General features: G+C 40.1%; 16 protein-coding genes and 5 long non-coding RNA genes across 32 annotated transcripts; 4 read left to right on the forward strand and 17 right to left on the reverse strand.

The window, feature by feature from the left end:
- Window positions 1–7,810: 7,810 nt before the first annotated feature.
- LOC146665232 (dispanin subfamily A member 2b-like) lies at window positions 7,811–9,069 on the reverse strand. Its single transcript, XM_085411477.1, has 2 exons — window positions 8,845–9,069; window positions 7,811–8,017 (listed from the first exon to the last, which is right to left on the reverse strand). Exons 1-2 carry the CDS (start codon window positions 9,067–9,069, stop codon window positions 7,811–7,813), a joined length of 432 nt encoding a protein of 143 aa, XP_085267603.1.
- Window positions 9,070–18,032: 8,963 nt separating this feature from the next.
- On the reverse strand, window positions 18,033–21,132 carry LOC146665233 (uncharacterized). Its single transcript, XM_085411113.1, has 4 exons — window positions 20,916–21,132; window positions 19,904–19,911; window positions 18,849–18,992; window positions 18,033–18,425 (listed from the first exon to the last, which is right to left on the reverse strand). Exons 1-4 carry the CDS (start codon window positions 21,049–21,051, stop codon window positions 18,192–18,194), a joined length of 522 nt encoding a protein of 173 aa, XP_085267239.1. The 5' UTR covers window positions 21,052–21,132; the 3' UTR covers window positions 18,033–18,191.
- Window positions 21,133–23,550: 2,418 nt separating this feature from the next.
- On the reverse strand, window positions 23,551–25,842 carry LOC146665234 (uncharacterized). The gene is made up of 3 exons (XR_014912585.1): window positions 25,681–25,842; window positions 24,708–24,934; window positions 23,551–24,304 (listed from the first exon to the last, which is right to left on the reverse strand). It is a non-coding gene; the product is annotated as an uncharacterized LOC146665234 (long non-coding RNA).
- Window positions 25,843–32,140: 6,298 nt separating this feature from the next.
- On the reverse strand, window positions 32,141–41,529 carry LOC146665235 (interferon-induced transmembrane protein 1-like). Of its 2 annotated transcripts, none has more exons than XM_085412778.1 (3): window positions 41,002–41,529; window positions 34,274–34,500; window positions 32,141–34,073 (listed from the first exon to the last, which is right to left on the reverse strand). In XM_085412778.1, the coding sequence occupies exons 1-3, from the start codon at window positions 41,177–41,179 to the stop codon at window positions 33,918–33,920; spliced, it is 561 nt and encodes a 186-aa protein (XP_085268904.1). In that variant the 5' UTR covers window positions 41,180–41,529; the 3' UTR covers window positions 32,141–33,917. The 2 variants fall into 2 exon arrangements, with proteins under 2 accessions (XP_085268904.1, XP_085268905.1); XM_085412779.1 differs by lacking the exon at window positions 41,002–41,529 and adding an exon at window positions 35,118–35,400.
- Window positions 41,530–55,337: 13,808 nt separating this feature from the next.
- LOC146665236 (uncharacterized) lies at window positions 55,338–56,628 on the reverse strand. Its single transcript, XR_014912584.1, has 3 exons — window positions 56,582–56,628; window positions 56,131–56,281; window positions 55,338–55,476 (listed from the first exon to the last, which is right to left on the reverse strand). It is a non-coding gene; the product is annotated as an uncharacterized LOC146665236 (long non-coding RNA).
- A 3,684-nt stretch (window positions 56,629–60,312) lies between these two features.
- On the reverse strand, window positions 60,313–70,893 carry LOC146665237 (catalase-like). Its single transcript, XM_085412781.1, has 13 exons — window positions 70,717–70,893; window positions 69,653–69,824; window positions 68,217–68,327; window positions 66,066–66,196; window positions 65,637–65,741; window positions 65,296–65,421; window positions 65,018–65,209; window positions 64,679–64,831; window positions 64,452–64,590; window positions 63,838–63,968; window positions 63,327–63,434; window positions 63,018–63,101; window positions 60,313–61,156 (listed from the first exon to the last, which is right to left on the reverse strand). The coding sequence occupies exons 1-13, from the start codon at window positions 70,780–70,782 to the stop codon at window positions 61,091–61,093; spliced, it is 1,584 nt and encodes a 527-aa protein (XP_085268907.1). The 5' UTR covers window positions 70,783–70,893; the 3' UTR covers window positions 60,313–61,090.
- Window positions 70,894–96,031: 25,138 nt separating this feature from the next.
- Window positions 96,032–113,982, reverse strand: cat (catalase). 3 transcript variants are annotated; one of them, XM_085412784.1, is made up of 13 exons: window positions 113,857–113,982; window positions 105,463–105,634; window positions 104,454–104,564; window positions 101,602–101,732; window positions 101,102–101,206; window positions 100,761–100,886; window positions 100,486–100,677; window positions 100,147–100,299; window positions 99,921–100,059; window positions 99,305–99,435; window positions 98,789–98,896; window positions 98,474–98,557; window positions 96,032–97,444 (listed from the first exon to the last, which is right to left on the reverse strand). In XM_085412784.1, the coding sequence occupies exons 2-13, from the start codon at window positions 105,518–105,520 to the stop codon at window positions 97,379–97,381; spliced, it is 1,404 nt and encodes a 467-aa protein (XP_085268910.1). In that variant the 5' UTR covers window positions 105,521–105,634; window positions 113,857–113,982; the 3' UTR covers window positions 96,032–97,378. The 3 variants fall into 3 exon arrangements, with proteins under 3 accessions (XP_085268910.1, XP_085268909.1, XP_085268908.1); XM_085412783.1 differs by lacking the exon at window positions 113,857–113,982 and adding an exon at window positions 108,533–108,688; XM_085412782.1 differs by lacking the exon at window positions 113,857–113,982 and adding an exon at window positions 106,242–106,354.
- A 5,081-nt stretch (window positions 113,983–119,063) lies between these two features.
- syt12 (synaptotagmin XII) lies at window positions 119,064–147,336 on the reverse strand. Its single transcript, XM_085412785.1, has 8 exons — window positions 146,888–147,336; window positions 132,783–132,843; window positions 132,035–132,228; window positions 130,741–131,145; window positions 126,128–126,343; window positions 124,240–124,360; window positions 122,893–123,026; window positions 119,064–120,811 (listed from the first exon to the last, which is right to left on the reverse strand). Exons 2-8 carry the CDS (start codon window positions 132,826–132,828, stop codon window positions 120,638–120,640), a joined length of 1,290 nt encoding a protein of 429 aa, XP_085268911.1. The 5' UTR covers window positions 132,829–132,843; window positions 146,888–147,336; the 3' UTR covers window positions 119,064–120,637.
- A 3,817-nt stretch (window positions 147,337–151,153) lies between these two features.
- On the reverse strand, window positions 151,154–257,788 carry peak1 (pseudopodium-enriched atypical kinase 1). Of its 2 annotated transcripts, XM_085412786.1 has the most exons (7): window positions 257,592–257,788; window positions 239,206–239,304; window positions 205,585–205,661; window positions 175,905–179,436; window positions 165,628–165,872; window positions 158,893–159,710; window positions 151,154–155,735 (listed from the first exon to the last, which is right to left on the reverse strand). In XM_085412786.1, the coding sequence occupies exons 4-7, from the start codon at window positions 179,306–179,308 to the stop codon at window positions 154,380–154,382; spliced, it is 5,823 nt and encodes a 1,940-aa protein (XP_085268912.1). In that variant the 5' UTR covers window positions 179,309–179,436; window positions 205,585–205,661; window positions 239,206–239,304; window positions 257,592–257,788; the 3' UTR covers window positions 151,154–154,379. The 2 variants fall into 2 exon arrangements, with proteins under 2 accessions (XP_085268912.1, XP_085268913.1); XM_085412787.1 differs by lacking the exons at window positions 205,585–205,661; window positions 239,206–239,304; window positions 257,592–257,788 and adding an exon at window positions 182,704–183,060.
- A 5,614-nt stretch (window positions 257,789–263,402) lies between these two features.
- Window positions 263,403–273,916, reverse strand: hmg20a (high mobility group 20A). 3 transcript variants are annotated; one of them, XM_085412791.1, is made up of 9 exons: window positions 273,760–273,916; window positions 271,716–271,805; window positions 271,348–271,557; window positions 270,131–270,263; window positions 268,061–268,098; window positions 266,954–267,026; window positions 266,466–266,681; window positions 264,121–264,253; window positions 263,403–263,936 (listed from the first exon to the last, which is right to left on the reverse strand). In XM_085412791.1, exons 2-9 carry the CDS (start codon window positions 271,779–271,781, stop codon window positions 263,933–263,935), a joined length of 873 nt encoding a protein of 290 aa, XP_085268917.1. In that variant the 5' UTR covers window positions 271,782–271,805; window positions 273,760–273,916; the 3' UTR covers window positions 263,403–263,932. The 3 variants fall into 3 exon arrangements, with proteins under 3 accessions (XP_085268917.1, XP_085268915.1, XP_085268916.1); XM_085412789.1 differs by having other exon boundaries at window positions 263,405–263,936; window positions 266,954–267,029; window positions 273,760–273,915; XM_085412790.1 differs by lacking the exon at window positions 263,403–263,936 and having other exon boundaries at window positions 264,117–264,253; window positions 266,954–267,029.
- Window positions 273,917–342,947: 69,031 nt separating this feature from the next.
- On the reverse strand, window positions 342,948–347,133 carry LOC146665242 (uncharacterized). Its single transcript, XM_085413587.1, has 5 exons — window positions 346,500–347,133; window positions 346,082–346,355; window positions 345,772–345,954; window positions 343,200–343,442; window positions 342,948–342,995 (listed from the first exon to the last, which is right to left on the reverse strand). The coding sequence occupies exons 1-5, from the start codon at window positions 346,754–346,756 to the stop codon at window positions 342,948–342,950; spliced, it is 1,005 nt and encodes a 334-aa protein (XP_085269713.1). The 5' UTR covers window positions 346,757–347,133.
- A 12,631-nt stretch (window positions 347,134–359,764) lies between these two features.
- Window positions 359,765–826,202, reverse strand: LOC146665243 (uncharacterized). Of its 2 annotated transcripts, XM_085412800.1 has the most exons (5): window positions 826,071–826,202; window positions 364,333–364,694; window positions 362,745–362,799; window positions 362,393–362,489; window positions 359,765–360,637 (listed from the first exon to the last, which is right to left on the reverse strand). In XM_085412800.1, the coding sequence occupies exons 3-5, from the start codon at window positions 362,795–362,797 to the stop codon at window positions 360,320–360,322; spliced, it is 468 nt and encodes a 155-aa protein (XP_085268926.1). In that variant the 5' UTR covers window positions 362,798–362,799; window positions 364,333–364,694; window positions 826,071–826,202; the 3' UTR covers window positions 359,765–360,319. The 2 variants fall into 2 exon arrangements, with proteins under 2 accessions (XP_085268926.1, XP_085268925.1); XM_085412799.1 differs by lacking the exons at window positions 364,333–364,694; window positions 826,071–826,202 and adding an exon at window positions 363,967–364,281 and having other exon boundaries at window positions 359,767–360,637.
- On the reverse strand, window positions 496,777–499,574 carry LOC146665244 (uncharacterized). 2 transcript variants are annotated; one of them, XR_014912588.1, is made up of 6 exons: window positions 499,532–499,574; window positions 499,279–499,410; window positions 498,801–498,864; window positions 498,290–498,442; window positions 497,833–497,923; window positions 496,777–497,238 (listed from the first exon to the last, which is right to left on the reverse strand). It is a non-coding gene; the product is annotated as an uncharacterized LOC146665244 (long non-coding RNA). The 2 variants fall into 2 exon arrangements; XR_014912587.1 differs by lacking the exons at window positions 499,279–499,410; window positions 499,532–499,574 and having other exon boundaries at window positions 498,801–499,226.
- On the reverse strand, window positions 555,215–579,841 carry lingo1a (leucine rich repeat and Ig domain containing 1a). Its single transcript, XM_085412793.1, has 2 exons — window positions 579,343–579,841; window positions 555,215–559,104 (listed from the first exon to the last, which is right to left on the reverse strand). Exon 2 carries the CDS (start codon window positions 559,090–559,092, stop codon window positions 557,245–557,247), a length of 1,848 nt encoding a protein of 615 aa, XP_085268919.1. The 5' UTR covers window positions 559,093–559,104; window positions 579,343–579,841; the 3' UTR covers window positions 555,215–557,244.
- Window positions 583,372–584,539, reverse strand: LOC146665246 (uncharacterized). The gene is made up of 2 exons (XR_014912378.1): window positions 584,214–584,539; window positions 583,372–583,620 (listed from the first exon to the last, which is right to left on the reverse strand). It is a non-coding gene; the product is annotated as an uncharacterized LOC146665246 (long non-coding RNA).
- On the reverse strand, window positions 794,695–959,360 carry LOC146665247 (uncharacterized). Of its 3 annotated transcripts, none has more exons than XM_085412797.1 (2): window positions 959,200–959,360; window positions 794,695–796,708 (listed from the first exon to the last, which is right to left on the reverse strand). In XM_085412797.1, the coding sequence occupies exon 2, from the start codon at window positions 796,279–796,281 to the stop codon at window positions 794,932–794,934; it is 1,350 nt and encodes a 449-aa protein (XP_085268923.1). In that variant the 5' UTR covers window positions 796,282–796,708; window positions 959,200–959,360; the 3' UTR covers window positions 794,695–794,931. The 3 variants fall into 3 exon arrangements, with proteins under 3 accessions (XP_085268923.1, XP_085268924.1, XP_085268922.1); XM_085412798.1 differs by lacking the exon at window positions 959,200–959,360 and adding an exon at window positions 796,993–797,457 and having other exon boundaries at window positions 794,695–796,627; XM_085412796.1 differs by lacking the exon at window positions 959,200–959,360 and adding an exon at window positions 796,993–797,457 and having other exon boundaries at window positions 794,695–796,710.
- On the forward strand, window positions 798,065–799,029 carry LOC146665248 (uncharacterized). Its single transcript, XR_014912379.1, has 2 exons — window positions 798,065–798,189; window positions 798,781–799,029. It is a non-coding gene; the product is annotated as an uncharacterized LOC146665248 (long non-coding RNA).
- On the forward strand, window positions 885,494–888,397 carry LOC146665249 (uncharacterized). 2 transcript variants are annotated; one of them, XM_085412795.1, is made up of 5 exons: window positions 885,494–885,681; window positions 886,016–886,107; window positions 886,454–886,648; window positions 886,737–886,813; window positions 887,070–888,397. In XM_085412795.1, exons 1-5 carry the CDS (start codon window positions 885,531–885,533, stop codon window positions 887,707–887,709), a joined length of 1,155 nt encoding a protein of 384 aa, XP_085268921.1. In that variant the 5' UTR covers window positions 885,494–885,530; the 3' UTR covers window positions 887,710–888,397. The 2 variants fall into 2 exon arrangements, with proteins under 2 accessions (XP_085268921.1, XP_085268920.1); XM_085412794.1 differs by lacking the exon at window positions 886,016–886,107 and having other exon boundaries at window positions 885,517–885,681; window positions 887,070–888,394.
- Window positions 959,361–1,007,477: 48,117 nt separating the features above from the next.
- cspg4 (chondroitin sulfate proteoglycan 4) lies at window positions 1,007,478–1,081,606 on the forward strand. Its single transcript, XM_085412801.1, has 11 exons — window positions 1,007,478–1,007,619; window positions 1,051,851–1,052,014; window positions 1,054,298–1,057,831; window positions 1,059,189–1,059,377; window positions 1,059,577–1,059,852; window positions 1,064,793–1,064,969; window positions 1,071,549–1,071,747; window positions 1,072,239–1,072,370; window positions 1,073,578–1,073,738; window positions 1,076,181–1,076,358; window positions 1,077,368–1,081,606. Exons 1-11 carry the CDS (start codon window positions 1,007,544–1,007,546, stop codon window positions 1,079,191–1,079,193), a joined length of 6,912 nt encoding a protein of 2,303 aa, XP_085268927.1. The 5' UTR covers window positions 1,007,478–1,007,543; the 3' UTR covers window positions 1,079,194–1,081,606.
- Window positions 1,081,607–1,106,185: 24,579 nt separating this feature from the next.
- snx33 (sorting nexin 33) lies at window positions 1,106,186–1,129,955 on the reverse strand. The gene is made up of 2 exons (XM_085412802.1): window positions 1,127,604–1,129,955; window positions 1,106,186–1,107,568 (listed from the first exon to the last, which is right to left on the reverse strand). Exons 1-2 carry the CDS (start codon window positions 1,129,021–1,129,023, stop codon window positions 1,107,315–1,107,317), a joined length of 1,674 nt encoding a protein of 557 aa, XP_085268928.1. The 5' UTR covers window positions 1,129,024–1,129,955; the 3' UTR covers window positions 1,106,186–1,107,314.
- Window positions 1,129,956–1,130,691: 736 nt separating this feature from the next.
- Window positions 1,130,692–1,141,262, forward strand: snupn (snurportin 1). Its single transcript, XM_085412803.1, has 9 exons — window positions 1,130,692–1,130,798; window positions 1,132,297–1,132,461; window positions 1,133,214–1,133,397; window positions 1,133,786–1,133,890; window positions 1,137,922–1,138,018; window positions 1,139,382–1,139,479; window positions 1,139,660–1,139,737; window positions 1,140,223–1,140,303; window positions 1,140,396–1,141,262. The coding sequence occupies exons 2-9, from the start codon at window positions 1,132,304–1,132,306 to the stop codon at window positions 1,140,714–1,140,716; spliced, it is 1,122 nt and encodes a 373-aa protein (XP_085268929.1). The 5' UTR covers window positions 1,130,692–1,130,798; window positions 1,132,297–1,132,303; the 3' UTR covers window positions 1,140,717–1,141,262.
- The last annotated feature ends 5,785 nt before the right edge of the window (window positions 1,141,263–1,147,047 follow it).

Consider the following 1,147,047-nt stretch of genomic DNA (forward strand, 5'->3'; position numbering starts at 1 on the left):
CTCAGGCCCTCCAAGGTTTGGAGGCCTATCTCCCCCTACCACCACTTCCCCTGCCAGTGGCGGACCCCCTCAGACATCGGTGCGTTGGTGGTTCTTTGTGTCCGGGGATGGGCGTCCAGGTACACACCGGCTCACTCCTTGGCGGCCGCTTATCGGGGCCTGGAGCCTGGGGCTCGCTCGGGCCACTTCGGAGGTGGGGTGCCCCCGGCCTCTCGGCCTGGGGCTCGGTCACTCAGGCACGGCTGGCTGCCGGCGGAGCTCATGGGCGCGTCAGTGCAACTCCCCCTGGCTTCTGCTCCGCGGCTGCTGAGTGAGCCCTCATCTGGGACTCTCCTCAGCTCTTTCCGGGACAGTGGCGCAGCTGCCCCTCTGTTGGTCTTCCTTGGTCTCTTGTGTTCTGGGGGCCTCTGGATGTCTGGAGTTTTGATCTCCTCCACACCTGCTTCACGCCCTGGAGGACGGGGCTGTGGCCCCCCCACACCCTCTAGCAGATTATTACATGAAGGAACCTTTTAAAAAACAAAAAACAAGCGCGTCCATGCTCACAGGTGTACACACGGGTGATCACACCCACAAACTACACCCTTTTTGGCTCCTACCTCAAAGCACACTGTGTTCTGTTGATCTTATGTGCTGCACAATAATGTTTAACATTTAGTATTTACTGTCATATTCCCATATATCATTGTGATGTTGTTTATTCTATTACTCTTGTTCTCTTCTGCTTGCTTTCTTTTTTCTTTCTCAGCAGGTGATCCAGGTGATTGATATATGCATTTTTTTTTTCTCTGCCCGTTCTGTAGGTTTTTGTCTTTTGCCCTTCTCCCCCGTCCCTCTTCTCAGCTGTTTCTCTTTCCCTCTTTCTTTCTCCCCTTCTTTCCCCCAGTCAAGTCTGTCCCGTATTCAGTAAGTGAAAATAAAATAAACAATAAAAGGTGAATCAAATGGACCATTAAGGCAAGGCTGGGATGGTCAGTTTGGTAAAGTAAATCCGTTGGGCATCTTTCTTTGCCTTTAGACAACAATTCTGATGGCAAAAGAGCCAAACGGGACAGGCCAAAAAAAAAAAAAAAAGGAATGTCAACCAGATCTGTCGCCCGTGCATTGAATGTTCATTTCTCAACCATAAGCTGTCTCCACAGGCGTTTCAGAGAATATGGTAGCACATCCAGCCGGCCTCACAACCGCAGACCTCGTGTAACCACACCAGCCCAGGACCTCCACATCCAGCAGGTTCACCTCCAAGATCGTCTGAGACCAGCCACCCAGACAGCTGCTGGAACAATTGGTTTGCACAACCAAACAATTTCTGCACAAACTGTCAGAAACCGTCTCAGGGACGCTCAACTGCATGCCCGTCGTCCTCATCGGGGTCTTGACCTGACTCCAGCTCGTCGCCGTAACAGACTTGTGTGGGCAAATGCTCACATTCGATGGCGTCTGGCACGTTGGAGAGGTGTGCGCTTCACGGATGAATCATGGTTCACATTGTTCAGGGCAGATGGCAGCTGAGAATGTCCCAGTTCTTGCATGGCCAGCATACTCACCGGACATGTCACCCATTGAGCATGTTCGGGATGTGCTTGACCGGCGTATACGACAGCGTGTACCAGTTCCCACGAATATCCAACAACCTCGCACAGCCATTGAAGTGGAGTGGACCAACATTCCACAGGCCACAATTGACAATCTGATAGACTCCATGCGACGATGTGTTGCACTGCATGAGGCAAATGGTGGTCACACCAGATACTGACCGGTTCTGGGTCCCCAGACCCCCAATAGAACAAAAAACTGCACATTCCAGGGTGGCCTTTTGTTGTGGGCAGTCTGAGGTACACCTGTGCACTACTCATGTCGTCAGATCAGCATCCTGATGTGGCACACCTGTGAGGTGGGATGGATTATCTCAATATGGCAGATGTGCCCACTACCACACATTTGGACTGATTTGTGACCACTGTTTGGGAGGGATGGTTATATTGTGTATCTGGAATGAATTTTAGGTCTCTACGTCCATCCCATGGGGAATGGGAGCAGTAACAAAGGTGTTGCGTTTATATTTTTGTTGAGTGTACATCAGTGCCCTCCTGACCCAGTATGAACCTTCCAGATCCCTCAGGTCATCTGGATCCGGTTTTTTATCAGTTCCCAGAGTCAGAACCAGACACGGAAAAGCTGCATTCAGCTTTTATGCTCCTTATATCTGGAACAAACTCCCAGAAAGCCTCAGATCAGCTGAAACACTCAGTTTATTTAAATCCAGGTTGAAGACTCACCTATTCTCAGCTGCATTTGAATAAAGCACCAAATCCACACTTTTAAGCGTAAATTTCAAAACTTGTATTTTAACTACTGATTTTATCTACTGTTTTTTTAATCAATTTTAAATCATGCTTTTTATTGTTTTTGTTTTTTAATGTCTGTGCAAAGCACTTTGAATCACCTTGTTGTTGAATTGTGCTATATAAATAAACTTGCCTTTCCTTGCCTCACATATCACCTTTAAAAACTATTTACTTTGCCTTGTTTGGTATCATACTTTCACCACAACCTCATGTGTGTGAATTTATAGTTATGTTTTCATTTTGACATACTGTATTAACACAACTGATCTGAAATCAGACAAAAAAATATAAAATCAGAGTAACAACCACAAACATGTTTACTGAATCATATTTCATAACTTTAAATGCAAATATAAATTGTCAATTTTAAAATCATATGCACAAGTTTTGCAAATAACAAAGTTATTTGCAGCCATTTACCTTTTACACTTTTTTATAACCATTTCAAACTGTTTACATAACAATCAGCTGTTCTGCATTCGATAAGATGTCACACAAATTATTTGTGCCACTTCCAAAAAAACAATTTCTGCCACTATAAAGGAGAACATCACAGCCTGATACCTGCAGGTCTGACAGCAGCAGGTGTATCACTCCTGTTCTCTACCTGGAGACAACAATCACCTCATTGTTCTGACACACAACACAAAAACTATCCTCAACACTACACACTATAACTACACAAGACAACACATTAACTACACACTCCAAACACGCTAAACGTCACAAATCTCTCACATCTCTAAACTCGCTCTCTCTCTTTTTCTGCTGTCCCTCTTCCTAAACAACCAAATGTCATGTTGCCATATCATTTTTGATTGGTCGACATGGTAAATTTTTCCACCAACACGAAAGGGCTGTTTTTTGTTTTGTTTTTTTATTTTGGGGTCATAAGCAGAGAGTGCTTGCTGGGGCTGTCCTTAGACGTTAAACGTGATGAAACTATTGAGGAAAAAACAGCGTATATATTGTTTATCATGACTCTGGTTTTACGTGGCCTATCAACACAATTTAAAAACTGGTATATATCACCTTGTTGCTTTGTCATCTTGAAGTGGTCATGTGATTTGCTTGCCACGACCACTTTATTCTTCCTCAGTCAAACAGCAGCACTCAAACTGCGATTGTTTTGCCCCCTACCTCCAGGTGTTGTGCCAAAAAGTGATTGTGGGAGCGCGCGCAGCTGCTTAAAGCTGTAGCGCCCAGATTACTTACAGCTGATATAACTGATATAAGGTGCGGTAAGCTGAACGCAGCTTCCACCTGTTTGTTTGTTGAAAAACAGCATTTTCCTGTTAGTAACGGTAACGGCGTTGTAACGATAGGAATAGTAATTAGTTAGATTACTTGTTACTGAAAAACGTAACGCCGTTACTTGTAACGCCGTTATCCCCATCACTGGTCCCTAGGGACCAACATACTAATTACATAAAATGTCCAAAACCTAAAATTCTAAGGATTATTCCTGTGTAAATGTATCATGTCTCAATTTTTTATAAAAAGTTGTTGTGTTAATTCCTTGGATCAAAAACTGTAAAAGTGAATTCCATGCCACCATTGCTCTATACTGCACTGTCCTCTGCATTTAGATTAGTTTGACAAGGAGGTAACAAAAAATGCCTGTCTGTCGACTAGCGTAGCGTTTTGATGTATATCGCAAAAAAATAACAGTTTGCTATAATGAATTTCTGGTGCTTTTGCTATAACGATTTTTCTAATATAATTAACTATGGAATAATTAATCCTGCCTTTTACACATAGCCAAACCAGCCTTGTGTTCATTTATTTAACACTTGTACTAAATTAATAATAATAATAATACGTTTTATTTACAGGCGCCTTTCAGACCCTCAAGGTCACCTTACAAAAACACATGAGCAATAGCAGCAAAAAATATATTAAACATGGTAAAATAAAATTTAGACATAGACAGTCATAAAAGTATAAGAGCAAATATAAAAACTGAGCAAGGTAAAAATGGACTAAGACAGATCAGGTGTATGCAGTTCTAAATAGAAATTGGCAGTTTAGAACTAAACAAGCGGCTTCCTTTTGAGCCATTTGCAACTTATACAAATTTCTTTCAGTTGTGTTTCACCAAAGCACTGAACAGTAATCTAAATATGGCAAAACTAATGATTCAACGAGTGTTTTCATAACACATACTGAAACATTTTTTGACAGATTTTTGAGCGCCATGTACCACATAAAATCAGGTCGATGTCACTAAGCACAACCGGGAATTAGGGATGGGTATCGTTTAGGTTTTATCCGATACCAGTGCCAAACCGGTACTTTTGAAACGGTGCCGGTGCTAAAACGGTGCTCAAACCGGTGCTTAAAGAATGGAGAACACAAACTTTGTCCAAAAGCCTCTTATGTTTTTATTTTTAGCAGTCTTTTTTTTTTTATGGTGACTCCACCGTTGAAAATGGATGGAGATCTTTGGCTATAAATTTTGTCACTGCCCTATGAATTTCGGCCACTTTTTCTTTGGTCATTTTAGCCTTTTTGGCCAGGGTGAAGGGAGTATCTGCCATCAAACAAGAAGACAGCCGCATGTAACTACGACGGTGTTTGCTAGTTCACCTTACATGCATTAATTTAATAACGTGGTTAGCCTACTCTACGTAAATTACACACGAACAACATTAAGCTACTCACCCAGAGAAGAGAAGATGCTGCCATCATCATCCGTCATCATTTCTGCTACACTGGCAGGGCTAGGGGCCAGGACTCTCCTCTTCGGGTTCTTGGGGGATGTTGCTAACTCCGCGTCTGATAACAGGCAACCCACCCGCAGTAGATGTGCTCGATGTGAGGTCTTGCAGTAAGTTATTAAGCGTTAGTAAGCGTTTCTCGGCTTTTAAAAAAACACTATGCGTCGCCAGGTGTTTCATCAGATTCGAGGTGTTACCTCCTTTGCACAGTATCACCTTAAAGCACTTGTTGCAGGCTGCTGAGTTTGCATCTTATGCTGTGAAGTACAGCCAGACTTTTGACTGCTTTGCCTTGGGCATTTTTAATCTGTAGTGCTGCTCTAAAAGAATGTACGTACCTGGGCCCGCCTACTATCCTTGGAAAGGTAAAATGATTGGCTGAATCCAAAGTGTATGACATCTCAGGAAAAAAAAAAGCACTGAAATAAAGCACCGAAATGTGCGCTGCTTTAGGTCATCCATGTTTTCTACAGTCATTAGTTCAGATGGACAGGTCCCAGTGGGTTCACCATACACTTGCTGTAAGTACACATTTGTTCAGTAGTTGTCAAAAACATAAACATTTTTAAATATTTATTCATATTTGTTACTGTTATGATGTAACAGGGGGTGTACAGGGTTTTGTCCACCAGGGGGCAACAGTTTTTGGAGAGCAGTGTCGGTTTTTGTTGTGCATGCCCCAGTGGTGTAAATAAAGGAGTGACTGTGAGGTCGACATAGTCTCCATGATTTCCTATTGCACATGATATCACAATTATTTTAGCCAAACTCAAATATCTTTTTATTTACTGATTATGTTCTGATCAGTATGAGCATAATTAACTATCAGCAAAAATATCATATGAATCACAATTCTGTGTTTAACTCTTACAACATTTAACACTATTTTTAGTGGATCATGTCTACACACAAAAACTAGAATAGACTGCACAGAAATTTTCACTACTCAGATCTCTCTGCTAACATATAATCAGACTTATATCTAACCCTTACTAGCAGATTGGGAAAAGCTCTGTTTTTGCACGCTGACCACTTTCAACACATTATTAACACAAGGCTGCTTTTCAAGTCCTTTTATTCCCTCAGCTGTGATGGCAAGGGGCAGTCAGGGGGACTTCAGTCTCTCTTTGCTCCACATTTCACAACAGTCCACATAAAGCTTGCATGCTTGAGTGTTTTTGTGATCTTAAAGAGGAGATCACAATGTTCCTGCTCAACAGCAGGCAAGACCCCCCCCCAAAAAAAAAAAAACAAATACAGCTCCACAGTCAGTGTCTACTTTCTGAGCAATATATTCAACCATCTGAAAAAAAGAGTGTTTGTGGTCAATGAGATGGATTTGCAAAGCCAATGAAGGTGAGGGAGAGAAAGTTCACAACCTAATCAAACTTGCTGACATGCAGTCATATGTAGCCATGGCACAGAAGCTGCAAAGTTTGGGACTGATGCAAACATACATCATTCCCCTTATCAAACTTGCAGTCATGCTCATTATGTTTGAATCAACATACAGTTGTGATTCAGGCTTTTCTCACATGAACTCAATAAAAATCAGCTCCCATTCAATGTACAGAACAACAAAATGGATAAATAACTTTTCCGACTATTGTAAACAGGGTAACTGTAGCCTAAATATTAACATTACTGGATGTGTATCAGGCCATGCCTGACTTACAGGTAAAATTATGTTCCATCAGGGTATAATGTAATGAGTTTCTGCAGTGATGGCTTTGGTATGATTGAATCATTAACGTTGTGCACATTCAGATGTCCGATATGAGCAAAATTTATTGGGGGTTTTTTTTGTTGTTTTTTTAACTATTACTGCTACTTCAGATTCAGTTCAGTTATTTTTATGCACTTATTCTTGTGTATGCTTTCAGATGTGATCAAGTTTAAAAGTGAAGCAATAAATAAATATGACTTTTTTCATTAGTTCCTTTATATGGGTTTGAAGTTTATAATTACTTGTTGCTTACAGGCTGCTTCAAATGTCTGGCCCAGGGACATTTCTAGGTTTCTAGGATAACTCACCACTCTGGCCTTTTACCCACTCGTGGTATGAAAAAAATCTATGTCACCAGTTGATGACATCCAGTTCCTCCAATTTATAATTAATCAGAAATGTGTAAAGTACAGTAAAATAGAGAGACCTTTATTGAAATGTGAAGCTTTTTAATCCTTAATTATTTACTGACAGGATTTCTGCATCAAGTGACAAAGTCTCAAAATAAAACTCACCAGTAAAGAAATTGAGATGACTTCCATTTAAGACGTACCAGGAGCTGCAAAGTTTGGGACGTTAACGTACATCATTCCCCTTATCAAAGTGGCAGTCGTAGCTGCACATGAATGAAACATTGTCAGTTCATTCTCTGACACGGAATACACACAACTTGGTCTCTTTGCCCACTCTTGGTATATAAAACTTGTTGGGAAAAAAAAGACAAAACAAACAAACAAACATGTAAAACAGTAATATAGAGGGACCTTTATTGAAATATGAAGCTTTTCAATTCTCAATGATTTGCTGACAGGATATTGTTATCAAGTAACAAAGTATGAAAATAAAACTTATCAGTAAAGAAATAGAGAAGACTTCCATTTAAGATTTCTGTCAAATGTCTTCTTTTCCAGATGATGTGATTAAAAGGTTCTAGAAGGTTGTAAAATTTATTCTAAGCAGGAAAACACAAATGTGACCTCACAAACTGTATAATCTATAAAATGATTATAAAGTAATTAATTGTTATAGTTGTATCTGTAACTGTTACTGTAACTGTAATAGGAAGCTGCTTGAGCTGCTTGAGCTGTAATAACACTGAATGTAATAATGGTAATCAGGATTGCAGTGGTAACTATGATTGTGGCAACAATGTTGAGATTGCGAGCAGTGGAGCCATAATGTCGTGCACCATCCATATCTCCAACCATCTTCCTGTCTCTGGCCTGGAAGGATGAAAGTATTTTATACACTTTAAAAACTGGAGTCCAACACATGTTCAATTCCAGAGAGACTCAGAACATCAGATGTTAAACATAATCCTTTCATAGTCACAGAAAATATTAAGATTCTTGTTTGCAAGCACAGATTTTTTTTAAACATGCAAAATGCAAAAGACGGTAGCTTATATAGTTTTACAGTTACAGTGAATCAGCTGTTCTGTGTTTATAGTTTATTTTGTCCTGTACTGTCTCAGCAAAGCCACTTCATTGCACTGTCCACTACACTCTCTTACACTCAGACATTTTAATGTCATCTGATATCTTCCGTGTTGCTTTTACTACTTTTGGTAAGACGATTGTTTGATTTATTGCTTAAATAAATTCAGGTGGTTAATTTCATGAAGACAGAATATTAATTTCCTTTTGTTGTTTTTTATTGAATATTTTTTGTTTTTCCACTTTATTTTAAGATTTTATCATGCTGAACTCTTTCCGGTATCATATTCTTTTTTTTCATGTAATGGTCTATTAAATTTTATTTTGATTTTTTTTGTACTTTGTATGCATATTTTTTTATACTCTTATTTCATTTAACTGAACTCCTTTCTTTTGTGTAATTTTAACCTTTTACCATATTGCATGTTAATTTATTGAAAACATATATATTTGTTTTTGTTTATATATATTTTTTTATTCCACATCGTCTTTAAGGTTCTGGCTTCTGTAACACATCAATTTCCCCAAATTTTAGATAACTTTGTCTTCTTTTATCAGCAAGCACATAAAAGATGTGATTTCTAACAAAGTAAAATGTGTCACAGTAAACTCACCTTGATGGAATAAATGAGAGCTGCAAGTCCAAAGCAGAAAGGATTTGCGTAGACAAGGGAAAAAAGCGACCAGATGATATGGTCTTTGGGGCGCTCAGTGATGACTTGTTGCCCTGCGGTGATGTTCACAGCAGTGTGCTGGACCACTCCAGGCTGACCAGGGAGTCCGCCATAACTCACAGCCTGCAATGGAACGGCTTCAGTTGGGTAACCTTGAGGATACATCGCTCAAACTGTTCTCAGCTGCAATTTAGAGAGGAGAAAGGTGTAAACAAGAACAAGAGAGTCACCAGAAGTTGTGGCTTTTAAAGCTTTTTTGGGGGGGGGAGCAGGAAGCCCATAAAAACCTGACCTACAACATTCATCACTACAAAATAAAGTACGATACAAAGAATGTATCAAACGGTCACATCTAAATATGAACATGCAAAGAAAGCACTACCAGTCATGAAACCTTTTACATACATAGCACTGCCATTTATAGTTTGTGAAATAACCTTTATTGACTGGATTTAAATGTTATTTTGACATTGTGTTCCTGATATGATGAAACTATCTTTTCTTATTATTGCACAGGGCAAATCGGTTTTCACAGCTGTACTTCACTGTACTTGCACTTTCTTAAATCATCAACTTTGCACATCAGATGGAAGACATGAGGAAATATTTGCATGCAAGCCATACAAGAGTGGGTGGAACTCTCTAAATCAATTCGTTAACACTGGACATTAGCAAGGAAGAGATAATGCAATTTCATATTCTAAAGCAACACGTGGAATCATTCTGTTCAAAAATGATCAAGAAAATGATCAAGAAAAATACCAAGTGCAAAGCTCATGTAAATGCAGATTATTTTTTTTTTAAAAAGCATTATCAAGAGCTTTGCTGCATTCAAATGGTGGGAGTGAATTCAAGGTTTCTGTTTGCATTAGTTATGTTCTGAGTAGTGCTGGACTTCTTTAAGATTATAATTAAATAATTGCTGATGTCTGACATGACGCTCACATTTTCAGCAAACTGGAGGTCAGGCCTCCAGGAGGGCATTGTAAGGAACAACCAGCCTGAGACTCACACATGCAGGTATAAAGCTTGAGGGAGACAGCAGCATCAGTTCTTCCAGCTGGTGACGAGATGTGTCTGGGTAATAAAAGACTTGACCATAGATAAAAGCATGGAAATACAGATCTCTCTTAAAATCATAACACGGTGTTTTCAGCACCACATTACTATTGAAGACACTGGAAGGTGGCTGGAAATCTGGAGGGTGCGTCATGTATTATTGAAAAATGCAAAACTGTCATGCCCGTAGGAGCAGTCGTGCAAGAGAATGTTTCTGGATGGCTCTTTGGCTACGCCCTCAGGCAGGGCCACCAGCATCACACCTGAATTCCATCACAGGTAATCACAGGAGTACTACTTCAGCCAGCACGGTCTGCTGCTACACGCCAGTCTGTTCAGTCACTATAGTGGTAACTAGGCTCGCCTATGGTCTGTATCTGCTTTAGTCTTTTGGCTCGTGTTAATTCTGCTATAGTTCGCTGCGGAATTTGTGTTGAGTCTGCTTTTGGCTCCTTTCGTGAGAACCTCTGTTCATGACACAAACAGCACAGGAAAAAGATGTACTGTGTTAAACCCAGCATCACTTCTCTCCACAGTAGCAGTTGGTGAACCACATGATTTTATAGCAGTCAGTTCACCCATATCTGACCTACAGGATGCACTGCTGGTTAACTTTAAATCTAAATGTCTTTGTGGGTGATTTGGCCTCACGCAACCTGTAATATGATATTTAATCTGATACTCGGGTTTTTCCTTTTTTCCCTTTGTATAAGGATAATTATTGTTGCTGAATGACATATTTTTAATGTATGCATTTGCCCATATATACACAATAGTGATTGTAATAATGAAAATTAGAAATATATTGGCAACCAGAATGGTGCAACGGTAAACCCACGGGCAGTGGAGCCATAACATAACACATGATCCAGACTTAGAAACAGGCAGCAATAATGAGAAAAACAACCAAGATTAGTGAGAAAGCACTTAAAACTAGCATGACTGCTATGAAGATGATCAAAGAGAGAGACTCAGAGTTGTTGAGGTGTCTTTCTTCAATTCCTGCAAGAACATTGTGTTTAAGTAAACAATCCTAGGTTAGGTAAATTGAGTAGACTGAGAGTAGATTTACATTATATTTCAATTAAAATGCTTTTCGTAACATGTTTGTTTGGTGGTGGTTAATTGTGATTTTTCCAATGTGAAATATGTGCTGTGGCCAGAGATGGACAGTAACACGTTAATGCGTTATTATAATCCAATTACTTTTTTCAAGTAATGAGTAAACCAAAGGATTACCATTGCAAAAAAGTAATTTGATTATTGTTACTTTCCCGTAAGCACGCTGTGTTACTGCATTACTAAACCGTGATTTTGTTTCTGAGAGTGTCTCATGACAATGACACACGAACCCGCCATGTCCGTGGCAGCAACAGTGTGTAGATCAACAATGGATAATATGAAGTGTGGGAGAGAGTACGGCCATGCAGCATTTAAAGCTTGGAAGTACTTTGAGTTTGTTTTCGTGAAAAGATGCTGGAATATGCAGAAAATGTTAAACAAATTTCTTCCAGTCAAAGATTGTTGCATATAATTTAATTTTTGCTTAATGCAATGTGCATAAAGTTAAAATATTAAAACTAATAAAACATGTTTTAAAAACAGACTTTTTCATTTGATTCAATTTTATATGATGGATTATGAAGAAAAAATAGACTTGGGCTGAAAGATCTATTGCTTTATTACGTATTCAGGTTTTTAAAAAGTAAATAAGTAATAAAGTAACTAATTACTTTTGAAAATAAGTAATCTGTAAAGTAACAGGATTACGTTCTTGGAGAAGTAATCAGTAATTAGTAACTAATTTCTTTTTTCAAGTAACTTGACCAACCCTGGCTGTGGCTCCAAAAGGTTGGGAATCACTCTATTAGGATATGTTAGGCAAGAAAAAATGCACACACACGCACAAGTACAATGGAAGTCCCAAAAGGTTGATTCTGTTCATGCACAATGACTGTAATTAGCACTACTGAATGAAATGGGCTGGGAGGTCAGTTCTTTGATCATTAATATCCAAATTCTCATGACCATTGATCAACAACTACTGGTCAAAGTCCAGTGATCAAAGACCATTGATCAAATCAATAATGAGGATGAACACATCCTGGACAGGGAGAGGGAGAGATCTCTGAGGGATGGAGATAGCTAGCAGGAAAGATAAGGGAGAGGGAGAAGATGAGACCGCCTCCGTCAAGAGCCGAGAGAGAAGACAGATTGAGAAATATAGAGAATGATAGGTAGAGTTGCATTGTGTTGTTTTGGATCTAGAGAAAGCAGATGATAGGGTCCCAAGAGAGGAACTGTGGTACTGCATGAAAGAACAGGAGCGGAAGAGAAGTATGTATATGTGTAGAATTTTTTTTTTTAATCTTCTCTATAAGTAATAAAAATAAATAAATAATTATTTGCAAAAGAAATAAGTGACTATAGAACAATGTCTTTGAAAGAAGTAAGATAATATAACACCAGTAAACAAAGAGTCTTTTAATGATGTGCAAAGTACATCTTGAATGTGTATAATCTGTATATCATGTGCATTTTCAGTCTGTAGCACATGCAGCCAGTTACTCAGCGGTTAGCACAGTCACCACAATAGAAAAGGTAACAGTTTGTGTACGTGCTTCTGCAGGTTTTACCAACACACAGGAACTTTAAAAGTCATGCACTTGTTGCATTTGGTGCAACCTGTTTTTTCTTCACAGTTTCCAACCACAATGGAAATTAAATCTCACCATAAACCTTCATACTTTTTTTTTGCTGTGGTTTGATGGCTAAGTAGTGATGTTTGAGTGGATGCACAAAGCACAAACATGTTTACTAAAACATGAAATACTGAAAGAGCTTCTTTCTACTGCACAGAATTCCAAGAACTAGACTTTATCAACCCCTTTTTATGCTTTATGTTAACCATAACTTAACCATATTTCACTTGGAAGAAGATATCTTCTCCCAACATACTCTCAGTTAAATTTCTCCATGTTGTATTTTGTGAACACAAGCTCTTCCACATGTGAGGGGAGTCTGGAGTGATGTGGGGACACAATATCTCCTGCTGTGCTAAAGATCCTCTCAGAGGGGACACTTGTTGGGGGGCAGGTGAGATATTTCATTGCCATATAAGCCAGGGCTTTCTGTGGCTGCATCATTTTTGACCAGAAGATCACTGCAGGATCTGAGGTCAGTGATTCAGTGCTGTCCTCAGCTAAGCAGTTCTCAACTATCTTAAGCACCATATGAGGCAGATTTGGCTTTTGGTTTAGCAAGATTGTGCACTGCCCCCCAAAAGAGGCTTTTTTGCCCACTGGTCTCACTCTCAACTGAAGATGAGCTGGCAACTTCAGGTACCCCAGAAACATCATCCGCTTGGAGTTCTGCATCCACCTCTGCAGCCACATCTGCCTTGAGCCTGTCAAATTCTGATGTACTAAGTAGTGACATGGGCAAGCTCTTAAATTGGGGATCCAGTAGGGTGGCTTTAAAGTAATGACCTGAGGAGTATCAAAGACAACCTGGAAACGCTGAGCCAACTGAGACTGCAATGTGGTCACCAAGTGCCTCTGGAAGAGCCTGTACATCCACATTCACCTTTAAGTTTGTTAAGGCAGTCTTGAGAGCCTGCACACAAGGGATAACAGAAGACAGAGAAGCCACATCCTCACACAGGGTGTGTGTGGCCTCCTCAAATGGTTGTCAATGGTTTTCACAGTGGCCTGTGTTGTGGAAGTTTTCCATTAAATAAAGCCTGCAGACAAGTGGTGAGCGGTAGCTAACATTCTTTAATCAAAACAAAGCACAGAAAACCAAGCTTGGTGGAGAGGATGCATGATTGCGGGGCAGACGGTCAGCAGAGTCTCTCTCTGAGCCTAGCATGGCTCTCAGTGAAATACCTTCTCCAGGAACAAAGAGACAAAAGACTCTTCCTGTGGAGTTGTCTGCTTTCCCCAACTTCCTTTCCAGACCCCCACCATCTGTTTAGCTGCATGAGTGTGAGACATGCTAAAATCCAGTGGCACTAAGGCATTATACAATAAAATAATGTGAATAATACATAAATAAAAGAAATTCTTATATAATTGCACTAGTTCCCATTGATGGTATGACATTACCATCAATGATGGTGTGGTCGTCTCTGCTTGTCATCATGCCGCTGGAGCATGTGGAAGGAGGAATTCCACCTGGTTGACACATCATGCACCAAAGTGTTCTTGGAAAGGCCAAGCTCTTCCTGGATTTTGTGAAGTTTGTTCACAGCTTTGTTTGATCTGTGTACAAACCCAATGATCTTGGGAGCAATCAATATCACATTGATCACTCCCTGGCACTCTTTTAGACCAGCTGTTACCGCTATTTGTAAGGTGTGAGACATACACATAATGTGCACCACAGCCATTGGTGCAACCATGTTAGTGGCATTATCTGTGACAAAATACTCAAAATAATTTATGCTCCAACACTATCTTGCCATTGTTTCACAGCGGCCTGGAGGTGAGGTAGAATGTTGGCTGCTGTGTGATCTCCATTAAGAACCTCCATCTTGAGAAGTGCTGTCACACGTTTATCTTCATCTATTCATAGGGGACTCTGTTTGCTTTCTATCCAGTGGCCATTGAGAGAAAGATATGCATTTGTGGAAATTTTGCTCATCCAGATCTCAGACGTGCAGTGCACAAATTTCACCTCAATTTTTGAGAGAGCTTCTTTTACTTTTGTTTTCGCTTCTTGGTAAAGTTGTGGTATAACTGTGCGAGAGAAATGCCAATGAGATTGGTATCGAGGTGCAACCACATTGAGAAGTTTGTGAAAATCTTTATCCTCCACTACTGAGTAGTAGGGATGGGTATCGAAAACCGGTTCTTGTTGAGAACCGGTTCCCACTGTTTCAATTCCTTGGAATCGTTTGCCATTTTTGCAAACGATTCCCTTATCGATTCCAGTCGCCCCGAATGACGTCACCACGTTGCGGAGCGTCATTTACCTGGCAGGAAACACGGCGCCTAAGCGGCTCAAACGCTCAAAAGTTTGATTATACTTTATGAGAACCGATGACAACAGGGCAACTTGCAAAGTAGATATTTCATTTAAGGGAGGAAACACTACGAATATGCAAAAGCATTTGCTCACAAAACACGCGATGACACGCGTTTTTAATTCCGCTCCGGACTCGTGACTCTCAACCCAGCAGCAGCGGTAACGTTTGCACGTCCTCTCCCGTTAATGCGGCAGGTAAATAATCAACTAACAGTGCATATTATGTTAGCGCGATCTGCCTTATTACAAGACCTGCCATTACTGTACATGTAGGTGACCATGATGAGAGAGACAGAGTCTGGCTGGCGCTCGCTGGCAGTTCTCGCTGCAGTCTACCGGTAGCGTCTCCTTTCAGGCCAGGATAGACGAATGTCACCGAGCAGTGTCTAAGTTTGTGGTCAAAGGCTTGCACCCATTTGCCACAGCAGATGCCCCCGATTTTTGGTAAGTGAATGTGTTTAATTGTAGGCAAGGACATTACTGGATATTCTTGTGTAATTGCCACAGAACAATTTATGTTATACTTTGTTATTGCTACAGAAGAATATTTATTTTATTATTTTACATTTACAATTTTTTTTCCTGGGGACCCTGTGACACCCCATTGAAGAGCCATAGGCTGGATCTCTTAAGATCTCACTGTTGGGTTTGTAAGGCCATGTTACTCCTAAATTTCTATCTTGTTCAAAGAGAAGATATAAAACAAAGTTCTAAGCTAATCGACCTTAGTGTTCTCCTTTTAAAAAAAAAAAAAAAGAATCGATAAGAGAATCGATAAAGAATCGAATCGTTAAACAGAATCGAAAATGGAATCGGAATCGTTAAAATCTTATCAATACCCATCCCTACTGAGTAGGGCATCACATGAAGGCAAATCATTTCTCCCACTGTGTTTGTTATTTGCTTTGCACTGAGGTGGATAGCAGATGTTGTCAGATGTTTGAGATCTGCCTCTGCTAATTTGAATTTTGTACAAGTTACATATCACTTTGGTTTTATCTGCAGGACTGACTGTGAAATGTTTCCACACAGAGATTGAGCAAGTTGTTTAGGGTCAGTGGAGGACCAAGAGATGGCTCAGCAGAAGCCACACTCTTTTCTATTTGGTTGAATAGGTTAAATAGCTTATAACCTACATCTTGCTGTCTGCAAAAGCCAGAATAACTTAAACGTACCATGCCTGTGAAGGTTAAACGTACCATATATCGCCCACAACTGCATACAATTTGAAACAACTACACAAGCATTGTTTTAACCTTTTTAACCGAACGTTAACGTTACTCTGTCAGCAGCAATGACTGTTTTCTACAGTCATTGGTCAGCAGCCTATTGTCTAAAGCTAACACAGCTACATAAACAGAGCGAACATGAGAGCACACCAGTGCAGACGTCGATAATGCAGCGCAATGGATTAATCTCCCGATCAAACTCCGCTTCCTGAAAGTTGTAAACTCCCTCCAGAACCCGGTTAAGGTACAAAAATCAATTCAACAAAACTAGTGATGCAGTTCATTCTTTTTTCGCTCAGCCATGCCTTCTCTGTTGCTGAGTGCAGCAGCGTGTGTCAGTTACGTCTTTACACGTCACTCACTCGCTCAGTCATCGGGCATGCATTGCGGTCTCATGAGGAAACGCAGCTTTTGATATAAAGTTTCTCTTGTTCGCGAATATAAATATCTTTAAAATATTTGTTCGAATTAAGTATTCGTAAAAAAACCAAAAACAAATCAAAAGCAAAAGCAAAAGAAAAAAAATACGTTATTTGCGCCTTTCCGAATACCGTATTCAGGTTCGGCTCCATACCTCCTATTTGTCACTTTTTTAATTTTTAAATTCATTTTAAGTTCCAGTGTGAAATATGTCACACCCAAAGTCTTGTGCAGTGCACAAGACTTTGACAAGACTTTGACAGAAACTTGTGCACTGCACTCTCACCCAGTCACAGTTTGTAGCTCTCGACCACATGCTTACAAATCCTGTTAAATCACTGTTACCTGTGTGAGACTGTCTTCATCTGAGCTGTTGTAAGGAGCAGCATCTGCACTGAAAAAAGTAATCAGTGGGATAAACATAAAAAAATTATTGTAATCGGTTGCACGAAATTAAGTTATGTTTGGTTAACCTTAGTTTTTTATGTTATACCTGCACACATTTTTCTGGTAACACGAACATGACTTTTTTATGTTGTTGTTATGTTTTTCATTCTGGTCAAATATTTATAGAAACCACTTGTTTATCAGACATGAACTTTTTGTGTTAATTGTATTGGACTACTATATGTTATATTGACAAGATTATTTTATGGTAAGCTTATTTTATTTTATAACAAATTTCTAATATATAATATATAATCTAATATATAATTGAGTGTTCAATAAATAAAACTAAATTAAGGCTGATCTTACTGTATGTACTGTACACTTTTTCTTCAATCAAAGACATAAGCAAAACATTTTTGAACAATGACCTGTATTTTTGAAAATACTACACAGTTGTAACAATGGACTTTCAATTCAGGCTTCCAAAATATACATGAGTCATATTTGTACAATGCATCTCTTGAAAAACATTCCACAACATTCCTCAAAGTTATCTGCTGGAACCTGAATTCAACATTGTGGGGCCTTGTGACATCGCGCTTATGTAAAAAATGGTTTTTTAAATGTAAGAGCCATAAGGTAATATGGCAACAGGGGTGTAATTATTAAAATGACACAAAGAAGAGACTTAAAATAACATTATAACCCACAGGCACACAACCAAGAGACCTAAACTGATTAGTATTGGCTTGCTCCTTTCACTAAACATCACAATCACTAATACTAGACGATGCAATCTGTTTGTAGTGGTGCACCTTGGGAAAAAAATTGCAAACTGGTGAAATTGGTGCAAGGCACCATTTCCATTGAGAAAAATGGAAATTCAAAGTTTGAATTTTCTTTTTTTTTTTAAAGAGCCATGGCTTGAAAAGTGAAAACTGCAGTAATAAAGGCCCCAAGTTGAAAAGTGCCAGATAAATAAGTTTCACTATGTCCTGCAACTTTACCAGTGCTGGCTTAAAAGAAAGGATGGTACATATTCGAAGAGGTAAACATGTTGTTCCCACATCATAACTGGAAAACTGTTCAATCGTACAGTCTGGTCCTGAAAACCTGGGCCTTCTTTGAAAGGCTGTTCCTTTTGAGCTCCATAACCAGTTTCTATAATACCTCAAAGGTATACTTTTCCAGTGGGTAGGTGAGGTTCAAAGTGTACATTAGTCCAAACAGCATTGCAGCTGCTAGGGTATAGTTATCCAAATCCTGCCAGACTCTCTGGCCTTCAAGGACTATCCCGATGTCCTCAAGGCTGCCATTGCCATCTCTTGACTTTATGATGTAAATTCCCATGGTTGTTTCCTTATTAGATCGTTGGATAATGGCTTCATCTTTGGCCTAGAAAATGCAGAATTCCAAAATTTAATTAAACAGAACACTGGTCAAAGAACATTATACCAAATCTTATTTTAATCTGTTTCACTATTCCAAAAAATGTTAACATTAACACATTAGGTGAACAAAAAACGGATTCATTACAGCATGTGATTTGAGTCCTCAGAATGCTTAAAAAGGTAATGCATGAAGTGAAATCTCCATGCAAAGAAGCAGAATACTGTCAGAGCATAGAGAGGTGTTCAACTATGAACTCCACACATGGTCTTAATGCAGATAAAAGAAAAAAAAACAAAAACGCACCCATGGTAAATTGTGAAGATCCCAGGTGATTTTCAACATACTCCTGGCATAGAGTGACAAGCAGCCTTTTGTTAAAATTATTATTTTCCCTAAAGTGTATACACAAATAAATTTTTTTCTTACCTGGGCCGTGGGCTCCAGAATGTTCTGAAGTCTTCTTCCTATTTGTCCTCCTCGCCTTTTGAAGACCTTTATTAGTTTGTCAGATAGCACATCTATCTGCGAGAGTAATCTGGACTGCAGTGGCATGGTGGTAATGCGCTTAAACTCTGCATTTATCTAAAAAGAGAAGTTGTCACATAAAAATGCTGTCAAAATCTCAAATCTCACAAGGTTACATCCACACAAAGTTGTTATTTTATGTCATATTACTATTTATTAGCTATGGGTCCCATGTTGCTGAGCAGTTCCATAGTTGCCCTTACTTCCATACCACCCAAAGCCTGTTTGCAACCACAGCAGTTGCCTCCTTCTGGCCATTTTGCAGTTCTGCCAAATGACCCAGAAACTACATCTATTATTGTCATATACACATCAAGGTCTTTCATTAATACTTAGTTAAATTAGTTAATTTGACCTTTCCAGAAAATTTACCTTACAGAATGTGAGCTAACATATGCAAATCTTCACTAGTAAATAAAATAATGTTATTAAAACCTTAACTGTAACACCTCTACGTAACAGCGCTAGAGAATTGTTCTGAAGCAACACCAATCTGCCCTTCAGCAGGCATAAGCACCATATATCGATACAGAAAAAATTAATGTAACATATTTATATTGTCATTATTTTTATCTCTTTAAGCCCTCCTCTCAGCCTCTCTATAAATCAGTTAAAACAATTTGGTGTCATGCCCTAAATAAACCGACTTTAGTGAAGACACCCCCCCCCCCCCCCCCCCCCCAACACACACACACACAGAGCCCACCCCATGGCAAACTAGCTTATTTAACTGTTTAACTAAAACATTTTAGGTACAACCAGTTAACTAAATGGACACAAGTTTGTTAGTCTGTATTCACTGAGAAAAAACAAGCGAATGTGACTGGGCACACACTGAAAAAAAAGCTAATGCACATAATATTGTCTCGCAGCTTAAGCTAGCATTATCGTTAGTTAACTTAAGGAATTACTTGTTTTTTACATTATGTTGCTCAACAGCAATTCATGAGAAAAACTTCCCCATCTAATGGATGTTCTCTTCGTTTCCTCTCAAACATGTAGTTTTCAGTTTACCTCGACAAAGTAAAGCTCAGCACCAAACGTAAACGAAGCGAAGACAAAAAATGGCGGACCGCCATAGTGAATTTTCCCTCGCAGAACACACCGGGGGGGGGGGGGGGGCTTCAACAGAAAACATAACTATTTTCTGTTATTTTGATATGACTGGTTTTAAAAGACTGAACATCCTTCTAAAACAAGTGAAAGGCGTGAGACTTAATTATATTTATGTTCCGTTATTTGAGGTTATGGATGTTCCTACCACTTAACATTTACCTGATACTACAGTTTAGACCAAAAATATAAATGATTCATGTTGGATATATTTACTGTATTTTTACTAATTTAACAACCTCATCATTGCATTAGTCGCTTTATGCTATAGCATTACGCTTACATTAGCTTGAAGCTCAAGGTCGTCATTTTATTTAATTTCTTTTTCTGGGCTTACAAACAGGACACACAACATTTAGATAACCGTTACACTGAAGCTTGGGTCTGTGTTGAGTCTTCCAGCTGCTGACTACAGAAGCTAGATTGACCTTTCAGCATGTTTATAGCGGCTGTGGCTATGTGCTGGTAATGTTACCATGTGTGAGCAGTCACATTGGCAGCAGACATGTTTCAACAAACTAGTCATATCCCAGCCCTACATTAGCTTGTTTAATGGTTAAGACACTGCAGGTACCACCACTTACTACAGACACCGATGCAAGTTTGTAATAGTCTGTTAATTTAGACTGAAAGAATATACAAACAATATTAACTCACATTATATATGTTAATTACTAATTTGCTTATCGTATAATTTCGGTTACCATTAGCTAACTGGAGCCTAACATTAGCCTTTCATGGTTTTCGATAAACAGCCCACATACCTGTAAAATAACAACACCCCAGTAAAAGTCCACATATATAAAGGGTCTACACTCTTTCTCACTGGTGTGTTAGCTTTAAAATCTTATTTACCTTCAAGTGTAAAACTCCAGATGGTAGTAGATTTTCCAAAGCGAGAGACAAAAATGGCGGACAGTGCAGCCGATTTTTCCTTTCCAGGGGGCGGAGCTTGAGGATAAAACACGACTAACTTGTTTCTTTTCAACATGATTTGTTCTAAAAGAATGAATATTCTTAAAGAATATGTGAAAATTAAAAGACAAAAATATGTTTAGATGTGAAATTTAAATTAGTCATGCTGGCTATATGAAGTAATTCTATGCAAATTCAACAACCACCCTATTGCATTTTTTTCAGTGTGGAAACACTTTGAACTTGAACTGAAGCTGGGTCTGTGGGGCACTGACGCTGTTGGGATCATTTGTTTGGAGCGCCACCTGGTAGTCAAGCAGATGAAATACCAGTGAGATGGAGAAGAAGGAAAAACAGTGTTGTTGAGGCTTGAGTTTTGCAAGACAAAATACTTAGTAGGGTAGGTCTGATCAATAAATACAGTAATGACACAATTAATTACCTAACAAACACAGCTGCCACTTAACACACTGTACAGTATGTTAAGTTTTCAAATTAATGATTTATTCGTAGTTTTCAGTGGACAATGTAAAATACTGTGGTTTAGGGCAGCGGTCCCCAACCTTTTGTGCACCACGGACCGGTTTCCGTCCATCAATATTTTCACGGATCGGCCTTTAAGGTGTGGTGGATAAATACAACAAAATAAAACCAGTACCGGTACCAAAAAAAGAAAATTTATTCATAACACACGGGGAAAGACCCAGGAAAACTGATAAAAAATAATGATAAAAACCGATACGAACCCTGAAAACCATAAATTTCACACCCGAGCCTCAACCAAAGTCGGTCTGTGAGTTGGTACCAAACGGCTCACAGACTGGTACCATGGCCGGGGTGTTGGGGAGCACTGGATTAGGGGATGTAATGCACCTCTTATCATAAATGGCCAAATCTAATCTCATAATAAAAAATTTTAACTTAAAAAGTTAATTTAATAAAGGTTCATTGTGTCGTAATATTTATACAGACCAAATGCTGACATCTCCTGGCCATCAGTTACTATTAAATTTCAGTGGCAGGAAGAACTTAACACAAAATTCTGATGATGAGAAGATTCACTGCTGACATTTTGTTTAGTAAAGCTAATAACAGGCAAACTGAACATTTATACACAATGATCACAATGATACAACAATCTCCGTATGAGTAAGAACTTAATAAGAAGTCAGAAATAAGAACTGAGTATTAAATCAGTACTACCTGAAATGCAATACTGCATGGATTTAGATTAAAGGATTGTTTTCTGAGCTACAGTAACTAGACCGGGCAGCATGGTGTCGCAGTGGTTGACACTGCCTCAAAGCTAAGTTCGATTCCACCCTTTCTGCTTTGATTTTGCATGCTCTCCCCATGTTTGCGTGGGTTCTCTCTGGGAACGCCAGCTTTAAACTCATCTAAAAAACTTCAAGAAAAAATCTGCCATGCAGCATCTTGTCAAGACTGGGCTCGATGCCAAGTGACAAGCTGGTGGAGTTGAGGGCCAGCTGCTCCACCTCTACAAAGTAGTTAAAGCAGATTCTGATGTACACAATTTTATCAACTGGCATCACTGGGCATTCTTATTGTGAACAAAACTGGACCATGCACAATGCAGTCAGACAAATACCGTTCCCCTGGCAACCACCAAACCCAGAAACGTGATTCGTCACTTCAGAGAAAACGTCTCCAGTGTTCTAGAGTCCAGTGGCGACATGCTTTACACCACTTCATTTAACGCTTTGCATTGTATTTAGTGATGTAAGGTGCAGATGCAGCTGCCCAGCTGAAACTGAGACTGCAGAAAGCTGCCAACCTCTGCGCTCTATGCACCTTGGCATCTGCTAACCCCGCCCTGTGATTTTATTTGGTTTACCACTTTGTGGCTGAGTTACTGTCATTCCCAGTCACTTCCACTTTGTTATGATTCCACTAACAGCTGACTGTGGAATATTTAGTAGCAAGGAAATTTCACAACTGGACTTGTTGCACAGGTGTCATCCTATCACAGTATGCTGGAATTCAAATCACTTCATTTTTTCAAAAACGTTTTTTGAAGCGGTCTGCATGCCAGCTGTTTGATTTTATACACCTCTGACCATGGAGGTGATTGGAACACCTGAATCCAATGATTTGAATGGTTGCCTGAATACTTTTGCCAATATATGTGCAGGTATAACATTCCTGTTTTTAAAAAAATCAGACTCTTTCATGATAACTCTTAAAAGGGGTGCTACTACACCTCTATAACCTGCTCATCTAGTAATGATTTTCAAGCAGGGCAATGAAAACAAAAGCTGTTAAAAGCTAATCTTTTTGATTTCAGGTAACTTTTTGTGATTCTGGACAGAATGCTGTTTTTTACTGATATGAACAGCCTGCATCTTTGTAAATAGATCATAGATCATACTGCAATTGCAATATCACAATAATTGGACTCACTTAGTAAATCTGCCCCATAGTGTATAAAATGTGTCTTGTGTTTTACTGATGTGATCCAGTGTAACTCACTGCTGTAAAATTCCCTCTATCCATCACTTTCTCCAGCTGGACTGTACTGAGGTAAAAATGAATCCTGAAGACTGTAGTACAACAGAAAGATTTTACTAAAGAACAGTTATTACAGAGAAGTTTAAGCACACTTTGATCAGTCAGTGTAGATCAAAATCTTGAGCTTACATAGCATATTGCATTCTACATGCAAAGCAACTCAACAGCAAGTATTTATTTAACAAACAGTTATTAAAAACGCTGAAATATACCAGGAGTTCATGAAATGAAAAGAAAAATGTTACAACGAACATTCACACGATCTGTGCAACTTTGTTTATTATGTCCATTGTTTTCATGAATGGCCGGATGGTCTGTTGCAATGACTTATGGGACACCTTTTTCTTCTTCATTTTCATAAAGGATGCTCCAGTGTATCCTATGCTAAAGGAAGCAATAAAGGAAGCACCAAATCACCTTTCCTTAGTAATTGGGTAACTGGAACAGCTTTTATTACTACTGCCACAGTTCCTAACTGAGAGACTAAGCAAAATGAACTATTGGAGCACACCTTTAGTTTTTAAATTAAACAGTGGGTCTGAAGCTGTGTTTTTTCTTGTACCGAATATGAGGCTTAATAACAAGTCACAGAAGCAAGCAACTTAATCTCTGTTAAAATGATAATAGTATGGTTCTCTGTGAGCATAAGCAGGTGCATTTGCAAACAAAGCACTGATTATAATAAAGAAAATCATGAGTACAATGACAAACAGGACTGTGGCAGCAATGTTAAGCCCACGGGCAATGAACCCATGATGTTGTGCACCCTCCAGATCTCCGGCCACCTTCCGGTCTCTGGCCTAGAAGGACAGAAACATATAGTTTGTAATGGTGTAATTATAATGTAATTATCTTTATCCCATTGTAAACTGAAACTGCAAATGTTAAGCATAGCCTAAGTTTCATTATTTGACAAAGTTAAGCTTCATGTTTTTAGTAAATGCAAACAATTATAATAATAATCCCAGGTGCTCTTTCACTGGTGGGGTTTTTTTGTGCCCATATATTTTCTTTGTTACTATCAGTGTAGGAAATGATGTAAACTGTATAACAAATGTAAGATATTTCTTTCAGTGTTGTAGTTTTTAAAAAAGAAATTTGCACTTCAGCTTTGGTTGTGTTCGATGCCATGATCATGTAGCTTGATTTATATGGTAAGATATGATAGGCAGGTAGGTACAATGTATATATTCACACACACACCTTGATAGAATAAATGAGAGCTGCAAGTCCAAGACAACAAGGGTTTAAGTAGGCAAAGCAGAGGAGGGACCAGATAATATGGTCCTTTGGAGGCTCAGTGACGATGTTCACACTGGTGTGCTGAACCAATACAGATCCTCCAGGCTGTCCAGAGGGCCCATCATAGGTCCTCACCTGCATTGGAACATAAGCTGGAGGTTTCATTGCTCTCACTAGTCTGAGCTCCGCTGCAGTTTGGAGAGAGGAAAGATATTGAAAAGAGTTACTGACATTGATGATTTCATTTTTGAAGTCTTTGGGCAAAGCAGTTGTCTCTGTTAGAAACTGAACAGTAACAGCTGTGTCTTTGGGGTCCAGGTATTTCCAAAATGTTGCATTGTCCTTGCAACGGAATTTTTCTAAATCTGTGAATCCTGAAATCTGACTTCACTAAATAAATTAATAAATAAATAATGTAAATAATATGACTGTGAATAAATGTTTTGGGACAAAGCACACGTTTTTTTGAGGATTTTGTACTCACAGTTGGTGACACAAACTAAGTTAGCATGCAGTGACATCAAAAATTTCCTTAAGCACAGTGATAAAATCTCTCTTCTGCTTTTTACATGAAGCCATTAAACAGATCCCCCCCCCCAACCCTAACATCTTGATTGTTTTTCTATAAGTGAGCACAGAACAAATGCAGAAGTCTTCTTCTGAAAACTGTACAAAAAAAAAAAAAAAAAAAAAAAAAAATGAAAACTGTACTAACCTTACCAATACTGCACCACCAATTACATTAATTACAACCAAAGAGAAACATAAAGATTCTTATGTCACAACTTCAATATATGGAAGAGAAACTTCAAGAAAAAGTCTTTCACAAGATTCCCCCATTGTGCAACAGCCTCATCATGAAAACAGACAGCATTGCTACACAGACACAGCTACACAGACACAAAAGGAAATGGAAATTAAAAAGTTTTCCTACTTTGAAGTTCATCGTGCCTCTCCTCAGACTCTACTAAGACAACCCGATCTTCAGTTCCAGTATCACGAAACATGTCGGTCATTGGACTCAGCCGTCTGTAATTATGTGAAGTTAACAGCGTGCTCAGCATACAGGAGTTGAAAGCAGACGTTGGTGGTTTAGTTTCACATTTGTGTTGTGCTGTGTGGGTTCAGGAATTTGCGTCATTGGCATGATCAAACAGGATAAGGAAGGAAGTTCAACACAGCCTTTGTTGTTACAGTGACAATCAGATACAGAAGGTAAAACAAATATTGAACACTTTTCTAAGTAAATATATTTTGAAAGGTGGTATTGACATGAAATTCTCAGCAGATGTCAGTACCAATCCATCCAGTAGATGTCCATAAATTATGTGCTCTAATGAGAAACACTACAGGGAAAGAATTTTGAACACATGAGGAAATGGAGATCTGGAATCAGCATGGAAAATTGTTTCAAAGAAAATAAGTAATGAGGTAAAGCATCTTGAAGAACATTTAAACTTTACTGAGCAACATTTAGACAAGCCTGTAAAATACTCTGAGGATATTGTCTGGTCAGATGAGACCAGATGAGATGCTTGTCATGAACTGGCTGTGCACAGGCAGGTGAGGACCCAAACGCAAAACTCATGGAAACAGAATTGAACTCAAAAATCACTGCTTTATTGCAGGTTTAACAATGATACAAAACTAGACTGGGAATGCTAAACTGAGGACCGAGGAAACACAGGGAAAAATCACACAGCTTCAGGGATGAGACATTGACGACGCGACACAGAACTGAGGGAGACGTGGACATAAATTCACAGACTGTTAACGGGGAACACAGGTGACAGTGATAATCATAGCGAGACATGGCAGGAGCAAACACAACACTGACGCACACTGACGGGAGACTATCAAAGTAAAACAGGAAGTATACAGAGACGCAGACCAGAGAGGGGGAGAGAACACAGACACAGCGGGCTGAGGAAAACATGAAATAAAACACAAGGAGGAGAAACGAGACTCACAGATACACAGAGGGGGCACACAGGGGGTAAAGTAACGAGGGGAAATCTAATAAGCAACATCTTAACAGAACAACTTAGAAACCATGGAATAAATAAAGAACAAAATACAAAAACACAAGAAAACTAAGAACGCTGGGTCAAAATGAGCCAGGACCATGACAATGCTACAATACACACCGTGTTTTGGAGGTCAGAAGGCACTGCATATCATCCCAAAAATACCAGACCAACAGTGAAGTCTGGAGGTACGAAGATGATGGTGTGGGGATGTTCTTCAACAAATGGGACCAACATGCTTCGTATAATTGAAACTACAAAGAAAAGGTTAATAGTGTCACTTTATTTGTAGGCTCCAAATGGCATCATCCTCTGATCAACACTGACTGTATTTTAGAATAGAATAGAATAGAATAGAATAGAATAGAATGCCTTTATTGTCACTATACAGATGTACAATGAGATACAGAGCATCTCAAACTCAGTGCTAACATGTGGGAGAAGAAATGGGGGCGAGGTGCACAGTTTCTGCAGCACTATATACATATGAACAGTATTTAGAAAAAAATATATATATATACATATATAAAATCCACAAAATAAACAAATCCGGGAAAAAGGAAACAAATATGTAAATAAATAGTCTTGTGCATATACAGTTTGGGTTATTACTCTGTGGTGGTTTATAGAGGGAAGTCTTGAAATAGGCGGTGGAACTGTGTTATTGGTGCATGTGTGAGTTCAGGGTGGTTATGGCTTCTGTTCTTGAGTCTGTGGGTCTTTGTGCTGATGCACCTGTAGTGCTTCGCTGAGGGAAGCAGGTTGAACAGGTCAAAGCCAGGGTGGGGAAATGTTGTTGATTATGTTCATTGCCTGCTGAGACAGCGGGAGGAATAAATGTCCATCAGGGAGGGGAGAGGGCAGCCGATGATCTTCTGAGCTAACTTGACTACTCAACTGAAGCCTCACTCTATACCCCTTAGTGCAGCTGCCATACCTTACTGTGATGCAGTATGTTAGCAGGCTCTTAATGGAGGTGTGGTAGAGGGTCAGCAGCAGGTTGGAGTCTGTTTTGTACTTCTTGAGGACTCTCAGGAAGTTCAGCCGCTGCTGGCCTTCTTGACGGCCGCTGTGATGTTGTCTGTCCAGGAGATCTCAGCAGAGATGAGGATGACAAGAAACCAGAAGTTGTGGACCCTTTCCACAAAGGGGGGGGCCAAGTCAGTGCTGTGCCTTCTGAAGATGAAAATGATCTCTTTGGTTTTCTTGGTGTTCACATTTTGATGGAGGGGGAAATTTAGGAGCAGAAAAAGATTTAAATACTGTCATTGCTGGCATTTTATTCAGTAAGGCTCATTCTACAAAAACTATACATTTCTATATAAAGTGCACAGCTCCGCTTTCTCAGGAGATAACGCAGAGCTGTACTACAGCAGAGTGACAATCACATACCTTAATATTTAAAACTTTTTGATGCGCATGGAGTCAAAGCATTTGTCAAAGGACTTGTTGAAACACTATTCTATTTCATTACAAAGAAAATTAAGACGTCAAGTAATAATACTGCAAAAATGCATGGATGAAAACTATATTTTTATTATATTTATATTTTTATACCAGGTTAATTTCAGGTACCAGACCTGAATGACGTCTCACCTGACGTATCACGCTGGTCAGACGTCCTCATCCCAAAATATAACATACCGACGCTACGTGACAAATCGCCGGTATGTTACACTTGTGGAAACATGAGAACCATTTGGAATTAATCTACACATGTGCATTTATTTTACTTTCTCATCATGAATCACTTTGGAAAACCCTATCTAATATGATTAAAGTTGTGGTTAAGGTTAAGAATAAGGTTATGAACTGAGGACTGAGCCTGTCATCAGCCGGGAGACAAGAAGGGCACTGCCCATCCCCCAACAGCGTGCCCCGTGTGACCCCGGAAAATTCCTGGGAAGTGTTCTTCTATGGGCTCAAATTGTGGTCATAAATTTTTTGTACTTGTAAATCAGTTTTGTACTTGTAAATCAGGATTTGTATGTCTAAAAAGAATTTTTTGTGTGTGTGTAAAAAAGATTTGTGTGTGTGTAAAAAAGATTTGTGTGAGGACTTAGCCAAAAAATACATGTGAAACTCTGCACTCAAGTTTCAAGTTACAAGTATGAATTTTGACCCTATTTTTCTTCCTTTCATCTGATTGGCCAATGTCATGTCAATTACAAATTTAACAATCCAATCAGAGAACAGATGGGTTTGGCTATTGGAGGGCAGTGTTGCCACTTTAGCGACTTTGTCGCTATATTTAGCGAGTTTTCAGACCCCCTTAGCGACTTTTTTTCTAAAAAGCGACTAGTGACAAATCTGGCGACTTTTTCTGGTGTTATTGGAGACTTATTTATGACGACTTTTTGACCTGAAAGCGGGTATCGCTTTTACTCTCAACAAGCAGCAGGTGCTGCCGTGGGCACCTCGCCCGTTCCAAAGCGCTCACGGGCGGAGGATAGTCCTCCCCCAGCTGCTATCAGAGCAGAAGATGTTCACACCTACGCATCCGAACTGCAAATGAACCGCGCATGAGCGAAGCCGCTGATCCCGCACTGTAACGCAGTAAATTCTTCTTTTACTGTTATGCTGTTTTGTAGATCACGAGGTTTAAAACTACTTATAAACACACACACACACACACACACACACACACAAAGTAAGTCCACCAGAGTGCCTATTTCGGGTCACTTTTGCCGGTCCAAGCCCGGATAAAGGAGCAGGGTTGGAATTGTGACATTAAAAAAAACAATAATTGCTAAAATAAATTTAATTTGTAGTTCTAAATAAATTCTAAATGCATTTAGGACGTTTTTACTCACTTTATGTCTCTTCCACGATGTTATTTCTCTCTCCAACAACGTAGGTTACAATTATATTAGCATGACCAATTATATGCAAATTACGCAATGACGTCATTTAGTGTTTGACTCCTAACCTGTCTGTCCATGCTCCTCCCCTTCCCTCTCATACAGGGTTTCATGCTACTATTGCACTTACATACTTAAAGTGAGAGGTACCCCCTTTTAGGTTCCAATCCCAAAACAGTGACTTAAAATTACTTTATGTAAACACATATATTTTCACATTTATTAATACTGAAAAGATGACTTATGTAATGAATCTATGAATTATAAAACAAACATGAACTCAATCGTAAATAAAAATATAAAGCAGACGTCTGGCGCTTACAAGTAGTTTTAAACCTTGTGATCCACAAAGCAGCATAAGAGTAAAATAAGAACTGACTGTGTTACAGTCAGTGCGGGAGCAGCGGCTTTGCTCATGCGCGATTCATTTGCAGTTTGGACGCAGGGGTGTGAACATCTCCTGCCCTGATAGCAGCTGGGGGAGGACTATCCTCCGTCTGTAAGCGCTTTGGTATGGGTCAAGTTCCCAACGGCAGCACCGCTGCTTGTTGAGAGTAATAATAATAATAATATACAATATACAATGTAGCTTGCCATCGCCAGTGTGTGAATGTGTGTGTGAATGGGTGAATGACTGAATGTAGTGTGAAGCGCTTTGGGGTCCTTAGGGACTAGAAAAGTGCTATACAAATGCAGGCCATTTACCATTTTTACTTGTATTCACACTATTCACACGTATTTTTTGGCAAAGTCCTCACAAAAATCTTTTTTACGCACACACAAATTCTTTTTACACATACAAATCCTGATTTACAAGTACAAAATATTTATGAGCCCTGGTTTTTTCGTGAGATTTCATCCTGTGTTGTTTATTATTTGTGTGTACTTTGTGTCCCCTGTTTGCTTTGTTATTCTAAGTAAATAAAATGAAATTTAATCTGTTATGTTATTTAATAAATGTATTTTTATGTGTTTATATGAAAATAAAACTTTATTTATATATTTATTAATGAACAAAAATGAAAAAAAAATACATTAAAACTCCTCAAATAAAATAATCAATGATGCGTGTGCTTGTACTGCCATGTTTTGGCCAAGATTTGGCTTTCCTCAGGTGAGAAGCACATGAAAAGAGAAAAAAAAAAGTGAAGTTGTGGCTGTTGAAGGGCTCTCAATAGAGATGTGCACTGTCCGAAGGTCTGAGACAGAGTTAGGAATAAGATTATGGGTAGGGTTAAGTTAGGATTAAGGTTAGGGTTAGGGCTGGAATACATGGCTGGAATGTGTGTTACCACCAGGAGTATCATTCTATTGGATTCCATCCAAAATACGGTGCATATCATAGGGGTGCGTAAGGTTATCTTTATTTATCTTTACATTTTCTAACTAATTTTGTAGTTTGTAACTCAGTTATTTTATAATTAATATAATAATATTAAATGGATATTTTAGCAGTGGACCATTAGACCAGACTGTTTGACGCAATCCCTTTTTTTTTTTTGCCTGTCCTATTTGGTTCTTTAGCCGTCAGAATTGTTGTCTGACAGCCAGGAAGGATTTACTTTAACAAGTGGAGCATCACGGCCTTGCCATATTGGTCCATTTGATCGACCTTTGTTGTTACTATTTATTTTTGTTTTATTTTATTTTCAGTTGTTACAGATGGGACAGACATGGATTGGGGATTGGAAAGGGAGAAAGAAAGATGAAGGAAAAGAAAAACAGAGGAGAAGCGGGACAGTGAGAAAGGGCACTTACAAAGAAAGAAATCTCCCGGATCACCCATTGAGAGAAAAAAAAAAGGAAAAAGGAGAAAACAAGCAAAGAAAGAGCAACATTATAAACACAACACCATCACAATATTCTAGCTAACAGTAAATAACAGTTAATACTAAATATTGAATGTTGTTGTGGAGCATGCAGGATCGACAGCGCACAATTTGCTTTGAGGTAGAAGCCAAGAAAAGTGTACTTTGTGTCTATGAACAGTGAACACCCGTGTGCACACCTGTATGGATGAGCACGCTTGTATTCAAAAGGTTTCTCCATGTAACGATCTGCTAGAGGGTATGGGGAGCCATAGCCCAGTTCCCCAGGGCATGAAGCAGGTATGGAGGAGATCCAGGCCCAAGAGTGTGAGACCCCAAGGAGGACCACCGGAGGGGCATCCGTGCCACCCTCCTGGGAAGAGTGAGAGGATGGCAGAGGAATGGAGAAGAAGTGGACTGGTTCCAGTTTTTAAGGACAAGGGAGATGTGCAAAACTGTGCCATATATTGAAGCTGCAGGAAAGAGTTGGTGAAAAAAGTTTACGGAGAGAGAGGTGACCATCAGTGAGTAGTAGTATGGCTTCATAAGTAAATAGGAAGACCACAGAAAAGATTCAAGGGTATAGTGTATAGAGGGTTGGTGTAACAGAGGAGGATGCAAGGGATGGGGTGAGATGGAGAAAGATGATCTGCTGTTGAAACTCCTAAAGTGGGCAGTGAAAGAAGAAGATTCCCAAGTGTGATACATTTATTGAGTTAAGATGGTCAGTTTAGTGTAACGACCAAAAAATCTACTCAACTGGAAATAAACCTGAAAACAACAATTCCTCAGAAGTAGACTATTTCCATTCTAAGATATTAAACTACAATATTCATTTCTAAAAAGGAAGAAGGAATTGCTATCGAGGCTACAAGAGCTCCTGGAAATCAATGGAATCTAAAAAACAAACAAAAAACCCAACCCTAGGAAATACATTTTTAATGAGTTACAGTCCAACACCATTTAACCCTTTAAGACCTACCATAGAACCAAGTCCGCCAGAGCTTATATTATATTTTTACATGCTGTGGAGCCATTTTTGGGAGCATTTCAAGTTGCTATACATCAATACAACCATTATAGCCCAAACTTTAATAATATGTCTGCATTAAGTGCATAGTAATTACATAAATTGCCAAAAAGTGCAATAAACTACAAAAAAATTGAAAATTGTTTTTGTTTTTTTAACATATATTTCTAGTTAGAGAAATTTAAGAGGCTTATCCCTCAAAACTGTAAATACAAAAAAGTTGCACAAACTAGTTTCCCATCACAGAAGATTAATTTTAAGTGTCTTCATAGTTTTATTTTTGAAATACACCAATTTTCATATATTGCAGGAAAAACGAAAATAAATATTATAATGCAAATTTGCAAAATAACAGCATATGCATCAAAATAAACTATTTCCAGCAGTGCAATAAGAGTCCTAAGCATCCCAGAAACGACACAGAAAGTCATAAAGTCAAACATAACTTTTAAAAACACAAGTATAGGCTCATAAGTCCCCGATGGTAAAAAAAAAAACTACATTGGCGCAAAATGACGTCACTTCTGGTTTCGGGCAGGTCATGGCGGACATGCGACAGTTCACGCTGATGGACGTAGGAAGTGTTACAAACAGCTGATCGGATCGGCAAAGCGTGTTTCTGGAATATTATGTTTTTGTTGCTGCAAGTGCTTTTTATGCAGTTTTTGCAAAGCTATATGTGGAAGGAAACTGTGACCTAGGACAAGCTGATGGCATAAGATGTAAGAACAACTCCTCCGGTTTCATATGCAAAAAAAATTATTGCGCTAGCTTACGTGGTTGCAGTGCTACCGGGATTTAAAAATAGTTACGCAAAATGGAGCGTGTCCGCTCCGACCGGCTTTAAAGGGTTAAATCTCAAAGATTATATTTATTATAACATAGCATACAAATCAACTCTTAATTCTCTAAATCGAACAAATTCTAAGGGGATGAAATGTCCACACTGTTTCTGTGGAATATTAGTGAGTGGAAAATGAAACATCTCAATAAAAAGATTTTCCTGCCATGAATGAGCTGAGATCCCTGTCAGTGAATATGCAGCATGATCCACAGCTACAGAAAAAAGGTTTTTGTGAACAAAGAAGAATTCCGTATACTGTCATTCATTGTTCCGTATGTAATTTAGCAGACGCCAAATGCAGTGTGCTTATTTTTCACCTGGGTGTAGATAGATAGGCACAAACATTAATTTAATTGGCTAAAAATCATCTTTATATGCATTTACCTTCACTGAAATATGAAAAAACAATATATATGAAATGTGATCTTTTCCAAACAAAAGACTTGCCAACAGAGACAAATCATAGTCAAAATCTCATAATGAAGACTGATAATAAAATTGATGTTAATATTTATCATCCAAATCCAAAGTCACAGCAGCAAGCAATGCACTGCAATCTGTTAAAAGGAAGCGTTTTGTCAGGGTTTGTTACTTTGAGAGTTTAATGATATACCCCTTCCAATACAACTATCATCGTAATGATGAAAAACAGGAGTCCAAGGGCAACCAGGATTGTGGAGGTGACGTTAAGCTGGCGAGCAGTGGCCCCATAATGCCGTGCACCCTCCAAATCTCCAACCACCTTCCGGTCTCTGGCCTAAAAGGACAGAAACATATAGATTGTAAAAGTGTAGTTGGAGTTCATGGATATTAACTTGATCTATATGGTCAAATCAATATAATGTAGGTCATAGTAAGCAGACAGTTAAAAACTGATATATTTATTCATGCACACACACAGACACAAACACTCAGAAGAATAACAGATGCTCAAAAAACTGATTTAATTAACCTCACCTTGATAGAATAAATGAGAGCTGCAAGTCCAAGACAACAGGGGTTTGAGTAGGCAAAGCAGAGGAGGGACCAGATAATATGGTCCTTTGGAGGCTCAGTGACGATGTTCACACTGGTGTGCTGAACCAATACAGATCCTCCAGGCTGTCCAGAGGGCCCATCATAGGTCCTCACCTGCATTGGAACATAAGCTGGAGGTTTCATTGCTCTCACTGGTCTGAGCTCAGCTGCAGTTTGGAGAGAGGAAAGATATTGAAAAGAGTTACTGACATTGATCATTTCATTTTTGAAGTCTTTGGGCAGTGAGAGAGTTAAAGCAGTTGTCTCTGTTAGAAACTGAACAGTAACAGTTGTGTCTTTGGGGTCCAGGCTTTTCCAAAAGGTTGTTGTGTCCTCGCAACTGAATTTTTCTTAAATCTTTGAATTATGAATGAAAAATCTGCTTACGCACAGTGATAAAATCTCTCTTCTGCTTTTTACATTTAACAGGTCTGACATGCTGGATGAAATATGCTGAGTGTCAGAGGGCTTGAGCACATAAACATCACCTACCGCCCCTCCCCCAATTCTGAAGCCTACATTTAACACAGAACAAATGCAGATGTCGTCTTCTGAAAACTGTACTAACCACCACAGCCACAAAAATTCAATTTTGATTACAACCAAAGAGAAACATAAAGATTCTTATGTCACATCTTCAATATATGGCAGAGAAACTTCAAGAAAAAGTCTTTCACAAGATTCCCCCATTGTGCAACAGCCTCATCATGAAAACAGACAGCATTGCTACACAGACACAGCTACACAGACACAAAAGGAAATGGAAATTAAAAAGTTTTCCTACTTTGAAGTTCATCGTGCCTCTCCTCAGACTCTACTAAGACAACCCGATCTTCGTTTCCAGTATCACGAAACATGTCGGTCATTGCTCTCAGCCGTCTCTAATTATGTGAGCGTAACAGTGTGCTCAGCATACAGGAAGTGAAAGCAGACGTTGGTTTCGTTTTACATTTGTGTTGTGCTGTGTGGGTTCAGGAATTTGCGTCATTGGCATGATCAAACAGGATAAGGAAGGAAGTTCAACACAGCCTTTGTTGTTACAGTGATGGTCAGAGATACAGAAGGTAAAACAAACATTGAACACTTTTCTAAGTAAATATATTTTGAAAGGTGGTATTGACATGAAATTCTCAGCAGATGTCAGTACCAATCCATCCAGTAGATGTCCATAAATTATGTGTTCTAATGAGAAACAGTACAGGGAAAGAATTTTGAACACACGATGAAATGGAGATGCAAAAAAGGCAAGTAAAATCATGACACTGGAGGTCAGGACACAGAGGAGTGAAAAGAATTACCAGAAGAGTTATCCAGTTGCCAAGAAAGTAGTGCACCTGTGGAGCACTACAGAAAGATCTGGAATCAGCATGGAAAATTGTTTCAAAGACAGTAAGTAATGAGGTCAACCACTGTGACCTTTATGCACCATGCAAGATTCCATTGCTGAAGAAAAAGCAAGTTGAAGAGCGTTTAAACTTTGCTAAACAACATTTAGACAAGCCTGTGAAATACTCTGAGAATATAATCTGGTCAGACGAGACCAGATGAGATGCTACAATACACACCATGTTTGGAGGTCAAAAGGCACTGCATATCACTCCACAAACACCAGACCAAGTGGAATCTGGAGGTTAGAATATGATGGTGTAGGGATGTTTTTCAGCAAGCGGGACTGACAGGCTTCGTATAATTGAAGGAAGGATGAAATTAAAAATATACAAAGACTATCTTGATAAAAATCTGCTCACTTTCAGCTTTTTTTAGAGAAAGAAAATAAAGCCAAAGTCACTTGACCTGAATCCAGCTGAAAGTCTGTGGAAAGAGCTAAAGCTACATTTTTCAATGCCTCTGCAAAATGGGTTAAAAAACATAAACAACTGTGGGATACTGTTTGTCCATGATTTGAACCGGGGGAACAAATTGTGGCAGGATGAGCGCGATATCATTTGTATCCCACTGTAACTTTACTGTATAAAGAGCTAACAGCTCCAAAACGTCAGGAGTAGTTAGTTATTACAAGAAGTGCTTGTGAACTAAAAATCAAGAATGTGGGATACTGTTTGTCCGTGATTTGGAGAGCCCATGCTCCCGACGCAGGGAAACCCAATTCTGCAGGGGAGACCTACCTTGGCACTTGTGCAGGTGAAGCCAGAGGGAAGATATGCTTCACCATATTTTGTAGTCTTTGGCTTGGAAGGAAGTTGGTTCAGAAACATATTTGGCGATGCTTCATCTCCTGCTTTGCGTTTGTGTGTCCATGATGCTAGCAGTGTCCAAGCGTTCTTTTTTTTTTTTTTTTTTTCATACAGCCCCCCCCCCTCTCTCAATGGCTCTGCGGGGCGGGCCCCACACTTTGGGAACCTCTGCCTTAGAGTTAAAGTGGGGTTTGGCTGGTGGGAGCACCCTAAGATTGGACATATAGGGAATATAATTGCATAGAAATAAGTGATCATGATAATTTGTACTGTCAGCTAAACTGTGCTGATGCTGCTCTGTGTTTCTTTGCCCTTTGTGAACTTAGCCAGCTCAACTCAATAAGATCTAACTCAGTGTTAGCCCCGTGATTTATTATCTTTCCAGGATATACCAGGACTTTCGCCCTGTACAAGTTCATGTGTCAGACATGATTTTTCCCTGGGAAATACAGTAATGTACATTTTCATTTAAAGCACTAAAAAGGTTCGTTTGTTGATATTTTTGAGCTGTTGAAATGATCTGCCAACTCACCAAATATCACCAAACACCATTTTTCTTTATTGTTATATTTTCTAACTAATTTTGTAGTTTATAACTCCATGAGTTTATAATTAATGTAATAATATCAAATGGACATTTTAGAAGTGAATCTTTAGACCAGACTGTTTAACGCAATCTTAGAGAGTGCGAGTTTGGCCACTTGGTGGTGAAACAGATAAAATACAAATGAGATGGAGAAGAAGCAAAATACAGTTGTTGAGGCCTGACTTTTGCAAGACAAAACACTCATAGTAGGGTAGGTGTGATCAATAAATACAATAAAGACATAATTAATTACCAAACAAACACAACTGCCACTTAACACACTGTGTTGTTATGTTAAGTTTGTAGTTTTCAGGGGACAATGTTAAATACTGTGGTTTAAGGTAGAGATGGTCTGATACCACGTTTTTATGTCCGATACTGATATCATAAATTTGGATATCTGTCGATACCAATATGAAGCCGATATAGTGTATTTTTTAATCAATAAAACTGTTTTTAATATCTTGCTGCATTTTGTATAAGTTCATACTTAAGCTTTAAAAAACAAAACACTGAAGCTATTCTGTTATATCTGTATTCAAAAACACACTGCACCCAAAATATTTCATAGTTCAGTAATGCTGATCAATCTAATAAACTTAAACCTACACCATCCTCCCTATTCTGGTATTTTAAAGAGTACTTAGCAGAACTATTAAACAACCTAACTGATAGCGTTGCCAACTCCCTGCAAAAAAAAAAATAGGGAACCACCCCCCACCCTCCGCCTCGTGATGACATAATCAACTTTAATTTAATGTACCTGTAAAAAAGAAATGCACAGAAATCAATTATTTTCTACAATATTTAAATAGATTCAACATCTTTCTTTAACAGAATTGCAGACTGCACAGATGGTACCTTCCCAAAGGAAAAAGTACTATAGCTTACTAGGGTATATAGAATTAGAATAGAATAGAATAGAATTCAACTTTATTGTCATTGCACATGCACAGGTACAGGGCAACGAAATGCAGTTTGCATCCATCCAGAAGTGCTTTAGTGATATAGATATATTACAATATATATTAGCAATAATATAGATATGTGAGTATATTACAGAAATGGGTCTATTATGGTATGTTATAATGTACACGGTATGAAGTATGTTGTGAATATTCTATAACTATAAGTATGTACAGGCTGTAGTGAGTACAAGCTATGTACAGGATATGAACAGGATATAAATATGAAAAACTATACAGAATATGAAATAAATAACTTTACAGAATCTGGGATATACAGCTATACAGAAATGGGAACTATGCAAGTTGTAAACAGTTGTAGGATTAAAGATTATCGAATGTACAGAATGATTATTTACACAGAGCTATACATTAGTGCAGTTAAGATAAGTGAGGGTGTAGATAGTTTCTACAGAGGCTATATAAAGTGCTAGTGGTTGTGAGTGGTGGTTCAGTCCATGTTATTATTGTGTTTGAGGGTACAGTTGTCCATTGTGGGTGTGTGTATGTTCAGTCCATGAGTTTAACGTGGGTCAGATGTCAGGAGGCAGAGTTCAGGAGTCTGACAGCTGTGGGGAAGAAGCTGTTCCGGTACCTGGTGGTCTTAGTCCGGAGGCTCCTGTGGCGCCTCCCAGAGGGCAGGAGGGTGAAGAGTCCATGTGATGGGTGACTGGGGTCTTTGATGATTTTCCCAGCCCTTTTCAGACACCGCTTCCTGTAGATGTCTTTTATGGCAGGAAGTGGTGCTCCGGCGATGCGCTGGGCAGTTTTCACGACCCTCTGCAACGCCTTCCGGTCCGAGGCAGAGCAGTTCCCGTACCAGACTGTTATACAGTTGGTCAGGATGCTCTCGATGGTGCAGCGATAGAAGTTCACCAGGATGTCTGAGGACAGGTGGTTCTTCCTCAGAGTCCTCAAGAAGAAGAGGCGCTGGTGAGCCTTCTTGACCAGCTTGGAGCAGTTGGTCGTCCAGGTGAGATCCTCGGAGATGTGGACTCCCAGGAACTTGAAGCTGCTCACACGCTCCACAGCCGTCCCCTTAATGTGGATGGGTGGATGTGGGTCAGCATTCCTCCTGTAGTCCACGATGAGCTCCTTGGTCTTCTCGGTGTTAAGCAGCAGGTTGTTTGTCGCACCACTCAGCCAGACGATCCACCTCCTCCCTGTAGGCGGCCTCATCGTTGTCACTGATGAGGCCAATCACCGTGGTGTCATCTGCAAACTTAATGATGGTGTTGGAACCATCAGCAGGTCTGCAGTCGTGGGTGAAGAGGGAGTAGAGGAAAGGGCTCATCACACAGCCTTGTGGTACACCGGTGTTCATTGTGATGGTAGATGAGCAGCGGTTATCCAGCCGGACATGTTGGGGGCGGTTGGTCAGGAAGTCCAGTAACCATTTGCAGATGAGGGAACTGATACCCAGGTCTGTCAGTTTCCTGATGAGTTGTGAGGGGTGGATTGTATTGAATGCTGAACTGAAGTCTATAAACAGCATTCTGGCGTAGGTGTTGTTGTTGTCCAGGTGTGAGAGGACAGAGTGCAGTGCGATGGAGACTGCATCCTCTGTGCTCCTGTTCCGGCGGTATGCGAATTGGTGGGGGTCCAGGGTGGGGGGGAGACAGGATTTGAAGTGTGCTAGGACCAGTCGCTCTAAGCACTTAGTGATGATGGGGGTGAGTGCTACTGGGCGGTAATCATTGAGGCAAGATGGGTTGGAGTTTTTGGGTATCGGGACGATGGAGGTGGATTTGAAGCAGGCCGGTACCACAGCGTGGGCCAAGGACAGATTGAATATGTCTGTGAGCACTCCTGCAAGCTCCCCAGAACACGCTCTGAGAACACGCCCGTGGATGCCATCAGGGCCTGCAGCCTTGTGGACATTGATCCTGCTCAGCACCGCTCCTACATCGGTGGGGGAGAGAGTCATAGGTTGGTGGTCTGGCGTCATGTCTGCTTTGGTTGTGGTTGTGGGGTTCCCTCGCTCAAAACGAGCATAAAAGTTGTTGAGCTCGTTTAGGAAGGAGACATCAGAGGATGCGGGAGAGGGTTTGGTGGTCCTGTAGTCTGTGATGGTCTGGAGTCCTTGCCACATGCGTCAGGGGTTGGAGTTGGAGAAGTGTTCTTCTACCTTCTTTTTGTAATGGTGTTTGGCTTTTTTGATGCCCTTCTTTAGATTAGCCCTGGCTGTACTGTAGGCGTGTGCATCTCCTGACCTAAAGGCAGTGTTGCGGGCCTTCAGGAGGAGACGAACATCCCGGTTCATCCAAGGCTTCTGGTTGGGGTACATGGTGATCCGTTTCTGGGTGGTGACACTGTCTGTGGTTTTGGAGATGTAATCCAGTACAGATGAGGCGTACTGGTCCAGGTCTGTGTGGGTGAACATATTCCAGTCTGTGTTTTTAAATCTGTCCTGGAGCACTGCGTCTGTCCCCTCTGACCACACTTTAATTGTCCTCACAGCAGGTTTCACACGTTGGATGAGTGGTGAATACCGTGGTGTGAGGAACAGGGAGAGATGGTCCGATTGTCCAATGTGGGGGAGGGGTGTGGCTTTGTAGGCTCCAGCCAGGTTGGAATACACATGGTCTAAAGTCTTGTCTCCTCTGGTGTGGCAGGAGACATGTTGGTGGAATCTGGGGAGGACTGTCTTTAAGTTGGTGTGGTTGAAGTCGCCAGCAACAATAAAAGCAGCCTCGGGGTGTTTATTCTGGTGTTTGTTAATGGCTGCAGAAAGTTCTTTCATGGCCAACCTAGCATTAGCGTCGGGGGGTATATACACGGCAGTGAGTATGATCGAAGTGAATTCTCTGGGGAGATAATAAGGTCTGCATTTGACCATTAAAAACTCCGCATTAGGTGAGCAGTGACTCTCAGTAGTAGTGGAGTTCATGCACCAAGCATTGTTAATATAAATGCACAAACCTCCACCTCTGGTCTTGCCGGAGTCATCTGCTAGCCTGTCGGCTCGGTGTGTGTGGCGTCCTGCTAACTCGATAGCATTGTCCGGGCAGCTGTTGTTCAGCCATGTTTCGGTGAAAAACATGACATTTGAGTCCATAATCCGTCTGTTGTTAGTGATGGAGAGCCGTATCTCATCCATTTTGTTTGCCAGAGAGCGGACATTGGCGAGAAAAATACTGGGTAAAGGCAGCCGGTGTGGTGTTAGCTTTAGCTTAGCCCATAGCCCTCCGCGCCTACCTCGCCTTTGTTTACGATCTCGGCGCCGTCTGCGTGCACTTCCGCCCAGCCGGGGAGAGTGGGCAGCCTCCGGTGTTCTGGAGATCTCTGGGGTGAGTCGGAGATCGGCGATAAAACTGTTGGAGTTGTGAGTCCAGATGTCCAGAAGCTCTTGTCTGCTGTAGGTCAGCAACGCACAGCAATTCTGGACGAATAATCCGGTTAAAAGTAGATAAAAAAACCGCTAAATAGCAGATTCTGGAGAGACACTGAGCCTCGCGTTGTTCACGCGCCGCCATCTTGGTTAAAAATATTAGACTTAATAGTTAATATATACAGTAATAGACTTCTATAAATTTTACATCAGATTAAAACTTTGGGTGTAATATTCAGATAATACTCCTCCACATACTCCTCCGACAAGCTAAGGTTATGAGCTGAGTTACGCCATGTCGCAAGTTTTGTGAGGTGCTTTTGTGATATTTAATAGATCGGATTACAGTTCTTTATTTCCCTCCGATATACGATGTAGTAATTTAGGTCAGTATCGATACTGATACCGATACGCAATATCGGATCGGTCCATCCCTAGTTTAGGGTATGTAATGAACCTCTTACCATAAATGGCCAAATCTAATCTCATAATAAAACTTTTTTTAACTTAAGAAATTGATCTGATAAAGGTTCATTGTGTCATAATATTTATACAGACCAAATGCTGACATCCCCTGGCCATCAGTTACTATTAAATCTAAGTGGAGGGAAGAATGTAAGCAAGCAAGAAATTTATTAATATATCACTTTCGGAACAGCTCCCAGCTGAAAACAAAGTGATGTACATTTGATATGCCAAAAACGATACAATGAATAAAGATAAGCAAGAAGTCACATGTAAAATGATGGTTAGAATTAATTTTAAAATAATAAAATCAGCACAAATAGCAAAAATAAAATAGTATAAAATGATAATTAGAACTGCATTCAAGACAATAAAATCAGCACATTAGATTACACTAAAACAACAAACTCAGGGTCATACTGTGTCATACGCCAACAAGTAAAAATTGGTTTTAAGACGTGTTTTAAAAGAGCACAATGAAGGGGCCTCTCTAATGTGCTGTGGCAGATTGCTCCAGAGATTAGGAGACCCAGGGGGTGATTAAGGACGAAGAAGCTCAGAGAGGTAAGGTGGGGCAAGACTGTTTAAACATTTAAAAAGAAATATTAGAATTTTACAATGAACTCTAAGATGTACAGGCAGCCAGTGGAGTGAAGCGAAGATGGGAGTTATGTGCTCTCTTTTGCGAGTTCTGTTAAAAGTAGTGCAACAGGCTTTGAACCACCTGCAGATGAGAGAGAAGAAACTAACTCCAAAATACAGTGCATTAGAGTAATCTAAACGAGATGAAATAAAAGCATGGATTACTGTTTCAAAATCCGGCCTGGATAAAGCGCCTTAAATGATAAAAACTGTACTTGACAGTAGCCCTAATTTGAGTGTTCAATTTAAAATTACTGTCCATCATAAAACCCAGGTTAGTAACAACAGGTTTAAAATACTCTGCCAGGGGTCCCAAATCAATAGTGGTCCGATAGAACCAAACATAGTCAAATCTATAAGAGTGGTGACTTAGTGCTATGGAGGTTTTTAAAACCTTTTTGGGACACATCTAAAATACCATTCTCATTTTTAAAAAATCCATCAATTGGCAATAAACAATTTTCTCTAAGATTTGGAGACAGGATCACTTGGAGAACCACTGGTGGCCGACCACATTTACATGATCTGCGCAACTTTGTTTATTATATTCATTGTTTTCATGAATGGCCAAATGGTCTGTTGCAATGAATTATGGGATGCCTTTTCCCCCTCCCTTTTTATAAAGGATGCTCCAGTGCTAACGGAAGCAACAAAGGAAGCACCGAAGCACCTTTCCTTAGTATTTGGATAATCGGAGCAGCTTTTATAATGACCGCCACAGTTCCTAACTGAGAGACTAAGCAAAATGAACTATTAGAACACACCCCTATTTCTGAAATTAAACAATGGGTCTGAAGCTGTGTTTTTCTTTACAGAATTTGAGGCTTAATAACAAGTCAAAGAAGCAACTAACTTAATCTCGGTGTAAATGATAATAGTACGGTTCTCTGTGAGCATAATCAGATAGATTTGCAGTCACAGAACCTTAATTAAGATTAAAATCACAAATCCAATGACAAACAGGACGGTGGCGGCAATGTTAAGCTCACGGGCAGTGAGCCCATGACGTCGTGCACCCTCCAGATCTCCGGCCACCTTCCGGTCTCTGGCCTAGAAGGACAGAAACATATAGACTGTAATAGTGTAATCATCTTTATCCCAATGTAAATTGAAACTGAAAATGTTAAGCATAGCCTAAGTTTCATTTTCTGGAAAAGTTACGCTTCCTGTTTTTAGTAAACACAAGCAATTATAATAATAATCCCAGTTGCCCGTTTTTTGTGCCCATATAGTTTCCTTGTTACTATCAGTGTAGGAAATAATGTAAACTGTATAACATATTTAAGATATTTCTTTCATCAAATCATTTATCTCTATTTTTATCTTTATTGTGCTGTGTACATTGTTGTGCTTCAGCCCAAACTGTTCTTATGACTCTTGCAATGGTCTTAGTTAGGACTGAGTTTTCCTTGTAAAGTATTAGAACACACTTTTCCATTGATTTAGTGAGTTTTTTGCACTTCAGTTTTGGTGTTTGTTGTGTTAGATGCCATGATCATGTAGCTTGATTTATATGGTAAATCAATGTATATTAAGATATGGTAGGCAGGCAGGTATATATTCGCATACAAACACACCTTGATAGAATAAATGAGAGCTGCAAGTCCAAGACAACAACAAGGGTGTGAGTGGAGAAAGCAGAGGAGGGACCAGATAAAATGGTCCTTTGGAGGCTCAGTGACGATGTTCACACTGGTGTGCTGAACCAATACAGATCCTCCAGGCTGTCCAGAGGGCCCATCATAGGTCCTCACCTGCATTGGAACATAAGCTGGAGGTTTCATTGCTCTCACTGCTCTGAGCTCAGCTGCAGTTTGGAGAGAGGAAAGATGTTGAAAAGAGTTACTGACATTGATCATTTCATTTTTGAAGTCTTTGGGCAGTGAGAGAGTTAAAGCAGTTGTCTCTGTTAGAAACTGAACAGTAACAGCTGTGTCTTTGGGGTCCAGGGGTCCAACTTTCCAAAAAGGTTGCTATGTCCTCTCACCTGATTTTTTTTTTTAAATCTTTGAATTGTGAAATCTGAATTCAATGAATAAATTGATAAATATAAATAAATAATGTAAATGATATGAATATGAAACATGTTTTGGGACAGAACACACGATTTTCTGAGGATTCTGCACTCACAGTCGGTGATACAAACTAAGTTAGCATGCAGTGACATCAAAAATTTGCTTACGCACAGTGATAAAATCTCTCTTCTGCTTTTTACATGAAGCCATTCTGCAGGGGAGGTAGGTCTTCCCTGCAGAATGGTCTGACTTAGTGGATGAATCTGCTGAGTGTCAGTGGGCTTGAGCACATAAACATCACCTATCGCCCTTCCCCCAATTCTGAAGCCTACATTTACTATCTTGATTGCTTTTCTGTAAGTGAGCACAGAACAAATGCAGATTACTTCTTCTGAAAACTGTACTACCCTCACCAATACTGCACTACCAATTACACCAATTACAACCAAAGACAAACAAAGAAGATTCTTATGTCACAACTTCAATATATGGCAGAGAAACTTCAAGAAACAGTCTTTCACAAGATTCCTCCATTGTGCAACAGCCTCATCGTGAAAACAGACAGCATTGCCACACACACACAGCTACACAGACACAAAATGAAATGGAAATTAAAAAGTTTTCCTACTTTGAAGTTCATCGTGCCTCTCCTCAGACTCTACTAAAACAACTGAATCTTCAGTTCCAGTATCACGAAACATGTCGGTCATTGCCCTCAGCTGTCTGTAATTATGTGAGGTCCGTACTCAAATTCCATTAACAGCCAAGTTCCCAGTATACAGGAGTTGAAAGCAGACGTTGGTGGTTAGTTTCACATTTGTGCTGTGCTGTGCTTGGTTCAGCTATTTGCGTCATTCACATAATCAAAAGAAGGAAGTTTGATAAAAAATAAATATTGAACGCTTTACCAATTTTCTAAGTAAATATATTTTGAACGGTGGTATTGACATCAAATTCTCACCAGATGTAGGCAACTATCCAGCCAGTAGATGTCCATAAGTTTTATGTTATAATGAAAAACAGTATAGTGAAAAAATCTGAGCCTATGAGAAAATGGAGATGCAAAAAAGGCAAGCAAAATCAAGACACTGGAGGTCAGGACACAGAGGAGTGAAAAGAAATATCAGAAGAGTTTAAGAACTTTTAAGCTTTGCTGAACAAGATATAGACAAATCTGTGAAATACTCTGAGAATATAATCTGGTCAGATGAGACCAGATGAGATGTGTTGTGGAAGTTTTCCATTTAATAAGGCCTGCAGACAAGCGGTGAGCGGTAGCTAACATTCTTTAATCAAAACAAGAACAGGTGAGGGAATGCATCATCACGGGGCAGACGATCAGCAGAGTCCCACCCGGAGCCTAGTATGGCTCTCTGTTAAATACCCTTACAGGAACAAAAAGCAGTAGACAGCTGTTTCACACCTTTGATTTTTCCCCCCAAAGAAAGTTTCACCTCTTACAGTGGAGAAAGAGACAAAAGACCTCGTAACCAGTTTCCCTCATTCTCCTTCTTATCTCGATAGTCCCACAAGAGATGCTCAAGGGTCTCATCTTCATCACAATTTACCAGAAGACGCCCGAGAGATGAGCCACACCACATCCCTCATATTCTCAGCAATGATCTTATCTTGAATATTTTTAACTATCAATAAATTTTCTCCCATTTCTGCATGTCTATATTGAATTATACCTTCATTTTTAATATCATTAATTGTATTATACTTTTCTTTTGTACTAATCTTCAAAATATCGAGATTATGTTGGCCTTGGTTCATTAAAGTCCTTGTCTTTAAATTAACTTTGTCTGTGTGTGTTTCAGGTACTGCACTCTCAAAGACTGAATGAACCAGCATTGCAGTCAAGGGGCCTTGTGAGCATCACATGGAAGGTTGAAGCCGCCCACTGCAGCTGTATGGCCGGAGTCGTGGAGACCTGCACCCATGTCACTGCTCTTCTGTTTAAAGTAGAAGCAACAGTGCGGATCTGTGGCACAAGGACTGTTACAGATGAACCTGCATACTGGGTTTTGCCTGGTAATATGACCAAGATACAGCCAGAGGTCGGCCATAAGATAGACTTCTCTTCTTCAGCTGCCCAAAAAAAGGCTCTCAATCAAAACATAAACAGACCATCCGTATTGAAAGGTAAAAGGAGCCGTCCTCAAAAAAGAAAAATCCCACCTGCTACTGTGGAGGAGTTGTCACCTCCATTGGATACTTTGCTGGAACACAGTAAAGCTGTGGGTTGTGGGAATGACCCATAATGTTTTATCTAGGGGTCTGGATTTATGCATGAAGTGCACTGCCATGTAAATAATTTGCATTTACTGAACATGTACTGACTGAGTACCACTGTTCAAAAGATGAATGAAGAAACAAACTGATTTGAACAAACACTCCTTATTAATTATGTTTTCATGTTCTAAAACTCATTGATTAATCATTTATAAACACTACTCTGCATCAGTTACAAACCTGTCATTTCAGGATGTTCAATGGTATACAAAATCATTGGTAAAAGGTAAGTAGATGGTTAGCATATATAACCCAGAGTAAAATCTGTTTTACTAGAATTTAGTAATTTCCTGCCATTGAACGCATCACAAATACATGACTCCAACCACATGACTTTGCTCAGCCGATCGGCTAATTGGCTGCTGCCAGTCCAAACAATTTGATTTTGATTTTTGATTTGACCGATAGTTGTTGAATAACAAATGTTGTGAAGCTATATAATATGTATTTAGCAGTTGAAATGTTTTAGTTAAATCCTTATTGGTTAAATATACTGTTTGTTTATTTATTTATAAATTGTGTACACAGGAACAAGAATGACTTAATGTATTTAGCTTAACTGGCTGACATTTTTGTATTATTCTTGTGATTTCTTATTGGCCTTGTTTATTTAATGCAGGCCAGGTGAACCTTTTTGGGTATGGAAAAGGATGGCGAGCCAATGAACAGCTATAGGAGCAGGAATCATTCTGCATTGAAGCTTCCACTGGTTGGGTAAGAAGCTATCAAAGACGACGCTCTGTCCCCATTTTCCGAATACACTGATTTCCACAATCATACACACCATTCCCCCCGTTTATGGACAATAGCACTTGGACATCTCTCATGGACATTCAGATAAAACTCATTGACTTCAGTGTGGATCAGTGTTTTTGATGTTAACATGTGTTATTTATGGGGAACTTTTTTTGAGAATCTATATTGCTTGGTATAAGCCAGAAGAATTTGCTTAGTTGTCTTTGTGCACCCCCACTGGGTTTTTTGATTAATTGAATAGCTGCAGCAGGAGTGATTATTTAAGTTTTCCTTTTCTTTTCTTGTTATTTTTCTTTGCTTTCGGTTAAATACATGGCATGGTACCTGCAAAAGCATTTTGTGTTGTGTGTATTTATTAATTACTGCCCATCAGCTCCAGTAGCATTCCTAAATCTTCTGATTAATAATAACCTAATATTTCACTCAATACCTAGCCTGTGTTAATTCATTAGCGCTTCATCAGTGTTACATTTCTTGGCGAGCCAGCCAGGAGCTGATTTGGTTAATAATTAATATATATTCAAACTGACTGGTTTGTAACTGATGCAGAGTAGTGTTTATAAATGATTAATCAATGAGTTTTAGAACATGAAAACATAATTAATAAGGAGTGTTATACATTAGCTTATTCATCATGAATAAAGTGTTTAAAGCAGTGCTTGTAAACTATTAACTGATTATGAGAAATACTTTGTAGATGCTGTAGAGATAATTAAGCAACCATTAACTAATGCTTAACAGATGATTAACTAATGGTTAATAGGGCTTTGGAGTTGACGTCACACCGCAATGCATTGTGGGAGCGCGGCACCATTTTCGGGGTCTATGAATCAAAACAAACACACTGTGTTGGAACGACGATTACAAGATGCTTAAAAGCAGCTCAAAAGAGAATGGACTGTATAGAGACTGATTGCGTCCAGAGGCGAAGCGGCGGTACTTGCAGAAAATAGCGTGCATTGGAAATGTGGACCCGTATGAAATACGGCCGTGGAGTAGAAACCCTGAAGACCAACCGCTACTGACGTAGCCTGACATATTTTCGTACCTTATCTGTGGAATCAGCGCGTACAAGTCGTCATTCAAACAAAGGGAAGTCAGCTCGAGTACTGCGTGTGAAATGCGTTTGATTTCCCTGCAAACATTCACATTAGTGCAGCATAAATTCATTCATGAGGGGAAATTACAGTGAGAACATGTGGAGGCTGTTAGGTGGATAACATAGTGAGTTCAGTGCATTGATGTGACATTGTCCTGAAGGATTTAGTTATTCTTTATGGTTAAAGAAATTGCACTAATTAATTCATATTTATTATAAATAATTCTAATTATACATCTTGCTTCCATATTTGTATCTTGTGTCACTAAAAATACATTTTATTTTAATTTTATACATTGATTAATGACCTGCAGAATCTCCTTATCATATTAAGTGATTCATAATTGTCACTTTATGCTTTCTCCATCTCTAAAGTGATTACATCCTTGCATTACATACTTTAGGTTCATTTTCTGCAGGCAGGTTTCTGACAGAGAACAGGCAGATTTACACTATAACATGCAGCGTTCTATAGATGGATACATAAAGAAATGAAAAATTACATGTTACGTTCCCCCCGAAGGGGTCTAGGCATGCGAGTGAGGGGACCAGTAACAAATGAGTCCAGAACAGAATGAAAGGAAAACAGGTGTTTTTAGTAAATAAAATAGTCTTTGTTATAGACAATCTTAACATAAAGAGCCGGCAACGCCGTTTTACCAATAACACTTGGAAAAGGGAAAACAAGGTTGCAACAACAAAGAACACAACAACCAAACAAAAACTCCACACCACGAGGAGGCACTTCCAGGGGCCCACAAGCTCACCCTGTCACTAACAGCAGCTGGCTTTACTGCTGCCAAGGCCCACAAGCCCACACTACTCACATAAAGCAGCTATACTGTTTCCACACCTCCACCCTTCAGGCATGCTAACTACACACCAAGAACACCCCACCCTGCTCACAGCTCATCCCCAGCTTATATGACCTCAGAGAGGTGATTGCTGACTGGGCCCAGGTGGTAAATGAGTCCAATGAGCAGCAGCTGTGTCCTGGGGAGAGAGAAGAGCAAGAGAGAGACAGAGGGGTGGAGCAAGAGAGGAGGAGGCGGAGAAAAACACCATGCCCACACAAGGGCAGTATCAGGAGGCCCAGCTAGGGCCGTAACATACATGTATGTGCTAACTTTCTAAACACTTTGTTATGTAACCCACCTAAAATTTGCTTCATGAAAATGAACTGCTGTTCCCAAAGAATGTCAGTAGGTGGCACTATGAGATTGTTTAGTGCTTGTGAACTTGAGTTGAGAACTATAGAGAAGGAGAATAGCGCTAAGGCTACGTATGCTGGTCGGAGCTACTCACCGAGTTTTTCTTTAATCCTTGTTCAAGAAAAAGGTTATGTGTGAAGACACAAATTGGATTTTACTTTTCCGCTTGTTGGGAGGCGCGGACACTTTTTGTTGATGCTGATGTACCTCTGTTTTTGTGTTTTTTGTTCATTTCCGGTGAGTTGACTAACTGCGCTAGCATAGCAAGCTAATCGTTAGCTAATCATTAGCTTAGTATAATGTAAATTTCATGTGTTCCTTTTAAGTGCTGTATTATCTTTTTATTTCTTCACTTGTGAATGTTTTAAACCAATCGGAAATATTTCTTTGGAAGCTAGTAGGTAAGTTTTATTTATTGTAATGAGATGATAAATATGAGCAGTCTTTGGCTAAATAGTACTGCGACCACGTTTTGCACTTTCCTCGTGCATCAGTAATGTACATTCTCTCAATTCATTGGATTGATGTGACTGCTGTTCACAAAATATGAGATGTGGAAATTGTTTTAAGGTTCTTTGATTAATTTTATTATTGATTGCATTAAGTCGTTATATACAAAGAGTGAGAGACATTTGGTCACTAGTGTTGATTAAGTTGTTATATGATATTCATGTAAAATATGTTCACTGCCCTGTGCAGGTTTGTTTTTTTGTTGGAGTCTAAAGTTGCGAGCCAGGATTCCGGACCCCCAGCTGCCATGCAGGAAAGATTTCCAGCCTATTTAGAAGTGACAACTGCGTTACTTCTTGACAGATAAGCTTATGAGATCTCAGAACAATACACTACCCGGGTAGTACTACTAACATTAACACTACACTCACACACCTGAACTGAAAAGACTGAAAAGAACTCTGAACTCTAAAACTGAATACACAGACTGACAAATATGGACAATTGGAACTGTTGTGAACTGTTGAATGACTGTTTTTGGTTTTGTTTTGAATAAATGTTTACTGTTCTTTTAGCTGTGTGTCATTCGCTCCTTAGTCGATTCCTAGAGACCATAAGCCTAAGATCCTAACTTTCTCTACATTCAGTAGTGGTAAAGTATCGTGTGTTACAGTTACATTTATGATAAAGTAGATAAAACACATTTATGTCGGCCTTGGCTCATAGTTCTTGTCTTTAAATGAACTTTGTCTGTGTGTGTTTCAGGTCCTGCACTCTCAAAGACTGAATGAACCAGCATTGCAGCCATGGGTCACTGTGAGCATCACAGGGAAGGTTGAACCGCTCTGTTGTCATTAAAGACCAGCTTCTTGAATCTTGGATCAAAAATGGTGGTTTCAGATAGAACAGTATTATATATACCATTCTGTGGAATTTTCTGTCCATGGATGCACAGAAAGCATCCACCAACCCTTTCACTTTTCCTGTAGTTACTCTGGTTTGGTGCTCCGCTGTCACTCTCTGCAGACCCTTGCACAGGATTAACATTTTGGAGACTGTGACATGGCTGAAAAAGCGTAAATAACAAGCTTCAAAATTATGCTTTTTTAAAATTCAGCAGTATATTATTGTATATGATCATGTCTAATCTGCTTTTCATACCAGCAATGCAACTAACTACTACTGATACTAATAATAATAATAATAATAACGCAATAACAGTCTGCACTGATCTCCACGGTGACCTGCTCAAATGGCTCCAGACACCAGAGATGACTGCATCCTTGGACTCCGAATCCGTTTTAGCATATGAAAGGTTGATCTTGTGATACATTCTTGTTTGCCCATGTGTTGTTGGGTAGATTTGAGCTTGTGTGTGGCTGTTGTGCTCCTGTGGAAAAATTCCACTATCGCCTCCACTTTGTCCACAGCTGGCTTCATCACCTTCAAAGCATCTCTTACAACCAGGTTAACTGTGTGTGCAAGACATGGGTGGTGAGTCCATTTCAGGATTTTAATTGCTTTTGTTATGTTAGCGGCATTGTCAGCAAACCACTTTGTTTTCCACATCCCACTCTTTTGCCACTTTGAGCAGCTCTTCTGCCAAGTTCTCAGATGTGTGTCTGTTGCTGAACAAAACAATCCAGAAGACAGGATACCATTTTATAATTTTCAATAAAGTGACACATAACTGACAAGAAGGATGTGGTGGTTTGGGATGTTCAGCTGTCAGTTGTTAGACAGACTGCTGCGGCTTTTTTAACCGTTCTCTTTCATATATGCCTGGGATGATTTTTTGGGGAAAGAGCCTTCCTGCTTGGAATTACATAAATGGAATTCAGTGCATGTATAAAAGTCCTAAATGGTTTATCATCCACAATAGAAAATAGTTGGAAATCAAGTGCTATCATTTTTGCCAGTTCTTCATCAATTGTGTTCTGTCTTGCTGGGGTCACAGAATTCTGCAAAAACTGTCTCATAGAGCTCTGGGTTGGTTTAGGTGGTATACTGCATGACGCTTCAGATACTCCAGCAGAAGAAGAAGCCGCAAGAGTTGTAGTAGACACACTGGCACCATTTATATCAACCTCAACTGACTGTGTTTTATCTTCCCATTGCAGTGATGGGTGGACAGTTCTCAGGTGCCTATGCATGTTGTTTGTGGAGCCGGCTCTATATGAAATTCTTTTCTTGCAGACTCTACACTCTGTCAATAACACTGAAATGGTTCCAGATTTTGCTTCTTTTCTTGGTTGCTTCACTCATTTTCTTTACTGTACCTTTCTAAATTGACGATATTGTCTCTTGCTGTTGCTCTCCTTCTCTCTCTCCCTCCTGCTCTGTTCGTGTGCTACTGCTGCTGCGAGTGTAACTACCGCCCCTCCCCCTCTGCTCAGCGCAAAGGCAAGGCTCACGTGTGGCGTGAAGCGAAAAAAGTTAGAGAGAGGGCAAGAGAAAGAAAACAAACCCCAGGACTCCGTGGTTCACTTCGAAGATCCAGCTCTAAGAGCCATTTTGTTCGCGACCGACCCATCACTAGCAGGTTGAATCATCTTACGTTTCTCAAATGCACAGCACAGGAACGTAAGCGTTTTCAGTGTGGATGAACAACTGTTTGGAAACGATAGTGTGGACGCGGAGCATTTTTTATATGAATACACAGTTTTCAAATTATTATTATTATTACCTTCCATTTCATTATTATTTCAATTATTATTAATTATTATTATCCGGATTAGTGTAGACGTAGGCTCAGTGCAGCTACCATACTGCCATACCATACTGTGATGCATTATGTTAGCAGCCCTCAATGGACGAGCGGTAGAAGGTCAGCAGCAGGTTGAAGTCCGGTCTGTACTTCCTGAGTCATATAAGAATTTGTACTGTCAGCTCCAGCAGATTTAACTTGGTGTATAGGCTGTGATTAGCTAAACTGTGCTGTTGCTGCTCTGTGTTTCTCTGTTCTTTGTAAACTTAGCAAGCTCAACTCTACAAAATCTAACCTAGTGTTAGCCCTGTGATTTATTAACTTTCCAGGATGTACCAGGCCTTTTGCCCTGTACAAGGTCAGATAGCTTCAAGCACAACCGCAACCCTAACATGTGTGAGTAGAAAAAAAATGTATGGGTGGATAGCCAAATGTTATACGAGCTAATATGGCTAAATTCTGCTAGCTTTGATGTAACCTGCTCTGCACCTGCTCTTGCAAAACTGTAAACCTTCCATCTATCCATCTATCCATCTATCCATCTATCCATACATACATACATACATACATACATACATACATACATACATACATACATACATACATACATACATACATACATAACCATTAGACCACACTGTTTAACGCAATCTTAAAGAGTGAGAGGATTCCTGAGGAATGGAGAAGAAGTGTACTGGTTCTGGTTTTTGAGAACATGGGAGATGTGCAGAACTGTAGTAACTACACAAGAATAAAGTTTGTGTGCCATATAATGAAGCTATGGGAAAGAGTTGGTGAACATAGTTCAGGGAGAGAGAAGTGAACATCAGTGAGTAGAAGTATGGCTTCATAGGAAAATAGGAAGACCACAGAAAAGATTCAAGGGTATAGTGAAGGAGGGTTGGTGTAACAGAGGAGGATGCAAGAGATGGGGTGAGCTGGAGAAAGATGATCTGCTGTTGAAACTCCTAAAGTGAGACAATTATTGAGTAAAGATGGACAGTTTAGTGTAACAACAACAATCAGTCGACACCTACTCTACTGGAAATAAACCTTAAAACAACGATTCCTCAGAAGTAGACTATTTCCATTATACTACAACATACTTTTCAAAAAAGGAAGAAAGAATTGCTACTGAGGCTACAGAGCTCCCAGAAATCGATGGAATCTGAAATAAAATAAAACCCTAGTAATATTTTTTTAATGAGTTACAGTCCAACACCATTTAAATCTCAAAGATTATATTTATTATAACATAGCATACAAATCAACTCTTAATTCTCTAAATCGAACAAATTCTAAGGGGATGAAATGTCCACACTGTTTCTGTGGAATATTAGTGAGTGGAAAATGAAACATCTCAATAAAAAGATTTTCCTGCCACAAATGAGCTGAGATCCCCGTCAGTGAATATGCAGCATGATCCACAGCTACAGAAAAAAGGTTTTTGTGAACAAAGAAGAATTCCGTATACTGTCATTCATTGTTCCGTATGTAATTTAGCAGACGCCAAATGCAGTGTGCTTATTTTTCACCTGGGTGTAGATAGATAGGCACAAACATTAATTGGCTAAAAATCATCTTTATATACATTTACCTTCACTGAAATATGAAAATATATTTATATATATATATATATATATAAATATATATGTTTCTGTCCTTTTCTATAGATAGATAGATAGATAGATAGATAGATGAAATTGTGTCTTTTTCTAACAAAAGACACAATGAAGACTGATTATAAAATTGATGCTAATATTTATCATCCAAATCCAAAGTCACAGCAGCAAGCAATGCACTGCAATCTGTTAAAAGGAAGCGTTTTGTCAGGGTGTGTTACTTTGAGGGCTTAACGAGATACCCGTGCAAAAACAACTATCATCGTAATAATGAATATCAGGAGTCCAAGGGCAACCAGGACTGTGGAGGTGATGTTAAGCTGGCGAGCAGTGGCCCCATAATGCCGTGCACCCTCCAAATCTCCAACCACCTTCCGGTCTCTGGCCTAAAAGGACAGAAACATATAGATTGTAAAAGTGTAGTTGGAGACCATGGATATTAACTTGATCTATGTGGTAAAATCAATATAATGTAGGTCATAGTAAGTAGACAGGTAAATATTAATATATTTTTTCATGCACACACAGACACACAGAAGTATAACAGATGCTTAGTTCATGAAAAACCCGATTTATTTAACCTCACCTTGATAGAATAAATGAGAGCTGCAAGCCCAAGACAACAGGGGTTTGAGTAGAAAAAGCAGAGGAGGGACCAGATAATATGGTCTTTTGGTGGCTCAGTGCTGATGATCACAGTGGTGTGCTGAACCATTGATTGTTGATCCCCATTCCCATCATACATGCTGTCCTGAAATGGAAGGTAACGTGGAGGATTCGTTGTTGTCATTGTTGTGAGCTCAACTGCAGTTTGGAGAGAATAAAGGTGTTCAAAAGAGTTATTGTTGTTGATGATTTCTTTTTTGGGACAGCAGTGGAGTTACAGTGATATTAATATAATATAATATAATATAATATGAGAAAGTGCTTTGGGATAGAACACACACTGGCAACTAATGCAAATATGTCTTTGAGGAGATTCTGCTCTCACAGTCGGTGACTCGACTGTGAGAGCAGAATCTCATTTCATAAGCCTGCTTAGACATACTGGTAATATGTCTCTCCAGCTTTTTACAGGAAGCAGTTGAACAGGTTTGGACTTGCTGGATGAGTATACTGCATGCCAGTAGGGTTGAGCACACTCCCCACCCCCAACTTTACCACTACAGCACCACAACCACAAAATTCAAATTCAGGAGTCTAGCGCTCCATCTAAACAAAGGGCTCTTATACAGATACAGAGGTGTCCTCCTACCATAAATCAGTAAGAGAAGATATAACCTCTTTCATGACCTTAAGGTGTGTGTGTATGCCAGAGTGCTCTGGAAGGCACACAGAGTCTCCACAGACTACTACGGATCAAACCATTATTATGCAATCGATTATAAAACTCAAAGCATATATGAGTAAATATCTCTAAGCATAAATGACAATCAACAATATAAACCTTACACTCACTTTCACGTATCAGTCAGTGTAAGTCCACTCAGTCTTTATGTGCAATCTGGATTCGAGTGGAGTTAACAGCCAAAGGAGACTCAGCAGCGGAAATGTGGGTGGGAAACAAAGTTTTGCATTTGCATTCAATGCAAATTATCTGGTGAGTATGCTGTGACACAACCTTTGTGTTAGTGTCTTAACAACATACATACATAATAAATATGTAGATACACACACACACACACACACACACACACATCGTTCAAGACCCCAGTTCAGACCGCAGCCTGTGCAAAGACGCCCCTGAGACAACCTAGAATCTAGACAATGTAAAAACAGTTTGACGAAAGACAGTTTAAGAAAAAGTAAGATAACACCACTACACACACACAAAGAAATACATTTTAAATTGTTTTCTTACTTTGAAGTTCATTCTGCTTCTCCTCAAACTCTACTAAAACAGACTCACCTTTACTTTCACTTGTCGATGGGGGCTCAGCAGTGGCACTGCATGTGGGTGTTTTTAACAAAATAACAGCTATCACTTCAGGCAGCCTGTAACGCCCACATTAAAAAAAAAAAAAAAAAAACAGGTTAGATATATGCGGGCCTTCCTGTAAGCCAGTCACTATGCTTGTTCCAGACAGGTATGTATTGGCATCATTACAGATTATCTTAGGGGTATGAAGGAGCGTAAAAAGAGGAGCATGCCCAAATGTTTTTTTGATTGATATATATATATATATAATGTATACATACATATACATGTGTGTGTGAAATAAACTGCAATAGAGCAAAATATGGGTGTGTGTGGTTGGAGGATGTGTTTGTGCGTGTGCCCACGGGGGGGGGGGCATGAACATTTTTCTTGTAAAACAAAGGGGGGCCCAGCAAAAAAACCACTGTGGGAGCCACTGTGTTAAACAAATATGTAAGAGTCCTTTCTTCCATTTGCACAACATCTCTAAAGTTAGAAATATCCTGTCTCAGAGTGACGCTGCAAAACTAGTTCATGCATTTATTACTTCCAGGCTGGACTACTGCAATTCATTATTATCAGGATGTCCAAAAAACTCCCTGAAAAGCCTTCAGCTAATCCAAAATGCTGCAGCAGACTAGAAGGAGAGAGCATATTTCTCCTGTTTTGGCTTCCCTTCATTGGCTTCCTGTTAAATCCAGAATTGAATTCAAAATCCTGCTCCTCACATACAAGGTCTTAAATAATCAGGCCCCATCTTATCTTAATGACCTTGTAGTACCATATCACCCTATTAGAGCACTTCGCTCTCGCTCTGCAGGCCTACTTGTTGTTCCTAGAGTTTTTAAAAGTAGAATAGGAGGGAGAGCCTTCAGTTTTCAGGCCCCTCTTCTGTGGAACCAGCTTCCAGTTTGGATTCGGGAGACAGACACTATCTCTACTTTCAAGATTAGGCTTAAAACTTTCCTTTTTGCTAAAGCATATAGTCAGGGCTGGACCAGGTGACCCTGAATCCTCCCTTAGTTATGTTGCAATAGACGTAGGCTGCCGGGGATTCCCATGATGCATTGAGTTTTTCCTTTCCAGTCACCTTTCGCACTCACTATGTGTTAATAGACCTCTCTGCATTGAATCATATCTGTTATTAATCTCTGTCTCTCTTCCACAGCATGTCTTTTATCCTGTCTTCCTTCTCTCACCCCAACCGGTCGCAGCAGATGGCCGCCCCTCCCTGAGCCTGGTTCTGCCGGAGGTTTCTTCCTGTTAAAAGGGAGTTTTTCCTTCCCACTGTCGCCAAAGTGCTTGCTCATAGGGGGTCATATGATTGTTGGGTTTTTCTCTGTATCTATGAAGCACCTTGAGGCGACTTTTGTTGTGATTTGGCGCTATATAAATAAAATTGAATTGAATTGATTTTTGTGTTTGGCAACGTTCTCCACCTCAGCACTAGCTTCACAGCTCCAACTGACATCTGCAGAGTATTTAGAGCATGAGGTTTGTGGCATTTGTAACAATGGAAACTGAACATGAGAAGGGTTCTGGGTTGGTTCCAGTTTGCATGCTTTTCTAAGGAAGCTCTGGTGCATTCATGCACATTCCAGGTGTACTGTGCGCAGTAAAAATGACTCAACATCAAAATACCTGCCAAGTTAAACCTGCGAAAGCCTCAGCCTAGGACACTCTCAAACTTTATAGCTCTCGGCCACATGCCTCTAAAGCAGGGGTGTCAAACTCAAATACACAGTGGGCCAAAATTCAAAACTGGAACAAAGTCGCGGGCTAACATTTATATTTATTGGAAAAAAAAATATTCCTCCAGATATAAGAATGAATCTTTTCTTATGGACTCAAACAAGTTTTGCTGAAAAACTGAATATGGAAAAAGCAAAGCTTAATACTAAACAATATATATATATTAGCTGTATAATACCAGTAGGCCAGCTCTAATAGTAATTTGGTATGGCTTCACGGGCCAAATGTAATTAGGCTGCGGGCCAAATTTGGCCCGCGGGCCAGAGTTTGACACCTATGCTCTAAAGCCTGTTAAATTATCATTACCCATGTGACATGAAATCATCTGAGTTGCTGTAATAAGTGACATATGGAGACACTCTGACCTGGGACTCTACAAACTGAAGCTGGGTCTCTCCAAAGTGAAGCTGTTAGGATATTAGTTTGGAGTTACACTTCGTGTTTTCATATTAATTAAGTATGACTGATTTTCAAGTTTTGGATACATTGGTACATCTACAATCTAGGTGACTGTGGTTTGGGTTCATAAATGTATGAGTCTCCTGAGCTTTTCAAAACATTGAAACTACAAAGAAAAAGTTCATGTGTCACACATTTGTACAGTTCAAATGGCGCCATCCCCTGGCCAACACTTACCAATAACTTATCAGCAGAAAAAAATAATTAAAACTTTCAGTGCTGTCATTATTGACATATTCTTCAGTAAAGCTGCTACACATAATCACAATCTAAACACAAAAAGTACAGCTCTGTTTTCTCAGCAGACAATCCAGAGCTGTGCCCTCATATTTGAAATAAGGGCAAAGACCATAGAAGATACAGCCCTGTTACCCAGGGAGAAAAAAATATAATGGGGGAAGGGATTAGACTGTTCTTTTTATATGATCAATTCTTCACTTCTAGACAGTTTGAACACTTATAATTGTGTTACCTGCAGCGTCTTGACAGGGCTGGGCTCAGTGCCTTTGGATTGCAGAGGTGGAAACAGTGATGTCATATTTGTGAGGGTTTGACTTACAGAGTACATGGACTGTTTTCAAAATGACTGGTTATTGCAACTTCACCATGTTATGGCAAAAAGGGAGGTAAAGGGATAAGTTTCATTTTAAAAATTCATTAAAATTTCCCCTAAATCCATCAAGGTCTCCAGTGACTTTCTGGTTGAAAATTAACCTCTTATCAATTACCAACTGCTACATAATGTTTGTTTAATCAAAGTAAACAACTGTCATGCTACCCTTTTCTGATTATTACTGTACTATAACCTTAAAGTCCTCTTAATAAAAAAAATTTAAAAAAAAAATCTAAATTTTAACATACAAATTATAATACTATTTGTGTGAACTCATGCCCTACCTCCAGACACACCCCTGCGCTGAAACTTTACAGCCAGGTGTCATTCTTCCACAACTTGCAGATATGACACGTACAGCTTGAGCAGAGAACCTCTATTGCCTTTAAAACATGCTGCAAATAAAGGAACCAGTGAAAACGTGCTACGTCCAGACAAGTTGAGGATTGTTTTCGTAAAATCAATCATGATCGTTTCTTTGAAAAAGTACAGGAGACAAAGGAAGACGGATGAACTTTTAATTACAAATTCATTCAATATAAGCACAGAACAGATGAGAAATATTTTCCAGTACAGACATTAATAAAAGAAATCAGTCACATTCAGATCAGCAGAAAGTTCACACAAGCAATTCAGAAGTGAGATTTAATTTAGACAGTTACTTTTCATCATTACATGCTTGAAGTTGCATTACTCTTAAAGGTCAGATTTATTTTATCAAGTTTCCCACTTGACTGAAGAATGTCAGAATTCTTATGTACCAATCTAAAAACGTGCAGAAAGACAGTTTTAGGGTAAAGCAATTACAGCCCCCCCCCAAAAAAAAAAAAAACAAACAAAACAAAACACCACACCATCAAAAATCAAATAAACCCCACACTAAACAGAAACAAACCTGGGTTGTTAAGGATGAAGGTTAAATCCATGTTAGTGGTAGTTTTTGTATATAAAAAAGGCACAAACGACTGTTTTAGTTAACATTACATCTTTTAACTTGCTCATCACCGCATACCCACAATGATAACACTGACCAGTGGTTCAGTCAAACATGAGGAAAGAAGACAAACAAACAGACAAACCCACAACGGATCATTGCTCATACTGGGGGGGGGGGAGCAAAGCAGCAAACCTGTGGTTCATGACAAATCCAGAGGTTTTACCAGCTTAAATTGAGACTCATCATTAAAGCAGATACCAAGTATCATCCTTAATGCAGATTTCTTTCAAACTTGCAATGCTTTTTTAAAATTTCAAGCATCATAGCTTAGTAGTACATACAATGTGAGGAATTACTGGAGGCTGGTTTGGTTAATTAGCTTAATGCAATCAAATCAAAATGAAATGAAATGCTTTTAAGTGCCTGTTAAACTCAGGTGGTCAAAGCAAACAGTTACTACTCAAAGCTTAAAAAAAAAAAAAAAAAAAAAAAAAAAAAAAACTGCGGTATTATCATGGTGACTTTATTGCAACCTGGTTGTGGTGCAGCTCACAATGCACAGTGCTGACAATTTAGAGAAATAAATTGCTTGGAAAAACTGAATCAAAAACCAATTAGCCACAACAGTAAAAGCCAGATTACTTGTATTTTGAGCCTTTCCTGATGGATCTAATATTGTTCCATTTCAGTAGTGGTCAGTTATGACGCAAGTGCATTTGCTCGCTTGAAATTTAAGGCATCACATCTTAGAGGACGCGGCGATGGCAGCGGCTCCTGGACGGCTGTAAACATGCAAGGCAGCGTCCTGTAAAACACAAATTGAAGAAGAGAAACTCAAAAATGAGGTCAGACACTTTAATGGGCAGAATATTACTGTAATTACAATGTACTACTATAAGTACTTTGACACCAGATAAAAATCCATCCACACGTTTCTTCTTATTTAACACCTCAGTTTCATACCATGTCCTCTTACTTTAAGGTCAGACATCCTTTGATTATCTGTATCATCTAATGAAAGTCTTATCGATTGTTAAATGCTCCTTTCTAAAGAAAAAAAGAAAAGAAAAAAGAAAAGACTTTTGGGAAAGTCTCTAAAGATATTTAACTGTGAACCAGTGTGGCTAATGAATGAATGAAATTACAACTTGCACTGGATGTATGCTGTATATAAACACACAACTAGGGCTGAACGATTATGGAAAATAATCTAATTGCGATTTTTTGCCCCAATATTGCGATTGCGATGCGATATGCGATTATTTTTTAAGGTCTTTGTCTTCTGTATTATTAAACAAAGACAAGCAATACATCATATAGTATGGCCAATACTATATTACATTAATTTTAAACTGTTCTTTCCTGGAAGACAGACCTCTGTTATGATGACATGAGGTGATGCATGAATTGATGACTGACATTTTTATTTAACTTCTTCAATCACAACAGTATATTTGAACATACACAATAGTTTATTTTTAGCTTACAAACATCTGAGCATAAAGTGCTGACAAGGAACCCTGGTGTAAACATTAAAATGAAAGTCAGTACAATGTGCAGATTGCAGAAATATACATAAAAAAAAAATCAGTGGCTTTACCACACTCAGTTTTTCGACATCTGTGAACTACTAGACAGTCATTCAATTAAAAAATAATATAAAATAAATAAAACTAATAAATAAAAAATACACACATCTTACTGATCTCTGCAGTCAGTAACATTACACATAAAGTGCAAACATAATAGCAATTGTATAAACACACACACAAACACGCCTTTAAAGTTTAAAGGCGTGAAATTGGACGGTCTAGTTCTGATTAGCGTCACCGCTGTCTCGGTGGAGTTTAATAAACTCGGCCGTCTGCTTCTTGCTATCTAAAATATAACCAGACACTGGTGTAAATTCTCGACTGTCTCATACTTCTGTTTAATAAGTTTTCTGTTTGACGTTTAGTCAGCTGTGTGAAAACCAAGGAGGAACCCACCCGGGGGATTAATAAAGTTTTATTTTATCTAATCTAATAACTTTAATCTCAGCCAAACCGATTTACTCACGAACAAACAAAACACTGAAAAAAGCCCAACAATAACATTTTTAGGTTGTCTAAGTGACTTATATATTACGTTTAACCCGAGCAGCGACACTCCGCGGTGATCTGAAAATGATGTGCCGGGAGTTGTGCCGTTCTCGGCCGCATCAGTAACCCTCGAGCTCCCGGCTAGCTGTCGAGCTGGTGGGTAGCAGACGCCTCTGAAAACGTCGAAGCACTTTTGCAAATATGGGATATCTTGATAAACCGAGCAGATATTTGATGTTTACACAACTACTTTCTCGCCTGAAAATATTTATTTTGTGACCCAGAAAGATTAGTATGAGTAATTTTAAAACTTAGTAGCGGCCGCCATTGTTGGAAACTGGAGTTTGGCTGGGCCGCGCTATGAATTCTGGGATATGGTAGTAATTTGGACAGCCTTCGGCGCGTCGCTGTGACGTAATCGGTCTACAAATGCGGCCTCAGGAGGATGCAGCCCATGAATTTGGACATGTCCAGAGTATAATCGCAGCCTTTGCGGTTAGAAAATTGCACTTGATCATGTCGCGATATTATCGCAAATGCGATATATCGTTCAGCCCTACACACAACTAGACAAGGCCCGTTTACCTTCTTGGCCTCTGCATTGTACTTCTTGAGAAGAGTCTCAACTCTGTTTCCATAGTCTGGATGGGCAGCCTTCAAATTCTCGACCTGCAAGATACCCAAGAAAAACATTACAGTCCTGGAGGATAGCAGGTTCTTCAACAAACAAAACACACATCTTCTTCGTCTCCCCATGAAAAAAAATAAACAGATTACATACTGTAAATAGATTACATTTACCAATAAGCACAACATCTTTCCTGAAACCTCACATTCCAAAAAGCACAAACTATGAGCGACAGCAAAGTGAGAGACTGTAGTGCTTGGACTCACCATGCGTTTCTGGATGAAGAGCTGGGCTCCTTTCAGGGACCCTGCCATGTTCTGGCAAAGTCTCTGTCGCTCCTCCTCATTCAGGACCTGAGTGTAGAAGGTGCGAACCTGCAAAAAACACAGGTTTATTCTCCAGAGGAAAAAGGAACTAATCAGAAACAGATTTTGACTCAGTCCTTAACTGGATTTCCAAGTTCTTAAACAACATCTTATAACATACAGCTACCGTTTGTTACTAATAAGAAGTGGCCTTAGCTACAGTTGTGTTCCTTCCAAGATGAGGCCGAAGAAACCAAACGAGTGCAGTAACAGGAAGAAAAAGCCACTAAAACTAAATCTACATATTTCCATTACCCTTTAAAAAATGAGCAACAATTTCATCTTATCATTCGATCCACTGTTCATATTAAATACAGATTTATGCAGCTTTTTAATATTATCAAATCTGAAATTGCCTGGGCCTCAGACACTCTGTGTCACACGCCTACAGATCCTGTTAAATCATCATTACCTGTGTGACATTGTCTTCATCTGAGCTGTTGTAACGAGCAACATCTGCAGACACGCAGAACTTGGACTCCATAAACTGAGGCTGAGTCTCTGGGGCACTGAAGCTGTTAGGGTAGTAGTTTGGAGCGCCACCTGGTGGTCAAACAAAAACACTGGTGAGGCAGTGAAGGAAAGAAAGAAAAAATGAACAAAGACGAGATGTTTGTGGAAAACCATAATCAGTGACTATAGTGATGACATACGTTATTCACACATCTACCACTGTACAATGCATGAAATGTAGCGATAAAATTAATGTTTTATCGCTAGTTTTTACATTTTGTGCACAATGTAGATGACTGTGGTTATGCATGTAATGCCCATGTTATAAAATTATTTCTAATTATTTTATATAATAAGGGTGTTTTTGGATCACTAAGATTTTTTAAAACACCATCACTGATCGTCTGCTTCAAAGGTGACATGCACTTGTGTATATGTCACGTGTATAATAACAGTTAAAAATAACAGTTAAGAACTCAGTATAAATAAACTGTAACACTACCTGGATTAAAATTCCAGGATTACTCAAGATTCATTTCTGAGCCACAGGTACCAGACCTGATCACGTCTCACCTTGGTTGTCATGCATGCACATCGGACCATCACGCTGGTAGTTGGCCACACGAGCCCTGAAGGGGCAGTTGACAGGGATCTGCAGGTAGTTTGCTCCCAGCCGGTGACGATGCGTGTCTGGGTAGGAGAAGAGGCGACCCTAGACAAAGAACATGGAGGACAGAGCTCAATACCAACCTAGCTTTTCTTCATTCCCCCCTAGCTTGTCAAATCTGCCATAATGTCACCTGCAGCATCTTGTCAGGGCTGGGCTCAATGCCTGGTGGCATGTTGCTTGGGTCAAAGGCCGCCTGCTCCACCTCTGCAAAGTAGTTGGCTGGGTTCCTGTTCAGAACCAGTTTGCCCACAGGGATCAGTGGGTATTCTTTATGTGACCAAACCTGCACCGCGAATAAAATTTACAAATCACAAAAGTCATCTGTGATTTTCAAATGAGCACGTCATTATTTAGAGACAACCTGTGATAATATGGACGTTTTTGGAAAACAAGTTACCAAGTCACTGCACATTTATGTCACGTATTACTTTATAACTCAGATGTTGTCTGTTGTGCAGAACTGCGGTACCTTTGTAAGATCAAACGGGTTGAACCGGAACTTCTCAGCCTGCTCAAAGGTCATGACCTGGATGTAAAAGGTCCAGGATGGGTAGTTTCCATTAGCAATAGCATTGAACAGGTCTGCAATTCCATAATCTGGGTTGGTGGCTGCCAGGCGGTCTGCCTCTTCCACCGTCAAATTCTTTATTCCTTGATCCGTCTAAAAAATTTATTTAAAAAAAAAAATGAAGTCAGAGATGGCAGAACACACAACATAACAGCTAATAAAGCTGACCTCAGGCAGACCTTATAGTGGAATTTGCAGTAGACACGTTCACCATCGGCATTGACCAGTTTGAAGGTGTGAGAGCCGTAGCCATTCATGTGACGGTGGCCATCAGGCAAACCTCGATCGCTGAACAAGAAAGACACCTGCACAGGAGACAAGACAAGACCATGAAAACAACTGGAAGAGTTTCTGTGCCAATCACTGTCAATGATGACTACAAGTATAAAGACAGCGAGCAACAGTGCACAGAAAGACTTACTTGAAAATATTCTTTATCCTAAATGTGTATTTTAGAAACACCTCAGCTGACATGACATAATATACTAGACTTTTCAGTATCAGGCTCAGCAGCATCTACCTGATGCAGACTCTCGGGCCTCAAACTCCAGAAGTCCCACACCATGTCAGGGTCTTTCATGTGGGTTTGGGGATTGCGCTTCTGGGAATGGATGAAGGATGGGAACTGCACGAGATTAAAGATGGGACATTAATATAAGACAATGTACACTTGACTGATATTAGCACAGGTGTTGTGAGGAATGTGTCTCTGGTCTTAAATATCTTACATTAGGAATAACAAGCTTGGTTTATTTCATACGCCCTCGGGTTAGATATTTAATGTTAAAAAATAAAAAAAGACACAAAACTGAAAAAGCAGCCACACTTAACTATTTCCATGTTAGAAAAAAAAATGTACTGCTGTAATACTGCAACTCTCTGACACAAAATTATAAAAATCTGAACCATTACGGTCTGCCCAGACACATGCGTCCCTACACCCACTCACCAGCATGGCATCCCTGATGAAGAAAATTGGGGTATTGTTGCCCGTCAGGTCCCAGTTGCCATCTTCAGTGTAAAACTTGACTGCAAAACCTCGAGGGTCACGCACAGTGTCTGCAGACCCAGCCTCTCCAGCTGGGAAAATAAAAAAAGTTCAATTGATATTTTACAGACAAATCATGAATTAGTATCACTATCCACTAACTTAGTCTAAAAGACAATGTTCAGCATCTACAGCATACAAATCGACTGAAAGTTCACTGTTAATGTCCTTTCTAATGTCACCCAAGTTGAGATGTTAAGAGCACCACTTGCCAACACAGGGCCAGCCTGCTTATAGGTATCAATCCTTTACCAAATACTCACTTTTACTCACTTTTACTCACTTTTACTCACTTTTACTCACTTTTCCATTTTCAAGGGATGGTTTATGACTCATACAAGCATCTAATACAGTCACACTTTCATGAAACACTCAATACGTTTTAAATGTCCATATTCTCCTATGACAGCATTTCAAAACTGTTTAGCACGCATGCATTTTCTCCCCATATTTTCACGAGCTTGTTATCTGTCTTCAGCAGACATGAACATGCTGTGAGAAGATTAAGGCTTCATATAATTGAGGGGGTAATTTTCTTATATATATTCCTGTCAGTTGAAATATAAAAAATAAACAGGATGTTTTTAAGTCAAGTCCAAGTTCTGAGGCAAATTCCATCCTATGCAAAATTCAAAATAATAAATGCAAATTATTATTATTATTATTAAAAAAAAAAAAAATGAAATATGCTAAAGGAAGATGGGAAGAGGCTGAATGGGTTTGTGACGTAGCAGCTGCTCAGTGCAGTCCAGAGGTGCCACTACAGATGTTAAAAGCAATAGACTATGTGCATGTTAGCATATGCTACTTCCGGTGTGGAAACTCCTGTGGGGAGCTTTGTTTCCAGTGTCCTATTCGCACCTTGTTTACGGTCCAAAACAAGTTAAGCAAATGAATGAATCAAGCGGCGATTTACATTTCTATAGATGTCTTGGGCATTTAGCCAATATATCGGTAATGGATGTTCATCGACTTGTTGATATTTTTTCCCCCGCGCCTCAGAGCAAAAGAGAAAAGGGATTCAAATTTTATATTTCTCAGTATCTGTAAACAGCGGTCCTTCGTTTATCGCGGTGTTATATTCTAAAAATAACCAGCGACAGGTGAAATCAAGTAGCCAATTTTATTTTTTGACGGTGCAAAACGTTTCGTGGACATACAGTACTGCATTTCAGAGTCACACTGCTAGCAATCGATGCAGCGATTCTGTACTGTACAGGAGAGACGTCACGGAGGAGATCGTCTGCAGCGATCAGGACGCAGGACACATTGTGATGTTTAAAAAAAAAAAAAAAAAAAAGCATGCAAACTTGCACTAAAAAAATCTGCGAAACAGCGAGGTGAAAGGTGAACCGCGTTATAGTGAGGGACCGCTGTAATTTTGAAGGTAAGTCACAACATACCCTTCGTAAATACTAATGTATAGAAACCCTTACCAGCAATCATTCATTTTTTGTGTGGCTTTTTTCACGGTTTGTTAACATGCTGTGTAGGTGTGTACTTGACTAGCTGATATCGACATAACGGGGGAAACATCTGGTTTGACTATTCTTCACCTGTAGTTTGAATGCTGAACATTTGCCTGTTTAAATCATAAGACCAGTCACTATACAGAGATGTGCTTCTGAATGTGGACGATGTGTCTTCTGCAGTAATGCAGTTCTGCTTGTGTTGAGTGATGTAAACAACTGATCATCTAAACGCTTTAAACGTCAAAATTGATCATTAGATTTTTTAATGACACAACAGCGGTGAGTGTTCCCACCTTCTGCTCTTTGTAACTTAACGCGATCTTTCCGTTTTCGAGTTTTGGACATGATTGTGGAGTATATCTTCGCAGTAGCGATTGACCGCAAAGTAAAGCTACCGGAAATGTACAACCCCACATCCGGTCTCAAACCAGGAAGTTAGCATTTTCTCGTGCACAGGGTCTATAGTCCAAACAATCACACCAAAACTGTGTCGTCATCAACAACAACAACCACCCCCCAATAAGCAAATCTGTAACCATTAACAAGGCGAACCCATGAAATCCTCTATGGTCGTTCTTACCCACAGTGGAGAAGCGGACAGCAATTGGTGTAGTCTTGCCAACATGCTCAAACACTTTGGCTTTGCAGTAGCGAGTGATGTCATGAGTGACCTCAAAGTAGCCAAACGCCCCTGAATAATGGAGAAAAAATGAAAATAAATACAAATTTTAGAAGACATGTATGCTAATATAAGCTTCACAAATTTTGAGTTCTAGTTTTTACTGTATTTATCATGGGAACAAATCTAAGACTCTTGAAAGTAGGCCAACAAATAACTTGTTCAATGTCTGTCCAAAGTCTGAAGCCCTGATCTGTAAAGCCTGTAAAGATTAACAATTGTTCGGAGTTAATCCACAAATAAGCAGGATCCACATTTCCTTTTATACTTATTTTTTTGGTTGTCTTGTTTTAACTTTGTAATTTAATGCAGTCATTTGTAGCCATCTGCCTGCACCAGAATACAATTCTTGACTAAATTTGCACATAAATTTGAACACTTTCCAATGTTAAGGATCAGACCAATGCTTGATCTCAGACATAAGTGCACCACATGCCTGCTGTTAAGACCTTTTAAACACTGGGAGTCTTTGGTGCCAGGTGCTGAATATGTACCTTAGTAACTCTGCATCTGTGGCATTCTAGTGCATATTAAATGGCCAGTGTTGAGAATACACTGCATAGTGTACAAAGTGTTGTCACCAACAAATTGAAAAGTTGTCCTAGCCATTAAACTTTATCATTTTGAATAATGCATTGTCGATGTCTAGATCTCAAGCTATGATTTGCCTACTACTTCAGGCATTAGAACTAAGAAATGATTCATGTCTGAAGACTTTATAAATATAGAGCTAATCCCACGGTGAGTCATTTTAGCATTGTATTTGTGGATGTAGGTGGAAACAACCAAAAGGCACAAGACTAATAATATTGTGTAACAAAAAGCATGGCAGCAGTCATAACTGCTACAAAAACAATGATGTCAGAAATTACACAAACATTTTTGAATGATGTTGACCATAGATAATGAATAAATTAATTGAAGCCTTTAATTTTTTTACTGCCAGCAGGAAGACTTAAAAGAGTGTTACTTACCAAAACTGTGTGCGAGAACCATTGAGGGGCTCGAAATGAAATAAATATAGTGGGACACTATTTCTGGCCATACTGCTTAGCCCTAAGTGTTGGCATAAAATGTCTAGCCATCCTATTGACCTGAATGGCAACAATTTTTACGTTTGGCTTTCTTTACTTAATTACAAATATTCCTTTAAGAACGCAAAGCGTTTTTGTTAGCCTGTTAGTCAGCGAATATAAATAACAATTTTTTTAACCTTTTCTTACACACGATCAGCAGTAGTTTGTGTGCACTTTTGCACTGCTATAACAAAGGGACAGCAAATCGGATAAAAAAAAATAAAAAAAAAAGAGCATCATGACTACAGCACAATGCCTTACCTGCCCCTTTGGCATGGACCACTCTCTCTGGGATTCGCTCACGGTCAAAGTGGGCCATCTCATCTGTGAAGACAACATCTTGAACCAGCAGCGGCCCTCTTGGTCCTGCAGTCTGCAAGTTCAATTTGTCTCCCACTGGATGGCCACCGCCTGTGGTCAGCACATCTGGTTTCTGATAACAGATGGATAATAATAAAAAAAACAAAAAAACAACGACAACAAAAAAAAAAAACCCCCACAAAAACAGAAAGCATTAAATATATCTTGATGTAAGACTATAACAAAGACTAATGCAATACAGCTGGTCTTTCTTTAATGCAATTTTAACCTTATGGTTATAATGAAGAAACAAAATCAGTGCAAAATACTAAGTGGCTTAACATATTAATCAATGAAATCATCTTCAGTGTTTGACATTACTCCTGCATGAGCCTTAAACTGTTATAATAACTCATTGTCTAAATGAACGCCCTTAAAACTGGCACTTTTGAAAGAAAGTATCTATGAACCTAACAAAGATATTGACAAAGTTGCACAAGCAGTTAAAAAAGGCAGACTGAGTTAAGCATAAAAAAGTGACACGTGTATACAATGGTGCAGTTTCGCAGGTGTACTATCATAACAATAACGCTGAAACTTGAAGCTGCTATGACGGCATGCTTTTTGTCTTTACGTGACTCTCAAACATGCTCAAAACAGCACGAATAAAAACAATTCTGCGACATGAACTTGGTTACTTTACAACGGCAATTTACTCTAATATGCCCTAGTTATATATAGATAGGAGGGTTGAAGTTCAAACAAATAACCCTGGACCCACTTCTTATCTTCATGGTTAAAGTCTCTTTCACGGCTGTGAAAAAGTATAAAGGACTAAATACGACTGTATGATAAATACTTAAGACTAAAACTACACTAAAAACATTAATGTAGAGACTACAGGACATGAGCTACAAGCTAGCTCTTAGTTAGCCTGTTACCCCTGGACGACCTTTCACCCATTTCCAACTGTGGTAGCCACCGCGGAGTAAAATCACTTGATATAACCCAATGCATATACAGACCTGAGAACCTCGATTCGCCTTCCATGTCTTCATTTGGTCAGTAGCTTTATCTCTGTCGTCAGCCATCTTCACAATTCGGTGCTTAGACCACACACTGTGCAGAATATGTTGCGCACAAAACACTGCTATCGTTTTATACCTACGCCAGAATTTCTTCCTGGACAGTGCCCGACGTTGCTCCGCCCCCCTGCGCCTGCTCCTGACCCACTTACGAGACTGAAGAGAAAGCACCAAACCAAAAACAGGCTGCTGATCGTACATAAATCTTTATGCAATGTTTAAGTGTGAAAAACCTTTATCTTTCTAACCTACTCACTAAATATTCACTTTTAAACTGAAAATGCCGTCCTTTATTTGTAAGACAAAAACAAAATAGTATGCATAAAATAGATACCTTATCTGAGGACACGCCTTAATGTTTACCGTTAACGCAAGCAAATCACCGAACAGCATATTTCCTTATTATTATTATTATTATTATTATTATTATTATTATTATTATTATTATTATTATATTGCAGCATAACTAAATTGTAAAAGAGTAGAAGAAAAAGGTGGAAAATGGCAAAAAAAAAAGAAAAAAAAGAAAACCCAATTTCTGATCTTTGAATTAATGTCAAAATTATTGAAATGTTCACTTGCACTGTACTGTTTATTGTACTTTCATTGTAGTTTACATGTTAGTACTTTTGCTTTTAGCATCTCACAACCTCAGTTAAGAAATTATTGCAATGATTTACAAATCTTAAACACATATTTTAGTCACACATAGAATAATATATATTTGCCATTTTAAGAAATATACGTAACAGATCTGAAACAAACAAGCAAAGCTAGAGCAGGGCCATGTTCCACGCTGTAGCTTCCCCTTTTTTTTAACGACAGTCCATAACAGGGTTTTGCAGAGATGTTTGAAGGGGCGGGTGCTAAAAGTTAGAAAGGGGCACATAGAACCAGACAGAATAACAACAACCCACGTTCATCAAGAATCCAATGTGGAATCGAGTCATACTGTATCACTGTCATCAGGTGGGGACAATGCAAAACGTAGCCTATGTTTACCTGATAGGGTACAATGCTGTGAATGAATTGCTGCTGCTCCAGCTGCTGATAGAGCTGGGGAGCAGGGTTATGTTGATCTGAGGCTGTAGACATTAAAAAGTCCATAGGAGAGATGGTAGCTGATTAAACAAGTGTTATGAGATAATCATAAAATGTAAAGATTGATGACAGTGCTCGGAACCATAAGGCAACATTGAAAAAAAATGTGGAAAATAAAGTGACACTGAAATATTAGTAAGGCAAAAGACAGGGGTTGTTCTGGTCGGGTAAGAATGCAACAATACAAAAAATGTAACAGAATAATTTGGCTATAATTTGCTAGAATATGTTTTTGTCATATTTGAAATATAAATCTAATACGATCTGTTTTTAAATGTATTTTCTTTAAAACAAAGTGTCTTTTTTGAATATCGTAATCCATAATTATGTGGATATGCATATAGATAGTTTTTAGTGAAATATAAGCCCCCTATAAAGGCAGGGAAAAGCCCTGTTACTCACTTTAAAACAAAATTTGTTCCCTAAAATGGTGGACAATGCTACAGACACATGACCTCTTTACCCAGTTATCTAGTGGCTAATTACCACCACCACTTGTGCAATTAATGAAAGGACAGGTCATGTTTTGTTGTGCAAAACAGGACAGAAAGACAGGGCAGGAGAGGAAGAAGAGAGGTTAGAGTTAAAGGTAAGGACTGCTCATTAAAACTTACATGTGAGTCCTGATGTTTTTAAGTTAGATATTTGGTTTGTACATGTGACATTATGTTTTTTCATATTGTGAAATCTGCTGCAAATCAAACTGAGGTAGACTAACTATGCTATTTAAAGGCTGCATGAAAATCCTCTGCAGTTTTCTGATGGATAAACAGGTTACAATGCTGTACTGTGAGGGATTTAATATCACTGTACTGGGTCTGCGACTCAGTATTGCTCTTTCTGACTCTGTAATTATATTATTTGATTATTGTCATTCATAGTTTAAGTTTTCTTTAGTTCTTAGTGACTGTAGTCACTTCCCCCTTTGTAGTTCTCTTAGCATGTGTGTAAGTCTCCCTGTGTTACTGCTTTCAGTGTTAGCTGTTCCACCTTTCTAGTTTCTCTGTGTTGTAGTTCTCATTTCCAGTGTTTTGTTTCTAGTTCTCATGTTCTGGGTCTAGTTTGGGTTTTAATTATTTATTTATTTATTTATTTATTTATTTATTTATTTATTTAGGACAGTGCATGTTAATGAACATAAATGTAAAAAAAAAATTACATGAATGTAAACATACCAGATTATAGCCAAGGGCTAATTTCCATCTGTTGTCCTTAAGCATAAAAATAGACATAATAATTCATAAAAATTATTATGTCTGTAATGAGTTTAGGGATGGGTATCGAAAACCGGTTCTTGTTGAGAACCGGTTCCCACTGTTTCAATTCCTTGGAATCGTTTGCCACTTTTAAAAACGATTCCCTTATCGATTCCAGTCGCCCCGAATGACGTCATCACGTTGAGTAGCGTCTTTTACCCAGTAGGAAACACGGCGCCTGAGCGGCACAAACGCTCAAAAGTTTGGTTACACTTTATGAGAAAGGATGACAACAGGGCAACGTGCAATACTTGCAAAGTAGAGATTTCATCAAAGGGAGGAAACACTACGAATATGCAAAAGCATTTGCTCAAAAAACACGCGATTGCTTTCAACGAATGTCGTGTTTTTGATCCGCTCCGGACTAGCGAAGCTCAACCCAGCAGCAGCGGTAGCGTTTCCACGTCCTCTCCCGTTAATACCGCAGGTAACTAATCAATTAGCATTGCATATTATGTTAGCGCGATTTACCTTATTACAAAACCTGCTATTACTGTGCGTTGCATTTAGATAACCATGATGAGAGAGACAGAGTCTGGCTGGCTCAGATGCTGGCAGTTCTCGCTGCAGTCTACCGGTAGCGTCTCCTTTCAGGCCAGAATAGACGAATGTCACCCAGCAGTGTCTAAGTTTGTGGTCAAAGGCTTGCACCCATTTGCCACAGCAGATGCCCCCGATTTCACTTTGGTAAGTGAATGTGTTTAATTGTAGGTGTAGCTGAGATATAATGTACGAATTGTGAATATTCTCAAAACTGTATTGTACATAGGTTATACTTTTTTATTGTGTGAACTTTATTTTTGTGGAACTAAGGTTCCGTGTGTTATTGTTGAAGTGGGACATTAATCAGTGTAACGCCACCTGCGGCCACATTGCGGGTGTGGGGTTTCCTAGCCAGAGCTGTACGGACTCCACACTGGGTGAGGAGAAGCCTGCTGCCACTGTGTGACACTGATTTTGCTGCTGCACTCTGTTTTATAGGAATAAACCCTGTTTCCAGCCAGTCCGTGTCTGTTGTCACAACGCAGTCGACCATTTCACATCTGCTACATAAAAGTGGTGCCGTGACCCGGATGCATCTGATCAGCCGCTGCCGATCGCTGAGGTTGAGCTGAACACTTCCGACACCTGTAATATAAGTAAAATTATTCTGTGGGTCAGCAAAAAAATTTCCAGTGTTCTGTTAGTAGGCATTTCTCCCAGTTACACCTGTTAGAGTCTAACTGAGCCGTGTTTATTTGTGTTGTATTTTTCTGAGTGATAGGTATTTTTGTATTCCTTTTGTTTCTGATCCCCTTTGTAGTTATTGCTAACCTCTTGTAAGCAACATGGCTGGTAGGGGCCAAGACTCCTTTAACCTTTTCACGCCAGTCGCTGGGAGAGGTTGGAGACTGTCTGGGGCAGATGAAATGAGAGACAGGTCTATAATGTCGCGTGATGAGCCAGCAGAGTCAGATGACATTATTCGAAATAAAGCTCATGAGCGCCAGTCCTCAACCCCTGCTTTGAGCGACGACAGCACACACAAAGAGCTACGTGAGCTCATTGGTGAATTGGGAACCCAGATAGGTGAATCAATCGCTAGCCGGCTACTATCCAGTCAAGTCCCACTTGGTCCAAACCAGACAGCCCCAGCCGAGTCCCCCAAAGTTAAGAGCCCTGACACCACTCTCGACCTCTCCAAAGTGAACTTAGTGGTCCGACAAGATATCAAAGACCCACCTATGTACAGAGGTGATGATGCGGATAAGTACTCTGTTCATGAGTGGATAGACATGATGGAAGTGTACTTAGAGAAGAGAGGGTTGTCTAGAGCCGTGCAGGTGGATGAAGTCTTAAACCACCTCCTTGGCAGAGCTAAAAACATTGTTAAGGTGGGTTTGAAAAGTAACTCATGTTCTGGTGTAGTGACCAACCCTGAGACCATCTATGCCATACTCAGGCGTTATTTTAGTGATAGTCCTGGCTCCTGTCAACCACTGGCTGACTTCTATGCCACCCAAGCAGTTGCAAAAGAGACCCCAGTAGACTATTGGGTGAGGCTTAATATCGCTGCTGAGGCAGCTGACAAGCATTTACAGCGTCAGGGAGGCAAAATGGAGAACATGGAGGCAGATATAGCCATGATGTTTATCAGAAATTGTCCTGATCCCAGCCTCGCCTGTGTTTTCAAATGTAAGCCCATCAGTAAATGGACAGTAATGGAGGTTCAGGAAGCCATTGATGAACACCAAAGAGAGTGTCATGCAAAAAAGAAGAGCCTGGGCTCTGCCAGACCCCATCCCCTCCTCGTGGCCACTGCGACAACCACAAGCGAGTCGCCTGAGTTTGAACTGAACCATGCCCAAGTAGGTACAGTAAAATGTTCCCAGGACAGCCCGGGTAAGGCTGCTGGAGCTGCCGCTTCAGACCCAAGTGCTCTAGACCGCGTGCTCAGTATGCTGGAGAGGGTGTTAGAGCGCTCCAACCAGCCTGTCCACCCCGTAATTAGACCACAGCCTCTAGCCTCAGCCAGGTTCCCTTCGTGCCAGGTTTGTGGCAATAGCTCACATTCCACGCGCACTCACTGCATGAGAGAGAGGAGATGTCTAGGTTGCCTGGAGGTTGGGCATCAGAGGAAAGACTGCCCCAGAGCAGCTGAGCCCATTACCCAGCAAAATAATCCCCAGGGAAACTAGGGTGCTTGCACTTGAGAGGGGACAGTGTGAGCGAAGAGTGTGAAACCCTCAATCCCAGTGATGACATACAGACTGTATACAAAGAAAGCCTGAAGTGTGCCCCACCTGGTACTGTTGTACTTTCCCAGAATATAGTAAGACTTGATGAGGCAGACAGCCTATTTTACACGAATGCATTGGTGAATGACAAAGTCTCTTTGCAGGCCCTTCTTGATACAGGTTCCATGGCGTGTACCTTGAGCGAAGAGGCGGAGCGAGAGTTAAAGAGCGCTGGGGTCGCATTGGAATTAAGCGACACTCGTACCGACATTGTGCTAGTGGGCTGTGGTGGAGTTCAGGTTAAACCCAAGAGTATATGCGAGTTGAAAATGGAAGTGTATGATTGTACGTTCAGAGTGCCTGCCCTAGTGGTCCCCGGTCAGAAAGATCAGTTGATTTTAGGGACAAATGTTATCAAACACCTCCTCAGACACTTCAGGCTGTCCCCCCATTTCTGGCAAGTCCTGAGCAAACCCGAATCAGCAGAAGCGCCTGAAATAGTGCAGTTTCTGAATATGCTGTCTGGCATTAACCGGTGGAGGGGTGACAAAATGCCAGATGTCATTGGCACTGTCAAACTAGCTCAGGCAGTGACTCTACTCCCCAAGCAAGAGCACCTTGTATGGGGCAGACTGCCAGCGTCATCACCCCTTTCCGAGGGCAGCGCCATTCTGGTTGAACCACCAAAATCACAAACTCATAAAAAAGGTGTCATTGTCTGTAGAACTGTGGTTTCTATGAGTGGCGATAGGTGGGTCCCTGTTCGAATCCTGAACACATGTGATAAGCCTATCACATTGAGACGAAACGCTAAGGTAGCAGATGCTTCCGCTTGTGTAGCTGTTGAAGATCTCGAAGTGGCTTCTGACCAAAACCCAAGTGAGACCCTTAGGGTCCAGAGCCAGACAGTGTGTAGCGACGCACAGAGTAGCCCTCCCTCCTGCCCTAGCCTGCGTGACAGCTTGCAGAAGATGGGGTTGGAGGACCTAGACCTCGACTCTTGTGAAGTCTCAGACCACTGGAAGGCTCAGGTACTGCAACTGATCCACAGGTATGAGGATGTCTTTTCCAAGGGTAAGCTGGACTGTGGACTGGCAAAGGATTTTGTCCATCGCATCCATCTGTCTGACGACAGGCCGTTCAGACTTCCCTATCGGCGCGTCCCTCCAGGGCAGTACCACAAGTTGCGGCAGGTGCTCACAGAGATGGAGGAGCGAGAGCTGATCCGCAAATCCAACAGTGAGTGGGCGTCCCCACTGGTACTGGTGTGGAAGAAGAATGGAGATCTCAGAATATGCGTGGACTACCGCTGGTTGAACGCACGCACAGTCAAGGATGCCCATCCCTTGCCCCACCAGTCAGACTGTCTGGCAGCCCTGGGAGGTAACGCAATTTTCAGTGCCATGGATCTCACCTCTGGCTTCTACAATATTGAGATGGCAGAGGAGGACAAAAAGCTAACGGCCTTCACAACACCAATGGGGCTCTACGAGTTTAACAGACTCCCCAAGGCCTGTGCAACAGTCCGGCGAGTTTCATGCGTCTCATGATGGGCATATTTGGCGACCAGAATTTCCTAACCCTGCTGTGCTACCTCGACGACCTGCTTCTTTATGCACCCGATGAAGCAGAGGCTCTCAGGAGGTTGGAGATTGTGTTTAGCAGACTACGTGCCCATGGACTGAAGCTGGCCCCCCAAAAATGTCATCTGCTCCGGAGGAGTGTGAGATTTCTGGGCCATGTTGTGACTGAAGGCGGGGTTTCGACCGATCCTGACAAGGTTAAGGCGGTCACCGCTATCTCAGAGGCTGATCTCATGATGGAGGATGGGGTTACGCCATCCCAGAAGAAGATAAAGTCATTTCTGGGTATGGTAATGTACTACCAGCACTTCATACAGGACTGTTCTAAGATTGCCAGACCCCTTTTTACCCTGACTGCCGCTCCCAAAGGAAAGAAAGTAAACGCTCGAGGTGCTGCTTCTTTCCGGAGGCTCAGCCCAAGTGATTGGAAGAAGGAGCATGTTGACTCGTTTGAACGCTTGAAGGCTGCACTCCTCGACTCCGTTGTGCTTGCTCACCCTGATTTCAACAAACCGTTTATCTTGTCGACAGACGCTTCACAGGACGGCTTGGGTGCCGTGCTGTCACAAGTCCAAGAGGGCGAGAGTAAAGCACGTCCCGTTGCATTTGCCAGCAAGGCCCTCGCCCGTGCACAGAGAAACTACCCCGCCCATCGCCTTGAGTTTCTGGCGCTAAAGTGGTCTGTCTGTGACAAATTCAGCCACTGGTTGAAGGGGCATAGCTTTACCGTCTGGACAGACAATAACCCCCTAACATATATTCTCACGAAGCCCAAGCTTGATGCATGTGAACAGAGGTGGGTGTCAAAGCTGTCCCCCTACGACTTCAGCATCAAGTACATTCCTGGCAGTAAAAATGTCGTTGCAGATGCACTGAGCAGGCAGCCATTCGTTCACAACCGTGTTAGTCAGAGACTCATGACTGAACCCTATGCAACCCTGTTAGAGGAGTCGCAACAGGTCAAAGAAATCTCGGTTCAGGATGCATTCAGGCTCAGTGCCAGCCACCAAAGTGTTGAGTGTTTGGCCCCTGCAGAGAGCCTGGGGTGTTGTTCCCTGACTAACGATGAAGTTTCCGCAGTCTTCACAGGCCACGCTGAGTGGGACCAAGGCTCAAAACAGAGAGCAATCTCCTGGTTGACTCAAGAGCTAGATCGGCTTCCCTCACTGGGCCAGAACACCTTGTCTGCCTTCTCGCTCCAGGAGCTACAGGAGGAGCAGAGAGCAGATGCAACACTGTCTCAAGTCATTCCGTTCGTCGTACGTGGTCGGCGTCCATCACGAAGAGAAAGAGCTCACTTGTCGCACAGAGCGCAAAAGACGATGAAACAGTGGGAAAAGTTGAAAGTGTTGGATGGTATCCTGTACAGAGTGAACAAAGACCCGCTCACTGGCAAAAAGCGCCATCAGTACGTGACTCCATCCACATTAATCAGTCAAGTCCTGTCAGGTGTCCATGATGATGCTGGCCATCAGGGCCAAAGCAGAACTCTGTACCTAGCCAGGCAGAGATTTTTCTGGATCAACATGGAGCATGACATTCGCGGGCATGTCAAGTGCTGTAAACGTTGTGTCGTCAGCAAGACACTCGAGCCTGAGGGGAGGGCCCCTCTTGAAAGCATTAAAACTACCGGTCCTCTTGAGCTCGTCTGCATAGACTTCTGGTCCGCAGAGGATCACAGGGGCAAGAGTGTGGATGTTCTAGTAGTGACTGACCATTTCACCAAGATGGCCCATGCTTTCCAGTGCTCAGATCAGACGGCAAAACAAGTTGCGCGCCAGTTGTGGGACAGATATTTCTGTGTCTATGGCTTCCCAGGGCGCCAATTTTGAGAGTGAGTTGATCCAAGAGCTGCTGCAAGTGGCCGGGGTGCAGAAGTCAAGAACGACACCTTACCACCCTATGGGTAACGGTCACACCGAAAGGTTTAACAGGACCTTGGGAAATATGATCAGAGCCCTACCTCCGAGGGAGAAGCACAAGTGGCCTCAGATGTTGCAGACACTGACCTTTGTCTACAACTGCACCGCTCATGAGTCCACTGGTTACGCACCGTTCTTCCTAATGTACGGGCATATCCCCAGGTTACCAGTGGATGTCATGTTTCACAATGTTGCAAGGGACAATGATGTAACAGACTATGACAGTTATGTAAAAAGGATGAGAGATGACCTCAGAGAAGCACTCGCATTGGCCCAGACTAACACCAGAGCTAGTCAGCAGCGTCAAGCAGACCTGTACAACAAAAAGCAGAAAGGTGTTGACATTGAGGAAGGAGATCGTGTCCTTTTGGCAAACAAGGGCGAACGGGGTCGTAGGAAGTTAGCTGATAGGTGGGAGTCGACCATCTACACTGTGATCTCCAAGAACCCCACATGCCACACGTATCGCATCAGGAACGTCAAGAGTGGACAGGAGAAAGTTGTCCATAGGAACTTGCTTTTGCAGGCTAATTTCCTGCCCATTGAGTCCGAGGGCGAACCAGAGATGTCTTTTGCCAGTGAATCAGAACTCGGCCAGGAGCAGAGTCAATCTGATGGAGAATCCCCTGTCGCTGATCTTGAGGACGATTGTACTGAACGCACAGCCCGTTGGGTGGCTCAGATGACGGATGACTGTGTCCCGGCTCCTAGAGGACCCCAAGAGTGTGACAGTATTGGAGACAGTGTCTGTGCGCAGTTGGATGATGAGGAGCATCAGGACAGTGACAGTGCCAGTAGTGAAGTAGCTGCTTACCCTGAAGTAGATGATGACAACAACAGCAGGGCTTGCACTACCCCAGTTGAGGAGGGAACACTACCAAGTATCAGTTACCCTGAAAGTCAGCCAGTCAGCGAGGTTGGGAGCCTCGTGAAACATGGTGGTGTACCCCCAAGTAATGCAGCAGGCCAGATCAGGACGAGAGTGGGTCGAATAGTGAAGCCTGTGAATAGGTTAATCCAGACTATGAAGCAAAGAAACCTACAAACAGGCAAGTGAGCAGCTTTGCCAAGAACTTGTTTCTGTGAGGGCTACTTGTTTTATATGTCGGGTGATTTTCATGTCAGATGTTAACACCTATTTTGAGATTGTCTTCAGCTCAGAGTACTATTCATCATATAGTAGCTGTTACCGTGTTGTTTGTTCAGGATAGTGTATAAGGCACTTTCTCTTGCGAGTAAACATTAGGGGGTCTGGCCAACTTTCTTCTGTTTACTTTCCCCATGAGTTGGGAAACATATTTGTTGCACGTATCACCGGGTAGTGAATTTCCAGATCACTGACAGTTACGAATTGTTATATGTGACGCTCAGTTGCTCATCCTTACCTAACGGGTTTTGAGAAGTTCAGGGGGGAGTATGTAGCTGAGATATAATGTACGAATTGTGAACATTCTCAAAACTGTATTGTACATAGGTTATACTTTTTTATTGTGTGAACTTTATTTTTGTGGAACTAAGGTTCCGTGTGTTATTGTTGAAGTGGGACATTAATCAGTGTAACGCCACCTGCGGCCACATTGCGGGTGTGGGGTTTCCTAGCCAGAGCTGTACGGACTCCACACTGGGTGAGGAGAAGCCTGCTGCCGCTGTGTGACACTGATTTTGCTGCTGCACTCTGTTTTATAGGAATAAACCCTGTTTCCAGCCAGTCCGTGTCTGTTGTCACAACGCAGTCGACCATTTCACATCTGCTACATAGGCAGGGACATTACTGGATATTCTTGTGTAATTGCTACAGAATAATTTATGTTAAACTTTGTTATTGCTACAGGAGAATATTTATTTTATTATTTTACATATACATTTTTTTCCTGGGGACCCTGTGACACCCCATTGAAGAGCCGTAGGCTGGATCTCTTAAGATCTCACTGTTGGGTTTGTAAGGCCATGTTACTCCTAAATTTCTATCTTGTTCAAAGAGAAGATATAAAACACAGTTCTAAGCTAATCGACTTTAGTGTTCTCCTTTTTAAAAAAAAAAGAATCGATAAGAGAATCGATAAGGAATCGAATCGTTAAACAGAATCGAAAATGAAATCGGAATCGTTAAAATCTTATCAATACCCATCCCTAAATGAGTTTATGTTTATGAACAATTCTCCCCAGTTACTGTGTTAAGCTTGTGTCCTGAGTCTGAGTTTCAGCCTGTGTGTTTCCTGTTTTATCTTGATAGTCATTGGCTGTATCCCAATTCAGGGTCTGCAGCCTTAAAGTACGCAGCCTCAACGATCCTCAAGGGCCGCGTACTCAAAGACCGCTAAGGCCGGAAGTGCGAGGCTTGTGAAATGGGACGGTCTAGCCTCCGTTGCGCTGCCCAGGTTCCCTAGCAACCATGATACTAACAGCTGGAAACGTGTCATACAGCTTTGTTTGACAGAAATGAAGGAGAGAATCTTTTGTTCATTTGTTTGTTTCTGTCTACATGAGCTTTGATCATTCTCTGTAAGATTAAGCTCAGCTATTGAACGGCGTATATTTTAAAGTAAAGGCTTTAAAACCAAGTTAGTACAAACGTCACTAATGTCACATAACTTTGCTGACATGTGGCCAACGGTAATGTTTTAATGTTCTTCGTTATTAATCATTTGCACATAAATAAGTGACATAATATTCAGTACTTACTTAAAGTTTACTCTTCGGGCGCCCCTCATCCGCCGTTTTTTTTTCAGCAAAATTATCCACACCCACCGCCGCTTCTGGGATATGTTGGGCCACGAAGTCTACACTGCCACAGCCTTAAAATTCAGGGAAATGAAGGACGCATTTCAGGGCCGCATTTCGAGCAGCCTTTGAATTGGGACAGCCTTCGGCGCGCCGCTGTGACGTAATCGGCCTTGAAATGCGTACTTTAAGGCTGCAGACCCTGAATTGGGATACAGCCTTTGTCTCACGTTTGTGTATCTAGTTTTGCTTTCCCTCATCTCATTATGTCTGACTAGTCCCAGCTGTGTTTCCACCTGTTCCCCATCCTCTCATGTTCCTGCCTGTGTATCTTAGTTCTCAATCTTCCCTTGCTTGTCGTCACATTGTACCCTCTCCATGCTGCGTGTTGCTCCAGGTTGTTTATTTTTCGGAGTATTGTTCCAGCAATAAAGCTGCTGTTTTAAGTTACGCGTCTGTGTTTGGGTCCTGCATTTGGGTCCATCCTCCTGCCTGCCACACAGCAAATCATGACATTTAAAGTAAAGAACAGTGTGTCACTGTTGCATTGCAGGTGTGGTTTCATGGTAAGACTTAGGTTACATCAAGTGTAGCAGAGATTCAAAATTATTTTAGCTGATGATGCTGAGATCAATTTACTGAATTCCACCTTCAAACCAACTTTCTACCATCTAGAAAAAAAGCATACACCATAAATACTATACTGCCAGTGTAGAGGATGGAAATCATAGAGCACAACTCACAAAACCGCTGCTGAGACTGTAAAGTTGTGTACATCTACAAAGAGAAGCAGATCAGCTCAATAGAAATGATTGTGAGTTATGATTCTTTTCCCCACAATGAGTCATTACAGAAATGTTTAGGTTTCCTCGACCTGCTGAATTCCACTTTAACTCATGACTGTACACCTTTTCCTGTTTAGAGGCAAAGTCATCTACATATCAACCTAAGATGCAGACAAAGCAGACTTGTTCCTAAGAATTTGCCCCTTCTTCTCAACAGCTGCCCATAGTGGACCTCATCACAGCCTACAATGTAGGCAACAGAAAATACATATATTTTAAATTTTCCTTCTTTTCTTCAGTCAGTCAGTAGTCTCATGCTCTGTTCATCCTGCTATCACAATAAACACCTTCCACAACCTCAATCAGCCTGCGGGTCCTGTGTTTGGGTTCTCGATTCTCCATATCCACACAGAGCCAGTGACAAACACGAGGAAGTGAATGTTGTACTCAAATCGGGTCAGGCATGTCAGGTCAGGCTGAGGTGACTAGATCATATGCAGAGCGTGCCACATAGACACAGGTTTCCTCAGAGTGGCCAGCATCTGGTTCCAATGGGAGATTCCCATCGCGCTGACCTCAGGGCCGAGTATCACATGACCAAAGTTCTCATCCCGGCCATCATCTGTGGCCTCCGCCATTGTCACGACAATCTTTGAACAGAGGCGGTGGCTTACAACACCAACTGTCTGCCATCTATAATCCAGTTTTGAGATTTCTTCCCAGATGCCTTAAGGCACCCACACATGCTGGGTCATTTGACCTCAATAAATCACATGATAGGGTGGAGCTAGGTTTCACAATGAGTTCGCCCGAAACCTTGGCTGATTGTGACCAACAATCAGCCTTAATTAGGCTGAGCATTAATAGGGGGTCCATGACCCCCTTGGGTACAGTCCTATAGAGCTTAAATCTGGGACTCTCCACCAATTACTCTTAGAACTGAAGAAGCTTCTCAAAATGAGAAGTGAAACATCTTCAAGAAACCTAAAGAAGTCCAGATGCTTTTCTTTCCAAGCTCCTTAGACTACAATGACCTGGACGACTGAGAACTTTCACAGACATACTGCATACACTTTGGGAGGAACACCCACAATTGGTGCGGGAGTATAAAAAGGAATCAAGGAAACTTGTGGATTATATGAACCATGTCCATTTTACCTTAAGGTGCAGACAAAGCAAACTTGTTCCCAAAGGTTTGCCCCTTCTCCTCAACATTTGCCCATAGTGGCACACAACCACGGAAACCGTCAAATGGATTAATAAAGTAACACAATCAAAAGCAGAGAGAATCAGGACAAAGGCTTCAGCCACCCTCTCCAGTGCAAAAGTTCCTCCATCTAAACTCACAATACAAGAAAAGAAGGCCGTCACATCCCTGAACAAAGACCACAACATCACCATAATATCGGCCAAGATGCAGAACCAGAGACTTTTACATAAGCGTGAGCTGAACATTCTCATTCGTGATCTCAATCTGTTGAAAGACAAAGCAGAACTTCTTGCCTCGAGGCTTAAGCAGAAGCATTTGCTTGCCAAGGGTGTTACTGTAACTCACTACAGAAGTTGAAGTCATAACTTCAAAGTGTACTTAACTGCTGACGCCTCACTGTGCTGTTGTCACGATATCGAAGGACTCTTCAGCAGTTTGTCCCAAGAACATGTTCTAGCTAAAGAGTGTCTCTTCATTGATTCTTCACAATGAAGCTGAAGGCCGTCCTACTCCATATTGGAAATGCCAAGCCAAGTGTCCTGATTGCCCATTCTGTTCATCTAAAGGAGTCCTATGACAACAAGAAGACACTGCTTCAATCAGTTGCGTATACAACTCATCAGTGGAACATCTGTCAATGATCTGATGGTGATTGGTATGTCGATGGGAATGCAAGGAGGATTCACCAAATACTGCTGTTTCCTGTGCCTGTGGGATATCCAATCTACTGCGGAACATTATGTCAAGCATGACTGGCAGCCATGAGATGCCTATGAGCCAGGAAAAAGCGGTATCATGTTTCTGCCTCTGGTTGATCCACATAAAATATTTTTCCCAACCCTCCATTTCAAGCTAGGCTTGATAAAGGAGCTCATCAAGGCCATGGGCAAAGTAAATTCATGAGGTTTTCAGTACATTGCTGAAAAGTTTCCAAATATAAGCATTCCTAAAATGAAGGAATGGTTATTTACAGGTCTGAAGATCAAGTTGATTTTGCAGGATTAAGGTTTCAAACAAACTCTCTCAATAGCCAAGTTTGAAGCTTGGGGGGTGTTCAAGTGGCTCTGCAAAACTTTCTGGGCATCCACAAGTCTCCTGCATACAAGGAAGGAGTTAACAATCTGCTTGATCTGACTTGATCTGACTTCGCACTGAAAATTATTGAAACGGTTACTTGATTGGTGCCTGTGGTTTAATAAAAACCACATGCAAGAGTTCTTGTGCCCTGTTTGCCTCCTTGTGTCTCAATCTGTTCCCCCCTACAATGTCATGTTATCCATGTTTCCCAAGTCACGTCTCTGTGTGTCTGCCTGTGTCTCTGTGCGTGTTCTCCCGTCACTTCCTGTTTTACTTTGGAAATTCCCTGTCTGTGTGTGCCATGTTTTCTCTTACTCTGAAAGTAGACAGATTGCCTTTATTGTCACTATACAGATGTACAATGAGATACAGAAGTCTCATATGTTATGTTTAGCATTGTGTGTAATTAGCTGTGTTCCTCACGTGTTTCCCATTGTCTTGTCATTCCCTGTGTATTTCAGCCCTTTTTCTTCTGTCCAGTGTAGTGATCTTCCTCATGGTTATGTGTAATTCTCCATGTGTTTAGTTCTTTAGGTTTTCCAGTTTAATTTTGTATTGTTTCTTCATTCAGCAATAAAGCTGCATTCTGAGTTCACATTTTGCCTCTGTGTATGAGTCCGCATTTGGGTCCTCTCCTTCCTACCTGCACATAGCCATTCATGACACACCAGGAACTTTGGCTGATTGTAACCCAAACCCGTTTTCACACCTTGGCTCGTGTGAGTAGGTTGAGGATGAATAGATCATACTTAAAGCAAACATTGCTACCATCCAGTCTGATAAACCCATTGCACTGAATAATTACAACAATTATAAGTCAACTGGAACCCAAATGTGCAATTTTAGAGCTGCCTGCCAATAAGAAATATCTTTTCTGTGGAAGCAGGAGAAAGTTTAGATTTTTTTCAGTAAATGCTTTTAATAGTGTTACTATTGTTACTAGCATTTGTTTATTTGTACACTGCTTCCATGTAGAATGTACCCTCAGTGACCTAACCTTGATTTGATTTGATTCAATTTGATCCTTAAATCCTTAGATCTGACATGTACTTTTTATAAATGTCCAGCAGAGGGTGTCAGATAGATACCACTGTGCATTTTGAAACATTGCAGAAGACAGAAACTAGATGTTTCAGCATTATTATTATTTTTTATTATAATTATCCAGTTTGGTTTTTTAGCCATCAGAATTTATGTCTGAAAGCCAACAAAGATACCCAACAGATTTACTTTGCCAAGTGGATCATCACGGCCTTGCCGTTTTGGTCCATTTGATCGACCTTTGTTGTTATTATTTATTTTATTTTATTTTATTTTATTTTCAGTTGTTACAGATGGGATAGGAAAGGGAGAAAGAAAGATGAAGGAACAGAAAAACAGAGGGGAAGGGGGACAGTGAGAAAGGACACTTAAAAAGAAAACAAAAAAAATCTCCCGGATCACCTGTTGAGAGACAAAAGAGAGAACAAGCAAATAAAAAAGAGAGTAACATAAAAAACACAGCACCATCGCATTAATCTAACTAACAGTAAATACTAAATATTGAATGTTGTTGTGCACGCAGGACTGACAGCGCACATTGTGATTTGAGGTAGCAGCCAAGAAAGGTGTAGTTTGTGTCTATGAACACCTGTGCGCGCACCTGTGTGGATGAGCGCGCTTGTATTAAAGGTTTCTCCACGTAACCATCTGCTAGAGGGTATGTGGAGCCATGGTACTGTCCCCCAGGGCATGAAGCATGCATGGAGGAGATCCAGGCCCCAGACATCCAGAGGCCCCAGAGTGCAAGAGCCCAAGGAGAACCACCGGGGGGGGGGGGGGGGGCATCTGTGCCACCTTCCTGGGAAGAGCTGAGGAGAGCCCCAGACGAGGGGTCACCCAGCAGTCATGGAGCAGAAGTTAGAGGGGGCTGCTGTTGCGTGCCCATTGGCTCATGCCGGCAGCCAGCTGTGCCAGAGTGAACCGAGCCACAGGCCCAGAGGCCGGAGGCTTGAGGGTGTCCCCCACCCCTCGGAGGAGGCCCGACTGAGACACGGGCAGCAGGCCCCACCATACAGCCACCAGGAGTGAGCCGGTACATTCATGAGCACCCAGCCCCGGACACTAAGAACCACCAACGCCTGAGGGCATCAGCCACCAGCAGGAAGTGTGTTGAGGGGAGATAGGCTTCCACACTTTGGAGGGCCTGAGATGTTCCCAGAGATGTGGTGGCTGAGATCCGACCTGACATATAGACACAGACAAACAGGCACACACAGACACAAACGTGCATTCCCACCCTCATGCAAACATATACCAATACTCAGCACTCACCCAACGTAAAGACAGACACAAATGGAGATTGTACACACAGTCACACTCCCCAAACATACTCTATACCCCAGGTCCAGATATCCTCGCCCCCAGAGGAGGAAATTGTACCTAGGCCCAGGAGATGTTTCCCTTTCCCCCAGGGTGAAGAGAAGCAAACCGCCCCCGGCACTGCAGCAGCAGGGAGGCCCCGCATCCCAGACCCCAATCAGACGGCCAACACCTACGCCCAGCCCCTCCACGCCATTGGCTAACAGAGAACGGGGGTGGGTGAAGACCCCATACCTACCTCCTCCCACTCATGTGTAGCGTTGTTGCTTGTTGTTCTAAAGTGTATTTAAAACACGGGAGGGCATGGTGCTTCCTGCCAGAGAGCAGCAGGTGTCAGCACGGCCCCTCCCAAGAACCCTCAATGTCTACATGCATTTAAAATTGAGAGGTGGGCAACAGTGCCAGAGGCGTCAGCATTATTTTTCTGTCTCTTTAATTGTATCAACATATTTTATTAACATCCTGAAGATAGAGCCAGGCATTGAATGGTCCGATGGTGAGGGCCAGGTCTGACAGCTTGAGCTCTGCAACGCCTGCTGATATTTCTATCGTCAGCATCAATACTAAAAGCGGAAAAGCAAAGGCTGTACTCCTCCAGACTGGAAAATTCCATGGGGATGGAAGCGCTCATTAGAGATCACAGTGGACCATTTTTAAGGATTTTATATTCTAATCTTAAAACACGCAATAATGCCACAACACTAAAAAACAAAACAAATGTGCAACTGCTCCATACTTCTCAGAGGAATATGTAATATGCTGGACTAGCTCTTATATAGCACACTTATAATCTACTAGAGCACTCAAAGTGCTTTCTACAACTTTATGCCTCATTCAAACTAGCAGCTTTTTCTATGCTTAGTGCTTTCTATCTAATATTCACACTTGGACTGACACCTCAGGGAGCAACTTGAAGTTTGGTATCTTGAACAAAGATGGCATGCAGACTGTAGCAGACAGGATTTAAACCACCAGCCTTGCAATTGGTAGATGACATGCTCTACCACCGGAGCTACAGCCGCCTGTAGTGTTTATGTTGAAGACACTGATGTGATAAGAGCACAAGGTTCCCTTTTTGTTCATATACCTGAAAAAAAAAGATGCTACAAAACCAAAATTTATTCATCTATCCATGAAGCCAGATAACAAACACCAATTACTTAAACTGCAATTAGTTTAACTCTAATTTTCTGCTTCTAAATTGTTCTTGTCAGAACAGTTACTTCATCATAAGTGAATGATGAAATTGTTTTAGTGGTGAATTCAAAGGAAAGCTAAAAATGAAGTAGCTTATCAGCAGGAAATGCATTACAAATGCTATAATGGAATGCAGTATGTTGGAATTTAGTATACTTGTATCTTTAATACAAATATACTTTATTATATCTCACATCACATACTTATTGTATACATTATTCCACACAGTTAAGTATTGTAGAATAGTTTGTCTTTCTCTCTCTCTTTATGCAGGTCTGACAGGAGGTCGTTGCCATGGTGATGGGTGAAGTGGGTCTCCACATAAGGAGATGCCCAGGAACCTGCAGAAGAAATGTGAGGCAAAGTGTTGGATTCCAGCCAAATAAGGACAACTGCGGCTTTCCTCCAACTATTTATCACACATTATAAAAGCTTTGTGGGTGTGGTGCTCTTTGTTTGTTTAGGTCTCCTAAGCGAAGCAGAGGTACACGGCAGCATCCTCTGATTGCTTGAATAAAGAAAAGATAAAGTCGTAGTTTGAGTTTGGAATGTCTTCTCTTATAAAAGAACCCAACAAGTACAAGTAAATGTTTTATTTTCTGGCACTCAAAGAGCAGCCTGAAACACTGATACAAGGCCACGTCACGCTTTGCCTCTCCAAAAGCTGAAATGGACATACATGCAGAAGTTTTAGTAACTTGCAAACATCTACAACAACAGTAGAGGGAGATATTTTATTGAAATTCAACATGAAAATAATCACAGGAAAGCGTTTTAAAGAGATATTTACACATTTATATGTATATACATATTAGCAACCTAGTTTAATTGTTTCTGATTACTAAGGACCTTGAAATGTACTTTATACGTTTTTTTGTGGTCACTACCGACTTAAATAAATAAATCTCCCCCTGCTGGTAATGCAACTCCTGCATGCATATTCCTTTCAGTTTGGAGAGGCAAAGCATAAAATGCAAAGAGTGGGCCAGAGTGTCTATTATATTTTTTGCCATGATATCGGGTTGAACTGGTGGTTATTTGCAATACCTTACTGTTGCCTTTCTATCAGCTTAAAGCAGTCTTGGCCATTCTCCTCTCACCTCTGACACGAACAAGGCTGTTTCACCCAGACAACAGCTGCTAACAGGATGTTTTACCTTTTTAAGAAGGTCTGTGCACCCCACAAATGGTTGTATTGGGAAATGTCAATAGATCCGCAGTTTCTAAAATAAACAGACCAGAGTTCAGAGTTCTTTGAATCACCTTTCTTCCCCATTCTGATGCTCAGTTTGAACTTCAGCAGGACATCTTGTCTGTGTCTAAATGCACTGATTGGCTGATTAGATACAGTTAAACATCTACTGTTTAAACTGGCTGGTAAGTGTATGTTACACTCCAACAGAAGTTGTGTACTCCATTAAATGACAAAAAAGTTATTTGAGAAAAAGAAAACAGTGCAGAATGTGTCATCGTATTATCTTGCTCATCAAATGACACAATGACTTTAAAGCACTATTCTTAAGAGTGAGATAATTATTGTACATCTGTTGTGGTAACTGCTTGTTTAAAAAAAAAAAAAAAAAAAAAAAAAAAAAAAAAAAAAAAAAAAAAAAAAAGACTTGCCCATTGGAGACACTAAAGACAGTAAAAGATGTGAAATCAACCTTCCGACTGCAGCTCTCAGGGGACTGTCCATTTAAGCACATGAAAGGGGCTCTTCCAATGGACAGGAAAGAACTGGTTTGTCAAGCTGCAGGATCGAGTGTCTCCTCTGGAGGGGCGTATCACTGTCTCGCTCTAAAATTCATACAGGTCGGAAATCTTAAAAACATTTCAAGTAATCCAAACCTGCCCTCACTGAGCAGGAAGGCTTCCAATGCCACGTTATTCCCTCTTGAAAATAAGCAAATTTTATCTTAAGTTCAACCATCTCAGCACTAAGTGCTAATTAGCCATCTGACTAGCTGTGCTTTCATGTTTCATTTAGTTTCAGTCCTCCAGCTAACTCGCTCTTTTAGCAGTCAAAAAACATGAATCAAAAAAGACCCTATCACACATTTACACTTTATAGCCAGCTAATGAGGAACATCTCAGCACAACCAGTGTTGGTCAAGTTACTTGAAAAAAGTAATCAGTAACTAATTACTGATTACTTCCCCAAAAAAGTAATCCCGTTACTTTACTGATTACTTATTTTCAAAAGTAATTAATTACTTAGTTACTTAGTTACTTTTTAAAAACACGATTTACAACCTGAAGAGGTGATAAAGCGATAGATCTTTCAGCCCAATTCTACTTTTTCTACATAATCCATCATACAAAATGTAATCAAATGGAAAAGTCTCTTTTTTTAACTTGTTTTATCAGTTTTAATCTTTTAACTTTATGCATCAAGCAAAAATTTAATTATATGCAACATTCTCTGACTTGAATAAATTAGTCTACACATTCCAGCACATAAAATAAAATAAAATATTTTTTGTGTTTACACTCACTCTTTCAAATAGATGCAAGTAAAACACAGCAGAAAATAAATAAAGTCAAAGACTCAGCGGTCCTGTTGCTCTATTTTCACCTGTAAAGCAGGACCGCGGTAGGCGGAGGTTTACCCTGGTGCAGGTGTGCCGCGGTCAGTTGAAGAATCCGCGACTTTCTCTGTGAGTTTCCCATTACGTCGTTGCGCACTCGGTGCTTGCTTGGAAGTTTAGGGGGGTTTTTTCGCTGTAAAAATAAGTTTTCTTCCCACGCACGATGGACGCTAATGTTTTTGTCACTTTTTATGGAATCAAACTCAAAGTAAGGTCAGTACTTCCACGCTTTAAACGCTGCACGCTCATACTCTCTCCCACAATCGATATGTGATCCATTGTTGATCTGCACACAGCTGTTGTTACGACCGTCGCACTCGCTTCTTACGTCACTGTCATTTGCAGAATGAGACATTCTGCAAAAAAATCACGGTTTTAGTAACGCAGTAACGCAGCGTTACTAAGGGAAAGTAACGGTAATCTAATTATCGTTTTTGCAATAGTAATCCCTTACTTTACTCGTTACTTGAAAAAAGTAATCAGATTACAGTAACGCATTACTGCCCATCTCTGAACACAACACAACGTGTTCTCTACATTACATTAACACAGCTATGGCTGCTGCTTGCTTTGTTATCTGGTCCTCACATCTGTCCTGTCTTCCCACTGCTGCATCACTTCTGCATCTGATGTTTCATATCCCACTGTCCACTATGACCAAGCCAGATTTTTGCTTTGAGCTTTGGAGCATTTTTTTCCCAGTTTTCCTCCTGCCTGATTTTGGCCTTTCACAAAAACCTGAATTCTGCTCCCTTTTGCTTTGCTTGTTTGCCTAATTCGTTTTTTAGGAAAACTCTTTTAGATGACTAATAAGTCAAAATTATTTTCTCAAAATTTCGACTTATTAACTCAAAATTTTGAGGAAAAGTAACTTGAAATTTTGAGTTAGCGCTGCCAATCTACGTGAATGACGTCATTTCCTTGTTAACCGGAAGCTGAAGCCCTGAGCTACAAATGCTACAGCTAAGCTACCAGTATTAAATCCAGTCATGAATGCACAGATTGCTGAGTATTTTCAGCGTGACTTCAAAAATGATGAAATCCTTGTGTTATTAGCTGAATCCGATGGCGTTATGAGGACGCTATGAGGTTATGAGGAAGTAGTAACTAGGGCTGTTCAATATAACGATATATATCGGATGACGATATAAAAACGTCTATCATTTCCTATTACGCTATCGTTTGTTCCGTGGTGTCGTAAAATAAACTGTTTACAGCAATATTTTTTCATCGTTTTGATGGTCACTGTAGTGGATATATTAATTTCTTAAAGTTCTCTCTTTCTCTAAAGTTACTATCAGCAAACGTACTCGCGAAAGCGCCAATTTGTTGATCGGTTTTGAGTTATTAACTAGAAATTTTGAGAAAAGTAACTTGAAATTTTGAGTTATGTTTCTCCAAATGTCGAGTTAATAAGTCAAAATTTCAAAAAAAAAAAAAAAAAAAAAAAAAAAAAAAAAACCTCGAAATTTCAAGTTATGGATACTTAGTGGCGGAAACGGGCTTCCATATCCATTACACATGAACATTTACTTCATGTTTCATTCGCTTTATGGAATCTTTCTTCAATTACATTTTATTAGCCCCTTCTCACAAGAACATTATATTTAGCATAATGCCTTTTAATACAGTTATATGGGATTACTTTCTTTTACTTTGTCTTTAAACGTCAATCTTTGTCAATCACAATGCATCCAGTATAACATTCTTTTATTTAATCACACATTTTTAAATTCAGAGATTCTTCTAGTTAGTAGCTGGCTCATGTGTGTCGCTCCCACTCACTCCACCTAAGTTACTACTTTACACCCTCACACACTAATGTTTTAAGTTGGAACCTCAAACAGCTAACAGGTCTTGTCAATTTACACCAAGTGGTGGCTTTGGGAGACAGTGGTAACCAAATCTGACAAAGATATGAGAGCCAAATTGAAATGCCAGTTTGGATTAAATGCTACAGCATCTCATGCACTGCCTTGTATAAAGGGATTGGAAGCCTGCACTAAGCTGTCTAATTGAAAAATTGAATTGAAATTTGTTATTGACTTTTCCAGCTTTATCTGTACAGAACAATGTAATTTACCTTTTTTTTTTTTTTTTTTTAAAAAATGACATCAGAAACAGCAGTATGCGACATTACGTGATGGCAGAGCTTCAGTTCATCCTTTATTTTTTTTTTATTTTATTTTTTTTTAATAAATAGGACAGGGGGAATGAATGAGAGAAAGAGGGGGAGAGAAAGAAAGAAAACCAAAGGGGAGAAGAGACGGTGAGAAGGGGGGGGAAGAGAGAGAAAAAAAAAAAAAGAACTCCTGGGTCACCTGTATGGAGAAAAAAACAAACAAACAAACAAAAACAAACAAACAGAGGAGACAGCAAACAACAAAGAGTAACATAATAATAGAGAAAACAAAGCACCATCACAATAAACTAGCTAGTCATAGATATCAATATTTACTAAATAATAAACGATATTGTGCAGCACGCAAGATAGACAGCGCACAGTGTGCTTTGAGGCAGCAGCCAAGAAAGCTTTAGTCCGCGTCTGTGAATACCCATGTGTGCATACCTGTGTGGATCAGCATGCTTGCATTCCAAAGGTTTCTCCATGTAATGATCTGCTAGGGAGTGTGGGGGGGCCACAGCCCCGTCCTCCAGGGTGTGAAGCGGGTATGGAGGAGATCAAAACTCCAGACATCCAGAGGCCCCCAGAACACAAGAGACCATGGAAGACCAACAGAGGGGCAGCCGCGCCACTGTTCCAGTAAGAGCTGAGGAGAGTCCCAGATGAGGGCTCGCCCAGCAGCCGCGGAGCAGAAGTCAGGGGGAGTTGCAGTGACGCGCCCGTGAGCTCCGCCGGCCCCCAGCTGTGCCTGAGTGACCGAGCCCCAGGCCGAGAGGCCGGGGGCACCCCACCTCCAAAGGGGCCCGAGCGAGCCCCAGGCCCCAGGCCCCGACAAGCGGCCGCCAAGGAGTGAGCCGGTGTGTACCCGGACGCCCACCCCCAGACACAAAGAACCACCAACACACCGACACCTGAGGGAGTCCGCCACCGGCAGGGGAAGTGGTGGTGGGTGGAGATAGGCCTCCAAACCTTGGAGGGCCTGAGGTGTCCCCAGAGAGGTGGCGTCTGATACCCAACCTGACATATAGACACAGACATACAGGCACACACAGACACAAACATCCATTCCCACCCTCATGCTCTCATATGCACTCACTCCACACTCAACCAACGTGGAGACAGACATAAAGAGACGCTGTACACACAATCACACTCCCCAAGCGTACTCTACAAACCGGGTCTAGGTACCCTTGCCCCTGGAGGGGGGAATTGCACCCAGACCCAGGTGGTGTTACCCTTTTCCCTGCGGTGGGGAGAGGCAGACCACCCCGACTCCGCAGCAGCAGGGAGGCCCCACACCCCAGACCGCAGTCGGACGGCCAACTCCTCCTACTAGCCCTCCCGCTCCAGCAGGCCGCAGAGAATGGGGGTGGGAGAAGACTCCAAACCTCCCTCCACCCGCTCATTGTAGTGTTGATGCATATGTGTTCTAAGGTGCAATTAAAACCCAGGAGGGCATGGAGCTACCTGCCAAGGAGCAGCAGGTAAGCGCATGGTCCCTCCTGCTAGCCCTCAATGACTAAGTGTATTTAAAATTGAGAGGTGGGCAACGACGTCAGGGGTGAGGTATACACCCTGATGGTAATTTGGACTCCGTGATTGTGCCCACCCCCAAGATCCTATATGTATGTGTAATGAGAGTGTGAATAATGTGAATGTCTAAGTTGTGGGATAAAATTGAGGCAGAGGCAGCCAGAAGGGGACAGAGGGGGGGGGAGCCTCCTCTGCACCCTGGTGACATACCCCCACTCCAAGGCCCTGCATGTGTGGGTGGTTGTGGAGGAGCGGGAAGAGGGAGGCAGCTGGAGATGGGGAGGGAAGGAAGGGAGGGGCAGGTAACCCCTCCCTGGGGCCAGCTCCCCCGCTGACCCCAGTAGGCACTCCCACCCTCCGCGACCCGCCAGGGAAGGGGGGCCCAGGCCCATCAGACCGGGGCCCAGTGCAGTAGCGCCCCCCGGCTCCACAGAGCCCTGGACAGTCCACCCAACCCCACCACAGAGAAAACTGCACCCACCCCACCATCCACTCATCTTCCAGACTACATAAGACGGTAAACGCCCAGGCTGAGATCTTCCTCCACCTCTCCTGTATCTCCCCCTCCTGCAGAGAGTTCCTGAAGAGAAGAAAGCTCCTGCGAGATGTGACCATCCCCCCCACCAGTTGAAGAGCCCCCCAGGCGGCTCGACGCACCGGCGGCACCCTGCTCCAGGGCCGGGCCCCCATGCACCCACCCGCCCACAACCCCGGCAACACACCAACCAGGACCCAAGCCCCCGAGGCCCGGCCCGGGCCCCAGCCCAGAGACGGAGCGCCCCCAGAACCTCACGCCCATCCCGGACCCACCCAGGGGCAGCCAGGTTGCCAGGTCAGTAACCCACGTCCGTCAGCACAGACCCTCCCCTAGCCCTGCTGCACGCAGCCACGAGGAAACAGTCACCTGAGAGCCAATGTAATTTACCTTCTAACATCACAACCTCCATGTGAGATAATGTAAAATAATGAGTCTGAACATAACTGTTTCCCAACTAAAGGTTGCAACTAAAGGTAGCATGGAAATCAATCGATCACTTGCCATTTCTTTAAAGAATGGAAGACAAAAGTAGACAAATGATAAACTTTTAATTACAAATTCCTTACTACAGGCACAGAATAGATCTCAGATAAAGTTCAACTCCATTGTTAGTTGTAGGCTTTGCATATGAAAGCCACAAAAGACTATCTTAGTTAATATTACTTCTTGGTAGCATATTGCCACATACCACAATAACATTCACCAGTGGTTCAGCCAAATATGAAGAAGTAGTAACTAGGGCTGTTCAATATAACGATATATATCACATGACGATATAAAAACGTCTATCGTTTCCTATTACGCTATCGTTTGTTTCGTGGTGTCGTAAAATAAACTGTTTACAGCAATATTATTTCATCATTTTGATGGTCACTGTAGTGGATATATTAATTTCTTAAAGTTCTCTCTTTCTCTTATATTTAATATAACCACACTACGGACGGACAAGACAAGCACCTGCTTTTATGTGTTGTCGTTAGCAACAATGACGGTAAAACCATCGCGTGGCTCCGCTGTCCGCTTGTTTGTTTTCCACACAAACCTTTCACAATAAAGCTCAACATCCTGTTGAGACTTTTCAAAATAAAATGAATCACGGGAAAGAGTCTGCAGATAGTTTATGGATGAGAAGCAAAAAAAAGAGCCGTCAAGCGCTAAAAAAATAAACCTTAGACTCAAACTATGAAAGAAAATGGTGGCCGTTAAAACTTATGTCTAAAAATGTATAGTTTGTGATTTATATCGTTATCAGGACGATAAATGTCTTATATCGGAATATGAGATTTTGGTCATATCGCACAGCCCTACTAGTAACCACAACAGATCATTGCTCATTCTGGGAAATAAAGCAGCAGCAAACCTGTGGTTCATAAAAACTCCAGATGTTTTACCAGCTTAAACCGAGATTTGACATTAAAGCAGATACCAAACATAATTTTTAACAAGTGAACAGATTTCTTTTAAAGTTACAATGCTTTTTAAATTTTCAAGCATTGTAGTTTAGTAGTATACACACTCTGAGGAATTAGCTAAGACTGGTTTAGTAAATGAACTTAATGCAATCAAATCAAAATTAAATGGAATAAAATGCTCTTAAATGCATATTAAACTTGATTGATCTAACAATAACTATTCAAAGCTCAAAAACACTGCAGTAGAATCATGGCGACTTTATCTCAACCTTGTTATGTTGTAGATAACAAGAAAAATGCAAGTGCTGCTGAGAATTATTAGAAATAAACTGCTTGGAAAAACTAAATTAAAAACCAATTAGCCAAAACATTTAAAAACTAGACTGCTAGTATTCTGAACCTTTTCTGATGGCTCGAATAATGGTCCATTTTAGTTAACAGTTATCACACAGGTGCATCTTTTGAAATTTAAGGCATCACATCTTAGATGAGGCGGTGATGGCTGAGGCTCCAGGACGGCTGTAAACGTGCAAAGTGGCATCCTGAAAAGGGACAGAGTAAACAAACAAAACACAAATGAGATCAGATACAAAAAACAAAACAAACAAAAAAAAAAAAACAACAACAGGAGAAGGACACAACACATAACAACAATGCTCAGTAACCAGTGTATCTAAGAGCAGACTACAGCAACCTCCCTGAACAGGGTCCAGTATTCATTACGGTGGTAGACATCCAAGAAAGAGACTCCAGTGTGAAAAGTTGGACAACACCAAGCCCTGATACGATTCATGCCTACTGGCTAAAGAAGCCGACTAAATGAGTGTCTAGCAGCACAAATGAACCAGCTACTAGTCAACGAGAGAGACCCAGAATAGCTAACGAAGGCTGGACAGTGATGATCCCCAAGGACCTCCAGAAGGTAACAGTCCCATACAACTACCAACTAATAACCAGGCTCAGCACCACATGGAAGCTCCTGTCCAGCTAACATGAAAAGGCACATGGGTTAGAGCGTCAAGCAAGTCATGAGGAGTCAGCTGAACGTTAAGAACAACACCTATGCCCTGTCCGTGATCAGGTACCCTGCTGGGATAATAAGAGTTAAAGCACTTTATTGTCATTGTAGTTATACAACGAAATTTGTTTGGTGGCTCACAGAGGCCAGCAGCAATAAAACAAGATGAAGAATAGTAACATAATAACCAAGTAAACGTAGTAAAAGTATAAAATATAAAGTAAAAAGAAGACACTTAGCACAGTAAGTAAAAAAGAAAAAAAAATACTAGTAGTTGGCCAAAGGTGGAGATAGAAGCCACTGACATCAAGACCAGGAAGCTCCTGACCATGCATGGAGGGTTTCACCCCAAGTCCAGCACCCTGATACTGTATGCTAAGTGGAGGAAGCCGGGGATTAGTGAGTGCCATCACCATAGTTCAGGATGAACACGAGAAGCTCGAGAAATACCAAGGGCTCAGAGAAGAGCTCGAGAAAATGTGAAGGGTGAAGATAACAGTGGTCCCAGTGGAAATTGGAGCACATATATACAAACATATACATACATACATACCTTCTTGGCCTCTGCATTGTACTTCTTGAGAAGAGTCTCAACTCTGTTTCCATAGTCTGGATGCACAGCCTTCAAATTCTCGACCTGCAAGACACAGAAGAAAAACATTACAGTCCTGGAGGATAGCAGGTTCTTTAAAAAAACACATTCTCTCCATCTCCTATAAGCCATGAAGAATAAACATTCAGTAAATGCTATTGTAGCGTTTTAGATTACATTTATCAATAAGCACAACATCTTTCCTGAAACCTCACATTCCAAAAAGCACAAACTATGAGCGACAGCAAAGTGAGAGACTGTAGTGCTTGGACTCACCATGCGTTTCTGGATGAAGAGCTGGGCTCCTTTTAGAAACCCTGCCAAGTTCTGGCAAAGTCTCTGTCGCTCCTCCTCATTCAGGACCTGAGTGTAGAAGGTGCGAACCTGCAAAAAAAACACAGGTTTATTCTCCAGAGGAAAAAGGAACTAATCAGAAACAGATTTTGACTCAGTCCTTAACTGGATTTCCAAGTTCTTAAACAACATCTTATGACATACAGCTACCGTTTGTTACTAATAAGAAGTGGCCTTAGCTACAGTTGTGTTCCTTCAAGATGAGGCCAAAGAAACCAGAAACCAGAGTGCAGTAACAGGAAGAAAAAGCCACTAAAACTAAATCTACATATTTCCATTACCCTTTAAAAAATGAGCAACAATTTCATCTTATCATTCGATCCACTGTTCATATTAAATACAGATTTATGCAGCTTTTTAATATTATCAAATCTGAAATTGCCTGGGCCTCAGACACTCTGTGTCACACGCCTACAGATCCTGTTAAATCATCATTACCTGTGTGACATTGTCTTCATCTGAGCTGTTGTAACGAGCAACATCTGCAGACACGCAGAACTTGGACTCCATAAACTGAGGCTGAGTCTCTGGGGCACTGAAGCTGTTAGGGTAGTAGTTTGGAGCGCCACCTGGTGGTCAAACAAAAACACTGGTGAGGCAGTGAAGGAAAGAAAGAAAAAAAATGAACAAAGACCAGATGTTTGTGGAAAACCATAATCAGTGACTATAGTGATGACATACGTTATTCACACATCTACCACTGTACAATGCATGAAATGTAGCGATAAAATTAATGTTTTATCGCTAGTTTTTACATTTTGTGCACAATGTAGATGACTGTGGTTATGCATGTAATGCCCATGTTATAAAATTATTTCTAATTATTTTATATAATAAGGGTGTTTTTGGATGACTAAGATTTTTTAAAACACCATCACTGATCGTCTGCTTCAAAGGTGACATGCACTTGTGTATATGTCACGTGTATAATAACAGTTAAAAATAACGGTTAAGAACTCAGTATAAATAAACTGTAACACTACCTGGATTAAAATTCCAGGATTACTCAAGATTCATTTCTGAGCCACAGGTACCAGACCTGATCATGTCTCACCTTGGTTGTCATGCATGCACATCGGACCATCACGCTGGTAGTTGGCCACACGAGCCCTGAAGGGGCAGTTGACAGGGATCTGCAGGTAGTTTGCTCCCAGCCGGTGACGATGCGTGTCTGGGTAGGAGAAGAGGCGACCCTAGACAAAGAACATGGAGGACAGAGCTCAATACCAACCTAGCTTTTCTTCATTCCCCCCAGCTTGTCAAATCTGCCATAATGTCACCTGCAGCATCTTGTCAGGGCTGGGCTCGATGCCTGGTGGCATGTTGCTTGGGTCAAAGGCCGCCTGCTCCACCTCTGCAAAGTAGTTGACTGGGTTCCTGTTCAGAACCAGTTTGCCCACAGGGATCAGTGGGTATTCTTTATGTGACCAAACCTGCACCGCGAATAAAATTTACAAATCACAAAAGTCATCTGTGATTTTCAAATGAGCACGTCATTATTTAGAGACAACCTGTGATAATATGGACGTTTTTGGAAAACAAGTTACCAAGTCACTGCACATTTATGTCACGTATTACTTTATAACTCAGATGTTGTCTGTTGTGCAGAACTGCGGTACCTTTGTAAGATCAAACGGGTTGAACCGGAACTTCTCAGCCTGCTCAAAGGTCATGACCTGGATGTAAAAGGTCCAGGATGGGTAGTTTCCATTAGCAATAGCATTGAACAGGTCTGCAATTCCATAATCTGGGTTGGTGGCTGCCAGGCGGTCTGCCTCTTCCACCGTCAAATTCTTTATTCCTTGATCCGTCTAAAAAATTTATTTTAAAAAAATGAAGTCAGAGATGGCAGAACACACAACATAACAGCTAATAAAGCTGACCTCAGGCAGACCTTATAGTGGAATTTGCAGTAGACACGTTCACCATCGGCATTGACCAGTTTGAAGGTGTGAGAGCCGTAGCCATTCATGTGACGGTGGCCATCAGGCAAACCTCGATCGCTGAACAAGAAAGACACCTGCACAGGAGACAAGACGAGACCATGAAAACAACTGGAAGAGTTTCTGTGCCAATCACTGTCAATGATGACTACAAGTATAAAGACAGCGAGCAACAGTGCACAGAAAGACTTACTTGAAAATATTCTTTATCCTAAATGTGTATTTTAGAAACACCTCAGCTGACATGACATAATATACTAGACTTTTCAGTATCAGGCTCAGCAGCATCTACCTGATGCAGACTCTCGGGCCTCAAACTCCAGAAGTCCCACACCATGTCAGGGTCTTTCATGTGGGTTTGGGGATTGCGCTTCTGGGAATGGATGAAGGATGGGAACTGCACGAAATTAAGGATGGGACATTAATATAAGACAATGTACACTTGACTGATATTAGCACAGGTGTTGTGAGGAATGTGTCTCTGGTCTTAAATATCTTACATTAGGAATAACAAGCTTGGCTTTTATAAACTTTGAGTTAAACTAAGAGTGTAAACACCCCATGTTAGATATTTAATGTAACAACAAAGAAAACAAGATACAAAACTGAAAAATCATCCACTTATGAAACTAGATCTACAATCTGTTCCTGGAAGAATTATTTACATGTTAAAAAATAAATAAATAAAAAAAAATAAAGTACTGCTGTAACACTACAACTCTCTGACACAAAATTATAAAAATCTGAACCATTACGGTCTGCCCAGACACATGCGTCCCTACACCCACTCACCAGCATGGCATCCCTGATGAAGAAAATTGGGGTATTGTTGCCCGTCAGGTCCCAGTTGCCATCTTCAGTGTAAAACTTGACTGCAAAACCTCGAGGGTCACGCACAGTGTCTGCAGACCCAGCCTCTCCAGCTGGGATATTAAAAAACAAACAAACAAACCATAAGACAGCAACTCCTCAAAAATCAATGACGTAATATGGTTGACTATTTTAAACTAAATTTGGAGCCAGTGTGTACCATCTGCACCTTACAGCCAGTAGCATTGTTGAAAGTTACCTTTAATGTCCCTTCTGGTGTCACACAAATCAAGATGGTAAGTACACCACTTACCATCACATCGCCAGCTTCTTACAATGAACACTCCTTTAACAAATAACCACTTTTACTCACACTTTGCATTTAAAAGTTTGTTTTGCAACTCATACCAAAAACCTTTTCAGCAGTAAATCATTATCATCATCTTCTATTGTTGCATTTTTCTGAAACATTCAATATAATGTTTTAATTGTCCATATTATTTTCCTCTGAAAGCATTTCATAACTGTCTTCAGCAGACATGAACATGTTGTGAGAAGATTAAGGGCTCCTATAATCCAGGAGTATATTTATAAACATATCTGTTTCATATTTAAACTGTCCTGACAGTTTAAATATAAGTATAGTCAAAGTTCTGAGGCAAACTCCATCCCATGCACAATTCTGAATAATATATATTGTTTTTTTAATTGAAATATAAAATATGCTGAAAGCAGATGCAGGACTGTGAAGAAGTGGTGTACATTTGTGATGTAGCAAATCCTCGGTGATCCCCAGGCCACAAAAACATGGAAAGCAACACAATCTTTAGGCCACTATGTCAGAGCTCTGTGGATATGGAACATTTTTCCCCATTAAGAATCGCCTGAAAGCCACTGATGGTCCTTAGTTACTAGGGGTGCAACGATACACAAAATTCACGGTTCGGTTCGATACTTTGGTGTCACGGTTCGATATTTTTTCGATACAAAAAAAATGTTCATGCCTTTTTAATTTGTCATTTATTAAAATTATAAATATATATTTTAACTCAAAAGTACAGTTTTTAAATTTAACCCTAACCCTTGTGCGTGTTTTTTTATTTTGACAGCGAATGCGCACCTGCGGACCACTTATGTGCAGCCCTGGTTATTTAGCTCGTCATATTGCAGCCACAGAAATTCTTTTATCCATGAAACCATAAAGCTGCACTTTCTTTTTGCCTTATAGTCTGATTTGTCATAACTTCTCCGTTTTGTGGTAAGCTTTTCTTTGGCTGTCACTTCTTCACCCTGACCTGTCTTATTTGGCTCAGCAGAACTAAAATATATATCCTGCTGCTTTTACACACGCACTCACATAAGCTCAGCGATTCTCTGCGCGATCAACCTCTCACATGTTTAAGCTGCGGGAGATTTCACTTGTCATGTTTGCATAGTAAGCTAACGATTGATAAGACGATGTCAGAGGAATTGGTGCACAAATTATCATCACTCACAGATCAGTGCTGTCGCTCTCTATACACAGTTCGTGCGATTGCAAAGTGAAAGCAAAAAAACAAGCGCAAATTTAAACGTGATTTCAATATGTCACATATTGACAGTGGCTCACCGATGCCAATGACATAATAACCCAGCTACATTTCTGAAAGAATGCAAAAGCATTGACATATATTTTTCCTTCCTACAATAGCCCGACGGGCAGGGAAGAGATAGATTTTGGTAGCCCGACTGAAAAAATCGCTAGCCCCAGGACGTCGGGCTAGCGATATTGCAAGCCCTGTATCTGATTGAGGAATCACTCATCTTTGGAAAAGAGAGTTTATTACAGAGAGATGGCTCTTTCCAAAATAAAAGCTATACTATCCGCTTCTTCTGGGCTATATTCTCAGCAGCATATTAAACAGCTGTCTAAATGACTCGGCTAAAGTTAGTAGCATGCTTGCTTGTTTTTTTTCTGCTTCCACTTGTCTTTGCACTAGGATGATGTCGGCGTAAATGTGCAGTCATATTCGTTGTGTTCCCACTAGTGCTTTCAGGTTAATCTCGTTGAAATGACCTTAACGCCACAACACGGCAAATCTCCGTTAACGAGCTACCGCCGATCGCCCCGTGCATGGGGCTAGACGGCCAACACGTTAACGAGCTAACTGCGCTAACACACTAGTTCCCACCCATGTAATTGAGCATTGCATGGCACATCCAACATACTGTTTTACTTTAGTCCATGACTCGCTTACCTTCAGGATCATACGTCACATGAAAACCAAAATAATTCCAAACGCCAGATCTGAATGAGGGTGGGGGAGGTCTATGTTGCAAGGAGAGCTTAACTTCTGTCTTGCTAGCTTGCCCTGCGCTCTTCCTTCTGACTATGCTGTCTGTGTGGAGCGCTCAGTGGATCTGCGCTAGACAGTGCAGCCTAGGCGGAGTAGTCGAACGCAGATTCACTGAGCGCTCAACACAGACAGCATTGTCAGAAGGAAAGTTGATAAAATAAATTACAAATGTTGTATTGTTCGATACATATGTGTACCGAACCGAAAGCACTGTATCGAACGGTTCAATATCGATACGAATATCGTTGCACCCCTATTAGTTACATCAATTTAAGCTGCTAGCTAAAACCCCAGCACTGTCCGAAGCTGAGCTGTCCCTCTCCTGCTACCTGCAAACATCAATGAGTCATACGAGTGTAAGGACCTAGAGTGCAGTCCAGTGGTGCTACTATAGATTTCAATAGCAAGTCCAAACTATCACATCAAAAACAGGGAAGAATAAACACCCCCCCCCCTCACTAAGCAAATCTGTAACCAAGGCGAACAAGGCGTTCTTACCCACAGTGGAGAAGCGGACAGCAATTGGTGTAGTCTTGCCAACATGCTCAAACACTTTGGCTTTGCAGTAGCGAGTGATGTCATGAGTGACCTCAAAGTAGCCAAACGCCCCTGAATAATGGAGAAAAAAATAAAAATAAATACAGATTTTAAAAGACATGTCTGCTAATATAAGCTTCACAAATTTCGAGTTCTTGTATTTACTTTATTTATCATGAGGACAAATATAAGACCCAAGTTGTTTGGGTCTTAGTTTGCTCGTATTCCAACAAACAACTCGTTCAATGTCTGTCCAAAGTCTGAAGCCCTGATCTGTAAAGCCTGTAAAGATTAACAATTGTTCAGAGTTAATCCACAAATAAGCAGGATCCACATTTCCTTTTAGACCACTTTATTGGTTGTTTTGTTTAACTTTGTATTTTAATGCAGTCATTTGTAGCCATCTGCCTGCACCAGAATACAATTCTTGATTCTTGGCCACTGCTTTATCTCAGAAATAACTGCACCACATAGCTGCTGTTAATACCTTTTAAACACCGACAATCTTTGGTGTCGGGAGCTGAATACACAACTTAGTAACTCTGTATTTGTGGCATTCTAGTTCATGTTAAATGTCCAAATACTCAAAACTTGTGACCATAGGTGCGGGTGACAATGCAGATCAACGGGTACGCACAGCTCTCTCTTCACCACGACGAATGGGTACAGGGTCTACTTTACTGCAGCCGCAGCACCAATCTGTCTGCTGAGCTCTTGCTCCCCTCTCCCATGAACAAGACCCCAAGATACTTAAACTCGTCCACTTGAGGCAGGTACAGGCCCTGACACGGGCACTCCACCGTTTTCCATATTTGAGTATTATTATCGGATCAAAATGAAGAAAAAATATATTGTGATTGTATATCTGGCCACAATCCTTAGTTCTAAGTGTGGGCATGAAACGTCTTGCTGTCTTACTGACCTCAAAGCAAAAAAATGTTGAGTGCATGATTGCAGCATAATGCCTTACCTGCCCCTTTGGCATGGACCACTCTCTCTGGGATTCGCTCACGGTCAAAGTGGGCCATCTCGTCTGTGAAGACAACATCTTGAACCAGCAGCGGCCCTCTTGGCCCTGCAGTCTGCAAGTTCAATTTGTCTCCCACTGGATGGCCACCGCCTGTGGTCAGCACATCTGGTTTCTAATAATAGACACATTAAAAACAAAACACACAAACAACACAACACACAAACAAAAACAGAAAAAGCATTAAATATATACATCTTGAAGAAAGACTACAAGAACACTAATACATGACAACTGTCCTTTTCTGCTACTTTAACCTGACGATTCCAGTAAAGAAACAAAATCGGTGCAGCTGGTTTATTACTTAATTAATCAAACTAACAACACATGATGGCGATTTTGAATGAGGAGTTAAAAAATGCAAACTGTGTTACGCATAAAAAGTAACACGTGTATACAACGGTGCAGTTTGGCATCATAACAATTACTATGTGCTGTTCAGACGACATCTCTTTCACGGCTGGTTCGCGTGTTTGTTTTTTTTAGTGCCCAAAATGTCTCAGATGTGTAGTCACCCACTCGATTTCTTTGAAGAACGTTGGCTAAAAAGAATGAAATAGTAATGCTAGCAAGTAAGCCCTTTACAAAACAAAGTTATATGTCTGAATATAATCGTCTACTGAACGATAGGTCTCTCGAAAAGCTAGCTTAAATCGCCCATTTCCAGTTCATCACCGCGCAAAACCAAAAAAAAAAAAATTGATCAAACCGAATGAATAGACCTGAGAGCCTCTATTCGCTTTCCATGACTTCATTTGGTCGGTAGCTTTATCTCTGTTGTCAGCCATCTCGACAGCTCAGCGTTTAGACCACACACTATTCGGAATAAAACTCTTTATCCTGACTCCAGAAAAGAACATTTCTTCTTGGACCTTGCCTGCGATGGTCCCGCCCCTCTTACGCCCCTCTATACTGATTTGCTCACGGAGTAGCAAACAAAGTTGGTCAGGGGTATGTTTACTAGTTGGTTCACCCCAGCACAAAGCGTCTTGAAGCTTCATTTGCTCTAGTAGGACATCTACTGGACGTAAAAATATTAATTGGCATGAATTTGAAGAGTGTGGCATTTTGCACACAGCCTGTAAATGTCAACAACAAAAGGAGCGTGTAAAACATGTATATTGTAGTGATGGCATTATACTGTGTATATTTATACTGGCAGCATGGAAAATGATTATTTGGAAATGCTTAAAATGGAAATGATCATTTACTGTGAGGTGAGGTGTGGTTGGGGTGTGGACAGTGATTGTGCTTTTGTAAAGTTGAGGTATGGACAGCTACAGTCCTGCCTGTTCACATTTTATTCTGTAAAAACTAAATTTTCACTTCTTTTATGACTTTTTTAGTGGGGAGAACATAGAACATTTAATGATTTAACAAATCTTTTAAATCCTTTGTCCTCCACAATGCTAAATGGCTGGGAGTCCTCAATCACCATGCTAACCAGGTCATCTATTTGAGATTGTTTTTATTGTCTTTCCTCAGGAGAACAAAGCGCAAATATAAATATCACATGTAACGTATTACAGTTGTATATATTGTTATATCATTTAGTAACATTACGGCATGCTATATTATCATGGCATTTGATGGCTCACTCTCACTAACCGCAACTCTCCATCAAACACCCACATTTTGAATGAAGTCTGAGGGGTTTATATCGCTGTCATAGCTCGCGGCAAAGTTCAAACCACTTCCTGAACCAGTCAGATGGTACAGCCGGGCAGCGAGGCTTCGGACGTCATCATTTTCAGCTCCTCCCATAAACGAAGCAACCCTCGTTACGCGCATCGTGGAAACGCCCCCTCAAATACTCGACACAAGCTTTGAAGCCTTGATACAGAACGTCACATCACTAATGTTTACCACCAACCACTGTAGAAATCATAAACGACATAACAGACCCCAAAATAAAGCCAAAACGTCTCTATCGCCCCCTGGTGTGTGGCTGCAGTACAGGTAATTAACCCTACCTCCTCCACCTAGCAGACGTAAGGGACTGGGCCAGACTAAAATTAGAGCTGGGCGATATGAGATTTTTTCATATCACGATATGTTTTTTTCATTTCAGGCGATAACGATATCTATCACGATATAAGCCAAATAACTATATTTGTAAGATTTAAATGTGCCGTTGCTCACAAGTAAAATGTGAAATAATCAGCAGCTTGTTTTTATTTAAATATTTATTTCCCATAATAAGTTCAACAGGGTAGATGTACTTAAGGAACATGAGACTTTTTCAGATAAATAAAGGCAAATATTGCAAACTACACAAAAGGCAGCTGCTAAAGCGTTTAAGTTTCAAAATAGAACAAACAAAACAGACTAAATTGTCAATTCCACTTAGAAACAAAATATTAATTCTAAAAATAAATCTTAGTTTGTTTTACAGAAGAACAGACAAAACTGACTAACTTTTGTCAATATCAAATAAACTAAGAGCTAAAAGGAAATTCTCAATCTCTCCTTGTTGTATAGCTGAGCTTTTCAAACAGTTTTAACAGTTACTTTAGTCTGACAAAAGCCGAATTAGCGCTTCCAGTCAGAGACTGAGGCTACATCCACACGTACACGGGTATTTTTGAAAACGGAGATTTTCCGTTTTCGTTTTAAAAAATAATCCCGTCCACACATAAAGGCAGAAATGAAGGAAAACGCTGCTATGAACATGCCAAAGCAGCAGGTGGCGCTAGATTCCTAACCGTGCAGAAATGTTGGCCAATCAGAAGTCTAGAAGCCTCGGTGGGAAAAAGTAAACAAAGCTGGGGCATAGAAGCAGAACCGAGTCGTATGTGTGGAGGGACAGTAACTGTGTGTATATGTAAGCATTTAAACACTGCAGAGAGTAGAATTAACAGTAACAGTATTGTAGAAATTCATTTCACCGAAACAATAACGTGGCGCACAGTGTGACGCATGCACCAGTTTATTGTATTTCCAGACTTGCTTTCGGCACAATTTACAGTGCACGCTACTCTGTTTTTTGTCAGACTTGAAATAGCCGAAATACCTTCACACTACGGAACTTCTATGGCTCTTCCGTTCGACAATCTCTCCGGCATTGGAACCGTCATCTGTTTTCTCTTCGGTCACGCTCGGTTGATTTTTCTAGTCGGCACACTCATTTCCTCCATCACCCGCTGGCTGCTTCCCAAACAAACACACGTGCGGCTTGGCACTTGTGCCGTACGTTACAAGTCACGCGACGTGACGCTGCGGCTGTGATTGGTTCGGCTCTGCGCTACTTAATTTGGATTGGCTGATTTTTTTTTTAATCTATTTATGTCACATCAGATGGGAATCAAAGTGGCCCAAGTGCCCCTCTAGGCTAAGTACTCATCAAGTGCTCTTTGTTTGAGTCCAAGTGCCACTACCAATGTCAAGTTTCCCCTATGTGCCAGTTCCAAGTGGGCCACCTTGACTGACATAAAGACCTCAGTCAAAATCATAAAATCAGCTTCCTTTAGAAAACAAAACATTAAACACATCAGACTGTCCAACAGCAATACCGTACCATGTAGCTAACGATTCTGGATTTTCTTTAGAGCATTGTCTCCAAATCTAATATAGCTTGAAGTACTAAACATTTCCCTGCCTTTTAGGTACATACTGTTCTAATATTACTTCAAAGCCCCTTATACAGACTCCACTCACCACTGTGTACTAAATGATGTTTTGATACACCATAAACTTACTTAATCCCTTTTTATACAGAGGTTTTGGCATAACGGCATTCAGATGAGCTCTTCATGAGGCCTTAGCTTGTCCAGACTAACCCACACCAAGCCAGTGTAATTCCTCTCCAGTGGGCGATTTTTCATATGATGTGGAATATAGGGGGCATAACACCTTACACAACAGCAATGGCAGTCTGAGATGCCAGCTCTTCCACTTACACAAATGTCCATATCTCCGCAGTCGGCTTAAAGGTCCCGCAACAAAGACCCCATTCTTCTTTTGTATCTTTACATATAAAAAGTGTGAGGCAGAAAAACGGGACAATATTACAGCCTCAAACAGAGGCTTTACACGCCTACATAACTCTGTGTCCTTGAACGTAAACATTTTCTGAGTCCATCCCGCACAGCACACCATCTCCTTGATTGCTATACACTGGCTATTGTTGCGCTATATGATAAATACAAGGCTGTACTCCATATCACCTCAAACTTTGTCTGCGTTTCCTGACTGTGCCATCATACTTGAGACACTTTGTCTATTTGCTGGGTTTGATATGATCTTTAATCTATGGCTTACCACCTCACATTAGAATCTTTTACCCTGGAGCGGCGCCCAGAAGGAAAAGTACAGCTAACACTCAGACCCAAGGCAGGGCGTCATAAAATGGTAAAATGTACACACTGTGGCAGATAATGTCAGAATCATATATTCATTCATTCATTCATTTATTCACAAGAAGCATTTTGTTGAAAAAAATACTAAAAATACTATTTTGCTGGAGGTAAGCATATACCGGTGGGGGGCAGCACAGTGGCATGGTTAGCACTGTTGCCTCACAGCAAGAAGGTCCTTAGTTTGACTCCAACATCTGGCCAGGGCCTTTCTGTGTGAAGTTTGCATGTGTTCCCCGTGTTTGTGTTGGTTCTCTCCGGGTACTCTGGCTTCCTCCCACAGTCCAAAGAGGTGAATTGGCCACAGGTGTTAATGTGAGTGCGAATGGTTGCCTGTCTCCCTGTGTTAGCCATGCGATAGACTGGAAACCTCTCCAGGGTGTACTCTTTCTTTCTCCTATGACAGTTGGGATTGGCTTCAGCCCCCCTGCAACCCTGATAAGGGTAAGCAGAAAAAAGTGGGTGGGTGATAACCATATACCAATGGACCATCATGTTGTTGAGAGTTAAAAATCAAAACAAAAAGCTTGTTTGCCTCACAATATTTTTTAAGAAAGTGGGTGCAGTAGCAATAGCACAATTTATTGTTCCCTTCCTCTTAATATCAACACAAATTACCGTCTTCACAGCCATTCCCTGCCTCCATCCTTGCAGATAAAAGGCTTTTAGGATGCACCCGTTCAAAAAACTCAAGTGCTGATTCACTGCATTGTATCAAAAGGGAACAGATGGCTGTGGTGCAGTATACAGTACCTTCACTGTCAATTGAGACGAGTGCTCAGTGTTCCAGCAGCTAGACTGACACGTCATGAGCTACATTAGGATTTTACATCTTGCTTTCACTCCTCAGACATTTTTTTTTTGGGAATACAAAGCTGTAGAAAAAGAGCAAGGACAACAAGCAGAATGAAAAAGAAGGCCTGGATCCCTGGACACATTAAGAATGCGTTTTCTCCTTCGAAATCAATAATGTCTCATTGCCTTGAAGATCGCCAGGAATGCCATCGCTTCCAATTTATTCATTCATTCTTCTCAATAGCACACTGTGGTGATCCCCTGTTTTCCATCCCATCAGCCCTCCTTCTCTTTCCCAGTCCATCTCGTGGGAGGTTCCTTTAAGTTGTTAAGATCTCTTCTCTGTCCCTTTAACAATGGTATTTGTCTGAAAATAAGTACACACGGTCAGCCCCGGCAGTCTGCAACTAGACCTGGGCGATATAAGATTTTTTCATATCATGATATGTTGTTTTTTTTTTCATTTCAGGCGATAACGATATCTATCACGATATAAGCCAAATAACTATATTTGTAAGATTTAAATGTGCTGTTGCTCACAAGTAAAATGTGAAATAATCAGCAGCTTGTTTTTATTTAAATATTTATTTCCCATAATAAGTTCAACAGGGTAGATTTACTTAAGGAACATGAGACTTTTTCAGATAAATAAAGGCAAATATTGCAAACTACACAAAAGGCAGCCGCTAAAGCGTTTAAGTTTCAAAATAGAACAAACAAAACAGACTACTAAATTGTCAATTCCACTTAGAAACAAAATATTAATTCTAAAAATAAATCTTAGTTTGTTTTACAGAAGAACAGACAAAACTGACTAACTTTTGTCAATATCAAATAAACTGAGAACTAAAAGGAAATTCTCAATCTCTCCTTGTTGTATAGCTGAGCTTTTCAAACAGTTTTAACAGTTACTTTAGTCTGACAAAAGCCGAATGACGAATTAGCGCTTCCAGTCAGAGACTGAGGCTACGTCCACACGTACACGGGTATTTTTGAAAACGGAGATTTTCCGTTTTCGTTTTAAAAAATAATCCCGTCCACACATAAAGGCGGAAATGAAGGAAAACGCTGCTATGAACATGCCAAAGCAGCAGGTGGAGCTAGATTCCTAACCGTGCAGAAATGTTGGCCAATCAGAAGTCTAGAAGCCTCGGTGGGAAAAAGTAAACAAAGCTGGGGCATAGAAGCAGAACCGAGTCGTATGTGTGGAGGGACTAGGGTTGCCAACTCCCTGAAAAATAAATAAGGGACACCTCGTGGCCAGGGCCGGGCGACCCAGTTGTCTTCACCCTTCCCAGTGTGGTGAATTTTCTAGCTCTTTTTTTGTGTGTGAAATTATTTTTTTTAACCCTTTGACTTGAATTTGATTTAAGCAGATGCATATTCTTTGTGATATGAACACATGTGAAACAAATGATCATTTAGCCATTTATTTTTAGCTCAAAATGACAACATTAACACAATAAAACAGGTCTCTTTCTTAAACAGAAGCCTGTCATGCTTAACTTTTGAGAATATAAGTAAATCTTTCTTTAAAAGAACTCTGTCCTGCTTAACTTAAAATAATAGAAAACAATAGAAAGAAAAATATTCTTGTAACAGTGCACATTTAGTGCATTTAGTACAATTGGCTTCAGCTGAGGTATTATTTCAGCTTTTCTAATGCTAATCAGCTGCTCCCGTTTGAAAACCCGCTTGTTCCCATGATTACGCATCATAACTCATCATCATTATTCATCTATGTATTACTTTTATGTATTAGTCATCTATTTGTTGTAATCATCTATCCTTGCAGTCGTTTATTACACAAAATAAATTATATTATCACACTTCTGGCCACATAGCGCTGATATTCACTGCACATGCCCATATTAACTTTTTCCAGCCAGGTGTTTTCCTTTTCCCATTCTTCCCTTTCTCTGAGGGGAACAAACATTGCTGCTCTAACGCTGGGCTCACACTGTGCGGTTTTAGGCCCATTTTGAGCCGATTTTTGAGTGATCGGACCGATTTTGGCCTTCATCGTGCATCGTGTAGTATACGTGGGGTAACGAGAAGTGATTAACACCTCACGACCAGCTCCCGATCATCAATCGCTCGTGAGCCGCTCACACTGCTCGCGCGCAAACACGTAAACGCCGTGAAAAAGACGGAGCAGCACGGCTGTGCAGCGTGTGATCTGGACACAAGCGATGGAGGCACAACTTGTAGAACTTTGGAAAGCTCATCCGAGCCTTTTCGATGTGGCCTCACAAAATTATCACGACCACAACAACCGTGAAAATAGTTGGATCTACATCGCTGCTAAATCACAGCTGCCTGATCATGTTTTTCATTAGCAATTTAGCAAAGTTGATGGTGGTGGTGTGTGTGTCTGTGTGAGTGAGAGACAGAGAGAGCGAGCGACAGATTTTCTGTTATAACCTTAATTTTATGGACGCACAGTGTGAGCACTCAGGTCGCATCAGAGCATCGGGCGGTATAGTGTGAGACCTGCATCGTGACCTACCAACTTCTAACCCCTGCGAGTCAATCGTGCAGTTTGAGCAGGAGCTGAATAACGCGACTGAAAAAATCGCACAGTGTCTGCCCAGCTTTAGGTGTACTGTCGTCCGAGACTTGCACCGCAGTGACGGCGTTTGTTCCCCTGTTGGCCATGCTTCTTGTTGTGGTCATCTGTTGTCTTCCGGTATTTTCTCCGTAAGCGACCTTTCCTCGACCAATGAGATGAGCGGTAATCTGAATTGTCATACTCGAATTGTCATAAGTGTGCTGTCAGCTCATTGGTCACAAAGCAGGAGAGGGGCTGGGAATTATGTTTTCAAACAAAGCGTTAATTCCATTAACATTTATAGACTACTTTTGGTTCTCACTGTATTACGGGACAAAGTGCGTCCCTTATTAGCTCAATACGGGACGTGTACTTTTGTTTCTAAATACGGGACGATTCCGTATTTTAAGGGACGGTTGGCAACCCTAGGAGGGACAGTAACTGTGTGTATATGTAAGCATTTAAACACTGCAGAGAGTAGAATTAACAGTATTGTAGAAATTCATTTCACCGAAACAATAACGTGGCGCACAGTGTGACGCATGCACCAGTTTATTGTATTTCCAGACTTGCTTTCGGCACAATTTACAGTGCACGCTACTCTGTTTTTTGTCAGACTTGAAATAGCCGAAATACCTTCACACTACGGAACTTCTATGGCTCTTCCGTTCGACAATCTCTCCGGCGTTGGAACCATCATCTGTTTTCTTTTCGGTCACGCTCGGTTGATTTTTCTAGTCGGCACACTCATTTCCTCCATTAGGCGCTGGCTCCATTACCCGCTGGCTGCTTCCCAAACAAACACACGTGCGGCTTGGCACTTGTGCCGTACGTTACAAGTCACGCGACGTGACGCTGCGGCTGTGATTGGTTCGGCTCTGCGCTACTTAATTTGGATTGGCTGATTTTTTATTTATTTTTTTATTTTTTTTAAGAGGACAAGAGCGGCGAGGTCTATCGCGATAGCTTAATTTCTCTATCGAGTAAAAGTTATATCGCGATACATATCGTTATCGTTCTATCGCCCAGCTCTAACTAAAATAATTATTTTTTCCCCAAAGATGCTTTCCCCCCCTTATTTCTCATAATTTGATTCTTATAACTATCATAATAGAGTTAAATTACACGTCATCATAACAGCTTTGACAATTCAGCTGAAGTCAAGGAGAAATTGCACATCTCTGTTCGGGAATGGCAAAGAGAGGCGGACGCTGAGAGGAGATGCAGCGTTTACGTTCCAAAACCAAACTGATTGTAAAGTGCCGACATAAGGACCCGATGCCCTGCCGCATTTGTGATGTGTGTTGATGATTCGATTCAATTCAATTTTATTTATATAGCGCCAAATCACAACAAAAGTCGCCTCAAGGCGCTTCATAGATACAGAGAAAAACCCAACAATCATATGACCCCCTATGAGCAAGCACTTTGACGACAGTGGGAAGGAAAAACTCCCTTTTAACAGGAAGAAACCTCCAGCAGAACCAGGCTCAGGGAGGGGCGGCCATCTGCTGCGACCGGTTGGGGTGAGAGAAGGAAGACAGGATAAAAGACATGCTGTGGAAGAGAGACAGGGGTTAATAACAGATATGATTCAATGCAGAGAGGTCTATTAATACATAGTGAGTGAGAAAGGTGACTGGAAAGGAAAAACTCAATGCACCATGGGAATCCCCCGGCAGCCTACGTCTATTGCAGCATAACTAAGGCAGGATCCAGGGTCACCTGGTCCAGCCCTAACTATATGCTTTAGCAAAAAGGAAAGTTTTAAGCCTAATCTTAAAAGTAGAGATAGTGTCTGTCTCCTGAATCCAAACTGGAAGCTGGTTCCACAGAAGAGGGGCCTGAAAACTGAAGGCTCTCCCTCCCATTCTACTTTTAAATACTCTAGGAACAACAAGTAGGCCTGCAGAGCGAGAGCGAAGTGCTCTAATAGGGTGATATGGTACTACAAGGTCATTAAGATAAGATGGGGCCTGATTATTTAAGACCTTGTATGTGAGGAGCAGGATTTTGAATTCAATTCTAGATTTAACAGGAAGCCAATGAAGGGAAGCCAAAACAGGAGAAATATGCTCTCTGGAGAAATATGCTCTCTGTCTGATGTGTGTTTGTAAGGTAATCCGTAAATAACGTCCTTAGGGGATAAATAAACTCTTTCTGATTAGCTAGTGTATCACTTAACTAGCTAGCTAAGTGAGACACAGTAGCGAGTTTCAACGCCTTTATTTTAGTTGCAAGGAGACAAAAGCATACACAATGAACATACATTTCCTCAGCTTACTGTAAAGAGTTGCGTAGCTTTAATTTCAGAACGTGTTGCATAACTTTAATAATTTTTCTATCAAATCCCTTGTGTTTATGCTACACTCTAATATAATATTTACAAATAAATAGTGTACTGTTTTTCTCCTAATATATCAGGCTTATGTCTCGCCTGTCTAGGTTTTCAACATAGTCATTATTGTATTTAACTTAAGTACTGTCCATAGAGTCATCATGGGCTGTAGGTCGTCTTGTTAGGTCTCTTTCTGCTCTATTTAGCGATACAGATAGATGGTCCTGGACAGAGCAGTGTAAAAATTTTTAGTGTAAGAAATTTTCTCATGCACGCAATGAAGCAGCATCCACAGACAGTCAGGAAGGCCACTGCAACATGATTAAAAGAAAAGACACACTACCACTCCATCTACCAAATCACTGTTCCATGAAAGGTTTGAATGGATCACTTGTCCCTGAGTGCTAGGCCAATTCGTCAGCAAGGGTGATGAGCTACTTTAATGCTTGAATCACAGTGCCATCAGGTGCAGTGTTGTTAGGGATAAACATGAAAGAACTAGCCTCAAATATCAGTAGAAATCAGGGGCAGGAGCAGTGAAGTGCTTCTAAACAACTTCAGCATACATGCTAAGCTGCTTACCTGATGTCAGTTGAAATGGTGATGTGGCCCGAGTTGGCATAGCAGGAGCCTACACCACACACCTAGAAACATTAGCTTGGGAGAGAGACCAAAACACACACACAGTTTATTTTTGTAACACGAGGGCTGCCACGATAAGTCAACTAGTCACGATTACGTCGAGATCGTCGACGACTAATTTAATAGTCCACGCGTCCTGAAAGATGCGGGAATAAGTACTAGGATTTAAGGGTGTAATAATGGACTGAAACAGAAGATGGCAGTAATGCATGTACAAGGATGCCAGCTGCTGTTAAACACCAAAGAATGGTAAATGGCCTGTATTTGTATAGCGCTTTACTTAGTCCCTAAGGACCCCAGAGCGCTTTACACTACATTCAGTCATTCACCCATTCTCACATAGATTCACACACTGGTGATGGCAAGCTACATTGTAGCCACAGCTGCCCTGGGGCGCACTGACTGAAGAAGAAGAAGCAGCAGCAGCAATCTCAGGTATCGTAGCTGTGTCCAAATTTAGGGGCCACATCCTTCAGAGGTCGCATTTGTAGACAGATTACGTTACAGCGACGCAACGCAGGCTGTCCAAATTCAACGACTCCCCCAAATGCGGCTGGACAAATGTGTCCTCCTTTTCCCTAGATGTGAAGGATGGGTTGGGTGTATCCAGAATTCATAGCACGACCCAGCCAATTCCAGTTTACAACAATGGCGGCAGCTACTTAGTTTTAATATTATTCTTTCTGGGTCACAAAATAAACTTTTAAGATATTTTCAGGCGAGAATGTAACTGTGTAACCTTAAAATATCAGCTCGATTTATCAAGACGTCCCATATTTGCAAAAGTGCTGTGACGTTTTTGGAGATGTCTGTTACCCACCAGCTTGAAACCTAGTCGGGGGTTCAAGGCTCACTAGAGCAGGTGAGAACAGCGAACTCCCGGCACATCGTTTTCAGACCCCCGCGGTCTTTCGCTACTCAGGTTAAACATGACATATAGGTCACTTAGATAACTTAAAAATGTTATTGTTTGGCTTTTTTCAGTATTTAATTTGTTTGTGAGTAAATCATTTTGGCTGAGAATAAAGTTATAGTTTCCACACAGCTGAATAAACGTCAAACAGAAAACTGATTAAACAAAAGTGTGAGATGGTAAAGAATTTACTCAAGTGTCCTGTTATATTTTAGATAGCAAGGAGCAGACGGCTGAGTTTATTAAACTCAACTGGGACAATCTGCTAATTTCATTAAAAGTTTAATAAACTATCATCTTGTCTTTATTTTTAGTTAGCACATACCTTAAACACTAGCTGTAAGCTAATGATAGTTATATAAGAGCAGATGCATGCTAGTGCAATAAGCTGTACGTTTTACGTCCAATGGATGCGTGATCTGATTAGTCAAACAATCACAAAAATAATCTGTCAGTAGTCGACTATCAAAATAACAATTTGTGGCAGCCCTTGTATCGTGTCTCCATCTTTTCAGCATTAGTTATGTTTAAGGTCATTACTTTTGTGACGTTTGTGCTATGTGTTCGAGTGTTAGCTTGGTGTGCAGATGGAGAGGCTGTGTCGGTGAATAGTATTTTAAATGAAAGAATGAAAATGGGTCATTGCCTGATGTCCAAATGCATCCCACCCTGTGTCCTTTATTTCAGAAATTTGCCACACTGCTATCAAACCTAATGTTATAGTCAGTAGCATCGCTACTCATTTCTTGATACCTTCCTTTTTCCTCCCTAATCAGGAGTCCCACTGTGGACAGCCTTCAATAGAAAACTTTGCCATCTTCGCCAACATTTTCAGAGTTTTCCATTAGGTCATGGTACCTGGGTACCAGGTCCGTACTATGCAGATTACAGATTTTTGATCCTTTTCAGTCTGCTTTTCAAAAGCAGCACTCCACTGAGACCGCTCTCTTAAGGTTCTATAAGGATCTGTTAATGGCCTCTGATGCAGGAAATTGTTCTGTGATCATTTTGCTTGATCTTAGCACAGCCTTCGATACCATCCAACCATTTGCTACTGCTTAGCCTTTTCAGGGTTGCAGAGAGCGCTGGGGCCTATCCCAGCTGGCGAGAGAAGGGGTATACACACACACACACACACACACACACACACACACACACACACACACACACACACACACACACACACACACACACACACTCCAGCTGTCTTAGGGTGATAGGCGGGGTACACCCTGGACAGGTTGCCAGTCTGTCGCAGGGCTAACACATAGAGACAGACAACCATTCGCACTCACACCTGTTCACAATTCAGAGTTAACCCAACCCCATTAACTGCTTGTCTTTGGACTATGGGAGGAAACCAGAGTACCCGGAGAGAACCCACGCAAACTCCAAACAGGAAGACCCCAGTCTGATGGTGGATTTGAACTCAGGGCCTTCTTGCTGTGAGGCAACAGTGCTAACCACCGTGACACCATGCTGCCCTATAAAAAAAAACAAAAATTATGTGTGAAAAATTATATGTTAAAACTATTGGTGCCTACCAGTCTTGCGCCTCAGAGTCCTAGTAGATGCACCTGTGGTATGAATTTAAAAATCCAGTTTTGATGGGTTCTCAAATCACCAAATTAGAATATTCTAGATTACATGTTTCTTGCATTCAGTCTAGGTATAGATTTTTTAGATGCACCAATGGGATCACTTTTTACCAATCAACTCATCACTGTAACCAGTAAAACAAATAGAAATTGTTTAACCTGTTCTCGGAAGTACTCAGAAAAACACAAAAACAGCAATGGCATCTCAATCTCCTGATGAAGAACAGGATACTAATACAATTCTAAACCCAAGATGAGCATATTAAGATGCAACTTCTACAGATGCATTATAGAGGTTTCTCACAAAAATTTGCAATTTAAAGTCATGACGATAAAGTGGCTCATGAGTAACTGTTGAATCACTTTTTATTTCAAACGGCATTCACACAATACATTTTATTAATGAGGCACATTCACATCAAATGCTAAATAACTTCATGCATGGCTGAATGTTAGTTACAACTTCATCAAACTGAATGCCAATGTTGACTGTAAATGAAAATATTGCTTCATTATTTGGCACAGTAGGAAACTTTTGCCCATTACATGACCACAGGTGTGTTCAAAGTGAGGTTATAAATCATAATTTGACCTAAAACATGTCTGAAAAAAGAAAGAAATCCAAAAGATTGTTAGCGGCTGCGTCACATGATAATTCACATTCAGAAGCACTGTTGCACAATGTTGTAGAGAATGTCTGAGACTGATCAAAAGCCATCTTGACATCCTGACCTTCACGAGGTTCTTGTCACACTGTCTTCATTTGAATGTTTTGGCATTACTTCCACTTAACACCCAGCCCCGCCCACCACCACCACCTGCTTTTGGCCAGGGATGTTTCTGGGCAGTTTTAACAACAACAGCTATAATGAATGTAACAAGTGGCCAGTGAAAACCACGCAGGATATCAAGATGTTTCCTCTAATGTAAAAGAAACTTTAAACCCATTCCAGGGGGTTAGTACACTCCACATCAAAGGTTAAATTCCCAGAGGTGTTTTAATAACAATAATTCATCAATCACCAATGACATGGGTGTTTAATATAGAGTTGTACAAATGGTGTTCAGCATTTTATTAGTAGTCATAATATGAAAAACATGTCTTTTACACCCAGAAGAGAAAAAGTTTAAATGAAAACAATGTTATACTGCAGTATTTACACATCCTAATATGCTTATACAATTAGTATTGCGTTAATCGTGGTAAAAGTAGAACAACATAGCATGATATTTATATGCTGATTACCTCTGATTTTACCACCCTGTAACCACTGCTACAAATTACAGTTATTTCACCTGGATAAGAGTACCTGGATTTAAGCATGATTAATACTGAACATACCAAAACCGCTAATGTTAATCAACCACACTATTAACAAATATAAGATAATCAAATCCAAGAGCGCTAACCCATCTCAATTCTAGAACCGATTCAATTAAGAAGGTACAATCAGTGACTGATGGGAAAAGACAAATGGGTGCTTTTCCTGAAAGAGAAACAAGTTCACCTCTCATCCAGTAGCTCATTCTCCAAACATTTACAATCGGCTTCTACCAGCGCACGCACCATGCAGAGGGAGGGAGTGCATCTGCCAAGGCCGGGCTCCTTTTCAAATTTGAAAATAAAACATTTGATCACGACTTTTAAGGCAGCAATATATACATCCACATACTCGAGTCCTCTCACTGGAGGAGAGTCGGATTTCAGACCAATTCCCTTTCGAGGTGAGAGAATGAAGACAAAATAATGAAAGTGAGAGGTGACTAAACTCATTTATTATATACACAACCCAGGGTGATAATGTCTCTGTTACAGAGACATATAACTTATGCAATGTAAAAATGGCAACAAACAAAGGGAGAGTTCAAAGGAATTTGAAGAAGTGAGTGTTGTACTCGAATCGGGTCAGGTATGTTCTGAGGTGACTAGATCCTGCGCAGAGGGTGCCACATGGACACGGGCTTCCTCAGAGTTGCCAGCATCTGGTTCCAGTGAGTGATTCCCATCCCGCTGGCCTCAGGGCCGATGATCACATGACCAAGGTTCTCACCCCGGCCATCGTCTGTGGCCTCTGCCACCGTCACCCTCAGAGAGAGCTCCTGCAGAGCACAAACGTGGTTACATAACCTTCTCTCTAAGCAGGATTCAGCTGGGTTTTTTTCTTCATCTAAATCTTTATGGAATTAGTTAAATACATGTGTCACAACAACAATTTGACCATATCTCAATACGCTTTTGCACTTTTTCTAACAGATTATTTTTGTGGGGGTTGAATGATCCATGCATTTTAAAGGCATAGTTTCCACTACAGGATTTCAATTATATCACCATCATATATGTAGACCATTGAACAATGTATCTTTCAGTTTGTTGGTTATTCCAGCACTTGAGAACCAACGACTGAAAGATTTAAAGAACCACACCAGCATACAGTAATGTGCAAAAGTCTAAAGCCACCCTTCATGGTTTTATTGTTTGCTAGTAAAATTGGAAATGGATGCAAAGATTTATTAAAACTAGTGGTGTCAGCGTTAATCTCGTTAAAATGACGTTAACGGCATAACCGCAATAACGCTGCAAATCCCCGTTAGCGAGTTAGCGCCGATTGCCCCGTGCGTAGGGCTGCACGGCGTCAACGCGTTATGGCGTTATGACAGCACTAATTAAAACATATACAAACAACAATATTTGGTATGACAACCTTTATTCTTCAAAACATTCTGAACACTCTTAGGCAAGCTTTCCTTTAATTTAAGGAGTCTTCAGGTGTTGGAGTCTGCTTAGGATCACTGCCAATCAGACGCTTCAATAAATGGTCAGCTGGGATAACTATATTTACTCAGGGGTTTTTTGATGTGATGTTCTTCTGCTTCCCTGGCCCTAGTCAAACCTTAAATACTGATCTGTATGGGTAGGTTTATGGTACACATCAACTTTTAAATGCCCACCATTAGCGATAGAAATCTCACAGTCTAAGAAGGCTAACCTGCCACTTTTCATTTGCTCCCTGGTGAATTTGATGTGTTGGTCCACCAAGGAAATGTGATCTGTGAATTGTGGTACATCCTGAGATTACATTTTCACCCAGGTGTCATCCACATACCTGAATAGGTGGAATTAAGACACCGTTCCAAAAGCAAACACACTTGGTGGGTGCTGAGAGTGGTCCTGTTGCTGAGGTTGGGGTCATCCTGTAATCTCTTATGAACTACCTCTAATGTTTCAGTGACTTGAACACAAGTGATGCTAGTGCCTTCCTCTCCTCCACGCTGATGTTGGATGCTGGGGTATTTGCATTGCTGAGACAGGCCGAAACTTTCGTCTGTAGTTGCCCTGCTGCTATGTCTGCGGCTGTGGCTGCGATCAGTTCCACTAGCTGGATTTGTCTCTGCGTCAACCCTTTTGAAAGGATGTTTTTCTCTGCTTGGGTGAGTTGTCTGTCAGGCAGATTTTTAATCCACTTGTCCACATGCCCGGTGTGGCATCCTTTTCTCTTCTGGGCGCTGAGGACACTCTCCGTATTTTGCTGTGGCTTCCCATGCACAACAAGTAAGTCAAACTTCCTTTGTTGCCTGGTCTTAGACTTCTCATACTGTATGAATGAGCCTTCTCAGTGAATTTAAACACCTTTTTAAGAGTATTCTCATCTAGAATCATTGTAAGGTTGGGGAAACCTGCAGTCAGCTGAGACTGAAGAAGTCACTTGGATGACTGATGAAACGTTTCTCCCTCTGAAAACACTATTTCCTGATGAACAGAATTAGCTTTTGGGATTTACTAACGTGAATGATTGAGAATGCATCAAGACAAGTCAACATCGTAGCCACTGGCCTCAAGTTAGCATGCTAATATTTCCCTTGTGAGTGTGTTAGTCAGCTAATAAAAATGGCCTTTCTAGACTTGCTACCATCTTTGCATATACATATTAACTTTTGCTTTATTTTATTTGTATACTTATAATTTATTGCACATTTACTTGAAAGCCCTTATCACTTTTACAAGAGGGCACATACAGGATTATAAAACACAGATTGAGATAGATAATAGTGTAACGACAAAAAGAAGCCTAAGTCCTGCAAAACTTGTGGGTTTTTTTTAATTTTCCCTCCTACTAATTAATAATGTTTCCTATTAACATTTTCTTATTCTGGAAAATAATAAATCATGGTCTGAAACATACCTGCAGAACGATTGACGGCACAGAGAAGATCATGGCTTCATTGAAAATGGGGTTTGTGTCATCCCTCTTGGTGGAAGTCTTCTTCTTACTGATTTTCCTGCCATCTTGCAGCAGATAGACTTTGACAAATGGATCTGATGAAGGAGAAGGAGTGAAGGTAGAGTGAATAGTTTGTAGAACATCCACTAAATTCCTCATTGGAGACAAATCAGGTAGACTCACAGCTCTGTATACAGAATTAGCTCTGGAGGCGGTGTTTCAGTGTGGTTCGCTGTCTCAGGCAGTGTGACCATTATCAGTTGACACACTATTTAAAGAAATTCCATAAAGTTTCTGGGCTGCCTTTCCTCATAACAGCCATCCCTCAAGATTTTCTTCATTTAACCCTCCTGCCATCCTTTAAAAAACTCACACCCATCACCCTAGGGACCATTCTCAGCCACGCCATAAAAAGACCATATATCCATATTTTATTCCACTTTAAATTAGCCAACCTTGTAAAACTACTTCTCCCTGAAATATTCATGTAAAGTTTTAATTATATTTTCGTTGTTTTAACCCTTCAAATCCCAGTGTTATTACATGAGCGCCCTGTGTTATAAGCCCCAAAAACCAAAAAACGAAACTAAATATTTCCACAAAAAACCAGTTGAAGTAATATGTGATTGTCATTATAAGTAGGCCTTTAGATGGACCAAAGATTGGCACCAACATACATTTTGACCTGCCATTATTTTTTTTGCATTTTTTTTGCAATTTAAAAATTAAAACTTCAAGGCCCTGAGTCTTCATTGACATCCAAGAAAAGAAGAAAAAATAAAATCATATGATGATAATTTGGGGTTGAAAAATAGCGTTTATAATGGAAGTCAATGGGCAGAAAATGGTCCCCAGGGTGATGGGTGTGGGGATTTCTGCTGCTCAGCCATTTTAGGCTGATTTAAGGAATTCACACTGGAATATTAACATTGACAGGTAAAAACTATCCTGTGGCAAGTTTGGTTATATTCCACTGAACACAGTGGAAATGGCAGCCATTTAACACATAGCAGTGGCACAAAAAGGTCCCAAGAAGGCAGGAAGGTTAAAGCAATGCATTAACAGGGAGTATAACATCTAGTCCTTTTACTGAATAAAAATAGACAGGCTGCTGTTATTAAATCAATAAGCATTTTGTTTGTTCGCAAGATGTTAGCGTGTTGAGAACGGCACAGATTTAATGGCATTAATACACATGCACTGCACAGCTGACACGAAAAAGAAAACAAAACGCTCATGCACACACTTCAGGTTAACTTCTAATGATGGAAAGGAAACACAACCCTGCAGACAAAAAGCATCCCTGACCTGCGGTGTTCTTGCCATTGGTCCACACCAGGTTCTTGCACTTAGCCACAACCACAGTGAGACGCTCTGCTGTTGGCAAATAGCTGAGAGACAACAAGATCTCCCCGACTGCATCCACTGCCTGTGGGGTCAAACCAGAGCATGGCAGCCATTAAATACAACATCATACATTTCTAGTCAAGGTGATGCGCCGACAGAATGACTGTAACGTGTTGACTGGAGTATGGCGAATCAGAACTCCTACTACTGTGGATTTTATTTAATTTTAAGGAGCTACACACAGTCTTTAAATTCGTTTCTAGTTCAATTAAGAATATATGAAAATGAAAGTCTAAATTACTAAAATTATATATTCATTGCATAGTGTTAGTGCATAATGTATAGAGTTTTGAAACATTTAATTTTCAATTCATCATTTTGTCAAAATGAGTAAATCACGGTTAACAGTCATCCGTTTATTCCTTCTAAGCTGAACTATTGTAATTTCTGTGTAATCGGATTGTTGTAAAGGTTTCCTGAATACCTTTCGTTTGATCCAAAACACCCCGAGATAGTGCTGACTAGAAAGAGAGATCATATTTCTCTCATGCTGACTTCTCTCTGTTGGCTGAATTGAATTTAAAATCTTTCTTCTCAAATAAAAAGCATTAAATAATCAACCGGATCCCGTCTTAATGACCCTAAAGTGTCATATTATCCCTTCACTGTCAGATTGCAGGCTTACTTGTGGTTCCTAGAGTTTCCAAACGTAGAATAGGAGGCAGAGGCTTCAACTCGTCTCCCGTGAAATCCACTCCCACTTTGACTTTGGGAGAGAGACACCCTCTCTACTCTAAGCTTAGGTTCCAAACCTTCCTTTTTGATAAATGATTTTGTGGTGTTGCTACAAGCTCAGGCTGCCCATGATGCACTAAGCACTCCTCCTCATCCCTCTTTTTACTCCCCTTGTGTGCATATATCGCTGCCACATGTCGTTGACTTCTCCCTCCAATAGTTCGTTTTGTCCTTGTCTCTCTAAGCTCTCATTTTTATCTCCTGTCTTTCCCCTCACTGCCCTAATACTGGTAGTAGATTGGCTGCCCCTCCCTGAACCTGGTTCTTCCTTTAAAGGGGAGTTTGCCTTTCCCACAGTCGCCAAGTGCTTGCTCATAGCAGATCATCGCATAGTTGGGATTTTTTATCAAATATTGTAAGGTCTTTATCTTGCAATGCGAAGCTACTGGAGGTGACTGCTGTTAATAACTGCTGTTATGAATAGTTTTATAAATAAAACAGAAATGAAGTGTACTCAACTGAATATTAATTATTCATAATTAAATATCTTTAATATATGTGATTATTGCAGCGCCTCACTCCAGGCTCTGTGGATACTGTTCATCGTTTTTTCCACAGCATGAGGCTTCTCTGATCAGCTCACTGAGGACACAGTTTTGCTGAGAATAAAAGATATAATATATGTGCTTTACATCACATTTGTTTATATATGTTATTGAAAAATATTACACATGTTGATTTCTAAATAAAAAAAATAATGCTGTTAGATTTAGTTTTAGACAAGATTTGATCCAGTGATGAGGTAACAATGATTCTCCCATCCTGTTAAACTGTCGCCACTAAACCTATCATGGTAAATTGTATCTATTAGTTTTATATTGATATTGTCACATAGTTTTCACAATAGAATTAAAAAAAATCTGTACGCTTCGTCCATTTAGGAAGCACCCTCACTGACCTGACCTTGATTCTGTTTGGATCTGACATGTAGTTTTGTTAAATGTCCAGCAGATGGTGTCAGACACCGCTGTGCTTCCTGAAACGTTGCAAGGACAGAACTTAGATGTTCCAGTTCCAGCATTATTTTTCTGTCTCTCTCTCTGTATCAACACACCTTATTGACATCCTGAAGATAGAGCCAGGCGTTGAATGGTCTGATGGTCAGGTCCAAGTCTGACAGCTTGAGCTCTGCTACGCCTGCGCTGATATTTCTCTCATCAGCATCGATACCAAAAGCGGCAAAGCGAAGGCTGTACTCCTCCAGGCTGGAAGAATCCATGGGGATGGAGAAGCGCTCATCGAAGATCACGGTGAATGCATTTGTCTGGACCTGTAGGAGGTGGTGGACAATTTGCAGGATTGTATATTCCAAACTCAAAACACACAATGATGCAACAACAATGGAAAATAAACCAAACAGAATGTGCAACTGCACCATACTTCTCAGAGGAATGTGTAATATGTTTGACTAGTCTTAAATACCACTTTTGTAATCTACTTGAGCACTCAATGTGCTTTCTACAACTTTATGCCTCATTCAAACAAGCAGCTTTTTCTACACTAAGTGCTTTCTATCTAATATTCACGCTTGGATAGACACATCAGGGAGCAACTTGAAGTTCAGCATCTTGCCCAAGGATCTGATGACATGCAAACTGGAGCAGGCAGGAATCAAACTCCCAACCTTGGAATTGGTAGATGACATGCTCTACCACCTGAGCTACAGCCACCTGTAGTGTTGCTATTAAAGAAGCTTACGTGATAAGAGCACAAGGTCTCTTTTTTGTTGATATACTAGAAAAAAATGCTACAAAACCACTATTCATTTCCTTTTCTTGTCATCCAGAACACATTTTAATGTGGAAAACAGCCTCTGACAAGCAAACCACACCATGACTACTTAAGATCAAAGACAGAGGCTGCCAGAGCTACAGTTGTAATGGTAATTTCAAGTCATCAGGTCTTGAGGGGATGTGTGGAAACCGATGCGGTCAGAAGTTACCAGGCAACTAGTAACATAGCAGATTTAATAATAGCCACCCCCCCCCCAACTCACACACACACCAGTGTTTGTTCTCGAAGTATGAGATCCAGCATGAATATTTTTGCTAAATGTGTCTGAAATAAAAACACTGCAGCTTTCTCACAAACACATCATAACCGAGATCGCGAGGTCACCTGGGGTTTCCAGTGATGAACAGCAAAACGACAACGCACTGCGGCGTTGAGGACATGTGAATTTAGAGCAGAGCAAATGGTCTACAAATCAGCTTGTGCGGCTTGACCTTGGATTGTGCTTCATATCAACCAACTGAATAGCATCATAACTGCTCAGCACCTGCGGGATCCAGAGAAAAAAGTAGCAACATACAACATACAAAGCATCTTGAGCAGCCTTCCACCACCGTGTGAGACTACCTGCTTGCAGTATTAGCTTTATCACTTTTACAATGGAGATGTAAGCCCCCAATAAAAAGAGAGAAAGAAAGAGAGGTGTGTGTGCACGTTGTTACATGCAACACGACAGGCAAGCAGAACTGACAGCAAATAAATGAGAGGAAAAGAGGGAGAAAACGGGGTATTTGGGTGGGTGGGGGCTTGGGGGTTTTGACAGAACGCAAAACAAAAGCAGTAACAGCACAGAGAGGCGCTGGAGAAGAAAAAAAAGAGCAAAAGGAAGCATAGATGCAAGGGGTGGGTGGAGGGAGGCCTGCGTGGCCATCGGAGCGAGTAAAGCTGATGTCAGCATTTCCTTTGGTCTTCCCTTGACATTAAAGAGGGAGACACTAAAGCTGCTGCATCGGCGGCTGCTCCTGTTATGATCACCGTCAGATCAAACCCCTCCGAACGGCACGGCAACTAAAACTGGGGCACCGACGAGTCCCCGCGGCATCCCGTGTAAGCCTGCACAAAACCACAGCCCCACAATGGAGCGATGACTCACAGCGTGGAAGAAATGTGTGAATATTCTGGCAGCGTTAGTGCCAAGAGCAGAAGGCGAGCGCCAGGTGTAGCAGATGGCGGGAGCGAGGCCTTGTTTCTTCTCTTGTCAGAACAGTTGCTTCTTACTAAGAGCGTGATGAAATTGTTCTAGTGGTGAATTTAAAGGAAAGCTAAAAATGAAGTAGATTATCAGGAAGCAAATGCACCACAAAAGCTATAATGGAATGCAGTACAAGTAAATGTTTTGTTAATGCTCTTAATGAAGCAAGTGAGCAGCTGAAATGATTTAATTTGATTTACTCAGACTGTTTTGGATTAAGATGTAGTGACTGTGGAGGCTATTTAACTACAGCAGGCTCACTGTCATGTTCTACAAACCAATTTGAGATGATTCTTTGTAACACGGCACATTATCTTTATGAAAGCAGCTATCATATGATGGGTGAACTGTGACTGTGGTGTTTAGATGATGCTCAGTTGGTACTAAGAAGCCCAAAGTATACCAAAAAAATATCCCCCATATCATCAAACCACCAACAACAGCCTGAAACACTGATACAAGACAGGACGGGTTCATGCTTTCCTCTTGTTTATGCTGACTTCTGACTTGCAGCAGCAATCGAGGCGACGTTTTGCTAACCCTCTGTTGTCTAATTTGGCTGTGAATGTGCAAACTGTAACCTCAGTTTTATGTTCTTAGCTGGCAGGATTTGCACCTGGTCTGGTCTTCTGCTTCTGTAGCCAAAGGTTCAGCGTGTTGTCCATTCAGATGCTCTTCTGCATAACTTGGGTGTAGCGACTGATTATTTGCATCACTGTTGGCTTTCTATCAGCTCAAAGCAGTCTGGCCATTCTCGTCTGACCTCTGACATCAACGAGGCATTTTCACCCAGACAACAGCTGCTCACAGGATATTTTCTCTTTTTCAGAACATCTGTAAAGCGTACAGATGGTTTTGCTGGGAAATGTCAGTAGATCAGCAGTTTCTAAAATACACAGACCAGCGCTTCTGGTTCACAAGCATGCCACGTTTAGAGTCACTTGAATCACCTTTCTTCCCCATTCTGATGCTCAGTTTGAACTTCAGCGGGTCATCTTGTCTTGTCTAAATGCACTAATTGACTGATTAAACAATAGATGTTCAACTGTATCTAAACTGGCTGGTAAGTGTTACACTCCAATAGAAGTCATTATGTACTCCATTAAATGACAAAATGAAAAGTTAATTGAGAAAAAAGAAAACACTGCAGAATGTGCCATTGCATTGTCTTGCTCATCAAATTACAGTGTCTTTAAAGCACTATTCTTCCGAGTGAGATAATTAATGTACTTTTATAATTTTTGGGGTTACTGCTCGTTGTAAGAAAGGCTTGCCCATTGGAGACATTAAAGGCATCCTTGATCCAGTAAAAGATGTGAAATAACCTTCCTGCAGCTCTCGGGGGATTGTCCACTCAAGCAAATGAAATGGGCTCTTCTGACGGACAGGAAAGAACTGGCTTGTCGAGCTGCAGGATCGAGCATCTCCTCCTGAGGGACGTATCACTGTCTCTGACTAAAATTCAGCCAGGTCTGAGATCTTAAACACATTTCAAGGGAGCCCAAACTGCCCTCACTGAGCAGGAAGGCTTTCGATGCCACGTTATTCCTCCACGAATTTATCAGAAGCAAATTTTATCTTAAGTTCAGTCATCTCAGCACTAAGTGCTAATTAGCCATCCGTTAGTTTCGTTTAGTTTCAGTCCTCCAGCATCACAAACTCGCTCTTTTAGCAGTCAAAAGCATGAATAAAAAAAGGCCCCCCATCACATTTTTACACTTTATTGCAAGCTAACGAGGAACACCGCAGCTGTCATGATACATGTGTTCGCTACATTACATTAACACAGCTATGTATGATGCTTGCTTTCACGCTTTGATTAACTTGTTAATAAATAATGTTTTTATCTCAAATTTAAGGTTTGGCTGTTATTGTCCTTTTTTATATCTGTGAAACATTATATTACTTGTAATGGTCATTTTTAGCCATGGCAGCTGGTTCTTCATCAACTTTGCCACCGTGTAAAATATCTCACCAGTGAGTCATGGTTTTATTTATATCATTCATCTGTGGGTCATCTGCCTCCTCTGCTGTAACTCTGTCGTCACACAAGGTCCTCACATCTGTCCTGCCTCCCCACCTGCTGCATCACTTGATGTTCCACATCCCTGTTCCCACTCTGCTCATTAGTTCTTCAGTACTCCTGCTCCACCCTGAACAACTTGACAGATTTTTGCTTTGAGCTTTGGAGTCTTTTTGCCAGTTTGTATTCTGCCTGCTTTTGGCCTACTACTTTCTGTTTAATGCTAATTAGCAAATGCAAAAAAGTAAGTATTTAGAAAACATTTAAAAAAAAAAACATAACAGGGAAAGCCATTCCCCTTAAAAAACAGAGTCCCACTTTAATTATAATTATGAGGTACTAAAAAACAAAAATAACCATTAGTACCTTCTACAAGTGAAACTCCATTGAAAGCCATTATTATTTATTATATAAAACAAGTACTGTGAAGACCTTTATTGTCCTTTTTGACATTTTACATTCTAGATGAATTAAACACAGCATCTTGAGGTCTGTCATATTTTCCCTCAAACCTTTTGCAAAGCAAATTACCTTGAAATGAAACCTACATTTTGTATTCATTTATTTAAACATAAGAAATTCTAAAATGTATCTTTTTATCACACAGATTCCATGAGGTCTCCCATAGTATGAAAATACCAGAAGGCAGAGGTTTCCTTACCCTTGTCACTCCCACATTAATCTCCTCTGGCCCCAGTGAGACTCTGATGAAGCAGCCAGGGAAGTCGCCTTCCTCCTTCTCCAGCAGGTCTTTGCCCTGGTGCAGGGTGATGTGGAGCAATCCCATCCCCTGGCCCGGGTGCTTGGATGGTTCAAATTCCAGGGTCACCTCCAGCTGGCCAACAGTGAAGTCATTACCAAAGTTGTTGGCAATAGAGGAGATTGAGCTGAGTGAGTCGGTAGAGATGGATCGGTTGAGCTGAGCTATGCCTGATGGGTCCAACTCTCTACTCATTAGCTCCAAATGGCCCAGGTCCCTGAAGCCATCTGGGGTGTCGCCAAGGGCCAGACTAGGCTTACGGCTGGATGTGGTGGAGGTTCGCCGGTGGTTATTGGCTGCCACTCTCTTTGAGTAGAGGATTAAAAAAAATGACAAAACAACATTTTAACACCTCAAGGATTTTTTTCACTTGAGAAACAGGACATGGAAACATCTGATGGCAACTTTTAGGTTGACAACATGAACTTGTCAGCAAAGAATGGATTCAGGGAGCGGCTATACTTGTAATAATTCACCTGTTATGGTCTTTTAGCTCTGTTACTGGTCTCTACCAACTCTTCAGAGGAATAGCTCGCTGTTTAGCAACTTTAATGCACTTTTGTTTGTATGCTAGTTGTTACATATGCATTATGAATAAATTAGTTTTTCCACAAAACTGTGTTAAAGAAAAAAACTAATGAGTATTGGACATAACCTTTGTTGACATCAGCTGCTACAGAAGAACAAAGTTTATTTGATAGTTAGCTAGTGAGATAGCTATATAGCTAGCTAGCTATCTAATAAACCTTGTTCTAGCAATTAGATACATAGTAGTGGTCCTGATTTTAAAAAAGTGATGAAAAACAAAGAAAATAAAAAATAAGGTAAAGTTAGATTAAAAAGTAGACTGAGACTGGACAAATTAATTCAAATTGCATTCATTTCCACAGATTTACACTATAATGCTAAGAAACAACTGCAAAAAGTTGTAACATAGAAATATGTGTGTGTTACTATTGATAAATCTAATATTATTAGTGTATTATTCTTAGTTTTGTCAAGTGAAATAATTTATTTTTAATAATCACTGCAGAATGTACCTGTAATAGAAACTGACATTCAGCTTTTTTTTTATGCTCAGTTATATAACTAATCTCAAAAAATCAGATTCTTACTTGTAATTGACACCAAAGTTGCCTCTGCTTCGGCATGAATCTGCAGGTATTTTTTCTAGTTTTTGATATTGTACGGGTACCTTTTGTCTGACTTCCGAGAAGGAGGTTCCATATTTTTCTTGCAGATATCGATAATCAAAATTGGGGAAAGGAGACGGCGTTGGAAAAGTTCCAGATTTCCACAGCTTCCAGATATTAAGCCCAGCCAGGCCCAGCAGTACGAAAAAGCCCACCAGGTAGAGCCCAACCTCCCAGCCCGGCGGGTTACGCACCACTAAAACAGATACAAAAAACAAATGCTTAAAGAATTCCTTATAAACTTCTGTTTCATCTGTAGTTACATAAAGTCATAGTTTGATCATGGCAAACAGACTGGGAGAACACCAGGTTGAGTAGGAATCTCGAACAGCTCCCAGTGACTGAGCACAGTCACCACTGTTACAGGTCTTGTCATTTAATGCCAAGTGGTGGCTTTGGGAGTCAGTCGGAGCACATAAAGTTTTATGTAAATCAGATGGTTGGGAACCAAATCTGACAAAAATCTGACAAACAAGTTAAAATGCCAGTTTGAATTAAATGCTACAGCATCTATAAAGGCACTGGAAGCCTGCACAGAGCTGGACTCCTAAAAATTGAATTGAAACTTCTTGAGGACTTTGCCAGCTTTATCTCTACTTGTGATAAGCCAGTTACAGAACAATGTAAACTGCTTTCTAACAGCACTGCCTCCATGTGAGATGAGGTCTGTGCAAATATAACAGTGCGGTTGTCAAACACTAATCCACACAAAGGTATTCAAACAAAGTAAGTATAGAAACAATTACTCACCACTCAGATGGTAGCCTGATATATCTCCACTCTGAGCCGAGGACATGGTGCTGCAGCCAGCCTGCAAGAACCCAACCAAACAATAAGTTCCTTTTTTTTCTTTTTCTTTTTTACATCTAATATGATTTTGCAAACTGTAACTTAAATGACCTTTAAACCGTGCTGGCAATAACCGACAAGCAAATGTGTTTACATAAACCTGATTTGTGCCACAAGACAAACTACACTATTTATCCTTAATAACTCTTGACATCTGCTGCCATTTCAAAATGCATAAACAGGATGCATGCTTGGTAACACTGGTGCATAACTAGGTTTGGTGTTCATGACCAATGATATATTGCAAAAATTCTACAGTGTTTTCTCATCTGGTCATCAGCAGGAAAACATCCCTTCACGAGTGCCTTCCGGATCCAACACAATAACAAAACAAACAAAAAAAAAGATGAAAGGGGATTATTTTCTGAGGAGCTGAAGGGAAATGAAGTGACTTGGTTACAGTTTGGTTGGAGTATGGGACAGCTCGTGCTATTAGTGGTTAGCTTTAAGCCGCTAGCCTCAAGGAGAGAAGCCTGTTATCAGGTTTAAATGCTCCCTGAAATTACAGCACTTGACACTCCTCTCACAACACAGGAAAACCTTTGTATAACAATGTTCATATATATATATTATTTGCAGTACTCAGAAAAAAACATGCTTGAACTATGAGACATAAATCTGTGACTTTTGTTGTTGTGTGAAACGTGGGAATTTCAAAAAATAAAAAAATAGACACACGTTCTTTTCAAATGAATGGCAAAAACCTCAGGGCTCAGACTTCTGAATGTTAGTGCACTATAATTGTATGTGCACACAGGGAAGTTTCTTTAACTCTTCTTGTTCTGCTTTCTGCTGCACCATTTATCCATTATTTTCTGTCATGCCAACCCTCTGCATGTCCTCTTTCACTATGTCCATGAATCTTCTCTAAGATCTTCCAATTTTCCTCCTGCCCAGAGCTGCCAGATAGGAGGAAAAATCCTTTGTCCACTTAACAATAAAAAGATATTACATTTAAATGGTTTTCTTTTTTCTCTAAATGGCAGCAGGCGTTGCTGTCAAAGGACAAAACAACATTTTCTTGCACCCCTCTCTTCCTCTGCAAACTGAAAAAAAAACCCCAACATTGTCACTGGTGCGTGACTCATTCCTCCCCCCTCCTCCTTCCGAGTTTGTTGGAATCTCCCCCATATCTGAGCAGCACTGGGGAAATGGGAGCATTACACTAATGATATAGAAAAAAGGCCTGGAGGGGGTGGGGCTGCAGGATGTGTGTGTGTGTGTGTGTGTGTGTGTGTGTGTGTGTGTGTGTGTGTGTGTGTGTGTGTGTGTGTGTGTGTGTGTGTCAGTTCTGCTGAGCGCTTTGCAGACCACAGTCATGCTGGCTGACGCAGTGCAGGGTCCACTGACAGCTGCTGATGTGCCATTAGCAAAGCACACGGAATCTCTGGCTGAGAAGGAAGCTCCAAGCACCACCTCCCTATCAGGGCCCAGCATGATTCAGATCAGCTCAGCTCTGCTTAAGGTAACGTGTGAGTGTAGAAGAGGTCCAGAAGCAGCATAAAAGAGGAAGAAGGGTCAGAGAGTGTGGAAGGGAATAAGAGCGAGAGCAAGACAAGGTCTCAGACGGATTTAGTAAATAACAATAAGGCAGCGTTGGTGTTCCGACGCCTCAGTGGGTTTAAGGCGGCAGAATAATGATGTCCAGCTTCCTGGGAACAGAAATAGACTACAAAACATGCTCACTGCATTTCTGTGGCGTACGTTCACAGGATAAAGTCCAATTATCATCCAACACAATGGCTCAAGGTTGTTTCTAACCTTTATACACTTAGTAGTCTTTCCTCCTTACCCTAAGGTAAGTAATATCCTTATTATATAAGTACCCAAACTGGGGACAGCTAGTGAGCGATGTGAATGTGAAATGACTCACAGCAAGAGAGCACAGTGGCAGAAACTAGAGAAAAACTTTCCAAACCAAAGTCCCCCAGAGTTTTACGCTGAGGTCTCTCTTCACCACAACAAACAGTATCCGCATCACTGCATCCAGGACCCCAATCCGTCTGTCAATATCCCGCTCATCTCTGCCCTCATTCATGAACAACACCGTAAGATACTTAAACTTCTCCACTCGGGGAAGCAGCTTCTCCCTGACCCTGGAGTAGGCACTCCACGCTTTTCTAACTGAGGCCACTTCACCCCATTATGGTGATAAGCTCTGAGCTACTGAAAAAGACACAACAGAGACTGTACTTTCTGAGAGTGCTTAGGAAGAACAACATCACACAGAGACTGCTGGTGTCTTTCTACAGAGCCTCCATCGAAAGCATACTAACGTACTGCATAGGCATATGGTACGCTAGCTGCACAGTGGCTCAGAGGAAAGCACTCCAGGGAGTAATCAACGCTGCCCAAAGGACAATCGGCTGCCCTCTCCTCAAACTGAAAGACCTACACAGTTCCCGCTGCCTCAAAAGAGCCCATAACATCATAAAGGACACCTCACACCCTGGACACTCCATGTTCGAACTGCTGCCTTCAGGTAAACGGTATAGAACAACATACACAAGGACTAACAGACTCAAACACAGTTTCTACCCAATTGCAATATCATGTCTCAATGCTACTAAAAGCAGATGACTTTCATTGCCCCTGTTGTCATTTGTGCCCTTGATGTTGGAATGCTTTCAGACATGTTTTGTTGGATGCGCTAACAAATTGACTGAGTGATTGATTGTTTGAGTGATATATCAACTAGGTCGTATGTTGAGTGTCTGTATGGGGCCTTAGGCCTGGATTGCTTGGGTGTATCTACGGTATGAGTATACTGTATTTTATATGTATTTCTATCTTTTATATCCTATCATTATAGTTTTTAAGTATTTAATTATAGTTTTTAAGTATTTATCTTTTGTGATGTTGCACTGACCAGAGACATCTTTCAATTTCATTGTACCTGTGACAATGACAATAAAGAATATTCATTCAAGCTCTTGGTAGTGACCGAAAGAATGACACTGCAGATACAAGGGTGAAAATGAGTTTTCTCCAAAGGCTGGCTGGCCTCTCTCTTAGAGATAGGATGAGGAGTTCAGTCATCTGAGAGGGCCTCAGAGTGGAGTTGCTACTCCTCCACATCAAAAGGAGGCAGCGGCGGTCACCTGGGTGAGGTGTTTGAAGCATGTCCCACTGGGAGGAATCCCCGTGGTAGACCCAGGATATGCTGGAGAGATTAAGCTGGAGGAGATAGCTGGGGAGAGGGACATCTTGCTTGGGCTGCTTCCCTGCAAAAATTGATGTGTGGATGAACGGGAGGATGGATGGAAGCTAAAAGGAAAAAAAAGTTTTTAACTGAGCCAATGTGTTTCTGCAATAAGTACAACACAAATAGTATTGCACTGATCACCAAATGTTCCTGCAACTGGCAGTTCAAGTCTTTGAATTGTGCTTCCTCAGATGTGCACAGACAGGACTGAGTCATGAGTAGCAATAGATCATGGGGGACCACAGAGGAGCTACAGCACACTGTGCAACTATATGTCTGATACTATATCTTGCTGGAAGGTAGGTTTGACGCCATGTCCTAAAAAGCATGAAAGAAATAATCTGTGCCCATGCGCATTCATTGATACATGTCTACCACAGAAGCAGTCTTCAGCTCAAAGGTGGAATTCACATGCATCGTCCTCAACAGAAGAGAATATATTCTGGCTTGCGACATTTGTTGCTTTTAAAACCACTCATTCCCGGTTTCCTTGTCTCTGTTCCAGGAAGGCGATCTAATGAGGAAGGAATCTATGCGATAAAGCTGAGTAGCTAGAAAGAGAAAAACAGAAGAAGAGATGGCAGCATATTTTAAAATTGCAGCCTGAACCCCGATGTCTTCTTCTCGTTATCAGATGTGCTGCTGTTTCCTCTTTTCGATTTGAGCTGACAGCTTATTAGCACACGGCTGTGAAGGGAAAGGTGAAAGTGTGCATTACAGCTTTCCCGCCGATGTGTCATCTTCATGCCCACATAATCTCGATTCTCCCACTTGTTAAGATTTATTTCACCACTGCTGCAGAGATTTTGCAATCTCATAACTTTCCTCAAACAGCCAAAAGCCATATTCTCTTTCTTCACTGCACACAGAGCACAGCTGCTCTGCTCTGCTGAGAGGACTTTAATTACTACAAAAGGCATGGAATGAGTATCTTGTCATAATGTCAGCTTGCAAAAAAATAATTGTTAAGTGGCACGAGACTAATGCGATGGAACAGTGAAAAATTGCGAAATATAATTTACTGAAACAGTAATGAGGTTGTAATGAGAAGAATTAAAACAAGCAGAAGTTTGGAGTTAAGCATAATGCATGCTTGTCACTATAACAACATATTATTAAGCTTCATATCTCACAGTGTTTGGATTTGTTGGGAAAGAGTGAAGATTTGATTTTCCTCCAGGCACTAAGACTGCAGTCCTGATCGGACCCTTATCATTTGTGACAAGAGAATTTGTGCACATGGTCTTGTCACCCACATATTATTGCTCAGGCTGTATGTGATTGAGACTCACAGCAGTATAACAGCTTTTTGTCAGCCTGGTTACAGTGCTTAAGAAAAACATAGGGTTACTCTTATTTTCCTCAATCAGTGATGAAAGGCTTTTTTTTTATAAAGCAGCAAACCAGGCTAAATGATGACCTTCTAAATTGGTGAGATGCCATTTCCTCCCTAGCTTGCGAGTTATCTGCTTTACGGTGCACATTTGAGAGTTATACCAGAGAGTCAACCTCCTCTGATTTGAGGCTTTCTTTTCCAGTGGAGCTACTGTTTCCAGAGTCGTACACAGTGGAGATGTAAAATTATTGACAAGATAATCGACCTCTAGGGGAGTAGTATTCAGGCAGCTGCTCTGCACCGTGTCGGTGAATTCTTTTTCTTGATTGATCTTTCTGAGTTAACTTAAGTAATTACATCATCCAAATCATTAACATGTCTCTTAGACCCCACTCCTACAAGACTGTTCAAAGAAATCATACCATTAATTAATGCTTCAATCTTAAATTTGATCAACCTATCTCAGTCACATACCACAGGCCTTCCAGCTGGCAGTAGTAATTTGGAGATTTTCAGTCAGGTTTCAGTGCAGTGGTTTGTATCATAGCTCTCTATCATAGCAGTTTGTTTAAATAAATAGAGTCCTCTTTGCAAACTAAAGTTAATTATGGAGTTCCACAGATATATTTTCACTCCTATGCAGATGACACCCAACTTTATTTGTTCATGAAGGTAACACACACCAATTAGTTAAACTGAAGGAATGTCTAAAGACATAAAGACCTGGATGACCTCTAATATTCTGCTTCTAAATTCACTTAAAAATTAGGTTATTGTACTCTCTCCTAAAAGTCTTAGAAATATGGTATCTATCCATTTCTTCTTGTTAAAATGGAGTTTTTCCTTCTCACTGTCACCAAAGTGCTTTCTCATAGTGGTTCGTATGATTATTGGGGTTTTCTCTGTTTTCTTTGCATTATTGTATGATAGTTACTTTACAGTATAAAGTGCCTTAGGGCAACTCTTGTTGTGCTTTGGTGCTATATAAATAAAACTGAATTGAATTATATTTAATAAAAACTAGGCCTACAGGTCATTGGCACTTGTTAGCTTCAGTAATGAAAACACTTATTTTAAAGATATGCATGACAATGCCTTCCAGTGACCTTCCAGTGACCCCTGAAGTGAGACTAAAGACTAAACTAAAACATATTCACAAAAAACAATGTACACAAAACATCAACATCACACATGTACATCTAGCGTAGACGCTATGTTAACAACATAAACGTACAAATAATTTAGACGTAATGTCAACAATGTACACATGCATGTAACTTAGACGTAATGTCGCCATTCGTCTTCAGATCAGCTACTACACATAATATATATAATTTGAAGGATTTTAGTGTTATAAAACTTATTCCCAAAAGTGATATAGATGTTAATAATCTTGGTACCCTAAGTACTTTGTATAGTAAGTTTTATCCAAGTTAATAAATGCATCTAGGAAGAGCTAGGAAACAAAAGATATATAGATATGCTACGACCATTGTAGTAACATAGTGTTTATAATAATAAAATAAAAATAATAATAAAAAATTTTGATTTCTTATGTTATATTGGAAGTATTTTAGGTTCTTGTGTTAGGATTTGGTTGAGTTTTATTCTAGTTTTGTTTCCCACGTCTCCTGAGTCAAGTCCTTTCCTGTCCTCTATGTCATCTGTCTTGTCCTCAGTGTTTTACTTTCAGTTCTGCCTGTGCGTTAGTCTCTCCCCATTCAATGTTTTAATTGTCAAGCTTGTGTTGTCATGTCTGCGTCTCTCCATGTTTCCTGCTTTATTTTGAAGAGTCTAGTGTTTCCATGTTCAGTGTGTTTTGTTTTACTTCCCTTTGTGGTGTCATGTTCATTTGTGTCAGCTGTGTCTCTCCAGGTGTTTCCACTTCCTTCATTACCCTCCTGTGTATTTAAGTCCTCTGTCTCTTACTCTTCTTTATCGGGTCGTCTGTTGCCTTCATGTTAAGTCTCGTCAGGGTCTGCTGCTGCCCAGGTTCATGCTCACCCATCTCTTCTTTTGGATCCGTTCCATAAATACACCTGTGTGTCCCACTGTGACAAAATCACTATGTAGTTTGTAATTTACATTTTTGGGGGCTTGAAAAACACAAAATTACGGTCCTCAAAACAGAAAAAAAATTATAGCACATCCTAGAAACTGTAAAACATACATGAACCGATATCATGAAGCTTACCTACAATAAGAAAAATACTCAGTTATGAATAATTTCCATATGAGTGCCCACACTTTAAAAGCATGAAAACCTCACTTTGTTATTTTGGTTTCTGTGCGGTCTGACCTAGAGCCAGAAACACACACTGTAGCTGCTGCATACAAACCAAGCAGCCTCTTCTATATCTGTATCTGACCCACAAATTCAGCTCAGACACAAAGAAGTAACACACCTGCTCACAGAGAGGAAGATTCTACACACTGGATATAACTACGGCACAGCTGCTGCTGCTGCTGCAAACAACAAGGAAGAAAGGAAATGATGGCTTCTCTTAGACGCATATTAAAACAGGCGTGATCAATAAGAACATGGATTTATGGTCTCCCTCTCCCACACAGGAACACACACACAGAGGAATACAAAAAAAGAAGAGGCGAGAGTATAGATAAACAGTGAAGTAAGATAACCAGGTAAAACAATGAGATAACAGAAGAGATGATGCTTCAACATAACGAATGAATGTCTGTTTGGAGAAACTAATAGGAAACAGATGAGCATTGGAAGGGATAAAAGAAGAAGGGGGAGGGGATCGCAGGCCTGTCAGACTCTCCGGTACTCTCTCACTCCCTGGCTCTCCCAATAACTGATCAATCAATTCTGCTTTTAATCTTGCCCAGTGGCTCATAATCAAATTAACTTCCTCCCTGCCGCTTTCTGTGAAACAGTGTGATGTAACCCAACACAGCGGCCTGTGTGGAGTCAGCAAAGTAATATTTGTCCATTCAGTTCCTTCTGTCCTGCCTCCTCGCATCAGTCTGCTTCCAAGCTGGCTGCACTTTGACTTTCTGGTTTGGACGGCACAGTAAAGTAAAAGTAGCCGGCGCCACTTTTTAAAAAGTCAGCACTGGCCGTTGCCAGTGGAGGCAAGAAGACTCTGCGTGTTGGAGCCAGTCAACTCCATCACTCACTGAGTTTAAAGAACAAAACACCAAACTCAAAACTTTTACAGTACAAAAGCACAGGAGGTCATGGTCATCATACTGCAGATTTACTATGTGAAAAGTGGAGTTGCATAGGAATTTAAACTTGATCTTGTGAGGGATACTTTTTTTCCCCCAAAGTAGCTTTTTAAAAATGATAATGCTACTTAAGTAGCTTAATAGGTCACAAGTTGTATAGTCAAATATATAAAAGTATCCAAACTCAATGTACTCATGTGTAATTATGCTTCAGAATCATATACATATTATTGGAGGTACATCAAACATTACATCAAACATAAGGCCCGGGAGCCAGAATCAGCCCAGCAAAGACTCCAATCCGGCCCATTGGACATTATTAGAAAATGTGAAGGAGTGCATAGATTTTGACCTTTTAACTGTACTTTCATAATTTGTACAGTTTTTCCTATTGATAAAGACGGCCCGCACATATTACCATTTATACTACATCAAAATAATTAACTAATGGATAAACGATTGACAGGAAAGTTCTTATTTTTCTACAGTTAGTGAGTCCAAAGTAAATTAACAAAATCTTTATATTTTATAATTATGAAGTCCAATAATGGCATTCAGAATATACATGTAGTAGAGTAGGGCTGGGCCATATTATACCGTTCACGGTAATACCGGTATAATGTTAGGCAACGATAGGAAAATGAAATATCGCCATAGAATATGAGTAAAACGCGCATGCGCAGTGGCTTTGTTTTCATACGCACATGGCCGATTGTTGAGTGAAACAAATGAACCAGAATTGGTTTGTAAAAATGGTGCAACTTCAGTGATGTGGAACTGGTTTGGTGTTTGTCCGTCAGATACATGACAAAGCACATTTTTTTGCAGAACATGCAAGCGGCCGTCGTTATTGTCGGACTAAGATGCTCTTAAATCTGGGAGTAATCTGGGTCCTAAACTCCATATCCTTCAGGTCAAACGAACACTGCAGCATCACTGAGAGTTAAAAACTGTCTAAATTCTTTCATCTTTAATAAAACGATCAGCATTGCTGCTTTACCAGGTGTAACTATGAAGTTTAACTTCCAGGCATCCATGAAAACAAAATTTATTACATTTAACGGAGTTAGAAGTTAGCAGGAAGCTAGCGGAAGTTAGCTCGCTAGTTTCGCTAGTTACCCAAGCATGATATAGCATGTTCTGACTGAGAGATTTCTGAAAAAATTCAAACGTACAGCTCTGCTATCACTTCCAACATAAATGAAGACAGGAAACTAAACAGCAGTGACGTTTATAGGGTTACTGAAGTTGGGCTAGCTGGTATTTAATGATGTGCTACGTGATCGCTAGCAACACAGCTATGTTAGCATAATATAAACAGTGAAGCTGGAGGACGAACACTAACACTTTTCCACTTAAAAAAGTTAACGTTAAGGTTTCTGATAGTTAGAGACAAATGCAATCGCATGGCAGGATGCTGTAAACGGACCAAACTTCAGTCAGGAGAACAACTGAGATAATCCATCCACAATACGAGGTTAGTCATTAATATACTGCAACAACATGGGAACAGAGCAGCTGCCAGAAAATTCAACATTAATGAATCAATGGTACAAAAGTGGAGGAAGCAAGAAGAATGAGTTTAATAAAGTTTGATTTATCTGACTGCTTTGTTTCGCTTAATGTGCCTTATAATCCTGTGCACCTTATGGTCCGAAAAATACGTACTGCACACTACAGTTTAATGTTGCAAAGCACCTCTTTTTAACTTCAGTGGATATTATACATGGTTATGCTCAGGATATGTCAGCCCATTTCTACTGGAAATGCCTTTTGGTTAAACTTTCAGCAAGGAATTTGCATTTGCACTGTTACATTTTTATAAAGCTTTAATGTACATAAAAACCAGCTTCTTGTTTAAGTGAAAATAAATGGAAGGTTGTCTTTTTGCGCTAGTAATGTTGTGGAGTTGTATTTTGTCTCGCATCAATTATATCGTCAGTTATATCGTTATCGCAAATTTTCAAATATATATCGTGATAAATATTTTTGGCCATATCGCCCTGCTCTATAGTAGAGTGAAATCAAAAAGCAACATAGTACTAGTACAAGTACTCTTGTGGATTAAAAAAACTGATGTATCTCTAGTCCAATGACTTTTGTGAGGTGGCACCAGGAATGGGGGTCAATCATATTTTAGATGGGGCTGGTGTCACCCCATGCCCCCCTTCTTGACACGCCCCTTTTTTCTGTCTATCGTCATCCAGTTAGACATACTCAGACTCCATTGTCTTGGACTGTAACTGGTGATAGTGATCATTGTTGTGCTTCATGTGCAAACTTGGGGCTCACGCTAACAGACCCTAAAGCAAACACTACTAACAGTTTGCCTGCATGTATTCTCTCCAGGTACTCAGACTTCCCCCAACAATCCAAAGTTAATCATGTTAGGTTATTTGGGGATTCTAAATTCACAAATTCAAGCATGAATGGATGGATGTCTCTTCTGTGCTGGGCTTGAGATGGACTGGCAATCTGTCAAATGAGTATGCTGTGTGCCATGATGTCCCAGTGACTGATCAAGAGAGTGTCAAGATGTCTGCAAATCAATTTTAATCCAAAGTATGATGATGGGAGGGAGAAGAATTTTTTTTTTTGCAAAAGTAGAATTCAGAGAGCTGTTTGCTTTTCATCTAATGTGATTACCCAGCGGAGAGCTGCTTCAACAACCCTCACAACCGGAATTTGATTTGTCCCCAGAAATTTGGAGGTTAAATATTTTCTCTCACTCTTTGCCAGAGAGAGAAAAAGCTGTGGGTGTTTTGCGATGAAGAAAAATCCTGCAGTCAAATGTCCAAAAGGCCGATATACAGCACAGAGTGGATAAACAGAAGCACTACTCCTGTTTGGTTGAGTTAATGATGGAGTAACGTTTGTTAGGATTTTGCCTTCTGTCACAGGACGACAGAACATGCTGTTATTACAGAATCAGCTCAATCATGGACGCATCACAACATAACCACGGCCCTTAAAATGATAGCCTGTTAGAATTTGCTGACTGTTTGCATTTATTCCTGCAACCTGAAATGAGTTTTTCCATGCCAACAGTTTTTCATCAGTTTTGTAATCAAACCTGCTGCCCTCAGATTAAAACAGAAAAGCTAATGTGCTTATGTGTGATGTTTTGCTCTCTGTCCCTGTAATTAATTACACCCACTACTTATGAGATTAACCACTTCACAATTTGACTAATAAGGACAGGGAAAGCACTTAGAAAGTGTCTGCTGGACCTGCCTTAATGTCTCGGATAAAGGTTTGCTTCATTTCAGTAATGTGAAAGTAGGTGGAAGCTTAAATTCTCCAAAGAGGTTAAAGGCTTTGAGCACAGATTTATTGATTAACTCTTAAGGAACTGCACTCAAGTGCAAAATTATTTGGGCAGAAATAGGTACTTACTTTGAACACCTTTAGCTTTAAACCTAAAGAATAGCCCAATGCTGGACTTCCTGTTTATTAGCATCAATGTTGTATCGCTTCAAGATAACAGTGAAGTTAAGCAGCCACTTTTATACTGTGTCAACACTGCTCACTGCTCTTAGAGCTAAAGTCTCCTAAATGTGATTCATCTCGGGACACTTTATGATTCTCTTTGTAGCCTTGCTGCCTTTTGAGGCATCTCTGGGAGAGGTGAGCTCTAGTTACATTTGGCAGCAAAACTGCTCTGACCACAGGCATTCACCATAAAAAACGAGTCAATCCATTACACGGTCTGGTCTGAAAATATTGGATGTGATACATTAAGGGAAACCCAGTCCTTGTTGTTAAGAAATACCATTTTGATAATGGCTGTGGGCCTCGGGTGTTTCCGTAGCCTCGCAGAGCCGGTGTTCGTCTGAGTGTTCTCAGTTTCCTTAATGTAATAACACTTTTTTCCCAGAGGAGTTCAACACGGACAATGGGAGGTGAAGAGAGTGTGTTAAGGCTGAAAGAGAGAGAGAGTGTGTGTGTGTGTGCGTGTTAGAGAGAGAGAGAGACAGGGAAAGCCCATGACAGAGAGGGAGAAATAGGAGTAGGTGTTAAACGAATGGCTGAGATGATTGCGAGTGCTGGTGGAGGAATCAGATTCTGAGGATCTCGTATTTCAACTCAGTGACGGCGACGCACACGTCGCTTCGCACAGACTTTTGGCACGATTAGAAAAGTGCAGGAAAACACTCATGGAGGAAGCCAGACTAACGAGATGAATCCCCTCATTTCAAATGTCAAAATAAAAGTAAAAAAGAAAACAAGTATTTTAAATCCTCTTTAGATGTTAAGTTCATTTCGTCTTTACTAAAAACACCTCTGAAGTACAGAGAGTCTGCTCCTACACATCCTTTGACTGATACAAAAAGGTTCCCAGGGAGTCGGTACAAACAGTCCTCTTAAGAGTAAAAGCGAGGCCCCTAAAGTCACAAATATCACTGCAGAAAACACCGAGCAGGAAGGAGCATTAACTAAATTACTATCTTTAAGGCATAATTATCTACATCATTTAATAGCGTTATGGTGGAAAACATTCAAATTAAAAGCTCAACTTGTATAATTTTCCTCTCTGTGAGATCCTGACATTGTTTCCCAGCCTTTAGTGTGTATCTGTTACCTCCGTGTTTCCCTAAGGATGGGTAATGTTTAAGCTGCTGGCACTTTAGCCAAGTGGTGACATCATGTTTCATTTGAACTACACTATCTGTTTTTTCATGATAATAATTAAAAAAAAAAACATTTGGAGGAAAACCTGAAAGATTAAAGAAAAAAACTGTATATAGAAGATGGACATGGCCACTACGACATCACCCACTGGTTTGTAAAGTCCTCGTTTGAATTCTTGGTTTCAGCTTTAGCTGTTTCCATGTTATTGTTTTTTGGGCCAAAAGTGACTCTATTAGCCTGAGATGGTGCAGTGCAAGGTTATCAGCTAACACTTGGCAGCATGAGGAGAATCCATACAGTATGGCTGCATCACAAACAGGTAACTGCTAATGACTTTCATGAAAAAATTTAATGAACACAAATAAAATTACAAAATTTCACTCACCAACAATAGAAGCTAAGATGTCTTGTATGCGTTCTTTGTCAGACAGTTGTATTACAAAATGTTCTAAACTGAAAAACAATAAATGAAAATACATAGGAAACAGTGGAAAAAGAGCATTTTCTTTGATTTAAATGTTTATGTAACACTTAGTTACTTTAGTGCACTATGAGTGACCATGGGGACGATTTTTCTTAGTAGGAAAAGCTAATATCATAGAAAATACAATTAGAAGTCCAAACTCTATGTCTTCGTTCAAAGGTTATTGTAGTTAACTAAACTAAAAACTAGATGTGAAAAAATAAAAATGAACTGAAAACTATTTTGTGAACTTGGAAAATGAACCAAAAGAAAATAAAAATATCCTTAGCTTACGTAATGAGTCACTGATGTATGTGTGAAGTGCTGTATTGAGACTCTGAATGCCTACAAAACTGTGAGTCCTGCCTCTTACATACGGCCCCATACAATAACAATAAAAGGACTAAAACACTGAGACTAATAACAAATAAAACATAAACCAACATAAGAAAATCTACCTTGGAAACTAAACTGAATTTTTTAAAAAGTCAAAATGAAATACAAATTTAAAACTAATATGAAAATTCAAAACTACAATAAACTCCATATTGGAGTCCTGGGCGGGCGATTCTGGACCCCGAACCTTATATTTGACACCCCTGCTATAGAGTAGTAAAATTAAACACAAACTGTCAGCCTACTAAGTAAAACGGTTACTTACTAGGTTAATAACTTTAATCCACCTCTGTGAAAGTGAGCTAGGTTTTACAACAATACTCAACTCCAAAGTATCCCGAACTTTCCAATGATGCCAACGTTTTTATCCCTGCTTTAAATCCTTAACAACAAACGTCTGTCTTAAAGCAACTTTTAGCCGTCTCCATATTTTCACAGCATCCTCACAGACATCTAACCAGTCTCACGTGCCCTGCGCCAGCACTTCAGTCGACTTGCAACGCAAATCAATATTTGGATCAAAAAGCCAGGCAGAGACACACAAACACGCACACACACACACGCGCACACACACAGAAGCGAAGCATATCCTGCCATCCCGTCTGCTGGAATGTATTCACAGGCGTCTCTAATGAATTTAAATGAATCCCCTCATGCCAACACGGAAGCCCGGGAGCAAGGTCCCGGGTCTGGGTTGCATGTTTATGCTCAGCGGGAGCGCACGGAGCTGCTGGCAGGTGGTCGACCGAGCCAGCCGGCCGGAGTTAGCACGCATTTCTTACCGGGAGTTTTCTTTTGGCGCAGTGGAGAGGAAGGAGGAAGAGGAGGTGGGGGGTAGACCAACTCCACCGCTCTCCCTTCTTCAGGCGGCTCTCTCCATCCGATGACAGCGGTGCCGGTCGGGTTTATCTACCCCGGGGAGGTGGAGGGAGGGACACGGCGTTCACACTGATGATGGTGCTGATGGTGGAGGAGCTGCTGCTGGGTCAGCGCATCCGGAAGCGTTCAGATACGGCCAACCGGAGGAGGGAAAAGAGGGAGAAGAAGAAGAGGAGGAGGAGGGTTTGATGTTTAACTCAGAGGGGTCCGTGTGTTTCCGTCACTAAGGTCTGCAGAAAGCTGCAGCCAGAGCCGCAGATGAACCTCCGACCGACTGCACAAATGAAGTCCCACCCCTGCAGCGCAACTTCTACCTTCGGGCTGCTCGATAGACTCGACCACCGCCTCCTCCTCCTTCAAGGCTTCACAACAGCAGCAGTGGGGAGGACCTGCCTGCTCTACGTGCACACACTGTTGTTACACAACCCCGCGCACGAGGAGGAGGTGTGTGTTTGAGTGAGAGAGAGGTACACAGGTACACCCAAACTTTTGAAGTCACCCTCAGCATCCCTCCACAAATCTGACGCCTGTGAAAACTCTCCTGCGCCCCCCACCTCAAATGATCAAAATCTGTCTGCTGAACAAACCTCCACCTCCTCCACCGCCATCACCACCACCCTGATTCATCTGAGATTTGAGCTGTTAGGGATGATTCAGTGTGAAATTGCATAACTGTCTGTGCTGGAGGCTGGCATGGTGCAGTAATGAAACCTCTGATAAGAAAAACATGCATCAGTCCTCATTTCCCCCAAATAATTCTAATTAAACTATTTCCAACTAGTGTGCACTCACTACATGCTGCAGTCGGTTTTAATGAGTGAAATGCTGCAAAGACACAGCTCATATGATATGTGATTTTTTTTTTAAATGTTACTTTACAAGCCCAACATTGTAATTACAAACCATCAGCTGGTCTTTAAAACATTATTAGACACAAATAAAAGTAATTTTAATAACTGAGCTGAAAACTAACCCAGACAGTTCTTGCTGGAAATAGTTTTCATTCATCTCAGTTTTGCATATAAAATGCTTGAAATATGAAATAAGATCAAAGTCTGAATCTTAAAGGGGACATGCTTCACTCAATCCCAAATCCTTGAGTCCCATGCTCCACAGTTCAGACTACATTTTACTCATACTGGGCCTTGGCAAAGCTGTATATCTACTGTCAGCCTTCCAAAAAATGAATTTTAGTCCTTTAAGCAAGCTTTATTCTGATTGGCTGCCCCACACAGCAGTTGCCCAGAGCTGTGCGGGCTAAAACCAACACATAAGGTGTGAAATTAAATGTTTTTGTTTTACATGTGTTAAAGTGTGTAACAACACATTCTTTTCAATTTTTTTTTAAAGATTCTAAGAGTGCGGGATATTAAGGCTCTCTGTTCTAATCAACATCATAGAGCGCCACGATTAGAAAACTATGTTTAAAGCAGCTTGAAGCCATGACATCCAGGTTATGCGAGTTTCTATGCTCATGGCCACGTTTAATATGAACATCCATCACTGGAACACACGTGACAAAAAGAGAATAGCATAAAAGATCCTTTTTAATGCATACACGATCACCTCGAGGACCTTCTATTTGCAAAAAGTTGCAAAATCCACTTTTGAATTTGCAAAAAGTTGTGGAAAACCTGCAAATTCCAGCTAACATCGTATAAAATAATAGCTATAAAACCGTTAAACAAATAACAAAACCCATAAAGGACAATTTAGGTGTTTATTCAGCAGTTTGGACAGCTACACTTTCCCAACCGTATAATAACTCTAAATTCTGGAGGTGTTGTCATAGCTCACCTGAATGATTGGTCAAACGCATGCCAAAGGCCATCGCCGCAGGATCCTCTGAGCACCAGACTGACCTCTTTGATCTCATTCAACTTGATTCAAATGAGCCAAAACTGTGTTTCAAAAATCAGGCGGAAATGCTATGTTTTGATTTGACCACCCACAGGACACACATACACATGCACCCACATCTTTTGTGATTATTCGCTGATACAGATTAGACACTGTGAGGGACCAAGCAGCCAAGGCATAGAAGACACAGGCAAAATCTTCAAAAAACTTTCTTTATTTTAACCCTCAAAAAGTTCAAAAATGACAAAATTCAAAAACATAATTAGCAGGCCCATAAAAGAGGTCAACTAAATATAACTCTGCAAAAAGTAATTTCCAGAAACTTAAATAAACAAAGTGGACACAACTTAACTCACAAACTGACCTAATTACAAAGATGCATGAGGGTAGCTTTTATAGTGGTTTGGCCAAACCATTTACACACAATAGGGGGAAAACAAACACACTAATATTACCTAAGCACAGATTAACCTAAGTAAACCTAAAACACCCCTGTTCCTGATAAGCACATGGTCTGTCCTGCTGAGCAGGCATTTTGCTCTCAGAGTCCTCAGCCACGCCTTTCGCCCAGACAGGAAACAGCCACCGCCCAAAACCAGGTAACTCAAAGAAAAAGAAACATAATTAATATAACAAAACATTTTTAGAAAAACCACACAATATTATGTGCGTGCCTCATATTATCAGGGGGTTTAACCAAATGATTAATGAATTATATTAATGAAGAAAACTGCAAACCAAACTCATAAAGTGAACAAATGGACTGATTTACCCCTGTGTGGCTGATGCCATCACAGACACTCAGCAGTGTGTTGATGAAGAACTGCAAAGTTGTTATTTTGGCCCAAAGAGGTGATTTAATTTGTTTATGTAATGTAAATACATGTACTTGCAGGTATTTACTCCTTTTCACAGCTTCACAGATGCTTGAATGTGGTACACACTACTAAACAGAGTCAGCCAGTAAAGAGATTTTGAACACTGGAGAGCAGTGCATGTTGTTGTTCTTTAGCATGCCGCCATCTGGTGGTGAACATTGGCAGAGAACTACATCTTCTTATCAGCTAGTTCCTTCAGGGGTCGCCATAGCAGATCATCTTGCTCCGTCACACCAACCCTCTGCATGTCAATACAATCTTCACTCCATCCATCAATCTACTCTGAGGTCTTCCACCTTACCTCCTGCCTGGTAGCTCAATCTCCTGCATCCTTCCAAACATCCACCATCCCTGCTCTGCACGTGTCCAACCATCTCAGACTTTACTCATTAACTTTGTCTCCAAGCTGCTCGACCTCAGTTGTCCCTCGGATGTCCATTGGAAAAACTTAGCATCTTTAACTCTGAAACTTCGAGCTCGCTCTTCTGTCTGTGTTTGTCGGTTTCACATTCTTTACACTATACATCATAGCAGGTCTCACTGCCATGTTACACACCTTCCCATTCACTCTTGTTATATTACAATAAAAGCAAAAATTGGAGGGGATTTTGCTTTAATTAATTCTGAAAGCTATCACGGAGGCAAGCAGACAGTACCAATACAGGCATTTGGGATAAACAGAAACTTGTTTAAAAAGAAATGTGTTTATTCCTTAAAACCACTTTCAATGTGGTTTTTAAGTAACAAAAACCTCATTTAAACACAAACTGCTGAGTACTTTACAGAGTAAAAAAACAACCCATGTTTCCAGTTTTATAATGCCCACTGTAAATAATTTAAAGGCTCCTTATCAGCATTGAGCTTGAGGACAATTCTTATTTTGCTGATGTGGCTGTATCAATTCAGGTCAAGAATGACCTGAAATAGCAGCACGGTGGCACGGTGGTTAGCACTGTTGCCTCACAGCAAGAAGGTCCTGAGTTCAATTCCACCATCAGGCCGGGGTCTTTCTGTGTGGAGTTTGCATGTTCTCCCCGTGTTTGCGTGGGTTCTCTCCGGGTACTCCGGCTTCCTCCCACCGTCCAAAGACATGCAGTTTGTGGGGATAGGTTAATTGGATAATCCAAATTGCCACTAGGTGTGAATGTGAGTATGAATGGTTGTCTGTCCTTGTGTGTTAGCCCTGCGACAGACTGGTGACCTGTCCAGGGTGTACCCCGCCTCTCGCCCTATGACAGCTGGGATTGGCTCCAGCGCCCCCCGCGACCCTGAAAAGGATAAGCGGTAGCGAATGGATGGATGGATGGAATGACCTGAAATAACTATCCTGATTTCCAAGAAAAAAAAGTAATAAAAACTTTGGCAGAAAGACTGAAATCCTTCCTTTTCTAAACAGTTAAATCAAGCAAAAATGACACAGAGCACAAAGAGTATATATAAAAAACATATATTTATTGTTCTGTTACTGTTGGTTAAATTGAACAACAATAAATGGCTGCAGGCCAGGAGACATACTGTACACATACTTAGAAAGCCCTGGAGAGCTTCCGTTTTTAGATTCAGTGGCAGTTAACAATGCAAAAGAGAAAACCAGAGCAGAAAGAGGAACAGAAAACAACGTCCGCCGTATTCCAAACGGCGGATGAATATTATGGTTCAGTGGTGCGTTCAAAAGTCATCCTTCAGCCAAAGTGGTTTTTCTCCTACGCAGGTAACTTTACAAGAGGGGTAAAAATACTGTACATTGTTCTTTGCGTGGATGCAACTGAATGATTGGGATCTTTTACAATTGATTCTTTGTGTAGGACAGTGATAACTACTCACCTTGTTCTTCCTCCAAAACATGCAAGGTGGAAGAAAATCAAGTAAAGCTTTTAAAAGATAAAATGATTATTAGACTCTCGTGACAGAAATAGAAGTGCTCCGTACGCCACAAAATAGTGTGGATTAAAATAGATAAAGGTTATATATATATATTTATACTATATTTAATATATAAAGGCTTAACTCTGAATACAAGGACAGCCACCAGTGCTGTCCCACACACATTCCTCAGTACACAAACCCTTGAACACAGTAACAAACTTTAAACCTGCTTTGTCTCGTTTTTTGCTCCAAGGACCACAAAGTTTTTGCACATCTGAAATAAAGTAAATTTGCAGCACCAGTCCTCCAAGTATTAAATTCTGGGATACAGATATTATTCGGGGTGTTTTGTTCGACACATTAAATTCAATGGTAACACTTTATAATACAGCCGCTGACTGAGGGCATACTTCCCTTGTAATTGAATGGAATTGTAATGTATTTATTTGAAATGACAATGTAATTATATTTAGATACAAATACTTCAAGATAGGTGCACTGGAATAATGGTGTAACACGTTAGGTTTTTATAGGAAACAGAAATAATTACACTGTAAGTACTGCATAATTTCTTGGTACTTTAATAGAAAAACATTATCTTACATTGTAAGTACACTGCATTTTCTGGGTCATGGGAGTGGCTTAACCACGCCAAACTTCTAAGTATTTTACAGCGAAGGAGACATAATGAACATTAAGGGTGTAAAAGGCGAGGTTCAGTCACTCCATAATACAGATACACTCCGAGAAGTAGAGCATACTTATGATGTAGAAAAGGAAAATACTGTTTGTCTGCAAAATTCACAGTTAATTACATATTGCCTAAAATTGTTTCTCCTGTCCTGTAAAAATATCTGGAAATTAAGCAAGGTCAGGGCACTCCATAACTGGGCCATGCCCTGAAAAGTACAGAGCACCTACGGTGTAAGATAGAGAAATATTGTTTGTTTTTACAATTACTTACAGTATGAATACTTCTTTGTTTCCAGTAAAAATCTAACTTTTTACCCCGTTATTCCATTATACGACCTTTTAAATATTTGTATGTGGATATAATTACATTGCAGTTTCAAATAAAATGTGTTAAAATTCCACTAAATTACAGGAGAATTACACTCTTAGTTATGGACTGTGTTATAAAGTGTTACTGGTTGAGGCTTCTGTACATGTCTTGGTTTTACTGACTCCAGACTGGAAAGTCAATAACACAGAGCTCGTTTAATTCAGAGTGACAAGCAGGAAGCATCAATACAGGATTTACTCTCCTACTGGTAGAGCAAAGGGGGAAAAGAGAAGAGGGGAAACAAACAATATAGGAGGAATGGAAGCAAGTGTCAGTGGCTGTGTAATTAGTTTCTCTCCAAGATAGAATTTATACATGAAACTAGGTGGTTGAACTAAAAAAAGCACATTTGTAGAGCAGATGAGAACAAATGTCCGTTTCAGTCCACACAAACGTTTACATTCCACACGCTGCAAAACACATCAGATCCAGCTCCTCAGATTCACAGGAACTTTATTCAGTCTCACCGTGTGCTCCGGGCTCCACCGAGGGGCACCAGCGTTCCAAATGTAAATGTGCAAATGTCATCCGTAACGCAGAACCGTTCAAAAACAACTCGACAAAAAGATAAAACGATCGACAAAGAATAACTTTTTTGCAGTCCCTGAAATATCCCATCTACTATAAGAAGTACTTTCCACTGAACTTTACCTTGCTTCTTAAGTTGCAGGATTGAAATGAAACTGATCAGTTTATGTGCCACAAAACAAAAACAAAGGAAGAGAGTATTAGTAAAAGACTGCATAATGCTGTTACCTCAAAAAGAAATAAAAGACAGGTATTAATTGCACATACGCCAACAAGAACCCAAACCAGCAGCCAGGGTGGTCGAGCCTTTTCCAACTTCGAAGCGTAAAAACATTAAATGAAAAGCCAAGTTTAGCTCAGTGTTCGTCACCCACCTCTACAAAGCTCTGTGCAGAAATGTGTTTTGATAATTATTTATGTTTAAAATTTTTTTGTTAATTTCAACTTCATACTGGCTTTTGAATTTCGAAAAGCACAATGAGTAAATGAAGAAGTCTCAGCTGTGCAAATGTCAAGACTAAAATATATTAAATTCAATGTTCAGCCATGTCCTCATGTCTGGCAAAAGCTTGTTTTTCCTCCACTCCCTTCATTTCAAATCCTCCCTACACTCCCCTTTTTTCTGATTCAAATAAAACTTGCTTATAATACAACACTGCGTAAAAAAAAAGAGTCAAATTATTGGGATGAAACTCCAAATTCTCAGTTTCCTTTCTAAATTCTGACCGTGGTGTCCCTTTAGATGTCAGACAAAACTTGCAGAATATCAATATGCATCACCGTAGAAGCTTAGTTATTTCATTTCACACTCCCTCAAACCCTGTAGACAGATGGCGTGAAAATGATATTTAACACTGAGTACTCACAACTCTCCAAGTCTGGAGACTTGTCTCAGAAACACAAAATCTTAAAATAATTCCTCACACGTTTGGTAAAATCCTCAGTTTAGTACTGGTGGAGTGATAAACTCATGATATGTGAAGACGCGGGGCATTGATGACGAGAGCCAAAACGATTTCAATTAGCATAGCCGATTCAGTCCAAGAAGAAAACACAGACACAGCACAAGCAGCTGTTTTGTTTTAGGTGAGCACTGTGGAGCTGACTATTAGCTTACATCACACTTTTAACATCAGCAGAGGGACCACACAGGGGGGATATGTTGGCTCTGTTGCCATAGTAACAGTTGGGCAGAGAAACTCAGAGTGGCTGCGAAGGAGTCAAGTGAAAGGTGTGTGCTGGATGTATTTGAGTTTGGTTCTGTGCTGGGTGCACTGGCTGGTTCTCATTCGGAGATGGGGGATGCTGTTGGGGCTGTTGCAGGATGTGCACCACCCGGCCGAGGGTCTCTGTGGTGGCGAACGCCAGGTACTGGCAGCACAGCCAGTCCTCCAGGCTCACGCCACAGGCGTTGTCCAGCGAGCGCTCTGCGAACTTGATCATCATCAGTGTCCGCTTGAGGTCCAGCCAGTTCTGCAGGGTGGCCTCGCGTTGGCCCGAAGTGGCCCCGGACATAGGCCCGGTGCTGCTGCAGCCCAGCGCCTGAAACAAGTCCTCCCGAGGTCCCCAGAGGAGGCACTGGAGGCAGGCCCGCGCCTCGGCCATCCGGATTCTTTCGGAGGGGTTAACGGTGAGCAGCAAGCGCGCCAGCTGCTGCAGCCCCTGTGAGTAAAGCGATCTCACGGGCAGCGGTGGAAGGTCGGCCCAGGTGTACTCCCGCTCCTTCAACTCCGGCGTCTCCTCAAAGGGGTTGGGTCTGTGCAGCATCTCATAGATCAGAATCCCAGTCTGGAACTCATCACACTTGCGGTACTGGGTGGCTGTGATGATTTCGGGTGCCAGCCTCGACTGGTCGCGCAGCGTGCCGGGGTCAGTGGCCATGAGAGTGGTCTTTTGTTTCGCTTGGGAGAAGTTGCTGATGATGAGGCGTGCGGGGCAGGTGGAGTTGGCGGCAGCGGTGGCTGCAGCGCTTGCCCCCGAGCTGCTGCCGTTGCTGTTATTGTTGGGCTCCAGTAAGTCCAGATTCCAGGGGTTGCCAGGCTGGCATTGGACCAGCAGCAGGTTTTCGAGTCGCAGGTCACAGTGGGTCACGTGGAAAGGTTTCATGTGCTCCAGCCCGGAGCAAAGCTGCAGCAGCAGCAGACAGACCTGACGCTCATACAGCTCCGGGTTTTGAGTGTGCCGGCTCATGCCTTCTCTGACAAAGTCGGCCACTGTCTGGAAGGGCACCTCACGTGTGATCACCACCACTCGGCTCCTCAAGCGGCCAGCTGTGTTCATGTGACCCGCAGCCGGGACTTCATCTAGCTTCCCATTTGGAGAAGGCGATTTTGAATCTGCCATCTTAGCCTCTTTGTCCTTTACTGTCGGCCCCCCTTCCTCCTTATCTGCTTCTTCCTCCTCTTCTTCCTCTTCCCAGGGCAGCAGGCGGGCAGGAACATCAGCCAGGAAGTGGCCACAGTCCTGCTGGATGTTGAAGTGCACTGGCAGGCTCTGCCTCACTGCGAGGCTGTGGAAAAACTGCTGCTGGGTCTCCTTCACCTGGCTCCGACAGATCTGAAGAAGTACAAATAAATGTCAGAGAAAAATCACTGTCAGTCCAATGTCTTGAGTTGAAGATGAGAATTCAATCACCCTAAAGTCATTTTCAGATCTTATTTGTCCATATATCAGCAATGAAACATAGGGGAAACTTCAATGATATTCTAGTTTTCTTACTGTCACGAAATAACCCGACGATTCTGTGACACACAGCAGAAACGACACAAATGAGCCACACTGTTACCCTTAGTGTCGGCAAAAACGTCGGCATCGTTCCTTTATTTTGAGTCTCTGTCACATACACTGTCCTGCTGTCAGAAACGCTTACAGAAGCATTGGATGTGTATCGATCCATGGCTAAAAATACACCTCGAAATGCACCCCTTACCCCTGTCAGTGCACAGTTTGGTTAAAAAAAACAAGATGCTTAGCTGCTTTAGGAAATAACTTCGAGGTTTTAAACATGAAACCTGTCACAGGCGGGGACAGGGTTGTATATTTTAAGAACAAACACTTGGTTGGTTTCAGTCTTTTCATGAGATCTGTTCACAATATGATCATAAACAATGGTTTTACTGGGATTTATTTTTAAAGTAAATCCGTCAATACCTGACCTTTTGCCCATCTTCCTGTAATTCCTATATACTGTGTTTTCATATGGTCGCTGGTAACTAAATTAGATTCATCTCAATGAAATAAAACGGGGTCTACTGGCAGCAGAATTGGCCTTTTGGCTGCTGTGGGCGACCTCCAAACAAACAGCGACCTTCTGCAACACCAGGAGAAAACACAGAACATTTCAGTGGAGAACTCAAAAACATTTTCTGTTTCTTTCGAAACTCTCTGTCCTGCTCGGTTTCTCTCAAACAATGCAGCTAATGATACACAGCTGAAAGGGCAGAAAGCCGAGCTGAGGCTGTTACAGACAGCACTGAGAGTGTGTCTCTGTCTCCTAAAGCAGTTACAGCCTCCATAGCTCTCATTCTTAATCTTTGATCACAGCACAGTGAGAGGTGAAGCCGAGTCAGAGACAGAGTCAGTCTGTGCAGAAAGCATGATGTATTAGATGTCTGGGGTTGAACAACATTCTGTCCCCTTGAAAATGAATAGTGTGGTTTCATTAATAATGATCAAATTTAACCTGTTTGTCTTCACTGATGTGCAACGTTTGCAGAAATTACTCTCAGAAATTTAATAAATGTCCCCAAAATACAAAATGACTCAAAGATGTTGTGAGGACAAGTGAGTTTGCTGTAATGCATAAGACTAAACAGTGAGTTGTAAAGATGCTGTAATGAGAAACCTCTGGCAGGTGTCTAACATTTGTTGTTTACTATTGTAGAATCTGATTGTAGTGTATGTATGGATATATATGTATATACGGGAGGGCAAACCTGGATGAGACTTTGTATGAACACCGCCAGACATACAGCGATTAACATATATATATATATTAATATCTTTAAAAATATATACTATAAATCCCAATTGTTTTCATTTTCCTCCTATATATTATGCAAATTTCATCATCCCCCTGTGATTGTGACATAAGTTCTTTGTTTGTGTTTCCTGTGGCACTTTCAATGTATGTTTTAAACAGTAAAAACAATAAAAATCTACATGTAAAGACGAGATGCTGATTTTTCAAAGTGGCCAAATAGTAACACTCTAACGTTGCTGTAAGATAGAACTTGAAAAGTTTTCCATCTTGATAAAGAATATGTAAAAATATTGCAGCCTTTTATTAACTGTATATAGCTGCAAAGTAGCTAATAATTATAGTACTTAGCAACTGAGTCACCCTTGATATAAATCAAGACATGGATTATGAATTAAAACCTGAACATGTTTTTATAACACAACGACAACCTCAGTCATTTCACTTTATTACTTCTATTAAAAGTTTAAAGTGTTTGTTGTGATTTATGTAGATTTGATTAAACTCTCATACAGCATGAATAACCGCATCAGTGCACTCCTTTCAGACGCACCCTGTAATTGTTCAGGAATGTGCAGCTTCACTTGATGTTTGTTTGAGCATGATGGCTCACGATGACTAGACCTGCCTACTTCACTTTCTTTGAAGACATCTGCAGATTTTCAAAACTCTGACACCGTACTCGTGTTTCTGGTTGTAACACAATCCTGCAAATTAGTAGAAACTCACTGCTTTTATTACCACCTCTTGTCTCCTTAATGTCGACTCTTCAGTGATACGCTAGAGCTTTAAAGCACAGTGAGGTGCTCACTGAATTCTTTGGAGAGCTAAAGTGAGTAATTAGCACAGAAGTAAAATATGAAAGTTCAGATGCGTCATCTGCACATAAAGGGTTAAAGGAAGGCAGGGGCATAGCTGGGCTGCATTCAGACAGAGTTGGGGAAGGTTTAATTGGGAAGTTGGGGCTTGTTTCTACTGCTTCTGGTTGCCTTATTTATAGATGAGCGTCTTTAAAAAAAACAAGAGTCTCTCTTAAGCCTGCTGCTAATACGAAGGCAAGGCTTTGAAGTGGTGTGGCGCACAGTGTTTCATATCCTGTGAATAATTTAACCTTCATCCATATCTGCTTTGTGTTTAGCGTCAGAACTCTTTCGGCAAGCTGTGCCCTCAAACCACCACATGCATCTCCATACACACTGAAGACAAAGCTGCTCCTCTCGCACAATCGCACAGAGGCGAAGAAAACAAACAAACAAACACAACAACGCTCGTTTTTATTGCACAAGGTCATGCCCTAAGGGATCAAAGTTTAAGTGCCAATATTTCACAGCACTTCAAGAAAAGAGGGGAGGAGATTCGTCGGCATAAGCACAAGGATTTTATGAATCTACTGCAAAGACAGCAGCTACCAGAGAAAGATATCTACAATACTTTTGATGTAGCAAGAATTCAAACCAATCCCCCACAACAAATAAACACACTAATTAAGAGAAAACTAAGAACAAGCTGAACAAAGAGATGCTGAAATATTTTACTGAGATCAGAAAACATCACTTCTTTTGGGGGGGGGAAACAGCTTTGACTGTAAAATAGGACAAACCTTGTTTTTCTCTTCTTTCCTACAAGTCAGTGTTTAAGGTTCTTTCGAGGTTTTAGGGTTTAAATATTCAACAGAATATGTAACACAAAAGAAGCTGTATTCATTTAACACCAAACTAAAAGAAAGAATCTCACCTTGATGGCATAATTGACCAGTGGGTCCTTGGCATAAGATGCAGTGTAGTAAACGGCGTCCCCCGCCTCACAGCAGGGTTTCCCAGTGGTCAGCCTGAAGTGGGACCAGCTTTCAGTGCCAAACCTCAAATGATCTTTCTGGCCAGCCATGAAACGGTCCTCGCATTTTGCTGCCAGTTTCCGTAGAGTGTCTGTGTGGAGCCCGCGGATCCTCCCCACCACCTCATCCCAGCTGTCCAACCCCCTGTAAAGAGCAGGTCTCTGGGGTTTGGAGGCTGCGCCGCCTCCGGCAGCTCCGCGACCCGCTGTCCGACCCCTTCCAGCCAGGGATTCTGAACTTGGGTAGACTCTCTTCTCTTTGCCGGGGGTTGCGCTGGCTGCAGCAGGTGAAGGCTGAGGGACCAGAGAGGACACGCTATTGGTCATGCGGGCCTTGTTGGTAGCTGTGGCAGCTGATGACCTCTCTAAGGAGTCACCGCTCTCATGGTCGTGGCCTCGATGTGGTTCGGAGCTCAGAGAGGAGCTCTGACTAGCTGTTTCCCAGGTGGAGTCCAAGTCATAAAGAGGGTTGGCTACACTAAGGTTGGTGCCCCCCGGTTTAGCTTCAGCTCGAGGCCTGAGGCCTCCCACTGGCTCTTTGCCTCCCAGGATGGGTTCAGTACTGGAACGAGGAACTGCTTTTTTGGGTAATGGCGGTGGTGTAGCTTTAGGGGCTGGCTGCTCAGCGAGGCCTTCGATTTCGATGGAGGCTAGTGTGTCATTGGATGCTTTCATGTTTCTTGGCTGTTTAAGTGGAATCATGCTGGCTCGAGATTTACCTGAAGGAAAGAAAACAGAAAACATTCATACTGCATAAAAAAGATCCAGTGAAACTAAAAGACTGTTGGGACCCTTCAAATTGAACGGAGGGCGTAATGATATCCAGTTCAATAAGCAGGAAGAACAGCTCCTTCAATTTCCTTGAATTAAATTCACACAATAATCTAATGTTAGTATACAACAGACTTTATATGAAAAAATTAGCCCATTAACTCCACAACAATGATTTGACAGCACAGTTATTACCTTAAATAACCTGCAGACAGAAATTTTATAACCAAAATCTAATCAGTCAATGAAAGCATTTGCACAGATTCAATATTTCACGTATATGTATACCTTTAAATACTCATCCAAATACATTCGATAGTTTGTCAACACCATTTCTGTGTTGTTGTTTTTTTAACTCCACACTCTGATCAGTTAAGACACCAACAGAAACATCGCTCTCAAGTTGTTTTGGTTTGGAAGGGAGGTGGGGAATCTTTGCCATGGGAAAAAAACAACTTAAAGACCCAGATATCAGTAAAGGATACATGAAAAAAATAAAACGACACAAAAGCTGCAATTCGATAAAACTAACGAAAAATCCCTCGCCACAAAAACAACGACACACCCTTACAGCTAGGGCTTGCCCTTTGCTCTCTGGCGTTTCCAGAGAACCACTAGCTTGTTGCGTCTCTTGAGGACAAAAGGATGACATGATGATGTGTGCGACAGCACGTGATAGAGCTGGTGGCCCTGAGGCCACAAGCTGTTTCTTCAACCATCCAGCTGCCTGACTCAATCTGCAGTCCTGTTCTGTAGTGAGGCTTAAAGACGCAGCATGGAGAGCAAATTTAGAAGTGGCTTGATGTGACCTTATTTTTTTGCTTGGATGGTGGAAGGAAGAATCCAGAAGGTTGGGAGACTGATTGGATTCCCTCAACGTTCTGTGGGGTTAATGACCACCGAGGCACACGGGTCAGAGGCAAGTGTGATAAAAGGAAAAGGCGGCAGGGGTCGTGCTGTTTGCATGATGGGAACAAAGCTCCCTGGTTTTTCTAACAAAGTGTGCATGTAGGGTTACAGATAACTCAACGTCGCGGCTTTAACTCACCAGGGAGATCTGAGTTCATGTCTTTCAAAGTCACCTCCTTCTACCAAATTACTTTGACCGTTCTTGAGGCAAATGCATGTTCGTGAACAAATCATTCCTCTTTGTGCAGCACAAATACTACTGATTATACATCGTTAAAAAGTATGGGCGACACCTCATGTGCAAGTCATGCTGACATCATCCTAAGAATGCAGGAAAAGCCTTAAGATAGAGCAGTCAGGATGAAGTAAATGAGTCTTGGTAATCCTCCGTGGAACGAATATATTAAATGTGTTCCTCCACCAATCTGCAGTAATCCATCCAAGAAAGCAGCCGTCTCCCACTTCCAGTCGTAGGGATCTTTTATTGCAGTGTGGCTGTGACTTAACTCAATTACATAAGACTGGGATTTTTTTTTTTTTTGCATGTGTATGATTAAGCAAATAAATCTTTAAAACTACATAAAAACAATAAAGAACACACTGTTATTTATGACACAGTTAATGTTTGCAGCTATTAGCAAAGTAGCAACTCTAAATCCCAGAATGTCGTACACCTACTGTAAAGGAACAGGGTAAATAGTTATTTGTGCATTGCAATTCAATTAAACCAAGGCCTGTGACGGTGCTCAACAGCATGCTTGAAGCAAAACCACAATTTGAAAAAAAGGGGGAACAGAAAAAAGCTGTGCACAAACATGACTACAAAGTTGATTTTTAATCATTTAAAGTCCACTGCTGTTAAACTAAACTTCTTTTACAGCAACATGAAGAACCTGATGTGTCTGAGCCAACTGCTCTGTTACTGCTCTCAGTCCAAATCCGAGTACCAGCAGATGTCAGTTCAGAGTCTCTGCTGCATCACATCACACTGTCAACAATCAGTCTGAAAACAGCTCAACAAGTGATAAATATATACACGCAAATTAGAGCACATAAAGCTAACAGTTAATATTTGTAATATAATGTGAAAACTCACAAATGCAGCGACTGATCCAACCGTTGTTCTTAAAATATCATGTCAGAGCCGTGCAGTCAAATTTCCAGGGAACAGCATTCATCAACTGGTTTGATGAATTCTGACTGGTTGAGGGAACTTGTTGCCATAGCAGAGCGATTGCTGCTCAGCTGCCTCCGAACTAACTCTGACACGTTAACAAGAGGCAAGCGATGGATGGAGGAGGTGGGTAGAATAAAGTAGAATAAAGAGGACCGGGGGGGTGGAATGGAGTGAGAGCGGTGGAGTAGGCGGTTAGAGGTGGTAGAAGTGGCGGTTGGGGTGGGGGGAGAATTTCAAAATAATAAATAAATAAATAAATAGGTGAGGGGGCTGATGAACAGAGAAAAATAAATATATGACAGAGATAAACACTGAGGAAAACGAGGGAAACAAGCTTACCTCAATTCCACTAACGCCTCAAAGTTTTTAGAGAAACGTGGTGCAGTTACAGCAGCAGCAGCAGCAGCAGCGCCCAGAGGCAGAATAAAACGCTGTTCTCTGCTTCCATCCCTGAGAGTCTGTGAGGAGTCGCCGGTGCCAACAGACAGGCTCAGCGCTCCCACCAATAATGGAGATTTCTCACTTAAAGGCAGCGAGCACTCTGCCTCCTACCGCCTGATGCTCTGATTAAAACCCGAGCGAGACTATACTACATGACAGTGAGTGAGTGAGAGAGCGAGAGCACGCAAGAGAGAGACACTTTCATTTAAAAAGTGAACCTGATTCCTCACAAAAAAAAGAAACGTGTGAACAGCAAATGTAGCCCACAGTAGTGAAGTGCAAAGCGATGCTACGGTAACAGCAGGAAAAACAGGAAACTCAAAGCAGGCGTTACACTGAGCGGCTGTGTGTCTTAGGTCAACACTTGTTTGTGTGTGTCTCAGTGTGTGGAAGGCCACACACCTCCTCCTCCCAAACAGAAACGACACGCTGTTCTGTGCGATGTTTGACAACACGGATACACAAACTTCTATCTAGCCCCTCATTAGCAGTATGCAGCAAAGTTAAATTAGGCTGCAGGCAGCTCGCTGCGTGCATCATCCAGGGAGCTTTTAACACAACCCATCCACAGGGCCCGTGTGCATTTCAAGCTTCACAAACAAACCCGTGCAAATGCTGCATTCCCAGTTTGCACATGCCTTCTGAAAAGAGAGGGAAAAAAAGGCCTAATTAGTACAACAGTGCCAGAGCAACACAAATATTTTGTCACTGCTGAATCCTTAAACAGGAAGCTGTATAGTTTAATTCTCTTAAACATCACACGTCCACATGTGCGACGACGCAGTGAGGCACCTCAGTTGCACAGCTGCTCTGCAAACCCACACTCTCTAACCCTTTCGCTTTGTGTTTCTATTTCTTGTTCTTGTTCTCTCACATGCCACTTGATCACGGAGAGATCCGTTTCCCACACAGAGAGCTTCGTGTGTTAAGTGCCCCGACAGTACTCGACAGCTGTGCCTACCTCTCTGTTATAGAAGCTGGGCTGTATGTGCTTATTGTCAAAGTGAGAGAAAACTTGTAAAGCGGAGCAGCTAGCAAAGTTGAAATGAAACCTGTCCATCAGCAAGACACTTTATTATCATGGAGTTACAGGAATGTGATGGACAAAGAACCTATTCAACTTCCTGTTAACACAGATATCAGCCAATCACATAGCAGCAACTCAGTACATTTAGGCATGCAGACAGGGTCAAGATGACCTGGTGAAGTTTAAACTAAGCAACAGAATGGAGCAAACAGTCCTGAGAACCTCAAAGATGGTTGATGTCGTGGGATTTTCCCACACAAGCATCTCTGTGGTTCACAGAGAACCTTCTGAGGTCACAGAAGAATGGCCAGGCTGCTTCGAGGTGACAGGAAGGCAAAATTAACTCAAACAGCTGCTTGTTACAACCAAGCTACACAGAAGAGCATCTCTGAATCTACAGCAGCAGAAGACCACACCGAGTACCACTCCTGTCTGCCAGGAACAACAAACTGACGCTACAATTCACACAGGCTCACCAAAATTGAGCAACAGAAGTTTGGAAAAGTGTTGCATGGTCTGAATTTCTACTGCAGCATTCAGATGGTCAAAATTCTGAAACATTACAGCTTGAAAGCAGGGATTCAGTCTGAACCACTGATACAATAGCTCAGGCTGGGGGATATTTTTCCTTGGAAGATTTTGGGGTCCTTAATACCAACAGCATCGTTTAAATGACACAGCCAACCTGAGAATTGCTGGTGCTGATCAAGAACGACCATTTCTGATGCACAGAGTGTGAGTATCTAATATGTCAAAATAAAAAAATAAAAAAATAGTATTTAATATTCTTTTCTTTTATGATAAACTTATACTTTTATTTAAACTTATACTATACTTTTAACATTTCAAATTTTTTTTTTTACATTTTCTGGCACTTATTTCATGGTTCGGGCATTAAAGGGTTTATGCCCACAGTGTGCCCATCCTCTGATGGCTTCTTCCAGCAGGATAATGCTCCATGGCACAAATCTCAAACTGCTATCTTGAATATCACAGTGAGTTCATTACACTGTGGCGTCCACAGGCAGTCTGCAGCAACTGTGTGATGCTTCAAGTCAATATGGATTTAAAAATGGAATCTATGCTACCAAGAATTAAAGCAGTTCTGGAGGTAAAAGTTCAAAACAGTACTAGAAAGGAGTACCTAAGTGAATGTATGTTGTCTTGTTCATGCAGAATAACTTTATTTTTTTTAAGTATCAGGGAGCAAATCTGCAATGTGCTGGCTGAATTTTTTTTCTGTGAAAAGAACATCAAGGCCTCAAAGAATTTGTTCTTGTGCCTCCCAATTGTTTACCGATGTCCTGCTGTTTCTAGGAAATGGGACAATTTTCAGAGAAAAAAATATCCAGAGATATTTTTATGCCGTTTCTTGGCTACAAGACATGTGATTTAAAAAAGAAAACATAAAAACTCCCCACAATATTTATCCTATTAACAGTACTGTGGTTAGCCATGTAGTCTATGCTCTTATACTGTGTGAAAGCAGCAAGGCAGGTAGCCCTATTACAATCTTATCAGTCAGTCATGATATAGTTTCAAGACAGAGACACAGGATATGAGAAAAGAAAACAAAGAGGAGGATTGTGATTAAAATGGGATTTATGCAGGTCCCTAGGGTTCTCAGTTTTGATCACCATCAGGAACTGAACCAGCTTCATGAGTAGGATCAATAACCCCAGGGCAAAGATTCTCCCACCTCCAACGGAAAAAAACAAACATTTTTTTTGTAATATGTTATTTTAGGCACCGAGCTGCAGGCTGTGTGTGAAAAGATGTGTCGAGATTTCGGGCTCCAGCTGTTTTTGCAGAGAATAAATTATGCCCTGTCACATGAGAAAGTGTGCTGATACAGGAAGAAAGTAAAATCAGCCACTCAGGAGTAAAAGAACTGCCAAAAAACACAAGTTCACCGGTTTGGCAAGCTTACAGCGACAGCAAAGGAGGGTCTTATACACTGACATGTCATACTTTCCTGTTTTTGTATTTTTTTTTATATACTAATTAGTGCAAACAATGTTGAATTCAATAATTTTGGTGTATAATCCATATTTTATTTGCAGATTAGCTTTCCTCATTACGTTATCTTCAGTTTTTGTGAGCATTGTGATGTGACAAATCCAGAATAAAAATCAGTTGAAGAATGCAATAGATGGATGCGTCTTAAGACAATTCAATCATCCTGACTAAGCCTACGCACCACAGAAGGCATCATCTTAAATTTCAGGTTTCTCCAGCACTAATATAAACATGAGTTTAAAAAAACAAAACAAAAATCCTTCTCTATCCATCTTTCATATTTCACTCTTACCCAGATTGCCGTAGGTGGCACTGCACTGGCTGGAGGCAGGAGAGTGAGAATAATGAGAGTGAATCCCGTCGTCCTCAGGCTCTCCCAGGCTGGCGCTGCCCTCACTGGCCGCGGCTGTACTAGCAACCTGGTTGGCATGGCCCTCCGCGGCCTCCCCAAGCACCAGCCCCAGATTCACTTTGGCAGGCAAGGAGGTGGCGCTGGGCAGCTCCCGATCCCTGGCGCTGGCACCGACTGGTACCTGGCTGCACATGACAGAGAGAGGCATGGTTCATTTAGTTTCTTCATCTACTGGTCTGCCTACACGTGACTGCACTTGCTGACAGTATTTTTTCCCAGTGCTTCCATTGCCAGACTCGACAGAGTAGCTGGTATTGTTTTAACCTTGTAAGTCTGTAAGTGCTTTTGTGTGAGCTCATGGCGCACTCTGGTTCTTTCACATTATGCTGTAACAGCGGATCAAAATGGAGCCCAAAGTCCTGAGATGGAGGTGTACTCAGTTATAACTCTGTGTTATAAAAATACCAGAATAAATACGATGATGAAGTTTAAAACAAAAAAAATCTTAAAATTAGTTTTACTGTCACAACAAGTGGAGGATCACTCTGTTTGAATCAGCTGGTTGTGTTTGGGGTGTTCTGAACACACATGTTGCCAACAGGGAAGCTACAGAGCGCCCTCTGCAGGACGAGCAAAGCAACATTAACACTGGCTGAAGGGCGTTTCTCCCTCTTTACTTTTTACATTTTTATTTATCGACAGTTACAAATAATTATATCAATACACCAACAATATATCAGAAAATAGCTTAAATCAGGCGAGATATTGGCTGCACTAATAAAGCTGTATTACAGAGTACTGATAGCATGACTATATTAACTCCTACTGAGTACTAAAGGGTTGAGACATCAATATGTTGATGGGTGTGGCGGCTGATCTGATCCTGTTGCCAGACTGCCTCGACTTTTATTAATCTTTTCATGACAAGCTTTTGCTCTTCAAAGAAATATCAGCAAAACAACTCATAAAAGAAGCAATATAATAATAGAAGGCTCATATTGGAAAGACACTAGTGCTGCAGAATGATGAATGAGTTGCTTATGATAGGGACTTTAATCTGTCATTCATTCCGTCTATGAAACTGTATCTAACATCTCAGGATATAAACAAAAACACATACAACATTGGTTTTATCTGGTCAGTCTTTTTTTCCATCTCTGATATCAGTATGTGCCTCACTCTATCAGCACACTTCATCTTCCTCAGCAAGAGATAAATTGGAGCCAGTGCAGCTGTCAGTGGGAGGCTTTTGAAGCTTGATGCGTTTTATATGCAACTACACATACGGCGCCTGAGGGAAGGTGTAAGAAAAAGGCAAAGCAAGTCACAGCACAGTATGATGACATGTTTTGAAGAACCATTCATCAGTAGGTGGCTCTGATTTGAGGTGTTTAAGGAGGTGAGATCAGAATATTTCGCAGATATAAATGCCATTATTAACCTTTTTTATTATTATTATTATAAAAAATTTTTTTTTTTTTAGCTTTTTTTCTTTAAACATGTCTTCACTAGGACTGTAACATTTGAATGTGTTGAAAAATACGCTAATGAATCCATCCTTCAATTAAAAAAAAAAAAAAAACTTTCTGGAACATATCCCAGCTGACATGGAGCTAGAAGCGAGTTATACCCTGGACAGGCCTTTGGTTCATCAGGCACACAGGGAGAGACAAGTACGCACTCTCACATCAACACTTACAGGTTATTTAACACCAATTAACCTGTCGAAGGAAACAGAAGGAAACTCACGCAGGCACAGGAAAAACATGCAAATTCCACAAAGAGTTATGGTAAAAGGTAAAAAAGGTAAGACTAAAGAATTGCAAAAAAAGGTAACGCTCAAGCTCAAGAACTTTAAAGATACGGTGTGCGAACTCTCACCACTAAATGTCAGTAGATTGCAGTTTGCAGTCGACTGAGTTTTGTTATATATTTTTGTTATATTTTGTTTTTCTGTTACAGGAAAAACAACTCTGAGTGCCGTTCATCTCCAGTGAGTATAGGCTGTCAGGTTGCTGTTTACCTCTGCTGTCAATATGTATCCTCATCTATTTACTCTCAAGGAGGCTGTAAAATTCAGATGTGAGTGGATGAGTCAGTGAAGCTCACTTCTGACCGATCACAGTGATACTGAGGTGAGCTGCTGAGGATATCCTGAACTTTTCTGTCAGTAATCACAGCTGTTCCTGCTGCTGTTAGTGAAACTGTGTTACCGTCTTTGAAGTGGATCTAACATCGTAGTACTCGGACTGAAGCATATGAAGCTTGAGGGAGGAAGAAGAGAAAGTGGTGACATAATGAGAAAGAGATGATAAAAATGCACCTGTTCAAATGCTTTTTGCGATTTGTAAATGAAAATTCACTTGTAATCCTTACTGGGGAAGTGGCTGGGCTCTTGCCACGTACACAAAACACGATCAGGTTTAACAATGATGTCCATCTATCACACTTGTACTTTTAATGGATTCATTTTAAGTTTATAACAATGTATGGATTTGTTGGAAGGCTTATTTACACACTAATCAAAGTATATTTCTTGGCACAACATTTTGTTTTATTCATTCAAAAGAAATGACTGTATCTTTGAGCACAACAGCTTTCCTTGTAATGGTGTGTTGCTGTGTGCTTTCACACTATGTAATAGTCTTCATTACAACACCAGACAATGACTTCATCATGTGCTAACCCCATTGAATTGCGGGTGTGAGAATTCTGGGCCACATCTGAAATTCACCCATACTGTGTAATAACTGTGATAACTCCACTCACCAAAGCATATTTGGAAGCACCCTAGTGCATGTTGTTGACAAAGATGCAAGTTGTACAGGCAATGTGCCGTCTATGTGTAAATAACAACACAGTACTGGGTACTACGGACAGTATTGCCTTTTCTGGCATAGCAGACAGAAACCAGAAACCATTTGAATGAATTAAAATGTTTTATTTAAAGCTTCATGAACTCTAGAGTGAAAAGGACTTTTAGTACTAACCAATTAATAGATTAATGAGTAGCAATAGTTTTCCTTCCTCTGATTGGAAATTACAGTGTCAAATATTTACAGCTGCTTGACATACTATCATCGTATTTATTACTTTACAAGAGAGGAAGAGGAATAACGGCTTTTTTTTAAGTGCGGGGGGTGGGGGTGGGGGGGTGGGGGGTAGTAGTGGACACTGAAATAATTAGTTTCACTACAGCCAAAATCAGTACGTCAGCTATATCTATAAAGTAGATCAGCAACCAACCCAAACAGGAAGTTTATGACACTTTTTCGTGCCCCTGTCAAAAGCAGTAGGAGAACAACTGCAATAACCATGCAGAGAACAGGGCTTGTACAGTGCTTTGCATTTTAGATATTATGGTGGTGGGGATATATGTCAAATTTTATCTTGAGTTTAAATGTAATGCATGAAAAAGATTCATTGTCAAAGACTATTTAAAAAAAACTTTAAAGGTCATGAAAAGTTCACACTTGTTTTCACAGCCGCAGGCAATGTCACGGGTGGGACCGGCTGGCAGTAATGTTTGTATTATGCTAAATCAGATGTGTCATTTCCTTTAACTGTAATGTTGATTGCACACTGGCATGACTAATGATTTGTGTGATCATGAGCAAAAGTCCCTAAAGTACAGCTCATGGGACAAAGCTCATCAAGATATTTGAGCTGCTTGATACACTGTAGGACACTTTTTCCTGAAACTAAAACAAACTTCAAGAGAACAAGTTGAAATTATTCTGTCAACAACTAGCCAGCCACTTACTCACAGCTGCTCACAGTTACTCATATTCTTTGTGTGTGCAAAGTATAGCATGACTTAAGGCCCATGTGTGGCAGGAATAATAAATTAGCTTTAAATTACACAAAACCACACCAAGTAGTTTTATATTTAACAAATGTAAAAAAAAAAAAATCAAGATAAAAGCAAAGGTTTCATTTCAAAGAAGACAGTAATAATTGTAAAAGTTAAATGCTTTCATGAAATGGGTAAGAAGAACAAAAAAAGGAAATGAGTGAAGCAAAGTCTGACACGCTTTTCACCGGGCTGATCAATTACATTTTAGGTCTAAAAAAACATATAAAACAAAATTTCCATGGCAGTCCAAGGTCAACCACCTTGTTTATCGTCTTAACATTAAAAATATTTGATATTTTGAGGGGGGGAAAGGAATTAAACTATTACATGATTTCCTAACAGAATGGCATGCTGTGTTATCTTGCATCTCGCTACAGCCAAATGCACTGGACGTTAATCTGTTTCTTTCTAATTGCCATTCCCCTTGTGTTTTGGTGCAGACTCATTGTTCATTTGGAAAACTATTGCAATATCTGACCGTTACATGAAAGAAAAGAGTCATCAAGACAACACCTAGCGGCTCGCGTTTCTGTCTCCACCCTGGAGCGCTGTGTTGAGGAAAACATCAGACGTGACACATTTATGATCTGTCTCAGCTGTCTCTTAAGGCTATAAACCGTCCATGTCTCTTTTAAGAGTTGATCGATAGTTCCCAAGGTACTATCGTGGATTACTTCTGCACTTACCAGCGGCTGACAGTTAAAATAAAAACATAACACAATGTTGTCGGCTAACAAGGAATCAAAAAGTAAGTAAACTGTGAAAAGATGAAGCAATCAAAACTGCACCCTGAAAACTGAGTAAGCCAAGACAGCTTATAGAACATTGTCGAGGCAAAAGATCTTCTGTTCTGCCTGTACACGCCAGCGTATTCTTATTCTTCCCCGTTTTTTGCTTTGCACAAAGCTGACACTGATTTTACTCAGATCCGGTCTACTATTAGCTAACAACTAGCTATAATGCTGCTCAAAAGAGCACTAAATCACAAAGAGCCCAATCTCCACTTCAAAATCCCGTATGAACAAAACATCCAGGGTAAACTTTGAGAGGCCTTGATACAAATACCTTTATGGCTGCTACATGTTCCAGCGGTCAGGACCTGACTTGTTTAGACATCGCAAAACTGCCTGGGTGCATTTTCACTCCTCTGCTGCGAGAGAAGAATAACGCCTCATCCAAAATGCAAATCAAATTAAATTCAAACCTCTCTTCCCGCTGTTCAATGTGACTTCAAATGACCAGGCTGGTCGTAGGTTACAAAGGTGTGCGGCAGAAGAGAGTTTAAAGTTCTTACCCGCTGTACTGGCTCACACAACTTCCCATCTAGAAACCCTGAACACAAACGTGTAGATGGAATCACATTCTAGGTACAGCAACCGCGCTGTTGAGAAGAATAAAGAAAGTCTTTTTCTGCATGTGTTCTTTCCTCGTTCTCTCTCCTGCTGCTTCCTCTTTGAACGCTGTTACCTGTCTAAGGTAATGTGTGTTTGCCAAAGCTGAAGAGCACACCCACTGTTCACCAATAAAACTGATTCAAAACCCTTCCAGGCTTAACCCCTCATCTGCCAAGCAATATGAAAGCTGTTAAAATGAACTCTGGAACTGGTTCATAATATGTGAGTTTGTTTGTGTATGTGTTGTATAGGTTTAAAAGAAGACTACAAAAACATGTTACACCTTTTCTGTCAAATGGGTCTTGTGTTTCTAGGTAAGTAATTAGTAAGTGATTAGTCGCAAAGGTTGCTGTTTTTAAAACCAAACATTAAATTTGGTGTTGGGTGTCTGTATACAAGACTTAAATCTATTACCCTGCAGAAGCAATCATTTAAACAATATAATTGAACTGGGATCTTTATGAATACTTCCCATCCTTTTATTATCCGTCACTAAAACAGGGTGACACATTTTTTATTTATTTGTTTTACACATTTTCACAACATGAAAGTAATCTCAGGTGCTAGGGACAAATATTTAGCTGCTTTTTCCTTGAAAAACACAGCACCCTACCACCAACACGCCAAGTGAAGAAATGTAGTAGTTTAGTTACTAATTGACAACTTAACAGCAAGGTCCCAAACAACTGCTTATCAATGTCAGGTGTGAAGAACGGTTAGACCAAAGGTGAGAAGCTTCTGAAGGTTAGGCTAGTTAGTGTTAGGATTTATATCATGCTAGCTTAACACAGATGCTTTTACAGGAACTCTGAGTCGAGGGTATACGAGTGTGTTTTACAAGGTGTGTGCATTACACCACTTAAATAAGTATTTTAAATCATTGCTTAATAATTTGGATAGGCATTGCAAGAAATGGGGAAAAACCTTGGTTATTCTTACAATAAATTAAGAATATTTGTAGTGCTGCGCAAAAGGCTTTTGCCACCATTTATTTCTTTATTTGCTTGCTTACAAGCAGCAAGACTTTCTTGTAATTTTAAAAGTGGTCTTGAGCAAAAGCTATCCAGGATTTCTGAAGGCATTTTAAAGGTTTTCTTTGCACATTGTCTGTATTTTCTCATTTCTTGTTACTCATGTTTATTGAACCATTAAATGCTGACCTAGGTTGTGTTGTGTTTACACACAACTTAGCCGAGAACCAATTAATCAGAATCAGAATACTTTATTGATCCCTAGAGGAAATTAGTTTTCGTTACAGTGCTCCATTATAAACAAACATTAACAGAGACAGACAATACACTAACTAAGAATAGCAATATTGCTATTCTATTATTAAAGCAGTGTGGGATCATCTTGATGTAGAAAGGAACAACACTAGCCAACACCAAAGAAAGAGCATTGGGATGCCCGTCAAGAACCCTGGAGAACTAATCCTGAGAAGTACTTCAGGAAATTACGAGAAAGCTTGCCAAAGGGAGTTCTGGCTGTGTTAAAGAATTGAGGTGATCAGACCAAATACTGACTTTCAAACTTGTTAGAATTATTTTTGCCTTATATACTGTATTGCCATGACCGTTTCAATAAAACACTGCAGTTATTTTCCATTTTCCTACCAAAATATAAAGAAATGGGGATAGCTCAAAACCTTTGCACTGTACTGTAATAATAAGCATATCGTCTGGATTTCTGGACTTATTATCTGGACACTCATTGTAGGGAGCAGGAATGGAAAGCCTTCTCACTTCATTTGAGTAATCCTTTGTGCTCTGTGCAAGCTTTGCTTGGACTAATTACTAGTAGGTATTGGCAACATGTACTGGGTGCTCTCAGTGGGTATATAGAGCACACCCCAATATAGCCCACTGCTGTAAAGCACTCAGCAGACGTGCAATAATATTATCAGAAGCAGTGCACATTTGATTCTTGCACATGTTGTTATAAGGTTAGGCGAGAGATAGGAGCTTGAGCAGCAGAAAGAAAAGAGACAGAATGGGGCTGAGCTTTTGACAAGATGGAGGAGTGAAATATTTAGGAGTTCACAGTGCTTCGGGCTCGAAAGAGAAGATTTTTGAAAGGAAAGCATAGAAGAGGAGTGAAAAACTACACTAAACAGAGAAAAGAATGGTGGGAAAACATTTTCTTTTCTTGGAGGAAAAGAAAAACAAAACAGGACATGGACAATATGAGGGTGGCACAGATATAAAGGGACTAAGCAGGAGGCGAGAGATAAGGTGAGAAAAAGATATAAACTGTGTCTAGATGTGATGCATCTTCAGTAACACTTATGGAAAGTTATTCCTAATAATGTGGGTAGCTGTGGGTTACAGTACATGAAACAGGAGAGGGAACGGTGCTGTTGTCAGTAAGTCTCCAGTAAAAGGTCCAATCCAATTATCCATCCATTCTCTGGACCCTATCTCAGCCACCATAGAGCCCTATGGACCCTATGGTAGCAGGTCCAATTATGCAAAATAATTTTAATGTGCTTTTTTTATTCAGTATTTAAACACAGAAGAAAGCAACCTTGGGAAGCAAGGAGGTCATTCAAATCAATTCAAGAGTATTTTCTAATATATTACAAAACACTTTTATAAAATATTTTCTAATATATGGTGTTTGATAGGTTGAAAAAAAGAAAGAAAAACCAATCATAGACAAATCACTGTAGCTGGTGAACTTCAAGCTCAAAAGCATTTTCATTTTCTATCTGTCAACAAATAGTAAAGAAATATGAAACTTTGACATAATTGCTTTTTAATATCTCCAAAGTCCAAGCCACATTTAGCTGATTTGACTATTTACCATCCCTACATTAAATGTAAAATTATACAATGCTTCAATTCTGAGTCACAAACAAGCTCACAGTTTAGTGCAGAACATACGATGCATCTGATAATATCTGGGTTATCATTTTTCAGCACCATTAGTCACACTGCAGGAAAAGTGCCTCAAGATATACTAATGGCAGGTCAAAGAAAAATTGTGAAATTAGAATACAAGAACACCGCACCTACACTGCGAGGGCTAATTAGTGTGAAAGAGTGCATATGAATGTGGTTGAAGCTTTGATACAGCCGCAGCTTTGACTAGCTGCAGGGAAAACTCAGTCTAAAGTTGGATTTAATAAATGTGTTATTGAACGACTTGCAGGAAACGGAGGGCTACTCTTAAAGAATGCACTGTGCGCAAAGCCTGCTGTGCAGGTAATAGAGGATATTACAGAAGAGATCACACCACAGTGGGCTGGGTAAGTAGGAAAGTAGACATGCCCGATTGAGATCAAATACCTCTCAAATCTGTGATGACTGATATGTATGACGGGGAGAGTAGCAACTATGACACTTGAAGCAGCAGCTGATAAAGGCTGAGCATGTTCATATTAAGCTGGCTCCCATGAGTACAATGAAGGAAACCTGTGTAGGTAATGGTAATACTGGCATAGCACTGCAAAATCATTCATTAATTCGCTGGAGGTAACAGAGGAAAAACATGTGTGAACATGAGTGATAGATTCTTACTAGTTCTACTCTGAGTCTTACACAAAAATGGACATCTACAACTAATTGGGTAAAAAATATTAATTTTGCTTTTAATATGTCCCAAGGGTTGAAATCTGTTTGTTTTTTAGTGGAACAATTTATCCTATATTGTTATCCTATATTAAAAAACCCCACATTCTGTCATAACCCCCACAATGCTGGTATTATTTCTGTTTTTGTACTTTAAGTAAAGAATATACTGTACACCACAACTGTATTAGTTTTTGGTTTTGAAATGATCACATATTTTATAGCAGTTGTTTGCAACACAATTCAACTCAAGGTTTAGTTTAGCTGAAAGTTAAAAAGGTACAATTAGTAGTTTTTTTTTTAGGTTATTTAGTACAAGAAAAGGATATTGCACTCATAAATATACAGTGATTAGTTGTAATTACATCCTCCAACAAACTGATGCATTCTCATAAACTTATAAATGAATCCATTAAAAACACACAGGAGGGGAAAATGTCATGTTGACCTGCTATTTCAAATACAGTAGCCTAGATGGACATTGTTGTTTTGCCTAATTGCGTTTTATGTATGTAGTTAGAGATCAGCCACATAGGTAGTAAGCTAAAGGTGGAGGAGTAGAGAGCTTGCAGGCAAATTGTTATTTCTGTCTGCATGAAGGATCACACATATGGTTTATCATCGGAGAAGGGGTCTCCTTCGTGAAAGAAGTGAAAACATGAAGGGAAGTGACAACACCACCAGCATCTGAATAAAACATCATCCTTGTCGATAAACATGATTATTTATTCCTGATATTGTCACAGTTACTTAATGTGACATGTGATCATCCCGTTTCCAGACAGCTGACAACAAGCCAGCTAAACAACAACAGCATGTTATAAGCTAACATTATCCAAGCTAATTTTAGGCTTGAGTGTCCTAAAAAAATTCACATTCCCTCCGACAGTTTAAACTCTCATACAATGTGAAAATGCAATTATTTGCTATGTGTAAAGGTCTAACAATGTCAGATCCACTTCAAGGAAAGTTTCATTAACACTGGCTAACAGCAGCTAACTGTGCCTAACAGCAGCAAAAACAGCTGATCTGACTGACAGAAAGGGTCAGGATATTCATCACAACTCACCTCAGTATTGCTGTCATCGGTCAGAAGTGAGCTTCACTGACTCATATCGACATGTATCGGGCTCATTTGACAAAGTTTTAAAGCTGTTTGTCAGCACGCTCCGTAGCTAGGATTATGCAGCTGAATTGAGAGGGGTAAGACAATAGAACTCAACACTGCAATCTGCAAACCTACTAAAATCTAGTGGTGAGATTTTATGAACATGTTTGAACATGAACATGTTTCATGTTCTGACAGTATTCTTATTGAAAACCGAAACTACAATTAAATAACTGCATTTTTTAGGGCATTTGCTGGTTTCAGAAGACTAAACAAAAATTTTAAAATACCTTAAATCCTTGCAATTTTCTCCTCCAGCCTTGGGTGAGGATGTTGTTTTGCCTGGACTCAAAGGCCTAGGATCTTTGTTTCCGTCAGGTTTCAGTATTGTAGTTTCTCTGCACTCCTCTACCCGTAGTTCTCCTTCATTGCCGTGGCTACTGCCAGTGTCTGGTTTATAGGTGAAGATAATGGTTGGTTTCTGGGTGGGATCTTCTGCTTTTGCCTCAGTGAACCAGTGCTGATTTTGAGCTGGTGGTGGTGGAAGCATGTGAATGACAGTTCCATCAAGCCCGACAAGCTTGCCCTTCTCCTTCTCTCTCTCCAGCTTCTCCCTCTGCTCATCCTCGTCTTTCCGCCTACGAAAAAAGCTCTTGAAGGAGATCCAGCGTTTAGGTTTGGAGCTTTCTGCTAAACTACGTCTCCCTTCCCCTCCAGGACTCGCTTCACCTTCGCCAGGTCGCACTGGTGAACTGGAGGCAGAGCTCTTGGTCCAGTTTCCAAAATGTCTCTGGAGTATGTTAGAAGCATGATAAGGAGAGGATGTAGATCTTGGAGGAGGGAAGGGGGCAGTGGGCTCAGGCTGGGGGCTTGAGAGTGGGGCAGCAGCAGAGGCACTCTGAGACTTAGACAAAACTTTTGAGGGTGTGTCTTTCTTTGACTTGGAAAGACAGCCATCAGTTGGGGAAAAGAGAGACTTGGGCCGAAGAAGGGTCTCCTTAATGGCATCAGGTGGGAGGGCATATAGCTCCTCGGAATTAAAAGATTTGGTTTGTGCTGATGGGGACTCCGGAGGAGATTGAGGAGGCTGGATGGAGGCCACAATCTGTGAAAGCACAGCACTGGCTTCCTCCCTATGGCTTACAGCTGTCCCAGAAGATAAAGCTAAGCTTGTATTATCATCTTTATTGCAAGCAGCATCTCCACCTGTCTTATAAGTGTGTGTAACAATACTGGCAGTAGTGCTGGCTGCAGGTACATTTGCATTTGCAGTAATGGCAGGATTGGTGGGAGAATTTGTTGATATAGTGGGTGAGAATGCCCCACTTGTCGAGCCCATTACAGTGCTTGTCACAGTGCAAGAGTCTGTAGTGGTTCTAGGTTGTAGATTTGGTGCTTTTGACACTGCTTCAAGTGGAACCTTTGTCTCTTCAAAGGAGGCTCGCTCTGATGTTCCTCTACCAGAGAGAGTTTTCTCTGTTGAGGCGGACTGGACACTCTCAGAGGATCCAATCTCTTCATAAGTATGGCTGGCTACCCTATTACCCATCCCTTTTGTCTGTGGTAGCTCCCCACTGAGTCCCAGAAAGCTCTTATACACAGCTAGGTTATCATATGCACTTGGATTAATAACAATAGGTACCTTGACAGCATTCTTGGCACTGCGGGCATAAGCAGGCTCATCTCGGATAATAATGGGAAAAGGAGGCATGCCTGCATTATTGAAACTGTTAAATTTGATCTCTGATAAATTGGGGGATTTCACAGGTACAGTTCGAGAAGAAGATAGCCCAGCAATGGGAGAAGTGGGAGCTGACTTGTGGCTGCAGTGCTGAGTGGTCAGGGCAGGGACAGGATTATTCCCAACCCCTGAATCTATTTTAGGTATTTTTTGGCGAGGGCTTGTGCTTGATGTCCACACTTCTTGGTAACGTATGCTGCTAATCTTCTTTTGGGATGAACCTGACAGAGCAAAAGAAGTAGGTGATGTTGGCATCACAGGAGAAGACACAGATATTGGGGACATTGGAGCTACGGCCTGGGCTGAAGGAGTGCTACTAGATGTCGTAGGGCTTGAAGGCATCGATTGGTTTTTGGGTTTTTGAGAATCTGGAATCTGTTCATCTTTATTGGCCATGGATGCTGAGACATCTACTACAGTGTAAGGCTTACAGATCAATGACTTTTCCAAATTTACTACACGGTATGGTTTAGCTTGCTCCTCTGTGGGACTAAAACTTATAGTGACTGGCTGACCAGGAAGCGCTTGGGGCATTGGCATCCCTTCTCTGCCATCCTGATCCTCTAATCTGATAGCCAGGACAGCCTTGTGTGTTTCAGCTACCTTTAGTGGACTCAGTGCCCTGTTGACAGATTCCTTCTTAGGAGGAGAAGTGCAGGTGATAGGTGGCTTACAAAATGTGGGAGAATGCAAGCCATTTCGAAGGACACAGTTAGCGCTGCTACCACTGCTGGATGTTGTTCGAGAATCCTCCGGTATTGATGACGATGATTCAGGAGAAGTGGCAGACTCAGAATTTGACAGGAAGCCGCTGCCTAGCATATCGTGAGGTCCGTAGGAAATCAGCCCTCCATTGGAATCCACAGAAGGATAGCCATTTAAGATCTCATCATAGCTATCATCATAGTCCACCGCACAAATTCGCTGTAGTGAGCGGTTGCGAAGCGGCACAGTATTCCACTTTTTCCCCGCAGCAAAGGGAACGGGAGACAATGTGGCAGCACGGAAATTAGCAAATCGTGGTTGTCCTCGCATACGGATTTCCATGGCTACCAACTCTTCATCGCTTTCATCCCAGCTCTCATGCTCTTCATCATCATCCCTTTCAGTGTCTTCCTCATCATCATCATCTTCATCCTCCTCATCTTCACTTTCACTTGTAAAGTCCGGATAACAAAAGCGACCACCTTCTGTGCTGATGATCTTGGTACTATCGCTCAGGGATACCCGTTTTTGAGCAGTGCTCCCAACTCCACCACCACCACCACTACTACTTCCCATAGCCAGACAGCTTGAAGCTGGTATGCCTCTTTCTAAGGATCGTCGGTATGAACTACTGATCCGACCCCAAAACAAGTCCTTTGAGCCAGAAAGTTGCGTGGGACTAGAACCAGGGCCCAACCCAGCAATCTCTTTAAGTACATCTGTCAATCCACTGTTGTTGTTATTTCCACTAGGTGTCCTTGGGCTAAGTGGTCCATAACCCTCAATCTCATCATTGTCATCCTCTCCTTCATTGTTGTTGCTGGGCCCACCAGGTCTTTTGCGGTTCAGTCCATTGCGATTCCAGACTGTGAAGGCTGATGTTTTCCCCTGCTCTATTACCTTTGGTGGTTGCTGGAGATTGCCATCTGAATCAAGTCCTGCAGAGGAGCAGGGCAGCATCATAGTGGGCTTAACAGCGATGGTTGGCTTCTTGGCCACAGGTGGACGGAAGTGTCCTGAGCGAGCAGATCCACTGCCAGTCCGCTGGGAGTTGGTGGTGGTATGGTTAGGATTGGCTCTGGCACCAGCAGCTGGAAGGTTCTGTTGCTGGGATGTTTGAGGTCTTTGCTCAGAAGGAGGCTTCCCTCCACTACTCTGAGCTAGACAGTGCAAACTCTTTGGTTTAAAGCAGTTCTTGCACTCGCCTGGTTTCCACACGTGCTCTGTGAAGGTGCTGCAGGCCGACATGGCTGCGGGTCCAGAAGGTCAGCCCTTTAGGTCAGTGGACAGGAAATCCCTCCATGAAGCTCCAAACTACAGTGAGTATCTGTAGATGAATAATGATTGAAACAATTCAAACGTGGAGGACCTCAGACCTGAAAAACACAACAGGAGAGAAAAGAATAAATTCAACTTAATTCAGTTAGTTGTGCATTTAGATTTATTCATGCAACACTGGTAACAAAGAGTAGGATGAGGCAGAAAGGCAGAAGCAAAAACACAACAAAAAATAATCATCTGTGGGAGGGAGAGAATGATTCAGAAAAGCAGTATTTCAATTTCTCCATTAGGTGGCAAACTTTCTCTACTACCTCAGTCCATCCTACAGGGAGCTGATCTGTTTTCTAACCCAAAATGGTCCTACAAGACTCAGAAAGGCAAGGGGCAGAAGCAGTGGGAACTGAAACAGGTTATTTCTGTATTATTATGGACTGTTTGAGTCAAGCTTAAGTAAAATGAAGTCACTGATGTTGTTACTGAATCAAAATCCAAAACCCTATGAACTGTTACTCAGATGGAAAATGTGATTCAGCAGAGTTCACACATGATCAGTGTGACCAGTGGCTCTTGTGATACATCCATCCATCCATTTTCTTCTGCTTATCCAATTCAGGTGTGCAAGGGGGGGGGGGAATCCCAGCTTCACAAGGTGAGTGGTGGAGTACACCCTGGAGAGGTTGCCTATCTGTCATGGGGCCAACACAAGAGACAGACAACCATTCACTCTCACATTCACACCTATTCACAATTTAGGTTTACCAACTAACTGAACCTCATGCATGTTTCTGGACTGTGGGATGAAGTCCGAGCGTGCAGAAAGAACCCAAGCAGGAAAAACGGGGAAAACATGCAAACTCCACACAGAAAAGCCCCAGACTGGACTTTACCAGGACCTTTTTGCTGTGAGGGAACAGTTCTAACCACTTTACTATGTGCAGGGCTTCTTCCGATACATATTCACATAAAATTTGATGACAATGAGGGATGACTGATGGCTATGGAAAATGTGTTATCAGGCCAGTGAGTGATTTCCTCTTAACTGTCAATATTTGATGTTTCACTGCTGGAAATTAGACTGAAATCCACAAAATATCAAAGAGTAAAGCCTCAAGGCAAAACCAAGTAAAAATAAAAATATACAAGAAACCCAAGAACATACACAGTTCACAGCCTTTGGGGTGTGACTGAAACTTATTTTCAAAATAAGCATTCAATAAGACACCTCTGTCTGTTCAATATTAAATCACCTGTTGAAATTGGGTCATTTAATATTCTCTTCATGCTGGACTGAATGCAAACAACCAAAGACCTGAAAACTGGCACTGAACCACACAGTTACTGTTTTAAGTAAAATAAACTCTAAAAACAATGGCACCTATTAAAAAAAACAACCCACTTAAAAAAAAAAAAGAGATCAGTGGTAAAAAATCCACACCATTCAATCTGTAAAATGACAAAGGCTGACATTTAAAACTCTGGTTATCAGCACAAGTCCAATTATCCGGTCATATTTATGTACTTCTGTAATTATACAATGCTAACAAAAAGTAGCAGAGTGATAAAGGCCCTACCCTAGTTGTTTACTAAATACATTCAAAGAAGGAAAGATGGGACTAAACATTTTTCTGGAACCCTTGTTATATCCGGTTAAGCCACACTTCAATGCAAATCATGAATCTAATGGAGGAAGAAAGACAAAGAAAAATCCATTAGCATTTAGATGTGCTTTATCCTGATTGACCAGTCCAGCTTCTCACAGCCAATTATAACAAGCTCTGAAATACCACATTAACATCAAATCCATGGATAATAAGTGAAGTGTAACTCAAATAGCCAATTAAATTCAAGCTCAGTCCATGTTTAAATATTACACAGGAATGGTAGGTTACATAATCTGTTTATGCAGTTTATGCACCATTTCTAAAACTAGCCTGCCATCAACAGATTATTTTCAAGGAAAAAATAAAATAAAATACAATAAAACAGTTAACTACAAAAGAAGGTGCATAAAAAAAAAAAGCAATAAAAAGCAATAAATTTAAGTGTTGTTTTCTAAACCAACATTATGTCTTTGGCTGGGATTTAAGAGCTTATTCAGCTTTGCTTGACATATAGGGTCCACCAATGGACTATTTTAAAACACTTGGGCTGGTCTCACAAGTGAATATGCTTTATAGGTAAAAAGACATCCAAACACAGATTTTCAGAATGTTTTTTTAAGGCAACCAAATAACAATCATGCAGACATTCTACAATGACCACCTGTGAAACTTAAAATGCAATATTAACAGAACAATGTTAAGAGAACCTTGGTTTTTCTTCTCTTCTGACAGTTTATCACAAAAGCATTAGCAAATTAATATTTACCTAATTAAATCTTTGAGTATTTTGCACTTTTATGACTGAACTTAGCAGTTAACCAAATAAAGCTGTGGATGACTCATAGCAGAGCTGATATCAGCAGGGTTAGGTGAATCATGGACGTCAGGTCCCGTACGGAAGGATGTTACAATGACAACACCCCGCCCAGGGCCAGACACAATAAAAGAGGAACTCCTGAATCAAACTCTGCTGACCGAGTCACATTGGGCGGGAGAAGATTTATCCTGTTACACCGAACAGGCTGCATCCACACAGGAAACAGTGGCTGTAATTCACACAATATTATTCCAAAGCTGTCACAGTGTGACACGTAGGCACTGTGGCAGACTTTCAAAAAGTAACTTTCTAAAGCCCAAGAAAGCCCAGTGTGTCTGTGAAAGGACCTTAACGGTATTTCTGCTCGTTTACAGTGACGGCACGTATCATTGTTTTGTCCAATTCTGACCCTTACAGGACAATAGAGCAGGGCGATATGGCCAAAAATATTTATCACGATATATATTTGAAAATTTGCGATAACGATATAACTGACGATATAATTGATGAGAGACAAAATACAACTCCACAACATTACTAGCGCAAAAAGACAACCTTCCATTTATTTTCACTTAAACAAGAAGCTGGTTTTTATGTACATTAAAGCTTTATAAAAATGTAACAGTGCAAATGCAAATTCCTTGCTGAAAGTTTAACCAAAAGGCATTTCCAGTAGAAATGGGCTGACATATCCTGAGCATAACCATGTATAATATCCACTGAAGTTAAAAAGAGGTGCTTTGCAACATTAAACTGCAGTGTGCAGTACGCATTTTTCGGACCATAAGGTGCACGGGATTATAAGGCACATTAAGCGAAACAAAGCAGTCAGATAAATCAAACTTTATTCAAGTTTCCTCCACTTCTGTACCATTGATTCATTAATGTTGAATTCTCTGGCAGCTGCTATATTCCCATGTTGTTGCAGTATATTAATGACTAACCTCGTATTGTGGATGGATTATCTCAGTTGTTCTCCTGACTGAAGTTTGGTCTGTTTACAGCATCCTGCCATGCGATTGCATTTGTCTCGAACCATCAGGAACGTTAACTTTTATAAGTGGAAAAGTGTTAGTGTTCGTCCTCCAGATTCACTGTTTATGTTATGCTAACATAGCTGTGTCGCTAGCGATCACGTAGCACATCATTGTATACCAGCTAGCCCAACTTCAGTAACCCTACAAACGTCACTGCTGTTTAGTTTCCTGTCTTCATTTATGTTGGACGTGATAGCAGAGCTGTACGTTTGAATTTTTTCAGAAATCTCTCAGTCAGAACATGCAATATCATGCTTAGGTAACTAGCGAAACTAGCGAGCTAACTTCCGCTAGCTTCCTGCTAACTTCTAACTCCGTTAAATGTAATAACTTTTTTTTTTTTTTTTGCCTGTCCCGTTTGGCTCTTTTGCCATCAGAATTGTTGTCTAAAGGCAAAGAAAGATGCCCAACTGATTTACTTTACCAAATTGACCATCCCAGCCTTGCCGTAATGGTCCATTTGATTCACCTTTTATTGTTTATTTTATTTTCACTTACTGAATACGGGACAGACTTGACTGGGGGAAAGAAGGGGAGAAAGAAAGAGGGAAAGAGAAACAGCTGAGAAGAGGGACTGGGGAGAAGGGCAAAAAACAAAAACCAACGGAATGAGCAGAAAAAAAAAGAAAAAAGAAAAGCATATATCGATCACCTGGATCACCTGCTGAGAAAGAAAGGTAACTAGCGAAACTAGCGAGCTAACTTCCGCTAGCTTCCTGCTAACTTCTAACTCCGTTAAATGTAATAACTTTTGTTTTCATGGATGCCTGAAAGTTAAACTTCATAGTTACACCTGGTAAAGCAGCAATGCTGATCGTTTTATTAAAGATGAAAGAATTTAGACAGTTAACTCTCGGTGATGCTGCAGTGTTGTTTGACCTGAAGCATACGGAGTTTAGGACCCAGATTACTCCCAGATTTAAGAGCATCTTAGTCCGACAAATACGACAATAACGACGGCCGCTTGCATGTTCTGCAAAAAAATGTGCTTTGTCGTGTATCTGACGGACAAACACCAAACCAGTTCCACATCACGGAAGTTGCACCATTTTTACAAACCAATTCTGGTTCATCTGTTTCACTCAACAATTGGCCATGTGCGTATGAAAACAAAGGCACTGCGCATGCGCGCTTTACTCCCATTCTATCGCGATATTTCATTTTCCTATCGTTGCCTAACATTATACCGGTATTACCGTGAACGGTATAATATGGCCCAGCCCTACAGGACAACATTATTAGGACTTTGCTTTTTCACATGTGCTTTTAAAAATCGAAAGGACGCCCGCCTTATCTTTACAGGAGAGCCCAAACACCCCACACAGGAAGGTTATTCATGCCACTGGCATTCAGTACCCACAGGTTGTTGCCATACATGAGGGTGGGAATGTAGATCGATCAGTAAATCAACAGCTTCACTTTCATACTTAGACCAGTACAGCATCCGCAATACTGCAGATACTGCACCAATCCGCCTGCCACTCTTCCACTCCCTTCTTCCCTCACTTGTGAACAAAACCCTGAGGCACTTGAGATCCTCCAGCAACTCATTCCCAACCCTGATTTAGCATGCCACTTTTCAGACTCAGAACCATGGCCTCAGACTCAGAGGTGCCACTTCTCATCCTAGCTGCTTTACAACTGGCTGCAAACTGCTCCAGCGCAAACTGTGGGTCATTGCTCCATGAACATCCACGAGATCCTGAGACTTAAGGATCTCACTTTTTTCAACAATGCTTTGCACACTAAAAAAATGCAGCTAAGATGTAGACCTGGCAGACTTTGTAAGTGCATTATTTCTTCCCTGACAGACAGCAGATGGAGGGGAGGAAGCGAGCAGTTTTCTGTGGAAATCAGGAAAAAAAGACTCCTTATTGTGTTTATTGACTCCAAATCAGTTTGGTGAAATTATGAGCAGCAGCTATCAGGGTGCTTTCTAATAAGATACTTCACTTTTCATTGTTGCCATAATTCTGATCACACTTGAGACAATTGGGAAATATCAGATATTTAATGTGTCACATCCACAAATCCACCAGTAGAAACCACCCGTGATGGACGTGACAACATATTTTACTTTTCTCTTCTCCCTCATTAAAATTCTGCTGCTGTTTGATTTTATTTTCAAATCCTGTCACAGTGGGAGCTAATATGACACTGCACCCAGCAACAAGTAAAACATATTTGTATATTATAGATTTTTTCTGAGCAAAACTAGATCCATGATGTAACTTACAAGACCTCCCACCACCTGTTCTTGCATGACTGCAGCACACTGCAACACTTTTGGTCAAAACCCTAAAAATTTACTATAAATGTAACACTAACAATCACAGATTATTTACATTTAATGATCAGAGCATCTGCAATAATAAATCAAACTGCTTGGAAAGAAGCATTTCTCTAAACCGTTTGCTCATTTTCATCATAAATAAAAGCTGATGCACAAGGACAAAAATTATAATGAAAAGTATTGACTCCTTCATCAATGAATAAAAACAAGATGAAAATATTCTAGAGAGATGAGATCCAATCAGAACTGAATAAGTTTTGTAGAAAGGCGGGAAGAGTTTGATCCAATCAGAATTAATCTCCTTGTTTAGTAATGTTGGAGGAACACATTTCAGCAGCCCTCGGGGAACAGTACAGCTAGCTCCCACACTTGTTTCTCATGAATACGTAACATGTTAACACTTAGGAAGAAAAGAAGAGTCAAGGGAAAATAATTTTTAAACCCATTAGAGCAACGTTCTCCAGTAAAAACAGGAGAACATTTTTACAAGTTATATTTTAGTCAACCGAATCAACTTTAGGTTTGGCCGACAACAATCTTATATTCTACAATGTTTAGTTGACTAAAACCAAAAGAACCTAGATGCCAAAACTAAATGACATTTTAGTCAAATTTAAAATTTAAAATTTGCTTTTAGAATTAACACTGGGAAAAAAAAAATAGTAAATGGTAAATGGCCTGTATTTGTATAGCGCTTTCTAGTCCCTAGGGACCCCAAAGTGCTTTACACACCCAGTCATCCACCCATTCACACACACATTCACACACTGGTGATGGCAAGCTACATCGTAGCCACAGCCACCCTGGTGCGCACTGACAGAGGCGAGGCTGCCGGACACTGGCGCCACCGGACTCTGACCACCACCAGTAGGCAACGGGTGAAGTGTCTTGCCCAAGGACACAACGACCGAGACTGTCCAAGCTGGGGCTCGAACCAGCAACCTTCCAATTACAAGGCGAACTCCCAACTCTTAAGCCACGATTGCCCCCAAAAAAGAAAGACTGGACAGATAACATCAAGAATACATAATAAGTATTAACAAGTCTTTGCAGATATTTGAGAATAGGGGATGAAATAATAGAATATGTAGATACCAGGACAATCTAGGACAACCCAGGACAAATGAAGCACCGGATGACTTCTCTTATACCAATTAATCTTTTCGTAAACCACGAAAAGCAGCTCACACAGCTCAACGTGAGGGACACAGTCATTAAACTATAATACATCCGACTTGATGCAGAAAGAAAGAGAAAACCATCGTGACACAAGAAATCCCTCTGGCTTATGCAATCGACTTTGTTTCAACATTAACATGATCCTAAATGCAGTTCTCCTTTTTTTTGCAATAAAAGTGTTCCTACTTATGGCCATCAGCCAAATTATAGACATCTATTTTTGTGTTGCTTTCATTATGTAACAAATATTATGCAACACAGCGGAAATGTGATGAATAACAATACAGCAAATTGGATCCAATACTAATAAAAACAATGATAAACAGACATTTTGCTCACTAACACAGGAATGCTTTTCCCCCTCGCTTTGTTTGGGATTATTTTATCATAGACATTGCTTTATTGATCTCATCTTTGTGCGTTTCTACTATCTGAATCTGCAGCATTTCCATTAGTGTGGACAGTCGTATTTTCTCTTTCTTAGAAGCTGCTTTTCCATTTATCCAGAATATAGGAAATAACCACCTTTTCTACCAAACATAAATACTGATTAATAAACGCATAATTTATCTACAGTCTACTGCTGTCTACTCATTTATTCTCCCCCATCTTGTGTTTTTGTTTATCACCGACTTTCCTTTCATGTATATTTGATGAGGCCAAGGCATTAGTGACAATTTAAACGGATCCCTTTATGTCAGTAAAGACAGATAATACAGGTAATGAAATGCTCTTCATCAAAATTGTAATGGCAGGGCGATATGGCCAAAAATATTTATCACGATATATATTTGAAAATTTGCGATAACGATATAACCGACGATATAATTGATGCGAGACAAAATACAACTCCACAACATTACTAGCGCAAAAAGACAACCTTCCATTTATTTTCACTTAAACAAGAAGCTGGTTTTTATGTACATTAAAGCTTTATAAAAATGTAACAGTGCAAATGCAAATTCCTTGCTGAAAGTTTAACCAAAAGGCATTTCCAGTAGAGATGGGCTGACATATCCTGAGCATAACCATGTATAATATCCACTGAAGTTAAAAAGAGGTGCTTTGCAACATTAAACTGTAGTGTGCAGTACGTATTTTTCGGACCATAAGGTGCACGGGATTATAAGGCACATTAAGCGAAACAAAGCAGTCAGATAAATCAAACTTTATTAAACTCATTCTTCTTGCTTCCTCCACTTCTGTACCATTGATTCATTAATGTTGAATTCTCTGGCAGCTGCTCTATTCCCATGTTGTTGCAGTATATTAATGACTAACCTCGTATTGTGGATGGATTATCTCAGTTGTTCTCCTGACTGAAGTTTGGTCCGTTTACAGCATCCTGCCATGCGATTGCATTTGTTTCTAACCATGAAGAACCTTCACGTTAACTTTTATAAGTGGAAAAGTGTTAGTGTTCGTCCTCCAGCTTCACTGTTTATGTTATGCTAACATAGCTGTGTCGCTAGCGATCACGTAGCACATCATTATATACCAGCTAGCCCAACTTCAGTAACCCTACAAACGTCACTGCTGTTTAGTTTCCTGTCTTCATTTATGTTGGAAGTGATAGCAGAGCTGTACGTTTGATTTTTTTCAGAAATCTCTCAGTCAGAACATGCAATATCATGCTTAGGTAACTAGCGAAACTAGCGAGCTAACTTCCGCTAGCTTCCTGCTAACTTCTAACTCCGTTAAATGTAATAACTTTTGTTTTCATGGATGCCTGGAAGTTAAACTTTATAGTTACACCTGGTAAAGCAGCAATGCTGATCGTTTTATTAAAGATGAAAGAATTTAGACAGTTTTTAACTCTAAGTGATGCTGCAGTGTTGTTTGACCTGAAGCATACGGGGTTTAGGACCAGATTACTCCCAGATTTAAGAGCATCTTAGTCCGACAAATATGACAATAACAACGGCCGCTTGCATGTTCTGCAAAAAAATGTGCTTTGTTGTGTATCTGACAGACAAACACCAAACCAGTTCCACATCACGGAAGTTGCACCATTTTTACAAACCAATTCTGGTTCATCTGTTTCACTCAACAATCGGCCATGTGCGTATGAAAACAAAGGCACTGCGCATGCGCGTTTTACTCCCATTCTATCGCGATATTTCATTTTCCTATCGTTGCCTAACATTATACCGGTATTACCGTGAACGGTATAATATGGCCCAGCCCTAAATGGCATCCTAGAAAATTAGATTTTTTTGTGCCTAGAAAGATAAGTGCATAATCAACATAAAGTTGAGACATCTTCTATCTCTAACAAATTGTCACGAGGACACGGGACATCCCTCACTGCTTGTTCGAAATTAGGTTACAGCATTACGAAAATGTTGCCATTTAATGAAGTAGCAATGAATGAAGGAAATCTGGCTAATCTATAGGATGGCTTCATGACTATTTTCATTAGCATAGTTATCAAACAGAACCAAGCATTTCATTAGGAATTTTAACCCAGCAACTCAAACTGGAATTGGAGCACGGTGTGGGTGGGAACAAGCTAACGCCGGGTGTTATGTGCTGTCTCAGCTCAGCAGAAAACTTTGTCAGCTGTACAACTGTTATTTTGTTTTGGAAACGGTCACTTACATGTGTCAGCCTGCTGTTCACAAATTATCTGTTGGCACCACATATTGCAGTCACTATTGCTATGACTGTAATCTACCAGTTGCCAGCCACTTCCAATGAAACTCAGAAGCGCACTCGGGTCACCTTTTCAAAGAATTTAGGATTCACTGTGAACTGCACATCAGCTTAGATTGCAATGATTTGGAAATCACTTAAATCTTATTTTCACTTCTAAATGGCACAGATGCAACATCACATGTTGAAACTGGTTGTTTTTATTGTTTTAGCAAAAATATATGAATTCACTTTTTATCTACATTTCACACAGTGTCCCAAATTTTCTGGAAAGGATTTGAGGTTGTGTTACATGTAAATAAAGAATAGATTATTACATAATTACATGGGGAAATATGTGTTTGAGCCAAATCCCCAAATCAAACTCAGATAATGCTCTTTGTGTCTTATAATTATCTTATAATTATGTTGCATCTCATAAGAATTATAATGTTTGTTGTGTACGAGCAGCTGCCCCAAAGTCTCCTCTCCACTCATTTCCAAAAGCTCTTCTGTCTCATCTGCATTTCTTCCTCCTCCATTCTTTTCCCTCGCAAAGTTTTTTTTCTTTGTTGTTTTGTCTTTTTCCCTGTGGCTCAAAAATTTCCCACTCTTTCTCCCTACCCACTCTCTTCTTATTCAGGCCGTTTACTGAAGGCTTTCTTTTTTCCCCACTGTTGCTTTGTCTTCTGAGATATGCAAATCTGTCTCTCTCCTGCCCCGCTTTATTTCAAACAGCACTTCAAGCAGAAGCTGTGAGACTTAAATTATGCAAACCAACACCACCAAACACCAGAGCTACAAGGTGTCCCACACGCAATTACACCATCCAACCCATTGCCAACAAAGACACCTTTACACTTTACTGTGAACACCAACAACATACCATGACTTGCATGTGAACACCAAATCTGTGACAAAATGGATTATGCATTCACTTGGTAAACTACATCTGTGATTACATAACATGTTTTGACTTTCGACTCCACCTGTCCACATGTCCGGAACCAGATGTTGAACACCAAATTGCTTCAACTGGGAAGGCCACCAACTTGCTAAAGAGCTGCAATGAGCTTTTGAACCTATGTGTGTCAAGAGCCAGAAACAAGCAGTCCTGTCCAACTATGAGCCTTTTTATTTACATGTGTTTTATTTTCAACCAAAACTATTGCAATCTATAGATCAGTTCCACACTGAGTGATTTACTGAGGGACTAATGATTATTTTCAATATTGACTGACATCTGTGGTTTAGGAGAAACGTGAACATACAGTACTGTAAACAACAACAACAACAACAAAAAACATGTTGAGCTACCCCTGATTTCTTTACATTTTGATTTTCGGGTCATTGTTTTAAAGTGGTCTTTCTGAAAGACTTTCAAAGTTTTTGTTTGGACATTGGCTGCTTTTTCACTCACTTTCAGTCCAGTCCTTGTGCCTAACAATTTTCTGACTGAGAGATGCATCTGGCTCTGCAGATGAATCCACCGTCTTCTGAAGCTCATCAAAAATTGTCCCCATGGAAGGGTGGCTGTCAAGGAGCCATTCTTAAAGAAGGGAAAAACGAGGTATCCCAATTTACATATAAACAGGACTGAAAATCAGTGGTGACAGGTTTTACGGAGTGACAAATCCAAACTAGAAATTTCTGGTTCAAATTGTTGTTAACACAGGGACAGGAGAGAGCTGCAATAGTGAGTATCTACAATCATCAGTAAAACAGGATGTGTCACGGCTTAGGGGTGTATTTCAGCCAGTGGTGTTGGGGATCTCAGCAAAACTGATAGAATTATGAAGACAGAAAAACACAGTCTGATTTGGACCCACCATGCAATACCATCTGCAAAGTGTCTGGTAAAGTGATCTCAACCACACTGCCAATGCAAAAAAAACACAAGACTGCCTCCAACACACAATGAAACACTACCAGTCACGGATTGGCCTCTCCAGAACCCGGACCTCAACGTTATTCAGGTAGTGTGGGATCATCCTGAGTGGAACGAAAGGCAGCCAACATCCAAAGAAAAGCTTTAAATGTCCTTCAAGAAGCCTGGAGATTCCTGAAGATTAAAGAAATGGTAAGAAATCTTGCCTGAGAGAGTTCTCACGCTGTGTTGAATACTAAAGGTGGTCATCCCAAATATTGACTTTCAAGGTCATTAGAATTGTACAAACTCAACAATAAATATGTTTGCAAACGACTCATTAAATTCCTGCAGCCAACAAAATATAAAGAAACAGGGGAGACTCAAGACTTTTTTCACAGTACTGTAACATGATGCGACTCCCCTATTCTTCTTGCTCAAAAATAAAAGGTTGCACAAAGTGAATCATGGCTAAGAGCAACATATAAACAACAAACAAAAGCCTAATTATCAAGCCTATTGTCCAGTGAAAATAATGGCAAACAAACAAATGATATTTAAGAGTATTAGTTCACAACAATGAAGATTTAAAATTTCCACAGCTTACTCTACACTATGCAGATCTGATGACAACACACAATGTAGAAGTCAGCTGGATTTCTGGAAAAACAAAACAAAAACAACAACAAAAATGGTCCAATGCAGAAGCAACTAGGATGAACAAGGATTCACTTGCATCAGCTCACCTACACACACTCTGAAGGATAAGACAGGGATTCACAAACACCCCCACAAACAATCAAAAAGGAGTAGAGGGACAGCTGCCAAACAATGTAAGCAAATATGATCCAGCGTCACAGCAATTTTAGTTTCTTTATAAAAGAAATGTTTTTTATACAGCCTGTCAGAAAATGTAAAAGCTACATAAGGAAATGCATTGTGGGGCTTTTTGTTAAGTTTTTTGTGGTACACAATCCAAATCTTAGCCTAATTAAGACTCGTGTGTGTTTCTTTTAATTGTTATTATTTTGTCCACCATATAAAGTTGACTTCATCTCAAAGGGACTTGTGCTGTCAGTGATTCCTGTCAGCGAGTAGGCCGCAAGACAGTATATCGAAATCTGACAGCTCTATGAAGACAACCGTGGCTGCTGTCATAATGAGCATTCACAAGACAAAAAGCACACACACACACACGCATACACACACACACGCATACACACACGCGCGCGCACACACACACACACACACACACACACACACACACACACACACACACACACACACACCTAAATGCATAATTCAATCCCATATTCCCACAAAAATGTAGAAACTTTGGTGGTGCCACTTGTGGCTTTCTCTCAATGACAAAAATCTGAAAACAACAAACTACTCATACCGATGATAAACATCACACAAACCAACAAAGCTTTGTCTCATTAAAAACAAAGACAGTCAAATAAGATGAGGACTGAGGGCAGGTTTCTGCTTTACCCTTCATTTTTTACATTTTTTCCCCCAATCAAATCAGTGCAAGGTAGTCGTTCATATGAGATGCAGTGCTGACCGATGATCTGTGACCATCTGCTCCTCATTTGATAGCAGCAAACACTGTCTGGTTTTGTGCCAGGCGAGATATCACACAGCACCTGCTGCTTGGTGCCACTACCACCAAGTCACAAGCCCCCGTGGGACTGCCAAGTGAGACCCAGATTTGTACTGGGATAAGAATAACTTCTCGAGAGGGTCTGGTGGGATAGAACTTTATTTACTGAAATCTACTCTAGGAATGCCTAAAACATTCATCTCAATGTGCGGCCTTTTAAAAAAACAAAAACAAAAAAGCAATAGTTCAAGGAGTCAGTTAAATATGCAGCAAACCAACACAGATGTTAGCAAAAAGATGAAATTGATTAGAAAGAAAACCTCTCTCTGGGACTCCTACTTCTTACACTTGAAAGCCCATTTTTTAAACTCCTATCTCACCACATCTCCCCGTACTTTTTTTTTATTCACCCAATACACCTGAGGCTTCCTCATCATTGCCCTCCATCAGTCACAGCTGAGTGAACTGACGCACCAGAGATATACTCATTCTAAAGAAGATAAAGCATGTGGGACCTGTCGGAGGCAGCCTGCAAGGATGTCACTATGTGTTTAGCAACCAGTACATCTAAACCAGAGCGGAGCCCAACCGGCCCAACCTCATCGCTCTTCCTGTTACCACCTGCTTGAGACTGACTCAGGTAGGCACTGGTGTCTAGTTGTGTGGCTGGGCTAGCTGAAGAGATCAGGATGCAGCAATTCTGTCTGTCTGAATGTGAGACACTAAGATAGAAAACCTACTGTTTGTTAGAAGAACAGTTTAGTTTGATAACATTTATGTTGAACTGAAATATAACCAATGATATATCAGCAAGTTTGAATGCAGTTTGTAGGCAAAAGTACACAGGCTCTGGGCTCTGGTTAGAATCAGTGATTTGTTTGATTCATGACAAGATAAAATACTGCCAGAGGTCTTTTAACAAAAACACTTGTGGGTAGAGAATGTAGAGAATCCATTTTCTTTTGCCTCAATTTAAAATGTATTTCTTGTCATTTTCTTCACTGCTTATTCAATATATGCTTTTGATAACACATCATTACATCATCCTGTACTGGAGGCAATAATGCTGTTGCTTTTTACTCCTCAAACAGAGGTTTGAGGAATTCCGATGTATGTTCATACCTGGGCTGACGACCAAATATCAAACTAAGGGTAGATGATTTATAAAAACGGAAACAGAATCCACCCATTCAAAGGCTGAGCAAGGCATTCCACACATCTTTCTACCCAGTAACACTTTCTACTTTCTCCTGGGGGATCCTGAGGCATTCGAAGGCCAGACAAGATATATAATCTCTCCAGTGAGTTCTGGGTGTACCCTGGGGTCTCCTTCCAGTTGGACGACTGAGACCTTTCAACACCGAGCAGCAGCTCTACTCCGATATCCTTTTAGACATTCAAGCTCCTCACCCTATCTCTAAGGCAGAGCCTAGCCACGTTACGGAGTAAACTCATTTCAGTCCCTTGTATTTGTGCCCTTGATGTCTCAGTCATTACCCAGATCTCTGCTGGTACATAGATGCATTGGCAAATCAAGTTTTTCATGCCTTTCAGCTTGGTTCTTTCTTCATCACAAGAGTGGATGAGATGTCTGCATTAATGCTGACACTGCATCAATCAAATAAACACATAGCAGGAGAATTTTTAACTTCCAGGTAAGAAACAATATGACTGTAAACAAGACACAAGAACTTACCACCAACACAAATGTAAAGATCTACCTCATATTGTTATATCGTTCACATGAAAAGTCTTCACACATTTAAAGAATATCATGTACATATAGGGCAATCTGTTGAGTCAAAAAAGGCTTAATTTGGGGGATATGGAGACACAGAGAGCCACAGCATAGTAGTGAGACTGTTAAAAAACAGACAAACCAGTCAAAGATGTGAAACCGTGACCAATGAATGGGAGATGAGCGCTTGAGATGTAGAGAAGCAAGGCACCAGAACCACAAGCAGGAAACTCGTGTTAAATTTCTAAATCAGATTCTGCTACACTTACCTCTCCACAGAGAGGCAATGTTTTTCCCTTGAGAAAAATCAGAATACTGAGGACAGGAGCTCATTTCCCACCCAGAGCACGTTTATTGAGAGGGAGTGGAAGCTCGCTGAGCCTGGTACATAATAGCAGAATAACCAAGGCTGAAAGCTGAAGCCATGAGGAGATGGGATATGGGATTTTCTGCTGCTTTATGGCAGAGGGCTTGAATGATAAGACAGCCGTAGCAGTGGGATAGACAAGAGCAGAATAGATATGAAATAGGGATGGAACTGCAGCGCTCGATGCCAGGAAGTGTGAGAAAGCAGGGCACGCTGTTGTTTGTTAAGCTGAGAAAAAGTCGTCGTCTTCTACCACAAGTTCATTAGAGAAGAAAACCACTGTCATATATTCTTTGAGTGCAACATCAAAAGCTTTCAAGATGTTATTTTGGAGGGAAGGAAAATAGGCCACGAAGCACACAGAGCATTACTGTTAGTGATGCTGCAGTTAGCCAATGTCACTTTTTACCAGGCTTCATGTTTTCGAGGGCCCATCAACCAGCCAGCTGCAAGGACAAAAAGCTTTATAATATGACTTATTTCTTGAGGTCAGAGATGGCTGACAAATGAAAGAAAAAATGTGGAACTTGTGGGAATCAGGTGACTCAGTTTTGCTGTGTTTGGGAGTGGTTTGTTCATTCACAGGGCACAGAGTCACTGAATGTTTTGATAAGAAATGACGATGAAAATGACATCATACGTTATGTTTTGAGGAAATGATCAGCGAAAACATAACTGCATGTCTATGGGAAATTTTAGGCCACCATGTTAGACACCACTCTCACAACATAAATGATCAAATAAAAGAATATTTCTTTTGGAGGAAGGGTGTTTTATCACTCCCTTAGAGCTCTAGGGACTTAAGGAGTCATCACTAAGGATCACTGAAGCAGAACTTGATGGATCAACACTTTATATTGATCTTCTTTTTCTTTGAGATCCATCGGAGATGAGTCCCTGGAACTCTACTGGACGGATAATCACTTCTCCAACATTAGTAGTTGGCTCTTCGGCTGCCTTTTGCCAGATGTTGAAGTTTTTAAGTTTATGAGTTCAAAACAAGTTGGTTTTTCATGATGCTTTAATTGCACTAGCCTGGCAACTGCTAGACTGTTGGAGCTGCACCAATATTATTTTTTCTCTCTGACAAGCGTACACATCCATTCTCTTTGTTTCAGTCTTTGCTTCAACCAGTGTAAAGCTAACCTGCCTAAAGTGTTTTGCTGTATTGTACTGAAATCTGCTATTATTAGGCAGCTAACATATAAACTGACATATTCAGTCCTATAGTCCTGCAAATCGGAAACTTTATTGGTTGGTTCTTGTATAAATAATTTTGACAGCGTGTCATAAGCTATATTAAACATGTCCGTTTGGTGTACAGATAGTGAAAGTAATGGTTCTGAGCAGCAGTTTCAGCACACTGATGAAGTGCTTTCAAAGAGCAGCAAATGAAGTTCGGGCTTCACTTATTGCCTCCTTTCCACAGATTTTCTCTGCTCATCCAGGGATTTAAAGTGATGCCCTTCAAGCATTTCTCAGAGTTTTCTAAGTACTGACTCCTTAAACAACAGTAGTATCCAAGACTAATTTATTCACTTAGTCAAGGGTCCTACTGCTATGTAACAAGTTTCTCTACAATTATCTTTGGTTAAAAAAAATGGAACAAAAATAATTACATTGCAGGCCCACTAATATGGACTCATGTTACTTCTGTGGCAACAGTGGTTTAAGCCGTGTCCTGTAGATGTAGATGAGCGTGCACACAAGTGTTGGTACACGGCAGCCTTGTTTCAATTTCTCAAGCAAGTCCACTCCAAGTTATGGCTGACTCGCTCCCTAGTTCTGACCAAATTTCAGCTCGTTTTCAGCAATGCTGCCAAAATGACTTCACAGTCCGTATCTCCAGTTTTAAGGAGTTTTTCCAGGAAGCATGCCTCTCACTAGCTGCCCAATTGAACTTGTGTCCTAAGTACAGTCAACCATTCATTTTACTATACAACTGAGATGCAATTTTTCACCTCTCTTTGTTAACTTAAAAATCAGCTTCAGTCCCTATTACATCTCCTCTGGCATTAATGAGCTGAAATAAACATTAATGATCTCACTGGAAATGGAGGAGTTCCAAAGAAGCATCAGCAATATCACTAGCTGGATCTTACAGTGTCTTTATGAGGGATGTTTATGTTCACAAGTACTGACTCCAAGAAGGCAGGTCGAACAAAAAGATGGATTTTCACAGCAACTGGTGAATCCCATTAAAAAGACACAAGTTTCACATAAAAGGATGAATAGCCGAACATTAAAAGCAACCAGTTTAGGATTTATTAGCTAAAAAGATTTATGTGTCTTAAGTGCACTAATTTGGTTACACACCAGTAAGAGATAAATCATTCAACTTATGTTGACATGACCTGCAGAGCAGGCAACAGGGAGAAAACAGCCACTAAGGAAATACAACTCAGACACAGCTAAGTAAAAACAAAGCTCAATTACAGGCTTAACTATAAGAGTTATGTTCCAACAAATGAGCAGTACTGAGAGACATGGTATGTAACCTACAGAATGTTCAATAGTCACTTTCACAATCCAAACAAGTTACAGAGCCAACAATATGCAGACCACCAAGGAAGCCAGACAACAGAAAGGAGCAGAGAGGAAGCACAGGCCTCAGTTTATCCACATAATTTCAACTACAGCTTTATCACAACTGATCCGGAATACCAGCAAATTTAACATCCCGTGACTGCCTTTCATCCTTTATGATTTACTGCAGCATTGAAGATGAACATTAATGAATGTAAATATAAATTTGACAGTCAAGAAATAACATTATTCTAGCTAACTGCAGACAATGGAAGTGTTAACATAAATCATAACATAAAACATTAAAAAAAAAAAAAAACCTTGCATGAAAAAAGGCTGATATTGCCTTTCATCCAACCCTCGCATAAGAGAGAGAACGAAACAGCAACATGGAAAAGATCACAAGCAGGAAGACGCAAAAAACAGACGATTTACGTCTAACAGCATTAAATCGTTGTTGAATATATGAAAACCCTGTTTTTACATGTGTCAACTGCAAAAACACTTAAACAGGCAAAACACTAAGACTCACTGGCTGACAAACAACCGTACTGAACTCTACACAAAAATATTGTGTACGGTGCAATGATTAATGTTTAAAGGGAAATGAATGGCTTTTACTGTGCATCTCCTTTATGGGATTCACGATGCATCAAGTCCCCATTCATGTGGCTGTAACTCAAGATGGACTGGGTGTAATGGACTGAGTCCACTTGTAATGTACTAAGCGGCCAGACGGCTCACTCTCTCTGAGTTTTGCAGCTGCTACTCTGTGTTTGTGTGAAACTGTCTGCTGCAGCTGGCCTGCTCGCATGAAGACAAGTCGAGTTGGTGAGGCACTCGCACAGCTTTGAAAGAGTGACAATAACAATGTGTATAAATAACACAGATACTGATCCAGAAGCTGTAACCTCCAGGGATGTGTATGTGTGTGTGGGGAGGATGATAATAATAAAAATGTAAAAAAAAAAAAGAAATTCCAGTTTCTCTAATGGCCACTTGAAGCTGAATGACCAACTTCAACAATGTAAAATAACATGTTTACTGCCTTGTACAGAAAACTGTTTTGGTCTTTACAGCCAATAATAACTCCATAACAACTCATTCAAAGCCACAACTCATCCACCTGGTTACTGTTAAGACCTAAAATTAGGGGCGTGGCTACTTTGAGTGACGGCTGACGATTTACGAGCTCATCCATGAAGTAGCAAAGCTGTGGATTTAGTGTACTAGTATTATTTCATCCACAATCTCTTATTAGCAACTATCTGTGAGTGGTTAGCGTGTTAGTTTTGATACCTTAGCCCTCCACACTTTGATTCAAACATTGGCTTTACATTCAGCTTTTAGAAACAGTCTGTGTGTGATCCTAGACTTGACTGCGACAGTGCCATGCCTCTAGTCTAATGAGTTGTGGCATCGGCAACAATTCAAGCTTCCACTGGGATTTTGTTGTTGTTTTTTTGTTTTATGCTGGAAAAACAGACAGTTGTGTCCATGTTTCAGAGATGTATCTGAGCTTTAAATAAATGGTAGGACACAATCAGGTATTTTCATGTGTTCTTTGAAATAATAAACATAATGCAAGCAGGAGAAAAACTGCAACAAGAACTGCATTTTCAAATCATTAATTGTGAAAACTCAATCTCTAAGAACATGATTTACTTGCAACGTGAGCACACATTTTATTCGAAAATTTACTCAGGAGTTTCTTCAAGGCTAAAGTCTTCACCAGACAGTAAACATGGGCCACATGAGCCCTTTAGTGGTAGGCGCTGACAAATAGATATGAGCAGTGTGACAAGTTCACCTCATTATGAGCTCACCTCCCATCGCTTACTTAGTGACAGATTTGACTAGGAACAGTCGATGCAAAACGAAATGACAGTGTCAAAACAAAGTCCTCACAGCAAGTAGCAAGGCTCAGTCATTATCTCTTAGCAGTTCCAACTGTCTCAAGTCTCAGTTGCTGTTGTTTACCTTCAATATAGCCACTGGTGACAGGACTAAAGTATTCCAAGTTAGCTGTCAATGTCAGCAGGTTGCTTTCCTATAACAAACGTTTGAGTGTTCCCCCCAAATAAAGCACAATTTTTTCTGATTCTTGTATAACTATTTTCATGTTTTTAATTCATAACTACTAATTATATTTTTGTATTTTTTTTTTTTGTTCCTATGGGAAAAAGTCAAAACACTGACAATGAAAATTGTAAATCAGTGCATTAATTACACTGGAATATTAGTCAATTGAAATCTGTAGAAAACTGAAACAAACAGAATAAATTTAGGAGAGAAAAGCAAAAGCACAAGGCAAAAACACAGAAAAGGAGACAAAAAACAAAAGGGGAGAAGAAAAAAATGAAGCCAACAACATTCCAGTGCAGTGTTTGGTATTGTGCAAGCTCTGGGAGAGTAGCTGCAGTCTGGCCTGGGAAAGAGCCACTGCAGGTCCCCTTGGGAGACCAACCCGCTGGCCTCCAGACAAACACCAGTGGAGTGGCAGAGCAGACATAGCCAGATGTGTGGGAGTGCACAATACAAACAAAAAGAACACATGCATTTAATGGCACGCACACACACACACAAATATACACCCACGTCCACTCACATCCACTAAATTCTATTGTAAATAAATAAAGCTGAGGGTTTTTTTTTTCTTTTAAAATAAAAAAAGGAATCATAAAAAAATATGACTATGATTAGCTATTTGGAAATTGTTAAACAGAAGTAAAATTAATTGTGCAAGAAAGCTGCTGATTATCATAAAAGCTGTGAAAAAACAAATAATGAGTCAGAACAGCCAGACCAGCAGGAAGCTGCTATGTACATACAGCACATGAAGCTTACATAGAAGACTGTTTTACTCTAATGCACTAGGGCCAAATATATATAAATTAATGTTGTTAAATATTATGTGTTCATGTTATGTGCTTCAAGTAGAATACAGAAAAGATACACGCCCCTAACCATCTAAAACTAATAGCAATAACTTCAAGAGGTCATTGAACATTGTTAATATACATACGGCTGCTTCTGTATCACTAATTGACTGCTTTCACATAGTTGTACTTCCAGAACTTCTACCTGATCACATGAATTCTGAACTGGAAAAATTCTTCTTAGCTTATGGAAAAATTCAGCAGTATGAATTTTGTATGCAAGTTCCATATGAGATTCATACTATTTCTCTGTATAATCCCAGTGGAGGCAAAACAATAGAGGACAATGAAAAATAAGTTCATCTCTTTGACTTTTCACTTGTGCTCATCAACAATTAAATATGTTTTTATATTTATCTTTGTTTAATCAATGTCTAAGGGCCAGCTGAGACTGAAAAGGTACAAAAATGTAAACTTAAATTTCACATAGTGCTTCTACAAAAAATGCACAAAAAATTAAAGCCTGAATCAGTTGCACACAAGCGTAACACTGCAGCTGATTTCTATTAACACAAAAATCTGCTGTAGGTCTATAAATAACAAGCGTCGCATTGGATGATTTCTCCGTTTCACCCACACTGCCACACCAACACGCACATATTCTCTCATACTCACTCACACTCTCCACACTGGTGTAAAACTGATACAGTTATTAGCCAGGGGCAGGCTGGTGATAACTGTGGAGAGCTCATGAAGGCTTTCTTTCCCCCTCTGACTAAAATGCTCCGCCTGCTTCCACTACCTCCACCGTGTGAAACAGAGGCTTGTTGGCACCAGGAAGCAGTGAGGGTAGTATCGTGCTGAGAGCTGGATATCCCTCGGGTGCTGGGGGGGCGGTGAACAGCAATCTGTTGGGATCACAGCAAATTCTTTTGGCTTCAAGACTGTAACATCACACTTACACATGCTTGCTAAAAGTGCCTTCAATAGTTGCAGCATTTTGTGGCAAGGCGAGTAGTGAGAGGCAGACAGGCAGCCACACAGCCCCTCCCTGGCTAGCAGGTGAACTCATTTGCAGTAGCACAACTATGGAGTCTTATTTGTGTCGAAATAGGCGCAGAAGACAAAACACAATAATGAGCAATTCATTTCACAGCTGCAGGTATTCAAATTCAACAATCTGCACGCGTACAACTCAACACAGCTCAGCACAAAGACGCATCACACATTCGAGGGGGTGCTGTGGCAGATTCACGCTCACGCAGGCGGCTCTAATCTCAAAGATGAATTCTGCTTGCTCGACTCAATCTGACTTTTGGTAGCTTGGAGGGCAGAGTCCAAAGGAAGAAGGGCTTAATGTGATTGGTGGCTTTCAAAGCAGTGACACTGCAAGTTCTGTGATTGACAGGTTCAATTTACAGTGTTAAACCAAGTTACACTGTGGAAGTAAATTCAGTGCTATTTTAACCCATATAAGAATCTGCCGAAATAGCTATCATCAGATGTTACCACTGCTACATAGCAACTATCACTGGATTACCTTGGTGCTGCAAAAACCTTGAGGATTCAAAGCCAAGTCATGCAGCCTCTTCCCTCCTGTCCTATTACTCTGCTACAAAATTCTAAAACTAGTAAGAAACTTCGAAACCAGGTCAGTAAAGCTTTCATTTCAACAGCCACTTCTGAGGCAGCATTGAACAGCAGCTGGCTTTTTTAGGCCTGGCACTTCTTCTACTGTCCACTTGTCCAGTTTCCTAAGTTTAAAAAAAACAAAACACTGCACAGTATGCCGAGATATACCAAGTTTTCGATAGTTTCAGTAAATCTTTGGCACCTTGTTGGCATAAAAATGCTGTGTTATACCTGTCAAACTATGTTCTCTGACATTTTTCATAGATTAAACAGCAGGAATGGGAATTAATCTATTTTAGTGACAGGCTGGTAGTAACAAAGGATACAAACTGGTTCTTTGTGAAGTTGCCTGTTATGTGTAGACAAAACACTGAACAGTCAGTTGCTATTGCTCAAGACCACTTTCAAAAAATTATAAAAACGACTGAATCATTGGAAGAGAAATGTAAAGAAATGAGGGATGCCATCAAAGCTTCTAGAGGGTACTGTATGTCCTTTTCAACTGCTTTCAAAAGCAGCTAGATGTTATACACAATACATCTGTTAAACTCTTTCTGTGGCATCCCCATTAAAAGAAACAGTAATTAATAATAACTACTAAATATTCTGGTGATACAATTGTGTGAGACAAATAATGTATATACAGCAAAATACTAACAAAGAAGGAGGAAGATATAAAAAAGCTTATATAAAGTATATATACATTACATTACATTAAAAATGGTTACTCTTGCACAACTTGCCTATCCAGGCTTTAGTCTTTCTGGAGGACAAGCATTTCCATGTATAGGCTGAATATATAGGAAGCTCCAAGAGACAGAAACAGCCTCAAGACAGAACTGAAGCTCCTGGAAAAAATGTGTCCTACTTTCTTCAAAGAACAATCGCCTGTTTCTTCTACAGCGCTCAACTCTGGGAGAAATGAGAAGTGGGGGACAGATTTGATAACAGCTCCCAATTACCATCAATAAAAAGAAACTGTGTTTCTTTGAGTGAAGAAATTCTCCCTCTCTCTTCCCATGGTGGTTTTGGACTGTGTTAGGCTGATGGTAATGGGGGCCAAGCTTATTTCACTAATGATTTAACCATGCTTTTGTCTGTTTCTCTGCCTGCTAACTGTGTCCTCTGGAGAACGGCTATGCTAATCCAAAAATCTGGCTTCAGTTTAGAAAGCACTCACAGCTGTTTTCATGTGTTGTGTGAAATCCAGGAGTATTTTTGAGGTGACAGATATTGGTGCAGAAAATAAATAAATTAAAAGAAAAAAAAATCAGGAAAGTAAAAGTTAGAGAAAGAAAAGAGAAACTATATCTCTGATCAATTTTATCATTTTCAACATTTTCTAGCTTTTGGGGGACAGAGACCTTCGGTTTTTGCAATGTGAGCAATAATCTCTTTCTGTAGCTTTGAGGATGGTGATAAGGCACGGGCCAAGAAATGATGTTGGCATCTAGAGCTTGGAAGAGAATACCACATCATCCAATTAAACTGAACATAACACCATCCCAGCTCTCAACTGCCAAGTGCAAAACAAACTAACAGCAGCAGAAACTAATGGATGCTGGAGAAGGCGGAGGCATCAAGAGAGGGCTAATGCCATCCTGCGCCACTAACTTGTCCAGGTAAAATGCACACAGGAAAAAGACAAGAAGATCCCTATGAGTGGAAAGTTTTGAAAGAGACAGTCTGTGTTTGCTTTGTACAACACCTTTGCCTTCGCCTGAACAAGCATTTCCTCCCCCTTGCTTCCTCCGACCAGCCACGGATAGTTTGAATTGGTGCAGTGTGTGAAATTAAGCCTGACGGGTCTCATTAACAAAAGCCAGTCAGTATCTTTTCCCCCTTGGCATAGCTGAGATTTGGAAAAAGTGTCATTTCAGCAGCAATACTGGAATTTTTGCATTTGCCACATGATTCACTTTTTCTAAGCAGATTTAGGAATTAAGGTCAACAGCAAAAATTATGAGAATTTTTTTTTTACTGTGATTTCTTTTTCCTGCTAAAATATGGGGAGGATATTTGTTATTTTACTTGGCTTCAAGCCCATGCCTCGTTTCAAGAAAAGTGACCCAACACAGTGCGCATGTAGCCTTAAGGTCTCAGCACAATGCACCAAATAAAAGCAAGTGTTGCAGAGAAGATAGGACTAGTGGTTCTTTGTGAAAGGTTAAGTACAGCACATGAAGTATCTATTGTCATTATCCACACAAACAGTAACATCTGTGGTGGGAGCTGTGGAGATGGAGGCACATGCAAACAGACCAGGACCTAAACCTGCTGAGACACAGCAGCACAGATGGCTGCTTTTTATCCAGCTGGCACTGAGACATATGGAAACAGAGATCATTAGTGAGGTAATAAGTGCATGACAGTGTTAGCAAAGGTAAGTTAGTCATCAACAAAAGGCTTTTAACTAGCAGAAAAAATTGGATCAGCATGGATTACTAAGAAAAACACTGTTTCTGAATTTCAGCATTTCCCTGATCAGTCCCGTCCTTTTGATATTTGCAGTTGGTCAAAAGACTCTGTGTGTTTTACCATCTTTAAGCTCACGTAACAGTTGTTATGAATAGATTTTTATGAGACCTTAATAAGATAATATTTTTATTGCCACAAGTCATAGATTACTCAGCTACTCTGACTCTGTTCGGATCACCTGGTTGTCATGTTTATGGCTTTCCAAACACATGTTGCAGGGAAGTTCTCTCTGGTGGGCAAAATACACAACATCAACAGTAGCAACATGAGCTCCTAATTTTTCTTTTTAGGTGTTCATTCATCAGCTGTACTGGCATTTGTCAGCAAATAGCTAAAATCGGCAGATCTATCGGATGAGCTCTAGTGCCAAGCACAAGAAATACATACCCATGTGTTTGCAAAGGTACAGCTGTGAAAAATATGTTGAGACCAAATGAATGAATGAAAGAGAGGGTGAATCAGGAATTAACATTTAACATATATAACCCCTATAAAATCTAATGTTTACTTTGTAGGAAATCTAGTTTTCATTGTTCTTTTTCAAAACATATGTGCAAAACATAATGTCACAGAGCTGTCGGATAATCACTATTTAATTTTTACTGCAAGTATCAAACTCATCCTAAACAATATACACATTAAATACAATCAATTTACTATCAAATCAATTCAAAACTATCACAATGTTCCTCCATTTAAAAGGTAATCGGATGCATGAATGCAAAAACGAGTGGTACTGAAAGGAAAAAGTAAGCTCATCTTCCATCCAACACCAGACTAATTGAAAAAGTGTGTCTAGCACTAAAGCCAAAGATAAAAAAAATACTGCTGCATTCATGGCTTCTGAATTTATATAGGCGGAGGAGGTGATGGCTATATTTTAAGTACTTTTTACTAGGAGATTTAATTTACCACAGGGGGGAAAAACAGCATACATGAGTTATTAAAGCAGAGTATTTGCATCTTCAAGTATGCCCCGAGACGATCTATATGCCTTCACTTCCTATACATGATTCCAATAATCTAATATTCCACTGCGCGCATTGGCTGCTACTTCAGTTATTCAGGTCAGTTTTCACAAAGCCAGTTATGAAAGGAAAAAGTGCTACAGTAGCTGTTATAGATATCTTACATGCCATAATATGGATAGAGTATTGCACTAATAGGCAAACTGCAATGCTAGGAGCTGTAATATGACAACCAGTAAGTCATCAAGTGGTGAACAGTGGCAGCGTGTATACAGTTTCTGCTTTGAAGAGAGACAGTATTTCAGTACAAATGCAGCACAGGGAACAGAAATAGCAAAACGGTGAAAGAAAAATAAGAGACGAATCACAGAAAGACTTCAATCCGTGGGGAGAAATCAGACTCTTTGGGTATCGACTTGAAGAAGTGACAAAACAGAACCGCAAATAAAACACTGGAGAGGCACACACTACAAAGGACAAGTCGAGACTTTGGTTTTTGATGAGTTAAAGTGTATTATTCTGTATGGGCTCACCTAACAACCAAGAAAAGTGCATGAGAAAAACACAGAGAGACAAACAGACCAACACACTCATTCTCAGACAAACCAGAAGCAAACTCACAGTGCAATGAATCAAGCAGCACCACTGCCAGCCATGGAGTCCCAGTTGGTGAAGCAGAGAACAGCTACTGCTGGAACCTGCAGATGACAGAGACACAGAAGGCAGAGAAGGACAAGATAAACAAAATGCACGACAGTGTGACGAAGGGAATAATAAGGGGTGGGCGACGGGAAGGGAAGACAGACAAAGTCAAACAAAGATGGAGGAAAAGAAGGGGAGAGAGCCTTTTGTTGCTTTGCCTAAAGCAGATCTCTAAACATTGAGGCTCATTTTCAGAGCAAGTCATTGTTCTGGCAGTGTAACAGAGCAGATATCAGATTTACTGGTACACTGATCACCCAGGCAAAGTCATCCAAAAGCCATAGACGACAATCTATTAAACAAATGAAGAAAACACAGTGAATATCAACTCATTTGAGTTTCAAGTCGCCCCGATGGCTTGTTCTTAGCATCAGTCTCTCGTGTTTATCCTACAGTTGGACGAACACTTTTCAATCAATCTTCTTGTTAAACAGTACAAAAAAGTATGTTGTTGGCATTAAGCTAACCTGTTTTACTGGGGTTTTACAGATATACTGTATGTACTTGACTTTGTAAGCGCTTCAACATGCATGTACAAGTTCATCAAAATATAAAAACTGTGGAATCATTTTTCACTGTTATGATTATTTATGTAGTTTACAATAAAACTCTTACATACTTTTTCCTTTCTCCACGCACCTTGAACTGAATATGATACCTCCATTTCTTCATTCTAACGCCCCTATTTAACTGTACAATCTGTTCAAGGTGTTGTATTAGGTGCAATATATGTGGCTGTACTATTTGTTGCTATGCGACTAAGGAAAATTTAGGAAAATAATGCAAAAGCATCCCCCCGTATTAAGAATTCAATCACTATAAACCGCTCTGCACCAATGCATCCGAGGACAATGCGTCTCTTTTAGGAGGATAAAAATAACAGCAGTCATCTCAAGGGCTCCGCTTTTTTTGTTCATTTATTCACTTTACAATGGAAAAAAAAAGATCTGTCAAAAATTGAATGAGGAGACAAGATGGAGAAAATATCCTCAGATGTTATGCTGTGAAAAAACTGCTAGCATACATGTTTGGTATCAGAGGCAAACCTTTGAGGTCACACTACTTTGAACTTAGATGTTTTTCCAGAATCATAACTGCAGAAACCTCTGAATTGTTTCTACTATGAGGTCTAGTACAACAAAAGACACTGGCAAACTTCAGTTTGCTCACTTGTTAGGAAAAAAAGCCCAAAAGTTACGACCCAAACTGCTGCATGGGTCTGGGAGTTGAAATGTGGTTCACATATTTCTGCCCATTACCAGTCAGGATGTCAAATTAAATAATCCAGCAGACTCATTTCTATGGTTTTAGAAAAGACTTGGTCACAACTACTTTTGTTTGTTTACTACTTTTGTGGTCTTTTTCTCCCTTGTGTTACGCCGTCTCTGGTACTGACTGCATTACTGGAGATAGACCAGATGACTGCAATTAGTCTGGTAAGTAAAATAGAAAAACAAAACAGATGGAATTTGCAGGGATTCAACTTTCAGTCAATCCCATGAATTTTGGGTCAGCCAGCAGCCAATCAGTTATGTCATGTCTGCATGTAAAACAGCTAGAGACAGTCCAGTAAAAGAAGAAATTTCAATAAATCTCCAGGCTTTCGGAAAGACATTTAAAGCTCTTCTTTGGATGTTGGCTGCCTTTTGTTCTGTTCTCTAGCCACACGATCCCACACGTCTTCAATAATATTGACGTCCGGGCTCTGGGGAGCCCAATCCATGACTGATAGTGTTCCACTGTGAGTTTTTCTATCCAGATAGTGTTTTACTGCATTGGCAGCGTGTTTGGCTTGTCAAGATATGCCAAGTTTATAGTTAATAGCTGCTTGGGAATTCATCTGTTTGGGAATTCATTTAGTAATTTTTGTCATTTTAACAAAAGAAACGGGAACAAATTGTTGGTTTTTGTAACAGGCAGTCGGTAACAAAGTGTCTAAACATACAACACTGGTTGATGCCTTGAAGTCTGGGTCTCTTTTATATTTCAATGACTCACAGGAAAGTAGCGGAAGATGGCCCTCTAGATTTTTGCATAGTAGTACATATTGAGCATCTCATATGCTCATATGACTGTTGCTTGTTTTTATATCCAACATGCTGTTAAACTTCTCCTGCGTCACCACTGGACAAAGGCATCAACAAATTATTTGCTGACAGGTCAAAAGATTCTCAGTTAATCAGACTCGGATATATCTGGCACAGAACATAGTGGGTTTTTTTTACCTGACCGCCCAGATCCCCTTCACCTTTTTGAGCCTACAATCAAGTTCTGAAAGCAGAGTTTGCTGACTCACTCTCATCAACACTGTCTGCAGCGAGGCTGGGCTACGGGTCCCATCTGAACCACTAAAAATCAGCAGGACAACAATATATATGTTGGCAGCAAGATTAAAAAAAGTGCTTAAATTATTTAATCTCAACTGTGCCATGAAGCTGGGATTAAGGCGTAAGAGGGTAATCAATTTTGGCACAACATGATGACAACTGTCAACTCTTCTGTCTTGCTCAATCACATTTCAACAGAGCCTTATGAACCAGCGCACTCGTTTTGTTAAGAAAATATCCCAAACAACAACACTAGAAACTAAAGTACAAAACTGCTAGGTTTGATGGTTATGCTCCACTTAATTTAAGGGATTGCGACATAAGCCTGCATTAAAATGTAAGGCCTGTGTTTTTCTTAAATATGGTGTGTTCAATATAGTATAAGTCTGTGGTTGAGTACAAAGAAACACAGGAAGCTTTTACACAACAACATGGCTCAGTGGAACACCACAGACAAGTCGCCACTTAAATCCTGAGCTTAGCGGCACAGTTGACGCCACACGGGCTGAGAAATTTGCAGGTCAGTCCGGCTAGCAGATTCAGTCATGTGAACAGTCAGTATAAAGCATTGTATGGTCCCCGGTATCATCTTTACTCTTTCGTTCTGTCATCCGGCTCTATGTTGCCTATATTTCCATAACAACTATCCACAAGTTACTCTGCATCTTGAGCGACAGGGCTGACTGGTCTTGAGCAGATCCCCACAGTGAACAGCCAGTGCTATTCCCTATTTAGGTGAATGGTAACATAGTAAGTGAGCTAGAGCTAAAAAAAAATTAAGAGTTCTCATATCAATCATGTAAGAAAACCCAACGGTATTTGTGTTTTTCCTCAAATGTTTTCACAGATCTTATTACAATGTCAAAGACACACCAAATAATTAGCGCAACCAGTGTACAAGCAATTACTGAAACCTGTCAGAACAGTTTTTGGTTACATTCACAGATCTTTCTTGTAAGATGTCTGCTACTGACTGGCCTTTAACCGTTGAATAAGTAACAAAAAGTATTTCTCAAGACTGCAGCTTGAAGAAAGGAAGGTCTGGAACTCTCAATATGACAGTTTCTGTGAAAAATCCTAATCTTTTCAGACTGGCTCCCTTTCAAAAGTTGTCTAAAAAGAATCGCTCAAGATAAACATGTGGATTTTATGAATAAAACCTCAGTGTTTAGAGATCATTATGCAGCTCAGCTGTTCTCCTGAAGATAATGACTGATTTTCTGCCATCAGCTGATGCTCAAAGAATTTCTGATCTGGTCTTCTTAAAGAGCATGGCAGCACTTGACACAGCAGAAAGAAAGAAAAAAAAACCCCTCCTTGTTGGCTAGCGCTCACTGAAAAGCACTGGCACAGCTCGAGATGGCTCAAGGCAAGACTTTGGGTGGGAGTTAAAATCACTGAAGTTTGGTTTTTTTGAGTCTGAAATCATTCTGTATGATTTTTTTACAAATAAAAATAAGTATTTAGACTGTTTTGCCCTGGATGTGCGCATATCAAGATGACCTCAAAACTGGAAGGCTCATCAGGTCAAAGACTACTAGATTTATTTCACAGTCCAGATCCAGCAAGCAGGAGAATGTGTTCATCATCAATTTCTCAATATTGTAGCAGTCCATGTGCAAACCATTACTCACGTCGATTATACGTGCAGTGTTTTAGCACATAACTATCAAAACGCAACTTGAGTATTTGTGGAAATCGCCACACACAGAAAAGGGTCACCCGGAACATTTCACTACTCTTTGTTCCCCCAAGTAAACTTTGTCTTCTGTAGTTTTATTCATCAAATGACTTGCAAATTGAGTAGAAAATATAGTTAATACAAAGCAAAGTTTATGACTGATTTTCTCCTTTAAGCTTTGGTGTCCCCAAATTGCTCATTTGGAGCAATTACAGGCTTGCAGACCTTTGGCATTCCAGCTGTCAATTCACCCCTGAGAAAGTTTCTCCTACACTTCCTGCAGCGCCTCCAGCCAGTTGGATTGGTTGGATGGGCTGTTCTAATGTACCATAGCATAGAGCTGTTCCCACAGCAGCTCAGCTAACGTCAAACTACAGGTCAGTGCTAGCAATTTTATTACAGGCATAATACCAGTTAACTGTTTCTTCTCTGAACAGTTTGTGTACAGTTTAAAGACACGCTGTGGGCCACAGTCCTGATGTAAGCTCCAACCAAAGGACATGGGAGTGTATTACAAAATGCCTTTGCTGTTTGAGGTCAGTTTAATCTCATACAAATTTCTCACGTTACCACCACCCAAAGTCAACACGTCAACATCACCATCACCACATTTTTTTTCTGTTTCTTTAATGTTTATAAATTCACCAGATAACAGGACATTGGACCCTTTTCTGCTTTTCACTCATCTCTATAATTTTCTTCCTAAAGTCTGAGATCCTTTGCTCAAACCATGGCTGTGGCTTGCCCTGAGCTGTGGATAGCTTTAGTTTTAGCCACTTTGCCTTTGTTAGCCTCTTAAAAATGAGTTATTTAGGTGTCGGTTTAGGTCTGTTGTTATAGGCTAAAGTAACCCCCCCCCCCCCTAATAAAATTAGAAAAATTAAATTAAAGGGCAACAATTGGAGGTTATTTTAAAAATATTATAATGCCACCAGACAGTTACCCAGCCATGACAAACAACTGAACTTTTCTCTGGCAGGAAGCTGTAAATGATTTCGATGGAAAAGTATGCAGATGACAGTTATGCAAGAAGAAACATGGGCTGCTGGTGCTAGCACTGCTAAGGTTAGCTCCACACTCCAAACTAATCTGACACTGCATGCAATGCAATACATGATATGAAGAAATGCACATTTCAGCACCATTTAAAACACCTCTTGATTATTAAGGAACATTAATCATGTTCCTTAATAATCCTTAATAATAATCTTAAGCACACATGCAGTATTATTATGAGCAGTGTTTAATGTTCTTATTATACTGGCTTCAATTTGCAATACCGTATTTCCCGGACTACAAAGCGCACCTGTATATTAGCCGCACAAGCTAAAATCAGGGGAAAATCCTGTTTTGTACATACATTAGCCGCACCTGACCAAAAGCCGCAGGTGTTTCAATGTTGACTTATCATATGTAAGAGAATATGCACAAAGGGAATTGTCAGGAAAGAGATGGCTGTTTGGAGACATCACTTTTATTAATATTTTGAAAAACAAGTTATGGGTACATATTTGCACATGTAGTACATAACAATAACCTACAGCACACCAGAACAATAGATTCGGCCTACCTTTTAGGCTCAGGTGCAGTGACACAGCTTTAACAAGAAGAAAAGTCAGTCATTCACCACCATCTTTCTCTTCTTCCTGCGCACTAAAACCACCAAAGTCCTCTTCTCCAGTGTCGGATACAAACAGGCTCAGGATGGCTTCGTCATCCACTCTTCTTCTCTCCTTCGTTGTCACTTTCAAAACCAAAGAAATCCTCATTGTCAGTGTCAGAGTCGAACAGCCTCAGAAGGGCCGTGGCGGTGTCCTCCTCTCCATCATGCAGCAGTCCAGCCCTTCAAAATCCGTTGGTGATCGTGGATGTTTTCACACTTTTCCACGCTGTCAGAATCCACCGGTGGAGTTGGGCATAACTTGCTTTTTGGGCATAACTTGCAAGTTTATCGCCGCTCATCATCCACGCCTCCCGCTGAACGCGTAGCGCTACTTTGAAGTTTGTTTTTCGCGCTACTTCGTACGGCACTACGTTGCCTGGCGGACGGACATGTGACTAACATACCACTCTTGAACCCCGATCCTTCCGCCAGGCAACGTAGTGCCGTACAACAGCGGAACACACAAAACAAATCGTCTTACGATATGACAAAAATCACGGACAATCCATAGAAAAGCCGCACCTGACTAAAAGCCGCAGGGTTCAAAGCTTGTGCAAAAAGTAGCGGCTTATAGCCCGACATTTACGGTACTTCTTTTTGATTCGTCCTGTTACTGGTGACAAAAGGAGTTTGACAGTAAATTTCCATCTTGTGCAGATAAAGTGCTTTCATGTTATAAAATAAAGGAAGCTTCCTCTGCTCAATCTTGACAGTCACATCATATATAACATTAGCCTTTAATTCACCTGCGAGCCAGATGAAAACTTTGAGGTTGAATAACTTGTAATGCAGAGTCACTGCCCATTAAAATATATGTAAAGATATAAAGAGTCTAGAACTGTGCACAGGGATGTGGACTGAATTATAAACAAAATTACATTTCTTTGGGGTCAGGCTGTGCAACATCAGCTAAGACACAGATTTCTTCCTTAATAGAAAGAAATCTGCTAGAGGAGGACTGTGATTATCCAATACACATAGAGCAAAAATAGTGACCAATAAACCACCAAACAAACATCAATCAGACAGAATTAGCATCATGACTCTCCTCCAAACACAGCTGAGCAAGTACTTTTATTCTTCACATTTGAGCAAACGGTTATTGAATCAGTCATTTCTCCACTTCAACAGAATGCTGGCTTTTTATTTAAAGTTTCATTAAAACTTCATTCATGCTAAAGAAAAAAAAAAAACTTTTACTACGGATGCCACTCCCAAGCAGACAGCAGAGCACTCTGATAAATAAAGAGGAGGGGACCCAAGGAGCAAAAAGCTCATGCACTTTAATTTGAATTATTTAATTAATTACTGAAATTTGTTTGCGATCAGTATATTGGCACTAATATTAAAATCAATTTTACAAGATAAATTCAACACTCATACGGATCAGACAAAAAATATCAGGAAGCAGAACATTAACCTTAATTTTTGACTTGTAAAGCTTACGTTACATGAACAGAAAAATGTAAAGCAGAACAGCAATGAGACACTGAAACTGTCTCATTGTGCAACTAAGAAGGCTGCAGCTATTCCAGTGTATAAAGAGCTCTCATTAAAATGTGACCCAGCTTGTCCAAAGCCACACTTCCTTGCTTAATTAGAGGAAGAGTTTGGTCAAGCACCCAAACTCTCTTTTTTTCCAAAAGCTTGACACTCAAGACGGGAGACGGTAATGATGCGCACTCTGGCTCCCTGCCTTTACTTCATCTGATCTGTCCCTTTGCTCACCCTCCTCTGTGGATCACCCTGTCCATCTGTGTTTCTGAGCACATCAGCATGCTAGCAAGCCTCTGCCATTCTGAACAGACAGCAACAGTTGCTGAAGCCTTGGAGGATGTGAAGAGGAGAGAGTTGGGAGTGAACAACACCAACAACAAGAAAAACTGAGAACTACTTACAAAGCAGTGGTATTTATCCGGTCAGTGGATGAGCAGACGAGTGAGAGGGAGAGAGAGCTGCATAACTAATGGAGCAGAGATGAAGCCAGTGTATGAATGAGAGAGAAGGGAGGGACGCAGAGAGGAAAAGCTGGAGCGTAATGTGAGGAGCGAGGGAGGGAAGAGGTATGGGGGGGTTATGATGTGGGAGCCAAAACAGAACAGAAGAGAGGCAGAGAAAAGGAGACTGGTAGAGGAAAAAGAGAGGACACACATATGACAGTAAGAATGTAATCAGCTTGGCTTTTTACATTTAAAGAAGAGAAGGTGGAAAATAGAAAAAATGTGTAGGGTAAAAAAAAATGAAGAGGATGACAGCTAGAGGCAAGATAGACTTGGCCTTTCCCCCTTTTCTTTGAAGAAGTAATTCATATTCAGTCCCCAACGGTCCCATTTTCCAGGCCAGCAAAGAACTCCTCATGTTGTTCAGGAAGATGATAAAAAAAAGGGAAGAAATTAGAGAATGAGGCTGAGCTGGATCCTTCCAGCAGAGTTGAATTCCCAAAGAGGCCTATCAAATTCATGATGCCTCTTAACCTTTACATTTTGCAGGCAGGGACAGAGTCGAGCAGCTGTCATCTTCCCCCCACATTGATATTGATTCCTTCATAGGCAACCTCTGGTCTGTTTTACAAATGTGATAGACGTTTCAGTAGCCAAACGGTTTGTATAGTGAATGAGTCTAGACTGTGAAAGTGATCTCCCCACTCTAAACAAGTACTATAAAATATTAAAAGACATGAACCAGTGAAGCAAATCAGTAACGCAGAAGAGTACGACTTTTCAGTGTCCTGAGAATTTGACGACCTCCAGTCGCCTCAGTTTCTATAAAATGTATTAATAGGTCAGTTAAATAAGCCATATTGAAACAAAATAACAACGAACAAAAAGAACTTAGGACAAAAAGTGAGGGAATCGGTGTTTGACTATTTCTTTAGTGTTTATTAGATTGGAGCCTGAAGAAACACTGGCAATTTATAGTTTATGTATTTAACAAACGCAAGCCTCAGCAGCATGTGGAAGAACCATACATAGCCACAACAGCCTGGCACCACCTCCTCATGCTGGTTACCAGCTTGGTCAACACACGATCACGCTGCCTCCACCAAAAACTGTCACCCTATCAGTGCAGGAATGAGCATAATGGTCTCTGCGTCTTCTCTAAACTTTGATCCTATGATCCGGCTGCTGTAGGCAGAATCTGGACTCGTTGCTGAGCATAACTTCCCTTCATGTTTTTAGTTTGCCGACACCACCGCAAATGGGACTGACAGTGAAGGGCAGTTGTGGCAGATTCCTACATGCTGACAGGGTGAGGAAACTGTCCTTTTCTGATGTCTCATTCTTAGGACATGCACTTTGTCTGACAGGATCCTATATGGAACTTGGAGACGGTACTAGGACTTACGCCAACAAAACAACTTGGTTTGGCAGATAATCAGCTTGAAGTTTTCCTGTGGCACAGGCCCTGTCTAGATCATAGCATGACATGCCTGGAGCAGACACCAACTGACAGCTGTAGTACGGCCCATGCTCACAGGCACCTGATTAGCAGCACCTGGGGCACCAGGAGCTCAGAACAAGAGTCGGTAGCATAATAAGCTGTTTGGGATTGGCAGAGAAGATTTGGCAAGTTTTTCATGAGTGCTACCCACATACTCAACTCTGCTGCTCAACCCATAAATGCATTTTCGTTCCAAATATGGCACAATTTAAGGGGAAAAAAAGGCTTTGCAACAGGATAAGATTTATTTTCTTACCAAGTTTATATTTCATCGGTGGATTAGAGTACAGAGGTAGGACAGCAACTGTGTCCCAAGGTTTCAGAAGCCTACTAAAAATGTTCTGCCAAAGTATGAGCAACTTTTTTTTGTTATATTACTTGCAGTAAAACTATAGCAAAGTGTCTTCCTTACATTGACTAAAAATAAAATAACTTCTGATGATTCAAAGCTATGGATAATTATTCGAAGTCAAACTTGAAACCCATTTCCTCACAAGCAGTAGCCTTAAGTACATCAGGCCCTTTGGCAAAAACCTCAAACTTGATATATACATGACATACAATATCTGCATGCTTTTATTTGAAAATTCATTTCTAGGTCCAGAAAAGCGATTATCCACCCGACAGCTATGACAGGGGTGTCAAACTCATTTTAGTTTACAGGCTACATACAGTGCAATTCAATTTCAAGTGGGTTAAACCAGCACACCATTGCATAACATTTAAAAATAATATCTATATTTTTAAAGAAACTCTCTTTATAGTGTATAAAGCAGGTGATAAACAGTCTGAGAAGCTTTAAGAAAAATAAATGCTAAGAACATGTTTCAGTTTTTCTCACATTCAATCATAATAAAGAAAATCTGTCATAACTCAAAGAAATGCATCAGCATGGCTCCTCGGCCTAACAACGTTCCTCCAAAGTACCATGGCATGCCTTGAGTAATGGAAAACTGTAAAACTGAACATGTGTCAGACCTCTGGCTGATGAAATTAACCAATGCACCCACTGCAAAATACAGCGAAAAGCAAAAAAAAATTATGCCTCAATTTTCTCCAATTATTCAACTTTGCAAGGCCATAACCACTGACCCCGCCTCAGCGCAGTGAACTCCCCTCAATCTTCAAGTAATACACAAAATGTCTACTCAATCAGCAAAAAGCAAACACCCACGCTAAGATCATGTTACCACTGGTTTCTCTTTAGGGGTTGTGACAAGGTAACCAGTTGCTTTTACTTCAACGTTCCTTGCCAAGTCAAATATTGTCAAAAGAATGGGAAGTCTTCAGCACGGCCATCAACACGTCAGCGACTCAAGAGTCCCAACCCATCAGTATATTCCATCGCCCAAATCCCTAGTTTGCAGTGCTGCCTCCACAGTAACTCATTTTTGTGAGACTTGCAAGACAGTTTAAATAAAATGGACGCTATGACTGTTTTAAAAGCAAAAACAGCTGAGAATTCTGACTGAACGTTCCTCACCATTTATATGATGTTTGTAAGAGAGACAGTTTCCTACCAGCTTTTTCCAGTGTTTAGTCTCAATGGCACAGCGCTACTAATTTAGCTTAAAGAGGCCATTTCCTATTGACCACAAAAGGTACTCTGCATGCAGATGTCAGTGCAGTTGGCAGCTGATGTGGTGAGGTCTACAGGGACCCATCATCTGTGCTCACATCTGGACCTTATGCCTTTTATATTCAAGGGCCAGGGTGAATTTTTAGATCAATCTAAGGACCAACAAGGGCATTGTTTGTAAAGAGAGACAAAAACTGGAACGTATTTTATGAAATTAGAACAGCTGTAGACATTTTTACAATGGGTTACAGTGTGGATAGGATTTAAGCTGTCACTGAAATATGTACTTTATGGCATGCACTTTATCATGAGATTAATAATCCGTAAATATTAAAACTGAAAGTGGAAAGGAGGAAACCCAAGTAAAACTCAGCCTTGGCAATTCTTAGGCTTTATTTCAAAGGTTGATCGCTGAAGTAATGGTGTGCAGAGAAGGCAAATAAAAAACAAAATGATAAAGCCAGGAATGGAGCCAGTAGGACAGAAGATTATAAATGAAATTGAGCCACAGAGTTGTCAGTAATTAACCACTCTCACAAAAAAAGAAGAAAAAAAGGAGAAAAAAAAAATCTGAATCGAGCAGGAGGCCTTTGAAGCCTTTAAGGTCACTGACGCTCCTCTATCTCATGCATTAGATTAAAGATATCTCTAAGAAAGTATTGCTGATCTAAGAACTAAAATATGGCTAAGATAACACTTGGTGATATATATTTTTTTTCCAATTGCTCTTCATTGTAGCCGATAACGGCACTCATTATCCCTTGAAAGCCTACTAGGAGTAACTTTTGAAGGTTTTTTCTGAACGTGTTCAAACACAGAGTGCTTCTATCACATTTCAGGCCTGTTTATTAAATAAAATGACTGAGTTTCCATCAGAAGTTGTCTTTGGCCATTTTATCATTATAGGTACAAGGGGGGTCATCAAATGTCATCCTGACGAATGCTTGTTCGATTAATACTTGTAAGGGAATCTGACCTGCCTTTACTGTATAAAGCTTCCAATAACCTCCTTTTTTCCTTTTCTTTCAAATGTTACAGAAACTAAAACAACAAAGTTCTAATATGCTGGATTTTTTTGTTTCTATATTTTAAAGCAGATGTACTCCCAAGTTCAGAATATCGAGTGACTCTTGAATCTAACTGTTATACTCTAAAATACTTTATAGTATAAGTTTTAAGGAACACCTCATTTCTTTACATTTTCCTTCCGAGGAGCCAGACTTTGTCATTTGCTAAAGTGCTTCTGAGCAATAGTTCTCGAGGCTTTCTGAAAGTCTATTTTTCTTTGGACATTGACTGCTTCTTCTCTCTTTTTCCATGTTTTTTTTTTTAAATATTTTGAGCAACTTAACTTTACCCTATGAATCATTCAAACATAAAAAAGGCACCTTATTCTCAGGATGAAACCAGTGTTGTCTCTATGTATAACAGGCAACTCGGTAATGAACCATTTTTAAATGGCATCTTTAGGCACTTTGTTTCTAGCAGGTAGCAGTTACTAGCATTGTGGGATCATCTCGACAGGGAGCCGCACAAGCGGGAGCCAACATCCAAAGAAGAGCTCTGGGATATCCTTCAAGAAGTCTGAAAAACTTTTCCTGAAGACTACCTTTAGAAACTACAAGAAAGCTTGTCAAAGAGAGTTTGGACTGTATTGAAGTATAAGGGTGGTTCTACCAAATATTGATTTTCCAACATGTTTGAATTGTACAAAGTCTGTTTCACCTTATATGCTGCATTTCCATTTTTGTTTGCACGTTTCAGTAAATCCTGTTTTCATATTGAAATATTAAGAAAGAAGGAGTGGTTCAAGACTTTTGCAAAGTCCTGTAAACCAGCCTGTGAGCATATTTGATGTTAAACGGTTTCCAAGAAAAATGCCTGTGGTTAGACACCATTATATGTATGGCCAACCTGCCATTAAGGTTTACCGCCTTTCATATGCGAACATTGTGTTTGTATGTGAGGAGCTGCTACTTGCATAAATATTGCTGTCATGTGTGTATTCACACGCAAACACCGTCCTTCCCTAACAGCTGTTTTTCATCACCACCCTCGCAAGTTTGCACATCTCCCGCTTCGTCATCCTCATATATCTTCATGTTTGTGTGCGTTTATCAGAGAGACTGAAGGGGGGGGGGGGGGGGGGGGCAAAACTGGATCATCCATCGCTCTGTCCTTCACCATCAGCTGCCCAGTTTCCAGACGGAAAGACTCAAGCGATCACAGATTTGTCACTATAATGACTTCATTTTTACATGTTGTGTTGCAGCAATAAAAGAGGTGATGGATGTGAGCCATGACACATTCTTTTTCTCAATGACAACTTACCCACCACCTGAATAAATCAGTTTTTTTTTATTGAGTTGTTGGATCATAAAGTCTATTTTAACAGCACAGTGAATAACAAGGTTTAGCTATCAATCAATAATTTCAGGGAAAAAAGAGGGAGGGGCTAAGGCATGGCTTGGCTCTGTTAGTTATGTGTACATGTTTCTCTTGAGCGTATAGAAGAAAGGGTGGACTGAATCTCATAATCTCTCTTATTTATTTTTTTTGGCAATTTCTGACATTCCAGAGTCATGATTTGATGGGATTTGGTGAGGCAGTGATGTATTCCCAGGTCTGCTGAAAATTCACATCTCCATCCAATGGAGTGTGAGATGCTGTTATAGATTAGTGTGTCCCACTGCATTACAGTCTCGTCAATCAACAGTGGCAGCAAGGGGAATCTGTGGGGGTACCCACTCTGTGAATAACAGGTTCAGCTCTTTGTCTTATTGTGGTGTATTTCACCAAAGAATTCCTGTATAAAATAATTCTGTCTCAGTAAAAACATGAAGCCCTTTAGTTTTTTTTTCAGTCATGGCCCCAGTAAAGGTTTGAGGAATACTAAAAAATATATAAAAGGGGGGCCAGAGTCGACTTCCTCTACTGAGAAGGCTAGAACCTTCAACCCCAGCAGGATCATGTTGCATATGATGTATTACTCCGTGGAGACGAGTGTGGCCTTTCATGCAGCTGTGTGCTCAGACAGGGGGCCGTAAGTATTTGATGCCAACAGACTTTAACACATCAGGAAGGCTGGTTCTTTTCTTGGAGCTTAACTAGAGACTCTGGTGGATGTGTCTGAGGGGAGTATACTCAAGAGACTTCTCAGCATCAGGCACAATTCCTCTCATCCTATTCATGGCTCCCTGGTAAGACACAATGAACACGAGGAAAAAGACTCATCACCCTAACACTACAGGAGATGTTTTCTCCCTGTGGCTAACAGGCTCTATAATCCCTCCAATTTCTGTAGGGGGGGACTTTATAATATAACATCAAGACAGAACTAGCACTACTTTCTTGTAGTACTATAGACAAAAAAAAAAAAGCCCAGCAGTCTTGTAGTTTATAGTATTTTAACCATCTTTTTTATTATTATTTAAAGTATCAGATTAATTGTACTCTATCCTTGCACTGAGCATGATATGGCACAGGAACTACACGCTGAAGTGATGTTATAAGATACAAATGAATATCAACAGTCTGGTATGAATTGCAGTAACTATGGAGGAATGGAAAAATGTTCCAACCCCAGTAGAGCGAGAAGGACGAAGAAACAGTTGAGCTTCTTGGCTTGCTCTCACCCCCTGTGCTTTCCTTTCTCACTGCTGCCAGTAGGCCAGTAGGGATCTTCATTCCAGTTCTGTTCTGAGCCCATCCAGAGCCACTCCAGATAGGGAACCAGCCCAGGAGGCAAACATCTTCCAACAATGATGGACGGCGTGGATGAGATAAAGCAAGGCCACTAAGAATTCATCCAAAAACAACATGAGCGATAGGAGAATATGTATGGTATGGAGGGCGCATTTAAGCATCAGCAACAGTATTCTTTTTTCTACACTGTATGTGAAAACAGGAAAAATATGTTTCAAGTTCCACAGCTGTTTATCTGTGGCAGGAATGTCACCCTTTGGCATAGGATCACGTCAGATGACGTCTTTGAGCCGTTCTCTGCTTTTTCATAATCGCTGAAAATGTCTGCGAAAGGAAAACGCAGGGCTGAAACTCCGATCCCTGAAAACATTCCCAGCCTCACCCACCCCCTCCCGAAACCCCCGTATGTGCCTATCAGTTTGCAACATTCTTTGCTTTTCCATTCTGCTTTTCTTCTTCAGCTCCATGGATAATAATTATTAACAGGATCAAAGTATATGAAAGGGCTTCTGCATCAGAGAGGTTGAGCTTGGGGAGCTGGGTGACTAAAAGCGATAGCAGCAAAGTACTGAATTGTTTTTGCCACTATATGCAACCCTGAAAGATTTCACTAATACTTGTTTAAGTCAGAAATGGTTTAGATTTTTCTAAGGAAAATCAATTCATACTTGTGCTTAGATTCTCATGATTTGTATTACCACACCATGTCTCATATAACCTTTCTCAGTTTTTCTGAACTGAGAAAATTATTATATTGCATTACATTTCATATATGCCACTAGTACATCATTTTTGAGGTAATTCAACTCCACACAAGCCACTGTACAGTAGTACTGAAAAGTAGTAAGAGTACTGAAAATTAATTGAAATGAATATTTCACATGGCCATTGGCGACAAAACCCACTGAATCCCTCGTGCTTTAAGGGGGAAGGACAGTGTTAGAAGGCAACGACTACAGATTAGCTCAGATGACACATTTCCCTGAGCAAGAGGAAGGCATCGTGTCATAAAATATTCAAGACGGGGATATTTGATAGCCTAACCTGAGTACAGAACATAAAGCTCTAAGAGTGATTAAATGGTGCAATACCAATCTGTGACCATAAAGTCAGAGTTTAAGTACGCATAAATGGGAAACAGCTTAAAACCCCACTATCTTTCAAGGAAACAATGAGAGCCTATGAGAAAAGGAGGGGGAATCCAAAGGGTACAGAGTAACTTTGAAAAGATTAAGCTAGAGGAGAGATTGTCTCAAAAATATAAATTCAATATTGTCTTAATGCATGCTTAATCATCCAGGTAAGGAAATCCCCAAAAGTTGATTCTGTTCATCTGGACGCAGCGTTTTCAGTGGGAGAAACGTTTCGTCACTCATCCAAGTTCTTCTTCAGTCTCAGCTGACTGCAGGTTTCCCCAACCTTATGAACAGTACCTTGACACAATTACTGAAACTAACACCACTGACGAACAACATGCTGTGAGGTCAGTTTCTTGATCATTAAATATGCTAATTGTCAGTGCATTGATCAACAACCACTGTTCATTGATCAAGACCATTGGCCATGAGTAGCATTAACAGAGAGATTGGAAATGGCAACACTAACAGCATTATAAGATATTGAAAGATTTAAACTTAGGCCCTCTCTGCAATTCAGAGATGGTCTCTGTACGCTGTTAAGTTCAAGAAGGATTGGCGTGATTTATACATCGGCGAAACCAAACAACCTTGGGTAATCGGATGGCACAACTCAGAAGAGCTAACTCGTCAGGCCAGGACTCTGCAGTCTATTTACACCTACAGGCCAGTGGACAGTCTTTCAATGATGACGATGTACACATCCTGGACAGGGAGGAACGCTGGTTTGAGCGCGGAGTCAAGGAGGCAATTTACGTGAAAAGGTAAGACAATTTCTGAAGTCTTGGATGAGTGATGAAAAATTTCTCCCACTGAAAACGCTACGTCCAGATGACCAGAATCAACTTTTTGGTAAATTGAATATTAAGCATTTTCTGAAGCTTGTCTCCTCTGTCATATTACCATTGTTTACTGGAATTTGATCAATTATCTGGTTAGAAAAAATCTATACCCTCCTCTCTCACGGAATACAATACAGAATCTGCCAAATGCAATCCAATAAACATGGAAACAGTCTATCATGTCACTGCACATTCTGCAAAACACCCAAAAGTAAGTCTTGAGTGAAGGTTTATTCACATTTTATTTAGTATATTTTTATCTCCATGTCTGGTTATAATTCACTTTCCAAAATAGTGCAGGATAAAACATTTTCCAAATCTGCGAGGTGAAGTCTGTCTGTCTGCTATTCAAGATCTCATCTGTTCTGTGTGGAAAGAAACTTGTGAAGTGTGTTAGAGCTGACTCTCAATCAAAGAGTCAGCTCAACTGCTAGAAACAGAATAGCATTAGAAATGGATATTAGCACTGATCTCCCAATCTGATTTAATATGCATTTAAAAAGTGCAGAATCCGTACAATCCAATGCAATTCAATTACATAAAATAAATGACAATAAATAACAATGTTGCATAAAGTATTTACATGTAGAATCAATTTCTTCCACAGGTGACAACGTTCACTAAACTTCCACAGCCATATATCTTAAAGACAGAAGTAATATCTTTCAATCAAAGACACTCTGATCAGTGACCAGAGCCTTTTTTTTTCCGGTGTATCTCTCAACAGTAATTGCGATATCTGGACCGGCTGTGAGAAAGCGAATCATCTTGGACCAAGACAATTATAGTCAGGTAGTAGATACAAGTCTACCCATCAAGACTGACTCGTGAAAAAACAAACTGAAAAAGTGACGGAGAATTAGGCACCCAGGAAAATGAAAGCAAGTGGCCTGGTCTGATAAAGCACTATGTGGAAGGTGGGTATACATTTGCATAGCTTAGGCTGGGAAAAGATCACATCGTTATTCACTGTGGGGAAAAAGGCAAGTCGGTGACACGCTTAGAAATATATTTTTACCTTAGTTCATGGCATTCATGTGGATTTTACTTTACCGTGCAGGATCTTACATTTTTGGACATCACATACAGTACACTCCTTTTATGGCACCAGCATTACCTGATTGCAGCAGCAACCTCTTTTAGCAAGATAATACACCCCGTCACACCATAAAAACTGTTCACAAAGGGCTGGAGGAGCATGACAAAAAGTGCAAAGTGTTGACTTCACCTTAAAAGTCCCCTGATCATTGACATCTGCGGGATAGGTTTGAATAACAAGTCAAATCCATACAGAATCCACCTTGCAAACTTCAGGACTTGTAGCATCTGCTGCTAATGACTTGGTACAAGATAATGGACAAAGAGAGACAGAGACGGACCTACAAAATACAAGGATGGTAGGCCTATTGTTGTGACAATAACAGAGGCTTTGAAACCCATGTTATCATCATAGTCATGTGACATTATTCAGTGTTACAAAAAGCCAGCAACATGCTGTCACAAAAAAAACCAGCACATGCTTTGTTGTCTGTACTTGCTGACAAGCCCATACTAAAGATGCACATGCACAGAGTATTGTTATTCACAAAAAACTTCAGAACAGAAAAGTGTAAACGAGCTGTCATTATCTGAAGTCAAACCCTCCTGATTTGTTTAGATCTCCCTCCCACAGAATTTCTAATTTCTGCGCATTAGTAAAACACTTTGTTTTCCTACATGCCGTTACTTTTCAGAGAAATCAGTCACTGGAAATGCATCCTTCTTCTCAACTTCCACAACAAGGGCACATTTCACACTGATACTAACACTCAAAGCAACAACAGTCGGGAGAGGTGAACGAGAGGAAGAGGGGAGGGAGGGATAACAGGAAAGGGGAAGAATAGGTCATGATTGTTAAGTGCAGAATAATGCTCTCTGCAGAGCAGGCTCATGTTGGCTTCCTGCTCTAGCTGATTGCAGCAGGTCTCTGAGGACCTGTGTTAGACCAAATACGTGATAAGAACTTCTGAAGGGCCCACTAAGACAGACAAACACACACATGGAGCAAGAGACTCAAAAAAGGCAGACAGACATAGGGCAGAAAGCTAATCGACATAAAAATTAGAAAAATACAAAGAAATGGCAAACGGAGGAATGAAGAAACGAGGGGGGAATAGTAAAACATAGCACAGTACAGTGCAGACATTTAAGAACAGGAGCCTTGTTTTATATTATTTAGCCTGTATTGCACCATGTGTCTTCTTCAATTTCCTAATTACACAGTCTTCCCTCTGGAACTTGAGGATGGGTGGCAGTGAACCTCCATAGTTTCATTGCAAGGCTTTGTTAGGTACACCTTGCTGCTTCTGAGCTATTTCAGAAGTGTCTTAATTCTTTGCGACACAGACTCAACAACGTGCTGGAAGCATTCCTCAGAGATTTTGATACCATTTGACACGATAGCATCACACAGTTGCTGCAGATTTCCTGGCTGCACGTCCATCAGGCGAATCTCCCGTTCCACCACATCCTGGATATTTTTTTTTGTTTTTGACCATTCTCTGTGAACCCTAGAGATGGGTCTGTGGGAAAATCCCAGAAGATCAGCAGTTTCTGAAATACTTAGACCAGCCCGTCTGGAACCAACAATGAAAAAAAAAGAAAACAAAAAAAACCCAAACCTGAAAATGTCCCCTAATTCTCTTTTCTTGCCCATTCTGATGCTCGGTTTAAACTTCAGCAGATCATCTTGACCATGCCTAAATGCACTGAGTTACAGTCATGTGATTGGCTAATTTTTTACTTGAGTTAACAAGCAGTTGAACAGATGTACTGAAAGTGGAACTGTTATATGCGCCATAAAAGACATATTGTCCTAGATGTGCAGATCTTCGGCCTCTATTATAAAACTGGTTGTAGGATCCATATTAAAGTAACACATGGCAAAAAGAAAATGAAATCTGCATCAATAAACTACTCAATGCTAATTTTGTGATGGTTTAGCAAATTGCACCCGGCACACCTGCACAACTGACCGTAAATGCTCAATTCAAACTCCTCAGAAGTGCTGGAGTGCATATTTTCCCAGTAGGAGAAAAGAAAATTCCACTTTAATTCCACCATGCAGTGCATTGGTGTTTCACTTTTAGGTGGCTAGAAAAGGCAGAGTCACCACAACACACCTGTAGCCTCTGAAAAATGCCATGTTCTGTCAAAAGTTCTTCTAAAAACTGCTTCAAATTACAGTGAGAGAAATATTCATATTCACGAAAGTTACCACTAACGACTATTATTTATTACTCTTAAGAAACTGAAACAGATTGACTAACATCACAGTATCAGTTTGTGTTTGATCAAAAATGATTCGGGACATTTAAGTTTCATAACTGGAGAAAGGTAAGCCAGACTTCCCTCATGTCATCATTTGGCCAGACTTCCTCCTCTGAGTGTCTGGAAATGTGGGGTTGAGACAACACTTTCACAATAGTCAAATATTCATCCATCCATTCTCTTCCGCTTATGCTTATCAGGGTCGTGGGGGGTGCTTGAGCCTATCCCAGCTACCACTGGGCAGGAGGGCAGGATGCAGCCTGGACAGGTTGCCAATCTGACGCAGGGCTAACACAGAGACTCAGACAACCATTTGCACTCACATTCACACCTATGGGCAATTTAGAATCACCGGTTCCACAATAGTCAAATAATGAATCACAAAAATAAATGTTTAAGATTAGAGCGGGTCTGCTAAAACAGAGAGGTAATTGTGGAGATGCAAATGTTCCAAAGCACAAACAAACTCAAACTAATCTTGCTGAAAAGTGCCAAGTTTGCAGTGTGAGTTTAATAAATGGAGTAATGCATAATCTCTGCTATCACTCGGAATTCTTCATGCCATAAAAACTCAGTCTGCCTGTGACATTTAAACAGGAATGGATATTTATTCCATAAAAGGGAGAAGGACGACAGCTGAGGTGAAAAGCACTGAGAAGGCGCGTCATTATGTCACTTTCTGAATGCTCATTAAAAAGTCACATGGCTGCCTTCAAGCAGAATACTTCACCCTTATGATGAGCGCTAGAAATGTGATGACTGAGCCCTCACAAGAAGCAGCAAGACATCAAAATCCATCAGTGCTGCTTCCAATGCATAGAAATGAAGTCATTATAAGAGTGAGCAAAGGCAAGCCCTGCTGTGTTTTTATAGCCCTGTGCTGCTCACTTCTATTTTTAGGATGTCAGGCCCAAATTAGCTCTTTGAAGTGTAATTCGTAACGCTCACAAGGTACCAAATAACGAGACAAGTAAGTAGTAGTTATGCTGCTGATCAGCAAGAGCAGGATCATGAATTTGAGCCGTGCTGTAGGCAAACAGAGTAAAAGAAAATCGCATTACATGTGTTTACGTCAAGACGATAGACAGGCTAGCTAAGAACGCTGTCTTCTCATTCATTTTTAGTATTACATTAGTATACAAAGGATAAGCACTTTAAAAATACTGCCTCAGATCATTATATTATCCAACTTATAAGTCTAAAGTTGGATAAGTTGCAAACAACTTATACCACTACCTTTGTTAGAACATTGCTAAAGCCCCTGTATATGCTCATTTTGAGCCTGGAGTGATGCACTCTGATGCTGCTCACACATGAATGCCAGTCTGCAGAGAAAATATTTCAACTCTACCAGCCTTGCATTCCATCAACAGCTGAGCTTGTAAGAAACATGCAGCAACAGGACGCCACAGCCTGAACCACGGATCAGGCGATGAAGGCTTTAAAAGCCAGATCACATTGCAACCTGACAGGTTTTTGGTGGGGGGATTCATAACAACGCCGCCGTGGACTGCGGTAAATTTTTACCCATTTAAAAGTCATGATGAGCTTAAGAGCTGTCATATGACCATAATCGTTTGAAATTGACTCTTTAATAGGTGAGTCACACTTCTAGACGCTGCATTGGCACTTTACTCCTGACAAAAATGTGAGAAAATACAGCAAAGCGCTACAAGCCACAGATACTAAGTCAAATGCGTATCTGCGTGAAGAAAACAAAGCTGGCGAGTGAGCTGCTGCTTCTACATTTAGCACAGAACTGCGACTAATGATCCTTGAACTGAATTAATGAGGAAATTAGGCATGCCCCATGCACCACGATATCTCTCAAATATAAGCCCGCCGCTATTTTTGATGTTAGTTTTCCATTTAGTCTTCCTTGTTAAACCCTCAAAATACTGATCCTTACAGTATGGTGTTCTTGACAAGTTCAACCTGGGCTATCCAAACAGTAGCAGATAAGTAAACGGAGTGGGAGGAGGGGGTATTTCTATTAAACTAGGACAGGGTGAAGAAAAAGTTGGTAAATAGGGGAGGAAAGCTTGTCACAGTCATGCTTATTTACTGTTCTACTAACTAGATGTAATATCACCATCAAAATCAGACTTGCATTAAACTATATCATAGACACAATCTATGACAGTAACATCTGTGTAAGCTACTTGCCTCATCTTCCTTCATGAAAGCACTCTCCATGAATACAACTGCAATCATTCCTGCTCTGCTCTATAGACTGGTCATAGTTCTGAAATCACTTTCACTTTTTTGTAACGCTTACTCTAGACTATATCTTATTTCACTCAAAGTTATTTATATTTATATCAAAGTTATAGTTGTTTTTTTCACCTTGATGGGATACTGAATGAGATATTATATTTCTGGTCAATTTTTTTAACCCTGTCCCACTTTTCTCTTCTAAAATAGTTTCTCCCCTGTATCCCTGCCAAGCTCTAAAATCTAATTTCACTTTGGCCATTTGGCATGAGAAGACAGATTTGGCTCTGTGGGCCTCCTGGCAAGAGGTAACACACACCATTTCTAAAGAAAGGGGACAGGCTATCAATCCATGGAGGGAAAGTTATTACCTTGTGACACACGAAGGAAACAATCATAATATTAGCATTTATGAGGTGCAACAGAGGAATTTACTTCTTTCACAGCAGACGTGGAACCTTCTTTCACGATCAATGAGAATTTGTGATCAATGCAGCAGCTTTTATCACTCTGACAAAAGTTTCATATTCATTTAAATACTTTAGTTTGCCTCTGGCTATTCACTTAAATTGCCAGCGTGGCCTGCAGTTACAAATCTTAACACTGACAGTTAACTTTGCAGAGAGAATCAATGATCTCCAAACTATATGCTTTGTGTAAATCTCTTTAATACAGATTTTTTTGACTGGAAGCATTAATGGTGGAGGTCGACCCTCAGTCAATATTATTTCGATGGCAATCATTATTATGACAACAATCTTTCCATTGGGAGCATTTCAAGTTGCTATACATCAATACAACTGTTATAGCCCATATTTTAATAATATGTATGCATTAAGTCCATAGTAACTACATTAATTGCAAAAAAGTGCAATAAACTACAAAAAAAAATTGAAAATCATTTTTGTTTTTGTTTTTTTACATATATTTCTACTTGGAGAAATTTAAGAGGTTTATCCCTCAAAGCTTTAAATGCAAAAAATAGTTTACAACAACAGGGGATTTATTTTGAGTGTCTTCATAGTTTTATTTTGGAGATACACCAATTTTTATATACTGCAGGAAAAACAAAAAAACAATCCTATGATGCAAATTTGCAAAGAAAACAGCAGGTGTATCAAAATAAACTATTTCCAGCAGTGCAATTCGAGTTCTAAGCATCCCAGCAACTATTCAGAAAAGTCAAACATGACTTATAAAAACACCAGTACAGGTTTTTAAGGCCTACAAGTAAAAAACTACATTTTTCGCGAAGATGACGTCACTTCCGGTTTCTGGCAGGAAATGGCGGACATTCGATAGTTCGCGCTGACGTCTGTTTCAATGTGGGAAGTGTTACGAACAGCTGATCGGATCGGCAAAGCGTGTTTCTGGAATATTATGTTTTTGTTCCTGCTAGTGCGTTTTATGCAATTTTTGCAAAGCTTTATGTGGAAGGAAACCGTGACTTAGGACAAGCTGATGGCATAAGATGTAAGTACAACTCCTCCGGTTTCATATGCAAAAAAAATTATTGCGCTAGCTTACGCGGTTCCGGTTCTACAGGGATTTAAAAATAGTTACGCAAAACGGAGCGTGCTGCTCTGACCGGCTTTAAAGGGTTAACAATAACAATGTATTGAATAATGACTTTAAAAAATAATATAAAATAGTGTGCAAATACTGATAACAGTGCAAATGTTTGCAATATAAGAAATAAATGAAAAATGTAAACATTTATGTTTAGTGAACTTTGCAGTGTTGCTCTGTGGCGCAGCTACGACACCGTAGCAAAGTTTACACACTATGTCTACTTGATCCACGTCTGACTCCGCGAACCCATAATGTTTCCACACCACTGAAGTTTTTTTTACCTCTCTTTTCAACCAAAGGCAGTCACTCTCCTCTCCAAATAACTTCTGCTTAGCTTTCCGAGCTTCCCTCGGGTCCTCTTAATTGTTGTGACACGTGTTCGAAACGAGAGGTGCGCTCGATTTGCCACATGGAGCAGCGCAAGAGTAAAGCACGAGGGAGGGGCTAATAATCGGCTCAGTCACTTTTAATGATCGTTGAAAGCCCAGATCGTAATCATGATTAAAATTCGATTAATTGAGCAGCCCTACTACCTACCAAAGAATCTTGCAGACCATGGGAATAAGTATTCCCTGATGGCTGTGGACAATGGACCCTGCCACACAGCAAAAACTATTCATTAGTGGTTTGAGAACCACAACAAGAACTTTGAGGTGTTGACTTGGCCCCCAAATTCCCCAGATCTCAATCCAATCGAGCATCTGTGGGATGTGCTGGACAAACAAGTCTCATTCATGGAGGCCCCACCTCACAACTTAAAGGATCTATTGCTAAACTCTTGGTGCCTAGCATACAGCAACGTGTTACGGCTGTTTTGGCCGCAAAAAGGTGGACCAACACACTATTGAACCACATTATTGAGGGATGATTATGTTATCTGGGTAAAACAGGTGTCTTAAAACAAAAAAATCAAAAGAAAAAAAAAAAATGGTACAGACGCAAAATATGTAGACTTGTAAAAATAAAAAAAAATCAATTTGGCTAATCCTCCTGTCTCAATCATCTTTCATTGTTTCCCAGTGACACAGCTTGACTACTAACATCTTGATGACTACATTACCCATCTGGTCCCTGTCTTTGTCAGCGACATCAGCGACACTCATTTTTCACAGCTGTCCCTCTTTATTATACAAATAACTGGCCATGTCGTAATTGCTTAATCTAAATGGCTGTATTAAACTATGATTGATGAACAGAATTTACCTGATGTGATATTCTTTTATCAGTTCTTCCACCCAAGCTAATCACTCTACGTATTCCATTAGCTTGCTTTAAAAACTGCCTCTAGCTTATTGAATTGCTAATGCATTGCAGTACATCCAATTAATATTCAGAACAGCTCCTCAATGACTGCATTACTCCACGCAGAGCTGAAATTTCAATCTAAATGAAACTACAGTGAATAAATGCCTATTGAATCTCTGCAACAGTCTGCTACTTTTATTGACAAACAATATGAGTAGTAATTAAATTATACAGTGAACAGTGTGACAGAAAAAAAATTATACTGAGGCAAAATTTACATTTCAACCCATACACACATAAAGGTACTGTCAGTTTTTTCTTTTTTGAGCATGAAGAGAGAAAAATTGTCTCCCAATACACTGAAGCATTCTCATAAACAAAAGATTTAAATGATTAAAAGTACTTGGGAGCTGGTGCTGGTCTGTGGAAGCTGCCATGTTGCCTAGCCATCTTGAATACATCAGCTTAGATGGACATTGCCGCCAAATCCCAATTTTTTGTACAGTATGTGGAATTACCCATGAAACACATTTACAGAGAAAAGCTGCACTTTAACATAAATGTGTCTCTAATGTTTAAATCAGCTTAAGACCAGCTTTTGTACACTATGTAAAAGCTATGTGAGGTTGATTCTGAAGTCAGGACATATGCAAAAAGTCATGTACAGAGAAAGGCATTCACCCCCCACTTTCAATTTTCACAGAGCTGTCATGTAATCACAGCTGAAAAAACATACGACAGAGGATGGGATCACTAGGATCTGGCTGCCTGCAGGGCAACTACAGCAACACAAGCAAATATAGAGAAAGTCCTGTTTCTTCACTCTCGGCACTGCCCATGACAATAACGGTCAGAAGTTACAGCCGCTGATATGAACCAGTATTTTAGTCTTTATAGTCTGAAAAGAAATGCCTATAAAGTGTGAGTGAGCTTGCCTCTTCCTTTTTCTGAAAATCCATGCAAGCGCTCGTTTGCCAGGTTTACGTCTTATAGACCAATTTAGCAAAGCCGCTAGCATCTCAGAACAATGTTCCCGGAAAACAAGATTATATGCTTTTAGCAATTTAACTTGATTGCATAACTCTTGGTTGTCAAACTTTGTGTGCCATAACATGCGTTTAGGTCCCACTTAGAGAAATACTGTGTTACTAATAGCTGCTAAATCCCTTCAGACCTGACAGGATGATAGAACACCCTTGAAGGCAGTGCTGTAGCCATAACCTTGCACATCAATCCCAGTACAGAGTAAATATCAATCATGTGTAAGTTTACATGTGCACACCAGTCCTATGGTAAAATTACGATTCTGTTAACATGTCTTTGAATAATAGCTGGGGGAAATAATTTGAAAAGTGCATGCTGAAAAATTCAAAAGGCAAACTTTTAAAGTTCTTCTGCACTGCATGCTTCAAAGTTTGCTTTTATTGGCAGTCTTTCTAAACTTTGCCAAAGGCAAATAAAATGTGTGAGTCTCAAAGGCCCAGGAGTAAGAAAGAGATGTTAGCTTGAATCCAACAGATTTAACACTTGGGCAGGTTGCACAGCAAGAACACATCTAAAGTGTTGAAAACAAGGTTAAGCAGGCTTTTACAAAATGTCAAAATGCCCTCATGTTGAAAGTCTGAATGTGTTAAAATCTCTACAAATTTCAAGTAGTGTAGTGCAGTGTTTTTTGATTAATACCACCTTATATAGTCATACAATGAAATGCTGCTCAGGTACACTCAAAGGTATGTTTTAGTTTATAAGCAGTAAGACTCCAAGAAAAATTCAATGCTGGTATTTGATAGGAAGGGATTTTGAGAACAGTGATTATTTTATCTTTTTCTACTTTACGTTTGGTATGAACTTGTCAGTCCAGAGTACAGTTTCCCCATCTTTAAAACACAAACCAGAGAAAGAGGACAAACAGCTGAAACCTCAGCCTACGTAAAAAGCCATGTGAGACAAGCTTGACTAAACAGTGAAACAATAGGTGGCCAGACTAAAGCCTTCAAACAGATCAAGTTAAATGTCTTTGGGTAGATTAGAGGATAATAAATCTGAAATATAGATGCCATAACAACACGTGCAGTAACTAGATATGTATTCAATAGTCAGGGGCTTCCTTAGTTTAAAGCAATTTTCATGGCAGATGAGTTTTCAATGTTAATTCTAATAATTTGAATGTTACTTTGTGAGTATATTTTATCCGACCCTGTAAACATGATCAATAAATCTAACCACACAGCTTGTTGTAATAATTAGAGAAATAAGCTGTCAACTGGAGAGTTGGCATTTGAAGTCCCTTAACTGTGAGTATAAAAACAAGTCACGCGTAGAGCTGAGGTTTTCTAGCTGACCCTGTACTTTGGCTTTTCAGAGTTTCCAGCAGAAATGTTGGAGCCATGCAATGAGGTGGTCATACTGTGTGGCACAGATGGAATAACAGAACGAACACTGTCCAGTTCCCGCTACTTCAGCTGATGGTGATAGTGCAGCAAGGCGACAGTTTATAAGATGAGTTTACTTTCCAATGCCAACATAAAATGAAAACATGACTGTTAATGAATATGAATGTTGAATAAAAAGTTTTTGCTTGGGGTAATTGGTGAATATTGGCAGACCAAAAATAAGATTCACTATATTTAAAATAGCATTAATTATACGCCAGATTATTTTTTTCTTACATTTTTATTCTACATTTCCGAGCTGTTTTTATGTCTGCAAAATGGTTCACAGGGACAATAAGCTAATGACACATTCCTTGATATTACCAAAAAACTCATATTGCCAGTACTTAGGTGGATCAGCTTGCTTACTGATGGATTTATTAATCACTTTCAGGTGCAAAAATTAGCATGTAATACAAACAGAAACGCAGAGTAGCCAAAATAACATTATCTTTGTGGGTATACCCTACTGCCTCTTTATGCATTAGCATAACTTACTCTTTCCATTAAAAAGACGCATAAAAGGTCACGCGTCAGTCTTTAAACTGCTTTGATTCCACCTACTCTTTGATTTTACATCGTGGCAGCCAAACATTTGACAGCAACCTATTTACTGGTTAAGATGTGGACAAATCAATGTATCTGGGAAAAAATGTGACTTGTTAAGGGTAAACTAATAACAGTGTGGCTCATGGAAATGAAACAAGTTTATTTATGATATCTAAAAAAAAAACGTGATTAGTAGTTTCATTGTGTCTGCACATGATCCAGGTTTGAAATCCTGAGTGAATCATGCTATTCAGTTGGTTTCATATTCATCAAGGTTTAGCACCTAATATGTTCATTTTTTACTTGTGTGTACTAAACTATTCTACTACAGAATATCTAAGAAAAGACATGTTTGATTGTGAAACGGTTAAGAGATCAAGTAACACTTTCTGCAGACAAAGAAAAGTGGGGAGCAGACTAAGAACCCAAAACAAGCATTGAAGCAATGAGATACAAGTCTTCACTTCTGGCCAAACTGGCCACTTCTAAACTGATGTAGAGATTGATTCAGAAATTGGACTGAATTTGCAAGTAGAACTTAGAGGATATTAATGAGCACCAGTATCTGGACAGAGCAAAGTTAAGATCACTAGATAATAATTATTTAAGTTTTTCATTGATGAAAGGGAATGTGATTCAGTGTGTGGGAAAATCTGTTTAAGATCTTGGCAACCTTGACTAAGAACTGCGGAGAGTCGTGGCAGGCCGTGAGGAATGATGACCTGTTCTCATGCAATGGCACATTCCTGCCATAACTAAGCTGGAACAGGCCTGGGATAACTATAGCAGGCAGCTTGGAGTAACAGCTTAGTGGAATTTATGGGAACCTACCACCCACTCCTCTTTGACCAGCCCAGTCCATCTAAATGAATCAAAGTGTCACTGGGACTCAAAGGTTCAAAAGCCAATCTGACGTCATTTCAAGGTGAGGAAGAAAGATTTCACAACACGTGGCAAGTTTACTTGGAATGCCAATTAATGGACTGATTTATTAGCTGAGAGATTACTATGTTTTGTGCTTTATTACTGTATGAATTTAACTCCGGTAGACAATTTCAAGATCCCAATAACTACTAAAAAAACAAAAAAAAAACCCAAACCCCCAAAAAACAAGCAAAAAAAGACAATAATGAGTGACTCAAAAGAAAAAGAAAAAAAAGGTTTGGGATTTGGTTATCCCTTTGTTATCAGTTTTTACAGATTATTGATAATGATGACATAAACTCGACAATGAAATTGTTTGACAAAAAATTTGATCCCACTGTACAATGGACAATACTGTTATAATGTTTTAATATAAATGTGAAACAGCTTTTAACTTTGAGTATGTGATTTATTTCTTACTCAAATGTGCAAACAAATGGAGTTAAAACACTGTGTGGTAGAATTATATCTTCATTTTCAAGTTTACTTTACATTCTTAATATTGACCCTCAAAGACTTTCATACTCACTTAATAATAGATAAAGAAATGGAGTAGAGAGCTGACCCACAGATCATTTAATATTAATGTTTCAGACATCTGTGAATCCCTTTGTGAAATTCATTCGTGCTCGCTTTGTTCACTGATGGGAACTCCAACAGCTGCCTGCTTCCAAGGTCTACTTAGTGAGGTAGAGTGAGGGACTGAAAGAGAGACAGGGAGGAGTGTGATGGGAATAAATGTTCTAGAGGCCTATTAATTTATTGATCTCTGTTGACCTCGACTCCAGTGACATGGTGGACTTAAAGGACAGAATAGCTTTAGCTCCTTCGCCTCTGCTTCCTCAATACATTTCCTGGAAGTTAGATCATTTGGTGGCTTAATGGATTTAAACCTTATGAAGGAAGACCTAATGGGAAAACTTGACATTGTTTACTTTGAAAGATGGTGGAAGGGCACTTTAGTGAATATTGTTGAGTGGTAAGTCCAGAGTAAAAAAAAGTGCAGAATACATTCTAATCCATTTATCAAGAAACCTCAGTGCGGAAATGCAACAATCAATAAGGTGAACAACTTGAGAGCTTCAGCCACTGGATCTATACATGTGTACTCCAAGCCAATGTAGATTTACTTTCAGAGAGCTCAGAAACTCCTCAGGGACTCAAAACGACACTTGGCCTCTGTTCACTACAGGATAATCGAACATTCAAAAGTGTTAGCATGAACCCAAATCTTTTTTTTTTTTTTCAGGTCAGCACTGATACCAGTCATGTCTTCAGATGGAGATACTGTATGCAATTTCATAAGCATTATGCAACAGACAGAGCTAAAATTAATCGCACATAGTTAATTGACTTTCCAACTAAAAACGGGATCTAACTTCTTTTAATTTGTAGCTGTCTTATTTATATATTTGCTTGATTTGGGTTTACAATTTGTTTCTTAAAGCTTTAATGTCTTCTTAATTAACTAATTTTTAACTGCTGCCAGGATAGGCATAAAAACAAAATACCTAACCTCTGCATAGCAGGTCTTGTTGTGGGAAAACTAAAGAATTTCAAAGATTACATCTATGGAGGGTTTGTATCGAGATGCCATTACAAAATCTGTATTTTAATTCACCTGTGTTCACAGCTTCTGAGACCATACTTTATACTTGTGTATACTTGTTTTCATTTCTTTAAACTTTTAAACTTTAAAAAGTTGAACATTTTTATATTTTTCATGCCCAGTTCCTACTACTAAGCACGCTTTATTAATTGGAAATTAACATTATCTCCAGCAGCTCTGCTAACGCTCAGAGAATAACGAATCTGTAGAACCCCAGATAAATCATGTTAGCGTGCAATTCCCAGTTAACTCCTCTGCTTTAGCTAGACTAGACTTTAGCTAGACTCTTTGGGGAACTAACAAAACTTCACAAGGAATATTATAGCTATAGCTTTTTTTAAATTGTACTTGTGGCACACACAAACCTCTTGGAGATGTGAAATTGAGGCAAGTAAGCCAGCAGGATGGAGTCAAAGTCAGATTGAGGGTGTTGCAGTTGATTTTTCACTAAATGTTGAAGTTCTGAATCTACAAGAGTATACCTTGTACCTGACTATTTTCAAAGGAATGTTGTTATTGTTTTTTTTAATTTGTTGTATTACTTAACACTGTCCTATGAATTGTTCAAGCATAAAAAAAGGCATTTATCTCAATAAATGAACCAGTGTTGTGTCTACACATAAGAGACAACTGAGTAAAGAACCAGTTGTCTCCTTAGGCGCCTTATTACTAGCAGCCTGTTGCAAAAAACACATTTACCCCCCCATCTTTAGTTGAATGCATTAAAAATATAAAAGATAAATTTGTTTGACAGAAATAGCACCGACAAGGTGATCCTTGTTGAGCTATTAGCCAAAAATGTTGAATTGTGTGGAGTGTGTCCTTAAAAATATGAACAAAAAGAAGTGAGAGGCCTAAAAAGCCATTTACAGCAGATGCAGACCTAACACAGACCTGAGAGATACATCTCATTCTATAGTGTATTTCCATGCATGTTTGCGCATCTTTCAATAAATCACTGCTTCTATTTTTCCCAGCAAAATGACCAAGTGGTGATTCAGACATGCATAAATGCATAATTCCTATCTCTACTATAAAGTTGCAATATCCAGCAGACTTATCTGTTGCTACATATTCATGGATAATCATTATCGTACACAACCCCCCATTTTCCTCAAAAACTACTAATGAAGTTCCCCACAGGAAGTCCAGTGTGTGTCCCTCATTTAGATACTTCAATCAGATTAATGGCCACATTATCAGCGAATCAGCGTTTAGAAGACAATTATGTAAAATCCAAGCCTCTCAACTTTCCCCTCCCTAAAGATTCTCTGATCCTCTGTAAGACTAGATGATTTGGGATCTACTGATGAGATCCTGAGTCGTGACTAGCCTAGACAGAGACAAAGGACTGTCAAGACATTTCAAAATGCACACTAATCTTCTACCAAAAAAAAAAAAAAAAAAAAAAAAAAAATCTAAATTCAAAACAAATGTAGAATTTTGCTAAGGCATCCATTAAGACCAGGCACTATGACATTTTAGATTCATTTACTATAACAGCTGAAGAAAAACTACCCTGATTTTCTAAAATCTGCCACCGTTAAACAATGAAACACTCTGTTTAAAAAATAAAGGTGCAAAGAGAAAACTGAACTGCTGTTGCAGTTAACGGAAGAATTTATGTTTGTAAGACACACCAGACAATTTGTATCAAATCACAAAGCTCAGAAACAAAGGACATGGAAAAATATATATGGCTAATGTGGAAATCCAAAACAGAAATAACAAGTAAGAGCCTTATTATGACAACACAACAATAGTCCAAGTTGTCAAAGTAGAGATGGCAATAGGTACCAAAGAACAAAAACACAATGTCCAAAAATAGCTGCCAGAGCTTTGTTGATGATGTGAAGCTACAATTTTGAAATACCAACACTCATGAAGTCATGAAGTCAGGAGGGATGAAATCACTTCCCAGAAAAAGGAAAATGAGCCAATGCTGAAAGGAATGGCTGTATATCAATTGAATAACTTGGACACAGCTTGAATTAAACGCCAAGGGAGACAATCTTTAACACATAGGTCAACTACTAATAAAAATTTTCCAAAACTTCTTGAACTTGAAAACTTCCTCACCGTCACACTCAAAATAACATTGATTTTCAGTGTAGCCCTGGGAATCGGTGGGAAAAAAAAGAAATATGCCCGGACATGTTCTTGACCTCTTCCCTTGGTCATGTTTACAATCACAGTGTGATGCATGCCGGGCCTCTCAGTAAGACTTGGGATGGGCGTGTTTCACTCAAATACAGCTGTGTTGTGGATAGACTTACACTAAGCTACACATAAACACACCCATACTCATAGGAGCCGAGTTACCAGGGTCAGAATGTTACACAGTTTGAAAAATTTGTGTTTTATGTGGCACTTCTGTGTCAGCATGAGAATACTGGCCACAGAAGAGAAGTTTTATGGTGGGGCCACACACACAAAGACACTATTAAACATCAGCCCAGGCACTGAGCGCAAAAACTGAAGCACACAATATGGCGTACCTGTTTGAGCACGTCTAACCCCACTTATAATGAACCACGTTTGCTCGAGATCAGGGATGTCAAACCCATTGGATATTGTGGGCTACACACGGTCTACTTTGATCTTAAGTGGGTCGGACCAGTGAAACTCCCCTTTCTGTCAGGGTAAGGAAGTTTAACTACACATTTAATCCGTGAGATATCCTAATATAAGCAAAAGAGTTACAGTTTCAACATTATGTCTCAGTTTTTGAACATGATAAAGAAATGCTGTTGTAGTAAATGAAAGAAATCTGTTAGCACGACTACAGAGAAAAGTCCTGGCATGCTTTTGCCCAGACTGTCCTTCAACTGTAAAACAGGTTTTGTTTTTATTTTCCCAAAGCCACCCGGTGGGCTGGATTGGTGTCTGTTTCAGGCCAATTCTGGCCCTGAGGCCTTATGTTTGACCCCCCTGCTCTAGATACAGTGTTGAGTCAGAGCTATCAGAAAGATTATTACATCAATACAACTCTCTCCAGGTGGGCTGGAGATGCTAATTCTAAGTCAATAAGGAATTCTTACCAGACTTGGTGATATTTAAGCTCTACTCTTGCTACTTTGATCTGCTACAATTTATTTGTACAGCCCAACATAATGCATGTATAAATGGTATTTACTTGCCAGGATCAGCAATATTTTCCAACCCCCCAAAATGGACACTTCAGTAGAAGAGTACAGAGTGTCCAAGAAAAAAGACTAAAACAAACTGAAAACGCAGTTCCAATATAATCAATAATGGAGTCCAGCAGATGACAGTAAGTAAAAAAAAACAACAACTTAAGACTTAGCTTACCTGCCCAGCTATGTGGCTCCGCGTGGGCTGAAGTATTCTGAGGCTGACAAAAGCAGTGGTGTTTCAGAAAAAGGCAAAGGTCGTCTGGAAGCAATTTTCCTGCACAAAGGAAAAGCAAGAGAAAAGAAGACAGGTGTCAGCTTAATGTCATCATCACGCAGCCCAGTAAGCTCCTTTGACAAGTCAGATCCTGTATATAGGCTCGTGAAATTGATTTCTGTTTCAAAATGACAAAAAACTAAGGGGAAAAAAAACACAAGTTGAGAACAAAAACTTTATTTTGATAAAGTCTGAGTTCCACTAGAAAGAAACGACAATTGTGCAGTTTGAAAAGTTTGGAAATCAAGAGTTCACAGATAACTTTTTCTCTTCAAGAGACCGGTACGGCGCTGAGCGACGGCACGGTTAATAATGCTGGGGGAGGGAACGCGGAGCGCGAGCTGCTTCATCATCTTAACTACAGATAAAACTAACCTAAAAAATCTCTTAAGAGGAGGCAGGACTCTCACCGCTATCCTGCTTTTTCACTAAAAGCACCAACACACAGTCTAAGGCAAGAAATAAAGAAGTGCTCTACTCAACAAGGGCAAATATAATTAATAACAGCAATAGTAGGAGCAATCAGACATAGTAATAAAATATCTTCTTTGTGCTTTGTGGTCAGTGCCTGTCCACAAAGCACCAAGCTTGGAATGAGGCTGGCAAAACACCGCTCCCTCTTGGTGTGTCATAATCTCCATACGCATTCATATCAACCAGTCACAAACCTCAGCTCGCATTAATTATGCCAACAGACTAAGCCAATCCAAACCCCTTCTCCACAACACATCACATCCTGATTTCTCTTTAAAAGCCATGACTCAACAGAAATTAGACATGAACCACTCCCCTGCCCTAAAGTCATCCCTGTAGGCATGGCATTCTGGATTTGCCCACTTATAATGTAGTCTGCTCAGGCAAGAAACCAAGCTATATAAGGAATTGTTAGGGCAGACCTCTGCTAGTGGCTCTAAACTGTTAGAGTTGGGGGCTGGGGAGTCTACACTGAAAGGTTTTTTTTTTGTTTGTTTTGTTTTAAGAGGGTCAACTTGCTAAACATGACTAGGCCCTTAATGTATAATCCAACACTAATATTGGCAAAGGGTGGGGGAGGTCGGCAGGTGTGAGTACTGGGAATGTGTCAATATTGGGGAGTACCCACAAGTATTTGGTGAACATTTATACTAGGAATGAAGCCACTTTTTTTTAATAGTCATTACTCTTTGCAGTATTTTTAAATTGTAAGGTATGAGAGGGACAATGAAGGAGAAACTGAGTCTGAGATGCCACAAGTCTCAATAAGCGTGACAAGTTGCATAAGAAGTCAGGGGGAAGTGCTCCACATATGAATTTAAAAAGGTCAGTTCTCCCCGGGTTTATGCTCGAACACTTCTTTCCTCTGGCTCTAATCGGCAGGGCACTACAGTGTTTCTACAAGGCAGACAGACACAAGGAGCTGCACAACTCTTTATGGCAGTTAAGCAATGGTAATGAGGCAAGATACAGAGCTGAGCACACTAGGCTACTGCCACTGCAAAGTGTTTTATTGCATCCCAACAGCACTACTGCACCCACTGCTTGTTCTGTGCCTATATTGTAATGGCTCTGCAAACTTTGATGAATTACTAGCGGCTGATTGCGCTATGGACATCTTTCATGTATAACGTTTGGGAAATCGTTACTCTAAGATCAAAACTGAAAGGCTGAATCGACCTGCTGTGTCGAGAGTAGGATTTGTAACAGGTTCTGACATGACAACTCGCATGTTCAGCAGCCCGTTTGATCAAAAGAAATCTCTATGGGAACGAAACATGCCAAACTCAACAGAACCCGAATCAAGGGCTTAGCGTGTTACTACCCCCCATATCACACATGACATTATGGTCTCTGAACAGAAATGCAAAGTTTTAAAGACACATGCATGATAGCTTACAGCAATCCTGTGAACAGGATCACTGCAAAAGTATTTGATTTACAGAGACACGGAGTGTAAAGCTATGAGGGCTGCCATGATGCTAAAATACCGATACGCAGGAAAATACTAAAAAAACATTTTCAGTACCACGGGGAAGATTTTGATCCCACCCTGCAACAACAGAAGTAATGATGAAGTCACATCTCGAAAAAGTCGACTTGCTAATTTTCAATGAATTTGCCTATTTTTCCCAAGTTTGGCTCGTCCCCACTCTTAGGTTTACTGCTAGAAGAATAAACAAGGCTGAAGGGAGTAGGGTTTGGTTTTTTGTAGTATAAGAGGAAACCCCAGTGCTTATTCCTAAACCGCAAGGTGACAGAATTCACAGAATGTACTCACATTTAGAAAAAAGACAACTTTCATTGTGTAAATTGTGGTGGGAAACTTGAGAAACTTCAAAAGGATTTTATCATCATGAGGCTCCTCTGCTCTGCTCAGCTCGCTGTTTCTGTGAGAAACTCATGCATCCCAAGGTCTGTTATACATAAAAACCCTGCCTTCTTTATCTGTGTTTAACAGGTATTAATTACCCTTCACTTTATGCTGAACAAAGAACCTTGTGTGCATTGTCACCCCTCACAAAACACCTATCCCGGGAAACAGGGTGGACTCAAATATCATACAAATAAAACACCAAAGGACATGTTAAAGCCTTGATTTCAGTTTTAAGGAGTTTAACATTCAAAATAAGGTTCTGTTGTCTTCATGGGATGTGCAGATGTTTGTCCCTTTCTTGCATGTGTTTCCATTAGCTGTATGTCCAGGGTAAATAGGCGAGGAAGTCACAGGACGGGCAGCTGACTGCTATGGTCCACAGAGCATATCTTCAGGCCAAGACCCTGTTCATAAGATAACAACTTTACCATGACCCTCAGAGGAAATATTTGAGCAAAAAGAGGCTCAAATCCAGTCACTGGATAGTGCTAAATGCATTCACCAGGAATAAAAAAACAAAAACAAAACCCCCCCACTCCAACCTCATTCAGCATCAGCCAGCCACTCCGTCTCTCTGGTAAATGGATTATGTCATGACTCAAGCATCTTGTAACCTAAGCAGACTGTGACAAGTGACTGAGTAGATGTAATATGTGTGAAAGAATAACCATGCAATGCTAAACAATGAGCTGGAATGGAGTGCTACCAAGTAGTACATTAACCATGATGTCATTAATGGGCATCTTAGAGCCAGGGCAGAAAAAGCACCAGATCCGATCCAAGAGTCAGGGCCTTGCATTGTATTTAGATGGCATCGGTCACTATATTTAAATGCGATTCTGCAGGAGGACAGAAAGGGAGCCTGACGTCTTCCATGCTGCTTAATAAAATCCTGTTATCACAGGCCTAATGTGAGATGTTTCAATTGTCTTGCTTTCGTAGTATTTATACATTTTTCTCGATCTATGTTCCTTCTAAACTCCCTGGCTTTCTTTTCCCTTTCTCTAAATACAGTGGGCCCACTGTTCAACTCCCAGGGTGGGAAGCTGGCTCTACATCTGACACATCCAAGGACAAAAGGGAAACTCCAGATTGCCGTGGTGAGGGCAGCCACCCGTGGCAGTGCTCAGCAGGATTCCAGTTGTTTATGGTTGGCACTAATTACAGATTGGGAGACTCACCAAGCTCTAGAAACTTCAGTTGGCACAAAGAAAGGAGAAAACGCGCTTTGACAAGAAAAAACACAGGGTAACCATTAAGACTGTCTCCCCTTGCAGCAAGCCAGATAAAACATGGAGTGATGTAAACTCATTAGGATGGCTGAAAGGCATCACTCAGGATCGAATTGAAACTCCAAGGCAAACGTTCCCTTCTGCATGAACGCAATGTTTTTACATTATTGCTACCGTTATGTAAAGAGCATGCACGTGTGAAGTTGAATTCAGACTATAAGGTGTTGCTAATCAGAGCCTGACTGATACTGTGTCAGACGACTTTTGTTATGTGTAGTTATGACTCAATAAAAACATAATATGACAACGCAGTTTAAAAATAATCTTGTTTTGTTGTCAACTTTCTCCCATATCTGCTTTTTAGATTCTCATTTATGGATGCAGATACCAAATAGCCAACTGTGGTTGATATATCAGCCACGCTGATACATACATGAGATTAAGTATCTCATCCAATAGGAGATGAATTCCTCCTTTTTTCAAAGACACCTGTCTTTAAAGAGCTCTCCAAAGCTGTCTTCATCTTTCTCACTAAATATGGTTTTCTGCCCAAAATTCACCAGCGACAATTTGTCTCCTGCACCAACACTTTAACAGCATACAGCATCTTGTTAACTGTGCGAACATATTTTCTTTTCCTTTCAAAGACTTGACTTACAAGCTAATAGCCCATTAGGCCCCAAAAGGTGAGCAAGTTTAAAAATAGCATAAAGTTCAGACATAATGATTTAAAGGTACAGCTTATATTAAGTCAGAATAAAAACTTCAAAGAAAGAAATACAATTGTTGAACATAGCTGTTTGTTTGAGCTGACAAGAAAGGTATCGGGAGTCAGAGAAGGAAATTAGCAAATCAAACGGAGCGCTGAGTAAAATCCAGCAGACAGTCCCTTTGAAATGTACACTGCAGAGGAATGCTTTATCCAAACAGAGTAGCTCACTGCTTTGCAATTAAACACTCAAGTATGTTACACTCCCCTAAGCTTAGTGCTAGTTAGTTTCCCTTGTTTCAAATGAAACTAACAGCTTTTAAATTAAAAAAAAGAAAATGTAAACATAAAACAATCTTAAAAAAAATTTGAAAGTCTTCTTTGTTCTATCCAAATCTTTGATCACATCTATGATGAGCCCTGGAAGGTGAAACATTTGCTTTTAAGTGTTTTCATCCATTCATTTGGATTCTGGAAATTTGTTTTGTTGAGCTCTTAATCAAGAAAATTAGTCTGATTTCCAACTAAGCTGGATACTATATGGAAGATGAAGCTTAGTTTTTCATGCACAGACTTAACTTGAGTGAGCTGGCTGGAAATATCTATTGTCAAAGTACACTTGGTAACTAACTTTAGCACTTTTTGAATAAAGTAGTATGAATAAATATGAATGAGTTGGTATGACTGTGTCAGTAAAATAATTCTTGATTTCTAAATGTATTGAAGTCATGTTTATTTTAAATGAGATTTGAATAAAGATTTTGATTTATATCTACTATTAATAACATTATTGCCTAATAACAACTTGTGTCCCACATCATTACTCATCGCAAATGAAACAAACTTTCTCTTATCTCTGATCTCCTATGCTACCATCAGCAGAGACTCTGTCACATGTTGGTGCAGGTGCTCTACTCTTGTATTTGGAGAGAAAAAGATGTGCTGGCAAAAAAAAGAGAAATTTGCAAGCCAGATACGCATGTATGCTCTATTTTTACATCTTTACATCTTATTTCCTCTTCAGCGAAGCGAAGAAAACAAACACTCAACATTTCTAATGAAACTCCTCCTTAATATGCCAAAGAAAACCCGAGGGAGGAACGAACCCTTATGTCTGAGCATCATATTTTTACTTTGATCTCACAATATGCCATCCCAGGACTGAATCCAGACATAAAAAATTAACTGCATAATGGAGCTTGTGCTGCTGTATCCTGTTTGCCAGCCACGTGCTCATTGGCCAGTTTGTGCACAACCTCTGTTCCTGTCAGTCAACAGTCCTCTGGATCATAGCACTCCCAGCTCCTCCTCCTCCTTCTTCTGTTCCTGGCCCAAATCTAGTGGCTGAATGCCAAAACCTGGGCTGGACACCGACCTGCTATCATGATCACCATGAAATTTCACAGGCAACGAGTTAGTTTAAACACAAAATCTGCAAACTTGTTTCTCTCATCCACCACTTATTCTTTCCCAACATTCTCAGACAGACACGTCACACTCGTCTCATCCCCTGCAGACATTTTGCCAGGGGTCCCCGATGAGCTGCTAGCCTGATATAGCTGTGGTATGGGCTGGGGTGTGGGCCAGAGTCTGAAGGAATGGGAGTGTTTGTTTTCTTCCCATTCAATCTTCATGCGATCAAGATCATGTCGCGCACCATGATCTTCATCAAGCCCTTGCACCACCAGGAAGGAGTTACAGAGATATGACATGCACTGTTATTGCTAATGAGATCACAGTGTGGATAGGCTGTGTGTGTGCGTGTGTGTGTGTACTCAGTGTGACAGAGAATGAAGCGGGGGGGCTTCGATGAGTTAAAAATGTAATTTGAGATGTTCCCTCGCTCTGCTGGGCAACTTAAAAAAGGGGTGAGTCTGCAAATTTAATTTGAGCAGCACCAACAGGATTATTTGTGGGAAAGAGTCTTGCTATGTCAGGCAAGGTCAGGCAGGAGATGTTTGTTTACAAGTGGGGAGGTGGTGAATGCTGGGAGGCTTTTTTGTGAATGTTGTGTAACGTCGACGAAATGCCAGGTGACAGAATAAGGTACGATTGCTCTTCTCACTGTAAAGTGCACAGCTTTTGAAATGCTCTTCTGTTCAGTCCAAATGTAGATTTAACTCACAGGACTAAGGAAGGACAAAAGATGAATCATTTATGGGCCAAAGCCAACTTTTACTACCGAGCTTGACCTTAATTTGAAAATTTCTACTTCTCAGACCTGTGAGCGAGCGGTCACTCGCCACTTTACGAGGTTTACAGAGTCAAAAACAGTACCATCCACTGCAAAGGTCCTGCTATAAATCCAATGCTGCTTCAACTCTATGATGATGATTCTTCTCAATGTGGTTTGTGGTGCTTATTTCACATTTACTGCACTGCGGTATAATACATGCAGGATGTTAGGGTTGTGCTGATGGACGATGATGCCGTTGATCAATGATGGTCAAAGTGCGCAGTAACAGCTCGCCAGTCAAGGCGATGTTTAGCTCATCTCCACACTGATGCATTAAACAGACATTATCATTATTATGACAATCATAATAAATTGTGCCTTCCTTTTATCTCGCTTCTGAACTTGCGCACCCACACACCCCTAAATATATCTGTGCTGCATCAGAAGTTCACGTCGCAGACTTCAGGACACTTTGAAATTAATGTTTTGTGTAGAGCGGCTATACTGATTGATGGACAACATTAAATGACAGAAAACAGAAGGATATTTTTGACTGATGCGACTGTGCTCCTTGATCACATCTCCTTATTTTTGCCCCCATCCACTGTGAAAAACTCCAAGAACAGCAGAAGAGAGACAAGTAAGTAATCTTACACATTTAACAACGTGTCCACTTGTGTTCACGAATTACAATAAAGGTAATTAATTCAAGGCTGTATGTCTTTCATTTGTTTTTCCTCCTGCCCACAGAATCATTTATGCCACTATAAGTGCAAACATCAATGCCAACAAGCTATATGATCACTACATGTAAAAACAGCAGCGGGATGCCAAATAATGAAAATCTTTTTTTTTTTAAATCTTTTATCAAAACCACTGAACAGATCGTTTTTATTGTTTTGGTTCTGTGGTTTCATGTTGTTGTTATTTTATTTCTGTTTTATGATGTAACTAAAGTGCTTTATATTTCATATACTCCTAATAAGGCGGCTGTGTCTGTTTATCCACCTTCACTCTACGATTTCATGTGATAGCAAATGTGATTTTCATGTTACTGAAATCTCACCAATACTGTAATATTGGACATATTAACTGCCCAGCTATAAATTTTACTACACCGTCCACACCCAAATGGGTCTCTATTTTTGCCAGTAATTTATGTGCCAACTCTACACTATTCACTTTATGATGTGAAAATTGGGTTCGCTGACATTAAGTCTCCTTGATGGTCTATGCTGAACAAAATAGTAATAAAACAGTGATTAGATTGTAGAAACGCGACACTGCCAGCATACATTTCAGTCACCCGCTACAGTTCAAGACAGCACTTAACACAATGTTCCCAAAGCCCAAATCAGCTAAAGCCGAAGCAACTGAAGACAAATATTGAAGTCAGTCGGGTTCATTAGTGAATTAGAACAAGATTAGAAACAGCCCATCTGACTGTAAGAGCAAAAGATAAAAAACAGACAATTTCTACATTTCACATTTGAATGGGAACAATTGAGTCATGATGACCTAGTTAAGCATTTAGAACGCTGAAAGAAGGTTTAATGCATTTGCAATGTTAGAAAAAGAAACCATTACATAGCGTGGATTTGTAAAGAACCACGCTCATAGCCCCAGTTCGTCTCATCTGTCATTTATGAGACTAAATAATAGGAAGCACCTTAAAGCAACTATGAAACTCAGCAAAACCCTGCATCAAAAAGCATCGTTTATAAGACTTTTCTTTCTACAGGCAAAGCTGTATCACTGACAGCCTTTTTGATATCCAACAAAACCAACTGCAGTTCACCCTGAAAAGTTAACTTTCAGGTTCACTGCTATGGTAAACAAGTCCAAGAGCCTCGAGTTATGTCTGAGAGATCTTAGCACGACGTGGAGCAAGTTATTTTGAGATGCAAGGTGAGTCCACAAGAGTTACTGAGGTTAAAGGCTGGCCAAAAGTGCTCTCAACACATTCCAGCAGGCCAGAATTGTTTTGGCATCGCTGCAGCTACAACCCCTCACCGAGGCTTTGTCCTAACTCAAACAAATACTTGTGCAGATACATCACCGCAGATTGATGCCCGAAGAGGAGATTATCCTGCCATATATGGAGTTCAATACAGCTCATGTAACACTTCCTTTAAATCTACACAACTTGGAGCTATTCTCCAAAATTCAACATGAAAAAAAAAACATTTAAAAAAAGGAAAACTACAGACATGGAGACAGAGAGAGCATTTTCCCCCTCCTCTTAGACAGGTTTTGTCAGAGGGCTTTCTGTTTCCCTGTTCGGTAACGCTGGTCCAGTGTAAAACTCTGTCAGAGCAAATCCCCTAAAGCAGTCACTAGGCCAGCCTGATGCCAACACTGTCCTAGATCAAAAGCCGGCGCTGAGAAACACTGGTGATGCAGGGGATATTGTTCACCTGCTCCAGAGATGTATGATGACTGTGCCGAGAATGTGTGCAGGTGTACAGCACGCACATGAGCAGGGCGACCTCAGATGTATGAGCACGTCTGTATAGTTAGGAACGTCAGGTTTACATTTAAAACATCTTTACTTCAGTTATTGGCATTACCCCTTATTACCCTTCCTATTATAGGTAGGTGACAGAAAGAGGAAAATGATATATTTGCAGTAGGGCTGGGCCATATTATACCGTTCACGGTAATACCGGTATAATGTTAGGCAACGATAGGAAAATGAAATATCGCGATAGAATGGGAGTAAAACGCGCATGCGCAGTGCCTTTGTTTTCATACGCACATGGCCGATTGTTGAGTGAAACAGATGAACCAGAATTGGTTTGTAAAAATGGTGCAACTTCCGTGATGTGGAACTGGTTTGGTGTTTGTCCGTCAGATACACAACAAAGCACATTTTTTTGCAGAACATGCAAGCGGCCGTTGTTATTGTCATATTTGTCGGACTAAGATGCTCTTAAATCTGGGAGTAATCTGGGTCCTAAACTCCGTATGCTTCAGGTCAAACAACACTGCAGCATCACTAAGAGTTAAAAACTGTCTAAATTCTTTCATCTTTAATAAAACGATCAGCATTGCTGCTTTACCAGGTGTAACTATAAAGTTTAACTTCCAGGCATCCATGAAAACAAAAGTTATTACATTTAACGGAGTTAGAAGTTAGCAGGAAGCTAGCGGAAGTTAGCTCGCTAGTTTCGCTAGTTACCTAAGCATGATATTGCATGTTCTGACTGAGAGATTTCTGAAAAAATTCAAACGTACAGCTCTGCTATCACTTCCAACATAAATGAAGACAGGAAACTAAACAGCAGTGACGTTTGTAGGGTTACTGAAGTTGGGCTAGCTGATATATAATGATGTGCTACGTGATCGCTAGCGACACAGCTATGTTAGCATAACATAAACAGTGAAGCTGGAGGACGAACACTAACACTTTTCCACTTATAAAAGTTAACGTGAAGGTTCTTCATGGTTAGAGACAAATGCAATCGCATGGCAGGATGCTGTAAACGGACCAAACTTCAGTCAGGAGAACAACTGAGATAATCCATCCACAATACGAGGTTAGTCATTAATATACTGCAACAACATGGGAATAGAGCAGCTGCCAGAAAATTCAACATTAATGAATCAATGGTACAGAAGTGGAGGAAGCAAGAAGAATGAGTTTAATAAAGTTTGATTTATCTGACTGCTTTGTTTCGCTTAATGTGCCTTATAATCCCGTGCACCTTATGGTCCGAAAAATACGTACTGCACACTGCAGTTTAATGTTGCAAAGCACCTCTTTTTAACTTCAGTGGATATTATATATGGTTATGCTCAGGATATGTCAGCACATTTCTACTGGAAATGCCTTTTGGTTAAACTTTCAGCAAGGAATTTGCATTTGCACTGTTACATTTTTATAAAGCTTTAATGTACATAAAAACCAGCTTCTTGTTTAAGTGAAAATAAATGGAAGGTTGTCTTTTTGCGCTAGTAATGTTGTGGAGTTGTATTTTGTCTCGCATCAATTATATCGTCGGTTATATCGTTATCGCAAATTTTCAAATATATATCGTGATAAATATTTTTGGCCATATCGCCCTGCTCTAATTTGCAGTAACACCAGCAATCTTCTATCTTATAGATCACATTCAAACAAGCCAAATGCCAGACTGCATTTTTGATTTATTGGCACAATAAATATGTGACACAAAGAGATTCAAGGAACTCTAGCGAGGTGAAGAAAAAAAGCCCTTAGTCTATTAGTCTGTGTCCAAAAAAAAAAAAAAAAGTCCTAATCAAGATCTTCGATCAATGATCAAAGAGTACCTGAATATGGCAGAGTGTCTTTTCTTCATCCTGCCACCCCTAATCTTGAATGTCAGTTAAGTGCAACCTGTAGCTCAGTGAGCAAAGAAGAGGAATGATTCGACATCATGAGAACTGGAGGGAGAATAAATTTACATTTCCGGATTTAATCGTCACACAGAGAACCTGAACTGAATTGTGAGATTGCCAAAGCCAGCGCTATAATTCATCTCAGATTTAATCACCAGAAATGCAGAACTGTGGGACCGAGCCTGGAGGCACTCAGCTTCTAAATGAAATTGGAAACCAGATTCGCCCTGATTTTGATCTCCCTCTACATATTGTTAGCTTTTATTTGGCCGTCTTCCGTCCCAGCCTTAGGCAGCAATTTGTGTTAGTTCTCACAGTGAGGGAGGCATAAGGAGCTAAGACAGCAAAGAAGTTTAAAGAATACTTTATTGAGCTTCCTGGTTTGTTTCTCAGCATTTCCTTTATTATTACACTTTAAACAAAAAGTGCATGTGACAGCCCGCACATTTCTCTGACTTAATATAGCCCAGTTAGTATATAACACAAAGATGAACGTGGTCAACCAGTCACCAGTATCAAGACATGGTTGCTGGTCCATATAATCCCATAATCACTGCAGAAATACGTGGTAATTCCAAAGGGTTCCCAAACTTCTTGCCAATGTAAATGGCACTACCCTCCAGCCTAGCGCTATCTGACACACAGGAGTGAATTTAAAATCAAAACGGGTATAGCTTTCAGCCTCCATACTGCTCAATTATCATCCATCCACTTTCCACTAACCACCAAAAGCAATAGCTAATGTAATATTTGACATGACGCACATCAATCAGCTGTTAACTAGACATTAATGAGGCCCTGCATTAGTTTTTACAAGCAGTCGAACCGGTGAAAGGTCTGGAAGACGTCAATAATAAAAGGGGCTTTACGTCACCACTAGCCCTGGTTTTATGGACCCAACAAGACAATGATGATGATGATGATGATGATGACAGGAATAGTCTATCTCACACTCACTAGTGAGATCAAAAGGAGAATATCTGACACCATTAAATCACTGGTGGAGCAGCTTTAGCCCAATAAGCCAGTTTGGGATGTACTAAAAAGCCAAACATTTGCTGCTCTGTGAAGAGGAGACACACTTTTGAATGACACACTTTAGCGAAAGGGCAAAGTTTGACACGGGGCGAGCAGCAGCATTATGTTTTAGGCCAAAGTTATATGGGTCATAACTTAATATAATAGGAAAGTCTACAGTAAACTCTTTGTCTGATTGCTCCTGTCTCATGTTACTCGTCTAATGGATGAATTAAAAAATGCAAGTAATGTGCGTCTGTAAAACAAGCAAACATCGATGTTGGTGAAATCTATTTTATATGCACCACCGCTTTATAATAACACAAGCTCGGCTGATAGCTCGTTAGACTTACATTCTCAAGGTCAGCACTTGAGCTAACAGCTTATCAACAAAGCCACAGCCTTGAATTTCCCAGATAATCACAAATGTTTGCAAAGTCAACATTCTTCTAAAGGTTAAACTAAACATTTCAACAGTGAGTGAATGGGACCTCAAAATAGAAAACAAAGCCAGTGCAGTAAAGATTAGCAACATTAACATTGCGAATTACCGTTTGAATAATAAATCCTGGAGCAGATTTTGCTAGGTATTTGGATTGAGGCCCAACACAGAAACAAATCTTATTAGCTTTTTTAAGGCTTTGTCCCACTGCTTTAATGCACGTTTGAGCACATAAATAACACATGTATGAGGACACCAACTTTCACACAGACCCACACAAATTGGCTGTGGGTGAGACTTGAATGTCCCATTTCTAAATGATCCAACACCCAGGCAGAAGTAGAAGCCTTGTGGCTGACATACGATCCAAATGCTGCTGTGATCTTAATTATCCACAGTGTTCCCAGCACTGACTCAAAAAGTGGTGACACTTGAGCCAACTGGAATGATGACATGTCAGGTCACAGAAATCAGAGAAAAAAACTGAAAAATGTCAGTTGTATTTCCAGCTACTAACACTGAATTACTGAATACATGAAATATCTCTGATTTCATGAATGACAAAAAAAAATAACAATAGTCAACAATAACAATAGTTCTGCCGTTCATCCAGTAAATTCATTTGAACTTCTTCTGACATTTTCCTACCTGGATGACTTGGATGACATTACACTGACTTTTGGTAAGCGCAGTGTTATTGCCTGATAGCTGCAAAATGTACTCAGAAGAAGTCGCGACCTGGAGCTGCCAGCATGAATTACACCGAGACCAGACTTCCCAAAAAAAACACAATCGGGCTCCAGCTTTGCCTCGATCATAGACAGAGCTGAAGATTTGGAGATGGCTTCTAGCCCACACTGCACTTTATCAGGATCCAATGACCTTCTAAAATCAGGAGTGTTTTTGCTGTGAAACAGCAACATGGCCAAATGCCTCACAATGTAACAAGGTGAACAAGGACTGTGGCATTTAATAAATAAAAAAATAAAAAAAGAGGTACGTGTGAATTTTAAACAAGTTTGCTACTTATACTGAAATAATACATTTTGACCAAAAAAAAAACAAAGATATGGCTGGCTAAACTTCAGTCCATGCAATCCTGGTAGCAACATGTACTTTCAACTAGTTTTCTTGATTGTGTCCACAACAAACACTACACATGCCCGGTCACAGGAAGCGTGACTGCTTCATGGCTCCATTACTCGACTGTTGCCAGGCTAACTTCACCACAGCTGCCTGTAATGTGTGTTGGACTCCTAAGTTAGCAGCATAGAGAAGAATTACATTAGTTGTTTCAAGTTTGCGTTTTGTTCTTTTCCAGGAATTAGATGAACTACACACATTGTATACTAAAATGTTACCAGTATGAAATCCTGAGAATGTCACTGATTCTCATTCTGATACTGATGTTTTTCCCATAAATTCTGTGTGCTTCAAATCACAAGTTAAGTACAGCCAGGCCTTTATTTGTGAATGCATGGACAACTGAGTGTGGAATATTGAAATAAATGTTAACGACAGTGGTGGGGGTTTCCAGATCCATTGTGTGAGGCTCAACTTTGGTCACAGAGGCACTGTGGGGGCATCCATGTGCCATCCATGTGACCGCAGAGCACAGTCACTGCAAAGCACATGTGGATCTTGTAAGCAGGCTCAGAAATAGTATAACAACTACTCCTTCATGGTGTGCCTGTCTACAAGAAAGTACTAAGCAAAATTACTTATGAGAAAAAAAATATTTACATCCTTATGGTAATCTGTATAAAGATAATCAATGCAGGAAAATAGTCCCAATCACTGATAGACTGTATCATTATTAATACTGATACATGAGTAAATCTTTCACCATTGTAGCTATATTTGCGCTGGACTGCACTAACTGCTCATCATCAATCCAAAGTAACTGTAGTGGCACTGAAGTACAAAATGGCAATAAAGTAAATATTCACATGAACGACAAGGAGTTTAAAGTACTTAAGTCAAAAGCCTACTGCCCCCAATCTCAACGTATATCAGGAATGCAAAGATGAACCTGATAGAGAGTGAAAGACATAAAATATAAACCTCACTTTGACGTAAAATCCAGGTTAAAAGCTGCAGTAATAAGATCTGAATCTGGTACCACTGCTACTTTTATACAACAGGAATGCCTTTGAGCAGCTGTATGTGTGTACATCTCATAACCCCTGGGTCACACCTGTTACCTTGCTAAACCTTTGTCCCAGAGCAAGCTCAGGGGTCAAGGATCAAAGGTCATGGTGTCACATGACACATCCTTGACAGATTTGTTTCGGTCCAGTCATACTTATACCTTCTACCATCTGAGAAATGACCTTTTTTTAGGTTGCTGAATTTTCTGCAAAGCAAACACCTTCATAATAACACCAATTATCAGCATTATTTCTTGTAAACTGAAACAAAAACAAACACAGGTTCTAATGAAATGACAGACTAAGGGTGTGAGAATAACTTTCAATTCATGACGGGTTTTCTGCAGTTAAGCAAGGATGATGCATACTGCAAATCTCTAACACTGACTTAACCATGCAGTCCCACATAACGCACTTCAATAACCTCCAAACAGCAGCACTAAAAGATCAAGTTGCCAGAAAATACTTGAGCTCAATTAAGTCCCACCCACACCGGAGGAAAACGACTTTGTATTGCATAAATGTGCCTCCGTGTCAATTCTGGCTGATAAATGCCTAAAAGCTGCAGCAGAGTGGGATGCACTAACAAAATCGTACAGAACCTCGAGGTAGACAGAGGCAGAAAGAAATGAGCGATCAGCAGGAAGAATAAGAAAGCTGTGGGACTGTAAGCAAGTTATTTTCTTACTGCTCAGACATCTAAATTTTGTGCACACAGCTAATTGAGTTTAAAAATTCCAATCCTAAACCCATATGCTCCAACTGGACACAACATGGGCACTCCCATATTGATTTGCTGTTCGACTTTGTGTTTTCACTTAAATATGAAAAACCTCATTACGGTATAGGTAATATTGCAATTATGCAGCAGTGTATCTCAGGACGTGCTATGACGTAACACCAGAGTAATGTAGCACCTGTGTAAGTAACAAGTAATGTGTAATAAACTGACTTTTTTCGAATAATATCCAACATTAGGCACCAGGCACTGACATCAATAAAGCTTCATCAATATAGCGACCTCGTCATGAGACTCAGATTAATCCATAACATATTTTACTTTAATGTGTTCAGCGCTGTCACGCTGCTCTGTACCAGAGTAAGGATGTTTAAACACAAAGCTCATTAGCTCAAACTACAGTAATTTATGGAGAGCGAAATCCTGTTTGTATGTTTTCAATTTCATAAAACATTCAAAAAACAACACTGTAAACTTCCTATCCAGAGGGCTAATATTACTGACCCCGTGAAATGAACAATCAGGCAGCACATACAGTGTGTGAATGTGTGCGTGAATGGGTGGATGACTGGATATGTAAAGTGCTTTGGGGTCCTTAGGGACTAGTAAAGCGCTATATAAATACAGGCCATTTACCATTTACATAATCTACTGATGAAGATTCTTCAGCCATTCTGAGTCATATTCTTGGTTACACCTGACTAAAGTTTGCACTGTTAAGTTTTCATACAACAACTTTTTTTTTGGAAATCCACAGGCTGTTTTATTTATTGAGAAAAAAAACTGTACCAGGATCCACTTTTTTAAAAAAAAACCCAAACAAATAGTATTTGACAAACAAATAGGAATGACGCCCAGTTCAGGCAAAACTCTGGGTCACTGAACTAACCAGCTAACAAAGACAACTTTCATTCCAGTTCACAACACAAAAAGATTCTGAGACATGTCTCCGAGCCAACGCATCATCCAAGGCATTTACAAAAAGGAGCCCAGTGTAACGTAAAAGGTCATTTAGATCCCATTTATATCATTTACAGTTTGGTAGCATAGATCAGCACCACACCTGACAATCTGTGATGGGCAAACAGCAAGGTCAAAGGCAAAAAAAAAAAAAAGAAGAAGAAAGAAAATGCTATTATATCTTGCTGCCAGACTGCACCTCCATCAGTCAAACAGCGAATCATAAAACCTCTTGCAGCTCTGTCAACCAGAGAAAACACTATCTTCTTGTTGCTCACCACAAAGAATGTCAGGTATGTTTGCAACTCTGAGATACTGCAAACAATCCAACAATTTTTGTGTTCGCACACTTCAGGACGGGGGATAAGCATCCACAGGGCACTTATCAGAAGGGAAATCTGAGATCGGCAACTTGGCCTCCCTCTCGTCTGCCTCCACCGGGTGAGGTAACAATCCCAGATGCCCACCTTTGTTGACATTGTAATCAAAACAAAAGAAAGGAGCAAGCAAAAACAAGGACCGACAACCTCAATCCCACATGAACGCACAAAGCAGAGCTCGTTTATCAAGAGCTCAGCGTCCGCTTCTGTCAACTTTTGCTGGCAGTGACTCGTAACACTGAAACAGAAGAAAGTTTTACTTTTACAATCAGCGATAAAAAAAAATCAAAACAAAAACACCAGACCAATTAATACTTAATTAGACCAAAGTAAAGGGTATTTTAAGAAATCTGGCAATTCTTGTTTTTCCTCCTCTTTAAAAGTAACGCAGAATCCATGACGATCTTCAAAAACAACGGGACAGACAGTTGACTACAGATAACACGCCTGGCTCGACAGATGGAAGGCAAAAGTATCACTTTTTTAAAAAAAGGGTGCTCGAGCTCAGTTTTTAGGTAGCAATTTAAGGAAGGTTTTCACAACACTAGTGGTGAATTCTGTATTATATTTAAAGCTGTAGATTATAATTTCAGCCTTGTGATTAGGCCATATTAAAGAAACAAAACAGAAAAAAACAAGCTGACACAACAAACAGATGCATTTGAAAAGCAGTCCCAGTGAAATGCAGGACAACAGCATCTATTTTGCAACACAGGTCCCACTGTTGGGTTTGATTTAAATGACTAGTTGAGTGGGATACAGGAGGATCGGATTCTCTTTTCTTTCTTTTGTTTTTGTTTTTTTGGTAAGATGATCATGTGATCATGAAGCCCAGTGTTAACAATCAGTTGAATCTCTGAGTGGGAAGAATGACACACAAACTGGTGAACCGACACCTGTTTATCAGTATTGCAAGGAGGACTCTAGCAACCCACTCACTCCAAACAACCAGGAGGTGATCTTTAAATACATGCAGTTTATGCATTAAAACAGTACAATCTATAGGGGCACTACATGCATGTGACAGAAAGTTGATTTCTTTTTTTAGTTTTGTTGCATATAATCTGCACATAAATGCACGAGTGTTCGGCGGGGAGGAAAGTAACAGTGCTGAGAATAGCGAAACATCCTCTTTCCACTGTGTTTGTTATCCCCATTCAGGGTGGTGACTTCTCTCTCTCTTTCTCCCTCGCTCTCTCTCACACGCACACACACGATCCCATCTCCCACTCCCCACTAAAAGACCCCTGGTGTTCCCTGGACCCCTGTTTGGTCAGCAGTTTAAAGTTAAGCTCTGCCTATCCTGTTCTGTAAACACGGCCAAGCTGTGTTTTGGGGATGGGCTCAATTCCACACCAGGTGTACGCAAAACCACACACGAGTGGCATCTTTTTGTTTGTGCGTTTGTTCTTAAACAAACTGATCTGTAGCCCTCCACTTCAGCCTTCACTCACTCAACTTATGACAGCAGCAGCAGCTATGTTACAAAGTCAGCACGCAGTCACTGATTAGCTCTCAGTTCGCTGAAGCCGAGCACGGCTAGCAAACTTCTCCGCTGGCTTCTCCTCACATCTCTATCCTGCACAAATCTGACATTACAACACGGAACCGCTAGTTTTTGGGGGGTTTTCCCTCCTCAAAGACACGACATACCTTCGCTGACAACCTGGAACTTGGGCAGCCGCAAGAAACTAGCGAGACTTGTGGCTGAGACACTTTCAATTTTGCGAAGGGGGGCGAAAAATGAACCCATAGCTAACTTTTCCATACCTTTTTTGAACGGCGAAGAGCTCCTCGTCGATACTATCACTTCTTGGCAGCCATGAACCCCGCTTCTGACAGCGTCGCCCTCGGCAGGAATAACGACAAAATCTGCCTGTGTTGTGCGACTGTGTGAGTGTGTGCCGCTCAACTCTTGCCAGTGCCCGTGATTTCTCCCACACCGCTCCTCTCTGCGTGGCTCCAGCGACAGCCTCTGCAGTTTTTTCCACCAGCCTGGCGCGGGAGCGAGCGCCCGGGATACTGGGCTGGCCTGAGAAGCGCGTGAACGCGCAGTTTGCAGGAGAGACGCCGAAGTGGGAAAAGTGGCCCTAAGAGATAAACAGGTCCGTGCGCTGTGACAAGGTAGTACAGATGCACACAGAGTAGTGTGTTAGCGACTGGGTAAAGGTTTTATCTGCCCTTGCGGTTTGTGTTTAGCTTAACCCAAATACACATATGTAGTCTTCAGGAAATCTGACTTTACTTTTACCATTTCTATATCGAGTGCGTGCATTTAAAATAAAGGTTATCTGAATACTGAGCGACTTCACTATATGTGAACTGAAAGAGTTATTTTCAGTAAAGCGATAAAAAAAACACCGATGCACTCTGCGAGTCTATTCTCATACATTATTTGAAGTGCTACTGTTGTGACATTTGTACAGCGCCATGTCCTTTCTGTTAATGGCAAACACGGTCATTATCGGTGACGGTAAATTATGACGTTACACTTCAAAGCACAAATTCATTTCCAATACTTCATAATCAAAAACTAATTATTCAAAACCTCATCTGTCTTGGAACGACAGTTTGAAAGGAGGAGGCAAACAGATGGATTCAAAGGCGCCCCGAGTGCATGCGTGCGTGTGTGTATGCACATGTGTGCATATGTCTGTTTGTGTGTAATAGTTATTGAAACGCGTTGAGTGCAGTTATTGAGTCTTTTGTTGACGTCATGCTTCTCTTAAGGGATGGTGACCAATGGAAAAAAAGAAATCCCCTCCTCCTGCTGCCTTCAGGCCCCCACAGCCAACTGAGTGTTAAAAACTAAACAGATGTGAAACCACATGTAAGGAAAAATGTGTCATTTTTTTCTAACAGTTTGTACACTTGGCAACCAAGTGTGTGTGTGTGTTTAGGTTAGAGTATCAAACTTTGGTGTGATAGATTACAGATTAAGGGTTTTGGTTTGTGCCTAACAGAAAGGAAATAGGGTTTTGACAGGGGGTAACATCTGTGGCTTCGGTTTCACCTTGGAGGAAAAACGGTCAATTAACATAACACATAAATAATATCCTGGGTGGCAGCAACCTTGGTTTAATAGTACAGATCACATATTCTACCAGAGAATTTGGGAATAAGAGGAGAACCTGAAGGCAACATACTTGGGAAGAGGAGGAGGAACTGAGCCAGAAGTTGACATGTGGAAATGACTCAAGTTTTTTTTTTTCCTCATCACATTCCAGGCATTGTTTCCTCCTCCTTACTGCCCAGGTCCTGGGCACCGAGGCCAAGGACTTTCCAGGGCTGGAGGAGAGTGAGTATGAATGAATGATGGATAAAAGGAAGCGGAAGGATGACTCTGATTTTCTTCTTTTTGCACGTGCAGAGTCACTTTGTCCTTCTCCAATTAAATAAATACAATGAAGCGGCATTGTTTCATCCTTTGTTGCCCCAGACCTTCTCTATGAGTGCCATGCTTGTCTGAGTAATTTGAAGAATATGAGCCTGTAAAATTACAAAAAATATTTTGGTATCGCAGTCACATGCGGCTCAAAAGTGTCTAAATGCAAGAAAAAAAAGAGACACTTCTATATTTTTTGGACAGCTTTTTATGTTGTAAGCAAAGAACATTTCATCAGAGTGGGAGCCGGGTTCAATGAGAGAGTGAGGCAGAGACAGGGAGATGTGAGTCAGGGTCGGCAAAAGAAAAGCGGTGAAGTTTGGACTGACTCATTGAAAGTAAGTGCACTGTCCCTGATAATAAAGCAGCAGAAAACTGACATGCAACTTTTTTCCCTATTATGGAACTAAGAGAAGCTGACAGACCACACAGGAGAACATCCATCATCGCTGTGAACCTCAGACACCATTTATCTTGCTACATTTCTGTCTCATACGTTTGCTCGTTATAATGTGTTATTCAAGTAAACCCTCCAGAAAAACTTCCTTTGAAATTTGAGGTGTTATCCATCCCCCGTTACTGTAAACCTCCTACTTCCAGACATAATGAGAATCTGCATCAGCAGATCAGAAACAGACCTTACAGAATGCGTCGGTTCAACTTTTTTTGGCACAAGACGACCGAGACCACAGCTGCAAAGAAGCTGCTCTGCAGCTGACCATAATAAAAGATCTTAATCTCCAATCTGGGAAATCAGCAGCCGAACATAAAAGTGATGCCAATGAACCGGTTTGATCATCTGAGCCCGTTTAAAGATAATGAGTAGTATTAGAAGTAAGGCAGTGCATACAAGCATTTCCATAAATGCATACCAGCTCGTGTAATTAAGCCAACACCAGCTTAGCTCAAGCCTGACTGACTGACAAAAGGTAGGCTCAATCTGACCATAATAGTGCATGTTATTATGGGAACAGAAGCCATTCAGGACACTGAGAGCGTCAAGTGCCAGTTCAGCACATGACGCCTGACTCATCCTCTCTCCTGTGAGTCACTCCCTCCTCCTTTTGGTCCAGGATCAGTGGCTCTCTGCTCCTCTCTCCTAATGTCAACCATTCTACCGCCTGGATACCGGCCAGCGATGCAGGCACTGCCCCGCTGAGGAAGAAGACTTTTTTTTATTTAATTGTTTTGTATTCCACCGGGTGTTTCTCTGTTAAGACAAAAGACTGGGTGTGATGACGGCGTGGCAAGAAGAGGGCAAAAAGAGACGTCACGAGGGACCGAAGTGCTGCTTATCTGTCCCAACAATTCTGTCATGTCCTAAAACAGAGGTTATCACACAAGGCAGACTGGCTGCTTGGAAGTAAGAGGGCAACATGTGAACCTCAAGGGAAAACGTGATAACAAGGCATCACAGGAGCCGCTACCGTCTGCAGTGTATTCCTTTTCCTTGTTGTTTTTACAGCTTTGGCCTAATATCAAAGAGAGAAAAAAAAGCTGTAGTTAAGCTCATTATACAAATGAGCTTATGACCTACTGCACACACTGATGCCATGTACATGAAAGGTGAAAGGTGATCCTCGAAGCTAAAAAGTCAAGCAACTCTAATAACATATGAGATCTCAATGTTAACAGAGCTCTGTAAGATAAAGTTTCTCACCCGTAGTATTTGGCATTGCGAATCAGTTGATCATGTTTGTTGACGCTAACAGGCGTGAATGTACACGTGGGTCAACAGGGCTGAAGCTGAAGCCAAGTGAGGTGGGAATGTGGATGTTTCCTGAGTTATCTCTTTGGGGGGTTTTCAGCAAGGAGAGGACTGAAGAGAAGACCAAAGCTATACTGGAGAACTCATAAAGGAAGACCCTGCTGTTAAATGGATGGATAGGTAGACGGTAACTTTGGGGTACCATGAGTCTATTTATCTATCACCACCAGCAGCTCAAGCTTTTCACTTGACAACTGGGAAATCTCAGGGTTCAAATTTTGTAAACATTGTTTTATCTTGCGCGATCCTGAATTCTCCTCTAGCACTTGTAGAAACCTGCAATCAGCTGGGATCAGGTTATATTCCAGTTTGCAAATGTTATCTGGAAACAGAATCTGCTAAGCATCAGTACCATAACATGGTCACTGTGAACACGTTTATTCTAACATCACATTAGTCATAGTCAGGTTAATGTACAGATTGCTTATGTGCATAAACAACATAAGGTCTTTAACAGTAAATATTACCCCCAAAAGCTGGCGTTTGATCGGCTTCTGGGCTGTAAAATGTCAGACTTTCACAATGACCTGTTTCCAGAGGTCTCTTCACCAGTGCTGTATAGTGTACAGGAGCCGGGAGCTGGACTTTTGCAATGCAGTGGTCAGCAGCTCACTAGTTCACTGTATGAAATGACATACTGTCTCTGGGAACAGGACATCTGTTCGGAAAAATGTTGGCTGTGCTGCTATGATACATTATGAAGAGGAAGTGTCAGTTGTCACAAAAGGAAACGGGCATCAGTGAAAGGAAACAGGAAGGGCTCACAATGTAAAGTCAAAAGCTAATATAGCACTAACTTAGCAACTTTAGACTTCATATCCAGGCCAGCCTATCATCAGAGAACAGAAACACTTGCGTTCAATTTCTATAAAAATCGCAATATAGAAGTTTTTTACTAAAAAGGATTTATGGCACAGCCTTCTCCTGCGGCTTAATATGATTATGAGAGGGTAAATTCACAAACGCGATACAGATGTGAGCCATTGCCCGTGAATGTGCTGCAGATTGCAATGTAATTGTATCTCTCTCTCTGCAAATTACAACAGATCTGCTCAGTTCGCTTCAGCAATCCAAATCTTTTTGACTTCACATATCAGCTGCAAGTAAATAGGCTTAGGTGCCAGCCAAGTAGATTATAGCAGATTAGCTTCTTGGTTTTATGTGTACAGTACACCTACTAAAATCTAGGCTTTTAGACAATGCCAAAGTCAAAGATCCAGAGTAATAAAACCAGCTGCTTTACCATCTACAGTTGTCTAAAGAATGAGTGTCTTCACATCTGACAGAGTCGGCGTTATGCAGCAGGTAAACAAAAAAATTATTCAGAACTCTGACTTGTTGTCTGTTTTCCACTTGCCCACTAATCATAATTTAAGGACAAAAAGAAGTTCTTTTTCTAAATACTACATTTGTTATTTTAAAATCTAAAATCAAAAACTGAGAGACATATTCACTCCTTGATGGAGCACTCCAAGTGTGATCAGAGGCATCCTGCTTGCCTAATTATCCCACAGATGTGTCTACAACTTGATTAGTGTGCAACTGTAGCGAATTAATGGGTTGGATATAATTAAATAAGGCACAGAGTATTCCCAGAAGCACTCTGGCCTCAGTAATTATCAGGTCTGAGACAAAAACTCTACCGAACTGAACTCCAAGCAGAGTCTAGCTACATCCAGGCAGTGCTCTTTATCTGGATAATGAAGTCCCCAGCAGTAAAGCATGGTGGTGGCAGCATCACGTTATTGTGGCATTTCCCTGTTGTAACTTTCTGAAGAATGAATGCAGCCAAAAATGCAAACGCCCTTGAAAGAAGATGAACTGCTCTTGAACCTAGAGGGCAAAGGGAAGACAACAATGACTTGATATACCACAATGCCACAGTGGGTAAAGGATAGTGTTTAAACACCACAAAACGACTGTGGGACACCTGAAGACAGAAATTCAGTTTATAGACTTTCTACATTCATTCTGAACTGCAAGACCTAATAATGTAAACAAAATAATGTATGCAGAGCTTTTAGAGACTTGCATTAAAATTTAAGCAGCTATAGCCTCTTAATATTATTATAATGATAATACTTTCATGATATTATTGGAAAACAGGAGAAAGATTTCAGTGACACTTGTGTTTGCATTAGGATTAACAAAGTTCTTTCTTATCTTAAATATTTCTAAACATGCATTTTCACGCTTCATGTTGGTTTATTAAATACAGATTGCCCCATTTCTAAACAATGTGTACAAAAAGTAAGTGGTCTGAATATTTTCTAAATCCACAGAATAAACTACACTAATGCTAAAAGATACTTGAAAAGCTTGAAGTTGGAAATCTAGGGCAATGGTGTCTTGTGTATTTAGCTCTGATTTCAGAGCAAACATATGGTATTCCCCATCATATCACGAACCTCTCCAAACAAACTGAAGGCTTACGTGATGTAAATGCATTTATTGAAAACACAAACACTTTTCACACAGAAAAAAAGAAAACAAGAATGGCACATTTTTCACCTCAACAGAGCATGAAAGAAAGACAGTCTCTTCAACAGTATGTCCTGGGCATGTAAATACAAATCCACTGACAACACATCTGATAATGACTTAGATATTGTTCTGGAGGTTGCTATAAACAGACAGTGAAGACCGAACAGGAGCAATAACAACAGAAAAGTGTTGTAAATATTCTCTGATTACTTTATAAAACAAACTATGGCTATGTTAATAGTGTGTGAACAGGTTTACAAAAAAAACAGAAGTAAAAAATTATAAATAAATATGTGACGCTACATTACCCTCGCTTGTATCACTTTAGCAGAGTAACAAAAGTTGTTTTAAACTCGGCTGAAATGAGAGATCAACAAGAAGATTGGACGTAAAGAGGAAGGGCATAAACCAGGAAGGAGCGTCTGTTTAATGTCCTGTGAGTCAGTCCATTGCATCAGCTGAACTTGAATCCAATTATCTGAGTCAAACAGCAGTAAAACACATGATTAAAATTCTTCACAGATGAAACAGGAAAAACATTCAACTGTGGTGAAGCAGAAGCATAAGAGTGGCCTGTACATGAACTAGGAGAGTAAAGTGAAAATTACATCAAGTATGTAGAAAAAATCTAAATTGGAGTGGAGGATGGAGGTATCTCTTACCTGTCCAAGCGGTTGACCACCTCTCTCACATTGTTGATGAGATTCTCGTGTTCTTGAGGGTTACTGACAATGATGCTATGGAGCTTCTTCATGTAGGAATCAATGGTTTCAAGAGTGGGTGTCTCGCCACTGCCTGTAGGCCCACAAGAGTGTGTTTTTCAGGTCAAATATGTTCACAGAAAAGCACAGATATGACCAAATATGTCTCTCAAGCAAGAATAGATAACACAAGCAAGATTAATCACATCGTAGTAGGACGACTCATACGACACGGTCATGCTGGACACTGTTGACTTTATCAATGTCAAAAATGCTTCTGAACGGATTCCTGCATTTCCAGACACATGCTAACCTACAATTCCCCAAAGCGACCCTCATACTAAACCATAAATTTGGCTCTGTCCCAACTTCTGCGACTAGCAGAGGTGCAACAAACAATAGTAAAATCTACAAACATGAATTGAGCAAGTTCTCGTTCAAGAGACCTTACAGTCTTTGTTGAGCTTCTCAGACACTAGACTTGAGAGCGTTTTGCAATCAACTTTCAGTGCAAAGCTCTTAGGAAATAATTCCAGGAGTGTTCTGACTATTTCTGCTGTTTGCAGACTCAGTGTCTCTGCTGTGAGAAAGACATTCAAACAGGTGTGGGAGAAAACCAGCAAAACATCACAGCTGTGAACTCAGCATAGACTTTAAATGTAGATGAAACAAGAGTAAAGACAGTGGGAGCAAATTCCATTTCAACAATAAATTACATTAAAATAAAGAATTCCCTGATTCCCAGGCTCATTACAATATGGTCTACAAACAAAAAAATTGAGTTAGCCGTGTTTAAATGTGTGGATTAATAGAAGATTCTGGAGCTCAAGGAATAAATAAATACTTTGTCTATGTGCATGTATGGCTCACCATCTTCAACCGTGACTGTAGAACTAATATCTTACTACACTGGTTCGTGTGTGTCGAGGGATGAAATACTGTTAGTGGATCTTAAGTCGATACCAGTTTATGATGTGCATTCATCAGCATCACACTGAGCCCAAAAGTGCAATTGCACAATTTAAGAAATAAAAGCAGTGGATTTCTATCTTGTTTTTTTGCAGGGTTTTCCATTAGGTACCAGCTACTTTTTTATTACCTGCTCGGCCGGGGTTCCAAACAATGCAAACAGGTACTAAATACTAGGTATATATTTGGTTCGACGTCCACTGTATAAAAGGCCCCAAAGTTCATAGAATAGTTTTACTGGTGTTTATAAGTTTATATAAGTTCATTTAATATTCAGTCTTCTGTCTGTTTGGGCCAGCCCACCTTCTAGTGACATCATCCGGTTAGTAAGGTGGGCAGTTTAATGTCGGATCACCCTCATTTCATATGCTAATTTATGTTGTTAGCTTACCCCGGTTTAGCTTTGTTGACGCATGTACGGTCCCTCGTATGTCCATAATGTCAGTCCTGTGTTATCAGACCTTCTCTGTATGTTGTATGTGATGCTTGTGATTGTTTACTTTGAAGTGGCGGAGTTTGTAGTGAACAATTAGGTATGTGGATTAATAAAATAGCGAAGTTAGACCGGAAGTATGGCGTCCCGCTTGCCCTTCACAATAAGAGCATTATAGCGGATTATGATGGGGGACGCTTTTATTTTGTACAACTACCGGAAGTAGTTCCTGTGTACTGACGGTTGCTTAACCTCGCACTAATACTGTTTAGTTGCATAGTGTGATCTGATCTTTATATTTGATTATGTTAACTATGTTGTATTATGTTTATATTTGAGTATTTGACTTGTCTATTCTCTTTATTTATCGTTATTTCCCTTGTTTATTTCCTTTGTAGGAAACCACACACACACACACACACACACACACACACACACACACACACACACACACACACACACACACACACACACACACACACACTTGTGTACACCCGCTGTGTTTACAGCCCCAGAAATTGAGTGGTGACAATAAAGTGCCTCAGACGGAACCTCAAGCTCCCTCCTCCTTTCGTACTCTGGGACAATTTAGCCTTAAGTGGTGTTCTGGCCGACACACCGGGGTGACCGTAGTGCTCAAAGACTGAATCAGTGCCACAGCCGTGCCTATCTTTGATATCTCCACTACATCCACCTTTGTTGTAGCGTTCGTGTCACATTTTAATTACGCTGCTATGACAACAAGCATGCAAACAAGGGTTGTGAGGGAAAACCAGCCGATCCAAGTCAATCCGTGGCGACTCGGCCCAAGTAGGTACTAATGGAAAAAGAGCTTTATTAACGCGATCTTTGTTTGACACCTTTGTGAATGCCGGATCCACAGAATAGTGCTGGGTGCTCTCACCTGGCAGGGGTATAGTGGAGAAGCTAGAGCTGAGAGCCTGGCGCAGGGTCTCCAGGTGTTGGTGAAGGAGCCCGTTGCGTCCCCTCTCCTGCATGACGTCCCCTTCGAGCCTCTCTACAGCGCCGCGCATGCTCTCCACGTGCTTCTGCAGGGCTGCGTTACGCTCCTCATACTCCATGTTTGTCTTACGCAGCTGCCGCAGCTCAGCTTCACGTGCTGTTCAGGGAAACGTATGCAGAAGAAAGAGTGGTAGATCACAGGGGGAGCTCTGGGGCAGATGATACATCTACACATCAATTTTTCATTTGCTCTGAGAGTTTAGGACATCAGTGAGTTGCAAGCGGAGCTATTTTAGGACAGTGGCCATAAAGTGTGGTGGTCCTTAAAGTAGCAGAAGAATGTGTTTAGAAACTAGACAAATGGACACAAAGTTTAAAAACAAATAATCATTTTTAAGAAGACAGCAGGTTGGGATGGAGCTCTTTTACCTTTGCTGTGGTTTAGAAACTCCTCTGTGAAGATCGGTATGTCAAACACAGTTCTGTCCTTTCCTTCTGCATCCTTCTGTTTATAACCGGAGACAGCGAGACAGAAAGAGATAAGCTCAACGGTGAAAACACTTGGCCACGCAGACTGACAGCAAAGAGGTGGTCATTTATCTAGCTGGGCTGTGTGTGGGTGGGTGGGTAATTGATTTTATACCTAGCCACCGGGGAAATACAGTGATACAGTATAAGAAATGAGGAGGTAGACGTAATCTCATCAGTGGTGCTTCTACAATATCAAAGGCTCTGAAATGGTTTGCAATAAATTTGCAATAAAATACATTTTGAAACAGAAGCGCAAGACGCAGCACAGCTTTAATCCCCTCCTCTAAAAGAATCATCTTTCCTCACATCTTAACATAATGACATTAATGCTGAATCCTCATTAAATTCAAAACACTGGTATTCCCTCAGGAATCTGTGATTCCAAGTCAAGTCACCTTGGCTGTAACCCTTCAGAGTGTGCTGAAAGACTTACAAAGGAAACCTCTTAAACACACGGAGAACTTAATAAAAACGAATTACACAGTTAGTACAAGGCAAGCGTTTGGATCAAAAAAAACACAGCACCAAAGAGGATTAAGCCCGCTTTAGTCACGCAACAATAGGCACTTAACACACAGAGCAAGATGAGGGCAAACAACCCAAGAAGTTTGCTGGGTGACAAAAGCCAGAAAACACACACATATTAAGAAAACTTTCAACTAATGACTAATTCTCTTTCATTTCATGCTATTACAGCTTCCTCATAAATACTAATAAAGAGACCATGATGGAAAAATTACATTAGCACCAATATAGATGTGATTCACAAAATGCCACATTTGCTTCGTTTTGCTGTAAATACACCATGACCCCAACATTTCTTCTGTTTTCTTTACAACCGCTAAAATGCTGACTAAGTACATAAAGTGCTCATGTCTTCCTCTTTACTCGACAATGATATCCCCCTCAACATAATGAGTGATCTTATCTCATTATTAACTTTGTGTTTGAAGTGTTTTAAAAGATAGAGTCAGAGTACGTGTGAACGAGCAGAGAGTCACTGACCTCGTGAAGGGCCTCGTTGGCTACCTGGTGTCCGACATCTGGAGTGGAAGGAAAGAAGCAAAGAGGACAGCCAATGATTCATTTATCTGGAGAGGTGTGTCTTTACCACAACACAAACTGACAGAGTGAACAAAAGTAGTTCAAGTAAGGACAGAATAAATCCTCTCAGTGCACTTTGTATTGTGAATCATCGGGAACAAAGCAGGGCATCAAGTTCAGATCACGTTCTCGTATTTTTTTTTTTCAAGAGCACAGCTGTTTGTGTCGTTAACATTTCTGGGATTTAAAAGGAGAGAGCTGAAGGAGAGGTAATGCCGCCCTTATGTCGAGCAAGCAAAGCAACGGCCTCTAGGGCCTTACCTTGAACTGTTACTCATGAGCTCAACTAGGGCTGCACGATTTTGCATAAAATGAGAATCACGATTTTTTGGCTTAGAATTGAGATCACGATTCTCTCACGATTTTCTTTTCCAGTATAAATATTTATTGCACTTATTAACTGCACATCAACTTCGTAACAGTTGAGACTGAACATAAAAACAATAAATAAACATAAAAACAACAAATGTCTCACGTTTTGTTGTTGCCGCAAAATGTTGTACTGCTTGAAATTCCGTCTCCACCGTTGCTCGACACTGCGTGTATAGAGCAGGTAGCGCAACAATAGAAAAATAGTTGCGGGACGGCACTGTGTAGCGTTTGTCTAGGGTGTTGATCATTTTCCTAAATCCCTTGTTTTGCACAGTGTTGATGGGAGCCATATCTTTGGTCAGGTGATAAGTGATAGCCTCCGTAATTTCTTTGTGCCTGCGGGAGTTCGACGTGTATAGGGAAGCGCTGTATAAGGTTCCCGTTATTGATGTTTGGGTGGTTGACAGGGACGGATTTTCTTCCTCCTGTCACTTTCTCGTCATCCCTGACGTGCTCTCCGTTGTTTTTTCCCTGCTAATTTTAGCATCACACGGCACAGCTTCTGTATCACGTGGTATAAGGCTCCGCCCTTGTCATTTGTTGAGCAGGAAGAGTGAGCGCTTGTTTTCATGCAGAGTACGTCCCGGATCAAAATGCGGTACAATCGTCATCGTCTTTTTTTTTTTTTTTTTTAATCGTTGTCATTTGGAAATGAGATCGCACATAAGTATGAATCGAGATCGCGATTTTCTAACGATTAATCGTAAATTCAACTAAGAAGTTGCAAAGTATCATTTTCGATTTTTCCGCTGAATGAGGAACAAACAAAGAATTTGTTGTGATTTATGTTTTACTAAATACTGAAATATGTTAGGGGTCTTTGTTAATCAGAAAAGATTTGATAGTTTTGTTTTGTCACAATCGACTTAATGTGTATGCCTTATTAGTATTTTTATTCACTTAAGCAGAAAATCACAAAAGTATTAATGAGAATTAGTGTCCGACTGATATTAGCCATTTACTGGTATATCTGCATTTGTATTTTTAACGTCCAATAAATATAATACATTTAAAATTTTAAAAAGGAGACGGGAAAAACACACTTGGAGCATGTTACGAGTGTTAATGTTGCGTATTTTGGCTAGGGAGTGTTAGGGAAATCTTTTTATTTTCCTTTGTATGTGTGTGGAAAAAAGAAAAAATATCAGCCAAAAATCAGTATTGATATCAGTCTTATAAATCCTATATTGGTCAAAAAATATATATCGACTCTAATGAGATATGATTTTACAAAGAAAAGCTCTAAATAATCATTTGGTTCTCTGTTCGAGAACTCCTTCAAAACTCAACATTTTCAAACTTCCATTTTGTGTGATAATGATTTGAAAAGACAAACAGGAACCACAAGAACACACTGACTGCTCACTGTACGGTATGATTTTCATTAGATACACGTTTATGTGAGTCATCCTGTCTGGAAGGGATTTGCGCACCAAAGAAAGGCTGGATTATCCAAATATCATCAGACAAAGGAAGTAACTCACTTGCCAAAAGCTTTCAAACAGCAGACCCTAATGGATGGTGGGCCACGAGCCAAACTTTTGATTTTCAGCATTCGATGCCAACCAGCCACCCTGCTGTTTTCTGACCAGATCTCACCTCCCCTGTGCCTCTTGCCCTTCTGCTTCTCCTGGACCTTCCTGGTGAAATGTTTGTAGGCCTCCGTCTTCTGGTACTTCTCCAGCTCTCGCATGTAGCGCTCCTTATCGCGCTCTGCCTCGTCCAAGTATCGCTGCAGAGACGAGAAACAAAGGTGAGAAAAGCCGGGGAGACTTAGATGCAAAGGCTGGAAATAAGATTTGTGCAAAATATGATGGAGGATGATTGTGGGTTAGATTGTGAGATGAGTGGGAGTAATTATTCCTAATCAGTATGAATTCTTTTCAACAAACTAAAAAAAAAAAATAATGCAATTTTCCAATATTAATAACCTACAATCGCTCAATTCACAGAAGGGAGAAAAAGCATCTTGTAATATAATTAGTAGAAAAGCTTATTAAACCATCTCCATTCAGAGGTCTCGTCCCAGCGTACCGCCTAATCAGTCTGAGCTTTCGACTCTGTGTGAAACACATCGGCAGCAAAGTTGCACATGCTCTTTGCCAACTTTGGAAAACAAAACATGTCCAGACATTTCAAATATTCTCTGTAAAAATAGCAAGAAGAAAAACTCCCACACTGAATAGTATAAATACTTGATTAAGAATGAGGATTTTTCTTCTCTTTTGCTAGCATTTGTGAGCTGATCATGAGAGCTAAAGGGACTCCAAAATGATTACGGTTCTGCCGGATCTTTAAATGTGCATCTTAAGCTCAGTGGTCCATCTATAGATTGGGACTGGAATAAAAAAGTTAATCTGTTAGAGCAAAACTCCAAATGCTTCAATCATAAGACGATGCTCGTTTCTGCTGTTCTTGTATTGCATCTGAGGGCATCAAGCTTCGACAATACAATCTGTTAGAGGCCGTCAGAGTTTCTTTGTCAGCTGCAAACACACGGTTGCTATGGATTCTAAGGGAACTTTTTCCCTAAGTCGTTTTTGTGCAAAGTGAAAAACTACTCTGTGTTGGCATGTTCCAGATGAATATTGCTTGCTTCTGTTCTCTTCATGTTCTTCCACTGCTTTCTCAAAAGCTGCACTCCATAGTTGGACGTGAGTGAAAACATAGAGATTTGTTTTTGAATGCTTTTGCAGGTAATCTTAAAACAGACTCGCATACAACTGGGAAAGAAATGCCAACAGAAATGTTTTGACACATGTCTCTCCACCACTGTGGGCTCACTGTGTAATCCTGTCTCAAACTTCTCTGCTGACCTGCTTCTCCTCGGGGGGCAGCTTGCTCCACTCGTTGCCCAGCATCCTTGTAATCTCTGGAAAGGGCACGTCTGGACGCTCTGCCCGTAGCTGCTCCCGTCTGTCGTTCATGAAGCGAACGTATCCTGTCAGGGGGGCCTTGGGAGCGTTGCTGTCCTTCATTGGCTTCTTCCTCTTCCTCCCCTTGGTCCAGCTGCCACGTCGGGGTTTCTGCCAGAAAACAAAAACAAACATGTTTTAAAGGTTCACGTAGGGGTTCTACCCTGATGTGTACTGGCAAGACTTTCTTTTAGTGTGAACTGGAATTTTTTATTAATTTATATATGTATTTTTTTCGATCATTCGATATCTGTGTGTTCACCTCTTACCTCATCTCCGTTTCTCTGGCTGTTGTTGTCAGCATTGGCTCCAGGTGAGCCTGTCTGCTCATCCATGACTCTTACGATGGAAGATTAGATCTGGAGGAAAACACTAGATGTTAGAACAAAAAACATTTCACAGCAGACACAGCCAATAAACTATTTTAAAAAATGAATATACGATCTCAAAAGACCAATGTTTAGTTAACCTAAAGATCAGGTGAAAAACTAGGCCATAGATTGCTGCCCAAAGGTGGGTTAAGCATTTTGAGGCTGATCGGCTTCTTGTCCAAACTCCACCCAGGTTTGGCTGCAAAACAGTCTCTTGGCCAGCCACATTTCCTCTAATAGAAATGTCTTGCTGCTATCAATCACAATTGAGCAAGTAAATGAAAAAAGAAAAACACAACACATTCACTTCTCAAGCACTAACGCAGCCTATTTTTAACAGCAGCAGTGTGGCAGTATTGCCTTAAACTTGGAGATAAGAGAACACCACTCAACGTGCTAAAACACTCTCTCAATAAAACCGCACTCACTCACTGAATATCAGTGCTTAAAAAAATGAGATTAACTTGGAATCGCCATATTTTGGGAGCCTCTAACCCACTTGAAAACACTACAAAGCATCGTTGCAAAAAAACACCAAATGAATGGCGATAGCACGGAATTAAAACCTGTGCTGATTCAGGCAGCTGCAGCCCAGGTTGAGCTCTAAATATAGGAGCAACACTGTGCATTTTAACCTTTGACCTCTCCTTTGAAATGGGAAATACACCTCTTTAGCCTGGATGTGGTTTCTGCCCTCTGCCATTAAATACTGTGGGAAAAGTCACAGAGGAATTAGTCAGTCTACCTCAAAAAGCTCTTATGGAAAGCCCCCCCCCCCCAGAAGAGAAGGGTAAGCCAGGGTTTTCTTTCTTAGACTTTTTTTTAAGACCCTGAAAAAGTGATAATAAAATCCAGTCATTCTGCAAACTTATCCCCTGTCTGTCATCCAAGGAAGCTTATTTGATTTTACTTTAGGAGTTCTGGGTTAGGTTGTAAGACGCCGGGTTTGACTAAAAAAAAAAAAATCTCACAAAGAAGAAAAAAAGAGCACAGAAAAGACTAAACGATGCTCTGTGTAGCAGAAAAAGGCTATGCCACAGTGCCCTCTGCTGGACCTTAGCACATGATGCATGACTCAAAGCTCTTTTCTCCAGATAAAATGGTCCACTATCACAATCTGTGAGATAAAATATGATGTTTAATAGTTTCACTTTTTACATGGTGGCATATTCAAGCAGCATGTGATCACCACAAGGCATATACCAGAGTGCGCTTTGTCCTTTATTATAGTATACAGCTTTACCTTGGTACAAGGAGGTACCTAGGCCAACCGATGTTCCTATATTTTACACAGCAGTAGCTATAAATTATTACACACCACAGGAAGCTGTTAGGTTTAGGAGCTCTCTGTCAGTCGTAACGACGTTTATATACGTGTATGTGGGATCTTCTCTGTGTGATAATCAACCATTAGCGTTTAGCCATTAGCGGCCTATCCCCTGAAGCAGTATGTTTAAACAGTAACACGCTAGGCCAGATAGTGATTAGACTTACATTTAACTTACTGTAGCTAGATGTTTATGTGGGCTATTATACTGATGTATCGCTAAAATTAAATGAATAAACAATAATCCATTTGGCCAGCAGGAACAGCGAACTATACTGGCTGCTACATGATGCTAACATACACTTACTAGGCAAAGCTAACAGCTGCTACAGGCAAACTGCACTCTTTGGCTGTGTGTCAGCTGAATGGCAATCAATCGACTAAAAAAGGGAGACATATTCAAATGATAATTATCAAAAGTAACAAGCTAACACTAATACATTAAACTTCTTAGCTGATTGCGAAGTGTGCTCCTAGCTAGCGTTAGCAATCAATTAGCATGAAGATGGGTCATCGAAAGCCTTTGTTTTCATTTAACCTTGACATGTGATTTGATACATCAGGAATCTAAATATTTTATATGGATATAACGGAAGCCACTGTGTGGAAACTAACCTTAGATAACGCACCCTCTAGCTGGAGCTGCCCAGAATATTTTCCTAATCAAAACAATAAAAATGTCCACTCAGATAGAATCGCACCGGATAGACAGAAAGCAGCTCCTGATGTACTTAGTCCTACTACAGACGGTTTTCCCTACGCGTATGATTTGATGTTTCATATTATCAATGCTTTTTTGGCAGTTGTGAGAAAAGCGATGTATTTATAGCGCAATGCGACTTTTCTGAATATATATATAATAGGCAATAAATTTATACATTTGACTGTAACTGGGTGGTCTCTGATTCCACCCATGCAAAACAAGCACGAGAAAAAACAGCATAAGAAACGAAAATTAGAAAATATTTTCTACGTGATGTCTTTAAAATCCACAAAAGGTGATTTTCTTTGATTCTATACAGCGAACTGCTCTATGCTTTCTAATTCTTGGTCTCATTTTTCTTCGTGTACCCAACAGACCACCCTCATGAGAACGCTACCTCCCCCTACTGTTGAGCATAAGCATTACATGTCTTAAATTGATCCGTTTTTCAAAGTCAAATCTCTTGAGAAATTTCAAGCCTTAAGCCTTACTAATCAAACAAGTGAACAAGCTACAAACCAGAGCTTGTTAGAAGTATTTAATAGATGAGATGAAAATCTTTCTTCTGATTTGGGTTTCAGTTAGGAGTCTTTAGTCCTTTTGTAATTTATAAAACGATCCACATTAATTCAACCACTGTTATTTATTTTATTTAGCCTTTATTTAACTGGGAAATCCCTCAAGATTATTCTCTCTTTTGCAAGGGAGGCCTGTCCAAGATGGTGCACCATTGCAAAATTACAAATTATAAATGAATTATAACTCAGTACACATAAGAGGAAATAAAGCAGGTCAAAGTTAACACAACATGAACATAATATAAAAATAGAATGAATAAATACATAGAGTCCAGCTTATGAATAACACTCGCACTCTTCAAACGCAGAAGACTTTATAATAGCTCTGAACTCTCCAAGGGAGACTAACACATTCAAAAAAAGAGAAGTCTGCACTACCAAGTTCAGAAGAAATCCTACAGAGGAGTGCAAATTAGTAGCTGCTGTTTCAGGAGTTTACACAGATAAGAAAGGGTGTACAAATATACCAGTGCTGTTGTCTCCTTACAACAGCACAGCTTAATGAGGGACAAGAAACCAGATTATAAAATGATATTATTATGAAATGTAAAGTGCAGAGAAGGCAGCATGTATGTAAATATGTGAAAGGTAAAGGTGAGCATAATGAAGAATTTAAGAATGCACTAGGTGCTCTCTTACTAGGTGCATAAATACTTAAAAATTTGTTGGTTGATACTCTTTCAATAAAGTCTATGCCTAGCAAATAAAAAAAATAAATTTGTAAGAGATCTGGATATGCTTTCTGGAAAGCAGCATTATGCAATGATGCAATGATAACTGTGGGTGGCTGTAGCTCATGAGGTAGAACAGGTCACCTAATGATCGGAAGGTTAGTGGTTTCCTGACTCCTGGATGTCAAGTATCCTTGCTTTATCCTTGTTCTGAAGGGTACTATCAAGACATTAACCCCACGTTGCTCTCCGATTCATCCATCGGAGTATAAATGTAGTTTAGAAGAAAGTGCTTGTGTGATTGGGTGAATGTGACATATTGTATAGAGCGCTTTGAGTACTCCAAGAGAGTAGAAAAGCGCTATATAAGAATCAGTCCGTTTACCATCTGATCCAGACTGAAGCCAGCGGAGTAAAGTATTGTGTCACCTGCATAAATGTCCACTTTAGCTTCCCAACGTTATGAATAAAAAACAGAAAATTAAACAGAGCCATTATCAAAACAAACTAAAACTGAACTTTAGGGGATTCCTTTTGAAATGTTGACATGTATCCATCTGTATAAACATAGTGTTAATACAGATAGCTGGTTCAAGTAGCTCCTGAGCCATGCAATAGCCCCGTCACTGAAAGCAACATCACTGAGCCTAACAACAGCTTGGTCTACAGAATCAAATGCCTTTGATGGATTAGCAACCGAGACGGCACAGATGCTTCCTGTCCAAGGAATTAATGATATTAATATAATTTGTCACCGACCTATTTGTTGTTACGGTACTATGACCTAGTCTAAAGCCAGACTGGGTTTCACCTACAGTCTTATTGTCAACCAAGCACTCTTTCAACTGAGAGTTGGATCCACATTGAAAGTGTGGATGCAGGGGGATAATTATTTAAATCACCGAGGCTCCCCAAATTTTAATAAGGGGCAAACACAGGCTGCTTTCCAGGTATTAGGGATCATATTATTCTAGGGACTCAGATTAAAAACAGCTGTAACAGGCTCAATAATAAAATCAGCTGCATGCTTGAAAAGATAAGTATTTAGACTGTCAGGTCTAGGTAACCCTTTTTAGATCAGTGGTTTCAAAGCTTTGCAAGTCACCACAGTCAAAACAGGTCTAAAGAAAAAAGGTTCTTTGAAAAGGCTAGATGACATTAAAAACAGAACACTTTGTCACATTTGTATTAAAAACAGAACTCGCTGTTCATTAAAATGTCCAACAATATCAGCTTTACTCTTAATCTCAACTCAGTTAATTAATATATAGTCAGGCAGGACTGGAGCAGAACTGGGAACATGACAGTAATTTTATCTGATTCCAAAATTTAGAGGGTTTATTCAGGTTTTATGGTGTTGTGACTTTGACTTTTGAGACTTAGACTTGGAAAAAGTTGCATGTAAAGTTATTACATTACACTGCTGATATAATTACTGTATAGATCATGTAAAAATACCTGTTCAAGATTATTAAAAATACCTTTGAAAAGCATAACAAGGTTGTGTTTCTTCTTTGTAACTAATCGTGGATTTGAGTACACATCCACGTAGGTGTAGATAAAATCACAGCTCTCTCTGTGGGTTAATGTGGGGTGTTCAAACAGTTTTGGTGTGAGAAAAAGAACTAAAACCTTCGCTAAGATGCAAGATAAAAGCGTGTGCTTCCGAGAGGGAGAGCGAAACAGGGAAGGCTAATGCGCTAATTCTTAATTAACAGATCGTAAATCGACACCCAGGCAGGAGTAAACCAACTGTAGCTGCAGTCTAATTAAAACTTTGATTGTAATCTCACTGCAATTATCCTGAGGTAATCCAACCCAGTTCTTTGGCACAGATTGGGTGCATCAAGCCACCCGTTAGAGTTTAGAAAAGAGAGTCTTTATTTATTTACGTATTTATTTTACAATATCTTGTTCACACAATCACAATTTCAAATTCCAGGCAATATGAGATCTCTAACATTTAAACACTATGACGTTTAGAATCTATTTGCTGGTATTATTTCAAAAAGAAGTTTTTATATTAAACAGAGCTGCCTTGATTTCTAGTGTAGCTGTTGGTTATCCTGTTGGTACCCATAGAGGTGCTGTAGCAGCAGTTACACTGAGAAAGTGAGCTTGTCCTGGCAGGTAAAAAGGGGAGTAACAGCCCTAAGTCAAGTGTCTTGTGGGTACATCTTATTTAGAGTCTGCTGCCTGTGGCAAAATTGACATTTTTGGGGTTTTCTGCAGTGGAATTTTTCACTGCAGGAGAATATTGAACACTAGTGCAAAAACTCAAAGTCCATGCATCTCAAACCAAACTTTGACAAGCTACACTAAAGTGGTCGATGCAACACGGCCAGAAAAGTTGTTTACGATATGAGGCTGTATTTTTTTCTCTCCACTCTGGGATTTAAAATAATAATGACAACGGGCACACAAAAAGAACCTGATATTGCCGAGGTTGGCAAAAGCATCCGGCAATAAAAATGGCAACTCTACCAGCAGATATTTCGTAGTCTAGGTCTCTAACAGTCATGTAGAATCGTGTTTGTCACTAATTGGCTGACGTGGAACACAAAAGTGTTGCTTTCTGACTGTTCGGCTCCAAGCAGTGTCTGCTTCATTGTTGTGTTATTTTCTCCATTTCTTTCATTTCTTTTCTTTTTTCTTTCTTTTTTCAAATAATTAAACATCTGCGGCCACTGCATCGTGGGCAGCGGCACAGCAAACAATGCTTGTGAAATGGCAAGCTAGGTTCAATCAGTTCTCAAGTGAAGACTCTTCAGATCCCAGCAGGCCTCAGGGCACAACATCACAGCTGTCCCCTGCGCTGTTATTCACTTGTCATGCCATGCCGAATCATCTGGTCCCAGCCTGAAACATTTCAAGCAAAGGAAAGGTTTCCGGCAGCCACTGGCCCATCTGTGTGCCGGTCATATGCTCTTCCCAGCCGGCCTGGAAAGTGACAACGCTGTGGCGCCCACATTGCATGAACAAAGCTCCTCTTAACCCTCAGGATGTCAAGGATGGTAGTGACACATGATGTGCCAGTGATGTGAAAATAACTGGCCAAGCTGGTAACTCCATGGATCAAACATCTAAAAATGTATGCATGACTAAACAGCGAGACCAGAAATAGCCGCAATTCTAAAGCACATTAATCTGCAATGAGTGTAACCAGTGTACTTAACCCATAAGGCAATTTCCCCAGTACACGAGTCCTCGCTAAACCGTGAGACACTGTACTATTAAAAGACATCTGCCTGCATGCTGGAGAGAATGTATAATTCCTTTTGTTTATCTCTATTTTGAATCAGCCTTAAATGAAATAATAAAAAAACAGCATCCAAACTGAAAAAAAAAAAGCATTTTGCTTCCTAATGTTTAATGGTAATGAATAATAAAATGAAGGAACCCAGCAAGTTACCCAGCATTACACACTGATAACACTGTGTAGTCACAGTGCCGTCAAGTGTGCCTACATGTAGACGCGCGAGTGGCGCATTGATTTAAACACGGACACAAACAGCACGCGGAATAACGTTGATCCCTGCACCACAGCCGGCCCCATCGGGCAGATAATTGGCTTCGATTTTTCAGCTACTTGCTGCATACATTTGGTTATTAATGAGAATAAATGTGCTGCGGTTCCTTCATGCCTTCACGCTTTAAGATATGCAGTTAATATTGATGCTGCCGTGTGTTGTTTGAAAACAAGTGCGCCAACATATGCTAAGAAATGCATTCATTAGCTTAGTTAATGACCTCATCAGCATAACTGGTTATGCTTCAGTGTGATGGTGAGTGTGGCAGGATATTGGGCAGCTCAAGTGCCACTTGCCTCTTATACACAAACACAAAGCACAGCTGCGAGCATCGCTAATATGAAAGAAACCAAGCGCTCAAAGGACATTGGGGCTGTTGCATCGTCCTGTTGCTATGCAACCATCTAATTAGTCTTAGGTAGCTATCCTGAAGAATCAAAGTGGTATAATGTTGAAAATAAGAATGGCTTATATGGAAGGGAGTGGGCCCGTGTTGACCTCACTCTGAGAACAGAGCATGAGGAGGTTTCTTATCGCCTTCACTGCTGGCGAGCTGGGCAGGATTTCATAGCAGCCGAAACGGGTGCACCGGGTGATCAGTGATTAGCACCTCCCTCCCTCCCCCCTCGTTAAGCTAATCAGGAAAACTACCTGAAAAAAGACCTAGATCCTTATAAGAAAAAATCATATGCAATCATGAGCACCAATCATGATCACAAAGGTATCTCCAAACTGTCATTATCATCATCCCCAGACCCCTCTTCATCAGAACGTGTTTGTTCCTCTTTCAGGACGTATTTCCTGGCCTTCGTGAAGAGAAGGTAGAAAAAGTTGACTTTCTCCCCTTGGAACTATTTTCACAACTTCTGAAAACATTTTACAGGAATGCTAATTTTACCTGAGCCAGGAAGGTTATTAAAAGGATGCAAATGATGGACTTCACAGTAGTATGCTTTCATAGAGTGGTGGGCAGTCGCTCTCATATGAAGAGCTCAACATTTTTGGGACGCTTATTTATTTTCTTCCCAAAAGTGAGATGCCACTTTCATGGCCATGTGTCAACTGAAGCTGACAGTGATTAGCTTAGTCCAGTGGAGACACTTCACAGAAGTACCCCGTGGACCCATTTAGTCCTGTTTATGAAGAAAGTTCCAGCTTATAAATTCTAACCTTAAGCCATAAATAATCATTTTCTTGTCTTAAAAAAAAAAGATGTGAACCAGTAAGTTTTAGACAGACAGACCTTTTTTTTTTAACCTTTGAGACTGTGAGGTTAGCGTTTGCTATACTAACCCTCTGCACTTAGCACACAACCTTTTTTTTATTCCTTAAAGTGTGAAACTATTACGTTAAAAAACAGCTTTTTAGCAACAGGTCAGCTTATACTTTGACCTCTTCTACATTTTCTCTTTTATAATAAGATCTTTCAGCTGTTTTGAGGATACCGCTTAAAAGGAAGAAGCTAGAAGTCCATGCAGTTTAAAAACCCTCCACTTTCCACTTAAATATAAGTCTAACACTGGACTCCACCAATCTCTTTCTTAACTGTACACCTACCTGACCTACCTGTTATGATGATATTCCCGATAGAACGATAGAAACACACATTTTTATTATGATTTAGCATCGTAGCATCTTCTTTTGAATGCTCAGAACACTTCTTAAAATTTAAATTTGAATCTGCTGCCCTGCAAATCACCACTGCAATCAATTTGCATTTCAAACAAGTGCACAAGTTCAGCCGAGATACTACTTAAGAAGAGCTACAGTACAATACTTCAGCGCATTTCTGAGAAAGGAAGGGGAAAAGAGCTTCTTGGAGAGAATTTAATTGGCTTTTTTTTTATCACAATAAATGAAATATAAACAGAACCTATCTTGTAAAAACCATCTGCATGCAAATTTGAAGCGCACACATGTCAAATTATCACGCCTTGATGATTAACACAAAGATGATCTCTGCACTTTACTTATAAGAAATTTATTCCAGCTCGCTTAATCGCGTGCATTTCAAGCACCACGCATTTCATAGAAATACACAGAAGCAAATGAAATAAGCCAGATAAGACCTTTGCTGCGAAGCAACCCAGAATTCAAATGATGGCTTCAAAGCGACTAGACTGCCCTTTGTAAAGAGCTAAAGAGGGGAGAAGAGGTGACAGTGGATAATAACTTGATGTATGACGCTTCTGCTGCGAGCTTTAAATGTCTTATCTAAATTCATACACAATGCTTCTCCCCGGCCATGTCGCGTTTATCATTTTCGTTGCGCCACCTGGCAGATAATGGACAAAAGAAAATCAATAAGTAAAAAAATGTTATTGAATGAACACTGATGAATGCATTTTGCTCTCACACATACTGTAGAGACCTTGGGGGAATCTTTTGCCTTTTTCACAGCCCTGTTCACATTAAATGCATTGCTGCTCATTGGATTAGGAAAAAAAGGATGCTATGCACAAAAGAATACAATACTCTTTACTTAGATGCACAACCTCTCGTGCAAGATGTGAAAAAACTGCCCAAAATCTTCATTTAATCATAAAAGAAGGTGTGAAAAGCTAAGTGTATGATTGTCATTTTGAAAGAGGGCATTCCGTTCTTTACAAGTAAGCTTTTGCAGTGTTAATGTGAAAGGCACTATATTCAAACAAGAGTCTTAGCCTTTAATTACAACAAGAACACTGCTGCTCCCCTGACTGACATGTAACGGTGAAGTGCTTTTCAATTTTGTACGAGAGAGAGAAAAGCTCGGTGGTGAGGTACCGTTTATTTTTTTTTCCTTCTGCCTGGAACACAATGTACATGAAACGAAGAACTGGCAAAAGACACGTCACCGTGCTTTGTTTTATTCATTTCATTAAAAAAAGAACGCAGGCTGGAAAAAAATACGAAGTAGCACCGCTACTAAAATTCAGTCAGCGTGTTACCTTTGATTATTGTTTTTCAGCTTAGTTATATGAGAGACCTTTGAAAAGGACTCGCGTGAAACGTGTTAGTTCAATAAATGCGTAACATTCTTAGAGAAACAGGGTTTTTTTGTCCATATGTTCAGCACCAAGCTGCGTATTGTGACTGTGACAGTTTCCAGTCATGGGTGTCACATTGGATCAAAGACATGATTACATTCATAGAGCGTTGCTATGTGTACCATTCTGCATTCGCTGCATAATCTGAACTCTCATAGTTCAGTTTTTATTGACACAGCTGTTCCAAAATGTGTGGCCCTCACTTACTTCCCTTCCTTGTGTGACAGTGATGGACAGGTCGTGATGAGGAAGGTCAGCAGCTGTGTACTTTTGTCATACATGTGTCTGCACTTTGCTGTGTTACAGGCATTTGTACTCAAGCAGCACAGACATAACATACTTTTCTTTTGGGATCAGCTGCACATATTCATCACATCCTTTAATGTACATGATGGACATGGAACACAGGTTTTCTTAGCACCTGATGTGGCTAAACACACTCCTGCTGAGATGCCTGTGACAGTGTTTGATGTACATCCAGTGCACTGACATGGAATCAGGTCTTCATGGATGAATGCATAGTTCGTCTGTTTCGGGATCGTGATGCGCAAGTTAACAATAATGTGTGTTTGAAACGGCACCTTAACATGGGATAAAATGTTGCTGTTTAAAAAGCTCCAGCATCAGGTAATGAGTCTGTGTGAATGACAAGTACTAGCTCCCAGTCCTGAAAAACAAAAATGAAGCCAGTGCAAAAGAGCCAGAAACTGTAGTTTCCTGGCAGGGCCACTTAAGGCTGGCTCCAAAGATTTCCATGTTAAAAAGCCCAGCTTAACAGTACTGAAAAGCATGTTAAAGGCCTGGTACAAAAATGGTTTTAGCCTTTCTTAACAACAGTATGGTAGGGGATTTTTGCAAGTTAGACTGACAGTGGTATGCAGACAGGGCTGGTAGCTGATTCCTGTCATGCCACTCCTTTAAATCAAGTTACAAATATTTGTAGAAGTATTTTCTTACTCTAATAGTTTGCACTGATTAGCATGGTTGTGTTGAACCTATATAATTTATGATTGCAGTTTGCAGCATAGCTGCTAACTTAGCATTAGCACTCCACCTGCTCATCAAAATGAAAAAAAGAAAAAGAAAAGATGGCAGCCAAAACTGTAGTGATGGTTGTGGCAAACACCAGTTTGCATCATGTTGACTATTTATATTTATAGAGTCTATAGTTACTGTAAGGGATTCCTCATGATTCATTTCATGATTATAATGTCATAACATTAATAGGAGCAACTAGGCACTCAAGCTAGGAGTGCAATTCCTCTAAGGAATTTAAATGTATTTTATTTGAGATTATAATGTAATTATATTTACATATTACAGTTTTTGCCCACTGCTTGAACACATTTTGCAAAACTCCGCTCTCTGTGCCAAAACTGTACACACAAGTACACATGACACAACACTGGGAAATATAACATTCACATCTGTGCCAAATTGAAACTCTACTCCCAAAACCTAAACTCTGCTGTCAAAACCTGACATTCCTTTGTCAAAATGTAACTCTGTTGACAAAATGACACATACTTGCATCATATGCAAACACTGACAGATCAGGGGGAACACACTACTCTTCTTTATATAAAACACTGCAGTCCTTGATTTCCATTGTTTATTCAGAAGGCACATTTACAGGAGACACATTTTCAAACAACCAAAAACGCAAATAGACCTACTCAATATTGTACATTGCAGTACCATGAATTCAGATAAAGCAAAAAAAACAAAACAAACAACAACAACACAATAATACTGCAATAGAAAAAACACTATACTGTAAACACAAAAAACCATGACAATTGTGCATAAGTGGGCTCATGGATCCCGCCGTCTGTTGGGGTCTGGCCACAGGACCTCATCAACATCGCAAGCAATGTCCTCTCCCGCTGGGCACCGGGGAAAATATCCTCTTGCATGTCGAAACCATCCATGGATTGCTGTCACCTGAATGTCGCCGCAGGCCTGTTCCATTGCCTGCAGAAGAGGCATGCGGGCATGTGGTTGGCGGTCATATACTCGCCATCTCCAAGCCGAAAAAAATTCCTCTATAGGGTTCAAAAATGGTGAGTAAGGGGGCAAGTATACCACTTCAAATTGATTGTGGTTGGAGAACCAGGCCTGGACCAGAGCAGCCCGATGGAAACTGACATTATCCCATATCACCACAAACCTGGGCTGATCTGGTCTGTTCTGTACAACTATATCATGGAGAGCATCTAGAAATGTGAGTATGTGTTGGCTATTGTATGGACCTAGTATTGCATGATGGTGCAGAAGCCCTCGAAGGCATATGGCGGCACATAATGTGATGTTTCCTCCGCGCTGCCCTGGGACGTGCACAATTGCCCTTTGGCCAATTACATTACGACCCCGTCGTCTTGTTTTGCTCAGGTCGAATCCAGCTTCATCAATGAAAATGTATTCATGAGGCTGTGCAGCTCCATCCATGGCCAAGATTCTCTGAAAAAAAGGGGAACATATCACTGTACTACAGTGCTACACATACAGCACCCTCACCCCATCACACAGGTACCTGTGTAGCTCTCAGAATAGATCCATGTGGTACTGATATGGTACATATTCAGCTGCTACTGGACTTCACCAATACTCTATTGTAAATGTAAGGGACAGTTACACGTACCCGTACATATTCAGCTCGAAGTCCTTTGACCCTGTCACTGTTCCTCTCGAATGGGACTCTGTAGAGCTGCTTCATGGTGATGCTGTGTTTACCCAAGATGCGTCTGATGGTGGTGATGCTCACATGGTCTATGTTGCTGAACACTCGCCTGTCTGCAAGTATTTTCCGTCGTAGCTGGTGGAGACGGATGGCATTGTCTGCCCTCACTAGGTCCACAACGGCAAGTTCCTGCTGTTGTGTGAACAGGCGTTGGCGTCCTCCCCCAGAAGGTCTTCGAGTCATTCTGGAGAAATACAACCACATATTGTCATCGGTTTGCTTATTTTTCTTACAGTACTTCACTGTATATACTGTATCATCCACTGTACAACACTGTACTTCAATATAAGGAATCAGCCACTTTGGCTGCAAAAGGAGCATTAGCACCCCGTACACTTGATATGGTAATGTGATATACTGTAGAACAGTGCTATAAAACCATCTGAGTAGAGCAGAAGGTATGGAGGTGAAGACAGACCTGTTTTCTAGTCGGAATGTTCGTATTACAGATGCCACTGTGAAGCGGCTTAGATGTGGGTGGACTCTCTGCCCAGCTTCCCTCATAGTCAGGCCATGGTTGATGACATGGTCCACCAAAGTTGCTCTTATTTCATCAGAAATATGGGTCCGTGCATGGCCTCTTCGGCCTCCTCCTCCTCCTCCTCTACCTCTTCCTCTTCCTCTTGCTCTCCCTCCATCCATGCTTGCAAAGTTCTTGAAATGGCTACGCTGAGGGCTTTTTGTAGTTGGCTAATTGGTGTTCGGTTTTGCAAGTAAGTGCCTTCAGGTGTGTATTTGAGTGGTTGCAATTACCCGATGTGTTTTGTATTTTGGATACATGTGTTTTCCGAATGGCACCCTGAAATTTCATTTTGTGAGCGAAGTGTCTTATGTATGAAATAGAGTGTAGCATGCAGGACCATGTGTGTTGCATAAAGGGGTAGGTGTGTTGCATAATTGGAACTGGGGTGCAAAGCAGCGCTTTTGTTTAAGGTAGGGGTACATGTGTTTGAGGTATGGTAACAAAAGCTTCAACTTGTGTTACTTTAGTCTAGGCATGGGTTCATGGTGTTCAAGCAACGGGCAAAAACTGTAATACTCAAAGTAAGCTAGAATACTAGCATACGGGGCTGACAAGTCAAGTGTTTACAGGAAACAAAGAAATAATCAAGCCGTAAGTAAATTTAAGTATTGTAAGTAATAAGCATGTGCATGTAATTTTGGAGAAGAACAAACAACATTTCCCCATCATACTTTGTAAGTATCCTTTTTGGGGTGTGAGACATATGAAGTAATCAGGTGGATTAATCTTGCCTTTTTGCATCTTGTGGCGGGGTGTGGTCTGCGATGCTGCTGCAGGGGAGGCAGAACCACCTGAGGGGCATCTGCAATCACGCCTCGCCGGCTTAAAGTCTGTACTGGGTCCTGCTGTAGTTGTTGCTGTTAGTGTGTGTGACTGCGAGCTTAAAAGCTGCAGCCGTGAGTGTGAGAACAGCAACCAAGCAAAGTGTGCTGAAAAGCATTGAAATGTAGTTGGGTCTGCTGTGGATCTTTCACACATCTTTTTTTTTTTTGATGTACATGTTGGATGTTTTATTATTCAAGTGCCCAATTTTTTTTTAATTTTACCAAAGATTCATTTCGGCGACAGTGGGAAACAAAAACTTTTTAACAGCAGAACCAGGCTCAGGGAGGGGCGGCCATCTGCCGCGACCGGTTAGGGTGAGAGAAGGAAGACAGGATAAAAGACATGCTGTGGAAGAGAGCCAGAGATTAATAACAAGTATGATAAATACCATCAAAATGCCCAGGCATAAGTGACCTTAAAATGACGTAGACAAAGTTAAGCTACTCCACAATATAGCCCACACTGTGTACTTACCATGCAAAAATGACCATGAAATTATGCAGCAATTAAAATGATTTTTATAGTACTTAAAATGACTTAATTTCTCTAATTTCTTTTAAAATATCTGACGTTATGCAACACTTAGTTACTACTAGTGCTACTATGTGCACTACTTAAAATGACTTACAGACTGCTTAAATTCACTTAAAGTGTAAATATTTCTTTGTTTCCTGTAAAAGTCTGGGTTGTTACCCCCTTATTCTACTGTGCCTACCTTGGAGTATTTATATGTAAATATAATTAAATAATAATTTTAAATAAATTACATTTTATTGTAGGTGAATTGTGTCCTTAGCTGTCGGCTGTGTCATAAAGTGTTGCCAAAAATGCATATTCTTTGCAAGGCATTTGAGCACACAAACCTTAAAATCAGAAAAATAAAAGATGCACACAGAAATGTCTGACCTAAAGTCAGTTTCAGTTCTTTTCAGAGAACATGACTTCAGTTAAACTAATTGGATGTTACATGTGCATGAGAACACTCGACTTCTGTAACTTGTGGCATTACAACAGGGGTGGGATCAGTAACACTGTGTGGCTGGGCATGTGTTTCTTCCCCGCTTTAATCTCTTTCTCTTTTCCCTCTCCATCTCTTTGACCTCACTACCAGGCTCACTTTTGTCTCTTTCTCAACCTTTCTTCGCATCATCCCCTCTTCTTTCTTTCCCCCGTCTCCTCTTGCCTGCAGCAAAATCTTTCACTCCACGCCTCGCTCAAGGCTTTGTGCAGTTACGTGTTAGGCTGGCTGGTTGAAGATGCAATTTAATTAGCAAGTCAGGCGATAAATTACCTCTGCAATTAAAAGGCAGACCCTCTTTTTTTGTTTATGCCTATAGGGAGAGCTCTCTAAACAAACCACGGCTCTCTCTGTGCAGACACGACACTTCACTGATGAGCACACACGCGGGTTTAGTGTGGCCGAGCGCTTCTCCACGATGATGTAAATACAGTTGTGAGTGGCCTTCTCCAAAGAGCCAAGCTCCATTTCCTCCTGTCTTGGTAACAGACGAGCTTTATCTTGTATTACAGAGCCCTGGCTTTGGCTGAGGCCCAGGAAGCACCAGGGAGAGAACACAGAGTTGACTTCAATAGCCCGCCCGCACACACACACACACGCACGCACGCACGCACGCACGCACGCACGCACGCACGCACGCACGCACGCACACAAAAGAAATGTTCATGTAGAAACTCACAGAATACACATCAATGCAATGCAGTCCAAAGATCCTTGGTCTTTTACTTTCTGCTGATCAGATAAGACTTGCAAAGGTCAACAGTTCTTCACAGGCCTTTTGTCTATGAAGTAGGTACTTTGAGAAGACTGCTGAGTGGATCTCAAACAATTGTTTTCTTTTAGAATGCTTCTTGTGAATTACAGTTTTTGCCCGTTGCTTGAACACATTTGGCAAAACGTCGCTCATTGTGCCAAAACTCTAAACACAAGTAAACACGACACAACACTGGGAAATATACCATTCACATCTGTGCCAAAATGAAACTCCACTCCCAAAACCTAAACTCTGCTGTCAAAACCTAACATTCCTCTGTCAAAATGTAACTCTGTTGACAAAATGACACATACTTGCATCATATGCAAACACTTACAGATCAGGGGGAACACACTAGCCTTCTTTACATAAAACACTGCAGTCCTTGATTTCCATTGTTTATTCAGAAGGCACATTTACAGGAGACACATTTCCAAACAACCAAAAACGCAAATAGACCTACTCAATAGTGTACATCGCAGTACCATGAATTCAGATAAAGCAAAAAAAAAAAAAAAACCACAACACAATAATACTGCAATAGAAAAAACACTATACTGTAAACACAAAAAACCATGACAATTGTGCATAAGTGGGCTCATGGATCCCGCCGTCTGTTGGGGTCTGGCCACAGGACCTCATCAACATCGCAAGCAGTGTCCTCTCCCGCTGGGCACCGGGGAAAATATCCTCTTGCATGTCGAAACCATCCATGGATTGCTGTCACCTGAATGTCGCCGCAGGCCTGTTCCATTGCCTGCAGAAGAGGCATGCGGGCATGTGGTTGGCGGTCATATACACGTCATCTCCAAGCCTAAAAAAATCCTCAATAGGGTTTAAAAATGGTGAGTAAGGGGGCAAGTATACCACTTCAAATTGATTGTGGTTGGAGAACCAGGCCTGGACCAGAGCAGCCCGATGGAAACTGACATGATCCCATATCACCACAAACCTGGGCTGATCTGGTCTGTTCTGTACAACTATATCATGGAGAGCATCTAGAAATGTGAGTATGTGTTGGCTATTTTATGGACCTAGTATTGCATGATGGTGCAGAAGCCCTCGAAGGCATATGGCGGCACATAATGTGATGTTTCCCCCGCGCTGCCCTGGGACGTGCACAATTGCCCTTTGGCCAATTACATTACGACCCCGTCGTCTTGTTTTGCTCAGGTCGAATCCAGCTTCATCAATGAAAATGTATTCATGAGGCTGTGCAGCTCCATCCATGGCCAAGATTCTCTGAAAAAAAGGGGAACATGTCACTGTACTACAGTGCTACACATACGGCACCCTCACCCCATCACACAGGTACCTGTGTAGCTCTCAGAATAGATCCATGTGGTACTGATATGGTACATATTCAGCTGCTACTGGACTTCACCAATACTCTATTGTAAATGTAAGGGACAGTTACACGTACCCGTACATATTCAGCTCGAAGTCAGAATCAGAATCAGAATGGGTTTATTGCCAGATGTTGAGGTTTACAACATTAGGAAATTGCTGCGGTGCTTCAGTGCAGACAATAAGAATTAAAGTGCTATGTAGAAAGAAAGATAGATATGTGCATGAGATATACATGAGATATATACATGAGAATAAGAATTATGAGTGCTACGTAGAAAGATATGTACCCTGTCACTGTTCCTCTCGAATGGGACTCTGTAGAGCTGCTTCATGGTGATGCTGAGTTTACCCAAGATGCGTCTGATGGTGGTGATGCTCACATGGTTTGTGTTGCTGAACACTCGCCTGTCTGCAAGTATTTTCCGTCGTAGCTGGTGGAGACGGATGGCATTGTCTGCCCTCACTAGGTCCACAACGGCAAGTTCCTGCTGTTGTGTGAACAGGCGTTGGCGTCCTCCCCCAGAAGGTCTTCGGGTCATTCTGGAGGAATACAACCACATATTGTCATCGGTTTGCTTATTTTTCTTACAGTACTTTACTGTATATACTGTGTCATCCACTGTACAACACTGTACTTCAATATAAGGAATCAGCCACTTTGGCTGCAAAAGGAGCATTAGCACCCCGTACACTTGATATGGTAATGTGATATACTGTAGAACAGTGCTATGAAACCATCTGAGTAGAGCAGAAGGTATGGAGGTGAAGACAGACCTGTTTTCTAGTCGGAATGTTCGTATTACAGATGCCACTGTGAAGCGGCTTAGATGTGGGTGGACTCTCTGCCCAGCTTCCCTCATAGTCAGGCCATGGTTGATGACATGGTCCACCAAAGTTGCTCTTATTTCATCAGAAATATGGGTCCGTTCATGGCCTCTTCGGCCTTCTCCTCCTCCTCCTCCTCCTCCTCTACCTCTTCCTCTTCCTCTTGCTCTCCCTCCATCCATGCTTGCAAAGTTCTTGAAATGTCTACGCTGAGGGCTTTTTGTAGTTGGCTAATTGGTGTTCGGTTTTGCAAGTACGTGCCTTCAGGTGTGTATTTGAGTGGTTGCAATTATCCAATGTGTTTTGTATTTTGGATACATGTGTTTTCCGAATGGCACCCTGAGATTTCATTTTGTGAGCGAAGTGTCTTATGTATGAAATAGAGTGTAGCATGCAGGACCATGTGTGTTGCATAAAGGAGTAGGAGTGTTGCATAATTGGTACTGGGGTGCAAAGCAGCACTTTTGTTTAAGGTATGGGTACATGTGTTTGAGGTATGGTAACAAAAGCTTCACGTTGTGTTACTTTAGTCTGAGCATGGGTTTATAGTGTTCAAGCAACGGGCAAAAACTGTAATAATGATGATGATTCATGCTCCAAGCAGTCCTTTTGAAACCACCTGCAAAACATAGAATTATTTCCTATGAAATGTGCTTCATGAATACTGCATTAACACTTCTCTTAAACCAAAGTACCTTTGTCTAAACCTCAGCAGAGACTAAAAGACGTTTGCTTTAAGATTAGTCAGTTCAAAGCTGCCAGGTACTGAAAGGTTCTCTGTGTAGACGGATCCAACAAATGACTAATGAACACCGAGATCAATGCCAGGCTTCCTTAATTCAGTCATTGAACCTGCTTAAAGAAGCTCTAATTTTTATAATGATGTATCAAGTGACAATATAAAACCAGTGTTGGTGTTAACAGGGTCAGATTTGTTGAACCCAGAGAGTTAACACACAAACCTGACACTCCCACTCAGCTTTACTGAGCTTCCTAAACAGTTTTAGCTTGTTGTTTAGCTGTCCAGACAGCCACCGTACAGCTCTGTTTGGCTCTCACTTCTCTTGTAAGGTAATTTGGGACCATAGCAAGGTGCTGTTTTCATCAAAAAAACAAAAACCCCCACTGTAGACTACCTGTCCAGGACTAAGTGGCAAGCAGACACAGACAGTAACAAAGTGGTGAACACAGTGTAGCATTCAGAAACTAAAGAGCCAGCTATTTCACTCAGGAGTTGGCACAGACCAAAAAAGAGAGCTCGGGTGAAAAATGAAAGCTGGGCTGAAGCCATGTCAGGTGGCTGCTGACGTGACTAAATAATTGCTGGATGTTTAAATATGTGACCGTTTCCCAAGAAGTTTGTCAGGCTAACTTAAAAGGTCATGACATGGTAATATTTTCTTGTCAACTTATTTCTGTTTCTCCCACCCGACCGAAAAGATAACCGCTGGCTAATAACTTGTTGCTCTTTTTAACCAACGAACCAAACTGTCAGGACTAGACAGGAAGGAAGGCTTAAGTTGATTAATGGGTTCAATAACAAAGTGAAATCCAGCCCTGGAATAGTCTTAGCCATATGGAAAACATCTAGTAAATTCAGTTTTATTCAGCTGATGGCTGAATTCCTTGATTTTCATTTACTACACTACTAATACTTCTTTTTGCCACTCCTCTGATGTCATTATGTTATTCTTGAAGCATTTTTTCTGGACAGCAGTACATAATTAAATTTTAATGGCTTTTTTAAGGCCGTAACACTTTAAAATACAGTTTGTGAATAAGGATATATCTCCCCTATAATACAAAGAAATTTCAGTGTATTGTATTTGAAACCACAATTATATTTACCTACAAATACTTAAAGGTAAGTAGACTACACTAAGGGGTAACAAATCTTTAAAATAAAAGTAATTTTAAGTACTGAGTAATTTCTACATCTTTAAATGTTAGCATACCGTACTTTTTGAAAGAAAAAAAAAAGCAAGTTAGACTTGCCTTCAGCATTATAGGTCTAGATTAGATTAGATTAGATTAGATAGAACTTTATTAATCCCTCGGGTGGGTTCCTCTGGGAAATTCGATTTCCAAAAAAGCACAGCACCGACAGAAGTTACAGAGTTACAGAATATTATATATATATATATATATATATATATATATATATATATATATATATATATATATATAAAAAATACACACACACACACACACACACACACACATACATATATATATATATATATATATATATATATATATATATATATATATATATATATATATATAAATACAGAGACAATATAAATAAAATATACGAAGGGGATAAATAGAATAAATAGCAATAAAAATAAAAATACAAGTGAATTGCACATTTCAAGTATTGAGTCTATTGCACTGTTGACTATTTACAAAAGTATTGCACAAAAGGTATTGCACAGTGAGGTGAAGAGGCACTACAGCTTAGTTGTTCCCCCCTCCTTTGTCCTCCTGTTTCCCCTCCCTCTCCCCTCCAGAGAGGAGTTAAACAGTCTGATGGCGTGTGGGACAAAGGAGTTTTTAAGTCTGTTAGTTCTTGTCTTTGGGAGAAGCAACCTGTCACTGAACAGACTCTTCTGGTTGTTAATGGCCGTGTGCAGAGGATGCCCAGCATTGTTCATAATGTCCATCAGTTTCTTTAATGTCCTTTTCTCTGCCACTGTCACCAGAGTGTCCAGCTTCATGCCGACCACAGAGCTAGCCCTTCTGATCAGTTTCTCCAGCCTGGATGAGTCCTTCTTTGCTGTGCTGCTCCCCCAGCACACCACAGCATAGAAAAGTACTCCAGCAACCACCGACTGGTAAAACATCCTCAGGAGCTTCCTGCAGATGTTAAAAGACCTCAGCCTCCTGAGGAAGTACAGTCGGCTTTGGGCTTTTTTATACAGGTGCTCTGTGTTGCATGACCAGTCCAGTTTATTGTCCACCCACAGCCCGAGGTACTTGTACTTGTTGACCACCTCCACCTCCTCCCCCTCTATCTGAACCGGCAGTGGACCTGCTCTAGACCTCCCGAAGTCCACAACCAGTTCCTTAGTCTTTGAGGTGTTGAGTTGCAGGTGGTTTGTGTGACTCCATGCGACAAAGTTCCTCACCAGACTTCTGTACTCCTCTTCCTGATCATCCCAGATACACCCCATGATGGCTGTGTCGTAGGTCTGCACATTTGAATGGTATTTATTTTTTCTTGTAAGTTGTTGAGGAAGAAAAGTATTTACTACCAATAGTATCTTTAATCAAATCCAGAAAAAGGTCAGCGTAGTAAAGAAAATACAGTTTATTGTCTCATGAGCCCAGGATAACCACAAGCTGAACATCAGCATTATGGTAAAGCAATCCCTATGAAATGAGTAGTTAGAGTTATTTCAGACAGATGGGTAAAACTAAATGTTCATAGTTTTGAGATTTGAGATTACATTAGTGTTGCTGGATATCACAGTTTTGGAAAAGTCAGTCTTTTCACATGATGCAGTCTGGCTTAGATTAACCAAGTGCACCCTATGATTGAGTAGCTTGCAGAATCACCTTCATACAGAAATAACACGACATAAGTGTTTTCTGTATGAATCTGTTATTTTTCAGATGTTTTGGAGGAATTTTGTGCTAGCCTTCTTTCTGATCATTGAGGTTTGGGGAGCATTTGTTTATGCAAGTCTCTTTTAAGGTACCACTACAGCTTTTTAATCAAGTAGAGCTCTGGCTCTTGTCTTTTTCAGCCATTCTGCTGTAGATTTGCATAGTTTTGGCCAAGCTGTAGCTGTCAGACAGACGGCCATTTGAATCTAGAATTCTCCAACACTGTGCTTAATGGCTTATATGTGTCTTTGTCCTAATATGCTATGTCTGGTTGTGCATTATCCCCAAATATCCCAATCCCAATTGTGTGGTTTGTTCAGATGAAAATCTAAGCTGTGCTGCCATGTTCTTTTTAGAAAGAAGAAGAAGTTTTCTTCAAGCAGCCCTTCCAAACAAGTTCTACTTGTTCAGTCTTTTTCTAATTGTACTGTCACAAACTTAACTTTTAACATGCTAACTGAGGCCTGTTGAGATATAGCTCAAAGAGTTTGCAGTTTGCCTGAGCATTGTGTGATCTGGCCTTGGGGTGACATTGCTGGGCTGTCCTGTCCTTGGAAAATTGTGGCATTGTGCCAACACACACCTGAAAACTCCTGACAACATCCAAGCTTCTGCTTATAGATTGTGTATTCAATTAGCCATGCAAGTGTGAGCACCTCTATCTAAGGGATGCAGTGAAGGTTTACTTACTTAATTTTTTCACAGGACTCTAAGTTAAGAGAAGAGAGTAAAGTTTCACGGGAACAGTACTATCATTATAATTAATTGTTGTCTACAGAGAGCCGACCTCTAATTGTAATGAAGCGCTATACTGGGAGGCATATCACTGATTTTGAACACAAAATCAAATAAACATTTTTCTAAAAGGACTCCTTGGTGCTTACACAAAGTCAAAGAAAGCAGGAGAAGAGCCAACACAGAACTGAGATCAGCACTTTAGCGCCCTGTAGTGCTTCACAATGCTGTATTGAATGGAGGCCTTAAGACTCAACATCTGTCATCTCATATATGGCCAGTAGCTATTTAAATCATCTCCCAATTGCAAGCATTTGCTTTAGATGGAGATTTGCGGAAAATATAGCCAGTCATTATGAGTTTGACTAAAGGGCCGCCATTATGTCGAGTATAATGACCGGTGTTCTCACACTTTTTTCTGTATAGCTCCGAGGAAATCATGTCAGACTTATCGCTGAACAATTAATGAGCGGGAGATACAGCATCCAGGCACACGTGACGGCTGCGCGACGAAAGAAATAAGGCACTAAAAAGACTGGGGTTTGTTCAACAGAGTGGGAGAGCTGAGGGTAGCGGAGGGCAACTGGAAAAATGAGGCAGCCTTTACGAAATAAGTCTGGGTAATCCATCAGATGCCAGGGCTCATTATGGCTGTGGGTACACCATGAAAGAGAGCCCTTTATCTGGGCTTCCTGTTCTTATTAGCAACACTCAAGGAAAGGATTGTAGCAGACCCTCCTTCATCCCCCACCTCTGTTCTGCAGGTGGAGGAGGGGGGCGCTGCTGACACAGAGAAGCAAAGTCATTCTCTGGCCTGCGTTCCCTGGCCGGCTCTGTGGGCATGCCTGCCAAGTTGTGAGGATAAGTGTGTCTGTGTACGTGTGTTGCGGTACAAGTGTGTATGTGTGCAAACACGTATCCGGGGAGGCTCGGTAGTCACTGTCGGAAACCTTTTTGCCAGCTGCAGCACATCCTCCCCTTCACTGACGGTAACTGAATCCAAAATAGTCAGAGCTATTTCGAGCCACTCGTTTTCAATGTGGTGACACAGAAATTACCGCCGTGGTTGTGGGTAACTCAAATACAGCCATCTGCAGATTGTTACATTCAAATGAGTGCATTGTGATCTGAAATTTTGCAGAGCTTAAAAAAACTGAAAACGGCCACAAATCTCGGCTCTGCTTTGTAGTCACTGCAGAGATTTCTTTTTTTTTTTTAAGGGTGAAAAGGCAAACTCGTTCAGTATTTAGCGTTCTTCCTCCTCCACTGTGACTCGCAAAAACTGCTGAGTACATACGAATACGTTGATCCAGGATGCTAGGACACATCACAAGCGTTGCGAGCATGACACCTGTTACACGGCGAGGGTATTGGACCCTTGAGAAGACAAATTGCTCACGGGGTAGTCAGTCGGGAAGTACTGACAAACCTTTGAGATGACTGCATGAAAGATTACAACCAAGTGAAAGCCAAACTATTACTGCTTAATCAACCATTACGTTTAATCTCCTTCTCATTGAAAGTGCTCCATACCAGTGGGGCTGCGAGCTGATGCAGTACTTTGTGAGTCCAGTGGGGGACAGTAGGTGACAGTGGTGGTGGTGGCAATTGACTGTCAGCGCTGTCCAGCTGAAGGGCAGCGAGGGCTGTGAAACATCAAGGAATTCTGAAGTATGGCAGGTGGAGCGAATAATACAATGAAAGGGGAAGAGAACAAAACGCTACAAAGACAGCAAATTAGCCCATCTCCAAAGATGAGGGGCTTCAATTATCACAGTTAGAGACTGGCTGACACTGTATGAGGGGAGCCGGATTGAACTTTTCAAAGAAGTAGAGACACAGCGTGAGGGTCATTAAAAAGTGGGGCCGCCACTTGACAGAATGAAAGGTGGCAAACAGGAACGGGCTCGTGCACGCTGGACATTGAGGGCTCTTTAGTGGCACACAAGAAGAGTGGGAGAGAGAGACAGATAGATGCCTGAGTATGCAAGCATAGCAGCGAGTCTTTTGACAACCCTGTGCTGCCCCCCACCCCCTTCTCTCCAGCCTCTCTGCAGGCTCTTGGATTGTGCTTTAATCAAAGTGGCGGCCTGAAGAGGAGTATTTGGATTATTTGGACACAAGGACACTGTGTTCAGGTCTCTGCAAAAGCAGGAACAGCCTGAGCTTTCACTATAAGCAAGGTAGAAAAAAATAATAACACACAAATAAGCACCGCAGCCTTCTGTATATAATTATATGGATATAAATGAGGCTTTTTTTTGTGAGTGCGTGTGTGGGTGTTCTGTTTACATTCAAACTCGGTAAACACCTGCCATGGCGTACGCTCCTGTCAATACGGTCTCATCATCTGCATGTCAAAGGTTACCAAACAAGCTCACGGCTGAGCAAGCAGTGGGATCAAACAGAGGAGAGCAGGAGGCAAATCAGTTGACTTCTCCCTCCCCATACACCACCCACCCTACCCCCCCAGACGGGATGACTAGTGACAGCAGCTCACAGCCTCCATGCAAAACACTCACAACGAAGGACCACGCCGGAGCAGACGCACAGAGTGACATGCGCATTTCCGTGCACCGTGCGGCTAATTGGGGCCCGATGAAGAAGCCCACTTCATCTGAGGAAACAATGAATCGGCAGCTGAGGGTACCGCCAGCCAACACAAACGGAGTCAAAGAATGGCCCTACAGATGAAATCACCGCCAGAGCCTCTGAAACCCCACAGGAGCCTTTTCTTCAGGTGCTGGCACAGATGAACATGAAGGGCTATAATTAAGGGTCATTTCCTGCAGGGGGGGCTGGTGGTTGTGTGGGGGGTGGGCGAGTCAGTTTTATTCTTTACCCAGTTCAACATGCAGCCAGGCGGCTTCATTTCCATTCCTTTCTGTGCCTCGGGCCTACGTGCTTGCCCTACTTCACTCCACAAGGTGCTCTCAGTCTGGTTAAAGTGGATGGGCAAGCCTGGAGGACACGAGCTGGGAGAGGGACAGGGAGACTCTCCTTCCGCATGACATTGGGAGCGTGTTCGAATTTAGCATTTTGGACTTTGGGAATTGGTTTTATTATAGTAGAATTGAATGCATTAGCAGCAGTTCATTGTCAGTTCAGGGCTTTGGTGTCTTTTGATGCTCGAGCAACAAATGTGAAAGCGATAGCTTTGTTGACTCCCCTTAGAGCTGGAATGTCCTTTGCACCTCAGCGCGACCTCAAAATCATTTTGGATGACCTAATTTAAAAAAATAAATTGCACACATACTGAAAAAAAGGCTTTGTTATCTGGGTGAGTGGCCTTCACAGCTCAGGCATTGATATCCACGCAACCCTGAATTTATCCCTTCTATTTTCTCGGCACTCACCATTCTTCCGAGCACAAAGCTAATATGAGGCGGGCCTGACAGTCACTACAGCGCGTGGAGGCATTTACATAAGCTTGTGTATACGACCATTGTGATGATAATAAGCATGTGATCTCCTGTGTCAGCGAATGAGAAAAACATCTCATCCATTCAAATAGATATGTCAGCCAAAGCATTAGCCTCCCCTATAATTGGCCACAGAGGTCATCCTGGCAAAGCCGAGAGGCGACATTTAGTGTGGCACAAGAATTTGTTGTGCTCATTCACCCACCCTCTCTCTCCCCGACAGACAAAACTGCTTGGTTGCTCGGTGCGAGTCGCAGTGTCTCGTCCAAGGGTCGTGTTTCTGTGCAAGATTTCTTTAATGGCTTCCATTAATATCACTCATGTCTACTGCCTCTGTGGAGAGAGATGCATGCGGCCCGTCTCCTTTCAATGCATTGTTTGTGCACTCTGTGGGAAAAGGGTGTGACAGTTGGTCCAGAGGATTACAAACTAACATCAAAACTGGACCTTGCAGGGATGACACTGCCATTTATTCTAGCTCAGATTATTATTAATATTATTTTTTTGGGACGCGTGTGGCTTCCTCTTTTTCACACATTTGTTTGGAAGTGAGCAAACAAAGAATAGAAACTGAGAGAATGAACTGATGCTGAGATCAAGTGTACCAAACAAACCGAGTTGTCAGAATTATACATTTCATTTCTGCTACTTTTTTACCCTTTTGCACCCTTTTTATCCTTTTCCATCCATCCATGCATCCAGTGCTAACAGAGTGAGACATTCACATCCACATCATCTATGGGCAATTTAGAATCACTTGTTAACATAATGCTATTAACTACAAGTCTTTGGACTGTGGGAGGAACCCAGAGTACCTCAAGAGAATGCAGTTCTCAGTTGCAAATATGGGTAGAGCATGCAAACTCCACATAGAAAGGCCCTGGCCAAATGGGACCTTCTTGCAACAATGTCAGCCACCACACTACCATTGCACTGTTCCACCCCAGACTCTACAATAATACTAAGAAAACCCCAACAATCAGATGACCCCCCCATAACCAAGCCTTTGGTGAAAGCGGAAAGGAAAAACTCCCTTTTAACAGGAAGAAGATCTCAGGCAGAACCAGACTCAGAGAGGTGCGGTCATCTGGCACGACTGGTTGGTGATGAGGAGACAAAAGAGACACTGTGGAAATGCAGAGTGGTTCATAAGCACAGAGACAGTGTAAAAAAGCCGAATGAAGAAGAAATACGCAATGCGTCATTTGAAGCCTCCAGCAGCCCAAGTCTAATGCAGGGTAACTATGTGCGGGTTCAGGGTCACTTCATCCAGCTATAAGCTTTGCCAACAAGGAAAGTTTTGAGCCTAATAATAGTACAGAAGGTGTCTGTCTCCCAAATCAGCCAGTGGAACCAGCTCGTTCCACTGGCTAATTTGGGAGACAGAGGGGCCTGAAGGTCGAAGACTCTGCCTCCCATTCTACTTTTAATAACTATAGGACCACAAGTAAACCCGCAGTCTGAAAGGAAAGTGCTCTGTTAGGGTGATATGATACTGTCAGGTCTATAAGATTAGATGGGGCCTGATTATTCAAGATCCTGTACAGTATGTGAGGAGAAGGATTTTAAATTCAATTCTGGATTTAACAGGAAGCCAACAGGGAGCTTGCTGAACTTTCCCCATTGAATATAATCTTCCCATATTTTACAACGGAATAGCTTCTTTCCTTTGAGGTCTTCAGATCTTGTCATTTGATTTTTGAAATAATGGAAGTGTTGTTATCAACACTAGAAAAACTTCAAGTGGTGACCTGCAAATTAAAATTTGTAAGATTATAGTCTGGTAATAGCAAGTGTTCCGTTACACATTTCCTTCGGAAGCACAGCTGAGGAGTCAGTGACGTATCTGTTTACTGTGCAACAAAATGAACTCCCATTGTTTTATCAAAGAGCGAGGGTGTAATTGCATGACAGGATTTCATGCTGTGCACAGCACAAATAGTTTTATTCCTAAAAGCAGAGCTCAGTGCTTCCAACAGGAGTTGGTTACCTTGCTGAAAAGTTGGCACTGGCTTACAGCAGCTCACTGTGGCTAATGCTGCTTCCTGCTGCATTTGTCCCTTAAAAACGAGTAAAATAAATAACAAACAAAAACAAAACATAAAATCAAATGCAGTGCACATGGAAAAATAACAAATAAATATATAATGTTAAGACATGATCATGGTTAAACTTCGTACCAAGAACTTTTTTATCAATGAGTTAGGACAGTCTGTGGTTCACCGGTTGAAAGGATATTTTATCAGAAACTGGTCTTCTGTAGCAATAACTTCATTTTGTTCTGGTATGGCAGCAGGTAAGTCAACACTGAAACTGGTATAAATCCACTATACTTTTTTATATGGATCTGTGATGTGTTGGTACTGCGGTTGCACAATAACATATTTGCATTACCAATAAAAATAGTGCATGTAAAAGTGCTTTTATATTGCCTAATGTTGGAAATGCTAAAAGTAATTCCAACTAAAATTGGGTTTATTTGAAAGTCATAAGAACTATTACAACATGTAAAAAGAAGCACTCCAACAGCGTAAACCTCCACCAAGGCAGCTCAGTCTCTGGGCAGTGTTTACTTTTAAGGGCCCTGGGTTGTATTTTGTATATTATTTTTTATATTATCCATTACCCACACCTACATATAAAATTATGTAGGAGTGGGTAATAGATAATAGGTATTGATTTGTAAATAACTGGGCATGAATGACTTAAGCTTATTGTATAACATATAAGTAGGCAGCTCATATGCTTTTATACTTAATAATTAATACCTTTTTTAAAGATATGTGATATTTAGAATCCGCATAAAGTGGTATCATTTCCGAAATGTTGCCAATACAAACAATGTCAGCATCATTTTGAGCATAGTTTTAATGATAAAAGACGTTTTATGAAACTTTGACCTCATTTAACCTTGAAGAAGAGGTCAGGGGTTCAATGTAATGTGATATTGAGAATCTCTGTATATCATTCCTTATGTGCCTATATGTTGTCTATACAAGCAATGGCAGTAGGAAGCATAGTTTTAAATGGCTCTGTATCGCATTATTAGTACTTTAACACTCAGATTGACTTTAAAGGGGAATTTAGAGGTCAGATGTGATGCAATTTAAATCTTTTTATGGTACTTTCTGTATGTTGACTATACACAATAGATTTGGAAGAATCATGGTTTCTAAATTAAAAGACTTTTTTTTGTCAATTTTTTTTTGAGAAATAAATCATTAAGTTGACCTTGAAAATTTTGAGGGATACATTTGAAAAAATTTGATCTGTTGTGTTTGCAGACTGAATGACACGCACAAATGTGCAAAACCCCTACCAAGAACAGAACCTCCACAGCAGAGGTATTACACGGCTACTGAATAATCTGTTGAATGATTTTTCAATAAATGAGACTTATAGATTTTTCCATCTTCTGTCTTTCTGTTACAGCATCTCAACCCTAGTTGACAGATACTACATGCTAGTGGAGACTAATTATCCAAACTCACTACAGTTGCACTGATTACATTTCATCTTCTTCATTAAATCAAGCGTCCAGTTTTTCTTCTGGCACATATATACCTGTGAATTTTGTCCTCTTTTTATCCTTCAGATGCAGTACCTCAGGCCTCACTGACTGCTATTTGACAAAACTTTGTGGACTTTTCAGGCAGTTCCAAAATTACACTTCTTGACCAACAACTGGTGCTGCAATTACAGGTCAAAAGAAAGTGACTTATTTGCTGCTGATTTCGTCAGTGGGGGAGTATAACATTTGCAGAGGACAAATGTTACTGTCGGCTGTTGCCTTGTCACTTTTTTTTTTTGTCCTTTTTTTTCTCCACAATCATCCCACGGTGTAATGCACCCAACTGTCATCATCTGCTCTCAGCACTTTAAACCAAACAGCAAGCGGAAAAAGTGTGTGTGCGTGTGTGCGGACACATCTAAAAGAGAATATTTATCCTTCCAAAGCAGAAATGAAACTCAGTGCACTCTCAGTGCTTCTAAAACTCTGTATTAATTCACGTTTTATGTATTTTTTGTGCTCAGGATTATACATTTTTAAAAAGTATTAAACGGAATAATTCAGCATATGTTTTCGGTTGTTTGCGAAGGCATTAGGCAACCTAGCCGATGAGTAATTAGGATAAACAATGTTCTCGTGTCACAAACCAGAGCCTGACTCACTCACTCCTTACTTTTTCTTATGCAAGAATACACACAAGTGTTTATTTCTTCTCAGTAGGAGTTATAACAACCTCCTCAAAGGTGACAAGAAAAAGTAAAGTCACACATATTCTAATTATTATGGAAGTGGATCCACAACTGTGGCATACAGTGATTACTGCTGTTCAGCCGGTTCTGGTTCACTGTGATATACATTGATAAAATTCTGCTCTGAGCCTTTGTGTTGCTGCATCCTCTTTATGTAGCAATCAAATCACCTCCGAGTCTTCTCTCCCAGCATGAGTAAGGAAGAACATGGGACTAAGATTGGCCTCCTCGCGCGTTAATGTTACACCTCATCTCTGGGCATGGCTGGAGGCAACAACATGTTTTCTACACGAGACGATGAGAAGGGAATGCTGATTTTTATGCAGATGAAGGGGGAGCACAGACAGACCTTTCCCTAACCTGCCTTCTAATGGCATTAGCATATTTGCCCAGGGCTCTTTTATTTATCTTTGATAGAGTGTTATATCAACTTCTCCCTCACGTCCAACATTATATACACACACCTCTAATCAGTGGGGATATTACTAACTGATTGCTCCTAGTACTGGGTGAAGTTGCATTGTTTCTTGGCGTACTGTGGTGTTTGAAATGACTGTTTGTGGTTGTCACATTTGTCCTTCAGAGCAGGATGAACCATATTGGCAGTATCCATCAGGAAGTAAACTTGGCCGATTTGCAATACTAGACGGAAAACCACTATTTAGCATGTAGTAGAAATCTCACGAGCAGCCATCCAAAGTAGTTAAAATATTTAAATACTTAAAAAATTATGGCAGAACTTTCTTGGCATTTCATCACAAGATGCTTTTAAATACGCCTTGCAGTTAAGATGTTGTTAAATGAAGAACTCAGTCATATTCAGCTCATTTCAGAGAAATCTGGTTTAATTAAGTTAATCATGTTTTTTAAATTTTCTCCTTTAAAATAAGAAAATGATGGCTTAAGTTCACTCTGAACCACTATAATCAACAGAAGATTATTATTTCTAGCTTTGTTTAATCTCCAATTGGGTATGCTCTGCTGGGACTTCACCACCATTTCATATGTGTATGTGATTTAGATCAGATTAAATTAGATTAGATATGGCAAGACCACATTACAGGTCAGAGAACAGGCATCTCTGACAACAGTGGAGTTGGGGAAGAGGCGGGTTGCAAAGTGGTTTGCACTTGCAGAGAAACATTGGACAAGCTAAAGGAGGTTAAACAGTTTCCTCACTCAATGGGTTAGCTATGCTAAGTTAGCTAGGCACAGCTAAGCTAAACAAGCAAAAAGATTTATCGCAAGCATTTATTTAAATAGGACTTCGGTAACAAAGTCACAAAGTACTCCAGAGAAAAAAAGAGAAATACTAAAAATAGTTTAAAACGGTTTTACAGTGTAATGGTCCCTGTTCGGGCGCCACTCTGTCTGGCGAGAAAGGAGCAGCTAGTAGATCCAGCGTAGGTCCAGCGGCCAGTCAGTTAAATAGAACAACAGACGTTTATTTAGCGTTAACAGAACAAGATCATGCAAGCCAGGTCTCCAAAGCTCTATCCTATTAGTACATACAGTACATGATCATCCTCTCTTTAACGATTTTCAACTGCTTCCATCAGGTCGTCGTTATAAAATGACTGCAGTGAAGACAAAGCGACACAAATTGTCGTTTGTACCTAGTGCTATTATCTTAATTAACAACACTAAATTGTAAGTGTTGTTGCCATTGCACATTGCACTTTTTTCGATGGAATATCTAGGTTGTTTTATCAGGCTTATATTATATTATAGTATTTTTTTAATGAGTGTACGTGATGTGTTGGTTGTATGTTTGTTGTTTGTTTTGACATACTGCGAATCAATTTCCCATCAGGGACAATAAAGTTACCATTGACCATTGACCATTGACCATTGTTCCGGGGTTAGGTAGTTGCTGGCACCAGCCCGTTACAATGGTACGGTCTCTCTAAACAGATGCACGGCGAGCAGCGTTCACAGCTGTAATGGCTGCCGCTGCACTTACAGTAGGAGACTCTCCAACTACTACAATATTAGGACAGCAACCCCTAGTGGTGCTATACCATAATAAGGGTTGTTACAACAGTCAGGACCCAAATACCGGACACAAGCAGACCTATAACAAACAATGAGCCCTTTATTTAAAGCTGATGATAAACCTGAACCATTACCAAAGTGCAAAAGACAAAAACAAGACCAAAACACAAACATACATGAGAAGCACAGACACAGAGGACGACTATGGAGTATAACAGATGGACTCATAACGACAAAGAGGAAGACATGAATATTTATACACAGAGGGCTGATTAGGGAAGGCAGCAACATACAGGTGAAAAAAATCAGGACGATCACAAATAAGGATGTAAAAGTGAAAGAAGTCATGACAGAATTTAAAACTGGAAACAACCTACAGACAACCAGTAACCACAGACAAGACTCTCAGTAGATACGACAAAGAGAGAGGTAGACTTGATGACGACAGCATAAACACAGAAAAATGAGACAGGAAGGAACAGATGGGGTAATACGGAGGGAATTAATCACACAGGAAATAACTAAATCAAAATAGAAGCTGGAACTGGATAAAGACAGAGGACCCAAAACAGACTAGAACAGTAGACCATCTAAACTCATCAGTATTTCATTACGAGAATGGAATTGCATTACAATAGGAATCAAACCTGTAAAATATAAGAATGAAAGAAAAGAATCTGACACAAGAACACAAAAAGACCTAAATAGAAGCCCAGCTCATTAAGACATCAAAAATTTCACTCACCAAAACTGGAGACTTTTGGTGGCCTTTGGTCCAGAGACAGCTGTGTTTATCACTATTCTTTTAACACTGACATCTGATAGTGATTTTCATCCTGGTCCCATGGACACAGAGATTTCCATAAATTCTCAGAACTGTTTGACGATACTATTAAAGACGATGAGATGTTCAGAATTGTCACAGTTTTGCACTGATGAACATTATTCTTTACCTCTGAGAAGCTCTGATGCACTGAGATATTCTTTTTATACTCAATCATGTTACTGACCTGTTGCTATTTAATCTAATTAGTTGCTAAATATTCCTCCAACCTTTCTTTTTTTAGTACCGTTTCCTTCCCCAGCCTTTAGTCACCCCATCCTACATTACTAAAGTTTGAATATTTTATATTTTTGGAAACCATTGCATTCTACTTTTATTTACATTATACACAGAATCCCAACTGTTCTGAAACTGAAGTTGGAAGTTGCTGTTCTGATCCCAATGTGCAGACTGTTCTACAGTTTGGGAGCTCTGAAGGAAAAATTCAGCCCTTCATTTAGTAGTTGAGACCCTTGAATAGCCAACAGATTAACATTTACCAGTCTAAGTAAATGCCAAGGCAAATAAAATATTACTAAGTTGTTGATGCACATTGAAGCAAAGCCATCTAATGCTTTAAAATGTACTATTAAGATTGTAAAATCAGTAGAGAAGATATTCAGCTGACCTGCTGGGACTATAGGGTAGTATTATAATATGATAAGGAAGTCCTTAGAAATATCTAGAAAGATGACCAGATATTCTTAATATGTGAAACAAATAAAGTTCTGTTTGTGCCTATACCAGTCAAAGCTTATTCAGAATGTTGTCAGATTATAAAACGGTTATAATACTTTTGGAAGCACAGATAAGCAACACCTTCTTCTTGAAGGTTGCGTCAAATCACACAAGGTTTCTGTTTTCTCTTTTAGAGCACATTTTGTCTAGTCTGAGGGACCCGTGTGAATCTTTCTTACTTTGCTCAGGCTCAACCTTAAATCCTGATTATCTTTGACATGCTACCTCAGACTAAAACCTTTGCACTTGTGTGTTAAAAGGAACAAACCAAGGTGATTTGGGACTCTAATAAAGCCTCCCTTTATCAGCTTTCTGGGTAGGTCCATCTGTGCAAAGGCTCACAACATACCATTACATATCAACCCAGTGGAGGTAAATGGAGTTTGAGCAGACCAGGACAATACATATTGATTTTTCTTTTCAAAACAAGTTTACTAAAAATCACTTGGTCAAGGGTAAAATCTCATTAGTCATCTATAGCCTGCATTTAAAAAAAATAAAAAATAAATAAATAAAAGATAGATAGAAAACAAAGATACTGGTAAGCAAAATTTGAAAAACAGAAACATGACATTTGCATGCTGGAATCCCAGTGGATAGGAGCCACTGTCCCTATTAAATCTGGTTAACTCCATCAAGTTTATGTTGAACACGACCAAGCTTTGAGAATAAAGACTTCTTTACTGTTGTTTAAAAGGTTTTGACATGAGTCCCTGTGCACATACTGTTTACTGACTGAAATGTTGAATTGTTGAACCTTTAATTAAACTGGGCTCCAATATTGGAAAAAAAAAACTGTTAGATGACCTAAAAGTCTTACATTAAGAATATGGAATTCAGGAGTTCAGCTGCGTGAGACAATAAAAAAAAATACCACACTCCTTCATACAATATTATGTAGACGGCAGCATAATCCAACTGTGGTAATGAGATTCTTGCAGCAACAGGGTGCGTCTGAATGTCAGGCTGACATATTACTGAATGGGGGTGATATCCACTGAAGGTTACTGAATGCTAAACAAAATTTCCAACGCTCAGCATGGCTTACTCATCATGCTGTTACAGTTGTTCAGCTACTCACACGGTTGATCCCAACACACCATCTGCCACGGTTGTCAGGGAGACCGGCACGTCTCCCTATATACCTGGCATTACCATGCATCCCTTATCTTGATTGTGTCTGGATGTGATTTATCCAGATTACCCTTGGACCTGACATTAATATCTGACTGCAGCATTCTGACCAAAATCAGATTGCTCTTTTCCTTCACAACACTCTAATTCCTCTTTTTTCTTCTCCCTCTTCTAATAACATTTAACCCTTTGCAAAGCTGTTAAATCTTTACATATATATGGTTTCTTTCAGCTCGCAAAACTTCTAAACTAAAAGATATTTTTTGGTATGTTTGGATAAAGTTGAGGGGAAAAGCAATTTTATGCAATATTATCTGCAGACAAACTTATTTTCTGAAAATAAAATTGCACCATAAATATAATATGATTTAATAAGAGCCAGTAGACCGTATATTTAAAAAGGCCACAGCCTCCTTGGTAAGACCCTTGGTCATGTCAGTGTTTTGACGCTGAGGACGCCACACGCTCATTGATTAACAGCTTCAGTGATTGTAAGTCAAGTCAATGAGAATAACTAATAATAATAATAATAATAATAATAATAATAATAATAATAATAATAATAATAATAATAATAATAATAATTTTCCTTTGTAATCGTTTATAAAATGAGCATTGTGTTATTTATTAAGACCTTTAAGTGAGACCATACAGTCTTTAGGAAAGTGTTGACTGAGGTCACAGAGAGTGGGAGCCAAAAGGAGACTTATATGGAACTTAAAGTCTTGTAATCAAAGGAGTCGCCCCCTGCTGGTTATTAAAAAATTGAAGTTTAAAGACTTTAGGTTCACTTTTTTAGACCTGGAAGTTGCGTCCTAGAGCACAAAAACCAACAGAAATACTCTTTGTGCTCTAGGACCAAATAACACCACAATACACACACCAGAGAACACAGCAGTTAACCCCATGCCACACTCTGAAATTGTAATGAAATGCATTGCTACTGTGTTAGCAAGCTACTTACTGTTTATAGCCAGTGTTGGGAAGGTTACTTTTAAAATGTATTCCACTACAGATTACAGAATACATGCCCCAACATGTATTCTGTAACGTATTCCATTACGTTACTCAATGAGAGTAACGTATTCTGAATACTTTGGATTACTTGATATATTATCATACTGTTTACAACTACATGAATGTGATTTATTACTATTACTGAAGCTCCGCGGCTCCGTACCGTAGTAAAGGGACCTCTGGCTAATACGTCGGGTTCCGTGTCGGGCTTGTAGCCAAAAAATAGCTTTACTTTGAGAGAGGCGTTGAAAGGCTGCTCCAACAGAACTTATTGTTTCGGAGGAAAACACGAACACGGTGTACAGTCGAGTCTTAATAGCTTACTTACAACTGGGCTCGTCAGGAACTCTTCTTGGCTGCAGTGGTTATTATTATATTTACATGCTTCCAGCTCCCGTTTCTGCTCGGTGACAACTCGTACTTTTCCACTCGCCTTTTTCTCCCTCTTTGCGCTCACAGACACATAATGGGTATCGCAGTCCATTCTCCCTGCAGCACGGACTACACTGCCCATGAGGCTACATTCTTTAGGGCTATGCCTGTAGCATTCTGCCTATTACAGTGGTTCTTAACCTTGTTGGCGGTACCGAACCCCACCAGTTTCATATGCGCATTCACTGAACCCCTCTTTAGTGAAAAATAAAATATGATTTTTTTCAAATTCAAGACATAGATATGTTTTTTATTGGTGCACAAAATGAGCGGTGCATGTCACGGTGGAGGCTCTGCCGAACCCCTGAGACCGACTCGCCGAACCCCTAGGGTTCGATCGAACCCAGGTTAAGAACCACTGGCCTATTAGCTTAGCACAACAACAACAACAAAAAGGCGCTCTCTCACCCAGGAAACACACAGTCAGTGTTGCCAACTTAATGACTTTGTCGCTATATTCAGCGAGTTTTCAGATCCCCTTAGCGACTTTTTTTCTGAAAAGCGACTAGCGACAAATCTGGGGACTTTTTCTGGTGTTATTGGAGACTTATTTATGACTTTCTGAAGTGAAAGTGTGTATCGCTTTTACTTTCAACAAGCAGAGGTGCTGCCGTGGGCACCTCACCCATGCCAAAGCGCTCACAGGTGTTATCAGCTGCTATCAGGGCAGAAGATGTTCACACCTATGCGTCCAAACTGCAAATAGATCGCGCATGAGCGAAGCCGCTGCTCCTGCTCTGACTGTAACGCAGTCAGTTCTTCTTTTACTGTTATGCTGTTTTGTGGATCACAAGATTTAAAACTACTTATAAACACACACACACACAAATTAACTCCTGCAGAGTGCCAATCTGAGGTCACTTTTGCCAGTCCAGGCCTGGATAAAGGAGCAAGGTTGGAATTGTGACATTAAAAAATAATTGCTAAAAGAAATTGAATTTGTAGTTCTAAATAAATTCTAAATGCATTTAAGACGTTTTTTACTCACTCTATGTCTCTTCCACGATGTTATTTCTCTCTCCAACAGCGTAGGTTACAATTACATTAGCATGACCAATTATGCAAATTAGGCGATGACGTCATTTAGCGACTTCTAGCGACTTTTAGGACAGCCAATAGCGATTTTCCTTACTGAGGAGTTGGCAACACTGCACATAGTAACCCTGGCAACCGTAATGCTGCCGCCTGGAACAACAGAACATAGCTGTCACACAAAACCCAAACAATCCTGACCCGCGACAATATGAAACAGGAAAATACTGCCGTGTAATCCATTTATTTCAACAAAGTAACTGTATTCTAAATACCACCTTTTTAAACGGTAACTGTAATGGAATTCAGTTACTCATATTTTGTATTTTAAATACGTAACGGTGGTACATGTATTCGTTACTCCCCAACACTGTTTATAGCTAAGAGACTTCCTCAGATTTCGGAATCATTCAGAATCCACTAGGAGATATTCAATGTCAAAATGCTTTAACTAACTTTAAGACATTTGAATATTTCACTGATAATGGTATATACAGGCATATTTAAACCTAACAGAGGATTTATACTGTGTTAAAACTGAGCAGTAGGTATGCTGTAACAGCAGACTCTTCTGAGACACTGTGTTGTAGCTCATTCAATAACCTGATGTGCATCTCCCTCAGGTATACATGCTGGCAATGGCATTAGCTACCTGTGTAAGGCACACCACAAAATTTCTTTAAATAGAGTATAAACTTCACGAAAACTTAATTCTGGATCCCAAGAAAAAGAATATTTTTGTTATTTTTACTATTTTTTGGAAGCAGATGAAAATAACAAGGAGTCCTGTTCACATGTATAGGAAATCATTTTCATCTGGGGGGACACAGAATCATTTCCAAGAGATATACATAATCTCTTCAGCGAGTCCTGGATCTGCCGTGGCTCCCCATCTAGGTACGTTCAGAAAGCATCATAATCAGATGCCTAAACCACCTTGACCAGCTCCTTTCGAGGGTCTCTTTTCTGCCGCTTGTATCTGCAACCTCATTCTTTTGGTCGCTACTCTGAGCCACAGGTGAGGGTTGGAATATAGACTGACAGGTTAGTCAACATAAATTGTCTGTACAATTTTATGTTGACGCTATAGGCTGTAAACATTTCTGCTGTAAACTTGGGTTTTTTAACATTGGAGACTATGTTGCTTGACTCTATTCAGGGAAATACAAAATGCTAAACATTAGTAAGATTATATTAATTATTGATGCTTGACCCCTATGTGTGTTTACAGCAACTCTATTTCTTTTAAGAAAACAGTGTCATACAACAAATGAAACAAAGCTGAATGACATTGCAAAAACATAGAGCTCACTGACTGCTTCTGTGAGAAAAGCTACTCCTACACACTGTTTCCCTTGCAGTGAATATATACATACTGGACACTGAGTTACTTTTAAAGCGTGGGCGAATCAAAACAAGAGGTGGAAGTCTTTCAAATCAAACAGTCGCTCTTCTTTTCTATCTGGTGTGACACAAAGCACAACAACAATGAGACATAGATGAATTATTTTCAGCATAATGAGAGGTGATAGTACACAATGTGCCTTGGTGGACATTCTGTTAAGTGTCCATATCGTGACAGTTTTTATTTGAGTCTATAGGGAATTTCCATTTAAATAGCATCATTAAAAATGAAAGAAGCAGGAACAAATGTAGAAAAACCAAAACACTCTCTTTAATGTTGAGCTAAAAATAATTTTATACCAAGCATATGCACGACCTGGCATCAAATACAGAAAGAAATGCATCCTGGTAATTTAATTGGACATTCTTTTAGTTGAGTTGCTCCACAAGGATCACCGCATGTGGATACAATTTATGAAACGGCTCACAAGCGTAACCCTTCTGATAAAGGAACACATTCGGAGGCTAATGAGTTGAGCTGAGTTAATGAATCTCTCTAAGATGTATTGTTCACACAACCATGTAAGTGCACATGTGCAAAAGACACATTTTTGTAGTTGATGTTTATGTATAAACAACAGGAATTCCAAAGAGGGAAAAGGAAGATACGAACAACCCATTGCTTTCAAAGAATAAGTAATGTTATTGACGGCTTTAGATGTACATAAATAAACAGGACTGCATGCAGAGTAGGTGATGAACAGAGGAGTAGACGGAATCTAACATGCAGATGCAGTCTTTCTGAGCTCTGTGCTTCTCAGGCAACATTCTGCCTGATTTCTGCAAGCGATTATTTTGAGAAATGCTTTGAGAAGCAGTTGCATTGCAAGTATATCTGCGTTTGGAAATTTAATTAAAATAACTTTCAAAAATTCATCATGCCCTTTATTAGTTCAGACTAAATCTGTCTATTGATCTTTCTGCTTCAAATGCCAGTACACAGATTGGGTCAGTATTAGAAATTGTTGCATCTGGTATGAACTAGACTTCAAAATGTGCATGTTTAAAGTTGTGGTAAAACAAAAGTGTATGTCCATTTTTTAAAAAAATGTTTTTTTACATTTGCAGAATACACTATATTGCCAAAAGCATTCGCTCATCTGTATTCACACGCACATGAATTTGACATTCCATTTTTAATCCACCGTTTCAACTCTTCTGGGAAGGCTTTTCACAAGGTTTAGAAGTGTCTTTATGGGAATTTCTGACTATTCTTTTTGAAACACAGTTGTGAGGTCAGACACTGACGTTGGACTAGAAGGTCCTGGCTCACAGTCTCCACTCTAATTATACTAAAGGTGTTCTGTCGGGTTGATGTCAGGACTCTGTGCTGGCCAATCAAGTTCTTCCACACCAAACTCGCTCATTCACGTCTTTATGGACTTTCGGCACCACATGTTTGAACAAGAATCCCCAAACTGTTCTCACCAAGTTGGGAGCATGAAATTGTCCAAAGTGTCTTGGTAAGCTAAATCATTAAGAAACTAAGGGGAACCAAGGGGCTGACCACAACCCTTGACAAACAACCCCTCACCTTGATCTCCCTCCACCAAATTTCACACCTGGTACATTGCAGTCAGACAAGTGCTGTTCATCCAGCAACCACCAAACCCAGACTCATCCACTGACTGAGACAGAGAAGTGTATTTGATTACTCTAGACACATCTCTACTGCTCTAGAGTCCAGTGGCAGCACGCTTTACACCACTGCATTGGCATACAGTGGGGCAAAAAAGTATTTAGTCAGCCACCGATTGTGCAAGTTCCCCCACTTAAAATGATGACAGAGGTCAGTAATTTGCACCAGAGGTACACTTCAACTGTGAGAGACAGAATGTGAAAAAAAAACTCCATGAATCCACATGGTAGGATTTGTAAAGAATTTATTCGTAAATCAGGGTGGAAAATAAGTATTTGGTCACCTCAAACAAGGAAAATCTCTGGCTCTCACAGACCTGTAACGTCTTCTGTAAGAAGCTTTTCTGTCCCCCACTCGTTACCTGTATGAATGGCACCTGTTTGAACTCATCATCTGTATAAAAGACACCTGTCCACAGCCTCAAACAGTCAGACTCCAAACTCCGCCATGGCCAAGACCAAAGAGCTTTCGAAGGACACCAGGAAAAGTATTGTAGACCTGCACCAGACTGGGAAGAGTGAATCTACAATAGGCAAGCAGCTTGGTGTGAAAAAATCAACTGTGGGAGCAATCATCAGAAAATGGAAGACATACAAGACCACTGATAATCTCCCTCGATCTGGGGCTCCACGCAAGATCTCATCCCGTGGGGTCAAAATGATCATGAGAACGGTGAGCAAAGATCCCAGAACCACACGGGGGGACCTGGTGAATGACCTGCAGAGAGCTGGGACCAAAGTAACAAAGGTCACCATCAGTAACACACTACAACGGCAGGGAATCAAATCCCGCAGTGCCAGACGTGTTCCGCTGCTGAAGCCAGTGCATGTCCAGGCCCGTCTGAAGTTTGCCAGAGAGCACATGGATGATACAGCAGAGGATTGGGAGAATGTCATGTGGTCAGATGAAACCAAAGTAGAACTTTTTGGTATAAACTCAACTCGTCGTGTTTGGAGGAAGAAGAATACTGAGTTGCATCCCAAGAACACCATACCTACTGTGAAGCATGGGGGTGGAAACATCATGCTATGGGGCTGTTTTTCTGCCAAGGGGACAGGACGACTGATCCGTGTTAAGGACAGAATGAATGGGGCCATGTATCGAGAGATTTTGAGCCAAAACCTCCTTCCATCAGTGAGAACTTTGAAGATGAAACGAGGCTGGGTCTTCCAACATGACAATGATCCAAAACACACCGCCCGGACAACAAAGGAGTGGCTCCGTAAGAAGCATTTGAAAGTCCTGGAGTGGCCTAGCCAGTCTCCAGACCTCAACCCCATAGAAAATCTGTGGCGGGAGTTGAAAGTCCGTGTTGCTCGGCGACAGCCCCAAAACATCACTGCTCTCGAGAAGATCTGCATGGAGGAATGGGCCAAAATACCAGCTACTGTGTGTGCAAACCTGGTAAAGACCTATAGTAAACGTTTGACCTCTGTTATTGCCAACAAAGGTTATGTTACAAAGTAATGAGTTGTATTTTTGTTATTGACCAAATACTTATTTTCCACCCTGATTTACGAATAAATTCTTTACAAATCCTACCATGTGGATTCATGGATTTTTTTTTTCACATTCTGTCTCTCACAGTTGAAGTGTACCTCTGGTGCAAATTACTGACCTCTGTCATCATTTTAGGTGGGGGAACTTGCACAATCGGTGGCTGACTAAATACTTTTTTGCCCCACTGTATTGCACTTTGCATTGCATTTGGTGATGTAAAGCTTGCTCGGCCATGAAAAACTTTTCCATGAAGCTCTCTACACACTCTACTTTAACTAATCTGATGGACACCAGAAGTTGGCAGGACTGTAGCAACTGACTGCAGCCTCTGCCCACTGAGTGCCTCAGCATCCGCTGACCCTGCCCTGTGTTTTTATGTGGCCTACCACTTCGTGGCTAAGTGGCTGTTGTTCCCAATAGCTTCCCAAACAGCTGACTGTGAAATATTTAATACTGAGGAAATCTGATGACTGGACTTGCTGCACTGGTGGCAACCTATCATGCTACCATGCTGGAATTCACTGACCTTCCTAGAGTGACCCATTCTTGCACAAATGTTGGTAGAAGCAGTCTGCATGCCTAGCTGCTTGATCCCATTATGCTGTGGCCATACAAGTGATTGAAACACCTGAATTCAACGATTTGGATCAGTGAGTGAATAAATTTGACATTATAGAAAGTTAAAGGGTTGCAACAACTATTTTTGATTTCTTGTAGTCATCAATGGATCATTACAGCGTCCATAGTGCTGATCCTGGAATTGTCCTCTATGTACAGTATAAAAGAAAATTCTTCTGCATTTCAAGTGAGTTGCTTCTTTAGAGTTATTCACCAACTTAACACAAATACACAAATAAGTCTGCAAATTCCAACCTCAAAAATTGGAGAGCTTATAAACGGAGAGCTAAAATATCCAAAGAGATATTATAAATCTGCTTCATTTGCCAGATCCATTTTTTAAAATAAAGTAAATAGTTTGCAATTGTTTAGGATGCACACTAGCTAGCACAAGGGAAGTCTTGTAAAACCTCCAAACTTTGCCGAACTGTTTGTGGATTTGACGGCTGTCGACTACCCCCTGATGTTTTTCCATCACAGATGCATTGTTGCCTTCAAATATAGGCTGCTTCTAAAGGGATCTGTTTGAAACTGTGTAGCAGAGGTCATATGGTCAGTGACCTCATGATAGCCTCCAGTTTTTCAGTCTTCCACCATTTTAATCGGTCATCCATTCAGGCTTGCACCTGCTGAGTGTTGTTAGGACTGAAATTCTGCCTCAAGGCCAGTGTTGTTGCAAAAGAAAATCCTGATGACCTTCTTACCTCTACATGTTGACAGGTTCTTTGCTGCAAATTACATTTTAGCAAAGCACTGCTAGCGATTCTTGTTTTTAACACTGATTTTTAACAATGATTTTATTTCGATGCTGTATGTGTTAAAAGTAAACACTGCTACCCTTTATCCACCCACTTGTCAAACAGGAAAAGACAGCAGAATACATCAAACTTCAAAATTATGATTAGCCTTATTGCGTACTCCGACCTGTAGTAAATAGAAAAAGAGTTTCTCTGTAAAGACAAATAAGAATCTTTATCTGAAGATAAAGAGATTTGTTGATGCAAGTAAGATAATAGCAATGATTAAAATCCTGCTGCAAAGTTTCTAGGATGTCTGTTTGCTGATGAAGAGCAAGACAAGTAGGAGGACCTGACAACAATAATTGCACAAGCACCCAAAAGACATTTACAAGGGTGGTAATTACCACCACTGTCATAGTTTTGCTGTTATTGTTAGTTCAGCCATTAATTTTAGTTCATGCTGCTCTGCCTTTATTTTCCCCACTAATTAGTTCTTAGCACACCTTTCTCAACTCGTCACACACAGAGAAATGGGCAGGAATTCACCTTTTAGAGAGATTTCTTAATATCCATGGTTAATCCTCATATTCCATGCCTTCATTGTATGGTTTGGGCCAATTTTGACCTGAACCATACTATTTTAACTTTAAACTACAGATATATTTAGAATGTATAAATAGTCTATCAACATTAATAAATGGTGATTGATTGTTACAGTTTTTTCTGAATGCTTAAACCCTAACTGTGATTCTTATAGCACAATTTCTAAAACTATTAATACTTATAGCAAAACCACTCACTGAGTATGCAAAACTAAAAGCACAAACACTGCTTTGCACTCAGTTTGCCATTTTGTAACACACACTTTGCAAACCTGTAGCTACAATCCACTGCACAGCACTCTTTTTGCAGAACTGTAAACACAACTCACTGCTTTACACTCAATTTCCAAATGATCAACGCACTCCTAGCAAAACCATACACATTTATGGCTATTATTTACACTATTTTGCCAACTGTCTGGCACACTGCCACATGTGAAAACTTTTTTAGATAATTAGTTTACTTTGCAATCAGCCCAAGCACTATAATACAGGTAAGCTCTGTGTGTGGAGTACAATGGAGGGAGCAGGAAGAGTGAGAAGTAGAGGAGACCAAGGAGGACGTGGAGGTGAAGAAGTAGGACGAAGAGGACGACAAGGACAAGGAGGATTGCACATTGCATGTGATGTAGACAAAATTTTGTGGCCAGATCCAGAGAGATGACGCGATGTAGACTGATTTCTTTTCTTTCCTCAGTGAAATTACTATTTCGTTTTGACTTGGAAATAAACACTTGTGTTTGTTTTGATGTGTGTGAATGAACACCAGTACTTGAAGTTTGGATCCCTCTATGTTTATGGACCTATGCCAAAAGTATGAGCTCAAACTGACATAGCCTACCTTGTGCACAGAGAAAGCAAAAGCCAGATGTGTTTTGTATTCATACCATCAGTGTGCAGTTGGCGCATTGTGTGCTTCGTAGATGATGGCTTGTGTGTACTGTTTGATACGGAAACACCATTTTTACGAAGGTGTGAAGAGTTAATCTAGCTGTGTTCGCTTTTGCAAGAGAACTACAATGTTTTGATTATTGGGTGACAGGTTTTCTTATTTGTGTGTAGAGTTTTTCAAAAATAGCCAATAGTTACAAAAAATGTGCTTAAGCAATCAGAAAAAACTGTAATACTGTTTCAGAGAGTAGGCAGAGTTTATATTTGAGCAGTTCACAGTGCATTATTTAAAATCGTATAGCACTCATTCTTAGAGAAAAAATATCTATTACTACCCAATATAATGCACTGTTACATAACAGTAATAATGATTTAATTGCACTGTATTTACTGAAGGTGAAAATGGCAAGAAGATTCTGAAACTGTTGGAATTTATTATATATTAATTCTTAATCATGAAACACTGTCCTCACTCTATGTATCCATCCATGTAGTACCAATGTTTACTTAACATTAGTTAACACTTAGAATTAGAAAAACACAAAAACAAAATGGAAAAAGTCATTACAAACTAGTCTGTACATTCAAAGCAGTGGAAGGAAATTTAATGTGTACGATTTGTACAGGTGTTTCCCACACTCACTGAAATAGCACCTCAGGTGCTATGATAATCCAACCCAACTGTTCTGATCTCTAATTTAATAATATAAGCTAGCTCAGGATAAATCCAGTGCCTTACATTTAGGTTATCTTATTACAAGGCAAGTGCTTAATGTATTTATAGTAATATAGTGGTTTTCTAGTCTTAATGACCACTTAAAGTGCTTTTAAGTGCAAGCCACATTATAGTTTCATACAGCATATTATCCACCTGACATTTATAGCCAGTTTAGAAATTCACAAATTAAGCTAACACACATATCTTTGGACAGTAGAAGAAGCCCAGATGGGGTTTGAACAAGGTACCACCTTGCTATGAGATGACATTTCTAACCACTGCACCTCTGCCACCATATATCACATTTGATCTGTTTCAAGGCATAACTTTTCAAGGCACTATCTGGACTCTCAGAATGACCTCTGTTCCTTATGTGCACAAAATATGATCACTCCTACACTGGTTTTACTATTTCAGACCATTAGCTGCCTATCTCTGTGGGAAATTGGGGAAATGTGGAGTGAACACAGGCAGTTCCCATGACAATGTCAAGGCCTCCCTTGAAGTCTGTCACCACTGCCCCATAAAAAATACACACAGACATGACATGTACAGCTTCACAGTGTCAAGATTCCCAATAAAAACCATTTTCCTTGTTTTGACCCACACTAAAAACCTACTTTTGGCCATTTCTTTTATTCACAAGCGATTGCCACTTTGGTTAGCACTGCATGTTCGATATGGCAGACTTTGACAACCAGTGCCTTTCCTGACACAACCCTAAAGGGATTTCCCACATTGGTAGATCTTAAATCCATTTAAATAGATAGCACCTGCACAAAAGCATAAAATTTTATAATATTATAATTTTTGTGTATTTAGTTTCACTTTAGGAAAAGTCTTCAAATTAAAGTCTAAAAGAATGACATTATGCTATTTTTACTGCTGTGAAATGTTAAAATGGGTTAAATTTAACTTGGATTCAACCAGTTAGGTTAATAATTGCAACACATTACAGCTGGTTAACTCTCTTAATATAACTATATTGTCCCCAGCCACAAGATTTTGTACTTCCAACTTAGCGCACTTGTGTTTTATACCCGGTTTATGTTAGCTTTTTCAGCCTTAATTAGATCAAAGCTATAATTTTTACTTTTTCTTTTGTTTTACTTTCATAAAAAAATAAAAAAAAACTTTCAATAAAAGTGGTATCTGGTTTATCCTTCCTTGGTTTTTCTGTGTCCTGTATTTAAAACCCTGACAATTCTAAATGGAAGGTCATCAACATCCTTTAAAAATAAATTAAAGAAGTATTTTGAAGAGTAAAACAAGAATACATTCAGACAAAAGTTTTAGGATACAAGGGTACATTATAGAGATGTGCAACATGTCCCCATATTACGAAACGATAGGAAAAGTTAGGACAGAATAAAGCTGTGATTATAACTGGATCTGAGGAGGAAATTACATAAATTACAGTATATTACAGAAGATCATGCAAAAATTTAAACAGTATTAGATTTGGACTTATCAGACAGTGGGCACTGGCCTGTCTAGACCACAGGCGTCAAACAGACTTGCCCAGCTCCTCACTAGATGGTAAACACTTGCAACCTTTCCTTGTATTTTGAATTGTGCTTTGACTCATTAAGACTGGATTGCAGGAACACTGGTTCAAGATTCCAAAATGCTGATTTCATCTGAACCAGTGGTCCTAATAATGAACTAATCCTAATAAAGAAACTACCAATAACCTGTGGCACCACACCAAAGTACCAAGATGGTTAAGGCCATGCAAACGTCTCTCTTTGATTTTCCTGAGATATCTCATACTGTTTGTCAGCTTTGCAAAGGGCTAGCTCATTAAATGTGAACATATTTAGAATGTACTTGTACATCATTAATTTATGCTGTCACTTGAAGCGAAAAAATAAATCCTCAACACATTCCTTGCAATTGCTTCTCCCTAAAAAAAGTGATTAAAGGTTACCTTCAGGTAAGGTGTAGGTATGTGTAGGGGTATCTCCAGGTGAAATAAAGTTGCTCTACAATTTTTGTAACACTAATATTTACAACTATACCTCCATTGTGTGTTTTGTACATATATTGCAAATGCATCACTCGATCAATCATAAACTCAGTTTTTAATTACCAAACCTGATGGAGATTCATCCGTGCTCTAGTTTTTACTTGAAAGATGTTCAGTGTGTGAGTACCTTAGAGTGCATTATTTAATTGGCTGGTATGTTGAGGTCAATGCGGTTTTCCATTTGAGAGCTTCCAAATTAAAAATGTATCACAAGTGAAACTATGATTACTATGTTTACAGCAGTAAAAATCCTGCAAGCCCACCAGTTCATTAAACCTCTTAACCCTCCGGGCAAAAAAAAGAAAAATTATTTTTTTTTCTTTAGTGCTTTTAAAAAGGTCTGCTTATTGACGCCATGATTTTACATGTAGAGCCTCTGTAGGGTCAGAACGATCCCACAGTGAACTGTGTCGTTTCCAGGAATATTATCGTTAATATTTATAAATGCGATGCAAACAAGCATAGAAATGGGAATGTCTACCAAGTGAGTAAGAGAAGGTAGTTCAAGTGAGAAGTAGATATCTGGTGTTGTGTTACTCTTACTCCATCAATGGTGACAATTAGAGAAGGATCAAACACATTCAGCTAAAAAGAAGTGTATTGAAACCAATGCAAAAAAACCAAAAAAACAAACCCAAAAAACAGATCAAAAATGCCTTCTAATGTCATTTTATTAAAGCAATTTTTGGATCTTGTGAGAGATGTTTTAGTGCCCATGTTTATCAGGTAGGTTTTGTTTTGAACACCAAAACAAAGGTTGAATTCAAAGATCTTTATTGAATTTACTGATGTGTTGCAGTGTGATCCCAGTGCAAGATTTCACAATTTTGAGAGGTTAAAATTAACTAATTTCTTCAAATAAATTATAGAAACCTGGAGACACACATTGATGTAATATTGCAAACTAGTAGGGCATATAAACTGCATGAACATTGCACTTTTCAATATTATTGAGAGGTCTGAACTTTGAATGCGCAGTAGAACTGAATTACCCACAGCTAAATCGTTGGGATATTTCAGACACTGAGTATATGGCCTCATTTCTGGACTTAACCTACTAGGACCCGGCGTCTACATATGTGGATATCACATTTTGGGACGTCTAGACCAAAATACTTAATTTTTCTCTACAAGGGTCTGAGATCCACTTACGAGGACATTATATACACTGTTCTATCAAAGTTTGAAACAAATGTCCTCATATGTGGATCTCATTTTTCTCAAAAAACAAAAGTTAGGTTAAAAAAAAAAAATCTGGCAATTCTTTGTTTTTACATTCTTTAGGTCCCAATCAACCCAAATAGCAAAGAACATTTAAAAATGCATGCCAAGAAAGAGTTCTTATACCCTGCAGTCAGCCAATGTTTATTCTGTGGCAATGAGTTGGTGCTCCATATCTGTACATATCGACCTCCCCAGGAGGACTGCTCCCATCTTCTCAGCGACACGCCACTCCAAGTCAATTAAAAGTGGACTGGAAAGATCGTCCAAAGAAAGTGCAGAGTGACAGGAGTGACAGCTGGATCGAGAGAGTAAGAGAGAGGGAGAGAGAATGAAAAGAGTTGGATGGAGTGGTGAACGAGTAAAAAATATAGAAAGGAGATAAGGAAGAGATAGCAAGCATAGGAACTGGCTAAGGTAAAACACTGGAGGATGAAGAGGACACTTTGGAAAACAGAGGAAAGGAAGGCAGGGTAGAACACAGATGACGATGTGAGAAAAGGAGAGAGACGGCAGCGGGTGTGAATTCACAGAGAGTTTAGAGAGAGAGAGACTCTGTTCTTAGATTGAACACACACTGACGCCTCAGTCTGCTCCATCAGAGAGGTCTTTCTCTGCTGGGGTAAAAAACTAGCCAGCTGCTGAAAAGTGGGAGAAGGGACAGGATGGAGGGGGAGGATGAAGGGAAGGATGGAGGGATCTGAGATGGACACTGGAGGCAGCGCTGGCACTCATCCTTTCCTGGCCCTCTCTTTGCCCCCAATCTCTGCATTCTCTCCTTTTAAGCTCCTTCCCTCTTGCTTGCCTTTCCATCTCTGTGCCTCAATAATAAGCATTGCCCTGATCCAAAACACAGTTCTTTTTGTTTGTGGGACTCAGCCCGACGGATCACTGTGGGAAGGAGGAAGACGCTCCGGAGTCGCCAAATCCCTCTGAACAGTCTCGCCAGCTGTCATTTTCTCTCTCTCATCACGTATATAACTCAAAATGTGATGGTTAATGATCTAATATTTTGGCATTAATTAGCACTTGCCTGAAACACATCTCTTTCTGCAAATGTTTCTTCATGTTTCTTTGGAATATATTTGGTATATTTTGCCATTTTTGGTTTGTGGAAGGGCAGGAAATTAGTCTTAAGGAATAGTTTATCTTAAATACCTAATTTAGTTGTGTTAATTCACTTGTCTGACTTTCAGCTCTACATTACTTCTATCAATTATTCACGTCATTAACATTATTGCCAGTGAAAGCTGTTTATCATCTTGCTACAATGCAATACTGTGCTAGGAATCCTTTTGCTTTTATATATATGTTGCAAAATTCCCATCCCCCAAAACCTTAATGGGATTCCGTGATTTTCCCATTAGGACCATAAGTCCTTCTCTAATCTAACATTTGAATATGATTTTTTTTACATGCCTTTGTTTTTGTTTTTAATTTTCCCATCACCATGATGATTATCAGCCTCTTGAAATGCCTGATAATGTTTTCTTGCTCACTGCGATGTAAGCGAAGGTGTTTTGCAATACTTGAACAGTCAGGTTTTGCTTGTTCAACTTGCACTAATGACGACGTAGAATCTTCACAATCCCATTGCGCCAACATTTCCACTGCCCTGAGCGAGGCCTTCAGAGCAGCTGCTGAGGAAACATCAGGGTTTCAGAGCTGGGGCTGTTCCAGTGATCATCATGGGGAATGTGAGGTGTTTGAAAAAAATACTGACAACTCAGTGAACTGATTAACACCAGAGGGAACACAGTGAGTGTAGCTTGACGTGCTTCATGGAGTGTTGCAAAGTTATAGTGAGATATTGTCATATTCACACTTTTTGGGACCACAGTGTGGTTTCAGCTTTATTGGTGGACAGGCACGTTAATTTGAATGGTAGGAAGAAATTTAGTGAGATTGCACTAGTTGTGACAGAAAAGTGGTATAATGCTGGATAGCTTTCTGTGAAGGAGTATTTCTCTGACCTGAATATTGAGCTGCCTGCTGGTGGAATGCATCCATATTATTCATATCAAAGAATTCCAGTTTGAATAACACTGTTTGGATTCCTCCATCAGCTGACACTGAGGTCATCCAAATAACTGTGGCTGAGGAGAATTGCGATAGATCCTGATGGTTAATGGTAATGAATTTATTTCAGATTTATGCTCCTTATTATTTTATACTTAAATTTTGATTCTTCACTTTTTGAACTTTTCTTTTTAATTGACCTGCTGCTTACGAGTTGTATTATATATATCTCTAAAAACTATTGTGTTCGATGATATTTTATTTATTTTATTGAGCTAAGTTCTTTTTCATGTTTTGGCTGCTGTGGCACAGACATTCCTAAACTTTTAGGGTGAATAAAGTATTTATTGTGTTAAATGAACTTTAAACAAGCCCAACATGCTGTCATTGTCTTGGTGACAGACATCATGGAACATGACCAGAGACCATGCCCTGAAGCGTCAGAGCAGTTTTAGCAGCATAAGAGAGACCTACACAATATCAGGAAAGGGTTTTTTTGTGACTGATTATGAAAAGTATTTTTTCTTGATCATTTGTTTCATTTCAGAATTTCATTGTAACCCATAACTGAACCCACAGCCCATATCCTCCAGCTTTGACAAGAGGGTTGTTTGGCTTCTCAGTTCAGGTTGTGTGGAGTGACAGCTCTCGCCACAGCTGCACCTTGCCTGCCTCGTGCACCTTGTTAGTTTTGTGGTGGGAGTTTGTGTGATTTTGTGTTCACACCAAGAGTTGCTTTAACCCAAAGTGGATCTTTCCCTTCCTCCTGCCTTTCCTCCCGGCTTGGCAGGCTGCACTCCTCCAGGCGGGCACTATTAAAGGCTCTGGTGTTAAATATTTCATCATCCTTTTAGTGTATTTGTTTGATGATGTTTATGTTTACATATGCTTCTTGAATCTTTCAAGTGAATCTACTGAGAAAATCTTTCTTTTCTTAATGTCTCTTATTTGAAGCAACTTTCTAAAAGTCAATTTATTCCTTTTCTTAGCTCTGCTCATCTTGTTGCAAGAGGTTTGTATGGTAGGCTTTACATTTCGCCGTGAGTTATTGTAAGCCTGTGTATTGGTTATTAAGCCTAGTATTAATTAGTGCTTTATACTACATCCACATGAACTATTCATACTAACAGCTAAGAGTAAGTTATATTTTATTTTACGAACTATTAGTCTTTAGTTATGAATAGCAATTATTTAGGAAACTTACAGTTAGTCATTAATAAGAATAGCTATAGGGCCCCCCCCAAAACAAAACACATTATCATAATACTAACTGAAAGGGATTTCAGCTTTTGGGCATAATAGTAATAATAATCGAACAATCATATGAAGTTTGTAACAACCCTTATTTTGATATAGCACCGCTAGGGAGTATTGTCCTATTATTGTAGTAGTTGGAGAAAACTTTCACCAGAAGTCTTGGATTGTGGGCTTTTCTGCAAGTTCTTGTTACTTACAGAAATTTTTTCTACTCTTAGTGAGAACTGGAATTGCTTTTACACAACAAGACATTCCAAGACACATCCATACAGTCCCTTATTGGATTGGACTTGGACATGGATTGGACTGGTTCCCCACTGCTCTCACAATTTTTGCATGATTCTAAATGAGCTTTTGGTGTGGATGTGAGCATCAGTGTGTAAGCTCTGTAATTGGTTGGTGATCTATCTAGGGTTTACCTATACTTCTCACCCAGTGACAGATGGGATGAGCTCCAACGCAGCACAACCCTGGTTAGGTAAGTGATTAGGATGAAACTTTTGTGTAAGAAAATGGATTGTAATTAACCCTTTAAGACCTACCATAGAACCAAGTCCGCCAGAGCTTATATTATATTTTTACATGCTGTAGTGCCATTTTTGGGAGCATTTCAAGTTGCTATACATCAATACAACCATTATAGCCCAAATTTTAATAATATGTCTGCATTGAGTGCATAGTAATTACATAAATTGCAAAAAAGTGCAATAAACTACAAAACAATTGAAAATCATTTTTGTTTTTTTAACATATATTTCTAGTTAGAGAAATTTAAGAGGCCTATCCCTCAAAACTGTAAATACAAAAAGGTTGCACAAAATAGTTTCCCACCACAGGAAATTTATTTTGAGTGTCTTCATAGTTTTATTTTTTAAATACACAAATTTTTACATAACGCAGGAAAAACGAAAATAAATATTATAATGCAAATTTGCAAAAAAAACCCCCCAGCATATATGCATCAAAATAAACTATTTCCAGCAGTGCAATTTGAGTTTTAAGCATCCCAGAAACTATTCAGAAAGTCATAAAGTCAAACATAACTTTTAAAAACACCAGTATAGGCTTATAAGACACTGAAGGTAAAAAACTACATTTCTGCGAAAATGATGTCACTTCTGGTTTCGGGCAGGTAATGGCGGACATGCGATAGTTTGCGCCAGTGTTGCCAACTTAGCGACTTTGTCACTATATTTAGCGAGTTTTCAGACCCCCTTAGCGACTTTTTTTCTAAAAAGGGACTGGCGACAAATCTGGGGACTTTTTCTGGTGTTATTGGAGACTTATTTATGACGACTTTTTGACGTGAAAACGCGTATCGCCTTTACTCTCAACAAGCAGCGGTGCTGCCGTGGGCACCTCGCCCGTTCCAAAGCGCTCACGGGTGGAGGACAGCCCCCCCCCAGCTGCTATCAGGGCAGAAGATGTTCACACCTATGCGTCCAAACTGCAAATGAATCGCGCATGAGCAAAGTCGCTGCTCCCGCACTGACTGTAACGCAGTCAGTTCTTCTTTTACTGTTATGCTGTTTTGTGGATCACAAGGTTTAAAACTACTTATAAACACACACACACACACACACACAGTAACTCCACCAGAGTGCCTATTTCGGGTCACTTTTGCCGGTCCAAGCCCGGGTAAAGGAGCAGGGTTGGAATTGTGACATTAAAAAAAACAATAATTGCTAAAAGAAATTTAATTTGTAGTTCTAAATAAATTCTAAATGCATTTAGGATGTTTTTTACTCACTTTATGTCTCTTCCACGATGTTATTTCTCTCTCCAACAACGTAGGTTACAATTACATTAGCATGACCAATTATGCAAATTAGGCGATGACGTCATTTATTTATTTATTTATTTATTTATTTTAATTTTTAATTTTTTCTGCCTGTCCCATTTGGTTCTTTAGCCGTCAGAATTGTTGTCTGAAGACCAACAAGGATACCCAATGGATTTACTTTGCCAAATGGATCATCGTGGCATTGCCGTATTGGTCCATTTGGTCGATCTTTGTTTTTATTATTTATTATATTTTATTTTCAGATGTTACAGACGGGACAGACATGAGTGAGGGATAGGAAAGGGAGAAAGAAAGAGGAATGAAAGGAAAAACAGAAGGGGAGAGGGACAGTGAGAAAGGGGGGGGGAGAAAAAAAATCTCCTGGATCACCTGTTGAGAGAAGAATAGAAAACAAGCAAAAAAGACAAAAAAAAACAAAAAAACAAAGCAACATACTAAACACAACACCATCGCATTAATCTAGCTAACTGTAAACAGCAGTAAATACTAAATATTCAATGTTGTTGTGCAGCACGCAGGACAGATGTGCTTCGAAGTAGCAGCCAAGAAAGGTGTAATTTGGGTCTACGAGCAGTGAACACCCGTGTGCATACCTGTGTGGATCAGCGCGCTTGTATTCCAAAGGTTTCTCCGTGTAACGATCTGCTAGGGAGTGTGGGGGGGCCACAGCCCCGTCCTCCAGGGTGTGAAGCAGGTATGGAGGAGATAAAAACTCCAGACATCCAGAGGCCCCCAGAACACAAGAGACCATGGAAGACCAACAGAGGGGCAGCCGCGCCACTGTTCCAGTAAGAGCTGAGGAGAGTCCCAGATGAGGGTTCACTCAGCAGCCGCCAGCTGTGCCTGAGTGACCGAGCCCCAGGCCGAGAGGCCGGGGGCACCCCACCTCCGAAGGGGCCCGAGCGAGCCCCAGGCTCCAGGCCCCGATAAGCGGCCGCCAAGGAGTGAGCCGGTGTGTACCTGGACGCCCATCCCCAGACACAAAGAACCACCAACGCACCGACACCTGAGGGAGTCCGCCACCGGCAGGGGAAGTGGTGGTGGGTGGAGATAGGCCTCCAAACCTTGGAGGGCCTGAGGTGTCCCCAGAGAGGTGGCGTCTGACACCCAACCTGACATATAGACACAGACATACAGGCACACACAGACACAAACATCCATTCCCCCCCCCCCCCCCCTGCTCTCATGTGCACTCACTCCACACTCAACCAACGTGGAGACAGACATAAAGAGACGCTGTACACACGATCACACTCCCCAAGCGTACTCTACAAACCGGGTCTAGGTACCCTTGCCCCTGGAGAGGGGAACTGCACCCAGACCCAGGTGGTGTTACCCTTTTCCCTGCGGTGGGGAGAGGCAGACCACCCCCACTCCGTAGCAGCAGGGAGGCCCCACACTCCAGACCGCAGTCGGACGGCCAACTCCTCCTAGCCCCCCTGCTCCAGCAGGCCGCAGAGAATGGGGGCGATGACGTCATTTAGCAACTTCTAGCGACTTTTAGGACAACCAATAGCGATTTTCCATACTGAGGAGTTGGCAACACTGGTTCGCTCTGATGTCTATTCCAACGAAGGAAGTGTTACAAACAGCTGATCGGATCGGCAAAGCCTGTTTCTGGAATATTATGTTTTTGTTGCTGCAAGTGGCTTTTATGCAATTTTTGCAAAGCTATATGTGGAAGGAAACCGTGACCTAGGACAAGCTGATGGCATAAGATGTAAGTACAACTCCTCCGGTTTCATATGCAACAAAGATTATTGCACTAGCTTACGTGGTTGCAGCTCTACTGGGATTTAAAAATAGTTACGCAAAACGGAGCCTGCCGCTCTGTCTGGCTTTAAAGGGTTAATAAAAGCTATAAATGTATCAGCCTTTAAGCTGTTAACTGATGGACAAATCTTCTGAGGGGAACAGATCAGCCCTCTTAAAGGATATGATGATGAATGATGACCTTTAACAATTAACTTCCAGTCCACTGTTTATCTCCACAGTTAGTTATGGTATATGCTATTTTAGCCAGTGTTAGCCACTGTTAGCTGGTGTTACCACAGCTTTATTTGAAGTGGTTCTAACATCATCAGATTTGGATGCAAGTGAATAAACTCTCATATGATGTGAGAATGTGATCAACCTGTTCATCAGTGGAAATGTGTGATTTTAGGGCAAACTAGCCTAATGTTAGCTGGCAAAGTGTTAGCTTATAACCACATGTCATTGTTGTCATCCAGGTCATCGTAGTCTAAGGAGTCTAAGGAGCTTGGAAAGAAAAGCGTCTGGACTTCTTTAGGTTGCTTGAAGACGTTTCACCTCTCATCCGAGAAGCTTCTTCAGTTCTAGGGTCAAATGGTGGAGAGTTCCAGATTTAAGCCCCATGGAAGTATCCCCCCAAAGAGGGACTAAATATGTCATTGTTGTTGCTGAATGGCTGTCAGCTGCCGGGAGATGAGAGGGCTGCATGTCTAATCAGCAACAATAAGCAACAGCAACAATATTGAGAATAAACAAGATTTTTTATGCCAGTTTTTCTTATTTTAGAGCCGAGACTTCAGTTCAGGTGATGAGGCTTCACGTGGGCAGGAAGACAAGGACAAGGTGGAAATGAGGAGGAGAGAGTCCCAAAAGGTTGGACGTAACGTTTTGAGTGGGAAAAACATTTTGTCACGCATCCAAGTGACTTCTTCAGTTTCAGCTGACTGCAGGTTTTCCCAACCTTATAAACAGGACATTGCATAATGACTCAAACTAGCTCCACTGAATGAACAATGGACTGTGAGGTCAGTTCTTTGATCATTAGTATGCAAATTCTCATGACTATTGATGAACAACTACTGATCAAAGCCCATTGATCTTTGAGGAGGAGAGACGAGTGGCAGAAGATAAAGATTAAGAAAAGGCGAAAGACACAATGGAAAAGAAATAATGAAAATATTGATGTGATCTCTAAATTAAACTAACATCTAACTGACACTTTTCAACAGCTTTTAAGCTAAATTTAGGTGTTTTCTGATTGTTATGACAGGTGGTCCAATACATTTTTTAAATTTCCCATTAATTCTTACATTATTAAGAGTTTATTCAATGTTTCTGAATGTCCATATGTTTTAAAGTCAATAGTACCTAACCTCTTTAAACTACACTTTGTTAGAATGTGATACCCAGTATGAATACATGGCTGACAACAGGAAAAGTGGCAGTACTTTAAATCTGTAGTTGACTAAATTTGTCTCCTTACTTTCTCCCTCTGCAGGTAACTAACACATGACAACACATGAAAAACATGAATTGATTTCCTGCTTTCAAAACAGCATTGTTATGCTGAAAAGATTTCTAGCCACCTACTGAGCTGAAAATGTCAAGAACGAACAACCAGAGAGTGATGCATAAATTCTCAGCAACAGCAGCAGCAACAGTGATGGCGGCAATACGGTGTCACTTTTGACAAAATGCTGATCTCCTGAAGGCATGACCTTGATGTCATTGTGCTGGGCAATAATGGATGCCACAGTGTAGCACTGGGGGGAACCGTACAACTCATCGCATGTGTGTTTTGTTCAGTGCCTCACAAAACCAAATTCATGTGTGCAGCTGTGAATGATTGAGTGTGTATATCCCAGAAAAACAGACTAATACCTAGGAGGCAGAATGCAGTGTCGGAGGATTGCGTGTATGTGCACGTGAGTGTGAGCGGGTGTGCATGTGTGTTTTTATTGTGAAAGTGTGCTCAAGATGACAGAGCAGCGGTCCCCCAAGGAAACAAAGATACCAATAGCCATCACTGCAGAAGAATCCTCAGGGACACAAGCTTTCTCTGGCACTGTCCATTACAGCTTCTCTTTCTCCAGTCTCTGGCTCCCCCCCCCCCCCATCTCTCTCACCCAAGAAAAATCTTGCCATAGTCTTTCCACATCACGCTCGCTCATTTACGATTACCAGGCAGGTAGCTGCCGTTCTGAGACAATAGCTCACCAAACCTGATTACCTGTTCCCATGGAGCCAGTGGGAAACAGATGAAGTCTGAGGCACTGAACATGGGCACTGGCTCTTGTTGCTTAGGGTCTGTCTCGTTTATCAATATGGACACACACACATGCCTCCGTGGGGAAAAATACTAACATGCAATTTTGAATAATTTCTTTTCAAAGTTATTTTGAGAGAATTTCTGGTTTACAACACAGAGTTATGAGAGAGAACAATAAATAAATAAACTGGATTAAGAAGCATTATGAGTTGTGATGTGCCCCTTCTGCCTATGGCATATTGTAGTAGCTTTTTTTTTTTCCAAGTGTTAATGAACAAAGGGACACGTTTGCAGAGAAAATGAAGCTCTACATTTACAGATGCTACATGCACATTCAACGTGTTTTCATTCCCAGGTCGTCAAATACTGCTGTTCTTTCAGAAAACCGAGATAAGCACAAAGTGTCCTTTGGGATCGGTTTCTATGCTGGGAGATAATAGTCCTGTTTTAAAGAGCAATGAAGCCCATATTTGCAGGCTAGGCAAGTGACAGTGGAGTCACAAGTTTCATTTCATTTTCACTCAATTTAGTTCATTTCTATTTTATTTTAAAAACTAAAAACCACAACAACTGTATACAACTTTTTATTGTATTTTCATGTACGTTTGCACATTTCTATAAATTGCTCCACCAATTTCTAAATTGTAAATAAAGGAGTGGAGTTTTAGAATTTTACATTTCAGGAATTTATGTGTGCATTGTGATGAGACTATTCAATTCACTTTTATTTATATAATGTGAAATTACAACACCTTACAGCCACCTTAAGGCACGCTATATTGTAAGGCAAAGACCATACAACTATAGAGACAAAACCTCAACAATCAGACAGCCGTCTGATGAGCAAGCACTTGGTGACAGTGGGAAGGAAAAGCAACCTTTTAACAGGAGGAAACCTGGTAGAACTACATTTGTTGGGGGTGAGAGAGGACAAAAGACACAAACAGAGATCTTAAAAACTTTGCTTTTAATTATTAGTAATTCATTTTAGAGTGGTTTATAAACACACAGTGAGTGAAAAGAGCCGAGTAAAGAAGAAACACTGCATGTTAGAGGCAATGTGTAAGCTCTGTCATTGACTGGTAATCTATCTAGGGTGTACCCTAAAATTAATCTGCAAGTACTTGGTACTTAGAGAACACTGTTCTACTCTTAGTGAACAGTGAATTTACTTTTACACAACAAGCCACATTCACATCTATGTAATCCTTTATTCTAGGCTCTTAAATGTTTTTTAGTTATAGACACACACACCAACACACACACATAATGGATGCATTTGAAAGCAATTTGGAATTCAATATCTGGTCGACATGCAGACTGGAGCTGGAAAGCTGAACCACCAACCTTCCAGGTGACTACCACCTCCTCAACCACAGCTGCCACAATATTTGCATTTTTCTAAATCAGCTTTTAGTGTGATTGTGAGCGTCAGCTTGTAAGCTCTGTTACTGATTTGTGATCCATCTAGGGTTTACCTATACATCTCACCCAAGGTCCGACGCAGCACAACCCTGGTTGATTAGGAATATAGATGGATGAATGTGAAATGTGAAGTGGAAAGTTTTGCAAAATGGCAAATTAATGTTGTACCTATAAGACAAAGTAAAAAATGATGGAAAACAAATTTTTATTTAAGCAAATAACTTGCAATAAAAAACATAAATGTAGCAACCTTTAAGCTGTTAACTGATGGGCAAATCTTGTAAGGGCAACAGATCAGCCATCTTTCAATCTGTGTGACCACTAACCGTCCCCACCACCTGACTGACATGTGAGGTTTCATGGGAACCCTCTGAACCCCATAGCAGTTATGGCTGATAAGAAAAATTCTACTACTGGTTCTTTATTAAATATCTCTGTATACACTACATATATATATATATATATATATATATATATATATATATGTATATATAGGTACACTTCAACTGTGAGAGACAGAATGTGAAAAAAAAATCCATGAATTCACATGGTAGGATTTGTAAAGAATTTATTCGTAAATTAGGGTGGAAAATAAGTATTTGGTCACCTCAAACAAGGAAAATCTCTGGCTCTCACAGACCTGTAACGTCTTCTGTAAGAAGCTTTTCTGTCCCCCACTCGTTACCTGTATGAATGGCACCTGTTTGAACTCATCATCTGTATGAAAGACACCTGTCCACAGCCTCAAACAGTCAGACTCTAAACTCCGCCATGGCCAAGACCAAAGAGCTTTCGAAGGACACCAGGAAAAGTATTGTAGACCTGCACCAGACTGGGAAGAGTGAATCTACAATAGGCAAGCAGCTTGGTGTGAACAAATCAACTGTGGGAGCAATCATCAGAAAATGAAAGACATACAAGACCACTGATAATCTCCCTCAATCTGGGGCTCCACGCAAGATCTCATCCCGTGGGGTCAAAATGATCATGAGAACGGTGAGCAAAGATCCCAGAACCACACGGGGGGACCTGGTGAATGACCTGCAGAGAGCTGGGACCAAAGTAACAAAGGTCACCATCAGTAACACACTACAACGGCAGGGAATCAAATCCCGCACTGCCAGACGTGTTCCGCTGCTGAAGCCAGTGCATGTCCAGGCCCGTCTGAAGTTTGCCAGAGAGCACATGGATGATACAGCAGAGGATTGGGAGAATGTCATGTGGTCAGATGAAACCAAAGTAGAACTTTTTGGTATAAACTCAACTCGTCGTGTTTGGAGGAAGAAGAATACTGAGTTGCATCCCAAGAACACCATACCTACTGTGAAGCATGGGGGTGGAAACATCATGCTATGGGGCTGTTTTTCTGCCAAGGGGACAGGACGACTGATCCGTGTTAAGGACAGAATGAATGGGGCCATGTATCGTGAGATTTTGAGCCAAAACCTCCTTCCATCAGTGAGAACTTTGAAGATGAAACGAGGCTGGGTCTTCCAACATGACAATGATCCAAAACACACCGCCCGGGCAACAAAGGAGTGGCTCCGTAAGAAGCATTTGAAAGTCCTGGAGTGGCCTAGCCAGTCTCCAGACCTCAACCCCATAGAAAATCTGTGGCGGGAGTTGAAAGTCCGTGTTGCTCGGCGACAGCCCCAAAACATCACTGCTCTCGAGAAGATCTGCATGGAGGAATGGGCCAAAATACCAGCTACTGTGTGTGCAAACCTGGTAAAGACCTATAGTAAACGTTTGACCTCTGTTATTGCCAACAAAGGTTATGTTACAAAGTATTGAGTTGTATTTTTGTTATTGACCAAATACTTATTTTCCACCCTGATTTACAAATAAATTCTTTACAAATCCTACCATGTGAATTCATGGATTTTTTTTTCACATTCTGTCTCTCACAGTTGAAGTGTACCTCTGGTGCAAATTACTGACCTCTGTCATCATTTTAAGTGGGGGAACTTGCACAATCGGTGGCTGACTAAATACTTTTTTGCCCCACTGTATATATATATATATAAAAACACCCAGCACGCCCCTGCGGGCGGTTTATCCTTCAAGCTCGGGTCCTCTACCAGATGCCTGGGAGTTTGAGGGTCCTGCGCAGTATCTTCGCTGTTCCCAGGACTGCGCTCTTCTGGACAGAGATCTCCGATGTTCCCGGGATCTGCTGGAGCCACTCGCCTAGCTTGGGAGTCACCTCACCTAGTGCTCCGATTACCACGGGGACCACCGTTACCTTCACCCTCCACATCCTCTCGAGCTCTTCTCTGAGCCCTTGGTATTTCTCCAGCTTCTCGTGTTCCTTCTTCCTGATATTGCTGTCATTCGGAACCGCTACATCGATCACTACGGCCGTCTTCTTCTGTTTGTCTACCACCACTATGTCCGGTTGGTTAGCCACCACCATTTTGTCCGTCTGTATCTGGAAGTCCCACAGGATCTTAGCTCGGTCATTCTCCACCACCCTTGGGGGCATCTCCCAGTTTGACCTCGGGACTTCCAGGTTATACTCGGCACAGATGTTCCTGTACACTATGCCGGCCACTTGGTTATGGCGTTCCATGTATGCCTTGCCTGCTAGCATCTTGCACCCTGCTGTTATGTGCTGGATTGTCTCTGGGGCATCTTTACACAGCCTGCACCTGGGGTCTTGCCTGGTGTGATAGACCCCAGCCTCTATGGATCTTGTAATCAGACCTTGTTCTTGTGCTGCCATGATTAGTGCCTCTGTGCTGTCTTTCAGTCCAGCTTTGTCCAGCCACTGGTAGGATTTCTGGATATCAGCCACCTCCTCTATCTGCCGGTGGTACATACCGTGCAGGTATATATATATATATATATATATATATATATATATATATATATATATATATATATATATATATATATATATATATACATATATATATATATATAATAGCAACACTTACCATAACGATAAATGGTGTCCTCATAAAAAACACATTTTGTTTCTTTTACAGTGAATTTCCCTTTACTGTTTACATCTCTGAATAAGCAAAAATGTCAACCTGCAACTTCCCTGTGATAAAAATTGCCTTCTTTCTGTTGTGCCACCTGAAAATTCCAGCTCAGTGGCACATTTGGTGTAGTTTCAGACATGATACTACACAAGGTTTGGTGCCCTTTCCAAGTTAAAAACATATTTATGTATAGATTAAATGTAACCCAGTGTGAGTAGATGTGTGGCTAAGAGAAAGGGTTTCTATAGCAACCTCTAGAGCTATGATAGATTGCCAGCACACGTCCACATACACACTTACACACACTCTCCTCCAAAAAGCAGCATCCACACACACAGTTTCTTTGTTTGCACACAAACACTGCAACACATTGCCCACACACACACACACACACACACACACACACACACACACACACACACACACACACACACACACACACACACACACACACACACATTTTAGACTCAGCAGGAAGACCAGACTGTATTTGATGACCGAAAGCACTCATGTTGAACCAAAGAAGTGGCTCTTCTGTAGAGGCAAGAACAAAAAACAGCTCAACAATGCCACAGTCTCATTCTATAGGCAGATATGGGATACATCCCATAAGATAGTTACTGAAGTGAGAAGAGAGAAATAGACAGAAGGTGTGTTCTTCTTCTCCTAATTTGAAAACATGAGCCAGCAGCTGAGAATTGGACAGAAGCAAACAACACCATCTGCATCTGAGAAACACGTGTTTTCTCTTCCGCTCACTGATATTAACCCTCTCACTGAATCCTTAGTTATGACCAATAAACAGACTGTAGATTATTATGATTTTAAAAAATTACGCTCGTGCGGTCAGATTCAGGCCTGTACTGATGCGCTTCATTAATATTGATGCCACCAATTCCACTTGGGTTCTCTAGGAGCAAGAACTCAAGGATATTCAGCTTTTACCTACCCTATCAAGTCAATGCACTTTACCTGCTTGTCAAAGTATACACACATGCATAAACAGGCACAAGCAAAAAACAAACACCCTTATCTCTCAAATATTGCACAAATCCCATAATTACAATGCTCATCACAGTTCCTCTGTGTTCCTTGCTGTTAATCATATGAATTATAATTGCTTCATGAATATTTTGAGGGGAAAAGCAACCTGTTTTAACCTAGGGTGAAATCTTCCTCTATTTCAAGGCCAATTTACCTGAACAACCCCCCACCCGCTCCTTCTCCTTGTTTCTTCTTCTTTTTTTAAACCCCTGCAGCTTTGACTCAGAATAATAAAAAAAAGTAACACAACAATGGCTTTATCTATCACAGAATGAAGTAATGATGAATGAACAAAGGTGGTTAATATCACTTTTTTCTTTTATTTTATAAAACTGGAACTGAAACACTCTTTCATGTTTAGTCTCAGACAGAACGTGTCAGCCTTATATGCATACAAATTAGATGCTGAGCATGTACTGTACTATAATAAATACACTGTGCTAAACTCTTGAGTCAGTCCTCATTTCTTTATAATTTGGGAGGAAAATGGGAAATAGCTGCAGTGATTTAAATAAACGTGCAAACAAACACTGAAAAAAGTTTATAAGAAAACCACAGATCCTAACAAGCTTGAAAGTCAGTATTTGGTATGACCACCTTACCTCTTCAACACAGCCTGAACTCTCTGAGGCAAGTGTTCTTGTAATTTCTTTAAGTAGTCTTCAAGAAGTTCTCCAGGCTCCTTGAAGAACCTTTCACAGCTCTTCTTTGGATATTTGGAGCCTTTTGTTCCATTTTCCATCAAGATGAGCCCACACTGCTTCAATAATGCTGAAGTCTGGGCTCTGGGGAAGTCAGTTCATAACTGATAGTGTTCTGCTGTTTTTCTATCCAGGTGTGATTTTACAGCATTGGCAGTGTGTTTGCAATCATTGTCAAGATGAAAAATGAATTTTTTTCAGTACAATTTTGAGAAGTTCTCCAACACCACTGGCTGAACTGCTGCCCCAAACCCTGACAGAGCCTCCACGGTGTTTTAAACTGTGTTTTCTGGTTATAGATACTGTTGCACTTCTCTCCTGACACCCTCCATGTTGAAATTGATTAGAACCAAAGTATTCAAATTAGGATACATCACTCGACAAAATGCATTTCCGCTGATTTTCAGTCCAGTTTTTGTGTAATACCTAAGCCTTTTCTCTCTGTTCCCCATCGTTGGGAATGGCTTCTTGACTGCTGCGCTTCCTTTTTTTTTTTTTTTTTTGTGTCCCGTTTGGATCTTTAGCCATCAGAATTGTTGTCTTAAGGCCAAGAAAGATGCCAAGCGGATTTATTTTACCAAGTGGATCATCATGGCCTTGCCATATTGGTCCATTTGATTGACCTTTATTATAATTATGAATTTATTTTATTTTCAGTTGCTACAAACGGGACAGACATGACTGGGGGATAGGACAGGGAGAAAGAATGAAAGAAAGAGAGGGAGAGAAAGAAAACCAAAGGGGAGAAGAGACGGTGAGAAGGGGGGGAAGAAAGAAAAAAACCCCAAAAAAACCAAAACACCTGGGTCACCTGCATGGAGAAAAAAACAGAAGAGAAAGCAAACAACAAAGAGCAACATAATAAAAAAACAGCACCATCACAATAAACTAGCTAGCAGTAGATATCAGTAGATACAAAATAATAAACGATATTGTGCAGCACGCAAGATAGACAGCGCACAATGTGCTTTGAGGCAGCAGCCAAGAAAGCTGTAGTCCGCATCTGTGAATACCTGTGTGTACACCTGTGTGCATACCTGTGTGGATCAGCATGCTTGCATTCCAAAGGTTTCTCCATGTAATGATCTGCTAGGGAGTGTGGGGAGCCACAGCCCCGTCCCTCCAGGGTATGAAGCAGGTATGGAGGAGATCAAAACTCCAGACATCCAGAGGCCCCCAGAACACAAGAGACCAAGGAAGACCAACAGAGGGGCAGCCGCGCCACTGTCCCAGTGACGCGCCCGTGAGCTCCGCCGGCAGCCAGCTGTGCCTGAGTGACCGAGCCCCAGGCCGAGAGGCCGGGGGCACCCCACCTCCGAAGTGGCCCGAGCGAGCCCCAGGCTCCAGGCCCCAATAAGCGGCCGCCAAGGACTGAGCCGGTGTGTACCCGGACGCCCACCCCCAGACACAAAGAACCACCAACACACCGATGTCTGAGGGGGTCCGCCACTGGCAGGGGAAGTGGTGGTGGGTGGAGATAGGCCTCCAAACCTTGGAGGGCCTGATATGTCCCCAGAGAGGTGGCGTCTGATACCCAACCTGACATATAGACACAGACATACAGGCACACACAGACACAAACATCCATTCCCACCCTCGTGCTCTCATATGCGCTCACTCCACACTCAACCAACGTGGAGACGGACATAAAGAGACGCTGTACACACGATCACACTCCCCAAGCGTACTCTACGAACCGGGTCTAGGTACCCTTGCCCCTGGAGGGGGGAACTGCACCCAGACCCAGGTGGTGCTACCCTTTTCCCTGCGGTGGGGACATTTTCTAACACTGGAATATTTCTAACATTTTGAGTTATTTTCCAGTGTTAGAAAATCAGCACTGCTCAGTGTTAGCCATTGTTAATCTTCAAAACTGACTAGGTTACTTTTAAACATATAACACTGTCAAAAGTGTTAATTTAACACTCAACAGTGTTGTATTTAACACTCAGAGGTGTGGACCCATATAGACCCTCTCCAGTGTTAATTTAACACTGGAGATTTTTAGAAGGTGTCTGTGTGCTGCTCCCATACAGTTTATGCCTTCAGCTTGCTAGTCTTAGATAATAACTTAGCACTTCAACTTCCCTCCAAATCTGCTCACCATCAGACCAAAACACGAACATGGTACTGAAAAAAAAAATCCTAACACTGTGGCTTCAAAATCCAGAGTTCACAAACCAGTGGGTGGAATTACAATGACTACAACTATATTTTATCTGGTGATTCAGAAGTCCCAGGGCCATTTACTGAACGGAGTAAAAGAGCAAGTGAGCATAAACCACTAATAGCGATGATACGTGTAGTTAGTTTAAAAGGTGGTTCACAAAGGGTTTGTTGTTTTCTAAAGACAGTCAGTTCATTTCACTATCACATACCCAATCTCCCAAGAACCATGCAACCAGGCAACACACACCTGTGTGTGTGTTTTCCTGTTTGTGATCTATATGTTACATATTGTCGAAGTGCATGCAGCTGAATTCATGTAAGTCCACCACTAACAACAGCCATGGGTTAGAGCACATTTGATGAGATTGTGGTGAGAACCAGGGCCGTGCAGAGAGGTTTAAAGGGGCGGGTGCTCAAAGTTAAAAAGGGGCACATTGAACCAGGCTGAATAACAACAACACACATTGATCAATAATCTAATATAGGAAGGGCAGGGCTGTGTTGATCTGAGACTGTAGACATTAAAAAGTCCATAGGAGAGATGGTAGCTGATTAAACAAGTGTCATGAGATAATAACAAAATGCAAAGATTGGTGACAGCGCTTGGAACCATAAGGCAACAAAAAACTGTGAGAAATAATTTAGGCTCTGCCTGTGAATCACTCTTTGCTTCTCTTCTTCCTTCCATCCCATCATTTCATATATCACTCTCCACTTGCTATGTGGGAACAAGGCACAACTTGCTATTGCAATAAACTATAATCTAATTATCCACACCTAACAACTCTTGCACTTAATCTATAATAAAATGATGACAGAAAAATGTTATAGCCCTGCCTTTAGTAGCCTCACACAGCTCCTGCTGTTTCCTCCTCATGTCCTTACCAGGCATGTCTGGACAATGTTATATCATGAGTAATATATTTTTTTTAAATCCATCTAAATAAAACACACACATGCACGCACACACAGGGACATTTTAGACCTTCTTCAGAATACTGTATATACTATGGGCATCATGGTGCTGATCCAGAATCCTTACATTATTATTTATTACTAGAGCTACAATAACAAAGCAATGAGGAGGGGGAAGTAATAAATATGAAATAATGTCATTATGATGATTCCATTTGTTTCACTATCCACTCTGTGCAGGGCAAAGCTTATTACATTTTTAAACTGTAGAGATACAATAATTTTACTGCTGTAAAATCCAAATTTTGTCTTATTTAAAATATAAATCTAATATAATCTGCTTCTTAATGTATGTTCTTTAAAATACAGCTTGTGTTTTTAAATATATTATAATTATAATAATTATTATGTGGACATGCATATTAGATCGTTTTTTAGTGAAATATAATCCCTCCAGAAAGGCAGGAAAAGCCCGGAAACTTACTTTAAAACTAAATATGTTCCCTAAAACGGTGACAGAGCTACAGACCCATGACAGCCTTACACAGGTAGCCAGCAGCTATGACCAGCACTACTTGTGCAGTTAATAAAAGGACAGGTAATGTTTTGTCGCGCTGTTGCACACACAGCTCGTTTGTTTCAGTTCGTCAGTTGCAACAAGACAGCTTACCAACGTGTACGTAATAAGCTAATACTCCTGTGTGCTATACACTACAGTGTGCGCTGTACACCTACTTACTGGTTTTGTCGCATCAGTCTGTGTCTCTGAGTTACAGTTTTTTTCAGTCGCTAACAAGCGTTTGTCCAAACAGTTGTCACATTTGCAAAACTCTAAACACAATTAGCACAGCATCGGTCTGTTGTGGCCATACCATTCACACATTTCATGTCGTGTTCACCCAATATGCAGTCAGTGAACACATTTCCACAATGCTTACATTTTCTTAACAGACAAGCTATACCTCCCAACAAAATTATGGACTGTTTTTGTAGTATCTACGAATGTTAACACACAACATCCCACAATAGCAAAAACAATATTCCAAACCTTAGATACAGTATAAAAGCCTCTGCTTCTGCAATGATATCAGTACAAAAACAATATCAATATCAAAAATATATCTCAGCTGATAATAAACAAACAACTGAATAATTGAGACACAGCTTATTTATGTTGGGTAAATTGGGCCAACCACAGCTTCTTCCATTCTGGCTTAGACTCAGTGGGGTTTATAAGGCAAGACCTTGAGGAGTGATGTTTTTGGAAACAAAAAAAAGACAAACACTGTAATGTCTGGTCGAGGAAGAGTAAGAGCAAGGGGCCCAGGGAGAAGAGCAGGCCCAAGGAGAGGGCAAGGTAGAGGTGTAAGAATGCGTGGTGGTGGCATTCCAAGGGCTGCAAGAACAGTAGTCAGTGATGAAATTCGTGCCACTATCATTGACCATGTAATCAACCATGGTCTTTCACTAAGAGAGGCTGGTGAAAGAGTGCAGCCCAATTTGAGGCGGTCAACGGTTGCCTCCATTATACGCATCTTTCAACAAACCAACAGGTAAGTATTGCATTTTACATGGATTGTTTCTATTCTCACTTGACATGTCAATATGGTCATACAGTAATGCATATGTTGAATTGTCTGTCTTTCTAAGAATGCAACGTCTTCAACCCTCTGGGGGAAGAGGAAAGCTCCTCAGTAATGATCAGGAGCTTGCCATTGTAGAAATGGTTACTGCAAATAATGCAATAAAACTGCGTGAAATTCAAACTAGAATTGTGGCGGACCATGAGATATTTGACAATATCGATAGAATCAGCCTCACAACCATTACGCGGACATTGTCCAAACACAGAGTGCGGATGAAGCAGCTCTACACTGTTCCCTTTGAGAGGAACAGTGAGAGGGTCAAGGAGCTACGACGACAATATGTCCAGGTATAGTGTATATTCAATCCAATGTCCAGTTCTATAAGCTTTGCACTTTGCAAGTAGGTAACCTACACAATACTAGGTTACAGTACAGTATGGTATACAGTAATAACATGACTTACATAAACTTTGTTTCAGAGAGTTATGGAATTGGAGGCCAACCAGGCCCCTCATGAATTCATATACATCGATGAGGCAGGATTCAATCTGGCCAAAAGGCGTCGACGTGGACGGAATGTAATTGGAAAAAGGGCCACAGTTGATGTGCCAGGACAGAGAGGGGCAAACATTACCATGTGTGCAGCAATTGCAAATGCAGGATTACTCCTTCACAAATGTCAGGTTGGACCCTATAATACAGAGCACTTGCTTGCCTTTCTCAATGATCTCCACCAGCGCCTGGTTCCAGAGCAGGGTCAGGAGGGTGAAAACATGAGGACCTTTGTAATTACCTGGGACAATGTGGCTTTCCATCACTTGCAAGCAATAACAACATGGTTTGAAGTCCACCCAAGACTGGTAAGTCTCTTCCTTCCACCCTATTCACCTTTCCTCAACCCCATAGAGGAGTTCTTTTCTGCATGGAGGTGGAAGGTTTATGACCATCAGCCACATGACCAGATGTCCCTCCTTGAAGCCATGGACGCCGGCTCCAGGGACATCACAGTTGACGATTGCCAAGGGTGGATCCGACATACCAGGCGGTTTTATCCCAGGTGTATCGACTTAGATAACATCAGATGTGATGTTGATGAAAACATGTGGCCTAACCCTGAAGATCGCAGAGATTAGATGCAAATTTTTTGCCTTTTTTTAGCCCCCCCCCCCCCCCCCCCCTTTTTTTTTATCTTGGCTTTTTGCTGTTGTTTTTTTGTTCAGAATGCTCTTGTGTGTTTCATGGATATTTTGTTCACTGTAAGCAATACTGTAAAACTTTCTCTGTCCTATCATACCGTGTTTCTACTGTACCTCCTGTAGTAAACAGTAAAGAAACAAAAACTTGTTTGCTTTTTACTGGAATGCTTTTGAATGTGAACATTACTGTACATGTGGACATACAGTTACCAACCAAGACATTTCTGGTGTCAAAATGGTGGATTGCATGTTTCGCATGCAAATACCTGTAAAACTGAAACATAAAAGTCTATGCAGTTTTTGTAATGTCAATAATAGCCAGTATTTTGAAACCTGGTGTACTTTGATTGACTGCATGTACCTTGTGGAGTGAAAACAAGTGTTATTCTTTGACAGACTAATTTCATTTTGAGTCAGATTTATAGTGTTTTTGTACAGTTAGTGTGTGCAGAGAAAGATGTGTTCTATTTTGAAATGAAGAGTTAGTATATATTTAACAAAGTGTATTTTTGAGAAGGAAATTATCCATTTGGCCAATTGTGTTTTTGTAGGTGTGAGTCTGTGTTAAGAGTTTAGAAAAAGTATCTGAAGTATGGGTAGGCGCTTGTTAGCGATTGAAAAAAACTGTAACTTGTTTCTCCTACAGCTCCGGACCGCTAAAAATGCGCGTGCTCTTTGTGAGCTCGTTCCCGGCTCGTAACCAGCGCGTTCTGCCGTCAAGGGCGATCATTGGTTAAATGTGATCATGTGACTGATGCAAGCCAGATCCTTTTATTTAGCAAAACTGTGATTAATAGTTAAATATTATTGTTGAGGGGCACAGACAGGACTCCGCACGCACACACACATAAAAAAAAAAAAAAAAAAAAAAAAAAAAAAAATGTATATATATATATATATATATATATATATATATATATATATATATATATATATATTTTTTTTTTTTTTAAAAAGTTGCCTCAACAAAAGGGCACTTTGGGCACCCATCAGGAAAGGGGCGGGTGCTCAAGCCCCTCTAGCCCCCCCCCCTCTTCACGTGCCTGGTGAGAACCAGTGAAAACAGGCAAAATAGGACCATGCACTGTCCATGGTTCTGAAATGATACCAAAATACAATTTGAATGCATTAAAGATTTACTAAAAAGAAAGTTTATTAATGCAAATGAATTGATCCAAACAAAAAAGAAACAGCACCTTCAAACTACAAAAGCAATTAAAACATCAAAATAAATGATGGGCTGCTTCTCAGACTTCTCATGGCAGACATATACTCAGAGCTGGAAGAAGTTTTGTTGCTGCTCTGACTACGTGACTCCTTTGGGTTGGAGGTTGCAGATCATCTCTGAGGCCACTAATTTAGATAGCTTGGTGATCTAATTTTTAAAAAAATAAGATGTAGTAATCAGTTTGTACCCTTGAATTAAATATTCATTCCCTATAATGTGCCTTGAGAAGGAAACTCCCAGAAGTTCCTGTCTCTCACATGAAATCTTCTCACTGCTCTGTCTATATAAATTCTGACACTTTTTTTTAACACCAAGTCCCAGTCTGCACTGGTGCAACCTGTTAGTAAATGTGGCCCTTAATCACCACGATCACCTGAGCCAAACCGAGCTATAATATGGGATGAGGTGTGAAGGCAAAACAAGTTGTTCAGCATATGTGGCAAGCCTGCTGGAAAAACCTGGCCTTGACTATCTCACATAAACTGAGGTGATGACCTCAGCTTTTAAATTTACAAGAAAGATAACAAAAATGCTCAGGAGATGTTTAAGTGTTTTTCCTACAAAACTCAAAAGAGAAGACAGAGAAACTAACCCAGGAGACTGAAGACAGGGGTGGAGGAGTGAGTAGTTTTCTGACAGGAACATAGTTGGAGAGTGATTGGTTGGCAGAGTAGGGGAAAGGGTGAATTGGGAATCGCTGGTGAGAGCGAGCGTGCAGGCAGGGTTGAGTGTGACCTGCAGGAAGGTGAGATGGTGATGTCTTTGTAGTGAGCGTAGCATAAGCTGAGTATGGCTGGTAGGCAAATAGCTTTTGAGCTGCCAGATGAAGGAAAATCTGAGGCACACGGAGAGATAGTGTAAGGAAAAGCAGTAGGAACTAAACTTTAAACTAAGACTGACCTGAGAGCAATCTTAGGTGAGTGCAGGTGACGGAAACATTTGCCAAAGACTGAGGGAAAAGCTGGATTTCATATACTGCCGAAACAGATGATGTACACGTCTGCCAAATCAGCAGGCACACAAACAGAGAGAGACGGAGAGAATGCCAAGAGTATGCAGACTGTTGTCCAAAAAGGCCAATTTGAGTGATTTAAAATATAATTTGTCTCATTTACACCTTGTGTGAAATATGTTAGGCACAATGCAGAATAACTTATAATAAGGGGGAAATGTATAGGTGTGCACTGATTAATTGAACTGACCAGTTAGGTTGAATAGAGTGTTTTATTTAAATTGGAGTCTGCATATCTGCAATTTGTATGTAATGTAGCGTGTTTTTTGCACCTATGTTATGTTTTTAGCCTGTATAATATTCATAAATGGCTTGCTCTTCCACATTAATAAAATTTCTTATATGTCTCCATACATGCATATTTAGGGCTGAATGAGTTTTTCTAAGCATTCATATCCAGTCATGGCAAAAAGACAGGACACCTTTTTTTCATTTCTGAGGTTATCTTAATAAACATGATTTAATCTTCTCCCTATAAACAGCATGGCACCACAGTTACAGAAACAATGTTTTTGGACAGCACTTTGTACAAACTTCCAAGCACGGCAGTGTAGGTGTGATGATTTGGACTTGATTTCCAGACCTGCAGTCACTGCGTTAACCATTAAAAAATATCTGTTTAATTCTTAACAAAGTACTCTGAAGTATTGTAGCGTGAGACCATCTCTTCCACAGCTCGGCCAAAACTGAGTCATGCAACAGGACAGTGATCCCAAACACAGCAGCTAATTTACAACAGAATGGCTGAAAAAGAAAAGAATCCAGATGAAGAGAATCAATGTCCCAGTCAGTACTCAGACCTCAACCACATTAAAATACTGCGGCAGGACTTTAAGAGGACTGTGCCGAAGGCCCACAAACCTTGCTGAACGAGAAGATTGCTGTAGACAGCCAAAATCCCTTTCTAGTGTAGATTTCTTGTGTTAAGACAACTTGCATCACTTCAAGGGATAAAACAAAGTGGAACTGCCTCAATGACTGGACTTTGTGACTGGTGGTTCTAACAGCAACGTCATGATTTTTATATGCTGCATTTGTTAAAACAAAGACATTTGTAGATTTTAATGGGAGAGTTTTGTATGTTTGTGTGAGTGTCTGTGATTTACATATATCACGTACAATGCTGTAAAGTCGACCAGCATCCATCCACAATGATGTAAGAGGTGGATAAAGTCATAAAGGTGGTTTTGCAAGCTATTGAATCATGGGGTGGACTCAGTTTTTCACACGCTGCTTCTGCCTTTTTGGCTTAGTTATCATAGTAAGTAATTACAGTTTTTCTCGATTGCTAAAACACATTTCTTGAAACTACGCCTCATATCCTCACAACAGTAAACACAAATCCATAACATCTCACTCAATTTCCCAAACATCCTATTTCCAGGTCAAAATGAAGCTCTACACCCAAAACTATTCACTCCTGCTGAAAAACCAAACTTTGCCCTCAGACATCAAACACAAGCCCTCAAAAACACACACACTACAACAGAGTTTTGCACACTGGTACAATTAATTCAAAACAATAGTTCCAAAACAAATAGGTTGCTTATGGTTCTCCCCTTCAAAACCCTTGTCACATGATAAACACAAAAGACGCAACCAATGTATGTACAGTGGCACATTGTCATTCATGTACTATACAGTACAACACACACCAGAAACATTATCCCACCTCAGCATCTTGTCTTTGGTCTGGGTCAGGCCAGAGAATCTCATCCACATCACAGGCTATATTGGCCCCAGCCAGGCAGCGGGGGTAAAATCCTCTTGCATGCCTGATCCACCCCTGGCATGCATCTACTGATATGTCTAGGCAGGCCTCTTCCATGGCCTGAAGGAGGTGAACACGGACATAAGGTTCTTGGCCATACACTTTCCACCGCCATGCCGAAAATAACTCCTCTATCGGGTTTAGAAAGGGAGAGTATGCAGGCAGAAAGATATTAGAAAACCTTGGGTTATTGGTAAACCAGTCACGAACCAGAGCAGCGCGATGGAAGCTGACGTTATCCCACACAACAACGTAGTGAGGCTGCTCTGGCTGTGCTGGTTCCCTGTAGTCCAGCTGGAACATATGTTGTCTTAAACCATCAAGAAAAGCAAGGAGAAGCATAGTGTTATAGGGTCCTAGTACGCCATGGCGGTGGAGTACCCCTCGTTGGCTGATGGCTGCGCACATAGTGACATTCCCCCCACGCTGACCAGGGACATTTACAATAGCCCGATGGCCAATTATGTTCCTCCCCCTTTTCCTTCTTTTGGTCAGGTTAAAACCTGCCTCATCCACAAAGATTATTTCATGGGGAACAGGCCGTCCTTCAATCTCAAAGATTCTCTGCAAAACACATAACACAGTAGAGTCAATCGGTACCCTGAACCACAGTTCAAGAGTGCTGAAATGGCAGCATAAACTGCCATGCTGTGATGGTACACAATACTTTATACAGTATCAAAACTCATACCTGAACATATTCCACACGTTGGTTTTTCACTCTGTCAGAGTTTCGTTCGAAAGGGACTCGGTATGCCTGTTTCATCCGGAATTGATTCTTTCGGTCAATTGTGGAGAGGCTGATGGCATTTATGCCTCGAAAAAGATGATCATCCTCAATCACTCTCCTTTGAATCTCTTGCAGGCGGATTACATTATTTGCAATTACCATGTTTACAAGTTCCCTCTCTTGCTCCTCCGACAAAAGCCTTAACCTGCCTCCACCAGGTGGTCGTCTCTGTGTCCTACAAAAATAGAAGCACTCATTACTGTAACTGTCACACATTCATTTTACAGGCAAATAATGGAAACATACTGAAACTCAAGACACATAAGTTCAGTAACTTAAACGTTACTGTACAAAGCAGTCTTACTGCAAGTACACCTACCTGTTTTCCTCCCTGAAGGTTCTGATGATGGAGGCAACAGTGAAGCGACTCAAATTTGGTTGTACTCGTTGCCCAGCCTCCCTCATAGTCATCCCATGGACAAGGACATGGTGAACTAAAGTGGCTCGAATTTCATCCGAGACTGACTGTCTTCTTGCCCTTGCTCTTCCCCTTCCTTGTCGCCGTCGTTCTCCACCTCCTTCACCACGTCCTCTTTCTCCACCACGTCCTCTTCCTTTGCATCTCTTTGGATCCATTGTTTCAAACCTGAATGAGCTGACTTTGGCCCTTTTATCTATCTATCGCAGGTTCTGATTGGTGTGTGCTAAATTTTGACTCCTAGTGTTTCCACCTGGTTAATTGTGAGCTAATTGAGCTCAAGCTATGCTGACTTAAGTTAACATTATTGCATGCTAGTGCTTTCTAAATGACTACATGGTGTAAGCACTGTAAAATGTAGGGATTTGTGTGTAGAGTTTTGCAGTAACAGTTCACCAAATTTGAGTCATGTGTCAAAGCAGGGAATAGTGTTTATAGTTCAGGGAAATGGGTGAGCTTTTTGAACAGTAGCGTTACGGTTTTGAAATTTTAGTTTAGAGGCCTGGTTATAGTGTTTAAGCAATCGAGAAAAACTGTAATATCACAGTGTAGCATGTCATGCTGTCCGTTTTTGAAGATTGTATTTACTTAATCATAAGACCTGTTAAGAACTAGATGATTTTTTACATTCTAATATATAAAACTATAAAATTTAAAGAGGTTGTACTTTGTTTTTATTGTTGCTATATATGCTGTTTATATTCACAAAGGTATTTGGATACAATATGTGTGCATATTGAAGGACAATAGTGGCAGATCTATCTTTGCCATGTATGTGGCGTATAAGATTTTGTTCTTAGTTCTGTAGATACAAACAAATGTATATAAAACCTTTCTGCTGACACATCAATGTGAAAGACCTTCTTTGCTTTTGATCAGTCTGTTCCAACTTCATGCTCTGGCTTAATTCAGTTAAGAATATAATGAATTCAGTCTACCACCATCGCTTCAATATACAGTTTTCTTTCTTTGCACGAGGCCCTGCATGAGAAACAGCTTGCAACTTACTATTTCAACAGGGACATTTTCAAACCGTGGATGGATTCACTTGATACTAAACTGAACAGCAGGAGCTAAAGACACATAATGCTGTGGGTGAAGGGCATGGGAGGTAAAAATGAATCACACTCTCCTGATTATTCTGTGTATCATTCTCCAGATGAAGGAAACAAACGTGTATTAATAGAGGGCTGCAGATCCCTTCTTTGTATGTATCAAGTGGGGTGTACATGTTTGTGTGTGATGTGTGATGTGTGGGGTTGGGGTGGGTGGGGCTGCAAGAGTCCTTTGAGTATTCAACACAGCTCTTCCCAATCAGTCAGCCATGCAGCACACGAAAATGCTCATCGAATAGTTTGAAGGTAGATATAAGCATGCAGACAAGTTTTGACTTTTGCTTTGATGGTGTATGCCAGGGCCCTGCCCATGTCCTGCACTGCACTGACAGACCACCACCAAACACCAGCAGGCACACAACCTGACAGTTACTCTCACTAGCTTTGCACCTCAGCTTGTGTGAAGCAGCACTCAGTCCAATGTGAGAGGTTAAAAGCAAGCTTTTTTGTACCCGTTGGCAGTCAGATTCAAACCATCTGTAAACACATACATATTGATGCGGCATTATATAATGTGATGACTGTGTATGTGCCTAAAAGGTTGGTAAAATTTACTATTTCTGCACTAAATGCTACATCACTACCCCTGCTTTTACAAAATACACAGTTTTGACAAAAAAAGGAATCACAAGCGACCTGTGAGAAAACTACAAATAGCATTGTTCTGCTTGGGACTGAAATCACAGAATTATGTTGCTAAAAGCTGCATTACTCAACAGTGAGTAAAACTTATCCCAGAGGACCAGGCTTTAGACACACCAAGCAGGCAAGCACATTGGCTTCCATATGGCTGTGTAGTGTAATGATGCACATGCAAACGGCAGGCTTTGCGGGTCATGGTGTCGGAGGCTCGGGGGGAAAAGATTTTCTTCCAACCTGTATTTATTCAGGCTTTCACAGGTGCACTTTTCAACTCGCTCATCCTGCACATTCATGCAGCTCAAATCTGGACTGCTCTGCAGACACAGGCGTTTCTACTGCCAAGTGACTGAGTTAGGGAGGGTTAACAACATGATAGTTAAAGGCAGGTCTGTAGCAGTTTTATAAAAGGATAATGTGCAGGGGAGTGCTTTTAAACTTCTGCCTATGCTCTTCACTGGGTGAAAGTGTGTCAACCGTGAGCAATCCTAAGTACAAATGGTGATTTCATTAAAGTGCATCAGTTATTTTAGCAATGTGAAGTAATGTAGTGCATAATTTTTGGTGCATTGTGTTTTATAGTGCATAATTTTATATTTAAAAAGAAAATGAAATTAAGAATACATTTTAAAAATCAACATGTTACCGGGCTGCTAGAAGAAATCAAGCACAGGGCACTACATAAAAGGTAATTTGGATTTAATGATTGAACTTTCAAAAACAATTACAACAGTAAATCGAATTTAAATTAAGATGACAAGAACATGGGAAAGTATTGTAGTGTAACAATGAACTTTCCCCAGTGAGCAATTGAGCAATGTACTCCCATTACTTAAAAGTAATATAAAATGTTTGCTTACTACTTACTTATTTAATTCAATGTCCTCCAGTCTAGGTATGAAACCAGTGAGTGCCAAGAGTGAGATCAGGTAGGTAGACAGATGTGACAATTGTCTGAAAAACATCTCTTTCTCTTCTCCTTCTGATGCTACTAGCCAATAACTCTAATCTGTTGTTTCTCATCAGTTTCAATATGTACATCAATGCCATCCCATTTTTAGGTGTTATTAATCATATGACTTACTTCATATTACTGTAAGAATATTTTGCAGGTTTTAGTGAGCTGATCTGCTCCACTCATTAATAGCATAAAATCTGTGTGGAAACATTTACTAGGGAAGTATTCTAACCAGTGGTCACCTGTATGTGAAGTTGATACATATTTTTATTGTCTTTTGTTGTAAAATATCAGGAAAATGTATAAAAATTTGTAAAAATTTATCTTCCAGAAGGCTTCACCTGAAATAAAAACAAAACAAAACATCTATACCTATTTTTGTGTTTTTAATGATGGTCTGCAGGAATGTGTACACATCTGTGGACACTACAGATGCTACACTGATAAAAAAAAATAACCTTAATTTGGTGCCTAACCTTCTGATTCCATTCAACAGCAACAGCTCTTTCTGCCCCTGTGTTTATCCATTTGTCTCTTCTCTCTCCGAGTTTTCCTTCTCAGTAAATCCATCAGTGAAAACCTGTCTAAACTTTTCTTTTTCTCTCTGGTCTTATTTGTTCTATGGCGGCTCAGACTCAATCTCATTGTTTCTTTCTATCAGCTCATTGGCTCAGCCTCTGATAGTCTGTCTCCCAGAATATTTCACATTACTTTTTTTTCTTTTCTTGAGTACCAAGGGCTCTCACTCTTGGCGGGATAAAAACAATCGCACTGAGTCTGGCTTTTTAAACGAACAAAAAGCAAGGCTTGAGGGCTTGAGGAAAATATCTTGATCTTGGGCAACAGTAGCTTAAAAATGCTGCGATGCAAACCATTTGGTGATTGGTGGTATTATTAGTTTGTTTCAGGAAAATGAGTCAGGCAGCTGGACCAGTTTGGCCCTGCTTTATTCCAGATCACTGTTTTAAATCATGACAAATGAGTTGGTAGAAGCTGCATGACTGGACATATACACTTCAAGCCTCCTACTGCATCTAGGGCAGTTAGCTGTTCACAGTAAAGAAGCTAGAGGGAGCTGTGGGTGTTTAATACCCACAGTCAGACTTCTTCTCTGCCTTTCTCTCTCTCTTTTCAATGACACATAAACACATGCACTCAAACGTACACACACATTTACACAGATGCTCAGGTGAGTTATTAATACCCCGTGAGCGGCTCACAGATTGGAGTCTTCCCGGGCTGTTCTGACATGTAAAATGCAGCGTCTGGAGTCCGCTGTTTGGGCACTGAACAGAACTAAATGGAAGCTTTTAAGTACACCCTTCAGCAGCATCTAACCAATGGAACGAGACATTATACCCACAGCCCAAAGCAGCGAGTGGCTCACTCAGAAGTGCATGTATTAACACTCTATGCACCAGGCGCCCTTGCCCGTGGTAGTGAAGGAAAACCCTCAGCGCTCTCATCTCAGACAGTGACTGACAGTTCAGCTTAGTTCAGGAGTATTGTATTCTGAGTTCATGCTCATGTGGAATTTCAATCCTGAGACAAATCAATTCAAGGCAGAGTAAATTAACATCCAATGTTCGCGGAAGCAGGCGTGTCAGAGCGACCTTTTTATCTGGGATTTTACAGGAGTTTTGGTCTTTCAGGCATCATGAAAAATAGCAAAAAAGTCTGTTTGGTCAGGTTTTTATGGCTCTTTTGTTATCTCTTGTGGCAGATTGAAAAATGATAGGGAAAAATCTGAAATGCAAATCCATTCTCCAGAGTTTCCACCAGTACAGCAGTCATTCTTTGTTTTTAAATCAGATAACTTTTCATTTTTTTTCCAATTCCCAAGCATGTCCAGACAAAATGGTGTGAACCTCTTTGAAAAGTAAATTCTTCTCCAGGAAGTGTCACAGAGGTTCCTCACATCCAGATAAATATATAGAACACACCAGACAGCCCTAAGCTTTGGCCATTGTCCTTGTGGCGCACGCCTACTCACCAACTGCCATTGCTCATTGAGCACACAAAATATTCCCTTACTTCCCAAAATCAAAATAAGAAAAGAAGAGGTTTCAAACCTAGCCATTATTTGTAAGAATAATGCATTATTTCCCCCCCAAACAATTGTACACACTACATGCCACAGCAAACAATCGCCTCACCTCAACTATGAATGTGGCATTAATCCAATTATTTACATATGAACAGTCTCACATGTTTGATATTTTCTCTTTATCCCTCTTTTGCACGCTGCTGCTCATATGCCTTTTCTGCTCACATGTAACAACAACATGTGAGTTTTCAGTGTTATCCAATTAGAATCGAGTCAGATCTGTAAATATATGGAAAATGAGTTTTAGTAGATTTGCCACAGTGGACCATAAATGAAGTTATGACTGAAGTGCAGACAGTTATCTGTAATGCAAAGGCGTTAACAAAAGCTTACCATTTTAGTCATTACTGAACAGGCATTTGTATACACAGTCCCACATTTTCAGTGAGTGCTTTATACCACTTTGTAGACATCTCCATTCATGAACATATCTTTTCTAGACTTAATAGACTTGTAGGAAATAATATTACGTCCTCTTTGAGAGTGTTCTTGACTTGGCTAGATGTTGTAAAAACGTTTTTGTTACCCAAGGTTAGTTATCTTTTGCAGTCTTTTAGGCCTTTTGGTTTTTCTACGCTGAACAACACCTTCCTTTTTTTTAAAAGAATGTACCAAATTTCTGATATGACCAATCATAAAATTACTGCTATCTCTCTGATAGGTTTATTTTGTTTCGTTTAAGCCTGATAATGGACTCCTTTGATTGTATCAGCATCTCTTTGTACCTCATTACTGAGTGTGGAACAGAAACCAAATGTAAATTCAGTACTTGGATTCAGGTTAATGGCATAAAGTAACTGTAACGCAATTACTGGCATTAGTCCAATAATGCATTACATTAGTGCAATACTGAAAAATGCAATGGGATTACAGTAAGACTATACAAAGTAGCTCATTACTTAGCATTACAAAATAATGCAGTACTTTGTAAGGCAATACTGTAATCATGTTTTAGTTACAAAATGTGTCAAAGTAACACCAAACACTGTTACTCTGACAAACACATAACACTTATGAACCTTACTGCATAACAGAACATTCTGGCATATTCACTTGCTGACTACTATCAAAACATAAATATAAAATTAATTTGACAAACAGCGATACTGTAGCTATTGCACGGGATCATAATTCCAAGGTTAGGAATAAAAACCACGTAAGGGGGAAAAAAAGGTTAATGTTCACTGTGCTGCTTCCAGGTCCTGGCCTCTGATTTCCACCCCTCCCTCCTACTGGCTGCTGATGTCCCTGTGCTTCACGTCATTGGCTGAAGTCTGAGTCTGGACGCTTTATAAGCTGACTGAAACTACACTTTGGGAACTTTGGCCATTTTTGTGATTGCTGAGATGTCAACTGTTTGAGTATGCTGCTACCTTTGGTTTACCTGCCTGTTTTATTGTTATGTTTCTGGCTAGCTTGATTTTGGTTCTTAACTCAAATCAACCTATTTGACCCTTGTTTCTATACCTTTTGTTATACTGCCCAGAGGACGCTTGTAGGGGAGAGCTGCCGTTTTCTTTTGATATTCACCCTTTTCTCCTGTTTCTCCTTGATTGACAGGAAGCTGACTTGTAGGTCTGTAATCCTTTTGTTCGACTAAGTTATTCAGTGGACGGGGTTTCGTTTTAAGTTAGGGCTGTTTTGTTTGTTGTGTTGGCCTTGGCTCTGCTTCTCTGTTAACCTGTCAACAGTAAAACATTTTTTTCCACCTCATCCAAACAGCCTCCCTGCATTTTGCTTCCTAGTATTGTTACACCTCCTCATTCCTTCGACCTTCTCGGGATATAACAAACCAGCAACTTTTAACAAAATAACCACTGACCTAGGCAACCACAGAAAATCATGCCTAATGAGTCCTGTCACCCACTCTGTTTGGATAGGAGGGAAAAAAAGGGAATTTGTGTGATTGACTTGGATGGTTAGTTGTGAAATCTGTACATTATTTATCACTTCTAAAAAGGTTAAACTCTGTTGGATTGTTAATCTTTGGTCTGTTAATTTAATTATAATTTTAGAGCATCCTAACGTACGGCATAACAACATGGTATGCAGGGTGCTCAGCTGCGGACAGGAAAGTACTGCAGAGGGTCATCAACACAGCCCAGAAGATCACTGGCTGCTCTCTGCCCATTCTGGAGGTCACTGCAAACTCTCGGTACCTCAGCAGAGCTGGCAATATCATCAAGGACCACTCTCACCCCAGCAACTAACTGTTTGAACTATTACCGTCAGGCCGACGGTACAGGTCACATAAAACCAGGACAAACAGATTCAGGGATAGCTTCTTTCCCAGAGCTACCACCGTAGTAAATAAGCACAAAAACAATTGAACCTATTCCATACCGTCACTGTCATTATATTAATGCTGCTATCCTGTATATATTGTACATACTATTGTTTGAGTACTTACGATTGTTTTTTTGTACTTTTTATATTTTACATTTATATTTATTATTGAAACTTGCACCAAGGGAGTGGCACTCCAATTTCGTTGTACTCTGTACAATGACAATAAAGGCTATTCTATTCTATTCTATTCTATTCTATTCTATTCTAATTGTAAAGAAACAATTTCATGAGGACTACAAAAAGACTTCTATTTACTATTAAATATGTCCCACATATTATATTTGCAGAAGCTTTTCCTGGGTTTTAGTCTATATAGCATACTTTATGAAACATTTAGAAAGCTTCTCCTGACTTTGCAAAATTTGAGCTCTGACCAACAGCAACTGTGATTTGTCTCGGCACATTAGACACTTTAATGTTTCATACAGGCCCAAAAGAAGCAGCTCTGTTCTGTGGGAACACAATCTAAGCAGCATTTCTGCAGCAAACACACAAAGCAGCGTGAACAAGCTTTGAGTTATGTATTGTAGTAGAACTTTCATCTTTATATATTTGAAAGCATTCTTTCTTTGCCAGGCAGCTCCTTTTTAAGACTTAAAAATGTTGTTTTTTCTGTGCCGCTACAGGCAGGATTAATGCAAAGCGTACTGCATGTGCCTTATGGACGGCATGTTCAGTCCATTCATCCACAAGTTGTTCGGATCAGGTTATGTTTAGGTAATGTTAGCATTTGTTTCTTGGGTTGAAATTTCATGCTTTTTAAAAAACTATCATTATTTTGTCTTTTTTAAAACATTTGTATAGTAGTTTTAGTTCCCTGTGTAACAAGTTTTTATGAGTTTACTATTGTTTCATGTATTTTGACACCCCATCCAGTGACACTGTAGGTTAGAGTAAGGCATAAACGTAACTGTAACTGTACAAATGAACAGAAAGCTATGAGTTTCAGCTTGGAATCAAGCCTTTTGACTCATTTACAACCTAAATGTTATTGATCAGTATGCCCTATAACGATGGTTATTTCAGTGCCCCAAATTCCACATCCATGTAAGATGGGTTTGGATGCTAGTGAAGTTTTCTTTATCCGAACAGTGAGACATTCACAGCTCTAATAGAGCCTGTTTGCTTTCTGTGTTATCTCTTGAGGCAGGTTGCTGCATGATGCAGTAAAATGTCACATTTCCTACAACTGAAATGACTGGATCTAAATCCGTTGAATGGGATTTCCACAGGTACCGCAGGTGTCCAGGGCTTTAAAAAATGTTGAGTCTGTTGCACCAATACATCCATGATAGCTCACAAAGGTTCCAGATACTGAGCTTAATTCAGAAATTATCTGTTTATTCTCACCTGCAGATTACTGACCCATTACACAAAACATATTTTACTAACATTCTGGGTGAATATAACGAACGTACCGCATTTTAGCAACATTTCATCATAGTGTGACACCTAATAGGACACGGATGCTTGCATTTTTGTGGTCACATTGTGTAAATGGGGGGATTTCCGTTTCCAGATGAAGCAATCTTCTACTTAAAATCACCGTGGTCTTGGAAAATGAAAAAACAAGAAAAACACAAAACTGACAATACCATTTGTGCAAAACACAATGTAGAAAAAGAGCACAACACTTATTGTTGTCTTGGCTGAAAGGGGCTAACAACTTCTCACTATTGAAGCACCGTCAGACACCAGAACATAGTTAAGGAGTGCTATTTGTTTCATCTGCCCTCTTAGCTCACCGTCATTCATCATACGGAATAGACTGAACAACTATCAATGTATTTTCAATAACAAGGAGCTGGATGGCCACAACAGCACACAGCCACCTTGTTTTTATGTGTATTAAACAGAAACAGCACAGTACAGCGGCAACGCTGCATACAGGCACAGACACACTTTTCCTCTCGGGTATATGATCACCTTGCCATTGACCTTTCCACCTTCCCCTCCTTTCTCCCCGTATGTTTCCCTCAGTCATGACGGTTCACAGGGTCAAAACAATTGAACAAGCTGCAAGGCACATGTTGTGCCACTATATAACAATAATGTCAAGTCACAGAGCAAGGTAATAGAAAAACTTCAGAGCTGCTAACAACCAATAATATAATGTTACTGCCCTGTTGAGAGCTGGAAAAGCAAACTCAAAATCCATTTCTTGCGGCTCAACCTGGACACTGAAGCACTGATGTCAGATGTTTTCCATGACACAAAATCTTGTGTTTTTCTTCTAGTGCAACCTGGCTGGTCCTTTCTTTTTCAGGCTCATTTCCGAGTCTTTGAGGCAACATCAAAGAGGAAATTGTTGTGGAGTAAATAAGTCACATTGCATCAGTGGTGCGGTAATGTGTTTCTAATGACCGTCTAAAATGAGAAATGCTCTCGTATTAAGCTGAAGTAATTAATAATAGAAAAAAGAAAATGACAAGCAATGAATCAACACAGGATGTGATATAGATTGATATAGCAATATAGACTTATGGTGATGTTTTCCTATGAGACACTAAAGCATTAAAGGCTCCCCATTACGTATCATGTGTTCTGGTAACTAAAAATAACGGTGACGCCAAGTCACTTTTATTTCATTCTTTTATTTTGAACATAGATTTACTACCTAGAAACCTTGGATCCTACCTTAGCATTAAACATTTTTTGATGTTACTTTGACATTCATTAGCCACCTAAATACTTTTGCAGACCAAGTTAACCCCTGCGGCAGTGTCCCAATGCCAGGGGCATAGAGCTCGAGGTGTTGACATGGCCTCCAAACTCTCCAGATCCCAATCCAATTTTTCTGGATTTCAGTGAATGAAGCTGGAACCACAGAGACCCCACCCTGCAACCCAAATGACCCATAGAACCCTCTGTCAGTGTTGCTGTGCCACATACCCTTCTAAGGTCCTGCATCCATACATATATAGGTCAGAGACGTTTGAGTGACATAATTGAAACAAGTTAGACCTGCTTCGGGATTAATAAAGTATTCTGATTCTGATAATTGGTATGGCATCTATTTTTTCATGCCTTCCTGGTATTTTACTGGGTTATATCATATTATTATTGATTAATATTTCAACAATGAAAAATTAGTGGTGATGACTGCACATCTAGGGCTGCAGCTCATGCAATGGAGCACCAACAACCAAAAGGGATATAGAAGGCACTTGGCAAAACCACTGTAGTTTGGTTCTACGTAGTCATCTATCTATCTATCTATCTATCTATCTATCTATCTATCTATCTATCTATCTATCTATCTATCTATCTATCTATCTATCTATCTATCTAGCTGCATTCACTATATGGAAAGCAGCAATGAAAGCAGGCTACTGGTACAAGAGCTGCTAGTGTTAGATCAGCTGATTAGTCTGAATTTAAAGTTCTGTTGAACAAATGAAGATGATACTTGCTAGGGATACAACTACCTTCTTCCATAGATTTAAAATGAGAATGGTTGATGATATTAAAGTCCTGTTTGTGGCACATTAGTATATGTGAGGGGGCAAACTCCTCAAGATGGGTGGTGACCATGGTGGCCATTTAGAAGTCGGCCATCTTGGATACAACTTTTGATTTTTCAATAGGAAGAGGGCCATGTGACACACCAAACTTATTGGTAATGTCACAAGAAAAACAATGGTGCGCTTGGTTTCAATGTAACTTTATTCTTTCATGAGTTATTTACAAGTTTATGACCACTTATAAAATGTGTTCAATGTGCTGCCCATTGTGTTGGATTGTCAATGCAACCCTCTTCTTCCACTCTTCACACACTGATAGCAACACCGCAGGAGAAATGCCAGCACAGGCATCCAGTATCCGTAGTTTCAGGTGCTGCACATCACGTCTCTTCACACCATAGACAACTGCCTTCAGATGACCCCAAAGATAAAAGTCTAAGGAGGTCAGACTGGGAGACCTTGGGGGCCATTCAACTGGCCCACAACGACCAATCCACTTTCCAGGAAACTGTTCATCTAGGAATGCTCGGACCTGGCACCCATAATGTGGTGGTTCACCATCTTGCTGGAAAAACTCAGGGAACATGCCAACTTCAGTGCATAAAGAGGGAAACACATCATCATGTAGCAATTTCAAATATCCAGTGGCCTTGAGGTTTCCATTGATGAAGAATGGACCCACTATCGTTGTACCCCATATACCACACCAAACCATCACTTTTGTTGTTCCAACAGTCTTGGAGGGATCCATCCAATGTGGGTTAGTGTCAGACCAATAGCGGTGGTTTTGTTTGTTAACTTCACCATTCACATAAAAGTTTGCCTCATCACTGAACAACATCTTCTGCTTGAACTGAGGGTCCTGTTCCAATTTTTGTTTTGCCAATTCTGCAAATTCTGTGTGTCATTCTGGGTCATCCTCATTGAGATGCTGCAGTAGCTGGAGTTTGTAAGGGTGCCATTTGTGAGTAGCTAATATCCGCCGAAGGGATGTTCGACTAATGCCACTCTCCAGTGACATGCAGCGAGTGCTCTTGCTAAATGAAGCTAGGACAGCCACTGATGTTTCTTCATTAGTGACAGTTTTCTTGCGTCCACATTTTGGCAAATCCAACACTGAACCAGTTTTATGAAACTTAGAAAGCAGTTTGCTAACTGTAGCATGGGAGATGGGTGGTCTCGTAAGGTGTCTTGCATTGAAATTTGCTGCAATGACCCGTCACATGGCGGTCTTCCTATTGAAAAAACAAAAGTTGTATCCAAGATGGCCGACTTCTAAATGGCCACCATGGTCACCACCCATCTTGAGGAGTTTGCCCCCTCACATATACTAATGTGCCACAAACAGGACTTTAATATCACCAACCATTCCCATTTTATTACGGTGTATGCATATAAATGGCCCACCCTGTAGTCTAAAGGTAAGTATAAATATATTCATGCAAGGATTCAATATTTGTGTTTGCTGTGAGTGGTGGGGTCTGATTTCCCCCCCTTTTTTTCTCGGCTCAACAGTTAGTTTAACTGAGATGTTGGCTTTGATGTTGCCTTTGCATGGCTGGGCTTTAGACCTACTGTTTTTTATGCTTTCATGCTTTGCCTCCGCCTGCTCCTTATTTCATGGCCTCTGAATCTATGCCAACAACAAGCCTTTCAAAACCAATTGGGGCCAAGCATGGCACATATATCTGTAACGGTGGACCCAAGAAATACCAGCCGGAGCGACTTTTGACAGTGCAGAACTTTTTATTAAGCTCGGGTTGTAGTGGACACATGTACTCCGCGCTCTCTTTCTCTGCTGTCACGTTCCTTCTCCGTCTGTCACTGCCAACACATAAAGAGACACAATCACTGTCAGATCCCAGCACACCTGTTCACCCCGCCCCTGCGCCGCCCCGGGAGCTCACTGCGTCACGCCTCCTCTGCAGCTGGCCAAGGACCACACCCACGCCACAATATCATATTCCACAACCTTATTTTAAACAAATAGCCTTGTGAGAGCTTTGTTGGCAGTATACCTAAAAAGTCCCTAATCTAATAATACGTGTGTAAAACTGGGCCATGTTATGTCAGGCAAGGGACAAAGCAATGCATACATGGTGGAAAATGACACGTGTAAGTCAAAAATGCTTTGCAAGAATTTCATGATAGTAGGAAAAACAACATAACCTACACACTGTAAAACCTAATAAGTTCACAGAACTCAAAAATTGTTGTGTAACAGATTACACAACAATTTTTTGGTGATGTTTTTAAAAGTTTTAAGTTTAACTAAAATAAAAATTATAGTTGCAGTTGCCTTAAATTACCTCAATGTTAACTCATAAATGTTGATATTCCTCAACTTATAATTAGGGAGTAATAAACTCAAAATGTTCAATATTTTTCAACTTAATTAAGGTGGGAAATACACTTAAAATATTTTACATATTGCAACTCATATGATGTGGGAAATAAACTCAAACTTTTTCATATTTTCTAACTTATAATATGGGAAATAACACTTAATCTTCAATATTTTTAAAATACTGTGGGAAATACACTTACAAATAATTCTAAACTGTTTGCCCAGTAAATTATAATCAGCTAAAAGTGTTAGAAAACATGAAAGTAACAACACTAACAATTTAACAACTTTTTATTAAACACAATGTGCTTTTAAAAAGGCACAAACAACAGAGCTCACTCATAAAAAAGTGCTTCATAAATAAAACAAGAGAAAAAGACTCCAAGGGTCTCCATCTCAATTCTAAAATTCAATAACATTTTCAGTATTAACAGCAATTGCAGCTATTAGAACATTGAGGCATTTAACACTTACTGTACCTTGACAGCTGCAGCTCACTTTCTTTTTTAAAAATACATTAAAAAAAAAAAAAAACAGTACTGGTTTCCACTGCTGTACTTATAGGGAACAAACATCAAGGCAGTGCATTTACGTATTAGGCAACAGAACATTAAACATGAATAGTGAACTGAACAGTCATTCATCTTAAATGTGAGGTAGAAGAGGCAAATGATTAGGAAAAACAAACAAACAAAAAAGCTTCCTCAATACTCAGCTCAACAAGTAGTCCATTGTGAGTGATTCACTCATTGAACAAATCATTCTTCAGCATCAGTAGACGCCCTTTCAGTGGTTTGTTGTCCTCAAGGCACATCACAACCTTCTGGATAAATGTGAATGTAAGCTCAAGTTTCTTTGGGTATTGTAGGTCTAGTGCATAGATGTACCCAAAGAGCAGGAGAAATGACTCAGCCAGATTTGTGGGACCATTCACAAGTATTTCATCCTCAACGACGATGCAGATGCTTTCGGGACTGAAGAGGGCCGAATCAGTAGTGTCATCCGTGACAACTGTCAGCAGAGCCACAGGAGTGTCAGTGAGGTCTGGACCATCTGCTGACTGCAAAACAAAAATAATACAAGAACGAGTTCAGCCCCACAAGGACACAAATCATGCTATTGATTAGAGGTGTGAATCTTCATAAGTCACACGTTTCTTTTAGGATTATAATTAGGGCTGGGTATCGTCACTGATTTCTAGAATCGATTCAATTCCGATTCACAAGGTCCCGAATCGCTTCGATCCACGATTCGATTTAATTCTGGGAAATTTTGACAGTCAGAAATATAATTCAGATCAGTACATTTACATATTTTTGTATCAATAAAAAGGAAGCTGACACACGCAAGACTTTATCAAAGGTGTGAGCGTCACAGCAGATGCCTTTGTGTCAAAGTAGCTGAGAATAAAACACAGAAAAACATGAAGGTGATTTTCCTGGCCTGGGATTTTATAAAAATATTCTGCAGTACATCAAAAACGAAAGAAAACCATTAATCAACATATGAACATTACCTCTGACGTTACAGCGGTTTTATTAGAGACACGGCTAAGCGTTTTGCATTTTGAATAATTTTAAAAAGTTTAAATTTGTTCAGTATTGAACAGCAGAAATTAGGTTTTCTTTTCGGAAGAATGTAAAAGGGAAAAAAACAGCGGCCGACAGCGCTGTAAGCAACAGTAGACTTGTGCGTAACAAGCAAGCGAATAATGAAGAAAGGGAAACTGTTCTTGAAGTAGAGAGAGAGAGAGAGAGAGAGAGAGAGAGAGAGAGAGAGAGAGAGAGAGAGAGAGAGAGAGAGAGAGAGAGATGGAAGCAAAACAGTAAAAGTCAGAGTGAATTCATGATGTTTATGTGAAGCGTTTGGATCTTCTTTTGCTGCTGGTTCGGTCAATATTGTTGGAGAGAGATCAAACTAACAGCTTTAGAATCAGCGCATAAAGGGCGTGAACACAAAGCGCGGACCCGCCGACAGATCAGAATCAGCGAGCTGTCGGCTTTCAGCCCCGACCGTGAGAAAGGCGACATCTAACTGATTCTGATCCGCGGGTCGCGCTGTGTGTTTACGTCTATGTGCAGAATCCGTGTACCTGCTCTCATTTACTGTCTTAACTGTTTGGTGGTTCTTGAAATTTTGTGAGATGTCACCTGAGATTCTGGCATTTCGGGCAAAATAAATTTATATTAAAAAATCGATTCAGGATTTTAATGAATCGATTTTACGTTTGCTTAGGCTGCTGCCCCCGCGACCTGGCTCCGGATAAAGCGGATGAAGATGGATGGATGGATTTTACGTTATCCAAGCCAGAATCGATTTTAATCGATGAATCGATTATAAAAACCCACCCCTAATTATAATGTCAACGATTTAATTTGATATTGCATTATCATGATGCATTACAATAATCTTAATTTGGGTTTGGTTTCAAAACATATGTTTAAATAAGTGTTTTCAATAATAAATATATGCCAAGATATTTGTTTTTGTTATTTATCAAACATTTCTCTGACCACAACATGGCACCTCCAAAAAAATAGAACACTTGAATTTTAAAAAGGGAGATAGATTATTATACAAAAAAAATCTGCGGATAAAAACTTTCAACTATTTTCATGTTTTCTGGTTTATGCGTAACAATCTTCTTGCAATCTTATTCAACAATAGTTGATATATGGGAGAAAACAAGTCAGATGAGGACTGTGTTGAACCTCCTTCCTGATATACACCCTGGTTCTCCTTGAGTTCTGAGCGATGTCATATGTTCGACTGAACAGCTAGGCAAAGGGGTTGATGCTGAGGCCAGTACACTTACATCACAAGTCCTGAATAACGTGGAGGCATCTTCACGCAGGTACACAGGAAGTGCAAGAAGGACGAGGGCCCGTCTTGTATTTACATCATGCTTGTTCCTAGATGAACATACAATATCTATTAGAATAGTATTTACACAAATGCAGAGTAAAAACAAAGTGTTGGATAGCCATGTTCTGATTGTCATTGTTATAGATCAGGGGTGTCCAAACTTTTTGTGTAACGGGCTAAACCTGTCAATCTTGAAGGGTAACCCAAAAAAATCTAAAAATTTTGAATAATTCAGGGCAAAATTCTCTAGTTTCTTTGTATTTATTTTTTATTTAAATTAGGACACAAATTATATAACTCACCCACTGACAACTGGTGAAATGTTGATTCTCTGTAGCGCTCCTTGCAGTCTCATATCTGTAAACAATATGTGCACAAAGACGACTTATTAATGTTCAAAAACATTTTTTGCACAGCACACACACGTAGTCAGCTGATCTCATCTTATGCAGATCTGCTCCTTGATCAAGTGACATTTGTCCAGATTTTTGGCACGAGTGACGTCGAATCAGCACAGCAGCTGGATGGCCCGATTTACATACCCAGCGCAGCTGATACTCACCACAATAATTTACTAAGATTATATGCACTCCTGTTATTAAGTCCAGTTCAGTCTGTTAATGTTAACAGTTTCAAACTAATGTTAATAGGTGTGTTGCTAAGCTTAATAACTTAAATAACAAACTTGAAATTTACCCGTCCTATTTTCCCTTTTATTGTTTTTTCTCTGTGCTGTAAATCTTCTATCTAAGAAGAAATCTGAGGCTCCTGTTCTGAAAATAAGCTACCAAAGCTTTTTCTGAATGAATCAATAAAGATCCATTTATGGAAAGCTGTGATGAAAGCAGTTTTGTCTTTAATTATATTCAACAATATAACATATTCGACCACTTTTAAGTGATTTTGTGATCTTTAATACACTAAAGTTAAGGTTATTTACCCAATTTCTAGTAAGTGGTCCTCAGTGAAAAAAGTTTGGACACCCCAGCCTTACAGGTTAGGGAGTATTTGTGATCCGCACAGTCTGCATCAATGATTTTTTCTTAGCCTGGGAGCAGAACGCGGCTCTTTATTTTCATTTCATTTCATTTATCTATCAAAGATCGATAGGGTCTGGCTTAAAGGTGTCAAGGAGGCGCCTCAGTCTGGCTGGCTGAGCCTTGTCGAATTAGCGCGAACAATTTAGCTGAACTTCTTTCGTAGCACCGAGTTCGACCAGTGTATAATGTTAGGCTGAATCAGGCGATGCGTTTTTCCGCAAGCCTTGACTTGTAGAGCTCGCTTAGTGGAATACCCCTCTAAACTGTTAAAAGGATTTCGAGATTATCTCACAACCACACATTTGAGACTACGAAAAAATACAAACATGTGTCTAATTACCATCATGATAACACACTCATGTTGTTTATTATTGTTCGCTTCATGCTAGCGCGCACACACACACACACACACACACACACACAGCTCAACAGCGTAAACTACTGACTGTGTAACACGGACACTTATTGAAATAAGTATACTCACAATACGCACGTGCATTACCGGCGAATACGACAACCGGTAGAAACGGACAGTGGAAAGTTTTAGTAGAAAGTTCAAATGCATGGAGGTAGAACTGCCACCGTCAACTTCCCGGGCAAGAATACAATGCATTATGGGAAATGTTGTCCCCCACGGAAAACCGCCAAAACGTTACACCATTCTAATTTGAAATAACATTACGTATTTGTCACATTCGAAAATTTCTAAAATTACAATTACTTGGATTCGAATTCATTTATAACAAACATTCACTGTGCACAAAGTACGAATGTATTTCCAGTAAAAAATAAAAAAAAAGAATGTTTATCGAAATTAAATTTAAACAAAACAAAAACACGTTAGACTTACCAAATTTATGGCAGTTGATGAAAAGAAATAAGGTGGTGGTCGTGGTGGGTTGAAGTTGGGGACTCTTAATCCACACGTCTGGCCAAATCTTCCCCGCATCAAGGTAAATTCAAGATGGCTGACTCAGCTTTCCTGAAGGAGCGACAAGACTCCACCCACCAGAACGTCACTAATATATGCTTCTTAAACTTTTTGAGCGTTCCAAACAAATTAGCTAAAAGATATTGAGCCCTATTCAATTAAAGCTGCATAAAAGCCAACAGAGCTCAATACTTTATAGTTTGCTTAACTACAAAACGACATTTGAGTGTTATGAGCTTATTAGTTATGAGCTAGGACAACTGTTAGGGATTACAGTGCAGCTACAGCTACAAGCTACAGCCTGGAGGTAGAGCAGGTCACCTCGTGGCAGAGCAGGTGTTTATAGTTTAGGCTTCAGTTACTTCTGTTGATATTGAGTTCTGTTTCCCTGTTTAGTTCTTGTCTGTCTAGGTTCTTCCCATGTCTGTCTTCCCCACTATGTTAGTTATAGTGTTGTGTCTTCAGTGTGGAAGTCTTTCATGTCCCCCGTGTTGGTCTCCCTTGCCTTTGTGTGTCTTTGTCCTCTTTGTCCCTGTCTGTGTGTCTGTGTTTATATACATGTGTCCCATTCCTGTTTACATGTGTCCTCCCCGTGCCCTGTTTCATGCCTCCCCTGTCTGTCATGTGTGTCCATGTATGTTTCTAAAGCCCATCATGTCTAGTTTCCTCCTTCTTGTGTCTCCTGTGGTTACGTTTCCCTCTCCCTCGCTTTGTCTCGTGTCAAACTTGCGCATCCAAGTTTAGGTCTCCATGTTTTCTGTTTTATTTTGAAAGTCTTGTATTCCATGATCAGTGTGTTTAGTTTTGATTCCCCTGTGGCGTCATGTTCATTTATATAAGCTGTGTTCCCCAGGTCTTTGCACTTCCCTGATTAAGTCCTCTGTGTCCCTCTGTTCAGTGTCCAGTTGTCTGTTATGTTCTTGCCATATTTCTAGGTTTTCATGTATCCATGCCAGAATTTCACATTTAGGATGTTTCATGTTTTCTATGGGCAGAAATCTGTGCCATCAGAAACTGAATTTGAATAAGTTAAATTCAAATTTGAATTGCTCGGATTGAATCTGAATTGTAACTTGAATAAATGCTTTTAAAAACTGAATTTGAATTAGCCTAATTTGAAATTCAATTTATTGGTTTGAAAATGATCATCACTAAATTGAAATTGAATTTTATATTTTGAAAATGAATTCATTTGCTTTGAAACCGTATTTTATCCTTTAAAAATTTATCTCTCGAATAATTTCAGATTCACTTCTCACCATTCAGTTTCAGTTCTACAATTCAATTTCAGTTCCAAAATTCAGTTTTTTGGGACTTACATCTGGTTCCGGTTCAAGAGTAATCGAGCGCAGATTAATAGAACTACGTTTTACTAGCGGACCGAAAGTGTTACTGATGGGAATCTACAGCATCTTGAGCTGAATTAAGACTTCAGAAGTCATTCGTCATGTCGAATGACCAGCGGATAAACTCTCAGGTTGGTAATAAATGTATTACATGTATAAGAACAAGCGTCATGTTAATAAATGATAGCCATACAGTAACTTTTATGCTTATTGTAGCTGTTAGCTAAAAACGCTAATTTAGCGTAGTTTGCCCTGGATTCAGCTTTGACAAACAAATATGATCGACTGTTTCTAGTAGAATTCCAAAGTTGTCATCTTGGACCCTCTCAGAGTACCCCCTCTGTATGCTTGCAGAGACCCCTACAGTAGGGAAACATGCAAAACGGTGTCCAAACCTTTGTATTTTAGCTTTATTTATGTCTTACACAGCATCCCAACTCTTTAGCTAACTTAATAACTTTAGCTAAAGTGAATAGTTAGTCTAGTTCATTAGAGCAGCATTACTGGATCACCTCTGTTTGAAGTGATATGATATGTGACTATCACTGTGTTTAACTACCATAATAATTCTTAGGGTACTGAGTGCATGCTTAATTAGTTTTTTTTTTTTAACATACTGCTCCATTGCTATGTTTGACAGGCTGAAGTTCAGGAGGTGACCCGACAACTAAGCAATAAGATGGCGCCCAGTATGGCAGCCTTGTCGCAAGCTCCCCCAAGCAACAGCTGTTTTTTGTTTAATTTTACTTTTCCTTTATTTTTTCACGAGTAGCACATGTCTCCTTGTGTACGACCAACAAACCTTACTGGACATAAAAGACGGACTTTCTCATCACTTTCCGGAGTTCAAGTTTTGCAACACGGACCCTCCATTTGCAGACCCCCCATTCATCTCACCTGAGACGTCTTTGTTCTCTGGCCCTGGAGGCCGCAAACGCCGACACAGAGGGAGAAGATCTGGCGTTCTGGTTCGACTGAGACGGCGCACTAACAGACCACCGTTACCCAGTTTATTACTGGCTAATGTGCAGTCTCTGGAGAACAAGCTGTGCGAGGTACAGGCACGGATCTCATGGTTGCGAAAGATGCAGGACTGCTGCGTGATCTGCCTCACAGAAACCTGGCTATTGGACAAGGTACCGGACTCCACAATACAACTACCGGGGTTCTCTGTGCACCGCGCGGACAGGTCACAGGATCTTATTGGGAAAAGCAGAGGCAGTGGTGTGTGTTTCATGATCAACAACAGCTGGTGTGATTATGCGAACGTGCACCCGTCAAATCCTTCTGCTCACCGGACCTGGAGTACCTGATGATTGTCGGCCATTCTGTTTACATTCCCCCACAAGCCGACACTGACCGAGCACTCAGGGAACTGTACAGCGCAATCAGCAGTGAGGAAACCGCACACCCAGAGGCGGCGTTTATCACGACTGGAGACTTTAATAAGGGAAACCTGAAGAAAGTTTCACCAAAACTCCACCAACACATCCATTTCAACACTCGTGGAGACCGGCTACTTGACCACTGCTACACCTCTTTCCGGGATGCGTACAAAGCCCCCCCACGCCCCATTCGGCCAATCAGATCACCGCTCCATCCTGCTCCTGCCCGCCTACAGGCAGAAGCTGAAACAGGAAGCTCCAACCCTGAGGGCGGTGCACCGGTGGTCGGACCAATCGGAGTCTACGCTGCGGGACCGTTTTGATCACGTGGACTGGGAAATGTTTCACGTGGCTGCTAATGACATCGATGAGTACACAGACTCGGTCTGCGGATTTATCAGAAAATGTGTGGAAGATATCGTCCCATCCAGAACAGTTAAATCAAATCAAAAACCCTGGATTAACGGAGATGTTCGCACGGCACTGGTGGCACGGAGCACCGCTTTTGCCTCTGCAAAAACATCGGATTACAAACATGCACATTACCAACTCCGGAAGACGATCAAAGCAGCCAAACGTGAATACAGGGACAGGGTGGAGCAACAGTTTGACAACCCTCGGAGTATGTGGCAGGGACTAAACACAATCACAGGCTTTAGAGGGAAAACCTGCACACCGCAGACCACGGCCTCTCTGTGTGAGGATCTAAACGTATTCTACGCTAGATTCAACACAGCAAACACCATGAGACCGGACAGTGTGCGCACCGCGGATGACGTCAGTGCGCACACTGTGTCTGAGGAGGATGTGCAGAAGAGCTTCAAGAAGGTGAACGCACGCAAAGCTACTGGTCCGGACGGGATTCCCGGCCACGTCCTCAAGTCATGCGCGGCTCAGCTGGCTGGAGTGTTCACGCACATCTTCAACCTTTCCCTCTCTCTGTCTGTAGTCCCAGCCTGCTTCAAAATGGCCACCATCGTCCCTGTACCCAAATCCTCCACCATCTCCTTATTGAATGACTGGCGACCTGTAGCCCTGACCCCCATCGTGAGCAGATGCTTCGAGAAGCTTGTCAGGGACTTCGTTTGCTCTGCACTACCCGACTCACTGGACCCTCTACAGTTCGCATACCGCCACAACAGGTCCACTAATGATGCCATAGCCCTGACACTACATACTGCCCTTTCACACCTGGAGAAGAGAGACACGTATGTGAGAATGCTGTTTGTAGATTACAGCTCAGCATTCAATACCATCGTTCCCTCGAAGCTTGACAGGAAACTGCAGGATCTAGGACTGAGCAGCTCCCTCTGCAGCTGGATCCTTAGCTTCCTGTCTGACAGACGTCAAGTGGTCAGACTGGGCAGCATCACCTCATCCCCCATCACACTAAACACTGGTGCTCCACAGGGGTGTGTACTGAGCCCTCTCCTGTACTCACTCTACACCTACGACTGCACGACCACTAACAGCTCCAACATCATTGTGAAGTTTGCGGACGACACTACAGTGGTGGGTCTTATCACCAACGGTGATGAGACGGCTTACAGGGAGGAGGTCAGCGCCCTGACCCACTGGTGTCAAGACAACCATCTCACCCTCAACGTCGCAAAGACAAAGGAGTTGATAGTGGACTTCCGGAGGTGCAGAGAAGTACACACCCCCATCACCATCAACGGCGCTGCTGTGGAGAGAGTGAGCAGCTTCCGGTTCCTTGGTGTACATCTGGCTGAGGATCTTACGTGGTCAGGACACATAAACAAAACAGTGAAGAAGGTGCAACAGCGCTTCTTCTTTCTCGGGAGACTGAAAAGATTCAGCATGAGCCCCCGCATCCTCAGGACCTTCTATCACTGTGCCATTGAGAGCATCCTCACTGAATGCATCACCACCTGGTATGGCAACAGCACCGCTTACAACCGCAAAGCTCTCCAGCGAGTAGTGCGGTGCTCTGAACGGATAATTGGAGGTGAGCTTCCCTCCCTCCAGGACATCTACAGGAAGCGGTGCCTGAGGAAAGCGGGGAGGATCATCAAGGACTCCAGTCACCCCAGCCATAAACTGTTCAGACTACTTCCATCAGGAAGGAGGTTCTGCAGTATCCGGTCCCGTACCAGCAGACTGAGAGACAGCTTCTTCCACCAGGCCATCAGACTGCTGAACACGTCATAGACACCTCACCTCCACTACTGGAACTTCAACATTATGCACTCCATACTGTACAGTAATGCCACTGTTTTGCACAATATCCAACTACCAACCTCTGTATATTTTATATATTTTATTTTACTGTGTACTCTATTTAATTTGTAAAATATGTATATACACACACATATATATTCACACATGTAGAAAAACATATTTAGTATATACATTCAGTAATGCATACACTCTTATATTGTACATATATATACATATAACATACTAACCGAATTAATCTGTGCTCGATTACTCTTGAACTGGATGTAAGTCCCAAAAAAAACTGAATTTTGGAACTGAAATTGAATTGTAGAACTGAAACTGAATGGTGAGAAGTGAATCTGAAATTATTCGAGAGCTAAATTTTTAAAGGATAAAATACGGTTTCAAAGCAAATGAATTCATTTTCAAAATATAAAATTTTATTTCAATTTAGTGATGATCATTTTCAAACCAATAAATTGAATTTCAAATTAGGCTAATTCAAATTCAGTTTTTAAAAGCATTTATTCAAGTTACAATTCAGATTCAATCCGAGCAATTCAAATTTGAATTTAACTTATTCAAATTCAGTTTCTGATGGCACAGATTTCTGCCCATAGTTTTCTTTCTAGTCTTCCCATTTTAGGTTTTTGCTTAGTGTTGCATTGGTTTTGCCTTTTGTTCTGTACCCTCTAATCAACCACAATAAACGGCTTGCTTTCTGTCAAGAATCAAGTTTTCATTTTGCCTGTCTGCATTTGGGTCCTCCCTATATACAGTCAGTGGAAGCTGACTGTGGCAAAAGCTCTGAACTGCAGTAAAATTAAAAACATCATGCTCACAGTTTGGAAAAAACAAGGTGCTTAAACTTTTAACTTCTTTTAAATTAAAAAATGCATGCTATGAAGAAGTTTGGGTCTTAGGAGGTTAAATTTGGCCATTCCACGAGTCCTTTTATAATTTCAGATCTGCTGTCAACATGACAGAGTTATGATGCCGATGTTATCTCAACCAACTAAATACCCACATGTGTTTACACTGCATCTAATGGACTGCAACAGCCAGAGGCTTCTGATATCAGCTGGTGCAGCTGTTTGTATGTGACAGCTGACATCAGTGGACTGACTCACAGACAGTTTGTGCAGTTGGTGATGTCACCATCAACACAACTAACTCAATGGCAAAGCAGCCCCTCGGAGCAATCTTGATTTCCACCATTTTCCTCTATATTTCTGCTGTTTCTGTGACCATCACATTGACTAGCAAAAAATTAAACCATTGCCTTCAACTGTATGGGATTTTGGGAGATTAGCCTGGGCACATGTAAAGTTGGTGTATTGTATGTAAATTCAATGAGTCCGTTTTTTGTGATGATGAAATTTGCAGGACTGGGATCCAAGTGGATATGAAAATTATAATACCTTCTTCTACCCACAGTTTTCTGTGACAGCCTATACACTCACATGCTTTATTTACATAAACATTATGAGATTTTTTTTGTGATAAGTTGTAAATATCAATTCTCTTGTGAATATTTTTCCTCTACATTTAAACATGCATATTTTTATTGTGTCTCTGTTTGATATATGGTTTAATAAGTCAATTTTGATTGCTGTTGTAATGTTTTTTTTTGTGTTGTTATTATTATCATTAACCTTATTATCATAAGGGCCAGGGTTTTGGGGAATTTCACACTCATACTCCTTGGCCACCATCTTCACTACTCTGCAATTACTTTTACACTTTCCAGGGTGATTTTGGATAAGTCATACATACCTAGAGCTAGATTTCTACTTAGGAACGAAACATGACATGGAATGACATTATACAGTATGATGATACACCTTGTGGCTGTGGCTGAGGAGTTAAAGTGTTATATTAGACAAGGTGCTTAGGTGTAGAAAAAAACACTTGTATAAATACATGTGTGATTGTGTGTACATGTGTGCATGAGGCTTGTAGTTCAAAAAGGTTTGAGTGGCCTGGTAACATGGAAAAGCACTATGTGTACCAGTCCACTTACTAATATGAAGCTATACATATGCTCCATGGTATTTTGAGCTAAATTAAATGTCAACAAGCAAACATGGAAGTGCTGATGTTTAACAAGTAAAGTGTTTGCTATCTTAGTTTAGTGTGTCAGCATGGTAAAATGTGCAAATTTGTGTTAACTAAAAAGTAGAGCTAAGGAGAGCCATTTTGCACATCTCATATGATTCAAATTTAGGTATTATTGCAGTGCAATACTAAAAAAAGCAAAATTTGTCACAAGTTTTTATATGATTCCCATTTTGACTTAGTCTAAAACTAGGTCTTACTAGGGATGGGTATTGTTTAGGTTTTATCCGATACCAGTACCAAACCGGTACTTTTGAAACGGTGCCAGTGCTTAAACGGTGCTCGAACCGGTGCTTAAAGAATGGAGAACATAAAATTGGTCCAAAAACCTCTCATGTTCAGCTGTTTTTTTTGTAAAAAGATAACAATGTTAGCCTTTTCTGCAGCTATAGGGGATTTATGGTATCACTCTTGCCTGGAAGCAGTGCTTAATCAATGGAAAAAACACAAACTTTGTCCAAAAACCTCTCATGTTTAACTGTTTTCCACTTTTTCTTTGGTCATTTTAGCCTTTTTGGCCAGGGTGAAGGGAGCATCTGCCATCAAACAAGAAGACAGCCACTATAACTACGACAGTGTTTGCTAGTTCACCTTACATGCATTAATTTAATAACGTGGTTAGCTTACACACGAACAACATTAAGCTACAGAGAAGAACGGCTGCTGCTGCCATCATCATCCGTCATCATTTCTGCTACACTGGCAGGGCTAGGGGCCAGGCCTCTCCTCTTCGGGTTTTTGGGGGATGTTGCTAACTCTGGGTCTGATAACAGGCAACCCACCCGCAGTAGATGTGCACGGTGTGAAGTCTTGCAGCAAGCTATCAAATACGGCGCATTTCTTGGCTTTTAACAAAATGCTATACGTCGCCAGGTGTTTCATCAGATTTGAGGAGTTACCTCCTTTGCACAGTATCACCTTAAAGCACTTGTTGCAGGGTGCTGAGTTTGCATCTTTTGCTGTGAAGTACAGCCAGAATTTCACCGCTTCGCCTTGGGCATTTTTAATCTGTAGCTCTGCTCTAAAAGAATGTACGTACCTGGGCCCGCCTACTATCCTTGGAAAGGTAAAATGATTGGCTAGAATCCAAAGTGTATGACATCTCAGGAAAAAAAAAGCACAGAAATAAAGCACCGAAATGTGCGCTGCTTTTCGGTCTGGTTACTACCGTTTATGTCAGAACCCGGTACCCATCCCTAGGCCTTACTAATAGATTTTTTTTTAGATCACTGAAACCATCCTATTATCCCATTAAATACAGTGTCAACACCAAACTCTCTTGGTCTGCTTTTGGTGATTAAATGAAACTGACTTTTCTTTACTGTATTTTTCAGACTATAAGGTACACTTAAAATCCTTTAATTTTCTCAAAAATTGTCAAAAAGTGCGCCTTATAATCAGATGCGCCTTATGTATGAATTCTGGTTGTGCTTACTGACCTCGAGGCGGTTTTATGTGGCACACGGTGCTCAAAAATCTGTCAAAAAATGTTTTAGTACGACTTTGGTAAGCTATGAAGCCGCACCGCTTGATGAATTGCCTGAGCATTACAGCTACCATATTCAGGAGCCTTGCGGAGGACTATGGGATCTCTGTCCACTTCAGGTCCCAAACTCGAACGAACACTGTGGCATCGCTGAGAGTTAAAAACTGTCTTCTTTCATCTGTACTGAAATGATCAGCGTTGCTGCTTTACCAGGTGTAACAATTAAGTTTAACATCCAGGCATCCATGAAAACAGGATTTATTAAATCTAACAGAGTTAGAAGTTAGCAGGAAGTTAGCTCACTAGTTTCCACCTAAACATGATATAGCATGTTCTGACTGAGAGATTTCTGAAAAAATTAAAACGTACAGCTCTGCTATCACTTCCAACATAAAGGAAGACAGAAAACTAAACAGCAGTGACATTTGCAGGATTACTGAAGTTGGGCTAGCTGGTATATAATGATTTGCTACGTGATTGCTAGTGTTACAGGCCTTCGATGGGGTCTGTTTTTATACTGTTTTTTAACAGAAAAGCAGAGACAGGAGACATCAGTTGCGTTTGGTCTGCAGGCTCTTCCTCGTCTGGTTTATTAACAGAATTTAACAACGTCCTTTTCTTTTCATTTAGACACACACATTTCTCTTTTAACAACACAAACATTCAATTAGGTCCATAGCTCAAACCCTTTTGGTTACCTTGCACTCTTGCAAGAATAAACTTACAAAATAATCATTGTATGAGTGTCCTTATTTACAATAAATCTGTAACCAATTCTACTGCATTTCAGCATCAAAAACATTTCTGTGCAGCACCACTAACACTGCAATTAACCCGCTTATATACCATTATACATTCCTTATACTTTAACAGATTCAAACAATATATTACATTTGTAACCAATAAACAAAAATATTCTTCCATTGCTCACAAACAGTTCACAATCATCCACAAACAGTATACATCAGATTATTTACATTTGACACATAAGAACTGGGTAGGTCCTAATCAACTGTAACTTCCAATAATGTCAGGATAAAAGAAGCGTCTTAAGAGCTGCGTTTGTCACAAAATAAAACAGGTAATAAGACCAGCTGCCTATTTAGACTACGAGTGAAATGGCGGCTTCCATTACAAATGGCGGTATAGTTAGCTTTCTCTCAATCGGTGAAAACACACTCTCTCACAATATTCGCGGTCTTTACACTAAGACAGAAAAAGGTTTCTTTGGTTTATATGTACATTGCAGTGAGCAAACTTGAACCACTAACCTGTTTTTTAACAGAAAAGCAGAGACAGGAGACATCAGTTGCGATTAGTCTGCAGGCTCTTCCTCGTCTGAGGCAGAGACGCGTTGCAAAGGCATATCGCACTCACCACTATCTCCCCCTTGTGGCAATGCCACGCAATTACATTGTCCAAAACTCTAAATGAAAAGTGCAATACCACCATAAAATCAGGTCTTTTACATCAAAAACAATTCACAAAAAAATTACAATTGTGACCATACACTTGTGGGCGTCACACTAGCAACTCAGGTATGCTAGTATAACATAAACATAGTGAAGCTAGGGGATGAATGCTAACTTTTTTTTTCACTCAATAAAAGTTAACGTGAGGGTTTCTGATGGTTAGGGACAAATGCAATCGCATGTTGGGATGCTGTAAACGGACCAAACTTCAGTCAGGAGAACAAGTGAGATAATCTATCCACAATGCGAGGTTAGTCATTAATATACTGCAACAACACAGGAATGGAGCAGCTGCAAGAGAATTCAACATTAATGAATCAATGCTACGGAAGTGGAGGAAGCAGGAAGAATGAGTTGAGTGAAGTTTGACTTATCTGACTGTTTTGTTTCGCTTAATGCGCCTTATAATCCGGTGCGCCTTATTTATGAAAACAGCCCCGTTCATCGACAATGCGTTTTATAATCCGGTGCCTCTTATGGTCCGAAAAATACAGTAGCTTTTTGCTTTCTTTTTCCTCTCTTTTTCTTTCTAAACTGTGATCTCACTATCTTATATAAATATATTCATTTTATTACTTAGTTATATTTTACTTTCTCATAGGCAACACAAAGTATTGTCTAACCATTGGAAGTGTGTTAATCTAAAAATTAATGATAGTGTTATGTTTTCTGCTGACACTAATGTGCATTAACTATTCTGTAATTACAACAGTACATATTTTTTTCCTTACACCTATTACAGCTTTTGATCAGTTTTCTCCCTTCTTTTATCTTTGCTTAAAACTTGTAACTGTATAGATCCGTGCAGACACCCTGCCATTATCTTTGTTTAATTTCTTATTGTTTTCATTTTTTTTTAGATCTTATTATTTAATTTCTCATAACTACTTAAACTCATGTCAACATAATGAAAAATTATTGAATCATCATCACTCCCATATTTGTCATATTTCTGCCCACTGCTGCTACTGTGATCATTTGTTTATTCTGTATTGATGGTTTGAATTTTTTATTGCCTAGAATTGCATTCCCTTTCACCACATTTTTCATTTACAGACACACGCATACGCTTTTACACACACACACACACACACACACACACACACACACACACACACACACACACACACACACACACACACACACACACACACACAAGCATACATATTTCTAAATTAAAGTAACTCAACTCTATCTGTCTTGTTGTGTTGTTTAAAGAAAAAAATATTATTTTTATGGCACATGGACAGCAGAGCAAATGGCCTTTATTTCTTTTATTGCCAGCTACCACAAATAAATCATCCAGCAACCAAACTGCACAGTGATCTGCAGGCTCCAGAATCTTGGTTTGCTGCAGTCTAGACTTGCATTTCTTGGGGTGAAGTTGATAAGTGGTGTGTGGAAAACTAAAAGTTTTCAAAGAGCGCTGGAGTCTCTGCTGGACAAAGAAACTGGCTCTAAGTGGCTAGCTCTCCCATCCATGCTACTTTCCAGTGATAGCTAGTAAAAAGCCTTAATCTTATCTTTATCTTTAAACATGACGTGGCGTGCAAAAAAATGTGGCTTGTATAGTTCTGCTTACTCTCTATGGAAAAACGAGAGGACAGGATACTATAGTCAAAGACTTACCTCTTGAGGTATAAAGTAGTAAAAAAAGTTGTTATGTCGTTAGCTAGTTAGCCTGCTATCTTCAGTTACTTCAACCTCCACAAAACAAGAAGGCAGGCCAAAACACTAAAGCATTGAAAGAAGCTCCACATTTGAACGGGTCCTAGTTGCTAAGTCCAACTTAGCAGCCTTTGGTTTGCAGCCTTCTTATCCTCACAAAGGTAAGTGCTTCTATTTGTGTTTTTGTTGCGATCCAGTATATTGTGTCTATGCTTTGGTTTTGGGTAAGTCAGTGTTTGAGTGCTTGGCACTATGACTGACAATGCACTGAGGGCATTTGTATGCTTCTTTTGTGCTTTTCGTCTTGTTATTAGGGTTGAGCTTCTGTTTATCTTGGCAGTTGAATTTTGATATATTCAGTGCAGTGAAAACAATTTTTCTTCACATATTTAGCTAAACAAAACATTTCAAACAAAACAAGGGCCCCTTGTGACATCACGCTGCAACCTTATTTTTTTATTTCATTTTTTTCAGAGATGATCCCCTTGCCTTTTTTTTTCAGCCAGTGTTTGTGTGCTTAAAAACACAACTCCCAATTCACCACTGATGTTTTATAGCTTTTCATGTTTGGTCTCTGAGACCTCTGATTTGCTTCTCTGAAAAGCTTTAATAGTAAAGTGCCCATGTTTAAGGCATACTGTAAGCCTAATGAGACATTTGCATCATGTGAGGATTTTGCACGCAAATGAGGCCCTTCCCACATTTGCCTCATGCAATGCATTTTATACAAATGGTTTCTATTAAAAATGCTAAAATGGTCACTGTAATGAGTCTTATGAGACACGCACTGCATATAAAACATAAATAATTGCCATTATTTTTTTGTGTTTCATGTTCATTTCCCATGTTTCCATATCTGTTTATGAAGGAGTTAGCGTTTGACTTCTATGGATGCTACTTGCTGCATAAGTTTGTGAAAATATTTTTGTCATTGGCATTGTTTTTCTGAGGGGATATAATTGTCTCCTGGTCTCTTCACCCTCTCTGCACCCTTGAGAAGGCTGTAGGAAATGTAAATGTAAATCAGCGTAATCTTGTATGCAGCACATTCACATAATTATTTCTCTGTAATACTGCCTTCATGGATACTCAGAGCTTTTTTTGACACATGGGGGAGGCCATCATACTCACATTTTCCCTACAGAAACATTGGAAAAATTTCACTCAGAGCAGCACATTGACTGCAACAGCTTATTTACTGCTTCGGCTCTGACACTTTTGAACCAGTGTACTGACATTCATCTTTGGTTTTTCACTTTTGTGTGCTTTATAGTATCGCTGCTGGACCTGCTTTACAAATCTTAAATGGACGGTTATTTCATCTCTTGCCTGTATAGTGCTGTATGTACACACACGCTGTATGCTTTCCCAGCTTTTTTTGATAGACGTATATTTGGCTGGTTGTTGCATTTATCCTTGCACATATGTATGTCGTAAATACAACACTTTACACACTTCATCTTGAATGCCAAAGGTTTAAACATTTAACTTTAGGATGGCTTTGAGCACAATGACGCCTGCAGCACCTCGCTTGGGTAAGTGGCCATTTGATACTTTTGCAAACATGATTTATTTATTTTTTTAATTTGTTTTCACTCGTGTTCAGGCTTGCTGATGTACCTAATCTATGTAGTCATGCCTGAGTGTTAAACATTTCACCTGTAGTTGGTGGAGCATTCTTTTAGGTGGTGGAGGTATGACTTTTGTTCTCTGAAAGAGTTATATTGACAAAGTGGCTTTGGGGACTGTAGTTCTGGAATCATTTAGTAATATATTCATATTATTTTACTGTGCAATTGACTTGACTACATAAACTCAGCACCTCAATCGAACTATTGTCACAGACAAGGTAATCTTCATATTTTTTCCCCTTATACTTCATATTCAATTTGCTCAATGCTCCAATTGAAAATGTTGCTTTAGGAAGTATTTGTCATCTGATATTAGCTGCCATGTGGAGTTTGCAGTGTGATGTTTGAAACAGCAGATACAAAGATATAACTTGATATCCAGAGTAACTGTGCATCTCACACTTTTGTTAATCTGCATGAGCTGATGTCATGGATTTGCTTTGTGTTTTGAATGCTTACAGCTTTAAGGCTGATGACACTGCTTTGCTTGCTTTTACGCTTTGCTTCGTGCTAAATTCTGCTGCTGTCGTATTTTTCACGATGTGTGTAGTGGTTTTTAATTTTGGGGTTATTTGATGTTGTGGTTGAGCTTAATAATCCTTTGTTTGTTGTTTGGATTGTTCTGGTTGTGACTGGACTTGTGTTTTGATAGTGCAGTGTGTTTGTATGAATATTCTTGTGTGAGTGTTAAGTACATATTTCCCCTGTGGTTGTTTCTAAGAGTGTTTATGTGTTCACTCAGCGGTTGCCTGTTGATTTCTGTTTCATATAAATTTTAAGGAATGGTAACATTGTTGATAATCTTTCAAACAGCTCATTCACATAAATGCTTCCTATAACACAGTCTTCTCTGAAAGTGAATACATGACTTATCGTATTAAACATGATAGGTTTTCATGTTTCCACATGCCTTTCCCAAGTTTCCATTCAACCAGCTATTAAACATGGCTTCAGGTGGTGAATGCTGGCTTTGCTGTTTTCTCTGTATTTCTGTTCCATTTTACAACAAAAATCTGAGCCATGACATTAAAATCACCTGCCTGATACTGAGTAGATCCCCCTTATGTTGCTAGAACACCCCTGACCTGCTGAGGCATGGACAAGAGGATCCTTGCGGCTGTGCTGTGTTGTCTGTCATTAGGCCAATTGCACAGCATCCTTTGGGTCTCATCGGTTGCACAACGAGGCCTCTGTGGATCGGCTTGTTCCTGCACATCCCACCGATGCTTGATTGTACTGGGATCTGGGGAGTTTGGATGCTGGCTCAATACGTTGGGCTGTTTGTTGCATTCTTTGAGCAGTTTTGTGTGGTGTAACGCATTGTCATGCTGGGGGAGGCCACTGCCGTTGTGGATTGCCGTTGCTATGGAGCTGTGTGTTTAAGTAGGTTGAATGTGTCAAAATAACATCCACATAAATGTTGTGACCAGGATATTATTGCACTGTAAGAGATGTATTGAGATTGCTGATGTTATTCCACCCAACCATCAGTAGTTTCACAATGAGACTGAAGTAAAATTGAAGCACCAACGTTGACATTTGTTGACATAGAGCAGGATTCCATGAGACGCACATGAACAGCAACCAACCCTGAAAACGACTCAGGCAAATAGATATTTAGATATATACAAATTTGTATGAAAAAAAAGTAACACGTGTACTCTCTTTCCTCACCCCCGTCCATAGCTGGGAGTTAACCACACCCTCAGTTGCAGAGGAGGATCCCGCTTCAGTTCCCGTTTCTTTGGTTTGCTTCCAGAGATAATGAACTCACCTGTTGGTAATTGTCTGATTTGCAGTCTGCTGTTTAATAGAATAGAATAGAATAGAATAGAATAGCCTTTATTGTCATTGTACAGAGTACAACGAAATTGGAGTGCCACTCCCTTGGTGCAAGTTTCAATAATAAATATAAATGTAAAATATAAAAAGTACAAAAAAAACAATCGTAAGTACTCAAACAATAGTATGTACAATATATACAGAATAGCAGCATTAATATAATGACAGTGACGGTATGGAATAGGTTCAATTGTTTTTGTGTTTATTTACTACGGTGATAGCTCTGGGAAAGAAGCTATCCCTGAATCTGTTTGTCCTGGTTTTATGTGACCTGTACCGTCGGCCTGACGGTAATAGTTCAAACAGTTGGTTGCTGGGGTGAGAGTGGTCCTTGATGATATTGCCAGCTCTGCTGCGGTACCGAGAGTTTGCAGTGACCTCCAGGCTGGGCAGAGAGCAGCCAGTGATCTTCTGGGCTGTGTTGATGACCCTCTGCAGTACTTTCCTGTCTGCAGCTGAGCACCCTGCATACCATGTTGTTATGCCGTACGTTAGGATGCTCTCTATGGTGGCTCTGTAAAATGTCACCAGCAGCCTCTCCTCCAGGTTGTTCCTCCTGAGCACTCTCAGAAAGTGGAGACGCTGCTGGGCCTTTTTAACCACCGCTGTAGTATTTGCAGTCCAGGAGAGGTCATCAGATATCTGCACGCCCAGAAACCTCATGGAGTGTACCCTCTCCACACAGCTCCCGTGAATGTAAAGTGGGGCCGGGTCTGCTCTGCCCTTCCTGAAGTCCAAGATGAGTTCTTTAGTTTTCGTGGTGTTCAGTTGGAGGTTGTTAACTGAACACCACTCAGTCAGTCTGTTGACCTCATCTCTGTAGTCCGACTCATCCCCCCTTGAGATGAGTCCAACCACTGTGGTGTCATCCGCGAACTTTATGATGGTGTTTGAGAGATGGGTAGGGGAGCAGTCGGATGTGTAGAGCGTAAACAGGAGGGGACTCAAAACACATCCTTGTGGAGACCCGGTGCTGAGTGTGATGGTGCTGGACCGGTGGGGGCCGAGTCTGACAGACTGTGGTCTATTTGTCAGGAAGTCCTTGATCCAGAGGCAGATGGGGGTGGAGAGTCCCAGGTGAGACAGTTTCTGGACCAGGATCTCCGGGATGATATGATTGAATGCTGAGCTGAAGTCCAGAAAGAGCATTCTCACATAGCTTCCTCGGTGCTCCAGGTGACTCAGTGCAGTGTGGAGCGCTATGGTGATAGCGTCCTCGGTGGAACGATTTGTCCTGTAGGCAAATTGGTGGGGGTCCAGAGTGGGAGGCAGACCGGCCCTGATGTGCTGACAGACCAGTCTCTCAAAGCACTTCATCACTACAGGCGTAAGTGCAACAGGCCTGTAGTCATTTGGGCTGGCCACAGCTGTCTTCTTGGCGATGGGGATGATGGTGGAGGTTTTGAGGCAGGGCGGGACGGTGTTTGATGACAAGGAAAGGTTGAAGATTTTAGTGAAGACTCTGGTCAGTTCGTCAGCACATGCTCTGAGAACCTTTCCATGTATTCCATCAGGACCTGCCGCCTTCCTGGGATTCACTAACCCTTAGGGAGCACCAAGTGAGGTGTGTTCTAAGTGTTAGTGTGCCAGTGCTGGGGGCGGGTGGAAGTGGTGTGGCAGCTGAGGGCTTGGTCGTCTCAAAGCGGGCGAAGAAACGGTTTAGATCCTCAGCCAGTGAGGCATCAGTCCTAGATGTTGCCTGGTTATTGCTTCTGTAGTTGGTAATGTGATTGATCCCCTGCCACATTTTTCTGGGGTCGTTGTCAGCAAAGTGATCTTCAATCCTCCTCCTATAGGCAGCCTTAGCTTTCCTGATGCCTCTACTCAGGTCTGCCCTGGCCGCCCTATACGCAGCCCTGTCCCCTGACTTGAAGGCAGTGTTGCGGCTTTTTAGGAGGGATTGCACTTCGCTATTCATCCAGGGTTTTTGATTTGGAAACACCCTGACCCTTTTGTTGACGGTGACATTGTCAACACAGTTCCTGATGTACGAGAGTACAGTGTCCGTGTACTCCTGGAGGTTGTGGCTGGAGAATAAATCCCATACAGTTGTTGAGAAGCAGTCCTGCAGTTGAGAGAGGGCTCCTTCAGGCCAGGTTTTTATTGTCTTTGTCTGGGGCTTTGTTTTTCTCAGCAGGGGGGTGTAGGTGGGGGTGAGGGACATGCAGAGGTGGTCAGATCCAGCCAGGTGGGGGAGGGGTGTCGCTCTGAAAGCATGCCTGATGTTTGAATAGACATGGTCCAAAGTGTGTTCTCCTCTCGTAGCAAAGTCCACAAACTGGACAAATTTAGGAAGCACAGTCTTTAGGCACGCTTTGTTAAAGTCGCCGGCGACAATAAAAACCCCATCGGGGTGGGCAAGCTGTTGTTTGTTTATGGTGTTGAGCAAGAGGCTGAGAGCCGTGCTAACGTTAGCATCCGGCGGTATATAAACAGCTATCACAATAACTACTGTAAACTCCCTCGGGATGTAAAAAGGTCTGCACGAGACTGCCAGAACCTCCAAATCAGGAGAACAGTGTGTGTGAATGATCCTGCTGTTACAACACCACTCGTTATGCACGTAAACACATAGCCCCCCTCCTCTGCTTTTACCTGAGTTGCTGTTTCTGTCATGCCGGTGTAGCGTGTGGCCTGCTAACTCGACTGCAGCGTCGGGAATCAGCGGGTGAAGCCACGTCTCCGTAATAAGAATAATGCTGCAGTTACGTGCAAAGCTTGTGTTGGCTATCTGTAGCTCCAATTCGTCAAGTTTGTGGGTGATGGATCTGGCGTTCGATAGGAAAAGGCTCGGAAGTGCTGGCCGGTGTGGATGTTTGCGTAGCCTAGCGTCTGAGCCCGACCGGCATCCCCTCTTCTGCTTTCTTTCCCTCCGTCGCCTTCTACGCTTGCTGGGCGGGCAGACCATCCACGGTGACCCTGGCGGTCTCGCTATCTCCACCAGGATGTTGTGTGTTCGCTGATTAAGATAAAGGAAAATCCTTCAGTTGTTGTTGGCGCCTTTGTGAGTATTTTTTGGAATTATCTGGTTTTTGTCTTCACCTCACCTGTGTTTCTTTGCTATGCAGGAATCCTGGTTGTGCCTGAGTGGGTTACTGAGAGCGAGAGCATTCCCCTGTGGAGAGATTATTCTGTGGACCTGTTTGTGCTTCAGTCCTGGACCCTGTTCATTAGTTCACTGTAAATAAACACACTGTCTCCGATCCCTCTGACTCCTGCACATTGAGTTCAATATGCACCATTGACTACGACGTTCTAATGTCCACAATTTAACTTTCACACCAAAATGGAACATCCGACTCTGTATGTTCCATGTATACAACCCATAATGCACTGTGTTGGTGACATCACAATCCCGAGCTCTGTACTTCTGTCTGTACGCCTCCTATATTTTACTGGGGTTTGCCCTAGGAGCAGAATGTTATATAGCAGAATATTGAGCTATATTGCGAGTATTTTAATGACTGTTACTGATGCTGATATTTACATCTGACATATCAGTTGATGTACTTTTTCTTTCAGAAACATGAAACATAAGCAGATTTGCATAACATTTGTTATGTGTAGGTATTTATCTACTAAGATAATATCATAATGCAGTTTTAAAATATTTTAGTTTTATTATTACAAAAATGGAGTCCTTGTTTACACTCTGCTCAGATCAGCTGTGTTGTGTTTGTTGCACTGCCTTTTGGTGGAAAAACCATGCAAAATCTATGATCATAACATGGTTGATGGATGTTTCTTTACCTTTTAAATGTTTTATTTACTGTCCACTATAAATGCAGACACCAGTATATCTGAGAATTCCTAATATGTATATTGGTATAGCTAATAGCTAGCTAAAATATAGATTTCCTACAGATGCAGATATAACCAGGAAGATGTGAGTACTGTTTATACTGTGTATAACTTAAACACATAGATGACTTTACCAAATCAAACAACAAAGAATTTGACAGACAAAATAATAAGTAGTGAACACTTTTGAATATATTTTTTCCCCCATAAATGTAGGCCAGTCCTTTTCAGCCTCCTCAATAGAGCTACCACTATAATATCAGCTCCCAAATATCAGCTAAACTCTAAAGAGTAAATCCCATAAAATTATATACTCATAAATTTTAGCTTGAAACATTAATTTGTCAGGAACTCATAAAGATACAGTATAAGGTAATAGATTGCCTGGTTTTCATTACAGTTTGTGACATGTTGTGAGTCTTTAACAGTTACAGATATGACACATTTATACTACTCATGTTTTTCATGTTTGCTAATATTATACAAGCATTTATTCTACTTGTTCAGATGAACCCACGGCTGGAAATGGCACGATAACACCCAAGTGGGCCTTGTGTCCCGGGGAGCTGCAGGGGTGACACTGAGCAGATTCTGTGAGGCTCCAAAACGATACAGACTTACAACCACAGTGAAGTGCCCGAGCAAGGGGAAAGCAGAGGAAATCCTCTTTCTCCTTTTTCCCTAACACAGGACTGAGCTGGCAGTAGTACAAGGGTAGGATAAATGGAAGTACATCAGAGTGGAGGGATGAGATTACTCTGGTTGGGATTTGGATTGGGACTTTGAGGAAATGCTGAAGGTGGGAGTACAGAACTAAAGTTCTCACCTAAGCTACTGCATGCTGGAGGACCGAGGTTGGCTGAAGGATGAAAGAAAAGCCTGAAATATAGAAAGTTCCTATCTCTTTCTATGTAGTCTGTGTCGAGAAAAATGGTGAAAAGCATTAAAAGTGTTCCAGTGTGCATGTGCACGTGCAGTATCCAGTTAAGTTGCTACGATAAAGTGCTATATCTACACTGTATGAAAAAATATTAAAAGCAATTATTTGTGCCCAATTAGACATTTTGTTGGTTGCATTAGTTAGAATTCCCTTGCTGATACACACAATTAGAAACACTTTAGCAAACCATTTAGAGAGTGTGTGTCTGCGTGCGTGTTCAAATGAATACATCCTGGAATATTTCATAGAACAATTAAGCTGTCGTCTTAGCTTTCTGAGGTTTGGGTAGTTACAACAATAGCATGCCAGCCTCACTTTCTGACCTCACGACCCTGCTGTTGGTGCAGCGGAGATTAGCGAATGGTAAGCTTAACAATATTAAAAAGGCAACACTACAGCACTGTGCAGAATACTAACAGCAAGTCCTGTGCTACATTAGCACCCTCTCAAAGAGTGGGTATCATTAAATTTTTACAGCTCTTCAGCTTTTGTCTTGGCATTACAGCTTTTGTCATTTGAAGTAACAAAATACATCACAGAGCAGAATTTATGTGATGGGTTTTTTTTTGCTTTTGCTTTTTTGTACGCAACTTCTTTTAACCACATGCAAAGATCTGACCTTCTTCAGCAGCTACTGCAATAAGACTGCTTGTCATTTGTGTGTTTTGCTTAATGTTTTTTTATATGGTATCGATTTAGGGATTGTCTCCCTCCTGCTATGCTTAAAAACACAATTCAGCAAGATTCTTTTCAGCTTAAATCAGCGGGTTGTTAAAAGTTGTTACAAAGACATCCTGTTGTCCACCCTCCTCTTTCCTTAATACGAAATGTTGTCTTGCCTGTTGTATTTGTAATCGCAAGTGCAATGCTCGGCTTGTCCTACTGTGATAAGACATTTTTTTTTGCGGCTTTGGTCTCTAATCTACAGTACTAAGAACTTCAAGCTGTGTCCTGAATTTTTGCAGGGAACATCATTTTACTCTAAGTATAAGAAGAGAATTACTACAACCGGCATGGTATTTACAAGGGAAATGTGCCTGACATTTCATTGAGTCTTGAGTCAGTTAAGAGCAAACGTTTCATTCGTTTACTTTTCCTCTTTTACACTCATGTGCTTTCTGCCGTCAGTAGGATGTGACAGTCTGTACAGACTGCGTAAAAGCAGACAGTCTGAAAAGTTATAAAGGGTAAATACTATGTCATCGCTCTACATTTCTTTAATTTAATTTTATGTTAACAAACAACAGAAAGCACGGCTATACACATAATACCATTAAACTCTATTGGAAACAATACCAATGTAGGGTGAAAAAATAAGGTTCTTGGAAGAATCCTTTCATTCAAGCTTAAAATCGGGGGTGTCCAAGTCAAGTTTGGGCCTGACCAGTGGAAAGTAGTTTAACTGCACATTTAATTCCCGAGATTATCTCAATATAAGAAAAAGAAGTACAATTTCAAAAGTACATTGCAATTTTCTCTACATGATAAAGAACTGCTGCTGTAGTTAATGAAAGAAATTTGTCAGCACAACTTTTTGGGTTTAAATTGTAAGATATTATTATTATAACATATTAATGTGTAACTTCTGGTAACTTTTGTGGAATTATAAAGCAGACATTTTCGGTTAATTCACAGAATTGATAAAAATACAGGTTAAAGTCCAAAATGTATGCCCTCCTTCACATTTTCTAAAGTATTCAAATGGGCTGGGTTAGAGTCTTTGCTGATTTTTGCCCCTGCGTTTTATGTTTGACACTCCTGCTTTACGTGTTCTAAAACCTCAACTGTTTAGTAGGGAGCTATAAATAGTGAGGCGAGATTGTAGCCTTTATGAAAAAGCCAAAGTTAACGGCTGTCGTATTGTACCTTCATTTAATTTGCAGAACTGTAAACCAATGCATATTTATTAATTTACTCATTTGTGAACTCAGAATATTATTATTGTATGTCGGTGATGAATTTTCTAAGGGGAACAAAATGTTTTAAAATGATGGTGCTTTGATCTTTCAAGAGGGACCATTCGCAACTTGTCCCTCTCTTATCACTGTCCAGATTGCATTGCAAAAATTTGTAGAAACAGAGACAAAAAGGCGAAGAAAGTGGCACAGAGGTGGCCTCCTAATTACCGAGGAAAAATGGTTATTTCATGGCTGACTTTAAACATTTATAAGCTCTGTTCCTACTGTCAGCATGGGAGCGAGGAAACTACATTATGTAACAGCCTTGAAACGAACCTCATTCTTTTTCATGCTTAAGAGTTCGTAGATGCAATCAAATAAACACGGGGACTTTTACCATAACTTCTAGGAAAATAGGGCTTTGAGGAAGGACCTTGCAAGTGCATCAGGTGCCCATATAGTCATTAAGGATCCGTTTCCCTTTGGTCGTGAAAAACTCTCCATGAACCTAAAGTGGTCACGTTAAAAAAAGTAAACGACTGCATTTGAATTGTAGATACTTCTGATAAAGTAGAAAAATACCATGAATTATTTATTTCATCATGACAACGTTATAATTAAATGCATTAACACAAAATAGTCCTCTTTAATTATTCAACGCCAGTGTTTTTCGTGAAGGAATGTCATGTAGTTTGTTGAAAACGAGGAGGTTGCATGCATAACTGAGCAGCTGTATTTCCATAATAGGATCTAAACTGTATTCAGAGCAGTAGAAGGTTAAAAAAATACATAAGAGAGAGATGATGATTTGTGTGGGGCCTCCAAAAACATAATATCTACTGCATATCCAAATTATTTTTTGCCACCAAAATGCAAATATTTCAAAGAACCAGTCAAAAGTGGGAGCTCCAGGCTAAAGATTCTTGCGTCTGCTTTTGTAACAAGATAATTGTATTGTTTGGTATAGCCTTCAGTGTTATCCACATCATGGAAATATGCTTGTAGACAAACAGACACTTGTCTCTTTCAGTTTTACTCGTGCTTGGAATTATGCAAGGTGTTATTTTCAGTCTTGAAACATCCAGTTATTGAGTGATTACTTGACAATTATTGCACCCACAGTGAAGATATTCCCCATCAGATCCTGATGAATAGCTCTCCCTCTGAGAAGGCAGATGCCATTGAATCTCATCCCTTTCCCAAAGATTTTGGCTTAAATTATGAGACAATAAAATCAATTACCTACATCAGAACATTCAATCATTGGCCTAATTGTGGTTAATTTAATGCTTCAGTTGAAACCGATTCTATTTATTGTGCAGCTGTGAATTAATCAAATGTAACTGGCCTAAAGGAAGAAGCCACACGAAATGTGTGTTTGGGGTGAAAATAGCTAAGTTGTCTGTACAGTGAACAGACCATTAAACTTAGATTCAGCCTAAACTTTCCCAGTAAGCCACAAGCCTTTGAGAAGGGTTATGTCCTGAAGTCGAATCATGATTTCTCCAATTCGATTGAGTTGTTAAATCATTTATCCATATAATGTGAAATTTACCATCTGAGGCGCTAAAGTCTACATAGCAGTTTAGTTTAAGTTAGATGATCTAAGATATACGATCATGTGGGTGTCTGAATTAGGGCCGGTGTTGTGAGAAGTTGGTAACTCTAGTGCGTTAGAACTGGTGTCACCAGCACACAGCCACAGCATCTGTTACATAACTGTTACTGTAATCAGCTATAAGGTGTTTTACTGTACAGCTATTTAGATATTGTGTGCACTATTTGCTGCACATAAGAAAGGGAATTACATAAGAGCCCATGTTTATATCTCTCTGCTTGCCACTCATTAGTTGGTTCAAGCAGTGCAGCTTAGAAAACTTTGAAGGATTACTAGAGTGAAACACAGCAGCTATAAAAAAAAAACTTCTTAAGAACCTTAAAAAATAACTGCAAGCCCTCAGAGACAGAAGTGCCATATCATTTTTATGGGGAAAAAAGGGTGAATATTTAAAATCTTTGTTCTGAATGGCTGGATCAGATGCCTAGACCAGCGGTCCCCAACCCCCGGGCCTCGGACCGGTACCGGTCCGTGAGTCGTTTGGTACCGGGCCGCGAAAGTTGAGGCTCAGGTGTGAAATGTCTGGTTTTCAGGGTTTTTTATCGGTTTTCAGCGTTATTTTGTTATCGTTTTTATTGTTAACTCTGTTTTCCTGGGTCTTTTCACGTGTGTTATGAATAAATCTTCTTTTTTTCGGTACCGGTACTAGTTTTATTTTGTTGTATTTATCCGCGACACCTTAAAGGCCGGTCCGTGAAAATATTGTCGGGCATAAACCGGTCCGTGAAAATATTGTCGGGCATAAACCGGTCCGTGGCGCAAAAAAGGTTGGAGACCGCTGTCCTAGACTATGAGAGGCATTCCTCCAACACACCTTAAAATGTTACAATCTGGATGATAGAGCACATGTAAAATGCAATCAACTTATGTTGTGGTAGTAGACCTTTTCTGGTGATATTACACTTACTTAGAGTAACTGTGCTGTTGCTCCAGAGTCTTGTTCTTCCATTATTCAGTTTCAAGTGTTTAGATTCTAATCAGAGCAAACAGCAGGTATTGTATGGCACGTGTTTGCTATATGAATGCAGCTTGTGAGTGAGACTTTGATGAAACATGCCCCAAACACAACATGTTACATCAGTCATGGGTGTTTTACAACAAATGACAGGCCTGTCTAATCGTGCATCTGTAAAACCACATTTTCCTCCTCCAAATGTCTCAAGTCCCAAGTGTCTCTTTAATGAATTTCTCAAATTACGTACAGCTCAAAAATCTATGTACTCATATGTATATGTACATCATAGAGAATTTAATAATAGGCAAACAACATCGACAACTAACTTATTCTCTTCCCTAAAAATGTCAGATAGAGAAAATAGTCTTTATTATATAAGGATTTGTTTAGTCCTGTCAATGTTGGACCTAAGCCACTGCCACCACAGCTGTGGCTCTACTGAAAGTTCAAACTGTCCATGATAAATCTTCAGGTAAGATCACAGACTGCACTCATCTCACACTCACACCGAGGAACTAATGATAAAACAGCCATGACTATTTTGTTTCCATCTATAATGCAGCAGAGTCGGCTAAAGTGTTTGCCTGACTCTTGCATGCTTTCAACTTAGATTGCAGAAGCTTTCAGAAAATCTGTAGCCTCCAGCATCTGTCTCATTGTTAGTCTGCCTCTATTTTAAGTGTTTTATGACACCAAGCAGTTGGCAGCGATGGAGGGAAGAAGAAATATCCTGCTGCTGAATAAATGCAGAAGATAGAGGAGCACCGTTAGCTATTGTCCACACAGAAATGGGATTTACACAGGCTTCAGTGACACTGAAGGAAAGAACTGTCATGAGTACGATAGCCACCGTTTGTGTTATTATATTCACATTTAATAAATAAGTCTTTCTGTCTCAAGTTGAGGTGAGAAATGATAAATAGATATAGATAAACAGCTCGATAGATCTACAGTACTGTATAAAAATATTGAGACACCCATCCAATCTTTATGTCTACCTAGAGCCAGATTACCTTGTAATTTTTTTCAAAGTGGTTTAGAGCAAAACCTCTCCAGGCTTTCAGAAGGCCTTTCAAAACATATCTTTGGACATTGGCTGCTTTTTCATTTATTTTCAGTCCAGTCTTTGTACCTCTCCATTTTCAGAGGAATTATTTCTATTTTTTATGCTACTTAACACTGACCTATAAATCATTCAGTCTAACTAAGTCAAGGAAATTAACTGTACTATATCTACACATAACAGACAGTTTAGCAAAGACTGTTACTGTTTTGCCTGGGGCGATTGTGGCTTAAGAGTTGGGAGTTCGTCTTGTAACCGGAAGGTTGCCGGTTCGAGCCCTGGCTTGGACAGTCTCGGTCGTTGTGTCCTTGGGCAAGACACTTCACCCGTTGCCTACTGGTGGTGGTCAGAGGGCCCGGTGGCGCCAGTGTCCGGCAGTCACACATCTGTCAGTGCGCCCCAGGGTGGCTGTGGCTACAATGTAGCTTGCCATCACCAGTGTGTGAATGTGTGGATTGGACTGGTTGTGTAAAGCGCTTTGGGGTCCATAGAGACTAGGAAAGCGCTATACAAATACAGGCCATTTACCTGTGGTAAGGCCACATAATTTCTTTAGTTAAATCTACAAAAATTCCAAAGATAATGAATAGAGTTTGTGTGAAGCGTGAATTAAAATTCATGATTCCAAAAGCACTATAAGCTGAAAACTCGGCATTTCTTGGAATGCTGCACAGTTTATCCTTAAAAATATTAAGCAAAAAGGATAAAGGAAGAAATGGTAGCCTTAAACCTATTATCGGCAGCATCTGAAAGCCATATCCTTAGAATAGGAAACCAGCAGAGACCTGACACAGGACCTGAGATTTGCATCTGACCTTCAGTCTGCTGTTTACCGAAGTCTCATCAAACATGGTCTCAGTGAAGGAGGCTGAGAGATGCCAAATTACACAAGAATTTGACTGAAAATCGGTGGTAATGTGTCTTACGCAGTGATAAAACTGAATTTGACATTTTTGGTTCAAATCAATTTCTGTGGAAGAGGTCAGGAGAGAGGTACAACAGTGTTTACATCGGTCTGTAAAACATGATGGAGGCGCTGTCATAGTCTGGTGTTTGATATCTTGTTAGAACTGATGGAATTATAAATACAGAAAATTACTGTCGTATTTTAATCTACCATGCAGTACCATGCTGAACATGTTTACTTTCATTTTTTGGCATCACAGTGGTTCCAAACACACTAGCCAATGCAGTAAAATGATACCTGGATATAAAAACTTAAATTGCAACACTATCAGTTATGGGCTTGCCTCCCCATAGTCCAGAACTCAACATTGTTGAAACGGGATCATCTTGACAGAGAATGGAATAAAAGGCAGCAATCATCCAAAGAACAGCTCTGAAATATCCTTCAAGAAGTCTGGAGAACTATTCTTTAAGACTACTTAAAGAAATTACAAGAAAGCTTGCCTGGGAGAGTTCAGGCTGTGTTGAAGAATAAAGGTGGTTGTACCAAATGTTGACTTTCAAGCTCATTTCAATTGTACCAACTCAGTTTTTGCCTTATATACTGTATTTCCATCTACGTTTGCACGTTTCACTGCATTTATTTCCCATTTTCCTAGAGAATATAAAGAAATGAGGGGGTGATGCAAGACTTTCACACAGTGCTGTATATCTAGAACTTGATTTATTATAAACGGCACTTTAATCAGTTCAATATGGGGCTTCATAACTCAGGATACTCAAGGATTTTCTGCCAATCATGTTAGTCACTCAGAAAAATCACGTTGTTAACAGTTTGTGAGATCAGTGGAGCGCTCGCTGAAGCAACTGAGCTCACTTTGGTTTGCACTTTGAGAACTGTCCCGCTGAGGTGTCCCTCCTCCTATTACTTGTGATGCAAAACCCTTCTCAGAGGAGTAATGACTTTTTATGTGGCATATCAGGGTGATTGATACTTGAGTAACAGTGCTGACAAATACGGGCCAACATAAACACAAGTCGAAAGAGTGACTTCCCAGCTGAGAGATGCGAAGAAGCTGCCTACGTCTTGGTGGACAGACAACATTAACAAACCCACAATGTGTCTGCCCCAAAACGCGACAAAGGGGTTGCCTCTGTTTTCTGCAGTGGTAGCAGTCATGTTGGTGCTGTAGGTGCCAGATGGCACAGTCAAATAGAATGCGTGGACTAGTGAATAACGTAGGAGACTGGAAGTGTGGCATGACTGAATAAAAGAGTCTTAGATATTATATTGTTCTGCAGTGAACGCAGAATGCAGCTGAGTCAGTACCTCCTCCTACTTTTAGACTACGTTTGCTACATTATACAATTATACAGTGAGGCTTACTATACCTTCTATGGGTAATACCTAAGTCTATAACTAACCATAATCCCTATGCCACAATGTGTCTTGCAGACCTATCATAAGCCATATACCACCAGATATTGTAAATATTACACTCTATAAAGAAATAAGGGATACTTTACTTACATTTTAATCTTGCAGCCTACAGCAAAAATTAAATCTGGGTTTTTTTTTTACTTGAAAGAAACCTTATGTTGTGTGCTGACTGCAGTAAACTAAATCAATGATCTACAAATGGCAAACACTTTTTACAAATATAAATGATGGGGTGGTGAGGAGTCCAGATTTTAATTAACTTTTGTTTCTTAGGTTGAAGCTTCATTCCCAACACTGAAAATGGGGTAGCTTGCCAAGGACAATCTTGTAGAAAGGTCATTTTAACCAACCAGCCAAAACTGGACCATCATCTAACATCATTTTTTGATGAGCTAAATTCTAACTAACTTAATTTCATATATAAAAAAAGAAGAAGAAAGAAATGTGAACCTGAAGTCGCAGATGGCTTAATTGTATGTTTCTTTAGACGCTTGTCTAAGTTGCACACTCAGGCTGAGGGAAAAAAATCATTCAAAATGAGTGAAGGTGCATGACGAGGTCAACATGTTGTTTTTCTGGCCTTTAAGAACTACATGAAAGAAAAAGGCAACGAGTTCATTATCTCAACAAGGATGCCTGCTCGTTAGTACAAGAACGCATAGCTTGCTATTAGCTCCAGCAATCTGGACAGAGTCATTAATTTCATGACTGTGTGGGTAATTTTGCACTGAAACTGGAAGAGTAAAGATGAAGCAAAGATGGCTCTCACTGTGCTTTCCTGGATGTTAATAAAGGTTTGACAGGCTCCGTGTGTTTAGAGCTTTAGTGTGAAATTTGAGACAGCTGATGGAAAAGCTATTTTGAGGAGAAACTCACTCGTTTTGAATAGAAAGTGCATCATGTTATAAACTCCCATGTTGATTCTGTGTAGCTAATCTATGGTAAGCTAAAATTATTAAATAAATAATAGGTTAAAGCAGCTAATAAATAAATAGCTGCTTTGATGACTTCCATTAAAATTGCAGTGCTCTAGCCCTTTTGATTTTTGTAAATGCTGATGCGCAGAGATGAGAGGAAAGGAAACAAAAAAAATAAAAAAGCCACTGAGCAGAAGGTCTCTGAGCCACAGGCAGATGTTAGTGCTGCTCAGGAGATTGATAAGGACATGGCAGTGATCAAACTACACTATATTAGGAACTGTTGCTTTGTTTATCTGTTGACTTTTCCTACACCATTTGTATTGTTTTGCAGATATCGGCCTGCGTGACAGCACAAAAGCTTAGCTACTTTGGCAGATTCATTACAGATTCCCACAGCACATCACCATTTTTCCCACATACCATATTTAGTGTGATTTTTGTTTTGTTTTTTTTAGTTTGGCACAATTGGCCTGAAAGTGACTTTGCTTTGATATGAACTATAATCAAATACAATGCAATATGCACTGCCAATGATGTGTGCATCCCACAGCTAAAAAAAATAAAAATAAAAATCCTCTTTTGCCTCAGTGTTTGACTTTGATAGAAGGAAAAAAAAACTTTAGAAAAATGGTATGGTAGAACGCCTGAAGTCACTGGAGATTGTAGTTAAGAGTAAGTGAACCACATCATGACTTCAATGTGCTAGTTTTATTAAACCACCCAGGACACTGCTGGCCCTGCGCCAGAGGAGGGCATAGAGAGGTGGTGGTAGTTGGGGATGGGGTGTTAGTTTAAAGCATTGATGGAAAGAGCAGCAAAGACAAAAATCAATATTTGCAGGGTGGATGAAAATTCCCTCAGCTTCCAAGCTGGTTGTCTGGAGGAGTTTGGCTGCTATTCTTCCCTGCTGTTTTCTTCTCTGGGTGTCCTTTATCTCTTGCCAGAATCCCTCATTCACTGTGCTTATTGAAAACCAAGGGAATCCTTAAGAGGTGAATAACATGCATTTGGGAATTCTACATCCATCACATGGTTTGCAGCTACAGTTCTCCACACTCTGAGCAGTGACCTTTTCTATTGTACCTCATTAGTGCCATTGTGCATGTGAGTTTTAGCACTGTACGTGTGTACCTGTAGGTTATTGATGCGTCGGTGTCCCAGTTACTGCTTCTGTCACCCTGAGCTGATATATGAGGCCCTACTTTACCTCCCGCTCCCAAGATCCTTTGCTGCCTCTGGCTAATTTTTCCGCTGTGTATTGATGTAGAGACCGAAAGACCAGTGTCGGTCATGCCCTTTAACCCCACCCTTTAAAGTATGGAAGCCAGTGAATTGGAAATTTGCTGGCTTGTTGTTTTTACTACTGCATGAAGCATAAGTCTACTTGGCGTTAATCAATTAGACTATTATTAACAATGGATGCACAAGAAAATGTTACTGAGCCACTAAGAATAAGTTTGTGAAACAAAATATATCTGTAAATCTGTTCCCAATGCTGTCATCTTTGTCACATGGAGGCTTAGCTAGACAGCACATGTTACACATCAGTCATGGCCCTCTGCTTCATTTGCAATGAGGCGATCAGTCAAGATGTCCCAGTGAGCACATGTCAACTGGTGGCAGTGATGGTATAGGCTGGCGGGGGTGAATTCTGAGTTTTTTGCTGCATAAATCGTCACTGGCAGCTCCCAGCAGTTTCTGCCAAAACACTTGGCCTCAACAAGCCAGTGCATCTATGTAGGCCTCCTTATTGGATAAGTTAAAACATCCCAACATCTTAATTTCATATTGACACAAACTCAGCTGTGAGGATAATTGTGGATTTGTTGCTGTGCACACTGAAACCGAGAGAGCGGGAGAAGGCAAATGGAGAGCGCTGGAGTATTAAATCTGATTAACCAATCAGATAACCCCTGTAAAGCAACATTTGTGTCTGGATGCAATTGCCATTTTGTGCTGAATGTTTAGCCACATAAAACCGTCTCAAAGAGCAGTGCAGCATATTCTGATTGCATTGCATTCTGCCATGCATGTAACTGCACTTCCAATCTACATTATGCTATTAGCAGTTTTCATTATGTTACATTCTTCCATGCAGTTTTCTGGATGTAAGTAATAAGTGAGCAATTTGGTCACATCAGTGGAAATCAGTTAGAGCCATGATTTGTTTTAACTTTAAGCAAGCCTCTAGCTGAGGCCTGTACTACCAAGTAGAATGACACTTCAGATTTAATCCACACTGACCCTGTCACTGTGGCAACTTATGCTATAGACTTTACCTATACTAATCTGGATTAGGTTATGTTTAAAATAAGAGATTAAGAAGTATAAAACACATACAGGCGAATCAATTAATGTTTCACTATTTCACGAGATGCCCTCTGACATCAGTGTATGAGGGACTTTTTTTTTAAAGATCTAAAGTCTTTGACTTTCACTGTTAACCATCAATAAGAAACATAGGTTATTAGTAGTGTTGTGGAAGGTCATACTACAGCAGAGAAGCAAGACATGAGCTGTCATAAAGACATATCTGATGACTGGAGGCACAGAGACAATTGTCACTTTTTATAAAGGAATCTTATCAAGTACCTTATTGGATAAGTCACCCTTACATTTGACGGCGTCCCATCTATTTACTATGACATAATGCCCCACATCCAGTGGAATTTCCTCCAAATCATATTTTCTGAGAAAGTGCTCTTGCCAGTACATTTCATCCTTGTTATTGCCAAGCTAAATATCATGAAAGGTGAATATGTCCAAAAACCAGCTGTTTTGGCAGATAAACTGTCTTTATAGCAGAAATGACCTTGGGAGTGCATCTTAGGGCGAATATGGCTAGGTGTGATAATACTTTGGATATCAAATATGTAGGATGTAAGACAACTTGATTAAAAAAGGATAGAACCAATCAACTACATGTTTCATTAGAGAAAAGACACCTTAAAAACACGTCCTGTCCTACTTTTTCCCTGTTTGCTTCAACAATTTTATTCTCCATTAATAGTAAGTATTAATAGAGTGATGTGATCTGAAAACAGAGGGTTAGGAGATACCAGCAGTTCTGTTTCTGATTGTGGTCCTATTAGTTTAGCGTAATTATATTAGTTTAGGGGAGAAGCCTGAACCTGACAGCTTATTGTGTGGTTCTTTGACCGTTTTCTCCCATCTGTCTTATTTGTAATCTTTATAAGTGATTATATTTGCATTATTAAAAGTTTCTTGAATGGCAGCAGCATTTTGACAACTTGTTATAATGAACGCGCTATGTGTATGGTATGTTAGGATTCTTAGAGCCATGGATTTGGGATGGTACTTTGTAAAATAAACTAGATTTATAACCATCTTTGTGTTACAGCTCTGCCTGATTGCCAATGTTAGGTTACGTAACTCAAATAAGACAGATAGTTATGCTGAAGAAAGTTTAACATAATCAGGTATGGTCTTGCTCCCAGTGTCTGAAGAGTAAAATGTCTTTCAACTTTTAGTGCAATAAGGGGACATCACTTGGAAGAATTGAACATGATGAAAAATGAATGTATTTGGTGATGAGACTCTGATGAACCATCATGGCAGAAAGGAATCCCAGTGGTGACAGGATTTAGGAGAGGACCCCCCGGAGTCTAGACGCTGGCGGTGGTGAAGATGAAGACTGAGGCTTGAATGGAGCTGTCGCTGAGGTGTCTGATGTGGAGATGGGGAGGCGGTGGGTTGCAAGAAAGACAGCCTGAAAGGGAGAATGACAGAGAGCAAAGATTTTAACCATGCAAAGTAGAGGCTGGTTAGGTCAAAGAAGGCGGGCAAGAGGATCATTGGACTAGAGTAATGATGTCGGTATTGAGATTGATAGCATGGGAAAGCGCTAGACATGTAAGGAACGGAAAAGCAGCCGAACACCCAGAAGAGCAGGCAGAGGAGTGATTACAGATCTTCCTTATTGAACTTTTTTTCCATTTAAAAGAGTCAACAGTTGTTGAATAGCTGCACTGGACTGGTATTAGAGAAAACCATGCTGAACAAGACAAAAGAAAATGTAAATTTGACAAGTTGAGGTGGATTCTGAGTGTGCCGTCACTCTTTTCGCAACAGAAGACTACAGTCTTGGCATTCAGCAGGTCTCCACAACTGAAACTGACTCACCGGACTTCTCGCCCTGATCATGAGACATCACCTGATTCACAGTCCTTACTCTCTTACTTATGCCATTTTCTCACAGACTGATTGAACCCATCTTCCTGCCTCCCTCCAGCTGGTGTCTCCACCACACACCAGATGGCTCAGATTGCCTGAAAAACATTTACCCTTTCAGTCTGAACGTGACAGAGTCTTTGCCAAGCATTCACATACTTATCACCAGTATGGAGGTGGCATAGTGGCTCAGTGGTTAGCACTGTCATTTCACAGCAACAAGGTTCAGAACTTGTTTCTGTGTGGACATTTTTAATCTTTGCCTTGTGTTTGTGCTGGTTTACTTACACCAATAAAAGTTGAAGATCAGACAAAATGTGCCAGCGCCTTTGCAACGATTGCCCTGGCCAAAATAGACTGGTACAAACCATCCCAACTTGTAAGTAACAACGAGAGCAAACGCTGACAAAAGGGCATTTGAGCACAGGGTATTTGTTGATTCTGACTGACACAGAGCAAGCATCCAGCATGGCCAAACAACCCAGATATCCATTGGCAGACAATGTCTCGTTGGTCATATTAAAAGAAGGAACAAAAAATATTGGTTCAGCTATGGTTCAGTACTGATTGACTGATGCAGGAATCACTCAGCCAGAAAGGACAAACAAGGAGTTGTGTGTGTGTTTTTCCCTTACTAGCACAAAAAAACAATTCCACACGAAAAGGGTCAAAAGCAGCACAGTGATGGTACTGCAGTCAAACAATTTCATTGTATCTCTCTTTAAATCTGCACTTCAGCCATTTGGAATTGATTTACTATTGAATCTGAAAGTGAGCTGCTTAAAAGTTTGATCTTTTTTATCAGATCATATCATAGCATATTTTAAGGTTGTCTTAGGTGGTAAAATTAGCCATAGGCCTTTGTTTGTTTCAGATTTTTTTCATATTGAGCAAGTTATATAATGACTAAATCAATACATGAGAAAAACTGAAATCATACTTGAAGAATATCAAATGAATGGATCAAATCAGTAAGAGAAGAATAGAAAATTAAATGAATAAACCCATAAGGAAATAATACAAAAATTACGAGAAATTTTTGACTATTGTATGTTTTTTTAAATTGCTTCTTGCAGGTTATTAAACTAGCAGACACTGGAACACCTAAGAGAAGATTACTTGAGAGCCCACAGTACCTTAAGGCCTAATTATTCTTCTATAAAACATTCTCTGTTTCAAATCCACTTTGGAAAATAAAGTAACAACAACAACAACACATGGTACACACTGTTGCATAGAAACAGACACAAAAATGGGGGACGACAGAGAAACATCCAAAAGTGTAACAGCTTTATTTACCCATGGCATGACACCGGCCGGTGCAGGACACATAGGTTAATTGTCTGACCTTCTCTTACTGTCAGGCCAATGGGTGAAACACAGACACTCTACCAAGACCTAATCTGTGTCAGGATGGTAATGCTCAAGCTTCAAGCTTTTAATTACATCTGTGAGCAGCTGGAATAAGAAATACATTTAACAAACTTGGTTTAGCCTGCTACTCAGATAACTACCTTTACTAAACACAACTGGTTTTCAAATGAAAAACAAAAACAAAAAACCCCCAAGCAACCTCACATATTTAATCTAATCACAAAAAGGCAAAGTATTCAGTGTAGCATCATGAGTGTGAAAAGAAATCAGTAAATTCCCCACTTTGCAGTAGGTAGATGGGAAAAATTATAAATTATATACAAATTGATTTTTTTTATATAAAAAAATTAAAAAATTAATGATCATCATAATTTCTTTTTTATACATTATTATTAAAAAGTGGTTAATTTTCTAAATTTCTATTACCAAAAACTTTCCAGTGTAGATGGCATTTGGAATTTGTTCATGCCAAGTTATACTACTACTTTTCAAATTAAAATGAAAATTTTAGGTTTCATTTTAAAATTTTAGTTCTAACCTTTAGGGCCCTACATGGTCAAGCTCCTCAATATTTATCCGACCTGCTGAAACCACATACATTTTCTCGGTCATTAGACCAGAGACTGCTGGTGGTACCGCGCACTCGTTTTAAAACTCGTGGTGATCGGGCCTTTCAGACTGTGGCACCACGGTTGTGGAATTCTCTCCCACTGTCTCTTTGCTGCACGGACTCCATTGATTCTTTTAAGAAACAGCTGAAGACATTTTTATTTAGAAAAGCATTTGATTAATTTCTTCTTATGCTGTTTTTATAGTTTTATAGTTTTACATTTTTTATTTACTGTTATATTGTTTTTATATTTCCATTTCCTGTGTTGTAAAGCACTTTGTGATTTTTATCTGTGAAAAGCGCTATATAAATAAATTTTACTTACTTACTTACTTACTATAGAAATTGTATTCTAAAATGCGACAAAACAAATTTCCCACGTGTGGGACTAATAAAGGTTATCTTATCTTATCTTATCTTAATTTGACGAATGCCTATTGTATATGGTAGCATTATTTATGCTATAAACCCAATCTGTACTGCATGTATCTGAGAATATTTCTGATGATATAATCCACACATTTCCATGTACTTCTGCGGTCTATGTACCTCACTCTCTTGCAGATGTGAACTCATATGTGTGGCTTGTGTATAAGCTGACAGTCAAGCTTCTGCAGGAACCTGAACGCTATTATAGGAAAGGCTGTCTCTGCCAGTTGCATGTTAGTGTTTTACACAGTATGCTTCCATAAAGACCAAAAATTTATAATGGCATACGAGAGACACTCCATCTAGTGTGAGAAATATGAACATACAAAGAAGATAATAGAAATGTGATAATTAAGGTTGTTCTGCAGAAATTTAAGGGTACCTTGATATGAGTCGTGCGAGCTGACCTTGGTCAGACATCTTGATACTTCAGACTTGTAATGGGAAGAAGTGAGGGATGGTTGATAAAATAGCTGGCTTTCAGCATTTGCCAGATCCATTATAATTTGAAGAAATTATGGCTTTTATGGAGTACTTTTAGTCTACTTTTATACCGTTTGAGTCAAGATAAAAGAGCCTTTCAAATCTTCCATGGAGAGATGATAGCAGCACAGTAATAGAGGTTAACACTGCTTCTATCACCAGGTGTAAAGAAAATGTACAAATATACTGTAACAGCTATTACCTTGAAATTAAATTTATCAATGTGTTGTTGTTTATATCACAGTCTGTAGCTGCCTTGTGTAGAGATATTACATAAAATCCCAAATTACTAAAATAAAAAATATTTGTCTACATATTTTTGTCAGAGAAGTAAGAACTACTGTCCACATACATTTTTGATATAGGGTCATTCATCAGGGTTTGCTCTTAGTACCTATGGAACCAATTAAAGACCTTATGCCATAACACATGTGACCGACCTTAACCACACTGTTGAGGTTGAGTTCCAAATTAATGAAAGTCATCAACATGCTTTGTTTATGTGCAAACCTTAAATTTGGATGTATTAATTCAAATGTTGTAGTTTGCAGTAGTGAAAAACTGCATGGGAATTACTATATATATTTAACACCAGCAAAGTGTTTACAGTGTTAAAATGCTGTCATACAGTATTGAATGACAGACTCAATGCCTAGTGATTTTTTTATTTGGTGGCAGTGTGTAGATTTTCGACATTGCCTTATAACGCCTATAGCAATGCACAGGAGGCAGGTGGCCAGCGACCTCTGAAAGCAGGTCCGCCTGGATGCTGGCTGATGACAGTAAAAACATGGACAGGAATTGTATTAATCAGATGCTATAGCCATAATGTGGAAAATCCAGCATCTGTCTGAGCTTTATATAGAAGAGCCTGGGGCATGATAAACCTGCAGTCATTTGAATGGCACAAAAATATGGGCTTGAAATACAATACTCTTCCCCTTGTGAATAGATCTCCCAGGCTCCCTTTTGCCTTTTCCTTCCCTTCTCAACATCTCTGCTTAATTTTACTTTCCCTCCAATTTCCTCATTTGCTGTCTCATATACTCTCATGGTCTTTTTGCCCGCAGTTCCTGTCTTTCATCTTCCACTTACAAACCAATTGCCTGGACAGCTACACCCCAAATCCATCCTTTTTTCTTTTCTCTTTTTTTTATCCTCCCACTTCTGCATTCACTCGACCACTTGACTTGTCCTTCTGTCATGTCCTAACTCTCAACAGAGACTCTAAGGAGTCTCTAGGGACAGCATAGCTCTCAGAGTGGGTAGGTAAGGTGCAGGTGAAAGAATATAAATAAGTGTGTGTTTTCTGTTGAATGACTAATAATTTGCTGAGTATTTACGGTTAAATTTCAAGCCAGATAGACAGGGGACATCACAAGACATTTCAGTGAAAAATGCTAATGAACACCAAAGTCAAAGAAAATTTTCAATTTCATGCATATGTAGTAATTATATAATCTAGAAATAATATTATTATAATGTTGATTTATTTATTAGTCACAATAATCACACACACAAAAGACGCAAAGATTAATAAACAGTTACGAGTAAGCTGACAAGATACCAACAGCATCATAGTATTACCTTGTATATCTGATATCTGATACAATAAGCGCCTCGAGGCGATTGTTATTGTGATTTGGTGCTATATAAATAAAGTTGAATTGAATTGGTCCATCAACACTGTAACTGATCAGTCATGTTGTTATGATATTGTGGCTTTGAAATATAGAAGAAAAGGAAAACAATGGTCTTTGTTTATATGCCTGTTCTGGAACAAATGGTGAGCATTTCAAACATTAATTAATGCATAATTGCCTGTGATTGTTTTTCTTTTAGCATTAGCTAACTTTTTTGGCCAATGCTAACCGAATGCCCAAGCAACACGATTGGTCAGTTTTGTTGACGCTTGACCAACATGCAATGATGATGTAGGAACAACACCAACACGGGTGTGTCAGATAGTGTGCATTACCCATGTTAGTGACTAAAGGCAGAATTTCCATCTACTCCAAAAGTTTTCTAAAGGACCCACAGATAAACTGTAAGAGCAGGGTGCTGTAGTCTAACATGGCCTGTTTTTTGTTGAAATTAAATGAACTCACCCAGTACGTAGGTTAAGAAAGTTTTCTCTGGCCCTGGTTTTGTGTTTTTGCAGCCCACTGCACTTGCATAATAGTGTTTATTTCTCCGTGCCTGTTGTGTAGCCTCACTGGGATTGCACTTAAAATACTTTTTGTAGAGTCTCAAAACTTTTAACATTTTACATCTGATACCCAAAGCTTAAAAAACAGATCCTTTATTGTTTTCACCTTTGAGATAAAAAAAAAAAAAATACATTTAAGGCAGAGAAGTAATTTGTCATATTATCATGGCTGGCCATTTGGGCTTGATACAACTGTTCTCCTGAATAGTCTGTTACTAAACTATATATGCCAGTTTTAGGCCACTGAGATTGCTTTGGGCCTCATTTGGAGTATTTGACAAAAGGATATTGTTACTTTTGACAATGTGGTTTCTAACAGAGGTCAAAAGTTTGCTTAAAACACTTTGCATTAAATGGTTAATAGGTTCGGAAAGAAACAGGAAAAAAAAGGTCAAGAACCGTTGCTTTGCATAGTCAATAAGCAGGACTTCTGACAGCCTTTCTTTCTCTGTGCCTCACCACTTGAAGCTTTAGAAAGTTGGAATGTCCTCACTCCTCATTCTGTCACTTCCTTCTCTTCTGCTAACAGTTGTGACCTTTCATCTTTACCGTACCAATAATTGCAGTGCCTCAGGTACTGAGCTTTAACGGCCACAGACGGAAAGAGGGAGAATGAAAAGAAAGATAGAATGAGCCAGGGAGACAAGAAATAGCTGTTACCCAAACCCTGAACAGACTACTGCTGCCCCAACCCCAACCCCTCCTCAATCTCTTGTCTTCTTTCTTCCCCCACACTCACTCCTCTCCCCTCGTCTTTTCTCATTTCGATTGAAGGCTAATGTTCAGGTGCCACATGTCTCTGCCTCGAGAGCCCCATGCGAGTTCCGATTTGCCCTGTAGCACCAAAGACTTCTCATTTCACGGTGGAACAAAAAGGGTACACTCACAAAACAAATGAGGAAAAGGTTAACATATTCTAAGCACCTTATCTACATTAAACAACGACACGCCGTCTCGTCGACACAGGGCGGCTATAAGACTGAACTTCAACAAGCAGACAGCATCCTGGCTGCTCTCGCTTACTTAAATTATGCGCTCTGAAAGAACTAATGCAGTGACTGTTTTCCCTTGCCAGTGGACCATAGTGAGCCTATTAAAATCACATTGCTTCTAGTCTTCCTCTATAATGTGCCTCTCATTAAAAGCCCATGGCGGCATTAAATGAACAGGCCCGCAGATAATGCTACGAACTCATGGATCTGATGCGGCTTGATTATGATATCAAAAATGGCCCCCTAAACACCATGACCAACTATATCAACAGACAATGAAGGGATTCATCAACCCTATCAGACTCGAGCTCATTTCATAGAGCGGCTTCAGGAAAATCATAAGCCAGTCTGGGTCACGCTGCATTCAGCCTCTGCACAATTGCTGTCGTGATTTGAGAAATGACTACAACGTTTTGAAGGGAATGATTACTCACTCCAACATGTGCGGATACTTGCAATGTACCTTGTGAGTAGGAATGTGTAGAACGCCATGGTCCTCGCACAGCAGTTGGTTGTCAGGTGGGCACAGTGCTTTTATTGCCATTGACCTGTGAAACAGAAGAGCACAGGTTCCCTTTTAATTCTATACAAAGGGAAAGTGAGAGACTCGAGTTACGTAACGCAGAGTTCAGATAATGCAGAAACACAAATGTCACTCAGCTGAAAGAAAAAGCTGCCCTTGAGACTTGGTTAATTTTATCACATTTATCTCAGTTCATCCTTGCCTATGAAATTAAAGCACCACCCTCATTGATTCTGTTATGGTTTCCTTAAGCTTTCTGCAGGTAATTTCTTAGTGCGACAGAATGGATGTCACCACATCTTTAATCTATTTGAAATCCAAATCCTGCTAACAAGTGACTATAAGGAAAGCCTAAATGATTGGAGCAACTTTCATTTATCGATCAGGAGCAATACTTGCTGCACTGACTACTTAAATTTGCCATTTAGATATAATGTACCCTTTTCCTTACTGAAAAGAGAGGCATTGCAAGTTTCCTATTAGGGGTTTAGACAGTTTTAAGGAACCATGACAGTTTGCTTTGTTTTCTCAGAGCTTGTTTGACTAGTCAGCATCCACAGGAAGTAAATTATTACCCCTGTCTGCAATGGGAAATGGGGACTTAATAATAAAAACAACACATTATTAAACTATGCAACTTCAAATATAAAAAACTAAAATAGAGAAGGCACTAATTTTGAGATTTTATGTTCTGAGTTTACCACCATTAATCCCCATACAAAGTCAAAAGCACCCCTTCTCATCTTTAGTTGCTTTGTACATGTACAGTTTAACTAAAAATATAGTGCTTTGGTAAAATATTTCATCATTATTTATTTGTTTGTTTGTTTAGTTTTGTAGACAGGTACATCTAAATGCCTCCGAAGGACTATCCTCTCGGTTATTAGCATTTAACCCACTCTATAAGTAGCCACTGGTGATAAAACAGTACAGATAATTATCGTGAAATAACATTTTCATCTATAGAATATCAGACGTGGTCAATATAAAGTTGGTAGAACACATTCCATCCATTGATTTCATGGGCAACACAAAAGGCAAATGACAATGAGTGCCACCCAAAACCAATCATGTGGTTGGAACAGCGTTAGAGCCAACAAGGTTGATGGAAACAGTGTAGGACAAACAGCCGGTGTCGTACCAAAACGATTGACTGCCAAAAAAAGATTTTTGCCAAAATTTGATTTCTCATATTTTAACTTTTGTAAATGAGTTGTTGACCTATAATCTCAACAATATCTCAGACATATCTCTCATAAATGATATCAAGTCATTTTGACTGAAAAAGAACATTCGCCTGACAAGGTTGAAGCTGCAATCTGTTTTTAGAAAGGTGATTTTCTCCAGGTAAAAAATGTGTTTCACATCAAAAATGTCTTTTTCAAGAAAGATTTGGTCAAGAGGGGCACAGAAAAGTGTATAAGATCACAGTTCTATAAAGATATTGTAAGTGGCTAAAATGTACTGGATTGATAATAATGTAGTTGCAATAATACAGAGTCATAAAAATACTTGCAAAGAAGATAACTTCTTTATTTTCTGTATAACACCTTGGTTATATATTAACTACAGTCTATTTTCCAATATAAAAAAAGGTATTAGACATTAACAGAAAAGCACATCACTTTTTGAAGCAACACTGTCAGTATGTAAACATTTGCACACATGCAAATGTTGTAGTGTAGCTGTGTACATCAGAACATTGTGAGGGAGGTAAAAGATGAAATCAAATCAGAAAATGTAAATGAAAACACGCATTAGTGAATATGACACCCCAACGGACACAGAGCAAGACTAAAAAGACAAGACGAGTAGCATACACTGCTGTCTCCAAAGCACGTTCATGAGGTTACGCCACAAATCGTCTGAATCTGAAGCAGTGCCATCGTTGTCTCTTGTTTAGTATAAGTTCAGTTCAGTGTCAAGTCTGTGTCTGTTTCTTGTTTCCCGTTTTATTGTGAAAGGTTGTGTATATAAGCCCTGTGTTTTCGCGTGTTCCCTGTCGCGTCGTACCCTCAACTAGCTGTGTGTTCTGTTTCTAGTGTTTAGGCTTCTGCTCCAGTTTAGTGTTTCTTTTCCAGGGTTTCAGTCCTCGGTTTCTCTGTTCAGACTTTTGTTTGTCTTTTGGTGAGTTTAGTTAGTACGAGGTTTTTCCCAGCAATAAAGCTGCGCTTTAAGTTTCACTTCCGTGTCTGAGTTCTGCATTTTGGGTCCACCACTCCTGCTTGCTCGCCTGCCACACAGCCAACCATGACAAGTTTATTACATATACCAGTGGTTTTTTATTTTTATTTTAAATACAATTGTATGAGGTTCTACAGTACAGTACATACAGTACAATCTTATCGCTTCACTCAGCAGTAAAAAGGAACCTTTAAGCAAATAATCATGTTATATTTTTATTATCATACTAAGATTTTTTCCATAATGCTCAGTCCATATTGCTCTACATGTTACATGTTCTTACCCTTTTTAAAAATAATATCACCATAATGAAAAAAAAAATTGTCAGTGAAACAACAAAGACATGGCAAAGCTGAAATGACCATCAGAGACACAAGGCCTTTAATGGTATCAAAATACTCTTAGAAGTCATTCTTGGTGTTTTCCTTCCTTCCTTCTCTTTTCTAGCTCAAGATTAAAATCAGTTATCACTGAGCCAAGAATGCAAATTGTTCATGATCCAAGCAACTGAGGGAGTTAAAATCTTATGGAGTAATGTAGTATATATAACATATCTACATACAGCAGTAGATTTAAATTATTTTCTTTGTAGAAATAAGTGTTTTGGACCATAGCTGATCCCCTTCACATTTACCCTTCAAAGTCATCGGCCCAACATTGCTCCATCATTTTTTTTTTTTATTTTTTTTTTATTTTTTTTTTTCCCCTAAATGACATCAGAAACAGCAGTATGCGACATTACGTGATGGCAGAGCTTCAGTTCATCCTTTGTCATTTTTTTTTTTTTTTTTTTAATAAATAGGACAGGGGGAATGAATGAGAGAAAGAGGGGGAGAGAAAGAAAGAAAACCAAAGGGGAGAAGAGACGGTGAGAAGGGGGGGGGAAGAGAGAGAAAAAAAAAAAAAGAACTCCTGGGTCACCTGTATGGAGAAAAAAAAAAACAAACAACAAAAAAAACAAACAGAGGAGACAGCAAACAACAAAGAGCAACATAATAATAGAGAAAACAAAGCACCATCACAATAAACTAGCTAGTCATAGATATCAATATTTACTAAATAATAAACGATATTGTGCAGCACGCAAGATAGACAGCGCACAGTGTGCTTTGAGGCAGCAGCCAAGAAAGCTTTAGTCCGCGTCTGTGAATACCCATGTGTGCATACCTGTGTGGATCAGCATGCTTGCATTCCAAAGGTTTCTCCATGTAATGATCTGCTAGGGAGTGTGGGGGGGCCACAGCCCCGTCCTCCAGGGTGTGAAGCGGGTATGGAGGAGATCAAAACTCCAGACATCCAGAGGCCCCCAGAACACAAGAGACCATGGAAGACCAACAGAGGGGCAGCCGCGCCACTGTTCCAGTAAGAGCCGAGGAGAGTCCCAGATGAGGGCTCGCCCAGCAGCCGCGGAGCAGAAGTCAGGGGGAGTTGCAGTGACGCGCCCGTGAGCTCCGCCGGCCCCCAGCTGTGCCTGAGTGACCGAGCCCCAGGCCGAGAGGCCGGGGGCACCCCACCTCCAAAGGGGGCCCGAGCGAGCCCCAGGCCCCAGGCCCCGACAAGCGGCCGCCAAGGAGTGAGCCGGTGTGTACCCGGACGCCCACCCCCAGACACAAAGAACCACCAACACACCGACACCTGAGGGAGTCCGCCACCGGCAGGGGAAGTGGTGGTGGGTGGAGATAGGCCTCCAAACCTTGGAGGGCCTGAGGTGTCCCCAGAGAGGTGGCGTCTGATACCCAACCTGACATATAGACACAGACATACAGGCACACACAGACACAAACATTCATTCCCACCCTCATGCTCTCATATGCACTCACTCCACACTCAACCAACGTGGAGACAGACATAAAGAGACGCTGTACACACAATCACACTCCCCAAGCGTACTCTACAAACCGGGTCTAGGTACCCTTGCCCCTGGAGGGGGGAGCTGCACCCAGACCCAGGTGGTGTTACCCTTTTCCCTGCGGTGGGGAGAGGCAGACCACCCCGACTCCGCAGCAGCAGGGAGGCCCCACACCCCAGACCGCAGTCGGACGGCCAACTCCTCCTACTAGCCCTCCCGCTCCAGCAGGCCGCAGAGAATGGGGGTGGGAGAAGACTCCAAACCTCCCTCCACCCGCTCATTGTAGTGTTGATGCATATGTGTTCTAAGGTGCAATTAAAACCCAGGAGGGCATGGAGCTACCTGCCAAGGAGCAGCAGGTAAGCGCATAGTCCCTCCTGCTAGCCCTCAATGACTAAGTGTATTTAAAATTGAGAGGTGGGCAACGACGTCAGGGGTGAGGTATACACCCTGATGGTAATTTGGACTCCGTGATTGTGCCCACCCCCAAGATCCTATATGTATGTGTAATGAGAGTGTGAATAATGTGAATGTCTAAGTTGTGGGATAAAATTGAGGCAGAGGCAGCCAGAAGGGGACGGGGGGGGGGTAGCCTCCTCTGCACCCTGGTGACATACCCCCACTCCAAGGCCCTGCATGTGTGGGTGGTTGTGGAGGAGCGGGAAGAGGGAGGCAGCTGGAGATGGGGAGGGAAGGAAGGGAGGGGCAGGTAACCCCTCCCTGGGGCCAGCTCCCCCGCTGACCCCAGTAGGCACTCCCACCCTCCGCGACCCGCCAGGGAAGGGGGGCCCAGGCCCATCAGACCGGGGCCCAGTGCAGTAGCGCCCCCCGGCTCCACAGAGCCCTGGACAGTCCACCCAACCCCACCACAGAGAAAACTGCACCCACCCCACCATCCACACATCTTCCAGACTACATAAGACGGTAAACGCCCAGGCTGAGATCTTCCTCCACCTCTCCTGTATCTCCCCCTCCTGCAGAGAGTTCCTGAAGAGAAGAAAGCTCCTGCAAGATGTGACCATCCCCCCCACCAGTTGAAGAGCCCCCCAGGCGGCTCGACGCACCGGCGGCACCCTGCTCCAGAGCCGGGCCCCCATGCACCCACCCGCCCACAACCCCGGCAACACACCAACCAGGACCCAAGCCCCCGAGGCCCGGCCCGGGCCCCAGCCCAGAGACGGAGCGCCCCCAGAACCTCACGCCCATCCCGGACCCACCCAGGGGCAGCCAGGTTGCCAGGTCAGTAACCCACGTCCGTCAGTAACCCATCATTTCTAAGAATATATAAATAGGTTTTACAAACTGTTACGTCAAATAGCTCCAGAGCAATTTCATCATTAAAGCATATGAAACATTGCAGCTTGTTATTATATGATGTTTTCACTGGGTTTCACTTAATATCAATGAAATGTTCCAATAAGATGTTTTCTAGATCGCCGCTCATTTGCTAAATTTAATAGCCATATGCAGGAGAGTGCTCATACAAAAAAAGGTTGAACTAAGTACACACTAGCACCTTCAGGGCAAAAGGTTCTCAGCCTTGTTTTGGCTTTTTTAAGAGTCTGTGGGATTATATCAATAACGAGCCTACTCTTTACCCTCTTTGTTTTTCTTTTATTGAAGTGCATAAAATATTACTTTTGCATGTTGCTGTTGCACGCTTATATATGCATCCTGTCTACAAATAGCTTTAACTGCATCATGAAAGTTCCTCAAAAAAATTGTCATCAAATTATCAGCACGAGGCATTTAACCTAACAAATGTGTTTTCCAAATAACTATTTATCAGCGTAAACCACATCAATCTCCTCTCAATGCAGCTATTCTCTGCAATTATCATTACTGTGTGCACATTTGCTAATAATTTATTCAGTAACTTTATGTACAGCTGGGAAATATAAACAACCAGAGCATGGTAATGACCTCATTAGTATTTGCATTCAGAAACCCTGAACAGATGAGTTTTCAACTGAAAACTTGTTGGGTAAAACGGAAAATGGCAGAAATATGACAAGAAGACCCGTGGCATGGAAATGATCACGAAGTGGAGAAAAGAAAAATGTTAATAATGGCAGAATCAGAAACTGCCTCTGGAAAAAGACAATAGACTGATAGACAATACATGAGATCCTAATTAGATAGACTTTATTTCTGCGGCTCACAAAATATGTAGCCTATTCTGCTGGTTCCCTTTCGGCCATTCTCCGGATTTTCTCTCCAGCGGCCCTCGGGTCAGAGAAATGTCTGTGATAAAATGTCATGATGAAAACAGAAAAATGTCACTCTTGTTAGAACTGAAATGCAGCTTGAAATGTAATTCTTGTTTGCCTTGCACACGCTTCCCCAGACACACAAACACATAGATCTCTGACCTATTTCAGTATTAAAGAAAGAAGAAATCCTTGTTTGCCTGACTATGCATGTGCAGATATTCACATGCTGCCATCGATGTAAACAGATTTTGCACGAACACACATGCACACGTGTACAGATAGATTCTCCGGCTTTTTGTCAGTGAAGCCAACAGTTAAAGGGCACAGAGACACAAGGAGAACATACTCTGCAGACAGTTGCAGTTGAAACAGACTGAGTTTAGTGAAGAGGAATTTATTTAGGTGAAGATGGTGTCTAGAGACTACAGCTTGCTGGCTGGCAGAGTTGGAGGGATAGGCAGAGCTGGAATAAGACTTTTAATGAGAGTTTGAAGCATACAGGTTTACTCGGCTGTATCCTTTATTGCTTGGAGAAGTGATATAAATGTTAGTGCTTGATATTTAGTGTAATTGTTTTGGCTTAAGCCACACTTGAGAGTAATTCTACTGATGGCAGTGTATCCAACTACACAGCACTTTGAGTCATATGAAGTTGCTGCATTGAAAACTTTCCTCAGAGGATGAAACCTGTGGTGATCCATCAAGTTCTCCTCTGGCGCCAAATGAGGTTAACATTTATTGTGAAGAACTGCTGGATGGGTTAACATCGATATGCATTTGAAATATTTAAATATATTGAAAATATATTTCACTACTCCACTGACACAGTACTTTGTACAGACAGTTATGATTTTCAGCTTTTGCCCCATTATCATGGGCTCACCTTAAATAGAATAAAGCATTAATGTTACTTCCTGCACTTTCTTTTGAGATCTCTTAAAAACCTGTAGTTGGTGTGATACATGCATCCATAAGTTTTGTGTATCTATTTAATATTACCAGAGTTGCCAGACATGACACAGTTTATTCAGAAAATCCAAGGACTACATACAATTTCAACCCATCTGTCACGCGGCCTGGAAACCCACAACCGGATTCAAGTGGGATGTACACAGCTCTTTGAGGGCAGACAGAGCAATTAGATGCTGAATGAATTATGTTGCTATGTTAGCTGTTGGTGTCATTGCTTCACCACTTTTGCTCTTTTTACAGGGAGCGAGAGACATGGAAAACAATGTCTCTTTTTGAGGTCCTTGTTAGAAAATGTGTATTCCCCTGACAGATTGGTGATTGGTTTTGGGTGTTTGCAGCTGATCGCTGCTTAAACTCGTCACAAAGGTTCAGCCCTAAACTTTCTTCATTATAGTTTTGGGAATCTAGTAGTTTGTGTGGAACATGCCAACTGTCTCTCTGAGCTGTTGTGAAGCTTGAAAAAGTGCGACACAAACTGAAAACAGAGAACATTCAACTTCAGACTAAAATTGTGACTTACTAGTGGGACTTTTGCTTTCAGGGCAAATGTTCTCCATTAATGCTTTGTCATGCTTTCCATCACTGCTTGGAATGGCATTTGGGACATATTTCATGCTAGCCACTTGTGACCGTGGGAACTTGTTAGCAACCACAGCAATGATAGGGAGATTTTTGGTACAGCAACCTCTTAGCAACCATTTTCATGCTAGCAACTGCCAGGAAGCACTGGCGACTATGCAGGACTACTTGGGAAACACATTTTTCCCACAGAGCCAATCATCAACAGATCTTTATGCCCATGTGACTAAGGTCCAACTTAACTGTCTATTAACAACTTTCATCCCAATTTCCTAAACAGTTTCCTTCATTATACTAGCTTCAGCCAACTCTTCAACCTGGTGAACCAAGTCAGACTATAGTGGGACTTTAAACTAAGTGGCAACAATAAATACTCCAAGAACTGCAGAAGTACATGCCAAACAGTATTATATTCTCTACTAAATACTAAGACAATATTTTTGTTTTATCATAAGTCATTAGAAGGTTATCAGCAAAGTCCACTCATTCTGATGAGTGTGCTGGTGGTCATTTCAAAAAATAATATTCATAATTATGTAGATATTAGTCCTTTAAAAAGGTAGTTTGAGGGTTTTTCCTACCTGTGCTGGAGTGACATGGATGAGGCAGGCCTGAGGGGTCATTCTGTGGTGAACTTAAGCTGCACTCACATTGCTTTGATTCAGTTATTTTGTTATGTGTTAGGGGAGAAGGTAATATAGTTTCCTCAGACAAAATTAGCCATTTGTCAGCAAGTTTTAATCCATTTTTGGTTTGCTGTAATTATGGCTTGTTCTTTGGTTAATTGCACTGACACTCCCTCAAGAGATTCTGATATTTATTTATTTTTTCTTTTTAGCTAATGTTTTTTTAATGACTTTGAAGGAAATACACTTCATAAGAAATTGGAATCTTAAGTTATATGTCTACAAGGCACCTTATTCATAAGACATCACAGCTATGAGCTGCTACCATATTTCAAATGTCACTTGCTTGACCTACGTTGCTTCCCATAAATGGGACATTCTCCCTCCAACCAGAAAACATTCTAATACCATTCTCTAGGCTTCAGTTCATCTCCAACATAAACCCATGAGCTTGTCATCACTCGCTATATTCATCATTGTATACAGTCAATGCTTTAAGTGCTCAGTCTTGCTGAATTTTTTACCCTTATAGCAGAATGTCCAAGCTAAAAGGAACTTGATTGCCATTGGCATGGCATCAATGTTTCACAGGTAGTGACAGCATTACACTTGACACTTACACTTATATCCTCTTCCAGTTTTTCCAGATGACTTGTTTTATGTGTTCTCATGAATATATTGTGTTCAAATTTGCACATTCCTGCCTTATTAAATATGTGTGCACGTGTGTATGCGCATGCAGTGTGCAGAACAAAGACAAAATAAATGTGTTAATTTGCTTCCTCGCAAGGATCAATGCCCATAAAGCCCTGTTCTTTCACATCATAATGCTAACTGATGCACTGTCTAGACAAGTAAGAAGCATATTCTGTGGAAAATGTAAAAGTGTGGTTTCTGTCTAACAGTTGTAGGGTGAGGAAGTTGTTGACACGGGAGAAATTCTTGCCCTTCTAAAACGTCAAGCCTCTTAGATGACAGCATGCTGCAAAATGTGCGGTTTTTGTCAGGCCAAATTGTAGCTATCAAAGCTACTTTCATGGATTTGCTTTTCAAAAGCATGTCTGTCACAGTTTTGCTGACACTGATGCACTTCTCATGGAGTGTCATTTGTGAGTTTTTATTCTTGATTAAATCACTATTTGTTCAGAGTTCGAGTAGGGAAAAACAAGTCATTTGCATAATCTCACCCTTCCGAAACACTCACTACTTCCTAGCGGCTTGTCTGGCCTGAGAAGTGATAAATAGTAGGAGAAAATAAGACCCATATGATGAAGCAAATATAGCTAAAAAAAATCTCAGGCATTTGAAACAAATCAGACAAACAGGAATATTCTCATTTGCTGATTTAAAGCTCGGTAGATTGTTGTGGATGTCGGTGAATCCAGTATCCACAGCCCACAACTGAAATTCAAAATAGCTAATAGCTGAAAGTCTCATGTTATTCTTTTCAAGACTTATGCAAATTCTGCAAAACAAATTCATATACACAGAAATAGCAACTGACGAGCATATGCATTATTCCATGGAGCGTGTATGCCCACATTATATGCAAATGTTCTGGACCGAGTCTATGTGTGCTGCATATTTCCTCCTTGTACCAGACTCTTCGTGTTCTTTATTTAACCAGAAACTACTTAGCTTTAGTGATTCATATAAGCGAAGCAATAACCCTCACTTCTGTCAGAGGACTTACTGAATGTTTATGGTGGGGCCAGTTTTACTGACTGCTACAGAGCCGCCAGCGCCAATGCCAAATTCACAGGCTTAATACATAGATCAAAAATCTCCAAGGCAAGGCGCCTTCAGCAACTCACAGCATGCAATTAGCAAAGAATAACAATGCCATGTGGCGTGTAATTAGCAACGGGGGATCAACCTCTTCCCCACTTATTACCGCAACCTGACCTCACCAAGTACCAAGAAAGTCAATTTAGGAATGAAAAGGCAGCAGTATCACCAGAAAAGCTGTTCACATTCATAAAGCCTTCTGACCTCAAGAGGCCCTGACCAATGGAACTGCTAATAAAGTCAACTTATGAAAAAAAGCCTGCCATTTCCCTGGCTAATAATATGTTTATGTAGAGAGGCATTTGTCGAATGAAGCAGTTTTAATTGCGCATTCCCTTATTGTTTGCTCTCCAATTAAATCCACTTTGGCTAATCCTAAAGAACCTTGGCCATATTTCCTCAGACAAGACGCAGCTGTTGCTTAATGGTAGTTTTCACATTAACCTCTTGTGACCCGGTCCTCAGCGGTACTGTTGCTCTTCACCAAACTAATGCACATTTGATGCGTGTTTCCACTTTTACACAAAATATCTTTATATTTTTATTTATCTTTATACCTGCAATGAACCTTCAGAGTCCAGAAAGGGTAAAAGGAGACATTCTGCATAAAGCAGCAAAGATGAACACTAGCCATCACCTAGAGCTGGGCGATATGAGATTTTTTCATATCACGACATGTTTTTTTCATTTCAGGCGATAACGATATCTATCACGATATAAGCCAAATAACTATATTTGTAAGATTTAAATGTGCCGTTGCTCACAAGTAAAATGTGAAATAATCAGCAGCTTGTTTTTATTTAAATATTTATTTCCCATAATAAGTTCAACAGGGTAGATGTACTTAAGGAACATGAGACTTTTTCAGATAAATAAAGGCAAATATTGCAAACTACACAAAAGGCAGCCGCTAAAGCATTTAAGTTTCAAAATAGAACAAACAAAACAGACTAAATTGTCAATTCCACTTAGAAACAAAATATTAATTCTAAAAATAAATCTTAGTTTGTTTTACAGAAGAACAGACAAAACTGACTAACTTTTGTCAATATCAAATAAACTGAGAACTAAAAGGAAATTCTCAATCTCTCCTTGTTGTATAGCTGAGCTTTTCAAACAGTTTTAACAGTTACTTTAGTCTGACAAAAGCCGAATGACTAATTAGCGCTTCCAGTCAGAGACTGAGGCTACGTCCACACGTACACGGGTATTTTTGAAAACGGGGATTTTCCGTTTTCGTTTTAAAAAATAATCCCGTCCACACATAAAGGCAGAAATGAAGGAAAACGCTGCTATGAACATGCCAAAGCAGCAGGTGGCGCTAGATTCCTAACCGTGCAGAAATGTTGGCCAATCAGAAGTCTAGAAGCCTCGGTGGGAAAAAGTAAACAAAGCTGGGGCATAGAAGCAGAACCGAGTCGTATGTGTGGACGGACAGTAACTGTGTGTATATGTAAGCATTTAAACACTGCAGGGAGTAGAATTAACAGTAACAGTATTGTAGAAATTCATTTCACCGAAACAATAACGTGGCGCACAGTGTGACGCATGCACCAGTTTATTGTATTTCCAGACTTGCTTTCGGCACAATTTACAGTGCACGCTACTCTGTTTTTTGTCAGACTTGAAATAGCCGAAATACCTTCACACTACGGAACTTCTTTGGCTCTTCCGTTCGACAATCTCTCCGGCATTGGAACCATCATCTGTTTTCTCTTCGGTCACGCTCGGTTGATTTTTCTAGTCGGCACACTCATTTCCTCCATTATGCGCTGGCTCCATTACCCGCTGGCTGCTTCCCAAACAAACACACGTGCGGCTTGGCACTTGTGCTGTACGTAACAAGTCACGCGACGTGACGCTGCGGCTGTGATTGGTTCGGCTCTGCGCTACTTGATTTGGATTGGCTGACCTTTTTTTTTTTTTTTTTTTTTAAGAGGACAAGAGCGGCGAGGTCTATCGCGATAGCTTAATTTCTCTATCGAGTAAAAGTTATATCGCGATACATATCGTTATCGTTCTATCGCCCAGCTCTACCATCACCTATCTCGTATACTGTAGTATCAAGTGTATAGTGCTCTTAGGAACATGAGGATGATGAATGTTGGCAGCAGTGTCACAGTCTGTGTAGCTCTCGCACTCTCTGCAAGACATACACCATGAAAAAGATGATGAGAAAGTTTGCTGCCACAACCTGGCAACAGGCTGAAACGGATAAATCTGATGTGGCTGGATTATTTGTATTTTTAAAAAAATGTCAGTATAAATTCTAAATCGTTTTCACAAAACCCACTTGAAAGCAATATAAAGCTGGTTTTAGCCAAACAAGTAGTTAAATCCAACTCCCTTGCATGAAAGCATGAAGTTAATCCATTGTTGATTACTAACATTAGATAAGCAGATTTTTGTACTTGGATACTGATAATACTTCTGTGCTGTTGGAAAACGACTCAGCATGTTACTCAGGAAATATGCTTTCCACCATGAAGCTGCCTAAACTTTAAGTTGTCTGCAGCTTAAGTCTCTGACTCGCCTTTTGCAACCCCAACTAACTAACTTGCTTTTTCCACACTGTGCAGTGAGAGTGTGTAGGTCACAAGCCTGCAACTCGCTTTGCAGTTAAGCTGTCAAAACAACATCTAAATTCATGTATATGCTGAAAGGTTTTTTGTGTGTAGCATCTGTTTTAGATACACGGCATAAGGAAATATGCTGTTTGCAGCTTGAAGTTTACAATGATGTCTTGCTCATAACATGCAGTCTAGGGCTGGGCCATATTATACCGTTCACGGTAATACCGGTATAATGTTAGGCAACGATAGGAAAATGAAATATCGCGATAGAATGGGAGTAAAACGCGCATGCGCAGTGCCTTTGTTTTCATACGCACATGGCCGATTGTTGAGTGAAGCAGATGAACCAGAATTGGTTTGTAAAAATGGTGCAACTTCCGTGATGTGGAACTGGTTTGGTGTTTGTCCGTCAGATACACAACAAAGCACATTTTTTTGCAGAACATGCAAGCGGCCGTTCTAAGATGCTCTTAAATCTGGGAGTAATCTGGGTCCTAAACTCCGTATGCTTCAGGTCAAACAACACTGCAGCATCACTTAGAGTTAAAAACTGTCTAAATTCTTTCATCTTTAATAAAACGATCAGCATTGCTGCTTTACCAGGTGTAACTATAAAGTTTAACTTCCAGGCATCCATGAAAACAAAATTTATTACATTTAACGGAGTTAGAAGTTAGCAGGAAGCTAGCGGAAGTTAGCTCGCTAGTTTCGCTAGTTACCTAAGCATGATATTGCATGTTCTGACTGAGAGATTTCTGAAAAAATTCAAACGTACAGCTCTGCTATCACTTCCACCATAAATGAAGACAGGAAACTAAACAGCAGTGACGTTTGTAGGGTTACTGAAGTTTGGCTAGCTGGTATATAATGATGTGCTACGTGATCGCTAGCGACACAGCTATGTTAGCATAACATAAACAGTGAAGCTGGAGGACGAACACTAACACTTTTCCACTTATAAAAGTTAACGTGAAGGTTCTTCATGGTTAGAGACAAATGCAATCGCATGGCAGGATGCTGTAAACGGACCAAACTTCAGTCAGGAGAACAACTGAGATAATCCATCCACAATACGAGGTTAGTCATTAATATACTGCAACAACATGGGAATAGAGCAGCTGCCAGAGAATTCAACATTAATGAATCAATGGTACAGAAGTGGAGGAAGCAAGAAGAATGAGTTTAATAAAGTTTGATTTATGTGACTGCTTTGTTTCGCTTAATGTGCCTTATAATCCCGTGCACCTTATGGTCCGAAAAATGCGTACTGCACACTGCAGTTTAATGTTGCAAAGCACCTCTTTTTGACTTCAGTGGATATTATACATGGTTATGCTCAGGATATGTCAGCCCATTTCTACTGGAAATGCCTTTTGGTTAAACTTTCAGCAAGGAATTTGCATTTGCACTGTTACATTTTTATAAAGCTTTAATGTACATAAAAACCAGCTTCTTGTTTAAGTGAAAATAAATGGAAGGTTGTCTTTTTGCGCTAGTAATGTTGTGGAGTTGTATTTTGTCTCGCATCAATTATATCGTCGGTTATATCGTTATCGCAAATTTTCAAATATATATCGTGATAAATATTTTTGGCCATATCGCCCTGCTCTAATGCAGTCTGCTTTAATAAATTATTACCTTCAAGTATCTTCATAAGTCAAGTTGTACTGCCATCTTTTGTTTTCTGTCTTTTTGTAATTTTTGCATGAAGGCTAAAGAAAGAAAAAAATTCAGGGAAAAACGACAAATGAAGCACTTAAATCAGTCAATGCAAATACATACATACCAGTGTATGCAAATATCAAAAATATCAGCAGAAAGTTGGTTGACAGCACTAAGTATGTGGTAGTTAATGACCCTCATATGGCCTAGCCATATATAATATAGCACTTTTTTATCTCTGAATAGGCAAGTGTAATGGCGAGCATAGCTCAGTCCATGTCCAGACTTGCTTCTTAATTGAAAAGCTGGATACCCCCCGTTGCCTACCCCCCACACACTGGCAGCAGCGCAGACACAGTGACACTGATATTCTCTAGACACACAAACTTACGCAGACACATGCAGCCGTATCAGTCATAATTAAACTGCTTCCCTGACAGGGCCTCTGAGATTAAAAAGTCTAGGGGAATGAATTTTGCTGTCACCTTCAGCAAAGGGCAGTTTTCAGACACGGGGAGACAGAGACAGAACTCCTCTGTCAGATCCTTCCAGCTGCAGCCAACCAGGGGATTAGACGGCTAATGTTAATGGGGTAAAGGCATCCTGCAGAGTCACCAGGAGCCAATATCCTCCCTCCTCTGACCTGAAAAACCTGATAACCATACAAAGATGTGTGAGAGGTCCACCTTTGATGATTGCATGACTGTCCGTCAGGCCAGAATGGCAGGACTCACACTGGCATCCAAGAAGTGGCACAGACCCAGGCTGAGATAATCATAGTTTCACTGGAAATGAAACATACAGAGCACTGCACATGATTATATAGCTGCTGTTTTCTGTAAAACTGTTGTGATAATGTGATCATGATAATGCATAATATCCTTTGTGTTGTTTGGGTGAAGTAGGAGCTGCTGACATTGTGGCTGTAGGTAAATACTAAATACTACACTTTGCACTAATAGGGTCATGTAATGCTTCTGGCATCAATGTTAATGTCACACTAGTCCTTTGTAAAAGGTTTGGGATATGCTGCCAGATGTAAGACGATTATCATTCATGATTCATAAGATAATGTAGCCCCTATTTTAGTTTTTATGCTTTAAGTGTCTAATCTCATTAGTGGTGCTAATCACAACCTCTTTCTATATTGGATTTTTACAGCTCTAACTTGGTTAAAAGCTAAGCAAGGGATTTTTGTTTTTTCCCCCACTACAGTTTATTATAGAAGAACTGTTTCATTGCAGTCTACATCAATGAGCCAAAACATTACAGACATCTGTACCTAATATACTGTTGGGCCTTTCCTTTACACCCAAACGGCACCAAGCAGCTAAAGCATGTCATTCTCCTATAACAATTGTTCCTTGTCATAGTCTCTCAGGACTTTACACCAGGGCTTTTCTGTTATAAACATTAATTATGAGAATTGAGAGAACTCAACATGCACCATTGTTATGAGACAATCAGCCTTATGTCAACTGTGAGTGGTCAGAATGTTTTGGCTGCAGAGGATATGATAGCCAGGCCTGCGAGAAACTGGCGACTTGTCAAGGGTATAGAGCTGGGATTGCTTTGGAAAAGCCAAAGAAAATGGACGGATGGACATGATGGCCACCTTAGTGAACCATGGATGTGCTGTGTATCAAATAGTTGTTCCCTGTGTGTGCAGACTGGATGTGTAAATTATAATAACTCTGGAGGACAGAAAATTTGATTATTGGCCGATGAACACTAGTTAACCCTGATGCCTTATTTGCTTGCTTATACAAGCTGAACCAGTTGGTAAATACTGGCTGACTGGTTCAGTTTGCTTGAAATGCTTGTGCTCCTAGAGTGTTTGGTCTTTGGCCAGAATTGATTTCAACTTGAGGCATGCCCTTCTACACACTCCAAGCCTAGAACGAGCATTGGTTGTGCATTTAAAGTAGAGGAAGCTTAAGCACTTGGGATGTTACAAAAGAGAAAACACTGTAATATATTTATTTATCAGTTCGTCTATCAAATAATAGTTGTACACCTTCCAAAGCTGATATAAGACAACCTGTCAAGTCAACCTAACTGAAAATATTAGATTTTTACCTAAAGGCTAAAGAAAAAAACATTTTCAGAGGTTTTTGTGTTCTAAACCTTGTTGATAAAATCTAACATTGTCAGTTAGGTTGACGTACGGTTGTGTACAATGACCATATTTTGTTTCTTTGTACATTGCACAGACCAGGATGCGACCAGGATGATAATGTGCAGTCTGAACCTACCATTAGTGCATACACCCAAAACCAGATTAACTGAACTGTTTGGGGATTTGAAAGTCAAGCATTAAACATGCCGTCAGAAATTACACTCTTTCTTTGCATGTGAAATTAAGAAGAGTACTAATACATGTGGCAAGGCAACACACTGTTCCGTGCAGTAATAACCATGCCTTTTTGAAAACTGTATTATGGTGATGGTAATAAATATTGGCTAAAATAGTTTGTGATGATAAATCAAATTTCCCTTTGGCTTGAAATTGTTTAAAATTCACCCTGGTTTGTCTGTGTTTTTACCACTGGCAGAACACAACACAGCCTGATAACCTTGGCTGTTGAGAGACTCAAATTATATTGATTGCTTCACTGCCACATGACTGATTTAGCAAGAGAATTTTGGTTCTCAGTTTTCCAATACCCTACCAACCTGGAACACATACAGTGACTGTTTTTAAGCCTACTAAATAATATACTATAATAACAGTTATAATAAAGGCCTATGTTATCAAGGCAGTAACAACATCCACGGAAGAAAATTTCACATATATTTTCAGATAAAACTCTAAGTGGATTGGGCTTAGTAAATAATACGTCTCGGCTCCGAATGACTCAGGATAATTTGCAGTTACTCTGGTAGCAGATCTGTAGCACTCCAGCTGACAGCTGATGTCTGCATCTTCATTAAATCAAGTAATAATGACTAAAATCAACCAACCGTGCATTACTCATTAGAACATAAGACACTTAAAATGTTTTGTCAACAGCGCTAAACAAATGAAATTTACATTTCATTAGCAGTGAATGCTAAAATCTTGAGCATTCCTTAACCATTTCCACAGAGCAAAATCAAGACAAGCTTGATTGAATCAAATTATATCGTGGGAATATCTCCTGTGTACAGGAGATCACAGAAGAGCTTTTATGGTTTTCAGTCTGCTAAATGTATAAGCTACTCCACATGGCTCAGAATAATTGATCTTGATTATAGATTTGATTTAGTCTCTTTCAGGAAGTCAGTGGATTTTTTTCCGCTCAGATGATTGTCATGTAGTAGCACAGCGTGACAAAACTAAAAATAATGTAGCAAGGCCATTTTATTGTCTTTTCTCATTAGTCGCTCCCAGCCCTGCTGACAAAGTCTGACACATTCTCATTTTACAAGACTGTGCAGAACTTTCTGTGATGAAATCTAACTAGAGCAATCACCACACACCCATTGGCTGTGACTGTTCTGGAAGACCAATAAACCCAAATGACAAGATGCCAAGCAAAGCCTTTTGCTGGGACTCGTCTGCAATAAAAGAATAAAAGAACTTTAAGGAAATCAATATAAAGTGCTTGTACTTGATTAGAGCCTTGGCCTCTTCTTTCAGAGTTCATGCAGACAAGACCAGAAGCTCTGTGTGGAAGGTCAGCAGCATAATTCAGTCTTCCCAGTTTTCTGGGCGATGGCACCACTTACAAAGTTGAATATCCATTCAAATAAAAGCCCACAGGGCCAACAGCTAGACATATATGTGGAGAATGAGAAAGCACATGTGTGTAGTGAAGTGGCTTTCAAGCTGAGTTAGTTCAATCACACAAGTGATACAGACACTCAGAGGTCATGAAAGTACATAACAGCAAAGATAACATGAAAACTTTTCTACTGATGTTTAACAGAGATGAGTTTCCCATTCTGCTTGGTATGCTGCGGGGTTTGCATTGTGAGAAATGTCTATCAAACTTCAAGAAAGACCATTTAAATTACTCCAAAGTTGGACCTGACTGAGAATCGCTTTATTACTTTGAGCTGAAAGGAAATTCACTGCCCTCAAGCTTAATGAGAATGAAACCGCAGTAGAGGAGTCAGAAGAGCCATTCCCATTCCCCCAAGTGACGAGTGACATAACCTGGAGATTTAGAAAATGAATTAGAACATGCCCATCATGTGTCGCAACATCAGGTTTTTTTTTCCGGGTATGTGGTATCCTATATGCATCTGCCTCACATGATAGGATGTTAAAGTTATGTTATTCAGTGTATTGGCATTTTTTGCTAAGCACAAATATCTTAGCATGAAATGCTTTTATAAGAATATTACATTGCCAGTGACTCATATTATCTGGTTAATTTGTACACTCAAAAAATAAAATAAATGAATAAAAGGCTGACTTTAACTAATTTAATTACAACTTGACATGCAATTTTGTTACATTGGTACAATGTGAAATGTTAAGTTTAATGGAATCAAGTCTAAAGACATTTATTTAACTGATATATTTTCAGTTTATACTGAGCACATTTTCTAAATGATTATTACAGTAAACCTTTGATTTTATACATCTCAAATGTATTTCTCAAAGTTGTTGCTTCATGTTTGTTGAGTTTGAAGAATCATCTTTTTGAGCGTACCGAATTGTGGTTGCTATACACTGATTCTATACATTTTGACCGAGTGATACATAATTATGTCAGTTTTGTTACTCTGCAACATCTGAGGCTTATATTTGTGGTTTTCCTACAATGCTTAGAAAGATTGTACATTCAAACTGTTATATGTGTTATTTGTTTAGTTATACAGTTTATGTATGTATGTTTATGTATTTTACAGTAGGTGCTCTGTGAATTTAATTAAAATTTTTATGTACACTAATTTCAATGCGGAAAGAAAAAACTATATAAAAGTTAAGCAGTCAAGTCAGGTGTGCAGTTATTGCCACTTTTCCTCATTCTGCAAACAACCCACTTTTCTTTAGTACATTAACCATATTTAGAATTCTCTGTGTTAAGTGAGGATTTGTCTTGAATCATCTGTATCACCCAGTGACTGTAAATCTGGGTGGTGCGTAGTGTGACACTAGACTTAGTTAATCAGAACAGAAGCCCCTCAGGTAACTTTGCTCTTAAACACCTCATGCAAATCATGTCATTAATGCTCTTTGCTTTAGATTACATCAAAGGGTCGCTCATTTTTGCTGTGGTGTAATTGGCACATAAAAGCTATTCGAGAAATGTAATTTTAGTAGTGTTGCCTGCCCTATCATCATTTATCAAACATTCATGTAGTCATGCATATTCATTGTGGCAGATGACGTTCTTGCATTCTAAATGTTCAATGATGATCTAAGAAAGAATTAAATTAGTGGGCAAACCATTGCACTAAAAATTCATTTGCACAGACATTTTCTGTATGGTGTCATACAACACGTAATTAGTTACTATGCCATTTACAGACTGTACTGTGGGGCTTCTGTGTATTTCTCTTGCCTTTGACATCAGCTAACGGGAGATGGATACCTAAAAATAGGACAGCATGCATTTCGCTTCAACATGGTGACATTGTTCCCTGAGAAAAGGAAAGTTAATAAGATATGAGTTTGGGCATTTATTTTACAGCACATTAGTCTCAAAAGTAGAGTTTTTTAAGGCCTGTTTCATTGAAATTAAGTTTCAGCAACTGTTCCCTCAAGCATCCAAGTATGGAGGAACTTAATTATGTGTTTAGAAATTATCCAGATACATTTTCGAGCTCAGAACTGAATGTAGTCCTTGGGCTTCAGACATCATTTACCAGATTGATTGTGTTGGAGTTGTAACTGCATAAGCGTCTCATCAAGTAAGCACACACAGTTCAGGCTTTTGTTAGATACTTTCCACTCATTCTTTTTTTTGTTGTTTTTTGGATTTACATTCAACAGAGATTGTGTCACTCCCACTTTCCATTTCCAATAGTCCTAGAAGTCTAGTCGGCTTCAGAACTCGTAAATCCCTACAGCTGCATCTACTGCAGGTGAAGTGGATGATGGTTTGCTTTTCTGACACAACAAAATAAGTGTGGTTAATAAGGTTTAACACATGTTTCTGAACATTCTGTCTTTTAGTTACAAGGTACCAAATTCATTTAATCTATACAAAGTTTTATTACCGTACTTTCTGGACCATAAGCCGCTACTTTTTCCCTAGGTTTTGAGCCATGAGGCTTATACAAAGGTGCGGCTATTCTGTGGATTTTTCTTCCACCACTAGGGGGACTCTAACCAGAATTAGAATAAAAAACAAGATAGATGAAAAATCAATGCAAAGAAGAATACACTACTTTTTCTTTAGCAGATAGAACACGCACAACAAATTACCAACTGGTAATTATTTTCAAATCCTCGCCCCTTCATCATGGAAACCACACGAAGAAGTTCGTATGATGCAAGTTTTAAGTTGAAGGCCATCGATCTTGCTATCCAGGAGGGAAACCGCGCTGCTGCACGCAAGCTTAGCGTCAATGAGTCTATGGTGAGACGTTGGAGGCGGCAGCGGGAAGAGCTCATGCAATGCCAAAAGTCGAGAAAAGCTTTCAGAGGACATAAAAGCAGGTGGCCTGAACTTGAAAATGTCCTGGAGGAATGGGTGAAGACACTGAGAGCAGGTGGCCGAGGTGTATCCACTGTACAGATCCGACTGAAAGCCAAAACAATCGCCCGCGAAATGAATATTAAAGATTTCAAAGGTGGGCCGTCATGGTGTTTCAGATTTATGAAACGTAAAAACCTGTCCGTCAGGGCACGGACCACTCTCTGTCAGCAACTCCCCCCTGACTATCAGGAAAAAGTTGAAAACTTCCACAAATTCGTTGAAAAAAAGATACAAGAAAACTCCATCGGACCAGACGACATAATCAATATGGATGAAGTACCTTTAACATTTGATCTGCCTCTGACCAGGACCGTTAACAAGACAGGTGCATCATCCGTGTTGTTGAAAACAACAGGCCATGAGAGGACGCACTTCACCTGCGTTCTGGCATGCACGGCATCCGGACAAAAACTTCCACCAATGGTGATTTTTAAGCGCATAACTATGCCGAAAGAACAACTCCCGAAAGGCATAGTGGTCAAAGTTAACACCAAAGGGTGGATGATAGAAGGTCTAATGAAGGAATGGTTAACGGAGTGCTATGGGAAGCGCCCGGGAGGATTTTTTCACCAGAAAAAAGCACTGCTTGTTTTGGATAGCATGAGGGCCCACATCACAGATTCTGTGAAAGCAGCGATCAAGAAAACAAACTCCATTCCAGCTGTGATTCCTGGAGGTACAACAAAGTTTTTGCAGCCACTTGACATCAGTGTAAATCGGGCATTTAAAGCTGCACTACGGGTTGAGTGGGAGACTTGGATGACAAGCGGTGAAAAGTCATTCACAAAAACTGGCCGCATGCGAAAAGCATCCTTTTCTGATGTCTGTCAGTGGATCCTAACAGCGTGGAGTGCTGTGAAAGAATCCACCATCACCAATGGGTTCCGAAAGGCTGGACTGCTGCGCGAAGAGAGCGGCGCACCTTCAGAGCCAACTTCACCGGAGGATGACAGTGACACAGAGAGCGAGACTGATGGAGACAGATGTGATGAAGCGCTTCTGAGCCTGTTCAACTCCGACACTGAAGAAGACGACTTCATGGGTTTCAGCGAAGATGATTAAAGTGACATGTGGTTTCAAATACAGGAAAAATGGAGGTAAATAAATAGTGGTTATTTTCTCTTGGTTCTGTTATGTTTTAATCAGCAAAGTTGCTGCCGTGTTAAAAGGCATTGTTCGGAAAGAATCTGTTCAGGTACATACTTGTACATTTGCACTACAAGATTGTTCTGTACATGCAGTAAATATCTATTTTTTCATCATAGATATCTGCGGCTTATAGCTGGGTGCGGCTTGTATATCTTTTTTTTTTTAAATTTTTTAAAAATAGAGCGGATGCGGCTTATATACAGGTGCGCTCTATTGTCCAGAAAGTACGGTAATTATACCTACTGTATGTTGATTTCATTAGTTTCATTTGTAAATAAGATCTTGCTAAATACTCTATATAAGTGATATAATAAGTGATCTTTAATTTAAAAAAAAAGGCTTTCTGCATCGACCATGGGCCTGACTTGCCTTGTCCATCTCTTACTGAGGCACCAGTTGTGCAGACTATGGCATAAACCTTTGCCATGTGACCTAGCCTTAGAACCAACAGACCATGTATAGGTCATCCTGCCCTCTGAGCCGTTACTCTTTTTTAATGATTGTCAGTGAAGTTGATGCCAGGAGCAATTGTGATTTTTTTTCTGCTGGCAAAGAAAAATAAATGCATACATATATGTGTACATGCATACAAACATACAGGCTTTTTCTTCCGCTGTGGAATTCAGGCTTGCAAGGACATATAAATACGTAAATAAATAAATCAATAAACGCCTACTTCTTTATTTGTCTTAACCATTTTAATCTTACTTTCACAATGCACTTGACAGTGTGCTTCACACGATGACAAAAAAGCTGATGCAGGGGCTGCACACTAGAGCAAGGGGAAAAGGAGAGGAGGGAAGGTAAGGGGTGTGGGGCGGGTTGTGACAAACCCAGTCAGTTCATGCTCACAATGCATCTGTGCCTCATTCCGCAGGGAGGTGAGGCAGAGAGTCTGACTCCCTCGCTCGTCTGGCCTGCTATAACCCTCGGGCCAAAGTGTGACACGAGCAGTCTCAGATGGGAGTGCATGTCAAGTGTGCAACGGAATACCCAAGGTGCCAACAAAGATGTAAGTGCCCTCAAGCATAACTAGGAAGTCTGCGAGGTGCATGTGAGGGAGCATGTTCTATTGATAAAGCGACTCGGATCAGGTTGTTATTTAAAGCAATGTCCTCCATTAAACCTTAACCCATGCAGGCACACAATCATATATTATTAGAGCCCTTAACTAAAATGTTGATTCTGCATGACGCGATCTCTGCGAGATGGTACTGGGAACAGAAGCCCATGGATTCCTTGGGGACTACTGGCAGCTACATTTTTGCATCAAAAACATTTAGGGCTAAATAAATAAATAGGTCAACAACTGGAGTTAAACCTTTTAGCAAATTATTGTGAATTCATGTAAAAAGATACCACGCAACTCCTACGGGTTTAAATGCAAAAATACTGAAAATTTCACAGACTGAAATGAGTCTGCTCCGAAAGCAGTTAACACACTGCAAAATAGATGTAAGTAGTATAAATCCATCCATTCATGCATGCATCCATCTATTTTACCAATTTTGAATCATCGGTTAACCTAACATTTATATCTTTAAGCACGTTAATGCATGTTTATTAAAGGCCCCAGGGAACAAAGAGACTTGGCTAGGACCTTCTTTCAATGCGCCACTGTTTTTATTTAAGATTACTGCCAAAATTGAGGGTTAACGTGCTTTTTTTTTTTAAAGCACACTGATGCCTACAACAGGCAGTAGACTTAACATTGATCATTTATCTCCATCAGACAACTAAAAATGTTGGTACTGAGAGTCTGTACTTTTTCAGTCCAGGGTGATAATGCTGCCATTTATAACATATTCTGGATCTGGCATTATATAGGCAGTGGCGTGTCTAGAAAATTTTTGTTGGGGGGGCCAGGTAGGGGCACAGATTTGGAGAAGGGTGGCAGATGTAATTGGCAGATAATGTTTAAAAAAAAATTCTACCAACCATTAACCATAATTCAATAACCCTATAAACCTAATAACCGAATGCGCTTTTAACTCTTATTAGAATGAGATTTTAACCACTACGGTGCAAAGTTTTTAGATACTGCGTTGATAAAGTACAAGAGATACAATCAGTGCTTTGTCAGTGCTTACTCAGCATTCAAGGACAGCAATATTTGCATAGTATTTTTATTGACATGTAGTGCACATATGTTTTGGGCAAAAACATTTTTGAATATTAAAATACGAACATTTGTAACAAACAATTGACAAATTAGCCAGTTCCAATGTAAAACTTTATCTGCTTATTAAAAAAAGAAGATAATCTTCTCACAAACTGGTGTTTGATTTTGAAACAGGAAAAAAGTGGGGAAACAACTGAAAAGACTAACATTTGAATAAAACCTGAAAGCAAGTAAATACTTTCTCTGCTGCCTTATGGTAAACTTTGGTAATATTGATCAAGAACAACACTGGCTGATGATAAAATACAGTCAGCTGGCATGGTGACACTGCCAGTATTAACCTGCAGGGCTGGACCGGGACAGAAAATCAGGCATTTTGACTACAGACCGGCCCACCAGGTATTAAAACCATAAAGCCTTTGAATGAAAACAAATGCTGTTGTGACAGTGATGTACACTATCTTGTTGGTATATGTATGATTTCTATACATTTTACGTCAGATAAAAACTTTGGTTGTAAGATTTAGATAATTATTTAATAAAAGCGAGATATTTTAAATGAGAATAAGAAAGAAAAGTAATTTCTTTGTGCTCCACCTTTCCCTGTTAATTCCCTACCTGGCCCCCTGGCATAACTTTGCTAGACCCACCCCTGCACAGTTACCAGCTGTCAGCTACGTAAAAAAGGATCCTGGTGTTATTTGTCTCTCAGAAACAGTTCATAACTTCCCTTCAACTCATTCCTGTCACCTAAAAGGTAAACCTGTTTCTCCATCACCTGTTCAGCTCTGATGATTCAGTAAGGACATCTCCTGGTTTCATCTTCATGTTTCCCTCTCACCACATATCCAAACCGACATCATGACCAGCAGCTTTACAGCTGTGGCTCCAGCAAACATCAGCTGATACTTGAAATTAATATTAAATAAATTCTAACAACAGCTGATCAAGCTTAAACGTGCTGCTGTTGTTTAGCGCGACATCTGCTGGTTTCCTCTTTCTGGCCCAAAGTGGGCGATAAACAAACAAGAGAGAAAAGCCGATCAGCTGATCATTGATCAGTTTCATGATTGAAGTGGCAACAGAAGAGGGAGGGGGAGAGAATGAGAGAAGAAGAGGCAGCTGTGCAGCGTAAACACACAGAATAAATCCAGCTTTGTCTTTTTCCATTCTAGCTAAAGTTTGGGACAAACTGCGTCTCTTCTCAGCTCAATACCAAACGCATAATATTTTCTCTGAATGAGGGACCATTCCATTTTTAAGGAGCCGTTGGCAACTCTACTAACTAACCTTATGAATAAAATAAAGTTCACTATCAGTAACATCATAGCAACTGAACAGCTGTACAGAAACTCCTTCATGCTAGCTCGGGCAGTATGAGTTATTGCAACTGACAGTAAAAAGTCAGCACAACAAAAATAAACTGCACCTAAACTTAGTTTATATCTGACCCAGATAGACTGCAGGTCATAACTTCTTACCTGAAGTTCAGTTCACCTGACACTCGGACTGGCGGCTGCCTCGGGTCTTTCCTCCTCCTGCCTCCCCTTCCCTCATCCACCTGCTGGCCTCTGTGGAAGCCCCGCCATAGCCACCACCAAACAACTGAGTTATTTTTACACATCGACCTGCATCTGGCCAATCCACCACCTCTCATTGTTCATGCCCTTACAAAATAAAAAATAAAAAATAAGTCAGTCCAGCTATGCAACCAAATCTGCAGCTCCATACAGCAATGTTACGACTTAGATGATATAACTCATAACTCTTATGTTAGCTCCCCTCAGTAGCATACTGTCTGAAATATTCGAGGGCTGCAATAATTCTTTAAGTGTTATTTTTTCCTTGGTATTCTAATTTCACCGAAGTTTACTAAACTCAACAAACTTAATATTACTTACCGGGACATTTATTCTGTCCTCATTTTCTTTCACCGAAAAATTGTTTCCAGCGGTGCCGTCTTTCGTGCTTGGCTCTCCTACCTTTGCTAATGTGATGCATAGCGCAGAAGCCGATGCTGCATTCACTTACACTCGGATATCTGAGCTTCACCGTGAAAACATAATCGGACATTTGATATTTGATTGAATTGTATTGTTTTGCCTTTGGGGTGGCACCTGGGGTGGCCAGTCTGGTTTGGGGGGTGGCCTGTGCCCCCCAGGCCACCCCGCTGGACACGCCATTGTATATAGGGAACTCTATGTGTACTGGGATATGTTGAAGCTAGGGCTGAACGATATATCGCATTTGCGATAATATCGCGACATGATCAAGTGCAATTTTCTAACCGCAAAGGCTGCGATTATACTGCGATTATATTATACAATTCATGGGCTGCATCCTCCTGAGGCCGCATTTGTAGACCGATTACGTCACAGCGACGCGCCGAAGGCTGTCCAAATTACTACCATATCCCAGAATTCATAGCGCGGCCCAGCCAAACTCCAGTTTCCAGCAATGGCGGCCGCTACTAAGTTTTAAAATTACTCATACTAATCTTTCTGGGTCACAAAATAAACTTTTAACATATTTTCAGGCGAGAAAGTAGTTGTGTAAACATCAAATATCTGCTCGGTTTATCAAGATATCCCATATTTGCAAAAGTGCTTCGACGTTTTCAGAGGCGTCTGCTACCCACCAGCTCGACAGCTAGCCGGGAGCTCGAGGGTTACTGATGCGGCCGAGAACGGCACAACTCCCGGCACATCATTTTCAGATCACCGCGGAGTGTCGCTGCTCGGGTTAAACGTAATATATAAGTCACTTAGACAACCTAAAAATGTTATTGTTGGGCTTTTTTCAGTGTTTTGTTTGTTCGTGAGTAAATCGGTTTGGCTGAGATTAAAGTTATTAGATTAGATAAAATAAAACTTTATTAATCCCCCGGGTGGGTTCCTCCTTGGTTTTCACACAGCTGACTAAACGTCAAACAGAAAACTTATTAAACAGAAGTATGAGACAGTCGAGAATTTACACCAGTGTCTGGTTATATTTTAGATAGCAAGAAGCAGACGGCCGAGTTTATTAAACTCCACCGAGACAGCGGTGACGCTAATCAGAACTAGACCGTCCAATTTCACGCCTTTAAACTTTAAAGGCGTGTTTGTGTGTGTGTTTATACAATTGCTATTATGTTTGCACTTTATGTGTAATGTTACTGACTGCAGAGATCAGTAAGATGTGTGTATTTTTTATTTATTAGTTTTATTTATTTAATATTATTTTTTAATTGAATGACTGTCTAGTAGTTCACAGATGTCGAAAAACTGTGTGGTAAAGCCACTGATTTTTTTTATGTATATTTCTGCAATCTGCACATTGTACTGACTTTCATTTTAATGTTTACACCAGGGTTCCTTGTCAGCACTTTATGCTCAGATGTTTGTAAGCTAAAAATAAACTATTGTGTATGTTCAAATATACTGTTGTGATTGAAGAAGTTAAATAAAAATGTCAGTCATCAATTCATGCATCACCTCATGTCATCATAACAGAGGTCTGTCTTCCAGGAAAGAACAGTTTAAAATTAATGTAATATAGTATTGGCCATACTATATGATGTATTGCTTGTCTTTGTTTAATAATACAGAAGACAAATACCTTAAAAAATAATCGCATCGCAATCGCAATATTGGGGCAAAAAATCGCAATTAGATTATTTTCCATAATCGTTCAGCCCTAGTTGAAGCTACTGTAAAAATAATTCTGCTGGGATATGGACTAGCACCGCGCTCTGAGGAAACAGTTATTTAACAGATAAAGTTGGCCCAGCCCTTTCTTTTGTAAGCCAATGAATTTGAATTTAATTTCCTGAAATGTCATAGGGGACACTGAGTCTGTCTGTTGATTAAAACCCAATTTAAATTCCACAGAAAGCAGGAAAAACATTGGTGAGCAATAATGATGCAAAAATACATTAAATAAGTCTCGATGATGTTAGTTGCTAGTTAGTGTTGTAAAAAGGTACAAATTAGGGAACAGTCAAGTATTTTTGAGAAAGGCACGTGTAGTTCATACAACCTGTGGACAGGTTTGCTGAATAATATTTATGTTTAGTTCAAATATTTCTAACAAATCCAACTAACCACCATAGATGTTAATCAATAGTAATCTGCACCCATTGAAATCCACCTTAAGTACTTCTGCACACCAACTGTTGGAATAATTATTTTCACAGAAGTGTCTAGTTTGCAAACTGAATGCCATTTCTTGCACGAAACCAATCTCACATTTCTAAAAATAACTTTTGCTGCAACTCTGAATAAACAGTCTTAAACACTTCTGAGAAACTTCACTGCATGCACGCTGTTGTCTCAAGAGAACACTTAACCCTGCTTGACTATAAAAGAAAAAAAAAGAATTGAAAAACATCCTCTGCTTCTTACCTTCAGACGATTATTTGCAGGATCTAAGTTTTGTCATGCTTAGGATTTTTTTTTATCAAGCAGTATTACCTTCATGGTTAAAAATGACGCTGTTCTCAAACATTGTGGGATGATTAATTAGTTCATTCAGGCACTTGCATGCCCAGAGCACCCATCATATTGAAGTAGTGTGTGTCCTCTCAGAAACTGGAACGCTGTGTTCTGACAGGAGGCAAATCTAATTTGACGTTAATTTTGATCTCTAAAGCTGGTCATCCGCACTGTAATTTATAGGAGGGGTAATTAGATTTGTGTGTTTTGAGAGCGTAATCATTTACTGTCATGAAAACAATGACTTTAAAAGCAGCAACACATGGCTGCAGACTACTGACAATATGCTTTTTGTATGAACTATCAGATTTGACAAAAATTAATCCTGTATTAATCATTTCAAAGCTAATGGTGACAGACACGGCATGTGGGTGTTACACTCCATTGTCTTACTGTGTCACTCTGCTGAACTATAGACAGAAAAACAAATTTCAGAGTACTATTCAGAATTTTAAATGACTGGTTTTATTATACTTTAAAATAAATCCCTTCATTGCAATAGTGTTTCTGTTATTTTCCACTTTTGATCTGAGACTGTATTACTTCCATGTCCAGGCTGTGACCTGTTGATAAATATAGATCTGCCAGATATGCCCCGTCTTCTTCTCCGAGGAGTATTTATAATCTTGAAATGTTAAGAAATGTTAACAACTTTGTTGAATGATTTGCATTTTAACCACACCTGCCAAACTGTGATCACATGTTCCCATTGCCATGATTTTTGTGTTTTCCCTGTTTGATTGCCAGTTTGTAGTCACTGAGCCGCTTGTTGATTAGGACCAGACCAATTCATAATCACAGCTTCAGGTCAGACACCGTTCTAATCTGCTTAACTTTCTAGTGTTTCAGATATTTCTGAAACACTTTCTTTGCAGTGTGCTTTAATTTGCATTATTCTGATTGGTGTTTGGAAAGCAAAGTTGATGTAAGACTGGTTAGTGTGTTTTAAGAGGGGGCAGTTAGTCTCATCATGAACTGGCACAGGGGAGTCTTTTCAGGGCTCATTGATAAGGTTTGAAAGGCTTTGGAATGGGGAGTGTGTTAGGGGCTGGATTTAAGGTGATTAAAAAAGTGACGTTAATTACCACTAAGCATCTGCATAATTCATATGTTGGTGTTTTTCTGTACACATATAAAACGCATCTACAGGATTCTGCTTGTAGAGCTTCTGTTGGGTGTTTGTCCCAGTGGGTAAAGCTCTGATGACTGAGTCGACCCCATACTTTACTAACATATTGCACAAGGGGCAAGATGACACCATTAAATATTCTAACTCACATTTTAATTGGATTGTGAAAGTTAGACAGTGTAATTGCATTTAGAGCTCTTACTGTAGAGAGACTTTTCTTTTAATGCATTCACTGTCACATTGACGTTTCCTGATACTATTATGGTGATACCAGGGTAGATGTAGCTCATACATTTGATTATTTATGCTAAACTGGTATCTGTTTTCCTGACATTTAAATCGTTTTTGAAAAGAAACACCATATATATAATTTATCTTTTTTCTTTGATGATCAGCTGTTTGCTGTATTTCTTGTCCAACAGCAGACAGTAGAACAAGGTCATCAGCATAAAACAGAGGTTTCACCTCTCTGTCTCGGATGTAGAGGCAAGGAGTGCATTGCTCCATCTGAACAGCAAGCTCCTTGTTAGATGTTAGATAAAGTTGGACTTTGCAAAATGGATTGCAGTTTTGAGAAACTCCTTGTCTGTGCTTAAAGAAATCAGTTTGTCTCCAATTTTAACAGAGCAACAATTTCTCCAAATACATTGATTTAATCAGATCACGTCTCTGAGTGCCTCTGAGAACTGCTAGTGTACTGATCGTCAGTAAATTGTGACTGGGGCTTTATGGCAGCAAAACTCTCTATGATTAAAGTCATACAGTTTTAGTGAGACTTTCCACCTATAACATTTAGGGTGAGTCCATGTGATTGTGGGGATTGCAAAACTCCGAGCAACCATCTGAAAACCATCTTGACACTCTAAATCAAAGTTTGCTGCTCTGCCAAGAAGCTGCAGCACATCCACTAAGAATATTATGGGTACTGGTTACTGTAGCCTGTGGCTATACTTGCATTCCATATATTGATAGAATAATCATACCTTATATTTCAACATATTTTGAAACAGTTGGAAAAAGTGAAAAAAGTGAATCTCCAATAATACTACAGTAAAAGATGAATGTCATACAGTTATGTTATTTTATTTTTTGGGCTTTAGTAACAATCCCGCCCCCCAACCCCCCCAAAAAAACCTGCATTTTAAAAATTCATTGCAAGAGACCGAATGAGGGCAGGCAGGTTCAACCTGATTAGCAGTGGACTTGACTTTCTACTTAACCATGTGCTGCAGCAATACAGGAAGACAGGAGCTCCTACAGTATTACTGTGAAAATTAATGTGAAATGGTCTTGGCTTGAACAGTCCTTGCATAATCTAGAATGGTGATAGAAGGCTTTGGTTAATTAAAATTCTATATTTTTGATAAAGAATTCCATTCAGATTCTTGTTTGCTGTCTTCAAATGTGCACTTGTCTTTCAAGGTTTATCGTTGTTGGGTTTCCAGCCTGACTCTTAGGTATTGTGCAGATGTATAAATGTGCCCTGGCCTCCTCCCTCAAGGATCAGCAACATAGGTCACTTTGATCTCCTAGCCCCTGTCTTTCAAGGTTTCTACCTTTTGTGAAATGTGTCTTATCAGAAAGACTAAGGGTGTTGGAGGGAAAAGAAAACCAAGTGCATTACTGCTTGGACAGCAAATTTCTGGCTAATCCCCTGAACCCCTGCCGATGGCGAGGCTACTAGTACATCATTACTCTTTCATGTGTTGGGCAAGCGGCTGGGTTGTCATCACTGACAGAGAAAGTGTCAAAGTGGATGTTTACATCAATAATTAAAAGTGAGGGCTCAGTGAGTCATAACAGCTGAGGTTGGGCTGATGTTATACTTTAATATTTCCTACAGTTTGTCCCTGGGCTGTCCATTACCGACACATTTCCCAAAGAGCTAGATTGTTGCCATTCTGTAGCTTGTGATACCAAATCTGTAGGGATAGTTAGGAAATATCCTAGATCCTTATTTCAGATTTTTAAAAAGACACAGATAAAAGCAAAAAATAACCAATGAGATTGACAGTAATGGCAGCTTTGATATCACATGCTTAACATTTGTCCAGGTTGTTTGATGTTAAGCCATGCTAAGATGTGAGCTAAAGCTAGCCCGGGCCAATTGGCTGGCTAGCCCAGGCTAATTGGTTAATAAGGCAAATTCAATTGGGCTTGCATAAATACATTTTGGATTTAGCCTAAGCTTTAAAAAAGTATTTATTAAAAACCCAAGCAGCCAACTTTTTAGAGCATCTTTCAGTAAAACCAAATCCTGAACATAAAATGTCACTTCTCACTCCAAGAGCTCACAGCTTAGTACATTCGTAACAGGTGAGTCATATAAATGTGTACCCTCTGCACAATTTTCATGAAAAATGAAATTAAGGACAAAAAAGCTTCATGGACCAATCTGTAAATGCTTTTCTCCCCCTCCTTTGGGCATTTTGACATCTGCATTCATTTACATTCTTATTTTGAAGCCAGCTCCAAGTCTTTATACGATTGGCATTTTTAGTTCTCTGTTGGTAGGTTGGTGCTTGGTTCAGCCTGTTCCAGATATACTTTGATTGGATAACATGACAGTACACCAACAAATGTGGAGGTAAATGGTTGCAATTATGTCTCAGGCAGTATAATTTTGTAGTGAAACAATTTTAAATTTAAGAACAAATGTTCAAAACACAAGGTATAGGTCAAATTAATTTACAAGGAGGATGGAGTGGCTAGAATAGAACTAAAAAACCAAAATAATTTCTGGATATTTTTAATTTGGGGTTGGGATACAGTTGGTCTGTGCACAAGTATCACTGTTATCACTGTTTCTTCTGAAACAGCATTGCTGTTTGTTACTGAAAAATATAACAAAAAATATAAAAATTTTACAAAATACATAAATATGCTATTTTTAGGTACTTTCTAGATTTCAGTTTTTCAAGCTGGACAGTTAAATTTAAGCAAATCTGACATTTTGGTGTAAAAGCAGAAAATCTGAACCAGCCAGTAGATCCCAAAGGTAAAGCTTGGCCAGTTTATGTTTGCTTGGACAGGTATTCAGTCGGTTTTCTGCCAGTCTAATAATCAGTGTTTGCTCTCAGTGATACTAGACTGGATAAATGGAAAAGGACAAATTCTAGTACTTCCAAAAATCCTGTCAACCTAAATACAGGCAGAAACCAGCCCAAAAACACTATTTTCACTTCACAAGTATCCCCTAGTGCTGTTGAGTGCTTAGGGTCAGTGCAGAGCTGCTTCCCTCACTGCTGGCAGTAGGAGAAAACAGTGTAGTGTGATTTATGATGTTAATCATTAGCGGGAGAGCAGTGGAAGCATAGGGGGAGTGGAAAGAAGCTGCAGTGCTTGATGAAGTGTGTCCCCTCTGCTTGAGCCAAGCCCACAGTTTGCTCCATGCAGAGTGGCTGAGCCGACTGCTGTCTGCTATAGCTGGATAGACAGCAACTAGTGGGATGCATACATTTATCACAAGACTGTAGTTAAGACCATTGTTCTTAAGTCCAAATAACATTTAGTGCTTGATTCAATCCAGACATTTAACCAAAAGGGCCCAAAGCCTATTAGGCTGTATTGATGAACAACATAGTGTTCAATTCATTCATTTTAATCTCTCTGACAGCTGTTAGAAAACACTCAGTTTGATACCACTGAGTTAAATTTGTCAACAGCCATTCATAGTTACAGCAAGTGTGATTCTCAGTTAAAATAAATAATAAAAAAATAATAATAAATACAATTTGATTTCTTCTTCTATGATTACTATAGGTACTTTAGTCATTCTTTACCCTTTTATTGGTTTTTGAGGACATTTTTAAGTCATTTGTGTTTTAGGACACCCTCAGTATAAATGTTCTGGCCTCAAAATTGTATTAAGACAATTCCTGGATGAAACCATGACATTATCCCCGCTGCTGCCTGCTCCTGGGAACCAGATGAATGCAGAATATCTGTTTCTCCCTTTTCTTGTTCAGTGTCACCAGGATCAGATCATCATTTTGTTTGTGTGTATATACATTATTGTAGTATTTATCTCTAGCTACTAAAGCACATAGATATAATTTAATGCATTGGTAATATAAAAACAGTGATTGACAACTTGTGTTTTTTGCTGCAGGTTTGCATGAATAGTCTCCATTTGGGCCAACTGCATAAAAACGCGCGAGAATTAAGATATATAAAAAGTAAAATTGATGACAGATATGATGGCTGGAAGCCTTCTGAATCCCTTTTAATAGCAGGAGACACATCAGTGCTCGGTGTGCTTTCTGACTACTTGATACTAAACTGGCAGAATCCAAAGAGGAAAGCCACCCAAAACTTAGCAATCTCACCAGCAAATCCCACCATCTCTTTGTCAAATACCGAAGAGGAACAAGGTCTCCATAGGAAGTCGGCCGCTTTGTGAAGCATGACAAAAGTTCTGGATGGGGAGAGGGGAGCATTTCATATCACACAAGCTGTCAGAAGTTCAAAGAGGGTTCAGAAAGGAGTCAGACTTGATATGACGGGAGCTTTTGGTGCAAACAGACCTGAGACTCTACCTTACGTCTCACATGCAGCAGACATCTCCCTGTCTTCTCAAATGGCAAGTCAAATCGCTGGAATCTCCCGTCTGATAAGTTTTTGTTTTTCCTTCTTTTCCACTGCTATAATATAATATAATGGGCCGCTGCCTTGGCTTGCCAACGCTGGCAGTTCAGGGAGATGAGTTTGTTTAGGAGAAAAGATGGCTGGAGTTCATAACCCGTATTGCACAAAAATAACATAAAATAGGAATCTGTAGGTGGCAAATGCTTTCATGGTTTAAGTGACTCTCTAGTCTCAAATTCAAATCAATGCTGATTTCTCAGTCACTGCTTATTATATTGAGAATCCCATATCCTGTAGTGTGCTCCTTGTCCTTCAATAAATAATACTGAGGCTTGAAATGACTCAGCTGTGACAAGTCTTATTGCTGTCAGCTCTTTTTAGAATTCTCTGCAGGGTTATATGTTCGTGAATCAGTACCCGAAGCTGGACAAAACTGACAAACTGTTCACGAATGATCCATGGAAGTGTGGGCGCATTGATGTTGTTTATGCGTTTACCATATGGATGATAGATGTGGGATTAGGCTGTATCATGAATCACATCAGTGTCTTCTCAGTAACTTTTGAGATTTGAGCACCTAAGACTGTTTTCTGGAGAGATTCTACTGGTGCTAATGGATTCACAAGATAAAAGTAACTGAACAGAAACTGAATCCTCTACAGCATACATGCATAAAAAAAATCTTTTAGGATGTAAGGCAAAAGATAGCCCATGCTACTGAATTTTTGGAACAACGATCCTCTCTATAACATATGTGATCACATAAGTGATTATAACCTATTTTAATATAGTGGTACTTTAAATAATACCTTGTTATTATATAAAGGAAAACACAGATTATCCCAACCATGTTTCAAGTTCTTTAAAGCCACACAAAATCACCTGCTGCATTTTGCACTTTGCACTTAAATGGTTGTTGTTGGCACTGCCTGCTTTTGCAGTCCTCTGTCAGCAGAAAATAATCACACAGATTATTACTGCAGTATTGTTATATAGCCTACTTTGCCAACAACTGCAGACATCTCCTGAGAACACTGATCATCAGCAGACACGAAGCCATTTGCTCACAGTTTACTTTAACACATTAACTTAGAAATCTGCAGATCAAGTTTGCAAATATATAATACACTATAATACACAGAATACACTTGTGATATGTAAATACTAGGGGTGCAACGATACACAAAATTCACAGTTCGGTTCGTTTCGGTTCGATACTTTGGTGTCACGATTCGATATTTTTTCGATACAAAAAATGTTTATGCCTTTTTAATTTGTCATTTATTAAAATTATAAATATATATTTTAAATCAAAATTACAGTTTTTAAATTTAATGTTGCTGAAACAACAAAATAATAATAATAAAAAAATCTATCTGATCGAGAAATCACACAAAGCTATACTATACGCTTCTTCTGGGCTATATTCTCAGCAGCACGTTAAAAATATCAGGTCCCCATAAGGAGAATCATGTGCTAACGGCTGTCTAAATGACTCGGGTAAAGTTTGTAGCATGCGTGCTTGTTGTTTTTGTCTGCTTCCACTTGTCTTTGCACTAGGATGATGTCGGCATAAATGTGCAGTCATAGTCGTTCCCACTCGTGATGTCAGCGTTAATCTCATTAAAATGACATTAACGCCATAACACGGCAAATCTCCATTAACGAGTTACCGCGGATCACCCCGTGCGTGGGGCTGGACAGCATCAACACATTAACAAGCTAACTGCGCTAACGCACTAGTTCCCACCAATTGAGCATTGCGTAGCACATCTGACATACTGTTTTACTTTTGTCCATGACGCGCTTACCATCAGGGTCATGCTTCACATGAAAACTAAAATAGGTCCAAAGGCCAGATCTGAATGAGGGTGGGGGAGGTTCAATTTCGGGTAGCGTTGAGGCAGTTGCCATGTTGCACCGAGCTTAGCTTCTGTCTTGCTAGCTTGCACTGCGCTCAGTGGATCTGCACTCGACAGTCCAGCCTAGGTGGAGTAGTCGAACGCAGATCCACTGAGCTCTCAACACAGACAGTATCGTCAGAAGAAAAGTTGATAAAATAAATAAAAAAAATGTTGTATTGTTCGATACATATGCGTACCGCACCGAAAGCACTGTATCGAACGGTTCAATATCGATACGAGTATTGTTGCACCCCTAGTAAATACCAATGTATGACAGGCCATGGCTCTTTTTGCAATTCCTACCTGATGTTTAGCTGTAAATATAGGCTCAGTTATGATTGGTATGGTAACCCAATGACCTGACTAAGTCAGCGTGGCCTTGCTGGAGCAAAGCAGTGTGGATCAGCATTGAAGTACAGCTAAGCGGGGCAACCTTGTAAAAATGAACTGGATCAGAAAGGAAGACCGCAAACATCACGAGCCTTGATCTTGTAATGGAAATGCTTTGCAACAGTGCACCACATGTGAGAAATATTTTCAACAACAACACACCATTATAGCTCGGGAACATTTATTTTCAACACTTGTGGCACCAGTTTAGCATTGTCATTGAATTTATCATGCAATGCAGTCAGGATGTTAGGGAGTGAAAGAGCAAAACAAGTGCGCTGTTAGGTTGATCAGACTGATCAAGGTCATCAAGGTCACTGATGTTGGCTTATCACTGAAACAAGTTGTGTTTTGGTCCTGTAATAAATGTAATGAAGGATTTTTTGGAGAGTGCTGGTGATCCCGTTCTTTCACAAGGTCATTTCTTTCCATCTAATTATCAGTCGTTGATCAGACAATTTATACTTGTAAAATTTGCTAATTTAAAGTGTAAAATGTAAAAGTAAAAACGAGCCTCAGTGCCTCTTGTATTATACATATTACATCAATGTATTATTAATCCTAATTTAGTAATGTGAAAAGCATTTTTTTCTATTGCAGCTGGCTTAGGTAATTTGAAGTGTTTTGTATGGTCATGATTTCTTTGATTTTTCATAAAGTTTTTAGAAATACTGAAACATCTCCATCACAATTACCCAGAATCCCAGGTCACACCTTTACAAAGCCTGTTTTATTATTTAAAAAATTCACTCTTACCCTTTGCTTCTCAGGGTTGCTCTTAATCGTTTTCTGCTCGCAGAGCTACGAGACACTGCTGCCTATTTGTTTTTAATGAAACCACAACATAATTTATTAAAGAAAATATTGCTGTTCACATATTATATGGGTTTTTCTATGCTATGCACTCTTTATCGGTTCGCCTTGGGTACAGTAGGGAACACCAGCTGTATTTATTGCATTGCCATGGTAACTGGTGTTTGGCCAGACAGCAGGAAGATGTCAGTCAGAATGCAGAACTATACCTAATGTTATTCGCTGAACAGGCTCGATCATTTCCTTGCTGACTTTTCGCTGCTAACATGTGACTTTACTGAATCCATCTTACAGCTCCGACCTCAAGCAATAATGCTGTACTCAAAGCAATCTCAGCATAAAAAAGCTTCATTGTTATGAGCTTGCTCCACATTCAACAAATTGATCTGTGAAATACATTACAGAAGAGGGTGTACCACCTGAAGACATGAAACGTTTTCACCGTCTTGATTACTGATTATGCCTTGATTAGCAGGGAGATTAAAGGGGGTGTGCTTGTGTGTGTGTGTATTATCAGCCCATGTGTATATCCATTTCAGTAGACACTATTGCTGTAATTAGCAGATGTGACACTCTTGGGTGCCTCTTGTAGTTAGATTGCTTAGTTTCCTGCATCAGGAGAGCACCATGGTTGGCACGGTGGCTGGCTGCTTCCCAGTGGATTCAGAGGTTAGCGGTGCTTACAGCTTGGTCCTTCAAGTGAGGCGGAGGGATGTGACATACAGATATTATGAAGACAAGCGTGCAAAAAATTAAATGTGCATATTAGGGGTGCAACGATACACAAAATTCACGGTTCGGTTCGATACTTTGGTGTCACGGTTCGATATTTTTTCGATACAAAAAAATGTTCATGCCTTCTTAATTTGTCATTTATTAAAATTATAAATATATATTTTAACTCAAAAGTACAGTTTTTAAATTTAACCCTAACCCTTGTGCGTGTTTTTTATTTTGACAGCGAATGCGCACCTGCGGACCACTTATGTGCAGCCCTGGTTATTTAGCTCGTCATATTGCAGCCACAGAAATTCTTTTGTCCATGAAACCATAAAGCTGCACTTTCTTTTTGCCTTATAGTCTGATTTGTCATAACTTCTCCGTTTTGTGGTAAGCTTTTCTTTGGCTGTCACTTCTTCACCCTGACCTGTCTTATTTGGCTCAGCAGAACTAAAATATATATCTGTCTGTGAAGGTTCTCAGTCATCCAGGTCATCGTAGTCAAATATAAATCCTGCTGCTTTTACAGACGCACTCACATAAGCTCAGCGATTCTCTGCGCGATCAACCTCTCACATGTTTAAGCTTGCTGCGGGAGATTTCACTTGTCATGTTTGCATAGTAAGCTAACGATTAATAAGACGATGTCAGAGGAATTGGTGCGCAAATTATCATCACTCACAGATCAGTGCTGTCGCTCTCTATACACAGTTCGCGCGATTGCAAAGTGAAAGCAAAAAAACAAGCGCAAATTCAAACGCGATTTCAATATGTCACATATTGACAGTGGCTCACCGATGCCAATGACATAATTACCCAGCTACATTTCTGAAAGAATGCAAAAGCATTGACATATATTTTTCCTTCCTACAATAGCCCGACGGGCAGGGCAGAGATAGATTTTGGTAGCCCGACTGAAAAAATCGCTAGCCCCAGGACGTCGGGCTAGCGATATTGCAAGCCCTGTATCTGATTGAGGAATCACTCATCTTTGGAAAAGAGAGTTTATTACAGAGAAATGTCTCTTTCCAAAATAAAAGCTATACTATCCGCTTCTTCTGGGCTATATTCTCAGCAGCATATTAAACATAAGGAGAATCATGTGCTAACAGCTGTCTAAATGACTCGGCTAAAGTTAGTAGCATGCTTGTTGTTTTGGTCTTTGCACTAGGATGATGTCGGCGTAAATGTGCAGTCATATTCGTTGTGTTCCCACTAGTGCTTTCAGGTTAATCTCGTTGAAATGACCTTAACGCCACAACACGGCAAATCTCCGTTAACGAGCTACCGCCAATCGCCCCGTGCATGGGGCTGGACGGCCAACACGTTAACGAGCTAACTGCGCTAACACACTAGTTCCCACCCATGTAATTGAGCATTGCATGGCACATCCAACATACTGTTTTACTTTAGTCCATGACGCGCTTACCTTCAGGGTCATACGCCACATGAAAACCAAAATAATTCCAAACACCACATCTGAATGAGGGTGGGGGAGGTGCCCTGCGCTCTTCCTTCTGACGATGCTGTCTGTGTTGAGCGCTCAGTGGATCTGCGCTCGACAGTGCAGCCTAGGCGGAGTAGTCGAACGCAGATTCACTGAGCGCTCAACACAGACAGCATCGTCAGAAGGAAAGTTGATAAAATAAATTACAAATGTTGTATTGTTCGATACATATGCGTACCGAACCGAAGGCACTGTATCGAACGGTTCAATATCGATACGAATATCGTTGCACCCCTAGTGCATATATATTAATGTATATATTTACTGCAAGAGATTGGTCTTGTTAATCACTTGTAACTTTGTTAATGGCAATGTTGCATGGCTGTTGTCATGCAGTGCAGACTTTGCAGCTGAAATACTAATACATTGTGAATACAGAGTCTCTGTGGCTTGAGTATATGACCTTATCTCTGAGTTTTTAGAGGTTGTATGTGAAATGCTTTGCCCAGTCTAATATTTTTGACCAATCCATAATTTGCTAAAAAAATGTTTTTTATCTGAAAGTAAAAATCCTCATGTTTCTAATCCCATGAGTCATACCCTGATCATGTTGCATCCTTGTGAGATAAGAGAAAAAAAACTCCCACTGTCAACCTTATCTGCAAGTCAAGTGTCACTCAGGTTTCCTGTGTTGTGTAGCAGCTGTACCGGTAGTATCTTTGCGCATATGAATTAAGGCCACCATGTGTGAGACATCTAATCTGTCTGATCATCCTGCTTTACAGCATTGATACGGAGACTCATATTCAATTATTATACATTGTGCTGCAATGTTGTCATCCACTTAAAAATCCGTCTATTAATTTGGGACAAAAACAACTATGCTGTGTCTGTCACAAATGCAGAGTATGTATCAAACAAGCAGCATAGTAAGCCTTTTACTTTGTTTAGAAATTGCATAGTGCAAAGCAATCATCAAGCTGAATGTACTCCACCAGTTCAATGACTTAGCTACTCTGTGCATCTTAGGGCTAAAAGATAATGGATATCCTAAACAGTCATGACAGAAGCCCTCCATTCTTTGTCATGCTGTGAATAATGTGCCAGTGTTTGGTCCATCAGCTGTGTAAGAGCTAAATGGTGCTGCAAGTATCAGTTTGATAATGAATAGTGACTGTCAAATCTGTCTCAGAAACTTTGTTGAGTGCTCATTACTTCAATACCAATTAAAAGGGAGAACTGTGGTTGCTGATAGTCCAAAACAATGTGTACATGTTACATGCTACATGACATCAAATCCAGAAGACACATGCTTGCAGGCTACCAAGCCCACAAATACCCAGTACAGATTGCAAAAAAAAAAATTCAACAAGCTTTTCTGAAAACTTTCTAACTTGGTTGTAACTATATTTACCATTTTTAAATGGACAAAGGCCACAACTTTGCATCCACTCAAACATGAGTAGGCTTTGCAAAGAAAGTGGTTAATGATTATACACTCTGCCATCCATCTATTTTCTCAACCACTTGTCCAATTTAGAGTTGGGAAGATGATGGAGCCTATCTAATCAGTCATGGGATGAGAGGCGGCCCTGGACAGGTTGCCAGTCTATGGCAAGGCTAACAGAGAGAGAGACAGACAACCAATCATACCTATAGCCAATTTAGAATCACAGATTAATGTCTTTGCACAGTGGAAGGAAGTTTCTAAAAGTTGATAAGAGTATCCACTTTCATTGAAATTCACTGAGATTGCAGTCATCACTGAAATCTGATGACATATGGAGACGAAGGCTTGTGGAGAACATGCCAACTCCACACAGAAAGGCTCCAGGAGTGAACTTTTTGCACCACTTTGTCACACTCCATTTCTATTTTGTTCAATATTTGCAAATTATTGTTCTTAATAGCAGTTTGTTTATAATTGTTTGCTATATTCCAAAATTTAATGGCTGTAGGCATGGGACATCAGATTGCAATGATGACGCTGGAATCCTATTGAATCTTGATGAATCTTGACATTTAGATTCAAACTGCATCACAGAGAACGCATCCTACAAATGTCATGTTTTCCAATGCAAAACAAGATGACTGTATTAACAAAAAGCCTGATGTTTTTTAGGCTGGAGTGCAGATATGTTTAAAAATAGGTCAAGTTTGCCGGGTCATATTTCTCCATTAAACCAGCCAGTTGGCTTGGCACTTGATACCTGTGTCAAATGTGAAAAACTGTGAGATGAGTAACGCTTTATCACACAGCCGTGCTTTTTCGATTAAAAAACTCAAACTCTGCAGGTAGGCAATTTAAAGCAACACTAAGCAAATGCACCTGTTTTATCAGCTACACTCAACAATGGACTAACCTAAAAATGAGACTACTGAACAAAATGTGCAGTACAAATTTAATCAGGCTGGTAACAGTTGAGAAAGCTAGACTTACTAATGTCACACATTTTGCCTCCATTGTCTTTATGATAATGTTGTTAATTTCTCAGTTAACCCCTTTTTTTTGGACATATACTTAAGCCTTTAATGACTATAGCAACAAGTGCTGTGAAATAGTAAACAGGCTTTCATTCGTGCCCAGAGACTGGATTCTTGGATGTACCCCTTTTTCAGGTATTGTCCCTCCTCACTGTTTCTCTGACCCTTCTCATTTTGAATGTTTGTATAGAAATGTTGGTTTCCTTTAAAGCATTTGAAGATCTCTTCATACTGAAAAAAGACCAAATGAAAAGCTGCTGATAATCACATCTTCCTCAGTGGTACTACAGTGCAAGTTAGCATTTGTAAATGAGCATTGTCATCCATGCTAACATTGCAACCATGTTGTTGTGCATGCTGATATAAGCATACGCCAGTGTTGGGCAAGTTACTTTGAAAAAGTAATTAATTATAGTTACTTTTTTTGAAGAAGTAACTAGTAACTGAGTTACAATATTCTAAAAGTAATTAATTACTTGAAAAGTAACTATTATGCTACTTAAAAAAAAAAGTTTAACCCTCTGGGGTCCAGGCTATAATTGGCCATTTTTAACTACTTTCGATGTTCCCTCTACATTTCACCTTTAAAAACTATTTACTTTGCCTTGTTTGGTATCATTCTTTTAAGCACAACCTCGCCTGTCTGAATTTACAGTTATGTTTTCATTTTGACATTTTTTGTATTAACACAATTGATCTGAAATCAGACAAAAAACAAAATCCGAGTAAAAAAGGTTATATTTTTTACTGTACACAAACATGTTTATTGAATCATATTTCATAACTTTAAATGCAAATATAAATTGCCAATTTTAAAATCATATGCACAAGTTTTGCAAATAACAAAGTTATTTGCAGCCATTTACTTTTTACCCTTTTTTAAAATAACCATTTCAAACTATTTACATAACAATCAGCTGTTCTGCATTCAATAAGATGCCACACAAATTATTTGTGCCACTCCAAAAAAATAATTTCTGGCACTATAAAGGAGAACATCACAGCCTGATACCTGCAGGTCTGACAGCAGCAGGTGTATCACCGCTTCTGTTTTTTACCTGGAGACAGCAGTCGCCTCATTGTTCTGACACACAACACAAAACTATCCACAACACTACACACTAACTACACAAGACAACACATTAACTACACACTACAAACACGCTAAACATCACAAATCTCTCACATCTCAAAACTCTCTATCTTTTTCTGCTGTCTTCCTCTCTCCCTCTTTCTCTCTCTCTCTCTCTCTCTCTCGCCGTCACTCCTAAAACTTCCCCCTCTTCCTAAACAACCAAATGTCATGTTGCCATATAAATTTTGATTGGTCGACATGGTACATTTTTCAACCAACACGAAATGGCTGTTTTCTGTTTTGTTTTTAAATTTTTGGGTCATAAGCAGAGAGTGCTTGCTGGCACTGTCCTTAGACGTTAAACATGATGAAACTATTGGGGAAAAAACGCCGCGTATATATTGTTTATCATGACTCTGGTTTTACGTGGCCTATCAACACAATTTAAAAACTGGTATATATCACCTTGTTGCTTTGTCATCTTGAAGTGGTCATGTGATTGGCTTACCAGGACTACTTTCTTCTTCCTCAGTCAAACAGCAGCACTCATGCGATTGTTTTGCCCCCTACCTCCAGGTGTTGTGCCAAAAAGTGATCGTCTGCCAGAAAGTGATTGCCGTCCGCGGGAGCAGGCGCAGCTACTTAAAGCTGTAGCGCCCAGATTACTTACAGCTACTTCCGTGCAACTGATATAAGGTGTGGGAAGCTGAACACAGCTTCAACCGTCTGTTTGTTGAAAAATAGCAACGCGACTGCATTTTCTTGTTAGTAACGGTAACGGCGTTGTAAAGACAGGAATAGTAATTAGTTAGATTACTCGTTACTGAAAAAAGGTAACGCCGTTAGTAACGCATACACATTGCATACTGGCATACGCATTGCCGCTATACTGCTAGGGACCATTTTTCATTTATAGTTAGATGTAGTTGCAGCAACTATGTTATATTGACTAATATATATTTTATTTAATCCCTTAACATGTACATTTAACTATTATTTCATTAGCTACACGTTGCTAGTGCCAAGTTGGAGCCTCTTTTAGTTTTACTACTGCCTCAATTCTACATGTTGCTGGAAACATGCCTCAGTTATTTTGGTCAGTATTGACATCATAGTGTTACATGCTGCAGATGCCGCATATTTGTCAGCTGTGGATCCATAATGGGAATATCCTGTTCCACCACATCCCACAGGTGCTTTGCTGGTCTGAGATCTAGTGAATGTGGCGAACTAGCAATTGTTTTTTTTTCTTATTCTCTGTAAACTCTAGACATTGTGTGGTAAACTCCCAGTAGATGAGCAGTTTCTGAAGCCTATCTTGCATCAATAACCATGCTGCGTTTACAGTCAGTTAAATTGCTTTTCTCCTCCATTCTGATGCTCAGTTTGAATTTCATCAGGTCATTTTGACCATGTCTAAATGCCTAAATACACCGGGTTTGCTCACATGTGATTGGCTAATTAGATAGTTGCACTAATGTGCAGTGAGCAGCTGAAAATATGTACCTTGAAAGTAGCACCAAGAATTAAAATCAAAACTTAAACAAAAGAAGCTGAGACCTCTTGTTAGCCAATGTAGTGCAGATTGGCAATGCTGCCTTCTTACAGAAGTGGAAAATGTGCAATGAAAAAACGGACACTGAATGAGACAGTGTGTCTGCCAACATAGTCTGTACGAGGTCGGCACTTGATAGCAAAGAATTTCCAACTGCTGCTAATCACATCTTTTGTGTAAGCCTGAGAAGGTTTGGTGAGTGAGTACTCCAAAGTTTTATAGCACACAACAAAGTTTAATTTTGTAGTATGCTATATATGCAGGCAGTGTATTAGATTGCCTAAACATCTCTGACCTGTCAGGTCATGAACACAGGACCTCTGTGGTATCTTGTAGCGTCTGAGAGTCAGACGCTGATAGCATATATTTTAGATCATGCTGATCGCTGGGTGGTGCATTTGAGAAAAGTACTTGTGCCATCACATCTTACAGATGCTTCAGTGATTGGGATCAAGAAAGCAACTGTGTTTGAGGGTGGTACTTGTTAAAGTGCAGATTTGTCTTTTGCATACTATTGTTCAGTGTTTTACTGTAAGAAACAATCACTGCCCCCCACTGAGATCACCTTGAGTACAGTAATCAGTGAAGTGTTCAGTTTTTACAATTTATATCTATGCTGATAAATACTGACTCGCTTGTTGGTGCCAAAGCCTATAAAATCAAGGGCCTATTTAATCACAATCCTGCCATATTAGTCTTTTCCTAGCCTTAGCCCTGTCTCTGCTGAAGAATGGCTGGTCGTGCTTAGGGTCATCCTGCAAGGCCTCTCATAAATTCTACCTGCGTTACCTGTCTTCTGGCACTTGCTTGATAACACTCATTATTGCTCAACGACCTGGAGGCAAAGCTTCACTTTGGGCATCATCACCTTCGAAACTCAGCATGGGAAACTGTCCTCCTTGCAGTTCACCTCTGCTTTTAAAAGCCATAAACTTATGCCTGACAAGTTAGCCAGGAGACAAGAATCACAAGCGGTGATTATTTGATATTGTAAAGTGAATTACATCCTCTACCATCCTCCAGAGAAAAGGAAGGTTTCCAAAGGACCAAAGGGATGTATCAGTGCAGTTTATGAGGCTCCTCAATCACACAGAGGAGTGGTTGAATCTCAGATCAACCCGGGGCGACAATGAAAGTTTGAAGTCTAAGTCAGTGGTGAGATGAAATAATAAAAGGAAATGGAAAAAAAAGCTACCATCTTCTGTGATGTAATTTTTAAACTCTGCAGTGATTATTGCAGTTCACAATGATAAATCGAAAGGGAACGAGTATTCATGATAAAGTAACGCACTCACACTGGAATATATAGATGTTCAACTGAGAAGAGAAACCATTTCAACGGTCAAATAGAGTGAGAGTGCCTTAGGAGGCTATTCACACTAGTGCTGATAGTTGTTAAAACCCTGTGTGCTTCACTTCAAATGGGTTTAGAACAGCGTGCGGATGTGAACAGGGCAATGGAGCAACACCATAATACACTCTGGGATGTTCACCTCAGGCAAGCATTCTGTGATGCTAAGCATCTCTCTCAGAGCTGCCAAAGAAAGTCCATTGATTTCTCCCTTTGTTTGTGGAGTTGGTTCCATTGTGGGATTTGAAAGAGAAACAGAACTACCGAACCATTCTCAAGGTGAAGGCTCCCCAACAGCTAATGGTTAAAAAAAAAAAATCAATCAATTAACATGTTTCTTTTTTCTAGCAGCAGCAACTAAAACATGCCTCTCAAGGCTTTTTAAAAACTGGGTCAAACTAAGAAGTAACATCCCAGAGCTGGATGCCGTGGACAAGAGGTCTGCAAGCCCACTTGGCTGAATTGTTTTGGGGTTTTTTTCATTAGAAAATAGCATGACAGCTTATCATTTCAATTTTAACTTCATTCAGCTGTCTGGGTCATATTGTTAACATCAGCCATCGTCTATTAAAAGATTATCCTGATTGGAGCCTGTACTGTACATCACAGTCTGCCCCAGTGATACACACTTATGGCTGGCTGTATCAGGTTTTTATCAAAGGCTATGCATTCATTTGATTCAGTTTTCACCTTAGCAGTTGAATTAAGGTAATAAATACTGCAGCTAAAAAGCTAAGCTAGGCATCAGGAAACTATAATATGCTAATATACAGTGTCCTGCAGGATGCCAGTGGGATTCTTGTAGTGTGAGAAAAAAGGAAATATTTTAATCAGCAATACAACTTCTATGAAAAATAATCATTGCTCACTTTGTTCACTGCTGATGCTCTGCATTAACACAACTGAAACTTAAACAACTGCCATTTTTATGTATTTTTGTCTCAGTGAGTTACTCAGAAAGCCATGCTGTCAGCTTAATGGAGCATGGAGTATTTGATAACTTTGATAGTTATCATTCCGGAAGCAAACATCTGTATTTACAGTAGATATTTATAGTTACCTATAAAAAAATGCCTGCAATTGCTGTTTGGTAGTGTGCACTCTCCTCTTAAAACCAGGTGTTTGGTGTAGCTTAAGCAGTGTTTTTGTTAACAATACTAAGGTGCATTAGATGTTTTTTCTGGGTGTATGTCTTCCAGCCGTTTTATGTCCTTGTTTTGACAATGCTTTAAGGGCCTCTGTAATCTCACTGTCACATTTTTCACTTTAACAAATTAAGAACATTTCTGTGCAGCTGCACTGGTTGCCTGTCGTAATAGACATTTCTTCAGCAAAAACTATGTCAGCATGACATTTGTGGGACCTATTAAGCTTGCTGATATACAATGGCGTGTCCAGCGGGGTGGCCTGGGGGGACACAGGCCACCCCCCCAACCAGACTGGCCACCCCAGGTGCCACCCCAAAGGCAAAACAATACAATTCAATCAAATATCAAATGTCCGATTATGTTTTCACGGTGAAGCTCAGATATCCGAGTGTAAGTGAATGCAGCATCGGCTTCTGCGCTATGCGCATCACGTTAGCAAAGGTAGGAGAGCCAAGCACGAAAGACGGCACCGCTGGAAACAATTTTTCGGTGAAAGAAAATGAGGACAGAATAAATGTCCCGGTAAGTAATACTAAGTTTGTTGAGTTTAGTAAACTTCGGTGAAATTAGAATACCAAGGAAAAAATAACACTTAAAGAATTATTGCAGCCCTCGAATATTTCAGACAGTATGCTACTGAGGGGAGCTAACATAAGAGTTATGAGTTATATCATCTAAGTCGTAACATTGCTGTATGGAGCTGCAGATTTGGTTGCATAGCTGGACTGGCCATCGGGCATACCGGGCATATGCCCGGTGACTTATTTTTTATTTTGTAAGGGCATGAACAATGAGAGGTGGTGGATTGGCCAGATGCAGGTCGATGTGTAAAAATAACTCAGTTGTTTGGTGGTGGCTATGGCGGGGCTTCCACAGAGGCCAGCAGGTGGATGAGGGAAGGGGAGGCAGGAGGAGGAAAGACCCGAGGCAGCCGCCAGTCCGAGTGTCAGGTGAACTGAACTTCAGGTAAGAAGTTATGACCTGCAGTCTATCTGGGTCAGATATAAACTAAGTTTAGGTGCAGTTTATTTTTGTTGTGCTGACTTTTTACTGTCAGTTGCAATAACTCATACTGCCCGAGCTAGCATGAAGGAGTTTCTGTACAGCTGTTCAGTTGCTATGATGTTACTGATAGTGAACTTTATTTTATTCATAAGGTTAGTTAGTAGAGTTGCCAACGGCTCCTTAAAAATGGAATGGTCCCTCATTCAGAGAAAATATTATGCGTTTGGTATTGAGCTGAGAAGAGACGCAGTTTGTCCCGAACTTTAGCTAGAATGGAAAAAGACAAAGCTGGATTTATTCTGTGTGTTTACGCTGCACAGCTGCCTCTTCTCTCATTCTCTCCCCCTCCCTCTTCTGTTGCCACTTCAATCATGAAACTGATCAATGATCAGCTGATCGGCTTTTCTCTCTTGTTTGTTTATCGCCCACTTTGGGCCAGAAAGAGGAAACCAGCAGATGTCGCGCTAAACAACAGCAGCACGTTTAAGCTTGATCAGCTGTTGTTAGAATTTATTTAATATTAATTTCAAGTATCAGCTGATGTTTGCTGGAGCCACAGCTGTAAAGCTGCTGGTCATGATGTCGGTTTGGATATGTGGTGAGAGGGAAACATGAAGATGAAACCAGGAGATGTCCTTACTGAATCATCAGAGCTGAACAGGTGATGGAGAAACAGGTTTACCTTTTAGGTGACAGGAATGAGTTGAAGGGAAGTTATGAACTGTTTCTGAGAGACAAATAACACCAGGATCCTTTTTTACGTAGCTGACAGCTGGTAACTGTGCAGGGGTGGGTCTAGCAAAGTTATGCCAGGGGGCCAGGTAGGGAATTAACAGGGAAAGGTGGAGCACAAAGAAATTACTTTTCTTTCTTATTCTCATTTAAAATATCTCGCTTTTATTAAATAATTATCTAAATCTTACAACCAAAGTTTTTATCTGACGTAAAATGTATAGAAATCATACATATACCAACAAGATAGTGTACATCACTGTCACAACAGCATTTGTTTTCATTCAAAGGCTTTATGGTTTTAATACCTGGTGGGCCGGTCTGTAGTCAAAATGCCTGATTTTCTGTCCCGGTCCAGCCCTGCAGGTTAATACTGGCAGTGTCACCATGCCAGCTGACTGTATTTCATCATCAGCCAGTGTTGTTCTTGATCAATATTACCAAAGTTTACCATAAGGCAGCAGAGAAAGTATTTACTTGCTTTCAGGTTTTATTCAAATGTTAGTCTTTTCAGTTGTTTCCCCACTTTTTTCCTGTTTCAAAATCAAACACCAGTTTGTGAGAAGATTATCTTCTTTTTTTAATAAGCAGATAAAGTTTTACATTGGAACTGGCTAATTTGTCAATTGTTTGTTACAAATGTTCGTATTTTAATATTCAAAAATGTTTTTGCCCAAAACATATGTGCACTACATGTCAATAAAAATACTATGCAAATATTGCTGTCCTTGAATGCTGAGTAAGCACTGACAAAGCACTGATTGTATCTCTTGTACTTTATCAACGCAGTATCTAAAAACTTTGCACCGTAGTGGTTAAAATCTCATTCTAATAAGAGTTAAAAGCGCATTCGGTTATTAGGTTTATAGGATTATTGAATTATGGTTAATGGTTGGTAGAATTTTTTTTTAAACATTATCTGCCAATTACATCTGCCACCCTTCTCCAAATCTGTGCCCCTACCTGGCCCCCCCAACAAAAATTTTCTAGACACGCCACTGCTGATATAGACAATCATAGCAAAATGGCAGTAAACAGTGAAGATTGGTGTTGTTGGTTTAAATTCAGTTCTAAAGTGAGTGCATAGGAAAAGTGTCAATCAATTCAAATTTTTCCGTATCCTTAGCAAAGACGTGGACCATCTGCTCACTGGTACTAAAACACAGATTTGGTTTTGACTGCTGATATCTGCAAAATAAGAATCCCAGTTATAAAAGAAATGTTTTTCTCACTCTGCAAGCTAAATACATAATATTTAAATGTACTTTTTCCGAATAGATTTTATATCATACCTATTTCAAGATTACTATTTTCTTTTTTATTAGGATTTAAGATAAGATAAGATAAGATAAGATAACCTTTATTAGTCCCACACGTGGGAAATTTGTTTTGTCACAGCAGGAAGTGGACAGTGCAAAAGTTATGACGCAAAAATTAGAATACAATAAGAATAAATACAGTACACAGCTGTACAGAATAGAATAAAATAATATACTATATACAGTAGAATAAAATAGAATAAAAATATACAATAAGATAAAAATAGAATACAAATACTATATACAACTGAGTAAAAATACAACGATGCCAGAAAAGATTATTGCACTTAGTGTTATTGCACATGTGTGGATGTGTGTGTTTGTTCAGTTAAAGTCTTTGTTGTGGAGTCTGACAGCAGTGGGGAGGAAAGACCTGCGAAATCTCTCTGTCCCACACCGTGAGTGCCGCAGTCTCCCACTGAAGGAGCTGCTCAGTGCTGTCACAGTCTGCTGCATGGGGTGGGAGACGTTGTCCAACAGGGATGACAGCTTAGCCGCCATTCTCCTGTCACTCACCACCTCCACTGGGTCCAGAGGGCATCCTAGAACAGAGCTGGCCCTTCGGATCACCCTGTTCAGTCTCTTCCTGTCCCCAGCAGAGATGCTGCCGCCCCAGCAGACCACACCATAAAAGATAGCAGAAGCCACCACAGAGTCATAGAAGGTCTTCAGGAGTGGGCCCTCCACCCCAAACGACCTGAGTCTCCGCAGCTGTACCAGCCTGCTCTGCCCTTTCCTGTAGAGGGCGTCTGAGTTATGAGTCCAGTCAGGTCTATTGTTCAGATGAACACCAAGGTACCTGTAGCTGTCCACAGCCTCAATGTCCATACCCTGGATGTTCAGTGGTTGCAGTGGAGAATGCTTGTGCCTGCGGAAGTCTACCACCAGCTCCTTGGTTTTACTGGCGTTGATCTGGAGGTAGTTCAGCTGGCACCAGTCCACAAAGTCTTGAGTCAGTCCTCTGTACTCCTTGTCGTCCCCATCAGTGATGAGGCCGACTATTGCAGAGTCATCAGAGAACTTCTGCAGGAAGCACTGGGTGGAATTGTGGGAGAAGTCTGCAGTGTAGATGGTGAAGAGGAACGGAGCCAGAACCGTTCCCTGTGGGGCCCCCGTACTGCAGACGACCCTGTCCGACACACAGCCCTGAGTCCTCACATACTGTGGAAATAAGTGGAATGCCTCATCGATATTATTAAATATATTATACTTATATATTTAATTCCAAGTTTGTGGTGAGTGATCTTCAAATTCAGCCTTCAGTAGGTCTCCTTTAGAAATCCCTTATGATATTATAGATTGCAGGACTGCACTGGTAATGAGGGTGTTAAATGTCCTCTTTTACATGAGATATGTAGACTCCTTCACATCCTGCTGTGGTGTAAATGTTCCTAGGCCAGTGTGTCCTTGATCTGCCCTGCAGTCCTGTTCCAATTGGCTATTCTTTGAATATCACAGCTGGACCACACTGAATGGCTCCTTTAAATACGAAGAAAATATGGTTTAACCATAAAAAGTACATATTAATGAACATCAAGGAAGATGACAATATCATCTTGTTAACATTTTGTGTAATAAGTAATGCAATGTATGATGTGAAAAAATGGACTCTATTCAGAATCAAAAGTCATTGTGACTAGATTGGAGTCAAAATGTTTGGCCTTGCTACCCACATAAGCTCCAACTCTGCCCAATATGCAGAATAATTTTCAATTTCTGTGAAGAAGTTAACCGAGGTCACGTAAACATTTGAGCTAATGATCTGAAAGCTAAAGCTCGGACCAACCATCCTACTCTAAAACAGCTGATCAGACTAGGCCTGTGAAAGTAAAATGTTTTGCTCTCCTTGTTCAATAAATGACAAAGCCTATGTAAGCTCAAGCGTTTTCCTTCTTTGAGACTTTTCTCTTGATACAGCCAATGTTTCAACAATTCGGTCTTTGCTGTTATCTCACTGGTTCATGAATACTCCTTTGAGAGGCATCGAGGATTTTGATAGAAAGTAATATTCCTCTCAGACGACACTGATGAAAGTAATGCATAAATAATCTTGTCTTGTATTTGTAGCTTCTGCTTAGGATGCGTAGAAATTAAAATGCTATCACTCCTTATAAAGAAAAAAGCCGTATTTGAGTCTAAGCTTTGCCGCGGAGTAACTCTTCTTGAATTGACATTAAAAATTAGTTTTGTGCATCTGCTTCTCTGAAGATGAGACCACGTTCGATTCATAGGGTGTCAGCGTAATTCTTTGATAGGAAAAGATTAAACTGGAATTGACACCGAAACTTTGAAGCTGCAGGAAAGCCATGATATCCTTTTGCACCTCAAATATGATGAGCATAGGTAAAATTGACAGACAAATAAAAACACTGCATTGCTAATGGACATATAAAAACATACAAATTTACCAAAGATTATAGCTGTAAAGTGATATCGTTAATGTAATGGTCAGGGTAGCCATCAGAAAAAAGCACATGCATAACTTCCAGCCAAAGTCATCTATCTCACACTGATTCTGAGTATTTAAACAAACTAAAATAACCGTTTTTGAATACAAGTCAACTAAAACTATCCATTTAATGTAAGTTAATAACAGAGCAAAATTTCATCATCATTCATCCATAAATTGTATGTGAAGCTTTGTGGATCCTATCACACACTGTCATTGTTTCATACAGTATGTGCAGCTCTCTGCACATGTTTCTGAGTAGCTGGTGTGGAGCAGGGAAATTATTTTACTGCTATTGTTAAATAATTGTCATCATTACCATTGCATTAATAATATAATCTGGAGTTTATATTGCATTCAGGGGTTGAACAGTGTGTCTTTCAGAAAGGCTAAAAGTAACAGGACAGGAAACAGGCTTGGAGAGTTTTGCAGAAGCAGGAAGTTATTTTGAGCAGCAGGCTAAGACGAGGCTTTAACAATGTAACAGATAGCTTTAAGAAGGCCTTAAGATGTTATGCATACAGTTATTATGTTGACCTTGTATTTCAGGTGCAGTTATGACTATTTTATACACAATGCATATCTGTGCTTATTAAAGAGTTGGAGCTCGGTCAATTAATTGGGGGTTGGAAGCTTTGTTCGGCGCGATGTCCGGACAATCTATTGTGCAAGTGACTTGGAGCCATAGAAGGAATTGCAATACATGCTTACAAAACACTTATATATCAGGTCATTTCATATTAAGGTTTAAGTAGAGGTTCTTGGTTAAAACATTTATTTAGTAGAAGACATACATATAGTCTCAGTGAGCCTCTGGTCTGGTAAAAGGTCAGAAGTGCAACAGGTGAATTGAGAAAGAGCATGTGGGGTCAACACACACACACACATGAGTTAGATTTATTTAGAGGAGAGATTAGTCATGTCTCGGCAAGAAAGAGGAACAATTCACTTTAAGACAAGAACGGAAAGTACCAGCCATGAAAATAGAAGATGATCTTCTGGGTTAAAAGTCATTGTGGTGTTGATCTGATCTATGTATAAAATGTATCTGTGACGCATGAAGCGGCGTCAGTAAATCAAACCCTGATGCTATAAAATATCTGTTTATGCTTTGATTAAGTCCGAGATCACTTGCTGTCGGCGTACAGAGTGTTCTTCTCACACGTGTGTAGTCATTAAAATCATTGTTTGACCAAGACCTTCTGGACCATGGGTGGTTTGTACTCTCCTTCCTCAATTTTGAACCTTAACACTGGGCCCTGGAGAACAGTGCATATGTTACATGGCGTGTGTTACCAGCCATATATGACCCTGTGCATAAGAAAGGGTGAAATGCAGCAACCCCTGTGCACCCAGACAATTGCAAATCTGCAAGCCAGGCTCTATTTCATGTTTGCTTTGACCAGGGCACTGACCATGACATGCTGGAGATATTGATGTGACCGTTGGGTTTTTTAGGATTATAGCTTTACAAAAGAAATTTTATATGTGTGTGTGTGTGTGTGTGTGTGTGTGTGTGTGTGTGTGTGTGAGAAACAGTCGCCTTTTTGGACTGTTTTTTTACACAATATCCCAGTGAGAACTGAGGAAAAACATTTTTGGGTGATTTCTTGCCTCTTTGAAGCTAGAACAAGCCACCCAAACACATGAAATATCATTGGAAAGCCCAGGATGTCCTCCACATCAGGACTTAGTAGGATATGTCAAACAAGTGAAAAGATGTAGACCAAAAACAAATGTCCATTACAGAGGACGGCTGGTGTTCAGAGACGCAGACATAGCGCCACAGACATAGCAACACAGACATAGCGCCTTTAAAAAGTTAGGCGTACCGGCACAAAAGTTAGGCGCACACAAATTTTATAATAATTGATATAATATAATGTGTTTTTCTGGATACACTGTGCTTTTTCAGCATTCAAAGATTGATGACACCGTGTCAGAGCACTGGCTATGAATTTCAGAAGGATCAGGCCTTAACTTAAAAGTTAGCAATAGTTCTTTTCCTATTACAGCTACATCCACTTCTGTCGTGCCTAGGCTGCTCACTAGGGCTGGGTATCATCACTGATTTCTATAATCCATTCGATTCCGGTTTTCAAAGTCCCGATTCGATTCAACTTAGCCTCAGACAGTCAGAAATATTATAATTCTGATCCTTTATCAGTACTGACTTCATCAGAATTGTGAACATCACAGCAGATGCCTTTGTGTGAAAGTAACTGAGAATAAAACACAGAAAAACATGAAGGAGATTTTCCTGGTGTGGCTTTTTATAGCAGATAACCTTAAAAATATTCTACAATGTTCTGCATATAAAGTTTAAATTTCTTCAGTATTGAATAACAGAAAAAATAGGCTTTCTTGTCCGAGGTCATTTAAGTGAAAAAAAGAAAAGAAAAAGACAGCAGCCGACAGCGCTGTAAACAACGGTAGACTGGTGGGTAATAAGCGAATACAGAAAACAGAGATTGGAGACGGGAAACTGTTCTTGAAGTACAGAGAGAGAGAGAGAGAGAGAGAGCTAGCTGTGCATGGAGTGTGATTTTAATAGTCGTGGAAGCAAAACAGCAAAATTCATGACCACATTGATCAAATGTGAAGCGCAGTTTGCTGCTTCTTTTGCTGCTGGCTCGGTGAATTTTGGTTGGAGAGACAAAACCTGCAGCTCAGAATCAGCGCAAAAAGACGTAATCACAGCGCGGACCGGACGCATCAGGATCGCTAAGCTCCGGCAGCATGTACGTCTACGGGCCGTCGGGTGAGAAAGCCGAGAAAGACAAAGCTGATTCTGATGCGTCGGTCCGCTCTGTGTTTACGTCTTTGTGTGGAGTGCGTGTACCTGCTCTCATTTGCTGTTTGGTTGTTGTTGAAATGGTTTTGTGAGCTTTAATCTGAGAATCTGGCGTTTCTGGCAAAACACAGTTATATTTAAAAGTCGATTCAGGATTTAATGAATTGATATCGCTTTACTCAAGCTACTCACCTCCCACTTCCACCTGCACTTTCAACTGGACCACGGCCAATCAGAGAGGTCCCGCCCCTGACTATCTCTGATTGGTTTAGTCCACGATAGGGGCATAATGTGTGTCTGTTGTTGACCACAGGGAAGGTTGCAGATTTTTTTTTTTTTTTGCTACCCGAACAGTTGGTCGCACAGGTGCAACCAAATATTTTTTTTTAGTCGCACCACTGAAAAATTTGGTCGCATTTGCGACCAAAGTGGTCGCACTCTAGAGCCCTGCATAGCAACACAGACATAGCAACACAGACATAGCGCCACGGACATTGCGCCACGGACATAGCGCCACAGACATAGCAACACAGACATAGCGCCACGGACATAGCGCCACAGACATAGCAACACAGACATAGCGCCACAGACATAGCGCCACAGACATAGCAACACAGACATAGTGCCACGGACATAGCGCCACGGACATAGCGCCACGGACATAGCAACACAGACATAGCAACACAGACATAGTGCCACGGACATAGCACCACGGACATAGCGACACGGACATAGCGACACGACTGACTGGGGAGACGAGAGTGACTAGACGAGGAACACGAGGAAGGCAAAGTAACAGAAACCTAAATTCGAGGAACTATGAATATAAGCAGAACATAAGCAGAAAATAATGAGACTGAAATAATGAGACTCATAACCATGAATGACAATAATCAAGGAATATAAATTAACCAATAAACACAAACCCCTGGATCACAGACCGAGTACCGTGCCAAAGTGAATGTATACATGTTTTGAACATAAGAGGAATCTCCTCAGCACCTGAAAACTGTTTTCATTTACAATGAATAATCTGGGGCGTATTTGCTGTGAGGTGCTAACCATTGCATCGCTGTGCCACACTCTTCCTGTGTTTAGATATTTTCAGTCTTTTCCAGAATGTCTGCAAATTGTTGCTGTTCTTTGTGTTTTTCTAAAATCATAGTTTGCTCTTCATTTGTAAAATATGGCACTCTGCTGCTACTAGACCAATTCAGGGTGGCAACAATGACACTTTTATGTGAATGTGCTCATAGCTAGGCTGGGAGACCAAGGCCTGATTTAGCAAGCTGATAAGCACCTTTGTGTGACTGCTTAGCATGACTGCTGATGTTAGGGTAAGTGAAACCAGATCACAGGAAGATATTCTGCAAATATTACACTAGCTTCGTAGTGCATGACCCTGATAAGATAAGCCTGATGGACAGGAACATATAGGCGGTATAGTATGGGAAATGTGGTGTAGCTCATGACACCACCAACACTGTATCTGTTCCATGTAAAAAGGCCTTTGGCACTTTCCCAGTCAGTTTCTTTGTGAAACAGGTGCAATGAAACACTTTTTTTCCTTCATATTTTTCAAGAATATGCAAGAGGCTAAAGGGTTGTATATGAACTTAATTTCACCTTGAATGCATGACAATTGGAGTATTTTTTTAATTCAGCGTTGAAGCCCAACAACTACTGAAACACGAGGGAAACAGTTATCGCCCTTATCTGTTATTTAATGAGTCACAAAGAATTACGTTACAGTACATGTTCAGTGTACCAGAATGCCCCGACAATGAATGTAGAGCTTGAAGCTTTCTTGCCCTATTTTTATGTCATCGAGCCACTGCTGTGTTATCCAGAGCCATTCCACCTGTCTGTGGCATCAAAATGCCGGACTTGAACTGACATATTGAGCGCAAGGAAAATAGGCTCTTAACTCAGAAGAATATCTGAGAAAGTAAGAGTGATGACTTCAGAGTGGGAGGGAAGTCAGCAGAACTGTTCCCAGAAGTGGGATATCTAAGTTTATTAAAGCGCTGCAGCTCTACTCCTGTCACACAGATTCTTGGAAAAATACAAAGAATGTCAATGCTGATGCCACAGAAAACAACAGCGCAATGCATTATTTAACAACTAATTCAAATAACACAAATAATTCATCAAACAGTCTTGGTCACTCTTGCCAGATCCCTTTTGATAATCCTTTCTGTCTCACCAGTTCAGTAATTTTACTTTGCCTGTCTGTTCTTTTGTGAAACATTCACAATCAAAGGCACTTTGTTCATAATAAACAAGGGTGGAAGATTCATTGCGGATGCCAACAAAGAGATGCTTGTTGATGTTTTGACTGGCACTGAATATTTGCATCCATGGTGTGTGGCTGGTTTGGTTCATGCTGAAAGGAGTGGATTGATCTGAGAATTGCTAACTGAGGTGTCTGTTCCTCTCTGCCCAGCTGATGCACACAGGCTAGCACTGTTGTTTGAACAAAGCATCCTGTTGAGACTGGTTTAAGGAGTCTTAATCAGGACAAAAACAAACATTACTTACTGGAGTAAATGGTTTGAGTCTTCAGGAGCATGTGTGAACCTAAAATGTTGGAATATTCTGTTTTCAAGTTGCAACTTTATGCACTGTTAAGAACACACAACAACACACAATTTTGTCCCATTTCTGTAGTTGAATATTTGAAAAATATCAGAGATAACACAGTTTGACAGACATAAAATAGTATTTTGCACCAACAACGTGATTCCCAAAGAGCTATTAGCTGAAAACATGGCACACCTCAGCAGCAGTATATAGTTTTTTCTCCACTTGTTCAGGAAATTGGAAACGTGGCGGTCGAAGAGGAATAGGCAGGCCTACAGAAAACTACCTAGCGGAGAGAGTTGCATCTGACACTCTAGTTGAGCCATCTACTGTTCAGAGAATCCTCGTAAGAAATGGTCTCAATGGACAGCCAGCTGTCAAGAAGCCACTCTTAATGAAGAGGAAAGAGAGGGAAAAGGCTGAGGTATGCCAAATTACACAAAAACCGGACTGTCAGTGGTAAGGTCAGATCTTATGAAGTGGTAAATCAGTTTGGTTCAAACTGGAATTTTTGGTTTTATTTGTCTGAAATATTTATGGAGGAGCTCAGGAGGAGGGTACACGAGTGGGTGTCTACAGGCATCTGTAAAACCACCTAAAGAATGATAAGAAAGCTTGCCTAAGAGAGATCATGCAGTGTTAAAGAAAAAAGGCAGTCATACCAAATATTGATTTTCAAGTGTATTAGAATTGTACAAACTGAGTTTTTCTTTCTTTCTTTAGATGTTTCAATAAGCTGCTGGAACTCGTCCCGTTGAAGAGTACTATAGAATACAAAGTAGAATTTATCGGTCAGTCACAACATTAGTTTGATTTTTAAACTTTCGCTGTTGTCTGACCAAAAGGTTTTACGTTTTGAAAGCTTTTCCTCCATTTAACTGGAATCTCTTTGGTCAAATAATTTAAGAATAGAGCGAATTAAAAAAAGGCGTATAATATTTTATTTTATAAAATGGACAAAACCTCCAACCTCCAAGGTGTTGACTTCACAGACAAGTCAAGCAGGAAAGATGGAAAAATTGGCCATTTTCAAATTACCAGTAGTTAAAAATATCCCCTCGAAAGTGAGCATGGCTCTCAGCTGAAACTGTGACATCTCTCTACTATCGTCTCACTACCAGCCTCCTTCCTGGAATTCAATTTGACAGAATATTGCTGTGTGTGTGTCAGCCTATAACAGCGCACAAAATTATAAGTGTAGAATCGGTGGTGGCTCTCCTGTCATTCATAGATTGGAAGACAATAGACAGATGATGAATGATGAAGATAAATGGCATTCCTCCCTGCCAAATGTCGCACTGAACAAATGAATTCCAAGAGCGCTTCTCATCATTTCAATGAGCTTTCCCCCGCTATGTTTCGGCATAAATCATGTTAACCTTCTCATTTTCAAGTTCATTCATTTTTAAGGTGCTCTTCCTCCTGTCTCAGTGGCTGTGGGCCTTGTGGATGCATCAAAGGGATCTGATTGCAGAGATTCCATTAAACTCAGACTGCAGAATATTGTGTCATTTTCCCAGGAATGCCAACTCTACCAACCATCATAACTCAGAGCTGTCATTGCACTGCTCTACACAGCATGCAAATAATAATACCTGGTCAAGGCTTATGTATATATGGAACAAGAGTGTGAAACACCAGCAGTATAATACTACTTTACATTTATACATACCATGAAATTAACACCCACATATGGAACATGTGATGCTGTAAGACCTCCCTTTACACTTGTGGAATTTTTGTCACTCCTACAGCATACCCTATGTAAATAGCTGACACCATTGCCAGCATTCCTTCTTGAATGTGGTGCAGCACAATATGTGTTAATTACATTGTGATCACATCCCAATGCTTTATATGGAATGCCAACTCTGATAGAAAGATGAAAATGCTTGGACTTTTCCCCTCTTTGGTCCCCGCTCTTTGTTGTGATTGGTTTTTCTTTGGGTTTTTAAATAGCAAACATATTTGCACATGAAATTTTCCCTCTGTACATTCAACATTCCCTCCAGGAATTTGCTGGTATCTATGAGTTTTATATTAAGACTGCAGTTACTAGTCCTTATTTTGATTGATTATTGTGATTATTGTTCTCTCTCTGGTCATTTGCCACAAAATAGTACCAGAAATGCATAGGACGAATTGCTGTATTAAACAGAGGAATCACAATAGTTGGGGCCTGCGTGGATAATCCTTTGCACGTCAGGTTACGGCTTAGTTACAGCATAGGTTTCATTGTAGGCTTTTAGATGGGTGGAGTTTGAATTTAACACAGAACCATAAATTCCGTCTAAGTGAGCTCACAGTGCTTGGAACTTAATCAGTGTCTTTTTAAAGATCAGTGATGTCCACTTCAAGGTATTTGTCATGACATCATCTGTACAAAGTTACAATTTCATGGTTATGACTAGAATATTTATGGGTTAATAACAATTAAACTATGCTTCAGATTTGATGTCTAATACAAAGTTTAGGGAAACATATTTTTGTTTTTTATTTTTGTTTAAAAAACAAATATTGGTGATTTTATTGTGAATTTTAGCAAACTGAAATCCTATGACAAAGAAGTTATCTATATTTTACATTTCTTGTTAACATGTTCTAATTATGTCATCATTAAAAACAGATTGTTTTGATAAATGTTTCGTAATTTTACTTAAAAATGTATCACTGGTTAGTCTCTAAATCAGTCACTTTGCGTACTGCACATACTTACGTGTCCTAAGAAAAACAACCCCACCAAATCAGTCCTCAAAACTGGAACTTTAGTTTCCCGAGTGTTTACTAACCTCACCTTAGAGCAATTTTTGCTTTACTGGCTCTTCATTCTCACTGGATATATTTTGTAAGATAATATTAAAATTTGTCTTAATGCATGCTCAATCATCCAGGTAAGTAAATCCGAAAAGGTTGATTCTGTTCATCTGGATGTAACGTTTTCAGTGGGAGAAACGTTTCGTCACTCATCCAAGTAACTTCTTCAGTCTCAGCTGACTGCAGGTTTCCCAACCTTAAAAACTAATTTATAAAATTTGTACAATGACTGAAACCAGCCCACTGAATGAACAATGGGCTGGGAGGTTAGTTACTTGATCATTAATATGCAAATTGTCATGACCATTGATCAACAACCACTGATCAATGGTCATGAGAACCATTCACAGAGAGTTGGGGAATGGCTGCAATCACAGCATTGTAAGATGGTGAAAGATGTACCCTTAGGCCCCCTTTCTCGATTCAAAGATGGTCTTTCCGTCTTCATGTAAATGGCCTTCTTGACTCCGCGCTCAAACCAGCTTTCCTCCCTGTCCAGGATCCTCATCCTTGAAAAAGTGTCCACTGGCCTGTAGGTATGAATGGACTCTCTCTCTCGTGTTCTGGGGGCCTCTGGATGTCTGGAGTTTTGATCTCCTCCATACCTGCTTCATGCCCTGGAGGACGGGGCTGTGGCCCCCCCACACCCTCTAGCAGATCATTACATGAAGGAACCTTTAAAAAAAAAACAAGCGCGTCCATGCTCACAGGTGTACACACGGGTGATCACACCCACAAACTACACCCTTTTTGGCTCCTACCTCAAAGCACACTGTGTTCTGTTGATCTTATGTGCTGCACAATAATGTTTAATATTTAGTATTTACTGTCATATTCCCATATATCATTGTGATGTTGTTTATTCTATTACTCTTGTTCTCTTCTGCTTGTTTTCTTTTTTCTTTCTCAGCAGGTGATCCAGGTGATTGATATATGTTTATTTTTTATTTATTTATTTTTTCTGCCGTTCTGTTGGTTTTTGTTTTTTGCCCTTCTCCCCCGTCCCTCTTCTCAGCTGTTTCTCTTTCCCTCTTTCTTTCTCCCCTTCTTTCCCCCAGTCAAGTCTGTCCCGTATTCAGTAAGTGAAAATAAAATAAACAATAAAAGGTGAATCAAATGGACCATTACGGCAAGGCTGGGATGGTCAATTTGGTAAAGTAAATCCGTTGGGCATCTTTCTTTGCCTTTAGACAACAATTCTGATGGCAAAAGAGCCAAACGGGACAGGCCAAAAAAGAAAGAAAAAAAACAGGTGTGAATGGACTGCAGAGTCCTGTCCTGACGAGGTAGCTCTTCTGTGTTGTGCCATCCGCTTTGCCAGAGGTTTGGTTGGTTTCCTCGATGTATGACTCATGGCAATCCTCCTGGCACTTCACAGCGTACACTACATTACTCTGTTTGTGTCAGGGGACTGGATCGACTCGGGGTTCACCAGTTTTTGGCGCAGCGTGTTTTGGGGTTTCAAAGCCACAGAGACGCAGTGTTTAGAGAAAATGTGTCTCAATTGTTCCGATACTCCTGACACATAAGCGATCACTAGAGGTTTTCCTGGAGTGGCAAAACAAAATATTGTAAATAATGCAACGTGTGCTTAAGTTTGAAACAATAAATTTCAATTGGTAAAACAAACGAGAAAGAAAAAAGATATTGACATATAGGTTTGTGTGTGCATACATATATATATATAAACACCCAGCACGCCCCTGCGGGCGGTTTATCCTTCAAGCTCGGGTCCTCTACCAGAGGCCTGGGAGCTTGAGGGTCCTGCGCAGTATCTTAGCTGTTCCCAGGACTGCGCTCTTCTGGACAGAGATCTCCGATGTTATTCCCGGGATCTGCTGGAGCCACTCGCCTAGCTTGGGAGTCACCGCACCTAGTGCTCCGATTACCACGGGGACCACCATTACCTTCACCCTCCACATCCTCTCGAGCTCTTCTCTGAGCCCTTGGTATTTCTCCAGCTTCTCGTGTTCCTTCTTCCTGATGTTGCTGTCATTTGGAACCGCTACATTGATCACTACGGCCATTTTCTTCTGTTTGTGGACCAGCACAGATGCTGCAGGACCGGATGCACTGTCTACACCGGCTCTCTCTTACCCTTTACCCGCCCCTGTTGCTTGTCTTGTGTTTCTATGGTGTATTGATAGTCATGTGCTTTTGTGCTGAGGTGTTTTTTCTGTTATCAAACTGTTCTCCCACTAGGAGCTCAGTCTGAGTGGAGTTTTTTTTCACCTCCTCTTACCTCATGTAGTGTATTTTCGTTGTTTTTTCCTATCAGCCTACCTTTCTGACATGTCTGCCCAATGTGATGTTTGTGTAAAGTTGGTCAGAAGGTTCCTTTGTAAGTGCGCATGCGCCATTAGCGTGCTGCCTGCTGTAACCCTAATTTCCCTCGGGATGAATAAAGTATTCTGATTCTGATTCTGATTTGTCTACCAGCACTATGTCCGGTTGGTTAGCCACCACCATTTTGTCCTTCTCTATCTGAAAGTCCCACAAGATCTTAGCTCGGTCATTCTCCACCACCCTTGATGTTTCTGTATACTATGCCGGGCATACAAGGTTATGGCGTTCTATGTATGCCCTGCCTGCTAGCATCCAGGCATATTTGAGACCAACAATCAATTTCGGTACATAGGATTATACACTCAACAGAAATATAAACGCAACACCTTTGTTACTGCTCCCATTCCCCATGGGATGGACGTAGAGACCTAAAATTCATCCCAGATACACAATATAACCATCCCGCCCAAACAGTGGTCACAAATCAGTCCAAATGTGTGGTAGTGGGCACATCTGCTATATTGAGATAATCCATCCCACCTCACAGGTGTGCCACATCAGGATGCTGATCTGACATCATGAGTAGTGCACAGGTGTACCTCAGACTGCCCACAACAAAAGGCCACCCTGGAATGTGCAGTTTTTTGCGCTATTGGGGGTCTGGGGACCCAGAACCGGTCAGTATCTGGTGTGACCACCATTTGCCTCATGCAGTGCAACACATCGTCGCATGGAGTCTATCAGATTGTCAATTGTGGCCTGTGGAATGTTGGTCCACTCCACTTCAATGGCTGTACGAGGTTGTTGGATATTCGTGGGAACTGGTACACGCTGTCGTATACGCCGGTCAAGCACATCCCGAACATGCTCAATGGGTGACATGTCCGGTGAGTATGCTGGCCATGCAAGAACTGGGACATTCTCAGCTGCCATCTGCCCTGAACAATGTGAACCATGATTCATCCGTGAAGCGCACACCTCTCCAACGTGCCAGACGCCATCGAATGTGAGAATTTGCCCACACAAGTCTGTTACGGCGACGAGCTGGAGTCAGGTCAAGACCTCAATGAGGACGACGGGCATGCAATTGAGCGTCCCTGAGATGGTTTCTGACAGTTTGTGCAGAAATTGTTTGGTTGTGCAAACCAATTGTTCCAGCAGCTGTCTGGGTTGCTGGTCTCAGACGATCTTGGAGGTGAACCTGCTGGATGTGGAGGTCCTGGGCCGGTTGGATGTGCTGCCATATTCTCTGAAACGCCTGTGGAGACGGCTTATGGTTGAGAAATGAACATTCAATGCACGGGCGACAGATCTGGTTGACATTCCTGCTGTCAGCATGCCAATTGCACGCTCCCTCATTGCTTGTGGCATCTGTGGCATTTTGCTGTGAGACAAAACTGCACATTCCTGGGTGGCCTTTTGTTGTGGGCAGTCTGAGGTACACCTGTGCACTACTCATGATGTCAGATCAGCATCCTGATGTGGCACACCTGTGAGGTGGGATGGATTATCGCAATATGGCAGATGTGCCCACTACCACACATTTGGACTGATTTGTGACCACTGTTTGGGAGGGATGGTTATATTGTGTATCTGGAATGAATTTTAGGTCTCTACGTCCATCCCATGGGGAATGGGAGCAGTAACAAAGGTGTTGCGTTTATATTTTTGTTGAGTGTACATTGTTAACCAGATTAATTTAGCAGAACCTGGTATTTAACTTTCAGTTTGTGTTCTTAATTTTTTCTTGTTTTCTTTTCCTTCTTAACGAGTGTTTTTCAGACAAAGCCAATCAGGGTTAAACCAGAACTAAAACTGGATAAGCTGAGTTATGATGAAGTTTGTCCAGGTTTATATGAAGGAGTTATACTATTTATACTCTTTTACATCTTTCATCTAATTACACAGAAATCTGCCAAACTTAATGTGTAACTAAATCATGTTTGTGAGTAGGTTGAAACTAGGCTTTTGTTTAAACTGAGACATCAGTAGACAAAATAACATCAAGGTAAATATTCCCAAACTGTTGTTTTGTGAAAGTTTATTCATTTGATTTTAAATTAGGTCAAACTAATATTCACATTTTAATTTATTACACATTTGACTTTTACGTGTTTTTGTAATTTGCAAATTATGAGAAATACTCCTCTATCCTTGATGTTTTTTATAAAAGGCTTTGCACAAATAACAGACCTTCTGTTTCAGACTAACTGCTTATTTCCCATTGGGAGCTACAATTTCCTGAATAAATCTACAGTGGCTTAATACATGTTTTGATTTAACCCCTTATATTTATAGTATAAATGCGATCTGTCCAGTCAAAAAGAAGGTGAAATGAATGTCATAAGTCTGTGACAAATATTCTAATATCAGAGTGGAAGATGTGAAAATTAATTGTCTACTTCAAAAAAATAAAAAATAAAAAATAGATGATCAGACGGATCATCTGGAGATCTGGAGATTAATGACTGACAAATTGATGGTGGCTTGAAAACCTCAATACCCCCACGGTTTCCCACTTAATCTACTAACATGCAAATGTGTGACTGATCAATACCACAGAATATCTATTTCGGGCCTTTTTGCTGATATTGCAACTGCTTGAAACATCAGGAGCTGAGAAGACCTTATTTTCAGTACAGACTTGTAAGCTGCAGTGTGGAGATTAAAAAAAAGGGTTTAAGAACTGAACTGGCTGATACATCTGCTCTAGACAACCTCAAAATGACCCATGAACCATAATGTAGTAAAGATGTCAACTGGTAGATGTAAGCACAAAAACAGCTCCCAGGCATTTTTTGATGAAGCAAAAAGAAAAACAGTTTTGACACATATACTTTAGCAATCCTCTTTTTCTTCTTCACCCATAATGGTCTGTTAGAACAAGTCACTTACTGAAACACATTCAAGAAACTGACTTTAAATCAGTGGTAAATAGTTGTCGGTGTTGCTGCGATAGCGGTGCAACATGTGAGTCAATGTCTAATTTTAGATATACATGTAATCAATTCAAAGATACTTTTATACTTGATATTTATTGATATAATGTATTTGTATTCATGGTTTTGTTTTTGTACAATAAAACTATTAAAAATGTGAAGGCAATACTATGATTGAAAGGAAACAAGTGGAAGTCAGGGGACCTAAATTAGAATAATATATTAATAAACTACAGCTGCCTACTATAATGTATGATTACTGCATCCCTCTGCATGTTGCTATGGTGAATCAAATATTGCTCTTGATGAAAGATATGCAATTGACTGTAGATGCAGAAATGTCTTTTTTTGTTTTTCAAATATGAGTCACTGAGGGAAGCATTAAAATTTTATTTTGTAAAACTGTACAGATATGGAGATGGATTCGATTCATTATTCACTTTTAAAGATGACTTTAACGGAAACTACCCACAAATCAAACCAATTATGAGAAAAAGACATTAAGAGATGCAGCAAGTGTTTTGCAGTATTGAAAATAACCATAAGTGGCGCACACACACACACGAACATATGAAACAATAAAGAAAGAGGGCTCCATTCTGCTCATTTTAACATATTAGTTTAAATATAAATTATATGATTGTTAATATAATATATTTCAGATTTTTTCACTAGAATAGCATGGATGAATCATAGCCCAGAAAAAAATAACAGATTTACAATACTTGCACTTGATGTTGCCCCTTAGTTCAACCACTGCCTTTTAAGGCTATACTTACTAAAAGACATATTTCTTTTGATGGTTCACCTACTCCTAACTTCTGCAAACAGAAACCAGTACTTTTGAGCATGCCTTCATTCCCACATAACAGTTAGAAGGTTCTAAGAAAAAAAGAGAAAAAAAAAACGGAAAAAAACAAACCTGTGAAAAAAAAACTTATTTCTTGTTCTTGGTCGACATTGTTCTTTCTTACAATAGGAACAATACTTTAAGCAGAACATTTCTGTTAGGTGAATATTGCCTCATTACATGTGTATTAATTATGATTAACAGTGTCTAGTACAGTGTTACTTCACTAAAAGCTGAACAGAAATATAAGAGGAGCATTCCTTAATAGCAGTGATGATGGTTGTCCCACTTTTTTCCCATGTAAGCTAATTCTTTTTGCTGCCGAAGCACAGTGACTTTAGTCCGTGCTTGTCCCCAATGACCAACCATATCGCCCCTATTAGAACAGCTTACAGACTTATACCCTTTAAATCAACCATTTTAATCTTTCAGTAACTAACAACAGGGTTAGGAAAGTGGATAAGCACCAATCCATCTGTCAATCTCACGATCCACTCATATCCGACTCACGAACATTCGTGAACAATATACTAAAATATCTCTGCTTGAGGCAGAAACTCATCCCTAACCCAGAGCGAGCTTTTTTGTCATCTTCCAAAACTTGGAGAGTACTTGTAACAGAGCGATATAAATATTTCTGAGTCAGAGTGAGCTCAAGCAGGTGGGCGTGGGTGATATACTCAGAGCTCTGTCTGTTCCAGAGATGACCACAAAAAGTCTCATCACCAGAGTCTGGTGACCAGACTAAAATTAAGACAAAGATGTGGAATTCATCGGTGCATTTCCATCACTGTTATGCCTCAGAGTTTTCAGGAGAACACTTTAAATTGATGGAGCTTGATGCAGTCTATGGCCAATGACCCATGCAGACATGTATTGACTGGAACGGTGCTATTGGAAAGATGTCAGGCTCAACAGAAACAGTTCTGGAAAAGTGTCTCCCCCCTAGAGGCTGCCTTGGTGGCTTCATTAAAACTTATCATGTATGTGTTGGATTTCTGTGTTGGATAACTAAGGTTAGTCCAAGAACACTGTGATTTTTGTGCCCAAGGGTTTTCTTATTTCTTGGCCCTAGGCTACATGTTAGAAGGACAGGGCATGTGCTGTAATGCATTCGATTAGGGCTGGGCGATAGAACGATAACGATATGTATCGCGATATAACTTTTACTCGATAGAGAAATTAAGCTATCGCGATAGACCTCGTCGCTCTTGTCCTCAAAAAAAAAAAAAAAAAAAGGTCAGCCAATCCAAATTAAGTAGCGCAGAGCCGAACCAATCACAGCCGCAGCGTCACGTCGCGTGACTTGTTACGTACAGCACAAGTGCCAAGCCGCACGTGTGTTTGTTTGGGAAGCAGCCAGCGGGTAATGGAGCCAGCGCGTAATGGAGGAAATGAGTGTGCCGACTAGAAAAATCAACCGAGCGTGACCGAAGAGAAAACAGATGATGGTTCCAATGCCGGAGAGATTGTCGAACAGAAGAGCCATAGAAGTTCCGTAGTGTGAAGGTATTTCGGCTATTTCAAGTCTGACAAAAAACAGAGTAGCGTGCACTGTAAATTGTGCCGAAAGCAAGTCTGGAAATACAATAAACTGGTGCATGCGTCACACTGTGCGCCACGTTATTGTTTCGGTGAAATGAATTTCTACAATACTGTTAATTCTACTCTCTGCAGTGTTTAAATGCTTACATATACACACAGTTACTGTCCCTCCACACATACGACTCGGTTCTGCTTCTATGCCCCAGCTTTGTTTACTTTTTCCCACCGAGGCTTTTAGACTTCTGATTGGCCAACATTTCGGCACGGTTAGGAATCTAGCGCCACCTGCTGCTTTGGCATGTTCATAGCAGCGTTTTCCTTCATTTCTGCCTTTATGTGTGGACGGGATTATTTTTTAAAACGAAAACGGAAAATCTCCATTTTCAAAAATACCCGTGTACGTGTGGACGTAGCCTCAGTCTCTGACTGGAAGCGCTAATTCGTCATTCGGCTTTTGTCAGACTAAAGTAACTGTTAAAACTGTTTGAAAAGCTCAGCTATACAACAAGGAGAGATTGAGAATTTCCTTTTAGCTCTTAGTTTATTTGATATTGACAAAAGTTAGTCAGTTTTGTCTGTTCTTCTGTAAAACAAACTAAGATTTATTTTTAGAATTAATATTTTGTTTCTAAGTGGAATTGACAATTTAGTCTGTTTTGTTTGTTCTATTTTGAAACTTAAACGCTTTAGCGGCTGCCTTTTGTGTAGTTTGCAATTATTTGCCTTTATTTATCTGAAAAAGTCTCATGTTCCTTAAGTACATCTACCCTGTTGAACTTATTATGGGAAATAAATATTTAAATAAAAACAAGCTGCTGATTATTTCACATTTTACTTGTGAGCAACGGCACATTTAAATCTTACAAATATAGTTATTTGGCTTATATCGTGATAGATATCGTTATCGCCTGAAATGAAAAAAACATATCGTGATATGAAAAAATCTCATATCGCCCAGCTCTACATTCGATATTACTTTTTTGTGCTTGTACTACAGGCTCAGATTGGAACACTTACAGATCTGTTCTGGTGGAGCTCATTTAAACACAGAGGTTAAATATGCATCCACAACAATTACAACAATCAGCAACACAGTTTATATTTTCTGCCTTTTCCCATTTTATAAGACAGTACGCTTGCTGATTTCCTTTTTTAAAAAAAACTTTTATCAGTTAATGTCATATGTATACATTTTATAATAATCCCATTCTTTAATGTGAATTCTGTTTGACAGAATTACAGTTTATCTGCATAATTATTTATTTTTTCCTCACAGTACAGTGTTAGCAAATGCTGTAGAGAACTAAACAGCCCAAACAAAGACATGGTTCTGTGTTTATCATTCCAATTTGGATATGAATTTAAACATACAGGAAAGCATATGCAGCATATATCCATTCGCTTCCGCTTCTCCTTTTCAGGGTCGCGGGGTGCTGGAGCCTATCCCAGCTGTCATAGGGTGAGAGGCGGGGTACACCCTGGACAGGTCGCCAGTCTGTCGCAGGGCCAACACACAGGGACAGACAACCATTTGCACTCACATTCACTCGCACATTCACACCTAATGGCAATTTGGATTTTCCAGTTAACCTATCCCCACAAGCTGCATGTCTTTGGACAGTGGGAGGAAGCCGGAGTACCTGGAGGGAACCCACACAAACACGGGGAGAACATGCAAACTCCACACAGAAAGACCCTGGCCTGATGTTGGAATGTGCAATGAGTTGCAGCATATGTATCATAATAAATTTTATTATTGAGTCTACCTAAAACACTGTGAAATTAGAATATTGCAGTTTCAAAAGCCACCTAATCTGTTAAATCTGTGGTGGCAAGCAGAACTGGCATAACGCCTCTCACTTCACCCAGACACTGGAATATCAAAAGATAAGTGTAAAGTGCATTTAGTTTCCACAAAAGTGTAAAAGTCTTAATTAACCTTAAAGTTAACACTTTTCTGTGAGCTCCAGATCACTTTTCCATAATCAAGTGATCTGGAGACTAGCTGACAAAAACTGACTCACGGTTGCCTTTTCTACATGTAATTGAGTGCAGGGGACCATGAAGTGGACAGCCGAGTGTCAAATGCTTTACCACTAGTGGGAATACTGTTTGTTTTAGGCAAGGTTGTAAACTGGGAGCGGCATGGATGAGACATAATTAAAACATCATCATCAAGTTCACTTCCTAAAATTTACACACAGTTAACCGCTCTATTCCAGATGAGACATTACAATGACTTTGTACTTTGTAGCTGGTGAGGTGAAGACTTTAATTTCTGGTCTGACATTCAAACATCTTCATTCTCACATAGGACTTTTCCAAAAGTTTTGTGTTGTATTCCTTATCTTTTGGACAAATAGACATAGCTTATTACATGGCAGTAGTCACTTTTTTTTTTTCTACATGTTCTTCAACATTATGTGGGATTGCTGCAATGTATATTCTTATTCTTTTAAGAATAAATGAAAACATGTTTTAAATATCTAAAAGGTTTAAATACCTGAAATCAATTGGAAGTAAATATAAGACTACAATAGCATATTACATAAATGAAGTGCACATTTAATTACATATTTTATTTACAGCAATTAAAGCATATTATGCCATAGGTATTAAAGGTACTGTGCTGCAATGGTTTGAATCTTGCTATCTAATAGACTTGAATGGAGTTCATGGTTCCTGTGAATGGAGCGACCGTTTCACACACTAAGGTTAATTATGGAGTTCCACAGGGTTCCATGTTAGGACCAATTCTGTTTACATTATATATGTTTCACTTACAGGCAATATCATTAGAAGGCATAACATATACAATATACTGTACTGTACTTGTATAGCGCTTTAGTAGTCTCTAAGTACCCCAAAGCGCTTTACACTACATCCACCCATTCAATCACTGGTGATAGCAAGCTACATTGTAGCTACAGCCACCCTGGGGTGCACTGACAGAGGCGAGGCTGCCAGACACTGGTGCCACCAGCAGGGAAGGGGTGATAATAACCTAACTGATAATAACCTTTACGAACAGTTCCAGTCTGGCTTTCGTCCTCTACATAGCACTGAAACTGCTCTTATAAAAATAACAAATGACCTTCTTATAGCAGCTGATTCTGGTCTCCTCTCCATCCTTATCCTTCTTGATCTGAGTGCAGCTTTTGACACCATCTCTCATCCCATTCTCCTTAGCAGATTAGCTTCTATTGGTCTCTCTCACACTCCACTAGCCTGGTTTAAATCATACCTATCTGACCGCACTCAGTTCATTCAATTAAAATCCTTCACTTCTCAGCTTTCTCCTTTATCCACTGGGGTGCCCCAGGGATCTGTCCTCGGGCCCCTTCTTTTCATCATCTACCTTCTTCCACTCGGACATATTTTTCGTAAATATAATATTCAGTTCCACTGCTAAGCCGATGACACCCAGCTCTATCTCTCTACCAAACCTGACTCTACTCTTCCTCCACCCTCCCTCATCCTCTGTCTAGCTGAACTTAATTCTTGGTTCTCCTCCAACTTTCTTAAACTCAACAGCAATAAATCGGAACTTCTTCTGGTTGGCACTAAACGACTGCTATCCAGAATTAACAATTTCTCTCTCACCATCAATAACTCGCTGGTCCCTATCTCTCCCTCTGTGAAAAGCTTGGGTGTCATTCTCGATAGCACATTATCCTTTAACTCACATATCAATAATATTACACGTGCAGCATATTTCCAACTCCGTAACATTAATCGCCTCCGCCCCTTCCTCACACTTCCACTGCCATTCTCATCCATAATCTTGTTATCTCTAGAATTGACTACTGCAACTCATTATTATCTGGCCTTACACAAAAATCTATCAACAAGCTCCAACGTGTCCAGAACTCTGCTGCCCGTATTATTACTAGGACTTCTTCTACCCACCACATCTCCCCAATCCTGAAGCAACTTCACTGGCTCCCGGTCAAATTTCGCATCCATTTTAAAATAATTCTGTATACATTCAAGGCTATTCATTCTCTCTCTCCACCGTACCTCTCTGACTTATTACAGATGAAGCTCCCATCCCGCTGCCTCAGATCTTCATCTTCTCTTTCTCTCTCTGTTCCCTCTGCTCGTCTGATCACAATGGGAGGGAGGGCCTTTAGCTGCTCTGCCCCTCGACTTTGGAATTCCCTACCCCCGGACCTCAGAAATATTAGTTCATTCTCTCTTTTTAAGTCCACCCTCAAAACTCATCTGTTTAAAATTGCCTATTCTTAAATTTCTGTATGTTTTAACTTTTATCTTCTATTTTTATCATTGTGTATATTTCCAGTTTTTATCTGTTGTACAGTGTCCTTGGGTGCTTTGAAAGGCGCTATTTAAATAAAATGTATTATTATTATTATTAAGTGTCTTGCCCAAGGACACAACGACCGAGACTGTCCAAGCCGCGGCTTGAACCGGCAACCTTCCGATTACAAGGCGAACTCCCAACTCTTGAGCCATGATCGCCCCAATATAATATAGAATATATATAGCATATATATGTTCACTGCTATGCTTCATACTTTATCTATCCATGAAGCCAGAAAACAGACACCCATTATTTAAACAGCAGGAATATTATAAAGATATGCATGACCTCTAACTTTCGGCTTCTAAATTCAGATAAAACTAAGGTTATTGTACTTGGCCCTTAAAAGTCTTAGAAATATGATATCTAACCACATGCTTACTATGGATTGCATTACCTTGGCCTCCAGTGACACTGTGAGGAAACCTGGGATAGTTTATGAGCAAGATATGTCATTCAATGTTCATATTAAACAAATATGTAGGACTACTTTTTTCTATTTGTACAATATGAGAAAAAATCCTATCACAGTGTGACACTGAAAAAATAGTTCATGCATTTATCACTTCTAGGATGGACTGCTGTAAATTGTTATTATTATGATGTCCTAAAAACCTCTTAAAAAGCCTTCAGTTGATCCAAAATGCTGCAGCAAGAGTAATGACAGGCACTCGAAAACCTTCTCTTCACTGGTTCCCTGTTAAATCCAGAATCAAATTTAAAATCCTTCTCCTCACATGCAAGGTCTTGTTGATAGAGTTTGAAAATATTTTTTAATAACTCATTGAATGTATTAGCAAGGAGAGCTCTGACAATGATGCAGAGGGCCATGTCTGATCTAATAAAATAGGCAAGCTGATGACGTGCAGGCTCAGCCAACACTTCAGATTAACATCTATGAGAAAGTTTGAATGTAATAAGTTTTCATATTTTAATTCTCCATGGATACTGACAGTTGCCACACACTGCTCAACCCTGTTAATCCAGCTAATATTTCTTAAATTTATATTTTAAGATGCTTTTCGAAAATCAAGGTGTAGTCCTGCGTTTCTGAGGTCATGAACAGCATTTTTTCATAGACGTGTTCCTCACAGGACAGTTGCCACAAGTATGAGATTTATAGAATATGATGCTGAACATGAAACAAAAAACGTATTTAAAGTGAGATCAGTTTTAAACGTTTGCAGCAGTAATATTAATCTAGTTGACAGTCGTGGAGGACAGGAGGGAGTGCAGAGGTGGAGATGTCCATGTAGAGTGCAGACAGGCAGCGCAAAAATAATGTTTTCATTTTATTCAGTCTTGTTAAATTTCTAAATAGTGGAAGAAGATTGTCTGTGTTTGTGTGTTTACCAGTGTTGGACAAGTTACTTTGAAAAAGTAATTAATTATAGTTACTAGTTACTTCTTCAAAAAAGTAACTGAGTTAGTAACTGAGTTACAAGATTCTAAAAGTAATGAATTACTTGAAAAGTAACTATTGCGTTACTTTTAAAAAAATGTTTAACCCTCTGGGGCCCAGGGTATAATTGGCCATTTTAACCACTTTTGATGTTCCCTCTGCATTACACCTTTAAAAACTATTTACTTGTTTGGTGTCATCCTTTTCAGCACAACCTCACATGTCTGAATTTACAGTTATGTTTTCATTTTGACATAGTGTATTAACACAATTGATCTAAAATCAGACAAAAAACAAAATCTGAGTAGAAAAACTTGTTTATTGAATCATATTTCATAACTTTAAATGCAAATATAAATTGTCAATTTTAAAATCATATGCACAAGTTTTGCAAACAACAAAGTTATTTGCAGCCATTTACTTTTTACTCTTTTTAAAATAACCATTCCAAACTATTTACATAACAATCAGCTGTTCTGCATTCAATAAGATGCCACACAAATTATTTGTGCCACTCCAAAAAAATAATTTCTGTCCACTATAAAGGAGAACATCACAGCAGGAGGTGTATCACTCCTCCTGTTTTCATTCAGCAGTCGCCTCATTGTTCTGACACACAACACAAAACTATCCACAACACTACACACTAACTACACAAGACAACACATTAACTACACACTCCAAACACACAACTCACAAATCTCTCACATCTCAAAACTCGCTCCCTCGCTTTTCCTCTCTCTCTCGCCGTCGTTCCTAAAATGTCCCCCTCTTCCTAAACAACCAAATGTCATGTTGCCATATAATTTTTTTGATTGGTTGACATGGTACATTTTTCACCAACACGAAAGGGGTGGTTTCTTTTTATTTGTTTGTTTTTATTTTTTGGTCATAAGCAGAGAGTGCTTGCTAGCGTTGTCCTTAGACAGTAAACGTGACGAAACTATTCAGGAAAAAACACGTGTATATATTTTTTGGCCTATCAACACAATTTAAAAACTGGTATATGTCACCTTGTTGCTTTATCATCTTAAATTGGTCATGTGATTGGCTCACCACGACTACTTTATTCTTCCTCAGTCAAACAGCAGCACTCATGCGATTGTTTTGCCCCTTAGCTCCAGGTGTTGTGCCAAAAAGTGATCTTCGGGCAGAAAGTGATTACCGTCCGCGGGAGCGCGCGCAGCTGCTCAAAGCTGTACACCCAGATTACTTACGTAGACAGCTACTTCCGTGCAACTGATATAAGGTGCGGTAAGCTGAAGACAGCTTTAACCGTCTGTTTGTTGAAAAATAGTAACACGACTGCACCGCATTTTCTTGTTAGTAACGGTAACGGTGTTGTAACGAATGGAATAGTAATTAGTTAGATTACTCGTTACTGAAAAAAGTAACGCCGTTAGTAACGCTGTTCTTAGTAACAGCGTTATTCCCATCACTGGTGTTTACATGTATAAAAAAATAAGTTCCCACTTGAGGCTCTGTGTGTAGTGGACTTAATACCTTACAGCTCAGCAGGCTATGCGAGTTTGGATATACTGCCCGCTATCTATCTGTTTGCAATTAGAAGTTAAAAAACAACACTATTTAACATTTTCTGCTTGTTACAATGGTAAATTACTGTTATATAGCACCATTGTGAAACCTGTGAGCCATGACAGAGTCTACAGATCCTCCTGTAATGATTTTAATCTCAAGCTCATTATGTCTCTCACACAGAGGCCACTCAATCACATCAATTGATTAATTAAGTGCCAAGGGCATTTGGGGACACAGGTGACAATATCATCCCTGTGGACCAGATGAAGGGCCTAAAGCAATAGTCGTTAAATAAATGGTACTGTGGGGGTCAACGTGACTGTCAAATGGCCCTGTTTCTACATCCAATTAAAAAGCAAGTAGTCGTTCCAATAAAAACTGATAACTCACTGCAAGGACAGATGTTCTTTCTGGACTTCCTGGTGTTTGTTAATGGCATACACTCCAGTGTTTAGTCATCAGGAGAAAAAGAACAGAGAAAGAAAAAAAGGATTTGTGCAAGCCAGCATCATAGTGAGGCATGTAATACAGGCTAATCCTCCTCTACTCATGCTACTGTGAGGCCCGTAACACTGAAGGAGCGCCGACTCAACCTGCAATAACAGCTGGGTAAATGCATGCCACCCCTGTCTTGGCTATTCCCTGACACTCACTGAACAGCATTAGCACAGGTGGGAGTAGATCCACCTGTTTTGTCTTGCAAATCTTTAACCGGAGGCATAGCGCCAACGCGGCTTTCATAATAGTAAAATAAATACTAAAAATTCACATGTAGATGTCTTAGTTTGTGTTGCCACTGTTTAAATAAACAATTCAGATTAAATTAATATCAAATCAAAGATGTAAAAAGACCCTTAGGAAAAATACCTTTCTGCTGGATGTTTGTCCTAAGCTGTTTCAAGAAAAAAAAAAAGGAGGACACAGTGGTTACTATGGTGATGGTAAAAAAAAAAAACTTGCAACATGCATCTTCAGATTTGTCTTACAGACTGAACAGTGTAGAAATCAAACATTTTCAGTCTAAGTATTAATTAAGTATTAATGTGGTGACTGACAGTGATTTTATAAGATTTTAGGGTCATCTTGTTTAAACATCCAGTATCAATGTGTTCCATAGTTTAACAGCAATACCAGGCAATACTCCTTTTCAAAACAAGTGCCCTTTGTTTCCAGTGAAATAGGACCCTTCTGGTTCTACAGTGAAAGTCAACGCAAAAGAATGAAAGTCAGCTCGGGTATTGGGAATAAAGATCTGTGAGTTTAGGTGTGCGTATATCTCTGTTTGTGTGTGGGACAGCTGTTTGCATTCCCCTTAGGGATGACCTGTGCCAAATCAGGAACATAGTCACCATGAAAGGAAATCTCGCAGCGTGAGGTCTCCTCCAGATCTAAACAACTCCTCCCTGGTAGGTTGCAGCCAATTATTCCTGCATTCAGCACTGTAGAGGTGACTGATACAGGAGCTGCTGGTCAAAATCCCACAGTTGAATGAGTCACTTCAAAATACCCCTGAGAAGCTGCATTTTTTCCACTTAAATTAATCATTAAGGAAAATTGGGGTTACGTTATTATACCGTATGTGAGATCACATACACCTATTTTAAAACGTCACTTATGTAACACCCTTATATTTGGTCCACATTTCCTCTCTGCATTGACATGAAACTTGGATAAAATGTGGCATGTTTAAGGCTATGAAAATAAAAGTGTTCTACATAACATAAATGCATCATTGTTGGTGTTTTTAACCAAATTGTTTTGGTTGTTTTGGCTCCTTCTCCCATTTCTCATTAATCTTAAATCCATCACTCAGTATATGAACATCAGAAAATGTAAATTACAGAACTCATCTGAATTTTGCACAATTGTACACAAGTATAATGAATATTTGTATTATTATTAATAAATTAATAGTTTGATGTATTTAATTCTATTTGATGATGCTTCTCAAAAACACCCTTAATCATGATTGCTAATTCTGGGAGAGTGTAGCCCACATTAACATCATTTTTATCTTTTTTTAGAAGAATTTTTCTGTCTAAACTCTTGAACCTATGGACATAAGTAAATGTTGAGTTTCATCTCTTGAGATGCTTTGGGGTTGAGATCAGGTGACTAACCGGGTCATAAAAGAATATTTCTTTTTTTTGTTGTATGTTTTAATATCATTATTATTGTAAGAAATGCCATCCAACCATTTTTGAGCATCTGTTTGATGTGAGCACACAGTATTGCTCTACCCATATAATGTGCTGTACTTCGGATTATAAAGTGCATGTTTCAAAAGACCTTCTCAGTCTTGGGTACATGTTGTGAAGTGCTTTTTCTTTACAAAGGAATTTTCAATAATCCTGTTTGGTTATATATATATATATATATTAATGTTGCTTATTTATAAAATATGAGCTTTTTGAGATGGCTTCTCTTGAAGTTTATGCTCTCAGTGATGGGTCTCATTTGCTCCTCAACTAATTATGTTCTCCTTCACTTGTATTGACATCTTGTTGGACCACATTGTGAGAGTTCCCACGAACAGCTACTAATGCAAACTCTATAGTTGGAATCAATTCAAGACCTGTTAACTTCTTAATTTGTCATGAAATATCTGGGAAACTGGCAACATCGAGCCATAAAATTGCCTTTCAGTCAATTATCCAATTAATTGTCCAGTAAATTATCAATAATTGTTCCAATTCCTTGTTAATGCACACTTTTTTTGTTAAACCAGTTCTTTAAGAAAAAAAAAATCTGAACACTAACACTTGAACTACATCTTGATTGCTTAATTTCAAATCCACTGTGATGGTGAAGAGTGTCAGAGTTACACAATTTTTCACTGCCCGAACACCTATGGACCCAAATGTAAGTGCAGATCTGTAATTATAATTTTCTGGAAAACAAAGAATAAATACAGAAAAATTGTAATGAGTGCCAGAAAAAAAAATATTCTAATAGAATGCACTGATCAATTCAAAAGGTTGACATTCTAATATTAATTTCATTTTAATTTGTTCTTTACAATTGCTCTGTTGATAATGTGATTCCCAATTTCTTTAGATCTGTCTAGCATGTTAATAGAAAGCAGTTAGTACAAATTATTCTCGCATTAACCTTTTGAAAGAGTCATAAAATAGTGATTTTTCTCATAATTATACTCTCTGGTCAATTACCTCAAATGATTCTTCTATTTATCTTCCTATTACTGGCGAAGCTACAATTGCATGCCTTTTAAATCACAACTTCATAACACATCTACAGACAAGCTGTGATATTTATGGAAGAAACCTTACATGGCCTCTGAACATTACTTTATAGAAAACTCTTGAAAGACTTTTCAGATCTATTGACACTTAGCTTAGTCTGTAGGGGCTGAGCCCAGCGAGTTTCAGCTTGGATAGATTCCATTTAAGAAGATCGCTGTGCCATTTCCTACCACAGTACCTACTCTGAGCCTATCCTCAGCTGACGGGTCAAATGCATCTCCATCCCCCTGTAGTGAAAACCTTGATGTGACCTTCTCCATCTAACTGGCCTTTTAAGAGAACATTTAATCAATAATTCCCATCATGTAAAGTTTGGTTTCAACAAGAGGCAGAGATATGCCTGTTCCTAGACTTCCTGCTCCTAGACTCAAATCGTGCTTCTCCATTGTTCCCCATATTCTTTTCATCACATTTAACTGACATGCAAAATATTGTAGTTATTGCTCTTATGCTGTATTACCCTTCCATGCCCAAATAAAACGCATGATCGGAAGTGATTTTGATGGAGATCATGATACGGGTTATCACATTGCTCATTCCTATTCTTATGATGAAACTTTCGCCATATTTTAAACAACTGTTGCACAAGGATTTTATGCAATTAATATACCAAAACATGTCATCATAACCTTCACTGTATCCATAAAAAATCAGAAGCTTTCTGCAGTCTGCAGGCGAAGGAATGGATTAATATTCTGAACTGTGTGCAACCTCTATGTGTTTACTAGATTTTACCCAAGCACTCAGTGATGAATTTAAACAATTGAAACAATTAGACTTTTGCAGTCAAACTCAGTTCAGGTGGAACCTCTGGAATATTACTGTTATTACTAACAAAAAGCCCACCCTGCTGGCAGTTTTTGCCAGGCCTGTGGTGCATTTTCCAATTATTCATACTGTATTTAGTGGTGAGTCAAACAAAATTACATCACGGATACAAATTTGGTGACTGTTAAGTTACATATGGGCCTAACATGTTAAATGTGACACGTTAAATAAATGCAAATTGAGAACTTAAGATTGTATTCGCAGAGTGATGAATCAAAAGAACTGCTCACATTGATCAGATTGGCCCACTCGCTGAAGGAGGAAATGCAGGAACATAAAGACTTAATATACATAAGTATATACATACACTGTCATCATTTTAGTAAGATTACTATTATTAATCTTAATAAAATTTCCCATGTAATACATAGATGACTTAAAGAAGTGTGTTTAAATTGCAAAATACAACATACCAAGACTATACTGAGCCTCTTTTACAAGGGTAGGAGTGAAAAACATCAAATCTACGACACAAATCCACCCAGCTGAGATGACACTCAGCCTGAGGTATGAGACTGTGCACCTCTATCTCGTTTCTTCCTTCTCTCGAACTGTCTCTTCTCTCACTGAACACTTCCAGATGTGTTGTTTCTTGATGCATTTGATTATATCTCTGCCACTGTAAATCGCTCTGTGCCTACACCCACAGGAACTGATATATCAGAACGCCGGAGGGGTCGTGACAGTGCTGTGAGTTTTAAATCCACACCTACAGTTTTGACAGTGCATTCAGGTATTTGAAAAACAAGTAAATGTTCTGTGACAATATATGTTTTGGAATTTCCTTTGAAAATGTAAAACTACAAATGATTTCATATTGAAAGCAATAGCAAAACTTCTCCAGGAAGCAATTAACAAAAGAAGACAATAAGATGCTTTTGTTTGGTTGAGGTCCAGCTGAAGTTTAAAGAAAACTGTTGTTGACAGAGCTAAACTCTACCTGGAACTGAGCCCCGCCTTTTGTAGCGTGGCAAACCTCAGTAATCCATATCGGATTCACACCTCTTCAGCCTGTTCAGAAAGGTGCTTTGGCTTAAATCCAGATTAGCGTGACCCAGTAGCCTGCTTGGGTTCATGTTTACACATATACTTTATCTGTCTAAGGCAAATGTGTGTGTTTTAGTGTAGTCTCATTCTCATTATAAGTACTCAAGCCAATTTTACAATTTGTTAGCTACTTCTAAAGTAATTAAAACTGGACTTCAGTGACCTCAAGCATGCTCAATGACATCAGAACAGGGTTTATTATCAAGCTGTTATCCCTACACTCGCCATCACTGGTAAAAAATATTTAGAGATTTGAAATGGTGGCCTCATTTCTGCAGTGCAACAAAGATGTTGAAAGGTATTTACACATACAGCAAGAAAGTACCTAAAATAAAATATATACAGTAACAAAGTGAGGCTCCTGTCATAGTTAATGCAAAAAATAATTAACAGAACTTCAAATAGGCTAAATCAATTATAATTGCCTTAAAATTGGAGATCATATGGATCAGTTTGCAAGCAGGGTGATGAAATGTGGCTCCCTGGCATACAGCCCAAAATGAAGCAACTTTGTGCCAGTTCGTTAAGTAATGATTTAGTCATCTTAGACTGGAAGTCTTTACATCATTGCATTGTCTGTACAGACTTTAAAATAATATGTATCTTCAAATCAATAGGAGAAATAATGTTAAAATATTCCTTAATAGTTTATGTGTCATATATAATATAGATTTAAAGTGCGGGTTTTATTACTGCAGGACACAGAGCAGTAAATTCCAGTGCATCCGCAGGGCCAGATTAATTTACGCACTCATTCACTCCAGGATGCATCTTTGAATAGCGCTGACCTGCAGGGCCCATGGCCATCTGTGGCCCTTCTCCGCCCCCCTTACACAGTGAGAAAAACCCCAGCTGCTCTTTTGGCTGTGGCAGAACTCACCAGGAGGAGTATTTAAAAATCCCTAATCTATCACTCTGCCCAGCCAACCCTGTCTCCACTGGCTGGCTTAGAACCTACAACGATTTGCACTGTCCATTCCACAAGAGACACATCATTACTGCTTAGTTAATCTATCACCGGTGGAGGGGAGTGTCGAGAAGGAGAGAAAGTCAACCACAATGATTTTGAGATTTACTGGGATCATATATAAACACCCCTTACTAGGTTGCCTTATTTATTTATTTATTTATTTATTTATTTATTTATTTATTTATTTATCTATCATCAGATTACTCCTGTGTCACTGGATCGCTTTCAATCTGTGTTGTTAATAGTATACCCATCAGCGTGGCACAGTGGGCTGGGAGGTAATCGGACACCCCACAGCGATAACAGAATTAGCAATATTAAAAATGTCCATGCTTGATGTTGCATTAGTGAACATGGCTGTGTGTCAAAGCTGTTTATACAAAAAAAGAGGTCTTTTAATCAGCCTTCTGAGATGAATGGGTGTATACATGTTTACACGTCAGGGATTTATTTCCATTAATATTTATTTCCATTAATATACATGGTTCATTCTAGAGGACACTGGGATCCGAAAGGCAAATAATGCTATAAAAAATATCTTACTCATAGGTTCATTACTGCTACATTCTCAGTTGTGCTTTTAAGAAATGTACTGACCTGAGGGCAAATTTCTTATCAACCCTAAACAGCCACCAGTGGTTGTCCAAGGTAGTGGAGCATTTCTATGCCTGTGTATGTAGACACTCTACATTTTCTCTTTGGGTTTTGGTTTTAATAGAGGCAGCCTTTAGTATGCTGGTTTAGGTTCCCTGGTGAGCTAAGCATAGCTGTGAAAGGCAGACTTTGTTTCAACCATTTGACATGTTGTAGGCTATTTCTCTTTCAAGAATGATTGCGATTCTCTACTGCATTTCAAAAAAAGAATCAATGGGACCTCTTGGGGGCGAAATAGGGTAAAAAGAACAGGGTCTGAATACAGCAACCATCCTCCCTTAACAATTATGATGCAACATAGGAAGTCATGAACATGCACTGATTGACAAATTCAGGTTTGTCTCACTTCTTACAGAACTAAAGGTATATCTAATATCTGTATTCCTTCTCTCATGGCGCTTTATACATGAGTATAAAATCAAGCACCCAGCCATGCCTGCCTTTATAAACATCTGTGAGAGAAAGGGTCATGCTATTGATCACTTAATTTGAGTAAGGTTCTGAGGTAATCCTACACTTCATCTTAGTCCGTCTTAGTGTAGTACAGCTGAACATTTAAACAAGCTTTGATTGCTCTGTTGTCTAAGAATAGATGTAACACATTAAGCTGTGCAATTAGAAGAGGCACAGCTAAGACTGTAAAGTGTGAAATAACTGTTTAGTGCCATAGTTGTTTCCCTTTTAGATGACAAAAGATTAAAAAGTATTTCGGTTAGGATTGTGCCAACAGATGATCTTTAGAAGAATTAATGATCAGGGCCGTATTTGGCTAATTGTCTCATTCATTTTTTGAATAATAATAATAATAATAATAATAATAATAATAATTATTATTATTATTATTATTATATTATTATTATTATTATTATAACAATAACAATAACAACAACAACAATAATAATAATAATAATAATAATAATAATAATAATTATTATTATTATTATTATTATTATTATTAAGATAATTATGTATTATCTAGACAAACTGTGAGGGTAGGTTGATTTGAAATTTGAGCATGTTGCAATTGTATGTGTGTAAAGCTGCTCGCTGTTCTCCTCCAACCTGCTGCATGTGTTTACTCTTTAGAGCACATGAAGCTGAATGGAAGACAGGTGAAATGACGGTACCATTACCTGAGTTGATGACAACTCATTGAAGAAAAGTTTCCAATAATCCTTAGTTGGCTAAGTTCAAAGATGGACAGATTAAAAATGCACAAACACAATCTCCTTGCATTCAGTAACAGTAACAGGATGTCAGAATTCAGTGCTGATGTCTCAGTTTACTGATACCGTGTTATACTGCAATATTTAACATGAGAGTTTGTTACATGGCAGTGCATGTAAACAAATAAAACAACAAATAAACAAATAAAATTCTTAGCAGTACCTTTAGTCTTCGCATACTTCAATAACTCATCTTCCTTGTTCGAACTCCCCATGTGACTTGACTAACCAATCAGAACTTAGTCCTGGACTTGGTTTTCCCACAGTCAATTCAACACATCATTATAACAGTTTTTCGAAAAGTGTATATATAAGCATTCAAACATAAAAAAAAACAAACACATTAAATGGAAATGTGTATATAATCCTCTCTCTTAACATCAAAAACACATCTCTGTATATCAAATGAAATATGAATTCACTTTGACACTTTACGCTTTATATCCATCCATCAATCCTTCTCTTCCACTTCCTTGTCAGGGTCGTGGGGTAGAGTTACCAGTTAACCTATCCCCACTAACTGCATGTCTTTGGAATGTGGGAGGAAGCCAGAGTACCCAGAGAGAACCCACGCAAACACTGCACACAGATGGTGGAATTGAACTCAGGACCTTCTTGCTATATTTAGATTTAAAATAATAAATTAAAATAAATAACAGCAAATAGCAAAAAATAAATAATGCTAATATATACAAGAAAATCATGAACCATTGTGAATATACTTGCCATGAAGCTGAAACCGGTAATATAATACTAGCATAAACAAATTAATTGTTCCTTAAAATCGTCCTCCCCATGTGGTTCTTGCGCAGACTAGGGTTGTGTACAGTACAGAGTCATTATAAAAGCAGTGAATGTGTCGTGTAAACACAGGAGAGCCGGTAATTGCAAGTTATTCCCAAAAGTTCCCGTGCGCTTTATTTTCAGCATCATTGCATTATTTCCTAATTATTTTGCTGTGCACTTAGTGGAGTATTTGGACTGGCTTTTGTCTCCAGGCAGTAGCATTGCAGTCAGTATTTTTGTCTTTCTGTGTGTACCTGCAGGCTAGGCCTCACAGGAGATCTGGCAGTGAGTGAGCGCATATGCGGTGAGTCATCTTCACACTGTGGCTCTGATGAGACGCCGCTGCACGTGCTCAAACACATGGTGGGTTACACTTAACTACAGGCGATTAGAGGGCCTCGGTGATCTTTATGCATGTAGTCAGTGCCGTGCGCTGCATGCACACTAGCTGCACTTCTTTAAAGAACATCTGAGAGTGTAAAGTAATTAAGTCTGTAGCATACCTCTGCTTTGCTTTTTTTTTTTTTTTTTTTTTTAGCTAGCATGAAATGGTGTTTTTACTTCATTATATTTTTAAGGAAAATATATTTTGCTTCCATCTAAATTCTACTGGCAGATTTGGATCTTTGTGGATCAGTGGACTTTAGAGAGTCTCTGCTTCCTATAGGTTCCTCTCACAGTTCAAAGAAATGCAGGTTAGGTATCCTGAAAGTTGGCCATCAATGTGTAGTTGTTTATATCTCCTAGTCCACTGACAGGCTACCTCTCACCCACCACCAGGAATAAGCTCTTTCCAACTGCAGCATTGACCAAGATATAATGTATAAGGCAGTAGACAGATAGCACATCCAACTGTAGAGGTGTTTCCCAAAGGTAGCTGAACGGATGTAACAACTCATATCTTATAACTATCTACTATTATGCTTCTTCAGTATATTTTTATGTCAATTTAAGTATTTAAAATGATTCCACAATGATATTTTTTTACTTTTTAAAGTTTTCTTTCTTTGGCTTTTATTACATGTCACTGCCTCGTTCAAGGAAATGAAGCTTGAGGTGGAAGAATACACCCATTCTTACATCTTACTAAGGAAAAACACTACTGATGACTTAAGAGAGCCGCAAGTCTGAAATAGAAGAGAACTTGTGGATTTTATACAATGGTGGCTCCAAACATCTCTTCAGATCTGTTAAATATAAAAAAACGGGGACCGGCAGAACGGGCAGAAAAAAGAGAGAAAGGAAAAGGGAAAAAAGGGTGCATATGTCGATCGCCTGGATCGCCTGCTGAGAAAGAAAAAAGAAAAAGAAAAGAAAAAAAGGAGAAAAAAAAGAAGAAAAGACAAAATAAAAAATAAAATAAAATAAAATAAAATAAAAAATAAAAATAAAAATATATATAAAAAAAAAAAATAGGCATCAAGAAGTGACTGAAGCCTTTTGATGTATTGTACATGTGAAATGCAATACTCTTCTCAACACCTCTGTACCGCTGAAAGTACTGAGAGAGAAACGGTATGAGTGCCTCATTAATTTGCCACTGATTTTGATTCAGAGGGATGAGGAAACCTCTCGGCCACCTCTTAGTGACCTTTGAGACACACACCAAGTGGAAAATAAATAAATTAATTAATAAAACATGTTAGGAAAAAAATTCAATAAGGCCACTTATGTGACTTCAAGCACTGTTAGTAGCCCAAATTATAAAGGTCTTAAAGTTTTGAGAACATTCACCAAACTTGTAGATTTGTGATATTTAGCACTCAAACTTTTGGAAATCATCACAAATGGTTTAACACCACATACTGGATCCAGGCGCTTACCCTTTACAGATATTTGTAGAATAGTTGGAACTTGTAAGTCTGTCAAGTGTTATTGTCCCAGTAACACTACATGAAAGCTGTGATCACTTGTGAAGTAACAGAACAATAATGAATAAAAATAAAGTTGATGTATTGTCACGGTCTGGCTAGGGCAGACCGTATGTTGCAGGGAAGGACTCAAGCGCAGACCGAAATGAGATGTGAATAACAAAACAAGCCGTTTATTAAGGCAAGAAACGAGGGTACAAAATAATAGGGAATCGATGAAAACTAAACAATGACCTAAACTGGGTGAACTAAAACGAAACATACAAAACTCTAAACATAACGAACTGACAGGGGTACCTGGAGCGGAGACATAGGAACAACGGAGCAGTACAACGGGTGAATACAACGGACGACCTGACCAAGAATGACTGAGAACACACAGACTAAATGGACACAGGAAGATAATGAGGGAAGTGGCAACACCTGGGGAAACAGCTGGCACACATGAACATAATGACGTCACAGTGGGAGAGTAAAACTGAACACGATGAACACAGGAACGCCAGACCTCTTCACAATAAAACAGGAAACAGAGTGAGACATAGACATGACAACCTGAACTTGACAACATAAGCCACAGACATGACATACATGAAAAGCAGGGGAGACTTAACATGGTGGAAACACGAGGGGAAAATAACTAGAAACACCTAGGCATGAAAACGATGAACTTAGGAAACCTGAAGGCTACATAAACTAAACACAAAACGCTGGGTCAGCAGACCCAGGATCATGACATGTATAATGAATGATGATTATTCCTGGCTTACCTTTTATAATTTCATGGAAAAAGAAACAATATTTCCAAATATCTGAGTAGTGATTTGGACACTGATTACCACAGAAAGCTTCAGAGTGTTTAGGTCAGTCAGAGAAATTGCATCAAAAGCAATTCAATTTCTTGCTTTCCTTTGAGTTATACTGCTCGGATCAAAACCACTGATAGCAAGCACATTTGCCTTTAAGAATCCCACTATTTCAAAAATAGCCTCGACGGGCAGGGCAGAGATAGATTTTGGTACCCCGACTGAAAAAATCGCTAGCCCCGGGACGTTGGGCTAGCGATATTACGAGCCCTGTATCTGATTGAGGAATCACTCATCTTTGGAAAAGAGAGTTTATTACAGAGAAATGTCTCTTTCCAAAATAAAAGCTATACTATCCGCTTCTTCTGGGCTATATTCTCAGCAGCATATTAAACAGCTGTCTAAATGACTCGGCTAAAGTTAGTAGCATGCTTGCTTGTTTTTTTTCTGCTTCCACTTGTCTTTGCACTAGGATGATGTCGGCGTAAATGTGCAGTCATATTCGTTGTGTTCCCACTAGTGCTTTCAGGTTAATCTCGTTGAAATGACCTTAACGCCACAACACGGCAAATCTCCGTTAACGAGCTAAAGCCGATCGCCCCGTGCATGGGGCTAGACGGCCAACACGTTAACGAGCTAACTGCGCTAACACACTAGTTCCCACCCATGTAATTGAGCATTGCATGGCACATCCAACATACTGTTTTACTTTAGTCCATGACGCGCTTACCTTCAGGGTCATACGTCACATGAAAACCAAAATAATTCCAAACGCCAGATCTGAATGAGAGTGGGGGAGGTCCATGTTGTAAGGAGAGCTTAACTTCTGTCTGCTAGCTTGCCCTGCGCTCTTCCTTCTGACGATGCTGTCTGTGTTGAGCGCTCAGTGAATCTGCGTTCGACTACTCCGCCTAGGCTGCACTGTTGACCCTAGGCGGAGTAGTCGAACGCAGATTCACTGAGCGGTCAACACAGACAGCATCGTCAGAAGGAAAGTTGATAAAATAAATTACAAATTTTGTATTGTTCGATACATATGCGTACCGAACCGAAAGCACTGTATCGAACGGTTCAATATCGATACGAATATCGTTGCACCCCTAGTAAATATATATAAGAAAATAGTATAAACATATATTTCACTGTATATTCTGTGGCGTCCCAGCATTGCAGCTGGCTCCCTCATAATCTGTTAGCCGTCATCTGTGTCATGCTTTAAGTGCCTATAGATCTTTACTCGTGTGGTTGCGAAACAGCATGGGAATAAACGAGATTTTTCTCACACATGCAAGTAAATATGACGGCTTCTAAAGGGAAAGGCATGGAGTTTGGTTAAGGTGGGCACACACCACAGTACATCTCATTATCGTTTTATATTTATAGCATTAGCATTTCATTATCGCTAAAGCCGTGCTGCAATGTTGGCGGTGATGAGAGGGAGGAGGGGTTTGCTCACAAGAGTCTGCAAATGTTACAGTTTACAGCTCGCATATTTACTGGTAGAGCAAGCTAGGATGATGATGTTGTTTTATTCAAAAGGTCCCCGATTTTAAGAGAGAGAATATTCGGTTGTATTTTCTGGTGTTTGTCCTTGGTTCAGCTTCAGTGTAGAGTTTCTAATCAGGACTACAATTAACGACTCCACAAGTTACAAATTCCATTGCGAATATTTGCTTTTGGCCATATCAAGACCTTGAACTATTAATGTCTAGGTGGAAAGTAGTTGTAGTTTTTCATGTTAAATACTGATAGGATGAAAAAATACGTATATACATACACCTTTGTGCTTTAGCTTCTTTCTGGGGAAAAAAAACAGCAAGTCTACAGGAAAATAGCAAGCAGTTACATTTTCCAACTATCTTAGCAAAGTGATAGAGTGATTAACACTGTCACCTCACAGCAAGAAGGTTTCTGGTTCAAACCCTGGCTGGCGGCTTTTCTTTAAGAACTCCCCGTGTTCTCTCCTCTGCCTGTGTGGGTTTCCGTATTTAGAAGTGCTTTTATTAGTCAGTAAGATAAGAAAAGCAGAATACGAAGGTAAGTACATTACAGTATCACCATGACACAAAGATTTCATGCCTGCCAGGTCATCTTGTATGTCATTCATTTCTTTAAAGGTCATCGTGGTACTACAACATAAGCTCTAGTACAGGGATGTCAACATAAGGCCAAGGGCCAGAATTGGCCTGGCACAGACTTACTTGTAGCCCACTGGACAGCTTTGGAAAATGTGAAGTAGGGCATGAATTTTGGACTGTATTTTCACACAGTTTACAACTTTTTCTACCAGTAAATACCACCAAAATTCTGATTTCTCATTAGTTTCTCAGATTTTACATTATTATTATTATTATTATTATTATTATTATTATTATTATTATATCTTCTATTATTTCTTGCAGTTTAAGCCCGACGTCTTTCTTTGATTTACTACAGCAGCGTTTCTTTATCATGTAGGAAAACTGAGACGTTTTGAAGAAATTGCACTTCTTTTTTACTGTTAAGATATCTTAGGGATTGTAGTTGAACTCCTTTACATTGACAGAAAGGGTAGTTTCACTGGTTAGGCCACGCTTAAGGTTAAAGCGGACTGAGTGTTGACCCAGATGTAAAATGAGTTGAGCATCCCTGTCGTAGTCCTTCTGGTAAATCCTTTAGCTTTTTCCTCCCATTCTTTCACATTTTTAAACCGTTACTTTGCCACATTTGTGTATGAAAGGAAGGAGAACTTACTGCGATGTAGTCAAGATTCACAACTTTTCACTAAATCACATGTACAAAAAAAAAAAAAAACACTGCAAAAAATTCTGCTGATGAGCCCTCTTACCTGGTCTGTGAGGTATGTAACCCATTTACAAAGTCACACCTGACACCCAAGTGCTCCCGATATAGTTTCCGCCACCTGTCAATCTGAGAATAAGTAGACCTATATAGAACAGGCTGAGGTGTAAAACAAACATTTACACAAAGAGAAACTTTTCTCTGAATCTACAGAAAGCTTTATATCGTAAGTAAATTATACAAGTTAATATAATATACATCTAAGCTTCATCTCTGCTGGCTGCTTTTATTTTGTTAGTTTAGCTGTTTTTTTTTTTAAAGATTAAGTTCATTAACAAAGCAATAGAATAAAGCCATGGAAGTGTTTGCAAACAATTAAGACACAGACAGACTAAGAGTTGCATCAAAAGCTAGCACATCAGCATAATGTAACAGGTATTCACAGACATTAAACCTGAAGACAGATCATTTGTCTTCATAATCCCTTCCTGTTCCATTTTAGGTAGTTTTTCGATGTTGTTGTTTGTTTTCATTTTGATATGTTCCCAGAATGTCTTCTTCCAGCTTCATTCAGCCTAACGCACTCTGCAAAAACACTTAAGTGCTGAGTCTAAGCGTTTCGTAGTGAAAATTGTCTGCATTTTGGATGTTCGCTCGTTTAAGATAAATGGAGATCTCCATGTCAGAAATCGTATTTCAAGTTCTTTACTTGGAATTTCAAATCTGTATTATATTACTTTTCAATCAGTCACTCAGAATTTCAAAGTTTTTAGCAACTCTGGGAAGCAACATGACCCCACCTTACCTTTCTGGCCCTTTGCTCTTTTTATATATCCTGTACCTTTTTGCATTTCCAGCACACAGGAGATACTGGGATTCTTGGGATTAAAAAAAACAGCGGGTGGGGGAGCTTCTCTGCTATGAACAGTTTGCCTTTTCACATCAAGGAAGCTGAATCAGTTTTCTCTTTGAAGACACAGCTTAAGTTTTTTTTCTTCTTCTTTGCACTCCAGTCATTCTCTAAACCTTTATTTAACCAGGAAACTGAATGCATTCTTCCTTCAGAGTCATCCAGGTACTACAAAAAATTTGAAACATAAAAAAGAAGGAAAGAAAGAAAGAAAGGAAAGGACGAAAAAAAAAAGCGCTTCTTGCACCTATATGATATGGTATGAACTATCAATCTTCCAGTCATTAATCTGCTTGTGTATTTACCATGTTTCCTAAGTCTTTATAACCATGCTTTTTTCTGAGATTTTACAATGGTCATTGTTCTTTTGGTTGTTCCACTAGTAAGACTAAAATTTACATCAGCAACTATTAATGGATTTGCACAGTGACAAATGTGGCAAAGAGGCCAAACAGAATGTCTTTAAGTCCTCAGAATTACAAGTAATCACGACAGATTCCTTAATTTTTCATTCAAGGCATTCATGAAGTCAAATTTGACATGACATGATATATTTGTAAAAATAAGTGACTTTCAATTCATCATTCATGTATGTGTGTGTATATATATATATATATATATATATATATATATATATATATATATATATATATATATATATATATGTATGTGTACACTGAAAAAAATATGTTGTTGGATTTACTTAATTCAATGGTGGACATTTGTTGCACACAGATGTTTTGCTTTGGCAGCAACTTAAACAATTGAGTTAAATTAACACAATTTATTCATGTTCAATAAACTTGTGCAATTTGTGTTGATAAAATGTGACTTAAACATGTTTTGATGAAGTAATTTGAGCTCTTGGAATATTTTAATCCTTCACAATTTTCTCACGTTATCCCAACACGATTCAATAACTTTTACCCAATACTACTTGGTCACTTAAATACTACATGTTATCTTCAAATTACATTTTGCTATTATATTCTAGTATCAAATACACAATTTTCAAATGGAGGCCTTATAACAGATTGTATTGTTCTCTTCCAAGATGGTTGCTGGCATCCACCAGTAACCTTTCAAAACAAAATGTCTAATTTCACTGCATTGACAGTAGGTAAAGAATTAAACTGACATTACTCCTCTACTGAATCTATATAAATCAACAGTTAAATAATGTCAGTTCTTCCGTGTTCTCTGGAATCAATCACAGCAAAGAAATTGGACTGTTTCTTTTGAAAAATGTTGGGAAAGAACAATACAAAACATTCTATTTAAGGCCTCTAACGTCAAGATTCAGTTAAACAACAATTATGACTAAACAATTTGAGGTAATGTTAGTTTCCATTAACATTAAATTAGGTTACTGAATTGGCAAACACCTTCCTATTAACACTACCCATTTTACCCCAATAACTAAAGAAATTAGCACTTGCAGGTCAAAACCTTTATTCAAGAGACGCAAAAATAACATTGATACAGTGACTGTCAAAAATTACAGCACTGATCATACTGTGACATCTTGGTTCAAAACAGCACACTTAGAAATATTCAACGTTCTTTACTTCAACTGAATGAAACTGAAAATACCATTTCACACGACCCATATGGGATATTTAGACTGTATAACTGTTCACGCTACATCTCTTCACTAGTAAAAGAAAGAAAAAATACAAAGAGAAATTTAAAAATGCTGCCAAACAGACAAACAGAACTTGTACAGAGCAAAAGGAAAAACAAACAACAACAAAAAACGGCTCGTCCTCATGGCAGTTGCAGAGTATATAAAAATGAACCCTGCGATCCGTTCCTGGAATTGAGCTTCAAAAATGCAGCAGAACAAGTGTGAGATTTAAATGTCCTCTCACCTAGAGCTGGTCACCTCACATGCATAACAGTGAGCTTCGTTGCAGGAGCAGTTTTGTCTTAGTTGTGAGCTTTTCTTGAGAGCTGAGTTGCATCCAACTCCATTACCACCCATTGAATCACCTCAAAAGTGTAGCAGAGTTGTGATGGGTAACTCATGTTGAAGGAATAAAAAAGGTCCAAACAGCATGGCTACTGCAAAGGTCACGTTATCCAGATCTTGAAGAACAACATCAGAAAAGTCATTGCCTGCCGCATCCTCTGGAGACAGATGTTCATTGTGGTTTTCTCAATCTGTGCAGTGGCCTCAGTCAAGTCCTGGTTAAACACAAAACATTTCTTTAAGATTCCTTTTTAAACTCATCTCTTTTGAATCTACCAGTTCTAATGTTAGAGTAATTTAAACCAATGCAAGCAACATAGTAAATAGCTATAGCCAAAGAGTGGCCTGCCATGCTGCCATTCATGGTCTAACAGAGTTTCTAAGAGAGGGTGAAAAACATAATAATTTCAAATGCTTTACATTAGTTTTTGTTAGAAAGACACTGGCCCATCAGAAATCCAGGTTATGTCACTCAGAAGATGTTAGAATTTAGACTTTCAGCCCCACAATTTGGTTAGCTGTTGGTCAGTTGGTCATTTTTTCAAACAAAAGCTAATATAAATATTGGTGGGATTTTCCTTTGTTCATTAGAATGACAAATTTAAAGTTTTTTCACACTGATGTGACCCCTAATACAGGGGTGGGGATGGGGCCTCAAGGGCCGGCGGCCGAGTTCACTACCAGGCCTCATGTGAACTTCAAATTATTAAAGAGGACTACTGGTCCTAACCAGTCCAATGAGGATCAAGTGGATAACTAAATGCATTTTTAAATGTTGCAAAGCCACAATCTACTCATAAAACACTCACCATGAACTCCTGCACCAAGATGTTGCAATTGTCTTTCACACAGATGCGGAGCACTTTGATGAGGGACTCCGAGCATTAATGTCATCCTTGACTATTATAACAAAGAAAACAGAGATTTGTGAACTTTTCAGTAGCACAGAAGAAAATGATCCCAGACAAAAACTCTTGACTTTTTAAACCAGTCAACATGCAACACCAGCATCTACAAAGCAATATCAAAAGTTCCTGTTTGACATCAACTTTATGGATATATAGTTTCCAGAACATTTATTTTTAAAAAAAGATAATTTTTTCTCAGTGGGCCAGTAAATGCATGACGAAAATTATGGCATCCTTTTAGTGGAATCATTACTCACAGGTAATAGTTGACTGTTTCAATGGATGTAGCATAAAAATCTTTTACTGACCTAATGCAATACATATACACTTTGTAGTTAAAGAATTTTAAAGTTCTTACTGTCATTATGGCAGCTACATCCTTTAGCTTTGTGCCCTGTTCCCCCGATCACTTTGCAAACACTTTCAGCAGACTGTCAGAGAAAAACTCAGCTCCGTCAGAAACCTTGACTGTAAAGGCATGGTTGGGATGCACTGGAATGCTGCATTTTATCTGAAATGACATAAAATTATTTTGAAATAACAGCAGGCACTGTGCTTGGTTAATCAGTAATGTTTTGTTGAATAAAAACTGTGTTTCCAGATCTTATGGGATTAAAAAAAATCCAAAGATGTTTGTTTCTGATTTGCAACCCAACAACCCACAAGTTACAACCTCATTTCAGTTCAAGTGTGCATTAATGCGAGTCCAGTAATCACCTTTCTGGCAATACATACAGGTATAAGTTAAACGTATGGCAGATTTTGGATCTCTCGGTTGTATTAATAGGGTGAGTATGCATGCACCTAATAATTATAAAAAACCTATTATAATTAAGTTACAGAAACGAAAATAGAATATACTTTCTTACCATAACACCTTGAACCCACAATCCATCAGCTGACTCCTGGTGAAATGCAGAATAGAGGTCATCTCTCAATGTGCAGCAAAAAAAACAAAAACAAAAGGACAGCAGGTGAGGGCAGGAGGGGTAGGGATGTAAGCTAGCATAATGCCGCTGATGATATTAGCTAAAGCTGTTCAATGTCCAAAATCTCACTAACACCACGGTGCAGTAAATACACAATGTAACTGAAGAGTCAGTTGACAAATCTATTCACACAGAAAACCAAATTATGTTATGAGTGCCTCGTAATTAGGTTTAATGTGATATTACGGCTCTTGTGCCAAAGACAAATTCAAATGAAAAAGCGCCAATTCTTTGACAACAGATAAAACAGCAAATAAGCTAACGGCTCTTTTTTAGCATGTTACATGGCGGCACTCTAGACGTTTAACTACATTTGGCTGAATTATGGTAAAAATGAATTCAAAAAATCAAGACATACCAAAAACGTAGAGTTGGCTGCTCGACTTGACTGAGATGGATGCCTTTTTTAAACCACGATCCAAAGCCCGCGAGATGAAATCACGCGTGGTTTCACGAGATTTAACGTTGCTATCTTATTGACTTACGTCACCTGAACATGATATGAACAATTTAATACACCCTTTCTGCATATCATGTAGTTTTTACACTATATAGTTACATTTAACTTTAAAACATGAGGCAATTGTGTTAAATGCATGCAAGATGCTTACATAAATCCAAGAGATGGCCAGTCCCTTTTTTTCAGTGTATATGTGTATATACACATATACATATATATATATATAAATTTTTTTTTTCATCGCTTCTGTGACAGTGAACAAAACTCTGACAGAGTGCTTCACCTGCTACAAAAGAACACAGACATTGCCAGTGTGTATACACACTTACTTTGGTCACTGGTCTCTATTTACATTATTTTCTCATGATTTACCAGAGAGCAATTTGTAGTCTGTCATGTCTCTCAGTGATGAAAAGGCAAGATTCTGTGCCTCATCTGAGATGGAGGACAACAGACAAAAATATTATGCCGCCTCAGCCCAACATTAGGTGAAGGTCCTATGACTACCTTGCGCCTGCCAAGGCAGATGTGTGTGACTCTTTCAAAGTGGAGCAGTACAATTTGTGCCCATGAACAGAAATCAATACATAAAATTTCACGAGCATTTCACAAACTGATGTCAGGCTATCCAGCAGCCATTTAGTCTGTGAAAACAAATCGACAGATTAACTTTTGTGACTAAGGGCATCTGAGACAAAGGTGTGAGGGAGCAGTCTTTGAAAAAAGTCCCTCCTGGTCATTTCAAGCTGAGCACATTAGACCTAAGTTGTTGCTATGGCTACAGGCAGGATGAATTCCTGTCGTAGATCAGAGCGCAGTGGACTCAACCGCAGACAGGCTGGCAGGTTGAACTCTAATTTCCCTTAGCATGTTCGACAGGACTGAATGCAAAAATAACACTAACCCTAGTGGTCCATATGGCTGATTCTGGGAGGACCAGCTGCTCGGGGCTTTCAAGGCCATCATTGTTATTTCACATCCTCAGTGAGCCATTTTAATTTCTGATGAGGGGCTGGTGCTTTGGAGGCAAACCGGGATGTGTAAACCACCTGTGTGTATCTACTCTTTGGTATTTGAAAATAGAGCATTTTAAGCATGCTGATTACCAGAACAGAAAGCTCAAACACATTTCTGAACCCGTTTCACACATTTTATTCACTGTTCCCAAACCTGTTCAGATATATGCACATACACAAGTCTTTACCAAGGCCACGCTGCAACAAACCTTTTCACCTGTGCCGTTACCCATGCATTGCTTCCTATGAATAGGAAACAGGTTTTGTGCATACTAAAGCCCTCTCAGGGCTGCATTAGTATTACCAGAGGAGGCTGGTAATTTGATTTTGCCTATGCAAATTGGAAATTTCAGTCAGTCATCCAGGCAGCAAAATAATTTAGAAGAAACCTTGGGAGGCAGGAACAGAGCTATGCCTTGTGTATCACACTATAGCTTCCAAAAACTTTCTTTAACATGCACTAAATGCAAGGAACTAGTATCCCCAGATATATGACCCTTATAAGTCCAAACCAGCAGTTGTGTGAAAACATTCCAAATAAAAATTCAAGAAGAGTACCAGAAGAGCCAGATTAACTAAAACAAACCCATCTGAGTTAACTCGGGTGGAATTTCTGAAATCTGTTGAAAAAAAAAAGACTGAATTGATTTTGATTAACTGATTCACATTTACCATCAGAGATTTACATATACACGAACGCCCTACAAATGATGAAGGTGATTCACCAACCACTTAAAATTTTCATATGTGAAATATTTCAACCTTTACTGGATCGACTGTCCAAAACGTTACACATTCATGGTTCATGGGATTGATTTATAATGACTTTGCTATCCACTGAACTTGCGCAGAAATGTAATTTATTAAAATCAAAAACAATAATTCAAAATTTGACTTTAATTTTGGCCCTAGAACTGTGAAACTGCCAGACTATAAAGCAGCACTAATGGTATTTTACAATAAAGCTATAAAAAAAAAAAGTCTGACTCATTCACACCGCTTCCATTAATTGTTTTCATCACATTGCTGGACTCTGATTTAAATTCAAGCACACAGCATTGTGTAATAAGGTCCTCTGAGGTCAAGCTAATTTTATTATAAGAAACATGCAGCTACATTAACAGAAGGCAGGTTAAAATTGATTTTCTTTCATGGTAATCTGAATCGGTGTTATTTGAATTTCCGTCTTATAGCAATGTTGAATTTCATGAAAAGAACATTTCTGTGTGTGTCATTGTATGATTAATCACACGTGTAATTTATAGTAGGAGGTGTCTGTAATGTGGATGAAGTTAGCTGTCTCTTTATCACCTCCAACTTTCATATCAATTTGAAATTAGAACTCATGACACTAAAATGCCATCGAAGGCCTACATGTGCTGCAGAGCATATTCCATTAGTCAGCGAGTAAAATGATTAAATATAAGATGCATTATGTTTTTGTTATTGCTTAGCTTGTAAGTCTGGCTATGCTCACAAGAACATAAACATGCACACTTGCGTCTTGTCTCTGCCCATGCCCCGGTTGCTAATAGCACCATTACAGAGTGTACAGATCTGCCTATCCATCGCAAGCCCATATTCCCCTCCTACTAATGGACTGTCATATGAAAACACACAAAGAGCCGATCACATCTTTTATAAATGGCAGGTTTTTGCACTCTGGTGGGAAATGTTGTTTTGCTGTCAACCCATCCCTCTTCCCCAGGCTTATATTTGTGCAGACAGCTCCCAATTAAACACAGCAGCCAATGACACGTATCAAAATAATGCATGCCAAGGACTGGTTGAAATTGAGAAAGTTGCAGCTAAATCCTTCATTTTATATTTGTGATGTGGTCAGAATGAGGCATGGATAGCTGAGCAGTCAGAAAAGAGAAAGCAGTATATTTAGGAAAATCCTTAGACAGATGTGCTATTCTACAGAAAGTGAACAGAGCGGGCAATAGTTTTCCTTGAAGAGATTTAATGAATTTATTATTAAAACTGTATGTGGCATTGATAAACTGCACAGCAGCCTGCAATGGAAATGAAATTAGTTCATGCTGGGTTCCTGCATTATATCACAAGAGGCCAGTCAAATGAAGCTTAAACATTTTTCATCTTTCTTTTTTCATCAGCATCAAAATAGAAACCCTCAAGCAGTACTACCTCCGGAGTAAATAAATCTTAATTTCGGAATCTGGAGCACTACAGTGTGTCTTTGAAATAGCTTGGTTTGAATAGTTTGTACCCAGGGGTATGGCAGTGAAATAATAAAAAGGAATGGGCCATGAAAAAAGTTGGAAAACTTCCTAATATGATATTTAATCTATTTTGTTTAATCAAGAACTGATTCCTAATTCAGGAGGTCTAATTGGAACAGAGCTTGCACAGCATGGTAGCTGAGGCAGAAAAAATTATTATGTAGGACAAACTTCTAGGCCTAGGGCCATAGCCAAATACCAAAGTGAAGTATGTGTTGCAGTAGTTGTTTGCAAAACAAGCACACATTTATGAAGACACATACTAGAATAGCAGTAAAAGTGAAGTTTTAGCTAAAACACATTATTTGTGCTAAGTATGTCATGACCTCAAAAGGCTTACACGAGTCGTTCAGCAAATTTAGCCTGTTTCCGTGCACCCATAAAAACAGCACTTCACTGAGGATATTATGCCCAACCAAACAGTCACTTCTGCAATGCCAACTCCGAAGGTATTATGCAGCTTTCAAATTGTGTTCTCTTTGCACCTCTGATGCACTGCACAGCCCCCCCATCTAGCAGCATTATTCAAGGTTTATGCAAAGTCATAATGCTGCTAAATTGCCTGAGCAAAGTTAAGGTGCTTAAGTGTAGGTCCAATAATCTGCCAGTCAGGAAAACATGACAACACTTTCTGAAAATCTGAATTAATCCTAATTTTAACTTTGCTTTGCTGCCTTGATTACAAGTTACATTTTCCTTACAGGACCAAGACAGTGTAAAAACAGATTACATTCTTGCTTGGAGAGAACAGTGGGAGGCTATGCAAATAATTCATCTGATATTTGAGTTTGAATAATGCATTTTATAATCACAAGTGGAACATGAACACTGGAGGGACATGTTATACATATATATATATATATGTGTATTTGACAGATGGAATGTGCCAGGAGCGATCCAAAAGTTTATCAACTGCAGTGCATTTGCTAACACGATGGCCTGCAGTGACACAGAGCTAAAATGCCATTTCAGTATTTCTGCTTTGATTTATTTTCTTGTGGCACATTTCAACGTTAATGTGCGACTCAGTTTAAAGGTTTTGATTAGAGAACACATGGACACATATACTTTTTCCTTTAAGCTATTGGATTGATGCTGTCGAGCTGATCTTCAAATTTCAAAGTAGCTTTCATCTTGCCTCAAAACACATTATTCATATGCAATAGTGTTATACAAACAGATATATCAATTATTAAACAGGTCTTAAGGCTTCTGTTATGGTGAGACAAAAACATTTAAATAAAGGAAAAGTAATAGAATTGTAATATGTTGGTAATATTATGCTAGTTTGCTGGAAATGGGTTAATTTTTAAATATATAAGGTATAACAGATATAACCATATCATTGCATTACATTACCAAAATGTTACTACACTATTAAAGAATTGGCTTGTATTTTATATTTCACAGTTATTTTTTTTTCAAATATTGACATGATATTATCAAGCTCCAATGTAAATTATTAGTGTTTCATCTTAGGCAGTGGGAATTTTGAGTTAGATCTTTATAATGTCATGTATATAATGCAGATCTGTAGTTGTGTTAATCTCATAGTAACTACACAACCACATGCGTAACCTTCTATATCAGGCTATTCTAAATGAGAATGTATGTGCTCTGCTTGATGCATCATCATAATCTGCATTATTCTGAGGACTTTACAGAAAACAAATCAGTTGCAGCTTATAGAGCAGACTGGAACAAATGTGCTCTTACTTTATACACAATGACCGCTCTTGCAGTAATCTCCATTAAACTGTTGTATAGTTGTCCATCATGGTATGAAACCAGTCTAAAAATACTGAATGTATACAGCTAGACCATGTACAACTAACTGTCCTTGTCCACTTGTCCACATTTTTATATCATTTAATTAAGTATTAAGTAGTATTTAGGTAAATCCTTACTTTTAAATACTACTATTTTACTTGTAAATGACTGCAAAGGAATGCACAAGACCCACTTTCTCTCTAAGAACTGCAAAATAAACCACCTGTTGTTCATACGAATAATAGAGTTGTTTGCTGAGAAATTCATAACGTTGCTTAGACTGTAAAAGTACAATTCCGTTGTTTTGCTGACACCTGCACAGATATTTTTCACTTTTTTTGTGTATTCCACTGAGCTGGGCATAGTAGAAATACATTTCTACTAGTGTACAGTATGTACTTATTGCAGTGGATCTGTACCTATAGCTACTTCATTATTCAAACACTCTTTCACCAGCGATATATAACAACTACAAACAGCTTTTTAATCGAAAATTACTACAAAATCAAGTTTTCTTTGTATTATTGTAGGGTGTTCATCTTACAATATAAAGCACCTTGAGGCATTTGTTGTTGTTATTTTGCACTGTATGAATAAAATTGAATAGAAGCAACAAAAAAATCTGAAATCTTTAAGTGCATCAGCAGCATCTCTACTGTGTTGCTGTTTTCTATACTGACAGCAGTTGGCACTTTTTGCGTATGAGCAAAAAATGTTTCTGAAACTAAGCTACTGTGGTTACTGTGAATGACACCAATGGTTCTTGTTTTGATTTACCTGATTCAAGTGTATAACTCTATATGACAAAAGGAACCTGTGTTTATGTTTAAAGTAATCAAACACCCAATTCCAACAGTTTGGAGAGTATGACAGGGATGCAAATGTGTTTTTCTGTCAATAATATATTTCTTTCAACAATTCAGCAACCAATATACAAATGGTTGGTGGAGAATATTAAGTAATAAAAATTGTGCAAAGATATCCTGTTGGAGGTAGTTTTAATTTACACAGGAATAAAAGTGTCTGACATGGAAGACTTGTTAGCTTATGTAGCTTACCTGGGTTTCAAGGTTATTTAAATTGGCCTGCGGCCTAAAGGTTATTCCTCTTCCATCCACCTGCTTGATTTTATTACATGAATTACCACTTTCTTATTGAGGTTGGTGATCAAAAGTGCTTTATGTGTGATTCTATACCCTTAAAATCTACATTTTGGACATTCTCAAGATCTGGGTAGTTTTTTTCTTTAATTCAAATTAAATGTTTCGAATACTTGAAATGGAACAGAGATGGAATGTTAATTTTAACAAAAATGTGCACACCTATAAATGAAAGAATCTCTCAGGGAACAAAAAAGTTATATATTCTTTATAACAAGTGAGCATGAGCATTATTGTCTGCTTCGAGCCACTCTTACATACATTCTTCTGCTCCTGCAGATTCTTAAATACCAAATGTGTCAATCCACAGAGGTGCCAAACAAATGCATGACTCAGTGCTGAAATGCTTTCCAAAAACTGCAATGCATATGTCTTTCTGTTAATTACTTTTCAAATTATGAACATATAAATGTGTATATTTGTATACTTGCAACTTACGTTAAAAATACATTCGTCAATAATACTTGAATCATAGAAATAAAATCCAAAATCGTTGTGATTTTTATTGGTTTGCTGACACGTCAAAGTAAGTACCACATCCAAAGTCAAAACATGTAACAAAATATTAAATAATGAATCTGGACATTTTGGAGCTTTTTCTTTAGATACTTGTGACCTTCAGGTTTTAAGCCCTTGAAGTCATTTCTTTCTTTTGACATCTGTTTTGCAAAAATGCTACTTGTTTTGATATGTGCACAAATTTAATCATGTAAATATCCCTGAGCTTTTCAGGATTTGGCAAATGTCAATCTTTGCTGTTGTGACACACACTTAAGTATAGCCAGAAGGATGTATCAGCAATATAGTCCACTAATACATGGTTAGTGTCAGTCACTCCTCACCACAGTCAGTAGTTTTCAAAACTGCCAGGTTGAATGAAGAGTAGATATAATACATTTCAATCTGTATGACAAGCTTTGGAGGGGGGGGGGGCTGTTTCATTAAGACCTCAGCCTCGCAGTCTGTTGAGCTGTAAGCTGTTTTACTTTCTGACACCTGTGAAAACATCTAATAATGGGGTCAATGCATACATTAATATAGGGGTTCAGTATCTAAACAGAATGTTGTCTTGTATGCTATTTAACCAGTTTTTATCTGGTTAAATAGCTCAAGTTCACCACATGTTTTACGCAGAATAACAAATTTACAAGGTTACGATAAATAAAAAAATAGGTTTAGCACATATTCAGAACTCAATTAAAAGCATAATACAATTACCTTAAAATTTGAAAAGATATGGTTGAACATTCCAAGCACACTTCCAAGAATATTAGAATAGTTGGAATATTGGAACAATTAAGAATGTGTGAATACAGACAAAATGGTTTGGTGAGGAGAAGAAGCGAAGCACCAAAAGAACATCTTTAGTAAGAATGTAGTGAGCTGTGCACACTATTTAAACTAGTTTGATGCAAGTAATCAGTAGTGATCAAACGCAAAAGATTTTTACAGGAAAAAGAACGTAAGTATGCCATACTATGAATGCTTACATTAGAGTATTAAATGGTACTGAAGATATCAGAACAGAAAAAAGGTTTTCTGTCAGTAAAAATGTATCTGTGGAACTTAAAAATGTGCATAAAAGAAAGAAAGCCACCCCTGCTTTAGACTGAGAGTGGAGATGTTCGTTTTAAAACATCTGAAAAATCAATTTGTGATGAGGACACAAAAACTGTTCTTCTACAGGTGTGGCTGCACAGCACCGTTGCAGTGTTTGTTTAATCTTTCTGCAGGTCTTTGCAAAAGATATGGCTTAGACTAGAGGTTCATTTGCTTTTTGAACAATGATACAAGCAGTTTTTCCAAAGTGTTTGCTTAGTTGTTAAGATCTCAAATTAACATTCCCTGTTTATATTGCTGCCATTTCTTTTTCATATTATGAACTGATAAAAAGCTTTGGGCTTTGATATCTCATTATAGGTTCCTCCTGCTTTGTAGGCATCATTTATTTGAATCTTTACTGTGCTGGGGTGGAAACCATTGCTGTTTATTGTTAGGATAAGGTTAACAGGGTCAGAGTATTTAAAAAAAGACTTTGAAATTTGCCTTTCCTGTGACTGTGAATACGCTATAGCTCTAACAAGCTAATTAAAGTATAACCTTGGTAAAAGTTATTTGAGAACTCAAATGACTGGCCAAAGTTTTGCAACTTGCTCCTTTCTAAAACTGTAAAACAAAATGATGCACAATCTTACTTAAAAAAAATGTAAAGAATTTACTTAAAGCTGTATTCATTTGGCAAGTATTTATAGTTCTTTCACGTTAACTGAGATGTGTACAGGTAACTGTAATAATCTAAGTACCACCTAAAACATCTGGCTTTTTAAATTAATTTATGTTTTGTTATACCTGATGTTTTCAATCCTAGACACTGATGCACATCTAAAACCTACTAACATATTTAACCTCCTAGGACCTGGCGTCCACATATGTGGACATCACATTTTGGGTTATTTAGACCAAAATACTAAATCTTGCTCTACAAGGCCTGATATCCACTTACGAGGACATTATACTGCTACTGTTCTATCAAAATTTTAAATGAATATCCTCATAAGTGAAACAAAAAATTTGGTCAAAAAATAAAATCTTAAGTCTTAGGAGGTTAAAACATTTGTCCTTCCTAAGTTATGAGTGGTTGCTGGTAGTTGCTGTGAACCTTAATGCCAAAGTCCCAAACATGCAGGGCTAAACACTGGTCAGTGAACCCAGTCTCTAGATGAGGGGTGGGGAACTGTCACGGCCGGTGTGTTTGAGGAGCATGGACCCAACTACAGTCACACACAGGACAGGGAAGTTTAACAAAAAGCGAGCCGTTTATTTTGCCCGATAACTACCACAGACACAAAAGCACAGGCGAACAAAGGTGAAAAACTAAACGATAACCTAAACTGGGAAGACACTAATGATGGACCTGGAAAAGCTCTAATGATAACCATAAGACCAACCGTGAACATGAGAAAACCGGGAGAAACATGACATCCATGAAACATGAGGTAAGAATAACAGATGATCTGACAGTGAACAGAGGGAGACAGAGGACTTAAATACACAGAAGGATAATGAGGGAAGTGGAAACACCTGGGGAAACACCGCTGACGCAAATGAAGCTGGAGACCACAGGGGAAGTACTGCCATCATTCTGCCATGCTTAAAAAGTCATATCAATCATAATCAAATGTCATTCACGATGAGCTTTATATTTTGACACCTAATGCATTTTGATGCTTGGCAACTAATTTTTTGTAAAAGTATAGTTTGTTTTTGATTCGTTTGACCTACAAAGTATGATTTACAACAAAGCAGGTAGGAATGTGTCTCTATTCCTTACAGTACTATGTTACACTATGTGTAGTTGATTATAACCATCATTGCTGGTTATAATCCTCACTTGCTCACCAGAAATATGTGACTTTTAAATTTCTGGGAAGTCAAATATTAAGATTGCTGTGCTATGTAAGAGCAGGCTCTGGCTAAATGCAGTCCAAGCAAACAAAGCTACTGTGAATTGTAAGTTAAACCAGGAAGCTCACCTCAACTCATCTCTCAGGTCTAATATTTCCTTAAAGCCTCAAGTCTTCCTATGTTTGTTCCCAAAACAATTAAAGCATTTCCTTTTCTTACTGGGTATTCCCAAACCATTTACCCTTCTGTCTACATGTACTTCCAGATCCTTCAGCTAATATATTAATTTACCATTTTTCATCCTCTGCTGAACTGCTGTCATTTCAAGGGAACAAGCCATTGCAGGGCAGATCTCTCTTTTTACAGAAAAAGAAAAAATCAGTTGCTTGTCACTATCTAAGCCAGCCTGGAGTTCAGCAGTATAATGCCATTGCTCAAACCAAATCAGAATAAAACCAGATGGATCTTTAGCTCACTGACAGAGTCAGCATACAACAGCAGCAGCACAGCAGTACTATGGGGTAGTATATGTATTATTGTGTCAATGCCACTCTTGTAAATACATTAAAAAATAAACAGGGACATGACATTATAGTATGAAAATAGAAAAACCCATACAATGTAGCTGTAACTGCTGTCTCCAAAACTTAGTAAGCATCCCAGAGGTAGGATTTGCTGAATATTAATAGGCTGCTGCTAATACAATACCAAGCTGTCTCACGTTTCATTCTCGTACACAAATAGAGTATCAGCAATCACTCTATAGTCTCTACACACTGATAGTAATTTTAAAAAGCTATCACCGATTAGTAATATTGGTATTAGTATTATCTGTTGACATCTGATTTTTTTTTTATGTTTAAGTCTATTATTGGATTTCTGCATAAGATTATCCACAATTTAGCATCAAAGGCCCTTAAACTTGCTAATAAGTTGTCCTTGAGTGTATTGAAAGTCGCCTATAAATAAAAATGTAGTATTATTAAATTATTACTAAACTGTTAAACAGTTTCTAACAACATGTTGTGCTGGCTCAAGGTTGGCACAAGTTCACACGTTCTGTTAGCGGAGACTGTTTTGTTAAATTTCAGTGCAAAACAGTTAAGGCTTCTGTAAAGTGGAATTCTTTACCACAAATGGAGTGCAATACTTTTAAACTATATGTACTCACATTTATATGAAACTCTTCCAGTCAGACAACTCAAAGTGTTTTAGATGAAGTCACATTTTAACCATGGAGCATTTAACTTTTATATACTTCAAGGTCAAATTAGAATCACCAGCTGCGCAAGAAACAATGTGGACACACTGGCACTCATGGGTGGAATTTTCTTCCACTGATGGAATATTTTCTGTTCTTCTTTTGGGACTGGTGATGTAAGCTATAAAATAGTATTGATTTTTAGGTACTGTGTGAATTGCCTTATTGCTTTAAGATTTGATGCAACTGATTGCTGTCTTTTATTGTCATCTTCATCATTAGGGATCTCTTCCCAAGAACTACACATAAAAATGAACGTTTAGCTATATCTGGTACCAAACACATTTTGTTTGGTACCAGATACAATTTTTTTAATTGCTTTTTTAAAAATGTTTGCAGCATTAAGTACATCATCCCTTACCGCTGTTTTTCCTCTTCCCCCCCAGTGTATTTATTTTTAAAACATAAAATTATTTACCGGACATGCCTAATACTATATGGACTGCTCAAATGAAAGATATCGATTAAACACAATGTCATTATATCAGCTATGGTATTAGCTTTCCTTTTTCTCTGACAGTCTGAAATGGCAGGCCTTTTCATTATTACCTCAATTTGCAAAAACAATCTCTGATGTGAAATACAAGTACATGTCTTTTTCTATTTCTAGCACATGCAGAGAATTAAACTGAAATATCATTTGGCACATTAAGCAATTCTGCTCTTTCGTCCCTCCTCCTGGAGCACAAGGTGCAGCTCCATCATGTGCTTGATGTTCTGCCACAGGCCAGTCAGCTGTTAGCCTCATTTTTTTTTTTTAGCATCCTAATTTTTAACCATGATGGAGGCTTTTGGAAACTGCGGATAAACACATTGCTACAGCTGCACATGGTTCCTAACTAGTACCAGGGGCGATTCTAGGATCAGAGCTTTGGGGGTGCTGAGCACCAGGAGAGCTGCCCAGCCAGGCAAGATAAACTTTACTTGTCACAATGAGACTTCTTCCTCATCTCTGTCAGTCCCTGCATCCCCAACTTGGGACTCAGTTGTCCCGAGTTCCCTGTGACTGTCTCCTTGGTGCGTTTAAACCCCTGTTCCTCCCTGTCCTCATCGTCTGTTGTTTTCGTTTCGTTATCAGTCATCATAATTTTACCCTCTCTGTGCAAGTCTGCAAATTTCTTCATTAAATCATACGATTCTTAAATTCATCAAGTCTCTCTGTGCCTGGGTCCTCGTCACAAAACATGACATCACTGTTTTGTACATTTTAACACAATTTAATCCCCACATTTGTGAAAGAAAAGCAAAACACTTTTTTTGAAAAGTCTGTACCAAAACCATCAAATCTGATAAAGGTTATTTAAATGCTGCAAAAGAAGAATGGATTGGAATAAAAAAAAACAAATACATATTCTAACCTTAATTACTGGAGGAGAATGATGAATGATGCTCATAGTGAGTAAAAAGTAAACTGAGAGCATTTTTTGGACAGAGATTCACTTTTAATGTATATGTATAATATAATACAGATGCATAAAAAACACTCCCAAAACAGAATAAATTATTACAAATAAATTATTACAAAATATTAAAAAAAAAAAAAACTATAAAAATGGAGGCAACTTTGCCTGTGGTAGATTGTATACCATGTATGAAAAAATCTTTACTGCTGATACTAATTTGACTAATTTAATAATACTAATTTTGTGTTGTAAGATTTATGAGTTTCATGCTTTCATAGTGGTACTTGGGAGAGCTTAACATTTTAGTAGTACAGAATCTTTGAAACAAGCTTAAAACATTTTTAGAATATAAACAGAGCATCTGCTTCTCTTTACAGCTCCTCACTCCACCAGGGCTGTTTGGCACTTTCTGATAGTGCGCAAATGTGATGTACATAATGCAGCAGTCATACAGACAACTGGACAGTCCAAAAGTTGGCCTACCTATTACTGGCTGAGGTTTTAGTAGAGTTGTAGCTGAACCACATAAAAATATATCATTAATTTTAATCTCCTCAATCAATGATAATGTTATGTTGGAATGTTGTTAAAGAGGGTCAAAAATGTTTCAACCCAGTTTGTTTTGCAGATTCTGTATAGCAGCTTTAATATAGGGAGGACACAACTTCCAGACTGTGTGAGTAAAATCAGGTTTTTTTTCTCTCTGTCAGTTTAACAGTTTCTGTTGTGCCTGTCACTGTTCCCTGTCTGTTTTCTTACCTGGTTCTTCCTGATCTTGTACTTTCTCCTCACGTTCTCCTCTTTACTCTCTCCCTCTTCGGACTGACAATCATACACAAATAGACTGTATTCAATTAGATGAAAAATTAAATTAATATGAAAAAATACTATTAAGATCACTAACAAAAAGTCCTCTCTCAGTGTACTTTCAACCAAACGGCAAATAACCAAACCACATGAACATCTAATAAAAGATATAAATATTGAAACACTAATCCAACATTATTCTTGATTGACGGATCATTTGATTTTACACTTTTACCTGAATGTGGCTCCTTTTTTTGAAAAAACTTCCTTATATCCATTATGAACCTGGCTGTCTCTCTGTACACACACACACACACACACACACACACACACACACACACACACACACACACACACACACACACACACACACACCAACATTTAAAACAGGACAGTGGTAACAACAATAGGCTACGGACAATGTCAAGTTTTAAATTATAAATAGGCTGTATACCTTTAAATGGGAGCAACAGAACGGTCAAATGTCGCTGATTTTACTACAGAGCAGGACGGATTGTAGGGTAGCAAACATCGTCGGAAAACACGTTTTCAACCCTGCAGGTTACCTGGTGTAATGTTGTCATGGTCTGACTCCTACCTAACTATATAAAGAGTAATTGAAGGTTAAATGTAGCTAATATGTCCTGTTTTAAGCCAGGCACTTACATCTCTGCTCCGCTGCATCTCAGCCACCATCTCTCTGGCAGAAAGGGCGCTAGAGCCAGAGTAGGGGAGAACTGGAACAAACCATTTTGGGAGGGGGGGTGGTATCTATACTTTTGTTGCTAAAATGTTACGTCTCAACCAAGTACTGTATGCTTTTTATATTTTTAGTAGTGTGTCACACAAACAGCAAATATTGTCAAAAAAGTAAGAAATCTTTGGGGGTGCTTTGATTCATTTTCCCTGACTCGTACCAAGATGTGAGCTGTGGATGTACAGTATGCTTGCATTATAATAATAATAATAATAATAATAATAATAAATTTTATTTATGAGCGCCTTTCAAGTCACCCAAGGACACTTTACAATAGGATAAAACACTTAGTAAAACAATGGCAGAATAAGAACAATAAAATAAAGCACAAGATAAAATGAACAAACAGTGGATTCACAGTGAATATGCAGATTTGAACAGATGAGTTTTGAGTTGGGATTTAAACTGGGGGAGAGAACCAATATTTCTTATTTCAGGGGGCAGAGAATTCCACAGCCTGGGAGCAGAGCAGCTGAAAGCTCTGCTTCCCATGGTGGTGAGGCGGAAGGAAGGTACAGTAAGCTGGACAGAAGAAGAAGAACGAAGTGAACGGGCAGAACAAGTGGTGGTTAACAGGTCAGAAAGGTAAGAAGGAGCGAGGTTATGAAGGGCCTTGAAGGTGAGCAGAAGAAGTTTGAAAATTATCCGGAATTTCACAGGGAGCCAGTGAAGTTCCTGAAGAACAGGGGTGATGTGCTGGTAGGAGGGCGTTCTGGTGATAATGCGAGCAGCAGAGTTCTGAACCAGTTGAAGCTTATGGAGGGATTTTTGGGGGAGACCATGCAGAAGAGAATTGCAGTAGTCAATACGGGAGGTAACAAGACTATGTACAAGAATGGACGTAGACTGGGTGGAAAGAGAAGGAAGCAATCTGTTAATGTTACGTAGATGGAAGTAGGCTATGAATATCACATGCAATAACAGTTTGCATTCAGTTGGAAAGGAGAATTTCTGCTGATCTCCTACAAGTTATTTAGAACTTCTTCTTCTGATCATCAATATTATTATTATTCAACTCAGTCAAGATCACACAAGTAGGGTATTAATGGCAGAGAACAGAACAATGTCTTTGTATCCTGCAGTATCAAGATAATAATCAGTAGACAGCCCTAAATGTGATAACCTACAACCAGCGACAGTGTTTCTGTTATCACCGTGACAGTATCTGTGTTTAGTAAATGCTAATCAAACAAGGCCCATTCTTTGTGTGTGTGTGTGTGTGTGTGTGTGTGTGTGTGTGTGTGTGTGTGTGTGTGTGTGTGTGTGTGTGTGTGTGTGTGTGTGTGTGTGTGTGTGTGTGTGTGTGTGTGTGGAGATAATCCCAGCCTTTTTTAAAAAAGAATTTAAAAAAATGGGCACAATTTTTTAAGGGCAGAATACATATTCTAGCTGTGGGCCTTTGTTTTATCTTCTAACTGTGTCTAGTCTAACAGTTATTCAATTAATGACACGTGAAGGAAGCTGCATCCTGTAGCAGTCTGCAGTATTGCTATGTTGCTAACTAATCAGGTCTTCATAAATTAACTTAAACCAGAACTGACCGGCCGATTTTTCAACTTTAACATTATGGTTATCTGTATGGCTTTAAAAATTTTAAGAAATCGTATCATTATTAAGGGAGAGAAAACAGAAATTCAAAAGTCACACAAAAGGTGAAAAGATTGGATCTGGAGAAACATCCACTTGTGTATCTGTCCTTATTTTTGCCCTTGCCTTGTGACAGTGTGTTTGCAACACTGCCATAGAGACAGGAATACCAGGCACCACACATAGCAAACAATTTATGAAAAATTAAAGAGCAGATCTAAAAATAGAGAGAGAGCTCCCTGTAAGATTACCCGTAGTGTTGGTGTGCAGCTTCCACAGCGGTGCTTCAACAAACAGAATATCTATTTATGCCTCGAAAAATTAATTTAAAACGAAAAAAAAGACATGAGGTAACACTTTGGGCATTACCTTATGAGATTCACTGGTGACATTGAGGATGACGTGTGGCACACCTGTGACATGAGAAGGATGAGTTGTGAGTTCTGCTTGAGAAGCTTTCATTTCTTCCTATCCTTAAACTACTGGCAAAATGCATATTCAGAAACACCAAATCAAAAGGAAAAACAATGTTTAATGAAGGTCACAGGGTTGTCTAAAGTAGCTGAAATATGAACATTCACATTAGGGATTATGTAAATCAGTACACCACTAATACTACTACCATTATTTTACTTATTTTGGTTACAGTTTTGACTAAAAGTGCTTATTAACTAGGGGAGACATCTGGAATATATTGAATTAGATGCCAAAAGTGTAAATAATTGTTTCTTTTAAAGGTTCAAACAAATCCTGCAGTCTAAGCACTAAGCACTCAGTAAAGGTCAAGTGTATTGTTATCTTGTTGGTGGCACAATTAGTTCTGCAATATTTCACTACATTGTGTTGAAAAGATGATTGCGGCTGGAAATCTCAGAGCTCCTCTATTTATTTACCTAGTAGTTTTCAACTGTCATTAATGTTTTTTATTTTTTGGCCTGGGTACAAATCAATCTACTGCCCTCATTGACACAAACAGATATTTAAGGCTAGAGGTGTTTGAAAAGAACCAAAGAGGAAATTGCCTATCACTTTAGCTTGAAGTGTTTGGGAAACTTCTGTTTCTCATTTACTTGCACCCACTTTTATTGATGTTCCTGCTCCTAATACACTCATATCAAGTGAACCTGAGCAGTGTTAGCGCGCTGAGTTGGATGGCTTCCATCACAAAAGCAGGGGAACAAATATATTCCTAGAGCTTTTGCAAGATGGAAATTTAATCACTTGAAAACAGGTCAGGGGTATGTTATTGAATGCTTTCCACTGCAGCACACAATCCAGACCCAGTGCCATTTGCAGGTGGAAACCTAGAATAATATATCACAAATATGTATAGACTTTCATATACAAGACTCACATGTTGGGATTTTTCTAAGACAAGTTTGTTATTGTTTCATATTCTTTTTATACCAACAACAATAACAATGGCACATTCTTAATAGATGCCTAACAGTGGAGCAACATACAGTACACCTAATTCAGCAACAGAAAAAAGCTAAAGTCAAAATATGAATCCATAAAATGATTCATGGATTTACATAAATGCACATTATCAACCTAGAGCTCAATATAGGCCTTAATACCAGCAATTCTGGCTACCAACAGAGGTAACATGTATGTTACAGTAAGTGCTAGTGGCTAAAGTAACAGGTTTGTTGATCAGGAGACCAAAATTACTATACTATTAATATACTATTGAACCAAAATTACGAATGACAATTTTTTGGAGGCTGGTTTGCTTCATTTTTCACACATTTGTTAGTTTTAGACACACTGAACTGCTTGGTTAGGTTTGGTTTTGCACAAACGTAACCAAATACATTGAAAGTGACAGGCTTGTCTCACTAATGCCATAACCTAGTGCATCAGGACTCAGACACCAAAGAATACCTTGTGCAAATACAAGCAACGCCAGCGGCTTTGACAAAAAGCAGCTAATTAACGCCCCGGGGATGTGAACGGGCTGCTATGTTACATAATTATTGTCCTGTGGACATCGACGCGTGCCTGTGAAACTGATGAGATTTTGAAATCTTTAATGAAAAACACATTTTGTCATTTCCATTTCCTGCAATTGAGACAAAGACACTTGTGAGTTTGCATGGATGACAAAGTGGAATAAAAAGCAGTAAAGTATAATTTTCTTAATGTATTATATTTGGAACATTAAATGCAAACTACAGACCTAGATTTTTTTTCTATGCGAAGGGAATTTCACATAGAAATTAAGGAAATTTCACTCATTTGTTTTCATTTTCTTCCCCCTAATACATCAAGGTGGGATGCTGGCATTCACAACAGATGTTCTTCATTATGCTGTTGTTTATACAGCACATCTTGCTTTAGGCTGCAGCACACCGAGCAAAGGGCTGATTCCATTTATTGGATACACAAGAACAACAAACCTATTAAAAATGATTGTATGAACAACAGTATTGCAAGCCCAGAGGAAACAATTTCATTAATATTATTACACAACCAATGAAACAGCAAAATGTCCCCTTGTTTCCTTTGTTTGAGGGACTGATCATTACTCCACAGCTTGGTTGGCATACCAAACTTGGAAGTGCTCACTGCAGGCAATATCTGGTGGAGCTGTGATCTCTTCACAGGGGAGTAGTGAGGCTATAAAATCCAACAGCCTGCAGCTGAAGCTTTGCAGGGTAGACTAATATGAGCTTCCTCGATTTAAAAGAAAAGGATTCCTCTCTGACAAAATGAAGAAAGCACAACCTAAAGTGTACTGTAAATGGTGATACTTTCTAAATCCTACTTTAAAGCATTGTGGGTACATCACTCCTTGGTTAAAAATGAAACTGAGTACAAAAATGGAAGCTAGTGAAATATTGGTGAGATGTCAAGTACTTATTTGTGTGCACATTATTTTTTTTTCACATTTAGTACAACTTTGAAACTAATGTACTTTAATATTTTTGCCTTAACCTCTTATGCTCTTTTGTACTTTTGTATTCTAATACAACTCTTTAAACTGGCATCTTATAAACAGGTGGAGTCAAAACTTAAATGAAAACCATCATCTGTTCCTAAAGTTAAGTTAAGTAAAGTTTAAATTGCCATAAAGCAATTGAAATGAAACTTCTGCGGGGAAATCAAGACTCCCATTTGGGATTTTCGGTCTCTTCAGAATGGAAGACCTAAAACTTGTCTACATGATCAGATGTTATAACTGCTGCTGGACATTGCCATGTGACTGCCAGAGGACATGGCAAGTTTCCAAAGGGTGACAGCTATTGCAGAGCATGCTCTGGAATTTAAAAAACTTGTTGCATCAGACCTCACCACATGCATGAGAATGACAGAAAATATTGTGACTTTTTAATATGAGGAATTTCGTCCTTAACACTTAATAATGAAATCTATTGTGCAACTCGTCATTTCTTTATTCATTCCATTTTCATTCTACAGACTGTTTTCCTCTTTGTCAGATGAGATAGCTCATCAAAGAAATTCTCTTTAATCTGAAAAAATATATAGTAAATTCACTTTCAAAGGGGCCAAAGTTATTTTCAAATTTAGCGTGCACTCATAATGTTTTATTAGAATACTCCTGGTGGTGGCTTGCTATCGAATCACTGCAGTACTGTATCACTCTCTGTTCCTTTTGCTATGCACAGTGGTGATTTTGTGCAGGTTAGTCAGTGTAGCTTATTAAATTAGAAACTTACACTATGAAATAAGTTTTATGTATAACTTTCACCAGAAGCACACTTTTTGCTGAATGATCTGCAAATTAAATTAATTTTATTGACAGCATTCACTTCTGAAGATCACAAATGATCTCTTGGGCTCTTACATCTCTCTACTTGTCCTGTTAGACCTCAGTGCATACAGTAAACCATATTTTACAACAGGGATTAGAATGCACTGCAGGCATTGAAGGTACTGTGAGCAGTGGTTTGAATCACATCTATTTAATAGACCCCAGTTTGTTCACATATATAAGGAGTCTTCTTTACACTCTAAGGTTAAATATGGCATTCCACAGGGTTCTGAGCTAGGACCAATTGTATTTACAGAATGCATCCTTCATCAGTATTACTAGAAGGCTCAGCATATATTTTCATTGCTATGCAGAAGACATTCAGCTTTATCCATCGATGAAACCAGATGACACATACCAATCAGTTAGACTGCAGGAATGTCTTAAAGACATAGAGGCCTGAATGACCTCGAATTTCCTGCTTCTAAGTTCTGATAAAACTGAAGTTATTATACTCGTCTTAGAAAGTACAATACAGATATTTCCCAAATACTTCACATTTCCTTGGCCTCTAATAACACTGAGTCATTTTTGACCAAGATGTGTCCTTCAATGTTCATATTAAAGAAATATATAGGACTGCTTTCTGACATTTATGCAAAATCTTTGAATTTTGGAGCACCTTGTCTCAGAGTGATGCTGAAAAACAAATTCATGTATTTATTACTTATTATTTATTACATAATTGTGAATAATCAGGCCCTCTTATCTTAAAGACCACACAATATTTTTGGTTCCTGGGGTAGTGAAAAAGAGAATGGGAGGCAGAGACTTTAGCTTTCACACTTCTTTTCTGTGGAACCACAACTCTACTTTAAAGTTTAGCCTTTTGAAAAATTTTGATCAAACTCATATTTAGGGCTGAATCAGGTGACCCTAAACCTTCATTTGGTAATGCTCTTATTAATCTCTGGCTCTCTTCAACAGTATGTGTTTTGTCCTGTCTCCCTCCCATCCCCAGACCAGCAAATGGTTTTGGTAAAAACAAATGTTGTTTTTTTTAAAAAAAATTATTATTTCTCTTGGTATTACATTGTTAGCTTTCCCATTGAATGTTAACATTACTCACTTTCTTTGCAAAACAGGTTTGGCAAAACGCTTTGTTATCAACTCAAGAGGTTATTCTGCTGTCTTTGACAACTAATTTTATTTTTACAAAATCATTTTCATTTTCTAGCAGATTGCAGACCACTTGAAATTATGGCAATTCAGATGGTGACCTTCGCTGTCTTGGAATACACATTCTGACATTCAAATGGTCAAATAGCTATTTCAAAAGTGCAATTAAAATGCACAAAAACAAAATAAATAAATAAACGGTGCAACCTTTGCCCCCACTTTTTATGTGTCAGAAATTCGTTGACACTAACTCAAAGAAAATAACTTAGTGGCCAGCCATATCTGATAGATAAATGCCACGTCCGTGTGTGTGTGTGTGTGTGTGTGTGTATGTGCATAAATTAATATAGCATCTATTACTCACATTTACTGCCCTAATTTTGCACTGTTTCCTCTGATCTGTCCTCCCTTTGGATTTCAAACAAGGACTGTGTTGATTCCCCATTTGAATATCAAATTAATATGAATATCAATCAGTTGCCCTCAGCCAGGTTAAGAATACAATAAAATACAAAGTGTTTCAGTGAAAAGCAAAACCTGCTTGTAACTGTTACATACAGATACAACAAACAAAGAAATAGAAGAAAAAAACAACAACGTATGGATAATAAGTTAGCACACTTTCACCTCTTCACCTTTTTTTTTTTTAAATCTACCGTCAGGTTATAAAGAAGTCATAGTAAAACATATGTAGGCCTTATTTCTCACATTTACCAGTCATGTTGAATATGCTGATGCAATCTTCTGCCCAGAATTTCAGATAAGACAGGGGAGCCAACTGGCAGGGGAAAATCTGTTCAAACTTCCATCAAACAGAGACAGAATGTGAAAATCCACAGATTTGAAGAGGTGCTAAAATGAATTCATTACCATTACAACAGCAGTTGCAGAAGTTTCTTTAACATGCTGTTAATTGTAGTGGTAAAAAAAAAGCAGTGTTAGTAGGGAAATGTTGAGCCTCAGGTTTGTTTCCCATAGGAGGGGATTTAATGTGCTGGTTTTAATGCAAACGTTCTGTAGGGAATGTGCATGGTGTGCAGAGGTGCTTGCTGAGGAATGGAGGCTGTGGAGTTGTCTGGCAGCTTGGGAGACCATGCATGCTGCTGTACCCAGTGGGAAGCTAATGACCAATGCACAGTGGCTACACAATAAGGATCTCTAACACAGCTCATCAGCTCTCTCTGGCAGAAAGGATTTTCTCCAGTAATTGAAGCTGAGAGTGGGTGCATATACCATTTTGGGAGTATATGACTAAAGTAAGATGCTGAAATGGATATGTGATGCTAGAATAATTCATTTTTAATGTGCATACAGCATAGTGCCTCTCGTTATCAAGGGTGGGAATCACAGAATAACCCATGAGTAACAATGGTACCAAAATACAGACATTCAGTAATTTGTAATCACATCTGTGTGACTGAGGAGCAGGGTGCTGATTTCATTGTGAGATTGAGTGTGCATCCTGATTATTATTTATCAGTTCAAGTCGTTCACTCTGCTTTCTGCTGTCCACACTATTTTTTTTTCTCCATGAGTTTTATCATTTTCACCTCATGTTAGTTGACTTCAATTTACTTTACCGTCACTAATTTTATAAGGATGGCCGCTAGAAGTCATGGTGTTTAATGATTCTGGTGATGAAAGTAACCAATTACAGGGTGTTTAAAAAAGCCAGTTTTAGTTTCTGTTGCTAATTTTCCCCTTACAGTGGGTGAGTCTTTATTTATAACCTCTATGGAATTTGTTAAGGCTTTAAAAAAAAGATGTGGCTGCTTAACTTGATAGGTGTAACACACAGAACTATAGCCAGCAGGCGTCTGCTAGGTTGGACTTCAAATGTGAGTCATTAAACTCAACTGCCTGACCATGTTTGTGCTGTTGGTTTCCATGCCAGTTTTGTAAAGTGAATACTAGTATTATTTAGTCTTCTATCTAAACTGTTATAAGTCTTTAGCTAACCTGATGTCTTTTGCCCTTTGTATACATACTGGTATATGGGGATTATGAATCTCACATTATAATTTGCATCCAAATATCACATTACATTTGATCTCTGATCTCACTTTTACATTTCACATCTGCATTTCTTTCAAGGTGACTTCAAAATGTGTTAAATCTTTAAAGAAAATATTGTCAAGAGAACGAGCAGCCTACTTAGTAAAAATGTACTTTGGTATAATATTATATAATAGGCTTAAACTATTTGTGTCCAGTTATTTACAAATCAATAGCTATTATGGATTACCTATTTAAAGTAAACATGTCATGTTATACTTATCTGATTTTTACTGTACTATGTGCTCTCTGAGTGCTTCTTTTTTATTGTTGTTTTTATTTTAATAGAAAGCCAAAGCAAATTTCACTGTGCTGTTTATGATGACAAAAGATCATTTATTCACTCATTCATTCATTCATTCATTCATTCATTCATTCATTCACTTGAATGCAGTTCTTGCTGCCAAGGGACAATGAGGCATTATGTTTAGTACTTTTTCACATAGTGCCAGGTAAGTTTCACTAGCTTTATTTTTACTTTTAGTTAAACATATAGGAAATCACTTAAAAACCTAATGTTTTATTAACTTGGGCTTTTTATCTTTTTTTCTTTTTAGAATATTATGATCTGAAGCATCCAAGTGTGCTAAAACAACACTGCTAGATCCAGAGACGAGGCCTTTTTCTTTTAGCCGCTTAATTTTTTTAATGGTGACTTTCAAAACAGCAAATGTCTACACCACAGCACTTCTTCCACTGTGTAAAAACACAGTAGGAGGGGATAAACACATGTTTTGCTTCTGTCCTAACAACACAATAATTCTGCTGTAAAAGCTTCATTGTTAACTGCATGAATGAAAAAACCTTGTAATTTCGTTACTAATGTTTCATTGTTTCCTCCATGATGCTGTAGTTACAGTGCTTTGAAGGAAACAAAACTCTCTCTCTGTTAAAACTATACATAAAAGGTGTATAATTTTTCTTGACCCCTTCAGTGAATGTGGTTATTTCTTTTGTGTTCATTTCTCCATGTGCTGCATTGATGGTGGTTGCTAGGTTACAAGGAAACTGAAGAGTGATGTGGTGCAGCACAGCACCCTCTTTGCAGCAGCCATGCCAAAAATGCTAGGGGTCATCTATTGTCACTTTAACAAACCGCTGCAGGGGGAAAAAGCACAATAAATTAATTTAAGGAGTGCCAGTCTAACATGAAAATGTCAAACAAAACCTTTTTTTTAATGTATCAATGGAGGTTACAGCATTTTGATCATTTCACATAGATCTAATGTTTAATAAACTTAGTGGAGTGGACGCTACCAATCACGTTTCAGTCGTCACCTTCACCATTATCGATGGCTATATCGCTACTTTTAATTTTAGACAAACTTTTTTTATTGGTGAAATACACTTCAACCAAATTGTTTGCCCCTAGTTTGTGAATTCTTGTATAATTTTTTAGTCTCTCGTTTGGCACTTCTTAGCAGGTGTTAACACAGAGGCCCCAAATTGAATTATCTGTGTTCTTTGTTTGATATTTTTGCAGCCTAAATTTTAACAGATTTTTTAAATTGTAACTATAACTGAAATGAAACCAACTTGGATCCTTTGTACTTAAGATAACTTTACACAGTATTATTTTTTTTAAATTTACATTTGGTTGGCAATGGTGTATAATGTTCACATGTTTACATGAGGGGCTAGCCTCAATTCTTCACTGCCAGTGCCATTCTGCTTCTGCTTTGGTCATTACTGCTGATTTGCACAACCACTTCCTCACGTTCAGCTAGTTTTATTGTTTGTTTTTAAGACGTCTTTTAATAAACACAAACGTAAAACCATAAAATACACAGCAGCTGCAGTATCTAAATTGCCATGCCAAGACTGATATGAGGCATTCATGTTCGCTTTTAAAATACCTGCTATATTATTCATTAGAAAGTTGGATATATTTAACCTCTCAGTCAATTCAGAACAATATTCAAAAGTTGTAAAGTGATAACAAACTTAATTTCACCATACTGTAAATCCAAAATAGAACTCAGTAGAATCCATAGAACTCTAAGCTATGTTTTTTCTAGGAGATACGTTTTTAGCTTGTATCATAAATGACATTAAAAAAAAGAAACATAATACTCCCAGCTTAATGTTTGAATAAGAATCTTTTTTATTGTCAAACACTTTGACTCATCATAGAGAGAAAAGCACATGTATAGCTACTGTAAGTACTAATGCACTGAGTCAGCATCGGAACTCATGCCACCATGACTTCTGTTGCTGAAACATGCAAATAGAATACAGTCATAAGTCATGTAATTAGTCACAATTGCATTGGACGAGACATAATGTCCACTGTAATGAAAGTATCCTTCAGGCACATTGAAACTACCCATCTTCTCCAAAACTCTCCAAACATGCAAGTTGATGAGTGATTTGGTAGAACTGCACATTACTGTGGTGGTCTCCGTCGCACTGAGGGATCTGTCTCAGTCTGCAGTGTTCTGTACATCCTGTACACACTGTGTACATTATGTTATGGCTGTCAAAGAAGCTTCACAGTTCCTTGTAAAATTCAACAATAAATAATCTACTTTAAATCTGATCATACCCTGATCATGGAGTGTAATCTGGGGTTTTGGTATTTATTAGTTTTCCAGAATTCGGCTGCTTCTGAATACATTGAGATTATGCACATAATTTAGTGGTGGCCATAGATCTTTTAGTGCACTGAGCAGAATTTCAATGAATGGAAGAATATGAACCAATGCTTTACACATGTACAAGGGAATCCTGGTGATGTATGCAGAAGGCAGAACTCCACAGCGATAGAGCACCTAGTATAAACGAAGTTTTTGACCACTAACGTCGTTCCTGTATTCTTACAGTAATGCGCTTCCAAGTAAACTGGAAGTCATTGAAAATGTAGTGCTTTTTTCTTGTTTAACTAGGTTTCTTTGCTCATTTTAACCACCAAACAAAGGAAAAAGGAACGAAAAAGGTGAAAATAATGCAGACAGAATGATTTTACCACAGAGATCTGATGTTTTACAGCCTTTGTTAAGCAGAAACATCCATGAAAAACCATAATGGATGCATATGCCAAAATAACAATTAGTCAGCTACTTCAGGGGTGAACCTCATGCGTCAGACTATTTTTTAATTGGTTTACAGGCCTACTGTTTACTAACAAGGAGCACTGAGAACTGCAGTGACACATGTTAGGCGTTAGTGTGGCTGGTGGGACAACAATTTCATCCAAGGCTGTGGGTTTACCTACAAGAGCCATGTGGAGATTCATTTTTATCAGCTGAAGAAAATGAGAGTGGTGGGTGGTCAGAGTATGATGGCAAAGTGAGGACTGGGAATGTATTTCTTTAAACATCGCCTTGACACGGTGCATATGATAGATGTAGAGTCTTGCATTCTGGAAAACATGGGGGCTGCAGAGTGCGTAATGTGTTTTGTGTGTGAGAAGTAATGGAGCTAAAACAATGATGAATTCAAGCTTCCGATCTATATTTTCTTCATCTGTTTGCACTGGAATCTATACATTCCTTATGTATACTTTCCATTTCCTGGAAAGAATAAAGTACATTTTTAAATGGGTGTAACTATGTTATTGACAGTCGACTTGTTCTCTTCACAGGAAGATATCAATATTCATTTCCATGTCCCTGCACCTTGCTGCTGGCAGAACCATGCTTAGGGCTCATTTGTGACTCTGAGGGCTAATGACACAGGTTGCTGTGATACTGAGAAAATGCCTGCTGGCCACAAACGAAGAGTGATGGAGCTTATACAAAGGTATCTGACTCTCCCACGTGAATCCATTAATTCTGAAATATATGTATTTTAACATATTTTAAGATTTTTCTTGCCATTCTTTGTAAATGTCCCCTACATATTAACTCATTCACTGCCATTGACGTCTATAGCCGTCAATTGCAGTGAATGAGTTAATTTCTTTTCATCTGACACATTTGCTGGAAAGCTAGCAAAACATTTGCTCATATGAAATGTGTAAATCAAACATTTTCTGTTTGTTTTCCTCTTCCAGCTGCAAAGTGCAGAGCACCTACTGAGAATGAAAATTAAACCTCTCATTAATCTAGTAATAAGAAAAAAAGAATAATGTAGGATTTGCTATTGTTGCACTGGGACATCGGCTGGAAATATTACAATAAAAATGGTAAATAACACTGTTTGTTATGCCTTTTGTTTAAGATGCAATAGATGCAATATTATGTAAGCATAAAAAGTCCTAAAAAATAATAATAAGTAACTGAAATGGCAAAAAGTAATTTGACAGTTACTAAATTTTTAGGATGTGTGGTTTTTTTTAGTCCATGAAAGTCCTTATAGTTAAGTGACTTAAAACAAGCTGGTATATAGATGAAGCTGATGCACTCTTCATTGGTTTATTTTGATAAAGAGTGGTGATTGTACAAGACATGTTGCAAATATAATGAGCAAAAGTCTCTCCATGTGGGCTGCATAGCAATAAGCATGTGTGTTTGGTTTGTCTATGATCAAGGCACGTGTTCATGATCAGAAAACACTTGAAGAAGAACATATTAACCAGAGCACCCACATTTAGCAAAGTGCGCCTGTTTTGGAAATGTAATGTCAGAATTATATGATCAATATCATTAAAAGGAAAAAACATTTGATCCTCAATTCTAATTGTTTCAAAATACATTTTGGGGACATTATACCCTAACTGGATTTTATGAAACTGGGTTGGTGTTGGCAGTCAGCCCATGAAGACATCCGACTTTTATCTTTTTGTCTCCTGACCTTGAAAAAGCCATATTAGGTGAGCTCTTTGAAATAGCTTTTGGAGAGTGGCATTAAACTCCCCTCCCTCGCCACCCTAGAAAAGCGCTGGTCTGATCCCCTTGTGTTATCCAGCGGAAGGCAGATAGTGACTCCCTGACAACATTGAGACTCAATTGCCTGTGCTTATTATCCTTTGGCATAGAAACATCTCACGTCTTGGTTGCTGCACACGCTGACCTCTATTCCATCACTTAACTGCTGATGATAAGATGGAGAAGGCTGGAGCTGACTTATTCATGTTCAACCAATCGAAGGTGAATACACAGCATGTTGGAGATCCCGGGTCAATCATGTTGACATGTGTCAGTTGTTCAATGAATTTAAACCGTATTGGTGAAGGTTAGTTCTACATATTAAAGTGGCAACATCTTTTTCACATCTGTTTCAGTAGAAAATTTGCATTATGGGAGACAAATGCTCTTTGTCGATGACAAAGGCTTTTTTTTATATTGTTAAGCACTTTTACATTGATAATAAATCTACCTATACCTTTGGAATAATGACTACGTGTACAATTAAACATTCAGTATTCTGGAGTAAAGGTTAGAGGTGTAAGGTTTGTTGAGGCAACGATGTACAGTAAATAATCTACCAGTCATTCTTATCAGGGTAGCCTTTAAATACAGAGTGTAAAACAGTCTCACATATTAATTTTGAGATTGTTTACACTGTGAAACCATATGGCAAACCAGATTTCAAGTACAGTGGTCCCTCGCTATAACGCGGTTCACCTTTTGCGGCCTCGGATTTTTGTTTTGTGCAATTTTGCATGCTTTTTTTTTAAAAGTTTAATTTAATTTTTTATTTTACAGTGCATTGTGTTCTGCGTCCTGATTGGCTGTAGACCATTGTCAATCAATCTTGTGCCATGTCTCTTGTCCAGTACAGAATGCATTCAGCTTGTCAGATTTACACTCAACAAAAATATAAATGCAACACCTTTGTTACTGCTCCCATTCCCCATGGGATGGACGTAGAGACCTAAAATTCATTCCAGATACACAATATAACCATCCCTCCCAAACAGTGGTCACAAATCAGTCCAAATGTGTGGTAGTGGGCACATCTGCCATATTGAGATAATCCATCCCACCTCACAGGTGTGCCACATCAGGATGCTGATCTGACATCATGAGTAGTGCACAGGTGTACCTCAGACTGCCCACAACAAAAGGCCACCCAGGAATGTGCAGTTTTGTCTCACAGCAAAATGCCACAGATGCCACAAGCAATGAGGGAGCGTGCAATTGGCATGCTGACAGCAGGAATGTCAACCAGATCTGTCGCCCGTGCATTGAATGTTCATTTCTCAACCATAAGCCGTCTCCACAGGCGTTTCAGAGAATATGGCAGCACATCCAACCGGCCTCACAACCGCAGACCTCGTGTAACCACACCAGCCCAGGACCTCCACATCCAGCAGGTTCACCTCCAAGATCGTCTGAGACCAGCCACCCAGACAGCTGCTGGAACAATTGGTTTGCACAACCAAACAATTTCTGCACAAACTGTCAGAAACCGTCTCAGGGACGCTCAACTGCATGCCCGTCGTCCTCATCGGGGTCTTGACCTGACTCCAGCTCGTCGCCGTAACAGACTTGTGTGGGCAAATGCTCACATTCGATGGCGTCTGGCACGTTGGAGAGGTGTGCGCTTCACGGATGAATCATGGTTCACATTGTTCTCAGGCTCTCTTCCCACCACACTCCCTGCCAGTGGGTGGTGCCCCCACCTGCCGTTGTAATGGTGGTTCTCGATGTCTGGGGCTGGGTGCTCGGGTGTGTAGTGGCTCACTCCTGGAGGCTGCTTGGGAGGGACTGGCTCCCCTAGTTCTGTCGGGCCCTTGCTCTGCAGGGGAGTCCTCAGGTCTCAGGGCCCAGGGCTCGGTCTGCTCTCGCATAGCCGGCTGCGAGCGGAGCCTGTGGGTTTTGAACCGTGGCCGCTGGGGAACCACCATCCTGGGGTCTCCTCGACTCTTTTCTAGGTGGGTACCACCATTGCCCTGCAGTGCCTCTCCTGGGGCTGTCATGCTCTAGGGGACCACTGGATGTCTGTGGCCCGGGTCTACTCCATGCCTTCTTCATATCCTGGGGGGCTCTTCACACCTAAATGAAAACCTTATGAACACAAATGCGCTCACACACACAGGTGTGCACATAAATATTCACACAGTTGTCCAGACAGGTACTCACAAATGGACACTTTCTTGTTCGACTGCTGCCTTTAAAGATGTGTCATGTATCAATAATACCGTGTGATGCTCAGTAACATTTAATATTTATTATTTACTGTTGCTTATGCTTATGTTGGTTGTTGCTATTGTCTCCCTGCTGGGTTTTTTTTTTTTTGCTTGTTTTTTAATTCACCCCAAACTTCTCATTCTTTCTTCTTTACGGTCCCCTGGTCTTGTCTTTTCTGATTGTAATAAAAATAATATAATAAATAATAAAATAATAAAAAATAAAATAAAATAAAAATAATAATAATAATAATAAAAAAATCCTTAAAAATCTAATAAATTATGACTATCAAGTGGACCAGTATATCAAATGCCATAATGGTCTACTGGGGAAAGTTAATCTGTTGGGCATTTTCTTGGCCTTCAGACAACAAATCTGATTGCTACACTGCTGTCCTTACCTGGATGATTGGGCATGTATCAAGACATTAGAGAAATGATAAATAGTTTATGGTCATATTTATCTTTCTTTCTTTCTTTCTTTCTTTCTTTTTTTATACCGCAGCTCTTTTGCACTTGGGTTTAAGGCTTAAACCCAAGTGCAAAGCTAATACAAATACATGTATTTTCCCTCTAAAACAGTTCCCACACTGCTAGTGTTGGTGTTGTGCATGTGTGTGTGCGCTTATGTGTTTATGTTGGAGGTCTGCTGTAATAAAATTGTAAACCTCTCCTCCTTATTGCCACCTAACTATAGTGCAATTGGAGAAATCTTTCAAGGTGTTATATTGCAGACACTAAAGAATAACCAGAGTTGCGAGGGCTGTTACTCAGGCTGCATAAAGTTCACCATTTGCACCATAAAGCTTTATTCACAAAGTGAGCCAGCAGAAATTTCAGTCCAAATCCTGAGGGAACTACTAAGAATGGAGCTCAGAATCCAATCAGAGGAAGGAGAGAACTAAGTGAACTGATCGCGCTCTACCTGTTCAGTCCTTGTACATTATTGACAGTGCACTATGCTGTATCGTAATCCAGTCAAAGAGAAAAGAAAATGTAATTTTGGTCCACAGCGTCTTGGTAAACAATCCAGTAGCTTTAGCAAAATAATTCATTTCCCAGGTGGGAATTTCTTTGTTGTTCTGGTCCATTCAAAACAAATAGTTTGCGCTCAATAGAAATGTCCATGCACATTTAATATCGTTCTGTTATTTATTTTGGGTTAGGCAGTCTACCTGGATTCACTTTTCTAAAAAAAAATGGTCTTAAGGGTTTTTTTTTTGTTTTTTTGGCAGTTAACATCCATTTCTCATTGGCCTGACAGTTTAGCATGAACAGTAAGGTAACATGACTAATATAATAATTTATATTAGTCTCTTATGGCAACAGTGACAATAGAGTTGAATACAGTTTCATTTCAACTATGTTGTCTTTGAGATACCATATGCAACTGCTCATGTTTCTAATTCTATTTATAGACTTAAATAAGAGAAAAATGCTCGACCAAGGATTAAACAGAAAGATAATCTCATCTAACAACGCGCATCATAGAGAGGCTTTACTAATAATCCACAGACTCCAAAGTCTTATGTAGCTCTTTTGCTCCAGCTAGCTTTGTGAGCTTCATATTTTCATGTAATAAAAAAAACCCCAATACTCATATTCAAAATGGGTCCTCGAATACATGAGATTTATTTCACTATCTCAGGAAATATGTTTTCCTTTAAATGACTGTTGGCTCGACTATCTGGTTTCGCTTCACAAGAGCCTAATGTTGATAAATGATGCTGTCTTGTCAAGGTGGTTTATTTATGGTTAGACTACTGTGCCTGTTGTGTGCTCAGCTCAGTGATTTGATGGTTTGACCCACCTCCACCATCTTACATTTCAGCTCTCCTACTCATTCTGTGTCTGCTTGCCAGAAGCAACTCTGCCTGCCTCAATAACATACTAATAACTTCTTTGTACCTTTGCTGAACTTCTGTGTAGAATAATTGATTATCTTCATGACATTTTACTGACGTTTTGGGTTTTTTTATTGGGTTTTTTTGTAATATTGAAGCAAATAAAATATAGAGAAGTGAGGAATGGAATAGGCGGGTCAATAGTAGACTGTAAATACCTCAGTCATTTTATTCTCTTTCTGAACCCCCAACAAAAACTGCAGGAAGCCCTTCCTCCAACTTGAGCCCTCCCTTTGTGCATAGTGTTTATTAAATCATAGCGCACATGGATGCTTTATTAAATGAGAAAATATTGAAATTCAGACATTCCTCTCCAGTTCAGTTTGTTCTCACACTCCTCTGCTCTTAAATTGATTTCACGCTCTATGGCTATATGCATGGGAAATAATGTGCAGCATTATTAACCAGGAGAAGGGGAGGAGAAAATCACAGGGGAGGACAGGAGGCTCTGACTAAGTATTTGGGCCCCAAATAAATGCTGCCAGTCTGTCATCTAAAGCTGAATCCAAATCTAAACTAGGTATTCAGCCCAAATTAGCATTGTTCACTTGATGCCATACTTCTCCTCAGAACTGAACTATCAGGGCTTGGTGTTTGTTTTGGGATGGCTTTGTTGGCCTTCTTAGCCTTTTGTGCCTGCCCCCGTCTGGACCAAATTGATTTTTAGTCCTCTCTCTGAAGATGCAATTGCTCGGGAAAGTCACTATAATAATGGTAAATTACACGAGCACAATTGTGCTGCCAGCTCATATTCATTTTCCGCAGTCCTAGCTACTGCAAGCTCTGTGCATCTACAATTAGTTCAAGTCATGCACACTTTTTGGTGCTCAGAGAAAATACTCAATAGTAATTGTGTAACTGTCCTTAAAGCCTACACTGCACGCTCCATTTCCTAGTTTTGTAAGATAAACATATTGGATCATTTTAAAACTAAAACAATTAAAAAGTCTTTTCAATAGTCACTAATAACACATTCTGTACTCCTTGAACTATTTTATTTTGCTAAACCGAGGAAAAAATACAGTTTTCTTAAATGTATAAACAGATTCCTTATTTAGTATGTACCATAGTGTATGTAGTTATTAATGCTAACAGACTGTTATTGTTCTGGTTCTTATTGTTCACCTCAGAAATGTTGCTGCTAAATATCTAACTCTAGTGTCTTTTTGCGTCATTTTTAGTCATTTGAGAAGTGTGATTGGTCACTCCAGAGAACACACCAAGGATTGGACCTATTGGTCCAGCACATCCCACAGATGCTCAATTGGATCAAGATCTGGTAAGCTATGTACATAAATAGCTTACATGTATGTACATAGCTTACTGGATCTTGATCCAATTGAGCATCTGTGGGATGTGCTGAACCAACACGTCCAATCCGTGGAGGCCCCACCTCGCAACGTACTGGACTTAAAGACTCTGTTGCTCACGTCTTGGTGCCAGATACCACAGCACACCTTGAAGGTTTGAGTGGAGTCCATGCCTTGATGAGCCAGGAATGTTTTGGCAGCTAAAGCAAGACCAACACAATATTAGACAGGTGGTTAGTGTATTTCCACATGTTTTTTTTTTTTAAAGATTCCTGAATCAGCAACGACTCCACAGTACATAAACTAATCCATCTGTCAAGGCCCTTCTGCTTTTGATTCAGTTCACATATCTCTGCCTGTCAATCTGTCAATCTTTGATGCACTGTTGGCTCTAAATAATTTTTCACAACAGTGAACAGAACATAAACTGAAAGATGGAAAGCATGAGTAATGAAGAAGAATAACGAACACGATGTGGTCAGCCACAAATAAACGGCAAATAAACAAAATAATAAAATAAATAAACACACACCAAACCTTACAAGCTGGCTCGTGATAACACAGAAAGTGCTTTTTAATCTAATAGAGAGCTTTTGAGCAGTGAATTAATGCGTGTATGGAGTGGAGGTAGTAATCCTCAGTCTGGCATAAGCTGGTGCTCTGAGTCCTCCTACGCCGCTACAGGGTGACACAGAGTTCTCTCCGCAAATTCTCTTTCACTCTTTGGCTTGTTAGCCATGTATGAGAATATTTGTAAACAGTACTGAGCGGGACCCACTGTGTCTGGTCAAATGCTACATAATATTTGTTGAACTCTTCATTGGCCTCTCCAGTATTTGACCATGTGTCATCTTCACTGCTAACACTGCTTCTTTAAAGAATAGATCTTGTGGTAAATTTGTGAGCAAATGGACTCAGTTTAGTGAACTGACCTTAAAACACCATGATATTGCATGCCTTGCTCAATGGCATGTTGATAATGATAGTTTGTGTAATGCTAGATGCTCTGCAGACACTAGCTCACATATTTGGCATGCATCACTGTCACCACCCGCGTCATCATATAAATGTTTCACCTAACATACTCTCAGTTGCACATTTCCGTTTGCCTAGATTCCAATCTGAGGAAGTGGAATTCCATGTTTTTCTTCTTTTCAGTTTTTTTAAACACGGTAATTTCCATCACTGAGTGACTCACTCTGTCCAGGACGCATGGCGGCTGAGGACAGAGTCACAGAATATCTCTCAGGGGAATTGGAGATTGCTTTGGAGGGTACTGAGTGACTCTCCAGAGCCAGCGACTGCATTCTTGCACCGATGCAGATATCTCAGCTGCTTTGCTCAATGCTCTCCTGTGTCTTGCTGTTCTCTCACTTTGTCAAACTGTTGCATCCCAGGAGACAAGCAAAGTCTGCCTTTGCAGACTCTACCCTATTCTAATATACTCTCTTATTTCACAAAAAGGAAGAAGCAAAAAAAAAGGTCATTTCCAATAATAACACAAACAATCAAACAAACAAAATTATCATTAATTTGAAACTGCTTTACATTGTTCTTAAACGAAGAACAAAGATACCATGTCAGTCATCTTGTCTGTGCAATGTGTACCCATACAGTTGATGGACACAACAAACTAACTAAACCTTTAAATATTTATGGGTGCACATCTAAATGGTACCCGTGAGTCAAAGCAAACAAAAAACATGCAAACTTTTTATTGCTGGATTGCAGTAAAATGCCATTCCACAAGTTACTGCGCTTGTAAATCAAATACACAGACTCAGTCTTATAAGCCAATGTGTATTCTTTTGGTACTACAGTCTTTGAACTGCTTCATTTAACTTAATCGAATGACCTATTTACTTGTCTCTTCAGTACCAGAACCAGTATTACAACAACAGTGCAGCTGTTTGCAGTTTTAATCACACTGTTGTTTTCAGGTAAGTGCTCACCTAAGTTTATTTGTATGTAATGCATGTGCACTATGTCAAATTTATTTATTGCTTCTTTTTTGCACATATTTAAACTACAGACAGCAGGACCTGCATGGGGATCAATACATTTTAGCAGTAAATATGCACACATTTCAAAGACAGACAATATTGCAACTGAATGTTTTAAGTGTCCTGTTTTCAATAATCTTCTATGTAAATCTCAAATTAATCCATCTTTTGCTCGTTTCCAGAGGCAATAGTTTTTATCACATCCAATTTCACATCTTATCCACCGTTTCACAGAAATTAGTGACAGATAAGGTGTCTCAGATCACTCAGTAGGCTGAGAAACACACACCTTTCCAGTAACATGTAAAAATATTGCCTCAAGCCAGATTCATGAGAAAATTTCAGTGTTTTCATGCTTCTTGGTGAGAAAAGAATGGTAGCACCTAGAAAGACCAAGAAATGGTGAATCTCTTTGAAAGTTATTACAATGCACAGAAAGCATGCATAGCTTATTATCTGACAAACGTTTCAGCTTTGAACTATGGTTTCAGCAACAGCGATTGAGGAAAGACTGTTAAATATTTAAGATATGTTTCTTTTTTGAAATGAGGATAAACGCAGTTATTGACTGGAGTTGAGGTTTCAGTGGTACAGAGAAACTGTGCTGTACCGTACTGATCACATCATACCAAAGAAAATGTTTTGTCAGATCCTACAGATAAGTAGTGTTTACTTCTTTGGATTCAAAGAAGGGACTCATGTTTATACATGTATTTGCTTTTTAAGACTGAAAACACCATGCCTCTCACACCTAAGCAGACACACATAGAAGAGATATCTTCGTACAAGGTGCCAAGTGGGAATAAACCACTGGTATATTAGTAATAGGGAAAAGAAAGAGGTCATGCTAAATATACACTACATTTTTTTAGATTTTTGTGTACACAACATGTAGCATATAGGAGATTTTTGTCTTCTAGCCTTCACCACTCTGTGTAAAATAATTTCTTTGTCTTTGTCCTAGCTGAAAGACAATTGTCTCATTATAGATTAGATTACTCAGATGCCCACAATCTTTTAACCCTCCGGTTATAAGCTATAAGCTAGTCTACTATGTAGAGACTGTGGCCAATTACTTGTTATTTTAGTCATAAATCCATGTTCATGTTAAATCCATGTTTTTTTTTTTTTGTTTTTTTTTTTTGGGCCTGTCCCGTTTGGCTCTTTTGCCATCAGAATTGTTGTCTAAAGGCAAAGAAAGATGCCCAGCGGATTTACTTTACCAAACTGACCATCCCAGCCTTGCCGTAATGGTCCATTTGATTCACCTTTTATTGTTTATTTTATTTTCACTTACTGAATACGGGACAGACTTGACTGGGGGAAAGAAGGGGAGAAAGAAAGAGGGAAAGAGAAACAGCTGAGAAGAGGGACGGGGGAGAAGGGCAAAAGACAAAAACCAACAGAACAGGCAGAGAAAAAAAATGCATATATCAATCACCTGGATCACCTGCTGAGAAAGAAAAAAGAAAGCAAGCAGAAGAGAACAAGAGTAATAGAATAAACAACATCACAATGATATATGGGAATATGACAGTAAATACTAAATGTTAAACATTATTGTGCAGCACATAAGATCAACAGAACACAGTGTGCTTTGAGGTAGGAGCCAAAAAGGGTGTAGTTTGTGGGTGTGATCACCCGTGTGTACACCTGTGAGCATGGACGCGCTTGTTTTTTGTTTTTTTAAAAGGTTCCTTCATGTAATAATCTGCTAGAGGGTGTGGGGGGGCCACAGCCCCGTCCTCCAGGGCGTGAAGCAGGTGTGGAGGAGATCAAAACTCCAGACATCCAGAGGCCCCCAGAACACAAGAGACCAAGGAAGACCAACAGAGGGGCAGCTGCGCCACTGTCCCGGAAAGAGCTGAGGAGAGTCCCAGATGAGGGCTCACTCAGCAGCCGCGGAGCAGAAGCCAGGGGGAGTTGCAGTGACGCGCCCGTGAGCTCCGCCGGCAGCCAGCTGCGCCTGAGTGACCGAGCCCCAGGCCGAGAGGCCGGGGGCACCCCACCTCCGAAGTGGCCCGAGCGAGCCCCAGGCTCCAGGCCCCGATAAGCGGCCGCCAAGGAGTGAGCCGGTGTGTACCTGGACGCCCATCCCTGGACACAAAGAACCACCAACGCACCGATGTCTGAGGGGGTCCGCCACTGGCAGGGGAAGTGGTGGTAGGGGGAGATAGGCCTCCAAACCTTGTTAAATCCATGTTAAATCCAAAACAAATTTCCCACGTGTGGGACTAATAAAGGTTATCTTATCTTATCTTATGTTGTTGGTGATTTTTAGGGCTACTTGAGCAGAAAGCAGAAAGACAGGATTTTCTTAGAACGAGTCAAAGAAAACTGAAGTAAAGGTGAACTACTAGTACCAAAATTGCATATCATAAAGTAGTTTTTCATAACTAACCATACCTAATTTTATTCATGATAAAGATTTTTAATATATCGTAGTTTTAAATCCATTTTCTCTGCCTGTCCTGTTCTGAGCCACAAGGGAACCAGAACCTATCCTGGATGTCGTAAGGCAAAATGCAGGATAAACCCTGGACAGTTCAACAGACTGCTGCAGTAATTAACACAGAGAGACAGGCAATCATTCTTGAGACAGCCATTCTAGAAATACCAATTAACTGAACCCATGCATATCTGTGGGAGGAAGCTGGAATACCCAGAGACAACACAGGAAGGTCCCAGTAGGCCAGTGGATTCAAACCAGGAATCCACTTCTGAGACAACAGTGCTAAGCACCACATCACTCTGATATTCAGGTTTTTGTTTTGTTTTTTAAATTACAGTTAATATATATAAAAGGTATTATCTCACATTTCCGTTCATATTTTTCTGTTGTATAAAGTCCAAAAGCTAAAATGACAGTTGAGCATGTTATGATGGCGTACATATTTGAACATGTGCAGTCAAAATATGAGCCGCATCTTCGTGTTTATCATACATTCTGGGTGTTCAGTTTCTGCTGAAACTAATTAATTGTTGGAATGAAGAAAGCCATATGCACAGTCTGAAGGGTTATTGCAGTGTTGTGTTATGGTGTTGGACAGGTTTGCATGTTGACTTGTTTGGCTGATGTATCAAACATGTATTTCTCTGACGGGGCTAAAGCAACTGAGATTTTTGAACGCTTTGCTTAATTAAGCATCAACTCATATTCAGTTTAGATCAGTTTCACTAACATAGCATTTTTTCAGTTAATCCTACTGAGGGGCAGATGGTCAGATGATTGGTGAGCTGAATGAGTCCAGACACAAACTAAGCAGAGGCACATTTCAAATCAGTGTTAGCCAAGATCACAATAAAAGATCATGTATGGAAAGCAGTATATTCCTTCAAAACATAATGCCTTAATACCAGTGTTGGGACTAACGCGTTATTAAGTAACGCGTTACAGTAACTACGTTATTATTGTGGTAACGAGCACGGTAACTAGTTATTATGCCAAAACCGGGAACGCGTTACTCGTTACTGGGATTTAGATAGGCTCGTTATTCGTTACTTCGTGTGGTGGCTATCGCGGTCGGAGCGGATGAAACCAGGAGATGTCCTTACTGAATCATCAGAGCTGTGATGGAGAAACAGGTTTACCTTTTAGGTGACATGAATGAGTTGAAGGGAAGTTATGAACTGTTTCTGAGAGACAAATAACACCAGGATCCTTTTCTAAGTAGCTGACAGCTGGTAACTGTGCAGGGGCGGGTCTAGCAAAGTGTTGCCAGGGGGGCATGTAGGGAATTAAAAGGGAAAGGGGGGCACAAGGAAATACTTTCTTATTCTCATTTAAAATGTCTCACTTTTAAAAAAATGATTATCTGCGTCTTACAACAAACGATTGATAGATTGATACATATATACCATCAGAACAGTGTACATCACTGTCACAACAGCGTTTGTTTTCATTCAAAGGCTTTATGATTTTTCCTATAATGGTGGGCCAGTCTCTAGTCAAAATGTCCGGGCCAATTTTCTGTCCCAGTCCAGCCCTGTATGCAGCTCATCTGCAGTCTGGTGTTACCTACATCTTCCTATTCAGAAGGCAGAATTTCCGAGTTCTGAGTACAATCGAAAGCACCACGACTGCAGTTTTTGTGTTGGATGTAAAAAGCGAGGATAGAATGGCTAGGATAGAATCAGGCGTGGGATTTCTCTCGTAGAAATGTGCACATTATTTTTTCCTTTCTATTGGTAGGTGGCACAGTGCACTTGTGGCAAGTAAGCAAGCTAGAAGACTGGCAATCTTGCTGGGTATCCAGTTACGGAAGCAACACATTAACAAGAGAATTCTGAGTTAAACCAAAGTTACTTTCCCTAGTAACTAGTTACTCTGAAAGTAACGAGTAACTTGAAGTAACTGAGTTACTTTTGATAGAAGTAACTAGTAATGTAAAGTTACTAATTTAAAGTAACTTACCCAACACTGCTTAATACACTGTTGTTAGACAGGCTGATTAATTTGCGTTGACTATTCAGAACCTCCAGAAATCAGAGAAACAGAGATTTGATAGATATGATGAATACACCCCTATTAAAATAATTAGCCATTTGCCAGCATGCCAAAAATCAAACCAGTTGTATTTTGAGTTGACCTTTTGTTGTAAATTCAGCTTCTTTGGCTTTGCTGTTGGCACTATTTGTCAAACACAAATAAACAGAAAAGTCTAAATTTGATGCAAACCTTTTTAATTTGACTGAGAGAGTAAACTCATACAGCCCCACCCTCTTTATTTTATCTCCTGTTCTCAACTCAGATCTCTCAATATGCAATACATACTTTACATACATTGTCACTGTACAGATCTCTTGTATGTATGTGTATATATATATATATATATATATGTGTGTATATATATATATATATATATATATATATATATATATATATATATATATATATATATATATATGTATATATATATATATATATATATATATATATATATGTATTTTATGACTATTGTTCCTTTTATTAATTGTGTTTTTTGTAAGGTGACCTTGGGTTTCTGAAAGGCGCCCTCAAATAAAATGTATTATTATTATTATTATTATTATATGTACCACCGGCAGATAGGGGAGGCCGATATCCAGAAATCCAGTGGCTGGACAAAGCTGGACTGAAGGACAGCACAAAGGCACTAATCATGGCAGCACAAGAACAAGAGGCTGGGGTCTATCACACCAGGCAAGACCCCAGGTCCAGGCTGTGTAAAGATGCCCCTGAGACAATCCAGCACATAACAGCAGGGTGCAAGATGCTAGCAGGCAAGGCATACAGGGAACGCCATAACCAAGTGGCCGGCATAGTGTACAGGAACATCTGTGCCGAATATGGCCTGGAAGTTCCGAGGTCAAACTGGTAGATGCCCCCAAGGGTGGTGGAGAATGACCGAGCTAAGATCCTGTGGGACTTCCAGATACAGACGGACAAAATGGTGCTGGCTAACCAACCGGACATAGTGGTGGTAGATAAACAGAAGAAGACGGCCGTAGTGATCGATGTAGCGGTTCCGAATGACAGCAATATCAGGAAGAAGGAACACGAGAAGCTGGAGAAATACCAAGGGCTCAGAGAAGAGCTCGAGAGGATGTGGAGGGTGAAGGTAACGGTGGTCCCCGTGGTAATCGGAGCACTAGGTGCGGTGACTCCCAAGCTAGGCGAGTGGCTCCAGCAGATCCCGGGAACATCGGAGATCTCTGTCCAGAAGAGCGCAGTCCTGGGAACAGCGAAGATACTGCGCAGGACCCTCAAGCTCCCAGGCCTCTGGTAGAGGACCCGAGCTTGAAGGATAAACCGCCCGCAGGGGCGTGCTGGGTGTTTTTTTTGTTTTGTTTTTTTATATATATATATATGATGATACAGCCACTGGCTTTATAATGTCTCATGACACCCAGTTCTTACTTTCTTTATATTAAAGTCAGGTTTGAGGCTCTGGTAAAACATAGGTCAATTGCTTTTCAAAGTAGGAAAATGAAAATATGAAATATGTACAACACATTGATGCTTGTTCTAGGGCAGATCAAGGTTATTTATGCGCTGTCTTTCTGTGGCTGTGCTTGCATCTATGCTGTAGTTGAATTTACAAATCTGCATAAACATGAACTGAAGAGCCAATCTTTATGAATGCTAAGTTTGTCTGTGAAGGTTCTCAGTCATCCAGGTCATCGTAGTCAAAGGAGCTTGCAAAGAAAAGCGTCTGGACTTCTTTAAGTTACTTGAAGACGTTTCACCTCTCATCCGAGAAGCTTCTTCAGTTCTAAGGTCAAATGGTGGAGAGTCCCAGATATAAACCTAGTGGGAGTAACCCCCCACAGAGGGACAAAAGGACCCCCTGATGATCCTCTAATCGCCTGAGCCAAGGTGGGCGTGGGTCCCAATCAGCCAGAGTTTCGGGTGTGTTCATTGTGAAACCTGGCCCCACCTTATCATGCGAATTCCTGAAGTCAGATGGCCCAGGATGTGAGTGGGCGTTAAGGCTTCTGGGAAGGGATCTCATGCTAAGTTTGCAATGTCATCTTAATAAATGCTTTGTAAGACAAAAAAATGCAACAGTTGCAACAGTAACACTATGCTGTATGAATGCTGTTTCACCTAATATATATTTTCAGTTTTAACTTTACATGTGATGTATTGTACAGCTTTCAAAATTAATGCCGTCATTTACACTTGTATTTATATTTGTTTATTTACTAATTGCAGCTGTGACAAAACTTCTCATGTGACAAAACAAGAGAAATGAAATGATCGACACTATTATCTAGCATGAAGTCCTAAACATACAAAGGTAACAGAAAAATATGTAGCTTATTCTGAGTTAATTAGCAACCTCAGAACCAAGAGTGATGAGGTTGCATCACTCTGGAAAGCTGAGTGAATGTTGACCCCAGCCCAGCAGTCAGACCCTGAATGTGGGACCGTACCCTGCTTTGTTTTGTTAAATGGTAGTCGATGTCATTTTACAGAAAGCGCAAAAGTAATGTAAAGAGTATTATAATAAATTATTTTCTTCTGAGAGTAATCAATAATAGTAATACATTAAATTTTTTGAGTAATGACCCCAAAACTGAGTACAACAAATTGGTTAAATATCTCTAACATATGCACTAATGTAATGTCTTTGATATGGTGACTTTCAAAGCCAAGCCAATGAGAACCAAATGAGAATCCGTAAGGAATCTAATTGATAAGTGATAACCATAATGTAATTGGAATTGCTAAATTCTTATCAATTCCCATCCCTATTTATGGCTGCTTTCTTGAACTTGGGCAGGAACAGGATTTTTTTTTACCTTTCTGGTTTTAATTTGTTTGTTTTTCTTTGGTTTTTTAGTTTTCCTTTTTACCATCCATCGAACTTTTGCTGCTTGTCCAGGTTGCTGGGGCAGCAGTCTAGATGGATGACATAATCCCTCCATCATGTCCTGGATCTTCTGTGGGACCTCCTGCCAGTTGGACATGCCCAAAACACCTCACTTAGGAGGGGCCCAAGAGGGAAAACTAATCACCTCAGTTGACTCCTGGATGTGGGAAACTCTAAACCCCTTCTGAGTGACCCTATCTCTAAGGGAGAGTTCAGGCACCCTTTGGAAGAAGCTCATTTCTTTTGCTTTTATCTGCAACATTATTCTTTTGGTCACTACCCACAGCTTGTGGTCACAGGAGTAAGAGAAAAGGAGATTGACAAACTGACAATTTTGCTTTCGGACTCAGCTCTCTCTTTACCACATCAAAGCGCTTGTCCACATTACTGCAGATACTGCACCAGCCTATTCATCAATCCCACATCCCCATACATGTGAACAAGACCCCAAGGTCCTTAAAGCCTTCCACTTGGGGCAGCAACTCATTTCCAAAGGAGTGGACACGCAACCCTATTATGATTGAGAACCACTGCATCTTGATGCTAATGTTAGTTCTCATTGTTGCTTCACACTAAACTGCAAACGTCACCAGTGCAATCTGGAGGTCAAGCCGACCGAATCACATCATCTGCAAAAAACAGAAATGGGTCTTCCCCAAGTGCCATGTATGCCCTGCCTGCTAACATCTTGCACCCTGCTGTTATGTGCTGGATTTTCTCAGGGGCATCTTTACACAGCCTGCACCTGGGATCTTGTCTGGTGTGGTAGACTACAGCTTGTTCCTGTGCTGCCATGATTAGTGCCTCCGCTCTATCTTTCAGTCCAGCTTTGTCCAGCCACTGGTAGGATTTCTGGATGCTTGCCACTTCCTATATCTGCTGATGGTACATACCGAATTGAGGTGAAACCCTCCATGCATGGTCAGGAGCTTCCTTGTCTTGATGTCAGTGGCTTCCATCTGCTGCTTTGGCCAGCCTATTATCCCAGCAGGGTACCTGATCCCGGGAAGGGCGTGGGTGTTGATAGCCTGGATCTTGTTCTTACCGTTCAGCTGACTCCTCAGGATTTGCCTGACCCTCTGCCGATACTTGGTGTTTGCTTTCCTAGCAACCTCTTCATGGTTCCCATTTGCCTGTGCCAGGTACTTGTAGCTGTCCTGAATATCTGTAATGTTGCCTTCTGCTAGTGTGATCCCCTCAGCTCTGTCTACCTAGCCAGTCTTGTCAATGATCTCACTGTGGGGTTCAGGCCTATGCAGAACAGCAGTGGGGACAGAGAATCTCCTGTTTAGATCCCACACTTGATGGTGACTTGTGCTATGGGCTTGAAGTTGGCCTCTGCTTTTTTAACACTATGTGACATAATAGACATTTAACTAAATTATTTCACTTATCTAGGTATGTTTGTTTCAATGTTTTTAGCATTTTTAGTTTTTAAACACTTGTTACTGTGTTACTCATTCTTCCATTTACTTTACATTTACAGTATCTTATTTTGGAAAACTTTTTAGGGCACAAGCACAATTAATTGGATAGTCCTACATCATTTTATTTGGCCTCAACTTCAGAGCAAATGCATTTACCTTGCAAAGATTAGTTTTGAATGACGCTTATATAACACATAGCCAAAGCAATCAGACCTTTCCCCATAGCTTCCTGCAACTCATTTCTTTGAGCAAGTTTAATTATCTTTAATAGCAAAGTCGGCCTCTGCATATCTGGTAAGAAACAAGGTCCATACCTCATAAATTCATTATACTGCTGGGCCTGGGTAGGAGGTAGTGCTTAAGGCAAGTAAGCTGCCTGTGTCACTTATAGAAAAGCACAGAATGAAGTTAGCTGTGGTATTTTGTTTTGATTGGACTGCAAAGAAAATTATAAATTGAGACAGAAATACTTAATTGTAATCAACCTGTATAATAACCATTCACACCCTGAGGGATGGACGTGTTTTTAGATATATCCTGATTTGATTAGATTTTTTCCTTAACTGTATTTGTGACTCTGCGACTGTCATGAAGCATCTCTGTCTTTGTAATCACAAATATCTTGCATGCACCAATAGAGATTGACAGACCACGTGACTTTCGCGCATTGCATGCCGGTAACTCGTGGCAAAACAATCCAAGTACCTGCATCAAATGCAAGCATTTGCAGCACCGCAAAACGTTCATTCTTCGGTTCCAATAAATTCTTGCTTTTTCTTTGCCGCACAAAAAGGTATGTACAAAACGAAGGAGAACAATGCCGGTCCGTACAAAGACAGACTTGATGAAAATTCAAAGAAAAGATACGAGGAAAAAAATCAAACCAGTGAAAGGGTCAGACCCTTACAAGCACACAGAGGAACAAAATACGTTAGTGTGCTGCCCAACTTTCACCACGCTCATATTTATAATCATACGGTTCTTGGAGTGAGTGCATACACTCGTGAAGTTTAGTAACTTCAGGTCACTGCAACAAGCCCAGGTACAGTTTACCGATGGATGGGTACAGGACCTTGAAATGCACCGTGTAGAAAGTAAAGACCATCGTACCTATCATAAGTTTACCAGTCTCACAAATCGTCTTCATAAATACACATTCGTTAACCGTTTATTAATAGGACCTTTGAGCTCAACGGTAATTAATTAGTAGTAGAAATAATTTCTGGTACGCATCACAGAAATGTAGCAGTGACAATAATACTGTATGCTGTAATCGCACTGGGCAATTAGTGATACAAAACAACTGTTTTATCCTGTGAATAAAAGTATATGTTTTTGTCAGTGTACCATAATAACAGAAGCGAAACACAATATTGTGTCAGGACAATTTACTATTTATGCACAATAAATAAAGGAGCATAGCGCGACAATTTCTGCTCAGCGCCAGACTTGCTTGTAACCTATATCACCAATTATGTTAAGAAAAATGACGCATTAACTACAACAGCAGACTGACCTTTGTGGAAATGCTTGGAGCAGACTAACCTGTGAGCTGGAGTGTTCTGGGACGTTATATTTTGTCTTTGAATGGCTGCAATCCAGTCGCGTCTTTGTTACTTCGGAAACATGGCTCGAACAATTTCTCTTCAACGACGTAATCCGAAAACAACCGATCTCTTTACCCGTCGGCTTCCCGTGGCTGTCATGCGACCGGCTATTGCAGTTAATAATACAACAGCTTCTTGCCAGTTTTTGTGTTTCTTTTTATCGCTGTATAACTGATTTCAATTGAAAGCCTGCGTGCGCTAGTACCTCTTGCCACGAGTTCCCAGAATTCTTTGCGGTTTTACCCCTGAGTGACGTCACATTTTCAATCTCTATAGTACTAACTATAGTGTTGGTTACTTTTTTTAAAAACTATATCTCAGTCTGCTCCTGTTTCAGTAGTACCAGCCTGTGTTTCATTGTACCTTCAAGCTCTCAGTTAATAATGCTTTCTTGGTTTCAGAAATCCTACAGCACCCAGTGTCTTGAGTTGCTCTTTAATGTGTCAAGAAACATGTTTTCTGGTAAATTCATCCCAGGGCCATTTGGTCTCTGTGGTGGCATAGGTCACAGATCCTGCCAGAACAAGCAATATGGGATTAGGAAAGAGTGTCTTCGTTAATGGCTGGCTCCATTGTTCCAGACTGCTAAGTCTAAGATAAGCAGTTAGCAGGTAGATATTCAGATCTACTGTCTCCAGGCTGAATTTGTTTCTTCCAGTTCAGGATGCTCACATCATTTAAGCCAGTCGTTCCCAAACTTTTTTTGCTGGGCCCCCCTTTGTTTTACAAGAAAAATGTACAAAATATCAGCCTGATATTATATGTATCCCACTGTAACGTTACTGTATAAAGAGCTAACATCTCCAAGATGTCAGGAGTAGTTATTTATTACAAGTGTTTGTGAACTAAAAGTCAAGAATGTGGGATACTGTTTGTCTGTGATTTGGAGAATCCTGCGCGTGCTCCCGACAGGGAAAACCAATTCTGCAGGGGAGACCTACCTTGGCACTTGTGCAGGTGAGCCAAAGGGAAGATATGCTTCACCATATTTTCTAGTCTTTGGCTTGGAAGGAAGTTGGTTTGGAAACATATTTGGTGATGCTTCATCTCCTGCTTTGCATTTGTGTGGGAGCCCCATCAAAAACCTGTCCATTATGCCAGCAGTGTCCAAGCTTTCTTTTTTTTTCTTTTTTTTTTCATACCGCGCCCCCCCTGCAATGACTCTGCGGGCCCCACACTTTGGGAACCTCTGATTTAAGCAGACAAAAATGAAAATTCTAAAGCATTTTTTATCATCAGTAACCTCAACACTAAAAAAATACTTCATTTCCCATATAGTGCTCCTAAATTGCACCAATCCTTCAAACACAAGCCCATACTCCCATCAGTACACAAACAACAACAAAGCCTAAAGAGGCCCCAAAGGATCCTCAAGAGTAGTTTAGCTGGCTTTGAACAATGTATGTACATTTTATTTACCCCACAGAAATGAATAAAACGACTATTGTAACCCAGTTCCTAAAATCATCTTAAACAAAAAAAGAAGAAAAAGTAAAACATTTGATGTTCATTGTTTCTGTTCTTACTGTCCTTGTTTAATGTAAGTAACTTGTTGTCGTAGAGGACAGAGTGAAACCGGAAGGTTTACTGAGCTGTGGCTTCACGTAAACACTAAGCATCCACTCGACAGCGGTAAGCTAAATGTGGCTAATTAGACACGTGATGTACCGAGTGCGGTTACAGTTGTGGGGTGTCTCTAAAACGCACTGTTGTTATGCTAGTTATATCGTTAACCAAGTCATTAACCTGTGAAAGCTGTATATGTTTAAAGCAGCTGAAAATAAGTTTTATGGTAATTGTAAGCAGACTATATGTTGCTTCCTGATACTGTTCTAATGTCATTATAATGTCATATACTCAGTATTGAACACTTGGAGGTAATTTTTAGTATATTTCCACTTCTACTAATAGGCCTATGGTACAAGCTGGATTAAGCACATCTATTGTAATACTCCTATCTGTAGACTGAGTCCTTTTGTTTACATGTTATTGAAACCGCACCTAGTGCTCCGGTTACCACGGGGACCACCGTTACCTTCACCCTCCACATCCTCTCGAGCTCACACACTGGTGGAGGCAAGCTACAGTTGTAGCCACAGCTGCCCTGGGGCAGACTGACAGAAGCGAGGCTGCCATATCGCGCCATCGGCCCTTCTGGCCAACACCAGTAGGCGGTAGGTGAAGTGTCTTGCCCAAGGACACAACGACTGAGACTGTCCGAGCCGGGGCACATTTTTATTTTTATTCAATTTTTTTTTTTTTTTTGCTACTTTGGGGAAAAAAAATTATACTTGAAGTTCTGTTAAAACCTGTTGTAATTCAGTGTTGGTTACAACATCACTAAAGTACTTTTAAGCCACACAACTGTGTTTGTCTGGTTTCTCTGCCAATCATGTACCAGAGCTCTAAGAGTCGTTCTTAATCTTCTGATACTAGCCCAAAATTCTCATTACCTTGGTTATTATCCATTGGTACTGTGTATAACTCCACGTAAGTGCTACATGATCTTTCTCTTTATATCAGCAAAAAGGAAAAAATATGACATGACGGGAGGCCTTTCTTATATATAGTGTATTGTGTGACAAGACTTTATGTAATCATGTAGTCTGTAATTTCAGGTGATAATACTAGGTGGTTCCTTGAACCTCATGTCATTTATAACGTGGTCCACGCTTAAACAAAAGTTTCTTGAGACAGAAATTATTCCAAGGATGACCGCTAGATTACCATCTGTAGGCAGATCACAGCACAGATCAAGTCAGTGAAACCACTAAATCAAGAGCCACAAAGCTCATTTGTGAACAAAGGGAGAATGAATAAAAAAAAAATATGCATCTTTGTTCAAATGTGAGAAAACTTCATATCCGATCCACAATTTTGTGTGCATGATACATGAACCTATTAAATTTTAACAAAAAAAGGACCTAAATGTGAGTGCAGCTTACTAATATTGTCCTTTTTAAAGATGCAAACTCTGCAGAGAATCAATTATGTGAAATAGAAAAAAAGCAGCAATTCACTCTGTGAATGAAGGCGACGCGCCACAGAGAGATTTGCATTGTGCTTGTCCAACTTGCAGAACCAACCTGCCAGAGATGATTTTGTGTTTCCTTAGAAGGAAGTACTGTCTGTAATACAAATGAACATCTTTGGTGCAGAGTTGTAACCTTTTTGTACTTAATGTGTTTTGACATTATGTATTATCTATATAAAGTATAAAAAGGGATAGTCAGGGAAATGAAGAAAGTAGACAGACTACTGAGGGATTGCATGTATAACAAACAGAGACATGGCAAAAGTAAAGGAAAAGGCTTACAGTAAGTTGCAAATGTGATTGCACATTAAGGAAGGAGAAAAGGACTTGTATTGATTAACCGCGCTGAGAGATCGAGCTGGAAAGGATGTGCAGTAGGTTAGAGTGGTTAAGAGTAGAGATGGAAATGTGCTGACAAGTGATGAGAGTGTGGTGAGAAGATGGAAGAAGTACTTTAAGGAGCTGAAAAATGTGAATCTACAAAGTCCAAATCTCAACCTGATTAAAATGCTGTGGCGGGACCTGAAGAAAGCTGTTGATTAGCAAATGTCCACAAACCACAAACCTCAATAAAGTGAAACAACATTGTAAAAAAAGAGTGGGCCAAAATTCCTCTAGTGATGTGAGAGACGTCCATAAAATGACTACTTTAAGTTTGTCTTGCTATAAATGGTTCTGCAAGCTACTGAGGTCTATTTCTTTTTTCACACAGTGCTTCTGCATTTTTGGCTAACTTTTATTTATGGAATATGTCATATATTTTTGTTTGTTTGAGGTAAGGACTAGCTATTTATTCTGTCCTGATATATAAAACCTAGGCACTGACAGAGGCTCTGCTTTGTTTTAACATATGATAACTCATATACCTTCAATAAGGGTGAAATTGGTATGGTTTTGATAACAATATTACTACTGCCACTTCTACTACTACTATTACTAATAATAATTCAGTTTCATAGTCATATAATGACTGAAAGCCATAAAAAAGACAAAGAAAAATATTTCAGAGAACTCTGTATTATTTTATAAGACAACTGAGGCATCTCTGGAGGTTTCCTCTATGGTGTAATTTGAGAGAAACAGGATTTTCTCACCCTCATCTTCTTCCTTGTCACCCCTTTTAAATAATTGAAAGCTGAGCAAAGCTGGGCAATTCTGTCCCACTGAATAAGAGAAAATTCTTTTGTGCACTCCTGCAGTGAGACTGCTAAAAAAGCCAAAACAGCTTAGATTTGTAATATCTTTGCAGCTGTGTGGTGCCTTGCCATTGTTGTATTGATCATCCCCAGGGCTTTGCAAAGAGAGAAAGTCATTGCTGAGACATTCAACTTGTTTGTGTTATCCACCCTTTTTTCTCTGAGGGATTTGGGTCATAGAGAACAACTGGATTGATCACAGCTCCCTTTGTATTGTCAAGTACGCCTGAACATTTCTCTATGAGAATTTTAAGATATGAATTGACCTTTTAAAGTTACCCTGTCATACAGTTATTACCTCTGGAGATAATTAGTAACTGTTCTAGGAAATTGCTTTATTTGATAATGCACACTCCATGTAATAATAATACCGCTGTCAAAAATAAGTGATTCTGAATAGATCAGCTCATTTGAGAATGACCTGTAATTAACATCAATGTATATGGAGTCCTTTCCTTTCTACATCGATGCCTATATGCACCTCTAATACAGGGAGCACACTTTATCATAATGATGACACAATTTTGAACACAACCCATCATTATTTTAATTCATAGTTGAATATGAGGCATTTGCAAAGCATGCCACTGAGTGGGAACAGCTGTGCTGAGGGAATTGTTTGTTTGTAGAACACAAGCCACGTGCATTTCATGCACTTCTATCAAGTGTTCATGAACTGTTTGGCTCAGAACTGTAATATACAAATCAGTCTGTCTATTAAAATTTTAAATGTTTGATATGCCCCAATGAGCTTCCAAGTGCTAGCAGCTTCATATTGTAGATGACAGTTCCAAACTATCTAAAAAATTTGAACTTGTTCAGAACCTGGATCCTGGTTCCTTGAGCAAAGGCAAGATACTTGGAACATCACCAAGATGTACTTTGTTAATTGTTGTTCTTCCTGTCTTCTCTGGGATTGCACTACATATGGGAACATTAGTTAGTGAACAAGTGAAAGTCAGTCAATAACATTAGCTGATTAACTAAATGCTAAAGAGACTGAAAGAACAGTTAGCTATAGAATGCATACATAATGCTGTTTTAGTCTGCTTTAAATAAATTACAATTATTATTATTATCATTTCTTAAACAGGACTTTCATATACAAACTCATTGATTTATAGTTCAATGAAATTAATTTGTTGTTAATTAAGCTTCAAATTCAAGTCAAAATATAAATGGTAAATGGCCTGTATTTGTATAGCGCTTTACTAGTCCCTAAGGACCCCAAAGCGCTTTACACAACCTGTCATCCACCCATTCACACACACATTCACACACTGGTGATGGCAAGCTACAATGTAGCCACAGCCACCCTGGGGCGCACTGACAGAGGCGAGGCTGCCGGACACTGGCGCCACCGGGCCCTCTGACCACCACCAGTAGGCAACGGGTGAAGTGCCTTGCCCAAGGACACAACGACCGAGACTGTCCAGGCCGGGGCTCGAACCGGCAACCTTCCGATTACAAGGCGAACTCCCAACTCTTGAGCCACGATCGCCCCTGAAAGGCTCACCCCTTTGATTCGACATGTTTATATTAGCCTACAGGTCATTATCATTTTATGCCTAAAACTATAATACACTATAATGCCTGAGGTAACAAAAATGGACTCTGAGCTGAACTATAGGGATGAAAACATACTATATTTTGGAGATAAAGGTATTTTGAATTAAACACCATAATTTCCCACCAGTATTCTTGTAATCTGCCTCTTAAAAGCTTTAAGACCAGTAGATGTATTGCCAGTTCCATATGATTATACAAGACCTACCAAATATCTCATATTTATTTTATTTCACTCCTCCTACAAATCTTTCTTGTGGTCCTTATGTTCAAAATGTTGAACCTTCAACATGAATGAAATAACATATAGCAGGGCCTCTGAAAAACTACAGACAGGCAAAAACACAATATCAGAAAACAGATGGAGAAAATAATGAAAGATGAAACCCGCACTCACCTGCAGATATCTTGAAACAATGCTGACAAATGGGAGTAGCAGCCTGGCTATGCTGTTTCATCAGATCACATCGTCTATCTCACAACAGCACCTGCCTCAGCTACCCCATCAAATTTCTGCAACCTGCTGTCCTTGAGGCAAGTAGGCAGAAGCCAAATTATTTGCAGAATAGCTACCCACTTCAAGGTGAAACAGCAGCTGAGATCTCAATTATTTCACAGCGGCATATTCAGGACTTGTGCAGGGGAATTGGAAATGGAACACAATTATAGGATGGATTGGCCCCTTACCGTCTTACCTATTTACCTGCATAATAATTGCCCAAATCACTGTGGTAATGCATTTGCCTATAAACAATCAGCTGCCCCATAAAGTGAGGACAAATGATAGGCTCAGTAGAGAAATTTCCTTTCATTGGGTTTATTTTAGCAGGTTGCCAAAGACCTGGTTTTAATGGCAGACAGATGCAGTCTTTTTGCTGTCACATTTCTTTGAACTGGGAACTCATGACTCTTTCATGGGGTTGTTAAATAAATAAGAAGGCTAGATTGAGTCGCCTACAGAGATGTGGGTTGTGGCATATGGTCCAGGCCAAAATGGGCCTCAACAGATTGCACTTTTTGGATGCCATCTTTGTCCATGTTTCATAGCCACAAGCTGGCCACAACAGTAAAACAATAGCAAAGCAGCCTTTTAAAGAACGCAGTGGGAAGTGTGTGTGTATGTATGTGTGTTTGGGGGGTGGGGTGGGGGGGAGCCAGTGTTTTTAACATAGCAGGGCTCAGGGTGGTGTTTACTATGACTATGCAGAACTCTACTAAACATCAAAGCAACAGCTAAATCTCCTCATGGGAGCCGCACCACACATAAACCCCTGAACTCAGAAGGATCAAAGACTCACCCACTATTCAACTAAAGGCATATTAAACAAATATGAAAATTCTTAATATTTTGTTAGAAGTATAAATAGACAGGCCTCCACTTGGAACACACTTTTTACGATGATCATCTTATAATTACTGAGGATATTCAGAGAAAATGTTATGGGACTTAAGCTGCCTCTTTGTTTTTTGCTAGATTCTCTGCTTTCTGTAGTACTCTCTTTCTAATTTTATCTACCACTCTGTATTTGCACTTATAAAAGCTTTCATGTCTAATTTCGAAACAATTCTGGAAATTATAAGGAAAAAAGTCACCATATATTACATATACTGGAATCCATATATTGCTGAAAAAGGACATTTCTGCTTTGACAGAATTCCATTAAAATGAGACAAGAGACTCTTACCTTGTTCCCTTAGAAGAGCCAGGAAATGGTTGGCCTTGGTTCTTTTCAAATACCTATGTATAGACTTCATGTTCACATTAAAAGTACAAACCTTTATCTGGCAAAAAAAAAAAAAAGATTGCTGGCGATGCCTATTAAATAATCATTATTATGATGATTCAACTGATTCAACTATGATCATTCAACAGAATAGCATGGCTCTGGTGGGGAAGAAAACTGCACATGAAGCTGAGGGACACCTGGGTTCTGGAACCATTTTCCTGGTTAAGGCCTGGACTCTTTTCCACTCTGGAGTTTGCACTTGTGCATTGACTGACAGCTCAGCGTACCTTCTTTGAGCCTTCTTGGAGTCACTGGTTGGAAAACTGAATTTTGCTCCCAGCAGGAGACTCCTTTATCCTGCTGGAAAATTTCAATGACAGTGAAACTGGAGGATCATGAAGGGGCTGAACAGAATATGAGCCCGAGTGGAGTTTTGTAATTGGACTTCTGCGCTCACCACAGACTGTCCATAACAATAAGATCCATGGACATATGTCTTCGACACTTGAGTGCAGAAAGGGACCGAAGAGTCAATCCCTATCCCCATCTGGTGTAAAACTTGCCCCATCTGGAGGCAAGTTTTACACATGACCCTGAGCCTCTTAAGGGTTATTCTGAGAACCTGTGCCATTTCATTTGTAAATGCAGTTTCTACTTTCTCAACTTCGTACACTTTTTTCTATGTACATTATACAGGATTAAATATAAAAATCATATATGTTCCTGAAGCATTCAGGTCTTCTGAGTAAAGGCACCTTATAAGGTAAAATTGTAGACCCTCTAAAAATATGTTTTCATTTAAAGAACATATTCCAAAAATTAGAGCTAGCATTAGCAAATAAACATACCTTTGTGATTTATCATCATTGATACGTTTTTCCTGATAACCAACCGTGGCCAAGCTGTGAAATCTAGAGGAGGCTGCAGTGTGAAAAAGGTCGTAATAGCTGCTTTAGCACCTTAGCAAAGAAAGCCCCAATGATGAAGACTGGATGTCAGCTTTAATTTAAAAAAAGTACGTTAAACAGACTGAGACACTACCAGTTCTCTAAAATTAGTATCTATGAAAAATGACGTGGTTAACTGAAATAAATTAAATAAATAAATAAACGCATGAAAAAATACAAAACTTTCTATTTTCCAGAGTCACCACCTTCATTTTTCATTAATGCTTTTAATCTGTAGATATATAGAGTTGCCCATGTCACACAGTGTTCAAGACTTTTAGAAATATATTCATACTTTTTTTTTTCTAAATCAAAATGTTGGCCTTTGCTTCTGAGCTTTTTAAAATCGATTTAATTAGAGGCGCGGACCTATATTATTTGCCAATAATATAGTTGTTTATGCAGTGACATTTTTTCATAGTGTTTTACTTCTTTGCTAAAAGAATGGTCCTATAAAGTTCCTCCATTTCTAGGGACAGTTAGCTAATAGGGAACACTTTGATGATGACTACAGAAGAAGTAATATATTTCAGTTCTTCAATTCATTCATATGTTTGAAAATGGTGCTATTTGTCAATGCTGTTAACCAACGGATAACCAACGAAGATCTATTTACTGTTTTGCTAGCTTTAACTCTGTTTTGCTAGCTTTGCCTCAAGTTATGGTAGTGTTTTATTTTAAGCCTGGTTATTTCACATACTATACTTTCACTCAATGTAAAAAAACTGTGTATATTTTAAGCATATGTTTAAATGATTAGAGGGTTCAAGAGACTTATTACTACAATATAACATTTGTAACACTGTTGGGTACGTCGTCCTTAAAATTATTATTCAGTTTATTCATTATTAATTTAATTTGATTTAAATACATTTTAAGATGTAACCTTTTTCCATTTTAAATCAAATTAAAAGTACAGTGGTTGTCCCATGTGTACTTTGTTAATTATTGAATTGGAATATTTTATGAAATATCACATATAGGATTTAGAATCGATTTTAATCAGGACTGTGTATGGTTTGACTGAGAGTGACTGAAATAGATTCAGAAATAGGTATAATATAGAAACACATATAATAAGAGATGTTTTCATCCTTTGATATGAATATGAGAGACAGCGACCTGCCATGAGTTTAGATTCCACATCAACATAAAAATCTCAAATGACTTGCTTTTTATTTTAGGCATCTGAAGCTTCTACTTTCTGATAGAAGTGCAGCCAACAGCAAATTCCCACTTTTGTTTGCTTACATGCTGTGTTTCCCAGATGTTGTTAAGAGCGTGGATTTGGATGAGTGCAAGGAAGACCCAGAGGTGTGTCTATATTTTCATGCTCAGCTGAGGAAAGACAACTTGTCGCATGGTGTCAGAATCCATCAGCCTGTTCCTGACCTAGAATTTTAAGCACAGATCTAATATCTGAGGAATGAAAACAATGGATGTCTCCATTACTCCCTGGAGCTCTTGGGCCTCAAGAATAGCTTCTTTCCTCTTCTATTCTGCCTGTCTGTTTTTGAGTCAGAAGATAAATGAGCATGCTTTGATACAGCTTGAGGAAAAAAAGAATGTCAAAAGTCCCCACGGAGTCCTAAAAGGCAGCAAAGATATGGAATAAAAGGGAATGGGACAGAGATTCAAACTCACTGAAGGACAGAAGTATTTTATGAAACCAGGCTGTCCTAGTCGTATCCTTGGTCATTTCCCATAATCGTCAAAGGGCAACCTAATTTGCTACTGTTTTTCTAAGACATATCACAGAATAATAGTGTTACTCAAAGTGAAACAGCCAGTATTTGGTTATATTTCGAAGTTCCCTAGCTGATGACTTTGTCTCTTTTAAAATTACAATTGTGCAGAGTAAATTAAAAATATTTCCAATATGCAACACAGTGCCAGTGAACCTTTACTAATGGTGGTTAATAAATGTTTAGAAGCTAGGCAAATGAACAATTGGACTACAATTTTCCCTGTAAACAAGTAATTAGCACTGAAATATATGATATTAAATTTCCCTTCAGTCTGAATCATCTTGTAATGAGCTATTCAATTGAAAAAAATCAAACATTAAGTTCCTCATTTGGCCACTGATACACATATACTTGGTAAACAGAAGTTTAGAAAATTATGCTAAATTAAAAAATGAAAAAAAAAAAAAGAATCTGGTAGCTTGTAAATGAAATAATTAATGGAAATTGTGGCAATTTTACATAAGTGATGAGGAGCTTCAGCACCTGAAAAGTCATCAGTACATATATCTGAGCTGAATCTACCGATACATAGCTATGACATATATATTATTTCTATAAGAAAAAACAATTGAAACTTTAAAACCAAGATAAAAGCATCACTTTTTTTTTTTTTTACAAAAGTCCATAGATTGTTTAATACAACATACCATATTCTCAACAATTCAACATCAACAAAATTTTGTTAATTAAAAAAAAAATCTGCATATTACCTTTATTGCACAGAACAATTTGAATGTATTTTCCATAGATTTCTTTTTTAGTATATATATTTTTTTGTAAAAAGTTGGCTTGGACTACATGGTCAGTATAGTCCATGGTCAAAATCAAAAAAAGTAATAACATATACCAAAATCAGAACTTCCCAAACCACTTAGGAAGGAAAAAAAAAGGCTAGGTACAGTTGCCACACTTTGAACAAAGAGAGCATTCATAATCAGCAAGAGGGAGAACCATGAGCCATATCCAGCGTTTTTTTTGTTTTGTTTTGTTTTGTTTTGTTTTTTTCTCCTTTATGCAAAACGGATTACACCAAAGCTGCTTCAGATTGCTCCATGGGTGAAACCATCTGTGTCACTTCAACCATCTGCATATTCAGTTCTTACTTCCAGCCATTACTGTGATGTAATATGCAATGTCATCCATCATAGATAACTTGGCCTTTATCCTCACATGTTTTCAAAGCCCGGCTGTACAACAGTGTGTACTTGAAAAGGTAACTTTTGATTTTATTTGCAGAACCAAGTGGGAGCATAATATGCTGCAGTTTTTCCCCCTGACAAATAAATGCACATTTCTAGGAAAAAACGAACATATAAATGATTCTGGAAGGTAATTTTTCCATGGCTTTGCTGGGGGAGGCAGTATTGTCATGAATAAAGCATTAATTTCATTAAATTTAAAAAAAAAATCAAGAAAGAAATGACAGAAATGTTCTTACAGCTTGAGGAGCACATCATATCCAAAGCGTGAGCACCGCAAGTTTTATTCCATCTAATCATGTTGAGCACAAACTAATACTATTACATAAGTTTTTTTGAAATGCTATTTAAAAGCTTAGGAGTAAGTACTTAAGTGCCAGAGTCAACCATTCTTTTGGATGGCAAAACTGCTGTGGATAGGTGCATCTATTGTGAGAACAGAGCATGGTTTCAAACACTTTTCTCATTTCCTTTTTGTGTCAGGTCCTTAATCTATCTGTGAGCACTGTCTGGGTAACATCTGAAAATGGACTGAGTGGCACTGGTGCTAAGTACTCACTTCAAACCATTATGTAAAAATGTTTAATACTCACATTTAACATGATTTTATGCATTTTTTTGCATTAATTATTTATGTGAATATTGTCGGTGTAAAAATGCAATTTTTCTTATATACCTTTTGGCTGTTTTTTAGCTGATTTTTTAGATCAGTAAAAATGGACCGATTGCCAAAAATTTGCACCAAATTACTGCTGTAATCATCATTGCGTTAACAGGGTTATAATCTGATTTTACAGACTGTTAATTGTTTTTTCTTGGTTATGAATTGGGTGCTGTGAAATTAAGATAACATTTTACAGATGTTAGTAACAGTTTTGTCTCTCGAAGAATTTGCTGTGTTTTTTTCATAATATGACACAATAAATTTCCTGAATCACAGAAAAACCATGGAAAAGAAAAAAAGGAGGCACAGGAGTATTCACAATGATATACAGTGATGAAGATGTACTTGAATTGGCCAGTGTTTAAGGTGCTCAACAACCCATACAAATATCATTCATAAGAGAACACCTAACTTCAGAATAAAGCAAACACGAAATAAAAAAAAATACGCACAAAAAACAGAGACGGCCAAAATATGATCTGCCCCTCGCATTCTAGCTTTTAAAATGTTTTATTTTTATTTTTGTGATATAGTTATCTCATTAGAAATCCACAGGAATAAGAACTGCCTATGACAAATCTGATTTTCAATTAATGCCCCCACAGGCCTTGTGGAAACCACAGATGCCATGTAACACTGGGTGTGGTTTCATTCCTTGTCCATCAGTCAGGAGAAAGAACATTTTACTCTATGTTAACAGACCAGGATCCACAGGTTTGTAAGAGAGGAAAGGAAATGTCTTCTTTACCATTTGTCTTATTTTAAAGTTCAAAATTAATAAATTCCACAGCTCTGTTAGATCATTTTCATGTTAAATTTGCGAGGAGCATCCACTGTGTTGCTGCTCATGCCAGCGTCTGATTTCCGTGGCACATACTCAATCTCAATGTTGTGTTTAGTGTTGCCTTTACCTCTGCTCCAGAGGAACAGCAGTACCAGGCAAAAGAGGACGACACCAAGAAAGGAGATGAATCCCATTGTAGTTGCAATAATCAATGTCTTTATGTCGAATGGGAAAGGGGCATTGACTTTTGTATCATTAGCTCCAGTTTCTGTCGGCTGGTTGGATATGAAAGCAAATGTTTTGTTGGGCTGGTGTGGCCAGTCAGGCGAATAGCTATGAATATGAAGGTGTGCAAGAGAGGTGTCATTTCCACCTGCGTTGCTAGCTATACACACATATGTACCGTTGTCTTGAATCTGGGCATAGCGCACTTCGAGAGTACCATCTGGCAACACAGACAGCCTTCCAATCATCTTGGTGGTGATAAACTTTTTCTGTGGAGATCGCCACATTATCACTGGAGCGGGATCCCCATCTGCTTGGCAAGCAAAATGAACAATGGCTCCCTCGTCAACAAATTTTTGCTGAGGTTTGCGATCCCTAATCCTAGACTTGCGACACGTGAAGTAGTTTGGCTGCAGAACATCTGGGAAGTCTTTGAACTCTTTGCCTTGGACGAACTCAGGGGAGGCACAGGTGGGCTGCTGCCTGTTGAAGTTCAGTCTCCAGCGCCGGCGGAAAACCCACAATAGTCGACAGTCACAGGCCAAGGGATTATCATACAATGCCAGGGTTTCCAGGTTGCCAACTGAATGGAAAGCAGACTCCTCTAAAGTACTAAGCGAGTTCCCAGACACATTTAGTATTTTCAGGTAGTTTAGACCTCGGAAAGAGTAGGGTTCAATCATTGCCAGTCTGCCTCCCACAAGGTGAAATTCCAGCAGACGCAGCAGATCATGGAGCTTATTTCCTTCAATGGTATGGATAGGGTTGTATGAAAGATTGAGAAAGCGCAAATAAACCAAGTGCTGCAAGGCTACATAAGGAATTGTGGTCAGGTTGGCATTTGCAATCGTCAGGTAGGTGAGATTTAATCCATACAAGCAATTTGGGGTCATCGTATCCAAATATGGCCAATTTGCTATTTCCAATATTTTTAACCGATAGAGCCGTTTAAAAGAATAATCCCGTATGACATTGATATTGAGGTGACGCAGCCTGAGAGTGATTAAACTGTGGAGGTGGGTAAAAGCCTCTGTTGGCACAGAAGACAAGTTGCACTTCTCAAGACTCAGGTGCTCAAGACTACTTAGGCCATGAAAAGCTCGATGGGAGATGAAAACCAGATCATTATCACCCACTTCTAAAGAGCGGAGGTTATACAAATCCTGGAACATGTAGTCCAACAGGATGACAATCTTGTTCTCACTTATGTCCAGCTGTGTAAGATTGCTCAGACCTGTGAACACACCGAGCTGGATGAGCTTTAGCTTGTTGCTACGTAGCCCCAATATTCGCAAGCCATAAAGGTTGTTGAATGCTCCAGGCTCAATAGTGGAGATTGTGTTTTCACTCAGTTCCAGGTGTTCAAGGTTGGGACAGTTGGCAAACTCATCTGGGTTAATGGTTCTGATACGGTTCTTGCTGAGGTCCAGCAGTCTTGTTTCTGCAGGAATGCCTTCAGGAACTGTTATGAGTCTCTTGCGGTGGCACATCACCGATCGCTCTTGAACATTGCAATCACACCGGGATGGACAGCCTGTTGTGGATCCAGACAGAACGGTGCTCAGCATCAGAATCAGAATAGGCTGCCAGAAAGCCACCAGGTAGCTGTGCCCAGTCGCTTCCCTGCCCACCATCTTATCGGTTACCTAGAGAGACGCAGATACATAGCAAAATGTTCATGATGATCTGTTCAGTTAAAAGACAAATACAGTGCAAATTGTGAAAAACTGAAACATATGAGCTAAAACAATAGTTTTAACAGTCTTGAGCAATGAGTTGATTTGTCATCATGCAGTTTAATGATAAAATTCTACTATTTTACATTATATGTGGGAGATGTTCAGAACAGGAGTCTGAATTAATAGCTCTCAGAACAATTCTCTTTGGTTATTATGTGCATTTTCTGGCAGTTGGCAAGTTCAACAACTGCATGTGCTAAAAGGACAACATTCTGATGCGACACAAATGCTAACAGAACAGAGAAGAGTAGAGAGAGTGTGTCCTGCTGCAATATTCATGAACAGACTAAAGATGAATAGAGGTTACAAGGAATAAGGTATGTGCATGCAATTATAAATTCTGCATCTTGAACTTGCCAGTGCAGAGTTTCAAAAGGTATTTTAAATCCGAGCAGCTCCTGTAAATACACAGTCGTCCATGAGACCTTGTTATATGAATAAAAATACTGATCCAAGGAAGAAAATCAAAGGCAAAATCATTCTAGTAATCTACATACATCTTTCACTACTGTATACCCTCTTGGTGTACGCTGTGGAGTCCTGAACATATCTACACTAAACCTTACAAATAATCAATCAGTCAATGCTGTCTCCGTGACATAAAGCAAAGAGACGTGTCTAGTGGAATTAACAACATATTTCTGTAATCCAAGTCATGCTGTGTTGTAACAACTTTTTCTGAGCACATCCGTGGTTTAGTGTGGTATTTTGAAGTCTTTTTCTTCCTATTACTTAAAATGTAAATTTGCTGTGTGAGGGTTTGCTGTGTGAGGGTGGAGCAACAGTAACAAAATGATACAATCAAAGATAAAAATGGTGGCAACTATGACGTATGTGCTATGGATGACAGTTGCTCACAGTTAAAATATAGACCATCAGTGAATTAGAAATGGAGAGATACATATGTACAAGACAGGAAACAAAACCTGTTTGATTTGATTCCACTGGTTAGCGTGAGTCTATCCTTTCTAACAGCAATGAAATGATCCATTTGTGTCATAGCAGAACACCCATTTACAAACAAACAAAAAAAGAGCATGTGATCAGCATTAATGCTACAACAATTTTGAACTATATTACCACACAAGGAGTTGGATGAAAATAAGAGGTAAAAAATGTAAAGAAAAAACAGGCTGAAAATTTTTTTTTCACATATAATTTGCACTCCTCTTTAGACATGTCCCTGGGAAATGCCTGTCAATGTGTGATCACTGTTGTCACAATACAGTGAATATTCCCAGTGGTATGCAGTTTTATCTCTTCTTCTAAATTAGTCTTTAGGATCCCCAGCACCTCATCTGGTATAGCATGCGACTCAGATGCCAAGGCTAAGTTCTCACTACATTAACCCATCCTGGTCTCTGTATTGCGTGTCATTCCCCGTCTCTGTCTCCCAATCTTTCTGTCTCTCTGTGAGGCACACAAAAGCCACCAAAAAAGAAAAAAGTCAATTTCTGAGTGGTTATGTGATTGTTCTTCCAGATGCCCAGGAGGTCTGTGAAGATGGATAATGCACCTTTATATTTCAGCAGATTCAGTGGACCACAATACATTTGACAGATTGATAGTGTAGAAAGAAAAAATCAGTGATATCCAGCTTGACAGTTAATTATGGGGTAACCTGTTACTACTATTGTGGCCACCAGCCACTGATAATTTTTACCCCAGTGAGCCCATAGTCAACTGGACAGTAGAATCATGAAAAAATGGGTTAGATTTACTTTGCTCAATTTCATTTTATTCGCTCTGAGGTCAAAGTTCAGATTGGGGATTTGATGATACCATCTGTAATCAAGTGATGCCAGAAACAGTTGAGAATTTGTCTGAATTCAGAGACCTGCACCGGAACCTGCTGTGCTTCATGCTGCCTCTGGATATACTTAATATTTCTTGTTCCTTAATGTACACTGATTAAGTAAGTGGCCTGTGAGTGACATAGTGTGTCATAGGACATCGCAAGAAGTCTATGAAAAGTGAAAAAAAAAATGGCCTCATGACAGGCTCAGACTCTATCTGTTGGCCTACATTGTGGGGATATATCACATATTGGCTATCACTCAATGAGATGCTATTATGCCCAGCCCTAATGCCACTGACACGTTAACACAATCATAGAAATATTCAAAGTATAATCCCCTGTTGGTAAAGCTCCTTGACTACAACTTCAGCAGGTTGTGGATTGCAGTAAGGCTTCCGAACAAGTCCCTGCACTCTTCTATACATCCCAACAGTGCACGTGATTGGGCAATATTAATAAGAAATTTGAATATTTAAGTAAAGTTTTTGATGAAATTGCATTTTTATGACTTAGATGCATCTAAGTCATTTGCAGCACAATTTACAATTTATAGCACACGGCTTCAGCAGCAAATATGCAATGAAACATGAAAAGATATGGACACATTAAGATGAAGAATGCTATCCATGGGTAAACATTTGCAGCTCTGTTTTGTTAATGATCTGGTGTTATCATCCCCTCACAGGCATGTATTCTGAATGTGTTCTTCATTCGAATCAGCACTCCAGTGAGCTCCCACAGAATTACATTAATTGAGGTGAAGTGAGAGGGGGTGTGCTGCTCAAAAGAATGAATATGTAAGAGAAATAAGACAGTGGGGCTCAATAAATGAGGACTCACTGGTCCAAGACCAGTAATAACTAGATCAATGAATAGAGAGATTAATGCCTTTATGCCAGGATCCGCTGGGATGCTGAAGATGTTGCTTCATACGTAAAGTAGATGGTGCCCTGTTACAATGGAGTAGGTGTAGGCAGTTCAGTGTAGCATTAAAACACGGTCCAAGTCGCTATAATTAAGTAAAGTTTAATATGACATTTTATGGTTTTGATATAGAGCCCAATTTTAAAATAATTTTCAAAACCCAAGAAAGAGCAGGTAGATGAAGGAAAGATGGTCTTCAGATTCTCGACACACTGAAGCTAACAGTACAGCACTACAATCATAACACAGTAACCGAAACATTCAGCCAGTTCATGTAAAAAAAGGTTCACGTTAAACTTTAACATCTGCACTGTAGCAAGCTAGAAATTATTTTCTTTTCCATATCTTATCATTCCTTTTTTAACAATTAGCACATTCGAGAATATGCATGTATCAGTGTCATTAAGTCCTAATCATCACAGAGTAATCCGAGTCACATTTTAGTTTACCTGTCAGAAGATATCACTTCTGAGCCTTGTTAAATACCATTGTTAAATACCTTTAAGCTTCCTGGAAATCCGTAAGATGATGCTGACCTTATCTGTAGCACAAAGTGTTAAAAGCCTTTAAAGCCCATTCCTCTGCAAACCGCTTAGTCAGCTGCCCGTCTAATCCTTAATGGCCAGACCAAGGACTGGAATCTTACTTCACCACCTATTTACTCTTCTTTAACATGCCCTCACACTCTTGTCCCCAGTGTTTACAATTTCATATGATGCCTATTAGTGGTATCAAGCATAAGTAATTCCAGTCATATTTTCTTTGTATAATTTGCAAATTTATATTTTTGTGTAAGTTGACAAAAGTGTTTTATTCTCTTTCTGCTATCACTTTAATCACTTCTAAGATGCTTATTGGCTTTCTAACTGCAAGTAGCATTGCAGGTATTAAAGCATAAACTAAAAGTGACACCATGACTAAATGCAAGTTTTTTTGACCTTTAGCAAGTGGTAGTAAGATCTGTCTCACACTGTCCTGGATGAATTTGAACAAAATTGTTAACCTTGTGTCATTGAGAAGCTACGCTGCCTGCTGGCACTGTTGGCTGGGTTTGAACCTGTGATATGGCAGGGCTTAAATGTAAACTGACGCCCAACAGATGGACAGTAAAGCCCTAATCCAGGTGAAGAAGCTGGTTGGTGCATCGAGGTGCAGAATTCCAACAGTGGCCAGCTGTTGTTCTGACAAAACTCTGCCGTAAAACCTGTAGACATGTCCCTCCTGAACTTCACCTCTCAAAGGGGTCATTATTGCTTCTGCGCAGTGTTCTGTTCATTGATGTCTCATTCTGTAGTACAGCAACAAATAGGAAACTGGGAAAGAATTACCAGTACATTCTGCATATGTAGGGAATGACAGGAATTTCTGATGTTGAGTCTGCCTTTACTGATAAAAAAAAAAAAAAAGATGCAAACAAAACTACTTTCTAATTAAAAGAAAAAGCCACTTACACAAAGCCTGTCAGGAGACCAAACTTACACCAAAGGAAAAAACAAAACAAAACAAACAAACAAAAAAAAAAAAAATACTGGGGATGGGTTTATACATTAAAAGTTGATTACTTGGACCAGTCATATTGAAAGGGATTGTTTTGTTGTTCCAGCTCGTAAAAGATGTTTTTTTTTCCTTTTAATAAGACAATCAACAGGGCAATTAGAAAGATATTAACTCAGTTTTATAATAAATAGTGAATTCTTATTGTTTTGACATATTTTTAAAAATCATTTTATAAAACCCTTACTTTTAGCTCTACTTTAGAGATGTTGCCCTATAGTCATAGTAAAAGATTTTGATGATAGTAGACAGTTGCCAATGTAAAGAAAATACAATTATAGTTGGATAGATAATATTATTTGGGTTTGGTTCAACTGATTAGCTTATTGTTAAACTAGAAGGGATATCTATTTCAAATTCAACAGCATGCTTTCAGGAACTGTAAGCTCTAAAATAAAAACAGTGTAGCCAATAATAATAATAGCTAATGATTCTGGTCAAATTTTTTTAAATCATGTTTCATTAAACATTAGTTTATCGAGGCCCATAGCTGGGGCTGTTGTGTATTTTCTTTTTTCTTTGTTGGGTGTTTGGTGTGCAATTTAGGGATCGTGATGTTCTATCATTATTAAACTATTCAGCTTGCCAGCTCTCTGCAGAGAATCGTGATTTTTATTTTGTTCTTTCTTTTTAAGGAGATAAAGTGTATTTTGGAAAGACTCAAATAAGACTCACTAATGAGAGCTCACATGTTTTTCACAGCATCCAAAACAATTACCGTAATAAAAGGAAACGAGCCAAACTTAAGCCTAGAGGAATTACACAAAAAGGTCTAAAAAAAATCATTTTCTAATTAAAAGCATACTTATAATGATGTCAATTATCTGAATTTGGCAAATTATTTCATCATATATTTTGTTAAGACTGACAAACAAAACAGAAAAATCTAATAAATGCGGTGAAGCTGACAAAAACAAGAACGTAGGCTATTTTTCACTCAGCAACTTCACTTGGATATGTCTGTTGTTTAATAGTTATCCTGTTTAGAGCTTAGTTAAACTATCATGTGAAAAAACATGTGTAGGCCTTTAGGAAGAAGTCATTAGCAATTTGGATATGAGAGCTATTTAAATCAGCCCTGACAGTTAGAAGACGATCCTGATATAATATTGATGAACTGATAATGTAAAGCGTGATGTGCTATTTATAACTAATATCACAGTTCAGACTGCCCAGCAACACTTCAAAATGAATAAAAGGGAAACTGATTATAAAAACTTACTTATTAGTGAAAAAATAGCTCAGTGGATATCATTCCAACTCTATCCATGTCTTTTTCCCCCCATCACGGGGCGACCGTGGCACTGGGGGTTGGGAAGCGCATCTGTTGGCCAGAGGGGCTGATGGCGCGATATGGCAGTCTTGCTTCTGTCAGTCTGTCCCAGGGCAGCTGTGGCTACAACTGTAGCTTGCCTCCACCAGTGTGTGAATGTGAGAGTGAATGAATGGTGGCATTGTAAAGCGCTTTGGGTGCCTTGAAAAGCGCTATATAAATCCATTATTATTATTTATTTTATTTGACCTCCAAACACTGAGCGTAGAATGAAACACAATAAATAACAACTTGGGTTGTGTGTTTGTGTGTGTTTAACTTTTCAAATGGTTAGCCAATTAGACAAGTGTACAGCAAAGATGTGGCAACCACTTAACATAGCCTTTATCACTTTGTTAGCTAATGTTGTGGACCCCATTTTGAGTCTTGATTTCTTTTGCTGAAAGAGACTCTAGGGCTCGAAGCAACTAAGTCAGGGTCGCACACATCTACACGTGGGCTCTTCTCCCAGCAACACAGGAGAAGCCAACACCCCGAGCTCCAGAAGCCAAACTGAAAACAATGCAGACATTGCAATAAAAGTAGAAGAAGCACTAACTGCTGAAGGTCACAAGGCTTTAGGTTTCATACAGAATACTGATTTCATATGAGTGTTTTAGTGTTGGAGCTGAACCTGGCCTGTTCTACTTTGTGTAGTTTGGAAGACTGAGAGCAAGTCTGCACTAACAAGGCCCCGTGAGGTACTTGAGAAAGTCTGTTTGAAGCAATGGGCCAGAACCATTTTTTTTTTTCCACAGTCAGCAGAACTTGATATATCGCTGTATACAATTTTTGGATAAACACTATTTGTTTCAATTGGGGGTAAATAGTTTACAAACTTAAATCTGATGCTCATACATAAGTCAATCAATTGTTTTATCGATTATGGATACATGATTAATACACGAGTAACCATGTGGTTCATTACATCATGTTAAAATAAACTGAGAGACTAACAATGAAGGCAACAACAGCAATAAAATAATAATGATAATCAGCAGAAATAGTATTAGTACAGTGAGAGTATAGCTCAAGCTAGCGGTACCAATGTAAATGCACATGTAGGAAGTTTAACCTAGTGCCCAAAATGGAATAGGAGGCAGGAAATTGAGCTAGATAAGAAGAAGAAAAAGAACATAAAAGGAAAAAAAAGAAAATGGATGAGTTATTGTTGTTATTATTGAAATTTTAGCTCATATGTGAGGGCAAATAATAACCACTGAATGTAGCATGCTATTAGCAGACAAACTGAATTTGTATTAAAGTTTTTCTTGATCAACTTTTGCATTGGTTTAGTAAACAAAATAGTGCTCGAGGCAATTAAGTTTCACGGATAATATCCCAAAAGGTCTTCTGTTTGATTTGCTGAATGAAAAACATGCTGTGAGTTTTTGCAAAATAGGGTAAACATGCACTGAGTAGTATGAGCTCAAACTGACCAATTGAGATAACCTGTAGTTTAGGTGCACTTTGTCTGTTATGGACTAATTTGCTCTTCTTATCCAGAAACAAAGAAACTGTTTCCTTGGCTACTGATGAGCAAAAAACACTGAAATCTCACCAATATTCTTGTAATGAATTTGCAGGATGATGTGCAAAAAACAAATGAGCTTAGGCGAATAAACAGGTCTCCCAATGCTCATCAGACGCCATGAAAACATTTGGTTATGTAATCATCCATCCATCCAATTTTCATTGAAAGTAAACTTCAAATCCTGAATATTCTTTCTTTAGAGTTCGTCATTTGTTTGTTGTTATTATGCACAAAGTTTTATTTATGAATATTAATGTTTCGTTACAGTGCTTTCATCTAAAGGTTTGAGATGTAAAAGGTAAAGTTTTCAAAAATAAAGCTGTAAAAAGTATATATAATTTTTTATATATACTTTTTAGATATACACCAGTTGATCGATAACGGCAAGCTGAAGGACATTTAGAATTGGAAACAAACAAAATCCCTGTCAGCTCAATCACATATCCTGCCAGAACATCCAAACCTATTTGAATAATCCACATTTTTGCTCTGAATTAATCATTCTTGAGTGATGGGTTAATATTATGCTGCTGAATCAAGCCCTTACCTCTTCTATGGCGCATAAGCATTTGCCAAGACATAGTGTATGATTTAATTTGAGAATGACAGTACTTATGCAAATCAAAACTGTCCTCAAGTAGTGCTATGGGGGAAGAATCGTTATTTAGAAGGTGAAGATGTTAAAATTGTAAAATTCAACATAAGGACCCTACTGAATAGCTTCCGAAATTTATTCAAGGTTAGAGGGAGGGTAAATGAACGATTTGCGAGGGGGATGAACATATTGCTCTTCTCACTAAATTTGTGAGTGAATAATTTTTTCCCTCAGATGAAGTGAGCAGATTTGGCAGTTACCCTCAGAGTGTGTTGCGGGTGGGGGTAATCTGTTTGTTGGTGAGCTCCTTTGCAGGCTTATGGAACAACTAGTATATCAACTTCCCCAAATACGTAGCCTTAATAGCCTCGAATAGACTGAAAACTGCACTGGTTCTTCAATTAAAGAAGTCAACATGGAAACATGCCTTCATCTCGTAATGAATAATTAAGGGCATATTTTATCAGCTGCTAGGAAGTATGACGGGCACAGTGTGGAGAGGCTCTCGGCTATATTGACTTTAATTGTGACTGGCATCTGAAGGCTTTCTTCCCAGTGTGGCGAAGAAAATGTCCCTTTTGCTTAGCTGTGCCTGCAGCTCACAATAACGGCTTTTAAAGGGAAACGAGCTGTAATTAGTGGATAGAGAGTTGACCCTCATGCATAAAATCCCCAACTAATGCACCGGGATCAGACTTTAGAGGGTACTGTTGTTGCACAATGTAGTAGGGAATGGCCTATATTAGTGAAGCTCCAACCACACAGGAGTTGTTTACAAAACCCATTATTGTGTGTCAGGACTTTTGTTTTTACAACTTGCAGTCACCAGGAAATATATGTCAAGTTGAGATGAACTTAGCAGTATTAAAAAAGATTATGATATTGCCAACACAATTTGCACAGTGTGCTTAATCAGACTTACTGTGTAATAGAGGGTTGGGTAGGAAGGAAGACGCCATAAATCTTTGTAACTGCTTGACGTGAGTTGAGATGACAGAAGATTTTAATCAATAAAGCATACATTAGTGTTTGCTGATGGATTGCAATTGCTTAACATAAATACTCAAATATGTTCAAAGTACTTCATCCATGTCTAATTTCCAAAACTGCCTTAATTTTCTGTTCTCACAGTCTCAGTGTAAAATCTTAAGCTCCATTTTATTATTCCTTTGTTACATTGCAGCACGGTGGCACGGTGGTTAGCACTGTTGCCGCACAGCAAGAAGGTCCTGAGTTCAATTCCAACACCAGGCCGGGGTCTTTCTGTGTGGAGTTTGCATGTTCTCCCCGTGTTTGCGTGGGTTCCCTCCGGGTACTCCGGCTTCCTCCCACCGTCCAACGACATGCAGCTTGTGGGGATAGGTTAATTGGATAATCCAAATTGTCACTAGGTGTGAACGTTCGAATGAATGTGAGTGCGAATGGTTGTGTGTCCCTGTGTGTTGGCCCTGCGACAGACTGGCGACCTGTCCAGGGTGTACCCTGCCTCTCGCCCTATGACAGCTGGGATAGGCTCCAGCGCCCCCCGCGACCCTGAAAAGGATAAGCGGAAGCGAATGGATGGATGGATGGACATTGCTATTAATCTGATCCCTTCACCACAGATGGGACGGATGTTAACATATACTTGTTAAGGTAGAGCTTTCTATCCTGATAACCCATACTCTGTGGAGCAAAGGCAAAAAAGGAAAAACATCAACAGTGAGAAAGACACACAATGGGGAGTTTATTTGCTATTTCTAGCACCATGAAAAAGAACCTATGCCATACCAGTGGGAGAACCTTGTTCACATAAGATAAATGATTTAGCCTACTGTAATTAGTGACCATGAATGGATGGCTATCAATTGAACAGCTAAAATGGTATTAGATCATTTATCTATTTTTATACGTGCAAAATGATTCACCAGTCGTTCAGTCTTCAGTCTTTTACCAGCAAACGCACACAATGAACTAGCCTCTCCCTAAAATAACAAAACAAAAACCACACAGTTTCATTTATCTCTAATTTAAAATCTATGCAACACTTCATTCTATTTTCCTCTTGTTTTGAGATGATGGCTCAACGCACATTCATTTTAAAGAACGCAGAGGTGGATGGGCTTGTTTGTATCAGTTGACATGAAACTACACATGAACTTTAAAGCTAATAGTAGCAATTCACTGCATTATTTGGGAAAAGAAACTCTATTTAGATGGCCACAGCTACAATGTTGGTCTGTTTTCTCTCTAGCCACAATCCACGAAGGATTGAACAGGTCTGGTCATCCCCACAGTGGCTTCAGAGCAGAGATAGGGGAGCTTAATCCATGTCCTCTGAGAGATTGCCCAGAAAGATGAAGCCTTAATTAGCCAGATAAAACCTCACATAATGACGCTATTGATATAGACTGAGAAATGAGGTCTAAGCTGAAACCCTCTCCCCCAAATAAAACAAAGACTATTGCGCATAAGATGGTTGAGATGGGCTGGGAAGACACTTTGTAAAGTGACTGCGGTGGATGGAAAAAGGGGGCAGATCGCTCTCACTCTCAACTCCAGCAGGGGAGCATTGTCTCATCTCTCTGAACAATCCACCTGCTCCAAATTCTCTCATAAGAAGCTTAGAGAAAAATGCTGACCTTCATATAAACAAAGATTATGTGGAGGAAAACAACAACAGTTTTGGAGTACTTAAGCAATAGCACTCTGGGGAGGTTCAAGCAATTAAAGGCAAAATTACTCATCTGAGCTGTCCTTGTATCCTCCCATTCCATATCTTTGCTTTTGTGTAGTAAGACGAGGTCATAGAGATAGTGAAAAGAAAGAGAATCACATCTCTATTCTTCTGCTAATCCTAGGGGTACTAGAGGGAACAAAATCTTACTTTCAGAAAGACAATCTAGGTATTTCACATGCTATACATGGATCAATGACAAGGTGACCCAGTACAGTAATAGCAGATGGCTTTAAGGTTGGCAAAGACACTGCAAACCTCTTCAATGCTTGTTCTTCGAAGAAGTTACAGACATTAGCACCAGATTCCTTTCGTTTTCTTATTATTAAATAATAACTCCTACAACTGACTTAAATTTGTAGAATTTCATGTACACTATACGTAGATTAATATATCTTAACACTAGGAAAAGAAAGCCTCATTATATTTGAGTGCAACTGATATCAAAGCACATCCAGCCTCAATCTGTAGAGTTAGGAGGTGAGATCCCTTCTGCCACTCATGCCTTAATTAATGAGAATGGCTGTCTGTTTTCTTTGTTTCCCTGCAAAGAGCAGTGCCTATGTTGAAGCACGCTGACAGGCAGACGCTTGTGGACACACGTTTTAGAATTTCATCTTTGTACTCTTGTCATGTTATTCTTGTCGTGATGTAACTTGTATGCCATTTACAGAGGACATGTAATTGCTGAAATGAAGCCAACTGTGCTGTAAAATCCTGTTTTTTGGGGGTTTTTTTATTCACTTTATATGTTCAATCTGGATTGAGAAACACATTTTTATTTACAGAACCAGCTGAAGGGATCAGATAAGATGAGCCATTACTTAACCAATAAGCATTTTCCCGCTGTGGAAAAAAAAAATCCACAGCAGATTTTAATGACATGTTAATTCACTATTTGAAACGGAAACGGTCTCATAACCAGTTAACTGTACTGGACATTTCTCATATACATAATTTTACTTTTCACTGTATTTCCACTTATTATTAGTGTTAAAATGTGTTTGACAAAAACAAACTGTAGAAAGTTGTTACAATGCTGTTTTACAGGCAAAATAAATAATCAGTCATTCAAAAAGTTGATTCATCTATAACCAAATTAACTTTTAGTCATCTGATTAACTTGACAGAACCTCTGATGATGACTTTTTTGTCTGTCACAGGTAAAGGGAACACTAGCTTCTTTAATTTTTAGAGCCTGTTATAATTTATTTTATTTTTTTAACCTTCTGCCCACTTTTCAAGGTCTTTAAACCTACGTAACTTCATTACCGTTTGTGTTAGAGACAAAATTCAAGTGGTTTTTGAAAGCTGAAAAGATGAGTGGCATACATGATAATTGGGTGATAAAGGGTTTTAATGTTCTAATCTCAAAAGTAAGAATTATGTGAGATGAAAATGATCCCGTCTATTTCTCGAATGTATTTGAATTTTATTCATTTTCTCATCAAAATCATTTCTGCTCACCTTTTGCACTGTTTTCTAAGTCAGTTATGAGATGTGTGGGTTAAATTGTCTGGACCATCCTCTCACACCACATCAGTGCTCCTCAGACCTGATCTCTTTCCCCTCCTAATTCCCACAGGTTCCCAAACTACTTTGCACTTCTGTGGCAGCGCAACACACGCCGGCATCCGACAAGGTCAAATGCCATTTCATTTTCTCATCTTTGATCGCTGCACGGCTCTTTCATCAGTCTCACCCTCCCCATCCACCCGCATGCTACCGTCACCATTTTGCCAGTTAAACTGACCTTTCTTCTCTCCCTCAGTTTTGAAGAATGGCAGAAACTGGAATTAAAATACATGCTCCAGATGTAAAATATTATCAAAACCATAAAGCTTGTGAGAGTGTCTTTATTTAAAGAAAATAATAATGATGTCTAGGGAAAAAGAATTAAAAATAAAACAAGTCCACCTTGAAAATCCTGGATTTCTCTCTTGTATCATTTTTAGACTTCCGGCATGTTTAGGCTTAAAGGACTAAAAGGAAACAGCTGCTGAACTGTCTGTCACATCAGAATACGGTGTTAAAATGCCAAACTGCAACATTTATATGCGTTTTTCCTGCTAAAGATAGACTTTCAGTATCCTACATGTCAACTGACTTCGGGGTCTGATTGAAAAAGATTTAAACGTGAATGCAAAGTCTCAGAATTTCTACGAGATGCGAGACAGCACCGTGCAGGAGTCTAACTGTAGGTGGGATTATTACTGCCTCTTCGTGTCTAGCAAAACAACATCTCTTCATGCCACTCAGTCTGGTCGATAACCTGAAATCTGACCTCTTGTTTCCTCCCTGCACTTTCCCTATCCTCCTTCAACAATATTAGCAGTTCGTTGTTACATTGTTCGGTTATTCTCTCTCTCTCTCGCTCTCTGTTAACAGCCAGAGGGTAAAAGAAAGTCGTAGTGAGGAAGGGAAACGGAGAGACAAACCAGACTGAGAGAGCTTTTAGGGAAGTTAAACTGAAAGAGTAAGATGGAGGTAGAGCACCAAAGAGATGAACGAGGGGAGCTTTTAGGGAACTAAAAGCTGCTCCCCCTTATACCTCAAAGCAAGGCCCCTGTTTTCTTGAATCACATGATGAATGGGAACAGACTGTCAATGGATAAAAAGCAGCTTCACTGATCTCACGAAAGGGAGGGATAATGGACTTGAAGCACATTAAAATACTTGAATTATCTTGAGTCACTTTAATCCATGTGTCATGGAGGATAACCTCTCTATACTTTGGCACTAAGGTGTCACTTTCTTAATGAATCCTAATGGGATTAGTGGCTTTTAATGGCGATTTTAACTTGTCAAGGCCCATCAAATACAAAGAAAAACAATGCAAAATCAGAAACACCTTATTCAGAGCTCACTATCTCAATGTAAAGTAGCTTTGAAAAATATGGCAACATTTTCCAACCAGCCAGTTCAACAACCAGTTAACCAGAACTAACCTATTAGATTGTATTGTATCTACTCTATTTCCATGTCAAAATGCACAATACCGACAGTTTAAAGGCTTCAATTATCAGATAAAGGGAAAACCTTTACTACACAATATTGTTGGTAAAAAGATAACAGCACATGGCTCTTTCTTAGCACAAGCTCTGGCATAGTTTATGAACTCATACACATGTACTCTGTCATACAATACCAGGGTCTGCATGGCACTACATCTGTCTGTCAAACCTGGTGAATCAGTGTTTGTGTACAACTCTCAACACTTCACAACAAAAAGGAAGGAGGCACCACCACCACATGTTGCTATACTGCAATTATGCTTTGAGTTAAATCCAGTTTTTCAGCTAAAAACTACACACAAAACAATCCTTAAAAAACATCCTTAAAAAACCAACAATGAACTCTGCCAATCACTGATTACCATTTGCCCAACCATAATGTAAAAGAAGATCTGTATTGTTGTTTAAATGAGCTCAGCACTAGCCAAAATATTCTTTTTTTGAAGACGTGACTTTTACGCTACTACATCAATTTGAAATCACAGGAGACATGTAGCAGGTTGGGTGCAAATGACAACTCCGTTTCTAAGTACTTCCTCAGTCAGCCTACTAGACAGAGGGAAGAGAGTCGAGAGTACTAGCACTGCACCTAAACACCGGACTCTGAACTCTGAATCTCAATGGGCTATTTTAACAGCCATTACATCAGGGAGGTGGGGCACAAACACAAATCTTGTTCCCACTTATGAAAAATATCATATGCTCCATTCAAGTGAGGCTGTGAAAGTGGAGCTGCTGTTGTATCACAATTGTGTTTCAAATTGCCACCAAATAGCACTGTTTGAATTGCTGCTTTGAATATAAAGATGCAACATATTGTAATTTTGCCTCACAATAGTAATCATCAGCGCTGCTACACCATTTATTCAAACTCCAGCCATGAATGCATGTGACATTATCAAATGGGTCAATAATATCCATTGTCTACAACTGGAAAAGAAGGGAAGACGGCTTAAACGACGGACAGGGAATTTACATGTCAAAAACATCACATTTTCGATGATCCCGGTTCAGTGTGTTTTGTGGCCTGCTGATACACCTAAAATGTAACCATTATTCTCCATAAAAGTATATATAGTGCGCAGCGTAGCTATACACTAGATCACCTGTTTGCCATATGACTATAAGCTGTAAATAAGTGAAACTATGGAGTACGTTTTCAATGGCTGAGGCTACCTTGACTGACTTCTGATCGGGTGTTTTCACCCCAAAGTCCCATCTGAAGCTGTCAGTCTTAGGCCATCAGCTCACTCAGTCAACATAATTTAGAGCCCACTAACAGTTTAGGAGAGTGGCATTTACACGCAGTCATCCAAGAGGTGAGTGTTTAAGCCTTCTTGGCAACAGAGTTTCATTACTCTTTCATCATTCATGACTCCACTCCACAGGGTTGGTAAAAATCCTTAGCAAATACAAACCTTTGACCAATAGCTTCATCTGGCATCAATAAAGGCTAAATTGTTATTGAAATCCAAATTTTTAATAAAAGTTGATGGTAGGCATGCAATCAATTTTGACTGCTTGTTGCCATTCAAAATCCCACCTCTTTGTGAAGACCTTGATCTCGCACACAAGCACAAAATGGTTCTCTGAAAGCCCCTTTGGAGAATTTCCCTAAAGCCATTTTTCACACCGCTGTGAAGTAGATCAGAATTAGCTGCACTTGTCTGATTTTTTTTTTCAAACGCGAATTCTTTAAATGTTAATGAACCCCACAGGCTAATGTAAATGCATGACATTTACACATGCCTCTGACATGCCTCTAACAAGATTGTACACTACAATGACATTTTACTTAAGGAGTAAGCAGTGGGCAGAAATCTAAAACAGCCTGAATTTGATAGGTATCTGCCCCCCTCCATTCTAAACCTCTCCCACCTGACTAACACGGGCACAAACATGTGCTTCATGCACTCTGGAAATAAGTAAATCCTGACTTCAGACTTAAAAAAAAATTAAAACCCCAGTCTTTTCAGATACTTTGCTTTTATGCTACTTTACTGTATGTAGAACTGCACAAACCACACCCCTGCATTCCCTCTCGGGTCACTTGAAATACAGTATGCAAACAAAATGCAATATCCAATTTTTTGGGGGTGTTTTTTCTCAGACGACAAAAATATGTTGCTTATCCGAGTTTTAAAGCATCCATTGGCTGCTTATTTGCATTAATTTTCTCTTTAGTTTCCTGCTTTTGATTGCAATGAGCCATGAAAGATATGTCATGCAGTTAAATATTAATGTAAAAGCCAAGTCACAGCAGGATGTGAATATTGTCTGTTAGAATTCACACATCAAGACTTGAAACCCGTGCATTTCTGCATATTAAGTGTATGGTAGTTGCAGCTTTGTGACAGGTATCTGTGATGTGACAAATAAATGGTTTCCATTCTGGTGTAAATTCTGGATTAGTGTGCACAATAATCACGTTAATGTTTCTACCATCGCAGGATTAAGGGCAATGCAATTAGAATTACAAATGTGAAATCAGATGCGACACAGTGAAAGCCATTTTCACTAAAATGGTAAATGGCCTGTATTTGTATAGCGCTTTACTAGTCCCTAAGGACCCCAAAGCGCTTTACACAACCAGTCATCCACCCATTCACACACTGGTGATGGCAAGCTACATTGTAGCTACAGCCACCCTGGGGTGCACTGACAGAGGCGCGGCTGGCCCGACAGTGGCACCACCGGGCCCTCCGACCACCTCCAGTAAGCAACGGGTGAAGTGTCTTGCCCAAGGACACAACTACCGAGACTGGCCAAGCCTGGACTCAAACCGGCAACCTTCCGATTACAAGGCAAACTCCCAACTCTTGAGCCACGATCGCTATGCTGCCCTCACCACACGTGACCATGTGAAGCTAGACAGCTAGCGAACAAAATAGACGAGATCTTCCACACAAGGCTTGCTTTTCTTGCTTTTAATGAAGATCCTTTAAAGCCTTATCTCTCTCAAGGCTTCTCCTTGCTATTTCTTATTTGTAACTGAAATACACAGAAAGTGAAAATAAATTGCTAGCTAATACACATCCTAATGACAAACTTAAAGATTAGCCTAGCTTAACACGTGCGTTACATTAGCATAGCAGTTCACTCCAGGTAAACACATATAAAAGTTGTTTCTTAACACATTAATATTCACAAAGACGAACGTTTCCCAAGGTACAAGCGTGTACATGAACTCGTTCACTCTTTTAATACGGAGAAAACACGTCAAAGATATGCGAATGAACCGAGCGCTCCCTCGCTCCCGTTTCCGCACATACAATACGAAGATCGCTTGTGATAACGATGTCTCACTCTGAGCAAATTTCGAATCCATACATTTTAACTGTTGTTAGCATGAATTACTTAGAATATTTCTTAACTTTGAACTTATTTATCACTTTGCTTATGTAACTTAATCAGACTATGCACTAACTACTGACCTTTGACCAAAAGGCATAACAATCGCCCTATCGTGGTAAAGTTGAGGGCACAGCAAGGGCCACATATCCTCAAATATCTTTAAACAGCGAATCATTTACAGTAAGAATTGTAGAAATTCAGAATAAATTAACAGATATTCTAAAGAACGTTTTTTATAGTAACGTAACACATTAAACATGTGCTTCTTTATCTTTTTGGAGTTTTTTAACAAACCCTGACACTGCACCACCACAAGACCAGTAAATATATAATATGTGCACAACTGCAAAGAAACACAAACACAGAGTGTAACACATAAAAGTAGTTTAAATCTGCAATGAGACACAGCCCCTACATGGCAGACAGCTGCTACATTATAAAAAAAATTACACTGCATTTCATAAGTTGCGTTTGACTTGGGCAGGTTAGCCTTATGGGAAAGAAAAGAAATAGATTGCTGTTGACACTGTTGAGGAGCTGTTTTCAGCACCTCTGCTATGCTGTCTGGGACACTTTCCCAATTGATGGAAATACTTACATGAAAGTGATTGCACTGCTGGAACTACAAAAGCGAGAATAAAAATGCTCATGAGTTTTTGACAGCACATATAGCTGTTCCTTCTCCTTACCCACTTCTAAAGATATCAGCCAAGGACAAAAGTGACATGTGAACAAGATGCTTCCTCCTCCCATCAAATAGCCACTATGATCCCACTACAGATCTTTTATAACCACACCACCCAGCCTCGGGCAAAAAGTGGAACGACAGCCGGGGGCTTATAAAAACAACGTAATTGCAGTCTCATGTGAAAAGTCTCAGCGCTGCCATCCTAGCATTATGTGGGCACCATGGCCTCACAACTGGGAGCTAATAAACACCTTGTCAATGCAGTAGGTGTTAGCTTTACACCCAGGATGAGTGTCTCCAGGATACATGTTAACACATCATAAATCCACTCACTATTGGTCACTTAGTGTGTTGTGAGAAAGCAAGCCTGTGATCAGTCATCATACACTAACATCATGGTCCACACCATCACCACCCACTTTGTCTTGACTGCTTCTCTGTCCCAGTCTGCTGTCTATGATGAGGCTGATCTCTACCATGAATGAATAATGCTGCACACATATTTCAGTCTGATCTCATTAGTTTACTGTTCCATTCTCTGTCTATATCTGGTTACATTTCAAGCATGGGCTACTAAGACATAACCATTCTTCACTGAAATATAATGGTGTTACGAGGATCAAGATTTTCCTGTGATATCTGATACTCTGTATTATACTGCCCGCTATGTAGAGATTTAGCTTATTGCAAACATTGATCAGCACGTTGTAATTCAATACTGCATGCCAACAGCAGCATGAATTTGTAGGCCAGAATGGAGAGGAGCGTTTTCTACATGTGTGTCGTAGCCTACTGTACTGTAGGGCAAAGAGGTTAATCCTACTGAAAAAATGTAGATAGTCAAGGTCAGTGGCTGCACATTTGTTTAATGAAGGCAGCCGGGGCGTCTGGACAAAGCGGATCACACACTTCAGGAGCCTCTTAACTGCTGCAAAGCAGCTATGATTGAGTCAGCAGTGTGCCAATCATCAATGAAAACAAAAAACAGTAAAACATGACAGAAATAGGGCTTTAAGCCTGGGGATAAAATTAACAACCACAGGGCAGGATTTAAAAAAAAAACAAAAAACAGAAAAACACTTACTGTAATGGGGTCACTCTAAAGTCATTACTGAGTCCAAGAAGCAAACAAAGGTACCTTGATAGGGAGAGCACATCGGACCATCCAACCAAAGCCCCCCACTCACCCACACACATACAGGTGCCACACCCTTGTGGCTGTGTGATATCTCAGTGTACCCCCTATCTATCACGTTAGATTGTGCGCCCAGATAATGCCAGAGAAGCTGTGCTGCTGCTGTTGCTGCTGATGGAACGACTGGAGGCTGCTCCTGTTCGAGCTGGCTGTCCGCTCCTTCCGGCTATTTATAACCAATAGAGCTACAGCACTTTATGAATGTCTGCAGGCACAGCATCACAGAGTCTTCTGATGCTCTGCCTCAACAGCTTTTGTGAGAATTATATGCATATAACAGTACACACATTATAATAGGCTGTCCTGCACAATAAAGCGGGAAGACATTCAGGGGCCGCTGTCACATTCCCTAAAAATGCAGCCTCTAATAACAAACAACAGATGGAGTGTGGCACCATAAACGCACAAGTTTCATCTTGTGGACTGCTTCGTCGCAATTGGTGCTATATATAGATCCCACGTCTGTAGTCTAGTTGAAAACAAAGAGTCCCAAGTCGTTTCACAAAAAAGAAAAAAACAAATGCACCACCACACCGCTGCAGAAGCCTGCTTGCTTTTTATACGCTGCCCATTTAACAGATAGCCATCTTTGCAGATGAATAAAATGGCATAGGAGGGAGGATCACGACTGCCTCACACTTCAACACAATGACAAATGTTATCTCAGCAGAGCCTATACGTGGTCAAATAAAGGCTAGATGAAGATAACATTTTGCAATTCACTCACCTCCCTACACACACACACAGACACAGTCCATGTTCTGCCTCTCTCTCTCACGAACACAAACACACACACACGCACACATACACACAGTCCATATTCTGCCTCTCTCTCTCTCTCTCACGAACACAAACACACACACACGCACACATTCGCGGGACAATTAAATTTGATTAATGCTTTAAGCTTTCGTCCTCTCCGACGAGCACACGCACACGCAGAAATGAGCAGAAAAGCAGATTTAAAATGTGCACCGATAACAAAACTCTAAATGAATTTGGAATGTGTCTTTATTGGATGTTCTGATACCTGCAGAGGACGCGCCTAATCACACTCAAGTCCCCGTTTGCTTTTCTGTCCTGTCAACAAATTCTGTCCTTATCATTTGGGACTTGCAGGAATATATGTGTATATGTATATTGTTGATTTGACATCGGAAAGCGCTCCTTGGAGTTACAAATAAACCTCTCTTATGAACTGATGTCGCCACTAGCGCACTAGAATTCACATATTTGATGGATGTTTTCTTCAAAGTAGCCAGGGGGAGACCAGGGTTTGGCTGCATACTATCCACCTCTCTAAAATCTTGGCCTCACCCCACATTAAACCGCAGTGACATAAGCACGGAAACCGAAATGTATCTGCATTATTTTATTTATTTATTGATTGATTGATTTTAAAAACAGTTTTTCCTAAATTATTTTATTTTATTTCACTGGCTTTATTAACCAAATACTCACCTGCTGTAGCCCTCACTGCTTCCAAGCATCCTTTCGCATTTCTTCCCGACGGCAACTCCCAGCCACCAACACTTAAACTGAGACGCACTATCTCAAGTCCATCTCCTTGATAGATAGCTTTAAAAGATGACAAGGGAGAACAGACACCAGGCAGCCGTTTCCTGCTGATTTCCAACGACTTTCTCCAAAACGGCACTGCTGCAGTTCTGAGACGATAGCAGTAGTTAAAACAGATAACCCACACAAACGCGCACATACAGCGCGATCCTCCCTTGGTAATGGGGCTCCTTGTGAGCCCGAACTCGTCCGATGAGAATAAAGGAGGAATGCAAATGGAAGGTAGAGAACAACTCCCACGCACTGCTCCCGATCCAAGCGCACAGCTCCCTGATGCAGTCTCTCCACAGCACACTCTCGGTACTGTGTGACTGGCTGTCGTCAGTGGCACAGGCAATCCGATTGCTGGAGGGAGGGACGGAGATGATCAGCGGAACGCACTCTGCCCGGTGTCCTACTCAAGTGTGTGTGGTAAAGCTGTGTGTTTGCCTGGGCGTGTGTGCCGTGTTCTATCACGTCACATACGCAATTCGTCCATTTAGTGGTATATTCATTTAGACCCCACGCGTTTTGTTAACCTTCCTTATATGTCCAGATATGTCTTTCCAGATTTCAGCCTCTCCTCTGGCGCGCACAGAAACGTTGACGCACACGGGCACATGGGACATAAAGCAGCAATATATTCTGAGGGTAAACCGAACCTAATTTGTCCGCGACACCTTTGTAACGTGCAAATGCTTCACCGAAACGTCATGGAAAATACGGTTATATATAATTACATATGTGTCTGAGAAAGAAGTGGAAACCAAAAGGGAACGTGAGACGAGGAAGGAAGGGAGTCTATGAGAAAGTAGCAGTTCCCTTTTTAAAGGCCTGATGGCACTGTGGGCTTCGGGTACTGCAGTCAAACATACACAGGCATTCACAACACACTGCTTCTTCCATGAGGCAGTCTGTGCAGTATGCTCCCTAATACATACCTGATATTTTACCTCCTGTGATTTTTAAACGGAGTCTATGGACAATCACTTAGAGATGGTAGGTGATTTAAAACTGGAAAATAAAATTACAACCCCAATCAAAAAAAGGGTTGCTGTGTAAAAACGCAGTGATTTCTTGTAATCACATTTTTCACAACAAAACATAGAAAAAATAGATATTTAAACTGAGACTTTTTACTGTGTCACTGAAAAATAGGTATTTATGAATTTGATGTCGCCACACTTTCTGAGTAAAAAAGTGGGACAGAGCAACAAAAGGCTGGAAAAGGAAGTGGTAGAAGGAAGGAAGAGCAACTTAGAGAGTTTCTCAGAAGGAAAGATGGGCAGAGGCTTATTAATCTGGAAAAAAAAAAAACTGCATCTACAAATAGCGGAGCCATTTCAGAGTAACCTTCCTCATAATGAAATTGCTAAGACTCTGAATATTTCATTCTCTGCAGTAACACAATATCAAAAAAATCAGGAGAATCGCTGTGTGCAAAGGACAAGGCCAAAAAACCCCAATACTGGACACTCATGGGTTTCAGACCCTCTGGTAGCACTGCATTAAATACAGGCATGATTCTGACATGGAAACCATTGCTTTGACTGGGGAACACTTCCAGAAGTCACTGTCTGTAAACACTGTCCAGGATCCAGGATAAGAAATCTATCATACAAAAAAAACATATGCTAACATGATCCAGAGCAACTTATGCTCCCTTTTAGATGATGTACTTTTCATGGATGGTCTTGCATTCAGTAAGACGTTGCTAAACCACATACTGCAGCTATTACAACTTCATGGCTTTAGCTGGTCTGCCTGCAGTCCAGGCTATTCACCAACTGAAAATATTTTGCACATGAAATGAAAGATATGAAAAGGAAACACACTGCTGAACACCTAGAATCCTATATAAGAGAAGACTGGGACAACATTCCTCTACCAAAACTCCAGCAGTTGGTCTCCTCAGTTCCCAGATGTTTAGAGTGTGTCATTACAAAAAGAGGGGATGCTACAGTAGTAAGCCCTGTGTCAACTTTTTTTTCTATTGCTGTCATGAAATTTAAAATGAGCTAAAAATTTTCACAAAATAACGAAATATCTCAGTTTAAACATTTGGTATGTTTCTATGTTCGACTGCAAAATCGGACTTATTCACCATAGACATCTGTAAGTTTACATGGTGCTTGCACTGTCTGCCATGACATGTTCCATTTATGAATCCTTACTTTGCTGTTAGGTGTAACCCTTACCAATGACCCATTTTAAAAAATTATATATATATCATTAAAAACTTTTATCAATGTCATAAACAATAGGACCTTAACTCACTGATTGGTGAAAACTTGCAAAGTACTGTGCCCATGAGTTAATGAATGGTCTTAAATGTAAACCAAAAACCAAAACAATGGATTTTACATTGTTTCAGGAAAAACACACACATATTTATGTGCATATAATACAAACACAATTATGAGTGTTTAATTCATTTTCAGAAATAGAGTCACATTAATCTTGTCTAACCTCGAGTGGCCATAAAGTTGAACATTAGCATGTTTGTTAGCATGGCAAAAATAAATTGTTGAAATTTAGATTTTTCAGCAATTTTCTCAATTTTCTAGTTTTTCTCAATTTTGTGCTCATGATGAAACTTATTCATGCGTTCAGTATAGAAGATCTGTAACCACCCATTTAGCCACTTCCTTGATGTCCACCTGCTAGTCTATTCTTTACTGCACTTCCCACGCTGTCAAAGTCAATGCTGACATCATTACTCAAGACCAATCATTCTCTTGCCCACCTTCAGTGAGCCAATCAGCTCCAACCCATGTGCTTTAAATCTCAGTGCTCTTCTGTCTTCCAGTCTGTCATTTGTACAGCCACCTCCTCCCCATCTCTGCCTCACCCTGCTCAATCAGAACCCATCCAAGTCCCCATCTTCACCAGCACCAGCGTCTATCATTGCTGGGATTCTGTTCTGCCATAATGAGTCTTGGCAAATAAATGAGACCAAATAGATTAATTAATTTCTGTATCACAGAAAATCATGTTCCATTCTTACAAACGATCTCTTGAACTACCTGTTATCTTTGAGTACTGGATGCTGGTGTTAAATGATTTGGTTGGTTTCGTATCACTGATGAACATACTAGGAAGGCACTAACTTATTTTTTTTGTGATTAGCTGAGGTGTAATTACAGTAAAAAATAGAATATTTTGTAACTGAAATATGATTTTGATGGTGTTTACGTCTGTGTACATTAACTGCAAAAGGTCTTTAAAGTAAGCTATAAAATGAAGTTATTCCTATTTTGAAGAGTTTTAGGACTTAGATTTTAACTTCGATTTCAAAAACTATAATGTACCCTATATTATCTGCTTACACTATGACAAAGTCACACAAAATATTTGTCCAGCAGTCTTGAAATCTGTCACTTTTGCATGCCTAAAGCAACTCTGCACAGGAACTTAAGCCATTCTGGCACCACAGCTACTTGTCAATGTCTTCAGCAGCAGATCACGCATGGCCAAGGTACCCTTGCAATGAGTAGAAGGAATTTTGCCAGTATTTTAGAGTTATTTCCACGCTGCCTGGCTATAAAACCATTCTGTTAGACAGGGGCTTTTTCTTTCCAGATCACTACCCTAGAACTGACAGTACACAGCAAATCCAGCATGTCCAAATTAACACTGTCGGATTTGATTTCAACACTATTAAAGTGTCTATATGGGTCCACACCAGAGAGTGTTAATTTAACTCTTTTTGGAGAGTTGGTACGTTAACTCTGATTTAGTGTTAAACACCAAATCTGTCTGGAGTTGATAATTTAACACTTGGTGTTAAGAGTTTATATATTAACTCTCAAAGAGTATTTTAGTTTAACTACGTAAGAGTTATCTTCTAATTCATTCTAAAAAGCAGGAATTTTACTGTTCTGAACTTCTAGAAATTTCTTTTGGAAATAAACATTTACTAAAAAGATGCAATGGTTTTTGAAAAACATTTATTCTGAACTGTGCACCCCAATTTCAAAACATTTTCTGAAAGATGTAACAGTATACATGTTCTCACTTTCATTAGAATTTTGTTTATCAAAAGGTCTGACATGGTAAATGCAAATAACAGCATTCTCATCACTTATTTCTTCAATACAATATGCATGTCCTTCATTCATCCCTTTGTGGAACTTCAACGCACTTCTGCTCTCCCCCATATTCCATCTTCACAAGCATATCCTGTGTGGAGATTGAATAAAAATTAGTTGACACTAATTAATGGCACAAATAATCCAGTAAACAATTGCAGCACAGTAAAAAAAAAAAAAAAAAAAAGGAATCCTCTTTGAGCCATTACTTGTGTAAAGTATTTTCCCAAAAGTCAAAGACACAGGCAACAGGTAATACTGAACTAAATGTAAAACCTCAACCCTTTTAATTTTTACCTAAACCGTGTGCACAAAACTCTGGAGGGATCTAAATGCTACCGTGGAATCCAGTCAGGACGTCTGCTACTGCTGTTTGCTCGTTGTTGTTTTTTTATGGGCGATCGTTTTCAGGCTTCAAGCAGCACCATTACACCAACATTTCACATTCTACACATTGTTTTAGGTGTATTTGACCAAAAGTTTGACTGAAAATTCACATGCAAGCTTTTTTTCAAGGCTGTGGTATTTGCCCGCAAACAATACCTTTCAGCTAGCTAAAACAGAATATTATGCTATCAGCGAGCAACATGGCTAATGCCTTTCACACAGCTTTGTCTCAACTTCAAAGAGCCACAGAAGTAAAAGCTAATAACAATTGAAACAATCTTTGAAAAAATGACTTACCAAGCATGGCAAACAACTCAAATATGTAGAGCAAAATGTTCTGAAACGGCTTCACTTCAGCTTCGATTGGAGCCGTGCTGGGGGCGGAGTCTGTGAATTTACTCTGTTGGTGTCATAGCCCCTGTAGGAGTTCAGAGTTAAGAGGTCAAGAGTTAATGTTTCCATTTTAACACCTCCAGATTTGACAGAGAAACACTCATTTTTAACACTCGATTTTAACTACTATCATTTTACACCTCAGAGTTACATTAAAAGAATGTGACTCTGCTTAGAGTAAAATTAACTCTACTTTTGCAAGGAGACTATTAACACCAAAAAATTTAACACTTTTGAATTTGCTGTGTATATTTCCCTATAGATATAAAGTTAAAAATAAACAATTGTAATACGTTTTGTGTACTGGTGCTTGACATGTTTCATCAATATATATTACTCATCAGCTGATCGATATGAGTAAAATAAAATTAATAAGTAAATGCACGATTATACTCAGATTTGCAGTACTAGTCAAACATGCTCACTGTGTTATTAGATGAATAAAACTCAGAGAAAATTAGATTCCAAAAGGGAACATTTGACTGTGACATGATGCACCTCATAGGCGGGAGGAGAGAGGCGAAGTTCGTAGACCTCATTCTTCTCTACTTCGTCTCCATCCTCTCTGCCCTGCTAAGAGCTGTTCAAAAAAGACTCAAGAAACAGGACAAAGAGCCCATGGTATTGATCTAGACTCCAGACTCTCACTTTGTAACCCACAGGATCAAAATGATCCACTGCCAGCTTTCCCTGCCAGCCATGGGACGCCCATGGTGGTTTTTAAAGTTGTGGCTGATTTGTGTATTTACATGTGTATTCACCTGGTGGGCTGCCAAGGTACTGCAGGAATAATAACAAAAACTCAGGTTGAAATTACAACTTCGTACAGTTATACATTTATCTAAATATATTTGTTTATTTACTGTTGGCTGTGCGACAGACTGGCCATCTGTCCAGGGTGTATCCCACCTCCTGCCCTATGGTAGCTGGGATAGACTCCAGCTTCCCTCTACCCAGAGACTGGGATAAACGGAAGAGACTGTGAGGGTTGGTTTGTAAATTAAAACTGATAATAGGAGGTTAGTTTGTTATATTACTCATGGTCCTCATTTACTGCAGTGGCAGGTCAACTTAATATCAGAGCAAAACGTGCAATAGACATGTTGGTCCGCTGTGTCCATTTCACGCTTTGCCTCTCCAAAATCTGAAATGGAGATGCGTGAAGAAGTTGCATTACCAGCAGGGCGAGATAATATATTTTAAGACACGAAGTCGGTGGTGAGCAAAAAACGTACTAAGGATATTTCCGGGTCCTTAATTGTCAGAATCGATTAAGCTAGGGGGCTAATATGTATTTACATGTAAATGTGACAGTAATGTCTGCTAAATGCTTTCCTGTGATTATTTTCATGTAAAATAGCTCCCTTTACTGCAATGTTTTGGAGACCAAAGTGTGAAATTGACACGGTGGACGGGCGTTTCTGTTGTTACACACTTTGTCGTGATATTGGGTTGGCAGGTGGGTCACACATTGGCCTCAACGCTTGACTGAGTAGTATTAGCAATTGATCATGTTTTTAAAAAATGAAATTTTCAAGGAAATGCAGTGCTTTATCTTGTATTTTGATTCGAGTGAAGATGTAATATTGGGTGGGTCCCAAGGGAATTTTCTGGTTTTTAAATGTGCTGCAGCACTCTTGACTTTGGGAACAAGCTGGGTTTATTTATTCATACAACAGCAGTCTCACAAAGTGGCTTTATTTTATAGCACATTAGTATATGATACGCCCGTGAAATACAAAAATAGTTAGAAAGATGGAGTTTTTATTTTTTAAAGATCTTTAGGAGTATTGCTTATTTTCCTTTGTGTTACAAATCTGCATTTGCTGGTTGTTTTCTATTTTTAAAACTTTACAACCGTGCAAAAAATACTTGGGTATAGCAGGAATCTGTGGTTTGGGCAGAAACCCTTTGCACATTTGCTGTGTGCCACAAAATGCAGCAGCCAGAAACTCTTTGGGGGGGATATGTTAGGCAAGCATTGGTCCTGGCTGGGACCAAATTTGACATCTCATAACACTTACTTGCTCCAAAGTAATATCGATTTCTTTTCCAGAAAAGAAACAACAACAATATAAAGCTAAAAAAAACCAGAACCCAGACACAGCACAGCAAAACTCAACAGCAAGAAAAACCTCTTGAAACAAAGTAAACAGGACTTACAAACCTATAAACTTTCCTTCTCTGTTTTCCATCAAACTTTGTTGGCTGTTAAGTTGGTCAAAGTAAAGAAGCATAAATATTTCTTTCTTGCCCTGTTTTTCTTTCTTTCTTTTTGCGGCACTTACCTAAAATCCATCTCTTTACTCACTATTCTTCTAATCCTTACAAATGGCAACACACTCCCCACTGTCACTCAAACGTCCTCACACATAAATAATAGGTACATACATCGACTCACTCATTGTCTCTCAGTCTCACACTCACACTCATTTGCCCTGACTTGTGTTATTGTACTGCTATGTAAAATGGCTGGTGCAGTGAAAATGGAAAGCAGTGAGGTTGGAAGGGAAAAGTCCCTCAATGGGCTTTGAATTGCCAAGGTCCTGAATAAGCATTGTAATATGGGCTTGCAGGCAGCAACCAAATATGCAAAGAATTGGATTTGGCATTACTGACATCTAGTTTTACCCTCGCAAATGCGCAACCTACAGAAATACAAAATCATAATTTAGCGGTAATGCACACTATTAACAAGCTTTAACAATGTAAAGGATATTGTTCTGGGACTGCGTGTGGTTTAGGGAGTGATTGCTTTGGTTTTGTAGCATGACATCCTCAGATATAGAACTATGTTCATAACAAATAATTGAAACTCATAATGTTGCAAGAGTTTCAATCCAACATGAAAATGACAGCCATCAAGATCATGAAATCTGTTTGAGATGACAGCAGTACACCAAAGGAATATGTAATGGTCATAAAAATGATGACATATTCACATTGATAAGTCAACTAATGAACAGCTCAGCACCCATAATCATTGCTGAACACATTTCTGAACCTTGTTATAGTAGCTTTGACACAATTGCTCCCACAGATGTACTAAGTGGAAAAGCATACAGCAAGAAGGGATCCTGGATACTAACTCTAAGGCTAGTGTTTCTTTGGGCTTACTAGCACAGACCATACTGATATCAGAGGTATTATCTGGCCTATCATAGTAATGAAGAATAAATACTGTGGCAACTTGGACCTAGATCTGGACCTAGACCTAGCCCAGTGGTCATATGAGCAATACTTTGTCTTCAGTGGTTTATATTTCCCACAAAACAATTGGCAGGCTGCTGCTCTCTCACCGCTACTCAGGCTCAGTGCAGTGCAAGAAAGACTGCAAAGAAAAATGATGCTCCCATGCCACTTGCACACACTGCTTTGGGCAGACTATCATTCCCATTAAACTAATAACAGTTAGCTTCTTATCTCACAGTGTCTTGGCAAAGTCACTTCCACCCTTGAACACATTGCCTTTGAATGCTGGGGCTTAATCTATCACTGAGGCCCAAATGAGACCGCATAATCCTCTGCAATTTTTTGTTCTTGTATTTCACATTATCACTGATTTCTACTGCATTTTTTATAAACTTTTTTTTTATTTTCTTCCATTTTGGAACAATGATGCTGTCCTTCAGTTTCATAAGCAGACAGAATGTTCAATCAAGAAAAAATAGCTGATGTCAGAAGCTAGTACATGAGTGGGTTTATTCTTTTGTTGAACCAATTTTCATTATCAAATTACCATTTGAAACTATTCAGATAGTGGAAATATTTAAAGTTTAATGTAAAATGTGACAGTGTCAATGCTCCCATCCACAACCTTATACAACACTTGATTCTGGAGAATCAGTGCACAGGTGTTTCGATGCTTTAGAGGCAAATGAAAGTCCAACAGGTCCCAGGTCAGTTCGTATTCTCTCTTGGCATTTAGGACTTTGGTAAAGATCAATTTTCTTTGTTTTACCTTTAAATAATGCAGCCCACAGAAAGACTAATTTAAACAACACCACTAACAGAATATAATAAGAACTTTCTCAGCAATGAACAACAAAACAGTTTGACCTGGAAATATTCATATTATTGAAAGCTCAATTATGTTTTTTTTACTTTTCTTTTTGCAAACAGGATAACATTGCTAACATGAATGAAAGCTACAATGATCTCACTCGTTTTTTTTTTATGTTAAAGTTCAAACTATCTTCACTCATTAAGAAGTGTCAGCCTTAACAAACCAATTCAGCACCACTGCTGCTAAATTTGATCAATAATACCATTAACAATAGCTGTCAGTTTGCTGGGTGTGGTTGAGCTCATGCTGAATAAAAAGACAGAACGTAAAGAGAATTAAAGAATATTATTTCTTGCTATCACCTTAAGAGTCAAAAGAATATACTTTGGATTAAGACTCATTTAATTTACTGAGGTACTATAAATAAATCCAGCCAGAAGAAAAAAAATCAACAATGTTGTTTTTTAAATAAATGACTTTTTTTTTTTTTAGTTTTTTAAAGTAAATTTAAGAGTGAAAGCATTTTCTGTCTTGCCGACTTTGACTTATACCCACTGTCATTTCTTGGACAAAGGTCAAAGACCTTTTCTGATTTGTGTTAGTCTCTCTGGTGGGGGTTACCTTCTTCTTGGTGTCTCTCTGTGGGCCTTCATCTATCTGATGTTTCTAGTTCAGCGTGTACTCCACTGTCCTTGATGCTCAGTTCTGGTTTACAGATCATATGATCATTGCATCTCTGCTGCCTTCTTTTCTTGTTCAGCAGGTAATTGGTGACTCTCCTGTCTAAGACAGCTATAGCTGAACTCATCTGATCAACCAATGCTGCAGATTTTTCTAATGCAGATTTTTACAAAGATATTACCCAATAATATTGGGTAATATTATTCGCTAGTTTTCATTAATCTGCAGGAGCTTTGTCACTTTGTATATTCTTCTCTTACATCTTTTGAGACAATAGTGTTTGATCTAATACTGTGTAAACAGGACTGAATGTCTTTCTTTTTGTATTTGCTTCATGATCCAGTCAGTGACCAGCATGGCAGTCCTTTTGTCTCTTGTGTTTATGGTGGTGACTATCCTTTAAAAAAGATTGGACAGAATGCAAATATTACAAACACTTCATTCTACAGTGCCTTACATAAAACATAGTTACATGGCTAACATACAGAGAAATACCGTACTTGTTTGACAAGCTTCGGAACAAAATGAGCAAAAAGTGTGACCTCACCTGTTAATTTGTGTTTAAAAAAAGGTTTTAGGATGCATACTTTTTGGAATATAGTCAGTATTTAAATAAACAAATATACACGTAAATAACTCCAAAATGTAAGGAAACGATCCTATGAACCTCTTAATGGCGGCTGTACAATTTAGTGGTCAACCACTGTAGTTGCTCTTTTATCTTGTAGAACGAGCCGTTTGGGTTTTCATTTTGCCAACAAGACAAATGTGACAAATGTGTTTCCCTATAGACAAGCTATTACAAGCAGTGGTTTGGCCTCAGACCCCTGCAGATATTCTGCTCATGGCCTCTGAAACAATGGCTCTGTTTTTATTTATTTTTTTCATCTGCAGGGCACCATCCATTGCCAGGGCTACTCGCTTGTCATCTTGGCATACAGACAATGGCTTCCGGACACAAGAGCTCCTTGTAAAAGATGTTGCCACCCCTCAGTCTCTGTGCAGTACAGACACACATAAAAATCCCAGCAAACACTTGGACACATAAACACAGGCACACACAAAGCTAATCTAGGACTGAATCGAATCGTATCCCTTTGTTTTTGAGATGGTAACTGAAGGTGAGGGAGTGGTATTGGGAGATTGGGAGTAGGATACACTGGTAATCACTATTTCAAATAATTTCACTATCCCCCCACCGCCCATACACTCCTCACTAACACTGCACTATTCCAAAGGGCAGGGAGAGATTTCAATCTCTTTACAGCTGCCACCATGACTTTAGTAAATTGTTGACAGCCAAATCCATGTCGATCTGCTGAGTGATTGCATGCTGCAAAAGGTCTAATCTCATTTTCTCTGCAGCTCACACTGGCTGTAAACGAACAGACATTAAGTTGAAGTTAAGTTAAAACGTTTGATCATAGAAGCCACGCCTAGTTAAGAGTATTATGGAAAATCAATCATCAATAAGCCTTCAAAGCTGTTTGGTACAATAAGACTATGAAATGTTAAACTGTCCATTGTGAAAACTGTATCTGATACAAACAGTGTATGGCCTTATAGTATACACTTCACAGAGGATGTAGATGGCCTGTGTTATTAGACTTTGCTGATGTCAAACACATAAAAATGCTCAAAGAAGCTCAGCGCCTCTGGCTAGTTTTTCCATGGCATGCAATCTTAACGCTATTCATGCATTTAACAGTGTCACTAAAAGACATGAGTCATGAAAAAAAAATAAGCCGATGTATACGAGCTGCGTAATTTAAAAACAGGCCTAGAACAAAGTATTTCATACAAAAGTCAAACTGGTTAACAAAAAGTGTTCAATATTATTGCTAATATTGAATCCATGTGTTCAAGGAAGTACTTAAACACTAACTGCTCTAGACAAATAAATAGATTAAATTTGACCACAAGTGTGTTTCAACAACACTTTCAACCTGTGAACATATGCAAAATTTACTACTATCTACTATCTACTCAGCCTCCTTTTTACAGCTTAGATTTACTTCACACAAATTCACTCTCTATCTATTCATCCAGTATTCATCAGTCGGTCCAGGCAATCTTCTCATCTAATATATTCTAAAAACACTCTGAATCCACTGGTTTATAAATGCCATCATTTTATTTTAAAATATTTGTCACATTGGTATCATAGCCAAGTCAAATTTTCACCCTCACCTAGAATATTTTGTTGCAACATGTCTGTCTTTAACACACCAACCAATGGTTTGTGATCTACTGCACATTAGAGCGCCACCCGGGCAACGAAAACCTGTTTCTGTTAAAGAGAGCATGAGAACATGTTCATGCCAAGCAACTAAAAGGCAGCTTGCTTTTTAATTCCTCACACATTTCAGGGTCAGCCTCGTCAGGCGATTTCCTTTGCCTGTGGAGGCCTCTGGACAAAGGTGGAAAATGAGAGGAAAAAAATACTGATGAGGAATGTGGCAGTTACTCTGGACAACCAATCGCAAACCAACACTCACTCCAAGCTCTCACAAGCCATGAAAAACAATACAGCATATGAAGTATCTGGCTGCTTATATAAAAAGTGAAGATTTGGGGTATTTTGATGAATCAAATGCCCAACAACAATACCCCAAGGACATCATGGAAGAGTGTCATAAAGTCCTATCAAAAGATGATGTTAAAGACTGGGAAAAAGTGATGCTAGAGAGAAATCACACAAAGTTAGATGGTTTTAACAAAGGACTGAACAAGATTTCTATTGTACACTACTGTATATAAACAAAGGTATCAGATGATAAAGGTGTTCAGGGCCTAGCCATGCACTCTGCCTTTACAAACATTTGTAAAAGAATGGTTTGTTCTAAAGGGCCATAGGAGTCAAGTCAGTTGATGCAAATTCTTCCATTTAAAATATTCCATGATCAGCTGTAATTTGCATTACTGAAAAGTAAAAGAGTTTAGGAACCATAGCAACTCAGCCACAAAGTGGCAGACCACATAATGTTACCCAACTGGGGTTGCTGAGGCGCATAGTTCATAAAAGGCACCAAAGCCCTACCTATTCAGGAACGACAGAGTACCAAACCTAAAAAAACGTTGTGCCAGGAGCTTCGTGTGTTGGGCTTCCATGGCCAGAAGCTCCTGTAGGTGTAATGTGTAGGTGGCCGTGGACTTTTATCTATATAGTGCAGATGCAAAATCAGTAGGGAACAGGCCAAGACAATGAATTGAGAATGAGTCATAGCAGTAGTTTCCTCTTATGAGGTAATGTGTATGCAAAAACTGGCATTCCACATAAGCGCATATGTTGTTTGAAGAACAGTAACAGTTTGCCTAAACTAGTGAGGCTGATCTGACAGCTTTATGGCTGGACACATATGGAGAGTAACTTCAAAAGAAATACATATTCACTATTTACGCAAGGACATACCAAATGAAATGACAGCAATGCAAAGCATCTCACATTCAGCAGGAAATTCTCACAGTGCTGCGGTCAGCTAAATGCTGCTCCATATTTTTAGACTGTGCTCCTACTGTGAGCAGAACAGAACAGATGACTGTGATTGTACACTTTGTTACAACACAGAGGGAGAAGCGCAGAGATTAGAAAGCATTTTCTGGAATTCGCAGAGATAACCGATTGCACGCATCCTTGCACGAATGATGTCACTGGGAACATTAGTGGACAGGATGTTGACATTATGGACACGAGCGGTCAAGGACAATAACGGTAGATCAAATGAGGGGTAAACATAAACATATTCAAAACAGAGTTTGTGAAACGTGAAGGTCAGGTACACATGTGCTCAAACCCAGTTAGAGGCAGCATGAGATGCAATGCTAAAAGTGTCACAAGATGAAAGTCCAACTGCTGCTTGTGAAGCTAAAACTAGATCTGAAGCTGAAGTCATTACAGCTAAGATCAAAAGGCAACCATTCATGCGCCATCATAACATGGTATAGCATTTTAAATGAGATAAATATTACTGGTAAGACTCTGCAGACACTGTGCACTTAGTGCAGTAGTACAGCTGAATGTGACAAAATGATTCCTGTTGGACAATCACACTGACGGCAAATTTGAAAGCATGCAGTCAAATGAAAAATATCTGGCGCAGGAGTTGGATGCAGAGACCCGATTTCCTGAAACAGTGCACTGTGACACCCTCCCCCCAAAAAGGAAATATCTTCAACTACAAGGGAGACAGTGAGGTAGTAATGGATCCACACAACAGGTTTACAACAGGTTTACATCAATAGCGTAGTCCAGTAAAACTACTGGACTACGCTATTGATGTTATGGAAGAGTATTTTTTTTCTCACATCCAGGGCACAGAGACATACTTGGGGAAGTGAATCTGATCGCATCTGTCAATAAGAAAAATGCTAGAACTTTTCCCCAGGGAAACATTGCACTGGAAAAAGCCGTGACACATCGTGACACCAGACACATTAAAAGCAAAGGATATCCTGCAGAATTGAATGCTTTGAGCAGACTTCTAGATGCTGGAACTAAACAACTACAGAAACTCGAGTTCACCTCCAGTCTCCAATAATCGAATCGAATTTGGTTGTCCCACTGCTTTTTGCACCAGTTGCTGAAGGAGATCACAGTTTCCTAAAAGTGCAACAAACAAACAAAAATATAAAAAGCTACTGAGTACAATGACACAAGACAGACTTAACAGACTGCTAATGATCTTCATAAAGGATAATCCGGCACAGAGAATCAAACCACAGGGTCCAGTTAAAGTAGCAAACTCTACTGGTAGCTACCATTTAGTACTTGAGAAACCAAAGTTTGATTATTTTTTAAAAAATACAATAAGTGAGCTGCAGTAAGAGAAGTAAAGAATTTGAAGACATTATTATGAGAATTACTATTATCCTTTTTGTGCTATTGGTGTAATTAGTTGTAGTGGCAAAAACCTCCCCTACAGGCAGTTTTTGCCAGGCTTGTGGCATTTTTCCAAATTCTTCATTCCATATTTACCAATAACTCAAACAAAATTATGCTGCAGGTCCAAATTGTGGTGTCTGTTAAGTATGGGCAGCAGACATTGATCCAACAAATGGGGAAGGAAACATCACATTTGCAGGGGGCTGATGAAATGAAAATAATATATAGGAAAATCAAAAAGAACTAGGACTTATAATAAATCTTTAAGAAAATATGATATGATGTTAATGCAAAATGTTGTTCAGATTGGCCTACCCATTAAGGAGGAGCTAGAATACATGCAGACATACAGTGGCTTGCAAAAGTATTCGGCCCCCTTGAACTTTCCCACATTTTGTCACATTACAGCCACAAACATGAATCAATTTTATTGGAATTCCACGTGAAAGACCAACACAAAGTGGTGTACACGTGAGAAGTGGAACAAAAATCATACATGATTCCAAACATTTTTTACAAATGAATAACTGCAAAGTGGGGTGTGCGTAATTATTCAGCCCCCTTTGGTCTGAGTGCAGTCAGTTGCCCATAGACATTGCCTGATGAGTGCTAATGACTAAATAGAGTACACCTGTGTGTAATCTAATGTCAGTACAAATACAGCTGCTCTGTGACGGCCTCAGAGGTTGTCTAAGAGAATGTTGGGAGCAACAACACCATGAAGTCCAAAGAACACACCAGACAGGTCAGGGATAAAGTTATTGAGAAATTTAAAGCAGGCTTAGGCTACAAAAAGATTTCCCAAGCCTTGAACATCCCACGGAGCACTGTTCAAGCGATCATTCAGAAATGGAAGGAGTATGGCACAACTGTAAACCTACCAAGACAAGGCCGTCCAGGTAAACTCACAGGCCGAACAAGGAGAGCACTGATCAGAAATGCAGCCCAGAGGCCCATGGTGACTCTGGACGAGCTGCAGAGATCTACAGCTCAGGTGGGGGAATCTGTCCATAGGACAACTATTAGTCGTGCACTGCACAAAGTTGGCCTTTATGGAAGAGTGGCAAGAAGAAAGCCATTGTTAACAGAAAACCATAAGAAGTCCTGTTTGCAGTTTGCCACAAGCCATGTGGGGGACACAGCAAACATGTGGAAAAAGGTGCTCTGGTCAGATGAGACCAAAATGGAACTTTTTGGGCAAAATGCAAAACGCTATGTGTGGTGGAAAACTAACACTGCACATCACTCTGAACACACCATCCCCACTGTCAAATATGGTGGTGGCAGCATCATGCTCTGGGGGTGCTTCTCTTCAGCAGGGACAGGGAAGCTGGTCAGAGTTGATGGGAAGATGGATGGAGCCAAATACAGGGCAATCTTGGAAGAAAACCTCTTGGAGTCTGCAAAAGACTTGAGACTGGGGCGGAGGTTCACCTTCCAGCAGGACAATGACCCTAAACATAAAGCCAGGGCAACGAGGGAATGGTTTAAAACAAAACATCCATGTGTTAGAATGGCCCAGTCAAAGTCCAGATCTAAATCCAATCGAGAATCTGTGGCAAGATCTGAAAACTGCTGTTCACAAACGCTGTCCATCTAATCTGACTGAGCTGGAGCTGTTTGCAAAGAAGAATGGGCAAGAATTTCAGTCTCTAGATGTGCAAAGCTGGTAGAGACATACCCTAAAAGACTGGCAGCTGTAACTGCAGCAAAAAGTATTGACTCAGGGGGCTGAATAATTATGCACACCCCACTTTGCAATTATTTGTTTGTAAAAAAATGTTTGGAATCATGTATGATTTTTAAGATAAGATAAGATAAGATAGAACTTTATTAATCCCTCGGGTGGGTTCCTCTGGGAAATTCGACTTCCAAAAAAAAAGCACAGCAACGTTCCACTTCTCACGTGTACACCACTTTGTATTGGTCTTTGATGTGGAATTCCAATAAAATTGATTCATGTTTGTGGCTGTAATGGGCCAAAATGTGGAAAAGTTCAAGGGGGTCGAATACTTTTGCAAGCCACTGTATATACACACATATGCTATAATCGTTATAGTAAATAAATCCTACATCCTAAGCATGTAGCACTCAATATATTCTATTGAGTTAATACATTTTATTTTACGAGTATATAAAAATAAAATACACAAATATGAACAAGTAAAGCAGACCTTAATAAATAATGTTGTATTTATTTATTTTCTCTTCCTTTCTCTATTTTCCGTAACCTTGATCAACAAACTCAATCTCTTCTCTTTCTTAAAAGCTTGTTCTTGCTGCAAACAAATATAAAACTGCCAACTTCTAAGAGAAATTATGGCAGCTTGGTGACCACAAAGACATGCCACAGTTATTTTGCTCTTTGATTTCCGCTTGGGGGCACAACTGCCAAGGAATAACATTAGAGAATGAGTCTTTGGCTTGGGCATATGGGTGTCCAGACACAAATTAATTCAGCAGTGATTGCAATACACTGTATCTCTAAGGGCACTATTGTGAATAATTTATGTATATATATATATATATATATATATATATATATATATATATATATATATATATATATATATATGCTATTAATTATTGTAATGCATGACTCAAAATTCTTCAGTGAAGTTAGTTTCTCATCATACTTGCATTTTCATCCTCGGTCTGGGAAATTATTTGAAGTCCTCGAGTGTTTTTCTCTGACCTTGCTAGAATTCTACCAGCTGCTATCTGAGTTTAGCACTGCACCACATGGTGTATGGCTTATTAATCACAATGAATCAAATGAAAAACAAAATCCACAGTTCTGTCTTGTTTGATTTACAACAATACACATTTCAGCATGGGCAACCCACTGCGATCCAAAGTCTGTCAGAAATGCACTCAAACAGAGCTGCATCTGTCAACATTCGCTGGAAATGGTTCAAACGCAAAGTAGTAGAATTTACACTACTGAGACCAAGAGCTTTTATTTAGTCACCCTGAGGGATTTTATGTTTTTGAATTTGGGGTTCCCAGAGGTGTTATCAGCATTCTTTCATGATTAATTTTATTGACTGTAATGCTGAATTGTATCTGAATTGCTAATTTTTGTGCTTGGTATTGAAATTTTCTTCTTTCAGTACACTATTCTGCCTATGGGGAGGTAGGATGGTGTAGACTGGCCCTGGGCAAAACACTGGACTCAAAGCAAAAAGTGAGTGAGTGTAAAGGCCAGTCTTATGGCAGTGAAATAGTTACAAAAAGATTGATAATTTTTTTGTGTTCATAGACATGAATTGCTAAGTTTTTCTCGTAGAGAAACCAGGGATGTGTCACTATGGCAACCAGAAAAGCAAAGTTTGAAAAGATGTGATCACAACATTTTTATATGACTAGCTGGAAAAAAAGGTAACACATGGAATTAATAATGTATTTCAAACAATAGTTGAACATGATTCATCTTCATGAACTCAAAATAATTTTAAGAAATTTAAAGTGAGGAACACGAAAAAGTTTCTGTCCTATGACTGTGACTGTATCACCAACTGCCACGAGGCCGGGTATTTTATTCTACAAGCCCTCGCGTTTTGCAACATATTTACTTTGATAAGCATGTGTGAATGAGAAACACACTGAAAATTTGTAGTAGCTAGCAAAGATTAAAGGGTGCTATATTAGTGTGCATCATTTGACACTTCATTCTTCCTGAATCTGTAATCTGTATCATCACCAAAACATTTCTTGGTTTTGGTCTTCACAGGAAAAAAGATGTGGCTGACCTTCAGATTTGATCCCTGACATCCTCATTTAAGGAAGAGTTTCATTTTACTTAATCTTCGTGCTGCCTTCAAAACTGTATAAATACTTTGAGAAGTTTTATTTGGTGACTTTTGAGAACTGCTGGATTAAATAAATAAATTATTGATATAACAACAAAAATGTCTAATTTATTTATGGCTTTAATCTAACATCACATTTTAGTTATATTTCAAAAAGGAAAAAAACAATTTTAAATGACAGTCAGCAACATGAAATCTGTTCTCAAATCAGTGTGGTTTGTCCCAGCTTTTCACAGGTTGCAGGATAAGCACCTCTATGATGCTGTACAATAGCAGTTCCACTACAGCATGGCGATCAACAGAGTAAATGTGCAGTAGCAAATAAAACCATTTAACCTCTTCAACCTACCTACCCTTCAGAGGCAAATGACAAATACATTGATATTTGTACATACATTAAATCCTGTGCGCACATTCACAGCTGCTGAGGTACAAAAGTGTTGCATTCAGACTAGCCACGGTACTCAGCTGAATCTCATTATTTCAATGCCATTTCTGAGGCAATTACTAGGTGGGGAAATGCTAGGTCTGTATTGGGTGGCTTTATTTGTTCCAGGGCTATGGCCATTTCTCACTGTATGGGTCAGGGCAACTGGCCAGCTCCCTTGCAGTGTATGTTTAGTGTTTATGTGTCTCCAATGAGTAGTATTTGCGGATTGCACTGAGGTCATTATTAGGAGTTTCAGTGACAAAAAGCCAATGTCTGAATGGTTCCTTGGATTGCTACTGATGGGGTGAAATGTCAGAAAATAAATCTGCTTACTAGTAATAAAGAATGTTGGAAAAAATACAGGGAGCTTCAAAATGACCTGATGTTTTTGATATTTCATGAAATAATGTCCTTGCTATTCAGAAGCTGATTTTTTATTTTACACTTTTGCTTAGTAGTTTATACTAGTGAAGCTATACATCAATTGAAAGATTTTTTAAATTCTTCTTCAATTTTGCTTTGAAATTGAAGTATAGTAATCACCGTCAGCTGTGTGTGTATGATTACTCTATTTCGATTTCTTTTAATTAATTCATTTTGATAATGTCCCAGTACAAAAGCAATGTTATCTCTGATCACTTTCTACTGTAAGGTAACCTCCAGTTCAGCATGCTAAATGAAGACCCAGTTGAAGAGTAGAGACAGGTGAAGTTAGAAAAAGGATTTTTCTTCTTTTTAGTGACAATCACATAGAACCCTGAAAACAACAGACACCACTGCCGAGCAGATGATTTAGCACACAGAGGTAAAATCTATTGAACATGTAGCTGGAAGTGATGGAGAAGAGACGAAGATGCGGCACTTATTACTTTTTCATGCATGCATACATTACAATGTCTATTTATACAATTTCTCAAAGACTTTTTTCTCTTTTCAACAACATTCATGGTATAAAGTATTTCCGGTATCACTACAGTTGAAAACACACAAAACAATTGAAGAATGATAAAGTTCCTCAGCTCCCAGAAACAAATGTAGCAAAAACACATTTAGTATATCCTTCAGAATTTCTTTTAGTACATCTTTATATTTAGCTGTTCTCATGAATTGTAATCTTATTTTACTTTTTTATGGTTTTAATCCACGTCATAGTGACTCTGATGCAATGTGGATGTGTCTCCGGTGCGTGCTTATAGTGACTGGGTTCACTGTTCTGGCCTTGAGCTGAAGCATTTGAAAGTAATAACTTTGGCAGCACATGCTGTCAGATATTAAAGCCTTTCATGGTGGGAGGACTTTTTTTTTTTTTAACTCAGAAGAACTATTATAAAATAGTAGATAACTTCTTTCACACAAGGAGCCCCCTGTGGTGCTAGATTTAATTTATAGAATTATTCTTGACACTGATGAGTGAAATGATGATTGAAGGTTAATTATATGCCAAGACCAAGGAAGGAAAGGCATATAACTATTCAACTATTTCTGCTCTAACAATGGTGTTCTATGACAGGTATCATAATCCCAAAGTTTAGTTTTGACTCCTATGTTGTATCCAGGATATTATACTGTATAATTAATATAGAGAATATTAAATACACCTTAGATTAATATGTTATTTTAAAAAAATATTATATAAGCTCCTTGACCCATTTTCCAAAGGAAGTTTTGACCTTTTAATTGCAATGCTTTGTCAGACTAATTAGTGTAAACAGCATAACAATCGGACAATATTTCACCATTCTATAGTTCTTCGTCAGATACAAAGATTTTTGAAGTCATGCTTGTATTACAGTATTTCCCATAATTATTAATAAATGATATATAATACTTAAGTAAAGTCCAAATAATGCAGTAAGGATCTAATTTTTTTGGTGTAAAAAAAAACAAACAAACAAGAAAAACAAAAAAACCAGGACCAAAATCCTCTGGGACAGCTGTGGATATGCCTTTGATTTATTTAGGATCCTCACATAGACTTACATTTTTACTTCAGCTGAAGTCAAAGAGTTGCTTGTCACAGCCTTGGGAAGAATCTAAGAATTAAAGGTGGGGCGGGCCACTACAAGTATCCCACTGATACCACAGCCAATAAACACTTGCTGCTCACAGCTGGAGACAAGCCAATGCCACAGGGAAGTCACTGGATTAAAAGGTCTCCAGAACAATTGACAGGGCAAGGTAGGCTCTGCAAACCATGTAGAATAATACATGTTGTAGCCCCCTGTTTACGCTCTATTCCGTTTGCAAAAAGCATGACAAATAATTTCTTTCATCATGTTTTCTATTCCTCTAGAAGTAGATAAACATTGTTGTTTATAGGCAAATCAAGCACCTCACTCTGGACTATGTATAGATGTTGCTGTATCTCATTCTAATTTTTATGACTTTGTCAACAATTTTGTCCCTAATGATATCACATCTACATGTTCTTGTTTCTGTCTTTATTAGTGCTTATTCTAAAAATAAAATGTGTTGCAGTCCCAGTCAAAAACACCTAATTTTGCCCTTGAAGATTTAATAAATTATTTGGTTAATATCTGCCATGGGTCCTAAAATAAAGTATCATACAGTATCAAGGGAGATAAGAGCTCTGTCAGACATTTCAAGGAATATAAAATCAGATGCTATTTCTGCCTTTGTTAAGTGGATGGGGAACTTCCCAGAAGTTAAAAGGACACTGGGGACACCTCCAGATCTACCTGAGACAGCTTGGGCATACCCTGGTCATGCCACGCATGAAAAAGAAGACCTGATACTGATAAACTGGAAGCCCCAATCCAAGCAGCAATGACACTCCTGGGAGAGCGGAAAACTCCACCTACTGATGTGAATGTCCAATTTTCAGCTGGAAACTCTTCTTGAAAAAGGTGTTTTCCCTTTGCTCCTGAAAAACATCTAACTGCTTGCTCCTCTTTTCACGTGCCAGGGTGAAAAGAGTGAGGCAAACTGTGTGTTTTAGTGTTTGGCTAGATAGTTTAGCTAGATAGTTTTCGTATTTGTCATATTTCATGTTGTCTCCAAGAATAAGTGGTTTCACTTTGTGTATGTGTGTATTTATATGTATGGCATCAGAAAGAACCTGTATTGGTTACACTGTTTAATGTAAAGAGAATGAACTAGCAAATACGGCTAAATCAATATGTTTATGATTGAAATGGATTACAAATTAAAGCACCAGAATGAATGTTTTCATAAAGCCAGTCCTGTGTGTGTTTTTCTTCCCTGACCTTTTTAGGAAATCATGAAATGTGTATTACCTATAAACAGTAAGTGTGTTTCATAACGCTTTGTGGCGTGTTTCTTTTTTTCACCGCTGATTACATTCATTTTTATATCTGGATTATTTTTGAAAGGAAACAGCAACAAACTCAAAGGACGACCTTGTGTCTTTATTTGGGAAGAAATTAATTGCTCATCATCAATTCAGTCATTTCAGGTTTCGTGACAAGCCTAAATAGCCTTGAACAGAGGTTGAGAGTGAAAGGCAGTGTGCTTTTTAATGTGAAGTAGTTTGTTGTTACAATGTACACAATACACCCTGCAGTATGAAACAAAAAGATTTTTTATTAATAGAATAGACAAGTAGAATCGTTGCCATTGTTTAAACATTTAAGTTATGTGTTTATACAAAATTACAAATGTATGAGCTTATTTGTGTCATGCTTTAAAACGGCTACACCTTTTTCTAATTTAACCTCCTAGGACCTGGCATTCACATATGTGGACATCACATTTTGGGTTATTTAGACCAAAATACTCAATTTTGCTCTACAAGGGCCTGACATCCACCTACGAGGACATTATACTGCTACAGTTCTATCAAAATTTTAAACGAATATCCTCATATGTGGCTCTTATTTTTCTTAAAAACAAAAATAAGGTAAAAAATCAAATCTGGTAATTCTTTGTTTTTACATTCATCGGGCCCCAATATGCCCAAATATCAAAGAGAAATTTAAAATGAATGCCATGGAAGAGTTCGGGTCTTAGGAGGTTAATACGCATCCTTGCAAGGCCATTATATATTTTTGGAGGAATTTTTTTTGTCTTTTTTTGTCATTGACATCAAAAGCTGTTTTGATGGATTAACTTGTAAGAAATTGTCTGTTGAATGTGCAAGTGAAATCAGAGTATGAAACTCATGGCTTTTAAAAGACTGAACATGTAATTTATCCTGACTCTCTCCCTCTGTGTAATGCAGATGTTTACTCCAGTGTACTGTGGCTCCACACTGTGTGTCTACTGAGGCTTTTAAAGCCTGTGCCAATCTTTAATGTGACCCTGTAATTAATCTTCACGTCCTGAAAAAGCAGAAAACATCCAGCTCTTTTACCACCTTTGTAAACTACCCTTCTCGCTACAGGAAAGTCTAAATGCGACCTTCGGTGATATTTTCTACAGCCCCTTGAGCCCTACTTAGCTATTTACTTTTAAGGTTATTGACACAAAGTTGTGGGATAAGAAAGCTCTGAGACGAACAAGCTGCATAATTGCTTTTGTAAAGAACCCTTTTTGAAGTCTCAAGGGTTCTAATGTAATTCCCTTGATAATACCATTATCTAACATTGCTTTCTCCTTCCAACCATGATATTCACAGAGGTGTGAGTAATTGTGGTTTGAAGGAAAGACTGGGAGCTGTGCTCTAAGGGTTTGATCTGTGATCTCTCTTTTTTCAAATGATTAATTGCCAGTCATTCTTTTTCAAAGATCAGCAGTTCAGATCATTAAGGCACCTCTGCATAGAACTTGGTGTGGCACACTTCATCTACTCTACCTCCCACCCACAGACTTACATCTCCAGTATTGTATAACCATACTTCACATTCTGCAAAAAAAAAAAAAAAAAAAAAAAAAAAAAAAAAGACCAAACAAATTGCTTCTCAATAGGGAGTAAATGACTCTCACAATCAATGCTATTTTCCTCAGATGCAACACATTAGTTACTGCCACTTGATACCATAGAAGGTTATTTGTCAAACAGCTAGTTCATGCTTTCACTGAGGCTATATTTCTGGACTGGTTTTCCACTGAAAAAGACCGAAGAGAATAAAGACTAATTTAAACATGTCAAGGTCTGCGGAGGCAGACCGTGCGGAAAGGTGTGTGGTGGACCCAGGTGCGAACACAAACGAGGATGCAGGAGTGGATTCCAACAAAAACGAGCCTTTTATTATGGCTGATAAACTCATAGAAACGAACAACAAAGTAACTGAGGGAAAACCTGAACATAGACTGGGAAACTATGACTCGAATGAGAGTTAGACAGCAAAATGCAAACTATGGCTGGGATACTACGACAAGGGGTAGGGGAGATAACACAGACGACGCGACACAGACTACATGAAACACAGAGACTAAATACACATGAGGGATGATCAGGGGAAGTGGATGCACACGGGGAACACAGGTGACACTGATAATCATAACAAGACACGGCAGGAGTGAACGTAACACTGATGGGAGATGGGCAAAGTAAAGCAGGACGTACACAGAGGTTCAAACAGGAGGAGAGAGAGCACAGGGAGAACGCAGACATAACGGGCTGGGGAAAACATAGAATAAAGCACAAAGAGAGACGAGGGCTCATAAATACACAGAGGGGCACACAGGGGGTAAGAGTCACGAAGGGAAAACACATAAGGAACAACACAACAGGGCAACTCAGAAGACATGGCCTAAATAAGGAACGAAATACAAAAATACAAAGAACTAAGAATACTGGGCCCACATGGCCCAGGACCATGACATCACCCCCCCCCTAAAGGGCTGGCTCCCGACAGCCCAAACCCGAGAAACAAAAACAAAAACAGAAAACAACCCACCCAGGGCGGGAGGCGGGGGACCAGGACGGAGGGACCAGAACGGGAAACAAAGTAAACAACAGAAAACACGGGAGCACATGACCATAGTCAAAATAAAGTTCAGGGGGCCGACCCAGAGCCCACAGGCACCAGAGTTCACGGGTCACATGGTCGGGGGGCCGACCAGGCGGGTGGCACAGGTGGCAGAGCTGGTCCAGAGGCCGGCCGCGCGGAAGGCAGCGGCGGCGGCGAAGGAGACGACGGAGCAGTCCAGGAGGCCGGCCGCGCGGAAGGCAGCGGCGGCGGCGAAGGAGACGACGGAGCAGTTCAGGGGGCCGGCCGCGCGGAAGGCAGCGGCGGCGGCTCTCCAGTGTCAGGCGTACTGGCCGAGGCCCGGTGGGCACAGGACCAGTCGAGGCGGGACCAGGCGAAGCACAGGCTGAGGCTGCAGCGGACGAAGGCTCTGAGGCTGCAGCGGACGAAGGCTCTGAGGCTGCAGCGGACGAAGGCTCTGAGGCTGCAGCGGACGAAGGCTCTGAGGCTGCAGCGGACGAAGGCTCTGAGGCTGCAGCGGACGAAGGCTCTGAGGCTGCAGCGGACGAAGGCTCTGAGGCTGCAGCGGACGAAGGCTCTGAGGCTGCAGCGGACGAAGGCTCTGAGGCTGCAGCGGACGAAGGCTCTGAGGCTGCAGCGGACGAAGGCTCTGAGGCTGCAGCGGACGAAGGCTCTGAGGCTGCAGCGGACGAAGGCTCTGAGGCTGCAGCGGACGAAGGCTCTGAGGCTGCAGCGGACGAAGGCTCTGAGGCTGCAGCGGACGAAGGCTCTGAGGCTGCAGCGGACGAAGGCTCTGAGGCTGCAGCGGACGAAGGCTCTGAGGCTGCAGCGGACGAAGGCTCTGAGGCTGCAGCGGACGAAGGCTCTGAGGCTGCAGCGGACGAAGGCTCTGAGGCTGCAGCGGACGAAGGCTCTGAGGCTGCAGCGGACGAAGGCTCTGAGGCTGCAGCGGACGAAGGCTCTGAGGCTGCAGCGGACGAAGCACAGGCCGGACCAGGCGTAGCAGAAGGTGGCTGGATGGGCTCCTCGGGCCCTCCAGCAGACGAGGCGTGAGGCCGGACGGACTCCTCGGGCCCTCCAGCTGAGACAGGAGGCTGAACGGGCCCCTCGGACCCTCCAGCTGACGAGGAAGGTTGCTGAACGGGCCCCTCGGACCCTCCAGCGGAGACAGGAGGCTGGTGCGGTTCTCCAGAACCCCCAGCTGACGAGGAAGGTTGCTGAACGGGCCCCTCGGACCCTCCAGCGGAGACAGGAGGCTGAACGGGCCCCTCGGACCCTCCAGCTGACGAGGAAGGTTGCTGAACGGGCCCCTCGGACCCTCCAGCAGAGACAGGAGGCTGAACGGGCCCCTCGGACCCTCCAGCTGACGTGGCATGAGGCTGGTGCGGTTCTCCAGAACCCCCAGCTGACGAGGAAGGTTGCTGAACGGGCCCCTCGGACCCTCCAGCGGAGACAGGAGGCTGAACGGGCCCCTCGGACCCTCCAGCGGAGACAGGAGGCTGAACGGGCCCCTCGGACCCTCCAGCGGAGACAGGTGGCTGAACGGGCCCCTCGGACCCTCCAGCAGACGAGGCGTGAGGCTGAACGGGCCCCTCGGACCCTCCAGCGGAGACAGGTGGCTGAACGGGCTCCTCGGGCCCTCCAGCTGACGAGGCGTGAGGCTGAACGGGCCCCTCGGACCCTCCAGCTGACGAGGTAGATGGCGGCGTGGGAGCCGCGGAGTCCTGGATGAGCTCATCCGAGCTCCCAGCAGGAGCTGATGCAGAGCCAGAGAGACCTGAGACCCCTGGCTGAATGTGAAGCTGACCAGCGGACCGTACTGCTATCGGGGACTGGGCTACAGGAGCTACTGGGGCCTGCGCTACAGGCGGCACTGGAGCTACTGGGGCCTGCGCTACAGGCGGCACTGGAGCTACTGGGGCCTGCGCTACAGGCGGCACTGGAGCTACTGGGGCCTGCGCTACAGGCGGCACTGGAGCTACTGGGGCCTGCGCTACAGGCGGCACTGGAGCTACTGGGGCCTGCGCTACAGGCGGCACTGGAGCTACTGGGGCCTGCGCTACAGGCGGCACTGGAGCTACTGGGGCCTGCGCTACAGGCGGCACTGGAGCTACTGGGGCCTGCGCTACAGGCGGCACTGGAGCTACTGGGGCCTGCGCTACAGGCGGCACTGGAGCTACTGGGGCCTGCGCTACAGGCGGCACTGGAGCTACTGGGGCCTGCGCTACAGGCGGCACTGGAGCTACTGGGGCCTGCGCTACAGGCGGCACTGGAGCTACTGGGGCCTGCGCTACAGGCGGCACTGGAGCTACTGGGGCCTGCGCTACAGGCGGCACTGGAGCTACTGGGGCCTGCGCTACAGGCGGCACTGGAGCTACTGGGGCCTGCGCTACAGGCGGCACTGGAGCTACTGGGGCCTGCGCTACAGGCGGCACTGGAGCTACTGGGGCCTGCGCTACAGGCGGCACTGGAGCTACTGGGGCCTGCGCTACAGGCGGCACTGGAGCTACTGGGGCCTGCGCTACAGGCGGCACTGGAGCTACTGGGGCCTGCGCTACAGGCGGCACTGGAGCTACTGGGGCCTGCGCTACAGGCGGCACTGGAGCTACTGGGGCCTGCGCTACCGGCGGCACTGGAGCTACTGGGGCCTGCGCTACCGGCGGCGAGGGAGCTAACTGAACTGAGGGTGGCTGCGAGGGAGCTAACTGAACTGAGGGTGGCTGCGAGGGAGCTAACTGAACTGAGGGTGGCTGCGAGGGAGCTAACTGAACTGAGGGTGGCTGCGAGGGAGCTAACTGAACTGAGGGTGGCTGCGAGGGAGCTAACTGAACTGAGGGTGGCTGCGAGGGAGCTAACTGAACTGAGGGTGGCTGCGAGGGAGCTAACTGAACTGAGGGTGGCTGCGAGGGAGCTAACTGAACTGAGGGTGGCTGCGAGGGAGCTAACTGAACTGAGGGTGGCTGCGAGGGAGCTAACTGAACTGAGGGTGGCTGCGAGGGAGCTAACTGAACTGAGGGTGGCTGCGAGGGAGCTAACTGAACTGAGGGTGGCTGCGAGGGAGCTAACTGAACTGAGGGTGGCTGCGAGGGAGCTAACTGAACTGAGGGTGGCTGCGAGGGAGCTAACTGAACTGAGGGTGGCTCAGAGCGCCGGCGGCGAGAGTGCCGCTTCTTTCTATCCGTGGAAGCGGGCGGGGTGAGCGGTGGAAGTCCCTGGCAACTCCGGGGACCCCCGAGAGCGAGGCGCGTTCCCCGAAAGACTTGCTCACAGTCGGGGGTCAGCCACGGCTTCCACCGGAGCTTCTCCTCCAGCTCCGCGAGAACCACCTGCTCCCGTTCAGCGATGTCCCGGGCAGTGATTTGTGGGGACATCTCCTCAGAGCCGAGAATCACTGCTGACACGGACTCGGAGGCGGCTTCGGCCAGCGGTTCCGGCCCAGGCGACTGCTCTGACGACACCCCGGACTCTGGCTGCGCTGACGTGCGGCGGCGACGAAGGCGCCGCTTCCTCCTAGCAGCGGCTGTTGACACAACATTGATAGCTGTGACGGCTGGCTCCTCATCCTCCGACCACATCCGTGCCAGAAAGGAGGCTGGAGAAGCGAAGTCCGAACGAAACGGCGAGGGTGAGCGGCTCGTGTACGAAGGCATGGATGGTAGCGACCCCAGGTTGCGTCCGAGTCTCAGTGAGCCAACTTTAATCACCCCGGAGCCGCAAGATGGTGGAGGCGGTGATGGGGAAGTTGCGTGACAGCGGAACGGTGGTGACGCGGCCCGTGCGCTGGGCGCCTGCTCCTGAGGACGGGGTTGGAGGATGGTGCGGAGGTAATCAGAAATCAGGGGGGGTAGCGCCTCCCACAGCCAGGGGAACACGGTTACGCTCACCCGCAATGGGTGAAGCAACTCCTCCGTATCCTCCTCCCCGGAACGCTGCATCCACTGACAGCATAGCGCTTCCACTGTCTGAACGACCTCCCTTCTCTGTGTCGCTGGGTCCATACTGGTCGCGTCGTACTGTCAAGGTCTGCGGAGGCAGACCGTGCGGAAAGGTGTGTGGTGGACCCAGGTGCGAACACAAACGAGGATGCAGGAGTGGATTCCAACAAAAACGAGCCTTTTATTATGGCTGATAAACTCATAGAAACGAACAACAAAGTAACTGAGGGAAAACCTGAACATAGACTGGGAAACTATGACTCGAATGAGAGTTAGACAGCAAAATGCAAACTATGGCTGGGATACTACGACAAGGGGTAGGGGAGATAACACAGACGACGCGACACAGACTACATGAAACACAGAGACTAAATACACATGAGGGATGATCAGGGGAAGTGGATGCACACGGGGAACACAGGTGACACTGATAATCATAACAAGACACGGCAGGAGTGAACGTAACACTGATGGGAGATGGGCAAAGTAAAGCAGGACGTACACAGAGGTTCAAACAGGAGGAGAGAGAGCACAGGGAGAACGCAGACATAACGGGCTGGGGAAAACATAGAATAAAGCACAAAGAGAGACGAGGGCTCATAAATACACAGAGGGGCACACAGGGGGTAAGAGTCACGAAGGGAAAACACATAAGGAACAACACAACAGGGCAACTCAGAAGACATGGCCTAAATAAGGAACGAAATACAAAAATACAAAGAACTAAGAATACTGGGCCCACATGGCCCAGGACCATGACAAAACATGAAAGCAGACATGATGAAAAATATCACATCACATGTGCTATTAAGCACTCTTAAACCTTGCCGAGAACATATAAATCTTCTGCATGTAGGCGGCTTAGATGATGTCACTGTAAGAAGTGTGTTGAAAGGCTACATTCTCACATTGCAAAATACAGTAGGTTTGGATGTAATGGGCTGTTGCTGTGATCGGTGTCTTGTATCATCACAGCCAACTGCAGTATTCTGCTCGTCAAACTCCCTGAAACCAGGCCGGGGACACCTAGTCTCATTAAACCGATTTGCTTCTCACTGTAACTTGCCACACTTTGTTGCCAGCAGACAGAGTAATTGGCGGAATCAATTAAAGTCTGCTTACTGTCTTGCCATTGTACTGGCACACTCCACAGCTCTCCAGGGTAGAGAAGAACAAAGAATGTACATCTTCACCTGAGTAAAGCTGAAGCCAGTAATTTTAGAGCAAATTGTAGTGTTCATTAAAATACACTTAAATTGCAAACAACTGGCTGTTTTTTTTTTCTTTTACATTGAGAGATTTGTATTTATGTATTTATTTGTTACATTGAATAAAGCCAATGAGCAATATAAAGAATATAAATTAAAGGGAATTTCAGGTTTTTCCTTCACCTTAGAGCACTACTTTTCTTTCTATCTTTCTATTTTATTTGATTTAATTTTTTTTTTTTTTTTACAGCAAGTAAACCATGATGGTAAAAAAAAAATGTGAGGAATCAAATCACAATTTATTTAGATTTACATTTTTCACTGTGGATGAAAAAGTAATTTCTTGACTTCCGTTTCCTCTACTCTTGACCTTCAGGAGGAATACCTCTGTGTCTTTTATTCTCGGGTGTCTACAGTGCCTTGAGAAAATGGGTTTCTGCTTGAAGAGACAATAAGCATAGCTTGCTGGGCTGCATATTGGCTGTTATTTGTTTATCTTTCTCTTCTTATGTAAGCAAGTTTATTGTTCCCACCGTGTATCACATGTGACAGAATTTTCTGTCATCAACTTTGATTATTATGCAGGTAAAAGGAAGATTGAAAAAATCCAGGGCTGATACGATTTAAACATGCAGCAGTAGAAATTGAAAAATGGGAGTTTTCTTTTCTTTTGTTTTTTAGCAACCGATGATGTATTTCATGGTCGTATGAACAGGCCAATTGGATTAAGATTTTAGAAACTATTCAGTTCACTGTGAGTGTCAGCTAAGTTAGCCAGGAGCTGACAATAGAAATGAGCTTGATGCTGTTTAAAGTCATGTAGTTTAACCAGTTTTTCTTGGATTGCACATTCAAAGTAAGTATACTTTAACTGATCCTGCAATAATCCTGCATCTGGAACAACCACAAAACTAACTGAAAAATGGGTTTCATACAAATGCTCAGATGAGGGGTTTTTTTCTATCTTGTTTATTTTTTGAGACTCCTCACTGGATATGTTGATGTGGCAAAGCAGGGCAACCAATTCCCAACATTAACACTATGAGAGTTTGTATGCCCTGACAGAAAAATAATATTTAGATTTGAAAGCTACTTTAAGAGGAAATCTGAAAATAAAATTGTCCCTGCTAGATTTTTTTTTTTCATTTTCACAGGTACTAGTGTGTTAGAAATTACTTGTTAAATTATGCATTTTCAGAGGTACCATATTTCTGGTTGATGCAGTATCAAATAAAGTGGCTACTTCCACTAAACTTCAACACAGAGAAAAAGCAGATACAGTGGCTCATACACAGAAACACGAAAAGTGAAGCTCTTCAGGTGCCATACTTCATACAATGGATCTGGTAAACTATTTCTTACAAAAAACACTTCCAACAAAATTACAAATAAATTAATAATAACAATTGAATGGCTGTTTTATAATTCCAGTCCATAGTAACTAAAGTTACTGTTTCATCAACAATTACCTCATGACTAGGTGGACTGAAACAGGCTGGTGAGGTACACTAACGACTTTTACTTTTTGTGAACTCAAAGTCAGTTGAAACCACCAAGCAATGCAGTGTAAGTCTTTAAAATGTTGTTTCTCCATTTGGTCTTAGAACTGAAGAAGCTTCTCGGATGAGAGGTAAAAACATCTAAAAGAAACTTAAAGAAGTGCAGTCGCTTTTTTTCTAAGCTCCTTAGACTATCATGACCTGGATGACTGAGAACCTACACAGACATCTTTGAAATGTTATGTAATACATGCCATGTTTTCTGTCTGCAGCTATTCAGTAGTTATATATGAGAAAATATGTTCTGTCAAAAGCCATTTTCACCAGTGTGGGTGTAGATTAAATTAAATTAAATTAAATGTGTTTGTGAGACAGGATGCAACAAGGTATGACAAAAATTTATGAAAGGGCAGGTATGTGCAAGCTGAAGAGACAAGAAAAAAATACACCTAAGGTTTTTGCAAGGTCACATCCAAAACAAAACGGAAATGATTTCATTTTTCTTTGTGTGCTCAGTGAGTGGGACATTAATCAGGTAACAGAATTTTTTCTTGTTTCCCCCTTCCTCTGTAAGTAAACTGAGCAACAGAACACGAGTGTGTTGCGAAGGCTACATTACGGACTAACAAAAGAGGGGGGGGGGAGTCTTGGCATCACAAAGTTGCGTCCTAACAGGGAGCGATTTGCTTGTTGCATATTGCTTTCTTGCTGACGGTTGTGTGCAAACATTCAAGGCTCTATTTGGCTGTGTGTGTAACTGTGTGTACAAACCACACGCTGACACTCATCCTGACTGGGAAAACTCACAGTAGCAAAGACTACACCTGTCATACGTCAATAACTGGTTTTCTGCATTGTCACTGGTAGTCAGTTGCCCACCTCAAAAAAAAGTTTTAGAAAAGTTTATCTTGGGATATTCCCATTTTGCATAGCCGTCTTTTTTCCCCTTCCCATTGTTACTTATTAACTTTCATTAACTTTCTATGGTCTCTGGTTACCACACTGCTGCAAACTGCTTACTGTGTGGACAGGAAAACAAAGAAAGGTGTTCAGAATCTGTTCTGATACGGGCTATTTCACTTCCAATGTCCCACTGTAAAATTGCATTGTTAGTACCTTTCTCTTATACTTTATCTATTCAATTCAATTCAATTTTATTTATATAGCGCCAAATCACAACAAAAGTCACCTCAAGGCGCTTTATAGATACAGAGAAAAGCCCAACAATCATATGACCCCCTATGAACTATTATGTTCTTTAAGACAATCAGCCATTATTCATTGTACTTTAAATTCATTTGTGGTCTGTCTGTCTGCTTTACGTGACAGCTATTGTGCAACCCTCCTCTTCTCAGTGTACACATCATTTGGGTCGTCCAACGCATCCCAATCAAAGTCTCCATCAACCATCTGGTTACTTTGCTCAATCAATCAATCTTTGCACAGATCATGTTCATATGTTGATCTGATCACTGGTTTTCTTGAGGTTATTGTCTACTGAAGCATATTTTCAAAGTGATTATATGCAATAAAATCCATATAAATTAGGGAAAAAAATCCACTTACTTTTTCTGTGTTCCAACGTCAGTAACTTTGACAATGTCATATTTGCACTTTGATGAAATTTTTATTTTGATACCAAGATTGTTTACACAGAGTTTGTAATTGAAGAGAACTACTCTAATTATTTTTGGGCATGTCATTTTTGAGCAGGAACCTCAGTAAGACCTTTGGGGCTCAAGAGGATAAAAAGGCAACCACAGGCCCTTCTTCTTATATGTTGTATTTATTTTCATTTATAATTCTCCACTAATTATATGAGAAATTATTTTCTGTCATGTTTAGTTTTTAATGACTGGATCATTTCCAGAAACTATTTTAAGGCAGAAGTATCCAATCAGATTTTTGTTGACAAAGAAATCTTTTCAGTTGGCTCACTGCAGTTAGACTGTTATAACTGAAATACTATCAAAGCTATATGTGTTTGTATTTTGGGTTACACTGAATGGGATCAAAAAGTCATCATCCTAGGTATTCCTGATTGTAGTTAACACAAAACAGTGAAGCCAGCTTAGCATGTCCCTGTTGCTAAGACAACTTTCATTTAATATGTTGGCCTGACTTTTGTCCATGTTTTTCTTTTTTAAAATCACCACCTCACCATGCACTGTAAGCCATTACTTATCTGTTAAACACACCAATATTTATATGTAGCTTTAGCTCCAAATTATCGCTGCCAACCTTGGATGAGACTCAGTAGTATAATCTTTGGTAGCATAAGGCGCTTGCCAATATGTGGGGCAATGACCTTCATGCACTAATGCTTTTCAATCATTCTAAAAGCTGAGTCTCACCCCAACAGCTTTTAGACAGATAAAACTAAACCTTTACAAGAGGAAGTTGCTGCTAACCCTTGGGTCTGTTTACAAACTAAACATATTTCCAACAAACTGCTATACTTCTACGATATCTGACTCCATTACTCACTTCTCCACAGCTGTATTTTTTTTGTGATATAAGAAAAAAAATAATGCTAAAAAATTATCACCCCATTCCCTTTTGTGATTACACATTAATTTTGGAAAAATACATTGATGTCCTGCTGTCATTTCTTCTGAGCAAAGTCCTTGTGGAAATGATTACAGAACCCATTTCATATGTAAGACTAATGACTACTGAATATCCATTTAGGGGACCATTAAAACATACATCATAAGCAATAGAGATTAATTCCTTCATCTATTTTAATATCATTCCCAGTAATGATGCATATGTAATACACCTACACATGCATTCACAAAGAATGCAAATTCCTGAAAAATCATAATGTATCTGAATTTCTTGTCTACTGCGTGTCAAGAAAAGCAGTCACCTTTACAGAAAGAATTTTTCAAATCCAAGTTGTTCCCTCATTAGAAATGAGCTTCTTCATATTACATGTGATGATGCACAAAAGAAACCTGTATGCTTTTGTGTTGTATTCATGTACATAAACACAACACATTCTTCCATAGCAGCACCTCATGCCAAAACCAACATACATACATTACAAAGAAAAGAAAAGCCTGGGTGGTTTCATTCAAGCATGCACTTTTGCTTTGTGTGATATATTGGAGGCTGCATACCTGCTTATGTAAACATGCAGAGTTGGTGTATATTCTTGAGACAATGGAAGCAGAAAAGCTACAATATGGCCCCTGCATCCCTTGGAAAGCTGACCTTGGATTCTTGTTTTGCACTTAGCTGCAAGGATTAGAGGAAATCTTCCACAAACACACTTTTTGCTCCAAGAGATCAAGGCCTATTTTGCCTCAGCTTTATTTTAAAAAGAAAAACAAGGCTACTTTTGAACTGCAATCTTTGCCTATTGACAGAGAGGCAAAATGCTGTGCAAGGGGGTGATTTTTCTCTTATCATATTTTGCACGTATGTATGTGAGTGTGTGTCAAAAGTAGGTTGATAGTAAGTCAAGCTGAAAGGCAAAAAAAAAAAACCTTACTGATATTCAGTTGTCTGAATAGAAAAGACTTCTCGAAAGTCAAATTAAACTCTTGGGCAACGTGACCTCCCCTTAAATTAACAACCCTTTCCCCCAAGCCTTTTAGCTCTTTTTCACCACCACATCAGCCTGTTTAAACAAGAACCACTGAACTTCAGATATGCTCTGAATAGCTGGATGACATTTGGACTGGACAAAGTAAACGTCTCAAAATAATTTTCCATTAAAGGCATAATCCTAAATCTTATGTTCTTTCTACAGCTGTTTGGGGTTCATATCAAAATCCAGAGCTAATAGCGAGTTAAAGATGCTGGAATGTATTTTACATATGTAGCTTTAAGGTTAGAAAAGCTCAGTGTGGATGGATTTAATAAAATGACTGCAATAGTCAGTTTGAAAGGTTTGCTGCAAGGATACTAAAGATTTCCAACATACTGTGCTAGAAAAATCCCCCCGAAACATAAATGACCATAAATCTGAGATGGAAACTCTATACCATTTACTGGTAGCTGTTTTTATTTAAAGTTTAAGCAAACAAGGCTATCATGTTATTAAAGTAATACAGTTGGTGTAAATGCTTTCAGAAAGATAACTGAGGCTGGTAAAAGATAGGATTCTAGCCCTTGTTAAAAGGGAAAACTTCTGAAAGTATTTATTTGATATAAATAAACTAATGACAAAGTAACAAATGAATACTGACTAGTAGACAGTAAACATCATCTTCCCTTTGTTTGTTTTGGTAAATTAACATGATCTAAAGTTTAATTAAATAGCAGTTTACCATTCGTTAACAATATTCATACTTATAAAGTGTTACCATGAGTCAACGTCATGAGTAAACTTTGAAGCATGTCATAATCTCACACAGAAACATAAGCAACCTGATTGGCTTTTCACACAATAACGAGCTGGTTTAACAGCATTTCAGATTTTTTAATATAAGATGCTTTAAAAGCTTTTATATTTTTTTCTTTACTGATTTTATATTTGCTCCCCTTCAATTAAATGCAGGAGAGAATTTTTGGGGACTACTAACACTGTAGACACTACTCATGCTCCTGAATTTCAAGACCACAACCTATTGCGTCCTGTTCCTTCATCAAATCTAAGGACAATGAAAGGTCTTGGTAACAGACATTATACGCTCACTGCAAGCTTATGTGCTTAACAGCTAGAATACTAGGACAGGAATCAACAATAACAACCCTGGCATATTCATTGCCTTTGGCAAAGTCACGACTGAAAAGATTTTTATTCGTTACAGGCGAATGTTTTTATGTTTGTATGCTCAAGGTCAGGGACGTGTTGCCTTTGGTGCCATTCTTAGATATTGTGTATTTTATGAAAATACAATCTAGAAGCAGAAGACGGGTACTTTCTAACAGAAAAAAATGTCCTTTGCACTTATTACTTGATCAATGAAATAGTCAAGTCAATAAACTTTTAACACGAAAGGAAACAGGGATTCAGAAGAAACGGGAACTGCATATGAAAAAAAGATGAAATTACATGGTACTTTTCTAGCAGTAAAACTAGTAGCTCTGGCAGCCACGTAGACATGGCTGCCAGAGCTAATGTTTTTTTTAAACTTACTTTAAATTTTCCTGGAATTAAATACAAATGATCCTTTTTTAAAAACAAGTTTTAAACACCATAGTATTCATTTCTGTCGAGATTACTATTCGTCAAAAAAGCTATGAATGTCAGTCCAGGCGTAAAATATTTTGTTCTAATAGATCAAACAGAGTTTACATGAAATACAAACAGAAATTCCAGTGTAGCTTATTTGATTTTAAATGGTTGGCCTAAAGGTATCCTTTGGTGAAATTAGAATACGATCTACTTTTGACAACTTGTAGTGAAAATGAAAAGGTCCAACTGGAGGGAATTGTCTGTAATTAGACAAAAAACAATGTGCTGTCCTAAAGCATGAGAAACCAATTATGTTGCAGGTAGTGAAAATACACAGACGGCTTCACTCAACCATTCTTTGAGAAGTGATTCATCAATTTCAAACCAAGTAAAAGCAGACATGGTGTCAGATATAACTAAAAAACCTGACAGGGTATCATGTTTGAAATGCAGTTGCTGTGACGAAAACAAGGAGCGGTAGAAGCAGATTTTACTTGCATACCAACAACAAATACTTTTTTGTTTTTGTTGTAAATGACAGACTCACAGACATTAACTAAATGGGTTTTGTATGCATCTTTTTTTTTTTAAACTTTATGTATCTCACTTGTCTTGCTGATGGGTGAACTTTCATGCAGTGAAGAACGTTAACAATTAAGTAACCAAGTAAGTAAGCAAGCAACTGAACAGGAAGCATTTCTCATTAGAGCTTGCTGAGAGGCGTCCCTTTGCTTTTCTTATGCAAATGATAAATCATTTTCTGATGCTGTACATGGTTATTATCCTCTGCAGCAGAAAATACAGTAAAATGTTCATTGTTGAGGTATAACAGCTTCTGATAGCTTTTATGCTGACGTGCAAGAATAACACTGGTAAATGCACAGCTTTAACCTCTTTAGGAGGATTCAAAAAGTGGTCATGTAGTTTCTTTATTTTATCGTACTGCATTCTAAAGGATTGCATACAAACAAAGACAACCTGAATAATGGCTTGGTTCAGCTGGAAGACGTTTATAAGTGTAAAGCAACTGAACACAGAAAAGTAAAGAGACTGATGGATGGACTGATTGTTGCCAAAATTTGCACAAATTCCACTTTGATTTGATTCTCAACTACTTTCAGAACATTTTCACAAAAGATGTACACATGCCATTCTTCTAAAACTAGGCTGTACTGCAATAGATCTGAAAATAATTCCCTTTTAAAAATAGGTTTGTTGTTTAAATCAACACTGTTTCTGCTTTGATATAAGAACGCCTCATAACATCCACAAAATAAAACATCAGAAAGTCACTCTAAAGAATTCCAAAATTCTTCAGTCATCGGCATTCTAAGTAATGCTATTTTCCCTCTTGGCAGCTCTTGGCGGCACTGAAAATATTATAAATAAATAAATAAATAAAATCCCCACTAGCTTGCCTGCATGTCTCATACATCTTCAGTCATGCGGAAGGCCGTCCGTCAGTTTTACTGCACATCGGCTTCCTCTAAACGCAGCATCGATGACTGATGGCCCTAAGTGCAACTAGATAACTACGGCTGGGGATGATAAAAATGTGAAAACACACATCCTAGACAGGAAATTGGCCATTTTGGAGCAATTGGCACAGAGGAGCTGAAGCGATGGCACTTCCTTCAATGCTCCTCCCTTGAAAAGCGTAGATGTCTAGTCATCCGCAGGGAGATAGTTACAGTCCACTAGACATATTACTGAGGTACACAAACCTAATAGATCGTAGTTTTTACTCCTTATCCCTTTCTTCTATTTCTTGCTGTAACAAGGTCAAGATCGCATGAGCCTGTCATGAAAAAAAAATGTGGTCAATATGCTGGCAATGTGCAGTAAAAAGAGTCAATTGAAACAAGCAAGATAAAGGTAGCTTAATGTGTGTTAAAGTCATGAAAAGTCATGAAATGAAACAACAGATAGATGAAAGTAAGGCAGTGAGGAAAAAAGTGATGGCCTATGGAAATGGATCACTGGAGATTAGTGAGTAGAGTTACACAAGAGGTACACAAGTGTATACAGTTATGATGCGGCTCACAGAGAGTGTCTTGAATCTGTGAATATCTGTTTCATGTTTTTTATATATTTTAGATACTTTTCTTATCGTCCTTTCTCTTCAAGGCACAGCTGAAAGTAAATTAAACTAAACCATATTGATTGTCAGTAATTGTAATGGCACAGCTGTTCTGCAGGAGTAATACGCATATTTTAAAAGTCAGCAGTTTTAAGTCGTTCCCCTTTGGATGCCTTAAAGAGTTTGAGTTGTTGTCAAATTATGACTTTATGGGGGAAAGAGGTAGCCTCTCTTGACTTCACCTCTAGGAAGTGAAGTCAGAGTGAATGAACTGTATACTAGACAGTATCAGGCAAAAACATTTTTTCCCTAAGCCAAAACAAACTAAGCTGGACTTGGTTTAATGTTTAATGTCTTATATGTCTGGTATCAACAACAAACATTTCCTCTTTCCTTTCCTCTTTTGACTCAGATACATTTCATAAAATGAATGTTTTATTAACAGAAAATTAACATCCAGTCATTAATTACATTGTAGACACCTAAATGTAAATGCGAGAACAATTTAGTTTTATAGAGAAGTACACTAATGAGTAGAACATAGGGTTCCATCAGGATAACTTTCTTACTGAGTGCTTTATAAGTTTATTGTTACTGACCAGCTATAACATAGTATTTAGTTTCTGGTGTTTAAGGGAGGCAACATGCAGTGAAAGTGACTTTGCAGGAGTCCCAGCAAAAACAAGGCAAACTATGTTTTAGTACACTACTTAACTTATATTGTTTCTGTGAAATAGAAAGCACAACTTAAATGTGGGGGCTTTGCTACAACATACAGTAAACACTTACATGCAGAGTATGGTAAAGTGTATCCTGCGTCCCAGAAATGATCTGTCTACAGTATCTACACAATTATTTTGCAACAGAAGAGTGGGCAGTGTTGTCTGGTTTATTCTATTAAGAAATCTGTGAACCTTTTAAATGAAAGTATGTGGGCAAGTATAGCAGTAATGTAGCAGTAACTATAAACTAAATATTCACTGACATGAAATTTTAGTTCTTAGCTACCAACAATTAAACCAGCAAAATTTCGGCAACTAAAAAAATTGTGTGTTTACTGGAAAAAAAAGGTAAGTGTTATTTAAGACAATCCACGACAATAAGAGCCGTACCCAACAATAACAGGGACTGCAAGACAAACCTTTCAAAAAACAAGTTTGAATTAAAAAAAATCACTAGTGTTTAAAAAAACACGCATTTTTTTGAGAGATCTGTAAAGTGAATCAAGGAGCTGTGATGTATTAACACTAATTAAGCCAATGAGATAAGGAGATCAGCTATTTCAATGCTCAAAGCGTCTCTTCTGATTGCTATGCGGTGAGACGTCTTTGCCAACTACCTATTTATATTATCCTCGCACATTTTAAATGTCAAGTTTTTTTATTCCTAATTTGATTTACTCTGTAAATTGTTGGCTGGTTTAAAAGGTATCAGAGAAGGTCCGCAGATGCAGTGCTTTTTATAATGCTGAAGTTAAGAGATGATCTCACCGCAAAGTCAGATTCTTTATTCTGTGTGACGATCAGCGTGAGTTTTTAATAATTCTGGGAGTGCAATAATACTCACGGGCAGTAATTGCTGGCCTGCTGATTCCAAAGAGCCGCTGGATCTGCTTACTGTGCAGAAGGTGGGAGGCTGAAGGTGTGAGATGAGCAACGTCTCCCCTTAATCCACATACCCTCACAGCATTCCCTCTTCAGTTGATCAGCCACCTGCATGAAGCAACCAACACAAGAATCCTTACTGCAAAGCATATAAATTATGTGTTAAATGTGATGTTCTTTAAAACATAAACCAAACTTAATGTCATTAGTTGGCCGTGGAAACAAGCTGTGAATTCAATGCTGACATTATTCCTTTGAAACCAAACACATCCTACAGACATGAAAGACCATTATTATTTATCTGGAGTTGTGTTTCTGGCCACTTGATGAATTTCAAAACACAAAGTCCAATATTTCTGCTTTTGTTTAACTCTGTTTTCACCACCACCAGCTCCTGAGGGAAATATCTGTCTCATCAGCCGCTCCTCGCACCACTATATTTAACAGCTAACTGCATCTGTCTGTTGTTTCCGGCTAGGCAGATATAGCATATAGTGTGCCAATAAAGGCTGTTCGCTTAAAGTAACATCTTGTTATTGCTGGGAGCTGTGGGAGTTAACCAGAACTTTAAAGTTGTGGACCAACAAAACCAACGTAATTAAATAATAAAACTGAAACGCACCGCAGAAATAAGTTGAACTCTCGAGTTGGGTCATAATCCTCTGTTCCTTCCACATTACAGAGAGCGATTTTTCAAATACACATATAATCAGTCACATAATCCATTGTTAGTATAAGAAATAGAGATTACAAAATTAAAAAGATATCCTTATATCATCCTTAAAATGAGTGGTTTGTTTAAATGTACCTAAGGCTCAATTAACTATAAATAATAAATGGCAGATTAAGAAATGAAAAACTAAACAGTGATTATCAGTGATGTCTACCAGTGACTTCACACTGAAAATGCTCTTTCCTAAAGAGTACAACAGTATTTCAGTTTTGCTTTTGGATTTCACATCAGAACATCCTGCCAGTAATAACCACATGCTCCATTTCCCTCTCTGTGGGTGAGAGACGATCAGACTTTGGAAATACCAGAGATTTTGAGTATTTCAGAGGTAATGGATACCAAAGTTAATTTGTTCCTTCATTATATGAAATAAATAATAGGAGATTAAATTATTGGTGGTGAAATTATTAACATCCACGGTATCAGTAACTGATTTGATTTTGAATAAGAACATTTTACCGCTGAAACTCGTAAGATCAACCTGTGACATATTTGGTCCAAAAAACATGAAAGCATTACGTACAAAAATCTGAAAATATACAAAAAACCCACTAAGATATGTTTGCATCTGCAAATGACTTGGCAAACATTTGATCTTCCACATTCCACAAACGATCTAATGCATTAAAATCAGAAGGGATGTAACTTCCCTTTGATTTTCTGGCTGGGAAAAGTCAGACCTTGGATCCAAAGCAAAGTGTTCTGGTCCAAAGCATCTGTGCTGGTGTAATTTGTCTGCAGAGTTGTTGGCAGTAACAGAGACACCTTGTTCTTCCTCTGCAAGATGTTCTACATTTCATCTGCCTCATTACTCGCAAAACAATTAATTTCAATGCATAAAATTTGGTTTCAGATTATTTACTAGCACCTGTGTTACAGTGAAAATGTTGCATAATAATATAGTTCAGAACTTTGCAGAAGACTGCAAAGTTACTTGATTATTTCATGTGTTCTGTACACTGCAGTATTCACACACTTCATGTAATTGTATGGGAATGATAAAAACAACAACAACAACAAAAATATACAGCAGCCTTTGATTAATGAGCTATTGACTGATATGGATATAGAATTATAAAGCACACTGCAGTAATAATTATCAGGCGTTGTACTGGTTGGGTGCGTTGGGTGGCAAAGGGAGCAGAGTCCTTTCGTGTCCTGATCCCCAGCTATCGAGCCTGGCAACTGGGACATGAATGTAACCTCTCTGGTGGTAGTGCGTAAAGTTGAAAGATTCTGGTTAGATATAGTCAGGCTCACCTCAACACACAGCATGCCAAGCCAAGCTCTGGAGGGACTGGACTCTATCCTTGTATCCCATTGGCTTGCTGCCTGTATAGTGGAGTTTTCACTAGTGGACAAGAGAGTTGTTTTTCAGCGTATTCGGGCCCAGAAACAGGTTCTGACTGTCATTTGTTTTTATGTACCAAACAACAGTTCAGAGTACCCAGCCCTCTTGGAGTTGCTGGTGGGATGTTAGAGGGTGCTCCATCTGGTGACTCCGTTGTCCTACTGGGAGACTTCAATGGGCAACAACAGTGAGACCAGGAGGGGCATGATTGAGAGGAACAGACAGTTGTTCTGTTATAAGACTTCTGTGAGAATCACAGTTTTGTCAAAGGCTGGCTGGGCTCTCCCTTAGAGATAGGGTGAGGAGTTCAGACATCCGAGAGATGCTCAGATTATAGCTGCTACTCCTCCACATCGAAAGGAGCCAATTGGTTTATGATAAATAAACTGGTTCTTATACAGTGCTTTTCTACTCTCCCAGAGTACTCAAAGGGCTCTATACAACATGCCACCACACCCATTCTCACAAGCACTTTCTCTATACTGAGTGCTTTTCTAACTACATTTACACTCCAATGGATGCATCGGACAGCGATTAGGGGTTAGTATCTTGCCCAAGGATACTTGACATGCAGACTGGAGGAGCCAGGGGTCGAACCACCAACCTTCCAATCAGTAGGTGACCTCAGCTACCTCCTGAGCTACAGCCACCCCAGATGTTCCACCAATGTGCTCCTGGGAGGAGGCCCTGGGGTAGACCCAGGACACCCTGGAGGGATTACATCTCTTGGCTGGCCTAAGAACATCTCAGTTTTCCCTCAGATAAGCTGGAAGAGGTGGCTGAGGACAGAAGGGTCTGGGCTTTTCTGCTTAGACTGCTGTCCCCGCGAATGGATAAGCAGAAGAAAATGCATGGATGGATTGGCAGATCTATGGACAATTATATTTATGACTTAGTTTATGAGCTGATATTGTCATTAATAAAACAATTTTAATTGATTGGGGCAATTCTGATGACATCAAACAAATATATAAGCATGAAGCTATCCATGATGAGAAGAAACAAAACTGTGCAACATCGTGTGAGATATGATATTCTCCCTAAAGAATCCTTTGAGTGGTAAAACCTTAATGGCATTATTTGCTGAAGAAACATCTCATGCTTGGTTTCCCACTGATAGTGGGAAGTCATTTCCACATGAAAATTGCTGCTGGGTATTTTAAGAGTGAAGCAAGCTTGATAAGAGAATTAATCCATTGTTTTCCCACACTGAAAATGGTCAGTTTTGTCAGGGAAATATACATTCCTACCACTTGTTTACATTTACAGAAATCACACAAACCAGTACCAACATCACACAAAAGTAGCAACTTATATGTTGTCTGTCAAATATAGTTGAGAGTCCAAAGCAACATTAACAATTAACTAACATATTCTTACATCAGGGGGAAATAACAGAAATCACAAACTAACCTGAAAATCCCAATCGTCACGTCAAAATTGTTGGGATAATAACAGCTAAAAGTCAGAACACATGAATTACTGCAGCAGGAATTTAACCCCAGACATAAACCAGGCTATTGGGGAGAGAGATGATGAGTCATTGATAAACACCATCTGCACAGCATTTAACATTTAAACATTTAAAATGGAGAGTGGGAAACTAAATGAAATTAAGAAGTAGGGCATGACAGACGTCAGAGTTCTTGTGTAACTCTTTTCAGCAGGATTGACAGAATGGGAATTTTTTAAAGTTAAGAGTGTATGACGATATAATACATAAATGTATACAGTGAATTACAAATCAGCATAACAACATAGGTTTGGGAAGAAAAAAAACAAATGCTTTTCTCAGTTTTCATCATGTGCTAGTATGATTTTACAAATCAACTCCATTCTGTCTTTGCTACTGATACCTAGAGACTTTCACTTTTTCCCATGTGTCAGTGACAAGATTAGACTGTTTCCCAATGTGCACATAGATGACTGATTCCATGGGGCTGGTCATGTCGCTTTTGCACTCCTTCCCCCCATCCCAAGGCAGAAAACATTTCTATTTTCAACAGGATTAGTTCTTACCACAAGCCACCTGACAGGCAAAAGTATCACCTGTGTGGTACACACTCCCCAGGCATCCAGCAGAACATATCAGGGCCTCAGTGACTAACAGGTATCCTGGGGAGTTTACCTTACAGTGGCATGCACAGTGGGTAAAACAGTTCTGACCTCTATCCAACATCTTTCAACTGTCCCTGTCTAAAACTTTATTCCCGTGGGCTTTCCGAGTCCTTTCTCTCATACTGTAAATAAATCTGTGGCTTGTTCAGGAAAGCAGAGACACTTCCTCGGCAGAGGCAACAAACAACACAACTTCCATTAACTTTAAAGGATGAGCAGATTAATAACCTATGCAAATAAATTGTAGACTCATCTGTTAGGAACAAAAGTATATAAATACACAAATAAAGTAACATACTAAGATGACTTCTGTATAGTGCTGACTGGGTCAATGGACATGAAGTGTTGTCTTTCATAACAATTAAGAGCTTAGACAGTGGCTTTGACCTGTAACAGAAAGACGCAAACATAAGACACCAGACACAAACTGCTTGTGCTAACTAAGTATTTTGGTGAGCTTCAGGGGAAACTTTGATAAATCTGAACAACGGGCATGGATACAGTTACTAATGTTGTTTTGTTTTATTGAGCAGGACTACCTGTCAGCATGTAATTTGTATTTACTGTGAGTGACTTTGGTTTCATTCATGTGCTTCAAGTTTTTAGTAGAAATGTTGTATTTTCTTCCTTGCCAAGGCAAAGAGTTGCAAAACATGGCATCATCCGTTTTTAATTCTTCTTTTAATTTGCCTAATAGAACCAGCAGGTTTACATCACCACTTTTTGATACACGTTTAATATCATCCTCCAAATTTCTTGCAACATAATTGAATCCATAGAGGAGTCATTATTTGTTTTTTCTCCTACCAGGCTGTGAAAGCCACATTTGAAACATCCCACATTTCTTAACACATCAGTGATTTGTGCTTAAACAATTTAATGGAAATATTAAACAAGAAAATGTTTCTTCTTGAGGATAACAACGGGGAAGTTGGTCAAAAAGGATTACTTTGGATAAGGAAAGACTTTTTTTTTAGCAGTACCGTGTGGTTGGAAACATAGGCTGATATTAAATAATCACGTGCAATAAAAAATCTCTGTAGCTATCTAATAAGCTAAATAAATAAAAAAGGGGGGGACAAACATCCTCATGGTAAAGGGGCATGATGCCTCCTCCCATTTTATTGTGTATAATTTGCCTGACAGGATTAGCTGTTTTTACTGTTTAAGCTAAACTAAGCTGACACATTTGCACAGTGAGTTAACATTAAACAGATATCACAGGGTAACCAATAATCTCATCAAGTATTGGAGAAGGAAGGAAACAAGTCTGTTTGCAGAATTTTCAAAGTTTTCCTTTAATTGTCATTCCTTGTTTGTCTCTACTAAACAGCACAATATTAAAAATTGATCAGAGCATAGCATTTGTGGAAAGAGACCTACAAAGCTTTTGCAGAAATCCCACATTTTTACTCTCTCCAGGATTACAAAATAAGTAAAATCAAATCACCACTGCACTGGATAATGAAGATGAGCATTTCTGAGTTTAAATTTAATTCATAAATTTATGTGTGTATGCTTCATATTATTACTGTTATTATTATTTATTACCATTATTATTTTTGCAGCAGCTACAGAAACAGGTAGAAAAAGCTGAAAGCCACAGCTCATGTGAGCCACCACTTAAATATGTCCAGTAGCTTAGGTTTTTAAAGTAATTAAACCTTGGCAGTGTGAATTTTGACCTTTTATTTTTATTCAACCAGCTGTTCCCCACTGCAGTGAAAGTATGCAGAGTGTTGTTCAATAAACAAAAGAACTGAAACAGTAGTGACAAAGTAACAAAGTATTACAGTTGTTTTTCCACATTCAACTTTACTATGGACTATAAAGTAACTGCGTAATGCAGAGAAAAATCTGTAATTTCCCAGTAAACAGGTGTAGTTACACAAGTTCTGGTCATTTAAATTTATAACCATGACATGATCTCATTCACTGGATTCGAGAGTCAACTCTCACAAGTGTTCTGAGTGCTACACAACACTCACTTCACAGCACTCAGCACACCTGGTGTGGATCTAACTTTGGCATTAGACATCTCTGTGTCAGAGAACTAATTAATTGTATGATGCTGTCTCTTTTTAGATCACCTTTTCCACTATCCCCGGCTTTCAGTGAAACTTCCAGCAATTCAGTCGTCTGGATAATTACTTAGAAAAATTCACCCTGATATGTGAAGACAAATGGCACAGAACCTTAGCTGTACCGTAAGTGCAAGATTGAGATCCAAATCAATACCCACTTGTGTATTTAGTGTCCTGAAGGATATCTTATGTATGTAGTCCATGTTCAATATTTGTGTGTGCACAGTGCTGGATGCAAACATATTCTTTGGCACCAGTATTGTCAAGCGGGTCATGCAAGCCCATTGAACTTAAGATCTTAACTAAATAAAACAATAATAGCACAAGCTTTGGAGTGCCCCAACCTGTTTGGCTTGGTTCCAGTAGTCATTTACCCATTTTATTTGGCTTGTTGAGCTGGGTCTGTAAGCTGATGATCAAACTCCGGTGTCAGCTACATAGCCACACCAAAACTGTCTGAAAAGGGGGGAATCTCTTTGTGTCACCTCATTTTCCTCTATCAGTCAATAAGCGGATGATTGTGCTGTGGCTTGTTCTACTTTTGGCAAGAAAAACAATGGGTTTAACACATGCACCTTGCTTCACCACAAAATAGTACTTCAGCTAGTAATGAAAACATCCAGTTACACTTTTGATTATGTAATTCTCAGAATCGCTTCATTTATTTATTTATGAGCTCTTCCAACTCCCAGAAATAACCAGATAAACACATAAACAATAAGATGCTGATGAGTCTGATTTCTATTTGCATGATGCCCTGCCAGTCACCAAAACTGTATTCAGTGAATTACTAGTCTGTCCATGTGGGGAAAAAAATGTTAATACTCAAGGAAATACTGTGACAAGATTTGACTTTCTACTATCAGCCCCATGTCTCCTCTAACAATAAGAGAGCTTTATGTAGCAGCAGTGCAGTGCAAAATCACAATCCAAATAACCACATTCAACCTACCACAAGGCAGTGAAAAACCTTTTGACATGTAAAAGCCATTAAGGTCTCCCTGAGGCTTTGTTTTCATGGTTTACGATTCCTGCCTCCCTGCCTCCACCCCTATTCACCTTAAACCTCCAAAAGTAGTGTGGAATAGCTGCAGTGACTTCATTTAAAAATACAATTCAATCAAGATAATCAGAGAAATTTAGCAAAGTTTGGGTTGGCTGGTTTTAAGTTTGTGTCACTGAGCAAAAAGATGCTGCAAATGCTGGTCGTCTTGTTATTGCCATCTGCATTTAGTGGCAGGAGTTTAACTGAGACAGATGAGAGGGGTGTCCAGGGAGCATGGCAGGTCCACTCTAATTAATGGATAAGTAATTTATCAATTACCCATTTATGAGGGGCAATTAACAACATTTCACCTAATCTAATCTTAATTGTGGTCTTGTTTAGTTTAAATGTGGTTTGTACCTTTGCTGGTTTTATTGAGCTACAACTGTGAAAGGTCTAGTGGTGCTTAAATATATACTTCAGTATGTTTTGGTCATTTCAGCGCACAATGAGAAAACCGAGCTCTGTCACGATTCACCATTTTTACTGCTCTATGACAATTTATAGGTAATCCATCATATAATTTGCCTCACACATGCAAATTAATCTTTGGTGGATAATTATAATATCATTAAGGAGCAGTGTATCCCTGAAAATGATGCCTAAATGATTTCATGAATCATTCCATCTGAGGTGAAAATAGAAGCCATCGCCTGACACCAAAGGAAAGTTCAGCTTTGTTAATTTAGTCACATAATACATTAGCACAGAGATTTCTTGGGTCATGAAGCATTATGCTAAATTGCCTCGAGATGTTATGTTCCATATGGTCTATACTGGGCACCAAATTTTACAATAACAAAGTTAAAATTCATGCTCAGCGAGTGGAACCTGTTCAAGTAAAACTTTACTACCTTTCAGTCTCACTAGGTGAGTTTTATGCATATAACTTTTGTTTACTGTTTACATTGTAAACAATGTACCTCCTTTATTTTTAATTAAATCGTTTGAATATTTTGAAAAGACAAATTCTTAGCTGTATTTTGACTTCATTACTTGCCCAATAAATTATACAGATTCTCTAGGCTATCCAAATGTACCCCGCGTCTTTCTACTTATGAAAACAATGGCTCTAAGTGAATGAGTCACTCTCAATGAAGTTTCCAAATATGACGAATTTTTCAGATAACTTTATTTTGGAATTTAAAACTCATCCACAGTGATTATGCATATTAGATAGCCTCCTACCTGTAGCACTTCACACAGTCATACCATTAGATATTTGATCTCAGTCTTTCAGGCAGTTGCAAGGTTCTTTTTATTTAATTTATTTATTCTTTTTTGTTTTTCTAATAGGTTACTGTCATATAATAAAAGTCTGAAATATTGCCCTCATTTACTTTAATTGCAGTTTTTGGCTAGCATTTTTTCTGTGAAGTCACAAATATAATATTAAGAACTTTTCTAATGGGATTAGGTTGCTACACTTCTTAGTGTCTTTCAGACAGCTCTAGTGTTCTCTCAGCATAAACGAGCCAGTATCTCTTTGAAACATAAATTAATTTACCTTTGAATTACGTAAGACTGTTTACACTGTGTTGGACACCCTAGACTCTTTAGCAGCAGAGAACCACTATGAGAGCCGAATCAACAACAAAAGCAAAATGTTATTTTGTTATGCGTCTCACATGAGACTTTTGAGTAAGGGCAGCTGTCAGCTTTCACACCAGAATGAATCAAATAAATAGATAATTCTATTTATAAAATTAATCTAAAGAAAATACAGTAGATTAACACTCTACATACAGGACTTATTTCTCTGAGACTGACTTTGACAGCTATCAAGATGCTAAAGGAATGTGAGTTAAGAAAAAGGACAGCCTTTGGGAAAATTTACAACTTAGCAGATTGGCAGAACGTGATTGCACAATTAAAGTGCACGATTCATTAATGCGTATCCACTGCCCAGAATGTTTTTTTCTGATGGCTGTCTTGACAGGCACAGTTCATGTTGACCTCTGGGCCTGGAGTGCAGCCATGAATAATAATGATGATACCAGGAGACATACGAGGTCATTACTGCAGACTGTAGTCTGAATACTGAATATTGTAATTACCGGTGCTCTGAAATTGAAAATATAGATTACAGAAAGGCCAACAGAAAACAACCAAATTAATAATGGTAGTATTGGATTTGATATTATAGTGCAAATTTAATAAAAAAACAAAGCATACATCTGCAGTGTGCTTCTAGGAAAGTTTGACAAATGAAATAGATTTGATTCAGTTTTCATTGTACAGAGTGCATTTAGAGGCACACAGATTCTTTCCCTCTAAACAGAACAGCAAATATTACAAATGCACAGCAACCAATGCACTTTGCATTAAAACATGCAGTATATTTGCAAAGATGAGTTTTTGCACTTTTTGAACTCTAGAGCTTAAAAACATGTTGTGCAATTTTTTTTTTCAAGTTCTTCAGCCTAAAAAAACACAGACTGATGATGTAGAAGTCTCAAAAACTCATAAAAACTGTATGTATCAAATATAATGCACTAGATGTTAAGACTGTGTCTGTGTCCTTGCATACATGTAGAAGATGGTCTCATGATTAATTTGCAGCATCATAACAGCTGTTTCTTCCATCATCACTGCAGAAAAAATAACCATGAAGGATGTTGTGTGTCCCCCGATGCCAGATGTTAATGTGACATTACACACAATCTTAGCTACACACAGGGCCTCACCTTGAACTATCCTGTCAGCTACATACACTACATTGATTTCTGCTGACTCAGGATCGTCAGTGATCACTCCATCACCAGTGTAGTATCTTGGACTAAATTCTCCTCACTCTACATCGATTACCAGGTTGGCTGATTAAACCATCATCATCGTTTAACAGTGATTTTAAGGTGATGCAAAGACACAAACATGAACTGTTATTATTCCCTTTATTTATGTTAGCACTGAATCCAGCTACACAGTTTACCATGTGGCACCACAGGCGAACTAGTCACATTTATAAACGGGGCATTTTATTTAGAAATGGACTGAGGAGTGGTCCTAGGAAACAGACAGGGGAGAAAAAAAAGAGGCAAATTCTAGCGCAACAGATGGTGTAAAACTACTTGAGATTTAGTGCATGACTAACAAAAAACTTCTGCCAAAAGCACTTGTGTTTATTTCATAAGCATAAATGAGATAAAGTGCAATGGAGTGGCATTTTAGGGTCTTGAGATTAATGGCTGATGTAAATTTGTTATTATGTAAGATGTTCAACTCCTGACTGTTTGGGGCTCAGAAGTACAAACAATCTGAATAATATGAATAGTAAGATAATAAGATGCTGACACATTTCCATGTTGTCTTTCTCGATGGCTGAAATACTGACTGAGTGTTTTCATCCTTGTTTTCAAATTGAGATGGGTAAGAAAAAACCTTATGATTGGCCAAAATAAAGTCGCTCTCTTGGACAAAATACAACAGAATTAATTATAGGAATGCAGCTGTTACTGCATATCTCAAAGTGGAAAAACTTGAGGGACAAATAGATTTACTTCTAAAGCAATTGTTTATTGACACCAGTTCAAGGTCTTGATTGGGCTGGAGGCTATTCCAGCTGTCAATCCAGTGGATTCAAACCCAGGACCCTCTTGCTGTGAGACAGCAGTGCTAAGTGTTAGTATTTAATATATTCAAACACAGTTTTTAATAATAATCCATCCATCCATCCATCTTCATCCGCTTTATCCGAGGCCGGGTCTCGGGGGCAGCAGCCTAAGCAAAGAGGCCCAGACCTCCCTCTCCCCAGCCACCTCCTCCAGCTTATCCGGGGGAACACCAAGGCGTTCCCAGGCCAGCCGAGAGATATAATCTCTCCAGTGTGTCCTGGGTCTGCCCCGGGGCCTCCTCCCGGTGGGACATGCCTGGAACACCTCACCCAGGAGGCGCCCAGGGGGCATCCTTGTCAGATGCCCGAACCACCTCAACTGGCTCCTTTCGATGTGGAGCAGCAGCTGCTCTACTCTGAGCCCCTCCCGGATGGCCAAACTTCTCACCCTATCTCTAAGGGAGAGGCCAGCCACCCTTCGGAGGAAGTTCATTTCTGGCGCTTGTAGCCGCGATCTCGTTCTTTCGGTCACTACCCACAGCCCGTGGCCATAGGTGAGGGTAGGGACGTAGATCGACCGGTAAATTGAGAGCTTCGCTTTTACACTCAGCTCCCTCTTCACCACGACGGACCGGTGCAGCGTCTGCATTACTGCAGCTGCAGCCCCAATCCGTCTGTCGATCTCCGGCTCCCTTCTCCCATCACTCGCGAACAAGACCCCGAGATACTTTTTAATAATAATGATTTCTTTATTTTTTGATGAGTGAGTTTTTTTTTCTTATTGTTTTGTTGAGTTCCACATTAAAATGCATTTTCTTTGCTAGTTGTCCATGTTTGGTCCATGCATTAAACAACTTAATTTTGAAGCCTGTCGCTTTATGTTAGCAGTTTTTTTTAGCTGAACATTATAAGACCTTTGTAACTATGTGGGGGGATTTCCTATTAGATTTGTAGGAACTCATTAAACTGGGAGCAACAGAGACAATCCAACACTGATATTCAAGCCTGTGCTTCTACGTCAGTCTTTGAAACATTCACATATTGGTTGAGTTACAAAAACCAACATGAAATGAATGAATAAAATCTCTTTAAATCTCAGATGAGTTGGACACAGAGGTCCTATAGGAAGCCAACCCCCACCCAACCCCTGCGCCCATCTCAATAGCCTTATCTGAGATGTGCAGCTGATGAACTTCTGAAAGACTCCAGGTTAAACCAATATGGATGAAGTGACAGAGAAATGGGGTGCTTGGTTCATTTCTCTCTTACTGACAGATAAGCACTGTCTGTCAGCTTGAGTGACGTATCAAAGAAGGGCAGCGTCTCCCATTGGGTGTGTGTGTGGGCTTGACTTCTAGATAGGCTTTCTTGGTCATTCTCTTGACTACTTTCTAATGTAAACAAGCCACACAGAAAGGCATGTCTGCTTTGTTTGCAGCCACAAGGTGTTTTTGTAATGCTGTCATATTTATAGTACAATAATACTGGAAACGAAAAGCAGACTTCAGCAAAAGAGGGCAGAGATAGTACGTAAGGTGCCAGAATGGCCAGCAGTGGGTAGTTCAGGATACATGTCTGGAATTATTGACTGCAATGAAAAACAAAGTACATGATGACTTTCCAGAAAGCTAATCAGTTTGAGGAAAAATTCAATTATTTTTCATTGAATTTTTATTCTACAGTCCACTGCATTCTGTTTGAGGCTCTCTCTCTCTCTCTCTCTCTCACTCACTCACTCACTCACTCACTCACTCACACACACACACACACACACACACACACACACACACACACACACACACACACACACACACACACACACACACACACACGTAAAGGAAAACAAATGAAACAGTGGCGACGAGCAAAACAGCAGCCACTAACTGCTGCTTAACTAACTGAACAAACAAGAGCTTTGAGCACACCCTGAGTTATCAATATTAATCTTGGCCATCATTTAGACAAAAAAAAATGTTATCTGCAGAGGCGCGTTTACTTCAAGACATCACAAGTAAACATAAGCTTCTAAATACTGACCGGGGCAATGTCACACAGCAAGATCGAGTGAGAGTTTCACAACCAAGAGCAGCTCTTTCCTTTGATAGAGCAGCAGGCAGTCGGCCAAAAACACCCTTATCCGCAATTCACCACAGCTCAAATAAGGCTTCAATTATTTAGCCGGAGACCAACAAGGAATCTTAAGAAGACCTTGGGCAAATTTGACTTCTGACAAGGTTGTGCATTGAGTTTTGCCGACTTTTTGACAGATTTCTAAACACCTGATGCTTTTCCAAAAATGCGAGGAGTACATTTTGCTGCAGGGAGTCACATTAAACACACTCACATCACAATGCCAAGGAGGTTTGCCTGACAGAAGGTGACATTAAGTGTTTCAAACCTGCACTGACTTCCTGGTCTGTTGCTGTTTTACAATACATAACATTACAAACAGCACAACATAAAGATGTGAGGAAAGCAACTCATACCAAGAGCAACTGAGGGCTCACTGGGGCTTCATACATCAAAGGGTGGAAGTGCCAGGCTGCTGAAAATCACAGAAGCTGTTTTGCATTCACCTCTCCATCCTTCAAAAGCTGTACGGGTACCAGCCCGGCTGGAGAAGCCCCAGAAAAGTAATTGGAAATTCAGCCCCACACTTGGAGCCACCATTTATCAGACAACTGTACAGGAGTATTTTACCTAGATACTTTAGTGTTGACCTGATTGATGGTTTTTCATAAATTGTTTGTTACAGTTGTGTCTTGTGATGTGGTTGAGCAAGTAGCATGTATTCACATTTGGTCAGTCATCGCTTCCATTCAGCAGATGATGTTTGTTGTCTATGCTGTGGTTCTTGGCTAATTGAAAGCTGATCAGACTGTGACAAAAACACAGTCCTAAATGCTTCCAAACTTAAACTCTTTGTTTTGGCTGCTATCTTTACAGGTGGCCACAGTGGATCATCTGCCTCCATCTCACCCCATCCTCTATCACACCAACCCTTTGCATGCCCTCTTTCATGCCTCCTTTTTCTTTTTCTCCTGCCTGCCACCTCCATTGTCTAATTTGTATCCAGCCTATGCACAAGCCAATATGGTACGACCACAAACCAATTAAACACATCAGAGCCCCCCCCCCCCCAATGAAGGAAGTAATTTCATCCCATGCAAGAACAACTGGAGTGAAATTTCCCCAGATCAGTCATACAACTTGAAAGCTAGAGAGCTGTTTGCATGGCAGGGATTTCTGCAAATGTATAATTCTTTGACCAAAGCAAGCTGGAGCAATAAGCACTGATCAGCTGTAAAACAGCCTTTAGATATCAGTTAATGAGCAGCTCTAAAAAATGTCACAAGCTTTGTTGTGTGATATTTTTAAAAAAAAATCACAGCTCAAAGTGAAACAGAAAATCCTGTTTTCTTTCTGTCTCCCTTACTTCCTATCTGTTTTCTGTTTACTGATACTGCTCATCCCATCTGTGAGCCATTATCATTAAAAATCAAAGAGTGACAACTTGATGGGATCCAGAGTTGAGAAATGACAGACCGGAAAGGAGAAAAGACTTTTTATCGTAAACACAGACTTCAAGGTGACAGGAGAGGTGTAACAAATGTGATTGATTGTGCTCAGACCTGATAGTCTGATAATACACAGTAGAGGCAACCCACCTGGATCAATAGTTCCAGTTGACTGAGGTTCAAATGTATTTTTCTGGGAAAGTAATATGCAATACATCAAATGTAATTGGTAATTAGTTCATATGCTAACTTACAGACATTATGATTAGATTGGGAGTCATATTTGTTAATTATAACGTAACTTCAACATAAACAAGGGGCTTGTTTTCACATGATGTGCAACTTGTGAATACTCAACATGCAAGACAGGAAGTGAGATGGGAAAAAACACTTTACCAAAAAAAGAAGAAAACTTTTTTCTGTATTCCACTGAAGCCACGGTTGGAACAAGTAATGGCACGTGGACTGGTGTTTATATAGCACTTTCTTCTCTAGCGGTATCATATTCTCCTCCAAGCCTCAGTCACCCATATACACAGCACTTTTACTCGTTGGCTTTGACTGCTTTGTTTTATACATTGACCCAATGGATGCATCAGGAGTAACTTGGGGTCCATGTCTTACCCAAGCATACTATGACATTCAGACAGGAGAAGGCAGAGAAAGAACTGCAAACCTACTGACTACTGTATTTTTCGGACAATAAAGCGCACCAGATTATAAGGCGTACTGTCGGTGAACGGGTCTGTTTTCATACATAAGGCGCACTAAGAAAAACAAAACAGTCGGACAAGTCAAATTTTACTCAACTCTTCTTGCTTCCTCTTCTTCCATACCTTTGATTCATTAATGTTGAATTCTCTCGAAGCTGCTCTATTCCTGTGTTGTTGCAGTTTATTAATGACTGACCTTGTATTGTGGATGGATTATCCAAGTTGTTCTCCTGACTGAAGTTTACAGCATCCTGCCATGCAATTGCATTTGTCCATAACCATCGGGAACCCTCAAGTTAACTTTTGTAGAGTGGAAAAAAGTTTGCATTCATCCTCCAGCTTCACTATTTATGTTATGCTAACATTAGGGTGACCATATTTTGATTTCCAAAAAAGAGGACACTTGGCCCAGTCATGAAGAACTTTAAGAATACTGTTTGCTTAAAGAAAATTTTAACATATTTTAAACAATGCCTTCTCTGTGCAGTTAATGAATGGTGAAACAAAAAATGTCATATAGGCTTTTACAAGTCAGCAAGGGCAAAAAAATAACTTCCTCCGCCCCGGACAGAACGTGAAAAGTGCATATGTCCGGGGAAAAGAGGACGCTTGGTCACCCTAGTTAACACAGCTGTGCCGCTGGGGATCACGTAGCACATCATTATATACCAGCTAGCCCAACTTCAGTAACACTACAAATGTCACTGCTGTTTAGTTTTCTGTCTTTATTTATGTTGGAAGTGATAGCAGAGCTGTACATTTTAATTATTTTGCAGAAATCCTCCTGACTACGGTAGTCGTAATGCTCCGGCAATCCATCAAGAGGTGCGGCTTCGTAGCTTACCAAAGTCGTACTAAAACATTTTTTGACAGATTTTTGAGCACCGTGTGCCACATAAAATCGGGTCGAGGTCAGCAATCGGTTCGAGGAACAGCGCACCTGATTATGAGACGCACTGTGGATTTTTGAGAAAATTAAAGAATTTTAAGTGCACCTTATAGTGCAGAAAATATGATAATAGATGCCCAGTCAGCCCTTGGTATCCCATTGTCCACTGCTGTGAAGTGAATTACTCTATGGAGTGAATTACTGATGGAGCACCTCTTCAACCTGAGCCTGAGGTTGGGAAGAGTCCCACAGCTCTGGAAAACCTCCTGTGTTGTACCAGTGCCAAAGACTTCACGCCCCAAGGACCTCAACAGCTACAGGCCGGTGGCTCTGACATCCCACCTGATGAAGACCCTGGAGCGGTTGGTCCTGGCTAAGCTTCGGCGCCTAACAAGCTCATCACTGGACCCACTTCAGTTTGCCTACCAGCCTGGCATTGGAGCGGATGATGCCGTCATTCACCTCCTACATCGTTCCCTCGCTCACCTGGAGACCGCTGGAAGCACTGTGAGAATCATGTTCTTTGATTTCTCCAGTGCCTTCAACACTATTCTTCCCTCGGTTCTAAAGGACAAGCTGGAGAACTCTGGAGTGGACCATCACCTCACTACCTGGATTTTGGACTACCTCACCGACCGACCACAGTATGTGAGGACTCAGGGCTGTGTGTCGGACAGGGTCGTCTGCAGTACGGGGGCCCCACAGGGAACGGTTCTGGCTCCGTTCCTCTTCACCATCTACACTGCAGACTTCTCCCACAATTCCACCCAGTGCTTCCTGCAGAAGTTCTCTGATGACTCTGCAATAGTCGGCCTCATCACTGATGGGGACGACAAGGAGTACAGAGGACTGACTCAAGACTTTGTGGACTGGTGCCAGCTGAACTACCTCCAGATCAACGCCAGTAAAACCAAGGAGCTGGTGGTAGACTTCCGCAGGCACAAGCATTCTCCACTGCAACCACTGAACATCCAGGGTATGGACATTGAGGCTGTGGACAGCTACAGGTACCTTGGTGTTCATCTGAACAACAGACTGGACTGGACTCATAACTCAGACGCCCTCTACAGGAAAGGGCAGAGCAGGTTGTACCTGCTGCGGAGACTCACGTCGTTTGGGGTGGAGGGCCCACTCCTGAAGACCTTCTATGACTCTGTGGTGGCTTCTGCTATCTTTTATGGTGTGGTCTGCTGGGGCGGCAGCCTCTCTGCTGGGTACAGGAAGAGACTGAACAGGGTGATCCGAAGGGCCAGCTCTGTTCTAGGATGCCCTCTGGACCCAGTGGAGGTGGTGAGTGACAGGAGAATGGCGGCTAAGCTGTCATCCCTGTTGGACAACGTCTCCCACCCCATGCAGCAGACTGTGACAGCACTGAGCAGCTCCTTCAGTGGGAGACTGCGGCACCCACGGTGTGGGACGGAGAGATTTCGCAGGTCTTTCCTCCCCACTGCTGTCAGACTCCACAACAAAGACTTTAACTGAACAAACACACACATCCACACATGTGCAATAACACTAAGTGCAATAATCTTTTCTGGCATCGTTGTATTTTTACTCAGTTGTATATAGCATTCGTATTCTATTTTTATCTTATTGTATATTTTTATTCTATTTTATTCTACTGTATATAGTATATTATTTTATTCTATTCTGTACAGTTGTGTACTGTATTTATTCTTATTGTATTCTAATTTTTGCGTCATAACTTTTGCACTGTCCACTTCCTGCTGTGACAAAACAAATTTCCCACGTGTAGGACTAATAAAGGTTATCTTATCCTATCTTACACATTAATGACTGACTGATATAACAGCAAATATACTCTAATGCAATGGTTCTTAACCTGGGTTCGATCGAACCCTTCTAAAGGATTCCCTTCTAAAAGATAATATCCTAACATACAAATTGGCTCAAAAATCAGTTTTATAGGTACGTGTTAAGGTAACTCTAGTTTTTTAAGGCCTCTGGTTTGAATGATGGCCTTCTGATGAATCATGTTTACTGCACTGTATTTGTAAGCCTTGGTTGCTGTTGCTAAGGAGAAGAAGCCAATAAGAGGTGCAAAAATAAGCTGTGTTAAAAAACACCTTGTTGTTGCAGCTGTATGCATCCCCATTTAGAGCCACACATGGTATAATCCTGGAGTAAGATAATATTTCTTTTATCACTCCTGGCTGTGCCCTGCCGTGATATGAAAAGCTATGCCTGTAGATTCTGTGAGCCAAATTTCTTTATTCTTTAAGTTCTTTATTTCCAGATTCAGCTGGGAAATATTAAGTTCTAGACCAGGCTTAAATATTTCAATTGTCAGCCATGATAAACAACACCTGTAGAGAAACTGAATACAAGTTTTACTCCTGATACTGGGGTTTCCCTGTAGCTTAAATTTTACTATATGACAGTGCATTACCTTTGTGCATGTGAAACTAAAATGGTTTATATGCTCAAGATGCCCTCAAACAAAACAGCAAACTCTTATCAATGTAGCATGCATACGTGTAGTAGACCTAATATTCTGACCTTCTCATAGAGACGACTGATAATTTTCTAAAGTAAGCAAGTGAGTTTAATGCAGCTTAGATGTTAGAGTTTGGTTAAAAGTCTTGTTTTTGATAGGGCCTTACAGATTACAGGACTGCCTTATGTTAATTAATCCATGTTAATTCTTGACATTAAGAATTAAGCGCCTGTAAAAGAATGGAATGAGTAAAAACTCTTCACAGCCTTGCTTCCCTTCTCTTTCCTCCTGCCTTGTCTTCAAAGCTCTCAAGGGAGGTCTTGTAGAGAGGGAAATGGGATATTTTTAGCAGGTTCCACAATCCCTCCTGTAAATAATTACCCTAGCTGGTGCTGAAGCTGCCAGCTCATTGGACTGGATGAACATGCAGTGTCAACTACCAAAAAGAAAAACAGGAAACGGGAATGGCAGTTTCATATATATATATATATATATATATATATATATATATATATATATATATATATATATATATATATATATATATACGTGTGTGTGTGTGTGTGTGTGTGTGTGTGTACACACACAAGATGCCCGCCCCGACTACAGCATAAAGGGAATACTGGAGTAATGCTAAGTAGTAAAACTGGTGCTGCACATTTTAAAAGCACTAGTCAAGAAATTCCACAGAAACACTATTGTGAAAGATGAGGACGAGTTTCTCCAGTGTGATTGGGAGCTGTTGACTGGAGCTGAATATGTAAAAATGAACATAAACGATAAGACAACAAATTCCATTAAATGAACATTTGAACACCAAGAAATGCTGTAGTGAAACTGCTTGGTGGCCAGCTGTCAACCGCCATTGCACCAGTCATTTCCCAAATGTGTTTATGTGTGCAGCACTGCCTATTTTCCCAACTACTCCCCTAGGCCACTGCTGTAAACAAGAATATGCTCTTAGCCAAGTTACCCGGTTAAATAAGGATGAAAGAGAAGAAACTCCAACAAGCAGAACAACTAAAGGTTCTCTGCTTTGTGGTGAACTGCAGCAAACTTTTAATAGCATACATTAATAATGATACTGCAGGGTCAATATAGGTAAAGATGTTTCCCTTTGTTGTTGCTGTGTTGGTATGCGTGTGTGCAGGTGTATAATTATAAACATGGTGAAATTACATGTGCTATGAGGAATAATCTTGGGACTCAGTAGCACAGCAAGGAAAGTCAAGTTTAATTTGTAAGGACAGATTTTGATTTAACTTACTTATCAATGCAGATTTTTTTGTTGTTGTCTGTTGCCTCAGGGCAACATTATTTGGTCAGACTACTTCTCTTTGGGCATTAATAGTAGATTCTCAACTGTTCTCCTGGGGACTGCTTATTTAACTGCTTGCTTGCTCGAACACACTTGATTTAAATGATCATATTGCTATCAGGCAGTCACAGTATATTATACCTAGTTGACCATTTGAATTAGGTATGTTGGAGCAGGGACTGGGATCCCCAAGAGAACCTATGTTAATATTTTGAGAGCACTGACTGAAGGGCTATATAAGTAATCAAACCACTAACTGGACTTGTACTAATTTACAAGAAATTACCATGAGAACCTTTTAATAGGAGGAAAGATAGAATTATAAATACAAGATATAATAATTATACATATTAGATTCAATTTCTTATATTTCTGTCCCTGTGACACTTTTTCCTTTTACATGTTTTACTCAGTCTAAATGTGGTTTTGAAAGCAGTGACAATAAAACAACTCTAAGAAACAATTTTTGTCTTCATGACAAGCTGCTCAAACTTAAACTGGATAACATTTGGCGGCCAAAAATAGGAGGGCTGTGATAACAAACGCACTGTCAATGGATTCTCAGGGGGGCACCCTTTTATCACGAGAATATGCAGTCATCCCTCCTATGGTGTTTTATTAGAACTGTTTGAAGAAACTGACGCAATCCCCCTTCTGCTGTGATGTCAATGATGTTAACTATCTAGCTTTCATCTTTTCTGGCTTTACTGCGTTAGTAGTCACAGCTGCATTGCTGCTTCATTTCTTTCTGTCTAAGGATGTCTTATTTCTTTGTGTGTAAGGCACTGTGCTGATATTTACATATCCTCGGGGCCCGCATAAAAGAAACCTAATTTGGCCAAACAATGTCAAATCCTCCAGTGACATGTACCGAGCGTGAACCTGCTATATCAGATCAATTATGAAACGAGGAACATCAGTCATTGACTTTCAATACCAACTTGTCCAAGAGAATTTTCTCAGCTGTCTATCTAAGCCTTCCCAAATCAAAGTCTTCCCCTCTAAGCCTTGGCACCGTCCATCTTTGCTACGCACAAGGAAACATTCTTGTGGTATTCACGTTATTTCTATGAGGTCAGTTCTAGAGAAGCAAACATTGTTTTTGCTTCTTTTTTTGAGTGATTTTGTCTGCACATTTCACTACTGTACTAATTATACCATATAATAATTTTGTTATACTGAAAAATAAGGCAAGAACACAAATGTTTGTTTCAGTTAATGTATGAAACAATTAACCCACAATGAGTCATAGTTTTTAGATCTTAATTAAACAGATCTGACAAATTGCCATCCTGTCAAATCAATATGAGTTCTGTTGCTAAAGACACGAAACAAATAGTTCTGATACTTATGAATAATATCTTGTCACAAAAAGAGCACAAACAGAAAATAATACTCATTTCCAGACAAAAACTGTAAAGCTTAAGACTATCAAGAAGTAAATAAAAACGTGACTTTGTCTGTTTAACCTTCAGTTTCCTGAATAAATTTCACTTGAATGAAGTTTGGCTTGTAAGTTGAAGTTTAATGGGGACATTTCATTATATTAAAAGATTTAATCTGTTTTGGCAGTGAGTCAAGCATAGCATCAAACAAGCTGGTGATTAGATGAGTGACACAGACAAAAGTAAAGTCATTTAATTTAAGGATATTTCTCTTGTCCTTGTTGTTTGAACAGTTGAATTCAAACAGTTGAGTTACAGGCTAAAAGAAAGTATTAAAACAAGAAAGAGATAATACAACATCAGTGCTAATATATCATGTTCTTTATAACTTGACTTTACTGCGATATGGGCTTAGCTACCTTAATTGTCCCTGCTGGGACAGTGAGACTTTGTTACATGTAACATTTACAGGAGAATTTTAGCACCATGAGAAAGGAAAGGAGGAGAGTTGGGGTTTGGGGAATTATGTTACCTTGTTTTGTTACAGCAAAATAAATACATTTTACATTAAAGAAAAGTTCAAACACACCATGGTTGTCAAATCAGTTACACACTGGAAATGATAAGAGTAAAGACATAATGGTAAATTATATTTGAAATATATGAAAATACATTTTGTATCCTGCAGTTCTTCAGTCTAAGGAAAGTCGGGTATTTTGTATTTTTCAAATGTGGGTTCATTTTATTTAGAAATTAGCATGTGGCTAATTTGTACTCATAGCCAACAATGCAAAAACTGCACTGACTTCAAAGAAACCATATCTGTGGTACTTTGTGCATACATTTAGGAGAAAAAAGTGCTAAACATTTCAAATATTGTGCGTTTTTTTTTTTCTGCAAGTCTTTCTTTAAAAACTTCTTGTCATAACCATTTTACAGGTAAGCAACAATTTCATCAAGAGGCAAAGTAATACTGCTCTAAACAAAGTCATCATGCAGTGTGCTCATGGGCTACCCTGTGGCCTCCTAGCTAATAGAACTCTCTAAAGACAAGGGTCTTTGTCTTTCTGCCAAACAATAAATTCACCCAAACAAAAGCCTTTCACTGCTCTCAGCAGGTCTTTTACATAAGTGGTCTTTCTTTTCTTTTTTCTTCTTTTTTGGCTTTTTGCAGAACAGTATAAGACAAATTGAGTTTCCTCAGTAATTTGCAAATGTAATCTTTTTTGCCACAACCAAAAGAGTGCAAAGTAAGAAACATTTGCTTATGGCTGGTGCACACGTGCTGTGTAATGTAGTTTTTAAAAAAGTGAAAAAATTGTCATGAAATGACAGGAGGGATGTGGACCTGGATGCTGGAATTGAGAGACAAGAATAGCCTCAAAAAGCAGCATTAAAGCTGAGCTCTCATAAAACACAAAATATTAGCAGGCCATGAACAAGACATCTAACTCTATGAACCTTGCAGGAAAACACAGAATGAACAGAAACACAAACGTGAAGGAAGATGCGACAAAGGACAACAGATGACACAACAAAGTACACGTGGAGGCTGAGACAATAAATACACAGATACCAGACAACAAAGGGAGAGGACACAGATATAAGCACAACTGAAACTAATCTCACAAGGTGGCAGAAAGGAAGTAGAACTATACAGAGCATGAGTAATCAGAGACCTTCAAAATAAAACAGGAAATAACACCGAGATGAAGACTCAAACATAAAAACTTGACATTCAGACAAGATTGAAGGAACAGAGTGGGAACACAAATGGGGATTGATTAAATGCCCTTTCTGTTTCTTCAGAACAGAAGATCAGAACTAAAGGCATGAAAATAACAGTGCCAAGTATTAAGCATAATCCAAAGCTAACAAAAAATACCAAGGTAGACAGAATCTAAAATCCCCCAAAACTCAAAACCACAGGTACAAGACCCAGAGACCATGACATATATGGTCCATGCACCAGTGCTTTTCATTTCTATTTGTTCACTACTATAAATGGCAGCTTAGGTGTTTTTTTTCCCCTCTACTTTGATTACCTTTAATGCAGATATATATTGACCTGTGTACCCTTGATCCTTAATAACAAATGCAAAGTAAAGACTGATAATACTTCATACTTCATTAGAAGCTCTTTGCATAAGCTGCAAAAACATGTTTATGCAAGTGAAGGAGGCTGAAATTAGACTGAAAAATGAAGAAAAAAAATAAGTGATAGCAAAAACTTCAGCAATATATATATATATATATATATATATATATATATATATATATATTTGGACAGTTAAGACCAACATGAACTTGTACCAGAGTAATAAACAGAGAGACGTGAGGAGAAGGAGAGAAGTTTGGGAAAATCACAGTAGATTAGCAAGTTCTGAACTTTGGTTCCATTTGGTACCAACAACCATGCCATATTTAAGTCACTTAAACCACCTTTCCAGATCTCATGCTCAGTTCAAACTTCAGCAGGTCGTCTTGCCATATGGTTTGAATTGATACGGGCAGATTCGTTTAGAGTGTGTTAATGAGCCACTGAGCAGGTGTACAGTGTGGGTATGCATGTATGTCTTAAATTATTTATTTGATTTAGGACACTTAAGGTGCTACTTTAAATCTAATGTTAACTCTGGTATAACAGCTGTTACATTAAAGGCAATTGTGTTGCAACCCTTGATAAATCCGACTGAAAGAAGGACATGCATGTGCCAAATGTTCTGTTTTTAAGCCAAGGACAGTGTGTCAGTTCAAAATGTTACCAAACTTATCCTTTTTTCCCCTAACAGACACAGTGAATTCTTCCCTCAAGGGTGAGACTGTCAATGCAGACCTCTACTGCAACAGCCTAAGACATTCTGGGAGAACAATAATCTTAAATGACTTGAACTTGCCATTGTAGCCATCTTTTGCCTGCATGAAGTGCAATGAAAACACAGAAGTTTTTCAGCAATGCCAAAACCATCCTTGTCCATCCCCTTGCCCAGTCACAAGATGTTCCTCCCTGTAAGTTCATCATCTTCCCCAAAATGAAAATCAAATGTAAGGGTTGATAACTGAACACTCTAGGCAAGGTCCACTAACACTGAAGAAGGACAAATGCAAGTGGACAATACAGGAACTCTGATGAATTAAAACAACAGTGGATAAGACTGAAGGAAAATAAAATGTATATATCTATTCCATCCATCCATTCGCTTATCCTTTTCAGGGTCGCGGGGGGCACTGGAGCCTATCCCAGCTGTCATAGGGCGAGAGGCAGGGTACACCCTGGACAGGTCGCCAGTCTGTCGCAGGGCCAACACACAGGGACAGACAACCATTTGCACTCACATTCATTCGCACATTCACATCTAGTGACAATTTGGATTATCCAATTAACCTATCCCCACAAACTGCATGTCTTTGGACGGTGGGAGGAAGCCAGAGTACCCGGAGAGAACCCACGCAAACACGGGGAGAACATGCAAACTCCACACAGAAAGACCCCGGCCTGATGGTGGAATTGAACTCAGGACCTTTTTGCTGTGCGGCAACAGTGCTAACCGCCGTGCCACCTATATATATTAAGTTAGGCAAAAAATAAATAAATAAATAAAACCTATTATAGGCTGGATAGCCTTACTCATCTAACATTTGTACTTAGGACAGAAAGTCTTTTAAATTGACATTATGTACAGATGTTGATACATAACAAATGCATCCACACTGGTTAATAAAACTTTAATTTACTCTACACAAACTTTATTTGCACACGTACTGATGTGTTCATTATATTCCTATTATGCCCCTGTAATTTAATGACTGTTGAGCTATTGAAGCATCTCGCTCATGCTGTGATGTTGTAAGGTACACAGTTCATCTTCAGACCTGAAAATCAGAGGTAAATTAAAACAAGCAATTCACTGTATGATTACTAACAGCATAAACAGTTTTGCATAATGATGTATGTAACAACCCAAGCCTCTTGTCAGACATCACAGGTATGGATCGTCTGTCACTTCCTGTCAGACACAATACAGCAACACTTCCAAAGTGTGACAAAGCTCAGCATGAAAGGATCATACCCAAACTGTTCAGTGTACACTGACTAGTCAAGGTTCTAGTCTGTGTTCTAGATGAAATGACATGAAATCATGTGCGTGTGTGTGTGTGTGTGTGTGTGTGTGTGTGTGTGTGTGTGTGTGTGTGTGTGTGTGTGTGTGTGTGAGAAACACTTATGGCAAAGGAGTTTCCTAAATTGCTTTATACTTTCCTGTAAAATTCCCTAAACAAACCCCAGATGTACACACCCAGCGGTTTTTGATCTATGGTGAAGCTTATGTGTAAGTTCAATAAAGTAAAGATCTGTAATCAGTCAACGGCATGCTTTCCTGGGTGCTCAGCTGCTAGTCTGTTCTTTACATCATTTCCACTTTCCCACACTGTTAGAGTCATTGCTGACATAATTGTTCTAGTCCAATCATCTTCTTGGACGCTTTCTCTGAGCCAATCAGCTTCCGTGCTGTGTACTTTAAATCTAAGTGTTCTTCTGCCATTCTCCCTACCACACTCTCATTTGTGAAATCCACCCCTTTGTTGATATGTACTGCACAGAGATTTTGCTAAAGAATTGGCTGCTTGTAGTAACGCCTCTTATCTATGAATTGTTTTAGATCCCTTTAGCTTTTTGTTTTTGATTTTAGAGTATCTGTACTTCAGACTCAGTGCTCAAAGCTCACCACCTTCTGAGCAACAGGCAGCTGTTGACAGTTAAAAAACAGGAAACAAACAAAAAAAAAACAGTGCTTTAATCAAGTTCAGTTGTTGAGCAGAAAAGCACGGATGTATAATTTAGCATGTAATTAGCAGTTGACAAAAATGAAGCATCAAGCAAGACCTAAGAATCATTTCATGATTAATTAGTAAAGACCAAAACAAGGTTAAAGAAGAATGAAAAACAGATTTACCAGGTGACTCAAAACTCGGCTCCAGTATCCGAAAACTGTTGCTCTGGGTGTTATATAAGGCCATATAATTCTGCTACAAGGTAACGACCTGTCGGCACAGTGTGTCACTTTGTTTCACAGCATCCTGGTGCCAACAAATTACTTACAGCTTAAAATCTTAGAGCTGATTTTGAATTGCATTTATGTTGTTTCGTTTTTATGACATTATGCTTTCCTGGGTTTAAACCCAAATAGGGTACTCCTGCATGGAGTTTGCATGTTCTTCCCATGCTTGTGTGGATTAGTTTCTCCTGCAACTCTACAAGATATGCTAGGTTAATGATACTTATGTCAGTCCAGAACAAGAGAGATTCTTAATCTAGTTTATCTGTGGAGTGTAATGTACTTTTGCCTGTCATCATAGAGCTGGGCAGTGTCACTTGCTGCTCTTTGGAGGATAAACTGAAAACTTCTTGGAACAACCATTTAAGCCTCCAGAGAGTGTTCCACAACAATTAGCAAACCTCCTTCCAAGACATGGATCTTAGATTGTTTGAGGCTGGGTGAATTCTTCCAAATATACATACATTATATCCAATAATGCAATGACCCACAGTTTAACAGTATTTTAAAGTATTTAAATGTGATCATGTCTTAAAAAGAGAAACATAATCATAGGAGCTGAAGAAAAAAAAGAAAAGAAAAGAAAAGTAGAGACAGGTAATCCTGAGAGCTTGCTCACTAGAGAGAGGCAAGGTGGGAACAGGATAAAAGACATTGTGGGAGAGAAGAAAGTGTGAGAGAGGAGAGATAGACAGAGCTAGTTGTGAAGTGCACGAGGGAGGGAGTAAAACGGTAGAATGATAAAGAGATGGCACAACATCTAAGACTAGAAGCAATTCACACTGTCCCTCCTTCCCTCCCACTCCCTCTCATTATCACTGTGTTCTAGCCAGCTTCTCTCTAAGTGTCAAGCATGAGGCAGCATGTCGCTGTCGTTGTTGTCAAGATTATTTGTGCACATAGACGCAGTTATAGAGGAATGTGGGTATCTTCACTGCATGTAGACAGAAAACAAATGTCTGTCAGTCAGCCTGTTGGGAAAGCTAGAAAATACAGCATTTCAGTAAAACTCAGTCCAAAGCCAGTAAGAACTTGGTGGACATCCAGTATATATTGATCCATTGTGTTAAAATTGTAAACAACAGAAATTAGAGCCAAGGAAAACTCCATCACTCTGACTGAGATGAGCTTGAGGATAGTATTGGGATTGCACATGTGCTTACTTACAACCTATGATTTCAAATTACATCTTGAATCTAACAAATTATATTTTAAAAATATCTTATTGATATAACCTCCTTCTTGAAAAAGCAACCGTCTTTGCAAAATATGATCAAGCTGTTATCGACTGCTAATTTGCTGCTGCTCATTTACAGCCACAAAGCAGCATAACCAATCCAAGTAATGGTACATATTCTGAATGTGAAGTCAAGTAATACTCCTTTACAACAAGTACCCATACCTAAATGGATAAATAAGAAATGTAAATGTGCCCTTGAAAATAACACTAACTGTATGGGCAATTTCAGCTACAACCACATTAGTGTTAATGCTACATCCATGAGTATATTTCTAAATTATAGTGGGTAATGTGAAAAGGGTCACATAAATGAGGGTTGAAAAGATCTGTCACCTCCCCCTGCAGCTTCCCTCAACCCTTTTACCTTTATGTTTCGCTTTTTCCAGTGTGCAAACTCGACCTGCATCAACTTTGTTTCCAGCCACAGCAAACAGCTGCTTTAATCACAAAAAAGAAAAAAGAAAAACAGCATGCCACGTGCACAGCATCAAATGGCAAATGATAGAGAAGCAAAATTAACAGCTTAGCGGCGAATAAATGAGCATCTCGCAGGTAAAGAGCTTGTAATTTTCCCTATATAAAAGCTAGCCTGACACATGACTCTAAACTATTGCATAATTGGGCTCTAGTATATCTGCTGAATGTGTATATGTATTATTTTATTTATTTATCCAACATGCAAGCTATTAGAATGTTTTATACCAATAACTAATTGCTGTTTTTTTTTAATCAACAGAGCAGTCTATTTTGTAGAACACTCGAGAAGTAAACAAGTTGTTAAATCTCAATTACCCCAAAATTAACCTCCTTTGTTGTTGCCTTGCAAGGTGACTGGGAGCATTTTTAGACACTTGGTCACAAATAATTGGCTCTTTTTACACATCCACATAGTAAATCCATAAATAATTGCACATCTTACTCACTGAACAATATGTGTGAACTGATTATAAAAAACTGTAAAGCCTCAACCCAGTGACTCTTAATACTGCTTTTCAATTATGCTGATAAAGAAGAAAATGAAAGGAACCATTAAAACTCAATGGAATGTCAGCTTTGAATCCCAGATTACATCTCACCTTTTTCACAGATGGAGGAAAGCCATTTGAAAAACAATGAATGTATTTAGAAAGCACCAAATTTTGTGCGCTCAAATAAAAAAAAAAAAAAAAGGGGGGGGGGGGGGGTGAAGGTGGTGATGAAATGTGTCTGTTAAGACAAAATACAAAATACAAGCATTCATGTGAGTAGTGCATACACTTAATGTTCTGTTATTTAATCCGTATCTCGCCTTAATGCCAAAGCACAATTGTAATTTGTGATAATTTTTCATTTCCTCTGGTAACCTTTGTGCCACCCTTTCCCCCCCAAATGTTTCATAAATAAGAACATTAAAAAAAAGATTGTGCTTGTTAAAAATGGTGTAGATTTATACATATTACCAGGCTCTTGTGTACTGAGGCATTAGATCAGATAGTAATGTTTCTTTCTGAAAACCTAAATGACTCTGAAACCATTTCTTATGCCAGTTTTTTTTTTTTTTTTTATCCTCATAGCATAAAATTGCTGTACTAAATCTTGCATGGCCTTTAGCTGGGTGCTGCTGTGTGTCAACATAATTATGTATGAGGACGCCACCTAACCTGCTCTTCGTGAGGAGGCTGATTGCTGGCTCTTATTACTTGACTTCATATTGATTTCATGCCGTGTCAGTGTCTGATCGTGATTCGCGGGCGTTACAAGTGCTGCATCAACATTTTCGCTTTACTGTGACCCAATATGACTCGATCGTGTCCTTGGGTCAGGTTTGGAACATTAACTGGAGCTTACAGCTGTCGCTATCTTAGACTAATGATTAATATGGCATTTATATTACAACCAACATGGACTCTTCTAATCATTAACCTTCAACAAGGGATACGCTGCAGTAGTTACGCTGCACTATGAAACAACTATTTTACCTTAAAATAGGCAGAACACAATAAAAACTGCAGGTAGTAAGGCAAGTAGGTAGTCTTGATCCATGAAGTATTCTATATGTAACATGGGTAAGCAATTAAGACATGAAAAGTTGTTTTGATAGGTTGTCTGATTTTAATATATGAAAAAGTTAAACTGGCATCTCATAGAAGACAGAGTCAGATACAGAAATCAACAACATCGTTTTCTTTAAACTATTTCAACTATTGTAAGCACTGAGCCACACATTATTAAAACTGAAATGGATCTTTACTTGAGTTCTTTTAAGACAACAAAGACTTGTTACCAGATTATTCATTAATAACACCTGAACTGCCAGGTGAGGAGACTTTGACTCCATCCTGCAACAACAGCAATAATGACAAAAAGCATAATTTCTTGAAGAAGTAAAGAAGTTAATTTAAATCAAATGTTCACAATATTTAATTAACATTTGAAAAAACAAGTTTTATTAGTTTTATAAATAATTTAAATCATTTCAGTACAAATCATAAATGTAAAATACACATTAGCATAAACCAATAAACAAAAGGTATAACAAATGACAAAATAAGTAACACATTTAAATAATTTAATGATTACAGAGGAAGTGAAAAAGTAAATGTTTAAAATTAATTTTAGGTAACGTGCGGAATTAGTTGAAGACAATATAAAGATGATATAAAAACTGAGCCTCACTTTGAAACAGAACGATTTGCCGATAATTTTACTGATAATATTTGTGCTTCATTTTTATGACATTCTTTGTGCACTGCTCGTGTTCGTGGATGCTGTGTGTTGGTAAAAAGTCACTTAAACACCAGTTTCCATAGATAATCTTTGTGCTACATAAAAGCAGTTTGTTTTTAAATGAATGATTGGATGGATAGAAATTTGCAAATGCATGGCATCACTTGGCCTCGTTGGTACTGCTACTGGCAGTATGGCTCTTTCAATATCTCCATACCACAGCTCCAACTGTAGACTAAGTAATTAAAAACCTACTGAGGCGTTTGTGCCCTCTCTCAAAGCTTATGAAATCTTGCATTTTTTTAATGTAATTATAATTACATGACAGGCTATAAAAATATGTACATGTGTGTATGCACGTGTGTGTGTGTGTGTAGATGCATCTGTGTGTGACTGGTGTAATACATAATTTACAAATGAAGGGTTGGCTACGTTGTGGAACATTTTCATTAGAGCCGGTAGCCTGTCCATTCCCTGTCATGTTGCCATGGAAACAGATGAAGAACACAGGAAATACATTTAGATTTTCTCAGAGAACATGAAAAGTACAGAGGCCGAGTGCTTTAATTTAAAAAAAATAATTATACACATATGACTCACACAATTAGACAAAGTAATCAAGAAAATGAATAAATATTGCAATAAAATACAATGCAAATACATTGCATATATTTCCTTCTCATAATATAGAAATATAGATTAACGGGTGCAGAGGGTAGTCAGTGTTATCTGTGATGAGCAAGTGTTTGTTTAATGGCATCCTCTCAATCTAGGGATGGGTATTTAGGTTTTATCCGATACCGGTGCCAAACCGGTACTTTTGAAACGGTGCCGGTGCTTAAACGGTGCTCAAACCGGTGCTTAAAGAATGCAGAAGACAAAATTGGTCCAAAAACCTCTCATGTTTAGCTGTTTTTTTTTTGTAAAAAGATAACAATGTTAGGAATTCGCATGATAAGGTGGGGCCAGGTTTCACAATGAACACACCCGAAACTCTGGCTGATTGGGACCCACGCCCAGTTTCACACCTTGGCTCAGGCGATTAGAGGATCATCAGGGGGTCCTTTTGTCCCTCTGTGGGGGGATACTCCCACTAGGTTTATATCTGGGACTCTCCACCATTTGACCATAGAACTGAAGAAGCTTCTCAGATGAGAGGGGAAAAGTCTTCAAGCAACTTAAAGAAGTCCAGACGCTTTTCTTTGCAAGCTCCTTTGATAACAATGTTAGCCTTTTCTGCAGCTATGGGGCATATATGGCATCACTCTTGGCTGGAAGCAGTGCTTAATCAATGGAAAAAACACAAACTTTGTCCAAAAACCTCTCATGTTTAACTGTTTTCCACTTTTTCTTTGGTTATTTTAGCCTTTTTGGCCAGGGTGAAGGGAGTATCTGCCATCAAACAAGAAGACAGCCGCATGTAACTATGACTGTGTTTTAATAGTTCACCTTACATGCATTAATGTAATAACGTGGTTAGCCTACTCAACGTAAATTATACACGAACAACATTAAGCTACTCACGCAGAGAAGAACGGCTGCTGCTGCCATCATCATCCTCATCATTTCTGCTACACTGGCAGGGCTAGGGGTCAGGACATTACTCTTCGGGTTTTTGGGGGATGTTGCTAACTCCGGGTCCGATAACAGGCACCACACCCGCAGTAGATGCGCTCGTTGTGAGGTCTCACAGCAAGCTATCAAATAGGGCGCATTTTTCGGCTTTTAAAAAAAACGCTATGCATCGCCAGGTGTTTCATCGGATTTGAGGTGTTACTTCCTTTGACAGTATCACAGTATCAGCTTAAAGCACTTGTTGCAGGCTGCTGAGTTTGCATCTTTTGCTGTGAAATACAGCCAGACTTTTGACCGCTTCGCCTTGGGCATTTTTAATCTGTAGCTCTGCTCTAAAAGAACGTACGTACCTGGACCCGCCTACTATCCTCGGAAACATAAAATGATTGGCTAGAATTTAAAGTGTATGACATCTCAGGGGGAAAAAAAGCACCGAAATAAAGCACCGAAATGTGCGCTGCTTTTCAGTCTGGTTACTACCGTTTATGTCAGAACCGGTGCCATCATGGCACCGGATACCGGTACCCATCCCTATCTCCATCCCAGCTTCAAATATGTGCAGTTTGTAACTAATCACAGGTCAGCCCTCTACATGAGTTTACCCAGCTCTGATGCTGTACCTCAGTAAAGAACACTGTTATTGCCACAACTGACTGATCTCCAACATTTTGCTGCATATTGTAACAACCCTTTTGGGTTATAGCACCACACCATCTTGGCTGTTTGTGGAGGTAAAATACATCCGCACATTACTCCACTTATGCCCAGCCATTGTTGTGAGTTTGCACACCAAGGGGCTGCGACACATTTATACAGCTGTATTTCGCACATGACTATTAAAGTAGTCATGTAGTTCCTTCCAATGTAGACAATCCAAATGATACAGTTTATTTCCACTCTGTTTCTGGTAATGATAAACTACAAATTTACCCTACATTACTAAAATATCGATAGTTTAATATGAGAATCGTTTCTAGAACATAAATGACTGGTATCGGAGGAATCGATATTTCAGTATCGATCCGCACATCACTAGTTGTTAGCGGCAGCCATTCCATGCTGCTCATGTTCTTTTCTCTCAAAAGAAACCTTACTGTTGTGTCAAGCTGGCGCCGGCGATACCAATCTCCGCGCATGTATGCACGGACGAGTACAGCCGTGGAGACCTGGCTCATAAGGTGTAATGTTGCTAACAGCGAATAAAGGTCTGTTATTGGATTTAACCGACTGGCTTCGGGTTATTCGGCTAACCCCCACACCACAGGCTCGCTGGACCTGCTAGCTGCTCCTTTCTCGCCAGACTGCTGTTACAATATGTTGAAATGATCTCAGCTTCCTTAGAAAACAGATCCTGCTCATCACATTCTTTTATACAGACTTGTACTCTTTCACCACATTGTCCTGATATACACTCACTTGGAGGGGAGACAACGATAAAGCAGTTCTTTCAGGTCACTAGTAATCCAGGGCTTGTTGCTCACAAAGCAACAAATATACAATTTGGACCGGTAAGGTGGTGTGCTCACAAAATTTGATATATCCCACGATGCAACCAGTCAAACCAAGTTGACTGACTCAAATTAGCCCTGCAGTACTTCTGTAGTCTCATTTGTCAATCTTCTAACATTGCTTGTTGATAAAGGTTGCCAACAGCTTGTGTCAACAGGATGACACACTGATCATTGAAATAACAACAATATATATATATATATAACAACTATATATATGAAATGATGCTTCATGGCAAAGGTATAGCAAGGTGCTACTTCAGACAAGGTGGAGGTCTAAGATAATATCCTAACTGTGGGATTATCTGTTGTTCATCTTGTGTGTGCCACTTCTGCACCATCCTTACCGTGCCTATATTTTTCAAAATGTTTGACTACAATCAGCATAGAGATAAAAAATATATATATACAGTGATTACAATTTTTATAGCATTTTCTTTCTTTTGTGTCTAACATAAGAAAATGTGCTTAAAGCTTATTTATACAGGATATTGTTGCAGTTGTTTTTTGTCAGCTGATCAGCGATGCAAACCTCCCATTTCTGGACTGCTGGCAATGAGCCGACTATAAAAACAGCAGCTAGTTACAAGCTAGTGTTATACCAGCTAACATTTAGGTGTGACTACCCTAAAATTTTCCTCAAATTTTCTCTTTGATAGACAGTTTGTCTGAATTCTCACGTTGTATGAGTGTATTCAATAATTGCCAGAGTCTAACAATGTCAGATCGCGTTCAAAGAAAGATTCAGTAACACCAGTGTTTCAGTCAACTGGTTTTCACATTACATGGTTATACATATATTCCACTCTGGTTGCAGATGTTGCATGTGCAGAGTTTTCATTTCAATGAGCAGTCACCTCTGCCGCTGCCTAATATTGCATTACATCATTTGACAAGATTAAAGTTGATATCACCAATCCAAATATTGACACATATGTACAAGTGTGCAAGTGCAAATGCCCAAATGTTTCAGTGTTATCTTGAGATAATGCAAATTATGCTTAAAATAATTGTATTAAATTTAAATATAAAATAAAAACTCGTACCCATGTGTTTCTGTCACATAAATCACAAGCTAACATTTTCCCTGTGCCGCCAACACCTCAAAGACTCAAGTTTATCTGCCTATATTTTGTTCACTCTGTCAGCTGTTTAACACCTGCAGCTAATTTAAGAAAGTGGTGATAGTCACAGTTTAACACAGGCAGACGAGTAGTCAATATAATGTAATAGTGTGGCAATATTTTGCACACAACAGTATATGTGCTTCATCTTTCATCAGTACAGTTTGGCTTTTTCACACCTTAGTAATTGATCATGTGATGAATGCACATTATTCATTGTGAGTAAACAACCAAACCCAAACCCCTTTGGAGGTGGTGGTCCCAGTCATTTAAACCTCCACTAAGATTTAAATGCCTGGAAGTCTCCACCTTTTGGTTTTTAGAACTGAATCTTGACTGAGAAACACCTGCAAAAATGTTAAAGAAGCCCAGTCACCTCAAGCAAGCTCTTAAGGCTGTTGCTTTTGTTCACCTCATGGATCCAAACAGTAACTTCTTTGATTCAAAACTGATAAATGGTGGACGTTGTCGTGATCAGGGGAATATCAGTCAGCTTGTTAAGGAACCATGGATAACTTTACTTTTTTCAGCAGCCTTTTATTTTTGAAAATAACATGACGAGATGTCAGACGATCTGTCTCACTCTGTCAGATGTGCCAGCATGTAAGCACATGCAGTGATGAGTTTAGAGTGCTCGCAGTTGAGCAGTGTTTTCAAATGAAGATGCAGAGCAAGTGCAGTGGCCCTTATGGAAAAAATTGATGGTAATTCGTATTTTGGTGCACATTCACCTGACAGACACGCCTTGTATTTTCAGTGTAACATCAACAGTGCCTTTGGTTACAGTTTGCTGTGGTCTGTATCATTCAGGCTGTCAGTCACGGTCAACAAATGTTTCTAGAAACCATTTGCTAATATCCTAGGTGACAATCACTGTTATGCAATGTGATGAATAATATAAATTCAAGAAAAATTTCCTATGTGTTACTTTAGTTATTTTTAACTCATAAACAGTAAAACATGAACAACGCTATTAAAAGATGCAAAACTCAATATTTTGTTTAAATAGTAGTATGAATGATGTATGAAATTGCTGTCACTAACGATTTTTCTTTTTGCCTCAAGGAAACAATATATTTTACAACAGGGGAAAAAAATTCATATTCAATAGCAATTTTTCTCAAAAGGTTAAATGAACAAAAGTCACATGACAGTGGCTAAAATCAATTCAGTAAAATGTTTGTCCCAGAGAGTGAAAACATGCTCCTTCTGTCTTATGACATCTTATAAAGGCACAACAGCAATGCTAGTCAGCACAACGATTCAGGTACACAGACCGATTTAGATGCAGACTTTATTAGTCCCACAATGGGGAAATTCATGTTACAGCAGGACAAGGGTCAGGAAAATAAATAAGGAAAAATTATTTACAAATAAAAAAAGCACTAAAAAAGTACTATACAAAAGTAATTTGCATTATGTACAAAAAGGTTTTAATGCTATTAAACCAGAATGGTTTTTGTAGAGCCACTTGGTCACATGTTTTTGACTTTGTAAGTAGTTATCATTCTAAGAAGTGTTTTTATAGTCAGGCAAATACTATTGTATGAGCATTTGTTTGTATTAGGAATGCAAGCCGAACCTTCTGAGTCAAAAGTCAATAAATAATTGAAATGCTGCTCCTGAGACACAGTTTTCCCGTTGTTTATTTTGTCTGTAATTAAGAGTCTGGACCTGCTAATCGTGATGCTTGGTGTCAGGGAGAGCAAAGTCACGCAAGAGGAGGCAAGTCTTTCAAGATGTAATTCAACTTTAGCAACAAAGGAGCATAACGGTGCTGGCACAATAACAAGTGGAGTGATTATGAGAGTGCACCTGTAGAAGCAGCATAATTATAGTTTAACTAATAACAGAAAACCCTGGCAACTGGGCCCCAAAAAGGTCACAACTGGATACTGCAAAACCCTACTACTACTTTTTTTTATATGTCTTCAAAGTGCACAAGTTAAAGACTGAAAATAACATACAGTATGCTATACTGTATACTACTATATTGTAATATACTCTATAAATCGAATTTAATAATGTAAAGAAAACGGTTTTATCTTCTATAATATTCTATTATCATTTGAATCCATTGTTAAACAACCAAATCCTTTCTATACCAACATTTTATGTTGGCTGACTTATTATAAAGACTTAATAATTAGCTTTGTAAGATAGAGATGAAGTATTTTGCTGCTCACTGAGAGACTCCTACTAGAAAATTCAGACTTAACAACTGAGACTACTGAGCGATTGCAGTACTTTTTTAGAATTGAAGGAACTCTATTTGGGCAAAAACAAATAATACAACAGGAAATACTGCATGTTCTCCTTTGTTTCCATATGCATATGCATTTCCATAATATTTCATATTAACTATCCTACATGTCCTGTTCATTCTGTTATGGCAAAAGAAGATAAACAAAATCCCCAAAGCAATGCAAAGCATAAAAGTAATCTGTATTATATTGGGAGAGTTCAAAAATAAAACTGCTATTTTTTATTTCTCAGTTTTTGAAATCTAGACTGCACAACTAAATAAATGGTTTCATTGGTAAAGCACCAAGCACTTTTGAAATTAATGTTATTTTTTGGTATTCCAGCAAAAGTGAACAAAGCTAAATGAAAAAAGTATGATAAAAAATCTCGCTGACAATGAATTTCTTATACCATATTGTCAATATTGTTCCCCCTTTTTAAAATTGGAAGGTAGAGGTAGTAAGCTATTGAAACATGCACAAACATATATGGAAATACAGTTTATAGTATATCACATCATTAGAAAAAGTCAGTTTGATCACTTTTCTCTTCAACATAGCCTCGACTCTCTTAGGCCAGCTGTCCTGTAATTTCTGTAAGCAGTCTTCAGGAATCTTTCTCCAGGATTCTTGAGGGAGATTCAAAGATCTGCTCTGGATGTTGGCTGTATTTGTTCTGTTCTCTGTCAGGATGATCCCACATTGCTTTTAACAAGTGTGAGGGAGGGGAGGTCGTCCATAACTGATAGCATGCCTTCCTATGTATATCTATTTTACTCAACTGACAGTGCTTTTGTGATCACTGTCAGACACTTTCCAGATGAAATTACATGGTGGATCAAAATCTGACAGTACTTTTCTACGTACACAATTTCCTCCATTTTGAAAAGATCCACAATACCACTGGCTGAAATACAGCCACTGATTTTCAGTCCAATTCTTCCACAATTTGGAACACATCTGCCCTTTCTCCACGAAGCCAAGAATGGCTTCTTGACAGCCAACTCTCCACTGAGGCCATTTGTTATGAGGCTTCAATTAAAAACAGATGGATCAACTGAAGAGCCAGCTGCATCAGATCCTGTGTCAGGTCTTCAATGTTCTTGGCTGGATTTTGTCCTGTTTCTTAAGGACATGAATTTCAGATACTGCTTATCTGTTTTAGATCATTTTTAGGCCTTCCACTTCCTTTTTCATTATCCACAATTTCCTCAAACTTTTTAAGTACACATTGCACACCATGCCTTCATTTCATGTCTTTAACCCTTTCATGGATATTATTGTTTTCTTGTATTTGTGTCAGTGTTGATGGTATACTTGCACATAAACCACTACATTGGACACTGATGTGTCACTGAATACCCTGCCACCCACTGGTGCTGTCCACTTAAGTTGCCATGTAAAAAAACTCTTTAAAAAATGAAGTTTAAAAGTCTTTTTTTCAAGAGAGTAATATTATCCTGTCAAACTTAAAACGACTTAAACTGCTGTGAAGGTAAACACTTTTTTAAATGTGAATAATATCTACTACTAAATACCTCTTGTTAAATGGGAAAAAGTCAGGTGAAGTAAAAGAAATATCTCAGACGTCTTTCCTTTCTGAATAAATATTCCACATGACTGTTCATTAGCTTTCATCTTTCCACACAAACTGGAACTGACCTTTGTATTTCAAACAAGGGTTGAGACCTGTCAAATGAATTTGTGTCATCTTGCTGAACATAATTTAACCACCTTTGCCTTGAACCTTCCCACAAGTCTAAGACAGACACAACAAAATAATAATTTTCTTCTGCTATAAAAGACTTATCTTTCGCATAGCTGTATTTGCATTACCATGCCTACCTGCACATAATTAGTCAAATAACCTTGAGTCAGCCAGCTGAATGAGATGTAACTAATTAGCTGCCTTTTGCGCTGATACCTTTGGACAAAGTCAGTGAAATGCTAGAGGCACAGAAATACATCTTCAGATCTTAGAGCGAAGTCAAATTTAGTAACATATCAGTATAATATGATTAAAATACTTTAACTAGATGTGGCAAATAAGATAAGATAAGATAAGATAAGATAAGATAACCTTTATTAGTCCCACACGTGGGAAATTTGTTTTGTCACAGCAGGAAGTGGACAGTGCAAAAGTTATGACGCAAAAATTAGAATACAATAAGAATAAATACAGTACACAGCTGTACAGAATAGAATAAAATAATATACTATATACAGTAGAATAAAATAGAATAAAAATATACAATAAGCTAAAAATAGAATACGAATGCTATATACAACTGAGTAAAAATACAACGATGCCAGAAAAGATTATTGCACTTAGTGTTATTGCACATGTGTGGATGTGTGTGTTTGTTCAGTTAAAGTCTTTGTTGTGGAGTCTGACAGCAGTGGGGAGGAAAATAATCACCCTTTTCGTGATAAATTTGATCTTATATCATGTTTTGTGTTGAGCGTTTATAAAGAGACACAATATTTTTGATGTTGGTTTCAAAATTTATTTTAACAATCAGATATTATAAGTGAAACAACGAAAATGGTGGACCCTGATTTGCAGGTATTACCGGAACAGCAGATCTTGATTGGAATGAAGGAAACCCACAGAGTGAAAACATTCTGGAAAGAAATGACAAGGCAAGTACTGCATATCGAGCTGATTGGAGGGCTTAGACTGGTTGTTTAGTGAAGGATACCAATTAAGATAAACACAAACCAAAGTCACTACAACATGTTTTTTTTTTTCAACAATCTGGCTACATTGTTATAACTGTAAAATTCCACACTCTAATTTAATCAAAATTTTAACAATTGTGATCTGATATGATCAGTTCCTCCATTTCCCCATCAATAAACTGTCAGGCATAATAACACTACATACATATGTCTGAAAGCCACTGAATGAAGCACAAAAGAAATATTATTATACAACTACAACATTTTAAAATCTGTATCTCTTGTTTAGTTATCCATCATCCATTCAGCTGTCCATTTCTTCACTGGAATAAAAAAAACAGTTTATCCCTTTGTCTGATAATTTTAGGGGATCGAATTAGTGTACTTGCACCATTAAGAAAGACTTTAAAGAAAGCAGGAAAGTCACGTATTTATTTCCTTTGGCTTCTACTGAACAGATGGTCTAAAACTAAGCTGCTGCACAAGACCTTATGAACTCTAGGGTGTCATTAATTAATAACCATCCATTCAGCATTTTTTAAGGTCAAGGCATAGATCAAACAGTATCTGATATGTGCAGTTTTTGTAATCTCTTATGCATTGCCGTCAGCAATGCAGATACAGCCTGAGGGATGGACGTCACTATAAACAAACCAACAGAAGAGCCATGAATTCCTATGAGATCCCTTCAACAACATTATATCTAAGACACCAAGAACCCTGTCCAAATAACCCTGTCCTATGATCATATCATGGGGAAATACTGGAGTGAGGTAGTCAAATGGCAGTTAATCAATACAGGAGACTGATCACTGAAAAGGATGTTGTGCATGAAAAAGGAGACAATTCAGCCTCAATAATAGTCGCCTCACCTTAGAGGAGGAGAATTATTGGACTGCATAAATAAACGAGAAGAAAGGACCAAGAGCTTCTGTATGGTGAGTGAAGGCAAAGTAGATCCTGGCATTTGGTCATAGTGGTGGTAAAAAGAAAAAAACAAACAAACAAACTAACAACCATGTTATTTTACAGAAACTGATACTTATGTTTAACCACACAGAGGGTTTTTCAGACCCTATCATGGGCCATAGCCTTGCAAAGGATTTAAAAATACAAATTTTCCACAAATTTTATCATTTATTGGGAAGTAAAAAATTCCTTTAAAATGCGTTTTTGAGGTCTTATATTTGCGTATATTCAAAGTAAGATTAGTAATTTACAGGCAGACTATTGGCTCTTTGAGGCTTTACTTAACCATATCATAGCTCAAAGCTAAATTCAAACGTCAGCAAAGTGTATGCTCACTGTAAGAGTAGCTAGGAGTTAAAGTGGGATTTGGCAGGTGGGAAAATTCCAAGATCAGCTTTAGCAGTACAGTGGAGACACAAGAATCACTTAGAAATGTGTCTGTACAGATTTTACCTTCTGTACAGGCTGTGATGAACTGACCTGTAAAGTTCCTGGTGCTCTGAAATTATCTGCTCTTTGTGGATTTAGCCAGCTGAATTACACAGTCTATATGGCGTTTGCAAACCCCTTGACACCATAAAGCTGGTATTGCAGGTAAAATTGCAGTAAAATTCAGTGAGTGAATGTAAACATCAGCATCAGCTTAAATATAAATTGTAAATTGTTGCCTGCTACCCTTGAGGAACACTGACCATTAACACTACGGCCTGCTCTGCACCAAACTTCAACACAGTACTGGAAACTAACAACTCTAGCCTGTACTAAACTGCCCAGTTTTTCATTCAGCCGAATGACACAAAATCACTATACTCTAGTTTATTTTGTAACATATTTTACAAAATCCAGAAACACATCATGATAGATCCTATATAAGTTTTTTTTTTTTCTTTTTGGAAAGAAAAATTTAAAATTAAAGGAGACACTGAATTAACATTTCGGTTTTACTTAATCTTTTATCTTCCTTTCGAGACTTTCTTAAGTCTTTCTCATATCTTTTTTTACTGTGAAGTTCAGCAACTATACATTTAGCTGCCAAGATACGCTATATGTATAGTTGCATAGTTTTTGTGTTTGGTGAAGTGCATTTCAAATTACCTGCTCCTCAAAAAAAATAAAAACTCCGGTTTATGTTTACTCCTCTTCGGTAGCATGAAGAGGGCGACCGTGGCTCAGGGGGTTGGGAAGCGTATCTGTAACCGGAAGGTCGCCGGTTCGATCCCGGGGCTCTCTGTCCTGGTCGTTGTGTCCTTGGGCAAGACACTTTACCCTACTTGCCTACTGGTGATGGCCAGAGGGGCTGATGGCGCGATATGGCAGCCTCGCTTCTGTCAGTCTGCCCCAGGGCAGCTGTGGCTACAACTGTAGCTGCCTCCACCAGTGTGTGAATGTGAGAGTGAATGAATAGTGGCATTGTAAAGCACTTTGGGTGCCTTGAAAAGCGCTATATAAATCCAATCCATTATTATGAGTGTGATTTTGACATCCGCACCTTAAATGCATCACAATGACAGGAGGGAAAAAAGGCTGCATTGAGGGTGTAACCAAGAACATGAAATGCATTTTCTTATTCCTGCTCATCTATCTTCATGCTGTCAGCTGGAAGTAGCAGTGGCTGCAGCACATGAAAAATCACTTGATAGTGTTATGTTCTAAATCTTCCTATTAGATTTAAAATTCATTTACTGAAGATGCTGGATTAATATTCCAGATTTTTCTGCCCCTCTTTAATCCTTACCATCTTGTTGATATTTAATAAGTAGAATATTTACAGTAGTTACAATCTTACCATAATGTATTTTATGATGGCATTACCCAATCAGCAGGAAATACAAACCATAGATGCAACTGGCCTGAAGGCTGCAGGCTATATATATATCTATACCTCTATCTGTCTATCTAAAGATGGTTAAGATACGCCAGATTATACCACAAACTGTGATCCATATCCTTCCGTTCCCAACAGTCCCAGTATTATTAGTAAGCACCTGACCTCAGCAAGAAAAAAAAGTACTTTCTATGAACAGTTTCAAACAAATGAGGTCAACCAGAGTGAAATAATAAAAGTTCTATTGTTTTCACAGGCTTGTAAACACAGGCTGAGTCAGAAATTGTCTAAACGAAACACCCAGCATACATCATTAGACATACACGCACAATTAAGGGCATGCTGAGGTTTGTCACATGGAATGTAAATGGAGCTGGCACCAGAGGAAAGAGGTTAAAAATATTTAACCAGCTTAAAAAACTACAGGCAGATGTTGTTTTATTACAAGAAACTCACAAACCTGTCACAGGTTTAAATGAACTTAAAACACCTGAGTTTCCTAACGTGTTTGCAGCCGGTTATAATTCTAGACAACGGGGAGTAGCAATTTTAATACATAAAAATGTTAATTTTACAGTACTCGATACAGTTATAGATCCAGAGGGTAGATTTCTAATTATTAAACTATCAATATTGAACAAAAAACTATGTATTGTTAGTATATATGGTCCAAATGTTTATGAACCCTCATTCTTCCACGGTTTTTTTAGTGCACTCTCTGAACACCTTGATTGCACACTCATTCTTGGCGGTGACCTCAACCTTGGACTAAATGAAGAAATGGATAGGCTCAACACAACAGGAACTCAGCGTAATTGGCAGTCCACAAATATAATCAAACAGTATTATATATGAACGACTTTGGTCTTTGCGATGCATGGCGCTCTCTTCACCCCACCAGTAAGGAATATACTTTTTTCTCGCATGTTCATCACTCTTACTCTCGTCTGGATTATTTTTTGGTCAGCAGCTCACTGCTGTGTGACATTTCAGACACTGAGATTCATCCTATAGCTGTCAGCGATCATGCTCCTGTATCTTTAACACTAATGCACAAGAATAATACTACGCCAAGTAAAAACTGGAGATTTAATATATCACTACTTAAAGATGAAGACTTTATTAAATACTTTAAAAAGGAATGGACTTCATATTTAGACTTTAATGACACTCCCGGAATATCTGCTTCTGTTCTATGGGAAGCAGGGAAAGCTGTGATGAGAGGTAAAATAATTTCTTTCTCATCACACAAAAAGAAAGAAGAAAACAAAAATATTCAGGAATTAGAAAAAAACATCAAATCACTAGAAGAAGCCTACGCGTCCCACCAAGATCAGGAAACATTGAACAAAATATGCAAAACAAAACTAGAATTAAATGAAACTATTAATAAAAAAACACAATTCCTTATACAAAGACTTCGCTTGCAGAATTTTGAACACAGTAACAAATCAGGTCGATTTCTAGCTAACCAGCTAAAAATAAATAAAGAAAAAATAACTATATGTGCTGCTAAAGATTTATCGGGGAACACAATATATGATCCTGGAAGAATAAACAACATTTTTAGGGATTTCTATGAAACTTTATACTCACCACAAATAAACCCATCTAAAAATGAAATTGATCTGTTTCTTGACAATGTAACTCTTCCAAAATTACTAGACAGTCAAGCAATGGAACTGGATTCGCCACTGACGCCAAGTGAACTCCAGGAAGCCCTGATAAGTATGCCCAATAATAAGGCTCCAGGTCCAGACGGCTTCCCTGCAGAATTCTACAAAGAATTCTGGACAATTTTGGCACCAGTATTCCACAGCATGTTGCAGGAAATCGAGGAAAAGGGCAGACTACCACCAAATATGAATTCTGCCAACATTAGTCTCCTGCTAAAACCAGGCAAAGACCCTTTATTTCCCTCAAGCTATCGTCCAATTTCTCTTTTAAATGTAGACCTTAAAATAATCTGCAAAGCTCTCTCAAAGAGATTAGAGAAAATGACCCCCCTCTTAATTCATCCTGACCAAACTGGTTTCATAAAAGGTCGGCACTCCTCAACAAACACTCGTAGATTACTTAATTTAATAGACTACTCATACGATAAAAACATCGAAACCATAATATTATCTCTAGATGCAGAAAAAGCATTTGACAGAGTTAATTGGAAATTTTTATTCGCAACTTTACACAAATTTGGTTTTGGAAACTCTTTCATAAACTGGATAAGAATATTATACAATTCCCCAACGGCTCGTATCAGAACAAATGACCAGACATCCTCCAGCTTCTGTCTCCTGAGGGGCACCAGACAGGGATGCCCACTCTCCCCTTCACTTTTTGCAATTTTTATCGAACCTCTAGCAGCAGCATTTAGACAGGCTACAACAATTAAGGGCATAAAATGTAAGAACATAGAACATAAAATCAGTCTCTATGCGGATGATGTGTTGCTTTTTCTGCAAAACACACAAACCAACCTCTCTGAGGTAATTACTTTAATAAACTGGTTTTCAAGAGTTTCAGATTATTCAATTAACTGGCCAAAATCTACAGTTCTCCCCATTAACTGCTCCTTCCATAATTCTTCCTCTGCCCCACTGCAATCCGGAAATATTAAATATTTAGGTATTAATGTCTCTCCTAAGCTTTCAGACTTAACTAAACTAAACCACATCCCACTTCTAAAGAAAGTAGAAGGCGATCTGACTAGATGGAAATCTTTACCCATATCACTCATGGGAAGGGTCGCCACTATAAAAATGATGATCTTGCCAAAAATAAATTACTTATTTTTGATGATCCCTAACAAACCATCACAAGATTGGTTCAGATCTCTGGATTCATATATTTCCAAATTCCTTTGGAAAGATAAACCCCCGCGTATTAGCTTAAAAACGCTACAAAGAACCAAGGATAGAGGAGGATTAGATCTGCCTAATTTTCACCAATACTTCTTAGCCAACAGGCTTCAGTTCATCTCAGAATGGTTAAAACATACCTTCTTAGTTGAGCCCTGGCTAGATGTTGAACAGGCACTATGCAAGGATCTAGAGATTTCAGACCTACCATTTATTAGCTCAAACATCAAAAGACATGAATGCTTTAAAAGTATCAACATCAGCTTTTCTCTAACAGCATGGTGGGAGTTTCTAAAAATAACGGAGTCTTCATTAATCCCATGCAAACGTACACCTATCTGGAATAACCCTGACATACTACAAAACAATAATATGATTAATTTCCCAGAATGGAGTTGTAAAGGAATTAAATACTTAGAACATATATTAGAGGGAACAGAATTTATTCCATTTGACAGACTAGTTGAACAATATGGGATCAACAAGACAAGGTTTTTAGAATATCAACTAATTAAATCCATAGTAAAAAAGAAATTTCACCTCAGTCAAGTTGAATTACAAACACCACTAAGTGCGGCACATTTTCTTACTCTTAAATCCCCCAAATTATTATCTAAAATATACAGAACACTTTCTAAATTAGATGAATCAATATCCCTTCCTACTGCAAAGTGGGAAGCAGATTTATCAGTCAACCTAGACCAAAACTTCTGGTCTCAGATTTGCTTAAAAACTTTTAAATTAATTAAAAATCCCAGTCTGCAATTAATACAATACAAAATACTTCATAGAGTGCACTATACAGGTCATCGGATGTTCAAGATGGGCTTTACATCTTCCAACAACTGCTCACACTGTCAAGGCAATACACCAGACAATTACATCCACGCTCTTTGGTTCTGTCCACCAGTGCAAAAGTTTTGGCGCGAGATATGTGAAGACTTATCAAAGTGTCTGAAATGTAACATTCCAACTTCCCCCTTAGTGTGTCTACTGGGCAGCTTAGATAATGTCACTTCAGAAAAGAATATAGCCCATATGATCTTCACTGCCCTATGCATAGCCAAGAAAACAGTCCTCATGAACTGGAAAAATAAAAATAATCTTAATTCTAACCAATATAGAAATTATCTATTAGATTACATTAGTCTTGACACAGCCTCTGCCACCACATTAGATCAATTGCTCTGGGCCCCTTTTATCAGCTCCATCACCTAGTGGGGGTGGGGGGTCATAGTTTGGTCCCGCCTTCACTGTTGTGATTGGTGAGGGGGTAGGGACAGGCTTAGGGCGTCGGGGGGTTCCCCGGAGGCATCTTCCTTGGGGGGCTCAACCCGGGGTAGCGGTCATGTCCGGTTAGGGGCTCTGTTGGCTCTCCGGTGACTGTTTCCTCGCGGCTGCGTGCAGCGGGGCTAGGGGAGGGTCTGTGCTGACGGACGTGGGTTACTGACCTGGCAACCTGGCTGCCCCTGGGTGGATCCGGGATGGGCGTGAGGTTCTGGGGGCGCTCCGTCTCTGGGCTGGGGCCCGGGCCGGGCCTCGGGGGCTTGGGTCCTGGTTGGTGTGTTGCCGGGGTTGTGGGCGGGTGGGTGCATGGGGGCCCGGCCCTGGAGCAGGGTGCCGCCGGTGCGTCGAGCCGCCTGGGGGGCTCTTCAACTGGTGGGGGGGATGGTCACATCTTGCAGGAGCTTTCTTCTCTTCAGGAACTCTCTGCAGGAGGGGGAGATACAGGAGAGGTGGAGGAAGATCTCAGCCTGGGCGTTTACCGTCTTATGTAGTCTGGAAGATGTGTGGATGGTGGGGTGGGTGCAGTTTTCTCTGTGGTGGGGTTGGGTGGACTGTCCAGGGCTCTGTGGAGCCGGAGGGCGCTACTTCACTGGGCCCCGGTCTGATGGGCCTGGGCCCCCCTTCCCTGGCGGGTCGCGGAGGGTGGGAGTGCCTACTGGGGTCAGCGGGGGAGCTGGCCCCAGGGAGGGGTTACCTGCCCCTCCCTTCCTTCCCTCCCCATCTCCAGCTGCCTCCCTCTTCCCGCTCCTCCACAACCACCCACACATGCAGGGCCTTGGAGTGGGGGTATGTCACCAGGGTGCAGAGGAGGCTACCCCCCCCCCCCGTCCCCTTCTGGCTGCCTCTGCCTCAATTTTATCCCACATCTTAGACATTCACATTATTCACACTCTCATTACACATACATATAGGATCTTGGGGGTGGGCACAATCACGGAGTCCAAATTACCATCAGGGTGTATACCTCACCCCTGACGTCGTTGCCCACCTCTCAATTTTAAATACACTTAGTCATTGAGGGCTAGCAGGAGGGACTATGCGCTTACCTGCTGCTCCTTGGCAGGTAGCTCCATGCCCTCCTGGGTTTTAATTGCACCTTAGAACACATATGCATCAACACTACAATGAGCGGGTGGAGGGAGGTTTGGAGTCTTCTCCCACCCCCATTCTCCGCGGCCTGCTGGAGCGGGAGGGCTAGTAGGAGGAGTTGGCCGTCCGACTGCGGTCTGGGGTGTGGGGCCTCCCTGCTGCTGCGGAGTCGGGGTGGTCTGCCTCTCCCCACCGCAGGGAAAAGGGTAACACCACCTGGGTCTGGGTGCAATTCCCCCCTCCAGGGGCAAGGGTACCTAGACCCGGTTTGTAGAGTACGCTTGGGGAGTGTGATTGTGTGTACAGCGTCTCTTTATGTCTGTCTCCACGTTGGTTGAGTGTGGAGTGAGTGCATATGAGAGCATGAGGGTGGGAATGGATGTTTGTGTCTGTGTGTGCCTGTATGTCTGTGTCTATATGTCAGGTTGGGTATCAGACGCCACCTCTCTGGGGACACCTCAGGCCCTCCAAGGTTTGGAGGCCTATCTCCACCCACCACCACTTCCCCTGCCGGTGGCGGACTCCCTCAGGTGTCGGTGTGTTGGTGGTTCTTTGTGTCTGGGGGTGGGCGTCCGGGTACACACCGGCTCACTCCTTGGCGGCCGCTTGTCGGGGCCTGGGGCCTGGGGCTCGCTCGGGCCCCTTTGGAGGTGGGGTGCCCCCGGCCTCTCGGCCTGGGGCTCGGTCACTCAGGCACAGCTGGGGGCCGGCGGAGCTCACGGGCGCGTCACTGCAACTCCCCCTGACTTCTGCTCCGCGGCTGTTGGGCGAGCCCTCATCTGGGACTCTCCTCAGCTCTTACTGGAACAGTGGCGCGGCTGCCCCTCTGTTGGTCTTCCATGGTCTCTTGTGTTCTGGGGGCCTCTGGATGTCTGGAGTTTTGAGCTCCTCCATACCCGCTTCACACCCTGGAGGACGGGGCTGTGGCCCCCCCACACTCCCTAGCAGATCATTACATGGAGAAACCTTTGGAATGCAAGCATGCTGATCCACACAGGTATGCACACATGGGTATTCACAGACGCGGACTAAAGCTTTCTTGGCTGCTGCCTCAAAGCACACTGTGCGCTGTCTATCTTGCGTGCTGCACAATATCGTTTATTATTTAGTAAATATTGATATCTATGACTAGCTAGTTTATTGTGATGGTGCTTTGTTTTCTCTATTATTATGTTGCTCTTTGTTGTTTGCTGTCTCCTCTGTTTGTTTTTTTTGTTTGTTTTTTTTTTTTTTTTTCTCCATACAGGTGACCCAGGAGTTCTTTTTTTTTCTTCTCTCTCTTCCCCCCCCTTCTCACCGTCTCTTCTCCCCTTTGGTTTTCTTTCTTTCTCTCCCCCTCTTTCTCTCATTCATTCCCCCTGTCCTATTTATTAAAAAAAAAAAAAGAAATTAGAAAAGCATATGAAAATAGATCATACAAGTGTACGTTAAAGGTAGGCCTCCGTGGAGGACAGAGTCGTTATACACTAATGGAAACGGGCTTCAGTATTTGACATGGTACAAACTAGAACTGTAAGCCGTACAACAATATTTTGTTGCGTTCTGTAGTATTCTTGTTTTCTTAGAATTTCCCCTAAAAAGTGACACGACAATCCCAGTTAATATAAAAGCTATTCCTCAAGATTCCTAGCGCTTAAAAGGGCTCCTAAGGCGAGATCTGCTAAGAGCAGGGAAGAGGACTTTTAGTGGCTTAGGAGTTCCCCTAAGCAGCTGCACAAAATGGCCAACAGAAGAGGCAGGAGAGATGTCCTGCAAACACTGGATGACAGGGAATTATTGAGACGCTACAGATTGGATCGTGCAGGAATCATGTTTGTGGTGGATCTCCTTAGAGATGCAATTACTTCACCAACTCGACGCCACAACGCTATTACACCGAAGACGAAAGTAATCACAACCCTGAGGTATTTGGCAACTGGGAAAATGCAACAATGCAGCAGTGATGACTTGGGTCTGTCCCAATCCTCTGTCAGCAGAGTCATCACCCAAACACTGACAGCTTTGTCACAACCTAATATTGTGACACAATTTGTTTCATTCCCGCTGGATGCCCGCACTTTACACACACATAAAAGGGCATTTATGGACATTGCAGGATTCCCTGGCGTTGTGGGTGTAATTGATGGAACACATGTGAGAATAATTGCGCCATCAGAGGACGAGGCTGTCTTTGTTAACAGGAGGAATTTCCACAGCATCAATGTGCAAATAGTCTTCAATGCGGCCTGTAAGATTTTGGACATTGTGGCTAAACGGCCAGGCTCCACACATGATGCGAGAATGCTCTCCGAGAGTGGCATCAGACAGCTTTTTGAGAGACGCTATGTGCCAGCTAATTGCCACTTGTTAGGGGACAGTGGCTACCCATGCAAACCATGGCTCCTTACACCTTACCTCCAGCCATGCCAAGGGCCCCAACTAAACTATAACAGGTAAGCCAAACAATACAAAAATCATGGAAATGAAATGCAAGAAATATGTTAGAGCATCCAAGTAGTGCAATATTTCCATCAAATAATTAAAGGTCTCTGTATTCTATTGTAGGGCCCACAAGACAACAAGAGCGGTGGTGGAGCATGGCATAGGCCAGCTTAAGAGGCGCTTTCATGTTCTCCACGGAGAGGTGCGGCTGAGGCCTGAAAAAGTCAGCAAAGTCATGATAGCCTGTGCAATATTACACAATATTTGCAAGGTTAGACAGATTGCAGAACCTCTGGAGGATGGCGATGAGGATGAGGACAACGATGAGGATGGTGGTGAAGAAGATATTTACATTCCACAGGGGAACCTAGCCCAGAGTGGACTGCCTTACAGGGCAAACTTCACAAATTTACATTTCAGGCAAGCTGTAGCCCCATGTCTTTTGAGAACTTGTGATGGTATTAAGAACTACCACAGTTTTACTGCACATCACCTGCAATTGTTAAATGCAAGACACAGAACACAATCTGTAAATGGTTTATTTTTTAGGTGTTCAGTTTTAAGGTGGTAGTATTCCTCCTGAAGGGAAAGGACTTCTTTTTGTTTTTCAAACACATCAATTGTGAGTTGCAATCTGCTCTCCTGCAGGGGTGCTGACGGAGCAGGTGCTGCAGATGGGAATGGTGTTTGATCCGCTGGGCTATCCTGATATTGTGTCCCAGGCGCGCCTTTTGCCTTGGCTAGTGACAGTTGGGCCAAATTTTCCTCGTAACATACCTTTATGTTCGTTCACCAACTGGGCCAGCAACAAACCTTGCTCCTCAGTCCAGTTCGGCTTGCGAGTCCTTTTTTTTTCCTCCATTTTCTGTGTTTGTAGGATATTTGTTAACAAGCCTTTATAAATAGACCAGCCAGCAATCACAGACATTGATAAAAGCTGAGCCGTGTTACCCTCGTTAAGACCACACTGGACTTGTAACGTTGTGATTTCCACTTCATTAAGGACAGCCCCTTGAGATAGGCCATCTTGTTTTCAATGGGGTCCATATGGGAGTGAAAGTACAAAATATGCCAGCTAGGATATTAATATGAGCAAATAAGACACGAATCATTATTTGAACAGGGTGTAATGAGTTTAAGTTTTCACATATTTTAGATTCTAATGTTAGGCTATAACCCCTACAGCTTACTATTCATTTTCCAGATATTTTCTTGAATGTGAAATATTATTTACAATTCCAGTCAGCATAAGATTAGAGTGTATAATTATGTTTATTGATTTGAGGGTACATCCTTTGCTCATTATCACCAAAAGCTCATTTCCATCAAACTTGTAGGATCAACCAATCACGGCTTTTGAAATGATGACTCATACCTAGCAACGGGGTCAACCACACCTCCTCACTAAGATAGGATTTCCCAACCATTCCTTGCTCAGAGTTCAATGAAAATGTTCTGGAATCACTTCGAAGCTAAAACTCCTGGCAAGGAATTTTTAGGTTAAGTTAGGAGCTCTCTGAGAGGATTCTCAGAATCTTTAGGGATACGGGCCCAGATCTTTTACAGTACAGTTAATGAGAACCTCTTGTGCTGTCTATGGTTCTGAAATTATATGTTTGAGTGTAATTAAACTTAATTAAGGAGAAATGTGTTTTCAAACTGATGTCCATCCAAAGCCAACTTTACTTTAAGGTCCAAAGTCAAAGCCATTACCTGTCTGTTCTCTCCGTTCATTAACCATTTCCCTTTGAACCCCATTGCATAGGCTGTAAAAGTCCTGCCACAGAAGCCACAAGACGTTAAAAAGAACCCAATGCCAAAAATGTTGTTGCCGCTGGTATTACTTGAGTGCTTTAGGTCCTCAGCTAATCTCTGAGTTCATTGAGAAAATTTAGAATTAGGTGGATGATAATCTATATGGTGTTATCACATCTTTGTCCTGGATTCCAAATTCACACAAGTGGAGAAATGTCTCACTCTTTTCCTGTTGCAATAACTGCAAACTGTCAAGTTTAAAAAATAAGACAAGCTTCTTTTTTTCCCCTGTTGAATACTGGCACAATTAGCAGTAAACTGTCTGTCATTCAATTTGCATGCTTGATTTAAAGATATTTTAATCAATATTTATTTTGCACCTTGAGAAAGGAACTCTGAGGTCCCAAAACCCACATGTAAGAGGTTCTTTTATGAATTGTAAAATGACTCAGTTTTAAAATTTTACACAATGGCAAGCATTCACCTGTCATTTTAATAATAATAATAATATGTTTATGTTAGTCCTCGTAGGGAAATACTCCTCTGCATTTAACCCATTCACCCAGTGAAGCAGTGGGCAGCCACCAATGCAGCACCCGGGGAGCAGTGTGTAGGGACGGTACCTTGCTCAGGGGTACCTCAGGGTAGCCGTTCAGTGGAGTCGAACCCCCGACCTTCCGATCGTGGGGTAACCACTCTACCTCCTGAGCTATCCCTGCCCTTTTAAATACATTTAAAAAATTAAAAATGAATTTACAACTGAAAATTCTAATCAGTTACGGCAAATCTGAGACATCAGGTAAACTGATATCATAAGTCACTTCCACATTAAAGACAAAGGAACACAGAGAGGAACAGACAGTACCACCAAAGATAGTTATATTTAGGGATACAGCAGAAGCAATACTGTAAGTTTATTGGTGAGTCCACGGTGTCTATGCTGTAAGAACTGACTGAAACTAGAATTGGGACTGATGTCTTTCCTGTTCATGCTGTGAAGTTGCTTTTGTTCTGTTGCCTCTTTGTAGTTGGTTATGTGGAACAGATGAGACCAATGCAAATATATATGCGGTGTTAGACCTTCACCAACTTCACTTTTTAAATCAGGAGCAACAACAACAAACATAATCAAACGTATAAATCAGCACCAGTGGCTGAAAATTCATCACGACTTCTAGACTGCGCTTATTGCTATTTTAGTCTTATCATGTATTTCAGGTAGCAGATTGTTTAGTACTATTTCGAGCTATGAGGTGTGCAGTGACTGCCTCTGGAGCTGTTGGCCAACAGGGTGTCAGTGGAAACTGTGCTACTGTTGGCCAAAGTCAAAGGTGAAGGAGACAGGGAAGGTGTGTTAGGAGATCAGGAGAAGGAAGGAAAGGTTGAAACATGGAAGTGAGAATAGGGACTTTAAATGTAGGCACTATGACTGGTAAAGGGAGAGAGTTAGCGGATATGATGGAAGATAGACTGTATGTGTCTTGTGTGTGCAAGAGAACAGTTTGAAGGGAAGTAAGGCCAGGAGCATTGGTGGTGGGTTAAAGTTATTCTACCATGGTGTAGACAGGAAGTAAAACAGAGTAGGGGAAATATTGAAGGAAGAATATATCAGTAGTATTGTGGAGGTGAGAAGAGTTTCAGACAGGATCATGAGTTTAAAACTGGAAACTGAAAGGGTGATGTTTAATGTTGTCAGTGCATATTCCCTACAAGTTAGGTGCCAATTAGAAGATAAAAGGCAATTGTGAAATTGGATGAAGTGGTAGAGTGTCCTTGAGTGTAGAGAGCGGTGATTGCAGAATATTTCAATGGACATATAGGTGAAGCAAACAAGGGTGATGAGGAGGTGTTGGATAAGCAACAGTGACTTTTTAACCAGTTTTGTGATTCTAGGGACGGAGCACTCAAGACCAGCTTTGTGATTTTCCCACAAAGTAACAAATCACAAACAAATCTGTTCTCTAATGGGAATTTTATAATACAGGTTTTGGTGGACTCAGTCATGCTAATTTGCCCTGAGAAGAGGCATTTTGAGAATGAACGTAAGTTAAATAGCAAAGCAAACTATTTAATCTTTTTCTCCTTGGCTCTGAACAAGAACTGTGATGTGTTTGACACAGATAACTGCATGGTTAGATAAGCTGGAGCTTAAATGGGACAAACTGACAGGTGTTACAACCGATGACTGTTCAAATCTGACAGGAAAAAATGGTGTACTTTTGAAGTGGATACAAGATAAAGTGACTGAAATTATTACAGAACTGAAATTGGTGTTTTTGCATTGTATTTTACACCGGGAGGTTTTGTGTCTCACTAAAGGCAGAGCACTTCAAGTCAGCATCACTGGCAAAATTGTATTCTTCTCTCAAATAGAAGAATTTTCCACTTATAAGAAGAGATGCTCTGAAGATTTTTGTTCTCTTTGGATTTACCTTTGTATGTGAACAAACATACTCAGAAATGACATTTAACCTTCCTCTCGTGTTAGCTTTCTGTTATCATCTCTTATGTTAGCGGGTCGGTTTTGACCCGTGAATTAAATCAGCTATAAAATATACTAAAAACAAGTTATCATCCAATTTGTTTCTCATCTCTTGGTTACCTTGTTAGGCTTCCTTATCCATGAAAATGTTGGTTTTAATACTTTTGGTGTGGGCCTCTGGGTCTTTTTTTGTCACTATACCCCTCGATTTCAATTAAAAAAAAATTGTAAAATTAACCTCAAGAGAATCATATTAATAAATAAAAGGTTTCTGTGTTACCTGAGTATTACTGAGGGGTATAGGACACATCTCTTAAATAAATCTGTTTTATTGATTTTTTTCATTTTAAGATTAATAACTAAAATGACATCGATGGTGTTACGGGTCAATTTCGACCCATAGACATTTACATCAAGAAAAGACAAAAAAAGTTTTTTTTTTTCAGCAGTAGACCTTTAATATAAACTGAAAAAAAGAAAAAGTCCTCTCCTCCTTTGTTTTGGTTATAGCCGTGGGTAATTGTGGGCTTTTTATCACTTCCCAATGATACAGCTTCACCTCAGTTTCCTTTGTGAAGTTCTTGTCCAAGGTCATATCTGGTAAAAAATAAAATAAAATAAAATATCACAGCTGATATTGTGATCTTGCAGTCCAGTGGTCATATGGAGGACCACACATTTTCATTGTTTCTTCTCAGGGGTGCCACTCGCAGCTTTGACTGTGAAAATCTGTACATTCCAGGCATAGTTGGTTTTTGCATCACAGGCTTCCCAGATTTTTCTGCCGTTTTTCCCTTGCTTACTGGGTATATATTGCCGGAAGGGGCATTTTCCTCAAAAAGTGGACAAGACATTCATCCACTGTCACTGGCCCTGGGATGAACATCAGTGGAAGAAGCTGCACCCATCTCTCCCAGACATCCCTGATGGGAGCAAGCTTGTCAGACCTCGGTCTGGTCTCTCTGTTGTCAAATCTGAGGACTCTTGAATCAAAATGATATCAAATGTGTGAAGTGACATCGTTGCCCAGAAAATGTTTCTGCCTGTCGATGCATCCCATAGACGATCAGTGGCCTCATTGCAGCATCTGTACACTCCAGCAAGAACAATGAAAGCATCCAGGTATTCCTCATCATGTCGCCATGGACTTTTTTTCCTTCAAGGTTTATCATAGTAATGATGATTCTTTCTAGTGACAATGGCATAAATATCTCAAAACATCTCTTGATGTCACTGACTTTGGTCAGAGCAAACCTTGTGATTCCAGGGGTCATTTTGATGACATTTGCAGCAGCTGCCCTGCCATGTACATCATGAGGTACTGAGCTCCAAAAGATCTTACCATTTTTGGACTTGAATCTTTCAGCAGGAGTAGCTTCAGCACCAGCGACCTCCACCTCTGATCAGATGTGTCTGTGTCTTCTGGATGATAGTCCACATTGTCTTCCTCCTTAGAAACCTGCCCATCTGAATCGCTATGCTGCTCTGTGTCCTCTCCTTCATTTTCACCAAAAATATGATCCAGAACTTAGCTCACTGTGAATCTTCTTCTCATTTTTTGTATGCTGCAAATTGTAAATGTGCACTCTGGAAGTCAAATGGCCACTCAAATAGTGAATTCACCTCACATGCCCGTGTTTATTTTGTTTTGTTTTTGTGCAGGTATACTGCAAAAAACATGCAAAATAAGAATCCCCTAAAGCTCATATGATTAGGAGAGGCGCTTGCTGTAAGTGTTTTAGCTGACAGTGCACTTATGATTTCAGTTTTGGCTTTAATTATTGCTTTATACTCATAATATTATACCTGGGTCGAAACCGACCCTAACAACACAAAGGTCATAATTTCAACTAGGGCATTTTATAATTTAGTGAAAATAATTTTTTTTATTTTATTTTGTAGAAATAGAGGTTCCTGACAAAGTCAAAAAGCCTTGATACAATAAACAAATGTATGTGATTTTTTTATGCATTTGAAATTTAAAATGGGTCGGTGCCGACCCTAACACGAGAGGAGGGTTAACAAAACCAGATTCAGAAAACCAGAGAAGGTGCATAGAAGTGGTCAAGAAGGACATTCGGAGGGTTGGCGTGACAGAGGAGCATGCAAGGCATAGGCTGAGAAGGATGCAAATAATCCACTCTGGTGACCCCTAAAGGGAGCCGCTGACAGAAGATGCTATGAATTATTTGACAAAAATTGTCATTTGATGGAACTAAAATAAAAAAAGATTCCATAAAATTCCATAAAAAAGAAGTTGTTTTTTTTATTTCAGATGCAGTAGTTTACAACGTTATATTAGCTTTGTTTCTATATATGTTTTTAACGGTGACCACAGAAAGCTTACTCCATTACAATTCTTTAATCGGTGATGGATTTTAGATTAAGTAACAGCACTGCTTAATGTTCCATTAAATTAAATGTTGTACTCATTCTTTTTAACAGAAACAGCAATACTTCTGTGCTGTTTAGCAGCTCAGGAGTACATTTATGTTATCTTTAAAAGAGAAACAAAAGAGAGAGAGAGAGAGAGAGAGAGAGAGAGAGCGAGAGAGAGAGAGAGAGAGAATGAATGCTGGCCTCCTTGCTCCAAGAGCTACAAGGCACATAACTTCATTCCTGAAAAACCAAATGCACAAAAGCCATTTAACACTGTAAATAAGTTTTTGATATAACAAACGTCCAAGCAAAACTGTCAAACAGGGGAAAGTAACTCAAGCAAAGAGCACAACAAAAGCTAATGTTTTCATGTCTTCACAATTATCCTGTGAAAAACTGCACTCTTCACTCTTACTGTTTCCATTGGAATAAGGATGGTAAGTAGAACCTATTTGACTTACTCAGTTGTGTGTTAACACAATTTCTTAAAGCAAATTCACCCAATGTCAAACTGTCATACTAGGAGGAATTGCAAAAAAATTCAACATCTAAAGCCAAACACAATATATCGGCACAAACACCTCAGCAAACTGTGAAGCACAGAGGTGGGTGATGGTTCTGTACTGTTTTGCAGCCACAGGGCCTGTGCACCTGAAACACTATGGCAGGACTTTAATAGAGTTATGCAAAAGAAATACCTCAAATGCAAACCTCAGTGTCTCGAAGTAATGTTGTAAAGAGAAGTCCAAAGTTTCTCCGCAATAATGTAAAAGCTGAAGTCATACAGAAAATGATTGCGTCAAGTTATTATTGCTAAAGGTGGTTCTACAGGCTACTGAATCATGAGGTGTACTTACTTTTTCATTGGACTGGATAGAGTTCTGTGAAAACTACAACTTGTTTTCACAATTGTATTAAATAACATGGTGAAGAAAAAAGTTAGATTAGTTCCTGACTAGAACATAAACCATTCTGACATTACATTACAGGGGGGAAATAAGTTTCAAAATAAAAAATAAAAACACCCCTAGATACAGATTTAGAAATCAATCAACAAAGTTTGTTATGTAACGCAAAAAATTATTTGATGTAAAGGCTAAAATATTTGTTATAAAGTTACTGAACATGACCCTTCATAAGCATGATAGTGCATGAGCACTGTTGAATGATGAGTAAGCACCTGACTCGTTAATACATATTCACAAAGTGTGAGTAACAGTTATGTATTAATTAATACACATAATCCTCAGTGTGACTGCTTAACTGCCATGTTCCAGTCTGCATCTCTGGGACAATTCCCCTCTTCTAAATCCACGTCCACCTAGCCACGTTAACTGGGCCTCACAACGTTTTGTTGCCATTGTTTTTGCCACACTTTGAAATAAACATTGAAAAACGTTCTACTGTCTCTGCTCTGGGTTCCTGCACTTGAGTCCAGTTTCTGGTACTAGCCTTTCAGTCTTGTGACAGTAGTTCTTTTCAAATTCTTTTGAAACTAACTTCCTATTGGATGTTTTCTTGGTAAAGACAATAAATTGCAGCAAGTGGAGGATTTGATTAATTAAATAATTTCAAGTTCAGTGCATACACGACTTGCAGTGCAAATTTAACACCATCCCTCTATTCCAGATTTGTGAAAATCATTGAAAAAGGCAAGTGATAAAAGATATCACTTAAAGAAGGTAGTAAAAGCTGCATCCTCTTCAGCAGCAAACTCTACAAAGACCAAGGAAAACCCTGGTGATGTGTTAAACCTGTTCCCTATGGTAGAAGATAGTCCATCTGTTTGCAGTAGCTTTGAGATGAGATGCAACTTTGATGATTTTTACCAGAAAATTGGGCCACTGCAGCTGCCAGACACAGATATTTTGTGTAAATAAGAATACATTGAGGTCACTGGTGTTTATAATGAGCTAGAAGAGCATGCTATTATGTAAGTCAGGACAAGATATCTTGCTTGGAAAAAATGCATATCTAAAAATCTTAAACAGAAAAATCAGTTTGTATTAATTGAGAAAAATATTGTACTTTATTATTTAAAAGGCATGTTGTCAATTTATTTCTAGTCTAACACGTATAACACAACCTTCAGGACAAACAAAACTAACAGTATCTAGTTATTCCTAAATATAGCTGATATATTCTCATGTAGGGAGGAGATATAATTCATGAGATAAATATATTATTGATTAGCTGCTTCTGAATGTATCTAATCATCACAGAATAATTTGGAACCAGCAGGTCTTTCTTTTTGCTCAGTCATCAATAGCAAATGTTTATTGAATGAATTATCTGAAGTAATTAGATGATTGCTGTGCATGTGCATGCTGCAGGAGAGAAGTAGAATTAAAGCACAAAGACTGCTGATTTGCCCAGAACTTGATCTAACATGACATTATGCTAGTTTAAAAAATTAAATGTTGCATTGGTAGTATGAGTAATTGTAAGGTTTTGATCCGTGTTCTACTTCCTTCCTGTAGCGAGTTACTATTACAATTACAAAATTTTGAATACAAAAGTAAAACAATTTGAAACACACGAGTGATCATGCTCATTTACACGTTAAAAAAACCCCTGTAAATACAATTTGTGTGTGAGTGTATGAGAAAAATATGCACTTAAATGACTGCATAGCCAGCATGTGTTATATTGCCTTTCCTTCTTCCTGAGGTGATAAAACATATGTATTGATAGAGGTGTATGGCTTCACTATATGCAGCAGTAAGTCGTTTCAAAGGTATGCAACAACTTCAGAGAAATTTCAAAAAGACAATTTTCTCAAAAACGTAAAGTACAGCATGGCTGAATGTGTTCAAGCTTGTGACTGGTAGTGCAGTAGTTTAGAAGAGATTGCGTATCTGTGCTTTAATGTAACCGCTGTCAGCAAGAAGTGTGTGTTGTGTGTAGCTACAGTTAGAAGATAAGATCGGACCAGAAACAATTAGCTTACAGTTCAGATACAAAATGTACAGCAAGAACTCTGAAGTGTTGAAGAATATGTTGTGACTGATTCATTCATCTTGACTTCTCTAAATACAGTTGAATTTGTTGAATTCAATTACTAAGAATTTTTCTCTATTTTAAAAAACTGCAACATTTATAATACAGCCATGACAATAAATAAAACAAAATAAACACAAAAGAAAGAAACTGTGTGATCCGTGAAGATGTGTGAAAAAATGGATTCATTAGCCTGACCTAGAAGAAAGTAGAGATGCACTAAAAAGGAAAAAAATGCCCAGGAGGAACATCTAAAAATCATTTTCCAGCCAGTTTCTGGCATCAAATTGAAAGTGCAATTGTAGTACAATATCACAATGAATGTTAAGAAGTTGAAGCAAAACAACATTTTATAATCTTAAGATACTAACAATGGGGCGATTGTGGCTCAAGAGTTGGGAGTTCGTCTTGTAATCGGAAGGTTGCCGGTTCGAGCCCCGGCTTGGACAGTCTCGGTCGTTGTGTCCTTGGGCAAGACACTTCACCCGTTGCCTACTGGTGGTGGTCAGAGGGCCCGGTGGCGCCAGTGTCCGGCAGCCTCGCCTCTGTCAGTGCGCCCCAGGGTGGCTGTGGCTACAATGTAGCTTGCCATCGCCAGTGTGTGAATGTGTGTGTGAATGGGTAAGACCCTGAAAAGGATAAGCGGAAGCGAATGGATGGATGGATGGATGGAAGATACTAACATAAGTAATCTTAAAGCTTAGCCAACATATAAGGGATTAAAGTCCTAATATCCAGCTGGGAGAATTATTCAGCATTCTGCACTATTTCACACCAATCACTGAAAGGTAACATCTATAAATACAAGCACTGTAGCTTCGCCATGTTGAAAGCTACAACATTGAAGGGACACAGTGTTATTGCTTTCTCTCTTCCTCCTCTCTCTCTCTGCACCTTGAGGGGTTCGTCCACTTTCTGCTCCTGCTGTAATGATTTCTCCACACTTGTTCGGGCACATGCTTGTGTTTGAACTTGAATTACGAAAGAAAGTCGCTCCGAATGTGCTTTCACGTTGTCTTTAAGTTGTCTGGCTCGGATTCCCATTCATAACTATATGAGAATCCACTCTTATTACTTATTATTGAAAACAATTTTCTACACTCTCTCACACGCGCACACGGTTGTGTCCTCTCATATAGTGGAAGTCAGATTAAGAGCAAAGTGGGGGCACCTCGATTACAGCAGTAAAATGACCCGCTTCACACAAAGTTCACCTCATTTTGGTTGCAAATTAAATGTCGGCTCTGGTTTAGAGAGCTGGGTAGGTAAGCCTTATAGAATACCAATATGCTGTGGCCATTCTTCTACATTAATTTTGTTTAACAAAATCAATTCAACTCAGGTTTTGCTGTTATTTTTATTGTTATTATTATTATTATTATTATTATTATTATTATTATTAGGCAGTGTAGCGGTTAGCACATTTGCTTAGCAAGTGGAATGCTGATGGTTTGATTCCAGCCTGAGATACAAATCCCCCTTTACGGTTGTGCCAGGATGGACAACTGGTGTAAAACTCTGACAGATCAAACATGTGGAACTGCCTGTTGTGGTGACCTCTTGGTCAAGAAAGCAGTTGAAAGTGGCTTATATATCACTGGTAACTACTCATTACCAGTGATTCACCTAGGCTTGTGGCGTGAGCCTTGATCATAGTGTAATCATCCTACACTGAGACTTGGTCAGGACCTCTTGCTGTTCCATTTTAACAGAGTGAGCCCCCTTTTGCACAAAACTTGTCTAACTTCTCACAGGAAATTAACATTGTGAAAGGGAAACTATTACTTACTGCCCATAAGCCTATGTAAACAGCGAGAATGAAAAGTCAAAACCTCTAAAGCAGTGATCCAGGACAGGATTTAAACCCCTATGTTATGTTAAAAGGGTAAATATGGTAATAAGATGGAACACCAAAGGACGACGACAGAATGTTATTTTGTTCAAAATGTGATGAGCGAAAGTGTTTTTGAGGGGAATGCATTTTTTAATGTGCTTAGTCCATCGCCCGTCAGGGAATTAGGTCTGCTGACCTGTAATGGTAACTTTTAAAATGAAAAACACAACCTTCACAGTTATTATTCTTTTTCTTTTAAAGAAGACCACCTGTGTATGTATTTGTTATTCTTTCACAGTCTACAGAATAATGTTTTTCTGAAACAACATGGAGTTCTGTCAGTAATAATACTCTCAAACCCCCTTCACTGTTAGATCTCTACTTGTTCACCAGTGGCACTTATCCCACTGCTGTGATGGTCCTTTCCAATTTAGCTTGAATGTGTGAAGCTCACCTGAGCCTGCTCCATTTAATGTCATTATATCGGAAGACTGAAATACACACTCCCTTCCACTGCCTGCGCCTCCCCTCTAACTAAATCTTCTTTTGGCAACTGCTGACAACGTTTACTACTTGCTGAAGAAGATAATGAGTAGTAAAGTGCATGTTAATGCCATCATATATAAATCAGTGGTCCCAGGTAATGATGGCACCGATTTGCAAATGCAAACTACTAACATGTGCAACCAGACATGCTTTCAGCACATGCATATGCACATTCAGCACACTGCATGTTACAAAAAAGAAACTGCTTTAAGTCTTCTGTGACATATGTACATATGCACCAATATGTGCCCATTGTAAACAAGACTGTTCATGAAATACCTTAGAAATACTTTTAGATGCTGTTCACCAACTGCAAACTGCATATATATAGCCTAATTTGAAGCTGGTGAGAACCAACTACAGACTGCATAAACTGCATAGACTGCTTCCTCCAAAGGAAAAAGAAACTCTGCTATGAAATCACAGCCAAAAGACTAGACTCTTGGCCAGAAAGTGTCAATTGCAGTTTCTTATATGGTGTCTGGTATGTTAAATTATTATCATACGAATGTGATACATTTAATATACACTGCTGAACTATCCCACGGTACCATACAATTAAAACCTACCTTGCTGCAAGATGAAGACAGATAAGTTGGACTGCAAAGAACTGATAAACCTAATTTTGTTTCGAAGTATGTTGGACACAGGTGTTTTTGTTTTATTATAGACAATTAGACTCAGGTGGTCATGAGTTATGCAATGACTAAAATTAAGTGATACCAATAAAGTCCATGTACTAATCACATTCATGAAGGTGTAAAACATCCACCAGGTGCACCCAACAGGTGCAGAGAAACTAATAGCGGAGAGATGAAGCTGTTAAATAAGCACGTCTTTAAACACCAACACAGTCCTGAATAGAGATATAATCAGGCACTGTTAGTGGAAATGCCAGTGTGGGTAGACCACTGGTGTATCGAGGCTTTAGGCACTTGAAATTTGTCCAAAACTATTTATTGAGATCAGTTTAAGGATAAAACATTGGCATGAATAATTTGTAACCATGGAAAGTGAGATATACTGCCATTTTAAACACAGTTATTGGTAGTACAAATGACTTGCAATCTTGTTGCCTTGTTTCCTACAGTCAGCTCAAAGGGACTTTGGTTCATCAAGACACTAATAAAATCACAATCAGGGGGACTAGCAGTCTGTTTTCAATTATATGCAGTCTATATATGATATGGGAATGAGTAAGATAAACTGGAAAAAAATTTACAAATCTTTGTTGTCTATGGACACAGAAATTGACATTAAAAGGTAATCATCTGCAAACCTTTGTCAGTTTGTCAACAAGTGACTGCAGTCAGTCTTAGTTGGACTGTGACTGTTTGGAGACAGGTTGTCCCCCATCACCCAACCTCTGCAATCACCTTGCATTTGAAAGTGGTTGCCCAGAGGTTGAGGGTTTGACATGCTTTACCTATGGGCGACCCCCTTGACTCACAAAATTAAAATTCACAAGGAATGTTGACTGTCTTTTTATTGAAACCTAAGCAGTTTTTAATGATAAATACTAAAATATCTCATAGATGATGCTTTTAATATGATAAATGATAATACTGATTGTGGTAATGACCAAAAGAAAATGAGTGTAAAGCACTGGCCAAAATGCAACACGACACAGAATGGTCTTGGAATAAAAACAAAGAAAACCCAAGTTTGGACACTTGTTTTTCTTGAAATCTTTTAAAATAAAACAATTTTTTGTTTCAGTCTGAAACATTCCACTTGCTCAGGTGAATGGTAACAATTTGGCTGTGAAAGTGAAAATATACATGTACCATATATAACAAAATGTCATCAAGTTAACTACATGAATTTGTTGGTCCCTCCTTATACTGAATGTGAAAAACAAGCAAGGGTAGTCCTTATCTTCTAAATGTCATTCTACCCCTGCTCAGCACTACTATTTATGTTCCACGATACTGTGGTCTTGAAAGTTAGAAACGATTAGGTAAAACACTGACTTTCACATTTTGCATGTATACATACATATTTTCTTAGGCACTGATCCAAAAATAAAACTGTGTGCATCATCCACGATGATTGCAAATATTGCCAGTTTGATTTAGCCTATGTTTTCACTCTCAGCTGATGTTGATCATAGTGCATGCAGACTTCAGTATGCTTGGGAGGAGGAAATGATGCAGGAATCTTTCTTCAAAGATGATGGATGACAGTTGTCTGAAATAAATACCTGTGGTGACAGAAAAATATTCCACATATTAAGACTGGATCATGTTGCACATTGTATTGCCTAACAGGTGTGGAAATCTCTATGCTCAAATGCATGTCAGAGATCGTGCATAAACTGGTCTCAGAAATTGATTCTGATGTTTGGTCCCATGCTTTTTTGACAAATGCAAATTGATGCTGGGCTAAGCCAAGCACCACAGGAAAGAAAATATGAAATTAAATTAAGAGAAAATCTGTTACTTGGCAACTATTTAATTTTTCTACTATTTGACTAAGGCAAACTATGCCACTCTTTCAGTATACAGTTTCAGCTGAGCAACAAGTTAACTCCAGTCTGGTAAAATTGCTTGTTTTTCGCAGTTATTTGTGTTCCTAGAGGAAAAGACAATGAATATAATGGCCTTTTCAATGATACAACATAACAGTGTAAATTTTAAATACTCATATGGTGCCTTTCTACTTAATTTGAGCATTCAGTGAACATTTCAATCCTACACAATCCCTGCAGTTACATCCTTTGCAAAATGCCGGGAGCATCTACAGTAGATGGACATGTAGTATTTGTCAAACCTAACCTCCTCCCAAATTTTGTAGGTGTTTTGCTATGTGGTCCAGGAATCAGAGACACTCTACTGAAGTTAAACAAGTGTTGTTTGCCCTAAATGATGAAAGTAAATGCTTAATATTTAGCTAAAAATCAAAGGTGATTTAAAGCTATACCTCTGAAAATATATCAGTCAAAGCATTCATGTACAAAAATCTGTATTTTTCCATAGGTATATCTCCCCAAATGCATTCATATCTCCGCTTTGAGTAACACTTTCTCCTGGAAGCAGTTTCATTCGAATATGTGACATAGAAAGAAGAAAGCTAATGCTTCCGTTTTCCATCGTGAACACAGGCAGTGTTGACTCATCCGCTTCCATTTTCTGGGTATATATACAGTACAGGAGAAAATATATTATTACCAGCAAATTCAGCAATGTGTTGTGTCACAGTAATTACATTGTACATGGCTTTTTTTCTTGTTTTAATGGAGGCCAGGCTTCTTTCAAGAGGTGAAATTAGATTCTTCAGAAGTAGATTAAATTTGATGATCATGTCATGCAGTTCCTAAATCATACCAAATGAAAATTCAGTCTAAGATGTAATGATTTCTTTAGCCAAACTTTAATTAAACTGATAATATACAGTAGAGCAGGGCAATACGACCAGAAATATTTATCACAATATACATTTGAAAATTTGCGATAACGATATAACTGACGATATAATTGACACTAGACAAAATACTTTACAACTCCACAACTTTATTAGTGCAAAAACAGCAACAAAAAAAAACATCAATGTATTTTCACTTAAACAAGGAGCTGTTTTTATGTGCATAAAAGTTATATAAAAATGTAACAGTGCAAATGCAAATTCCTTGCTGACAGTTTAACCAAAAGGCATTTCAGTGGAAATTGTCCGACATATCCTCAGCGTAACCATGTATAATATCCACAAAACTTAAAAAGAGGTTATACACACACAATACGGTAATATTATGTTGAAGCACCGTACGTATCACTCTGCGAGGCTCCTGCCTACGATAGCCGTAATGCTCCGACAATCCATCAAGCGGTGCGGCTTCGTAGCTTAGCAAAGTCGTACTGAAACATTTGACAGATTTTCGAGCGCCATGTACGACATAAAATTGTTTTGAGGTCAGTGAACACAACCAGAATTCATACATAAGGTACACGGGATTCTGTCGATTTTCAGAAAAATCAAAGGATTGATTTTAAATGTGCCGTATTTTCCAAAAAACACGGTAATAACGACGGCCCACTAGCATGCTCTACCAAAAATAGTGCTTTGTTGTGTATCTGACGGACGAAAGCTAAACCAGTTCCACACCACTGAAGTTGCAGCATTTTTACAAACCAATTCTGGTTCATCTGTTTCATTCAACGATCCGCTTTCGCCCTTCTCATTCTGCGTTGCCGTCATGCTTTTTCTGCCATGTGCATATGAAAACAAAGGCACTGCGCATGCGCATTTTACCCATATTCAATCACGATATTTCATTTTCTTATCGTTGCCCAACATTATACCGGTATTACCGTGAACGCTATGATATGGCCCAGCCCTAATATACAGTGCACTTGGTGAGTTGCAATATCAGGAGAGGGACACACTTATTAATGTAACATAATCCGCCCCACATAATGCAAAAAAAACCCGCCAAAATGACACAGCCACAAAATACTAATACTGATAAGACAGAGAGACACATCATCTATATCATTCCCACCTACAAGTATGAAGAAAAAAAGCTTGTCTATATCTTCCCCTGACAAACACTGGCTGATGAAGTCTATGCAAATATATATTTCTGTTACCTCCAAATTAAAATAAAAACAACTGTTAGAAATACTCTAACTGTTTTCTCGCAATTTAAATTAATGATGTATCTATGTAGCCCCCCACACATACATCGTTGCAAGCCTGACCTTGTGTTTGTGTGCTTATGTAGCCCACATGTCTGAGTCGTAAAGGCCAGTTAAATGTGGCAATGCTGACATGAAGCTATATTGAGGCAAATTAAATTTCAGATGACTCTAATGCAATATTGTTTCAATGCATTCATGGTTGTAAATTCCAAAATGTTCAGCATGTGACAGGGATGGGGGGGAAAAAAACCCAATCTGTAGTGATGTAATGGTCTAGGCATTGCTCTATATCAGTTGGATGAATGAAGGGACAGGGCTATTAATGCAGAGTCATAATCAATATCTTAAGTCATCATCAACAAAAACAAAAATGCCAAACCTTACAAGTGATTTACAACTGAGTTACTTTTCCATATGTGCAGTATATCTCAAGTATTATTTCTCTTTCTTTCTTTTTTTAAAGGGGGTCAACGGAGAAGGAAGTGAGGTCAGGGATTGGTGAATCATGTGCCAAAACTGTAACAAACAAGGATCAAATGTTGGCTTAGTGATGGAACAAAATATAGAAAATAGAAAGGAGTTTCTGAAATATTTATACGATTTCCAGTTTAAAAGATTTATATTCACTCAGCAAGCCAAAGAAAACTTAGAAGGGGAAGAGAAGGGTTAGTGTGCATTCATCCTTCCTGGACAATTGCTGAGTAATATCCTTAACATCAAGCTGCTGTGAACTACATTTATAGACTCATGTGAGCACATCAAGAAGAGTGGAGACAAATACTATCGACAAAACAATAGTAAAACGAAAGTAAAGATTAAAGATTTATTTAAGAAATGAAGGCTGATATCATATTTCCGTATCTACGTCAACTACAGTGCAAAAAAGACTGTCATGGGGGAAGGTAGTGTTGAGGGTAGGACTCATTACAACTCATCAGAACTCATTATAATAGATAAATGACTTTAACATCAAATAACAGCAGTAAGAAACCCTGCAGATTTCAGTGTTGTGTTTTCTCTACGAGCTCAGCAGAGAAAACACAGTTAGTCTCATTTTTCAAAAATAATAGCAGCTTTTATGATTACTGTACCTGTGTTATTATTCCCAAAATCAGGTATCTATGGCTGGTAGCTTTACATTTTAATGTCTAACTCATATCAGATGTATACCACTATGAATACACTGAAATATGCCTGCACTGATAAAATTAAGAGTAGATAAGATTATTATGTTAGACAAGTTAAATACATTTTTCTTTTTTTTATAGAAAAACTGGTGTTTTGATTAGTCACAATCAAACAGGCAAGACTTGGAATATACACCTAAAATCTGTTTTAGTCTGTTAGGAGTTCATTGGGTTTGTTTGCTGGTCATTCACTGGTACAAACAAACTGTAAAGGTTGTTTTTTACTGGATGGTTATTAAAGATAATGATTTACAGCAGTGTGCAAAAGTCTTATTAAGCTACCACTCATTTCTTTGTTGTAAAAATGTGTGATTATTGGTTACTAATGTTTATCTAACAGGCCTGGATATTGTATGGCTTTAGGTCATGAGTAAAAGTGTCTGACTGAAAATATGACTGACTGCATTTAGTTTTGATTATTATTTTGAGAGTTTTATATTTACACACAAAATGCAGTTAGTATTTAGCGTTCAAAACAGCTCTAACCACCTTTTCATGTAGCAGAAGTGCTAAATTGGGTCTAGCTAGAGAGTACACTTGGATGAGAAGCTCCAATTCCCCCAACTTTTCGATGCTAGTCCACCACACAATTAGCTGTCAATTGCTGCAACTAATTTGCCAACTTCATTTCATGGATCATGGTAAATCATGAAACCACATCAGTAATAACTGGTATTTGCTATAATGGACTTGAGAATAACTGCCGTGAAATTTGAGGAAAAATGAGTTGTTAATTTCTCATTTGGTGATGGGCAGTATCAGGACTTCTTTGCTGTGTGTCACAGTCTGGCGAGAGCAGACTGTATGTATTGTGAAGAGTGGACCCAAAATGCAGACACCAAGGAACTTGGATCAAGACTTGAGTATCAACAAAAAGCGAGCCGTTTAATGAGGCTGGCAGAAAAGGTACAAATAAAGGGCAAGGCAAACAGAAATAAAACTAACATTAACCTAAACTGGGAGAACTAAACAAACAACATGGAAAAACCTGGACATGAAACCTAGAAACATGGCATGGAGAACCTGGCGTGAACAACAGACGACCTGACAATCACACACTGAAAACAGAGGACTTAAATACACAGGAGGTGATTAGGGGAAGTGGAGACACATGAGGAAACAGCTGGCACACATGAACATAATGACGTCACAGTGGGAGAGTAAAACTGAACATGATGAACACAGAACACCAGACCTCTTCACAATAAAACAGGAAACATAATGAGACATAGACATGACAACCCGAACTTGACAACGTAAGACACAGACATGAAACGCATGAAGAGCAGGGGAGATTTAACATGGTTGGAAACACGAAGGGAAAATAATAACTAGAAACACTTAGGCATAATAATACAAACTTGATAACAAATGACACGCAGCATGAAACACGAAGGTTGAGGGGAAACTTAAATACAGGGGAAGAAAACACAAGGAGTCTAATAACCAAATGAACTTAGATAACCTAATGAACAAAATAAACTCAAACTTAAAACGCTGGGTCAAAAGACCCAGGATCATGACACTGTGGGTGGAGAAGCTTTCTTGGGCAGCATGAGTCACTCTTGGATGCAAGTCATCCACTGCATGACAAGCTTATACTGCAGGCAAGTAAGGTAAAAATGACTCCTGCTAGCCACATTTAAGTCTATCCCCTGCTTGTGTGTATGTGTGGATGAGAGAAATGGGGAGAGGCTATTTAAAAATTACCAAACAAACCAATCAATATGTTATTTGAAAATATAGAGTTTTGAACCTTTAACTTTTCAGCTTAGCATTTAACAGTATATGCATCCTGGAATATGTTCCGGATGCAGTCTTTCATGAGCCCTAAAACGCTCCTAAAAGCTTCACTGAGTAAAATCATATCCCTGTTGTCAATCTGAAAACTCATAAATCCATACTCGTAATGCATGAAGACTTCTCAGCTTCAATACTCACCAATAATCTGGTTGAATATATATTTAAAAAAAATGATTTTTGATTACCATTGTCAGCATGACAGAAGATGTGCAGAAGAATCAAATAAATGTGAGCCACAGTTCTGCACCTGTTTTTCAATAAGCAGCGGTAACAGCCTGCCTTGCCTAAGTGCTGCAAAGGAATTATAAATGAAACAGAAGCAGAAGGTCTACCCAAGGTGGGGTAATTTGATTTATCTTTTATTATTTTTCCATCCTCTGGCGTTATCGTGGTTTCTTCTCTGAAATGGGAAATGTGATAAATATTGATGTCCTTTACAGGAAATGTAGGCAGGCATATGCGAGATGCAGGTCTTGGCCTATCTATCACATGTTTTTCTATGGAGAGTGTGGATATTTCTGTAAACTGACCCTCTGCCAAAAGAGCCTCAAAAGAGGTTTCCATGCTTTAAAAGCTCTTTCTGAGGCTTATTAGCTCATCCGCACACCTTCTCAGTCATCTATTGTCTCAGGCTTCCTGTCAGTCTTTCACCACTATATTCTCTCTCATTTGTTCTCTCCCTTTTTCAACCTTCCACAAGCAGTCTTCTCTACCAATATACGTAAGCTTCCCCTGCACACGCTTTCTCTTGGTTACTCTCACCTCTCCCTTCTAACAATAGCTCCTCTCCGTTCAGAGTTTATAGACACAAGAGTAAAAGTGGAACAGTGAAAAGATTAAAAAAGAAGAGCCTCATCCAGCCTATAGAAGGGTCCAAAACAGCTGCCTCAGCTTTGCTGATGCTTACACAGGGTTTCCAGTTGTGATTAGCTTAATGTAATGCTAAAGATAATTTACAACCAACACAGACAAAAGTCATACATGGACATCTGCAAGTGAATCATTTAAATGAATGCTTGATCACTTTTTAAGTCTTAGATATTGGATAAAGGTAATCAGGTAAATCAACATGCCACAAACCCCCCCCCCCCCAATCCACCATGCATGCACACACACACGCACACACGGACACACACACATTGTTCACGCCAAGAATATCTTGACTAGAATATAGGTATGAAGGCAAACGTCCAAAGAATCGAATCCAAGTCCTGTCTTGTTGTATCACATGTTCATTAGCAAACAGACATACATGTTGCATAAACAGAAAAAAAGGGGCCGCATACGTGAGAATATATTTGAGTGCACTGAATGTGATGAATTTTTTACACTTAGAATCACAAACTGTCTTCTTCTTATTACAAAGTATTGTCCTGTCAGCATTTCTGAACGGCTAAAACTAATGCTATCACTCACAGTTTAGACCATGCGAACTTGTCTGGTTCTGAAAATAACAGCAGATCAATAGTAAGTATCAAGTGGAGCATTTTCCCCCCCAAGCCTCTAACAGCACGAACAACACTGCTGGTGTCGGCACACATTTTTGTTCCCTGCTTCTTTTTCTACGCCTGCTCATACTACCCAGCTAGCCTATTTACATTTCACCTCCTCTCCATGCCCTCAATAGCTTTCTCTGCATCATTTAACTGCACCCCATTCCATAATCTCTGCTGCCTGCACCTGTCAATATGTTGTGAAAAGTAAATAAGGTATGAAGTGCAAGGAAAGGAGACAAATATGTGGAAAGAGAGTAAGTGGGAGAGAGGGAGACAGATCTCCTTACCAGAGCTCTAATGAAGAAAATCCAAAAATTACTTGTTTCATTCCACAGTGGCTGCTCATTAAATCCAGTATACTGGGGAAAGGGTTGAAGATTCCATCGAGATGCTGCCTCAAGAGGAGGAAAGATGAGATTCTTTAATGGAAAGATTCTGGAGAGATGTTAAAAATGTGGTAAATATGCATAAGGAGAAGGATCTGATATCCAAGTCTTGAGCACTTCACGAGTCCTTGCCGTCAGCTGCGAAGCCACATGTCTGCACACACTGACACATGCAGTTCACATGGGGAATCGCACACATACAAACACGTAGGGAGGGTGTATCCTGTGTAAGTCTCAGCTAGGCTGAAAGATTGGAGGAGAACGAAGGAGGGATAGAGACAGAGAAAGAGAGAGAAACGGAGAAAAGCAGGGAATCTGGAGAGGGGCAAGGTGGAGGGAGGAGCTGCAGCATGATGAGAGATTGAGAGAGGGGAGGGGAGCAAAGAGTCTCTCCATTCCTCCTCATTTCGCCCTCAATCTGAATTGCAGTGTGAGTTGCACAAATGTAACAGCAGGAGCTAATGAAATTATTTCACCATATCTCCATCTGAATACACTGTGGGTGATGTTAAACAACTAAATATGGGGATGAAAGTGAAAAGCATGGAAGCTGTTTTAATCAGATCTGTTTGTGCATCTGAGGGCTGAGTAATGTCCTTTGCTCCTGCTCAGAGCCGGACAGATAAACAAGCTGGAAAGATGGCTGAGAAAGATGAGAAAGAGAGGAGGCTGATGCAATGAATAGATAGGCAATATCTAAAACTGACTGGGTGGACTAGTGAATCAACAAACTCCATATCAACTAACTTTGCAAACAATTATTACAGCAGCTCAACTCCCAGCATCTTCCAGCTCTCACTAGGATTTGCCGTTTATGACAGTAGATGCTGTTTGATTTATGCTCATGCAGTGTATACAGTGCATAGCATACAAAGCTTTAACAATCACAGAAAAAGGAGCAGGAGATTTGATCCGAGACTGCACAATTGGGTCAAAAATATGTCAGATATAATCAAATTTCAAGCATTGAGTTATATTGAATAAAGCAACCATCAGTATTCTTCAACGTGGTATTCCCGCTACCATCTTGAGATGAAAGTGAAATTGGGCATGATAAATTTATCTTTGGGTCATCGCCCTCACAGGAATGTGTCCTCCAGTATTGTCCAAACCACCACGTAGATTGTGAAATATTTCCGCCAACACATTCTTTGAAAAACGCAGCGGGCATCCCTCGACTGACATGACTCACTCTATAGAATCCTACACTGATGATTCATGCTCTAAATCGGCGTACGCTTCAAGGCAGGGGTTAAGAGTATGGGTGGCATAAGTGGTCAGGACACCCCACTGCGATGAGCTTACAGACAGGATTAAGAAGTAGTGGTGGATGGATGGAGGGCTTGTTGTAGAGCGCTGTCAAGATATCTCTCGCCTCAGTGGAGCCATGGATTTCAACTGAAGCATTTCAGTGGTCGAGGATTTTTGGTCGACCTTGCGCAATGAAAATGACTGATTTTTACAGTGTGATCTGAAAGAAGCTGATAAATACATGGTAGAAACAAATATGGAGATAAAAATATGGTTTTTGTTGTCTTATCAAACTTCCATACTAAGATTTATTGATCTTAGTGGACACTTTGAGGTTTTTACCCATATAACACAATGTTTACTAGATTAATTCGCCTAATTATGTTGCATGAGAAAATGTGGAAGTTACTATGTTTAAGATTAGACTATATTATAACTATTTACTTTTTATATTTATATAATATATGTGTACTTTTCATATTTATTCTTCATATGGGAGATTTTAATTGAAAGGATTCAGTTCTTCCTGTTAACTAAACTGTTACACTTAATCATACTTTTGCAGCAGTAAAGCCTGTTATCCTTCTTCTAGCTTATAGACAGCCACAGAAACAGCTCTGTGAGCCACTAGGGGCAGTAGTGCTTTTAGCTTATAGCTGCCAGCATGCTCACAAGTACAGTTACGATACTACGAAACTTAGTATCTTAACATGTTAACAGTTGCTAGTTATTACAAACCACAGCTAAGGCTAATTTGTGGAAGTTAGTATTGCAGGTCTTCAATAAAAAAAAAGTCAGTATTTAAAAAAAATGTTTGTTTAGGAACAGGGGAAGGTAATCCAGATGCACAGACTGAATATGTTAAATAATGCTCTGGATATTCATGGTTGTATTACACATAAAATTTAATTTAGCACACAAATCACCACACGCCTGCCGCCGCAGAGCCTGCCATCATGGCTCCACGGCTTTTGCTAGACAACTGCACACATTGTTGCAGACTTGACTGGATGTATGTGTGTTATTAACAAAAGGCTCTTCTATTGAAGGAGCTAAAGTGCAATGAGCCTTTAATGTAGGTAATGTTGTGTCACCGTGTTACTCACTAGAATAGCTGTAGAGAACAAGCCCAATAGACATTAATGTCAGGATTACATTTAAAGGTCATGATAACCAGCAGAGACCCCACCACCAACCCCTGACTTCTATACTGCTTTGTTATACGCTGGAGTTAATTTTCCTTCTGCAGCTCAGAACACTGCTTGTGACTTAAAGTTCTCACACAAGGAAAAAAATATAAACTTAGCAAACAAAGTAAGGAAATTTGTGTTTGGTCGATGATTTCTTTGTTGAAACAATCCGTCTTGGAAATAAATCTTGTACTGTTGGAAAGACTGTTTGTTTGTAGTTAAATGGTGCCACATTTGTAAGGAGGTATTTGTAGGTTGAGCAGCAGAGTTGAGTATGTGGGTTTTGCGCATGAAAAACATCTCAAATCTTCTCCGCTGGTGTCAAACAGCTTATTCTGCTATTAACTCTTGCTCGGTGTCTTTTATTGGATTGGATGATTGGAGTCTGATGAAACAAAAAAATTTTTAAATTTATTAATTTAACAACGTGGGATGGCATCTCATTCTTCAACCCTCATCTTCAACCAGGACTGTGGGCATGCTATTCCATCCTCTCCACTCCCACATTCTGGAGGTAGTCTCTCTTAAAACCTGCTCTGTGGGGGTGAGTGTTGTCATCTTGGTGCCAGGCTATGGAGACATGGGATGGCCACAGGTTGCAGAATCTCATCTTGTTGTCTCACCGCATTGAGATTGCCTCCAATGATGACAAGCCTTGCTGTGCTAGTGACCGAGATGCTTCCCCACGCCATCACACTACATCCACCAAAAGCTGCTACCCTATCAGTGCAGCAATCAGCATAGCATTCTCCTCTTTACTGTGTCTAAGGTAAAGACCGAAGAAAACAATAAGTGACCCGACCCATCAGCAAGCACTTTGGAAAGGTGGGAAGAAAAAAAAAACCTTTTAACAGGAAGAAACCTCTGGCAGAACCGAACAGTTGGGGGTGAGGAGAAAGAGAAAAGAAGAAAGACGGCATAGGGAGACAGGACAAAGCACAGACTAAAGGCGAGAGAAGACAAAAATGTAATGACATGCTTCAGTGGTATATAAACATGTGGGGAATGAAAAGAGGTGAGTGGAAAAGTGCTCAGTACAGCACGTGTAGTCCTGCAGCCCTAACTATAAGGTTTATCAAAAAGCAACGTTTTGGTTCTAATCTCTTTTATGCCTTCTTTTTATTGATTGATATGTGATGAATATATAACATCTGTTTTAAAACAGCAAAGCACGTAAGGGATTCAGCTGCCACAGCAAGCGACACTTGTGTAACACAAGGGTGTGTTCAACACAGTACAATTTCCATTTAAATAACATTTTGTCAGGGCTGAACATGGCCCTGTTGTCATGATTGTGTGACCATGTAAAGCCTACGCTTGGCTGATACTTCCCTGACTCTCAGCTTAGCTTTTGGTAGAAGTGATGATTTTATCAGTACATGGAAATCAAAAGTAAGCATCTGGCAAAGTGCTCGCTCATCTTCTGATTTATGCGTTTGAAATCAATCCTCATTTTGATATTTATTGGCTGTTTTTCTGCTGTGGATTGTCTAAATTTTAAATGGATAAAATTCACCTGGTACAAATGGGTGTTCATTATTTAAGGAATAGTACGTATATTATGGTGGCGTGATGTCACTGGTTTTCACTGGTTTCCTCTTTGTAGTTGCTACATTGTCTGCATTTCACTTGTTTGTTTGTTTTTTGCTTTGTTTGTTTGTTTAATTTTATTTCTAAATATTTGCATGCTATTTTCTCTTGGACACATTATTGTTCAAACCTACAAGTTTACTTTGAATTTAAGCTTTCAACAATAGTTCAACAAACTAGCAGCCATTTTGCCTTTTTATGGTTAATAAAAGGGAGAGTAAACTGAATATCTTGGGTTTTGGAGTGCTGGTCAAAAAAAAGGATTTTCTTGGATTGATGTAATTGACAACAAATTTTTCTGATGTTAGACAAAAAAGAATAACCCCCAAAATTAAATAAATGTGTGACAGATCATAAAATGGCATTACTTATCCCAGCATTATCCCAGTAATGACTAATAAACAACAGGACAAACAGAAATTGCCGATGTGTTTGTAAAATCAATTTTTGCAGATTGTGCTAAGCTTGGATATCGATTTGATTATTAGCTGTTATTGTAGGCCAGTGTCTGCAATGCATACTAACACCCAGAGACCTACACACACAGTACATTCCACTCTTTTGTGTTAGTATAAGCTGGGAACCTCCAATAGAAAAAAAAAAGATTTGTACTTTATTTCTGGTAGGCAAATAGATTTTACTGCAGGCATATGGAAAACGGTTGGTGCTTGTAGTGAACCATACACAACCATAAATGATTAAATATCACTTCAAGAAAAGCCGGGACATTTTCTCCATCCACGTACTGTAGTACAGGCATTACCTTGTGTCCTTAGCATGCGCTGTGTGGTCCTCGGGGTAAAGCACATACAAAATTGTAGTTCTGAACATGACCATATTTCTTCCCTCTCAACACCACCGTGACCCCAAGAAGCACTAAGCTCCTGAATTTCCACAAAGATCACACGGCCTATGTTGTCTGAATGTGTGTGCATCAGGAAATCTGTGGATCTGAAGTATGTGGTTGGTATTTGGTTCAGTAGCTTCACAAATTGCTGTGTATCCGCTGCTTGTGCTGAGAGGCTCTAAGTTAACAGAGGGATTGAAGCATTGCACTAATGTGATCTTAGCTCGTGGTAACAACTGCACTCAAAAAATGGATAGTAAAATTTGATGTTGTTTAATCCACTTGTTTTTGTTTTACTTCTTCATCCAGGTGTTACTACAGTACGCGGTTTTGATCTTTGAGGCCTACTTGGTAATAGAGATAAACTACGAGCTACTTTGTTTGTAGTTTTGACAGGACAAAACACCAAGGTAAAAAAAAAAAGTCTTATACAGATTGCCTTATAAAAATGCAAATGCATTGTCAATGATGATGTGCAATACAAATTAGAAGTAGATTATTTGAAATCGCCTGATACAGTTGCACAGTGCGTCATAATCATTTTTGCCCACACAGCAATTTGTGCTGGAGCGATTAGTCAGCACACCCATTTGGCCTTATTACTTGTTCTGCTCTTGTGAGAAATATCACTGCTTCACTGATAAAATCGAAAATAAAACAACAAGACTGGAATACGGGATAGACGCTGTCTTTCCTATCCAGTGACTGAGATTCACAGATAATGGGAATGTTGTCTTCCATTTATTGGGTCTAGTACAGTAAACAAACCAAAAGCAAAAAAAAAGACATGTCCAAGTTACCACTTGGTGCAGTTTCCTGCACAGTCAAACTGGATGTGTTTCTGTTGCATTTTTCTGTATTCAAGCTCCTTTATGTATTTTTTTCTTGGCTTTAGCACAACCACTAAAGTCTGTCGGCCAAACAGACAAACTTTCAATAGCAGGTAAATGTATTTAATGAAGAAACTTAATTGACCTGCACCTTTGGACTGTGGGGTCAACATCAACATCTCGAATGTACAGAAACTGAGATGCTGCTATCAAATTATTATAAATGTATCCACTAAGCCACCAGCTATATTTCAAGGAATCATACATATTCAATACCATTTCACCTCCTGCACAAGCAATTAATTATTTAATTCAGAATAATAGTCTCAGGAAAACACACACACACACACACACACACACACACACACACACACACACACACACACACACACACACACACACAGCACCCTATAATTTCTAGAAACAAGAAGACCTTGACATAGTGCAATGAGCAAATGTGAACACTTTTCTTAAGCAATAAAAAAAAAAAAACTCAAACCTGAATATTAAGTCAACCCTAATGGTAATGCTAATGCATCTTAAGTGCAGGAGTTTTTTCTTTGTTTGTTTATTTTGGAAGAAAAGATAGGCCACTATCTCCAGAAATACACAAAGATCTAAAAGAAAAAACAGAGCAATAGATGTTAGTTTTAAATAAATAAATAAATACACCCTTACTTATAAATCAGTTTATTAAAAAGTCAACATATAGGAATATTCTTTACAAAGCTTAAATAATAATTTGTATGGCATTGAACAAGTTTATGGCTAATATGATGTTAGTGACTAAAATTATAATAATCATAATAATAATTAATATCATCACATTACTAAACTTTTGTTCTGTGCAAAGCACTTGTTCTCTACCTATTATCTTCTTTTTCTTATCGTGTGTTAGTCCTTGTTTCAAATCAACTTTGATGTCCAAACTTCATTTATTTTTAGTTTTTTAAACTTTAGCTGCTTTCAGTTTCTCAGGGGGGAACTCTATTTAAAACATCTGTTATTTCACGCTGAGCTGTGCCTCTTATAATTTATGACTCTTAAAAAATTGTTACTGTCTTGGAAACACTCTGTAAAGGTGCACATTTTCCTTGAACACTATTGTTTCGGTTTCTTCAGTGAGACTTTTTCCCATGGATGTTTCTTTCTTACATCATCCCACTTTCTCAACTTCATCTGAAGGTAAGTGTGCCTGTTGAGTTAGAAAGGCATTCACTAACATGCACGTGGTAGTCAGAACAAAGGTGTCTGGTGTGCAGGTTTTATTTTGCATATGCTCTTCTTATTTGTGTAGGGTAAGAACATTTCTACGCACCTATTAAGTAAATTAAGCCTGTTGAGAGGGAACTGCCTGGACTGTGGTACAAAATGTATATAAATCACAGGAGCTGGATAAACTAACAAACATACTTTTTGCTCATCACCTGAGCCACTGGTAAAAGTGTAGCTCCCTGTCTTTCTAATAAAAAAGTCAAGTTGAAGGGTGACATTCTGACACATTGAAGGAAATCTAGCCCACATCACAGACGTACTGGTTCCGAAAATCCCCAGATGTGCATAAGAATACAATCTTAAACAGAAGGCTGGCTAAAAATAAATATAGACCCATTCCTATTCCCAAGACTTTGTGACAGCTACCTAATGTTCCTATTGAATCCCCATCTATTTTTCCAACCCCCTAAACTGAGATCTCCTGAGAGAAACTATTCTTTGAGTAGATTTAACAAATACTGGAAACACTGGCTTTTTGTATTATCCTCGCAGTGCTGGCAAGCATTAGTTTACTCTTCCATTGTGTGAAAACAACCTATGTTTCAGACACCTGGCCTTGCTAATTTCTGTCTCAGTGGCTGTGCCTTCCCCTCAGCTTCCTCTCATTAGCTTGACCTCTTACCCTACAGTTTTAATAATCCACAATATTACTACCCCTTGTGACCTATGCATATTTATAAAGCCCTCATTATGCCATCACTCAAAGTAATCATTATCCTGGGGCCCATTATTGCAGATTTTTGGCACTATCCGCCATAGGACTGTTTTCCAATAGGCGCAGAGCAAACGAGTGTGTTTGGCAGACATTTACACCTTGGGGGATCACAGGGATCACAGGTGGCACTGAAGAGTGACAGAATAAACCTTGCATATATTGTATTACTCAACATAAACAAGCAACATAATATATTAAAATGATCTGGTCGAAAGAGCACAGGGGATAAAGTAATGTAGCTTGTTGGGATGGCACAAAACAGAAAGGAGAAGCTTGGCTATAAACCTGGGCAATTTCATGTCTTCTATCCTTTAAGGACTCTGAGACAGCGTTTTGTATACTTGTGCTCGCTTTCCAGCTCAATAACTGCCGTTTTTATGTTTGTTTTATTTGCTTTTAGCTGGATATTGATTTCTCCTGTTCTTACGTTTGGCTGTAAATCAAAGATTGCCATTCCCCAGTTGTATCCTGGTGTTCTTATTGTTTATATTTGAATCAGTAGTCTTTGTTTTATTGTTGTACTTTGCTTCCTTTGTTTATTGTGTGCTTTAAAAGTTGAATTCTATCTAACACTTTGGGACGTACTTCTTGCTTAACACAACAGTTACATTTGTTCATTAATGTTTATCCCTGGATGACTGCAGCTCTCACTATAACATCATCTTAACCAGTTCTGCTAGTTTTTATAGAAGTTGTGATTTGTGTAATGGTCTCAGTTCTGTTAACGATAGAGTGGAATCTCACACTAATCGTGGGCCTGAAGGTCCACAGGTCTTCCATTCAACATGTCCAAATGTTGCTAAGAAAGAAATTAAATTCCAAACCTTCCTGACGGTTTGGCCACCAACGTTCAGAATGCCAGTGATGTGTGAATGGGTGTATGAATGGAAAATTGTAGAAACTATTTAGCAAAGGTTAATTTTCATATTGAATAATCTCCTTTTTTACAACTACAGTAATATTGAATGACTTTATCTCTAACTCCATCCAAGTTCAGAACAACTAAATTTAGGACTGACAGGACTTTGGGAAAAAGAAAATTTATCTTTAATAAGAGGTTGGATATTTTCGATAATGACATCATTTTTGTAATTTTGCACAGATACAGTAAATCTTAAATAAAACACACAAGATGTGATCTGAAATAGAGACCTTCAGCTTTTATTCAAGGTTTTGAACAAAAGTATTGAATTAACTGTGAATGAATAAGCTTTTGAGATTTTTATTTTATTTTACCTCTTTTTAAGAGGCTCAAAAGTAACTAGACATTTCATTGTTTCATAGCAAAGTCTGTTCCCTCGTGGTTACATGAAATTGTATCGTCTCTCTATATACTGTACTGTATATAGCAGAGATTACAATAAAGTTTACTTTGACTTGGACAAATTAAGGAGCTTGGAAAAAAACGTCTGGACTTCTTTAAGTTGCTTGAAGATGTTTCACCTCTCATCAGAGGAGCTTCTTCAGTTCTAAGAGCAATTGGTGGAGAGTCCCAGATTTTAAGCCCTATGGGAGTGTCCCCAAGAGGGTCATTGGCCTCTAATGATCCTCTACCCAATCACACGTGTGTGAAAACGGGTGTACGTCACAATCAACCAAGGTTTCGGGTGAACCCCTTGTGAGCCTAGCCCCACCCTTTCATGTGATTTCCTGAGGTCAGATGGCCCAGGATGTGAGTGGGTGTTAAGGCGTCTGGGAAGAAATCTCAAAACTGGATTATAGATGGCAGACAGTTGGTGTTGTAAACCACCGCCTCTGTTCAAAGATGGTCATTCACAGTGGACATAGTGGACATCCTTCTCTCCTCTTTCAAGCCGTCTGTCCAAAATTTGAACATTGGCATCCTCGAAAGAGTGGCATTTGTCCTTTAGATACAGATGGACATGTCACGGGTTGCTCTGAGGATCCACTCGCAGGACTCCGGAGTTGAGTTTTAACAGAGATGGTTTATTTACAAGATCTTCACCAAGTGTATTAACAGACAGTGCGAGGATAGTGCTATATACAAGATGTGAGAGGCAGGGTTCCAGGGCTCCAGGGAAAACAAGGGAATCACACACGCGCTCACTCCAACCTCTCTCTCTCCGCTAGTGACCAGTCACTCCTTCCACACTCCACACGGGGAAACATGGGGACAGGTCCGGGGAATCTAGAACACAGAGACACACGTTAACTTTCTGAGACGGAAGCATGCGAAACTTGGGCTTGACGTGTACTGACTAGAGTCTTCACAACAATCCAGCGTTGAACAGCTGATCTCCTCCTTCTAATATACCAGCTGGTCTGATGAGGCCCAGGCGTGCATGATCCAGGAAGGCGTGGACCGAGGGCGTGAACCCGCCATGAGTTCCGCCCCGGCAAAACAGGGGAGAGGGAGAGGAAAAAGAGAAGAGAAGGAGGGCTAGGAGTGAAGAGATGCTGATCAGCGCCTTGCCGATCCCGCAGGTTGTGACAGGACAACCGAGTCTTGTCCCGTCGAGGTGGCTCTTCTATGTATTTTCTGTCCAAGCTCCTTAGACTGCGATGACCTGGATGAGTTCACAGATATGACAAACTAAAGTTCTAGAGCTGATTGCAAGTGTTGAACAACACCTGATCTATCACCTAGCCAAGTCAGTCAGCTGATCTCAACCACAGAGCATGCTTTCAATCATTAAAGACAGAACTAAAGTTCTTGTAGTAAAGCAACTACTGAAGGTGACTCTAGTAAAGGCCCAGCAGAACATTTTCCAATAAGGAAACTCAGCCATTAGGTTAGTGCAGGGGTCGGCAACCTGCGGCTCTTTAGTCCTTATAGTGCGGCTCAGCGTGGTTTGGGAAAATAAATTAGAAGTATTTAGCTGAAGCGTATTTTATTTATGTTAGTTCTTTTTTAACTTGTAGTTCTAAATTGGAAGATTATTGTGAAATTAAAATATAAATATAAAATTATATTCTATTATTTTTTCATCGCTCAAAATAAGCGTCACACTCGCGGAAGCCGATATACCCGCCGAAACACCGTGCATTTATCGAGACTTTCAACCCCAGGTAGGCCAAATATGGATCTTCGGATCCACATTATGTCAGCAGCTGTTCTCCACCGTGAACTATGTTAAAAACAAACACCGCTCACGCCTCACAGACAACAGCTTACAGTCCTGCGTAAAGATGAAAGTGACTTCGTACAGCCCTGATCTGCAGACGCTGTGCGCAGAGGTTCAGGAGCAGAAGTCCCATTGTAAACATATCACGGCAGACCCGACGATGTTTCCATGAACATGCTTTTCAGCATCTCTTTATTGACCACTTTTCACACACGGTTGCTGTACGCATACAGCCGGCTGTAGCTTTGCAGCTCACAGCCTGAAACACACCAACACAACAGCATAGATGGCACAGACGTAAAGGCAGCGAGGCGTGAATGCGGGTCACGCTCAGGTACATCCGCGTCCCCTGCAGTGGCGCCGCAGACCACACCCCACCACAGACATTAACCAGGTAAAATACATATTTAGGCAGAATTTTGCAAATATCTATTTTTCATCTTTTAGCAGCATAGTGCTTTTTTTCCAATTATTTTTTTAAAAGTCAGGTCAAGGCTCCAAAATCCCAAAGGCGATATAAGGGTGGCGGCTCACAACAGTTTTTGTTTGCTGGATCATTTTAGTTCAGCTGGGTGTCTTTCCTTTTGTTATATTTCTTTAAGAGTTCAAAATGTGTTAATTACATAAATAAAATGTAATTTTCTCTGTAGCACTTCATGGATTTTTATAAGCAACACACCTTAGTTGGTCACACAAAGCATAAAGGTAAAAAACAATATATACAGTGTTATCTTCATTTTAGATGTCAAAATGTATTTGTGGCTCCCAGTGTTTTCTTTTGTGTGGAACCCGGGTCCAAATGGCTCTTTGGGTGTTAAAGGTTGCTGACCCCTGGGTTAGAGGGTTCTTGACTTCAGGCATTCATTGATTACGCTTACATTTTGAAAATTGTGTTAGTTTGTTTTTCACTTCACAAATTACTTTGACAAAAACTGCACGAATTCTGAAAAAGATAACTGTTCAATAGGCAATCTTGATATTCTATTTATGAAAATACTGTACTTTTTTCTACATTAAAATGTTTGATGCAGGATATGCCTAACTAAACTTATTGATAGTTTTATATAAATAAACGTGAAGACAAAGAAGGGATTTAACATTGTCATGTACAATGCTCTGTAAAATTGGTTTGTATCCCCCAAAACAAATATCTTCAGAGTACAATAGAGTGGATTCAATTTTTCATTAATTTACTCAGAAATATGAAGGTTTTGTCAGGAAAGCTCTTCAGGGTATCACCTGCTTCACAATAGAGGGGCTGATTAAATGAAGTGGCACTGTCACACACAATGGTACATTGTGCATTCGGTGACACAGCAGAGGCATTATGGCTATTTTGGAAACGTAACCTTCAGTCTGTACCAAGGTTGCACTGTTCATCAGTACACAGTGGTTGAATTTTTATTTACTTGGATGAATCGCTGTCAAATATCTGAACTATTTTCATATGTTTGCGGTGCTTTTTTTGCTTTTATTTTGAGGCTCATTTTCTAGCAAGAAAACAGATGACTGAATGCCTCTGTGCTCACAGATAAGATGACTTTAGTGTGCTGTAGCTTTGACAAGGTTGACAAGGTTTTCTTTATTCTATGTCCGTTAACTCAAATGTCTAATTAGCCAATCATATGGCAGCACCTCCCTATTTTTAGATAAGTAGTGATGGTCAGGATGATCAAACTGATCAAACTGAGCATTAGAATGGAACGAGAAATACGTTTGTCTGAACATTTTAGAAACTGCTGATCTAAAGTATTGCAATTTTCTTGCACAATCATCTCTGGGTCTGACAAAGAGAAAATATCAGCCCATCCGAGTATTGTTGCTAACCTTACCCATCCCTTTATGACCACAGTGTACCCATCTTCTGATGGCTGCCTCCAACAGGATAATGCACCATGTCACAAAGCTCAAATGATCTCAAACTGGTTTCTTGGATCACTGTTGTCAAGTAGCCTCTGGGATAAAGTGGATCGTGGATGTGTAGCTGACAAATCTCCAGCAACTGTATGATGCTATCGTGTTGGTATTGACCAAAATCCCGTCATATAAAACACTGAGGAATGTTTCCAGCATCTCGCTGAATTAAAGGAGTTCTGAAATGGCCCGACCCATCATTAGCAAGGTGTGCTTAATGGCCAGTATATGATATGGCACCTCTGCCTTTTCTTCATGCTATATACTGGGTGTTAGCTTGCAACCATGAACTCAAGTACTGAAGCTTCTAGATTATCTGAATCAGGATGGCTCACTTCATTTATATTTATAGTCAATATGATATGATGAGATGTATCTGGGACACATGAACATCTGTTTGTGATGCCATGGATATTGTATATTATTTTTCAGCTGTTGTTCTTGAAGTGTAGCTTACTTATTAATGTTAAAATTCACTTAGCTTCATGCTATCGACTATTATAGATGATTTGGCTGCTTGACCACGTGTCTGTAAACAAAACCCTCATGTAAAGCTATTTTATTAATTATACATATTCACACTATTAGATAGTAAACGTGAAGACTGCTACCATTAATGTTGACACATTTTCAGTCCTGTTATTCACATTAATTCTCAGAGGAACTGTATTTTGGTGGGTGTTTTGAATGATGACAAGCTCATTAAAACTTTTCACTGCATTGTATTTTATGCAGGAAAAAGCAAACCGACTTGTTTCTACCTTTGGTTGCTATGAGAACTAAACTCTGCAGAGCCGCTGTACAAATACCGTCAAGTGTCTTCTGTCCATCTGTTGATTCATTGCCTCAACCAGTCTCACTGCATTGTTTGGTCCCATTGAGATTATTTCTTCAGCAGGAAGTGGCTTCAATAAAAATCACTCTCAGTAAAATATGGAGACATGTAGAGAAAACTGATTTAGAGAGTTGTACTTTAAGTTGTTTTGCATCTCTTTAAACACTTTCACTGTTCGTGCATAGTTTGGCAAATAAGTAAAAACTAGATTTAATGTTAAATTTAGTGAGAAAATATCATATTTATGGTTAATACGTTAAATTAAATTAGAGTTCTGTACCATTCTATAATCTAAGTGCTGACATCAGGGTTGACACTTGGTTAAAGTAGAACACATTAAATGTAACAGGAAGTCTGATGGACCTGGGTTATGATTTACTGGACTGAAAGTATAAGAGAGCTTTTTGAAAAGGGGCTGGTCAGTGTGGCACCAGTGTTCATTCTGTTGCACCAGAGCCAGAGGATGTTAGCCTCTGGGACATTTTTATGTGTATAAGACTTTGTGTGTGCATGTGTATGTGTTTCAAAAGGGATGCACTGAACCGCAGCGTGGAGCCATTCCAGATTATCCTTTTCTGAGCTCCAATAAATTTATGTGTGTTGCACCCATACAAACAGACACACAAATAGATGGACACATACATCCAGCAGTGCAGAACTGCTGGATGTATGTGTCTGAGTGAATGAATGACTTTTGACTGACTTGCCACTGGGTTCATAATAGTCTTTGTGGCCTGCTTTAAATGTGTTAAAATTGTGTAAAATTAAACTAGTGCAGCACACGCTGGTCGCATAAGCCTGAGAATAACCTAAACTGTGATGAGATGGATCCAGTATTGAATACTTGTTACCTAGGTCTGAGTTATTTGTTTGCAATAAGTGAAAGAAAAAACAACAACAAAAAAAAAGATAATGTTTAGTTTCCACTGTTGTATATATGGTTATCAGTTAGAGCTCGTGTCTCAATTCATGTATTTTCATAGCATCAGTCTAATTCTCTTTACATCCTGACAACAATCAACAAATGAAGTGATCTCATAACAAAATGACTGGATGTCTACCAACCTGTCTGCTTTCTTCCCTGCCTACCTGTGCTGCACACTGCTTCTGCACTCACTGCGCATCAGACCAAGCCTGACGGAAGGCATGGCAGGCAGATAGCTAGTGCTACCAGCTGGATGCACAAGACTGGAAGACAAAATGAAGCCAGTTTTCACTTTTCAGTTCAACCCCTCCTTGGATCATGTTGACCTGCTAAATTACTTCCACGGCTTAAACATGGAAAAGCAGCTAAAAAGAACGATGTCTTTGGGACACTGAAAGAATTGTTTTGTCTTTCATTTTATATTTTATAAATGTAAACACCAAGCTAGGAAGGCTACAGTTCCTTAGTATCATATATGTTATGATACTAAGATACTGCAGCTTGCCTGATGTTAGCTTATCATTCCTACATTAGTAGGTAGGATCCATTTTTATTTTGGATAAAGACTAAAAGTAGTTCTACAAGGCAGTTTGGTCAGTGTCACTGTTTAATGTAATGCTACTACTCCTATACTACTACTACTAACAACAACAACAACAACAACAATAATTATAATTATAATAATAATTATTATTATTGTTGTTGTTATTATTATATTAATGATAATAATAATTATTGTTGTTGTAAGTTCAAAGCATCTTCTGGCAGGCCTGCTTTCTGTGTGACAACTGTTTTTGTTCTACTTTGACCTCATAGTGCCTTTTTGTGTACACTGCCATGCTCTAGAAGATATAAATTTGCTCCTATACTTTAGTTTATGATCATATAGTAACAACTACTATATTTTCTGAATTTACTGATAGATGCATGGATGGATACACATACATACGTATTGTTCTCATATTCTCATTTGTTTATATCCTGCTCATTTTTTCAGCAGTCTTGTTCATGAAATGTCACAAAAACAGAATCTATTTTTCATGCTCATGGATAATAATTTTCACTTTTTTTCTTTGTTGTTGTTGTTACTGGAAGTGGGTTTTGTGTGTGTGTGTGTGTGTGTGTGTGTGTGTGTGTGTGTGTGTGTGTGTGTGTGTGTGTGTGTGTGTCATTGAACATGAAATTGTAAGTAGTGTGTTTCAACAGAAAACATTTCGTGTCGGGACCACGTATCTTTTGTAGCAAAAGCAAAGAGAAGGAAAACAAACGTACTCCTCCACATTCCTCCAGCGACTGAATGTGGCTTTTTTTCTTGCCTTTTACTTTATATATAGACATAGTTTAATATTTCGGGTAAATAACATTTTTCTGAATTTTTGATTTTAAAATGGAATTATTGCCTTGAGAGACAGGGTACAGTGAGACATTTTGTATCGGCTTGGTTTGGTCAATTTTTGTTAATTTAAAAAAAAAAAAACTACAATCTTTGCTGTTGTACACAGTGAACACTTCAACATTGGGAAATTCCCAATGAATAAAGACAAGGTCACATCAGCTTGCATGTCTTTATTATCCTATTTGTAGGCACTGCTCTGAGCACTCTGCAAATACTGAAACCCTGAAAAGCAGATACAAAATCTTCTTTCTACAAATAAATGTTTTTTCTGCTCTCTTCCTGGCAACAGATCTTTTACAAGCATGTCAATTGTCACTGCTACCACCCTTTAGCGAGACGTAGGATGAAAACACTCTTCATGCAACATCAGTAAAGTTCTCCCAGAACCTCTTTCATGTAAAATGTCGAACCAAGACTTAAAAAATAATTTATCACATTTCAGCTACATAAACACAATGCAGCTCAACTTGACCAAGCCACAAAAAAGTCAAAGCCACACTTCCATGACTATTAAATTTAAGTGAACTTTCCTAACCATTTCTCTTTAGAAAAACAAGGAAAAAAGTTATATGGTAAATTAGTAAACCATCATTGCAAAAGGTAAAATTACTGAAATCCTTTACATTAAATAAGAGTCAGGTGGGACAACCAGAGCATAGAAACCAGTCAATCACAAGGTTACTATAGGAAGACACACACTCTCTTCCATCCTGTCAGCCACCAGTCACCATTAACCTAAAGACAACCAGAACCCTGGTAAAAAAGACACATCTGCTGCTTCTTAAAAAAATTAATGGCAGCAGAAGAATTTCCTCTATCTATATCAGATCAGGCATTTGCATTCACAGTTATTGTCCAAAATATGCAGTCAGAGTAAAATAAATAAATATCTTTAGCAACAAGAAGAAAAAGGATTATTACAACCGTTGTGGCCTCAACATAGCTTTGATTTTAAAATCTTGGAATTAGCCTTGGATTACATTAGAAAACAGACGCAACTGAGCTGGTCTAAATCCAGAGAAGAACTGACAAGGTGGACCTACCTGCCAAATGCCCTGAAAAACAGCACACTAACATGATTCCAAGGATTAGCACAGTTTTATAGGCAAATGATGGTGGCATTGAGTCAAAATACTTTTTTGCATTTTTAGTTTTACTCTACATATTCTAACTTGGCTCTGGTTAGTTGGTAAAACTGCTCACAACATTATTTTTAAATAGCAGGATCCCTCATTCCTCAGCTCCACAACTTTTTTTGGTCAACACTGTGTATAATTTTAACACGGGTCCAGAAATGAGGTGTTTTTCTTTTGAAGACAGCACGAAGAAAACTTTCTCAAGTTTACACCTACAGCTGGAGACTCTACACGGCTGTCTGAATGTTGCATTATTCCATATCACTTAATACAGTCCGAAAGACCTGTCACAACTGGGATAAAGTCAGTTTATTCTTAAAGGCACCCATCCCTTTAATGCTTACAGTGATAACGGAAGGTTACTCGCTGAATGGAGCTGCCATGATAATTGACATTTAGTGATGAAATGCCTCACACAATGAATGCTAAAGGGGGAACTAATTACTGCCTATCCAAGTGTCAATAGCATCATCTGCTCTCTTCTAAATGTCAGTTTTACATTGAAATGCTGAAGGCATGGCTGCCAAGCACTAATGGCAAGTCACTGGATGCACTAGCTTTGGAGCACACTCTCAGGTAGTGTGTGATGGACAGTTCACATTCCCGTGCTGCTATTTGTCTTAAAAGTTTCTCTAAATGGATCTAATCTGTAAATGATGTCATTCAGAGGTTTGTTCAGTGTCTCTTAGTGTTTCAGTGACTTTTTCACAAGATGATGATGATAATCTATCTAATATAGCAGTGCTCAGCTGCTACTACTGTAGCTTGTCCTCTATGTCTTTCTGTAGTGTATAGCGAGCCAAGCTTATTGCACACCATCTATTCAACTAGTTAGGGTGTAAGTGTTTAATTTGGTACTGTAGAAAGCTCTCAGTTATATATAGATCGATACATATAGATACAGTGTATTGTGTTGAACCTCAGTGTATATACGTATTGTCACACCTTCGTAAAAAATGACCATTATGGTCATTGTGCACATAATACTAATGATTATTTCCTATGGTGGTTAGACTGTGATGTAAATCATGACTGTTTGTGTAATATTAGCTAGTCAATGCTCAATGGTAAAGCCAAAAGATGCTTACTTGATGTGTACTTTACCTGTGGAAGTACAGAGGACATGCCTACAACAGAGGTGGAATCATGGCCGCTCTGTACTGCTTGTAAGGTTCCCTTGACAAGGTTGGTATTCATTCAGCATATTGAACATGTGTTCTATTTAAAAAAGTCAAACCTGCATCAGTGTACAAAGATGACTAAAACTGGTAGTTGTAAAACCCTGAACCAAGGCTAAGCATGTATTCCAGTCCAAGGACAATATCTACAAACTATGACCAAGTTACTTACAACCATAGCTTTGTCTCAAAACTGTTCAGCAAAAGAATGTTCAGCAAATGAGTTCAAATTGTTCAACAAACGAGTTTCATTGATTTCTCTCTACTACATAGAAGGCATTCAAGAAGTTCCCTGGGACTAATTAAATCGTCTTAAACTCCTTCTGAATGAATCTGCTGTGTACAGAAATACAACTAAAAACATAACTACTAATAAATCATCTACAAGTGCGCCTGATGTTATAATATATTTTAAAGGCTACAACAGATTACCTTTGCGTCCAGGTGTTGACTCTCGCTGGAAGGCCATTTATCCTGAGCTCGTGTGCCTGACTGTCATAATTGTTGCGCCATTGGATTTGTCTCTAATCTGACCCTTATACCAAATACACGGCCGTCACAGTTGAGATCCTGGTACTCATTACAGGTTGCAACAAAGGGTCACAACCACTCTGATCCTGGAGATCAAAGGTCAGGGCTAATTATGGTGACATAGTAATCATGTCACTTGTGAGAAAATGTTGAATGTCAAAGCTTATTATGCCAGCAATGATATTGGAGGCACGTTAACAGTGAGTGCACCCTTTCCTTGGTCTCTCACAAGTAGTTTGGCTGTGAGTTTGCTCCTTTTCCACATCAATTGCAAAAAATGGAGATGATAAACATAAAAATTAATATTAGATGGAAATCAAAGACAGATATTATAATGTGGAGACAGGGAGTATAAATGTTATTTCTTGTTTTTCCTCAGCACAACTGAATATCTTCTCTTACTGTTAGTTATTTTAAATAAGTGTTTAAGAGCCTTCTGTTTGCCTCTGCATATTCATTGTGGGGTCCTGATTCACATTTCTCATTGCAGTCTATTCTACCATAACACATGCATTTCTGCTCCACTTCATTGTAACTCGTTTTGTAATCAGTGAACTATCTAAATAATCTAAATAATTCCCTTTGGATCCTTACAACTGCAACACTAGTGCACTAGAAAGGCTAGCAGTGTAACACACATATTTCTGTGGATTCCACTGTCAAGTACCCTTGTGTCCCTCAAGGGCTAAGACATCTTAGATCAAGTGGAGAACCATCAAAGGTGGACATATTTAAGCAATAAGCCGACATAATTGTTAGTTCCCTTTTGACTGAATAGTTTTTTTTTGCCATCATATTGATTTCCCATGTTATACTGATTGCTAAATGATTACAGCATGTAAAATAGAGAACAAGGTCAAACACAGCACATTCTGGTCATTCATGTCCAAGTCAAGTAATAGTTCTCTTTATTTGTCTGTCTGATAGAGGTGTTTGGTGCTTGCATATATAGCGTCAGTGACATTAGCTCTCATTGTTTCAACCTTACATGTCTGTGTAAGGTGTGTCATTGTGGCAAATTGTGCTCTTGGTCATCAACGCTCTGCTACAGGAACTGCCACTACAGTGATTTTCAATTCTCTGGCATGTGTTTAACTGTAATATTCCCAGCAAGGGGCAGTTTGTCCCCTGTCTACTTGTTTATTATCCTAAAGTCAAAAATATAGTGAAAATAACATATGTATTGTAAGTGTAAAGGGAATGTAAAACCCTGTCTGAATGGTTACAATACATTATACTACCTGCTCCTAAAAGTAAACATATGCAATCAAGGAAACATCCTATAACTTCAGTTTATTGTCTTGCATAAAATATTTTTGCTGAATGCAGAGAAGGCAAATAATCTACTATAAACAGTCAAATATATGTTCTTATCATGTATAGTGTGTGAATGAGTGTGTGAATGGGTGGATGATTGTGTATAGTGTAAAGCGCTTTGGGGTCCTTAGGACCAAGTAAAGCGCTATACAAATACAGACCATTTACCATTTATGTATAGATACCTTATGACTAATATAAGGCATTCCACAGTTGTCTTGTTTTTTTTAAAACTCTAATTATATGTGCTGAGTGTTCATGTATACAGCATGTGTATAAAATGAGATTGAGTTTATAAAATCTACCTGCACAAATCACAGTACTTGCCTAACAGGGTTATGATAAGAGTAACATCCAAGAGTGTCCCTAGTACGAGCCAGGACAGAGTGTTCTTGCTCAATTTTATTTCATGTTTTGATAGATGTCTGACAGATTGATGTCTTGGAAGAATTATAGACTGAGACTCAGCAACAGGGTCGTTTATCTATTTCATGCCATGTCAGAGTGTTCTGCGATTTTTATTAATACCACACAACCTCACCTGGAGTCACTGAGTTGATTCTTTTATACAACATGTAATACAAATATTTTCTTTACCACTGTTTCTTTCAGAAGTAGGTAAAACATAGTTCTCTTATATTCAGCTTTTCTTTTCATATATGAATTTACACTAACCGACCTGTGTAGGTCACTTTTGGATTAACTTATTTATCCAATTTTTCACAAATAAATAGTACCAAGTTTTTTCTCTGTATGTATTATTGTAGGGTCTACCTTACAGTATAAAGCGCCTTGAAGCGACTGTTGTTGTGATTTGGCGCTATATAAATAAAATTGAATTGAATACCAAGTGTTATGTGTCCACTGTTGTTTTTTTGTAAAACAAAAGTTATTGCAGGCCAAAATCACCAAATATTTAAATGCAGTAGTCCTGAACCTTTAAAATAGCTTGGCAATGAAAGATGTCCCATTGAGCACACTGAATCGTTTAAGAAAGGGTACTTGGCAAGGCCAAGTAGAGTGAGCTCATGGAAAAAAAGTCAAGTGTGTTCACAAAATAAGCCATAATATCTGTTCTTCCATCTTCTGTAATTAGATACATTTACAAAAAGACAGTTTTTTTTAAAGAAAGACTTGTGACTGAAAGCAGAAGAAACACAGGAAGACCCAAAAAGACCAACAGCAGATTGGACTGCATAATTATAAATTTAAAAAAAATATATACTCGAGCCAACCGGAGACCTTTCAATCATTCCAAAATGGGATTAACAAGAAAGAGTGATATTTCGGAAAATATAAGCACAAAGAATAAGGCAGCTAGACTTGCAAGAAAAACATATGCAGAAAAAAACAGATTTTGGATGTGCTATTTTCAGAAAAGCCCAAATCTAACATTTGATGCTAGAAAGTTTGTGTGGAGGAAGCCAGGAAAAAAAGATTCAAACAGATCACACAAAGAGTATGGCAAAAAAAAAAAAGAAGAAGTGGAAAGTCCAATGTATGGGACTTTGCTTTCTTGTATTTACAGAAAAAATACTATAATTTGAAGTACTAATGAGAATTTTGGATGCAAATGTAATCAGACAAAGAAAGAGAAACCAGATCTCAAACAGTGTTCTGACCTAAATAATGAAAAAATCATGTCTAAACCATTATAAATGTAATCTTTAGCAAATCAATTAGTGAGTGTCCACATGCTTGTTTTAAGTTTACGTTATTATTATTATTATTATTATTATTATTATTATTAGTAGTAGTAGTAGTAGTATCTGAAACAAATTTCTCTTTGTGGATTTTTTCTTTTTATATTTAAAGTAAATTTCTGCCATCTTTCTCTGCATTAGGTACAATGACATTAATCTTTGTGAGTAGCTTGTGTGCCCTTTTGGGGCCTGTGCATTTTTGAAAAGCCAGTTTTTATCACCCAGGGCTACATTATAAGCTTAGAAGCTGTTCCTGAGACTCACATATTGAGAGCTATTGATGATTAAGCTTCTGTTTGGTCTAAATGAACACATCAGCTAACATCTGGTCGAGAATGAGTTAGATAATGCCTTTAAATTTAGGCATTGCATACACATTTCAGCATCTGTGCTGTTCACTAATTACTGTCATCATCACTAATCTCACCATAATTTCAAGCTAAGACGGCTGTAAAATTAGTGTTATGCAGCGTCATTGTTATAAACAGTAACAATTACAAGTAGTTAATGTTTTGTGTGTTAGACAAATTATGTCACAAGTATGCAATGTTTGATGAGATGATTTTTCTTTTTTTATGGATAAACTCTTTTTTCTAAAAATTTGCCTATGATTTACTCCAAATGCTGAACCTCAGGCTATCTAAGTGTTGACTTAAATATAGATTATTTTAGCTATACAGTTCAAAGAGATCAAAGTAAATTACAGTATTAAATGTACACACAGTTTACTGTCTTGCATTTGACATAGTATTGCCGACTGCTTTAAGTCCATAAATAACTTTACCTGATGTGGTGATAACTTACTGCAGTACACTAGAGAACACTATGGGGGTCATTTTTAATATGGCAGATGCTGCTTCTAGTTTAATTTGTTTAATAGGCCTGTGCAGCAATGGTCAAAGACACATTGCACTTTCATGAAGTCATAAAATCTTTCCATGAGCTTTATTTTGCTGTTTATTCCCACCTTGGCTATTGTGTTGGTCATAAAGCAAAAGTAAGACCTTTATAGTGGTTATACTGCATCTAATTTCACTGAAGTCTTCACAGTTCATCTGGGCTCTATAGAGGCTGCAAAATGATACAAACAAAGTATAAAGGAAATATACCAGAGGAAGGTTAACATTCTTTGCTACCTTTCCTTTGGAAGCTAAACAGCAGTGATGAACTTATGTGACATCTCTCTGTCTCCCTAAGGGCGCTGCCACTGGAAAAGACAGACACTGAATTAGCCCGTGCTTTACTTTTGATCAAGTGGCAGATCAGTAGCAGATTGCTCATCACTGTCTTTTCAATATCCAAGGGCTTAATTATTTACAAGTTTGTTTGAGTTACAGCTGACTGATTATGAAAACAAAATCTTTACTTAAACCAATTGGAATCAGAAAATAAATAGAATGGGTCCTAAATATTCACTCGCTGAGCATCAGTGAGATCAACAGCCTTGAACTTTCCGAAAAAAAAAACTAATATCTGCTGGGCATAAATGCAAATTGTCTTTTCTCTACAACAAAGAACTGTCTGAAGGAAACCCTACATGAAACTTAAAAATAGATCTTGTTTACATTAACCTCCACATCTTCTCCACATCTTTCTATTTTATGTTTTTTTTATTGGCACATCTGACCATTTTTGAAGTCACTTCTTTATACAGAAAAAATTATAATGAAATAAATACACAGCAGTAAAAAGTGTGGTTTTTCAGCTCTGCACTGTCCAAAACCTTCTGCTATTTAACCTATTAGAGTCTAATGGAAACTTCATGGCTGGTTAGTAGTGACTAGAGCTCTATGTTGCTGTCCATGCTACATTGAACATGGTCAGCCAGTCTCCCCCTGCCATATGGACCGCTCTCTGACCTCCACATCAGACATCACATAGTCACCGGACCATGCTGCCTATAGTGGTTCATTCATTTCTTTTTCAAAATGATTCCAGCTCAGGCCTTTTAGGGTGTAATTTACCCAAGGACTGTCAATGTAAGGTTGATTGTACAGTCATGAGCAGGACTTGATAACAGAAATCCAAGTCAGTGAATGACTTGATTTCTAATATCTGCTCTATTCTTACAGCTGATTACTGATGAGATAATCATGCTTCAGGTAGTCTTTGTGTTTTCAACAAACTATTAAATTGTTATTGCTATTTCTTTTTTCAGGCAACTAAAGACAGAGGGAAAAAATCCTAAATCCAAATGAAAGAACACACTCTATGCTTAACATTTGCATAACAATGACTGCCCTTTCTCTGGCATTTAATATAGCCTGTGAATTATAATCAGCCCCAATAATGAGATGAGAAATGCCAAGTGTGTCAGTAAAAGGTTTGCCTCAAATGAATCGTAGTGAATTGCAAGTCCCAACCCAGGTAACGGTGTTTTATGTATCCTGCTAAACAGGAAATTTTATGTGCCCCAAAACTGCTCTATCATGAAATGCAAACATGACCTAAAAGGCAGAGTCCATAATTTTCTTATCAAAGTCTTTTCAATACGAGTGTCCAAATGGGACTGGCGACTGCCTGAGAAAATGTTAAGTATTTTAAAAAAAAGAAAGAAAGAAATTAAACCGCTATTCTGTATCAGGATGAAACTGTAATAAGGTAGTGAATAGGTGAGCAGGTGTCAGGTGTAAAAAAACAAAAAACAAAAACAAGTTGGATGAGTTGGGTTCACAGTTCCATGTGGCTCAGTGTAAATGCTGTACATTACTACGCTGTGAGTGTCTCAGTGTAAGTACTGACATTGACATTGAGTGTGTGGTATCCTGCTGGAAGCAGCCAATGAAAGACGGGGAGAGTGCGGTTATAAAGCGACGTGTTTTCAGGTAAAGACTATGACATTTAAAAATGTTCAGTTGGCACTAAGGCTGCCCAGTGTGTGCCAAGAAAATATTTCCCACATCATTATACTGCCACCCTGCTTTTATGTGTTCATGAGAGGTGCTGACTTATGCATCCAGATTTCGCAGCAGAAATTGAGGCTCATCAGACGAGGCAGTGTTTTGTTGACCAGTTCTAGTGAGCCCTTGTGAATTATAGTTTTCTTTTCTTAGCTTACAGGAGGGACACCTGGTGTGGTCTTCTGCTGCTGTAGCTGATAACAAAGCATTTTCACCCACTGAACCAACAATTTTCATGTCAGCATTTCTGCATTCATAAATGCTTTGAGTTGTTGGGAGTACACAATCTGTCGTAAAAATAGGAAAACAAAAATATATTATAGCTGCATAAAAAACCTGTTTAAAAATAAAAATTACTGAATTTTCTGACTTGAAGCCACAATTTTATGGTAAAAATCTTAAATTTGTTAAGCACAGTATTAGTGGTGTTATATCAGGACAAGGAGGGCGTGCTTGCCTAGTGAAATCGACAAATAGAGATGAATTAATATGTACCAAAATGAAAATGACCCCTCTCCTTTCATTTCAAACAATATTCTGTCATAAAGCTTCTTGCCTTCATGCATCCATATGCATCCTGCCATCTTCTGGCCACAGTTTGCTATTTCTGATGGAAACTCTGCTTGCCCTGGATCCCACTGGAAACTGTAGCCTCCATTTCACAGGCTCGTCCATGTTCTGCTAACCATGGCTGGAGCTTGTCAAGCTGAGAAGCCAGAAGTGTTTTTCTAGTTACCCTCGCATGTGCATTGTGAATAAACCCTTTATCTTTCATAGTAAACTAACAGGAGGCAAGAATCTGAGGCAAGCTACCACTTTCATTACTCAAGATCAAGTACAACCAATGGAAACACAGCAAGTGTCAGCAAGTAGATGAGCGTCTATCATTTGTCATTGTAACATGCAGGTTTTCTCTTACCTGACCAACATGTTACATAGAGAAGCTGGAGTGCAGAGTGTCAAGGTGTAAGCAAGGGAAGCTTTAATGAAATTGAGATCTCAAATCAAGTTTAATAAAACAAGATGAACTTTCAGATCTTCTCTTAGAAATCACTAGTGAGTTTAACTAGCTGTTTTGCCAGCACACCAACTTCACCTTTCATTAATATTGTGGCGAGCTCAGACAAGGAGGAGACGGAGATATCATTTGGTCTTGCTTCCCGTGAGCTAGGCAGGGCGCACAGCCGTTTATTAACACAGGCAGACCAGCACACCACCACAACAACAAATAAAGGTGCTCTCTCTCACCCGGAAACACACAGTCGCAGAGAGAGGGTCACCTGTAACCATGGCAACAGAACAACAAAACATAACTGTCAAAACAAAACCCCGAACAGCCCTGACCCACTACATAGCCCCACCTAAGGGGTCAGTCGTCCCCGACAACCCCATTACCCAACACAAAGTCCTACAAATGTCCAGGTGTCTTCTTCTGGCGCACCGGCCGATCTCTCGAAAAGTCACTCGGTTCAGAGCATGGGGTGCCACCAGCATCCCCTGCTCCGGCGTCTGCTGGAGCAAGCGGTCGGTACGGTGAGAGTCTGTCCCAGTGCAACACCACCATGCGCCCCGGGCCCGGCATGCGGATACGGTACACCACTTCTGTTAGCCGCTCCACGACCTCCGCCAGCCCTTGCCAGTGACTGCAGAGTTTGGGGGACACTCCTCTCTTGCGAACCGGGCAGTACACCCAAACCTTGTCACCAGGCATGAAAACCCCCCCTCGGCACTTGGTGTCGTAGGCTCTTTTCTGTCATACTCCAGCGCTGGCCTGGGCCTGGCGGGTGTAGTCATGAACCACCTGCAGCCGCTCCCTCAGCCTCCTGTAGTAGTCCATCTCTGGCCCACCATCAATCTCCGGCTCGGGGGGGACCCGAACACCAGATCCACAGGCGTCCGGAGCTCCTGTCCAAACATCAGAGCGGCAGGTGTGCACTGGCTGGACTCCTGAACCGCAGTCCAATATGACCAAAGGACCAGGGGCAGATGTCGGTCCCAATCCCGCTGGTGGCGGCTGGTGAGAATGGCGAGCTGGGTGGCCAGCGTGCGGTTGAAGCGCTCAACCAAGCCATCGCTTTGCAGGTGGAGCGGTGTGGTTCTCGTCTTCTCCACCCCCAGCCGCCGGCAGATCTCCCCGAAGACCTTCGATTCGAAGTTACGCCCCTGGTCACTGTGGAGCTCAGCCGGGACCCCAAAACGGGTGAACATCTCCTCCACCAGCTTCTCGGCCGTCGTCGTTGCGCTCTGGTCCAGCACCGAGTAGGCCTCTGGCCACTTTGTGAAATAGTCCATAGCCACAAACACATACTGGTTCCCTGATTCTGTGACGGGGAAAGGCCCTAGGACGTCCACTCCCACTCTTTCCATTGGGGCCCCCACCAGGTACTGCTGAAGGGGGGCATTGGAGCGTTGAGTTGGGCCCTTCTGAAGTTCCACATCCCGTCGACAGCCAGGCCAGGAGAACCGTCCCCTGAGACGGCGGAGAGTTTTGGCAATCCCATAGTGGTCGGCCCCCACCGAGCCGTGGACAAGCTCGAACACCTGCAACCACAGCGACCGAGGCACCAACAGCTGCAGGAGATCTCTGCCCTGACCGGGGGCCCGCCATCTCCGGTACAGGAGGCCGTCGTGGGTCTCCAGGTTGTTGTACTGGGAGTAGTAGGCCTGCATTTCGGGCTCCTGTCCCGACACCCCCATCCAGTCTGGGCGTTGCGTCAGGCCCCCACCTGAACCAACGTCGCGTCAGCCTCCTGCTCCCGCTTCAGCTGCTGCGTGGTCAATGGGAGCCATCCCCCTCTGCTGACCGCGGCTTGAGCAGTAGCCATCCCCAGTGCCTCCTCGGCCCGCTCCTCCTGTCGCAGACAGTAGCAGCACTCGACGGCCATGCAGGGCTGCCTGGAGAGGGCATCAGCGTTGCCATACTGTCGACTTGCCCGATGCTGGATCTCAAAGTCGTAGCCCTGAAGGACCTCCAACCAGCGGGCCACCTGACCTTCTGCGTGTTTGAAGTTCAGGAGCCAAGTCAGAGATGCATGGTCAGTGCGCAGGAGAAACCGGCAGCCGTGCAGGTATGGCTGGAAGTGCCGCACCGCCAGCACTACGGCCAGCAGCTCACGCCGAGTCACGCATTAGTTCCTCTCGGCTCGCCCCAGAGCACGACTGAAGTATGCCACCACCCGTTCTCCAGCCTCGTCCTGCTGGGAAAGGACCGGCCCAACTCCTACATTGCTAGCATCAGTGTCTACAATGAAAGGTTGCCGGGCGTCGGGGTAGGCCAGGACTGGGGCTCTGGTGAGGGCCCCCTTCAGCTGTGCAAAAGCCGCAGCACAGGCATCCCCCCAGCCAAACAGCTGTCCCTTGCCAGTCAGGCGGTGGAGGAGGCTGGCCATCGTCGCGAACCCCTTGATGAACTGACGGTAGTAGGAGGCTAGGCCCAGGAAGCTCCGCAGTTCTTTGACGTTCGAGGGAGTTGGCCAGTCCCAGACCGCAGCCACCTTTGTGGGGTCGGTGGCGATACCTTGAGTGCTGATCACATGGCCCAAGAACGTGGTCTCTCTCGCCAACAGCTGGCACTTCGCAGGGTTGAGCCGCAGCCCTGCTCGTCGGATGGCACTGAAGACCTCGCTCAGGTGAGACAGTGCACTGTCGAAGTCACCACCGTGCACCCTCTCCATCAGCCTCTCAAACGTCGCTGGCGCATTGCAGAGCCCAAATGGCATGACCCTGAACTGCCACAGCCCCTGTCCAATGGTGAATGCAGTCTTAGGCCTTGCTTCGGGGGCTAGCTCCACCTGCCAGTAACCGCTGCATAGGTCGAGGGAGCTGAACCAGCTGGAGCCGGTAACGTAATCTAGGGGCTCGTCAATCCGCAGAAGCGGGTACGAGTCCTTCTTGGTGACTGCATTGAGACGGTGTTACGCCCCACTTAAAAACGAAGTGTTGACTGGAGTGAGGGGTAACACAAAGGGAAAGAGAACACATGAACTACTGGAGAATAGATGTCATTAAATGTGATTTATTGCCCAAAACTACTACAGTAAAAATAAACACAGGGAAGCTCTTTTCGTCAGGGTCTCCAAGGCCAAAACAACAAACAAAACACCCCCTTTAGCTAGAAATCAAACCAAGAACTCACTAACCAAAACAAAATACAATGGCCGAGCTCCCTGTCTAACCAAAAACAGGAGAAAACAGTTGAAACAAAAATGGCAGAGAACACCTACCTGCTTCCACAACGACGAACTAATTAACACAGTAAGGGCACACCTTTGCTTACGACAAAGGAAAGAAAACCAAAGTTTCACAGAGTTCAAGTTCTCTCTCACACACACACACACACACACACACACACACACACACACACACACACACACACACACACACACACACACACACACACACACACTCTAAGGCCTGCTGCCCAAAACACTATAGCTCACAGCTCTGGCAAAAATGGGGGAAGTGGTAGGGGTGTGGCAGTTTAGAATGGCAGACTATATGCCGTGGCTGACGAGCTGGAACACACCTCAGCTGCGGCTCATGAGGCAGACCTGCAACACAAGAAAAGGAGAAAAAAAAACCCTTCTACAGAGGGACAGCCACTACAGGGAGTGCAGAATTATTAGGCAAATGAGTATTTTGTCCACATCATCCTCTTCATGCATGTTGTCTTACTCCAAGCTGTATAGGCTCGAGAGCCTACTACCAATTAAGCATATTAGGTGATGTGCATCTCTGTAATGAGAAGGGGTGTGGTCTAATGACATCAACACCCTATATCAGGTGTGCATAATTATTAGGCAACTTCCTTTCCTTTGGCAAAATGGGTCAAAAGAAGGACTTGACAGGCTCAGAAAAGTAAAAAATAGTGAGATATCTTGCAGAGGGATGCAGCAGTCTCAAAATTGCAAAGCTTCTGAAGCATGATCATCGAACAATCAAGCGTTTCATTCAAAATAGTCAACAGGGTCGCAAGAAGCGTGTGGAAAAACCAAGGCGCAAAATAACTGCCGATGAACTGAGAAAAGTCAAGCGTGCAACTGCCAAGATGCCACTTGCCACCAGTTTGGCCATATTTCAGAGCTGCAACATCACTGGAGTGCCCAAGAGCACAAGGTGTGCAATACTCAGAGACATGGCCGAGGTAAGAAAGGCTGAAAGACGACCACCACTGAACAAGACACACAAGCTGAAACGTCAAGACTGGGCCAAGAAATATCTCAAGACTGATTTTTCTAAGGTTTTATGGACTGATGAAATGAGAGTGAGTCTTGATGGGCCAGATGGATGGGCCCATGGCTGGATTGGTAAAGGGCAGAGAGCTCCAGTCCGACTCAGACGCCAGCAAGGTGGAGGTGGAGTACTGGTTTGGGCTGGTATCATCAAAGATGAGCTTGTGGGGCCTTTTCGGATTGAGGATGGAGTCAAGCTCAACTCCCAGTCCTACTGCCAGTTTCTGGAAGACACCTTCTTCAAGCAGTGGTACAGGAAGAAGTCTGCATCCTTAAAGAAAAACATGATTTTCATGCAGGACAATGCTCCATCACACGCGTCCAAGTACTCCACAGCATGGCTGGCAAGAAAGGGTATAAAAGAAGAAAAAATAATGACATGGCCACCTTGTTCACCTGATCTGAACCCCATTGAGAACCTGTGGTCCATCATCAAATGTGAGATTTACAAGGAGGGAAAACAGTACACCTCTCTGAACAGTGTCTGGGAGGCTGTGGTTGCTGCTGCACGCAATGTTGATGGTGAACAGATCAAAACACTGACAGAATCCATGGATGGCAGGCTTTTGAGTGTCCTTGCAAAGAAAGGTGGCTATATTGGTCGCTGATTTGTTTTTGTTTTGTTTTTGAATGTCAGAAATGTATATTTGTGAATGTGGAGATGTTATATTGGTGTCACTGGTGAAAATAAATAATTGAAATGGGTATATATTTGTTTTTTTGTTAAGTTGCCTAATAATTATGCACAGTAATAGTCACCTGCACACACAGATATCCCCCTAAAATAGCTAAAACTAAAAACAAACTGAAAACTACTTCCAAAAACATTCAGCTTTGATATTAATGAGTTTTTTGGGTTCATTGAGAACATGGTTGTTGTTCAATAATAAAATTATTCCTCAAAAATACAACTTGCCTAATAATTCTGCACTCCCTGTAGAGGTCAGCGACCGTAACAACACACCCCCCCCCCCCCCCCCCCCCCCCCCCCCCCACATAAAATATCACATACAGTAAACAGACACTTTTAACAACTGCCACCAAGTCCGTTACTGGGGTTAATACTGGGTCCTGGACAGTGGATCAGCCACCACGTTGTCCATACCTCTCTGATGTCAGATGTCTATGTTGTACTCCTGAGCAAGCAACGCCCATCTCATCAATCTTTGGTTGTGATTGTACATGTGTTTTAGGAATACCAGAGGGTTATGGTCAGTATAAACCATAACAGGGGTGGTGGTTGACCCCACGTACACGTCGAAATGCTGCAGAGCAAGCAACATGGCCAGGGTTTCCTTCTCAATGGTGGAATAGTTGAGTTGATGAGGCTTGAACTTAGCTGAGAAGTAGGAAACCGGGTGACTGATGCCATCAACTCCATCCTGTAACAGTACTGCTCCAGCACCAGTAGCGCTTGCGTCCACTTCCAGCTTGAAGGCCTTGCTGAAGTCCGGAGCAGCCAGTACAGGGGCACTGCAAAGGAGAGACTTGGCACAGTCAAATGCATGTTGGCACTCAGCAGTCCATACAAAGGGTTCCTTTGGACTGCACAGAGCCACTACTGTCGAAATCAGAATCAGAATCAGAATCAGAATACTTTATTGATCCCTGGGGGAAATTATTTTTTGTTACAGTGCTCCATTTTAAACCAACATTAAGACAAGACAGACAATACACTAACTAAGAATAGTACAATATATACATATATATACATACATACATACATAAGTCACTCATAGATAAATAGTTGGAAAAGAAACATGTGTAGTTGTAGCAGCAAACAGTGTGTTAAGTGGATGCGTTGTACAGGGAGATGGCCACAGGCAGGAATGATTTCCTGTGTCGTTCAGTGGTGCTTTTCGGTAATCTCAGTCTCTCACTGAACGTGCTCCTGTGACTGACCAGCATGTCATGGAGTGGGTGGGAGGTGTTATCCAACATTGTCTTTATCTTGGACAGCATCCGCCTCTCCGACACCACCTTGAGGGAGTCCAGCTCCATCCCCACAACATTGCTGGCCTTACGGATTAGTTTATTAAGTCTGTTGGCATCTGCGACCCTCAGCCTGCTCCCCCAGCATGCAACAGCATAGAGGATCGCACTGGCCACAACAGACTCATAGAAAATCCTCAGCATTTTCTGGCAGATGTTGAAGGACCTCAGTCGCCTCAAAAAATAGAGACGACTCTGGCCCTTCCTGTAAAGTGCTGTGGTGTTTTTAGCCCAGTCCAGTTTATTGTCAATGTGTACTCCAAGGTATTTATAGTCCTCCACAATGTCAACACTGACCCCCTGAATTGAAACAGGGGTCAAGTGTTTCCTGGTCTTCCTGAAGTCCACGATCAGTTCCTTGGTCTTTGCCACGTTGAGCTGCAGATGATTCTGCTCACACCACGTGACAAAGGAGTCGACCACAGCCCGGTACTCTGTCTCATCATCCCTGCTGATGCATCCAACCACCGCAGAGTCATCAGAAAACTTCTGAAGATGGCATGTCTCTGTGCAGTGGCTGAAGTCTGTGGTGTAGAGGGTGAAGAGGAAGGGGGAGAGGACAGTCCCCTGTGGTGCCCCTGTGTTGCTGATCACCTTGTCAGACACACACTGTGGGAGACGTACATATTGTGGTCTTCCTGTCAGGTAATCAACAATCCAGGACACCAGAGAAGCATCCACCTGCATCGCTGCTAACTTATCACCCAGGAGGGTCGGCCTGATGGTGTTGAAAGCACTGGAAAAGTCAAAAAACATGACCCTCACAGTGCTCGCCGGCTGGTCCAGATGGGTGTAGACACGATTGAGCAGGTAGATGATGGCGTCCTCAGTTCCGAGACGAGGCTGATAAGCGAACTGAAGGGGATCCAGATGTGGTCTTACTATGGGTCGCAGCTGGTCCAGGATGAGCCTTTCCAGGGTCTTCATGATGTGGGAGGTCAATGCCACGGGCATGTAATCCTGGGGGCCACTGGGACGTGGCGTCTTTGGTACAGGGACGAGGCATGATGTCTTCCACATCACCGGGACCCTCTGCAGACTCAGACTCAGCATAAACAGTTTATGAAAGACTCCACACAGCTGGGGGGCACAGGTCTTGAGGACAAGGGGACTCACTCCGTCTGGTCCAGCAGACTTGCCTGAGTGAAGTCTCCTCATTTGCATCTCAACCTGGTATTGAGTGAAGGTGATGGGTGGGGGAGGGGTGTCAGGAATCTCACAGGAGGCAACATGTGAAGAGAGAGGCTGGCACAGTGGTGTGGTTCTGGATTCCAGGCTGACTACAGGTGAGGTTGTGGGGGTAGGAGCAGACACTGTGGTGTCGAATCTATTGAAAAACAGATTCAACTCATTGGCTCTATTCTCACCTCCCTCAGTTCCCCTGCTGTTGGTTGGCCTGAATCCAGTGATGGTCTTCATGCCCCTCCACACCTCTCTCATGCTGTTCTGCTGGAGTTTCCACTCCAGCTTCCTCCTGTAATTGTCCTTAGCCTCTCTGATCTTGTCCTTTAGTAACACCTGGATCTTCCTCACCTCCTCTTTGTTGCCCCCTCTGAAAGCCCTCTTCTTGTTGTTGAGGAGGGCTTTGATGTCCTTAGTCACCCACGGCTTGTTATTTGGGTAACAATGAACAGTCTGAGCTGGAACAATGGAGTCGGTGCAGAAAGTTATGTAGTCTGTGATACACTCAGTAAGCCCATTGATGTCCTCGGCGTGAGGCTCACAGAGTGTTTCCCAGTCGGTCACCTCGAAACAGCCCTGTAGTTCTGCTAAGGCCTCCTCTGACCACCTCCTGACAGTCCTGGTGGTCACAGGTTCCCTCCTCACAATTGGCACATAGCGGGGGGTGAGGTGAATCAGGTTATGATCTGACCTACCAAGTGGGGGGAGGGAGGAGGAGCTGTATGCATCCTTGACGTTAGCATACAGTAAGTCTAAAGTTTTCTCTCCCCTGGTGGGACAGTCCACATATTGTTTGAATGTTGGTAGTTGAAAAGTTCCGGCAGAAAGATCTGTAGTAGCCCACTAGACCCAACAAGCGCCCAGGCTCTCCCCCCTGGCCCAAATCGCCTCTTGAGTGCCATGGTGAGGGCCTGGAGCTCATGCTGCTCTGCCGGGGCTAGGTTAAGGAGTATCATCTCCTTCCAATGCTAGTGCTAGGTGTGTGGCAGCCTCTTTGTCGCTCCAGCCACTATGCCTCGCGGCTAGCCGGACTTGTGAGAGGTAGGGCTCTAGCGGGTTAGCCTGTTGTATTTCGCGGTTGGGGGCTCGGCGTGTGGGTCGACAGAGGTAGCCCATGAAGCATTGCCCTAGTGTCTGTTGTGACGGGCCGCCGCCGCGGTGCGCTCGCGCCGTCGGGACCCGTCGGGGGACTTACATGGCCGCCCGCTTCCTCTCTCTTCAATCGCCAGCTTCCCAAGCAGCGAATGCTCTCCTCGACGGCTTGCTCCAGCATCCGAATGTCTCTCTCCATTACGGCGAGGGCGAGCAATCCCACTTTTGACACCAATGTGGCGAGCTCAGACAAGGAGGAGACGGAGGTATCGTTTGGTCTTGCTTCCCGTGAGCTAGCCAGGGAGCACAGCCATTTATTAACACAGGCAGACCAGCACACCACCACAACAACAAAAAAAGGCGCTCTCTCACCTGGAAACACACAGTCGCAGAGAGAGCATCACCTGTAACCATGGCAACAGAACAACAAAACATAACTGTCAAAACAAAACCCCGAACAGCCCTGACCTGCTACAATATTTTTAATTTCTATATTGATAGTTTAGGAGGAACCGGGAGGAGGCTCTGAGGCAGACCCAGGACACGCTGGAGAGACTATATCTCCCAGCTGGCATGGGAATGCCATGGTGTTCCCCTGGACGAGCTGGAGGAGGTGGCCAGGGAGAGGCAGGTCTGGGCTTCTCTGCTTAGGCTGCTGCCCCTGCGATCCAGCCCTGGATAAGAAGAAGAAGATGGATGGATGGATGGATGGATGGATGGATGGATGGATGGATGGCTGGATGGATAGATGGCAGGATGGATGGCTGGATGGATGGATGGATGGATGGATGGCAGGATGGATATTGTTAGTTCACCGTATCACATACTGCAAATCTTTTAATTCAATTAATTAATTTTTTAATTAAATATATTTATTTATTTAATCAAGATGTGTACCTATGTTTCGGAGCTCATCAACAGCTGTAGTCCTCAACTATAAACACAGAATTTCACTGAAAATGATCCTGGAAATTAAAGAAAATAAAGCATTTAAAATGAGGTCAAATTTAAACGTATGCAACAGTAATATTATTCCACACAACACTGATGGGGAATGTTTTGCTGCAGAATTATTACTTTTACTTTTGATAATACACACAAAGCAAATGTGTGTGTGCATGTTTATGTGCTAAGATTCTCTCATATTTTCTTTCTGTTTGTATTGTTGCTGCAGGCTCAGCAATCCATCTCTGTTGGCTGGTTCCACATGCAAACTTAATCAAATCACAAAACAAAAGAAGAAGAAAAGCTCTCGGAGAGCTTTCCTTCTTCCAAGAGGTTTTATGTAATAGTATTAGATTCCATTGCACAGAATGATACTTTCATTCACCACTGTATAGAAATAGTGTAGATGCTGTATTCCATTTGCCATTTATAAAAACATTTATATAAATATTTAATAAAAATTGCCATATTTACACTGGATTATTTGTCATAAAAAGCTTAATAAATGTTTGTTTTTGGTGAGGTAGAGTGGAGAATCAGTTAAAAAAGTTATGAGTGATTTGATAGGTAGGCTTGAGTAATATTTCTTTCTACACAATTTAAATATAAAAAAGAAAAATTAGCTGCCTTCTTTTCACAGATCATTAATCACAGAAACATTTACATGCCTAAAGAGACGAGCAGAAGTAGAATATATTATATGTTTATTTTCTCAACATTTTTTCTCCAATACCATACTTGATACAGTGAAATCAGGTGGGTTTCTTTGTCATTGTTTTTATTAGAGCATGATTATTGTATATTTTCTCACCCACGTTCGTCAAAAGGCAAATGACAAAAAGGCAATTAACTGCTTCTACTTATCAGCCTCAGAAATTTGTGCAACCAGCAGTTTTGAGCTTTAATGATGGTGTTCTTTCATAAATTATGTATTCATGGCATTCAAAATACCAAAAAGCATGACTAAACAAACAAAAAAATGGTTATCCATGTCTTTTCTAGCATTGCTCAACTTAAAGTGCACTGCGGTTTGAGTCATTTACTGCTGCTGAACATGTCCCTCCAGAGCCGTGAAAACTTATGTATGCATATCGCTCACTCATTGTCAAATCTTGCTCAAGGTTGGTTACAGAGAGAAACAAACCTGCGACCTTCCAGCTAGAGAACCGTCCCTGTCATCATAAGAAATATGAAGCCACATTATGTCAGGGCCCGAAAGGATTTGTACACTTTTTCATAAGAACATTAGACACAAGATTTTTTAGATTAGAACACCAGTATGTTTTTTAGTCATATTTGTGATGCTCTCTCTAAATGGTACTGAAAAATGCATCTAACTATTGCTGTTGTTTAGATGTGATGTATGTTAATATTAGTGTCATCCTATTAATACCAAGGACTAAAATAAACATAAGTTGCAAACGTAGCATCTGTCAATTTTAACTGGCTATGACTAGTGATTTTCCTCTTAGTCTTATGTGTAAAATGAAGATATAACATGTTAAAAACTGAAAAATTATTACTATTTCCTTTTGTTTTACCCAAATTATTTTTGTATCTTGTTTTTCAATATTTGTAATATGTTAAATTAGTTACAGTTTTATCATGCGTATTTCAGAACACAAGGTAGACTATAGCACCTGGTTGCTCTCAGTAGGTAGCTTCATAATCAGCCAGAGGAACAGATTGTTCACTCACATTTTTGTCATGTCATCATTTCAGGCTGCTAAAAGAATTGGCTGATTTTAGCACTGTTGGGAACTAAAGCCCAGTCACTGTAGGCAGACTTTCCTTAGGAAGGTGAGGTTGTGTTAAAAGCAAATTAGAAACATCTTCCTATTATGGAGGTAAAAAACAAAAACAAAAAACCCTTCTGGTAGAGACTTAGTGTATGTCAGGAACAGTTTTGAGGTTTAAAATGTTTCTGTTTTCAGCCCTCTCCCCTTTGTTTGGTCACTCTGGTATCAAAGTGTTTGAATAATTGCTCTGGACTTGTGGGTTATTATTAGCTTTCCCTTTTTTCATTGTCATTCCAGGTCTTGTCCCAACCCTTTTCGCATATAGTTTAAAACCATAGCACCAGAAAGTTTAAATGCATAGATGCAACACTGAAAATGCACCATTCCTGTTAAATTATGTGATATTATGTATAAGTTAATTTTCCAACTATGTTATATTTTAACCTGGGAATTGATGTTCATCTATATACACAAGGATGATAATTACCGGTTATCAAGTTTAGCACTAGCTACTAACTCTTTACAATATCCAAGGGCTTAATCATTTTCTCAAGTCATCATTTGTTTGTGATTGCTGCTAAGTTACTAGCAGTGTTAAAAAGGAAAAAAATAATTAAATTTCCCCATATGCTCAATAACCCCATTAGCACTTTATTCTTGGAAGGTACCTTAGCCTTTGTCTACACACAATTCACAAAATCATTAATTATAATCACTTTTAGTGTTTTCTTGGCAGATAAAAAATAATTTAATATGTTTTCATGGTGGCAGCTATGCCAGCTATTACAGTTCTACAAACTTAAAACTAAGCACAAATAAACAACAGTTCCTTCTTTATCTGAAACATAAATACTGGTGTGGTGGTTAATGAGATGTTTAAATCAGCAAGGCTGTGTTGGTGTGTATTGTCTACGGATATGTGTAAACCTGTCACAGAAAAAATTTGGTGAGCTCTGTGAAGCAAAGGAAAACTGACAACTCATGACCAAGATAGATGACTGTGTATTTACCTTGCTTTTCCCAGAATTTACATAGCCCTTAACAATATTTTGGTAATTTGAGAGCAGACAGTGGCCATCTTCACCCTCCACATTCCTCAGCCATGGGATGTGGTAAAAGCACCTCAATCCATAGGAGCTGTAAGGTAGCTTTAGTAGCTTTGGGTCATCGTCTCTGTGAAGCCTATCCTAGCTGTCATTGGCTGAGAGGCTGGCTACTCTCTGTAATGGAACAAATACATAGAGATACAAAGCTATCCACATTCACAGCTTGATTTCTGTACAACCATGGTATAGGCAACCAACCTGCTTAGCTGCTGATGTGACTGTTGTTCTTTTCTAGCTTGCTTTGTCTTGGAGAAAGTGTAAACAGAAGGAGAGAGTGACACAACGGGGACACCAATGAGCGGGAGTCACTCACGCTTAAAAAGGTCATGAACCGCCGCTGACTCCCCACCCACAGACACTGTCAGTTGTGTCTACTAAGCCCAGTCCGGAAACTATGCTGCCTGTAACTAAACTGTGCTAAAAGGGATTCTTCTTTTCCACCAAGCCAATCAGTGTGCTACCCTAAGGGGTATAGCCAAGCCTGAAACAGCACAGAAGTGCACCTGAAGCTGTTTTATGCCTGATCAAATCAAATATTTCATGTGCAAAATATCTCTCATGTGCAAGTTATGGAAACATGAGTGTGCACCAAATGTGCACAGTATCCAGCAGAAAAGTAATCCTGAAATTGGTAAGAGTTAGATGTGATTCTGAAATAATCTGGAGAATACCATTTTTATTAGACCAAACCTTGGTCACCATTTCATAAAAGCCAGCAGCAAATGTCTTGTTGCCATAGTTACTTTATTGAAAGACTGAATGTGAATAATACATGTCACTTGAGTTTATGTTTTTTACTCTACAGTATACAGTAGTGGGATTTCCTCTGCAAATTGTGCTACAATGAAACAACGAGATAGTGACTCAGGTTTAGCTGCGGGGTTATTTGTCCTTGGAAGTCCAGCCTTGTGTGCGCTGCTTAAGAGACAGCCAATTAAAAGTGGAAAACAAGAAAAGCGAAGAAAGAAAGCATCTCCAGGCAGTAACACAATAGATGCAATTCCCTCTAATTACGTTTAAACACAATTAATTACCAAAGTGGAAATAAACATGAAAGCTGAACAGACTTCACACTTTGAATGACAATTTTTTTCATTTACATCTTACTTCTTGCACTATAATGAATTATGTCATTTAACTGGCACTAAGAGAAATGTGCTTGAAAAATCTACACAGAATCATGTATTTATTTAGAGGGCAAGTGCCCTTTAAATAACATGTGTTTTCACATAATCAGATATGTGATCCATATGTTTTTGTGCATTTTGCTGAAAAATAAATTACATTTTCACAACTTTAATAAGCAGCCACTGAATATTTCAGTGCCAAGAAAATGATATCAAAACGTGCTAATCGGTGACATTATTTGAGTCCCATCCTTTTCATCTAAGTAATATAGTACTGATTACTCTTTAGTTTACCTAAATGTGTATTAATAGTTCAGTCAAGGTTGACAATATGATACAGTCGTTAGCACTGTTGTCTCACAGTAAGAACCCACTGGCTCTAGTCTTTCTGTGTGACATGTGCATATTTTCTCACTTGGGTTGCTCTGGCTTTTGGTTCACTCTGGTACTCTGGCTTCAACCCACGGTCCAAAAACAGGCAAATTATGTTAACTGGTAATTTTACATTGGCCATCACTGAGAATATGAGCATAAATGATTGTCTGTCTTGCTGTGTTGGCCTTATGGTAAACTGGTGACCTGTCCAGACTTGGGTTATTCTCCTATGACACCTGGGACAGGCCTCTATCCCTCTGCAGCCTTAAACTGGATAAGTGGTTAAGAAAGAAGAGGGAAGAATAGTTCATTCACCAGTGTCATGTTTACATAAAATCCTGTTTTCAGATTGAGAGAAGGGAATAAGGAAAAATATGAGCTGCATACCGAAGGCCTGTGTGAGAATGGAAACATCTGTAGCTGAAAGCCTGAATAAATGAAGAAAGATGTTTGAGGAATGATTACAGAAACACTCAAATCTGCTGTTTCAGTGGACATATTGATGTGATTTATTTGATGTTCTAAGTATGTTAGTAAATGAATTGAGAACCCCTCCCTCTATGTCATTAAGGCACAATGTACATTTGCACACAGACAGACGGACGCACATATGATTTTGCATAAAAACAGAAAATAGCAATTGTTTCTCAAAGCACTCATGTGCTTGTCTATTAATGGGATAGATTATGCTGTGTAGCCATCTACAAACAAAAAAATCCCCTTGGACAATAGGCTCAATCACGTACAGTATGACGTCCATCAGATAAACTCTAATATGATTTTATGTTCCCCCTTTTTCCCACAATAGCAAGGATGTGAAGCTGAATTTGAATGTTAACTTTGCTAGCCTGTCATATTTGCAGGCAGCTCTATTGCCATCCGTGAGATGAACAAGGATACCTGTCGTATCGCCATGTTCTTGTTTTCCTGCTAACCCCAATAGGAGGTGAAGCCTTGTCCAGTTCTGGTTTTGTTGCATTTGGCTGTTTATGTGTGCAGTTTAGAACTGCTACATGCAAGTTACCTGCCCCTGCAGTTAAACTGTCATCATGGTTGGTGAGATTATTTTTGGGGGGTTTTCTTCCTTTTTTTGGTTTGGTTTGTTTGTTTATGTTTTTTTTTAACTTGTAAAAAAAATAAGGATTTAAAGTTTTATGGTGTGTGTGTCTGTATGTGTGGATTCCCTGGAAAAAGTGCTCTCCAATTTAAGTCTGAGTGAAGTGTGCTGGTAATGCCAGTGCCCACTGCGGCAGCTAGTGCGAGTTCATCATTCAGAACAAAATTAAATTGGACATGGGAAGATGGGAAGTTGTTGGTCCAAAGGAAGGGTACGAAACCAAATGGCCATTGCCTCTGCAGCAGTCTTGTCTGATGCATTTCATTATGTCTAACAAGCACCTAATATAAGTCCAGTTAATTTATACTGACCTGTTAATGCACAATAGCTGTAGGAGTTTGTTGAGGGAAAGGGAGAAAGGAAAACACAGCAGGTGTTGTAGGATTTTATCCTCCATGCTATTGAAAAAGTTTTGTATATTGTTTATTATGATCAAGTTGTTGCTTTATTTTTCCATATGTTTTGTTTTTAAGTAAATGGCACTATTTAGAAAAAAACATCAGATATTAAAATACATTAATAATACAGCTTAAAATTACTAAAACAAAATGTTAAATTAATATGAGAGGCAGTAACAGAATATAAAAAACTGTCCTTGACAGCCAATGATCCAAGTGAGATCTGGAAAAAAAAACTAAAATAAAACTAAAAAAAATTCCTGTGTGCTTTTCAAATCTCACTTCCTGTTTTACTTTGGGGTTTTTTGCTTCATGTGTTGATATACCTCACCGCCTGTCTCATTGTGTTTGATTATTCCCACCTGTGTCTTATTACCACGCTGTGTCCTCTTTCCTTATTACTCTTTCCTTTGTCTAACACATGAATTATACTTCAGATCTATATCATAACTTACACCATAACCAGAACCCCGTTTTAATCCTACACCGCAACTTTTTCCATAATGTGCACATCCCAAAAATGTAACGGCACATCAGATCACTGCAGACCCCAATGACTTGAATGTCATGGTAGGTTGGGGTTTGGGGATCAAAGGACCTTTACTTAACTTACTATCAGAATCAGAATCAGAATCAGAATACTTTATTGATCCCTGGGGGAAATTATTTTTTGTTACAGTGCTCCATTTTAAACCATGTAAGTTAGGGCATAAATTTCCCACAGAAGTCTAAATCAAGCTTTATTGTGCAGTTCCCATGTGTTTCCTTCCCTGTTGTGGAATATCTTTTATTAATGGACTTTTGTTTTTCTTCCTTTACATCTGCCTGGGAGTGAATCTACATTTAGGTCCCTTTAGCCTACAATTCGTGTTCTTTTCATTGTAAGGTAAATTTCATTGATGAGAAAATTATTTGATTCAATAGGCTTGATTAAACAGGCTTTATTGTCTTCATTTTAATTTGTCTGTTGAAAAAAATAAAACTTCTTTCCTTTCTGATAAATCATATTGGAACAATATTACTGAATACCATGTTTGCTTTTTTTTTTGTTTTTTCCTGGGGTGAAGGCTTTCAACCAAGACCTGATGATGCTGATGAGAATACTCTCTTCACATAACAATGATTACATCTTTGTTATTTGTCTGTACATTTCATATGCACACAAAGTAAAGACAATTCACAGATATGTGACCCTCCACATTTTTCACTTGTAACCCATAACCAACAGTGTCGCCTTAGCATTTAGCCTCTGACAGCTCTCACACACCACCAAAGCTCATTTCTAAAGAGAGGCAGTCGTGTATCAGACATGCCTGAGGCTCTGGATTAATGTGTTGTTGTCACTGTTAGTTTTAGGATTTCCAACGTGTTGTTTATTCAGAGTTGTTTTGGCTCCATGTCCATGCAGTGGTATATTAACAAAATGAAATGATTCCTGATAAATTACAGGGGTATGTAACTGTGTTCACGTATGAGAAGGATGAGGCCTATTTAAAGCATGAAGCAAACATACCACTTTTGTTTTTTATGCATGTTTTATATATGGTCTCCTTTCATTTATTACTATCAACAAACCTGAAAATACACTGTAGTTTTCTGTATTCCTTTCTATTACAGTGGAACTTAAAGTAATTGGGTATTTCAACTGCTTATAACTGGTTATTCTCTATGATCTGCATCAAATCAGCTAGTATCACTATTAGTTACGAGGAAGTGCTATCACCTCGAGTGAAAATGATTTCCTGTGAGTTAGGCTGATTATATTCCAGTGATACATTATATCTAAATGATCTGTCCCACTGCGCATCCCCCTGGCCCCGTCCCACTACTCAAATTTGCAGATGAGTGTGGGAGGAAGTGAAGTGCTCTCTGCCTGTCTGCCTATAGGGCCATCCACAGGATCCTGATGCCAGAGAGGCTCGGATGAAGAGATTGAAGTGTGTCTATCGAAAGCCCAATAGAGACAGATGGAGGACGGGGACATTTAGACAAGCCCCTCTCATATTGCTTTGAAAACATGTAAGGCATTTTTCTGCCTGTCACCGCCTGGGGCATAAATTACTGCCTACCCAAAAGAAATACCATGCACAACCTAAGAGAGATAAATGGTTTTCATGCTGCTGGCATGGAACGCTGGCTTCTTACGTACGTCAGTGATATTAGAATCAGAATCAGAATCAGAATACTTTATTGATCCCTGGGGGAAATTATTTTTTGTTACAGTGCTCCATTTTAAACCAACATTAAGACAAGACAGACAATACGCTAACTAAGAATAGTACAATATATACATATATATACATACATACATACATACATAAGTCACTTATAAATAAATATTTGGAAAAGAAACATGTGTAGTTGTAGCAGCAAACAGTGTGTTAAGTGGATGCGTTGTACAGGGAGATGGCCACAGGCAGGAATGATTTCCTGTGTCGTTCAGTGGTGCTTTTCGGTAATCTCAGTCTCTCACTGAACGAGCTCCTGTGACTGACCAACATGTCATGGAGTGGGTGGGAGGTGTTATCCAACATTGTCTTTATCTTGGACAGCATCCGCCTCTCCGACACCACCTTGAGGGAGTCCAGCTCCATCCCCACAACATTGCTGGCCTTACGGATCAGTTTATTAAGTCTGTTGGCATCTGCGACCCTCAGCCTGCTCCCCCAGCATGCAACAGCATAGAGGATCGCACTGGCCACAACAGACTCATAGAAAATCCTCAGCATTTTCTGGCAGATGTTGAAGGACCTCAGTCGCCTCAAAAAATAGAGACGACTCTGGCCCTTCCTGTAAAGTGCTGTGGTGTTTTTAGCCCAGTCCAGTTTATTGTCAATGTGTACTCCAAGGTATTTATAGTCCTCCACAATGTCAACACTGACCCCCTGGATTGAAACAGGGGTCAAGTGTTTCCTGGTCTTCCTGAAGTCCACGATCAGTTCCTTGGTCTTTGCCACGTTGAGCTGCAGATGATTCTGCTCACACCACGTGACAAAGGAGTCGACCACAGCCCGGTACTCTGTCTCATCATCCCTGCTGATGCATCCAACCACCGCAGAGTCATCAGAAAACTTCTGAAGATGGCAGGTCTCTGTGCAGTGGCTGAAGTCTGTGGTGTAGAGGGTGAAGAGGAAGGGGGAGAGGACAGTCCCCTGTGGTGCCCCTGTGTTGCTAATCACCTTGTCAGACACACACTGTGGGAGACGTACATATTGTGGTCTTCCTGTCAGGTAATCAACAATCCAGGACACCAGAGAAGCATCCACCTGCATCGCTGCTAACTTATCACCCAGGAGGGTCGGCCTGATGGTGTTGAAAGCACTGGAAAAGTCAAAAAACATGACCCTCACAGTGCTCGCCGGCTGGTCCAGATGGGTGTAGACACGATTGAGCAGGTAGATGATGGCGTCCTCTGTTCCGAGACGAGGCTGATAAGCGAACTGAAGGGGATCCAGATGTGGTCTTACTATGGGTCGCAGCTGGTCCAGGATGAGCCTTTCCAGGGTCTTCATGATGTGGGAGGTCAGTGCCACGGGCCTGTAATCCTGGGGGCCACTGGGACGAGGCGTCTTTGGTACAGGGACGAGGCATGATGTCTTCCACATCACCGGGACCCTCTGCAGACTCAGACTCAGCATAAACAGTTTATGAAAGACTCCACACAGCTGGGGGGCACAGGCCTTGAGGACAAGGGGACTCACTCCGTCTGGTCCAGCAGACTTGCCTGAGTGAAGTCTCCTCATTTGCATCTCAACCTGGTATTGAGTGAAGGTGATGGGTGGGGGAGGGGTGTCAGGAATCTCACAGGAGGCAACATGTGAAGAGAGAGGCTGGCACAGTGGTGTGGCTCTGGATTCCAGGCTGACTACAGGTGAGGTTGTGGGGGTGGGAGCAGACACTGTGGTGTCGAATCTATTGAAAAACAGATTCAACTCGTCGGCTCTATTCTCACCTCCCTCAGCTCCCCTGCTGTTGGTTGGCCTGAATCCAGTGATGGTCTTCATGCCCCTCCACACCTCTCTCATGCTGTTCTGCTGGAGTTTCCACTCCAGCTTCCTCCTGTAATTGTCCTTAGCCTCTCTGATCTTGTCCTTTAGTAACACCTGGACCTTCCTCACCTCCTCTTTGTTGCCCCCTCTGAAAGCCCTCTTCTTAGCTGAATCTTACTAGGAATGTGTCCCCCTCAGACATTGGAATTGAAAATGTATCAACGAGACAAGTGCCTGCTTGTGTGTTTAACTATGTTACATTTTCTCATAGATTTTAGAGATCATCTATAAAACTTAGCACCTGAGAATTCCTAAATCAATCCATAATTCACCGGGAATTGCTTGTTGGCATAAATGAGGCTTTTCAAGTGATGTGGCTTAGCAGTCTTTTGCAATGGGGACAAGCCTGATGAGCATTATGTTAATGAATCAGAGCAGGGGTAGTCATCATTTAGAAGACTTTGAAACTGGTAAACTTGATCATGATCAAGCTGTGTCACTGCCTAATATAATGTTTTGACACGCTTGACCTTGTAGTTGCTTCTTAGATAAATCAACAAATCAACAACCTCTGCCCTTTTTGCTTATGCAGTCAATTTTAGAGTGTAACCATGAAGACAGTGAAGTGCCAGTCTCCTAATCTCCTTTACTGCAGAGATTAGTCATGATGGAATGTTATTGCTGGCAGAGCCACATGCATTTTTTTTGCATAGAGCCAAGGAATCATTTTCATCTTAACCTCAAGGAACCCGTTTAGTCAAGGAGCAATGATTCATCAACAACTTAAGGACACGATCATTGGTCTTTAAACAACTAATGTATAAACAATTTATCAGTAGCATGGTCTTTACGATGCAAAGATGAAATGACCATAATTAATCTAGGTAGGAAGCATCTCCTTGTTCTACAGGTTAATGTGGTTTGCGTTTAATTGATTTGGGCTTGATGAAAAACTAGGAAGAAATGTTATGTCACCGAACCATTATAAAGAATTAAGGCTGTTGCAACTAATGTGTTAGTGATTAAAGTGCCTTTTTCCCCCTAGTCTACCTTTTTTAGATTCCTCTCAGGAAGCAGCTTGATCATACAGCCATGTCTTTAACAGCAGCAAGGTAACAGCTATAGTGGTATCAGCATACCGACACGCTCACAGTTTATCTGGTGAAGACAATTGGGGGAAATTTCAAATATCACTTTTCTTTAAACAGTTCAACCTTGCTTTTCATTTATGACACCTCATACATAAGTTGGTTTTGGAGATATTTTACTATATAGATTCACATTATAATTTTCAGTTTAAAAAATCCAGTTTCCATAACAAAAGTTGACATATTGGGTCTGAAGTGAGTCAGAACAATGTGCTTTTTTGATATGATATGAAATTTCTCTGTGGTTAGACTATTAATAAGGAGTTCTGCTTCAGCAGTGAGAAATGTGACATGTGATGTGTGCCATTGTGTTCCAGGACAGAGGTCTGTGAAAAAGTAAGGAAGGTTCAATCAATAGAATCTCATCACACTTTTCTCCCCTTTTCTCCAGATTTGGCTACATGTGTCTCTGTCCTCTTCACCAAAGTGAAATTCAAATTGGATAGTTGGTGATTTGATTTTTTGGATGGAATCCAGTGCACTCTGTAGTAATGCAAGTACGAAGTGCTCAAAAAGGTCCCACAGTGCAGAGAGTGTTACAGATGCACATAAGAAGATAATGCCTTTGAAGGAGGGATCGGCTAAATTTAGATCAGGTATGGTTTTGGAAGTTTACAGATGAAGTAAGTTTTTCCATCTTCGCACAGACTTGTGACAAACATTTCCAGGGTCTGTGTGCACTGAGCAAGGCTCCATCCCTGAGTGACACTTTGTCCTTTGACACACGACCTCTTTAGCAAACGGATGGATGGCTGAATGCCTCTGACATGAACATATTTCTGTTCTTACAAACTGTAAAATCTATGAAGCTGCTCTTTGTGGTCAGCCACCTGTGAATAAATCATTCATAAGTAAACTGTAACAGATTCGAACTGCAGTCATTTGTACTCACATGTCACTTACTGAATTTTTCAGCATTTTATTTTATTCTCTTTCCAAAATGAAACACTTTTTATTGCCTTTTCCTTTTATTATCTTTAAGTAACAAAATAATGTTTAAAGCTGAAGTGAACATTTCACTCTTTCTATTATACATCTGAGCTGCATGTTATGTCATTTCTACATCATTATCTCCAGGATTTCCTGTAGGGACAATGCCCGTTCAACCACTAGGAAAAAAAGTGAGGTTGAAGATTTATTTCTTATGCACTGTTGGACCCTCTTTTTTGGTATCAGCAGTCCCGAAATCCACCTCTGACTAGCCATACTATGCAAGGTCATTAGTGGAGAGGGAGACAGCCTGCGGTCCACAGGGGCATCTAGGTGGGTACTGGACATGATCCAGCAATAAAACACACAGGGAATGACAGAGCACAAGAGAGAAAGTAAAAAAGACAGAGTCGCTAAGAGTGAGAGAGAGGTGGGAGGAGGAGATGAAGCGTAAGAGAGGTAGATAGCAGAGAGTGGGTGGAGAGGAGGGAGTGGATGGTCTGGAAGAGAGTGATAGAAAAAGAAATGAGAGCTAGGAAGAAGAGAAAGCCTGCTATCTAGGGAGAGTGGCAGTTTGGGAACTGCCTTTTCTGCAATGCAGCCATCAAGTTCTAATGACCTAGTGCTCTGCCAGAAAGGGCAGAATGTGTGCGAAAATGCAGGGGAGCAAAGGCATCCACCTGGATATTTACTGACATGTGAAGTAAACAGAGCAGGGTGATCACAGGTCTCACACAAAAATAGAATGTGCTAAATGATGCATGCCATAGTCATATCATTTTTGTCAAGTGTAACATTAAAATAATGTGATATGTGACACAGGTCCAAGAACTGAATCAAAAATGAGAAGCTCATATATCATTAATTAATATTTTGGCCATATGTTAATTATCAAATGCAATTTTAAACATTACAGTGGATATTATTTAGGATTCAATATTGAAAATATATACCATTTAATTTAGGACAACACTGAAACCAACCTGCAGCACGTGCAAGAACCTAACAAATTCAGAAAGTGCGTGTTTATAAGGATACATGCAAGTTTCCGGAAGCTCAAAGTAATGTCAAGACCAAAGCATTTTTTTAGCCTTTGTGCAACTGAAATGAATAAATACTCAAACTTCCTCTTGAACTTTTTTGACCATTGAAGGCAACAGTGACTGAGTAGGATTTTGAACAAGAATGATGTGGCTGGAAAAGAGGTTTCTCTGATACACATTACCAATATAGTCTGCTAGTTAGTATGGTGTATGTATTTTGATGCCATAACGCAGACAGGTTATAACAAAATGTAATATAGAATTTTTTTTATTTTTTTTTTAAAGAGCTCATTCAACTTCAGACACATTCTGGGCCATATGGACTCTGACAGTTGGGGTGGAAAGGTGATCTGTATAGCAATCATAAGTTGGAGCTTTAAATCTACTAACAGGGTGTTCTGGGGCTTCTTGCACACCATGTGAGATTGGCAGCCTATCTCTATTCTCAGGTAATTAAAGGCGTTGACCTGCTCCATCACCCGGCCTTTGAAACTCAGAGACTTTGAAGACTTGGTCAGAGCATTTCATCTTCACTTTTTCCCACAGCAGAGCTCACTGGTCGTGTAGGATCTGAGATACAAGGAAATGCTTTGGATGTCAGGGTGTCCACATACTGTCCAGTTGAAACATAGTTTTGAAGCTCTGTCTAGACTGACTGCACTGCTGTATTAACAAATGCTAGGGGGTTAGAACATGAAATATAAATAAGGAAGTTCAGTTTGGATAATATATCAAGTTTAAAGGCAAAAGGAATGAAGAGAATAAATAAAAGAAATAAAGTAAAAACACAGGCATCAATATCGCTGCCAGCGAGTAGAAAATGATTGCGCCTTTGTCCTGTGATAATATTGGAATATTGATTTCTGTCTTTGTTATGCTCTGCTGAATGTCAGTTGTTGGGCCTTTTATGGCATGTCTAACAACCATGAGTGATTGACTTAACTTTTAATGAATAATTAAACTGACATTGCAAACATGGGCCACAGGGACAGGGGTAATGTTGGAGCCAGAGTATATACCACATATTGGCTATTTCTTTTTTCTTTTTTTTTGATTGACAGACAGCCAACACACTTCAGACTAAACCTCAATAGCTGTAGAAAACCGGCAGATCATTTAAATTGCATGTCGCCCAAAGTTTTGAAAAGTTTTACAAACTTTAGTACGACATTGATGTTATAGTTATCGCTCTCTCCTAACATACCACCTCGTTTGCCTTCGCCACATTTTATCAGTGTATTGCATTTTATGCATATAGTTCAGTTCTATTCCATTTAAAGTGAAGCACTTGCCTGCAAACACCTAGTGCATGCACGGGCACGGCACTGCTCACCTGGTAACACAAGGGAGCCATTGTGGAATATAGAGTAGATTTTAATTATGCTGGTGTTCTAGTTTTCACTTGGACAGAGAGCCATTAATTCAGAGAGACAATCATGCCCTGGCCTTGTAAGCCTCCCAAGAGATAAAGGCACATTGCTTTGACAATGTCAGCTTTGCAATAAAAGATCTCATGCAACATATTCAGTGAGGAGAGATACAGTGGTGCTATTTAGTCTGGCAATGAGCACGTAATATAATCCACACAATCATTCAAATAAGTATTTTCTGTCTAAATGAACCGGATCACTATTATTGATATAATACATAGGAAAGACAAGCAGCATGATACTGTACTCTTTTGTCACTTCAAACAAACACTTTAGACCATGACAATAGAAGCTGTGATGTTTTCTGTTTTTACAGAGACACAACTAGACAGTTTTTAGCGGTATTTGGTGAATAGTTTGCGCTATCATCAACATCTGAAATACATTATTTGCTCTGTATTGAACAATGTGTGCCAATGGTTATATTTGTATTTTTACTTCCTAGTAAAAGTTAACTGTGTATTTCCAGGATAAATAGTATCACTGAATATAAAGAATATGCCAAATTTGCTGGGGCCTTTTACTAGTACTCAGCAAGTAATGGAACTGCATCTAACAAAATAATTCTTCTGAGAAGTTAAGACCCTAAGAGAAAGTACTGCTAACAATCTAAGGTGGCATTTGAAAAGATAAGTCCTGGCAAAATCTGTCTGGAGATGCAGTCTACAGACTGTAGAAGTTTAGATTATATATATATATATATATATATATATATATATATATATATATATATATATATATATATATATATATATATATATATATATATAACACCCAGCACGCCCCTGCGGGCGGTTTATCCTTCAAGCTCGGGTCCTCTACCAGAGGCCTGGGAGCTTGAGGGTCCTGCGCAGTATCTTAGCTGTTCCCAGGACTGCGCTCTTCTGGACAGAGATCTCCGATGTTATTCCCGGGATAGCTTGGGAGTCACCGCACCTAGTGCTCCGATTACCACGGGGACCACCGTTACCTTCACCTTCCACATCCTCTTGAGCTCTTCTCTGAGCCCTTGGTATTTCTCCAGCTTCTCGTGTTCCTTCTTCCTGATATTGCTGTCATTCGGAACCGCTACATCGATCACTACGGCCGTCTTCTTCTCTTTGTCTACCACCACTATGTCCGGAATAGGATGAGGAACCTATGGAGATATATATATATATATATATATATATATATAGATATATATATATATATATATATATATATATATATATATATATATATATATATAATTTTTTTTTCTTCATTTCAGTTTATTATTTAAAATGTGATTCTTACCCAGCATTTAAGTATTGTTTTAAGAGTACTTAAATGCAGTTTTGAATAAATATAAAGACTCATTGTACATGTAATATGAGATATATTTATTCAACACTGCACAATTAGATTTTAATGACATGTGTTAGACAGCAGATTATATTCTACTGTGTAAGACCTGTCTATAGGTAAAGAGGCCAGAGTCTCCTACCAGGGAGATCACATGAGGCGCACACTGGAATTCTTTAAGCTGAAATGGAAAAAGAAAGAGTTTATGATAATCTATAACATACCACTCCATTTGTGAAAGTGCTGTGTTGGTCACAGCAGAAAAGATAAAAACATTTTTATGGACTGCTTTATGATGTGTCAGTGTATTTTCCCTTACTTTATTGAGGTTACAACAAAGAATGACATTTGCTGCTGCCGTTGCTTTCTAAAAAGAATGCTGTACAGAGCCATGTGATAAACCTCCAGACTGAGGTTTATCTTTACCTTTGCACAACAACATGTGTTATTTTTAATATAATGGTATTTTATGTCTTAGCCTAAAAAGACAAGTACAACCTTTTGTTTACCAGTCAGAACCTAGCCACATAGCTACATCAAATATTAAATTATATTTAATCGAATATTGAATGTATATGAATATCTGCATTGAATTAAGAAAAGCTGTGCAGGCGTTTGCCCTCCTTTTTGTATGTTGACAGATAGAAAAATTGTTTCTTTAAATAACACTTTGTTTTTTGATTTTTTTTTCACTTATCCTATAATGCGTGGCAAATTTTATATTTAAATATAAAACAGACAAGAAAAGATTATTTATCTTGTCTTTGCAAGACTATGCTGAAATCTCAAAAGGACAAATACATAAGGTCAAATAATAATTTAAAAACTAAGATTTAGAAAAAGGTATAAAACCCACGTTTCATATTCTCATTCTAATACTAGAAGCAGCAAAAAGTCTATTTCAGATACCCTAAAGATATCCATACTATTTTAGGTTACTCTGTCATTCAGCATGCTCTAGGGAGAAAGTGGTTTGAATCAATTAGACTCCTCCCTGCAGCCTTTTCTACCATGTCCTGCTGTGGGCTCTGGAATGCAGTAACTCACAGCCATATGCTAATCAGACTCCCATATGTTGCCTGTGAGACTATCAAAGAGTCCTGAGGACCCAGAGGACAGAGACTGGGGTGGGTGGTGCTGGATAAGAGGCAAGTTGTTGCCCTGTGCTTGTCTTTGGGTTGCAGCATGAAGAAAGAGACAGGCAGTGACTGGGACAGTCTGGCTTGCAGTGTACTGGCAGATGGAGAGATTGCCTGCAGACATTCGCACTTAGTAGGAGACTAGTGCATATATACTGGTGCCAGAGAGCATCCAAAATAATCTCCCCTTTGCTCAGCGTTCTTTTGACTTTAAAAATAGCTTTAAACATGGCTGGAGCGTTTTATGGATGAGTGAAATTGAACTTACACACGCAATAATTTCAGTGGTTACACAAAATTATTCAGAATTTCTACAGTATACCAAAACATGTACTTCAGAGAGATCATGAGGTAAGCAATGTATTGTGTTGAGAATTCTAGGTTTTAAATTTTCTAGTCATATTATTGTATTGTTTAGTGTGAAAGTGGCGCAATTACCAATGCTCGTTCTGCCTACAGCCATTTTGTTTGCCGAGTGATGGAAGTTATAGGAATAATCTAGCAAATGCTGTTACAGGAGATATTTACAGTGTTTCATTGTGGCATCACCTCGTCAAAACTGAGATTGCTCCACCTCATGCCTGCTCAAGACAAACATATATAATAATATCTTGATTCATGCTCAATCATTCAGGTAGGAAATCTCAAAAAGTTGATTCTGTTCATCTGGACGCAGCGTTTTCAGTGGGAGAAACATTTCGTCACTCATCCAAGTGACTTCTTCAGACTCAGCTGACTGCAGGTTTCCCAACCTTATAAACAGTACATTTGCAAAATTCTGTAACTAGCACCACTGACAAACAATGGGATGTGAGGTCAGTTTCTTGATCATTAATATGCTAATCGTCATGACCATTGATTAACAATCATCAAAGCCCACTGATCAAAGACCATTGATCAGTGATCAATGGTCACAGAGAGCTGGGGAATGGCTGCAATCAAAACATTGTAAGATGGCGAAAGATGTACCCTTAGGCCCCCTCTTTGTTTCATAGATGGTCTTTCCGTCTTCATGCAAATGGCCTCCTTGACTCCACGCTCAAACCAGCATTCCTCCCTGTCCAGGATGTGTACATCCTCATCATTGAAACAGTGTCCACTGGCCTGTAGGTGTGAATGGACTGCAGAGTCCTGTCCTGATGAGTGAGCTCTTCTGTGTTGTGCCGCTTAGCCAGAGGTTTATTTGGTTAAATCCTGGCAATCCTCCTGGCACTTCACAGCATACACTACATTACTCTGTTGTTGTCGGGGGACTGGATCCTTGGGGTTCACCAATTTTTGGCACAGCATGTTTTGGGGTTTAAAAGCCACAGAGACGCAGTGTTTAGAGAAAATGCTTCTCAACTGCTCAGATACTCCTGACGCATAAGGGAGGCACTAGAAGTTTTCACTGAGGCAGCAGTTATCCTTCTTCTCTCCATGATCACTTGGAGCTTTCTTTAGGTGCCTTACAGTCTTTGGCAAATGTCCAGCTGGGATAACCACATTTACTCAGGGCCTTCTTGATATGATGTTTTTCTGCTTCCCTGGTCGCTGTGTCTGTGGGGACGGTGTTCACTTTGTGTTATAGCATCCTGGTGAAACCCAGTTTTGTGACAATTTCATATAAATGGTGAAAAAAAAAAAAAAAGATCTCTCAGTCCATTGTTTCCTCAGTTTGTAAGGTTGGAGAAACCTGCAGTCAGCTCAGGCTGAAGAAGTCACTTGGATGAGTGATGAAACGTTTCTCCTACTGAATAAGCTACGTCCAAATGAACAGAGTCAACTTTTTGGGATGTATGATAATATACATATTACATTTGGTGACATACCACAAACGGAGAGGACACCGAGGTGAAGAAAAAAGTGGCAAAAAACATGAAACTGTGAGTTGCATTTGGAGCTGGTGAGTGCAGTTGAGCTTTAGAGTACATTAAGACTCTCTAGACAGCCTGGGGGCAGGGCTACCTGACAGCAGAGGAGCACTTGGGTCGCTGAATACTCTGCTGCTTTGGCCATAAGCTGCGCCCCACATGCTGTCAACATCTCAGGACTGAAACGTCCTTGGTTTGAGACACATAACCATGTCTCTCAAAGTGGGCGACTCTGACTAACAGCAAAAATAAAAAAAAATAACAACTTAGCTATAACAAATGGCTGATAATCATGGATGGTGTTGGTTTTCTTTAGTCTACATTATTTTGATATATCAAAAACATCTCTTTTTTTATATTTTGTATCAATTTTTATTATGTAGTGAATTTTAAGATGATCCTTTTGGTGATTTGCTCACTATTCATGCAAGCTCTTTTTTCACTTTCGGGTTCCCATGCTGACAAATTCGTCTTACTCAGTATTTCAGTCCAACCTAATAATCTACCTGCTTGCGTTCAGCCCCTATGGCCTTTTCTTTGAATTAATTTTCTCTGTCACTGTCCTTTTCAGACTATCTGTTGTGCTATACCACCACCATCTTATAGATTCTGGAGGTTCTAGCCAGTGTCTCAAATCAAATCAAATCAAATCACTTTTATTGTCACATCACATGTGCAGGTACATTGGTACAGCACATGTGAGTGAAATTCTTGTGTGCGAGCTTCACAAGCAACAGAGTTGTGCAAAATACAATAATGTAAACAAGCAAAATACAAGAATGGCTACATCTGAAACGAATAAATATATGTACAATATATAATAGTATATGCATTTCTGGATGTGTATACTAAATATTTTTCTACGTGTGTGTGTGTGTGTGTGTGTGTGTGTGTGTGTGTGTGTGTGTGTGTGTGTGTGTGTGTGTGTGTGTGTGTGTACACATATTTTACAAATTAAATAGAGTAAACAATGAATAGAATATATAAAATAAATAAAATAAAATAAAATATACAGAGTGAGACATGTGCAAAACAGTGGCATTACTGTACAGTATGGAGTGCATAATGTTAAAGTTCCAGTAGTGAAGCTGAGGTGTCTATGAAGTGTTCAGCAGTCTGATGGCCTGATGGAAAAAGCTGTCTCTCAGTCTGCTGGTACGGGACCGGATGCTGCAGAACCTCCTTCCTGATGGAAGTAGTCTGAACAGTTTATGGCTGGGGTGACTGGAGTCCTTGATGATCCTCCCCGCATTCCTCAGGCACCGCTTCCTGTAGATGTCTTGGAGGGAAGGAAGCTCACCTCCAATTATCCGTTCAGAGCACCGCACTACTCGCTGGAGAGCTTTGCAGTTGTAGGCGGTGCTGTTGCCATACCAGGTGGTGATGCATCCAGTGAGGATGCTCTCAATGGCACAGTGATAGAAGGTCCTGAGGATGCGGGGGCTCATGCCGAATCTTTTCAGTCTCCTGAGAAAGAAGAGGCGCTGCTGCGCCTTCTTCACTGTTTTGTTTGTGTGTACTGACCACGTAAGATCCTCAGCCAGGTGTACGCCAAGGAACCGGAAGCTGCTCACTCTCTCCACAGCAGCGCCGTTGATGGTGATGGGGGTGTGTACTTCTCTGCACCTCCGGAAGTCCACTATCAACTCCTTTGTCTTTGCGACGTTGAGGGTGAGATGGTTGTCTTGACACCAGTGGGTCAGGGCGCTGACCTCCTCCCTGTAAGCTGTCTCATCACTGTTGGTGATAAGACCCACCACTGTAGTGTCGTCCGCAAACTTCACAATGATGTTGGAGTGGCTCATGGCTTCATCTTGTATTCAGGTCTATAATGTTGCTCCTTATTGGAATCTGATAAACAAAAATACTTTGTATGGTCACATTTGCTCTTTCCTTTCAAATAATCTCTCCTTATTGAAACAAAACTCAATGGGCATGTCACGTTCCCCTGAAAGGGTCCAGGCGATTAGGGAAAGTAACAAAAAGTGTTAAAAAACATTAAAAGTGTCGGAAAAAGGAGACAGGGAGGCAAAATGGTTAAAGAGTTTTATTAAAGTTTCTATTAGTAACACAATGAAAAGAGACGGACAAGCCACTATTACCATTTAAAAAAACATAACAAAACTCAAGAGTCGGTCAGTAAACTGAAAAGTAAGTCAGAAAAGAGATTAGTAACCAAACACACTCCTCTCCACCGAGCAGGAGCAAGCAATTACAAAATACAGCTCACTACCTGCCACCACCAAACACACAGCTCACTAGCTCCAACCACTCACATGGCTATCTGGCACCAGAGCTCACCTTTCTATGGGCTTAAATACCTTTAATTGCTGATGGAAGGCAGCTGTACAAAAGAAAAAGGTGGCACCTAAGGCAGGAGAACTGGTAGGACACGCCCACACAAGCAACTTCAGGAGGAGGCCCTGCTAGGGCCATAACAGTGAAAAAATAACGGGTTTCCAAAGGTTTGTTTGGCCTGTGCGTAGGTGTGTAGATGAAGAAGCAATGGCAGGTTCAACCCAACCTAGACTGGAGAGATGAAAACAGAAAAACCCACAAGTAAACAATGAAACAAATATGTAATGGTAGCATCAGTAAACCCTAAACCAAAGACAGAATCCTTCCAGAAGTTGGTTTCTCATCACCAGTTATTCTGAGCCTGTCAAGCTTTTTGGGTTGTTGTCTTTGATTTCTGTTTTGAGTCATTTATCAAAGTATCAGACAACACAGGTGATGACAAATGTGTGTGCCTGGATTGATCTTGGAAGACATCAGAGCAAGGTCAGACTGCCCAAACTTACAGTCCTCTTCCATTGTCAAAATGGGTCATAAGATATATGAGTGGCCATGTTTTTAAATCAGCCAGCAAACAACAAGTGCATTTGGAAAGCCCTGGCATGTTGAGATTTTCAGAGAATATATTTTAAACTAGTTCAAAGAGATCTGAGATTCACCGCTATTCAACATCAGAACAGGCTGAACTGGTGCTCCTATGATTGATGCCATTGATGGTCCGTATTTTGGATAACCTTGACAAGAAAGTGACCCAGAATTTAGATTGTAGTTCATTAAACTGTATCTCCTGTGCAACAGAAGTGTTCAGAGGGGATTTAACGTCTAGAGACATCAAGTCCTGCTTCAGTGGGCTGGAGAGGCTGTCATGTTAATACATATATTCCATATTTAATTTCAGATCCCTTCTATGAGATCCCTGTGAGACACAATACAGTGTATTATTCTCTGTAATAAATCAAGCATGGGTACCTGAGACTGTGTCATCTTAAGCCAAGAAAATGCCAAACAATATTTTTTAGTCTAATTGGATGAAAGAGTGTCTTCACAGTAGTCTGTTGTGCTTTGAGCACTGAGTCCCTGACTGCCATTAATCAGAACCAAATGATCTTTGCTGAAGCTGCGAAAGACCAACATTTAATGAAATATAAAAGAAAAGTGATACAACTTCAACTTTATGTAGCTTAAAGGAAAGAGAACAATGCTTTATGGGATGTTTATTAAAAATTAATTAGTTTCAGTAATGCCTATATCTTCCAGGATGTCCTGGATACTGCATGTGTATTATCACACTTTCATCTGAATGTCAGAATGCTTAAATCTCATCACCATACAGCTTCCGTTATATTTATAACATCACTCCAGAAATAATTGTGTGTGATTATAAACTGAATTTACAAAAGACAAAAAAAAAAATGTATAGAATAAATATCTACAGTGTTTCCAATTTAAGTGTTTTTTGGTCCAAGCTAGTGATGTAGTATGACTGTATATACTATAGACTCTGCACTCCAGCTGTTGACATTTGATGCATAATACATTTCACAGAGATTCACTTAAACTCAACACCAGGATGAGGTGACTCAGGGGGAAGTTAAAAATGCTTAGGGGGCAAATCTTTTCATGTAGCAAAACAGCAGTATATCAACCTAGTAGGTCCATTTGCTGCATATGTCTTCCTATGCAGTGGTGCCATGGCATGCAAACAGTTCTCTACTTAATCTACTTGTTTGTGTGTCATATGCATAATGTGTTATTTGGGGCAGATTGCCACCAGATTTTCAAACAAATACATTAAAACCATTTTCTTTCCTTTCATCACAAACTTTCTGTTTCAAAATGTAGTAGTAGTGAAATATGCATACCTGAGTCCTAATGCGGTTTAAGAAATCTAGCTCTTGAAACACAGGCATACAACAAACATAGGTATCCACATCAAATGAATGTTCACTAGATATTTAACTCCAATTAATCTGAATTGAAAATACTGATTATGATTTACATTTTAACACATCAAAGTGGCATGCACCCAAAATGTTTTTTTCCACGTACTGTTTTTGTGTCTGATCATATTTATCAACCACTTTCAGCCAAAATTACAGATACATATTAATTATATATTTTAATTGTTTTCTCTTCTTCAGCAAAAAACCCTCAATTTTTAGAGTTGCACAACACAGCATGGGCTATCATTTGTTGAGTGGGTAATTGTACATTTGGCTATTTGTACTTATAACATCACTGTCATACCAGTAATTACAGTAATACCCTTACACTGATTACTGCTATAGTAACCAGTGATTTGTCTCCCACGTTGCCCTGCTCACTGGCACACTCCCACAGCTCTCCCAATAGAGAACTGATGAGCTATGCATTAAAAGTATTTGAACTGTTTGGGAATCTTTGAAGCTGCTTTGGAGTTTCATTTCTAACAAAACATCTGATTAAAACACACACACACACACACACGCAAAGTTATATATGTTATATATGTGTTATATACAAAGTTATTATGAATTATTATGAATGGGAGCTTAATTCTTGACCAGACTCACAGTTTGCAGCCTTTTGGTTTCTTTTTTAAATGTATTTCTGAATTTTACTGTAATCTCATCAACATCAACAAGGCTAGACATGACCAGTTCTGTGGCCGCACTTCTAGTCCAGAGTTAACAAACATTTCTTGTACTTACTGTTGTGTGATTTTATTAGGAATCGAAAGAAAAATGTGAAATCCCTAAAGAAAAAAAAATCTGCTTCCCCTTCACAAAAACACAAACACACACATTTGTTTTCCCTTTCCGTAGCTTAAACAATAAACTGATGTCTAGGCATTTTGCATACGCCTCTAACCCTGAGAAATTTCACAGCTATATGATTCAGCAACAACTAAAATGTGCTGCCTCTGGATGCTCCAGACTGTCAGTCTCACACCGGGTAACATCTGTCCTCTGGTGCCACACAAAATGCCTTTCCTCACATTTACTCTAGCAAAGCATGCATGTGAAAGATTGATTATGGACAGATGAAAAAGGAGGGAATATGGAATCTTTAGAGCAATATGCCACATGCTACAGTATGCAAAAGAAGAAAAATCCACTAGCATAATTCTTTAAAGTGCACAACTTGGAGTGCTCAAGGCGTCCAAATTTTCTTAAGTTAGCTAAATCATATTTTGGTGAAGTAAATAACACTATTTTTAAAAACATAATGATTTCATAGTGCTCTTAGTGGTATGTTTAAAACTGAATGATGTGTATTATTCAAAATAAAAAAGTAAGTACCTTTTTACCAAAACTGATGTTTTAGTAACCTTAACTGGATGCTGCGAGCAGATTTTGAACTGCTGATAGGGAAAACATCATCTCATATCTTAACCACTGTGTGGTATACAAACATGAACTTTTAAAAGATAGCAAAGAACAATAATAATAATAATAATAATAATAATAATAATAATAATAATAATAATAATAATAATAATAATAATAATAGTTGTTTAACTAACTGATGGACTGAAGATGTTAGTGGGATTACAATTCATGTTTGCAGTGGTGAAGGACAGGTGAAGAGATCAGGTCAGGTGGGTGTCTCAGTGGAATATGTATAACATCTGTGATCTGTAGTGAGAGAAGGGAGCAGGTGGACAACTCTGCAGAGATGGAGGTATGCTCTGGAGAAAAGAGGAATCGAAGTCAGTAGAACAACACAGAATGCATATGTGAGAATGAGAAGGAGGTGGGGAAATGGTGAAAATGCAGAGATCAGAACTACTGAAGAATTGATTTTAAATACCTTGGCTGAACCATCCTAAGCAGTGAGAAGTGAAGTTGCAGACAGGGTGCAGGGGGTGACGAGTGCCAGAGGTGAATTGTGACAGAAGGAGAGCAGCAAGAGTGAAAGCATGTATTGAGACCTGCTATGATGTATGGTTTGGAGACAGTGGCAATGACAAAAAGAAGAAAAGGAAACAGGAAACAGAGCTGAGGCTGGCAGATTGGCAACATTTTTACTTGGAATGACCAAAAGAGGCAGGATTAGAAATGGATACATCAGAGGGACACCTACAGTTGAACGGTTTGGAGACAAAGTCAGAGAAGCAAAGCTGAAGGGGTGTGGACATGTGCAGGGGAGGGATAGTGGATATATTGGACATAGGATGAATGTGGAGCTACCAGGTAGAAGAAAAAGATGAAGATCACAAACAACATTTGTGAAGCAGGACATGCAAAGGGTTAGTCTGACAGAAGAGGATATAAGTGATAGGGTGAGATGGAGGCACTGTGGTGAATGACCCAAAAAGGAGCTCAAAGAAAAAGAAGAAGAATTAAAATAAAAAAAGCCAAGGTAACTCTCTAGCAACATTATTTATTTCTGAGGGCAAATTAGCTGAAAAACATTAGATGATATTAACTGCATAACATATAAGGGAATTCATCTGAAATATGAAATCATATTTTAGATACATAATGTATGACATCATTCTATTAATCTAATAAACCCTTCCGGCCTGCAAGAGGCTTCTAGCATGGCAAATTAAACCAAAGCTCATACAGCTGTGCATTCTGCATACCTCTATAGCAGTTTTGACACAGATACAGCAGTAGTTGTGAAAATCATTAGCATGTGTGGTCTGTGCTGCTTCTGGCAAGGTTGTATTGATTTTTCCCCCCCTCCTGTTTCTGAAGCCCTTTAAGCCTTGTAAGGATAGAACTCTGATGGTGCTGATTATCTTGGGGGAGACTCTGAATCAGCAGGATGCCGTTCCAACCCAAACCCAGAACTTAACGAGCCTTCACCTTGACTGACCTCGCCTTCACTTCTATAACCGCTAGCTTTCATTAATAAGTGCATCAGGGCTATATTACATACTATTCCAGTGGGCCCAATGTAGTATTATTATTATTTTTTTAATTTCCAGCCTCCATAATTAATTGGCCATGATGAGTGTAGAGATGGACACTAATTGGTCCGTTAGGGATCTCTTTCACTTCATGATTAACATGGGGTTGACACACATTTTCAGTGACTCAGCTAAAATACTATCATTCAAGTGTCTTTACAGTGACTCTGTGGTAATACTAAACTCCATCCTGTAATAACAGCAATAATGACATAGAGTTAATTTCTTGAAGAAGTTAAGTTGATAATTTTCGTCTATCTATCTAAGATTTTCCAAAATACATGTTTAACCCTTGTGCGCCCGCCTGTTCTCGGGGCGTGGGTCGTGGTGACCCCCCGAGGTGTGTGTGTGTGTGTGTGTGTGTGTGTGTGTGTGTGTGTGTGTGTGTGTGTGTGTGATGATGATGATGATGATCCTGATGATGGTGGTGGTGGCGATGGGGGGTCTTGGTAACCCCCTGGGGGGGGGGATATGTGTGTTTTATGATGATTAGGGTGGGGGTCGCTAGGACCCCCTCGGGGCATATGTGATGATGATGATGATGATGATGATGATGATAGGTTTGGGGTCACTAGGACCCCCCCGGGGGGGGGGCATATGTGATGATGATGATGATGATGATGATGATGATAGGTTTGGGGTCACTAGGACCCCCGGGGGGGCATATATTGTGTTATGATGATGATGATGATGATGATCAGGATGATGATGATGATGATGATGATGATAGGGTGGGGTGGGGTGGGGGGGGGGTCGCTAGGGGACCACCGTTGGGGCGCTTGTGTTATCACGGCGTCGGTGGCGTCCGGGGAGCGGCGTCGCGGGAAGAAGAAGAAGAAGAAGAAGCGGCGCAGTTGGGACAGTACGTGACGGCGCAGTTTGTACACACGTGCGCTCGGCACTCGCGGCACAGGATCTTGGTCTTGACGTCTTTGCTCCTGGGACACACGCGGCACCTTCGCCTCTTGACCGGAGAGGAGTCGCGTGGCATAGCATTGTTAGAGGCTGCCTCGGCGGTAGCGCCTCGGGCCGCGACTCTGCCTCCTCTTCCTCCTCCTCCTCCTCCTCTTCCTCCTCCCGGTCCTCGCGCTAAAGCCGCCCTGGCTTCGAGCATGGGGCGCGCGAGCGCTTTGCCCAGTCGCTCGAGGAAGAGCCGTCGTCTGTTGAGCTTGCCCGGCATCCAGTCGGGGTGAATTTCCCTCCACAGCACGAACGCGTTGTAGGCCGCCACGTCGACCATGTTGTGGAAAAGGGCCACGGGCCACCTGCGGGTCTTTCTCCTGCAGCTGTACGTGCTCACGACCTTGTCCAGGTTGTCCACTCCTCCCTTGGTGCGGTTGTAATGCAGCACCAAGGGCGGTTTCGCGCCGCTTCTGTTGCTGCCGCTGCTGTTGCTGCTGTTGCTGATGCGGCGGCTAGGCCGGGGCTCGGGGCCGGAGCGATGGTGGTAACGAGGAGCTGTGGTGAGGAGCAGCACGTTCTTGTTCTTCTTGGCCACGTAGGAGAGGATGATCGTGTCGGGCCCTCCTCCTCCTCCTCCTCCTTCTCGTCCTCTTCCTCCTCCTCCTCCTCCTCCTTCTCGTCGTCCTCCTCTTCCTCCCCCTCGTCCCGCGGAGCCGCCGAGTACCACGGATTCGACGGAGCCCACGGCCCTGCCCTTGACGCAGCGCAGCTCTCTGGGGATCTCGGGTCTGTTCGACCGCAGAGTGCCCAGCACGGTGTGGCCTCTCTCGCGATAGAGCCTATCGGCGAGCTCGCGCGAGGTGAAAAAGTTGTCGCACGTGACGTTGCGTCCCGGAGTCAGTCCCTCGGTGAGGTCCACGACCACTCGAGTGGCCAGGTGCTTTTCGGGAGGGCCGCGCTTGTCGGGCTTGCCGGTGTAGACTTGCATCTTCCACGCGTAGCTGGAACGCGCGTCGCACGCCACCCATATCTTGATCCCGTACCTGGCCGGCTTGCTGGGCATGTACTGTCTGAACGGACACCGTCCTGATGGATGGAGAGAGAGAGAGAGAGAGAGAGAGAGAGAGATGTGGGAAAGTGTGGGGGAGATGTGGGGCAGAAACGCAAGGAGAAGACATTCAATTCAATTCAATTCAATTTTATTTATATAGCGCCAAATCACAACAAAAGTCGCCTCAAGGCGCTTCATAGACATAAAGACATAAAGAGTCATAGACTTCATAGCTTCATAGACATAAAGAGTCATGCGAAAGCAGCACAAACGCGGAACCCAACACGAGTATGCAACAGAGCGAGCTAGCCCATTTTCGTCATTCCCGCTCCTATTCCTCCTCTCTTCCCCCAGGTCACACACACACACACACACACACACACACACACACACACACACACCACATAGTACGTACGTACCTCTGAACGGCACCAGTCTCTCGTCGACGGTGACCTCCGGTCCCGGGCGGTACATGGCGGGCAACCTCGCGCACCACTCGTCCCACACGGCTCTGATGGGGGCCAGTTTGTCGTAGCAGCTATCGCCCTCGCCGCCCTCGCCCTCGCCCTCGCCTCGCCCGGCCCTTCTGGTCTCCCTGTCGTCGAAGCGCAGCGCGCTCGAGTAGGCTCGAAAGGTCTTGAGCGGCATCGTGGCTCTGAACACGGACCTGCCGCTCTCGGTGTCCCACAGGCTCTCGCAGGCCTCTCCCCGGGACCTGTACACGCCGGCGAGCACGAGCAGCCCCAGGTAGGCTCGGAACTCGACGCGGCCCATGGGCTTCCATCCGTCGATGGCGGGCCTGCGCCTGCCCGCTTCCAGGTTGGTCATGGCGATCACCGAGTCCTCTATCTCCGGCGGGAAGTAGGCCATGAACGCGGAGGCCTCGTCTCGCGCCGCCGCCACGGCCTCTTCGGTGGGGCCTCGTCCCGGCGGGTCGAGGTCGTCGTCTTCTTCTTCTTCTTCTAATTCTTCTTCTTCTTCTTCTTCATAGTCTTTGTCTTCTTCATCGTCATCGTTATAATCATCAGCGAGGACGTCTTCTTCTTCTTCTTCTTCTTCTTCATCATCATCATCGGCGAGGACGTCTTCTTCTTCTTCTTCTTCTTCATCATCATCATTGGCGAGGATGTCTTCTTTTTCTTCTTCTTCTTCTTCTTCATAGTCTTTGTCTTCTTCTTCTTCTTTTTCTTCTTCTTCATAGTCTTTGTCTTCTTCTTTTTCTTCTTCTTCTTCTTCTTCTTCTTTTTCTTCTTCTTCATAGTCTTTGTCTTCTTCTTTTTCTTCTTCTTCTTCTTCTTCTTCTTTTTCTTCTTCTTCATAGTCTTTGTCTTCTTCTTTTTCTTCTTCTTCTTCTTCTTCTTCTTCTTCTTCTTCATCATCATCGGCGAGGACGTCTTCTTCTTCTTCTTCTTCTTCTTCTTCATAGTCTTTGTCTTCTTCGTCATCGTCGTAGTCGTAATCGTCGGCTACATCAGCGTCGCGAGTTTCACCGACAGCGCCGCGGCCGCGATCGCGCCCAGGATCATGAACGCCACCTGCAGCGCGGCCGGCGTCGTCCTCTTGCCAAATCTCCCGAGTCCCCCGCCCCGGTGGGTCGGCGCCTGCTTCTTCTTCCTCTCCCTCTCGGCGGTTCGACTCGCCTTGCGAGCCGCCGTCCTGGCAGAGTTGCGACGCCATTTCGTAACCGCGATCATCTTCCTCGCAACTATATACCCCATCGTTTTCGTCCTCCTGATCCTCCGAGTGGCTCTCCTCCTCGTCGTCTGCGAGCGTTCGGGCCGTCGGGTCGTCGTTGTCGTCCCCCTCGGCCTCTTGCTCCTCTTCCTCGCTCTCGTCCTCCTCCAAGTTCTCCTGTAGCTGCTGCTGCTGCTGCTGCTGCTGCCGCTGCTGCCGCTGCTCTTGGTCTTCCTCGACCCCTAGCCCTCGATAGCGAAACGTGGCCGGTCGCAACAACGGAGCCACCGGAGCCGACCACGCAGCGTACGCCAAATGCGATGGCGATGGCGACGGTGATGGTGAGCGGGAGGAGGAGGAGGAGGACACCGCTGGCGATTGCGATCCGCCTGTACCGACCTTAGTGCTCTTTGGCTCCCACGGTCTAGTGCGTGACATTGTCTTCTTCTTCTTCTTCGTCTTCTTCTGCTTTCGCCGGGGTGTTTCTCGACCACCTTTTTACAAGACTTTATCTCTCTCTCTCTCTCTCTCTCTCTCTCTCTCTCTCTCCAATCCCATCCCATCCCCATCCCATCCCCTCGGGGGGGTGGGGGATCTCGCGACCCCAACCTCCTCCCTCCCTCCCTCCCTCGGCGGGGGACCCGCATCCCCCCCGAGCCCGCCATCCCATCCCATCCCATCCCCATCCCATCGGGGGGGATCTCGCGACCCCAACCTCCTCCCTCCCTCCGCGGGGGACCCGCATCCCCCGACCCCGCCGCTCTCCCCCTGGCGGGTGCATCAGGGTTAAGATGAAGTTTTAGATTTGATTTTAAATTTTACAATTGATTTTGATTTTTTGTTACAGTTAAACTTACATATTACAATTTTATTTATATAGCACATTTAAAAAACCACAGGTATGCCAAAGTGCTTCACAGAACGAGTTAGAGCAATAATAAATACAAATACAAAACACAATGCATCATAAATGCATCATACTGTTAAAATGATTCACTCACATATCCATGTCATTAAATTCAGGTGTTCCCTTCCATAGTAACGGGTGTATAAAATCAAGCAGGTAGACCTGCAGACTGCTTCTACAAACATTTGTGAAAGAATGGGTCACTCTCAGGAGCTCTGTGAATTCAGGGTGGTACCATGATAGGATGCCACCAGCAGAGGTGGGACCAAGTCATTGTTTTGCAAGTCTCAAGTAAGTCTCAAGTCTTTATCCTCAAGTCTCAAGTCAAGTCTCAAGTAATGTCAGGCAAGTCAGAGTCGAGTCTCAAGTCACTGGTGTAAAAGTCCGAGTCAAGTCACAAGTCTGAAACTTTGAATTTCAAGTCCTTTTGAATCTTTAAAAACAAACAAACGAAAAAATAATGTTGCAGTTATATGCTAAATGTAAATATTAGACCATGTAATTTTAAAATCTGTGTTTTTCTCAACACATGACAAAATAGTGAACTTAGAAAATATACACAAATTGTGAAATTGCACCTCTATAAAATGCAGCTCAATTAAACCTAGCTCCAAGAATAATTTTCACCAACAGTTCTGAGATAAGCTGCATGTTATTCTTGGATGCGCTTGTAGGACCAGCTTTAAAATCGCATGACAAAAATATCATACATATTAAAAAAAAACTGTATCACCAACGTAGCCTGGACAACATTTGCTAGTTAGATGAAGTCAGCTATCTCATCTTAGCATATTTATATGCATATTTATAATTATACGGTTCTTGGAGTGAGTGCATACACTCATGAAGTTTAGTAACTTCAGGTCACTGCAACAAGCCCAGGTACAGTTTACCTACGGATGGGTACAGGACCTTGAAATGCACCGTGTAGAACGAAAGACCATCGTACATATCATAAGTTTACCAGTCTCACAAATTGTCGTCATAAATACACATTCCTTAACAGTTTATTAATAGGACCTTTGAGCTCAACGGTAATTAATTAGTAGTGGAAATAATTTCTGGTACGCGTTACAGAAATGTAGCAGTGACAATAATATTGTATGCTGTAATCGTACTGGACAATTAGTGATACAAAAAACCTGTTTTATCCTGTGAATAAAAGTATGTGTTTTTGTCAATGTGCCATAATAACAGAGGCGAAACGCAATATTGTGTCAGGGCAATTCACTATTTATGCACAATAAATAAAGGAGCATAGCGCGACAATTTCTGTTCAGCGCCAGACTTGCTTGTAACCTATATCACCAATTATGTTAAGAAAAATGACGTATTAACTACTAAAAAACACTGACCTTCGTGTAAATGCTTGGAGCAGACTAACCTGTGAGCTGGAGTGTTCTGGGACGTTATATTTGATCTTTGAATGGCTGCAATCCAGGCCACCCATCGCGTCTTTGTTACTTCGGAAACATGGCTTGAACAATTTCTCTTCAACGACGTAATCCGATAACAACCGATCTCTTTACCCGTCGGCTTCCCGTGGCTGTCATGCGACCGGCTATTGCAGTTAATAATACAACAGCTTCTTGACATTTTTGTGTTTCTTTTTATCGCTGTATAACTGATTTTAATTGAAAGCCTGCGTGCGCTAGTACCGCTTGCCACGAGTTCCCAGAATCCTTTGCGGTTCTACCCGTGAATGACGTCACATTTTCAATCTCTATATAATATGCATGTTAAATTTTATATTTGGGGTAAAATATCAAGTGTTTTCAAGTAAACCGGTTCAAGTCCAATTCAAGTCCCAAGTCATTGGTGTAAAAGTCCAAGTCAAGTCACAAGTCTTAGAACATTTTTTCAAGTCAAGTCTAAAGTCATAAAATTAATGACTCAAGTCTGACTCGAGTCCAAGTCATGTGACTCGAGTCCACACCTCTGGCCACCAGTGCAACAAGTCTACTTGTAAAATTCCCTCACTTCGAAGTATTCCACAGTCAAGTGTTAGTGGTATTATAACAAAGTAGAGGTGATTGGGAATGACAGCCACGAAGTTGTAGACCATGTAAAAACAAAGAGCGTCGTAACCGGAGGTTCAGGCGCAGAGTGCGCAGGGGTCAACCAGGTTCTGCAGAATCAACAGCTACAGACCTCCAAACTTGAGCTACAGAGCAGTGTTCTCTGGAGTGACAAATCGTTTTTCTCCACCTGGCAATTTCATGGCATGTCTTGATTTGGCGGCTGGCTGCCTTCCTGGGGCGGTCCTCATGTAAGCTATTTTCATCGTAGCGCTTGATGGTTTTTGCGACTGTACTTGGGGAAACATTTAAAGTTTTAGCAATTTTCCAGACTGACTGACCTTCAGTTCTTAAAGTTGCTTCTTAAAGTTGGTTCTTGTCATAGTGTGAATTCTAACCATTGTCAAATAGGCCTGTCAGCTGTGTACCAACCTGACTTCTTCACAATACAACTGATGGGCCCAACCTCATTAAAAAGCCAAGAAATTCCACAAATGAACCCTGTCAAGGCTCACCTGTGAAGTGAAAACCGTTTCAAGTAACTACATCATGAAGCTCTTTCAAAGATGGCCAAGGGTTTGCAGCGCTGTCAACAAACCAAAGGCTGGCTACTTTGAGGAATCAAAAATATAATACATATTCAGAGTTATTTATATATCTTTTTCTTTTGCATACATCTTCAATTACATAATTCCATATATTTTGCCTCATGTATTTGATGTCTTCAGTATGTATCTACTGTGTAGAAAGCAGTAAAAAAATAACGAAAAAAACATTAAATGAGAAGGTGTGTCCAAAATTTGTGTATATTACATTAAATATTTTGGATGTAATATTACCAATAATGTAGTTATGCAGTTATACTATATAAAGTTTAAAACATTAAGTCTTAATTTAGTTTTTTATTATTGTTCTTTGTTTTGTTTTGTTTTTCCTTTGGTCCTCCAGGTCTAGAGATGACTTTTACTAATATGTTTTGACATGTCTGGTGAGCTATAATAGAAACACTAAATTTTCCAATACAGTTAACAAAAACTTGGTTTTTAAATTGTTTGCTTATTTAAGTACCCAAATAATTGCCACAGACTGCTTGTACTGCCTCTGCTATGGTTGGGCAGTCAGCTAAACTCCTTCCCCACATCAAGACTCTGATGACACGATTCCCGGTTCACAGGTTTATTGACACAGGGGAAGGTGAAACTGTAACAAACAGTACAAGGCATGATCACTGTACTTATTCACCATGTACATATATAACGATGAAAATATATTAACCCAGTTTTTTTTAATATGTCAACATGCAATGTTCATATGAATTACTTCCCTTTTTAACTCAAATACAAACATCAAATTATGATTTTAACAAGTAATGAATGCCTCCAATTCGTTTGTTGTTCTCCTTTAACTAGCTCCATAAGCGATTGCTAGCATAAACTGCATAAGATTGGTTTTATCATTAAACTTACAGAAAAATGAACTTACTTGAAAGAAAGTGGTCTATACATGCACATAAAATATAAAACAAGTCTATACATACCCACAATACTACCAAAGGCATAGGATGTATATGGATGCCACTGGATTTATCTGGCTAAGGCCACCATGCTGCACATGCCTTCTGTCGCTACCCGATCCGTACCGGAAACCCGATCGGTACCCCGCATGTGCAAATCTTACATCACTTCCTTTCTTTGCCAACATTGCGACATTCAATATATTTGAATGATACGGTTAGCACCCAGTTAGCTCCTTGCATTTCTCAACAGCTCTGCCTCCTTTTCGACTACCGGGACATTTAAACAATGGATAATCCGTATACAAACAAATCCATGCTTTTCTCCTCAACAGAGAGCGTTCCCCAATTGAACAACAGCGCCGTAAAATAAGAAGAATGGTGCCTAATGACAGAGTTAATAATACAGATTTTGTAATATGTCATGTGAAGATTCATCAGCCAGATGAAGTGTTTACTGACAATTGACAGTGATAGCGCACATCATCATCACTATTCCAATCAATCCTCTCCACACAGACAAGCATAAACACACTTGACTATCACTAAATCAAATTTAACACACGTTTGTAATGACGCTAATTCAGTTTACAATAGGGTTCATTCGCTTGGTTAGCAGGTGGCAGTATCCTCGTACACTGGGGAGTAAACTGCCATTAAACGAACAGAAGAAGAAAACCCCTGCACATGCGCGGTACGGAAACGGGTAGACCCGATTTGTACGGTCCGACTTTGCACATGCGCAGTAAGGATCGGGGAGTCCTGATCTGTAACTATCTTTTTATTTTTCGTTTTTGTCTACATTATATTGAAATGTTTCATTATTGGAGACATTTTAAGAGATACTTATTATTCTTAACATCTTAACAGATACTCTGACCCGTAACTATCGTAAAACGCTTCAACCGGAAGTAGACACCTTTCGCGCATGCGGGGTACGTATCGGGTTTCCGGTACGGATCGGGTAGTGACACCTTCTCCTTAATTCACAGACTTGCTTCCTGTTTACCGACGACATCATGTCCTATTACCGACTACAGGTTTTAAGGTGGCACCAGAGAGTTACAATTGCATATTTAAACATTTACCAAATCCAAGATAACAGTTTACCTTAAAAACTTTTGATATCAGAACACTGCTTTTAGCAGTAATCTGTAAACCCAGTACCGCTACAAAATGTGTTAAATTACATCTGTAATCTTCTTTTTTTATTCTATTTGAAACGTGTAATTATTTTTCTACATTCTTTGTAAATGGCAACACCATTGTGAAACACTGTTTCCTTATACAAGCTCAAACAGGCTGATTCAAGGTTTGTAGACACTCTTCCTCTCTATAAATTCAAATTCAGTAACTGCTGACTGACCCACAGACTGTCTCTTTAATAAACCCTCAGATGCGGCTCTGGTGCAAGGCTCGGCAATCTCCCTTTCTTTTTGTCTTCCTCTAATTAGTCACATATTAGAAATGCAGTGAGAAACAATCTAATTAAGAGGTGCCTGACTCAATTTGCTTGTAGAAAGTTCAGGAATAAGAGGTGGTGAGAGAGAGAGGGTGAAACACAAGGGAGAGTTGAAGTGGTGTGAGGGAACCTAATCTCAGCCATCTATCTCTTCTTCTCTAAACCAATTAATGAATCTCACCACAAAGACATGCAAACGATGGGCATACGTGAGAAGCGCCAGCCTGTCATGTCTGTTTATTGCATACAGCTCCATGTATGTTCGTACTTGCAGAGAAGTGAAACCTACTGTGACTTACCTTGTTGTGATGAAAGCAGCGATTAAAAAGTACACATATGTATTGAAGTAATGTAGTAATGTATTAAGATTAAGTCAATTATCTTAATCTTATTTATCTGGGTGATTTGACTTGATATCTCTAACTGATGTTAGTTCAACAAAAGTTTAAGATTTGGCACACTGATCGGGAACAGCAACCTAAAACTCTACTAATAACACCAGTACTGTGCATTTATGCACACAACCTTTGAACCATATGTCCCACTCACAGAAATTAACCACACCACTGGATTTCTTGGCCTGAGCAACGTTCAAAACAACTCATTATGTCATGGATTTTAATTTTTTTAACGTGTTCATCAATTTAAATCAGGAGCGAAGCTGTCTAATAGAGAATTGGGGTCATATCTCAAACCTGAACTGGCCATCACATTTTAAAAAAAAAACACAAAAAAGCTTTTGTACCTTTTCACTTATTAAAAAAAGAATAAGAAGAAAATGTTTCTTCCAAACAATTATTTCTGTTTGCCTTAAATATTTTTTAAGGAGCAGGAACTGGTTTGTTGAAGTTGATATGTTGCCTACACTCACTCCAGACGTGAGCCAACGTAGCTAGGATTGCACAGTTGAATTGGAAGTGGTAAGAAAGCAGAATTCATTTAACTGCAATCTAGTCTATTACAGTCTACTTACATCCAGCGGTGCAAATATATACAGTGCAACTTTAAAGCACATCAATTCTTGTCTGTAGCAATGCCGCTAAAACATGTCAAGTTCAGACATAAGCAGTCAAGCCCTAATTCTGGATGTTAATTGCAAGGTTAAATCTTTCATGAGCACTCATTTAACTTAAAGACAACAATATAATTTGGAGTTTATTTATCTACAGGAACTCAGATGAAAATATTTGTACATTTTTGAAATGGTTGGTCATGTACTGAATTTATTATTTTCAGAATTCATGAAATCCTAATATGAGGATGTATTTAAATAACAATTAAGCTCATGACTATAATGTGTCATTATTTGGTTGGTTTTGTTTTTTGTTTCTTTTCTTGTTCATTCCAAGTATGATCTGAACTGGCAAGCTTGGTTCATTTTTGCCCATAATTTCTTCCATTCCCATAGATAGTCCAACAAAGGAAAGGGTAATGAATGGACTTTCTGAAGGTCACTGCACTGCCCACTAATGGGTAAAGCACTCCCTATGGTACCACTGAATAAGACCCTGTTCTAGAACGGTGATTTCCTACAATAAAGCAAAAATTAGAAGGAATCCTGCAGGAGCCCAGAATAAAGTCAAGTCAAGTCAAGTTTATTTATAAAGCACATTTAAAAACAACCAAGGCTGACCAAAGTGCTGTACAATAAAATACAAATATAAAATACAATAAAACGCAAGTACATAAAACACCTCACTGATAAAACAATAAATTAAAACAATAAGTTAAACCTTGCTAAAGGCCAATGAGAAGAGGTGAGTTTTAAGAGCAGTTTTAAAAGTTCCAAGGCTTGTGGAGAATCTGATGTGAGGAGGTAAACTGTTCCACAGTCTGGGTGCAGCCACAGCAAAAGCCCTCTCTCCTCTAGTCTTTAATCTGTACCTGGGAACATCTAAAAGCATCAGGTCTGCTGACCTCAAAGATCTCCTGGGGCGGTAAATGCTAAGAAGCTCTGCCAGGTAAGGAGGTGCAGTACCGTTAAGAACCTTAAAAACCAGCAGTAAAATTTTAAAATCAATCCTAAAAGCAACTGGGAGCCAGTGGAGAGAGCAGAGGACCGGAGTGATGTGGTCTCTCTTTTTTGAACCGGTCAGCATGCGAGCAGCAGCGTTCTGCACCAGTTGGAGGCGATGCAGACAGGAACGATCTAAACCAGCATAAAGGGAGTTACAGTAGTCCAGCCGTGATGTAATAAAAGCATGGACCACCCTTTCTAGATCGTTCCTGCACTGGTAGGACTTGACTTTAGCTAAAATCCGTAGATGATAAAAAGATCCCTTGACTTCGGAGCTGATTTGTTTATCAAATTTAAAAGCACTGTCAAAAGTAACACTGAGGCTCTTAATGGAGGAAGTACATTTGAAAGTTAGGGGTCCCATAAAATCAAAGGAAAGGTTGGGGTCTTTAGGAAGCCCAAACACAATGACTTCAGTTTTACTTTCATTTAGATGTAGGAAGTTAAGAGCCATCCAAGTCTTAATGTCAGACAGACAGGAGAATAACGGCTGCAGAGAGTCCTTACAGTCTAACCTCAGAGGGAGGTAGATCTGAATGTCATCAGCAAAGGTGTGGAAGGACACATTATGTTTGCGCAGCACATCGCCCAGAGGGAGCAAATACAGAGTAAACAGCAGGAGGCCTAGAATGGACCCCTGAGGTACACCACAAGTTAAAGGAGCTCTGGGAGATGACAGTTCACCGAGGTGAACAGAAAAACTCCTGTTATCCAGGTAGGACTGGAAAAACTTTAAGACATTACCTTTCAAACCGACACAGTGTTCTAGGCGGGATAACAGTATGTTGTGATCAACAGTGTCGAAGGCTGCAGTCAGGTCTAAGGTTACTAGGACAGCAGAACAACCAGAGTCTACAGTTAAAAGCAAATCATTAAAAACTCTCAGTAAGGCGGTTTCAGTGCTGTGACGAGCTCTAAAACCAGACTGAAACTTCTCATAGAGATTGTTGTTGTCTAAAAATGACTGGAGCTGCCTGAGGACAACTCGTTCCAGTACTTTGGACAGAAAGGGCAGATTGGAGATGGGCCTATAATTAGAGAGTATAGATGGGTCCAGGTTAGGCTTTTTGAGGAGAGGTTGAACAACAGCATGCTTAAAAAGTGTTGGGAAACAACCAGAGCTGAGACAGGCATTGATCAGGACCAGAAGGACAGGTCCAACTGAGTCCAGGACCTGCTTCAGAAGATGAGAGGGGATAGCGTCAGTGGAACAGTTGGTAGACTTGACCTTGCAGACTGTTTCATGCAGCTGAGAAAGAGAGATTAGCTCAAACTGGTTAAAGGCAGATTGGCACGAGGGAGAAACACAGGGATTGAAAGGTGGAGGTGGAATGACAGACTGCAGGGAGGAAATCTTATTAACAAAGAAATATAAAGATATGTAGGAGGACTTAGCCTCTTTAGCAGCTTTCTGATAAGTTAAAAGAGAGTCTCTCAGGATATTGAAGGAGATTTGCAGCTATAAAGGAAGCTATAGGTAGAATATCTGCAGCATCATTATATTTTGGTAACAGGCTGTTAAACTAAGTTCTACTTCTGGAGCAGTGCATGTCATATAATTATGTACAATCATAGTAACTCTTTAAATTTCCTGATCCTACAATTCTCCAATAACAAAATCTGCATTGGGAGGTAAAAAGTGTTTCCAGTGATTTCAATGATCTTCAAGGTTAAAGTCAGTCAAAATCTGAATGGAACACACATTGTAATCCATAACACCTTGTAGATCGCCAATCCAAAATAATTTGCCATCTGCGTAAACAGCCAAAGGCATATGGCACACAGTACCAAAACACTATGTCCAGAATAAAGCCAAATAATTACAAAATGCCACATTAAGCCAAATAAAGACAGAATGAGAAAAAAGAATGGAATCTTTATCGTAATAAATGTACTGAGTATGTCAGTTGTGTTTTCTTTCATTTTAAATTATCATATTTTCCTGGCAAACCATATCCAGTTTATCTTGTACACCCAGATACAAGTGTTTGAATATTCATGTGTTAAATTCATGGAGGCTATCTTAAGTTTTATTTCTTTATTTTCATTCATGAAACCTTTTAATTAAACTTTTTGATTGAGGCAGCACACAGAATTTGCCACAAATAACAGATAATTCAGAAATAAAATAAATAACCCTTTTAGAATGGGATCATACTAACAGAAGATAGCAGACATTAGAACAGGTAATGTAATTATTTAATTTCATTAACTGCAATTCTTTACTTATTCCTGAGTAATCAGATTATTTTGACACATTACAGAGTAATGGAAGCCGGGGGAACTCCTCTGACCTTCACCCAGTCCACAAAGCACCAGACCCTATGGTCCTCCATGTGGGTGATGGACCCAAAGGAGGACGGACCTATGTAATTTCGTCAGTCTGAGAACAGCCAGGCCCTATAGGTTTAGGTCGCCCTCAAGCCTCTACCCCAGATCAAGCCCCAGTGTAGGACGTAACCCTGTTCCAGACAGGGAACACAGTACCCTTGATTTCCTTCCAAGGGTTGGGCAGCTGGATGCAACCATTTAAGAGTAGACTTGCTACTCCTCTACATCGACAGGAGCCAGCTGAGGTCATCTAACTAGACGCCTCTCAGGCGAGGCATTCCAGGCATCTCCTACTCTGAGAAGGGGACAGACCCACGACTCGCTGGACACTACATAACTCTCATCTGGCTTGGGAACAAGTCGGTTTCCACTCGGATGAGCTGCAAGAGGTGGCCGGGTTGAGGAAGTCTGTGCTTCTCTATTCAGCCTGCTGCCCCTGTGACCTGAACCAGGATGGATGGATGGCTAGATGGATGGGCTATTTTGTCCCTGCATTTTTTTTTAAGTGAACAAAGACACTAGAGTGGACTGTTAGGTTTTTACTCAGCTGATTTGCTACCATACTTCATTAACTATACATTTAATGATTTTTATCTGATGATTTGAAAATCCCTGGAGTGAACAACAGATCCATGCTAGACTGCCCTTAAGAATATTCCCACATGTACAGGCTATTTTTGTAGCATGTGCAAAATTTCATCTCCATCTCAAAAATCCTCACATTCGAGTTTGAGGCTTCAGGTACAGTATCATTTGTGAAAGTCTACTTTTAAATGTCTCTACTGCATTTTAGCATAAACACTCCATTTCCATGGTTTTAAATGGCAGTCCCAAATGGTAATCATTTTTGCCGCACTTACATTTTTGCATTCATTATTTGTGAGTAGAGGCATTGTGAATATCTTGGAGTATATTTTGCAAGTTGCCATTACATTTCACAGGCACGACAGGCTGAGTTGAGGGCAGAGATAACAAAAAATAACCCGAGTACAGTTGTATAACCCACAGACACTGACAAAAGGTGAGGAATTCATATCAAGCATCTTTCAACTACAGTTGTGACAAAAATCTCCATCTGTTGCTGAAGTTTTAAAAATGTATTTTTTTTGCATCTCATCTCCATTTACTTACTTCTAAATGCATTTATTTTGAGTTTTACTAGAAATATTTACAATTATAATCGTTTCATTAAATTTTACTGCAAATGAATAGATGATAATATCTCTTTGCAGATATTTCTCTGGTATTGACTTTTAAACTACAAAATAATTTAGCTTGCAGATTTGGTTTGAGTTTTGAGTCTGAGGCAGCCATGTTACATCTGAGCAAACTATGCCACTCAAGAAAAGGTTGAAGGCAGCTCTGGCAAGAGAAAACTGGGTGGGAACAGCTTGTGTTTTGGAGACAGCAAGCAGGAGGGTTAGCATAGGAGGAGAGCTCCGGGGTTTGATAAATGAGGCTGCATGGCGGCTGCGGTACTAAACTGCTTCCCTGCTCAGCTGCGGTGACAATGTGATTAATATTTGCACGGCATTAAGCTAATTTATCATGGCCATGTGCAAGCCAATGGGAGAACAGACTGTCACATGGATGCCGGGTCTAAGAGAGGAGAAAAGGTTTGGAAATGTGCAGCAATTACTTCCAGCCAAAATAAACAAATAAATACAGGAAATTTATATTAGGGCAAGGTGAGTCTGCCAAGCAGGCAGTTTAAGAAAAGCAGAGAGCAAGAGTGAATTTTGCTGAATGTCAGCACTGACTTTGTTTGATAAACATGTGCTATGTATCTGCTGTAACTGCAGTTATCGACTACTTACAGGGAAAATGTATCCTACATGACTGCACATGACTGTGTTTTCTGATGACATTATCCCAGACCTGCCTCTGCATTTGTCAGAGGAAGTCGGTGAGATTTTTATGATTCAATTTTTGTTTGCGGAACATTGGCAAAAAGTAAATGCAATAATTCAGTAAAGCAAGCTTTACAGTTTTTGCTCTTTCATTCGGCTTTCTGGTCCTGTGATATAAATTACCATTTAGATTATTTCTCCCTATCCTTTTATATCCATAAGGTGGTGGTGTGTGGTGACTTTTGCTTAAACTTAGTGCGCTTGGTCAAAAAAGTGTAAGTACTCATAGATGCTAATCTGAAAATGACTGCCGAGCCAGCACATGTTGGCTGTTTGACATCCTCTCTCCATCATTAAAGCTTTCCTGATTAACATCCTAATAAGATGATTAAGTTTCTTATGTTGGCCAACATGTAACAGAAAACTTGCATGTTGAGATGATGAATTATAGAGCATTAGCATTAGCTAGCATTATCATTACTTGCTAATACTAGCTTTTCTTTCTACACAATGTGCAGATTGTGACTTCTCAGAACACAACTCAGCAGAGCCAGTTGCAGCTTCTCTAACACACTAATCTGCCATCAGCTTCCCATCAAAGACCAAGAGTTCAAAAATGTGCAAACAGCAAGAAAAAACTGCCGGTCTCTCAGCTTGATAAACAAACCTTTATTAAGGGGATGAGTCAAATAGGGTTAAGTCTACTTCTAGAGACAGTAATTAATTACTGTTGCCAAAAGATGACATTAATTTAGACGATGGTGCAAACAGTTAATTTAAAGCTTTTGGGATAGAACACTGTTTGAGATGCAAGGAGAAAGATCACTTTCACTTTGATTTTAATTGGTGTGTATTTTTAGATTTCACTGGGCAAATACTGCCTTCCTTGCTCACCTTGATATAACCTCAATGCCATGAGGACATACTAGCTGTATGATGTGCTACAAATAAGCAGTAGACAATATGCAACCTCTTCATGATAGGCAAATACTATATTATATGTTAAATTACAAAAAGTGGGCTGTGTTCAAACAAAGACTTTAAAAATTTTCTTTTTCAAGTACTCAATACATAGTAAAGATTATGGAAAGGTCATTGTTAGAAAACAATGTTGACTATAACATTGTTTTAAATCTTCCCGGCACAATGGGTTTCCTTGTTGATATCTGTCTTGGTTTGACTAATCCATTTACCCCAACTTCCTCCAATTTTAAACTTTGTAGAGCTATAAAAATGTCACCTTACTTCTTATTTTGCTCATATCATAACTTTAACTTAAGGACTGATCAGTGTCACTTAAACTTAAATATACTCCATGTTATTTTGATTCTATTGTCAGGTCATAATTAGCTGCACAACACACATGACAGCAGATTTGTTCCATAATTCAGCATTGCTACTCTCATTAAGCCACAGACAGCATACGTATAAAGCTAGCAACTAGTTTGTGAAGAAAATGCATTGCCATAAAACCTTCAGAAGCCAAAGAGTAAGATATTTCTTAGATGCAAGAGAAAATCAAAACAGGGCTGAAAGCAGTTGTGCCTATTAGAAAGTCACAGACAAAGATCCATCAAGTCGATAATGTTGTTTGTTGTCTGCTGGCAACATTGTCTTTGAGATCATATTTATTTGTTAGTAATTTCGAATGGCAAGCATATTTTGAAAGAAATGATAGCATTAAATATCACTTAATAGAAAGACAATGCGTTATGTCAGTTTTCTTTGAAGCACTGATGTTTCCTTGTAGCTTCTCAATCTTTAAAACTCGGGTTTCCGAATCTTTTGCCACAATCCCATAACACTCTGCTTCAAACTACATCAAAGGTGCAAAGAGCCTGTGCTGTTTTCTATACTATAAAACTCATATAAATGTTTAGTGTTTTTCCTTCTTTTAAGTGAATTTAAATTTTCTCATATTCAAGGTTTTTATTGTTGTTGTTGTTGTTGTTATGGGTAATGTTAGTAGTATTTTAGAAGTTATAATAACACAATTTTCTATTATCTTTGTTCACTATGTGCCAAAAACAAATGCATTAATCAGTACAAATCAAATACTGTGCTTTCTGCACATCCCTATTTTTTTTTTTTCCTATTCTAGGTCTAGCTTCTCTGACGCAGTAGGACAGACTAGCCAGGCTGCTGCCACTTGGCAGGGAATCTGTTGCCATGGTCTGTAGCCAGTATTAAGATGCTACTGCTGTCAAGGGTCCCTGGAAGAGAAACCAATAGCCAGAGCATAACTCACCCTCTAAGACCGTTGCCTTGTTTAGGAAAGTAATCTACCCCCAAGCTGCTGCCTCGTTCTACACACGATACATCATTGACAAACACTGGCACAGCAGTATTCACAGCAGTCACACTCAGCCTCCCTGCAGCTTAGCATCACTCTACGTGGCCTTGCAGTTTGGAATATTGTACTCTGCCTTTAGATAGACCAAGGGGAGAAGTCAAAAAGAGAGGTGTTGCACATACATAGGTTTACCCCACTGGTTTAAACCTGTATTATGATAAAAGTTTATTCCATCCACATCTCATTTCCACTTTATAGTCACTGGAGTACGTCTGATTGATACTGAGCTCTTCTGCAACTGTTTTCTCCCATCAATGAATCCACTTAACACCTCAGGTTCAAATTGTGGTTATTTCAGAAAGAAGAAAAGCGAGTACATGACTGTGTTTTAGATTGTTTAAAAAAGAAACCTGCAGTTATCTGCAGCAATATCAACTACAGTTAATCTATGATTTAAATGCCATCTTGTTTTGGTTTACTAATATGACAGAGATGATATCGTATAAAAGCTATGCTATGTTGATAGCATATCAACAGAAATTACAAGTGTAATATGTGCTGCTGATGAAGTTGCTCTTAACCTTCAAAGAAAGCACTATGGTTTATGGTGTATTGAAGCATTTTTCTTTTTTGTCTTCTTCTTCTAGTGGATGTAATTTGTGCTCCGTGTCCAGTATGTCATGGTAACAATGATAGACTCTATGCCTTAGACCGGTACCGAAAAAAAGAAAATTTATTCATAACACATGTGAAAAGACCAAGGAAAACCGAGTAAACGATAAAAACGATAACAAAATAACGCTGAAAACCGATAAAAACCCAGAAAACCATACATTTCACACCTGAGCCTCAACTCTCGCGGCCCGGTACCGAACGACTTACGGACCGGTACCGGTCCAAGGCCCGGGGGTTGGGGACCGCTGCCTTAGACATATATTTTTATGGGAATTTTTGAATCAGTGAAGCAAATTTGTGAAAAGTTCTCTTTAGCTACTGAAACCTGGCTGGACAGTGCCATTCCCGATGCGGCTATCGATCTAGCAGGCCGCACCGCCTATCGAGCCGACAGGTCTGCGGACTCGGGTAAGAAGACTGGCGGGGGGCTGTGCATCTATATTAACAACCTTTGGTGCACGAACGTCACGGTAACTGAAAAACTGTGCAGTACAGAGGTAGAACTGTTGGTGTTAAAGTGCCGTCCATTCTATCTCCCTCGGGAATTTTCTGCCGTTTACATCTGCGCTGTTTACATTCCACCAGATGCTAATGCTAAGCTAGCGTTAGCACAATTGAGCAGCAGCATCAATAACAGCCTGGTAGCACACCCGGACAGTGTCTTTATTGCGGCTGGGGATTTTAACCACGCGGACCTGAAATCTGTACTTCACAATTTCCACCGTAATGTGAAGTGTGCTACCAGAGGAGATAGAACGTTGGACCAGGTGTACACCAACATGGCGAATGCGTACAGAGCCCAGGCTTATCCCCACCTGGGTCTGTCAGACCATCTCTCCCTTCTGCTACACCCAATATACACACAAAAGATCAAGAGCACTGGGATTACAACCAAAACCGTGAGAACATGGCCGCAGGATGCTATTCCGATGCTTCAGGACTGTTTCCACTGCACAGACTGGGATGTATTCAAGGTGCAGGACACTGACAATCGTGTCGCATTGGACAGTTACACCTCCACTGTCTTGGACTACATCTGTTTCTGTGTGGACAATGTAACAACTTGGAAACGATTCCGTGTGTTCCCTAATAATCCACCCTGGATGACACACGGAGTTCAACAACTTATTCGAACAAGGAACAACGCTTTCAAATCCGGGGACCAGGAGGCATACAGTGCTGCCAGGGCCAACCTGAGAAGAGGCATCAAGACTGCCAAGCAGCAGCATAGGAGGCGTATCGAGGCCAGGTTTGAGAACAACACAAACCCAAGGCAGGTCTGGGAGGGCATCAGGGCTATCACGGACTACAAAAGAAGAACACCATCACCCTCAGCCGACAGTTCTACTCTGGCTGAGGATCTAAATCTCTTTTATGCCCGTTTTGACAGGGAGAACACCGACCCTGTCCTGTCCCCTCTCCCCTCAACCGACCCTGCTCCGGTCCTGAGCACTCATGAGCTGAGGCGTGTGTTCCGGAGCATTAACACCAGGAAGGCGGCCGGGCCAGATGGAGTGCTGGGCCGGGTGCTAAAAGACTGTGCTGCGGACCTGGCGGACGTCTTCACCTCTATATATAACACCTCGTTGTCCTGTTCACTGGTACCATCCTGTTTCAAAGCAGCAACCATCGTTCCCATCCCAAAACAGTCAAATGTCACATGTCTGAACAATTTCAGACCTGTGGCACTCACCCCCATTCCCGCCAAATGCCTGGAGAGACTGGTCATTAAACACATCAGAGCTGCTTTTCCACCATCCCTGGACTCGCACCAGTTTGCATACAGGGAGAACCGGTCAACCGAGGATGCGATCGCCACAGTGCTGCACACATTACTGAAGCACTTGGAACACAGGAACACCTATGCACGGCTCCTCTTTGTAGACTACAGCTCGGCTTTTAATACCATCCGGCCATACAAACTCCGTCCCAAACTCCACCAACTGGGACTTAACTCCTCTCTGTGCAACTGGATTGTGGACTTCCTCACTAACCGTAGACAGAGTGTCAGAGTGGGTAAGAACACCTCTTCCACCCTTGTGGTCAACACCGGTGCCCCTCAGGGGTGTGTTCTGAGCCCTCTGCTATACACTCTCTTCACCCATGACTGTATTTCCTCCTGCGCGTCCAATCTCATTGTTAAGTTTGCAGATGACACTACAGTGCTCGGACTTATATCCAACAATGATGAGACAAACTATAGGACAGAGGTGCAACAACTAGAGTCATGGTGCCACGACAATAACTTGGTCTTAAACACCAAAAAGACCAAGGAGATCATTGTAGATTTCCGGAAGAGGGGTCATAACAACCATCTGCCTCTCTTCATTGGCAGTGAGGCGGTGGAGAGGGTGAGCAGTTTTAAATTCTTGGGGGTAACTGTGACCGAGGACCTGTCCTGGGGCAACCATATCACCTCAGTTGTACGGAAGGCCCAACAGCGCCTCTACTACCTGAGGAGACTGCGGAGCGCACACATTCCCAGATCTCTGATGTTGAACTTCTACAACTGTGCCATCAGCAGCGTTCTGACGTATGGATTTCTAGTGTGGTTCCCCAGCTGCACCAAGGCCGATCAGCAAGCACTCCAGCGGGTGGTGAAAGAAGCTGGCAGAATTATTGGAACAAGTCTGCCAGAGATCAGTAATATCTTCCCCACTCGCTGTCTGAGGAGGGTGCACAGTATCCTGCGGGACCAACATCACCCTGCGCGCCACCTTTTCCATCTGCTGCCCTCAGGGAGAAGGTACAGGTCTATACAGGCCAGAACATCCAGACTGGCCAACAGCCTGTATCCACAGGCTGTGAGGCTCCTGAACTCTCTGCCCCCCTCTCACGGACAATAACCATATCCAACTTCTTAATAGCAATGAACTGGTCTGCATTGGTGCATCATATCTTTATTCTCTTCCCCCTCCTGCCCCCCCCCCCCCTTTCTTAAATAGATAACTATCATATCTGATATCATATCTCACAGTACAATAATATTGAATGGGTTGCATTGTTGTATTTTGTCATGTTTCTCAGGTCTTTGTCTGAATTTCTACGAACATTATTGCTAAGGATTGTCTTATTGCATTGGAGTCACACTGGGTTAAATATGTACACTTGGGTTTTAAGGGGTATTTATTATTTTCTTCTTTTTTTTGGGTTGTATGGAAGCCCCAAACGCAATTTCATTGTTCTTGACAATGACAATAAATAAATAAATACTAAATACTAAATACTATCTATAATTGGGATAAATGCAGCAGAATTTTTATGTAACATTTTTCATTACCTAATGTGCACACTGGCCATATCTGCCATTTATTTAAACACATAACATGCACCAGGGGCTACAACTGAGGGGGACAACAGAGAATGTGGAAGGAAGAGTTTGAATCTACTGGACTTTCACTTTTCTTTTACTTATCTTCTTTTTTCTATTAAAAATAAATAAATAAAATTTAAAAAAAACCTGCAATCCCTTTGAAAGTAAAACCCTTACTTTCCAAACTCACTGAGAATAACTGAGCACAAAAAAGGGAAGTCTTCCAGCACTCATTTTTAGTCAGCTTGTGGCTTTGAAGCACTTTAATGTGCACACTGTTTGTCTTCTAGCTTGTGCACTGTTGAATAATGAGCAGCGCTATTACAAAATTGGCCAAACACCAAGAACTGAAAAGGTGTGGTGTAGAACTGCTCATGAAAATGAACATTTTATTGGTTTGACCATTTAGCAGCAGCTAACTGAGTCAACAAGCTGATGTACAAGTCACTGCACTACATGTGTGCATGGAAAGAAAGTGTTTTTTTGCAATTTACAGTTGATACAGATATCCTTTTTTTACATCAAGCATGTGAAAAACTTTTTTTAACAGAAATATTTGATGTCAGACAGCCAGCTTATTTATATCATGCTGTGTGACCAGGAAGACAGAATATATGAAAGTTAACACAGCAGAATAAGGCGGATATGCCCTGCATTTGTGTAGAACAGGGTTATTGAATAACTTTTTTTTTTCTGTTTTCCACCTCTATCTATTTCAGCTAGACACAAATGAGTTATATTTATGTTACCCTATATTCATCATAAAGTTAATCAGTTAAAGATGAGTCAACAGTCTATCCAGTTTTGTTTTTGGTTTTTTGTTTCGTTTTTGTTTTTTGTTTCTGTTTTAATTTGAAGATAAGTAATAGACTGGCATTCCTATTTATCCACTGGTCTTGATATTTATCCACTGGTATTTCTATTTATCTATATTATATATTCTGTATTTATATATGTGTATATGTATATATGGCATATTTATGCTTATATCCTTACTCTCATTCCCCTTTATTGTATCTGTAACATGCAACTTCTGTTGGTGCTGTGCTACTGGAAACTGAATTTCCCGGAGGAACCTGCCCAAGGGATTAATAAAGTTTAATCTAATCTAATCTAGACAATTAAAAAATGCATGTATGACAATAACATTAGAAAATTTAGTGTTACAGTTATTAATCTATTTATTGCTTGTATACTTATCTTTATGATAGTAACAAAAGGTTATCTTCTTATATTTGTGTTATCATTAAGATAATAACCATAAACAAAATTCTACTCAACTCTATTCAAAATCTTCAAATCTGTATACAGGAGGTTACCTAGCTAATTGTTTCTTTACTACAGTCGGGCAAACATACAGCAAGATGCACATCAACAACTACAGTAACAGTCTCCTGAGAACAGGGCCCACGGGGCAGGGACAGCTTTGTCTCTGTTGTAGTAACGATACGTTGACAAAGATGCAGGCGCTGTCAGGGGTTTTAGCACATGTATCACTTGTGACCTTTGGCAAGAAAAGAAGAAGGGAAAAAAAGAAAAAAAATGTATATATGATATGTTGTTAAAATCAAGAAATATGACATGCTATGTCACATCCAATGGGGTTAAGAGGTGGCTGACAAACTGCAACAGACGGACATCTGGCTGGCGTCTGAATAGCTGCAATTCAAGATCTAAAATCAGCACCAAAAAACTGAGTTGTTGACAACTGTGACCACAGACCTCATTTGTCTGTCTGCAGTCTGGAACAGTTTCATTGCCGCAGTAGTCAAAGAAACAGCATTGAGGCCATTCACCCTCACATTCATTGGCTTCTAATCAAGTGTGCTACGTCCTGGCAGACACATTTCAACACAATGCCAGTTGATAATAAGACGAGGAGAACCTAAAGGCTGGTTTTTGAAGCCAATATCGCCTCGACATCAGGAATCAACAGTACTGTATTTTGCATCTAATTTGCATTAGCACTGCAGCAGACACTGCAGCCCATGCATTGTAATGTCAACCTGTGTCAGCAAGTAGTTTCACCAAACTCCGTCAGTTAGATTAATAATGGATGCAAAAGGGAGACATTATTCTTCTTTGAGTGGAAAAGTGATGCAAAAGCAATGTGCCAAGATGTCTGCAGCTAAACACTTGAGCAGAATACACTGTAAATGCTGTCTAAACCTGCACTCAGCATAATCTGCAAAGGCCTATTTGTATAAAAGTGTGTACTCAACATGTGCTTCCCTTATGTTTTCACACCAGAGCCATTAATTTGTTTTCATCCCGGCTTTTGGGACATCAAGGTGTTTCAGTTCTTTTGGAGGAAAATTCTATTTGCAAACAATTATGTTCTGTATTATGTAGTTCAAAACATAATCACTGCCACTTTATGCTCTACATTCCCTCTGAGTTTGCACTTGTAACAAAACATATGTTATTTGCTAGGTGCTTTTATCTGAAGTGCCTTAAAGCAGCATGGATGCTTTCATTGTCTGTACAGGTGCCATTAACCTTGGAATTGTTAGTGACATGCACGACAAATCTGAAGCATACTGTGTGTGCGAAACAGTCTAACATCGCACTGACGCTCTGATTGTGCTATGATGTCGTGATTACGAGCGCTACTGTAATACTGTGACAGTGGCTACAAAACACTTATATATCAGTAGTTTTACAAATATGGCCACAAGAATTTGACTCGATTCTTCTGCTGTTTTCTTGTAGTGAGGATTTCTCTGTAAAATTAAATGAGGATCTAACTCATATTTCAGCCCTTGACATTCTTCCTACCTCATTTTTATCAGTGGGATAAAAGTGTAATGTGCCTTGTGCAAAGTAGTGCTAAGTAAATAAAATGAAATGCAGCTCAACTGAATGAGCATATGCATGTATTTATATATTATATTTTGGTTTCCTTTTTTCCTAGAAGGGTAAAATTGGCCCTTGACAAACTCCTACAAGGGTCATGAAATATAAGTAACCATTTTAACTCTCACATTTTCCATGGATTTTCTTCTATGAGAGAAGTGTTATGCTCTTCCAGGCTCTGACAGTGCTGACTACAAATGCTGTTTATTGGAAGTAATCCTGGGGATGGTGCAGGAGCTGGGTTCATGCTGGACTGTGTGAGGCTGATATGGACTGAGAGGGAACATCACAAGTCCCTGAGCTGGGCTTCTCTGTCACCCGGCGATCCCTGCGGCTCGCCCTAGGGCCCGTTGGCAAAGAAAGTTCCCAGAGCTTTCCACCTGCAATGTCACGTTGATTACACAGCGGGATAAGCAAAAAGGAGGTTACTGATCACGTTTACTTCCTGGCTGGCTGTCTTGCCATCTCCGATTCCCTTACTTTTTTATCTTTATTTTTTGTGAGCCTCTAAAAATCCAAACTTCACAACAGAAAACAGGTGGGAAGGGGTCAGTTCTCTCGATTCCAATTGCCCACAAGGCTTAACACATCTGTCAGAACCTGCCAGGGACAGCTGAAATACAAAAAAAAGGTTTCCATGACAACAGCTCTGCCACTTTGCCATCTGCATGTGTCCTATGGGAGAGAAGGAGGCAGCGCCTTTCTCACCACCATCTGGGTCTTTTCTCACCTCTTTGTTCAGGAGAAATTGTCCCACTAGAGCACACTAATGGATTGAGGTCATTTCACTAAATTTGCTTGATGCTAGCAGGAAAACAAATAGAAGATGTTAAATCCTGAGGAGGGATTTTTTATTTATTTATTTATTTACTGTGTTTATGGAACCCTTTGGTTACTCGTAGCACTGTTAATGGCCTGTTTCTAAAGTTGTCCTTTTTTTTGACCTCCTCAAAAGATCTGTTGTGCCAATTTTGACCTCCTGGAAAGATTTGCTGTGCCAATTTGAAGTGAACAGAAGCAGCCTCTGTCATTATGGATCCTTGTTATCCAAGTTCAACAGTAAAAGAAACAACAGTCTTCTCAACAAGCTGCAAGTAGACAGTGGTCTTTTCTCTTCAAGCTGACACACCGGTAAGCTTCTGGATGAGAGCTAAGAAACAATGCCTGGCACTACTGTGCTTGGGTGATCTAAGAGCAGTCTCTTGTGCTGTATATTTCTTCCTCTAATTGGTTCAACCCCCATGCTTAGGCTCACAGTGTCTTTACTTCTCCTGTTGGGGGGACCAGAGGCTGGGCAGGACAGTTGTTGATGGAGGGAGGGGTTGGACAGCTGGGGGATTGTGGGGGTGGATTCAGGAACATCCAGAGGACATAATTACCAGCAAATCTGTGCGTGCACGCTATCACAGTATTGATGGGTTTTGTGGACTGCTATTTGTTATTGGGTGGGAAGGGCTGGCGCACCCTCATTAACACTTCTCACCTCTGGAACAGAAAGCAGCGGAAGTAAACAAGTAAAAAGAAGAAAGAGTTTATTATCTTCTCACAGACAAACACACAAAGAACAGAGTGCCTGTATGCACACAGCAGTACACAAATGTACAGCTAGACACATTAAAGGTTTTACAGTTTTCAATTATTATGGATTTTAAAATGAAATGAAATGAAAAAGAGATTTGGACCTGATGTTTTTTTTTTTTTTTGCCCTCCCTTCATTACACCTTTTATATTTCAACATTTATTTGGGTTCTACTGATATACTTTTGTATATTTTACATCATGTTCAACTTAAATTTATTGGTGGATGTTCTTAAAGCAGCCACTCAGTGATAAATGAACTCCATACGTAGCGCTCTTCTGTCAACATGATGAAGGCAAAGTTCTGATGAACAATATAAAAGCCTTGCTGTGTAATGCGTTTTTATGCTAAGATACATTGAATTGAAACTTTCCACAGAGTTATATGTTCTGAAAGCATGTGCAGAGTCTTGCTTATTCTTATTTTCTCCACTTTAGATGACAGCAGCTCTTTTTCTTGCATCTGAGTCAAACATCCTTCTCCCTGTGGTCAGTGATAGCGTGCTTAAGCTTTCTCTCATGTGTCTTCCTCCTGCTGCCTCAGCATGTTTATTGTTTTTGTGAATACAGAAATAACAACAATGGAAACAGACAGCAGACCATTGTTCATTTTTATTAATACTTCCATTTTTTCTCTTCTACTTGTTATTTTACCCAATTGTATTTTCTTTGTCTACGGCTCGGGGGTGGGGAGCAAGTTACGATTTTTATGCCCACTGTCAACTGTTTGTGTTGAAAACTAAGACCAGTCTTTTGGGCTGCTACTTATTCAGTACGTGACCTGGATTTAAAAAAAAACCACTCTGACCTTACTGTGGAGCTGCAGGATCACTGCGCTTTACGTAAGCATTTAATAAAACAACAGAGTTGCTTAAAAACGTGTATTTGCTTCATGTTTTTGCCCAGAATGTGGACTTTCTTGCAAGTCTAGTTTCTCTTTGTTGTTTTGTTTTGCAGTTTATGCATCCCTAAGTAGGATTAAATAATGAGATTTGATATTTACCCATTTCTTTTCTTATAGTCACTGATTGTAAACTAACAATAGAAACTGTGGTGGGAAGCACAGTATTAGCTGCTACAACATACTACATCACAATCTTAAGAGGGTGAAGCAACCAAACGAATTGAGCTCTAAATCTTTGGTGATAGTCCAAAAAGTCATTTTTAGAACTCCACTGCCTTTATATCATATATATGTGTCTTCTTCCTGTATCTAATCTCCAAAGTTTAAATTGCTTTATTTTTTTATGTTCCTGGAAGATTGTTTTGGAGGAAAAACACAACTTTTCAGTCTTTCCTTGAATATTACATTGTTTCACATGCCTCTACACACAATTTAATATAGCACATATAACTGTGCTTTTGATCCTTGATTTGCCTGTTCACTTTATACTTTATATATGTGACTTGCAGTAACAGAAAAATGCACCGTTTCTGTATCTGCTGTTGTCTGAGAATTTTAAGTTCTTTGTGACATGTATAAAGATTGGGTTATGCACTTTCTGTGCCTTTATGTTGCAAAATACTCATTTGTCCAGTGATGTTAGTAATGAACCTCTGTCGTTCTTTGCTGTTTCCTCATGACGTCACAAGCTTGAAATATCTGGCAGCGAGTGAAATACTGGGGTGGCTGAAGATGTGAGTGATTTAAGGAAGTGTGTCGTTCAAGCAATTAGTTTTGCACTGTACTCCAGAGGGACTGCATACATGGAACCGTCAGGCTCAGAGGCTGCAATTAACATCTTGTGACTTGATGTTCTCTTATCTATTTTTAATAAACCCGCTACAAAAATGAGTATTGTGCTTCCTTAAGTAACGCCTAGTGCAGTGACATAGCTGTTATTATACGTCTCAGTGGACCAAAAGAGTTCACCTAAGATTTGTCGTTTAATTGTGCGTCTTTTGGATCCCTTTCAAAGCCAAAGAATGTTTGGGCTGTTTTTGAAACAACCTACATTTATCTTCTCAAAGCTTGTTTGGCATGAGATTAGATGAGACCATATCTAATTATCTATCTGGAGTTTCACAAAACATTCATAATGCTGACTGAATTCGCTCGAATACAAGAGCAAAACAATGTAGAATACATTTGCAAACAATTAGGTGGAATATGACAGTAGCTGCCCACATTAGTGGATATTGAACAGCTAGCTCTCGCTCACTAATGAAATCACCATCTGCAGCTTTCACTGTGGTACCATGCGACTGATACAAATGGCAGCATGGGGACATCCCTGACCCCCATCTGATTCTATCAAACTGTTATCAGCCCCACTGGTGTATTTCTCGATGAAGGACACAGTAAGAGGCTGAACACTGTCATTGATTAGGTGCTTCTGACTGAAAATGCAATTAGTGGATGGATACAACTTCGTTGGTGGTTATCACAAGGCACATTTCAGCACATTCGGATGTCTAAATCTCAATACACGCGTTAATGATTATTTCTAACTCACGCAAATCCAAATCCAGGGATTTATGATTACACAACTGATAAAAATTACCTTCGAGCCTTTAATTAATTTGCTAATTAAGTGACAGATGAAACTGCAGTGTCTTGAAAAAGTGTTTGCCCCCTTCCTGATATCTGATATCTGATTTTTATTTATGTATTTTTTTGCGTGTTTGTCACACTTAAATGTTTCTGATCATCAAACAAATTTTTCTGTTAGACCTTGACAGGACAAGACTCAGCTGTACATCTGGAGTTAAAGGTCAAAGGTCACTCTTCATATTGTGGACATCACATCTTGCGTCAGTTGATATCAAGAAGTCACATGATAGGGTGAGGCAAGGTCTCAAAATGGTTTCACCTGAAAGCTCTGCTGATAATGATTCACACCTTTTTTCCACACCTTGGCTCATGTGATGAGGCACATGATCAATACTGGGGCAACGAGCCTCATAAGGAAAAGCTCAAAACCTGGGACTTTCCACCATTTGGTCTGAAGTGTTGAGAAGTGAAACGTCTTCCAGAAACTTTTAAAAGTCCATTCGCTTTCTTTCCAAGCTCCTTAGGCAGTTCATGCTTGAAAAGTCCTTAAATGAATGCCAAATGGCTGAATTACAGCAATTCTGCAAAGAACAATGGGCCAAATTTCTCCACAGTGATGTGAAACACTCATTGCCAGTTATCGCAAATGCTTGGCTACAGTTGTTGCCGCCACGGGTGGCACATCCAGTTATTAGGTTTAGGGGGCAAATACTTTTCAACATCCAGGTAGGTGTGGATTGCATTTTTTTTTCTATTAATAAATGGCTATTTATTGTATGGGATCACTTAGACACTGCATTTGCATTTACTCTTCTCTAATATTACCATTTGCTTGATTATTAGAAACATTTAAATGTGACAAATATGCAAAAAACCCCAAAACAAAACACAGTAGATATACATACAACATCATTTAAAATTTCATATTTCATTTGAAGCAAATTAATAAATGACCTGAAGGTATTTTTTTTATCATTTGTGTAATCACAACATCTCTAGAATGTTGTGATTACACAAATGATCTATTAATCAATTAAGATAAGATAAGATAAGATAAGATAACCTTTATTAGTCCCACACGTGGGAAATTTGTTTTGTCACAGCAGGAAGTGGACAGTGCAAAAGTTATGACGCAAAAATTAGAATACAATAAGAATAAATACAGTACACAGCTGTACAGAATAGAATAAAATAATATACTATATACAGTAGAATAAAATAGAATAAAAATATACAATAAGATAAAAATAGAATACGAATGCTATATACAACTGAGTAAAAATACAACGATGCCAGAAAAGATTATTGCACTTAGTGTTATTGCACATGTGTGAATGTGTGTGTTTGTTCAGTTAAAGTCTTTTTGTGGAGTCTGACAGCAGTGGGGAGGAAAGACCTGCGAAATCTCTCCGTCCCACACCGTGGGTGCCGCAGTCTCCCACTGAAGGAGCTGCTCAGTGCTGTCACAGTCTGCTGCATGGGGTGGGAGACGTTGTCCAACAGGGATGACAGCTTAGCCGCCATTCTCCTGTCACTCACCACCTCCACTGGGTCCAGAGGGCATCCTAGAACAGAGCTGGCCCTTCGGATCACCCTGTTACTTCTTCCCGTTACCTAAGTTAACATGTGCACAGGCACTGCACCTGACAAGTTAACGTCCTTGTTTGTTTTAGGAGAACTTCAGTTTACTGAATATATGCTGACATGACTCTGACTATAGTTCACACATACAGTATTCATGCGCCAATGATCAGAGAGCAACTTGGGGTTCAGTATATTGCCCAAGGACTTTGTGTAGTTTGGCCCACAGGTTCCCACAGCCAGGGATTAACTTTCATTCAATCAACACAGCTTTTTCAGGTAAAATACCCTGTGGCTTCAGCTGCTCTTCAACCACTCCTTAGAGCCTTGCACATACATTTAAGTATTTGTCTGTTTCTTCTTTCTGTTCTGAAGATGCCTGAGACTTGTTTGATTCTTGAGGTACTACTGGCCTTTAACGTTCTTCACTTTCATTAGTAAATTCTTTGCAAGGCACAGATATTCCTCACTTTAGATGAAGTCACGTAAAAGACTTAACAAACAAGTAGTAAGGGCTTGAACTAAGTATTTCTAAAACTGTTACCTCTTCAGCCTCATTATATGTATAATTATGCATTTAAATATTTATATAACCATTTACTAAGATTTTTAAATGCGTCTATTGACAAATAATAGTTCCTAAATAATTTGTTTGTGCTTGATGTGATACTATACATTATTTATGAAGAACATCAATTCTGCCAATAATCACATTCTGTATGACCTTCTTATTCATGACTAAACCATTTAAATCAGTGCTTAGAATTTGTAAGAAGTAGTAATGCTTTGAATTAAGAATTAAGCATTTAACTTATTCATTCTTAATGGTGAGTAGTTATTATAAAGTGTTAAATTCAGTAAAATTGGTCAAAAAACGGTCACAAAAACTCTGGTATTATTCAAATTTTCCTGATAATTTCCTTAATTATGCATTGGTTTAAGAATTGGTAAAACCAAGATGCAGATAGATTTTCATTTACGCATGAAAAATTGGTGGTAAATGTGCTCTTTAAATTACAGTTGAGCTACTCTTAGATAGATTTGCTCTGAACTACCTCGACATTTGGGGTCACTCCACGGAGGCACCTGGCTTTTGGTTATCTTTGACAGTCGCAGCCATAGCAGGCATCACCCCCCAGTAGCTGTTCACCTGGCTCCTCTCCTTTGAACTACCTCCAAACTGACAGACCACTGCGACTCCAGGGGCATTGGAGGTTTGTGCAGATCTTTATTTTAGGCAAAAACTGGATTTCACAAATTCAAATCAATCATATAATCCTATGGTTCTGATGTATTTTGATAATTACTGCAAAAAGGGTGTCATAAAGAGTGAGCTACATTAGAGTATTTAATATTCTGTTGATGTCAAAGCTATTTATGACTGTAAGATTCTGAGTGGACCATGTTGTCATATGCGGCAGTGGGAATCTGAGGCAGAAACAAATTGTATGGTGCTAAGGCTGTAAAATGTTTACAGAAATGTCCTTTCATTCACTCCTAAAGGTTTAGCCCTGAGTGCAACTTGAAACTTCCAAGCAAGTAAGTTCAAGTCCATCAACACAATACAAAGCAGGCTCTTTCCTGCACAGCATCATCTGTGCATAATGCCAAGAGAGTCCTCATTTCACAAAGCTGTTTGCTCTAAGAGCCTTTTATATGCTGACTATGTTGAAGCAATAAACAGGTTCCATTTTAGGCTTTGTTAATTAATAATAAAGCTGCATGCAATTCTTATTTACTGCATGTATTGTTGTTCAATTCCATTTTCATATTGTTGAGCAGTAATTATCCCCTTCGTATATTTTATTTATATTGTCTCTGTATTTATATATATGTGTGTGTGTGTGTGTGTGTGTGTGTGTGTGTGTGTGTGTGTGTGTGTGTATATATATATATATATATATATATATATATATATATATATATACATATATATATATAATATTCTGTAACTCTGAAACTTCTTTGCAATTGCATACAATTTCCCAGAGGAACCCACCCGAGGGATTAATAAAGTTCTATCTAATCTAATCTAATCTAATTTAGCTTTAATACTTTATGCTATTTTTCCCTCCTGAGTAACCTTTCACTTTGGAAACTTAGTCATTTATGTACAACTGAGGCCAGGTCAGCAAAATGTCAGTCAAGCCCAGATTGTGATTAGACAAAGTCTGTCTAGTTTATGGTAAACTTTTCAGTGCATAAAACAAAACAAGACAAAACAAAAAACCCTCTTTAATATTTTGGTGATCATTTGTTTTGACAGTAACTCACAAATATATTTGCCTGTGTTTTTGCCTTAAATAGACAGTTTAAAGAAAAACCATGACACTGGATAAGGGCCTGTTGTGGAAGTTTTCCATTTAAATAAAGCCTGCAGACGAGCGGTGAGCGGTAGCTAACATTCTTTAATCAAAACACACAAAGAACAGACAACCAAGCTTGTGGAGAGCCCACATGACCGTAGGGCAGACGGTCAGCAGGCTCTCAGTTAAATACCTTCTCCAGGAACAAAAGGCAGTACACAGCTGTTTCACACCTTAAGGTTCACACTACCTTGCTACCTCCTAGAGTCCTCAAAGAGACAAAAGACTCTTCCTGTGGAGTTGTCTGCTTCCCCCAACTTCCTTACTAGACCCCCACCATTTGTCTTAATGTATGAGTGTGAGACTTGTTAAAATCCAGTGGCACCAAGGCATCATACAATTTGACCTTAGAACTGAAGAAGCTTCTCGGATGAGAGGTGAAACGTCTTCAAGTAACTTAAAGAAGTCCAGACGCTTTTCTTTGCAAGCTCCTTTGACAATGTGATTAATACATAAGTAAAAGAAATTCCTATGCAATCCCATAGCAGAATATGCCAAAAATCAAAAGAAATTCCAGAAGAGGTCAACTATACCAGTCTGGGAAGGGTCAACTAGACTATTTTTGGAAAGACCGTTAGTATAATGTATAATGCTAGTATAATGGTCAAACAAAATTCCATTGTGAATACATATTTTGGTGACTGATAAGTTAGTCGATCATTATGATATAATGTAATGCACAAGTCAAAAAAACATCTTCAAAAAATTAAGATGACAAAAATGATCAATTTAATTAAAAAATGTTTAATTATCCATAGATTTCATCTCTTTTCAAGTAATGCAGTGACAGATGAAACCTTCAGAATTGTATATGAAGAACTGCACAGGAGCACCAGATGTGGTGTAGTTCATTAGCTTGTAGTGAGGTGAGTTTCTCCTTTTAGGCAGCCTCTGTGCTAACAAATACGTTTCCTCTTTTAGTACCTGAAATTTCCCTCATACAACAAAGTGCCTTCTGATGTTTAACAGCAACAATTTAAATCACTACATCCACAGTAAACCATTTCTATTTTATAAAATTCATAAAACAAAATATTTTAATAAATCCAAAATTTATAGAAGTCTTTTGTATCACAAAATAGAAATAGCAGTAAATGAGTAAATATTTTTTTTTTCTTTCTACCCACCCAGTCTTATAGTTTAATTTATGTGGTCTGTAATTTAAAAGGTAGTCTTGATCTTTTTACAAATGAAGCAAGTGTTCCCTTTCTACATAAGACACACACAACTTCGAGGCAAGAGCCATAAGTGGAATCGGGAGCACTTTGATATATGTATCTTTTGTATGCCAAAAATCACTGGGTATTGCATGTTAAATGTATTTTGCTGTTAGTTTTTATCTAAGACTGAGCTGTAAACCTCATCCCAAACTAAAATATAGGACATCAGCACTGGAACCAAATCAAGAGACATAAAATTCAAAATGAATAGACGGGGGTATTAAAAATGTCTGATTTTCCATACCAAACAAAATATGTAATGTTTCCATATTGTCAATATGGTGTTAATTATTGTCTGATTTCTGGCTGAGCAGACCCCTGCAACTGTCAGTGCTGAGCTGAGACTGACTATATAACTACGGCTCATTAGCCACAGTCTAAAACCGACAAATGAGAAGCACAGAAACATTGTTTTCACCTGGTGACAATGGAGACAGCAGATTCTCACCAAAGGTAAAGTCGATATGCCAAATAATTAGCTATATCCTACTTCCTCAACAGAATTTTCCTGATTGTCTCCTCAGACATTTGGAATAGATGTCTCTGTTTTCACAGAGGTTTTTGACCTTCATGACACAACCATCCATCTATCCGTCCTTTTCTGGTTATCAACCAGCATGATGCTCCTTTGAAGACACACAGAGTGGTTTATTTATGACTGGTACAAAACCTGAGTCTGAGGAACACACAAATATGTCAGCTCTACATAGGACTGATCCAAGTCCTCAGCATCGTTCTTGAGGTACCACCATTAGTTTCTAGACTCAGTAGGGGTATATTACTCAGAAGCTTATGTCATAAATACCCCGTTAAAACAGAGATTTCATGTTTAGATTATATGGTCAAAAATCTGCTCTCATAGTTGGGACTTATGTAAAGTCTAAATAAAAACAGAATGCAATGGTTTGAAAATCTCACAAACTTCTATTTCAATTCACAATAGAAAAAGAGAAAATGGATCAAAAAGTTGGGAAAAGAGCAACAAAATGCTGGTAGAGTAAGTGGAACAACTGGAAGAAGATTTTGCAACTAAATAGGTTAACTGGCAACAGGTAAGTAACATGATTGGGTATAAAAAGAAAATCTTAGTTAAGCGGAGGTTCTGAGAAGTAAAGAGACAGAGGCTAATCTCTCAATCTGGAAAACAAAAACTGTGTCAACAAATTCAATTGTGAAAAATGTTCAGAGTACAATTCCCCAATATTAAATTGCTAAAACTTCCAGTAGCTCTTTATGTACAGTGCATAAAATCAACAAAACATTCTGAGAATGATAAGAAGTTTCCAAGCACAAGGAGGAAGGCTAAAAATCAATTGATAGCCTGGTCTTTGAGCCCTCAGGTAACATTGCATTAAAAACATTTACGATACAATCCTGGAAATCACTGCATAGGTTCTGGAACCCATACGGGAACTCTGAGCCAGAGCTCGGTACGGTTTTTTCTTGAACTGTTGTACAGCAGTGTACTGTTTTTTTAACTGACTCTCCTGATTCTGTTCAGGTACTGGTGCTAGGCAGTAAGGCCTCCCATATGGAAAAGAAATAGTAAAAACTTATATGTGATTACTCATGAAAGTGGCCACTTTCATGAGTAAATCATATAAGGCTTACATGATTTACTCATGAAAGTGGCCACTTTCGCATTACTTTCATGCATTGTTTTAGTAAGTATCCAAAACATACAAGTTTCATTATATAATTTTTCAAGGGATCTTATATCTGTTTTCACACTTATATGCTTTTCATACAAGTTTCACACAAGACAGATACAAACTTTATAAGATTTATATATATCTTTTCCATATGGGCTTGCTCACACTCGTTGTTCCCATCCATCCCAGGGATGGTGAATGCAGTTGAGTGGATGGCTGTAGGCAGGCCAATCAAATTATTTTCCATCAAAGCAGGAAACTATTCCTTTGTGCACTTGTGGTTTAGTGCACTTGGATATGTCAAGCTGAAGGCTAACACGCACACCCATAAAGTTAATAGTACTCAGTATATTAAATACTATTAAAACTTTTGCTGTTCAGGCTGGTTTGTTACTGTAACTTTAACTGTAGTATCACACTGATGCTGACTTTTTACATTTTTTAGAATGATAGAGGTTTTTTTCAAATAAACATGTGTCCCTTCTAACAGAAACAGCTATTCTTTAGATTACAATGTAATTTACTTACCATATTTCTATTAACTAAGTCAAAATATGATGAAACAAAGTTTCCTTTATGAGAGTGCCCCACAAAAAGAAATTTTCTTTGAAAGTGACACATCAAGAGCTTGTTCAAATTTGTTGGAAAATCAAAAGACTTCTTCACTTAGTGAGTGTGCTGCTAGAGCACTCAGACACTGGAAGGCGCAATGGCTTGCTTCTGCTCTCCCTCTGGCCATTCAAGTAATACATTCAGTTTGTACATTAGTCAAAGCTAAGATGTGGATTTATGCATCACTTTGATGTTTTTTTGTTTGTGCTCAACTGACCCTTTTTGTGGTGTTGGGGCTCAGGATGGTTTAAATACGGTAAGAAGATCGAAGACCCATATGTAGAAGCGTGGCACCAAATTGAAGAAACAAAAGTGAGCCTTTTTTTTTTTGGATGATAAAAAATTTGTCATAGACAAAGAGTCACATACAAAAGGCAGAACTGAGACATAGCAGGGAACAAACTAGGAGGAGAAAAGATGCTGTGGCCCAGGATATGCAAGAATATATTGTAAAGATATTATGCTTTTTATGAAGGAAATATTTTCAAATGAAGGAAAAATTGAAAGGTATTAATTTAAACTAACTGCAGCACACAGTTCCCGCTGTTAAAACACACCGTTTCGAGTTTCAGGCTAGTTTTATTACTTTCTTCAAAACAAAAAAAAATACATTTTGCATTTCACTGAGCTCATGCTTGGAAGACACGCTTCGTGCACGGAATTTTTAAAATGAGGTTTTCGTTCAACATTTACAGTGCAACTAGAGCAAATAAACCAACTACAAATTAGATTTTAATTTGTAATATTTCATCTCATAAGCAAAACTCTTGCTTAGCCGTCCCTGTTTATCACTACATTAATCAATTTAAAAGTGAAAAACATCTAAAGTGTGTCTCCATCTTGTTTATACCATGTAACTCTTTTTGAATGTCCCAAAACTGTTTAATAATCCAGCAATTATGCAACCTCATGAATCTTAAACTGTCAGTCTCCCAGAGCACTATGCAGAAAATTATTACTGTGTAGCAGATGTGAAATGGTCGACTGCGTTGTGACAACAGACACGGACTGGCTGGAAACAGGGTTTATTCCTATAAAACAGAGTGCAGCAGCAAAATCAGTGTCACACAGCGGCAGCAGGCTTCTCCTCACCCAGTGTGGAGTCCGTACAGCTCTGCTTGCATCATATAAAAGAAAATACAACTTATCAAAATAATAATTTTCACAACCGCCACTTCAAAATCAAATATTACAGTGGGGTAAAACAGAGACAATTATGGAATCACTAACAATAACGTATAACATTCAAATTCCCATTAAAATAGGTCAATTGCATAATACATATTCAAACAACTTTTTAACTCTTCCCAACATGGCTGAAGATACTGCTCAGAGCACAGCCTCGGGACATGAGCTCATTATACACATAAAACAAAAACTACACATTTACACATACCTATAAAACAGAGTGCAGCAGCAAAATCAGTGTCACACAGCGGCAGCAGGCTTCTCCTCACCCTGTTTAACACAAGTCAGTTCCACACAAACGGATGATACAACAGATAAAGCGCAGTTCCAAATATCATTTTTCTCACTCAAAGCGATTGAAAACACTTTGAGAGCTTTTAACCCTAGGAGCCAATACTTAACAAAGACAAATACACCGAATTTATATGGATAATTTAGTACAGGGAGAAGAGCTACAGAAAGCGTGCCTCACCAGTGTGGAGTCCGTACAGCTCTGGCTAGGAAACCCCACACCCGCAATGTGGCCGCAGGTGGCGTTACACTGATTAATGTCCCACTTCAACAATAACACACGGAACCTTAGTTCCACAAAAATAAAGTTCACACAATAAAAAAGTATAACCTATGTACAATACAGTTTTGAGAATGTTCACAATTCGTACATTATATCTCAGCTACATACTCCCCCCTGAACTTCTCAAAACCCGTTAGGTAAGGGTGAGCAACTGAGCGTCACATATAACAATTCGTAACTGTCAGTGATCTGGAAATTCACTACCCGGTGATACGTGCAACAAATATGTTTCCCAACTCATGGGGAAAGTAAACAGAAGAAAGTTGGCCAGACCCCCTAATGTTTACTCGCAAGAGAAAGTGCCTTATACACTATCCTGAACAAACAACACGGTAACAGCTACTATATGATGAATAGTACTCTGAGCTGAAGACAATCTCAAAATAGGTGTTAACATCTGACATGAAAATCACCCAACATATAAAACAAGTAGCCCTCACAGAAACAAGTTCTTGGCAAAGCTGCTCACTACATTGCCTGTTTGTAGGTTTCTTTGCTTCATAGTCTGGATTAACCTATTCACAGGCTTCACTATTCGACCCACTCTCGTCCTGATCTGGCCTGCTGCATTACTTGGGGGTACACCACCATGTTTCACGAGGCTCCCAACCTCGCTGACTGGCTGACTTTCAGGGTAACTGATACTTGGTAGTGTTCCCTCCTCAACTGGGGTAGTGCAAGCCCTGCTGTTGTTGTCATCATCTACTTCAGGGTAAGCAGCTACTTCACTACTGGCACTGTCACTGTCCTGATGCTCCTCATCATCCAACTGCGCACAGACACTGTCTCCAATACTGTCACACTCTTGGGGTCCTCTAGGAGCCGGGACACAGTCATCCGTCATCTGAGCCACCCAACGGGCTGTGCGTTCAGTACAATCGTCCTCAGGATCAGCGACAGGGGATTCTCCATCAGATTGACTCTGCTCCTGGCCGAGTTCTGATTCACTGGCAAAAGACATCTCTGGTTCGCCCTCGGACTCTATGGGCAGGAAATTAGCCTGCAAAAGCAAGTTCCTATGGACAACTTTCTCCTGTCCACTCTTGACGTTCCTGATGCGATACGTGTGGCATGTGGGGTTCTTGGAGATCACAGTGTAGATGGTCGACTCCCACCTATCAGCTAACTTCCTACGACCCCGTTCGCCCTTGTTTGCCAAAAGGACACGATCTCCTTCCTCAATGTCAACACCTTTCTGCTTTTTGTTGTACAGGTCTGCTTGACGCTGCTGACTAGCTCTGGTGTTAGTCTGGGCCAATGCGAGTGCTTCTCTGAGGTCATCTCTCATCCTTTTTACATAACTGTCATAGTCTGTTACATCATTGTCCCTTGCAACATTGTGAAACATGACATCCACTGGTAACCTGGGGATACGCCCGTACATTAGGAAGAACGGTGCGTAACCAGTGGACTCATGAGCGGTGCAGTTGTAGACAAAGGTCAATGTCTGCAACATCTGAGGCCACTTGTGCTTCTCCCTCGGAGGTAGGGCTCTGATCATATTTCCCAAGGTCCTGTTAAACCTTTCGGTGTGACCGTTACCCATAGGGTGGTAAGGTGTCGTTCTTGACTTCTGCACCCCGGCCACTTGCAGCAGCTCTTGGATCAACTCACTCTCAAAATTGGCGCCCTGGTCTGAATGGATCCTTTGAGGGAAGCCATAGACACAGAAATATCTGTCCCACAACTGGCGCGCAACTTGTTTTGCCGTCTGATCTGAGCACTGGAAAGCATGGGCCATCTTGGTGAAATGGTCAGTCACTACTAGAACATCCACATTCTTGCCCCTGTGATCCTCTGCGGACCAGAAGTCTATGCAGACGAGCTCAAGAGGACCGGTAGTTTTAATGCTTTCAAGAGGAGCCCTCCCCTCAGGCTCGAGTGTTTTGCTGACAACACAACGTTTACAGCACTTGACATGCTCGCGAATGTCATGCTCCATGTTGATCCAGAAAAATCTCTGCCTGGCTAGGTACAGAGTTCTGCTTTGGCCCTGATGGCCAGCATCATCATGGACACCTGACAGGACTTGACTGATTAATGTGGATGGGGTCACGTACTGATGGCGCTTTTTGCCAGTGAGCAGGTCTTTGCTCACTCTGTACAGGATACCATCCAACACTTTCAACTTTTCCCACTGTTTCATTGTCTTTTGCGCTCTGTGCGACAGGTGAGCTCTTTCTCTACGTGATGGACGCCGACCACGTACGACGAACGGAATGACTTGAGACAGTGTCACATCTGCTCTCTGCTCCTCCTGTAGCTCCTGGAGCGAGAAGGCAGACAAGGTGTTCTGGCCTAGTGAGGGAAACCGATCTAGCTCTTGAGTCAACCAGGAGATTGCTCTCTGTTTTGAGCCTTGGTCCCACTCAGCGTGGCCTGCGAAGACTGCGGAAACTTCATCATTAGTCAGGGAACAACACCCTAGGCTCTCTGCAGGGGCCAAACACTCAACACTTTGGTGGTTGGCACTGAGCCTGAATGCATCCTGAACCGAGATTTCTTTGACCTGTTGCGACTCCTCTAACAGGGTTGCATAGGGTTCAGTCATGAGTCTCTGACTAACACGGTTGTGAACGAATGGCTGCCTGCTCAGTGCATCTGCAACGACATTTTTACTGCCAGGAATGTACTTGATGCTGAAGTCGTAGGGGGACAGCTTTGACACCCACCTCTGTTCACATGCATCAAGCTTGGGCTTCGTGAGAATATATGTTAGGGGGTTATTGTCTGTCCAGACGGTAAAGCTATGCCCCTTCAACCAGTGGCTGAATTTGTCACAGACAGACCACTTTAGCGCCAGAAACTCAAGGCGATGGGCGGGATAGTTTCTCTGTGCACGGGCGAGGGCCTTGCTGGCAAATGCAACGGGACGTGCTTTACTCTCGCCCTCTTGGACTTGTGACAGCACAGCACCCAAGCCGTCCTGTGAAGCGTCTGTCGACAAGATAAATGGTTTGTTGAAATCAGGGTGAGCAAGCACAACGGAGTCAAGGAGTGCAGCCTTCAAGCGTTCAAACGAGTCAACATGCTCCTTCTTCCAATCACTTGGGCTGAGCCTCCGGAAAGAAGCAGCACCTTGGGCATTTACTTTCTTTCCTTTAGGAGCGGCAGTCAGGGTAAAAAGGGGTCTGGCAATCTTAGAACAGTCCTGTATGAAGTGTTGGTAATACATTACCATACCCAGAAACGACTTTATCTTCTTCTGGGATGGCGTAACCCCGTCCTCCATCATGAGATCAGCCTCTGAGATAGCGGTGATCGCCTTAACCTTGTCAGGATCGGTCAAAACCCCGCCTTCAGTCACAACATGGCCCAGAAATCTCACACTCCTTCGGAGCAGATGACATTTTTTGGGGGCCAGCTTCAGTCCATGGGCACGTAGTCTGCTAAACACAATCTCCAACCTCCTGAGAGCCTCTGCTTCATTGGGTGCATAAACAAGCAGGTCGTCCAGGTAGCACAGCAGGGTTAGGAAATTCTGGTCACCAAATATGCCCATCATGAGACGCATGAAGCTCGCCGGGCTATTGCACAGGCCTTGGGGGAGTCTGTTAAACTCGTAGAGCCCCATTGGTGTTGTGAAGGCCGTTAGCTTTTTGTCCTCCTCTGCCATCTCAATATTGTAGAAGCCAGAGGTGAGATCCATGGCACTGAAAATTGCGTTACCTCCCAGGGCTGCCAGACAGTCTGACTGGTGGGGCAAGGGATGGGCATCCTTGACTGTGCGTGCGTTCAACCAGCGGTAGTCCACGCATATTCTGAGATCTCCATTCTTCTTCCACACCAGTACCAGTGGGGACGCCCACTCACTGTTGGATTTGCGGATCAGCTCTCGCTCCTCCATCTCTGTGAGCACCTGTCGCAACTTGTGGTACTGCCCTGGAGGGACGCGCCGATAGGGAAGTCTGAACGGCCTGTCGTCAGACAGATGGATGCGATGGACAAAATCCTTTGCCAGTCCACAGTCCAGCTTACCCTTGGAAAAGACATCCTCATACCTGTGGATCAGTTGCAGTACCTGAGCCTTCCAGTGGTCTGAGACTTCACAAGAGTCGAGGTCTAGGTCCTCCAACCCCATCTTCTGCAAGCTGTCACGCAGGCTAGGGCAGGAGGGAGGGCTACTCTGTGCGTCGCTACACACTGTCTGGCTCTGGACCCTAAGGGTCTCACTTGGGTTTTGGTCAGAAGCCACTTCGAGATCTTCAACAGCTACACAAGCGGAAGCATCTGCTACCTTAGCGTTTCGTCTCAATGTGATAGGCTTATCACATGTGTTCAGGATTCGAACAGGGACCCACCTATCGCCACTCATAGAAACCACAGTTCTACAGACAATGACACCTTTTTTATGAGTTTGCGATTTTGGTGGTTCAACCAGAATGGCGCTGCCCTCGGAAAGGGGTGATGACGCTGGCAGTCTGCCCCATACAAGGTGCTCTTGCTTGGGGAGTAGAGTCACTGCCTGAGCTAGTTTGACAGTGCCAATGACATCTGGCATTTTGTCACCCCTCCACCGGTTAATGCCAGACAGCATATTCAGAAACTGCACTATTTCAGGCGCTTCTGCTGATTCGGGTTTGCTCAGGACTTGCCAGAAATGGGGGGACAGCCTGAAGTGTCTGAGGAGGTGTTTGATAACATTTGTCCCTAAAATCAACTGATCTTTCTGACCGGGGACCACTAGGGCAGGCACTCTGAACGTACAATCATACACTTCCATTTTCAACTCGCATATACTCTTGGGTTTAACCTGAACTCCACCACAGCCCACTAGCACAATGTCGGTACGAGTGTCGCTTAATTCCAATGCGACCCCAGCGCTCTAAGGTAAGGTAGCAGATGCTTCCGCTTGTGTAGCTGTTGAAGATCTCGAAGTGGCTTCTGACCAAAACCCTCTTCGCTCAAGGTACACGCCATGGAACCTGTATCAAGAAGGGCCTGCAAAGAGACTTTGTCATTCACCAATGCATTCGTGTAAAATAGGCTGTCTGCCTCATCAAGTCTTACTATATTCTGGGAAAGTACAACAGTACCAGGTGGGGCACACTTCAGGCTTTCTTTGTATACAGTCTGTATGTCATCACTGGGATTGAGGGTTTCACACTCTTCGCTCACACTGTCCCCTCTCAAGTGCAAGCACCCTAGTTTCCCTGGGGATTATTTTGCTGGGTAATGGGCTCAGCTGCTCTGGGGCAGTCTTTCCTCTGATGCCCAACCTCCAGGCAACCTAGACATCTCCTCTCTCTCATGCAGTGAGTGCGCGTGGAATGTGAGCTATTGCCACAAACCTGGCACGAAGGGAACCTGGCTGAGGCTAGAGGCTGTGGTCTAATTACGGGGTGGACAGGCTGGTTGGAGCGCTCTAACACCCTCTCCAGCATACTGAGCACGCGGTCTAGAGCACTTGGGTCTGAAGCGGCAGCTCCAGCAGCCTTACCCGGGCTGTCCTGGGAACATTTTACTGTACCTACTTGGGCATGGTTCAGTTCAAACTCAGGCGACTCGCTTGTGGTTGTCGCAGTGGCCACGAGGAGGGGATGGGGTCTGGCAGAGCCCAGGCTCTTCTTTTTTGCATGACACTCTCTTTGGTGTTCATCAATGGCTTCCTGAACCTCCATTACTGTCCATTTACTGATGGGCTTACATTTGAAAACACAGGCGAGGCTGGGATCAGGACAATTTCTGATAAACATCATGGCTATCTCTGCCTCCATGTTCTCCATTTTGCCTCCCTGACGCTGTAAATGCTTGTCAGCTGCCTCAGCAGCGATATTAAGCCTCACCCAATAGTCTACTGGGGTCTCTTTTGCAACTGCTTGGGTGGCATAGAAGTCAGCCAGTGGTTGACAGGAGCCAGGACTATCACTAAAATAACGCCTGAGTATGGCATAGATGGTCTCAGGGTTGGTCACTACACCAGAACATGAGTTACTTTTCAAACCCACCTTAACAATGTTTTTAGCTCTGCCGAGGAGGTGGTTTAAGACTTCATCCACCTGCACGGCTCTAGACAACCCTCTCTTCTCTAAGTACACTTCCATCATGTCTATCCACTCATGAACAGAGTACTTATCCGCATCATCACCTCTGTACATAGGTGGGTCTTTGATATCTTGTCGGACCACTAAGTTCACTTTGGAGAGGTCGAGAGTGGTGTCAGGGCTCTTAACTTTGGGGGACTCGGCTGGAGCTGTCTGGTTTGGACCAAGTGGGACTTGACTGGATAGTAGCCGGCTAGCGATTGATTCACCTATCTGGGTTCCCAATTCACCAATGAGCTCACGTAGCTCTTTGTGTGTGCTGTCGTCGCTCAAAGCAGGGGTTGAGGACTGGCGCTCATGAGCTTTATTTCGAATAATGTCATCTGACTCTGCTGGCTCATCACGCGACATTATAGACCTGTCTCTCACTTCATCTGCCCCAGACAGTCTCCAACCTCTCCCAGCAACTGGCGTGAAAAGGTTAAAGGAGTCTTGGCCCCTACCAGCCATGTTGCTTACAGGAGGTTAGCAATAACTACAAAGGGGATCAGAAACAAAAGGAATACAAAAATACCTATCACTCAGAAAAATACAACACAAGTAAACACGGCTCAGTTAGACTCTAACAGGTGTAACTGGGAGAAATGCCTACTAACAGAACACTGGAAATTTTTTGCTGACCCACAGAATAATTTTACTTATATTACAGGTGTCGGAAGTGTTCAGCTCAACCTCAGCGATCGGCAGCGGCTGATCAGATGCATCCGGGTCACGGCACCACTTTTATGTAGCAGATGTGAAATGGTCGACTGCGTTGTGACAACAGACACGGACTGGCTGGAAACAGGGTTTATTCCTATAAAACAGAGTGCAGCAGCAAAATCAGTGTCACACAGCGGCAGCAGGCTTCTCCTCACCCAGTGTGGAGTCCGTACAGCTCTGCTTGCATCATATAAAAGAAAATACAACTTATCAAAATAATAATTTTCACAACCGCCACTTCAAAATCAAATATTACAGTGGGGTAAAACAGAGACAATTATGGAATCACTAACAATAACGTATAACATTCAAATTCCCATTAAAATAGGTCAATTGCATAATACATATTCAAACAACTTTTTAACTCTTCCCAACATGGCTGAAGATACTGCTCAGAGCACAGCCTCGGGACATGAGCTCATTATACACATAAAACAAAAACTACACATTTACACATACCTATAAAACAGAGTGCAGCAGCAAAATCAGTGTCACACAGCGGCAGCAGGCTTCTCCTCACCCTGTTTAACACAAGTCAGTTCCACACAAACGGATGATACAACAGATAAAGCGCAGTTCCAAATATCATTTTTCTCACTCAAAGCGATTGAAAACACTTTGAGAGCTTTTAACCCTAGGAGCCAATACTTAACAAAGACAAATACACCGAATTTATATGGATAATTTAGTACAGGGAGAAGAGCTACAGAAAGCGTGCCTCACCAGTGTGGAGTCCGTACAGCTCTGGCTAGGAAACCCCACACCCGCAATGTGGCCGCAGGTGGCGTTACACTGATTAATGTCCCACTTCAACAATAACACACGGAACCTTAGTTCCACAAAAATAAAGTTCACACAATAAAAAAGTATAACCTATGTACAATACAGTTTTGAGAATGTTCACAATTCGTACATTATATCTCAGCTACAACTGCACAAAATAAGCAGTTAATGAGCCCGACAATTCCTATAATATAAAGTTTGAAAAAACAGGGCTGAAATTCTATTAGGACCACAAACATGAAAACTGTATCGACTGCAACTGCATTCATTTCAAATTTTTAGAAATGTTGCATATATTTATATAAATATTCATTAAAATGTCCTTGTGCTGCAGCAATTGGTTCAGAGTGGAGAACCTGTGCCTGAGCAACAAAGAGCATCTGACAAAGTGAGAAACTGGATTTAAAACAAGGGGGATACCTGCCACTAGACTTTGATGAAACTTCTTAGCTGAGGAAGACGAGTTTGTTTTTCCTCAGGGAAAAGTGCATAAGTGCGTACAGAAACACTGTTCAGTCAGCAGTTAAGTGCACAGCAAATTCAAAAGTGTTAAATTTTTTGGTGTTAATAGTCTCCTTGCAAAAGTAGAGTTAATTTTACTCTAAGTAGAGTCACATTCTTTTAATGTAACTCTGAGGTGTAAAATGATAGTAGTTAAAATCGAGTGTTAAAAATGAATGTTTCTCTGTCAAATCTGGAGGTGTTAAAATGGAAACATTAACTCTTGACCTCTTAACTCTGAACTCCTAGAGGGGCTATGACACCAACAGAGTAAATTCACAGACTCCGCCCCCAGCACGGCTCCAATCGAAGCTGAAGTGAAGCCGTTTCAGAACATTTTGCTCTACATATTTGAGTTGTTTGCCATGCTTGGTAAGTCATTCTTTCAAAGATTGTTTCAATTATTATTATGAGCTTTTACTTCTGTGGCTCTTTGGAGTTGAGACAAAGCTGTGTGAAAGGCATTAGCCATGTTGCTCGCTGATAGCATAATATTCTGTTTTAGCTAGCTGAAAGGTATTGTTTGCGGGCAAATACCACAGCCTTGAAAAAAAAGCTTGCATGTGAATTTTCAGTCAAACGTTTGGTCAAATACACCTAAAACAATGTCTAGAATGTGAAATGTTGGTATAATGGTGCTACTTGAAGCCTGAAAACGATCGCCCATAAAAAAATAAAAAAAACCGAGCAAACAGCAGTAGCTGACGTCCTGACTGGGTTCCACGGTAGCATTTAGATCCCTCCAGAGTTTTGTGCACACGGTTTAGGTAAAAATGAAAAAGGTTGAGGTTCTGCATTTAGTTCAGTATTACCTGTTGCCTGTGTCTTTGTCTTTTGGGAAAATACTTTACACAAGTAATGGCTCAAAAAGGATTCCTTTTTTTTTTACTGTGCTGCAATTGTTTACTGGATTATTTGTGCCATTAATTAGTGTCAACTAATTTTTATTCGATCTCCACACAGGATATGCTTGTGAAGATGGAATATGGGGGAGAGCAGAAGTGCGTTGAAGTTCCACAAAGTGATGAATGAAGGACATGCATATTGTATTGAAGAAATAAGTGATGAGAATGCTGTTATTTGCATTTACCATGTCAGACCTTTTGATAAACAAAATTCTAATGAAAGTGAGAACATGTACACTGTTACATCTTTCAGAAAATGTTTTGAAATTGTGGTGCACAGTTCAGAATAAATGTTTTTCAAAAACCATTGCGTCTTTTTAGTAAATGTTTATTTCCAAAAGAAATTTCTAGAAGTTCAGAACAGTAAAATTCCAGCTTTTTAGAATGAATTAGAAGATAACTCTTACGTAGTTAAACTAAAATACTCTTTGAGAGTTAATATATAAACTCTTAACACCAAGTGTTAAATTATCAACTCCAGACAGATTTGGTGTTTAACACTAAATCAGAGTTAACGTACCAACTCTCCAAAAAGAGTTAAATTAACACTCTCTGGTGTGGACCCATATAGACACTTTAATAGTGTTGAAATCAAATCCGACAGTGTTAATTTGGACATGCTGGATTTGCTGTGTGGGGACTCATTCAGCTGCAAAGTGCAAATTACTTAAAGGCCCAATCTTTAATTGCAGTAATATGCTCTGGCTGGAACACCGTCACTTTTCCATTGGCTGCTTTAATACAGTAATAAATTATGTTAAAAAAAAGTTCCAAGGCCAGATCCGGTTGTGATTAGAAGTTTATAAAACCTCATCAAGGGCATGAATGTTATGATAATTTGGGGGTTTTAATGATTTCTTAGACCAACATATTGGCAGCCACATCAGCACAGGCTGGACTCATCATCAACAAGGAGAAGACCAAAATCCTTAAGCTCAACTCCAATATGTCTGTGAAGGTTCTCAGTCATCCAGGTCATCGTAGTCAAAGGAGCTTGCAAAGAAAAGCGTCTGGACTTCTTTAAGTTGCTTGAAGACGTTTCACCTCTCATCCGAGAAGCTTCTTCAGTTCTAAGGTCAAATGGTGGAGAGTCCCAGATATAAACCTAGTGGGAGTATCCCCCCACAGAGGGACAAAAGGACCCCCTGATGTTCCTCTAATCGTCTGAGCCAAGGTGTGTAACTGGGTGTGGGTCCCAATCAGCCAGAGTTTCGGGCAGATGGCCCAGGATGTGAGTGGGCGTTAAGGCGTCTGGGAAGGGATCTCATCTATAATCCAGTTTTAAGATCCCTTCCCAGACGCCTTAACGCCCACTCACATCCTGGGCCATCTGCCCTCAGGAATTCGCATGATAAGGTGGGGCCAGGTTTCACAATGAACACACCTGAAACTCTGGCTGATTGGGACCCACACCCAGTTTCACACCTTGGCTCAGACAATTAGAGGATCATCAGGGGGTCCTTTTGTCCCTCTGTGGGGGGTTTCTCCCACTAGGTTTATATCTGGGACTCTCCACCATTTGACCTTAGAACTGAAGAAGCTTCTCGGATGAGAGGTGAAACGTCTTCAAGCAACTTAAAGAAGTCCAGACGCTTTTCTTTGCAAGCTCCTTTGACCTCAACTCCAATAATAACAACCCAATCATCCTTAGTGGAAGTCCTCTGGAGGAAGTACACTCTTTTACTACCTAGGCAGCATCATCAACCAGCAAGGTGGACCCGATGCAGACGTCAAGGCAAGAGTCCCCTTCATCCAGCTCAAGAACATCTGGGCATCCAGAGAGCTGACCCTGACTACCAAGATTCGACTGTTCAACGTGAAGTCAGTACTGCTGTAAGGAGCTGAAGCCTGGAAGACAAATAAAACCTTAAAAAGAAAAATCCAGATATTCCTCAACAGCTGTCTCAGGAGGATTCTCCACATTCGCTGGCCAGACACAATCAGCAACATCAAACTATGGGGTTAAATGTACCATAGCAAGTTGCATCTTAAACAGATGCTTTTGGTAGCTATTTACTAGTTTTTGGCATCATTCTGACTGGATTTTTGACCACTTATTCAAACTGACTGATTTCCTGACACTGACTTGGATTACACATTTTGGGTAGAGTTGAGGTTGGGGTTATCAGAAGGCCATTCCTGAAGATTAATGTTAGTCTGGTTTCCAAAATCTGTTTTTTATGTGTACTTGGGGTGATTGCTAAAATTGACTGTTCCAACAGGACAACTAAAAGTTTTAACCATCTAGCTGTTGATTTGAGGTGAGGTGAGATGTCTGTGAAGGTTCTCAGTCATCCAGGTCATCGTAGTCAAAGGAGCTTGCAAAGAAAAGCGTCTGGACTTCTTTAAGTTGCTTGAAGACGTTTCACCTCTCATCCGAGAAGCTTCTTCAGTTCTAAGGTCAAATGGTGGAGAGTCCCAGATATAAACCCCCATATGGAAAAGAAATAGTAAAAACTTATATGTGATTACTCATGAAAGTGGCCACTTTCAGGAGTAAATCATATAAGGCTTACATGATTTACTCCTGAAAGTGGCCACTTTCTCATTACTTTCATACATTGTTTTAGTAAGTATCCAAAACATACAACTTTCATTATATAATTTTTCAAGGGATCTTATATGTGTTTTCACTCTTGTATGCTTTTCATACAAGTTTCACACAAGACAGATACAAACTTTATAAGATTTATATATATCTTTTCCATATGGGCCTAGTGGGAGTGACCCCCCCTGTCAGATGCTCTTTGTTGCTCAGGCACAGGTTCTCCACTCTGAACCAATTGCTGCAGCACAAGGACATTTTAATGAATATTTATATAAATATATGCAACATTTCTAAAAATTTGAAATGAATGCAGTTGCAGTCGATACAGTTTTCATGTTTGTGGTCCTAATAGAATTTCAGCCCTGTTTTTTCAAACTTTATATTATAGGAATTGTCGGGCTCATTAACTGCTTATTTTGTGCAGTAATAATTTAAAGAAGTCCAGACGCTTTTCTTTGCAAGCTCCTTTGACGAGGTGAGGTTTAAGAATTTGGAAGTAGAAGCAAACCGCCAGATGACCAGGAGAAGGAAGCAGCCTCCTGTCGGCTTCTTCCTCTGGCCTCCGTCGTACACATAGTCTTATAGTAGCAATGAGATTCAGCTGACCTCAGTTGAGGGCATAATCAGGTGGTGGGAGAAATACTTCAAGGACCTCAATTGTACTGACATGCTTTTGTAGTGGATATAAAGTTCGGGGACAAGAAAAATAATACTGCATTTCTGGTGATAAGTCAAATGTGATCTCAGTGACTGTTGAACTCCACCAGTGTTACCTTTGTCACCAGTTCTGTTCATAACTTTTATGGTTAGAATTTCTGTGCCCACCCAAGGGGCAGATGGCGTCTGAAGAGGGAGGTAAGACTCTCTTTAGACTGAAGCCCCAATAACCTGGACCCGGATAAAAAACAGAAAATTGATAAATTATTCTCATTCTTATTCTTAAGTTTGTGCAGAAGGTCAGACAATTTGGTAGTTTCTCAGCTGAATGATACAGAATTTGTTCTTTTCAAAATGCAGTTTGACCTACTTCATCAGCATTACAAGACATTTAGTCTAGCACTTCAGATTTGATTAATGTGGACATAATATGATAAAAACAAGACCTTTTCATATCTTGTTATATCTTTCAGAGCTACAATTTTAGCCTTAATTAAACGAATTTAACAAAATATCAAAGTAGTCACTGAAAGCTCAGTTTTGTCATTACTTGGAAAGCTTTCAGAGAATGCTTCAAACACACGGAAGAAGAGAAATCAAGGAGCACAAGTTGCAGAGAACAAACTCGCATATCCTGCAGTCTATAATAAGGCTTTGCTTTCTGTACTCCAAACCAGATTTTAAAAGTAATACATTTACTGGGCTCATTTGTTCTTCTTTGGAAAACACTGAGTGTGTCATAATATGGCACCTTATTCCACACATGCTGACAGACGCAGCAAACTATCAGTTACTGCATCTTCAGGGAGTAATGCACTGCCTTTTGCATTAGGAAATTTCAGTCACCCCTAGTTAATTAATTACAAAAACTTCATGACCCTATAAGGTTTTAACATAAATGAAGATCTGGTCATCAGTTTGTATAATACTGTTACCGATTTCATGCTTCCAGGTTGAATGACATTCCTATTCCTGCTTTTATTAGTGCTTGACTCAAGCTAAAATCATACATATCACATAATACCTCAGTATTAGTAAGTTACATTATCAGTATACATTAATAAAATTAATGTGGTATAAAGACTTCCAGATTCTAGTCAGAAAAAAAAAGCTACCAATCTCTGGAAATGTACTCTGGAAGTTTGTGAGGCCCCTTCTTTCAGTTTCTAGACTCAACAGGCATACATGTCACTGTGGAGCACCAGTGTCACAATTGCCTTTTAAAGCAATGGTGTCATGATTGTGTCATATGGTAAATAAATACATTTGGAGAAGGGCAACCAAAGGCTAGTAAAGTCCAGCTTGTTGCTAAAATGAAATTGCTGGAGGAACATTTTGCAACTAACTAGATTAATATGCAAAAGGTCAGTAAGATGATTGGTACAAAAAGAATATGTTGGCAAGGCAGAATTTTTCTGAAGTGACGATCGGCAAAGAGCCACCAATCTGCAAAACAAAAATTGTATCTGCAAATTGAATAATTTAAGTAATTTCGGAACACTTTCTCAATATAAAATTGACTTTGAATATCTGTTTGTCTACAGGACATAATATTATTAAAAGACGTCAGTGAAGGTTCTCAGTCATCCAGGTCATCATCATCATTAAAAGACATTTCTGTGCCCAAGGGATGATTGCAAAAATTAATATTGGATGCCCATGATTTTTGGGCTCTCAGGCAGCACTGGAGAACTTACAGAAATGACTGTCTGTGCAATCCACAAATGCAGGTTTAAGCTCTATCATGCAAAGAAGAAGCCAAAGCTGAGCATGATCCAGAAAGGCTGGATCACGCCCGATCAACACCGCCATCTTTTCAAGGCCAATGATCATTTAAAATGGATCCAGGCAAAGCAAAAATTGTTCTGTGGTCAGACAAGTCATGGATGTTGAAGCCTCCAGACTAAAGACAAGGGGGACCGTGCATCCTTGTTATTAGCGATGGGATTTCAGGCTCGGCTCACTAAAAGGAGCCGGCTCTTTTGGCTCCGAACGGGCTCTTCAGGTTGTTTTGTTGCTTTAATTAATTTATTATTAACAATAATATAAAATTATGCACAAAAGGGATTACTATTGTAAACAAAAAAGTGGTTTTATTTATATATGTTTATATATATATAAATATATGCGGTGGCCCCTAGAGACAAAGCACGTACAAACTCCAAAACACATTTCTAGCATTAACTGAACTTCCAAAACAGAGCTACCTAGATCACTTAAATTACACAATTGAAAGCATATGTGTATTGTTTGTGTATTTATACACAAACACTCACTTATATTCAAATAATTAAAAAAAATGTTCATTTACCTGTTACTACCACACACCAAATCCGGTCGTTGGTACTTGCTGGCTTGTGTAGCCACAAGGTAACAAAAGCTCAACACTGCCCTTAGCATTCTGGAGCACTTCTGTTGTCTTTTGTACGTGCTTCAGAGTTTGTACATGCTTGTACTCAAAAGAGCTTGCAAAGAAAAGCGTCTGGACTTCTTTAAGTTGCTTGAAGACATTTCACCTCTCATCCGAGAAGCTTCTTCAGTTCTAAGGTCAAATGGTGGGGAGTCCCAGATTTAAACCTAGTGGGAGTATCCCCCCAAAGAGGGACAAAAGGACTCCCTGATGATCCTCTAATCACATGAGCCAAGGTGTGAAACTGGGTGTGGGTCCCAATCAGCCAGGATTTCGGGTGAGCTCATTGTGAAACCTGACCCCACCTTATCATGCGATTTCCTGAGGTCAGATGACCCAGGATGTGAGTGGGCGTTAAGGTGTCTGGTAAAGGATCTCAAAACTGGATTATAGATGGCAGAGAGTTGGTGTCGTAAAGCTTCTTAACAAGATCAGACACCAGGAGGAAAAGAAAGACAGACTCAACAACATTGTCATCCCCTATGTGATTAGAGGATCATCAGGGCAGTGGGTCCTTTTGTCCCTCTTTGGGGGGATATTCCCACTGGGTTTAAATCTGGGACTCTCCACCATTTGACCCTAGAACTGAAGAAGCTTCTTGGATGAGAGGTGAAATGTCTTCAAGCAACTTAAAGAAGTCCAGACGCTTTTCTTTGCAAGCTGTTTTGAAACAACACAAAACACTGCAAACCATAACACAATTAAATATAAATTAAAATATGAGAACAAAAAGAAGATGCATATTCTCTGTCATTCAGGCCTGCATGAATAAACTTTCTGAATCCTTTATCATCTGCAACTGAAAATAGTTGTGGATGATTACTATACCTTTCTAATGTGACTTGTTGTCCCTGGCTCTCTTTCCCTCCGGCTCTGTTCCTTTGCTACTGCGAGTGTAACTACAGTCCCTCCCCTCTCTTCCCAGCGCAAAGCACAAGGCTCGCGTGCGGAGTGACGCGGAAAAAAAGTGCGAGAGAGAGGGTTAGAGAAAGAAAAAGCAAATCCCCACGGCTTGCGTCGTTCACGTCAAAGATCCGGCTCTAAGAGCCATTTCGTTCGCGACCAAAACATCACTATTGCATACATGGAAAAGGATTATCAATGGTGAAAGGGATGTGCAAGTTTTAGAGCAGCACACGCCATCATCCCGATGATATCTTTTTCAGGGAAGGCCTTGCATGTTCCAGCAAGAAAATGCTAAACTAAATACTGCAGCAATGGTGTCGAAGAGAAGTGCATCATAAAATGAAAAATACAGCAAAGAATAACCAGAAATGCTGAGCAAATAAAATCCAGTATCATACAGGTAATAGGGCAGAATTCCTCTCCTACAAGTCCAGCAGTTGGTTTCCTTGGTTTACAGATGTCATTAAAAAAAAGCAGGTATGCTACATAGCTGTAAACATGGTTCTATCCTTTATTGAGAGGTACTGCCACCATCATATTCAATGAGCCAATATTTTTCTCAAAATGGCACGTCAACATCTGTGGTCTCTTGTGAGCAGAAATATGGTTGTTTGAGATTTGAAAATTGTTGCCTTCTATTCAAGGTTTTTTTTTTGTTTTTTTTTTATTAAAGTTTCCTTCTGGTTTAAGTACGGAGCCCCGCAAGGGACATGGGAGAAAAAAAAATTAAGACGGACTTTTGCGAGATCTCGCAAAACAAGCTCGGGATCTTGCAAAACATTTGCAAGATCTCGCGAAACTTTTAGTCTTGACCTCCCGTTAGCTTCGAGATGGTGGGTGTCAGATCTCCGAAAATGTCGCAGCACTTTTGCAAATATGTGATGTCTTGTAAACCGAGCAGATATTTGACGTTTACACCACTACATTCACACCTCAAAATATCTTAAAAGTTTATTTTGTGACCCAGAAAGAGTAATATTACAACTAAGTAGCTGCCGCCATTGTTGGAATTCAACTTTTGCGAGATCTCGCAAAAGTTTTTGCGAGATCTCACAAAAGTTCATCGTAATTCTTTTTCTCCCATGTCCCTTGCGGGGCTCTGTATTTAAGAAATACTAATGGAGCTAAACTTCTTCTCTAATATAAAACGAAGCTTGATTGCCTGCTCAACATATCACAGTGTGTTTATTGCTGCATTAGGGGATTCTGCTGAAAAGCAAAGCAATATTAATTTTGCTGATGAATGTTTTAGTTACAGTGAGATTGAGTGAAAGGTGCTGCATTGTGCATAAAAGATTAAGAGTTAATTGCATTTATGTAACTTCACCCCATACATATATTTGAAACTGGTATGCAGACAGACTTCATGAAGGGAGAAAGGAAGGCAGTGGACTGAATTATTTTTGTTGCTGTTAGTTGTTGTTTTTAATTCCCATACTCTTATTCCTGTCTACTACAGCTTTAGGGAAGCAGAGGGAAAGGATGTGGTAAGGTCTGTTGTCTTATAGCACTTTGTACACCAGAAAGTAAACAGTCAAGTAATTGGTTTCATTTGAAGTTGAACATGGGGGAATGTGGTATCAAGTCTCTTTCTGGCTGTTAACACAACAGATGTCAGGTTGCATGTGGCTAAATATACTCTTTGGGGCCTTGTTATTTCCTCAGATATTGATTCCTCCCCATGTGCCCTGTGACTGAAGAGCTTCTTTTTATTTTCACTTTGAAGGCCTCATTGCAAGTGTTGTATCATCTGGTGCAGCGGAATTGATTTAATTTGTACTTTGATCACCATTAATGACTTTTTATGTTGTTGTCAAAAAAATCAAGCTGTTATCTCGATATTTTTCTTGAATTTTATAGACTTCACATGTGGAATATCTTAACTTCTGTCTCAACTTAACTCACATGTTTCAACAATTTGAGTCATCCTAATCCCAACGTAATCACTGTTTATGGTTGTGCAGGCAGCAACAAGAATAAGCTGGCGCCAGCTGCTTCCTGAGACACCTGTCAGATCTGTTTCTACCTCTGATCTGTATTCATTTGAAGGCCTTAATACTGGCTGAGACAGATCTCAAGGAGCTTGTGCTGCATCCACTGTGTCTCATTACCACTGAGGTTTCACATTTATCATTGTTATAAAACCACATTCATTTTTCCAACATTCCTACAGATCCTGAAACAAAAGCGGGTGTACTTTTGTTTATGGTTTGTTAATAAGAAAAGATAAATAAACTAATTAAAAAAAATATTTACCTATGAAAAAAGAGGTAACACTGTAGCAGGTTAATGGAGAGCTTGTTTTCCCTTTCTAATTTTGACCGTACTGTAGTCTCTACATTCAGATAAAGCTACTTGGTTTCCTCGCCTTGTGTGGCATTGGATGACACCCTCTGAGGTGTGTACTTGACATGGAGGCGCTGGAGGGAGTTATTTGCCTCGAAGGAGAGCATAATTTATTCAACAACAGAAGGCCTTAGAGGTTATTATCTTGGTTATACTACAGGCCCTTTACAAAACTGAAAAATAAATACAGTGGCTTGCAAAAGTATTCGGCCCCCTTGAACTTTTCCACATTTTGTCACATTACAGCCACAAACATGAATCAATTTTATGGGAATTCCACGTGAAAGACCAATACAAAGTGGTGTACACGTGAGAAGTGGAACGAAAATCATACATGATTCCAAACATTTTTTACAAATAAATAACTGAAAAGTGGGGTGTGCGTAGTTATTCAGCCCCCTGAGCAGGCCTGCACGATTAATCGTTAGAAAATCGCGATCTCGAGTCATACTTATGTGCGATCTCATTTCCAAATGACAACGATTTAAAAAAAAAAAGACGACGACGACGATTGTACCGCATTTTGATCCGGGACGTAATCTGCATGAAAACAAGCGCTCACTCTTCCTGCTCAACAAATGACAAGGGCGGAGCCTTATATCACGTGATACAGAAGCTGTGCCGTGTCATGCTAAAATTAGCACGGAAAAAACAACGGAGAGCACGTCAGGGATGACGAGAAAGTGACAGGAGAAAATCCGTCCCGGTCAACCACCCAAACATCAATAACGGGAACCTTATACAGCACTTCCCTATACCCGTCGAACTCCCGCAGGCACAAAGAAATTACGGAGGCTATCACTTATCACCTGACCAAAGATATGGCTCCCATCAACACTGTGCAAACGAGGGATTTAGGAAAATGATCAACACCCTAGACAAACGCTACACAGTGCCGTCCCGCAACTATTTTTCTGTTGTTGCACTACCTGCTCTATACACACAGTGTCGAGCAACGGTGGAGACGGAATTTCAAGCAGTACAACAACAAAACGTGAGACATTTGTTGTTTTTATGTTTATTTATTGTTTTTATGTTCAGTCTCAACTGTTACGAAGTTGATGTGCAGTTAATAAGTGCAATAAATATTTATACTGGAAAAGAGAATCGTGAGAGAATCGTGATCTCAATTCTAAGCCAAAAAATCGTGATTCTCATTTTATGCAAAATCGTGCAGCCCTACCCCTGAGTCAATACTTTGTAGAACCACCTTCAGTCTTTTAGGGCATGTCTCTACCAGCTTTGCACATCTAGAGACTGAAATTCTTGCCCATTCTTCTTTCCAAAACAGCTCCAGCTCAGTCAGATTAGATGGACAGCGTTTGTGAACAGCAGTTTTCAGATTTTGCCACAGATTCTCGATTGGATTTAGATCTGGACTTTGACTGGGCCATTCTAACACATGGATATGTTTTGTTTTAAACCATTCCTTCGTTGCCCTGGCTTTATGTTTAGGGTCGTTGTCCTGCTGGAAGGTGAACCTCCGTATGGGCAGAAATCTGTGCCATCAGAAACTGAATTTGAATAAGCTAAATTCGAATTTGAATTGCTCGGATTGAATGTGAATTGTAACTTGAATAAATGCTTTTAAAAACTGAATTTGAATTAGCCTAATTTTAAATTCAATTTATTGGTTTGAAAATGATCATCACTAAACTGAAATTGAATTTTATAGTTTGAAAATGAATTCATTTGCTTTGAAACTGTATTTTATCCTTTAAAAAGTTAGCTCGAATAATTTCAGATTCACTTCTCACCATTCAGTTTCAGTTCTACTATTGAATTTCAGTTTCAAAATTCAGTTTTTTGGGACTTACACCCGGTTCCGGTTCAAAAGTAATCGAGCGCAGATTAATAGAACTACGTTTTACTAGCGGACCGAAAGTGTTACTGACGGGAATCTACAGCATCTTGAGCTGTAATAAGACTTCAGAAGTCATTTGTCATGTCGAATGACCAGCGGATAAACTCTCAGGTTGGTAATAAATGTATAAGAACAAGCGTCATGTTAACAAATGATAGCCGTACAGTAACTTTTATGCTTATTGTAGCTGTTAGCTAAAAACGCTAATTTAGCGTAGTTTGCCCTGGATTCAGCTTTGATAAACAAATATGATCGACTGTTTCTAGTAGAATTCCAAAGTTGTCATCTTGTACCCTCTCAGAGCCCTGTATGCTTGCAGAGACCCCTACAGTAGGGAAACATGCAAAACGGTGTCCAAACCTTTGTATTATGGGTGGCTGTAGCTGGTACATAATCGAGTTCATCGTATACGCCAGTCCACATCCCCTGAACAGTGGCATTATGTTACATCACAGCAAAATCCAGCCGATCTAGCAACCAGGTCGGTACCTGCATCGCAGCTCATGGACACTATGTGGTTTAGGGGACCAGACTTCCTTTACAAACTACATGAACCAGAGACACATGAATCGTTTGAGCTGATTGAACCTGAAGTGGATGCTGAAATCCGACAAGTTGGTACTTTCATTACTCAGATTCAGAAGAATGGACTCACACCAGAACGTTTCCAACGCTGTTCAAGCTGGACCTCACTGGTACGTGCCATTGCCTTCTTAATTCACCAAGCTCATTCTCACTCATCAAGCAACTCATCAAATCACTCATGTAGGGGCTGGCATAAATGCAGAGAACCACGCACTTCAGAGGAGATGGATGCCGCCAGTAACCTCATTCTCCAGTCTGTTCAAACGGACGCTTTTCCTGATGAGTATGCTGCTTTACAAGCCAATCAAACCATCCACACCTCTAGCCCCATTGTAGCCCTCGACCCCTTCATGGGTGAAGGCCTCATCAAAGTTGGAGGTCGCCTCAAACATGCTTCATTGGACCCAACGTTAAAGAATCTAAAAATTCTGCCAAGCAAACATCACGTGTCAAAGTTGCTTGTCCTGCACTATCATGCTAAGGTTGTGCATCAAGGAAGACAGTTCACAGAGAGTGCAGTTAGGCAAGCTGGACTGTGGATTGTAGGCTGCAAAAGACTGGTCTCATCCATTATCCACCGCTGCGTAACATGCAAGAAACTCAGGGGGAAACTAGAGATTCAAAAATGGCAGATCTCCTGCCTGAAAGACTCGAAACATGCCCTCCATTTTCGTACGTCGGGTTGGATGTGTTTGGCCCATGGTCAGTGGTCACTCGACGCACACTAGGTGGCGCAGCACAAAGTAAGACGTGGGCGATACTTTTTAAGTGTATGACTACAAGAGGTGTACACATCGAAGTCATTGAATCTATGGACACTTGCAGCTGCATAAATGCAATATGCAGATTCTTTGCAATAAGAGGCACAGCCAAACAAATGCGGTCAGACAGGGGCACCAATTTCATCGCAGCAAGCGTGGAGCTTGGCATGGCACAACCAAACAAGAACCCTCCCGACATTGTCAACCATCTTCACGCTAACAGTTCCACATGCTGTGGGGGGTTGAACAGTCTGGGAAAGGATGATTGGGGTAACTCGCCGAATATTGGATTCTATGCTCTTGCAGAACAAACACACCTGTCTCACACATGAGGTGCTTTGTACTCTAATGGCTGAGGTATCGTCTATAATCAATGCAAGGCCCTTGGTCCCTATTTCAACTGACCCTTCCTCACCATTCATACTCTGTCCTGCAATGATACTGACCCAAAAGCAGGGCGTTCCTTCTCCACCAGGAGACTTTTGTGGAAAAGACTTGCTCAAGAACCAATGGAAACAAGTGCAAGCACTCGCCAATGGTTTCTGGAGTCGCTGGAGAAACGAATATCTCAACACCCTCCAATCAAGGCGCAAGTGGCATGGAACACACTGCAATCTTCAGTCAGGCGACATTGTGTTGTTGAAACAAAATCAAGCACCCAGAAATGAATGGACGATGGCTATCATCACAGCCACCTTTCCAAGCAGTGATGGGAAGGTCAGAAAGGTTGAAGTGAGGACATCTTCCCAGGGAGTCTCAAAGACTTACCTGCGTCCCATTTCGGATGTTGTTGTGCTCTTAGAAAACGAAGTGACTGATAGAAAGTAGTAGTGGCATCAGTAATGCCAGGCGGGGAGTGTTCTGTCCCAAGTAAAAGATTAAAAATGGTTCATAATAATTTAGTGATAAAAATGTCATATTTCATCTGTGGTAATTTATGTTAAAAAAGAGAGTCATTTAGTTAAAAATATGTTCTATACAGTCAGCATTAGTTTTTCTGTATCTTATTTTGAAGGAGTAATCTGTGCTCGCAATGCATTGTGGGAAGCAGAAGCTGCAGTCAGTTGGGAAAAAGCATTGTACAGAAAACCTGCCTATCCTGTGGCCTGAATCTTTATATACACCATCGAAAGTAATGGCTGTAAGTTTATTACATGTTCTGGTTTGTTTTATATGTTTATAACAGCTGATTTAGAGATCGTTTTGTGAATGTGTTTGTACCAGGAATTAGCCTTATCCCAGAAGCGGATTTTGCTTAGAGCATGGTCTATTACCATAGCAATGATGCTAGCGATCTAATTTGCATATCAGAGGATTGATAAAACTACTGTTTATCGTTACTTAGCAGCTAAGACTAACTTTGATACATGTTTTCTATCACTAACTATTTCTTTTGTGCATTTATTTCACAATGTCAAAGAGCTAAAGGATATTTCATTTTCTGGTTTATTTTTTAGTTTCACTCAGCACTTTCATCGAGCTATTCAAGCCACAATTGTAAAAGATTATTACGGTCTTCTCGATGGCTTACAAAGGAGCAAGATGCTCAGTTTCCTGGCTCATGAAAATTGAGTTTGGCTTGCTGTTGACCTGCGTTAACATACACAGTGTATCCAACATGTAGTGATAACAGTATAATATGTGACTATCACTGTGTTTAACTATCATAATAATTCTTAGGGTACTGAGTGCATGCTTAATTAGTTTTTTTTTTTTTTAACATACTGCTCCATTGCTATGTTTGACAGGCTGAAGTTGTCGGGTCACCTCCTAAATCAACCATCTTTTACAGGTGTTTTGTGCCAGAAATGGAGTGTCCACTGAAGACTGAAGATACTGAATCTCTACACCTTGCCATTGATCCCTCTTGTGCCTTCATCTAGACAAGAGACATTCACTTAACCACTCTCACATGCTCTGTACCTACATCACCTTCCCTGACAGTCGTAGCTTGGCTCATCTGAGGGTGAAATTATAAGAATGTGTTATTTTGCAATGTGCTCTCTAGGGTTCCTAAATAAAATATGGCATTGAGGTCATTTCTTTTGAATTAATCCCTTCTTCTGAAATATAAGAACCTCTCCTGGTTTTAATGGTACTTTGGATTTCCTTGCTTTCTGTTCCACTCCCAACCCCAAATAGATGCTGACAAGCTGACACAGTAACATGGAAGAGGGAAAGAAGTTAGAAAGGACTAATACAAATAAACCTAATTCTTAACAATCAAAAGTGTAAAATAAGAACAATAATAATAATAAAGATAAAAGATGAAGTAACAAGTTTTTACTTTTTAGTTTATTCAAAATGATCATCCAGATGTCTGTGACATGTGATGACAAACACTATAATGGAAGGCCTTTGTCATCACATGCTTAAACTCATCATCTATTTTTTGCATATGCTGAACAGGCAGTCAGACATGCTGTAACTGTGGGGTAGAAAACTGCATGAACACCATACGGCAGGGGTCTCAAACTCCAGTCCTTGAGGGCCGCTGTCCTGCAGCTTTTCCATGTGTCCCTGTTGCAACACACCTAGTAGGTCATTAGCAAGACTACAGAACTTGACTGCATGCTGAGTTGGCAATTCAGCCATTTGATTCATGTTACAGCAGCTCATGAGTGAATGAACATGGTGCAATAAAAGTATTTTTAGAAGTATATGTTTCCAAATACATACATTTACTTAAATTTACTTGAGTAGGGTTAGGGGTTGCCACCTCAGCATGCAGTCGAGTTCTATTCTCTTGCTCATGACCTACTAATTGTATTCAGGTGTGTTGCACCAGGGACACATGGAAAAGTTGCATGACACCGGCCCTTGAGGACTGGAGTTTGAGGCCCCTGTCACACAAACGCAAAGCAGGAGATGAAGCATAGCTGAATATGTTTCCAAACCAACTTCATTCTAAGCCAAAGACTAGAAAATATGGTGAAGCATGTCTTCCCCTTGGCTTCACCTGCACAAGTGCAAAGGTAGGTCTCCCCTGCAGAATTGGTTTTCCCTGCGTCGAGAGCAGGCGCTGGGCTCTTCAAATCATTCTTGATTTTTAGTTCACAAACACTTGTTGTAATAAATAACTACTCCTGACATTTTGGAGATGTTAGCTCTTTATACAGTAAAGTTACAGTGGGATACGAATAATATCAGGCTGATCCTGCCAGGATTTGTTCCCTCGGTTCAAACCATGGACAAACAGTATCCCACAGTTGTTCATGTTTTTAAACCCATTTTGCACAGAGAGGCATTTTTTGAAAAATGTATTGATAGCAATGTTGAATATTATTACACAAGAAAAATTACTCTGTGACGCCTCTGCCTTTCTAAATGGAGGGACAGTAACTGCGTGTGTAAATGTAAGCATGCAAAACCTGAAGATAGAGGCAAAATACTGTTAATCTGACTATCTGCCATTCTGCAATTCATCATCTGTAAACAATAACGTGGCGCACATACCTTTAACGTTGCGTGACGAACTCTGTATTCTTCGTCCACAAATAAACCCAAAAAAGGATTTTTTTTTAAATCTCTGTTTTCAGTTATTTTTTAAAACTCGTAACACGTTCCGCTTACGTGTTACGTGTTTACTGTGTTTTCAAAATCACCCGTGTAGGTGCGGACGCAGCGTAAAAGAGTTAGTAGTTTATTTTCTTACTACCTGCAGATTATTTGTATTTGCTTAATTGTTTACTAAATGTTTGAGGTGTGAAATAAACCGCAATGGAGCAAAATATGGGGGGGGGGGGGGGGGGGGGATATTTTTCTTGTAAAACTAAGGGGGGCCCAGCAAAAAAAGTTTGGGAACCACTGAATTAGAATAACTATTCACTTTAGCTAAAGTCATTAAGTTAGCTAAAGAGTTGGGATGCTGTGTAAGACATTACCGTATTTTCACGACCATAAGGCGCACTTAAAAGTCTTAGATTTTCTTCAAAAAGTGCGGCGCGCCCTATAGCGCGGTGCGCCCTATGTGTTGTAAGGAGGACGTAGTAGAGAACACCATGAGAACGTTAAAGGGTGAAGTGTGGGCGTTGATCGTATATACCGGGACAATCGCACATACCTGTATAAAAGAACAGGTATGTGCATTATGCAGGACATCGTTGTTTTAACAAATGGCAAAGAGACACGCTTACGAAGCACAGTTTAAACTGAAGGCCATCAGCTACGCGGAGGAACATGGAAATCGAGCAGCGGCGAGAGAATTTAAGATTAACGAATCGATGGTTCGCAAATGGAGGAAGCTGGAAAACAAGCTCCGGCAGGTCAAGAAAACGCAGCTGAGTTTCCGCGGACATAAGGCGAGGTGGCCCGAGTTGGAGGAAAGACTCGAGCGGTGGATCATCGAGCAAAAAGCGAGCGGGAGAAGCGTTTCGACGGTCACCATTCGGCTAAAAGCAGTTTCACTAGCTGAAGAGATGAACATTGAACATTTCCAAGGAGGTCCGTCTTGGTGCTTTCGTTTTATGAAACGGTGCCATTTTTCCATCCGGACCAGGACTACGGTAGCGCAGCAACTTCCAGCAGATTATAAGGAAAAGCTGGCCATCTTCCGCTCCTACTGCAGCAAACACATCGGCGACAAAAACATCCAGCCCAGCCACATCACAAACATGGACGAGGTCCCGCTCACTTTTGACATCCCGGTGAGTCACACTGTGGAGAAGAAGGGGACCAGCACGGTAGCGATACGCACAATGGGGTATGAAAAGTCTTCTTTTACTGTTGTGCTTGGCTGCCATGCTAATGGACAGAAACTGCCGCCTATGGTGATTTTTAAGCGAAAGACTTTGCCTAAAGAGAAGTTTCCAGCAGAAATCATCATTAAGGCAAATGAAAAGGGCTGGATGGATGAGGAAATGATGAAAGACTGGCTGAGGGAGGTGTATGTAAGGAGACCAGGTGGTTTTTTCCACGCATCACCATCGCTGTTGATCTGTGACTCTATGCGTGCCCATCTCACAGCCGATGTGAAAAAACTAGTGAAACAAATAAACTGTGAGCTTGCTGTCATTCCGGGAGGCCTGACAAAGGAACTCCAACCGCTGGACATCGGTGTGAACCGCCCGTTCAAAGTAAGGCTGCGAGCGGCCTGGGAGCGATGGAGACCACAGTTTCACTAAGAGTGGAAGGCAGCGCCGGGCGAGTTACGCCACAATTTGCCAATGGATTGTAGATGCTTGGGCTAACATGTCTGCTGGCACTGTTGTTCGAGCTTTCGCAAAAGCCGGCATCGTTTCCGAGGAGCCGCACGGCACGGAAAGTGACTCTGACGGTGAAGACAGTGAACCTGGCATGTTTGATGGAGATTTAGCGCAGCTGTTCAATTCAGACACAGAGGATGAGGACTTCGATGGGTTTGATTGATGATAAAAATGTGAGTACCAAACTTTGTTTTGCTCCTGCTTTATTTTTAAATACGCACACTTGTATGCTTGTGTGTTGTTGATGATGACAATTATTGGTAATAAAAATGTGAGTAAGGTACGCCTTATGTGTGTGTTAAATACAGTAAGGGCACACATAACTGAGACCGCCTTTTAGCACAGTGCGCCTTATGGTCGTGAAAATACGGTAATAAAGCTAAAATACAAAGGTTTGGACACCGTTTTGCATGCTTCCCTGCTGTAGGGGTCTCTGCAAGCATACAGGGCTCTGAGAGGGTACAAGATGACAACTTTGGAATTCTACTAGAAACAGTCGATCATATTTGTTTGTCAAAGCTGAATCCAGGGCAAACTACGCTAAATTAGCGTTTTTAGATAACAGCTACAATAAGCATAAAAGTTACTGTACGGCTATCATTTGTTAACATGACGCTTGTTCTTATACATGTAATACATTTATTACCAACCTGAGAGTTTATCCGCTGGTCATTCGACATGACAAATGACTTCTGAAGTCTTAATTCAGCTCAAGACGCTGTAGATTCCCGTCAGTAACACTTTCGGTCCGCTAGTAAAACGTAGTTCTATTAATCTGCGCTCGATTACTTTTGAACCGGAACCGGGTGTAAGTCCCAAAAAACTGAATTTTGGAACTGAAATTGAATAGTAGAACTGAAACTGAATGGTGAGAAGTGAATGTGAAATTATTCGAGAGCTAACTTTTTAAAGGATAAAATATGGTTTCAAAGCAAATGAATTCATTTTCAAACTATAAAATTCAATTTCAGTTTAGTGATGATCATTTTCAAACCAATAAATTGAATTTCAAATTAGGCTAATTCCTATTCAGTTTTTAAAAGCATTTATTCAAGTTACAATTCAGATTCAATCTGAGCAATTCAAATTCAAATTTAACTTATTCAAATTCAGTTTCTGATGGCACAGATTTCTGCCCATACCTCCGCCCCAGTCTCAAGTCTTTTGCAGACTCCAAGAGGTTTTCTTCCAAGATTGCCCTGTATTTGGCTCCATCCATCTTCCCATCAACTCTGACCAGCTTCCCTGTCCCTGCTGAAGAGAAGCACCCCCAGAGCATGATGCTGCCACCACCATATTTGACAATGGGGATGGTGTGTTCAGAGTGATGTACAGTGTTAGTTTTCCAACACACATAGCGTTTTGCATTTTGCCCAAAAAGTTCCATTTTGGTCTCGTCTGACCAGAGCACCTTCTTCCACATGTTTGCTGTGTCCCCCACATGGCTTGTGGCAAACTGCAAACGGGACTTCTTATGGTTTTCTGTTAACAATGGCTTTCTTCTTGCCACTCTTCCATAAAGGCCAACTTTGTGCAGTGCATGACTAATAGTTGTCCTATGGACAGATTCCCCCACCTGAGCTGTAGATCTCTGCACCTTGTCCAGAGTCACCATGGGCCTCTGGGCTGCATTTCTGATCAGCGCTCTCCTTGTTCGGCCTGTGAGTTTAGGTGGACGGCCTTGTCTTGGTAGGTTTACAGTTGTGCCATACTCCTTCCATTTCTGAATGATCGCTTGAACAGTGCTCCGTGGGATGTTCAAGGCTTGGGAAATCTTTTTGTAGCCTAAGCCTGCTTTAAATTTCTCAATAACTTTATCCCTGACCTGTCTGGTGTGTTCTTTGGACTTCATGGTGTTGTTGCTCCCAATATTCTCTTAGACAACCTCTGAGGCCGTCACAGAGCAGCTGTATTTGTACTGACATTAGATTACACACTGGTGCACTCTATTTAGTCACTGGCACTCATCAGGCAATGTCTATGGGCAACTGACTGCACTCAGACCAGAGGGTGCTGAATAATTACGCACACCCCACTTTTCAGTTATTTATTTGTAAAAAATGTTTGGAATCGTGTATGATTTTCGTTCCACTTCTCACGTGTACACCACTTTGTGTTGGTCTTTCACGTGGAATTCCAATAAAATTGATTCATGTTTGTGGCTGTAATGTGACAAAATGTGGGAAAGTTCAAGGGGGCCGAATACTTTTGCAAGCCACTGTAAATAAATACTCATCTATCTGGCAAAATATATCACCTTCAGCCACTTCCTGACATCAAAAAATTGGGGGGAGGGCAATATTTACACACAATCCAATTAGTCAATTCTCAGCATCCCTCTTTCTGCTACTCATAGAACCTCAGGTACTGGACAGCTGTTTTGAAAAAGTATTCACTTATCTGCTTTCACACGCATATGAACTTGAGTGACATCCCATTCTTAATCCATAAGGTTTAATATGATGTTGGCCCATACTTTGCAGCTATAACAGCTTCATCATTTCTGGGAAGGAACTCCACAAGGTTTAGTAGTGTATTTATGGGAATTTCTGTGAGGTCAGACACGGGCGATCGTGGCTCAAGAGTTAGGAGTTCGCCTTGTAATCGGAAGGTTACCGGTTCGAGCCCCGGCTCGGACAGTCTCGGTCGTTGTGTCCTTGGGCAAGACACTTCACCTGTTGCCTACTGGTGGTGGTCAGAGGGCCCAGTGGCGCCAGTGTCCGGCAGCCTCGCCTCTGTCAGTGCGCCCCAGGGTGGCTGTGGCTACAATGTAGCTTGCCATCACCAGTGTGTGACTGTGTGTGTGGATGACTGGATATGTAAAGCGCTTTGGGGTCCTTAGGGACTAGTAAAGCGCTATATAAATACAGGCCATTTACCATTTACCAGGCCATTTACACTGATGTTGGACGTGAAGGCCAGGGACACAGTGTCCACTCTAATTCATCTCAAACAATATGAGAGTGAGGTCAGGAGTCTGTGCAGGCTAGTCAAGTTCTTCCACACTAAGCTTGCTCTGTCTTTATGGACCTTGCTTTGTGCACTGGTGAGTAGTCATGTTGGAAGAGGAAGGTCCCATCCCCATAGACAGGAAGCATGAAATTGGTCAAAATCTCTTGGTATGCTGAAGCCTTAAGTGTTCCTTTCACTGGTACTAAGGTGTCCACACCATAATCCCCCATATTCCAATGACACTCTTGACACAGTGTAGTCAGACAAGTACCGGTTTTCTGACAACTGCCACATCTAGACTCGTCCATCAGATTTCCAGACAGAAAAGCTGGAATCTTCACTCCAGACAATCTCCATTGCTTTGGAGTCCAGTGAAACGTGCTTTACACCACTGCATTTGATGCAGATGATCAGCCATGAAAACCCATTCCATGAAGCTCTCTAACTGTTCTTGAGTCAATCTCAAGGCCACAGGGTGTCTCATTGTGTTGGCCTTGAGGTGAAGCCCTCCGTGCTACTCTTTTGGCCAGCTTATTATCTCAGAAGGGTATCTCATGAGTGACAGTGTGTGTGTGCGTGTGAGAAAATGACGTGCGCGTTGTCTATTCTTCCCAGCACATTCTCTGATGTGACTTTGTTGAAATGTTCTGGGAACATTAACACATTCTCACCCTAGTGCATGGTGCAGTACATGGTGGCCATAGATGCATAGCCACAGATGTCCAAGAAACGCCATGTCTTTCCCTGGAGACCAGCAACAGCCCATTGGTACACATTTCACAAACATAAACTATGACCTATGCGGAAGTGTGCTACCAGAATGAGGAAATGCTGCTGGATAGAGGGAAAATCAGACCCCTTCAGCTATTTGTGCTGCTTTCACCAGTGCCTGCTCGCACAGTGGGTTCCCTCCTGTGTCCCTTTTGACTGATGTGCTGAGAATTAGATTCTGTCACTTAAAGGCTCACTGGGGCGACACCCCACAGACTTTTTACCGGGTAAAAAGGGGGGTGCCCTGGTGGTATATAGAGAAACAAGAATGAGGTCACTTTCAGTTTCTGCCTGATATGTGTGACTGCTGCTACAATGGATGCTGAAAAATGTTGAAGACTATGGAGTATATAAATAGTGCAGCTTTGCCACAGCATTGAATATAATAAAATGTTGACAATGAATAATACAATTGGGTAAGACTTATGATAAATCATGAATTGTAATAATTTATTAGAATCGTTTTAATCTTTACAAAAAGAAAAAGAAATGAAATGAAAATATGATTAACAATGTTTGTTAATCATTAGATATCTTGTAATTGGTTACTTTGTCATTAGTTTGCATATAAAAAACATAATTAGTTGTTGATCAGTAAAAACAGCAGCTATGTTCTGATGACATTAGTATGCATAAGATTTCATAAACTATATTATGTATTAGCTAATGTTAATGAAATGTTATTGCAATCTGGTAATAACAGTGCCACTCTGTAAAAGTCAGTGCTTATTGAGCTTACTGAGTGAGTCCTCCTCTACACTTGGGCAGCACTCTTTGGTTTCATATACTAACACAATTAATACAGTCCTGAAGAAAAGTTTAACACCACTTTAAAAATGGCAAAAAATCATATATTGCATGGTTGGATCTTAACAAGGTTCCAAGTAGAGCTTCAACATGCAACAAGAAGAAATGGAAGAAAGACATAACATTTTCTCAACGTGCAATTTATTGAAAACAATCCTTAAACTAAAACAGGCTGTTTTACAGCTAATCAAAAGTTTAGCACCACATGCCTTTAAAAGGTCAGATCTGTGCAAAACTGTGGATTCATTGTCATTTTCTGTCAGGTAGTTCCACTGTCATGACGTTCTGATGGCAAAGGCAAAAAAAATCTTCCCTTTTACAATGTGGTCAGATTGTTGAACTGCATAAGCAGGGTCTCTCACCGTTTTTGCTGCTGAGGTGGGACGCAATAAGAAAGTCATTTGGAATAAATGATCCTGAGGGTTATGGAACAAAAAGTCAAGTGGAACACCCAAAAGAATTTCACCAGCACTGAGCCAGAGGATCCAATTGGCTGTCTGTCAAGACACTGGACAATCCTCAGCCCAAGTTAAGGCCGTTATTGGTGCCGACTGCAGGTACCATTGTATAATCAGACCTGATCTTATCTCACAGACCTCACAGTACCATAACACCCTAAGAGAACACTTCGGTCTCAGACTGTTGTTTTACTTGTGGTTCCTGAGTATTTAATGGGAGGCAGAGCCTTAAACTTTCAGGCTCCTCCTATTTCGAACCAGCTCCCAGAAGATTTTATGGTTTTACCATAATCCCTACCAATGCAATCCAATTTGCTAATTTTTTTATTAACATGAATTCCAGGCTCTTAAGTAACCAAGTTACTTAACCTAGATCAAACCCTAATAGCTAGGACATGATAAGACAACTGTAATATGAAACCATTTGAAAGGCGATGATAGTTTTTAGCTTTCAGATTGATTCAAAAACATATAAAAGGAACTCAGGGAGCTCAGATTCTTTTTTTTTTTTTTTTTTTTTTTCACCTTTTATTGTTTATTTTATTTTCACTTACTGAATACGGGACAGACTTGACTGGGGGAAAGAAGGGGAGAAAGAAAGAGGGAAAGAGAAACAGCTGAGAAGAGGGACGGGGGAGAAGGGCAAAAGACAAAAACCAACAGAACGGGCAGAGAAAAAAAAATGCATATATCAATCACCTGGATCACCTGCTGAGAAAGAAAAAAGAAAGCAAGCAGAAGAGAACAAGAGTAATAGAATAAACAACATCACAATGATATATGGGAATATGACAGTAAATACTAAATGTTAAACATTATTGTGCAGCACATAAGATCAACAGAACACAGTGTGCTTTGAGGTAGGAGCCAAAAAGGGTGTAGTTTGTGGGTGTGATCACCCGTGTGTACACCTGTGAGCATGGACGCGCTTGTTTTTTGTTTTTTTAAAAGGTTCCTTCATGTAATAATCTGCTAGAGAGTGTGGGGGGGCCACAGCCCCGTCCTTCAGGGCGTGAAGCAGGTGTGGAGGAGATCAAAACTCCAGACATCCAGAGGCCCCCAGAACACAAGAGACCAAGGAAGACCAACAGAGGGGCAGCTGCGCCACTGTCCCGGAAAGAGCTGAGGAGAGTCCCAGATGAGGGCTCACTCAGCAGCCGCGGAGCAGAAGCCAGGGGGAGTTGCAGTGACGCGCCCGTGAGCTCCGCCGGCAGCCAGCTGCGCCTGAGTGACCGAGCCCCAGGCCGAGAGGCCGGGGGCACCCCACCTCCGAAGTGGCCCGAGCGAGCCCCAGGCTCCAGGCCCCGATAAGCGGCCGCCAAGGAGTGAGCCGGTGTGTACCTGGACGCCCATCCCCGGACACAAAGAACCACCAACGCACCGATGTCTGAGGGGGTCCGCCACTGGCAGGGGAAGTGGTGGTAGGGGGAGATAGGCCTCCAAACCTTGGAGGGCCTGAGATGTCCCCAGAGAGGTGGCGCCTGACACCCAACCTGACATATAGACACAGACATACAGGCACACACAGATACAAACATCCATTCCCACCCTCATGCTCTCATATGCACTTACTCCACACTCAACCAACGTGGAGACAGACATAAAGAGACGTTGTACACACGATCACACTCCCCAAGCGTACTCTACAAACCGGGTCTAGGTGCCCCCGCCCCTGGAGGGGGGAACTGCACCCAGACCCAGGTGGTGTTTCCCTTTTCCCTGCGGTGGGGGGAGGCAGACCGCCCCGACTCCGCAGCAGCAGGAAGGCTCCACACTCCAGACCGCAGTCGGACGGCCAACTCCTCCTCCTAGTCCTAGCCCCCCTGCTCCAGCAGGTCGCAGAGAACGGGGGTGAGAGAAGACTCCGAACCTCCCTCCACCCGCTCATTGTAATGTTGATGCATGTGTGTTCTAAGGTGCATTTAAAACCCAGGAGGGCTTGGAGCTACCTGCCAGAGAGCAGCAGGTAAGCGCATGGTCCCTCCTGCTAGCCCTCAATGTCTACGTGTATTTAAAATTGAGAGGTGGGCAACGATGCCAGGGGTGGGGTGTACACCCTGATGGTACTTTGGACTCCGTGTATCGTGCCCACCCCCCAAGATCCTATATGTATGTGTAATGAGGCAGAGGCAGCCAGAAGGGGACAGGGGGGGGGGGGGGGTAGCCTCCTCTGCACCCTGGTGACATACCCCTACTCCAAGGCCCTGCATGTGTGGGTGGTTGTGGTGGAGCGGGAAGAGGGAGGCAGCTGGAGATGGGGAGGGAAGGAAGGGAGGGGCAAGTGACCCCTCCCTGGGGCCAGCTCCCCCGCTGACCCCAGTAGGCACCCCCATACTCCGCGACCCGCCAGGGAAAGGGGGCCCAGGCCCATCCAGACCGGGCCCAGTGCAGCAGCGCCGCCCGGCCCCACAGAGCCCGGGACAGTCCACCCAACCCCACCACAGAGAAAACTGCACCCACCCCACCATCCACTCATCTTCCAGACTACATAAGACAATAAACACCCAGGCTGAGATCTTCCTCCACCTCTCCTGTATCTCCCCCTCCTGCAGAGGCAGCTCCTGAGGAGAGGAAAGCTCCTGCAAGATGTGACAATCTCCCCCACCAGTTGAAGAGCCCCCCAGGTGGCTCGACGCACCGGCGGCACCCTGCTCCAGGGCTGGGCCCCCATGCACCCACCCGCCCACAACCCCGGCAACACACCAACCAGGACCCAAGCCCCCGAGGCCCGGTCCGGGTCCCAGCCCAGAGACGGAGCGCCCCCAGAACCTCACGCCCATCCCGGACCCACCCAGGGGCAGCCAGGCTACCAGGTCAGTAACCCACGTCCGTCAGCACAGACCCTCCCCTAGCCCCGCTGCACGCAGCCGCGAGGAAACAGTCACCGGAGAGCCAACAGAGCCCCTAACCGGACATGACCGCTACCCCGGGTTGAGCCCCCCAAGGAAGATGCCTCCGGGGAACCCCCCGACGCCCTAAGCCTGTCCCTACCCCCACACCAATCACAACAGTGAAGGCGGGACCAAACTATGACCCCCCACCCCCACTAGGTGATGGAGCTGATCAAAGGAGCCCAGAGCAATTGATCTGATGTGGTGGCAGAGGCTGTATCAAGACTAATGTAATCTAATAGATAATTTCTATATTGGTTAGAATTAAGATTATTTTTATTTTTCCAGTTCATGAGGACTGTTTTCTTGGCTATGCATAGGGCAGTGAAAACCATATGGGCGATATTCTTTTCTGAAGTGACATTATCTAAGCTGCCCAACAAACACACTAAGGGGGAAGTTGGAATGTTACATTTCAGACACTTCGATAAGTCTTCACATATCTCGCGCCAAAACTTCTGAACTGGTGGACAGAACCAAAGAGCGTGGATATAATTGTCCGGTGAATTGGTTTGGCAGTGTGAGCAGTTGTTGGTAGACGTAAAGCCCATCTTGAACATCCGATGACCTGTATAGTGCACTCTATGTAATATTTTGTATTGAATTAATTGAAGACTGGGATTTCTAATTAGATGAAAGGTTTTTAAGCAAATCTGAGACCAGAAGTTTAGGTCTAAGTTAACTGATAAATCCGCTTCCCATTTTGCAATAGGAAGTGATATTGATTCATCTGTTTTAGAAAGCATTCTGTATATTTTGGATAGTAATTTGGGGGGTTTAAGAGTAAGAAATTGAACCACACTTGGTGGTGTTTGTAGTTCAACTTGACCCGGTTTAAATTTCTTTTTTACTATGGATTTAATTTGTTGATATTCTAAAAATCTTTTCTTGTTGATCCCATATTGTGTAACTAGTCCGTCAAATGAAATAAATTCTGTTCCTTCTAGTATATGTTCTAAATATTTGATTCCTTTATCACTCCAATCTGAAAAGTTTATCATATTATTGTTTTGTAATATGTCAGGGTTGTTCCAGATAGGTGTACGTTTGCATGGGATTAATGAAGACGCCGTCAATTTTAGAAACTCCCACCATGCTGTCAGAGAAGAGCTGATGTTGATGCTTTTAAAGCATTCATGTCGTTGGATGTTTGAGCTGATAAATGGTAGGTCTGAGATCTCTAGATTATTGCAGAGTGCTTGTTCTACATCTAGCCAAGGTTCATCTAAGAGGGTGTGTTTTAGCCATCCTGAGATAAACTGAAGCCTGTTGGCTAAGAAGTAGTGCTGAAAGTTAGGCAGTTCTAGTCCTCCTTTATCCTTGGTCTTTTGTAGTGTTTTTAAGCTTATACGTGGGGGTTTATTTTTCCAAAGGAATTTGGACATACATGAATCTAGAGATCTGAACCAATCTTGTGGCGGTTTAGTTGGGATCATTGAGAATAAATAATTTATTTTTGGTAAGACCATCATTTTTATAGCGGCAACCCTTCCCATGAGTGATATGGGTAGACATTTCCATCTAGCCAGATCATCTTCTACCTTCTTTAAAAGTGGGATATGGTTTAATTTAGTTAGATCTGCAAGCTTGGGAGAAACATTAATACCTAAATATTTTATATTTCCCGATTGCAGTGGTGTAGAAGAGGAATTATGGAAGGAGCAATTAATCGGTAGGACTGTAGATTTTGACCAGTTAATTGAGTAATCTGATATTCTTGCAAAAGAGTTTATCAATTCAATCACCCCAGAGATATTGGTTTGTGAATTTTGGAGAAAGAGTAACACATCATCCGCATAAAGGCTGATTTTATGTTCCACGTTCTTGCATTTTATGCCCTTAATTACTGAATTCTGTCTAATTGCTGCTGCTAGTGGTTCAATAAAAATTGCAAACAGTGAAGGGGAGAGTGGGCATCCCTGCCTGGTGCCCCTCAAGAGACAGAAGCTGGAGGATGTCTGGTCATTTGTTCTAACACAAGCTGTTGGGGAATTATATAATATTTTTAACCAGTTTATGAAAGAGGATCCAAAACCAAATTTGTGTAAAGTTGCAAATAGAAATTTCCAGTTAACTCTGTCAAATGCTTTTTCTGCGTCTAAAGAGAATATTGTAGTTTCTAGGTTTTTACTGTATGAGTAGTCTATCAAATTAAGTAATCTACGTGTATTTGTTGATGAGTGCCTACCTTTTATGAAACCAGTTTGGTCAGGATGAATTAAGAGGGGGGTTATTTTCTCCAGTCTCTTTGAGAGAGCTTTGCAGATTATTTTAAGGTCTACATTTATAAGGGATATTGGACGATAGCTTGAGGGATATACAGGGTCTTTGCCTGGTTTTAGCAGGAGATTAATGTTTGCAGAATTCATATTTGATGGAAGTCTGCCCTTTTCTTTAATTTCCAACAACGTTCTGTAGAAAACTGGTGCTAGAATCGACCAGAATTCTTTGTAGAATTCTGCAGGAAAGCCATCTGGACCTGGAGCCTTATTATTGTGCATACTTATCAGGGCTTCCTGGAGTTCACCTGGTGTCAGTGGTGAATCCAGTGCCATTGCTTGAGTGTCCAATAATTTTGGAAGAGTTATGTTGTCCAAAAACTGATCAATTTCTTTTTTAGATGGGTTTATTTGTGGTGAATACAACGTTTTATAGAAATCCCTGAAAATGTTGTTTATTTGTATCGGATCATATATTGTGTTCCCAGATGAATCTTGAACAGCACATATAGTTGTTTTTTCTTTATTTATTTTTAGCTGGTTTGCTAGAAATTGACCGGATTTATTACCATGTTCATAATTTTGTAGGCGTAGTCTTTGTACTAAGAATTTTGTTTTTTTATCAATTATCTCATTTAATTCTAGTTTTGTGCTAAAGGGAGCTCAGATTCTACGGTAAACAGTTTACTGTAGTACCGGTCAGATCACTGTGAAAATCTGCATTTGCTACTTTAACATAATCCAATAAATTACATCAAATGGTCATATTGGCAGCAGAGATTTAATGTCATAAAACAAAAAAAACAAAAAAGTACTAATCAAAGCATATATGACGCATGTAACTGTATATAAATATGGCATGACTAAATCATTTCAATTAAGATTGTTTATTAAATAATTTGAACTTGAAACTGACTGACTCCCTAAAATAGTGTGAGGTACTTAATGCACAAGTTCCACATTTTAATGTGATTCAACTTAAACACCTGAAGCTATTAATTCTTAATCACTCTCTACACTTCTTGTCTTCAACCCCATTAATTCTTCAACCAATGTCACTGTCCTGAATAATTAAAACTGCGAATGAAATTTCTTCCAATATGACAAGGATATGACACATGCAAGAGTGTATATAATCAAAGTTAATGTATTTGTGAATGAATGGTATCTGTATTCTTTTGTGCTGCACATCACTATAGGTTTATGGAAATTCTAACACAGGCTTTACATGTATTAACACATGTCAGTACTTCCGACCACTGAGGACAAGACAATGATCCTTGATGCAGAATTACACAATAAAATCCTCTTGTGTGCAGAGGAAAAGAGCAGGGTTATATCTTCTCTGTATGCTACACAGGCCTTAGGAGATCACAGCACATGGCGCACATTAATATTCCTATTTCTGCTTCAGTGCTCAAACTCTCAGTACAGCTTACTGTAACTGCTACAGCTATAATGTCATCAAAGTGCGGTATGTTGAGAAGCCAACATTTTGAAATGCATGACAGTGCAGCAATAATTACTTTTTATGGTTCATTTTTCAATTTGTGGAAATTAATCAAATCATTTTATGTCTTTTTTTCCATAAAAAAAGCATTTTCAAAGGAATAAATTTGCAAAATTTGGGTCTTACCATAGATTCACACTGATCAGATATTTAAGGCAGAAAAACCTCCAAAAGTTGATTCTGATCATCTAGACGTAGCGTTTTGTGGGAGAAACGTTTCGTCACTTATCCGAGTGACTTCTTCAGTCTCAGCTGACTGCAGGTTTCATCTTATAAACAGCACATTTGCATAATGACTGAAACCAGCCCACTGAAGGAACAATGGGCTGGGAGGTCAGTTCCTTAATATTAATTATGCAAACTCTCATGACCATTGATCAACAACTACTGATCAATGGCCATGAGTACCATTCACAGAGAGTTGGGGAATGGCTGCAATCCCCAATGCTGTCATTGTAAAATGGCGAAAGATGTACCCTTTGGTCCCCTCCTCGATTCAGAGATGGCCTCTTTGACTCCGCGCTCAAACCAGCGTTCCTCCCTGTCCAGGATGTGCACATCCTCATCCTTGAAAGAGTGTCCACTGGCCTGTAGGTGTACATAGACTGCAGAGTCCTGGCCTAACAAGGTAGCTCTTCTGTGTTGTGCCATCCGCTTTGCCCGAGGTTGTTTGGTTTCCCCGATGTATAATTCCTGGCAATCCTCCTGGCATTTAACAGCGTAAACTATGTTACTCTGTTTGTGTTGGGGGACCCAATCCTTGGGGTGGACCAATTTTTAGCACAGCGTGTTTTGGGGTTTAATGTACTGTTTATAAGATTGGGGAAACCTGCAGTCAGCTGAGACTGAAGAAGTCACTTGGATGAGTGACGAAAAGTTTCTCCCACAAAACGCTACGTCCAGGTGAACAGAATCAACTTTTGGAGATTTACTTACCTGGATGATTGAGCATGCATCAAGGCAGAAAAAAAATAGGAGAATGATATTAGCTTCATTGCAGTATGGATAAACAATTACATAGAGAAAATCATTTAAAATAGATACATATCAAGGGATTTTAGCTAGTTAAGGTTGATTCTTTTGTGGAAACATTAGGCTTTGCATTGATGGGACAGTGGATGGAATGGGGTCAGGGATCTGTATGAGAGGAGAGGGATGAATAGCTATTGTGACCCATCTTCCCAAAGGGTCAGAGAGCTTAAGGAATGCAGAAATGACATTTGTGCCCTTTTGTATTTCTGGCTGAACTCAAGGTTGTAGTGGCTTTAAGTTCTTTCTTGCCCAAAGTAATGAGACTGTGGCCAGTGGTGGTTGAGATGTTAAACATCTAAAAGGTTCAAATTTGCACACATTTTCCCACTTCTGTCAAAATTCACTGACTTTGTAAGAGGAATTGATTGCTGGCACAATTCAGTACTCCTGCAACCTACGTGACCAAAAAGATACAATACTTTAGAGTACTGTATAAACACACAGAGGATTGTTTAAATGTACTAGTGCTGTAATTAATGAAATAAGTGTGCAAACATCCTAGATAGTCTCCATCCTATACACTTTGACTATAAAAGTATCAATTTGTTTCATGACATCTTGTGATAATCCAACAATTAGAGTCTTTTAACTTAAAAAAAATTAAAGATGAAATAAATAAAGTTCTGAGAGTGATCTAATTAATACTGTACTTGTAGCAAGGAGCCATGACAGCTTTCTAGCCCCAAAATGGGATCTGGAAACTGCAACAAATCCCTCTGATTTTTGTTTTTTCCACAGGTGTGTGTTGCGAGTAGACTAGGTGACTTGAGGGATGTTCATATAATTCAATTTAGACTTAGAATGGGGCACCGGTTTAGCTCAGTTCGTTGAGCAGGCGACCACATGCCATACGGCTGAGAGCGGCCGGCCCAGTTTCAAGCCCCACCCGCAGCCCTTTGCCGCATGTCTTCCCCCTTCTCTCTCTGCCCCTGTTTTCCTGTCCTTTCTTTATTGTGTCTATCAAATAAAGCTGCAAAAGGCCAAAAATATTTTTAAAGAAATAGACTTAGTATAAAATCAAACAGCCACATATATTCGGATAAATATTCAAAGTGTGCGCAGATGTGTGCCTTAAAATCGTGATTTTCAACAGAATCTACAGTAGAGCTTAAGAAACTTTGAGGAGTCTTTCATCCACTGAATGAACACAACATGTATAATCTACCTAATTCTTTGGGGCGCAAGCAAAGCTGGGGATGCATGTGAAAAACAAATACTTACAAATAAAATGCAATTAAGTTGGTAACAAAATCAAGATTAGTTTTGGGCCTCTGATTCTGAGCCATTTCCAACCAGGTGACATGATGTCGACACAGTTCAGCGACCATAAATCTAAAACAAAAATGAAAATATCAGCTTGGCTTCTCTAGGAAATTACAAGCTCCTGGCCATCAAGGAACCACGGAGCTCAGTATTCACTTTTCAGACCTTTCTCATATTCTTCTGGCTCCCTCCAAGCTAATGAAAACTCAGAGGAAGCGAGGAGAAGCCCCCTGAGCGTAAACACATTGCATAATAGGCACTTCTTCAAAATGCTAACAGCCCCAGAAAAGGTCTTACCATTTCAGAGATTTAACACATAGAAACAGAGGTGAAAATCTTAAAAAAAAAAAAAAAAGGAAAAAAAGGGCATTTTCTCTACATACTGGTAGAGCACACTTAGCTGACATATTATATATGACAAGTCATATATCCTTTATTGTATCATTTGATGCCATCATGGACTTTTGCGGGAAGTTCTGAAGGTATGCTGCACCAGCTTGTATGTGTGTATATATATTCTGTACACATACATAGCTATTTATGATACAAGACATTCTTATTAAACTTTAGCATTTGGAGGACATGTTATCACAAGAACAGCACTTCCCAACAGATTCATCTTTCTGCAACATATTAAGCTACTAATACTACTGTAGTGCAATTTATTTTTAGCGCGTAATACCCATAAATCGCCAACGACACTTCAATTTTTCCATCTTTGATCTTTTTACCATCGCAAATTCACATATCTAAAAACAGTGTCTTAAAGGATTAAGTTATAATTAATGGTGAGCTGCACCCCTTTTAATTTATCCATTTAATATGACGGGCAAGGGTGATGAAACTACTTCAGACTTTAGGTGCAACGTCTTTGCAACATATAATTTTCATTTACATTGACAAGCAAGGACGTTTATTTCATACCAAATTCATGGTTAATAGCAGGAAGTTCCAATTGCTCTGGTGTTATGCCTCCTGTTCTCGGGAAAAGCCCTGGGTCTCGGGTGAATGGTGGCAACTCACTACTATCTTTGACTACCAGGCATGCACTGTGTGCCCTGGCTCTTTGTCAAATCCAAACAGAGAGGCTCTTAGTTTAAGTAATGAGAGGGGTGATTGAATATTTAAGCACTTAATTAAATTCTCTTTTTGCAGTGGGGGGTACACAGCAACTTGGTGGCACTCGTGTTTGAGTAATGTTATGTATTTCAGTGCTTGAGGTATGGAAAATTGACGTTTTTGCTTTCCAGAGTGAACATGCCATTCAGGATTATGAGGAGCTACAATTACAGGGACTGGGAGGATATACCGTGATTGTTATGAGCAAAGTAAGGAAAAATAATAACTAGTTGTTTGATTCTGAAAGCTACAGTGTGCCCACAGTCTTTTAAATACATATGTAGTGCAAATGAGCACTACCGATCAATACTGTTATAAAAACTAACAAAAGACATACAAATGCCAAAGACAGGAAAGGTCTGTGACACACTCGGGAACAAGAATATTGCCGCTAAAATTATTGATCAGAAAAATAGTCTTTAAAGGATTCAACTTGATGTCTGAGTGCATGAATCAGTATCCCCAGAGTATTCCAAAGGGAAAGGTGTGGTATCGTCATTAGGCCTTCAGTGCCCGCTCGAGTGTCCTTTCCTTTTTCACTCTGTCTCTCTCACTAAGACTGAACAATACACAGCAATAGCTACTCAATATTTCTACCCAGTGCTCGGCTGGCACATATTTACTTATGCGCCTTCTAATCAAACAAGTAAAGTATTTAAAGTCAGACCCTCACATCCAGTCTCTGCCAGATTGCCTCATCAATAAATTATGCCTAAATCTAGTTGCAAAGCGTAACAGGTTTAGCTGTCTTTAACAGTCTATTGATGAATTTCCATTTAGTCGAAAGCAAATCTATTACAGTTTTTCTCAAATGCTAAAACACATGTCACAAACGTTACCACCAGGTCCCCCAATGTCCAAACACAACACCCTTCTCTAAAGCTACATAAACACAACCACACCTTCCCACTGCAAAACTCAAACTCCCACACCAAGAGAGCAGCTCGAAGCTGTCAAAACTGTAAACACTATACACAGCATTACACACTACAGCAAAACAATTGAAAACACAATGCTCAATTTGTGAGAAGGTTCTTTGTTCCATAACTGCCAATGCATATTTTAGAAACTATACAGTAACGGATCGTCGTAGATCTCTGCAGAGGATTAGGCATTTAGATTTGTGAGTTTCATATGAGTAGTATAAATCTATAGAAAATCCTGCATGTACGTACACTACTGTAACACAACTCAATGCAAAAACAGAATCTATTGCACACAACAGTAATCTTGAAAACATGAACAGGGTGTGAAGTTTTTTTATTTACGTTATTCACACCACACACACACCACAATCACTGTGCGGCATCATGTCGCTGAGCTGTTGCTCGCATCTCGTCCGTAATGATGGTGCGAGGTTGTCTTGCTCTCCCTCCTGGACCTTCTCCTCTCCCATGTTGGCCTTCTCCTCTTCCTCGTTGGTCGCTCCTCTTCCTCCTCTCATTTGAACTCCTCTTCCTCATTGGCCTGCTCCTCTTCTTCCAGGGCCAGCTCTTCTCCCTCCTCTGCATCAAATTCCTCTTCCCCTGACTCTGCCTTCATCCATTGTGTTTGTTTGGAATCTTCAGCATACTGTGCACTCTGAACTTGCTTTTACATGTGGGTACAGCATTAGCAACAAGTGTCTTCAATTTTGAGTCATTGTGTGTAGTAAATGACGCCAGGTGTGTTCCCTGTGTTCAAAGATTGGTGACTGTGGCAAGCATTTTGCATCACATGGGCTTTCATTTGAGAATATGAGCAGAGTTGTTTTGCAACATGTGTTTTAGCAAGGAAAAATGTGTTTAGATTTATGAGTACAGAGGGTTGTGTTTTGTGAATTGTGTCTTCATGTGACATGTGTTTATGGTACTGGAATATGGTGGCTACATTTAGTAAATGTGTTTAGACTACTGGTCATTTGGGTTACAGGATTGGCTTTTGTGTTTTAACATTTGAGAAAAACTGTAAGAACAAGTGCAGCATATCGTCTGCAGCAACCCAAAACTCATGTGACTCAGTGCAAGCCCAAAGCACTTGCCCGTAAACAACCATGGTAATTGAAATTTAAAAGTTGTTGTATTTTTGAGAAGCACTCAGCTTCTACAAATTAATTCATGCATCTACATGATAATATTTCAATAAAAATAACCTCAGTTTGAGTCACCCATCTGAAATGCACCAAATGCCCCAAACCCTTTTTTCTTCTGTCGTGAAAGCTGTTTGATGTTTATGTGTTGGTCTAAAGTATGATACTAACCTTCATTTACACCTCATGCCTTCTCTTGTGGATTTTCTGTCTCCTAGCACACTAATATGATTGTTGGGGTAAGCACTCTCCCGCAGGATGTGCTCCTGGGATGAAGATTTCTGCTTATAAAGACATACTGAACAAAATACAGGTACAAAATACTTATTCTAACCTCGACTTAAACTCCAGGCATTATGGATATTTTTAAATACACTATACACACTGTATCCATAATATAACTAACGCCTGCTGACATTTACTGGCTGGAAAAAGAAGGAAAAATGTCTGAGTCTGTAATTTTACACCAACGTAAATGCACTGAGACTGAATAGAAGGCAAGACTTTCAGTATTTTTGGCCATTTGTCTTAACATTGATAATTCAATAATTTGTTTCTTGTCTTTACTTATATTAGTCCATTTTTAGCAATTACTGCTCATACATAAAAGTAGTTTGAGAAAACCCCTAAAGGCATGAATTCAACTATCCAGCTATTTCATTCAATAATAACTGCATACTGAATATATTCACTTAACTACCGAAGATGGTAGCGCTAAATTTAAAATGTAACCTTTGGACCCTGTTTGGCTTTGCAAGAATGTTACACCATCTGTGTTGCTATACATTAAGTGGACTTTATATAGCATGTGAGGAGTAATCTTTAAATGCCCTCCAGCACAATAAATGTGACACAGTTTGGAGGTTTTCAAAGTAGTGTGTGAAGCCTGTGATAAGACCTAGAGATTTGCTGAAAGACCGGCGATGAAAGTGAGACAGCTGGATGTTCATGTAAATTTATTCATGTTTTTTTAAAATATATTTCTATTGTATTACATTGCAATGTTTATTCAGATGTGTATTTTCAGCTGTGAATGTATAGGTCTTCCACTTTCACGGTTATAAGCACTGGTGCCTCACAGCAAGAAGGTACTGAGTTTGATCCCATCACCTAGCCAGGGCCTTTAGGTGTGGTTCTCTCCGCCATGTAGTTAGTGGGGTTAGGTTAATTGCTAAATTGCTCATAGTTGTGCTAGCACTGTGTCAGACTAGTGACTTGTGCAGGGTGTACCCCGCATCTCGCCATGTGGTAGCTGGAATAGGTTCCAGCTCCCTCCTGCGACCCTGACAAGGATAAGTGGAAGGGAATGGATGGTCTTCCACTCAATGGTATACTCCTCGTTTTAATTTTGAAATACCACTTAGCAATAATTTTTAATTTTAAATAAACTTTCTTGTTCAAATTTAGAATTGCTATAACAACCATATACAATCATGTTGCAAACACAGACTGTAAATAAAAGTTGGACATAGCCTCCGAGTCTAAAAAAAATGAGGCAATTGCAAAGTGTCGCAAACTTGTGTTCTTCCTATTTACTAACAGGGAAGACTCCTCATAATTTTATAAAGGTATATGAGAAAATAACCCTACTTCTTCCATTATTTAATACCAAAGTAAATGGAATTATAGACTTTATTGTTAGATTCATGCCTTTTTTAAATACAGGATGTTGTTCAGCTTACATATCATTGGCCCACCTGGAGTAGAAGACCTATTATTGGCATTGCTGCTTTGCGATGACAAGTTTCTATCTTGCAAGCATGCAGTGTTCACTAGTTTTTCACTCAGATTCCCTCTTTGTGCATGATACATGGTTTCCAAAAACCAAGATGGTGATAATGAGGTCATCACTGTAGCTACACCCATCTTTTATATACAGAGTGTTTTTAGCAAAGTGTCTCTCTCAACTATGAAGCTGGTGTTAAAAATATAACAACAGCAACCTTATATTTTGACTTATTTTCTCATTTTACCATAAAGGTATATTACATATGCTGCAGCCTTCCAAAAAATGGTAAAAGGTGTATTACCCAAATGCTCATCAAACACAGTGAGAATTTTTGTCCTCAAAGGCAGATTATAATGAGGAGAACCCTGAATGGATGGGTCTTTTTCTCCAAACATCCCAGAGGGTTATCACTCTTCAAAATAAAGCAAAGTACCTTTCATAGAGCTAGAGCGAAGACATGTAAACATCCAAAGAGCAAGGACAGTATGATTGAACTGTGTGTTAGAATGATCCCAGTTTCCATTAACCAGAAGTGTGCTACAGTATATTTGCCGACAAATGAAACTGCTACAGTGAAAATCGTTTTTAAAAAATGAATGTTTGTGAAAACAGAAACCACAAAATCTGAAAATGTAAGCACATCAGTTGTACTCTTGTAATATAGTTGCTTGAAATGAAGTTTATAAAAACCAAACACTGTGACAACCTTCTTTGGCTCAAAAGTGTGACACTTAGGAATGTGTCATTCATCTCTTTGGGTTGAATGTGTCACATAGTTAGACTTATGTCACACCCAATACTGTAGTTTAGTGTTGTACTGATTACTGTGTTCAGACAGCATTCAATGCAAGTCAACACAGGAAGCTTCCTTTAAATTTTAGTGAAAACTTGTGTTCACCCTAGTGGCTACCAATGCTCATGTTGTAACAATACTATTGTGTTGTATTTTACAATAGGACAGTTCATTTCTGTCAAATTGTCTGTTGGAGCCATATTATTTTATATCTACCAAAATAAAAGCCAAACATATCTACACCTTTATTCCCACTGACCGAACCAAAATCTTCCCACATCATTATCAGAATCTCATTATTGTGAATTAAATTATTTCAGACTCATCTAACATTCAGCACGTAAAACATTTGGAAAATGAGGCAGCCATTTGTTCTGTTGTCAAAAAATCCTGAATGAGTAGCAGTTAAAGATTACAACTTAAATAATTGTCAGTACATCTCACTGTTCAGTTCATTCATTTAATTCTTAGTTGCCAGTATTTCTAAACATTTTTATGGACACAAATCATGATGATTTGTATCAATCCTGTAAGACAGGAAGTCTTCAGCTACAATTGTAAAAAAGAAAAAAAAAGAAATATTAAATGGCCTGTATTTGTATAGCGCTTTACTTAGTCCCTATGGACCCCAAAGCGCTTTACACTACATTCAGTCATCCACCCATTCACACACTAGTGATGGCAAGCTACATTGTAGCCACAGCTGCCCTTGGGCGCACTGACAGAGGCGAGGCTGCCGGACACTGACGCCCTCTGACCACCACCAGTAGGCAACGGGTGGAGTGTCTTGCCCAAGGACACAATGACCAAGACTGTCGGAGCCGAGGCTTGAACCAGCAACCTTCCGATTACAAGACAAACTGCCAACTCTTGAGCCACGATCGTCCCTAACAGCTACTATTGTCTTTATATTTATTGGTTATGTACGGTGTACATTTTAGGACATCGTCAGGTCTAAAAAAAAAAAGTTGTCAGGTATCAGACAAAAAAATGTCAGGTCTCAGTTCTCAAGAAAACAGTTGTCAGGTATCAGACAAAAAATTGTCAGGTCTCAGTTGTCAGGTATCAGAACACAAGGTACCAGACAGAGAGAAAATCTTCCTGCAGGTGGCGGTGTTGTCATGTCCCACCCAATGACTGTATAAAAGATGGACGACGCGACACCGCCTCCTACCATTGTGCAAAAATGAAGCCAAAATATCCCGCTTGTGGAGGCTGCCATCTTGCAAATTTGGAGCCAGAGTCTGCGCAGTAGTGACTTGAGGTGGAGCGACTGTGTAACACTCCCACCCACATCCTGCTGGACGTGACCGCAAACACGCCCCTCTACACTTTTTACGTAGCCCGGCAGCTCGAGTTTTTTGCTGGTTTACCGCAACTGACTACTCGTTAAATTAAGGTAAAAACAACCATGTCACTGTTATAAAAAAAGACACACAGCTTATCATCTTATTCTAAAATCGCTCTGTTGTTAATTCGTTAGTTAGATTAGCCGCTAGCATACGCACTGTGTTGGAGGCTTGTTGCTAGCTAGTTAGCGATGCTACACACCTGTTACTCTAATAGTCTGGGTTATTGAAGGATTCAGCACATCTTATGGTTTTTTTTATCCATTTTTAGACAGCAATGAGATCAGCTACACACTCCACAGAAGCCCAGAGTTACTGTTAATATCAAAAATATAATGCTGTCCTTTGAGATTTTAACATTTAAGACTGTGAGTGTAATGGATCTAAAACGGTTTAAATCTCTACAGCCTGGTAACATGGAAACTTTAAAAACAGCAGCAGAAGGTTTCAGTAGTGTAGTCTAATTTGTTCTTTTCATTTAATAATAATCCATATTGTGTATAACAGCTACATTCACCCTGGAGAGAAACTAGTGAGGGAGACCATCAGGACCAAGCTGGGTTTCCTGGGTCCAGAGATACGCAAGTTTCTCCGTGACTGCAGCTGCCAGTCAAAGCTGTTATGATGACGTTTCACCCCAATTTAACATCACCGCGGTAGGAATTAGAATCAAACTCATGAGAGAGGAGACCCCTTGAACATCAATCAGCGTGATGAGAACTATTGATAACAAAAGAAAGAATCTTTGGAAAAAAATTATCTGAGGAGAATAAATTTATTTTAGTCTGACCCCAGTCCCATCCGCTAACATGGAGGAGGTGGGGTTTATGACCTATACTGCAGCCAGACACCAGGGGGCGATAGAGACGTTTTGGCTTCATTTTTGGGGAGCTGTCGCATCGTCCATCTTTTATACAGTCATTGGGTGGGACATGACAACACCGCCACCTGCACGAAGATTTTTTTTCTCTCTGTCTGGTACCTTGTGTTCTGATACCTGACAACTTTTTTCCTGACAACTGAGACCTGACAATTTTTTTTGTCTGATACCTGACAACTTTTTTCTTGAGAACTGAGACCTGACATTTTTTTGTCTGATACCTGACAACTTTTTTCCTGACAACTGATACCTGACAACTTTTTTCTTGAGACCTGACGATGTCCTAAAATGTACACCGTAGTTATGTTTATTATTTTGAGATAGATCTGTATAGCTTATGGGTCATGTGCTTTGTGATGATGTCCCAGTCCATTTACTGACTGACTGGGTTGTTTTTGAAGTCCGTGGCATTGTTGAGATACGATAAACAAAGTGACATTTGCAGGTACATTTATATGATGTTTAATGTGCCGCAAGTGACCATGCCTGCCACTTGGCATTAGCCATCACGAGTGCAAATCAATATTTAATAAATAACATACATGTATGTTTTTCAAGAGAAATCAGACAACACATATAGAATTGAGTGCTGTCATGGACAAGAAAAAAAAAAACATTAAAAAAATCGAATCCATGTTTTCCATTTAGAATCCACTTTTAGGACCCACGATGGAAAAGAAAATGGGTTTCACTCAAATTATACAATCATTTTTAATTTTGAGATCTGCAAAATTTGCAGACTGATTATTTGGTAGATAAAACTACTATATTTATAAAATGGTAAGATTTCAAAACGAACTATTATTATGTTACATTTTCCTGGTGAAACACTATATCTGGAATTTCTCAACACTTTTGCAATTTAGGAGAAAAAAGGGCAGCACTAAAGACTAACCTAGAGGAATGAGAAGGAGAATTTACTTCACTTCACTTTACTTCTATTGCCACAGGTGCATAAAAGCATGATACTATGCATTCTACCTTTACAAACATTTGTGAAAGAATTGGTTGTTCTAAAGAGCTCATTGAATTTGAGCGTGTCAGTGTAATCAGCAATCAATTGGGACCAAAATGAAGCATTTGAGCCAAGAGGTGTCCGACAATGTCACATTACAGAGCATGTTCGCCAACGTTCTGCTGACTCAGCATTCAGAATTTCAAAACTCCCTCTGTCATTAACATCAGCACAAAAACTGTGCACCAGGATCTTCATGTGTGGGTTTCCATGGCTGAACAACTCCTGTAGGTGTAATCTGTCGGCTGTGTTGGGAAGGTTACTTTTAAAATATATTCCACTACAGATTACCGAATACATGTCTCAAAATGTATTTTGTAACGTATTCCGTTACGTTACTCAATGAGAGTAACGTATTCTGAATACTTTGGATAACTTAATGTATTGTCATGCTTTTTACAACTACATGAATGTGCTATTGCTGTGTGATTTATTACTATTACTGAAGGTTATTCGCCATAGCAATACCAACTAGATTTTTAAATCTTAATATAAAATGAGTAACAGTAGGGTGGACATTGGGTAAGGCTGCACTTTTTGCAGCGATCTCGTATAGAAAACTATTCCACGCGTATATAAAGCAGGTCCGCGTCTCTAAACCGTAGTAAAGGGACCTCTGACTAATATGTCGAGTTCCGTGTCGGGCTCGTAGCCGAAAACTAGCTTTACTTTGTTGTTTGGGTCAACTTTGCTAGTGAGAGACAGAGAGAACTGAACTTATTGTTTTGGAGGAAAACACGAACACAGTTTACAGTCGAGTCTTAATAGCTGACTTACAACTGGGCTCATCAGGCACTCTTTTTGGCTGCAGTGGTTATTATGATATTTACATGCTTCCACCTCCCGTTTTTGGTCGGTGACAACTCGTACTTTTCAACTCTCCTTTTTTGTGTGCACATTACGGTAGAGCTGGGCGATAGAACGATAACGATATGTATCGCGATATAACTTTTTCTCGATAGAAAAATTAAACTATCGCGATAGACCTCGCCGCTCTTGTCCTCTTAAAAAAAAAAAAAAGAACAGCCAATCCAAATTAAATAGCGCAGAGCCGAACCAATCACAGCCGCAGCGTCACGTCACGTGACTTGTTACGTACAGCACAAGTGCCAAGCCGCACATGTGTATTTGTTTGGGAAGCAGCCAGCCACCGTGCCGCCCGGGTAATGGAGGAAATGAGTGTGAGAAATATCAACCGAGTGTGACCGAAGGTTACCGAAGAGAAAACAGATGATGGCTCCAATGCCAGAGAGATTGTTGAACGGAAGAGCCATAGAAGTTCCGTAGTGTGAAGGTATTTCGGCTATTTCAAGTCTGACAAAAAACAGAGTAGCGTGCACTGTAAATTGTGCCGAAAGCAAGTCTGGAAATACAATAAACTGGTGCATGCGCTATGTCCACACGTACCCGGGTATTTCTGAAAACGCAGATTTTTCTATGCGTTTGCACCTTTCGTCCACACGTAAACGGCGTTTTTGGTCACTGAAAACGAAGATTTTTTAAAACTCCGTTTTTGCATTTACATGTGGACTAGAAAAACGGAGAAAACACAGCGTCAAAGGTGTGCGCATTTTTTGACGTCACACTGTGCGCCACGTTATTGTTTCGGTGAAATGAATTTCTACAATACTGTTAATTCTACTCTCTGCAGTGTTTAAATGCTTACATATACACACAGTTACTGTCCCTCCACACATACGACTCGGTTCTGCTTCTATGCCCCAGCTTTGTTTACTTTTTCCCACCGAGGCTTCTAGACTTCTGATTGGCCAACATTTCTGCACGGTTAGGAATCTAGCGCCACCTGCTGCTTTGGCATGTTCATAGCAGCGTTTTCCTTCATTTCTGCCTTTATGTGTGGACGGGATTATTTTTTAAAACGAAAACGGAAAATCTCCATTTTCAAAAATACCGTGTACGTGTGGACGTAGCCTCAGTCTCTGACTGGAAGCGCTAATTCGTCATTCGGCTTTTGTCAGACTAAAGTAACTGTTAAAACTGTTTGAAAAGCTAAGCTATACAACAAGGAGAGATTGAGAATTTCCTTTTAGTTCTCAGTTTATTTGATATTGACAAAAGTTAGTCAGTTTTGCCTGTTCTTCTGTAAAACAAACTAAGATTTATTTTTAGAATTAATATTTTGTTTCTAAGTGGAATTGACAATTTAGTAGTCTGTTTCGTTTGTTCTATTTTGAAACTTAAACGCTTTAGCGGCTGCCTTTTGTGTAGTTTGCAATATTTGCCTTTATTTATCTGAAAAAGTCTCATGTTCCTTAAGTACATCTACCCTGTTGAACTTATTATGGGAAATAAATATTTAAATAAAAACAAGCTGATTATTTCACATTTTACTTGTGAGCAACGGCACATTTAAATCTTACAAATATAGTTATTTGGCTTATATCGTGATATATATCGTTATCGCCTGAAATGAAAAAAACATATCGTGATATGAAAAAATCTTATATCGCACAGCTCTACATTACGGGTATAGGGCAATGCCTGTAGCACTCTGCTCATATTGCCTTCATATTAAAAAATTTTTTTGAATAATACTTTTAAACAATATTTCTTCACGTCATTATGTGGGCTGCAAGTAGAGGTGACATGGGCGGTGAGATTGAGACACAGGAATCAGAGCCTCTTAATGCGTATTTTGTTTGGGTTTCCACCAGCGTGGAATTACCAAAAATAGCGGGCATAGCCTAACATATAAAACAGGAAAAGCCGTGTAATCCATTTATTTCAACAAAGTAACTGTATTCTGAATACCACATTTTTAAACAGTAACTGTAGCGGAATACAGTTACTCACATTTTGTATTTTAATTACGTTACTCCCCAACACTGTCTGTCGGTGGCCCACTTCTTTGTCCATATAGTGACATACTTAATAATCTACTTCATAAATATAAGGCTTTGTCTCAAATCGATCGACTCAATCCCCAGAAATTGTGAGGTGTGGCCCCAATTATCATATTAGCTACCATATTCATGTGATTAAAATGTTATTAAGTTCTCATAAGGTAAAGATGACAATGTAACCAACATAAATACCAAACAAAACCACAGCACATCCAACATCAATATATATAATTACTTGCTAGTTATCACTGCCATTACCGTCCACAGTGATATTGTATTCTCCTACTACTGGCTGAAAATTGTTTGTTAGCCCCTCCCTTTCTGCCACAGAATGAAAATGGCAAATACTGAGGATACAATATGTGATTTCACACTCCACTTTTTCAGTACACCATCCAAGCACTTTTCATGCACTTCATGTAAAGAGTGTGAAGGTTGAAAGACACTCAACACTGAAAGGCCAGCTTCAAACCAGGAAGCGTCTTGCTGTGAGGCAAGAAGTGCTACTCATTCCACCAACACGCCCCATCGTACTTTATAATGTTTCTATTACTTCTAACCAAGAACAATATAAATGAAACTCAATAGTGTCTGATACATCTCTCTGCAAAATATGCTTACATTCACATACAGTGCTAAGCAAATTTATTAGGCCACCACCCAAGGAAAGTTTTATTTGATAGCTCCTCTAAATGACCAGTACTGGAAATTGTCAGAATCATTTTTTTATGTTCCTGTAATGAGTAATTAATGGTTAATTTGCTTTAGTGGTTGGATGCTGTGCTTGATTAATTTCTGATTTCTCAGAGAAGTTCAGTGTACCAGCTCAAGTTTGGGTGTAAAAGAGTGAAAGCAGTTTTTATTTGCCTTACAAATAGCAATATATCTGTTTTTTTGAAACTAAATTTACATTTTAAAAAAGTGTTTATATATGAAGTCACAGTCTTTTTTGGGGAGGTGGGGAGGGGTTGAAAGCACATTGGATGCTTGTGGATGTAATGGTGTTAGTGGTCATGGGAAAAATGGTGGGATAAATGCCAGTCAGGGGAAATAAGCCACTTATTATCTCCCATGGCTCTGCATAGCAGGTTATTAATCAGTTAACATACACTGCTCTCACATCAGACAAGCATAAAGCTGGGGTTTTTTTCTATCAGCGTGATGGTTAGGGCTTGATGCTGCTGATAGAAATGTGCTGGCATGGTGAGTATCAGATGTGACACTGGGAGGCCTGTGAACAGCAGCTCCAGTCTCTCTTCAGAGAAAACAAAAACTGGACTGTTCAATTGTGATTTACAGAGTGGTTCTATCACATAGAAGGAAGAGAGGCTCCATGTTTCTTTGGACTAAGATGTTCATCAATCAACGTGTGCTTTTACCTACATTTTCATTATCATTAAACTGCCTGAACTATTTTTTAATCCTGTATTAAAATTTAGGTCATTTTAACAAGAAAGAGCCGCATACTTTATGTGGCCCTTTCTTTTATTTTATGTTTATATAACACATTGGAATTCAAAATGTATTTTTTATTTTTTTGGGGGGGGGGGGGGGTCAAGTTTTGAAAAGTATTCATTTCTTGGTTTACATGACCCCTTTTGGAATCCCACTGGAGGAGAGAACTTGTCCTGCACTTTTCTAGCACGGTCAGCTAGTTCAGAGACACGCACAACATAAGAGAGAGCTGAGAAGTAAGCTTGCTAGATAGCAAATAGTTGTTGACTAACCATGAAGAAACAACCGATCTAAGATCTGACTAAATACTCTCCAGCCAGGGGAAGCAGGCAGTAATGACGTCCTGACTAACCTCTGCCCAGTTGCCAGATTATATAACCACTGAGTGGGACAGAATTGAATGAAATCAATAAAAGTATTGAGCTTAAAGAGAATGTTATCACTTTGTTGTATTAAGTCTGCTGATATCCTCACCTCACCTTATGGTGGAAAGCACAATTGCATTATAACATGTAGTTAATATGCAACCTTTTAAATTGGTGGCCCTGTATTGTCGAATAGAATGAGCATTTAAACTCAGTCACCTATTTCCTTGTAATCACACACATTTTAGCACCTACCTCTCAAGCCTACACTTTTGTCCACCATACTATAACTTGTTCAGACTAATAGTTGCATCTGAGTGCATTGCATTTACATCTGAAAAACTGTTTATGGAATAAAAATGATCAAAAACCCTGGAACATTTAGAAATATTAGATAATGGAGCAAGGGTCCCTTATATTTCAATTTAATGTTATACCTTAATTTCTTTCCTAATAAGCTATATCGTGTTTTTGTTAGGATGCCTGGGTCGTTGACCCAGGGTTTTTGAGTTTATGATATTATTTATATTTTCTAGTTTTTTGGTTTCTTTGAATTCTGTCTTATGGTTTATGTCTCTGTCTTCTTTAGTTGCTCTGTCTCCCCTATCACCTGCATCCCCTTGTCTAGTTCGCGTCTATGTGTATCCTTAGTTCCTATATCCCCGTGTCCACTCAGTGTTTGTGTCTGCCCTGGTCCCACGTCTCTGTTCCCTCTGTAGTGCCTACATGTGAGGCTGTGTCTTTGTTCAGTCTGTGTTATGTGTTTCCTGTTTTACTTTGAAGGTCTCTGTCTTTTCTCAGTGTGTTCAGTTTACGCTTCTTTGGTCTCGTCAGTTCTGATTTGTCCCAGCTGTGTTTCCCTCCTGTTACTCATTCCCTGATTGCTCCCTCTGTGTATTTAAGCCCTGTGTTTCTCTGTGTCCGTGTCGCGATCTACCGTTTTCCTAGCTGTGTGTTCTGTCATTCCTCCCGGTGTAAGTTTATTTTGATTTTTCCAGTTATGTTATATTTGAGTTTAACATTAAAGTTGTTTTGAGTTCACATCTGTCTCCGGAGTCTGCACCTTGGGTCCTATTCCTGTCTGCACACAGCCACACCTAACAGAAGATCGCGACCAGAACATGGACCCTGCAGACTCTTTTTCCTTTGAGTTCAACGGCGAGATGGAGCGGCTGGTGCGCCTGCTCGACAGCATCGCCCAGTCCCCGGATTTAAGGACCATGGCAGTGGGGCTGAGCGCGGTGGAGGCCATCATTCGGCATAATCCCCGGCTTAGCCAGTTTGCTAAAGACACTGAGTTGGGGAACACCATTACTGCCTGGAGAGAGCAAGTCAGGGCTAGTGAGCTTGCTCTCTCCCTCACTACATCTTCCCCACCGCTGCCGCAGGACAACGCACACTCTGCTTCATCGCCACTGCAGGCTTCCTCCCCTTCCTCACGCCAGCTGGGACCTTGTTCGCCTGTCCGTTCGCCTGCCTTTTTCCTGGCAGCTGTGTGGTCGGAGGATGAGGAGGAGGTCTCCGTTTCTCCACCGGTTCCTGTTCCCTCATCTAAAAGGAAGCGACGCCACCGTCGCTCCTCTCCTCGGTCATCCGTTCAGCTTCCTGTATCCGGTGGAGGGTCCGAGGAACCGCTTCAGCCCCCTGTCTCCGCTGGAGGGTCCGAGGAATCGCTTCAGCCACCCGTCTCCGCTGGAGGGTCCGAGGAATCGCTTCAGCCACCCGTCTCCGCTGGAGGGTCCGAGGAACCGCTTCAGCCACCTGTCTCCGCTGGAGGGTCCGAGGAACCGCTTCAGCCACCTGTCTCTGCTGGAGGGCCCGAGGAGCCTGTTCAGCCGCCATTAGCCTCTGCCTCTGCTACGCCTGGTCCAGCTTCTGCTTCTGCTACGCCTGGTCCGGCTTCGGCCTCAGCTTCTGCAGTTCCACCTGGTCCGGCTTCGGCCTCAGCTTCTGCAGTTCCGCCTGGTCCGGCCTCAGCTTCTGCAGTTCCGCCTGGTCCGGCCTCCGAGTCTGCAGCTCCGCCTGGTCCGGCCTCCGAGTCTGCAGCTCCGCCTGGTCCGGCCTCCGAGTCTGCAGCTCCGCCTGGTCCGGCCCCAGCCTCTGCAGCTCCGCCTGGTCCAGTCTCCGAGTGTTCAGCTTCGTCTGCTCCTGAGGTCTCCATGCTGTCTGTTCCTGCACGTCTTGTCCGGCCTGCTCGTCCTGCTCGGCCTGCACATCCTGTCCGTCCTGTCCGGCCTGCACATCCTGTCCGTCCTGTCCGGCCTGCACATCCTGTCCGGCCTGCTCGTCCTGCACGTTCTGTCCGGCCGATGACTGGACGTCGTTGCCGTCATGGACAGCCCCCTGAACTACGCCGCCCTCGGTTCCTCCTGCCCGGCCGGCCTCCTGACCTGCTCCGCCGCCCTCGGTTCCTCCCGCCCGGCCAGCCTCCTGATCTGCTCCGTCGCCACCGGTGCCTTCCGCCTGGCCGGCCTCCTGAACTGTTTTCTGGGCTCTTGGACCATCAGCCTCCGGGCCGCCCCCCTGAACTGCCCGGGTTTGGACTGTTGTGCTGTCAGCCTCCGGGTCGGCCCCCTGAACTTTTTGTGAACTGTTTTTCCTGGCCGTCTGCGCCTGTCGTGAGCCTGTATTTTTTATTCTGTTGCTTTCCAGTCTCCGTTGTTTGTTCTTTTTTTTTTGTTTCTGGCTCCTTGTTTGGTTTTGTTTTGAGCCCTCCATCCTGTTTCCCCCGCCGCCCACCCTGGTTCGGTTGTTTTGTTTTTTTTGGTTTTGATGTTTTGGTTTGGGCTGTCTGGAAGCCAGCCCTTAAGGGGGGGGTACTGTTAGGATGCCTGGGTCGTTGACCCAGGGTTTTTGAGTTTATGATATTATTTATATTTTCTAGTTTTTTGGTTTCTTTGAGTTCTGTCTTATGGTTTATGTCTCTGTCTTCTTTAGTTGCTCTGTCTCCCCTATCACCTGCATCCCCTTGTCTAGTTCGCGTCTATGTGTATCCTTAGTTCCTATATCCCCGTGTCCACTCAGTGTTTGTGTCTGCCCTGGTCCCACGTCTCTGTTCCCTCTGTAGTGCCTACATGTGAGGCTGTGTCTTTGTTCAGTCTGTGTTATGTGTTTCCTGTTTTACTTTGAAGGTCTCTGTCTTTTCTCAGTGTGTTCAGTTTACGCTTCTTTGGTCTCGTCAGTTCTGATTTGTCCCAGCTGTGTTTCCCTCCTGTTACTCATTCCCTGATTGCTCCCTCTGTGTATTTAAGCCCTGTGTTTCTCTGTGTCCGTGTCGCGATCTACCGTTTTCCTAGCTGTGTGTTCTGTCATTCCTCCCGGTGTAAGTTTATTTTGATTTTTCCAGTTATGTTATATTTGAGTTTAACATTAAAGTTGTTTTGAGTTCACATCTGTCTCCGGAGTCTGCACCTTGGGTCCTATTCCTGTCTGCACACAGCCACACCTAACAGTTTTAAGTAAAGAGTGAGTCTTTTAAAAGGGGAGCTAATGCAAACTTTAAAAAAAAAAAACTAAGATTATGTTTATGAGTATGCTCCTTGTGCTATAATTCTTATTACTTATAATTCTTCCTTTCTTTGTCTTCAGCACACCTGCCAACTCCAAGAAATCTAATGCTTCATTTTACTATAACGGTTTTAAGTTTATGTCAAGGTGTATGCTGTGGCAGGCAGAATAGGCCCAAAATGCTCGGAGACAGGGTGAATAACTAAAAGTGGCAGCTTTATTGCTGGAGAAAACTTGAACACAAAATACAAGTAAGCTAACTAAACAATACCAGAAGCACCTAGGAAAACCATAGCACAGGACTGGTACAACACAACAACAGACAGAGAAAAACACAGGGCTTAAATACACAAGCAGGACAAAGAGAGGACGGGGAACAGGTGGTAACACAGCTGGACAAATCAGACATAACGAGACAAAGGAAGCAAAGCAGAATACACTGACATAGGACCAGTGTTGGGAAGGTTACTTTTAAAATGTATTACAGAATACATGCCCCAAAATGTATTTTGTAACGTATTCCGTTACGTTACTCAATGAGAGTAACGTATTCTGAATACTTTGGATTATTATCATGCTCTTTACAACTACATGAATGTACTATTGCTGTGTGATTTATTATTATTACTGAAGGCCCGCGGCTCCGAACCATAGTAAAGGGACCTCTGGCTAATACGTCAGGTTCCGTGTCGGGCTCATAGCCGAAAAATAGAGACAGAGAGAGGCGTTGAAAGGCTGCTCCAACTGAACTTATTCTTTCGGAGGAAAACACGAACACAGCGTACAGTCGAGTCTTAATAGCTTACTTACAACTGGGCTCGTCAGGCACTCTTCTTGGCTGCAGTGGTTATTATTATATTTACATGCTTCCAGCTCCCGCTTTTGCTCGATGACAGCTCATACTTTTCCACTCACATTTTTCTCCCTCTTCGCGCTCACAGACACATAACGGGTCTGGCAGTCCATTCTCCCTGCAGCACGGACTACACTGCCCATAAGGCTACATTCTTTAGGCCTATTAGCTTAGCACAACAACATCAAAAAGGCGCTCTCTCACCCAGGAAACACACAGCCGCAGAGAGAGCCCGTCACCATGGCAACCGTAACGCCTGGAACAACAGAACGTAGCTGTCAAACAAAACCCAAACAGGCCTGACCCGCCACAATATGAAACAGGAAAATACCGCCGTGTAATCCATTTATTTCAACAAAGTAACTGTATTCCAAATACCACCTTTTTAAACGGTAACTGTAACAGAATACAGTTACTCATATTTTGTATTTTAAATACATGACGGCGTTACATGTATTCCGTTACTCCCCAACACTGCATAGGACAAGGACTGTCAAAGTAAAACAGGAAGCACGACACATGCGCAAAGATACAGACTCGGAGACACGAGCTTCACACCTAGACATGACTGACTCAGGAACAGAGGGATCATAGAGACAAGGGTGACATTAAACACAAGTTAAGAAAAATACCAAGGAAGGAAACCAGGAAACGAAAGATAACCAAAACCAGGAATAACAATCATCAAAGAATATTAAATCAAGATCTGAAACAGAAATACTAGATTTGAACATGAACTCAATCATTATCTTTTACTGGAGTAAATCTGTGGTAGCAGATAGCATCAACTGTGACAAAAAAAATATTCAAAATCAATTCAATTTCAAATGGAATAAAAGATGTTTCTTTACACATTATTATCCATTATTCTTTCCGGTTAGGAAGCTGGAGTGAATTCTTGGAAACCGTTAAGTGGTGATGTCTTTATATCTTTCAAGATTTTTTTTGTCATGTGGGGAAGCTTGGAGTTTGCCCTGGAGCATGCTGGAATAGCGGAGTGGGAAGATGCTTTCACCACAGCTCCTCATTCGTGCCCTGTAGAACTCAACTTGTGGGGAAAGGGATTAAGTGTTTCAAGATGCACTCCAAAACAAATAACAGATTCCACTTAAGCACAAAATAAGAGACTTCTCAGATTTTCTTTGAGGTACAGTAGAGTAGACTGGTCAATACTCATGATGGCAACTATCAAATGGGATGCCTCTCTGCTTATGAATGTATTCACATTCTGTCAGGAACACAGTGAAGTAATTGCACTAACTGATTCCACTCGAGGTTAATCTGAGCTGACATCATGCTGCAAATATAAAAGATGTACTGCAAGATTTAACAGAACAGAAATGGCGTGGTGCAGACTGGACAGACAAGTCTGTGTCTGTGAGGACAAAGGCACAAAGTTGTTTACTAGATGTGTGTCCTGCAGGTCATTCACACAGACAGGATTTTTCATAGCATTTAGCGAGAGATCAGTTGATACCACATCTTCCCTATATCACAGTCTGTTGATCGCATCGAATCCAATTCACTCTCTGCAGGGACTAAGTTTACTGTGTGTACTCTTATCTGGATTTCAGAAAGCCTTTTTAAGCCGTTTTGCAATTAAGTTTTAAAAAATGTAAATAAACATTATTATTATTGATATTTTCATTATTATTAGTTATTCATTTTGAATTTGTAGGCAATTAGCTTGGCCTTCAAGAAAATTAATGGCATCAGAAAAGGTTTTTACAAACATGTGTTACATCCATGATAAAACACACAGAAACACATATAAAGTCTGAATGTGTGAAGACAAATTGTATTAGACCCAAATCCCAGATAGCCATCCTCACGTGGACTGAGGCATCTGCAAGCGGCAAGATAAAAGACAGAGCTGAATGTGGCATCCAAAATTCTCCACAGAAGGATGAGCTCTTACTCCCGCTCTCAACAGCGGACAGCTTGACACTGATGAGCCTTTCTTACGACTGAAATTTGAGCCCAGCTCCATAATCCCCTCCATCCAAAGTTCAGACCATCGCCCCTTGGTTACAATACTGCGTAGTCATACAGAGTTTGTACATGTCAACACAGCACTGCTGTGCTGATGCCTTTTTCATAAAAGAGATCGCAGAGCCGAAGCAGAATACATAACAATACCTCAGGATTTTCATATTTTAACTCAGAAAATAAATTTGGTTGAGAAGAATACTCTATAAAATTTAATATTTTTGTTAAAAACTTATTTCATATGTCGTTGACTTATTAAAAAAATAGTTTCAGATTGATTTTTTGTTATTCAGTTGACAAGTAATGGGTATCTCTCCAGACACTGTAGCAAGGTTTTCAGCTAAGCTCTGAAAATCTTGCTACAATGTAAACCGACAAGATCAGAACATATATTGAGAATTCTGTCTGATATTTTCACCAAGCTTTCTAATCTCTCAAGACCTCATCTCTTAAATGTGGGCCAGTAAAGGTGTGATTTATATGAAGAAAGAACCTCCTCAAGCTTTGACATGACTGAAATACCCCTTTCATTAGAAATATTGATCCCCACTGTTAGATAAACAAGTCAGAGTAACTGAGCTATTGAAAGGGAGGCAAGAACACATTTACCATGTGTGCTGTGCCAGGCTAATAGAATCTGTTTGGTTCCTAAATGTATTATCAACATTTTAAAATGCTGACACTTCTTCCCACGAATTGACTGAAAACAAAACTTCAATATAAGCTAAATAGTTTGGAAAATTTGGATGATAGATACATTATTGAGCTGTCATAAATACATGTAATGATTTTTCCCAGACACGATATGAAAAAATAATTGTACAGTTACAAACAAGCAGCCAGTAAGTGACTTTCTCAGGACATAATTCAAGTGAGATCTGTGAAATTCTATTATGAGCTTTGCCACCATCTTCCGCATAGCCATTCACTTTTCTGTGGGCCAGGGTGACAACCATTATAGATGGGGGAGCCAATTACTTCTTCTACACTATGCAATATTTATGAAACACTTAGCCAACAGTCTGGAGGTTAATATTTCATTCACAGATAAGACTGAAACTTACACCAAGCACAGAACTTCAAAGAGAATTGCTTTAAGTACCTCACACTGTGACTACCATATCCTGGGTTGTTTCAGTGTATCCCCACTCCAGCCCACTCTTGCATTAATGGGATTGATTAATGAAGACCCTTTTCAGCATGTTTTCAGTGGAGGGCTTTGCATACTGTATGTGTGGTTCAGAGACTCAAGCTAGTGATGGGACATTGATCAAGTCCCACTAATTTCTGTGGCCTCAGGCAAGAAGCAGCAGCACAGATTAGTTGCTCAATAAACAGTCTGACAGTGCCTGGGTCATTTTCAACTGCAATTAGACTTTGTTAGCCTAGAACTGAAAAATTGCTTTTGCACAGCAGACAGACGTCAGGCATTTTCACTGTACAGTATTTCTAATCCTTTCCACTTTGAAGTTATGAGGTATTCTTGGACTCTTTTTCATTTTATGTTTAGAGCCAATATAATAATAATAATAATAATAATAATAATACTTTACTTTATTCACCTTTTTGGTTTCTGTGCCGTTGTTTTTTAATATTATGTATGTATTGTGTTTTTTATATTTTTTCAGCCAATGCCATGTTACATTGGTTACAAATGGGATCGACTGTAGTAGTAGTAGTGGAAGTGGTAATAGTACCTACTATATTAGTATACTATACTACATTATGCCTATTAATAAAGTATTTATTGTAGCATGTTCATTAACTAACATAGTAAAATTAGCTAACTGAAGTCATCTTAAGCATGAGAGCTTGCGACATATTTTTTTTCCCACAGAGTATCGTATACATCCTCTGATAATGACATTTACATCACTCACACCCTCATATACCCAAAGATGTTGTAAGTGTATTTGAGCATCCATGCTTGATTACCAAATACCAAGCAGAATTTATAATTTACTGTATGCAAGTAATTCTACAGTATGTCTTGAACATTTCTTTTTCCATAATTGTTCCCTAAATTATCTATTCTGCTCCATCTAAAAAATTCCCCCCATAAAAGCAAAACACCATCATTGTGATCTCAAATTTTAAGCAGCTCGCACGTCTCTGTTTTGGTTTTCAGTTAATTTTTTTACGAAGGGTGGTTACGAGGTGATGCCAAATAGAGATGATGCTTTTCATAAAAAACAGCATTTTCCACATCAAACATTGTTCCTAGTTTCAGCTTCACCACTTGAACATTGTAATGAAATCATCTTAATGAGTCACCCAGCCAAACAACTGAACAGCCAGTCACCCAGTTAGTTATCATAACCACACCTCTTTATTTCTTCTTTTCTGATTTTTTTTCCCTCTTGATTATATTTATTTTAAATACAGCCTGAAACATGAAGCTCCTCTGTGCTTAACACCCTGTGACATGATTATTCTAGTTTGTAGTGGTCAGCAGTCACTGCCACGGTTTAAACATTGCGCTATGTCAAAAGAGTGCCTCCTGCTGCAATCTGACGGTTAACAGGAGGCTTTAATTGATTGTATGAATATTTGCTATAATTGCAACTCTGGCTGGATGGTGGATAAAAATATCATACAGCAGAAAACATTTTGATCTGCTTTTTCCAAGAGGGAATTACGTGCTAGTGTAGTGCTGCAATTTGGGTGAGGAGAAGTTCTCAGTCAGACAGGATGAGTCACCACAGGATGGGGGGTAGGAGATTGCAATGATTAAACCACACAGACACAAAGTCATGTCAGGAGCACCGATGGAAGCCACAGATGTTTCACTCTGTCAAGTCACACCCTGCAGAGCAGTGACACACAAACTGAGATTACACTCACTGAAGATCAGATTCATAGAAACTCTGCAATGCATTTCTCTTCAAAATGTTCAAAGTTAGAAGGCATCCTTATTAAATCAATTATAGATGGTTTACTTGAGACTTGTAATCTGTCAATAAGGCACAAAATGAATCTAACATTTCTTATTTGCAAAAGACGCACATTTACAGATGGGTTTCCAACATGAATATGTGTGACAATACAATTTCCCATTAAGACTGCATCCTCACCCGACATGTTTTCTTGTATATGTTTAATTGTTAAAACATCTGAATTTCTGAGAGAAAATACAAAGTTTAAATGATCATGAACACATGCGTGTGTCTCAGGTAGTGTGTTTGCATTGTTTAAATGCTGCTTAAATACATTAATACACTGAAGTTATGAAAAAGTCTACATGACAGATGGACCCAAGTACGAGGTGACTCTTGCTGCAAATAGGCACTAGACACATATTCAACGGAAGGTGAGTATGTGACAACAAAGCAAACGAGTAAAATGAGGGGTCGCTCTTAGAGAAAGCAAAAAACCATAAAATTAACAGTTTAGCTCAGTGTGCTGACATTGCAAAACTTTACATTTGTGTCAGAGAAAGTAGAGAAAGGAGAAAGTGTATGGAGCAACAGAGGTAATATTGAATAATATTTAGACAATTTGTCTGCTTCAAGAAGATAAAAAAAAGGAAACGTAAAGAAGAAGGAAAGAAAACTGGTATTTCCCATAGCTGCTGTCATGGCTGTGCGTTTGTTTACCTGGTTGACTGTCATCTCCATCTGTACACAATGGAAAATCAATGGTCTGCCATTTAAAGCTCGCCAAGCTGCTGTATGAGAAGTTCTGTTGGTAGAGGTAACAAAGGCATCAGTAATTTTTATATCATCATTATTGATAGTGCAGAACAAAATGCTAGATGAAGTTCAATAACAGTAATATTTCACTGTTATCTTCTTGGCTTCTGTTATATGCAATGCTATCCACCCCATCTGTTTCGCAGTAGTCGGACTCTTTCATTGTTCTGGAATAGAGCCTATTAGGAAGGGAGTGCAACAAACACAAGAGGTCACTCTTATTTGGGGCAAATTAACAGTAATTACACCCCATCATAAAAAGCACTGCGTTAAGAAGCATCCCAGTTAGCACATACAACGGGTGGGTTACAGTGGGAAAACAAACTGCCCAGTGGTTCTATAAGCCCATTAAAATGTGAAATCCATTTTGACCACCAGGCCCACTTAACAAGCTAACAAAGGCCTGTGTAATCCAGCCTGCATATAGGATGAGTGATTCACTGGATAATTTGCATCATCCTGAGGAAAAATAAAACACAATTAAAGGCATATTTACAAAGTAATTTTTCCACGAGGCTTTCCACTTCGACTACTATGTGCAAACATAGTCGACCAGAATAAGTAAGTCATGCAATGTTCCTTTTTTGATACTTTCAACAGGTAATAGCAGCACTAGTCAGTCTAGACTTTTGAAAAGTCTGAAATAAACAGTTTTTAGACACCCAGTCAGAAAGAGTTTATAGTCTTAAAGTTTCCCCTCAAGAGATTCATGCTCCTACCCTTCTTCACAGATGGGGAACTTTTCAGCCAATTTATTATTCATTGCATCTTGGGCCAAGGGAAAATTAATTCCTAACATGAAGATATTTGCAAAGGCATGAAAGCAATCTAATTTTCCTTAATCTCAATAGTAGGGGCAGAAAGAAAGCCTGCCTTAGATCAAAGGACCGTGTTTGTGTGCTTGGCCACTTTCAGTCACTTTGATTAGGTCCATATCAACACCTCATGCGATCAGTGTTTTATTTCGTGTGATCCTGACATTTCTTTGCTTCACTGAAAGATCGCGTTTGCAGTCTACATATCCATTCTGCTACAAACAACATCTGCATCTGCTTGAACTGTCTATAGTTTCATATTGTATTCTGTGACCTCTACACGGTGGATAGTTCTCCGCTCATGTTAGATAATATTGTTGTTTAACTCTGTTTTCAAATATGGATGATGTTCTTCATTATTATGGAATGCCTTGAATTTATGTGGCCAGTTAAAAAAAAACTCTTAAGTGGAATTCGTGGTACAACATTTGTGTGGGTATTTGGCTACACGGAGTGAAGAATTTTGGGTATGCAACCCACGTAGACATGCTTGTGTGATAGACAGTAATTATGCTATGAGTAGGTAGGTTGATTGAAAAGTTGGCTTTGGGAGGTGACAGCAGGGTTCATGAATAGGAAGAAGTGTAGGAAATAAATATATCACAAGAAAAGCACGATGTGAAACACAGACTGTCTGCAGAGGACAGTTTTTATATCTTATTACTCAGTTTTTGGCAATGTATGAAGGCACACAGCTGCAATAAGCAGTGTGGATAGCAGTCCAAGCAGACCAACAAAAAGATGAAATTCTGTTCTAAGGCACAGAGGAGTGACAAGGTATTCTGAAGTGAAGTAAAAGCAAGTTTAAGGTCTATTTATGAGGGCTAATTATTATTACCGGAAAACACGATTGGATGTAGGATAGCAGTAGGGAAAAGGCCATGCTGGCAGCTCTCTGACATCTTATTGCTGCTGAGGGTTTCTATTGTCATCAGTCTGAACAGTGTGATTTTTAGCAGCCTGCCGTGATCGTGGTGTGTTGCCAGCACTGTTAGTTTTTGAGATGTTTTCTCTTTTTGATCCAGTTATCGTGAACAAGTCAAAATTTGACATGCCGGTTTGATCTGGTGCAACCTGCAGAAATGTTACTTTACATATCTACAGCAGCACTGCTACGGTGAATCGCTGCTCCAGAGTCGTTCTGTATCCCTTACAACAGCAGAAGAATGCGTAGTCTAATGTCATACCATTAGATTAGTACTTATTTTTAGTGACACAGGGATTTACAGTACTAAAATATTTCATTTTTTAAATGATTGCTAGATTATGAATTTTATAAATACATTTGAAGAAATGTTTTGTCATCATACAAATGTCATGATTTACCATTAACTAAGAGAGACATTATGAGCACATCTTTCTACCTTTAGCAAACATTTTCCCAATGTCCTTGTTATCAGGTCCCTCCTTACAAACTGAGCCCTCCAGAAACACCCATGCAACATTTTCACAGAACGTATTAAATAAAATATCATAATCCATAAGCTACAAATCCAATTTGAGGTCAAAGCACAGATGCATATCTTGAATAAGCATTCACATTCCAAAAAATGAAGGTGGTGCTATTTTGAGCCACAGCAGGGAGCATCTAAAACTGTAAATCATAGTAAAAATGTTTGCTTAATATGACTATTGATTTATATATCACGCAGTAGATTTTCCACCAGATAGTTTCTGAAATTGCATTTTGGGATTTAACATGAATTTCAATCATCATTTTCCCATCTATTCACTAAAGCATATTCATCACTGATAGCGTAATGATGTTCCCTACACAGTTTGAATGGTGACAGAATAAGTCTCCTCAAATATTTATTATACTACATTATTAAATTATGTTCAGCAGTAATGGCTTTGTTTTCTTTTCCTTTTTTACTCTCACTGCAATCTGAGATACCCAGTGGTACAAAATACCATTAACTTTGGTCCCAGTGCTGACTGTCTATTTGTTTGATTCCATATATTTAACTCCTCTGTTTAAGCCAAGTCACCCCCCTGTCTCTCATTCGCTCTGTCACACGCACACAGACTCTACCCCTCTTTTATGCACATAGGCACAGGGCTCCCTCATCCCATCTTTTAGAGAGAATGGGTAATTATATAAACAGCTTTCAGCGAGGCAGGGATTAGGTCCCAGAGAAAGTGATGCTGTCTAATGTTGCCATATTTCTATCACATACTGAAAAACAGGATCATGAGTATGCCTCAAAAAGAGCAGGAAGAACCAGGAAGAACACAGTGAAGTGAGTGTGTGTGTGTGTGTGTGTTGGGGGTGGTATGTATCATTTGTAATATAGTTTAATGCAAAATATCAATGTTGCCACTTAGACCTAAGGATATCACCGTGAGATGTGGCACTGACATTGCATTTAACTACCGCAGAAACGAGGATGTCCTGGAGCGTAATGTGAGCGCAATTAAGTGTGAAATGTAACTTGTATTATTGCTTCAACTGTTTTGTGTAGAATATTTGGTAGTAATTACTACATATCTAGGGTAAGAAGCGGAATGAAACTACGTTAAACTCATATTCCCTTTGCTGTGAGAGTAGCTGCTTACTGATGTTGTGCTACCTTCATGTTCCCCACTGAAATACATTTCAGACGTCAAGAAATCCGTGCACGGCCTTCACAAGTCAGAATCTACAGGTAATTGAAGTTCTTTGCCAGCAATGATTGAAAAGTTCCTACAACCTTCTTGAAGTAAGAAAGAAAGAAAGAAAGAAAGAAAGAAAGAAAGAAAGAAAGAAAGAAAGAAAGAAAGAAAGAAAGAAAGAAATGAAAAGAAAAATCTTCATGGAGGACCTGGGTGCCTGCAGAGACAGTTTTCCAGTCAACGTGTTTTCTGGAAGGGGGGGATTGTATAAGGAAAATAAAATGTCAAGCTCTGTCCCATTGCAACCTAAGCACAATATCTGGTGTCAAATGGAATCTTCCCTAGACAACGATGAGCATGCCGTCTGTAAATTGCATTCAGGGGAACAGTGGATATTGGAATAAAATGAGCTAAGGAAAACATGTGTATGCCTGCTAGCTTTTTGTTTGTGGCTTTATGTGATTCACTGACCAAAGCAGGGCTTTCATTCAAGAGTTAATTTTGCACTATAATGCATTACAAGCACTTTTATTCCTGCAGTTTTACATAAAAATAATAATACTTTCAAATTTAGAGTTGACACATGTTTTTCTTGTAAACTGAAAACTGAATCAGTTAATGCACCCCTACTGACTGCATGTATTTTTATGCAGTAAATCACATAATGTTAAGAAATACTAATGTATTACCCAGAGGTACCTACTATATATGAATAATGCTATTGACTGCTACAGACAGAACTGGTATAAAGATGCTTTTTAGAGAATTTCCCACAGTAGTGAAAGCTGAAATGTTTCAAGAGTTTTAAAAGTGGTCACAACAACATGTGAGTGAAAATGTCTGAATGAAATTAAAAAGAATAAATCGCATTAATCAAAGTTGATATTCAAATCTAAACACATCAGAGTAACTCAGAATAGCTAAAACAAAAGGGTTTTACACTTTTTATAGATAAAAATGACTTGGCCAGGTTGTGTTAAAAACAGCTGAGCCTACAGTCTGAAACATTTTCTGTCCCTACTGCAATAAAAGAACTGCCGCATACTTATTTTTATTATATTCTTTTACTTTAAAGTTGTTAAAATATGAGAGCTGTTAGCATCGATGTGCATTGATTTTGACTGAACTGCTTTCGGTACTTCGGTAAAGTGTTTGGATTCCTGAGTTCAGGAATGGTATCATGAATAACTTTTGTTAGTGTAGTAAAAAATAAATAACGATTGTTAAGACAGCTGATTGTTTGGCCATTTATTTCTACTAGCTTGCGAGTAAAACCCACTGAAGTGAACTGACCATCTTTAAGATGATTCTTGTTGTTGCAACACCGGTTAGATACGCTTCATGTCTAGTCCACAGCTAGGAAACTGCATTTGCTAACTATGGTTGGAACAGATATTTGCATGATATGAACAGCAGACAATACAGTTTTCATTTTTTCTAAGATCACTCAAATGACTACCCTAAGCTGCAAGTGAATATTAAAAAGACAATATATCAAATCTGCAAGCTGACTGAAGCTTCAGGTCACATTACACCTGCCAACAATGACTACATTTGGTCATTTCACTACAAGGTTTCCTTGCAGTGAACATGTGGATTTTCAAAAATGTCAAATTATTCCTTTCAGCGAGGTATTAAAACTTAATGCTGCCCAGCAGTGAAGGAACAATGTTGAATATAATGTGACCATATCCTCTTCTTCATGAGATTTGTCCTTGATTTCGTTGAGCGCAGAATGACTTTGCCTTCAGTCATTTTTTGTCTCATTTTTGCAGATGTTTTTCTTCCATCTTGAATAAATAATGGTCTGCAGAAGCCCTTGCTGTCAGCTACTGCCTCTCCTAAATTACAGGCTATTGCACTGCAGAAGGTGGACTGTAAAATGGGTGCTGAATGCTGTTGACAAAAAAAAAAATCTCAGCCATAACAACTGTAACGTAGTTGTTTGGACAGCACGCTGGTATATCTGCACATGCTTGATATGAAAGCATTTAAATCAGTCTTTGTTTAATTTACATAAAATTTTTAAATCTGTAGTGTTAGGATTACTGTAAAATGAGACTGCTCAGATGAAGTCTATGAAACATGCACCTTTGATGCACCTTGCCCATCAAAATAGAAAATCACAAGCAGTAATAAGATATTTATGACAGCTTAATGGCCACCTCTTAAAGTTAGCGTTAAGTCAGAGTAAGTCACGGCAGAAGCAGATAGAATCTTTCATTAAATACAATGTCAGTCCCCTCTTGGCTGTTCATGAAAGGCCATGTCAATGGTTAATCCACTATTACAGACATCATTTGACACCTGATAACTTGTCACTACCAATTCCCCGCTTGCGTGTAGGTGGGACTCTAAAAGGACAATCTGATAGTCATCCAATCAGAGGTCCATAAAACACAAAGGTTGTCTGGGGGTGTGCATGCGACATTTAGTGGAAAAACAAAGCACAAAAGCAGGCAAATCTAATTCATATTCTCTTCCCTTAGCAATTCTTCAATTAAATTGTCAACTATCATCTCAGCTGCACAGGAGTGAGAGAGGAAGAGAATTAAGGATAGATTTATAGCTGTGGATCTCAGCCATCCACTGTTATTTTACTCCAGAGCCAACCTTGGTGATATTAAAGAAAAGCGTGATGAAATGTCTCCAAATGACACACAATGAATCAAACCAGAGATAAGTGTTAATGGAATTACTCAGGGAAACATTCCCAATAACTGATGGTTCTGCTACAAGCAGTTTATAGTACCCTTTGTGTTTCTCTCTTTTTTTTCTTTAACTATGAAATTTTAGAGTAATATATTTGATTTTGTTCAAATGCAGCTAAGTGACTTTGCAAAATTAGGAGAATCAATACGGGAATGATTTCGTGTCACCACTCACTATCTCATATGAACAGTGTGGGGTGTTGGTAAAAACAGCAAATGTTCATTGCTAAGCTTGACTTTGGGCTTTAAATGTTATACGTTATCAAATCAACGTATTCAGATTCTATGTAATGGCACAACAACAACAACTTCTATTGACATAACATGATGGCATTACTCTTTTTTTCCCCAAAAGGGGTCTACTTTAATAATTTTGACGAGCAAACTATTTCTCCAGTCCCGGATTTTTTTTAATGTTTGTTTGCATATTTGTCTCACTTAAGTTTTTTTTTATTTGTTTCAGTCTAAAACATTACACAAAGATATTCATTATTTCATTTATTAAGGTGAAAAAAATTAACAATCCAAACCTAACTGGCCCTGTATAAAAAACTAATTCCCCCCTTAATTTCCACAAGCCACATTACTGCCAGAACTGCTGAATCAAGAACTTATAACCTAAAGAAACTCAAGAACACATAATGTCGTGATCCTGGGTCGTTGACCCAGCGTTTTGTTTCTTTTTGGGTTCATCTTGTGTTTGGTGTTTATTCTGATTCTGTATTAATTCTTTGGGTTGGTTGTCGTGTTTATTATCCCTACCTGTGTCTCCCCTCTGTGCTCCGTTCAGGTCCCTGTGTTTTTGTTGCAAAACAGTCTGGGTGTTTCCGGTTTTACTTTGTAGGTCTGCCTCTCATCATGTCCATTAGTGTCAGCTGTGTCCACCCCTGCATGTCATCTCCTCATTACCTAGTGTGTATTTATAGTGTGTGTTGGCTTCTGTTCATCGTCGGATCGTCTGTGTTTCTCGGTGTAACTACGTCTCTCTGCATTCTCCGCTCCCCGTTTCATGCTTAGGTTTGTTATTTAGTTTTCCCAGTCTAGGTTTTTTCAGTCATTCGTCTTGTCTCACTACCTGTTCAGTCGCTCCACTTCTGCAAATAAAACTTCATTCTCATCACCAGTCAACTGCCTGCATTTTGGGTCCTTTTCCTCCTACACCACACGGCTCACGCCGGCAGCCGTGACAGCACGATCCGACCATACTATGGACCCCGCAGGCTCCGCCCGTGAGGAAGATATTCTCCGCGTACAGTGTCTGATGAGCCGAATAACCCGCGCCACGGACCCACGGACAATTTCTGTTGGACTAAACGCTATTAAGGTGATCGTCGAAGGAAATCCTTTCCTTCGTGAGCTTTCCTGCTATGGAGATTTCATGGGAGAATTAAGCCGAGGCCAGGAGGCGTGGCGGGCTCGGGAGCGGTCAGAGCGCGTCGATTCCCGGAAGGCCTCGCTGCAGTCGCAGCCGATGGAGATCTCTGCAACGCAGCAGCAGACTTTACCGCGGAGAGCTGTTTCCGTGCCGGTGCCAAGGAATTCTTCAGCCTCCGCGTCCCGCTCTGATCACTACACACCTGCCTCTTTCCTCGCGGCTATGTGGTCAGACGATGAGGAGCCAGCTTCCTTTTCCCCGTCACCACTAGCCTCCTCTGTCGTCTTCTCCGCCTCCTCCTCCCACAAGAAACGGCGTATGCGCCGCAAGCGCTCCTCTCCTCAGCTGGACTCTGAGATTATGACACAGCCAGCTGTGGTGAGTGGTAAAGACTGTCTTTCTGCTTTCTCCGAACTGCAAAGTGTTACCCCAGAGACTGAATCCAAAGTTTCTATGGGCTCAGGATCAGATATCACTGTCTCAGTTAATGCTGAAGCGGCAAAATTAAAGACTGTGGTTTCGGAGACCATTTTTTCCAGTCCCAGGGATTTAAGGGGCTCTCTTCATGCACCCTCTGAATCCAGGGATGCTTTAAAGGGTACGGTTAATACTGACTCCAGGATTGGAGATGCTAGCCCTGTTTTTCAAGGGGCTGCGACCCCCTCCGGGGCCTCCCCAGAAGCTGAGCCACCTTCCTCAGCTGATTCTGGAACCCTGGAGGTTAAGGAGCCAGGGCAGGTCGTTCAGGAGCAGTCGCCTTTCCCACTGCCGTTAGCTCAGTCTCCAGCATCAGCTGCTCACTTGCCCTTAGCTCAGTTACCAGCTCAGGTTGCAGGTCAGCTATTAGTTCCACCACCTGTTCAGCCATCACCTTCACCTACTCCTCCTGTACATACAAGCCAACCCATAACGGACAGTTCAACAACTTCTTACTCTAAGCAGAGAGACAAACCCAATAACAATGGAAACATTCCTCAAGAGCTGGCCAGTTCTGAGACTGAGACACACTCCAGGGCCTCCCCAGAGGCTGGGTTTCGGCCCCCAGCTGACTCTGGACCCCTGGAGGTTAAGAAGCCAGCTGAGGACTGCACCGGACTGTCGCTGCCTGAGCTGAGTCACTGCTCAGTGCAGCTGCAGTCTGCTTTATGTTTGCCAGAGGCCCGTGTGCCTGCTGGTTCTGTTGCGTCCCTGCCAGAGGCCCGTGTGCCTGCTGGTTCTGTTGCGTCCCTGCCAGAGGCCCGTGGGCCTGCTGGTTCTGTTCCGTCTCTGCCAGAGGTCTCCGCACCTGCTGGTTCTGTTCTGTGTGTGCCAGGGGCTCCAGTGCCCACTGGTTCTGAGACTGTTTTTTCTGGGAGGCCAGAGGAGCCCGTCCAGCGTCCTGCCTCGTCAGCTGGGGGGCCCGAGGAGCCCGTCCAGCGTCCTGCCTCGTCAGCTGGAGGGCCCGAGGAGCCCGTCCAGCCCCAAGACTCGTCAGCTGGGGGGCCCGAGGAGCCCGTCCAGCCCCAAGACTCGTCAGCTGGAGGGCCCGAGGAGCCCGTCCAGCCCCAAGACTCGTCAGCTGGGGGGCCCGAGGAGCCCGTCCAGCCCCAAGACTCGTCAGCTGGGGGGCCCGAGGGGCCCGTCCAGCGTCATGCCTCGTCAGCTGGAGGGCCCGAGGAGCCCGTCCAGCCGCCAGCTGCAGCCTCATCATCCTCGCCAGCTGCAGCTTCATCCACGCCTGCAGCGCTACAGTCTCCGGCTTCCACGCCGTCGCCTGCTGCAGCCTCATCATCCTCGCCAGCTGCAGCCTCCCTGTCTTCACCCACACCGTCGCCTGGTCCAGCCTCCCTGTCTTCACCCACACCGTCGCCTGGTCCAGCCTCCCTGTCTTCACCCACACCGTCGCCTGGTCCAGCTTCAGCTTCATCAGCTCCGCCTGGTCCGGCGGCCTCATCAGTGTCATCAGCTTCGCCTGGTCCGGCATCTGCTTCAGCATCCTCCTCGCCTGGTCCAGCGTCTGCTTTGGCTTCATCCGCTTCGCCTGGTCCAGCCACTGCTTCATCCTCGTCTGGTCCAGCCACTGCTTCATCCTCGTCTGGTCCAGCCACTGCTTCATCCTCGTCAGCATCGCCTGGTCCGGCTCCAGCACCCTCATCAGCATCGCCTGGTCCGGCTCCAGCACCCTCATCAGCATCGCCTGGTCCGGCTTCTGCTTCAGCATCGCCTGGTCCGGCTTCTTCTTCAGCTTCGCCTGGTCCGGCCTCTGCTTCAGTATCCTCATCAGCTGCTTCGCCTGGTCCAGCTTCAGCCTCCTCATCAGCCGCTGCCTCGCCTGGTCCAGCCTCAGCTTCCGCTTCAGCCGCTGCCTCGCCTGGTCCAGCCTCAGCTTCTGCTTCAGCCTCGCCTGGTCCAGCCTCAGCTTCTGCTTCAGCCTCGCCTGGTCCAGCCTCCGCATCCTCATCATCCTCATCAGCGTCGCCTGGTCCAGCCTCCGCATCCTCATCATCCTCATCAGCGTCGCCTGGTCCAACTTCAGCGTCCTCATCATCCTCATCAGCTTCGTCTGGTCCAGCCTCCGCTTCCGCCTCGTCTGGTCCAGCCTCCGCTTCGCCTGGGGCTGCAGGGGCCACGCAGCCTTCAGGTCCCCTACTACCGCCTCCACATCGTCGGTCATCTGCCAGGCCGCTTGTTGGGCATCTCCGCCACCGTGGACGCCCTCCTGAGCACCCTCCTGAACGCCGCCACTGCCTTCCGCGTGGCCGGCCCCCGGATCTGCTCTGTCGCCGCCACTGCCTTCCGCGTGGCCGGCCCCCAGAACTGTTTGCCCGTCGGCGCAGTTGCCGTCCACACGGTCGGCCCCCAGAACCGAACTGTTTTGGCTTCCTGCGCTGTCGGCCTCCGGGTCGGCCCCCTGAACTTGACCTTCTGGGTCTTTCTGGGCTCTGTCCCTCCTTCCTGGTCCCCCGCCGCCCGCCCTGGTTGGGTTGTTTTCTGTTTTTGGCCGTTTTTTGTGCTTCTGTTGGGCAGTCTGGGGCCCGCCCTTGAGGGGGGGATACTGTCGTGATCCTGGGTCGTTGACCCAGCGTTTTGTGTTTCTTTTTGGGTTCATCTTGTGTTTGGTGTTTATTCTGATTCTGTATTAATTCTTTGGGTTGGTTGTCGTGTTTATTATCCCTACCTGTGTCTCCCCTCTGTGCTCCGTTCAGGTCCCTGTGTTTTTGTTGCAAAACAGTCTGGGTGTTTCCGGTTTTACTTTGTAGGTCTGCCTCTCATCATGTCCATTAGTGTCAGCTGTGTCCACCCCTGCATGTCATCTCCTCATTACCTAGTGTGTATTTATAGTGTGTGTTGGCTTCTGTTCATCGTCGGATCGTCTGTGTTTCTCGGTGTAACTACGTCTCTCTGCATTCTCCGCTTCCCGTTTCATGCTTAGGTTTGTTATTTAGTTTTCCCAGTCTAGGTTTTTTCAGTCATTCGTCTTGTCTCACTACCTGTTCAGTCGCTCCACTTCTGCAAATAAAACTTCATTCTCATCACCAGTCAACTGCCTGCATTTTGGGTCCTTTTCCTCCTACACCACACGGCTCACGCCGGCAGCCGTGACACATAAGAAATAAGGTCATTGACATCTATCACTCTAGAAAGGATTATATAGCCATTTCTAAGAAATTGGGAACTCCAGTGAACCACGGTGAAAGACATTATCCACAAATGGCAAAAACTTGGAACAGTGGTGACCATTTCCAGGAGTGGCCAGCCTATCAAAATTGCTCCAAGAGTGCACGGACAACTCATCCAGGAGGTCACAAAAGACCCCACAACAACATCAAATGAGCTGCAGGCCTCACTACTTCAGCTGACGTCAAAGTTAATGATTCAATAAGAAAGAGACTTGGCAAAAATGGCACACATGGAAAAGGTTCATGCAACAAACGACTGCTGACCAAAAACATCACAGAAGCTGGTCTAACATTTGCCAAAAAAAGCCAACCATGTCCTGAAAAAAAATCTTGATGTTTCTCAAGATTTTTGGGAAAATGTTCTGTGTTCTGTGTAGTGATGTGAAAGACTTGTTGCCAGTTGCAAACATTTACATACAGTTTCTGCTGCTACTGGTGGCACAACCAAAGAGATTTAAGAACAATTACTTTTTCATACAGTTCCAGATAGGTTTGGATAATTTTTAAAAATATATACATCTAATATTCAACCTATTTAATGTCTGAAATGGGAGGAAAATGACGGGAACAAATACCTTTTTACGGCACTGTACCTTAAACCAGGTGCAGTGAAACGTTTATTCTTTAGAGCCATTAAAGATGAGGGTAGGGGTTTTACAAAGTAACAAATGGAAAATAACTGAAATAACTTGATGACATTGTGGAAAAATATGAATTAATGACAGATAGTCAGTATGGGTTCAGAAACAACAGATCAACAGCTTTGGCACTGATAGATTTAATGGAAAAGATAACGGAATGTATGGATAATAAGAGGTATGCGCTCGGAGTTTTCTTAGATCTAAAGAAGGCGTTTGATACTGTTAATCATGAAATTCTATTAAAAAAACTGGAAAAGTACGGGTTTAGGGGAGTGGTTTTGGAATGGTTAAAAAGCTATGTAGGGAATAGGCAACAATATGTACAAATAAATGAATATAAATCTAATTTGATGGATATAGCTTGTGGAGTACCTCAAGGTTCAGTACTGGGTCCAAAAATGTTTATTATGTACTTAAATGATATCTGCAGAGTATCGGAGATTTTAAAGTTTGTAATATTTGCAGATGACACAAATATACTGTGTGCAGGTGGGGAATTGCCACAGGTTTTGGAAATGATCACACAGGAATTAACGATATTAAAGAAGTGGTTTGATATAAATAAATTATCATTGAATCTCGATAAAACCAAATTTATGTTGTTTGGAAACCAAAAGAAAAACATCGAAGTAGAAATATGTGTTGACAATGTATATTTAGAAAGAGTAAATGAAATAAAATTTCTTGGGGTGATCATTGACCACAAGCTCTGTTGGAAGCCACACATTACTTATGTTCGGGGGAAATTGGCACGGGGCATTGCCGTCCTGGGAAAAGCAAAGCATATGTTGGATCAGAAAGCACTGCACATTTTATACTGTGCTTTACTACTGCCATATATGAGCTACTGTGTAGAGGTCTGGGGAAACACATACAAAAGTAACACACAAACAATAACTATAATACAGAAAAGGGCCATTAGATTAATAAATAATGTAGGGTACAGGGACCATACAAATGCACTCTTTGTCAAAATGCAAGCTATTAAATTCCAAGACTTGGTGAAGCTTAAAACAGCGCAAATAATGTATAAAGTCAGAAATAAATTGCTTCCCAAAGAAATCTGTAAATTGTTCATAGAAAGAGAAGGTGGGTATAACTTAAGAGGGAAATGGAATTTAAAAATACAAAGTGCTAGAACAACTTTAAGAACTATGTCAATCTCAATTGCAGGAGTTAAATTATGGAACAGTCTAACAGAAGAAATAAAAGACAGTCAAAACATAAAACAGTTTAAAGTAAAATATAAAAACCTAATTTTAAATAAGTATAAGAATGAAGAAAACGGGGTTAACCCAGGACGGTAATGTTGCTGGTAATGGTGTTGCGGTTCTTTTTTGGTTGTTTTTTTGTTTTTTTGTTTTGTTTTGGTTTGTTGTTTTTCCATAACTTGTGTATCTGCAAATATACACATTCTGTATTTTTCATATGAAAGAAACTATACTGTGGTGGGGCTTGCTAATTTCTTGTTTTTGATTTATGTATGTTATGTTTTGTTTTACTTCATATGTTTATATGTTTCATATGTTGTTTGTTTAATTTAAGACAAAAAAAAATTAAATGAATGAGAGGTAAAACTTGAGGGGGTAGGGACAAATAAGTAAATACTTCAGCCTACTCCTTTTCAAACAAATAATGGAATGATATTTTGTAATGATTGTGAAGGCACATGTTTGAAATGTTTGAAATAAAAATGAACTGAACTGAACTGAACTGAACATAGAAAACAGCAGCACAAGGCTTTCAGACAACTTTGCAATTAAATTACTACTCACTGCTATCAACCTGTCATGACTGTCACTAAATATCTATTTATAATACTGAATGCTATTTATTTAACACACTATGCATGGTATTTTACATAGAATCAAGACTAGCACCCAGTTTGCTTTTCACAAAACAAGTCACTTCTGACATAGACAGTGCCAGTCATTTTATACTGAAGGGGGAAGTGAAACTATTGAGCAAAATTCCCCAGGATCCTGTAGCTACAGTCCTCTGCTCTACTGAAGTGTCCATGAGCAAAATTCAGAATCCCAACAAGCTCCAGAGAAGCAGATCTGTAGTCATATGCAACCTCTGTCCTACTTGTGGGAGGACAGAACGGAAAGCAGAATTTTGGAGGGGTTAATTTGAGTTCCAAAAACAGCCTGAGGGAATGCTCTGAACCGTGAGAATACCAAACATCTCAAGGACTGATAAGCAGTCCAGATAGCCTTTGCAGTCTGCTACAGTTGTTGCTATCAGTTTGGGAATTATGGATGAGATGGGACAGGTGAAACGCGATTGACTCTCCTACTCAAGACTAGCTGATTGTGCAGGTGTTCTCTTTATTTATGGCAAATCACAACATTCTTCTTTTATTTCAGCTGAGGCCCCCTCCCCAAACACACAGGATAGAGACAAAGCCAACATTTTACCATATTACGACATGAGTATGTTGGCCTGTAGGCCTCTAGCCACAGCTCAATCTGCGCATTGCTTTAACTTACACATGACCTAAATGGAGAATTAATGAAAACCTTAATTAAGTCTACAAATGGGGTATTATGTACAGGCTCTTTGGAATACTACAGCTTTGGATGGTTGGGCCCAGAAGTAGAACATCAGCATTTGTGCAGCCCCACAAAAACAAAACAAATGACGTGTCACAAGGAATGAAACAGGCTTTCGTTTAAAAGGGCTGTGCAAATAATCCAGCTGACTTAGCATTTGTAACTAAAAAAAGAGAGAAACAAAGATGGGAGAGGAAAAGGGAAATGAAAGAGAGAAAGAAGGAGGTACAGAGACAAACACAATATAAGAATGGCGCAGACGAAACACTAGAATATTCATGTGTGCCGCCATCGTCTCCTTCTGAGTCACACAAGAGTCATAAGGATGAAAAGGACCGTTGAGAGAATTTTCTTCCAGGGAATTATGAGTGAAAGCCGTTTTTTAAATGGTATTAATCTGTCCTGACAGCAACAGAACATTTGGTGCTGTTGGTCATGACTTCTGGCTTCAGTACCCAAACTGTAAAACTACTTTTGCTATACAGTGCATTGTTCAGGAAACAGATGCAAATTTGTTACTTTATGTTTTAAAATGCCTTCATGGCCCATACAGATAGCTACTGTCACAGCTGATTTGCATAGAGGCAAATGTGACTGCAGAAATGTGAATGCTAAGAAAACTTGTATAAACTATATAAAACTATATAAACTATATAAAATGTGGGCATAACAACTGTGATGTACCCATGTGTGTGAAGTGTTGTTAAAGTTTTCACCACAGCTACTGCATGTTGTCTTTTGAACCAGAAGTGACCATGTAAGGGGTAAAAGGTTCAAACGCTAAGTTGTCAGCTAACCTAACCAAGCTTGGAGAACAGATGCACAGTCTATGAATGTGCCTTACTACAGTTAGTGGGTGCACCTTGCTCACCATGCAGTTTGTGGATCAACCACACATACAACCTGTAGATGCAGCCATAGACTTTATCAGAACAACTATGTGTACACATAGAAAGAACTGGACTCATTAAATGAACTCATGAACTCATTAAAAACACTGGATGTTGTTACTTTCAGTTCTTGGCACTGATGCTGGAAAATCATGTCCTCTCACTCTTATTTCTTTTGGTTCTTTCTTTTGGATTTTTGTTTATCTTTCACATGCTCCTTTTTCTCCTCCTGTCTTCTACTTTTTGGTTAATCTTTTTTCGCATTATCTTTGATGTCCAAACTTTTCTTTTCCTTGACACAGTCAGGCGAAACCATTCTGCTTTCCTGCCTTAGCGGTGCAGGCTTCTCTCTTACAACATTGTTACTACATTCTGTGCTTCACCTGTAGATAACCATATTTTCTTATACAGAGAAGGAGGTGTGGTGGTTTGCAGATGGTATCCTAGTTGTCTGCAGATTGCACAAGTATGTTGGTTCAGATAGATACAAGAAACACCACTGATTCTTCAAACTATGAATAAATTGTTTGACTCCTATGTTTTTTTCATTCATTCATTAAAAGGCTCTCTTTCCTCTTATTACCCTGAAGCAAATTAGCTCTAATTTAAGCATAATTAGCTCTAATTGGACAATGCTGACCCACCGTTGATATTGTACTGTCGGGTTTTTTTGTTACAACATACATCTGATATTTTAATGCTACTTTAACCAGGTGAAAGACAAATGATAGACACATAGATAAATAATTCCCAAAGGTTTTTGGTTTTCTTTCTTTTTTCTTCCCCCCCTCCCAGCCTCTTCATCAGGACAGCATGCGACCAGCAGGAGCCGCTAAACACTGGCCAACACTTGCCCTTGCAGAGCCCTACAAGCTTTGATCCAAATCCAAAGTGACATCTCATAAACAGGTTGTCAAAAGGCTTTACCTTGATTTTGTCTGTCATTTTGTCCATCTCTCAGTCTCTCTAGACTTTGGTCAATAAATTAATTACAACCATGCATAGTTGGTTAGCTGGATGATTGCTGTCTTGCTCGCGGGCGCTTTCAATGCTATGTCCACTTCGCCAGACATCTGCTTTTGTAAATCTGAACATACTGTGTTTTACTTTAAATTAGCAAGAAAAGAGATGTGATCTAATATTTAAGATAATTACAAAAAGTCAAATGCATTTCTTGCAACCTCATATAATTGAATAGACTCCAATCTCAGAGAGGAATGAAGTCAATAACGACAAATGGCTGTACACATATCACTTGCATCCTCAGCTGAATGAAGCTTTTCTTTGTTATATTTGTTGATTTAGTATTGGGGGTTGAATGGATAATAGCTATTTTCCTTCAGCTCTTTGCTTAACTAAGTACATTTCAATTGCCTATTAAAATGCAAATTGTTTCATTAATTGAGCACAGGGGTGTGCTAACTGCTGAACACAGCCCTTGTGTTTGCATAGGTAAATAAAGAAACACCAGTTAGTGATCATAGCACACATTACCATGCCTAAATCGCCATGTTATAGTGTGAAGTGAAGTGAAGTTTGTCTTTCAGTTTTGAATGACCTCACAAATAAACTATGTGGCAGAATTGAGCATTTGCATTGGCCTGTTAAATGATTAAATGAGCATTAATGCCAAGAAAGAGTTTGGAAGGTTTCAGTTTGTCAACCACAGTCAGCGATGAGACAGTTAGCTCATGCTAATATGAATGATACAATTTGCTATATGACATTCATAAAGTTTTCCTCCTCTTTCAAAGATTCTAGTCTTACAAAACAATGTGCAGAGATTAAACACATAGTGGTTGAATGCCCAGGTGTGTATACGTGAGACAATATAAAATGGGGATTTGTTATTATTTCAATTTTTCTTGATCAAGCTATCTATTTATAAAACAGGTAAGTCAAGATAAGTCATGAATAAAAATGTGAAATGAGTAGTGTGTCCAGAATCCAATAATGAAGTTACAATGTATTGCACACACTTTGAAAGGCATTTCCCATTCCTGGGGAAAAAAGGACCCACAATACTCTTCATCATTATGAGAGAAATGACATGCATGACGGTAACAGAGTGGTGAGGTGTGCAGAGGGAGCGGCAGATGGATTCAAGGTTAGAGTGGGATTACATTAAAGATCTGCTTTGACACCCTTCTTGTTTGCAGTCATGATGCCCAGACTAACTGATGAGCTCAGGCAGGAGTCTTCATGGATTATGATATTCACACATAACATTGTGACTTGCAGTGAGAGTAAGGAGCAGTTGGAAGAGAGCCTGGCGAGGTGGAGGTATGCTCTGGAGTGAAGAGGAATAAAAGATGGTAGAAGAACGATAGAATACGTGTGTGAATGAGACAGGAGGAGGAGACAGATGAAATGGTGAACATTCAAGGAGCTTAAATACCTGGAGCCAAAAATCTAAAGCAATGGACAGCGGACAAGAGAGGTGAAAAACTGAGTGTAGGAGGAGTGGAGTAGGTGGAAATGACAAGGATAGTAGCGAGAGTAAAAGGGAAAATTGACAAGGTGGCAGTGATATCTGCTGTGATGTATGGTTTGGAGACAGTGGGATTAACAAAAAGACAGAAGCTGAAGATGTTAAGATTTTCACTGGGAGTGACGAGGATGGAGAAGATTAGAAAGGAGTATATCAGAGAGCTCAGCTCAACCGGTTTGGAGACAAACTTAGAGATGAAAACCTGAGATGGTGGAAAAGTAATGGAAAAGTAATAGTAAAAACTACAAAGACTTGCATAAGATGTGGCCTACTTCATATAGTGAATCATATAAGGCTTATATGATTTACTCATGAAAGTGGCCACTTTCATATATTGTTTTAGTAAGTATCCAAAACATATAAGTTTCATTTATATAATTTTTCAAGGGATCTTATATCTGTTTTCACTCTTGTATGCTTTTCATACAAGTTTCACACAAGACAGATATAAATTTTATAGGATTTATATATATCTTTTCCATATGGGTGGAGCTGCCATGCAGGAGGAAAAGAGAAACATCACAGAGAAGATGCATGGATGTAGTCAAAGAGGACATGCAGAGGATCAGTGTGGCTGAAGAGGGTGCTAATAAAAGGGTGAGATGGAGGGTGGAGCAGCTGAAAGAAGAAGAAGAAGATTATGATAGAAATCATTTCACGCTATCAAAGCACTAAAACCGCACCAAAGGCAATACTAAGATCAACTACTTTCAACTTTGAGTGGCTAAAAGCAATGACAATTTATGACAACTTTCCAAACATCTCACTATATATTCTATTATATAGCTATAAAGGACACAAGGAACACTTAGAATATTACGTTTGCAAAACACGTTAAATTAATCCCCAGCAAATAACAAAAGAGCTTTACTGTCAATGACAGCATTGAATTAAGAGGAGGTTACTTCTAGATATGAAATATATTTCATGGCATAAATTCCCTGATGCATATACAGGCATTTTTCCGGAGAGGATATGTTAACTTGTCAAGCACAGGTGTAACTAATAAGATTAATAAACAGTCATTCTGGTTTTCCAGTGTCAGGTGTTGCATTGTGCACATTGACTCACTGGTAGTGCTTCCTGGCATACCTTAAATGAGACTGAGCCATCATTAATATTATTAGTCACACCTGTGCTATTCCTGCAAACGGAAATGAAAATACTTGTTGCAAATAAGACTTATTTGATTTACTTTAAAGCTAAATGCATTAACAATGGATGATGAGATTAAAAAAGAAAAAAATACTGGATATTTGTAGACTTGTAGACTGTATGCCTGTGTTGACTGGCAAGTATGCCAGGAACTGTAATGCTGAAGGACTGACTGGCGGCAAAATTGTTAGTCAATTTAACATGAAAAATGACTAATAAAGTTGTGTGAAAGTAGGGAAAAGAAGCTGCTAAATTTTAGAACAATTTAATTTAAAATTTTAAGTGAATTAGGAGCCATTTGAAACTAATAATAATAATAATAATAATGGATTGGATTTATATAGCGCTTTTCAAGGCACCCAAAGCGCTTTACAATACCACTATTCATTCACTCTCGCATTCACACACTGGTGGAGGCAGCTACGGTTGTAGCCACAGCTGCCCTGGGGCAGACTGACAGAAGCGAGGAAACATTTGAAACTAAGAGCTAAAAACATTCTTCAGTCAGTAATCACTAATCACATCCACATGCTTTTGATGTGTGGCAATTTACATTGTGCTCAGAATTACAAATACATCATATTGATTTGGTTTTAGCTGGTTAGCGGGTGCTTGTTCTAAGTATGTTTCTGATGTACTGCCAAGTGTCATTTTATTCTACACAGCTCATAACCACACTCTCCGGTCTCCTGATCAAAATGCTGCCATAACCACACAATTATCTTACCTATACAAGTGAGTGTTAGCAATGTTTGGCAACACTTTATTCTATACAATCCAAGGACTTTATCTACCTCTCATCCATGACCAATCTGGAATCACCAATCACCTCTCTAGATCTTTCGGCCATCTGTCTTTGAGCCACTCTGTCACTATACTGCCCACTGCCTGTGTCCAGAAACCCTCTGTCATGTGTTCTATATGTATGGATATGATCACTCCTCTGCTGTTTAATTATTCAACTCTTACACTCTGTATATTTTGGCATTCCCCCATGATCCTTTAAAGAGCAGCAGGTGGCTGTCTCTGCAGGAACCTGCAGAAACCTGGTTAGTTCTCATTAACAGATCAACATGCACCGCAAACTCTGTAACCACTATTACATCAAAATTACACAGAGGCATGGCATGAACAATTTCAAGATTCCCCAAAAGAATCATTTTGCTTGATTTGACCCACACTGGTGGATCTAAAATCAGTTACAATAGTTGCAAAAATCTGACCCAGAATAGTCTCAATGTCCAAAAAAAATGTAGCACTTGTACAACAATATAACGTTTTAAAACATTTTCATTTTATGCATCTTAGGACAGCTTAGGGAAGGTCATCAAATTTAAGGATAAAAGAATAACATTTAGGGTTTTTTTTGTTTTGTTTTTTACTGCTGTCAAATATTAAAACAGGTCCAGTTTGACCTGAACTGTACATAAGGATTAATTCATTGCACATGGACCTAGAGAGGACACCAGAGTATAGACTGTGTCTCACACAGAAGGAGGTTTAATTTGTAGTCACATATACAAGTTCACAGTAAGTCATAAAAAAGACTCTTGACGCTCTTAGTCCCAAAAGCACAACTTAAAGTGGGCCGGAACGCTCTTGAATGGCATTCCAGCACCTTCACTTAATGAGCAGTTAACTCAAGTAGGCAGGTTAATGCATAATACTGCCAAATTAGGCCTTTCTTTTTTGTGTCAACCTCTAACTGATGGCATAGAGATACTTGCTCAGTAATAAGAAAATAATGACTTCTCACAATCCACTTACACTGCCAAAACATCCCTTTTTCCTTCCCATCGCTGTGATGTGTTTATAGTGCAGATGACAGTTGTGAATAATACTTTAGATTGTAGCTATCAGCTGTCTGTGAAAGGTATTCTCTGAGGTAATCGTGTAACCAACGCCAAGGTCCAGAATCTACTAGCAACTTTCTGTAATGTTAAAGTTCAAGCTGCCCAGATATTTTTAAACTGCAGACATAGAAATCGTTTTTCTGATAACTAAGCACTTCTGATGGGATGTGAGTATAATTTGTTTTTACAAACTGCCAGCAGGAGGCTGCTATGCCTACACACAGTTGTACAAAAACTTAAATGGTAAGAAAGATGAAGCAAGTGATATAGAAAACTCTGATAATCCACTACCATCAATATCATAACGACTGAACAATGATACCTAGAAGTTGCTGCTTCTTCAGGATATCTTCTGTTTTCTGATATTGGAGATGTATGTCATTTGGATAACTCAGTCCACATACAGTTCATGTATGGTTTTGTTTACTGTATTTTTTATGGTCGCCATAAACATAAAGCAAGCCAAAGGACTGAGCAATCTTGTACTCCAAAGGCAACGGCACAGAGCTGCACACATTCAGAAGAATTCAGTCTGCACACATATTTACATGGAAGTTACAGCCACTGCTCACTGTCTGAAAGACTTTGGATGTGGATGCCATTGAGGTCATGTTTACACCACACTTTTATGGATACCAGCACTGAGAAGTCCACAGATTACTCTAAAAGGATTTTTGATGCTTGTCCTAGCCACTATCTGCCTGGTTGCCTGTAAAATAACCTTCTTCATCCAAGCATGCTGAACAGTCAACCTAGTTTCTGTGCCACAGCTGAGCAACTAATGGGTCTTTACTGGGTCTGAAAAGTTGTGGGTCGGATAACCCCCACGTTTTAAGAGTGTGTTTTGAATTGCACCTTTGGGATACCTGTGTAAAAAGCTGGCATCTGTCTTGGAAGGGGATGCTAAAATATTGAACCGTGGCTTTGGATTCTCTTGTGTAGAATTCTCTTGTTAGCATTAGAAATGGGCTGTTGGCAGCAACCAAAGGAGCTCTTGCCTAGAAGTAGGAGTAGTAGTAGTCTGAAGGAGATGATTTCAAGGAATGTCAAGCAGGGAAGTTTATTTTCTCCCATTATTTCTATTGTTGTGATATTGATGCTTTGAAGACAACTGTCAAGCTGAGATCTTCCTTCCTTCATCAAGGTAATCACATCCTAAAGATAACAGAGACTGAAATATGGGTGAAAGTCAAGCCTAGCAACAGATGATCATAAGCACTCATTTTCCACCAAGTCCGCTTTACTGGACGAGGCTCAGTCACGTATGTACTGCTTTACCTGTTTATAAGTGTGACATGTAAACTCACTTTGTTAAACAAAGCTACTCAAATGTAAGAGACTAAATTTTTTGTATGTGTGTGGCTTCCATTTATGTGCTGTGCTTAATGCAATTTGCATCTCAATGTAGCTTGCCATCACCAGTGTGTGAATGTGTGTGTGAATGGGTGGATGACTGGATGTGTAAAGCGCTTTGGGGTCCTTAAGGACTAGTAAAGCGCTATATAAATACACGCCATTTACCACCTCAGTATGTTAGCACTTTAATTAAATCAACATGTGATAATTAAAAGCAGCAACAGCTTCCTTGACTTCATGCCCCAGGATAAATAATAAGGTCTGGCATGTCTGTTGTAAGCATTAGAACTCAAGCATTTGCTTTCATGCTGAAAGGGTTGGGTGGGAGTTTAGCAAATTCCCTGGGATGCTGATGTTTGGACAACAGCATGCTATAAATGTCACATACAGAATTAGTTTGCTTTGACTTCTTGTGAATAAATTATCTGAGAGGATCCGTTTTTTTACACGTGTGCTGCACTGGCTGTTGATTTCACATTCTTTGCCTTGTCATGTAAACAATGTGGATCTGCTAACAGTCAAATAAATTATCCTTTATTCATCCAAATCATTAAAGTTTTACTCTGTGATTGTTCTAATACCTGCCAGTATTGGATGTTGTAAGCTGCCACTTTGCAGAGTTGTGCAACTACCTCCAGCTCTAAGCTTTGGCAATAGAATTAACCACTACAGGGAACCAATGAGCTGACAGACATGCAACAATTCTCAGATGATCGCAATGGATTACAATTTCATAGTTTGAAATATCAGTATTTTTGATTGAAAACTCACTAGGTTCTGTTGATTTTTGGCAGAAAACAAGTCTATCCCGTACGAAAGGCAGGGTGGACCTTGGACAGGTCACCAGCCTGCCGCAGGACAGGAGAAAGAGAACCATTCACACCTATGGGCAATTTAGAATGACCAAATGACTTAAGCCCACTAACTGCATGTCTTTCTTACACGTCAGACTGTGTGAAGAAGTCAGAGTACCTGCAGAGAACCCACGCAAACACGGCAAGAAAGGCCCTGACCATTTTGCATTAATACCAAATGACAAATACCAAAGGTAATAGGTTTTTATCTGAGAAGTTTAGCGATTTAAATAGAAACACTGCACCACAACAACATGCGTAGGGCAGAGTCTAAATCACCTGCAAAGTTTATGAAAAAATGACAGGAAAGACAGGCCCTGCCATGACCTGTGAGTCATGCTTCATCTCCCTATCCTGATTTCAGCACCACCCCCACTGCACCACCCACACCCCCGTGAACAATTCAACAACAACAACAAAATACAATAAAAACAGAAGGAGAAAATGCATAGAGAAGTTTTACATTACGAGTTGAAGAATGAACAGTAGATCACCCAGCCCCCAGTCCCCATACAAATCTTTATAGACCAACCTGCAGCAGTAGAGAAGCTATCCCCTGTATCTTATTGACGTGAATTACAACAGCAAAGGCAGATCAACCACCCACCATGGACAATAATAAGTGCTGATTTGATGAAACGCACATTCGCATGCACACAAAAATACCCATACTGATTAGCAGCCCATATCTTTGGTAGGATTAAGTGAGCAAGCTGTGGCATCACCTATGTAGGCGTGGGAAGGATTTACTCAGATCTTTCTGTGGGGAGGGAGTGGTTAATGTCTGTGTTAGCACCCATGTAACGATGAGTACATTCCCATGCGTGGGAAAGTTAATGATTTTTTTTTCTCTTCAGCCAATAACCGACTGTTAATTAAGTTAAAACCGTGTATGTAGCAGTAGAACCACTAATGAAAAATAGTTATTAAAAAGCATTTGCATCTGTAGAAAAAGAAAATGCACAAAGTATAGCACAGATGACCACAGACGATTAACAGTCAGGCTCATTTGATAAGCTTAAGTTGGTTCCTTTTAAAATCACCCAGATTTTGGTTTGTTTGTTCGTTTTGTTAAGGATTCAACTGAAGTCTCTCTTGTGACATGTTACGTTTTATGACCATTTAAGGAAAAAATAAGGTAATTTTAAATTTGATGGTACCAACGTGTTTAAAAAAAAGTTGGGTCAGGTTTATGTTTACCACTCTGTAGCATTCTCTCTTCTAGGAATGCACAATTCATCAAACTTTGATCCTAATCAGGATTTTGGCTTCCCACTATTAAATGAATATGATTGAGTGATACAGAAAATGCATCGCCTGCCAGTAGAAGCAAAAGCAGATCAAATGTTTCCTAAATAGGCATCTGACCACATGTCTGCATGAGACAATCACAGGGGTTCTCTGCATCATGCAGTCTGAAGTTTCTAATCTAGACTAGTCTGGATGAGTAACAATATCGTAAAAGACAGACATGCAACACAATTCAAGTATCTGGCCCTGCAGATGATGAAGCGCTTGTCCTTTGGACCATCATCCGTTGGTTGGAAATACTTTTTAGGGTCAAGTGATGGTAACCTAGACGAAATAATATGCGCAGAGTTTTGTTCGTATCGCAAAACAACACAACTAACTTATTCGACTGGCTGAAAACACACCCCAAATTGCAGTATAATTAATGCATGAAGGCCAAGAATACCAACTCAGACATAGGGCTGAACGATATATCGCATTTGCGATAATATCGCGACATGATCAAGTGCAATTTTCTAACCGCAAAGGCTGCGATTATACTCTGGACATGTCCAAATTCATGGGCTGCATCCTCCTGAGGCCGCATTTGTAGACCGATTACGTCACAGCGACGCGCCGAAGGCTGTCCAAATTACTACCATATCCCAGAATTCATAGCGCGGCCCAGCCAAACTCCAGTTTCCAGCAATGGCGGCCGCTACTAAGTTTTAAAATTACTCATACTAATCTTTCTGGGTCACAAAATAAACTTTTAACATATTTTCAGGCGAGAAAGTAGTTGTGTAAACATCAAATATCTGCTCGGTTTATCAAGATATCCCATATTTGCAAAAGTGCTTCGACGTTTTCAGAGGCGTCTGCTACCCACCAGCTCGACAGCTAGCCGGGAGCTCGAGGGTTACTGATGCGGCCGAGAACGGCACAACTCCCGGCACATCATTTTCAGATCACCGCGGAGTGTCGCTGCTCGGGTTAAACGTAATATATAAGTCACTTAGACAACCTAAAAATGTTATTGTTGGGCTTTTTTCAGTGTTTTGTTTGTTCGTGAGTAAATCGGTTTGGCTGAGATTAAAGTTATTAGATTAGATAAAATAAAACTATTAATCCCCCGGGTGGGTTCCTCCTTGGTTTTCACACAGCTGACTAAACGTCAAACAGAAAACTTATTAAACAGAAGTATGAGACAGTCGAGAATTTACACCAGTGTCTGGTTATATTTTAGATAGCAAGAAGCAGACGGCCGAGTTTATTAAACTCCAACGAGACAGCGGTGACGCTAATCAGAACTAGACCGTCCAATTTCACGCCTTTAAATTTTAAAGGCGTGTTTGTGTGTGTGTTTATACAATTGCTATTATGTTTGCACTTTATGTGTAATGTTACTGACTGCAGAGATCAGTAAGATGTGTGTATTTTTTATTTATTAGTTTTATTTATTTAATATTATTTTTTAATTGAATGACTGTCTAGTAGTTCACAGATGTCGAAAAACTGAGTGTGGTAAAGCCACTGATTTTGTTTATGTATATTTCTGCAATCTGCACATTGTACTGACTTTCATTTTAATGTTTACACCAGGGTTCCTTGTCAGCACTTTATGCTCAGATGTTTGTAAGCTAAAAATAAACTATTGTGTATGTTCAAATATACTGTTGTGATTGAAGAAGTTAAATAAAAATGTCAGTCATCAATTCATGCATCACCTCATGTCATCATAACAGAGGTCTGTCTTCCAGGAAAGAACAGTTTAAAATTAATGTAATATAGTATTGGCCATACTATATGATGTATTGCTTGTCTTTGTTTAATAATACAGAAGACAAATACCTTAAAAAATAATCGCATCGCAATCGCAATATTGGGGCAAAAAATCGCAATTAGATTATTTTCCATAATCGTTCAGCCCTAATCCTAAGACTTCTTAAAGGTCAAACTTCTACAAACCTCTGCAGTTCTTATGGATGACTTTCCATTTAAACCCTCCTCTATGCCTTTTAATGTCTAGTGTAATCGAGTTCTTGTTGCATTTCAAAACTGCTTATATTAAATTACTTGAACTGTTGCTTAGCATAATTTCAAATGAGTCTGCTTCTGAATACCTTGACATGCCCTTTCACAGCACCAGAGTACAATCAAATACCTATGTATTGTATGTAAGTAACAGTTTGGGACATGGTTATGATGATAAAGCATAGATAAAGCAAAAGCCATCTTTCAGAGCACTTTGTTAACTCGATCACTGACACATATACATAGGATGAACAGTATGGACAATGTCAGCTCTGTCTCATGATGCTCTTATCCAATTAAAACAGATTGCTTTCATTATTATTTGATGATTCATGGAAATGATTTTGAGAAAACACCAGTATGTTTAGCCCAAAATGTGGCTGTAGCAGGTTATAATAACAATAATAAAAATAATTATAATAACAACTACAGTGGCACATATTATAAAGTTTCAGCTTTTAGTTTTTGTTAAAGATTTCTTTTGGTTTAACATGCTGTATCAGTTACAACCCGCACGACATTGATTTAAAAATTGACTACAATATTTACACCGTTAAAGGAGAAGCTGGCCTCATTAGCGTGCTTCTTTGGATCTGTTTGCAGGATAGCACAGTGAATGTCATTTCTGCACTGTATGGGCCTCCAGCAGCCAGTAGGGAAGAATGAACATTAGCTACAGATTTGTGGGTGTTTCTTATCAAACTGTTTTGGAGTTTTTTTCTTTTCACAGTTGTTTGGCCATTTGTCAGTTTCTTTTTTGTTTTTGCCAACAAAAAGTCTATCCAACAGTGCTGACACCAAACTGAAAAAACATACTGGATGCTAATTAATTGCTTTAAGAACAATGCTTTCTGTTTCTTTTTCTCTGGCACACTTTTTTGACTAGAAACTTGCTATTTGCTTAGACAGAGTCATCTATTAGACCTCAGAATCAAATGAGAGCTGGTTATAACACAGCTACAGAGCACTGGAATTTAGTGCTACAATGTGTATTTCTAATAATTCGATTATAAAAAAAATTCGCGACGCAAATGCTTCGCTTCCCTCCCATTGTCACCATGGAAACGCATATTCGCGACTAAAAACAGACCTGCAATACGAACGTATTTAGGAGCAGCGTGTGAATGAAAAGTTTGACAACATTAAGCTCGCAGCCTCCAGTTTTAAACAGAAACACTGATAACACAACGGCAGCAGTGATGATGACGCTGGCACAGTTTAATGTGGAGTCTGTTTACACACCGCGAACAGCAAAGAGGCTGTGATCACCATTGAAACACTTACTGGGAAAAAACGAGCGGAAGTCCTTTATCAACATGAAGAAAAGCAAACCTTGTAGCTGCTCCAGCTGTTTTACACAGCGAAAAATCCGCAGTAAAGCTCCAGAATTTGTATTAAAAGCAGATGAACTGTTAACTTAGTCTGATACTGTGTTTAAATTATACAGCTTAATGAAGGCAGGCTCTTAGTTTACATGAAATGGAACAGTGGTGAGTCTAAAGGGGGGCATGGGGTGTATCAGACCATATTTACTTCAGGCCTTTTATGACATTTTTCAGATTGAAAGTGGAATAATATAAAATAGAGTCTCATTTAAATTGCATTAATATTTAAAAATATAAAAATGAAAGCTTTTTTCTTTAATAAAAATGTACATGGGCCAGTAAAACTCTGAGACACTGACCTGAGGGACTTTAGGTTGGACAGTGAATTATTTTTAATATTAATTAACTTTGCTTCAACGCACAGGGCAAACTTCAGAATGCTGATATGTTCACTCTTCCTCGCAGCAGCCACCACATTCTGCTTTAAAGGCTTAACGACACAAACACACTCATTCACTTGCACACTTAAACACGCAGAAACACATGTATAAAAGCCTTTAAAGATTACAGAGTAAAGGTTTTTATTGCCTTCATTTAGATTGTATATTAATCTTACTTTATTAGACTCTGACTCTAGTTAGAGTGTTTATATATTTTTGCAATTAAAAAAATTAAATTGAATATGATTTTTTTTTTTGACAAACAAAAACATTGCAATTTCTAAAATGGAAACCAGTGAGCAGTTCATTTTGAAAGACCTGTGTTTTTTCTCTTTTGAATATTTATTATTCATTAATAATAACAAAAATATTTCTTTTCCAATTACTCGATTAATTGATTACTAAAATAATCTATAGCCGCAACCCTACTGGATTTACCCTCTATGTTCTGTTCTTATCCAATTTCTTATGAAGTACAACTTGAAACATGACTGGTTTGTTCTGATATTCATTAAAACAAAAAGAAATTGAATTAAAAGGCATTTATTTGGCAAAATGCTCTTGAAGTCATTTTTTTAATGCATTTAATTGCTCAGCTATAAAAAATGGACACTAAATAAAAGAATGTCAGACTATTGTTCAGACACATTATCTTGTCTTCCCTAATAATTTAAGTTATCTATCACAAATATTTTGACATTTCTGCAGCCTCTAAATACTTCATCTGTCAAACATTGACGATCTCTGCCTGTGCTCACAATCAGCTCTCATTTTCCAAGCCAAAGACATCACAGCTTTTTCTTGAGGCGATGACAGCGACCTCCAACACAGACCTCATCTTGCAGTCCTGTCTGTGACATTTAAACCGGCCTCCAGGGATTGAGCAAGTAAACAAATAAGACAAGATGGGAAGAGTTATAAGAACTAGACCTTCATTTTAGAAAAGGTTCAAAAGTTCTGCAGAGACCAGGCTATGCGGTCAGTTCCTTTTAAACTTCATTCACCATAGGTGCCTCGCATCGTGTCATACAGGTTGCCTCACCCACATATAATATATAACCATGTAAACACTGGGATCCACTTAATAGCTAAGTGACATAAAGAAAGATTTAATTTTCTTGACTAAAATAACTTTGCATTCAGTGATCATCTGAAGCCAAACTCGCATGCCATTCAAGTGCTGACCATAAAGTGTGTTACATAAGTTGGTTTCCTTGAAGGGGTAAAGCGAAGGCTTTTATATATTTTTTATATATCTTTGCAGTTTTTCTTCACATTGAAGCTTAATGTATGAGGTGCCGTAAGGGACATTATTACTGAAACGCTCTCACACACACTACTGAAACGCTCTCACACACACTACTCAAATTTTAGCTCTCACACACACTACTGAAACGCTCTCACACACACTACTTAAATTTTAGCTCTCACGCACACTACTGAAACGCTCTCACACACACAACTGAAATTTTAGCTCTCACACACACAACTGAAACGCTCTCACACACACTACTCAAATTTTAGCTCTCACACACACTACTGAAACGCTCTCACACACACTACTGAAACGCTCTCACACACACTACTCAAATTTTAGCTCTCACACACACAACTGAAACGCTCTCACACACACTACTCAAATTTTAGCTCTCACACACACTACTGAAACGCTCTCACACACACTACTGAAACGCTCTCACACACACTACTCAAATTTTAGCTCTCACACACACTACTGAAACGCTCTCACACACACTACTTAAATTTTAGCTCTCACGCACACTACTGAAACGCTCTCACACACACAACTGAAATTTTAGCTCTCACACACTACTGAAATTTTAGCTCTCACACACACTACTGAAACGCTCTCACACACACTACTGAAACGCTCTCACACACACTACTGAAACGCTCTCACACACACTACTGAAACGCTCTCACACACACTACTGAAACGCTCTCACACACACTACTGAAATTTTAGCTCTCACACACACAACTGAAACACTCTCACACACACTACTGAAACGCTCTCACACACACTACTGAAATTTTAGCTCTCACACACACAACTGAAACACTCTCACACACACTACTGAAACGCTCTCACACACACAACTGAAACGCTCTCACACACACTACTGAAACGCTCTCACACACACTACTGAAACGCTCTCACACACACTACTGAAACCAGAGGCATTTCCGCTGAACAGGAAGTTGTTTCCTGACAAGGAAACTGATGGAAAAAGTGGTATATTTCAAAACACTACAAGGATTTCTACTCAGCAACCTGCTAGTACAGCAGTCCCCAACCTTTTTTGCGCCACGTAAACGATATAAAAATAAAAAAACGATAAATACTATGAAAACCATAAATAGAAATGTGTTCGAATTTTTGTGGAGGAATAAAACCCATTACATAGAAAGATCTCAGCTTGTGAAGGGATACAATAAAGGTGGTATCAAAACTCCAGAATTGGAATTTATGGTTGGCACCCTTAGAATTAAATGGTTAAAATCTTGTCTGTCACAGCCAGACTCTACTTAGCTCCACATCCCATGATTCTTGTTTAATAAAATAGTATACAGGATTAGACTTTATTTTGAAATGTGATTTTGCGGCAAATAAAATCCCCATAAAGATATCAAACTTTCCAAAACAGACGTTGCATTTTTGGGAAAATGAGATTTACCCACAACTTCTCCCCATAATTCAACCTTATGGAATAATAGGGTAATAACACTTAATCAAAAATCAATTTTCAAGAGTGACTGGTTTGAACAAAAATATTATATTCATAACAGATTTGTTGGATGATAACGGTGTCATTCTAAGTTACACAGACTTTTCAGAAAAATATTGTCTAAACTGTTCTCAAAGAGAATATAACAAATTTTGTGAACTGGTCCCACTGCCTCTGCTTCATTTGATTAAAATTTTTATGATATACAATAATTTCTCATCAGTGCTCCCAAATTTATTGCTAGGGCAATGTCAGCTGTTTGATAAAAATGCAATAAGAAATTTGTTAGTAGTTTCTTCAAAGACAAAATATTTCATAGTTACAACAGAATGGTTACATGGCATGGTTCTAATTTAGTTATTTCATATACACTGGATAAAGCATACTAAAAATTTATGAAATAGCCTATTCTACCTAAAGTTAAAGAAACACTTTAAACAAAACTAATACTGTGGCAGAATTTCTAAAAAAAGAGATTTGGCTTTGAGGTGGATCAGTGTTCTTTTTGTACTGATGAAAATGAAACCCTAGAACATCTTTTTTTTTTCTATGCCCTATCACACAATGTATTTGGTGAAACTTAAAAAATTGGATTTCCCTAAATATTAATGATGTGCCACTGTTTGAATTACATCATAATTTTTTTTATATGGATCATCTAGCATTGGATGTCTCAGACATTATTAACATCATCATACTTTTGAGTAAATATCATATCCATTGTGCTAAATGGAGGAACGCTAAGCCTTCTCTCCCTGGTTTTATTGATGATTTTAAGATATTTTTCTTTGCTAAAAAAGACAAAAAGCACATATGCCAAAAAAATAACCAGGATAATGCACGTCTCCCGCTATTCTAAATTTTGACTTATGCTGAGGCTAATATATTGTTAAGTAATGCAGCTGTCTCACTAAGTGTCACGGTCGGACGGCCCTTTCTGGACGACCCTGCTTGTGTTTATGTTTTCTGTATATGTGTTTGCTTCTCCCTCCCTGGCCCTCGGGGTTGTTTACGGAAGTGCGCGCCGTGGGAGAGGCGTGTCCTGGCGACTGTCGTCATTGGGAGTCCCTCTTCGCTGTTGCCGGCCCACCTGCAGCTGATTACCTGACCAGTGGTTGGTAATCATTCCTCCAGGCTAGAAAGGGGTATGGACTACTTGCACTAACACTTCCGCGTTCTATGTAGTCCTGCCCCAGTGCTTCCGGTGCAGTTAAACCATGGCGACGTTCTACACTCGCTGCCTACAAGAGCTCCCAAAATTGAACATCACCGATGTTCATCGGATTTGCAGAGTGACGACTACCCCCGCCAGCAAATTAGATAAAGGATTTAAGTTATATGCTGCATCATATATACACAACTACGAAGGTAAGAAAACGTAAATTAACCGACAAAGAAACGCTAGCTAACGTCAAATGCAAACACTACGTTACTCCGCTATGTCCTTCATTTGATGTCAGTTCTCTACATTACATGTTTTCTTAAACGGTGTTTTATGTCGTCCTAAACTATAGTTGAGGTTTTCTTAACTAATGTCACTTTTGTAGTTAGACACTGTTATAATGGCGTTAGGTAGTTGGCTAACTATGGAGGTAGTTAACTACCTAATGCTACTCTTGCTAAGTGTAAAATATATATGTTTAAGACATGCTGAAATGAGTAATACAGAAATAATGCTAATGGTACTTGTATCTTTATTCAGTGTCCAATAAAGACAGGTTGTCAGGGGAGGTCGGTGTGAGAGCCCTGTGCTACAGGTCAATGAGGAAGAGTGAGGCACCACACAGACTAAGTGTAGGCAGGAAGCTGTGTAAAGTTGTTAATCCCCGTTCAGTGGGGTTCAGTTCATTTAAGCATTAGTTAAGTTCATTCCTAAAGGCCCATCAACTTGAATGTTTTCCTTGTCTCCCTGCTTTATCACTCCTAATTTGACTAGTCAGATAGTTAAATCAACGTGTGTTTGGGTGATCAGAAACATTTGACAACAAGTTAATACTGCAAATATACACAATCTAAGTTATTACAGTTATCAAGCATGGTTAAGTTGTTTTAATAGGGAGAGAAGGAAACACTGAACTATGTTCCTGTTCGGCTCTTCCATGAAGATGTTACATTTTTAATTTTCGTTCTTTCTTCTTAGATTAAGCTTCTGGATTCATCGCCGGTGATACTGACACATAGCCAGTGCTCCTGTGTGGCAGGCGCTGTTATGTGCAATCACACAGTGGCACTGCTCTTCCAAACAGCACACTACTCACAACTCAGAGTGCCGGTTGTCCCCCCTGTGCATAGCTGCACGGAATCTGAACAGCAATGGCACAAGCCACGGACAGTGGTAATTTAAATGAGGTTAAAGTTTTTGAATTAGTCCATGTTTACATATGAACAGCAACACCATCCATAGTAAATGTGTCTTCTGTTAGGGTGTGAAGCCAGGACCCATCAACTCCATGATCTTCACTAAGCCGGTACCAAATAGGATGGCCCAGACTGGAGTACGGTAATTAGATTTGTAAAATTTGGTTTCACGTGTTACAAATGTATGTTGCTATTTTTTTCATACATACATGTGTCAGAATAGGTATTAATTTACATACAACATTACACTTTCTGAAGACGGCTAACTCAGTCATGTACATATACATCCCAGTCTCTAACTTATGCACCACTGTTTTACACCTTTTAGTTTTTAGTTTAGTTGTTGTTCAGTATAACAACCTTCTTCCTTACATTATTGTCATTGATGTTTTCTTTAGGAGTGGCTTCTACAGAGGCATGGTGGGTCCGTTACCAGATCCCTGCTTGTTCAGAATAACGGAGGCATATGCAAAATTTAATATTGAGGACAGGCCACTTGTGACCACAATGAACATGAGACCTGACAAGCCCCTTGTGGAAAGTGCCTTTGGGCTGGTGCAGGAGGGCAGTGTTCTGTCATATCAGCAGCCGGTTTTGACAACCTGGTACATCACACTACACCGCGATGCACCACCAACACCGCACTTGCCTCTGGAGGGGTATGACATCTTGCCATCAGATTGTGTGTTTGTGTGCTCAGAAGAAGAGCTTCTGCATCTGAAAAGCTTGTCTGTAACTCTGGAAATGGCTCACAAAATAGAGGAAGCTACACGTGAGCAAAGCTCTTCGTCTGAGTGGCATCAGCTCCGCAGGCCCAGAGTGACTGCCTCTAGGTTTCGGGAGGTGTGTCACGTCAGAGGCCAGAGCTCGGCCGAGTCACTAGCAGAGCGTATATTGAAGGGAACAAGGCAGACAGCAGACATGAGGAGAGGAACTGAGATGGAGCCTGCAATAGCAGCAGAGTATAGTAGGCTAATGAATGTTAACTACTCACCCTGTGGTCTGGTCATTCACCCCATTGCTTGCTGCATCTCCTGATGGTGTTGTTTTTGACCCCAATGAATACCCCCAGTTTGTCTTCGTCGAATTCAAATGTCCCAATGTACAAAACTTTATTGACTGCAAATATGTGCAGATGGAATGTGGTACCCCTAAACTAAAAAAGAGCCACGCATATTACTGGCAAGTGCAAGGACAACTGCTCATCAGTGGGATGCAGTGGTGTGACTTTGTTGTGTGGGCACAAGAGGACTACCTAGTGCAAAGAATATACATGGATACAGATGTGCACAATGCAATCAGAGAAAAGGCAGACTATTTCTTTTTTTACATATATATGCCAAGATACCTGTGTTTGAAAAAATGAACAGTGAAAACATAGCAAAAAGAAAAACAGATCCTTCAGGCTGGCTGGAACAAAATAACTGATGTTTTATTTTCAATATATTTCATGAATTCTTTTGTTGTTACATGTTACCTTTATGTGACATCAATAAACTGTTATTTAAGCAATGGCATCAATTTAATTTTTAAAAACACACATTAAAACGTTGAATTTGTGCAGAACTTATTTACATGGTAAGTATTTAAAACTCCATGCCTAGCATACTGATATACATTTAGACAATAACACAACTGAACTGTAGAAAATGACAAATGGTATTTTTGATGTTCCAAAAGCTCAATGTCACTTATGATTTTAAAACGATTTAGTGATTTACTTTATAATTTTGATAAACAGTTTTGTTGAATCTGAATAGTAATATAGTAGTATAATTAAACAGTATTATTAACATTAAACATTTGCAATGAATTTGAATTATCAATAACTGAAACTCAACTATCAGCACTCAAGTACCAGTTCTGTAATCAAGTATTGTCAGCTGAGAAGGAAGAAATGCAACTGTAGTGGCCTCAGCTGCAGGTCATTTTCCATAAGTTACTGGCACTGGTGTCTTGGGAAAAATCCATCTTGTCTCACTTAACCCATTTTTTAACTAATGCTGTGTTCTGGTAATTTGACAGCATACATGCCACTGCAAACAGTTGGTTGATATTATAAACATGTGACATGGTAATGATGCTATCAAAAAGTTTGTTCTGTTTGATCCTCCTAATGACTCGCTCCACATGTACCCTGAGTCTGGCTATGGCCTGCGTCTCCTTAACCTGGTATGCTGGCATCTGCTTCTGCTTAGATAGAAAAGGTGGGCAGTACACTTTGCATTTACAACAATCAGTGATTAGGAAGCCCTTATCTACCATCACTGCCATGTCTTCAGTCAACTTCTCAGCAATGCCTGATTGTTTGAATAGTTCCTTGTCACTAACCGAACCAGCATACAGATTAGAGATGAAAAGTAAATATCTATTTTGTTTTCATTAAGACTGGAAAAACTTTCGAAATTTAACTGATGGTGACCTTGGTATATTTTAAACAGTTAGCTTGAATAGAACTTAGGTGTACCTGGTATAGAATCGGATGTCAGTGTCGGAGCCAGCAAAACGCTGTAACCCAAATTCTCGCTGGACACGTAACTCCTGTATTTCCTTCCTCAGAGTCTCCACGTCTTTGGACAGGTCTTCTGCAGCTGATGCAGATATGTCCAATGCAGACGGCTCAGGGACTGAGCAGTAGTCATGATCTCTTGTAAGACTTTGCTCTTCTTGATCGTCAGGAGGAACTAGTTCAGGGCGTCGCTCCGTTCTCTCCCAAACACTACGCCGCGGTGGTTCAACTTTATAGCCATTCCACTCAAAAAGTGTTGGTACAGCACCTTTAATAAGCCTCCTTCGACCATCGAGGGTTGTTGGCTCTATGAGTTGATCACTGGCAAAGTGTCTGCAGCAGACCCTGGTGTGAGAGGTGATCGTGAAATGATCCCGGCGTATGTTTACCGGCCATTGTCTTCTCAAGTCGGAATGGGTCGGAAAGGCATGAAAACTTAGTATGCCGTTAAATTTGGCTGAAGCTGAACAAAGTGGGACACAGCAATGCTCGGAGTATTTCTTCTCCTGTTTTTGAAAATGTTCTGTTTTAAATACTTTCCTTTTTATACTCATTCTGAAGCGACATTAGCATAGCTACCGATAGATAAGCAAACGTACCGGAAACGCACAAGCGGTACTATTTGGAAACGGAAATACGTCACATGCCCTAGTGCAAGTAGTCTATTTAACCTGGACTCACGGCGACAGTCGACGTGGGATTATTACTCCGAACTGGTATAGTCTGTGCGAGCAGTGTGAGTGTGTTATTCGGCTAGCGTGTGGCTAACGCTGGATTTTCCTTCTTCCTCCAGGAGGGGCGAGCGGAGAAGCGAGTTGGGGAGCACACACACTAAGGGAGTTACTACACGGAACGCACTGGGAGCAAGGGACGAGCACGATTGGAAAATTGCACTTTTGAATGGATTGTTGTACTTGTCTGTTTCACTGTAAATAAACGCACTGTGTTTCTGTGAGCAAGAACCGCGCCTGGGTCCCTCTTTTCCGTGACACTAAGGTCCAGAATCGATTTGTTCCACGATTCGATTCAATTCGATTTGATTATGGGGAATTTTGACAGTCAGAAATATTATAATTCAGATCAGTACATTTACATATTTTTGTATTTAAAAAAAGGAAGCTGACACACGCAAGACTTTATCAAAGGTGTGAGCATCACAGCAGATGCCTTTGTGTCAAAGTAGCTGAAGATAAAACAAATAAAAACATGAAGGTGATTTTCCTGGCCTGGGATTTCATAAAAAATATTCTGCAGTACATCAAAAACGAAAGAAAACCATTAATCAACATATGAACGTTACCTCTGACGTTACAGCGGTTTTATTAGAGACATGGCTAACGTTTTGCATTTTGCATAATTTTAAAACGTTTAAATTTATTCAGTATTGAACGGCAGAAATTAGGTTTTCTTTTCGGAAGTATGTAAAATGAAAAAAAACAAAAAAAAACAGCGGCCGACTGTGCTGTAAACAACAGTAGACTTGTGCCTAACAAGCAAGTGAATAATGCAGAAAACAGATTTTTAGACGGGAAACTGTTCTTGAAGTACAGAGAGAGAGAAAGAGAGAGAGAGGGCTGTGCATGACGTGCGATTTTATCGTGGTGGAAGCGAAATAGTAAACGTCAGAGGGAATTCATGACGATGTTTATGTGAAGCGCAGTTTGGATCTTCTTTTGCTGCTGGTTCAGTCAATATTGTTTGGAGAGAGATAAAACTAACAGCTTTAGAATCGGCGCAAAAACGGCGTGAAAACAAAGCGCGGACCTGCCGACAGATCAGAGTCAGCGAGCTGTCGGCTTTCAGCCCCGACCGTGTCCGTGCTGTCGGGTGAGAAAGGCGACATCTCACTGATTCTGATCCGCGGGTCCGCGCTGTGTGTTTACGTCTTTGTGCAGAAGCCGTGTACCTGCTCTCATTTACTGTCTTAGCTGTTTGGTGGTTGTTGAAATTTTGTGAGGTTTCACCAGAGATTCTGGCATTTCGGGCAAAATACATTTATATTAAAAAATCGATTCAGGATTTTAATGAATCGATTTCACGTTATCCAAGCCAGAATCGATTTTAATCAATAAATCGATTATAAAAACCCACCCCTAACTAACAGGTTGCTGAGTAGACATCTGTGTAGTGGTTTGTTTGAAATCTAACACTTTTTCCTTCAGTTTCCTTGTCAAGAATTAACTTCCTGTTTAACTGAAATGCCTTCCTGTTCAACTGAAATGCCTTGCTGTTTAACTGAAACGCCTTCCTGTTCAACTGAAACACCTTCCTGTTCAACTGAAACGCCTTCCTGTTTAACTGAAACGCCTTCCTGTTCAACTGAAATGCCTTCCTGTTCAACTGAAATGCCTTCCTGTTCAACTGAAACACCTTCCTGTTCAACTGAAACACCTTCCTGTTTAACTGAAACGCCTTCCTGTTCAACTGAAATGCCTTCCTGTTCAACTGAAATGCCTTCCTGTTTAACTGAAATGCCTTCCTGTTCAACTGAAACACCTTCCTGTTCAACTGAAACACCTTCCTGTTTAACTGAAACGCCTTCCTGTTTAACTGAAATGCCTTCCTGTTCAACTGAAATGCCTTCCTGTTCAACTGAAACACCTTCCTGTTCAACTGAAACACCTTCCTGTTTAACTGAAACGCCTTCCTGTTCAACTGAAATGCCTTCCTGTTCAACTGAAATGCCTTCCTGTTTAACTGAAATGCCTTCCTGTTCAACTGAAATGCCTTCCTGTTCAACTGAAATGCCTTCCTGTTTAACTGAAACACCTTCCTGTTCAACTGAAATGACTTGGTTTTTCAGTAGTGTGTGTGAGAGCGTTTCAGTAGTGTGTGTGAGAGCGTTTCAGTAGTGTGTGTGAGAGCGTTTCAGTAGTGTGTGTGAGAGTGTTTCAGTTGTGTGTGTGAGAGCGTTTCAGTAGTGTGTGTGAGAGCGTTTCAGTAGTGTGTGTGAGAGCGTTTCAGTAGTGTGTGTGAGAGCGTTTCGTGTGTGAGAGCAAAAATTTCAGTAGTGTGTGTGAGAGCGTTTCAGTAGTGTGTGTGAGAGCGTTTCAGTAGTGTGTGTGAGAGCGTTTCAGTAGTGTGTGTGAGAGCGTTTCAGTAGTGTGTGTGAGAGCGTTTCAGTAGTGTGTGTGAGAGCGTTTCAGTAGTGTGTGTGAGAGCGTTTCAGTAGTGTGTGTGAGAGCGTTTCAGTTGTGTGTGTGAGAGCGTTTCAGTAGTGTGTGTGAGAGCGTTTCAGTAATAATGTCCCTTACGGCACCTCATATTAATGTGCTATCAACTATAAAGTGCTTTTCCGAAGGGCCTTCCTGGAAAATGAAAAAAAGAGTCAAATATTTTAACCCAATAACAGAATCTATGACTTGTTTATAAGCCATAACAGAGGAGTTTAAAATCAGATATGATGAAGTCGACCCTTCTCCTGTCTTCTCTTCGACTAATTCTCAAAACAAGCTTTGCTTGAAATCTTATTTCTTTAACATGCACACTAAAAATTACAAAAAAATCCCAAATTAAAAAGTGAAAATGAAAGAATATAACAAGTATGTGTACATTAAGAACCCACTCTGCTTAACTTTCTGTAATTAACTGCAGATCCTAATCTCATGATATTTATATGCCAAAAATATGGCCTAAATTATATGCTATGGTGATATCGTCATAATTATAAAAAGCCCTCAAGGTTCTCTTGGGAGCATAAATATGATGATTAATTAATCTTAAGCTATTAATGGCAGTATCATCATGAAATGCCCGTGAAATGTATAGAGATTATAATAGGGACAGTTTTCTCGAGGTTACTTCAGTCTCTAGAGAGGAGGTCACTCAAAAACTGCTTCAGGGATTCTTTAATTAGATGGCCATGTACCTCGGATACCTTGAAATTAATACAAATAGGAAAACTCCTTGTGATTTTGTGTTATTATAGTTTGTATTCTTTCATCAAAACTATGTGGCCAACAATCTACTACCTTTGACCGGTTATGCCTATGTTTAAAAAAGTCTTCTTTAATGGCTTTAGAGGCTTTTTAAAAAAATTCATTTAAGTAAAGAAATAAAAAATAGTGTAAACCATGTATGTTTAAAAAAATTAGTTCCATTTTAAAACTTTAGAAAGTATCTTAACCCAAGTCATAGTAGTAGAAGCAGTTCTGCTGCTCTGCTCAACAATAGTAGTTAATATGGAAAAGGGACAGCTGTAACACATTCACCATCTGCAAGTTGACAGGCATGACGTTCCATTAGGATTTTGTAATCGAGCCAAACACCTTATCAATTTCAGTGAGCAGGTCATGAATTCTGAATTTGGCTTTTTGTTCAGCTCTATGACAAGTTGTACCTTTCACAAGCTGCCACAATCTGGAGATGTTGACATATCCTGAATTACAAAGCAGTTATGGCTACCACCTTTTCTTTTTTACCTTTATGTGTGTACAGGCACAAGGTGAACATGCAAACTCCCCATGAAAAGGCTTCAGCTGACCAGGACCATCTTGTTGTGAGACATTAGTGCTAACTACTGCATTACACACGCTTTAACTTTCAAAATTTTCAAGAGCTCAGTTATTGTAGAAACATTTTTCATGGGTACGACATTGCTAGTCATTCTTGACCAAACCATTCGCTTTTTTTAAGTTACTACAGTTACGACATTCCCCTGAATCAAAAGCTGGAAAAACATTTACTTTATTGAAAATCAGGTTTTGACTTTTGGATCATTTTAAATGGGGTGTTAGACAGACCAGACCAATAATCTTGCATCAACAGTGTCTTAAGCGTCTAGACAGGACCTCCCCACATCCATCTTAAAATACTCTGAACAATCTGAAATACATCTGTCTATATTCTGTGTGAGCCAAGTCTGCTGTGTTCATTGCAACATCCATCTTTTAAGTTCTTCAAAGTCCTCTATGACGGTTGATGCCTGAGGGACAACTCACTGCAGGCTGGATGACCCAAATATTCTGCGCTGCCATCTTTTTTCACTTTGGTCTTATGCACTTTCTCATTCCATTTACTAGGACCTATCTGCTCATTTACAGGCTGCTATCTCATGGGCCATCCATCATTCTGTTTTGTACCATACAGTGGCTTGGTATTACTTGTTTTTCCACAGATCTAAACTGTGATCCCTTACTAGTGTAGGCTGTCTTACAATACTTGGAATTCGCATAACAGGAAAAACCCCTGGTTCCTGAAAACTCATTAAAAATAATATTATGTTTTCATGTTTTTGCAAAGAAGTGTAAAATAATGATTGAAAAATTGTGTTTTCAAAGCAGCACCTGGCACATGCAATGCAATATCTGCTTTTAGCAACTAAAACATGCTAAAACTGTTCTGTGGTTGCGCTATGACACCCACACCCTACACACTCCCATCATCTCTTGAGAAGCACTCATCATGCATGAAGAAAATACACTCTCTATGGAATATCTTAAACATATTCCAACAAGACTTGCATTTCCTCTGAAAAATCCTCTTATTAGAATTTCTACGTGTGTGAGGACAGTGAGACAGTGGTGAGGTGTGTGGTAGGAGTGACATATGGGTTCAAGGTGGGGTGGGAGATTTCATCACAGATCGGCTCTGAGCCCCTTCTTTTTTGCAGTGGTGATGGACAGGCTGACAGATGAGGTCAGGCAGGAGTCTCTGTGGACTATAATGTTTCCAGACAATATTGTTATCTGTAGTGAGAGTAAGGAGCAGGTGGGGGAGAGAGGTACGTACTGGAAAGAAGAGGAATGAAAGTCAGTAGAAGAAAGACAAAATACATGGCTGGTGGAAAGATGAACATGCAAGGAGCCGAGGAAGTGAAGGTGGAGTAGTTTAAATATCTAGTGTTAACCATTTAAAGCAACTGCAGTGTATAAGAGAACAGCTCAAGCAGTTTAAGAGACAAAGAGAGGCAAAGCTGAGATATTTTGGAGTGCAGAGGAGGGATAGTGGATATACTGGAAAAAGGATATAGTAGATGTTGAAGCTGGAGTTTCCAGGCAGGAGAAAAAGAGGAAGACCTCAGAAGAGGGTCATGGATGTAGTGACAGAATACATGCAGAGGGTTGGTGTGATGATAAAGGAGGATGCTGGGGTGAGATGGAGACAGATGACCCCTAAAAGGACCAGCTGAAAGAAGAGTGAGATCACAGCAGTTTATACATATTCATTTCCAGACTCCCAGTTTCACTGTGGTGAGTTTGTATGCTTGTCCATATTTGGACAAAGCTAAGTCAATATCCAGGAATTGGGTGTTTAAAACCAGAACATTCTGAACACTTATAGTCAGTACAAAAAGTAAATGCAGTCAATACCATTTAATTCAGTGCCGTGAATCTTAGCTGTTCAATAAGTAATTTCACTCTTTGACACATACCAGTTTTAAGAGCTGAGAGCAGTGTCTGAGAGTCAGAGGTAATAAAAGAGGGAAGGAAACTTATGTTTGAGGTTAGCTTAACATGAACTTCTGCGTGTGCACTATGTAAAATATGAAATATAAAATGGAAAATGAAATACGACTTTAAAGTCCTCTGGACTTTGTTATTTATGGTGCAAATTCTACTGGCATATTGCATAGTCTTGTAAGGACTGTCATCAGGTCATTTAAGTGCACTCACATAACCACACAGGCCATGTCCAGTTGTCTTTAATAAAAGACTGCTTGGCACTGCAACCTGTCTTTGTGCGTACAGCCAGTCTGAACACTGCTCTGTCTGTATGAGATGAGGCATCTGTCACTTCAAAATACTCTAAATAAATCCAAGTGAACCATGGCAGCAACCCCTCTGCATCTGTACAGCCCGTCGCTCTCTCTTCCTGACTCTCATCCTCATGACTTTGCACTTTTTTTGAAGAGAGAAACAGGATAGTATGCTTAAAGCCTTTGGCATAGATACAATCTCAAATGGCACACAATGAATTAGACTCACCTCAGCTGTCCTAAAGAGGCAGTTTCAAAGCTGACCGGTGTGACAATCTGTAGGAACACTAGCAACCAACAGGAAAAGAGATTGGCTACAAGGTAAATCAGAAAGAGAACAGTGACAAGCAACTTCAAATCGCTAACAGGCTTAAAATGGCTTAAAATAACATGAGTCTAGAAGATAAAATCGTCACATATAACAAAACATGGACCAACATTTACACCAAAATGATCTATCAGTTATCCATGACAAAATTAGCTTTTTCGGTTAACCTGCCTTTAGGTCATGTAAGTCAAGTTGTTTGTTTGTTTTTGTTGTTTAAATTTAAATTGTATCAGTCTGAAGGATTTCAAAGTTTCCACATGTGATTCCTGTATGAAATTTGTTTGTGGAGAAAAGTTCTGCTGCTGTACTGAAAATGTTCAATTTGCACATGATGCAGCCAGCAATGTCCTTTGAAACATAAATTGACTCTTTTTTCTTGAACTACTCGATTTAAAATAAATAAATAAAAATTGGGACATGTATCTGTATCACATCTGTCGCTGTAGTTTCCCAAAGCTTTACAGCATTTAGCAAATTTGGAACATTTGCATACTAGTAAGTAATAAAAATAATAATAATGATGGCTTCATTATGAAAAAAATCATGACTTAATTCAGATTTAATAATCAATTAAATCAATTTATTTATGGCCTTTAACTTGCCCATATGTAAAAACTCTAGATCATATCAAACACTCAGAAAACTACGAAAACAACACAAATATGACAATTCAATTCAGCTTTATTAATGTAGCACCACAACACAAGAACAAAGCGCTTTATATTGTAAGGCAAAGACCCTACAATACCCTACCATAGCATAAGCATAGACGTATCAATATGGATATGTGGATGCTTACTAAACTAGAAATTGCAAAGACTTTACATCATTAAAGACTTTTCTGATCCCTGTCAAAACTTTCCAATAGCTTATTTCAGGTAAAATTATACTAGCATGCATGTTGAAGGCTTATTTAAATGTGCAGCTTACAAGCTATAATTATGTGTTCATAGCACCGGAATGTCCCAACCATCAGTCTGCAGTTAAAGCTACAAGCATTGGAATATGGATCGTGGAGACAGGGCTGAAACGTGACAGCTCAGCCAAACGTACACCATCTGTGTTTTGGGACTTGGGTAATCTTTAATGACCTGTCATTGAACACTCTTTTACTTTTCTCTGCAATTATTACTTAATGTCTGTAACTGTTGCATATGACTTGCAAAGTATGTGCTGTATAATATAATAACACAGTACAAAACTGAGAAAATATCCTGTCTTTGCCACACACTTGCAGTTGCCAAGACAAACACTGAATGCATGCCATGCCTTTGATCTCCGGTAAATCAGCTAAGGATGGAGTGACAGAGCCAAGGTGGATGATGTGCTGTGACGTCAGTGTTTATCTCACACCCAACCGCAATATTTAATTTATTGGTATGAAGGTCAAAAGAACTGACTTAGCTGAAGAGAATGATTTTTCTCAGTGTTTCTATAAGATGAATACATTTGAGAGGGAAGTGCACAGTTACTATGCACAGTAAAACTCCTTCCATTACCAAAGCAATTCTTGCTGATGTGGAAATTTGATTCAAAAAACATTACATTCATTTACTCTTGTGTGATGACATGACTTGGTTTGCTGACCCTGCTCCAAAAAAAACTCCATACATGTCCCACTTTTGTTTACATGAATGTGTAAATAAAAACACTGTGACAATAGTAAAATTAGACCAAACAGAATATTTTGTTATTTTCTTATGCTGTTCAGGATGGACAGCTTCTATTAAAGCAGCCCGCCAGAGCGAAAGATATTAAGTTCCATGTCTTTCATGCACTCTGGCTGTGCTGTGCGGAGCAGTCGTGCAGGACTTGCTCAGTGAGGCCATTTGGACCTTGTCTCCTGGGAGTGTGTCTCGGACCGTGTAATGCATGCGAGTCACTCGCCTTTCAGATAGTCTCCTTCTTAGGCTTCATGTGTTGTGTGTGATACCAGCAAGAAAAGCTGTTTCACTCTACTGACATCAATTGATGTCCGCATCAAAAAGCGCCAAATAGCTTTATCCGCATTAAAGAAAGTGTGTGTGTTTTGCATACGGTGCCGTATGTTCTCTTTTTTTCTTGAAAACAATACTTCACTAAATATTTTTTTGTGGTTTGACAAACCAATTTAACTTTGGTAAAATTGGCAGTTTACTTGGACACTACAATAAAAACAAATCACCTCTATTATTTATGTGATTTTCAGTACCTTTTTCTACATTTTGGTACTTCTAGTAAAGAACTGTACATCAACAGCAAAACAACATCTATGTCAAGCTTATCTTCTTGCTGTCTTCTTTTTCCTGGTACCGCTCGGCAATTTATTGAAACACGGAACAAGATCCTGCCATTCCACTGTGAGTGGCCATCTTAAGAAATCACAGGACATTTGAATCAATAAGAAGTGTGCCGGAGACACTGATTGCAGGCCAGGACAGGAAAGGGGAAGCACAGATTGCTACCTGCATGTGCAGATGGTGTCGTGTCACTGGCTCAACTTGCTTCTTGCTCAGTGTGATACATGTTCTCGACAGGCACCGGTGGCAGACACACAGAATGTAAGGAGCAGGCAGAGCTAAATCAGATTAAGCTTGGCCAGAGAGCCAAATGGCACCTGCGGAAGCGGCGGAAGTTCCTGTTGTGCTGCTGTATTTCAGCAAATTTCCTTGAAGGGGGCTTTTTCTCCTTCTGCCCTGAAGGCCTGAGATTAGTCTGTATTCAGTTATAAGTTATATTATAAGGAAACACAGTATTTTGTTTTATTCTTCTTTCATAGCAGAAACTGCAAAACAAGCAAAAAGTCAGCATTTTAGTGACCTTACAAGACCAAAAAAAACGAAACCTCTCCCTGTCACCAGTGTCAGACTAAATAGGAAGCCAACACAGATGAGCAGTTCTGCATGACAATGACAATGAAGTTATCTGCACTGACAGTGCAAGAACAAGTCAGCGCTGCTACCATAAATGAAAAGGCCAGTGTGTGCAGTCTGCCCCATGCCCCCATGCCACTGAGACCATTACTACTGCCTTCAATCTTATGGAGTTCTTAAAGACAGCAGGGCTAATTCTTAATCCATTTAAGACAAAATGGCAAGATTAGAGTCCATACACTGTTATCATGAATTCAATGGCATCAAGAAAAGAGGATCCTGGCAACATGGCCAAAGAAAGGCGCAGCCAAGAGCAGTAGACATATCCAATCTGTAAGTGGATGCCCTGCTTTAAATGTCACGCCCTGATTTGGGCCAAGAGTAAACTCTTGAGAAGGCATGTCAGGTTCTGCAAAGCCAAATGCAGATGATTCACTAACAGCTGATAGTGACACACTCAGTACAGCAGGCCAAATGTGAGAAATAATGTAGTGTTAAATCACAGTACATATAAGAAACTCTCTTACCTTTGACATTTTACAAACCAGAACAGAAGACGTCTAATATATTGTCTATTATTTCCCTGTAGTGGCTACCGAGGGTGCTTTGTGGTTTCATTTCCTAATCAATATGACCTTGAATGTGATCCATACGCACTCACATGCCGTCCTCAGTCCATTCACAGTCAAAGCCACATCAGTTGACAAAGCTTGCCTTGTGACGCTATCACAATCATCATCCCAGCTCAGTTGTTTGTTTGTTTTTTCATGTGGCAAGTTGAGCAGTGACTCACTGTTTTTTAGATTCAGTGTTTGCTTTGCATACTAAAAAACAGGTTGTAATCATTTAAGAAAAGACAAGTGAGGTTTTTTTTTTTCTTTGCCTACTCAGGAGAAAAATATTGCCTTTAGAATGCTTCTGGCACTGCATATTAACCAATTATTTATGCCCTTGGCTTCGACTTGATTATGAGTGACTTGTACAAAAATAGGTGCAAATTGGGAAACAACATTACCATGAAACAATGATAAATTGGATAAGAAATTGTTTGTATCTGACTCCGTCTAATTTAAAGCATCTAGTACATTAACACAAAAAAACACGATTTCACTGGAATACAAAGTAGATTTCATATGTGCTGCACTGCCTCAATGTTAAAATGTACACATGCCTCAAGCTGAAATTGTTATATCACCCACCAGAGTGGTGCCCCTCTTAGTGCTGGTTAGATAAAGCATCGGTCAATTTTGGCTAGACAGAGCAACCACTCTTAATTACTCCTGTCTGTTCTGTCACAGGAGTACAGCTTAAAAATATCTGCTACGAATCCTGAATGGAAAAAAAATCCAGAGAGCAAGTTTAGCTTAAAGTGTTGATAAGATGGATAAGTCATTTGTTCTGTTGTCCCGGGCGTACAAAGTTATGGCTGGCATTGATCCTCGTGCATGTCCAGGGCTGCAGCTTAGCCCAGCTATCAAAGCAAATTAAGGGCAAGCGAAGTCAATGTCAATCAGCAAAGTAGTCTGCAGAGGGAACAAAAAGTGAATCACGGAGAAGAAGAAAAAAGGCTAAACATTAAAGAAGTAACTACAAAAAACACAGCAAAATACAGAAAATAATAACCAAAAAAAATGCTTTCTGTGTAGTTACAGTCAACACATTTCAGTTGACAAATGCCATTAAAAATAGTTTTTAATTATATAAATGAGGAGAGACAAAAATTTATATTTGTGAACATATAAATTAGAAGAACAGATAAAAGAAGTGGCTAATATTGAGACATCCTACCAGTGGCCGGATAAAGATTGACTGAATGGCACGGCATAAACGGAACAACATAGTATACAGGAACATCTGTGCCAACTGTGGCTTGGAATTCCAGAAGTCAAATTGGGATACACCCCCTAGCGTGGTCGAGAATGACTGGGCTAAGATGCTGTCGGACTTCCAAATACAGACAGACAACCTGTTAATGGCTAAACAACTGGAGATAGTACTGATGGACAAGCAGAGGAATATGGCTATAGTGATAGATGTAGTTGTGTCGAATGATAGCAACATCAGCAGGATTTTGAGTGGGCTAATGGAGGAGCACTTTACTTATGTTTGGTGTTGTATTATGTGGCTGTGGAACAACACTACTGTCCCATGCACTCCCAAGCTATCACACTGCCTCTGCCGTGTTTAGCAGCTGGTGTGGTTTGCTTTGGCTCATTAGCATTTTTATGCCCTTCTCCATACTTTTTTCTTACCATCATTCTCATAGAGATAAATCTTGGTTTCATCTGTCCAAGTTCTAGAATGTTTTTCTAGAACTGTGCTGGCATTTCTATTCTTGGGGCTTAGGAGTGGCTTGTATCTTGCAGTGAACCCTCTGTATTTACTTTCTTGCAGTCTTCTGTTTATGGTAGACTTGGATATTGATGCGCCTGCGTTCTAGAGAGTGTTGTTCACTTGGTTGGCTGTTGTGAGCAGGTTTCTTATCACCATGGAAATTCCGCGATCATCCACCACTGTTGTCTTTCGTGGATGTCCAGGTAATTTTCCTTTACTAGTTCACTATTTCTTTCTCAGGATGTACCAAACTGTAGATTTTGCCACTCCTAATATTGTAGCAATTTCTCAGATGGGTTTTTTTTTTTCGGTTTTCTCAGCTTAAGTGTGTCTTGTTTCACCTGCATGGAGAGCTCCTTTGATCACATGTTGTCTGTTTACAGCAAAATCTTCCAAATGCAAGCACCACACCTCAAATCAACTCCAGGCCTTTTATCTGTTTAATTAATCATGACATAATGAAGGAACTGCTCACACCTGCCCATAGAATAGCCTGTAAGTGAGTGAGTGCGTCCAATTACTTTCAGTCTCTTTAAAAAGAGGGTAGTGCATGTTAAGGAGCTGAAACTCCTAAACCCTTCATCCAATCTGAATGAGAGCCATGGGTCTAGACATTGTGTCAGTAAAAGTGGAATATATTTCAGTAAACGGGTAAAAAAACAAAACTTATGTGAGTGTACAAATGTATATGGGTCTAACTACATGTGTTATACAGAGACGCGTACACACAGAGAAAGAAATGGAACGGAAATTCTTCCAAATTGGTGGTCTTTTGTCATTAGCGCCCTTCATGCTTTGTTAGGTTTTCTACCAAAATGTACTGTTCTACTTATAAATGAAGCTGACAGGCGACATACTAAACATAGAATTGGATTTAAATCCCATAAAACAGCCAGATGTCACAGATTCAAATCCATCCACCTTTGAGTGAGTATCACACCAGTATCTAATATAAGTACCACTTTGCAAACTATTGCTATACACAAATTGCTCCAGTCTAAAGGGGGGAAAATGTCAGTACAATAGGTTATGCTAAGAAAGTTGACTCCTTCGGCTCTCCTCATGGTTAGGTTTCATAGTAGAGATTTACTGATGTTGTAGGTTACACAAAAACAATACAGCTGATATTGACTTCATCTTACTTTTAGGTCATGTTTTAGGTGAAATATTACACATCTGTCATTGTTTACTTGTTTTTCTGTAACTGCCAGTTAATGGCAGATGAACTAATAGCACCAAAGGGGTTGTGACATTATATTTCTTTGCTGAATACACAGTTTAGTTTTGGAAGATTGCGGTTAATAGCTCTGGCTAAGTAGTTTGCACTGTGCTCGTTTGTACATTTCTCAATTCATACCAGTGGTTTCAATGTTTAAAATACTTTGCATGATGCAAATCTGATGCAACTTTTTTGCCTCTAAATGTTTTAAATTTGGTGTTTCAAATTGTAACAGTCTCATGTTAGGAATTTAAGTGTGTGCGTTATATATTTTGGGCTCAATTAACCCTCAGCACTGTGCTGCAGGAGCAGGCAGCCTGCTTTCCACTCTACGGCATCTCTGAAGCAACCATTAAATGGTAGCAGTAGCTGTCAGTATTCAATTTACATTTCAGCAGTGCAGCGAGAGTGTCAGTCTGTATGCTTTCACTCTGATCGCTGTGTATTTTCCTGGCCAGTGAGAGTTCCACTCTCACTTTACTTAATGCAAATCAAAACAGCTCTAGCTGCTTTTGCCACAACAACATACATCCATAGTGATACAACCCCCCCCCCCCCCACACACACACACACACACACACAAACCCTCAGTCTAATTTGAATGCCACTCACGAGCAGTCAGTTTACTGCAGTGAAACATCGCCTGTTACAAAGATGCCCCCGCTTGTCACCGTGTAACAGATCAGTATAAACAACTCGCTGCTCTCTGCTCCTTAAAACCTTGAATAAGAGCACCAAGCTGCGTGTCATCTCTCTTGTCAATAGACTCGTCAATCAAGACTGAAAATGGGCCACACTCGGTGACAGGCAGGTTGCTGTCAGGCCACAAGCTTTTCTTCAGAAATCAATATGGTAAAAATGCAGTATTACTTTGAAAATAACAGTGAGGTGGACACAAATATATAGGTGCGCAATAGTCTAATCAGCTTCCTGTTAAGAGCATATTTCTAGCCATATTACTTTTTCATAATATAATGACAATTCTAACATAGCATTATAATGTACACACACACATGCACACACACACAAGAGAGCAAGAGGGCCAACTTTACCAGGATTCCTACAATCTACATGTTGTTGCAATAATAATCACTAATGTAAAAAGTAACAGTGTACAACTTTTTTATTTATATATTTATTTTCCTTTATTTTGCTCCATTTATCTATTTTAACATACATTAAGAGCGTTCTCAATATGTTTTTAGAGTTACAATTTATACTCTAGACATACCAATAACATGGAAACTGGACTAAATTTATTCAACAATTGCATATTTGCATTCTTTTGCATTTCTGAATATTAATAATTTATTTTAAATAAATTATTTCAGCTAAACACGTAAAATAAAGTCCATTAATATTTAATGTAAAAGTCTTGCACAAAGTTTGAACATGCCTCTAATATCCAACTAATTTTCCAGTCAAAACTTTTTGTCATTTTAGTTTTGATAAAGTAGTTATTAACCTAAGAGAGTTTCAAACTTACAATTAGGTCATGTTGTTACATATTAATTTGATTCTTGTTTCACACAGAGTGCCAATTCATGGATTACACTCTTTATGTGCAGCAACAGCAAGCACACCGCCCTGCACAGACGGGCATGCTGTGTGAGTGGACACGCCCCCTAGATGCGCACCTCACTTCATGTTTTGCAGATACGCAGCAGAAAAATACAAGAAACTGTACAAAATTAGAAAGAATAATTATATATTCCACTGTAAAATAATAAGATAGTGAGATTTGGGTTAAAAAGAATGTAATTATATCACACAATGGATAAAGACTACACAAGACAGTTATGTATCTCGGGAGTTATTCTAAAAATGTCCACAAAGGTGCAATTCGATCCACAGTGGTGTTAATGTTTGGCCCCTGTGGGACAGCCAACTGCTGTTGATTTATTAGAAACTTAAACATAATGTTTGTCTAGTCAAAGTAAGCATCTGTCATGGCACCCATATCGGATTTCTGCTGCACTACAATCTTGTTTAAAAAGAAGAAAGAAAGGAAAATTTTAGGTTCTTATTTAATAGTTTTGGAGATATTCATGTTCAGATTTCAGAGTGTGAAAAACTAGACAAAGTGGGTTGACAGAAAATATATCTTGAACGAACCAAACTGAAAATTTCACAGTAATCATTATATATATGTTCAAATTATGGACTATAAAATTTGGGGGGCAAACTGGAATTGGAATCCTATCTCAGCTAACGTGGTCCTGACAGTTTCAGTTTTGAGCAGTGATTTTAAAAAGCACTCTTAGTTAGCAATGCTTGCAAGTACTTACAGTATCCACAGCATTCAATACAATGATGGTGGGAGTGTGCTTCAGTGCTTTTGCTCATGCTTGCTTTATTTCTCTCCATACGCTACTTTTAGTAGCGTCAGCCAATTTATTCACAAAGCTGAATTGTAATCTCGTTGGATTCCTCTGTTTGGATTTTTGAATGAGATGAAATGATGAAGAGTTTTTGCAACAACGTGCTGTCCTGCACCAAACTGATATTTTAGTGGTTTTCAAGTATCACTTTAATTCAGCATTTTCAAATAAAAATCCTGTTTATCCCTGTCCAACGGACACTTATCAGCGATCCCCACAGTGGTGATCAACATAAATCCACATGAGCATAGGCAATGGCAGACAGGAATAAAAGTGTTCAGTTTTAAAGAGCAATGCCAAAAACATGAAATGTTAGTATTAAGAACATCAAAGCCAAACAAAATCAAAACAGTTTCACAGTGAGAATCGCACAAGGGAAAAGCACATATGGAGTCAGCATTTTGAATTACATGCAACACAAATAAAGCTGTGCACAAAAGATGAAAATACAGACTCGAGTCTCCTGCAAGCCCAATACAGACTAAACTGTTGTTGGTTTGAACTAAGCAATAGAAAGAGATTTAGACCATGTTGACAATACCAGTATTCCTCCTGCTCCTGTTGGTAGTTTTTTATTTCTGATGTCACTTTGCATAAAGTGACATGACGGAGTCACGCTGTTCCGCCACGGAAAAAGACAAAGAGACACAAGAACCAAAAGTGACAGCACAATCACATCTGTGACACTAACAAGCATTAACTGGACATGTGATTCAGACATGTCCCTGTTTAACACATGCTTTTATTTACGCGACATCTCAAGGAAGCTATGAGAAAGACGAGTACTGTAGGTGTTGTGCAGAACATCAGATAGGCGCTCGGAAAGAGAAAACACTGTGTAGCATGAATACATTATACTGAGACGAGAAGTGACATAATGAGGCTACAGTGCATTTTGCCTGGTTTAGGGTCCCTCAGGTTAGTTGTAGTGAGAAGCAAAGAGACAGGCATGGCTGCTCCCTTCGTGTCTCCAAAATGTGGAAACACGATTAAGGTTTCACTCTAATATAAAGATGTTTCTCTGTGTGCTTCAAACACACCAACGTCTCACAACAAGCAAACACACTTGGGATGTGAGTCATTCCCTTTATGAATCATATTGTCTGCTCTTCTCTTAACTTGTGTGGGGTTTGGTTTAAAAAAGAAAGAAAGGAAGAAAGAAAAAAAGAATAAAACATTTTCAAATTATTGCACATTCTAGCATGGAGGTGTGAACTTGTTAGAAGACTAAGAAAAAAAAATCCTTCACCTTTTTGACAAACAAAATCATTGTGTTTTGTCATTTCTTGATCGCCTAAATTTTATGCTGTATTTTCGTTTTTGCCATGTGATGTTTTCCTTGACTAAATGAGCAAAAAACCCGTTTGATTCTAGCATTTCGAGTGCATGTTCTTGACATGGTGTTCAGATATGTCCCTGGATCCCACATCAGGGACACCTGCAAGTCAAATATGTTGAACACATTTTCATCTCCCAAAACATTTCCAGAGTCATTTTGAAGAAAAAGAAACTGACGGGAAATGCTTCAGTCTGAGCTTGCTAGCTTAACTGTCTCCTTCTTTATTGAGTTTCAGAATGCATCACTGCATTAGCTGGCCTCATAATTTATCATCAGAAACAGCCATAACACACTTTTGACAGCAGATGCCTTGACTTGCCACCATTGTCTGAAATTACATTTTTGACTCAACACCCTAAAGTAATAGTGGTTGACACTCATCTCTTTTAGATGAATCGTTTGTTTGGTTGGTTGTTTTGCATTCCAGACCCCAAAAAATAATTACATCCTTGTGTCACATAGGTGTGTTCATTATTATTATTATTATTATTATTATTATTATTATTATTATTATTAATGAAAGTTTAATTAAAGAAAAAACAACTTAAGGGCCAGAATTTAATATTATTTAATATTATGAAAGGATTTCATGTGTATTTGTGCTACGCTCCATCACAAACAATGGAGGACAGACACAGACTGAAATACATAAGGGCTACTGATTACAGTGCAGACAGTCAGCATAGGCTTTTATTACGGGGCTATTTTGGTAAATCAGGTAACTCTCAGATGGTTTTCTGAGATTTAGGCGCTAAATGGAAAATCATTTAGTGCTTGGTGGGTGTTAATTTTGTATCCTGCTTGTCACAGCAGGGAAAGCACAAGTGCATTTATGATGGCTGCATTTCGCTTAGAGGCAATCCCGCTGCTGTGCATGGTTCACTGTGCATTCTTACAACGACCATGAAAAAACTTTATAGTTAAAGATTTAAACAGAGTTTATTTAATTAACACATCACAATATCATGGCTGTATTTACTACCATGCACTTATTTTTGAATGTTTTCAGTGATTTTGCAGAGTGCAAGCTATTTATAACTAATATGGTCTTTAAACTAAGCGCGCTACAGTCTCTGCAGTAATCTATTACTTTTATTCTCATGGCAGTTTGCTTTGCAATGATGTACTGTAGGATTAAACAGAACACAGTAGCTAGGTGTATATGAAGGCAAAACATTAAAAAACACAAGTGTCTCCTCATTTGAATTCAGACTTTATGTGAATTCATTGTCTGACAAACAACAAAAAAGACAAACAGAAGCATATTTAGTTTCAGCCAGAGAAATGTCACAGGAAAACGTGTAGTCTTGGGATGATGAGAAATTTCACTTGCTTTATTTGTAAGGCAAGATATGTACTTGAGAAACTCCAACCTCAGCCAAGATTTCAATGGGCTCTATTCATCTTGAAGTCAGGTCTCAATTTTACACATTTCCTTGCCTTTTCTAATTTAGAACTAATAAAGCACAATGACTCAAGAGTCTTTACAAATGTGTCCCTTAATATCACTCTTCCTGTTCGTTTATGAGGTGGAGTGTGGTTCAGTGACTACAAAAGCTGTTTTCTTTTCAAGAGAACACAGAGCACAGCGCTCTAGCTTATAGGAGAAATAGGAGAACCCTTCCTGGAAATAATCAAAGTTTGATTCATTTGTTCTTTTTTTTTCTTCAAACTCTCACCCTTTCTTTCATCCTTTGTTCTGTCTTTTTTTATTCAAACATTATGATAGATAGCAGTGCTTCATTTAAGAACAAAACTGATACAGTATATTTAATTGGGACTATAATCCTGGTTTTGAGTTTTGTTTTTGCAGAGGAAAGTTGTTTCACAGTCAAAATACCATCTATGGTTATACATTTGGTTCACTTGTGTGTTTGATTTAATCTTTCCTCTAATTTTAGTATAATTTCCCAGGAAACCTCCTGGAAAGGACTGTGCTGTTTCATACTAATTATATGGGAAGAGGAGACAGTGTTCTGTGACTACTGTCACAGTACCAATTTACTTGACTTTGTAAGAAAGAGCCAAGGAATGCTTCATCAGATATAGCACAATTGGGAGAATATTTCATAAAAACTGCAGCAATCTTAGAGATTAAAAAAAACTGGCACAGGGATATTTAAATTCAAGTTAAAGCCATTCTGAGAATTGTGTACTTAGCAACTTGGCAAGAGAAACACTTCCCACTTGAATTTGATCTGAGGAAACAAAAAAACCCAATACATTATGAGCAGAACAGGATCATTTAAAAGTTGTTATTAACACAAAAAATGAAAAAGAAATATGATGGAGATCAGGATTTAGAGATCAAGATCGAGATATTATTCCCGAGGGAGCAGTTTGTTTGCAGCTCGCAGCAAGATAACCTACAAAACACATACACCAAAGAACACAGAATCACATAATAGAATTCAAGAAGGTAGTAGCGGCAGGGACGAATGAGAATTTAAATCTATTTGTTCTTCAACAAGCCAAACAATGCCTCCTTCCTGAGGGCAGCAGCTGGTACTCTGAACACAGAGGGTGTGTGCTATCCCTTCAAATCCTCTCTGCCTTCTGGGTATCCCTAACTCTATACAGGAGGCCAAGATCAATGACCTTTATACCTGCTCCTTTGCTACACAGTTTCATAATATATCCGCTGGACACTGAACACTTTCATATTTGGAAAAATTGTAAATCTATCCTCTTTCTTTAACCTGTAAGTTGTACCAAATTAAACAGTCATCTCAATGAATGTTCTTGTATTTTCTCATCAATGTATCTAAGGGCTTTCAGATACAGGCCCAGATAATTAGTCACATGGAAGAGCCCATTTATGGTTTTACATCCTTCTCAGTTCTCTGGGGTTTACATTCAGTCAGGTCTTGAAGAGATCTTGGGCCAGTAATATTACACACCTTTGGTCATTCTAAAAATTCACTAAAGACTTTGCATGTAAGCACCCAGAGGCTGGCTGATTTTTGATGAAGGTGCCAAACGTTTCTGGCACCAATGATCAAATTTGTCAGCATGCTGGGTAGGGATGGGTATTGATAAGATTTTAACGATTCCGATTCCATTTTCGATTCTGTTTAACGATTCGATTCCTTATCGATTCTCTTATCGATTCTTTTTTTTTAAAAAGGAGAACACTAAAGTCGATTAGCTTAGAACTGTGTTTTATATCTTCTCTTTGAACAAGATAGAAATTTAGGAGTAACATGGCCTTACAAACCCAACAGTGAGATCTTAAGAGATCCAGCCTACGGCTCTTCAATGGGGTGTCACAGGGTCCCCAGGAAAAAAATGTATATGTAAAATAATAAAATAAATATTCTCCTGTAGCAATAACAAAGTTTAACATAAATTATTCTGTAGCAATTACACAAGAATATCCAGTAATGTCCCTGCCTACAATTAAACACATTCACTTACCAAAGTGAAATCGGGGGCATCTGCTGTGGCAAATGGGTGCAAGCCTTTGACCACAAACTTAGACACTGCTGGGTGACATTCGTCTATCCTGGCCTGAAAGGAGACGCTACCGGTAGACTGCAGCGAGAACTGCCAGCATCTGAGCCAGCCAGACTCTGTCTCTCTCATCATGGTTATCTAAATGCAACGCACAGTAATAGCAGGTTTTGTAATAAGGTAAATCGCGCTAACATAATATGCAATGCTAATTGATTAGTTACCTGCAGTATTAACGGGAGAGGACGTGGAAACGCTACCGCTGCTGCTGGGTTGAGCTTCGCTAGTCCGGAGCGGATCAAAAACACGACATTCGTTGAAAGCAATCGCGTGTTTTTTGAGCAAATGCTTTTGCATATTCGTAGTGTTTCCTCCCTTTGATGAAATCTCTACTTTGCAAGTATTGCACGTTGCCCTGTTGTCATCCTTTCTCATAAAGTGTAACCAAACTTTTGAGCGTTTGTGCCGCTCAGGCGCCGTGTTTCCTACTGGGTAAAAGACGCTACTCAACGTGATGACGTCATTCGGGGCGACTGGAATCGATAAGGGAATCGTTTTTAAAAGTGGCAAACGATTCCAAGGAATTGAAACAGTGGGAACCGGTTCTCAACAAGAACCGGTTTTCGATACCCATCCCTAATGCTGGGTGACCCAGCATTTTGAATTTATTTTGTATTTTTGATTTCTTAGGTTATATTTGAATATGTTAGGTTCTCGTGTTATTTTTAATTGGGTTTAGTATAGTCTATCTTATGATCAAGGTCCCTTTAGTTTTGAGTCTTTGTCTGTTCTCTGTGTAGTCTGTCTTGTCTAACTTTCTATGTTGGAACACACCTAACTTTTGGTTAGGTGTGTTCCATGTTGTCAAGCTCATGTATTCATGTCTACGTCCCATTATGTTTCCTGTTTTATTTTGAAGAGTCTTGTGTTCCATGTCCTTGTGTGTTTAGTTTTGCTTCCCCTGTGGCGTCATGTTCATTTGTGTCAGCTGTGTTCTCCCAGGTGTTTCCACTTCTCTCATGACCCTTCTGTGTATTTAAGACCTCTTTGTCCTTCTGTTCATTGTCAGGTCATCTGTTTAGCTCAGCTCATGTTCCTGAAATTCATGTCATTTCAGGTCTCGGTCTTCTTAGATTCATAACGTTTGTATGTAGAGTTTTCCATCTCTAGCTTTAGTTTTCCCAGCTTAGGTTATAATTTAGTTTTCACCATTACCATTTTTTTTCTATGTTTTTCTTACAGCCAGAATAAAAGGGTCACTTTTTGTTTAACTTCAGTTCTCTCCCTCGTGTTTCCTGCTTTTGGGTCCGCTCCTCAAACACACCGGCCACCGGTGACAACACTACAGGGTGGGCCATTTATATGGATACACTGTAATAACATGGGAATGGTTGGTGATATTAAAGTCCTGTTTGTGGCACATTAGTATATGTGAGGGCAAACTCCTCAAGATGGGTGGTGACCATGGTGGCCATTTAGAAGTCGGCCATCTTGGATACATCTTTTGTTTTTTCAATAGGAAGAGGGCCATGTGACACATCAAACTTATTGGTAATGTCACAAGAAAAACAATGGTGTGCTTGGTTTCAATGTAACTTTATTCTTTCATGAGTTATTTACAAGTTTCTCTTTGTTCACAGCCATTGACATGTCGAAAAGGTTAACACGTGAGGAGCAGATCGAAATTGTGTTGATATCTGGTGAACGCAGTAACCGGGTCATTGCAGCAGATTTCAATGCAAGACACCCTACGAGACCACCCATCTCCCATGCTACAGTTAGCAAACTGCTTGCTAAGTTTCGTGAAACTGGTTCAGTGTTGGATTTGCCAAAATGTGGACGCAATAAAACTGTCACTAATGAAGAAACATCAGTGGCTGTCCTTGCTTCATTCAGCAAGAGCCCACAGCGTAGCACTTGCCGCATGTCACTGGAGAGTGGCATTAGTCGAACATCCTTTCGGTGGATATTAGCTACTCACAAATGGCACCCTTACAAACTCCAGCTACTGCAGCATCTCAACGAGGATGACCCAGATCGGCGCACAGAATTTGCAGAATGGGCAAAACAAAAATTGGAACAGGACCCTCAGTTCACGCAGAAGATTGTGTTCAGTGATGAGGCAAACTTTTATGTGAATGGTGAAGTTAACAAACAAAACCACCGCTATTGGTCTGACACTAACCCACATTGGATGGATTCCTCCAAGACTGTTGGAACAACAAAAGTGATGGTTTGGTGTGGTATATGGGGTACAACGATAGTGGGTCCATTCCTCATCAATGGAAGCCTCAAGGCCACTGGATATTTGAAATTGCTACATGATGATGTGTTTCCCTCTTTATGCACTGAAGTTGGCACGTTCCCTGAGTTTTTCCAGCAAGATGGTGCACCACCACATTATGGGTGCCAGGTCCGAGCATTCCTAGATGAACAGTTTCCTAGAAAGTGGATTGGTCATCGTGGGCCAGTTGAATGGCCCCCAAGGTCTCCCGATCTGACCCCCTTAGACTTTTATCTTTGGGGTCATCTGAAGGCAATTGTCTATGGTGTGAAGATACGAGACGTGCAGCACCTGAAACTACGGATACTGGATGTCTGTGCTGGCATTTCTCCTGCGGTGTTGCTATCAGTGTGTGAAGAGTGGGAGAAGAGGGTTGCATTGACAATCCAACACAATGGGCAGCACACTAAACACATTTTATAAGTGGTCAGAAACTTGTAAATAACTCATGACAGAATAAAGTTACGTTGAAACCAAGCACACCATTGTTTTTCTTGTGACATTATCAATAAGTTTGATGTGTCATATGGCCCTCTCCCTATTGATAAAACAAAAGTTGTATCCAAGATGGCCGACTTCTAAATGGCCACCATGGTCACCACCCATCTTGAGGAGTTTACCCCCTCACATATACTAATGTGCCACAAACAGGACTTTAATATAACCAACCATTCCCATTTTATTACAGTGTATCCATATAAATGGCCCACCCTGTACATTCAGTGTGACTTAGATCAAATGTCTTCACTATGCTAACATTTTGTTGAACAGCAGATGAACTTCACTCTCTTCATGACTTGCAAAGTAAATCAATGCTGTCTTGAGAAGAAAGTTTTAACATGGGGGTGTAGAAATGTGTATAAATATGCAGCTGTTAACTATTCTTTTCTCCTTTTTTTTCCATGTGGAGAGCCTTCATTCATAATCATAATCAGCAAATGGCAGCTGGTGATTAGACTGTAAGGAATTTGGTTCGAATTTCTGGCTTTTGGTGGCGATTTTATCCATCAATTGTTATTTTCGTTATGGGACTGAAACAGAACCTCATTTCATTTTTGACTCTCAAAGCCCAGCTCTCTTCCACCCTCATTCACTTCACCCTATATTGATCTTGAAGTATTGATTTTAAGAGTGATGAAATGAAGGCTTTTGGTAAGTTGAGAGGATGGCCTAGAATTCTAACTCTTGTATTTCTTATATTTTATGACTTAATGTTAGCTGCAGAGGTTGAAATGTACATTCAATTCAGTGGCAAAGGTGCCATTTTTATCCAACAGGGAGCAGACATGCAGTGAGCTGAATTTCTCTAATTAAAATCTGGCATTTCTTGCCTGAGTAGTTTGCCAAAGTTGTCTTTTGGCAAACTACTCTTCTTACTGGCCAATGTTAACCAGTAAGAACATGTTACAGGAAAAACTGGTAAATGTTGTATGTCTCAGCTACTGCATTTTCCAGACAATCATTGAAATCATTGTCATTTTTCAAATCAAATTCAAATTTTATTTGTCACATACACAGCCATACACAGTACGATATGCAGTGAAATGCTTACACAACTGCTCGTGACCTAAAGAAAAAAGAAAAGGCTATGAATAAGATAGGAAATAAATACGAAAATTAAAAAGGGTCAATTTAACTAGGAAGGAATAAAATAAAATAAAATAAAATGTAAAAATTAAAGTTAAAAATGAAATAACTGTACAACACAAATTAGAATGAAGGGTAAATTTAACTGGGAAAGAATAAGATAAAATATATAAATTAAAGTTGAAAATAAAATAACTGTACAACAAAATACATAATACACAGTATAGAAATATAAAAGAATGTATGAAGAAATATAAATATATATATATATATACACAATAACAGCAGCTGTACAAGTATTAAATGGAAATGAAGAAATATAATGTCCAGTGTTGTGCAATCCACATTTGTATGTTTCTTTTGCATAAAGTGATTTAAGTGATGAAGTGAAAACAATGTCCAGAATGTTCAGTGTGTGTGCAAGAACCATAGAAATAAGATGGACAAGGTGGAATCGAACCCAAGACTTTTGGGCTGAAGATCCATTTCACTACCAATCGTGCCACTGATCTCCCCCTTACTTTAGTGGTCCCTGTCAAAATTGATCAGTCAGTTTTAACAGCTCTTAAATTAACATAAGAAACATTTTTCACCACAAAATTCAGTTCAGTGGGTGGGTCAGTGGGACAGTGGGTCAGAGGCCAAAGGGGGGGATGGATTCCCATTCATTTGCTATGGCGGTCAAAATTCAACGAAAGAGGTGCTCATCACTTTTATATGTTCAAGTGCATAGAGTGGAGGATGTCATAAAGACTCGAGACAATCGGATGTAAAACACGATATCTATGAGTTTTTTCATTTGTAAACCGGTCAGATTTGACCCGAACATGACAGGAAGGTTAAAAAAAGAAGGTGAAATGCAAGAAAGTTGTCTTGACAATCAGGTTCTGGGAAATAGTGTATAGTTTGTATTTGTAGATTTCTTGAAGAAAAAGAAAAGAAAAAAAAAAACAATCTTGCTCCAGTAATGACCATGGGAGTACAAGGTTAATGTCTTGCAGAACGAAATACACAGGTATATTAACACAGGCACATTAAATAGGCACTTTGCTGCTGTGGCAATTGAATACTTGAGCTCTGGACCTGCGTGTTCTGTGGCTGAAGGACCATGAAAGACAACTGCACTATTGACTGAGCGAATACAAAACCTTCACAAAAACAATGACATAATATATCTGCGCATATAAATTTAGTCACCCTGCTATAAGTGCATTTCACCTACTCAAGTCAAATACAATGTGTATTATCTTTAAAATGACTGACTGCAGAACTAAATTAACAATCTGTGACAACTAAAACCTCTAAGGCATAATGCACTCAAAGCTGAATTCAGCCAGGAGACAAATAGCAGGTAAAAAACGTGCAAACTAAATCAGCCCTCTGCTAGTCTTGTTAGTTGCACCACTTAATTGGTAGTGCTGTTTAATGTGTCCTTGGTCTTTGTTCCGATTTTGATGAGCAGCACAATGTCTTGAAAGAAATTTCTTTTTAATATATATATATTTGTCCTCATTACAAACCTGTATGTGCACAGCTCTCCTTTATTGAATTTTTATTCATCTAGCCTGACATGTTGGAACACAAAAACACAACTTAAAAAGGTTCCCTCACATGCAGAACTAACACAAGAAAGAGAATAAGATCGTTCTCCTGTTCAGACATCAAAAAGAAATATGTGTTAAACGGTTAAAACAAAAAATGTCTATACTTGTTTATACTTACTCTGATGGACAAGAGGAGAGCATGTGAGGGATTGTTTTATACCCGAAGGCATGCTCTCTGGTCAGGGAGTGAAATCGGTGTAGTCTGTCATCTGAATTTGATCAGACCAAAAGCGATGCATGCTGTCATAATAGCAGGAGATTAGCGTGGAGTTTGGGTGTAAGGTAGAAGGGGGCAGGCTGGCAGTGTGTGGGGGTAACATCTGTTACAAAGCAACCCGGGGCTCGTGCCTGCATGTTTGACCTTGCATCAGCAAAGTTGGCTGGGATTCTTTTCCATGGACAAAACATCGCCCATGGCATGCACAAGAGGAAGAAATGCTTAACCACAGCTCTGATGCATCCAGAAAAGAGCAGCAGTATCCCCTCGAATCACACAAACACTCGCTTTGTGCATGATGTGCAAATACAGACACACAAGCTGACGCTGATCTGCTGAGCTCCACATTTCCTTGCCTTAGGCCTCGAAAGAAGCACTTAAATACAGTCATCTGGCTTTCATGATTGCAACAACAGGGGTCAGCTTCCAGATGCACAGCTGCTCCCCCTAACACAACCCACCCACCCTTAGCTATATGCATTTGACAATTATTCTAATGTTCGCCGTGCACACACATGCAAACGCACATGCAAACACAAGCAAAAAGTACGCTCGTGTGCTTCCACACAACAAAAATGTATGCAGAAGCATGTACGCACCAAAACACACATAGGCGCAGACATTCAAACAGCCCTCCAGGCATTATTTGTATAAACAGAAGTTCTGCTGGAGCTGTGCAGCCGACCTGCTTGTGCATTTTTTTTTTTCATTCTGGGTGTTGAACAACAGCTGTCTCGCTCCTGTAGATCTTTCTGTCTGCTATTGTCTTTCCGTCGCTTTCTCTCAGCCTTTGTCATTCTTGTTTCTCTCCCAGCAGCTGTCCTCTTTTGCTCTCTTGCACTGTCTGTCATTCTGCCTTTTGCAATGTCTCATTACCACAAAGACTACGAAAAAAAAATGTTTTCCCTTTTCCTCTCCTCCATCCATTCCTCTTTTTTTTTTTTAACCACAGCTAATTCCTGCTTCATTTTATCTTATTCTCCTTTCTGCGTGCATTTTCCTTTTCCACCTTTCTCTTCCAACACTCATCTCGTCACAGACAAGATGTCCCAAAGATTTTGCATCCCTGCGGCACCAGGGCAAGGGCAGAGAGGAGGAGTGGAGGAGAAGGTTAGAGGGAGGGGAGCAAGGGCTGGCATTTGTTGGCATTTGACTGGCACGGGGAGCACCAAGCTAAGTGGAATCAGATAACTGTGCACTTCTCTGGTGCACCGCAATGCCTGAATACTCAGAGTGCCCCCGTCCTCCTCACCTTTCACTCTCTAATTTGTTTGCAAAAATCAGCATATTAATAACATTTTATCATGCTTCTGAGATGTCATGGTGCACCGTGATCATGATTTTTGGCCCTCGTGCCACTATTAAATGCCTCGTCCTTTGACAGCCCCAGAATAAAAGCAAAAATATACTTTTGACCACATGACACCTGCTATAATTAGACTACAATAGCAGGTCATAACTGAGTCCCTTGAACCTATCAGTCTCCTGTTTCTTCTACTATCAACCCCCCCCCCCCCCCCATAACCTCCAGCTGCTTGTTTCCATCTGTCTTCCACTCTTCCACTCACTCCTCCTGTCATTCGCCTCCTCTCTCTTTCTGTTTCCCTTTCTCTACACTAATCTCCCATTAGCAGAGACAGCAGAGGCGTGTGTCTCTCCATCTGCAAAGAGGCCAGCTAAATCTGAGACTCCTCTTTACATCCAAATCTATTCCACCCCACACACTTCTCATCACACGCTCTCAGCACCACTTACAAAGCTATACATTTACAGAGCAGTCGATGGGAGGTGAGCCTTGTTTTCATGGTGTGTTTATCTGACTTATGGGAAGGGGAGGGAAACCGGGGGGAGTTGGGGGGGTGGGGGGCATCCTGAAGCGCAATGTGGCCCCCTAGTGATAGCCAGAGGTAATGCAGATTCTCTGCAGTTTTTTTTTTTTTTTTCATCTGTCGCTCTTGCTGCCCACTTGTGTGCTTTCATTCTGTTCACACACTGTCTGGGTGTTCACTGTCAAATCTGCAGCTGATTTAAGGAAGATACTGCACAACAAGTTCTATTTGGAAAGGCAGATGGTTTACCATGTTAGGAAGCCTAATCTCTCAGCGGGTAAAACATTTGCAACATGTTTATGGTTTTAATAGTCTCAATCCCAATCGTTACTTTGTGGTTCTGCGTAGCGCAACAGAGACAGCGGGGCTGAAAAGCTGGGCTCTAATTCCCACAAATTACACAGTAAAACTGTCTCGATTTCTAACTCACCTCTGGTGTTAGCAAGCCATGCAGGTTTGGTTTAGTTTCATTTGGCCGTGTTTTGAAATATCTGTGTGCTGTCTCTTTTCCAATTAAGCTGTGAGATTATACTTAGGCACAGCAGTGCTTTAAGCAAAACACTGTAAGAATGCTAAATTGCTTGCAATGACATGCTGATTTTAGTTAATAACTATGAGGGGTGTCACCATCTTCATAGGTAAACAAGTGCAAGAAATCTAGAACCTTTTATTTGTTCATAAAAAAATCAGTATTGGCAAAAATGAAATATGAACCCGATCATGGCATTACAACAAAAGTGGGGAGGCACTAAACTCATAACAATATACTCAATTAAGTTTAATTTGTTTGGGCTCATTATAACAGCATTGAAGTGACTTAATGCTCTTTATATAGTAAGATAAAGGTTCATGGGCAGCACGGTGGCACGGTGGTTAGCACTGTTGCCGCACAGCAAGAAGGTCCTGAGTTCAATTCCACCATCAGGCCGGGGTCTTTCTGTGTGGAGTTTGCATGTTCTCCCCGTGTTTGCGTGGGTTCTCTCTGGGTACTCTGGCTTCCTCCCACCGTCCAAAGACATGCAGCTTGTAGGGATAGGTTAATTGGATAATCCAAATTGTCACTAGGTGTGAATCTGAGTGTGAATGGTTGTCTGTCCCTGTGTGTTAGCCCTGTGACAGACTGGCGACCTGTCCAGGGTGTACCCCGCCTTTCGCCCTATGACAGCTGGGATAGGCTCCCGCGACCCTGAAAAGGATAAGCGGAAGCGAATGGATGGATGGATGGATAAAGGTTCATGGCCCTCAAAGCGGCCCGCATGCGCAAAAGAAGACGTCACACACAAGCAGTGTTGGGAAAGTTACTTTGAAAAAGTAATTAATTATAGTTACTAGTTACTTCTTCAAAACATTAACTGAGTTAGTGACTGAGTTACAATATTCTAAAAGTAATTAATTACTTGAAAAGTAACTATTGCGTTGCTTTTAAAAAAAAAAGTTTAACCCTCTGGGGTCCAGGCTATAATTGGCCATTTTAACCACTTTGATTTTCCCTCCACATTTTACCTTTAAAAACTATTTGCTTTGCCTTGTTTGGTATCATCCTTTTCAGCACAACCTCACGTGTCTGAATTTTCATTTTCAGTTTTCATTTTGACATAGTGTATTAACACAATTGATCTAAAATCAGACAAAAAAACATAAAATCCGAGTAAAAAAGGTTATATTTTTTACGGTACACAAACATGTTTATTGAATCATATTTCATAACTTTAAATGCAAATATAAATTGTCAATTTTAAAATCATATGCACAAGTTTAGCAAACAACAAAGTTATTTGAAGCCATTTACCTTTTACCCTTTTAAAAATAACCATTTCAAACTGTTTACATAACAATCAGCTGTTCTACATTCAATAAGATGCCACACAAATTATTTGTGCCACTTCCAAAAAATAATTTCTGCCACTATAAAGGAGAACATCACAGCCTGATACCTGCAGGTCTGACAGCAGCAGGTGTATCACCGCTTCTGTTTTTTACCTGGAGACAGCAGTCGCCTCATTGTTCTGACACACAACACAAAACTATCCACAACACTACACACTAACTACACAAGACAACACATTAACTACACACTCCAAACACGCAAAACGTTACAAATCTCTCACATCTCAAAACTCTCTCCCTCTCTTTTTCTGCTATCTTCCTCTCTCTCTCTCTCTCTCTCTCTCTCTCTCCATCATTCCTAAAACTTCCCCCTCTTCCTAAACAACGAAATGTCATATTGTTATATCATTTTTGATTGGTCGACATGGTACATTTTCTCACCAACTCGAAAGGTCTGTTTTCTGTTTTGTTATTTTATTTTTTTGGTCTTAAGCAGAGAGTGCTTGCTAGCGCTGTCCTTAGACAGTAAACGTTACGAAACTATTGTTGAAAAACACACGTATATATTGTTTATCATGACTCTGGTTTTACGTGGCCTATCAACACAATTTAAAAACTGGTATATATCACCTTGTTGCTTTGTCATCTTGAAGTGCTCATGGGATTGGCTTACCACGACTACTTTATTCTTCCTCAGTCAAACAGCAGCACACATGCGATTGTTTTGCCCCCTAGCTTCAGGTGTTGTGCCTACTGATGTGTCGGTCGTGAACGAAATGGCTCTTAGAGCCGGATCTTTGATGTGAACGACGCTAGCCGGCTCCTTGCCGTGGGTTTTTTTTTTTTTCTTTTTCTCACCCTCTCTCTTGCACGGTAGAGAGGCGGTAGTTACACTCACAGTAGCACAGGAACAGAGCAGGAGGGAGAGACGGAGAAAGAGAGCCAGAGACAACAACGTCACATTAGAAAGGTATAGTAATCATCCACAACTATTTTCAGTTGCAGATGATAAAGGATTCAGAAAGTTTATTCATGCAGGTCCATATGACAGAGAATATGCATCTTCTTTATGTTTTCATATTTTAATTTATATTTAATTGTGTTGTGGTTTGCAGTGTTTTGTGTTGTTTCACTTTAAATTTGTAAAAGGAAAAAGCTGAAAATTTAAATAGTTAAAAGTTGAAATGTGAATAGTTGATTTTTGTATTATATGATTTATTTATTACATTTTATATGGAGTGAATAAATAAAAGCATATTTACGGTGGACCCTACAGACAAAGCACGTACAAAAGACAATAGAAGCCCAGTGCTATAAATACGCCTATATAGAACAGAATGGGGTATAAACAAAATCTGCTAAATATGATATTTATACACAAATTCTTAAGCAATTAATATGAAAAAAAGCCATAAAATGTAAATTATGCAATCCGAATTTCAAAAGAAGATAACAGTGACGCTGTGTAAAATCTAAATAAAAACATGCAATGATGTGCAAATCTCATTGCCCCATATTCGATTGACAGTAGAACACAGAACAAACAAACAGATGTTTAAAGTGGAAAAATGTACTGTTTTAAGAAAAATATGTTTGAGGCAGAAGAGCAGCTTAAAAAAAAACTTGGCCAAAGACACATTAATCACTGTGTAGCATCCACTCATATTTTAACAAAGGTCTGCAAATGTCTTTTGTTGCCCAGTTGTCTGCACCGAGCTGTGTTCTAAACAGTGTTGACAAATGGTGGTTATCCAACATACAGTAACATATAGTTGCATTTCACTCTCTTCGGTCACAGAATAGAGGTCTTTGCTTGTATATTTTTTTCTCTCTTTTTAGGACTTGAACTTCCATCTCATCCTCTCATTTGCATTGCAAGTTCTGATTGGAGTCATATAAGAGGACATTATAGTATATATAGGATATAACATGACATAAAATAGTAAATACAGTATAGCCATTCTGCTATATTTTCACATTCATTCTCATATTTCATCCATATAGCTAACATTTTCAAACAACATTTTGTTATTCTACAAAATTAGTTTGATTTTGCAAGTGGACTGAATGTCCCAGTGATTTATTGCTGTAGATTCGTGTATACATTACTTCATCTGCAGTGCTTTTCAACAAATGGCTTTAAAGGTCAGTTTCACATGGCTAAATGTGGAGTCTAACTTTTTCACTTCTATAGCTACTAGGGTTGCCAACCGTCCCTTAAAAAACGGAATCGTCCCGTATTTCGAAACAAAAGTACACGTCCCGTATTGAGCTAATAAGGGACGCACTTTGTCCCGTAATACAGTGAGAATCAAAAGTAGTCTATAACTTTTAATGGAATTCACGCTTTGTTTGAAAACATAATTCCCAGCCCCTCTCCTGCTTTGTGACCAATGAGCTGACAGCACACTTACGAGTATGACAATTCAGATTACCGCTCATCTCATTGGTCAAGGAAAGGTCGCTTACGGAGAAAATACCGGAAGACAACAGATGACCACAAAAACAAGCATGGCCAACAGGGAAACAAACGCCGACACTGCGGTGCAAGTCTCGGACGACAGTACACCTAAAGCTGGGCAAACACTGTGCGATTTTTTCAGTCACGTTATTCAGCTCCTGCTCAAACTGCACGATTGACTCGCAGGGATTAGAAGTTGGTAGGTCACGATGCAGGTCTCACACTATACCGCCCGATGCTCTGATGCGACCTGAGTGCTCACACTGTGCCTCCATAAAATGAAGGTTATAACAGAAAATCTGTCGCGCTCTCTCTCTCCGTCTTTCACTCACTCACACAGACACGCACACCACCACCATCAACTTTGCTAAATTGCTAATGAAAAACATTGATCGGGCAGCTGTGACTGAGCAGCAATGTAAATCCAACTATTTTCACGGTTGTGTGCCTCCATCGCTTGTGTCCAGATCACACGCTGCACAGCCGTGCTGCTCCATCTTTTACACCAACGTTTACGTGTTTGCGCGCGAGCAGTGTGAGCGGCTGTGGTGAGACCCTCACGAGCGATTGATGATCGGGAGCTGGTCGTGAGGTGTTAATCACTTCTCGTTACCCCACGTATACTACACGATGCACGATGAAGGCCAAAATCGGTCCGATCACTCAAAAATCGGCTCAAAATGGGCCTAAAACCGCACAGTGTGAGCCCAGCGTTAGAGCAGCAATGTTTGTTCCCCTCAGAGAAAGGGAAGAATGGGAAAAGGAAAACACCTGGCTGGAAAACGTTAATATGGGCATGTGCAGTGAATATCAGCGCTATGTGGCCAGAAGTGTGATAATATAATTTATTTTGTGTAATAAACAACTGCAAGGATAGATGATTACAACAAATAGATGACTAATACATAAAAGTAATACATAGATGAATAATGATGATGAGTTAAGATGCGTAATCATGGGAACAAGCGGGTTTACAAACAGGAGCAGCTGATTAGCATTAAGCCAATTGTACTAAATGCACTAAATGAGCACTGTTACAAGAATGTTTTTCTTTCTATTGTTTTCTATTATTTTAAGTTAAGCAGGACAGAGTTCTTTTAAAGAAAGATTTACTTATATTCTCAAAAGTTAAGCATGACAGGCTTCTGTTTAAGAAGGAGACCTGTTTTACTGTGTTAATGTTGTCATTTTGAGCTAAAAAATAAATGGCTAAATGATCATTTGTTTCACATGTGTTCATATCACAAAGAATACACATCTACTTAAATCAAATTCAAGTGAAATGGTTAAAAAAATAATTTCACACACAAAAAAAGAGCTAGAAAATTCACCACACTGGGAAGGGTGAAGACAACTGGGTCGCCCGGCCCTGGCCACGAGGTGTCCCTTATTTATTTTTCAGGGAGTTGGCAACCCTAATAGCTACGTAACACATAAACAGGACTGATAGGACAAGTGTCAGGTGTTTTACAGCTTGCTGACATTTTCTGGTGCCATCCTATTATGGTTTTAAATAAAAATCCATACAAGCCTATTATTCAGCCAAAGTCAAATTTGAATACAGCTACAGCTTAAATAGCCAAATAAATTCCAGATTGCATTTTAAGCCGCAGCGGTATAATGAAAACAATACATCTACAGAGGCAGTCAGGCAGACATGTTGACACTGCCTGTGCTATTTCCATGTGTTGTTTTCCTTCTTCCTCAGATGCTGAAGCTGAATAGCAGGTTTTCTGTCAATATGAGATCTAATCTCGGAGAGCTGACAGTATGAGAGAGACGCGAGAGTGCAAGGCATGTCATTAGTCAGATATCACACAGAGCATTAACGAGCAAGAGGTAATTGTAGGCACACAGAGAAGCATAAGGGCATATACACAAAGCCACACGCTGCAGCAGTAAATGCAGGAAAGTCTCTGTAATGCCATAATAAGGAGATAGAGGAGAGCCTTCCTTGTCATCCGTGTCCTTAATAAATATCATTAAATCCAATGTGTCTTTAAGGTGAAAACAAATCACTCCCCATTGATTCAATAACATCTGCCACATATGCAACAGCACTGCATAACAAATAACACTTGGTGAATAGTGTACACAGAATAATTAAAGTTATTAAAGCTGGATGATAAATAAAAAGTAATTGCAATTTTTCAGCTTCAAGTAAAAATGTGATGATCAATAAGTTATAAGGAAGATCAGCTGGCTGCTGAACCTGAGGGGAACCACTTCAGCCTGCATTTATAACTCCCATGACCATAACACCCAGGATCCATCCTCGCTCACACCCCACACGTCATCCCCGACAGCTTTCACAAGGTTTGCACCTTTACCATGTGGGCCATGTGGCACGAGTTTCTATAGCGTCCCCTGCAGTATAGTCACACAGTGAGGCGTGTTAAATGAGTCAGTTTAACAAAAACAGAAACATACATGGAAGCACATTTTAGTTTGTGTGTCCTGGGAATCTTACAAGACACTCAGATGGCTATAAATATTTAAATAGTCACGACAATGAACAGCTCACAGTCTAAATGCTTCATTCTCGCCGTGGTTTGAGTTCAGTTCATACGGGCTGAACGTATTGCGTGAAATACTTTTTGCACGCCAGTATTATTGAGGGCCTTAAATTACCATTTAAAAGGATGCCATTGATCATAAATGGTGGAACTAAACAGAGACTACTAAAAAGCTTGCCCTTGCAAACTCTGGGTTATGTAACCCATCTGTTCCATCCCGCAGGATGTTTTCTTTTAATTGTTTGTAAATGATGTCTTTAGAGGAACATACTGTATGACTTTAAATCGGGGGGTCTGACATAAGGCCAAAACTCATTAAGGCTGAATTTGACATGCAGCATATCGAGAGCTGTTTCTAACGTTGCCACGAGCGCGCTGCAGATGGGAGAGTTGAAGCATCGAGGGAGCATCTCAGAGGTGTTTTGAATTTCCCTGAAATAAAGCTAATGAAGACCCTCTTTACATGTTATTTTCAACAAATTTACATCTGAGTTAATTCACTTTAAATATATATCAACTTTGAATATTCTGTCATAGGTGAAGCCAAAACTGTGGAGATGCCAGAGACGAAAAAACAGAATGTTAGGTAGTAAGTGATTTCTCTGTTTAGTGAGTCAGTAAACATCTCACAAGTAAAAAGGCAGAATAAGACCCACAGTGGACAAAGTACAGACTGGCTGGCTCAGACTGGTATCTGTTAACTTGATAAGACATGCAAAAAAAAAAAAAAACACCCACTGATGTACATTTTAGGGAAAGAACAAAGTATTATACACTACTGCCTGCAGTAATTGCTCTGGAGGTCACTTAAACTGTCACTGCTTCTTTCAGTTAGTTTGCCTCCTCCACTTTTACATTTTGTTGAATGGGTTCCAGCTGTTTGGAGAGAGCTCCTTTAGCGGGTCCACCATCTGCCATTCCACGGAGCCCGACACTGATTCAGAATGAGGCTATTTTTGCTAAGGCGATATCCTTTGTAAAACAAGTTAAGTGTTCAACAGTTTGTAGGAAATCCTAAGTGATATTACACGCGTAGGTGATTTGGCTCATGGAAATTTGGTTTTCGTTGTGTTGTTTTTGTGTTGTTTTTGTTTTTATTTATTTCTTTTGTTGGGGGGGGTTACAATTCCATTGTAATCCTAAATCATAATTACTAGTATTTCAGAAATACACTGCACACTGCATTCCCAGATGGGAAAAGCAGACAATATCATCAACTAGCTGGTGAATGTAGGGCAGCATTTAGCAGCTAAAGATACTTCTTATCTTCTCTAAGGAGGTGAAGATGAAAAACACAGTTAAAAACAGAGTGAATATTAGACCTTTATTCATCAAGTGGTTGAAGATTAGCAAACTTCATGGTTATGTATTATATTGTATTTCCATTTATAGGTGTACTTCAGACTATATGAGGAAATCATCATATTAATTGCTTTCATTTCCTTTAGTTTATACAAGTGAAAAAAAGTGTTCTTGTATTGTATTGTGTTGTGTATTGTACAAGGCACTGTGCAGTGTGGGTGTGCTTGTTTCATTTGAATTTACTTTATTTCTTACATCAAAGCCTTTTTTGTTGCATTTGCTTTGATTGTTTTGTTGTATTCATATATTAGTTTCTGTTATGTGTGTCTTTTTTTGGAATATATATTTTAATCAGACCATCGTTTAAGAGAGTATCCTGCCTTTCCTTTCCCATTAAAATAAAGGTTAAAAATGTGTCCAGAAATGACTGCAGAGGTATTGATTTTGTCAACAAGCAAAGAATATGAAGTTAAAAGCTGGTTACATGATGGTGTAGGTTAATCTGCCTTTCTCCTGTCCCCATTTAAAAAGAAAAAAAAACTAACAGTGTTGTAGTGTCATAAAGAGCAAACCTATACATGCAAGTGTCTTAAGATGCTTTATGCAAATAACTTTGATTAGAACAAGACTGCAAAGATTTTAAAGAAGAAAACATTTCTTTCATTCATTAGAAATGTATTCTTACACTCTGTTCAGTTACAGAAAATTAGGTCAATACTAACATAACTATCCATAGTTTTAATACTATAGTGGCAGCAAAGCTGTCATTAGACACTGGACTGTCATAGACCTACAATGCAATGCTATAAGAACACTCACATCAATGTATGAGGGGAAAAAAAGTAGAATTTGATTGGACGCCTATAGGCACACAACCTCACACAGACCGACAGCTGTGAATTCAGGCTCTTTACTGTCATTCACCCCAACACACCAATATTACTGAGAGAGGTGGCCTCGACTGTCAAATTAAAAGTAACTGTGAAGGATGTTGAAGCCAGTTCAATAAGGTTCTGTTGATGCCGTGTTTATCTAAGATTTATTTGGATCTGGCCGCTTACCTCTATATTTTGCAGGCAGACTCTTTATTTTTGAGGGAATTCACAGGGAATTTCCACATTTTAAACTGGCTAAAAAATCCACCAAGCACCAGATGTCCATGGATGTTTCTTTTGGGGCTTAATATGGTCAGCTATTTATGGTTTTTACAAAAGTGCGGCTGTACCTGAAAATTTGGTTGGTACAGTATATGGTATATATATAGTCAAAACATACTGTCCCACAAGTATAGTGACTGTATGTCACTATACTTGTGGGAACCAACAGTCTCTCTGTGGGGGGAAAATGCCCGTCCCAATGGGTTTGAACTTGAAGGCATTTTTGAGGCTCGAAATGTGGTTTTAGTGTCATGGTTACAATTAGGTTATGGTGAGGTTTGGGACAGGCATTCATTTTTGATGGTTAGAGTTAAGATCAGCTGCCAGGGCACAGTGTTATGTCAATTAGATGTCCTCACTAAGATTGTGAGTGTATATGTGTGTGTATGTGTGTTTGTGTGTTTAGAGTTGACATGCAGTGCATGTACATTTGTTCTGTGCACATTTTAACTCAAAAAGACAGCTTTTCTTTTCCCTTTTAAGCCAAGTGTTTTGCCAAGTTGGTGAATGCAATTAAATCAACAAATAATTAAAATGATAAAAATATTGGGATTATAATTCAAATCTGAATTTTTTGGGGGGAAATGTGTATTTTCAAGCTTTATCTTCCTTTAATAGCTGTTACTTTAATAATGTTCATGCCCACACTATTGTGTAAGTCTGAAATACAGCAAGTGGATCAGCAACAAGCAACAATGTAATGATGTAATATTAGAACATAAATGATTCTCATACTGGACAGAGTCTAGGTTTTTATCCCCAGTTTTGTTTTGATTGAATGTTTAAGTCCACACAGGCTTTTGATAATGTAAATGTCATTCTGAAATGAGTTCATTATGCACTGTTATCATGTTAGATGTGCTAGAAACAGCACTGTCTGCTACTTAACTACTCACTTGGCGTGAGAAGCTCAAATTTATTTTGCCAGAATTCAGTACCATCATTTAGTGCTTTGCTCTCTCTCGGTACAACTAATCCGTTTTACTCCCACCACTGATGACAGAAAAGAGAGAGAGACAGAAGAAGAGACTGAATGAGAGAGAAATGGGATGAGAGCATGAGAGGGAGGTGAGAAATGAAGTCAGTGGCTGTGAGGGAGGATCAGGGGAAGCATACAGGCAGGCGACTGCGTCAGCATGTGTGGGAGAGTGAGAAAAGTGAACATCAGGACACAGACACTGAAAAGGTAAGGATGTGAGCACATGAGAGTTTGGCAGGTCAACTTCAGCTTCTGTAAAACCCAGAAGTACTGCCACGATGGCGCTCTAACAGCAGGCCATCACTAAGAATGCAGTTACCCTTAAAGGCTACTGGGTTTTTCCAATGCTATTTAATGGTCTCTTCAGCTTGAACTTCTAAGACTTTCAGAAACAAGCATGTTCTTCTTAAAGACCAACAGAAGACCTCTGGTGAATTTCCGTCCAAAGTACAACAAACTTTTAGTCATGTGATTTTTTTCCCCCCTCATGAAACAGACCTTTATTTGTCTGCATTTTCACTGTAGACTAAAGGCTCGCAAAGGTTAAGAAATCCATCTCCATCTGTCTTCTCTGCTCTCTGTGTCAGAGTTGTCTGTGTGTCTGATGGGCTCACAGTCGCTGTTATGCTGGACAGGATAAAACATCCTCTTGGTTAGGTTGTACACAAATTCTCGCAATGCAGCACCTTCTTGTAAGGAAGTGGGGATCTTTTACAATGTAACAGTCTGAAAATATTGTTTTTCCCCCATTAACTAGCTTGATCACTGCTAGTCTCACTTTGGTTCACACTTATTAAAACAGCCATTTGGTTTTTGTTAAGCACCACAACTGCTAAATGGTAAATAGACTGCAGCTTAAACAACACTTTTCTATCCCTGAGTAACTATTAGGCAGTCAAAACTAACTGGTTAGGTTTAGTGAAAAACATTTTAAGTTAAAATGAACTTAAAATACTAAATATTAAGTACATCTTGAAAATCAAGTTTCTCTTATATGCAACAATCTTGTCTGTCATTTCCTGTGTTTCCACATTATGCATTCTTGGTCATCATGAATACCTGTGCTTCTATCAGTTTGAAAAATTATGCTAAAAGGAATGTGTTGAAAAAGGCAACTTCAGGGTATGAAGCCACGGTCACACAATTTCCTTCAGGACTTTCTGTAGAAAGCAGAATTCATGGTTCCGTCAGTTACAGCAAGTGTTCCAGGTCCTGAAGCAGCAAAGCAGCTCCAGACCATCACGCTACCACCACCATGTCTAACTGTTGGTACGAAGTTATTTTTACGACATGCTGTGTTACTTTTACGCCAGATGTAACAGGACAAAATCTTTCAAAAAGTTACATTTTTGTCTCATCAGTCCAGAAAACATTTTCCCAAAACTCTTGGGGATCATCAAGATGGTTTTTGGCAAATGTGAGTTGAGTCTTTATGCTCTTTTTGGCCAGGAGTGGTTTTTATCTTGGATCTCTCCCATCAAGGCCATTTTTGCCCAGTCTCTATCATATTGTTGAAACACTAACCTTAACTCAGCCAAGTGAGGTCATTTGTGGATAATGGCTCTCACTGTGGTTCACTGGAGTCCCAAAGCCTTAGAAATGGCTTTTTAATCATTTCCAGACTGATTGATGTAAATTAGTTAGTTTCTCCTCTGTTCTTTAGGGTTGTTTTTTTTTAGATCATGGCACAATGTGTTGCTTTTTGAGATCTTCTAGCCTACTTTACTTTGTTCAGGCTCACCTTCCAAATAATGTGTTTAAACACAGTTAATTAGTTAATTCTTGTATTAACAAGGTGGGCAAGTAATTTTTCATATAGTTTTTTATATTTCATATATATATATATATATATATATATATATATATATATACACAGTATATATATATATATATATATGCGTGTGTGTGTGTGTGTGTGTGTGTGTGTGTGTGTGTGTGTGTGTGTGTGTGTATACATATATGAATTTACCACTGATTTAAATGATACTGACCAGAAATAAAAGTTATGCTATAATAAAAGAGCTTCATGCACAGCAAAGGCTTTTGTTCTGATACTGTTCAAAAATACTGTTAGTTTGGGATTATTTTTTAGGGAATTGCAGATGAGCTGAAGAGGGAGGGGGGTTTTAGTCTGCAAAATCATTCCACATCCATAATCATTGTCTTCACAGACTGGATGTACAAATCATGCAATCGCTTCTTCACTTTAAAAATAAATCTTCCTTTTATCACCTGTGACTTGACTAATTTCAAGGTTCAAGGTTCAAGGTTCTTTATTTGTCACATGCATAGTTATACAAGTATAACACACAGTGAAATGTAGCCTGACACGCTCCTCGACATGTGCAAAAATTGGGGGGGGGTGTAGAGGAAGAACATTATATATATATGTATATATATGTAGTATATACACTGGGTGAATGTGCAGTAGTAGCAGCAAGCAGGTGAATTCTGTACATTAATATGAATAGACATCTGACTATTTTACAGGATAGACAATATAAACATATTTAAAATTAAAGGAATTGAAATGTACATTGTGCCTTGGTTTAGAGTGTCTGGAAGAGAGTCCTGTCTCAGTCAATTATAGATGATGTGAGAGGGCGGGTGTGTGTGTTTAGGGCACGGATGGCTTGGGAATAGAAGCTCCTCTTGAGTCTCTCTGTCCTTGCCCGGATGATGCAGAACCTTCTACCAGATTGCAGAAGTTGGAACAGTTTGTTGCCAGGATGGGACGGGTCCTTCAGTATCTGCGCTGCTCTAGTCCGGCATCTCCTGGTGTAGGTGTCCTGAAGCGGGGGGAGAGCAATCCTGCAGCAGCGTTCTGCTGTATGGATCACTCTCTGGAGAGCTTTTTGGTCCTTCACACAGCTGTTCCCAAACCACGATGTCATGTTCTGTGTGAGGATGCTCTCCACAGCGCCTGTATAGAAAATCCTGAGGATCTTTGGAGAGACCCTGAACTTCCTCAGTTGTCGTAGGTGATACAGGCGCTGCCTAGCCTTTTTGGTCTGGACCTGAATGTGGGCAGCCCATGTCAGGTCTGAGGAGATGTGGACACCAAGATACTTGAAGGACTGCACCCGCTCCACTGGAGCTCCATTGATGATGATGGGCTTGTAGTCTCTGTGCTGACCCCTTCTGAAGTCCACCACCAGCTCCTTGGTCTTGCTGACGTTCAGCTGGAGGTGGTTGTCCTGGCACCACGATGCCAGATTCTTCACTTCATCCATGTAGGCCGCCTCATCGTTGTTGGAGATGGCACCCAACACCACTGTGTCGTCAGCAAACTTCACAATGGTGTTGGAGCCATGGGTGGCCACACAGTCTGAAGTGTAGAGGGAGTAGAGCAGTGGTGAGAGGACACATCCCTGAGGTGCTCCTGTGTTGATGGTGATGCTGAGACCTATGACGTCACCAGCATAAAATGAATCCACCGCACCTCCGTCTCTCTCTCTCTCTTTGTTCATTTTGTGCACGGCTTAAAATCTGTAAACAAGATTATTCCACAATCCTGGTTTGATTGGTGTTTATATAGTTTTGTATTATGACATCATTATTTCCTTTTCCAGGAACAGTGTTGTGGTCTATACTTTATTCATCTTTTTTTATTAGCATTTTGTTAATTGGTTAACATCGTGCGTTCAAATGCGGACCGTAATGAAGCCAAAGAACGTTGCAGCTGAGCTGCAACACTTCAAAAAACTGCTTCCAACTTTTTCCACCTGTGAGATTTGCCATACCCAGCCTGGTTAAAGTTATTCCCTTTGGACTTCACACACATGTTTTTAAAAACAAATTCGAGCAGGCTGAATTTGAGCTCATCTAAAAACAACACAAAGCTGCTTTCTTTCACTACAGGTTCTTTTGCCAATTAATTCTTTATATACTATTTATTTTTGAGCTTCTAAATTGTTTTGGTCTTATTACTCTTCCCCTGTACCCACGCTTGTTTATCCTGTTTTAAATAGCCGGCAAACTGATGTGCCTCTGGTGATTTTCACCAATTTTTGAAGCTATCTGTGAAGTTTTTCTTGCCCAGCTCCCCTGCTTTTACTCTCAATTATGCAGTCCAATCTGCTGCTGGTGTTTCTGGGTATTTCTGTGTGCCTTCTGTTCACATCCATGAGCATTTCACTCTTCAGATTTTTGACAATACAACTGTGTAAAATAGAAATTTGGGGTTTTTTTTTGATGAGCTGGTGAAAGAGATATATCTTTGCACCACAAAAAATGCTCACCCTTTTCTTTCCACTTTTCACATTGCTTTACAGTTTTCAGTTCATCCAGTTTAATTACCTAATGGATGCATAAAGTTAGAAAAAATGTCATTACATTTAGGATTATGTTTAGACAGCTACCACAATGGTAGTTCATCAAACAACATCATTCACATAAGAATGTTTAAATTTCCATTTGAATTGAGCCTGGGCCCAGAGTAGGTGTTGTGATCTACTGTATTATGTAGCATCAGATATTAATTTAGATTATATATATTATAATTTCACCCCGTGGTCTGACTATTTCAGAAACAAAGTTTCATCTAACATGTTATTAAATAACCTCATGAATGGAGTGACCTATTGGCTAAGTGTGTAGGTATTAAGTATGTAGGGGAAAAAATCCCTTGGCAGTCCAACACATGTCATTCCTCTGCTCTCTTTTCCAAAACCCTTTTTCCATTGTTTTACTTAATCTGCCAACTAAAAGCAGAAACACACACAAAATAAACTTTCAAAACTTGTGAACCTCATAGAAGTTTGATGATATTTTAACTTAAAAAAATGGCTTCTGTGTACATCAGCAAAAAAACAAATAAATGCTGACACTGACTTTTTCCTTGCCAGACAAGCCAGTAAGATGACACCTTAGCTCCAAAGGATTGGGATGTAATTGTTTACAGCGCTTTAGAAATGTCTGCTATGTTGTTATGGGTGTTGTATATCCTAATGACCTTATGGAGACACAGATTAAGTACTGATTCAGCATTCCTATTAAAGTCCCTAGTTTTCATTACTAGATGGATAGTTAAGAGTTGGGGGGTGGTATAGTGGTAAGTATAACAGGATGAGAAAGAACTGAATCCTCATATTGGCAGGATTATTGAAAACAGCTTACTATTATCCCCATTTTTCACTATTCAAAGGAAAAGAAGTCAAATGGCATTTATGGCAGGGCCAGGGATAATGGAAAATTGTCCATAAAAGCAAAGAAAATGCCTTGAATAGAAGAAAAAAAAATAAAGGCTGGATCCAGCTCTAAGCCATTACAATAGTGTACAGGCAGAGGGAAGAGAAAGAATGTAGGGCGAGAAAATGAGTGGGCACAGTTAAAGATTATCTGGGACCTGAATCGGTCGATTCTGGGGAGGTGGGGATAAAGAATGGTGTGCCATCTTGAAATTAACAACTCCATCTGATGGTCTATATTTGGCTGGCCACACACAGTAGGTGGAATTGAATCCCACATCTCTCTCATCTTCCGCTCGTGCAGCTACTAGCAGCAAATGCCCAGTGCTCCAGCCTGCGTCCCTGGCAAAGAAGGAGGCAACATCCCCTCCTGCCAGGTTCACGGCTGACTGACCCCTTCTCGCAGCTTCACTTTGTAGCCTAATAAATAATGAAGGTCTGATTTCTCAGAGGGGTGTCTGCACACTGCGCACCTGGACACTCTGCATGTCTGCTAGCAGGCATCACAGGAGCTTGCCAACTAAATTCAAAGAACCACTACCATTTCCTGCCACCCACAACACACTGTTTAGATGAGAGAGGCATTCTGACTAAACTGGCTTTTTTCCCTCATGTGAATTTGCATATAGCCAGGCTAAATTCCTTCACAGCGTGAATTTCCTGGCAACTGAAAAACTAAACACCCCTGCTCTTTACAAAACAGAAGATAGTTTGTGTTTCAGAGGTTAACATCACTAGTGAGATCTAAAGCATGAGAGACATGGCAGGGAATTCTTCTGAACAATGTACCTACCTAATAGGAAAACACAGAATAGATCAGAGTGGAGATCTATCAGTCAATCTATCATATGGAGATGTGACTTTATTAATATAGCAGTCAGTTCTCCAGACTGTGTTTAAACTGGAGGTACATTTATAAAAAAGTAGAAGAAGATAGACACCCATCTCCAACACAGAGCCTCTTCTGGGAAAAGCATTTTCAAGAAACATCTGCCTTAAAGTACAGTTCCATTATTACACATCAGACTTGGACGTTCAAAGTGTTCCAGGTGTTATATCCACAGGAAATGGTATCATTTACTTTCTTTGTTGCATGCATTTTCCCTCAACCTCCCTGTTCCACTTCTACTTCAGTAAGCGATTTCCCACATTGCTCAGAACGGCTTGGAAATCCCCAGGCTGGAACATATTGAATTCAGCAGTGAGCTACGCATGTAGGTGGATAAAGGCTGATAGAAATTGCATTGAAAAAAAAGCAAGAGAGCAAATGCTCTTGCACTTGGGTGAAAGCCTTGCACAAAATGTAATGTCTCTTGTGGCTTCTTTGCATTCTAGTTCACTGGATATTAACAAGGTGTATTTATTTATATATTTCATGGTATATGCAACTTTTTCTTTTACAGAACCCATCGTTGCAAATACTCAAAATAGCCTCAGAAGAATTGATTGTCAAATGTGTAGAAAAAGTGTATGTGTAAAGTAAAAGCAGCAAAACAGCAAAAACGAAATAAAGGGACATAGAGTTTGAACCAAAAATATAATTTACAATCCTCTATTTTCTAATGTATTGTAAGTTATGCAATTTTTTTGAACAATTAGTGGTAAAAAAAAAAAAGAAAATGCAGTGAAAACAGCAGAAATACTAAGAAAAAGATCTACTGTCACAGTTAGCTTACCACATAGTTGTGATCTGTACAGGTTGGTAACAAGTATAATAACTAAGGAATGCAGTCAACCAATTCTTCCTTCATCTAAACTTGTGAATTCAATCTGCAATTATAATTATTCAGGTCAGTCTAGGTTTGTGTAACATGACTTATTGTAATAAATTCAAATTCAAATTTTATTTGTCACGTACACAGTCATACACAGTACGATATGTAGTGAAATGCTTGGACAACTGCTCGTGACCTAAAGAGAACAAAAAAGGAAAAGGCTATGAATAAGATAGGAAATAAATATGAAAAATTAAAAAGGGTAAATTTAACTAGGAAGGAATAAAATATAAATTAAGGTTAAAAATGAAATAACTGTACAACACAAATTAGAATGAAGGGTAAATTTAACTGGGAAGAATAAGATAAAGATAAATATATAAATTAAAGTTGAAAATAAAATAACTGTACAACAAAATACACAATACACAATATAGAACTATATAAGAATGTATGAAGAAATCTAAATATAAATAAATATATACACAATAACAGCAGCTGTACAAGTATTAACCGGAAATGAAGAATATAGTGACCAGTGTTGTGCAAAACCAAAGTCCAGAAAGTCCAGTGTGTGTGTAAGAACCATATGTGTGGGTCAGTACTGTGTGGTGGTGTGATTGAGAGACCGTATCGCCTGCGGGAAGAAGCTCCTCCTCAGTCTCTCTGTGTTGGTCTTCAGGGAGCGGAATCGCTTTCCTGACCTCAACAGAGAGAACAGTCTGTTGTTGGGATGGCTGAGGTCCTTCACGATCTTCCTGGCCTTGGTCCAGCACCGCCTGCTGTAGATTGAGTGCAGGTCAGGGAGCTCGGAGCGGATGGTGCGCTCAGCTGACCGCACAACCCTCTGTAGAGCTCGTCTGTCCTGCATGGTGCTGTTCCCGAACCAGGTTAAGATGTTTCCCGCCAGGATGCTCTCTATGGTGCACGAGTAAAAGTTCCTGAGCACCTTGGAGGGCAGTTGGAAGTCTCTCAAGCGTCTGAGGTGGTAGAGACGCTGACGGGCCTTTTTCACCACGGTGTTGATGTGACAGGACCATGACAGGTCCTGCGTGATGTGAACTCCGAGGTATTTGAAGCTGTCCACTCTCTCCACTGGGCACTCGTTGATGACGGGGGTCTGGTAGTTCCTCTCCTGCTTAGTGCTGAAGTCCACTATCAGCTCCTTTGTCTTACTGACGTTTAGAAGGAGGTTGTTCCTCTGGCACCAGTTCTCCAGATTCCTAATCTCCTTCAGGTAGGCCGTCTCGTTGTTATCAGAGATCAGGCCCACCACGACGGTGTCGTCAGCAAACTTGATGATGGTGGTGGAGCTGGTAGTGGCCACACAGTCATATGTGTACAAAGAGTACAGCAGGGGGCTCAGAACACACCCCTGGGGGGCTCCAGTGCTGAGAGTGGTGGAGGCTGAGACATGTCCGCCCATCCTTACTGCCTGTGGTCTGCCAGTTAGGAAGTTGGAGATCCACTGACACATAGATGAGCTGAGTCCCAGATGCTCCAGCTTGGTGGTGAGTGTGGAGGGAATTATGGTGTTAAATGCAGAGCTGTAGTCTATGAAGAGCATTTTAACATAATTCCCCCTTCTAGTGTCCAAGTGAGTGAGTGATGTGTGGAGGAGATGAGAGATGGCATCGTCTGTGGAACGATTTGGACGGTAAGCGAACTGTAGTGGGTCCAGTGTGTCTGGTAGTGAAGAAATGATGAAGTCTCTGACCAGGCGTTCAAAGCACTTCATCACTACTGAGGTGAGGGCTACAGGGCGATAGTCATTGAGAGAAGCAGGGTGGGGTTTCTTCGGGACAGGAACAATGATGGACTCTTTGAAGCATGTGGGGATCACCGACTGAGATAAAGAGATGTTGAATATCTCAGTGAACACAGGAGCTAGCTGGTATGCGCAGTCTCTTAGGATACGACCTGGGATGCCGTCTGGTCCTGCTGCTTTCCTGGTGTTCACTCTCTTGAAGGCTCTCCTTACTTCATGCTCGGAGATGACGAGCACGTTTCCGGTGCTGGCAGTATCTTCCTGTCTGCAGCCGTTAGCGCCGCTAACACTAGCATTGTTGGAGACCTTAGCTGCAGCCTCGAAGCGAGCATAGAAAGTGTTCAGCTCGTCTGCCAGAGTCACGGCCGCGTTCGTCATACCGGTTGTTGGTGCTTTATAGTCCGTTATTGTCCTTAGTCCCCGCCACAGGCTCCTAGAGTCACTCTGTTGGAGTTGTGACTCTAGTTTCCTCCCGTAGCGCTGCTTCGCCTCTTTCACCGCCCTCCGCACGTTATATGACGCGGCTTTGTACGGGTCCATGTCCCCCGTCATGAGTCCCGTGTTGTAGGCAGCGGTGCGGGATCTCAGAGCGTCGCGGATGGTTTTATCCACCCACGGCTTCTGGTTGGGAAACGTTGTGATAGTCTTTGTCTCCACGGTATCATCCGCTAGTTTCCCGATGAATCCCACAACCGCTTCCGTAAACACGTTGACGTCATCGTCGGAGCTGTTTCTGAACATGCCCCAGTCTGCGTCAATACTCCAATACTTTCCTTTATATTGCTATAATCCTGCATACAAAACAACAAAACTTCCTTTTTTGTTTTTGTTTTGTAATCTTACCTCATATCAAAAATCCTCAACATTTTTCTTTCCTTTTAGCATCATAGCGCATGTTCTTAGGTACCAGATATGGTCACCTAAAAGTGAATCACACGAGAATAGAATAATTGCATTTTCATGGGTCTTTTTCCTTAATGATCAATTTAAATTGATGGAGGTGGTTATTGGTTATTTTAACGTTTTTTTTTTTATTTTACAACACTGAAAATTCACAGTTTTCTGCTTGTAAATTAACTTGCATTCGATCTTGCTCTGAGCTGAATTAATGACAGCTCAGATGAAATTTATCTGCTGACATCCAGGTAAAAATTCAATGTAGGTCACAATAGCACAAAGCCCCTGCTCGGGTCAGGTCCCGTATAGCTATTTCTCTATTTTGCTGCTGACATGGCATAAGTACCCTTTAATAAGGAAGTTGGAGATCCACATTCATCTTTCTTTATTGGATCAAACTGCTCACCATTATTATTCCCAATCAAATCTATTTACTCACCATTTACAGTAGGGAATGTCGCACGCACTTTGTATCAGTGTGAAGCAGCAGGATAGATTAAAAAACGCAGCAACATGCTTTAATAGCCGGATAACAAATAAGCATGTTAGTGTGCTGAAGAGACTAGCTTGCACATAGCTGGAGGCTAGATGATTAAAAAACTTCACTAAAATGTTAAATACAGCGAACAATTTGACACATTGCACATTACTGATTTTCTTCTGGTACATAATAATGCACCATATTCCTAATATATGGACAGATGGGATGTTTTATGAAGAGTTTTACATTTTTAAGTCAGAAAAGTATTTAGCTACCCACAGGAACATATCTGAAATCATAAAAAATGGTTTCACCTAATATGAACAGTGTTATCTATTACTAAAACCTAATGAAAAAACTTACCCGACAGGCAGAATTGTGTCTGTAAAAGCATAAAGTTGAATAATATAAACAGGCATAAAAACATTGGCTCTACAAATGGCTAAAATGGACTGAACATCATTGTGCTTCACTTGCTTTGCATCAAATTCACTTGCTTTGTAGTTTCCCTTTCTTCACATTCTTTCAGATCTGTGCTCCTCAACATCCTGATTCAACCTGACATTATTTGATTGATCTGATCTTAAAAAGACTTTCCCATCTCACCATTGTAGGCCACAGAAAACTGTCTGGTTTATATCCTATTGGTGTCAGCGGTAGCTGAAGGCAATGTGATGAATCAAAAAAGCTCTGGGAATCATTACCAATTCTCCATTCCAAAGAGGGATTAAATATTATTTATAGGGCAGGGGGTAGACTTAAGTTCACTTCAATTGCTTCTGCCCCTGTTGTCAATCTAAATGATACGCTTGCAGGCATGAGGCCTTTATTGGAGAGTTGGATATTGGAGAGTTTAAATTCTCCCTTTCGCTGTAAGAAGTCTACATGATAAGCTGCAAACCAAATTACACTGAATGGACAAAGTACAAGAAAATAAAACTGAGCGACAACATGCAAACAGTTAGAACCTGTGTAAGTATTCTGACCTACAAGTGATAATATTGTTACTGATAGTTTCTAAAAAAATATATAATTTCATCGAATATTCAGGTTTTACATGAAATTGACAGCGGCAACTAAAAATCCTTCCACTTTAGCAGGAATACTCATCTCCAATGGAGAGTCATACACAGCTCTCTCTCTCTCTCGCACCACCCCATTTTGCCCATTTGTCTAGGGTTATGGTGCACTAAAACACACTCCACTGCCTCCACTGACCCTCTCCAGCATCATAGCTCTACATTACAGACTTGGACCTGCATAGGCTGTCTGTGTGACTGATTCTGCCATGTGCCCCTCCTCTCTGCACAAGGGCACAAATCTGAGTTCTCCTAAAGTTTTAAGAGGATGGCAGTGCTACATGGCTCCATGGCTTAATTTGTCATTTGTTTATTATGTTATTAGTTGGCAAAACTTCATCAATTATAAAATGAAACCTTGGCGATGACATCTTTTACAGATAAACTCGTCCAACAATGATTAACGAAACGCTATGAAAACATTTTTTCTGTTGTCTTAAGAATTAAGACTTCAAAGTTCAAAGTTATTTTCTGTCATCTCAACATTTGAATTTGTGGTGCAGGGACTGGATGATAAGGGCAGTGAAGTCCTTAAGCACAGTCGAGTCTGTCAGATCCTTTAGATGTTTACTTTGTAATCTTTTAATTGGTACAACTGTGGCAATCATACCATTTTTGTCTGCCTCTCTGTCTGTCCATCTAAAAGGTGCCCTGTTTAAGCACAATTCTTAAAAAAAAGCTGCCCTTTAATTAGAGAATCTGCTCAATTTGTTTCAGGATTTGTGCATCCGTTACCTGCCTTCTCAGCCGTTTCACAATCCGTTGTCATGGGACCATGGCTTTATGAGCAGGTATCATGCACAGTTCTTTTTGGGATATTGATATAATAGCAGTGGAGGGTGCTGATGGGCTGTACGCAGACTGTCAGAATTCATTTAAGTTGAGGATATTTTGATGTATCCTCCTGCAGAAGAATGTTATTACTTCCTAGCCACGAGCTGCACCCTCCTATCTTTGCTCTGCACATCTGTCTCTCTGTTGGCCTGTCTTTGTCACTCTGTATACTGTCAGAGAAGATAAGACCGAAGGGAAAGGAAAAACATCTCAGTATGACATAGCCTTCAAAATCTCAGATCCACTAAAAGCAGTTCCACGATGATGTCAACAAGGCTGAGCTGTTCTGTTTCAAATGTGTCAATTCAGCTCTTGACAAAAGCCCTTGGATTCCTAATGGTGGTATTTTCCAAAGGACTTGTTAGACAAGGTATTTTTACCTAACATTTACAGTTTAACAGGCCCCAAAAGGATTTTATTTATTTTTATTAGGCAAATGCATTGAAAGAGTTGCTTTAATGCACTCGGTCTGATTTAATCAGCATATTCTTAATTGATATTAATATTAACAACAGCAAAAGATGTTTTTTTCTTTAGTTTATTTTAACTTGAAAAAGCATTCTCCGTGTAAAAAAACTAACTATTAGGGAAACGAAATCGCACAAAACGAAATCAATTTATTTAATTAAAAAACATCAGTTAGTAATATGTTTAAAAGTGGTAAGGATTAACCTTGAGTTTGGATTTAATGAATCATGCAGTCTTTATGTGATGCATGTGTAAACTACACAGGTGTGTACATATCCTACAAATACACAGAAAGTCCTTCAGTCAAGTTTATGCTTAAGAGCTCTTGTCTCACATAAAAAAACCCAAAACATATGGCCTATGTCGTTCAGTCTAATCTCACTGAAGACCATTAAACTGCCTTATGTACTAGGTCACAGTTGTCCGTCATATAGGAGACAGAGAGGGAGAAGGGAAATGAAAAGCTGATGGGAGTGTTCGAGATGACTTAGCTGTCTGCGCCGTGATGAAGTGGCATTGATTAACTCAGATTAAGACGTAGAGGCCCGGTCTCCACTTCAGCACTGTCATTTTTTTTAAAGAAGGACGAGACTAAGGCAGACAATGTCTGCAATTCTTTCACACTGTGTGACAAATATAGTTGTTCTGGACCCATTGTTATCAAATACTTTTCACTGTCTGTGCAGTACAAAAGCTCATAACAGGAAATCATTTGATATGGATTTTAAACTACAGAAGATTTCACTGTACTGCATATGTAGCGTTATGACATAGGGTTTAATCAGTGCTCTGTTTTTGAGGAGATTCATGCAAATATAAAATGCACGCCATTTTTTCACTAATTGAAAAAGCAAAGGAGGTAATGCAAAGAGAGGCTTATTTTTATCGGCGTCAGTAGATTAAAATCACGTGACTTAAAATAGAACTTTGTGCAATTAAACTGGCGCATTAATCTTCACCTTTGCAAAGAACGTTTAATCTTATGTTTGTTCATCGTGTAATTAATGATGTAGTTAAGAATTGATTTGTGGCCAAATTAACGGGCAAAGCTTATGTTTACAGTGTTCTAATCTAAACATATGAACATCTGATGTTTTTTTTTCTCCAGTATCTTTCAGCACATGCTGGTCTTCCTCATTACTAAGTATATTTACCACCCAGCACTGCGTTGCCATAATTAGATGCCATAGTGATGATGGTGCATTTAAAAGATAAAACTTTCATTAAGCTTAAATAAATCAATTTAGGAAGGCAAAATTAAAATTACCCAGCTATGAACAATTTCAGGCGGTTGTGTATTAGCGATGTATAATTAAAGTGAAATGTAAAATTAGTTAGTTACGGCTCATTAAAAGCAAGAAACCCACATGAAACCTTAGCTCAAGGAGCGTTCAGGAGTTCAGCAGAGATGCTAGTGTTTAAATGTTAAATATAGGCACTGGAGAGGACACCGGTTTTTGATCAGGCTAAGTGAAAATGATTTGCTGTAATCTTGTTGCAGACCTGGCCAAGCAGCTTCATGATTTTCTCTCTAAAAAGCATGAAGCTGTGTTTAATTCCTTTAAAGCTCTGTAGTAACTACATCTAATCCTGCACTCTTAATTTCACAAATTCTTGTTTCTCAAGAATCACTGACTGCTTATTCCTCGGAGCCATTTCTTCATGATGAAATATTAAAATCCCTCTAAACGAAGTGGATCGCTGTCTATCACTTGGTTGCATAGAGGGAAAAAAAACTCATTCCAGTAGAGTGTTAGTACGAAAAGGACATTTGCTTATTTGTAATACCCAGGGCACCACTCTGACCAGCCATGCTGGAAGGACAAGCAGGGCAATAAAATGCAAGGACACTGAGCCCCTACCCACCACCGCCGCTACCACCACTCACCCATCATTCTGCTCTTCCCTCCCTGCTCACAATAAGGAGGGAAATGATGCGTTAAACACAGTGGAGCCACTCGTTCTATAAAACAGCGCCATGAAGGAGAGGAGATATTGCCGGTAAAAAGCGTAGAAGTGACAACTCGTTATTCAAAGTTCTCAGACACTGTGCCTGCAGTTTTATGACTAAGAGTTCCACAACTGAGCACGATGATGAATCTGCCCACAAATACCTACACACAGCAGATGTAGCCTAAAATCAACTAAGTAGACAGTCAGACATTCATCACCACTACCACGGGTACGCGGCCGGCACTGTTAGCTGCTCCTAGAAAATTTATGAAAACATCACCATGACATACATCAGCTGAAGATTAGGAGTAACTTTCAGCTAGAGGTGGATTCCTTTATTGCGCTAATGTAATATTCTTATAATTTGGGGGTCATTGAACACCAAATCCCCTTTTTATTTTTTATCATATTATTTTTTTATTAGTATTAATTGGAGGCTCAGGCTACCCAATATTCTGTCCATTACAATCCTGTGTCCGAATGGACATTTTTATGAGTAAGAGCAGGAGGGTCAGCCTCACGGGAGGGGCAGAAGTGGAGAGGAGAGTCAGCTCATGCAGAAGCAGCTTTGGTTTATGGTGCCAGCTTTATGGTGCATCGTGTGAGAAGAAGTTGTCAGCTGACATGCGCGTCGCCATTTTAAAGGCATAATCGGGCTGCTGTTGTGCAGGCTGAACCTGGCATATGCCGTTTCTGCTCCTCTTTCTGTTTAACAGCAGGCCTAAGCAAGTAAAAGAAATGTTCAACTCTTTAAAATGTGTTTTTTTAACTTGCGGAAGACTGGTAGACCATGGTAATCGGTCTATAACTCACAATTAAAATGACCAAATCAACTATACATCAGGGAATAAAGTTATATGCTAGGTTTGTTGCCTTTTTTAATGGACAAATTATCTGTGCATCAGTTAAAGATCTGAAAGGACTCTGATTCAATAGGTGAGCTGAATTAAGATTTGAAAAAATAGCATAAAACTCCAGCCCTAGTTTACAACACTATGCAGTGCTTTCACAGGATTCAACTGTGTGAACAAGCAACGCAGCTTTCTCAAAATCTCCCAACTCTAAAGGCAACTGGGATATCCAGGAGTATCAGGTTCAAATGTTTGCTACTACGGTTAATCTTTGTGCTCTGTGGACTGTAAAAGGATCTCAGGAAGCACTAGGTATACTGCAGAAATCTAACACAGACACACTCACACACAAATATGCACGCTACATTTAATACAGAGGAAGCACAGCTGAAATTGAAGAGACTGAAGGTAAAATTGAATTGCTGAACTCCATTTGTCAGTGAAAGACGAACAGAGAAGGTGGAAAGAGAAAACAGCAACACCAGACTCAGAAACACTGAAATTTCTCTTCTCCTTGTTTTTTCTTTTAATTGATTTCTGCTTATTTTGTTTTTTCACCTACTGGGAAATAACAAGCACTTCCTCTACTTCTGCACTGATCTGTGTCTGTGTAAGATGTCTGCAGAGCAAAACTGTTATACTGAGATGAGTATACATGTCAGAAACTCGTATACTAAGCTGTTTTGTATTGTTATTATATTATTATGTATTAAAATCTTACTATTATATATTATTTATTATGTATTTTTATTGCAATAATTAAACCAGTAACTTGTTATACATTGAGCTGAAGTGCTTTAATTCTGCAGCCGTTCAGTGTTGATCGAAACACGTAATGTTAGAAAGAGCGGACTCGTGAGTTTCACATGGTTGCTGGTAGGTAGCATAGCAACAGCAGAGGCTGCAGTGACTCCAGCCATGCTTGCAAAAATATGGGACTGGTTTGACTATTGTATGGACATATGACTTACGTCTGGGTGGGCACAGCATATCTCACTTGTGATCACTGTAAATTTTGTATTAAAAACTCTATTTATTTAACCAGGCATTTTAAAATTTACTGCAAGCTTCTATGTCCAATACTTTAAAATATATTGCCTTTTGACTGTTTGAATGTTTCTTTTTGATACACCCTATATACCTGTATCCATTGGTGCTGCAGTAATTGTCTCATTTATCACAGACGAGCTTTTCGCCACAGGCTCAGGAGGAAGAAAGGGCTGTCTGCTAGTCACAAGGGTGGTGGTTTGATCCCCGTCTTCCTTGGTCTATATATCAAAGTAAATCCCATCTATTGGCAAGTGCATGTGAATTTGTGAATGAGGCTCAAATTGAGTAGAAAGGTGCTATATAAGTAGCAGTCTTTTGCAATCTGCTTACAAACTACTATTTTAGGCAATGCTGACTGTTACTTTTACCAGATGAAATGACAATTTAAACAAAAGAATAAGCTATGTGTAGTACTAATAAATGTCATACATTTTTTCACCAGTGTGCTAGAACAGATTTTTCCTGTGAAGAAATCACACTAAACATTTCTGCACAACAGCTTTTCATGACTTTTTCCAGATTACTTCAGGTTGCCCTATGTCTTTGTCTTCTAAAAGCACAGTTTTGTACCCTTGGGACAAAATAATAAAGATCTGCGCTCTGTTATCATTCTCTGTTGTGCACTGGTAGGCCCAAAGGCTTTTGAAGTCATCTTTCAGCAGCGAACAGAATGTGTTATTAAAATTTTGCTCAACACTCCAGGGCAATTGATGAACCTGGTTATGGCTGAATGCCTGTGAAGAACCACATTACATTAATGGTGCGCTTTCTTCATTTGTGCATCCTCCACTTGAATAGATCCAATATTTAAGATGAAATCTACTTGGTGAAAGGCTCTGGCTGATTGTCCAACGTGAATCCAAACTCGTGAAAAAGAGAAAATTTGATGTGACAAATATCTAGACGTTTCATTTTCTAAGAACTGTAAGTCAGTTTGGGCCCCTGCTTTCAGACAAGACAGGTACATTAAAGCTTGGGTGTTTGTTGTGCGGTCTCCAATAGCGCCAGGCTCTATTGATTTAGCAGCCAGCTACCGGCATAATCAAAGCCCACCCCAGAGGCAGCACTGTCACTGCTCTGCTGCACTCCAATCATACTCACACTTGATCACATCCCAAAGAGCTTGTCACCTCAGTGTTTTGTGACACTTAAACCCAATATATACATTCCCCGACTTGTAAAATGGAAGCTGACCTCGTTCTCCTTTGGTTAAAAGCAGGCTCCAGTGCCCTTTGAATGAGATGTTTTATGCCAGCATCATGGGTTGCCTGTTAATGCCGCGCATTATACCTCTAACCCACTGAACAAAACGCCCACAACCTTGCTTGGTGAAGTAAATATAACCTCAATATTGGTTTGTTTGTTTTTGTTCAGTTTATTTAAATTATCTAAACAATATTAAGGAGTTTAGCAAAGAAAAGAAAAAAATGCTATTTAAAATAAAGCAAAGTACATTTCAATACTGCTTCACCTGTTCTGATTCAGTTACATATCAAAAAGGAGTGGGAAGAAGTGCACACTTATTAAACCCACCCCTTCCCTTTAAGTTACCAGTTAATATTTATTTAGCTTCCTTAACCATATAAAGTGCGGTAATTATAATGAACATATTTCTAACATAATATATACACCACATAAAGTACAAATTCTTATCACATCATTTTGTTTTTGTAACTCCATAACTTGCTTCCACACAACAAGGCCACTACCTCTAGTTTTGAAACGTTACAATCGTACAATCCAAATAAGCACGAAATAATAACTTTCTAAACAGAGACATTCACTGAAATTCATAATTTTCCCTTTCTTTATATCTCATGAAAGTCATATCTTTACAACTCGTTTTAAACTGCTTTATCTTTGAACGCTGCTTCAACTCCACTTGTTCCACAGTTTCACTCCACACACGAAATACAAAAACTTTGCATAATAGTACGCATATTCACAGCTTTGAGAGGATGAGAAAGGTCCATTCAATTTGTTTTGCACTTCCTGACTTCACACAAATTCTAAATAGGAAGAATCACTCAATATAAGCAAATATATGTTTTTTCTGTCCCAAAGTCAGTGGGAGGGCAATTCTTGCTTTCATTTAAGGACTAACTAGTTTCACACGGCGCGGTGGTTAGCACTGTTGCCGCACAGCAAGAAGGTCCTGAGTTCAATGCCACCATCAGGCCGGGGTCTTTCTGTGTGGAGTTTGCATGTTCTCCCCGTGTTTGCGTGGGTTCTCTCCGGGTACTCCGGCTTCCTCCCACAGTCCAAAGACATGCAGTTTGTGGGGATAGGTTAATTGATTAATCCAAATTGCTCATAGGTGTGAATGTGAGTGCGAATGGTTGTCTGTCTCTGAGTGTTCGTCCTGCAACAGACTGACCTGTCCAGGGTGTACCCCACCTGTCGCCCTATGACAGCTGGGATAGGCTCCAGCGCCCACCGTGACCCTGAAAAGGAGAAGCGGAAGCGAATGGATGGATGGATAGTTTCACACGGTCAAGCCTCCAGGTCTCTGAACACACTCTGATTCCAATAAAATAAGAAAATTAATATTTTTGAAATAGTATGGAAGTCATATTTTTACTATGAGTCATCTGTGCAGGTGGATTCAGTGAAAACAATTCAATGAATTATCAGTTTAATCAAAGGTTTTTTGACTTGCCCAATGATATTACAACATATTTTTTAGAATATGGCCACTATGACCTCAAAGGTCCTCTCTTTGTGAAACACTGAGTGTGCTGGTGATCCTGCTACTGTATGTTTGAATGCCTCCATGGAAGTCCTGTTCACATGACTTTCATGTGCCTGCTGTATCCTCAGTTTCACGCTAACCTCAGACTTGTGCACAACCAAACAACTTCAGTGTCAGAATGAGCCAACTTTCATGAAGAGGATCATAGGGCCAGGTCTCTGGCTATGACTCAGACACCAAACAACAGGCTTTCAGTGAAGAAATCTGCAGAGTTCAAGTCTGAAGGCACCTTTCAGGTGAGAAGCACGATCAATAGCATGCTGTGAGCCGTGAATTCTTCCCCAGGGTCAGACTGCCAATGCAGACTTCTGTTGTAAGCGCCTGAGACACCCAAAGAAGAAGATTTGGCACAAACAACTGAAATGTTTGCTTTTAATGGATACAGTTTTGAGATGGAATATGATAATACACTAGAAATGCATTTTTCCTAATGTGTGTGTCTAGTGAGTGTCCGGCCTCTTGTCCAAACATAAGCAGAGAGCTTTAAAATGCAAATGCCCATTTCCTTTATACACTTCTTGTGGTCTCACAAAATGCCTAAAGCAGATGACTGAAAGGTGAAGTGGACATAATGTTGGGCTTCAAAGTTGGCAACGACTCGTTTCAGAACTGTAAATGCAATAAAAGCTTTGGTATTAATCTGTCTGAAACAAGCAATATGCAGACAAAGATTTCAAACAGCTTAAATTTCTGTTCATTAGAAATCTCACAAGCCGAGCGCAATTGGCAGGGGGTCTGCTTCCGATAGCAGGAAAGCTAATGTAGGCCACAGTATTAACAGATTTTTTGGTGATGACATTACAGCTGCTCTCCCAGATATGTTTAAAAGTTTTCCAGTCCAAAGTTTGCTTGTGACCATGCTGGTTAGTCTGACCGCCATAAGATAACAACTTGTTTATTGTGTAAGTTTAAAAAAAAACAAGAGTAGAGACAGTCCACAAGGGAGCTAGGCTTTGATGTGATATGCATGCTGTTAATTTGGTCCAAACTATATGATTAATTATTAAAGATTGGTTGGTGATTTCAAAATCGTTGAGCATCTTTGTATCACGGTGCACTCCACAAGCCTGCACACATAACATTTTCATGCACTGGATGCATTCATTTCATTGTTCTCATTGCCAGACTCCAGTGTACATGAACATGTTGTCTGGGGAAAATCAGTATAGGGGGCTGCAAAAACGAGATTTGCTCAGAGTTAGCTCAAGCTGTCTGGAGTGTTCAGCATCAGTGAGCTTCAACCAATGGAAAGTCCTCAGAGACAAAGCAGTATCTCTCCGCTGTCTATCTAACTACCCCTGACTGGCATTATTTAGCTTCTGGTCATCTTGGTCTATACCGTCTTGACTCTAGCCTTATATTATATTTTTTCACATTTCTCCAGCCTTGTCTTTAAATCTGTGAGGCAGAAATAGTTTGAAAAAACAAAACGAAACTTTTCCACAACTTTTTATCCATTTGTCGCATTGTCTGGTAAGCCATGATTAGCAGGCTTGGTTTTGGAAGAAAACTAATGTGATGTTTGTCAGCCTAGTAGCTTTTTTTCCTGTGGGGAAAGACAGCCGATTGGATGAGAAAGTATCAAAGAAACAGAGGCAGAGCTCCGTACCACCTCAGGGAAATGGAGCGTGTCGCATACAGGTCTGACCCTGGAAAAGTAATTGATTGATATGTAGTCGGATGGTTTAATGACAGACAGCATTCCACCAGAGACTGCCTGGCAAAAAGACATCACCGGTAAACTGTGTACAAATCGCCATTCTAGCAAACGTGCCACTTTCTGTCAACCTGCATCAGGCTAGCAGGGCAAGTGATTGATGACAGCTGTCAGTCTGCTATCCACTCCACCTCGTCACCCCTGCAGGATGCCACTTCTGCTGGGTAAGAGTCCATCTCTGTACCCAGCAGATCTGACAGTAGAGACACATCAAAACTAGGTCTCGTTCACCCAGTCAAAATCAGCTGCCTTGCCTTTTTCTCCAAAATCTCTTCCAGAAAACTAGGCATGGGAGCTTGCAAGGATGACATATATTTATTCTGACGGAAGTGTAATCAGTTTTCTAGAATGTGCACAACATCGGGACATTCGGTGGAGCTTTAACAGTCATCACAATGCAAGGCAAAGCAAGCAAGGTACAGTGAGAATGAAAGAAAAGGAGAGATGCCAGACCTGCACTGTCAAGCAACATCTAGAGAGTCGCTGATCATTAGCCTGCAAATATGGTTTGGCTCTAAATAAACCTGCCAGAGAGATGACTGAAAGGCTGTGAATGTTAATAATTAGTCCACGTAAGATCACAGGCCTCAACATTTAGATCAAAGAAAGTAGCTTTACTTTCATTTTTTCTAGCAGAGTTCAATACAGCACTTCGGAGGGGTTGTGCTTTTTTTTGCTTGTGGAATTAAACAAGTGCAAGGAGAATTGCAGAAAGACACAAGAAGCAGCATTTTTGGCAACATACTAAGTAAAGTTATTGTATTGATTGTGTGCACCTTTAATCAGGCATCAGAGGTTATTACAGCCATTACTGACCTGCTGGATGGTAAAAGGAAAAACATCTGTTTTTGCCTTTAACGAGTGCAGACGTCGTAAATTTATATGCTTAGATGGTCTTTACTTATCTTGCATTTTAAATACTTTAAAAAAAAAACCTGAATTTCCCTGGCATTTGTATTCCCAGTAGAGAATGACATATGCTCTTTTTAATAAGAATCTTTATCACATACGTTTAAAATTTTGCTGGTTTGAATTATGGTACTTCATTTGCCATCTGTTTTGTCCCCGCATCGACCTCATCAACTACACATCTCCTTTTGCTGCCAGATGCCCACTGGCTGAAAGCCACAGATACACTATTAAAACCTCAACATATGACAGCATGACTTTACATACCGTACCGCAAAGACTGCAGTTAAGGACAAAAAAAAATGATGCTTTGTAAATAAACTTTTCTTAGGGCAGGATACAAGTGCATATGAGCAATGATCTGAAGGTGTTAGTGTAGTGTCACTCAAATGTGTTGTTGCCCCTAACTATAATGATTCAATAAACTTGATGACTCGTGAAATCAGTGATTGATCATCCATAACATATCTCTATATATCCTAACAGATTGTTAGAGGGGCAGGCTCCCACATCATTAATCCACCAGTCAATAACTCATGACTTTCTGGTTTATAAGCTCTTCTTGGAAAAGTATTCATATCTTGAAACAAAAAAATCCATCTTATAAGCACAAATGTGTTGAAGTTGTAAAAATCTAAATTACTGCTCACCTGAGTTTATGAACACATGGTTACAAATTAATAATACAGATGGATGTGCTTTCCAAACCGCTGTATAAAAACTGCAAGTCATCAGCTCAACAATCAAAACTTGTGCTCAGGAAGTTAAAACAAAGTGCTTCGAATATTAGCTTTTTTTTTTCTTTAACATTTTTAGAGCACATCAAGACAAAGAGCAGGTAAATAAGTGCAGGTAAGTAACAAGTGAAACACTAAAGGGTAACATTTCTGATTTCTGGAACAACAGATAAGATAATTTTAAAAATGAACATTTAAACACAGTAGCAGTGGCTTTTTTGAGTGTTTTGTTTTTTTTGTTTTTGTTTTTTTTACATCGATCCATTTTTTTCTGATGCAAAAAGTACACAGGGCTATGGACAAATAATAATAAGTCTCAGGACCTCAAGCTGTAATGCTTCATATATCAGACTATAATGATAGAGATTCTCACTGGACCTGATTGTTAGTAGCAGATATGACTGGTTATTTGTGCATGTTCCCTCTGGTGGCTTTTGTCAAAGTGGATTAAAAACATAAATATGGTGGGGGAATCCAATAACCATGTGCAGCGAAGGAAGAATATGCATCATCTAAACCTCGCAAACACAAAATGTCGGCAAGCATAGAGGCAGCTGTAACCTTGACAATGACAATAATGCCTATTAAAATAGAAAAGAAAAAAAGATGACTTTGCCCACTGGGATTACCCTGTCTGATTTGTCTATGCACCAATGTTGCAGTCACAAGTGGCTGGCATCACAAACCCTATTACTGTGTGATTATAACACAAGCACAGTCTGTGATTGATTACCTCGTAAACATAGTTTACAGAGTGTGATATTAAGTTTCAACAAAGGTAAGACACAAGGGAATATCTGAACCCACATTACAGCCCAATGCGACGCACAGAATTGCTGCTGATTGTAGTGACAAGCTGGTTTGTCTGCATGGCAGCTATATTTGACTCACTGCAATATTTTTCATTCACTATGTAATTAATAATAGTTCTTCTTAACTGGGTCAGCTCACTTGTCTGTGACCAATAGGTGTTGCCTACTTTGCTGCTAGTGTACGCATCTTCACAGTTGATACAATTCCCTCACTTATTTAACAAAAAGCAACGTGATTTTAATAAATGCTGATAAATATGTAGCGGCTGTAAAGGAATATGCATTTCTGTATTTTTTTTTGTAATAACGGATAAATAAACATTCATTTAATAAATGGTTGTGTTAATCCAGTTAGTTCTAATCATTAACTTTATGGTTATAGCCATCGTTACAGCCTTCCATTTGAACAACAACAACAGGTTTGGCCTTTCGGAGCGAACAACACTGAATGTTATTTGCATTTAGCTCAACATTACCACTTTATGCTTAATGTGTTCATGCTTTATCTAGTTTGAGCTACTTGACTAATGGTTTATATTTTATTTGGATCATGGAAACTGCAGCTGAGGATTTTCATGTGTGTGCACAGTACATGTGTGTGTCTCTGACACATAGAAACAGGCAATAAATTTACTACTTCTCATCGCTTGGCGAACTGGATAAAATGTCTGCTTTGGCTTCTGCCGTTTCCTAACTGCTGATTGGAAGCATACACTTAGCATGCAGTAAAGTGCCAAGTGTTCAAACACAGGTCTGTGGAGAACAAGACTGAGGACGCATGACTGGTGATACAAAGAACTCCTGGCACACACTCAGGTCAAATCAATACAAATGAAGATGTCTTTTTGAAATAGGGCAATGAGCCCCTGCTTCTTTTATGCAGACTCCCCTAACGGATCAATCTGACAGGTCATGCGTGAGGTGGGGCCGCAAACGCAAGTCATTTAAGCATAAAACTGATGCTGCCCGTGTTTCCATCCCTGATATTTGTTCACTTAATAGCACACTCCCTCACAGATTTTAGGTGATGGGATATAAAGCCTTTCTTCTTTATGCCTTGTTATTTACACTCAGTAATTCTATTAGATCCTACGAAGATCCGAGGAAGAAAGGAGGCTTTTGTGTGTGCTGCGTGTGTGTTTGTGAAGGGATTTAAGTCCACTAGTTAAACAAAGGACTGAAAGCTGCACATGTTTGATTAAGGGTATCAGTTTTAATGGCAGGAACTATTAAAGCTGACATCAGTTTGAAGTTGGATTAGACCTATAATGAGAAGTTGCATCGTGGTAATCAATAGTAAAATCAGTTTTGGGGGTAATTACAGATGGAACATATCATCATATCAATACATGATTACTTTGTTTGCTGAGAGAATTTTACAGCTGGCAGGTCGTATACCATTTTACTGTTTGTCTCCTGTCTCATTAATTTTATACCATATGTGACTTTTGTAAGACACCTTTTAGGGAAACTTAAAAAGTAAAATACAACGTATCATATGCTATAACAGAAAACTTTTCAACATATTGGTTTATTATCAATTTGATCAACAGGTGCCAATTCAAGAAAGAGGGGTGTGGTTTCGCCCGTCTGTGAAAGACTGTGTGGTCAAAGAGTTCTGTAAATTAAGAATAGCTTTTGTCAGAGTAAATAACATCATTGAAATAATATCACTGACAGTTTCTCATTCTCATCTTTAACATTGGATATGCCTTCGTACTATCTGAAAACAAATTAAGGGTTTAAATTATTTGCAAATCATTCCATTCTGTTTTTATTTATATTTCACACACTTTTGAAACTTTTATTGGAAAAGGTGGCTGTAAATTAATCTCTTTCAGATCACAGAGTCTCATTAAGCTTTGCAAGCATGGACAAAGGTTCCCCTTAAGATTGGAAAGGAAAACAGGAAAGTTTAAGAGTACAGCTTTAAAGTCCTTCACTGACATCGTATTATAAATGGACAATGTGCACTGGGACCTAATATATTATTATGAAATTATCTGCAGTTTTTGGTTCTTGGTGTGTGAGGCTGCCATTATTTTTCAAATTTGACAGTATGAGGCAATTTTTCCCACAGGGATCAATATTTTTTTTCACCTGAATGAATAGAAAATTATATCTGAATCTAACAGAAAATAAAGGTCGCTATAACAAGCTAAATTAATCTACTCTTTGTTCATTACATGTTCTCTCTTCTTGCTGGCAAAAGAAACCCCCCTTTACTGCAAAAGAACCTAACTATATATTGCTGTGAAGTTGTAGAAAATCAACAATAGGAATAGTGTTTGTTTGTTTTTGTCTAAAAAATGAATATACATTATTCTAAAGGCCTACAGGATTATACGTTCTCTGCACATTTGTACCTGTCAGATTGCCAGGTTTTCCTGCTTGCAGGAGATCATAACTAACAGACACTAGTAAAGACTGACTCTGTGGCACCAATTTCTCATTTGGCGGCTTTGGCTCCTCCATCATTGTCCCATTGTGCCTCTTCCTCACGTCGTCTTTCTGTCCCTCCCTCATTCTCTCTCTCACACACACAATTTAAGTGAAGAACAAGGAGACATGTTAGCATAATGAAGAGCACACCAAAGAAGAAGATAAAAATAGAAGCTAGAAATAATTCTCCATGTGAATTAAACATAGCCCAAAAAAGGTAATCATGTCAGTGAAACGGTAACAGCTTATTGCACTGACTCCAAGCACCATTTTACCCCTTAGGTGCATAAGTGGGTCAAAAATGACCAGGTGAGGTTGCTTTCTTGCAATATCTAATTTAGAAAAGTTGTTAACATTTCATTTAAGAGTGTCACACCTTAAAAAGACACAGCAACGGCATTTAGAGAGACGTCCATCCTCATTCACTTTAGATGTAGGTTCAAATTTCCGCAATAGATGCCAAACAAGCCCATCAAGTATGGATTAAAGCTCTTCTGGGTTTGTGATGCATGCATCCCCTATATTTGGAATGGTTTCCACAGGGAGACAAACAGGGGAAGAAGTGAGGGGAAATTTTCCAGCAGTTATGCACAAGATTCAGAAACACGAGACGCAACATCACCACAGATCACTTTTTCTCCAGTGCTCAATTAGCACAGTGACTCCTGGAGACACTATTGTGGGGATACCACAATAAGCAAAAGGCAGACATCCTTCCTCTGCCTTACCATGGTCAGCTATGTCAGCAAGAAAAGAATGACTGTTGTACTCCTGAGGTCGATGTATCACAACAAATGGTGGATGAAAATGCCAGAAAGGGGAAAAAACACAACTGATCACAAAGGAAGTGTATGTAGAACGAACCAAATGGTTGGCACTTACTGTATGCCTAATTTTAACAATGATTTTAACATGGGTCATTTTTGACCCACTAATCGACGAGTGTAGGGTCCAGTTACTCATGCATCTAAGGGTTAAAGCAGTCACTAATTTTCTTATAGTTATTGCACAGAACTGTAGTTTAGGTACCTCAAAATAAGCTTTACAGTGTGGCTGAGTTATTAAAGAAATAGAAACGACTGAAATCCCCCGAATAGTGCCTAAATATAAAAATCCCAGTGAATGGATTATTTTAAATCTATAGTAATAGATTTTTTTCCCATTTTAACAGCAGACCAAATAACTATGTACACGTAGAAGAGTGTTCTCACTGGTGGATTTGCAGTTCGGAGCTTGGAGTCTGCTTTTCCCACCAGTGTTACAAAACTAGTTCCAGTTCATTATTTTGGTTTCAGCCACCAAACACCATTGATGTGTGTGCTGGGTGAGTAAATGGAGAGTTGTTTGGGGAGATAATATTTCTATAGGATATTTAGACGTCAGATGTCTTTTTTTAGCTTGTTCCACTCTCCCAAATTGGAAAAAAAGACTTAATACTCTTTGAAATACTGGAGGGCTGGTAAAATAAAATAAATAAATAAATAAAAAATTCTGGGATAAATATGACAAAAAAGCATTTTGTGCTCACATTCTCATAAAATGACCAGGATTGTGTTTTATGTGTAAATAGTGCTAAACAGAAGCCATTTATAACTGAAGAAAGGTTTTGTTGTACAGCTAATCTTTAAGACAAAAAAATGTGTGTTGCACAGAGGGGATGTAATCGAAAGGTGCTACAGCACAGCTTAAAATGCTGGGCGTGCTTTGTTCTTCTTTCTGGCTATAAGAAGCTTCAGAAAATGTTCAGACAGACAGTTTTCCTGAAGCACAAGAGCAACACACAAAGCTAAAAATCAGTATTATCCCCCTTTTAAGCCGTTGTCAACTACAGACAAGAAATACTCCATCCAGCTTCAGGGAATTGTAATACTCCCACACAGACTGTGCAGTATTGAATAACAGCCTGATTTAAGTGCCCATCACTGTCCTAATTGGTTTCCTCTGGCTCCATGACTACTCTGCTTTCTCAGGCCCTCTCTTACATTCTGACCATCTCTCTCTCTGTCTTTCTTCCTGAGGCATCAGGCAAATTCCTCGCTTGCCCTCCATCTACAGCGATGTATTAAATTTGAGCTAGCTCTTACATTGATCAGCCCTCTCTCTTCCAGTTTTGAATGCAGACAAGCCTTAAGCAAACCATTCATGAACACGCCCTGGTTTCATTACCGGTCGTTGACGTCCAAGGGAAGTAGTGCTTTCACGAAAAATGTAATATTGTACTTAACCCTGTAACGCCGCGTGTATCATATTCAATACATGAGTCTTTGTGAGTTTTTGAGAGAGCTACATCATTGTTGTAATTTTGTTTTTAAATAAATAAGTAAATAAATTGCACAATTCATTTTTAAGCAATACATTACACAAAAATGCTGGATGCAGCAAAAATTATACAATAATTATAAAATGATCATTAAAACTCCTATATGTAAAAATGGTATTTTATTTGTCAGAAGATCCAATAAATACTCTAGTTTGGGGGCAAAACAGAATTTTCTGGCAATTACTTCAAGATTCAGGCTTTACAGAGTAAACAGCAGAGGTGGGAAGTAACAAAGTACAAATGTTTGTTACTGTACTTAAGTACAATTTTCAGGTATCTTAAGGCTACTTTACTTGGCTAGTTTTTTTCTGACTACTTTTTACCTTTACTCCCTACATTTTAGAACAAACATTTGTACTTTCTACTCCTTACATGTTTAAAACGTGCTAGTTACTTTTGGTTTAACGCATTTGGGTCGAGTTATTATTTTGTCACTTCAAGTCTCCAAGCATCAAACTGACTTGAGCCTAAACAGTAACACATGTAAAGCAGTTGGGTTCATGTATTAATTATCGGAGGATGTTGAATAAAAAGAGATGACGTGCGCCAAAGTCAGGGGTTTAAAATGGGATGGTGTGTTTTTGTTTGTTTTGTTTTTATTTTTGCCAAACGCCGGAACTGCAGGTGTCTGTAAGTTGCGGTTGTGGCACTTCAGCATCTAGCTAGCGCTACAAAAGAGGAGCTAGCATAAAGGGAGTGAGTGTGTTTTTAAAAAAATATGAGGTCATCTCAAATGTAATGTTTCTAGCAGCTCAACAAACATCAGCAAACACACAAACTGTTTGCTTGCAGTTTGTGGGACAGTGTGTTGCTAGCTAATGCTGCTGCGTTTACAGGGAGAGAATGAGAGCTAACTTCACTCAGAGATGGAGAAAGATAAGAAAGAAAAGACAGGAGAGGAAGAAGAAAGCTCATATTTAAAGGTAAGGACTGCTCATTTAAAGCTTACACACAAGTCCTCGTGTTTTTAAGTTAGATATTGGGTCTGTACATGTGACATGTTTTTTCCTGTTGTGAAACGTGCTGCAAATCAAACTGAGGCGGACTAACTGTGTTATTCAAAGGCTACATGAAGATACTCTACAGGTTAGTGCAGGATAAACAGGTCTTTTTGCTGTACTGTGATGAGTTTAAAGTAAAGAACAGTGTGTGGCTGGTGCACAGTGGCTGTGGTTTCATGGTCAGACATTTCAGAGCCTGTACTTCTTTGCTTTTACTTGACTAAAGATGTTGAATTAGTACTTTGACTTTTACTAAAGTACTTTTTTTAATATTAGTATTTGTACTTCTACTTAAGTACTGCACTTTTGCCAGCTCTGGTTCACAGTAAACTTTGATGTGCTACCATCACCAAAATTATCCTCTTTTTTTCAGTATGACACCTAACCTACTATTCACATTTATGAAATTGATAGACAATATAATTTTATATTATGTTATTCTTATGTTTTAGAAGCAAAGGTGCTCTGACTCCTGCTTGTGTGATAATTTCTGGGTATACTGTTATATTGTATATATTCTCTCAGACTGCAGGCTTACTTGTGGTTCCTATGGTGTTTAAAGTAGAATGAGAGGCAGAGCTTTCATGCCTGCTGAAAGCTGGAGGTTTCTTCCTGTTAAAAGAGAGTTTTTCCTTCCCACTGTCACTAAAGCACCTGCTCATAGTGGGTCATGTAATTGTTGTTGTTTTCTCTGTTTTCTTTGCATTACTTTATGGTCTTTACCTTACAATACAAAGCACCTTCAAGCAACTGCTGTTGTGATTTGGTGCTATATAAATAAAATTGAATTGAATTACACTGGATTTTATTGAAAAGCACAAATTTTAATAGTTAAATAACATTCATTGGCTATATACATATGTATTTTTTTATATATATATATATATATATATATATATATATATATATATATATATATATATGTGTGTGTGTGTGTGTGTAAAATATATGTATTTTTTATGCCATGACATTTCTATTGCCTCAAAATAAGAGACAGGGTCACATTTTGCATATATATTTATAAAACACCTGTATTACATACTAAAGGACCACCTGGCCCGTTCACACAGCTGACGAGTAAAACAATGGGCAGTAGACATCACTGTGTCACCACTGTGTGCACTGAGGGAACATGGCACAGGAAGTAATGCCCATTCGAGCACAAAGCTCAAATAAACCTTCTGTGCCCCGAAAGTAGGCCTGCCCTTCGTTTTCAGTAGAGCAGCTGCAGGCTTTGGAGAAATAACAACAGCAGACTCACTCAGTGTAAGTAGGGGCTCATTTGTAAATGTTAACTTTCACTTATTAACTATTATTGAGTTTTCCCATTTTTGTAGTGGTTGATACCCCGAGGGGTCCAGCTGTGGCATTTCTTCCCTTACTTGCGTTCATTTGCAGCCTAATGAACTGGAAGGTGTTGTAACAGGGGTTCAGTGTGTGGTAAAATGTGGGTGGTCTTAATGTGTTAAAACAGAGAGTTTAATGGAATGAGTATTTATTTATGATGCTGATGAATTTGCTCATTGTGGGAGTAAAGCAGAAGATTGAACTCTTTTTTTAATTTCATTGGTATGGATAATATAGAAGCAGATATAAACGTTTTATTTGATTCCTATTTTAACACTTTGTCAGTATGCACAATTCAAACCACAAACGTATTATTGAACCTAGTTTAAAATTAACTGCTGCTACAACTGATGTGGTGTCCCAGTTAAGAAAATGAGAAATTCTTCTTATTAAAGTATATTATGGTCACATGCCTGCAAAGACTTCTATTTTCTCCTGTGGAATCAGGTGATTGACAGGAAGTAGAGCGTAATGTAATGCGTGCACTAATGTAGAAACGCTTGAGCACAATAACATAACACACACCAACAGTGTCGAACCTAAATTTAGGCTCGGGGTTTGCCGTGGTGGATTATTTCACTCCAGTGGAACTTGTTTTTGTTACTGTTCAGACTGTGCACAAATAAATGGCAGGTAATGGAGCAAAACAAGCTCTGCTACATCCAGATAAACATATGCAGGAAATGCCAGAGAAAATGAGGACAGCAGCAGCCTGCCACAAACTTCACATTAGTTATAGTAGTAATAGTTTTTGAATATAGTAAATAGGGAGAAGAGGGGGGAAAATGCATGGTAAAATGCAAATGAAACCATGACCTACAGAATATGTTGGAGATAAACATAGATAAACATACAACAGTACAATCAAACATACAGCACAAAGCTAATTAAAAGCTAGTCTAAATAAATGAGTCCTGAGATTATGTTTAAAAGAATAAATACAATCCAGGCAATGTAAAGATGGAGGGAGAGAATTCCATAACCTGGGGGCCACCGCTCTAAAACATCTATCACCTCTGGTTTTAAAACGTGTTTGGGGAACTACCAACAGCCTTTGATTAGATGCTCTCAGGCTGCGAGACGGAGTGTGAGGCTCTAAAAGATCAGAAATATACACAGGAGCAACATGATTCAAAGCTTTAAAAGTCAGTACTAAGATTTTAAAATAAATTCTAAAATGCACTGGTACTGCTGGGCCACAGCATCCAGTCTGCATTAGGGTCTTTATACGATATATGGCTGCTGTTACATCTCTTGACAATCATGTTGAAGGACACAAAGTGAATAAACTTTGAATGTAAAGATGACTGAAGCTCTTGAAAGCTAATCACTAGTGATGTGCGGATTGATCCTGAAATATCGATTCCTCCAATACGAGTCATTTATGTTCTAGAATCAATTCTCACATTAAAATATCGATATTTTAGTAATTTAGAGTAAATTTGTAGTTTATCATTAACAGGAACACAGTGGAAAGAAACCATAACATTCGGATTGTCTACATTCGAAGGAACTACTTCCTCTTCTGCCTTTCATAGTCATGTGCGAAATACGGCTGTATAAAAGTCTCGCAGCCCCTTGGCGTGCGCACTCACAACAATGGCTGAGCGTAATTGGAGTCATGTGCAGACGTATTTTACCTCCACAAACAGCTGAGATGTGGTTTGGGATACAAAAAAGTGAGGTGTTGTGGCAACACCACTAACCTTGTCAAACACCTCAGAGTAAATCATATCACAGAATAACATGATATGTTGAGGCGAACTGAAGAGGAGGACAGGTACAGGTGCTGCAAGGGGGAGAGAGACGTCTCTCACGGAGTCCTTTAGTGCTGCGAGCAGGCAAGGTGTTCAAATAGCGCACAACTTCAGTTTTTTTATTTCTATATGATGACTCTGCATTATTAAGTGATAAGAACAAGTAATCTGATGTCCTGTAATCATTATGACGCTATAATTTGAGATACAATAAATTAAATAAGTTTTTGTACAAAGTATCGATATCGAATCAGTATCGTCGATACCACCCTGAATTTTACTTGGTATCGAATCGGAAGGGAAATCAGTGGTATCGCACATCACTACTAATCACTGAATCAACCATTGGAGAGCTATAAGCACTTATTTGTTTTTAACCTAGCCCTGACTGGAGCCCTGTACTTCGAACATCTTAGTTTTATTGCAGTGTAGCATGTGATAATTAAAAGCTACACTTTAGCTATAAGGAGTGGTCATAATCAAAGTAGCTATTTATTTTACATTGATCTCTCCCTTTCCTTTCTACTTATGTTTCTACATAATTCTTCTTCCCACCTTACTTACACTTTGAAGCTGTTTATTCCTCGCTCTGTTGTTGAGACTGCTGACCCTCCTCCTGCACTCATTCACAGCTAATGCTAGCAGCAGCAGCTTCCTGTAACTGCGAGGGATTTTTAGTTGTTGCAGGTACTAGTGTTGATGGTGCTTCTGCTAACATGTCGGTCAATTTGATACACTTTGCTGCATCTACTTTTAGTTTCTTTGGGGTTGTCTGGACTGCCAACTGGGCAATCGTCTAAAAGGACAATGGGTGTGAACACAAGAAGAAAAATAAGTACACATGTGCTGTGTCTAAGTTAGGGCTGCACGATTAATCGTTAGAAAATCGCGATCTCGATTCATACTTATGTGCGATCTCGTTTCCAAATGACAACGATTAAAAAAAAAAATTAAAAAAAAAAAAAAAAGACGACGACGATTGTACCGCATTTTGATCCGGGACGTAATCTGCATGAAAACAAGCGCTCACTCTTCCTGCTCAACAAATGACAAGGGCGGAGCCTTATACCACGTGATACAGAAGCTGTGCCGTGTGATGCTAAAATTAGCAGGGAAAAAACAACCTAGAGCACATCGGGAATGACGAGAAAGTGACAGGAGAAAATCCGTCCCGGTTAACCACCCAAACATCAATAACGGGAACCTTATACAGCGCTTCCCTATACCCGTCGAACTCCCGCAGGCACAAAGAAATTACGGAGGCTATCACTTATCACCTGACCAAAGATATGGCTCCCATCAACACTGTGCAAAACGAGGGATTTAGGAAAATGATCAACACCCTAGACAAACGCTACACAGTGCCGTCCCGCAACTATTTGCACTACCTGCTCTATACACGCAGCGTCGAGCAACGGTGGAGACGGAATTTCAAGCAGTACAACATTTTGCGGCAACAACAAAACGTGAGACATTTATTGTTTTTATGTTTATTTATTGTTTCTATGTTCAGTCTCAACTGTTACGAAGTTGATGTGCAGTTAATAAGTGCAATAAATATTTATACTGGAAAAGAAAATCGCGAGAGAATCGTGATCTCAATTCTAAGCAAAAAAATCGTGATTCTCATTTTATGCAAAATCGTGCAGCCCTAGTCTAAGTGTTAGTACTGGGGAACAGTGGCAGACAACCTGTTACACTGGCACTGTACTCCCCCCAGAAAAGTCATGTTGTGTCCTTTGCATCTACAGCCAGTGCAAGTCCTGAAATAGACTGAGGCAGAACTGGATGGCATGCACCAAGAGCATGTGGTGGTTGCAGCTGGAAGGACTGGCAGTCCAGGCCGAGTGGCATACTAAGGTGATGGAAAACCTTGTGGCCCTGTCTGGGGTTCATCACGCTGCATAAGATGGGGGAGATGGAGAAGTCCTAGTCATTCCTAGACATGTTTGGGCTGTGTGCCTCCCCTCATGTCTGGAGAAGCCCAAAAACCAATGCTCAGCCTACCAGGGGATCCGTACTGACTCACTTGGGTTTCTCTGTATTGTATTGTGTATTGTGTAATGTATTGTGTCCCAATTCCAAGTTCCAAAGGGCTAGACACCAGGCTACGGTTGACTTGGGCTGTATGCAGACCCCAGTCCAGAATCTGTTTCTCCCAGAGCATTGTTGGAAGCAGTGGGTATAACAGCCGTTGCCAAAGTCAAGAGTGCTGTGGCCCACCTTTAAAAAAGAACAGAAAATTCTGGTCAGAGTATTGAGTAATGTCCCAAACTAACCACCTGCTATTGCCAGTTTTAATTCACCCTTAATACAAATAAATACAGTTATATGAATATGTGACTGCACATTTTTTGTACTGCAGCCCACCTGCAGTGCAGTCAGCCCACCAGGGGGCCCCAGCCCACAATTTAGGAATCACTGGTGAACAAGTAAGTGTGTACATTGTGACATACATAAATATCCCAGAGTGCCAGGGGAAATTAAACACAAGGATAAAACACATACGGTCAAGCCTGTGGTTAGCCCCTGTCCTGCACACCTTCTTATTCTGGGAACAGATTCTCCAGAATTTAATAAACTGGTGGGACAGTGTTTGGCGGTGTGCTCATGACAGGGACATACAAGGCTGTCTGACACTGCTGCTGAGTAGGGGGAACCTGTAATGCTCTCCATGGAAGATTTTCTACTGGAGTAATGATGACACCCTAATGCCGGGTAATCATACCCCTGTTTTGCAATGAGACAGACTTTATTCAGTGAGTTGTGACATTGCATGGAAGATGAAAACACCCAATTGTTGGTGCTGAAAAAGCTGCACAGAGGTGTCTCATTCTACGACTGGCCAATTGAGATTTGATAACACACTGGACCAAATTATGATCCAATTTTATTGGCCAGGTATGCAAGGAGATGTGCACGGTGGTGCTCCTTTGCCTTAGTCAGGGCATGTGGTTATGTGGTTATGTTAGCCATCAGCCATGCACTGAAAGCAGGTGGTGGTTAATCTGAGGCAGCTGGAGGCACTGCAAGCCCAGGCAGAGTGACACACCCAGGTGCTAGAAAACCTTGTGTCCTAGTCTGGGGACCTTCCATCCTCCTAAGTGAGCATAACATAAGAGGTAGGTCCAAGTGTGTGTATATTCAGAAACTCACAGTGGCAGACAGCCTGCTTCAGTCCTGTTCCCTGGCAGGGCTTTTAGTGAAATGTGTATTTAAGTTTAACATAACCAGTTATGTGAAAAGGTTTCAACAACATTTAATGATATAAAATGTAGGAAGTGTCATGATGGGTTCCAAGTAGAATACATCAATGTAATCGGCTTGCAAGCAAATGCATGCTCTACTAATGGAGAGTAAAGTGAGAACTGAGGCTGAACTGTTCCTCAGCTTATTCAGCTTAGCGATTAGCAAGTCATGATCCCATGATGTCATGTCTCTCTTTCATGTTCACTAGTCATGATAGCTGTATTGTTCTCAGTTTGTCATTCAAGATGTGAATAAGCAAAATAAAATGTGGATACATTCTATATATAGTAGAGCAGTCACGCATGTGGTTTTTATTATTTTGGTAGGTCTCCTCTTTTCTGTGTGGATGTTTGTAGGCAGATTTCATCAGCACAATAGCAGAGCAACTGTTCAAGACCTACTACAGGTCTTGCACAGTTGCTCTGTTGATTTTAACGGTTATTTTAATTTTGAATATGTTGCTCTTGCTTTCATGGACAATTTTTTATTCCTAAATTTAATCACTCAGTTTTTCAAAATGTTCAGCGATAAAACACTTCAACTGTTATTTTGTATTCCCTAGTATTCAAAATAAAAGGCAAAACCTTTTTACCACTAAACTATACGCAGTTAAAAACAAAACCTAACCAAAAACAACAAAAGGCTTAGTTTATAACTATATGTTATAAATGAGGCATTTATTATTAACTACATAACCATAAACTGTAACAATAAAGAGGTACATGTAAACTTGAAGAAAAAGATTGGGATCTTCTTTTTAAATGTCAGAATGTGCTCACCTGTACTGACATTCTGACCCATGCATGTGAACATTATGGAGACTGGGGAAATTGATGATGCAGATGGTAAGATGGTGAACTGAAGCCAGATTGTAGAAATTAAATGTGAGAGACATCTGTTGTGGAAATCTTATGAGACCACATTTACTCGTGCAAGAAGAACATTCAGGAGACTGAAATGTCTTATGCAGATATATGTATGTCAGAAAAGTTAGGCGAGGAGATGGGAGTGCAGCAGTGCAGGTACACTTAGGTTTTTATGTTTTTGGACAATTAAACTTGTTTTGTAATTTTCTCTCTGTCCACAACCAGAAAAGATTTCAAATCCAACAACCAATATGGAATTGAAGTGCAGACTTTAAGCTTTAGTTCAAGAGGTTTAACTAAATGATGGTATTAACTGCTTAGATATTACTATTCTTTGTTTTGTTTTTTATATAAAGTACACACATTTTTAGCAGCTTGTGACTATTTGGACAAAAATATATATTTATAAATATAATAACTGATTTTGTTTTTGCCATAAATTCTGCCTGAAGTCTAGAACCCATAGACATCATCAAAAGCTGTGTTTCCTCCTTTCAAATGCTCTGCACACTCTTTATTGCAGATGCCTTTCTGTGCATCTTTCTGCCTTCATTTTTCTCTTCAGTAACTGAAAAGGATACTCTACTGAGGTGAGATCAGATGACTAACTTGGCCAATGAAGAATATCTCTTTTTTGCCTTAGAAACTCTTGGGATGCTTTAAAGTATGCTTGAGTCCTCATACATTTGCACTGTGAAGCACTGTGTCTCAGTTTTGTGGCATTTAGCTGAATCTGTACACTTCAGAATTCCTGCTGCTACTTCTATCAGCCATCACATCAATAAATCTAAATGGTCTGGTTCCACTGGAATACATAAACACTTATGTGATAGCATTTCCATCACCATGTTTTTTGACATGTGGTATCTGATCACGAGTGGTTTCTTTCCTTCTCTACACAGTACATTTTTCTTTCATGTATCCAAAGATATTTTTGTCCTGGACTGGCCATACTCTTTTAGATGTTTTCCAGTTAGATCAACTGACCTTTTTGTTTTTGAGCACAACTAGGAAACCGTCTGATTTTAAATTCATGAAAGCATATTCTGATTGCAGATTCTGACAAAGATAAATATTTCTCCTTTTGAGTTTTCTTGACGTGACTAGGGTTCTGTAAAGGAGCTTGTTTGTTTGGGGAGGGGTTTTTTTTGTTTTTTTTAACCAAGAAAAGATTTTGCAATTGTTAACTTTACTTTCTTTGCCTGGCCTTTGCATTCCTTCTTTTTAAGAATATTCCAAGTTGTATATTTGGCAACTCATAAACTTTTTGCTGTCTCTCTTTATTTTATATTTGCTATCCCTCTGTGTTCTGTATTTGCTATCTCACTTTATTTTGAGTTGATTTGTATTTATCAGCCTAACGATCGCCTCTTTCACTTGCATTGACATACAGTATCCTTGGACCTTAAGTTGAAACGTTCAGTGAGAAGCTAACAAATGCAAGTTTAAGATTTTTGAATTTTGAACTTTTATCTGCTTAATTTATTATTTGTCAGCATATATACTCAATTGTACTTTTCAGTACAATTACTTTTGAGGCTCTGGAAATGGAGGACTATAGTATGTGCAAAAATGTCTATAATTCCTAAATGATGCAATAGTTTGTTTTTTCCAAATCCCTGGAATCAGAGATGTACAGTAAGTCTGCATTTCAAGGACGTATTGATTGTTTTGACTGTGGTTATGTAAAGAGGAGCATATATATATATGGTTACTATGCTATCAGATTCACAGGGCATACGGTAGACACACCAGTGTAGGTCTAACACAGACACATTTTCCATCTTTATCACCTGCATATATAGATTGTGTAAATTTGCAAAGTCTGGAAATGATACCAGTGAAAGCTGATCCAATTCACAATGCACTGTCATACCTCCGCAGAAATACAAATTGTGACCACTCATATCATCATTTCCATGCATGGCATGACATTCATGAGATTCTTTCATTTACAGCTTTTGTAGATGGATTATGAGAGACAGATTTAATTTCCCCAGTACAGACACCATAGCTACTCAAAATTACATTCACACACGATACACTATAATTAGCACTACAAGCCATAAAATTAGTACAGGAACATAAGGAGAGATAGGTGGATAGTTTTGACATACCTACTGCTGAGATCTACTTCTACTACTACTTCACTGTGGAAAGGTGTATGCACACACACGCACACATACAGATAGATAGACGCAACATGCTATAATATAACCCAAACACTGATATTTTTTTTCTTTGCATATTACTCCTGATTGGTAGCTTCCACTAATCAAGAGTAAATCTTTTTTTTTTTCTTTGCCTGTCCTGTTTGGCTCTTTTGCCATCAGAATTGTTGTCTAAAGGCAAAGAAAGATGCCCAACGGATTTACTTTACCAAACTGACCATCCCAGCCTTGCCGTAATGGTCCATTTGATTCACCTTTTATTGTTTATTTTATTTTCACTTACTGAATACGGGACCGACTTGACTGGGGGAAAGAAGGGGAGAAAGAAAGAGGGAAAGAGAAACAGCTGAGAACAGGGACGGGGGAGAAGGGCAAAAGACAAAAACCAACAGAATGAGCAGGAAAAAAAAGGAAAAAAATGCATATATCAATCACCTGGATCACCTGCTGAGAAAGAAAAAAGAAAACAAGCAGAAGAGAACAAGAGTAATAGAATAAACAACATCACAATGATATATGGAAATATGACAGTAAATACTAAATATTAAACATTATTGTGCAGCACATAAGATCAACAGAACACAGTGTGCTTTGAGGTAGGAGCCAAAAAGGGTGTAGTTTGTGGGTGTGATCACCCGTGTGTACACCTGTGAGCATGGACGCGCTTGTTGTTGTTTTTTTTAAAAGGTTCCTTCATGTAATGATCTGCTAGAGGGTGTGGGGGGGCCACAGCCCCGTCCTCCAGGGCATGAAGCAGGTATGGAGGAGATCAAAACTCCAGACATCCAGAGGCCCCCAGAACACAAGAGACCAAGGAAGACCAACAGAGGGGCAGCCACGCCACTGTCCCAGAAAGAGCTGAGGAGAGTCCCAGATGAGGGCTCACACAGCAGCCGCGGAGCAGAAGCCAGGGGGAGTTGCAGTGACGCGCCCGTGAGCTCCGCTGGCAGCCAGCCGTGCCTGAGTGACCGAGCCCCAGGCCGAGAGGCCGGGGGCACCCCACCTCCGAAGTGGCCCGAGCGAGGCCCAGGCTCCAGGCCCCGATAAGCGGCCGCCAAGGAGTGAGCTGGTGTGTACCTGGACGCCCATCCCCGGACACAAATAACCACCAACGCACCGATGTCTGAGGGAGTCCGCCACTGGCAGGGGAAGTGGTGGTAGGGGGAGATAGGCCTCCAAACCTTGGAGGGCCTAAGATGTCCCCAGAGAGGTGGCGCCTGACACCCAACCTGACATATAGACACAGAAATACAGGCACACACATATACAAACATCCATTCCCACCCTCATGCTCTCATATGCACTTACTCCACACTCAACCAACGTGGAGACAGACATAAAGAGACGCTGTACACACGATCACACTCCCCAAGCGTACTCTACAAACCGGGTCTAGGTACCCTTGCCCCTGGAGGGGGGAGCTGCACCCAGACCCAGGTGGTGTTACCCTTTTCCCTGCGGTGGGGGGAGGCAGACCGCCCCGACTCCGCAGCAGCAGGGAGGCCCCACACTCCAGACCGCAGTCGGACGGCCAACTCCTCCTCCTAGCCCCCCCGCTCCAGCAGGTCGCAGAGAATGGGGGTGAGAGAAGACTCCAAACCTCCCTCCACCCGCTCATTGTGGTGTTGATGCATGTGTGTTCTAAGGTGCATTTAAAACCCAGGAGGGCATGGAGCTACCTGCCAGAGAGCAGCAGGTAAGCGCATAGTCCCTCCTGCTAGCCCTCAATGTCTACGTGTATTTAACATTGAGAGGTGGGCAACGACGCCAGGGGTGGGGTGTACACCCTGATGGTACTTTGGATTCCGTGTATCGTGCCCACCCCCAAGATCCTATATGTATGTGTAATGAGAGTGTGAGTAATGTGGGTGGTTGTGGTGGAGCGGGAAGAGTGAGGCAGCCGGAGATGGGGAGGGAAGGAAGGGAGGGGCACGTGACCCCTCCCTGGGGCCAGCTCCCCCGCTGACCCCGGTAGGCACCCCCATACTCCGCGACCCGCCAGGGAAAGGGGGCCCAGGCCCATCCAGACCGGGGCCCAGCGCAGCAGCGCCTCCCGGCCCCACAGAGCCCGGGACAGTCCACCCAACCCCACCACAGGGAAAACTGCACCCACCCCACCATCCACTCATCTTCCAGACTACATAAGACAATAAACACCCAGGCTGAGATCTTCCTCCACCTCTCCTGTATCTCCCCCTCCTGCAGACAGAGCCCCTGAGGAGAGGAAAGCTCCTGCAAGATGTGACAATCTTCCCCACCAGTTGAAGAGCCCCCCAGGTGGCTCGATGCACCGGCGGCACCCTGCTCCAGGGCTGGGCCCCCATGCACCCACCTGCCCACAACCCCGGCAGCACACCAACCAGGACCCAAGCCCCCGAGGCCCGGCCCAGGCCCCAGCCCAGAGACGGAGCGCCCCCAGAACCTCACGCCCATCCCGGACCCACCCAGGGGCAGCCAGGCTACCAGGTCAGTAACCCACGTCCGTCAGCACAGACCCTCCCCTAGCCCCGCTGCACGCAGCCGCGAGGAAACAGTCACCTGAGAGCCAACAGAGCCCCTAACCGGACATGACCGCTATCCCGGTCAAGAGTAAATCTATCGCAGTGTCTTGTGGTTGCACATCATTCTTCTGAAACATCTAAGCCAACCTGAAACCTGTAGCAAAACACTGCTTTCGAATATAAGTCCTTACAATAATGTACTGTATCTGGCTATGAGTGTTTTACATTGCTCTGGAGGATTTTTGGCCCACTTTGCAGAATTGTTTTAATGTAGTCACATTGGAGGGTTCGGGGGCATGATGGTCTGTTTAAGGTCATGTCAAAGCATCTCAATCCAATTTATCTTCGGACTTTGACTAGGCCACACCAAAACTTTAATTTATTTTTTATTTTTTTGTTGACCACACCTCCCAACGGCATTCCAGGGGTTGTGGTCAAAGCCAGACCAACTGGCAGGAATCTTCGCCAGTGCTGTTCAATGTCTCCCTTACTCATGCCACTGTTCCCACCTGTCTGAAGGCCTCCACCATCATTCCTATCCCCAAATAGACTGGAATAGACAGCCTCACTGACTATAGACCTGTAGCCCTCACGTCTGTAATCAGTAAGTGTTTTGAGTGGATAGTTTCTCAGCAGAGAATCTCGACAACTATCAGTTTGCTTACAGAGAAAATCGGTCCACCGAGGTTTTCCATCACTGTTCACAGACTGCTGAGCCATCTGGAGAACAGGAAGAGCTATGTGATGATGCTCTTTGTGGACTACAGCTCCAGCGTTCAACATTATAATTCCAGACATCCTCACCACCAAACTGGACCACCTTCACATCCCCCCTGCCATCTGCTTCTGGAGCGAAGACTGTCACTCAGCACCAGATGCCCCCAGAGCTGCGTTCTCAGACCCCTACTGTATGCAGCTATGACTGTATAACAACCCACCCAACAAACGTCATGGTAAGGTATGCCGTTTTAATCACTCAGAGTTAGATTTGCTGGCGTGTTTCCATTCATTGCTTTTGACCTTCAGGGCAGAAATTGATGGCCTGATATTCTCCTTCAGGATTTTGTGTCGGAGAGCAGAATTCATGGTTCCATCAATTATGCCAAGTTATCCAGGTCCTGAAGCAGCCCCAGACCATCACACTACCAACACCATGTTTGACTGTTGGTATGATTGTCTTTTTATGAAACGTGGTGTTAGTTTTATGCCAGATGTAATGGGACTCAAAATTTCCAAAAAGTTTAATTTTTGTTTCGTCAGCCCACAGAATATTTTCCCAGGATCATGAAGGTGTTTTTGGAGAAAAAGTGAGATAAACCTTTGTGTTCTTTTTGGTCAGCAGTGGTTTTTGCCTTGGAACACTCTCATGGATGCCATTTTTACAAAATCTTTCTTATTGTTGGATCATGAACTCTGGCCTCAACTGAGACAATTGAAGCCTGTGGTTTTTTCAATGTTGTTCATGGTTCAATGTACTCTTGGTGGAATTCTGGTAGGCCAACCATTCCTGGGAAGGTTCACTACTGTTCCAAGTTTTCTTCATATGTGGATAATTATTTTCTCTCGGTTTCCTGAAGTCCCCAAGCCTTTCCAGACTCATAAACTGGACTCTGAAAGAATAACTTTATTTCTCATCTGAGAAAATCTGTTTAATGGTTTAAGTGTGACAAATATGTCAAATGTATTTCCTCACCCATCTGGTACCAAGATAGAATGCTGGTATTATAACAAAGTCAAAGCAATTGGGAATGAGAGCAACTAAGCCACAAAGTGGTAGGCCATGTAAAATCACTGAGGATTGTCCCACTTCTATCTCCATCTCACAATGCAATGGATGATTCCGGGTCTGGTGGTGGCCAGGAGAATGGCACTTCTCTGACTGCATTGTACCAAGTTTCATTGAAGAGGCATTATGACATGGGTTGTTTTTCAGAAGTAGGGCTCAGCACCTTGGTTTTGGTGAAGGCTAACCATTGGAACCATCTTGCTACATCACTTCACCATAAGAGGATTTAATCTAGAGAATGTTAGGTGCTGAGGTGCTTACAGCTTTGTCAAAGTGAACCAAATAGTAATATGATTGTTATCCTTCACATTTAAATATTTTACTCATCATTGTTGCAAATACGTTTCATGTTTTCTGAGGTTTTACAACAAGTCTATTTAAATCCATATATACTTCCTTTACTGCAAAAGCAGTATGATGGAAATGTGTCTCAACATTTTCTTTTCTTTTCTTAATATAAAGCTGTAGTCTGTTCCTGTTGTTACCGCAGTTCTACTCTAACTAGAGTCAGGCTATGACTCAGGAGAACAATGTGACTGAGATTGGAAGATGGCAGCTCCCCTTTTTCTCTTGTCCTCTCTGTCCTTTTGTGCTGTAAAAGAAAAGTGCAATCTGTTTTAGTGATCACTGGCTGCTTCACAAGAAACCACTGAATCCTTTAGTGCAGGTGGTGTCTTGTGGCATCTTTAAACAAAAAAAAAAAGACATTTCTGTGTCAGCTCAGGTATTCTATGTGACAGGACTTTTTGTCTGTTACAGTACATAAAGTTGCATAATAACTAAAGTCTCACCATGAAACAGTCCAATAATGTTTACATGAGTTGCAGGAATGAGATATCTTACGGGCCTTTAAATAAGTGTCACACCCTCTGTTGTGTCAATGAAATGGCAAACTTACCATAACATGAATTTATATTGATAATCAGTTCCCTGGATTTTGACAGCCTCCTGTTCAAACACTTCATGACATCCTGCAAGTTTAACTGTGTTCATGCTATTTCAGCTATTAATATTTCATTTGCATCTCCCACCCCAACAAAACCTTGATTAGTGACCAGATCTGATGTATTAAACCTTAAGCAAACAAAGCATATAATTCTTCAGGAACAAAGCTTTTTTCGCTGTTGCATTTCTTCAGAGAAGGTCCTAGGTCCGTGTCAGAAAAGTCACTCATCATTCTCTGGGACTAGATATTTAATTCAGCTGAGTGGATGAGAGGCTCGAAAATTTTCCATTTACATATTCATTTGCATGTCACAGTAGATCTGTTCCTGGGTGATTTTGTTAGGCAGCAGGGTCTCTGGTGTCTCTGCATACATTGTTAAATGTGAATGTCACTGCCTGTTGAAACAGGACTTTTGCAGAAGAAACTGTCTCATCATTCGCTCACTTTTGGTGCAGTCTCACTTCTCTTAACCAGTTTAATTTTCATTCTACCATTTAAACACTTTGAAATTCTTTTCAGTGTCAAAATTAAAAGCCGCAGTATATTACTGAACGGTGGTGTGGTGACTTTTAAAGAATACCAACATACACACAAACATAAAACACCATGAAAACACCCTGTTATCATTGTATTATTAGGAAATTGTGCAAGTTTCAAAAGTAAAAATATTTATGAGTAGCTATATATAAAAATATTACTAAAGTTGAAAGCTGCTGAGCCTGCATCTGGTCAGCTTGTCTGTTTTATTTGAGATGATCAGAGCTGCCGTCCATATGTGCAATGTGCATGCGCAAACCACCAGAAAAACACTGAGGGCCTCTCAGCTTGCATGTTCAAGAAGTAGTGCAAAGAATAAAGACTTGTTCTGAATGGCTGGGGTGTGGGGGGATAGTGTTTATTGACAGTCCGAATGGCCTGGGTCTAGAAGCTGTTTGTGAGGGCAGCCAATTATTTTTTTAGGGGTTGTTAATTACCATCTGCGCAGCCTTCCTGTTCTTAGTAGTAGCCTCTGCGTACCAAACACTCAGGCACGATCTCCACTGAGGAGCGGTTGAAGGCCAGCAGTAGCTGTCCTAGCAGGTCCAGGTTATGCTGGGCCTTCTTTTCCAGGGTGTTGGTGTTGTGGGTCCAGGTGAGGGGGCGGAGATGTGAGTGCCCAGAAAACTGAAAGTGGAGACAGATTCCACCCATTCTCCATTTATAATGAGAAAGGAGTGACCTGTCTCTGCCTCCTAAAGTCCATTATGAGTTCTTTTGTTTGAAGGACATTCAGCTTCAGGTTATCTTCTGAATGGGGACAAATTCTCAGATGGCAATAAAGAATGGTTGAAAACAGGCGAGGCGCTTTATGACAGTGCTGTCTGAGATGAAAGAAGAGAAAAATAGATTTACTTTTGTGTATTTCATCAGTACTTTCACCTTGCTTGTCTTGACATATCGCCAGTGTACTTAACAGTATTCCAGTATGTAAATATTCTCTACATCAGAGTAATTTCTCATTTGTATAGAAATTGTAGCATAAAATCAATTTACAAATGTGTAGTTGTTGTAGCTTTTCGACAGAACAGCTGTTTTCAACACATATACTATACTAAGTTAGTGAAGATGGTGAGGGATTTAACCAGGTAGGGGAGTGGAAGCAGTGGGGTATCAAGAAACAGGTGGCAATGAAGACATGACACAACACGAAAAAGTTAAACAAATGCAAGACACCAAGTGGCCTGAGCAAACAACCGAATGAATAGTTCAACCAGCCATCAGTGAGTGTTTTCTCTTACTGTAAGTGTCTCTTCTTGTCCTTTAGCGGGCGACCAGCGGCGGTGGTCGGCCGCGCAACCAGTACGCTGCTGTAGTTGCCATCTTGCTTGACCAACGATTATCTTCCACGCTTTTCAATCTAAGGCGATGGTTCTTGCCTGCTCGAGGTCAAGTTGAAGGGCCTTCAAATCATCCTGGATTTGTCTCATCCCTGTCTTTTTTGGTGCATTTCGATGCACCCTCCAATCGGTGGGGCGGGTCAACCAGAGTAGGCCATGGGGGTAGCGGCTCTGGTCCATTCGACAAATGTGGCCAAACCAACGGAGTCGGCGGCGCTGGATTAGGTCACCGATCGTTGGTTGGCTGCCGCAGCTGGTGAGGATGGTGTCATTCGAATGACGGTCACGAAGGGAAACGCCGAGAACGCATCTAAGGCAACGCATTTGGAAAACTTTGAGCTTGCTCAGGTCGTGTTTGAGCATTGTCCACGTCTCCACGCCGTAAAGTAGAATGGGCAGGATCATGGTTCGGTAAAGGCGGATCTTTGTCGGCAATGAGATGTTGTTCTTCTTCCAAACGCACCAGCACAGGGAAGCGAACACTGCCACCGCCTGCCCAATTCTGGAGCATATCTCCACTGATGATGCCACTTTCTTCTCCTCAATGAGGGACTCTTAAGTGTAATGAGGTTCATCATCTAAAGTCATGACAGCCACACTCTCTTCAGAGTTATTCAACCCATACACTCACAGCTCATCAAGGAGACAAAGAGAAAGTGGGTTCACACCTGAAAAACAGAGGCCTATATAACAAAGCATTGTTGCTTCTTACACAGCTAACTTCAGGGTTAATTCTGGGTTTTTTGAAGGTGCTTCACCTCTTACTGCAGTACATCGCTTTATATCTTGAACCTGTTCTAGATTAAAGATCAACAGGCATGAGATCTCTGCCCACTGACTATAGTGTCACTATTCCTGCAAGATCCTTTGCACCTATACGCAGAGAGAAGAAGAGTCTAAAGATTTTCAGTAGTGTCTGTTTTTATGTTTCCCTGATGAGCATCAGTAATAATAATAATTATTCTCCAATGTAATTTTTTCAGTTCTCTGACAACATTTTTAAAGCAATTTAATTGTTCTATGAGAACTAATGATCCTAAAATAGGACGATTGCACTGTACGTGTGGACTTTGTCTCAATCGCAAGTAGAACAAGCAAACATTTGAATTCTGTTTTTGCATTTATCCTTTACTTGCTCTCGGACCATTAAACACAATCGAGGCTGAAGCTGAAAGAATAAAAACTAAAATTGTCTTATGCAAATTTAAACATTAATTTAATTAAATTATTTTCTAGTCTCACTGACCAAAATGTTTTTAAAGCACACACATTTACACTAAACTGTTGAACAGAGCTTTTCCTTTCACACCACTGACTTATCTGCAGCTGCTGTGTTTTTATAATGTTATACTTTTATCTTCTTTTGTAAAATGAGCCGCTCAGCTGCCGGTACAATAGTTGTTTTCATTGCCACCGCTTTCATGTGAAAATCCCGGGTTAACTTAGCTTCATGTGACCGCTTAACCTGATCACCAGTGTTAGGGTAAATGCCCTAGGTATGTTAAACTCACTTCATAGTACATGACCCAGGAGTGTCCTTGACCATAAGTATCACAATAAAAACAGAAAGAACAACGTCACACCTGAAACACAGAAATGCAGGACCATGAATGAATGAACAGGAGAGAAGTTAATAGAGAATGAGACAAAAATAAGAAGACAGAACTTGTCCTGGTACTGGGTTTTTTTTAATATTCTAAGATTTAGTGTATATGTTCTTGGTTCTGGTTCTTTAGTTGTTGTTGTTGTTTTTTTTTGGGGGGGGGGTTGCTTTGTGCTTCTGGTCTTAGTTTTGTTATCGGGTCTTCAGCCTTGTCGTCAGGTTTGTTTAACTCTTGTCTCGGTGTTCGCTTTCTGTTTGCTTTATTTTGACAGTCTCTCATTGTCAGTTTTTCTTTCCCTTTCACGTTAGTCCGTATCGTTCCAACTGTGTTCCCTCCTGTTTCCCATCCTCTCTATATCCTGTGCATATTCAAGTCCTCTCTCTTCCTCTACTCGTTGCATCATCCCTGTTTGCTCTATTTCCTTTTACTCCTCATTTCCTTCCTAATTATCTCCTAGTTTCCAGTTTCTTGGTTTTTGTATTCTTGTATTGTGGTAAAGAATGGTACAGCTAATAAAGCTGCCTCCTTTAGTTTATCCATTTTGTGTCTAAGTCTTGTGTTTGGGTCTTAACTCTGCCTGCCACAGAACTACATTGAAACCAATGTAGTAAATTAATTAGAATGTTGCATTCCAGAAACTCCAACCCTGACAATGACATGACAAGGGCCCTCATTCATTAATAGTGCCTGTGCACATATCTGTACCTAAATCTTGCAGCGGAATATTTCATGCACAATCAGGGATTTATCAATATTTTCAAACTTCATGAATACATTTAGAAGTCCCTCTGGCCATCCATAAGAATAAATGAAGGCCTTGCTGTCTTGTAATATTTAAACATACGTCTTTAAAATGAATACTAGTACTAATTAAAAGTTGTATTATAAGAAACAGCAAACTTTATTCTTACTACCTTGCATTTCTGTAAATCTTATTCTAAATCCATCGATTCCTGCCTGTAAACCACCGATACACAGCTACACCTTCAGTTATATAAGGAAATATATTTACCAGGATGTGAAGTGAAGAGAGTAGTGGAGAGAGAGAGAAGAAGTTTGCACTAAGTCCAACTGGTGAAACCATAATAATAGAGTCCGAGATCTGATAAGGGTGCCAGTAAGTTTTGTTTGAAAATTAGTGAAAAATAAAAAGTGGCAATCGGGGGGGTGAATACTGTTTTCACTGTGGCACTCACTGAGGTTCAAGATTTTAAAAAAGTTTGGTGTGAAAGTTGCTATGAAAAACTGAAAAGAAAAAAAAAACTAGAAAAATTAGCATTTCCTGCGAAAATGCAGTGTGGATGCTTTAAAGCTGAAGCAGTATGCAAAAACTAGCTGAAAAAGCTGAAAAGTTGCAGAAATTGTAAAAACTTTGCATAAGCAAAGGAACTTTGCTAAAATGTAATAACTTAGCAGAACTGCAATATCTTAGAGGAAACATAATACTTGGCAGAAATGCAATAGCATAGCAGAACTTAGCAGAAATATTGTAACTTACCAGATACATGATAACTTCTCAAAAATACAAGAATTTAGGAGAAATAGTATAAGATAACAGAAAGAATATATTTAGCCAGAAATACTTAAACATTACGGAAACACTATGATTTAGAAAAATAGTACAACATAGCAAATACTGTGATTTACCAGAGACACTGTGATGAACTATGAATATTGTAATTTTAAATTAATACTATGTTTTAGCACAAATACTATAATTTGACAGAAATACTATCATTCTGCAGAAATACTATGTTTCAGCACAAATACTCTGGTTTAGCACAAATATTATAACATAGCAGAAATACAATTATATAGCAGAAATGCTATATTTAGAAAGAAAAATATAATATAGTAGAAATACTATGATTTAGCAGAAATACTGTAATCAGCACATATACTGTAACATGACAGAAATTCCTCCACTTAGTAGTAATACTTTAACATAACACAAATGTTATGATTTGGCACAAAAATCATGATTTGGCAAAAATACTATGATTTAGCAGAAATACTATGATTGAGCAGAAGTACTAAGATGTAGTAAAAGTACTTTGATTTAACAGAAATACAATTATGGAGGAGTAATACTTTAAAATGGGAGAAATATTGATATACACTCACACATACACAGAGCCTAAAGGGAACAATATTTGTGCCATGGGGTGTTAACAAGAATCTGAGGTCCATATTAGAAAAGCTGGTAAAACCATAAAAGTTTGCAGAATTGTAATAAATGATGAATATGAATTACTGGTCTGTGATAGTGTATTAATTTGTAGGGAAAAAAACATTTTGACCAAGGTGGAATCGAACCCACGACCTTTGTCTTGCAGACCAGCTGCGCCACTGGGAAAGAGAGCGGGCGCCTTGAAAAACAGGGTGATGAGCAGTCAGAATTAGATCGCGGTGAGAGGTGAAAAACGCCGTTTTTTGGAGTTACTAAACGTTGTGTAACTCAAAAACTAGGTGGACTAGAAGCATAATTCTTGTACTGGGTGAATCAGCGGACTGGTGTACTTTGACTGCGATTTTCATTGCTCTTTGAGCAACCGTCGCTGAGATATGACGAGAGAGGAAATGGCAGACCTCAGATATGATTGGCTGGCTGGGAAGCCGTGCAGGCCCTGATATGTAAATTTGAATGTCTGAGTCCTCACAGAGGATTGGCTGCCTGGGGACCTGGCAGAAATATATAGAAATAGTATGATTAAGCATAAATACTACATTTAGCAGAAATACTATATTAAGCACAAATCCTATAAAAAGCAGAAATACTATATTAAGCAATATAAATATCCTATAAAAATCCTATAAAAAGCAAAAATACTGTACTATGATTTGGTAGAAAAACTATAATTAATCAGAAATACTATATTTAGCACAAATCTTATAAAATAGCAGAAATAGTATGATTTAGCACAATAGCAATAACTTAAAAAGAAAAATTGGAAAAGCAAAATGGACAGCTGAAAAAATGCTGAACATGCTGAGGGTCCCTCAAATATACTTGTTAAATGAAAAAAATCAGCAAAAAAAAATATAACAGCCACACAATCACAAATATGTACACATAAGGAAACACACATGCACAGAGAGACACACTCACAAGATCCAATTCAGTCAACCAGTCTAAATATATTGAATTTAAATCTTACAATGAGATCATCCCATAAAAAGGCTCTCTCTCTCTCTCTCTGTCACACACGCACACACACACACACACACACACATACACACAGGGAGAGAGAAGTAAGTTTCTAGCTCAGTCAAGCAGACTGGGAGCTGCTGAATTTGAATCCACCAATCAGAGAGGCTGTGTACTTTTTCCCGCCAAAACAGGTGCACGCAGCACAGAGAGACACAGGATTTCTGCAGTCTATTTCTCAGAGTGAGGACTCCCCTCAAACAAATGGCCATAATTTCCTAACCGTAGGGGCTAGAACGGTCATTCTTAGATCGTTTTGTTCAGAAGAGATGGGGGAATCTTCCAGTGTTGACAATTTATCATTAAAATATGAATTATTAAAGATATTTGACTTGTAATGCACCATAACGAGTAGAGGCAAAGCAAAAACTGCCTTGACTTGCCCTCAAACAACGCTTTCTAACTCTAAATCTATTTGGAGTATCAATATCATTCTTTCACCGTAAAAGACAGCAGGCTTTGGTGAACAGTCATGGAAATTTTCAGGTCTCTGTGGAAATCCAACAAAATGTTATGATGAGAGAAAAAAGTGGTTCATTTCCAGAGTTTGAAATCTGAAGAAATCTGAGCGAAGGACGAATTTCCTACCCTCAAACAAGTCTAACTCATTTCAGAACGGTAATAGGTGAGAAAGAAATTCTTGAATTGAGAGCGTCAGGAGTGTCTGAAGATATACTGGGACAAGCCTCATGTCTTAACTTTGCTTCGTTAAGGAGATATGACGATTCGAAAATGCCTCTCATTACAGAAATCAAGCTGTGATTTTGAACAAACTCTCCATTGACTTTCTATGGAGAGTTTTCCGACTTTGTGTTGGTCTGAGGAGATTTGCAAAAATTCTATAAGTCCCACAACAATGATAGTGACATTTCCTGAAAGCCAGCAAAAATACCTACGTTTTGATGTATCATTTGTGGAAGTTGAGTGAAAATTGAGCAAGTAGCAAGAAGTTGTTCGGACATGAAGAGAAGACTGCAAAACCTTCAGTGGCACGCTGGAAGCCAAGTGCATAGCAACCATAACAACGCATGTATTTTGTGAAAAATCACAATTTTGCAACTCAAAACTTTAAGAGGGATAAAAGTAAAACGGTAAAAGATTTGAAAAAGCTGATTTATACCTGAATAGCCCAATAATTTGAGAACATTTTAAAGTTTGAATGGTTGTTCTACGTGAAAATATGAGGAAAGAGTTAAGTTTCAAAAACAAGCAAATTTTAGCAGAATTGCAGAAGTTTCCCATTCATTTCAAATTAAAGGAAAAAAGCTTAATATTTAAAAAAGTATAATAGTGAAAAATACCAAAAGATATAGCCATCATTAGCAGAAATAGCAGAATAGTTTAAAATTTGAACGGTGAAAATAGCACAAAAATTGTGGAAGTAGGTCCACGGCGAAAAGTGTACGGAAACACCAAGAAGGAACTCAATAGTGGGGATCCTTAAAGCATCCACACAACTACAATAAGGGGAAGAAAACAGCTATATCATTTATAATGAAAGATTGTGATCGGGAACACTGCAATATGTTTAAATTAAGATAAAAGCCTGCGCCTTCATATTTAGTGTTCTGTTTTTTTAAATATACAATTACATTTTTTATTGTTATTGTGTAAACGTACTTCTCAATTTGTGCAAACAAATAGAATCATCTATCGAGCGGCAGGAAGGTTTTTTTCTGTTAAAAACAAAACAAAGACATTTAAAGTCCATGGTACATTGAGCGTACATGTGTACACATCAGGAAGGACTGCAGTGTTTCCCTGTGTTTGAAAAATTAATTAACAGACAGATTTTGGTTCACTCATTAGCTTCAGACTGAATAATGCGCTGTATGTGAGCACTGCCTCGATAATTTATTCTTGCTCCCAGTGAGTAGTAGATACTAAGCACTTTTCCACCCCTCCCCACCAATTGTGCACGTGCATGGACGTCCATGTACATGTGCACGATCCTCTGTACAACGCACCTTTGCTGCTGCATATATGGTACCACCTTCTGAGGGTTAACAACTCCTCCTAGTGGGCAGGTTTTTTCGTGATGGGTATATATAGACGAGCAATGTTTTTACTGTTGTCCTGGAACACATTTCTAACCTCACTTACAGTGGACGCCATTGCCAGCCATGACCACCTTCCACAACTTCACCACCACTGCTGAAGCTGAAGTATGTGTACAGATGCAAACCTCTGCGGACCACCGCGCAAAAGGAACATGGAGAGACTGATACTACTTTCTCAGTGTATGCAAAGACAGGGAACGTTTAATAGTGACAAGTGATGCTGAAAACTGGAGGTTAAACCTGTAACTCCTCATCTTTGAAGCATGTCATGGTTTAAGGACTTGTTTTTTATACAGTGGGCGAATTGAGATCACTCCAATGCCTGTCGAGTGAGGTTGGCATCAAGAAAAACAGGTTCAACGCTGCTTATGAAAGCATTAGAAAACGTCTTGTTTTTGACGATTTCACGTCTGATTCGATTGGTCTCCCTTCTGACGTGTGTAGGCTGAAAGTAGCTAGATAATCTGTCTACAAAAAGTAAAAAAAATAAAAATGAGTGTTAGGTAGCTAGTGTGGGGATGAGACAATAACAATACAGTGGTCTCTTTTTTACATACAACACACTTTGTATTGAGGGAGCTCCAGAGTCTCCCCTACTGACTTTGCTTTTTTTTTTTTTTTTTTTTTTTTTTTTTTTCTAAATGACATCAGAAACAGCAGTATGCGACATTACGTGATGGCAGAGCTTCAGTTCATCCTTTGTCGTTTTTTTTTTTTTTTTTTTTTTTTAATAAATAGGACAGGGGGAATGAATGAGAGAAAGAGGGGGAGAGAAAGAAAGAAAACCAAAGGGGAGAAGAGACGGTGAGAAGGGGGGGGAAGAGAGAGAAAAAAAAAAAGAACTCCTGGGTCACCTGTATGGAGAAAAAAAACAAACAAACAAAAAAAACAAACAGAGGAGACAGCAAACAACAAAGAGCAACATAATAATAGAGAAAACAAAGCACCATCACAATAAACTAGCTAGTCATAGATATCAATATTTACTAAATAATAAACGATATTGTGCAGCACGCAAGATAGACAGCGCACAGTGTGCTTTGAGGCAGCAGCCAAGAAAGCTTTAGTCCGCGTCTGTGAATACCCATGTGTGCATACCTGTGTGGATCAGCATGCTTGCATTCCAAAGGTTTCTCCATGTAATGATCTGCTAGGGAGTGTGGGGGGGCCACAGCCCCGTCCTCCAGGGTGTGAAGCGGGTATGGAGGAGATCAAAACTCCAGACATCCAGAGGCCCCCAGAACACAAGAGACCATGGAAGACCAACAGAGGGGCAGCCGCGCCACTGTTCCAGTAAGAGCTGAGGAGAGTCCCAGATGAGGGCTCGCCCAGCAGCCGCGGAGCAGAAGTCAGGGGGAGTTGCAGTGACGCGCCCGTGAGCTCCGCCGGCCCCCAGCTGTGCCTGAGTGACCGAGCCCCAGGCCGAGAGGCCGGGGGCACCCCACCTCCAAAGGGGCCCGAGCGAGCCCCAGGCCCCAGGCCCCGACAAGCGGCCGCCAAGGAGTGAGCCGGTGTGTACCCGGACGCCCACCCCCAGACACAAAGAACCACCAACACACCGACACCTGAGGGAGTCCGCCACCGGCAGGGGAAGTGGTGGTGGGTGACTTTGCTGATACAGTCTCCTTCTCTATCTCCACCACCCCCCTGTGACTCACAGGATGCATCAGATCTACTGGATCTGTGTGAAGAAATGATAAACAACATTAAACTGGTCACTCTCCGCCTGCTGGTGGAGGATTTGACGAAGTATCATAAAGTGATCTGTTATGGCTGTGAAGTCAATTATCCAAGCTAACTGCAACACAGCTGTGTGTTTGAGATTCTTGAGTTTTTCTACAAAGACAACTGTGATGAGATAATGAATTGGGCAGCTGGGTGGTGCACTGGTTAGCTTCACAGCAAGGTCCTGAGTTCAATTCCACCATCAGGCCAGGGACTTTCTGTAAGGAGTTCGCATGTTCTCCCTGTGTTTATGGCGAGGGTTCTTTCCGGGTACTCCTGCTTCCTCCCATAGTCAAAAGACATGCAGTTAGTAGGGCTAAGTTAATTTGCGATTCTTAAATGCCCATAGGTGTGAATGTGAGTGCGAATGGTTGTCTGTCTCTATGTGTTAGCCCTGCGACAGACTGGCAGCCTCTCCAGGGTGCACCCCGCCTCTCGCCCTAAGACAGCTGGGATAGGCTCCAGCCCCCCTCAACCCTTAATTAGCTAAGAACTGGCTGTATCTACCTGTGTGTTAGGGAGGGCAGACAAAGGTACATTTAAATCTGCAAGGGGTTTTAGAAATACATGCCACACTACAACTCCTAACATGTCAGACAGTAAGGGATGCTTACATCGTGATTCAATGCTTCTATAAACTATTTGGAGTTACCAGGAAGCATTTGTCTTCCTTAAAAGTTAGATTTTATATTTACCCCTGGGTTATTAAACAAAATTATATAGCTAGTGTTCAGCTGTTTTTCTCCTAAATAAACAATTATCAAGCTAGATAAATACAATTTAAATTCCAATGATGTCCAAATGTAGTGAAGTTATTTTGTACTTATTATAGGCAACATCATTCCTTTAGTCATCTATAATGAGCAAATTGTTCTTGTCTGGAGGTAGAATAATTCAGGTATACCATTTACAAAGTTGATATCTCTTATCTAAAGAAGTTGATTATATAAAGCAATATTATGACTATTGTGTGTCTTTCCACAATAACTACTGCACTATCATGTTTGATGGTATCAGATACAGCAACCACATGTGTGTCTGTTTTCTGGTTGGCTACAGGTGAGTGTACTTACTCTGTCCGCTAATCGTGGTTAACCGATTTGGAGTTTAATGCACTGAATGAAACAAAACAGTCTCACATCATACTCATCGCTAAACATTAGCTGTGTGAATCTGGCTGAGTCAATGAGTCAGTCAACTCACACAAGGGCCTGTTGGTTCTCATGCTGACCCATCCCCACACTGAGTTGAGCAGTAATCTGTTACAACTCCAGACCACTTCTTTGCAGGGTCTAGTCTTATGCCCGCTTTCTCATAATAGTCATCAATAGTTTCACATTTTCTGGATAACCTGATGCCTCCTGCTTACATTGTAAAAACGTTTTGACGTAATTTTCAAACAGTGTGTTTTTCTTATTGGGAAAGTGCCACACTTCATAGTTACAAACTATTTTGTAGCCTCTCAAAAACCTTATTAGGCTCAAATGATACCCGTGTGACCAACCACTCATTCTATCATAGTCATAAAAGTGCAGGTCTGGATACAAACCTACATAATATTCATTAGCCTGTTCTCTGTGTCGTCAAAGCCAAGTGCAACAGCCGTTTTGGCTATCCATCTCTGGTCAAAACCCTCGTCATACATCAGAATGACTCTGCTTCCTCTCACTGTGACAGTCGGTGTTATTCTATGCTTGACAAAGTACTCCAAAAGTATGTAGTTATCAAAACTTGATACATGGTTAGCGATGTAGGTGTACCCACGGAATTTCGGATGCCCGTACCACAAATATACTCCCACATTTTAACCTGTTGAAAGAAAACGTGTTCCCCTGCAAATCCATTGCACACACAAAGTTAATCTTACCATTCTCATATCTGGTCTCAAAACCATATAAATAAGTATTTGTCATTTGGTTCTTTTTTTTTGATGGGCTGGATGAAACACCGATGTCCCAATATAACACGATAAGACCAAACAACTGTTGGTGCAATTTCCTCATCAACATTTGTTATAGAGCTAAAACAATAGTTAGAAGGTGGTGGTGTTTCTGATGTCATCTTTTTAGACTTTTTTAAGACCTCATCAACCATACTGCTCAGCTTCTTTTCCCCCACAACTTTCATCTTGGGGGAGATGAGCTGCACAAATAGTTTAATTAAAAACAAGCTGGTTTGGCTTTTGGCTAAATTAAGCATAGCCTCGGTAGCCCACTGTAATGCATGCATGTGATTCATCTTTAGAACAAGGATCTTTGTTTCAGAGAGAAAGTTAAATATTAAATATTAAAATGCTTTGTATTTGAATATTTGTTATTATTATTCTATTATAGGTTAAAGGCCATCTCACCTTGCAGGCACCATCAACAACCCCATTTTTAACACCTCACCAACTCCATACTGACCTGCTACATTTCCCATGGCTTTTCAAACTTTTATAATACAAAAGACCAAACAGCTGTTATTGCAATCTCCTCATCAACATATGTTACAGAGGTGATGCAATAGTTGACAGGGGAGGATGTTTTTGATGTCAAACCTTTAGAGACAATATTGTTTTAACACCTATTACCCATACTGGCCCACAGCTTTCATCTGAGGTCCATTCTGACATCCTGTACGGACCTTACCACCTGTTTCCACTGACACCTTTCACATGCACTAGCAATAGTGCCTTGTGTAGAGAGGGCAGAAAGGTACATAGTATCTACTATTCTAGTGGCCAACAACATGCTAAAGGACATATTATAGCTTTACAGCTCACACACAGATTCTTCTCAAGATCCACTTATAATTTTCATACTGTCACAATATTTATAAATGGATGGAACTCTTAATGTGTATGTAGCTTTTATTGTTGCTAATTATGATGGTTCAGTGACTAATATCACATTTACCGTACTGCATTTTATTCATTATTTTAGAGGCACCATCACTCCAGCTCTAGCCACTGTGCCTGAATGATCTTTTCTATGTCTTACCCTCCATTTACTGATATATTTTCCTTTATTTTATTTAATACGTGTTTTCAAAAATCTGAACAATACTGCAGTTGTCTAAGGATTAGGTTAGCAATTGTGGAAGTAATGGTCTTGTATTTATATTCTGAAATCCCATGTGGGCTTACTGATGACGTGGATCTCATGTCCTACATTACAATGACACTCCTGAACCTTTAATATGATACTAACAATCATTTGAGAAAAAAACTGAATAATTTAGCTGAATGCTGGTCTGCTTTATTACCATGCAAATGACAATCACTAGACGAAACAGTGAGCCCTTGAGATTAAAACAATTACTGTTATTGTAAGAGACAGCTACAAATGAAATTGCCAGGCCTGCAGCTTTGAATTGGTGACAGAGAAAGAGGTTAGGAAAGTCAAGCTGCTGAACCATCTCCATCAGGTTAAGTGCTTGAACTCCTGACAGACTGGTTGCAAATGAGGTCTTTTAGCTCCCATGAGCTGTGATGTGACAAGCTGTCTCTCAGCAGACTATAACTGGCCTACACTGCTGCATGATGATCTGCTGATCAGGAAGTCAGCATATGCTGAGCTTTAAGCAACAGCTCCCCCTTTGAGCATGGTGAGTTCCAAAATTTGTGTCATATAGAAGAGGAAAAAATAAGGCCAATTAGTCCAGATGTGTCCTGAGGCAAAATTTGGAGTCTCTCCACTTTCTTCTCTCCTTCCAGAAACAAAGCAGACATCCATAGAGAACTGAATTCATACATCTTTATGCTGACTACAATGGGTTAGACAGGAGGCTGAGTCTGGAAGCAGACTCTGAGTCTGCAGTCTTTGGCTGTTTGGGGATTTTTTTTTTTTTTTATTGTTGTTGTCTTCAGATTCTTATGAGTTTTCTCTTTCTGAGATGGTCCTTATGCTCAGTCTGCCTTCATTTCTCCTCTTATTCCTTATAAATCTTTCTGTCTGTCTCAGGGTATGTTTCAAGCATAATTCTATTACACAGGTCTGTCAGTGTGTCTGAGTTATTTCGCTTTTAATAAAAGTAAGAATTGTCCTCAGTAAAATAAATCAAATTGTCTGTCACAGATGTCTATTTCATAAATACACTAATGGTGTAAAGTGCAAACTTTTATTTATTGTATGAATAATAAGCTTCTGATTCTGTAACAACAGCCATATAAACAGTGAGTATGCTGTTCACCTCAATTTTATTTATATAACACAATTTCACAACAACTTCCAAGAACCTGGTGACGGAAGGTCTCGTCTTTAACAGAAAGAAACGTGACGAATCAGGATCAGGTTGGTGCTTCTGATTGGAGGTAAAGGGAAAGTAAAGAGAGAAAAGGAGAGCACAAAGACAATCAACAACAAATTGAGTCAAATGCTAAACTGTGAAAGAGAGAGACAGACATTAATGACAATTGCATGTTAAGTAAACAGAAGCGAGTGGAAGAGAAATATTCATTCCATCGTGTTTTGGGGTAACCTGATCCAGCCCTGCTTATAAACATTTTCAAAAAGGAAAGTCTGAAGCCTCATTTTTAAAGTAGAGACGGTGTCTGTTTCCCAAACCCATGCTGGTGGTTTTACAGAAGAGGAGCTTAATATCCAAAGGCTCTGCCTCCCATTCTACTTTTGGAGACTCTAGGAAGCACCAGTAAGCAGCAGTTTGAGAGTGAAGTGTGTTTTTGGCATAATAACAGGGAGCCAAAGAAGAGAAGTACTCTCACTGCTGCATTTTGTAGCAAATGAAGGCTTTTCAGGGAGCTTTGAGGAGAGCCTGGTGATAGGGCATTACAAAAGCCCAACACAGAGTAACAAATGCACGAACTAGCTTTTCAGTGTTACTCTGAGATGGTTTTAATTTTAAGCAATATTCCTCAAATAACAGAAACGAGCCTGAGCCTGGTTCTGCCAGAGGTTTCTTCCTGATAAAAGGGAGTTTTTCCTTCCCACTGTCACCAAAGTGCTTGCTCATAGTGGATCATCTGACTTTTCTGTTTTCTCTCTCTCTTTATTGTAGGGTCTTACCTTACAATATGTACCTTGAGGCAACTGTTGATTTGGCGCTATATGAATAAAATGGAATTGAATAGTTCTGTCTCTGTGCTGTTACGAACTCCAAATGTTGACTGAAACTCTTCAGATGATGAAATGTTGGACATTGGTCTATAATTAGCTAAGACAGTTGGGTAAAGTAAGGGCTTTGTGTAATGGTTTGAATACAGCAGCCTTAAAAGCCTGTTGTTCGTAGCCTACTAATAATGATGAGCTGATAATAATTAAAATCAAAGGTAGGATTTTTTTTAAACAGCCCTGTATGGATTGTGTCTAATGGAGATATCTAATGGAGACATCTATGGTTTGGATAAAACAAATGCTGACGTTAGCTCAGAGACATCAACAGGAGTGAAACAGTCGAAGTATCATCAGTTACTACATTTACTGTCATGAGGAAGGCTCATGTATTGGGTGTGTTTTTGTCATTGTTAAAGTATTTGCTTTTGTAAAACAGCATAAAATGAACCTTGTGTTAGGAGAAAAAGTCAGTTTAACATTGTTTAACATTTAACAAGTTATTACAGTCATGTTAGCTAATTTATACTATTGTTGGCAGTATTAACCATTTTTAAACAAAATTTTAAAAGAGTTAGTTTAAGCTTCAAGAAAACTAACTGATAACAAGATTTTGTGGTGCCTTGATACCTTTTACCCTTTTCATTACCCTAATTTTACTTTTATCTCAACCAATATAAAGAAGGTTAACAGCATTTGGTACTCACTGACTACTATAGCCTATGTTACTCTTTTATGCTGGAAGTGGGAGGTGGTGCATCTCTCTCTTTCTTTCAGCTGCAGCTGTGTGTAGTAGTGTCTGCTTAACAGTATATGCAGTACATCTGAGGCTAAGGCATGATAGTGTGGAGATCGTTTTCTTGGCCCACTTATTGTCAGTCATTCTTTGTTTAAAGACTCTAATGAATAATTGAAGTCTGATAACGCAGCATGTCAGAAAAACAGAAGTTGTCTGAAATATGAGCCTAATAGTGAGCTCAGTGGACTTCAGTGGTCTCTGCCGTTTAAATAAAATAGAACTTCTCTGGCAACAGGAAATGTATAGCAGGAATACATAGCTGACAATTATCTGATGTCATCCGATCATGTCAGCAGAATCTCAAAGGAATTAATGAAAAATCTTGAAAAATCCAAATCATAAAGCGCTGTGGCTGTTTGAGAGCAAAGGGAGACCCTGCCCATTATTAGCACTGCACTGGTTCTCACTGATGCTGCAGATGAAAGCTCATCCTTGAAGAGACTCAGCAGGTTACAGCAGGGGCTTCATTTGCTATTCTGCAAGGCTCACAAACCAGCGTTCACTTACGAGAATTTGATTAATTACCTCTGAAAGAGCATCTCTGATTATTCTTTTGTTTGGCTACTGATTTTGGCTAATTTCTGTTACCCCAAGCTGACTTGTAACAAGATGCAGTATAATCAGTTATACACCTGGGTCAGCGATTAATTCGAGTTTTGCAGATCATAATCTACAAGGTCTTTTAGCTGGTTACAACAACAGAATTTACAAATAATGCAAAACATGATGTGCTATAACTGATAAATTGTGATATTTGTAAGGCTTGTTAGACATAAATCTGAATACAGTCAGCCAGAATACGATAACTTTTAAAGTCTAAAGGCGTTTAGACTATAAAGGTAATGTGTGTCAGACATTTCTGACAGTGCATGTATGAGGTTTGAGGTATTGACACAGTGGGCTTACACTAACAAATATTCAAAGGCTACGTTCACGCTGCGGGTGAAAGCGCATCGAATCAGATTTATTTGACCCTATGCGACCCATATCCGATCGTAGTATGACAGTGTGAACGGCACAAATCCGATATTTTCAAATCCGATCTGGGTCACTTTCGTATGTGGCACTGAATCCGATACATATCCGATATTTTAGAAAGCGACTGCTGTTTAAACGGTCATGTCGCATTAAATCCGTCTTTTACGTCACTGACACAAGACAGACGCCAATTATCAGCACCGGAGAAGACATCGCAAACGCTTCCTGGCCAATAAGTGTAGATGTTAGTGAAACTGTTGGGAAGACAACATTGGAGAAACGTGAACATTTTATTTGTACTGTATAATCTGCAGATTCTGACAGAAATCTGCAACTATCCTTTGAAGCACCGCTCCTCTAAAACAGCAATAAGGATAATTATTAGGTTATTTACATTATTATGTAAATAACAAAATAACTCAAAGCAAAAATTGGGAAACGTAAAATCCGAAGTCTTTATATTAAGGGCCATCAGTCAAACAATATTGCTTGCTCTGGGTCTGAGTTAGACTAAACCTACTGTGCCACATGACCTGTGCACCCAATAAAATGAGGACTGAAATTAAATTGTTTTGTTTTTGTGCATGGTACGGTCTCTCCACAAATATGCAACTTCTATCAACTAGTGTTTGCTAATTCTCCAAATATCACCACATAGATATTTGAAAATAGCGGTGGAGGCTGACGTCAAACACCAGCAACACAGTTTCTGCTGGTGTTCAAGGGACTATCAGCAAGTTATTAACCGATCAAGCTAGCTGTAGGTAGGTTAGCACCTGCTACCATCGGATAGTATCATACTATTTACTCATGCTTCCTGACTCCAGCCTCTCAGCAAGTACTACCTCAGTAAGGAACTGGTGGAGGTGTGTCTAAATAATTAACCAGCTCATAAATTTGTGTAAAGTGTTCATTTTCTAGCTCTTTGCTTTGAAACCAGGCCTTTGCAGCTATAACAGAGTGAAAAACCCTAATAGCATTGGCTTTTTGTATATCTTTGCAATGCACCTGCTGGTGTGCAGACATTGTAAACAGTGGAAAAGGCTGATTTGCTGCATATCTGTGTGAATTTGAGCTAATATTCATAACTTATGTATCAGCTCATGTATCTCCATCATGTTTTGAGGGATACAGTCTATCAATTTTGTGGTACTATGAAATCTGACCGATCAATATCAGTAGAAAGACAAACAAGTTCTCCACAGTAGCTCATAGCCTGTAGACAGATACTGAAAGACCTTTGTAGGATCATGTTTGATCCACATTTTTGCAGTAGCAAAATATAAACCCAAATAAAAGAATAACTCAAAGCAAGTATCTGACTGTTAACAGCACTGAGATCCACCACCACATCTACCACTTTCTCCTTCTCTTAAACATCTGTCAACCGCTTTTTCAGAGATCGCAAAGCAAGGGGAAAGGATTAACAAAAGACTTATTGTCTAGTTTTCCTTTGAGACTCAACCATGGAGGCTGCCCATTTATCTCTAGCTTGGTTTTATCAAGTCCAAAAGTCCAGCAATTACTTTTCCCCTCACCTTAGGGAGAGCAGGAAAGAGGGTTTCTGTAATCCCTGCTATTGTACAATAGGAAAGTTGTCCCTTTGTCATTTGTCCAGCTTACTTTAAAATATACTGCTCAAGTTGAAGGAGGCCACTAAGATGGATGCTTTCTGAGCTACTCAGCCTGGAGGATGTCGGTTGGTGTGTTGGTAGTATTTTGCACTAGAGAGACACAATTAATTAACTGGCAGTGTGTCAAGTCTCTAAACTGTGCAGAATTTAGCATCTGGTCGCATCAGTAGTGCTGCTGTGTTAGAGTCCAACTTTGTCATTACTGTTCATTTACTACATTCTTTCTCTGCATTAAATTACATTTCTTTGTATTAACTGGTAGAAATTGTGGCTCCAGAAGGCTCTGTTTGACTGTTCACAACTGTGTCCAAAACACAGATCATTTTGTCCCCGCTTTATTGCAGGGCTAGAAGGACAGCATGATGATGAGAGAGCAGTGGCTTTTTGAGGCAGTGCCAAGTCAGATTGAAATTCAGAAGTCAGATTCCATTAACACAATGGTGTTAATGGATTCTGACTTCCATAAAGAGCTAATGGTGGTCAGTCTCTGCTACTAATTTGCATGGAGAAGGCTGTGGCGTCAAAAACACCGCAGAGAGCCATCTGGAACTACAGCTCAATTGCAGTTGCCTGGATATGTCATTAGCAATGAGTACTGCTACTGTACCAAAGCCAATCAACATCACATAAGCGTCCCACTGTGTGGAGGTGGCTAACAGGGACTTAGGCCCAGTCTCTATCTTGGTTGTTCCATCCTGTCCCTTGTGTCTTTGTTTCTCAGTTTCTCCTATAGACTCAATTAGTTTAAAAAAAATAGAAAGAGCTCAAATTAATGGATATTTATTGGTGCAGTGCATCGCTAGATAGAGATAGATGGATACCAAGTCCCCCGTTTTCATTACTTAGGAAATTTGTTTTCAGTGGGAGAGATATTGCATCACTTATCCAACTGAGACTTCTCCAGTCTCAGTTCATTCTTTTATGTTTTAACACAGCAACAGTCCATCAGCATATTGTATAAATCCTTTAAAACAGATGAATTACTTTTGATGTGGGACTTGCTTGTTGGGAAATGATTTCTAAAAAATGCTTAACACTGTTTACAGACGGTTTGCCTTCTACACCAAGATGAAAATGCAGAACACAAACATACTTCCCCTTCCACAAGCCGGAAATGTGCCTACTGCTTCTCTTGATCTCCTGAATCAGCTAGCAAACGAACATCCACCCAGGAACAAGCACGGCTAATGTCAGTTTGCGAGCTAAAAATCTAACATGCCACTCAGCTTACCTGAAAATGCCACATGGTATAGATGTTAAATTGCTGCATATGGTTGTTATTGTACAGCTGTGTAAAGGTACAGCTACCAACAGCGATTTGTGTAGCTGCTAGTGCTAGCTCAGCTGTCAGTGAAACTGCTTAAAGCTGTTCCGGTTTAACTGAGATCACCTGGTTTCTCCTTTTCAGTCATAAAAATATTAAGAATGCAAATATCAGCCTTTCATTACTTTTTCAAACCTAGCTTGGATGTTTTATGCCATAACATTTACATTTTTCCTGCTAGTGTGAATATGGCCGTGATGTTGGGCTGCAAAAATGTATGACTTATCAATAATAAGATGAAATATCAAACACTAACAACAATGTGTAGTCTATATATCTATGCATTATACATGATATTTAAACATTTTCACATATTATTGTCATTTTTACAGAAATTCTAATATTTTTAAAAAACAACACCAAATATGTTCATATCTTTTTATCTGTGTTTGAAAGCATTTCATGTATTTATTGAAGCTGCAGACACTGCTGTTTAGATGATTAAAAAGACATTATAGTTGTTGTTTTTATAAACTTTTCCTTTTCCATCTTCCCTCTTAGTATCTTTATAGGCTCTGTGATTTGTTTCAGCTTTATTGCGCTTGACTCACTCTGACATTCTGATTCGACCTATTGGCACTCACAGCAGAGAGTGCTGAGTGAGTAATAAAGTGCAAGCAAAGGGCAACAAGGGAAACATATGCATCTTTTTTCAGTGCATCTTAGTTGCTACAAAGCTGCTACTGGCATCTATATATGTACAGTAATGTATGTAGACACCGATGTGTTTATTTGAACTGGTGTCTGTATGTGGGCAGGAGCCTATGCAACAACCTTTTCAATCTTTAAGTACATATTCATGGAGAAAATATGTCAGGAATTAGATTATTCAATTGCAAACACAGATTTAACTGCACTCTTTCAACGTGAGCAGATCGCAAAATAAAAAGAACAAATTATAAAGGTGCAAAATGTGACAATGTACAGAATGTTCGGTTAAAGCAGTGCAGAGCTTTGCTGCAGTCTTTTCTTTTGGCAGTGTGTGAGGCCTTATTATTGCAACAGAAGCCAGGAATCCTTAATCCACAGGGGTCTCAGTGGGAAGGAAAAGCTTCTTCAACAATCCCCGTTCTGGGAGCCTGTGGTGAAATCCAGCGATCAGTCAACCCTGAGCCTCTGAGCCTCCTGAGGGCTTGGGACTCAGGCCAGTGTTTTACAATGGCCCCTGTGCACTGAGTAAAAAGAAAGGAAGAGAAAAGCAGAGTGAGTGAGATGAAGAGACAAAGGAAGAGAAACAAAAGAGACAGAGATGCACCGATCGAGAGAGAAAGACAGCCAAGGTCTGTTGGGGAGAAACATCGTAACTCACATAAACACCTAAAAAATAGGCCCAGTGCTGCTGAATTCATAGAGCTGAGCTGCAACACTGGTGGGACACAAGAGTGGGTGTCAATTTTGCACGAAGCCTACACACATAGACATATCCTAATAGTGTCTATGGGACAGTTTTGTTTCTTTTGAGGGGGGATATGAACAAAACCTCCTTTCAAACGACTTCAGCATTATTCAAGTTATCAAGATCCTGCACCACCCGACAGGAGGCCATCTTGTTAATTTCAGAACAGTGATTTAGAATCGATTCAGGCAGCACTCGCCATGGAGCTCACCAGAACCTCCTCACATCATTCTGCGGTGTATCATTGAAATGCAGAATCAACCGCCGTGTGTTGTTACACAGCTCATAAAATAAGAAAAACAACAGGAAATCTTCTTCAGATTGATTGCGGGTATGAAATTAACACTCGCTGTTAAATGTCACTGAAATTATGAGCTGTGATGAGATTCATTTTTTTATCATTCTTATTAATAAAAATGGGGTTCGAAGGATATAATCAGTTGTCCTTTAGAAATGATAAGAAATCAACATCACTTAAAAACATTGCACTGGGCATGGCTGCATGCAGTTTTATGCACACGCTCATTTATTCAGCTCCCATTTAATGATAACCTTTGATCACAACTAACCGCGGACATCCTATTCACATGCGTGATTTCATTGTTCAAACATCCCACACTGTCTTTTTCCCAGGCACCCAGAGATTGACCCTGCATTTCTGACCACTTCATCTACAGTTTTTGTTTACAAAAACTCATCAAGTGCTTAAAGTCACTGAAAAAGACTAAAAGTTCCCACTCTGTGAATGTGGGAATTTTCCCTTGGAAGATATCCCGGTGAGTCACATAACTAATAGGAAAAACTTATGCCCCTCACAAGAATCTGTTCATTACCGTGATTGTAATTACACGATTAAGTATGTGCAGGAGTAGAGGCCTGATGGGTGGCCATCAAAGCTCATCTGATCCTCCACCAGAGGGCACTGCGAAGTGCTCTCTTGACCTCAGAGCTCTTCTTAACTCCCCAGTAGTGCAATACTTGTATCTCAGCACTCTACCTCAGAGCTGTGTGTAGAGGCACTCAGCACAGACACACACATATACAGATACACATACATACACAGAATAATTTCAAATGTTGTCCAGCAGATTTCTGTGCTGTTTGTGTAGCTTGAACATGCAGACTGTAGGATGAAACTTTTCTTCCTTTGACTCCATACGGTAAAATGCATCATTCCGTTTCACAAAGCAAAGACGCGGATGTGCTTTGGTCTCTGCCAAAAGGAGTGTAAGAACAGAGGATGCACAAAAATCACTGAGCACACCAAAATGGATCTTTTTTTAATAATCGCCTTGTCGCACTGTGGTAAGCTTTGAGTGTATCTTTTGTGTCTGAACAAGCTCGACGCAAACACAGAAGGCATTCAAACATTTTTTAGGCTCCCAGCAGGATTCTTTAAAAGTTTTAAAAATGAATAATACCCCTTCTCCACATGGCATCCTCAGTCAGCATTACAGAATAGAAGGCAATAAAGTAATCTCCAGTGTGCACCATCAAGCTCAGGCTTCTGCTTCTGCTGCCTAATTTTTTTTTCTTTTTTTTTTTTTTAAATAAAAGCGCTGAAACATGCAGGAATGTGACAAATGACAGGGAAAAACCTGAAACCTATTACCTCCTTGCTTTAGCATGTCGGTATGCTTTTGGTCCATCTGGTCCCTTAAAGCAAGTCAGTGCAAAGTTGTTATGAGTGATCACTTTATTCCTATAAACCTATAGTATGAAGCCTTCCTATTCTCATGGGAGCACCCTGTTTGAACTCTGATGGAACCTTACTAAGATACTGTGTGTTGTGTTTTTTCCTTTAATGTGCCAGCCATCTGTGTGACACTTCCATAAATAATTTGTATTTCTGTAAACCACGCATTTGTCAGTAGGATCTATATTTTTTTTCTTAAACCATGTGAAGGCTGATTATTCAATGGTATGGCAAAGCTGTGCAGTGACCTCTAGAAAGACGAGTGTCTGAACACCCACTGCCTGACACTGAGATTGCACAATCGCAACACATTCTTGGATATAAATATTCTGTACGTTTTCAATTCAGATACTAATAAAGTTCAACTCTGAAGCGAATATTATCTCCTCGTTAGTGGGTGTAAATTAAGAGACATATGGTATGTTTTGCTTAAATACAATATACCAGAGAGGAGACTTGCAAGACTTTGGTCCACACACACACACACACACACACACACACACACACACACACACTGGATACTATAGTGGTAATGCCAAAGCCATACCAGCTTGGACGTCGGCCGAATTAACAGGAATCAGGTGTTGAGGAGCCAGGACAGTGGGCTAAAGAAGGAGGCATAGGACTGGTGAGTGTCAGAAAAGCTGTCCAGAATGAAACAACAAACATCGACGAGTACATCAGGAAGATGGCCACAACTGACCACGTGCTTAGTGAATACCTCAGGCAGCAGAAACCCAAGAAAGAAGAGGAGGAACCATTGTGGAAAGACAGGCCCCTGCATGGTATGTGCCACCAGCAGATAGAGGAAGTGGCTGATATCTAAAAATCCTACCAAGCTGGACTGAAAGAAAGCACAGAGGCACTAATCATGGCAGCACAGGAACAAGCTCTGAGCACAAGATCCATAGAGGCTGAGGTCTATCACACCAAGCAAGACCCCAGGTGCAGGCTGTGTAAGGATGCCCCTGAGACAATTCAGCACATACAGTGGCTTGCAAAAGTATTTGACCCCCTTGAACTTTTCCACATTTTGTCACATTACAGCCACAAACATGAATCAATTTTATTGGAATTCCACGTCAAAGACCAATACAAAGTGGTGTACACGTGAGAAGTGGAACAAAAATCATACATGATTCCAAACATTTTTTACAGATAAATAACTGCAAAGTGGGGTGTGCGTAATTATTCAGCCCCCTGAGTCAATACTTTGTAGAACCACCTTTTGCTGCAATTACAGCTGCCAGTCTTTTAGGGTATGTCTCTACCAGCTTTGCACATCTAGAGACTGAAATCTTTGCCCATTCTTCTTTACAAAAAAGTTCCAGCTCAGTCAGATTAGATGGACAGCGTCTGTGAACAGTAGTTTTCAGATCTTGCCACAGATTCTCGATTGGATTTAGATCTGGACTTTGACTGGGCCATTCTAACACATGGATATGTTTTGTTTTAAACCATTCCCTCGTTGCCCTGGCTTTATGTTTAGGGCCGTTCTCCTGCTGGAAGGTGAACCTCCGCCCCAGTCTCAAGTCTTTTGCAGACTCCAAGAGGTTTTCTTCCAAGATTGCCCTGTATTTGGCTCAACCCATCTTCCCATCAACTCTGACCAGCTTCCCTGTACCTGCTGAAGAGAAGCACCCCCAGAGCATGATGGTGCCACCACCATATTCAACAGTGGGGATGGTGTGTTCAGAGTGATGTGCTGTGTTAGTTTTCCTCCACACATAGCGTTTTGCATTTTGGCCAAAAAGTTCCATTTTGGTCTCATCTGACCAGAGCACCTTCTTCCACATGTTTGCTGTGTCCCCCACATGGCTTGTGGCAAACTGCAAACAGGACTTCTTATGGTTTTCTGTTAACAATGGCTTTCTTCTTGCCACTCTTCCATAAAGGCCAACTTTGTGCAGTGCACGACTAATAGTTGTCCTATGGACAGATTCCCCCACCTGAGCTGTAGATCTCTGCAGGTCGTCCAGAGTCACCATGGGCCTCTTTACTGCGTTTCTGATCAGCGCTCTCCTTGTTCAGCCTGTGAGTTTAGGTGGACGGCCTTGTCTTGGTAGGTTTACAGTTGTGCCATACTCCTTCCATTTCTGAATGATCGCTTGAACAGTGCTCCGTGGGATGTTCAAGGCTTGGGAAATCTTTTTGTAGCCTAAGCCTGCTTTAAATTTCTCAATAACTTTATCCCTGACCTGTCTGGTGTATTCTTTGGACTTCATGGTGTTGTTGCTCCCAACATTCTCTTAGACAACCTCTGAGGCCGTCACAGAGCAGCTGTATTTGTACTGACATTAGATTACACACAGGTGCACTCTATTTAGTCATTAGCACTCATCAGGCAATGTCTATGGGCACTCAGACCAAAGGGGGCTGAATAATTACGCACACCCCACTTTGCAGTTATTTATTTGTAAAAAATGTTTGGAATCATGTATGATTTTCATTCCACTTCTCACGTGTACACCACTTTGTGTTGGTCTTTCACGTGGAATTCCAATAAATTGATTCATGTTTGTGGCTGTAATGTGACAAAATGTGGAAAAGTTCAAGGGGGCCAAATACTTTTGCAAGCCACTGTAACAGCAAGGTGCAAGATGCTAGCAGGCAGGGCATACATGGAACGCCATAACCAAGTGGCCGGCATAGTATTCAGGAACATCTGTTCCGAGTATGGCCTGGAAGTCCTATGGTCAAAATAGGACAAGAATAACTGAGCTAAGATCCTGTGGGACTTCCAGATAAAGACGGACAAACTGGTGATGGCTAACCAACCAGAATATAGTAGTGATGGACAAGGAGAGGACGATGGCCATAGTGATAGATATAGCTATTGCGAGTGATAGCAGCATCAGCAAGAAGGAACACGAGAAGCTCAAGAAAGACCACTGGCAGAGAGAAGAACTCAAAGAGAAGGCAACAGTGGTCCCAGTGATAATCTGAGCACTAGGTGCAATGACCCCTAGGCTAGGCGAGTGGCTCAATCAGATCCCAGTAACAACATCCAAGATCTCTGTCCAGAAGAGCGCAGTCCTAGGAACAACAAAGATACTGCCCACGACTCGCATGTTCCCAGGCCCGAGCTTGAAGGATAAAGACCACCTGATACAGGATACATCTTATCTTTAAGATCTTAACTCTTAGCATACAACATCGTACTTTAAGGTATTTAATCTTAAAGTACAACAGAGCACTCTCAGACTGGAGACTCTCAGACTTCCTAGATTATATGAAAATAAAATGGGCGGCAGAGCATTCAGCCTTAAGACCCCTCTTCTGTGGAACCAATTCCCTGTTTGGATACGGGAAAGAGAAATGATAAAAACAAACTTTTATTAGGCTTAAGCCTTTCTTTTTTGATAGAGCTTATAGTTAGGGCTGGATCAGGTGACCCTGAACCCTCCCTTAGTTACCCTGCAATACGCCGAGGCTGCTAGGGGCTGGAGGTTTCTTCTTGGTAAAAGGGGGTTTTTCCTTCCAGCTTTTTCTATGTTTGCTCGCTTATAGAGGGTACTCAGATTGTTAAGGTTTTCTCTGTTTATCTTACAGTATAAAACACCTTGAGGCAACTGTTATTGAGATTTACACTATATAAATGAATTGTATTGAGCTAAACTGATTTGGACTGAAACAACATTTTGTCTATTTAGTTCAAATTTAAAAAAACACAAGCGTAAATTTGAGTTTTTACCGATATTTCTTGAAAGGGTGCAATAACATCTTGGCATCGCCAATACTTCTAACAGCTAGTAACAATGGAAACAGGACTCAAGAGAGCAACGCAGACTCGGGAGGAAAAGCACAAAAAGCCAGACTTTACTTGGAAAAAAGGGTTTGTATATGGGTAATCAATCAGAGGGAGGAAAACAAGTCTGCCATAGAGTGAGCAGAGGGAGGAACCAGGGAAAACAGGCAGAGTAAAAAGAAGAAAAAAAAAACACTAGGAGACTAAGAAAAAAACAACAACAACAAAGGCTGTCTCAGTGCTTAAGACACTCCAGCCCATCTGGCACAGACAGAGAGGGGAAGACACAGACCAAGTACACAAAGTTGGTAACATGGTTAAATACAGGTGATGCACATTAGGAAAGGCGCAAAGATCACAATGGCGGGAAACACCTAAGGGCAGGAAGTGAAGTGTCTGAATCAAAGGAGGCTCGAAGTGTACAAGCATGGCTTAAGGAAATGAGAGCTCACATTAGTCGGCAGCCTAGTGTGACAACAGCATATGTATGTAATTAACTTTGTGAGGTAAGTTCATAGAATAATTCAATTGTGGTGGCCTAACAGTATAATTTATATATGCATTTTTCTTCTTATTAGCTACAGCATGTTTTATTATTAAGCTCCATTTAATATTGACAAAGGCAGACTTTGTTGGCTGGTCATACTAACATTGACTTTGGGGCTTTTAGAATTCCTTTTAATGTGAATTTCCTCTTCGGTGAGAGTCCACCCTTATGGCAAAATCCCCATGAAGTTTTTTTTAAGCAATTTGCATATTGCAAATTCTACTTTTGTAGAAACAAGTGTTTCATGCAGAGCTCACAGCACTTTCCCTTTTTCAGAAAAATGCCACAACGCATTATTTATTGATTTCAGGTGAGAAATCAAAGAATGTTTTCTATTACTTCAAATATAAAAGCCTCACAGTCTCATAAGCCTGGACTCTTTTCTTCTTTTCCATTTCAATCACTACCTGACTTTCTCTCTAAAGAAAACTGGCAGCTTCATATGCGTTGTCTACTTCACGCTGCACATTTTCTGCTTTAAAGCTCTGCGATATTCTGAGGCCCTTCACTCACAGCAGGGGGACTCAGTGTTACAGAAACAATGTTTGCCACCCTTCCATCCTTCCTACCATTTAGCGAGTGCATATATGAGCAGCTAAACAGCCTTCCTCTTTATCAAGTGAAACAGTGCATGAAATTCAGATTTTAGTTCTGACTACGTGCTGACTCTGGCGCACACTTGATTGTTAGAAAGATTTCTGTCCCACTCTGTCACACGGCTTTGATGGAGAGAAAATCCAGTTTTACATGATCAGCTGTGGTTTCATGCTTTACAGTATTAAACATGTGCCCAGAAATAAGACTGGGGGAGGTTTGTAGCAAACCAAGTGTGTTTATCAGAGTGTTAAATCCTATCAAATATGCTTAGTTTCTCTTTGAATATATAGCTAATTTAACCTGGTTGATAAACATGTTGATGGTGAGGCCAGGCAACTAATGTTTTACTTCTGCTTAGTTATTTATCCCTCATTTCCCTCTAAGGTCAGTTTATTAATATATTATTCAGAAGCATCATCTAAAACCTGAGGATTGCCATCCATCTGCTAACATTGTGCCACAGGCAGGGAATAGATAAACAAACTGGATGTAGGGAGGGCTTAGCCGAGGAGCCCTGTGCTGAGGAAACTAGATACGAATAGAGGTTAGGGAGCCTGAAACAAAGTTTATGCCAGGCCACTTATTATTAAGTTAGATAATCGTAAAGGATGTCGAGTGATTTGACTAGCAAGCTTAACTCATCACCATCATCACCTTAAAGAGGCTGGGCGATTCTTTTGATTTGGATTATCTTTTATTGTGTACCTTTTTGTGTATATAAAACCTCTGTAAAAATTACCAAGCCCAGATTCTAAAAGAATGTGAAAAATTATCTCCCAGAGAAATGTTTCCCATGTCACTTATTTATGTCACCATAGAAACAAGTATTAAACAGCTAGTCAATCACTTTTTACTTTTTGACGGGAGTAGTTTTTGCTTGTCTTCAGCTACAAGCATGGCAAATGCTTTGTTGACTATTGTATATGTATGATTCAAGTGTGTTATACTCCCAGTATATAAGATCATCTTTTCTTTAGAAAAATCCTTTGTGGTAGGACTTTATTGTGGCTGTTATTAGCATTACTGTGACTAGCTATAACCTAGCTATAGCCTGTGACCCAGGCTAATATTTAGGGACAGACAAAATTCATATTAAATGAAATATCAATTTTAAATCATCACATGATAATTGAATATGTTTCCTGGATAAAAATCGTAAGGTACAGCTGATAACTACACTCACTGAATTTGGTGACACATGTCCTTTTACCTTGTTTTCACCAGGCCAGCTGGTCACACCAGACTGGATAACAGACAGGAGATAAAACAAAAGGGTAAAAAAGATGTGCTGCTGTGATATATGGGGTAATACAAATTCCTGTTTTTATTCATCTTTTTCTTTTTGTAAAAAATGACTGCATGTCACCATAACCTGAGAATAATATTTACAAAAACAAAGGGCATGACACAAATATTGTCAAAAATGATTAGCATCATCAATAAATTGGGACACGTTACACATATGAGACACATGTGTATTCCAAATTTTCCAGTGCTGTCATATACTGGCTTGGTGAGAAGAGCAAATTAAATTGACACTACTGATGGATTGTCTAAAAAGGGAGAGTAATGGGTTTATTGTGGGAGGAAAGTGTTTCTGACAGCTAGCATCTGTTAATCCAGCAATGCAAAATAAAAGCCTAAAAAGTCATTTCTCCATGCTTTTGTCATTATCTGAAAAATATAGCAAATAAACACCAGGCCTCAACTTCAAAATATGAGCCCAATCAACACCTTTCTGACAGTGTTAAGGGTGTTATTCACGCTGTAACACCTTTACCTTTAAGGATTTTGGGAGACATAGCTTGACATAGCTTAAAATAAATACATCTCAACTGATGTCCCACCAGTATATATCTAGACAGTGGAAGCTTGTTAACATCTCTCGTGCAGGACATATTTATTAAACTGGCAGTATAAACATTTATATAAAAACACTCAAATGCTAATCTAATCATAACACGGTATATGAGAAGTTCCACTTTGGGCTCTGGTGCTCACTCCTCAACAGAAACAGTTAAAATTTACAAAATCTTATCCAAGCACTGAGTCATGAATAGTGTTAGAAAGTCATTTAAAAAAATACATTCTGATGCAGAGATTATTAATCACTCAATTCTAGCAGCTAACCTTTGTAATTTCTAAAATATAATTACATGTTGTACTACATGTTTCAAGTAACCTAGTATTTTGTAAAAGACTTGCACACCTTATAGTGATCATTGATGTTAGACAGGCACTTTAAGTTCAATCTAAACTGAAATTACAATGAAAAAAAATGACTGGGTAGTAAAAGATTAATGTTATGAAGCTTCATTTTGCTTTATATTTTCATGTAGTTCCACTTTGAATGGCACTTAAAGAATCAAAGAACAAAGATTAATGTGCAGAAAAGTGAACATTAGTCAATTAATTGAACTAATGAATAAAAAGTGAGCTATTATACTCACTAAGAAAACCAAAAGAGAGTGGGTTCGTATTAGCTAAAAAGGCATGGAGAAGTGATAGCTCTTGGAAAAAGTTAAGGATATGCAGTTCTCTTCTATTTTCTCGTCTATAAGGTTCTCACTGCTGTCTTTGTTCAGGGGGTGCTTGATTATTACAGTGTGTCTTAAAAGCATTAAATCATGGTGATCAAAACAGACCACTGCGATTATCTGGCATTAAGCTCAAGTCTCTATCTTGACATTGGAAAAAAGGCTTCACATAACATTGACGTAGTTTTTGTGGTTTAATCAAGTCTGGAGTTTTGAGAGCGCGGGGCGGTCTGGCCAGACGGCTGGAGCAATGCACGAAGGTGATATTTGAGACTATGTGTTGAAAGTCGAGCTTGCTCTCTCTTTCCAGCATGAATTGAGAGGTGATATTTCTGCAATATGTGTCCAGTTTCTGCTCTATGAAAAGACTGCATTAACAAAGACAAATGACATCTGATAAAACTTGTTGTTGTCACCTGAACTGACGCTAACCTCAGGCAAGTTAGTGAGATATAACAGGAAAAAGCAATGTGTGTTATACTGTAGCAGAAAAGTATAAACACTTCTAGATACATAGGTAGATATCCTTTGAGGTAGATACATATTACGATATACATTAATCATTTGTCCTTCCCACAGTGATAATGCTACTAACACAAATACAAGTGATAGGGAGACAATCTACAGTGTTCATTTATAAAAATATCTTTTACATTAAAAATGTTTCAATATCAAATTTTCATCAGACTAACATAAACCTGTCAAAGTCAAATAAGAATCATTTTAGTTCAGTATTTCCAATCTGTGTTTCATGTGTCTTTGCAGATGTAAAAGGATGGTACAATAAGACAACATTGAAAGGTCTGCTAAATGCCCTAATTTAGCTTAAACAGAAATTCAAATGCTGGGAGGAAAAGATTGATTCAGTGGCAATTTTTACTTACCTGCTACTTACCTGGCATATCACTAGGTGCACTCATATTGGTTCGTTACTGTTACATGGCAATGAGTGAAATCAGTGGCCACTGTGACTTAAAGATTGGAGAGGACAGTTGGAAAACAAAACATTTTCACTGTTTCCCCAGTTAGCAAATAATCTCTACTTTCTTTAACCTCCTAAGACCCGAAGTCTTCAATGGCATGCATTTTTAATTTCTCTTCAATATTTGGGTTGATTGGCACCTAATGAATGTAAAAACAAAGAATTACCAGATTTCTTTTTTTTTTTTTTTTTTACCAAATCTTTGTTCCTGAGAAAAATGAGATTCACATATGAGGATATTTGTTTAAAATTTCAATAGCACAGTGGCAGTATAATGTCCTCGTAAGTGGATACCAGGCCCTTGTAGAGCAAAATGTAATATTTTGCTCTAGACAACCCAAAATGTGATGTCCACATATGTGAACGCCAGGTCCTAGGAGGTTAAAAAAATGGCTCTCAGATTTTCTTAAAAATATTTTCTGCATGTTCAGGAGTTGTGCTTAGTCCCTTAGTTACAGTGGAAATAAATCTAAATGCTTCAGCATACTAAGACATTTAGGACAATTTGCTCCCAACTTTGTTTGGGGATGGCCCGTTCTGGTTAGAATATGACTGTGCAAGTTTTAATGAGAAAATGTGGTGTAAAAGGACTTGGCTGGCCTGTACAGATTTCCAACCTCAACTCGATAGGACAACTTTGGGATCAATTGGAGTGGGGACTGTGAGTCAGGCTTTCTCATCACATATCAATGTCTGACCTCACAAATGCATTTCTTGAATAGTCAAAAATTCTCATAAACACTCCTGAACCTTGTGGAAATCCTTCCAAGAAGAGATGAAGCTGCTATAGGTGCAAAGGTTAGGACCTAATGGATGAAGAATGGGATGTCACTCAAGTTCATATGAGTGTGGAGGCAGATGAGCGAATACTTTTGGCAGTAAAGTGTATATGTACTTGTAGATATCACAAGTAGATTAATTATTAGATTGTTTTATTTTTGTTTTTACATTGATTCTTTACTTGCTATGAAAAACATCACCAGGGCTGTGACTAAACAAATAAAAAATTAAACTGTCTCACGTACATTTAAACATTTCTTTACCAGAATGCTGAATTACAACCCATCAGATTCTCCCTTGTTTTAATGACAGAACTGTAATTAATTCTATAATGCCCTTTGTATCATATTTGACACATGAGTTTCTGAGACCTCTATCTCATCAACATGATCAATACTTGCCATAATTTCAAAATGTTAGGAACAAAATTCTTTTTTATTCTAAAATTAACATTGTTGTTGTTAACAAACAGTTGCCAAAAACACCTAATGTATCAAATGTGATACAAAAATATATCATACACAAAATGATATAGCAAAAAAAATTGTGAATTTTGTTATAAGGGTCAATAAACATCTCAGTTCCAAAAAATCAGAATTTTTGGGCTAATTTTTTGATGGGTTGGGTCTTACAGGGTTAAGGGCAATTGTAAATAAAATGCAGTTGTTTAGTTATGTCTCAAAAAGTACTTTGCAAGGAGTACCAACTACCTCTTGAGCTATGGCCCAGCCAGTGGAATGAACTGAACCATGTTATCCATGTGAATGGAGAACCTTATCTTCACCTTCTGGACAGAAACATTACTCTAAATGAATGCTAATGTTGCTCCTTGAAATGTTCACAGGCAAATGATTCCTAACAAGTCCGCAGCAATAACCGCATCCCTATCACAGACACTGTGCTTCAAGGTAGTCCTGCTGGACTATGGTGGCAAAAAAAAAAAACCCAACAGATTTAATGGTATATCATGTTTTTTTTCACTTTTTTTTTTTGCAGTGTAATGTTTGAGTGAATCTTTATTTGCTTTTGTCTTGTGCTGCACCACATTAAATGCATACATGCAGAATATCAGCATAATGTAAAGAGACAGCAATTGCAGACAGCACAGCACAGCTGTAAAAATAGGCATAAAGAATTACACATAGCGATGTAAACAAAAAGCAGATGTTTTACGAGGTTGGAAATACATTCAACATGCTTGTAGACCTCGAGGATACGTATTATGTACTTTGTGAGCATATTTGAATGTAAACAAAAACCTGATTGTTTAAAAGCCTCCACAGGACACCTTTAATCACTGCATGACCATATTCATTATTACCAAAAAAAAGTCTCATAAATAGCATCAATTTACTTTAATATAGACAAGTTCACACATATCTACTTACATCATCTGTCATGCTTATGGTAAAGGGGTTCCTGGTGTTGTGGGTTACATAAGCCTGCCTTTGCTTTCACATACTGCAGGAGCCCACTCATATCAGTGGGTGACATCCCTCCAGGGAGAGTTATGCATCCCCAGGGAGGTGAGAGCATGTCATTGGTGCAAACGGTTGGCTAAGGCTCAGAGGGAGCGTTTTAATTGTAGCTTGTGTCATGTTGAAATAGTCAGTAAGGCTTTGGTGACAGAAAAGGTTGCCAGCAATAAATGGTGTTGTGTTACAAGTATGATGTGTTTTTACAGGTCTTCCAATGGTTACAGTGGCTCATGCTCTTTTTTGAAATGTGGAGAAATGAGGTCTTCTTCATGTTAAATGGATCTACGCCTTTGTTTTATTCAACACAATCGTGTTTTGGAGAATTGGGCTTTTATGCTATTTAAATAAAAAGTGCTTATGTGTACAATGCATTCAAACTTAGAATTATTACATTGAAAATACACAGGAGCAGGTTTGCGGTTTGTGGAGGCCGCCATGTTCCCAGCATCATATTTGAATATAGTGGCTGGTATGTGATTAGAGACTGGCCACATACTAGCATATTGCCAGAGAAGGGGTACTCTACACCAAAGAAGCGAAAATGTCATCCTCTTTCTCATAACCTCAGGCCTCATCTCCTGAACTGAAGCCAGGGCTCTAACACATGAAAATGTGCATAAACATGTTATTTATTCCCGATATTGTTGTAGTTACTTATTGTCAGCAGATTAGACATGCGACCCTAAGCAACAACAGTGACATGTTATAAGCCTACATTCTGCCAACTAATATTAGGCTGAATCATCCTAAAAATAATATTTTCTGATAAACTGATAAACAGTTTGATTACATTCTCACATCATATGAGAGTTTATTCAGTAAGGGTCAGACAGAGAGAGCAACAACCCGACACTGACAGCTGAGGTAAACAGTAGACTCCTACAGATAGGAGACAACTCTGGGGCAGCTCCAGAACCAGTCTAAACAATAGCAGAAACACAGGAACAGGTCTCTCTTGGCTAACTAAAATATGTTTGTCCTACAGCGACCACCGTAGCTAAGCTTATGCACTATCCACATTATGGGATGGGAAGTTTTACACATACAAGACCATGTGGTTGAAAGGAAGCTTGTTATTTTCTCCTCAGATGTATGAAATACAACTGAGAGACAAAAAGTGCTTATTTTAAACATTTCAGGTTGTCCGTTCACCAAGTCTGAGACTAACAAATATGCAGTCCAATCAATCCACAGTTAATGCAAAAAGCTCTCCTGACTGTCATAAGTCATTTGAAATTATCTGTAATATTTCACATGCCAGTTAATTTGAAGGTAATTTCAGAGGCATTGTTTGTTCAGCTGAAAAGCAAAAGTCTAATTAATCTGCACGGGCTGCAGTGAACGGCAAATAGCTATTGTAAAGTCATTCCACACCTGAGAGGAAGTGTTCAGAATATTCTAATTGTATTCCCATTTCAGCTGTCAGCAAGAGTGACGAATAAGTTGCCAATCTGCTGACTGTGAGACAGATGAAATTGAACGTTCAAGCTTTGCGAGTGAATTTGAGGTTTAATCTTAGCATCCAGCCAGAAAATACTAATCCTTGTGATGAGTGTATGCATGTTCATTACCAGAAATGAAAGTATAAGCCAAGTGGAGAACAATCAGCGACAGCACTCACCACAAATAAAGTCTTTCCCCGAGTGCTTTATTTGCGCAGTAAAACTTTTCTATTGTCCCTGCCCTATCAATAGGGAGACAAGAGAGAATGCAAATCCAGAGCAACCAACCTCTACTCCACACTCAAGTGTGAGCTTAATTAGCTTCAGGAGCAGGTTTGTTGAACAAAAACATGAAGAGCCAGACATTGATCAAGGGAAAGGCTCGAAAGATAAAGCACCAATGGCAACCTGAGTTGTCTTTAATTAAAAGTAAAGGGTTTATCCTTGCAAACGGGAGCTGCTGGTCTCTAAAGGGCACTCCAATTACAGACTGAGACAAAAGGGAAAAAATCCACTGGAGTAGTGAGCTTGTCGTGTCAGAGTTTTGATTTGTGTGGTGTTACAAAAGCCATGTAAATTGATGCGTGTAAATTTGTTGTGTGCGTGTGTGTGCGTATGAGAGACAAATATATGTATAAACGGGTATTGTACTTGTAAAAATATGTAAGTGTCGGGTCAGCAAAGAGAGTCTGGTTATGATTTTCCATTCTTTGAAGATCTGTGTGTGTGTAACGTGTGCACGTGCAAGTGTGCTGGAGAAGGGTAGGGGCTGGGGTTGGAAAGAAGGCGTCCCTCTAGCGGTCCCTCCCCAGCCCTGCCCCTTCACATAGAGAAGTATCTTGTAGCAGGTCCCAAAACTGGAAACTCATTCAGTCTCTTCTGAATGGAGTGTCTTTAACACAACAGTGGAGGACTTAACTCTTCAGCAACGAAAATATGAGAGCCCTGCATCTGGTTTTTGTTGGTGCCTTCCTGAGTGTACTGCTCTGCCTCCCCAGCCCTGGTCATGGAGGTAAGTGCCACTGCAAATCCCTCTTTTAGTGTCCTGGCTCTCCCCTTCTGCTCCCATTTGTCAGAGATCCACAGAAAAAGATCAGATCACCATCTCTGTCTGAGGCTTCCCCTCTGCATAAATCCAACCATGGTTGGCTGACAAGTTAATCCCTCAAAACAAACCCAGTATCAACGTTATCCTTTACAGATGCTGCACTGGGCTACAAACTTTCTAAGTAACTCCACATCAGATCTTCAGTTGTCTCCCTTTTACTGTTGTTTATTCATTCTCACGGGACACATGTCACTCACTGTTGTAAAACCTTTTATATTCTTCGATGAAACTCAATACACTGAGGAAAAGATGAGCAATGGTCTGACCACTTGTCCAAAGGCTGGGGCAACATCTGTCGGCTTCTCCTCTATCGCATTTTTTCTTCTTTTTTTTTTCTTTTTTTTGCTTTCAAGTCTGTGGTGAGCTGAATGAGTGAGCGCATTTACCTTGGGAATGTTTGCATTGAAAGCGTGTTGCCAAAAGGCAGGAGGTAGAGAAGTTGAAGCCCTCTTAGCTGAGGTCCTGCTGCCGGCAGCAATGAATGGCTCTTTCAGAGGGGAAGTGCACAGTGGAAGGCAGAGCCGCTCCTTATCCAACAAGAGAGAAGAGAGATGAAAGTAGCAGTGAGAGAGAGAGAGAGAGAGAGAGAGGTGCTAGTAAACGAGTGAGAGAGGCAGTGTGTGTGCGTTTACAGGAAGCAGCTGCTTGATGGCCAAAGGATTATACAATGATCCCTTAGAGTAAAGAGGTACAGATATACTTTCTCACTATGATGAGCTAGTTTAGTCCTGCTGGATGCAAGTGCAGTTTGTGTGAGATGCAGAGTGCTGTGTGTCTTAATGGGAAATGAAACCCCCCTGTCTTCAAACAGCTTAAATAACTCACATTGCCACAAAGTTGTACACATGGCAAGTTGGCATGTTCAGCCTTGGACTTGAGCAGCTGTTGGGCCCATTGTTTTCCCCCTGCTGTCAGATTTTCAAACCCTCGCTGAAAATTCCACTCCAATTAAGTCTGGACAAATGTCTCCATTGGCAGCTAAAGTGAAAAAGTGTCCCTTGATCTGCATGTAGGAGTATTGCTTTGTTTTAGTGGCACATAGTCAAAGCTCGGCCGGGGAGCTGGACTCGGTTCTTCGGCACTGTGATCTGTTCACGGCAAGCATGAAAAGAGTCATCTGCCATTCTGTTTGCTCATTTCTAGATAAACCCCGCTGACGGGCGTGACAGTGACCCCTCTGCTGAAGAATTAGCTTTACACTGAGCAAACAGTGCTGTCTGAGTACAGAAAAATATGATTTGCTAGCGATTTATTTGCTAGCCTTTTGCATAACTGTAATTTATGTCTTTATTTAGATATAAAGTACACATTCACATGTTGGTGTTATAGTTACAGTAGCTTTGCAGTTCTCCACATTTTTAAAATGAAATGTTCCTTTGATTGAAAATGTGGCAGAATATAACACAAAAACTGCACCGGGGAACGATTTCTCCTCATCTAATTTTCTGCTGGCACAATCCTCTGTGCCTCAGTGTGAACAGCACTCACCCACTGACCCTAGAGAACTAAATGCTAATGTTGACCAGATGTACCAAGTCACTGATTAGATTTTGGCCCCCTCTGCTCTACAAAATGCCTGCCACAAGCTGTTGGGGGATTCTTCCATAGGCATCCTAGAAGGCTTACAGAGGGTTTCATTTCCTCCCAGTGTTTAAGTCTTCAGCTGTCACGGGACATGCACGCATGCACAGTGTCCAGATGCTTTGGTATTTTTTGTAGTCGTTTGCACCTTTCTACTGGGGATGCCCATACTGAAGTGGTAGACTTGTAGTCACTTTTATTGCAGTTCTCCAAGTCCAGAGAAATATAATCACTTCTGCCACAACAGCAGAAGCAAGCAGCACAGTGAGACGTCCACTATCACAACACTTTATATGAGCTTTCTTCTGTGGTGCAATATCCCATTTTCCAATTGAGTCTTATGCTGCTGTTTTTCATCCACTTAAATTGCTGTGAAAAAGTATTTGCTCTGTTTCTGATTTTTTTTTTTTTTTATTTAATGTCACACTTACCAAAAATCACCCCAAATTTTTTCATAGTACTCACGTGACATGTGAATTAATGCAAAAATGCAGTTTTTAAAAGATGATTTTATTTATCAAGGCAGAAAAAAAGTCTTTCACATAACTCTGGAGGAATTCTGTCCCAATCTTCTTTGCAGAATACTTTTAATTCAGCCACTACCTGTTTAAGGTCATGCCAAAACATCTTGATTGGATTTAAGTCCAGACTTTGACTAGGCCACTCCAAAACCATTTTGTATTGCATGCTACTAACTTGCTGGTGTGTTTCGGATCATTGTCCTGCTGAATAACCCAAATGAGAGTGTGCTTGAGCTTCATGGCACAAACTGATGGCCAGATATTCTTTACTTCAGGATTTGTGAATAGAAAGCAGAATTCATGGTTCCGTCAATTACAGCAAGTCATCCAGATCCTGAAGCAGCAGAGCAGCCCCAGACAATCACATTACCACCACTATATTTGACTGTTACTATTATCTTTTTTTTCTATTAAATGGTGTGTTAGTTTAAAACCAGATGCTTTTCTAAAAATGTGGGAAATTGTGTTCTCTTTGGTCAGCAGTGTTTTGTTTTGTTTTTTGCCTAGAAACACTCCCACATATGCCATTTTTGCCCAGTCACCTTCTTGTTTCTGAATCATGAACTCTGACCTTATCTGTAAGGCCAGTGGCAAGTAATGTCTGCAGTTCTAATACAAATTCCTGCAACAAAAGCGATATTTTTTGGACACACAGCCAGAAAATCTGTAGTATTCTGTATTCATTCGTTATGAGAGCACTTTTTTCATATCAAGAGAAACTCGCTTTATCATGGTTGTGTCTGAAATTGGACTTGACATGTTCCTGTTCTGAGTCTTTAAAACACCCTGCAGCTCTCTATCTGTTCAGCAGACTTTAAAGCTGCCCTTTAACAAAGTTTGGAAAAATTGGATGGGTAGTTATTTCCAAATCATAAATAGCTCCCCAGTGCATACACGTTGTTTGGTTGCCCTGGTAATAGAGTTTTTCCTCATTTTTCTGTCTGTTGATAAGTGCACAAAGTTTGATGTTCCTAAGGAAGTCACATCTACTGCCACTCCCACTGTTGGCTGTTATTTACTTATTTACTGATTTCCTTTTTTCTTGCAAATCTTTCTAAATTAGGTATCTTGTTTGTTGTCTTGTTTTGCTTTCTGAAAATCCATTTATGAGATGTAGGCATTTCTAAAATACAGATATGAACAGACAAGCCCCTGCTGGCAGAACAAATGCTGCTGTGCAAATTGCTGCCAATGAATATGTTATGAAATACATACCATCTATCATCGCAAAAGCACTGTTTGAATTCCCATATACCTAATTGAGGAAGCTTTTCCTAAATTGCTCAGATAACACACATTAAGAGAACATCTACTACAAACAATATCAAATATTTTATGCACATTTGTAAGTGTTTCAGAGATGTCTTTCTGCTGAATGTGTTTGCATTTTCAATTGCAAAGCTTAACGAAGGGATTTGCATCCCAAGACTGCATATGAGCTAGCTATCTCCCCATGGGTATAATGTTACTATGGTAACAAGAAAAAAAAATAAATATGGAATTTGCCTCGGCTTTGTGAAGTGTCCGTATACAAGGCCTCCACATGTTCCTTGAGAGTTGGCAGGGAAAATGGTGTGACTACAAGTGTCTGCACAGAAGATTAATAAATCCAATATTTGTGCTGGGAAATTGATGAGATTAGCCTTTATTCCAGGTTGTACTGGTCCCGCAGACATGCTTCGTGACCCTTCCCTCAACTTTTAGTCTAAACACAACGTAAAGCTAAGATAGGATAGAAAAGTAGCTTTTGGAGTAAATGTAAACAAGAAAATCTGTGTTTATAAAAGGAGGGAAGAACACGCAGCTCCTCATCTGCCTTTTCTCTCTCAAGGGAGGACCAGGTGCTTGTAGCTCACAGTGAAATGCTTTTGTATTAAAACTGAGCGTCTTATATCCATGTTAGTGTTGTTAGTACACTGTCATAACAATGCTGGGTTCAACATTGCAGCTGACCAATCACGTTCTCTAAGCTTAGAGTTAGCATTAGCCAAGAAGTTAGCTAATGCGATGAAAAGCTATCACAAGCAAACCAACATAAGTAACCTAAATTTGGCTGAAAGCAAAGCTAAGTTGGTAATATAGTTGTTGTTTTGCATAACTTCATAAAGAAAACTTTAGAAATGCTTACCATTTGTTCCAAAAGAGAGTTTTGTATAAAGAAAGACTTTTTTCCTCTTTTCCACCACAGTGCAGGGCAACGGCATCACAACATGACTTATCAGTTTCATGTTGATCCTAGTGGACCAACATCAGACACACCCATCCACTATATAGTGTTTGCTACATAGTGGACACAGTTAGAATAAGTAAACACTGTAACGGATAACAGCACAATCTATACACATTACTACCATATTAATCTATGCACACCTATTCATTTCTGCATACTTTACCGTAAATGTATCCACTTACAAAAGGATGAGAGAAACTGCAACTGTGCTACAAATCTTTTATGAATTATCATTATGCTTTTCATTTCATAAGCAAGCTACTTTCCACTAACACATTTACAGTTTAAATTGACCAGCTAAAATCTGTAATTTGAAAGTCATGCTGCTCTGGCATAGAAGGAGATGAGCCACTGCACGGTTGAAACATCTGAGGAGCATTATGCTTGCCAGGCACTCTCAAAGAGTAAGAAAATCAAATTAGCTCCATATCTGGTGTCTCTGTTTTGTTTTGTTTTTTTGGGGTTTTTTTTTTTTGGGGGGGGGGTTGTTTGTTTCATAACAGATAAACAGGCTGCAACACATGATGTCTCGATGGATGTAGCGCTCCTTCTTCTGTACACTACCTTTCATAGCGTCACTTCACTGCTTTGTAGTGCACTATAGGGGAAATTCACAGTCAAGATATAGAAGGCTTATGCACTTACATAGCGAATTGGTGGACAGTTCAGCCACAGCCATGTTTTATTTCCCAAGAAAATATGAGCTATAATCTGCTTCAAAACACAATAATACAAATCCCATCATTGAGGAGAAAGCAGGGTTTTGTTATGTTGTTTTATCTTAACATTTGCCTTAAAGAAAACAAAAAAAACCTCAACTCTGATTGCTTATGCACTGCAGACGAAGTGCATGTCATCAAAAACTTAAGTGCAGTATATGAGTGGCCCTTGTACTTGAGACAACATTCTGCTCACTGCCAAGCTCCTTCTTTAATGCGTCATGGAAATGAGACCCTTATTTCATCTCGAAGCATGGACGACTATCAATATTGATAATGTTTCTCGTATGATATAACCTTCCTCACTTCTGCCTGCCTGATGTTTCATCCTGCCACTTTCAGAGAGAAAGTTTCAGTGAGTCGTGGTTTATTAACTGCTTTTTTTTTTTTTTTTTAGGATTCTGGCCTGAGGCAAACATCATTGCGAGAATCCAAAATTAGCTGTATAGGCAACCTGCCTTACCCTGCTCCTTTCCTTTCTATAGCTTCATCTTGTTACTACAGGTATAATTTTATATTTGACCTGCAGCTACAGAATGAACAGCATGTCTGTTCAGTGATTACAGTGGCGGGCCAATAATAGAGTTTTTTAGAGGTTTGATTGCTGTAAAAGCAATAACTTCTGTCAGCTTGTCCTTGAGCAAGACACTGGTGCTCATTCACAACGTGCTGCTGTGGTCAGATAAGCAAGTCAGCTGCAAGCAAGAAATGTAAAATACAAAAGGCCTTAGAACAGTTGGGCTTGCTGACCACCTTATCCTTTCTTTCACCTCAGCAGCACAGCCCCAGCCAATTTACAAGGTGTTTTCATAGTTTCCGTCATTTGCATTAGCTAGCGGGATCCCAAGAATTTGGATGACCTTGGAACAACCATCTTGGAGCCCCAGACGGTCAGCGTCTAGTGCATATGCTTCTAAAATATCATATGATAATAAAAATATAATTGATGAGGGGCCATGAGAGCATCTGGAGTTACATTTTTGATAGTCCTAGTTTGAGCTCGGCTCGTGTAATGCAAATCCTTCTGTTCCTGTCATAGGTCTTGACAGGAAAGATCACTACATTGACAAAAAAAATGAGCCATACATAACTAAATCTGAGTAACAGAGTAATCATAACATAGGATGAAGATATCAAGTTTATCAAGCTGTCTTTTATGCAGCTGTAGATGTCAATGCCGGAGTAAGAGAGAAATTCTGACATTGAGGCATTCAGTGTCTTCAAAAGCACACGTGATAAAGTACATATCACTTTATTCTCAGTGTGATGCGAGAACCCTGAAAAACAAAACATACATACATGTCCCTTGCCTTGAAGACTCTGTACTCCTCTGGCAGATGATCTTTCCAACATTGTTCTCTTTGAGATTGCTGGCTGTCATTGGAAGGCGGCTCAGATAATTTTTAGGGTTATGATCTGCTCAGAGCAGGCAGACAGCCCACACACAGAAGTCATTTAGCTTGGGGTGTGTGCACAAAAGAGTTTCTGTGCATAAACACAGGCCCAGATTTTGTCCCTAGTTAGACGTTCAGAAGCTATTCCAGCAGGGCTTCCTGTGCTGTTTTAACCCCTTTCAAGGCAATCAGATAAGTTGGTGGTACGGTTGAGTAATGGAGATTCTGTAACCAGATTTCAGGTCTGTAGGTGATTATTTGGAATTTCAGATTGTTACAATTACCTCGTCGCCATACAATTTTCGGCAATTCTTACCTACAGCAGCAACAGCACGGGGTTATAGCTGCGCCGGCAAGGGAGGAAAATAGCTGACATTTATCAAAACACCACACTGTACAAAAAATGTGACCAATAATTTTTCTCTAAAACCATGACAAAAACAACAAAGTAGTGAATGAATACCACTGGCAGACATAACTGAGAAAAAATATTATTTAAATGGCTTGAGAGAGATATTGGTGGTGGAGGTGTAGGCAAAGGATAAAAAAATTGCAATAATTATGAAACATCACATGCTAAAACATATATTTTCCTTTTAAATCTGTCCAAGGTTATTGATGGAATATTTAATTACACTCGTTGCAACATAATGTGTTGTATTTACATCCTGCTGCCATGCTTTGTCATTTGCTTAAATTACTAGAGGTTGTATATCTGTGTGGGAATCTAGCCACGCATACAGTAAGGTCCAGATTTGAAACACCTTGAGACACTGAAACTGAGAAACACCTGCAAATTTGATGCATGTTGACAGTGTAAATTTTCATTTCTGTTTGAAATGGATGAGATTTTCAAGGCAAGTATTTATATGAAGATGCCCAAGTTTGTGGCCAAACTCCTCAAAATAGTTACACACAGCTTTTTAAGGTGGCGGCAGGTAGATTGTTCCGGGTCCTTGTGGATTTAAGCTGTCAGAGTGCCTTCTGTCTCCTCAGGCTAATTCAAAAATATTAAGACCACGACTCTTTGGAGTCCAAACCACCTGCTGAAGTACTTGTTTTTCTTCTTGTCACTGAAGATACTTTTTGTGTGTACTCCAGTTTTGGTGCTATGAATGTAAAAAGCAAAACTTAAGGTTCAGTCTGTCAAAGGAACTGAAACTTTTTTATGAGCGTTGTTAAGGAACCAGCGTGTTAAACACACCCTAAAATACATTTTTGGCATAGGAGCAGGCAACCTTGTACAGTAAAGTACTGCTCCCCCCCCCCCCCCCCACCATCACCACCATCCCCCCCCAAAAAGCCCACAAAACAAAACTGTAATAATGTGATAATTTTATGCACATTATGATACCTGTAGGACCGCAATGGGGCCAGAATCTGTGTGGGACATTTACATTCAAAGTGTGTTATGACCCTGAGAATGATGGACTTGCATTCTTAACTGGCTGCACCAAATGAACTGTGTTTATTTTTGATAAGAGCTGTCGGGGAGTTTAGTGCCCAAAATGAGAACTCTAGAGAAAATTCTCATCATCACAGAACGGCCAAGTTTTCAATAAGCAGGAATTATGCATGACCAGATGTCTCGATATGAGCCGCCTCTATGGGGTTTTCTTGTTTTGTTTGGGGTTTTTGTTTTTTTGTTTTTTTTGAGGACAGTCTATTTTATCATTTGAATAAAGAAGAATCCATTCTGTTCTGGCTGCCATTGTTTCCTTTATCAATTGAAAATACATGAAAAGGAGGAGGGGAAAGGGATTAACAAAATTTTTTCTCATTCCAAAGACCTTTTGTGGAATCACTTATTCCCTCTAAATCAGTTTTCAAAATCTTTCTTCTTTGTTTGTCTTGTTGATCATCTCATCAGATGTTTTTTTCTTTTTAATGATCATATGACGTAAATTATGTCTGTGTTTTTATTGGGGAACAGTGCCTTCTTTGTTGAACACTGCACTGCCTGTTACTCACATGTCCTGGAATCAGGCAAATGTTGCCAGTAGGGTAACAAAAGGCAAGCACAGGCGCTGGAAAAGCAGCATGAATCATGGGAAAAATGTTTCCAGTGTTGAGCTGATTCATATGAGGACATGTTGGGAAAAGCCTGAGGTTTCCACTGCAACATCTGGAGCTGGCTTGGTCAGTTAGGAGCGAGGCAAAGCTGGAGGCTTTAATCAGACTGTCCCACTGATTTTGCGTACCGAATATAGACAAAACATCTGTGGTGGAAGAATGTCAATTAGCCAAGTTTTGAAGTATTCTCAGGGTTGCTTGTTGCTTTTTGCTTGAAACAGATGTACAGACTGGGTTGTTATCAGGAGCCATTATTAATCTCCTGGCAGCCCTCCAACTTCCTGAAAACGAAGTTTTGTATACAGTCAGCCAAACAAAATACATCAAATGCTGTACAGCAAATGAAAAAAGATGGCAATATATTATATGTCGAACTGCACATTTCTCAAGTATAATTGTTTTGTTCACACTGTTCCTTAGAGAAATGAGCATGCTATTTTTAAGTGAATCAGTGGTAGTGTGCAGATGAATATGACTCACTGTTTTAAATATAGAGAAATCCACTTCAACTGTGGGGACTCCCTCCAGCCCAGAGGGTGTATGACTCACAAGCACAAGGCTGCAGTGGTTAATCATGAGACATCAGACTCCAGACTAATAGTTTTTTGTGCTTCTAATTAGTCGTCCACTCCTAGTTGTTATAAGCCTTTGCTCCAGGACGGCAAGACGAGTTGCTGCAGTGCGAGAACCTCCAGGGACAAACAGCATAGTTCTGCTTGGCGCATTTGGTGACTGACAGAGTTTAGAGTTTTTCCTGCAAACTCCTTAGATGTGACGTGGGAAATTCTCCAAAAAATTTAACACAGATGTGTTTTTTTTTCCACATGCATGATTTTCAGCGATGAAATTCCCCTTTTTATCCAAATAGCTAGTCTCCTGCTATCAAATAGCTAGTCTCCTGCTATATTATTCCAAAAACACAGCAGCGGGGGGCTGCGGTTAGGACAGACACTTTTCACAGCATGCAGACCAGCGCCAGATCTCATCCTGTTGAACATCTTGATCAACACCACAGAGGGACCTGAGCAATTTGAAGCCAGGTGGCCTCATTACAAGCTGGGTTCATACAGAATCAAAGGGGGTGGGGATAGCACCAGCCCTGGGATCTGGCATTCTGGAATAGCATGGCCTAGTTAAATATAGCTAGACAGTAGCGCCAAGCAAGAGCATGTTGCTTCACACTAGGCTGAAGAAGGGGCCAAGGGAGGAAGGGAGGAAGGGAGGAAAAGGGGATCCAGGGTGGGGATTTTGGCTGTGTGTATGTGTGCGTGTAAGAGAAAGTGTTTATGTGTGTTTTCTTTATGCATTGTGGCTCACACAGATCCCAGTGTTGAGGGACCAGAGCAAATGTCGTCATTGCATTGGTTACGAAGGCTTAAAATAACCAGAGGAAATGATGTGTCCCATGAAGTTTAGTTTGACTGACTGTCTGCAGTAGCATGAAGCAGAGAACAGCTACACAGAGGAGCTGAAACACACGTCACTGCTTTGCCAAGTTACACAAGCTCCTTGTGCAATCATGTGTTGAATCTTTCACACAGTGATGGCAAAACAGATCCTCAAAACCTGCTGTAAAAACGTATTTGCTCCCTTCCTGATTACTTATTTATTTGCAAATTTGTCACAATTAGATGATTCAGGATATTGAGGAAAATTCAGTTTTTCATGAATCATGAATTAACTGTGATTAACCGTATTCACTAGCCATGCCCAGGCCCGATGACCGACAGACCTGCTGCATCGAGAAATCACTTAAATACAACCTGTCCGACAAAGTGAAGCAGGCTAAAAGACTTCTAAAAGCAACACATCATGCCACCATCTAAAGAAACAACAGAGAAGCAAAGTCATCGACATATATCCAGCTGGAAAGGGTTACAAAGCCATTTTTAAGGATTTGGGACTCCAGATTTAAGTCCTCTGGTTCTCTCCAGCATTTGACCTTAGAACTGAAGAAGCTTCTCGGATGAGAGGTGAAACATCTTCAAGCAACTTAACACTAGGAAGGCCCAGAGCCCAGCCATTTGGCTTTTCTACCTTTAAAACCCGGAGAGCAGCCAAATGGCTGGTAGGCTTTTAGCTAAGCTTTAGCTTCAGGCAAGTGGAAGCTAAATTGGCTAGTCATTCATATGTAAATTGGGTTGTTACCTGGGAATTCTGGAGGGAGGGGAGTGGGGGTGTGTGGATGAGGGGGTGGGGGAGCTGCTAAAAGCGGTGAGCTTCCTTTTGTTTCATCTTGATGCATTCTCAATCATCCAGGGAAACAAATCTCCAAAAGTCACCAACTTGGAGTGTTTCAGTTTGCCATCTTAGGGAGAAATCAACACACATGGGTGTATGTCCTTTGTTGCTGAGATTTATTGATAAAAACAGTACAAAAAATCAACCATTTGTACACATTTTTACAAATAATTATAAAAAGTGAGTGAGTACATTTCAACATTTTCAGCAATCACTCACAATCCTGGCACTGCCATGGTATCTGTAGTCTGCATTTACCTTGGCTTGGCTTCCTGATCAATTGTCCACTACCAAAAGGAAGCCAAGCCCTGCCACCCTTTACAACAAAACAAGGTGTGATCACATTGATGCCACAATGGACGACTGATCAATGCTCCACTACCAAAAGGAAGCCAAGCCCTGCCACCCTTTACAACAAAACAAGGTGTGATCACAGGGCTTGGCTTCCTTTTGGTAGTGGACAATTGATCAGGAAGCCAAGCCAAGGTAAATGCAGACTACAGATACCATGGCAGTGCCAGGATTGTGAGTGATTGCTGAAAATGTTGAAATGTACTCACTCACTTTTTATAATTATTTGTAAAAATGTGTACAAATGGTTGATTTTTTGTACTGTTTTTATCAATAAATCTCAGCAACAAAGGACATACACCCATGTGTGTTGATTTCTCCCTAAGATGGCAAACTGAAACACTCCAAGTTGGTGACTTTTGGAGATTTGTTTCCCTGGATGATTGAGAATGCATCAAGATGAAACAAAAGGAAGCTCACCGCTTTTAGCAGCTCCCCCACCCCCTCATCCACACACCCCCACTCCCCTCCCTCCAGAATTCCCAGGTAACAACCCAATTTACATATGAATGACTAGCCAATTTAGCTTCCACTTGCCTGAAGCTAAAGCTTAGCTAAAAGCCTACCAGCCATTTGGCTGGTGGCGGGTTTTAAAGGTAGAAAGGTAGAAGCCTGGGCCTTCCTAGTGTTAAAGAAGTCCAGACGCTTTTCTTTCCAAGCTTCTTAGACTACGATGACCTGGATGACTGAGAACCTTCACAGTTATACAGTGAGAGTCATTATCAAATGGAGAAAACCAAAATTCAACAACTCAACCAGGAGTTCACAATACAACCCCGAACAACATCTAAAGAACTGCAGGCCTCACTTGTCTCAGTTAAGGTCAGAGTTCATGAATCAACAATAATACATAGACTGGGCAAAAATGGCATCCATGCAAGAGTTGAGGCATCCACTGCTGACCAAAAAGAACACAAAGGTTCATCTCACAGTTGCCAAGACACCTCTTGATGATGGGAAAATATTCTGTTCTTAGCTGGGCTTGATCTGATGGTAACAATATTGGCTTTCCCATGTCTATAAAGCTCTTTAGAGGTTGTTTGTTCGCTGTATTTGTTTTGGAAGCATCTTCACTTAGTAGCTTAAAGCCTTTGCAGCGTTTTCTACATGAACACGACCAACACACTCATAAAACACATATCATTTTGAACCATTGCATTACATTACCCAATAATTCTCTATCATCACTAAGCATGTATTCCCATTTCAACGCATTATTAACGTGTCATCAAAGGGGAGGGAGATCAAGCTCAAAAACAACAATAAGCTTTATTAAAAACAATTAGAAGAAGTAAATATATATTGCCCTTTAACTTCTCATTAGAAAATGAGAAAAACAAATCGGGACTCTAAGCAACTGACAGCACCAGGCGGGTGCATTGAAGTCAACAAGTAATCAGCCAAACCAAAAATGCAGATGATAAGGAAGGATTACTGTGATCCAAGGACAACCTGTTTTTTGTGGCTAGTTATGCAGTCTGATGTACTATATTGAGTCCGGCCTGGGCCATTGGATAGTCCCCATGGGAATGTGAAGATACAGAAAAAGGGAAGCTGACCATGTGTGACCCCAGAGCATCCTGTCCTCTAACAGCCAAAAACACATTCCTAAGCTTCTCTTCAGAGCAACGCTTCATTGTACTTTACCACAGAGGAGATACTTCAGATATCTGAAATGTTATGGAGTTTGGTTTAGATTTGGGTAGCTTGATTGTCACCACGTGCTTACTCGTAGTAAATTGCTGGGTTTCTTTCTGCAACATTGTACAGTCTTCAAGCTACAATGCAAAGTGACCTGAGAAGTGGTGCTATAGAAATATGACTGAAGAGAACTGAATTCTTGTGTTCTCACAATTGCTGCTTTCTTTTTATGGTCTTCTGATGGGGAAGGTTAAGCGTAAGGTTTAAATTATGCAGGTAAAAGAATGTTTCCACTTGATTTCATAAAGCTAACCAATGATATATATATATAAAACCCATTTTAAGTATGAAAATCTCCTAGAAATGTGGTCCAATCCTTGCTGAATACTCCCCAGAGGCTGTATAGTGAATTTGCAGTGAAAGAGAGAACATTTGCTACACATAAGGGAACCAATAACTGCTGGATAGCAATTAGCTCAAGGCCAGCCTAATGGGGGGAAAACTGAACTTGTTTTTCTGTCTTCCTGCTTTTTAATGCACACAAATGTTTTTTGTTTTTTTAAATTACCGAACTCACAGTACTTCTTTGCCCTTTGCCCTTCCAGTAAAAACTAATCTTGTACATATATGGAAAGGCAAAATGGTCAAGTAAACAAACTGTGTTATATAAACAGATGGCCATTTAGTCGAAGCAGGCTGGAGGGAAGCTTTGGAGTGTAGTTTAAGACTGTAGTTCCTACTAACTTTGAAAAGGATTAGATCTTTTAAATGTTGAACTAATAATTTGGGTCACTGGTTTCCATCTGTGGATGTCTATATATCTGTAATATACAACCAGTTACATCAGCTTTCTACATCAGTAGGTGAAAAAGCAATCATCATCATTTACTGAGTAATTAGTCTGAGTTCTGTCTCAAATGAGATAAGTAGGTGAAGGTGAGTTACAGTTGTAGTATGAGCCAAGTGAGACATTATGGATGGGGAAGCATGATTAGGAAGGGTGTGTCTTGGGCTTCACACACACACATACAAACAAGCACTACCATACTTTAGCAGACAGTGAAGGAGAGTTTAAGAGTTTAAAACTGAAATATCTGATCCCTGGAAAGTGTAGGCCAAAATAAGAATATCCCCCCGTGATTCTGAAAAGCAGTATCACAGCCACAATAAACGTTCTCTAAACAAAATTTATGTTTTCCACTTTGCAGCCAGACATTATCAGCCCAGACAGTAAATCAGTTTGTTGACAGGGGACGATCTTCGAAAACTGACTGGACAAAAATGGAGCTTGATACAATCAATCACAGTTAGAAAAAAACAAGAAAACAAAAAAAAAACCCTTTTTATCTTTCTGCAGGAGTGAAGATTTCCTTTCAGTAATTTGTCATATTGTCTATTTTGGTGGAGGTCTCAACACTAACTTGCTCAGCAGCTGTTGCTGCAGCAAACTCATACTGTCGTCTAACGTGCAAGCTACTTGTGAGGAAAAATATTTTCCTGGCAGCTCAAAGTGGAATAAACTCAACCCACTGTCTTGCCAAAGGCAATGTGGATCTCTTTTGAGATGTAAAGGTACACAGTCAGTTATGTGGAAAGCTATGGCTTCATGTTAAAGGCTCTTAGTGTTTTACATGGTAAATAGCAGAGATAGCAGCACTGGTGAGTGAAACATCTCATGATAGAAAAACTGAGGTTATAATTACTGAAATTGCACCTACTCAAGTATAGACTCAAGTATAGACTCAAATTCTGACTCATTGATTAGGCGTACTAATGAACACTGCTGCTTTGAGCCCATACCATATTACAGATTGTGCTTGTTAAACACATGTTGGCATTGCTCTAACCTTTCCCTTCACCTCAAATGGGAAACCTCCAGCTTCTCAAAATTGACTAACTCTGCAAAAAAGCCTCTCCCAAGCAGCCAACTCTTCATACCGGGCGCACTCTGCTCCTGGAGAAGAGGCTGTTTTCAACATTACATCCATAGCTCAGCTCTGTGCTGGAAGGTGAAATCCAGTCCAGATTGGAAACAACATGATTCGGTACTGTCTCTTGAAGTTTGGAATACTGAATTACTGCCAGGGAATGTTCACTTATTACCTGACATCTGTCTTTGTGCATGTAGATCAGCATTCCTGAATCTCTGTATGTGCTGTGTGCGCAAAACTTTGGAGCTAATGTAGCAAACCTTGCTTTACCTTTGCAGGACCTGCCATTAGAAATCAAATGCAAAAAAGCTGCATTAAAGCATCAGCAAACTCTGAGTTTCTGCCGTGCACAGCACACGGCTGCGATCGGAAGAAATGTACCGTAATAGAGGTGAAAAAGAAATGACAGCTAGATGATAGATGACAGTCCTACTATGGAAATGCTGTGAACAAGTAGGAAAGTTGGAGCTGAAAAATGAAGCCAACACTTAAGTTTCAAAAACAGCAGTGCCTCAAATGGTCCAAATGTAAGTCAGTTACTCCCATGTTAATATATCCAAATTTACAGTCTATAGCTACATCGTCACTACCTTAATTGTGATTCCTATTTAAAAGTAAAATGGGAGGCCGAACCTTCAGCTCCCAATTTGGATTCGGGAGACAGACAACCTCTCTCCCTCTACGACTAGGCTTTCCTTTCCTTTGTTCCTTTCCTTTCAATTGGAAATAGACTTTAGGTCATGTTTGGGATATTAGTGTATTTATACTGCAATTATGTGATGACTACTACAGATTATTGTTAGATCCCTTCCAAAAAGTCTCCACCAATGTTGGTAAATGCATTTCTCTTTTATTAACTTTGTGTTGTGTAACCTTTTTTTTAACACCTTTCGCACCACCCTCTTAATCTTGATCTTAATATAGGGGGTACTCAGTGGTGGTGACCATAAGGCTAAATTTAAGGCTTTAGATTGTAAATTCACAGATCAGTATTACATCCATTCTTTATGAACAGTTTATAATGCAGAATCATGGCTTTACAAAGGCTCGAAACCCACTTACACTTTCTGTTTTCAAGTTTCTGGCTTAGCGCACTGACACACTGCCTTTTACTTCCAACTTATTATGAATTTTTTTCTCTTTATACTGCTGCCATTACTACTACTCACCTAATCTGGCCTGGAAAGAGCTGCAAATGGCTAAAGTCTCACATCATGGCCTTGATTTAATTTAAAGGCAGAAAACAGAGCCCAGAGGAGGTGCATAAGTCGGGTTCCCTCTCAAACCATTTGATTTACAACATGCTGAAAGGTTATTATGGATTTTTGGTCAAGATAAGTTATTTCAGACTCTAATGGCTGAAATTCGGTGAAATTCGTGGCTTATTTTCTGTGTCTTTCCCTTAATATAACTACTAGGTTGTACTATGTTTATCAAGCGCAACATTGATTGCTGCAGTGTTAATGAGAAAATTGGTGGCGGTGGTGTGGGGTTAGCATAAAGGTGCTACTCTTTAGAGCAGCACCACTCTTCAGGGAAAGTTACGTAAGTGACATTTTAAACCCTTCATGGGTAAAGTTCTAGAACAGATGCATAACTGCTCATATATTATTTGTTGTTTGTTGTTTGTTTTTTTCAGTTACCTCCATGTTGTGAGTTATGAAGAACATGGTGTCATATATTCCATTCGACCCCCTGACAATAAGTTCTTTTTTTCCAAAGTCATGTGTTTTAAGGGCTATGCTGTCAGTTATGTTTAATGTAACTATGGAGTGCATGATCCATTTACAGACAATGGTGGGGGTTTTTTTTTCCTTGACCAGAAAAGACCTCCTCGGGCCTCTTTCAAATGCTAGTCATAAACTATTGATGGTGGTCCGCATTTGAACTTACTGCTGACTCCTGAATCACATCACTCAGGAGTGAGGTCATTTGGAAACAAACTTAGTGGCCCCAAAATAGTCAGTCTGTGTGGGGGGGAAAAGGGGAGCTATACCACATGAGGCCACTGTATTGGATTTATGAATGAGGCTTTAACTATGAGCAGGTGTCCAGTGTTACCGATATAATAAACGTCTTTCCTGTGAGTCTTGAGTTACAACAAGTATATTGTCAAGGGAGGGATGCTTTGTTGAGTGAAAAAGAGATAAATAATGTTAAACCATAGAACCTCATGAGTATCGTTTCATATGGGCATGTGGTATGATTTTAGGGAATCAATATGAAGACATGGAACACATGTTGTGTGAGGAGGACACTATAGTTTGACATTTTAAGGCAAGTCCTGTACCGCTTTGCTTCACCCTTCCTCACGCCGATATGCTAGCTTTCTGCTTTTTAAAATGGAGAAATCAGGACTAAAACAAAATCACAAAATATATGCAATCAAATATCTAAATTTGTGCAGCAATAACAGAAAGGATGGATGATGTATATATATCAAAACACATGGGAAAAAAACATTAAATGAGTGAATAAGCCCCGCTCAATAACAAATGAGCTATTGTGTCGTCACAGTGTTGCTTCACATTCACACTGCTGGCTTGGAAGCTCAGCGGTTAAGCATGTTCATGAAAAAGCAGCATTGTCCCGTTTTGTACTTTGCAGTTCAGTGTTCTGGATGTGTTTATTTCCATGGGTCTTATTCTGGTTGAATCGAGCACATCTGTACAGCATCTGAATGCCAGCTGGATGGTAGTGGATGCCTTTGGCGGGATTAACGAGAATCAGTGCACTACGGAGCGGCGTTCATTAGCAGTCAGAAATACACGCGCCGCTTCTCTTAGCCTGTGGAATTCAATTCTTCAACCTCATTTAAATTCTTATAAACAACTGTAAATATATTCATAACTAACTTCAGAACTCATTTACATTTGATCTATGGGGACAGCGCCATGCATTCTGAACAACTTCTCAACAACATATGTTGTGTTACATGCATGCCTCGAACCCATTATTGTATCCAGGGTGGTAACATAGGAGACGCTGATAAGTCTAGGTTTGACAATAATGGAAAGAAGAAATGGGAGACCTGTGAATGAACTGAGTTACAGCGTCAGCAGTATTCATTTTCATGTATAATTCAGTCAGTCTGCATGTGTTCGGCACAGTTGGAAGGGAAGCTTGAGAGCTCTAAGAGTGAAGCATGTTATTAGGTGCTCAGAACACCAAAGTCTTAAAGACTTAACTTTAAGATTAGTATAATTTTGTCAAAAATGGCTGGAGTGATTGATCTTGATGTTGGCAAGTTCTTTGTCAAGATAAAACTACCCTCTGTATTTCTGTGTGTGTGTATGCTCCGGCTGAACTAGAGCTTCCTGCCGAGGATGACTGTTGCCACATCAGATATCTGAAGCAGTTAAAAATAAAACACATTATTAAGATCTTATGAAGCTGCTGTCACACAGAGAGTGACGTTATTGGAAATAAGACCAACACCCTGATGCTACGCCAAGGCCTTCTGGTGAAACAGCGGCTCAGAAGCCTCCAGAACGAGCTCTTTTGCCCCCCGAAAAACAGAATCCCCTCCTCCCATCGGGTACACTGCGTACTTTCTCTTTGAGTCTTTCTTTCCATTTGTCCTTTCCCTCGCTGCATTTAGTCAAGTGTCGGTTGGAACAGATTTTTGAGGACACAAAGGATCCTTTTACAGTAGCCATCTGAAAAATAACTTTCTGTGCCATTTGTTTGGTTTTCCCTTTTTTTTTGGAGGAGGAGGCAGTTTCCTCCACAGCCCGGGTTGGACAGCTCCTCCCTTTTTTGCAACCGAGTCGCCCTGCAACTTATAAATGTTTAAAAAAAGAGCCTCCTTCTGCTCGCTCCAAAACCACCTCAAAGCCTGGCAGAGTTAAAGGGCGAATGCAGTAAAAACGTATCAAACACATTCCATGTCATCAGCCACAGAAAACCCTGTTGGCTGTGCAGGCGAAAGGTTGTTCATTTCTAAACAGTTTTTTCAAGCTCTCCAAAGATCACCTTGCTTCTGCCCACCCGCAGCCCCACGCGAAGGCTGCACGGTCGTTTAGTGTCACTTCACCCTCAACTGCTAATTTGATAATTACATAAATCCGCCTGGATTTATAGGATGCATCTTCGCAACAGTTTGCTTTTTCGCAGCTGCTGCTGGATTCTCTGCATGGCAGGTGCGTCGAGGATGACGGGTGAATTTTTCAACATTTTAGCAACACTGTGCCTGATATTCACGTCATTAGGCATATTCGCACCAGGGAGCCACCGCTGGTAACTGCAGCTTACAAGTATTGCTCAAGGGCACCTCATTGAACCTGTTTAGTGGGAGGAAACGGCATTACTCAACCCAGAGTTCATTTGGAGATTCAAACTGACATCCCTGCAGTCATAAAACCTCCTCTATAACCTTCATGCCATCAGCACATGCATATGCTTTTCACTTCACATCAGGTGGTCCTTTCTCTGTATCAAGAGCTGTGTATGTGTGTGCATGTGTGTGTGTTTGCTTGAGAGGATTGAACTAAGTGTGTCTGGGAGTCCTCGTGTGTTTGTGTGTTTATGTTTTTCTTCATGTGTGTGTCTATCTGTAGCATGAGACAAACAGATGACTCATTTATTTTAAACTTCTCATAAATCATAGCATAAGAGTTTACCCATCATTGTACTACTAGAATAAAAACAAACATGGTTGCCATATACCAAGGCTGGTTATAAAAGGTTACAAAAAGAACACATTACCTTTATGGGGAACAAAAAAAAACGTATAAAACTAATGGTAAAACCCAGCACCACACCCTGCAAGTGACTCAAAGAAAGGAAACAAAATGTCATGCAGCTTTTACAAAACTACTGACCCGGCTGCACGTAACATGTCTAAACGACAGAGCCCCACTTGTCTGAGAAGGAGCCACATACACAGCCAAGTATTTGCAGCAGTGCCTTGTTAACCATTAATTATGCTGCCATTGCTGAGCAGATGCACATTATTCAATTATCTTGAATGTAAACCATCTTAGCAGGTGGGCTTCCATTTTTCTGCAAATCTTTGGCTCCTTATACTTAGCAGTTTTTTCTATTTAAAAAGAGCAAAAGCAGGAGAGCACTGCCTGCAGTAATCCTGTTTGAAAACGTGGGTACGTGTTGCTGTTGCCATAAATAACTACATTCACCAGCCGCTTCATTATAGATATACATGTGCAACTACTTATTAACGCAAATATCTAATCAGTCAATAACATGGCAGCAACTCTGTGCTTTTAGGCATGTAGACATGGTCAAGACTGCTGAAGTTCAAACTGAGAATCAGAACGGGGAAGAAAGAAGATGTAAGTGAATTTGAACGTGATGTGGTTGTTTTCTCAGAAACTGCTGATCTACTGAGATTTTCCCACAAAACCATCCTAATGTTTATAGAGCATGGTCCCACAAAGCAGTTTTCTGGGTGAAAATACAGTGGTCCTTCGCTATAACGCGGTTCACCTTCCGCGGCCTCACTGTTTCACAAATTTTTTTTTTGTTCAATTTTGCATGCTTTTTTTGTTTTGTTTTTTTACAGCGTATTGTGTTCTGCGTCCTGATCAGAGATGGGGAGTAACGCGTTACTTGTAACGTAACGTAGGAACGCTGCGTTACTGCGTTACTAAAACCGTGATTTTTTTGCAGAATGTCTCATGACAGTGACGTAAGCGAGTGCGCCGGTCGTGACAACAGCTGTGTGCAGATCAACAATGGATCATATATCGAGTGCGGGAGAGAGTATGAGCGTGCAGCGTTTAAAGCGTGGACCTTACTGACCTTACTTTGAGTTTGATTCCATAAAAAGTGACAAAAACATTAGCGTCCATCGTGCGTGGGAAGAAAACTTCGTTTTATAGTGAAAACTTCCAAGCAAGCACCGAGTGCGCTATGACGTAATGGGAAACTCACAGAGAAACTCACGGATTCTTCCACTGACCGCCGCGGCACACCTGCACCAGGGTAAACCTCCGCCTACCGCGGTCCTGCTTTACAGGTGAAAATAGAGCAACAGGACCGCTGACTCTTTGACTTTATTTATTTTCTGCTGTGTTTTACTTGCATCTATTTGAAAGACTGAGTGTAAACACACAAAAAAATTTATATTAAACAAATTTCTTCCAGTCAGAGAATGTTGCATATAATTAAATTATTGCTTGATGCATAAAAAACTAGTTTTAAAAAGAGACTTTTCCATTTGATTACATTTTGTATGATGGATTATGTAGAAAAAGTAGAATTGGGCTGAAAGATCTATCGCTTTATCACCTATTCAGGTTGTAAATTGTGTTTTTAAAAAGTAACTAAGTAATTAATTACTTTTGAAAATAAGTAATCAGTAAAGTAACGGGATTACTTTTTGGGGGAAGTAATCAGTAATTAGTTACTGAAACTTTGGTTTCATTCTGTAATACTGGACTTATTTTTCTACAAAGGTTTGAACTTTGAGAGTGTTTAAACAAGACAGAAAAGTTTTCATGCCTGTCTGAGAAAAGTGTATAAAGTGTGTAGTGAAGGCTTTTACAGCTTTAAAACACCTATAATAATTGTAAAAAAAAATAATAAAGTTGGCTACTTCGCAGATTTCACATATCGCATGTCATTTTTAGAACGTAACTCCCACAATAAACGAGTTACCACTGTATATGGTTCAGGTCAAAAGAGCCTGCCCAGATGGCGTTGAGCTTGTAGGAGGCAACATTTATAATCTATGTACGAACACTCGTTAACCATGCTATGCAGAAGAGCATCTCTGAATGCACAAAACATCTTTGAAGCAGATGAGCTATAGCTGCAGAAGACCACACCAAGTGCCACTCCTATTAGTAGAAAACAGGAAAATGAGGCTACAGTTCACACTGACTCATCAAAATTGGACAACACAAGACTAGAATAATGTTGCCAAGGCTCCGATAACCTCAAACTGGTCTCTTGAACATGACATTGAGTTCTGTGTACTAACATGGCCTCCCAAGTCACCAGAGCCCAAATCCAATAGAGCACCTTTGGGATGTGGTTTAATAGGAGATTTGCAACATGGATTTACCGCAGGTCACTTTCTTAGCAGTACCTAACAAATCGGCCACCGAGTGGAGCAAGCATGTTAATTGATCTGTGTTTTTTTTTTTTTGTTTATTCTATTCTATTTAAGTCACCTAAACGCCAAACCATCAGGCCATTCGCGAGATCAAACCAGCTGAGTGTCTCTTCGTCTTTTTGTCTTAAGTCTGCATTAAGATTGGGTGTGAGAACAAAGTGGCTTACAAATGCGTTCAAAGGGATTGAGTCACTGAAATCAAAGCAAAAATATTGCACACACCAAAAAGAGATAGAGATGATAGCACCCACACGCATGATGGGAAAAAGCTGCTAATGAGCCTTTATGAATGTCTGACCCTAATAAGAGCATAATCGCATTGGGAGCTGTGAAATCATGTGCTCACCCATTAGTAAAAGGAACACACTTCTCACTCTCTCCGATTAGTCCAAGAAGCTCCCAAAAGGGCTGTTAGCATGCACACTCGAGAATGTATTTAAATCTGTAGAAATTTTAATTACACTCAGATGGCTTTCAGCCGGGTTTGCTTGTTTAGTTTGGGTGGCAAATTAACGGTTTTACATGTGATTTCCTTGAAAGTGCACATTAAGTACAAAAGAGCATCACAGGTGATATAAAACTATTTTAATAATTTTAAAAAACAGATAAAAATATAAAGCAATTTGTCAGCCTTAGAGTAAATCTACATATCACATCACGAGAACTTGTGTCTGTGTCAGGTTTTCAGTCTTCGTGAGACACTGCCGCTGCGCATTTCTGTGTCTTCAAGCTGTGTTTGACAGATATGAGTCACATATTTCATTTTACTTTAAAAAAAACAACAAAAAAACGCGGGATAAAATTTCAGAAAACATCAAAATCCTCCATTCATCAGAGGTTAGATTTGTTGTGGCAGATGTTTTTTTCATGATAAAGTAACTTTGTGATTTTATCACTTGTTTGTCTGATGTGTGAAACAGAAGCTTTGCGAGAGCTGCCACAGAAAACTGGTTGCCAGCTTGACAGATCATCCAGATCTGTGAAATACTCAAAAAGCTAATCCTCAGATTTATGATTATCATATCAACTGACATGGAATTTAATCTCCCTGTGAGGTATGAGATGTGTGCATCCTCAGCCCATGTGGTGCATCGCTTCTCACATATATTCGCATATATACGCATTCTCAGAGTTTGTTTACTCAGCACTGGTAAGCACATCTGTAGATTGTTTAGAGTTTGGATTTTGTGCTGTAGGAGGCCTCCTGACTTATTTTGCCTCCCTCTTTGTTTAACAGAAATGTCAGTTTTAGTTTCCCCGAGCCAAAAGCAGAATGAATAATATTAATCACCACAAACTCTCCCCCTTCCCAAATGATCCAGACAGACCACTGTGCATGTTAATGTACTTTTTTGGAAAAAGTTCAAAAAGTTTCTTTTCATTATATTATCGAAACTCAGGTAACAATTAATGAATCACAATGAACATCCCAAATACAGGTGTCCAACAGGGACTTCTGCAGGAGGTCAGAAGAAGAGCAAGGCTATGAGGAAAAGTCTACCTAAAGCCTTGTCAGTACAAAAAAGTTTTAAAAAGAGGCTTACTCTGTGCTTTCTGACAGTTTGAAAGTTTGGCTTGATTAGGACTGTAATCCCTCCATAGATATTTTCCTCTGTGTATCCCAGGAAGAGAGATTTAATGGCATATTGTGATTTCGAATGAGCTCAGAAACTCATATGTCAGCAGAGACGGATCAGAGTTAGTTAATATGAAATATGTGTATTGTTTGAGGGTAAATTAGGCCAATTGTAAGTGTGTGTATACAAATAGTAAATCGAAATAATGTGACAAAAATGCTTCTGCAGATGGATCAGCGTACTGGTTTTGGCCGACTGTTGCATCAGAAGCCCTCCGTCACACAGTCCTCCAGCGGCTTTTGTCCTCTCCTGGTCTCAAACCAGGAATAATTTATACATTAATCGAATGTGTTTACTGCCACACTGGTTGTTTTGGTTGTTTGTCAAAATCAAAAAGATTCATCAACTGAGTGAAAACACCAAGGGTGCTTTCAACTAGAAAATGCTGTCTCCATGAAACATTGTGCAGTTAGCTTTTAAGCACATTTTGTCTTGTTTGGTGATGTTACAGTGTAAACTGACTGTACCATTTACACTTAAAGGTAGAGTCAGTATTTTGTTTGTTTGTTTGTTTGTTTGTTTTGTTTGTTTGTATTATTATATGCACAGCAAAGAAACAAATTTACCGTTCAAACCTAATCGACTTCTATGTACATGGCAAGAGATTGACCACATATTACACCAAAGGCAGAGGAGAAGAGCACGCATAGGCTTTCGTGTGTCGTGAAGGTAAATTTCAGTTTGCGTCTGCACCTTCAAGAAAGAGACAACATGAATGGCATCTTAATAAAATGTCATCGTCTTCCTCATCACCTGAACTAAAGGCAGGGCTGTAACACACAGAAACGTGCACAGACATGCTTAATTATTCCAGATATTTTTACAATTACTTATTGTAGGCAGATTAGACATACGAGCCTCCCATCTCTGCAACCAACTGCTGCTAAACAATAAAAATAGCCGGTTAAAAGCTAATATTAATCCTGCCTCATGTTAGGCTCAAGCATCGTAAGAGTCACAGTGTCCCACTGATGAATACTCTGATTATATTCTGACATTGTATGAGAGTTTATTCACTAAGTGTCAGAGTGCAGCTATGTTAGGGCCACTTCAAAGAAAGTTTCACTAACACTGGCTAACAGCAGCTAGCAGTGGAAAAAACAGCAGCGCTAACTGACTGAAAAAGTCATGTTTGTCCTTCAGGGGCCACCATAGCTAGGATTACGCACTTGAATTGGGAGGGATTAAAAAAACAGTATTCAGCTGCCTGCAATCTACTGGCATCTAGCAGTGAGATATTACACCCTGCACCTTTAAATAAATGTTTCGATACATTTTTGGTCAGGCTAAACAGTCCCAGAAACGCATGTGTTCAACACAGCACCGTCTTAGAGAACCAAGATGTTTCCTTGTTTCTTAGTCTGTCTGTTGTGTTATTGTGGACTATGCTGAAAGCTTGTTCAAATATGTAAACCTGGTTCTACTACATATCTGAGACATCATGGTCTATTACCAACCAGTGACTATCTTTTCTACAAGTGACTTTGTTGTTGGATCCATGAATACCAGAGCTGGCACAAAATAAGCCCCAAATTCCATTTACAGCCAAGAAAGTGAGGCAAAAGAGCTGGCACTCTTGTTTTGCTTTTAAGACGGAAACATCAAGCACTTTACTGTGTTATGCACCCTCCCTGGTTAATAAGCTTGATGAATTGCTTATCAACAGCTGACAGGATATTGCAGACTGCTCCGTACTGTGCTTCACCAAAACTTGGCTGAATGCAGGTGTCAGCACTATACCGCACAGAGGCTTCACACAAGAGGAAAGGTTGAGTTGTGTGTTTCTATGTAAACAAGAGGCAGCGCACAGGCAACACCGATTTAACGGGCCTGCTCTTTGGTGTTGGAGACGCTCATTATTAAATGAAGCCCATAATACCTGCCAAGACTGTTTGCTCCTATTGTATTAGCCTAAAGTAGCAGTCACTGAGGCAGCCCAGCACCTATTAGACACATCATTGAAATGGAAGACTCCTACCCAGAGCTGGAACGCCAGGAATTTAGAGGCATTAACTTGAAGAAGTCATTACCAATGTGCACACTAAGTATGATAAAGCACTGGATCAATGCTGTAGTACTACAGTTAATGATTTTTATGCTGTATACTGGCCCCACCCCTTGGGCTGTAAGACTACAACATGATCCTCCTCAGAGCTGTTCAGAAACTGGTAAAAACAATAACTAACATGATAAAAAACAGAGATGTTTCCAAGCAGCGGGTAAACTACAGGACCCTCTGAATAATGCAGCCTGTGTTTTAACTTCCTACATCAATTTTTCTGAGTTTTCCATCTAACTCTGATGTGCGAGTTCAGTAAAACATTAAAACTATTACAGAAAAAATTGCGTACTGGCTTTAAGCAACATTTACTGGTTAGTGATGAAGCTTTAGTTTCCATCGTGACAGATCATCCAGATCTGCTGAGTGTGTCGCAATGAATTCTGTTGTTGTCTTAATAACATAGCACTCTGTTTGTGTAGAAAAGCTAATTGTGGCCACATGAGAGTTTTGATATGAAACTACAGAAACTAGATGAAATCAGCTTACTGATTCTATCTAAGGTAGAAAGCACTACTGCACATGTTCATAAAACCTAAAATAGGAAAGATGTGCAGAAAAAGAGTGAAGGACAGAGCGCTTGCTCGACAAGGAGCTATAATCATAGCATACCTTCACTCAAGCATAGGGAGGAGTGAGCAGACTTATAATGAAACTCATTTCAATTCCATTGTGCTTACACAATGCCAATAAAGTTTGTGAGAACTTAAATCTTTAAACAGTTTAAAGAAAGCACATTTCTTATTAGCATACTGAATGCTAAACAGTATGTTTTTTTACTTGGTGTGCAAACTGAAACGTTTTTTCGTCACTTTTTGAAATTTTACCCACAGTTTGGGGTCTTTAAGAGTTTTTCTAGGGTTTTTGTTTTTTTAATGTTCATCCACCATTTTCTTAAATGTATCCAAATTTAGGATCATGGAGGGTCTGGAGTCTGGAGTGAGAGGTAGGGTACACGCATCCATCCATTCTCTTCTGCTTACCCTTGTCAGGGTTGCGGGGGGTGCTGCTGGAGCCTATTGTTGTGGAAAATTTAACGATAACCTGCAACACACCCAGTGAGCTTGATTTGAAGTGGGTTTAATAAACACATTGCAATGTGGAGAGAGCATCCCAGTGAAACCCTAGGACCATCTCTGAATCGTGGCCACCACCCTTACATCTTATATACAGAGACACAGACAAAGAACATTCCACAAACTCTTACATGCTGGCCCCTCTCACAGGGGGCTATACCTCCTCCCTCATAGAGAGAATTATGACCTTGTTTTCTGCTTGGCTGTCACCTAAGGATTTACATCCCTGATAAGCAGAGGGAGTCCCACTATCTGTTTAACGTCTCCCATTACAATGGCCTCACTGTGTTAACATTCCACATGCATGTAAACTAGTGACAAGAGTGCTCTTACTATAGTAAAGTGAGAAAGTGATATTACTATAACTAATGTGATATGATTAAATATGTGATTACTACATGAGAAAAGAAATCTGCCACCACATTATCCCAACAGTCTTAGGGCGAGAGGTGGAGTACACCCTGGACAGATCGCCAGTCTGCTGCAGGGCTAACACATAGAGATAGACAACCATTCACACCTATGGGCAATTTCGATTTACCAATATACCAATTAACCCCACTAACTGCACCAACCCTAGATTCAATTGCATTTAATTTATATAGCACCAAATTACAAAAGTCGCCTCAATATTGCAAGATAACAACCCTACAATAATACAGAGAAACCCCAACATTTAGACAACTCCCTGTAGGCCCACACATTGGCTATAGTGGGAAGAAAAAACTCCCCTTTAACAGGAAGAAACCTCAGACAGAACCAGGCTCAGGGAGGAGCAACCATCTGCAGTGAGGGGAGGAAGACAGGAAAAAAGACATGCTGTGGAAGAGAGTCAGACATTAATAATAACACATAATTAAATGGAGAGTGGTGTGTAAACACAAGGTGAGTGACAGCCTACACAGGTTGGCAGGGCTAAAAGAGCGAGGCAGACAACTATTCATACTCATGGGCAATGCCACCTCACCAATTAAACTAACATCCATGTCTTTCGCATGTACTGTCGGAGGAAACCCCAGAGTATCCAGTTGGGAGCCCATGGGGAGAACAGGAAAACTTCACACAATGGCTCTCAAACCAATCGATAGGCTTGACCCAGTACCGTCTTACTGTGGTGCTAACCACAACATGCCGTCAACGCAATTAAAATCTCCACTTACCAGCGGTGTCTGTGAAGCTGGACAACAGTTGAAGTATATACTCAGATTTAAATTACAAAAACAACAAGTAAAACCTTTCATACAATCAATACTTAGCATCGCCAGCTATCCAGAACGATTTTTAAGAGCTTTAGTTTTTTTGTTTTTTCATTTATGTTTTGTTTTGTTTTATCTTCCACGTCAGAGTTTACAATGGTTGCCCCTCTCAAGTTCCTTTCTGTTTACAGCTGCAGGGTTTTGTGAAGGCGAGCATTGATTTTAGTCCTGGGCTTCGCTTTGGTCTTCAGTCAAGACAGTGACTCTGTCTCGGTGGAGCTTTCGCCTCCAGCGGTGAATAAAAAACATATTCCTCATTTTCTCCTTTGCCTGCGCTCGTTCGCACAGCCCCACTGATGATCTCGCTCTCACTCGCTCCCGTTGACACTTATTTCAAACAATGCGCTCCTCCAACCCTTGCATTCATCAAAGTCTGACAGCCTTGTCAATATCCTGTGAAAAAAGCCATCTTGTGCCTCAACGGGAGGAACAAATGTGGTCATAAATCTAAATATGGATGAGGAGTTGTCAGGATTGTATGTAAAGCTATATGCAGTGATGTGGGTACTATGCACGGAATCTGTGCAAGCCATCTGTGGCCGGGCATGTCTTATGCCATCAAATTACTCACCCGTGTGTGGCACTTTCATCAGTACGCGTAATTATGCTCTGCCAAGATTAAAGATTTGCCGACGTGATGATGGATGAAAGGCTCAGAAGATGAACCAGATTTAGATTAGCAGATACATTTCCACACAAGTCTAAGGAACATGTAGTCTGATACATAGACTGTGTAATTGGTTAATTTTAAGGACTCTTTTTAGGGATGCTTTTATACTTTACTGTGTATTCAAAGTACAGAAAACACAAAAACAATCCCTAGCCAAAAGTTTCTAGTATTAAAAGCAGCTTACATGAAAACAAATTGATCTGTAACTCATCACTATGCATTGTTATTTTTATTTGCCCCAATTTATGTTCTGGCTACAGTCAAGAGTTAAATGGGTATTGATTAACCTACTTGTTTCAAATACAGCTATAGTATTTGTTGCTTTCAACAGTAGGTTTCATGAGGCTTTCAGAGTTGTTAATGGATCATTGCAAAAGCACTGGAACAGCTAACAAAATAATTAAGCTCTTGCCAAAACCTGTAGATTAAAGTCTTCTTGTTTCTACAGCGAGAAATAATAACCGGAAATCTCTCCAGCAGCCGAAAGCACGTACCTTATTGTTTTGTGCTAAAAGAATCATCAGTTCTTCTTCTTCAGTTTTTCAGGGTGTGGAATTCAAGACCTTCAGCAATCTGGTTAATTGATTTGTCATTCATCAAAACATAAAACAATTTATCTTAATAATTGATTAATGATTGGGCCGTGTGAGAAGATAATCGTCATTCATCATAATTTTCTGTCTTTTTCGTATTGACCAAACAATGTATCAAGAAAATCATTTCAAGAGTGATTGATAATGAGAATAATCATCAATTGATCGCTTGGAAATTCATTAACATTTACCCCAAATCCAAATGTGAACTGGTTTAAATTGCTGGTTGTATAAATGATTATGTTTTTTAACTTTCAACTAAAAATGTTATGTCCCATAATTGCAGATGCATATCAATATTAAATATACAATATAGATACATGCATTGTATCTATTATTATTACTATGTATATTTCTGATTACATTAATGAGGACCACAAAAATTGTCCCTCAACAGGTATTTGTTTGATGAAAGAAAAATAAATCAAATGAAATGTTAGACAGTTACGCTCTCTTATGAAATAATTTAAAATAAAAGAAACCAATGTGAAAATTAATGCACTGGATAGCAATAAAGATTTTCAAAATAAAACACCAGGTTTCTTAAGGTTCAAAACCTTTTCCTTAAGCTGGGCATACACTGTGCGATTATTGGCCCATTTTGAGCCGATTTTTCAGTCGTGCAACCGTTTTGGGGATCGAGTTTCGCCTCAATCTTGTGTCGTGTATCATGTAGTATACATGAGGTATACACCTCACGACTGGCTCCCGATCATCAGTCGTTTGGTCCTAAGAAAATCAAACCTGTTTGAAATCCTGTCGGCCGTCGTGAGGGTGTCAACGCAGCCTCTCACACTGCGCATGCGCAAACAGAAATGGAAGTAGAAAGATGGAGCAGCACGGCAGTGCAGCGTGTGATCTGGACACAAGCCATGGAGGTACAACTTGGAGAACTTTGGCAAGCTCATCAGAGCCTTTTCGATGTGGCCTCACAAAATTGTCACGACCACAACAACCGTGAAAAGAGTTGGATGGACATTGCTGCTCAATCACAGCTACCTGGTCAATGTTTTTCATTAGCAATTTAGCAAAGTTGATGGTGGTGGTGTGCGTGTCTGTGTGAGTGAAAAACAGAGAGGGAGAGCGAGAGACAGATTTTGTGTTATAAGCTTCATGTTGGGGACGCACAGTTTGAGCACTCAGGTCACATCAGAGTGTCGGGCCGTATAGTGTGAGACCCTGCATCGTGACCTTAGAACTTCTCACCCCTGCGATTCAATTGTACAGTTTGAGCAGGAGCTGAATAACGCGACTGAAAAAAAATCGCACAGTGTATGCCCAGTTTTATACCTTTAAAGACGAATGAACTTTACCTTTTCATATCAACCAAACTCTCTTCCGCTGCACAATAAACAAACATGAAATCCTTTTATTTATTGAACTCTTACCTCTAAAAGAGTGCCTCATTAAACTAAACATAGGATTTTTAAAACTTTCATCAACTATATATTTTGACCCATTTTATTACCATGAACTGCTTCTTTTTTCAATTCTTTTTATACATAAATCTGAATAATTTCAGCCAAGTCTCAGCTATCTTCCTAATTGAAAAAGGAACCAGACAAGGTACAAAGTGATGCAGAACATACAAAAATGCTGCAATAGTAAATTGTAGGTACAATGAGAGCTCCAGGGTAACGTGACATAAATATATTGAAGCATCTTCATTTAAAGTAAACATGAATAAGAATATCCCAAACCAATGGGGAATATTTCACAGACCTTCACAAGTGTAGGTGTAATAAACTGTGTGGGAAAATATCTCTTGGATCTCAACTGAATTCAGCTTAGTTTTACTTGTACAGTGCCAAATGACAACAACTGTTGTTTTATATACACAGTATTTTACATTGTAACTTAAAGACCCTACAATAATATGGGAGTAAACTCCCCACTCAGATGACCCTCTGTGAGCAAGCACTTGGCCACAGTGGGAAGAAAAAACTCCCTTTTAGAAGAAGAAGAAACCTCCAGCAGACCCAGGCTCAGGGAGGGACAACCACCTGCCACGACCGGTTGGGGATGAGGGGACGAAGACGGGGCACATATAGACTGTGGAGGAGAGTCAGAGATTAATAGGTCTGATTAAATGCAAAGTGCTGTAAAGTGTTTGGAATATCATTAGTTTATTCATCAAGTTTCCTCTGATATGTAGACAGCTTTGGCGAGGCAAGTCAGTGTCCTGTATGGTTCAGTTCCAAAGTGCTCCTAAATCAAACAAAGAAGTGAAGTTGTCCAGTCGTGTTCAAACAGGTGAATTCAAGCGTAAAAAAGTAATGGATGGTCTCCTTCTCCAGCATAATAAAAAATCAGAGCAGCTCCTCGGGGTAAGAAATCGATCAAGTTCAGGTATGGCTTTCTATTTCCTTTGTCAAAGACAATCCCAAAACAAATGGTATTTGCATGGAATATCAAAACCCCAGTTTTACTACTGCATGAAATAAATAGTTACCTATATTAAATGGCCATAAGGAATATAAAATCAACTCTCAAAATACCACTCTAATAGATTAATAAATCCACACATTGATACAGTACTTGTGTTTAGTGCAGCAGTCATGATTTTTTGATCTTTTATTTAATCATCAAATAAACAAAGTTGCAATTCATATTTAAAATTCCCATTCAATTTATTAAGGCAGAAATATGCAACATTAACTAAAGATTTAAAGACAATAATGTAAAGTCAACTTCACCTATCAAAATTGGGAAAATAGATGCCGCCGTGCTAACACAACAATGGACAACAGGGCTGCAAGGCTAATTAGCTGGTTAGCTCAACACAGCTCAACTGGGCTAAATTCACCAAGACACACTTCCAACAAACTGTCATCTCACACTTTAGTTATTAAAGATATGATGAACCATTGACATAGCCTAAATAATTTGTTTGTCTATAAGCTTATTAAGCAACACTTTATATCCATTCTATTAGTTACATACTAGGGAGGAGAAATGCTTTATAAATGCCATCTTAATGTTTAATAGTTTTCTAATAAGTGTTTTCACAGGATGATTCCATAAAAAAAGGTTCAAATGTTCACTTCTCATGCACCAACAAAGGCTTTTTTGTCTCTTTTAAGATCACTTCTGAGCTTACCTGTGGTTACATTCAGCTGTCACAGTCTGTAAGACTTTGTATCCTGGGTTCTGGCAATTCAGACATATCTTTGACTGCTCTAAAAGAGTTTCACTTTCAGGACACACACTACCATAGATCATTTCTGAAGTTAAAAAGCAGTCAACTCCAACAGTAACTGCTGTGATCTGCTGTCATGCAAGAGGTAGGTGGTACAGTATGGGAGGATGTTTGATTTCTCCTCAGTCATCTGCAATACATATGGTAGTTTCTAACAGAGTGAAAAGCATTTAGCTCAATCAGCCGTGCACGGTTGGGAGGTGGGGGATGATGCACAAAGGATGCTTATGAGCAACTTCCCTCAGATAAAATGAAGAAATAGCATTGTAATCAGACACATGCAATGAGGTGCATTACTTGTAATTACATCTGTTGGAGCTGAGAAGTAGTTGTTGGAACAACACTCAATTCAAACTCCCTGCTCTTGTTGTCATCTAAATGCAAATTATAGGTAATAAGAACCTCTGTCAATCTACTGAAGTTCCATGCCAACTTGAAGAAACAGCAAACAGAAAAAGCTCTCTGATGTATCTCTTTCTGTGCTCACTCTTTGGATTTCTGAAGACTTTTTGTTTTGTTTTCCAGATACAACATTCACTCGGTTTCTTTTTCATCATATTCTTCCTCTGAAAGCGTTTGTCTTTCTAAAGTTTTTTTGTTTTGTTTTTTTCTGCTTTCTGTCTGCAAGGCATCCCTGAGGTGCGGTGAGCTATGCTGCTTACAAACTCGTGGCACTGTGGCGTCAATTCTGACTCATGACCCTTGTCACAAGTTAGTCCTTTCACACAAGAAACCAAACAGATTCAACTGATAACAAAAAAAAGTAGCATGGGTTTTTCATTCAAATTTCTAAAAGGAAAACTTAATTTGTCACTTTGTTTGCAACTGCAAAATATCTTGGATCTTGAATGGCATCAAAAACTCCATTAAACATTAGTATCGTTTTTGTCTTTCTTAAGCCAGTCTTTCTGTTTCAAACTTAGGTTGTTTCACCTGCCTGAACATGATCTCTCAACATCGTTTGACTGGCCTACTTGTCTTTCTCTCTTAGACTCTTTGGTTTCTGTGACAGCCCTCTATATTGTCTAAATATAAAAACTTTTTAGGAATAGCATGTTGGTTACACAGTAGATGGTAGTGGTTTGTTGCTCAAATAACACATTTGGATTATGGGTAAGACACAGTGGCCACCCTGCTTTTATCCTTTACTGTAGTGTCAAATGTTGCAAGCCTATATGTGAATAACAATATTTGGAGGTGAAGAAAAATGGCCGGCAGATATTTCAACTAAAAGTGGTCTTAAAGATTTTGCTTTGAAAGGCAGATGGCTCTATGAGAGAAGGGCAATATGAAGGGTTGTTATAGTCATCACAGATTATAGTGTTGGACTTGTACTGTTGCTACATCCACGCACGACACAACTGCCAAAGGGTGTGAGTTATGTACAGTAAACAGTGGCTTGTGTTAGAGGATGCATGTTGCCACGACGTCCCCTCAGGCTAACTGCGGTGCGCGGAGTGGCCGCCGTCATTGATTGACTTGGCAAGCTCACGGGTTCTGTTTCCCCTCCCCCGGGTCAGTTTTGTCACCACATGTTTAAACCATTACCACTGATGTGGCATGAATGTTAAGATCCAGCAAAACCAGTGTTTGCCTTTAATGCGTAGCCTTCCCTGTTTTGTGTAGGCAGGCGTGCTGTGACTGGACAGATGTCAGTGTTCTCACTGAGAAAAAGAAGGTGATCAGAAGGTTGCTGGTTTGTGCGCAAAGACAGATCTGGGCAAGTGTGTGTGTGTGAGAGAGAGAGTGAGAGAGAGAGACCCTCTAGGTGTGTGTATCTAATTATGCTCAGCATTGCTGGAGCCCTAATAAAGGGTTGAATAAATATATTTTTCACACTGGTCTATTTTGAATATTTTGGTTTCAGCCATATTTGTATTTGCTTGAAATAATCCTGTAAGGACACAATAAATCTTAGGATTACATAAAATCCTAAAATGTATTCTTTTTTTTTCTACAAATCAAATTTACCAGCTGAGCAGTACTGTAGTATGTAGTTGAGTATAAAGTCCAAATCCCCTGTGCGTTCCTCCTCGTCTATTATGCCTGCTACTAAAATTTTTCCACTAAGAACCAGTATTATCCATCTTCAAGCCAGTGCTTCAATAATAAAACCAAACCCTGCAGAACTGTGGAAAAATGAAATAGATGTATTTGTTGGAGCTGGGACATTAGACTGCTGTTTAAGTTGTTGCGCAGCGTTTCCGGGCTTTCCATGTTAAATGCTGTTTACTTTGGACTGAAGGCTGTGGGGCTGAGGAAGAGTGAGTTCTGCACAGAGGGATGCTAAAGAGAGGTTTGGGGTTGGGGGGTAGGGAGCGCTAGTAACATTTTCCCAAAAGACAGTTGGAGAAAAGGAGCTGGGTGGAGCAGGGTGGGCCTCTTCAACGGTAGCCTGGTGGAAAACATTTATCTGAATGGCGGGAGACGGAGGGCTGACTCAGCCAGCGGGCACAGAAGGAATGGCTGTTAGCTTGTGAGATCCTTAACCCGTGGCAAAGGGAGGGAAAGCGTGTGTGCGTGTGCTCATAGCCACTAATAGGAGCAAGGGTGAGTATGGGTGTTTATGTTTGCACCGTGTACTTCTGTTTTTGGGTGTGTGCACTAAGACGGTTTAGAGTAACGCCAGTTGATGGAAGGGTTTCAGAGAAAGCATCTGGATAAAGCATTTATCTGGGGTACGGCTGCGAGGGTGGTAGGGAAATGAAGGTGGGGGCAGTCTGAGCTGGAAAGGGTCAGTCTGGTGGTGTGTGCCTTCAGCTGGTTCTCATTATGGAGCTAATGTGACACTCTGATCTCAAACACACACTGAGTCTGCAGACCTGGTTTAAAGCCGGATATGGGTTTTGAGAGGCCCCTACACTGCAACCTCTGTATCACAAGTTCCCCCTCTTTAGAGACTAGAGGCCTCATTTACAGATAAGCCTCACCTTTAGATTTGGTCATGGAAAGAGTGTGTAGCTGTGAAGGTTGAAACTGATGTGACAAAGGCTCCTTTCAACATTTAACTATTGTGAGGAGAGAAAAATGTGGCGTTTTGGGTAACTGACATAAAATTAAAAGGTACCAAGAGTTTGAATACTATCCACCTTACAACTAAATAAATCCAATTTTGTATTGTCTGTTACAGGGGTGTCAACCATAAGGCCTGTGAAGGAATTTGTACATTTTTGCACTTTTAACTGTATTTCTTCCTTACATAAAGACTTCCTCCATGGTTTTTTATAACCACACTATTATAATTAAATAATAATTAAATAATTAAATGACAGAAAAGTTCCTGTAGAACTTTTTTTTTTAATTAACAAAAACTTTATATTTTATATTACAGGACAACCTGGGCAAAAACAAGCCAAGACGTCTTCTTTAATGTACACAAGGCATTCTTTTGAAATTGCACTTTTTCCCATCCTAGGTCCGGCCCACTTAAGATCAAAGTATGTGGCTCCCAATGTAAAATGACATACCTTGTCTGCTATATAGCATGAGGTGAAGTTGCAGCCAGGACCACATAAAATTGACAAGTCATTTTCTGTTTTGAATCAGTGAGACCCAAATGAGAGAAAAACATAAAAATAATTTAACTGATCTGTCTGGAACATAAAGCCATTTCTATCTAGTGTTCCCAGGCACTGGACCCCAGCTGAGCAAGGTTTCTTGGTTTAAGGTGCTAAATCTCATTCCCTGTGCTGACATATAAGTGGAATGATTTATGACAGTGAACTGCTATTCAGCAAAGTACGTTCCAAGGCACTGAAAAGCCAATGTCATGCTGATAATTAGTGGAGGAGTGACTGATGCATGCAATCGTACTCATAACTGCAGTCACGAGGGTACTCAGTGCGAAAGCTGAATGGAGCTATTGATACTGTCAGAAATGACTGTTAACGATAAAAGAATTAGGATGAGAGCAAACACGCAGACATGTACTTTCAATACCCCCAAAAAAAGTGTGGCTGTGGAAATTACACGACCAAACGCTGGTGCTGTCACGTCTTCTCTTCTTATTCATACTTCAATTGTGGCAGTTCCAAAAGTGCCTTAGGCACTCTCAGTAGTGTGCAACAGCATACCAGCCATATGTATTGTGAAAACATTAAAACCCAAGGCACAACAGAAGACACAAACCTCAAGAGCATAATTTGGAGATATTAAGAGAAATATTAACTGTAGGGGGAGAGTTGAGGTGCAACATAGAAACACAGGCCCCTTGTGACTACTTATCTAACAAAGCCTGCAAACTGAAAAGAATGCCAAAATGTCTCCTTTCACCAAGATGCTCTCTACTCAGTTGATATAAGTGAAAAATTGGGGGCAAGAGCCTATTTGAATTCTGTGTAAGCTAAATGAACTGAGAGCAGGCGCTGTTTAGCTTAGCCTGCTATGCTGCTACATATATTAGCCATATGCCCTTCAACTTGTAGCATTTATATGCAAACTAAAATTTGTTTGTGGAGCACTGAGGTAGAGATATGTTGGCATTTACTGTTATCAAAACTAATGACTTTTTCCAGCTTCATGCTTTTATGCTAAGCTATGCTAACTAACCTCTGGCTCCAGCTCCACCATACTTAGAGGCAGATTAGCTTTCTCTCAAAAAAAAACAAATAGGTGTGTTTAAGATTTAAAACTTCGATTTAACTGTTTTTAAACACATATATAGCAAGTGTGATAAAGAATAAAGAAAGCGGTATATAAAAAATATTTAAAAAAAAATACTTTCTAAACACCTCTTGTGCCTCATTAAAGTAAACACAGTACATTCAGGAAATAAGCTGATGCATGTACTTCCAGTAGATTTTTTGGTTTCTGAGGATAACCCAAGAGAGATTAAAAATAAAAAGTAAAAAAACAAGTGTGCAGTGATGCAAATTTCATCACCAGATGATGAGCAGGAGGCTCCAAGCAGACAGCCACATACTGGGTAATTTTGGATTCATCTGCACAGAGACTGCACTACCATGTGCCAACTACCCATGCACCCTTCAGCTGGTCTTCCAGTGGACTTAAAAGAAATATAACAGGAATGGCTACTGGTCCATGGAGCCTGCAGTTGTGTATTTCCAAAACCGAGCATAGCCCCACTTCAGGGCTTCTGCCAAGAGAAGTTCCCCAAGAGGTGGATGAAAAGTTGCTAAAAGGTTCCATTTAATATTAACCGTGATCTTTTTTCAAAACCTGCTAAGCTAATTTGTTGACTAAACCTGAGGAAAATGTAACTGAAAACTGAAAAAGTTTCCTCCAGAGATGGACTTCAATGTGGACTCATATCAGCATACTGATATAGGCTGTATCAGATAAATCATAATGATAGGGGGGGGGATTCTGTCATGGGAAAATTAGGGGTTTATGATGTCTATTAATTAAATCCAGACTTTAACCTGGGTATGATGTGGTATCACACTTTGAAACAGGGGCTTAAAATAACCGACATTAAAATAATTTAGTTTAATTATCCGTGCTAATCACGACACAACAACAGGACACAGAACGTCTTTGCGCTCCCATTTTGTGTTGACATTGTAAATGTTAGAAACTTAAGAGGCTGTACTTAACTGTGTGCTAATTTCCTGCTGCTATTACTCTTTGGTCCATCAATGCTGTGGGGGAAAAAAGGCCCAACCATTCTAGCTACCCATCCATTACATGCTGCGCTCTCAGTTTGTTTTTTTTTTCACCTTTAAGCTTCTTTTCAATCAAGCACTGTAGGTTAATGAAAATCCTCAGTTGGCCTCTAATTAGATTTCAGATGTGAAAGCACAGAAGGACAGTACACTTTCTTTACCGAACGATGCGAAAGATATCACTGTAAAAAAAAGTCTTAGATTTGATAGTTTGTGTGCAATTTTTTCCTTCCTGTCTGCTCCCTTGACACACTGTTGCAGTCACTTCTCACATGTGAGACTTCATTAAATGTCCTTCAGCTCCATAAACAATTTCAGGAGCTGAGGGAAAACAGAGAAAGGCATAGCTACATGTATAAATAATCACACATTAGAATATCTCTTTCAAAACATGACAAAAGAAAGTGTGTGTGCTCAGGCGTAGTGAGGTCCATTTATTGTTAGGGGGATTGCAGGTTGAAATCCTATGGGGCGGTCCACTCCTCTGATGTCACGGAGAGATTATTTTAACAGGACTCACTGTGCGGGACCTTGACCATGGTTTCCGTAGCTCAGCTGGGCTGACAGTGGCACGCTTTGTATTAGTCAGTCATAAACTACAGCAGAGCCCCAAATCACTACAATGCATCCGTTCATGGCTATGTTTGTCTTACAATGCTGTTTGGTGAGTGAGATCATCAACTGAAGTCATTAGGATCACAAGTCTTTTAGCAGAGTTTTAGGAGCCAAGAGCCTGCAAATTAATCAAACACCTTAGTGGTTGGAAAATTGAAATTCAGGAAAAGCATAGCTTGAAAATTTGAGAATGTCCCATTGTGTGCTTTTAAACTACCATAATATATCTTTGTCTGCTGTGGCCTGAAAGAGTTCAGTTAGCATTTCAGGGTAATGAAGCCCAACTTTTGAGGGGATATTTTCCCTGAAAGCTGTGCAAGAGAGTGTACATGCTGTAAAAAGGCGTTCGTGGCAACTTTCTGGAGTATACAACAAGACTGTTCTTTGGCTTTCCAGTCATGGGATTGGATGTTACGCAGTGGTAGGGTACTCCCCTATAAGCCCTGAGTTATCCTGCTTTTTTTCCTTCTTAAACTAAACAAATGGGTATAAAAAGACAGATAGAAATATCTCTGTCAGTTTTATGTGTTTTTATTTATTTGTTTGTTTGTTTGTTTGTTTGTTTGTTTGTTTGTTTGTTTGTTTGTTTGTTTGTTTGTTTGTTTGTTTATTGGAATATTGGAAAGTCTTCAGTTACACTAATTAAAGACACTACCACTTTTATGTCATTCCAAAGGGAGTGCTTTTCCTTTCATTCTGCATGGAGACCAAGCTTTTCAGAGCAGAGCACAAATCCAGACAGCATGAGTCTTTCACATCCTCCACTCCACGCTTTGTCACCTTTACCTAAGCTAAAATTACATTGCACTTCCATTCTCTTTTCACAGAGAAAGGTCATAATTTTTCGTTGCTGCCGCTACCCCTTGTCTGTTTTGTAAGCGTGCGTTTTATAGAGAGACAGCCTGAAAAGTTGTAGGTTATTGCCAGGGAGGAGGCTTCCAGCTGTGGCCTCCACAAGCCTTTTTTTAAGTATTGTACCTCTTCAATCTGGCTGTGATTGGAGTGTCTCAGAGGGATGCAGAAGTGGATAGGGATTTGAAAGGGAGGGAGGGGGCTAGAATTATGCAGCCTGCTTTCACGCTAGCATAGCTGGGTCTGAGAAATGGCTCCTTAAAGCCTGTAAAAGTGTGTCCCTGGTGACTTCTGAAAAGTCTGGAAGGGATCCTCATAAAGCAGCACTGTCAAAGTATGTAGAGTTGTGGCTCAGCTCTCTGCTGTTTAAAAGCACTGGAGCTAGGACTATTGTCTTATGGAGAGTGCTGTATTCAGAGTCTCTAAATGTTTTTGCCAAAATGCTCACTTCCTGAGAACATTTTAAGAACGTCTTGATGCATCCTCAATCATCCAGGTAAGTAAATCTCCAAAAGTTGATTCTGTTCATCTAGACGTAGTGTTTTGTTCCTTCAGTGGGCTGGTTTCAGTCATTATGCAAATGTACTGTTTATAAGATTGGGGAAACCTGCACTCAGCTGAGACTGAAGAAGTTACTTGGATGAGTGACAAAACGTTTCTCCCACTGAAAACGTTACGTCCAGATGAACAGAATGAACTTTTGGAGACATTTTAAGAACATTTTTCTTCTGTTGGAAATTTTTTTTTTTTTTTGAAATCTGTATTAATATAGTGAATCTGAATGTTTATTGAGGGATGACAATGTCATCCAGTGGTTAGCACTCTTGTCTTACAACAGGAAGATTCTTGATTTGAACCGCCTGGCTGGGTGGGGCCAACAGCTGGAGTTTGATGCTCCCAACAAGTTGGTTCTGACATATAGTTATGACTTACAGCACACCCTATATCAAACTTATGGTATATTAAGAATATTATGTTAATTATTTAATGCTGCTTTGATTATGCTCAGCAGCATATTTTATTTAGCATCTGTCAAAGCAAAGAATTGGAGGGAGGTGGCTGGGGTGGATGGTGGGCATATGAAACACAGGCTCTGTAACTGTAGTAAAGGATAGTAAAGAAATCCATTTAAAGAAAGGTTGCAGCTTTAGTGCAGTGTTGAAACGCCATCCATCCTCTTCCACTATGATATTTGAAATACTCACAGCTGATACTTGGCATTTTGGTTTGATAAATAACAATAAATTATCAAGGCTGTTCACTCAGCTGATTAGTTGTAATGTGCAACTTCTCCTGTTCTCTTCCAAACCCTAACAGTACATTGAGCTGTCTGCAGACACAATTAGAAAACAAATGTTTACCACAGGTCTAAGTGCTATTGACCCTTGCAAAGGATTATAATTGTTTCGTGGTAATGACTGAGTTGCCATGTGGCAAAAACAATATTGCACTTATAAGCTCTCAGGTTCTGTCTGTGGTTAGCAGACTCTATTTTTCATATCCTTGAGCCATCATGCCCTGTTGCAGTAGGCAAAACCCAGCAAAGGAAAGAAATGGCAAACATAACCTCTATTTATAGTCAATCTAACCATAGCTTAACCATGGGTTACGCAAGTAGGTGGTTTGTTTGGATTCCAAGCAGTGTTACCATGACAAAATTTGAGAAGAGAACCACACACAAGGTCCTTTCTTCTGCTAAATATTTCAAACAAACAGAATAAGTACAATAAATAAAATAGCATTATTCTGTTTATGCAGTTAATACAAAGTTCAAGGATATCAGTTTTCACAATTTTCTGCATATAGTTTAAAGATTTCCTTGAGTGACTGTAATGAGTCATTTAGCACCCTGAATCCTTAGTTCATGTGTATCTGCCACATCTTCACACTCACTTAAAGTAGGACTAAAGCGATTCTGACTGATCAGTACGGACATGTCACAGGACACAAAGTCTTCTCACTGTCTCCGGCACTTGTGGTCAGCGTGTCTCTCTTCCCTATAGCTTTTCCGGACATGTGTCACTAGCCTGGGACCAAAAGAGGATAGAGAAGAGGAGGAGGAAAGGGAGAGGAAGACAAAAGGGTAATTCATCCAGCGATTCTTAAAAGGGAGGAAGACTCAGTTTCCTCCGAGCATTATAAATACAAGAGCAGTCAGTCATCAAATTATAGCCATCTGCATTGGCCTGAGACCAGGATTCTGCTTGACACAGAATGGTTTGTGTTAAAGTGGTGTTAAGGGGGAGGTGTGGTAGTTGAAGCTTATCAGAGACTGTGCTCTTGGGTGGTTAAACTTCAACACACAGACTGACACCAAGTGTGGCAGAAGAGCCACAGCTCCAGCTTACATCCTTTGGGAGCAATGATGTTCCTTTCTGTATGATGATGCCTTGTCAGCAAAATCCCCTCAGCTAGTTCCCATCTACATCCAGCACTGAGTGCCTGGAAGATGGAGACTGTGGCTTAGTCTTACACTGCAGGAAAAGAGAAGAGAGGAGGTTTGTGTGATGTACAATTCATTTTCTGTCATCCTGGAGGTATCTCTTTGCAAACATATTAGGAACTGTTAACACTGAACAGGTTTCACCAAGGGTGCAGAGACAAAAGAAGTGCCACAGAGCGAGACATTTATACAGATAGCATGTTGAAAATGTGCTTTTCCTACGTGAAGCCTATTCTACACAGAGCTTTACACAGCTTAGATGGAGAACTAATGAAGTCCAGGTACACTGCAGAGAGTAAAGCTTTTGTGTGTATCATTAGAAAATGTGCTCCTTTTTCCTGAAGGCAACAGCAGCAAGCTGAAGTTGAACCAGAAAATCCCCAGGCAGAATTGTCTTGGCATCGCTCTCTCCTTCAGCTTTTTATCCCCATGCTCAGTGAACAATCCAACAAAAGCTCGGGTTTAAGAACCATGGAGCTCATTGCGATTTTCTTTGTTAATGCAATTGCCTGTAAGAAAAGATTCTGTTCCCCCATTTTTCAGTTTCAGCCTAGAGGGTCCTATGCAATTAGCACTAGTATTTCATTTAGAATACCTTAGCTTTACCAAAAACTCTCTGAACTGTACTATAATAGCCTCTGGCGCAGTCAGTAACAGCTAACAACAATAGACTCCAAAAAGTGACATTTTGCAAATGAATGATGTGTAACTACAACAATTTCGTCCAACTCTCTTGTACAAATGACATTTCCATGTTCTGTAACATTTCCTTGTTGAGTTGTCAGGGCTGGTTTCATTGTCATTGTGATTTCTTTCACTTTTCTTTGTTGTTATTCACACAGTATGTATTACAAAGTTTAACATGTGATAATGTCAAATCCACGTGTGATATCCGTGGCGTTTCTGTGACTGCAAAAAGTCTCTCTGTGTGCTTGGCCTTGTGCTTAGACCATTCATCACTGACTTTGTTCATGACAGAGCAGCCCTGGACCCAAAACTAAATGCCTCTTAGTTAAAACGCAGAACCGTGGGCGTGACGATAAAAGCTTTGCTTTCGTTCTTGCTGACATCAAAATGATTGTCTTTGTTTACATTTTCAATGTTTGTTGCAGATCCGCAATGGAAAGGCTCACTTACAGGATGAGAGACAAAAGGACAAAGTTAGCCTTCAGTGTTTTGAAGTTGGCAGCATGACATTAATGTAGACGCAACCCAGACATAGGCTGTCCTTTACAGACACACACACACTCATTTGTTTCAGCCCTGAGAAAGTACTTTTTTCCATTTATAGTTATGAATGTGAATTCTCGAGCCTGTCATATTTTCTTCTCCTCTCCTTAATGCCCTATCGCATGAAGCCTGCTAGGTTAGTTGATGCTGCTGCTGATTTTGAGGGAACATTTTGTCCCTCATGATCTCCCAGGAATTTATGAACTTTGACACAACACTGTCTCTATCTCGCTGCTGGACTATTCCAAATATTCCAAAGCATTAGCACTGGCCGATCAGAACATTGCTTTCTTCACTGTGAGCTTCTGTGTCTTGGACTATCACCCTCGTGATGGCAAGTGGGCGACTAATTCTATATCTCTTGGCTAAAGCCATGGAAAACCCATGGCTGAGGAAACGGGTTGTTGGAGGTGGTCCAGTTTAATTTCAGAGCATGTGCACTGGAAAATAATTGACTTCCTCCCCGGTTTACATTTTGTCAAGGGCTCGAGAGAGCACAGTCCGGGGCAGGTGGCTGAATTAGCATATCATTGAAAATGAGACAGCTCAAGCCTGGGAAATCCTGCTCCCCATGACTCTATGTGCCCGGAAAAATCTCCGCAGGGGTAATGACTGATGTCTCAGTGAGAGAATCCCTTTGAGGCCACAGGAGCTCCTCTTCAGCCAGGAGCAGCTGGAGGACACCTGATAATATAGAAATCAGTGCCTGAGAACGTTGCACTGTAAAATGAGACTGTATTAAAAAATGCTCCTCTAATTGGTTTCGCCAAACTTCCACATCAGAATTCAGGGAGTTGCCAGTCAACAGCTGTAGGATGAGTTGATAATGTGTCATCCTGTGCAGGTGTCTTTTTGTGTGGGCCACTGTAGTAGGCCATGTTATGCTTCCACAGTGCAGACAATGCAAATGATCATGCAAATGAGGTTATTTTATGTTTAGCTACAAAAGTTTTGGTGCCTTTTCCTAGAGAAATGACAAACAAGACATATGGTGCAAAGTGAAAGAAAATAAGTGTCCGTGTATGTATCCGGGGTATAAAAACAGAAATGTCTTTGATGTATAGGATAACATGATCCATATATTATACTTTCAGATAACCTACATTCACTCTTCACAGAATCCTACTTTGGGGACAGCTTCTGTCATTTAAACGCCTTCCAAGATGTCTCCACCTTCCAGTTGTCACTAAAGTTCAAGACAAGTCGACGAAGTGGGCTGCTACTCCTGGCTGCTGGGAACGAGGACTACCTGTTCCTTGAGCTCCAAAATGGGAAAATACAGGTGCGGATTTAGAAATGGCAATAATCTGAGCCCTTAAAACTCTTTTTAAACAAAGCAGTGTTGGCACCCATTGGATAACCAATTCAAAAACAGAGCAGTTGTTCAAAAGAAGAGGCTAAAACAGACAACTGCATTTCTATTTGCAGCTCTACGGGAAAATCAAGTCTAAGGACTCAGAAAGAACAAAAACACCTTGAAATCAGCATAACTTATTGTATTTGTAGAGAAGTGTAGTTCCACACTTCAACTTCAGCTACAGTGCGAAATATGTTATTGTCAAAGTCACCTATGCATAGTACAGAGAGTCCTGTTTCAGAGTGTTTTGTTATAGTGAAATAATAAACAGCTAAAGTGATTTACATGGAGAAATGACCTCAAAATAGTCATTTAATCAGGGTAATTTGCTTAATTTGTCACACATTAAAATCCCAAAGAGATCACGAGTGAAATTACTAGAAGAAACAGAATGTGTTATGAATGGGTTATGAACTACGTGACCTTTAAAGTAGTCGTGAACTCTGTTTCAATTCAATAAGCTACGATTACTTCATCGTGAGTCCCTCTAAAACAGGTGAATTGATTATATTCTTTTGGGGGGTTTTGTCTTCTCTAGTTCTCTCACTTAAATGAAAACTGTTTATGTCTATAATAAATAAATAATAAATTAAAGCAGTAAAACTCTCATCAGTTACGGTGCGACCGAGACATACAGACTTTTCCCAGAAGGGACAATATTGCTTCATTTTCAGTGAGGAGAAATCAAAGGTTATTTGTAATAAAAGGAAATATTACTAGTCGACGTTTTTCAGGGATATCAGATACATTGAACAAATAGAGTCGAGGCGCCACAAAAATGAAATTGCCTTTTCTGTGAGGGATGTTAAAGAATCATGTAGTTCAACATTTTTTTTAAAGAACATTCAGATCTCTGATTTTATTAGTGAAACTTCTGGGAATTAATTCATTTTCTAAATGAGTTAATTACTTATTAATTATGACTTCTTTGTCATTTGCTTTGGTTTTGTCATACACTGCTTGAATGTTCTATATTGTAAAAAAAATTTAATTTGTCTTTCATTAGCCAAATAATTAACCTGCAATCAATTGTAACTGACAGGATCTGGCAATGATAATGACCACAGTTCATTTATGACAAAACGTTTGAGGCAACCACTGATTTCTTTATATTTCTTGGAAAATGGGAAATTGGTGGAGTGTCTTATTGAACCCAGAAAATACAAACGTACATGAAAATACAATATATAAGGAAAAAAACTGCTTTTCACTCTGACAAGATGATCCCACACTGCTTAAAGAACGTTGAGGTCTGGGCTTTGGGGAGGCCAATACATGACTGACGGTGTCACATTGTGTGTTTTTCCGTTCTGGTATTCTTTTAGTGAACTGGCAGTATCATAGTCATGGTGAAAAACGAAGCCATTGCCAAACAGACAGCTTTAAGATGTCACTGCATGGTGTAAACTGCCAAATCTGACTGTACTTTTCTTCTTCCTTAATTTCATCAATTTTGACAAGATCCCGAACACCGCTGACTGAAATGCAGCCCCCAAGCCATGACTCTCTCCATGCTGATGATTTAAACCAAAATGTACAAATTTGGATTCATCCCTCCATAAGAACTGTTCCCACTGATTTTCAAACCATTTCTTGTGTGATTTGGCATAGCTCAACCTTTTCTCCTCATTTCCTTTCCTTAAGGACACCCAACATTCCAGTAAGACCATTTCTGATGATGCCTCAGCAAACAGTAGATGGACTAGATGCATTTCTGAAGTCCTGTGTAGGATCATTGCTGGATTTTTTGTATTTTGTGTAGCCACAGTACTGGCTCATTCCTTAAGTTAGATGCTTTTTTAATGCTTTAATGAGTTATAGGTTAGTGTTAAGTAGCTCAAGAAACAAATAATAAAAAAAGCATTATTTTGAAAGTGGTCAGGTACAAGGACTAGACTGAAAATGACCCAAAAAAAGCAGCCAAAAAAGAAAGTCTACAAAATGATTGCTCAAGACCAAAAACGAGGGGTGACTGAAAACCTTTGCACAGTATATAGGGTTGTTTTTTATAACCTTTTTTAGTTAAACCATAGTGAAGTAAGTCATTAATGTTAAGTATCATGTCCAGATAAGAGTGCAGAGATAAATTCATATAATAGCAGCTCCAATTAAATGAACACAAAGAAATACCCAGTGTTCCACAATATACAAAAGATGCAATGCAATGTAATTTTTCAAATGAAATAAATGATGTTTGTTTCCACGTAGGCTCGGATGAACATGGGGGCTGGTGAGGTCACGCTGTCCTCATCTGAAGGAGCATACCTGAACAATCTTCTGGACCACAAAGTCTCACTGACACTGAAAGAAGGCAGGCTTACCATGACAATTAATGATGTCTTTTCAACATATGTTCCTGTGAGCAATGACGGGGGGCAGCTCAATATTGACCAGGGCATTTGGCTTGGAGGAACTGAAGACCTGCATACTTCGTACCTTAGCAATGCCATTACTCCTTTTCGTGGCTGTATGACTGAAGTCAAATTTCAATCCCATCAATTTGATATTCTCACTTCAACATTTAAACGATGCCAAGACACAAAGGAAGCCTGCAGCAATGAGTTTGAGGCTGGAGATGGCGAGACCACCAGTTTCAGCACCCCTGATTCTTTTATATCCTTCTCCACCTGGAGTGGAGGTAGTGGTTCTCGAAGGGCCTTGGAATTTCTAATGAAAACCACCATTGAAGATGCCTTACTTGTTTTCCATCCTGGCCAAGATTTGGACTTCATTGCTGTTGGTGTTGTGAAAGGCTATCTCAAAGGTTTACTGGACCTCGGTAGTGGTATGGAGGCCCTGAAGAATATGCAAGTGCGGCTGGATGACGATCAGTGGCACAGAGTTAAGATCGAGATCAGTCAGGATTCTTTTGTTCTTAATGTAGACAGCCAGTCTTCCTCCCTTTCCCTTGACCCATCACAAAAACTGGATTTGGTCGGAAGCCTGTATTTAGGGGGCATCCAGGCAAAAAGGAAGGAATTCTTCCATGGCAATGGTTCATTAGGTCGCATCTATCAGGAAGATTTGACAGACGAATCCTTCATTGGATGCTTGGGAGAAATTAAAGTGAATCAGAAAGACAGAAACCTGCAGGATGCTCTGGTGACCAAAGATATTCATGTTAAATGTGAAGGAGAGGACTATGACTACTCAAATTATGACGGGGAATTAACCTCAACTTCCCCTACAATCAGTACCCCACATGTTTACATTGACTTTAATCAACAACAGCACTGCTACCCAACAGAAAACACGACAGAGTTATTTAGAAATGTGACCAAGCTTCTAGATGTCACCCCATTACAAGTGCCAGAAGGTGGAGAGGTTTTTCTTGATATCAACAACTTAAACCCTACATTTGACCTCAGTGCTGCAAACATGCAACAGTCGCAGATTACCTTTACTCTCGAGAGTCTTCCCTCATATGGCTTAGTCGATATAAACATTAACAGACAACACATTCAAAAGTTTACTCTTCTTGATATTGTCAATAAGAGAATCAAGTATATGCATGATGGAAATGAAAGGCTTGCAGATCAAATCTATTTACAGGTGGTTGCTCAAAGTGATTTCTACCTTCCAGAATGTTTAAAAACTCCTCACAATTATGTCCTCCCAATTGAAATTCTTCCAGTTAAGGATACACCACAACTTGATATAAATGAAATCTCCATCGCTGAAAATGGCCGCACTCATTTGAATACCAGCATCATGAGGTTGTTGGATTTCGACTTGAATTGTGATGACTTAATTATAACTGTTACTTCAGAGCCTCCCAAGGATTTTGGTTACTTAGAAGACAGAGAGAAACCAGGAGTAAGCATCTCAGAGTTCGCTTGTAAGGACCTGGAAGATGGAAATATTTATTTTGTACACAGAGGTGGTAGTACTGGTATGATGACCCTAGACGTGCCTTTTGAAGGATCAAGCCTTTTCACTACTTTTAAGTTGTCCGTGATACAACCGGATTTAACTATGGTCACTAACTCTGGCCTTCTTTTGTCACAAGGAAGCAATGCATCCATAGACAATCACAAGTTGGCTGCTCTCGCTCATCCTCGTATTGGCGATATTGTGTATAACATCACACAACCTCTAGTGTTTGGAGAACTGCAGATTCTGACAAATGACGGAGTGTACAAACAAGTCACAACTTTTTATCAGTCTGATTTAGATCAGAAGCGCCTTAGGTATGTCAGCACAGACTCAAGTGACCAGGAAAATACTGTGTTGGAGCAGATCCAATTCAGCGCTCATCTGGGGCGGTTCTCCCTCTGGAACAATACTTTTGCAGTCATGATTGCCCCTGCTCAAGTGAAGGTTTCTCAGCTGGTACCACTGGAAATGGAGGCTGGTGAAGAGCAAACAATCACAGACCTTCAAGCTGAATTCATTGACAAAACCCCAGACCCCAGGACAATTAAATACATCCTCATTACACCCCCAACACTGGGAAGCCTCCTGTTGTCAGACAGAGAGCTGGGTGAGGGTGACATGTTCACCCAAAAAGACATTTTAGACAATGCCGTTAGCTACAGGGCCCGAGTGCGAAGAGCTGTGGATACTACAGATCAGTTCCAGTTCAAAGTCTTTGCTGAGGATCAGCACTCTCCTCTGTACACCTTTCCGATCAATATCATTGCCAGCGCTGATGCCCCTGTTTTGACTAATAAGAAGTTGGTTGTGTTGGAGGGCAGTGAGCATGGTCTTAACAAAAACTACCTTTGGCTGGAGTCTTCAAGTTCTGTTAATTTCCTGTATCGGGTGACTCAAGAGCCAAAGCATGGGCGGCTAATAAGGGATTCCCCACCTGGAGTTGCTAGATTTGAGGGGGCGATAAGAGTTTTTAGTAATGAAGATATTGAGTTTGGAAGGCTCGTTTACAAGCACGATGGCTCCAAGACAAGCAGTGATGAGTTCCATTTTTTGGCAAATGAAGAAAATGCAGAGAGAACTGTGAGCGATGTTTTCAGAATATCAATCCATCCCAAAAATGAGCATACTCCTGTGAGGACAGTGGATAAAGTCTTCAATGTGGTCCGTAACAGTCAGCGCCTGCTAACAACAGATGTCATTCAGTTCAAGGACAATGACTCGGGTTTCAATGACAGTCAAATCGTCTACGCTCGTGAGGGAATCCTTTCGGGCAATATTGTCTCAACATCACAGCCATCACAACCCCTTTTCCGCTTTACACAAGCCGACCTGAAAGATAAGAAAGTCTTATTCATTCACCACGGAGCAGATCGGGAGCGCTTTTCACTCCAGGTGTCAGATGGCTTCCACAAGACCACTGCGGTGCTTGAGATCCAGGCAGGTGAACCCTACCTGCGAGTGGTGAACAACACAATCATCGTCATCGATCACGGAAGCACCAAAACCCTTACTACCACCCTGCTGAGTGCAGAATCCAACATGGACATCAGACATGACAGTGAGATTACGTTTCAGATTACATCCCCACCCAAGGATGGCAGAATTATTGTGAGTGGGATTGAGGCATCAGTTTTCACAGAGGAAGACCTGAAAAAGGGTGTAGTCTCATATGAGCACAATTATGAGAGTCTGAGGTCCAAGGACTCCTTCAGCTTCACTGTGCAGGCAAATGGACTTTCCGAAGAGGGCACGTTCAGGATTAAAATATTTAAGCAAGGTTACTTGTCTGAGCCTGAGGTGGTCGTCAATGCGGTCATCATTTCTTACGAAGGAGAGCACACCGTAATCAGCAATGATCATCTCAAGGTACTGTTTACTGATTCTGTAATTACAATACTTTTTTGTATTAAGAGAGCTACAGTCAACAGTTTGCTTTGCTGACATTCAAGTTGTGCAGCACGTATTTGCTTTTATTAAATAAGAAAGACTATGTAGTAGATATGATCTTCATATGACAGAAATATCGTCTTTAGAAACATATTTTCTCTTTGTGAAAACGATCTTTCCCATGAGTCACCAAGCAGACCCTGCTTTTAATCTATATTATAACCACATGAAAGCAGGGCTAAATATGACTTTACAGTCGCTGCTTTTAATTTGGTTTATGTACTAAATTGCACTCTATTAAGTGCAGAAAACAGAGCACTAAGTATCCCCCGAGGAGCTTCCTGAATCCCACTGTAATTTATAAGATGAGCCTGCATGCAGTTCATCATGGAAGCAATTAATGCAGTTTAAAATGCTGATCCATTCATTGCAAGCTATATGTAAGACCTTGACTAAGGTCTAAATAATAAATCTGAACATACACTGGTTTTACAGTATGAGATGCATATTAAATATACAGTGCTGACTGCACAGTATACACAGTACTGAAATATGTATGGAACAAAGCCTTGACAGAATGGCCTTTACAAGAGGTAAAATATTGACTTTATTTCTGGGAGTTTTTCCAATGTGTGTGTCTGTACAATGAAATGAAAAGCGGTATGATCTTTTGAAATATTGCCGTAAGTGAGCATGGCTCCTACAGACTCCAAGGCTCCGCGCAGGCTCGAGATTAAAACTTCTCAAAGCGAGATGACCATAAATCTGCCTGCGCGTAAATCTGCAGCACGGCTCTAACTGTTGTCAAATGCCACAAATGTCTATTGAAGTTTCTGTTCACAATGCTGTCTAACAATGTGTCTTAAGTCTATATTAGACACTATAGCAGGGCTATTAATTATATATTGTGAACTGAAAATACAACTAAACTGTTTTAATGCAACAGAGAACAACTGTACTGTATATTTGTGTACGCAATTGTGGATGTTCAAACAGGGGAACAACAAAATAGCTGCAGTTTTTCAGTGCTGCCACTTCCAATCTAGATTTTCCAGAATTTTAGACAAGTAGCTAATTTCTTGGTTTTGCTAACTCTTGAGGTTGTGCAATATTTTTTACATTTTGCCCAGAACAAAGTATATCTAAACCATACTTCAAAAGAGTTAGAAACAGCAAAAGATTTCAACATTTTTTCTTACACATGCAATGCTACAAATGTACAGGGTTCTTCCAATGCTCGCTATGTACAGTCTGCATTATTGTCAAGCTACCAAACACTTAGGATACATATAAATCTTGAATATTAAATTAACAGGATATACCTTTGACTTGTTAGGTGGAGCAAGCTGACATTTTGCCCAGTGAAATGATCTTCACAATCAAAGAACCGCCTCAGCACGGTCATGTGGTCAAGCTGACAACCAGTCCAGACGCTGAGGCCTCACCTGTCCTCGACTACATCCACTCTTTCACTCAGGAAGATATTGATGAAGGACACATTCTCTACGTGTCTGCACCCACCCAGGTTTTGCTTTGTTTTTTCTTTTCTTTCACTAAACATATTCAGTTGTAACTAGTCAATTACTTCTTCTTAATCCCGTTCCCTTTCATATTCACAATGAAACTAAAACTAGACGAAAGGCGACCACAGCTTCTGACAGTTTTAAGGTACAAGGTTTTTCTCTGAACATCAATAAATTATTTCCTACATTTATCTCTTTCAGCGGCATGATGTCTTCACACTGGATGTCAGTAATGGTTTTAACACAGTGGAGAACCTGCGCATGTTTGTGAACATCGTGCCCCGGATAATCCCTGTCCAAGCCCTCAACTTTACTGTGAAGGAGGGCCTCAGCAGAATAATTAATGCAGACATTATTAACATCTTGGACCCCTTCTACAACTCATCAACCATTGACATTTCTGTGGATGAACCACCAAAACACGGGGATATCCGCTCCTTGAGTGGACAGGAGCTTTCTTACTTTTCATTAGAAGAGGTAAGCAGACAAAGCACATCGTTAATGAGCTCTTCTGCTCTATGCATGTCATTTTTGACGTTCATTATTTGCAGTACATGCGTACACCAATGATACACTTCCATTAACTGTGACTACCTGCCAGAAATGTCTAACCTGCCAGCATCATGAGGAACGAGCACGTGTAGGAAGAAGAATCATTATTGTAGCCACTCGGAAAGTGGGTTTTGAAGTTCTATTAAAAATCTGACATTTGTTGTTGCCCTGCAAATTGGCAGGAAGAAGCAGTGCAAACTTTTTATTTACCAAATGGCTGCTTGCACCAAATGGTTAGCTTATGTGCAACACATGTGGTGCCAAGTGGCCCAAAACATTTGATTTTCGGTATAACATTGTAAGGATTAAACAGATTTCTTTGTGTCTTGTGTCCATACAAGGAACCTGAATTTCATTTGGACAAAGATTCATATATTTTTGTCACACTGGGTCCAAAAATATTCTCACAAGGAAAAAAAAGCCATCAATGGGCAGTGTAACATCTTTCTCACACTAGTAGGGAAGGGCAGTTGTTCAAGAGGATTACCACAACAATGCGTCACTTTGGAACTTTTCTCAGCTACTACTCGGTGCTGTTTGGATTTGTGTAGCTACACCAGATGGAGAGAGGAGAGAAAATCTGGGAGCTTCTGCAGCACAGCTAGCTCGTCTCACTCCATGTGGTTCAGACACCCCAGCTTTAGGAAAATATGAAAAATGCATGAGTAGTTACCGGTGGAAAAACCTCATGCATTCTGAATGGACCGCATAGTTGAGTGGAGCTAGTTAGACATATATCTTATAGCTCCTACATCTAACCCACTGCTCTGCTCTACTTTGCTGAAGCATTGTGGAAAAACTGACGATGCCTTTGGAGCGCCTGCAGCCAAAATAAACTGGCTTGCTAAATTCCTATAATAATATGTGAGTGCACACAAGCTCTCCCACACTTTACTAGACTCACTCATGTTGTGTCTTTAAGAGTCTAATGTGCAGCTCCAATGAGTCTGCTGCAATGAACGCTGGGAGAAAAAAAAATCGTGATACTTTTTTTGACATATTTGTACTTTTTCTTTAATTTTTCTTCAAATGTTATACTCAGAGAATCCAGTCCAGTTAGTTATCCCAAATAGGAATTCAGGTTCAAGCCTAATTTTGAATATTTTTTGAGTCAACCCGCAATTATTATAAAATAAATATAAAATAAATATAAAATAAATATTTTAAATATATATATAAACATTATAATATATAAATAAAATAATAAATGAAAACAGCTTAGAGGGGAAAAAAACTAGTGCCGTTTTCTTCGGCCATCTGTTAGCACAATTAGCCACACAGCAGGTCATGTTATTCGTTAGAAAATTGTAAAATAATCCAAAACATAAAGTCAAGAAGTCCAGCTGAATGACTTGAATTAGACGAGGTGATGATCAGTAGACAGCTCGCAGCGACAGTCACCTTTCACTCTAAGCAGGCGTGCTTTTATTACACACTAATGACCAAATCTGCTTTTGTACTACGCTTTAAACATTCCTACATAAATTAGGAAATTTACAGTCGACAAGGACTGACTAGCTTTTGGAGCCAGCCTCAAGTGGCCATTAGACAAATTGCATTTTTTTGGGGACTTTGTACACTGGCTTAATTTTTCCCATCCCAAAGGTGCCACATGGGAAAGCTGTGTTTTTTTTCTGCTAAGTTCAATATTATTTGAAGCTCAAGTAGGAAAGTCCCCAGATGTCACTTGGGAATGCACACTGGACTTATTAGTAGTAGTGCTGCAATGAAGATATCAGTTTGGGCACTGAGGTTATGTAAGCCTACGGTTACACAGAAGAGTCTACTTTGAGAAAAAATTGTGACTCATACAGATTCACAGGAACGCCTGCCACAATAATTTCAATTTACTTTATGTGCCATGTGGTCCAGATGGGACATAAGCACAGAATCTGTCATATGAACATCCAGTAACATGAAACACTTTGTTCCAATATGTCTTTGTTTTAATCAGTTTCAGCTTTCCATCAGGTCTCCATTAGGTCTGCAGTAACCTATTAAAGTCTGCATTGTCTTCTTTATATTTTCACACAGTGCATGTTTTCTGAACGCTGCAAGCATGCCTTTGCCATTTATACTCCATAGTTCAATAGCCAACCAGACCAAGAGACTTTTCATCGGCCTAAAATTAGACTAACATAAAGTCTGCAGCTAGTAATAAACACAACCATACACATCAGCCTTGCTGAGTTGGCCAAGTGTCCAATTACCAGCAACTGTTTATTGTTCCAGCAAGCAGACTGATTTTCTCTCCGACTTTCCCTGATCAGTAATGATGATGAAGGTTGTTATTCCAAAAGGATGCCCGTCATATGGAATCCATTCGCCAATTGCTGCTCTCTGAAGCAGGTCCCTTCATCTCTGTGGCTTTCTGGCTTTTGTCTAGACAAAGATCTAATTGTTCTCTTTGCAGAGAAGTGTTCTGAATCTGTAAATGTGTCAAAAAGTATCAGCGAAAACGGATGTTTAAGTTAAATTATTCGAGCCATTCGGCAAAGATTTTAAACAGGAATGCAGAAAGGTAAAGCTCTTTGTTCGGCCCAGCCACAGCCGCTGTTTTCTATGTAGTTCCCTTAACAATGGATGACTGACTCTTTTCTACATCTGGTTTCTCTCAAGGTGTCAGCTCACTTGCTCCTGAGCTGCTATCAGACAGACATTTAAATCCTGATTATAGCCTTTTCTCGACTTTGAAAGCTGGTATCATATTATCTGATTGGAGAAAAACAAAAATAATACAGGGTGCGCTATAAACAATATATTCTTCTCATCCTTTTAAAATATAATCCTTTTAAAGAAAATGTTTGAAACTATACTTTGAAACACTTTCTTTGCAAAGGTGTGTCCAATGAATATTAGGTTACATCTAGAAGACAGTGGGTCTGGCTTCACATTAAAAAAAGTCTATCAAAAACTCCACTTACCAGCAACTCTACTGCCCGCTTACATACGGTAAGTTGTTTATTTAATCAATGCAAAAGACCGATCTTTATGCTGAGCTGGGGAAACTGTCTCCTGGCAAATTTGGCATATTTAACCAATTGATTTATGACCCAGACCAGAGAATAGTATTTATCTTCTCATCTACAGTAACTCCAGGCAAGAAAGCAAAAGAGCCTATTTGTAGACTGCTTTTAAAAGTTACAAAGAGCATTGTAACAAAGTGCAGTTGCAAATTGTTCCAAGCTCAATTTGGTGGACTACCCTTATCAGTGCCTTGATTTCGTTACACTTGACTGTAATAATACAGTATTGTGGATGTAGTTTTACTGTCTCACTTGCTGTGAAGAATAAGCATATTGTGCTTCATATGTGACGAACACGTTGAATCCATCCACGTTTCAAACTACAGCCCTGCGCAAAACTCTTGAGCCGACCCTCATTTTGTTTTATTTTTCTACGAAAATGGGAAATAGCTGCAGCGATTTTGTTGAAATGCGCAAACACAAATGGAAATGCAGTATACAAAGCAAAAACAGTGTTTTCAGTAAGCTTGAAAGTCAGTATTTGATATGACTACCATTATTCACAATCTGAACTCCCTCAAGCAAGCTTTCTTATAATTTATTTAACCAGTAGTCAGGAATAGTTCTTCAGATTTCTTGAAGGACATTCAAACCTCTTCTTTGGATGTTTCTGAATTTTGTTCTCTGAAAAAGATGATCCCACACTGCTGTTTTTCTCTCCAGGTATCATTTGTTGCATTGCCAGTGTGTTTGGGATCACTGTCATGATGAAGAATGAAGTTGTTGCCAATCAGACATTTTCTGTCATTTTCTGTATCGCAGTCATTTTCAAACTGTGGTATGCGCACCACTGGTGGTACGTGGGCTCCCTCTAGTGGTTTGCGGGAAGTCTCCCCCCAAAAATTAAGATTAAATAATATAGCATGTTCTTATTGAGGGATTTCTGAAAAATTTAAACGTACAGCTCGGCTATCACTTCTGACATAAATGAAGACAGAAAACAGCAGTGACGTTTGTATGGTTACTGAATTTGGGCTAGCTGATATAATGATGTGCCACATGGTGGCTAGCTACGCAGCTATGGTTAGCATAATGCAAACACATTGAAGCTGGAGGATGAAAGCTAACTTTTTTCCATTCAATAAAAGTTAACATGAGGGTTCCTGGTGGTTAGGGACAAATGCAATCGCATGGCAGGATGCTGTAAATGGACCAAACTTCAGTCAGGAAAATACTGAGATAATTGCTGAAGCAATACCAGCAATTGGAACCAAAAATTTGAATTCATCACTCCATCAAATCTGTTGCCACTGATTTTTACTCCAGTACTTGTCTAATTTTGCATTCCTTGTCCTTTTCTCTGTGTCTCTTCCTTAAGAATGGTTCTTTGTTGTCTGTCATATGTTGACCTGTCACCTTGAGTTAGCTGCATTTTGTTATAATTAAATGATAGGTGTTAAGTGGCTTAACAAACAAAAACAAAAAAGAAGAAAAAGCATTCCTCTGACAATGCACAGCTATAAGTACTGGTCTGACAATGAGTGGCAATAGATTATATGGAGTGATACATTTTTGGTTCAAAGTTTGGAGCCAGTAGCTAAGGTCTTTGAAATACCTTGAGAAAGCTATTGTTCAAGATCACTTTGAGGAATGGCTCAAGACTTTTGAATAATGCTGTGTGCAGGTCATGATCTTGAATTCCTCCTAAAAGATTTAACCAGATTTATAGAGAAGTTACGGCTCCCTGGTTTCCACTGTGTACAGATGCTAAGAGACACAATCACACTGTAAAATTGAATCCCACCTTTGAAGTTCATCTAACCTTTTATTATGTGTTCTGCCACTCATGAATCATGATGAGATCTATATAACAACTGGCATCCTTTTGGTCTCTTGCAGATGAGACGTGGAGAAGTCTACTACATGCACGACAGCACAGAGAGCACCGAGGACAATTTTACACTCTCGCTCTCTGCTTATGACATTGACCGCAGGAGCCTCCCTTTCACCATCTCGGTTACTGTCATACCTGTCAACGACGAGCCCCCGAAACTGACGCGCAACACCGGAACAGAGGTAATACTTTGCTCTTATGAACGTGTGATAGGTGACCAATTCTCCCACATGCTCATCAAGCCAGAAAAGTTAACATATTGAAACTCCCTTATGCTTATAAAGTGTTGTACATTTTACCCGATATCAATTCAAGCTGACCACCAGCTTTCATTCCCTGTGAAAGAGAAAAGAGCACATGTTTATTGCAGTATTTCAAACATTATTGGAGCAAGTTATTAGATGAAAGTGTATGTATTTGGTCTCTCTGCTGCAGTATGCAGGAAGAGAGACCTAGTTTGACTCGTGCATGCGTGATTGACAGGCTACAGGCATTACCACCTGCTTCAAACTCTGGTCTGATGCTCAAGCCGCGCAAAATATGAAAGAATGACAGATTAATGGCTTTATAACGGTTGATGAGATTCTGGCGTGCTGAAAGGCGGTCAATTTAGCAGAATTACCCCATAGTGCTTTGTGCTTTAGTCTTCATTTAGTTTGATTTTCCAACAAAATAACAGACAGATCAATCTGTCTATAGAAGCTGATAGATTAATCTTCTCTGAATGAAATGTGTATGCTTTGCTGACAGTTCTCACATCCATACACTATAGTTTCAGCCGCAGTAACAGTCCAAAATCATGAATCTTGTATGACCTGCATATAAAATGTTCTCCACGCAGTAAGGCAAACGAATGCATGGAATTTGTACATCGAGTCTGAACTATACAGATCTCAGACATGCACCGTCTCCCTAAGAGTATTTGCTTTTTTAATAAAGTGAAAATTCAGAATGTAAGTTGTGCAAAGTCACGTTACAATAGAAGGGCAGTGATTCACCACTGTGCCCACTATAAAGCATCAGGCGGAATTTCAGGTATACATTTCTGAGTATGTGTCTAGATTTTCCATTTTGATCCTGTACTGTCACTTTTCTGAGGGGTAAGTTGTGCTTGGGTTCCAAGTGAAATTACAGCATAACAACACAGAAGTTTGATGGATGTGCATATTTGCTTCTCCCCGGCGATTTGGATAATGTTTCATAAGTTGGTAGTGGCAGACTGTCAAAGAACGAAACACCTCCGCACTGAATTCTTAGAACTTTATGTTGTAAGAAGAAAGGTGTATATTTGAATGACTCTGCTGAAGGCTTATAATGAGTTTGTGGCAAGCTTTTAAACTGATTTACGTCAGTCATGAAAGAAACGTTTAGGGGGATGAATAACGTAGATTCTACAGCAGGAGTAGTCACGCAGTCGGAAAAAGTCGACAGTAATCAGCTCACAGAACTGGAAACCAACTGTGTCATTCAGCCCTCCCCGCTCTGCCTGTGGCTCCTCGTCTCCCTGGCAACCCGTATTTTTGGAAAACCAAGATGGTCGATGAGACCGCGGCTTTCTGGCAGAGTGAGGCCAGCATCCAATCCCTGCGACTCCTCTGCTGCGGCTGCAGAATGTAACATAATAATATGTGGATGTCTAACCCACACAGAGCAAGGGGCTGGCCCAGTGGCACTTGGATTGATTTAGAGCAGGAAGTGTGTGTGTGTTCTGTGTGTGTGTAGTGACCTCTGTAGACATGATGACTAACACGACCGTGATCGGGTTCTGCTCAGTCTGATCACATTTGGCCTGGTGTTGCAGGATACAGCTGGTCTTGATTAGAATTTAAACCCTGTCTGTCTTTGTCTGCTTCCGCCTGACTTTGCTGTGTTTCTGTGCAGAAACACAGCCTGCCAATCTATTTTGCTTTTGCATCTCTCACATTTTACAAGATTACTTTGACTTTGAGTGATAGCCTCATTACCCTCGCTAAGTACTTTTGTTTAATCTCTCATTACGACACAAAGTAGGAGCGAGGGCATGTAGTTAACCTGTATCTCTGAGAGGAATGGGCTGGACGAGGGGAGGAGAAATCGAAATTAAATAGCATTATTCCCGCTGTCAACTTTAGCTCCCGAGTATAGAATTACGAACACACTGGTGGATTTGTACTTAAACATGATGCCTAGGCAGTTTTGGATGCAGCTGCAAACATCTGGCGCCCCTCAGAGTCTCAGACGTTTAGAGGATGATGTTGAGTCACTGGCAAACAAAGTCATTTGCCTATGGCAGCTACTTCATTACTCCCTCAAAATGAAATGCCAGCCATTATCTCCAATCAGATTGAATTTGCGGCCCGTCCTCCTAGGTGCTAAATGCATTGATTATTATATAAACTATCAGTTTGCGAGACCATTTTCAGATTGCCTGTCCTAGATTGGCTGTGGTTGAGAATGGGCTAATGTGGCCATCTAGTGTAAAGGACCGGGAATTGCTCTGTAATAGCATCGCTCAGCCTTCTAACAGTGTAAATTCTGTTTGCCATTAGCAAACATATGCCTTTTTGTGAAAAAGGTACAGTACACATTTCAGCATTTAATTAGTATCTGATGGCTCTTGGACAACACCAGAAAACATTTGAATGGGAAACAGGGAAAAAACTGTTTGTGTACTAAATCCTGCTGGAGACCAACAGGAAAGCTTCTCATGTCAGCCTCTGGAAAACCTTAGTTAAACCTAGTTCCTATAAGAGCTGGCATTTAACAGCAATCTCTTTGTAAAGGTGAATAAATCCTGGACTTTAGATGACTTGAGAGCTTTTCTTGAGGATGTGTTAGGCTGCTGTCGAGCAAACAGTTTTCAGCATTAACATGATTACTCCCACAGATAATTGCCAGTAGCTTGTCCCCTCAGCTTGAACGATGGGACACCAAATTTGTCTGCAGTGCTGCTCAAAGCTGAGAAATTGTCCGGGTGGGTGGTGCTATTTTCAGCTGAGTCATGTCTGCATACTGTACACCGAAGGCTTCTGCGAGAATAGGGCTAAAATAGAGGGGTGGGCATGCACTGAGCAGCCGTCTCATCCATGGTGCAAAGAGGAAAAGTGGGTGTTCTGCCTTAAGGCAATCCACTTGCAAACCTCTCTGATAGAGTCCAGATTTGGCTGGGAACGTTTGGGTTAGTCTGCACTCCCCCACCATCGGTGTGCCCCTGGACAAACTATCAGACTGTGCTTTTTTGCAGGCCGCGAGAAGAAAACTGCCCCAAGGAGAACGAGCTCCTCTAAAGCCCCATATCACAAGATCTCTGCAGGTTTCTGCAACAGCGAGGATAAAACGCTTTCCTGTTTGTTGTTGTAGGCTGATGTGATAGAGCTGTCGATTCTACCTAGCACCTACCTAGCGACACATGTTTTTGCTCATGAAGGAACTTGACACATGTAAGCTTATTGTCCCTCCTTTTTCTTAGTCCACAGCCTCTATGGTGAAAAGACCAAAAAAAATCACCAGGTCCAGTCACAATCTTAGTCTCTGCAGGGACTTCAGCCAGCAGTGCCAGTGGTGCCACAGTGTGAGATACATGTTTAGTAGATTTTTTTTGGGCTCAAAATTCATGAAATTCAAGCTGACAGTTTGGGCATTATTCCAAATTTTGCCACATATTTGCTTCAAAACAACCAACTATGCTCTCCAAGGAGTAGACATATACTCATATAGATGCCTTTGAAGCAATAACTATGTGTAACTTAGACTTTCAAAAACATTACCATTCAAATAAATTTGGGTTCTCTTTAACTGAGGTGTCGAAACGTCTTTTGAACTACACATGAACTTGTCGGTGCTAATTCTGTTTGACTGTACACGCACATGTTTCAGCGCAGAAATACGCAACACATGGGTAACTTTCACATGAAATGACCCCCGTCTTATTTCCTTTTTATCTGTTGCAAACATAAGTCTTCTTTTATATCTTGCTTATGTCTCCTTTGTTAATAATAGACTTCTGCATATTCTAAATGCGTTTTTTATTATGCAAGCGACAAATATTGGTCTTTTCTGCCGCTCGACACTGAGATTAGACATATAGACATAGGGCTTTTGTTATGAATGGGACTCTTGATTTATCTTTGACTCAAAGCCTACTTATCTTTGCGCTCATCACCATTTTTTAAGCGTTATCGTTTGAGAGCAACAAAGACAAAATCTAGCAACAGAAAAAGCAGTAAGTGTATAATGATGGATCACAGCTTTGAACTCTTGATGCAGTCTGGGCTTTGAAAGGGCTTTGATGGAGTGTCAAATTGAGTGTGATGTTATAAGCACTGGACTGAAAGGCAACTAAATTATAGACTTCATAAAACATTTGTTATATTGCAGAACTCTGGAGGTATGTGAAAAACCAGAAGTGACATAAAGCACTTAAAAAGACAAAAGCTTCAGAACTGAAGATTAAACTTTCTCTGAAAGCGTCTATAATAGGGAAATGGAAGACAATGCGGCCCTGGGGATGTTGATTGCTTGATGAGTCTTAAGGTTTTCCCTCAACATCTATTCCCTGATATTTGCAGCAGCGCCACATTTCTGGAGAATATGGAGAAAAATAGATTCAATTGGCAAATTATTTTGTACACATCTTACTAAAGATGATTTTCTGCCTGTGACTGCTTAAATTCTATTGACAGTCATATTATTTTAATTTGTCCAGTGAACACATGAGCTAGCTTGACATCAGTAACAGAAGCCTTTAATGTAAATTCCAGCAAATGGGAGGACAGGAAGCAAAACTAACCCAGAACATGATAAAAAAAAAAAAAAAAACTTTCAAAATAAAAACAGGAAGTTGCCAAAATACATATATTAGACAAAGAGACAAGACCCATATACTTGACATAATTATGTAGTGCATATATGGAATTCATTTCTTTATTTAGCAGAATTCATTAGAATGTTTTGTAACGAATATTAAGGGAATATTAATTTAATTTTGTTTTCCAGAAGAAAAGAAAAACACTTTGGGAGATTGTACAGCTACTGAAATTGTTCTGTATTTAAATGGTTATGACCTGTTACTGTAACAAAGTCATAATAAAAGAATCCTTATATATTATTCCCCATAGGCTTACATGTTGTCAATACAAACAACAGCAGTAAAGAACCTAGTTTTAAATACAGCGGTATGGCATTGTTAGCATATAGCTTTCCTATATGCTAAAATTTACCACAAGAGTAAATTGTAAACTTGTATCAGTAACTCTTTGAAACCGAGACACCAACCTGAACAGTACAAATAAATCTATTTCATGTTAGAATAACAATAAAATCATGACCCAAAACATCATAAAACAGAAACTGTTTACAAAAATCATGTAGATGAAGTAAAGACATAAATGAAAACTCAGGACAGAAGATGTGAAAGCAGTGTAGACACTTTACTAAAAGATTTTAGTACCATGGCTGTGATAATAGCAGAAAGAGTAGCATCAGTTTTCTCTTTAGACATCGTCCATTAGCAACAGGGTTTCTGATAAACAGCCACCATTAATCTGTACAGAGAAATCGGTCACAGAAGCTGAGCAACTATTTCTTTTTTTTCTCCTTTGGTAGTATCCTCATTAGAAAAGAATCCCATCGAGATAGTTTGTCTTTTTTTTTTTCTTTTTTTTTCACCAAAACGCTCTCCAGGCTTTGGCTGTGTTCTTGTCAGTGTGTCTTAATCTGCACTTCCACCCAGAAATTCATACCGAGACTTTATGTGACACTGACAGACAGATTTGAAAAACCAGGTCCAGTCAGATGTGCCCAGTCTCCTTCTACTATGGATAATATTTTTTATTAAGAGACGCTGTTTAGCGCACTGAAATTTGCAATTACAGCATTGAATCAGTTAAAGTAAGTGATCCTTGCGTTACTGAATGATTTTCGTTTTAGGAGGAAATGCATATCTGGTTTGACCTCACGTATTAAACAGTGATCACATGTTCTGTTTTGTCCTCAGAGGGCAATAATTGTGTCCTCCCCAGTTCGATTACCAGTTTCTGGTCACTGAGTCTGTGCTTTGTTAGGATCTGTCGCTTTCTGTCTCCCACTGACTGACACTTACCACATTAACATCTACCACCGAAGTGTCCTCTTTTCCTCTGCCCAGAGGCTTTCTGGTCTTTATCCCGGGTCTGTAAAAAGAGGGAGTGTGGTATTGAAGGGTGAGTGGCTTTCTAGATCGATATTTACTTCTCACTGCAAGGCACCCTAAGCACACTCTCCCAACTGATTCCAGCTATTTAGGAATGTCTTTCTAGAGATCTGGCCCATTTCTTTCAATTAATGCTCTTTTCAGCCATCCGACCATTAGAAGTCCATTAAGGGCCCTCCACCTAGGGAGAGTCATTCAGTCTGCACTGCTGTGTTCCATCTTCTGATAACAGGCGTGTGCAGACTGCCATGGAGAAATAATTAACCTTTTAAATTCTTACTTTGGAGCTGGCTGCTTTATGTTTCACGGATAGGCTGGGTTTTCTTTTTGTACTTACCATCAATCGATCTGTCTGTCTGTCTGTCTGTCTGTCTGTCTGTCTGTCTATCTATCTATCTATCTATCTATCTATCTATCTATCTATCTATCCATCTATCCATCTCTTATTTTTATTTGTTATTTATGTATGTATTTTCATATATTAAATAAAAATACTGCACAAAATATCATGATACTGTATTGATGTTTTTCCCCAACCCCTAAAGTGTCTTTAACTGTGTTTCTCTCTCCTGTTGTCTTTGGTATTTCACAGGTTTTTGCTGGTGAGGAAGCTGATATCACCTCCAGCATGCTGAGCACTGAGGACGCTGACACTCCCGCAGAGGAACTGGTTTACAACGTTGAAATGCCGATCAATGGGAGGGTTGCACTGAAAGAGGCGCCTGATGATGAGATCCTAAATTTTACGCAGGCTCACGTAAACAAAGGCGAGGTCGTCTTCGTCCACGAGGGTGAGATCATTAGAATTAGAGGTTAAGTGCTCGATCACGCTGTATCTCCGCTGACACGCTGATTACTCTGTGACCTTTATTTGCGTCTACCTCAGAGTGTTGCTAACACGACGAGCTGAAACACAGGTCTTTATGTTTCTCCAAGCAGAAATCTCAATAAACTTGTAATGTAATCAGAATGTCACTGGTATTGATCAATAGGCCAATTAAACCCCAGAGATATACTGTGGCTAGGTTGTAAAAAAAATAATTAAATAAGTAGTACATGTAATATTTATTTGTACCTTATTGTGACAAATACGTGGTGTTTTTTTTTACGTTCTAACAAGGCAATAAAGGTGTAGCAAGCTTTAAACAATGTTCTGCCTTTTCAAGTGTAAAGACAATAAAGTTTCAGAGAGACAAAAAAGGGGCAGAAACAAACAAAAGCAGATTCAAAGCTCGAACTTAACAAGTGACCCGTTAAAACTGTGCAATCTGTTCTGCTCCAGGTGAGGATTCTGGCAGCTTCAGTTTCACAGTGACAGACGGCGAGCACACGTCTCCTCTCTACAAATTTGTCGTCACAGCCAGGCCACACACCATCACCATGGTAACGCAGGCGAACCTCATGGTATTTCCAGGTAAGATGCCAAAAAAAAAAAAAAAAAAAACCTTCTGAAGATGACAATGATAGAAAGATAACCATGAAGATGAATGCGCAGTCACGCACACAGTATAGTTACGTCGACAACCTTTATTTTAAGAACTGGTTGTTAGTCAGACTTATAACACACAGAATAAAAGTGTGTGGAAAACTTATTTAACGTGTAATACACAGGATGTTCCTAAAAAACAACATTTTTCAATTATGAACTTCTGAGGTGTAATCTTCTTACTTTTTTCATATTTTGCTGTTTGGGATGCTTCTGGGCTTACACTCTTTAGGAAGTGTGTGGGTGTGTGTGAATCCCTCAGCCAGTAACAGCTTGCTGGGTCCATGCTATTTCCATTTCCTTTGCCTTCCTGTCTGTGTTAAATTCATTTTACATCATGGGCCACATATGATTGATCTTAAGTGGATCGAGCCAGTGAAACACCCCTTTCTGTCAGTATAAAGAAGTTCATCAGTGCATTTAATCCATGAGACATTGCAGTTTCAACAATACAGTTTACACTTTTTATACATGACAAAGAAATGCTGCTGTAGTAGGTTATTTGTGCTCGAATCGTAAGAAAAAAAGTTGTCGATTGTTCAATAGCAGACTGAAAAAACAGCAACATTTCTGTCATGGCATTGTTTTTTTGTTACTTAATTACTTTGGTGTAGTATGAATCGCTTGGCTCTAAAAACATCTGACAATACAGTTAAGAGTCCAAAATGTATACTCTTTCACATTTTCCACATTCGTCCAGTGGGCCTTATTGGAGTCTTTGTCGAACCGATTCTGGCCCCCGGGCCTCATGTTTGACACCCCTTCTATAAGGTCTGGTTTTAACCAACAGCAGACTGAGCTGCACACATACACAGAGCAGAGAGGCTACAGGAGTAGTCATGATGATTTGTGAACATTAAAATCCAGAAATATGGCACCTTTCTCCTTTGTTTGTGCTTCTGAGCAGATGAAACAATCAGACAATAGTGTATTTAAAACGTGGCTCCATCTGATACATTTCATGCTCTCCGCATCAGGAAGCTCATCTGCCCTGTGCATGAGTTAAAGTAACCTCTAAAGTTTGGGGCTGTAATTTTACAAGCTGAACTAGACTGCAAAGAGGCCACATTCAGTAGAGTCATCAGCACTCATCAGAGGACCGCTTGTCTATGTGTGTGTGTTTGTCTTTTCACAGGAACAAGGCAGCCCATCACAAGCGCCAATGTGGGGGCTGTAACCAGTGGGGATGGAAATGAGATAAGCTACTCGCTTTTCCGCCCGCCTCGTTTGGGAAGACTCATCCTGGCCAATGACAGGAACCAGTACGAGGAAATTAGTCAATTCTCACAATCACAGGTGATTGCTTTTTCTGCAGGAGCTGCGAAATGTGCATTTCTGGCATATGTTTCCTTTAGGAGACATTTCTTTCTGTTTATCAGAAGTTGTAAATGATTTTATGTTAGCAGGGAGATATAGATCGACATAATAAACCATGAAATGAAATTGAAACAAAAATGTACGTTAGATCCTTTAATGTTATCTCCTTTTAATAATGACTTTTAGAGTTTCGGGGTTCAGTGAAAATATGTATTTCTGTTCTTTTTTGCAGAGTAAATCCTCTTTACTTTGAGATTTAACATCACTATTAATAGCAGGTCAGCGTGTCTAAGAAGTGACAGCTGTAAAAGGCACGTCACTCATCTGTTGCACAGACCATCAAGCGCACATGGGAGATATAAGACATAAAACTGCTTCCATGCGTGTAAGACAGCTAATCCTATCAGCACAAGCTGGCAGCACAGGATCAACTTGTGCAGTTTTATGTACAGTTTTATTTCCTCTGCATACGCCCATACCTTTTTGACATGATAGAAAATGTCTTCTTGCTGTATTAAATGTTCTCAGACAATCAATAGTGCTGATTTTTCGGTGTTGTTTTTGCTTCCTGAAAACCAGCCTCTTGTACAGCCCTCTGATTGCTGGCACTAAATGTTTCAGTTTGTACTTTGGCTCCAAGGAACAAATTAGTGGTGTCGGTTGCTGTTAACCAAGCAACAATGCTGTCCAGTTTTAGCAAATGTTCAAACAAGATTTGAGAACACCTCTTCTGCCACACCAGACCTCTGTCCTCCTTCACTCCATCCATGAATGGTATCCTTCTTTTCCTCCTGTCTGTTCAACATCCTTTGTCCAGTAAATCTACTATCCCTCTTCTCCACCTCAGGATTCCCGATCTAACTTTGTCTCCAAAGGTTTATTTGGACTGTTTTGGGGAGAATTTAATAACGCTCTCCCAAAAAGTTGATTCTGTTCAACTGGACGTAGCATTTAATAATGCTCTTTTTAGATATTTATGAATGAATATGAAGATAACTTTGCAATCCACATTCCTTTCCTTCCTACGTTCCCTATCAGCATCTTCACAGATCCAGATAAGGAATGATTTGTAAATGTATATGTATTTTTTGTAAAATTAATTGTAATCTACTACTTAAATAGGAAGCATATTCATGATGATAGCAATAACTGTATTTTCATAAGGAAAGCAACTCAAAAGTTATTAGCCCTGAAAGTCATGAATGATGAGCTTTACTGTCTAATGCTGTCTAAACTCCCTTTTTTGTTTGTTCCACGTTCATGTCTGTAACTGCAGTTTGTTGAATCTGAATGTATTTTTCTTTCAAACTGACAACATGTGAAGCATGAACATTTCTTTCCCACCAGGGGGCATCGTTGCTAGTGATGTCTCACTGGTATTAGGAGTTTTTGTTTCTTTGATATCCTTTTAATCCTTTTAATATTGTTTGAAGAGTAGGTGTGTGCAGCTTTGCTCTGCCTGTACCTTTATGACTGTTAAGTCTACATGCAATGGGCAGAGATGGAAAGGGCAGAAAGTAAGGATTTCTGAGTATAATAAAATCTCTGTGGCTTTTTGTGGCTAAAACCAATTTGGCAACACCCTTCATCAGGGTGGGGTTCTTGATTCCAAAGAGCTCCGCTGTTCCATAACCACGTTTATGTTTATTTGTCTAGCATTATTATTATTATATAACCAAATATTCAGATTACAAAAAATAAAGAATATTGAAACTTTACTGATGCTAATTTTAGCTTTTAATGGCTTTGGTTTAGGACTATGAGGCACACGGCGTCGATAGTTTAGCAGCGCCGCACGTGCAGCTGTGTTGGCAACAGTCGGATCAAGACTATCTGTTCATTTCCATTCTTGACATCTGACCGTGCTTGGACGAGCATGAGAACAAATTCTTTCCCCGAAAACTGCTCCTTTTGGACTGTGACAGAAAATCTAACACGTCGTCAAGCCGAAAGCATTTGATGATTTGAGTTATTCGGCAGCGTGTGTTTGCTTTTTTCCTGCATGCAGAAATTCATATGTGCACCTTTCTGTGTTTGTTTGAGAGAGAGAGAGAGAGAGAGAGAGAGAGAGAGAGAGAGAGAGAGAGAGAGAGAGAGAGAGAGAAGAGGCAACAGTGACTTCAGGCAATCCAGCTGAGCTGAGCCAAACCACTGCTCCAAATAAAAATATCTTACCGAGCTAAAATACCAGTCTTTGCCTATAAAGTTAGTCAAGCAAACAAATGACTGACTGCAGTGAGCCACATGTCAGATAATAAATCCTCGACATTTCTATCAGGTTCTACAAAAGTTAGTTGGAATGAAATAAATAAATAAAGTATCTGCTAAAATAAAACTTGCTTTGAAGTGATCGCCAAATTAAGAAATGGTTTTATTTGAAACAACTTACCACCTTCTGTTTTCGCTTCCTCTGATGCACAGCTGGAGTCAGGAATGGTCTACTATGAGCACCAGCTACCCGAGAAACCATTCTGGGCAGTGAAGGACACCATCGAGCTCTTGTCCCAGTCAGCATCAGACGTCCATCACATCCTGCCCATAACCGTGTCTTATTATGCTGCTCACAGCAACATCTCCTCACAGCTGTGGAGGAACAAAGGTAAATGATGAAATGAGGGACATATGCAACACTTTCAATTAAGTAAATTGCATGTTTTTTTTCACAGGCCACACTGATAAATGAGAGCCTGCCTAAATGATCACTCTGGTACTTACCAAAAGCATACATATTATGAATACATGTGCACAGATGTTAGGAAGCAGAGATGAGAGTCTGCATCTGTGAAGCACCATTAGAAGACTCCAGCGAAGTCATTATTCAAACAGACATTTCAAGTATTTTTCTGTTAGTTAGCTGAGTTTATCCTTACCACACATTGTTGTATGCTGTAAAAGTAAAAAGGGTTACTTTGTGTGTTTGAGTGCAGAGCGTTCCTGCAGCACTTTAAAATAGTTTTTGTCTTTTTTATTGTATCCTGGAGCTGGCATTTTGCGAAGTGTTGTAAGAGTCACTGAATATGTTGGTGAATACAGCACAATGCTGTAATTGCTGATATCTTTGGAGAGAGCACAAAGATTCAAATAATGTGCATCAGTGATGATTTGAATGCAGTTTGTCATTCTCACACTTTACATATAAATGTTTAGTGATACATTTCAAAAAAGAGATGCTATTTCTAGGATATGTTGTTTTGTTTTTGGTTAAAAAATTCAAATTAAAACTGTGCTCAGACATTTTGGAAAAATACTGTAATTCACCCAGCAACCACGCGTTTGTTACTGAGTAGGGAAGAAAAAAAGTTCTATTTCTGGGGAGTGTGCTGGTGAGTTGCAGCTTGTTCTTCATTTTAGATTCTCTTCCTTATTCTTTACAGTAATTTACTATTAAGAGTCTGAAGTCACAAAGGGACCTGTCAGCCGTACTTCTGTTGCTGCCAAAACAACAAGCCCCCTGCTCCATCTGTCTCTCCAAATGTATTCCAGATTCAATCTCCTGCATAATTAAATATCAACAGGAGAGACAAAAATAGATAGTAGGTATCTTTGGGGGGGAAAAAACAACTGGATTAAATTTAACATTTCTCTTCGTTTGTGTTTTTTCTGCTTAGGTCTGGATATTGTGCAGGGTCACAGAAAAACCATCGATGATTCAATTCTTGATGCTTCAAACCTTCTGGCTAGCCTACCAGAAGAAAACCGAGGGGAAGTGGATGTCATTTTTGAAATTAAGCGTTTCCCCGGTCGTGGTCGTATCATGCTGGATGGTCAGGACCTGCCCCGTAATACCCCGTCCTTCATGCAAGAAGATGTCATTCAAGGAAAGGTGGAGTATGTCCATGATGATCTGGCAGACTCATCTGACAGCTTTGCTTTCAGAGCCCGTCTTAAGTCTGAGGGCCGTAGTTTGGCCTCACCTGCTAAGTCTGTGGTCCTGGAGGAAGTCTTTAACATCTCAATCAAACGGAGGGGCTCAGACCCCCCTGAACTAGTCACTACAGAAACACTCTTTGAGGTTCTTCAAGGCTCCATGACCCTCTTGACCCAGAGACAACTTAACACTCATGATGAGGACAGTCCTCCAGATGAGGTGCACTTCAAGGTGACCAAAGCACCTAGCAATGGTCGACTAGTTGACTCAGGCACAATGGAGGCAATCTCTGAATTCACACAAGAGATGGTCAATCGTGGAGAGGTGGGCTTCTACAGTGACAACAGCCTTGTAGATAGCGTCATGGAATTCGTAGTATCAGATGGAGAACACCAAACCGAAGCATACATGCTGCACATCGTCGTACTGGCCCACACCCTGCTTCTTGACATAGCCCCTGAGATCAAGGTGAAGCAGGGCAACGATGAGACCTTAGTGACTGAAGAGATGTTGAAGGTCAGCACTGGTGGCCCTATTGAGGAGGACATCCTTTATAAAATCACAAGTGCTCCCAAGTACGCCGCTGTCATGGTAGACCGGCAGCCTACATCTGCTTTTACCCAGAAACTGATTAAGGAAGGCCGAGTCAGTGTCCGCTTTGTCAAGTCCACTTCACCCCGAGACAGTGTTTCATTTACAGCCCGCAGCCGGGCTGCTAACATTTCCTCTGTCCTCAACATCACTGTGCAACCTCTGGCCAACATTGCTAGGGATCCTCTCTTACCCCAGGGTGCGCTTGTCCAACTGGATAAAAAGCTTCTAGATGCAACTTCCCTCGCCAACAAGACTAAAGTTACCCCAATGTTCACTGTCATCCAGCAACCGAGAGGTGCTCGGTTTGTAAAGTCTGGAGGCCCAAACGCAGGTGACTCAGTGAAGTCGTTTAGCCAAAAGGACCTGGATGAGGGTCGTGTAGCTATGGAAATCTTAAATGGCTCTTCTGGATCACCTAGTGGTGCCACTCAGGATGAGGCTCGCTTCCTGCTCAAAGCTCACGGGGTCCCTCCTGCAGAATGTGTGCTTTCCTTCCAAACCGGTCCCTACAATGCCTCTGGAATTTACCCTGTCACTCTGTTGAGGATTCCCTCCAAAGACATTGATCATCTTCCTGGGATCCCTCAAGTCACTCCAGTTAGCCCTCTCTGGCCCCACGGAGATGCCACTACAGCTTCTGGATCTGGCTCATATGGAAGACCACAAGCTGCCAAGCGCAGTAACATCTGGCCTATTATCATCCCTATCATGGTAATCCTCATTCTCTTGCTACTGGCGGCTGTCTTGGCCTACTATCTGATTCGCAAAAACAAGACGGGTAAGCACAATGTCCAGACGGCAGCATCCAAGCCCAAAAACGGCGAGGTGGCCACCACAGAGACCTTTCGCAAAACTGACCCAGCCAATAACATCCCAATGTCCAAGATGGACTCCAAAGACGCAGACCCTGAGCTGTTGCAGCACTGTCGGACAACAAACCCGGCCTTGAAAAAGAACCAGTACTGGGTCTGAAGCACTCTGAGATCGGACACAGAGGGAGTATTGGGAAGTCTCCTCAAATCATTCCTCTCAGTATTAAAAGCAGCAGTTTATACGAGGCTAATTTTGTTTAAGCCCTTTACTCAACTCAGCATAACTCTGGACAGATTCTCAGGCAATGAAACACTGAATACTTATTGGCAAAGAAACAGGCAGTTTCTTATCTACAGGTGCTCGGGCCATGTCTATTTATTTTAGTTTTACCATTCCTCTTTGTCACAGGTCGCACGTTAAGACATAAACATGCCATATGTTTGAAAAGAAGTATTTAGGTTGTGCTCTGTCTGTGTATTCCATATTTATCGTAAGCTGACATTATTCAGTGAGCGGTTAGAAATTTTCAAGTCCCGGATTTGGTCAGATTTATTTTCTTGGTTCAGGAAAGCTAAACGTGTTAGGTGATGAATATGAAATGAAATGTAATATTTTCAAGAAGATGGAAAACTGCCTCTTTGTTTTAATTGTTTAAAGGTCCTTGCACCTCAGGGCTAAATCTAGTTTAAAGGCCAACACGCCTTCATTCACTTTCTTACTGAAAAAGACAGATAAAAAGACTGATACCATTTCGCTACATCGCATGTCAATGATCAAAGCACGAACTAAAGCTAAAGTCTCGAGTTTCATCTCATTTTTAGTCTTTATGCTACGTTAGGCAAAGCTAAGCTAATGGTCTACTTGCTGTACTGAATACACAAATAAAAAAGCTGTACCAAGCTTTCCATCTAGTGACTGAATACACGTGTTTCCCTGAAATGCAGAACTTTAATCTCATTGTGATTTGATTTGACTTTAATTTTACAGAGAAAAGACGCTTATTTAAAAGGCGTTTATAATCAAACCCTTGTGACAGCGCACACAAAATGAACTGGATTTAGCTCTGAGTCACGCCATCATCTGCCATATGTTATTGTTTCTAAATGCTTCCAAAATACTTGTAAATATTTACTGGACTGGCACAGCACTGACCGCATAAATACACACTACACAGTCTGCAGACCGCAGGCAGGACGTTATTTCAGTGATGCTGGACTTTAAGACATCCGCATTGGCCGACAGGCGGGTGTGAGGTCATCTCAGAATGAGATGTTTCCAGTTCCTGGGTTTGCAATTATGAAATGAATAAAATATTGGCTATAATAATATTTGGTACTGTACTGGGAATAATAAATATAACAATCCACTTGTTAGGTTATGCTGATTAAAGAGGTAGCTGACAGGAGGTCTTTGGAAGCTAGTTTCGCTTTTAAGCATTCCATATGTAAGTGGAATACATAGAAGTTATTTTCAACTTTTATCTATAAATATATATATGTATGCTAAAACTAAGAGGAGTGCTACTGGAAACTGGAAACTTCTTTTTAATGTGCATTTTTTTGGTCACTCTGACCTGTGACGCTTATTTTTTTTAAGGTAAATGAAACACAGCAAGAGGAAGTGAAAGTGCACAATAAAAATACTGGATACAACTTTTGATCCACTAAAAAAAGGAAGAAAAAAAAGACTTAAACAACTTATTTTCTTAAAACTGTTTGATTATTTGCTGTACATTTTTCCTCATGCTGTCTACCAATGACAGCTTTGTTTTTCTAGTCATATACTGAATATACAATGGAGTATTCTTCTTCTATTGATCGTCTATTTTTGTAGCGTACTGAGTAAATGAAAAGTTAGTTTCCCTCCTGCAGCATCTTTTCCTGTTTTATGTGTAAATATTGTGATTTAGAGTACGGTTTTGGGCCCTATTAACATTTTGAAATCTAAACCCGTGGACCACTTTATTTACACTGTGAGATTTATTCCAGTCCAGTAAAAGACTTCAGCCTTTGATTCTTTTACACTTTTACAAAGCTCTCACACACATACTGCGGGGTGATATTTGTCCCATGCTTTCATAATACTTTGAGGTCAAAAAACACTGAAAAAAATAGGCACAGCTGTTGCAGTGGCATGGATAGATTTCACAGATATAACCAATAAAGTGGCAAGGGGAGAGTGTATATCATGTTTTGCATCATAAGGTATTCTGTATGTACATGTAACTACATTCAGCTAGACTGAAATGATATAGATATGACGTGTGCGTGTGTGTGTGTGTGTGTTTGTGCAGGTGCCCGTCACTCCTCTGTTTCCTGCTTACTGCAGGTTTCATCACCACCTCCTCTCCTCATTCATTATTTATTATTTCTGTCATTCCCCACGCATCAATTCATATTCAGGCTATGTGTATTTTGTCAGAGATGAAACTTATCTGTAAACTGCAGGTGCATTCACAACAATAAATAGCACTATTAGGAGAAAACTTGTTTCTGGAACAGTAGAAATGTCCTTTAAAGCCTCAGTATGTCTCGGACTTTATTTCTCAGTACTAATGGAAATAAAATGTTTGCGCAACAAAACCTGTGTTCGTTAATCTGTCTGACTTTTATAAGTGCCAAGACTGCAAAATACAGTTACCAGTAACCCCACTTCTTCCATGCTTTAGTTAATATTTAGTTAACATTAATATTAAGTTAGTGCTTATTACACTCTTGGACACTACTGGATCACTGGGCTCTAAGCTGAACCATAAAGCAAAACTATAAACATAAATGTTTATGACAGATGTTTCTGAATTTCAGAAGTGAGCCCTTTAAATTTCATTTTGGCCAACCAGACTCTGCTGCATGCTGGAATAGAGGAAGTCTGCACTTTCCCACTAAGTAGTTTGCCAGTTACAAATGTGAAATCAAATCATCCTGCATTGCTGCTCATGTGCTTGTTTTGATATTTACAGGCATAAACAAAGTGATTTCTACAAAGAGACTTTCTTTTTAACGAGATTACCGCAGAGAGAAGTTCCTTGACTGATCTCTTATGTTGTTGTGATTTGGCCCATATAAATAAAATTGAATTGAAATGTTTCCCTTTTTGGCCACCAGGTGGCGTTAGGGTGCAGGTGGCCAGTGTGGAGGGCTGAAGTGTTCCTGAATTTGTGAGCTCACATTCAAAATCCCGCTCTGTCTCCATCCGTCACTCTTTCCAGTGAATGGCCTTTGCATTCATGCTTTCTCCGAGCTCCTTACGTTTCATGTGCTCTGCTGTCTTCTCCCGGCTTCTCATTGGTCCGCTGCAGCTCGGATTCGAGCTCACGTCACGCAGGTTTCATAAGCTACCTGGCACAGCTGTCCACATGTGTGTGCTTAGGTCATAACTCAGAGGAGCGCCGCGCATGACAAGTCGCGCGCTCTGGCAAGATAAATGTATTTTTTAAAGGAATACAGAAAAAAATGAGGACTGCTAAATAACTTCCCCAAAACCGAAAGAAGTTTAGAAAACAAACTTGAAGAAACTGAAAAGGAAATGATGAAAAGGAATCTGGATTGGTGTGTGTGTGTCGAGCCAACCCCTAAGTTCAAACTGGGGTATGTGCTGCCCTGTAGTGTTGATAACAAACTTGTTGGAGAAGGAATTTTAGTTCTGGCACCAAAAAGGTTGCGGTGTTGTAGATCTCAGCACTGCTGCCAAAACATGCAAACCCTCTTTGTGGGAGAAATCATTTCCTTCTTCTGATGCTAAGTGGACACCACCCACAGATCTGATTGTATCCCAGCAGAGGCTGTTTCTCTGTAACCACAAGATCCCCTCTTCCTGCTTCACAATCTTAACCTAAAGATGTTTCTTAAAGCAGGACTCCTCTTTTTAAGTTTTGACCAGGTTGAAGAAAGTAAGCCAAGAATTGCTTGGTTTGGAACAAGCTGGCTCCTCCTCCCTCCCAAAAGCCCTACAAGAATGAAAACACATGAAGGAGGGAGGAAGGCGTTACCATTCTTGAGATACCATTAAAAAAAGAAAAGAAATGCTTGAAGTTCAACTGCGATTTCACGGGGCACATCAGATTTTTGTTGTGCATGCAGAGTTGGAGAACAAACACACGCACACGCACCCTTTTTCCTCCAGTCAAAGTTGCCAAATCTGAAAAACACGCAAAGACATGGACTTGAATTTTTGGCAAAATTGCTTGTTTGAGGAGAAATGATCTTCTCCTTTTCTGTCCAAAACTTGACCAGTCTTTTATTAAAAACTTGTAGATAAAGTGAATTCATAATGAAAGCTTCAACTAGTTAAGTCAGCATTATTTCCAGCCTCTTTGAGTTTAACAGCATAACGTTGTGTGTTAACCTTCAATAAGGGACTGAGTTGGACTGTGTTGACATTGGCTTTAGTTCTTATACGCAGGCTCTGAGTCACTTTGTTTGCTTTGGATTTTATTCAGGTTACAATATCTACAGACTCCAGCAGTTGTCGACACACAGCAAAGAGCACACAACAAAGGAACTTACCTAAACTGGATGCTAGTGCTGTGTGGTAATGCTCATTCTGGTATCAATCTGATACCAAGGAATACAGAGCCAGTGTTGCCGATACTTCTAACAAATAAAGGCAGCTTATATAGGAGCGAGCAGCGTGTCATGATTTATGAGATGAATCCTCATTCATTTGAAAATTCTGAACACATTTCACTGACTAATAAATCATTGTAATTTCCACAATAATTAGTTAATACAACAAAACACACCTTTCAGTTTTTAATTAATTTTTTGGAGGCCTGAAATGTAAATGTGCAGAAGCTGATTTGGGGTCAGTCAACACAAAAAGGGCCGGACATTTTTCATAGTTCATGTTTGAGGGATATTTTTTTTATTTCCAAAAGAATAACAATAATTAACACGGTTCAGTGGGCTAAGTACTGAACTTAATCGGTAGGTACTGTAAGGTATCGACCCTCTTGCACCAGTATAGATCTGATACCAATACCAGCATTCAGTATTGATACTGAATGCCTTTCAGGGCGTGCTGTTCCCACCTTCCCATGACATCTCCCACTCCAGTGCTGAAAGTTGTGACACACGTTGGCCTTTGAAGAGGCCAAACTTCCAGTACAGTACAAAGAACAGCTCCATCCACCAACACATTTAGCTTTGTGGCTTTGATCAGCGTCAGCATAAAACCCAGACAGGATTTAAACTAGGATATGGTATAAATGTGGATGTGATTAGCTATAACCCTGTTGGCAGGTGTGCTGCTGGAGTTTTGACCTCTTCTGAATGAATACTCTGCAGCTCATACCCTGTTGCCATGATTAAACAGTCAGATTAGCATTTTTGTTCCCTTCAGGGTTGCAGATACAGAAATTAAACAAATGCACTGTGTTTCCATCCACAGTGCTCTGAAATTGTAAGCAGGGGTTCTGCAGAACTATGATTGTCTGCATATCCTCCTCCCTTCCAAAAGTCCAAAGACCTGCAAAGATTAGTCAAAATTAGTCCGTGCTGGTTTTACCCGCCATTTTCACAGGCAGCTGCTCCCCTTGAATCCAGTAAGCGGTGAAAAAACACAAAGATGTGTACCTGACCAATCAGAAGTGTTCAGCACTGCCCGCCAAACTCCAAGTTCTGTACTTATACTGGCCCCAAGCAGGGACTGTTTAAGGTCATTAGAACCTAATTTAGACCCTGGCACATGGAACTGAAAGTCACTGAGTTATTGCAAAGATTCAAATTCCTTTGGGAGTTCCTGCAGTACTGATGCAGTTGTAAACACCAAACGTGTCATATTTTGATTTATTGCTTATTTATCTCTCCTGGAATGATAATGATAAATGGAAGGAATGAACTGCATGCATGCGGCACTAAAATAAATGATACTTAATACATGTGTCCGTATTGTAAAAGTATCGCCTAAGATTCAGTCTGAACACACAAACAGCAACTCTGCACTTGCCCACAGATGTCAGAGGAGGTTTTGAGGTGGTCCCCGTGGGCCACGTGTATGGCCGATACATGCTGGGCCGGGGCCAGAGGAGTGAAACACAACCCTGTTGTAGCAGTTGGTCCTGAGAGTAGAAAGGCCTTTCATTCACACACAAACAGCTGGTAGATAACAGATGATAGTTTTATGTTGCTTAGTGCTGCCCAGCGTGTGACAATAAACAGTGCGGATGATATCAATTAGAAATTGGCACTCATTCTGCTATGATGATAATTCCCTAAAGTTTTAGTTACAGCCTGGTCTGTTAATTATATACTTATTATTTATTTTATTAATTGTGGTTTATTTATCCAGGTTTAATAAAAATCACTGAGGTTAGAATCTCTATTTCAAGAGAGACCTGCCCAAGAAAACATGCAAAGGTTAAATTTTGGAGATAGTAACAGATTTAATATTGTGTTCAAAAATAGTAAAGGGACACTTTTAATCACATTAAAGCATCAAATCACTTTAACTTCTGGGATATCGATCTGGTTAGTTAAAATTCAGAATGGGTGAACTAGAGGGGCAGCAAAACAGGAATGACATTTTTCCCTGCTCATCTTTTCTGTCTCTTTTTCACTGGTTTTGCATTTACCAAGGATCGGTGTCACGACTGGTAGTGTGAGGTAACACCTGAACCCTACTGAGGTTACACGGGTAGTCCAAATCCTCCAGCATGACACATCAATACATGCCATTGCCAGAAGGTTTGCTGTATCTCCCAGCACAGTAGCACAGCACAGGAGATTCCAGGAGACAGGCAATTATGCCAATAGAGCTGGACAGGGCTGTAGAAGGTCTTTAACCCATCAGCAGGACCAGGATCTCTTCCTTTTTGCAAGGATGAACACTGGCATTGGCATTTCCCAAAGAATACCATAACTGGCAAGTTCACCACTGGTGCCCTGTGCTTTTCATAGATGAGAGCAGGTTCATGCTGAGCACATGAGACATATTTGCATGTGTCAGGAGAAGCTGGAGAACATTATGTTGCCTGGAACATTGTTCATAAAGACCAGTAGGTGGTTTGGGGAGGCTTTTCCATGCAGGGCCACACAGACCTCCACAGGCTAGGCAACAGCACCCTGACCGCTATAAGAAATTTCATCCAAGGATTAATCCTTGGACTCACTGTCAAAATTTGGGAATAACTGGGAACAGCACATTGGAATTGTCCAGTTGTGTTGGCAAAGCCGCTGTAATTCATGATCCCTGACTGTCCATGTAAACAGAATAATTCTACCTTTTGTTGCTCAGTATCTTTTTAGCTCCAAGACGTTAGCAGTTAGCTTATTGGATATAATGTAGTTAATAAGTTAATAACAGGAAGGACAACCTACTCTATATTGCAAACATGTTTTTAGCAACTGACCTCCAGTCTTTTCTAATCCCATACAGTTCATTCCTCAGCTGACTACACAGCCCCACCAGCAGGGCAGCTTCCCTCTGAAGTCACTCAAATGGCTTCTCTGGCTTATGGCCTGACCAGAAAAACAGATGATTCCTCCAAGCCAGGACTGAGCAAGTACCCTGGCCTGTGAGAAAGGCACTGTGGTCGTCCTGCTTTGTTACTCCCTTTGGCTGGAACACTATTGTCATGGAAATCTCTGTTTTGTTTTGTGTGTGAGAGTGTGCACATGTGTGTGTAATACCCCACAGTGGAGTGGGATAGACTAGAGAGCTCCAACCAAGCCTCCTTTTATCTTCAGTCCACCTCACCTCCTCGTCCCACCCCAGAAATCACGAACAGAGGCCAAAACCCCAACAGGGAGTCATCGGGGTGGCTCCCAGTCACTCAGGTTATCTGATTTGGGTTGTGTGATTGTTGGGGTGGGGTGGAGCTCTCCCTCCAGGGTTTATTGTGTCACTGCATGGAGCAAGAAAAACAAATTGCATCAGTTTTAAGACACACTCATTAAAATAAAATGGAAAACAATTTGGGGGGGGGGGGGGGGTTTACCTCACCAGAGAACAAAAAAAATTTTTTTTACCTGATGTTGTTCTACAAATTTTTACGGTTTGCTTCTGAGTCAAAGGTGGGTTTGTAGAAGAGAAATACTGTGCAAACTCTGTGTCGATTTTGGAAATGAAACGCACCAATCTGTAACTCAACCCGAGGAAGTGCGGTCCTGAGGTGGACCTGAAGGTGCAGGAGCAGGGTGGAGGCCCAGACGTGGTATGCAGGACCCAAGTGAGAAGTTATTTTAAGCAAGAACCCTTCTGGAAATTCAACAGCAATGTCTGCTTCCACTGCTGTTCATCACCGGCGTCGCTCCGCAGGCCACCACGTAACAATGTGAACCATCCAGTGGGTGGAAAAACTTTGCTCTTTAATCAAATTCTAAAGCAGTCGAGAGTGTGGACTGAATATCTGTTTGCCAAACAATGAGCTTTATGTTTGCAACCAGTGCAAAATATAAAAGGTTTTCAAGGGGAGTTCTCCTGTGAAAACAGCTGTAAAATGTTGTTTTTTAGCTCCAGCTTTGACAAGTCTGAGAACAGATCAAGTGATCATGACAGTATTGTAGGTGTGCCTTGGAAAAAAAAACCTTTAACAAACTTTTAAATGTGCAGCCTAGTAGTTAGGGATGGGTATCGAAAACCGGTTCTTGTTGAGAACCTGTTCCCATTGTTTCAATTCCTTGGAATTGTTTGCCATTTTTGCAAACGATTCCCTTATCGATTCCAGTCGCCCCGAATGACGTCACCACGTTGCGGAGCGTCATTTACCTGGCAGGAAACACGGCGCCTAAGCGGCTCAAACGCTCAAAAGTTTGGTTATACTTTACGAGAGCGGATGACAACAGGGCAACTTGCAATACTTGCAAAGTAGATATTTCATTTAAGGGAGGAAACACTACGAATATGCAAAAGCATTTGCTCACAAAACACACGATGACCTTAAATGAATGTCGTGTTTTTAATTCAGCTCGTGAATCTCAACCCAGCAGCAGCGGTAACGTTTGCATGTCCTCTCCCGTTAATGCGGCAGGTAAATAATCAACTAACAGTGCATATTATGTTAGCGCGATCTGCCTTATTACAAACCTGCCATTACTGTGCATTTAGATAACCATGATGAGAGAGACAGACAGAGTCTGGCTGGCTCAGATGCTGGCAGTTCTCGCTGCAGTCTACCGGTAGCGTCTCCTTTCAGGCCAGGATAGACAAATGTCACCGAGCAGTGACTAAGTTTGTGGTCAAAGGCTTGCCACAGCAGATGCCCCGATTTTCAGTAAGTGAATGTGTTTAATTGTAGGCAGGGACATTACTGGATATTCTTGTGTAATTGCTACAGAATAATTTATGTTATACTTTGTTATTGCTACAGAAGAATATTTATTTTATTATTTTACATTTACAATTTTTTTTCCTGGGGACCCTGTGACACCCCATTGAAGAGCCATAGGCTGGATCTCTTAAGATCTCACTGTTGGGTTTGTAAGGCCATGTTACTCCTAAATTTCTATCTTGTTCAAAGAGAAGATATAAAACAAAGTTCTAAGCTAATCGACCTTAGTGTTCTCCTTTTTTAAAAAGAATCGATAAGAGAATCGATAAAGAATCGAATCGTTAAACAGAATCGAAAATGGAATTGGAATCATGAAAATCTTATCAATACCCATCCCTACTAGTAGTTCATGTTTTTTCCCATCTGAATGTGAGAAACGTTTACGGATAATTTTTTTTAATGCCATTCTGTCAGATGATGTGAAGGTGATGTGAAACCAGTTGAAGCAAACATCGACCTTCAAGCCATATTGTGAGCAGTAGCAAAATCCTCAAAGTAATGGCTCAAAAAGAAGAAACGAAAGCTTGTGAAATTCCATGGTCACCTCGACTTGCAACAGAAAAGGTGAAATGATTTCAATTGCAGGGGGCAATCCTGGTTTCTGAGACCAAGGGTGCACTTACATCATCCACTGAAGAATAAATGCTTTAAAAAGTGCATTTTCTTTGCGGTGTTGTACATGTGCAGCAGCTTTACTTGATTTAAAGAAGATCAAACATTTTTCTTGTTTGACTATGTCAAGAAAAAGTCAATGACAGCTATGCAGTGTCCTACACTCTAATATGAATGCATACATAACAGTACTGTCCTCGCTTCTACCATGGCGTTGTTTTTGTTTTGGCACAGGAAAACAATGTGCACTTTGCACAGGCCTGAATCATACTAACACATCTCCTGTGAGTTCACTTGACAGTTTAGACACCAGGAATGTGACTTGTTTACAAAGTGAGTGGGTGTTTTCATTGCTGGTGAGGAAGATTTGCTGGGATGTGGCTAATTTCTGGCACTATCTGTTCACAGTTTAGTCTCAAACCATTGAGGAATGCTTGAGTCAGAGGAGGACAAAGACAACAAAAATCACGGGCTGCAAACATTACAGGAAAACAAACTTGGCATGCCTCCATGGCTGAGCAACCAGGGTAGATTTAGCGTTTTTGTCTCTTTTTTCCCCCTCTTATCGTCTTCCCTTTGGTCCATTCTTAAACTCCAGCATTTGCACAGAGCGTGAGGTTACCAGATAACCAGGCTCAGCTCATTCACTCCTGTGTTGTAGGTCACACTCTTAATGTAGACTCTTTCTGGGATTTGTATTTTCCCACTTTGAATTTCACCTCTAAGAGTAACTGAGAAACTTTATAAAGTCTGCCTGTTACACTGAACGGATACTGAGGGACTAGAGGTCTACGACGAACTACTATTAAGTGTCCTGTTAAGTCCTTAGATAGTGTCGCAGTTACTGAGGTCTTTTTGTTCGTTTTCTTACTTTTATTCTTTTTAAGAACTCAAAGTGGGATCACTAGTATAAACCGTTCAAGGCAACATGTCTTCTCCGAAGCTGAAATTTCCCCGTTTACCATTGAGTATTAAGTCTGTGAATCCAGAAGGATCAGGATAAGTCTGTGATCATGTTTTGGGAATGTGATATTTATTTGTGAACATTTTATTCCATTTTCTGTCGCTATTCCTGCTCTGGGTTATGTGGTCAGCACTCTAAACATAGACCTCTAGACCTTCCTTTCCCTGAGGCACCTCTTCCTGCTCTTCTAGGGGGACACCAAGGTGTCCCAAACCAACCAGGAGACATTATCTGTCCACCGTATGCTCAACCTGTTCTAGGGTCTCTTCCTCAGTCAGACATGCTCGAAACATGTCACCTAGGAGACATCCAGGAGGCAGTCAGATGCCCAAGCCACTTCAATTTACTTGTTTTGATGTGAAGAAGGAACAGCTCTACTCTGAGCCCCTCCCAACTGACAGAGCTCCTTAACTTAACCTAAATCTAAAGCAGAATTCATGCAGAGTGTGTTTGCAGTCTGCTGGCTGTCCGGGGATGGCCCATCTACCTGCAGTAAGCTCTGTTTTCAGGTGGAAGCAGTGCAAAGTATGTCATACAACTGGTCTCTGGGGCACTTTTGGTTGTGTTCTTGTTGGTTCGTCACCCTGGAGAGGAACGAAGTTATAACAGTCACTGTCCAGGCAGTCACTGTCTGTGCTTTTCATGCTGTATTTTTCTTTCAGTCACTACTAAGACCTCATGGCCGTAGGGGTGAGGTGGGTAGACAGACAGCTTTGCTCTTGCTTCACAACAGCAGAATAGTACACTGTCCACATTACTTAAAACTATGCATCAATCTGTCTGTTAATCTCGCACTCCCTTCTTTCCTCATACGTAAAAATGAGCTGTGTCCTAAGGTGAGGATTTCAAGGATTTAAAATTATGTAAACTCCTCCACTTGGGGCACAACTCATTACTACTCCTAACCCATAGTGGGGTTTTCCAGCAAAGAAAACTTCAGGTGGTGTTAAGTTTTCATCCCAGCTGTTTCACACTTGCAGAGTGTGCAAGCGGGAGGTCATCACTTGGTGAAGTCAGCAAAAACACAGCATTTGCAAAAAGCAGACCCTCTGCACTTGGCAGCCCCTACAAACTCTGGCTACGTCCACACTAATGCATTTTATCTCCGTTTTGGCCTCCCGTCCACACTAATCGCTCATGGAAAACGCAGCGTTTTCAAAACGCTCTCGAAAACGCATACATTTGAAAATGGTGCTGTCACGTCGCAGTGTGGACTAAAACGATGACATATGTTAGTCATATGATGCAGTCATGTGACCAATTAAACTAAGATAGCGGAGTAAATAAGCGGCAGACTAAATGAGGCAGGTCGAATCTTCTTGTGTTTCACGCATGCGCAGTACTGGAACATAAGCGTTTTCAGCCATTTCAATGTGGACGCGCAACTCTGTGAAAACGACTAAAAAAAACGTTAGTGTGGACGCAGAGAATTTTCAGATGAAAACGCAGTTTTCAAATCTATCTGGGCTAGTGTGGACGTAGCCTCTGTCTGAGAAGAATAAGTCTGGATTACTTCTGAGAATGTGAGCCAGGCTCTTCCTACACTTGTACAGGGACCACCACACACCACACCCCAAAGGATGAAGTCCTCACACACTGTTCAATATCATCTAGAGGATATTTGTGAAGCTATGTTGCAAAATGTCAAATCTCACAGCGTGAATGAGTCCTTAAAAGATTCTGGGATCCAGATCAAAAGCTCATTTAAAAATAAAGTCCCGCCTTCATTAACAACGTTCATGCCAGTTCATCCATAATGTTTTTGAGGGTTGCTTCTAGCAAACAGGCAACCAGACAAATAACCTCCTTGGTGGAGATTAAATCTCAGATACTAACACTCTATTGTGTTTCTTGTCCCTCGGCAATATTTAAGAAAACGGGGAAAAAACTCATGCCCAAAACTTTTTCATACCAGTTAACCAGTCCCAGTTGGATGTATTTCATTCTCAGAGTTTGTGTTCAATGATGGAGGGGTTGACTATGAAAACATTCCAGTGTTTCATTCCAACAATACATATTCACCATTAAAAACAAGCAACTGAGTAACACTCTTCCCAAAACAGTGTGGTCAATAACACTAAAGTGGAAACATCAAGCAATGAATACTGTACATCAGAGAGCAGTGAATCACAAAGCGTGGACGTCTGTGTTGTTGGAATAAAACCTTTTAGTTACGCTTGGCTGTATCATTTCTACAGCCTAGTGTTAGTTTTTCAGTGTTGACGTTGGCTCTGTTTCTCAAACAGATTATCTGTCCCGAGGGAGACCAGCGAGGAGCAAGTTTGGTATGAGATAGCTTTGCTAAAGTGTGTGTATAGATGGCTGTCACTGTTAAAATCATCATTCCAGTGCCTGTCTAAAAGAAGCCTGTGGTTCTTTGTTTTGTTTTGTTTTTCATCTTACACTCAAAATGAAAGTGAAGGCAAGATTCTTAAGTGGTTTGGGCCTCAAAAATATATCTGCAGGATCTGATTCATTAACTGGATAGATTTTTTTTATTGTTATTATCATTCTCGGCAGATGGACACCCATCCCCGAGCCTGAATCCGCTGGAGATTTCTTCCTTTTAAAAGGGAGTTTTTCCTTCCCATTGTTGCCAAAGTGCTTGATTTTTGATGATTTTTTTTTGGGGGGGGGGGGGTTGTATTATTGTAAGGTCTACCTTACTCTATAAAGCACCTTGAGGTGACTGTTGTTGAGATTTGGTGCTTTATAAATAAAACTGAATTGAATTGAATTCTTCTTTTGGCCCGTTCTTAAACCTCTAGATGTCAACAATTTTTTCTTTCCTGCACTCTATTAGAAATACATACAATACTCAAAGTTACAGAACTCAGTGTTACGATCAAGCACATACCATTGTGATTCAGTGCAGTCAGATATGTTGGTACTAGCCCATTAGTTGTACAGAGATAAAGTTGCTACATTAAAAATGCCTGTTGTCATTAGGCTTATATGAGATCATTAAAAAAACGAGTCCATGCCTCCATCCCTGCTATGCGATGAAGGTCTCGTCTGCAGTCACTTGAACCTCACCTGCAAACACACCTGCCTCTCATTCCCTTGAAGTAGTTATCAGCAGTCAGTTGTGTTTGCACAGCCACACAACTGTCTTCTGTCTTCTTGTTTGCTTGTCTTTTGGGAGGGGATTGTATTTTCATATTTATTTACATGCAGTGACATTTACTTTCATGGAGGTCTATGCCTTTATTTTTTTTTATTTATAAGATAAAATCAAAAAACAGCGAAGGTAGAATATTCACTGTCATGGAAACCACCAGATACTGTACGTGGACTCACTGAAGGTTCAGTTTGGTGAGTTTATTTACAGTGAATGATGCACAGTCGAAAACACAAGAATAATGTTAGTGATACTCAAACACAAAGCACTGCTCACCGTATTCCACAAATAGGTCTCTCCAGGAGAAAACATGCATAAACATGCTCATTTATTCCAGATATTATTGTAATTACTTATTGTCACTAGATTACACATGCAAACCTGTCTCTGGACAGCTGACAGTGAGCCAGTTAAACAACAACAACATGTGGTTATAAGTTAAAATTACACCAGCTAATGTTAGGCTCAAGTGTCCTAAAAATCACACTTTCTAAATAGTTTCTGATTACAACAATGTTAAATCCACTTCCAAGAAAGTTTTTTAATGTTAGCTAAAAGCACCAAATTGAGGCTAACAGCAGCTAACAGGGGCGAAAACCACAGCACTTACCTGCAGACACGTTCAAGATATACTCAAAAAAATAATCAAATATACTCATATAACAAAAATATACTCAAAGAAGAACAGTGGCCAGACTTGTTTGTCCTACAGCAGCTAACGTAGCTAGGGTTATGCACTTGAACTGAGAGAGGTAAGAAAACTGAATTCAGTTTACTGCAATCAACAATCTTGTGACATGTAGCGGTGAGATTTTACACGCTGTGCCTTTGAAGTTTCAATATCTATGAAACTGAATACAGTAATGTGTAATTCATCAGCTGCATTCAAAAACTGCAGCTTCCTTGGTCTGATATTTTTCTGCAGTCATGTCTAGCTTAGAAGAAAAAGTGTAGCTGTGGATCAATCGCTAACATTAAAATGACTATCCCATTTTGTAATGCAGAGTCTGTTAGATTATTATGATTCACTGAGAAAGCTGCTGAGTGGACTTGAGTAATCTGTCTGTGAAGGTTCGCAGTCATCCAGGTCATCGTAGTCAAAGGAGCTTGCAAAGAAAAGCGTCTGGACTTCTTTAAGTTATTTGAAGACGTTTCACCTCTCATCCGAGAAGCTTCTTCAGTTCTAAGGTCAAATGGTGGAGAGTACCTCCTGTTCGACTCCCATCACCCTCTGGAACACAAACTTGGAGTAATTAGGACCCTACACCACCGGGCAGAACATGTTCCCTCTAAGCCTGAAGGAAAAAAGAAGGAACACACACATGTAAAGGAAGCTCTCAAAACGTGCAGCTATCCTAAATGGGCGTTCTTAAAGTCAGCAAAGAGGCACAGAAAAGAAGACCAGACACCAGCGAGGGAGGATAAGAAAGACAGACGCAACAACATTGTCATCCCCTATGTAGCCGGTGTATCAGAAAAACTCAGGAGAGTTTTCTCCAAGCACGACATCCCGGTGCATTTCAGACCCAGCAACACGCTCAGACAAAAACTGGTTCACCCGAAAGACAAAACGCCAAAACACAAACTTAACAATGTGGTGTATGCTGTACAGTGCAGCGAGGAATGCCCAGACCTCTACATTGGAGAGACCAAACAGCCACTTCACAAGCGCATGGCACAACACAGAAGAGCCACCTCCACAGGACAAGACTCAGCAGTCCATCTGCATCGTAAGGATAAAGGACGCTCTTTCGAGGATGCCAATGTTCACATTTTGGACAGAGAGGACAGATGGTTTGAAAGAGGAGTGAAAGAAGCCATCTATGTCCACTGTGAGCGACCATCTTTGAACAGAGGCGGGGGTTTACGACACCAACTCTCTGCCATCTATAACCCAGTTTTGAGATCCCTTCCCAGACGCCTTAACGCCCACTCACATCCTGGGCCACCTGATCTCAGGAATTCGCATGATAAGGTGGGGCCAGGTTTCACAATGAACACACCCGAAACTCTGGCTGATTGGGTCCCACACCCAGTTTCACACCTTGGCTCAGGCGATTAGAGGATCATCAGGGGGTCCTTTTGTCCCTCTTTGGGGGGATACTCCCACTAGGTTTATATCTGGGACTCTCCACCATTTGACCTTAGAACTGAAGAAGCTTCTCGGATGAGAGGTGAAACGTCTTCAAGCAACTTAAAGAAGTCCAGACGCTTTTCTTTGCAAGCTCCTTTGACGACTTGAGTAATCATTAATACATTTGCCCCACCTTGGCTTGTCCTACTGCAGGAAATCTCAATACTGTGAAATAGGGCTATTGTTACGCCATAGCCTTAAACTTTAACCCTGTACAGCACAGCACTGCCCCAGGGCAACAGAAAGTTTTTTTAAGACAGTACATGTGAACTTAAATGATGCCATCCAATCAGAGTGTTTGGGAAAGTATCACATTTCTGTCCAACCACCACTTCCAGGTGTAGGGGCAAGTTGAAATGTGGTCCTAAATATAAAATTGCACAAAGTCTGTGCAATCCCAAAAAACAAAACAAGAAGATAGGGCAAGCCAGTGGTGGGATATCTTAAAAGTATGAAAAGAAGAGAAAAAAGCAGAGATCCACAGCTCGCATTCCAGATCAAAATCTTATCTTGGACAATACAATATAATATATCACTCTGGCCAACATCACCTCAGCTAGTCGTGGCAGATGGCCACCCCTCCCTGATTCTGGTTCTGCCGGAGCTTTCTTCCTGTTAAAAGGGGATTTTTTCCTTCCTGCTGTAGCCAAGTGCTACAGCAGTTGGCTGTAGCAGGAAGGGCATTCTCTGTAGTGTTCTAGGTTCATTACATTACAATATAGACCACCTTAAGGCAAACTGTTGTTTTGATTTGGCACAGTATAAGTAGAACTGGATTGAATTGAACACGGCAAGATGCAGGGTTCCTGTGGGCATGTGTACCTCTGTTTTACAGCACAGAAGAACTGTTTTGGAAAGTTTTACACAGAATGACAGCAGCGTCTTACAACATGAGAATAAATAAAACATGACATCAGACAATTCAAACCTAAGTCCGTATCAAGTCATATAAGGAAATACGTTTCAAGTGTTTTTCAATTCTTTGTTTCAAAATGTTTGGAAGACTTTCTGATATTTGTATTGCTTTCTAACAGTTGTGTAATGATCTACGAGTTAATAATTTTCTCTTTTGTTTTACACCATTGTTGCACAAATATCTTGGAGAGGGGATGTCTGTAATATAAAACTGTTTGTCCTGGCAATAAAATGGCCCAAAATGAGTCAGAAAATTATGTTTAATAATTTCCATCATGTTCCATCAAAATGTGTGCGCTCTCACTCCCTCTCACTTTGTGTCATTTTTGGAAAATAAGAACTGCTGCACAGTACCTGCTCAGCCACAGGTGGACAGGGACAAACAGTCAAAGCATTTAAACCAGGATTTATGATGTGTATTAACTCCATATGGTCCAAAAGTATCACAACCATTCTAAATATATTTCATTTCTAGTGTGAAACTGTAGGGACTAGTTATTCTGGGAGCCCTCAGCAGCTGAAGAGACAGACATTCCTCTCAGGACCTACCTTCAGTAGTTTCTGCAGGTTTCAAATGTGTTCATATGCAAAAAGAAGCTTTTTGGTGAATTTGACACTGTCAGGTTAGTGCAATTACTTTTATATGCCAGAAACATCAGGCATGCAGTAATACAGACTCGGCAATTCATACACACTCAACATGTCTCCTGTGTGAAGTCTGTTTGCTTATTTGTGTGTGTCGGCTCAGTCTCGCCATGAATTCCAGCTAATCGTTCCATTTTCTTCCAGGCCGCTCTCTTTGTTTCCCCTCGCCTGTAAATACAGTGGGTGCAGACATTAATGTCTGCCCACATCTGTCCACTGTGTAATCACAAATTCTCTGGAAAGCTGCGGCTAACTTTCAAATTAGTTTATAGAAATGCTAGATAAGCATCACAGGCAACAAGATCATTAGGAAATTTTTGAATTTCAAAACATTTTACGCTAAAATGCACTCAGTTTTCATCAACGGCAACACCAATGCTCAGACTGAGGATAACTTGCAACAGTTTCAGGAAAGACTAAGTGTGTCCTTTAGCCTACTTATTTCTGTTGCCATGGTGGGAGTTTTGTCAGTTTAGTCATCTAATGTTTAAAATGAAGTTCTATGAGAATCTGTGCTATACGTGGTGTGCACATCACTTCAGTCTTTGCACTCTAACTTGTCTGACAACTTCAGGAGAATGTTGGCAAAAGCACGTGCAACTGATTAGTGTATAAGATAATCTGTAGAATAAAAGAGGATGGTTGAAGTCTTAGTTCAGACAATGAGATAATGTTTTTTTGTGGTTTTTGTTTCCCATAACAGGAATGTTGTTTACAGGGATTGGGCAGTGTTTCAGGAATGCAGGCTGTTCTGAGGAAATGACTGTTGTCTCCAGAGGGAACTTCTACCGGCTGACTGGAAATCCAGAGGGAGAAAGGTTGACAGGGAGAGACTTTAATGGCACATTCAAAGGTTTCCTATCCTAAAGGAATACAATCTCAGATTTAATGGCATCCCCATTATTAGGTGACTTGGCATTTCGTTTAATTTCTCTCCTTGAAATTGAAAACAAAGAGTGGTAACAGCCCAGTGAGTTGTGCCATTTTTCAGTATGACGAGAGAGAGGTTTGGTTTTGTGTAAGTACAGAAAACAAGAGTTGATTATTTGCTTTTCTGCCCACACAGAGTTATAGATTGCTAAACTGTAGGCTGGGTGTTTCATCCTGTTTGATGGAAACACATAATTCTCATTAACCTGACGTTGAGTCAGAGGGGGTTTGCGGATAGAAGAAAGCGGCGGCTGGTTAACTCAATTTTCCCTTTAGATCATTCTTATAGAGTGCAGAGAAGAATAAGTGGATAGAAAATTATTCTTAATGAGCAGCACTGATTTCAGTTTTTCTGAGGCTCATTAGGTGCAAACTATGGTGCCTAAAATATCCAAATCCTTTATAGCTTGTTGCCTGTCAGTGGGATCAATTTTAATGTTTTAATTCTTTGCACATTTGTTGTTTTTGTATTTATCTGGCTACAGTATATGTTATTGTTACTGTATGTATTTAAATGGTTATCAGCTGCTGGTGTAATGTACATAACAAAGTCATAAAATATTATGATATTTGGGAATCCCCATATGCCACTCCCCTTATTGATATGTGTTGTCAATACAAACAATGGCAGTGAGAAACATAGTTTTGAATAGCTCTATATGGGATTATTATCATTTAAAGAGAACCCGAATGACACCCTGGATTCCAACCCAGGACCTTCTTGCTGTGAGGTGACAGTGCTAACCACCAAACCACTATGCTATTACTGCTATAAGAAACACTGCCCTGTTGCATGTGATCAAACACCTACACTGGGGCCTCATCAGGCAACTATGACTTTCAAGCTGACAAGAAGTCATTTTTTAAACATACTTTTTGAATTGAATATTATTTTAAAAATCAGTCTGGCACTCCTGCAGGATCCTGAAACTTTTTATCGCTTTGACAGCTTGTTAGATGGGCAATCTCTTGCAGCTGTTCAGAAGCCTTCAGGTTGAAGGTGATGAGGATAATTTTCCACAAGATGAAATCCTCCAAACACAAATGTGCTTCCATATAGCTCCAGTAAATGCATCCCACTCTAGATATCGAAAAGTGTGGGAAAGGTCCAAACACATTGTTCAAGTTAAAGAACTCCAGGCAGTTTCAAGAGAGCAATCAAGTCAACAAAGTCACCAAATAAAGAGCACCAATATTGTGTTGCTTTGTTCAGTTTTCTCTGATGGAACGTCTTTTGCTTTTGAGCGTGTTTGAGTGTTAAACCTGCAACAGGCTGGCAACCTAGCTATATGTGACAGCTGGTATAAGCTCTGCCAATGTTGAGTCGGATAAGCATGAGAAAAAAATGGATGGATGGAGTAGATAACAAATAAAGTAAAAACAAAAAAGGAAAGGGTGTCTCACACAAATGCTTTCATTTCCAACTACAGTTAAACAAAGGCTTTTACCACGTGTAACATTACTAAACACTACATCAAGGGGGGCATGAACAAGAACCCATGTCTAATCTCCTCACTGTCATGACAACATCACTAAAAGGAGGGGCAACATGAGCCAATCAAATTTCATGTGGGACAGGGCCACCCCTGGCCCTCCCTTTAGGCCTGCCCCTGGAGTTGAGTCTGACCAAAAAAAATAGTCTACCTACCTCAACTTAAAGCACTCATTAAAACCAAAGAGTGCATTAGGAAACCACACGGCCAAGATTGAGTCAACAAGACAAAACAGTCACAAGTCAAAGATACCTAAAAAACTGCTGTTGTTTTTATTTCACTATTACAAACTACTGTTGCTTGAAGTTTAGCAGTTTAGCTCTCTGGCAGTAATAAACTGCTGCACATTTCACATGAACTTGAATAACAGGCCAAATTCTAAATTAGAGCTCAGGGAAATATCTGGTGCTGGATTTAAAATAACGAGTTAAGGTTTAAACAGATACAGAAGTACCCAAATTAGAACTACCATCACTGCAGTTTCCATGTGATGACACAGCAGTCCCGTGTCTACATTTTGTTTGAATTAGAGAGAGAGCAGTCTGGATGCAACAGCGTGTTTTTGCCCGATCTCAGAACATTTTATGTGCCCTGTATTTGTCTGACCTAAGCCTGAGTTGTCGTTTCCCAAGCAGTCCCTCTGGTTTCCTGAACTACCTCATGCCCGACTCGCTTGCTATCTAATGATCTTTGGATCTTTTGTCATGTCTTGAGAAACAGGTCTTTCCCATGTGACGCCATTAAAGCAAGTGTTACTTATTTGGGCTTGTGGAAAGGAACAAGGTTCTTATCATTTTAAAGCTGCAGCACACACAAACAGCTCAATTAAACATTTCGATTAACAAGATTAGTCAATGACATTTTTTTCTGCCATCTACAAATGAAAGCAAATAGATGTTACACAGTGTATAAAGCTTAATGTGACAGTACTGAGATGTACATGGCAATGAGTATTTACTACACGTGTCTTTCAGAAGCCAAAACCCAGTCACAAACTGCATTCTGATGTCACATTAGCACACATTTACAGACCATTAGTACAGATGAAATATGATGCTGGCTCGCAGAATCACTTCTTCTTTGTGTAGTTGCTCCAGGCTGTACGTCAGTCTGACTCGTTGGATTTCTGGTTTTCCATTTTTTTGCCAGCGTACTGTTCATGTGTATCACTGCTGAGTGGACTAACAAGTAAGTCAAATATTAAAATGTCTGTCAGTAAGAAAAGATACTGGGTTTGGATGATAAACCCCGTCTTTTGGGACATTACCGCTGTCACACCGAGGGTAAGGCTGTGTTGACTGGTCAGATGGCTTACCAAAAACACACATAGAAAAAAAGAAGAAAAAAATAAACCAAGGCAAAAGATTTTAATGGGACTTTCCAGAAGAATGTAGAAGCTTTTTGAGTCCAGCCCACTGGAATGTCCTTTCTCAACCAGCCTTTAGTCTATGCTGTTTTAGTAAGAAGTATTAAAAAAGGACCAGAAGAGTAAATGTGGAAGCCAACGGAGACGTGACCTCTAATCTCAGTGTTGGTATCTATAATGTGTGTGTGTGAGAGAGAGGCGGGGGTGGGAGGGAGCAAACTGGAGTTTTCAAGGCTAACGTTCTGTGCAGCAACAGAGACAAAGACTTCGATTTCTACTGGCTTGAGGAGACTTGACATCTGTTATAGGTGGCAAAGCTACACGTCTAATCTGCAGGGCCTACCAGGTAGAAGAAAGCGCGTTCACCATCTGAGAAACACTTTGATTTCTCACAGTGATTTTTTTTTTTATTTAACCTTTATTTAACCAGGAATGTCCCGTTGAGATCAAAGACCTCTTTTTCAAGGGAGTCCTGGCCAAGAGGCAGCACATTTCAAGACAAATACATACGAACAAACAAAGTTAAAATTACACAAAACAATTACACATTATTGAGGCAGCCTGTAGGCCTTTGAGTTTGAGTTTGAGTGATGCATCTGGAACCAGTCAGGCTGAAGTCTAGGTCACCCCACCCCCTTATCAGTATTTGAGTGGAGGGCAAGAAGACAGAGGGATGAAGGAGGGCAGACAGAGAGACATAACAAGACAAAGGTCTAGACAGAACAGCAGCCAAAGGCAAACAGAGATTTAGCACAAAGAGGTAAAGATTAAGCCTGAGAAAGAGCCATGCTATGAACTAAACACAGCAGACACTTTACTATGTACGCTTTGCCAGTACCAAGTTGGACACCCTTTATTTAGGCTTTCATTGCATAGATTCAACAAAATGCTGAAATTCCACAGAGATTTTGGTGCATATTAACCTGATAGTGTTGCACAGTTGCTGCCGATTGCCATGATGCAAATCTTTGAGATCTGGAGACTGTGGAGCCCAGTGGAGGTCCATTGTGGTGCTCAAGAAACCAGTTTGAGATGATTTTAATATTGTGACACAGTGTGTTGTCCTGCTGGAAGCAGGCATCAGATGATAAGTACCCTGTGGTCATAGAGGGGCGGACATGGTCAGCAACACTTCTCAGGTAGGCTGTGGTGGTTAACCATCCACCACCACCAGCGGCCTGAATGTTTGATACAAAGTAGTTTTTTTCATGTATTATATGCCAAACTCTGACCCACCATGTAGATGGTCATAGCAGAAATCATGGCTCGTCAGACCAGCCAGAGTTTTAACAGGTTTGACACAGTGTGTGACCAGAGACGCTCTGCTGCACATCTTGGTTGAAACGAGTCGCTATTTGAGTTACTGTCGCCTTCCTATTAGTTTAAAGCAGTCTCTGCATTCTCCTCTGACCTCTGACATCAACAAGGCATTTTCAACCAGAAAACTGTCACTCACTGGATTTTTTTTTTCTTTTTCAGACCCTAGAGATGGGATTGTGTGAGAAACTCCCAGCAGATCCCGTCTCAAAATTCCATCTCAGCAATTTCTGAAACAGTCAGACCAGCCAGTCTGGCACCAGCAATAACCACATTAGTTAGATCACTTTTCTGCCCCAATTTGATGCTGTCTTTGAACAGTTCAGCAGGTCATCTCCACCCTGTCTACATGCTTAAATGCAGTTGCTGCCATATGATTGGCTGATTAGATATTAGCGTTAATGTGCAGTTGAACAGGTATACCTAATAAAGTGTCCGGTGAGTATATGTCAGTGCAGGTAATTAACATTTTGTTACATTAATTGATACTTTTATGCTCACTAATGAACAAATAAAGTTCCCTCTTATGTTCCACAGTAGCAGAAATGATTGTGTAAAATCAGTGAGTGACCCTTTAAGGTCCTCTTTTGTTTTGACGCATCCTGAGAATTTCCCAGAAGACGAGTACTTCAAAAATAATTCCCATATGTTTCAGAAACAAAGTTTAAAGTTGGCTTCTTCTGTTTTTTTCTTGGCCCAGTTGTGACGTTGGCCCCAGCAGCAAGCGGGAGGAGCCGGAAGAGGGATTACCAGACCCACCATGTATTTTGATTCGACCATCTGTTGCCTTTGTTTCCTTCAGATGCTCGAGGAGGAGGAGAACGCTGTAATCCTTGTGCACCGTAGAGGTCAAGTCCATGTCATCGCAGTGGCTGCAGAAGCCAAACAGCTCATTCACAAAAGCAGCAGCATCCTCAGTGTATCCCTGTGAGATGCGCTGTGCACACGATTGCAAGCTCCAGGGAAACTCACTCCCGGCTCACTGTGAGACCTCGGATTTTGTATTATTTTTTATTAAACGTGTGATATACGTTTGGTTGTGCTGTTGCTGGGACATAAAACACATTAGCTTCTGTGCTCTGCAGCTCTGACTGATTTTTTCATTAAGGGAAACAAATGAGAACTCTGGGCATGCAGTGTCCTCTGAGGTATGCTGTCTGTGGGGCTGGAGGAGAAGTTTTCTTCCCCAGACTCTGCACGCTGAAACCTTTCCTTCACTCAGCATCCCCCCCCCTTTTTTTTTTTCCCTTTTTTTAATAGACATCTGCTGGCACTTTAAGCCATAACGTTTTTACCATGTGCCCCTGCAGCACCACTCTGGACCTTAAAGAGGTCCAATCTTTTCCCAATGATGAGCCAAGCGAGCTGCTTTGGGATTTTTAAGAGAAAGAAGAAAAAAAAACAACAACGTATGAGCCGCAATGTAAAGGTGACTTGATGATTCCAAAAGCATGTACCTGTAGAAACAGGTATGTGAAAAATGAAACACTGCTATGTTTGCAACCATTTTAAGATTTTTATGATAAAAAAAAAAAAAAGCTGGATCTACTTCGAATGTTTCCTTCTCCTTGGAAAGAGGTGGTTAGCTCATCCAGGCTTCATCCAGGCTTCAGCTGCATCTGACGGAAAAAACCTCAAAGAGAGCAAAGTTGAATTTGTTTTCACCCCCTCCTCTCTCCTTCACCCCACTTCCTAACTCACATAAACTGAGTCACGTTGGAGAAGTGCACTGTTAGCACTGCTCTGGCAATAGGGTTTGGAACTTTTTCCACGGTGTCATTTTACTGCCATTGAGGCCTTTTTGCTTCGCTAATGCGTTGCGGTAACCATCAGGAGTGTGGAAGATGCACTCAACTGTTCTGAAGATGCTTTTACTTTCACGACTTGAATTATAGAGCAGTGATTAATGCCTCGCGCTTAGGTTTTCATCCTTCTGTCAGTCTTAGGTTTCTCAGTGAACCTGGATGATGTGTATTCCTGGTACGTATCATGACGGTGACATCATCCCACAAGCCTGAAACACTAGCCTCCAAGCCATGCGCTGGGTTTAACATCTGGATGTTTTTTTTCTGCTTTTGACAGCCAGAGGTGTATCTGCAATCTGTTAGCATCACTCTGCAGGATGTCATCACGGAGGAACTTAAAGGTTAACAAAGTAGTGTCATTAAGACACTATTAAGACACCTGCCGTTGGGGTTAAAACAGAAGAGGGCGCTTACGATTGTTAAGATTAATGCCAACAACTCCTTCACTTTAACAACCCAACATGTTGATTTGAGCTGTCCAAATGAAATGCTCGCTTCCGAAACATCTGGAACACATTAAAGAAAAAAGCCTGGGTTCACTTGAACATATTGTAATACTTCTTTAGGCGATAGTTTGGCATTTACTATGTCTCAGAGAATCAACTCCACGGGACAGCCTCATTCTTTAAAGAAAACTTTCCATAAAATGTTCATCAGAATGTGTGTAAATGCAAAAGGTTAAGGGGATCCCCACCGTAAGTAGACCTTCAGCAGCTGTTGAATCAAAAGATTCCCCAACCCCAGTTTTTCACATGGTTAGCCAGGATGTTCATACATTTCTTTGAGTCTTATTTATTTTGTTATCATCTCACTGTCTATGTATGTTTACGCAAACTGGAAAATTGGGATAACAGCTCCCGGCAGTGCTTGTTTTGGTTACTTTAGGGGGGAAAACTGTTTGCATGTGTTATAATATCCTGTTATCACCAATATCCTGACGCACAGAGTGGACACAATAAAAAAAGAGCCTATAAAAATATGGAAAAAATCCCAACAATCAAAACACACCCTATGAGCAAGCACTTGGCAACAGTGGGAAAGAAAAACACCCTTTTAACAGGAAGAAGCCTCCAGCAGAACCAGGCTCAGGGAGGGGCGGCCATCCGGTTGGGGGCTGAGAGGAGGAAGACAGGACAAGCAATGCAGGCTTTAGTTATCAGCTTCTTTAAAAAGGAGGTCATTGTGAATAAATAGAAACACAACAGCTAAATAGTGGAGATGAAATACGTGCAGAATAATGTTAATGCAGGGCGTGACTTCTGAATGGACGACAAAAACAAGACAGCAATTACCATCATGACTTTTTATTAAGATTTATACGTCCTCTTCCCCTTAATCAAGTGACACATTCCTTACTGAAAAATCACCATCTGGTATTTCAGAGGAAGAAGCTAAAGCACAGAGCTCCTACAACTCACAAAGTCAAACATCCGTATTAAGAAACAGTCATCTGTGCGAAATGTCTTTCACTTAACTTATCGTGCAGCTTTGGAACATAAAGAGGTCTTCTTCTTTTTTTGCCTTACATGTCTTTGTATTCCCCAAATCCTGCACCAACCTTTTGGTGTCCACGATCATTTCTTTGTGGAATGTTTCTCTTTTGCTTTGTTTTTTTGTTTTTTTTTTTTTTTTGGTCTTTCCAAATATTTGAAACAGACTGAATAAGAAAACCAGAGAGCATTTATCATTTCACAACAAAACCGAGTGCCCCAGTAGAAAAATCTAACACATCTTTGGTCTGTCATGAGTGTAGATTCTGACAGAAATTTAAAAAAAAATAATAATAAAGAAAAGAAAATACAATTTACGTATGAAACGCAAAAATTTGTTCAAAATTAGACAACAACAGGCAGTCGAAGGCTGCAGTTGTGGACTGAAAAGTACCGGTATCTGAGTCACACACACACACACACACACACACACACACCAGAGCATTCGTTTGCCGGGAAACCTGCATGCCGAGTCAGCATGTTTTTTTGTTTTTGTTACAGGACACTCATAAGATTCTAAAAGACTGAAATTTGCAGCAGATTTTCACGAAAAATGAATTCATTCCACTTGTCACCCAAACACACCACCGCTAGATCGACCCCCGTTCAATCCCAAAAGCAGAGTCAGAAAACATTCCCTCGAGGTAATGCTAAAGATAGTCTCGTCTAAACCGCAAGTTGCCATGAAAATGTTCTCTTGTTAAACCAGATGAGTAAGTGGACCTCTAGCCCTCACAGCCACTTGCTGTTGAAGTAACGGTTTTATGTTGGGAAAATAAGAAACACGTATTTGATTTGTAGGTCGAATGAGAGGATCAGTTCCACTCTCTGGTCAAGTCAGTTACGTGAGAAGCTCTAGCTGGCACCTGGTTTAGCTTAGCACAAAGACTGGAAAAGAAGGAAAACAGCTAGCCTAGCTATTACTAAAGAAAAGAAAATCTGCCAGCACTGCAATAATCTATATTCAGCACATTGCATCTGGTTTGCTTAATAAGTACAAAAACAAGGGTTAAGGACAAGTTGGTTTTACAGGAGGCAATTTGATGGGCTACCTGTTCAAGAGGTAACAACAAAACAACTAATAAATTTTGTGAGCATTCAGTGTTGTAAAATGCTTAATATGAACACAAAACTCGGGTAATACACGGGAGGAATGTGGTCTCGTTTTAACTATATGATTACAAGTTGCTCCACTTAAACTACCTGAACACTTTTCATATGAAACTTACAGATACACCTGCTGCTACATATAAAGAAACATTGTTTTGTCCATCAAGGACAAGGGAATTGATCTGCACAGCGTTACATTCCTTAACCCACACAACACATACACACCCAGGATGACCTAACAGTATAATAAAAAAAAGGAACATGTGCAAACTCGTCTCGTAACTGAGCTCATTCCAACAATTCGCCCCGTAAAACACAAGCCACACTGCAGACGACAGACAACGGTCCCCCTTAAAGGCACAAACGTCACGGAGAAAACAAAAAAAGGACTCACAAAATTACACGTTATCAGTACATTTTTCACATGGTGCAAAGTTTAGACAGCCATTTGTCTTTTTCGTTAAAGTAACTAACGTGAAGTATGAAACGCCTGAGCCACGCGAGCAATCGACAGGGCTAATTCCTCTTGAGCACTTCTTTGGCCAGGAAGTACTGATGAGGGCTTTGCCCTCCAAGCAAAGGACATTCTGGATAGTTTAATGAAAGTTGTTGAAAGTTCAGCTAAAAGTTTAAACATTTTACACTGGATGTGACTTCAATCAATCACCGGTGGAGGCCACGCTACACAACACTCAAGAGAAAAGGGACGACTTTAAAAACAGAACCCGTTTCTACTATAGATCCACTATGAATATGAAACCTATACTCTTACTTTAATGTAACCAACACCTTAAATTATGTCAAATAAACAATATGCTGTGTGCTGTGTATTTCAGAAATAAAAGATACAGTAGGTCTTAAAAAGAAAACACACAAAAAATAATAATAAAACATAAACTTTGAATCTATCAAAGTGAAAGAGTGACTGGCTTTGCATGTCTTTCCAGTAAACCCACGCTTCATTCATCTGCAAATGTTTTGTTTTGTTTTTTTTAACTGAACCATTGATGAAAGAGTCAAGACTTGAATCTCCCTTTCCTTTTTCCACTCTGTGTGTGCGCATTCCCTTTTCTCTCTTGACATCCTGACCCAGAAAGCAGTCCGGTGTCTTTACAGACAGTCGTACATGCGCAGGGTGCGCTCCAGTTGCTGGACAACACGCTGGTAAAAGGCTATCTGCTCCCTGAGGTAGGCCTGCATCATGTCTTTGAAGTCCACCTCTCGTCGCTGATGGAAGTGGCTCATTTCCGCTTGGAGGGCAAAGCCCACAGTCCGGCAGCGTTTCCTAATGCCGTCAGCCTCATCCTGGTCCATTTTCCCTTCATCACTCATCCGCTGGCTCTCCTTCACCTTGGCAAAGGCACCTGTGTCAAGAAAAAAAAAATGCCAATAGGTTCTCATTAACTCGGTGGCATGTGGGGCAATGCACGTTTGTTTTGATTTTACTCTCCGAGCTTCTGAGAACTGCATTTTTTTATTCAGACGTAATAGCGAATGACACAAAAACCTCAAAGATGATGCCCTGTGGGCATTTTTTTTGCCAGGCTTGCAACACTTTTTCAAATGTTTTACTCTGTATTTAATAGCGTCTCCAACAAAACTCCATTAAAGAGAGAAATTTTGGTGACCGCCACATAACAAGCTTTCATTACGCTGAACTTGACATTCAATTTAGAGCGATGATCAATATGACTGATCAATCAAAATGGGGATTTATAATAAATCTTATTTTAAATGGAAAAAAAACCACCACACAAACACACACACAGATATTAATAATTGCTGTATGTGTGACGATGTCTGAAAAAAAGAAAAAAAAAACTGACTTTAACTGAATTAGTTACATGTAAATTTGTAATTTTGTTGCACAAGTACAATGTAAAATGTTACCTTGAGTTGGATAAGCAGAGGAGTTGGATAAAATAAACCTTTTGGCTTTTGTTTTTTTTTTTTTTTTTTTAGTTGTGTTCTACTCAAAATGATTGCTTTATGTATATTGAGGGTGAAGAATTACCATTTTTGGTGCACAACATGCAGACATATATACACACATATACACTAAAATCATTATAGTAAGACAATTAAGCTTTGGTTGCTCTGGAGAGTCTGCAGAAAACAGCTCAATAGTTTCTTAGGAATCACTTTATAGCTCTGGGTGAAACGTGAAAGTGCTAGCAGAATTATACAGAGTGACTTATTTAAAACAAGAAACATATTTCCCAGTACCTCTATTGTTTTTGGGAGGATGCAGAAATCTAAAATGATAAACCAAGCAAATAAAAGAACACTACTGCATGCTAAACACCATGTTTTTGTCTAATTTGCTAAATCTAATCCTTAAATGCCAACCCCTTTCACCTCCCAATTAAATTGTCTGTGGTCTTTTTTTTAAACCAAAAAAATCCCCATATGCTGTAATAAAAGATAAATACAGCACAGAAACAGTCACAGACTTTTATTACTCACCATTATAGTACAACATGCTATATCGCTATGCTGATTTTAATATCTCAAGATAAACATTGGAACCTTCTCCCCAGACATTAACTACTGTAAGCTATACACTTTACAGGGTAGCACACCGAGGAAACCACACAATCACTTCTTGTTTCACTGCATACCAAACGTCTACTTTCAGTGTGCCTACTGCTAGTCGGGACCACATTCACCCAGACTGCTATGAAGTAACTTTCCAATTGCCGAACATGGCAGTCGGATGGCACGTCGCCATTGCTGCATTTCCCATCAGACCGTCAGCCTCAAAAAGCCTGAGCTCAAAATCAGGAAGCAGGACTAGTCTGGACAAGCTAGGTGTTCTGCTTTGTAAGTACTTGCCTGACACTCATCCATTAACTGTAAATCTGAGGTCATGCTACACGGCATTTCATTCGAAACTCCTGGCAGAAGTGTGGGAAAGCATGAATAGCAGCTGGAGCCGGTTCCAGCAGAAGAGGCATGTGGACTGCAGTCTGTAGCTCTGACCTACATTTATGTATTCTGTTTTCCACATGAGAGGAAAATGTGCAGCACAAGAAAGCATGTCTGCGGGACATAAAGGAAAGGCACTCATAGCTCTGTGTGTGTGAGTGAGACTGAAATCATAAAGAATCCCACAACAGCTTGACGTGCTCTTCCATGCAGCTAAACGTCCTCTCTGACTTCATGCAAAACTATATAGTAAAATGCTGCTGCTTAGCTTTCCAAAGCAACAAAAAACAATTCCTCTCTTGAAATTCTTGGCACAGCTGATGCACAATCTCGCCACAAAGAGAATCTTGCTTACAGCTAAACACAAGAATATTTAAAGCCACGAAATCCACGAACAAAATGAAGAAGAAGTGCATCAGGCTAGAAGTAAAACTGAATTAGTTTCCAAGTGTCGTACCGTTTCCCTGTTTTACATATGCTCACTGATACACAATCAGTGGTCTGGAAAGTTGCTAGATTTGTTTATCTTGCCTAACCAGACCAGCTACCACAGTGTTTCACATGTGACAGATTAATGGGCGTGTGTTGGAGAGATATTAGAGCTCTACAAGAGGTTGGAGAAGGCTTTGGACACAGAGTGAGTGAAAGAAAGGAGGAGGAAACAAAAACGAGAGGCAGCGGACAACAAGAAAACTTAAATTCAGCAGCATAAAAATCATTCTTCCTTAGCAAAAGGACTTGGGTGAATAGAATAACTAGCTGAAGATGGTTGGTTTGTTTGCGTTCATGTAAGCGATTAAATGCTTGTCGTCCATATTGTAGCAGCACTTCCAACAGCTTTGACTGAATCGCCACAAGTAAAAAGGATTATGCAACCTCCTGTGATCCACTGCTGCATCACGCTACTTCTATTGTCTTGGAAAATATTTTATAGCGTGAATGCCTGTGCGGTCAGGTCGCACAGTTTTTGATAAATGCAATTATACATTTGAGGTTTAAAATGAAGAGGAAATGAGTGAAGACAGTTGAGATAATAGACATTGCTACATTCCTCATTCCCACAGCCTCTCACTTAGCCTGGGGTCACTGCAGGGCAAATTCGGGAAACGCACGTCTTCACTGAGAGCGGAAAGTCCGTGTTTACAGCATGTTTTGATTGTATACTTCACTATTACTGTGTCCTTATTAAGCACTGTCATTGGTATTTTTCTCCAGAGACTGCAGATTTCTTTATGATCCAGACATTATAACGCAGCACTTTTTAGGCAAGTGTGTCTAATTTTAACTCTGTGTCATCTGGATTCCGGTCACATTAGATTTAAATCAGCCCTACTGTTAAATCCTGAAGTGTAGTCATCTTTAAACTGAAGTGGAGCCTCTTCAGATATGGATAGTGTGTATAAATCTAAAGACAAAGTTTATTGGTTTGCTGCACAGCTGCACTACGTGTTGTCATATATAGAATGAATCAGCTTGTCTGGGTAGCGAGAAATGTAGAACTATACTATGTAAATTGTTGCACATGAATCGTAACTGTGATCTCTAAATACTATGTGAATGGCTTTTATAAAATTCTAACAGATGCATTAAACACATTTTAAAGAAAGCATGAGAAACCAGCGACTTACACCCTCTTTGGTTAGGGTTCGGTTTACGCATCAAAACAACTTGTTTTGATTTGGGAAGAGATTTTGGTTTGGGATAAAATACAAGTAGGGATGCATCAGTCTAATAATGGATCAGATATCGTTCCAATACTGACCCAAAAAGGTCGATCAGACACAATAAGCGATGCAATCGGTGACAATAAGCTGATTCATTCAGTTCAGTTCTATGCTGCTCCGTGTTTACTTAGCCACACCACAGCAACAACCTCAGCACTGGGAGATACTTACCCACAGCCAGGGTAATGGTGTTGGATTGGAAGTGGAAATAGCTGAGTTGGTTTATCCCTAGTTAGGAATGAAGTCATTCTCACTACTGCCACAAACACACATCACAGGACCGACACTAGACCTGAGAATTCGTTATCTTTAGGGTGTAGCTCAGTACCTCAGGTCATGTAGCAATTGAAAGGCTGGTGTTTTGATCACTAGCTGCTCCAGTCTCCATACCAAACTATTCTTGAACTACATACTAAATCCCAAGTTGCTCCCGACGCATTCACCAGAGTGTCAATGCATGTAAATATCAGACAGAAAGAACTTTGACCAGGAAAAAGTGTTTGTGTGAACGTGTGCATGAATGGGTGAATGAGGCTTGTTGTATAAAGCGCTTTGAGTGCTCAAGTTGAGTAGAAAAGCTTTATATAAAAGGTATGTGACTCTTGGAATAGTATAGAAAGCTTTATATTATTAACATTCGACTGCACAATAGTGATGAAAGGGGCCCATCCCTATGTCACAGAGCAAAAGGCAGGGTGCACCCTGGACACGTTGCTATATCACAGGGATAACACATAGAGATAAGCAGCCATTCACATTTATATTCAAACCTATAGCTGGGTAACCTGACATGCATGTCTTTGGACTGTGAGAGGAATCCAGAGTGACACAGAGGTGACACTTGGCCTGTCGCCAATACTAAGCAGTGCACTAACGTGTGACCCATGTTAGGGCTGTGCGATATGACCAAAATCTCACATCCCAATATAAGAATTCTATCGTCCCGATAACGATATAAATCACAAAAATGTAACATCTTCTGTAAATTCTGTGAATCTCGACTTGCAGGAAGTGTTTTCAGCTGCGCGTCATAGCTGGAGTCGAGTGTTTTAACCGATGTATGAAACGATACAACTTACTGTATGTCTAAAAATGTAACGGCTGCCGTTTTCTTTGTGAGTATTTATTACACGGCGTGCTGCGGGGAAAAGCCTGTTCTAACGTTTGAGTCTAAGGTTTATTTATTAGCACCTGGCGGCTCTTTTGCACTTCTCATCCGTAAATAATCTGCTCTTTCACGTGATTCAGTTTATTTTGAAAAAGTCTCAACAGGATCTTGAGCTTTATTGTGAAAGGTTTATTTGGAACATAAACAAGCGGTCACGCAAGGGTTTTACCGTCGTTGTTGCTAACCACAACGCATAAAAACAGGCGCTTGTCCGTCCGTAGTGTGGTTATATAAAATATAAGAGAAAGAGAGAACTTTTAAGAAATCAATATAACCACTACAGTGACCATCAAAACGATGAAAAAATATTGTCGTAAACAGTTTATTTTGCGACACCACGAAACAAGCGATAGCGTAAACTGAACCGATAGACGTTTTTATATCGTCATCCGATATATATATCATTATATCGAATATATGTTGGATGACCATGATTTTCAAACACTTGAATAGTCACCAAGTAACAAACTGTCAGTCACAGATGTACCACAACTATGCAGTCACTGGAGAGGAATAAGAGGTGGGGTGTGAAAACCAGTGGAATAGCCAGCTTTTGCAGCTAATTGATGGAGTTGTGAACACTTTTCTAAAACAATAATTAGCTTTTTTTCCCCCACCCTACCAGCACTAAGTTGAGCGGCAGTGAGCTGAACAAAAATGACCCTGTTATTACAAAATCAACACTTCCTCAAGAACTATTAAAAGTAAGGTTTAATTTGACCTCGCCTTTTTAAAGAAATTCTTTGCAGTTCTCTAGAGCTGTGTGCATGTGTGCGTGTGTGTTAGTTAAACTGTACTGGGCTAATATGTGAAATGTGCAGTCTCCAGTATGTAATGACATCACTACTGCAATGAAAACCACAAAACACATACCCCCACTTTCCCTTTAGGACTCAGAATTGGCAAATTACTCTCTCTCTCTGAAAAGCAAAAGGAAAAATATCTTGCAGGTGACGACATGACATTTTAAAATCCATAAAAATGTGCTGCAGTCGCTGAACTGACGGACTTGTATAATACTGTATGTGATACTAGCGTAGTCGTCTATAAGCCTTAAAAGTTTAAATACCAACAAGAAAGCCATTCTGAGTCTGCGTAATCAAAATGAATCTTCGGCGAACAGTAAAACAAACAAATCTGGAAATACTGTTTCAAAGATTTCAAACACCGGAAGGACTAACGTGCCTGAATAAGATTAGTCTGTGTTATTCATACTGGACAGAGGTAAACAGAAATATTTCTAAACTGAGGACAAGTGAGGCTTGTCGCCACAAAACACTGACCATTAATAATGGGCTCTGTGTGTGTGTGTGTGTGTGTGTGTGTGTGTGTGTGTGTGTGTGTGTGTGTGTGTAAAAGGGCTGACGTCTGTGTCAAGCACCGCAGTGAACTCATGACATATTTGTTCTTTGTTGGCCTCTCAGCTTTGAGAATGTAAACGGCAAAAAAAGAAAAAACAAAGTGCACTGTGGAACTTGTGTAATTACACAAACAGTGTCATCACATGCTTGTGACGAGGAACGGCCACAGATGTTAGAATAGAAGGATGGGGCCTTTCTTTTATATAATCATGCCACCTTTCATTTGTAAAGTTGCGTTGTGGTTGCCACCCATGGGTTTTGAAACCACATGTGACAAGTGACTCTTGGCCTTTTTTTAAAAATATACTCAATAAATCAATAAAGTCATCAGGAGCCGAGGACACCAGAAGTCTCTTTACAAGCGCAAAGATCAGCCCTCTGGTGGCCATTAACTAGAATGCAGATGTTAAGACGTTCCCTCACTGATCTCACTTTTCAGAACTGGAAGCTACACATGTCCGTCTTCATACTGCCTGGAAAAAAAGAAAATATACCAGTAGTACTGTGTACTATGTTTTAGTTTCTTTAATGTTTATGTGTTCTACTAGTTGCTGCGAGCTATACTAGCCTCCACCATCTCTATCAATACAGTTGCTCTTTGTTAGCTTTGTTTGTTAGTTAGTCGTTAGCCTTGAGAGATTAGCATTTTTACCATCGCCATCTTGTTTTAAAAAACAACAACAACAACAAAAACGCAATATAATGCTGTACTGTGAAATCACATATTCATTGGCTAACAAATGCCTTCACCAATCAGCATACCACAGGTAATCCTCCATTTTGAAATATATGACCAAAGTTTATAAAATAAAACTGAACCCATTAAGTGTTTACAAAGTTCAAAACAGAAAGCTATTTCCCCATAGACTTCTATATATGTGGAAGCCTTTTTGTCACCATAGCTATCGCCATCTGGAGGTCAAAAGGCACTTTCACATTAGCTTTTCTTTCTAACCAGGAATCTACGTCCATGTTTTATACCATCTATAGTTACACCTGAAAGTGTCTAGTTGGTTAACTGCTCAGCAGCCTAAAACCTAGCGCCCTAGCAAGTCTTCAATATGCTAGGGCCACTTCCTGTATACTGTGCCATTTTCTTTTCCCCCCCTACCCCTAATACTTTGTTATCAGGGCTGTATTTTGTTTCATCATGGATGCATTACAGAAAACTGGATACAGACTCAAATTACTACTAATACTTATGCTCATGTGTTTTACCATAACTCTATATTTCAATGACATCACAAAAAACAACTATTATCTATTCAGCTCCAAGTCTGTTGCTATTAAAAGCCTTTAAGCTGATTCAGTCCAGAACATGCCTGTAGAAGCACTTATGATTTTTATTCAAACAAGGTAATAAAGCACAGAAATCTGAAGACAAAGATAAACACTGACATTTAATCTTAATGGAGGAGAGTACAGGAACAGAGGGGGAGGGGGAAAAAAAACAGGAAAGGAAGGGAACATCATGTGCAGAAAAGCTGAAAATAGAGAAGAAAAAGAGAAGAGACATTTCTTCAAGAATGTATGACGGGGTCAAAAGGACTCCGCGATATCTGCCGGCGTTTAAAGTTGGCCTTAAAAGCCTCGAGGATAGACAAACATGAAGAAAAAACCTCTGCTGAGTTAGCAGAAAATGTAATAGTGTTTACAGCAGCCAATCAGATACACAGATAAAACGGACCTGGAGTTAATGACCTGAGCTGGAATGCGCTCACAACCAACTTTTATCCATCTCAGAAATGTTATCTTTAAAGTCAATGCAATGCATGGACACACACACAAAAAGCAAACGTCTCGAATTTTTCAGTACTTTGAGGATGAGGAACAATTTTAAAATAAAACAGAATGAGTAATAGTCCAAAATTCCTCTGCACCCTGGATAATAAGTTTTCAACCATGACAACAACGCTTACACTCGCAGAACTACAACAAAAGACTTCCAACAGCTCCAAAGCACAAACTGAATCTCTTAATTGAAGCCATGCCCTGATGTGTTCAACAGCTGTTCTTCTTTTTAATGTTTAGAGAGACTCTAATCTTAAACTACTATATATTTCATATTTACACAGACAGAGTTATAAATTTACCCTCGTGCCAAACATTTATGCTAGCATGATGTACTCATTTATTAAGAAAGATATGTACACTTATGCTTCTCGCTGGGTGGGGGTGGGGTGTTAAGTCACAACGCTCCCCTTCAAAGGGATTTATTTCAATTCTTTTCAAGTCGGGTTTCCGACATCTGTATGTCGACATGAAATCAAAAGTTGGACTGGACGAGGATGAAAATATTTGGCATTTCCAGTTGCCAACTGGAGCAAAATGTCTGGCCTTGTTACAACTTAGCTGTTCAAACTACCTCACAAAAGTTCAGACAACAACAGCATCAGTGCTGTCATCGCATATCATGCAAAACTAATGAGCAGTTAGCATTAACTGTGACATCACGGCTCCTTTGTATAACTATTTATTACTAAGATTTGTGAGACAAGAGTCGGGTTGCCTTGAAATCCCTCTGGGTTTTAAGGCATTCTGTTGTGTTTCTGGTTGTGACATCAAATTCATATATAATAGTGTCAGCTCTTCTTCTGTGGAATAAATGGAGTGTTTACTTTTGTCTAATTGGAAGTGTTGCAATGGCTGAAATTTACAAGAAAGAAAGAAAAAGTAAGACATGCAGTTCTGATAAAGAATGTCTGGCCAGTATGACTTTAAGGTTGTTCCCGTGGTCAAAATAAATTCATCCCTGCTTTGTGGACTGCCTACCTTAGTCAGCACCAATTAAAGCTTAGACATAGTAACAAAACAAAAACCTGGAAACCACCACAGTCCATTGTTAACTTTGGAAATGTCTTAAAACTAAATTCTTTTTAAAGGATAGTAGGGGTCAGCTCCTCAGGCTTCAAATGGCCCTCAAACTTTGGCATCTTTGGGACCTTAGTGAACACTTTCTTGATGACTTCAGGGGCTCAGTTGATAGTTTTAGGTCACACTAAGTAAAATATCAACTAGCAGATTATGGTAGTTATTGGGTGAGAATCATCAGACAGCCCACGATACAATGATATTGCAATACTTTTTGTTAATTTTACATTTTGTGACATGTTGAGTATTGTAATATCATATAAATCATATATTGCATTTTATCACCTCAAAAGCAAATTATGTGCTCAAAGTTAAAAGCTGTCAACAGCTGTTCAGTCCTTTTATCCAATAAGACAAAGTTATCTTACTTCAGTTATTTATTCTCCTGCAAAATGAGATAAGATGGAGTCAGTCTGCAATCTTCCATCTGTTTCTTATAATTGAGCAATTAACTGTGATAAATGGTCAAAAATCACATATCTGTTGCTCTTAAACATAAATTCATACTTAATTATCACATTACTGCTCATCAACCCCCCAGCTCTATAACCAGCATACTGTTCAAGTTGAGTCAAACCCCCTCAGGTTTTGCTCGACATTGATACAGACTCATTCAGACTGACGGCAACATGCTGACAATCTGTCTGCGCTTTACACCATTCCTCATTCACCCAGTCATACAAGCACTTTTTTCTATGCTTAAGTTTTCTGTGTTTCCGGCTAGGGCTGCCACAAACGATTATCTTGATAGTCGACTAGTCACCGATTATTTTTGCGATTAGTCGACTAATCAGATCACGCATCCATTGGACGTAAAACGTACAGCTTACTGCACCAGCAGCATCTGCTCTTATATAACTATCATTAGCTTACAGCTTTAAGTGTTTAAGGTATGTGCTAACTAAAAATAAAGACAAGATGATAGTTTATTAAATTTTAATGAAATTTGCAGATTGTTTCGGTGGAGTTTAATAAACTGAGCCGTCTGCTCCTTGCTATCTAAAATATAACAGGACACTGGAGTATATTCTCAAGCATCTCACACTTCTGATAATCAGTTGTCTGCTTGATGTTTATTCAGTTGTGTAAAAACTATAACTTTAATCTCAGCCAAACCGATTTACTCAGGAACAAATAAAATACTGAAAAAAGCCAAACAATAACATTTTTAAGTTATCTAAGTGACTTATGTATGTTTAACCTGAGTAGCGAAAGACGGCGGTGGGTTTGAAAACGATTTGTCGGGAGTCCGGTGCTCTCACGGGTTCTAGTGAGCCTTGAACCCCGGCTCGCTATTGAGCAAGTTTACACAGCAACATTCTCGCCTGAAAATATGTTAAACGTTTATTTTGTGACCCAGAAAGAATAATAAGAGTAATATTAAAACTAACTAGCTGCCGCCATTGTTGGAAACAGAGCAGAGCTGCGCCATGAATTCTGGGATGGGTTGGGCCACGAAGTATACACCCGACCCATCCTTCAAATCTGGGGAAATGAAGGACGCATTTGTGGGCCGCATTTGTCGGAGTCTACAAATGCGGACACAGGAGGATGCGTTTCCTGAATTTGGACACAGCTACGATACCGGACACTGTTCCTTCTTCTTCGGGGTTTAACGGCAGCTGGCATCCTTGTACATGCAGTGCTGCCATCTTCTGTTTCAGTCCGTTATTACACTCTTAAATCCTACTACTTATTCCTGTGTGTTTTGGGATCTTACAAAGCTTCAAACGATTTTGATAGTCGACGTAATCGTGACTAGTCGACTAATCGTGGCAGCCCTATTTATGGCAAACATTCACGCATGTTCACACTCTGATAGATGTATCTACATCCACACTAGCCTGGATAGATTTGAAAACGGCATTTTAGTCTGAAAACCCTCTGCGTCCACCACACTAGCGTTTTCAGTCGTTTTCACAGAGTTGTACGTCCACATTGAATCGGCCGAAATTTACTTTATTTACTTTACTCATTGAAACGCGGCGGCAAAAGGTCGAAGAAAAGCACCGAGTTTTTTTAAATGGACTAACAATGAGGTGGAGTTGTTGCTGCGAGTAACACAAAAGTACAAAGTTGCAAAAGCAAGTGAGAATTAAATAATTTGAAGAAAAGCTATCTGGAGCATGTACAAAACTGATATTAATCTGTAATATGGCTGTCAAAATTGAGAGCAAACAAAACAACTGCTGTATAATGCCCCCAGCTATCTTTAATTGGTCACATGACTGCATCACATGACTAAAATGCGTTTTCGAAAGTCTGCGTTTTCGAGTGTCCACACTGCGACGGGAAAGCTCCGTTTTGAAATGTATGCATTTTCGAGAGTGTTTTCAAAACACTGCGTTTTCCCTTGGGAAAAACGCCATCTCAGTGTGGACGGGAGGCCAAAACGGAGAGAAAACGATGCGTTTTCAAACAAAAACGCATTAGTGTGGACGTAGGCTGAACCACCAACCTGCTCTACCTCCTGAGCTGCAGCCACCCCAGCACCCGAAGTTGTAATCAGTTGCAGAATGTGAAAAAGAAATCAATATAATAAGCCACAGATTGTATACTTTTGTTGTCATACATGCAGTAGTAGATTTCACACATGAACTTTGGCTGATATTTGGAGAATGAGGTCAAAGCAGGTGTCTGTTGTGAAATGTAACGAACAGCAAGACTGTGCACTCAAGACGTGTTAGCGCCATAGATGTGCGTTGGCCTAGGTGTGTCTCTGCAAACACAACGAGCCACAACAGAGAAATAGACAGACAAAGGGAGTTTATCTCCCACTTGACAGCCTGTAAGAGAATGACCAAATCATCAAAGAATGAAGCCTACTGTCATCCATAATTAGTGCACATAAGTAGAAGGATATCAGGTAAAACAGTATAAAGCTATAACATTTGTCAATCATTTTTCCTTTCGTTTTTCTCCCAAGTGGAGTATACTGAAACAGTAACAGTAGGCTAATAAAATACATTGGCAAACCAATACCTAGATCTAGACGAGTTAACTTGGGCTGACGGAATTTCCGATCTCTATTAGTGGAGCAGAAAATTAAGAGACTTATATGAAGAATGACACCTTTGAACTAAAAACTTGTATAAAAGACAGAAAGATAAAGAAGAAAAAGAGGATTACATGTTAGTTAGTGGCACGTCAGCTGTACTTTAGCTGGATTGGATGTAGATATTGTAATGCAGCTTTATAGACGGGGCAAAAACACCATTCTCCAAGCTAACTGATGTATCTTATTCCAAGAACAGCCAAACTATGAACAAATACAGATGGCAATGGCTTTTAGTTTCCATTTATTCATGACAATGCAAGCAAAATAAAGGCAAGAAAGCAGAATGCAACCTACACTGAGTAAGAGTTTGTTGCGAACACATAGAGACCCTAAAACATCACATTTATTATTTCAGATTAATTTTACATACCGAGATAGAGACACAGACAGACCAGAGCTTTTAGAGGGCAAGGTGAGCCACCCAAGCAGCCAGGACAGGCAGGCAGAGGCAGAGCTGGCCATCTAATCCGCATTTCAATCCCCAGCTCCTAAGGTCTCCATGTCAAAGTGACCTTGGGCAAGATACTGAACCCTAAAATGTCTCTGAGACATCCATCATAGTGGAATGTGTTCATAACAGGAAGTTCACAAAGTCAAAGAATGAAGCACCGTATGAATGTGTGTGTGACTGGGAGAATGACTTTTATTAAAAAGTGCCTTAAGTGCTCGCTTAGAGTAGTGAGCACTCAAGGCTTTGATTAAAGGATCGTTGCTACCAAGTAGCTCTAATTTTCAGGAGTTTTTGGAAAAAAGTTACAATTTGGAAAAAGATACAGTATAATTTAGATTTTTGTACAGTTGCATGTTCCACTCGAGTTGTAGCGTGCTCTCTCCTCTGTAATGTAACCACTGGTTAGGCAGTGGTACAAACAGAATAGCAGTGCTTGATAAATTCATAAATGGGTAACTCTGCAAAAAGAAAGGGAGAGGAAGGAGACACAGAGAGTCATTGGGCACTTCCAGCATGAAGAGAAAGTATTGGTTATATTTGCCAGTGGGAGCACCGAATCATGTTTAGCCTGCTTCAGATACAGCAGTGCAAACAATGACTCAGCCTAACTAGATTTATGGACATAGGTGATATCAGATGAACAGGTAAAAACAGCACCGGGTAGAAGCCTAAAAAAAATATCACAGAAATGTGTGATAATGATATTTCTGACACCCAATATTACACATTAAATATTAAACAATATTACACACAATACTCTATTTGCTCTTCTATTTGGAGAGCAACTAGCTAGTGCTCTAGCTAGTCTTTCAGCCAAGCTTGGTTGTGTGCTTTTGGGTCATATATCATTAGCTGCTAGCAACAGTACTAGCTAGAGTACTAGCTAGTCTTTCAGCCAATGTCGGTTGAGTTACTTGTGTGCTTTTGGGTCATACATCTTAACTGCTAGCAACTCTTCCATCAAAGCCTCATTGTACTTTACAATATGTTTATGACTCAAGCGGTTAAACATGTTTGGAATTTCCACCTTTAGCGGGGACAGTTTTCTTGCATATTTTGGAAAGCATTGCGATGTGCTGGAGATTGTTGAAGTAGTTCCAGTTTTACTAAATCATTATTGGAGGATGACACACAGCTCTCAATGTCAAACATTTCTGGGCTTGCATAATTTTTTGTATTTTTTTAATTTAAAAAAAAAAAGCTATACAGTGACATCACAGTAAAATGTATACCAGTTATCCTTGACAATATGCTATGGAAAAGCCCCAGTATTAAATAAAAACCTTCGTCTTGTTCTTAGTTTATTAAAAATAGTAAATGGGAACAGTAAGCCAATTTCACACTAGCCAACATAACAGTGGGCCACCCCTTCCCATATGGAAAAGATATATATAAATCTTATAAAGTTTGTATCTGTCTTGTGTGAAACTTGAATGAAAAGCATACAAGAGTGAAAACACATATAAGATCCCTTGAAAAATTATATAATGAAACTTTGGATACTTACTAAAACAATATATGAAAGTAATGAGAAAGTGGCCACTTTCATGAGTAAATCATATAAGTTTTTACTATTTCTTTTCCATATGGGTTGTTTCCAGTTTGAAACCCTATAAAGAACACTGTCATCCTATTTTCAAGTTTAAGCTGTTGCAATAATAAAACATTTATTTATCTCTCTCTGATATGGCAGAGCAGCAGTAAGTTATAAACAACACAGGCTAATAGTGAGGCTACCACCAATGTGCACACTCTGGCTAAGCAACGGGAACTAAATTCACTTAACTAAAATTAAGTGAAGTAGACATGAGGAAGTTTTTCTGCCTGTCAGGTCTAAAGGGTGGAAGTTTGACTAAAAGTTGACTCCGCTTGTGGGGTAAATTATTACTCCAGTGAAGTGGAACTGGTCATAAAAAGAGCAATAAGCAAATATTAAAACTTACGACTAAGGAGGGGGGGGAAAGTATTGTTACAGTTCCTGTGCAACTTGCCCAGCACCATCAACAGTTTACCAGACTTTAAAATAAATAAATAAATTAAAACAGAAAACACTGCACATATGTTATAGCTCTACAATTCAATCGGCTCTTACCCATGCTTCACAGTGTGACCAGTTGTGTCGTTTTCCATGTGCCACAGCAGGAAAAGTACAGATGCCAATAAAATGGTTGCATCTAGGTGAGCTTTTCAGTGTCTTGGTAGAGTGCACGCTGGGACACTGGCCAGTCTTACTGGGATATTCGACTGGTGCAATTTCTAGATCAGTCGTAATTAACATTTACTCTAAATTTATAACTCTAACACTAGTGTCTGCCTGCCAAGTTGAAACTTGATTATGGCACATTTGCAGTAAACTTATGCTGATCAATGTGCCGAAGCAGAAGACTCAGCCTTTGTAGCTACACACTAACACGCCAAGTTTAAACTTGAGAAGCCAGCCTCGCTAGCACACCCTCTTTGGTATTCTGAATTATGGAATATCTTTAAAGCATAATTATCACTTTTTGACAGAGAGGTCTCAAACTTTATTGCCATTACGCTCACGGTTAGCGGTCACGCTGTGTACTGTTAAACACTGTGCCAATTTTTTCCATATAAGCTCATTTTACTTGTAACTCGTGCCTTTTTTTTTTTTTTTTAGACTAAGGCTACAGAATTTGTGCTTCTCTGAGAGAAGAAAGGAGGCGGCACTGGTAAAAACTGAGGACTCTGAGACATCTGTGATCTCCTTTAGTGTGAAACAACATTGCACTGGGCCAGCACAGACAGGAATGCAGAAGCATGTGGATAAGCTGTGTGTGAAGCCAAGGCGCTAGCCTTTGTCAAGATTTATGAGTGAGCCAACAGCAGCAAAACACCTTTGCTCTCCAGAGTCACTACAGTCAGAAAAGGGAACTATAATCGGCCAAATTACAACTGCCATAACTTGTCCACTATGCTAACGAAATGCAAGGCTAATTGCACAGACTGCTGTTTGTGCACCTGCAGAAAACGCTGCCTTTGGCTTTGGACTTTCACCAACATATGGAACGTTAATCCTCGACAGATTTGTCAGATCATATTAACGCCATACGCGCTCCTGGTCAAGTCTTTGGAAATTAACCAAAGAGCTGTGTGGTTGTCTTATAAGTACTAGAACTAAAAGTTAGATGGCTGTGTGTTATCTGCTCAAATCAACAGGGCATTTGGCACACACATTTCCCCGGAGCTGGAAAGCAAAATATCTTTTTATTCAAAAATGCACATGCAAGAGCCTGCATGTGGTTTTGTTATGCGTTGCCATATGGAGGACAACTAACCTCTTGTCCATATTAAAAGTCTGGCCTGCTAAAGGTGTCCCAGGGTAGCTAGTTCATTCTCAAACTGCATAATGATGTGGTGTGGATCACAGGTTTTATCCAACTACAAGCAGCTGCTAAAGTAGCAAAAAGACAAAAAGTCCACTCCTTTAAAAAATAAATAAATAAATAAAAATACAAACTGAACAGCTTAGTTTTACAACTAAACGGTGATCGTGGCCTTACTTTGCTCTACATGTCATTCTCGGATGATGCAGATCCCGATTTCATGCAGAGCCAACACCCCTGATCTCATCTTACACAACATGTGACCAGATCATCTGGTCCGATACCCTCGCTGTGGAGCGCGTTGGTTTCACTCTATTGTGTTTTCTTTTTATACGTATTCAACCCCTGAAGAGCTGGCTTTTGTGTAAGATCAGTGCAGTGATTGTCGCCAGGTACAGAATCTACAGAACATGATCTCTACCCAAATTCTCACAGACACTGGACAAAAAAATAAATAAATAAATCACACATGTAATATTTAAGACCTGATGAACGCTGAGGGAGCGCAATGACTCCAATCATTCAAAGTGAAGGAGCGAAGTGAATTTCAGAGGCCAGGATGACTAACAAACAAGTGATTGTAAAAGGCATCCCAACTGTAGCTGGGAGTGCTTAGATCCGCCTCACACAAAACCCTCAGAAGGTCTTTATTGTCCAACAATGCAATGTTATTTACTCTTCACATCAAGACTTTCAATTGTATTCAAATGAGATCAAGGTCTAACTAAGGGATTTGTTTTGGCAGATGTTCAAAGCACAGCGTATGCACCGTTAGGAGATCAAGCATTTGAAACCAGGATAGATTTACCTTCTCTTGTATCTAAGCCAAGGAAACTTCCCAGTCAAAGAGTTCTGATATGGGCAGATGTGGGACAAGGAGAAAAAGATGTAAAGAGAATAGCGAAACATAGTTGAAGCATGTGCGGCAGCTTTGGCTGCAGACTGATTTCAAGGCAGAAACCAAAAGTGAATGTCTGTTCAATTTGGATGAAAACACAAATGGAGCACACCCTCAGATTTTCCTGACACTGCCCAAAACCTCACACAACCTGCGTGGCTCGCTTGCCCACCACCAGTTAAAATTCCTGGAGTTCACATCCTGACATGGATCACAGTTAAAAATCAGCTCCTGTAGACCTCAGCGAAGGCAGGCAGGGAATAAAGAAAAAGCCATAAGGGATGAAGGAGGAGTGTACCGGAAAAGGTCGACCTCAGATCTCTGTGTTCCGACTGTTGCCACAGCTGTATCTGGTTCAGCAGAACACAAGTCATATCAAGGGGAGTTATGTGGACCGACAGGGAAGACTCAGCAGAGGGGGGGAAAGGGTCTCTGCCTGAACAAAATACAGTTTCCTACAGTATTTATCACCTCCTGGTTGGGGTGAGAACTATTTGTAGACACTGCTGCCAAATCAAACTTTTTATGTAGATTCCAACATCATGCTTTTATTACATCAGTGTTTCCTCACACGCAGACTTTACTGGGGTGGGCAGCCCAGTTATATCAGCAGCAGCAGCCCAAGGATACAAGGCAAATAATTTTAACATATAATTTTGTTTGTCAGCGACACCTACCCACAATCCATTTGCGAGTTGACAGGCTCCTCGCTTTTATTTTGAAAGGTTAGTCGCTGCTGACCAGCTAGCCCCGGCCTACAGGCAAGCTGGTTGCCAGGTTTCTGTTGTAGTGGTCATGTTATAAATTAGCTTCTTCTACAGAGAGGATCCTATCCCCTGAGTGTGCATACTCAGATGTCTGGTAGTCGAAGGTCTGCTGAAAGCTGGAGAGGAACTTTACCCATTAGGGAACTGGCACATGTGCTGCTACACGAGCTCAATGATCCTGCAAAAGAGTAGAGGAACTACTGTACTACTTACTACTGCATCTACAGCTGTAGAACAGGATGGTAACACTGGCATTTGTTCCGCAAGAGTCTCACTAAAGAAGCAGCATTATATTGTTTCATTATTGTCATGTAGCATTTAGTGATATTATTTGCCTTTTCAAAAGGTATTATTTAAAAACTTAGGCAAGCCTTCACCCTGCAGGAGCTGTACATACGTAGATGAACACACATGGGTATGCACGGATGCCACAAACACAAATAAAATCTGAATCTGTTGGAAACAGTGTGGTTTAAATAATCCAGGCTTAATGTTGAGTGCTAAACAAAAACATCTTACCTGAAATGGTCAATCACCCCCATTCAGGTATTACACATGAACTTATAGAATCAAAAGAGCAAATGAACGCCAGGCCTAACAACTTTGATTCTTTGGGGTAAACACTATTTATTCTGTTTACTATAATGTCATATAGTGGAGGTGAATGGATTATACATTTCAATATCAGAGTCCGACCAATCTCGATACATAACACTGAAACCATCTGCATGACCTGATACTCTGAGGTTGAAAGATTCCCCGTGGTTTTTTTGTTTGTTTGTTTGTTTGTTTGTTTTTGGGGGGGGTCTTGGTGGACTGGCCCTTTAATTTCATTCAGATGGCTCACATTTTCTCTTTTGTTCCTGGGTGGAGTGCTTTCGTGTAACTAGCTGTATTGTAACACGAATGACCTCTGCGATAATACGCACCAGCTGTTTGAAGGGAGATAATAACATTTACCAACAGCGTTCCTCCTTCCTCACTGGCAGCAGCCCCTTCCTTCCTCCTGAACAAACTCCAATCGGTTGATGTGTTGTTTATTTGAGAGCTGACACAGAATGCTGATTTATCTGTGCTCTGCTCGAGCGTAAAACTTTACAAGCTCCAAGTTTACCAGAACTCCATGTAGGATTAAGAAAATTGGGCATCTCAAACAGAAAATTGCATATGCAAATAAGGAGCAGCACAGTTACAAAACAATGGTGCGTTTCATGATTTCAGGTCAATAAATGTACTCGTTGCACATTTCTATGCTAATATCCAACTGCATCGTTTTTGAAAACTTGTGCAAAGGGTAATGTGTATTTCACATTTTCAAACAGAAGCAATAATATACTAAAAACTATATACTAGTGCATACAGTACTGTGAAAAAATAGTATGTGCACCAACCATTTTTAAGGAAGGAACACATTGAGAAAAAGCAAAGGTATGCCAAATTAGAACTGAACTGAAAGTCCGTGGGAACAGGTTTTATGGAGGGATGAAACCAGATTTGAAATCTCTGATTAAAGAGAGAGACATAATAGAGAGCCATCTGTAAAACACGGCAGAGGCTCTGTAATGGTTTGTAGCCGTGTTTTAGCCAGTGGTGTTAGGTATCTTGTCAAAACCAAAGGAAATGCAAACACACCAAAGGACCATTAGAGTTTGAGTCGCCATTTAAAAGCATCTAATTAGCAATTAATTCATTTTTCAGCATGTCAACAATCCCAAACACACTAAACACACCTCAGCTATACTGAAGTAGTTTGAGAGCAAAAGGTAGGCAACATGCAAAGAACTGTTTTGAATATGCTTCAAGAAGTCTGGAGAACTATTCCTGAAGACTGGTAAATTACAACGACGGTTGAGGGTTAGGCGTTCATTTTTGATGGTTAGGGTAGGCTAGGGAAAGCGTTATATCAATTCAATGTCTTAACTAAGAGATTAAAAAAAGTGTGTGTGTGTCAGCACTAATTTGTTAGTTAAAACCTGGAGAACGAACCAAAATACTGTAATACTAGCTTGACAACCTACCATAAACATGCCTCTTATAGTGACTACACTGACTACAAAGACCACTTCTTGTCAATGACAACCAAGTAAACATGGCTGACTGTTGTACCATTAAAGTATTACACGAATCTGTTTTTATTTTTTCACTGATGAAAAAAAAGCAGTAAATCATCTCAATTAAGAAACTCAAACTGAAGAATATCTGGCATTTTTCCACATAAAATTACTAAAATGATTCTTATTACTGCATCCGTCAAAAAAGTGAAAAATATAACAGGCTAACACTATGATTTAATCTTGGGCTCAGGTATTGTGTATCTATGTGTCTGTGTCTGTCATGAGGGGAGGGGAGCTATGGAAGGCCTGCCCTCGTCTGCCATCCATAACAAAATAAACTGCACGGCTTGAGCAACAAAACATGATTGTGAGCTATCAGCTCACCATGTTCCTATTAGCAGACACTTTGTTTATTATTCCTAACAGTTAGCAAAATGAAACGCGTTCTTGTTGCAGCTGATGCAGGCTCTCTGATTACTGATGGATAAGTCACAAAATTTAGGTTAACAAAATGACATCTTGAACCAATTAATCCTTTACCCTTCAGCACAGCTTTCTGATGAATTCAAATTGTAAATGACATGTCAGAAAAGCTGATTATGTGGCCCAGTGTGTGGCTTTGTTTGTTTGAACAACCGTATTAATAATTGCATCCAGCATATGGATGCAATTATCGTTACGATTTCTGACTCCTGTGGCATTTGTTTTGCTTTGTTTTCGTGCACAGATTCATCAGAAAATTCTCTGACACGTTTAAATTTCTCAGGCTCACCTTTCTGTAGATGAATGATGTCGGGGAAGTTGGCGAGCAGGCCTTGATAGAGCGACAACTTATCCAGCATGTGGAAGAGGTCATACTTAGGTTGCTCTGCAAACAACTCTCCAATGTTCTCATAGGTGCGGCCAGTATGGGAGATGGCATTGTTGAGTCCATCTGACCTATAGGGAGGGTCCAACGTGAATGCGTGGCTGATAGACTGGAAGGCATTTCCAAGACGCTGGAACTCTTTCCTGAATCCACCCAGGTGTTTGCGCACCAGCTCCGAGGCGACGTGTGTCAGCTGCATAACGCTGTCGTCCATCTTCCTGGCAAAGGCCTTGAAGTTGTCGACTCGTTCCTCGACGTCCTGAAGGTCCTGGTGCTCTTTGGGGATTTGAAGGGTTAGCATGAAATGCGCGCCCACCATCTCGTCCTTCTCCGCCCTTCTCTTGCCCAATTTCCACTGCTTGTCATCAGCACACATGAGAAAGTGCTCAAAGCCTTCATATTGGGAAAGGACTGGGTGACTGGTCATGTGGTTCATCCACAGTATCAGTCGCCTCTTGCGCTTCTCAATGAAGTCTTCCTCGAATCGCCCCGTGGCCTGCTTCTCGGGCAGGTGAGGCACAGAGATCACAGTGAACTTGTGAAGCAGGCGGTTGTACAGCCAGTCAAAGTGTTTGTAACGTCTGTAGACGGGACGCCCTGTATGACTTGGTGTCACCCGGTACGAAATGTAGGTCTTGATGCCCTTGAACTTTGTCTGTTTGGTGGGATCCTCAATGGAGCAGGAGAAAGGCTTTGGATTCTCCTTCCACCGGGGCCCTAGGGGACCCATGTCAATGGAGTAAGTCTCAGCTATCTTTGCCATCATTGGGACATCACCCAACACAAATGCCTCTACCCCTGAGCGGACAAAGCTGGAAAATCTGTTCAAGTTCCTGCCCACCATACTGCCCTTCCTAGAACTGGTGATGCTATCTTGTCTGGATGCCGGCTTGGGTCGATAGTGCACATTGGGATTGTTGGTCATCGGGTTCTCAGGGGCATGTCCATTGGCTCCAGGATTCCTGGTGTGATCAGCATCATCCACAACAGTGGACCTGTCATCCCAGTCATCCCAGTCGTCATAATCGTCATCATCATAATCATTCTGTGGATAATGGAGCGAGGTGTTTGGAGTGGAGAAGTCCTTTCCTAAAGAGCCCGCTGGGCTTATGGAGCAGTCGGTAACATTAGAGTTGGAGCGACTGCGTATAATTTCCACATAAGATGCAGGGAAGATACCCCTCTCTCCTCGGCTGTTCTCCCCCTGAAACCAGCCGTCCACTGAGTTCTCGTCAAAGATAATCAGTTCCTCATTCTCCTGGATGCTAATCTCCCCATTGTTTTCGCTTAAAAAAGTATAGAGGGCTTTGGCTTTCACTGACATCTTTGATTACTCCCGTGGCTGCGAAACCAGAGAATTCTACATGCACATAGTGCTTAGATTATATCGATGCTGCTGTCTCGGTGCATGCCACATTGGAAACATTTGACACTAGCTCACTGTAATATTTAAACTCATATCAAATGGCATCGCAGCTGTTCGATCGTGTGTGCCACAGCACAATATGACCTATGTAAATTTAATGATCTGACACTAGATAAACACAGAGCTTGTCAAAAGTTGCATAAAACTATTACTTCTATCTGCCAAAAATAAAAAGTCTGAAACAGGCCTAGGGTAACAATTAGTATACTCAGCCCATTGAGGCTGTTGATCTATTATTGCATTATACTAGCAGGTCTAACAAGAACTTTAACCTACAAAAGATCTGTAACACAATAGGCCTCTCAATACAGAAGGACCCCGTGTCTCCTTTCTCATCACAAACACAACAGGTTCAAAACCAAAAGTGTTTTCACCGAAGAGCTCCTCCAAAAGCGCCGACGGTCGTTTTAAAATCCTCTCAAAGTGGGCTTCAGCCTCGCTGTTAACTTATTGTACAATTGTGTCTCATTACCGAGCTTTAAAACCATCCGTGATGGGACTACTTCCAGGATAAAGTGGCCCGGTGTGAAGGAAAAACAGATGGATGAGTAATGGTATCCCTGTGCATTTTTAAACGCCGCATTCCCTCACACTGAAACTTGCTGCGTGTTCCTTTGTAAACAGGTTCCTGCGCATCTTCAGTCGATCCTTTTTCAGCAAAAGCAGAAAACGGCCAAAAACAATCCGCGCCCACTAAGTATCAGCACACGCCACGAGCCGCTGCTATTTCTTGGAGTTTATTCCTTTGCGAGCGGCAACAAAGTAACTCTTTCCATGACGTGCGGTCAGACAATTGAAGGCAACTTCGCCTTTTTTTTTTCATCAGCTCCTTTATATTGTTTGGAAGAGGCGGAACAGGCTCGATGCCGCCCCCTCCAGGAGGGAAGGAGCATTACATACAGTGAAGATTACAACATCCAAGCACAATTTATGTCGTGGGTTACCAGGCATATTATAGTTTTGTATTTTCGAGTTTAGTTTGTTTGTTTTGTTTATTCTTGTATATTTTGTCTTGAATAATGAAAATAAATACCAGGTTTCTGAAAATAATGAAAGAAAAACTATTAACTCAGAAAGTCAACTTAAATTTTAAAAAGTATAAAAAAGAATAATAAATTATACTTTACACTATAGTTAAGCTTAATGATAATTACGATTTAGTGTATTATTGTTATTGCAGTGATGCTTACTACTATTAAATATAGTCTTTATAATTTAGGAAACCTACTTCCTATTGGCTACCACAATAACGTTGATATGATATATATTTCAAAGCTTCAATAAATTCTTAGACATAAGGTGTTAGACTATCCAACCGAGCAACAATGTAGCCGTAATAGTCTCATTTAAGTGCTGCGTTTAAACTGAATTTATATACAGTACATGTTTATGTGGCCTCCTTTATACTTTTTAACTCCTCTACATTTAAACGTTGTTGTTTTTACCCTACTTTATTTATTTAACACGTTTAGCACCGTCAAATTTGCTAGGATAACTTTGAGAGTGTTTTGTTTTTTGTAATAGTTCCACATAAGTGACCGATATCATTTCTATCGTGTGAAAAAACAAACTCCGGGTTAGGTTGAGCTTTTTTGTCGGCCAACTGAAAAACGCCACCCGGCAAAAATGATGACAGCGTGACGTTTCGGCAGCACCCTCCCTGAATGTCCAAGGTATCTGTTTACGCTAGCTTTGTGAAAACTAACATCTCATAAAGTTTACTGCATTGCGTTTGAGTCCAGTATTTGTGTATAGTTTGTACGAAAGCACGTTTTTGTTGCAAAACGCGCTAGGGTCAAAGTTCCTAACTGGTTGCATAGTTAGCAACCAGAGCGTGCTAGCAGGTTTAGCGCGATGCAATGCTAGCAGCTAAGCTATGTGACTGGCCAGTTGTAGTAGTCCGTAATAGGAGGCTTTTCTGGCCTTTTTCCGCGAAGTACAATCTAGACAGATGCCCCACTAGACCAGGGCGTTTGGTGCTTGATTATATTGGTATTACCTGTGCAATATTAAGCTTAAATTAAAAAAACATCCCGTCAATCAGCACATGTTTGTCCTAGTTAAGTGTGTAAATGTTGTACAAGCAAAGTCACTTGTACCCGCACTTTCTATAGACTATATTTGATTTAGAGTACATACAGGATGATCCTAAGCTCTCGGTGATCGTGGGGGGCAAATTGGACTAGATGTTAACATTGCTACTAACGCTGGTTTATGAAGGTCAAATAATCGGCCATGACATACTTAATTTGTAGAAATTAGCTGATGAATTATTAAGGATGTACAGATTATGAAGAAGTATTCATAAGTAGTCACGTCATTATTAAGATCATGAATATGTAAAACGATTACCCATGGGCTTTGGAAAAATAAGAGTTTAATTTAGAAACGAAATCCTCAAACTTTAATTATAAATACGTTAAAAATATAGTGTTATGTGTGAAGTCAACTAAATCTGCCACTGTGTGGTGGGGAGTTGGACTGAGATCTGTGGTCTGGTGATATTTTTAAAAAGCAGCTACAAATTCGTCTTTACAAACTTGCTTATGGGTAACTTTATGTTGTTATATTTTTGGCATTTTGTTATGAAGCACTTTTTGATATTTGCCTTGAAAGGTGCTGTAGAAAAATGTTTTAATTTACTTTAACCTTACTTTTATGTTGAGGCCAAATAATGTGCCAAATGCAAAACAACCATGACCATAAATCGAAAGTGGGACACTAGTCATATTATTTCATATAGTTTTAATAAGTTGCTACAATCCAACATTGTAATTTAAATGAACATTCAGAGATAGGTAGATGTGTCCCTATTTCAAGGGAAATCGAGACATCGAAACTCTTTCCGCTCTTTATCACACTATCTTTGAACACATGCTGATAGGCCTGAATCATTCAATATGGCTTAAATTTAAATGCGCAACCAAACTGTCAGAAGATATCTGCAGTAAATTAAAAGCACATAAACACTGGTGCATCTCAACAAACACTGAGCATTAGAATATAATGACTACGTTGAAGTACATATTGTTAATCTTTCAAGCTAACCTGTACAAGAGCTCTAGCACACAAAAACAGATAAGCCACTGGGTTGCCTGTAGTCTTACTTCTCAGACCTATTAACCACTCTTCCTTGTAATATAAAATAAGTACTGGGGTGTTGATTTTCAGTGCCCTCATGGATGACCTGACCCAAGCCCTCTCGGCCAGCTTTGCTGTGTCCAAGGAGCCCAACAGTACAGCCTGCCCCCACCCTCGGCTGGCCCAGTACAAAAGCAAGTACAGTGTGCTGGAGCAGAGTGAGCGACGGCAGCGTTTTCTTGATTGGCAAAAAAGGTAATCATCCAGCTCATTATTTAACATCTACATAGTCTTACCTGACAGTTTATTAGGTACATATTTCCTGGACCCTCTTTGATATTCCGAACTGCTTTAATTCCTCATGGCACAGATTCAACACGGTACTGCAAACAGTCCTCGGAGATTTTGCTCTACACTAACATGATTTTGTCACACAGTCGCTCCAGATGTGTCGGCTTTGTCCAGGAGACAAATCCTCTTCACCACTGTGAAGGTCATTTGAGTACAGTGAACTCGTCATGCTCAAGAAACCAGTTTGAGATGATTCTTTATGACATGATGTGTTACCTTGCACTGTGTCATCAGAAAATGAGTAAACTGTGGCCATAAAGGGATGAACATATTCATCAAGAACACTCAGACAAGCTGTGGCATTTTACATGCATCAGTTGGCACTAAGGGGGAAGGAGCGTGTCAACAAATATCCCCCATACCATCACAGCCCCAACTCAACTCAGATTTATTTATAAAGCTTGTTTTGGTAAATGTGAAGCGTGGGACACTTCGAAGCATCTGATCAGCTCACCAGAGGGACCTGGAAGCTGAATAGGGTTGTAAGAGGTCAGAGATGTAGGAAAGAGCCAAACCATGAACGGCTTTTCTTGAACTCCATTCAAATCCTCACTGGCAACCAGTGGAGATAAGCTTAAACAGGTGTAAAACACTATATGTTTACACTGCGCCATGCAAAAGCATCTCAGTGACTCTTTTTCCATTTCTTATTTTAGTAAAAGGTTAAACTATGTCAACCATGCACGGCGTCTGGCTGATGGGGATTGGACGGGGGCAGACAGTGATGGGGAGGAAGAAATGGAGAAACAGGAGGAGGGAGAACGAGCACAAGATGGCAACACAGAAGAGGAGGAGATGGAGATCGAGAGGAGGAAGCTGCCAAAACATTATGCAAACCAGGTCAGTGTTTGATGCATGGACATTGCTGTGTGAAGTTTTGTTGAATTCCTGTCTTTTCCAGCAGAGGGCGCTTGAGTCCTAAAGTTACAACTCCGGTCTGGAGAATAGAGCAGGCAGATCCCAACAAACAAAGCATGGAACAAAGAGTTTGTTTGTGTGGGAAAGTTTTTGTTTCTGAGTCTGAAAGAAAAGTGTCTTTTTTGGTGTACTAACTTCTGAATACTAAAGCTAGCTAAAATGTGGCATGACAGTCTGTTATAAAGTGGGGCTCCTGGTCACCAAACATGAAACTCTGTAATAACTCACACTGTTGTGTTCATTGTCATTGTAATTCTTGTAGGCTTAAATAAAGTTTTGATGAAGGTGACATGTCCCTTTTCCTCCTCAGCTCATGCTATCAGAGTGGCTAGTGGATATACCATCAGAGCTGGACACTGATTGGCTGATGGTGGTCTCTCCTGTGGGCAAAAGATCTCTGATTGTTGCCTCTAAGGTAGGAGCCGTTCCTCTTTTCTTTGCCTCCACGTTGATGCCTGTTTCTGAATTTCAGAATCTAGCGAGTAACTTTAAAGTCATCTCTTTAAACATTCCTTTTTTGTAGTCACTATTCACAGCGATGACTGAAACAGAAGGCTTACTGATTTCTGAATTTTTGAATAATCAGATTGTCATCTTGCAGTCCTGGTCAAAAGTCGTATCAGTCTTTGAAAAACAGCAGTCAGTATTTCCTGCAGTTTGAGTGCAGTGCTAAAGTGAGTGTGTTTGGAGAGGATTGTTGTACTTTGCATCTGTTGCTTTTTATTTCAACGCTGCCTTCGTGGTATTGCAGAGGACGATGTGGATTGTGTCTGTGTTTGAAATGAGCCACCTTGTCAGAGGTACGCTGCCCAATATCTTAATAATGTGGCAAACAGTTTGAGAGAATTTTCCTCGAGCTGCGATAAAGAGTCACAGTCAATAGATTAGAATCAGTAGATTAAATTAGAAAGATGACTGTGTGCTCCAGAAATGATTAAAAAAAGCAACACGGAGGTTTTTAATATGTGTCATGCTTATACCACTTTTCTCCATTTAGAAAGTGAAAAAATAAAGCGAAGAATTTGGTTTAAAAGCTAAAAAAAAATACCTACAAAATAATCAGATGGGATCTTCTTGAGCGTTTTTTGGTGGTTTTCCTCTTTAAACTTGTGGCAGCGTGCTGATTTTGAGCTCAAGTAGGTCATCGGCACAGGTCATCCATCCATCATCACCAAATTTCCAAGTTGAGCTGACTGTGTTGTGTTTGCATTGCCATTCATTTAACTTGCCAACTAGGGATGGGAATCGAGAACCAATTCTTGTAGAACCCTTTCCCAGTAGTCCAATTCCTTGGAATTGTTTGTCTGCATATCGATCCTGCTTATCAGTTCTTGCACTCACAGCTGATTTCAGTTCATGTGTCAGAGGGAAATAGCAACGCAGTCCATGGCATGGATATAGACATATTATTTTTATTGCACAAAAGGACAAGATAAAGGTGCACACTGCACCAAGGATAGAAACAGCTGCATTATGCTGCTTACACAACTTCGGTTCTTTGCAAGCATCTGCACAGACAGCATGCTAACGCTAAGCTAGCCAAGAACCCAGAGTGAAAGCTGAGCGAATGCCGACCCCAGCAGCCAGACCCTGAACTTCAACAGGTAACGAGCAGATGAGCAGTCAGGCTGCAGCCTCTCTTGCTACCTGTTCCCATTTCTAAAGCAAAGTCACTGTAGCGATGTCTTTTTTCTTCATCTTCACTCTGTGTGGTCAGCTTTGTATTGTGCTAAGAGAAAGATCTTAGAGATGTGTCCTCATTAGGGATTTGTGTTGGTGTGTGTGGTTGTAGCCTCAGGTTTATATTGTTAAATAATGATCATGAAACGGTGTTTCAGCTATTTTACAGAGTAGCATGAAAGTAATGCAACCTGCAGTATAATAAATTAGTTTTTCCTGGGAGTAGTTAAATGATGTACTGGACTACTTTTAAGAAAGGCGTTCTGTGTTATATGTTTAATGATGACTTTTTTGAGCAATGACTCCAACACTGATCACACCAAAGAGGGGAAATATCTTTAACAAACATGCACAAACATTTGACCCACAGTATGCAATTAATTTGCATGAATGTAATTTTTTTATGCTGCTTACCGATGGTGGGGACTGCCAGAACCGAGCCAATGAGAAGCGATAAGAGAATTGGAATCACTGAGTTGTTATCAAGTCCAATCCTTATTGCCAATAACAAAAAAGCAGGGCGAGTTTGAAAGCGGGAGCTTCAGAGGTGCAGAGGAGATAAAATACCTGATATTCATTATTAATATCCAAAGTTTTTCTTTCTGTCCCTTCTTTCTTCCCTTGTGTTCTTTTGCTGCTGTGCATATAATCCTGGCTGTACCAAGGCTGTAAAAAATTGGAGAAGGAGAGCAGAAGTCATAAACAATATTAGTGTGGTATATATTGGCATCACCAATATACATTAAAACTATTGCTCAATAAGTTTAGAAAACTTGGTAACTGAACTTTAAAATGTGCCTTTTTAACCCTAAAAAGGAGCAGTGAGAAGAGCAGGTTGCAGGTTCACCTGTGGATGCCTTTTTACACCTCCTTTCTTCCTTTAGATAAGTCTTGTTGACGACCAGCATGATTTAGTCAGAGCTCAAATAAATAGTGAGTTTGAGCTTTAAAGAGGGAGCAGGAGTGCACTGCTGTACCAACAAAGGATTTTAAAACAAAAGAAAAAAATCAGGAGTGTGATTACAGCACACTAAGTGTTTCATCTTTATTATTTTGTTTTGCAAAGATCATCTGAAATAAGATGCAGTTCATTAACCAGCAGTGAGGAAAAGTATGTCGAATAGAAGGTGTTCCGAGAATGAACCGTGCTGTGACAGAACTCCAAATTGACGAGTAAAATTGGAGTCGAGTTGCGTGGAGGCAGGGGGAGCGGTGATCCTCAGGACGACTTCTGTTGATTCATGAGAAACGAGAAAGTCAAAAACCCAACCGCAGACAAACCCTTTAAGATCTTATATCCTCTGTAGAAATTTCAATATCATCACCAAGACATCAATTTAGGGAAGTGAAAGCAGCTATCGTAGCCTCTTGTGAAAAAGTGCACTTGAGGGGTTTTTTTTTTTCCTCAGCTGTTTATGTGATTTAGCCTTAAATATGCAATTTACCTGATGATGTTGATGTTCATGAGTAATGGCAAGGCTGTCAAATGCTTGGATGAGATTCCTTGAAATTGTAGTCATGTCAAGGAAACTGAACTGCACCCATTTTCCCTCTTACTGCACCCAGAAGCTGGTGTTGTACTAGTGTTACTGAAACCACACACCCTCTGATGCAACCATGGAGGAAATCATAATGACTGTGCATCTACAGTCATCTGGTTCCTTGTTCATTATATCACGGCTCGAGCTCGCTGTCAGTGAATTCCCTGAATCAGCACCAAAAACAAACAAAAAAAAAGGTTACGAGATTAAGATGAAGATGTTTTCCATGTCCTGAGGAAGAGTGAATGAGACTAAGTATTCACGCTTGATTAAGACTGTGGTCCTCATACTGTTGGTGAAACTGTGCTGTGAAAACTGAGCTCCTTCTCTATATGATTACCTCTCTGTAGGTTAAATGACTGATTACAACTACATTACAATTAAAAACTGACAACATGAGTCATAAAAGTTCTTGCTCCACTTATGTAAAGAGCTTTGCCTCATTTATTGCACAGAGGCAAGCAGTTAATTTGATCATAGGCATTTTGCAAGGAAATGCAATATTGTGACACATTTAGTGATGATACACTCGCTGCTTTTTTACGTCACCTTGCTACTTCCGCCAGACCTGCCTTTACGCTGTAGTTATAAAGGGTCAACTGTGGTGTCTCAAACAATGCTCAGATGCCACAAATATCCCCCACACTATTACACCACCATCAGCAGCCTGAGCCCTTGATACAAGGCAGGATGGATCTGTGCTTTCGTGCTTACACCACCGACTGAATGTGACAGCACAAATTGAGATTCATCACACTTCTTCTGCTGCTGTAGCCCTTCTGCTTCAAGGCTCAGCGTCATGCTGACCGGAAGAGATGCTCTTCTGCATATTTTGGTTGTAGCGAGTCATAATTTGAGCTATTGTTCCCTTCCAGTCAGATTGAAGCAGTGTAGCTGTGCTCAGTGTAAACCTAATAAAGTGGCCAGTGAATGTAAATTATCTCCTATGATTAGATTTCAATGAGCTGACCTTACATGCCGAGCTCTAAATGCACTGCACTTGTCTGATAGCTGCCTTTGATGTATGGAGAAAATAAGGACAACCATGAGGGGAAAATACATTCTAGTTATTTTTCTCCCTTTTAACAGTTGAACATAAACATTGTTAAAGCCGTTTCTAACTCCTGCTCTTTAATGCTCACATTGACAGAATTGTGGAGACATGTAAATGAAATGATAACACTGGTTTCTTCCCTCCTGTATTGTTTCTGGTTTTCTTCTAAAGGGTTCCACTGCAGCGTACACCAAAAGTGGCTATTGTGTGAACCGTTTCCCCTCCCTGCTGCCTGGTGGGAACAGACACAACTCTGCTATGGGAAAAGGTAGGTGGGCCCGACTGTGTATTTGGATCTCTATAATGGGCCACTTAGGCATTTTAACAACACGAGGAAGTGATCGGCAAACAGCAGGTTCTCCCATTCACCTGTGAGTTTATTTCATTTCAGCCACATCGAAACAGCTTCCAGGCGCTTTTTTTATGTGATAATCACAAAGCTTTTTCACATCCTTTTCAACTCCACCTATATTAGTGGGACAATCGGTACAGCTCACTACATGGGATTAGGCAAGTAGTTGACAGGCTGGAGTTTTGTGTATGAAGTACAAGTGCAGATGATTTCCATTTGATTAGACGATGTTATCATTTAAGAAAAGAAAACTATGGAATGTGAGTTTCAGATATTTCCGTTAGTTTAGGCAGCACTGCATTTCTTGTGAAGAGATTTTTACTCAGATTAAAACTACCAAAGCGGAAATTACTGAGAAAACCTGATTTCAAGTGGGCATTTACAGAAAAGAGACAAGTTTAAAAACCTGACAAAGCAGTAACAAAGAGCCAGAGCAAACAGTTCAAAGGAGAAAACCACTGCTGACCAAAACATCTTTGTGATTCCCCCAAGACCTTTGGGAAAACATTCAGTGGGCTGACAGAATGAAAGTTGAAGGTTTGAGTCCTGTTACATCTGGTGTAAAACTAACACTGGATTTCATAAAGAGAACATCAGACCAACACTCAAACATGGTGGTGGTAGTGTGATCTTCTGGGGCTGCTTTGCTGCTTCAGGACCTGAACAACTTGCTGTAGTTAGTGGAGTCTAAAAAATCGTTGGATTATGCAGCTGTACAATGATCCATACACCAACAAGTCCACCTCTGACTGGCTGAATAACAAACTGAATGAAAGTTTTGGAGTGGCCTAGACAAAGTCTGGAATGGATTTGGCATGACTTTACAGACCATTCATGCTTATGAACCCCCAATGTGACTGAATGAAAACAATTTTGAAGAGTGAGACAAAATTATTATTATGAGTTATTGCAAACAGTTGGCTGCAGTTGTTGCACAAGCTGATAGGATTAGGAGGTAATTACTGGGTCACAGATGGTCAGGTAGGTTGGATAACTTAAATCCCTTAATAAATGAAATCATTATTTAAAAGCTGCATTTTGTATTTATTCAGGTTATCTTTATCTGATATTATATTTAGTTTGATGATCTGAAGCATTTAAGTCTGTCAAATATGCAAAATAATCAACAAGAAATCAAGAAAAGAGTAACTACTTTTTCACAGCAGTGAATATCTGATCCTTTGTAATATGAAGTTATACCTTCTTATTTGATTTTATTGATTGAGAATGAAGTTGTAATAAGAGTTTAAAGCTTCTTTTTGTAATGTGCTGCATGCAGACTACACAATCTTGGACTGCATTTACAGCGAGGTGGACAGAACTTACTACATTCTGGACGTCATGTGCTGGAGAGGCCACCCGGTCTACGACTGCCCAGTAAGATTGTCTTCTAATCTTCCAGCAATCCAGGAATGCTTGTCTAATTGCATAAGTAGCAGAGTCTGGGACACAGATGTGCCTTATGTTGGGGGGGTTGTGTTGCCATGTTGTCCAGTTCATTGGCTCAGAAGGTGAAAAGCAGTTTTTTGTTTTCACTGCTTGATTTCTCGTCAACAGACCGAGTTCCGTTTCTTTTGGCTCCAGTCCAAAGTCCAGGAGACCGACAGCCTATCAGAGATCACCAAACGCAACCCTGTGTGTACCAGCAACACAAATCAAAGCCTTTTTCCTTGTGCCTCCATTTTTTTAAAGTCCAAGTTTATTGTTTGTTAATTGGGACACTGCAACGTGTTTACACAGTCACACATTGTCTGCATTGTGTTTGTTGTGCCTTGCTCATTATTTCCACATATGGTTTTAATAAAATCCCAAACTTAAATGTGGAACTCCTCAGGCCAAGGAGAAAAAATAAAATCAGTCCTCCAATTTTTTGTATTAAATGCGCCCTAAAGTGACACATCTTTAAGGTTATGGATGTTTGTGGAGGCCTGAGAGAGCTTGAGTTCAAGGTCCATCTATTCATTCTTAAGTGTTTGTGTGGAACTGCCAAATCTGCTAAATCAGGTTCAGTGCTTACTGAGTAGATTCGTCACTGGAAGGCAAATTCTCACATGTGACAAGAGGGCAAATTGTGTTTTGAGCTAGCAGTGTGGTTCTCTGATTTTTGTTTGGTCCCACAGTTCCGGTTTGTGGGGCTCCAGAGCACAGACTGCACAGCAGAATCAATAAAGGCAGCCCTGGCAGCAGAGTACAGCTTCAGTGTAAGAGCAGACTGTGAATTATTTATCTCCAGTTATTCTTTAAATGCAAACAGTGTTTCATGTTTGCCTTAATTCTGGTTTTCCGGTTGCAGGTGGATGGTCTCCTCTTCTACCATCGGCAGACCCACTACACCCCTGGCAGCACCCCTCTGGTCGGCTGGCTTCGCCCTTACATGGTCACTGACATCCTGGGTATAGAAGTTCCTGCAGGACCTCTCACCAAGAAGCCAGAATATGCCAGCCATCAGCTACAGCAGATCCTGGAACATAAGAAAACATCAAGTGAAGTCCGCCCGGTCAACAGAAGCGGAGGGTATGAGTTAGAGTACCTGTCCACTCCAAACCAGGGCAGTGAGGACACTCTGAACTCTTTGAAACAGACGCCAATACGAGAAGCATATATGGAGATCTGAGTGGGAGGCTTAACGAGATGCAAATTCTAAATGGTGGTGAAAGCCCATATATGGTTCTTTAGAATTTCTTCTGAATGGTTCTGCAGATCTGACCAATTGCAAAGCTTGAAAAGACTTTCCTCACACAGTATTTCACCACATGCATATTCCTAACATCATACGTCTGCAGCTGCAGTTAGAATAGAATGAGAAACGTGTTGGCATAAATGGCCAAAGTGCAGCACAGTGAAGGTTGTGATCTACCCTTTTTTTCACTTGAGCAGGGTCTTGCAAAAGAAGCATCTCATCATTACTGTTGTCAGTTTATGCAGGTTTATTGCAGAAATTTTTTGGAGCAGTTCGCTCATTAGCTGAGCAAACGCTACAGAGTCTGCAGAATGAACACTCAGCAATTTGGAAGGCGCGGTAATGCTGACTGGTCACATCCTGTTAGTTAGTGCTTATCAGCAACAGGGACATGGGTTTTTACGATGTAATGTTGAATTTGAAATTGCTTAGGAAATGTTTTAAACTGTGTGTATTCTAAATAAATGTTTTTTTATTGGCCTTTGCTTTGTTACCACAGACTGCTGGATTTTTGCAGTTTTGTTAAAAGACTAAATCAGTTTGATTTGAGACATTTTGTCAAAATATTAGTGCAAGTTAAACATGACATATTTCATTGTAATATAAGTCCTTCACTGAAAAGCTGGCAACATTGATAACCTTAAAAAATATACATGTTAATGTGGATACATAAAATGTGTTGTGTTTAAAAGCCCTAGGTAGACAGTTCAGACTTGATTGCTCTGTCAGTATAGGTGTTGAGTAGGTGATGTTTCAGTGTATGACTCGTAATAATGAGAGAGCACTCAATAGCAGCATTCATGAGCATCTCCTGTGAGCTGAGCCACATTTGGCTTACTGAGCCATTTGCATAACCGTGAAGAGGAGGGTGGAAACTGTCAACAGGAAAAGACGTGAAAGTGTCTGTTGGGGTTATGTTTCAGCAACCTGTGCCAGCACATCCTCTGAGCAGGCACGCCACAGACGATTGCCTGAGGTTACCACATCTAGGCTGTCTGATGTTGATAGTGTCTTTCTAAGAAAGAATACCTTTCACCCTTTGCTCCCATAGTATTTTTTTTAAGTACCTCGATTCTGTTTTCAATTATTCGTCTATAATTTCTCTATAAATTAAATTTAAGGTTGCTTAATTAGTAGTCATCCACAGTCATGATTCAGTGAGGGTGGGGCATGTATACTTTAGTAATGCCCTGACCTTTTCTCTGTTTCCACCAGCAAAAAAAAGACTTAGCCCATGAAATACTGCTACACTTCCTTGATGGGCAGATCATTTTTCATAGACTGTAACCATCTCCAAGTTGTGGTTTCTAAACACACAGCCGTTCTGCTGACTGTTACTATAGGTCTACATTAATGTTCATATTTTGGGTCAAATGTTTAAACAAAAATGTAAACTCTACTATTATCTAATCTTTTTTTTGGCTGCTTCTTTTAGAGGTTGCCACAGCAGATCTCTCCCTATCTCCAGCCTCCTTTTCTGACATACCAACCCTTTGCATGTCCTCCTTTACTACCTACATGAATCGTCTCTGTGGTCAACTCTTCAACTCAGCTCGGCCTTCTGTTTTTTCTTTTTTTTTTTGTCAGTTTGTGTCCAAACCACACATCATAACAAGTTTCGTTACCCCTTTGTAAACCTTTCCTTTCACTGTATCCTCCTGTCAAAAATCACCCCTGACACTCGTCTACACCCACCACATCCTGCCTGCACTCTCTCCCTCATGTCTTCACTTCACCACTTCATCCTCTTTGTAGCTGCCCTCACGTTTTCATTCACTAATCCTCTGCACTTCATGATCTACTAACTGTCCTCCATCCGTCTTTCTCAGACTCCCATTTTCTACACTTATCGGTTCCTCAAAGTACTCCATCTTCCCAACACAGTAACTTCACTTGTTAGTGAATTTCAGTTTCTGTCCTTAAACTACTCTAGCCTTCTTGCACGTCCTTTTCAACTCGATCTCTCGGCCCGGCCTTTTGTGTCCAGCCTCACGTTCAGTGCTGTGAAAAATCTATTTGCCTCACTTACCGCTTTCTTTTTTCCCATATTTGTCACACTTACATGCTTCGGATCAAAGAACATCAAGGAAATGTTAATATTAGACAAAGATAACCTGGCAAGCCATCCAGGTCCTGAAGCAGCAAAGCAGACCCAAATCATCACACTACCACTTGACCCTTGGTTTGATGTTCTTTTTATCAAATGCTATTAATTATATGTCAATTGTAAACAGGACTCAAGCCTCCAAAAATGTCTTCGTTTTTGATTTTGGCCAAGTTTTTTCATTGGATGCCCTTCCTGATGCAACACTGAGACATGAAAAATGGTCCTGTGCCATGTGTTTCTACCCAGAGTTCTTTGCGCCCCAGCTCTTACTTTTCAAGGTCCTGTGTTACTATAGATGTTCTAAAAGTTCTACCATCCTGTGTTACCCAGCCTGAAAAACAACCTGAAAAAGATGTCCTGCAGCTCTGTATTGGCATAGTGATGTGGGTTGACCCAAATAATAGGAGAGATGATGCATGAGCGTTAAACTGGAGGGGGACAGGATACTGGGGCATAAAACTTTGGTAACAAAAATAGACTTTGAAACAGGGCATGCTAATCCTTTTTTTTTTAAACAGCATGTTATAGTTTTGTTTTTTTGAATTATCTTATAAAATGGCACTTTTATATCCACCCTTTGATGCCTCCATAGACCAGCATAACTGTCATGTATTTGTATCAACACTCACATTTTCTATACCTGGAAAAAGAACATAATTTTCTCCTTGTCTTGCTCTTACAGCAGTATCACTATTGTTCTCGCCACCTACGTGGAACATTGACAGGTGAAAACACGTTTCAACACTTCTCTGGGGTAGACTGATTCTGGGAAACGTAGATCACTAAGTGTACAATGCAGCTGAAAGAAGTTCAGCATACCACATTTACACACGATAAGTCCTGGAAAGCATGATGTGGTTTGTGACGATGAATCAGTTAATTTTTTTTTTTCTTTAATGAACCATAATTTGGAAAAACTGCAAAAAAGCAACGTTTCTGCAAGTGTTTGCAGAGTTAATCCCCCAGTTTTCTTGCATCTGCGGTTAAAGGTTTCTGCAAAAATCTAAAGAATACGCCTTGTGTAATCCAGAGCAAATTGACAAATGCAGTTCATCGAGTACAGTCAGATACTTCCTCTTTCACCTCTGTACTGAGAGACATGTCAAACAGAGCAAAGCGAGATGTGTGGTTACTGCAAGAATTCCGATATGACTCAGCAGTACTTTCCAGGAACCGAGCACCTGCCAATTCACAGATACACTTTTCATCGTGCTGTCAGTCCCCCCCCCCCCCCCCCCCCTCCACTCACACACACACTCACACACACACACACAAATGCTCTGATCTTTACGAAAACCTTGTTACAAGACGTTTAAGGAGTGAAGCAGATTTGTGTTTCTTCTGTACATCTCTCTCTCTGTGCACGTCTGACAGTAATATCAGTGAGAGCAAACTTCATCTGTGTGCCACGTTAGTAAAAGAGTGTAAACTGCTCTTCAGGTCATTAAATCTCCTCAGTTAGCACGCATAGCACTAACATCATACAGCTTCATGCAGCACTGAGTTCACAGAGTTTGGCTAAGTGTGTTTGTGTGTTTGCGAAATCCATTTAGCACCCATTTTAGACTTGATGTATAAAGCCTGAAGTGTCATTAACCCGCATTATGTAAAACAACTTCCATCTTGTAGCGAACTGATTTTTTTTTTTTCAACAACTGTAGAGAACCTCATCTTCCTCTCTAGCTTTTATTGATTTGAGTTGATTTTTATCAACTATAGAAATCTTAATTTGTCACAGGTTTACTGCGTCCTTTTTTTTTCTTCCTTTTAGTCAGATTGACACTATGAGGGGGAAGGGCTAAAGGTTTACCAATCACATTTTCCCAAAGGATGATGTCAGCTGGTTTCACAGGAAGTCTATTGTTGTCCACTCCCTTTTCCCTTTGGTTTTCAAGTCAGACTTTCTCACGCTTCAATATTTAAGGTTTGCTTATTGTGGGGGGGAATAATCGTGCATTTCAGTGTTCCTATATTTGATGGCCTACAGAAGCACGTTGACAAACACTGCCATCTTCCCTTCCTTCTCTATCTACCTATGTTGAGATAAGCCCGGCCTCTCACTTTGTTTTGCATCATTTTACCTTTGCAGTCTCGTTAAAACACCCAAAGGCGTGAAATGATTGCCTTCAATAGCTTTGTGGTATATGCAATCTCCTGGCTGCGCTCGAAATAACCTCCCTGCTGAACTATATGAGCAGCCCATAATATTCCAAGGGAGACCTGTATTGTGTCTGTGGCTCATGTTACAGTGACTTTATCGTGCTCTTGGGTATTTTCTAATTCTTATGATGTCATGCATTTCCTGTAAACTCTACTAGATTATAATGTAGCAAGGAGGAAGCAAGAGTTGAGAGTTTGACTAATTAAACTGCTATAAGTGCAACCAACTATTATGGATGGGCCAGCTCATATTATTATTTGTGTCTTCCCACTTTATGTAATGCATTAATAATGCGAACTGCTGGTTTGGGGAGTGCAGCTGTGATGTAGACTCATAGCTGATGAAAAATGTGCACAAAGCTGCACACTATGAATGCAGATTACAGTGGCTGAAAATTACAATAACATTATGCTTCAGATTGCATGTACCTTTAAGAAAGTTGCAATGCACAGCTTGACAACCTCAACAAACACCATGACATTGCTGTTAGTCCTACCTATGGCGCTTACTGGCTAATGGTGATTCTGGTGTTCATTGGATTAATTTTGTTTTTAACTGAGAAAAAGCTGTTTGAGGCCGCAGTGCCAGCTCAATGGCGGAAAGAATAAAAGGAATGTTAACCCTTCATTAATAGGATTTAAAGTTCTTGAATCAGGAATAAAGCTTGGAGTCCAACAAACAAATTAGCTGCAGCACTGTGCAAAAGTCTTGAGCCACCCCTTATTTCTTTATATTTTGCAAGAAAAATGGGGAATAGGTGGAGCAGTTTATTGAATTATGTGAGAACATCCATGGAATATGAGGAATTTATAAGGTATATAAAGTAAGTACAATTCTAACACGCTTGAGGGTCAATATTTGGTATGGCCACCTTTATCCTCAACACAGCTTAAACTCTCTGAGGCAGCTTTCTTGTCATTTCTTTAAGTATCTTCAGGAATAGTTCTCCAGGCTCCTTGACGGAAATTCAAAGCTCTTCTTTGGATATTGGCTGTCTGTTGTTCTGTTTTCTGTTAAGATGATCACACACTGCTTCAATAATGTTGTGGTCGAGGCTCTGGGGAGGCCAATCCATGACTGATGGCATTCCATTCTTTTGTGCATTTGTTTTTTAATATCCAGATATGTTTTTACAGTGTGTTTGGGATCGTTTTCATGTTGAAAAATGAAGCTGATGCCAATCATATGGTTTCCAGATGGTACTGCAATCTGACAGTACTGTTCTGAGTTTATAATTCTATCAGTTTTGACAAGATGTCCAACACCACTGGCTAAAATGCAGCATCAAACTAAGAGAGCGCCTCCACCGTGTTTCACAAATGTCTATAGAAAGTCACTGTTGTACCTCTACATGACCTCTTCTGTGCTTATTGATGACCATTTTTAATGTTCAAATCTGGAATCATCTCTTCATAAGACATGATGCCACTAATTTTCAGTATTTACCTCAGAGTTTTCTTCACATTTTCTCTCTTTAAGAATGGCTTCTTGGCAGCCACCGCTCCACTGAGACCATTTCTGACAAGGTTTCGATGAACAGTGGATGGATCAACTACAGAGCCAGATCCTGTCTCGGGTCTTTGCTGCTGTGGATAGGTTTTTTTGTTTATTTGTTTGTTTGGGGGTTTTGTTTAGTTTTTTTTTTTTTTTGGGGGGGGGGGGGGGGGGGGGGGGGGTGAACTATTTCTTTTTATGTCCTCTGGTACCACAACTGGTATGGTTTTGCAACAGGATGCTTGTAACTACGGAGCCCCGCAGGGGACATGGGAGAAAAAAAATTAGGGAGAAGAAAAAATTAAGACGGACTTTTGCGAGATCTCGCAAAAGTATTGCGAGATCCCGAGTTTGTTTTGCGAGATCTCGCAAAAGTCCGTCTTAATTTTTTTTTTCTCCCTAATTTTTTTTTTTCTCCCTAATTTTTTTTTCTCCCATGTCCCCTGCGGGGCTCCGTAAAAAGAAAATGTGCACCCTTGGAAGCAAAATATAAAGAAATGAGC

This window comes from Rhamphochromis longiceps, linkage group LG7 (assembly GCF_057381845.1).
Source record: "Rhamphochromis longiceps isolate RC_006_pf linkage group LG7, R_longiceps_female_GT1.1, whole genome shotgun sequence".
Lineage (NCBI taxonomy): Eukaryota > Metazoa > Chordata > Actinopteri > Cichliformes > Cichlidae > Rhamphochromis > Rhamphochromis longiceps.

Coding starts and splice junctions, on each gene's coding strand:
- syt12 (XM_085412785.1), bottom strand. CDS start 132,828: ATGTCCTCGGCTCAGAGTGGAGATATATCAGGCTACCATCTGAGTG. Junction 124,361..126,127: donor ATCTTCAGGATGTCAATAAG/GTGTGTTGATAC, acceptor TTGACCCCACAG/GCAGTGGATGCAGTCGGGGA. Junction 123,027..124,239: donor CAATGGCAAGAACACCGCAG/GTCAGGGATGCT, acceptor CTCCTTCATCAG/ATCCATTTGTCAAAGTCTAT.
- snx33 (XM_085412802.1), bottom strand. CDS start 1,129,023: ATGTCAGTGAAAGCCAAAGCCCTCTATACTTTTTTAAGCGAAAACAAT. Junction 1,107,569..1,127,603: donor CATCATTCATCTACAGAAAG/GTGAGCCTGAGA, acceptor TTCTTGACACAG/GTGCCTTTGCCAAGGTGAAG.
- snupn (XM_085412803.1), top strand. CDS start 1,132,304: ATGGATGACCTGACCCAAGCCCTCTCGGCCAGCTTTGCTGTGTCCAAG. Junction 1,139,480..1,139,659: donor ACCCGGTCTACGACTGCCCA/GTAAGATTGTCT, acceptor TCTCGTCAACAG/ACCGAGTTCCGTTTCTTTTG. Junction 1,140,304..1,140,395: donor CAGCAGAGTACAGCTTCAGT/GTAAGAGCAGAC, acceptor TTCCGGTTGCAG/GTGGATGGTCTCCTCTTCTA.
- cspg4 (XM_085412801.1), top strand. CDS start 1,007,544: ATGAGAGCCCTGCATCTGGTTTTTGTTGGTGCCTTCCTGAGTGTACTG. Junction 1,059,853..1,064,792: donor CTTACTTTTCATTAGAAGAG/GTAAGCAGACAA, acceptor GGTCTCTTGCAG/ATGAGACGTGGAGAAGTCTA. Junction 1,064,970..1,071,548: donor CGCGCAACACCGGAACAGAG/GTAATACTTTGC, acceptor GGTATTTCACAG/GTTTTTGCTGGTGAGGAAGC.
- cat (XM_085412782.1), bottom strand. CDS start 106,307: ATGGCTGACAACAGAGATAAAGCTACCGACCAAATGAAGTCATGGAAA. Junction 101,207..101,601: donor TCATCAGGGATGCCATGCTG/GTGAGTGGGTGT, acceptor AATTTCGTGCAG/TTCCCATCCTTCATCCATTC. Junction 97,445..98,473: donor ACAATGCAGAGGCCAAGAAG/GTATGTATGTAT, acceptor GTCCCTTTTCAG/GATGCCACTTTGCACGTTTA.
- LOC146665232 (XM_085411477.1), bottom strand. CDS start 9,069: ATGTATCCTCAAGGTTACCCAACTGAAGCCGTTCCATTGCAGGCTGTG. Junction 8,018..8,844: donor CTCTCATTTATTCCATCAAG/GTGAGTTTACTG, acceptor TCATCCTTCCAG/GCCAGAGACAGGAAGATGGT.
- peak1 (XM_085412786.1), bottom strand. CDS start 179,308: ATGTCGGCCTGCAGCACCTTCACAGAGCACGTGTGGAAACCAGGCGAG. Junction 165,873..175,904: donor GAAAATTGCAAGGATTTAAG/GTATTTTAAAAT, acceptor TGTCATGTGCAG/CCAGGTACCAGTCGGTGCCA. Junction 155,736..158,892: donor TGGTCAATTATGCCATCAAG/GTGAGATTCTTT, acceptor GTACTTCTTCAG/ATCTGTCGGAGCCAGGTGAA.
- lingo1a (XM_085412793.1), bottom strand. CDS start 559,092: ATGGTGGGCAGGGAAGCGACTGGGCACAGCTACCTGGTGGCTTTCTGG.
- LOC146665237 (XM_085412781.1), bottom strand. CDS start 70,782: ATGGCTGACGACAGAGATAAAGCTACTGACCAAATGAAGACATGGAAG. Junction 64,832..65,017: donor ACCCGTTTGATCTTACAAAG/GTACCGCAGTTC, acceptor TTCGCGGTGCAG/GTTTGGTCACATAAAGAATA. Junction 63,969..64,451: donor GTGCATGCATGACAACCAAG/GTGAGACGTGAT, acceptor TTTGACCACCAG/GTGGCGCTCCAAACTACTAC.
- LOC146665247 (XM_085412797.1), bottom strand. CDS start 796,281: ATGGCTGGTAGGGGCCAAGACTCCTTTAACCTTTTCACGCCAGTTGCT.
- hmg20a (XM_085412789.1), bottom strand. CDS start 271,781: ATGGATGAGCAGACAGGCTCACCTGGAGCCAATGCTGACAACAACAGC. Junction 270,264..271,347: donor TGCCCCCCGAGGAGAAGCAG/GTCAGCAGAGAA, acceptor TCGTCTCTGCAG/CGATACTTGGACGAGGCAGA. Junction 268,099..270,130: donor GGGCAAGAGGCACAGGGGAG/GTGAGATCTGGT, acceptor CTTCCACTCCAG/ATGTCGGACACCAGGTAGCC.
- LOC146665243 (XM_085412800.1), bottom strand. CDS start 362,797: ATGAGACTGCAAGGAGCGCTACAGAGAATCAACATTTCACCAGTTGTC. Junction 362,490..362,744: donor ATTTCACCAGTTGTCAGTGG/GTGAGTTATATA, acceptor ATGTTCATCTAG/GAACAAGCATGATGTAAATA. Junction 360,638..362,392: donor CGTTATTCAGGACTTGTGAT/GTAAGTGTACTG, acceptor TTTGTTTTGCAG/TCAGCAGATGGTCCAGACCT.
- LOC146665249 (XM_085412795.1), top strand. CDS start 885,531: ATGGCGACGTTCTACACTCGCTGCCTACAAGAGCTCCCAAAATTGAAC. Junction 885,682..886,015: donor ATATATACACAACTACGAAG/GTAAGAAAACGT, acceptor ATCTTTATTCAG/TGTCCAATAAAGACAGGTTG. Junction 886,649..886,736: donor GGCACAAGCCACGGACAGTG/GTAATTTAAATG, acceptor GTCTTCTGTTAG/GGTGTGAAGCCAGGACCCAT.
- LOC146665235 (XM_085412778.1), bottom strand. CDS start 41,179: ATGGATGAGATACGGCTCTCCATCACTAACAACAGACGGATTATGGAC. Junction 34,501..41,001: donor CGGCAAGACCAGAGGTGGAG/GTTTGTGCATTT, acceptor TCCAAACTGCAG/CTGAGCTCAGACCAGTGAGA. Junction 34,074..34,273: donor CTCTCATTTATTCTATCAAG/GTGAGGTTAATT, acceptor CTGTCCTTTTAG/GCCAGAGACCGGAAGGTGGT.
- LOC146665242 (XM_085413587.1), bottom strand. CDS start 346,756: ATGGATCCAAAGAGATGCAAAGGAAGAGGACGTGGTGGAGAAAGAGGA. Junction 345,955..346,081: donor AACGTGTGGAATATGTTCAG/GTATGAGTTTTG, acceptor TGTGTTTTGCAG/AGAATCTTTGAGATTGAAGG. Junction 343,443..345,771: donor CAGCCATCAGCCAACGAGGG/GTACTCCACCGC, acceptor CGTGTGCCTCAG/ATTTTCCTTCATCTGGCAGC.
- LOC146665233 (XM_085411113.1), bottom strand. CDS start 21,051: ATGTTGAAAAGAAACAAGTTAGTCGTGTTTTATCCTCAAGCTCCGCCC. Junction 18,426..18,848: donor TTCTGGAGCCCACGGCCCAG/GTAAGAAAAAAA, acceptor TGCATTTTCTAG/GCCAAAGATGAAGCCATTAT.